Source organism: Pipistrellus kuhlii, unplaced genomic scaffold (assembly GCF_014108245.1).
Source record: "Pipistrellus kuhlii isolate mPipKuh1 unplaced genomic scaffold, mPipKuh1.p scaffold_m20_p_1, whole genome shotgun sequence".
Lineage (NCBI taxonomy): Eukaryota > Metazoa > Chordata > Mammalia > Chiroptera > Vespertilionidae > Pipistrellus > Pipistrellus kuhlii.
In genome coordinates, this window is record NW_023425404.1 from 163,736,186 (window position 1) to 164,889,618 (window position 1,153,433).

Sequence of the window (1,153,433 nt, forward strand, 5' to 3'; positions counted from 1 at the left end):
AACCATAAATCCTGGATGCAAATGGAAATGGCATCTAATTGAAGCTATTGGAAGCAAAAAAATCAAATAAGAACTTATCACATACTTTGTGTAGAAGATAGTGGTAAACAAGACAAAATCTCAAATTTAGTGATCTGGACTATTGAAAATCCACCAGAGGGAGTAATGCCTTTATCCCTGTTATTTATTTACTGACAACATATGTCATGATGACTTCATTTCTAAGCACTAAAGGTAGAACAGTGAGCTTGCATTTCAATAGGAAAGCTTAAAGAATCACATAATTTGAAGTCAGACAGGGCTTTATGATATAGACCTTCAACATATATCCAAACTTAAGCTAGTCCCAGAAATGGTAAAGTGAGCAATGACAGCAAAATTAGAGATAAAAATAATGAAACATAGCATATAATTTAAAATAATAGAATTTTATGTCATTATTAAAATACGTTTGTTCAGAAATGAGTTAGATGGAGTGACCCTACTTTTTAATCCATTCGCTAATAGTAATTAAAGAGTTTAAGGAGATTTCTTGGTCCTTTCTGTCCTCTAATATTCTGTGCGCTTTGCTTCTGCAGTTTTAACAGTCAGAAAAGGTGAAAAATAAAGTGAAAATGACAGTCATTGATTTTTAGTCAACAGATTCCAAGTTGACAAATTATTTCCAGACCAGGCTTCCAGTCATGTTGTAACTTTTTTTTTTTTTTTTTTTTTTTTTTTTTCTGGCTGAAGGTATTTTTAAAAGCACAATATCAGGCATCACTGTTTTATGTATGTATGCATGTCTGTATGTATGTGTGTATTTGCTTGTGAACATTTTTTAAATCAACCATATTGAGGTATTGAGGATGTAATTACAAACAGTGAGAAATCACCTATTTTAGGTGGACAGTTCTATGAGTTCTTGTATATATCAAGATATAGAGTGTGTCCATCACCTTAAAGTAATCCTTTCTTCCTCAGTATCTCCCTGGACTCCTAGTCATCTGTGTGGTGTGGTTTTTGTTTGTTTGTTTGTTTGTTTGTTTTTTTCATTAAAAAAGCTAACATTTGTATTTTAAGTTTCTAAATGGAATTTTCTTTGACTCTCCTTTTCTCTAACCTTCTCATAAAACCTTACAACAGCTTTCACAAGTTCAACTCATTTTGAATTTGACCAAACTTCATTATGTATAAATTTTTATATTCATATACATCAAGTATTACTGAGAATTTATTTTGTGTCAGGTTTATACTTAGTCCCAGTCTCAGAATATGGTGCTAAAACAATTAGACACATTCTTTGTCTTGATGTAGATTATAATCAAAGTTACATAAATTCACTCTGAATCCAATCTCTTTAAATCTACTGAATCTAATGCATCATGTACAATTTTAACACTTCAAAATGACAAGTGTTTGAGCTGTACAGAAACTCCAAGTATTTTACATTTGTACAATTAAACATATATGATCAGTAAGTACTTATATAAATCATAATTGTATATTAAATAAATATATCTTTCATATTTTATTGATTTCATTAAATATTTGAAAGATGTGAAAAATTATATAATTCATATACATACACAAGAGAACAATTTTGAAAACTAATCCTAGAATTTTTTTTTCATGAAAAATAATTAACAAAATTCAGTATATGGAAGCAAAAATGCTTCTACCAACATCCCTTGATGTTCTTCTTAGTATCTGCCAATGATTCCCAAGCTCTTCTGTATTTCTCATAATGTTCTGACATTTTAAAAAGACTTTTAAAGACTAAACTTTTTAATAAATGTCTTTCTTCTCTGAGGGAGAAAAAAAAAAGGGTAAAATCAATTCTACAACAAAATATAGACATGGCTCAAATGAATGTGTGTAAACCAGAGAGCAAAACAGGCACAGTCTGTATTACGTGTTACTCAATGAAATAGAAATGGATGATAAAGTGAATGAAAAAGTATACAAGCAAATATGGAATACAGCCAAAGAGCTGATAAATGGAAGGTTGTAATTAAGCAGGCACCTAGTGGTTTAGAGGAAATGAGACCGCTGCTGCTGTGTTTCTGCTGCCAGCACAGAGTGCATTTTAACTCAAAATAGTCAACAGCCTACCAAGAGGACTGTAATTATGTATTTTTAAATTTATTTCAAACGCTATGATTGCAGGCGAGATAGTCAACAAAAATTGAGAAAACTGCCTACTATCAATGGTAGTAAGTTTGATAAGAGTGTCTATGTGAAGAAGAGTTATTAAATTTTAAGTTAAAAAGATAGATTGTGTATTTGTTTTAATTCTAGTCATGTAGCATTCAGTCAAAGCCTCCCAGATAGGAATCAAAAGGTAAATATGTGAAGAATTTCATTGCCAGCATTCTGCACAAGAAACATCTGGCATCATAATCCTAAAATAACATAGAGAGAGAGCAAACGCCTTGAGATGAATATATGAATTCAAGGCATCTGAAGTGAGAGCATCTACATTTTGAAGTAACCCAGTTTCCCTAGAAACTTTTATTGAGACCAGCTTTCAGGGAAAATATAACCTCAAAGGAAGTTTCCAGAGAATGTTTCCATTATGTCCCCTTTCCCTTCATGCACTGTCCTTCTCGTATCAACCCTTCCACCAGCCAACACATCTAAACTCCTATTCAGTTATATACCTATTATGAGCTCTCTCAACTCTGGATGCCCATAATATTCCCCAAATTGGCTCCATTTTACTAGTCTTAATGCCAGAAACAAATCTGAAACTTAAATTCCAAAAGTTAAATAGTCTTTATGTGCTACCTATTCTAAAGAACATCTACTTACAGAAAGTAATATTAGAACTACAGATTGCATAGTAAAGGATGACTAAGGCAAAATATGGAGGGAACAATCTAGAAATTAATGCCTTCTTGCATAACTTATTATTTTTTCTTCCCCCAGATTATGTTATAGCTTTATCTGCTTCCTTTTCCTCTGCCTGTTCTAATACCAATTGCTGTGATTGGGAATTCTGACTCAAGACTCTTTAAAAATAGATAGAATAAGTCAGCCTATCACCACCAAATGGCCAAACATCTCTGTAGGTCATGAGTACCTACAGCTATTAGATTAAATGCTCATTTAGTTTTTAACAAAACCTTGCATAATGAAAAGTATCAAGAGGTTTGCAAATAAATATAGTTGAGATGTAATACTATTCAACATAAAGGAAAATCATTGAGAATCATCTCAGCTACTCTGAAGTGTTTAGATGTGTGATTATTTGGTTAAACCTAGAGGTAGTTGATTATGAACTAGTTGAATAACCATTGATAAAAATTAAAAACAAATACTTGCTTTAGAAAATGAAAGCACTTTTGTTATAATTCAATCAATCAAACTGTTACTGAACACTTAAAATTATAAAATTTTAGATTTAGAAGGTGTTTTGGGGATAATTTAACTAAATGCTTTCATTTAAAATATGAACTTGAGTCTTTGAGATATGAAGCAATTTGTATAGGGTAACAGAACAAGTCAAAAGCAGAAGACTATGTCTCCCAGTTTTCAAAACAGCATATTTCCTTGACAGCAATTAAAGTGAAAGGTTTTTACTCTTGTTCAACATAGCACTGAAAGTACTAGTCACAGCAATCAGACAAGAAGAAGTAATGGTATCCAAATTGGAAAGGAATTAATAGTCAGAAATTGGTGGCATTTTCCTAACTAATAATGAACTATCAGAAAGAGAAATAAAGAAAATAATCCCATTTAATAATACTATTGTACTACAACATACAAAAAGTAAGATTCCTAGACATTTAACAAGGAGGCAAAAGACCTGTACTTAGAAAATTATAAGATACTAAAGAAAGAAGTTGAGGAAAATATAAGTAAGTCAAATAACATACCGTGTTCATGAGTAGTAAAAATGAACAACATTAAAATGTCCATACTACCCAAAGTAATCAGCAGATTCAACACAATTTTTATTAAAATACCAATGACATTTCACAGATATACAACAAATATTTCAAAAATGTATATAGAACCAAAAAATACCCTGAATAGCCTCAGAAACCTTGAGAAAGAAAAACTAAGTTGGAAGGGTCACACTACCTAATATCAAACTATACTACATGGCCATAGTTTTCAAAACACTATATATTGGCAAAGAACAGGCTTGTAGATCAATAGAACAGAATAGAGAGCACAAAAATAAAGTCATGCCTTATGGTAAACAAATATTTGACAAATGAGGCAAGAACATAGGTATAGACAGTCTCTTCAATAAATCAAGCTGGGAAAATTAAACACATGCATGCAAAAGAATGAAATTGGACTACTTTATGACACAAAACACGAGGATAAACTCAAAGTAGATTAAAAACTTAAATAGAAGTCACTGAACCAATCCTAGAAGAAAACATAGGCAGTAGAATTTCAGACATTTCTTATAGCAATATTTTTGCATATATATATATATATATATATATATATATATATATGCAAATGATAATCAACACATGATAAGTGCTGGTGAGGATGTGGAGAAAAAGGAACTCTAGTACACTGCTGGTAGGAATGCAGACTGGTGCAGCCACTGTGGAAAACAATATGGAATTTCCTCAAAAAATTTGAAAATGAAACTGTCTTTTCACCCAGTGATCTCACTTCTGGAAATATATCCAAACACTAATTTTATTTTATTTTTTATTTTATTTTTTTTTAATTAATTTATTTATTTATTTTACATATTTTAATGATTTTTTTTGCCCCCCTCCCTCCCTCCCCCATATCCCCTCCCTCCCCATAGTTTTATGTCCATTGGTTGTACTTATATGCATGTATACAAGTCCTTCGGTTGATCTATTATCTCCCCCAGATCCTCCTCCCCTCCCCGCCCAAACACTAATTTTAAAGTGGGTTTATCCTCAGTGATAATTATCACTGAGGAGATATATATATATATATATATATATATATATATATATATATATATATATATAATTCTCACTTAGGATATTTTTTCCATTGATTTTTCCCCTTTATTGATTAAGGTATTACATATGTATCCTTATTGTCTCATTGCCCCTCCCCTCCCCACTTATGCCCTCACGCCCCTGGTATCTGTCCATTTGTTAGGCTTATATGCACACATACAAGTCCTTTGGTTGATCCCTTTGCCTCCACCCTCCCCTACCTTCTCTCTGAGGTTTGATGGTCTGATCAATGCTTCTCTGTCTCTGGATCTGTTTTTGATGGACCTGGAGAGCATTACACTAAGCCAGTGGTCAGCAAACTCATTAGTCAACAGACCCAAATATCAACAGTACAACGATTGAAATTTCTTTTGAGAGCCAAATTTTTTAAACTTAAACTTCTTCTAACACCACTTCTTCAAAATAGAGTCACCCAGGCCATGGTATTTTATGGAAGAGCCACACTCAAGGGGCCAAAGCCACATGTGGCTCGCGAGCCGCAGTTTGCCAACCACTGCACTAAGCGAAATGAGCCAGTCAGAGAAAGATAAATATCACATGATTTCACTCATTTGTGAAGTATAATGAACAATATAAACTGATGAAAAAAAACAGATCCATTGATTTTTAGGACAGTGCATAGGAAGGGAGGGGGAGAGACAGAGAAAGAGAGAAATCTTGATGTGAGAAAGACACATTGATAGGTTGCCTCCTCCACGTGCCCCAGGGGTAAAGAAATCCATCCTGTAACCTAAGTCCTTTGACCGGAATCGAACCTGGTACCCTTCAGTCTGCAGACTGATGCTCCAACCACTGAGCAAAACTGGCTAGAGCATCTCATGTCTCTTCTTTATGGGCACTAATCCCATTCATAAGAGCTCCACTGCTCTTTAGGTTTAAATTATATAGGGTTATATTAAAATGATTAAAATGTATATTTTGTACATTAATCTTATTTTACTAAAGAACATATTTTTGTAAGTTTAAGACATAATACCATATTTAATAAAATATAAGTTACCTCTAATTCTATTCTATGTTTCATGCAGAAAAAAAAAAATGTAACCAATTTTAATTAAGGAATGCCATTGATTGTAAGATGCCTTCAGGTTTCAGAGATGTTAAAAATGTGAAAAAGTTCATCTTAGCATCAATGAATTATTGTATTTCTTTTTATATTAGACATGAGAAATTGCTTTTACTCAGATAAATGAATACATGAAATATTAGGTCTTGGAGTCTACCATTTTTCTCTGTTATTTTCCAAGAACTGAATTCACTTTCCTTCAGAAATTCATACACTTGTACCAAAATTTATTGCAGACCTATTACTTCCAAAAGATTATTTTAACATGTCTGACCTTATCCTGCAAGCTTCCAACCTTCTTCTTGCTTAAAATGATATCTCAGGACCTGACTCTACCCACTCTAGGAGGTAGTAAAAAATGGAGCAGAGGCCAAGTAGCCTGCAATGTGTAAAATCAATCATATTCATTCTCTGATTTCTTAGGTGTGGAATCCTACCTCCTGGTGTATTTGCACTGGGTCTCTTCGAAGTCTAGAACTGAGGTATATGTCAGATCACTTCTACCTAATATGAGTTTTTGGTTCTGTCTCCCTTCCCCAACCTTATGTTAATGTAAAAAACCTACTCTATACTTGATCAAAGCGTTTGCTCCAATCCAGTGCTATCACTATGCTTCTGATTCATCTTTGCCAGAGGTATCAACAATGCCAACATTAACTGTAGGGCTGGCAAGATTTTCCATTTGAAACAAGGTTTTGGATATGATAGCATGTCCTACTCAGTTCCTCATAATATATATTTCATATTATTATCTCCATTGAAATAAATCAAAGGTCAAAAGTCAGTGTGCTGCCCTGACTGGGTGGCTCAGTTCGTTGGAACGTCATTCTGCACCAAAGGATTTCAGGTTTCAGGTTTGATTCCAGGTCAGGGTACACACCCAGGTTATACATTTGATCCCCATTTAGGAGAGCGCATAGGGAACAACCTACTAATCTCTTTCTCTCTTTTTCTCTTCCTCTCTCTCTAGGATGAATTTTAAAAATAAATAAAAAATCCAAAACCAGTTTGGCTCAGTGGTAGAGCGTCAGTCTGCCGACTGAAAGGTCCCAGGTTCGATTCCGGTCAGGGGCATGTACGTTGGTTGTGGGCACATTCCCGATAAGGGGTGTGCAAGAGGCAGCTGGTCGATGTTTCTCTCTCATCGACGTTTCTAGCTCTCTATCTCTCTCCCTTCCTCTCTGTAAAAAATTAATAAAATATATTTATAAATAAATAAATAAATAAATAAGAAGTCAACATGCCAAGAGAAACCTGAAGAAGACTAAAGATGTTAAAGGCCTCAGAGCACAAAGCCATACCAACATTAGGCTAGTGTCCAGAAGGAAACCACATGTGGGAATGACAGGAGTTAGGAGTTATTTGTGTTTTAATATCTTTGCTTTGCCAAATGCTTAGGAAAGTCATTTGACTGTTAATGTCTGTTCAACTCATCAGATGTGTAAATAAAAGAAAAAAATTATTTCAATCTTAAGTGTATCCTTGAACAAAGGAGAGTAATCAATTAGATAATTACCTTTCAATGTGGTTAAAACCTTAAATATTATACATGACTTGGGCACTAGTTTTTGGAATGAATACTTGAATAATGGATAAGAGATTGTGACATATCCAAGCAAAACTAAATCCCACAAGTGATAAGCAAATTCATAGACATAAAAAGCTTTTCAAAGTCTGAGCAATTAACCTGAACAATCAATTAGAGGAGAAAACCCACACTATCACATCCTATATAATAAAAGGCTACTATGCAAATTGACCAAATGGCAGAACAATGGGCCACTATGACACACACTGACCACCAGGGGGCAGATGCTCAATAAAGGAGCTGCCCCCTAGTGTTCAGTGTGCTCCCACATAGGGAGCACCACTCAGCCAGAAGCCAGGCTCACGGCTGGCAAGCCCAGCAGTGGGCCTAACTTGTTAGTCGGTCATTCCCCAAGGACTCCTGGGCTGCCAGAGGGATGTCTGACTTCCCAGCTTAGGCTTATCCCCCAGAGAATTGGGCCTAAGTCAGCAGTGGACATCTCCCAAAGGCTCCCAGACTGCAAGAAGGCACAGGCCAGGCTGAGGGATCCCCCACCCCCACCACGAGTGCACAAATTTCATGCACTGGGACTCTAGTTTATATAATAATGGAAATATACTAAGTATCTTAAAAGTTCAAATACACCAACACAAAAATTTTCTGTTAGATCACTGATTTACATTACTATGACTTCAGCTTTCATATGCATGCACATGCTTTACAATTTTCAAAATCACAATAGTACTTGTTAATTCTAAAAATACAGAGTGGGGCAAAGGTAGGTTAATAGTTGTGAGCATGTAAAAATTTTTTCTTGTATTATTAATTATTGTATTATTTTACATATGAAGAAATGTAAATCACCTTTTGCCAAACCCTGTTGTACACACATTTATGTGTGTAAAGCCTATGCTCATTATCCTCAGATTTTATATTTGCATTCATCTCCTTGCTAAAATTTATTTGTTACCCTCCTCCTCCCCAATCAATACTCACAGCACTTTGGCTGTCATTTGCAGACATACTCGTGCCCAGGACAGTGACAATTTTCAGCTGCTGGACGTTCATATTGCCAGCAGAGACCGAACGAGGAGACCCTGCCTTCTTGTTTCAGCTCTCAGCCTGTCAGTGAGTGCCTTTTTCACAGTTTACTTCACACCACGTTCTCTGCATTTTTGTACTTTTTGTTGGTGGTTTTGCTATTTAAAAAAAGTCCCCCACCCAGAGTGCCAAAATATTCCTAAAGGTGAGAAGGTTGTGATGTGCCTTACTGAGAACATACCTGTGTCAGACAACCTTCCTTCAGGCATGCCTTACTGTGCTGTGCTGTTGGCTGTGAGTTCAGAATTTATGAATAACAATCTACATTAAATAGGATTATTTTAAACAGAAATACAAGTAAAACCAGGTTTTACAGTGATCAGCTGATGAAAATGTGACCAGAGGCTCGCAGGAACGTAACCGTGTGTTTTTCCCTAGTACAAGGCTTAGTAGTTACTAATTCGGTGTTTAGGGAGACTTTAGAACACAACTACCAAGCATAACAACAATCCACTGTCTGTATATTCTAAAATGCCAGGTTTAGAGGACATCTGTTTTTATTTAGTTTCCCATTATCCAAAGTTTCTTTTTGCTTGGCAGAGGTATGCCCCCACTGTTTAGGGTCGGTTGGAGTGTAAATTGGCAAGCTGAAGGGAATCAGATCCTGGCTCTCCATGGCCTTGGCAGCAAGGGTATAGGCACCTGACTCTTTCATTGAGCTTTGGATGTGAGGACAAAAGCATGGTTTTTAATATCATCTCAGGGGGCAAGCTTCAGCAGCCCCAGTGTTTGGTCATGGAGACCAAACTTTGCAATGTGACCAGAACTGAGAATCCTGATGCTTCCTTGTTTCCAATAAATTTCTTTCCTGATAAGTTAGCCAGATCTTCTTTTTGCAACTTATAAACCAGAATCCAAGCTGATGTAACTAGTATATGCCAAGTGTTATGCCAATACTATCAAATTACAATAAAAATCCATATGAATGTAGGATTATTATAGAAAATGGAAAACTTGTAAAGTAAATATGTTTTACCCAAAGAGCTTATTGTCTTATGTCTACCTTTTATCTAGTATTTAATCAAAATTATAGTGGAGAAAACCAGAATTATTAAATGGCATTTTAGAAATGTTTTAAAAAAATAATAACTACTCAATAAAACTATAAAAAAAAAGATGTTAAAGGCTTAGAGTTACCTAAAATTAGGATCTAAATTTTAAATCATTTCACTAATAAATTGATCTTAATTTTCACTGCCTTGGAAAGATCTTTCAAAAATTTTTACCTCTCTATAATGTTCTGAACTTTAGGGTTTAGGGTTTACCATTTTATTTTTCAACTCCATCAAAATGTATAAAAAATATATCTAATTAGGAATAAAAAATTAATAAAGCCAGATTTTTTTACAGATATAAGTTTAAATTATTTGATATTTGTTAGCCACAGATAAGTCAGTATTTATAGTGTTATTCTCCTGATATAAGGCATTACGCCTTTCTTTGTACTTTCTTTATACAGTATGCCTGCAATGTAAAGTGTCTGAAGCCGCCAAAAATATGCAGACTTTAGTTAATTCTTCTCTTTTACAAACTACTCAGTCCCATGGTGCTTTGGGATTTGTTTTGTTTATTTCATTTCCACATTTCAGAAGTGTTGAATAATAAAACTGTTTTCACAGATGATATTACCCCAAAACTGTTTAGCTATACTTGCAATTCTTCTCACTTCTTAAAAATGACAGGCCCAGTCCCTCATGTTGAAGTGTTGAAGGCCCCAGGGGTAAGAAATAAGAGCTTTGCCGCTCCTAGATTAAGCCCATCTCTGGAAACAATAAGAAACACTCCTCACAGGTTGGAAATACAACTCTCAGGTCCTGGAAAGAACAGTCACCAACCCACCTGAGAAGCACGGGGGACACAGACCAAAAATCGCCTCTTGGGTGCTGAATGTCTCAGCAGTTTCTACACACGACATCCCTGGGTATTTGTAAACCCAGCAGCACACCAGGCCATTGCAGAGATATGCCAGCCTTCAAATCAAACCTGTTAAAGTTAAAACAGGAAATGTTCCTAGAAACACAGTGACCATCCAAATTGACCAAGCTCTGCTTCCGCCTATCTGCACTCTCCTGATCCTGTCATTTAGATCAATGGACCAAACACTGTGTCCTCACAATAATGCCACTAATGAGGTAAAGAAGGCATATTTATCACTATTTGGTGCTGGGGACCTGAGAAAAATCTTGTTCCAGATTGTACAAGAAAAGCAACAGAAAGTGCATTCTTTTGTCTTTGTTTTGTTTTGTTTGTTTGTTTGTTTGTTTTGTTTGTTTTTCAGGTTAATGCCACTTGTTCCCAATTCAAAGGATAAAATAATTGTGCTTTCCATAAGATTACAAAAGACCAAGGTAAGATTGACTATGAAGCCAATATACCTTCAACATCATGGCCCTCACTAGAGCACATTGCTTCCAAACACATCCCAGTGACTACGTGTCTATAATTTTGTACTTTACTTGGTAAAAAGGACTTCCAAAATATTACAAGCCACAAAATTTGTACCTACCACCCAGCTTCTGATGGACATGGAGGGAAACAAATATAAACAAACCTACATACCATTAATTAGTATTTGTGGAATAAATCAGCCCTCAAAATGTAAAGATACATATATATATATATATATATATAATCTTTACTTTTTTAATATAGAAGATAATATTCCTAGAGGGATAGTAAAAGAATGAAACCTACTATAATCATAACTAGAGGCCCCGATGCATGAAATTCGTGCAAGGGGCTCGGCCCTCTCAGCCCCAGCTTTGTCAGGAAGATCGTCCGAAAGGACGGAAGGACATCCGGAAGGTGGTTCTGCTGTCCAGTCTAACTAGCATATTATGCTTTTATTATTATAGATGAGAAACAAAGCTGTCGGTGTATATAACGTTCTCAACTCCTTTCAGGACTCTTTTCTCATTTTAACAGATTGGTTGTATTTGAGTAGAAAACAACATGCTTCAGATATATGGTAATAATACACTGAGTGGCCAGGCTATTCTGACCACCCTATCAGTACTTAGTTGGGCCTTCTTTTGCCTTCAATACTGCGGCGATTCTTCTTGGCATTGACTCCATGAGAGGTTGGATGGTGATGCGAGGAACCTGACACCATGCCTGATGACACTGTCCAGTTCTGTGAGATTTGATGGTTGTGGAACCAGCTGCCTGATGGCTCTTCTAACTTCTTTCCACAAATTCTCAATGGGATTGAGATCTGGTGATGGTGGGGGCCACCAAAGCAAGGTAAAGTCTCCCTCATGTTCTTAAAACCACTCCTGCACAGTACGAGCACTGTGACATGGCACGTTGTCTTATTGGAAGAAGCCATCTCCATTGGGATTCGACATCAACATGATAGGATGAACTTGATCAGCAATGATGCTTAGGTATGTTGTGCTATTCAGAGGTTGTTCCACATAAACTAAAGGACCCAAATCATGCCAGGAAAACATGCCCCAAACCATAACACTGCCTCCACCAGTTTGAAGGGTTGTACTCAGGCATGTGGGGTGCATGCTTTCATGCTTTTTCTGCGAAATTCTCACTCTGCCATCTGCATGATGCAACTGGAAACGTGATTCATCAGACCACATGACTTTTTCTAATGCTCGACTGTCCAATCCTTGTGTTCCTGTACGAATTGGAGATGTTTTATCTTGGTAACTGCAGACAGCAAAAGTGTTCGATCAGGCCTTTGGCTTCCATATCCTATATGATGCAGTGTATGGCTAATTTGCCTACAAACGTTAGGTGGTCATAATAATCTGGCCACTCAGTATACATAGGTTTTATAGTTGGATGAATTAGCCTTCAATAATAAATCTTTGCTATTAGCTCTTAAGACTTCAAACTGGCATTTCTTTATGTGATTGTGGTATTAGTTTTTGTTTATCTCTAAGACTGTCAAATAACTTCTAGGAATGCCTATATATTTGCCATTGTCCCTGCGAAGCACAGTAACCCAATTTATGGGGAATCTGTCATTTTGAGACAAAGTATTATGTGAAACTTGAATTCTCCTGCTCTGTCTGCAGTGACTTGACAACCTTTGATGTGCTCACCAATCCTCCCCTGACCAGCCCGTAATTTAAAAAGTGGTAACACAGACCAAGACAGAGCTTCAGTGATCAGCGTGCAGTTTGTTCACAGAGGATAAACTAAAATGAGTTTTAGAAAATGTGTTCATGGTTTTGTGTGAGTAAATTTAATCTCTTTTTCTCCACATTCTCCCAAACCCAAAATAAACAAGCAGCATTCAGCTTTGTTCTGGCACTTTTTCCAAATATTGTCTGTCCTCGCATCTGTTTTTCTTTCCGAATTCCACACTTGTTAAATAGAGTAGGGTTGCAATTGCAAAATGAAGAAAATCTAATTCTTGTTTTGTGTGAAGCCCTGGGCCAGATGAGTAAACATCCCATCCACACAGGGAATGAAATAAATGTCTTCAAAATGTGTGCATGATGGCGGCCCTTTCTATTCCATTGTATTTTATTGCTTTACCTATTGACTTCAGCATATTAATGCTCATGCATTTAATATCTTGCACAGATAAGAGCATTAGGCAGAAAGAATGAAATTAAAAGCTACTTTCACACAATAAAGTATAATAATGCCAGTCTCTCACTTTTTTCTGTCTCACCCTACTATTTCTTTCAAAAGCTGAGAAACTAGCAATAGAAAGAAAATGTTATTATTGGGAAACAGCACACAAATGGGGGCTGTTCTGTCTGTAAAGAATGTGAGACAGAAGCAAGAAGTAAGAAGTAAGTTTCCTATGAGTCCCCATAGATCAAAGTGATGAATGGAGTCCAAATACATTCCTTGTATAATATTACACTTTCTGGCCCCCAACTCAACCTTCCTTTGTCTATGAACAGACTGAATTTTTCTTGTTTATTATTCAAATTGTGAAAATAGTCTGAAATTAAAAAAGGAAAAAATTTGATTGCTCACTAAATATGTTTGCGACTATTTTATTTTTTTAATAAATAACTAGAAAACTGTATTTTAAATGACAACATTTGTATATCTGATCTCTTTGTCTCTGTCTCTTGCAATGTGTCTCTGTCTCTTTACTCTGCTTTCTGCAAAAACACTTAGAAATTTTTGTTTAAAAAACTGAATTTGCTCAAAGCAGCAAAAAAGATATTGGGAGAGACGGGCATATAAGATGTGTCATCTAAGCTATGAAACTTAATAAATAATATCAAAACTTAGTAGAGGGAAAGATTTGAGTCAGCTATCCTGGCAATTTACAGCACATTACCCACAATGCCCAGTACTTGGAATAGTATTTAAGAAGTCATCAGGGTTACACAGGAGAGAATAAAAAGAAAACCCTAACAAATAGCCAATCAAAGATTTTGAATGAAATCTGTGATAATCACCTATTAGGTTGTGCTGAGAAGGGTTTCTCCATGTTGTTTGTACACAAATGTTAAAAAAAGAACATGAAACAAAGGTAATTTTGCCAAACAATACAGGATTGCATTTTAGTGCAAAGGCAGGCCTCTGCAGGGCCATCAGACAGATTCCTGGAGTGGAATAATTAAGTTTGAGATTGCTGGAGGAGACGGCAATGGTATTTTAGTTGATAGCCTCAAAGCCAAGGGGAAGCATTAAAATGAAATAAGTGAAATTGTGCCAGTTCCTTGTAGGCCAAGTACCTGAGTGACGTCACTATCATCAAGGTAACATACTTAAATGATACCAGGCTCAATTTAATAATAGCAGAATCTCAGACAGCCTTTCTGCCATACAGAGTAAAACAATGCTCTATGGAAAAGGGACTTGACCAAAAAAACAAAAAACAAAACAAAACAAAACAAAAAACCTTTAAAGGAAAAACAATTAATCAAAGAATCATTTAGGAATTGAAAGAGCTTATAAATAGTAATGAGAAAGTCACTAGCATTTGATATTAAATCCCAGATAGGTGAATTCACTTAGATGGTAATTTCACAGTGTGACTTCCAGACAGTCTGTGCCTAAAAGTTTGTTTTCTCATCTCCAATAGGAGATGTGGGGAACATGGCAGCATGGACTCATGAGGTTTGACCCTGGATGACAAAGTCTCAGTAGGATAAGTGGATCCCAATTCTCCTAAAAATCATTAAGCTTCAAAACAAACTATGTTATAACCTGAAATAGTATGGCACACATATGAAGCATTAAGCATTCATGTTGTAATCCTTTTAATAGTGGAAATGATGGAAACTAAAATATTTTCATTGTAAGCTAAGTGCTACTAGACTCCATCATCTCATCAATGGCAAAGTCAGAAAAAAATAGTATATTGCATAAAAAATGAATCAGTTATCAATATGAGTACTAACTGCCTATATTCTACTTAAATAGCACATCCAGTATAATGAATAAGCAGGAAATGAGACATGAGTAAACCAATTTTTTTTCTCTCTTCTACCATCCCTTTAAGGTTTTCTCAATATAGAATATCTTCTTGCAGCCCTGGATGGAAATTCAATGAAATCCTGAAGCTTTTTTGCACATTTTTAGGGTTTAAAGCACAATATTACTTTAACTTGCAAGTACTATTTCAGTTCAGTAATTACGATATCCACTGTAAGAACCTCAAAACATTCCAATCTTAATGTAGCTTTAAACACCTTCCTCCCCCCAAATAACAGCTCAACGTGGTGGGTCAGGGTTGGTGCCTGGTGCTCCTGCTGTCTACTCCTGGCTCCTCTCTTCCTTGTCTTGTAAGTGGCTCTGTGGCTTCTAGCAGATTTATTTGACGGGATGGCTTTTGCTCTCTGGGCAAAGTAGATCCGTGAACCTGGGTGCCCTTGGTGTCCCTAGCCATTCATTAAAGCTGAATCTCATGATCTTTATTTTATGTGTTTGGGATGATTCCCTGCTCTTCCCCTTGTCTGAAATTCTCTTGTTCTGGGTTACTCTGTCCCTACTACTTGTGGGTTCTTATAACCTTCCTCTAATCCCTTCATCCCTTCTGCCCCCCTCCCTCACCAAAACAAAACAAAAAACAATCTGATAGCAAGGCCTACTTCTGGTTTACCAGAAACAATGAATGTCCCTTGCCTTGACAAGCCTGGAGAGAGTAGGTATCTCAATGCAATCACCAAAGCTGTCATTCAGGCCTTCTCTCTTTCTTTGGATTTCCTTAGAGCACATTCTTCAAATAAGAGTCTACAAATTCACCCTTTTCAAGCTTCGGATTGGAAAGCAACTTCCCTCCTAATGCCTCTCCTTCAAAAGAGATGGACTAGTTAACAAGATAACAGTTCTCTCCAAAGGGTGAGGTGAGGGGATATGTAATTATGTAGTGGATATTCATTATATTTTATCTGGGAAATGAAGAACATTACTTCTCTTTCCATTCATTTTCCTAACTAATAGAACTAGGTAAGTAATTAATGTTTTAGCTCTTTTTTTTTAAAATATATTTTATTGATTTTTTACAGAGAGGAAGAGAGAGGGATAGAGAGTTAGAATCATCGATCAGCTGCCTCCTGCACACCCCTTACTGGGGATGTGCCTGCAACCAACGTACATGCCCTTGATCGGAATCGAACTCGGGACCTTCCAGCCTGCAGGCCGACACTCTATTCACTGAGCCAAACCGGTTTTGGCTGTTTTAGCTCTTTTTAAAAAAGTACAATAATTATTTATTGAGTTATTTTATTTTATTTTTTTTAGAGAGAGAGAAGGGACAGAGAGAGAGATAGTGACCTGGTATCTCACTTATTTATGCTTTCACTGGTTGATTGCCCTGACCAGGATCAAACTCACAACCTTAGCATATTGGGACAATGCTCTAACACAGTGTTTCCCAACCTTCTCTCATGATGAGAATCACCTGGTGGAGTTGTTAAAACACAGATTCCTGAATCCCAACTAAGAAGTGTTAAACTAGAATTTTTGAGAACATATAGGTAAAATTGCATACCTAACTTAGTGCTCTGTATATAAAATCTGTCTTAGAGCACTAGTTAAGTATACAATTTTACCTATATGTTCCCAAAAATTCTAGTTTAGCACTTCTTAGTTGGGATTCAGGAATCTGTGTTTTAACAACTCCACCAGGTGATTCTCATCATGAGAGAAGGTTGGGAAACACTGCTCTAACAAACTGAGCTATCTCACTAACGTCAAAGAAATATCTTTACTAATTTATTTTCTAAAATCCTCTCATGAGACTATAATCCCCCTATATTCTCTAAGTGTATGAAAGTGTATGAAAGTGTTCAAGAAATAAAAAAGTAAGTTCTTAATATCTCTTTTAATATCTTCATGGGTAGATTTGTCTCACACTCATTTGGATATCTGATATCATCAAAGTAGAATCTAGGTTGACACTGAAGTGGGAAGAATGCAGTCCTACCACATACCCTGGAGTCTATAAATGTCACGTTATCTTTGACTAGAGATAAGCTTATTAAGCTTACTAAATGTGACCAGAGGTAAGCTTATTAAGCTTACTAAATCAAATCATTAGAATGCACAAATGACATGTATAACTGTCAGGAATGTCACTCAGATGGTGTCGAATGGCTTGGAAATGAAGTGGAACTAGTCTTTATTTGAGCAGAGCCTGTCAAAACCAATAGTGCTAGTGCATTTTTTAATAACCGAAGTAATGTATTGCCTCTATCAGTTAAAGGGCAGGATAATTCATTTATTCAGTGAAACATTTAAAATGGAGGGGAAATTAAGTATTCTCCTGTAGACTTATAGAGGCAGAAAACTGAGGTTTTAGAAAATCATAAGGTTGGGGGAGTCAAGATCATCAGATTTCAGAATCTGATAATACCTAATGGGACACACACACACACACACACTCAAAGTCACAAACACACATACATATACACACAGAGAGAGATGCTTAAAATATTGCATACAATTTCAGCCTTGAACTCTAGGTTAAGCACCCCTGCGGGACACAATAGTTATAGGCTTCTTCAAGCCAGGTTGCTACCTTGCGGAGCAATTTGTGTGTTATATAACACTGTGGTTAAATCATCTGCCAAGCCAATCTTTGTTAGTGGATCTCTTTAATAAAGTCCAAAATAGAAACATTTATGAATAGCAATATGAAGGTATTCCTCCTGGATTGTACTACTGCTCATACATAGTGTCAACCTGGGCTTTATTTCAATTTCCAAAGACATCATAAAACTTTATGAAGGAATCAAAAATAATATGAAAATGCAAAATCAGGAGAAAGAAGATAGAGGAATGCTAAACTGAAAAACAATGTTAACCAACTCAATAAATATAATTACATTTTAAAATGTCAAGTTTTAAAATAAAAAAATGTAAACTAACTGTTTCAATAATTACAGAATGGAGAAAAATCATAGGTATAAATCATATAATTCTACACTCTCTATTCCTCATAACATCTATATTATCTCTTGAATGTTTCAGGAATTTATCACCTATTTGCCAAATAAGAAAGCTGTTAGTTTAAATTTTTGGTAGAAATTGCTGTCTTTTTTTTTTTTATCATATCTCTTATTTTTTAGTTGTAATGAAAGGGACTTAAATAAATGAGCAAATAGAAAGATTCATTTATAGATAAAAGGAGAAAATAACTCAAAGAGGAAAGATCAGATAATTGGATTCTTGCAATTTTATGTCACCTATAATCTCTTTGGGAAAATTTTATGACAAGTGACACGTTATCTTACATAATGAGAATTTTCTGTATAATATATGCACACACATATATATGATATTTGACCTCCTTCTATGCAACATCCTTGAATATCTCATTAATATTTTCACCTTTTGCAGCAAGTGCTCACTAATTAGAATTTCAATTAGAAAGATAAAACTTTTGAAAGTAAATGATGTGTTCTCTTTATAATATTGGAAGTGTTTTGCTGCTTTACAATGAGTTTATTCAATTTATTAGTTCAAATTTTAAAATCTCCCTAGTATTGCCCTAGCTGGTGTTGCTCAGTGGTTAAAGTGCCAGCCCATATTCCTAAAGGTGGTTGATTCTGGATCAAGAGCACAAACTTAGGTTGCAGATTTAATCCCCACTCTGGTCAGGGTATGTGTGGGAGGCAACCAATCAATGTTTCTCTCTCACTTTGATGCCCTTTCCTCTCTCTCTCTCTCTCTCCCCTGCTCTCTCCCTCACTCACTCACTCTCTAAAAAGTCAATCAAAAAAATATCCTTGGATGAGGATTAACAATAAAATAAAATAGAATCTCTCAATCCCATAAACATTTTAATCATGACAAAAAATGATTTTGTGTATATCTCTATAAAAGGCTAATATGCTAAATGTCCCTCTGCCTGTCCAATCAGTTGCTATGACACACACTGACTACCAGGGGGCAGACACTCAATGCAGGAGCTGTCCAGCTGAGCTCACTCCACAGACAATGGGGAGGGGCCGAGGGAGGTTGGCTCCAGGGTGTGTCTGGCCCCGTCTTGCCCAGTCCTGCCCCACTGACCACCTTCTAATTAATTTTCTTTCAATGTGCATAGGTCACTAGTCTAAAAATAACCATAGACAATATTTAGTGAGTTATATTTCTCTCATATTAAATCTAGAATGGTTTGATGAACAGATGTTGAGTATATATATATATATATATATATATATATATATATATATCAATAATCTATATCAATCTACAGATTCAATTAGTTCAAATTTTAAAATTTGTTCATCAAACCATCAAATGAATGGGTTCTCTAGCAGTTGGTCTCAGGCTGAAGTTTTCACCATGTTACAAGTAAGACTAGATTATTTTAGGGCCTTAGTGACTCAGAAAAATATATAGTTTTTCTAGTCAAGATGGCAGAGTAGGTAAATGCTAATGCTTGCCTTCTCAAACAACCACATCAAAATTACAAGTACCTAACTGAACAGTCATCATGGAGAATCAGCTGAAGACTTGCTGGACAGAACTCCTATAACTAAGGATATAGAGAAGAAGCTAAAAAGAGGCTGGTAGGAAGGGTGGAAACATGGCGGGCCTCGTGCCCATAGTGCAGAGGTCCCTCCTGAGGAGTTAAGAGCCATACCAGTCTCCCCAGCCCAGGGAAGAAAAGTCCCCATAACTTCTGGCTGGAATTGCAGCTGAGTGAGACAGAGGTCACTTGGAGTCCTGGGCATTCCTCTTAAAGGGTTTATGCATGAATTTACTTGCTTAGGAACTCACTCAATGTGAGCTCCAGCTATGGAGCTGTACTCAAAAAGCACCAAGAATAAGCCCTAGCCATTTTAACTTAGTGGATAGAGCATAGGCATGCGAACTGAAGGGTCTAGAGTATGACTCCAATCGAGGGCACATGCCTGGGTTGTGGGCTCAATCCCCAGTAGGGGGCATGCAGGAGGCAAACCAATCAATGATTTTCTCTCATCTTTGATGTCTCTATCTCTCTTTCCCTCTCCCTTCTTCTTTGAAACCAATAAAACTATATTTAAAAAGCACAAAGGACATAAGCAGAAGAACTGAATTATCCAGCTTGAGAGCAAGGGCTGGAGGGGTAACTCTCTCCCAGAGATAAGTGCCGGCAGGCACCATTGTTCTTTTGTTCATCCCTTCCCCCACACAACCTATGGGCACAGGCAGGGCCCAAGTCTGAGTCTCCATAAACCTGCTAACACTATTCTTCATGCCCTGGTGATTCCCTGAGACCCTACTCCACCTTACAGGCCCACCCACGCTGCTTCCAATGGCTTTTCCACACAAATGGCCTGTCATGGGCTCAAGCTGCACATTTTTCTAAAATCTCTTAAAGGTTCACACACCCCAAACAAGCAGCGTTTGGACTCAGTGTGCCCCATACCACTCACATCCCAGCTTAGCCTCTCCCAGATGCCTTCACGTCTAGCACAGGTGGCAATCATTGGCAGATCACTTTGTAACTTCTACCACGTGGCGCTGAGCTGGGCACAGGCAACAGCTGACCTTAACATGCACCAGAGCACTCCCCAAGGGGCCCCAGAACCAACAAACCCCGTGGCCATCTTCAGACCACGATGGACTACCGCTCAACCACCACCACGAACCACACATCCAAAGGGCAGAGTCAGCAGGCACCAGAGCCCTGCTAAAAAGCAAATCCCACTCCAGGTAGTCAGCCCTGCATGGTAATCCTGGTCATTCCTCACAGCCTGTCAGCCTGAGGGTCAATCACTACTACTGACATCATAACGGCAATTAAAGTTCAACTACAACAGGAAGGCACACTTACCCCACACAAGGGACCCAACTCAGGTAACCAGGGAGACTGTCACTGGGCCCCACAGGACACCTACTACATAAGGCTACTTTGCCAAGACTGAGAGACATAGCAGATGTACTTAATAAATAGAAACAAAGATAGGGAGGCAGCACAAATGTAAGACAATGAAACATTTTCCAAATGAAAGAACGGGAAATTACTCTAGAAAAAGAACTAAACAAAGGGGAGACAAGCAATCTACCAGACGCAGAGTTCAAAACTCTGGTTAAAGTATGCACATTGAACTCAAGGGAAGAGTAGCTGAACTCAGTGGGAACTTTAACAAAGAGAAAGGAAACATAAAAATTGAGATAGAAAACTTAAAAAAAAAAAAAGAATACACTAACTAAAATGAATAATATAATAGAGAGAATTAAGAGTAGACAGACAAAGCAGAGGATTGAGTTAGCAGTTTGGAAAACAAGGCAGGGGAAAACACCTAATTAGAATAGCAAAATAAAAATAACAATTAAAAAACTGAGAATAGTTTAAGGAACCTTTGGAACATCAATCTACCAACATTTACATCATCATAGGGTAGAAGGAAAAAAGAGAGAGCAAGGAATTGAAAACCAATTTGAAGAGATAATAATGGAAAACTTTCCTAACCTAGTGAAGGAAATAAATATACAAATTCAGGAAACACATAGAGGCCCAAATAAGATGAATCCAAAGAGGCCCACATCAAGACATATCATTAAAATGGAAAATATTAGCCCTGGTTGGTTTAGCTTATGGATAGAGTATCTGCCTATGGACTGGTTCAATTCCCAGTCAGGGCACATGGAGTTGCAGGCTCCATCCCCAGTAAGGGGTGTGCATGAGGCAGCCGATCTGTGATTCTTTCTCATCATTGATGTTTCTCTCTCTCTTTCTCTCTCCCTTCCTCTCTGAAATAAATTTTAAAAAGTACCTTTTTAAAAAAAAAAAGGCAAATATTAAATACAAAGAGACAATCTTAGAAGCATTAAGAAAAAATTAGTTATGTGTCCACAACAGTTAAGGTTATACCTGTCTGCCTCTACAGTGTGGAGCAAGAGAGAAACGTACACTGGGATGTTTTTCTTGTAGAAATTGTAAGCTCTTGGAGTTCAGGGGAATAGAATGGAATTTCTGAATTATCTTGCCAGTGCACATATATGAAGACTGGACTCAAGGTAAGAGGATGACAGCAGCACAAATTTTTGGATTTACTGGTTGCTACAGGGGTTAAGAAGAAGAGGGAAAGTTGAACCTAAGTTTGACCTTCAATTTCAGGGAAATTACAGTGGGGATACTCCTTAAGAATCTTTTATGAGCTCACATATGCAATCCAATAGAATATTTGGATGTCCGCCACAAAGAAGCAACAAGGATAAATCTGTATTTTTTTAATAAGACTTCCATAACAAATTACTACAAACTAGCTGGACTCATGAACTGGACCCCACAGTTCACGAGTCCAGAAGTCCAAAGTCAAATTGGTTGAAGTGTGGATTCCTTCTCCAGGATCTGAGAGAGAATTTATTTCTACTTTCTGGTGGCTTCCAGAATTTTTTATTTTCCTTGACATGTAGATACAAAACTTCAATCTCTCTTCCCATCTTCACATGGCCTTTTTCTGTGTATGGCTCTGTGTTTTCTCCTTTTCTTTCTTTTTGTTTTAAATATATTTTTTTATTAATTTCAAAGATGAAAGAAGAGAAAGAGATAGAAACATCAATGATGAGAGAGAATCACTGAACAGCTCTCTTGCAAGCCCCACACTGGGGATCAAGCCCCCATGCCCTGACTGTGAATTGAATCATGACTTGGTTCAGAGATTGATACTCAACCACTGAGCCACACCAGTGGGCTACTTTCTTCCTTTTTTCAGGACAATTGTGATTGGATTGAGAGACTACTGTAAATTTATGATGATGTCATATTGTGATCCTTAAATTAACTACATCTTTAAAAATATTATTTCTAAATATAGTCATATTTGAGGGTATCAAGATCTTAGGAGTTAATATCTTTTGGGGACCACTATTCAACAACTGACATCTGTTCAGAGAAGCCCTAGCCAACAGGAGGGAAATTCATCACTTCCCACTTAAATAATGACTGTTTTTGTCCCTTAAGCCTTATCCCTAATTCCTGATAGAGAAAATTTTGGACCTGGAAGAGGTGGAGGATATTTCCCAGAACCAGACTATCCCAGTCAGTGCTCCCTTTAGGTCCTAGAGCCTGAATCTGGTCTGCTCTAAATAAAAGTGAAAAGATGAAATTTAAGTAGAATTTGAGGTTCAATTTTGAACTGGACTGGTTTTCATAAGTGAGCAAGACTGGGATGGATATATATATATATATATACACACACACACACACACACACACACACACACACACACACACACATTTTTTGTTGTTGTGAATCCTCGCCTGAGGATTTTTTTCCCCATTGACTTTAGACAGAGTGGAAGGGAGGGGGAGTGACAAAGAGAGTAACTTCCATGTGAGAGATACATCAATTGGTTGCCTCCTGCACACACCCTGATTGTGGCTGGGGATAGAGTCTCCAACCTAGGTACATGTCCTTGACAGGAATTGAACCCAATACCTTCAGTCCAAGGGCCTACGCTCTATCCACTGAACCAAACTAGCTAAGACTCTCTCAGATATTATTTAAAGAACTAGAAATGGAAATTTGTTACAGCATTGATTGGAGAAAAATAAAATTAGCTTTCTGTTTTTTAGGAAATTGAATTTAGAAAGCTCAACAAACTGGTTGCATAAACCTTGAACAGTTTAAATAAACATTTGATCTTTGGATAACACAGTTTTGAATTATGCATGTCCACTTATGTGCAGTGTATTTTTTCAATAAATACCTGTCATGTTTCGATTCATGGTTGGGAATCTGCAGATGTTGTTTTATAGAGGGAACTGAAGCATCTGTGGATTTTGGTATCTGCAGGAGTTCATGGAACCAATCCCACTCAGATCCCCAAAGACACATTTGGGAAGAGTCAAAAGTTATATGTAGGTTTTCGTTTGTACAGGGGCCAGCGTCCCTAATGCCTAGCATAGTTCAAGGGTCAGCTGTATATATATTTTTTTTTATTATTTTTTTTTAATGTTTGAAAAGAGTAGTCAAATTGGGGGTGGATGAGGCAGGGCACCAGTAATCAGACCCTATCTATGCATGAATCAAATCTCTTGCGCAGGACTGGAACTTGGCCTGATGTATTATCATCTCTTTCTTGAATGATTCATTTTAAAATTTGTCAATATGTCCTTTCTCCCGTGTCTATTGCTATGTTTTTCATGACTGTATAAATACATGGTATCTTAGAACAAGGATTGGTAGTAAGTTTAAGCTAACATTTGCATGTTATATTTTATGGCTAGAATTTGTAAAAAATGACTAGAAAAGTGATTAAAGACCACATGAAACATATCTCAAGATTGCAAAATATAACTTAAGCTCATCTTTGGTAAGTGAAAAAGGCTGAAATTAGTAATAATTTCATATTTTTTACTGGATAAAAGTCTCACATCATTTAATTGGAAAAAATCCATTGGAATCTAAATCAAATTAAATTAAACTCAATTACATTAAGTCTTAATCACTTATATATTACTGTGAGCAGTTTCAAGGAGTCAAAACATACAGATCCTGTCTTCGTAGAGATTCAAAGCTAATTGGAGAGATTAGATTTGGAAAAAAATAAAGAATTTAGAAACCAGTGTGGAATATTTTATAAAGGTAAATATAATATAGGACAAAAAGTAATATAGGATTTCAGATGAGAGAGGGTTAAAGAGGGTTATTCAGGAAGTCTTCTATGAAGAAGTGAGATTGAAGGATAGAAGATTATAGGGAGGCACTGCCAGGTGACAGAGTCACATCGGAAATGTAGATTAATTTCCCCAACTATCACATTAATCAACAATTCAGCCCAGTTGGTGTGGCTCAGTGATTGAGCATTGATCTATGCACCAGGAGGTCGTTGTTCAATTCCCAGTCAGGGCTCATGCCATGCCTGGGTTGTGTGCTCGATCTCCAGTGCTGGCCAAGCAGGAGGCAGCTGATCAATGGTTCTCTCTCATCATTGATGTTTCTCTCTCTCTCCCCCTCTCTCTTCCACTCTGGAATATATATATATATGTCAGTGAACTAATATATAAAAGTCAAATTTTTGAGTATCAATAAATTAATATATAAAAGTCAAATTTTCAATTGAGATATGTAAAAGACTTCAAATAATTCTATTATACTAATTACCCAGTGCACGAAATTTCTGCATGGACGGGTTCCCTCAGTCCAGCCTGCACCCTCTCCAATCGGGAACCCCTTGGGGATGTTCAACTGCTGGTTTAGGCCTGAACCCTCAAGGGTTGAGCCAAAACTGGCAGTCGGACATCCCTCTTGCAATCTTGGACCACTGGCTCCTAACTGCTCACCTGCCTGCCTTTCTCATCGCCCTTAACTGCCTCTGACTTGGCTCCCACCACCATGGCTTTGTCTGGAAGAAGGTCGGACATGCAGAAGATGGCTGGTCCACCTAGTCTAATTAGCACATTACCCTTTTATTAGTATAGGTAGATTATATAGGATAAGATTGCTTAACTGGGGGGAAAAGCCTTTTTCATCAGGAGAAGATGCTCCTAGTAGACAAAAAACTTAATCCCTATATCTGGACTGATAGCCAGCCATATGCACTATACTGCCAAATGTATCATTAAGAAATTTAACTGCTTTCTTATACATTACACCCTACAGCTGTTGCCCTTAAAACCCCTCCTCAGCCCCCACCTTAGGTCCTGCCTTCGCAGTTCACTCAGATTTGGTTCTGATTGGTCTGTTTCTATGCCAGTCAGTATCAAAAGCTCTGCCTCCTAGGCAGACATTGGCTCCTTGCAGTTCACTCAGATTTCGTTCTGATTGTCACTTTTTATGCCAGTCAGCATCTCTGGGCCTATCAACAGGCCTGATCAGAGAGGCTGGGCAGTTCAGCCCAGGCTGCTGGCAAGTGGGCTGAACTTGAGGCTGAGATCAGACCCTGCTTCTCTTTCTCTCTGGGGCTCACCAGCAGCTGTGGTAACTGCTGATCAGCCCCACTCTCTCTCTCCCCACCCACTGGAGCCTGCTGCATGCATAGCCTGGCATTGGGTCAAGCCTTAGGTCATTTTGGACATTACAGACCCTGGGTTTTTATATATTAGGATATATATTAATTTATTTTCTTATACTAAGAGTTTTTATGGAAATTTTTGCAAGTTTTTTTTTTTTTTAGATTTAAAAAAATTGATTTTTGAGAGAAAGAGGAAAAAAGAGGGAGAGATACAGGGAGAAATAACTATGTCAGAGCAGAACATTGATCAGCTACCTTCTGCATACCTCGTACTATAGATTGAACCCACAACCTGGGTCTGTGTATGGGATGACATCCAACCAACTGAGCCCCCTGGCCTGGGAGCAAATGTGGCAAGTTTTACATATATTCTTATTACCCATGTGATATTCATAACACTCCCAGTATTTATGGCTTTTCTCGCCTATCTATCTACCTATTAATCTCAGCAATTAATTTTCGTGTCACCTCCCGTGGCCTCTTTTGTCATTTGTGAGCTAATTAATACTTACAGGTTCATTATTATGAGCTTTAGAGAAAACTATGCCAAAAATACAACTGAAAACTATTTCTGGTTACGTGACTAAAAGTTCATGTTTATTTAACCAAATAATATTTTAAAAACTAGTATTGATAAATATTTACCAGGGGTAAACATTTTATGGAACCAAAAACTCATATGATTTGGGGGACTTTGTTTAAGAAAAAGACACTTAGATTTTTCAAAAAGCTAATTATAAACGTAAAATTGAGCAGCAAAAAGTACTTCCATTAGTTAACTGCCTGATACTTTTGTACACCTTTCTTGCATATTCTAAAAATTATATAAAATTAATGTAATTATGACTTAAATTTTTTTCTAGGTTATATTGACCTATATAGTTGTATAATTAAGTTATTCTTATATTGTTTGAATAACAGAATATGCCATCCCAAAATATGCCTCTTTAACATAAGCATTATTTTGAGCTGACTGCTTTGAGAAACAGCAGACACAGAAGCAGCTCAATAATAAGCAAGGAGAAGTTATTCTTTTGAAAGGGAAATTTACATTTATAAATGTAATCTTTATTTGTGAGAATGTCTCCAACTCCATGCCAGGAAGAGAAGGATGACTTTAAATCACAAGGAAATGTTATCAATAGAGAAGGCACTAACTAAAATCTGCATAACAAACCTTATCCTTGTTCACTGAGCTCTCCTGTTAAACCTCCCCATAACTGGCTTCCCTCCACACCACACTCCTAGGCCCCCAAATACACCTGTCTTTCTATTATCTTTAGCTGAAGGAAGTATTTAAGCCTGAGTTCAAAGCTGCCTCAGAAAGTTATTCCCTTTGTCCTGGGTATCTTCCATGTATGCATGAGGCATGCATGTTAATAACTATGTTTGTTTTCTCTTGTTAATCTGTTTTTTATTATAGGAGGTCTCAGCCAATAACTTAGGAGGATAGAAGAAAATTATTTTTCTTCCCCTACATCTCTATTCTTTATTTTTCTACAATAATATATACAAAAATATTATCAAAGGTCATGCTTACTAATCCTTATGCAACATCCCTCTCCTTCCATTCTTACTCCCCATGTTCTAATATTTAGGAAGGCATGGTAGTGGCTAAAGAGGATGAAGTAAGGAGGCATGCAGTTATGTCTTCATTCAGTGGTATCTTCACTCTTAAAATGAATGAATAAATTAATGAATGAATGAATTGTTACGTCCAGACTTTGTGATCCCCAAGGACCACCAGGGAGCCGAGTCCGATGCAATAAACAAAAGAGCCTTTTCCATGATAGCATGGGCTCTGTCCCACTCACACTGGCAGCATGGCAGAAGAGAGAGCGAATTCTGCCCAGCCCAGGGGTTTTACTCCAGTCGGTGGTGATGTCACTGCCTCGGCTAACCCTGATTGGTTGGGTGAGTTACAAAATGGAGGATAACTCCGCCTTGCCCCACAGTGGAGTCAGGAGCTCATCCTCGCCCTGCCCTGTCCTCTCAGAATGAATGAATAGAATGAATTCCATTTAATATTTAATGATGGTCAACATAGTTTAAGCACTTAGGCCGCATTCCCTCAGTGTCAAATTGTTCCTTTTTATTATTTCAGATTTTCCTTCTTAATCAAAATAGTCTGTTGCTGAAGAGTCTTAACTGGTTCTTATTATTGATTTGCAGCCCACTCTTTCACCTGGCACAGTGCCTAGAGCATAGCAGGTACTCAATGCTTTTTATACACTGCTTTTTCAGCTACCCCTTAAGAGCCCTTTAAAAGTGCAAAAATCATAGAAATCATATATTTTTGTGATCACTTCTTATTCTTACATCACTTTTACTGAACTCATAAATTTAATATTATTAAAGAGATGCAGTTGACAAAAATGACATCATATGTGGCTCCTCCAGCTATGGGCAGCCATGTATGATGCTCTTATGTGTGTTTCAGACACAGCAAGGCTGAAATATAGCACACAAAAATGGGTATCTGTAATTATCAGATATCTGGCAATGTGTTGCCACATTTGAGACCCATTCCATCAGCACATCACATAAATTGCCCATGTTCATTTATGTTTTGCATCCTCTCACATGTTTTGGTAGGGTAAGCATCCACAAAGCATTCCTTTATTTGGACTTTTCACTTTCTAGTTTAAAATTAAAACAATGGCCAAGACCAGTTCGGCTCAGTGGATAGAGCACCCGCCTGTGGACTAAAAGGTCCCAGGTTCGATTCCGGTCAAGGGCATGTACCTTGGTTGCTGGCACATCCCCAGTAGGAGGGTGTGCAAGAGGCAGCTGATCGATGATTCTCTCTCATCGATGTTTCTAACTCTCTATCCCTCTCTTCCTCTCTGTAAAAAATCAATAAAATATATTTTAAAAAATTAAAACAATGTAGAAGAGGCATAATAAAAAGAAAATTAAATAGGTAAACAGGGCATTCTCCGAGTTTGATTGTTTTTCCCTTCCGCAATGGCAAGAAGAGTTATAATCAATATGCATAAATACTGGACAAACGGAACTTGTCTAACCTGACTTGAATTTTAGTCAGCTTTAATGGGGACTCATGACAATGACACGGCTGCCTTATATATCATAGACTTAAAATATTGCCAACTGCACTTTTACTGAGTCTTTAAGTCATGTGTTGAGCCGATGAAGGTGAAGGATTCTATCAATTTTATTCTACTATTCCCTTGCCCTCTACATTGCACATCTTTGAATAGATTTTTCAAATAATTTTACTGAAATGAGGACTCTTAGAGTTCCCTCTGGCAGACCTATAAATCACACACTTTAATAGTGACTTCTATTTTCTGGGCTTTCTCTATTTTTCTATTAGTTTGCACATAAGATTTTGTTGTCTACCTCTCACTTCCATGAAATATAAAATTCTGTCCCTAAGCACCATGTTCTGATTTTCTTCTGGATCAGCTAGTTTAGCGCTTTACTTTTGTCATGAGAGTAACAATAATTTATCTTGTACTTCTATCCACTGCTGCTTCTGAACTTGCAAAATTTTCTCTTTCTCTTACAGACTGCATGCCTACAATACCAATGATAAAAAACAAAAACAAACAAAAACAAAAAAACCATTCTCTAAGCCTGCTAGCTAACAAAGCAATTGGTGGGCCAAATAATGCAACTTATGATAAATGGTCAGGTGCTTTAGAGTTTTTATCCATAAAAAACAAAAGACTCTTCAGATGATCTTGTAGAGACCTCAATACCAGCAAAGGAATAAATAAATTTAATTGCCAAAGTCCACACTTTGGGGAAAGTAGGGGCAGAGGAGACAGAACCATAGACATAACACTGCTTACTTCATGTAGTCATTAGATTAGTCTCATTCTGTAGTTACCCCCTCTCCTGTTTTCCATAATGAGTCTTCTGACATGTAGTGCATACCACTGGCAAAGGGAATCTGCAGGAGGCAGCAGAGGCAAAAGCAATCATCCTGAATGGTCCACAAATAAGATGAGTGTCTTATAAAAATAATCTAAGTTGGTGGCTGACGCATAGATTTCAGCCCAGAAATGTGCAGAGACCTATTGGCGTGATTTTTTTTTTTTTTTTAATAATGAGAAAGATGTTAAAAGCAAATTTGAGTCAATGCAGAGTAGAGGAAACACATTTTGAAGGATGATTTATTTGACTATTTAAATACATGATAAATTAGAAATCTGAAGGAGTATTATTTGGCAGGCTTTCTGGGAAAAGAAAAGAACTGAGTATTATAAAATAGAGACAAATTCTGTTCTAAAAATAGCAACTTTTAAATTCAAAACAATTATTTTTTAATTTAAAAATACAAGGATAAGATCAGATGGAAAGTTATAATATCTTAGTAAAACGTGTATTACTTTAAGAAGAGAATGTAGGCTCTTTTAAAAATATTTAGCAAAAAAAAAAAAAAAATTTACATTCAGATGGATTCAGAACAGCATCCTATTACCACCCTATTATTATAATATTTGAACCATCGTTTCATTATTAGAATTGTGTCCTGTGACTAAAGTACACATTTTTTAAAATTTTAATATGCAAAAAAATATATTTAAAAATACTTCATTCTTTACCATTCTTACTCTAACCACATTCCCTGTTAATCTAGAGGACTCGTGTGGTTACACTCTATGTCCCAATTTCAATCTTACTCGCAAAGGAAAGCCTTCTAATTCTGTCACCATTTAATGATAGACAGATAATCGTGTACTCATTTGACCTTTTCCATGGTTTCGTGTTTGATTGTCAGCCTATTCTTGTTCTCTTACAATAAAAGGTAGAATGGATTTAGCCAGTCAGAATTTAGCCATTCAGGATATTTAAGCAGCTAAAGCTTAACAGATCACTGCTGGCATGTAACATAGACATTAAAATTCTAATGACTCATTCCCCTGCCACAGATGAAAAAAATGAATGGAAATAGACATAACATGGCTTGTTCTTCTGAAACTAATTATAACAGGAATTGGAGATGGTAAAGACTTCATCCATTCATGTAAGTCAGGGTTTCTTTTAGTTTGTTTAGCCCTTGGGTTTTACCAAGTTTTAGGTTCTCTGAGCATTTGAATCAGGCTAGCTTAACGCTCAGTATTAAAATAGATATTCTTAAGATGAAAGAACAGAGTTATGAGAAAGAACGATAAAAGGGAGCTAATAGACAAAGGTATACTCTCCTAACTGAGAGGCATAATTTAAGAGAAAACTTGATTTTAAGAAGAAATCATGTTCTAAGAAAAAAGAATCATTTTGACTACAAATGTGTATCTATATGACATTTTCTTTAATGTTTTTTTTCTGTGTTAGCATAATATAATCCCAGATATAAACTATTTTTATCCTACACTATAGGAAATAAGTAAAAATATTCCAATAAACATATTTCTTGAATTTAGGGGATGTGCTTTGCAAGCTATAGTGATATCACAGTGACTAAATACAGCACATTTCCTGTCTTCTTGGAGCCTATAATCCTAATATAAAAAACCCAGGGACTATAACATCCAAAACAACCAAAGGCTCAACCGACTGGAAGTCAACTGACTGCTACCACTTTGGGCATCTGGACCCAGCACTGACTGCTGCAGATCAGGCCTGGAGAGAGACCTGGAAGAGAGAAGAAGGGTCTGATCCATATCCTCCATGACAGCTGTTGATCATGTTGTCTCTCTCTCCTGACCTGGCCAGCAGCCACACCTCTCTTTCTCCGGGCCTCCACTGGGGCTGCTGATTAGCCCCACCTCTTTGATCAGGCCCATTGATAAGCCCAGAGATGCTTACTGACATAGAAGCTGACCAATCAGAACCAAATCTGGATGGAGTGTGAGGAGCCAATAGCTGCCTAGAAGTCAGAGCTTCTGATACTGACTGGCATAGAAACTGACCAATCAGAACCAAATCTGGGTGAACTGCGAAGACAGACCCTAAGGTGAGGGCTGATGAGGGGTTTTAAGAGCAACAGTTGTTTGGTTTAATGTGTAAGAAAGTGTTTCAAATTTTTAATGACTGGTTTGGCAATATAGTGCATATGGCTGGCTATCAGTCCAGATATAGGGATTATGTGTTTTTGTTTGCCAAGAGCATCTCCTCTTGATGAAAAAGGCTCTCCCCTGCCATTTAAGCAATACTATCCTATGTAATCTATCTATACTAATAAAAGGATAATATGGTAATTAGATCCAGTCAACTAGCCATCTTCCAGACATCTGACTTCTTTCTGGACAAAGCCATGGTGGTGGGAGCCTTGGACACAGGTTCAGGGACATTGCTGCCTGCTGTTCTCCTGGTTGCAAGACTCATAGGGGTTCCCAGTGTTTTGTTGTGTTTTTGTTTGTTTTTTTAATATATATTTTACTGATTTTTACAGAGAGGAAGGGAGAGAAATAGAGAGATAGAACATCGATGAGAGAGAAACATTGATCAGCTGCCTCCTGCATGCCCCCTATTGGGGATCAAGCCCACAACCAAGGTACATGTCCTTGACCGGAATCAAATCTGGACCTCCTCTTTAGTCCCTGTCCAGCAGGAAGGCACATGGTGGTATATCTGTACAATGGAATACTATGCTGCTATAAAAAAGAAAGAACTTTTATCATTGGCAACAGCATGGATGGAACTGGAGAGCATTATGCTAAGTGAAATAAGCACTGGGCAGGAAATAAGCACCCTCTGCCCAGCAGGGCTTAGTTGGGGCCCTGAGGCTACACCCCCCCCACCCAACAGGGCTTGACAGGAGCCTTGAGGCTGAGCCCCCTGCCCGGCGCCAGGCTGAGGGACCTGAGGCTGTGCCCTTCCTCACCCCCGGTGGGTTTGATGGGGGTGGGACCAGCTGGGTCTGGATCTCTTATGATTTCAAGGTGCACATGGGTTGGCGGGGACTTGACTCTGGGTCCCATTGCCCCAGATTCTGACAGGAGGAAGAATTTAATATACATTTTACTAATTTTCTTTCATCTCTGACACTTCTATTACAGAGAAAGGGCAAATAGCAACATTAAAATATTTCCTCCAATAAATTCATTTTTAATGTGCTTTAATTTCGTGTTCCAGGCCACTAGTATAAAAAACAAAATGTACAATATTCCTATACTGGAGGCCTGGTACACAAAATTCATGCACAATGTGGGTTGTCCTTCAGCCCAGCCTGTACCCTCTCCAATCTGAGACCCCTCTCACAACCCAGGACTGCTGGCTCCCAGCTGCATGTCTAACTGTACTGCCTGATTGCCACATACCACTTCTGCCTGCCAGACTGACACCCCCTAACCACTTTCCTACCAGCCTGATCAATGTCTAACTCTATCATGCCAGCTCAATTGCCCCTAACTGCCCTCCCCTGCTGGACTGGTTCCCCCCCAACTTTCCTCCCCTGCAGGCCTGGTCGTCCCAACTCCCTCCCTTGCCAGCCTAATCACCCCTAACTGCCCTCCCCTCTAGGCCTGATTGCCCCCAACTGCCCTCCCCTGCCAGCCATCCTATGGTAGCTATCTTGTGTCCACATGGGGGCAGTCATCTTTGACCACATGGGGGTGGCCATCTTGTGTGTTGGAATGATGGTCAAGTTGCATATTTCCTCTTTATTATATAGGATACAATGGTATGATCAAGCCCCACGGAGACCAGCCAAGCCCCAGGTGACAAACAGATGCTAAAGAATAAATTAGTGTTATTTTAATTCTCTAAATTTTGTTGTGGTTTTTTACAGAGCATCATCACCATTTCTCAGAATCTTTAATACGCTGGGATTCTAAGGATCCTTTTTTTTTTGGAGGACTGCGTCTTTAAACCAGAATTTGGAAATGCCAGATTGGAATAAGGTCTATCAATCAGAAATAATATATTTTTCTTAAGTTTCTCTAAGTTCAATACACCTTAAGTTTTGTGGGCAGCAATGAGTTTAGTAATGTATGGCATATGTTGTAGAGCACATGTGTCAAACACAAGGCCCGCGGGCCAAATCCGTCCCGCCAGGCCTTGCAATGTGGCCCGCACCGCGCTGTCATCACTGCACTCCGCTGCGTTTCCATCACAATGACAGTTTATGACTGTTCAGTAAGCCATTCGGCCCGCGATTTAGGCTGGATTTTAGATTTTGGCCCCTTCTCTGATTGAGTTTGACACCCCTATTGTAGGGTGTTGAATGGGACATTTCCTATCAACTTAAAGTTCCTGGCTAAGTCTCCAAAGCTGCAGACATAATGTGATATTTCACCCCAGCATTCAAAGAAAGCTGCAAACACAGGAAGCAGAATTTACAGACATGATTAAAACGCTCCTTTAAACTATCAACTATCATTACCACTTTCAGTCTCCATTAAAAATGACTGGAAGACTCATTGAAAAAAATGCTTAAAGAAAATATGAGAGTAGAGAATGCTGTGTCCTCTCTCTTTCCTTGTTCTGTGTCTCCATCAAGTGAGGAGAGGTGCCCAAAAGAATCGTTAATAGAAATGAATTATCTATAAGGGGGAAGGCTAATATCTTTCTCACTATCTGGATCTTATGCTTGCTGAGCCGCAAATCTCCTAATGACATAGGACATGAGAGAATTCTTAGGAAAAACTGACACAAGTCCCCAGGATTTGGGGGATTTTGTGAAAAGAAAGACTGGTACACACTTCTTTCGGGAAAGTCAGCGAATAGGATGCCAGCCTTGGTAAGCTTGATGATGAAATGAAGGAAGAAAACAGCACAGGAAGCAGGCAGCCCTACAGCATTTTGAGGAACCAGGAAGCATGAGTTACCTTGGGCCATGAGGATGCCATCGTGGGTCAGCAAGCTTGATCTGCACTGTGGACAGGGGAACAAAATTAAGACAGGAGTGGAAAGAGATGGGTCAAAAAGCGTGACCTGTTATGGGTGATGTGACAGAATACACTGACAACCAGATTATAGCATCATCCAACCATTAAAGCATTTGCCCTAATTCTTTGTTACACTCAAAATTATATCTTAGAAATATAGCAAAAGGATTGAGAAAGAGCTGGAGGGAGTGGAGGTGGGGGGAGGGGGGAAGAATGGGAGGGGGGAAGGGGGCGCTAGTTCTCATCTCTATGGCAATTACCAGACCACAGATTTGATGTGAAGAGTAGAGGAAAAGCTTTAAAATTTATTTAAGATCAGACAGACTCTTTTATAGTTGACAGGAACTGCATGCAGCTAAGGATCTGCCAAAGATATTGTCATCAGGGAGAAAGGGGAGTCTATATCAGAAGACAACAAAGGGCAAAGAATAATGAATAAAGCTGTTCATTTAGTGCATTTCATTAAGTTAAACGCATTTAAAAAGGTAGCCATATGTATGTATGTATGTATGTATACATGTGTGTATGAATTAATATTACCTTTATGACAAAGAATTTGGCCTTTCCCCAAAAGAGATCTGGGGACCTTCAGCTTCTATACAATAATCTGTTTTGTTTAGGATGGGGGGCTGGTCACAATGAATCTCATTGTGGAGCTGACAATGTTAGAAAGACCAAGCCTGTGGATTGGAATAGGTGTGTGTGTTTTTTTGTCACATGTTATCAGTAGACCAGGTTTTATGTGTTAAATGTCTGTGTTCCCCCACAAAATACATTTGTTGAAGCCTTAACTCTTAATGTGATGGCATTTTGGAGATGAGGTTTTGGGGAGGTGATTTGGGTAATACCTGGTCTATGGTAGTTTGTCATGGCAGTCCAGGCAGAGAATACCCCAAATAGCTAACCTAACCTACGTGGGGATCCAGTCAGTGAAGCCTCAGTGAATGTGGACACTGCTAAGAGAGAATCCGATTGGGAGACAACAGAAGCTTCATGTGTGGGGCCCTCAAGGACTCCACACGGTGCACATCTTCCTTTGGCTAATTTTTGTCTGTATTCTTTCCCTACAATAATCTGCAATATGAATATGCAAGCTTTCAGTGAGTTCTATGAGCTTTTCTAGCATATTATTGAAGTTGAGGGTGGTTTGGATTACCCCCAGAAACTTTCAATTGATGTTTGTAGTCTTGGGCAGACTTAGCAGCCTGGGGGACGGTGTCCTCAAATCTCACGGTTTGGTTAACTCTGGTAGCACCTGAGAATTAATGTTTGTTAAGTCTCATTGAATTCATATAAATAAGTCATATTGCTCATACAATTTATCTAATTGTTTAACACATTAAAAGGCATATATTTATGGTTTGTAAAAGTAATACATACAGACCAAAACTTAAAAAAAAATAATGCATGTCATTTTAGAAAATTTTAGATTACAGAACAGAATATAATTAAGAAAATTAAAATCATCAGTAATCACATAACCCAGATATATTAACATGTTAGTGTATTAACATACATACTCTTGGTCACCTAAGATATTATTATTATCACACTGCTCAGCAGAACAGTTGCAACTACTTTCCAGGCACAACTACTTCTCCGACTCTAACAATATCATCATGTCCTAGTCTCTTTCTTTGCTTACTTGCTCTGCTCTTATTTCATCTCTAGATATTCTTTATTTTCCATACTGTGACAAGATGGCTGCAGTCACTCCAATTTCCATATTCTCAGGTTTAAGTTCAGTGGAAAAGCCCCCAGAAAGATCCTAAGAGCTGAATGGATCCTCTTAGGTCGTATGCCCAGCCTTGAACTACAGAATGTCTTGAGCCCAGATCACATGCTTCACTCTTAGGGTTTAGGGTGAGGTCCACAAATAAATGTCAAGGCCTGTTGTTATAGAAGAGGGGGAAATCACTGCTGGAGAATTCAAGCAAAAAAACAACAATGTCTATCAGAGTATAATTATAGACTATTGCTATTTCTCAGTGAGCTATTTTCAAACTTTGCCTTAGGATTTCTTTGTGTGTGTGTGTATGTGTGTGTGTTTCTATTTTTTAAGATTATAAACTATTTGCCATAATTCTTAATCATATAAATTATTTCATTTTCACATACATGCAATTTGACTAATTGTGTGTATATATATTTTCTAAGAGACATAAATGGCCATGTTTTGTGATTCCTTTTCATTGTTTTGTGCTTTTAAAAGTCCTCCCTGTAATGCAATAAAAGATTATTCATTGTTTCATGTATTGCTTATTGTGGGTTTGTTTTTTTTCGTTTTGATTTGCTTTGTAGTACTTGTGAATATAATTTCATGGTCCTCTGTATAGCATACAAAGAAAAACACATTGGCATGTAGAAAGAGTGCTTGATATCTTTCTGAAATTGACCTGCCTAGTTTTCTCTGTTTCAAAATGCAGACACCTGTGCAAAGTGTTTATATCCTTTAAGAAAAATTAAAAAATTCTGTCACACTCTAGAAACCCAAGAATTATACTCTTCCACATTATTTGATAGATTAGCAGTGGGCATACAGAGTTTACCAATTTCCATTGCAAGGGGATGAATTCCTAATGACTGTGTTGTGGTCATGTCTGATACAATTTGACAGTATAAGGTCATTCCTCAGAAGGGAGAGAAAATAATCCATTGGATAAAGATTTTCTCTCATCTCCTAGTTATGAAAGCTTTTAAACTGCATTTTTCTTATTTGGATTTACTCATAATTCAACACCTTACAATATTCTGGAATCACACCAGAAAACAACCGTGAAAAGAGTTGAAGAAAGAAGCAGAGTGGGAAAATGTTGCCTCATTGTCTCTAGCAAGACCATCACCTCTTAAATAGCAGAAGGAAACTGCCAGGACTCTCAGCTAAAAGATTCCAAGGGGCTTCACCGAAATGCCTTACTCTCCTAAAAAGCTAGACTTCATGACCAATTTTTAGCCATATATTTATTTTTCTTAATTTAAATAAGAAATTTAATTAAATAAGGCCTGTGAGAATCAGCACCATCTAATTCTATGGGAGGGTTTGAGAAAGAAATCTAATAAACTGTTAAATAATAATGATTTAATTAAAAGTGTAAATGTTCAACAAGGGCCTGATTGAAGAGCCATATCTGAGTACATAATAAACTTTAGTTTATAAACTTTTTCAATACAAGAATTAGGAGTCTTGTTAGAAAAACTGTAAATGGACCCTAAAGTTTGACAGTAAAAACTTAGAAACTATCAAGAACCTCTATGAGAGGCACCAGGAACTCCTCTCTTTCTCTGATTCACTCCAACATCCACATTCAATCATCACATACTATGGCATTTACCTCCTAAATAATTCTTAAACTTTACTCTTTCAAAATGGCCATTTTAGGATGAAGCCACCATCATGACTCAATTGTGTTTCTATAATAGGCTCCACACTGCCTCACTCAGTCCATCTCCAATCTTGCCATTTGCCCTTTACCATTGCAATATGTGTGGAAGGATAATTTTGCTAACCACCAATCTTAAAATAGCACTCTACATTAAGAGATGATCTTTACTCTTTATATAAAATCCAAACTTCTTTAATGACTCCCAAGGTTCTCAGGATCTGGCTGAGCTCTTTCCATTCTCCTGATTTCTCCAATGCTTCAGCCATTCATAAATTCACTCAGAACTTCACATATGCCATACTCTCTGATTTGCCAACTCTGTGCTATAGGCTCATCTTTCCTCTTTAAACACTGGACTCTCCCTGCAGCCACCAATCCGGTCCTCGCTTGCACTTCATTAATCTAAAGAGAACTGATACTTTAAAGTCACACCCTACAGAACATTTTCTCTAAGATCCCTCCTCGGAATCTCCAAATTGGGGATAGTTGCCTCTCCTATGTGTTCCCATCTATAGCATCTTTTTGGGTATATCCTACTGAATTATAATTACTTATTTTATTTTAATCTGTCACACTTAATTAAAAACTTTTCGGCCAGAGATTGTGGCTTTCATGTTCACCAACACAGGTCTGATGTATACTAGGTTTTTAATGATTACACATGTCCTGGCTCAACAGAGAACTTACCATGTGTTTGGCAAGTAGAAAGGTTTCATCTTAAACTTCTGTCAATGAGTCAGCCGATGGTAATGTCCTTTAATTTAGCCAAAGGAAATTAGCTTGAAGTGCCTTGTGAGGGAAGGTTATAAAAGACAGTTAGATGTCAGTTAATCAGAGTGTACAATATTAGGGTTTTTTTTAAAAAATAGACAACAAATTAAAAATAGATATTTGTGGGAGGATAAGGACTCAAAACTGGGATCAAATCATCAGAGTGATGGCAAGAGCAAAGAGTTGGCAGCTCATCTCTGGCTGAGGACTCATGGTGAGTGGAATGGACCCAGTTGCCAAGGACAGAGCTGATATGCACAGTGCCAACATGTCAATGACATAGGAAAATGCCAAGAGTGAAAATCAGGCAAGGGATGAAAGAAGATTTAAAACTGACATGGTATACAGAGGTGTCTTCTTAGGATCATGTGAGGAAAAGAAATTTGGGATGAACCTGGAATCCCAGGGATGCCACCAGGTGAGGCTCAGAGACACAGACCATTTCTGCCTTTGTTTGTCATCCACATGCTTTGAATAACATATCACACAATGGTAAAAGGGGAAAAGTGATATCTATGTGCATAACTGTAACTTGGCTATATTTCACATTAATATCACTGTTAGTGAGCATTTATTTGGAATCAGTCAAGATAAAAAGTACTTTGTATGCATTAAGTCACTTGCATTAGGCTGAATAATAGCTCCTCAATTTATCTATATTCTAATCTTCAGGACCTGTGACTATTTCCTAGCCTGGCAAAAAAAAAAAGGGGGGGGGGCAATATTTTAAATTCAATTCAATTAAGTATCTTGAGATGAAAGATGCAGGTGGACACTAGAAGCTGAGGTAAAACCAAAAAAACAACAACAACAAAAAAAAACCACAGCAAACAAACAAAACAAAAACACACGCTCAGAGCAGGTGATGCCAGGCCAGCCAAGGTGTGTGCCAGTGGACAGATGGAGGGGCGGCAATGGGGGAGGGGGAAGCAGCAATCAGTTGTGGTGGAGGGGCAATAGGAGGGGGGCAGCCACCATCCTCTCATTGACCTGCATAGGAAGGCCACGGGGAGCTGCCAGTCAGACATCCCCTGAGGGATCCTGGACTGCAAGAGGGCGCAGGTGGGGCTGAGGGAACCCTCCAAGTGCACACATTTTTGTGCACCAGGCCTCTAGTCCTATATAATAAAGATGTGATGTGCAAATGGTCATTACACTGTGAAGCGTAACTACCGACCCTGTTACAACCGGATCATGGATCAGCAGAAGGGTGTGGCAGCAAGCTACAAGCGGATGGTGCAGAGCTACAGGAGGGGGCAGGGCAGCAAGCTATGAGGGGCGGAAGGTCAGGGTGGCAGAGGGAACTACAGGAGGGCGTGGAAGTGGGTGGAGAGCTACTGGAGGGAGGCAGGGAGCTACTGGCAAGCTACTGGCACATGGATTTGTGCACAGGGCTACTAGTCCATAATAAGAGTGTAATATGCAAATCAACTGAACAAACAGCAAAACGACTGTCCGGATGAGCACATGATGTCACATACTAAGGCCAGGCCATCTGGTGACATTCATTTTTCTTGTACTTTAAGGGTAGTTTATTATAAGCAGCTCTTCCTTTTAAAAATGAAGTCACTAAAACACTAAGCCAACCCCAAAATAATACTTTGTTCTGGTTATTTATTTTAAATGGTTCCTTCTAATATGTTGTAATGTGATTGGTCAGGGTGCCCTGCCATGGCCCCATGATCACCCCACAGAGGGAGGCCCAGGCCACCAGCTGGTGGGGCAATCAATCCAGGGGGAATGGAGGTGGTGGCCATTGTGGGTAGAGTCAGGCCAAGGCAGGTGTGGGTAGGAAGGTGGGGCCAGCTGCCGGCAGCCAAGGGAAGCCTGGGTGCCAGCAGCCAGAGAGAAGCCCAGGTGCCGGTAGCCAGAAGGAAACCAGTGTCGGCAGCTAGGGGCCTACCCTTGCACCAATTTCGTGCATTGGGCCTCTAGTCCTCTATAATGAAACCGTCATATGCAAATCGACTAACAGAACAACCAGTGGCTATGACCCGCATTGACCACCAGGAGCAGTCACTCAGTGCGGGAGCTGCCCCTTTGTGGTCAGTGGACTCCCACAGGGGAGCACTGCTTAGCCAGAAGCCAGGCTCACAGCTGGTGAGCACTGTGGTAGGGGTGGGAGCCTCTCCCACCTCTGCTGCTGGTGGGTGGTGAGGAGGGAGGGGTCCCCGACTGTGAGAGGCCCAGACTGCAAGAGCAATGTCTGACTGCTGACTTCAGCTCAATCCCAGGGGTTTCTTTTTTCTCCCCCTCTCCCTTCCTCTCAAAATCAATAAAAATATCTTTTTTTTTTTTTTAAAGTTCTTAATCTTTTGTTTAAATTACAATATTGTTATCATTTTTCTTGTACTTTAAGGGTAGTTTATTATAAGCAGCTCTTCCTTTTAAAAATGAAGTCACTAAAACACTAAGCCAACCCCAAAATAATACTTTGTTCTGGTTATTTATTTTAAATGGTTCCTTCTAATATGTCTTTTACATTTCCTCATTAAAGCCTGGCAATTAAGAAAATAATAATAAACCTCTTTAGACATAAGTCGATAATTTTACTGGGAGATTAAATGTTGATCTTCCTTACTTTAAATGTGAATGAATATAAATATTTGTTATGCTATATCAATTATAATACATAGACTCTTTTTTAAAGAGAAAGGTATTCTTCTTAGAGTAAATTAAGTGTTTTGATTGGTGCAACAGATATTCAAAACTTGTTTGAAGATATTGTGCCTTTTAGTAGTAATTTAATGAATTCAAGTGCCAGCTAACTTCCTCAAAAATTTTGTCATTGATAGAATCTGGCTAACAACGAATGAAATGACAGGCGATTTTAATCCAAACATATGTTTCTAATAACACTATTGTGTATGCAGTGCTGTGTTTTCAATGAGATGAGGTATTCTGGTGACATCATCTTTAAATTCATTTTAGGTAAACCAGATGGTTGAATGTGTATGCAGTAAGAATACTGTTAAACTGTCCTAGAGAGAATAGTTTAATCATCTTCAAGAATGTCATTAATAGCCAGCATGTGTATTTTTTAATGGATATTTATATTGAAAAAACTGATGTCTCAAAATCTGTTTCAGATAATTCTCAATTAAACTAAATGATAGAAGTTGCAGTTAAAAATAAAAGTCTTGAAAACTATAATCTATACTAATAAAAGGGTAATATACTAATTAGACTGGACATCCTTCTGGATGTCCTTTCAGACAAAGTCACAGTGGCAGGAGCAAAGGCAGAGGAAGTTAGGGGTGACCAGGCTGGCAGGGGAGAGCAGTTAGGGGTGACCAAGTCAGCAGATAGAATGGTTAGGCGAGATCAGGCAGCCAAGCAGGTGAGTGGTTAGGAGCCAGCAGTCCCGGATTGCGAGCAGGATGTCGACTGCTGGTTTAGGCCCCATCACTAGGAGTCCCAGATTGAAGAGAGTTCAGGCCTGGCTGAGGGAACCCCCTCCCCCATGCACTAATTTCATGCACCAGGCCTCTAGTTAAGATATAAGATATTACATACAAGATAGTGATTTTGTTGGCATACTACAAAATCAATAGCATTAAAATTTGTTCCACCCTACAAATACTGTAAATAGTTATATTTATATGTCTAAAAAGAAAAAGAAGAGAAAGGCTAAAAAGGTTTATAGGTGAAACAAACAGAAAAAGAGAAAACAGGGGGAAAACAGAAAAGAAGAAGCAGAACTCCCGTAGTTTCTATGGTTAGCACTGTGGACTCTGAAAAATAAATCTTGTCTCAGGGGCTTTCTTATGCATTCTATATACACAGTGTCATGGAAAGACATTAGCTTCTTACAATGACATAATAAGTCTACTTGAGGTTGGAGATGGAGGGAATCAAAGTAAATTGAATTGATACAATAAAGAGGAAAAGTAAAAATAAATGCTAAATTTGACACTTGAGATTTTATCAATGCAATTGTATCATAACTAATGATTTGCTTTAGATCCTACCCAATGAGTTTCCTCCCACCCTGAAACTATTAAAACATTAGAAAGTTAAGCAGAAGAAAATATATGAATTCAGAGGAGGTTTAGAAAAGAAAGTGCATTCTTTAATTGTCGATGGTAAAAGGGAATTAACAGCATTTTAATTACACATTCAAAGTTAAAATAAGTTTGAATTCATAGTCCAAACCCTGGGCTCAATTTTACTTTTCAATTCCTAGTTAATTTCACATGGAATACAAAGTAATAATTAAAACATTTTAAGTGAACAATCTATCCTTAGACTCTGAAAACTATCCATAATGTTAGAATGCTATTATTTACCAGTGTATAGGATGTCTTTAATTCAATAGCAATACTAAAGTTTTGTGACATGTCACCTTGAGGGGGGAAAAAAATAGAATAAAGCTCAAATTATCCTCATCACTGAAGGAAGAATAACTTTCCTGACGATAACTCTGGAAGAAGGAACCGAACAGCATCAGGTTTTTGGCAACTTTTTGCTTCCATTTTGTCTGCACTGGAGGGAGGTATGTATTCCCGTTTATTTGTGTTCTCATTCATAGGGATGAGGAAAGAGATCTGGTCTGCCTACTCTGGGACTATGCAATCTACAATTGTTGGGGTGAGATAGTCTAATAGAGAGATGGATTATTTTTTTTAAGAGGAAAGGAGAGGGAGAGAGATATATAAACATCAATGGTGAAGAAAAGTCATTGATTGGCTGCCTCCTGCACACCCTACACTAGAGCTTGAACCTACAACCCAGGCATGAACTCCGGAGGTTGACCGTGACCTCCTGGTTCATAGGTCGATGCTCGACCACTAAGCCATGCTTTCTGGGCCAGAGATGGAGTATTAATATGCACATTTACCCGTATATCTGAATTCACCTTTCCCATTTAGTCATGAGATAAATGAATGTGACTTTTTGCTCTTTGTTTACCCTAAGTCTAACTCTCAGTTGCTTCCAAACTTGAGAAAGGACTAAAACTTAACAGAGACATTAAAGGATATTTGCAAAGTTGTTTAAAATGAATTTTTATGAAATCCAGGATTGCGTTTATGTTTATAGAAAGGCATAAATTAACCAAAATACTTCTAACCTGCAAGTTCTGACCTCTGAAATTACTTCATGGATTATCTGTGGCAAATGTAATATTGAATTAGGAAATCAGGAAGCTAAAGTCCTATTTATGGAAGGAAACTCTGCAAAAATATATATAAACATGATCCAACAATGTCTTCCATGTTGACTTTTCTCTGCTTACCTGTTTCTGATAGAGCATATATTCAATGGTATAAGATTACATGTAGTCAACCCAAACAAAGGATCAAATTGAAAACTACAAATGGAGTTTATAACCAAATATAAGCAACACATACTATTTTCAAGAAGGACTCCTAATAGCAATAACTATCTAACCCAAACTAGCCACAGAATGACCAAAAATAAAGCTTCACCCCACCCCTCTCCACCCCTCCCCACCCCCGCCCCAAGAGGTTAGATAGAATAAAACTGTTTCCAAAAGCAACATGGGAAAACTTGTTTCATGAACCTAATGAAATTAAGTAAGAATGAACATAAAATCAGGCAAATAATGAGAATAATAATTAATCCTTACTGATGCTAACTCTACAACAAGCCATTAATTTTCTCTTTAATACTCCCAGCCTTAAAAGAATTGTAATTATTGTTTCCACTTTTCAGACAGAGAACTGGGGCTTAGGAAGCTGATGTAAGTAGCTCAAGTAAATAAAAGTAGTAAGAGGTTGAACCTGAATTCAAATCAAAGTCAGTCCATCTCCATATCCCAAGCTCAGGTAAATATGTATACTACAAAGAAAAATAAAAGAAAAAAGAAAAAAAGAAAAAAAAGAAAACCTAGCTAAAAATAATGATATTTGTAAAAATCTAGTTATAGTAGATCACAATCTGAATACAACTAAATGTAAACCAGAAACATTTACGTAAATTATTTAGCAAAGTTTTTGGCATGTAATAAACATTAATAACAATTAACTAATAATATTTTATTCCATAAGATATACTTACATGAAAATTAAAGTATATGATACCTGAGAGTTGAGGATTCTTGTTATTGTAAACATCTTCATCAAGGTTATCTGGATTACTTATTTCCATCTGAATTGTCCAGTGAACTTTTTTTGTAATTACTATAATATGCCATAGCAGTAAAATTAGAAATATTACAAACACATTGTCAATGGATATATTATTCTATGTTTCATATGTAAAATTGGAACTATTGGCTCAATAATTAGGATCTGAACTTAAATTGTTTAATTTTTTGTTGTTGTTATTCATATGTGGGAATAAATTTACAGTGATCTATACACTTAAATTACATTCCATATATATGTTTATATATAATGAAACATCTGTCATATATAAGGCAGTTCATAGGGATTCTGCCAAGGGTTAACACAGGAAATTAAAGGATTGTATCTAGTTAGGAATAAAAAGTACCTTGAAATCAAACCTATATTTTATGCACCTGGTCCTGACTTTTTTTTTTTTAATTTTTTTAAATTGATTTTTTTAAAGAGAGCAAGGAAGAGGGATAGAGTTGGAAACATCGATGAGAAAGAAACATCAATCAACTGCCTCCTGCACACTCCCCACTGGGTATGTGCCCACAACCATGGCACATACCCTTGACAAGAATTGAACCCAGGACCCTCCAGTCCGCAGGCTGACGCCCTATCCACAGAGCCAAACTGGTCAGGGCTGGTCCTGACTTTTCGACAGACTGGAACCACGTTTTAATTTTTAGCGTGTACACACATCACCTAGGATCTTGTTGAATGTAAATATTCATTTTTAAGGGCTCTGGTGGGGCTGAGAGTCTAAATTTCTAACAAGCACCCTGATGGTACCAGTGATATTATCCCAATGACCAAACATTGAATGCCAAAGAGTTAGAGAATGCATCCTCCGAACACACACAAGAGACACTTACTAAATTGTCTTCCAGGATCTTTTTTTTCTGGAAACATTCCTCTCTCTCTTTCTCCCCATCAACAATGGCAGCCATCAAGCTCTCGCACTGGATCATCATTCACACCCTGCAGGTGAGGCTTATTAACTCAACCCATAAGTTCCTTCTCAACTGTTGAGAGCTGAGACCCAGAGAGAGTCATGTTAGCATTTCTCAATTACCTCATCACCTTATATTCCAGAGCAAGTGTTGGTGGTCTTTTTCTACCTAGAGGCAGGGGAGAAAAAACTATTCTGCAAATAAAGGAGAGGAATAAAACATCATATTCAGAGAGAACTAGACATGAGAGGCACCAAGGGAGTAGCTTAATGGATTTTTTTTTTTTTTTTTAGCATTTTCCCATTCAAATTCTATTCCCATGGCCCAGGTGTGTATTGCTGCTTTAATAAATTACCTTTTTGCTCAGATGGAGGGGGTTTCTATTTTGTACAAACTATAGAGTGCTAACTTTATACTTTAAAGTATAATGTACTTTATCTTTGTACATCTAAAAGCACATGAGTTTGGAAATCATAATCACAGCCTCATTTATGAGAAGTGCTAAAAATCTGTGCTAAGCAGCCACAAGTGTATGTATAATAATATATATCACACACATGAACATTATTCTAATGAAATTTTGCATCAAATATATTATTTCACTACATCTGTTACTTTAGAATTTGGTTCTAAATAAATAAAGATAGCTGTCATTAGACTTACAGATGTGCAATGATAGAAAATTCTATTAAGTAACATATGAGTGAATATTATATTTCCATAATATGAGCAAACTGCCTCTACAAAATTATTCATTTCCCTTTCAGCAACTCAGTAGTTAATTACAATGATGAAAAATCTTATATTAAAGACATATGTTCATTGCTAACAAAAGCACCAGAATGGCATTTTCCTTTAGATAAAGGTATTTTAAATTACTCTGATACTTACATTATTATGCACAGGATCTATTCATATTTAACTGCTTAAGGGTTTAGCCTGATGAAGCAAAATGTTTGCAAATAAGCAATGCCATAAAAACATTTCCTGATGTTGGGCTCTAGCCAAATAAACTTCCTGTGAACATTCAGCAATAAAATTCTACAACTGAGTAGAATCTAACCTTAAATCTTCAACTGAATCCACACATTTGTAGCAATCAGGTTATTTCATTAACACAGGTGTTATAAAGCCATCACAGAAACCAGGACCTGAAGAAAATATTAGGTTTCCTGCTCCTTAAGTATTTAGACTAACTTCAATGACAACTCAAAGTATGGTTGTTAATCCTAAACATAACAATAACACTGTTCTTATGCACTTAAGGAAAAAATAGAAATAAATGACTATTCCAAGAGGAAGGGAGACACAAATCCAGGCTTTGAAAGGGCCAATAGTTTATTTAAATTGGGTTCCTCTCTCTAAAAAAATAAAGAATAAAGAATTAGTTATAAATTTTAACATTTATTAGAATGAGAAAATAAATTATAATAAATTGAAAGTTTAAAAAAAAACACATAAACACCATAAACCAAAATAAGTAAACAAACAAAACTTTTTGAGACTTTCTTTTGGGCAAATCTCTATCACAGTATTTCCTAATTTTTTTGGCTGCATACTTTGTTATTGCTCTTCATACAATAACAATTTTTTGAAATTTTTTAGTAAATAGTATAGAAATACAATTTCTATTTTTAAAACATGACTGAAATTTTAACATTGTAAGTACAGACAGTTTCAGCTTTAGTCTTATTATTCTAATATGCAGATTTTAAAATTATTTTTATCTGCATTAGAAAAACCTCTTAGGACTGTTTCATGATGAGCTGTGAGATTTCTCGGCATTTAAAATATGATTGTACAAGAAAATAATATTTAAAAATTATGTACTCATTTACCAAATGATTGTTGATAGCCTTATTATGCGGTATATTTTATGATATCTTCATCAATGTTCACATTTTGGGTCATATTAGCAGAAAAATTTTTTTATCTGAGTTACTTCATCTGGGACTTAAAGGACAAGATGAATAAAATATACTAATATGTGCTCCCATATGTTGAGATGCAAAGAACATGAAACTGAACACACTGAAGTACTTATTTATATCATGTCTATAGGTTAGAAAACACAGGTAGTCTAACAGATTTTATAGTGTAAGATACTTAAAAAAAACTTGTATATTTATAATTATACATGTAAATTACTGAGTATCATGTGAATTACAAAGTAACATGTGAATTACTGATTCAGTAAATTATCTGACAGGAGAGAGCTTCTGTTTTTACTATACATCAAGAAGAACCAAATCCTCTGTAATTTATAATCTCTTTGATTGGAAGAATTTTCCCCAGATAAATTTCTGCGCTTAGTTCTCCTCAATTTCATACACACTTTTGGTGCCAGGTACTGAGCAACAACTTCATATGGCAGTTTAGACTCAGGGCCGGAAGTTCTGTGCCATGATGCCAGGTAAGTCCCCAGGGTCCCTGGAAGGCATTACTATCGGGTCTAGTAATAATTAATGTCGTTTTGAAACATTCGTTTAAAATCTTGCTTGGTGTTGACTTGTATTGACATAACCTTCAAACACGTGGTATCTACAGAACATGTGAAGTGCAATTAACAAGTTTTGCTTGAAAAAGTTTCTGTTTGGTTTGGTTTTTGTTGCAAAACTAGGGCTAAGAAGATGGCGGATGAAGAGCATATTCGGCACTGCATGCTTTATGAGTTCCAATTAGGAAGAAAAGCAAGTGAGGCTGCAAAAAACATCTGTAGTGCTCTTGGTCAAGATGCAGTTAGCGCCAGAAAATGCCAGCGTTGGTTTGAGAAATTTCGCAAGGGAAATTTTTCGTTAGATGACAAGAGTGGTCAAGGCCGTGTGTCCAATTTTGATCAAGAAGCTCTTCAAGCTCTTTTGGTGCAAAATCCTCAAATTACCCAACAAGAACTTGCGACAACTTTAAATTGTTCACAAAAAACAATTTCCAATCAATTGCGTGCACTTGGCAAAGTCCAAAAGTTTGGAAAATGGGTTCCTCATGAGTTGACCTACAACAACTGTAATCACAGAGTCACAATTTGCAGTTCGCTCCTATCTCGTCAAAACCGTTTGCCGTTTTTAGAGCAAATTGTTACTGGAGATGAAGAATGGGTGCTGTATGTTAATTTGAAAAGGCGGCCTCAATGGTTGGACAAAAATGAGGCTCCGCAGCCCACGCCAAAACCTGACTTGCATGCGAAAAAAGTGATGTTGTGTGTTTGGTGGAATTTTAAAGGAATTCTTCATTATGAACTTTTACCATCTAACCAAACCATTACAAGTGCAGTGTATAGTGCCCAATTGGAAAGGTTAGCCCAAGCTTTAAGAGAAAAAGAACCCGCGCTGATTAATTGGAAGGGCGTAATTCTTCACCACGATAACGCACGACCGCATACTGCAAGAATCACTGCTGAAAAACTACGCCAGTTGGAATGGGAAGTTCTCCCTCAACCTGCATATTCTCCTGATATTGCCCCTTCCGATTACCATTTGTTTCGTTCTTTGCAAAACTTTCTTCTTGGAAAAAAATTTAATAATGAAGAATGCCTCAAAAATGCATTGACTGAATTTTTTGCATCAAAATCACAAGAATTTTACAACAGAGGGATTAAAATGCTTCCTGAGCATTGGGCACAAGTAGTAGAAAACAACGGCAACTATATTGTTGATTAAATTTTGTTGTATTGTTTAAATAAATTCGATTTAAAAAAGTATTAGAAAACGACATTAATTATTACTAGACCTAATACATGGCAAACAAGAATTAAGTATCCGGAAAATGGAATCCATAAGTCACATTAGCATATCCTTCAACACCTAAAGTACTTATTGCATTAGCTGAGCCCCAAAATTCACTGCATTGCCATTCCCCAGAAGGGGATGTATGGCAAAGGAAAAGCTGAGGAGAAAAAGTAGCATCATAAACAATTACAGTTAAGATATCTTAGATTGCAAATTTAACCAAACACATGACCAGTGAATGCATCACTAGAGTTCTTCCAAGGGCCTTACTACTTATAAAATAAACATCTAGAATTGGAAAATAGAGAAGGTGAAAGTAAAACAATTCTTAAAAAGTTATAACCAGCCAAATTATTTATCAAACAAAGCTGACATAGTGGTATACATACTAGACAAATAGACTATAAATAAAAAAGTACAGGGAAAGGTAGTTATTCATGATAAAAGGTACAACTCCCCAGAAAGATATAAGCATTTTAATTGTAACAAATTTTTATATTCAGGTAATAAAAGCTTAAATTGTGATAGGAAAAAAAATAGACAAATTTCTGAGATACGATTCTCAGATAACATAAAAATAACATTTTATGGTTTTTAATGTTCATAGAACTGTGCAAACATAGCCACTATCGAATTTCAAAGTATTTTAAATGTGATTCCACTTAAATACCATTAAAAAATAGGCACAAAAAAAATTATGCTTTTTAGGGATGCACAAACAAGTGGAGAAGCTGTCAAGAAGAGACAAGAGTTGAAAGAAAGAGACAAAGCAACAAAGAACATAAAATAGGTATGTGAGTTACTGTCATGCTTCTAATTCTTGAGTATGGTTAAATGTGTACTTGCTTTATATTATTCCTTAACCCATATGTTTCAAGAATGCTTCTGGAACTGTGATATATTTTCAAATGTGTAAAAGTGATCATTTGTGGGATTGCACTGTCAGGAAAAGCCTCTTAAAAAAGGGGGGGGGGGGGAGATGTGCAATCACTGGTGGAATGAGTGAGGGAATAGCAGTGACATACAAACAACCGATTTTCACCAGGTACTCATTTAATGAAGTGACTTGAATGACTAATTAGAAAATGGACTGGTTCCAGCACCATGAAGTTCATTTGGTAGGTGAAGGAACCTGGGTATTATGTTTAACTGTTTAGTTTGTTAATTGCATGTGTTTCCCATCAAACATTACAAAGTTCTTCATCTTGCTACTCTTTGAATGCAAAAGTAATCCTTTATAACATATCTATGTTTGTCTCAGGTTTTATTCCTCCTCAGAGTATAAAAGTGGGTGACCTACCATGTTTCCCTGAAAATAAGGCATCCCCCGAAAATAAGGCCCCTCCTAGGCTAAACATGAGAGATTTGGTCCACTGATTCTGAAAGAAATGGAGTCACAAGAAATTCACCAGGAAATTCAGGAATCGGATTGTTATGATGATGTTCTAGAAGATGACGACGTGGTTGTCATTGAATAAATGAGTAAATTCTTGATACTGTAGGATTCACAGTTTGTCTGGTTTGTGTTGACAACTACCGTACTACCATACCGTATACAGGTAATAAATTTCCTTTATTTTCCTTAACAATAAATGTGTACCGTATTCTTCTTCATGGAAAAAATAAGACATCACCTGAAAATAAGACCTAGCGCATCTTTGGGAGCAAAAATTAATATAAGACACTGTCTTATTTTTGGGGAAACAGGGTAGTAGATGCTGGGTCTGTATTGGCATGAACACCACATTTGTAGAGACCTGTGTCCCATACGACTTTCTGTCATCTAGTCTCTTCTATCCATAGCCTGGCTAGATACACAGGTTCATCCAAAACAATTTCAAAATATTTTATTTTAATTAAGACTGGTCTCTTTAATGAAGAATGTGTCCTCTGCTCTAAAGTCACCTCCTGTCAAGAACTTTCCATTCAGCTCAGAAAAGGGATGTGTGACGTGTCTTCTTCCTAAAGGCAGTAATCATATACCCTGGCATGCGCACCACAAATTCAATTCTCTGAAAAGTAATGAAGTAGGAATGTCAGTGCAATTATCTGCAAACAGCTTCTGTCTGCTCAGGCTGTTTCACAGGTCAGGGTACTAACTGCTACGGGCTAATAAAATTTCTGTGCAGCAGTCGCATGATGTCTGTGCGGACCTTAACTCACAGCTGGCATTTTTTTCCAAACAGAACCCCTAAAGTTCTACCTCAAAGATGATTTGGGCCTGAAAATTACAGAAAATTGCAATATTCAGAGAGACTTAAAAAACATAACTTTGTTCACAATGCAGCGGTGGCAATCATGGAGTTGGAGATAGGCTATCGGGTTTTTACTAAATGTATGACCTGGAGCAACTTACTTAGATTCTCTGTGTCCTGGCTTCTGCAAATATAACAAGGGGAAAAGAGTATTAGATTGTGCCTGTAACCTATGCGAATACTAAATGAGATAAAACTTGTACAGTATTAAGTTCAGGACCGGTCATACAGTAAGTGTTTAATAAATGTAAGCTATAGTCAATAATAAAAAAAAATAAGAAAATATTGGCCGAATTTTATTTCATGCATATAGATGTGATTTTATTGATAAGTTATAACTATGTTTCTCTTCTTCTATAACTCTCTGTCATGCAACTAAGCCAAAGTGGCAGAATCAGTGCAGAGAGGAGAGTGGTAGGCAGATTACTAGGATGATCTCTAATTCCTCCTGCCTCCTGTAACTCATGTGCTCTTATGATCCCCCACTTGACTGCAAGGTGAACCTAGTGACCCATTCTAATGAATCAAATCCAGCAAAGGTGATGGAATGGAACTGCCATGACTAGATTAGAATCTGACCATTTGTTAACACTCCTTTCTCTTGTCTTCTTGCTTGCTTGTTTGCTCTGCTGAAGCAGGCTGGTGTGTTGTGAGGGGCACTATAGAGAAGTCTAAGAGGCAATGAATTGAGGGTGGCCTCTGAGGAGCAGAGGTTGGAAGACCAAGGACCTGAACCTGCCAACAACCTGGTGAGCAGGCTCGGAAGTAGATCCTTGCTCCATTGAACCTTACAAGGACCGTGGTCCTGGCTAACATCTTGATTGCAACTTGAAGCACAATACCCAGCCTAGCTTCAAGTGGATTCTCGCCTTACTGAAATTGTGAGATAATAAATAGTCTTGGCTTAAGCCACTGAGTTTCAGGGTAACATTTGATGCAGCTATAAATAACTATTATAAGGAGAAAGAATGTGAAACCTGAGACATGTTTTCTAATATATCAAGTAATCTTTAGAGAGGAATTAAGGAACATGAGTTAGAAGTCAGGACTTTTTTTTTTTTTAATAAAAACTCCTAATGCAACTGTTTTGTAGAAGATATATTATAATACTATTATTTACAAATATAAACATTGCTTCTATTTCTTTTTAACCTTTCATTTCCCATAAAATAGATGTAACTGAAAATTATTTTAGATATTGTCTCTGTGCCAAACTGACATATTTATTATATTAAAAATGACTACTTTTATGGATTTAAAAAACTTTATCAAGATTTATCTATGATTTTCTGGAGGGAAATTGGCAATAAAAAAGGATAACAATAGGATATTAAGCAATAAGCTTTTAAGTCAAGAAACAAAGTAATTTATATTTGTGGCTTTAGCAGTTAGCACAAAATCCGGCACACAGAACACACCGCAGATTTATTTTCCTGCTGAATAAAAACAATTGGATTTTTATGAAAGAAGAACTATGAAAATAGAGGAGACATTTTGAAGCTAAGCAGATTTTATTTCAAATGCTGCCTCTGCCCACCCCAACTATGTGACCTCAGGCACGCCACTTGTTTCCTAAGGAAGTCAAACTTATCGCTAAATTTCTGATAGAAAAAAAATTCATGTGTTGAGAGAAACATAGTTTTATAAATATTAAAACATATTTTAAAGATAGTCATTTAAAATAGATGTTGGTAAAAGTGTAAGCAGACAATGAATCAGAATTAAATGTCCATTAGTCAATCCAAGAGCATTTTTGTAATTTAAGAGTGATAAACATGGGATTTCAAAACATTGAAGAAAACAGAACTTTTGGGTAATAGAATGCTTAAATAACAAGTTAGTTATAAAACACAAAAGACATGGAATAATTATGAAACACGAATTGCTATATAAAATGTACTAAATAATCTAATTTGTTAATATTTTAAAATAATAAACAATACAAATAAGACCACCAATCTGTTTTAAATGTGTTCAAAGTATATAAAGTATTAATTCATAGGAAAACAAGTTAATATAATTGCCCCACACATCCATGATAAAAGCTTCCTTCTTAAGTTGTAACCACAAAAGACACTATAAAACAGTGATCTACAACTGTTCGCTTGTTTGATCACTAAAGGTGAAAAGTAATTATAACATCTAACATTAGCCTTCATGTAGGAAAACAAATGTCACAAACTCTATGTGACAGTACAACGAATAAGGTTTTCTTAAGGGAAATTTACCACTATCAAAATTAAAAATCCACACACTCACTCTGTTAAAAAATTCTGAAAAGATGGTTTCAGTGACATAATGTTGGGTCTTCCAAATTCCCATCATAACAACAGACTCCGAAACAAGGGTAGCAAAACCAGAGCATCACATCTAGCAACTACAATAAAAATGACAAAGAATCTCCATGCACTGCAAAATACAAGCAGATGGGGATAAACCACCAATAGCAATAAAACTGCTGTGCACAGCATCTACATTCAAGACCGCTAGTCAAACCTTCCATCTAGGACAAAGTCCCACAACAGGAAGGAATTGTTGGGAACAGAATCCCAGTTGAGTGGGACAGGGGCAAAAAGGCAAAGAAAAGAAAAGGTCCAAGTAAAACTAGAAGAGGGGAGTTCAGAAAGGATGAAATCTTAACAAAAAAGAGCCCTAGAACTATAAAGCTAGAAAAAATATTGTGACCCACCTCTCCCTCCTAAAAGTCCAGGAAAACAAATTTCACATAGAAATGGGCCACTGGAACTGCCTGGTTTGAAACCCAGACAGTTCTTGGAAGTAAAAACAGAATGTAGAACAAGAAACCTGTAGACATGAAAGGAGGCTTTTAGAAAAGGTGAAAATTATAACCTAAACATTTTAAATGGAGACATAAAAAATTGATAGAAATTATGAAAGAACAATATTGATCAGAATTTTAAAAGTTCAAATAAAGTGATTGAACTTAGAAAAGGATTAAAAAGAGAAATTCAGTAATGTAAAACAACTATAAAGAGTACCTGAGCTACTAAACAGATGATTTATTCAAAGCAATACAAAGAAAAAGTGAAAAATTTTAAATGGGAAGGAAGCAATAAGAAATTTTGATGGGAAGGACATAAAAATACATAAAAGTTTCAATATATTTATAATAGTAATCACCAAAGAAAAATAACAATAAAATGAAATAGAATTTTGAAGAAAAAATATCTCTGAATGTTAAGGTAAAAGACCCAGATACTCACGAGAAAAGAAAATCAGATTGTCATCAGATTTCCAAAGCAGTACTGTATGCCAAAAGAAAAAGGGGTAACATATTTACCATATGTTACACATTCAAGAAAGCAAATGTGAGTTAATAATTTCTTATACCCAAACTGTCTTTCAAGTATAAAAGGCACACAAACTTCTCTTGAACATCTGTGAACTCAGCATATACTGTTCCTGTGAATCCTTCTTGAAAATCCATTATAAAATAAGCTTCAGGTAATGGAAATGACTGGAAAGCCCAACCAGTGTGATTCAATGGTTGAGTGTCAATCTATGAACCAGGAAGACTTGGTTTGATTTCCTGTCAGCGCATGTGCTCAGGCGTCAGGCTCAATCCCCAGTAGGAGGCATGCAGGAGACAGCCTATCAATGATTCTCTCTCTCCTCTCCATTCTTCTCTCTGAAATCAATAAAAACATATTTTTAAAAAAAAGAAAATGACTGGAAATATACTGAGGTACATATTGATGTGATTATCAGTGTGATTATCATTGGCTACTAATACCACAAAATGAGAGACAGCTGGACATTATTTGCTTCCTAATGGAAGTAAACATCACCTATAAAGAAGTCTTGCCAAGCCACTGTAACAAGATCCAACTATTATTGCAGAGAAAATGCAAGAAATGGGATAACATGACAATAAACATCACAGTGATTCATCAAGCAAAATCCAAATTGTTCTAAATTTCACTGAGCAAACGACATATATATATATATATATATATATATACACACACAGTGGTGCCTCGCATAAAGAACGCCTCGCACAGCGAACGCTGCACACAACGAGCTTCATTTCATGATTCATACAACGAACTTCATTTCACACAACGAAGTCGCCCGAGCTTCCACGACCCCTTTGCCCGAGCTTCCACTACTGCTTCGCCCGAGCTTCCACGATCGCTGCCGATGTATTGCATCCTTCCGCGCAGGCACTGCAGGCAGTCGTCAGTCACTGCGCTTAACTTAAGCACGTATCGCGGCAATCGTTCTTCATTACGAATTAAATCACGCACATATCACGGCAGTCGTCCTTTTAAGTTAAACTCAATATTTTTTTTTATATCATGGCTTCTAAAAAAAGCAGGAAGGTGATTTCTGTTGAAATGAAACAGGAAATAATTAGGAGTGAATGTGGGGTAAAACTGTGACCTCGTCAAAGAGTTTGGCCTCAGCAAGACCACCATTTTCACCATTTTGACAAATAAGGATGCAATCAAATCAGCCAAAGTAGCCAAAGGAGTATCAAAACTATTTCATGAAAAACATAGGTCTTCAATCCACGAGGAAATGGAGAGGCTATTAGCGATTTGGATTAAGGACAGGCAGGTGAAAGGTGACATAACAACCCAAGATATTATCTGTCACAAAGCCAAGAGAATTTATGACGATCTAAAGAAAAACGTCCCTGGAAGTAGCAGCAATCAAGATAATGAAGAAGAATTCAAAGCCAGCAGGGGGTGGTTTTTTAGATTTAAGAAAAGGTGTGGAATCCACAGCGTTACTATGCATGGTGAGGCTGGCAGTGCTGACAAGAAAGAAGCAGAAAAGTTCTCTATTAACTTTCAAAAATGTATTAAGGATGAAGGATACTGCCCACAACAAGTGTTCAATGCCGATGAAACGGGTCTTTTCTGGAAAAGAATGCCGAGCAGAACCTTCATTACAAAAGAGGAGAAGAAATTGCCAGGACACAAAGCCATGAAGGACAGACTTACCCTTATGTTTTCGTCTAATGCCAGCGGAGACCTCAAGATCAAACCTCTATTGGTTTATCACTCTGAAAATCCAAGAATTTTCAGGAAAAATAACTTTATTAAGTCCAAACTGCCCGTTCATTGGAAGTCCAATCAAAAAGCCTGGGTGACCCAAGTTATCTTCAACGAATGGATTCTGGAAACCTTTGCTCCTGCCGTGAAGAAATTCTTGCTGGAAAAAGAACTGCCGCTCAAAGCCCTTCTGATACTTGACAATGCCCCTTCTCACCCAAAAGACCTAGAGGAAATATTGCAGGAAAATTATCCTTTTATCAAGGTGCAGTATTTGCCACCAAACACCACATCCATTCTTCAGCCAATGGATCAGCAAGTTATTGCGAACTTTAAAAAACTCTACACTAGAGCCCTCTTTAATAAGGTGTTTGAAGAATGCGAGTTTGGTGGAGACAATATGACTGTCCGAAAGTTTTGGAAGGAGAAATTTGATGTCCTTATGGCAATACGACTTATACAGAAGGCCTGGGAAGAAGTGTCACAAAGGACCCTCATTTCTGCTTGGAAGATGCTTGTGCCTTCGTGGACCCAGGAAGAAGCAGTAGTTGATGACACAGAAGTGGTGAAGGACATCATCACAGTGGCCCAAAGGTTGAAATTAGAGGTAGAGGAAGAGGATGTAGAGGAGCTTATTGAGGAACACGAAGAAGAGCTGACAACTGAAGAGCTCTAAGCACTTCTGGTCCAGCAACAGGACAATGCTCAAAGGGAAGCGTCATCTGATAACGAGGAGCAACAATCAAACAATCAACCAATCCCAACTGCTGACATCAAGAACATCCTGGTCAAATGGAAAGCAGTTCAGGAGTTTACCAATGCCCACTACCCGGATTCAGCTGAAGCAAACAGGATCAACGATCTTTACTCCGATACTCTTGTCCGTTATTTCCGGCAGATGTTGGAGAAAAGAGAAAAACAAACGACTTTGGACAGGTTTTTCATGAAACCATCGGCCAAAAAGCAGAAAATGGATGAAGATGTGCAAGATTCGGTAGACTCTACTTAGTCTGTCTTAAAATTAAAAAAATGTGTGTTTTTTTTAAAAAAATTATGTTTTTAGATGTATCTAAATAAAAATAATAACAAAAAATTTATCTTTTTTTATGTCATCTTAGCATATTTTATGCTACAGAACGAATTATTTTTTTTAACATGTATTGTTATGGGAAAACGCGTTTCACATAACAAACTTTTCGCATAACAAACTTGCTCCTGGAACAAATTAAGTTCGTTGTGTGAGGCACCACTGTATGTATGTATGTATATATATATATATATATATATATATATATATATATATATATATATGTGTGTGTGTGTGTGTGTGTGTGTGTGTGTGTGTATATATATATATATGAAAAAAAAGTAAGAAGAAAAAGACTTAAACAGACCTAATCAATCTTGATGTTTGAACTATATCTGCTTACTGATTCTAACTATAAAAGAACTGGCAATTGAAAATATGTACTCTGACCAGATATTTGAGGATTTTAAAAGAATTATTCTTTAATTTTAAGGTGTGCAAGTGCTTTCACAGTTATATTTAAGTCAGAACAGTAGATAAATCTTAGACATAAAAATATGTGTGGACAGCCAAAACCAGTTTGGCTCAGTGGTAGAGCGTCGGTCTGCGGACTGAAAGGTCCCAGGTTCAATTCCAGTCAAGGGCATGTACCTTGGTTGCGGGCACAACCCCGGTAAGGGGTGTGCAAGAGGCAGCTGGTCGGTGTTTCTCTCTCATCGACGTTTCTAGCTCTCTATCTCTCTCCCTTCCTCTCTGTAAAAAGTCAATAAAAATATATTTAAAAAGAAATATGTGTGGACAAAATGATGTGATTTATTTCACACAAAAAATGTAAATAAAAAGAATTTTCCTCAAAAGAAAATGGGTAGGAGATGGATGTGGATATAGAGGAGACAATTCTGGCCCATTGTTGCTAATGTTTGAAGGTAGGTGGGATTTTATATTTATCTGTCTATTTTAATATATATTTAAACCATTTCATAAGGAGTTAATATGCACACCCTTTGATTTGGCAATTATACTTCCAGGATTTTGTCTACAGATACACTTAAGTATAAAAGATTTATGTAAAATAGAGTTAACTTAAATTGGAAGTTGAATCTGTTTGAAAAACATACTGTTATAAAAATTATAGAAACATCTATGTTTTGCAGGAAACTGTCTGTGGACTATGGTACTTATAATGTAAAAAACTGGTTGTATAACCTAAAGTTATTTTTCATAAGTAACATATTAAATGTGTATATATAAAGATAAAATGTGTATATAAATGCATGTAAAAATAGATATATGTGTGTGTGAGAATATATATATACACAATCAGAAATATATATTGGCATACCCCAAGGAAGTGTTTAGAAGAATATGCACCACATTGATATCAGTGGCAAATTTCATAAAATGCTATTTAAAGTATTTTCATTATTGCTTATCCATTCATTTGCTCATTCATTCAAGAAATATTTATTTAGTACTTACTATATATGATGTATTATTCCAGGTACTATGAATAAATAACACAGGCATAAATCACTACCCTCGTGGATATATAACCAGGAGAAACATAATATGTCAGATAAATAAATAAAAATTATAGTACGTCATACAAAAAATTAAACAAAGAAAAAAGGAGGAGATTCCTGAATTTTTAGATAGGTTGGCCAACAGAAGTCTCACCAAGGAAGTGTGGGAAGCAACTGATCATTTCCTTGGGAAGAAACTCTGCTACAGAGGGCACAGCAATTGCTAAGTCCTCTAGCAGCAGCACTGTGGGAGCCCCCTTCCTGTCCTGCATGGTTCAGGGTTGGGGTTCTGAAGAAGGCCGCACACAGATGAAAGACTAGAAAAATATTAATTTGGTGATATTGGGGGGCCAGGTGGTAGTCCAACTCTAGTGGGAAAACTACTGTTAGGCTCTGGCCTTGCTATCTCTTTTATTAGGCTATGGGATTCACTGATAGCCTTTAGGCAGGTTTGGGATACACCTATAGCCCTTAGGCAGGTAATAGGCAGATTATCATATCAGTAAGGATTTAGTACATGATTATTTGATGGGGAAGTTGCGTCAGTTATCATTGTCTCAATTAGATAGGGAGTGGTTGGCTTTGACCTTTCAGAGCTTCAAGGTTGACCAGCCTTCTATATATCTTTCTATTAGTGAGACAATGATCAGTTTCCAGTACAGCACACCTTCTGTTTTTGAGGATTAGCAAGTACAGTGAGGCTCAGAGGAGAGAATGAAGGGAAGAGAGAAAGAAATGAGTTCAGAGGAAGTAGGGTGCCTGATCAAGTCTTAGTAAGGACTTATTTTTTTTACACTGAAGAGGCCATCAGATGTTTTCTGTTGTTTTTGCAATGCTAGCTTTGGGAATTGTTCTTATGTAGTTATTTTGTTGTGATTTATACATTGGGATTGTTTTTGTATGAAAATACTTATAAAAAAACATCTGCAGTTGACTTCATTTAATTTGGAAGTCTGACCATTTCCAGAAAAACACTAGCTTGGCTGCAATTGACAGACATCTGCTTAGAAGCTATCAAATCAAACCTTGAGTCATCTTTAAGTACATATGTGTTTATCTCTGTTAATCTTCATTTTTTTATTTCATGTAACCACTTGCCAAATCTAGTTTCTTCACTTTCCATTACATCTAATTATACTCTTCCTGCTTGCTCCTCTAACTTCCAAGTAATAGAGGTGCCTGTATGTGGGCAAAAGATGGAGAGTATAGATTCACATAGAAATGTCCATCTAAGTTGCATTTTATTACATAATTTTACCAATAAGATAATTACTTACTACAGTAATAAAAGAGAAATATGCAAATTGACCATCACTTTGCAACATCCACCAGCCAATCAGATGTGGGTATGCAAATTAACCCAACAAAGATGGAGGAGGCACCTCCCCCCAGCTGCTCTGGGCCTCTGGGCAACATGCATGCAGGTGTAGATTGGCCGGGAGTGGGGGGAGCTACAGAAGTAGCACTCTGGCTGGAGCCAAGACTGAAGGCTCTAGCCAGAGCAAAGGCCTGGGTCCTGAGTGCCAGAGGAAAACTGGTGCCAGCAGCCAGGGGAAGGAAGGCCTATTACATGAATCTTCGTTCAACAGGCCTCTAGTCATCTATAAGTGGTGTATAGCTGTAGTCAGTGTGTCATGTGTTACTCGAACTGAAGTCTTATAGCAAAATGACATGGCTTCGCCTCCTTCATAGAATCCCACAGCATTTGTCCAATAGCTGCCACTTTTTGGCCTTTGCTAAGCCTTATCTAGTGCTGCTTTCTCAATGAGTAGCTAAGTGTTGGTATAGACAGTTTCTGTGCTGCATGAGTCAAGAAAGAAAAGAAAGATTTGTGTTGCTATCAGGGTCTAATTGAAGCACACTTTACTATCTTTTGACTAAGTACTTCACTGCCATTTTCATAATGCTTACAACCTTGAGAGGAAGCTCTTCTGAAACTGCAGGCTAGTAATGAGGAGTCATGCAGCGTGGGGACTAAATGAGAGCTGATGTTTCCCCCACAATCATATGTACTCCATGAAGAGATTAGAATTTGTAAAAACGGGTCCTTGCTGCAGTTTAACGTTGAAATGTGAAGCCGTGTCACTTCTTTTTTTTTAATGGCATTATGATTGCCTCTTCCCACCTTGGTCAAAAAAATAAAACTTATAATTTTAATTGATACACTGCTCTATCAATTGGGAATTATGTCTAGCTGCCTGTGACGGAAACGTCTAAACAACTATGACTAAAACAAGACTGTAATTTAGTTTTGCTCAGGTAAACAAAGCCTGAATGTGGACAATTCCGAGTCATACAAAAGTTGCACAGTCAGCAGAAACCTCTGCTCCTTCTATCTCTTGGCTTGACTTTGCCATCTTTAACATATAGATTTCCTTTCAAGGTTGCCTGATGATCCAAGATGGATGTTGGAGTTCTCACCATCATAGTTATATTCCAACAAGAATAAAGAGGATGGGGAAGAAGGTAGAAGACACCGCCCTGCTGAGGCAGCTCCTTTTAAGAAAACTTCCCAGAGCCGAAACCGGATTGCTCAGTGGATAGAGCGTCGGCTTGCAAACTGAAGGGTCCCAGGTTGGATTCCGGTCAAGGGCATGTATAATACCTTGGCTGTGGGCACATCCCCAGTAGGGGGTGTGCAAAAGGCAGCTGATCGATGATTCTCTCTCATCGATGTTTCTAACTCTCTATCCTTCTCTCTTCCTCTCTGTAAAAAAATCAATAAAAAATATTAAAAAACAAAACAAAAAAAACTTCCCAGAAATGTTAGCAACTAGATTCATGTAAGGACTAAGTGATTCTCATGAATTGCATAAGACTATGTACTGTTCATATTACATTCCATCTGCTCTGTAGTTTGCTGAGTAGTGGAGGGGGTGTGCTTTGTAAATAACATTGGAATTGGCAGAATTGGAATGAAGATAAAACTTGGAACCAAGAGAGAGAAGATGGAGGTAGAAGGGCTATTGAAAATGTAAACCTTGGTTGTATATTTGTGGAGGCTTAGGCTTGTGAAGGTTAAATACCATCATTTTCCATTTGTTCTGCATTTTGATTCTGAAAAGAATGCTGGCTTTGCCCATTTCTTATAAAAAAAACAACAACAACAAAAAACAACAACAACTTGTAAATCTAATTGTCTAATGGGATCTATATGAAGTTAGCTATGTCTGTATGCCCTTCTCCCACAAAATACTGTATAACTGGTGTGCTTGTAGTAGTTAACCATCTTTGTAAGCTAATGCAATTGTGAGTCACCCATTTATATCTTAATTTTTAATCATGTCAGTTCTTGAATGGGTATCTCCTTAGCCTGCTGATTTCTTTTATCTTTCTAAAGAAAGTGAGTGGAAAAATTAATTTAGATGTTTGTTTGCAATAAAAAGAATTCATATATTAAAAAAAAAAGCTTCCCAGAAACAACATCATCAATGATTTCTACCTATAGCTCATTGATCACCTCTAGCTACAAGAAAGAATTAGTCATAAAGACTTTTAATCTCGGCAAATTGCAACCTTAATGCAATGTCAGGGTTTTATTAGTAATACTAAGCTTACTTATACCCATTTTATGTATGTCAGGCATATATGGGCACCACAAGTTCTAAGACAGTGATTTTCATAGATTAATTTGTTTTCATATGAGGTAGATACAATTTTTATTCATGTTTTGTAGATGAAGAAACTGAGGCACTGAGGGTTAAATAATTTACCTACAGTCCAGAATTAGGCAGGATTAGAAACTTGGATTTCTATTTCTGGAGTGTGTCTCCCTACCCACTAAACAGAGGTTGTCAACCTTTTCTTAAAAAAGGGCAGTTACTACCTATTTTAGACTTGCTAGACAAACATTCTCTGTACAACTACCCAACTCTATCCTTGTAACTCAGAAGCAGCCATAGGTGACACTAAATGTCTGGGCATGGCTGTGCTCGAATAATAGCTGCAGGCCATGTATTACTTATCCCCAGCAGATACGGATCCTGCCTGGAAGTGGGACAACAGTGGCTGGGCGGTTAACATGCACTTGTTTATTCACTGACAGCCAATCCTCTCCAACATCACACTTTTAAAATTGGGCATGGTTAAGATCCTGCTGATGGGAACTAGGCTTAGAAATCGAGGGATCATGGGCATGGTAATGAACTTCTAATATTCTTGCTAATTTGATTTCCTTCTTTTAAACCCCATCGTTTATTCTCTCAGATAGCAGTTTATGCTATATTCAAGGAGGCTCACCTTGAAGGTTATTATATCCTAGCTTCTACGAATCTTGCCGTTTATAGAAATGCATTTGAATTTGTTTAACCTCGTCTCCTGAATTAACTTGATACACAGAAAGCCCTCTGTCCCCTCCCCCATACACACAGTATCTCAAGGAACATAAGTTTGCCAGAATGGTTTGAGAAACACTGACAAGTCTCCAGGTAACCTGCTTATGTTTCAGTGCTGCGGGAATGTCACTATGCCAGGGATTATTTTGAAGCCTGCGCAACTTTTTCTAAACTTTTCAAACAAGAAGTGTAACATAAACATCAATTTACTGGGGAACCTCTATGCTTACTTTGAGATCAGATCTTCCTTTCTCTTTTTTTAATTTCATTTCTTTTGAGGAGCTACAAAGTGGAAAGTTATTAAAGGCTTTTCCTCCAGTCCTATGTGTCTCGGTTTTAAAACAGTCAACGTTCTCTGACCTCGCTTTTGGCAGAAAAAAATAACTTTGGCAGGATGTGTGGGGAGAAAAAAAAGACAAAAACGGTTACTTCTAAGCCACCCTCTACATTCTTCCATTTCCCTGTTATTTTCCTTCCCCAAGCCGGCTTAGTGTAGTTTGGGAATCAAGTTCGAGTCCTAAGTGGATCCCTATAAGGTTTATGACAAAGGCGATCAGTTAAGAGCGGTCTAATAAAATGCATGGCAGGTCGTCCATCTTCTTATTTAAAAAAACAAAACAAAACAAAAAAACACTTATCAAATCCCTAGGATGTGTAACACACTGTTCTGGGCGCAGTGTTCAGTGATTGTGAAAAATCTGGAAATAATTATCTGGCGAAGCTGTTTCTATCAGGCAGAAGTTAATGTATTTATTAGTCCACCAGCTGTAAGGGTGTACTGTACACTTAATATGTGGTAGTAAATAAATGTCTAATGGGATAATTAAATCTCAATGGGGACATAATTGCTGGATGGCATTCTAAAACTCTGGAGACATCAGAGCTCCCGCTCATTTCATCAAAAAGGTTTTACTATTTGCATAGGCAGCAGCTTGTATTTTCCCCGTGAAGGATGGGCTTTACAGTCCCTATTTTCTAGACTAGTCACATCAGGATTTATGTGGAGTACAATGTGCCTCGTTACAATAGTCTTGAGAGTTATAATCCTTTTAAGCACTCCCGCCTCTTAAAACCATTTTCAAACACTTTGGGCTGGCAGACTATATAAGTCCCAAGTGTAACTTAATCCTCAATATTCTGGTTTGTTCTTCAAGTTGTGATTCCTCAGAGAAAAGGGAAAGCACAGTGTATGTTGATTTTGTATGTTAGCATTTATGTGGGATGATGAAAAATGGTTGATCATTCTATCACCTTAAAAACGTTCAGGTTCTGAAACCATGTTTTAATTTGCTGCTTTAATACAAAGCCTTCCCATATTAACAAAGGAATTGGAATATTTTTTAAGGCACAAGTTCCACGTGCCTGAAATCTAGGTTTTGACATCTAGCAAACCTTCAATAAAGTATGATCATTCAATTAAAATTTGAACTTGGCAAAATTTAATCTTAGCTGTAGTTAAATCACAATTAGGCTTTAATTATCCTAATGAAAGATTTGTATCATTTCCTTATGATGGTCTCACCTGTCGCTTGTTTTAAATTAAATCTACTGGAAAGAATAAGTAATTTCTTCTGATGTATGTCCAAGTCTCTGCATCTCAGATTTGGAACACTCTAATCTACTTTTTTTTTTCTTTTTTTCTTTTTTAAACAAGAGCACTCAAATAATTTTTATTTTTGTCTGGCTTTTTAAATTTTATTTCTGGAAATGTTTCAAAATAAAAAATTAGTGGCACTTCTAGTTATTTTTTTTGTCTTGTTTTTTTTCCACAGAAATCTCAGTCATCACTTCCACATAGAATAAACCTGAAGATCCTAATAAATCTAACAAGACTTTACAAGCATAGGGATCATGGAGTAGAAGAGGCAGAAATGGAATTGTTTTTTGCTTCTACTATTCTTTTGGTAGAGTTGGAAATCATATGGTATCATTATGTGAAGGGCTGGACATTCTTCTGTATATTTATATTTATTTTTTATTTTTAATCCTCACCCAAAGAGAGACACATTGATTAGTTGTCCCACTCCCTCTACCAGGGTTGGGAAACTTGCAACTTAGGTACATGCCCTGGACCAGAATCAAATCTGGGAACCTGGGACCCTTTTGTCCACAGGCCAATACTCTAATCACTGGGCAAAACCCAACAGGCAAGGCTGGGTCTTTTTCTTGTCAAAGAATGTGGCAGAATAAAAGAATGTGGTAGGCCACCAGAGTATACTGCATAAAAATTCCTCCTCAAATCTTCAAGAACTTGGGGGGAAATGCTAGGGTTCATGTTTTGTTTTGTTGTTAGAATTGTATATATTTTGTTCACTCTTCCCCCCTCCCAATTATTATGTGCATCTGTAGGCATGTGCATGCATGGGCCTTTGTTGGAAGATAAGATGAGCCATCCATATTCAAATGAAATGCTTGAGTGCAATGGTATTCCTTGAGAAAAGTCCCCACAATCTTATCTGAAGACGTCTCTAACTGGTGTTTCTTTTGAAATGTTTACTTTTATGTAGATGTGTGCATTGTATTGGGGTGTGTCTGTTAGTTCAGAGCCTTCAGGATTGGTGAGAATAACAGCTTTTCTGGCTATCGCTTGCTAATCCTGGATTAAACCTAATAGCATTTTCATTTCTATCCTTTTTTTCAGAAAGAGTGTTCATCAAAACCAATTTAATTATCTTTCCAAGGACACCTACGTGTTTAGAAAAAAAGAAATGGCCTTTCTTTACTTGCAATTTTTAAAGTTACAGAGCAAAATTCAGGACCTTGGTAGGAGGGAAAAGCATGTACAACTAAACATTCAATTCTAAGTTTCCAATATTTACAAGGAAGGCTTAGTAAGGAGATGATAGAAAGTAATTGTAGCCCATGGAAATGAGCAGCTTTGTAATATAGATTGAATTGTGAGGTTAATACTTGGCTTTTGATTAGCATTACACTGGTGAGATAGAAATGGAACTGAGTTAAGGATAAACAAAAAGTGAAAGTCATTTGGATGTGAAGCCTGGTTTAGATATAAAGAGTGGGTTTTAAAAGGCTCAGGTTTCAGATAGAGGGAGCAAACTGACGTAAGAATTGTAAGAACTGATACTAACAAATGTGTGTCCATCCAGCCTTGCCCTCAAGCCAGTTTCTATTGAGATTTTGCTGCCCTCGTTGGAGATATGACAAGTACACTAAGGTGTGTCAATCCTGGAACTCAGTCCCCTTGGCAACACTGGTCTAGGGTAAGGAGAAGTGGGATCCTTTCTTATGATTTTTTTCTAACCAAAGAGCTCTTTCATATTTTCCTGGAGCTATTTGGTTGCAAGTTCAAAGCTGCTGCCAAACATGAATGTCTATAGAAAGCCTTTCCTATTGCAGGAACAGGGAAGAGTTCTTGAGCTGTTATGTGCCAGGCACTGTCCTAAACACTTTAGTAGCTCATGATTTTAACTCTGTTATCCCAATGACTCTCTTTGGCACATGTTATTATTATTCTCACGCAAAAGAAGAAACTGAGATACAGAAAGGAACTTGCTCAAAATCACAAGGATAGAAAATGGTGCGGGGTGGGGGTGGTTGGGGAGCATGCTTTTAACTCCCACAGCCTAGACTCACAGTCTGGCCACTTAGAGGACTGCCTTTCTGTAGAACAAAAACTCAGCTAGCACACAGGGAAAAAGAAATAAGTTACAGAGTTCTGGATAATGAACACTTTTCTGTGTTCATTGTCCAGATTCCCAGTGAGTCCTGGCCTCATCTTTGCCCTCCATGATTGAGTGGATAAATCTCATTAAAAGTATTGGATGTTTTTCATTTGTTTAGCTTGTTTGAGTTATGGTTCTGAGAGGGTTAACTTGAAATGCAGGCAGACAGAGCAGGGGTCCAGTGGGAAACAAACGCAGGTGAAACATAGGCGGGAGCAGACATGGCAGTGTGAGCCAGCCTAACCACAGGGCCCCCAAGCAGACATAAAATATTTTTGGACACAGAGCGGGAGGCATGGGAAACCAAGGGAGGGCCTGCAGCAGCAAGGTGTACGAACGCATAGAAAAGAGAGAAAGTCCAGGTTTGTTACTGGCCAGAACAATGAGGGAATCAATCAGGTGATGACATAGGTGGCATGGACCAGGCTTGTAGCAAATATATACCCCTGGACTACAAGGCTTAAAGGGGGGCATCTCATTATTGGGCCCCTCTCCCCACGAGGGGAATTTGAACATGCTGTAATAAATGTCCCACACTTTCACTTCAATTTTCTGGTTCACCAAGCTCTTTCTTCCACGTTGTGAGACACAACCCTGGGGGAAAATACCCTTGGCTCACAGTTCCAGTTATCAGTTCTACTATTTAAAACCTAGGGATCTTGAAAAATGCTCTAGTAAGAGTGGGGAAATTGGATCACACATGAGACAGACATACATATCTGACAGATATGTATATCAACAACAACATAATAAAAATGTGCTGATCAGGAAACACTGATCCAAGAATTAGCTTCGGCGAGAACGAGGTATGACATTGAACAAGCACTTGCCCTCTGTAGTCCTCAGTTTATTATCTGTGAAGTAAAGGGATTGGACTAAATTATTTCAAGGGTTGTTTGAGGTTTGTAATTCTGTGAATAGACACTGTGCAGAGAAAAACACAAACAGCTTCGTGGTGGAAAAGTCCAGAGATATGGATGAATATGACTTAGAAAAAAAATCTGGTTAAGCAGCAAAGCAAAGGTGGGCCTGCAAATATTAAGAGAAAGAAGGCAAACCAGGAAAAGGATTGTCTGGAGAGTGAGAACTTTGGGTGGTGAACACACAATACAATATACAGATGATGTATTATAGAATTGTACACATGAAACATATATAATTTCATTAACCAATGTTACCCCATTAAAATCAATTAAAAAAAGAAAAAGACTGGGAAGATCCTGCTGATATATGGAGCAAAGAAAGATCAAATAAAATATTACTGACCCTATGGCACACAGAAACAAAGAGGGGAAGTGTAAGGATAAGATTAAATGTTAGAGAAAGACTGAAAATGAAACTGATAGGAAGGAAAGATTTAAAACGTGAAAAGAGGTATCTTATTTCTATGAGATTGGAATGAGGTTAGCCTGGATTTGAGAGAGATTGGTCACGGATGTGGTTAGATGGAGGCGAACATTGGCTAGAGGAGAAGAAAGATTAAGTGTAACTCTGAAAAATAATAAGAATATTATTCATGCTTAGCCCAGTAGGTAATATACAGCAAGCATATATATGAAGTGGGATGAATGATATAAATAATTTTTCTATTCCCTTGGAAAATATTTTTTATCATGACATAAGTTGTTATCATAAAAAAAGTAAAGCTCTGGGTTCAGCTAAAATATGAGTGTCAGATATTAGCATTTACAATTTCTATAGCAGAGATGATACATACATTGCACAGGAGTTGATCATTTCCCATTGTGGACTCTTACCCTGACCACAGCAGACATAAATAATCCATCACGGAATTCATTCTTATTAATCTTGGGTGATGCCTACTGAAGACAGTGCTCCAAACAGACATTACCACTTTACTAGTTGTCACTAGAGTAAAAACAATTTGACATTCCATCACTCTATCCATGAAAATTATGGGTTAAGTAATTAGGTGATATAGATGTATTAATTCTATGTATTATAGCTGACCAATGAAAAAGACTAGTAGATGTGAGAATCCAAGAGAAGTGGTTTTTGTATCTAATGAATTGTTACTGGTTTCTCTCTACCCTTCCATGGGGTCCTCCATACCATTTCTGTTTAGAGCAACTTGTAAGAATCGTCATTAGGCATTTACTAAAACATAAAGAATATGAATTAGATGGCATACAAAGCTAACCTGGGAGTCATATTGAAGAAATTCCATTTATTGTTTATTATGTATTTTGAATAATAAAAAAAAAAGATTGTCCATCAATTTACAGCTTCATTCTATGGATTTACAGGCAATTCATTTTACAAAGCAGAATTTTGGATAGCTGTGTTACATACCAATTCGCTATATGGTCTAATATCAGTCAAATATCCAAGGAAACCTTGAAGAGATTTTTGTTCCATGCAAATAATTTCTGATATCTGTTTGTGAATTCTGCCTCATGTAAAATGAATCGCTAACTTCTTATTCCTATGATAATATTCATGGATCTTGAAAATGGTGATATAAACCCAGATGATTTGAACAAGATTTTTTTGTTCTATGAATTAAATAATGAAAACTACATTTAGGTGCTTAGCTAGACTCATAAGAGGATAAAAAATTTTCTGTATTGGGAATTCCTATATATATTTCATAACTTAAAAAAAGTTTTATAATATATTTAAATATTATTTAAATTATAATGGTTAAGAATATTTAAACATGATTAATGAAAATGTTTATCCAATATTTATTAAATACCTACCTCTGTGTTTCTCAGCCCAAATTGTGCATTAAAATTACCTGTGGCTTTTTAAAATTACTTATACGTGGGTGTCATTCCCTGAGATTCTATTTCAACTGGTATAAAGTGAGACATGGGCTATTTTTCTTTTTTTTATTGTTCTTGGAATTTTTTTGAATTTAGAACCAAAATGGTGACACATGCTGGGGAGCAAGATTTCAAATGCTCCAGAGAATAGTTTTGCAGCTTCTTTTATGCATTTGAAATTAAGTACAGAAGGTAAGAAAAACTACATGGAGTTGGGAGAAAACAAGGCAGATGATAGATTCCAGGTTAGTTAAGATTCTGTGCTTTCTTGAGGGTTGTTTTGCATATTGCAAAGGTGTGTTAACCTCCATACACAGAAACAGTGGCCAGGGCTGGCTTAAGGCAAAGAAAAGGCTTTTGCTAAAGAAATGATAAGCCTGGGTGTGACTACCCACTATGATCTGCACAGCTAGGAATTTATGATCAGATTACCCAGTGAGGTTACCTCTATACAACCCCTTTTGTACATCCACAGTTCTTTCTTTTGTTCATAAATCAACTCAAAGCAGGCAAGGAGGACCAATCATTTGGTCGGATAGTGTGGTCTCACAGTGCTGGTAGGCTCATTCCTAGGAAGTCTCAGTATCAATGTTACCTTTTTAACCATTGGGGATAGGGCAATACTCTAACCCTTAGATCTGAGTTAAGGCTGAATTTTTCAAAAAGGAAAGGTTTAAAAAAAAGGGGAAGTGGGGAGGATTGTTTGCCTGGGTGGCTAGTTGGTTGAGTGTCACCAGGAACACCGAAAGGTTGTGAGTTCAATTTAAATGAGGCGTGTGTCCCACTGACTGCAAGTTTGACATGCTTGCGATACACCAAAAGGTTATACATTCAATTCCTGGTCAAGGCATATACCTAGGTTGTGGGTTCAATCCCCAGACGGGGTATATATGGAAGTAGAGGGAACTGATCAATGTTTCTCTTGCATATAGATTTCTCTCTCTGTATTTCTCTCCCTTCTTGTCTCTCTAAAATCAATAAACAATATCCTTGGGTGAAGATTACAAGAAAAATAAATTAATAAGTAAATAAATAAATAAATAAATTAATTAATTAATAGAAGGGCCAGTAAATGCAAGGCAATTGGGTCTTAAGGCTTTCATTGTGAAAAAACACAAAACACTCTGGATCATTTCTATCCTTTGAATTACCACGATCTGAGTTTTGCCTTCTGTCTCATTTTTTCTGTATTTGGCATTTAGTATAACATTTACATAAACCACCGAAAAAGTACTAACAGTTATCTTCAGTAATCATACAGTTGGATTATATATTAAAAAAAACACACACCAAAGAACAGATATAATGATTATTATGACTAATATCATTAGCAGACAGGTAAAGGTAATCAAACAATCGGTTTCTGAGTTCAACATCGCTCTGTAGGTGTACAGGCCTTGAGGTGTCTTGGGATAGCTGTCTACCTCTGATGTCAGTGACTTCTCATCCTCAGTGAGTCTCTATGTCTATAGAAAAGGTGTCCACTTGATAAGGCCCTTTCTAATGCGGTTGCAAAGTGTCTTTTATTTTATGTAATTTCCAATAAATAAAATCTCCAGGTGACAGTCAGTGATCTTTAAGGTCTGTGTCTCCTGGGAGCTCACTGTAAAAGGAAGTAGTTACCAACTTGGCATTTTCCTGAAGTGACTAACAAACCAAGCTTGGCAATGTGTAAGGTGTTTTCTTTCAATCGAGTCAGCTCATAAATTCCTTCACTTAATTTCAGCTTAAATGTACTGTGATGCATAAAAACAAAAAACAAGAAAACAAACACAAAAAAACATAAAAAGATATGGGTTTTCAGGGAGCAAGTGGCCAACTTAGATTTCAGATAGACTGTTTTTTGTGGATTTTTAAATTTTTTTTCCTATACAATATACACTAGAAAGTTTCATCAGTTATTTTATAATGTTTCCCATTTAAAATCTTTTGAGGGTATTCCAGGGATACTTTAGAAAGGCCACAAAAATATTCCTACATATGAGATTTTACCCCTTAAGACCTCAATGTCTAATAAAAACTAAGAAGTCATCCATTAGCTTTTTGGCAGATATATGAAGAAATCCTATAACCTCTAGAAACATATAGACATCAAAGTCAATTATTAAGATGGGCTGATTTTTATAAAACCCAAGCAAAATAAAGGCAAGTCTGTTTCACTTAAACAAATAAACTTAAGCTAGCTCTTATTTACTGGAGATTAATCTTAGACGACATGAAATTGAAAAGTATTTGAATTAGTTACTCATGCCACTTTTTCATTGATTTTTTTTTTTTATAGAGAAAAGAAAGTAAAGAGAAAGATAGAGAGACACTGATTTGTTCCACTTATTTATGTATTCATTAGTTGCTTCTTGTATGGGTCCTGACCAGAGACGGAACCCACAACCCATCAGGGATATAACTATGTAAATGAAAATCACTCATTTTCCTACTTTGCCATATTGGGATGATCCTCTAACCAACTGAGCTTCCAGGCCAGGGCTACATTAGTTTCTATGTTTCTGAGGATTTAAAAATACTCTTCACAAGATATTGCCTTTAAATTAATTTTAACAATACCATCTGGAGGTAGAAAATTATCTCACACAACATACACATCTAGGATACCGTTGTAATTAACCCAACATAATAAAAATAAAGTAAAATAATGTTATGAATTCATTAACAGGAAAAAAAGCCAAGGGGAGGCCAGATAATCTAGGCATGCTAGCTGTACTACTTTGCCAGAAAGCTGTGGTTTTACCCTCACCAGGTCTGTCTCCCGCAGATCCTGGGGAAAGGGACTGGACAAGGAAAGAGCAGACTCAGGCCCGATGAGAAGTGACTGCCTGGGAGCAGGGCATGGGCCGCAATAGGCACAGCCATGGCAAGAGCAGGAAATGTGGGCTAGTTCCTGTACAAAGGGATTGCTCTCAGTTTTGGTCCTCTTGCTCCCTAGAAGTGTGCTCTTACTCTCTGCACTCACCCACACAGCCCCCAGCCCGGTGGACCCCGAAAACAACAATGGATCGAGGGACTAAAATTGCCTGATGCGGTGCCAGACTCAACTCCGCCATGGAATGCAAATTTTTGACACTGGCTTTCCTTTCAGTTTTGTTGAACTCCCAGCTATACCTTTTCCAGGACTGCTTTAAGGGAAATGGGACTTTGCAAACTGAGGGATGTAACTCTATGCAAATAAAAATCCCTCATTCTCCCACGTGTCTTAGAAAATTCTTTTCCTCAGGATTTAAACTTAAAGTTAGAACCTCACTCCCCCAGCAATGGAGAAATTTCACCTGTGCAGTGCTCTAATGACATATAAACATACACAGAGAGACACAAACAGAGAACAGTTGTGGCCAAGTTCTGTTTGGGAGGCATTTTACAATTTATATCTGTCCTTAACAAGTCAAGTTCCAAATGACCTTCCCAGTTTAAAATAAGGACAGCCATTTTTAACCCTCAATGAACTGGGTTAACACCTAACCAACATCAAAGGGCCAAGTAATTTTAGGAAACAGCTATGTCCATATACCTCTTGTAGTTTTTCAATGCATTTTCTGAAATCCTATGATAAAAATCTATTTTACTTTATTTACCCTGGCATTTCTCAAATATATTTAACTCAGAACCATTTCTTTCCCAACAAATGAGACCTGCTGTGTACAGATTACAAAATGTTGCATTTGAGCACTATGAGTATAGTTGGTAAAACTGTTGTGGAGGATAAATATTGAGAGATTGCATACAAAATGACTAAGAAACTTGCAGTTATTATACATGCTCTGATAATGAAATGGACCAGTCATACATAACAGAGTGTTACTTTAACTAGGACTTGATTTAGAGGTATACTATTATTCTCTAACCATTATGTTTTACAGGGGTGGGGTGGGGGGACTTGAATAGAAACAAGGAGATACATATACACAGAGTCTATACAGTACCAACCCAGAATCTGTTTAAGAACTTTCTGGATGAGAATTTCATGTATGTCAAATATAGTATATATCATGTACAAAACAGATATTTATATTTGAGAAACCTTATTCTTAGAAAAGTAATTTGTTCAAGCGCCCCTTTCTCTGTTTGTCAAATGCCTAGTAAATTAGACATTAAACTCTGAGCTCCTTAAAAGCACGCTCTATGACTGGATCTGAATTTAAATTTCTTCTGTAAAGTGAACATGAAAAAATCAATTTCACCATCTTATTGGGAAGGTTACATGAAGCCATGCAACATGCCAGACACATCCTAGCCAGGCTCTGCTGAGCCGTAAGACTTCAGAATACTGAGTATATAGCACCTACCTTGGTGATATACTGGTACTTACTGTGACCTTTATTGAAAAGAACGGCATTTCAGAGCAGGGAATCTCCGAACTCTCTTTTGGAACAGAGATTCATTGGTGGCAGACTTTTCTCCCCAGTTTGAGGTGAGGAGAAATAAGATTAGGTAGCAGATCTAAGGTTACATTTGATTATACCTCATCAGGGACAAACAGTACATTCTTAACTTACCGTATTTTTCGGACCATAAGACGCACTTTTTCCCCCCCAGAAGTGGGGGGAAAAAGTCCCTGCGTCTTATGGTCCAAATATAGCCTACACATATACTTAAAAAAAAAAGTTTTTTTACTTGCCCGGCTCTGTGTGGTCTCTGTGTGCTTGCCCGGCTCTAAAATGGTTCTAAATGCTGCTGTTTACTTTACAGGGTTGATTACATGTGTTTATGACTATGATGTTAGGTTTTAATGCACATAAAATATTTTAGGACACTATTTGTTTCAGAATCTTTTTTTCTTCATTTCCCTTCTCTAAAAACTGGTGCGTCTTATGGTCTGGAGCGTCTTATGGTCTGAAAAATACAGTAACTTCCTATCTCCCTGAAATAAACAATTAGCCTTTGAGATACTGTGGATCACAGTAGTTCCTAAAAACATAAAGGAAAAAAAAAGCCTCACATTTTATTTTCAATATGTGAAGAGAAGAATGGCAGGGCATGAAGAGGGAGGAAATATATTAGGAGTTCAAGTTTCAGTTAGCACCTGGAAGTTTGAAACACTGTCCCAAAAGCAAAATGTTGGTACTACCATATAATAACAGTGACTACATTATTTATTGTTTACTGACATTTTTTATTGAGTTTTTTAGCTCATGATTTTACATGTGATTGTACAGAGCATTTAAGGAAAAATAAATGGTTGGAAAGGTTGTACAAGGGGAAAAATCCAGTAGATTGAAATCTGTAGGTGTATAAGATTAATGCCATGTGTAAATAGATGAGAATGGTTAAAAGACCAAAGCCTGCGATAGAAATGTTCTTGTTCCTAAAAAGTGAATTTTCTTATCAAGGAGAAATAGCTTAATTAGTTGTTAGTTTAAAAATAAAGTACCATTAAAAAAAAGAAAAGATACATCTTGAACTAGATTTAATGCTTGGCGTGTGGGAAAACAGTATGAAAAACCTTTCCAAATTATCCTGCTTTCCAATGCATTCACAGAAGCCAAATGAAAGGAAATCAAGCTCTCTCTACAGTTGTCCTCGGTTTTATAGTTCATAGGCAAAGATCACTATTACATTATACAAAAAGGAGTTGTTTACAAATGAGCACTTTCTGATTGTCCAGAGCTGTTTCAAGACATGGCATCTTGTATTACTTAGGATGGTAAAGGAAATCTTTATTCTCAAATGAGGCATGAAAACCAACTTCAACTGTGTTTTCCTCATCTGTCTTAATTTATAATATCATTCAGAACATAAGCATTGTGGCACTTGAAATTCAAGGCATTAAAAATATGCTCTAGAGGCCTAGGCAGTGGTCAGCATGAGGACACTCTGTTCCCGTCTCTGTATTCCAAATCCCATCCCCAGCGCCCTCTACCTACTATTATAGAGTTGATGACATCCATGAATTTTGCCAAACATTTTTAGAGGTCAACCATACATTTTTTTTTTTTTTTTGAAGCCAGGGTCTTATCACCGGCTTTACCTTGAAAAGAGTCAGAGGAATTCTTAACTTTAAAAGCCACTTTAGGTATGAATTTTAAACATATTTCCTTGCAATTTCCTTGCAAAGGCAGTGTGAGATTCTGCCATCTTGTGCCTTTGAGACAACCTTAACATCTTTAAAAATGTAAATCCTCTGATACTGGGCTAACCGTAAATCTTTAACCTCTCCATTAGATGACAGAGTAAAACATTCTCATTTTAAAATGACTCATTCTGAATGAGTTTATCCAAAGTAGGTCCTCAGAAGTCGGCTTTCCTTTCCTCTTCATTCAGCCTCTTTCATTTAGCATTCTAGAGTGAAGATGCCCTGGGAATACTTTTAGACACGTTTGGATTATGGAGTACTCTGATAGCACATCGTGTGTACAACTGTCTGTAGAATCTTATAAAGTGACTACAATAATTGAGGAGAAAGAACTTGAGATTAATATTTTCAGCAGTGTAATTATCTGTTCAGCTTCAAAGTAATATTCTTATATCTAATGCATTTTCTGCTTTGTTGTGAATTATTTCCAACATGTGTACATAATTCCAAGTTAACATTAATTTAATGTTTACTAGAAAGATTCATGATAAAGCTCTAAAAAGTACAAAGCTACAACTGGCATTAACTGTGTTGGCGTACAATAGAGTAAGCAGGTAGAGGGTGAAAGTGAATTGAGGCAAAAATACTTATATTTAAGAAACATTGATAAAATATTCATGTTTCCTTCAGAGAGGGTGTAGCTAGACAAAAAAAATATCCAGAATGTTAAAAGTTTTTAGGGTTTCCTGTGGAATCAGCAAGATAAAATTACAATATGATAAACTTCAGTTTTATTTTTTCAAAACATCAATAGCATTTGATACAGTGTTTAAGATTTTTATCACTCTAAATTATTTCATTATTTTTTTTCCTGGAGATGTTTTATCTGGAACTCTATTAGGACCTGCTACCTCACCATAAATTTGCCAACCTGATTCTGCTCCCCTTATGTTTATATTGTGACTGAAAAGATTTGGTTATCACAATAGAGGCTTTTTCTCATATTGTCTTCTTTGACCTCACATATAAATCAAAGTTCTCCTTTCACATGACTTCTTAAAAATCGTAATTTGCATTTACCTTTGAAATACTCCAATGGGACACAAATTAAATGAGAAAAACTTGGGAAATATAATATTAACAGAGAGAAAGAAACATCAAAACATAGTTGCAATAAAGACACTTGAATAATAACTTATAGGTCTTGGATGTTAAAGTGCAGACTTTTAATTTTCTTTCAAAAAGAGGAAACAGCAATAACTTTATTTCAAATGACAATAAGCAAAACCATAAAAACTACTTACTTTATTGCAAAAATCATAGTTTGTGATATTGTAAATCAGCTATTTCCTCTGCAAGCTGTAAATCAAAGGAAGCAGAGTAGATAGGAATGTATACAGTTGAAAGTTAGAAAGTGATATCCCTTTTAAAGCAAAGAGGAAGTAATCAGATTAATTAGTAAATAGAAAAGATTCATTTTATGGCCTAAGCAGGAAATAAACAGTTACGAACACTTTATAATTTCTGCTAGTCTAAATAATAATTTAAATATTTAACAATATTTTTTCAGATGGTTTAAAAAGGACATAATTGCTGATTACAAAATTAAACTCAAAGTTGGGATCCATGAAATTTATTTTATGGGTGCAAAGGAGTTTCCCACTTAGAATTCATCTGCACAAAAATGCTTCCAGAAGCTATTTTGCAATGTTGCTTCTTCACTCTCATGCTCCCATGTTCCTAATTTATGGCTGTGTAGAAATCTAACTTATATGTAAAGTATTAGCAATGCATAGTAATGATTTATATAGTAAGTTATAGTTATAAATTACTAAACATGAACTAATTAAATCTTAATACCTTGGCACTACTACAATATTCTGGGAAGATCATACATGTTATTTTATCTCAAGTATTCTTGTTAGAGAAGAAAGTACATTCTTGCCAATATTTTCAGAGTTGCTCAAAATTAAATTAGGGTTTGAGTTCTTTTTCTCCCTCGCTAAATTTGAATTGACACGCATAGTAGGTCTGTAGTGTTTTGTTTTTGTTTTTTCCCCCTCAAACATCCTGACTTTGGTCCAGTACTGAGGGACAACTTCTAAAAACTAATTATTCTTTCACTAACAGGAGATGATTATTGATTAATTTGAAGTTGGTCTTTAGATACCCCAGACACCCCAGAAAATATTTTTTCCTCTCTCTTTTAGTCTCTGCAATAATAAGAAAGTCAGTCTTTAAAGTTTTTAATGCTATTTTTTAAAGTGAGGAAACTGGTCAGTGGATTCAAACATGTGTAGGGAAAAAGCCTAAATTATTGCCCCAAATCAAGTGTATGGGTCCTTTGTTAATATTACTAATTTACTCATATGCTTATCTCCATTATCATAAAAAGTCTCATCACACTGAATAAGTTAATATTAAAAAGTTAAAAACATTAAATCTTAAACATTTTCATCAATAGGTCAACATTTTTAGATTAATGAGAATTTAAAAAAATACAGATCATAAACTCATTTTAATTTAGAGTCATTGTGAATTTTTTTATAGGAAGTTAAGGGTATTTCTATTACCTGCATTTCAATAACCTCCTGGTTATTTTTACTTCAATATATATGTTCTCATGCCATTTCTGTTTTGTCATTATGATCATTTTAGCATAGCAATTTATTATTCAATCATCATGTTTTTAATTTTAATAAAGTGGAAACAAAGAGGGATGATAAAAAATTTAATTGGAATTTCAACTTACTTCTCCTTCACAAAATTTAGATTTCTCCATAAATATTATTAATTAGGAACATGAACTATGCAATATTCCCACAGTTTATGAATCAACTAATAAACATGCAGTCAGTTAATGCCCTGATAAATTATCATGTGAAATAGACCTTAGAGAGAAAAACAAATTTGAGTCTAAAACATTATTAGAACATTATTTCACTAGGAAATAATAATTGGTTTGTTTTTATTGGCATAACTTTTATAGCTATCAGATAATGTGTATATTCGTTTGATGCAATCTGCTTCTTAATGGAAAATCAGCTAAACACATAAAAATATGCAGATGTCATGAATGTTATAGGGTATTAAAAATATAGTCAACCAAAGGTGGTAAAAAAAAAAGGCATCTTTAAAAATTATTAAATTATCAATAGATATGAAAATGCACATAAAAAGATTCAAGTTCAGGAATGCAACTCTTGCTAGTGTAAAGAGGACTAAATGAATATGTTAGATATACACATATTTCTATCGAAATGGATACTGTTAACTCCTTTATCCACTTTGTTTTCATTATAGTCACATAAAACTTGGGGAAACAATCTCTTCCTGTGAAAATCTTCAGGATCTTAAGTCTTTTCTGGTTTACTCTAAAAGCCAGTTATGATGTATGAGACTTCAAAAATCTTACCCTTTCATCTTAGGAACTTGGTAGTGACTGACAGTACAGAATGGCCTTCTATTCCCGTTTATGTATTCAAGTGAGTTTCTTCAACTTGGTCTATGGAGAGCTGGGGGTGGGGTAGGGGTAGGGGTGCTACCTGCTTCAAGTTTCCATATAACGAAACACAAAAGATAACGGGCTGGGAGGTAGCAACATCAGTCAATCAGAATTGGCAGCATCAGCAAGCTGGATTTGAGGTAGTTTCCCCATTGAAACTAGTTTCTTAATGACAGAGTTGCTCTCGTATAGATTACTGTTGGGTTGGCAAACTAAGCATCAGCACCCATAACTTACAGACCACATTTGTGTTTCTGAAGTTATCTTAAACATGTCTAACAAAGGTTCTTTCATTACCAAATGTATTCTGTACACCAGACAGACCTACCACCTTTCAGGTGCTAATGTCGCCATAGTGTGGCAGGAGAAAACTTTATCATGTGACATAGACCCCAGAGAGAAAAACAACTTCAAGTCTAAAATGTTATTAAAGCATTATTTCACTAGGAAATAATAATTGGTAAAAGACAGAGTCAACCAAAGATGGTAAAAAAAAAAAAAAAAAAAAAAAGGCATCTTTTAAGTTCTGTTAAAGCTTGTGGTTAACTTCTGTTAAAGCTTGTGGTTCTCCTACAATTTAAGGAAAATGTGTACACTTAAAAAAAAATACTCATGGTAAGTGACTGAAAAGAAGGATGCTTAAGATATCTTGAGGTGATATAAGGTTAGGATGTACTCTGACTCGGCACAAAAGGTTTTCTTGTGTCATATATTTTAAAACTATAGATTACTGGCTATTCTCTACACGATTCCTTCCCATCTTCATTTAATAAATCAATATACAGGCCGTAGGTGTTTAGGTTTGGGGGAAATGAAAAGGAAAAAGAGATCACCAAGATATTACATACTGCAAGAGAAATAATTTGGCAAATTCATTCTAGCTTTGCCCTAGGTGAGGCTCCATGCTTGCCCACTTGGTACATGTTCTTCAGTAATTGGAGATCAAAATAGTTTATTTAGGAGGATGTTTTTACTTCCACTTTCTCCACATGTAAAACGAGAGAAAATTAGCCTTGAAATGTCTTATGCTACCATTACAAAATGGATGTTCTCTTTGCCGTTACTATGTTTTGCTGATTGAGTGGATTTACATTTCTAACATCAAAATTGAGTTTACAAGGAAGGAAATTATCTGATCCAATTCCGCTCCCCCCAATTTAATACTTAAATCTCTGATTGAATTGGCTTTTATAATAAGCTCAAGAGACTGCAGCTGCATTATAAATAAGCACACAATAACCTATATATTAACGTGCTCCAAAGTAAGTTATACATCTTATTTCGGCCAACATAAACATGCCCATCCCATTCTTCTGGTTCACTCTGCAAAAACTGTGTCATTCTGTGCTTAGGTTATTTTCATTCAGGCAGATTAATTTCTTTTGCATGGCTCAATTGGGCCAAAGGGGACTAGGAAAAGTTTGCATACTGAAAACAGAAGGAAAGAAAGCTGAGAAAAACAAAAAAGAATAATTAATCAATCATAGTACATACATCAATACAATATCTACTAAATCTCAATCAGTTGTTTATTGGTTGGCAAACAAGTTTCACTTTTACAACAAATATTAGTAATGAGGTCATCCAACTTTGAGACCATACAAAATGGATCGTAAATTCAAAAAGAAAATTATATGTGCTGCTAATTTACCTCTTGTATTCCTAGATTACTTAAAATCCTGTCAAATAAATAAATGTTCCTGTTAGCAAACAGAAGAGATTATTTTTTTCTTTAATCACTTCAAAATAACTTGACCTTTTGATTCTTACTACAAGGGAGTGGATTTCCTTTAAAAATCAGTAGTGCAGGTGCCCACATGGGGATCAGACTGAGCATTCAGCACTGCGATGGGACACCGTATTTTTTTTTGTTTTTTGTTTTCACATGCAGAAGCCCCACTAGTTCTATTGACATCTCTTGACTTCTAGAACCATAGCTACTGTCATGGTGATGAATCACTTGCCAAATATGCTTGCATTACAACAGATGTGCACCGTGAACATAAACGTTTGTCCTGCTCTAATTTGCAAAAATGCTCTTGGAAATATTCTGACTGGATAAAGATATATAGTGAGGAAGGAAGTCTAATTTTATTTATTTTATTTTTTTTGTAAAAAATAATTTGTTTGCATTACTAGAAAATGATTCTTATAAAGTGATAGTTTCATTTATTTATTTATTTATTATTTTATTTATTTATTTATTTATTTTTGCCAGGTGACATTTTAAACAAAATAGGCAAAAAAAAAAAAAAAAAAAAAAAAAAAAAAAAAAAAAAAAAAAAAAAAAAAAAAAAAAAAAAAAAAAAAAGGAAAGAAAAGAAGAAAAAAATGAAGGAAAGAAAACAAAAGCGAAAGAAAGGAAACTTTGCTCTCTTACTAGTAGACAAACTTGCAAGACCAGCACGAAAGAAAAAAGAAAATGTGTCTCTTTTTTTCTTTTTTTGCACTACATTAACAGGACTCAAATTCTGGAGGAACAGAAAGCAGACTATATGTGCAATGCTAGTATCTGTACATTACATAGAAATTGTTCCATTTTTTTTTCTGCCATTAGTTTTATCATCAGTTAATACAGCAAATCATAAAATATGCGTCTAGCATATAATTCTAGAAACTCCCCTCCGTTCCGTTATTAATCGTGTGGTCTGACTTTTGCATACCACAGCTGTCCCCGGCTGCGGTGGTGACCCCAGGCTGTGCGTGACTAAAAAAAAAACACACTAAGGTGATGATACAGTTTTTGCTTTGCTCGTATGTTTGTTTGTGCAGCACTCCACTCTAGATGCAGCATTGTTACTCATTTCAAACAACTCTTCTGGCCTTTTTTAAAAAACAAAAAAACAAAAAACAAAAACAGAACAACAACATCAGGTCCTTGTCATTCTAGTAACAGAGCATCAGAGATGTCAGAACACACACCACATGGTCAACAAGGCCACAGCGAGCGCCTTTGCTTCCTATCTCGTTCATTAACATAATGAAGTCTCCATCCCATCAGAGGGTGGGGGAGGGCCGGAGAGGAGAGGGCGCAGGGGGTTGGGGGGTTCAGCAGTTCCCTTTCTCCCCTGGGCGGACCTAAAAATCCTAGTTTAAAAAGAAAAAGAAAGAAAAAAAAAAAGAAAAGAAAATAGTCTGACAGGCAGTCTGCGGTTGTCATTCAGGAACAGCATCCAGACTGAGGAGTAGGCATCCTTCCCACTGCTTGGAGCAAAGTGGTCCCCCAGGCGGAGTGGTACCCAAGGCGGAGCGGTCCCCCAGGCGGAGTGGGCAGTTTGGGGGGGAGGGGACGTGGAGGGGCGCCCATCCATCATCCCCTATAGGCTCGTGACCAGGTGCGCGGGTCCCCTGGCGCTGCCGCCCTCCGGGGGGCTCCCGTCCTTGTTGGGGGGCACGATGAAGCCGTCGCTGCTGCCGCGCCCCAGCTGGTAGTAGGTGTGCAGCTGGTGCACGTGGCTGCGGGAGCCCAGGTTGGGCATGCTCTTGTAGTACACGTCGTCGGCGGCGGCGTCGCCCGCCCTGGGCGGCGGGGGTTCCGCCTGGGTGCCGGCGGGCACCCCGTCGGCGGCGGCGTTGGCGGCGGGCGCCCCGGCCAGCGCGGGCATGCTGGTGTAGCGGGCGTCCCGGGGCGGCGAGGGCAGCTCCTCCTCCGTGTGCTCGTTGGTGAGCAGCGGGAAGAAGCTCTCGCTGTGGTCCTGGGGGATGCGCCGGCGCGGGTAATGGTGCGGCTGCTGGACCTGGTGGTTCTCCGCCACCGAGTACATCCGAGGGGGCAGCAAGGGGGCGTCCGACTCCTCGTGGATGAGCTCCAGGCCCAGGCCGTCCTCGTGGCTGAAGGAGGCGGCGTCGTCCAGGACGATGGCATCCTCCTCGCCGCCCCCGCCGCCACCGCCGCCGCTGCCGCCGCCCAGGTTGTTCACCAGCTTGTTCATCAGGTTCCTGCTCTGCTCGCAGGAGGAGCGCTCGTGGTTGTTCAGGTAGGAAGGGATGTAGTTGGACGTGAGTTCCTTCAGGATCTTCTTCTCCAGGGCCGTGGTCTCGGTGTGGGTGTAGCCGCGGTCGAGGATCTGCACGCAGTTGCTCAGGTGGTACTCGCCGCCGGCGATGCTGTAGCTGTTGGCATGGTTACCATTCAGTGGTAGAGTATCCATGACACTTGTATCCCTGGCATTGTTCAGAAGCCCCTCTGAAAGACACGACAGGACACCGTGACATCGCCGCCCGATGGGCCAGGGGATGCACAACAGACACAAAAGTCAAAAGTCAAAAAAAAAAAAAAAAAAAAAAAGCATAGCACTGCGAAGTATGTATAAATTGCTAGCATTTTTTTTTAATTGGGTATAAAATGTTTGGAAGTAAAAAACAAAAACACTAATGTAATGTACACATCTATATATATACTTGGACAATTGATAGAAATCTTATAATTGGAAAAGAACTATTTAAAATAAATCTTAAAAAAAGAATCGATGGCCAAAACCGGTTTGGCTCAGTGGATAGAGCGTCAGCCTGCGGACTGAAGGGTTCGGGTTCAATTCCGGTCAAGGGCATGTACCTTGGTTGCAAGCATATCCCCAGTAGGGGTTATGCAGGAAGCAGCTGGTCGATGACTCTCTCTCATCGAAGTTTCTAACTCTCTATCCCTCTCTCTTCCTCTCTGTAAAAAATCAATAAAATATATATTTTTTAAAAAAAGCATCAATGAATTTGCAATTTACACACAAACATTGCCTAAATTAAATCTGAAGCCTATTTAATTACAATTTAGAGAAAGAAAAAAAAAACCCAAAACTTTGGTATAATGATTCATAGCTTTCAATTTATACACATCCAAGTCAATTCAGTAATTAGTTACCTTTACTTTTACATGTTGTCTTAACATTAGAATAGGTATAATAGTAACATAATTCCTGTGTGGTACTTTAAATATATTGGTCAAAGTAAATGAATCAAGTATTTTCTAATAATTTGATATGTAAGTCTGTAATATTAAAAGTAATCCCTATATCATGCAAAACCACAGAAGGATTATGTTAAATTTGTCAGAATGATGTAGTCATAAAATCATGTTTAGTCAAATGAGGGGCACATCAAAATAATTTGCACATAGGGACTTTCAAAAGAAAAATAAATTTGTCTTTACTTTCTACTTTTTTCCTGCTATAAGCACTTTGGTTGCTATTACATATTAACCCATTAGTAATTGTTTAGGGTCATTAAAATAATAATACAAAAGAATGTGATCTGGTTCCTAAAGACATAGTGTGAAAATGTGAAAATTAAAGTTTCTATTTCATAATGAGTGATTACTTTGTGTATATATTAAACTTTAGGGTTAAAAAGAGATTAATAAAACATTGTATTCTGGGGAGAAACAGCTATCGTGAAATAAATTTGACCACATGCTTATTCAAGGTTTTTGCATTCTCTTGAATGAACAGAAATCCAAGAATCTAGAATTCCATAAATCTCTTCAAATGCAACCACAAAAGAAAATCAAACACAAACATTCGACCAATAGCGGCAAATAAGAAAGAGTATTTCTTTATCAAACAATTAATTGAATAATTCATTAAACTTTTCAATGTACTGCTAACTTGTGAAAATATAGCATTCATTCTATATCTGTGATGCAATTGTTTATCAAAACTGAACTAGTTCACTGCTGGCTTAAATAAAGTGTCCCAAATTGGTCAATTTTTAGGTAGACTTCTGATGATACTCTGTATTCAAGTAACACAGTTTTCAAAAACAGCAGTGCATAAAATACATTAAAGAAGCACCCATCACAGACATAGGGTGAAGCGATTTATTTTCATGTTATAAGGTACCTTGTAGACAAATCCACAATGTTAAGGAAAAAAAGTAAATGCTTTTTAGAGGGCCATGTGTGATGGGTGACGGCTGCTGCAGAGGCTGCTATGGTAGGCTTGATGGTCATGGTTGCGTGACTGATGCATTGAAACAAGTTTATTATTTCTGTTGTCAATGCATTAGGTACGGGTTGAAAACAGCCATCATAAAATTAAAGTGGGCATGTTGCTTATAACATATATTTGTATGAGACATGAATTAGCAAAATCAAATGCTTAATTTAAAAACAATTTAACTCACACAAACATTACATGAGACTTAACAACTATGTTGATTATGCGACACAGTAAAAGAATCAGACAACAAAAGCGTCTAATCTCTATGAACATATATTTATATAAGTCAATTCATACGTTCTTTAAGTTTTTAAATTGTGAGATGAACTGTTTTTAATAACTACATCATCTATATGTGATGCAATAAAGTGAACTAAAAAAAATTACATTTGATATGCAATGTTTAGCTTTACTCCCATACTTGTCTCTCTGTAGGGCTCTAAACGACAGCATGAAGAAAAGGAAAGAAAAAACAACAAGTAAGCTTACAGCGACAGTAGGAGAAACATGAGTAAAAAGCAAATTGATGATATGCAGAAAAAAGAGTCAAAGGAAATAATTTTCACTGCCCCAAAATTCATGAGTCTGTGTTACGTGGTTTATCATAATTAAAAATACTGAAATGTTAGTCAGAAAATAAGAACCCCACCTTAACACATGCTAGTAAAATGAGTCTTTAATAAGCGTTTCTACAGTTTGTAAATTTCAAACAAATACACGTTTTTTCCCCCCCAAGTTAAGATTATCACACAAACCAAGGACAATAAGTATTTGAGGGCAAGCCATGAATATTTCCACAATTATATTTTAATATTATATATAGACATATATGTGTGTGTAGTTATGTATGTTAGAAAATGCCCACTTCTAAGAAATGTTAACTTTAAAAATTTTCAGCAAAATTATAAAATTTTTAGCTTATATACAGAGAGACTGTAGTTGAAGGTTTTCATAATTTTTTCCCGTACTTCTGTTTCCATGTACGAAGATTATCTTTCCCCTACTGTACCTATATAAATGATTCTTATCATTTGTGAATAACACTGATCAATACTGCCATTTCTGGAGCTCATGTTCAAAAGTTGTATAACTATGGAGAAAGAAAAAGGTTAAATCCAATCATTATTCTGTATCAAGAAAATGTGAGGGAGGGGGGAATACCACCATCAATATCATTTTCTTCTGGGTTATTGCACAATCACATGCAATCAAACATTTTTGAGCTGATCCATTAAAAACAATCCTAGTGAAATTATGTTTCTAAAAAACCCCATATTTTAATCAGGTCAAAAGAACTGCTCTTTGTGATTCTGTGTACAGGAAGGTTAAATCATCATCACACACACAAATACTGCGAATTCACTGAGCCACATCATTTTAAGAGATTCTGGCTTATTAGACTTTAACCACTGCTTTAGAAATAAGGTGTGCGCACTTCAAATGTTTATTTGGTTCTCAGCAAAAGACCAAAAAATTTTTCAAGATGCAGAGGAATTTCTTTTACATTTTCAAAATAGCTTTAGAGAGAGAACTGGAAACAGAAAGCCAAACCAGTGAAGCACAGGGGGAAATGCTTTGTAGGCTCATTACAGCTCCCTCCTTCAAGGACAGAATTTTAGAACTAGAAAGCACAAGTTCAGCCCCTGCTTTTCAGAGATGAGGAAACTGTGCCTTACCTAACTACCCTGCCCTGAGTGGCAGAACCCGGACCAGAAAGGAAATCTGGATTTGCTCTGGATACTGCCATCTCGTTCTCTTCACAGCTGCCTTGGGCTTTGACTATTTATTTATATATTTTACAATATGACCTTGTATTCTTACCAACTATGATGTATATAATGTATTCTTCGCTATATACCATCCTAAGGATGTAACTATCTTTAAAGTTTTAGAATTTGAATTCAGTTACTTTAAGATGTATATTATTTTATGAAATCATGACTTTCTCTCTAAATTATGTTTTGTTGACAGGTTTATATATAATGAAATTGGTCTTACGAAAATTTAATTGTCCACTATTGACAAAAAGATAATGGCCCAGAAATACTATGCATGGAGTTTTAAATATTTCCAAAGACATTCTAAATCCAATATAATAAAAAATATTATTCATCATTATTCCTAACAATAAGCGTCAGTACCACTATGAACACATCTTTACATATTTTAAATAAAGGCATTATAAACAAAAATGGGCACTTTAAATCTGAATGTTTTTTTGCTTGGATGGCATTGGTGCCGCTGCATCAGAGGGACCCAAAGAACAGAACTAAGTGGGCCTTCAACATAAACCACTCCCGTACATACTGAGCCACCTATATTTCATGTAAGATTTCACCTTGCCAGTAAGAATATAAGTGCGTTCATCTGAAAGCATAAGATTAGTAGCAAATGACAATTACCAAGATTTATTTTGGGTCAACTGTAAAAAGAATGATTTCAAGCACTACCATAGTCTATTAACCTCTTAAAAATATTTAAGCATCCAATAGCTGAACAGTTACACTTCTGACTCTGAAAAAACATGAATAAAATTATTGGTATCTTATGATTAAAGAAACTCAGTAGAATTAATTTAATTTACTGGCATAAACCACAAACCCATTCAGGAGAATCCTCTGTGTATTTATTGGTAATCTTAGTAGCAATATCCAGTAATAAATGCCACAGAAATAAACTTTCAATATATGTATTTATTTTAACTTTTGCATCATGGGGATTTCATTTTGATAGTGTTTACAGAAATGTTTCATCCTTAGAAAAATCTAATTTGGGAGAGTGATAAAAAGAAAATAAGGGAAGAAAGCAGATATTGAATCAGGAAAAACATAGAATAATTATTATATTTTTCATTATATAAGACATTAGAAACTATATCAGAATAATAAAAAATTTAAATAAATGCTACCTAAATTTGTTGCTAGTTTTAAAACAATTTCCAACAACTCTTTGTATGAATAATGTAGGATAGATTTAATTTGCAGATGTGCTGTAAATCTTCATTTAACATCACTTAAAACTTACTGTCAGCACACTTTAAAATCTTTATGATAAATTTATGGGGGGAGGAGAGGGGAGAGGAAGGGTGACCATGAAGAAGGACCTAGAAACTCTCTCACACTGATGGCGTTGAGTTTTTTTCCAGGGAAATAGAGGTCTAAAAGAAGACAGGTTTAGCTGCTTTCAAGTATTTAAAGGACTGCAACAGAGAGCAGAATGCTTTGCTCTTTGCTCTGGAGGGCAAATCTAAGCATCATGACCAGAGGCAAACTTCAGCTCAGTGGAAGGAAAAAAAATATATACAACAAATGGAGCAATGCAGCAGTTTAATGCAGTTAACTGCTGAACAACACTGATTTGAATTGTGTGGGTCCACATGTAAGTGAATTTAAAAAAAATAAATACTGTAAATATATTTTCTCATGATTTTTGTAATAACATTTTCTTTTCTCTAGCTTTATTGTGAGACTACAGTGTTTGATACAACATACACACTAGGAGTTAATGTCTTGTTTATGTCATTGCTGGCGCTTCTAGAATACAGGAGGCTATTAGCAGTTAAGTTTTGGGGGTGTCAAAAGTTATATGCAGGTTTTTGACTGCATAGGGGGTTGGGCGCTCCTAACTCCTCTTGTTCAAGAGTCACTGTATAGGAAATCCCGAGCTGGGAAAGGCCCTATTATAGAACACACTTTAGGAATGTCATAAGGAGGACCTAATGAACCTGTTCTTTCTCCTGATTCTAAAATGCTATGCTTCTTAAACGTATGGGACTTAAAAAGGCAATACAATGTATAGTTTGCTTAATTGTTTTATTCCACTGACAACCAGTTTGACTGTGTTCCTGAAGTCACTTCTGGCTTGCTGACTTTGGTATTTAGAAATAATTTAAAAGCATCTTTTTTATTTGGTAAGGCCACCTGGGAAGGTCAGATGGTTTTAGACACCGAATGATAAAACAAACCAAAACCTCCCACAAAGATTCTCACAAAGGATTAATATATATTTTATTCAAAATCACCTGGAAATGTTAAATACTCGTAATCTATCACATCTAACTTGAAGGAATCTTGGACATCTCTGTCTCATAGTGAGTTTTATTTCAAATATAATTATGAAATTAGATCTGACTAAGATTATAAAACTTTTATTTGGATGTTATTTTCTTGTGGTCTCTTTACATATGATATATTGACATTTTCAATGTCTTGACTTTAATATTATAAATTGTTTAAAGGACTTATGCTTTTTGTTTGATAAACAATTAATTTTAAAAAAATATTTTAAATTAATTTTTAGAGCGGGAGGAAAAAAAAGAGGAAGAGCAATAAGAATTAACACTGATTTTAGAGCAGTATGTCAATTGCTGCCTCCAGTCCTAGGAATCGAACCAGTAACCTTTCGTTGCACAGGATAATGCCCAACCAACTGAGCCATACTGGCCAGGGCACAATTAGATTTTATATCATTTAAAACCAGAGGACGTAGAAGAACCATATTCAGAAGGCTTGTTTTTAACAATAGAAAAAGGATTCGAGACCTTCATGAACCGGCTCATGTGGGCCATAGAAATCTGGAGAACCTGAACTACTACTGTTCAGTTCACCGTTCTTTCCTCCATGTTTAATGTAATTTTCCCTGGAGTCCACATGAATGCTTCCATCAGTACTGAAGCTGTGTGCCTAGCATGCGCTTCATGGTATAACAGAGTATGATTATTTATTTAATCTTATAACATTAAGACTAGTGGTTCAAGTGTCCCCTTAGCTTACTTACCTTAGGTAAATACCGCATTTCTCAAAATCAATCAACAACAAGAAAAGTACTGACAAGCCACAATACATTTTATGACATCACAAAGAAACCAACACATATTGATGAATCAAGCATTTGTTTACCAGAAGAAAGGAATTTGTTTCTTACTATGAAAAAAACCTAAGGAAAATGGAAAATAAAAGCACCAAGAGGGGTAGAAGGTGAAAGGAATCTGTGTGTCTGCTTCCAAAAGAAAGAAAAGGCAGGAGGAAGGAAAGAAAAAATAGAATGTGGCCATAAAAGCTACATAAAACGGGACTCTGACTTGAAAAAAAAAATTAAGATAAACTCCAGCACACCTTGTGCGTTGTACATGCTGACAGAAGGGTTGTTACAGACCGCCGGTTCCCCAAGCAATGTGTTATAGGGATTGTTAGTACCATGCGGACGAAGCAGAGCATTGCTTATAAGATGATTAGCCATGGCTCCTGGAGCAGCCCCATAGAAAGAGAAAAAAACAGGTCAATCAGGCAAATGTGTTTGAAAAAAAGAAAGGAAACATTTAGAATGACAACAGTTGATATAGTCCTGATTACAGGCAGGCAGCTAATTAGACTAAAAAAAAAAATATATGCCGCTAAAGCACACATTTCCAATAATGCACATACCCAGGTCAATGGGGAAGAAATAAAATGACTTACAAAGCTGATTAAGCCACATTTAGGGTGTTTTCTTTTCCAAAGAATAAGCGAGTATATATTCCCATGCTTGCTAAACGTAAAATAAAATAAAGCAAAATACAACCTTCCATACAAACAAAACATAAAATAAAGTTGGGGAAAAAAGTTAAAAACAAAGAAAAGCTTAAAATTAAACAAACATCCCCTCAGTCACAGAAATCACTGGGTTGTTTTCAATAAGAGTAAAATAAAAGAATAAAAGGCAACATTTAAAACACTCATTTGGAGAGCAGTTATAGACACAACAGAAGAATTTTACATTTTTCAAAATTTTAGGAAGAGCCATTATTTAAATTGAAATAAAATAATCACTCATATTAGTACACCATAGCATACTAATTAGGTGAACTGACAAATACGACAAAATGATAATATAGGTATTATTTTAAAATATTTAAAAATAATACATTTATTTTATCAAGTATAATTATATTTTCCATTTTCCAACTGGTTGTTTGGACTTTGGCAGAGCAAAGTAACAAAACTAGATTTTTTTCAACTCTTAGTTTCTAACATAATATCAGTATGAGTTGCAACCTCCCACCCTCCAAAGCCATTTAATAATAAAGCAAAAAATCAGAGGATCAGTTTTATTAAATATAATGAGGGCATGTATGGAAGTGATAGGCAGAATGTGTACTTATGAGAGATGATGAAGAAAGAAAACAATGACTGAGGAAAGGAAAACACAGTTGTATAGGAATAAATTCAACACACTAGTATATGCTAATTTAAATATACATATATATATATTAGGGAATGAAAATATACCGTAATCTATAGATGAGGAGAAAATATTTGCAAACAAACTTACAAATATTTACAATCCAACAAAGAGCTAGTATCTGGAATATAGAAAGAACTCTCAAAAGTCAACAATAAAAAATAAACCAGCCAATAACACATACACACACACACACACACACACACACACACACAACACTTCAATTAGAAATGGACCAAAAGGAAAAAGAGACATTTCTTTGAAGATGACAAAAGATGGCACACTTAAAATGAAACATTTAAAAAAAAAATGGTGACAATATCAAATGATGGCAATATTGATGAGAAATTGAATCGCTCATATTTTACTGGTGGGATTGTAGAACAGTATTGCTACTACTCTGGAAAATGGTTTGGCAGTTTCTTATAAAACTAAAACTAAAAATACAATTATCACACTATCTCCCTAGTTGTACCCTTGGACTTTTATCCCAGAGAAATGAAAATTGGTAGTTATACAAAAACCTGCATATGGATGTTCATGGCAGAATTATTTGTTATCGCCATAATGTGAAGCAGCCAAGATGTCCTTCAACTGGTGAATAGGTTAAACCTGTGGTCAGCAAACTGTGGCTCAAGAGCCATATGCGGCTCTTTGGCACCTTGAGTGTGGCTCTTCCACAAAATGCAATAGCCTGGGCGAGTCTATTTGAAAAACTGGCGTTAGAAGAAGTTTAAAAAAATTTGCTCTCAGAAGAAATTTCAATCGTTGTACTGTTGATATTTGGCTCTATTGATTAATGAGTTTGCCGACCACTGGGTTAAACAATCTGTGATGCATTCATACTATGGAACACTACTCAGCAATAAAAAGAAGAAATTATTAATATAATATTAAAGTGCATGAATCTGTAGGGAATTATACTGAGCAAAAAAAATAATACTAAAGGTTATATCCTGTATGATTCAATTATATCCAGACCATTCTTGAAATAACAAAATTATAAAATGAAGAACCGATTAGTGATTTGAAAGGGGTTAGAAATGGAAGGGGGTGGTCATTTAAGGGAACATGCGGCATCTTGTGGTAATCGAACTACTCTGGATCTTAATTGCAGTGGTGTATACAAAAACTTACTCTTGTGGTAGGATTGCATAGAACTAAACAAACACACAAATACAGTAAGAAATATTGAAATCTGAATTAGATGGGTAGATTGTATTGATGTTAATATCCTTGCTGTGATATTGTAACATTGTTTTTAGAAGATACTTATTGAGGGAAACCTAGTTAAAAGTTAACGATCTCTGGATTATTTCATATAACTGCAAGTGAATCCACAATAATCCTACATAATAAAAGCATAGTATGCAAATTGTCCCTTCGACCAGGAGGTCAGCCAGGAGTTCGATCAGGGGGCGGGGCCAGCCAAGGGAAGGAAGGGAGTACCCGGGCAGGAGCCAATAGCCAATCGGGACCCTATCAATGTACAATTTTGTGCACTGGATCTCTAGTGTCAATAAAAAGTAATTGATACTGAATTAATCAATAAAAATATTTAGTCATTGGTAAAAAAATGGTAAAAAAAAAATGGTAAAAAAAATGGTAAAAAAAAAAAAAAAAAAAAAAAAGAGAGAGAGAGAGAGAAGGGAAAATTTAGCCTGGGAGTTTTAACTTTTTTAAAATTATAGCTCTTTCCTGCACAGTAAATTCTTCCTCAAATAGCAAATATTTTAACCTCAAAATTGAATAGCGAACACCTTTTGATTTAAAGGACAATATAACTTATCAGATCTCTAGAGCTGGAAAGTTTCAATTCTTTCAGAAAACAAGCCATGTGTTTGCATCTTACACATCCTGCTGAGAATGAGCATAAAATTATCAATGAATTCTTCACTAAGTGCTTGATGACTATTTGCTGAAGTTGTACAACATGTATATGTAAATGTTTTCACTCAGATAATGTTTCAGACAGATAATCAATTTATATAATAGGTCTATCAGGATATTGCTTCCCATTAATAAATTAAATATATGAAAAATTAATAAGTAAAGCTTAAAAAGTGTTGGCTATAGTGCCTTTCGAATAAGAAATAGAATATTGTAAACCTTGAGCATGGATATTGTTGATGTTACACAAATTTCAGAATAATAGTTAGAGGTGGGATTTGGTCTACATAATACTACATTATATTTTTAAAAAACAAATTACATGTAAGTTATACCTGTTACTATATATTTATCACTCTAGCCTATTTTGGGAGTAAAAAGGAAAGTTATTCTAATATAAATAATTACTTTCTAAAATTACTCTAAATGAGCATTTAAATAGGAAATGAAAGATGTAAGCATTTTAATATATTGAACTAGAGTAAAAATCTAAAAAATATAAAATTGTTCATATTCTTTATTTTCTCTCTCAGATCAAATAAGTGGGTAAAATCTTTATGGCTGGAATTTATATCCACATAGATACACATTTCTTTCCATTACCACACATTATTTAGTTTGAACTAACTGGAAAACAAAGAGTAGGCTAAGAAAATTGCATGCTACTATTTCTCTTGCTTCCTACAGCTTATAAAATAAAATATTCATTTGTGACACACACACACACACACACACACACACACACTGAGTGGCCAGATTATTATGATCTCTGAATGCATAATAGTGTGTGTGTGTTTGTGTGTGTGTGTGTGTGTGTGTGTGTGTGTGTATGTGTGTATGAATTCGTGCATGGGTGGGTTCTGGACAGCCTGGCCAGGGGGAGGGGACATGGGCAGTTGGCTGGCCTGCCTGCTGGTCAAGGATAAAATGTGCATATTTAGCCTTTTATTATATAAGATATACACTGAGTGGCCAGATTATTATGCGTTCAGAGGTCACAATAATTTGGCCACTCTGTGTATATTTCTATATTGATGCAAAGGATCATGATCTGTGCATGTGTTCTCATTACAAGAAAATAAGTTTTGTAACTATGTATGACTCACTGGGGCGATCACTTTGAAAAATAAGCAAATATCGAATCATTATTTTGCATTCCTTAGACTAACATGTTATACGTCAATTATATCTAAATAAAAATTAAATAAAATGTAAAATACTTTAAAAATAATATAATCTGTGCTTTAGAATAAGGAAACCATTGAGTTTGGATGAATCAAGCATAAGCAATAAGTTGGTGACTCAATATATATTTTTTTATCATGCAGTTTATAAAAATCTAAGAATAAAGAACAAAATAAACTGTAATCATACCAAAATGAAGTTCCATAATAAAATTATAGTGAAGCTATCCAAATTTTTATAGATAATCCATCTGGTTATATCTTTCGTATCATAAAGGTATTTTTTATATTTTTCTAAATTAAAAAAAATCTGGATATACTTAGAAGTATTTTTATAAATAAAGACTGATTTTCTTCTCCAAATATTACTTAAAGATATTTTATTCAAGTGGTCTTCATATTTTGTAGTCTTGTAGGAAGATTGAGATTTTTATTTTATTTTATTTTATTTTATTTTATTTTATTTTATTTTATTCTTACCCAAGGTCATGTTTTTACTGGTTTTAGAGAGAAAGGGAGAGAGAAACATCAATGTAAGAAAGAAGCATCTATTGGTTGCCTCCCGTTTGCACTGCATCTGAGGACTGAACCCACAACCTGGGTATGTGCCGTGATCAAGAATCAAATCTACAGCCTATTTGTTTACCTGCAGTCGTTCTAAACAACTGAGCACCCAGCCAGGTCAAGGACTGAGTTTTTAAAGTTAAATTTATTTAGGATCAATTCCTGGTAAGGTGAAAAGACCAACAGCAACAGTGAAAATGCCATCAGTATACAACTGTGCTGTGACACAATGTTGGCGAAATAGAACAATATTCGGTCTCTCAGCTCCATGGCTGTGGTAAGGTGCTTCCCCAGACTGGGTGCCCAGAATCAGTTCCTTATCTACAGCCCTCAGGAGTGACATGCAGTCATAACTGGAGATCCGCCCGTGTTCTCTTCTATTCAAAACCACACAAAACCTTACCAAAACAATTTAAAACTTAAACATTTTCGTTTTTTATTGTTGCTAGTAAGGCCCCTTTTCTGACAGAAACAGCCGCATTCTTTCAGTTGCTTTTTTCTTTTCTTTTCTTTCTTTCTTTCTTTCTTTTCTTTTTTTTTTTTTACCATCACTCACTTTTATACTTCACCCATCATTTGAAACCAAAGCAAGTCATGTCACTGAAAGTAACTTTAGTCCTGAAAATGGAGAGTTATACTTTAAGTGAGGGCTCAGTCACAGGAACTCAAAAGGAGAATAGAAAGTGTGAGAATTCATGTTTCACAAGAAGTATAAATAGCTACCAACAACCTCTATGGGTTTGCTAAGGAGGGGTATGTTGGAGTAACCAACCAATTGTCCCTCACTTGATTCACAGGGTGAAAGAAGTCAATCCCTTTTCATGCTTTAAGGACTCTCAGGGTTCTCAGTGACCTAGAGTGGTCATTCTTTCTGTCCCCATCCAAAATATGTGCAATTTTCCTAGGAGCTATTACCACAGGGTCCCGGCACTCCCCACTCACACTTAGGCATGTCGAGGACACCTTGAAAGGTGGCACTCACGTGCTTAGTAAAACAAAACAAAACAAAACAAAACAAAACAAAACAGAAACAAAAACACATCTTGTTGGCAAACTTGCACAGAACCTGTCTCGCTCTGCCTTTCATGTGCAGTTCCTTCGGGCTTTTCTCTAGAGCTGTACTGCAGTTCGCTTGCCTGCTGAAGTCTATTGTGTTTGTTTCTTGGTTGTTTCCCCAGTTTTCTCAGGTTTCTTTGAATTCTGACTGCTGTTTTCCAAGGCTCTGTCCACGCTGTCCCTTTCTCTTCCCTCCAACTCACTTCTGACTTGTAAACTTCCCTTCTGATAGCTGTGAAACCGCTGAAGACTTCCAAGAAGATCAGCATTTACAGACTATCTGTCACTGTTTTTCAGTGGCAGAGTTAACTTGATTGGTTAGTCGATTTGAAGACTTAAGTAAGTTACTGCTGGGTGGGGAGGAAGGAAGTCACAGCCTTACTTATGGGAGAGGATGTTTATGTGCTGATTTCACTGGAATGTAAGCATTTTTTCATTGGTCAATTCCAAGTGTCCAGAATAGTCCCGAGAGCTTGATGAAAATTTGCTTAAATAAGGAAAACACTTATGTGAACTCTATGGCATGGAGGGAATCTAAAACTATAACAAAGTCATTTTATAAACTATATGTAGTTTTATGATTTGAATACTTTTTTTTAGCAGTGTCAATTATGCAATTCCTAATGTCATTTATTTCCTTCTAACATTATCCCAAGTACTATAATATTGAAACATTTAAAGCAGAAATATACACTCACACTAATTGTAGTTAATAAGTAGGGTGGGGAAAAGCCATGACTCAAAACATAAAGCTCAAATTGGGCAAAAAAAGCGGAAAGCCCACAGTGGCTATGTAAAAATAGTTGTTCCTTAATTACCTGACTCACTAAATCTACTCATACCTGCTTATTTGCTGTAAGAAACAAGGGTTAGTTCTTTAATAAAATTATGGAAAAGGAATTCACATTGAATTTCATTACACACGAATCACCAACAAAGCTGCCAACAGAAGGCCTACAACAAAATCTTTTATTTCTGATGCCAGTGTAATACAAAGGAAATGGGACTTTTATATTCCATATGAAAAACTTAGGACCGATTTTTCTGACAATTACTTGTCAGAAAAACTACTGAAAAAAGATTATGTGAAAAAAATCAAAGCCATTAAAAAATATATATGTTATTGATTTTTACAGAGAGAAAGGATGAAGAAACATGGGTCAGCTGCCTCCTGTATGTCCCCTATTGGGGATTGAGCCCACAACTAAGGTGCATGCTCTTTACCAGAATGGAACCCGAAACCCTCCTTCAGTCCATGGGCCGATGCTCTATTCACTGAGCCAAACAGGTTAGGGCCATTTTAAAATATATATATATTTTATTGATTTTTTACAGAGAGGAAGAGAGAGGGACAAAGAGTTAGAAACACTGATGAGAGAGAAAGAACAATCAGCTGCCTCCTGCACACCCCTCAATGGGGATGTGCCTGCAACCAAGGTAAATGCCCTTGACTGAAATAGAACCTGGGACCCTTCAGTCCGCAGGCCGAGGCTCTATCCACTGAGCCAAACCGGTTTTGGCAGGGCCATTTTTTTTTTTTTTAAATCCTTACCCCAGGATATGTTTATCTTTATTTATTTAGTTAGTTTAGTGGTCAGCAAACCGTGGCTTGCGAACCACATGTGGCTCTTTGGCCCCTTGAGTGTGGCTCTTCCACAAAATACCACAGCCTGGGCGAGTCTATTTTGAAGAAGTGGCATTAGAAGAAGTTTAAGTTTAAAAAATTTGGTTCTCAAAAGAAATTTCAATCGTCGTATTGTTGATATTTTTCTCTGTTGACTAATGAGTTTTCCCACCATTGAGTTAATTATGTAGAGATGAGAGACAGGTGAGAGAGAGAGAGAGAGAGAGAGAGAGAGAGAGAGAGAGAGAGATCCATCTGTTGCCTTCCATACACATTGGAATGGGGATGGAACCCGCAGCAACCTAGGTACATGCCCTGAAAGGGAAATGAACCCAAAAACCTCCTTTTGGTCTATAGGACAACACTTCAAACAACCCAACTGCCCGGCCATGAAAGTAGAACTGGTGTTTTGACATAGGAAGGCTCTGAATGACAGCACCATCTAGGAGGGTTCAAGGTGACCCATAGAAGGTAAAATTGAGGACTGATAAAAATATCTAAGGCAGATCACTGTACTTTGAAATGATGACACAAAGAACAGATCTGAAGAAAGATGACAGTTGGATCCCACCTGAACCTGTATTATATCAGTCAGAAACATAATTCCAGCAACATTTCTTCCTGACAGCAGGCTAACAAAGGTGTACTGAAAATCTCTTAAAATAACTTGAATTGTCATTGTGTTCTGCTCCTCACACTTCATTTAAAGAAAAAAACAAAACATTCTTATTTGATCATACTGAATGGGCCCAATTTTGTATTTTAATACTGCAGTGATCTAATGAACCAAATCAATACAGCCATTTTTTAGCAGTTACATATCAATATGCATACATCAGCGCTTCTGGAAGGCAGTCAGGCAAGTGCAGCTCTGGAGGTCAGTCAGGCAAGTGGAGGTAAATGTTTCTAAATATATAGAATGGTAAACGTTCTGTTTTTCCTCAATAAAATACTTTTAAATGGCCAATTATTTCTTCCTTAAGATACATTATCCTTCATTCCATTCCCTCTTGGTTCTCTCTCCCCTGATTTGAAGCTTTTCTTTCACGGAGTCATTTTCATTATATACATTGGCTGATTTACATAAATCACAGTTATAGATAAAGTGGAGTTACGATTAAATAATGCCTCTGCTCTTGTCTTCACACCTTAATTTTGGCCCATGGTGGAGACTTTATTTTGTGCAAGTAAGTACTTGTGGGGCAAACGTGGGTTTATAGTTGTGGGCACATGAGACACAGAGCTTATTCTTGTATTATTTATTTATTATATTATTTTTCATACAAACATTTTTTTTCCTATGTAACAAATAATCTATAGAAAGACAGTGCAAGCAATGATTAGTTGAATTGTAAAGGTCTTTTTATAAAACAGAGACAGCCATGTAAATCAAGACTGAGATGTTTATAATTATAAAACTAACAGAATCTTCATACTATACTTAAAAGTTAAATAAAGTGCCCTGCTGGCGAGTGTGACTGAGTGGTTGAGCATTGACCTATAAACCAGGAGGTAACGATTCAATTCCAGGTCAGGGCACTTGCCTGGGTTGCAGGCTGGATCCCCTGTGTGGGGTGTGCAGGAGGCAGTCCATTAGTGATTCTCTCTCATCATTAATGTTTCTCTCTCTCCCTCTCCTTTCCTCTCTGAAATCAATTAAAAAATATTTAAAAAAAAAGAAGTTAAAGTAACTTTAAAAACCAGAGAAACCATATTTTCTATTTTTTACTCTTTGTATTCAAACAATTAATTCAATTACAAAGTGTCAAGGAAGAAATATTTTCTTGAAAGCCAAGAACTCTTTCATCATTTTTTTCTGAAGCCATAAATTGAAGAGATGGCATCTTGATTTATCACACTGTGTACTTTCAATAACCAACAAGTTTGCTATTAAAATTTAATCAACCAGCCTATTAAATTTTTTTTTTCCAAATGATTCTGAAATACTTTAGCTTCTTTTAATAGTTAATTCATTCACTGGGAATCTATTAATATGGATTTCAATGACATGTTTTCTCCAGAGCACAGATTGGGTTATTGTTAGTTCAATAAAAAATGAAATATGCTGAATCCAGAGGCGCTGCCTCTATTTTAACATATAATTCAGAGCTTTAGAGTTGTGAACCCTAGAGATTATCTACTCTATTATCCTTTGTTTTGCACTAACGGTCTTTATACATGTCTTCTTGTCCAGACACATACATTTTTCTACAATAAATACTTAAAACTGAAATTACTGGGTCCTACGTTAACATATTTTCAAAATGCTACTAAATGTGTTTGTACCAATTCACACTTCCATGAACAGTATATATTTCTCAGGTTCTAGGAAGGACTTGATATTGTCTGACTGACATTTTTGCCAATTTGATGGTGTTATACATTGCATTACCCTGTTTACCAAAGAGATGAGATAATGTTTCACATGTTTATTGTCCATAAGGGTTTCCTATTCTGTGAATTGAGAGAGATAGAATCATCAATGATGGAAGAGAATCATTGATGGGCTTCCTCCTGCACACTCCCCATAGGGCTTGAGCCTGCAACCCATACATGTGCCCTTGATCAGAATCAAACTCGGGACCTTTTAGTCCACAGGCTGATGCTCAATACATTGAGCCAAACCAGCTAGGGCAATTTTTAGACATTTTTTATACAATGCAGGCACTAATATTTTGTTTATTATTCTGTGTTGTTTATACTTTCTCCCAATATTTCTTTGTCATAATACTGCCCATAAAGAATACTGAACCTAAAGATAACAGACCAAGTTTGTTTAACCACATGCAATACAGCAGTAAGTCACAATTATTTTTAGTAAGAATATAGTATATAGTATGTGTATGTGGTCAATCCCACAGCTGTATTCATTTGTAAGTCACATATTGCTTATGCATTTTTGATGAATAAAATAAAACTCAGGAAAAGAAAAGGATAATAACTATTTAACAATTTAAAACAATGTGAAGAAAATGTAACTCTTCATATAATTCTCTGCCCTAAATTTGCATATTGTCTTATACTGTGCCAGATATATGAGCTTACATGCAGAAGGTCTATCCTGGCTAAAACTTGAATTTTAAATTTGGGAAAAGTATGCCTGAGCAAAGTAGATATGAATTAAAACAAGATATCTATGAATAAAGATATTCTTGACAATCTTGTTCAGAGAAGACTTATATAATCATAATCAAATCTGTTCTACTTAGATGGAGGCTGTTTCAGGAAACTTACATTGTTTCTCTGTTTTTCTATATTGAGATTAACTATCTTCCTTCATTCCTCTCAAATCTTCCTTAATTTAGAAGTAGGGTTCTGAGGCTATAAATTACTTTCTATGAATGTGATGGGTAACTTTAAAGCACCCTCGCTCCTTATAATGATAAATTATGAAGGAGCCTATTATGAAAATTGTAGGAGAACCTCTCACATAAACATTTACAAATATCATGCAGTGTATAAAGGTGAGCTAAACAAAGTGCAAGCCTTTGCATACAATTCCAAAGGTACTGTTTTATTTGGATACTACATACTTATTGGTAATACAACTTATCTTTTTTCTAAATGCAGATACTTTCTATTGTGTTAAATGTAGATCCTCCTTTCACATTTCATCTTTTTATGTAATTGAATGAATTTCTATGCACTTTTAAAAATATCAGATATAAGTTAATATATTTCTTAGAAAAATAATTTGAAAAGCGATTGCTCTCTTAACTTTGGAAATTATATACCATTTATATCATATAACCTTTATGTTTATAATACAGTAGGAACATTTTTTTTCAGATGAGAGATACAGCAAGGTTTTGTTTGTTTTTAAATTTTGAATTTTAAGACATGTCTATTTTATTAGAACCAAATTAGCACATAAAAGTAATAAGTTTAATGTTTAACATTATCACTATCTCTTTGAAATCAGTTCAAATCAGCTACTTGTTCTAGGCATTGCTATGTTGTCCTGACAGAGAACACAGTTTCAGGGAATATACAGTTCATGAGTACAACGATCTGGGAAAAGCTGTATCTTTGGCTCTGTTGCTAAGTGACTATAGGCAGAGGTTATTTACCTGATTTATTAACAGACTCTCTTTCCTAATTAAAATGTTCATCCCTTTACTGAAATATAATAAATCAAGAATTAAGATAAAAAGATCCTACCAACACCTTGAGAGAATAATGATAAAATTCTTCTTGCAATCAAAGTCTTACAATTGAACAATAATATATAGTAATTCAGCACCTTCCACATAAAAGAGTTTTGTAAAAGTAGTATGTGTTGGTCAGTCTATCCCCATATATATGCATAGTACTTTATTTTATTTTTTAAATATATTTTTTATTGATTTCAGAGAGGAAGGGAGAGGGAGAAAAGAGAAACCAATGATGAAACTCACTGATCGGCTGCCTCTTGCCACCCCTTACTAGGGATAGAGCCAGCAACCCTGGCATGCCCTGATCCAGACTTGAACTGTGAACTGGTTTATAGGTTGATGCTCAACCATTGAGAAATACGTACCGGGCTATCCACAACATTTTAAAGCTCCCCCCTAAAACAAAATGATTATGATAAAACCACACTAAAGGACTGTACAAAAAAAAAAAGTAATGAAAGGAAAATAAGAAGATATGAATAATTGTGCTGCTAAAAGTAGCTTATATCCATGTGAAATGATAATCATTCTGAAATAATTCTTGGAAAATTTCTTTATTCTAACCTTTAGCAACCTCCATGAGAAACTGTTATCATAAGAAAAGAATAGCCCTAACCTGTTTGGCTCAGTGATAGAGCTTTAGCCTGAGGACTGAAAGGTCTCAGGTTCGATTCCGGTCAAGGGCATGCACCTTGGTTGCAGGCACATCTCCAGTGGGGAGGTATGTAGGAGGCAGCTGATTGATCCCTCTCTCTAAAAAATAAATTATATATATATATATATATATATATATATATATATATATATATTCTTTTAAAGAAAAGAGTAAATATTTTATTATAATGAGTAGGGCTTTGTGGTTAGAAAACCTTGCTTGGAATGTAGACTTTGCCCTTTCCTAGACATGTTATCTTGAACAAGTTACCAAAAACCTCCACTTCTTCCCAGATGGAAAGAAAATGGATAAGGAATGATGGACAGTGTGCAGTATATAAATGATAGCTGAATAGGCCAAAGAAAAAAATCCCACATTTACCGTGAACTATAAAAGGACATGTATCCTATTAGAGAAAATAATACTAGTAATTTCTGTAGATAAAGTTGGAATATTCACATTAAATTATAAAAATATATTTTTAAAAAATTATTATGCTTCATAACTTATATAAAACAAGTAATATTTCAAAATTAAGTAAAAACATCCCATAGCACTAAATTTAGAGGTTAGCAGGAGATCGATCATGTAGCTTGTTTGATGATGAAGAGGTAAGAGATAATTGCCAATTATATATATGGCAATAAGATAATAAACCCTAAAATGAGAAATCTATGCTACCTAAAGAACTGTCTTTGTGAAAGAGTCTATGAAGAAAATAATAATAATAATAATAATAATAATAATAATTTTGACTATTTTATAATTGGCTGTGAGAGGCTGGATAATTTGAAAAATTTGTATCAAAGAGAAAATTAAAAGCAAAGCACAAGAAGGACTCACTGGGCAAACATTTGGAAGTTTTTTTCTTTTTCAGTTCCTGCTAATAAATTATAGCAAGAACGTGTACCTCTGACTAGAAATCAATATTTTGTATATTTCATTTTTCAATAGAGAGTTCATTCTGAAAATTATTTCATCTCCTTGAGTTAGAAATCAGGATAGTTATAGCATTGCTTAATTGTCTTGTTGACACAGCATCTTACATAAGATCTGTACTTATTTTTCTTCTGTGCTATTAAACTGCTTTTTCCAACACAGATTTCCTTATTGTATATTTTCTGACTGTCTTTATTGATGACATGTACAAAGGAAAGACATTAACAGGGAGCATGGTTGCCTCATTTTGTAAATTAAGAAAATCAAGGTAAAAAAATACTAAAAATACTAAAAATCTCAAATAAAAAAACTTATATATGCCATAGGGTACTTACTATATTTGCATTCATCATCAAAATGCTTGCTCATAACAAAAATTTATTATATAGGCAAATCTGATATGTTAGCTATACAAAGTACTTTTAGGCACATCATTAATTGCTGTTAAAAATTTCACAAATAGGTGTTAGATTATATTAGGATCTAGTTAATATTTACAAACAAGAATTTTATAATCCTTCAAAAGAGCAAGGCTTTGGAGCAATATGGCATATATCATTCATATAAACCAAACTATATTTACTGACATTAATAAAGTACAGTGAATGAACATGAGTGTTTCACCCTAGTAGCTTTAGTTTACAGAAATCATTAATCATAGTGAAACACCACTTACACTTTTTATTTGTATTTTCTTAAAACCATAAAAACAAAATATGCTTAGTAGCTTGAATATTAATGAGGTGGCAGGTGATTTATTGTGGAGTTTATTCTGTCTCAGTGACCAACCTCCCGGGACAGACAATACAGCCTCTGAGAAGACATGCGTTTAAAACAGGAATGAGTCACAGTCCTGCTCTGCCACAGAAGTGGGCATTTACAGGGTGGTGTGAATTGACCTAGTGTTCTGGAGGGTAGGAGAGGGTTGGAAGGAAGAGAAGGCAGTGTTTGCTTATATCATTATCTAAGGTAGGGAGAAGAAATATTTTACCTTTATTTCCTAAATGCTAAAACATGGTTACAAATCAAAAGTGAAAAGTACAAATAAAGCATATGTAATTTGCATTTAATTTCTGATTTAGAAGAGAAATTCAGTTTTATTAACTTCTTTCTTTTTCTTGCATTTTTTTTTTTTAGCCTCAAGGGCAGCACATCTTAAGTAAATTATTATTTCTTTTAATTGGCATTCAGATAACATCATTCCTCCCACCTATTACTAGAAAATAAAAATAAAAAAAGAAAGGAAACCTTTGGGAGCAAATGATAAATTTTAACATCTGATTACTTGAGAGTACTGATAAGAACCAGCTTTTAGGTATAGAAACAGAAGTAAATTTCTGAATAAAAGAATAATAATGACAATAATACTTATGTTCTGGGCACTGTTGTAACCAAATAACATATATTAAGTAACTTAATAGTCTCAGGGTTCTTCTGAGGGGATATTATTTATATCCCTATTGTGTAGATATTGAGAAGTTAAGCAATTTACCAAAATCACTGGGCTCAAGCTCCATTCTCAAAACTATTGTACTGGTCCATTGCTGCAGTGAGTAAGGCAACAACTTACAAATGTCTGTTTGATGGCACCTTTCCCCTTTGCATTGATAATGTTTCTAACAAGTGAGGTCACCTTTGAGTAGGTAGTGTGCCACTGAGAGTGAAAATCTACCCTAACAATTTATGAAAAGATTGCCATAGGCCATCATAATTTTACTGATTACATAAGCTTACTGAGAGTGCATGTATGGGTGAGTATGACTTTGAACCTCTAGAGCAGCGGTTCTCAACCTTTCTAATGCCGCGACCCTTTAATACAGTTCCTCAGGTTGTGGTGACCCCAAACTGTAAAATTATTTTTGTTGCTACTTCATAGCTGTGATTTTGCTACTGTTATGAATCGTAATGTAAATATCTGTGCTTTCTGATGGTCTTAGGCTCTACAGCAGCGGTTCTCAACCTGTTGTGACACACAGGTTGAGAACCATGAGCAGGGTGGCCTAAGACCATCGGAAAGCACAGATATTTACATTACGATTCATAACAGTAGCAAAATTACAGTTATGAAGTAGCAACAAAAATAATTTTACGGTTGGGGGTCACCACAACATGAGGAACTGTATTAAAGAGTCGTGGATTAGAAAGGTTGAGAACCACTGCTCTAGAGGAAATGTATTGGCTTTAATAAGGAAGTGCTGCCCACCTACAGGTCCGTCTTCTGCCATATAATAAATTTGGCTTAAATAAATTCAGCACTAGTGGTCAGTTCGCCATGTATAAAAATCTAAATTGCATTGTGTGTGAAGTTGATGAGATGGAGGATGGGAGGTGGGGGAGGAGGGAATAAAAACTCATGATGCTAACCAAGCCACTGTTCTAAAAGAAGAAATGCCTTTTTGCTAAATCTGCCACTCAGAGGAGGCATATTTTTGTAACACATCAACAGCTGGGTTGGGGTGAGGGCACCTTTTTATAATTCACTCAACTAGAACATACTGATAAGTAGTTACCTAGCAAAACCTGATTTTAAACGGAAATTTCTGATGTTGATTCAACTAATTAAATAAAAAATGAGTGGTGCAATTATGTTATTCATGGTGAATACAGCCTACTAAAGTTTAATTCTACACATGCCTATAAAAAGAGGAGAAATAGTTAACAATTACAAGAAGTACCAGAGAACTTTCTCAGGAGATACTTCATTTGTGGGTCAAACTTACGTTTCAGGGGCAATGCTAATCTAAATTGTTCAAGATGAGATTTGGCCAGCAGACACTGAGGGTAGGGAATATAGGTATAAAAGATGACTCTACCTACAAATTGTTTCTATTACTAGCAGTCAGATGGAGCTATTAGAAATTTGGGTTAGGTTTCCAATAGACCTGACAGGAGCTTGGGGATTGAGGACTGACTTTAAGGTGCATTAAAATAATAAATATTTAAATGAACAAATGAGTAAACCCTACTGTGGGGTTTGTGAAAACCTGGTTTGGAACAGAGGTAACCTTACTTGAGACTCTGTAATATACCATCACTTTAGGGCTCTTGCAAAGCTCTTGCTACCTGTGTATACAGTGGCATGACTTCAAGAAGTTCTGGATTGGTGTGAGTGTATAGCATTATAGCAATCAAGTTGGCAGAGGGAAAAATATTTGAAAATGTATAGGGAACATTCGGAAAACACCTTCATATATATAGCTATTCTAAGGACAAATGTAATGGACAGTTTTAAAGAGACGAGGTGTCCAAGTAACAAAATTCCAAAGAGAATATATAAGAATGAGTACACAAATTAAAAATGATTAATAAATATTCCAAGGTTTCCTATGATTCCAAGGAGTAAAAGCCATATAGTAATCAAGTTTATCTCACTGGGAAATTTAAATAGCTAATCTGATATGTCAGATGTAACATGCTGGTTCAAGAATAGATTATTCAAAATGGTTTTAAAAAATAAAAACTTTTGAGAAGGGATTCTGCATGGCATGCTAAATACTTTACCCTTAATGGATCACAGAGGATAATGATAGTTTCTTATTTAGAAGAATAGATAAGCCATACATAATTTTAAAACAATTCTGCTTTTGATGAATTAGGCAGTGGTATGAATAGGAAAGAAAACCTCAGTAAAAATAGGATTAATTTTAGACAATGTTTTGTGGTTTTCAAGGGCCAGATCTAAGAGATTTAATCCATCTAACTTAGAAAGGGAAATTTAAAAATATTGCTAGTTATAAGAAACTAAGAATGAATGGGAAGTTAGAATATATGAAGATGTAAAGATGCAGGGCCTACTTTTTATAAAAAAAAAATAGAGAATGTTATCTGTTGAATAAACAGAGGTAAATAATTATGTTGCTGAGGTGACTGAAGTGTTTATCTGGAAAGTGAATCTTGGATGCCACCTACCTAAATATGATACACACGCCTGAATGCAGGGAAGATAGGACCCTGGGAAATAAGACAAGATTAAAGAAGGAGGTTAAAGACTATCTTCAGAGATATAATATGAAGAAATAAAATTTTAAAGTACTCCCCTCATCTAAGGTAAAAAATAATGAGAGGAGAATAAAACGAGGAGTTTCTGACTTGAGGGACTAGAAAATTAATATAGGAAATCAAGAGGATCACTGTGATGTCTACCACCATTAAAGTCACTGAGTGAAAGGAAGAATATATATCCTGAAGGAAAAGATCACTGCCTGCACACACTTCACATCATAAATTCAATGTCACTCTCTCCCAAACTCATCATTAAAGTAACGTATCGGCTGTCACAAGAAATGTTATACTTTCCTCAATAACTTTAAGAAATATCTTTTAAAACTAAATATTTTAAAAATAGATTTAAACAAGTGATCAGTCAATATAAAATATTATTTTCTTTAAATATATTTCAAATTGACCCAGTCATCTATATTTTATATATTCCAAGTTGGTGAAATTCTTGAGAAGGAACTAAAAATGGCACAGCAATATTATATAGGTAATGTGATTGGCCTTAAAAATCAAGGTCATAAAATATGCATTTAGAAAGTTTTTGCTAAAGTTACATACCTTACTATTTTTTATAAAAAGTTAGATCATGATTCTAGGCAAATTAGTTTTACATATTTTATCCATCTTCACAGCAGGCAAATAAATAGTGCATCATTAAAATCATATTATCTCATGTTTTATTTAAACAACAATTAGTCTATGGTTTCAGTAATCATTACATGTAAGATACTTCTAATAATAAATCTTATTAATAAGGATAGGTTTCTTTTTAGGAGCATACATATAAATTTTCTATACCTGGGATTATTTTAAAAATAATGAAAATCTTTCACTTTGGAAGCAAATTTGTTCCTAAACTTTGGAGGCATTTTAAAGTCATTTGTGTTCTGTAATTTGAAAACTTGTCAAAGTGTTTGAGTATCCATATCTAAATAAATTTTTACAAACTAACCATTAAAATTAAAAATTAAATGTTAGAAGAGAAGAATACTTGAATGATATTATGTAAATCAATATACTCCAACAAATAAAAGTACACTAACAAGAAGCAATTTGTTTTATTTTAATTTATTTTCTCCACATTCGAAGGTATATTTGTACTCCCTGTTGTTATTTAAGCAAAAGAAATGTAGAATACTTAATATCATCACTAGATGATAGGTACTGTATCACTGCCAAGTAACATATGAAAATCAGCTAAGTTTATATACAACATGGATCCCTGTATCAAATTCAACTTGGACACTATATATCCTAAATTCTTTTATATTAATAGGATGCAATTTACTTGAGAAAAAGTAATTTAAGAGCAGGAGAATCTGAATCTTTCTTAATCATAAGCCATAACTGTGTTAAATTATTTGTTTCTAAGTAGCATTTAATGTAGCAAAAAGTTGACAAGAACATGTTTAGACCAAATTAATAATCCTAGTTTGGTAAATAATAATAATAATAATAATAATAATAATGTTGATCATAAAAATAAGTTCTGGATATATGCATCAGAAATGTCTTTTTTAGGATGGAGACATTTTTGGAATAAACTCATACAATCACCACCTTCCCAGATAAAACTATATTGTATCCTAAATATTTTCTTGCACTGACTAGTGTATTCTAGCTCTCCACAAATAATGCACCTATGCATTTTTATTGTAGTCAATTTAATTCTAATCACAGCACACATGCACTATGACAAAGAAAGAGAATACAAAATAAATTAACAATAAACAAAATGGTGGATTAAGTGAAGTTCATTTAAACAAACCTAAAATACGACCTAGGAACATTGTTACTGAAGCACATGCATAAAATAATCATAACATTTAACATATGTACATATAAAGATCTTTAAATATCCAATATTATCTGAATAAGTTTTTTTTAGATATTAAGATTAGATGTGATTTTTTTCCCTCCAAATACACAAGTTGCCTTCAGTGTGTATTAGACAATATATTTTTACTTCCACAAAGACTATGATGCTTAGCAGACTATCTAGCCACATAATTGCTCATTTTCACTGCTTCCAACAAGGCCTGACAGCTCACCAGTTTATAGCAGTGGCAGAAAACTAGAAAAAGAACGTTCTTGTTTTCTAACTTCCTTTCAGAAAAAGATTTCCTGAAAATTCAGGATTGAAAAAAAAAAAAAAAAGCTTATGAATAATGGAACACTCTGCTACACTCAAGTGAGTTTTATATCTTTGCAAGATTCCTATCACATGAGAAAAAGTCCAGAAGTTACCAAAAAAAAAAAAGTAAGGCATTTAATAACTTCTTAAAAGTAATCACAACAGTAATAAATATGAAAAATCATTTCTAATTACCTCTGTTGAGTGACGCTGAACTGTTTATATCTCCAGTAATGAAGGAAGATTCTGACTGCTTTCGGACAGTGTCATTCCACATTCTACGAATTCGGCTCTTGATGGGGGGAAAGGAAAAGGAAATGAACTCGTGAATTCTCACACACACACAAAAAAAATGTTTTCTTCTTTCTTAATTATATGAGACCTTTGTTTCTGACATCTGGCAAATACATAACATCTACATGCTGGCAGTACAGTGGCATGAGAACATCAGAAAATAAGTCAATGATAATAATTTGTCTTTATTAAGTATAATTCTAAGTGTCTACACACAAAACAATTATAATTGTGAAAAGGAATAAATGTAACATACTATACCAATTTAAACATGCTGAAAATATATAGAAATGTTCTTGACACAGTTAGAATTTAATAATTTTAATTTCTAAGGCAAAACAAATCATTTTCATTGTAATTTTAATGGGAATGGGTTTTTAAAATTTCTATTACATTGTCAGTTTTATTAATAAAATGTTTAGTGCATGAATTAAAAATCTTGTAAGAAAGAGTTTGGTAAGAAAATAACATAGAATATTATTAAGATTCTACTGAACTTAATTAACATTTCCATTTATTTGTAAGAAGACCAATGTAATTTTAAAGGTTACACACTATCTTGATGTTTCTTTTCTAAGAAAGAGATAGGGTTAGTTGATTTACCCTTATTCAGTGCTTCACAGTAGGAAGTTTTATAGAGAACTGAAAATTCTTACATCAATATTTATATTCTGAAATGCAATATTCTAAGTGTTGGATAATTCAATAAAGCAATGTGTTATTTTTCCATTTTGGGGGGATTATTTTTGTGGTTTATTTTATTTTGTTATTTTATTGAGTTAGGGATCAAAAGAGTATTAACAATCTTGTGAGGAGAAAACAAAATCTTTCAGAAGCTTTTCCAGGGATGAAATAGTTATAAACACTATTTATTATACTGCCAGTAGTGAAACCAAGCTCACAAATGGGTTATGTTCCAAATATATTTTGCACTCCTTGAATAATGGGAGTACCTAATCTTAAAATTGGTTTTGTGAATCTTGGGACATGGTTAATCTTCGGCAGTATTATCTATAATGTTATATAGGTCAGCAAACCCGCACATACAAACGCATATACAGCAAAGCTAATTAAAAAAAAAAGCATAATAAGAAAACTGGTGCAGGATTTGAGACCCTGATAACCTGAGAATATTTTTTTATTGGAAAATATTTCAAGGCTTCAAATTCAAATGTTAGAAACAGCTGCTTCAAACTGAAATATGGAGAAGGAATATTGAGAACATTGGTTTAATTAATTAATTAATTAATTAGAATATTAAATACTCTCTACTATATGCCAAATACTAACCTAGGAAATATAAAGTGGAAAAGCAAATCCAAAATGTCTAATCATGTATCCACAAATCTCCAAAGAAGCATTAACTACTACAACTCAAAACTATAAACAACCCACATGACTATCAGTGATAGGATGAATGAATAAATTATAGAATGATACACAGCAATGAAATTAAAAAAAAAAAAAAAGGAACATAGCCTATTGCAACACTGTAGATATCTGATAAAAGAGATTCCAGCCAGGACCAGTTTGGCTCAATGGATACAGAGTTGGCTTGGGGACTGAAGGGCCCCGGGTTCGATTCCCGTCAAGGGCATGTAACTTGGTTTTGGGCATATCCCAGTAGGGGGTGTGCAAGAGGCAGCGGATCAATGACTCTCTCTCATTGATGTTTCGAGCTCTCTATCTCTCTCCCTTCTACTCTGTACAAAAATCAATAAAATATATATTTAAAAAATAAATAAAAGAGAGATTCATGTGAGTAAGTATCAAACATATGCAAAACAAAAGGTAATGTTAAATGTTCAGATAATTGTTATACTTGTAGATGAATGACTGAGAAGGGTTCAAAGGGTTTCTGAGGTACTTCCAATATGATATTATTTGACTGGGAAGGCATACTAAGTTTTTTTTTTTTTTTTTTTTTAGATTTTTGTGACTATCTGTTATACTCCTCAATGTAAAAAAAAAAAAAAAAAAAAAAAATAGAAAGTGCGCATAGTAAGGTATATGTCCTTTTCTCGAAATGCTGAGGATACTACCATTGAAGAAGTGACATCTTATCTGAGAGTTGATGAAATTGTGATTTGTTAGGTGACTCCTAAATGAGCCGCCCCCATTACCTCATCTTCTCTTAGTCTCTTCTACCTGGGCTAGCCACACCTATTCTTTAGAATCCCTTACCATGCCAAACAAACCTCTGCTTTAGGACTTGATAAATCTGTTTCTCCTGCCATATACAGGTATGGGGAGCTCCATCAGTATTAAGGGTTTTGCTCAAAAAATTTCCCCTTCAAGAGGAAGGGGGAAATCTGGCTGGAAGGCAGAGGTGGTTAGGGGAAATCAGGCAGGCAGGTAGGCAGGTGAGCAGTTAGCCAGTGGTCCCAGATTGTGACAGGGATGTCCGACTGCAGGTTTTGGCCTGATCCCAGGGATCTAGCTGAAACTGGCAGTCAAACATCCCCTGAGGAGGCCCGGATTGGATTGGGTACAGGCTGTGCTGAGGGGATTTCCCCTCCCACGCACGTATTTTGTACACCAGGCCTCTAGGGGCTGGTGCTGGAAACATCATTAGGTGTACCCCAACTCTTACGTGAGACTTCAGATTTCTAATCGGCAAGTTTCTAGTTCTAGACTAAGAAATCTCAGCCCACCTAGTTACAACATCTGGTCCTCTGATTTGCAACCTCAGTAAGGCATAGAAGTAATAAGACAAATCAAACTTAAATGACTAATAATTGTGCATTATATCTATATAATAAAAGTATAACTGACCGTTAAGGCAGAATGACCAGTTGCCATGATGTGCACCGAACACCAGGGGGGTCAGATGCTCAATGCAGGAGCTGCCCCCTGTGGTCAGTGCCCTCCCACACCGGGAATGCTGCTCCGCCAGAAGCCAGGTTCATGGCTGGAGAGCACAGCGGCTGTGACAGGAGCTTTCCAGCCTCCACTGCAGGTCGAAGGTAAAAAGCAAGGAGTCCTGGACTATGAGATGGTGGAGGGTGGGCTGAGGGAGCCCCAGTGTAAGAGTATTTCATGATCATAATTTGCAGTTAATTTAAATGATAATATATTCTCATAGATTAGAGAGTTATGTGTTTTAAATTTTTTAGTTTGAAATTTTAGATTGGTATTAGATGTGTGGTTTTATTTGTAAGTTAAAAGAGGATTTCTTTAGTTTGAGGATAGTACTTACGAGAAAAGTTCAAGTGCTAGCTAAGTGTGTACAACTGTACAGTGGATGTGTGTGAGAGGATCAGATACATTCAATTTGTAAATGATATTTAACAGTTACAAGGATAGCTCAGCCGCACAGCTCAGTGGTTGAGCATTAACCTATGAATCAGGAGGTTGAGGTTTGATTCTCAGTTAGAACAGATGCCCAAGTTGTGGGCTCATTCCCCAGTGTGGGGCGTGCAGGAGGCAGCTGATCAATGATTCTCTCTCATCATTGGTGTTCCTATCTCTCTCTCCTCTCCGTCTTTGAAATCAATAAAAAATATTTGTGTCAAATAAGGATACAAGGATATTTAATTTTCTAAATGTAATCATTAAATTGCTTAGGGAAATTTAATCTGCTAAATTTGTAAACCAATTAAATAATAATCAGAGAACAAATGAAGTGATCTTTCTGATGTTATGTAAAATTACCAAATTTACAAAAAAATAATTAGATTTATTGGTTGAGTTAAAGAAGTTAAGAAAATACTATTTTTTATCTGTGAATTTATTTAAATTCAAGTCTTCTTCAGAAAAATTTAATCAACAACACTGAAAACATGATTGTTCCCCCTCCCCCGAATAATGCAATCTTAAAAATATTAGCCTGCTAGTCTGAACTCAAACCCACACATGACCCACATAATGCCATGTCTTTATCTAAATAGCTCATTCTAGTCTCCTCAAGTTGCTGAAATTTTAGTGTTAGCCTAATAATCATTAAAGTGTTAGCCTAATTATTAGGCTAACACTGTGGCCTGGGACAAATGACTGACAGGTTACCTAAAAGTTGAGTTTCCCTGATTAGGGACAGAGCAGCTACTCTGTCTAGTGTTGGGCTCATGGCAGCAGCATTTAGACTAGTTTAAACAAGAAAGCTGTTATAGCATCCTTCCCTCCCCTGACAAGTTCTTCAAGTAATCGGCCAACAATATGTTATGAGTTATAACTGTTTTTACTAAGCATACCATTTAATAAGTAAATACTTTTAGTATGTGATAGAGGATTATTACCTTGGTTTAAAGAAGCAATTAACTCAAGAATCACATATGTAAAATATTAATTTTTTTTTAAATAATTTTGGTTGAAATGCCCAATTTCTTTCCCACCACTGGACTCAGTCCACTGAACCAATTTGAAATAATTGTTACACAAACTTAGACCCCCACATTTTTTTATTTTATTGCCATTTGGTTTCTTAAATTTTTGCTATAATCATGCCTGTGTGAGACACACTAAAAGTTGATGTGTTAAACGCTTGGGATAGAAAATAGAGCTGATCAAAAAAGGGCAACATTCCATAACAAAATATAGGTGAAAGGTATTTTGTTTTAATAAATATGGTTTACCTGCGAGCCTGTGGAGTAGCGTCCAGGAGTTCGAGAACCAGATGTTTTCCCTGAGCCAATGGAACTCTCTGTACTTTTGCCACTACAACAATGTGTTCGCAGGCATTTCCCGTACTCTTTTCGTACCTAGCCAATTAAAATGTGACTTCTGTTAGCAAGCCATTCATTTCAGCCAGGAACTATGGTATAAAATATATGAGTTTTATTTTTAGATAATATAGTCATTTCTTTGCCATACAGACACAAGGAAGTTTGTTCAGCATATTTTCAGAATATAAAATAATGGTATTCATACCATTTAACTTGATATTTTGTTTAGAGACTTTCAAAACACACATTTTCAATTACATCATAACAATATACCTCTTAGATCAAAGAACCAAAATGTAAGACTCCTCTAGATGCTCTTTTAGGCTTATAAATTTGATATGAAGTATCCTATTGGTGCAACTGGCTTTACCCAGAAGTCTAGCAAGGAATTTATACACAGAGAAATGGGGCTAAGAAAGGGAGGGGGAGAGTGAGAGAAAAAGAGCAGAGAGAGAAAATATTTAAAAACAGCAAAAAGTAATGCATTAGGCTTAAGCATTTTTTAATGTTTTTAAAATGATTTCAGAGAGAGGCAGATAGAAAGGTAGAAATATCAATGATGCAAGATAATCATTGGTTGGCTTCTTCCTCCACAATCCCTACTAGGGATCAAGCCTGAATGCCAGGCATGTGCCCAGACCGGGAATGGAACCCTCATGGGTCAACGTACAACAATTTAGCCCTACTGGCCTGGAAGCATTTCTTTTAAATGTACTATATTTCTTTGAAGTTTATTTCCCTTAAAAGAGATCAAATTCGCAACTTCAGAATAAAAGATTCAAAATATTTAAAATGTATATTATTAAAATAGTTCTATTCAGTAATCACAGAGAAATATGGTTGCTTTTCTTTATAGCACAGCTCATTAAATTCTTAATCCAGTTATAGTATAAAACACAGGAGAAAATATTTTAAGTAGTTTTATTTGAAAATAGTAAACTATTATATCAACTATTTAGGGGGAAACTTTTATCATGTTGAAATTTTTTTTTATTATTGTGTATTTAATCAAACATAACACAAAAATTAACAATAACTGCCCTAAAACATACCTCCACTACCAACAGAAAAAAACAATTCCAACCATGTATCCATTAACTAAAACACATTCTGGGGCATGCAATTGGTTGGTTATACATCCACAAATTTATACTCATTATGAAGTAACACGGTACATACATTACTCTTAGCTCTTTATATTATATACCAACTTCTCATAAATTCATCTTTCCACAACTTGTGACAATGTAATATCCCAATCTAATTTTATTTGAAAGTAATTACAAGTATATATTTTTGAAGAATGTTATTTATAATAAAAAAGAAAGTGAGTGATATATTAAAATTAGTAATCAAAACTAAAACTTTATACCTTAATATTCTGAAGTTTTATTCTAGCACAGATGTAGCAATTTAGGGAAAGAATGAACTCATATTCAGTTGAAGAACTTGCATGTATGGAATGACTATTTTGAAAAAGGAACAAGAATATGGAGTGCCTGCTGTCACCAGGCAGTGGACCAAGAAAGGCTTCTCAGAAAAGAGGACTTCTGAGGATAGGTTGGAATTATCAGTTTAGAAGATTGGGTATAAAGAAAGGATAGATAAAAGAGACAAAGGCATTCTAAGTGTTGAGGAGCATGTGAGCCAAACAGAGAGGCATGATATACTAATCTTTGAGGCCATTCTTTGATATAAAATGCCAAATTACATATTTTTAAGATACTGAATATTGTATTTATCTGTTTTTTAATCAATCTCTTCCATGCTAGATCCTATCTAATAAATGAATAATATGCAAATTGACCATCACTTAAACATAGAAGATGGCTGACCCATGTGGACACAAGATGGTCACCACAAGATGGCCAGCAGGGGAGGGCAGTTGGGAGGGACCAGACCTTCAAGGGAGGACAGGTGGGGGTGATCAAGCCTGCAGGGGAGGGCAGTTAGTGATGACAAGGATGGCAGAGAAGGGAAGTTGGGGGAGACCGGGCCTACAGGGAAGGGCAGTTGGGGGGGCTCAGGCCCGCAGGGGAGAGTAATGGGGGTGGCTAGGCCTGCAGGTGAGGGCAGTTATGGGGGACTAGGACTGCATGGGGGGCAATTTCGGGGGGACCAGGCCTGTAGGAGAGGGAGGTTTGGGCAGACCCAGGGTTATAAGGGATGGTTATTGGGTTGGGGGACTAGTCCAGCAGGGGAGAGCAGTAGGGGAAATGAGGCTGGCAGAGGAGCAGTTAGGCATTAGTCAGGCTGGCAGGAGAGTTCTTAGTGGGTGATCAGGCCGGCAGACAGACGCAGTTAGGGGCAGTCAGGAAGGCAGGCAGGTGAGCAGTTGGGAGCTATCAGTCCTGTATTTTTATAGGATTGGGCCTAAATGGGCAGTTGAACATCGCTCAAGGGGTCCCAGATTAAAGAGGGTGCAGGCTGGGCACATCCCCATGCACGAATTTTGTGCACTGGGCCTCTAGTTTATCAATAATAAGTAATACTTATTTTTATTCAATATTTACCAGAAAATTCACATTTTGTTTATTTTTTAAAGAAATAAGCTTTGCCCACATACATGTGTATCCTGGGTATGTGTGAGTTTTGGGGAGGGTGGAATAAAAAATCTTCTAATTTTTAATCACTAATTGACAGGAATTGTCCTTGGCCCCTTAAATAATGACTCTGGAAAATAATTATTACCTACATTCTATGGATAAGGACACTGAAAATGTTAAGTAATAAAAGTAAACTGAAAGACTAAAAAGGTTAATAAATGTGCCTTATGTGAAAAAAGTCAAATTTTCATGGGTGTTCTGTGATCAGAAAGTTCTAGGAGACCACATTTCTAACATTGATATGACCAAAGAAGGCTTTATATTATTAATATGATTATTTAAGTAATCTAATAGGGTTATTCCTTCTCTGTACCTGGAAAATTTAAGACAGCTATTTTAATTAGATTTGAGAGAGCTTAAAATAATCTATCAATTACAGTTTATTAATTTGTACTGAATTTATGAAGCATTTCCATGAACTTAAACTTTGATCATAACCTACATCTTACTGTTTCTTCCCTCTAATATACTCAATTCCTAATTTATCTTTTTAGAAGAGAAAGTATTTTTTTAATGAAGTGATTTAAATCTAAACAAATATTTTTGGAGTGAGGAGAAGAGAAGAGAGAAGAAAGAAAAATACTTTCTTATTACAAAGGCAGCAGTATTGTATAATGTAGGGGTGTCGAACTCAATCAGAGAAGGGGCCAAAATCTAAAATCCAGCCTAAATCGCGGGCCGAATGGTTTACTGAACAGTCATAAACTGTCATTGTGATGGAAACACAGCGGAGTGCAGTGATGACAGCGCGGTGCGGGCCACATTGCAAGGCCTGGCAGGACGGATTTGGCCCGCGGGCCTTGTGTTTGACACATGTGGTATAATGAATCATGGATTATTTACATTTTCCAACAAAGGTTAAATGTTCTGAACTGATTATATAGATAATCAGCATATCAAGATACCTAGTGATGCCAAGTCCTACATTTAGCTATATTACTCACTGGACCATATCCATTATATATTTTTCTTTGAATTACAATACAAGTTATTTGATTGTTAAATCATTTGCATATTCTAACCTATTATTTCACCAGATATTCCACCTTACCCCAATAAAATATATTATTCTTTTAATGCGGGGTTGTTTTAGAATAAGAAGATGGGAAAGAAAATATGCCTTACCAATGGAACATTTCTTTTATATACTAAGATCAGAAATAAAATAGTTCTGAAACTGAGATGTAACACACAATTTACTGCATAACAAAAGAAAAAGTGATAACTTTAATGTCATCAGTGGAAATACTAGTAACACAATTATGCAATCCACATTCAGAAAAAAATGACAACTCAGCATTTGATTTCTTGTTAATGAGTTGAACCCTATTAAAAATAGCTCAAAAATGAAATATTCCACATTTCTCTACTGAAAATGTATGAGCAACTACATTAGCAGGAACATATTTTTGAAATTCAAAAAAAGATGGCTTAAGAAAAATCTCCAAAAGGAATTATTATTTTTAAAATATCTTAACTAATCAAAGCCATCTATAAATTAAATGCAATCTCTTATCAAAATTCCAATGGTATTTTTCACAGAGATAGAAAAAACATCCTAAAATTTGTACAGATCCACAAAAGATCCTTAATAGCCAAAACAATTTTGAGAAAAAAACAAAGAAAGGGGCATCACACTTCCTGGTTTGAAACTAAATTATAAGTCTATATTAATAATACAGTATCATATTATCGTAAAAATAGACACAAAGACCAAAAGAATAGAAACCCCAGAAATAAAACCTTACATATATGGTCAACTAATAATTGCCAAGGAACCCAAGAATTCTCAATAGGAAAAGGACAATCTCTTCACTTAATGGTGTTGGGAAAACTGGAAACCACATACAGACAAATGAAATTGAATCCCTATCTTATACAACTATTGAATCCCTATCTTATACAACTCACCAAATTTAACTAAATGGATTAAAGACAAACATAGACTTGAAACCATAAAACTCAGAGAGAAAAAAAATACATGGGAAAAGCACCTGGGTATTGGTCTTAGTAAATATTTTATGGATAATATATCAAAAGCAAAAATTAATAAGTAGAACTACATTAAACTAAAATGCTTCTACACAGCAAAAGAAGCAATCAATAGCCCTGGGTGAGTAGCTGAGTTGGTTACAGCATTTATGGGTCAGATCTCTAATAAGGGCATACACAAGACTCAACCAATGAATGCATAAATAAATGGAAAAACAAGTTGATGTTTCTCTCTCTCTCTCTCTCTCTCTCTCTCTCTCTCTCTCTCTCTCTCTCTCTCTCTTATCAATAAATAAAAAAGAAGCAACCAGCACAATAAAATGGCAATTTACAGAATGAAAGAAAATGTTTTTGAATCATATATCTAATAATGGGTTAATATCCAAAGTATATAAAGAACTCAAACAAATCAATAGCAATTAAAAGATGGATGGATGTCATGGATAGTCAATGATCCTAAGAAGACATACAAATAGCCAGTATGAAAGATGCTCAACATCCCTAGTTATGGGAATGGAAATTAAAACCACAATGAGATATTACCTCACACTTGTTAGAATACTAATCATCTCGAAGATAAGGGATAAGTGTTGGTGAGGATATGGAAAAAAGGGAGCCTTTGTACACTATTGGTCTGAAAGTAAATTGGCACAGCCATGAAAAACAGTATGACAGTTTCTTATAAATTAAAAACAGAACTACCATACGACCTAGCAATCCTACTTCTGGGTATTTATCCAAAGGAAATGAAATCACAATCTTGAAGAGATATTCGCACCCCCCCTCCCCCACCCCATTCCCGTTTCCTGCAGCATTATTCACAACAGCCAAGGGAACATCCAAAGTGTCCATAAATGAATGCATGGATAATGCAATATGGTGCATACATACAATGGAACACTATTCAGCCATGAGAAAGAAGGAAATCCTGCCATTTGCAACAACACGGATAAACCCATAGCTAAGTGAACTAAGACAGAGATAAATACTGTATGATCTCAAATGTGGAATCTAAAAAAGACGACCTCATAGAAACATAGTCGAATGATGGTTGCTAGAGGTTTGGGGTTGAAGGCATGTGGAGATGTGGGTCAAGGGCTATAAGCTTCTAGCTAGAAGATGGATAAGTTTTGGGGATCTAATAGACAAGACGATGATAGTAACAATACTCCATGTATACTCGAGAGTTGCAAAGGGAGGAGATCTTAAATGTTCTCACCGCAAAAAAGAAATAGAAGTTATTTGAGGTGATGAAGGTAACACATTTCACAAGAAATATGTGTATCAGATGAACATACTGCAAACCTTAAATTTAAAGGATGTTACATCTCAATTAAAAAAAAAAAAAAAGAACCAAAGAAAAATCTCCTGAGACCACTTCTGTAACTTCAGAGAGAAGTCCCTGGTTGGGACTTTATGTTCTTTATGCTCTCTGATTTGGGCCATGTTCTTGATGCCAATAAAAATGCCAGAAAAATTTCAAAATTTCAAACACAGAATGGTTGACAGAACAATATGCTATTATATATTATTATAAAATTATAAATCATAAAATAATGTTTATATATAGGGATTTGACTATTTTGTTCATGAAGGGCCAAGCAATCAGTATTTTAAGCTTTGTAACCCAAGAGGCAAAACTAAGACTGTTGTCACATACTTATTTTAAATTTTAAATATAACCACTTAAAATGTAAAAGTCATTTTTTTGGTTGATGGGCTGTAAAATATTAAAGGCAGCTTAATAAATTTGGCTAAAGAGTTGTAGTTTGCTGAACTCTGTTCTAATGAATCATGAAATCGAGCTTGATATATTATTTTTGAAAATTTCAATGTTAAATAAGTTAAATATGTTAAACACTCTAGATTTAGATATAGATTGTAAGGTTTAATATCTCTACCTGGATATCAAACTCAATTTCTAGTTATATCAGTGATGTGTATTTGCAGACACCCTCCTCAAGTTTTACCTCCCATCAGTCTCTAAAATGAAAAATGTAAAGAGAAAGAGATTTTTGTTCTTTATTTCCAAATAAAAATTTTAGTTAATATCTCTTTCTTAGAAAAAAAATTCACATTTTGCCATTTCACTTTCAGGCCCACCTCTCAATATCTTGTAATTATTACCTCATGTTACACATAAGGAAAGTAGGGCATGAAAGGTTAATTACCTTGCCCAGAGTCACAGAAGCTTTAAAAGGAGTAACTAGGATTCAGACCCAGATAGTCTTAACTATGTGCTCAAAACTATGAATACTACTTTTTAAAGAAATCCTCAGCTGAAGAATTTTTTCCATTGGTTTTTAGACAGAGTAGAAGGAAGAGAGGAGGAGGCAGGAAGAAAAAGAGAAAGAGAGTGACATGGATGTGAGAGAAACATGTTGATTGGTTGCCTCCTTCAGGAGCCTGAACCAGGGTCAGGGATTGAACCTGCAACCCAGGTGCTTGACCTTGACTAGGAATTGAATCTATGACCCTTCAATGTGCAGGCCGATGCTCTATCCACTGATCAGGTCAAATATCATATTTTTAAGAGTTAAAGAGTATAAGATGAGATAATCAATATTGAGGTTTAAAAAATTTAACAAAAGTATTTTGTTGCTAAAATTAACTTTGGACATGAATATTTTAGGTCCTTGTAGATGTGAAAAAAAATCATGAAGTAGACTAGTATAAAATTAAATACTGCATCCTAATCATCTGACTCCTAGATTTTATAAAATGTTTTTAGAGAAAAGAAGTATAGAGACCATTGCTAAGTACTACATCATTCATTAAAAAAATATGACTATGCCCTAGCTAGATAGGCTCAGTGGGTAGAGCACTGGCCTGTGGACTGAAGGGTCCAGGATTTGAATCCAGACAAGGACACATGCCCAGGTTGTGGGCTCGATCCCCAGTAGGCGTGCAGGATGCAGCTGATCAATGATTCTCTTTCATCATTGATGTTTCTATCTCTTTCCCTCTCTCTCTCTGAAATAATAAAAAATGTATTTAAAATATATATAAATATTATTTTATCATGAAATGTTTATAAATTTATATTTTCTAGTGCATAAAAACTAGTTTTTAAAGAAACTAAAAATATATATATTTTCTATGCCATGCCATTTATATGTATACATATATACATAATGCGTGTATGTATACACATACCATACCTCCATAACATCTTAGAAAAGCTACTGCTTATTATACAAATTTCTAGTATTTGCCAATAAAAATATTAGTATTTATTTAACAAACAGAACTATAAGTTCCAGTCCACAAGAATAAAGTTTTGTGCAGTGTCCAAATCAAACTACATGTCTATTTTTTTTTCCGGTTAAACACATTTACCAAGTATTGTGCTTATATTTTGTCTTTACTATTTAAAAAAAAATTAAATCAATGAAGTAACATACTTGTTAGAGGAAAACATATCAAGAATGATTTTTGTTATGGTTGCTTTACTATCCTAAGATATAGGCCATTTATTCTTACATAGGGAATGCTAGCTTACCTTCTTTTGTAGAACACAATGGAAAATGAATATAAACATCCCTTGTAGAGAATTGAAAATAGTGAAGAGATATGCCATGATGACTGTGCTTTCGTTGATATACATGAGTCCAAAGGCCCAGGTCAATCCCAGCAGGCAGAGAAGAGCTATTGCACCTATGACCCATGACCTGTAGAGAAGAAAACATTAAGGGTGATCAAATAATTGGCTTTTAATGAGCCCAATCATGTCATGTCAAGAAAACTGACACTGAAAAAATGTTACAGAGAGTTTTATTGACAGAAAATGCAAGACAGGTGGTATAAGTACTTTTTTATAAGATTTTTATGGAGATACGATTTTTCAAGTTTGAGGGGTTAATACATGAAAATGTTATGAACACAGAAATTCATTTAAGCAAAAGCAGACTTGCACTATTAGATTTTTTCATGTATTTGCAGCACATAGGTAAATGACATGGAGATGTAATCATGAATGGCAAAGGAGAAAAAAAGCCTATAAAGCTATGATAGTCTCCACTGGTCTCATTGGTGTAATAACATCTGTTTGATTGGACTCTTTCCATTAGTGCTTCATCTGATACACGTTTACCCCATTTTTCCATATTTCCTCTTTTTCCATAAAGTTTTTAGTGTTTACTGATAAAAACAGAGCTATTATTAGAAGGAACCAGTATATGGAATACATGTATGAATTTTAAAAGTTCTATTAGCATGTATGTAGATATACAGTATATATATTTAATCTATATTCTACATTACATTGGACTAGATATCAGAAATCAGGCAATTGGCAGCTTTGTTGAACAGAAGCCCAAAGGCTCAGGCACCTTCATCTCTTTGAAGTGTCTGTGAACTCCAGGGAGAAAAATGAAGCTGAGAATGGGGATGGAGTGGTATGAACAAAGTAGTCCAGAATGAAAGGCAAATTCTCAGTCTCACTCCATTCCCCTTCTTTCCTTCAAGCTGCCATTCACAATAGTAATCAATGGGTAGCAAAAGTCCATGTATTTGTGCTTTTGTGTTATGTATTTACAGTCAGCATAGAGTGAGTACTTCCAATAGCTAGGAATCCAATAACTGAAAATGTAATCCTTCTCAACTCCTCTCTAAGAATATAGGAAAATAGGACCAACTTAGTCTATATCGCTGTACGCTCATGAACTAACCTTCTCTTCCCTTTCCCTTTAGTATACCTTCCTTCAATAGGGTACCCTAGTAGTTCTTTTCACCAGTCTGTTAACCTCCACTTACACTATGAAAAAACTATTTACTGGGATTAAAACTTTGCAAAATGAAGGGATAAAAAATCACATTTGTTTGCCACAAGCTTAAGTTTGGTCTAATGAACTTTTCAGAGAACTACATCTTAAGAAAGATATGGTCCCAAAGTAGTCAAATATGATTGAAGTCTTATTCAAATTAATCTCAAACATTTACCTTTTTTTTTTTTAACAACATGAGCCACTATATTTCAGATTTTAAGACCCACTACATTTAACATGTATTAATTAAAACATTTACATTATTTTTTTCATTAAAATATGCTTTATTATAAAATATGCCATGATGCCTTTATAATTAAGGAGCTATTTAGCATTAACATTCTTAAATAAAGGAAGCTTGCAATTGTATGTGGCATGCTTATATGGTTTAGAAAACATCTTAGCCATTTATATTTTAAACTACAATTTAGATCCAGATATGGGAACTTTCAAGGGAAACTCTCAGCTTCTTACAGACATTGGAAAAAGGAAAAATGGGATGAATTGCCATTAAATCAGGCAAAATGCTACTTAGATTTAGAAATAAAATGATAGGATAAAACACTCAAATCAGCTATTACCCACTAGAAAACACATTATGGGCCTTGATAATATAAAACTTGATAATATAAAACTGCAATGAGCCCAATTTCTAAAGAAAAAAAAATAAACAAGAGAATGAAGAAATAAGTGGAATGGCATTGGAGAAAATGAAAACAAAGGACTCTTCACCAGAAGAACAAACTGAAAGTCTGGAACAAGGTCACCAAGAGTTTGCCAGTCTTATGGCTAGTGTTGCAGGGCATGCAATTTTAAAAATGTTCAAGTGGAAAAAGCCCCACATATGAACATTTATGTTCACTTTTATTTGATTAGTACAGACTTATAGCTTTGCTTCAGAAATTTAAAAACTCCATTTATAAAAAAAAAAAATGAGCTCATGAATCAAGTGACATGGGTCAAACTGAAAGAGATAATATTGCAAATGTAAAATTTAATTTTTCAAGGAGGCATTGTTTCCCTTTTTGGACAGTTAAAATAGAAAGTCATTAATATCAATTGCAATTGGGTAGTTTTATACCCATAGATCATTTTAAAGATATATGACTAAATGACAAAGCAATTTTTAGATGAATGATATCCAACCAAACAACAGAAATGAGTACGAACCGTACAGAGGAGCACATCACAATGAAGGGAGAGCTAACAAGAGCCTGTGCCACACGAGTTACTATTACTGTGGCATGTGATTCACAGGATATCCAATTAAAAGAGGTGAAGCAGATTTTTTTTTGGCAGTACACCTGCAGCATATGAATTCTGCAAAGAAGCTGTATGCCTGAGTTTTTTTGTTTTTTTTTTATTTCCTGCACAGTTTGCTCTTCTGCCTCTCTGTGAATGACAGAAGCCCTAATGAATTTTCAGTACAGATCTGACAGCTGGTTCATGGGACCACACTGATAAATGGGATTTATCAGCCATTCAGGTCATTCTTACTTGATGAAGGGTCTGTTATCCTCATAGCTAAAGAATGCATAGACATAAAGACAAGAACACCAACATTAGCATTTTATGACAAAGAATTTCATATGAAAAATATCGTCCTGGTTCCCGAAGGCCTCTGTCCCCCACCTCCCTAAGAGGCATCATAACTTTCCCTTTAGATCCAAAAGGTAAATTCTAAAATGACCACGAGAACTTAAATAACAAGGAATAAAGTAAATTTTACAAAACTGTAATATCCCTTATGAGACTAAAAAAAAAAAAATTCCTTTTTTTTTTTTCCATCCTGTGCTTATATTACTTGTGACTTGACAGAGACATTTATTTCTTAGAGATCACATTTCTCTAGAGAATGAGAAATCTTATGAGCAATCTGAAAAAGGCTTGGGGGCATATTTAAAATGAGAGATTCCGTGTCACCTAAAGGTATCCTTATTCTGTAATATTGGTAGGTAAGATTACTTCATTATGGACAGTAGGCACCTACTAATAAGTAATTTACACTCGCAGATAACTGACCTGTGTTAAATCTGAACAGTAGAGCCCTTTGAAAATAATTGATCCTGACTGCTTTAGAATCCTTTCTGTTAGTTCACTAAGAAAAAAAATCTTGAATAATCTTGTGTGGTAATAGGAGCAAACAAACAGCACCTGTTCGTTATTATTTATATTTACTAATTTATTATCATTCTGTTAAATTAAGACCCCAGTGCTAGATTAGTAAAGGTAAGGAACATTGTGGATCATCTTTTTACAAACACAGATGCTGCTCAGTGCATTTCGAGAGAAAAGGAAGAAAAATTGTCTGCTCTTTTCTCATACCTCTTGCCAGAGGCTGTTTCCGATATTATGCATATACAAATAAGCTTTCAGACAGGCCTCAACTGTGATGCATTTTGAATAAAGAGGACTGCTGATGAAAACCTCCCTCTCCAGAAAAATAAAACAGGAAAGAATGGAGTGAGAGCTAGAGATTGGAAGCCATTTTGCTGGGATTTACACCACTTACTGGCTGTTTGATCTAGGCAACATTTCAACCAGTGGCTTTGTCAGTTTATGCATCTACAGAATGGTGATAATTATCAACTAACTTTCTTGTGATAATGAAAAGATATATTACACATAAAGTGCTAGAACAGTGCCTGGCACATTTGTGCTGTGTTCAGTAAATATTAGTGATTATGTTTTCAAAGCTACAGTCGCACTGAAAATATAGAATTTCTCTTCCTAAGAATAAAGCACCAAATAATAAATGTTGAGTATCTAAGTCCATTTGAGGACGTTTTAGTATTATTATGCAGTAAAAGAGATGTGGTGGAAATGAGTTTGTGGATGGCACAGGCAGTGACTGTGTAGTCTAATATGGCAAGTACTGGCCACATGGGTTTATTTAGAGTTAAATTCATTAAAATGAAATAAAGTGTAAGGTTTTGATCCTTAGTCACACTAGTCACATTACAATTATTCAAAAACTCCCATAGCTGCCATATTGTCCTCAGAAAGTTCTAATGGACAGTGCTGGACTAGGATATTAAACAAAAAAAAATTTAGGCAAGAAAGTGAAATTCTAAAAAATATTTAAATAATGCCATGAAGGTATAAAAGATAAAGAGAAAAGTGTTTCTAAGAATTGATCATATTGAACAGTTGTAAACTGTGCCTGTAGTAACACTGAAAAGTCATAGAAAATAACATGCTATTTATTCCATTACATGCATTCTCATCGCATCAGTATACCCCATCTGTGATGACAAGTTCATGAGTGGAATGGCTCTTTCTACATTAATTTGTATAGTACAATGTCAAGTAAAGAAATTTATAGAAGTTCGCATATAGGGATACATGCCAAAATGGCTTACAAATCTGCATTAAGCTATGTAAATGTTTCAAAAAATAGAATACAATACTTGCACAGTGAGGTGTTTTACCTTTCATGTAAAAATAAAAAGGAGATATCTGGGTGCAATTCAGCAATATTTGTTGGCGATAGTGGGGATCTTCCAGTTGCACCAGTCAATAAGAAATACTGTAAATCCACCTCCATCTACAGTTGGCTATAGCCTTGTGTATAAGTAGTGTCCATTGGGATGTGAAGAGACGTGAGCTGTGACATTTCTGGGTCATGCTAATTAAAGGACTGGAACTGGGCTTCCCTTGTCACTTTTCCCCTCCCCTTTTGCTAGAAGAAAGTGACAGTAGAGCCCGAGACCTATCAATTGAAACTGTTCATTGATGTGGAACCATGTTAGATTTAGACGACCTCCTTCTTAAGATTTATAAAATGAGGTATAGAGTATTTTTATAGTAGCTTTGCCTGTAATAATTAATAAGGCATTTAATTTTATATTTTAGCAATATAAAATCTCCGATATAAATATTCATGCTAATGGAAAAGAGTCATTCATTAATATTACTCCAGAGTGACATAAATAATATACAATGGTTCAAAATCTGGAGATCACAAAAGATTATCCATAATATGTCAGAGCCTTCCATCATTTTGTCAGATATTTTATTGGCTTAGAGAATCTACCTTTATAATATCTCTCCACCAAATCCAAATTAAATTGATTGCAATTTTGCCACCAGTTATGCTGGCAAAGCTATACACTCTTGATTCATTATTTTGATTCTAAAAGAGAAACATCTACCTATGAAACTAGTTTATCAAGCTAGTAATTTTCATTCTGATTTACCAATACAGGTTGATTGAAATAAAATCTCATTCCAGGATATATGACTAAATAACTTTTACTTCAACTTTTCAAAGATTTTATAAAAATATTGACACAAAGGCCTACGATGTTCTTAGCAGATGATAACAGGAACTTATATGTTATAAGTTATAATAGATCATTTGCTGAAAATAAGATAACCTGTATATAAAATTTTGAAGAAACAAATAAAACAGTGTTTTCTTTGGCAAATACATTTTTCTTCTGTGAAACATTTTGTTTTATTATTACTAACATTTAAAATTAATAACTTTATTTAAATGTTAATGTCACATAATTTCTTTAAAAGTGACCATTAGAATGGAAATTAAAAATTCTATGGGTCTCTGCATAGATAATAATAATTATACATATACTTATATGTTTTATAACAATTCAAAAGCACAAAAAGGGCTATTAACATCTACCCCACCAAAGAAGCATAGTTCAAAATACATCTTTAAGAGAATAGATTTCTTGACTAAAATATTAATTCATAAATTAATGCTATGATATAAAGACAAATAGTATAGCATATCAATATTGACAGTTGATAAAGGGACAAGATCAAGTTTGTTACACACTATAGTTTCTCTAACTTTGTTAAAATATTGTTTTTCTAAACTTAACATTTATTATAAAGGAGATACATTATTTTAAATGGTTAATTTTTTTTATTACATTTCCTTTCTATTATATCTAGATAGTATAGAAAAATGGATAAAAATAATAAGATGGTAAAAAAAAAAGTGAGATAGGCAAGGTTTGGTGTGAAGAAAGATGAGGTAATGAAAGTTAATTAATCCTCAAGACAAAAGATCTGGTCACTGAAGAGTCACAACAGGTGAAGGAAAATGGATGGCTTCTGGCTTCAGCGGATTTGCTGATCTCATCAACTTCAAGATTAATACATTCTGGGATCCTCTGAAATTTCTGGGGAATTAGCTGACTGGTTTGTTGAAGAGCAAGAAAGAGCTATCATGATATATATCAATTAGTAAACAAATATTTCCATGTTCCTATGCAGCTGAATTTACTTTTCCTGGTATAAAATGAATTATGTCAAAGAGATAAAGACAATTCCCTTGAATGTGGTATGGGTAAGAATGATAAAGGCCCATCATCAGATGAGTGGATTAAAAAACTGTGATACATCTACACAATGGAATACTATGCTGTGGTAAAAAAGAAGGAATTCTTACAATTTGCAATAGCATGGATAGACCTTGCTAGCATTAATGCTAAGTGAAATAAGCCAGTCAGAGATAGGCAAATATCACATGATCTCACTCATTTGTGGAATATAATGAACAACATAAACTGACAAACAAAAATAGATCCAGAGATTGAGAAGCATCGATCAGACTGCAGAGGGAAGGTAGGAGAGGGTAAGGGTAAGGAGGAAAGATCAACCAAAGGACTTGAATGCATGCATGTAAGTCTAACCAATGGATACAGACACCAGGAGGTGAGGGCATGTGTGGGAGGTGGTGGCGGTGGTGGGGTAATGGAGGGATAAGGACACATATGTAACACCTTAATCAATAAAGAAAAAAACAAGAATGATAAAGGTAATATGGGTGAGCTTCTCAAGATAAAATTACTCCTTATTCTTTAAAGAAGGAAAAAATGCAATAAATACTTCTGTATCTGTATGTTGAGGGGGCTTTTCCTATTGACCCTCAATCAAAAATGAGCCTCCAAACCTAAGGACTAAGAGGATCCAGTTAACCATATCCTAAAAGAAGTCAGAAGCAACTCAAGTTAATAGACTTCACTTAGAAGTGATCTCTGAGACCTTGCTTTACCATACCACCAGGGGTTTGGGAAAGTAAAGACAAGACCCATTAATATTGCAAAGGTCACAGAATATTTGAAACAGAGGAAAGAGGAAGGAAAGAAACACCTTACTTACACTAATCCTCCAGCCACAAATTTCAGCGGGCAATGGAGAAAGGCTGCTTTAATGGATGTTATTCAAGTCTCAAATTGGCCAGGCATTTACTAATCGGAATAGACTGGCAAAGTAGCAACAGCTAAGGTAGCATTAAGAAATTTGCTGCCCAGTGGTTAAGAGATATTTAAGATAGTACAGCTATAGGAGTAATGATCAAAGAAAAAAATCTAAAAATTGTATGTTTGCATCTCACTGTGAGGAAAATGTTCAATTAGCAACATGGTAGAAATCCTGACTGCTTTATATTTCTTTCAAATGTATTTTATATTATGGGGACTATACCACCCTAAAATTACATTATTATTTTCCACCTTCTCTCCTTCTTAACTACTATAAGAAGATTAAAAGAAAAAGTCATTTGGAATGTAATCAGCATTGCTGAGGAAAATGTGAATTATGTTTCACTAAAGTCATATGCTTAAATCACTAAATATTAAACATATTAAAAATTCTTAGAAAAATATGAAAGTTGTAACATGAATGTAAAAATTATAAACAACAGAGAAGATGATTACATTTCAATTCTGGGTTTTATTGATATTAAATATTACTACTAAAAGCTATATATTGCTACATTTTCTTCATATGAAATTTATTAAGAGAAAATGAAGCAAATAAATAAAAATGACAAAATATATTACAAACATTCTCATTCCAATGCTTCGATGTCCTGATAATAATATTGCAGATTTGAGAGCACACACCAATATTAAATTTTTAATCACAAATTTCACACTGCTGATGAACTGGATATCTGAAATTAGGTAGAATTAAATATAATAAATCAGAATAAATAAATATTAAATCAATGACTAATAAAACTTTAATTATATTATATCCACAACTCAATGTTATCTAAGTTTTTATGACTCAAAAAATATGGATAAAGAACTAATTTATATATAAAAAAGTATCAATTAAAAAATAAATGAGTTATATTGTACACAGACAGCTACAAACTTATTATAATTTAGTACCTCCATATATTATAAAATTAATTGGTAGCTTTCATAAAAATAAGATGTACAATTTTAGAATCTGATGATGCAAGCAAGTAATATTACTTTATGATTATTAATATTAATATCTGAAAAATAGTTTATCATAGTGACTACATTCATGGACTTCTGAATCAGCCTGTCTGAGCTTTAATGCCAGCTGAGCGTTTTACTAACTCAGCAACCTTGGGATAATATTTAACTGCTCAGAGCCTCAGATTCCTCCTTTGTGAAATGATGATGAATAGAGAACTTTCTTCATAGAGCTGTTGTGTATATTAAGTAAAAGGGCTTCCACCTTTATTAAACAAGCACAAAAATAAGCAAATACACACAAATTTAATATACACAAGTACTATAGAAATATTTACTATTACAATTAATGCTGTATATTGATCTTCTGACCTTAAAAAAGGACTAAAGGGAAAAATAGAAACGCTCTATGCCTAGGTTTCCCTTTAAGGGTTTTGGGAATTCATATACCAACCAGAAGTCCAAGGAGGAAAAGGGAGTCCCTGCCTCTTTCTCAAATGATCTTCAATAGTTACATTTAAAAAGCCTCAGATTATATAATGTTTCATTGTGAGGTTTCTTTAAGTGTAGTAAATGCTATGAATTTTTACATTCTCAATTGAAATGAGTTATACCCAGATTCCCAATGAACATTAAATTAGAAACCCAGATTTTTCTGGATTCCTAGTATAACACGAAAAACCTAAATTTAATTCATAAATACAATGTACCCTCAGTGTCAAAATGCCCATTAAGTTACTGCAATGTTTTTCTAAATGTAATCATTTGACCACAAAGTAAGGGGGGAAAGAAGGCATTAAATCATAGAGTAACAGTTCATTAAAATTCATTAAGAGATAAATGTTCTAAAATTGAACTTTATTAATATTTTTATGAGTTTTTGAACATTTTAAACCTTGAATAAAAATATGAAATAATTGGCAATATATCTATATAAAGAAAAAAGTTGTATTTCTTTTTAAAAATTTTTTTATCTTATGATCAAAGAAAACTCTGACTTTAATCAATTACATTTCAAAATCTATAAAATATTAGCAACATGTTGACATATTTTACTGATTAGTACTTATAATCAGAATCCTAATAATTCCTGGCTCACTATTATCTGGCCATTATTTTATAGACTTACATCAAGTCTCAGAATTCACTGACACTTTCTTTAGAACACATGACTACACAGCTGATAAAATGGGGTCACTGGAATGCAGAGAATTGATGTACTTTGACAAATATATTGCATTCTTTCATGATTTATTTTTTCAACTTAGAAGATGTACAAACTTTTACATTAAGAAAAATATGTCAGGAAGTTAATAACTTTTTATTTTTGCTGAATGTGCTTTGACAGGTTGAACTGCTGTTAAAATCTTTCTCATACCATATGGTATCATCACCTCTCGTTTCCACAACTTGTAGCAAAAACATTCATCATGCCCCATCTGTGAATAAACACCTTATTATAAACTACTTATAAGAATAACTAAAACATAAAAGAGCCTGACTGAGTATTTAAAACATGTCAGTACTTACTAAAGATTCCAATAAATGGAACCAAGGGATGTCCTGAAACACAATTGGAAGTAGACACATTTCATTTAATTTTTGGGAGAAAAAAACTCAACCTTCATAAGCCTTAATTTACTCACCTCCACTAGCATCTTTTTAGGGTTGAATGGAACAAAGAAAAGATTAATCTATAACCCTCAGATTATCATTGATTAGTAAGAGCTATTGAGGTGAACTCTGAATTTTTGGATTTATCATTCAGACGAACAGCGAAAGTCCACCGTAAAGAAGTCACCCTGCATAGATGGTGCACAAAAGCTAGTTCCTTGGACAATGATTAGGCCTCATTAATGACCCAAGATCTCTATTTCAAGTCTGCTTTTAATATAGAAGCTCAGTGAGATAGTGTTGTTCCTAATTAAATCTATTACTATAAATTTCAGTGTAATATCTTAAAACTATTTGCATGCTAAAAATTAAGAAATGTCAGAAAATTTAAGCAAAATAATAAGTAAATTAAGTTTTGTTGATATTTAAAAAGCTCTAGCCCTGGGCAGTATGTGAAATGGTTAAGTATCATCCATTGCACCAAAGGCATGTTCAATTCTTGGTCAATAGCATGTACCTGGGCTGGGATCTACTCCCCACCCAAGACAGGGAGTGTGTGGCAGGCAACCAGTCTGTGTGTCTCTCTCACATCATTGTTTCTCTCTCTCTCTCTCTCTCTCTCTCTCTCTCTCTCTCTCTCTCTCTCTCTCTTTCTCCTTTTCCTCCCTCTCTCCCTTCCACTCTCTCTGAAAAAGCAATGGAAAAAATATCCTCAGGTGAGGGCAAAAAAATAAAAAAAGCTCTAAATAGCAAAATAACAAATCTTAAATTAATCACATTTTTGGTCAAAGGGCAGCCTCAATAAAGTACTAAGAACCATCATCAATCAAAATATATATATTTCGATGAATAAAATTAAATTAGAAATCAATAATAAAATATTCATACATATCTATCTGCTACTACATCCTCCCAATCCCCAGCCTTAATACATTTACAATACGCTTTTTAATATTCAAGTAACAAACAAGTCTTTTCTTATATAGATTAGGACTAAAGAGTAAAGAAGAAAAACAAATTATCAGATTACCATATAAGTATAGTTGAAGAGAATAAAAATAAAATATAAGGATATTTTACTTAAGAACTTAATAAAAATCCTATATAAGCTGCTAAATATCATCATAAAATGGCACATAAACATCAGGATTAAAATTTATCCTATGGGGGGCAATTTTAAAATATGTACACAGATAATAATTTAATAAAAAAATACAAAAAGAAAAAAAAAGATTTATCCCATAATGATAAGAAATATATCAGAGGAACTTTAACAACTGATTCTGAAATTTAAGTGAAAAAAGAGTAAAAGTCTATGAGTATAATGCAATTTTGAAAGAGACACTCAAAATGGAAGGACTTATTCTGTCAGATATTAAACATATTCTGGTAATAATGTGATAATAGTAGAGGAATAAAGTCTATGTACATGGAACAGAAGAGAGTGTGCAGAAACAAATTCCATAGAGAATAGCATGACAGCAAAGTTCTGGAGAAAAAGGATATATTTTTTAGCAAATGATGTTGGAAATTTGTCTCATTATATAAAGAAAACAAAATATCTTCCAAAGAGGATTAAAGTTCTTAAAATGAATTTTAAAATTCTAAGACAAATAAAAGAAAGTAATAGAAATAAAATGAAATAAAGGGGAAAATATTTTTCCTCTTACTTTAAAAGGATTGTTAAAAGACCTCAAAAACATACCTAGAGGGAAATGTTGATAATTTAAATTCATAAATTTCCCTTTAACAAAGAAAAAAATAACAGAAATATAACACTCTGGGAGAAGATGTGTGCGATGACAAAAGCATTCAAATTATTTATCAGCAAGTAAAAGGGGGAAAAAAGTACAGGAAAGCTAACAGGGAAAAAAATGAACTCAAAAGGAGAAAATCTAGTAGAAACCAAAGGGCATAATAATTTTACTAGCAGAGCTCTTATGAGTATTAAGTGAGATGCTGCATATTTGCTGTTTCAATATATTGTATTATGACATATCTGGCAATTTTAGAAACTTTTCTACAGCTAATGGAACAAGATGTGATAACTTCAAAGAGGGCAGAAAAATCAGAGAACTGCATTGACAATGACTATGACAGAGAAATGTGCCATTTTTTAAACTCACATCTTGCTATATGTAATATATTAATATTCATTAATGTCAACTCTTGTGCTGATAAATTTTTACTTTTTATGCTCATGGCTTGTTTACTTAATCACATAATTAAGAAGTTTTAAATTATAACCTTAGAGTGTCAATCTAAGTTCCAAAATTGAGAGATTTGTGTTAACAAACTGAAGTGTCATTTAAAATCTCAACTTCCCACATGATTCTAGAATGTATACCAAAATAGCACATTTATAAATTATCAGGGTCTTTGATGACAGACCTTTTTAACAAATGCATAATTATATGTAATGGGAGAAAACAAACAATTGGTACTCAGCCAAGAGAAAATTAGATTAGGAAATTTTCAAGTCTGGATTGAGCAGCTCAAGACACCTTACTTTCCAGTATACTGTCTGCACTTTTTAATTACAAGTCCAATGATTTAATACATAGTCTTTTCGGTAAAGTAACTATGACTTACATGCTTTCACCAATTTTAATATGAAGTAAAGAAAATAATATTTTATAAGAAAGTAACACTTCTGCTAGAAAGCACTTCTAGAAAAAGGAGAATGAGAAGTTAGTCTGAAACATGTTACCTTTTTGTTGTTTTTACTTAAATTCGGTATTCCCTTGGAATTAGGGCATCCAGAGCAAGTTAAGTTTTTAGCACATTTGAGTAGCTTATGACCTTAATTTGCCAGTCAGGGATGATCTATTTATGACCTTTAATATTAGAGCTTGAGCTACAATATCTTACTATTTTTTTTTTTAATTTTGGGGGTTAATAAGTATGTATATAATGCAGAGTGTAAGTAGTGTTGTCACCCAACTAGGGGACCTGGGTAGGACATTATTGACCAAGATGGCAATTAACAGTGAGAAAATAGTAAGAAAATAATTGATTTTACAGGTTATTCCTTCCATTTAGTCTCACATTTCTTTGTACATCACTTAATCTCCCATCCAAGTACTAACCAGGCCAGATCCTGCTTAGCTTCCGAGATCAGGTGCGTTCAGGGTGGTATGGCCGTAGACTGTACATCTCTTAATCTAATGCAACTTTCCACCATATCCCTTCTTCCCTAAAAATTCCATCTTGTCCTCTGAACTCATTGTCCAATATCAACAAATTCCCCTACATCCTAAATTTCACCCATGACCGTTTTTGTCATCTTCAAGATCTAAAATAAAAATTTTCCCCGCTGACAGTGTTTTCCCTGAAGATTACACAAACTCTAGTATTAGTTCTGTCATAAACTTCAGGGAGTAGAAGTGCCACTACCAAGGCTCAATTTACCCTTTCTCAAGAGGCTGCGGGATGTACCCTGGCCAAAGAGGAAAGTATGAACATGAAGGGGTCGTGTATAGTGAAAAAACGGAGAGGCAGAAGAGCATTTACAGAAGGTCTAGATATGTTAGCAGATACCAAAAATAAGAAGGAATAAAAGGTGGCAGCAAATGCCTTGAGAGCAGGAACCTCAGAGGAGCTGGATAAAAATTGGCTTATGTATTGAATAAATGATTTGCCTGAAAATAATTCAAAAGTGATTCAAATTCCTTTATTTATATTTGGAATCTATAGTTCCAAATTACTCATTCCTTGTGTAATTATTCATGAGGGGGAACTACATTAAATTCAATGTTAAAGTGAATGAAATCATTTTAGGGTAATAATTGTTTTGCTGATAGTGTGTCAGATTTCATTTTACAAAATATAATTAAATGAGATTTATTAAATATATTTTTATACTTAAAAGCTTGAACTTTATTGAAATGCTTAAAATGTAAGGAAAATGAATAAATAGCAATTATTTTTTAAAATAAAATGATAATAGTGAGTTTTTAAAAATTTATCTCAAAATTATAACTATTATGGCTCCTCCATTAATTTTTAAAAATTATATAAATAAGCAATTCAAAACACCAAATTGAAGGATTTGTAGACAAATGAATTATAGTAATTAAATGCTCTAATTTTCGTCGTTATATAGCTATACCCATAGTAGCATATTCACAATAGAAAATCAGACTTGATTTTGTAACACTTTTTCAGTAGTTGGAAATATACGATAACTCTTTCAGAAAAACTATATCCTTAGATTTTTTATTCTAATATGTTTATGAACAGAATGTCTACCTAAACCATTAAAAAAACACACAAAAAAACCCTTACATTCATTATACCAATATCAAAAATTCAAAATTGCTATGGTATAATAAAATATAAATATTTAGTCTGTGTCCCAGTTTCCTGGCACTGGACTCCTAAAATGCCTGGAACTTTCTGAGTGATAACAGTCTTTTGTATGCTAATGAGCACATTGGTGTGCTCAGTGGTTGGGAGTCTACCTATGAACCAGAAGGTCATGGTTTGATTCCTAATCAGGGCATATGCCCAGGTTGCAAGCTTGATCCTCAGTAGAGGGCATGCAGGAGGCAACCAATGACTTTCTCAAGTCATTGATGTATCTTCCTCTTTCTCTCTCTCCCTTCCTCTCTGAAATCAATAAAAATATATTTTAAAAATAATAATGACCCCCTGTCCTGGTGCCTGCCAATGAATCAGTGGAGACCTAGGCCCTGAAAGGACACACCTGGAAACCTACTGAATATCCTACTGGGCTCTTCCCCTGGGACCTCCCTAAAATCTCCGCCCTTAAAACCCTTAGGATGGAGGGCCTAGGGTGTTCTCCCTCCCAGGAGCATGCCCTTACCTTTCCTTTCCCTCCCCCGTCCCTGCCCCAAGTACATCACCATTACCTTCCTCACTCCCAAGTTCTAAGGGCCCTTCCAATTCCTCTATAACTTGCTTCCTAAGCCCATTTATTCTAGGAATTGCTTTTTTTTCACCTATGATTTACCAAATAAATGTTCTCTTACAGTCTGGGTCTTGGCTCTGAGTTCTTTCCTAGCCATGATGATATAATTGGGTTCATCTTAACAGAATCATGCATTCTAGTGACTAGTGGGAGAAACAGTCTGGCTGAAAAATCACTGTCTCAATATTTTGCACCCACAGTATGGATCTGTATACTTTTACTATTAGTAATTTTTCAAGCATCTTACTCTGCTTTATGTTTTAAAAGAAAATATAATATATCACAGTGACAAATTAAAACAAAACACAACCACCCAGAATGTGCAAATGTGCCACTATAGAAAACTAGAGGCCCGATGCATGAATGTGCACGCGCCCACACGCGCGCGCGTGTGTGTGTGTGTGTGTGTGTGTGTGTGTGTCTGTGTGTGCGTGTAGGTCCCTCAGCTCGGCCTGTACCCTCTTGCAATCCAGGACCCCGGCTCTTAACCACCCACCAGCTTGCTCCTTACTGCGAGGCTTGTCGCTCCCGCCACCGCCTCTGTGCTCACCAGCCATGAGCCCGGCTTCTGGCTGAGTGGCACTCCTGACCATCAGGGGCAGCTCCTGCATTGAACGTCTGCCTCCTGGTGGTCAATGTACATCATAGCCACTGGTTGTTCTGTCATTTTGTCTTTTCACTATTTGGTAAATTTGCATATTAGTTTTTTTTTATTATTCTATCTAATAAAAGGGTAGTATGCAAATTAACCATCACTTTTCCACAAAGATCACAGCACCCTTAGCCACAAGATGGTGGTGCCCAGTCCTCTCAGCCCCGCCCTGATTCCTCCAGTCCCAGGTGGCTGGCCGCTGAGAGTGGGCAGCAAGAGCAGCCTGGCAGAATGTTTGCTTCGTTGTTGCGGCGACAAGACAAGCCTTCTGCGCCCAACAGCGAATGGGACTCTGGCCAGGCCAGGGTGCAGATGGGCCTCTGGGCCATGGAGAGCCTCTGGGCAGTGGGCACAGAGCAGCCAGGCCCCAAGAGAGCTACTGGTGCACAGATTTGTGCTCAGGGCTACTAGTACAGAATAATAAAGATATATAACAATAAATCAATGCTGAAAATAAAATATAAAAAAATACTAAACATAAAAATTATGAATAAAATAGAACAAATAAAATTTCTATACTGATGACTCCAAATTTAAACCTCCAGCTTTCACTATTTTAACTTCCTACTCAACATGTACAATGCAATGTTTAGTAAGTCTTTCAGAGCTATGTTGCATAAAAAAACCTCTTCTGATCAAACCCTAATGTGTATTTCCCTAAGGTTTGTCACAGATCAGTAATAACATCTCACTCTTCCAGTACTCCAAGCCCAAAATCTTGGAATTGCACTCCGCTTCTTTCTCTCATAGTCTATATAAAATAAATTAGCTAATTCTGTATGTTCTACTTTTAAAATATATGCAAAAATTTAGCACTTCTCACTTGTTAAATAATGAATAATCAAAGGATAAAAATAATATCAAAGCTTATTAATTAAAAATTAACCCCTAACTAATATAGCTCAGTGGATAGAATGTAGGCCTGCAGACTGAAGAGTCCTGGGTTCAGTTCTGGTCCAGGGCACATGCCAAGGTTGTGGGCTTGATCCCCAGTGGGGTTGTGCAGAAGGCAGACAAGCAATGATTCTTTCTTATCACTGATGTTTCTATTTCTCTCCCCCTTCCTCTCTGAAGTCAATAAAATATGTATTAAAAATTGAATAAAATGTGTAAATTATATGAAACAGAAATGTTATTTACTTAAAATTATCCTCATATGTCTTCCACTCATGAAAATTAGCCCATAACCATTTTGGGGGAGAAAACTAGAGTCTTACGAATAGTTGTTTAGGTTAATTCTTCTGTTATATGTACAATTACTTAAGAAATGTTAGTATCATAAAAAGTTCTGATTATCAAGCTTTCCCAAAGTCTGAATGTACATTTTCTGTAGGATATAAAGAAATCTAAGTCCCAACCATATACATAGAATGAAGGAGCTGCTGTGTTTTTGTTTTTTGTTTTTATTATGAAGAAAAATTATTTTCCCCTCAGGTATTGTTTTAGCCTTTCTCAATCTTAGACAAAAACTGATTCTCCTAAATCTGATATAAACCTAATTATGTTGTGGAAAAGTAAAACAATTATTTGATCTCAAGCAACAATGCACAGCAATTCCAGTGTGCTGTGACAGTCATCCTTCTAACTTGTTTTCTCCAATGTCAGCTCCCACTGTATGAAGTACATTGAATAAAGTGATATATAAAACACCTGGTTTCTAGAAAGGTTATATGAGGATTTGGATGCATTTTAAAGAAAAATTCTAAAAAAGAGAGATCAACCCTTTTATATTTCAGAAAACTTAGACCTACAAACTAAATAGCATGGTATAATGAGATTTGTAACAACACTTGCTAAATTCTCAGATTTGTGAATCAATAACTACAATTTATCTTCCAAAAGAAAATGGTTGTTAAATGCTGAAATTAAGTTAATCAGCAAAGGACTATTACCTAAAGATCTTAACTTGTTTGAAGAAAACCTAATGATCTCATAACAACACATAGAACTTCAAAAAGGGCTGTCTGGATTATATTACACTTCAAATACACCTGGATCATTTATGATAAAAGCAATGGCACATTTCCAGTGACATTTACCCACAGACCAAGAAAATGGAAGAAGACTAGAGAAAATGAGTTAACCGACAGATGAGATTCATTTTCCTTATTAAACACTAGAGGCCTGGTGCACAACATTCATGCACTTGGTGGGGAGGGGGTCTTTCAGCCCGGCCTGCGCCATTTCACAGCCAGGAGCCCTCAAGGGATGTCCTACTGTGGCTGAGACTCACTCTCCATGGCCGTCAGTCGGACATCCTTAGTGCTGCTGCAGAGACAGGCTGTTGTGCTTACCAGCCGTGAGCCCCTGTGGGGGCGTACTGACCACTAGGGGGCAGCTCCTGCAATGAGCATCTGCACCTCTGGTGATCAGTGCGCATCATAGTGACTGATCATTATCTGTCCTATATAATAAAACCCTAATATCCAAATCAATTGAACGGCAGAATGATCGGTCACTATGATACACACTGACACCACGGAGCAAACACTCAACTCAGGAGCTGCTCCCTGGTGGTCAGTGTGCTCCCACAGGGGGTGTACCGCTCAGCCACAAGCCCTAAGCTTGGGCAGTAAGGAGCAAGGGGTCCCAGACTATGAGAGCTCCGTACTTTGAGAGGGATGTCTGACTGCCAGCTTAGGCCCGTTCCTTAGAGGAGTAGGCCTAAGCTGGCAGGCGGACATCTCTGAGGTGTCCCAGACTGAGAGAAGGCACAAGCCGGGCTGATAGACCAACTCCCATAGTGCACAGGCCACCAGTATACAAAATAATTTGAAATCTGTGAAATTTTCATTTAAATTTAGAGTTTTGGCGATGAGAGGTAAACTATTATACAATCAACTGAATGGAAATGTAAGCTATATTTTTAAAACTCTGCATGGATTATACAGAGTATATTGAACTTCCTTTTAAAAATGCAAATTAATATTTCAAAATTTGATATCACTAGCTAATATTTTGAAAAAACAAACAAACAAGAAAGTACTAAAATATTTTTTGTCAAAATTAATCTAGAAAATTTTGAAGTGGGAAAATATTTTTATTAAATACAACTTAGAACTACATGTATTGTTCTCATAAAGATTCACACTCTTTATAGAATATTGCTCTGACTGGAGAATGAAGATGATACATTGTGAAAAGCAGGCTATATATTAAGATATTATAATAAGTACTTATATATGGTATATGATATATCGATATAATGTAAAGTAAACAGTTATAAGCATATTCATATAAAACTTGAAGCATTAAAATATTCTTGGGAGATTATTATTGCTTTCAAGATTATATCAATCTGCTTTTCTGCCTTCATATTTAAAACCCTATCACCCTTAACTTTGTAAGGGACTAACGTAATACTAGTCAAGCTGAATGTAATTATGACTTAACTATTTCTACCAATATTTAGCTTCCAGAGGAAAAGAGTAAGTTATTATAGACACTGGTAAGCAAAAACATTTTTTATTCATTCCTGAAGCCTTCTTAGAGATCTTTTCATCCTGTAGGTATCCAAGCTCATCGAGGATACTTTTTTTTTTCCTCTCTCTCCTTCATAACTACAGAACTTGCTATTTATTAACCAAGTGAGTATTTCACACTAGAGCCAATTTTTCATAATACCATAAATTTGGCTTAAAAAAAAAAAACAAGATTCATGTCATGCAAATTCTTAATGATGCCATATGGTAAGCAGAGCCAGGCAAATTTTAATGGGATTTTATAAGGAGTTGAGCAAATTTCATGATGCAAAGTACAAAGAGCAAAGGCAGCAAGCAATATATTTCCACACAGAGTGGTGAAAAATAATGAAAGCGTCCTGTATAGGCACTAAATTACATGCTGTATGCTTTACACAAATGATCATATTTAATTACTGCAAAGCTCTAATTAAGTACTGTAGATACAATTATTCCCAATTCAGGAGAGATACTGAGACTGTGAGCCATGGTGTATCTTGCAAGGTCACATAATCATTACAAAACTGAACAGAAATTTCAGTTCAAGTGTGTCTGACACTAAAGTTATGCCTCCTCTCTAATGTCTTCCTTTAGCAAATAAGAGCCCAGGGAAGAACAAAGGCAACTGAAAGGTGTTTCTTTCAATCATGTGACAATGTGTTTGCCACCCATCACTCAGGTAAAACCTAAGTTAGGAGGGGAGACCAGAAATCAAAGAAAAATGTGACCAGGCCCAAATCAGAAGTCTGCATACAGAAGCCAGTCCATGGGCAAAAGCAAAGGGAGAGGTTCAGAGGAGGCAAGTCTAATAGATTCCTTTTCCCTCCATTATAGGCACCAATTTCCTTTCTTAGCTCTAAAAACTTTTATTATTACATTTTATTCTTCAAAAACACTTGTGATATTATTAGATATATTTTCCAAGAGTAGCTGTAGTTGATAACTATAGAAATGTCAATTTTTATTTTGAAGGTAAATTTCAAGTGTGTCCTAAATGCTCCTCAAGAATTAAAATTTATATATCATAACACTTCAGTGATATTAACAGCTCCTTTTGATAACAAGTCAGTCATTGTTTTATTCATGTTTACATTTAGATTTTCAAAACTGAGTTAGATTTTTGCTATGATTACTCTAAGCTCCAATTTCAACTTGTCAGAAATTCAACCAAAATTCAAATGATTGGAATTACTCTATTCCTCCAAATAGAATTACCTAGTTTGATGAAAAAAAGAGACAAAGGACAAATAAACAAACATCAAGTAGAAATGTATTGTTTAATTTTACTTTTTTAGTGAAATTTGAAAATTGGCATACCTCCTTTCCCTTTAAATCATATTACATAATTCACTCTGTTTGTTTATGAATTTTTTCCAGAGTATAGTTTTAGTATAGCAATGAGCACGCCAAATAAATGTTCTATACTTAACATCAAAATGTGTTTATTATGACAGTGAAGTAAATTAGGAATTAAAATGTAATTAAATTAGTTCTTAAAATGATAATTAAATTAAGATAAATTGAAGTCAGCAAGGCCTAGTGTTTGGGAAGAGAATATTAGGAGATAAAATATCAGGGATAAAACCTGAAGCCAAAGAGAACACATCTACCCTGTTTCCCCCGAAATAAGACAGTGTCTTATATTAATTTTTTCTCCCAAAGTTGCGCTAGGTCTTATTTTCAGGGGATATCTTATCTTTCCCTGTGCTAGGTCTTATTTTCGGAGGATGTCTTATTTTCGGGGAAACACGGTAGAATGGCCAGAGGGGCACATGGCTTAAGAGACAGCTGGAGAAAGAAAGGGGCACCCAGACAGGGTACACTTAGTGGGTCACGGTAGAGGGTCTGGGCTTCCATGTAAGAGCAACAGGAAGCCATTGAAGAGTTTTACCCAAGAAAGTTGTATGGTCAGATCTAAACTTTTCAAGGAATCACTCTAGCTGATCAAGGCAGGGGCAAGAAACGATACGGGGAAAGAAGTTAGGAGACTAGAGCAGTGGCCCTGTAGAAGTTGATGGTGGCCTAAAAGGAAATGTTGGCAGTGAATTAGGTAAAGGAGAGATCTAGGTGTGAATTAACATTATAATAAAAGCAATAAAGAGTTGGTACATGAAGAAATTATTTTAGAAAGATAATAACTTTGACATGACCTAATAGGTATTCTTTTCTCTAAATAAACAAAACAAAATTATCTTATTAATCATTTAATAAAACTATAGAAACCAAAAGCAAGTAAACATTATTAACTTTTATGCTGTCACCCATGTACTAAAAAAATACTTTTCAGATGAATAATGTTTATTTATACCTTTAAAATAAATAGTCTCACATCCAACATACCATGTAAAAATATATATATAAATCCTTACTTAAAAAAAAAAAATCAATTTCCAGATTTTGTGTTTTGTTTAATGTTCAAAATCATTATTACTTTTCTTAAATTCTTCTTTCTTTTCCTTATCATCTATGCCATGCTGATTTCTTTATAAGAAATTATTAAATAGTTAATATATTTTAAATAAAAATGAAATGTCCTTTAGCTTCTGGAAAGTTCTAAGGAATATTTTCTTATTTTCTCTCTTCCATAGTCCCCTACATCCTGCAGAGGACCATCTTTCCTGCTTCATAGAGGAAAAGAGCCAGAAATCCCTCAATTTACTGCCCTTCTCTGGTCCAACCACAGGTCGACATCACACCTATTATTTATTCCATCCGGTCTCAGTGAAAAAGGGTTCCTTTTCCTGGATTTGGGTTACTCTGGAACCATGTTCTCATGAAATCTAGTGAAGTGGAACTGCTGGACCACTGCTCCAGTTCTTATTCCCTACAAATCCTCAAGTCACAACTCCAACAACACCCCCCTTCCTTACATTTCAGACCACTCAGTTCTTGGTGCTTTCCCACTAGCATATCCATGTTGATGCTCCTTCCATCTTAGCACTGCTGGACCGCTGCTCCAGTTCTTATTCTCTACAATTCAAACCACAACTCTAACACCCCACTCCCCTTCTTACATTTCAGACCGCTCAATTCTTGATTCTTTCCCATTAACATGTCCATGTTGATGTTTCTTCTATCTTAAAACCACATGCTATAGCCTTTCTAACAAACTCTCTTTGCTTTATTGATTTTTTAAAAGGCATCATCAAAGGCTGTTTATATTCCTCTGCTCATTTGATGTTTGGGTATGCTTCATTATAATGTCCGTTTTAAATAGGATGAGAAGGCTCAGTAAATAAACTTTTCAAAGGATGACACAGTTTGGATAGAATTCTAATCAAGGTGTTCTTATTTAAGCTTTTACTTAGGAATAAAAATCTTGATGCCAATAGTGCCATTAAGTGTAATTCTTCCTTTTACGTTTATTTTTCTAAACAGTAGTATCATAAAGATTTGATCCATTTTTTACCAAAAGGGATATGTGTGAATAATGAGAGTACAAACTTATCTTTAAAAAATATGTGGTTGTTCTAAGTACATGACCTTTTTCTGATTTTTAACCTGTTAAACACTATTACATAAATATTCATGTATTTTTTATGGTAATAGTTTAAAAATAATGAAAGATAAATAAAGTATTGCTAGTATATTGTTTTATACTATAGAATAACAGATATAAAGATGTTGTAATTTATACTAAGGTGAGTAAAAGGACAATATGATAAAGAAAACATATTTTATTTAATTTACCCAAATTCAATTTTATCAGTATTAAATAGTCCAAGGAATTAACATTACATTTTAGAAGAGTAGTCTAATTGTACATACATCAACAGCATAATGACTATTATCTCAACTAAGTAATCTTAAGACCTACAAAAGACTCTTGCTTGCAGTAGGTAATTCCTAGTTTGCTCCAGTATATTATGATTTTCTAATTATTTAGCTATCCTTTTCAACTAATTTAGCCAGATTATTGCTTCAACAAAAGTAACCATTTAATGTCAATACACCTTTGTCACTGAAGTCTTTAAAGTGTTCATTTATTCTATAAACATTCAGTGAGGATGTACTATGGGCAGGGAACTATGGTCAGGTGCTCAATGTAGGAAGATGGAAAATGGGTGACACAGTTGCTATTGGAGGCAGATCAAGGAGAATGTCCATAGCACATGACAATTACTAGTAACCTCAGGAAACTCCTGAAAGAATATTCATTTAAACATAAACATTTAACCAAGTGAACACATAGGCAAATTCTATACAAATGCAATTTAATACGTAATATCTCCTAATGGCTAACGTACATCTAACAGTCCTGTGTTTCTCAAATGTCATAGACTAAAGGAACAAGGTAATGTTTGGTTATACGAGGAACCATACTTCTTTTCAGAAAATATAAATTTGCTTCTTTACGTAAAGAAAGTGCTACTTGTGTAAAGTACTCTGAATATTTTCCTATCTCTGCAGGGCTAGGGTTTTCTGAACACTGACAAGTGGAATTTGGGTTAAGAGACAAACCTGGGCAGTTAAAAGATGACTGAGTGGCTGAACAGATAGTGAGAGACATCTGGAAGGGTTTACCTCCCAGGAGGCAGGTAACGACGTTAACATTTCAAAGGAGGGAGTGGGGGGCTGTTGAAGCCTGAAACCATGTATTTATATTCAAGGCTTTTACATTAGGGAGTTGAGGTTTCTCTCCCTCTCTCCAAGAAGAGGAGAGCAGCTGTATGGCAGCTCCTATAGAAATGCCCAGGGTGACAACCAGGGGCTCTTCCCCAGGGGGTCGGATCTCCCTTCTGGTGCTTGCAGAGCCCACCATCTGCCTCTCTTCACAGGGCTCTGAGGGGGACATGGAATGTTATGAAGTGATGTGCTTATTGCTCTAAGAAATAATAGACTGCCTGGTTCTAGAAACTTCATAGATGCTTTCAGAACAAAATAAATGAATGCATATGTTGAAATCTTACATTGTAAATCAGAGCTGGGGGGGGGGGGATGGTTTCTTTGAAGACAGAGCTTCATTATACTCATTTTCAGGCAGATCAAGTTACCTTAATAGTCAATAAATGATCTTATTCCACAAAAACAACACACTGATTTTTATCATTTTTTTTGTCATAGGATTTCAGGGCAATTAAAAGCAGGGAGACTTTAGTGTACCAACGTAAGGCGGCCTAAAGAAACAAAGAGAAAAATCACTTACTTGATATTATCAAGGCAGCCCGATTCAGGTTTCAGAATGGCAGTATGATGAAACATTTTATATAAAGCAATCCCAAGGAAGATTACATTAAGCTGGAATGTAAAAGGTACTGTTATGTAGCATAACTGGACTAGAAAAGAAGGGCGTCTATTCACAATAACAGATGAGTTGCTCTGGGAAATTAACTCTCACTCCACTCTTCAAGGAATTGGACCACAGATGATTGCCTAGTCTTTTAGGAAAGGCAAGAAGCCAGTTTGGGGACTGGAATGCCAAGGAGGTACAAAGCGCTGTTATGCCAAGTACAAGCAAATACTAAAATCGATCTATTTTTGAACCACCGAATAAAAAAAAATTAGAAAATTGTGGTGAAATTCTGATATTAAAACAAACTAGGCTTGCCCTGACCGGTTTGGCTCAGTGTATAGAGTGTTGGCCTGCAGACTGAAAGGTCCCAGGTTCGATTCCGGTCAAGGGCATGTACCTTGGTTGCGGGCACATCCCCAGTAGGGAGTGTGCAGGAGGCAGCTGATTGATGTTTCTCTCTCATCGATGTTCCTAACTCTCTGTCTCTCTCCCTTCCTCTCTGTATAAAATAAAATACATTTTTAAAAAAATCGAGGCTTAAGGTAGCGGGAACCTCCACTGAAGGTATTATATTACTGGAGACAGAGACAGCATATTATTTAAAAACAATACAAAACATTAAAGTTCAAATTCCATATAAAGTGCAAATTCCATATATCAGATATATGTAAACTGTGTAGAAAGCCACATGTCAAATTGCCCTTGATCACCTAATTTGTTTATATATTGGGTCGGCAACTAAGTAAGTGCGGGTTCCACACATATATGGCTTCAGTTGAATTTTTAGGTTTGCAGACGTAGTACAAATGTAAAACACATTTTGTTATTTGATAGTTGGCTATTCAGCTGTTAATCAGTAAAAAAAGTTTTTTGATCTGTTTTGTAGTTTTCGTTTGGCGTTCATTGAAAAATGGAAAATCAAAAGGAACATTTTCGTCATATTTTGCTTTTTTATTTCCGCAAAGGGAAAAACGCATCGCAAGCTCATAAAAAGTTATGTGCTGTTTATGGTGACGAAGCCTTAAAAGAACGGCAGTGTCAAAATTGGTTTGCCAAATTTCGTTCTGGTGATTTTTCACTCAAAGATGAAAAACGCTCTGGTCATCCAGTTGAAGTTGATGACGCCCTAATCAAAGCAATAATCAATTCGGACTGTCACAGTACAACACGTGAGATTGCAGAGAAGCTTCATGTATCACATACATGCATTGAAAATCACTTAAAACAACTTGGCTATGTTCAAAAACTCGATACATGGGTTCCTCACGAACTGAAAGAATCACAGTTAACGCAACGCATTAGCAGCTGCGATTTGCTAAAGAAACGTAATGAAAATGATCCATTTTTAAAACGACTGATAACTGGCGATGAAAAATGGGTTGTTTACAACAATATCAAGCGGAAAAGATCGTGGAGCAGGCCAGGTGAACCAACTCAAACAACATCAAAAGCTGATATTCATCAAAAGAAGGTTTTGTTATCAGTTTGGTGGGATTACAAAGGAATTGTCTACTTTGAACTCTTACCACCCAACCGAACGATCAATTCTGATGTCTACATTGAACAACTAACGAAATTAAACAATGCAGTTGAAGAAAAGCGGCCCGAATTGACAAATCGAAAAGGTGTTGTATTCCATCATGACAATGCAAGGCCACACACATCTTTGGTCACTCGGCAAAAATTAATGGAGCTTGGTTGGGATGTTTTGCCACATCCACCATATAGTCCTGACCTTGCACCATCTGATTACTTTTTGTTTCGATCTTTACAAAACTCCTTGAATGGTAAAAATTTCAATAATGATGATGATGTCAAATCGTACCTGATTCAGTTTTTTGCTAATAAAAACCAGAAGTTTTTTGAACGTGGGATTATGATGCTGCCTTAAAGATGGCAAAAGGTCATTGATCAAAATGGGCAATACATTACAGAATAAAGTTATTTAGTTCCATGAAAAAATTGTCTTTGATTTTCTTTTAAAAATCCGCAATTACTTAGCTGCCGACCCAATATTTCAAAACTTGGGATTGGTGGGAGTAGGAAAATCCAATTGTGAGCCCCAAGTCTAAATGATATGGGGTTATTATCCTTTATCAAATTCAAAAAGTCTGAAAAGTAAACGTTTAAAAAATTCATTGGGTAACAAAAAGCCTGGCCTGAACAGAACCCATTTGGAGGGAGAGCTTGATTTGAATGGATATAATATCTTCATGTCTTTATTCTATTTGATCTTAGTTTTCCTATAACTTTTTTTCTGCTGAATTATTGCTGTTTGGTTTCAGAGTCTTGCCTACTCCCTACTGTGAGTACTGGATGCTATGTTTGATTTGGGGCAACTGCTTATTTCTCACTAGGGATAATATATAATATGCAGTACAGATACCATATGACCTTGATAACATTTTTAAAAATTCTGAATTTCAAAATATACCTGGCTCAAAGGATTTCAGGAATTGAGTTGTAGACTGAGATTTTATTAAAAATCAAAAGGCTATTTTTTTCCCCAAAAAATGGACAGCAACTTTTTATTTCAAATTGTTAAGTTTGTAAATGATACTAACAATTAAATCTAACTGAGAATAAATAATTTCTATTTGAAATCAAGATAATACGCATCTAAATAAAAAAGAGAAGGCATGACTCTGGAATGCTTGCTTGAGGCATTTTTATATAAAATCCTTTTAAATTTTAAAGTTTTCAAGATTTATGTAAAAAAGAAAACTATAAGGAATAGTAAGGTATTTTGCCACTTTCTAATTTCTAGTTCCATTCATAATTCAAATTATCCAAATGGAAAAAAGAATGGAAGTGGTCAAACTTAAAAGTCATCACTATTCAAAATCTATAAACCCAAATGGATTATGTTAGATCAGGCTCCTCAGGAACCAAAGCAGCACATAAACTTGAAAATGCATGTTCTCTTCTCACAGTTGTTTTGATTAAGCATTTTACAAATATAAAAGTAGACTGTAATGAGTGTCTAATTGTTTGAGTTCATGGGGTCAAATCAGTACAGGTTTTCCCCAAAGTAATCTATGTAAATTAAAGATTGTAAGTATAGGGATAGTCAAAGTTTCATTTCTTGACCCGGAGACCACAGAGTTAATTAGGAGTTCTTACCATAATGATCAAGGTCGCTGGTCCTATAAAACTCCAAATGAAGTAGGTGTCAAGTCGGAGCCAACATCTGCAATGAAACACAAGGGAGAAAAGGCATTCAAGGACTGGGTATGGGACATACATCAAGAGTGAGCGAGTGACAGAGAAGAATGTGAGCTGCAAAGCATTCCACTGGGAGACAGGAAATATTACATTGCTTGTTCATTTAAATGCTGAATTACGTGCCCAATTTCTGACAGCGCTATTGAGGAGTCAGATAATTACCCCTGGAAGAAGCAGGGGAAAATGGCACTGGGCTTATTTGCTAAGGCCTTTTGTCTGTCATAGAAACCTGGGAGGGTGAGGGGGGGAAGAGAGAGAGAAAAAGAGAAAAAAAAAGAAAAAGAAAAGAGCCATACACACAGCCTTTAAATCGAGTCGCCTTAAGCTATCCTTTTCTCTTCAATTATGGTGCTATATAACCTGTCTATCAGCTGTCAGGCAAAGTGACATTTTCCTGTCAGGAAGATCTCGGGAAATTCTGTACAAAGAGGAAATAAAATTGGTATCGGAAGATTGAAGTTTAATTAGGTTGGGCAGCCAACCTTTGAGAGTTCTTGAGTCTTCAAAAGTGCATTGTTACTGCTAGTGCTTCTGGGGTTGCAAATGATCCTTAGCATCCCATGAAGTTGATTCATGACCCAAAAGTAAATTATTAATCACTTAATTTCAGCTACATTTAATACTCCCCCAATTCGTAAAGCCTCTGGGAAATTACATTTTCATTCTCCAGGATGACAGGAAGACAAAATGGAAGTGACTAGTTATGAGAAAGATTAATGTAAATTTTGAACAAATTACATTTGATGTTAAAAATCATATCTTGAATTATTTGCCATTTTCCCATATTTGAGCCATGCTTTAAAAATAAAATAGCTCCAGTTGAAACTATTAAAGAGTGATTTGCTAAATAGTCTAAAACTGCAAGTCCGAAATATGTAAATATAGTGTGGGTGTTGTTTTTTCTTCTTCAATAAAAGTGTTATTTAAATCTCAAAAATAATAAAATACTAAGAAAAGCTATGAAGAAAGGAATTTGTAAATGTCCATCAATAGAGAAATAGGTTAATAAAATGTTTTTCATTCATATGATGCAAAGTTACAAAACAGTTAAAAGAAAAGAAGTAACTCTTTATGTCAATAGGATAGGTCACAGTAAATTAATTAATATATAGGTCACTTAAATTAATATATATATATATATATATATATATATATATATATATATATATATATATATATCAATTTAAGTTCTTTATTGTTTAATGTATTACACAAGTCTCCTTTTTCCCCCCGAATTGACCTCTCTCCAGCTGTCCCCAACCCCCAGCATATGCCCTCACCCCCTCTCCCATCTGTGTCCATTGGTTATACATACAAGTCCTTAAATTTAAGTGAAAAAGTAACATGAATAATTTATGCCACATACCTTTGAAATGTATATATACATGCCTAAAGCAATACATTTTTGAAAGATTCATATATGTACATAATATTCTTCTAAATGAAGGGAAAATAAACAAATTCATTTAGTAGTTGCCTCTCACATGAGAGTAGAGAGGATTAGATATACTGTACTTGGATCAAAAGGACTTCAGCCATATGTTTTATTTTAATAATTCCTGAAAGCAATGTGGCAAAATTCTAATAGTTTTAACATTTGAGTGGTACAGACCCAGACAGTGTAGCTAAGTGGTTGAGTGTCAACCTAGGAACCAGGAGGTCACGGTTTGATTCCTGGTTTGATTCCTGGTCAGGGCATATGCCCAGGTTGCAGGCTCAATCCCCAGTGGGAGGTGTGCAGGAAGCACTGATCAATGATTCACTCTTATCATTGATGTTTCTCTCTCTCTCTCTCTCTCTCTCTCTCTCTCTCTCTCTCTCTCTCTCTCTCTCCTCTCTAAAATCAATAACAACATTTTGAATTTTTTTTCTGGACTTTTAAATTTATAAAAGATTTAAAGCTACTATTTTTAAGCAAAAAAACCCCCAAAACCCACATTCCCTGAAAAAAATCAACACAATTTCAAAACAATAAAATATAGCCACCTTCTATTAAGTTAAATATATGCAATGTAATTTGAATAGAAGTATCATATTTATACTCCAATAAGAAATTGACTACAAGTTCATGTTTTTACACAGACAGATAATTTCACTTTATTTAAAATAGCCATAATAATAATCCTATTTGAAAAAAATACTATTCAATATTAGGGAAACAATCATTACTTAAACTACCAGCCATTATTTTATTTGAGTAATTGGTCATCTTTTTTTGTGCCATTGTTCAAAAAATTGGGCTACAGAAAATAAGACTGTGGTGCTGCCAATAAGCAGACACAGACCAGAGAATGGAAGGTTGAAATATGAACACTCTTCATTTTGATAGAGGCTAGTTTGTTACCACTCTAATAGCAGTGTTTACAGTCGGGGTGGAGAAAGAGGAGGGGCAATATTTACGGGACCCTAAATTCTCAACGAATACCGTATTTCCCCTCAAGATAAGAACAATAGAGGACAAAGCATAAAGCATGGACATTTTCCCAGATTAGAAAACACACACATATACACACCAAGAATGTTGCCGAATGTACAACATGATACAATACTAATGTTACATTTAAGAATGAATGTCAATTGTACAGACCCTGTCTTTTGTAGCTCAAACACGTTTTTGATACCTAACCTGAGAACTAAAACACATTTTCAGCCAATTCTTTCAAAATGAAAATGTTTCAAGAACTTCTGAAAACGTTCTTCTGAAGTTTAGGATTTTCTTAGGAAAAAAAAAAAATTTACATTATTACAGAGTATCTTGGCCTAAGTAGGGAATTTCAAATTATAAATAATCTTACTAAATGTTTTGTTAAAATGAAATATTGTAAATTTTAATCAAATAATTAAATTTTATAATTATAATGCTTTACTTTAAGAAAAAAACCACTGTCTCAGCTTAGCAAATGCTTTATCTGGAAATTTATGTGCTTTGGCATAGTGGTCTCTAACTGTGGAAGTGACATCGCTTTAGAAGTTACTATTTTTATCTTTTAAGAATATTCTTCAGCATCTCTTTGCTACGATGATAGATTTAAATTCCGCTTGGAACTGAGCAGAGGAGGCGGCAATGTGGAACACTTCGAATGTGCTGAGTAAATGGTCTTTCCTGAGCAAGGCCTGGGCTTCCCTGTCTTCTGAAAGGCAGCGTGGCATGGATCCCTTCTCTAATTTGATTGCCATATGGCCACACCTGCTGTTGTTTTTGGCCACATGCTGGCTTTCTCAAAGCTTTCTGAATTTCCTCTCTTTCCTATTAACTACCTGTGTGATTCCCTGTACGAAGGAGGTGTATATTACCTGTATGTTATGCGACACAGAGGTGTATGTTACATGCCTGGGCACATATATCCCACTTCTTAGTATTCTATAAGCCCAGGGCATTAATGTCACTTGAACGCAATGCAAAACCACTGGTTAAGGCAAGATAAGGCCAGATTAGTAAAATGAATACTAGAGGAATTACTAATTGAACTAAGCTCAATAAAGACCAGCTTGCAAATAGCCAGCTAGACCTGCTGTTGAAGAATAGAATTTATCTGAAATGTGCCTTTATCCACAAAGCTGCATTTAATTTGTTAAATAATTAACTTTAACAGGCCATTCTTGTTTAATTTTTAAGATGTCTATTTCTTTTTTTAAAAAATTCAGTCATGTGTATAATCTATAATTTATGTTTATACAGTAGTACATGCCAATAGAGATGACATGAAGTTGAAATAGCATGCTTATTTGAAGCAATTGATAAAAGAAAAATTCTTGTGATACAGATATATTCCAGAATTCAAAGGAGCACTTGTCATATACATAAACCTTAAGTTTTTAAAAATGTGGTCTAATACAAAGATGTCATTAAAATTATTTTTGTAGCATTTTTCAAATTATGGAAGCAGCATATATTATTATATGTATAATGAATTCTTACTGCATTAACACAATTGTATTATTTTAGCACTCTAAAGAAATGGATAAATTGTTATTTTTTTTCAGAATTATTCTCCTTTCAAAATAAATAAACATCATTACAAATTAAATGGTAAAGATGTTGATATCTGGATTAATCTATAAAAATGTCAATTACTAATCCTGCAAATACCACCTTCATATTTACTCAAAGTGGAGAAAAATTAAACAATGAACCAAATTAATTTCTCAAAAAACAAACAAAAAGAAAGCCATATTCCTAAAGTTTATTCTCTTCTACTAGTTAACTACATCTCACCATTTTATTATCACAAGTCACTTATGATTTTGTGTTTAGAAAAATGGTTAGGTCAATTATCGCATGTACATATATATTAATGTCACCAAAACATATGTTTCACAATGCTTTCAGGTACTAGTAACCAAATGCAATTCCTTCTTCAAAGTTAGCTTGTTTAATGTGGTACCATTAAGATGCTTTGGGATATTTTATTTTCTTGCCTATTTAAAACACTGATCAAAGTAAACATTTGACTATGGCCAGTTTTCCTGATATAATGTAAATTAAGAATGGTATTTGATTCATCTTTGATAGGACCCTAAATCACAGACTACACTTTCCTTGTTGAGTATCAAATGTACCAAGTAAACAATTTTTGGTCAGTATTAGTGAATTTATAAGGCTTAATTATACTAGGTTGCTTATGAGATGTGTAAAGTACATTACCTTTTTGTCTATAGCAGATGCAGATCTCTATATTTGTCCTACATATATAAGGCAATATTTAGAGAGAAAAAGAGGGAGTCAAGCTAATTGGGGTCAGAAAGAAGGAAGAGTAAAAGTGACAGATACATACTTGAAGCAAAGTTATTTGAGTTCTAAGCTTATTGTACAATATAACTAAGAATTTGTTCTTTGTGTGTTTTGTTAATCCTCACCCGAGGATATTTTTCCATTGCTTTTTTTTAGGGAGAGTGGAAGAGAGAGGGAAAGACAGGGAGAAACATTGATATGAGAGAAACACATGGATTGGTTGCCTCCTGCATGAGTCTGGCCCTGGGAGAAGCCTGCAACCAAGGTATGTGCCCTTGAGCTGAATAGAATATGGGACCCTGTGGTCCATAAGCCAACGCTCTATCCACTGAACCAAACCGGGTAGGGCTGTTAAGCATTTTTGAGATGCCATTGTCTTCACAGCACACTCAGGCATCACCTTGAAATACTTTGAGAACAAGTGCATGAACTGGAGCAAAGGTTGCAGAGCAATGCAAGAACAGTGTGTGATCAGCAGTAGGTCAAGACCAGCATTTGTGGCCAAGCTACAGTTTTGGGTCTTAGAATTAAAAACTAGCTCCTATACATCAAATACAGATCATGCTATCTTCATGTTATTTAAAAAAAATGTTATTAAGAAAAAACAAAACCAAGCATTTCATTATTTCTTCAGCAAAATACATCCTACATTTTTATGGTGGACAACAAAGGTAAGAATAGGACTCTGTTATAATTAGTTAAAGGTAAACATTGGAATTCTGATAGTCCCATGTCACTTAATGTTCAACTTTATGGCCAATACCTAAATGTACTAGTAAATAACATGACAGAAGTCCTGATGTTCTCTGATACAGTTCTCATACGGGTAACTTCTTAATACAGAAAATTAGGCCTAAGCAACAATTTTTATATATGATGATATTTTAATGTCCATCCATAGGGTTCCTACCGTGTTTCCCCGAAAATAAGACATCCTCCGAAAATAAGACCTAGCGCATGGAAAGATAAGACATCCCCTGAAAATAAGACCTAGCGCAACTTTGGGAGAAAAAAATTAATATAAGACACTGTCTTATTTCCGGGGAAACAGGGTAGATGCCAAAATGATGCTACAATAAGACCTTAATTTCTACTACACATACACATAAAACATCTGTTGGCCTTTAATAAAACAACATATAAACATGCAGTTGCACTCCTCACATATATATGATTTTCTTGATATATGTCAGTAAAAAATACTTCTCTATTATCTGTACTATTTCCCACTGGCCAAACTAGAGTCAAAGATATCTGGTGATAATATATCAACAAGGTAGATGTTTCACATCCATGAAATGTTTTAAGTAAGAATATGTTACATCATATAATAATAATCTTAGAGAAATGTTCCAAATGAATATATACTTTTCTATGGGTGGGTTGCAGTGCTAAGAAATTGTGAAATGTATTAAATAAAGCTGCACATACGGCTTGCAGGTAAGTTCAATGTTCCTTGGCTAGGGATCTCTCTAGTATTTCTAAAAATCAATAACCACTTTTCTACCAAATGACTAAGCTACTTAGATAATGATAATAAAGAAATATTGAGAGCTACCTTTTTAAGAGCTGTTCTTAAGCTAGTGAGCTGGGGAGACAAATCTGACTTAACAGATGATTTATAATAATTTTCAGATCATAAAATTTGATTTCAATTATTTTTAAGAGCCCAGCTATGCTTTTAGTCTTCAAGGATGTTCTGATCCATTATAAGTGTTCATGACCTAATCGACATCTTTCAGAAACCCCTTCCCAATTTTTGAGCCCATATGTTAACTCTTTGGCTATTATCCGGGCTTTACTTCTTTTTAGTATGCCCCTCCATGGACCCCATGTCCAGTCCTTTTCCAATCTACCCATCACATTAATCAATGCTCTTTCAGTTACATATTTAGATTACAAAGTAAGTGCTATAAACTATAAATTTGATTTTCTTTCCTTTAAAGAAAAATTAGCTACTTCAACTGTTTGCATTTTGCATTGAGGTAATTAAATGAACTGATAGTGTTCAGGTCATAAAATCAAAGTATTTAGCACTGAATTTCCAAGCCTGTCCTGTTTGACTTATTGGAACATCAGTGCCAGTCTGTGTCTTCTCTCAGTATTACTTTAGGTGGAATCACTAAGTGACCATTCATAACGGTATAAGTGAAAGAAAGATACAGAAACCAATAAAACGTAATGCCAATTAATTATAGTGTGATTTAGATCTGTGGTCCACATTTTGGGATTTAAAAAAAGTGACTTTGTTAATATCTGATTATTGTGATTAGATGTTATTCTGATTAGATTCTCAATAATATCAGTACAGATAAAAATATTTCATTAATCAACAACAGAAAATAATAGTAAGAATCTCTTACAAGCAATGCAAACTATGCAACTTCTCAAAATCACATTATGTGTTCTTTGTATGTGAATACATGTTTTGTACATAATGATCAATTTAACAGCCCTAACATTTCAGAGTGAACCATATCCTAACCAATCTGCCAAATGGAATAAGATAGTTACCTCTGTCTGTATCAAAAAATATTTAACCTACAAAAATAATTTTATCTCCTACCATTGGTATGATTTTCTACTTTTTAGAAATGTAAGCTATTGTCATTATTACAGATTTCAGAGAAAAAAACCTCATTGTCAGTATAATAAAGTACAATTATGTACATTAAGAGGAGAAAACGGGGAGACATACCTATTATTTAGATTATTGTAATATATTGGATAGTTTTCTTCTCTATGCATTCTAAGCAGTTGAGACTAAGGAGTAAAATATTAATAATAACGAAATTCCAAAAATAAATGAAACAGACTTTCAAGGCATAAAAATAATTAACCTTAAGAAAAATGTACAGGAAATGACTGATAATATGTGTCTGAATTCTTGCTAATTCCAGCTTTTTTAAGACTGTGAAGTATACATATTTGTGATAAAAATTCTATGTGGCACATAGGAACATTGGCAAAAACAAACCCTGAGTCCTCGAGAGAGCAGAGTTACATAAAAAACAAAATCATGTGAAGATGAATAAGCAGGGCGTGAAAAATGCCAGTTGAAATGAATAGAAGCTGGAACAACAAGACATATTTAATAATAAAGAACAAGATGTATATGCAGACGGCCTTCAAGTTGTGTAAAAACTCCTTGCTTACATTTTTCTTTGGGAAGATTCTTCATTAAACTCTTGATGGAACATGATCCATTCATTTCTGTTACTCATGTAAATGAAAATGACTGAGTGATGTTTCTGTTTGCAATACCTGCTTCCTCAACGGGCAAAGCAGCAATGCCCAGACACTGGACTGCGTGAATTCCCACAGGGTAGAAGTTAAGCAGCTTCTTCCACGGATTCTAAAGGTGCTTCTGTGGACAGTTTATTTAAAAGGTGCAATGGAGACATTAAGTGTTCTGTAGCTGTGTATGATAGAATATGAATGCGATTTTCCCTACCCTTTTCTTTCCTCTACCCTCCTTTTTATCTTTATCTGTTTTGCTTTTCTTTGGGTTGGGAAAAAAATCATAATTACGAACCTGAACTATTAATGAAGCTTGTTTTAAATCAGTGCCTGGGAAATAAATTAGCCTCTATTCCCACACAGTCATAATGTCAGTAAATGAAGGCTTCCAGTTATGGTGCAGGAAATTAAAGCAATGATGGCCAAAGTTTTAACAAAGTCACAAGGGACCACACATTATTGATTCTAAGAAAAGGCAGATTCCTACTACCCAGAAAATGACATCTATCTTAAAATAAATGACTAAAACACAAAGTAAACAAGTTGAGTCAGTTCCCTAACAGGAAAATTTGAAAATATCCAAAGAGGAAAAAAAAAATCAACATAAAATATAAATAGGAGCAAATCAGTAACTACAAAAGAATGGCTTAAACACAATTTTGGAAGTAGTATAAGGTGACAAATAAGTATATCATTCAATTTAATACCTTAGAGAGGAAATTTGTTCATTAAAATGTAAAATTCTATGACCTAAAGGGATCTACTGCTAATGGGTTTCTTTTGGGAGTGATGGAAATATTCTAAAATTAGGTAGCAATGTTGAATGTACTAAATACAGTTGAATGTACTAAAAACAATTAAAGATTGAATTTTATAGTATGTAAATTATATCAACAAAGGTGATTTAAAAAAAAACACAACATTCTGTGATCTAAAGTTAGATTAAAAAAGAATTGCTGCCCTAGCAGGTTTGGCTCAGTGGATAGAGCCTGGGTCTGCAGACTGAAGCATTCGGGGTTTGATTCTGGTCAAGGGCATATGCCCAGGTTGCGGGCTCCATCCCAGTAGGAGGTGTGCAGGAGGCAGATGATTGATGATTCTCTCTCATCACCGATGTTTCTTTCTCTCTCTCCCTCTCCCTTCCTCTCTAAAATCAATAAAACTATGTATTAAAAGAATTGCTATTAGTTACATGTAGACAAATAGCTTTCTATAGGCTGTCAATGTACCCAAGAAGAAAATCCAACAGAAGTGAAATGGTCTTCTTTTAATGGTATTGTTGATATCTCTGCATCAACATATAGTCCATATGAACTACACTCCCAATAAGTCTGAAGTCCTCTTTTCATTGTTCCCGCCTTAAGAATCCTTTCTTCTGAGAAGCAACCTGCTTTATCACCAGCATATTCAGGCTGCTGATTGATGGTGAAAAGGCATGAAATTTAGCTTATTAACTTCTAGAAAAATTGATGTCATCTAACTTCACCCAGTCCTCCACTACTGCTTAAAAATCATTTCCCTAATGTCTAACTGGCTCCTTAACACATTTCTTATAGTGTTGATTTCAAAGCTTTCAAATCATCTTCCTGTCAACATGACCTCATCTGATCACTCATCAAAAATCAGCATTGATAAAAAGAAAAGTTCTTCCATTTCAAAACTGACCTTATAGGGTGGGGCAAACATAGGTTTACAATTGTTCACATGAAAAATAATACAATAATGAATAAATAATAATACAAGAATAAACTGTTTCACTGAATCACAACTGTAAACCTTCATTTGCCCCACCCCATGTGTGCCCTTTACTTCACATTCATCTCAAAAATAGTTCATTTTATCATTTCAAAACATCCTTGTTTAGTCGAGATAAACTTGACTTGTTTTGTCATACATTTGCTACTATCAAGCTCTATAATTATGGGCAAGGCAATTAACTTATCTGGTCCTTAGTTGTTTTCATCTGTAAAATTATTATCTTGGACTTGGAGAATAGAAAAGACACTTTCAGTAATAAATCAAGCTTTTCTTCATCTTATATCCAATCTGAGACCTTTCTACCACTCTAGAACCTTCCCTTTCACTCAGCCTGTGTGTGTGTGTGTGTGTGTGTGTGTGTTTGTGTGAGTGTGTGTGTATATATATATATATATATATATACACACACACAAATGAGACAGATGATATTTTGTCTAGGAATCTCCTCTTATAAGCATGATGCTGCTATTTCTTAATCAAACTTCTTCAGGGTACAGATAATACTATGAAGACTACTCTTTATTAGCTTATCTCTTTTCACACCTTCCAATTTGTTTTCTGCTTCTTGCATTTTATCAAAATAGTTGCTGCAAAGGTCAAGTGATTTTTCCTCACTGCTTATTCTATGTGAGCTATCTTTGACATAAAACACTATGGTTTTGAAACACCATCTTGAAACTTCTCATTTTCCCTGACCCCGATCTTGTACTTTTCTTTCTAAGGTTCTGGTCATCTGTTGTCTTTTCTTTTTTTTATGTTCAATTCTCAATCCTCAACACAGGACCTGAATGTGAGTATTCATCAGAGATCTATCTTGGTCACACTTCTAATTTTTTCCTGTTGAAACTTTCATTCATTCTGAGGATGCCAACTGTTGTATTGGTGTGGATTACAAAACTAGTTTTCACTGAGCACTGCATGTATCTCTCACCAATTTGAAGTTATACTGAATATGTAGACTCCCTATGCTCCCATAGTCTTTCTTTCTGTTAATGACATAATTGTCTCTCCCGTGACTAGAAATGATATGCCTGGAAGAAGAGAAGCATCAATATCAGGGCCGGCACTGCCCTTTGAAAAACACAGGTCATCAGAGCTAGTTCTTCATTTGACAAATGTCTCAATGCTCTAAAAAATATTAAAGCAATGCTCTTCTTATAATGACTCAAGGTTATGACTTACATTTGAAAAAGTTCTGCTGTTTGAAAACCACATCATACTGATCCTCAGGGCTATATTTTTCTTTTTTTACAAAAATTCAAACCATGAATTGAATGATCCCCATGTGCTTCTCCAGTTCCTTCATGTATTGTTGTGAGCTGATAAAAAGGCCTTAGCTTCCAAGAAAATTCTGTTACAGCAAATAGATTCACAAGGAAAGAAAAAGGAAAGAAAACAGCAACTCACACTTTGTCTGTGCCATAACTCCTGTAGTCCACGGCCGCGGACACGGCCACAATGAGCGCGGGCATGCCGTAGCCCACCAGGTAGAAGTACTTCCTGCGGGAGTGCTCGCTCTCGAACACCTCCACCAGCATGATGTAGAGCTGCACGCCCTCCAGGAACATCCAGGTGAAGGCGGCCAAGAAGAAGAAGTGTAAGAGGGCCGCAAACACTGCACAGGCAATCTAGGCAGAGGAACAGAATGAGTCAACTTACTGCTCAATGAAGTGCCAGCAACTGCCATAAAATTAAAATAAATATTTATCCATACTGCGGTGAAAAGAAAGGTCTGCAGAAGGATAAGCTGGGTGAGATTCTTAAAATTCCGATATTAAAACCTAATTAGATAGAACCTACCTTTAGCATTTTACTAATGGCTGGTGGATGACAGCTTAGCATTATAGTAAAGAAAGATTATAATATTTAGGGGAATGTTCTAAAGAGCCTACCGATAATTATTGCTGAGATTAGTCTAACGATTCAAAAATAAACCTCAGGTGTTTCTTCTCTTGGCCATAATTGTGTATGCACTAATGTATTAATTGTTAGAAAAATACTAAAAACAAGGATAATAAAGGTTCTTAACATTAAATAATAAAATTAATTGCAGCATTTTGTAATTGATTATTAATTCATTACTATTACTTCTAATTTATTTCTTCCCTGTCTTGTTTCAGAAAGAATCTATAGCAGCATTGGGAAATTCATGCTACACATGTATAAAATTAGATCAGGTTAAAATTTTCCACAAGTGCTTTTTCTCCCAGTTTTTTGTTATTGGTCAAAAAAGGCAGCCAATAGTTCAAAACTGTTTTCTTGGCATATTTTATTTTTATTTATTTTTAAAAATACATATTTACTTTAGCTGTTTTTAATCCTCATCCAAGGAAATGTTTACTGATTTTTTGAGAGAGGGAGAAACATTGATCTGTTGCCTCACATATGTGCTGTGACCAGGGATCGAACTGGCAACCTTGGTATGTGCCCCAATGGGAAATCAAGCTGCCACCTTTTAGTGTATGGGAGGAGGCTCTAAACAACTCTGCCACCCAACCAGGGCTCTTTGGCATATTATGTAAGGTACTACAAGTTTCAGCTGGCCATCTATTAATTTTCTTATGTGAGTTCTGAAAGTTTTAACTTGGAGGGTGTGTGTCTCCATTTCTTATAAAAGTCCTACTAGAAAGAGGCAACACATTTATAGAAATTATCAAAGTAGTATGGATTTAATGATGAGTACGGTCCTTGAGAATGAGACAAAGTGAGTCAATTTCTTTGCATTAGAGAGGTGACAGGGAGAGGGAGATGAGACAGTCAGATGTCAGAGGGCTACAGAGAAAGCAGAGCCTACCCACTGTGGGGGATGTAGAAGAGGGCAGCTGTCCGGCAATAAGCATACGGACAAGTGGAGCTGAGCTGGACCCTACTCAAGGTTTCATTTTAATCATTGTTATGTATCCTCTTTGTCAGAAATTAGTTTTGTTCAGTATGCAACATTGGGTGAAGTTTACCATATTTTATGTAACATCAGGAAACAAAAACAAGAATAAGGTTTCTAAATGAAAAGAAATAATGGTGTTTGAAGTGCATATTAAGAAGAAGTAAAATGATTTCTTTATGGAAAATAAAAGAGTTTTCCATTTCTTGCTTTTTAGAGTTAGAACTTCAACTATTAGTTTTTGTTAACAGGCTGCTTTACTTTTGGGGCGAAAGCAATGTGTAGTTTGATTGCTTATTCACATGTATGTGTTTATGGGAAAAGCTGTCACATTTGTATATGATAACCGATAAAAAGTATAATCAGCATAATTGTCCCCTTTACAGCCATTAATCATGAATGTGTAATCACAAATACAAGTCCAACTGCATTTTTATTGTAAAGTACTCCATACATTAAGTGAATGAATTATTGATTATGCTTATTCTGAGTTTTCTAAAAAATAGTTTTCTTTTCATTTGCAGTTTTAGTCATGAAAACAAACTTTTCTTATGTGCAAGGACCTCACAAAAAATTATAACTGGGCATGAAGTCCATTTCATATATTAGCTATTATCTGTTGTTCATATTTTCTTTTTGGTTTTACCAAGAACAATTGGCTAGTACAATTCCTTTTTCCCATCCTCCCTCCCTTCCTCACTAATTTTATGTCTTAATATCGTTAAATGTAGGTAGTAGTAAAGTAGGAAGTTGGCACTTAACGATGTGAACAGAACTTGAGCAAATAAAACTTGGAAAGAGTTAAATATTATAAAAATTACCTACAGTGTGAACTATTTTTCAAAACATGTCAATTAGAAAAACTCATTGAGGCACGTCATTTTTAATACAATGTCCATCGTTTTTAAATAAACTTCAAAAAATAATAATTTTTGTTAAAAATGATACCCCTCCATTGCCCAAAACATTTTATTTAACTTTCTTATTATTCAGCTTTGTAGTTTTTTTTTTAAAAAAAAGGGGGGGCAGAGCTATTAAAGATTCTTGAGAAAGGTAAGTTTATAAACAGAATTTCTGAAGAAATGTACTCTCATACATGCATAACATTCGCTGCTTCTTTATGACAACGGGGTATGAAAAGGGGAACACTGAATAAGATCTGACAGTATCAATCTGAGATAACTGGAAGGGGAGACATCCTTTACTCATGTCAATGGAAGCTGCTTACTGGTTGGTCAGTTCGGTTGATCCCAATCAGGAAGAGCAGCTCTGCTACAAAGAGGCTGATGCAGAGGTTCTTGTGGATGGTGTTACGGTCACTCTGGAGCCCGCGGAAAAAGCAAAATGTGAAGATGCAAATCAGGAGACAAACAAGGGACAGCAAAATTCCGACCCACGTGATCACATCCAGAAGGAGGTCATGGACTGCGTCACTGTGCTGGAAACACAACAGAAAAGCCGTTAAGTTGCATTTATGCATAACTGATTGTAAAGAGTTATAAGGGCCTGAGGTATAATTTTAATAATTCACTAAATATTCTCCACTTAGACAATGAATAAGACAATTGTTTGGGTTTTCTCATCCATAGGTAAAATATTTTATATTTTCTCTGAGGTCTACATCAGTTTGGTAGTCAAGGATGTCAATAATGTTTACCAAATACATTTTCAGAATATAAATACTAATTGAAACAAATAAACTTAAAGCTGGCCAAGGATTTTTTAAAAAAAGCTTTTTGTTTTTAACCCATATCACTTTTTGGGCTTATTTTTTGACAACTCCTACTATGGAAATATTTTACTTCAAATTAAGCTATACACTTAACACTGTGGTATCTCAACTGAAATGCTTTTTTAATCATTGGGGGATTTTTACTAAAAAAAAAAAAATATAGTTCCTCTGTCCTACCTTTGTCCTATAAATACTTGATCAGAGTTCCCAATGTTGAGTTTAAAAAAGTATGCCTTTTTATAATGATCCCCAGTTAATTCTGGTGAATGACCAACATATGTGTACCATTTATTTAGTGGAAGACCTAAAAGAATGAGGATATTCTGGGATTTAAATTCATATTGAATGGCTTAAGGAGAAAAGGAAGTTTGATCCTTGAAGGGTTTTGCATGAATAAAGACCGTTATACACAGATGGAATATAAGCATTCAGAATGACTATACCCGATAACAGCATAAGATAGATAGCAGTGCTAAGAAAAAAGTAAAGGCTCATGAAAACTTCTGTATGAAACTTCATTTTCTTTCTCTATTGAAATAGTCTATAAATTCCATACCTGTCATGTTCCTTGGTCTATCAACTACCTCATTTCTGTACTTGTTCTAAGGTTCAAACTCTATTTGTACTCTGTGGTAAGATTTCTACCCTATGGTAATTGGCCTCCACTAGAAACCACTTCTGTGAAGCTTTAGGATTTTAGTGGACCAACACCTCAGTGCGCCGAGATATTGGAGCATAGGTGAGACATGATCTATGATGGTCAATTCCTCTTTTCTTTTTAGGTTTCTTGAAAAGTCTTAAAAGACTTAACTTTCATCAGCAGGACAATGAATAAACAAATAATAGTTTATAGAATGATAGTCTAAAGAGTAGTAGGAAATCAATGTTCTGTATATATATATGGTCACACACATGTATACTGCTAAAAAATCTAATAATACATATTTTTAAATAAAAAATCATCTGTGCAGCATGATACTATATCTATGTAAACTATCAAAATTCATAATTGACATTCATTTTTATGGATATATGCCTCAATACTAAAAGAATAACATATGCATGGGGGATATTTTAGTAGAAAGCAAAAAAGACGTGTTTTTAATTGACACCTTTTTCAACTGTGTAATCATAAAAAGTAGATTTTTTAATTAGAATTGAAAATACTTCATTTTGTTGTCTTCCACAATGTCACTTTCCCCCCTAAATAAATATCCAGGTTTTTCATTTTTACTTGTTTTTATTCAAACTTCACACTTTTATGTTTTATACAAACTTCAAATAAGGTTATTCTGAATGTGAAAATTCTTTTTACAACCTAGGTACTATGCTGTAACCTGAATCATAGCACTTCTCATATTGCCAGATATGACTTCACAGTTGTTATTTGATAAAAAAAAAAAAAAAAAAAAAAAAAAAAAAAGAGAGAGAGAGAGAGAAAACTCTGCTAGAACACTGTCAATGAAACAGTTTTGAAATATTCCTGCATAACTCTAGATACATTTCTCAGAAGGAGCTCAAATCATGAAAGAAAACCACATGAAATTTTGCTTTAATGGCATTGTTCTCCAGGGGATGCCACTAAAGTAGTGTTGGGTCTCTGATAGCTTAAATTACTTTTACTGTTTGAGAGTGGAGCGTGGTCCATGCTACCTAGCTCCCTGAACAGAGGCCTATTTGCTCTCTACTTTGACTCAAAAGAAAGATGCTGTGACTGAGTATCAAGCACCAACCTTCAGCACAGCAGTCTTCCCTAATGGGGAAAATGGCAGGTATAATACATTCTCAAATGTATCCTAAAGACCAAAAATACTTAAAGGGGGGAGAAAAGAGAGAGAGGAAAAAAAAGGAACCAAAAACTCCTGCTTTTCTCTGAGTAACTGCATTATTAGAAATGTATTTACTTGACTCAGTGCCTTCATAGGTCCTTTAAAACCCCCATGAAATTATTAATAGAAGAATGCCAGATGCCAAAACATTGTACAAGAAGAGCGTAACCCTCGAAAACAAAACAGTCTAGTGATGAATTAAACTTTTAGATATGACTAGCTCAGAAAACATCACTACCAACACCTTGTGTATACTTTACTGGGATAGCAGCATTCTGAATGCAACCCACAGCTAGAATGTTATTAGTAACACAAAGGAACAGAACGATGGAGGTAAAATGCTGATAAGAGCTGTTAATATAGCCTTCTTTTTTAAAATATATTTTATTGATTTTTTTTAATTTTTATTTTTTACAGAGAGGAAGGGTGGGGATAGAGAGCTAGAAACATCGATGAGAGAGAAACATCAACCAGCTGCCTCCTGCACACCCCCCTGCCAGGGATGTGCCTGCAACCAATGTACATGCCCTTGACCGGAATCAAATCTGGGACCCTTCAGTCCGCAGACCGACACTCTATCCACTGAGCCAAACCGGTTTTGGCAATATAGCCTTCTTTATAATAAGCCTACTAGAACGTCCAGGGGTCCAAGCCATGAAAAGAAACATATCCCCTTCAAGAGGATGTCTAGTTGAATAAAACTCATGGGTATAGTTTTAACAATGTGACATGGATCAAGTACTGTTTTTCTATTTCCAAAGTTCCATGTTTATGAGTTCCACTATGCAACTCAATTCCCTATTACATGAACTGTATACCACTATGTGCCTTGAGATATTTTAATCTTATACCTTATTAATATACCTCACCACCCAGTGCTGGGCTTAACACATTAAAAAATGCTTTAAAATATTTGGGTTTGAATGATTATCATAATACCACTCAGACCAAGAGCTAAATCCTCTAGGTCAGTATAGCTTTAACATCCATTTAATCTCAAATGTTTAAAAAGGTATGAAAGATTCTATGTTCAAACTGAGCTCCTAATCTTACCCTGTTTCACCACTCTTCACTTTTCCAAATCTGCTCTTCCCTCTGTTTTCCCATTTCATCAAACAGCAACTTCATTCTTTACAGTGTTCCGGCCAAAAACTTAGGAGTTACATTGATTCCTCTCCTTCACACACTACGTTCAGTCCATCAAAAGATTTTGTAGGTCCTGCCTTCTGATTCTCACAGCTTCTCATCACCTCAACTGCACCAAATTAGGCTGAGCCACCAGCCACCAGATTTTTTTTTTTTTAATATCCTCTTAATTGATCTCCTTACTTTAACCTTCATATCGCCCCCCTCCCCCCCTTCCTTCTACATTCACCAGCATGGAGAGATTTTTTAAAATTATATATCAGATAATATGATTCATTACTGAAATCACCCAATGTCTCCATCCATCCATCCATCCATCCATCCATCTAAATAAAAATAAAACCCAAAATCTTTACAAAAGTCTGCAATATATTATGACATCTGTACTCCTGTGCCTACTTTCCCTTATTACCCTTTATTTGACTCATTCTACCCCAATTGGCCTACACTATTCTTTGAATATATCAAACACAGTCTAGCCACAGAGTCTTTTGCACTTGGTGTGCCCTGGGTCTAGAATGTTCTTCCAAAAGATATCTGCATGGTTGACTTGCTACCTTCCTCCAGTCCTTCATTCAAAGGTCACCTTCTCACAGAGGGTTTTCCTGATTCACTCTATCTGAAATTGCAAGCAACTGCTCCCCATTCTGATTCCCTCCATTAGTTTTCCTGAACTATTTTTTCTCCTTAGCACTTGCCCAAAGTATAAATGTATACTTATTAATATTTCTTGTTTATTGTTTGTGGCCTCTACTAGAAATATACTTCAAGAGAATAAGTTGTTTTATTGCCTGTGATTACCAATGCATCCCCAGCCCCTACCAAAAACTGTCTACTGAAAAAACGAGTATCTCTTTAACTATCCTTCTCTTCCATAATGGATTTAGGTTATACACTAAAAGTTGCATCATGCTGCCCAATGTAGAATTTTGGGGACATTTGGTTCTTCAAGCACTTGCTCTAAGAGCTTGAGTAAAAGTTAAAGAAAATTAGAGCTGAAGAATGAGAAGATTGTTACAATACTATCTTCATATATGTTGAAATGCCAAGGTATCAAACAATTATGGCAATAAAGGTAAAACTATTTATGGAAGCAAGAGGACTGCAGAGTAAGTCTTAGCATCTACAGACATGAATTTAATTTTGTCACTCCAAGTTTGCAATTGTTACCTTTAACAAACTGTTTATGGCTTTGACTATCAGAAGCCTCAAACACATGGAGATAAAATAACTGAGGCTTCATATTACTGTGACAAATATACCATTAAGAACATTTAATAAAAATAAGATCAAATTCATGGAATAGGAAAATGTATATTTTGCTTCATGATTTTCAAATAATGCAATGAGAGTTCACTAAGACTTTTTGTGGAAATCTAAATGTTTCTAACATTGTTGTCCAAAAATCAAGTCAGTAAACAATATGGAGAATGGTATTTGACCAAGTTTTCATTTTAATTGCATAAGTGTTTCCAAATGGGACAAAACTACATGCATTAATTTTGGATCCCTCTGGATGGTTTATTCTTTAAAAAAAAAAAATACTTTTAGAAAGTTGCACTTTCCAGACACTGCTAACACTATCACCCTATAATTATTAACTCTGGGCAAGTAATAATTAAGAAAATGTTTTACTTTCTGCATAATAATATATTACTTTAATGTTGAGTCAAATTTGTTAAAGCACAATAATATGAATTTTAATTTGCCTCTTAAACATCTTATTCTGAAATATTTGTACTATAAAATGAGTGTTTTTTTTTTCCTTTTTTGCAAACATAAACACTTGCTGTGCTACTATTGTATCAAATGAGTATTAAGTCATTGGTTTGATTTGTGAATTTCACTGAAGCCAGTAAGGTTAGGAAAGGCCTATTTTCTGAGAAATGTGACATGAACTCTGTGAAATAAGTTCCTAGCATTGCTCTGCATCTTGGGAACCATGTAATCAGACACAAAGGTCACCCTGCAAATGCTTGGAAAAATAAAGGGCTTAATGGTCAAAGGAAATTTGAATTTACTTGTCAGAACAGGATAAAGTCAAAGTTGAGTAACAGTAAGAAGAACAGTATGACTGCATTTCTTATAATTCTTATAGGAAATTAACCAAAAGAATTCAGCAACTATTTTCAAACTTGTGTCAAATTGGGGATGAGGGTGGGGAGCAATCTAAATATTTTCAGGCTTTAATTGCTAAGAGAGAAATACTGGCAAAGTAAGATCACATAAAAACATTCATATCCAGTTGTCCTCTGGATTTAATAAAAGGTATTCAGCAAATCTCTTTGATATCAGATGCATAGCATAGCATGCCCTAAATTATTGAGATTTTTCTTGCTTTGAATTTTTTAAAATTTATTTTTATTTTTGACACTATTACAGATGTCCCCCATTTCCCACCCTCTTTGCCTACTTCCTCCCAGCCCCCACCCATCTCCCCTGGCCTTCACCACACTGTGGTCTGTGACCATGGACTATGCATATATGCTCTTTGGCTAATCTCTTTTCCTTCTTTTATCCAGCCCCTCCCACCCCACTTCATTCTGATATCCCTCAGGCTGCTCCAGTGCTCCATGCCTACAATTCTGTTTTGTTCATCAGTTTATTTTTGGTTTGAATTTTAAAAAAATTAAACTCTCACCAGATTTAGTGAACCAGGTTGCAGTATCGATAATGAAGGAAACAGAAAAGGAAACAGTAGAAAATGTGGGAATTTACTATCTTACAACAGCTGAGAATTTAATGCAGATATAGGTGAGAGAAAAAGATAGATTAAAGTTGATAAAACAAAAAATGATCACTCAGAAATTTCTAAAGGAAATGTACTGATCAAGCAATAAAAAAGAAAAAGATTATAGGATTATCTTGAGTCTTACTACTGTGTTTCCCCGAAAATAAGACATCCCCTGAAAATAAGACCTAGCACAACTTTGGGAGAAAAAATTAATATAAGACACTGTCTTATTTTCAGGGAAACAAGGTATTCTGAGGTGAGGGCAAAAAATGAAGCTATGAAGATAGAAAATTCCATTTTTAGCATTTCTAAGGTGAATACAGTTTTGATGAGGATGATGGTTTTCCGAATGTCATACTCTATTAGGAGTGCTAATTTATTTTATTAGGGTACTCACTTAATCTTATTAAACACTATGATATGATACTATTATTATCTTTCATTTGCAGATGAAAAAAAACAGGAACACATAAAATAAATAATTTACCCAAGGTCACTCAACTAGTATGCAGCAGAGATAGACTTAGTGATAGGGTGACCGACTGACCAGGTTTGCTCAGAATGTCTCAGTTTTAGCAGTAGATTTTGCATCCCAGGAAAGCCCCTCTCCATGACATGAAAAAATCTCAGAAATCAGAAATGGGTTCAGAAGTTTAAAAGAAAAGTACAAATCCATATGACAGCCTGGAAAATAGAAACTGGAAGCAACACTATTGTTAGTGTCAAATAGATGTAGTATCAATTATCCACCTTCCCTAGAGATGGCTGCTGATTTCCCCCCAGGCTATTGATGTTGGCAATCATGGATCATTCTTATTGCACCACACAGTTGTGATCCTGAGTTCCTCTCTGATTTTGGATTAGCTGTTGGGTTTTGATCAAGACTGTATTGCTTTAATTTCTAACACTGTGATATTGTAATCATCTTTTCTAATAGCTTGATATAACTGAGAATGACGATAGTACAATAACATGATAATCCCGAAAAATAAAGTGGAAACATGTTTTATTTTAAAGATTTATGGAAGGACATATAAAACTAGGTTAGCGAGGTAGCCAAAACAGAGCATACTGCACAACATGCAGAAATGACCTTGGGACCCGGTATGACAGAGAAGGTTGTGTGATTGTGCACACAGAGGCCGAATCTCTCAAGTCTAGGATGAGACGGGCACTTTTTGTGAAATCAATTTTTGTTGTTGTTCTTTTATGTGTGTGTGTGTGTTTTTTTTTAATCTTCCCCCCAAAAGACACCAATGCTTAGTTGAAAGTAATGGTTGTCAGAAAACCTTGAGTAGACCACAAGAATAAACATGAACTATTGTCTTGCTCCTTTGATTTTTCTATGCATCTGAGTAAAGTTACTTTTTTTCTGACCCAGAGGATGTATCTAAAATGTCCTGTGGGTAAACAAAAGGGGAAATTTTGATAGCCAATATTTTGGCTCCTTATAATGTGACCTGAGTTCTGTCAGATCTTACAAAAGATCATGCTTTCTAAAGTATTTCAAGTGATATGTTGAATCATAGCAACAGAATAAAGTTTTCCCTAGCTCTTATGAACTTTAATGTGAAAAATGGAATTTCAAAGCAAAATGTTGTGAAGACCTTGGTAAGCTATAAAGTAGACTTTGCCCATCTACCTGCATATTCAACAGATAGTGCAAATGTAAATTTTGAAAAGTTCCATTCAGCCTATAAATCCCTTTACATAAGAAAATGAACAGTTCATACCCACTCTTTTAGACAAGGCTGCTAAAAACAGATGTGATTTGCCTACTTGTGATAATGAGGTTTAATAATGAAAATTTAGGGTTACTTTTCCATTTCTACTAAATGTGAAGGAGTATTTAATGGGTTTCCTAACTTTCTAGAAATGGAAGAATACTGAGACATGCGCCTCCAAGATTGCTATCATTGTCTAGCCATAGAAAATTGTTAAAATATTGGCCTTCTATAAAATCATAGTTTCAAAGTATGACGCAAGAAGAATTTCTTTCCCTAATCTTAAAATATATGACAGGTGAAAATGAAGAAACAGATGACAGTAGAATAAATTTATATGTTTTTTCTCCAAAACCATGTGATGAGCTCTGAATAGATTATAAGGAACCTGGAAAAAGGTGAACTGATTCTACTTGAGATGCATGAAGCTCCATGTCAGACAAAAACTCCTAAACAAAAGAGCATGACTTATTTTTGGGATTTAAGACTGTTTCTATAATGTAGCACCAGAAAAACAACAACAACAACACTAACAGTTAAGTTAAATCAAGTTAAATAGGACTTTCTCATTTCATTATTAAAACTGCAACTTATTGCCGAAACCGGTTTGGCTCAATGGATAGAGCGTCGGCTTGGGGACTGAAGGGTCCTGGGTTCGATTCCAGTCAAGGGCATGTATCTTGGTTGCGGGCATATCCCCAGTAGGGGGTGTGCAAGAGGCAGCTGATTGATGCCTCTCTCTAATCGATGTTTCTAACTCTCTATCTCTCTCCCTTCCTCTCTGTACAAAATCAATAAAATATATTTAAAAAAATAAAAAAATAAAAATAAAAAAATAAAAAATAAAAAAATAAAACTGCAACTTATTTGAAATTCAATATAGACTTCATAATGCAAAATTACCTCAGTGCTTTTATTACCATTATCCCTGACAGTATTTTGCCTTACGTTGACATCCAATATGCTTGGAAGTGTTTAAAATAATGAACATGGCCGGCACTGGTTTGGCTCAGTGGATAGAGCATCGGCCTGCGGACTGATAGGTCCCGGGTTCAATTCCTGTCAAGGGCATGTACCTTGGTTGCGGGCACATCCCCAATAGAGGGTGTGCAAGAGGCAGCTGGTCGATGATTCTCTCTCATCGATGTTTCTAACTCTCTATCCCTCTCTCTTCCTCTCTGTGAAAAATCAATAAAATTTATTTAAAAAAAATAAAATAAAATAATGAACATGTTGGATATTGACAGTCTATATGATGATTCACAAATGCAAAAGAACTGATTGACAAACAACTGGTTTACCAGAGCAAGCCCATAGACACAAAGTGGACGGCCATTTGTGGAGAGCTGGAAATTCATTCCTATAAGCCTGATTCTAGGAATTGTCACCGCTAAATAGTAATAATTACTTAATGCATATTAAATACACTTTTGATCTGGTAGTGCTATTTCCCAGTTGGCTCTCTGAAAAGCTGATCACCCTAACTGGAGGCCAAATACTCCATGCTGTAAACAACTTCACTAATGATGCAGGGGACCATAGATCCTCTTCTATTTTACTTGTTATGACCCAATTATACTAGGCTTCTTAGAATTGGACAGAGCTAGGTTTTCATGGGTAAAATGTTCTTCACTATCCTTTGAGTACAGAAATTAAATCCAGTGGTTTTACTAAAACATTTATTAGGGATCATTCAGCAAACTTGCTGATTCTCACACAAAATGGGTACTGTTTCCTAATACGAGTTTGGTAGGTTGATTTTAAGAATATTCATTTGATGCTTAATTTGTGACAGGTACTGAATAAAATATAATGTAGACATACACACACACGTACACAAGCATGTGACACACCCATCCCATTTTTACTCCATATTCCATTTTCCTCACTAAAGCCATTTCAGGCAAAAGGAAAAGGAAGTAGTTACTAAGTTTTCATTTTTCCATTATCCAGAGTGGGGATCTTCCAGATAAAAACCATGGGAACTATAATCTCACAGGCCTAAAAAAAATAGGTAGGAGCCAAGATTAAATTTTACAAAATTAACACCTTAAAATGCCCACAGTTCCATGAATTGGACTTTTAAATTACCAAATAACCAACCATAGAAGGTTTTTAAATAACAATGCTTACACTGTAAGACTACACAAGGAAATTGTCAGTCCCCTGAATTGTTTATAACAACATAGGAAAAGTGGTTTAGTTCAGCCATATTTTTGTAAAAATGCTTTAAAAATATTATTTATATAGGTTGACCCTATTGTCTGCTTAGAATGTTATATGAATAACTTTTGGGAAATCTAGCTAATCTCTCTAGAGTCCAATAGTTCTCCAATTTTATCACTTTATTTACTAGACACTATGGAATGAGACAGGAAAAAAACAAAAACAATCACTGAATACTATCAATGTTTAAAAATAAAAGGCAGCCGAAACTGGTTTGGCTCAATGGATAGAGCGTCGGCTTGGGGACTGAAAGGTCCCGGGTTTGATTCTGGTCAAGGACATGTACCCTGGTTGTGGGCATATCCCCGGTAGGGGGTGTGCAAGAGGCAGCTGATCAATGATTCTTTCTCATCAATGTTTCTAACTCTCTGTCCCTCTCTCTTCCTCTCTGTAAAAAATCAATAAAGTATATTTAAAATAAAAATAAAAGGCAAAATTCTGTGACCTGGAACAAATAGAGTTAGTAAACATGTCAACTTAGTAAGAGTTTAGTTCTTACTAAAAACAGTATTAGCATTTGAGGATATTTTTTAGAACATTAGGATAGGAAATGTTTTAATACTGGTTTCATTTGATTGATTGGTTGATTATATTTTCTTAAGCCTGGGTAAACTGAATGAGTAGAGCCATTATAATTAAAATAATAAAAAAAATATATATTTGTTAGTTAATGCTAAAAATCACCTCACTAATTAAGAAGCAACCCAAAAAATTAAAAAGATTACTTTATATTGACTAATGATTGTACTTAAAATCGAATTTAGTGGTTTTGACATTATGGGAATTCATAATATCTATGTAACCAACATTTTGAAGAGTTCTGGTTATATGTCGTTATGATAATATTTTGCTAAAAATCCATTATTTGACAATTTAATTGTAAGTAAAAAGTCTTGCTCTGAAAAGTAAGGCAAAATGCTAGCCTAAACTTCTCTTTCAGAAAAGTCTTACCTTGATAGAGGTTGATAAATGATTATTTATTAGTAAAAACTCAATTAAATATTTTGACCGTGACAGTTAACTTCTCTCCTCGATCCCTACTAGGATCAGGAGCTCAAAGGCCTAAAGGAAGCAAATATGTGAATTTAAAAAGTCACATTTTTTTAAAATAAGCGTATAATTCTTAATACAATTTTTTTTTTTTAAAGAGAGGAAGAGAGAGAGCCAGAAATATCGATGAGAGAGAAACATCAACCAGCTGCCTCTTGCACACCCCCTACTGGGGATGTGCCCGCAAACAATGTATTATACATGCCCTTGACCAGAATCGAACCTGGGACCTTTCAGACCACAGATTGACGCTCTATCCACTGAGCCAAACCAACTTCGGTTTAATATAACTTTGTTATTCAATTCCTAAAATAATCATGAGATAATGTTAGAAAATATTTAATAGTGTCATCTCAACAATTAATGGGAAGAGGAGTTCAGATAATTTACCTAAGGAAAAGAGGAATCCATCCTGATTCTCAATGTCCTGATTTGTTATTCTTATTCTGACTACCTACCATTCAGATTATAATCGGGGTAAATGAATCATGATGATGATATCTATTGTGATGTGAATTAAATGCAATAGTGTAAGTAGACATTAAAAAAATTATATTCAGCCCTGACCCTGTGGCTCGATAAGTTCTCCCTCACATCAATTTCTCTCTTTCTTTCTATTCTCTCTTTCTAAAATAAAAAAACATATCGACAGGTGAAGATTCAAAAAAAAAAAAATTCATTCCTATTATTACTGGAAGGGCCCTTCGGAGGGTTGAAGTCTTCACCTAATCTTCATTTTTTAGAATCTCCACAAACTGGATTACCTCTTTTTTTAAGTAAAATTTGCTGAAAAATATATGATAAAAGCATAAAAATCCAATCTTATTTCATGTACTTCAACCCTGTCACTCTCATTTGCTTAAAGCAGTTCTATCACTTCATCTGGGGAACCTTCCCTGACCCTCAAAGCTATTTCCCATGTATTCCCATCCTCTGCTATAATAAGACATTTCTCACAAGATACTGATTTTGCTAATTACTTATCTATATTACTAATTATATACTTGAGTTTTGCCTGTTACAAAATGGTACTCAACTACTAAGGAACAAATAAAGGATGGAGGATGAAGCATAGTACTTTTTTTTAATTGAGATTACTAAAACAAAGTTTGCAGATATGTTTCCACAAGTACTTCTTAAATATGAAAATGTCAGTGTTCCCATAGAATGTAAATTTAACCAAGTTATCAAACTTAGTAATTCCCATAAAGGACCTCCTGATGCCATGTAGACATATTTAACAATTTGCTGAACAACAGACAAACAAACCTATAGATGGTGCCCAATAATGGAAAGATACTTGTTTTTTTAAATCTTCACTCAAGCATATTTTTCCATTGACTTTTAGAGAGAGTGGAAGAAAGAAGGAAAGACAGAAATACTGATGTGAGAAAAACACATCCATGGTTGCCTCCTGCACACACCTTGACCAAGGCCCAGGCTGGGGAGGAGCCTGCAACCAAAGTACATGTCTTTGACTGGACTTGAACCTGGGACTGGGACCCTTTGGAAAGGTTTTTAAATATCATAAGTACTATTTCACTTTAGTATAAAATCACATTACCTAAGTATCTGTAATGATTATTTTTCTGTCTAAAAGAGAAGACAATTATATGTTTCCTTAGACAACAAAAGTAGAAAGAGTTAAGAAGTTATTAACTGAGTTGCCACCTTGGAGTAGAAGCATCCCTTTCCTTTTTTTTTTTTTTTTTTTTTTTTTTTTTTAATCTTCCTACATTGTTCTCGCTATAATATCTCTCTCAGTACCACATTGAAAAATCAGTCTAAACTATTTTCTGCCTTGATAAACTAGAAAGTCACTGAATTCCTGAGGCTAGGTTTGTGGGGTGTTGTAATATGAAATTTTATAAAGGATGGAAAGGGAAAGCGTCTTGCCCAAACCGGTTTGGCTCAGTGGATAGAGCGTCGGCCTGCGGACTGAAGGGTCCCAGGTTCGATTCCGGTCAGGGGCATGTACCTTGGTTGTGGGCACATCCCCAGTGGGGCTTGTGCTAGAGGGAGCTGATCGTTGATTCTCTCTCGTCGATGTTTTTAAGTCTCTATTCCTCTCTCTTCCTCTCTGTAAAAGTCAATAGAAAATATATTTAAAAAAAAAAAAGGAAAGCGTCTTTGAGAAAGTGATAATGGAGCAAAGACTTGAAGGAGACAAGAAAGTTGGCCCTGTGGCTCTTTGGCGGTAGGAGGAGGGAGACTTTCAGTTCTAACTACAACACCCTGATATGTTTATGGCAAGATGATGAGGTTGGTGTGGCTGAAGCCACGTGAGCAAAGAGAGGAATAGTAGGAAAGGAAATCAAGAGATGATAATGCAGCCGGGTTTGGGATTCTGCTCTTATTGAGGTTAAGAAGTCCTTCAGATTGAATCAAAGGTATGAACTACTTCGTTTGCATTTTAAAGGGTTATAAAATTGCTTTTGAGAATGAATCAGAGAAGTGACACAGTCTGACTCACATTTTAAGAGTATCCTTCTGGCCATTATGCTGAGAATAAACTTAAGGGAACAAGGAAGAAAAAAAGGATAACTAAGGGACTGAACTAAAAAATAGGGAAGTGATAGTGGCTGAAATCTAGGTGGTAGTGAAGAAAATACTGAGAACTTGTCAGACGCTGGATCTGGCAGGATTCACTCCTAGGACTGTGTGAGTATGAGTGGGAGAAAAAAATAGAATATTTGGTTTGGGGCCAATGCACCTGGAAGTACATCGCTAAGAAGGAAAGGAATCAGATGAGATAATCCCAAAAATGTAGTTCTAGAATTATGAAACTTACCAGAAGTCTGGGTGGACATAGCAAGTCAGCAATTGAATCTATGAATCTGGAGTTAAGAAGCGGAGGTAGAACTCTGGGAATCATGAGATGATGCTTAGAGCCATATGACTAAGCTACATCTAGAATTACACCTCAGACCAGAGCAACTAGGAGAGGTCATAGGGGTGAAAAGGAACAGAAAAGGAAGCTAAGAAAGATGTTACTAAAGAACATAAGAAACAAGAGAGAATGGTGTACCCAAGGCAAAGGGAAGAAAATGTGGCAAGAATGTGGTCAATGCAAATTGTCCTTAAGTTACCTCACTAAATGCATCCGACTCATCCTTTGGAGCAGCATACTTTTTTGAAGAGCTGTCTCTGAGCAGGCCTGCCTTAGATAGATGGTCCTCCTCTGTGTCCCCACATCACAACGTTGACCTCAATTATAATATTTATCACAGTTACAACTGCAGCTTCACTTCTCTGCATGAGTTCTTTAAGGGTGAGAAGCTTCCCTGTCATGTGGAATCTAGAAATATCTCTGGGAGACGGGAGGGGGAATTTGTGTGTATTAAAAACCTACTGTGTAGTAGGCAACTTGTCAATACCTTTACTCAGGTATTTAAAGGATGAAGAAAGTACTGAATGAACAATAGAGATCACACAGATGATAGATAAAGACAAATCAGGACACAGGCAGAGCCCCGGAGTGAAGACCCATGATTGGGGAACCGCAGTTTAATAACAATAACTATCAAGATTACTCAGCTAACTCTTCTCGCTCTTTTTCCAAGATTGTCAACCAAATTCTCCAATATGATTTTGTTTCTGTTACAGATCTACCTGCAGAATTAGATGGTGACCACTGCAAACATAAATAACTGTCCCATTTGGCTACTGTGCTTCTCACTCTGCATGAGTAACTGAGTGGTTTGGTTTGGACATTAGTGTAATGAAGGTTTGGTCAGATTGTAGCTTTTTGGACTTCTGTGTAAGATCTGCTTGCATTCTGCTTTTCAAACATCACAATGAAGTTGTGAAATCAAAATGGGACTGACTTAGAGTATGTGATACAAGAAATCCAGGACTTACATACTGTGTGACTGACTGTTAAAGGAAAATATTGATTTCCATTTATTATATCTCTTGTTGACACAATAATGGTCACAGTCGGGCTTCTTGTATAATAGATGATTGGGTAGATGTTGTCATGCTATGAACTGAGCAAAATGATATTTTGTTGTTATTTCAAATGTGATCCATATTTTTTTCTGAGTTTCAATTTATTCCCTAATCTGAGAAATAGAATCCCAGAGCCATACTAACACATTCCAAGTTTAAATCTAACATTTGGTAGTGCTGCCAAATTGCTAAGCTAGATCAATTTGTGATGCCCTGAGAAAATGTGCTTGCAGTCATTTAAAGACCAAAATCTGAACTGTGCTGACACAGCTAAGGCAATTTACTCTTAAGGTGTAACTGGGCTTGCATTTGGTCTCCCTCTGGGATACTTGTACCATCTTTAAATTCAACAGTGTCAAAGAAAATTTGGGATGAAACTATTCAGATCAATGACAACAGGTAGATAAACCTTTGCTACAGCTTTCCCTTTTCAAAATGTGCTAGACAGCCATGCTTCCTCTATATTTATTGACACCAGGGAGATGAGAAAAGAATTCACAAATATATAGTTTTTGTTAGCAACTCATCTATCAATCTCTATAACCACATTAATCAGCACTTTGTATTTTTATGTCCTATGTATACCTAAAATCTAAATCCTCTCCACACCTACCAGGACAGCCAGAGCTGTACTGGGAAAAGACCAGTGCAGCCAAGTTAGTGATCTTCCCAACTTTGGAAACTACAAAATCATATGGATGTTTCTTTCGGAGGGTGTCTTCTTGAATGGACAAAACCCTTCACATTGAGTTAGATCTGCTAAGATTTTTGCATTACTATGCATTGTGCATTGTCCTCAATGGCTGCTTTCCCAAGAGTCATTCTAAGAGAATTTAAACCCACACATAGCTCCTTAGTCTTCAACACACCAGATTCCAGTTCCCAATCTCACCACACTGGCTTTTGGTCCTGGGGTCCTATCTTGCCCTGTTTATGAGATCTGACATTTATTCATACAATATAAAAACAGGGAACACTAAAGAAAATTTTACAAGCAAACTTTGATTTTAGGAACTACATTGATGGTAAAAAAAAATAAAAAATAAAAAAAAATAATAAATAAAAAGTTATTCGAATTATCTGGGAGGATATGGGTTGAACACAAGAGAGTTTCTGAATATAATCACTATGGAAGTGGAAAAACTCTAAAGTGAGCAGTGAGACGTAGAGTTAAGACTTTTTACAGTTAGTGTCCTGATTGTAACCATTTTTATTGTATGGCATATCTCTTACCTTAACTTCCACATGTGCCATCAGAACTGCAAAGTTGGTGAGGTGGTTACAAGAGCATGTAGTATGTGTCTTATTTGTTGTCAGGAGACGGCAGCCTTGAGTTGACCAATAACCCGTCATTGTGCGCTTGGAATAGCTCCAAAATGAACAGTTGGGGTTGAAATTTTCCTCAGACTGCTACAGGGTAAAAATAAAATCAATAAAACCAATAACTACTTTATGCTCACATAAATTAGGTAGACATTCTCTTTATATCAACACAACTTCATATTCTGTTATAATTCTTGTGGAGAAGTCTTCCAGTGTTTCCCTATGAAGCGGAACTCGGCAATTCTAAGGACATTTGTTGTTATCTATCCCCCTGACTAGGGGTGAGTTTACTTTTCCAAAAATACATATTTAAGGAATACTAATAGCAGTATTTCAGAATAACATCAATTAATTTCAAAGTATAGTACTGAGTAAAAAAACAACAACAACAATAAACTGTTCAAATGAACTTGCAAAAGGCGGATGGTTTTTAGAAATCTTTGTTAAATTTACAATGCAATCTTAGTATAACAAAATTATATCTACACACAAAGATATAATTACTTATAGTAGCCTATGTGAAACCATGTCCAGTTTAACTGTATATATTGCTAGCTCTTTGTAATTATGGAGAAGCATTTATAAATAGATCTATGAATGTTTTATCATAAGCAATGAACATATTCAAGAAATAGTCTTTCTTATTTCAGAAAAAAATTACTACTATCATATAATAGACTTCAAACTGCTACATATAATAAAAATTTAAAAAATTAATACATTTTGTATTCTTTATTTGCTATAACTAATATAGATAATGTGGACAACTAAACCTAAGAAGCCATTTTCTTACCTTAATATGTTTAACAGTGAATACCACAGGATCAGCCAAATAAACCTTATTACTGAATTCTTTGTTTATTGCCGCTGTAATGACGGGTGAATTGACAATAACAGAATGATTGGTGGACATAGCTTCTGTTCCCAACTTCATGCTGGCATTCTCCGTGGACAAATAAGGACCCAAGTTGTTATATAAAACAAAGGCCACTCTGATCTCTCCTGAAATAAATGCAAATGTGAAGTATAAATTGGGGAGAAACTCTGATTACTTTCTATATGTTCTACTTACATTAGATAATTCTAATTAGATTGTAATCAAATCTGTATAATATATACTCACAACATCTTAAGAATACATTTTAGCCCTGACTGGTGTGGCTCAATGGATAGAGCGTTGGCCTGTGGACTGAAAGGTCCCAGGTTCGATTCCAGTGGAGGGCATATACCTTGGTTGTGGGCACACCCCCAGTGGGGGGTGTGCAGGATGCAGCTGGACCATGTTTCTCTCTCATTGATATTTCTAACTCTCTATCCCTCTCCCTTCCTCTCTGTAAAAAAGTCAATAAAATGTATTCTTTTTTTAAAGAATTCATTTTAACCAAAGTGCCAAGTCATTTATTGGGAAAGGAAAATAAAAAAGATGCTGAAAGAGTTGCATATAAGTGTTAAAAGAAATGAACCTCAATCCCTATCTCACTCCATACTCAAACATCAATCCAAGATGGATCACAGGCATAAACATAAAAAGTCGAACATGAAGCTTTCAGAACAAAATGTAGAATAGCTTTTTAGTCATGGGGAAGGCAAACATGACTTGATTAGGACCCCAAAAACACTAATCATAAAGAAAAAAATGATAAATTTATTTGTCAAAATTAAAATTTTATGTCTATCAAAATATAGCATTAAGAAAATGAATAGACAAGCCACAGAATAGAAAAAAAAATGTAAAACTCATGAATACATAAAGCATGCCTGCTAATCAACAGCAAAAGAATAAATGCCACACTAAAATGGCAAAACAGAAACAGAAATTTTAGAAAAAAATAATATATAATAGGCTACGAGACATGAAAAATCATCAAAATCATTATTAATGAGGGAAATAATTACACTCACATCGATATACCGTTTCATACCTACTAGTATCTCTAAAATGAAAAAGACTGTCCACACTAATGTGCATAAGGATGGGGAACAATTGGAATTCTTGTATGCTGTACACAGCTGGAAGAAGTATAAAGTCATTCAACTATTTAGAAAAATGTTTGGCAGTTTTTTTAATAAGTACATATCTACCCTTCCTAGATAAGCAAAACCATAAATTCTCAAAGCAAACATGCATAAGAATGTTGATAGCATCTTTATTCATAATAGCACCAAACTGGAAACAACTAACAACCTATCAAAAGGAGAATAAATTATAGTATATTAACATAATGGAATATACTATGCATCAATAAAGAACAAACCACCGACACATGGAGCATCATGATTGAATCCCAAAAATACTGAGTTAGAGAATACAGACAGGAAAGAGTCCACACTGTATGACTCGGTTATATAAAATCTCAGAACAGACAACACTTGTCTATACAAATAGTAATGAAAAGAAAATAGTTTCATCAGGTCAGGCAGGAGCTGAGCAGAACGGAAAGAGGCACCAGGGAATTTTCTGGGTAAGAGAAGAGATTTGTATGTTATATTTCACAGGCTAAGTACAACTGTCCAATTCATCTAGCTAAACACTTAAGGTTATATGAATTATGATATATGTAAATTATATCTCAATTGCAATAAAAATAAATACAAAGATTCAAACTTTTTATCTGTTTTAAAATTCAATCATGTTCTATTAAGGTCACTGTTTCCATACATTCTTCCACCTTATTTTTCCCCTATGATAATCTCTAATTTTTCCTATGGCAGTCCTCTATAAAAGTAACCATCTTTTAACTTCCCCTTCCCCCATATTTCCTTTCTTAAGGAAACAATAGACAGTCCAACAAGAGACAGGCATTGCCCTGACTAAAGTTATTAAGAAAAGGAAATATTGTAATTTATGACAACTTGACTGAATCTTGAGGGCATTATGCTAAGTGAAATAAGTCAAACAGAGAAGGAATACTGTATGACCTCACTTATATGCAAAATCTTAGGATAAAAACAACTCATAAAACTGAAGGGTGGTTCCCAGAGGTGGGTGGTGGGGAAGAGAATAGGAGGGTAGGTAAAGGCAAGCAAAAGGTACAGTATGGTGACTGTGGTTAATATTACTGTATTGCCTATTTTGGAAGTCGCTAAGAATGAATTTTAAAAGTTCTCAAGAAAAAAACAACACAAACCAAAGTGTAACTGTGTTGATAGATGTTAACAAGATTTATTTTACTGTTTGTTTTGCAATATATACAAATATCAAATCATTATGTTGTACACCTTAAACTAGTATAATGTTATATGTCAATTATATCTCAATAAAAATAAAGAATTAAACTACAGAGTGCACACTAAAAACAGGTGTGAAGTGGGGCACATGAGGCAGGAAGGAAGTAGACCAGGTAACATGTGATAGGGTTGGTTAAGTCATTTGATTTCATTCTAAATACAACTGGGAAGATTTATGTTTTGGGAAGAACCTCTGTCAACAGGAGTTATGTTTGGGAGTGAGAGTAAAAGAGGGAAACCAGTTAGGAAGCTAATTCAGGAATCTGATTTTGTTTTATATGAGATCTTATTGCTGCCTCAAATTTCACATTGTCAAATTAGCAACATAATAAAGATTTATAACTTCAGTCTTATAAGATTTCCAACACTTACAAAAATGTTTGTTTGGCTGACAACATATATAATTTTTTTTTACATTATTTAATAGGCTATTAAAAAACAAAACAAAAAACTATCCACCCTTCAATCTGAAACCTTAGCTTTGAATTAGCCACTATGACTTGAAGTTGTCTTACTATCAGTAACAGGTTAAAGGTTCTTAATTCCTTGGCCAAAATAAGTTTTTAAATTAATGTTAGGGAGGCTTAAGATATACTTTCTTTATGAGATAAGTTATTTAATTTTAATCAAATTAAAATCATTCAGTGAACTTATCCCAGTTCACTAAACTGATCTCTTTTACCAGTTCCATTCCCCAAAAGCACCTCCTCACAGGAAGTTTTTGTGAAAGAAAAACATAGACAGCCCCCCCCCCCCCAATAAGTGAATAAGAAAAATACAACCATATAATTTTAAAATTATAAGTAAAATTTTCCTTACAAGTTTTAGAAAGCCAGTCTGACAAGTCAATAACAGTTACTCCTTTCAAGAAAAAAAAAATTATCTGGACTTGTTGTTCATTAATTTCCCTCATATTCAACTTTCTAACATTTTATTGCTACTGAAAAATACCGTATTTTCCGGCGTATAAGACAACCCCCCTAATTTTACAGTTAAAACATTGGTTTAGGCCTATTTTCGCTGTATAAGACTACCCCCCACTTCCGAGGCAACACCGGTTCTTTTTTTAATAGACGGCCTCTCTAACTCTGGCCAATCCAAGCAGGCTTTTTATGCATACAAATTATACATGTTCTGTACCCGAAGCTACACTGTGTTCTAGTAAAAAGCCTGCTCAGATTGGCCAGAGTCAGAGAGGCGGTCTATTAAAAAAAGAATTGGTGTTGCCTCAGAAGTGGGGGGTAGTCTTATACAGCGAATATAGGCCTAAACCTATGTTTTAACTGTAAAATTAGGGGGTCATCTTATACGCCGGAAAATACGGTAACAAAACACTTTCCAAATCTGAGAATTTTATAGAACATATATGATTTCTCTATTGTTGGTGCAGGTGACAGAAAGAGGAGGAAGAGCAGGAGAATGAGTTCAGTGGATGAGAGGAGACAGATAGCAGATGAGTAGACAATCAGGTTTTGAACAGCATATTTAAAATTCCAAGCTGAGAAGCAATGCATTGTTAAGTTTAATTCTGTCAAGCTTAACAAATAGACTCTAACCTACCATTTCGTCCATTTTGTTTTAAAGTATTTGCAGAAAGCTGGATGGTGCTTCCATGACCCATGGATTCTGGAAATTTTAAGTCTTCCAAGTTTCCTTCTGTGCTCAGCCTTGCAACTTCCAACTCTGTCAATGGCAAAGAGATATCAGCGCTTACTGAGAAAGACTGCAAAGGTAATTTTCTAGGTCACTGAAAAAGTCCTGAAATCAAAATACTGGAATTAGTAATGTTCTATTTGTCATGCTTTACAGTAGTGGTTCAATCTTTTGTTTAAAAAATACGATTTTATAATCAAAGCAAATAATTAATATCAGGCAAATAAGAATCCAGTTGTATCAGTTATAAAGTAAAAAAGAATTAAAATTCCAGCTCAAATCCTTATACATGGTCATTGACTTAAAGTTTATTTTCAAAATATTATCTTTATTTTATGAATTAGATATAAATACCTTTAAAATCTGCACTATTATATCAATATCGATCTATATTTAAATCTAGTAAGTTTGAAACAGCTTTATCAATTTTTCTGAAATAAAACTGTCAGGTACATCCTTATACGCAATAAAAATAGATTTATACTCCTATGAGCCAATAACACAGTTATCAGAAATTGTTTTAACCCCTAACTTAATGATTTCTTTACAGTATGTAATTCAGAGACACTCCTATTGTGACTGAAGTAGCCCATAAGCCCTGTCTTAGGAAGATAAAAGTTTAAATGGTATGATACATGCATGTATGTACATATAAACACATATGCGATTAAAAACAAAAAACAATTAAATGAACCTCACTGTAAGGGATCCCAGGCTAATATACCCAATACCGGAATGTTCAAAGGAGGATCACATACATGATTATGAGGGCCCTTTATAAGCCAATGACAGGTGACATCCTTTTAACGACAGAACAAGAACAGAGTACTCTTCCTAATACCTAGGCCACCAGAGATACATTCTTTTCCCTCTTCTGCTGCCCACGGGTCTCTGGCCCTGCTGTCCAACAAAGGCCACTTACGGATATTGTCTGTGTTCTCCCGGACGATGTCAGTCTTCAAAAGGTTATCCGCCAGCACGAAAGCACTCTCCTCCACGGTGTCAAGCAACATGGTGGCTGCACGGAGCTGATCGCTCGTAGTCAGGTCCCTCCACGCATTCAAGGCTTGCGGCTGGAGGAGGTTGTTAACTGTCTCCACCATTGCCTACAGGAGGGCGAACACAGTGACAGAGGTCTCCGGTGAGCCCGGGGGCTGTCAGAGAGGCAGGCGTACATGTCGCCCGGCAAGCAAGGATCAGAGGGTGCACGAGTTCAGCCTTGTCCCAGCCTCCCCTGTGACATGCCGCAGCACAAGCCTTCATTATTTCCTTCTGTAAAACCCGAGCCGAGGCCTTGCGAGGCAAGGGAAAAACCAGCTATTGTTTGGAAAGGACGACAGGCACAGCCATGCTCGTTTCTTAGAATCGACATCAAGGCTTCAATAAGACTTGACATTATTTGGCTGGCGAACTGTTGGCAAGTGATTTAAACCAACACCTGTATCACATCACCCAGAGAAAATAATTTTTTTTCTCTCTCTATACATCACCATAAAACTAGATGCGGAACACAGTAGAAATCAAAAGGATGCCTATAGATAGGCCAGTAAAAGAATGTGCTGCCTACAGGTTGAGGCTTCCCTGAGCAAATCAATTTTTTTTTTCTTTCTTAGCCAGCTGGTAAAATGTCAGAATGGGGAAAATATCAAAGTCTACACACTCCCGGGGGCTTTGGCTGTGTTATGTGTGGAGAGAAACCTTCACACTGTTTACTGTCGGGCAGGGGAATCAACAGTGGGAACTTGCTACGTACGGCCCTCAGGTGTTTCTCCTTAAAAAAAGCAGCAGTAGGTACACTCACACATCGAGATAAAGCACCACATTTCCCATGGCTTTATCCGAAAAGAATCGCCTCTGTAGTTATAACTTGAATATTTCCTGTGGTTAGCTTTATGCTCTAGGTTACAAAGAAAAAAATAGTTCTCCCAGTCAGATCTTCTTGAGGTTTCATCCAAACACAGAGGATTGCAAAATAGAAAAATACAACATCTGAAGTTTGGAAGTGATCTCACCTTGAACCCTTTGATTATGAGATACCCATCTTATCCGAAAATAAAAGTTGAATAAACATCCAACACAAGCATTTTCTAGGCAGCACCCTGGAGCTTTAAAACAGGGCTCCCATTATTGACACGTTAGGAGAGGGGCCAGGAGGGATTGGAGACACAGACACGCCTGCACTGCAGTGTGTTCTGCTGGCTGGGTTTCCATAGTCAGCAAGTTACAACTGTTAAAAACTCAGCCTCATAATGAAACACCTTGGCTGCCAATTAACAACGGCTTCAAAAACTCATTTGCCTTTTGATAAAAGTTGCTTTTCTTGATATCCTTCCCAGCTATTCCAAGTTCTGGCCAAAAAATCTATTTCACTAGACTTTTATGTAATAGTTCGACTTGAGTACTGTGAATCATGTAAAAAAAAAAAAAATCTCTCATGAGTCTAAGGAAGGGGAATTTTCACCTAGTGTGCTTAGCTCTGTCATTTGTTCTGCGTTTAAAACACGGCCTGGAAGCCAGACAAAACCATCTCCGGATCACAACAAAACGACCTGCTTTTCAGGGAGTTCTCTGACACCTACGGGATATGCCGAAAGGTGGTGCCAGATAGAACAGGAACAAACCAAAAGAAGTTCAGTGCTTTCTAAAGCGACATAGAGAACTCCACTCTGTAGCGCAAGGAAGTATTCTCTCTGGGATGGGACGATCCTCTGAATTCATTAGAAATGCTCTGAAAACCCTACATGCAATGGGAATTATGCCTGTTCTTTCAGGAGCAGCCATTTTAACATTAGCCAACAATCTCTACATTGATTCATTTTAAGCTCGCCCCAGGGAATATTTCTCTGAATATAATCATATTTCTATTCTGGCCTTTATTACTTTTCATTTTTTAAGTTAAAAAATTAAGGAAAAAATAAGAAAAAGAAAAAAAACTCTGATGAACTCAGAGAATGCGAGAGCACAGCAACATATGTATTACTAGTCAATTTTTTATAATGTGTGTTTAAAGGCATGAACTAACCTGTTTTCTGCTAGTGATACCCCGCAAGTAAGTAAATCTTAATGATAACATTATAATTAGTACAATTTGTTTAAGCTTTCTAATGATTGCTATCATGTCCCAGTTACCAATTTAATGAAGGCCAATTAAATAGTCACAACTCATCCTATATAATAAAGAGGTAATATGCAAATTGACCCTCACATCCTCATACAAGATGGCTACCCCCATGTGGTCAAAGATAGCCACCACAAGATAGCCAGCAGGGGAGGGTAGTTGTGGGTGGTCAGGCCAGCAGGGGAAGGCAGTTAGGGGCAACCAGACCAACAGGGGAGGGCAGTTGAGGTCAACCAGGCCTGCATGGGAGGGCAGTTGAGAGTGACTGTGCCTGTAGGGGTGGGGAGTTGGGGGTGACCAGGTTGACAGGGAAGGACAGTTAGGGGTGACTTGGATGGCAGGGGAGCAGTTAGGCGTCAATCAGGCTGGCAGGCAGAAGCGGTTAGGGGTAATCAAGCAGGCAGGTGAGCAGTTGGGAGTCAACAGTTCCTGAGGGGTCCAGATTGGAGAGGGTGCAGGTTGGGCTGAGGGACACCTCCCTCAGTGCACAAATTTAGTGCACCTGGTCTCTAGTCAATGATAAAAGGATATCGATATTTTGTTTTCTTATACATTTATGGTATACATTTGCACATTCTTACGCACAAATGATGATCTCTGATCATAAAACATTTGTCAAACTAGTCATTTACATAGCTTTTATAAGATTAACACATCTCTTTAAAAACAGGTTAATTTTAATTTTATTTGGTTACGAAGAAATGAGTCTAACTATATGTAAAACCAAGTTGAATGGGAAATGTTCAAGAAATTTAAAGTGAGGTTCTAGGACATTATTTTAATGTTCAACAACTCTCACTGACTTCTCTTTGCTGCTATAAATATTTTCTGACCTAAAATTTACATTCTACACTTGGAAGAAAATAAGATTAATACAGAATTTATTTTTTTAAAAATGTGTATTCTCAATGTGTTGATCTGAGCGAAAAAAAAATCACCTAATGGTTTGGACACTTACAGACTGAAATAACTTAAAATTTTGAGAAGTAAATTTAATTAACAACATCCTTGCCAGAAACTAAACAATAACTCACTTTATTATCTCTTTAAATATTTTTTTTACTTATTGCTTTTAGAGTCAGGCAGAGGAAGGGAGAGAGAGAGAGAGAGAGAGAGAGAAAGCGAGAATGAGGAGAGCAAGAGAGAAAAACATCAATTTATTGCTCCACTTATTTATGCATTCATTGATGATTCTTGTATGTGCCCTTACGGGAATCAAACCCACAATCTTGACATACTAGGACGATGCTCTAACCAACTGAATTACTGGGCCAGGGCTCATTCTCTTTTAAAAATTACCAGGAACTAAGTAGGAAATGGATGCTGGGAATTTGCATTCTACTTCGGCCACCAAAGTTCAGTGTGCCTCCAGACAAATTTATGTTTTCTAACTAATCAATGAAGTGTCAGCTATATGAGAAAATTAGTTTGATTATGTTTTAATATGAGGCTAGATAGGGACATCCACTATTAGGTTATACTACTTTCATTATATAGTTTACTGACTAGACTCTGAGGTGACTTTTTACTGTTTCTAAAAATAAAATAAAAATTAGAAAGTGTGAAAAATCAGATTCAAACCAGAATCATGGACATACCATATCTTTCTGGACATATTTTTGCTTTATACAACATTTTTAGCCATCTTGTAATTATTCAGATCTTAAGCAAATAATTTGACTATCTTTATTCATATACTAGTAATTATATGTTTGTTAAATCATTATAAACCATATAATCACACTTTACATATTTCAAAAGGGGGATAATTTAGTTATTTGTTATAACTATTGTGAAAAATTTGGGGATAAAACTAGCTATCATCTTCCCCAAAACAACTTTTGTCATTATTCAAAGAGCATGTGCTTATGAAATAGGCTAGGACCATGGTCAGCAAACTGTGGCTTGCAAGCCACATGCGGCTCTTTGGTCCTTTGAGTGTGATTCTTCCACAAAATACCACAGCCTGGCGAGTCTATTTTGAAGAAGTGGCGTTAGAAGAAGTTTAAGCTTAAAAAAATTTGGCTCTCAAAAGAAATTTCAATCATACTGTGGATATTTGGTCAGTTGACTAATGAGTTTGCCAACTACGGGCTAGGAGGCTTTAGCAAAAATACAAACAAAGATCTATAGAGAGAAACATCAATGTCACTTCCTACTCAGGAGAGCAGTACATCTCAAAGGAGGCATGCAGGATCACCTGGGGAACTCACCTATTCCTTACCCTTAAAAACCAACAAACATAAGATCCAAATCAAATGAATACCTTGTGAAAAGATGAATAACTTTACCACTGTTGGATTTTTCTAAAGACAAGCTTTTTAATCATAAGCTCATCCAGTTTTACTCAAGTCACCAACTGCTCAATAAGGCCTTCCATTATCGGAATATCTAGGAAGAATCCCCTCACTATTAAACCTATTACCTTGTTTGTTTTCTCTGTACCATGTGTTATTACCTAAAGTACCATATATTTATTTATCCAAATGACTATTTTCGATCTGTCCTTCAAGAAAAGTCTGGCTTTTGACTAGACCATGATGTTCACAGGGAAGAGGTCTTGTTCATTTGTGTTTTCCCCGGGGAAATTTTAGTACCTAGAGATATTTTTGATATTCAATAAATACCCATTAAACAGATCACCTACATTTACTAATAAATCATTAATGACCTTATAAACAATAGGAAAATTAAAAACATCCTCTTCTAGTTCTAGAACTTTTTGCCAGGTTTCCTAAGAAGTCTTCTGAAAGAATAAAGAGCTTAGATACACCACCATGGTATGGGAAGATAGCAAGCTAAATGAGAGGGAATTAAGGAGACAACCAGAGCTCAAAGAGCAAAACAGAACCACACATTATTGTAGTTAATGTGAACCACTATGCATAACAATATATTCCGAAATGTTAAGGGTATCAAAGCTCACGTTAATATAATTCAATGAGGTTTTATTAAGTATGTAAAATATGCATACTATGCAAAGAACTAGGGAATTCACCCTTTGATGGAAAGAGATGGAAAACATACAGTGTACTCTCAATTTGCCTAAGGGCCAAAGGTCGGTGCAAAATAGAGCTATAAATTTACTGCAGATAGAACAAAAGAGAAATTCTTGCTGAAGAGGATCAAAAAAAGATCCCAGAGATGTTTGCTTTTGAGTAAGACTCTAAAAGATGAATAAATGAGCCTTGATTGTAATGAGGAAATTTGAGGCTAAAGGACATAATAAACAAGTTGATAATTAAAAAAAAAAAAAAAAAGATAGAACATGAATAGGGTTTGGATAAGGAGAGTGTATGGTTCACAGAAAGAGTCTGAATACGGTAGAAAAATGGTAGGTAGAAATCAGGTCTTTGAAGAACTTCAGCATGATAGAATTTGGGACTTTACCATAGAAAATGTGCTATCAATAAAAATTTTTACGCAAAGTCACTATATGGTCAGAGCTCTTTTAAAGCAACATTTCCTCTGAAAACATATCAAAGAATGACTGGAGAGCTGATTTATGAAGTTAAGAAAAATAATAAAATGGGAAATAAACTCTATATAAGTTCATTTTTTAACATTCTTATGTGTTAAAACAAAACAAAATTTTATAAATATGCAAAATATTATTAGGCAACCTATTAGAAAGTTAAAAAGAATAATTTCCTATGACTAAATTTAAATGAATACATTGCTGGCATTCTTTTGAACAATGCCTAGAAATTTTATTTTACTCTTTATTTCCACATGTTTTTTAATGTGTTCTCCAGAATGCAAGATTTCTTTAAAAATATATACTGAAATTATTTTGCTGAGCATTGCCTTTAGTTTTACTATATATTTTATATACAGTGCTATTAAATATTCTTCAGGATAAAATCCCAGCATGTGCAGAGAAAGAAAAATAAGTTTTCGGATGTTTTCTGCTCTCATCTTCTATTTTCTGACTATATTTATATATTTAGTTATAATTTGAAAAAATAAAACAAATTTTTTCTTTTATTCTTCACTTATTACTTCTTGATATGAAGTTTATCTGTTGAGGATAAAATATAATAAAGCACAAGTTTAAAATCACTACTGAATAGGCACAGTGTACTTATGTTTAGATATTGATTCCAATAAAAATTTTAAAGGTCAAGTGTTGGAAGAGTCTTTAAAACCGTTTTGAACTTGCAGGTATTTTTATTAGAAGTCAAGTTGAGTGATTGATATTTACACATCTGATCAATAAACTTAAGGTTCCTTTTATAATCATTGTCATTTAACATTATTAAGCATCTAAAAACTACTAACCTCTGAACTCCCTTTTATATTACCGTGAAGTATTGGCATTTTCAAGTCTTAATTAAAATTAGATTGTATAATGCAACTGACCTTAATATGATAAGAAGAACCGTGGAACAAAATAAAACTAAAATTTCATAGAAACAGTCTCTTCTAGAGACCTCTTGTTATTTAAAAATGTATTATTTTTAGCAAGCTGTAATTGACTTAGTTTATAAATCTCATGTATATTTAAATTGATTGAATGCTGCCAAATCTATCTATATATATAAAACCCTAATATGCAAATAGACTAAATGGTGGCACAATCAACTAAGCAAACAACTGGTCGCTATGATGTGTGTTGATCACCAGGGGGCATGCGTGGAACATGGCAGGGGTTAGCAGTAGGCGCCAGAGTGCACAACATGGTGGGCGTTGGCCACAGCAGAATGGTGGAGCAGGTGAGTGGGGGTGCCAGACCAAGGTGGGGCACAGGTTGCTGTTATGGAGCAAGCCTCTGGTGGTTACTGAAAATTCTTTGCTCCTGTGCACCACTCTCCTGCCTGGTGCTCACACCTGCTGCCAATGCCATTGCTTGCACCTGCTGCTGGTGCCCAGCGCCTGTCAAGATCACTCAGCACCCTCAGTGGGTGTGAGCAGCCACTGTCAGCCCAGATTGCCCCTGAAGGCTTCTCTACCTCCCTCTGCTCCTGAGGGGCAATTGGGGCAGCAGCCACCACCACTTGCACTTGCTGACTACGCTGGCCCTGCTGGCATCCCCTGTTGGCACTGGCCCCATTCGCTCTGCACTGTCAGTGGGTGCAAGTGGGGCTGGCACCATCAGCATGTAAGAGCAGCAACAGCAGGAGTGGGGCTGCCAGCAGCCAGGGAACCAGGGCCATAGTGGGAGGGGCTGGGCGGGGGTGCAGAGGATGGGCCAAGACCTGCCCCTATGCACACTGCAGCTTCTCGACCCACAGTTTCTTTCAAGGTGCACGAATTCACGCACTGTGCCTCTAGTAAATCTATGTTGTGTTACAGGAATTAAATGGAGCTATAAACTTGATTTAAAACTCTTGCTAACTCAACATTCATTCAACAAATATTAACAAAGTGTTTTCAATTGGAATGCTGAAAGAGAGACAGATACATCAATTCTCTCTTAAAATGATAACAATATAGAGAGGCCAGACAATTACACAACAAATAAAATACAGCATGACAGGCATTATAATAGTGGAAACACAGGGTTCAAGCTCTGTATTGGAAAGGCTCATGAAGTCCAAGTCCAAGTTTAAATTCCACATTAAGTAGACAAGCAAGGTGTAGATCATGTGCTTATAGGCCCCTCAGAGGAACTGAAAAAAATTCCTTGTGGAAGAGCAAAGAGTGCAAAGGGTTCAATGGCTAGATTAGTGAGTGAAAGCTAATTGTCAAAGAGGCTTTCAAGTCATGTTAAGGAAGACACTTGCAATTTTCTGAAAGGTAACAAGCCAGTAAAAAGTTAAAAGTAGGGAAGTGATAAGTTATAATGGTTAATATTTATTGAGTGTGTTGTTCCAGACTCTCATCTGAATGTTTTCTATGCATCAATTCCTTTAATTTTGACAATAACCTAATGAGGTAGATATGATTATTATCCTCATCTTGCAGTGAGAAAACTGAGACTCAGAGAAGTAATTTGCTAAAGGGTAATTAGCTAACATAAGGCAGAGCTAGGGTTCAAACGCATGCATTCTGGCTCTGCAGATGGAGAAATTTGATATCACAAAGATATTTAAAATGATTTGTTGATTAATTAAAGTCAGTAGGAGAGAGCAATAAAAAACTACGGTGCACAGAATTTGGAAACAGGCAATAAGGTGACAGTTAAAATGGGAATAAAGTTAGAGGAGCACAAATTTCCACTCATTAAAAGGTAGACAGTATAAATGCATGTGGGGGAAGAGGGTGCTGAACATGATGAATTCAGAGTGCCTATTTTGAATGCAAAGGACGTGAAGCGTGCCAATTACAAAGGTCTAGATAAGCCTTGTCTGGAGGAAAAACCTGTCCTCTTCCTTGTTATGTTCTGTGACTGGGCCTGAGAATTAAGCTGACATATGATACATTGACAGAAGAAAAGAACAAACATTTTATTTAATATTTTTTATGTGCACACAGGGACCTTCATAGGAAAAATGAAGACCTGAAGAATCAGTTTGGACTGAGAGCTTATACACTTTTCAAAACAAAGAATGACAAATTTGTGAAGTGGCAAGATAAATAAAAAAAGGTTTAAGCTTCTAGCAGCAGTAAATTGTGGGAAAGTGACTAGAAAATACATAGGGGAATCAAATGGAAGATAAGAGTTATTTTAGTAGTTTATTTTCAAAGATCCATTTTGGCATTGACTGCCTGTCTCTGGTGATAAGAAAGTTCTCTTGCTGGTACATGGGAAATTTTATGATCTGCTTTTAGACAGAAAGAGGGAGACTATCTACTGTTTCTCAGTGGACTCCATCTCAAAATAATTAATCTGCCAATGAAGCATATTTTGGGGTAATGTTCTTAACACCTTCTGCCTTCAGGTTACTCAAATATCTGACATTGAGATTTAGGCATTATAAATTTACGTAAGCTTATTAAAGCCATTGATATGCCTGTTGTTTCTCAGATAAATTGAGTACAGGGAGAAGAATTGATGGCCCAGAAATGTTAACAATAGGAGAGAAAATGCAGAGAGAATAGTTGACAACTGAGATGAGGAAAAACTAGCTAGTACAATGACTTAGTATTACAGAAGTCACAGGAAAAGGGCTTCCATCAGTTTCCAAATGAATTCAAGCATAAAAGATTCCAAAAGCCATTCTTCTTTAAATAATAAATAATAACACCAGATTTCTTTCTAGGTAATTGGTAAAATGATTGTAAAATAAAAAGAAAAAAAAACACAGAAAATCTGCTTTTGAAGGATAATCATTTTTGTGTTATACATCTTTACTTTGAAGTAGGACATTTTTTCATTTAATACTTTTTTTAGCATTTAATATGTGCTAACAATGTTTTAAACACTTGATATATAATTTAAACAAAGATGAGGAAAAATAAATCCTAAAACTGAACTTTCTGGCAAGGAAATTAAAAAATAGACAGATAGATGACAGATAGCTAGCTAGATGATAGATAAATAGGTAGATAGATAATAGATAGATAGATAGATAGATAGATGATAAATAGAGAGATGATAGAGAGATGACAGATAAAAGCTAAGTACCATGTAAAATAAAATTTACGAAGGCATGATAGAGAGATCTAGAGTCAGGGGTTGGGGAGAAGGTGGCCCATGATTTCATGTAAGATAATCCAGGTAGGCTTCAATGAAAAGACAACAATTCAGAAAACACAAAGTTGTTGAGGGAGTTAGCCATGCAGCTATGCGTAGCAGATATTCCAATCATATTGAACAACTGAATGAATGCTATCAAGTGAGCACATGCTTTGCATGCTCCAAATGCAAAGGAGGCCACTTTTGGATCAAACAAAAATAAACTAGGGTGGGGATGAACTACATTAACCGACTAGGTGCAGACTGCATGTATAACTACTTTGCGGGTGGAGATTAGAAATTCAGTTATAGCCATGGGATGTTTGTAGTGCCTATTAGACAATAAAATAAAGGTGTTAGGAAGTTAGCTTGAAAATTAATTTAGGAGTTCAGGAGAGTGGTCTGTTCTACATATAAAATGTTCTAGAGATAAAACCACAGGCAAACAGGTGGTTGTTAAACCAGTGATGTCACTGCACAAGGAGAAAACAAGAGTTGGTTCACTATGGAGCTAGAGGGCACACCAACCTTAAGGGTTTGAGAGAAGAGAAGGAACCAGCAGAGGAGGGTGGAAAAAAGCAACAAAATAGAAGGAAAGCCAAGAGAATGAGTTTTATCAAGGAAGAGGGGGTAAACAAGGTCAGATGCTTCTGACTGGTCAATAAAATGGCGTGACAAGGACTCCTGAGTTTAGCAGCATGATGTCATTAATGACCTCAACAACTGCAGTTGTAGTGAAGTGGTGGGGGCAAACTACTGACACTGATAAGATGAATTTAAGGGAAAGTGGGAGAGGGATTGGCAATAGTGAGTGTAGACGTGTTTTGAGGATTTCTCCTGCAATGGACATACCAGTAGGCAATGGGAATGCAAGCCTGGTAAATGGTAAATATTTAGAAGTCACTTTGTCTTGCTAAGTACAATGTAAAAGGTCTTAAGGAGAGAGAAATAAAAGTAGCACTGTTCCTTCCCAAGGAGCTCAGACATAGAAAAATGAAGAGATACGAAAAGCTTGATAAGTGCTATAATAAGAGGAAAACTGAGGGTGTTGTAAGTTCACAGAAGAGGGCATTTATCCAGATTAACTGGGACAAAGCGTGGTTCCTTAAGGTAACTGACATATAAAGTGGGTGATGGCAAATTAAGTCAAAATTACTGAGTTGAAAGGATTAGAAAGGAGAACAAATCTAGAAGTAATTTAAACAAAAGATAGCATGACCACAAAGGCAGAGAGACATGAACTGCCAGTACTTATGTGGTTTGGGAGGATAGAATCCAAGGATGTGGGAGGCAATGGTTAAGAGTGTGGGAAATCAACAAAAAAATCAACCTCTCAAACACTGTAGTCCAAAAAAGGAAATGTTTCCTTAAGGAAAAAAGAGAGTAATGGAGAGTCTTTGAGTGGGATTACATCATGATCAGATTTGCATTTTTAAAACATTATTCAGCAGTAGGGAGAATGGATTAACGGAAGAATTTCTAAATGTGTAAAGCAGTTGGTTAATGTTTTTTTGAGCATCACCTACGTAAAGGTGATAGCTGGAGCTGTAAAGAATGCATAGCAGAGGAAAACTAAGCTTGCAACCAAAATAATCTTGCAAAAATATGTCATTTCCCTGATTTAAGTTCTTTAATGGCATTCAGAATCTTGACTCCTTTCCATAGTTTTCCTATCCTTGTATCCTTCTTCAACCACTTGCTTTAGGACACCGCTTTCTTTCTATTTTCGGAACTCTCCAACCACTCCTCTTTAGCTGACCGCCTATGGTCTGGGTGACCTCTGACACTGGAATGCTTTTTCTGCAGGTAGGAACATGGCTGGTTCCATAATGCCCAGACTCAGCTTGGAACATCTTCCCTGATTAACACCATAAGTAATCAACTACCTAGTCGCTTAAACTCACAGGAGTCTACCTTCATTTCTGCCATTATTTTATTTTATTATTTTTGATTGATTCACTGTCTATTTTCAGTTAGTTGAACTAGGATGTGAATTCTGCAAGAGTAGAAATCCTTTCTGTCTTCATCTGAATTGCCGCACCTTGAACAGTGCATGAGGTTATGTCAGTGAATCAAAGAACATTTCTATGTTCTTCTCAAAGTAAAGAGGTTAATTTTTTTTTTTTTTAACGGAAAGCATGTTTTCCTGACATTAAAAAGGATAAGCTTGTAGGGAAGTTAGAAAAATTATCTCACTGAGAGGAGTCTAAGGAGACATGACAATTGAAATGTTATGTATGTGTATGCATGCAATGTAATGTGATATCCTGGGTAGGATCCTAAAACAGCAAAAGGACTTAGGTGAAAACTAAGGAAATCTGAATTAAACCATGCACTTTCAGCTAATAATATCAATACTGATTAATTGTAATAAATGCACACCATATCAATTATAATAAAATAAATTATAATAAATGTAAATACTAATGTAAGATATTAATAATTGAGGGAATTATATGTATAGAAGGGATATATGAGAATTTTCTCTACTTTCTAGTCAACTTTTCTATAAGTCTAAAACTATTCCGAAAAATAATTCTTTAGTAAAAAAATAAAATAAACAGTAAATGCTTATAAAGAGTTAAAAAAAAATACAGAAGTATATAAATTAAAACCTGAAAGTCAACTTATGGAACTCCTACCTCATCCAAAAAGAATTACTTCAACACTTTGTTGTATTTCCTCCAGGCTGTAAATGTTTACCCACAAACAAATGCCATCACTATAATCATGCTGTTCACTGTTGATTTTTGCTTGCTTGTTTGTTTTTACTTCATAATATATCACACCCATCTTTCTAGGTCAAAACAAGATCTACCTCATTCTCCCTGTGGCTCAAGAATATTCTATTATTTGGTGCAGCAGTTTATTCAACGGGTTTCCTACTGATGTTTTGTTGACAGAAACCATGATACAGTCCACCTTGTGATCAGCTCTACATGTTGGTTCTTTTCAGTAGTACAATGATACCTTATTTGCCACTAGCTAATCCCAAAGTTTTGTGTGTGTGTATGTGTGTGTGTTTGTGTGTGTGTGTTTCCCTAGGCAAGAAGAACAATACTACCTTGTGATTGTATGGGAAAATTTATAAAGAAACATTATAAAAACATGGAATTAATTAAAAATGTTTTCTCTGGTAGGATATTTAAGAGGCTGATGATGATTGCTTTGAGGGAGGAAGCTGAATGGCCGGGAGAGAGGAACCATGTAAAGTTGCACCATGGATCTCCAAGGGAACGCCACCCAGATGCAGCACAATGCCAGTGCCATGCCCCAGAGTCAGTGATGCAGTTTCCCTACTTTCTGGATTTAAACCATGTAAAAATGCTATCTGACAATAATTTGAAAGATATATTGTTGAATTCTTTAAACAAAATGATTGCCCTCAGACTATAACTAACTGAATAATTACAAACAACATATTAATCTGTAATATAGGGGTCAAATGGAAACCCTATGGCAAAAATCTATCTACAGTGCGTTAGTACCTCAAGCCTGAATGAAGATATCTGTCTATATCATTAAATAAGGAAAAAGTATTTCTGGTTGCATGTAAGAATGCTGGTTATCCAGTAACTCTCTTAACCTACACACAGAATCATGGGATGTTAAGCCCAGCTGCAAAGCTATCCCTATTAATGTAGGATATTAGCTGTGCAATATAATAGCCCATGGGATATGGTCAGAAGTAGTTGGGTAAGACTTCTAGAAAGGTCTAAAAGAGATGCCTCTTTTGGTTACTGTCTTTTTCCTTCTTCCTGTTCAGAGAGTAGCATGAAGTGATTATTCAAACCTAAATAGTTATCATGTCAGTAGCTATCTTCTCACTGAGAATAGAAGTCCATGTGCTAAACATAATAGAGCAGATAATCATATGAAACTTTTTTGTATGTGTTTCCATGCTAATCCTAACCTGTCATGTCTGCAATTATTTTCTTTCTTCCTTCCTTCCTTCCTTCCTTCCTTCCTTCCTTCCTTCCTTCCTTCCTTCCTTCCTTCCTTCCTTTCTTTCTTTCTTTCTTTCTTTCTTTCTTTCTTTCTTTCTTTCTTTCTTTCTTTCTTCCTTTTTAATACTAGAGGCTCAGTGCACAAAATTCATGCAGTGGGAATGGGGGGCGAGGGGATAGGGATCCCTCAGCCTGGCCTGCACCCTCTCGCAGTCTGGGGTCCTCGAAGGATGTCCAACTGATGGCTTAGGCCCACTCCTGCATTGAGCATCTACCCTCTGGTGGTCAGTGCATGTCATAGCCACTGGTCATTCCACCAATTGGTCCATTTGCATATTAGCCTTTTATTATATAGGATATTTTTATTTATTTCAGAGAGGAAGGGAGAGGGAGAGAGAGATAGAAATATCAACAATGAGAGAGCATCATTGGTTAGTGCCTCCTGCACGCCCCCCACTGGGGACTGAGCTCGCACAACCCAGGCATGTGCTCTTGACTGGAATCAAACCTGGGACCCTTCAGTCCACAGGCTGATGCTCTATCCACTGAGCCGAACCAGCTAGGGCTGAATTTCTTTTTCATGTGTGAGAATAAAGTGCTGGTTTGTTCAAGTTCCCACGGTTATGTTTGTTACTATTAGCTGTACAAAATTCATACATTTGATAAGGGAAAATAGCAAAATTATAACTCTGTTGGGAGTGGTACTAAAATATCATTTGTTGGGTTCCAAGCCATCAGGCAACTACTTTGCTGCAAATTACCCCTTAAAAATTCCATTTCTTTTCTGACCTTTATCAGAAAAGTTAATGATACTTCCAGAAAGCAGGATCTTAAATCTGTAATACAATTTTTAATGTCTTTTTTTTTTTCCTCCTGGTTAGCTATGTGCTCAAAAAGCTGTTAAAGTAATAGCAAAATAAATGGATGTATATTCTCTTGTTTGGATAGAAATAATATCTATTTACATTCTATGTATTTAAAACTTTTCTGAATGTAAACTCATGTTCAGAAAGTAAAAACTACTTGAATAGATTTTAAATAAACAATTTTACAATTATGTAATGATCCAGCCTTTGATCAGGAATTAATAAGCCAGAAGAGAATACCACCTGGTAAAAAGAAGTGAGAAAATACTTTCGTTTTAGATGAAAATGTTTTATTTAAAAACAGAAGGTGTTTTTTTTTTGTTTTTTTAAACTCCTCATTAAATTACTTTCTGAAGCTTTTGAAAACCGTGTATATACAAACAGAAGCCAGGATTTGTTTATAGGAAATGTGCAAAACAGAAGAGATAGTCATACGTGACTTTGTAAGACAGCCTTCTCTGCCTGGCCTGACAGGTTAACTACGGAAATTCTGAGAGATTCCCAGAATGATTTTCCTTGCATGTCAGAGCAGGATTTCATTACCAACATCTGTCACTGTCCTCTGGAGGTTTCTGAATCATTACGTTTATAAACTGACCTGTCCAAACTCTTAAACAATACCTGTGTAATTTACTCTGCTTGCAGTACATATGGTTTATAGACTTTTGAGTCAACGAATGCCTGATAATAGCATTTCATGACTCTAACACTTATAGAAGGGAATGATAACTTCTCGATCTAAAGGAAACTACTTTGGATTTGTAGACAGAAGTCACTTTCTTTGATCTCAGTGTCTTTTAGCAGTGGGTTCAGGGCTGAAGAAACATGCAGGGCGCAGATTTATATTTTCTCTCTTTCTGACACAAATCAAGTGCAGATTTATCAAGCTGTGAAATATATTAAGTTCACATGGTTTTAACAAAGGGTTACCAAACCTCCAGAACCTGCTGTGATCCAAACTACTTTCAGATGTCCTTTTAATTATATTAAATGAAAGTTTGGGTTGGCTTTGATGCTTATGGGCAAACATTAAAATCTCTTGAAAGAGCTGCTAAAAGCACTCCCTGTTGCTGTAGTTAATATACTACATTGTATGCATACTGCTAGCCAATTTATTCTAGCCACTTTAACAAGGACATCCAGCCTGACAGGCCACACAGAAGAGGACCACAAGTCAAGCAAAGCACAAATCATTAGACTACTTCGAAAGTTGTTTGACATGCACCACGGCGCTCTTTGTCACACAGCCAATTAAGTGACCAAACAAGGAACTCGAAAAATACTCATTAATTTCTTTGTAGCAGTATAAATAGAGGTTAGAATCCTTCTTGTCTTATACACCAAAGGCACATGAGTAAAACTGGCATAATTCAATTTGCACATTGTCAAAAGTGCAAGTAGTAACTTTGGTTCACAGTAAGTCTGGATTGAAGACCAAGAAAAGGGAAAGAAATAGGTAAAAAAATAAAATAAAATAAAATAAATAATATTTAGCTAGTACATATCATAATAGCTATCCAGGCCTTGGAATTTTTAAATTAATCAACAGTTGGCATGACTTATATCCTTGAAAAGCTGTATCAGCATTTCTGGGCAGATACAGCAGCACCTGCCATCATGTTCATTTCTGAGGACCTGACCTTGAGTAGATTCCTAGAAGCCACCTTGCCAGATCCTCCTCCTTCCATAAGGCTGCTCTTGGGTCTCTCTAGGTTTCTTCTCTTCTCCCTGACCTCTTAATGTGCCTCAATCCTAGATTCTTTCCTCTTCTCTCCCTACACTCACTCCCTTGATGAATTCATCTAGAACATTGGTTGTAAAGGCAACATAAGGTGCCAAAACCGGTTTGGCTCAGTGGATAGAGTGTCTGCCTGGAGACTGAAAGGTCCCAGGTTTGATTCTGGTCAAGGGCATGTACCTTGATTGCAGGCACATTCCCAGACAGCCGGTCAATGATTCTCTCTCATCGATGTTTCTAACTCTCTATCCCTCTCTCTTCCTCTCTGTAAAAAAAAAAAAAAAAAAAATCAATAAAATATATTCTTTAAAAAAGGCAACGTAAGGTGAAACAGTATGATTATTTCAAGCCTGACATTTCAGCTAAACTTCAAGCTTGCATATCTAACTGCATATTTAACATCTAGATTGCATGCATATCTAAGAGAAATCTCAAAAGTTAACATGCCCCAAATAAAATTATGTTTGTGCCCTGCCCAACAGATAACAAATTAGACCATCTCAATAAATGATGCTTCCTCCTTCAAGTTGTTCAGGCAAAACATTTTCTATCATTTTAAGTTCTCTCTGACACTTCACATATAATCCCTTAGTAAATCCTGTTAGTCCCATTAAAAACAAACAAACAAAAAACAAAACAAAACAACAACAAAAAGCCAGAATGTGAATAATTATCTCAGCATCCCACACTCATGTTCTACTCCAATTGGTCACCCTGTTTCAGCCCTTAATTTTCCTGCTATCATCTACTCTCCACTTTTTAAACTTATCAGGTCATGCTATCCCTCTGGTAAGAAACCTACAGTGGTTTACATTGTTTTTCTGAATAAAAACTGAAGTCCTTGCAATGGTCTACCAGACCGAGCCCTTGCTATCCCAGACTTACACCTTCTCCTTTACTCTGCACTGGTTGCACTGGCCTCATGGAATGCCACAGGCATAGTTCCACCGTAGAACCTGCACAGTTCACTCCTTCACCTCCTTTAGAGGTTTGCTCAGATATCACCTCAGTGATATAGTTCCTGCTTTTGTAGGAGAGAAGAATTTGCCACTCAAAATATATTTCTCTAACATAATTATTTTAAGCTGGTTATTTTTAAGAAATAGCAGACATAGGAGAAGCTCTGGAAACTGCGTAGAAGAGACATTTAGATTTATAAAGGAATTCTCTATTGTAAAGGTGTCTCCCTCTCTGTACCAGGAAGACAAGGATGACTCAACCTCTAGAAACTCTTAGCAATGAAGAAAGCAATTACTTAGATCTACAGTCAGGCGTCCTCAAACTTTTTAAAGTGGGGGCCAGATCACAGTCCCTCAGAGAGCTGGAGGGCTGGACTATATGAACTACTAATTCCTACTGTAACACCTCGGCTGTGCTCACTGCCCAAAAAACCTGGCGGGCCGGATCAGACTCCTCTGCAGGCCGCATGTGGCCCGAGGGCCGTAGTTTGAAGACGCCTATAGAAACCTTGTGCTTGTGCTTTTCTTGGTTACTCCCATGACTGACTCTCCTATTGCTTTTAGTGGAGAATGGTATCTAAGGTGATAGTTTCAGCCATTTATGGTGAGTTACTCATTTCTCCCATATATATATAGGATGGATATATGTTATGAAACTTTTGTTTTTCTACTGCTCATCTTTTTATATTGATTATTAGACCAGCAAAGAACCTGGAAGGATAGAGGGGGAAAAATCCCCCTCCCGACACTTTGTGTTTTCTCCTTAGCATTTACCGTCATGCCATATACCATATCTTTCTTATGCTTAGTGTGTTGTTTATATTCTGCCACTAAGAATTTTACCCCCGTAAAGAGAGGAGTGTCGCTTGTTATGTGCACTGTATTCCCAGTACCAATAAGGTTACTGGGCACAGGTGCTCACCTATTAAACCTTGAATATTTTTGTTGTTAACTAGTTTGTGATTATTTTCCCAGGTGAAGATAGAGGTTGTATTGGCCCTGCTGGTACCTAAGAGAAAGATTTCTAGTGTATCATTAAGGTAAACAAAAAAACCAATAAAAATAAAATGAGCAAATTATAGTTCCAAATTGAAAGTTAAAGAATACATAGGCCATCTTCCTTTGAAAAGTAAAAATGAAAGGAAGGAAACCAGGCACATGTGTGTGTGGACAAAGTGGAAGATGGGCACATTCTCAGTGAGTCAAGCTGACACAGGGAAACTGCCTGTCAGACAATCCTGGGACCATGGATTGGACGGAGTAGGCAGGGTCACTGCAAGACAGCAAGCATTTTGGAATATATAACCCTCTAAACCAGTGGTCGGCAAACTGCAGCTTGTGAGCTACATGCAGCTTTTTGGCCCCTTGAATGTGGCTCTTCCACAGAATACCATGGCCTGGATGAGTCTATTGTGAAGAAGTGGCATTAGAAGTTTAAGTGTAAAAACTTTGGCTCTCAAAAGAAATTTTAATTGTTGTACTGTTGATATTTGGTTCAGTTGACTAATGAGTTTGCTGACCACTGCTCTAAACAAAGGAATTCACTCTCTTGGCTTGTGGGGCTCTCTTATTCCTGCTTCCTTGCATTTGCCCTCATGTTCCCTCCACAGGGATGTGGTCCTACAGACCCTCCATGCAATGGACTGGTGCACTGCAGTGGGGAACACAAGCTCTGGTAAGCTAGCCTCATGCTGGATTGGGCCCGGCTCTAACATGAAGTGAAAACTCTGGACAGTGGCTCTGATTGCAGCTCTGCTACAGCTTTTCCTTGGGGGAATGAAGGGAAATGGGTCCATGGAAATGAAGGGGTTTTGGTTCCACAGAAGTAAAACTTTCTACAATACCTCATCCTCCCATGAAAGGTTCAAAAAATTCTTTCTCTTGGGATATTGCAAGAATCTTATTCCTACCTACCAGCAACCGGTGGGGACGAGGACCTCTCCCCACTGATGCCAGACCTAGCTAATGAATAAAACAGACACTGACCCTCTAAAAAACTGAAAACCAAATGGATTTAGATGGTCAAAATTAATCCTAGAAGAGTATTATTTGTACAGGTGGAAAGGTCATATTTTTAAGAATTTCCATGACTAAACAATGATATATTTTTAAATCTAATACATAAATTGCTTCAGGTGTGTTTCATATCTATTTTATAGAGAGCTCAGGATATACGCTGAACATAGAAACAATAGGGGACACAAATAAATCTTTAACATTCAAATAGACTAAAGTTTACAGTATTATTCACTCTATAATTCATAGAATAATGATCTACATTAAAACAAACAGAAGTAATGCTATGTATTAATGAGCACAGCATTTCTGCTTCACCAATATTCTGTGTGCATTTGGTGTTATCAAGATGTTTAGTCAATAGCTGAAACATTTACCCGTAGCCAGTCAATTATAACTCCAGGAAATCAGCCACTGAATAAACTGTGCTATTAATTTTCCATCAGAGATTTGTGTTTGAATGACCATGCATTTCATAGATTTAAATACTGAAAGGCTAATTATCTCCAAGGTCCCATTGAGGAGACGGCATAGATTGCAATAAAAGCCAATCCAAAAATTGCTCAAAATGATCTTCAGCTTTCAGTGCTGAAGAACACTTTCATTTCTCTGTTACACAGACTAAGAGGACAGCATTTATACACAGTGTATTAACCTCCCAAAGCAATTTTCTTTCCCAAAACCTTTAAAAAAATAAACCTTTAGCAGTTTCTTATACACAGACATTCACTATTTTATAAAATATAAAGTAAAAGCTTATCTTCCTAGCATTTGTTTGATACTCAGATTATTATTATTATTTTTCCTTTTAAATGTCTCTCTCACAAAACACCCCCATTGTGAATAAACTGATATGGTTTAGTTTCTAGACTGCCAACATAAGAACCAGCAACTTTGTATCTTGAGGCATCTCTCTTTATAAATGCAACTGGCCTTCCCCTCTAAAAATGCTATGATACAGCCTGGCTTTAATGGTTCAGTGGTTGAGCATCGATCTATGAGCCAGAAGGTCATGGTTTGATTCCTGGTCGTGGCACATGCCTGGATTTCAGGCTGGATCCCCACTAAAGGGTGGGCAGGAGACAGATGATCAGTGACTCTGTTTCATCATAGGTGTTTCTTTCCCTCTCTCTCTCTCTGTCTCTCTCTCCCTTCCTCTCTGAAATCAATAAAAAATATATTAAAAAATAAAAATACTCTGATACATACACATAAATAATAAAGTTTATAGGCACATAGTTTCATATATTTTCTTCCTTCCTGATGAAGGGGAACAGAATACACCACCCCAAGTTGTTCACACTGGCAAGTGGATTATTTTGAGCTCAGAGCAATCAAGACCTAGCACTCAGGAAAAATCTGACCTCTCCCTTAACTACCTAAGAGAATATAGATAAGAAGCCAGTAACAGGAAGAGAAATAACTCTTAACAGAAATAACTTTTTTAAAATCTGAAAGACTTGTCTACATGGCAGGGCAAACATCTGTTTACCAAACATCTGTGCTCCTTATTCTCCTGCAGATTCCACTGCTCCCCTTGGAAAAAGCCCCAGGGCCCATCTCTTCCCTCAGCCCAGGATGGCACATAAACCTCAATGCAGGGGCTGCCTTTTAGTCCATGTCTTCCTGGGGCTTCCAGGCACGCATGATTAACATTCTTTTTCTCCTGTTAGTCCATCTTGTGTCAATTTAATTATTAGCCCGGCCAAAGGACCTGGAAAGGAAGGAGGGAAATGTTTTTCTGCCCCTCCACTGCCTTCCTGACTTCTTTCCTTTCTTGTAAAAGGAACTATAAAGCTTGTTTCTGGGATTTTTTTTTTTTTCATACAGAACTCATAAATGTGTGAATGGATTTTACTTTTCTTAAAATAAACAACAACATGGTAAGTAATGAAAAATTATGTTTATTTTGGTATTAACATTGACAATGAGTGGGAAAGTAAAATAATGGCAGCATATGTGGAATATTCTACTACAGAAGCATGATATTCTAAGTATCCTGAACTATCCACTGCCTTACATGATTTTGATGGTCATTAATATATATATATATATATATATATATATATATATATATATATATATATGTCTTTATTGATTTCAAAGAGGAAGGAAGAGGGAGAGAGAGATAGAAACATCAATAACGAGAGAGCATCATTGAATGGCTGCCTCCTGCACGCTCCCTACTGGGGATGGAGCCTGCAACCCGGGCATGTGCCCTTGGCCGGAATGGAACTCAGGACCCTTCAGTCCGCAGGCTGACACTCTATCCACGGAGCCAAACCGGCTAGGGCTTGATGGTTATTTCTGAATGACTTGCTACTCAAATATTAGGTGGCCCATTCATGAAATGTTTTCATATACACCTCTCTGAAGAAATTAGAGTCCTATATGACACCCAACTCACCTTGTAGTGATGATCAACATTCTCACAACTTAAGTTGCACCTCCGTCTTTGTCTGTGTATCTCTTGTAAGAAGGAGCATTGGCGTGGCCACATCTTTTCATGTGACGTCTCTTTTCCCACCCTTGGTGCCCACCCTGAAATTCCTTTCATGCAGCAGTGTTTATTATAATTTTTTCTCTCAGATGCCCACACATGCTACCACCAACAGAGACAATTCAACAACTTAACACATGTATAAAAACGCGGAAAGTACCTGGACATAGGCTCTGCAAGAGCGCTCCCTTTTCTGAAGCTGAGTCCAATAAGACAGCAGATTAAACACAGAATAGAAAAAACAAGTTAGTGACAGAAGGAACAAGAAAAATAAAAGAACACATCTACACAAAACACCTTATTTTGTTGAGCACCACTTCCTAGAAGAGGAATGATAGCTAAGCAGCAGCAACATGTAAGCCATGGCTTGAAAAATAGTGGCCAACACCCTTTCAGAACAGCCCAAAGTGAGAACTGGATGGTGTAAAGCTGTTAATGATGGAAGGAAATCTTGGAATAAATTTAGTAGAAATTAGTAAAAATCAACATACTTCATTCATTGTGAATGGTTAACTTCACACCAGGTTAGTTACTAATTCATGGGCCACAAATAAAGACATGAGGTTAAGTGACAAAAATTTGGAACCCATTTTTCAAAGATAGGATGTTGTTGTTTGTGGTTTACAGACTATATAGCTGGTTAATGTGCAACCACCAACTTTGTGTTCAAACATACAAAAAAATTCTGTTTACCTGAAAAATAGAAATGCCCAATTATGACTATTTGATTCTAAGGGACATAAACCAAGAGGTAAGTAACTTCTGATTAAAAGAATATGAACACTATCCTGATTTATCACTTTTATTTCCTAAAGAGTTTCTTTGGACAGTTTTGACCAAGTAAAAATATATACATTTGGAATCTTGTGTGTGGGATAAGAAAAAGCCCTTGTTTGTTTACTTATTTGCATATACAAGGATGTTTTACTGACCAAAAGGTTAACAGAAAGTCATGTTCAGTCCCAAACATCCCTACCCCCCCCCACCCTCAAAAAAGAATAATTATTAAGCTTAGTTGACCTGTTTCAATAAATGACCCAACATTTTACAAATTAGATTGTGGTTTCCCTACTCTTTCCTTTTTTTTTTTTTTCCTTTCAGTAGCCTTGATTGTTGGTGGAGAAAATTACTCAGTTTTAAGAAGCAGTTACTGTGATGCCTTTTGTGTGGCGAACACTGAACTTTTTAATGCATGCATTCTTCATGAGCACAGAGCAGTTACTCCCCCAAAGAATTAAGTGAGGAATGAGTGCGAGCAAGGTAATTGCCAGTGCTGTCATTTGGATCATTGACTCGCATCTCAGCTTTGCAGGACTAGAAAAACCCTCCAGAATTTCAATGGTGGAGCACAATTAATTTGTAAAGGAGTTGGCTTTGCAAATATGATGGGTTATGACTGCCTCAGGGAACAGTGGGAGTCATAGGAAATGAAAATAAGACAGCAAGCATGTGAATAACCTTTGCCCTCCCATCTCCTTACCCCACCATGCAAATTAACATATGACAGACCACATTATATAAACAACTGGAAAGAGCCAAATGGGGGGGGGAAAGGAGCGCATTAAAAAGCTTCCCAGATGGAAATTTGCCCATTACGTCGTTATTGGATATTCAGAGGCGGCAAGCTGATTAGCTGTAGCCAGTTAGAAAATGACATTAATTGCCAGCTTTACCTGATACTGTCAGACAGCAGCACCATTTTTAAATAAAGATGCAAACTATCGCTATAACAAGTAATGTTATGGATATGTAACATTAATAGAAACTACCACTTGCTGTACATTATGGTAACAATAGCTGGCAGCGATATTCATTAATAGCATCCAGTCAGCCTGGGTAATAACACATTAAAATCACAGCATGCCCAGATCACACAGGCAACTGTGGAGCATATTCTACCAGGGGCTTGGTTTGATTTTATCATGGATTTAAGTGACAAAAATAATTCCTTTATGCTCAGCATGAAAAAAAAAAAGTCTGATAATAATTTGTGTCTAGAAGATACATCTGAGTATGTTTTCTGATGCTAAAATTGCATACAAGTCTTTAGGCTTTCTTATACCATACTGTCACTACTGTAAAATTTTCTTCCATCTTAATGGGTGAGACCCTTAGTTGAACAAGACACAAAGAAGAACTAAATCTGTTTATTTTAAAGACCATGCTGAGAAAGTTACCTTTCATTCTAAAGGAAAATGTTCATTTAGTGAATTCTATGAAGGACCCTGTCGGTGACAAATTCTTGCTTTTTAAGCAGTAAGATTATCATATAGGCGAGGCTTTAAAATTCATTTTCCGTATCTGATCTTCTCTACTACACAAATATTGTCCAGGAACACCAGTTATTTGACAGCAGCAATTCTAATAACTTTTATCACGAGGTTAATTCACCCTGTGATATTTTGTTACAGAAGTTATGTTCCTTGAAATTTGTAAAAATAGATTTTATATATTTATTTAAATAAAGTATTTAGCTTATACAACATATAGGTTATATACAATATACATATAAAATGTCTATATGTGTATGCAATGTACACATATATATTTATTTATATATAAAATATAGGTTTTCTGAAATTTAAAAAATGAATTCTTTTCATTATTTACAATTCAAGTTTGCTGAAATACAATAAACCTTTTTAGGATTTAAGGTAGTTATATGCCATTAAAATATCAAAAGAAAATAAAAGTGAAAACCTAGTTATCTGCCCCATGAGTTTTGAAATGTAATATTAATTTAATTAAATTATTTCATCTTTAAATATATATGTAATGAATTGCTAACATCCTTTCTCAGTGTCACTATTTTCTAAATATCTACTATTTGATTAGACATTTGTTTTATTGTTAATTATATTAATATAAAAATTTGAAAGGAAAAAGTAGAAACAAAATAAATTGCATTTATTGATTTTGTGTGTAGCACACAACACAGAGTAAACATTATAAAAAATATAACTGTAAGTTCAAAATCTATATGGAGAGGTTATTTATTTGGGGGGGGGGGAATTAAAAGCTAAACAGGGCCATAATTACAATGAAATAGTGAACTAGCAGTGCGCTTTAGGACGATCTGATTTTATCTGAAGGAGCAATGCACCAAGGAAGTTTCACTGCCTTTCCTGCAGCTTTACAGGCGGACATAGCTGAGGTCTTTACCTTGTTCAAGCTGCGGGCAGCACTGTCTTTCCCGCCTGGAGTCAAGTTCCGGAGCTGGACGTCCAGGAGGCCGACCAGCTGATCCATGGCACGGACGGAGTAGGTGATGTCGCCAGCATGCAGATGATTTCGTGTTTGTTCAGCCAGCTCTCTAGCAATGTTGGCAGCCGTCTCTCCGGACTTCAACTGCAATTTTGAAAGCAGAATAAGAAGGAAAACCATCTTAAATAAGCAATTTTATTGGTCTCTGTGGATAACTGTTTTGCATAGAAGTTATAATCATTGAGCCAAGAAACAGTTATTCAACTCCATCTTCATCTGAACCATTCCCGGAGTTTTTTCTGCTAATCCATTTCGTTTTTTCCCCTCCCTACAGTCCCTGACTTGAAATTCATGTCTTTATGAAGCTCCCACTGAGGAATCTTACTTCAAAACCGCGTTCTCACCTTAATTAGCCATTTGGGTGGCGAAGTCTATTTGCTGTATTATTTTTCTCTGTGAGCTTCTAAATTGGATGTTGATGAGTTTGCATTATGAATCCCCAACCATATTCTAAGTTCTCAGAGGTATGGACATTCTCCACTGTGCCTAATTTAGAGCTTGGCATACAATGAGTACGCACAGGCTGCTACACTGTGAACATTTTATTCTACATAAAATCTTTGCATTTCAAAGTGGTCTTCATCTTTCCTACTTAATAAGAAATTTCGCTCCCAATACACTAGGTAGCAAGTTATTGCTGTTTCTAGCATTTTCCTTTTCTGAAACTGTATGCTAACTTTTAAAGTCTATTCTACAAGAATGGATCAAATTGCCAAAAAGCCAAAGATAGTCAAAGAGATAAAGGCTAATCCCATAATCATGTGAACAAATCAGATGGCTCTAGGTAATTAGAAGGTAGAAATATCTTGCTCTATTATAACTTAAATATATTATCGTCAGTATTTTAAAAAAGTGTGTGTGTGTGTGTGTGTGTGTGTGTTTCTCCTTATTTAAAGTACAGTCCAATACAGAACTTAGGATCACAAATGGAAGGGTCCTCTCTTTTTTGGGCAGTCTCTCTAATAGATATTCAGAAACTTATAAAGAGCACAACTAAAACTCCTAGTTGTGCCCTGGCTGGTTGAAACATCTGAAAACCAGGCTGATTCCAGGTCAGGGCACATGCCCAGGGTGCGAGTTTGATCCCTGGAAAATGATCGATGTTTCTCTCTTTGTCTCTCCCTCTCCCTTCCTCTCTCTCTAAAAAGTTCAATAAAAACAACAGTCAACAAAATGGTTCCCAATAACATAAGGAGCTTACATACCAGGGAGGACAATGGCTGTTTATAATAAATTAACTGCAGAAGTAATTCACTTCCATCTGATGGAGTGGAATATGGAATCCTGGTTTAAGGGCATTTTAATCTGGTACATGACATTAGGGAGTGATTTAGGAAATGCTTCTCCAAGGAAGAATGTTTCACCTGGGGTGGAGGGGGAAAGAGAGACTGGGTTGAGATGAGGGTGGGACCTCCAGGCAGAGAGCGCAGCTTTTAGGAGGGAGTGGAGGCTCAGGGGAAGAAAGGACTGGCACAGGGGCACTGCAGTGGGTATAAGCGGCTGGGGAGCTGAGCCAATCATGAGGAGGATTCAGTGAACCGTGCTAAACATAAGGAAAGACCCTTAAGTGTCTACACAATGAAGGAGTGGCCTAATCAGATTTGTACTGAAACCAAACCCAGGAGTTAGAGTGCTCAGGGTGAAGGAAAGGAGGCCTGTGTGAGGCCAATGGGTAGCAGCTGTGGTGATGAGGGGAGCAGTGGAGATTTACAAATGCCTGGAGAGGCCTGCTGTGGGGGAGGAGGGGAAGGCACCAGAGCTATGCACAGGCTTCTCCTGTCCCTAACTCAATGGGGGTCCCTCACTAGATTCTCCCATCGCCTCTGTCACCTGGACATTCATGGCTCAGGTACAGGTTGCCTTCCCAGACCAGGCCTTCCCTGACCATATTCTTCCCACTGGCAGTCGGAAGCTATTCTACTGTCCTTCTGATATTCCTATTGCCTCTCTCACCACTGTTGTTATGGGCTACAATGACCTTATTTCCAGCTCAAAATGCACATGTATCTGTTAGAAATGCATATGCTTTTATTGATTTCAAGAGGAAGGAAGAGGGAGAGAGAAATATATATAAACATAAATGATGAAAGAATCATTGATGGGCTATGTGCCCAGGCATGTGCTCTGACAGGGATCAGAACAGTGATCGCCTGGCTCATAGGACAGTAATTCAACCCCTGAGCAACACCAGCAGGGCAGTACACATCTTTTTAATTTGCCTCACGTCTTCTATGCAAAGGGAGAGCTTGAAATAGTTATTCTACATATCCTAGCTTATAGACATTGTTAAAATGTCTAGCTCTAACATTTCTTTTAGTAAACTCTGCTAAAATTATTTCTCAGAAATAAGCACATGCACCCTGAGAAATGTTATGAGTTTTTGGAGGATTAGTAAACTAATGCTTATAGGTACTGAAATGGTGGGATTATAGCTAGGATTAAATTAGGTGAGGGGAAACCCTGCAGCTTTAGTTAAGTATAATAATTATAACAGAGATGGATAGTATTTACATTTCAAATATTTACTCAAGTGAAAACAATTTTCTTTTAAATAAGCTTGACACTTTATGAGATTTATTACATCAAACATTAATTGAGTGCCAAAACAATTTAGAAAAGCGTTACTCCTAGTGTTTAAGTGTATGGCTGCTATTTCATTATTTTGCTATAAATTTAAGTCAAGTAGGTATGTAAACAAATGCTTCTATCTTACAATTGAAAGAAGGTTAAATACATTTAAAGTCTTGAAAAGTCCACCAAGCTCTGATAAAATTAAGAAGCAATTTATTTTCCTTTTGTATTAGGTCTATGGAGTGAAAGGAATGGGGAAATTACAACCTAGGTCATAGGATTCTACCTAGTCTTCCAGGGCAAATAACAGGCTTACTTTACATTGTAAAACAGCGGCAGTATTTTTTAGATCTGCACACCCTTCTTATTTAAAATTACAGGAAAAACCCTATTGCTCCCAAAATCTGTCAGTAGCTTGTGTACAAACAAAAGAGATGCTTCAATTTGCTAGAAACTGAAAGACTATTTCCCAGTGCCAATTCAGGCATTTCTTTTCTGAATAATAGTTGGAAAAAGTGATGAAGTAGGAAGCATACCTCCTTTTACGTGAAAATATGAAAGCTATTCAAACCATAATCCCTTAGAATTTTACACTGAAAAGGACTGGAGAGATTATACAATGCAATAAACTCTTTAAAGGTATTCAAACCAGAAAATATAAACTCCTTTTTTGAAAATCCGAGTCTAAGCAAGAGATGTAGCTGAAGTCGGAGACTGTGATTTTGGTAAGCAGTCGTTAAGAACAGGGAGAAATAGGATATTTTGCCACATAGGTTTGAAAAGACAGAGCTCTGATTTAATTGGTTGGCTTTCAATAAAAATGGGAAAATATTTTTTAAAACATTAAAATGAAGATGTATCGCCGAAACTGGTTTGGCTCAGTGGTAGAGCTTCAGTCTGCGGTCTGAAAGGTCGTGGGTTCGATTCTGGTCAAGGGCATGTACATTGGTTGCGGGCATATCCCCAGTAGGGGGTGTGCAAGAGGCAGCTGGTCGATGTTTCTCTCTCATCGACATTTCTAGCTCTCTCTCTCCCTTCCTCCTCTCTGTAAAATATCAATAAAATATATTAAAAAAAATAAAATAAAATGAAGATGTATCTATCTATGTTTCCATACATCCATTTGTTTTTAACTGCCTTTCATCCTATCTATCCAACCATCCATGTATCTGGGGAGGCTGGGAAGGAGAATAAACAGGGAGAGTGAGGTCAGAGGTTTACTCCCCTACATCTCTTTTTGGAAAAGTGCTTGAGGCGAGGCTGTGTCTCTTGTCTATAGTCATCTTTCGCCTCAAGGACACCCTACTGCCATTTTTTAGTCATTCCTTGGACCCAGCAACCACAGGCCTGGGTTAGGAACAGCTCTACCCCTACTATTATTAGCTCTGGGCTCCCGATCAGTCTCCTGCAGTTCACCTTTGCGCTCCCAATATCACTGCAAACCCTCTTACATCTGCTCATTGTCTGGACTCTGGCCCTGAGGGAGGAAATGAGCAAAGATATGCATTTGGATGGAGATGCTTTGGAGAAAAGGGAGAGAAAATACAGATAAATAACTTCCGTGAACACTGCATACTCATTATTTATTGGAAGTTTCCAATGTTAATATCTGAAAGCGTTGGAGCTTTGTGGCAAAGAAACCTGTGCAAATACAATTTACAGTCGATGCGTAGCATAAACATTTGGAGGTGCGAGGGACACACCAGGCAGAAGAGAGACCAGGTCAGTGAGTATGTGATAGAGAGGCAATCGTAATTTATTCACGGTTGTGGTGGCTGAGCATGATGTCCGGGTAAAGGCGGAGCCGGCTAAAACACCAGCTAACGCAGACCTTGGGTGAGTTACATAAGCCGATTGGTTGTGCGCGAAAGCCTCCTGTTCTAATTTTGAAGATTTTATAAATTTATAATCAAGCTAAGGTAACATTATCCATTCCAATTGCCTGCATCCTATAATCCTAATAAATTTATAACCTCGCATAATGTTGGAGCTCCATAGGATTCAACAGACACGCTCTGGCAGAACAAAACATATTTGTTATAAAACAAAAGCACCCCGTCCATAAATCAAATGGGCAACAACAGCTGCCTGGCCTGTGCAAGGAATTATCTCTTTTGTCATAAGATTAGCAGGTCTGCGGAGGGAAGAAAAGAATTAAGCATCATTAAAGTCACCCAGTAATTTCTGCAATGAAATAGTCCAACCATATTCAGGAATTGTCTTGAAAACCACTCAGCTTTCTAGGTGAATTATTACCGAATTAATATTAACCCCTGGGCTAAGCATGCGGGGAGTATTTTTTAAAAGAAGCTAATGTGAAGAGATAGGCTACTGAACTCTTAATCTGATCACAGCGGCCAGAGCTATTCCCCCCGGGGTCTGAGCTCCACTGCCATAAAATCAAAGGACATAAAAATGGTGGCAGGAACAGTGCTGAAATTAGAGGAGCATCATTATGAATAGCAACAAGGATGGAGATGCATATGTAAGAGGGTAACTACAGTCAATGGGACCACTGTTCTTCCGCGATTTAGGGTAAATAGATAGTTATGGCTCATCTGCTAAATGATCTGCTGGGTAAGATATTTATGGATTATTATACAGTCTATTATTGAGGATCAGCCTAGTTAAAAACAAATAGAGGAAAGAGCAAATGGCACAGGCAGGCTTTTAGGAAGGCCATCATTTGTAATATTTCTCAGGGAAAAAAAATCTCAGAAATTCCTTAGCATAGCTAATGCGCCATGGAAGGTCTCTCCATGTTGGGAGTGCATAAATCCACACAAATTGCTGTAATAAGGATTCATCCCATAGTCCTTTTGGCATAAATGCACATCTGGTCTCTGTTTGTAATGAAATCAATGCAAAGCCCCACAGTGCATTAATAATAAAAATGTTCGACATATTGCAACCCAATAAGCTCTGCAAACTAGAGTCTGCAAAAGGCTGTCACGTGTGTGTACACTTTTAACACTGATAAATGATTAGGTTACAGAACATTTATCAAGCTGCTTAAGATTCCAAAGGTAGACTGTTTTTATTGTAATTTTTATTTCCACAGGAAAATCTCTGTGTTATGTATGTTATAAGCTTTTGCTTGCTTGATTTATAATATCTCTTGGACTTTTTTATCTGCAGTTCACAATACCTTAGAAATTGTATCCTATATAATAAAAGCCTAATATGCAAATCAACTGAACGGGGGAACTACTGGTCACTATGACCTCATTAACCACCACAGGGCAGTCCCTCAACACAGGAGCTGCCCCCTGGTGGTCAGTGCACTTCCACAGGAGGAGCGCTGCTCAGCCAGAAGCTGGGATCACAGCTGGGGAGCACAGTGGAGGAGGTGGGAGGTCTTTTACCTCCAAGGCAGCGCTAAGGAGCAGTGAGCAGATTGGCAGTAAGGAGTGAGGGGTCCGGAACTGCGAGAGGCAAAGGTTGGGTTGAGGGACCTCAAATTTTGTACACTGGGCCTCTAAGTTAATAATAAAATTATTAGCCGAAACCATTTGGCTCAGTGGATGGAGCATCGGCCTATGGACTGAAAGGTCCCAGGTTTGATTCTAGTCAGGGGCATGTACCTTAGTTGCGGGGGTGTGCAGGATGCAGCTGATTGATGTTTCTCTCTCATCGATGTTTCTAACTCTATCCCTCCCCCTTCCTCTCTGTAAAAATATCAATTAAATATATATTTAAAAAATAATAAAATTATTATTAGTAGTACTGCTTGGCTTAGAAGCAGATCTCAAAGTTACCCTTCAAGAACAAGAAAATTCCAGAATTACCGTATTTTTCGGACCATAAGACGCACCAGTTTTTAGAGAAGGGAAATGAAGAAAAAAAGATTCTAAAACAAATAGTGTCCTAAAATATTTTATGTGCATTAAAACCCAACATCACAGTCATAAACACATGTAATCAACCCTGTAAAGTAAACAGCAGCATTTAGAACCATTTCAGAGCCGGGCAAGCACACAGAGACCACACAGAGCCGGGCAAGTAGAAAAATCTTTTTTTTTAAAGTATATGTGTAGGCTATATTTGGACCATAAGACGCAGGGACTTTTTCCCCCCCACTTCTGGGGGAAAAAAAGTGCGTCTTATGGTCCGAAAAATACGGTAGTTCAGATGTTGACATTCAATCTTAAATTAAATAAAACTGAGAGACTCTTTCAACTTTTTTTTTTTTTTTTTTTTTTTTTTTTTTTTTTTTTGTAATCTTGCTCCTGTTTATAGCAGTGATGATCAACAACACAGGGTCCAGGTTTGGCAGACCTTCCTTGCAGGTCACATGATTTACCTTCTGTGTGATGTGGTTGATCCAAGGGGAAGAGCAGTTGCTAAGATCTGGCCCTTGGGGATCCCAGATTCCATCCGGAGCCAGGCATAGATACGTTGATACTCCTAAAATAATGAGAGAAATAGGTCTGTCTTAGAAATTCAAACCATTTTCCTACCAGGACTGTATATCCATGCTATGCTGTAATATAAGCAAAAGTAAAAATGAGATCATTACACTAAGATAATATCTATTATAACACTATGCCCAGTACCTGGCAAGTGACTGGTTAGGGAGAAATGTAATGCAACAAACAAAAAACATTCAATATTTTCAAAGCACTCGCTGGTAACTATGCCAGGTAGGGGAAATACTCCATGAATTAGATGGATATGGTACCTGTCTCCAGGGAGCCGACTGCTTGCTTTCCAGAGCTAATGGAACAACTGAATCTTACAGAAATCTGTTGGCCAGTTGGCAGGGTTGTTTTGTTTTGTTTTGTTTTTTTTAAAATAACGTGGGAAAGGGCATTCACCGAAAATGGAGGAAAAAATGCCGTGTTTATGTGGCTTCGAGTGTTTTGAACAGAGGCCTACAGGATAGGGGCATTGTCTAATGGCGTAGGAGAGGTAGGCAAAGCCAGCTCATCAACTCCCTTGTCTGTCTTGTGTGGGTGCTGGGAAAATCAATGAAGGTCATTAAGCAGATGAGAGAAATGAGCTGATTAAGGTTTTAGAACTGCCACTGTGGCAGCCTCACGGAGGATGAGTCTGAGGGAGCGACGTGGAGGTTGTGAGGGGGTTGCAATAATTCCAGTGGGAGACTGGGTAGGCCCCAACAGCAGCACAGGAGGAGGGTCAGAGGACAGGTAAAAAAAATAAAATGTAGGCACAGTCAGGTGGGAGAGCTGCAGAAGGCTTCCTTTAAATCTCTTTCCCAGTTTTCACAGAACAATGAGGACACAGTTCAGGTTTTCAAAGTGCTTTTAAATAAAGCATTTCACTAACTTTTACAACCAACGCCAGAAGTAGGGGTTTGTAATACTATCAGTGGGTCCTCAGAACTAATGGGACGGGGCTAGGAGAGTTTTCTGATTCCACTGCCACACAAGGCTTTAGAACTGAACATCACCCCGCTTCATAAAGGCACAAAAGTTCCATTTAATTTTATTTTTCCCATAAAGTGTTAAAAACTATTCAGAAGATAGATTTCTGGATAGTTTTTAAACACTTTATGGGAAAAATAAAATTAAATGGAACTCTTGTAAAAATCAAGATACCTCTGGCCTTCCAATTAGTTTATATACCATGGAACTTTTCTCAGAGAAACGTGATTCCTTAAAGTAATCAAATCAATAACACAAAATGCTACTATAGTGACATCTATTGTGTGTTTGCCTCATTTACACACCTTATGAATAATGCAAATTTTATTAATTGTATTAAGAAAAATTTCTTGAAGATCAATGTATGTAACAATAAGAAAATCAAGCCATTTCTGGTTTAAAAATTGTACGAATCATATGGTTACCTCTTGAGGATATTATGAATCTTATCAGTAAAAAAGGTGGAAAGAGCTGTGTAGTTCTTAATTGTCCCTTAGTGAAAATGCCAGATTGCTCTTGTTGAGCCTTTGACTATTAAAGGACAGCTACAACGATTGGTAAAAAAAATAGTCAGACTTCTCTTTTGTTAACATTTAGGTAGTTTCAATGACTGTCTTCTAACAGAGAAGTGCTCAGTCTCTCTTTCTGCAATGACCACTTAGGCTGGTGACAACAGTGAGCACGAGCCCCCTGCATTCCAGTGATTTCTCTCTGGGCCGCTGCATAGAAGAGCTGCTGTGGCCACGGCTGGTTAGCTCAGCTGGTTAGAGCACTGTTCTCATAGGCCAAGGTTGTGGGTTTGATTCCCTGGTCAGGGCACATACAAAAATCAACCAATGAATGCACAAAAAAGTGGAACAACAAATCTCCCTCTCTCATTGGTGGTGTCTCTCTCATTAAGGAAAACACACACACGCACACACACACACACACACACATGCACGCACGCACACATGCACACATAAGAACTTGCCTCTCTGGGGTAGCAGGGACATTCATGGCCTACATGTACTAAGTGTAACTCTATCCAGAAACAACTGCAGACTATGGATGAAAAGTACTGATCTCATCAAAGTCTCACCTGTTCCTTCTTCAGAATGCATTTTGAAACTCTGAAAATACACTTCATTAAGTTGTCATTTTGCTGAGTACCAAAAAGGAGAGGTAAAAAACAAAACAAAACAAAAAAACCCAAAAAAACAAAACGCTTAAAAGGCAAGCCAAAGTAGCCACACATCTTTAGCCCCGTTCCACAGGACAGACTTACCTATGGTTCCCGTGGGGCACGGCTGCTTTGCCGTCTGTCCTTGACGGGTCTTAAACCACGTGATCTCCCGGGCTTCCACAGCCTCACAGCTTTCCTCCTGAGCTGGGATCTGGGATGGCGCGGATGGCAGGTGCGTGGTGGTGTCATCAAGCACTTCCACAGCTGGCGACGGTGTGCTGGTACTCCGGTTCCTTCTCCCTGATACTGACGGGGTGGTACTCCTGGCGGCACTCAACGTCGTGGTGCGAAGGGTGGTACTGGTGGTGGTGCTTCCCATGCCAAAGGGTCCTGTGGTAGAAATTTCTGGAATAAAATTCAAAAGAAAATTCCTACATCGCTTGTTCATAGTAGGATCTCAAAACGTCCTTAGAATGTAGACACCATTCTTATTTGACAGTTCAGAGTCTTATGCCTGGGAGAGATAAGCCAATAGGAAGGGATCAGAGCGGGGCTTAAATACGAAGACAGCCATGTGACCAATGCCAAACATAGACCTGTTTATGGTTCTTCTCAACTCAAACCACAAAAAACAAATTGTAGCACAATTCAACTCTTCAGTAAGCTTCTTAATGCTTCCTGCCTTTTATACAATTAGAGGATTAAAACTTAAAAGTCCTTTCCTTAGAATTTTCAAACCTGCTATGGACAGGGAGAGAGCAGAAACAATCTTCACACGTTAAGTATAACCTGCATTGCTAAAGATGCAGCAGATAGGAGTAAGACAAAAAAAAGAAAAAAAAAAGAAAGAAAAAAAAAAGAAAAAAAGAAGTTAAAGTGCCCCTGAACTAAAAAGGAAAATGCAATTATAGTCTCCTTAACACAAATTAGAGTAGCTCTATGATCTACTCTGATGCACTTAAAAATGACCCATCCTTTCAGAACTTTCAAACTTGACATTTACTAATGTAAAGCCTAAGTAGTTTCCAATTAGTTGTGTCCATAAATTATTTTCTATGTAGATTTATTTAAAAAGCGGAAATGTGTATTTCAGATTTACATAAAAGTAAAGAGGTTTCTTGCCTTCCAGATGCACTGGGCCCACCAGAGGGAGCCACAGCTGTGGATCACTGAGCACTCCAAAAAGGATACTTAGGGCCAGTCACAAACAGCACCTGACATTGGCCTACACCAGAGACTCCCCATGTCCCCCCAAAAAAGCCTGGGAGTCCTTGCAGATCTTCCTAATACACAGAAACAAACCCAAACAGGCAGCCAAAAAGGGGAGACAAAAAACAAGTTCCAAATGAAATGACAAGAGGAATCTCCAGAAGAAGATAAATGAAACTGAGACAAGCAAATGATCAGATACAGAGTTCAGAGCAATGATTATAAGTATGAATGAGAAAAGATACAGAAAGTATGAAAAATGACTAGTTGGCAATGAAGAATGACATAGCAGAAACAAATAATAGATTGGAAGGAATAAACATCAGGTTAGAGGATGCTGAGGGTCAGATAAGCAAATTAGAAGACAGGGTCATAAAACTTCACTAAATCAGAAAACCAAAAAGATAACAAAAACAAACAAACAAACAAAACAGGACAGCTTAAGAGAGCTGTGGGACAACATAACAATAGCTACATAAAAGGTGGGCCAGAAGGTGAAAAAAGTGAGCAAGGAATAGAGAATCTGTGTAAAGAAACAGTGGCAGGAAACCTCCCTAATCTGGTGGTGGTGGTGGGGGGGGGGGGAGTCACATAATTTCAGGAGGCACAGAGAGTCCCAAGCAAGAAGAATACATATAGGCCAACACCCAGACACATAATAATTAAATCCCAAAAACTAAAGTCAAAGAGAGAATCTTAAAGGCAGCAAGAGAAAAGCAATTTGTTACCTACAAAGGAGCTCCCATAGATACCACAGAAACACAAAGAATTGTAAGGAAAATACTATGAACGAGTATTTGCCAACAAGTTGCACAAAGTGGACACAATGGTCAAATTCATAGAAAAATACATTCTTCCAAAACCAAATCAGGAAGAAGCAGAAAACCTGAATAGGTTGATAACTGCTGATACTGAAGCAATAATAAAACTACTCCTAGCAAACAAAAGCCCTGGTCCTGTTGGCTTCACAGTAGAGCTTTACAAAATATTCAAAGAACTAAGACCTATCCTTTTCAAACTATTCCAAGAAATCCAAGAGGAAGTAACACTTCTAAGCTACTTTTACCAGGGCAGCATTATCCCAATTCAAAAACAAATAAAATCACTGCAAAGCAAGGAAATTACAAGCCAATATCCATGATGAACATAGATACTAAAATCCTCAAATCCTCAACAAAATATTCGCAAATCTGAACCAGCAATATATCAAAAAGATTATACACCATGACCAAATGGGGCTTATCTCAGGAATGCAATGCTGGTACAATATTCACAAATCAATAAACATGATATGTCACATAAACAAACTGAAAGATAAAAATTACATGATCATATCAATAAACACAGAAAAAGCATTCAAAAAATCTAACAAGACATTTAAAAAAATATATATTTTATTGATTTTTCACAGAGAGGAATTGAAAGGGATAGAGAGTTAGAAACATCAATGAGAGAAATATCGACCGGAATCGAACCTGGGACCTTTCAGGCCGACGCTCTATCCACTGAGCCAAACCGGTTTTGGCTCAACAAGTCATTTTTATTAAAAACGTTCAACGGAGTGGGAATAGAAGGATCATATATCAATATAATAAAGGCCAAACCTACAGTCAACATCATACTCAATAAGCAAAAATTAAAAATGTTTTCCTAAGACCAGGGACAAGACAGGGGTTCTGCTTTCACCACACTTATTCAACACAGTACTGGACATCTTAGCCACAGCAATCAGAAAAGAAGAAGAAATAAAAGGCATCCAAGTTGGAAAGGAAGAAGAAAAACTATCATTATTCTCAGATGTCATGATATTGTACATAGAAAAACCTAAAGACTCCACCAAAAAACTACTAGATTCAATAAATGAATTTTGCAGTTTAGCAGGATAGAAAATTAACAACCAGAAATTAATGCCAATTTTATACACCAATAATGTACTCTTAGAAAGGGTAAATAAAAAAGCAACCTCATTTACCATTGCAACCAAAAAAAAAAAAATTAAAATGGTTAGGAATAAACTTAACCACGGAGGTAAAATGCCTATATTCTGAAAACTATAGGAGATAAAGAAGTGGAAGAATATAGCATGTTCATGGGTTGGTAGAATCAACATAATTAAAATAGTACCCAAAGCAATCTATAGATTCAATGCAATTCCTATTAAAATGCCAATGGTATATTTTACTAGTACAGATATAAAACAAATACTCTAAAAATTTATATGGAACTAAAAAAGACCTTGAATAGCTATAGCAATCCTGAGAAAGAAGAAAATTGGAGGGACCACATTACCAGTTATTAAATTATACTACATAGCCACTGTAATCAGAACAGCCCAGTACTGGCATAAGAACAGGCACATAGACCAATGGAACAGAACAGAGACCCCAGAAATCGACCCAAGGCATTACACTCAATTATTATTTGACAAGTGAGACAAGAGCATACAATGGAGTCAAGACAGTCTCTTCAATAAAGGTGTTGGGAAAATTGGACAGATACATGCAAAAAAAAAAAAAATGAAACTACACTATCAACTTACACCATACACAAGAATAAACTCAAAATGGACAAAAACTCAAATGTTAAGTCATGAAACCAAGAAATTCCTAGAAGAAATTATAGACAGCAAAATCTCAGACATCTTTCATAGCAATATGTTTGTGAATACCTCTCCTAAGGCAAGGGAAAACTAAGGGAAAAAGAAACAAATGAACTACATCAAAATAAAAAGCTTCTGCACAGCAAAGAAAACCCATCATCAACCTGAAAAGGGAGCCCAGTATATGGAAGATCATATTTGCCAATGATACATATAATAAAGGTTTTATACCCAAATTATCTAAGAACTCATACAGCTTAACAAAAGACAAACAATCCAATAAAAAATGGATAAAGGACCTAAATAGACACTTCTTCAAAGAGGACATACAAGAGGCTAAGATAATTATGAAAAAATGCTCAAAGTCACTAATCATCCAAGAGATACAAATCAAAACAACAAGGAGATACCACCTCACACTTGTCAGAATGGCTATCATCAACAAATAAACAAATGTCAAGCGCTGGCGAAGATGTGGAGAAAAGGGAACCCTTATGCACTGCTGGTGGAACGTAGGCTGGTGCAACCGCTGTGGAGAACAGTATGGAGTTTCCTCAAAGAGTAAAAATGGAACTCCCATTTGATCCAATGATCCCACTTTTATGAACATACTAGGAGCCCATTGCAGGAAGATTCCTGCCAGCGGCCACCACAGCCTCTCGAGCTGCCACCACCACAACCTCGCAAGCTGCCACCAGCTTGGCCCGCCCACCCACCACTGCTGCTACCATTGCTGCCATTGTGTCCTGCACACCACCCTGTCCAGCCAAGCTGCTGCCACTGCCACTCACTCTGTCCGCGCTTTCCCTCTGGCAACTACCTTGCTTTCCACTTTCCCTCCCTCTTCCTTCTAAGCTGTCTTCACTCCTCCCTCCCTCAGTATATGCAAATTAACCACCATCTTTGTTGGGTTAATTTGCATACTTGCTATGATTGGCTATGGGCATAGCTAAGGTATAGTCAATTAACATTTTTCTCTTTTATTAGTGTAGATTCTAAGAAACCCAAAACATCAATCAGAAAAAATGTATGCATCCTTATGTTTCATAGCAGCACAATTTACAATAGCTAAGATCTAGAAACAGCCTAAGTGCCCATCAGCTGTGGTACCTTTACACCATGGAATACTATGCAGCAGTAAAAAAGGAGGATTTCTTACCCTTTGAGACGGCAAGGATGGAGAGTATTAGGCTAAGCAAACTAAGCCAGTCAGAGAAGGAAAAGTATCACATGATATCACTTATATGTGGGATATAATGAACAAAATAAACTGGCAAACAAAACAGATCCAGAGACTTAGAAGCATGAAACAGACTGATGACTCTCAGAGGGAAGGGAGATAGGGGAGCAGGGGAGCCAGAAAGAGATTAACTGAAGAATTTCTATGTGTATATGCATAGTCCATGGACACAGACAATAGTGTGGTGAAGGCCTGGGGGTGGGGGAGGCAGAGTGAAGGGAGTCAGTGGGAAAGAAAATGGGGACTTATGTAATACTTTCAGCAATAAAAATAAATTTATAATAAAATAAAATTCAATTTTTCTCAGTTCATGACCCAAAATCTTTATTTATTTTTTTTTTTAAAGTGGTGGTTAGGTTTCTTGATCAGATATTACAGATTATTAAGCCAGTAGTGTATTCAAAGAAATGTCCTACGCATATTGTGGAAGTAATCATCATGGACAAGTCATCTTTCTGGGGAAATATAATCATATTTGTTGGGAAGCATGAGACTTGGTTAGAAAGTTTGTAAGGAGGACGTTCTGATAAGAGGGATGTGTGTGGAAGGCAGCCTGCCCTGTTTATTGGAATCCTGACTTTGGGGAGACTTGGGGAAGTGTCAACGGTGGTGCTCCGAATTATTCCTTGACCTTTCCAAACAAGTCTGCAGGTGCAGATCCCTGGGTGTTTACTGGAATCCTTATACTTGATCCCTGGATGCTCTTGCCTGGAGGACAATGTAAACACACGTGTCCTCTCAAGATTACTCACCCTACTGATTGTATCTAAAGATAAAAATTTCAATAAAAGCCTAATGAGGCAGGCAATTGAGGCTGTGCTGGTTGCTAGAGCCAGGAGCCTCTTAGCCCTCGCTTTCACAGTCAAACTGTGTCTGAATCATCTGTTCATCTGTCGTTCAGGGGCTGCTGGTCAGCCCCGGCACATATTCCCATCATAGGAAAGCAATGGTACACGTACACAGCCTGCATTTCTAACTGTAAGATTAGACATTACTACTCTTATCCTCACTTACTGGCTGTAAGTCTTTGAGACGTTAACTCCAGCCAGATTCAAAATAGCTCATGTTTAAGGAACAGAAAGAGTCCTGGGTGCTTGGTATCCACATCTGCTTTCTCTAACTCTGCTCTCCCAGAAGTGATGCCAAATCTATCACAGTGTATTGGGTGTATATAAAGCTTCCCAAAACAGTATGAAGATGGCATGGCTTCTCAGAATGTTAAGTCATTGAAACTGCAGTGTTTTCTTAAGTGATGCACTTGTTATTTGTCTTCATGCTAGTTCTGTTTCCTGCCCCTCTTCTCAGCTTACCTCCTCTTTATCTTGTGATTTCTCTATGTGAACAGTAGAGCTTTTATTAGTTCATACTAGAGGCCCGGTACATGAACTTCATGCACTGTGGGAATGGTCCCTCAGTCCAACCTGCCCCCTTTCACGGACTGGGAGCCCTCAGGGGATGTCCAACTGATGGCTTAGGCCCGCTCCCCCGAAGTTGCAGTCTTGCTTCCCTCTGCGGGAGGTGACTGAGCTGATCAGGGGAAGGCGCCAGCCCCATCACCCCGCTGCTGCTGCCCTGCCAGCCACCGAAGCTGCCAAGGTGTTTTCATCAACACAGACTCTAGTCTCTTCACCACGAAAAAAAACAACAACAACTTTCTTAAGGCATTTTCAAGATGTATCCTTCATAGGATATGACATTTCTTTCTTTTTTTTAACTTCATCTGAGGATATGTTTCCATTAACTTTTAGAGAGTTTGGAAGAGAGAGGGAGAGATAGAGAGAAACATCAATGTAAGAGGGACCAGGGAATGCCCCAACCCAGCAGCCCCACGTTCTATTCGCTGAGCTTCCGTCTATGGGCTGGGGTATGCTCTGAGTTGTGCCAGCTGCATGCCCTGGGCCTGGCAGGCCTGCGTTGTGTCCGCTGGGCTGGAGGCATGCCCCAAGCTGTACAGAGGTGGCTCAGAGCACATCCACAGCCCAGCAGCCCTTCCACCCTCTGTGGCCTGGACCCTATGGGTGCTGCCATCTTTGTCTTGGAGTGATGGTTAATTTACATATTACCCTTTTATTAGATAGGAAGTGCTTTATTCAAAGTTCACACATGAAAGCAGAGTATCTTTTTCCTCAAGTGTTATTGATTCTGCCTCACTCCTTTCTTCTTCTCTTTCCCCAGTCACAATTACCTGTTCAGCCCATCACTGTCAATGGACGAAAACAGCAGCTAACCTTTTCACTAATGACAGTAATTGCAGAGCAAAATGCCAATACTGGCAATTCAGTATCTATTTTTGCAAAATAAAAATTCAGGATCCCCAAAATAAAACGACTGGCATTAAACATTTAACACATCTCAAATATAAAATTTTGCAACATATTCTGAAATAAGTGTAACTGAGTTCTTAAAATGACGTACCGTTAAAATATGATCCTAACAGACAGTATGCCTATAAAAGTACTTAAATGTTTCTAAAAGAAAACATGAAATTAAGAAAATGTAATGACAACTTGAATACTGACCGACAACGGCTGCAGCATGGCATGGAGCTCCAGATGCTGGCCTGCTCCTGGAACCCCGAGGCACCTTTTCCAGGACTGGCCTCTCCCAATGAACTGCTCCTGCTAACCATTTTTGTCCACGCATCCCTTCTTTGGTTTTGTGAGACAACGAACTCGGACTCAAACACCACATTTTGGTTTCAAAAAACCATTCTCTGTCTTTTGCCAGAGGCACCTCACGAGGTATACACTGGACTATGTGACTCCCCATGTTAAAATCCTTCACTGGCTTCTGCCTGCCTTCCAAAAAAAAAAAAAAAAAAAAAAAAAAGGCGAGGCTCCATCCATTTCTTTGCTCCTAAAGCCCCTGGTGAGTGTCTCCAGCTCATCTATCATGCTTTTTCATCTTTTAACTCCACGCTTAGAAAGTACAAAATGGCCAGCTGTTTCCCAAAGGCACCCTGCTCTTTCTACCTCAGGGCCTTTGCACATGCTGCAGTGCTCCTGGGCACATTGCCACCTGGTTAACTCCGGGTTAGCCTTTTCAAATTTCCACCCAGGGGCCTTTTCACTCTTACCAAGGTGGGGTTCTAGTCACATGTATACTGCTCAAGATTATTTTCTATGAGCCTTGTATCTGATCAAGAATAAATACGCTCTTAGTCAAGATAAGCGAACATCAGGGATAGGTAAAGAAGGAAGGAAGGAGGGACGAGTTGTCCAATTTCACAAAAGAAAGGAAAGGATACATAGAGGGAAATGGCCAATGGGAGAGCAGAGCTAAGAATCCCTTCGGATGACAGGCTGCAGAGGTTGTTTTATAAATGCATTTACTCGACATTGAGAAAACCACCTGACAACTCAGTCAGAGACAAGCCGGGAGGACACTGGGCCCCCTCTTTCTCAGAATGACTCCATCTTAGCCAGACCTCATTTAAACGGACCGTACTCTTCTGAATCAATAATACCAACAAAAAAAGATTTTTGAAAAGTTCAATCTGAAATACATTGCAAGGACTTCATTTAACACAGACCCCCTCCTATTAAGGCTCAGCATACAACTCACTTCCTTGGCACGGTGCCACAGAGAGATGTCTACAAGCAGAGTCAGATCATTCTCTTTGAGTCGAAGCGGAATAAAAGTCAGATTTAAAAGTTGTCCCTGATCCTCATCTCTTCCCTTCCATTTACCACTGTGTAAGGCTCCCAGGGGCTCTGCTCAGTGCCAGTTTTTGGCAGAGTAAGTACGGGTGATATACAAGTTGTCACCGGTGCCCCAGAAAGAACTCGTCTTACTGCTAGGCGCTGTGAGAAAGATCTCGATTCGCTGAAGGGGCACAGCAAAAACACTTTGGCCGGGTTCCAGCCTGCATCCTACGCCAGGAGAGCCTGTCCTCTATTTCCAGGAAGGGAGAAGTAAAAATGACACTTTTTCTGTGACCCTGTTATGGAATTTTACCTGATGAGGTAGCGAGTAATGAAATTATATGGTATTGAGTTCCTCATGTGCTTGTGTATCAAATACAGTTTACTGTGTAAAAGACAGTTTTCTCTGTGAGAGACTGCTCACATAAAAAACCTTATCAAAGTGATGCAATTTCCCTCATCACTTTGTCATTGTGCTTTTACAGATGAGCACTTTTACAAAACTCACTAAACAAAACTTCAATTAACATTTCCCCCCTCCCCTCCATAATTAACCTGCTTGCAAATGAAAATTTTAATTATCCCGTTCCCTGAAATGTATAGCCCATGGCTTATTTCACTCTTTATTTTGATTTATTTTTAATTTTTTTTTCCTTCAGTCTGCCTTAAAAAGAACAGATACAATTTTCAATACTATTACAGGTTATAGTTTGTGGGATACACTAATGAAAAACAGTAAAATACTCAACATTTCTATAGTGCTTTGCATCTCGCAATGTCTCTCTTTTCCTTTATTATCTCACTAAAGGTCTGATGCATGAAATTTGTGCAAGAGTAGGCCTTCCTTCCCCCAGCTGTCGGCACTGGCTTCCCTCTGGCACCCGGGACCCGGGCTTCGTTCAGAAGGACAGAAGGATATCCAGAAAGAGGTCTGGCCTAATTAGCATATTATGCTTTTATTATTATAGATTGAATCTAAAAAAATATTCAGACTAAATGTAACTTTGAAGTCCTAATCTTATAAATGAGAAAACAGTCCAGCTAGTGTTGCTCAGTGGTTGAGCTATGACCCAAGTACCAAGAGGTAACTGGTTCAATTCCTGGGCAGGACTCATGCTAGGGATGTAGGCTCAATCCCCAGCAGGGGGCCTGCAGGAGGCCACTGATTGATGTTGATGTTCCACATAGATGTTTCTCTCCCCCTCCCCCCTTTAAATCAATAAAAACATATTTTAAAAAAATCATTGGTATTTGTCAGGGCTCTGCCCAGGCCTCCCTTAAAAAAAATATAAACAAATGAATGAACAAATGAATGAACAAACAAACAAAAAACACATGAGAAAACACAGTGTCCCATGCATCATAATCATACATGTAGTACATACACAGCGTTTCCAGATTCCATATTCGGTGTTTTTCACAATATGCCATCAAAAATTATATTCACGGGGGGTAAGAGGGGAGCAGGGGAGTGGCATTGGCCTAAGTGGGTGTGGTGGTGCCCTGGTCTTCGGCTTGCTTCCTCAGTTGGGAGCCGGAAGGCTGAGGCAATGTATCTGAGAACATGCTGCAGTGACCCTGCAGTTTCTCCAACAGTTTCATTTCTCGGCTTTATCTCATCTGGTTGGGGAGCTCCTTAAGGACAAGCCCGAGGCCACTGGACTAGACTCTAGTGAGTGTTGAAAGACCTAAAGGCCAGGTCTTCACTTATCACAGTGAGGAGATGGGAAGGTGAGGAGTGACTCAGGAGAGATTAAGTGATTTCCCTCAAGGTCACATAGCCACTGAGTGAGTACAGGGCATTATCATTTCAAAAAGGATTTGCCTACACCTTGGAATTTTAAACTGCAATTCCTGAAGGTTCCCTTAATCCCTTTTGAAATTTGGATCTACGGTTATGATGTCCTTGGATCCTTTGTTTCACTTTTGAACTCTTTGAAAACGGTACCAGAGGCTTCAATGGTGCATTGCAACCAGCTCCTAGGAGGGCCTCACAGCGCCTCCTGCCTAATTTAAAAAAAAAAGCTTTAAACTGGGATAGACAAAGCTGTTATTACAAAGTAAACTTGGTCACTTTATAGTTAAAGAAATGATACCACAACTTAGGGAAAAAAATGATATTCTGATTTCATGCATTCCATAAGTTTTCCATAATGCTTTAAAAAGATAGCAATTCTAATGAAGCATTACTATCCTTGAGCACAAATCGGATTTTTGGGGGGATGGACCTTGTTATGCATTTAATTATTTTCACCCAAAATGCCAATTTTGAGGTCCTGACACACATCTGACTGTATTTGGAGAAAGAAACCTTGAAGAGGTAATTAAGACTTCAAGGGAGGGGACCTAATACAATAGGACTTGTGTCCTTAGAAGAGGAAGAGTTATGAGGGGTCCACTAACACACAGTAATGGCCATGGGAGGACAGTGAGAAGGTGACTATGTGCAAGTCTTTGTCATTGGTGATATTCTGACCTCTTCCCATGAATAACGAATGTCCTTAATGGCATCTAGAATGGTGAATCATTTCCAAAAGTTTTCAATTTACTTTGCTCAGATATAGTAGAGGAATCACTATCTATGGCAGCTACATCTTACAAAAAATGTATTTATTAAATAATAAGACTTGAAAGGCAAAATTACCCCTTGATTCCTGAGCTTCGAAATGGATGTTGTGTTAGCAGGCATGAACACATTAATCTTGTACATCTCCCTCCATGCTCTTGAGTGCCCAAGTGCATTGTCAATGAGAAGGGGTATTTTTGAAAGGAATCTGTTTTCTGTGCAAAGGTCTCTACCATGGGTTTAAAATATTCAGTAAACCATGTTGTAAACAGACGTGCTGTCATGCAGGCTTTGTTGTTCCATTTATAGAGCACAGGCAGAGTAGATTTTGCATAATTTTTAAGGGCCCCCGTATTTTTAGAATGCTAAATTAGTTATTGGGTTCAACTTAAAGTCATCAACTGCTTTAGCACCTTACAAAAGAGTCAAGTCAGCCTGCCTTTTGAAGCTTTGAAGCCAGACATGGATTTCTCCTCTTTGGGTATGGAAGTCCTAGATGGCATTTTTGTCCAATGGGAAGCTGTCTCAACTACATTAAAAACCTGTTGTGTATGTAGCCACCTTCATGAGTTACTTTAACTAGATCTCCTGGATAACCTGCTGAAGCAGCTACATCAGGGCTCGCTGCTTCCCCTGGTACTTTTTATGTAATGAAGACAATTTCCTTCCTTAAACCTCATGAACCCACCTCTGCCAGCTTCAAACTTTCCTTCTGCAGCCTTTTCACCTCCAGCAGGCTTCAGAAAATTGAAGAGAGTCAGAGCCTTGCTTTGGAATTGGTTTTGGCTAAAGGAATGGTGTGGCTGGTTTGAGCTATACAAACAGCTGAAATTCTCTCCATATCAGCAATAAGGCTATTTCATTTTCTTATCAGCTGTTGCCTTCACTAGAATAGCATTTTGAATTTCTTTTCAAATCTTTTCCTTTGCATTCATAACTTGGCTAACTGGGACAAGAGGTCTAGTTTTTGGAATTTCAGTTTCTTTCTTTTTTTAATAAAATACTTTTATTGATTTTTAGAGAGGAAGGGAGAGGGAGAGATAGAAACATCAATGATGACAGAGAATCATTGATAGGCTGTGTCCTTCATGCCCACCACTGGGGATTGTATCCACAATCCAGGAATGTGCCCTTGACCAGAACTGAACCCAGCACACGTTAGTCCGCAGGCTGATGATCTATCCACTGAGCAAAACCAGCTAGGGTGGCATTTCAGTTTCTGACATGCCCTCTTCACTAAGCTTAATCATTTATAGCTTTTTATTTAAAGTGATACCTGTGACTCTTTCACTTGAACACTTCCAGGCCATTGTAGAGTTATTAAATGGCCTGATGTCAATATTGTTGTGTCTTGGGTAATAGGGAGGCCCAAAGAGAGGGAGAAAGACATGGAAATGACTGGTTGGTGAAACAGTGAGAACGCACACAGCATTTGTAGATTAAGTTTGCTGCCTTATATGTGTGAGGTTCCTGGTGCCGCAAGGCAATTACAATAGTGACATCAAAAATCAATGATCAATAGACTTGCTCAGAATAGGGTTGACAGAAACATTCAATTTACAAAAATTTGGTATCTGCATAACACAATAAAGGGAAGTGTAATAAAATGAGGTATGCCTATAGTAATATACATAATTATTTGAAAACAAAATGGCAGTATGAATTTAAAGTACTTGGCAAAGTGAATGACAGAGAATAACAGATCCATAAATATTGACTATAAATAATAATATTGCTACTTATTCCTTAATTCAACCAAGAATTACTGATTTCTTACTGATTACTAACTGCTATTGTAAATGGTGGGGATACAGAAATGAATTAAACGAAGGCAACAACAACAACCAATCCCTGTCCTCATAAAGCCTACAGTTTGGTAGGAGAGATGAACAATATATATGATGAAAAATTACAATAAGTATATTAGATTTTAAAAAGTGCTAAGGGTAAGAAGAGGGAAAAATAATGCAGGGAGAAGTAATAGGAAGTATTGACGCAGGGTAACTACAATGTTTATAGGGTGTCAGGCATGGTCTAGGTAACAAGGAAGACCTGCTGGAAGTGGTAAGTGAGAGATGCAAATAACTGGTGAGCTTTCCAGGCAAAGGGAACAGCATCTGCAAGCCTCAGATAGTGAAGTGCCTATGTGTGAGGGAAAAGCAGTATGAAATGAGGTCAGAGAGATGATGGAGCCAGCAGCACTTAGGGCTTTACAGGTAACGTTGAGAACTTTGCCATTTACTCTATCTGGAGTGGGAAATCACTGGAAAGTTCTGAGCCGAGGAGTGACATGATCTGACTTAGGTTTAATAGGTCACTTGGCTTATTATGTTTAAGAGGTACTGAATGGGAGGAAATAGGGAGAATAAACATCTACTTGGATGTAGAGCTAAGGTTGTAGTGGCTGTGATGATGGTGATAAGAATGTTAAGGGACACATCCTATATAAAAAGAGGTAACATGCAAATTGACCATCACTCCAACACACAAGATGGCCACCCACATGTGGTCAAAGATAGCCGCCCCCATGTGGACACAAGATGGTTGCCACAAAGTTGCCAGCAGGGGAGGGTAGTTGCGAGAAGCCAGGCCTGCAGAGAAGGGCAGTTAGGGGTGACCAGGCTGACAGGGAAGGCAGTTAGGGGCAACTGGACCAACAGGGGAGCCGTTAGGTGTCAATCAGACTGCCAGGTGAGTGGTTAGGGAGTTATCAGGCTGGCAGGCAGAAGTGGTTAGGGGAAATTAGGCAGGCAGGCAGGCAGGCAGGCAGGCAGGCAGGCAAGTGGTTGGGAGCCAGAAATCCTGGATTATGAGAGGGATGTTCAACTGCCTGTTTAGGCCCAGTAGGATCAGGCCTAAAAGGCAGTCAGACATCCCAAGAGGGGTCCCAGATTGGGGAGGGTGCAGGATGGACTGAGGGACACACCCTATCTGTGCATGAATTTCATGCACCGGGCCTCTAGCACGTATATAAAAGAGCATGGAGGTGATAAAAACAGAGTAAGTAAAAAATTGGAGACTCTAGTATATTAAATACTGGAGAGAGGAAAACATGGCTTTTAAATATGAATACGATGATCCTCATTGTCATATCCTAGGTGCTCAATAATTATTGGTTGAACTGATAATTTTCTTTTTGTTTTAATAAAAGAAGAGTTAGATCTTCTCATATAATTCTTCTTCAGCTCCCTCTCAATTATACTGTTATTTCTTTAAAATAGAAACAACTACATATATATGTTGCCTTCAAACAGGAAGTTTTATATTTTTTCTATGAGAATACTCCTGAGGATTCCTGAGTTATAACCAGCAAAGTTACTTTGGTGTTCTCATTACTGTAAATTTTCTATTAAGTGTTCGTTTATGGGAATATCAAGTAAACCTTGGTAGTGAAAAACCATATAAACGAAGTGGAAAATAAATTCAACTGAATTTGAGCTTACTGACTTCTTGACAACCAGTAAAACATTCAAGGTGAGTAAATAGTTGAATTGCTGTTAGGATTTAGAATAATTCCTTACTTCTAGCTTTGATATTGTAATTCATTCCCCTGGTTTTGACATTAATGTTACCTAGTTCCTGGAATTATTGCCTGATATTTGCAGTGACATATGTTTTATTATTAATTTGTGAAATGTAGTTTGCCTATGAAGATAAAATAATCCCCAAATACAGGGGTTATGCATGATTTGTTTATAAGTATGAAGTTACATTTTAAAAAAAACATCCTCTGTTTGGAAATGAAATACTTAAAGTGAACAGTAAAAAGGAGTTCATAATTTAAGCTCCTGTTTTTTGATGTCTGTTTTTAAGAATGTAATTTTAGTAACTTTGTTCCATGGCGGATGCTTAAAATACATATATTTGCCCATCCTTTTTACAAATGCATAGGTTTCTAAGAAACTGATCAAATAGAAGGCCCTATTTCAGGGTAGTTACTATTATTTGTTTTGTTGTTTATAGTTAGAGTCTAGGAAAAAAAGGAGGATATATATATATTTTTAAAAGTAACTCAAATAATTCTTAAAAACAACAACAACAACTCAAAGCACTGATTTTTCATCAAATAAACTGAAGAGTGACATGAGCAGGAGATCCCACTAGCTGCTAGGATGGGAATAGAAAGAAGGTGGCATAAAACATGGTCCCTCTCCTCAAAGAGCTTATAGGTGGGCAGGCTCATTTGATTACGGGTTGTAGAAAGCCAAAGCTTGGCTCTTCACTGTGCCCACCATCTAACACTAGTGAGACCATTAAACAATTCACTTTACCAGGTGATTTAATACCAAAGAAAAGAGCTGTGCCCTAGCCAGTTTGGCTCAGTGAATAAAGTGTCGGCTTGCAAACTGAAGGGTCTCAAGTTGGATCCTGGTCAAGGGCATATGCCAGGTTGCAGGATTGATTCCCAGTAGGGGTCATGCAGGAGGCAGATGGTCAATGATTCTTTCTCATCATTGATGTTTCTATCTCTCCCCTCCTCTCCCTTCCTCTCTGAAATCAATAAAAATATATATTTTTAAAAGGCTGCATAATTGGCTTATAAATGATTCTTAATTTCAAGTAAAAACCACAAAAATATTGTAATTCCATCAAGATCACTAATTTATTAGCATACAGATTATAAACTTGATAGATAAGTCATTCTGCAAAGAACACATTTATACTCTACAAAAACAGAAATGTGCAAATTTTTTCATCTTACAGCACACACAAACTAATTACAAAAATTCTGTGGCACAACAAAAATATATGTTTTTGCAGATCTGAAGAAAAATAGTTATAATTTTGATCTACATAAAAATCTTAACAATAGTAATTAACTACCCTTTTTACACCTAAGTAATTAAAAAAAAAAAATCAGGTGCCTATACTTGTATTCAAGGATTTCTGATACCAAGAGTTAGCCAATTAGACACTTGACATTTTATTGGTCAAGTTTATGCAACTTGACCAGTAAAATGCAACTCTATTATACAATTTACATATTTATGGTTCAAGACAGGGCGTTTAGACCATATGGCTATTACTGTGTCGGATATTTTCATTTTTTAATTTGACAACCTGAGGGAAAGGAGGTCAGTGCCCCTGACTAAGTAGTCAGGTATTGCATATTTTAAAAATTCTTGTGGCACACCAGTTAAAAATCACTGCTCCACAACTTTTCCTGACTACAGGAAAAAACTAAAATTCCAGTCGTTTTTTTATGCACTTATGCTACCTGACATATATTAAGCACTCAATAATGCATGATGGGTAAGAGACAAAATAAATACCTATGCTGTATTTTGATAAGTATTTTCAGGATAACTGTATACTACTGTATCTCAATCACATTGAAATTTTGATAAAGTTGGATTAAAGAATTTGATCACCCACTACAGATTAAGAATACTTAATATACTAGAGTATCAAATTTTTACTTATACAATATTAATAGCCATAATACTAATATCAGAAATCATAGCTCTCAAGAAACTTAAATATTTATGTAGATAGTACTTCTTCATAATTACTTTCACCTAAAATAAAGGAGAGGGTGTATGAATTATCTATGTTGACCTGAGGATTAAGTGGTTGAATGATTTACCAAGGTATTTTCTGTTTCAGATTCAGGAATAGAATTGATAACATTTATCTTTAAGCCAATGTTTGTCTCTAAACATTAGCCAAATGTTTTCAATTAATCCTCAAGTTGAGAATTTAGCAACATCTCCTCACTCACATATGCACCAAATAATTTATTTTCTTTTAACATTCATGCCAATCATGCCTACTTATCACCTTCCAAATTAATAGAGTAATAAAAACTGCCCCATTTTACTTTTTCCTTTTTTTTAAGGAATGGAGTTGCATATTCCATAAAGAATGAAAAATGAGTCTATGAATCCAATTGCTTCTGTGGGAAAAATCTGCTCACAGGATAATGATTTTCAGGTTTCTGTTAAAAAAATCCTACAAAACAAACGAACAACAACAAAAAAACACACAAAAAAACCCCAATGATAATTATAAATATGCATATCACACATATATTTCAAATAGCTAGGGAAACAAGTAATAAAATAGCTATTGATTATACTGGACTTTTCTACTCCAAAAGAACTTTGTTCATTTTCGAGATACCTGTGAAGAGACTTTGAAAGCTTTATAAAACTGCATCTACTGTATTGATGATAAAAAAGGCAGTGAAGTGTCCTAGAAAGAGCATCAACTTTAGGTTCAAATATTACTTAATTATCTACTAATCACAGTGTAGTTTTAGGCAAATTACTATTCTAGAAAGTAATATATATATTATATATATATGTGTGTGTGTGTGTGTGTGTGTGTGTGTGTGTGTGTATAATTATATATATATCCTTATCTTTAAAAATGTGGATATGTGGATGTCTATATTTACTTTGACAACACTGACATATAATAGATAATTAGTAATCACATTATTACAATCAAATGTAATTATCCCAAGTTTCCATCAACTCTGTTTCAGGACAGCTATAAGTAGGCAACTAACTTAGGGAGGTGAACTATTTACTGCACTTATATAATAAAAACGGAAGACAGCCAGCAAGAAATAAAAATAATAAAGTTTATCTTTATCTCAATCTCTGAGGGACAATTAAATACCCGATAATCTACCACCTGCTTTATCCAAACCATCTTTAGGAAGATATAGCAAACTGTTACTTGCACTTCAGTGGAAAGCAATTTTTAAGAAAAGAAAGAATAAGGTAAATAAAGAGAAAAGCATTGCTTCCAAATCACTGGCCTACTGTGTGGTATTTCAAAATTTGAGATAGGATTTGAAGGCATAGAGGATATAACAAGTCTGTTTCCAAAAATAATTCAGTACTTAGCTTCCTTTCTCCTGGCAACTGCTTTTATATCTTCCATTTCTATAGTTTCCTCCTTTCAATATTGTATATAAATAAAACCACAAGCATGAAACCTTTAGAGTTTGGCTTTTTTTCACTATTGCTCTTGAAGTACACCCGGATGGCTGCGGCTGCCAATAGTTAAGTCATCTCCCTGCACCATCCATGAATGGCTATAATCTGACTTTCACCTTGTACCTGGAGTGATCTTTGAAAAATGCAAATCTGATCTTGTGGCTCTTTAAAAGCTCCCAAGTGATCTTATTATAAATTTGAAATCCTTAAAGATGGCTTAAAAAGCCCTCTAATCCTCACCCTGCTACCTCTTAAGGCTCCACTTAAGCCTTGAGGCCTCTGCTCTCTCCCTTCTACCCAGTGTCTCAAAAAGGCCCTTTCTCATCTTCAGCGATGCAAACACTCTATTCTCAAATATTAACTACTTTTCCTTCCACATGTCACTCCCCTTTACATGGTTAAATCCCTAATCCTTTCAATATACGTGATTTATATTGATTGCAAAGAGACAGCGGGAAAGAAATAAAACTGTTATTCTGGAATACTCATATTTGCATAAAATGTGTATTATTTTAAGAGTGTAACTTAGAATAAAAATTCAAGATTTAATCATTCCTGGGAGTGATAATTTTTTACATCACTAGCTAGGCTAGGGGTCTCGAACTCAATCAGAGAAGGGGCCAAAATCTAAAATCCAGCCTAAATCGCGGGCCGAATGGTTTACTGAACAGTCATAAACTGTCATTGTGATGGAAACGCAGCGGAGTGCAGTGATGACAGCGCGGTGCGGGCCACATTGCAAGGCCTGGCGGGACGGATTTGGCCCGAGGGCCTTGTGTTTGACACATGTGAGCTAGGCAGAGGCATAGGAAGGGACATCTGCATATGAGTACCACCTCCCCCACTTTCTAGTGTGAAACTCTGGCAGATCTCTAAGCCTGGATGACTATTATTTCCTTATAAACAACTGGGTAAAGTAAATGTGTGAATAATAATGTAATATTGCACTTCAATACAGTTTCTGGCACATAATGGGCGCTTAATAAATACTGTGTACACTTGTGAGTATATAAGACACACAAATGGTGCAAACATATAAGAAAGTTCTTTGAAGGAAATAAAAAAATCCATTTGACTATATGATTTCCATGACCCTAAGAATTACACATAATAGAATTCTGAACTCTTCTCTGAAAGTTAGAAGTACACTTGTATCTACCCTAGTGCAATTTTATCAGTCATCATATGTGTTCAATATCACAGAATATGTCTTACAGTATATCTAATAGCTCAAATAGCATGTGAAAGAAACTAGTTATTTGTACATTTTAAAAGTAAACAAATGGATAGAAGATTCAATGTAATCATATAATTTTTGTTCATTAATATTTCTGCCTCCTTGCCTAACAATGAGTCTCTTTAATATTACAGCCTCACCACTGAAACTAATTCCCAACACTGTGTAGAAATTAATCTGGTTTGTATTAAAGGCAAAGGAAAGATCCAGCAAACACTCAAAGTAAAAGTAAACAGAGAAATTTTCCCAGCAAGGATTCAGTAAACACAATTTATTACAACAAGCTAAACTTAATTTATGGTAGAGATTCAATACTTATTCTTCTGTTATGTAACTTACATTACTTTCAGTTATTGTTATTCCACTTAACCTATTTGTAATGTATGTGTTAATGCAGAAGCACCTTTACCTATCCGTAGGAATAATGAAGAACCCAGGATGGCTTTTCTGCTCTCAAAATCCCCCTTCTCCAACCCACAAATGATGTGAAAATTCTTAATACAGAGCTAGAAAATGAAACAGCCAGAGGAGAAGGCAAACAGTGATAAAGTACAGCTCTACAGGAAGGGCACTTTGATGTTAATGTAAAATTCTACACAAATAGAAAGTATGTTGATAGTGATTATGTGACAGTCATCTGTAGCACCGCCCCCCTAGTTTCCTCAATGATAATAAGTATACCAGCAGGTTTTTAACATGTAGCCTAATACAGTTTAATAAATAGCAACACATTTTTAAAATGCAAAAGCAAATAGATAAGAACTGGCCTCTGGCGGACAGAGTTCTAAGCATCCTCCATGATTCCTACCTACGGGTATTCCCACTTGAAGTAACTCTTTATCCTTGAGTGTGGGTGAGATCTGTCCTTGCTTCCACCCTACAGAACATGGCAAAGGTGGTGGGATATATGTGACCATGTACACAACTGACATTACCTATAACTATTACCTATAATGCTTGTCTTATGAGGAGATGTTCCCTTCTGGCTTTGAAGAAGCAAGCTGCCATTTTGTGAGCTGGCTACAGAATTTGCCAGTGAGTATAAGGGGCTGGGGATAGTAGTCAACAAGAAATGGAGCCTCCTGTTTGACAGTCCACAAAGTCCTGAATGCTCCAAGGACCACAAGAGCTTAGAAACAGATTATTTCCCAGTTGAGCATTCAAATGTGAACCTATCACTCTATATATAGATTTACAGAGGATCCACCAAGGCTGGGCCTGGACTCCTGACCCAAATATCTGAGATGACAAATGTGTCACTAAGTTTGGGGTGCATTGTTATACATATACCAATAGATAACTCAAGCCTAACTCTTTTCCCCCTCCAGTTTGTGAATTAGAACATAGAATTCAGGATATAATTTATCTTCCTATCTTTTTATTTAGAAAATTAATTCCCAACCTTGGTACTATTGACATTTTAGGACACATAATTCTTTGTTGTGTGGGTGTGTGTAGCAGGGAGTTGTCTTGGGCGTTGTAGGATGTCTACCAATGTCTTTGTACTTTATACACTAGATGCCAGTGGTACTACTTCCAGTTTTGGCAAATACAAACACCTCTAGAAATTGCCCAATGCTATTTAGGGGCAAATCACCTGTTTGAGAATCAGATTTACAGGATTCTCTTTATTTACTCTGATATGCATTTGTTCATAACAGGGCTACTGCATGCTGTTAAAGGTTTTAGGATCTCTTAAATATATATTAGTCCAAACATAAATGGCTGGATGGTTGCTTTTCAATTTGTGAATGTCTCACAGCCTGTAAATAAAAGGAAACTGAATGGCTTTCGAAAAACTCAGATCATGCCTTTTCAGTTTTAATGATTCAAATACTTCTAAGATGTACTTATACAAATCACACATTAATATTTTAAAATTGGTTTTCTTTTGTTGTTTTACTTAAGGAGAACATGCATCCCAATTGTATGCTTGAATTGGGTCAAGGGTGGGGTGAGGGTAAGTTGGTAAGAGAAAGAGAAACTGTAGTGGCTTCATGCTTTCTGATTTCAGAGATTACACTGCATGGAATGAATGCTTCCAGCCTCTTGTTTACTACATTATATTTGCCTTCCAAAGATGTTCAAATGCCTCTAGTGTCCGGTTGCTTTCTGACTGAGAAAGCTGAGAATGAAACTTCTTGCTTCATTACCACTCCATTCAATGATCACAAATTTACAGCTTTCACATAAGCATACCACACAGATGTGTTCTCAAGTTAAACACTTAAGGAAGGAATCATGAAAAACAAACAAATCTGATCTTTGAAACTAGTTTGTATCTTCCCCTTCCCATTTGTTATATAGTTGGATTCACATCATTAACATGCAAATTATATTTCACTGAAGTGCATTTTAAACAAAGGACTGAAAGCAGGGCTTGTGGTTTCTATATGGACTGACACAAAGATTTTGCCTTAAGAATGTAAAAAGTCTGATGACTTTATATTTACACTAGAGGCATGGATTTGTGCACTGGTGGGGTATCTCGGCCTTACTTGCGGACATCCCTTGAGGGGTCACGATTGCAAGAGGACATAGACCAGGCCGAGGGACCCCACCAGTGCACAAATGGGCCAAGGAGGGACCCTGGGAGGGCTCCAGGGTGTGTCCGGTCCATCTTGCTCAGACTGTAAGAGGGTTATAGGGTGTATTCGGCCTGTCGGTTCACCCAGTCCCAATTGGCTGGACTTCAGCAGCAAGCTAACCTACCAGTTGGAGCATTTGCCCCTAGTGGTCATTGCACATCATAGCAACTAGTTGAATGGTAGAACAAACGGTTGGACACTTAGCATATTAGGCTTTTATTATATAGGATTTTTGGACTAAATAATAATTTTTAAACTGAACAAAGGAAATTAGTACTTTTCTTACCTTGCCCATGGACATTGCTTAAGTTACCCTGATTTTAGTGTGAAAATATTAATACTGCTGTAAACCAAGGAAAACTGAAAAACAAAAAGTACTGCTTTTTAAAATGTTTGTTTCTTTCTGAAGACAAAATGTTTTACCTTGCCAGAATTTCTACTCATTTTTAAAAAATAAGATAAACGCTGAGACTAGTAACTGACTTGAGATAAGATTACATAAAAATTTGATCGAAACGATGGGGAAAATATAAAGAAATAATAAACTAAGTAAACCATCTAATACATTATATATCCTTACATATACTAAATATCACCAATACCTCTAAGTATATGATAATATATATTAGTATGAAAAAGGATGGGAAAACTAAAAACAGTTTCAGAGAACCCATTCTAGGAAAGAAAGAGGGAGAGAGGTGGGGGAGAGAGAGAGAGAGAGAGAGAGAGAGAGAGAGAGAGAGAGAGAGAGAGAGAGAGAGAGAGAAAGAGAGAGAGAGAGAGAAAGAGAGAGAATATCCCCTGCCTTCAAGAAGGATACACAGTAACAATGATCATTACATAGCCCTGCTCACCTCACTTCTATGGTTCTCTCCTCCCTATAGAATATCCCATAAACTCCTTAGTGTGTCTACAACACATCCTTATAATGGGGTTCTCCTTTCCTCGATAGCCTTATTTATCATCACACCCATGAGCTACCCTCTGACCCAGTGCTTCAGTGTCTAAACACACCAGGTTGTTTGAGATCTGGTTGTGTCTATCAATTCTTTTATGTGACAGTACAGCATGACTCAGTACTTCGTTCTTTTGAACTACTAGACAATATCCTATTTATGAATGTACCACATTGTATTTATCTACTCATCTATTGAGGGGCATGTGGGTTGTATCTATTTTTTATCTGCTATGCACATTTGTGCACACTTTCCATGTGGACATATGCTTTAATTGTTCCTGGATATACTCCAGAAAGGGTAAGTTCTGGATTATATGGTAGCTCTTTGTTTAACCATGTGAGGGACTGTCAGACTGTTTTCCAAAGTGTTCACACTGTTCTGTCATCCCCCAGGGGCATAGGAGTTGTTTCCATTTCTCCATATCCTTAATAACACTTAGTTATCTGTCTCTTCTATTGTAGCCTGTCTAGTGGTTATGAAATGGTAGCTCATTGTAATTTTGATTTGCAAGTCCATGATGACTAATAATGTTGATGATCTTTGCATGTGCTATTGGATATTTTTATATCTCTCTCTCGGAGAAATATCTATTCAGATCCTTTGACCAATTGTTATTTGGGTTATTTGATTTTTTATTATATAGTTGTAAGAATTCTTTATATATTCTAAATATATGTCTCTTTTCAGATACTTGATTTGTAAATAATAATCTCTCCAATTCTGTGGTTATCTTTTCACTTTCTTGAAAGTGTGCTTTGAAATGGAATTGTTTTCTATTTTGATGAAGCCCAATACATTCGTGTTTTTTGTTTTCCTTTTGCTTGTGCTTTTGGTGTCATATTGAAGGAACTGATGCCTAATCCAGGACCATAAGATTTATTCCTGTGTTTTCTCCTAATAGTTTCACAGGTGTAGCTCTTATATTTAGGTTTCTGAGTTAATTTTGTATATGCTACCCTATGAGTCCAACTCCATTCTTTGGCATGAGTATATCCAAGCGTCCTAGCCACATTTGTGGAAAAGACTATTACTCTTTTCCCATTGCATTGCCTTGTCCTTAACTTTTCCTATGTGGTATACTGTTACTCATCAAAAGAAACACAGATTCTGCTCACTAAATTGATAATTATAGAACTGTGTTGTTTTAAATTTTAAATCACCACAATGAATATCCTAAGAACAGAAATTATGTTTTGTTTTTCTTTCATTTTTGAAATTCCCAAAGCCTGCTAAATAATAGGCACTCGGTAAATTAAAGAAGGACTTTTTAGATTGTTCTTGGATGACTGGCTGTACTCTGTTGACTAATAGTACGAATGGAAGGCATTTAGATTTGGGTTGCGAAGATACAAAGTGAGCTGGAGTGATACAATTCAGTATTTTGAATGCCTTGCTAAGGGCTTTAATTAACTACTAAATTAGTTAGAAATAAAAGCTTCTGTTGAGTTTTTTAAACAGATAATGAAATTCAGTTTTAGGAAAATTAATTTGGCTCCAGAATATAGAATGTAAGAGAAAAAGAAAGAAAAAAGAAGTAAAAAAAAAAAAAAAAGTTGGGAGGTTATTATAATAAACAGTAGGATTAAAAATATAATGGCACTGGTAAGGAAAAAGAAGCATGCATTTTAAAATACATTCTTATTTTTAGTTTCTTATCCAGACAGAGATATCAAACAGAGAACCAGAACTTCATTACTGAAGCTCAGAAAATGTCTGGGTTAGATATGTAGATCTGGCAATTATCTATTCAAATGTGCTAAGGTTAAATGGGGGCACAGATGAAGCTAGTTTGGAAAGAAGAAAGGGAAAAGAGATAAATAATCAGAACAGAAATTTAAGATTTCCTGAAACCCAGAGGGATGGAAAAATTTAGAAAAATGAGATAAGTTAGAGAATTTTGTTGAAAGACTTAATCACTAAGTTACTGTCATATTTCTAGGACATTTAAACATCAAAGACATATATATTTGCAAACAAAACAAAACAGACATCTATATATCCCTGGGAGCATATACAATACTTTCAATTCTTACTTTTGTTACTTGTGCAAATCTAAGTCACTAGCTAATCTGGATTTTCTATAACTACAACAAAAGCAGAATTTACAAAGTTTCCAGTAAACAGAAATATAGGCTATAAAATAAATAAAATCATACATAGGCTAAAGTCCTTTCTCTTTACATTTCCACTTAAGGAACCTATCATAAGAAAATTTTACAAAAGAAATAAACAAATGATGTATACTTGTGGTATATATTAAGGAGGAGATGTAAATAATAAAAATATGCACAGTTTGAGGGTGATTTAAGAGGCTTACAGATTGTTGTCACTGAAAGTGATAAGTATATGAACTACACAGATAGATATTTAAGAGTTTACATAAAATACTTTAAAAATTTAAAAAGTACAAGACTCAACACATGCCTAATTGCTATTGCCATGTAAAAATGGAATAACTGGTATAGAATGGGAATAGAGCATAAATACTAATGCATTCTGTAAGATCTAATTTTTGAGTATATTTATAGCTAAAACTTTATATAGTAATGTATCAAGAATAATATTACATTTGCCACACCAATACAGTAACTTCTTGATGTCATGTATATTATCACTAATTATCCTATATATTGAATCAGAAGACCCTTAAAAAATTAACCTTAATCTTACATATTACATTAACCTAAATAAAGAATACATTTATGGAAGACACTTAAGATGTAAAAGTCATTTCAAAAAGGTTCTCTGCTACATCCTTTAAAAAAAAATAAGTTCAATTATATTCCTTTTTTGGAATATGGTCCATATCCATACAAATATGCTGCCATTAAAACTACACAACAACACCATTTTAAGTGACGTTTTCCATTAAGAAGATATAAATTCACTTTTATCAAAAAGGCAAATATCCATTACTTCTTACAGGTACTTCAAATGCATTTGGTAAAACTCTAAGATTAGGTTTATTCAAAGGACTTAAAAAAACAACAATGAATAACAATGTTCGTCCTTACTGGAACAGCTTCAAATAGCAAACAAAACTCTTTGTTCACATTTTACCATAAACACTGGGCAAATCACCTAATTTAATGTGCTGCTTGAAAGATTCTGTGGCATTAATGCACTCATCAAGTTGCACTTTACAGCTCTTACTTTAAAGGACACACACTATCTGATCTTAGACTCCACTAGATCGTCCTAAAAATCAACTTCACTTCAATTTATTTGTTTGGTAATGTTTTGGGAAAATATACTTACTGTCCCATTTTGGAAGGGAAATTCTAGTAACTATCAAAAACAATCACCTAATTGTATTTCAGGGAATCAAAATAAGCTCTGTTTGACTCTGAGGGTGAATCTTCTCTACTTAATTGGGTGAACTTTGGTCCTACGTCATCTGCACCTAGTACCTCTGGGGCTCCTGCCTCTCTCTCTCTCTCTCACAATGGTCTCCCGCCTCAATAATTTTTAAGTTTATTTGACTAAATATTGGGTGCTGATGTGCTTATCTCAAAAAATCATTACATTTAGCTATATGTTTCTATTGGTTTAATATAACCAGTAATAATGCAAATATCCATCAGTGTATCTGTTAAAAGAGGATCTGAGCTGATATCATAATCCCCTTTCTGTTATTTTGAACCTAGGAAACAGAATTTGAAGGCCAAGTGCCCAAGAATGCTCCAGGTGGTAATCAAAAGAAGCTTGAGATAAAGCCAGTAACATCCTCCTAGAATCTGCACATAATCTCCACTGTAGGCACAGCTGATTCTCAGGGAGTACAGCTGAATGTCATGAGCTTCAAAGGAGCAGAGGACAGAAAAATAAATTGTAAAGAAGAAGAAGATGATGATGATGATGATGATGATGAAGAAGAAGAAGAAGAGAGGAGTTTATCTTTTGTCTTACTTAATTTTGTTATTCAATCAGCATGTGGAGGATTGATCAGGGTGACACCACCTTTAAGCTCTAAACATAATTACACCATCCATGAGAAAGAGAGGTGTTCTCAGGGGAAACAGGCAGTTTAGTCCATGCCAGGAAGTGAAAGGACTCTTCGGCCAAAAGACTGGCTGTACAGGGAGTTCCTTAATTATGAGGTTGCAGAAAGCACATTGGAAAGCTTGGAGGCATTGAAATAAGAGTGCTTTCCAGCCTCGCTGTTGACAGGCAGGAAGAGAATGAAATAGTCCTGGGCCAGTACCAATAGTATCTAAATTTCTCCTGACACAAAAAACCATATGCCGAGGACAGGCTGACCAGCTCCAGAGCAGATGCATGTGATGTCACTGAAGATGCAGTGGGGCCACAGAAGCTCCCCGCACTGGGACCAATGCTACCCCCACAAAGCACCGGCCTCAGTGGGAAGGGGAGATACCCCATCACCAAATCTTCTGCAGTTATTTGAAGGGCCACGGTATTGCTCTTCCCTCACTAAACTTAACGAGAAAGACTTCATGGGAGCTTAATATGTATTCCCGAGTCTGAGGACAGAGCAGAGACGGTAAGACCAAGGCATGTTAGAAATTAGCTCTAATTCTACTCTAAAGCTGAAAGCAAGGCTGCATGAGTTTCTCTGGGGCCAGTGGAGGGCCTGGTGAAGGTAAAAGGTAGTATCAACAGAAGATTTGTCCAATGGGATTCCCAGCGACAGAAGGAGAAATGTAAGTGGCCATCCAGCTGCAGGAACATGCATCATTCGTGTTCACATAAAAGCACAGTCGAACCTGGCTGATGAGGCTCAGCGGTTGAGTGGCAACATATAAACCAAGAAATCATGGTTCCATTCCCGGACTGGGCACATGCGTAGGTTGTGGGCTTGATCCCCAGTGGGGGGCGTGCAGGAGGCAGCCGATCAAGGATTCTCTCTCATCATTAATGTCTCTCTCTCTCTCTCTCTCTCTCTCTCTCTCTCTCTCTCTCTCTCTCTCTCTCTCTCTCTCTCTCTCTCTCTCTCTCTCCCTCCCTCCCTCCCTCCCTCCCTCCCTCCCTGTTTCTTCCTCTCTGAATATAATACTAACCTGTTTTTTTTAAAAAACACAAATATTCCTCAATGGGACCTTTCAGCTTTCAAAAATCTGCCCAACCTGGAGACATCTTTATGCTTCCTGAAAAGAAATGCTTTTTGTTTGCCATCACAACCTATCGCTTTCCTGTGTGCCTTACCTGTCCTCCTTCCTATCTTCCCACACTTAACCATTGGGGGGCCAAGGTGGGATAGCCCCAAGGGAGCAGAATATGGGGGAAACAGAGAGGAAGCCACTAAGCACCCACTTTGCATTGCAAGCTTCCCACCTTCTGTACTAAGAGAGGCAAAGTTTTGAAGAAATTTTATTCTAAGTAAATTCTGTTGCCATATGGAAATATGCATTGAATTTTAAATATGGAACTATTGTGGGACAACAGGAACTATATGAGCGAGAAGGCCTGTGGTATTATTAGAATAAAGTTTTTTCATGATTGGACTCTGAATCTTTATTTCACGTGCCGATTACAGTCTGGTTGGTTATATTGGTAGATTGAAATGCTGAACCACAGCCTAACCAGACACACATGATGTTTTAAAAATACTGTCTTGAGCACAGACCTAAGGCTTCAAGTTAGTGGAAGGAAAAAATCTAATAAATTTTTTGAAGCCATTGAGATCTGAGGTGTTGGATGTCTTTTGTTTGTTTGTTGTTTTATTTGTTCTAAGTAGGTTTGTTGGGAGGATGGGGTGGAAGCCTGGGTGGATAATTGCTAACTGCTATCATTTACATGAACCAAACACATTTTGGATACTGCTTTGGTCCAGCAAAAAGTGACTATCACCTGAATGGTTTATAATACTGATGATGTCTAAAAAATCAGGCCCAGAAACAACCGTTGCAAAAAGAAATGTTAGTATTAGTACACTGGTCAATATTCCTCCAAGTGAAATTACTTTTAAATAATGAAAATGTATTATTAAATTATTTATTTTCACTAGGAAAAAAAAAATTCCCCCATTTAAATATATAGTCTAGGAGTTCAGTGGATCTCAATGGCGGAAAATGTCCCCTAGGGAACAATTGGCAATATCTAGAGATATTTTTGGTTGTAACTACTTGGAAGGATGCTACTGGTATTCAGTAGATAGAGGCCAGGGAAACTAATCAACATCCCAAAATGCATCAGATAGCTCTACCAACAAAGAATTATCCTGTCCCAAATATCAAAATGCCAAATGGACACCTGCCCTAAATGTTGATATTGAGAAACCCTATAGTAGGCAAGGAGGCGAAGAAAAGGGCATACGCTTTCTAGAAATAATTTTTTGCTATCAAATACAGTGTGTGTGTGTGTGTGTGTGTATGTGTGTGTGTGTGTGTGTGAGAGAGAGAGAGAGAGAGAGAGAGAGAGAGAGAGAGAGAGAGGGATTTCAAGAACATCTGGCAATCTCCCTGTTAGATGAGGTGAGAAAATGTGAGAGATTCATAAATATATATATATATATATATATATGTATGTATGTATGTATGTGTGTGTGTGTGTATTTTTTTTCCTTTTTTTTTTTCTAGGACTAGTAAAAACTAATTTCCTTTTTGCTCTCTGGGTTGAATATTTGTTGTTTTTTGCTTCCTTCGATTTTTCTCCCTCTACTAGAAAAAGCATCTCAATTTTGCTTTGAGGAGCTAGCTATCCAGCCAACTCGCACACAATCTCGTGAAATGCCACTCAAGATGCCTTGCTCCTCCCTGGGCCAGAGGTGAGCCAGGCCAGCCAACCAGACTTTCTGGCAATCTGTACCTTGGGTGAAGTGATACCAGGACACCAGAGAGTTATAAGAGACCCTGAAGAAAATGATGCTTTCAATTGTTTGTTTGTTTCTTAGGTAGATTCAAGTTTCTCATCTAAAACATTCACTTTATTCTTATGGCCAACATTTTATTTCATAGTTTAGACTTAGTTTATAGCAACCTCACTCAGTGAGATCTAAGTAAAATACTTAGCATATTATTATACAAATACTCATACATAGATAATTGCTTCTGTAGTTTATCCTAAAAATCACTAAGCTCTGCATCATTAGATATTTGGGACATTCCGGCTCAAAGTAACAAGCTGGCTCAAAAACGTGACAGTGTATATCCCCCAAAGAAAACAACAACAAAATCCAATTAAATCAAACATTACAAACTATGCTTCTGATTATTACCTTTTATTCCAACAGCCTCACAATTTTACCAGTTTTTCCAACCTGTTCCTTTTATTTGTCTTCGGGGCACTATTCACAGAACACTCTAAGTTCAAATAAATGTATAATACATTTTTCTCTCAGTTCAACAGCAGATTCAAAAGAATCTTGCTTGGAAATTCCATTATTTGCTCCAGGTTCCGCTGGTGACCTTCGCTGTATTTGTTGCCTCTGTAGTATAAAGTTATTCTGACCACGAATAAAAGGGAATACTAGATCAAACATCTGACCTTCCGCAGCCGGCATTACTCTGGTTTCTGCATGTGTTTTAGGTAGTAAGTGACTGTCACAATAACATCTAAAAGCCTGGCTTCCTGGCGAGCTCAGTTTAACATAGCATCTGCTTCCCTGGGGCTTTGAAATGTTCCAATCCAAAGTCAGATAGGGAAGAACCAGGATTCCATGCTAGACATGCCGGTATTCACTGAGTCCCATGGAAGGCTTTTTGCATTGAGGAGAAAACTGGTTAATGTGCCTTCCTGTGCAGACTGGGAGCTTGGATTCAGCGGGAAAATTATTATTGGCTTTGAGAAGTTATCTTTATAGATCAGTTTTCAATATTTCCTGCCAACTTCCTAATACATGAGAGTTAACCCATGGCAATCATTTGGGAGCTAATTGATTTGAAAAGAAGATCTAGTGGATTACTACAAGTTTGTAAAACTAAGGACTTTAACTCAGGAACTGAATTTCCAAGGAAAAGCTACATAGATTCAGTTTGTTCCTATAACTGCTCAGTATACACCAGCTCTCACTTAAATATATTGAGACTATTTCCCTATTCCCAAGGTTTTGATGATAACCTAACTGCTGGCCATATAAAATATACTCTATAAAGGTTTGTCTATTTAAAACCACTTTCCGTTTGCTCCCTTGCAAGGCTCTGCAGAATAGTCAATGCTGACCAAACCGTCACATGGATGACTGCAGTCCAGCATTTCAATCCAAACACCTATTAGAACACAATTACAATATCCTTTAAAAATCACCCCGAAATCGATGTCTGCGGAGTGATGCTTATATGATTTCGACTGCTTCAGACTGTGCCCTCTTGCTGCAGAAAGGTTTTGTATCTTTTTTTTTTCTCTTCTTCCTCACCAATAATAACTTGCTTCCCTGCAGTTTCAAAATATCTAAACTCCTCCCACAGCTGGTTTGATATAATTATAAATAAAGTTTGAAAATAATGTCATGTGTACCTATGTGTGTGATGGCGTGTTTACTGCCATCCTGTTTCCCCGAAAATAAGACAGTGTCTTATATTAATTTTTGCTCCCAAAGATGCGCTAGGTCTTATTTTCAGGGTATGTCTTATTTTTCTTTCTTTCTTTTTCTTTTTTTATTATAGTTTTTTATTTTATTTTATTTTTTATTTTAAAAAAAATATATTTTATTGATTTTTTTTGCCCACCCCCTCCCTCCCATTCATACCGTCCCTCCCCAGAGTTTTATGTCCATTGGTTGTACTTATATGCATGTATACAAGTCCTTCGGTTGATCTATTATCTCCCCCAGATCTCCCTCCCTTCCCCACTGTAATTTGACAGTCTGCTTGTTGCTACTCTAGTTTCTCTTCAGATCGCATATGTCTTATTTTTCCATGAAGAAGAATACGGTACACATTTATTGTTAAGTGAAAATAAAGGACATTTATTACCTGTATACAGTACGGTAGTATGGTAGTTGTCAACACAAACCAGACAAACTGTGAATCCTACAGTATCAAGAATTTACTCATTTATTCAATGACAATCATGTCATCATCTTCTGGAACATCATCATAACAATCCAACTCCTAAATTTCCTGGTGAATTTCTTGTGACTCCATTTCTTTCAGAATCAGTGGACCAAATCTCTCATGTTTAGCCTATGGGGGCCTTATTTTCGGGGGGATGCCTTATATTTCACTCAGAAGGAAACCTGTAAGTAGGTCTTATTTTCAGAGGATGTCTTATTTTCGGGGAAACAAGGTACTAGCATAACAGCCCACTTTATCAGGCTCCTCTAAAGACGAGGGGGCAGGGATTCCTGAGAATGAATGCCATCCAGGCACTTGCTGCAGGAGAATGCTTCCTTGTCAATAATGCATGGGACTTTGTCCGTGGGTTCAGGGTATCATGCATATTACAAATGTCAGAGCCGAACGGGGTCATCCTGTTCATCTGGCTCACCTTGCCCTTCTCCGAGCGGAGCCGTGCAGCATCTGAGAGGCAAAGCTGGTCTGCAAATGCTTTTGCATCGAGGAGGAAACTGGTTAATGTGCCTTCTTGTGCCGACTGGGAGCTTGGATTCAGTCTCTGACATCCAAGCCCCGTCTTCCTTTGCCCATGCCTCTGTTCCCCCAATCTACTCACTCAGAATCATTCTGTGGACGGAACCAAGGAGGCTGGGTTTATTCTGATGTGCTATGGACTGGCATGCTTCCTTTCCCCAGAAAAGAAACCCTTTGGATGCTCTAGCACTTCCAGGATGAGAAGCACCTCCGAGGTGCAATGTGTCCTGCTGGGCCGTAGCAGTGTTTCTCAGACTTTAGCAAACATCAGAATCACCTGCAGAGCTGCTGAAACAGAGATTCTTGGGCCGCCTCCCAGCGATTCTGAACCAGCCAGTCTGGGATGGAGGCCATGCAATCGGAGTGCTGAGGAGCCCCTCGGGGAGACGACTGCTGCAGTGTAGGGACCACACTGTGAGCTGAGCTGCTGTGGAGTCCGAGGCCACTAGCATCTGCAGATACTCAGACCAGAGGTTTCTCTACAGGTAGTGTTCGCTGAGATGTATGCCCCTGAGGATGTGTGAGGGGACAATAGCAGGCTCTGTTTCACCCAGGCCCGGATTACTCTGTGCCCCATCACTGGCCAGGCTCCTCATCTCCTCACCCACATTGGATAATGTCAACAAACAACTCTAGGTAAAAGTGTGTCAGGCCAGCTGAGACATGCAAATGCTTGTGCTGTGGCTGATCTAGACTCTGGCATAGTTACAGCCCTGCCCCACCAATTTCCATCTTTGATGCAGACTGTATTTTTTTTTTTTTTTTAATGTTACGTCAACATAAAGAAAGTGATATGTGCCTGGCTGTGGTGGCTCAGTGGTTACACATCAATCTACAACCCAGAAGGTCACTGTCAAATTCCCAGTCAGGGCCCATGCCCAGGTTGTGGGCTCCATCCCCAGTAGGGGGTGTGCAGGAGGCAGCTGATCAATATTTCTCTCTCATCATTGATGTTGCTCTCCCCCTGCCTCTCTCTGAAATCAATAAAAATATATTTAGACAAAATAAGAATAAAAATTTATATAAAAAAACAACAACAATGTGTCCTGGTTTTCCTGGGGCACTCCTTGTTTTAAAACTAAAGGGCTATGTCATGGTAAGCCCCTAAGTCCTGGGGAAACCAAGAAGGCCGGCCACTCTTCCTTGTCATTTCTTCACCAAAAGGGAAAGTCTAATTCATCTCTCTGGACTCTTGGCTGTTCTCTGTGACCATCTTGTACCAACAGGATGTTCCCAGAGTGATGCTACACCATTTGCAGAACTAGGTCGTTAAGCTGTGTGGCTACTGCTTTCCCGCCACATGTGCTGTCCTAGGGACCTGGGGACTCTCAGAAAGCAGGTGCCACGCCCAGAGCAGGAGAAGCCACATGCAGATGTTGCGGTTGTCAGTTCCACGAACATTTAGGCTTCAAGTTATCAAATCCTAGCAGTTGACATGGAATGAAGCTTCCAGATGATTCCATTCAAAGTCATTCAAATCACCTCCAGTGTTCCAGTCTCCCCAGCAAGGGCCATGGACACGGTGAAGCAAAAATAAATGGATTCCACTAAGCCTTGGATGAATGGCTGACCCCAGAATTCATGAGCAGGATAAAATGACAGTTTATGTTACTAAATCTGGGGTGGTTTATTATGCACCAATAGGCAGTCATAACCCCGTCTGATGGGAAAGCTATCATCCGTGTTCAGGCTTAGACATGGCTCTGTGAAGATTGCTGCTCAAGCCTGCTGCTTCTCAGTTAAATTTAATCTTTCATCCCTTTGACTCTTTGATTTAATCCAACCCACTAATCTAATCTTTCAGAGATCCCTAGTCAGGGCACATACAAGCATCAACCAATGAATGAATAGATAAATCGAACAACAAACTGATGTTTTTCTCTATCTCAATAAATAAAAATTAAGGAAAACATTTTTTGACAACAAACCCTTATATGCACTAACTATTCATCAGGTATTACCTTAAATCAATAACTTATTGTATGTAATCTTCACAAAATTACATACCCTGTTTCCCCGAAAATAAGACAGTGTCTTATATTAATTTTTTCTCCCAAAGTTGCCCTAAGTCTTATTTTCAGGGGATGTCTTATCTTTTCACTCGCTAGGTCTTATTTTCGTAGGATGTCTTATTTTCAGGGAAACATGGTACTATTCCCATTTCACAAATGCCCAAGTTAATATGTTTATAAGCACCAGATTCTGCTTCAAACACATGCTGCATTCCAAATTCTCACTTTTTATAACCATGCTATATTCCTCTGCTCCCAAATTTCCCTGGTCCTCTCTGGTAATCTTGAAGCTGGTTTTCTTAATAAAAACTAGGCTTTAAGAAACAACTAATAAACAAAAACAAGAGGACATACCAGGTGTATTGGTTAATAATGCGGATATTTTTCAATAGATGGAATTACACTTATGTTGACATATATGCAATTTGATATGTATGCTATTTTACTGTATTGAATACAAGCTAACTAACTTCATATGTCAAATTTGCTGAAGATGTTCATCATCATAGATATTTTTATACTTAAAAATATCAAATTTCATGCCAGAAAAAAAAAGAGCATTTGTGGGAAGTTTTAATTCACTTCTTTATTTTGAAGAAAAGTGCTGCTGAAATTTATTGTATACTTTGGGAAGCTTATAGTGAACATGCTCCACCTCAAGATACTTGGGAACATTGTTTTAAATGCTTTAAAAGCGATGATTTTGATGTGAAAGACGAAGAACGTCCAGGTCAACTGAAAAAGTTTGAAGACCAACAATTACAAGTATTATTGTGTGAAAATGTGTGTCAAATGCAAAAACAACTTGCAGAAAGATTAAACATTGCGCAGCAAACAATTTCTGATCATTTGCAAGCAATGGGAAATATTTTAAAAGAAGGAAAATGGGTGCTATGTCAACTGAACGAAAGACAAATGGAAAACCGAAAAGTCATCAGTAAAATGTTGCTTCAATGGCAAGAAAAAAAATGTCTTTTTTTGCATCAAATTGTGACTGGCAATGAAAAGTGGATTTATTTTGAGAATTCCAAATGCACAAAATCATGGGTTGATCCAGGTCAACCATCAACATCGACTGCAAGGCCAAATGGCTTCAGAAAGAAGACAATGCTCTGTGTTTGGTGGGAACAGGAAGGTGTGGTGTATTATGAGCTTCTAAAATCAGGTGAAACCATTAATACTGATCGCTACCAACAACAAATAATCAATTTGAACCATGTTTTGATCATGAAATAAACAGAATGTTCCAGAAGATATGGCAAAGTAATTTTGCTTCATGATGATGCACCATCACACACTTCAAAACCAGTTAAAGTCATGTTAAAAGATCTCGCCTGGGAAATATTAACCCACCTGCTGTGTTCACCAGACCTTGCTCCTTCAGATTACCACTTGTTCCGAATCAATGGCACACACACTTTCTGAGCAGCACTTAAAAACATACAAAGAAGTGGAAAATTGGGCCTCTGAATGTTTTGCCTCAAAACAAGAAAAGTTCTATTGGGATGGTATCCACAAATTACCTGAAAGATGGGGGAAATGTGTAGCTAGTGATGGACATTACTATGAATAAAGCACTTTTGATGTTTCTCTTGAAATTATCATGTTTTCTTTGATTACAAAATCCTCATTATTAACCATTGCACCTAGTATCGTGCCTGTATACCTATCCTATTTCAAAATTGTGTCTCCTACACAAAGCAGCTCCTAATATCCCTGCTATCCCAGAAAACAGATTTCATTAGTTTATACATGGAAATAGTTGATAATTTGCCATAAAAGTGAGCAATTTAACACAGTAACATTTGGCAGCATTGCTTAGGGAAAAAAACAAAGACTTAAGGATCAGACCGAACATGGGTCTTATCCAGACTCTATTACTATCTATTGCTCAGTATGTTACTTTACACTTGCAGAGACTCAGTTTTCTAATTTTAATGGAAGGGTGGTGATGGAAATGATAGCAACAACAATGATCTCTTCACATTGGGATCATTATAGGAGCAAATAAAAAGTACCCACAAAAGTAGCTGCCACATGACCTGTACCCTCACGGCAGCTATTGCTAACCTGGAGAAGGTTGTGCTGGATTGGGCATTTCAGTGATGCCGGGTAAGTCCCTCAGGCGGATGGAGTGGGCGACAAGATTTGTATGATGTTGACATGAACCAAGGGGCCCAGGTATCGGCGTCAGCACGCTGTACCGATTGCCAGCATTGTAAAGGTTTGCTACTCCACCCAGATTCAGAGAGATACAAGGATGAGTTGGCAGCTGCTATTACTCTATCTCTGCTGGTGGGCAAATGGCTTCATTTTCCGACCAGCAGCACAAATAACCCCAGATTTCACTCCAGCTCCGAAAATATGAATTTGGACAATGCTAATGAATAAAAGAGCATGCATTTATCTCCATATAAAGAGAAAGACCAAAAAAAAAAAAGAGTAGAAAAGTGCACTGTCCTTCAGGCTGGCTGTCTTAAGCTGGATGCAGAAAAGGAACAAAACAATCCACATGAGCACATGAGCACACGCACTCACACGCACATACAAGCACCCGACTCTGGTTCCCAACTTGGTGCTGCATGTCAGAAAGCACGTGCGAGCTTTTACAAATTATAAGTGCCAGGCCACCCTGAATCAAACTCTCCACACATAATTCTGAAGTATACCCCGTGATTAGAAGCATTGTTCCAAAATAATGAACTTAGAGATGCATCTGTATTTCTATTTTTAAGGGATGGATAAGGATTTCTACCCTGAAAAAATCATCTATTAGATCTTAGTTTAGTGTTCCTTATCTAAGAGGATATTTCTCTAACTTACACAAGCATCAGAAAAAGATAACGTCATTATATTCCTTTCACATGGATCAGCCGGCACTAACATGCTTTCCTTAAAATTGGTTTCACTGATGATGTGCCTGACCCGGTGCAGTGGTTGCCTCCTTGGTGAGAATAATGCCCCTTTAATTCTACAAAGGCAGCACAGGTCATTAGCGTAGCTCCATTATCGCAGTGAGGTCCTAGTGTTTAATCAGAACTGAAGTATGAATACTGGTAACTTCCACTAGTGTTTTTAATGTTTTTGACATTTGAATTTCTGCTTCTTACAGAACTGTGTGAGGTTATTGTTATTTCTAGGTCATGCTTTCAACACCTTACAGACTGGAAAGAAGAAAGAAAGAAAAGGAAAAAAACGTTTTGAGGGGATGTGGAATGAGATTCACTAAAATCTACTTAATGGTTAGGGTCTTTATTAATAAACTAGAGGGCCAGTGCACAAAATTCATGCATGGGGGGGGGCCCTCAACACAGCCTGCCCCCTCTCACAGTCCAGGAGCCCTCAGAGGGTGTTCTCCTCTGAGGGAGCAACCGGGCTGAACAGGGGAAGGTGCTGCCCCATCACCCTGCTGCTGCTGCTGCTGCTGCCACTGCTGGCCGCCTCAGCTAAGGCCCTTGGCCCTCCCTTCTTAGCGCTGGCCCCGCCCTCTACCCTCTGTGGGTTGAGGCAGGGGGTGATCTGGGGCCAGGCCGGCTGGGGGAGGGGCTGGGAAAGGGACTAGGGAGGTTGAGGCACAGCAGATTGCACACATCCAGCCTCTTCAGAAGCCTGGTGCCTGGACAAGGCCCACGCTGCTGCCTCTGTGGCTGTCTCTGCAGAAAGGGCAGCATTGGGACTGGACCGCCGTGGCCTGTCCCATGTCACCTTTGTGTAAGGGGGTGTGGAGGGGCCTCAGCATTGGACCAGCGGCGCCTGACCAGCCTGTCCCCCTCATGTGAACGCTGGAACAGAGCCCACCCCTCCCTCCCACACAAGCCCAAGAACAGCCTGCTCCTCCCTCTAGTGTGAGCGGCTGACCCACCCAGCTGTCCTGCATAGTGCCAGCCCTAGGCCCTCGCAGCCACTGTGGCTTTGTCCGGATGGACATCTGGAAGACCTCTGCCCTAATTAGTATATTACTCTTTTGTTAGTATAGATTTTTTTAGCTCATCATTTTCAACATCAAAGAATTAGGAAAAACAAACAACATTCAATACCATTATAACTAGTGTAGGAAAAAATTAAATGTAGCCATTAATTTGCCATATTACCATTTTTAATATTTTCATTACTTGATCTGCAAATCATTTCAAAGCTCTAAGCATTTCATCCAGTTACCTTTCTGCTTATCTAAACAGGTAGGAAAAAAGCCCAAAAAACAAAAAACACAATAGAGCCCACAACTTTCAGTGTTAAACAGTCCAAAATAGAATATTTAAAACCTTTATTAATCACTCACCCCTTTCACATTTTCGAATGTCAGCTCTATTGCATTGAAAAGTACACAAAAGAATGAGCCAAGAGGTGCTAATAGCGTATTTCATATAATTTCACACATATATTTCATACAATTAATATGCAGTATGTACATAATAATCTGTACATACTGTATATTGTTCCCAAATCTCATTTACTGAATCCTATCTTGTAAATTCTGGCAGTTCCCTAACAATATCATAGCCAACTCTCTTTTTCATTAATCCATACGCATGATGGTACTTACAACAATCATTCTGATTTCTCTATAAATAATGATAACAAAAACATTCCTAGTTCTAAGCCCAACTTCTTTCTAGATCCAGGGTGAAAAATTAAAGATCTTGGGCCAAATGTGCCCTACAAAGTGGTTTTCTACAGTCCATTAGTGCATATATTTTTTCTAGTTTTTAATAGTTGGGGGAAAGGAAGAATACTTCATGATGTAAATAATATTAAATTCAAAATACAGTGTGCATGGAATGCAGCCACACTCACTCATTTATATACTGTCCATGGCTGCTTCACGTGATCTTCAAAGACTAAAATATTTACTATCTGGTCCCTTACAGTAAAAGTCTGCCAACTCCTGCTCTAGAACATTTCATACACTACCATTTGGGAATGTCACCTATGTATTCTATAGGTATCTCAAATGCAATATGCTAAAACTGATTTTTTTTTACCTTTCTTCACAAAACAACTTTCCATTTCAATAGTGGAAAGTCATTTGTGGCATCTTTTTCCATTTACCAATAATCAAGTTTCAAATGATCCTGACTCATCAATGTTTCTCATTTTTGTCTTTTTCTCTGTTACAAAGACTATTAAAACAGTTACTTAACACCCTTCTCAGTTGTCTTCCATCTTATGCTCCTCCAAAGCCTTCCTCAATTTACTGTCCTATCACACTTAAGAGCTCTTGTGACAGCACTTTTGGGTATATTATTTCATCACTGTGGATGGCATTAGCAGTGCTAGGGTGGTAGGAAGTTAAAATAGGAAGTCAAAATACACACCGAGACTTTCTGATTGGCAAGACAGCCTCATTGTCCTTGAGAAGAAGCAACTAGAAAGACTTGATCATCTTCTTTAAAACTCTAGGCAGGTTTATAAATACCCCCTACAACCTGGAGTATGCCTGACATTCAGGAATTTCTTTTATGGGACCGTTTCTATAATAGAATCTCTACACCCAGCATGACCAAGGAATTCTTAAACTTCCTCACTTGCCTGCATTTAACATACTGCTTCAGGCCTCTGACCATGCCTCTGGTTTCCCAGCTCTTCAGGTGTGGTGAAATATGTTGTAGCTCTGGAATCACCTGTTATACAATACAAAGCTTTTTCCAACTCTCCCCATTCTCTGCAATTGATGACTCCTTCTTCACTGCTCTCAATGGACCCAGACAAACAGTTCACTTAATTACTCTTATTGATTATATGCTCATTGTTCTTTACTAGACTGAAACCTGCTCAAAATTAGGAACTAAGTTTGTATCCCCAGAGTCTAGCATTTGGACATTCAATAAATGTTGACTAAAAAAACAAAACAAAACAAAACAAAAAACAAAACAAAACAAAAAACTAAAGGAATTACATCTATCACCTTTCAGTGACTATTAGGTTAGTATTTTCTTCATTGATAGCTCACAACACTCATAGAACTACTTTAAATGATTTAAAGTGGGTCATTAAAGTCCCAAGGTGGACCAGTTGTGCATTTTATTGGGAACAAGTTGCTGATCTCTAAAGGAACATAATTCAATCTCTCATTTTTCAACAGTCTTCCTCCTCAAAACTTAAAAGTGAAAAATAATCTTCATTGATATTCTCTATCAATCTCAATATTCTTTAACAATAGTCAATTCACTCACTAAATAATGTATTTTATATCAGAACCTTAGTTCTTGAAGAGCAAGCAAATACAAAGAAAGTACTTTTCAAAGTTAATGGTGGATTTGATTGGTTCTAGGAAATATTCTTCAAAACAAAACTTAGTCATTGAATCTTATAAGTGTGAAACTTTTGGTCTTGTCATTTTATTTTTCATTAAGTTTTTATGTTACAATAAAGTGGTTTCTAGCTTATTACATAAACATTGCAGAGATAACATTGCCACTCCCATATACCCTGCACTCAGGTTCCCATATTTGTAAAATCTTAAATCACTATGGTATACTTGTCAAAATTAATACACCAATATTAAGAACCTATTATTTTTATTTTTTTAAATATATTTTATTGATTTTTTTACAGAGATGAAGGAAGAGGGACACAGAGCTAGAAACATTGATGAGAGAGAATCATCGATCAGCTGCCTCCAGCACACTTTCCATTGGGGATGTGCCCAAAACTAAGGTACATGCCCTTGACCAGATTCCAACCTGGAATCTTTCAGTCCGCAGGCCGAAGTTCTATCCACTGAGCCAAACCGGTTTCAGCAAGAACCTATTATTAACTAAACTCCACAGTTTATTTGGATATCATTCGCTTTTCCCTTTGACTTTTCTTCTGTTCCAGGATGACATTACATTTAGTTGTCAGTCTTCCCTGGATTGTGACGCTTCCTTGCACATTCCTTATTTTTGAAGATCTTGACAATTTTGATGAATGCTGGTCAAATATTGTGTGGAATATTCCTCAGTGTGTGCTTGTCTCATGTTCATTTCTCATGGAGAGAATGGGAATGTGGTTGTTTGGAAGGATAAGCGCAGTGGTAAAGAGCCATTAAGATCATCTCATATCAATTGTATGTGCTGTTAAGATGTCTCATTGTTACATTATTTCATTAGTTGCACAAATTATTTTAGCTTTGGCCATGAGAGCTCTTTGGGGTTGGTTTCTCTGGTCTTCTTTGACATATCCTCATCATTTTATTTATTTCTATTTATTTATTTAGTACTAGAGGCCTGGTAACAAATTCATGCATGAGTGGGGTCCCCAGGCCTGGCCTGTGGGATCAGGTCGAAACTGGCTCTCCAACATCCCCTGAGGGGTCCCAGATTGTGAGAGTGCACAGGCAAGGCTGAGGGACTCCACTGGTGCACGACTGGGACCCAGGGAGAGACATGGGAGGTTGGCCAGCCTGAGAGGGACCAAGGTGTGTCCGGCCCATCTTGCTCAGTCCTGATCAGCCAGACCCCAGCAGCAAGCTAACCTACCGAGTTGAGTGACTGCCCCCTGGTAGTCAGAGCACATCACAGAAAGCAGTTGAACTGCCTTAGCATATCATTAGCATATTACACTTTGAGTGGTTGAATGGATGACTGAATAAACAGACACTTAGCACATTAGGCTTTTATTATATGGGATAATTTTATTGATTTCATGGAGAGGAAGGAGGAGGGAGAGAAAGATAGAAACACCAATGATGAGAGAGAATCATTGATAAGCTGCCTCCTGCATGCTCCCTACTGGAGATCAATCCCTCAGCATAGGCATTTGCCCTGATTGGGAATCAAAGCCTGACCTGGTCAATAACCCCTGAGAAACACTGGCCAGGCTCTATCATTTTATTTTTTTAAACATTTCCCGACTTTCTGGCCTTATAAGAGCATCCAGAATTATGTATATTTTCTGCCCCAACCCCAGAATCAGACACATCTCCAAGGAGCATGGTTCATTTTATTGGGGAATTGCATTACAAACCAGGACCCGAGTGCTGGATGGTTTTTAAAATTTTTATTTTAGCTTCGTATTTGTGCAAAAGGTATTGACCAGTCAACTTTCTGGATGAACTCCATTAAGATTCCATCACTCCTAATGAGTATGAATACCGGCATATTCACATACATATGTATTTCTGCCATTCCCAGATACTCTGAGGGCTTATAAGTATGCAAAGAGAGAAGATTTCTTAGGACATGAAATAAACCACATCTGCAAATGATAACTGTAATGTAAGAATATCCATTACTATCTAAAAGATAAATATGCTCTCAATGCCAAGTAATAGATCTTTTAAGTACGGGCTATAGAAAAGAGGCTGAAAAACACACACAAAACAATTGTGTCCAGGAACCATTAGAGCTCATACTTCCCATACCTGGCTCTCCCTTATTGAATCTCACAAACAAACCTGTCCCTTGGGACAGTGACTGAGGATCCTGGGAAGTATGAATAAATCTCAAATACTAGGAACTATATGTGAACATCAATTTAAGAAATGCAAATTGCGTAAAAAGAAACTGCATCAGCAGGTGGCTCTGACATTCGGTGAAGAGAAGACTTGAGACACCAGAACTTCTCCCTGGAAGAGATGTTCTCCTGGTGCTCGAGGAGAGAAAGCGATGTGATAATACTAGTTCCTGGACAGAAAGCACTTTTTAATTTCCCAAGGATTTTCATAGCCATTATGCTGTAACCAAAAGAAATTATATAGTAGAACACAAGAAAATTAGCCAACGATGGAACAGTAAACACGCTATGAACCCTTACTGATGGCTTGGATGAGAAAAATCTGGTAATAATATCCTACCCTCCTCAGAAATCAAACCGTGGTATAATGAAAAATACATTTGGTCTTTGTCTTAATTCCTGTGGTAGACTTCCCAAAACCCTTGGGTAGGGGTGTCTTTTGTTATTCATAACAAGTCTCTCTCTGCCACAGAGAAGTTTGCACTCAAGAGGTGACTCAGGGTGGGGCCCCTAGATGGAGTGATTTAAGAGAAAGATCAAAGGTATGGTTAGAGAGTGGGGCCTTTCCATGTCACCCTTCAACCTCCTGGGAGGGGAGTGGGTGATCGAGGATTAGGGTCTAAAATTTCTTTGGTTTTGAAAATCCTCATCCCAGGATATTTTTCCATTGCTTTGTAGAGAGAGTGGGAGGGAGGGGGGGGGGGGGGAGGGAGAGAGAGAGAGAGAGAGAGAGAGAGAGAGAGAGAGAGAGAGAGAGAGAGCGCGCGCATGCTATGTGAGCTGAGCACAATTCCCTGACCAGAGCCTAGGTTGGAGCCTCCAACAGAAGTATGTGCAGTCAAACCTGTGACTTTTCAGCCCATGGGCTGATGCTCTATCTACTGAGCCAAACCAGCTGGGGGTAAGCTATAAACTTTTAAACAAGGATATTCAGAGAGCTTCTGATACTGATGTGCTGGGAGAGGGGCACACCCAGCCAGAGAGCACTGCAAAGTTGTGCTGAACCACCCTCATTGCATATAATGAAATCACTTCCACATAACGGGTCCTGACTTGTACCCTTTATCAGAAAGCTGTGATGCAAAGCAGGGTACTTTCCTGAGCTCAGAGTCCTATACATTGTTCTACTAGTCACTGAACCTGAGGTGGGGGCAGGGAGTCAAGGAACCTCTTGAGTGTGTAGTCAGCTGGGCGGGACTGTGGCTGGCTGCCCGGGCACCTGTTGGCGTCTGGTGTGTAAGTGGGGACAAGCTTCTTGGACTGAACTTTTAATCCGTGTCTGCTCTTGTTCCAGGAGTTAGTGTTAGAATTGAATTGAATTACTGGGCATTTAATTGTCAGAAACACAAACGATATGGAAACAAACCTTTAATTGCAACTGAGAGCTTCTTCTTTCTTTAATAATAACATTAGGCATCAACAGCATTCGAAGCATGTTTTCAGTAAGAAAAGAAAGGAGCAAATAGAGAGAAACCCTAGGAATAGATTTTCACGGAAATTAAAACAAACAAACAAACAAACAAACAAACGAAAACACTGCTGTGGGGATACACATTGCTAGCTATAATACTTAGAGAGGAAATGGAGCTGCTATGATACTACCACATTCTGAACTCTAAATGGAATTTTAAAACATTGCATTACTTCAAAATTGTTAAAAACTCATGTGAAAGCACTTTTATAAGCATGAAAGCCTGTTACAAGTAATTAGGAAACTCAGGGCAAGACGGCCTAAAACAGTGGTTCCCACATGCCAGCCCAGGAACACATAACCATCCATCTCACTTTTTACCAGAACTCAAAGCAATACCTTTTATTCTGAGATTATGACCTTTATTTTCCTCTTCTACATTGGAGAAGGATCTGAAATAGGATTTCCTCTTATTAAATGAAGACAATAATAGTTTTGGTAAAGCAATATATACGTGTAATTAATATCGTTACAGTAGTATGAAAGAATTGTAAAACACTGTGCTTCTCATCTCTTATGTATGCGTATATGTATTTATCTGGTTAAGGTTGGCTATTACAAGAAGACCCCGAAGGGCATGCCATTGGGATTGTTAGGTAGTGTGGGTTAGCTGTGCCAAGGATAATAGATTATGTAACAAGGGTAGAACATGAAGCTAGATAAGAAACATCAGGCACTCTTTATCACTTGAAAGCAATGCAATTACCCCAGTTTTTGAAGTTAGTAATAGGTGAGTCTCCGTGAGGACTGCGGATGGCTGTGCTCATCTCAGAGTGAGAAGAAGCGGTAAGTGCCAGGATCCATCACGATTTCGACCAAAGAGTGCAGGAACCTAACAGAAAAGCTGTGGGGGTGATGGAGAGTATCTCGGTTTGATTTTTGCATTAATTGTCCTTCTAAAGAGAAAAACGAATTTATCCCTTAGTAGATGTTATAATGCAAAATGTGTATATTGGATCAATATGTTTTATTATTTTGTTTGCTTCCTCCACCTTGTGAAAAACCCTTGGTATCACAATTAATTGTTGAATAAATGTTATGAGTTTTATTTTGGGGCAAGAGATTTCCATAAATCCACCTATTAGTGTTAATTTTGGGCAAGTTACCACAATGTGTGGGTTTCGGCTACCTTGGTTGTAAAACAGGAAGAAATGGTGCCTGCTGCATGCCTGGGTTTTAAGAACATGAAAACAGTACTTGACAAAGTGCCCACAGTGCTGCCCAGCACCTGACATGTTTACTAAACAGCAGGAACGCAAACTGTCAATAGAAGTAACACTGGAATCAAGAACAGAGGGATAAAGGGGCCACAAGGATCAAACTTTCCTCTGTTTGCTTAACAGTGTAAAATCTGTTCTACTGCCATCAGTCTCAATCCTCAGAATCTCAGAGATGGGCCCAGGTAATTCTTGTGCATATGAAACTGTGAAGACCACCTGGTTTACCTTTATTCTATGCAGTTACATTTCTTTTAGGAATACAAATTGCTTAAGGAAGTCAGTGAATACTAGATGATTAAAATTTTGCCCTTAACAGTTCAGACTGTAGAATTGGTGCTAAATAATACTAGGAGAGGAGATCACGGAAGGAGAATCTGCTAATAGGGACACTCCTATAGCGTGCAAACCAAGTTCTCTTTCTTTTCTTTCTTTCTTTCTTTCTTCCTTCTTTCTTTTTCTTCTTCTTTCTTTTCTTTCTCTTTTATCTTTCTTTCTTTTCTCTTCTTTCTTTCTTTTTTTCTTTTTTTATTTTCTTTTTCTTTCTTTTCTTTCTTTCTTCTTTCTTTCTTTCTGTCCCCTAGTTCTTTTTTTTCTTTCTTTCTGCTTTCTTTCTTCTTTCGTTCTTTTCTTTCTTTCTTTCTTTTCTTCTCTTTTTTCTCTTCTTTTTTCTTTCTTTTTTTTCTTTTTTTTTGTTTTTTTTCTTCTTCTTTGTTCTTTTTTTTCTTTTTTCTTTCTTTTTCTTTTTGTTTTTCTTTCTTTCTTTTCTTTCTTTTTCTTTCTTTTTTCTTGTTCTTTTTTATCTTTCTTTCTTTCTCATTTCTTTCTTTCTTTCTTCTCTTTCTTTCTTTCTTTCTTTCTTTCTTTCTTTCCTTCCTTCCTTCCTTCCTTCCTTCCTTCCTTCCTTCCTTCCTTCCTTCCTTCCTTCCTTCCTTCCTTCCTTCCTTCCTTCCTTCTTTCTTTCGTCAGAAGATCATGATGTCAAAAGAAGGGAGTTAGATGTGTTTTTAAAAATTAAGAAGCTGAGTTCTAAATAGGATTCTTCTCTGAGCAAAACACTCTACCTGGTTACTTCACATATTTGGAGACTTGACTCATAAAGATTTTAGCATGTTTAATTTTATACATTCTAGTTGAATGCAACAAACAGACTAAATAAACTAACTATGGCATCCACACTCCAAACAGTTTTTTTTCATTAAACTATATAATGCATCAATGTAACATCAATGTTAGCTCAGTGGAGTTCAGAGAAACCAAGATAAACACAGTAATATGGCCACCCTCAACTTTGTTATTTTCCATCCCGGAGGCCTCCCAACATGTAAACGGTAACATCTAAATTTTAAATTGCTTTGGGACAAGTCAGACACTAACAATATATATTTTAGCTTTGACTCTCTCTTCCATAAACATATGCATAACGACATAATCAGTTCCGGGCAAACTAAAAGCTATGCCATTCTTTTTTTTCGACTTGCATGGCAAAACAAGTCTTTACTCTTATATGTTGACAATGTCTTTCCAGATTTAAAAAGTAAACCCATTGCATCCATTTTGCTATGCCAATAACACATAAACAGTTTCACATGTCATTGGAAAAGTTTATTCGTATATATATATATATATATATATATATATATATATATTCTTATATTTTTATAATAACTCAAAAAGAAAAAAAATTAATATTAATTTCTGGAAATACTAGTCTAGAGTAAAGTTTTTAAACAAAAATTTCTACCAAAGTTACTCTGTAGTTAACTGCCCTCTAAAAATGATACTCAAATGCATTGAATCAAGAACCTCAATGTTTCTTTTTTTAGTCCTCACTCGAGGGTATTTTTCCCATTAATTTCTAGAGAGAGTTAAAGGGAAGGAGGGAGAAAGAATAAGAGGGAAGGAGGAAGGGAGAGAGAGAGAGTACAAAACATCAACTTGAAGGAGACACATGGATTGATTGCCTTCTGCATGTGCCCTGGTGTCCTTGACAGGAATCAGACCTGAGATCCTTTGGTCTGCAGGCTGGTAGTCTAATCAGTGACCCACACAGGCCAGAGCAAGAACCTCCATTTTTTATTCACTTTGTAGATACTAATAAATACTCCTGAAATAATAAATATTCCTTTTTGAACTTTACATCTTTGCTTACTTAATTACTACTAAAGACTTTCACAATTTCTCTGCATAAATAGGATTTGTGGTTAAGTCACTATACTTAAAAAGAAACATTAAAAAAAAAACTTGGATAATAAAGTAATATATGTGATGAAAATAGTAGATAAGTAGATAAAATTCTATCCATTTTAGAAGAACAGATATAAAACATTACATTCAAATTTCTATCATTGAATGATTCATAACGTCATTTGGTTCACTTCTAAATTTACTTTTATTATCAGGAAATGTGCTGTATCTAAAGTGGTTTTTTCCTTTTTTTCTTTTGTTTGATAGGTGTTACTATCTAAATAGTATGTTGACAAAGTTTTAAGAATTTCCTTCTATATTTAAATCTCCACCAAAATGCAATCCTATATAACATGGAAGATACTTAATGCTGTAATATCAAAAAGCCATAGCATGTCCAAATAGAGTATCTATTTTAAGGAAAATGCTGCAAAGAAAATGCTATCTAGAGAGATCCCAGAGAACTAGTATATTTGTTTCCATTTCATCTGTCACCCGCAAAGTCTGAAATTCTGGCCTAAAAACAAAATTAGGCAAAGGGATCAAAAATGGATCAGTCCTATTCCCTTAGTCACTAAAGTTAACTTTACCATCTCACTGAGAATGGCAATAGACACTGAAAACAGAATTCATTTTACTCTCTAAATTTCACTGATGGTAGGTATTCAGTAAATTGGATAATAGCATTTAAAAGTAGTACAAAAAACTTGATTATTTAATTTTTCTAAGATTCAGTGTCTATACTTAAAAAAAAAAAATTGGCTTGGTTGCTCAGTTTATTGGGAGCATCATCCCATACACCAAAAGGCTGTGGGCTTGGTTTCTGTGTTGTGGACTCAATCTCTAGTTACAGTGTTTACATACAGGAAGCAATGGATCAATGTTTCTCTCACATTGATCTCTCTCTCTCTCTCTCTCTCTCTCTCTCTCTCTCTCTCTCTCTCTCTCTCTTTCTCTCTCTCTCTCCTCTCCCTTCCCCTTTCCTCTTTCTCTAAAAATCATTAAAAGCATGTCTTAAGGCAAGGATTAAAAAAACACATTGATGATGGTAACTCAAAACTGTTGTGAGGAAGAAAGGAGATAAGCATATTAGGGCTACAATGATCAAAATTTCCTCGATTGGCTTAACAGTGCAAATTTTGTTTTACCTCCAAAAGCATAAATAATCAGAATCTCAGTGATGGGCCCCAGGAAATGCAAACCAGGTAATTCTTATGCATATGAAAATGTGAAGACCACCAGGTCCTTAAATAGATACTGGTTTACTTTTACTCTATGTAACTGCCAGGAAAAGGACCCATCACGAGTTAGACCAAAGAGTGTGGGGACCTAACAGAGAACCTATGAAGGTGATGGAGGGTATCCTTGCATTAAAAATCAGTGGATGGCTCTAACTGGTTTGGCTCAGTGGCCTGTGGACTCAAGGGCATGTACCTTGGTTGCAGGCACATACCCAGTAGGGAGTGTGCAGGAGGCAGTTGATGGATGTTTCTCTCTCATCAATGTTTCTAACTCTCTATCTCTCTCCCTTCCTCTCTGTAAAAATCAATAAAATATGTATTTTTAAAAAAAAATCAGTGGTTGAAACTTATGTTCTATCCACTGATTTTTAATCTGATTTTTAATCTGCTAAGGTGCTTAGCAGAGTGCATGTAGCCTATGACAGGAGCTCAATAAACATTGAGAATGTGGACTGACCACCAGAATGTTCTGAGTTAAATAATTCCTCCAGGTATTGTTTTTGTAAAGAGCTAGAACAGAGGACACTATATATTTATTTGGAGTGAAGATGTCCACAAGAGGAGAAACGAGGAAAAGAAAATGATGTTGAAAACCTGCCTGAATATGCTAGACATTATCCCATATAATTCAACAGAATATTTTTCAAGTCAATCTGTTTTTCTGCAAAAGCATTCTGTTTACATGCAATGTGTTTATACCTAAAATACCCATGGCAATGTTTACTGAAATATGAAAATATTTTAAGCAGTCCTCAAATTAGGAACAAACTAAATGTGTTTGGCTATGTTGATTGCCTTTTCTTTTTGTTTGTAAGAACTGAAGTTGCAGCTGGCAGTTAGATATTAAATGAGTATAATATTTGTAAGAAAGAATTGGAAATTTAACCTAAAGACAATTAGAATCAGAGACAAGAAACAGCAGACACGGAACTGTTTGCAAAGCCCACATGTAAGTTCTGTATAAAATGGATAAAAAGACATACCCTCCCCGCAAAGTGATGCAGAGCATATTTCATGGTGTATCACAGGCAGAGTTAAGATAGGCCAGCCTGTGCCCAGAGAAAGAAGGGAGAATCCAAGTTTTGAACCACATTCCACAAAAACAATATAAAAGATTCCTATGTTCATAGAAAAGCAGAAAACAGTGCGGTCCATCCTAAAGATGAGAGAGTCAGCACTAAGTTGGGATGGGTAGTGAAGACAGCTCGTACATTTGGGAATGTGTGCCCTGGGGAAGCAAATGCTTCATTGGTAATGCAATGCTAAAAAAATAAAATCACTGGATCTAAAGTGAAATTTGAGCATCTCTATAAGCAGACTGGAACTTTTACAAATAATAGTAAGGGCCTTAAATAAAAGAAAACGACATTTCATAGTATGCTACTCTGATTAAAAAAAAAACACAACAACATTCACAAATAGAAAAGGATTGATAGAACTTAAAGCAGAGGAAAAAGAAACCATCTGACCAATTTAAAATAAATATTTCTTTACAATAGTAGCTAAGACATTTTCCTGGAAGAAAACTGATTATTCTTATCATATCTTCACTGTGTATCACTACAGCTGAACTTGCTAAATTGAAAGGCTTTCTATTTATGTGAGTTGATTCAGTGATTATGAACCATTTAGACAGCTTTGCATAGCATTTCTGTAAGTACTGCTATGGTCCAAGATTGAAGGAGCTGGAAGTTTCTTCACTGCTTTCCATCATGAACTAGCATGTCTCAGAAAATCATGTTTATTTTCATGTTGCTGTTACAAATCTATAATAATAAAAGCATAATATGCTAATTAGACTGGAAAGCTGAATAGTGAAACGACTGCCCAGACAACCTTCCGGATGACCATCGGGACCACACTATGACACCCACTAGTGCCAGGCCAGCCAAGGCAGGTGCGATGCAATTGGTTGAAGGCTTGGCCATCACCCCATGATCACAACTGTGGAGGGAGGCCCAGGCCACCGGCTGGTGGGCCGATCATTTGGGGGGCTCCATGATCAATCCAAAGAGGGAGGCCCAGGCCACTGACTGGTGGGCTGAGGGGGGTGGAGGTGGGGCTCCCTCTGCAAGGGAAACCCTGGTCCCAGGTGCCAGAGAGAAGCTGGTGCCTGCAGCTGGGGGAAGGAAGGCCTACTCTTGCACAAATTTCATGCACTGGACCTCTAGTTTGTATATAAAAGGATTTCTGAAACAGAGAGTAGTCAGATGATGCTAAGTTAAGCCATTTAGAACATTTGGTCATTCAATTAATTTCTTCTTGCATAACGGAATAATATTAAAATGATTAACCTACACGTAAGGACTACTATTCTCTTATTTCTCTCATTACTCAAAGCACATTATAATTTATTGGATAAAATTTAAGATACATGGAGTTATGTGTTGAAATGTGTCCTCTTCAAAGAGCTTGGGTGAAGTTCTAAGCCTGGTCTCTGTGAATGTGGCCTTCCTTGAGAATAGGATCCTTGCAGATCTAATCAAGATAACATGAGGTCATGCCTGAGTAGAGTGGACACTAAATCCAATATGACTGGCATCCAGCGACGGAAACACACAGAGGGCACAGCTAAGGGAAGGATGGGGCAAAGGTTGAAACTATGCAGCTTCAAGCCAAGGAGCTGCTGGTGCAACCAGAAGCCTGAAGAGGCAAGGACAGGTCTTCTCCAGGCTCTGGAGACACCACTGATCAGCTGACATCTTGGTTCTGGATGTTAGCCTCCAGAACTCTGCACAGAATAAATTTCTGTTGTTTGCAGCCATTAAAATATGTAGGGATTTGCTACAGAGGCCCTAGGAAACCAGAATACATGCTTTCAGAGTTAGAAGTAAGAGCTACAGTATCTCATTACTATAAGACTATGGTTATAAGACAACATTTTAGGTACGTGATTTAGAAACATTATGTCCTCTATCACTATTTAAATATTATCTTATTTTCATGTAGCATACATTCTCACTTGGGACTGTTTTTAAAGCAACAAAACTCTATGACAAAAATGTACTGATTCTTCACAGAAAAAAGGATATCTACTTTCCTCTCTCTCTCTCTCTCTCTCTCTCTCTCTCTCTCTCTCTCTTTCTCTCTCTCTCTCTCTCTCTCTCACACACACACACACACACACACACACACACACACACACACACACTCATTCTCCCTTTAATTTGGCAAACATTTTTTTTAATAGCTCTGCTGAGTTGGTGAGATGTTGGGAAAGCCTGCTCCCCTGTATACTGCTGCTTAGATTGTCACTGGTATAATATATCTGCAGGACAACTGTCCATGAACAGTTTAAAAGATGATGTTACCAGGGAGATGATGAGACTTCAGTTCGGTTCTTGTCTTCTTGAAGGAAAGATATGAATCAAGAGACAAAGTGTAGCAAAGTAAGAATGTATTGGCCGCAGCAAAAATATACGTAGGACAGTATATTTTTTGAGGCAAGAAATGGCATAGTGGAAATAACAAGAGAGTCTAGGCTGGCTGCTTTGGCTCACGGAGAATCAGAGAACAGGGGGCCTTGGAGACAGGTTCAGGGGGTTAGCCTGGGATGCACTGCTGCTGCCCATTGCTCTCCTGATTGTAAGTCTCCTGGGGTCCCTCAGAAGGAAGAAGAGGAAGGGAAGAGGTTGTGCATGCTCCCTTTGGGAAAAAGTATGCTCTGGGTTCTTCATCCTGTGTGAATGTATTTCTCTCTTGCAGGTGGAAATCTTAGGGGAAGTCTCAATAGAATAGTCACCAGCTTTTCATGTGTGCTCTTTAGGGTCCTGGTCTCCTCTGATTGGCTGGCGCTGGGGAAGGATTTGTTAATTAATTTGTTAATTAATGCAGAAGGCAGCCACAGCATCATTTATTTGGATTTGCTGCTTTTCTGGGCCCGGAGCCGAACTACAACTGAAGCCTAGATGGTATCTTTAAGGAGGAAGAGACCAGGAGGTTCTGAACTACATGACTATGATATGAAAAGTCAGGGGTCCAAACCACGTGTCCAGAAATATGCTAGGGGAGGACAAGCTACGCTGGGGTTGAGGTTCTTTGTTTTCCCAATTTTGCCCCTTGTAGGCATCTGGGGCTTTCTGCCCTATTGTCCTTGCTCTGTGCACGTCTACCTGACATTCTGTAACAATGTTAGAGCTTTTTGCTTACTCTTTAACTTAAGGAAGTCTTTTGTCTAGGAATTTCGTCTAAAGACACAATCATAAATATGCACAAAACTATAATTACCCAATTTGCAACAATACTCACTGCAGTGCTATTTGTAATATGAACTAATTGGAATTATCCTAAGTATCCCATAATGAGGTTGGTTTAATACTTTACCTTACGCCAATACAAATGAAATACTAATTATATTAATAATATTGTAGAAACATTAATAATATTGTAGAAAAATTTTTTATTGATGTGGGCAGTTTTTTCATGAACTATTTTACATAGCACGGCAGGGAGTGGTAATTGTTAATAAAAGAGAATAGAAAAAATAAAATCGGAGACTTTACCACCTTTCATGAGTCGTTTCTTCCTATTTCTCAATATAAAAGAGAGTCCAGAAAAGAATAGGTAAGGGGGCATTCAAAGGTATTTTATGCCTCACAGAAAATTGAAATGCAAAGAAATAAATTATCAAAACACACAATAGTAATAAGTTTATTGTACATACTAGATATGTATTTCAGAACTGTACTTATCCATATAAAATTTTTAAAATAAACATAACCACGCTCTGGCCAGTATGTCTCAGTTAGTTGGGCATCATTCCTTGTACCAAAAAGTTGCTGGTTCAATTATCAGTCAGGGCACATGCCCAGGTTGTGGGTTCGATCCCCAGAAGGGGCCATGCAGGAGGCAGCCTGATTGGCGTTCCCCTCACATTGATGTTTCTTTTTCTCTCTCTCTTTCTACCTTTCAAAAAGTAAATTAAAATATTTATTTTTTTATTAATAAATAAATGCAGTGCTATCTGTAATACAAACTAATTGGAATTCCAGAAGAGCTGCCCTGCTTTAAGAAAAAACCCATTCCTTCTTCTCCACCCTTTCTTGTTCCTTTTTCTTTCCTAATATTTAATGAGTAGCCACAACATGCCCTTTAGTCTAGACACACAGATACCCTGTGTATCTAGATACACAGTTCAGTTGTTTTGACTGACATGTAAAGGAAAACGACACAGGGTATGGTTAAGCGTGACAGTAATATAAACACATGCTGGCACAAGAGAATGAGGGAGTTGGTGAGAAAAGGGAGAGAACACAGTCCAAAAGCAGTGGATGTAGGTTGAGTCTGTTGGACTCATACAAACAAGAGATGAAGAGGATTTGCAAAAAAACAAGAACAGTTGGAATGCATATAAAGCCTTCATCAATGGCATAGTGTTCAAACTATGACACTGCATTTATTGCCATTACTTTCAGGCAGGCTTTTCCCAATTTGTAGAGGGGGGAACAGTAAATATAAAGACTTAAATAATTTTTTTTTCTGAAACCTAGCATGGAAGCAGGTATCTTCATCATGTTCTTTCTTTTAATACATAAGTGTCTACTTTGTGATCTAATATCATGGAGCATATAGCAACCAGCCAGTCAGAGGATAAAAATGGCAAGGAGAACGCCACCTGCACTCAAGAACAGTTCCTGGAAGTTGCACACACCCTCTCTCTTTATGTATTATTGGTTAAGACATACCTTAGCTGCAAGAGAAATATCTCTTTACTAGCGGCTCTGTGCATGACATTTGTGCACTGAGGGTGGGGGAATTGGGGGGGGGGGGCATCCCTCAGCCTGGCCTGCACCTTCTCACAGTCTGGAACCCCTTGAGGGATGTCCACCTAGGGGTTCTTAGAGCTACTGCAGAGGCAGGAGAGGCTCCTGCCACCATGAGCCCAGCTCCTGGTTGAGCGACACTCCCCCTGTGAGAGTGCACTGACCACCAGGGGGCAGATGGTCAATGCAGGAGCTGCCCCCTGGTGGTCAGTGCACATAATAGTGACTGGCCATTTCGCTGTTCGGTCTATTTGCATAGCAGGGTTTTATTATATAGGATTACCTGTGCCAAGAGTCCAGCTAAATACGAGGGCTCCATTCCTGCAGAAGAAAGGGCTAACAGATACTGTAACATCTGGTTGTCTTTGCTGTGTGGATTTGGCATAAGTATAAGTTTATATTTATAATTTAAGAAATGACATCAACTTGACCCACTTTCTAAGAGTCAAGGAAATTAAATAATTTTATAGCATGAAAAATACATCTGTCTCCATTTCTCTGTCTCTGTCACACCCTTCCCACCTGGGCTCACATTTTGAAATATTTAACTCCCTGGTGCTCTTGATTCCCTTTTCCATTTGAGTCACTCAATACTTGTAATAGATAAAGTAACGTAAGGATTCTGAGCTGCTGCTTTTCTTTTCTTACCTGTGTTTTCTCATAGCCTTCTACTGAAGGCAATTTGTAACAACCCTTCTAGAGCCAACGCTGAGACACCTGCTTCCAATCTCCAACGCACAAACTACATCCGCAGTGCAGGCTGTAGCATTCGTGACTAGAAGCCTCCATTTAGCTGGTCTTTTCAAGAAAATTATACTGAAGTCATCAGCTATTGAAAACAGGAGATGATACAGCTTCATGCAAAACACAAACTGCTTTCAAGTGGAGCTTATATAGACTCATCCTCTAGTTTAAAGATTAGGACACAGCTGATGGATTTCATTAATCTGGAATCAATACATTAATAACATTTTCATTTTCTGAGTGCTACAGTGAATTATTGCTTTAAAAAACAAACAAAAACCAACAGCCAAGAACACCTGAGAAAATGGTTTTTTGGCCAGATGCGCGTGCGCTCGCTCGCTCGCACGCTCGCGCTCTCTCTCTCTCTCTCTCTCTCTCTCTCTCTCTCTCTCTCTTTTTCTCCCAGGGGAAGATGACTCACAGCTCACAGTCTGCAGCTGTTTGTGTGCCTGCGTAACTAAATGCAAAAGAAAACCTAGCTCACTGGCCTTTTCATCCCGAGTTACCTAAATCTAAATTCTGAAATCGCCGAAGTAGCATGATGAAGATTTCATAGCCTTTAGAGATATCCTTTCAGTTGCTCCAAAAGCAAATATCTTAGATTGAAAATACATTAAATGAGAACAGAATATATAAACTTGATTATGCGCTTATCTATGTTTAAACAAACAAACAACAACAACAACAAAACAAAACAAAACAGGAAACCAGAAAGAGGGCAAAACAGAGGGTGTAAAAAATCTACATAGCACAAATCTGATTTTCTTAGTCATCTGCAAACATTTCCGTCATTCCCTCCTGTGAAAGATATTTTCACCTATATAATTTATTTTCACATTTCTCTCTAAGATAGTGCTTCTGGTATTAAAAGGTTTTAGACTGTGTGAAGTTTTATTCACTGGTGCCTTTTTAATGTCTCTGTATTATGAAATTCTGTCACACACAGACAAACAGATTTAAGTTAGACTTTGGGAGTGTGCCATTTCAGGAAAATTTCCCTTAGGAGTTTCAGCTAATTAAACAAATGATTGTAAAATACCCACAGTGTCAGCGTTGCTGGCTCTTACTACAGACGACTAAAGCCAAATTTTAGTCATCTATCTCCATGCATGCTGGCCTCTTCTCAGACCCTCTCCCTTCCCCACTACAAGAATGCTCTGTAATAACAATGTGTGCAAGGGTAAGAGTAAATTTAGATAGCAAGGAGCCCAAAACTTAAAAAAAAAAAATACCCAGGCACAAAAAATTATTTCACTATTCATATAGATATTCAGAAATGGAAATTACTTTTCCTCATAATAAATAATTTGTCACTCTGTCCAATTAAAAAATTCTATTCTGCAAATTTGAGATTATCTCATATCTTGTTCTTTGTTTTCTCAGAGAGAATTTGTCCTTCATGTGTGAAATATTATACAAAACAAACCTGTTATCCTCCTTTAACCTCTTTTTTACTCACCTTTCATTCCCCAAGTCTTATCAACCATGTAGGGTGGACATGAAATTTGGGGTCAATTACAATGAGTGGGTGGATGAAACACTATGCAGAATAGAAAACTGGAAAAGAACTTCCTTAAAAATACAGACTGTTGTGATTTGAACTTGAAAATCATCTGGGAATATTTGTAAGGCCTAAGGGTGTATATGGAAATTTAGGAAACGGAATAATTTATATGCAAATACATAAGTGAGTCCCCAGCTTGTTGGAAAGGTGGCATGGAGATCAACACTTTCAGCTGTGCCTGAGGATTATTATAATGTGAGCTTCCCAATGTTTATAGTGCGAACTAAGATTTTCACTGTTGTCATGGTGGTTTTTGTTTAGGCAAAATAAGAGTAAAAAAGGAAAGGGCCTCCCGTAGGAAGGCAAGAGCTGAAGAAAGAAGAGTGAGAGGAGGCAAGCCAATGGTTTGCCTCCTATGGGGGTGTGGGGAATGGGACTTTATAAACCTATTCAGTGTAAATGTTCAGTGTACACTGATAAAGTACACCTGGAGTTAAGTTATTCCACGCCCTTGAGATTAGAAGAAGTTCAGGGAGAAAATTTTTATTAGACTTTAAATAGAAAAGGAGAAGGGAGGAGAAAAGGAAGCAAGCCTAAAAGATAAAATTTGAAACAAAAACAAAACAATCTCCTCTCCTTTCACTGAAGAGGGAAACTTTCCTCTAAGAAGCATGTGTGGAAAGATCATCCACAATAAGCAGCAATCTTTTAACTCTTTCCTTCCAAATCCAGATGCAAACACATGAACATTGGTTGTTTCTAAAATTATCTGGCTCATTCTATTAAGGAAAAAAAAAATAAATCTCATTTTAAGAGGGAGCAACAGGAAAACCAACCAACTAAACAACCAACCAACCAAACAAGGAACATCTTTCTAATAATCCCTGAAAGTCCAAGGAACTAGTAAAATGAACTACTATAATGAAAAAGAGAAAAGCAAGGATAGAGAAGTTCAGTAGTGCCTGTCTAGTTAAAGACAGTACAGATGCTAGTGGATTCAGGAGAGTGAGCTCAGAGGTAGATTCACAAAAGACACTCAAAATGTGTTATTGCCATTGTAAATGGTTAGAGCTTCCCTTTTGTTATATGAAGATTCCTGCAGGCAGCTGCCACAGCCATGTGCTGCTGCCACCCTCCCCACCCGAGCTTTCCCTCTGGCAGCCGCCTTGCTTTCCCCTTTTCCTCCCTTTTCCTTCTTTGCTGTCTTCAATCTTCACTCCTCCCTCCTTCAGCATATGCAAATTAACCACCATCATTGTTGGGTTAATTTGCATACTCACTCTGACTGGCTGTGGGCGTAGCGAACGTACAGTCAATTAGCATTTTTCTCTTTTATTAGTGTAGATGTGATTTTATATAATTTAATGTGTATTTGTGAAAGTTAATAGACACAAACTTGTTAATGGTTAACTTCTTAAATAAGCATGGTAACATCATTCTATGCCATCACATGAAACCCTGTATTTGCCTTTTTATTTTCAGACTAATTTTTCACATGTCTTATCTCTAAAACCATAAAATTAAATAACAAGCAACCCACCAATTAAAAATAAGTAAAGGCCCCAGCCTGTGTCGCTCAGTGGATAGAGAGTCAACCTGAGGACTGAAGGGTCCCAGGTTCCATTCTGATCAAGGGAATGTAACTCTGTTGCAGGCTCCTCCCAGACAAGGGCTCTGGTCAGGGTGCATACAGGAGCCAACCAATCAAAGTGTTTCTCTCGCAGCAATATCTCTCCCCCTTTTCCACTCTCTCTAAAATCAATGGAAAAATATCCTGGGTGAGGATTAAAAAAAAAAAAAGAAGAAGTAAAGGAACTCACACATTATGACAATTCAGAAGAAAAATAATACCAGGTGAATTCATTATTTTCTTGTTAATTAATTCAAGAATCACAATATAACTAACTATAAACTATGTGTTTATATAAAAACAAGAATAACATGTTTAACAACACACATTTTAAAACTACTCCACAAAGTATGATAGTTTTAAACATTCTAACACATACCCTACCTACCAAATTTCTTAACAAAAAATCATTTTTCTAACACAACTCTTTATATCATTCTGCAGGTCACTTTTGTATTAGAATTACTAGCATTCAACTCAGATTTCTTAAAAGATCATTTTGGATCTGCTCTAGACACTAAGACACACTAATGAGAGTGAAGTTATATAATGAACCTTTTATTTTTCATCAAGTTAAATGAATCCTCTTATTTCCTGCACAATACAATATAACAGAGGGAAAAAAATTAATCAGCATCTTCAGATCTTTTCTTAAAGGATAAAAGACGGTCCTTTTTGTTTTAACTTTCAACTAGAGAAGTTAGTTCTCATGTGATAAAATTTCATTCCTTAGTACAAGAAAGTTGGTGATTCTTCAGTTTTTCTACTGCAAGATGTTGAACACATAGTTACATATTAGACATTCATGTCTACATTTAGCCAAAGTGAATGGGTTCAGAACAGGCTTCCCCCTAGTGCAAGTATGTCAAACTCATGGCCTGGGGGCTGCATGTGGCCCACAATGAATATTTTTGCAGCCCAGCCAATATAACAGTATGTAAGAAACTTTTTAATAAAAATTTTGTAACTTAAATTTTACAATATCCTTTATACATAATTATTACCGTATTTTTCGGACCATAAGACGCACCGGACCATAAGACGCACCAGTTTTTAGAGAAGGGAAATGAAGAAAAAAAGATTCTGAAACAAATAGTGTCCTAAAATATTTTATGTGCATTAAAACCCAACATCACAGTCATAAACACATGTAATCAACCCTGTAAAGTAAACAGCAGCATTTAGAACCATTTTAGAGCCAGGCAAGCACACAGAGACCACACAGAGCCGGGCAAGTAAAAAAACTTTTTTTTTAAAGTATATGTGTAGGCTATATTTGGACCATAAGACGCAGGGACTTTTCCCCCCCACTTCTGGGGGAGAAAAAGTGCGTCTTATGGTCCGAAAAATACGGTAATAACGAACTACGATGTTCACTAATGACTGGTTATTAGAATCCTGTTGCATTCATTTCCCTTACGCACCTTACATGCAGGGGCACCATTTCTCTCCACTAATACCGGCAGCGAATATTTTAGCAGCCGATTGACATGTTATTAGTCTTGGACTGACTTGTTTGGTGTGGGCAACAGGAAATATTTTGCCTTCAGGGAACAAGAAAAATAGGTTTATTTGCCTTATGCTTATTAATTTGTGCCGTTATTTAGTGTCTGGTAAGTTAATGTTCAAGAAAAAAATATTTAAATGTACTATTATTCCATGTTAACAATTACTCATTTATTTCAGCCCTTTGTATCATCATATCTCTATCAAAATAAACCACGTTTCTATGAAAATTTAGGCTTTTGTTTTTTTACAGCCCACATAAACTTAACCTTGTTTATTTGGCCCGTGTTAGCCTTTGAGCTTGACATGCTTGCCCTAGCTTTCCACTTTGGCATGTGGGTTATTTTTAGCTGAAGGCAATCAAGACCCTGTGGACACAGGAGAAATTTCCACCCCTCCCCTAACTCTCCAGAAGTCTCTAAATTGGAGCATTGCCCACAATAAGAGTTATTACTAGAAATAACCCCTTCTGACCTATCTATATGGCAGAGTAAACATCTAATTACTGAACATCTGCTCTTCTTATCAGCCTATAAATTACTCTCTTCCTCTGAAGCCTCAAGGCTCTCACCCATTCCTTGGCTCAGAATGGCATGTGTACCTCATTTTACCTTTCTATCTCTGAACATCTCCTACATTGAGAATCTTCCTCCCTGCTATGTGGGGTTCCAGTATGTATGTATGTAATAAAATTTGGTTATTTTCTCTTGTTGATATGTTTCATGTCAATTCAACTATTAAACCAGCTGAAAGAACCTTGAAAAATAGAAAGAAAAAAAAAAAAAAAAGCTTTCCTCCCCAGAAAATAACTCAATTGTAATGTGCATATAAAGTTCTCATTTACTTCATATAAATAAATTTGAAGTTTCAATAGCAGAATGACCTTGATTTTATCTACTTGATGATCTACATTAAATAGAATCCTAAATAAGACAAATGATTAACTACCATGAGAAAGTTTATAAAAATTTCCTGTTTATTTCTGTTTCCTTTTTCTAAAGCTAGATTCATACTGCTCCTGGTTAATGATTTTAAATCACTGTAAAAATAGCCTTAAAATATCTCTGCATATTTTCAGAAACTAAAACATGAGGTTTCTTGATTTTAAATTTGATATTTAGCTTTCTGTATTATGAGACGGTCAAAGTGGTTCATGAACATTTCTTCCTCTTTCCCCCAGTGATAGAATTTAGCAAGTGTGATTATTACTAAACTAGGGGCTCAGTGTACAAATTCACGCACCTTGAAAGGAACTGTGGACCTTGAGGCTGCAGTAGGCACAGGGGAGGATGGGGGTGTCTCAGCCCATCCTCCACATCCTTGCCCCACCCCTCCCACCTTGGCCCCAGGTCCTCTTCTGCTAGCAGTCCCACTCCCACTGCCATTGCTCCCATGTGCTGACAGCCCATTTCCACCAGCTGATGGTGCAAAGCGATAAGGCCAGCGGGGCTGGGGCCATTGGTGGGTTTGAGCAGTGGCTGCTGCCCCAATCACCCCTTAGGAGCAGGGGGAGGTGGAGAAGCCCTGAGGAGGGATAGTGGCTGGTGCTGGTAGCAGGTACAAGCATTTGGCAGGTCCATGGCACAGAGGAGCAAAGAATTCTCAGTAACCCCTGAAGGCTCATCCTGATGACAGCAACTGGCACCCTGCCTTGGTCTGGCACCCCCACTCATCTGCTCCACCATCCCACTGTGGCCAATGCCTGCTATGTTCCACAAACGCCCCCGGTGGTCAGTGCACATCATAGAGAAAGGTTGTTTGGTTGTTCTGCCATTCAGTCTATTTGCATATTAGGGTTTTATATATATAGTTATATGGATATATGGATATTATCACAATGTGGTTTACATTTAGCCACAGATTGGGGTCTGGGTAATGTGACGCCTAGTAATGGGAGTTTGATGAGAAACCAAAACAATCTGTCAATAATAAACAACACAGTTCTAAAGCTTACTGCTAACTGCATATAGGCAGCATGACAAATGAAATTCAATTAATTTCATTTAACTTTAAAATAATAATGCAATGCTTTCCCCCAAGCTTCACCTCTGGGAAACCAGGCTTATTTACTGATAACGATGTGTGATAATTGTCATTTTTTAAGTTGTTTTCTAATAGATACTAGTATTTCTCTATCGCTATCATATCATTTACTGACTAGAAAAACTGTGTACTGTTTATACTCTTTTGCAGAGTCCTAGCTCCACCACTTTCATCTTCTCTAAGCCTCAATTTCTTATATCTATAATATAATGAGGATAAAGACACCTACCTTCCTAGTTTTTCATAAGAATTAGAAATAACCTATATGAAGAACCAAATAGTGTATCAGGCTTAAAATTGCCATTCAGTCAGTGGTGACCTTTCTTGTTCTTATTTTATTTGCTAATAACATTCATAACCATGTGTCCTGAATCTTGGATTTCATTTTTTCTTCCATTATTCAATATTACAGCTACCCAGAAGCTGAGTAAAAGTCATATTTCAAATTACGTGTTTATAAAGGCAAAGATTTCACATGACAGAATAAGTGGAAATCACCTACCAATTCCTTCCCTAATCAAGAACATATTAAAAAGTTCAACAGACGTAAATTTGTTTCATGATAAATACAGTCATTTAAAAATGAAATGTTAATAAGTGCTATAATAAGCATTCATGAATAATATTGTTACTCAAAGGAAAATATTAGCATAAGGAAGACATTTGGGTCTTGATTTGAAATTATGGGTACTTCAAATTCACTTTGTTTTAGAAATGTACAAGGTCCTGAATATCCCACATTTAAATTTGATTGATAAAACGAACAAGGCACTATGAAGTTTCACATCAATCATTTAACACCATCTCCTCTAAAGCAAAAAAAGAACCCCAAAACTCCAGTGGGTTTTATAATGGAAACAATGCATTTCAATGGTTTTCAGGTGGCTTTTCTCCCAAGGCTTCAATTGTTTGCCTAACAAATGTGACTCAGCAGTATACACATTAATGAGTTCACCCAGTTTGATAGGACCTAGTCAAAGATCGTTTTTTCTTAGTTATCATAGACTTTTGGATCTTTAATATAATGAATGGTTTTCCTAGTTTAGAATATGAAGAGATTAAGTCCCTTAACTTATGTGAAACATACAAAAGGAATAAACTCAGTCGAAGTGTATATTCTGAAAAATGGATAGTTGTTCCCCAGCCCCATCCCATGGTTTTGCTTTCCATGGTTTCAGTTAACCTGTAGTCAACGACAAAGCCAAAATATTAAATGGAAAATTCCAGACATAAGCTACTCATAAGTTTTAAGTTGTGTACCATTCTGAAATTTTGTGCCACCCCACAAAGTCCCACCCAGGAAGTAAGTCACCCTTTTGTTCAGTGTATCCTTGAGGCATGTATCACCCACACATTAGTCACTTATAACCCTCTAGGTTATCCAATCAACTGTCCTAGTATCATGGTGCTGGTGCTCAAGTAACCCTTACTTAATAATGGCTCCAAAGCACAAGAGTAGTGGTAGATATGCCAAAGAGAAGCTATAAAGTGTTTCATTTAAGTGAAAAGGTGAAAGTTCTCAATAAGGAAATAAATACACCATTGATGCTGAACTCTATCATAAGAACAGATCTCCTATCTTGTGAAATTGCCTAATTTATAAATTAAACTTTATCATAGGTATGTATGCGTAAGAAAAACCATAGTACGTGCAGAATTCCCTGCTGCCTTGCAGGTCAGATGTCCACTGGGGGGAGGGGCTACTGTATGCTATTTTTCTTTAGATAAGATATTCTTCAATCAATTTCTGCAAACGAATCTAATTATTGTTCCCAAATTCCCAGCTGTTTAATGGATCTGACTTAATAATGATTCTAATGATACCCAAGAGGGAAAAGAATTTCTTATATTTTAAAATTACTCTATTTTTACTGAACTGAAAGCAATTTACATTTCGTTGCCCTATGGCTTAAAATACCATAGGTGCTATATCTCAAAATGTTCTATTAAATTTAACAAACATTTATTAAATGATTAGAGTTTGAAGTAAGATTTAAGTATAATTTAAATCACTGTAAAAACAGTCAAAATATCTCTGCATTTCTCAGAAACTAAAACATGAGGTTTCTTGATTTTAAATTTGATATTTAGCTTTTCATTGTAATAGCAGATACACTGAATAAATTATAATTAGACTATGGGCTTGCTCCATGTTGCTATCATAAAATTATAAATTACTGTTAAACTATTTTCTACCATGTGCTATTTCATTAATTTTTTCAAGATTTTTACTTTATTAACATGTTTACATTTCTTTTTAAACATTTAAAATATATTCTTGAACTTGCTTTGTTTCTTAGCAGGGGTTAAGCCCAACTCCAGTGTGTATAATAAATGCAACTACTTATTAATATGGTCTTTGAAGACCATAAATATAGCAGAAAACAAAAAGGCAAAGTGTTCACCTTTGCACGTGTTTAATGTAGCATGAACCAAGAGCCCTTGCAAGAATTACGTGAGTTATTTTGCATAAAAATTCAGTGTAGCCCAACTTTTTCCTACCACTTATACAACATGATATATGCTTTAGTCCTAATTCAGTCTTGGCATAACCAGCAAAAATAAAATGAATGTGAGGATAAGGATACAAATAAAACCATATTTCTTCTTTTTATTTTTCAGATGGTGATAGTCCTTAATTTTTATTTTGCCCATAAAAGCACTCAAGATCTTGCCAGTAGATCTTGATACCACAGAGAAATATGTGGCCCTACCTATACGTGATAGTAGGAAAGGTGAGAAAAACAATGACTCTGGCTTAGTCAAGCCATTATAAAACCAGATTTTCTAATAAGGTTCCAAATGAGCAAGCTAGATTTTCCAGATGGCAATCCAATGAAGACCTGAGAAAGACACACGTAAGACAATAGGGGAAGGAGAGTAAAGGACCGGAGGCCCCTGCCAAGTACCAGTCCAGTGGTTTAGAGCAGGCACTGCAGTCTAGTCAGCCAGCTCCTGCTTGCACTGGCTCAGGGCTCTCCTGCGTGAAGCTAACTCTGCAGGCATCGGGTCTGCTGCCAGCCTGCTGAGCCTTGCTGCCAGCTCCCCTCGGATTCTGGCTACACTTGCCTGGGGGTTCAGATCTGTAAAAGGCAGCAGTCTTGATCAGTTCACCAGGACGGACGCCTGCATCCCTACAACTTCTCAGCCTGAGTCCCTCTAAGCCACTTTGGCATGAGTTTTCACCTAATACACCTTCCTCTTATTGGGCTTCATCATCAAAAGATCCTCGTCTACAACTCCATTCACTCAAGCCAATGGATGTGTCTACTGATCCTTGGTATCTACAGAGACAAAAAATTAGAGGCAGCTCTGCCGGTGCAGATTACAAATGTATCCATGTAGCAAGGCTGCAATTTCATTCTTTCACAGAACTTTTTAGGTCTTTCAGATATTCGGAATAAAACTCTCTTGTTGTCCCCTTATTTCTCCTTTTTTTTTTTTTTTTTTTCTGACAATTTCCGGTAAGACATCCCTTCCAAAATGCAGGGCTTCTGAAAGTTTATAACTCCAATGAAGACGTGAATAATCTGTTGCCTTGTTTCCAGTGTTAGTGACATTGACACATACAACTGTCTTATCCATTTGCCAAAACCGGTTTGGCTCAGTAGATAGAGAGTCGGCCTGTGAACTGAAGGGTCTCGGGTTCGATTCCGGTCAAGGGCATGTACCTTGGTTGTGGGCACATTCCCAGTGGGTGGTGGTGGGGGGGGGTTTTCAAGAGGCAGCTGATCGATGTTTCTCTCTCATCAATGTTTCTAACTCTCTATCCCTCCCTCTTCCTCACTGTAAAAAAATCAATAAAAAATATATAAAAAACAAACAAACAAACAAAAACTAAAACTAGTGAAAGCCTGCCAGATTATAACATTATGATGCAGGCACAGCCTTCTTTTTGGCAACCTCAGCCTTTCAAATAGTAAGACAACCATAATATGGCATTGGTAACTAATGTAGATTAATTTTCATACCATCCAACTGTCTTATCCATTTGTTAACATTTTCCTGTTTGCAGCAATCAGTTCCTCCTCGCTCCCCACAACCCCGACCCCTCCATAATCTGGAAGGTCCAATAGTCTTATTGACTGCAAACTGACTGAGATTTCTTTTCCCAAAGAGCGTGTCTACCACCGCCCCCATCTGAGGGTCCTCATGAGACAGCAGCTGAGTCGTCTCTGAAAGGAACTTTTTCAGATAGTAATTTCCATCGGGAATCTTCACAATGACGGAAGCCTTCTCTGACGGTGACCTTGACAAAGGACACGGTAAAGTCCTGACTGTGTGTTCTTAAGCCTGAAGAAAAAGGCCTGAAGGTTCTGGAGATGCCGGCTGGGACCATTAATTCTGAAAGCACACAAAGCACGAATCCCCGGGCTCTTTTTTCTATGTCCCTCAGCTCCTCGGTCCCAAATCTCAGCTTCTTTTTCTTTTCACTGTCTCTCTTGTCCATTTCTTGTCATTGGGGCCACGATGGAATATATACTTGATTATAGTGTCCAGTGGGGAAGTTACTTTTTGTTGTGGCAAAAAAAAAAAATATCAGAGGAATTTTTTTCTTAAGTGTTGATGTGTACACGTCAGTCCTGTTAATGCTATGCACATGGTTGTGCAGCAGGTCGCTAGGGAATTTTGTTTTATTTCTCAAGAGCATGGAGCATTGTCACTTTACCAAAATCAAACTTATGTCCTAGAGTGAAGGGAACTGAAGAACTGCATTGTTATTTTAAACAGATATGTCCGTGAATAGATGGGATTTTATATCATATGTAACTCACACTTGCCCTCTTTTCAAATTTCATAACTATAAACAAAGCAACTTGTATTCTGAAATCCCAAAGGGGGATGGAGAGCAAGTCAATTCCGTGTGTTTACAAAAGGGGCCAGTATTAGGAGAAGGAAGTTTACAGTCAAAGTGGCATGAATGCACCATTCATTTGTGTGGCCACTAATTCCACAGGGCAACCGATTATAAATGAAGTGCCTGCCATTCAGTAATAGATGATGATTTCTGACATAATGCAGTTATAATGGACGGCGTTCACACACTGCATGACTATTAAGGGCCCATTTATTGTCCCCGCACCAGGTGCGACAGTGATAGGCCATACAAATCATCCGGAGGAAATGTCAAACTAGGCTCCTTTGCTGCTAAAGCACCACGTATGCTTATTCATATATAGCAGCTTGTCTTCGAACTGGCCCATCTGCTCACTGAAAACAAATCTTTTCCCTATAAATATTTTAAAGTTAAGAGCATGGCCGGTAGTGATAGTTTTAGAGTACTGGAAATGGAAAGGGAAGACAAAGGAAAAACAGCTGGCATCTACATGAAAATATTCCGCTCTTTCTTTTACCTTGGACATGTTTAACAGAGCGCGGGGCAGGAGGTAGCTCTCAATGTGGCATTAGCCTTAGATTAGCGCCGTAAGAGCAGAGGCCTTCGGAAAGGGTCCAGGCTCCAGCTGTTGCCGGTGCCAGGTGGAACATGGCAAATTGCACCGATGTTTTCCAAGCACACATTTCAATAAAGTGCAAAATGAAGTACTCCACTAAGCCGTTCTCCAGAGGAACAGGCCCTGTGCATTTAAACGCATCAGAAAGCATTTGAGCAGGGGAGATTTTTAGAAAGAAAAATGACACCACAGACTTTCTTGGAGGGGAGACTTAAACCTGAGCATTTGCTTCTGCAAAGCCATGTCCTATGTCAACATCACATTTTTATGTAACGGGGGCTAACAATAGGAACATAACTTAAATGCCTGCCTTTTTATTTTTTACTGTCAGAAACCAGAAACACAAGGCTAACACGCTTTCCAGCTGGCAATCCGGGCTTTATGTGCTTGCAGGGCAGCCAGGACGCTCTGTGTTCTGTCTTCAGGACCGGTTTTGTCTAACAAACAAGGATGCCCTGAGGTGCCCCTCTCGGATGCACACAGGTCTGCAGCGGAGAAGTACAACTGCTCAGCACAGGGAAGCCAAAGCAAGGCCCGGGCCATTTGGGAACCGGAGGTGGTTTTCACTCTGCGGGCGGGGCTTCATTTATTCATTCATTACTGCCTAAATAAAGCCTGGCAGGCATGACTTTTTTAGGTTCCAGAAAAGAACTTCATCAAACTCAGTGTCACATAAATCCACTCGTCGAACTTTTCTAAACAGATTACCTATTGAAATAACTAACCACCTGGTAACAAAAGGGCCGATCCGATGACCTGTAAAAGGCTATAGGTCTCAGGTACTGCTGACATTACATTTTGTATCAACTACAACCTGAAAGGAAGCTGTTTCCGGCCACATTTCAAGTTACACTATTTTCAAAGAATTAATAAGGTGTAACGTTTAGCTCGAATGTGGATGACTGTCATCTTCCAGAACAGTATCAATGTCTACCCAAACGATGCAAATTAGAAATCAAGGAATTGCCTTTTAACACCCTCTCCACATATCCCACCGGTCACCAAGACTTTTTCCGCTTTACCTGCAGTGCCTACCACACCAGATCCCCTTTAATTCCATTGCTACTCTCTTCTGGATTACATTCTCAAGAACCCTTTCTTGAAATAACCTACTAATTCCCAGCTCTCAATTCACCCTGAACATTGGAGTCATCCAACCATTTTTATGCAGGAGTTGTATGAATGCCTTCTGTGCTTGAAGATCTTCCAATATCTATCCTCATTTTAATGGGATCAGTATTCAGGGTGCCTAGCAGGAGAATTTGATCCTTCAGGACTCAGCGTGTGCAATCTTTCCTTGGGTTACCTGTGAGCAGTCCATGCTCTTCCTCCCTGCCAGACTGTAGCTCCAGGGCATTAAGTGGAATCCAGGCATCTGCTCCCTCAGGCCTGGCTTCCTAGGTGTTTAGCACTTCCTCCCACAGCAATCTTAATTCACCTGCTTCCAAATTCTTTTGCTACTTCTGGGTCAGAGACAGGCAATCACCTTACCAAGAAGCCAGTAAGGTGGGAAATGGCGGGGAAAGGAGGAACAGAGAATATGCAGAGAATTTAATTGGTAAGGGGGAAAGAATTCCCTCTTGCAAATGAAATTTTAAGGAAAGGCCACACCAATATGATGGGATTTACTTCTCCCTAAGCCATTCTCCACTCTCCCTGTAGCAACAGTCATCTTTTGAAAATTGGAATCAGATTATGAATTGCTCTGTGTAAAAACCCTTTAGGGATTCTCATAGCTCTTAAAACCCCAGCTGCTTTCATGGCCCACAGAGCTCACAAAGATTCTCTGCTTGACCAAACTTTGACTAGGTTCCTGAACCTTCTCCTGAGCCCATCTGTGCAGTTCCCCGCAAAATCCAGTTTTAGCAAGAATCCTGCTAAGGCCGTTTAACCAGAACTCCCACTCTGGGTACCCAAAAGCCCTAGCTACCTGGTCTGGTTCCTCATCCTCCACCCCTCCTGGCGGTATCTGATCACCCTGTCCTGTCTTCAGCTAGAAGCCTATGGAGTGGTTCCAGAATCCCCTTCACTCCTAATTTAGTAATTTTCTATCCAGGAACCCACACTGCCCCTGCCCCAACTCTGTTCCTTGGCTATAAATTCCCACTTATTTATGCTGTATTTGGAATCTATGGCATTTCAATACTATTGTCTCTTTGGGGGGGGGGGGGGGGGGATTGTTCTTAACACTTTGCTTGCTGTCCAGCTCTTTGTTTTGTTTTGTTTTTCTTTTTTCTTTTTCTAAATATATTTTATTGATTTTTTTACAGAGAGGAAGGGAGAGAGATTGAGAGCTAGAAACGTTGATGAGAGAGAAACACCAACCAGCTGCCTCTTGCACATCCCTCACCGGGGATGTGCCCGCAACCAACGTATATGCCCTTGACTGGAATTGAACCTGGGACCCTTCAGTCTGCAGACAGACGCTCTACCACTGAGCCAAACCAGTTTCGGCTGTTTTGTTTTGTTTTTCTTTGAAAAGGCCCTGCATAATCTGAGTCCTGTCTAAATACTACCGTGTTTCCCCAAAAATAAGACATCCTCCGAAAATAAGACCTAGCACATGGAAAAATAAGACATCCCCTGAAAATAAGACCTAGTGCATCTTTGGGAACAAAAATTAATATAAGACACTGTATTATTTTCGGGGAAATAGGGTATATCCCCAGAACCCATCCACTCCCACTGTGGTTCACAAATTATCATGCCCATTTGTTATTATGTTTTTTATTAAATCATAGTTTCTTTCCCCTGTTTAGAGTGCTGCTTCTTGACAGACTAGCAAACAGCACAATTCCATCAAGGACTGGCTCCTCAGAGGCCCTCCTTAGTGAACTGGCAAACCAGTACTTTTCTAGGTTAGGAACTCTAGTTATACTGTCCTTCAACTTAAGTCAAGGCCAACTTACTTTTATTCCTCTCAGTTCAGCTCAATATTTACCTCACTGGAGCAGTTTTCCTTGATTTTCCGCCTTTATATCTTTTTTATATCTTTAATCACAGCCTGTTCATGATCTTGTCTAATGCATAATTGATATACTGTTTACCTCCCCATGACAAGGTGAAGTCCATGAGGACTCAAATCTTTTCCCTCTTGTGCCTCACTACATTGTCAGTCCCCTATGGAGTGCCCGGCACATAATAGTAACTCACTATAGTAGAGACACATGAAAATTAATTTGACTTACATTTAAATATGTACATTCAGAAGGATTTTGGGGGAAGATTCCTCTTCCCATTTTACTCAGTGAGCTCATGGCTGGAGGAATAGGGATAATGCTCTCTCAGTTGTGTGTCTCCTTACACCACTCAGCACATAAGTATCTCCATATCCAAAAGAGAGTTGGGGTATTTTTGTGTTCACATTTTCTGATATTAAGGAATAACTCACTATTGGAGATACTATATTTTAAGGATAATTCAGAGGAGTTTTTTCAAGTTTTCCCCCCTTCATTTTTAATCCTCTCCCATTAACTTTGGAATCTAAATCATGTCTAAGATGCAGCTGCACAGAAAATCTTAGTTAAATATAAAAAGAAAGTAACTCTTTCAGGAGATCACAGAGAAAAGCTGATGTACATTTTTAATAATATATATATTTTTATTGATTTTAGAGAGAGAGGAAGGGAAAGGGGAGAAAGAGAGAAACATCAGTTGGCTGCCTCCTGTACACCCCCTCTTGAGGATCCGGCAGCAACAGCAACCCTGGCAAGTGCCCTGGAATCCTACAGGTGGCATCTTGGTTCCTGGGAGGACACTCAATCAACTGCTCCACACTGGCCAGGGCTGAGGTATAGTTATTGTTTGATACACGTTTGAGATTTTAAATATATAGAATAAGGTTATGTTTCATATGAAACAGTAACATAATTAAACCAACAGGATTTAAAGATTATAAGGCCATGGCAAACTCTCTTGAGGACTTATTTTCTTGATCTTACCATTTTTTTATGAGCTATATCCAGTTTTAGACTAGATTTATACAGTGTTGCTGCTAAGTTATATTAAATTCTATTTGCAGAGCATTCTATAGGGTCTGTAGTAATTTTACATATACTATTATATTTGATATTTGGTACATAAACAACACTGGGAAAGAGGTTGTTGCTGTGGCTATGGGTTTGTCAATGATCATATGGTTGGCAAATTGGGGTTATCACCAACAACATACATATTTGGAAAATATAACTTACAAAACCCTTATACTTACTCCTAAGAATATTAAAAAATAAAATGTACATTTTACCTTTAAGCTTATAATTTAACTTCCATAAAATTCAAACCAAATTCAGTGATTACCATATAATATTACAATAGTATGCTTGGTGCTAGAAATATTGTGATGAACAATAAGTCTGAATGAAAAAGTGATAGCATCCTTGGTAATACTTAATGAGATAATATGTATAAAATATTTTGTATCTATCAGATACAAGATACACACTTAATAAATGGGAGTGTTGTTTACAATTTACATTAATGAACTATATTTTTCTATCTAGTAGTTGTTGGCATTTACAAGTGTAGGAAAGGGGTATTTATTTAACATAATCAAAGCACCCTGTTATGTGTAACTTTCCTTTTTATTTCTTTGGGTTAAGAGTGGCTGAAGCTATGGAATTACATTCTAGTATATAATGTCTGCTAACCAGATACGTTATCAAAACACCACATGAATATGAAAGGCCTGGAAACTCCTCAATAAGAATGCCAGATGTCTAGTTCCTTTTTTTATTTTAATCAATTTCAAATGTTTTTACATCTTACTAGATAATTTTGTGTGTTAATGTCTCTAATTTGTGATGCTAAATCTTTGGCTTGAGCCTATTTTTAATATAGATGCATCAAGCAAAACCATCTGTTTATTTCAAACTTTAAAAAACATTTTCAGTGTGTAAGATTTGCTGAATGTAACACAATTTACACAGAAACTTCATGCCTAGCATGATTCTATTTCATTGATTATGTGCCAATGAAACCATGTTTATATTACTCAGGTTATTACAGGAAAAAAGAAAAAGAAAAAAAATGCAGTTTTTCAAATGTCCCCAAATATTTTAGATTTTTCTCTGACTATAAATTGCAACTATCAATAATTAGCAAATGCACACATTATAGTTAATATTAGACTTATGATTAAATATAAGACTGTACTTAAAAAATATTATACAAAATATACAAATTAAATACAATGCTGTATTCATCAGCTTTATTACTAGTGGTTTACCATATTGGAAGGTGAAGTATTATATATCTGGTTACTTTCAATTTTTTTTTTATGTAGCAGAACATAAAAATATCATCTTTAGTAATATAAGTGGAAATTGTTTTTAGAAGTTAATTTTCTGTTGCTAATTAACAATTTATCTAACTTGAATTGCTAGTGAGGTTGTAAAGAATTACTAGGTTGGGTTCTATAATTGACTGTAAGGTTATCACCAAATTGTATAAGAAAACAATGAAACAAGACAAAGCCAAAAATAAAATAGCAGTTACATCTGAAGGGCATTCTCCAACTTTTATATTCAATTGTCAAATAATATAAGCCTTTGTTTAGGATTGTGATTCAGTTTCCAGCACAAAATCTCACCCAAGTATCTTCATTGAGTGATCCTGACTGTAATATAGACACAGTTCTGGGGTTGAACTGTTTTCATGTGGGTAGATAGGAGGCAAAATAAAGGCTCGATGGGGGCAGAGGGGGGAACGATAGTTGGTGAGAAAACATGACCTTCAGAACTGCAACTCTTAATGCACCCTTCCAAGAACTCACTTGTGTGCTTATCACAAATCTGCTAGAAAAGTACCAAAGTAGTCTTTCACTTACAATTAAAATATATAAAATTGGGAAATACGTCTTCAAAGTGTATAGGAGTTATTTGCGTATGGAAATATGCAATCAATCTCATTACGTTAACTACAAAATTATAATGACTTTATTTTCATAATGAAAGCTTTAAAAATAATAGTGCTTCTAGATGAAGCTATTTTTCCAGATTAATGAGACGTATGGCAAGAAAAATCACTATAATGGTGAATGCTGATTCAGGATCTTACTTTTATGAAGTAGTTTATAGTGAGGGCTGTGACTATTTTTCTATTTATAGTGGCAGCTCTGGTTAATTACCTTGTAATGTATTGTGACATTAATGCACTAGTAAACTATCAGAATTTACACCTCTATTCAGTAATAGAATCTGTAAATTGAAGAATGCACATAAAGTCACCACAGGCATAAATTATGTGACCAAATGCCATGTATGGTCACATTGGACTTAAAGAATAGAACCTCTCAAATTTACTCAACACTAAGTGACACTGAATTTTGGCACTTCGAAATGCAGATCACAACTTTTTATTCAAGGCTATTTGGTAACTTACTTCTACATTTCCCACATGGTTAATAAAGGCATGCTGGCCACAATTTAAGATGCACGATACCAAAGAAAAAATACATTTGATAAACAAATGCATTAATTTGATAAGAGGCCCTCTTTCTGTTCCTATATTTATACTTAAATAACTATCTATATTTGTATCTTCATATATCTATATCTTTCTACCAGTAGATATAATATAGTTCATTTGTATAATTTGACTGCATATAAATATTAACATCAGTTTACAGTATAATTAAAAATAGTAAATAAAGGTGAGGAGTGATGGTTGAAAATTGAAAAGAAATATTTTATTGTTCCAAAGTAATGCTATAATGCCAACTCTATCCCATTTCCACAGTATTTTAGAAATAAAATATTAGGTTTAAGAAAAAAAACAAGCACATGAATGTCTGCAATGTTATTTTGGTGCTTTGTATAAGCCTCTTTATCTAATTAGGAATTTTTTTTTAAACTGTAGAACTATGGCACATGCAGAATATAGCTGCAATTGCATTAATCACCAACCAGTTTAGGAGGGTCTTTAGGTCAACATAAGTAGATAAATGATACGAGAACTGGAACTTATCAAGACAATCATTCTAAGGTCATGCAAGTCTGCCTTGGCTCCGAAGACCAATTTCTTCCATTTGCCACAGCAATGAACCCCGAAGTACATAGCAATAGCCACACTTTATCTAGGGCCTACCGGATACCAGACTTTATTCTGTATCACTCCTAATCTTCACAAAGATACTGTGAAGTTCTCATTTCTGATCTAGCTAGTAGTTGAAGAAACTAAAACAAGGAAGTTCTCGAACTCCGAAGTTTAAGTTTATTAGCTCTAAACCTTTTCATTTTACCAGCTAGTTTTTGTCTTATCTCCTTCTAAATTTATTTCACTCTTTATCTGCCCCAGAGTCCTCTTTTTATGTGTATTCGTGGTCCTTTGGATGGGATCTATTTCTGCTCCTTCACGCCTGGGGTCCGCTAACTTGCTTTGGCCAATGGGATGTAGCAAACATGACGCAGGCAGAGTCCTGAAAAACATCTGAACTCTGGGGCTTGTTTATATACGGCTGGAAATCCTATCACCATGGGAATGCACCTGTGCTAGGCTGCTGGGTAATGAGAGCCATATGGCCATCACCTCAAATGACATCAAGTTGACTACCACACATGTGAGCTCCCTCCCCCACAGAACCAACCATCTGCCAACTGCTAAGCATCCAAGTCAGCGCTCACGTGACTCAACAGCCTCTGAGAACTGCAACAAATGTTTCTTGTTTAAAGCCACTAACTTTTAGAGTGGATTACTGCATATCCTATGCGAGAGCTTACAGAGCTCTTCCCAAATCACACTGAGAGCATGTCTGAAAAAGTGAATTATATTGAGGTCACCAACTTGCATAAGTAGGTTTACATCTTTCAGAGCAACACCATTTTGCTAAGAATTAGCATATCTAAAAAACATCTCGCATCAATGTAAAATGCATCCATTCCTCATGGTGAGGGATTATGTCATACGCATCCAAGCTGTTAATCAACATAGAAACTTTAGAGGCATTTTTGTTCCTCCCCCTGTTCTGTTCAGCTAACTGACACGTCTCTTCAAAATATTTCTCAGGCCCAGCCACTGCCAATGACACATGGCCTAACTAATTCTCCAGTCATCTTTTACCGGTACTCCTCTGCCAATCTCTTCACCTACACTGAAGCCACAGGTATTTTTCTCATATCAAGAACCAATCATGGTACAATGTAGTGTCCCACTGATTAGGGAATAGTGATTTTTTAAAAATGAAAAGTATTCCATCAAAAGGACTTAAATACATGCATATCAGCAAAACCAGTAGACACAGACATTAGGGTGGTGGGGGCTTGCCCAGTGTGAGAATGACTGGGTAGAGGGGGGTCAATTGAGGAAAAAAGAGACATATGTAAAACTTTAGGCAATAAAGTAATAAATAAATAAATGAAAAAAAATATTCCACATTATTTTCCAGAATAAAATACCAACTCCTCTGCATGTGTGATACAGAGTCTTTCACGATCTGCCCTATTGCATCTTTCCACTCTCTTCCTCTCAAACCATTCCCATTTTACTGTTTGCCCAGCATCTTTCCTTAAAAATATCACTGCTCGGACATACCCATGTTTCCATTCAATCTGTTTCCCTCTTGGTAAGATTCCCCTATGGTCCCTATTCCATTTTCTGCTTGAACACCCAGGATGCATCCTTCAGCATCTAGGCTGTCGCTTTAAACTTCAGCCACTTATAAATTGTCCTGTGACTGCCCAGTGTGTGCCACGCACTGACCAGTGGCTGGAGGAGAACAGTAATTCTGACACTCTCTCCCCACAAGGATCTTACAGAAGAGGAAGGGAAACATGGGCACTGAAAACTAAAAGACAATGTCTTAGGTGTGAAAGGTGGAGGCAAGCTCAGAGAAGTGGAGTTGGGGGCTCTAGGGAGCACTTGGGGAACAGAGACATCCACTGAGCTCCTCCCTGGTGCAGAGCCCAGGGAAGCTTGCAGAGGAACTGAACAGAGAGAGGAGCCTTGAAACACTGGTAGAAACTTAGTGAATAGAAAAGATAAGAGACTCCTGACTGGAGAAATAGCATTAGAGAAAACATGCTCCTGAAAGTCAGACCTAAAGACTTTTATTATATCAAAAGTAATTAATACTTTTGAAGATATAAGAAAATGTACTGCAATACTTTGAACTGAAAAATTAACCTTAGGATACTTATAAAATGTTTGGAAATCAGTAACAAATATTTTTAAAAAGAGAAAACCACATTCTGTATTTGGACTATATAATTATAAATGTTATTTTAACTTTTGTATGACTAGTTTCTTTCAAAAATCTTTAAATAGGTGGTATCCATTTAAAGTACACATTTTTTAATTTATACATTACAAAATAAACTATTTATACTAAAATAACTTTTAAAAAGAATTATATAAAATATCAAATTGTAAAAAAATAAATATATCAATGACTTAGGTTAAGCCATTTTAATTTATTAAAAAAATAGGATAATAGAAGCAGAAAATTCCAATTAAAACAATAATGGTTAGCTGTTAATCTGTAAATCTAGGTTGGCTTTCAACTAGGCTTCCACTAGTTCAATCACTACACATCCCTATTTCTTATTTTGCTTTACAAACATTTATCAGAACTATATTTCACATGTTTAGGTAATAAATAAGACTTACTCATTCTGTCATCAAATTTCTTACATCATCTCCCCTTGAATTTTAAACAGATACTCCATTGTGAAATACATATTTACTATCACCTCTAACTTAGTTAATTGCCTTCATCAAAGAATAAATATAATCTCCTGTGAAATCTCAGAGGGAAGGTGAGGTATGGCCAATGAGTGGGAAGAGATCAACCAAAGAACTTTGTATGCATAACCGATGGACACAGACAATAGGATGGTGAAGGCCTGGGTGAGGGGTGCAAGCGGGTTAGAAGAAGTCAATGGGAGGAAAAGGGTAACACATGTAATATTTTCAACAATAAAAATTTAAAAATCATAAAAAAAAATAACACTTACCTCTAACAGGGGGTCTTTCTAACTCAGAGTCAAGGTGAATTGGTGGAGAGATGTAAGACACCTGGCCATGATGTGCTTGACCTGTGGATCCAAAAATAAATGTTAGAGAGACGTTGTAGTTATGTCTTGTTACTTTTCTGTTTTATGAGGTCACATTATCTCTCTCCATACTGAATTCATAGCCATTATAGAGTGTAGACAGATCTATCCAAACACAGAAACATTATGTGCCAAACAAAAATCAACTGATTAAAGCAGTCTTGCTTATACAATTCAGGTTTTTTGTTGTTGTTGCTGTTGATAATTTATAATTTTATTTGTGGAGTGACACTTAAAAATACAATTAAAATAATTTAAGAAAAAAAAAAACGAAATGGAAAAACTAAAAACAAAGACATACAAAATGCAAGACCTAATTTTTAATTGCTTGATTAAACAGACATTAAGAACTCTATCAACCTGTTGCAAATGCTTCTAAACATTCTCAATTTCTTCATTTACTCATTGCAGATCAGTAAGAAACAGAGTGCAGACTGGCATCAATGCAAATAATACTCTGAGTAGCACCTACTTAGATAACTTTACAACCCTGATTAATTTTTATTTTTATGATTTACTTACATTATTTAACAGAATACTACCCCACATACTTATTATTTTTGATGGAAAAAAAAACAATAAATAACCACAATATAAAAATCAGGTAGATTTTTATAAAGAATTCATTCTTTCTTCCTTACAAAGCATTTCGTTAGCTCACATACAGTATTTGCAACATACTTTCTGTCTTGTGGGTTAAAGTAATAAAGTTGATTTGAATGCTGAGATGATGCTTGAAAACACTGCTAGCTTAAAAACAAAAGAATTTTTAATGCTCAAAGCAGCTATAGTTTGTATAACTGATATGGCCTAGTAAGCAATTTGAATTTTAAGGCAGGAGAGCATAATCACAGAGTCAGTTCTACTTCTAAAGCTACTTCATAGAAAGGATTGGGTGGGAGAGGGGACCCACTGCATTCTTTCTACAGTGGGAATACGCAGTCCTATTTTACACATTTACTATAGCAATTTACAGGGTTGTTAATCTCTTCTCCTAAACAAGGGAAGTTAATGACACATAGACTATGATAACAGTTAGAGTAACCTTCCCGTTTCAAGTAATATTCGACTTGTAATAAACTCTGCTGATTCCTCTTATGAGGCACATTTCAAATAATTAATATGGCTCCCTGTTGATAGTAGCTGCTGTTGCTCCCAGCATTTTTCCAGCTAACGGCAGACACAGTGGAGCTGCTGTAATATACAGAGCCCCTCATAATTGTAAGTAAGAATATTGTGCATTCACTGACCATGTTTCAGTGGAACACTAAAGGCACTGTTAGGAAGGATATAAGACAGTGATTGTGCACTGTTAGCAGTCCACGTGTAATATAGCTTATTAAAAACTTCAGAGGACCTTAATTACAAAAGCATCTGATGTTTACCTATGCTGCATATTAAGCTGCAAAACATTTATTTTGTTTTTAAGTTCTTGAATCATTACAAGTGAATTGGTCTGAAACTTTGATCATGTAAATGAAAATAAGATTCTTTCACTTTGTATAGGTTCAACATAACCTCATCAGATAAAATAATACTGATTTCCTGTCTAATCCAGGAACATGGCTCTGACCACGAGTAATGTAACTGCCATGCATCATACATACATCATCTCCTTTTATAAGGATTTAAAGGTAGGCAATGAGTTGATATTCTTCTATATGAAAAACAAGTAGAGGAGATTAAGTATCTTGCTCAAGCACATGCAGGGAGCAAAGAGCAAGGCCAGTGGCATTTTGACTATTAATCTAAAGTGCTTTCATCTATATCATAATATTTTTCTCAGAGAACGTCTCACTATGCTAAACCTAGAAGAAATATGCATAGATTTTGGTCATTAAATTCTGACAAGTACAGCTTTTGAAACTGTTAGTCCTACATTCAGGTGAAGTAAAGAGTCCCTTTAAATGCCACATAAGTCTCTGGTCTTGGGATAAACATGTAACTTCAAAAGTGCTTGGCATGGATACTTATGAGATCACAGTGTGCATGTTCATGAAGGGAACAGAGACATCAAAAAGCAGTAGAACGGGATGGGGGTTATTGACAAACCAGGTCTTGAACTTCAACTGCCATAATTTTCATTCTCTCTCCAAGAAGAAATCCAGCAAACTGCAAGATTTGAGGTGTGGCAGGGAAAGCCACAGTGGTGGTGGGGAAGGGGAGGTGACAAACTGTGAGACTTAGAGGACAGTCAGAAATGCAGCACTGGATTTCAATATGGTGATTGAGATTTCTGACATTCAAAATAAAACCCCAAATTTATGGAGCTTGCTGAGTGAGTGCATTAATCAAAATCTTAAAAAAAAAAAAAAATCCATTTCACTCTTGAGTAGTGGTACTCCACATGAATCTCCAGGAAAACACAGAGAGAAGAAAACCTATTGTGATCTGTGGTTGGCTAGGGCTGTGATTCTCAGGGATAAGTGCTCTTCATCAAGGTGAGGGCAACAGAACATGGGGAACAGGCTGTGCATAAGCAGCCCCAGTGACTGAGAACTCCACCCTCATTCAGAATTACTGCAAAATAAAAGCAATAAACTAAACTCAAGTGAAAACAAAAAATAACTTCTGTAAACATTTCTTTTAGACTTTACGGTGAATAATATTCAACCAAAAAAATGCGATCAGTTCAAAAAGAGCTTAGAAAGGTAAAAAACAAAAACAACAAAAAACAAAAAACAAAAAAACAAAAAAAAAACATGGCAAACGCATATTGTTTTTAAAAATCTGACTAGAATTCTCTTATGGAACACACCCATTCTCTCATTCATCACATATTTCCCCGTGATCTACTGTCTTACAGCAGCTTTTTATATCCAAATATGTGAAATACTGGTTCTATCTTTGCCCTCATTTTTCCAAATTAAAAAGATATATTTTCTTATTTTTCCTCCTGAATCTTACTTCACTTTTCCCATTAATTTTAAGCAAAAATAATCATATTGACATCTTGATTAGACTAAAGTTATCTATACATTGATTATGAAAATAAACATTTAAAATATTTTGTCTTCATTTTTAAAATGGATCTGTATTTGTTTAAATTGCCTTTTTAATATATAGAAATTATTTTGCAAGTTTTCAATATTTGTTACAAGGATATTATTTCATGGTTTAAGTATTCTATTTTCCCAGTTTCAAACAAATTTTTAAAGATGCATTAATAATTTCCATTGAACTTTTTTGATGGTTATTGTGAGAATTGTTAATTATTAACTTTTAAAAAATATATTTTATTGATTTTTTACAGAGAGGAAGGGAGAGGGATAAAGAGTCTGAAACATCAATGAGAGAGAAACATCAATCAGCTGCCTCCTGAACACCCCCTACTAGGTACATGCCTTAGACCAGAATCAAACCTGGAACCATTCAGTCTGCAAGCTGATGCTCTATCAACTGAGCCAAAATGGTTAGGACTAGTTATTAACTTTTACCTTCCTAGCTTCTTAGAGCTAAATACATTGATAATAATATTTTAGTTATTTTTGGAGATGTCTTTTTCTCATATAAATATACTCCCAAGTTAAGATTCATCTATATACTACTTTTATATTTAATTATTTTGTGATGCATAATTTAAATTTTAAAGATTTATTTCATAGATGTAATTTAGGGGCCAGAGTTTCCTTGTCATTTTATGTTAAGTTCCTCCACAGTTCTATAAAATAATAAACAATGTTTAATGATAGATTCATAAAATAATTACAATGAAATAAAAGGGAGGAGAAAAGAAAATGTTCTCGGTTTATTGCTAAGGGGAACAGAAGAACATGTAATAGGGAAATGGTTGGGTAGCTTATGGATGAGTTTTTATTCAATTTTTAGTGTAAGTGATACATTTGCATATAGATGTCACATATCTACATTGATATGTAATTTTACATATCAAACAGTTTGCCCATTGCAAGTATACAATTCAATGGTTTTTAGTATATTTACAGATTTGTGCAACCACCGCCACAATCAATCTGAGACCACTTTCATCACCACACAAAGAACAAACAAATGAACAAAAAACCCCAAAGCCCATTAGCAGTCATTCACCACTTCCTCCCCAGTTCTAGGCAACCACTCATCTACTTTCCATCTCTATACAGATGCGTCTGTTCTGGACATTTCGTGTAAATGGAATTATACAAATGTAGTCCTTTGTGACCTGCTTCCTTCACTCAACATAATATTTCAGAGTTCATCCACAGACCAGTACTTCCTTCTCTTGTGGGGCCAAATGTTTGCTGTCAAACAATCACAAACACAGATTATCACATTTCATGTATCAGTTGATGGATATTTTGGATCATTCCCTTTTTTGACTCTTCTGAATAGTCAGATAGTCTAATAAGTCTCTGAACCTTTTTGTACAAGTTTTGTGTGGCTATATGTGTGCATTTTTATTGAATATATATACCCAGGAGTGAAACTGTTCATTATAGTAACTCTATGCATAAACATTTTTAAAAAGTATGTTTTTATTCATTTCAGAGAGGAAAGGAGAGCGAGAGATAGAAACATCAAAAGTCAGGTAAAATCACTGGTTGGCTGTTTGCCTCTGCATGCCCAGCGCAGGAGAGAGGCTGCAACTCAGGCTTGTGCCCTGACCGGGAATCGAACCATGACCTCCTGCTCCATAAGCCGATGCTCAACTACTGGGCCACTCTGGCCAGGTTTTATGTGAAAAATTTTAAGGAACTGTCAGTCTGATTTCCAAAGAAGCTATATCATTTTACTTTTCATTAGGAGTGAGTGAGAATTCCAATATCAAGAAGATGTTGTTTTTTAAAAGTTGTAGTGTAGTTAAGCCGGGGTTGGTTAGATTTTGACACAATTAATATTAAGACAATTGTTCAAACTGTGAAGGGAACAATCTCCCCAAATAACTATCTCTCCAAGAAAGGTAAAACAGAGGGTTTGAGTCAGAAGATGTATAGTTCATCCACACTGAGAGAGAAGAAAAATGAAATGATATAGCCCTCCCCAAAATATGGACAGCTCACATCCTGAAATGAAAATGCATGAACCATTCAGAGTCAGGTATGCAGGGATGTAGAAACTGTAAGGGTGCTAGTAATACAATCAGCACAATAACACAAACCCCAGGGCCATGATGGATTTTGGAAAAACCGTTATTTTCCTATCTTCAATCTCTTTTTCAACTTTCATTTAATTTCTCCTTCATTGAGGAACCATGTGCAATTTCTACTAAGATTCAAATACAGAAAACATTTGACCAGAACTAAGCATAAGAAAACACACACACACACACACACACACACACACACACACACGCACTTTTTTCTACTGTGAATAATTTACTTGAACACCAGAACCCAGAAATGCATTTTTTGAACCACAGCATTTGGAAGGAGAAAGACATTTGATAACTTAAAGTCCCAACCCCACATTTTAGAAAGAGGAAACCATCTTGAGAAATTGGTGACATTCAAAAGGCAAATCAGGTGGTGGTTGTCAACAGTGATGTCTGAGAACAGGAAGAGAGGGATGTCTTATAGTTGCTTGCAGAAAACTGCCCACAACCCTTATGCCTTTCATCTCTGGCACCTTCCTTAGTAAGCCATAGTTTTCAAGGTATGTGGGGCATGATCTTCCAGTTGTGCTGAGACAGACTTAGAGCTATTGCTTATGAAAATAAGTACTATCTTTTCCCCATTAGGCTTTGTCTACACACTAAAGGCAGGTTAGCATAACAGGTGGCATCATGTCCAGGGAATATAATTACTTGTGTTGGTATCTGGACTCCACCACCTTTTAGCCATAATGCCAGAAACGATCAAGGTGCTTAACTTCTATGTGCCTCAATTCCCTCTTTTGTATAATGAAGATTATAACACCATTGAACTCATAGAGATGTTTTGAAGACTACATGAATTTACACATACGTGATCATTCCAACAGCGCTTGGTACATAGTAAAGTACTTACTAGAATTTTTTAACATATATTTTATTTTATTTATTTAATTAATTTATTTATTTATTTTTACAGAGAGGAATGGAGAGGGAGAGGAATAGAGAGTTAGAAACATCAATGGGAGAGAAACATTGATTCAGCTGCCTCCTACACACTCCCAGTAGAGGGCCCTTGGGAATGCACATGGATGATCTTTAATTATCATCAGCTGAACTCAAGACTTAGGCAGAGCCATGCCCTGGGAATGTGTTTCCCCAAAACGTGGGAGACCCTAATCAGTACAGATTTCTTATCTTTATCCGTGTGCTTGGAATGAGGAACAAACAGGACCTGGATTTACCCAGGTCTTGATATGCTAAATCCCAGGAATGAGGGAATAAATGGGACCTGGGCACACCCAAAACTCCTTTGATTCTAAGCTTTTCAGGGAAACCTCCCTTTATTCTTTTAGAAATAAATAAATGCTCTGCATTGTCTGTGGTGGGGTGGAAAGTCTCTCCATCAGAGTGACAGCCCCCCACCTGGGTCCCAGCTTTTATCTATTTCTGTGTCTTTGTCTCCTTTTTTCTTTAATTTCTTAATCCCCAGCTCCTCCACTCAGGAACCTGTCATTTTCCTTGAGGGTTGAGGAAAACAGAGAAACAGCCCCCACAACTCCCTAGTGGGGATGTGCCTGCAACCAAGGTACAACGTGCCCTTGATGGGAATCGAATCGGGACCCTTCAGTCCATAGGTGACACTCTATCCACTGAAACAAACTGGTTAGGGCAGTACTTCGAATTTTTAACTATTATTGTTATTACTAATTCTTTTCATTCATTAATTCATTAATCAGTATTACTTGAGTGCCTCATACGTGAGAGATGCCTTTTTAGTTGGTTGGCATACATCTAAATGAATGATGATCTACATCCTTATGTAGGGGGAGGCAGGGAATAAGCAAGTCACTCAGTAATAATGTATGCACAGGATGCCAAGGGCAATGGAAACCAATTAGAACAGGCCAAAGGGGGTCTGGATTGGGAAGGGCATATTGCAATTTTAAACAGGGTGATCATAGCAACTGGAGAGTTCAAGAGAAGACAAGAGACAACATGTGACATTTCCTATGAATGAAAAGATAAAACTATACATAAGGGAATAAACCTAAATTTAATAACTAAGCGTAAAAGAAAAAAAAAAATTCTAGTATCAAATGCTTTTCCCTAACACAATTATTTCAAATTTTATACATATTCATAGGCATTCATGTGAGCAATAGATAAGATATAAATAAAATAGGAAGGTGTGTAATTGGGAAATTGAACACATTTTTTTATAAAGTAAAATCAAATTCCACTACTACAAAGTCCCCATGGGTTTCTCCAGTTACACCATTTTTCAACTCAAATTTTCCTCATTTTCTATGTAGTGTTGTAAACAAGTTTATATCCCTCCTGGCAGAATTCATGTCTTTGTTTTTTTTTTTGTTTGCAATAGAAAGTTACAGCTCCGCACTTCTCTGCCCTACCACAATCATAATTCCATGTAGAATGTGGGAACAAATACTAAACTACATTTAAGAATGGCATATGGAATTTTTCAAAGTTTTCCTAATACTCTTAGAGCAGCTAAGCCTTCTCAAAAAAATAAAAAATAAGAAAATAAAACCCCGCCACTGAGAAATTTCATTCCAGATGCAGGGTTAAGATTGCTGTGACTTGAGGTATACACCTTGATAGAGATGAAAGAGAAGAGCACAACAATAGCATCCCACTGAGGTAAGTGAGGGCAGCACCTGAGGAAGCTGAGGTCGAGGGGATGGCAATTGGTGGGCAGTCTGGTCTAAGAGTATGGCTAGCATGGGCAGGAGAAGGAACATTACAAGCAGATGCTAACAGATTAGATGAGTAACAGGAACAGGGTTCAGGGAACCACAGGTTGGATGTGAGAAAAATAAAAATAAAGATTTAAAAATTTCAAAAGAGTACAAAAAAATGGAAGAATAATAAATACATGTGAAGGGGAGCAGAATAAGCCACTTGAAAATATGCTATGTTGGCCTATTGCTAATTTTGAATGAGAGGTACTTGAGGAAAAGCAAGAGCTAGGAGGACCCTTTGACCTCCCTGTGACCCTCTGAAAGTGGGACATAAAACTCCCAGGTGAGAGGCACCATCCCTGGACCAGGACGGTAGAAGGCATCTTTATCAACAGGGATCAGGAATTCGGGGCCCAGAAAGCCAGATGAACAAATCTTGTCATTTCTTCACTAATTTACTTCCCAAGCCCGAACTCCTTTGTCTTGTCAGTTCCTCACAAATTCATGGTTTCTCTGTCTAATGGTATAAAAGCTTACATGTTCACTTCTTTTGAGTTTCACATTTGTATGCAGCTCCTGTACATTAGAAATCAAATTGGTTTTCTCCTGTTAATCTGCCGAATATCAGCTTAATTATTATTAGACCAGCCAAAGAACCTGGAAGGGGAGAAGGGACAGTTTTCCACCCCACACTGGGCTATCATCACCCTCATCAATGGCCAATTGAGGTAATCTGGTATAAACAATGTTATACTGCTTCACCTCCCTTCACCTCGCCTCCTTCCCCATGAGAATATGTGGAAGCAAATTCCAGACATCATGTCATTTCAAGTTTACGTTATTTAAGTATGTATCTATAAAATAAAATAGCTCCTTAAAAAAACACCAAAATACCATTTTGATGCTGAAAATTTAAGAAGAGTCTGAAAAATGAATTTAATGTAAAATTCAATAATGCAACTGTCAGGAAAAAAATCAACAAGAAATGAACCCTCTTTGCCTGTGAAATAATCATATTGGTCCTGGTGTTGAAATTTTGTTGGACTAAGGAATTCTTTATATTTATGGTGAGTTTCAGGTGCTCACAAATATGGAAGGAAATATATTTAATCAAACCATACAAATGCTTCTCTTTCTTTCACAAGCATGAAAAATAGACTTGGTGGTTGAATGACAAGCACTGAATTTTTGCAGAATTGCTTCAAAATTATTCCTTGAAGTTTCAAAAACCTATTGTAGCAAAAGCATAACAACAATAAACTGGAGGAAATATTAAAAAAAAAAAAAAATCAGAGCACTGATCTTCCCTAAATTTCTATTTCTTTTTTTATAACCCTTCAAAAATAAACAGGAACGAACACATTAGGAAACTGAAGATCGCATTAATAAAAGGTTATTTTCTAGTTGAATAATAGGAAATACCATCTGAGGTAATTATTGCTCTCCATTTAAAACATTAAGCAATGAAAGCTCCATAAGGATAAGTGTATTTTCAAGGTTACACAATAGGGTGTGTGGGAATTAAGTTTTAAGTCCAGATAAAATGTTCTCACTATATAGTTCACTGCCCCCACATCCTACAAATACATCCACGGGGGTGGGAAGAGAAGACAAATAGACTATAATTTCTGAAACTTAAGAAAATTTTAGTTCTCTATTTCCAGGCCACCTAAAATTACTAAGAGACTAAATCACAGAACAATCAGGGTTCTAAAATTACTTTTTTTAGACAATGTGTAAAATGTTACATTCCATAAGAGATTAAGTGTATAAGCCTTCTTCTGGCAGTTGGAAAAAAATAAGGTTTTCAAAAGGGTTCAGTAATACATATCTCCTAGAGTCATTTTGATTTCTGAAAGCTAGGAAGAATACCTTCGGAGTGAACTCCCTCACATACACTCACATCTTTCCTCTTGTTATAAACTTTCAAATATATGTTCCTTTTTAAGAGCAAAATAACATTCACCAAGATACTTGATTTTCTGGTTCACAAAATCAGGCTTAATATGTTTAAAAATGGTTGAAATCTTAAGTATGTTCTTTAACAAAAATGCAATAAATATGATATTAACTAAAATATCTAAAAATCCCCAAATATTTAGAAATGAATCCACTTGTAAATAACCCGTGGTCAAAAAAGAAATCACAAGGGAAACTAGAAAATATTTCAAATTGAAAGATAAAGAAAATGCATATCTAAGTGTGTAGGATACAGCTAAAACAGTGTAGAGTGAAATGTATCATTTAAATGCTTATAGAATAAAAAAGGGTTTAAATTAATTATCTAAATCTACACTTTAAAAAATTGGAGAGTGTGGCTCGGTGGTTGAGCATCAACCTATGCACTAGGAGGTTACAGTTCGATTCCCGGTCAAGCCACATGTCAGGGTTGCATGTGCAGGAGGCAGCTGATCAATGATTCTCTCTTATTGCTGTTTCCATGTTTACTATGTTAAGGTATCTCCATACTGTTTTCCACAGTGGCTGCACCAATCTGCATTCCCACCAAAAGGGCAGAAGGGTTCCATTTTCTCCGCATCCTCACCAACACTAACCAACAGACATCTTTCCTATTCTTTACCACCACGATAGGAAGCCCAAGTTTGGCATACCACAGAGTAAGAAGAAATCACTTTAATGTGGAGTCAGTTAATATTAAGGCCTATTTCACTGAGGGTGTGAGTATTCGGGGTTGGGAGCTGTGCAAAGCTAGATTAGAAATGTGAAAATGTGGGTAACAAAGGCAAACTTAATTAGCAGAACTATGATGTTAGTATGAACACAGGGGTTCAATAATTCCAGTTGGTCAATTACCACAGGAGAGTCCTAAACATCCTTTCTCTGCAAGAATAAGTCTGGGTTAGAAATAAAGGTTACCGGAACTGTTTTACTTAACAAGTTATGGTGGGTAGATTAATGATCCCCTAAAGATGCCCACCCCCTAGCCACCAGGTTCTGTGAATATGTCATCCCACTTGGCAGAAGGGGCTGTGCAGATGTGATCATAGTGAAGATGGGACATGATGCTATCTGATTGCTGGAGCTCTTAAAAGTCAAAAAGGCAAGCAGAAGAGTCCTTCAGACTGATGCAAGGGGAGAAAGGGAGATAAGCCACTACTGGCTTTGAAGATGGAGCAGGGGAAGAACCCAGGAATGGGACTAAGTCCAAAAGCTGCACATGACAAGGATCCTCCCCAGAGTGTTGAGGAAGGTCTGATTTTAGCCTGAGGAGACCCAAGTTTAAGTTCTGTTCTAGAGAAATGCAAAATAATAAATTTGCATTACATCTTGAAATATGTGGTAATTTGTTCCAGCAGGGATAGAAAACTAATACACATCTTAATAATTGGTATTCATTTTAATTCAAAAAAATCCTGTTCTTATTAACTGTACTAATTATCTGAAATGCGAATACATGTATATGATACATATTCAACTGGGGCAAAATTATAACATCTAACCAACCTGAAGACCTCCCAGGGGAAATCTCTCCAGTACCCGGCATATATCTTTCTAGAGCAGTGTTTCCCAAAGTGTGGTACACATACCCCCAGGAGTACGGGAAGAGTATGGTGGGGGTATGCATTGCACCAGAGTTTGGTGGGGATATGCACTGCACCTTGCTTAGCTGTGCCTAATTCTACGTTCTCATGAGTACGAGGGGTACTCAGCGTTACAAAAATTATAGATGGGGCACACATATGTCAAAGGCCTGGGAAACACTGTTCTAGAGGTATTCTTCACTCTTATAATTCTAATTCTAACTCACTCTCTCTCTCTTTCTCTCTCTCTCAATTATACATATATTTATTTGAGTTGTTGCCACATGTAAACATATGGATATTCGGCATTTTTTGGCATTTTTTCCAAGCCTGCTCTTAAAGGTAATTTAGAATTTCAACTATTTAATCATACCTTTCTAATATATTTAGATCCCCATACCACAATATTAAAAATGTATCACGTTCTAATAAAATGTCACCAATAGCACAAATAAGACATTATTTTAATCAGAAATAGAACATCATTTCACAGGCCATGTAATAATTTGATGATTACAACTAAATGATAAACATAAAATACAACTACATAGAGTGAGATAGTTAATTAGACAAAACAAAATATCAGGGATGGGATAGTTTCTTTAGAAATCATCTAGTTCAACTTCTATAATTTAGGACCTCTAGTTTTATAAATAATGTTCTTTCTCTTCTCTAACCTGCCTTTACTGAAATAGTAATCTGAATACTACATAGGAGAGTTTAGATATAAGACTCCATTAGGATTAGAAGCATAACGATGATACTTTCTATGTCTTCTCTGTCATTCTAGGACTCGTTAAGATTTCTTAGAGATCGTAAGAACTCAATGAATTTTTTATGAAAATTCATATTAATGGTATACAATAAATTAAGACAAAAGTTAAAAGTGATATACTTCAAATCATACACAAGGCAAATACTAAACTCTGGGAAAATTTCTTTCAAAAGTAGAAACAAATCTATAGTGCAACTAATTTTGTTTAATTGAGAAATGTTACAAATTCAATAACTATGTTAATTCTCAGCCTGTTCATTTCTAGCAGAAAACATTCATGGGGTTCTTGGTGACTCTATCAAATAAGATACTTACCAATTCCATCAAATATACTTTCACCAATTACATTTATGAAAACTCTTCAAAAGTACTTTAATCAATTTCATCCCCCCCAATAATGTAATTACTAAGTAGGTGATAATTACATCATGATAAACAGTGAAAAACTTGGATAAACTGCCACTATATTTGCATTATTTATCTGTATTTAAAGGAACTGAAAATACTTGATGCCATAAATGAAAAATTGAAATTATGTGTTTAGAAGAACAGTTTATGGTGCCTGTAAAGCGATATTAGAATTACTTCAAAGGAGAACTAGCAGGTGAAAATTTGCCTTGAACCACAGGGCAAGCAGCAAGAGGAAAAGAATAAAATCAGGGTATTCACAACAAAGAGGTTTGTTCCCTAGAGTTCAGAGCCAGGAAGCTGGCCTGCTGTGCTTATGTTTTTAAAGTTGGATTTCAAAGACGATGCTAGCATGCTAAGAAAACATGTTACATTTTCTTCTCTCTCCCGCTGATAGACCAGAACACATTCAGTAACACTAACTCAGAACGGGAACGGGGAAACATGTGAAAAGGCTCCTGAAATAGGTGGGTAGCACGAAAATGCTCACACTTCTCCCTGAGCCTCCACTCCCCAGGTAGGGTCCAGGACGTGGAAAGTAGTGGCCTGAACTTGACTGACAAAGCGCCATCAATGGAGCAGTGTGACAATACAGATGTCAAAGTCAAAGCGACCCACTGTGCTTTACTCTCAAAGGGTGCTCACCAGGCATTTTCCCTCTCAGCTCCTGCATCAGTAAATCTTAGAGAACCACAGTCAACTAAACGGACCTCAACTTACTTCAGAGAACAACACAAAAATGCAAATATATCCCTTGTAGGTGCAATGTGAAAATAAGTTGTTTTTGTTTTGTTTGTTTTTAATGTATACAATGATACTGGAGGCCCAGTGGACGAAATTCATGCACGGGTGGGGTCTCTTGGGGTGGCCTGCAGAGATGGGTCCCTAGCTCACATCCCCAGTCTTACAGCTCCAACCTCTCAGCTCCACAGCCCTGCAGCCCTGCCTGGCATCCCACCTTGGCCTGGCGCCACCTGCTGGCCCCATTCCCTGATGCTGCTGTTGGTCACCTTCTGAGGGGAGCCCAATTGGGGTGATCAGGGTCCCCACTTACACCTGCCTTAGCCTTGTGCCGCCCACTCAGCAGCCCTATTCCCCAGCTACCACCCGGGATCACCATCACCATCCAGCCATGATCCTGTTCTTGCCCGGGCCCATTGGGGTCCTCAGGGCCTCCATTGCCACCTGCTGCCAGCATTGTGTCACCACTACCTGCCATGCTATGCACTGGCCCCTGGGAGTCAGTGCATGTCATGGCAAGTGGCCCAACTCCCACCAGAGGGGGCAATTTGCATATTAGGCTTTTATTATATAGGATAGTCAGGCAAGATAAAGAGTCAAAGGAGGTTTTTATAAGTATATATACCGTATTTCTCGGACCATAAGATGCACGTTTTTTCCCCCAGAAGTGGAGGGGAAAAGTCCCTGCGTCTTATGGTCCAAATATAGCCTACACATATACTTTAAAAAAAAAAGTTTTTTTACTTGCCCGGCTCTGTGTGGTCTCTGTGTGCTTGCCCGCCTCTAAAATGGTTCTAAATGCTGCTGTTTACTTTACAGGGTTGATTACATGTGTTTATGACTGTGATGTTGGGTTTTAATGCACATAAAATATTTTAGGACACTATTTGTTTCAGAATCTTTTTTTCTTCATTTCCCTCCTCTAAAAACTGGTGCGTCTTATGGTCCGGAGCGTCTTATGGTCCGAAAAATACAGTACATATATGTTGTTTGTGAGAATAGATAATAGATGATAGATGGATAGAGAGAAAGAGAGAGAGATTTAAAATGTTTTTATTGGCTTACTTTTTTACAGAGAGAGGAAGGGACACACAGAGAAAGACAAAAATACCCATCAGCTTCTTCCTGCATGCCCCCACCAGGGGCCGAGCCCCCAACCTGGGCATGTGTCCTGACCTAGAATCGAACCAGCATGGAAGTATGCTCAACCGCTAAGCCACACTGGCCAGGCTTATCTGTGATATGAACAGTTATTTTTTAAGAAACGCAGGGAGACACTTATTTTCCCCACAATTAGGTCAGATGTCTCCTTCCTTTTCAGCAATCCCTGAGATCTGTGAGGGTCTCTCAAGAAGCCAGCCCAGCAGGAGCTGCCGCAGGTTCACTCAGGTCACAGAGATCAGCACATGGCCCAGCCCTGACAGGAGAAAAGCCCATGCCAGGGCACTGTGCGCCCAGGCTTCTGGGAGGAGAAGACAAATGACCCACGCACGATCAGAGCAGCCTGGCGCATGGAGAAGCGAAAGGATATGGATATTCGCCCAGATGATGACGGTGAATGTTATCACCCAATTCTTTTCAACAAACTGTAACAGGTATCGCTGTATTGAATGAAATTCCTTGTAGTGACGTTCCAACATCTCCCCTCTATGTGCTAAAAGGCTGTCAGCTGAAAAAACCTGAACTCTGTGCGCAAATTGTTCATTTTTGACAGACTTAGACAATTTCTATGTTTGCAGTCTTAATCAAAGGGATTTGAAAAAGTTAGAATTCAGCTTTACACTCAAAGAACAGGAAGCCCTATTAGCATAATTTGGAGGTAGTAGTTATCTATTAAGTGTAGTTATCTATAAAGAGTAAAAATTGTCACAGGAGTGAAAATATTGATAAAGTGATGCTATAGTGTTTGACTGATTTTAAGATACTATGTATTAGGTCCCAATAAAAACATATTTTTTAGAGTTTTGAAAAGTGATTTGCCAAGTTATTTGACAGCTTTATGTTTTCCTCTTTAAAAGACAGAAATATTATTTTCATATTTTTAAAAAAAGCCATCCTACTTAATTATGCAACTTAATGTCATTAAATCAAACTCTTAGATCCTATATCTAAATTTCTGTTAAAATTTTGCATTTTGCAGTCTTGTGGGGTTTTTTTTCCTTTTGATTTCAAGAAAATATCATCTAATAAAAGATATTTCAGCCTGTCTCAAGTGAGATTAAAGTATCATCACTCATAAAGAATTTTAAGACATATCTTAAAATAAACATAACTTTATACTTATAAAAAAAACACATTGGTGTAAATGTAGATGTTTTTGGTTTTGTAGAATAATATCTCTACTTTCTTTTTCAGCATCCCTGTTTCAGGATACATACAGCATTCAACATCCATCTTGCTCAGTTTAAATACATGGGGTAGGGCTGACCCTCTACAGTAGGAGTGTTGCACTCAATCAGAGAAGGGGCCAAAATCTAAAATCCAGCCTAAATCGCGGGCCGAATGGTTTACTGAACAGTCATAAACTGTCATTGTGATGGAAACGCAGCGGAGTGCAGTGATGACAGCACAGTGCGGGCCACATTGCAAGGCCTGGCGGGACGGATTTGGCCCGCGGGCCTTGTGTTTGACACATGTGCTCTACAGTATTCTCTAAAATCTGAGATGTGAGTTCATCCATATTTGCCCACTCAGAGTTTCTACTAAATATATCAGAAGACACAATCCAGTTTCTCCTCAGAACGTGATAGCACTAATAGGGAGAAGGGTCACTCCCCCCCCCCCCCCTTTTTTAAAAAAATATATTTTATTGATTTTTTACAGAGAGGAAGAGAGAAGGATAGAGAATTGGAAACATCGATGAGAGAGAATCATCGATCAGCTGCCTCTTGCACACCCTCTACTGGGGATGTGCCCGCAACCAAGGTACATGCCCTTGACTGGAATCGAACCTGGGACCTTTCAGTCCACAGTCCAACGCTCTATCCACTGAGCCAAACCGGTTTCGGCGGGTCACTCCTTTTATAATAATCTGGGCTCCATGAAAAAATATAGGCTCAACCATGCCAGTGCTCATCTGCTGTCATGTGGAAGAAGAGTATCTGAAAAAGGGGCTGGCCAGAAGAGAAAGGATTCAGGGACTAAGTGAGATAAGAGTCTTGATAACAGAATGGAAATACCAACTTTTCTTTTAAAAACATATATTTTTATTGAATTCAAAGAGGAAGGGAGAGGGAGAGAGAGAGGGAGGGGAAGAGACAGAGAGAAAGAGAAACATCACTGATCAGAGAGAATCATTGACCAGCTGCCTTTTGCATGCCCCCTATTGGGGATTGAGCCGGCAACCCAGGCATGTGCTCTTGGCTGGAATTGAACCTGGGACCCTTCAGTCCACAGGCTGGTGCTCTATCCACTGAGCAGAACAGGCCAGGGCCCAACTTCACTTTTAAAAATAAACATATTCTCAGGTAGACTATTGTGCAGAGGAGCATAAGGTCTTATCAACAGGTGCAAAACTCAGAAAGCAATGTCAAATACTAATGGGTTCAGTTATCTGCCACTGACCATCATATATATATATATATATATATATATATATATAATTTTTTCTGAGGCGACACTGTGCTAACTTCAAGGAAGATTTGAGGCTAATGGACCTTCTTAACTATTTCTTCAACCTGACCAAACTGCAGCATTAACTGTGTATGGCAGCAGACTTATCTACATAAACCAGGTACAAAGGGTGAGACCAGTACTAGAACTGGCAGAAGAAGTAAAGTTGGTCACAAAAGAAAAAAAAAAAGGGTTTGGCCGGTGTCAGTGGTTAAGCATCCACCCATGAACCTTGTAGTCTCCATTTAGATTTCAAGTCAGGGCACATGCTCAGGTTGTGGGTTTGATCCCCAGTAGAGGATATGTAGGAGGTAGCGAATCAATATTTCTATTTCTCTATTGTTTTCCCTTCCTCTCTCTCTAAAAATCAATAAAAATATAACTTAAAAAAGCAATTGGACTTATCTACTGTAAAGGAAAAATGAAAATCATTCCAGAATATTGCCGTAACTTTATCCTGATGATATTATACACATGGAGGATGATTTTCATGAAACCTTCCTTAGTATTGTGCTTGGTGGCCTACAAAGAGCTCTGATATTGAGAGGGCTCTACAGGAGGTAGGTTCAAACCTAGCTACTCATGATAACCCTTAACAAGAAATGGCATTATTAGAAAAGTCACCAAAAATGTCTGAACAAGTATCTCTGGTTATATTATAGGCTAATACTAGGAGAATGCCTTGATTTGGGCAGGTTAATTAAGTCAATGTGCAGGATTCCTAACTCCACCTTGAACCTGTACTACCATAAACCCAGTTCTGAGACAATTATTTTAAATATATGAATGGCCACATAGTGCCTCTTTCCAACCACAATTGTAGTTATCTATCTCAGTTCAGGTTGGAAAGCTGAAGGATAGTATCCTTATCTAAATGCCACTCTGCTTCTTATCAAGAACAGCCAAAAGATAGTGCAGACAAGAATGAATCCCCTAAAGCAGTGGTCAGCAAACTCATTAGCCAACAGAACCAAATATCAACAGTACACGATTGAAATGTCTTTTGAAAGCGAAAAATTTTAAACGTAATCTTCTTCTAACACCACTTCTTCAAAACAGACGGGCTCAGTACTTCGTGGAAGAGCCACACTCAATGGGCCAAAGAGCCGCATGTGGCTTGCGAGCCACCGTTTGCCGACCAAGGCCCTAAAGTAAACCCATCTAAATGATTAGCTAACAGGTTTTGCTAAGTTTTCTCAGTGTTCAAAATGTCACTTAGTATTTCAAAATAGAGGTCATTCTTGCTGAATCTTATGCTGATAACTCACATCCTGCTTTAACGGTACTCACTAGGGAAATCTTATACATGCATTCACATCCCTACATGCTTCTACCCATTTCTGTTTCACTTATTTGCTCACTGTTACAAGATGATGAAGGTTAGTCTCTGCTAGACCTTTTAGGGCTGAGTTGAGATAGGCCTCACTAAGTTTAATCAAACTTACATAATCCCAGAACATGGGCTTCAGTGGAGAGGCAATGCAGTGCTATGGGTGAGAACACTGGTTGTAGAGACACAAGGTCTGTGTGTACCAATTGGAGTCACTTCACTGTAGCCTATAATATGTCTATTTTCTTTCCCAGCATCCCTATTTCAAGATACATACTGCATTCAAATTCATCTTGCTCAGTTTAAATATTGGGGTAGGGCTGACTACAGTATTCTCTAAAATCTGAGATATGAGTTCATCCACATTTGCCCACTCAGAGGTTCTACTAAATATATCAGAAGACACAATCAGATTCCTCCTCAGAACGTGCTAGTGCTAGCAGGGAGAAGGGTCACTCCTTTTATGATAACCTGGGCTCCATGACAAAAGATAGGCTCGACCATGCCAGTGGTCACCTGCCTCCACATGGAAGAAGTCTATCTGAAAAGGGGCTGGTCAGAAGAGAAAGGGTTCAAGGACTAAGTGAGATATTTTTAAAAATATATATTTTTATTGATTTCAGAGAAGAAGGAAGAGGGAGAGAGAAAAATGATGAGAATACTTGACCAGCTGCCTCCGGCACGCCCCCTAATGGGGATCGAGCTTGCAACCCAGGCATATGCCCCCACCTCAAATTGAATGATAACCTTCTGGTTCATAGGAAGGGAAAAGGAGAGATAGAAACATCAATGATGAGAATCATTGATTAGCTGCCTCCTACTGGGAATCGAGCCCTCAACCAAGGCATGTGCCGTTGACCTGAATCGAACCAGGGGCCCTTTAGTCCACAAGCTGACACTCTATCCAATGAGCCAAATGGGTTAGGGCCCCACTAACTCTTAGTTTCTTCATTTGTGAAAAATACACATATTCATTTAAAATCATATACGTATACATGTAGCCAAGTGCCTGCCACATAATGAGCACCTTGATGCAGAACTACCGTCATCATCTTTGCATCATCTTTATCTCACACTGGTGTCATCTGACGCAAATGAGATACTGCTAGCACAGATCATCAAATCCCTCTGGCCATAAGGTATGCTAGCCTGGTGATTAGGAGATAGTGTTTACAGATGCTCATTGCAGCTGAGGATCAAAGCTTTGCCTTTAATGGGAACACTGGGCAAGTTGGGTGGCCTCCTGGAGGTCCCAATTCCCCATCTGTAGCACAGGGATAGTGACTGATAGTTCATAGAATGGGCATCAGCCACTGATGGCCTGCAGACCCCAGCTGCATCCTGCCCTGACTGTGTGTGGTGGCCTGTGATCTAAGAATTGTTACTCTATTATTAAAAGGTTAGAAGAAAAAAAAGGAGAAGCAGAAGGAGAAAAGGAGGAGGATAAGAAGCACCAGCACCAGCGGCCCCAGCAGCACCATATGTAGCTGGCAAAACCTAAAATATTTACTATCTGGTCCTTTACAGGAGAAGTTTGCTGATCCCTCTTATTGAAGTACTGTGAATATTACTGAGCCAATATTTGAAATATGCTAAGCAGAGGACTTGGCATAATTATAGTTATTATTCTTGCTACTAACCTTCTAAGGCTTCATCTAAATGTCACAGTAAAGGAAGCAGTAATTCTTCTTGTGCCAAATTTAACTGCTGATGTGGAAATATATGGTGTTCTAAACTCATTAGAAAGAACCTTCCAACAGGCTTCTACTTTTCCTGGTTAAAAAAATATGCTAAATAAGGCAGGGGTGAATGTATGATATTATCTTTGCCAGAAATTTTTTGGCAAAAAGAGTCTAGCTGCATTTATGGGGAATTAGTCCTATATAAAAGATCACCATTCAAGCACATATATTCACATGAATACACACACATCACACACACAGAAAATAGTGTGGGCACTGTTTTGTGTATACCTACTGTTTGCTCAATTTTATCATAAGGGACAGTCACATATTACAGGACTCAAAAAATAATAAATGCTTCTACTATGGTTTAGTATAATTTTAGCTCTCAGAGATGTTTGAACCTAGTCATTGTTGATTGTCTCTCTTGCTGTTTATTAGTAATCGGTACATACAACACAAGACAAGAGATGGGAGTTTGTTGCTTCAGAACATGCATACTCCTACTTCTGTCCATAAGGTACAAAGGTAAGAATGAAACAGTGTGTGAATAATAAAGAGTAAGATAGATTTTTCTAAGTATTGATTATTCACCTTAACCCTTCCAGTTGCCAAGTATAGTAGTAATAGGAGCCTATGCCTTCTAATATTAATAAATGGTTGTTCCGATGACTTTTCTAAAATTACAAACAAGTCCACAGAGGAGATATGAGAATAAAGTAGCTAACCAAAATAACAACACATTAATAATTTAACATTACTTGTGACATGAGAGGGAAAATTAATCCATTCATTAAAAAGTGAGAATACATCCTATATAATAAAAAGGTAATATGCAAATGGACCCTAAGAGTGGAACTACCAGTCGCTATGATGCACACTTACCACCAGGGGGCAGATGCTCAATACAGGAGCTGCCCCCTGGTGGTCAGTGTGCTTCCATAGGGGGAACTCCATTCAGCCAAAGTCTGGCTGATGGTTGCAAGCTCAGCAGCTACGGTGTGAGCCTCTCCTGCCTCCTCAGTAGCACTAAGGATGTCCGACTGGAGGGGGGCAGGCCTAACCTGGCAGGTGGACACCCCCTGAGGGTTTCTAGGATGCGAGAGGGCGCAGGGTGGGCTGAGGGACCTCTCCAAGTACATAAATTTTTGTGCACTGGGCCTCTAATATACATTATAATTAAATTTAAACTAAACAGGAATATGTATTTTGGGTTATTCCTTGTAGTTATATGAATATTTGGTTAAATATGTAGCCTTTTCTGTTATAATTTATCAGTTGGTTTGTATAAAATTAAACTGATATGAAATAATATAAAAATGACAATGATAATGTTAATATTTGTTGACTACATAGTTAAGTCTGAGCTAAATTCTTTTTTTGTCCTCACAACAAATCAGTGATTACTATTTAGCCAATGAGGAACCTAGCTCTCAGTTTAAATTATATTTTTCACCTCACATACTATGTCTCAAGTCTGTGGTAGTCTTTTCAGAGAAAATATGACCCCCTGCATTAATACTAAAGACTTTGATTTCCTTTCTTACCATAGGGAACTTAATTTCCATATTGGTTTAAAATTAAACAATTGATATTTGGAAACGTTGGTCATCATGTAACATAAAGTCTAAATATTCTTCTGAGACACCAGAGTTCTAACCAAAACCTTGATTTTCTTCTTATAAAGTTACCTGGCTTAACTGCTCAGTGAAGATAAAGCTATCAAAGAACTGAAAGAAGCAAGTGCTACTAAATTTCCTTTAAATTGTCAGGTAAAGAAGAAAAGGCAAAGGCTACTAAGAAATCTCTTTAATTCTTTGGAGAAGCAAAGAGGTGTTGTGTTTGTGAAGCAAAGGTAGAGCCACCTTGAGAGAAAGTGAAGGCTGTAAATGATGAGTTTTAAAAATTCTAAAGAAAAGGGGAAAACAATGCCATCACCAAATCATATTTTTCAATTACAAAACCCAAAATATAGAAAGGGTGCAAACTGCTTTTCTGCTTTTGAAATTGGTTTCTACTCTGTTTGAATGAGATTCATTAATGTTTAAACTATTCTAAAGAAAAATCCCGTTGTACCTGGTAAATAACTAGCAATATTGTGTAAAAAGTAACACTACAACAAATACCAAAAAAAAAAAAGAGAGGAATTTAGACTTAGCATGAAAAAATTGAGGTAAAAGAGAAATCAGTAAAGCTGCTTTCTTTTCAAAGGCATAATAAATTTAATCAATTATCATTAGACTAGACATCTCTTTTATTAATTCATCAACAAATATTTATTAACCCTGAATAATGTGTTAAGCCAGTGATTCTCTAGCCCCATTTCCCTCAGAATTACCTTCAAGGCATTTGCAAATATCTTAAGGGCACTAATTTCAGTTCCTATTCTGATCCCTTTGTTTTAAATTCAGACAGCAACATTTCCATTTCCAACAATTACTCCAGTAATGAAGCAGATACTGATGAGAGGAGGAAGTTCTCAGTAATGTTGGGGTGGAAAAACTGAGTTTCCCTATTAAAAATGTATGGTGAGAACTAAAAAATGATTACGGTGGCATAGAACCCTTCATAAGATTCTATTCTAATGGGAGAAAGAGGCATGCATCCGACTTATGAGTTTATAGTGTGTTTAGAATCATATCAAAGGTACAAAGCAACCAAAACAGGAAATAAGCATTTCCTTTGTTGTGTTTGTGTGGGGGTGGAGATAAAACCATCACAGGAGAGGGAAACTCCAGCTGGGTCTTAAGTAATGTGTCTATTTGGCCCTATTTTCAGACTTCCTGTTTGGTTAGCTCATCTATTCTCAAGTGTCTCAATCTGAAGGATAAACTACATCATCATCCAAATCTTTCCAGGTGCATTGGAGTTTGCCTCCTGGGTGAGGAGAGAGTGGGTGCTACTTTCATTTTCTTTCCATGAAAGAACACAGGAACCACACCAGTTCATTTTGTTGGAGTACAAACTGCAAGGAGTAAGAAGTGGAATACGACATAAGAAAGTAAGCAGGATACACCCTGGCTGGTGTGGCTCAGTTGGCTGGGCATCATCCTGGCACCAAAGAGCTGCCAGTTTGATTCCTGGTCAGGGCATATGCCAGGGTTGCAGGCTCCATCCTAGGCAAAGGACAGTAACTTGATGTTTTGCTCTCACATCCATGTTTCCCTCTTTCTCCCTCTCCCTTCCTCTCTCTCTCTCTCTCAAAAATAAATAAATAAATAAATAAATAAAAATCAATGAATATAATAGTAAGCAAGACCAGATTAGGGTCATATTTTCCAACATGGTTGCAGAAAAATTTGTTTAGGGAGTGAAATAAATTAAAAAAAAAAACACACACAAAAAAACCCGACCCTTTTGAAAAAGTACAAGTTCCTCTGTGTTTCTCTGAAATTGGCACGCTTCTCAGAAACAGTAGAAGTTCCATATACATCTGAAAATTACTCCTTTGAAATGGGTAGCTGACAAGCTGTAAGAGTGACTCTTTTTCTTTATGTATACATATGTTTAACTTGAATAGCTGAAAAGCATTCATTTGCAGATGGTAGTTGATAAGCTGAAAAGTGAGCACTTTCTTTATGGATGTATACATTATTTTCCAAATATGAATAATATATGTACTGTAGCCATAGCTAAATGGAGAGAACAAATGATTTCGTCAAGGTCACATATGAACTGAAAGGAATGAAACTAAAAAGAATTCTAATCAGCACTTGCTCTTCATCAACCTTGATGTGTTCCTTTTTAAGTCTAAGATAAGCTCAAAAGAGTTTTTTTTATTTCATTTTATTTTAGAAAATAGCTATTATTGTTTCTATAAGGCATTCAGAAAGATCCAATGAATAGCTCTTCGGTTTCTCCTCAGTGGCCTGACATAAAACTATTCATGTAAGATGCATTTATTGCATAGGGATTTTTTGAGCTGCTTAGGCATGAAAAGAGGTTGGGAGATAAGAAGTTATTCACGTGGAAGTAATTTTAATGGCAATAAGTGACTTTCACTAGAAAATTTGCACTTAAGATCTATGCTCAAATGGTCATTAGTTCACAAGCAAACATGACAGAAAACTGAAGGAGCCAGCGCCTACCGGTCTACCTCATTTACCTCTAGGATTTACAAATGAGCACGTGCCTCTTAGAGCGCAGAGCGCTGCTACCCTATTCTTTAAGTCAATCAATCACCCGGAGTACATCTGAGTTCCTCTTCACTAAGAATATCTCCACAGGCAAGCCAACAATCACTTTCCTTTCCTTTCCAGGATCTTCAATAACAGGAAGCCTTTATTTGTTTCAAATGGAAAGAAACAGACAACGAGGGATGAATCATGGAGGTTCAATTAGCATTATCTCAAATGGAATTCACGGGAAAACATCACACTCATTATTTAGGAAGAGACAGGTGCTCTCTTTACAGATTAATCGGTTTAAAAACCAACCAATTTGGTCTTTTTCAAAAGCCCTGCAAGCAGAAATGTCTTTCCTGTTTTGAATATATTAGTAAAGGAGACACAGAGCTATAAATGCCTACAGTGGAAAAAAAGTACTAAAGAAAGCATGCTGTAATACTTCATCCCCTTACACTTTAACTTGTAAAGATAAAATGACCCAGTGGCAAATGTTCAGGTCACTGTGACCTTTCCACCATCACTGGTAAATAAGTTTATAAGTAGATGAAATAGCTAAATGACATCCTGTGTATTCTCAACAAACCTAGGTCACATGTCTAAGACTATCGTAACTACGAAAATAAGTATGATTGACCTGATTCTTTGAAGGTAATATAATCGTATTAACTGTACTCTGTCTGCAAAATAGTTTATAGCATCATGGAGATGGTACCCAGCATCCTTCTTTTTTGTAAAATAGACTTGCCATGATTCAGTGTGCCAGTCGTTATATATTAAGGGTTTATTCTACCTTCTCTGGCTCTTTGGTATGTTTTAAATATTTTTTTTTTACTTAAGCTTAAATTAATAATTTTATTTTTAGATATTATAGGGTGGGGCAACAGATTTACAGTTGTATGTTAAAAATAATTTATTCTTCTTATTATTAATTAATGTATTATTTTCTATATGAACAAATACAAACCTAATTTTGTCCCATCTTGAAAATATATTCCTATTGATAGCATAAATTTTGGTGAAATTATTATTATTCATTATTTATGCTGAAGACTACATATTTAGGTCATATTTCTCATAATTTCCATAGCGTTCATCATAAAAACAATAGGGAGTTAAGAACATAAGACTACAGGATTTGATTTACTTTTTAAGTTTTGGAAATAGCCAGTAGCACTGTGAAGAACAGCCTGAGTGGGAATGCTGGAGTGTGCCGAGACAAGGCTGGGAGTTCAGTTAGTTCTTGCAAGAGAATAGGCACGTGCTTTTGGGAATCTGGTCCAAGAGTTTTCCTGCTTCCCAGACTCCAAATACTTAAAGGAAAAACTCACAAAGCAGTCATTCTCAACAGGTGAATTTCTGGAGGATGACAAGGTTTCAGATTATTGATGTGGATGTGTTCACGTGATTACAATACCATAATGCCACACCCCCACAAAACACACACACACACACACACACACACACACACACACACTCCAACCTATAATAATAAAAGTGTAATATGCAAATCGATCAAACAGCTGAACAGTGGGACCAACCATCCAGATGACCTCTGGATGACCTTCGGGATGAAGCCTGGGCTACGAGGGCCTACTCTTGCAGGAATTCCATGCATTGGGCCTCTAGCAGAGAATAAAAGGGGAACTGAACTGAACAAAGCAGCGAGGTGTAACAGGGAATTCCGGGATCTGTGATATAAAAAAATCTAATATGCCAGACATTTAAGAGAATGGATGCAAGTTGGGTGTTTTGGTGCGTCAACACTGTTTTAGCTTTTGTGTTTGCTTATTTTAAATAATATGACAAATTAATCTGGCGCTGCCCAAGTAATTTATGATTGCATACAGCCAACCTGCCATAAGAGCCATGTGATACTCCAAAATTTGAATTTAGAACTATAAATGTTTATAACAAATATATGTGTTAAATGATGGGCCCCTAATTTCCCATCATGTCACAGTATAAAAAGCTCATTTATTTTGAAACCAGGAATTTAATGTGTTCTTTTTTAAATTATTGATTTTAGAGAGACAGGAAGGGAGATGGAGAAATAGAAACACTGATGAGAAACATCAACGGGCTGCCTCTACGGGGGCAGCCCAGGGAGATGCCCTCACTAGACCTGGAACGGTGCCCTTTTTGGGCATGGGCCTACGCACAAACAACTGAGCCACACTGGTCAGACAAAACCAGAAATTTAAATTTTAATATGTAGGGCGAGCCAGAACTCACAAGCATAAGGATAATCTGGGTTGCCAAGGAAAAGTAAAAAGTTTAACTTAGCTTTGCTATAAAAAAAAAAAAATTATAGAAATGATCTTCTAAAATGATTAAAATGTGTCTTAAATATTTTAGTGCTTAAGCATTCCCATTTAGATGGAAAATTCAGTTATTCTGAATGACTCATTTTCTGAGGAAGTCAAATAGGAAAACTTCCATTCTATTTTTAGTAACAGTTGCTGAGAAAAGGGTATGGTTCATTTATGCACTTGCACTTTATGTTGTCTATGCCAGTTCTAATTATGCAACATGTTCTCAGTGTCTTTTGGAACCTTTAGAATTGGAGTTACATAATTTATGATCTAGTGTATAAACATACTTTGGCGAAAGTGAAAATAATTAAAAATTACTGTAATTGCACCTGACTGGTAATGAAAACATTTCATTCCTTAGGGAATTCTTTGAAAGCAGATTATCAGTCATTTTTATTATGAAGTACCAATTAAACATTTAAAGTTCAAACTTGTCAGTTAAAAGACAGCTTATTATACTATTACTTTGGCAATAATATCCCAAGCATAATTAGAAAATCTAAACAAACAGTAGTATTTTTTAACTTCTAAAGAAAAAAAAATAAGCCTTAAGATGAATAAGATTATCATATATAATATAATTTCCCATATACTTGATAATCCTTAGAAAAAGAGATTGTGGAATCAGATCTTCCTTTGGCAAGTCACAAAGCAATTACTTAGCACATCTGACAATAATTGGTCTGTTTTTAAGTGTGTCATTAAAACCCATATAGTATATTAAATCTCTCTGGGAGTTTCTCCTTTTGTGAGTAAAGACCAACGAATATCCACATTCCTTGGATCGTTCAGTTAAAACTGTTCCAAAAAACACACACAAATTCAAATAAACAAATATATATTTTGCATTTCAATAGTAAGTATAATCTAAAATTTAATGCATAATTATCTTAAAAACATTTTGCAAATACTTGAAAAATTAAAGTCTAAATAAGTAGCAAACTTTAATGCATGTGTTTATGTCATAAATGTACGAATTTCTAATATCATGGCTTCTATTAAAATTCATTAAAGCCATGGCCAGGTAGCTCAGTTAATTACAGCATCACCACCTATCTCCGGTGAGGACACATACAAGCATCAACCAAGGAATGCATAAATAAGTGGAACAACAAATTGATGTCTCTCTCTCTCTCTCTCTCTCTCTCTCTCTCTCTCTCTCTCTCTCTCTCTCTCTCACACACACACACACACACACACACACACACACACACAAATCAGTAAATACAAATATTAAAGTTTATTTGAATGTTTCCTATTCTCTAATTCAATTAAAAAGTGAGGAGCTGACTTCATTTAAAATCCCAGAATTTTACTAAATTTAAGTTTTAAAACATAGATTTGTATAGACATATAGGGTCGGCGAGGCATAGTTCGATATTTCACCTAAATAAGTAATACTTTGGAAAGCTGAGGTTGGTTTTTCTTAACCATAAACCCATCACGAGTCAATAGAAGGATGTGGATGCTTCAATGAGTAGTTTAAGCTTTGTAACTCCCAGTTTCTTTATCAGTAAAATGGGAAAAATAAAACGATCAAGTTCCCTGGAAAAGCTCAGTGAATTTTAGTGGTCATGTTGATGATAGTCCAATTGCTTCTTCACTGATCACATTATAACTTTACAGTGTACCTAGTGTTGAAAATGAAAGGAGACAAGAAGATAAGAAGTCTAAAAACCATGTCATAAAATATATGTGGTTGAAAACTAAGGATGCAAGACTATAGAAGACTGAAATGGGGAAATTATTAAATTTGTGATGGGCTATTATATTTCAAGGGAAGCTGATTTAATACGTCCTGCTAAAGAGAAGTGGAAAAAAATAACTGTGTAAAATGTACAGAGAAAAATATTTATTCACTCTAAGGAAGGACTTCTTACACTGGAACAATAGAATCAATTCTCAACAATACAATCCATTTTCCAAAAATGGAACCCATTTCATACAAAGCAGAAAGAGGGTAGCCTCCTGCACAAAAATTACAATGAGTATTTCTATATAATGACTAGAGCTAGAGAGAATAACATTTATCATTTTAACAACTATAATATTTGATAAGTCAGATAATTTTTATAATATTCTTATTTATAGAAACAGGTTCTGTCAAAATTGTGGCCAGATATAAAGTTATGTAGTATTCATTTTAGCTTTATTACTTTCGTCACTTTATTTTATCTTTATTTTGTGTGTGTGTGTGTGTGTGTGTGTGTGTGTGTGTGTGTTTAGTTTTTCTCAGTTTTAATTCATGTGCTGTTAATGTGTTTATGTACCAATGTAAGCCTTATTCCTTTTCTGGACTTTCTGGGAACTACTGTATATCTTGATTGTGGTGATTAATCTATGACTGTGTTTGTCAAAATTTATAGAAATCTACACTAAAATGGGTGAATTTTACTGCTTAAAATTTATACTTAGTTTTTAAAATAAAAAAAAAATCATGATAGGAGTAAGGGAAGATCTTAATTAAAAAACAAACAAACAAACAAATGAAATATGTCTTAAGGTGTTATGGCAAACTTTTAATTAATGGTAACCTGAAAGAAAAATAGAATTCTTTTGAATGAGTTTTGTTTTGTGTATTAAAATCCACTAGCATGGTTTTCTCCCTTTTCAGGTATAAACTAATACTGAAATCCCCTCAAACACTCTTTATTTTGTTACTCCATTATATTGTAAAGAATATACAATAAAATTTCAAAGAACACATTGCTAAATATGATTGGGAAAAATATTAACCCAAATTTACTATCATGGCTATGCTTTTTTTTTTTTTTACCTGTGACTTTTATATTTACTAAATGCTGGAATGATTGAAAAAATAATGTGAGCATGGTCAGATAGTTTTACTGGATTGTAGCATGTCTAAAATACCTGAATAGCATATGCAATTAGTGGAAAACAATAATTCATCATAGGTGACATTCAATTAAAGATAAATGACACCTTCCATTGTGATATTAATGAGTTATTCACAAATTTTGTCATTTACAGGATAAAACAGCAACCCCTTGTCTCTTCTCTTGCCTCTAACCACCTCCCAGGGCATACCTAGTACAGGAAATTTGAAATGTTAATACATTTATTTTAATTAATTTATTTCTGTGCCAGATTTCCCTCTATCTTTTGTATGCTGATAAATTCCATCAGTATTAGCACACCACTTTTTGTGAGTTTTCTTTTCACTTTTCAATACTGAAGAAACAAAACTTATCAGATTAAAACTTCACAAAGATCTATTTTTTGTTTTTGTTACTGTAAAGTGAGAATATTTAAATATTATATATTTGCTTTTATCAATAAATTAATAAGCTTTCCCTAAATGTATGGATTATTACAACTGTTATGATTACCTTGGGTAACACATTTGTTTTTTTCAAAAAGCTAAATGGCTCTTAAAGTCAAATCTAACTATGAACTGAGAAATGCTACAATAAATGTATAAAAGCATAATGAGCAAACATTAGAATATGTTTCAGACCAAAAACTATTTTAGGGCAAAAATTTCTATTTGTTCATAAGTTCATCTGTGGGAAAGAACTACAGTTTGTGAATTCAATTTTTATATTTCCCAATATCAAATCCTTTCTAGATAGATGATTTGTTTAAAAAAAAAAAACAACAAAATTTATGGGAAATGTAATACTTTGTTTGTCAAATATTTTACATCTCCTTTCTTTCTCATGGTCCCTCATGTCTTTAAAATTTGTGAGCATTATTTCAACATTTTATGAAAGTTTTCTCCATCCTTTCTCTATTTGGTTAATTCATTTAAAGTCTGTGTCCCCCACTGGATTGAATTTAATTTGGCAAGAGTTATATTTTATAGTAAGAGGCTCAGTGCAAGAAATTTGTGCATGAGGGGGTGGGGGGGCGGGGAGTGTCCCTCAGCCCAGCCTGCAACCTCTCCAATCCAATACCAGTCAAACATCCCTCTCGCAATCTGGGACTGCTGGCTCCTCACCTGACTGCTTGTCTGATGTCCCTAACTGCTCCCCACTGCTGGCCTGATCCTCCTAATTGTTCTCCCTTACCAGCCTGATCAACCCTACTCACCTCTGCTTCAGCCCCACCACTGTGGTTTTGTCCAGAAAGTCATCTGGAAGATGTCTGGCCTAATTAGCATATTACCCTTTTATATATAGATATGTTAAATCCACACACAGATCCCACCAAATAACCTCAGTCAAAACAAAATGTACGAACCAATGCATTAATGTTTAAACTGTACAAAGAATAAAATAACTATTTACCAAATGCTAAGTAATGACTGCTTACCAATCACAGCCCAAACCTTACACATTTTTATAAGTAGAAATTGACCTTTCTGGAAACAACAGCCAAAACAACATTGAGTAACTTTCTACAGGGTCTCCCCGCAAAAATGTACACACACTGTAACAGGTAACAGCTCAATTTTAAAATGAAAAGCATTTTAATAAACACTTCATTTATAATTACTCAAAGCATGTGTATACATTTTTTTGGGAAACTCTATATTAGCAAGAATGTAGGTATGTATCAGAGGAGACAAACTAACATTCTACAGATAAAGCTGTAAATGTTATTCAGCTAGTAATAAAACTTAGGCAGATAGCCTTCCAACTTATAAGGAAAAGAAAAAAAAAACAAAAAACCTTTGTTGTCCAATCACATAACCCTAGAGGGCTGGTGCACGAATTCATGCATGAGTGGGGCCTCTCGGCGTGGTTTGCAGGGATCAGGCCAAAGCCAGCACTCCGACACCACCTGCTGCTCCTGCCTGCCACTGCTGCGCATCCCAGCCCTGCTGCTCCTGCTGCGGGTTCCTGCCCAGTCACCTCCTATCAGAAGAGGCTCACACTGCCACAGCGGTGAGCCCTGCCTCTGGCTCCAGTCGGTCAGGTGAGAGGCGCTCCCACTGTGGGAGCACACTGACCACCAGGGGGCAGCTCCTGTGTTGAGTGTCTGCCTTCTGGTGGTCAGTGCACATCATAGCCACCAGTAGTTCAGTCGCTTAGGCTTTATATATATATATGAGTCCCAATGCATGCAATTCTTGCAAAGTAGGCCTTTGCAGCTGTAGCTGCCTTGGCCTACACAGCCCTGGCTTTGTCTTAAAGGTTGTCTGGATGGTCATTCCATTGTTCGACCGTTTGGTCAATTTGCATATTATGCTTTTATTATTATAGATTACCCACCTAGTATCACTGAGTCACAGTGTCAGGAGAGGTGCTAACACTCTTACTATTATGGGTTATTTTGGATGGCCACAAAATAGTGCCATGGAAATAACAATTTCCTTTTAAGAAAGTAATTTTTAAAAATACTATCCCAAAAGTTCCAACCTTCCCTTATATCCAAGGTTTTTCTCTGGAAACATTACACTAAATTAATGTTAGCAAAACCATTAAGAATAATCAAGCACTATGTGAACAATAAAGCAACGTCAATATAATCAGTTACTATAAGGAATCTCTGATAATGCTAGAAATAACACTGCCTTGATGAAATTTTATTTGTTTAAAGAAAAAGAGAGATGAAGAACATTACTTGAGTTTATTTAGATAATTTCTGGAACAGACTGACTTCTGGTTTCTACTACAAGTCAGCTATACTATTACTCTACAGGCAGTCAAGCCTTAATTAGACATGGATAGAGGTAGGTTCCAAACCATTAATTTGTTTTCATGTTAGGAGTTGATAATTCTGAAATATTTAGATTTTAATAACATTGCTACTGAGTTCATATGAAAGGTGTCAAGTCACTGAGTTCCTGATGCAAATCCTGCAAATTCTGCATTATTTTTGAAATCACCAAAATTAAGGAAGGAAAGCATTGCTGAAATAAAACTGACTGAATTAAATGGTTTAGAATTAGTCCCACTGGCATGGTCAGTGGTTGAGCATCTACCTAAGAACCAGGAAGTCATGGTTCAATTCCATCAGGGCATATGTCCAGGTTTTGGGCTGGATTCCCAGTATGGGGTGTACAGGAGGCAATCAATCAATAATTCTCTCTTATCATTGATGTTTCTGACTCTCTTTCCCTCTCCCTGCCTTGCTAAAATCAATAAAAACATATTTGAAAAAATGTTTAAATTTATATTTTATAAAAAAATATGATTTGTCTTCACTCTGAGTTTCCTAACCATCTGTTCATGCCCTCTGTAGGGAGCATGAAATATGAATAGTCATTCACAGATTATAAAGACACCACTCTTTTTTTCTTAAATTGACTTCAGAAAGGGAGAGGGAAAGAGAGAGAAAAATAAATGGTAAGAGAGAATCATTGATCAGCTGCCTCCTGCACAACCCACACTAGGGATCAAGCCCCTAATCTGGGCATGCGCCCTGACTGGGAATCAAAAGGAATCAAACTGTGACCTTCTGGTTCATAAGTCAGGTCAACCACTGAGCCATACTAGCCAAGCTGAAAACACCAATTGCTTTAGCTCCTAAACCCTCTTATTTATTTATCAATAACATCTCTATCTATCTATCTATCTATCTATCTATCTATCTATCTATCATTCACCTTCCTATCTAGTCACTCATGCACTTTTAGCACTTACATGTCACTTAATCATATTCCATTCATTGTTTTAATTCATCCTATCTAATAAAGAGGAAATATTCAAACTGACCATCACACTGTCACAATGATGGTGGTACCTATAGCCACAAGATGGCAGTGCCCAGTACCCTCAGTCCCACCAAAGGCCCCTAGTCCTTTCAGCCCCATTTGGAGTGGGGGGTTTGGCAGTTGCATGGATCTGGCTGCTCCTTGTGCCTGCCGCCAGAGTCCCATAGATCTTTCACCCCAACTGGGGAGGAGGTGGGGGGGGCAGCAGGTGCATGGAGCAGGCTGGACCTCCCCTCAGTCCCCCTACCACCCAAGGCCACCCAAGGCTCAGGTAACCAGGGTTGGGATGAGTGGTGCAATTGGTGTGCTCCTTCCAGGCCATCTGCTGTTTCACATACTACTACCTCCCTCGGGAATGTTGGACTGCTGGTTGCTGGTTTTGGCCTGATCCCCACAGGATCCAACATCCCCTGAGGGGTCCCGGATTGGGATAGAATTCAGGCTAGGCTGAGGTACCAGTTTACAAATATTAATCCACTTACTTTTCTTAACAAACCTGAGATGTAGGTACTATTATAATTCCTGTTTTACTGATGGAGGATAGTGACACAAAAAGAAGCCAAGTAATTTGCTCAAAGTCACAAAACTAGTAAGTGAAGGCGCCATTTTCAATGCAAATTATTTACATTTCACAGCCTTTAGCTAAATATCCCGATCCTTCAACCTTTCACCAAATGAATCATACATAGTTCCCTGAATATACAAACCAACCTAGGCATCCTTCACTGGACAAATTCTCCCATGTTCACATTGCTCAGAAAATCTGTTGCCAAGAAGTTCTGAACCAAATTCTTAGGAAATGGGTTGACCAAATGGAAAAGCATGGAATGTTCTCCTTTATTCAAGGAGCCTTATTCCTCCTCTTCCTTGTCACCAACATAGTTGAAGACTTCATTCATCTTTCCCATCCCATCCCACATCCCAAACTATTGATACAAAATTGAATCTGTGCCCCCTCCTCCCCTGCCCTGCCCCAATCCTGAAAGCATGTGAAGACAGGGACTGACTGTGTTTGGGTCATTGCCTCGTCAGTATATTTTGCACTGACGAAAAAGAATGTGTCAACTAATAGGTATGTGCTGGCTGAAAATGAACTACTGTCTAGCAATCTTCTCATTTTGATATTATATAACTAACAAACTTAAACAGAGGACTTGATATTCATCTGTATTAGATTTCATCTTTTCCATGTTAGATCATTGATATAGACTGCCCATAGCAATTTGATTCCTGGTTTTATCATCTGGTCTATTAGTAAATTCTTTCTCAGAAATCAGTCGTCCAGCAATGCAAATTGTCACATTTTCTATATTTTCATCAAAGTTGTTGATTAAAAATATTAACTAGGCCTAGTAGTGTTGCTCCATAGTTGAGCATGGACCTGGGAACCAGAAGGTCACAGTTAGATTCCAGGCCCGGATTGTGGGCTTGATCCCCAGGAGGGGGCATACAGGAAGCAGTTGATCATTTATGTTTCTGTCTCTCTCCCCCTCTTCTTCCCTCTCTGAAATCAATAAAAATATATTAAGTAGGAAAGGGCCAATGGCAAACTTGTTTCATGCCCAGAAAATCACCTTCTAAGCCAATTCTGATTAATCAAAGTATTGTTAATCTCACTGGGTAATTCAAGCCACTTATTAAAACATCACATTATATTGGGTCAACTCATATGAAGCATAATTTTATACAGCAAAACTGCCAAATACTGGACATTTTATATAATTTAACCTATTCTAATCCAATCTACATCACTTCATGTGTCCTATAAGAATTTGCAAAATGCCCTATTTAAATTGAAGAAAATCCATGTCAAGAATGACTTTTGCAAGATTTTATTTATATTTATTTATTTATTTATTTATTTATGTCTATCATTTATTTGGTAAATTTTATTTAAAAAAAAAAACTAAACAAATTGGTTACTTGGCATTGTGGTAGGCAGTTAGACAAACATGGGCAGAGAAAGGATGATGGGCCAGGTATAAAAGGTTATGAGGGTGGAAAGCTCTGGGCGCCTAGCAATGGGCAGAACTAGGAAAACAAGGACCTTGCCCCCATAGTGACCAGTGTTCCCCTAGCACAGTGATCATCGGCAAACTCGTTTGTCAACAGAGCCAAATACCAACAGTTCAATGATTGAAATTTCTTTTGAGAGCCGAAAATCAACTTCTGTACATGGTCCACGAAGTTTCAATCGCTCTGTATTTTCACGCTCACACATGATATTTTGTGGAAGAGCCACACTCAAAGGGCCAAAGAGCCACACGTGGCTCACGAGCCACAGTTTGCCGACCACTGCCCTAGCATATCGCTGGCCATGTGTTTTAAACCCCCTGACCTTTCATATCTTTGGTCATGCAGTTTGGACCCTCCCCTGACATGTTGCTAGTCATGTGTAGGCCCTCTTAGAGGAGGAACAAGGGGGCCAGAGAGTAGCCTCACAGATCCCCACACAAGCTCTTGGACAGCTGCTTCCTTAAGCATTAAGCCCTAGAAATAACAGCTAGGTCTCAGTGTGTTTCAGCTCCAGGTCCAGAAAAGCAGGGAAACCTCACTATGGAACTCATGGCTGTCATCAGCACCTGCTACACTGACTAATGACCTCCAGCCCCGGCAATGACCTGTCAGTGGAGACATTGACCCTGAAAGAATACACCTGGAAACTAATAAATATTCTATTGCGATCCTCCCCTGGGACCTCCCTTAAAATCCCCATGCTTTAGAGCCCTTAGGATGGGGACCCAACCAGATTGTCTCTATGGAGCACATCCCTGCCTTTCCTCACCCTTGTTATTTTCTTTCCCTCCCTCTTTCTCTGAGCCCTAAGGGCCCTTCTTTTGTCTCCGTAACTTGTTTTCTGAGCCAATTTCTTCTATGCATGACTCACTTCTTATACCTCTGTGACTTTCTAAATAAACCCTCTCTTACAGCTTGAGTTTGACTCTGAATTCTTTCTTAGCCAGAACTCAAGTACGGATGGAGGTTGCTGAACTGAGGTTTAACACCTGGTTCCCTATTACTGCCAAGAGTATAGCTTTATTCAAGTGTGTTGCCTCTCTAACTAAATTGTTAAGTTTATTACCTGCTAGAGGCCCAGTGTACAATATTCGTGAATTGGGGGAAGGGGATGGAGGGTCCCTCAGCCCTGCTTGTACCCTCTTGCAGTCTGGGATATCCCTTGAGCGGTCCTTAGTGCTATGGCAGAGGTGGGAGAGGCTCCCGTTACTGCAGCTGCACTCATCAGTTGTGAGCAGGGCTTCTGGCTGAGTGGCACTCCCTCTGTGAAGCGCACTGACCACCAGGGGGCAGCTCCTGCGTTAAGCACCTGCCCCCTGGTGGTCAGTGTGCTCATAGCAACTGGTCATTACACCATTTGGTCCATTTTTTTTTTTTTTTTTTTTTTTTTTTTTTTTTTATATTTTATTGATTTTGTACAGAGAGGAAGGGAGAGAGAGAGAGAGTTAGAAACATCGATGAGAGAGAGTCATCGATCAGCTGCCTCTTGCACATCCCCTACTGGGGATGTGCCCGCAACCAAGGTACATGCCCTTGACCGGAATCGAACCCGGGTCCCTTCAGTCCCCAAGCCGACGCTCTATCCATTGAGCCAAACCGGTGCCGGCCATTTGGTCCATTTTCATATTAGCCTTTTATTATATGGGATGGGACAAGGTCTTTATTTTATCTCCCATAACATTAGGTAAAGTATTTTGCACATGATAGACACTCACTAAATGTCAAATAAATAAAATAAAGTATTTTGAGTGTGGTCACAACTCATCCAACAAAGAATCTTTGTTGAGAGGCTTTATCTATGATTTTCTGGAACTATCTCTTTTCAAAATATCTCCTATAACTAATCTATCTTCTCTAGGCTTTAATAACTTTTGGCATTTCCCACTCAAATGAGATTCATATTTGACATTTATAAACAAGAAAAAATTCTCTTTTCCTCATTAAAAGTAACCTTTCGGGCCTATGGGAACTGAATATATACTGAATTGCCTAGTTGGCTTGGCCCAGTTAGGAAGACACTGCTGATGGCGTATGACAAAAGAATAAAGCAATATTGCCTGCCACAATCATAATGAAACCCCAAAATGAGTTATAATAGTATGCCCTTGGTTCCTAATTTTAAGAAATGTAAGTTTAACCTGTTTGACCCTCAGGCAAAATCGATGCCCTATTAAAATACTCTTGATGTTAGCGTTTTTGTATCATTGTATCAAATACTATATGACACTCTAACACATGGCCAACATTTTTTTTTAAAGCAAAACACAGAGTACTTAAGTGGGCTTATGAAACAGCAAAGTCACTTACAATTAGAGGAAAATATCAGCAGTGATTATGGGATTCTTTCCAATTATGGATTTCCTAGAGCTTGAATTAAGACTTCTTTGGCTCTAAAATGAAGCAGACTAACGCACTCAGACTATGTCTGTCAATATTTCTGGGTTGGAAAGCTCATGTAATTCCAGGATTCTTGGTAAGCTGTCTGACTCCTTTACTGGCAGTGTTCTTTTTCTATCAGAGTGGATTTATTATTAAAAGATGATTGCTTACATTTTATTAAAGTAATCTTCCATTTTCTACCCTTGCAGTAGTTTATGTTAGGAGAAAAACAAAATGAAACATGGAAATTACATAGACTGCTCTTGATATGTGAATGAGTATCTGTACCAATCTTTTAAAATAAAAAGTAAGAGGATTCTAATGTGAATTTTCTTATAATCTGACCATTTCCCCCATTTGTCTGAGGTATTTTATGTTTATCTGTAGCTAACTACAGTAATATTGCTAGCACTACCCATTAAATCCATCACTTGAAGTCTTGCTCAATATTCCTAATTTAATTCTTCATTACCATAAGCATGCTGCTAAGATACACATCTGTCATACATTTTTAAATGAAGAAACAAATAGTATAATACAAACAATGATACAGCTGCTCATTGTTTATATAGCTCAACAAATAATGGCCAAGTGCTACAGATTGAACAAGTGAATATTATTCCTTCTCATTAATTGAAAAAGAAAGAAATCTAGCATAAGCTGTACATGTCAAAATAATAGAGGACTCATGTATTTAGGATGCAGACAGCGTTGTATCTCTATCTATAATACCCATCAGTACTCTGCCAAATGATAACTATCTCCTGCTCATCCCTTCTCAAGCAGTATAATCATTCCACATTAATACAAAAAATGGCTTCTGAGCCCTATCTGGTTTGGCTCAGTGGATAGAGCATCAGCCTGAGGACTGGAGAGTCCCAGGTTTGATTCCAGTCAAGGGCACATTCTTAGGATTCAGGCTTGATCCCCAGTAGGGGGCATCCAGGAGGCAGCCAATCAATGATTCCTAATCATCATTAATGTTCCTATCTCTCTCTCCCTTCCTATATGAAATCAATAAAAATATACTTAAAATTAAAAAAAGTGGGTTCAAAATTTAAAAAATCAATCCCATCACCTATTCATTCTAATTCACTTTAGATCTTGAGTACAGAGATGGAAACAAAATTAAGAATTCAAGAAGTATTTGTTAATATACTAGATAATGTAAAATATTTAACCTTATATGTAAAATAATTTAGAAAATCTAAAAGGCCTCTCAATTATCTTATAGAAAATATACTTAGAGAATAAAATAGATAATGATTGTGGCTATTAGTGAAATAAGAAATGGATCAGTCTTTCAGATTTTTCTTTTCCTTATGGTTCAGAAATGCAAAAACCTCCAAACATCTTATTGCTTTGACTTTTTCATGTTAAATAGAAACAAGAGCAGAACTGCTTTACATCATAATTGCAATAGAGGACCATCTACTAGTAAATAAATAAATCAAATTTCATGTAACCTGAATGAATGCCTGTATTTTCATTTCTAAACTGGAGAAAGAGTGGGTATACAATTTTTAAATACTAAAGGAAATTGAACAAAAGCTCTTTGGGACAAAACTACTCATAACCTTTATCAAAGACACAGATATTTCTAGGGACAACTCTAATAACACATATTTAAAAAAAAAAAAAGTAAAGGGAAACTTGAACATAAAGTTTCTCATAAAAATGGTCATTTCATTAAGTGAGATAGCAGTTCCATGCGTAATTTTAATTTAAAATTTAAAAAGACAGACATTGTTGAGTCTTTTTAAAGCATACCATAATGTTTAACTTAACCAATTCATATTTGAAAACGTGCTTTTAAACGTTACACTGTCTTATTGGGTCAGAGCCACCAGATGTTTCTGTCTTAAGAGAGAAACATGAGAGCAGCAGGGGCTGAGCCCAATGAAGGCTACACATCAGCCTTGGTCAGGATGGGCACATTCTGTGCATTCACTCAGGTCTCAGCTGGCAGAGCGGAGTGCCATTCCGGCTGGCCTCGAATAACCAGAATAAATGAACACAGCAGAAAGAGCAACTGTGCCCAGACGGCAACCCAGTATTTCAAAAACAGTTCTGCATCTGCCCATGCTTAGGAAAGGCAGCGGGAATGGATGAAGGAATCACGAACGGGTTCTGGCCTATGTCTTAGGATACTTGGAAAATCATGAATAAATGAAAAATTCAGAATTCTACCTACACCTGCTGTTGGGTATCACACACACACACTTCCCTTCAATTAAAATATGGAAGGCAGAGGTGCTGTTCATTGTGAGGATGAGATTCTACTGGTTGCTGCATTCCTTTAGCTCTATCGACAGGTCCAATTTATCTTCTTGTCCGTTTTTCACCTTTTTGTTTTGTTTTGTTGCTGTTGTTTCCCAACACAAGAAGAGACCAGGAGCGGCTGCAAAGCCCTCCCTGCATGATTGCCTGGCCTCACTGCTTTGCTCACTTTGCTAATTTTTTCCAGCTATTCAAGGTGAAGATGAATGGCACCTTGCCTTGCCAGCACAAGCCTGAGAGGGGACATGTCCATCCCACATCAGACTGCTGTTTGCTTCTGTCAGCCACACAGGCAGTAATTCTGCGAGGACACAACACAGAGTCATTTAATAAAACAAAGTGATGCATTTCACTGCCAGAGCAGCCTGATCCCAGAGAGTGGCTAGTGAGTCTATAACACCTCGCAGGTTCTCAATGCATTATGACAATATCCATGCGAAGATATTAATCCTATTTAAACATGAAGGAATCTGGAGTTGTCATTATTTTCCAAACCCGGAATCACTTCTAGAACATACTATCCAGGGCCTCATTTCACATTCAGAGTCAGTATTTTAGGGTGGAGGAAGAGACAGAAAATCTGCATTGAACGGGCTCCCTGCGTGATTCATGCATCCTCTTTGCAGTAGTCATTAGATGGGGGATTGGGAAACGCTTAGTTAAAGGAAATCAACAAAACCAATCACAGAAATTTAAAACAGAAAAATCAGTTTAATCTGTTTATTACACTCTGTAGTGTAAACTAACCTCGTAGGAATTAGGAATCATGGCCTATACAGTAATTCTCAAATTTAACAGCTTCTTAAAAATAGATAACTGGGATTTATTCTGAGTTTCTGATTCAATCTGGATCAGACATGAGAATTCACATTCATAACAGGTGCCTGTTGGATAGCACTTTGAGATCCATTTTCCTATATAACGTAGGAGTCAGTTACCTATAATTTTTTGCACATACTTAACTTATTATTATACAATAATATAAAAAAGGGGCTTCTAATTCACCAAAGTATTTAAAGCCACTTATAACTAGAGCAACATTATTTGTCTCTGGAAATAATGACAAAAAATTGTGATAGAACATTCTAATTTTTTTCTATAAATGTTTTTCAATATCATTACACCATGAAAATGACCCTTCTCTCTCATCAAAAATACTCATTGGGTATCTCGTTTTAATGGCAAGTACTCAATGTTCAATAAACATACTGACCTACTCTTCCTAGAAAATATTAGCATGAACATAAAAAAGGCATAGTTGTATAAAAATAATATTGAAATTTCAAATTGGCAAATTTACCTATTTTACTAGCAAAGTCAAAGTCAAAAATTAAGTTTCATCTCTGATTAGAATGGTTGACTCTCCTTCTATTCAAATTCAATCTTGGTATATTGAAACATTTTTATGTTTCTCCCTTTTCAATTTTTCTCCTTACAAACAACTGGTGAAAATTGATGGTTTGAACAGTGAAAAGTGAAAATCGATAGAAAAAAAACATTAAACCAAATAATGTAATGGGACATTAGAACTATTTATTAAGTCTCAGATATGAGCCAACTCTGCTATTCTATATTCCCATATCAGAGTAGATTAGATCTTACATTACATACACACTGGAGGGATCTATAATTAAGGGGTAGAAGCAAAGTCTCTATGAATACTCAATACTTTTAAGAAGTACAAATGTTTCTTTCTCAACAAAGAAAACTACACTAGAAAGAGTGAGGCTCCTCTCTTCAATTTCAATATCTCAATAAGACTTTGGCACTTTCTTCTTTGTTTGTCCTAGTCACAAAGGTGTTCTAATTAGTTAGTTGGGTAACTAATTAGTTGAGTAATTCTCTTGAACACAATTAGAAGGCCTTTTTACATTCCAGCACAGAATTCTAAATAGATTAGTGGTACTCTTCTATTGATGAGGACTATTAGGTTAATTATCAGAACTTTGTTTTGCTGTTTCAAAGATTGCATATATTCATTATAGAAAATGTAATAAAACCCGAAAAACTCAAATTGGAACCATTCAGAAATTAACTACCATTGAAACTTTGGATCAAATGCTTTTTAAAAATGTGTTCTACATGTAATAAAAATAGGCCTATCCTACATAAGTCGTTTTTAAAAAGCATTTCATAGAAATTTTAAAACATAAACAAAAGTGGAGAAAAATGGATAATGATCTAAATTTTAAATCATTTAAACCTGCTTTTTAAAGAAAATCAACAATATATAAAGAACATTCACATATCATTAAATATTTTTATACTACATAACTGTTTTAGTTATACTGTTGAGACATTTTATAAGTGATCTAATAATTGTGTATGACTTTAATGGAAAGTAGAGATCAATATATTCAAGAAGAATATATGTAGTGTTTGGGGAGAGGGGAGTTCTCATAGCAAGGATTTATCAACACAGAATATCTATGGAACTCTCTTTGTTAATACACAGAAGTTACATCACAGTTTTATTTAATTTACATGCACCCAAATAGTCTGTTATGTAAGTAAAATACCATATAATTATATATTACAAAGGTACTTTTTACTATGTGTGATATACATCACACAATAATAAATAATACTACCTATGTACTCTACAGAAATACATTTTTAAAAAACTCACTATGTCTTATAAACTATTCCAAGAGTTTGAAACATAATTTTGATTGTTTAATTTTTATTTTAATACAAGACTTTAGACTTTAACTCCAACATACAATTCAACTCAACTAGATGATTTTTGACATTCCTATGTGAATTCTTTGCTGAAATTCAGTATTTTCTGACTCATCTATTCTGATTGGCTTATTTTTTGCAGTAGTAAATCAGAGAGCTAAAACGCCCACCATCATTTACATGTAAGTCTTCCTGTTCACTTGTTAGGGTTAAAATTTTAGCTTTTCCATGCTTGCACCCGTGTCATGGTATTTTAAATTCTTAGCTCTGGAATGTAATCAGCTAAATCATTAGTCTTGTTCATCTACTGAAGTGCTTTCCCATGTTCCTGAAAGCATCAAAATTACAGATACACTAAAAACTGTCATAGACTCTGGAGTGTATGATAAGTCAATATAGTCACACTCAAGGGAAAATCCTGTGAATATGATAAAAGAAATAATTTTTAAGCAATCACATCTTAAGAATCATTATGTATGCACAGCAGCTGAAACACATGGTAGTTACTATTATATGCCACAATCAATTAAAATTTCAGAGCAAAAATTTCCTTTTCTGACAAGAAAAAGCTTCTTGCATTGACAATTTCATGATTTCATAGAAAGAGTTAAAGGAGTTAAAGGTTGTTGGTGCTTTGGCAAGTTGTAATTTTGGCTTCTGTGAGTTACTAAAGCCAGCTTGAGGCCAAATGAGACTATACTATGTATATTACTAGAAAAAGAAAATTCCAGTGAAGATTTTTTCTTATTTATTTGAGAGATACCAATACTTGGTATATTTCTTTATATGGGATAATAACATATACTACTTCCCTCACACCTCCACACTGACCAAGATTTTAAAATCTCTGATGCCAGTACAGATAGTTGTTTGTTCATATCTTCTATTTTGGCTACGTATTGTCCACGAACTGTGCTCTGTCTTCCATCCCTACCACACCCTTCCCTTTCACACACGGAGGGGGAAGTTTGGTATACTCCACTTTTAGTTATTTTTATTTTTTTAAATATATGTTTATTTCAGAGAACAGAGGGAGAAGGAGAGGGAGACAGGAACATCAATGATGAGGGAGAATCATTGATTGGCAGTCTCCTGCACTGGGGATTGAGCTTCAACCCAGGCATGTGCCCCAACCGGGATCCTGGTTCACAGGTCTACGCTCCACCACTAAGCGACTCCTGCACAATTTTATTTGTTTGTTTGTTTATTTATTTATTTTTAAAATATCACCAGGGGAAGATTTTATTAAAAAAAAGTATATTTTATTGATTTTTTTACAGAGAGGAAGAGAGAAGGATAGAGAGAAACACCGATGAGAGAGAATCATTGATCAGCTGCCTCTTGCACACCCCCTACTAGGGATGTGCCTGGAACCAATGTACATGCCCTTGACTGAAATCGAACCTGGGGACCTTTCAGTCCACAGGCTGACGCTCTGTCAACTGAGCCAAACCGGTTTCAGCATCCTACACAATTTTAACCATTGCCGTAATGAGCACCCTTGTCCAAGTCTCTCTGAATGCAAATTTGATTGTTTCTCTAGGGCGGAAACACAGAAGTGGATAGGATAGCATATAGTGTAAGTTAATCACCTAGACATAGGTTGTACTAGATGATAGTCAAGTTGCTTTCCAAAGTGGTTATAACAATTTATATTCCAACCTGAAAGCTATAAGCATTCAATACATCACCCTTAATTTTACCTTTATCCACTTGAGATAATTAAATAAAATATTGGAATAACTTTTTAAGAATTTAAAATGCATGTTCTTTCATAAATTTCCCTTTGAAAAAAAGGAGACCTCTTTCACTTCTTATTCATTTACTTTAGGAAAAATATATTTGTTCCCCTTTTAGTCTTCTCTTCATTTACTTTCTTTTCTTTCTTCATTTTATTTTTTCAGCATTTTGCCAATCTTGCTCATAGAAAGGAATGATGAAAGTATTGCTAGCAATATATCCAAATTAAGAAAATAGAAATAACAGTTATCAATTATAATTCAGCCTGATAAAGAGCCAGCCTTTTAGACAAATCTCTAAAGTCTTTCATATTGCTCAGAATTTCTAAAAAAAATTCTGTCTTCCAATCCTCTAATAATTCAATCTGTTTTTTCAAACATTTTCATGAACACACACACACACACACACACACACACACACACAGACATGGACACTGTACCAAATCCATGCATCATTATATCACATTCTATTGTATGGCTGTGTAAGTTATAATTTTTCCATGGTAAATATAAAACACCGTATTTCTGCTTCATGATATATAGTCAAATAAACCTGGACTTCTTTGAAATCCACATCTACATTTATAAACTGGGTTTTTCTGGGCAGGCAACTTTAAATGTTTGAGTCTTCGCTTCTTCATCTGGATTTAACCTGGATAATCAGAAATCTCATTTTAGCCCCTTACAAGATGTTGCTAATAATGAGCAGCAGAACTATTCTAGTTCCACCTGCCTGCCCTCTGGTGGATGTGCTAATGAGCAATGACAGGGCTACAGGAAGAACAGCTGGTGTGAATGGGAAGCTTATTCACAGCAAGTCATCTTTTTTCTGATTGTGCCTTAATATGCAAAAAATAATTTTGGTTACTTTCCCAATAATTATACATTTATCAGGGACACGGCTCTGCAGGGAAAACATGAATATGTTAGTAACATTTGTGAACCTTTTTATCTCTTCCATTTTGCCTCGTTTATTAGGAAGGTCACCTAGATGTTAGATTGATGGATAACGCTGGGCTCAGCTATCAAAAGCCAGGTCCAGCTTTGCTTGTACATAAAAGGACTGTGATTTCAATATTCAGAGCCTGAGAGGCAGAAGGAGCCACTGTGGGAAGGCGTAACCTTCCATTATAGAGAAAAATGCAAGAAAGGTACAACACACATAAGAAAATGTAGCTGATGGTACCTGGCGATGGAATAGCTGTTGCAAAAATTTGCAAGTTTGGTTCTGCTCCCTGATAAAGCACCAGCAGCAATGCCCTTCAGGCAGCAGCTGTCACCATAGGCTATGAAGAAACTGGAATTGGAGGGGAAGAGAGAGTGCTCCTCTGCAGGCTAGGAAACAGCAGATGAATGAAAATACAGATCAGGATGAAACTAGCAACAAGTAGCTGCCTACTTCTTTTCTTTTTGTAAAGTTCACCCAGAGAGATGTAAATTAAACTTTGGAGACCATGAGGCACCTCAAGTGGAACTGGGAAGCAATCATAAAACCCAGAGGCTAAGGGCGAGTTTGATGTAAGACCCCGCTACATCCTGGCTCTATTTTGTGTCTAGGGCACCCCATATTCAACTAAACCGTTCAGGAAGCAAATTCAGATACTTATTAAACACGTGACAGTTTCAAAATGTCCAAGATTCTCTGCCTCGCACTCACATTACTCAGCTGTCAAAGTAAAGGGCTCAGATATATGATGTGAAAATTACATTTTAACGAGGTGTCATGTGTGTTTAAAGTTCTTATTCATCACCACATAGCCACAGCTTTTACTGGAGAGACAAATGCACTTAATTAGCATATTATAAGGACAGAAGGTTCACCTTATCTGCATTGCTAAACTGTTTTGTGTAGGCTTTTCATTGTTTTAGAGTCAACTATCTTCAGCACATACAAGAGTGGTTACAAATAATCTCTAAGGGCTTTCATGAAAAGTGGATCTCCTTTGGGAAGTAGAAGAACAACTTCCAGAGAGTAGCTACCTGTCTTTATCATTGGTTTGTTTGTCCTGATTGTTTGATATCTTTCACTAAATCTTGGCTAATAGATTTTTGGACTTCTTACAGTAAGACACTAATTTTAGGAAAGATTCGGTGATGGACTTCTTTGCCTATTGTTGTTATCAACTAGAGCCTACCCCAGCCCTCTCAAGTAGGAAACACTGGGAAACATCTGTATGTTTGACAGGGAAAGTGTAGATTGTTCCATGGAGAGTTTAGAAATAAACTGGAAAAGTCAAAGAAAATGCCTCAATTCTCACTCCTATCTGATAATGAACAATGATCTTGGCATAAGGTGCAATGGGAGCAAGAACTAAATAGTGAGTTGGTTAGTCATTACCAGCCACTGATAACAGCTGAAGGCAAGTTATGGAATTCCCTGATCCTCTCACACTGTAAAGATCAAAACAAGATACTGTTTTAGAGTCATGATGACAACATGAGTATTACTCAAATTACCTGTGAAATAGTCAAGCATTACTTGGTTTGTAATATATTTCTTACAAAAGAAGGCCAATTGAAGGCAATAATGAATATATAGTTTATATCATAGTTTATGTGATGGGGAAAAGTCTCATTTAAATGTACTTCCTTGTTGTTGTTGTTTTTTTTGTTTTACTTTGGAATAAAACACTAGATCTGATAGTGCTGGATTTGGAGCTCTGCTCAGAAAAAGTATAGGAAGCACCTTGGCGTTTGCTGCCTACTCAGGTGCTAATACAAGCATGTGTGATATAAGTGTCCGGAACTGAATCACCTGCTATGCACACAGGATGCTATTTCCAACAGAACACAAACTTCTACTCATTTCAGAATACAATACACTTTCCATTTTCTCCAAATTGAAGAAATTCTTGTAATTTGTCAACTGAAAAAATCTAAGACCACATTCTGCAATATAAAATTCATTGAATAGCTGCTCACCTTTCATATTGTAAGACTACTGACTTTAATGTCTTTTAATTACTTTTTGGGGAAAAAAAAGTATAGTAGGTTTTAATATATATTTCAGAGAGGAAGGAAGAGGGGGAGAGAGACAGAAACATCAATGATGAGAGAGAATCATTGATCTGTTGCCTCCAGCATGCACCCCACTGGGGATGGAGCCTACAACTCAGGCATGTGCCCTGACCAGGAATCAAACCATGACCTCCTGGTTCATAGGTTGGCACTCAACCACTGAGCCACACCAACCTAGAAGTACATTAGATTTGACTATGCTTTGGCACTTCTTATCACCGCTAAACTTTCTTCGGGTTATGAAGGCTCACTAAGTGAAAAAGGGGGGGGGAGGAAATGTGTGTGTGGTGGGGTGGGAGAAAAATGGGTGACTTTAATCATCTGGATTATATTTAATTTTGGGCAAAGAGTAAAGATTCATCTATTTTAATAAAACAAAATTTAGAACTAATATTCCCATCCCCATAATCTTCTGATTAAGAAGGATTTTAAACATATATACATTAATTCATTTATTTATTAATTAAAATAGTCAACAAATCCTGACACATCAGCTATTTATTAGGTACTCACTAAGGAATTATAAGTAATAAAACTAAAGCAATATCAATATGATTAGTTCAATATGAATCAAAGGCTTTTTATAAACTGAAAATTATTTGCACTTGTATATTCTTGAACGTGTGAGAACTAACTATATTATTAAAAACTGTTTCTGCAAAATCTGCAAATAGAAGCTATTTGAATAGCAATATCAAACAAGTTCTGATTCATTTCTCCACTAATTTTAAGCTGGAAAACTTAAAAAAAAAAGCTGGCAAGCATGCATTTAAAATAATGCAGAGTAAGTAAAGAAAGCATGATATTCTGAAAAAATGTTTTTAGAGAAAAGTGAGAACAAATTTCAGATTTTTTAAAACTTTGTCCAGAAGAGCAGGCCTATTAAAAAACTTTTCAGAAGAAACTCAATTATGTTCAACAATGAACATCTGAAACACAAGTTTAAAATCATCAAATTAAAATTAAATTCTTTATATAGCTATGTTGAAAATAACCATTTTCACAGATTTACCACTCTCCCGATGTTTTCCCTTGAAAAGAATACAAAAATATAAATGTCATGTAACTAAACCAACAAAACAAATGACAGGACAATGAGCACTTTGAGAATGGGTATTAGGAAAAATATAGAAGTGGAACTGAATCACTTCTGAAACTACTCTGTAGAATATTTCTGAGAAGCTAAGTACTTCTTTCTACTCGCTTAAAGTTAATAATTTTATAATTTAAAATTGACTCTTGTTATAAATATACATCTGATTTCATGGTTAAAGAGTAGATATGACATTTTAGAATGCTATGCCATAGAAATGATCTAATTGAGAAAACTACAAATTAGATTTGCATCTAGAATGTCCGGCCCATGGAGATACTGGGATCACTTCTGACCAATGAATGAAATTAGACACACAACATCAGTAAGCATACTTTCCCACCACTAATGCCACAGAAGGGAGCAGGAAATTAAAGTCGGGCTGCACTTTAATAGCTGGGAGATTTTTGAGTAAGTTGCATGAACCGTAGTACCTTAATCCCTTATTTAGAAAATATGGATGTCCTGGCCAGGTGGCTCAATTGGTTTGAGTGTTTTCCTGATACAACAAGGTTGCAAGTTCAATCCCTGATCATGGCACATACAAAAATCAATGAAAGAATACATAAATATATGGAACAAATCAATATTTATCTCTCTCTTCCTCTATTTCTAAAAATCAAACAGTAAAAATAAAATAAAATATGGATAATAATGGCTTTTGTTAGGTTGTGTTATTACATGCATCATCTCATTAAAATCTAATAATAATCTTCTGAACTAGGTATTGTTTTTTTTTTTCCACTTTAGAGCTGCGGAAACCAAGACTAAGAGGCTGAGCAACCAGCCCACAAAAACTAGAGGTAGAATTCAAACCCAAGTCTTCCAGACTCCCAGGCCATGTTCAGTACCTTCGTACGCTTCACCACAGGATTTTTATATATCCAGAGAAGGCTAAGATTTGCCTCTTAACCTCCAACATCTAAATCATTTAATGTACAGAATAGTTATATTCAGTAGAAGTAAAAAACAAATACTCAATTATAAAAACAAACAAACAAACAACTTCCAAAAAATGTAAATTTTCATTGATTAGAACTTACTTAAAACCAGCACAAAAACACTCAGCCTGCTTCTAACAGATGGCAGCAGCAAATACATTTTGGATCTACATTCTTAGAATTAGTCTTTATGACCTTAACATATTTATAGTAAGTTGGTTTTTACACAAGAAGATCCATAGTAAGAATTCACTAAAGGCAATTTCTTTGAAAAATGTCAATGTAATTTACCAAAGAAAAACATGCAGCTGAAATTATTTGTGTGAAAAAAGATTAACGTCATCTATTAATGCTAATTGAAATTCTCATATCCACACATCATGCATAGAACGTACTTCCCACATTTACTCTTTCCACCTCAAAACTGCAGGATAAGTTCACAGCAAAGTACTAGTTTTCTAAGTTGAGCATTTGTGCATGACAAATGATATTATCTTATGATTATATTTATAGATTTAATAAGAGTGAAAACTCAAGCTTTGCAAAGCAGAAGACTTAATTGTTGTTTAAAAAGTGTAAAAATCCTGGCTTAAGTTAGGAATTTGTTAGAAAGCTCAATGTTTTACATTTTAATAACATCCTTTTAACAAATATGAGCCTAGTACATGTGGGCAAGATGGTTTATATTTTAATTCCCAGATGTAAACAAATGAAGAAAATTAAACGAGTGGTGTAAGTTTCCTTATATCCACAATTACAGTGACTTGTTATGTAAAGGTTGTCTCAAAAAAATGTAAACACACACTGTGAATAATTATAAAGGCAGTTATTTAAATATATTTCATGTTCAAAATGGAGCTATCAGCTACATACATTTTTGGGGACACCCTGTATATGAATACATACACATACATTTATTCATATATGTTGGAATTTTTTTTTGGCTAGTCTCTAGGTACCCTTAAAGATAAATTATAAAAACTAAGTTAGGAATTTGGCTCAATCCATCCAACAAAAATCTTGGAATGTTAATTAATTTTAACCTCCATATTGTCCTAAATAAAAATAATTCATGTTCTTTCCAATAAATAAAACTTGAAATATGTTACTGCCCTTTATTCACTGACTAACCTAAAAATGATGACTTATTTCTTATTATTTCTCTGGAGGCAAGTAAAAATTATTTCCTCTTTCAATTAAAAGTAAAAAAAAAAAAAAATTGCCAAGAACTACTCATCGACAGTTTCCACTGTCAAAATATAAATTGTGGTTAAGAATATCACAGCCCTGAAAGAATTATCTTCCCCATAATTCTCCAGATTATTCTTCCTTAGGTTTTCAATGGAAAGGCACATTGGATTGGGAAACTTAACCTGTACAGAGGTGAGTCAGATACTGCAGTTGGGTTAGAAGATTTTTGAAGAATGACTAAGAAGAAGTTATTTATTTATTTATTTATTAAAAATATATTTTATTGATTTTTCTTACAGAGAGGAAGGGAGAGAGAGATAGAGAGCTAGAAATGTAGATGAGAGAGAAACATCGACCAGCTAGCTGCCTCTTGCACACCCCCTACCGGGGATGTGCCCACAACCAATATACATGCCCTTGACCGGAAATGAACCTGGGACCTTTCAGTCCACAGTCCGACGCTCTACTGCTGAGCCAAACCGGTTTTGGCGAGAAGTTATTTTTGTTGCTCTTGATTAGTTAGGCTTCTCCTTCCACAGAAAAACTAACTAACCAACCAACCAACCAAACAAACAAACAAAATAAACAGTTCAACATAATATCTGCATTTCTAGGCATGGAAAGAATTGCTATCACTCTTATCACTCTGATTGCAGCCTCTTAGCATTAGAGAAAATGCCACATAATTTGGCATTATACCTCAGTAAGAAGTGAAAAGCCATTCTTTCCTTTATTCATTCATCAAAGAATTATTGAATCTTTATTTGCATATGCCACCTATTACACTAGTGTCTGAGAAGGCAGAAATAATAGCCAACTTAAAATCTAATGAAAGGATGGGGGAGAAAAGGTTATTAGCCATATGGAACTTAGAATCTAGTTGTTTAAGAGATGTATAAAATGACTTAAGCTGGAAAGCAGAATAGTTTGGTAGTAAAAGAATGGTAAAAGCAATAGAGAAAATAAAAAAGTCAGTCTGATAAAAATATACAATAAACTTATTGAGAATAAACTAAATGATTTCAGTTAATTTCATTGTTAACATGTAAGCACTGAAATTAAAAAAAATACACTTTAAATTGCTATATTTCTATCAAATTCAGTTGCCTTTATCTTAGTTTTCCATTATGCTTTGCCATATGAAATAATATTATTGCTAGACTGAAATAATTCACCATATTTTCTGGCGTATAAGACTACTTTTGAAACAAAAAAAAAGTCAACGTTCGAAAAATGTCATTCATTAAAAATTTAATTAAACAAAGAACTGGTGTTGCCTCGGAAGTGGGGGTAGTCTTATACAGCGAATATAGGCCTAAACCTATGTTTTAACTGTAAAATTAGGGCTTTGTCTTATACGCCGGAAAATACGGTAGCTTTGAAATTGAGATAATTCTGCTCAGTTGAGTCAGTAAAATAAAAAGTAATTTATGAAAATTAAACAGTATGTCCTAGTGATTATAAAAAACAAATAAACAGGGAATTAAATTTTATCTCAAGTTTATTCATAGCTGTGTTTTGCATTTTTTAAATAAAATTAAGATATTTTTGTATTTATCAGTTATGAACATTTTTCTGTATGTATCAGTTATATAGACATATTTATAGTTAAATGACAATATTAGAAGTGGTCATATATGATGTTTTCTATGAGGTGAATATATTGGTGTAAGACTATGAAAAAATTCATACGAGCCAACCCTTAGATGTTTTCCAAGTAGAGAACACTACTGAAGGCAAGTCACAATGAATTAGATGGAATAGCATTCTATCTCAGTAGAGATTTTGCATACTACATTTCCTGAAGAATTAATTAGCTGATGGTCACCATGCCCTTCAAAAAAAGGCTAAGGACTGGAGATCAGCTGCACAGAGGAGAAAGAGTCAGGTTTTATAGCTGAACGTGGTTAATAGCAGCATTGTTTAGGTGAAAAGACAATGACCCAAAAAAAGACCAAAAAAAAGACCAGAAAAAAGACCAAAAAAGCAGTAGAACCAAATGCACAATAAACTTATTGAGAATCAACTGTAAACATTTTCCCTCTTGAGAACCATCAAAAGTCAAACTTACCCGATCTACTATCCAGAGGTCCGAAATCCAAAGAGTATTTCACCACGTGATAGTTATTCCATACATAAAGCAGGTTGTCCCTGGGGTTGTAATCCACAGCTGCTATGTACTGGTATGAGTTGGGAAAGGGCACATCCACCACACTATCCTTGCTTTGGTCCGTGTTGTAAATGTAGTCGATCTTATTCCCCGTGGCCTCATTGTCATCGTCCTCATACACAGATTTGACGACATACAGAATCCCACAAATCATAAATGCGTTGGAAGCTGACCTTTTGTCATATGCAGTGTCCCATGTCCCTTCGATCCGTAAGGTGTAAGGGTTCAGCTGACTAATGACAATTTTACCGTTATTCTGTTCTGTGGCATAGATGACCCACAGCCCATTCTCATCCACAGCCAGGTCTATGTCTGATTTCCCTCCCCACCGGTAAGGGGAGGTATCATGGTAGTTGGCATTCGCTATGATGGCCTCTCCACTCTTGATCCGAGTCCGCAAGTCAAACTTGACTATGTTCCGGGTGCGCTCTTTGTTGAAGAACAAAGCGCCATCGTACACTACAAACCCTGTGCCATCCACCCTGTGAGGGAGCTTGTAGGTTGTGGTTGGCCTTCCGGCAATGAAGTCATCCTTGGATGAGTACTCGGTCAGGGTGTCAGTCCTGTAAGGGGTCCAGGGCATGTAATAAATCTTGTCGGAAGCCTGGAGAGGGTCTTTGCACCATGCCCCAGACTGGTGGTCGGACTCAAACAAATGTTCACTCTGGTACACTCCCCTGAGCAGTCCAGGACAGAGAAAAACTGTTGGAAGGAAAAGAGTTAAAATAATAAATACATTAATGTTTATATTTTGCCATTCATTCTTATTTTCCACCAAGTGGAATGCGACTCTCACAAGAGATACCCACCACCACTTAGTTATTTTTTGCTGCATTCTTCTGAGAACACAATGTAGTCATACACATTAATTTTGACTTTCCCTGAAAATCGTTTCGATTTCGTTGGCTGAAAAAATTTGGCCTTCTATGAGTAGCTGTGCTTTCCTTTGGTTTCTACCTTTGTACACATGTATTACCATATTTTTGGTTATACATATGCAAATGAGCTATATGTCTATGTATACATATACAAATGAGCTGTATGACTGTGTATCCCATAGACATAACAAATGCAAATGTTAATACATGTTTTTGTGTACCTTATTTAAAATGTTCAAAACAGGTTGTTTTTTATATCAGCTATTCAATACTTGTCATTTATGACATCAGCTATTCAATATTTGTCATTAAGAAATATGTAGAAATCCAATAATAATTAAATGTAATAGCAAAGGGAAAGTAAAGCCCTGAAATACAGGCCACTGAATCTTCTAGGAAACAAAGCTCTGAAAGCTGCGACAGTGCACACAGAGCATGCAACCCACACGATTAAAGATGAGTGATGGATGAATACTGGAAGGGAAAGGAGAGAGGAAGAGAAAGAAAGGAAAGAAGCAATAAGGAAAGAAGAAAAGGTGACAGGTTACAGAGCAGAACCCAAGGTCTAGATTTTAATCAGTTAAAAATGTCCTGTTAAATACAGTAGTATTGGAACTTAAAAACATGTACCTTTTACTGTTACATGAGAAGAGCATTAAAATACTTGCTGTAATATTTTGCTGCTCATACTTCAGACTGAAAATGGGTAAGAGGCATCTGATTAAGTTGATTTTTAATATGATTCAGTAGCACATTGCATCAGTGGTGGTAAGAATGCTTGGCTGATTGATTTGTAACAAAGGGTCTATAGAGCAATGTTTCCCAAAGGGTGGTCCTCAAAGCACCTGTTTCCAGGAGCATAGCTAGATGTTACACAGAAAGAAAAAAGGGTCCTTAGTCACATATAAAACCATATCATGCTAGAAAGAGTTGTGGCAGAGATTCCAATAGCTTAGGCACATTAGTGAATCTCCAAAGCAGAAGTGGGAAGGTGAGCAAATTTTGCCAACTGGTTTGATCATGGAATCCTTTCTACAGAGCCTCTCTGTAGTGGAACATTCTTTCTACAGAACCTGCTATGGGAAACACTGCTGTAATATTTTTGCAAAGCAAGCACACTGAAGAATAATCATGCAGTCTACTGTTATGTTTCAAACTATTACACGTGTATTGTGTTGAGGAATTAGAAATTCACAAGGAACTTGGGTGTTTACCCAATTTTTCAATGATTAATGAAAAAAAGTATTATTTTCTTGATATTAGTAATTAGATGTTTAATAGTAACTATAAGCCTAGATCTACCAGAAGCAGCCTAAAGTGAATCTGAGCTAGGATTTGGAGGTTATTAAAAAGGAAAGTACATCATTAAAGTGGCCCAAGTTTTACTTTTGGAGAAATAAAAAATTGGGGGGAAAGCTATCAAACTCATCCATAACAAGGATAGAGGGCCAATTCAATTTATAAAACTGATGTTAGAAGAATTTCCCAGGATTCTAATATGATGAATATAATTATAAAGGATGGGTAGGCATTGTTGTAAAAATAACATATAAACTTTATATTAATTAATAATAAGCCCTTGGCTTAAAAAGTAATTTATTTTAAGATATTTCAATAAATCCATCTCCGTTTCCCCCCAATAGTTAAAATATAAACAGGGGGGAAAACAGCAAAGTTATGAAAAATTAGTATAGAAATAAAAACAAATCTAAAGCAATCACTATCCATCACCATCTACTGGATTTTTAACTATTCATTTAAAAATAAAGAGGAATAAAATACACAATTAAAATTTTTACACTATTAAACTGTCTTAGGAAACAAGAATCAAACCAGCACTGGTCAAGCCAACAGATTAAAGTGAAGTTGAGCAGCAGAAGTAGTAAATAAATTTTCATAAAATAGATAAGAATTCATAACAAAATTATGTTAATTAAATGTTAAACTGTTAAATAACTTAGCCTATAAATAATATATAATTTATGAAAGGTATTTAATTACCTTTTTGTTCCACTTCTATTGGAGAGAGAGAAGTAAAGAGAGAGAAAGAAGAAAAGAGAATAGATTAATGGTACGGTATTGGCCAAGCACTTTTTATTCACCGCTTCCAAAATGAAAGAATATAATTAATTTCACTCATACTTGCTTTATGGAACATTATACGGCTTATTTTTACAAACCCATTCCGCTAGCAAAATTATTCTTTTGAAATATAATCAAAATCATATTATCAACTTAAAGTTACAGAACAAACAGAAAAACTAAGAAAAAAGCTTATCAAGCTGAGACTGAATAAACATCCTTTTTAACTATAGGTGTAGGAAATACAACATTCACAGTAAGAACACCAAAATTTCCATTTGAAAGGCAGGTTGGTAAAATACACAGAAAACTTTCAAACTGTTTGTGTAGATTCATTTTTGAAATACTAAAGTTTATACCACTATTTACCATAATAGCCTTGTTTTTTATTCATCTCCAGAATGAATCTCTTCAGAAGAAAGGACTCCGTGACTCATTTCCTGAGGCTTAAGATTTTCCATAGCCTGTCAGTCTAATGAGAGATGCACCTCATGAGGCAACCCATTAACAGGGAATGCTCACATCCTGAAAAATTGATTTAGAATCCTTTTTGAAGATACTCTCTTCCTCCCACTCATTAATATTTTATATTATTGTGGAAAAATAATGCCTTTTGGGAAAAAATCTGTATTAGAAGGTTGATACAAATAATAAGTCACCTGGTCTGGCCTTTTCTGGAATTCTGAACTGAGTTTTCAGCAAGCTCTTGTGAGGATAAATTGATTCTCAAACATGCTATGGTTACATATCTCTCAAATTAGATTCTATTAGTACTTTGCAGGTATTAATCTATACAAGTCAGGAAAAATTCTGGGAAGCTATAACATGTTCATGAAGCACATCAAGTAGCGTCTTCATTATCCTATAAGTATGTGTCTCATCAGAAACAATTTGCCTAGATCACAACAAGAGAAAATGAGCCCAATGGAAAATAGAGGAAAAGAGCCAGGAAAGAATGGGTTCATCTCACAAATTTAAAAAACACTCCTTGCAAATGATGTAAATCAAAGATAATTTCAGAGAAAGGAATAAAATGGGATTTTATGCACAATAAATAAATTTAAAACTAGGAAAGTTTCAAAACAAGGGAGAAATATTGTTTTGGTAATTATATTTGGGTGAGATTTTTATGCTTTGACTTAGCTAAGCTCATGTCTTCAATTATTTTCAAAATTACACTTTACTTCTCTCCATTGATTTTTTGAAACTTTAATATAATTCATATATATATAAAATTATATTTAAGAAGTTACAAATGTGTTCATCTTTTTTTTTAGATTCCTGGTCTTACTAATATACAAATCTTATTTTAACAGTACTTCTAGGACTCATAAAAACTATTAAATTGCTATAATTTATCATCATCCTCAATTAATCTCTGCTGAGTAATTCCAATGTTCTTTGAGCTGTAACTGTAAAGCTTTACCTAAGAGATGCACTTCATGCTAAACCTCAGTGAAGGCTGACAACTAGGAGAAGTATAAGTAAGCACTTTAAGCAATTATTGAATCAACTCAAGGCCCAGTGCACAAATCCATGCACAGGGGGGGTCCAGCTGGCCTGGCACCAATCAGGGCAGATCAGGGCAGGGCCTGTTGTGAGGTGGCAGTGGGAGGTTGGCCAGATGCTCCACCCTGATTGGGCCCAATCAGCAATGGGACAGCTGGGGGGGAGGCACCGCCAGTAATTGGCCGTTGGGCCCCACCCCTGATTGGGGTGGGAGGGCCGATTGGGGGCAGGGCTGGCCATGGGTAGGGGCTGTGGACTGGTCAGCCCCCACCACTGAACAGAGTGCCACCACTGAACAGAGTGTGGGGGCCAATGAGGGGGCCAGTGGCCAGGGGAGGGGCTATGGGAGGTTGGCCAACCTGGGGCAAGAGGTTGCAGGCTGATCAGGGGAGAGGCCAGCTGAGGAGAAGGGCTGGAGAGGCCCATCAGGGGCAGGCATGCTGGTAGGAGGGTCCTCAGGAAGTCGGCAGGCCAGCCCCACCCTCTACCCCGATCCAGCTGGTTCACTGGCCATAGTGGGCATCATAGCGATTGGTCTTATGATTGTTATGGCATTCTGTTTGCTGGCTTTTTATATATCTGGATAGTCTCAAAAGTTTGGACTTGAGGCCCATTACAACAAGGTGGAGGCTGGGAGTGAAAAGTCATACCAATGTTGACATTTTCATAGTCTACCCTGGAAAGAAATTTCTAGAATTAATTTCATTCCTTGAATCAGCTCTAAATAGATATATTTTTGAGAATTATAAAGGAAGGTATTCTAAAATGTAAAATGTATACTCAACCACAACTTTAGTCTTATTTTACATAGAATTCTTAAGTGGTATTATAGTTAAGGGCGAATGTGCTAATTTCTTGGTGGTTAGTGAGGAAAATAAAATATGTGATAGAAGGTATTGGTAATGTTTTATATTCTTAAACACTGTTACACTTTAATGCACGAATGCACTGTTTGTCCCCACAAAGAACTTTCACCTATATTTTCTCAATTGTCATTAGGTAAAATGTTGCTTTTAATTATCTGGTCTAGTCTCATTGAAAAAATATTGTCATAAGTCTTAACTGGTTTGGCTCAGTGGATAGAGCATCGGTCTGTGGACTGAAGGGTCCCAGGTTCGATTTTGGCCAAGGGCATGTACCTTGGTTGTGGGCACATCCCCAATAGGGGAGTGTGCAGGAGGCAGCTGATAGATGTTTCTCTCTCATGGATGTTTTTAACTCTCTCTCTCCCTTCCTCCCTGAAAAAAAAAAAAATCAATGAAAAAATATATATTTTAAATTATCAGCATAAGTTGTAGCATAAGCAAAGCTCACTTCTGTTACTTGCTGGTTACTTAAAATTAAGATTTATTAGGCATTCTACTTTGGAGAAAATTATTATGGTCTTGCCTATGTCATGACTGGTTGTAGCTCATTTATCATTTATTTGCTATTTTCAAGACGGAAATAAAACAATCCCATAATTTAAGTTGAAACAAGGACACACAAATCATATTCCCATAATAAAAACTGGCAAGGCAAACATAATTTGTCATTGAGAAGCTTAGTAACATTTAGGATTAGCCAGTCATTTTTCCATAATCTAATTCAGATTCTAGAAGTTTCCCTCCTTTGAAATACACAAACAAATTGCATGAGTTTGAAAAACATGCTTATCCTTTACAACCTCACAGGGCCTGGCACATAGTAAGTTCTCAGTAAATAGCTGCTGAATTAATACATAATTCAAATAAAAATGATTACTTCTGTTTCTTGATATTTTAAGCATGTAGTAAAAGAGAAAAGTGGTAAAACAGAGTGTATTTACTATATCAAAACGTATGTGGAAAACATGAATCTGCATAATATGTTTAAATATTCCCATGGACAAGGAGGGAAGAAAACAATACAAGCAGTTTGTATCTACAACTCACAAGACATAAAAACTGGAAAGAATAAAAAGGAAATGAAGAAAAAAAAATGTATGGATGGTCTTGAGAGTTATTTTGACAATAAAAATTTGTTGCTACAAAGTAGCCAGTAATGATCTGAATATTTAGAGGAAAAATGCTCCCTTCTCTCCTCTCTCTAATAAGATCATAAATAAATGAACTGCACGATGACAACTGTGCCAGGCCTTCTTCAGGACCTGCTGTCATTTTGTCTCATCCAATATCCTGCATTCTGACATTATAGCTACCATTATTCATTTCCAAACATCTTTGCAACTAGTTTATCTTCTTTCCTCTCTTCACTTTTAATCCCCAAACTATTTTCATTGTCCACTAGGCTTCTGCAAATATATTCACATATTTTCTTAAAACGATTTCATTGTTGTCCTTTGTCAAACTTATCGTCATAAGCTATAGGTTTGGTTATGGTTATAGCAAATGACAATTTAAACTAAGGGCAATTTTACACTGCATAGAAGGAATGGGAAAAAAAAGATTGTTATAAACTCCTTTCATTTTCCAACAGTTCATAAAAGAGATATAATATATAGTCATGTCACTGTTTAGAAAATAAGATGTTATGAGTTCTATCCATATCTGCACCATATTTAATACTTGTGAATTGCATTATTTAAATTAAAAAGGTAAGGATTAGAGAGCATATGCATGCATTGTCAAGCCTTTTCAATCTGCACTGAGGATTAGAGACACATAAAATTGTGTGTGCAAAAAATTGTTAGTGCCATAACTAAGAAGTAGGAAATTGTATCTAATTCCAATGTAGCTTATTTTTTTTAAATGAAGTTATACAGCACATTTTCTAACTATAATTTAATGTTTAAAATGAGGAGAAACTTATAATCCAATGATACCTCTATATTTCTGAAATAAATAGCCACTTATAGGAAACATAAGATGGCTATAAGGTACTAAATAATTTATAAACATGTTTTTTTTCCCACTGAAATATAGCATATTTTAAACAGAATTATTTTATTGGCTACATTGGCTTAGGCTGTACTTTTGGGTACCATTATAACAGGTAGCTGGATAGCTGGGTAGCTAGAAAAATGGCAGAAACTCGAACTACCGTATTTTTCAGACCATAAGACGCACCGGACCATAAGACGCACCAGTTTTTAGAGAAGGGAAATGAAGAAAAAAAGATTCTGAAACAAATAGTGTCCTAAAATATTTTATGTGCATTAAAACCCAACATCACAGTCATAAACACATGTAATCAACCCTGTAAAGTAAACAGCAGCATTTAGAACCATTTTAGAGCTGGGCAAGCACACAGAGACCACACAGAGCCGGGCAAGTAAAAAAACATTTTTTTTTTTAAAGTATATGTGTAGGCTATATTTGGACCATAAGACGCAGGGACATTTCCCCCCCCCCCCCCCACTTCTGGGGGGAAAAAAGTGCGTCTTATGGTCCGAAAAATACGGTAATTAAGTAATAAAAAAAAAAAATCAGTCTTGGATGAAAATTTGATGATGGTGCATCATCCACAAACAAAAATGCTCAATGTCGCTAATCACCAGAGAGATGTAAATTAAAGGCACAATGAGATATCACCTCACACCTGACAGAATGGATACCATCAATAAACAGCAAGTGCTGGCGAGGATGTGGAAAAAAGGCAGTCCTCCTGTCCCCCCTGTTGGTGGTAAAACAGACTGGTGCAGCCTCTATGGAAAACAGTATAGAGTTTCCTAAAAAAAAAAATTAAAAACAGAACTACCATTCTGCAAGCCCACTTCTGGAAGTATGTCCTAAGAATACCAAAACATCATTTCAAAAGAATAGACGCAGAGCAGCGCTATTTACAATAGCCATGATCTAGAAACAGCCAAAGCGCCCACCAGCAGATGAGTGGACAACAAAGCTATGATAATTTACACAAGGGGAATACTATGCAGTTGTAAAAAAAAAAAAATAACAAAATCTTCCCTTTGCAACAGCTTGGGTGGACCTGGGGATTCTGTGCTGAGTGAAATAAGCCAGTCAGAGAAAGACAAATACCATATGATCTCATTTATATGTGGGATCTAGTGAACAAAATAAACTTATAAACAAAATAGAAAAAGCGGCATGGATGCATGGAACAGACAGACAACTGTCAGACGGAAGAAGGGAGCGAGCAAGGATCTGCATGGGAAAAGGTGAAGCGATTAGCCAAATAACATGTATGCATAATGCATAGACATGACAGTGTGGTGATGGCCAGAGGGAGGGTGGGGTTGGGCTGGGTAGAAGTGACAAATGGGGGTCGGGGTGCATGGGGAGATCTGGAGTAAGATCAACAATAAAAATAAAATTGGGAAAAAAGATGCATAGAATTGAAATTCAAATTAATGTTTGTTTTTATTTTTGTTTTGGTTTTTTTTGTTAATCCTCAGCTAAGGATATTTTTTCTGTTGTTTTTTTTTTTAGAGAGTGGAAGGCAGGAGTAGAGAACAAGAGACACATTAATTGGTTGCCTCCCATACACACCCTGAATGGGACCAGGCATGGAGCCTGCAGCTGAGGTATGTGCCCTTGACAAGAATTGAACCAAGGGCCTTTTGGTATGTGGTCCAACGTTCTAACTATTGAGTCAAACCAACTAGAGTTCAAATTCATGTTTTGTCAGTGCCCAGCATATAGAAATAGTTCAATTAATATTTTTATTCCGCCATGCAATGATGAATTGCACTGTGGTACTTCCAAAGAAAGGAACTGAATGTCATCCTTTTCAGTGTTATTAACTCTGAGATCAGTGATGCAATGCATCCCTCCACAGAAGATAAAATAATTGGGAACAAAAATGAGTTACTCATTTCTTTTCCAAGGAAACAGGATTTTCTTATCAACAGAAACAAACTTGTGCTGAAAAAACTGCATGTCTTATTAATTCTTATTGTTCTGAAACAGAGAAAAAAATTCCCTTATTCCATTTCACATCTGCCACAAAAAAAAGGCAGAAGCATTTCATTAAATAGAAATAAAAAAACATGGCGTTCATTAATTTTTTTTTGTATACTGCATATCAAAAACTCTGACAGACATCTGTCTCTTTCAGTAAATAAAGTACTAATCCTTTACTTAATGAAAGGCAGGTAATCGCTGCGGCTCAGCTTCTAAATTGTTTTCCAAATATTACCTATGCATCAGTGAATAAAAGTGCCACTCAAACACCTTGCATTATAATGGCTTTATATGTCTCCAAAATTAACAGCTCCTAATGAATTCCCACCTACAGTGTGTAGATTGAAAAAGTCAATAATTTATAAAATGCTTTCGCCAGACACATTCTAATTTAAATACTTAAATACAGTATCTATACATGCTGCAGAAACTGAGATTGCCTTTTATTTTGTATTCAAACTTTCCAAGCCATTGATGTATCTATAAAATCTTTCAAACTGTCCATTCAGCCCTTTAAAAGAAAATGGAGCTAATTAGAAGAGACTTTTTGAGAATCTATTGGTGACAGCTCCAGTAAAAATAATATTTTTCAAAGTTATTATTGGTAAGAGTTAAAGTCAAAATTTTATTTCCTTCAAGGATGTACCTTGTTATACTGGTTAGTTCCCACTAAGCAACAACCACAGGGCATTTAGAATTGCTAAACAAAACACAAAGAGATAGTCCCCTCAGAATGGCTTAAGACTACATCTGTATACTTACATATTAGATCTGAATACATTTGTTATGTGGAAGGCTCTCAGAGCTGAGAGCATAGAGACAAAAATAAATCATAGTACCTAACAGTTACTGAACACAAACTATGCGAATAGTCCATCTGTGGGTGCCTTTGTTTAATCCTCAAGGAAATAGTGTGGATTTGGTGGTTCTTGTATGAACATGAGGAATATGAATATGTTATAGAGGAAGAAACTGAGCTAGTGCCTTAGGGATGCCTATAGCTTAATAACTGAGACTTTTCAATATATTTATTTACCAATGATAAGCTATTTTTAAATGCTTTCAAAGGAACCTGTGTAAAGAGATTAACAGAAACAATAGAGAGACAGGGAATTGTTAAGAGAAGCTGAAGCTAGAATCACAGAACAGTTTGAATAAAACCAATCTTCTTGTGGAAATTGTCCAATCATTCCTGAGGAATATATATTACTTAACTGTTCTTACAACTATGCTTTATGCATCCAGCTCTGGATATGCAATAAAGTAGATATTCTCAATGAACCTAGATAAAATCCGAGATGTTTATTAAATACTTCATAATTGATAGATCCAGGGTTTGGGTGCTGAATACTTTTTGGGTGTCATTTAGTCTCACCTGATATTTTACAAATAGAAAAAATCAGCCAGGTTTAACATTAACCACAAGACACAACTTTTAACTCAATAAACAATTATTAAGTATATGCTTTTTTTTTATTCACTTAATTTTATGTATTCTGAGGATAGGAATGACTATCCTAATTTTACTGATAGGATAACTAGAAGCTGAAAGATTTCAAGTTCTTTTAATTCTGGCCAACATTCTGAGGAATGGGTTAGGAATCTGAAGTGCTACTATTGATACATTCTCTAGCAGTTTTTCAAATACCCCACCCATTTGGGGCTTGTAGATTCACACTTGCCAAAGAGCAGGATGTTCTATCTAATAAAAGAGTAATATGCAAATTGACTGCACTTCTGCAACACCCACAATCCATGCCCACCAGCCAATCAGGAGTGAGTATACAAATTAACCCAACCAAGATGGCTATGGCCACTGAGAGAGCAGGAGGCTTGAGTTTCCCTGGCTACAGAGGAAGCCAAGTATCCACAGCTCTGGCCTGCCTTGGCCTCCACTTAAGGCTACAAAGTTTCAATTATAGAAGATAAATAAATTCCAGATCCAGGGACTCCACTTGGGTTGTCTGGGGGGGTGGATGGCCTGCAAAGGACCACAGGCCCCTCATGCAGGCTGCCCCACGGCCCAAGGGAACCCCCACCCTGAACTGGGACACCCTTCAGGGCAAACCAGCCGGCTCCATCCATGCATCAGGCCTCTATCCTATCTAATCCTCCTATCTAATAGAAGAATATGTAAATTGACTGTCACTCCAACACACAATACAGCTACCCACATGTGGTCAAAGATGACTGACTCCATGTGGACACAAGATGGCCACCACAAGATGGCCAGCAGGGGAGGGCAGTTAGGGGTGACCAGTCTGGCAGAAGATGGAAGATGGAGGCAAATGGGCTGGCAGGCAAGCAGTTAGGCACCAATCAGGCTGGCAGTGGAGTGGTTAGGGGGTGATCAGGCTGGCAGGCAGAAGCGTTTAGGGGCAATCAGGAAGACAGGCAAGCAAGCAGTTGGGAGCCAGCAGACCTGGATTGTGAGAAGGCAGTTGGAAATCCCTCGAGGGGTCCCAGATTGGAGAGGGTACAGGCTGGGCTGAGGGACACCCCCCTCCTGGTGCACAATTTTCGTGCATGGGGCCTCTAGTAATTTGTATTTCATAGTAATCTGGTAAATGATAACAAGGTTACTGATATAAACACAATTTCCATGACTGTAAATAAAAACAAACAAAATTAATTTCATGCTGAAACCAGTTTGGCTCAGTGATAGAGTGTCGGTCTGTGGACTGAAAGGTCCCAGGTTCGATTCCGGTCAAGGGCATATACCTTGGTTGCGGGCACACCCCCGGTAGGGGGTGTGCAAGAGGCAGCTGGTTGATGTTTCTCTCTCATCGACATTTCCAGCTCTCTATTTCTCTCCCTTCCTCTCTGTAAAAAATCAATAAAATATATTTTAAAAAATTAATTTCATAATCTACTAGTAGAAAATACACACTGTAATCTCATGAGAAGTCAATTTAAGATCTTACTCCTTTAGTTTTTTTGGTCTTTGATAAAACTGAGATGCTAATACTAATTCTTCTGGATACATTCCAGATCTTCAGATTCATTATTATTACTTTCCAAAGGTATGTTTCTTACAATATCTTTGTAAATGTATTCCTTACTAATCCCATATGCTAATCATACATTCCACAAAAGTCCCTCTCTTTTATGGCATACTCTCCACAACTGTAGCTATCCCTCAACTCTTGCTGTCATGGTTGCCCCTGTTCAGAGCTGCTCAGGCCTCTTACTAGTATTTCCTGGTTAAGACAAACTCTGTCTTTCGATAATAAATTATTCTCTCCTGAACACTACTTCACTTACTAGCCATATTGAATAAGGAATTTCAACATAATTTAACGGGGAGTGTTCTAGTTCAGGGATCGGCAACATTTTTCTGAGAAGGGCTGGATTGGGAACAATTTAGTCTTCAGGAGCCACGTACAGGCTGTGAAGCACAATGGTGATTTCTTTTGCTTGTTTTTAAAGCTCTTAAAAATTTAAAAGGTAGCTCGTGAGCCAGTACAAAAACCAACCAGTGGCTGTTTATCCCATGGCCACAGTTTGCCAGTATCTACTTTTTTTTTTTTTTTTCCTCACACTTCCTCATTTACTATTCTCTAGGCACTTGGCATGTTTACCTTTTCTCTGTCCTTCTTCTGGAAGTACTTAGGGGTTCTGGAAGGCAGAGCACCTGTATCATTCACCCAGGCTTCCCCGGATTCTAATCTAATTCAATGTTTTATTGTAGTAACTGTCTCATTGTAAATGCTGACACTGACATGCTTTTAAAATCACAGACAAATGGCTCCCAATATGAACTTGGTTTGTTCAATGATGTGAACAAAGGAGGAGACAAATCTTACCAATGGCAAAGGATGGCTTTTACTTCTGCTAAGCAGGCACATAAAATCGCACTGAGGCACTACTTCTTATCTCTCTATGGAGACCATTATTTCTCTCACTACCTACTTATATATCTACCCTGCAAAATACTTATTCTACAATCAACTGCAAAGCCAGGTTTTGCACCCTCTGTGGCATTTCTCCTTATTGACATTGAAACAAGTTATTTTTGGTCCTGCTTATTTAGCATTTATACTAAGTCAGTCTATTTGCTGAATGCTTTACTCATATTATTTTATTTAATCCTCATAACAACCCTGTTGAGATTATTGTTGTCATTACACAGGTGAGGAGATTGACTACAGACGTCCTATAACTAGCAATCAGTAGAGCTGGTGTTTGAACTTCTGAGCCTACACTTTTAACCTCTGCCATGCTCTCTAGCAAACAAGAAAGTGGATGGTGACAAAAGTTATGAGAATAATATTAATGAGGTGCTTACAATTTAGAACGTTTCTCACCTGGGAAATGAAGTAAGACAACAGTTTGATGCCTTGCTTCAAATGTCAACTAATATGAAAAGCAGATCCAAATGTATGGTATTTGGAATGAAATCTTAAGTTGTAAATTTTGCCTGAACAGTGTGAAGGGAAGTTTTAGAGTTCTTAGATTTCCGAATGACATCTTAACTCACAAATCTCTTAACATCAATTCTCTTCTGACGTGCGTAGCATGAATTCTTCAGACCATTGTGAGGTAACAGGCTATACTGCACCTACCAATTTTAGAGAAGTGGGAGTTATGATGGAAAATTATAATTCCTTAGCAATAAAACTAGAAATCAAATGCTTATACCATGAAAGGAAGAACAGAATATAAAATTCTGATGCATGGCAGTACTATGAGAATGGGTTTTCCTTCTTTTTGAAGTTAGACATATTTTCTTCTACAACCATAAAGCGGATGTCTTAATATCATGTCTAAGTTAAGTTTAAGCATTTGGAGGAATCAGCAGTCTTTATGTATCTTCAGGTTAGGAGACCATACATTGTCTATTTGAATTTGGGGCCATTAAATTCTTGCAGAGTGTTTACTGTACCACACGTATTATTGCTCCTGTCACTGAACAGTGCCCTCTTTCTGCTTTATAGCTAATGTAGCATCTTTCCGTGGCATCAATAGATTAAAACATTTACTACCAGAGAAAGTATGTGCACACAGAACAAGATCATTTTGCGACAAGCTAACTCAATAAATCTGTCTAGTTCACTGATGCTCACTTTCATTTAAAATTGGTACATGTTTATCTTGCAAACTTCAAGAGGGCAGAGAGAGAGGTTATTTTTCAAGGCAGCAATGCTACGTCGTTTACCCTAGTCAATGGCAGTGTAATAGGACCAGATCTATACTTCTGAGATGTATGTGGATATATTTAGAAAAGGGTCAAAGAGGCATTGGTTAAGGCTTTAAAAGATTCTATCATTTCTTGAGCTACACACTTCACTATAGAAAAGAAATTTAGCTTCAGTTAATTATTTGGATTTTATGACGTTAATTTGATGCCTTTTTAAAATTTACCACTAGAAAAATAGGTCATTGGCAAACCTAGTTTATGTCCAGTTAGACAAATAAAAACAGAGGCAAACTTAGTCCAATTCATTATCCTTAAGCTGATAATTGAGAGATAAAGGAAATGTTTGAAAATAGTCAGCACTTCTTTCGACAGTATGGTAGAGAAAAAGAATTTTATACTCTGAAGACAGACAAACTCTTCCTTTTCCCAGTCCTTTGTGTCAAACAGGAAATGATTGTGGGTTAGACTTATATAATCAATGCCTAGAGCCATTCTGACCCATCGTCCAAGCATGTGATATTTAGAATAGATGCTCAAAGAAAATAGGACCAGCTCTCTCCCAGTCCATGTGACAGTCATTTTATCCTTGCTTATGGCATTACAATGGAAAAGACGTGTTGATGTTTAATAAACCAGATCAGGCCCACAGATATAAAATGCCCTACTGTATCTTTATGAACCTATCAGAAATACAACATATCTCTCAGTAGATATATGCCAGTTTTATTAGCACACATTTGATTTTACTTCTGAAAAGCTATGTATCTATGAATGCATTGCATTCATTTTAATATACTATTTTCTCACACATAAAATCCCCCTTTTGCGCGCACGTGCACACACACACACACACACACACACACACACACACACACACAAAGTTGGTAATAGGGACACTACCTAGCCATCTCTCCTGGAATGGAACATCCTGATTCTCCTATACCTGTGCCCGTGTGCTTACCACTTGTCATTCAATACCGCCTTTCAATCTCCAATACGTTTATCTAAGGATGGGTGAAATCCTGCTATTCCATGAAGTTTCCAACAACTTCCTGTGTGACCCACTGCTTTCCGGAAAGCCTGCTTTGGAGAGATAAGCCTTTGGAAGAAAGTTCTGCTGCAAATGGGAGATTGCCTTGGAAGATCCGGAGTAAGACATCACTCCAATTAGCATGTTAACAAGAAATTCAGTAATCAGTGCAATGCCAGAAAGGAACAGATTCTCTGTAATATCAGCCAACTGTTTCAAACATGGGAATCTCACTTCCCCAACAAGATTACAGCTGCTCTCCAAAAGAAGGTGGATAATATGTTAAATGTTAAAGGAGGTGGTTAGATGATTAACATTTTGTCAAACCAGATTTACAAAAGGTTATGTAATATTTTCACAACACTGATTATTTCTTAAAATGTATCTTTATTGTGGAATGTCCCTCTTTTCTCCCTCACTGAGGCCCTCCTCTCAATTCCTGCCCTCCTTAATTAAATCGTTTTTAAGTACTAATGTTTTCAGTGACTCAAGCATAATCCAAATGTTCCAATGAGCAGAGTTTCCTAATTTGGGATCTTCAGAAAACAGAGGTTGAGATAAGAATTTGAATGTGGGTAGTTTACTTGGGAGGTGATCCAGAGAAGCGTGAAGGAACAGGGAGAGGGGCACAGAAAGGAAGAATAACTGCCATCTATGTTATCATTGAAGTTGCCTGTTGGCAAGGAGGAATTCTGCCCAGACCTCTGAGAAATATAAATATAAAGCTGAGGGGAAGGTGCGAAAACCCTTCCTCCCTAGAGGTCAAGGCAATCATCACTAGCACAGGCTCCCCACCACACAAGCAGGTGGCTAGGAGCCAGCTAAGCAGGCTACTGGTCTTGGAAAAAGCTTAGGGCTAAACACTAAAAGACAAATAGAAGCAGTTTGAGGTGAAAAGCAGGTAAATGAGGGAGGCCTGACTGCCCAGGAAATAGTTTACTTTGGGCCTGGGTAAAATAAAGAGTTGAAGCTACTATATGTGTGCCAGAAGCATCTGCTAAGAGGGTGTGGGCGTGCATGTGTGTGTGTGTGTGTGTGTGTGTGTGTGTGTGTGTACATGTGGGTAGGTGTGTATGTACGTGTATGTAAACAAAACAGTAGTATCTGGATGTTAATCTTTTTCTGGTAAAACAGACTTTTATGTTTATTTAGTAGTCACTTCAGTTTGAGATGCTGTCAAATACATTGTTAATCTAAGTTTTTTACATGGCTGTTTTTTTCACTCTCTCCAATAATTATTTTTTATTACTGCAATATCATTACCTTATTTTTCTTACATCCTTTCCAGCTACATTGGAGACAGGAGTCTAGAGTTTAACACATGCACAGAACTTCTGCTAAAGACATAGAAAGGGGAAAACTAGAAATTGTTTTAGCTGACCTGTCTCTTCCTTCTCATGTCAAGAGGAAGATAAATCACTTACATCATGTACGGAGTCAAAGCAGCTAAAACACAGCTGAAGAGTCAAGCTTCATCAGAAGTAATAATTATTTCCTACTACTTTATTTTATGCTATAACAACAGCTATTAAATTTTAGCCTTATCTTTATAGCCCTTCCTATTTTGGTAAGAAAATACAATTAGATATCTATGTATAAGAAACTATTAAAATACTTTCTACATAAAAACCATGGCTTATTTTCTATGTTCTTATTTCTCGGTCTTTTAAATACTTCATTGAGTCCTAGCTGGTTTGATTCAGTGGATAAAGCCTTGGTCTGTGGACCAAAGGGTCCCGGGTTCAATTCTGGTCAAAGGCATGTATCTTGGTTGCAGGCTCATCATGCCAGTAGAAGCATAATTGGCTACAAAATATTTCCTCATTGAAGGAAATGAGCACTAACAACTGGTCTAATTAATATAAAACAACAGTATGTTTATTAATGTAAAAGTAGGCTTCATAATCAAGCCAGTGATATAATAATATATACTCATATTTACATACTTAAATATTGATGAAGTCTCATCATTACATGTATATGTAATTACTTTTTAATGAGCGGATTGACAGTAGCTGCAACATCAGTCCTCAACATTTTTTCACAAACCTGAGCATTGTGCAACTCAGATACATGCCCAGGTTTAAGAGGCAGATCATCTTGGAAGCATATAATAGTGATTTTTGTCCAAAAGGGCAATTTTAATTTTAAAATGACACAATTCAGTGCAGAAACACGGAACCTAGGTGCATGTGGAGAGAGCTACACAAGAGACAAAAGGAAACAAAACCACGGCAAAGAATCAGGCATCCCTGGTCTCCGTGAAGATGGCAGCCATCTCTTGCATTTAAATAGTAACAAGTATATTGGAAGAGTGAGAGCAGTTATGGAGTTTTTTAAATATCTGAATATGCCATCCTAAAATGTGGAGCCTTGGCATAATAAATATCTCCATCGAAAGGGCTGTGAGAAGCAACAAGTTCAGGAAGGACTCTCTGACCTCCCTCTGCTCCCCTAACACAGGTTGTAAGGCCCTCTTGTGAGAGGTGTCCTCTCTACACCCTGAAGAAAGGAGCATCCTTATCTTTAAAGTTGGAGGGATGTTGACAGGAATCTAAGAACAGACATAAGGCTTCCTCAATTTACTACACTTAATTCATACCCTCTGGTCCTAGCATGTGATCCTGCTCCATATCAAACCCAGAATGAAAACACTCAGGTATAACCAGTCCTTTCCATTTCCTCTCCCGTGTCACATAGAATTTAGGTTAAGTTTTCGCGATTTCCACTTTGCAATGTCTTCTGTCACTCCATTGGACAGGGCCTTCTACAGAACGCGGAAGGGTAGCAGGAAAAACATTTTTCCCCCTCTTCCATAACCATAATTAAAAACTTGTGGGAACTGGGATACAGAGTAGTGAATTAATGTTTAAATTCCATTTAATGAAGTGATTCTTTGTACTTGGCATTGTGTTTAGCACTTTAACTAAACTGATTTCTCTGTAGTTATTTTCATCTTGCAAATAAGGGTTCAGAGTCTCAGCAAAGCGACTGGTCTAAGGACACATAGATCTCAATTGACAACTTGGGATTTCAACCCAGATTTGTAGGATTCCAAATATGCTAAAAAAAAACGCTATACCGCTATTTGTGGATATAACAGAGTATAGAATGAAATGCAAATAATAATAATAATAATAATAATAATAATAATAATAATTTACTTTGCAATGATTCCTAAAAATCTCAAATGTGATTTTCGTTGATACTGTTGTCAGTAGTATTGTACTTATTGAAAGAGTGATGTCTATTAGTTCTGCAATTGTACTATTATATTATAGCAGAGTTCTAGAACATATGTTTCAAGGTAGCACTGCAAGGTTCAGAACATCCTCTGTTGCAGGATGGATCTCAATTTCAGTATTGGACAGATAGGACATAAAGAAACACCACTAAGCATTTCATATTCTTTACAAGGAGAAGTTAACATTGCAAACTAAATATCATCTATATAGAGTGCAATACAATGTATTCTCCTTCTAAAACTGTCATGGGAAATAATATTTGGTAACATTTTCTGTAAATGCTGACAGTAGTGCTACAATATGTTTTATGAGAAAAGCAACCTTTAATGTACAAAGATTCTGTATTCAAGAAATATCTAAAAAAATTCTGAATTTTCAACTTGCAAAATTTTCATTAAAAAAAAACATTTAAGACCTTAAGAGTTTAAACAACCAGTGACATAAACAATAGTACCTTTAGAAACATTAAGAATAATCAAAGTTTTCTTGCTAATGAGACAGAAAGAAAGAAAAAATAAAAAGCACCCAGCAACTGCAATTAAGGAAAGGAATTTGAAAGGTAAGATTTATGACTCTGATAGATTATTTTTCTTAGAATGAGACAATTTATTATGGCTCTAACTCCCTCTACATCCTAAATGACACTTATTGTTGGCACCGCGACCACATTCTCCCAGTGCCAGTGCAAATTCACATGATATTTTTCATGAATAAACATGAAAATGTCAGCAATGTTAAACAAAAGGGAGATGGCAATTTGGGAAATAAGCCAAAATAGCTCTATGCCAAGTGACCCACAAAACGTGAATTTCAGAAGAAAACATCTAAAATCTGGGTAAGTTCAGGCAGCAATATGAAGGAAATTTAGTTAAATTACACATTATAGCCACAAAAGAAGGGAAATGATCAAAAAGTGAGACAGGATGATCCCCAATGAGTGTGTAATGAGTTAATATAAGCAGGGACATGGTGAGTTAAGCCCTGGTCAATGCTTGCAATGGGGTCCGGTGAGGCCTGCCGCAGGTAAGCTAGCACATATGGGCCTGTCATCAGGGGGTCTCTGAGCAGTGGATGATCTTACATTCCACAGGGTACATGCTGGCATACATAGGGACAGAGATAAGTACATGAAACTCTGGGGTTTTTATTTCTTTTCCATCATTCTTCATTTGTTTTGTTTGTTTGTTTGTTTTTAAATCTCAGTACACTTACACATGCTGAAAAGTATTACTAAGATCTGATTAGACAACTAAAAATACTCACACATGCTTGAAAAGTTCAAACTAACCCAGCCTTCAGGAAATCAAGAGTAAGCAAAGATCTTTAAAATTAGTTGAATAGGTAATGATATTAAGACATTAAAGAGATATCAGCAAACCATTATTACTCTTTTAAAATCAAAACTCCCTCTTTCTTTGCAAGTATTCATACTCAAAAAGAGCATGTTTGATGGAAATGTTTACTTATGGGTAAGTGAAAAAAACTTGGATACATGTTTTAATCAATGTAAGAGTTGCTGTAATATCCAATAACAAAGCCTGGGCAAACTTGGCTTTCTTCAGCAATTATAATTTTTCATGTTCCGATTAAAATCCTTTAGCCTCTAAAAGTGTTGCCCCATGAAGCACTGATCATTGGATTTTGAAGATCGTTATACATTAGGTCTTCCTGAGAGCGTAGGCACTAACTACCCCAGAGAATGAGTATCCTGTTCACTTTTGAAGCCAGTGATTGTGAGCCCAGAATGACAACTAACCCTTCCTAGAGCATGGATACTATTCTTCATATTTCCTCCATTCTGGCCTCTCTACAAGCCTTTTTATGTAAAAAGGAAAATAGTTAAAATAAACATCAAAGCAAACAGCAGAGGCAATATATCACAGGGCAGCGTGATTTAGCCTGGTGGAGGAAGGGGAGGTAGTGGTGAGAGGGTTTGGTCTTTTTTTAGCGCCCATTTTCTCTGTCATCTGCCTCTCTGAGTCACTGCCCAGCAAGACCGTCCTAATTCACTCTCACTAACAATAGATATAACAGTTTGGATATCTATCTCTTTCATATATTGGTCCAATTTTCCTAAAACCATACTCTATTTTTCCGATACTGGGCATTTTAACTTTAGATTCAGAAAGTTATTTTCAGACGTTGGGTGGATAAATGGAACTCTCTATGTATGCATATTTTAACTGGATAGATGTCTCTCACAAGCTGTTTATGTAGAAATAATTACATACTAAGTTCCCAGCATAAACCTTTCAGTTCTCAAACTTAGTAACTGAAAGATGCTTTTGTATTTATTTAACAATTTCTAGTTCCAAAAGCATTTTCAAACTAAGGCTGTAAACAGATCATGTTTATTAGTCAAGACTAGATAATAAAACAATAACCACCAAGATTTGTTGAGCATTTACTCCATATAAGGTATATTCTCAGATTTAAAGGCATTTGACCCCCACAACAATTTTATAAGGTACATACTTGAGTGATTTCCATGTTACTGATGCAGAAACTGGGGGGCCAAGAACATAGAGAAAATTACTCATGAATGCAAAGCCTACTTCCAAAATAAAACAATAAAACACAAAGGAATGTTGTAAAGAAGGAAGAGGGCCTTTTGTAAAATGGGAGGAAATGCATGTTTAGAAAACATACTGGCAATTCTAAGTTAGGGCACCTGCAAGATTCTAGAATGAATGATGGGATGGCTCCTGAGTACTCCTACAAAATGAAAACGGAATCACTTATGAATTGTATCTAATTATTATCAATTTACTTACAGATGAAAAAATCAAGAAATGTAGGAATAAAGATTTTACTGGACTCCAAATGGGTTTGACAAAGTTTATGCTGATATATAAGTGGTCAGATTGTAGAATAAAAACTCAAAAACTGTACAAGCTGAGCACAACTATTAACTATACTCAAAGAAATCCCCAGGTAAGTTAAAGTTGGACAATGACTCCCAGTGGCTTTCACAAACCTTTGTCTTTATGAAAGGCATAAAACTAAAATCTACAATTCACACAGAGTCGGGGGCTCTAATAAAATGAAGTGTGCATGAATATCGAACAAAGGCTTTGACGGTCTGGCAGGAATAAAAGGCGGGAAGTAATAAAGCATAAATACAAATTCTAAAGTAAAGTTATACAATGACCTTGAAATGGCATTTTATTCACATACAAAAGTTGTAATGTTACTAGGATTATGTAAATTCACCTATATTGAATAAATTGACCACAATTCAAAGAGAACAAGCTGATAGTGCTGTACAAAGAGATAAAACAAACAGAGCCTTGGAAAAGAAAACTCAAGTACTGTTTCAGTTCTGAGCAGCATATTCTGAGTGCAACATCATGGACCAGCCCAAGGACTGAAACCAGACAGGAGTGGGTTTTAGAAACCATGAAAAACAACACACGGAAACTGGAGTCATTTCCAAGAAGAAAGGATTCAGGGCCTGGTGTTCCGATGTGCCCCTGGAGTGAGTTTGTGTTAAGCCCTGTACCCAACCTGGCTTTAGAGTAACTGCAACTCAAAACCACTGAAAGAGTGCTCTTACCCTCTTACTCTAACTCTATAAAATCATTATTTTCAGTCTGTTTCATAACCTTTTTTATTCCCCATCTCAATTTTTTATGCCCAGGTTTAAACTTTTATTTTATCTCCATATCATTCCCTTGAATCTTCCTCAGATCCTAGTAACTCCAGTGGCCCTCTTTCAGATTCTTCATCCTATTCTTAAGCATGCTTCTTTTGCTAAAAATACATTCAAATATCTACTTTTTAGGTTAAAAAAGTAAGAGATGATGCCTAAGCTACAATGACATTAATATCCTTCTTTGACTAATTTGAGAATGTATGTTGTGGTCCTAGAAGATGAGGGAAAGGCAGCAGTGACAGTCCATTTTTGTATGTCTTACAAACTTACTTGACAATAAATGGAATCTTTTCCCCCTACCCACCCGCATCAAATATACTGTGTGTCTGATGGTCCAGAAAACAGACTTTCGAAATGCTGGTCTACAAAATTCCAAAAGCCTGCTTCATTTTCTTTAAATGTTTTTTTTTTTTCCTCCATCCTAGTTTTTATGATATTTGATACTTTCCTAGATTTTGGATTAGCTACTTTCAACTTTGCCACACCATCTCTTTATAGATCTTCAGCCTGTTTTCCTTCCCCAACCCTCTATCTTAACTGCATTTTTTTTTTTTTTCTAAACAACCTGTTTGGTTATTTTCAGACTAGAGGCCAGGTGCATGAATTCATGCATGGGCGGGATCCCTAGGCCTGGCCGACAGTCACAGAGCGCGGACATGTCAGTCACAGAGAACTGACGCCTGACACCCACGGAACAATTCCCCGCCTCCTACCCTTTTCCTTCCCTCACTGCCATGCCCCCACAGCTGCAGGCAGGTGGCAGGTGGTCTGGGCCTGCTGGCCCGGGGTGGGGAGAGGGACCATGGTTGACCGGCCATAGGAGGTTAGCTGTGGGAGTGCACTGATCACCAGATGGCAGCCCTGCATTGAGAGTCTGCCCCATGGTGGGCAGTGTACATTACAGCAACTGGTCGGTCCTGGTTGTTCGGTTGTAAAGGTTGTACACACACACACACACACACACACATATTGACACCATTCTCAAAATTTTTTTAATTGTACCTCTATACAAACTTCTCAAATGTGTACCTCCTACCTCAGTGGCAGCATACCCTGTGGTATAATAACTCTGAAGATGATCAAACTTCAAGTTTCTATTTACTAACTATATGATGTTGGGGCTCTGTAGCATTTGCTCAACAAGTTTTGAGAATTAAATTAGGTTTTAGATAAAATGGTTCAAATACTCCATAGCATTCTTGCTGTCATCACTGTTGACCACTGCTTATTTCACCAGCATCTCAATATGTTTAAGACTTACTTTTAACACCACTTCACTGGACTTTATAAAACAGCATTTCTGGGTTTTTCTATTTTAAATAACACTTTCAGCACTTACACAATCACCATGGCTAAACCTCAATTACTGACATTTTCTTGTAGTTAAGTGTTTGTTTGTTCTGTAAAATTTTCTTCAACATCTGACTTCACTCTCATTTCTTCCCATCACCACAATCAGCAACTTAATTCAATTAGAATTGCCTGGCATCTAGACTGCAGGATTCATCTGCTAGTTCACTATTTTTTTACCCCCCCAGAACCTAAGGCATCTAAATGCACCAGCCATAGCATTCTCTAAAATTGTTCTGATAGTATCTTTAAACTGGCATTTAAGGAAGATCTGTTCTTTCTTCAGCCAAAATGTGCTGTTTTATTTTCTACTATTCTCTAATGTAAAATCTACTTAGGTTCTATAGTTGAATTAAAATTCTTTTATATTCCCATCTTGTAGTACTTATGGGACTATGCTTACTACTTCAGTTTCAATGTAATTATTTCTTCAAACAGACCAAGAACACTCTGAATACAGAAACTATGTCTTATATCTATATCCTTCTTAGCACTTTCCCTAATGTTTGTTAAATAAAAGACACAATACTGGTGAATTTATTTGTATACATTTTCATAGATTATTTCTTACTAGAGGTCCAGTGCATGAAATCCGTGCACGGGGATGGGGGGAGGGCCCTCAGCCAAGCCTGCACCCTCTCCAATATGGAACCCCTTGAGGGATGTCTGACTGTCCATTTAGGCCCAATCCTACTGGAATCCCTCTCACAATCCAGGACTGCTGGCTCCCAACTGCTCACTTGCCTGTCTTCCTGATTGACCCTAACCACTTCTCCCTGCCAGCCTGATCATCCCTAACGACTCCCTGACAGACTGATTGATGCCTAACTGCTCTCCTGCCAACCTGATTGCCCCTAACTGCCCTTCCCTGCAGGCCTGATCACCCCCAACTTCCCTCCTCTGCCAGCCTGGTCACCCCTATCTGTCCCCCCCACCCCTGTTGGCCTGATCACCCACAACTGCCCTCCCTTGCAGGCCTGGTCCCTCCCAACTGCCACCCCCTGCTGGCCATCTTGTGGCAGCCACCTTGTGTCCACATGGGGGCAGCCATTTTCAACCACATGGAGGCAGCCATCTTGTGTGTTGGAATGATCGTTAATTTGCATATTACTCTTTTATTAGATAGGATTAGCCTCTTTATATTTTGTCATTTTCTTGCCAAGTGATGGTTTCTTTTCAGAATTCCCATAATACCTTATCTTGCCCACATGAAGTATATATAATCTTATATATAACAGATCTGAACTTTCCTATCAGAGTATAACTTTGTGCAAGCATGATTTTTTTCACAATACTTTCAATTAAGCAATTTTTAAGTAGCTCTGACTGAATGAAATAGCATACTTTATTCTAAAATTCAACACAATCAACATTACTTATACCTATGTAACTGTATATTTTTGTATAAGTGATAGTTTTGTGTTTAGGAACCACTGAGCCTGTGAGTAAGAGATAAGAACAAAAACAACCAATATACAATGTTAGAAATAAAAATAATAGCATGTTTTCCATTTGCTCTCTTAAATCCCCCATTTCACATTCTACAAAGAGTAATTTAAAAACAAAAACAAATCCTGCATTAAGTCTTTCAACAAACTTCTTTCATCCCTTTGGAGTATATTTAGTATCCAGTTGATTCCTCTTCTTGATTTTCCCATCATTCTTTAAATGTGCATTACATCATACCAGAGTACCCTCTTAAAATCACTTTTGCAGAACTCAGCTTTTCTCTACAAAATCTTTTCATCTGTAAAACTGATGGAATCCTTCTCAGCTTGTGGCTATACCTCAAAGATGCTACAGCCATTAACAAGGTCATATTTGAAAGTGATCAAGACTTGGTTTGATAAAAGATGTTACCAAGCATAAAAGCACTATTACCATTTCTGATAGGATTACACTGTGAATGGGAAGTATAAATAGGAGTCCTGAGAGAAGTGCACTAATGGTTTACGTGAGAAGCTGAAGCATCAAGATAAACTAATTTAAGTCAAAGCTCCAGAGTTAAAAAAAAAAAAAATTAACTGGATTAAATACTGCTACCTATTGTGTAATAATGGTCTGCCATTTACATAAGATACAATTTAAAAGTGGATTTTCTGGAAGTCTATATGATTGGCAATTATCTCAGTTTATAAGCAAAGGCTGGAATCAAAGATTGTGATACCAGTGACTTACTGGAGCATTATACTAAAAAATGGTTCTCTGTATTACTTAATCACACATTTCTTAAGATAAACTCACATGCTACTAAAAAATCTGTAAATAATTCATTTAATGCATAATTGGCGGACTTTGAGAATGTCACAGAACTTAAATGACTGTCATAAAAACTTAAATGAGAATCTCACTAAACTCTTTTCCACTCTGTAAGGTCAGTAGCCAACTATTTTTTCACTTTAACCTCAGCTTTTCACCCAATGTCTGGCATATAGCACTGGAGATTCATAAAAATGTTTTAAATGAATCATAAATTTTATGAGCATTATTGCTGTATAACTTCATAGAGTCAAGCAAGTTTTGGTAATAATATCTTAAAGGAAAAGTCAGAAATCCAACAGAGAAAACTAAGATGAGCAACATTCTCTTCTATGGTTTCTAAATCCTAATCGTGGGAGGCTTCCTGAAAAGTACTCACTCACTCCAAACATTACTCCATGCCTGAGAAATAATGGTATAGATACAAATAATCTTCAATAGTCTAGTGATCTCTTGGGCTGTATGTGGTAGAAATATCTTTGTATTTCAGTGGTAAATAAAAGAGTAAAATACAAATTTTGGGGTGAGGTTTCATGCTAATAGCTTAGGATCTCTGAAGAAGAATTGGTGCAGAAGTTTTCTATCTATCTTGTGGGTTTCCAAAAGAGGTCACTGGTTGAAGTTCAAAAACACAGCAAAATCCCCTAAGCTTAACCAAAGATCGCTCCTGGAGAATTCAGAAGTGCACAGAAATTCAGTGTTTCTTGCAAAACCTCTACCACTTATACTTCTTTCATATATTGAGCTCTCTGATGTTTCATTTAATTTTCTAATGCTCCCATGTTTATTATCATACATAATATCATTTATGTTTGATTTAAATGTCATTGAGGTCTATTTTTTTAATCCACATCACCACCATAACTTGTACGTTAAAATCTTCATTTATATTCATTTTTTTAATATTTTTCTCTACTTCTATATACCACGTTACATGATATTTTTAATGTTACACATCTAGCATTCTAATAGTTGCGCATTAGTTTTATCTCACCTATTTGGTGATAAGCTTTTTAAAAATATTGAGATTATTTTTAAAAACTTATTTATTGTCTAAAAATTTTCATATGTCTCCTTTTCCCCCAACTGACTGCCGCCCACTAGTTATTCTCACCCTGGGCAAGCCCCCACCGACCCAGTGGCTGTGTCCATTGGTTATGCTAATATGCATGCAAACAAGTCCTTTGGTTTCTCTCTAACCCTCCCTCTCTTGCCATTTGTCTCTGGATCGATTCTTGTTCATCAAATTATGTTGATCATTATATCCCACATATGAGTGAGATTATGGAATATTTATCTTTCTCCAACTGGCTTATTTCACTTAGCATAATGCTCTCTAGTTCCATTCATGCTGTTGCAAATGGTAAAAGTTCTTTCTTTTTTTATATTGGCTCTGTATTTAGTCTTCAATTAATTACTTAATACTACTAAGTATCTACTAATATATATGTTAGACAATGTAACACGTAATTGGATATGCACAAATACAAGAAACCATTCCTGACCACTTAGAACCTGAGAAATATATATTATTGCTCATATGTAAGGCAATTCATGAATATGTGTTGAGTGTACATTTTTTTCTTGTTGTAGTTGGGATTTTAAGATATATCATCTGTTGCAATTATAATTGGAATATAAGCTAGTTGGAGTTCAAGTCTACTAAGTAATTAAATTACTAAAATATCACTCAAATCCATAATAACAGAGGTATAAAATAAGTAAAGTAAATAATTAAAATTATATTTAACCTACCACTTTTTTAAGGAAGGAAAATTAACTTGAAGATTAAGTATCACTTGCAAGTAACTGTCAACTTCTAGGAAGCTAAAACCCTATTGTAGAAAGCATCATACTTTCTGAAACAGAAAGTGATTTTGTGGATTGAAATCAGATATATATTCTGAAATGATAAATAATCAAGGAATTCTACCCTATCCATATATACAAAGAAATATGACTCAACCATAAAAAAGAAGGAAGTTTTGCCTTCTGCAACATGGATGGACCTAGAAGTATTGTGCTGAGAGATATAAGTCAGACAGAGAAAGACAAATGCCATATGATTTCACTTATATGCAGAATTTAAAAAATAAAAATAAACAAACAAGCAGAAAAGAAACAGACTAATAGAACCAGAGAGCATTTTGATAACTGCCAGATGGGAGGGGAGTTAGAGGGATGAGTAAAAAAGGAGAAGGGATTAAGAAGTGCAAATTAGTAGTTACAGAAGAGTCACAAGGACATAAAATACAGCATAGGGAACATAGTCAATAATCCTATTGTATAACAAGAGAAGAATATGCTAATTATCCATTATGCCCTGAGGGTTAATGACCTATAGCTTCAGGACTGGATCACAGATCTGCAGAAGGCTGGAGCATTGGAGAGCCACAGGAAGGGGCAGGGCAGCAAGCTATGGGGTTTTGGGGGCAGCTACAGGAGGGCCGGGCAGGGGGCAGGGAGTTATAGGAGGTCCGCAGCGACCTACTGGCACATGGATTCCTGCACAGGGATACTAGTATTGTAATAACTATGTATGGTATCAGATGGATAGTACTTTTACCAGGATAATAAGTTATATAGATGTCTCATCACTGGGTTGTACACCTGAAAGTAATATAATAATGTATGGCAACTGAATTGAAAAAAAATATATAAAACATTCTACCCTAAAAAGTTTTACCACCCAACACATATGTTTTTTTTTTAGAAGTTTCCTTTGTAATAGTATTTATCATAAACATAATCAATGCCTGTTTATATTTAATGACTTTTTGCTACACTAGAAAGAAAACATGGTAAAGGCAGAAAAATGAGATGATTATATAATGGGTGCCTGGATAACAAATACAATGTACAAGGAATTCATATTGTTTGAAGTCATAACCACCTGCTTGGGTCAGAAGTAATTTAAATAATTATATAAAGTATACATTTTTTTTTGCTCAATATTTGAAAAAGATTATTACAGATTATCACAAGCCAGTTAGAAAATAAATATCACACTTGAGACTTGCTGACATTATTCAATCTTTTAGCATCATGAGACTCTTAGAAATTATTAATCATCTCAACAAAAATCCTAGTGCTCTCCTATATAGTGCTCTGCAGTATATCTGTTTCATATTACTGTACATGTCTTTACCAAATTTCACAAGATGTTATTTAATATCAACCCGAAGAAAGCTGAGACTACCAGTCCTTCCTTGCCAAATATTGGAAAATCTAATTAAATAGACATTCGACTTCAAGACGGTAATGCTTAAAACTAAATAAACTTTATCCTTTTAACCTTATTGACTGACCAAAGTAACACAGAAACATCAATAACTCGTTCGCATTGAGAACTCATATTGGATGAACTTTGTCTGTGTCAGGGATATGATTACTAATGGAGGTGGTGGAGCCAGACTTAAAATCAAATTACTCTGATGTGACAGCTTAATCTCAGACTTACCATAATCATTATTTTACCACTTTAAAACTTCTTGGTGATTTAATAATACTGACTTTAAGGATCTAACATTATTAGTTTTAGAAGCCAGTTAGAATTCTAACATGTTATATCTTAGGTTTGCCTAAAACACACACAAAAAATTAGAATAAATCTTGGTTGGAGCTAAAGTCATTTACTTCCTCTGAAGCTTTAGAAAAGTGAACATGACAGTTTAAAGATTAGTCTGGTTGCCTTGGTCAGTGTTGCTTAGCCCTTAGAGAGCTGGCCCAAGCACTGAAGGGTTGCAGGTTTGATTCCTAGTCAAGGCATATACCTAGGTTTCAGGTTCTAATCCCTGGTGCTGGTCAGGGCATGTGTGGGAGGCAACTAATGGATTGGTTGATTTTCTCTCTCTCTTTCTCTATTCTCTCCCCTTCCACTCTCTAAAAAACAATGGAAAAAATGTCTTCAGGTGAGGAATAACAAAAATAAATACAAATATATGTTAATCTGGTTACTCAATGTAGAAAACTAAACAAACAGTGGACAATACTGAGTTAAAGCATGAAAACAGAATAACATAGAAGAAAAGAATACCTTTTCCGTTATTATTCCAATTATTGCTTTTATTTTCACAAAAGTGGAAATCATCAAGTCTTACAAAAACTAGAATGGAAAAATTAAACACAAAAAAACCTGTCCTTAACTTTAAGTACTCTTATTCATGGATTTTTGACATTTTCCCTTGAGTTCTAAATTACTTTCACTCAGAGAAGCATAATAAAAGATAAAGGTATACAATAGTTTGGGGATATGCAGGGATGTTAAGGATAAAAAAAAAAAATTGGAGCATGATAATTTTAAAGATAACAACTCTCATTTTTCCATGTTACTAGTCAAGAACATGATTAGTCAGAAACACACTGAAGCTACCCACTACATGTTTGTTGAAACATTGTGATCACTGAATTTTTCAAAATGTAAGTAATTGAACAGAATAAAATAATAATTGTAATATGAGATTCAGTTGGGAAGGGGTTCTTTAAAAATTTTCAAAAAAGTGTTTGACACTATCAATATAGATAGATAGATGATAGATGATAGATAGATGATAGATAGATAGATAGATAGATAGATAGAGCAAGCCAACAACTGAATGACTAATGGTTAATTAGAAGGCAAATAAAACTCAACCACCAGTACTGTGATTGTATATTTCTTTATAAGGGGTTTTAAAAAAAAAAAAAGAGGGGGGCACATGAAAGTGCAAGGAAGAGGGTAGGAAAGGATTGCTGAAATTAAATAAAAAGAAAACGGAGAGGTGCAAATAGAGAGATATAATGTACAAGATAACATTTTCATATAACACAGAGGGAGTGGTTAGTAAAGGCCAAGAGAGTAAGTGGTCACACCTACTGCAAAGGTTAAAGAATGAGTTCTGTGAAAATAACGTTTGACTCAACAGAAACTTTCAGATGATTTTTGACCAAAAAAAAATTATCAGCAAAGCAATGGAAGAAAAAGACAGATAGCAAGGAGGCAGCTACCACATGCTTAAAATATATAATTCAGATAAAAAGTAAAAACAAACGCCCAGGCTTGCTGACAATACATAAATGAATTCATAGGTATAACAGTCCCTTCTTTATTGCTTAGTTCAAAGTTACCTTGATTAAGTGAGCTGCACTACCTGTGACAGATATTATGATACTTCCAAGTTTAGTAAAAGAAAATTCTCCAAATCAAGTGACAGGACAGATATTAAAACTCATTCTTCAAATGTTGGAAAAGGCTAAAAACTGCCAGTGGTGTGGGTTGGACTCTGGTGAAGAATGAGAGGTCACGGGTTCAATCCCATTCAGCTTTTCTCTATGGCTTGAACCATTAACTCCCTCAGTGGACAGCTTCTCCTGTGTCAAGTGGCGAGTGCCTCGCTGCTGTTTGAAGTGATGAAGCAAATACTTCTTTGCAGATCAGCAGAGAGATAACCTTGCCCCAAAAGACTGAAACATCATTCACAGTATCACATACAAAGCAAAATAAAAAATTAATTGCCATTAGAAGGGGAATTACTTAATACACTATCCATGTTTACATCAACCCACAAGCTATTATAAAGCTCTTGAAAGCAATCTAAGTTATATTGGCTGACTTGTGTGAAATTCACAAGGTATTGTACAGTGAGAAAAGCAAGACATGTGTATAATGTGATCAATTCTGTTTTTGTAAACACACACACACACACACACACACACACACACACACACACCTATATTCATGTAAAGGTCTCCAAAGAACACCTGAATGTAGACAGAACGATGAAGATACATTAAATTGTGTGTGTGTGTGTGTGTGTGTGTGTGTGTGTGTGTGTAACTCCTACCCATGTAAATAATCACACTTGGTGTACATATGCATAAAAAAAATAGTCATTCCAAAGTTAGTTGAATTTATCTCTAGTGGTAACAAGTCAAATAAACTTTACCTTCACATTTTTACACAGTTTATAGTATTTTTTTTTCCTCTTCATTTATGTAACCATAAAGAACAAGGCATTTTACCATACAAGAATAAGGTAAGTGGCTTGGTTTTAATTTAATCCGTCAGTCTGAAATCAGCCATGGACTGTCCATGTTCTTCTAGAGGTTTATAAGAGCATTATGAGATCATGGACACTTGGTTAGCCAGGGGCGTATTTTCTCATTAAAAAACACATCTTTCATGTGTTCTGCACTGAATTGTACTTTTAAAAATACCTATTTTACTTAAAGACAGCCTGGCACAGGCTGAATAATGCCCTCCAGAGCATTCATGACCTAAGGTCCAGAACCTGTACATTTTTTTCCTTTCATGGCAAAAGGAACATTTACAGGTGTGATTAAATTAAGGATTTTGAGATGATCCTAAATCATCCAGATGGGCCCAATCTACTCCCAATGTTGTTATCAAAGAGAAGCAAGAGGGTCATTGTCAGGGAGGCAATGTGGGGACAGAAGCAGGGGTTAGAGGGAAGTGATTTGAAAATGGAGGAAGGGGCCACAAGACATAGAATGCAGATGGCTTTTGGAAGATGGAAAAGACAAGGACAAAGATTCTCCCATGAAGCATCCAAAAGGAAGGCACCCCCACAAACATCCTAATGTTAGACTTTGAACCTGTACACCTGTAGTACTGTAACCTTGTGTTGTGTTAAGGCATAGGGGCTTAATGACAAGGAACAACAGCCTGTAACTATTGGAACTGAGCTGCTGTGTTTGTGGCAGTTTAGAGTAACAGCAGAAGAAAACTAATGCAAAAGCTTCCTCATTAATAGCAACAAATCAGTAAAATGAGATTGAGTTCAGGGCAAGAGATACAGAATAAGTGATAGTGGTCACCCCACTCATCAACTGTAGTTTTTCTCCCTCCTTGTTCCAACACTAGGTTCCTAACAAGGATCCCTACCGCCTTTAAAAAAAAGATATCTATCTATCTATCTATCTATCTATCTATCTATCTATCTATCTATTTATAGATAGCTAGAGATAGGGATAGAGATAGAGATAGATATAGATATATAGATAGATATAGATATAGATATAGATATATAGATATAGATATAGATGATATAGATATAGATATAGATATATAGTGGATTTTGAAAGCGAGAGAAAAGGACAGGGGGAGGGAGACAGAGAGGGAGAGGAAGAGAAATTGATGTGAGAGCTAAACATCCATTGACTGCCTACTGCACGCCCCCTACTGGGGATTGAGTGTGGAACCTGAGCATGTGCCAGGACCTAGAATGGAACAGACAACTTTTTTGTGCACTGGATGACACCTACCCAACTGAGCCATACCCATCAGGGCCCATCCTTATCTCTTGATAAAAATTATTCTGAAGTCAAGCTAAATCTAGCACATACAACTTCACTCTATAGGTACCAGACTAGAGGGCAGTAAATATTTTACAAAAGATAGATGTCAGCCTTTCTCAGACAAGATGACATTTTTAACTGCTTTCTTTAGCAGAATGAAAAAAGTAAAATCACATGAATCAAAGGGACTTGTATTCCACTTCCCCTATCTCCCCTTCCCACGCATCTAACCAAGAGTGCAGACTTGGACAAGCTGAAGACTTAATTTATATTTTTTTACTTCCTTATTTTTCTGAGGGAACAAAATGGCATATACAAAATATTAAGCACAGCTTTAACACTCAGAACTTGTTCAGAGACTAGTATCTACTATTAGAAAAGAAGTTCCCAATTTTCTTTAGCAATTTCTCTTTCATTTTTGATTTTGAGAAAGAGGAAGAACGTCAAGTATTGGACTTATAGTCTATTTTTATTAAACACCCCAATATATTATTTCTCAATCAGCTATTTCCTGGGACATCAGCTTCTAAGTCACTCCAGTTTCCACTCCAATCAGAGAATGAGCTTCTAACTGTTTAATGATTAATTTCCCTCAAATCATTACCTGGCAACTATCACTAATATAAAATTAGATCTCAGTTTCTGTAAAAAGTCTATAATCTACCAAAAGAATACTGTTCAATGCCAGAATTTTAACTCTTAAAAACACATCCAGAATATATCAGGAGCTTAAATAAGGATTGTAAAATATTATGTATGACTTGGTTTTCAGAATTTTATGATTTAGCATTTTCAACAATAAGCTAAATAAATACTAATTACATGTAGAAAACATTTAAACAATAATAGTAAATTCTATTAAGCATTAATGTGAGCTAGAAACTATTTTAATTCTGTTGTGTATATTATTTAGTTGAATATGTAAAAACAGTTTGAAGTTAGTGCTAGCATTGAAGGGATAAACTAACATTTTTAAAATATTAGATTCATTTGGATTTTTCTAGAAAATAACATGGATCTTCATCGTATTGCCTATGAAGAAGGAAAAGAAGGTCCTGGCTTTATACTACTTAGGTAAAATAAAATGGCTGTTATAGGTTGGTTTTAGAACAAATGGTAACAGGATTTTTAAGGAACAGCTCCTACTGTGTTCAAGCTACTGCCTGAGAGTAAATAATATATTTCAATATCTTAGAAAATATCATTTGACACCTCTAAGAAGCAGCAGCAGATAAATTTTCATCAGGTAATATAAAATCATAAAATCTTGAATTTTGTATCAGAATCAGTGCTAATCACAAATGTAGGCAAATATTGAGAAATAGCAAGGATTGCCAAGTTCTAAAAACACAGCATAGCATCATGTTTCTTGCTTTACACTTATCACTCATTCTTAAGAAGAGTAACCCCTGCCATCTTTTGCAGAGCAGTCATTCATAATTTATGAGGCCTGAGCTGTATGTGAACCCTTTCTTTTCTTTTTGCTTTAAATTTCTGATTTTTTAAAAATTTCTTTATTGATTATGGTGTTTCATATGTGTCCTTATTCCCTCATTACTCCCCATACCTCCCCCTCATGCCTTCACCTCCCTGTTGTCTGTGTCCATTGGTTAGGCTTATATTCATGCATGTAAGTCCTTTGGTTGATCTCTCCCCTTTACCCCCACCCTCCCCTACCTTCCCTCTGAGGTTTAATGGTTTGATCGATTTGAACCCATTTATTATGACCATAGCAAATGCATGATATAGTAAAATGAGGAGTTCTTACAGCTTTGCCTCAATAAATATTTTTTTACTAGTTAGGCATTTTTTTAAAGTTAATCTTGATGAATCTGAATGAATAGTTCTCGGTGAGTAACCGAAAAGGATAAGATCAAAGCACTGTCATAAGAAACAAGCTTTGTTAGACTCTGACATACATAAGTAACTGGCTAAGAGTTATACACACAATCAATAAACAAGCATAATGAATCCAGGAAGGAGGATGGGGACAAAGTCTTCTTGGAAAAATTAATGTATTCTGTTTTCAACAAATGAGAATGCTATATTCCTTCTAAGCCTTCCCTGTTATCTTGGTAAACTTAACTTGGAAGAGTTCTCTAAGAGTAAGGGGAACAGGGGAGAGATCGAGTCTAGGAAAATCACAGTAAAGCAAATGTTATGTTCTGCTTTTTGGAGAGATTAAGTTTTCTTTCCATAATTCCACAAGTTGCTTGTTTTTTTGTTTGAGTTTTAACTGCAAACTGTTTTGGAACCTGAAAAATCAATGTTACTGAGTACTGTGCTTATTTCAAGCTGTTCCAAAAACTGAGATCAGAAAAACTCTGCCACAGAAATCTGAATGCATATATGAAGGCTTCCAAAAATAAATGGTTAGCATCTAAAGAGCATAAAAGCAAACTGCATATCCTATGTTCTCTAAAATGGTTTACTTACTGGTGCTTTTGAATTTAATTTATGAGAAATGGCCAGGAGGATTAAATCTAAACACATACACAAAAAGATGACTCTTTCAGAATATTGAGAAAGTTGTGGGTTTTTTGATATCTCAATATATATAATCATTAATTGCATTAATTATAGGATTGAAGGCAAACAAAGACCTCACACAAGCATCGTTTTGAATCCTGACTTTTTTTTTTCCTGTAAGAATTTTAATGAAAACAAAATGTTTGAATGCCAAATTTCAATTAAAGAGAATATATTATAATATTTTATATGTTTGAGAGTTAAGTCTTAATCATTAATCACTCTTTCTATCTCTAGACAGAAAAAAACAGCATTGAGATTCAAAGAAACAATGTAGCATGATGGAAAGACAACTCAACCAGCAATTAAGAATGAGTTTTAACTATATAATCATGGACTATTTCATTTATTCTAGGTCTCATGTTCTCTAACTATAAAATGTTTAAAAGATGGGTTTCAATTGCTTTATAATTAATTATACTGTGAGTGCCTAAAGATAGTTTATGAAGATTAATAGAGCAGGGGTCCAACTATTATTTGTTGACTAAAATAAATGACATGGCCAGGGTCTACCATTTGAGGATACATTTGAGGAGATTAACACCTCCTGATCTATTGCTGTTTATGGGGAGAAATGGGGCTTGAGGTAAATAAACTAATACTAAAAGATAATTCTAGAAGAAAGTAAAAGACAAAATGGCCAAACTCCATGGCAAGTTTGGGTGTGATTCATGCAATTATCAGTACCAGCAGGTCAGGTCCAAAGGGATTGCAGATGGGGAAGTGTAAGTGATCACAGAGCCTACAGAAACATAGTGAGATGAGTATGGACTTGGAAAATTGGATGTATGACTGAGCTTTAAAAAGACCAGCCCCTTAAGAGATATCAGATTTAAGCACTATTCTTCCTGGATTCTAAAGCGATGATAGCAACTTTTATGAATATATAATATTTTGGGCATACAGACAATGTTTAAATTAATACTAAGTAATCACTGATACATTTGTAAGAGCTATATGGATTATCTGGTAGGTAGATGACACTGTGAAGTAGGGAGAAACTATATGACATAGAGCGAAACTGATGGGAGAGAAAAGGGAGAAAAAAATACTGTTCCTCTTGTTAAAATTTTTCTAAAAAAAGAGAATTCAGGTAACTGGCACTCTTCTTATGGAAGGATTAATGCTTGAAGCTAAAACTTGGTATATTATATGGAGGCATGTAGAAGACTATGAAAAAAAAATTGGTTACTAGTAGTGAGGGATATAATCACAATCACCAAGCAATTTTGAGAAAATAAAATATATGTAATCTATATTTTTATCACAGATCTCCCTTTTGGAGTAATAAGGTGGTGTTTGTAGGAAAGAATTTCTTATATTTATAATTTTAGCAATGCATATATTACTTCTGGAGCAATTTAACTAAATTTCTTTTTTCTTTCCATCATTCAATAGATGCGTTTTAATGTTTTCTATATGTCAGAAACTGAAAAAGGTATTTCAGTATATTGGGAATCAGAATACATCTTGACATTTCTGTGATCTTTTAAAAATTAAACATATGGGTTCATTTCAGCACAATGAGTTTTAAAATATGTAATTACTTATTTATAGAATAGGGACCAAATTATACATACATTAAAAAATATACACTCTGTAGACTATTATTTGCAAAAATGTAGTTATTTATTATTAAATAGTTAAAATGTTTGTTTTAAATGCTAAAAGTGTAATGTATTTTTCTTATAGTTAAAAACTAAACTAAAATATTACATAATTATTTGTAAATATTAATTTTCTAATACTTATTTTACATGTCTTCAGATGGTTAATGTAATGTCTTTAGAAAGTCTTTAAGTGCTACAACATAATATTGGTTTAATCAAACACTCATTTCTAATATGCGCTCAAAATTGTATGCTTCCTCCCTCCATTTCAGCAGAAAATCCACCATGACAGAAGGTTATTAGAATAAGTAATATGTGCTTTGTATTTCTGAAAGGAAGAAACAAAGAACTGAAGAGAAAGACTAGATTGTGAGAAAAGACAAGCACTTTTTGAGTTTAATGTGCGTGAAATTGTATGCCTTGGAAGAAAGACAAATTGTCAGCAGGATACAAAGTGAAGATGCCTTGCTCAGAAATATCCTAAGTAGGTGGTTAGTTGTTCTATTATTTTCTCCCTAACACAATTCATCCCTGTAAACTGGCTAAATGAAGGAAGCTCTACTTGAAGATGCCATGATTTCAATCCCAAATCACCCCAGAAAGCATGGCGGGTGGGGTGAGAAGGAAGATAGAGCAAAAATGTGACATTGGTAAATGCTGAGGTTTAACCTCTGGAATATCTGGGTCATCTCCCAGGGAGAAAATACCGCTAAGGAGAAAAGTCAAACCTCAAAGAAAACGCAAAGGCTATAAAAGTCACACTGGAACTAAGGTGTGACAGGAACAGAGAAAAATATTGATTTGTCTGTCACAAATTTGGTCACAAACAGGGTATCTGTGAACACAAACAAGACAGTACAGACAAGAGGAAAAACTAAGGACAGAAGAGAATAACTACAGTGATGGCAAAAACTTGAGTACAAAACACTCCCAGCAGGTCGCCTCACAAAATTGTTTACCATCACTAATTTTTCTTAGCTTCTTTTCTATCAATATATTTTTTAAAAAGTCATACTGATAACTTAGTAAGTTATATGAAGTCAAATCACTAAGGTGTATACCTGGAACTAATATCATATTGTATTGTCAACTGTAATTGAAAAATAAAAAATGATTTCAATAAAAACAAAAGTCATTCCGTTTGTTTGATTCAGTCTTAGCTTCTAAAACTGCCATTGTTAAATTATGAACCTACTTACTGACAAAAATCTGTGCAAAAATTATTGCAGGCTTACCTTTAGCATTGTTAACTTTATTTTATTGGGTAATACAAAGAAGTTGTTGAATTTTTACCTCTTATATGCTTCCGTATCATTAATATTGATATGTTTCCCAACATATTTTAGTTTTTTCCCTGCATTTCTATATTTCAAAGTTTTATTTATTTTCCATGAAAAACTATTCCCTTAAAAATTAGTATTACCATGGAAATGCACACAAAGAGTATGTATAAAGGAAGAAAATATCAATATATTTCCACATTCCAATATTAAAAATATTCATAAATATTAAATATATCACTAAATACATGAAGTTTTGTCTACAATTCAAAATGAAACTTGGAATTAGTGAATTGTTTAAGAAATAGAACTTAACTTTATTTGTTTATTCAGTTGTTTAAATAGAATATGCTCAAATATTCATAAATCTTAAGACTGAAGTTTTTATTCTAATAATACAATAGGGATTTTAAAATATTTTTATTGGTTTTTAGAGAGAGGAAGGGGAAGACAGAGAGAGAAACATTGATATGAGAGTGAAACATCAATCAGCTACCTACTGCACGCCCTCTACAGGGTACTGAGCCTGAAATCTTGGCATATGCCCTGCGCGGGAATCAAACCAGCAATCTTTCAGTACACAGGACTATGTTCAACCAACTGAGGAACACTGGCAAAGGCTACACTAGGGGTATTTTAATAAATATATTAGGTACAGGATTTTTTCTTATGATTCAGGTAATTTAAACAACTTCTTAATTTGCTACTTTGGTAAAAGCCTTATTCTAAACAGTGGGTAGCATTTTCATGGCACAAACTAGTTTAAATCAGAAAGCTTCATTAGGTATTTGTATAAAATTGAAGTTTACAGTGATTCATCTGCTTTAAGACATACAAACCTCTTAAAAGTAAATAAAGTAAGAACTGGACCTGGGTCTTTAAATCATTTGCTTACACCATGCTCCATTATTTTACTGATGGAAATTATGAATTAAATATTGAATGAGATTTCATAATTCATGAAAATATAAAGAAAAAATCTATGAGGAGAACTACAGCTGGGTCCTTAAGAACAGTTATTAATGACAAGTCAAATTGTGGCTCTGCCATTTTCTAGCTATTCTATATTTTCCAAAATATAGCCACTTATCCAATGGAGCCTCAGTTTCCTCTCTGGTAAAATGGTGATATTCCTACCTAACACAGTGAGGTATTATGAGAATAAAATAAAATAATGTATGTAAACATTTAACCCATGTTGTAAATCACATGTAGTAAATTCAAATGGTAGCTATTATAAATAAGTGAATCAGTTCAGCACTGGAAAACCTATCTGTTTTATGCCAGAGGCAAGAAAAAGAGCATAGTGTTGATCAAAATCATAATTTACTACAGATCAGGTTTGGTCTATAAGGGGAGATCCAGAAAATTTTAATAGCTTACCTACACTAATGGACCTAGTCAATTTGTTCTGTAATAAGACCATATCCTAAACCTAGGCTTCCTAATTTCTGGTAATCTTTCTGCTAAATCAACCTACCTTTTAAATGAGTCCCTATAGTTTTTGGAATAGTTTATACTTTATTTTGGATAATTAATAAAAAAAAAAGTTAAATTTACTAAAGAAATTACCAATTATACTTTTCACTAAAACACATACAGAAGATAATTTAAATAAACACAATTATGCTCTACTATATAAGTTAAACTGGTGTATAAACTAACCAAGTGTTGCACCTAAGTTAAAAATGTTTACTTAATAAAAAAAAAATCAGATAAGTGTTTTAATATAATAGGAATACTCTTCTAAAACAATCAATAAATATTCAATCTTCCAGAAACCTACAAAAATAAAATATTCAGCTATCAAAGTGTCCATATCTGGTAGTTTATAAGAGCAAAAAGTGATCTGTGATAAATAGTAATTTTTTTATGCAAGTATGAGCAAGTTCTTAATTCTATAGAAATAACTTTAGTAGATGCTTTTTTCAGAATAAGCTTGGCAGAGGATTTTGGAGTAGTTATCTACAAAGAGATTCAGAAGAAACACAGATAATTGAAGAGACAGCTGTAAAATTCTTCAACTTCTAAAAATTACAAAAAAGATATATAATTTGACATTCCTACTTCAGCTTGATGCCATATATCATTGTAAGTTGCCAAAGACTGTCTTTTAAAAATGAGGTGCATCTATACCTTAGGTGTATGTTTTTATAAAATGCCTTTGACACAGCTCTTCTATGTTTTTCACAAAGACCACGTCCTGCAACCCAGATATAATCGCCACAGTTCTAAAACGGACTTCAAATATTATTTCTTTAAATGATTACTAATGAAGAACAAATGGTCATTATGAACCTCCTATTTCCATAGAAGGATCCCTGAGAACAATGTAGAAGCATAACCTCAACTGGGATTTCAATCAAACCCACATATTTATGCATTTTTATAACAAGAAAATTAGCTTTATAAAACGTCACTACACTTTCTCTAATCAAATGCAGTATAAATAAGCAAAAAATAAAACTTTCTCTTGATTGCTTTCATTATTATGTTAAAATTTCAGCCTATTTCTTGCTGGTGGAATTGCTCACTTACGGCTCATGAGCAATATGCTGCTTCTTAAATGAGCAGAAACGAGGCAGGCCTACAGCTATCTCTTGGCACAGGCATCTGGCTGATCCCCAGATAGTTGGCTTCTTCTTAGATGTCAAAGGAAGTTGAAACTTAGGTTTTGTTTATGATCTCAGGTGTTTTATACCTCTGGGATAAGCTGAATATCTAATAGGAGAATACAGGATTTCCAGAGAGAGGTTCACTAGTGAAGCTATGAATAATGAACTAGTAGCTCAAAATATGTTTATTTGAAATAGGGATAATTCCCTTGAGTAAAACAGTCAAAAAATGTATCATTTTCGACTGTTTGATTCTTCATTATTCTTGAAGAAAAAAAACAAGTTGGTATACACCATATCTGACATAAAGGTTGCAAAGACCTACATCGTGTGCCTATAAAAGACACATTCTGAAGAGTGCTTTAGTTCAAATAGTCCGAGTATTTTCTTTTTAGTATGCTCCCACTTGATAAATATATTTTTATTCTTGAAATACTGACAATATGGGAAGCTTAGCTATAATTGTTTCCATCAAATTCAAATTTATCAATTTCTATACCACTATATACATGATGATATTATTATTTATTTTCACTACCTTTTACTTGGACCTGAAGGAATACAGTAGTGGCATAACACTTTTCAACTTTCATCTAAATGTTTCATATTCTTACATTAAGAGTTTTAGAATAGATACCAATGTACAGAAGTGTATAGTCAAAATTAAAAGCTACAGGATCATGTAAGCAACATCTAATTCTTCCAATGGTGGAAAGGGGTTATGGTCCTAAAAAATTAAAATTACATATTTTCCACATAATTTATGTAATTGTTTTATTATGTTTTCATAAAGAATATTTTGTCAATGCATGCAAAACAAAACTTACTTTATTTTCTCTTTATAAAAAATGATAGGAATATACATACTGTAAGGGACACATTCATACTGCACTTCAAGGTACTTATAGGTTCCCGGACAGGGGTCTGGAAAAACGTCAGGACCTGCCACGACTGCACACTGGGTTCTGTTATTGCACCTGAAGTCAAAAGAAAAGAAGACATAAGTGCCTAGGCAAAGTTAAACCCTTATTAAAATCAATACTAATTTTATTTTTAATATATTTTATTGACTTTTTATGGAGAGGAAGGGAGAGAGATAGAGAGCCAGAAACATCGATGAGAGAGAAACATCGGCCAGCTGCCTCCTGCACACCCCCCACCGGGGATGTGCCGGCAACCAATGTACATGCCCCTGACCAGAATCGAACCAGGGACTTTTCAGTCCGCAGACCGACGCTCCACCACTGAGCCAAACCGGTTTCGGCAAAATCAATACTAATTTTAAATTGGTTCCTCTTACACATATTTAAATGAAGATTTTTATCAACTTAGGATTTTATAATAGATTTATTAAGGAAATTCTTTAAAACTAGAGATAAAATCAATTAGATCAGTTTTCTCATATTAACTCATTTAATATTTGCCTAAACACAGTATGAGTTAGAAGCTAAATACTACATGAACAAAATTCACTGGTCCATCGTATATCACCAATGTGAAGACAGATAATGATACTTATTTAGTAGGAAAGACACCCTCCCATTACAAAATCAAATTAAGAAAATATAACCACAGAGTTCTGTTAGCTGTAAAGTAAGTTTAACGATTATCATGACAATAATTTTAAAGGCAATGAAAATATGGTGTTGAAAAAGCTTTTGGCCAAATCTAAAAAAAGTACCAAGTTAATATTTAAATATATCTAAAACTTTTATTTATAAAAATGAATATAATAACTGGATAGGTAAATCCATTTTTAAGAATGAATATTCCACAACCTCTCCAACACTTGTTATTACTTGTATTGTGGATAAAAGTCATTCTAACAGGAGTGAGGTTGTATCTCTTTGTAGTTTTGATTTGCATTTCCCTAATAGCCAATGAAGTGGACAAAAGAAACCCTTATTCACACAGGTGAAAATTTAAACTGTTACAGCCACTATGGAAAACAGTATGGAGGTTCCTCAAAAAAATTAAGAATAAAGTCACCATATGACCCATAAACCCTTCTTCTGAAAAATGTGATGGCATTTATTTGGAAAGACACATGCACCCCTATATTCATTGCAGCATTATTTACAGTGGCTAAGAGGCCTAGAAACAACCAACATGCCCTTCAATAGATGATTGGCTAAAGAAGAGGTGGTACATATACTACACAGTGGGATACTACTCAGTCGTAGGAAGGATGAAACACTGCCACTTGCAACAGCATGGACGAACCTTGAGAATATCATGCTAACTGGAATAAGTCAGACAAAAAAATCAAGAACCATATTATTTTACTTGTATGTGGGAAATAAAACTGAAAGCAAGAAATTAAAAAAAGAAAAAAAAAAAAGATACAGACAACAGTATGTTGGTTACCAGAGGGAAGGGATAGGGAGGAAGAAAAAAGGATAAAGGCAGTTAAATATATGGAAAGAGACTTGACTTTGGGTATAAACACATAATGCAGTCTATAGATGATATATTATAGAGTCGAACACTTGAAACCTATATAATTTTACTAACTAACTAGAGGCCCAGTGCACAAAATTTGTGCACAAAGAAGGGGTATCCCTCAGCCCAGCCAGCACCCTCTCCAATCTGAGACCCCTCCAGGGATGTCCAAATGCCCATTTAGGCCCAATCCCATCCTAAATGGGCAGTCGGACTTCCCTCTCACAATCCAGGACTGCTGGCTCCCAACTGCTCGCCTGCCTGCCTTCCAGATTGCCCCTAACCACTTCTGCCTGCCAGCCTGATTACACCTTAACCACTCTGCTGCCAGCCTGAATGAAGCCTAACTGCTCCCCTGCCAGCTTGTTTGCCTCTAACTGCCTTACCTTGCAGGCCTGGTTACCCCTAACTGCCTTCCCTTGCAGGGTTGATTGCTCCCAACTGCTCTCCCTTGTTGGCCTGGTCCCTCCCAACTGCCCTCCCCTGCTTGCCTGATTGCCCACAACTCCCCTCCCTTGCAGCCCTGGTCCCTCCCTACTTCCCTTCCTTGGTGGCCATCTTGTAGTGGCCATGTTGTGTCCACATTGGGGCAGGATCTTTGGGGGCATCCATCTTGTGTGTTGGAGTGATGGTCAATCTGCATATTACTCTTTTATTAGATAGGATAGAGGCCTGGTGCACAAGTGGGGGCCAGCTGGTTTGCCCTGAAGGGTGTCCAGGATCAGGATATGTGTTCCCTTAAGGCGTGGGACTACCTGAGTGAGGGACCTACGGTGGTTTGCAGGCCAGCCACACCCCCTGGTGACTCAAGCAGAGGCCCTGTTATCTTGGATTTATTTATCTTCTATTACTGAAACTTTGTAGCCTTAAGCAGAGGCCAAGGCAATCCAGGGCAGGCAGAAAGCTTGGTTTTCTCCATTGCCAGGGAAACCCAAGCCTCCTGCTCCCTCTGTGGCAGCAGCCATCTCGGCTGGGTTAATTTCCTGATTGGCTGGTGGGTGTGGCTTGTAGAGGTAACAGATGTATGGTCAATTTGCATATTGCTCTTTTATTAGATAGGACTCATTGACAATCATGGTAATGATAAGATATAATAGTGCAATAAAACAAAGACGGTTTGTGTCTTTTTGTTAGCACAATTAGGTATATAAATTTACATTAGCACCTATCAAATGACATTTATATAAAAGCATGTGTAAAGAAAAAAAAAACAAAAAAGACATTTAATATCCCAAGTAATTCAAAGCATCTAGCACGATAAAGCAGTGTTTGAACCATATAAGAAAAAGTCATTATGATCTAACAAGAAAAAGTTTTAAAGATATCTAATGATGAAAAAAAAAAAAAAAAAAAAAAAAAGAAACCACCATCACAACACATTCATGTTTAAAATCTGAAAATGGTTTAAGGTAACTAGGTGTTTTTAATTCTCTGGAAGGCATGTAGCAATGAAAAGACACACATACATGTACGTGTGAATAACAATAGCATTTTGCTCCATGCCAATCAAAAGAACAATTCTCTTTTCCTCCTCAAGACAATATAGTACTTTTCTTATTTTACCTATTCTACTGCCCAGCACTTTGAAGCCTACTGCAATCGTTAGGGCTTAGAAGCCTGGGGAGAATAAGGCAACTATTGTATATCATGGTAGAACATGAATATTTTCTTCATAAAGAAATCTACATCCCAAATGGGAAGAAAACTAAGTGATTAAAAAAAAAGCACACACACACAACTAACATCACTAAAAAATATGAAAATATTCTCTCATTTTTATATCATAGCTACATACCTAGAAACATCGCCAGCCAATGTTCTTAGCATTAAGTGGCAATTTAAGAAGAGCAACAAAAATGATAAGAAGTCATATTTTTTTATCCTAAATCATAAAATAAATTATTGTAGGATCTTATATTGTGAACATGGATATAGTTCTATAATGCACAAGGTGATTATCTAGAATGACTTCAAGTCTCACATTTTCTATTGTCTTTTGTATGTCATTGCACAAATACAACCAAAGTGGTGAATAAGGTGGATTCTATTTAGAAACTAGGGTCTGTATTTGTTTTCTTTTTGCTTCTGAAACAAAATGCCACAAACTTTGTGACTTAAAACAATGCAGATATACTGTCTTATTGGTCTGGAAGCAGAACTCCAAAATTAATCTTATATCGCTAAGAGCAAGGTGTGGACAGGATTGGTTCCATATGGAGGATCTGGGGAGAATGACATTTCTTTGTTTAGTTCCAGCTTCTAGAGCAATGCCTCCTCATTCCTTGGCTTGTGGCCCCACATCACCTCACCTTGTCTAACCCTGATAGTGATGTGACATCCCTGCCTTTCTCCTCTAATCTTCTTATCTCTTGTCTGCCTCTTAAATGGACCCTCATGATTATATTGAAGGCCCACTTCCAAAGCAAGATAACCTTCCCATCTCCAGACCCTTAACTTGATCACATATGCGAAGTTCCTTTAGCTATATTCAGTAACATTCCCAGCTTATAGGAATTAGGGTGCTGATATTATTGGGCGGGGGCATTATTCCGTCTTCTACAAGTACTTGAGCAAAAATACATATTGAAAGTGTGTCTCCTGAATTGGTCATCTTGGAAAAGTCTTACAGAGTAAAATGCATGTCATTGCAGTGAAACATGGCTAAGGCGTTTAATGCCTTCATAACATACAGTTTTATTAAAAAGATGCAGAGACCACCGTTTACATATTTAACTTTTACAGTATATTACAAATAAATGTTTCAAATATTTTTTGGCTAAAAGGCATTATATATTTGTCTTATTTGATCACAATATAATGCTCAGTTCTATAGTTCTTAATTTACAATTTTATGAACTTAAGGGCTTATTCCTGGAATTTCTCAAATTTACTTGGTAATATTCTGAAAAATATAGATATATGTTTGAAAATGTGGTAATACTGCAAAGAAGTCCAATTTCCAAATATTGCACATAATCTCTGGGTAATATTTTATAAAACAAATTATCATAATCATCAGTCAACATACAAAGAATATTCATGAAGCTCGTTCCAAAAATAAAATGATTAGCTAAGGCAGACACATGAGTACTACTCAGAAGCAGGCATCCAAAATAAATGGAAATATGCTTTTAAAATTAACATGTTCATAAACATTGCTTGATAAAGCATTTCTATGTCAGTAATTTCTAAGCTGTATTCTTCTAGTTGTAGTTGCACGCCATAACAAAGGCTTTCTAGAATTAAGAAAAACCTTTCCTTTAAAGATAACTGGAATTGCAACTGCATTAGTTTATTACCACCTATTTGTGGCATTTCATAGCTAAACATTCTTTACCTGCATGTATGGTTAACCAAATAAATCAGATCTTGTATATCCATTATCTGAAAGTGTAGCAAACAGAGGTATTGCTTGTTTTCATCTAAGACTAAAAAGGAACAATGTTTTGTATGTATATATACTACATGTACATATTCTTCTTAAGTGAAGATAACATCCACTTCATTGAGAGTTAGCCAGGATATTAATATTTGGATCTATTTTCCAGGACTACTTGTTTATGTACTTAAACCAGAGATGGTCTTATACTTCCTGAGAATGCTGCAAGGGAGTCTCTCTTCTCTGAGCTACAAAAAAAAAAACAAAAAAAAAAAAGTCTCTCTTTTCTCTTATCTGTATGACAGCATGGAGAAGAAGGATGTCAAAATGAGTCATTTTGTGGGGTGTGTGTGTGTGTGTGTGTGTGTGTGTGTGTGTGTGTGTGTTTTGTCATATTAATATGTGCTATTTACAAATCAAGTTATTTATGTATGAGAAAAATAAAAAGAACCAGAATCAAACCATGAGAAAGAGAATTGGAAAGAAAAAGGAATTTTACTAATGTTGGCTACTGAAGTAAATTAAAATCAAAGTCCATAAAGGAAACAACATAGGAGATGGGGGAAAATGCCTCTAGCTTCCACATATTTGCTTTTAATAAAATTCTAAATGAAATCAAACTGATAAAGCTTTGTGTGTGCACGTACATGTGCCGGCATGCACACACAAGTATACACAGACTTTATATACACAGACTTCAAGAGCAGGAATACACAGCAAAAAGAAATAAATATTTGTGCCTAACTCTGTCCTTATACATAGATTTTGGAAGAAGCACATATTACATAAAAATAATTTCAGCTGTCTCCATGCTTTGTGAGTATGTGTAGCAGACAAGGTGCTCATAAGAAACTGAAAGAAAGCCCACAGGAGCCACTGCTGAGACCAACCACCCTCCCAGTCCCTCTCCTCTTAGATGCTTCTCTCACTTCTGACACCGGTGCTTCTGGGGCTGGCTCTGCTGAATTAAGTCCATTCATGACTTCAGACAGAGACTCATCTCAAGCATGCATCCTGTCTGCCTTGATTTATGGCATCACCAGAAAGCAATAAAAACAGGAGAAACTGCAAAGACTTCTATTTGTTTCAGAACGATTTGGCTGCCAAGAAACAGCAAATGCAATTAAAGTGGCTGAAAATAAGGGTTCTATTATCTCACAATTAAAATTTGGAAGACGGGTTGATTCACGTTGGTAAATCCAGTAATTAACGAGGTCATGGTGATGATTTTGAGTCTATGAAATTCTCCTGAACTCTGTCGCATGGTTCTAAGATGGCCACTGTATCTGCAGGTGTTACACAAAGAAGATAAAGTCCAGAAAATGTAAAGTCCCTATCTTGTGTCTGATTTTCAGAGTAGGGATATGCTACACATGAAACACTCAGCAGAAAGTAAGACACTTACATAGAATTGGCCAAAATGAGCCAGTGACTGTGCTCCTGCCTAAAGCAACCCACAAAGGGAATAACTTCCACTCAACTGGTTTCACCAGCGGAGGTTCAGCATCTCAGGACCAGAGAGGCACCCAGGCCCCTCTCAAGCACCTGAGTGAACAAATCAGGGTCTGCAATGAGGAGGGGGAAAGGGTGCAGCTATGGGGCGGGTCTATGGTAGGCAAACAACAATATTTGAGACCTACCACTCCCTCAAGTTTGTTTCTCTAGCTAAAAGCACCTCATATTTAATAATATATTGGAAAGTTTGTCTCATGCTTACAAAAAATTGACATATAAAGACGTCTTTTTTCAAATTTAAAATACAATTTTTTTCTTTGAAAGTTTATGGCATAAACATTTTAATGTATAGAATCTGGTTAAAGACATTAAAATGCATTCCTTCTATGAGATGCTAGACAACCATTAAAAGGATGGAGTAACTCTTTCTTTATCAACCTGGGGGGGGGGGGCTTCATATAAATTTAAAATAAAACATTAAAAATAGTTATTTGGCTATATGTATGCATGCATATAAGGAATAGCCATGAAAGATCTGTAGCAATAGCGATCATCAGTGAAATGTGAGGTAATTGTAACTTTCCAGTTCCTTAATACTTTTTCTCCCTTTTAAAACAAAGTGAATTATGTCATGATCTTTCCAAAGCACAATATAAAATTTAAATAGACGAGTATTATTTTCAGGACTATTAATTCATTTTCTCATAACCTTTTAACTTTTACATAGTAACATCTGTACAATGCAATTTTCATATAAATATTTTTTTCTGTAAATTTTCCCCAAAGATCACACTATATTTACTGCACATCTCTCTGCCTTACATTATTTCCAGTACTGTGTTGAGAGATACAGCCTCTTTCTAGAGATAATGCACAGGTTAACCTAGGAAGTCGGGCACAATGGGAACCTAGTTTGCCATATATCCATAAAGCTGGTCCATATAACTCACAACTGCTTAACTTCTATTTCAGTGGCAATGGGCATTAAGATGATGTGTTAGTTGAAGCATCTTAAAATGACTCTGATAACAACTTATGCCATCTTATAATGAGGATAGACATTGTATTTAGGAAGTGTTTCACTTTTATTCTTTCAAAGTTGTGGTCGTTATTCCCTATCTTACAGAAGAATATTGAAGTGGAACTATAATATTTAACCCAACAAAATGAATTATCTAGGACTTAATTTATGCATGATTGAGAAATCCACCTACAAGTTAAGAAAGAGAAAAGGGAACAAAAAATCTGGTATCACCTCCTGCTTTCTAAAAATACTAAGAAGCAATACTTATTTTATTGTTTGCCATTTTCAATGGCTGGCATTTGGTGTTCCTTCCTGCATTTAGGAAGGAAGGATGGGTGGATGGATGGATGGATAGACAGATAGGTAGTTTGATAGATAGTCAGGCAGATTAGATAAATAGGTATAGATATTTAATAAATATTCTATACAAATTAATGTTTAAGTGAAATAATTTTATTACTGAACACACATAATAGAAAATATCTTATTAATTTTCTTTATGATTATGAAGTCACACATATGAAACAATATAACATATATAGCAGAATGGTGCCAAACGTACCAGTTTAGAAAAATTTGTAATGACAAATGCAATTATTACTTCACCATATGTCTCAAACTTGAGAGATAATCAGTCAATCAATATCAATATTATTCAACAGTTATTATATAGTTCTTTTCTTTAAAATCTGTTTCCTTTAGAAAAGACAAAAATTTCATAAATAGTTCTGATAACAACAATAAAAGCAAATACCTACTATGTACCTACTATGACTAGACTCTTCACTATTCATATATAGTATTATAATACTTCATTAGGAGAATGGTCTGAAATAAGGCAATGGTTTCCAATCTTTACAACACTAGAATCTCCATTTTTAAAGATAAACTTAATTGTATTTCATATTAGTGGTAGTTTTTATTGGAAAATTATAGGATGAAAACTGATAATTTTACCCTTGTTATTTTAAGTGGATTTATGTTATATTATTCACAATGGATTTTACACATATTTGGAAAACATGCAAAATCTTCAGAGACATTTTTCAGGTTACTGACAATGCTTGAAATATGAAATAGTTAAAGATACTGAAGCAATCCACAGACAAGAGGTTAGAAGAGAGCTATAGAGATTTCTAGTATCAAACTGAGATGCCTGCTCTTTGAACCCATTAAATTGTGAGAAACAAGGTAAGACCTGTAACTTCTCAGGATCTCAATTTCTGATTATCTGTAATTATAATCTGTGATTATTTTGTGGGTTTAAAGCAATAACATATTAGTATAAGACAACACCACATATAAGTAGGAGGGTGTAAGTACTCAGTAAACATTGCCGCCACTGAATTATAAATGTCATAATTACTACTAAAAATAGTGTGAAATAAATTATTAAAAAGTTAAAAATAAAAAGTTTTCTTTAAAAAAACTCATCTTTTTAAAGTCTTTAATTTGGAATTCCAAATGAAGTAAAATAAGTTTATCCTGGCTGAGGCAGCTCAGTGGTTGAGTGTCAGACCGATGAATCAGGTGAGGGACTGATCCCTAGTAAGGGGCTGCAGGAGGCAGCCTATCAATAATTCTCTCTCATGATTAATGTTTCCATCTCTCTCTCCCTTTCCTTTCCTCTCTGAAATTACTAAAAACAAATAAAAATAAAATAAAATAAGCTTAAACAACCAAGTCAAACATTCTATCTCTAAACCACACTGTTCCACTTTTAATCAGGTTCAAGGTAGGAATGTAACTGAGCAGAAAGAAGCCTCTTAGCACTCTCCATCTCACTCTCTTCCTTTACAATGTGCTGCATCAACTACAATGATAAATAAATGGTGATCTTTATATCACTATGCTGTTTGATTTTATTCATGAACAGCTTAACTAACGCACTCTTGATCAACAGAGACAAACATAGAAAACCATTTCTTTGGGGAGAATTGTGCTCACCATGTCCATCTCCAAAAACAAATAATATTTATGTTTTTATAGAAAACCTCCTTGAAGACAGATAATGATTAAGAATCATCTATTGATCTTTTTGTAGCTAACAGAATGGAACTGATATGATTACAATAATAGAAATTAAGATTAAAATTATATGCATACCTTAAGCAAAAGATTCTGAATCAAAAAACTATTTTCAAAACTATGACTATGCAAGCCAATCATTTATGCTTCTAAGTTTACTCTTGTGTAAAACAACTATAACAGGCTTCACCGCCCTACATCAAAGGTAACCTAAAGTGGGGAACACTGAGGGAATCATACATATTTTATAATTATAAGGTTTAATAACTTCAGTAGAGGTATCATTGAAGCAATGTAAAGCCTCCAACATTTATTAAATATGCCATTACATCAAGGTGTTAAATTTTAGATATCAGCAACTATAGTATCATATTTGGCATTTGATGAGGTATTCAATAGTCATTCAACAAAGCTCCCTGAATCTCTCCTCCCTCCCTCCCAACATCCAATCAGCCCCATGACCTGTGTGCTCACTGCAACGCCCCCTCCATTTCCAGTTTTCCCAACCAACTTCATTTCTGTTGCTTTACTTCAGCTTCTCTCATAATCCTCACTTGATTTTCATGACCTTTCATTTCCTCCAGGGTAAAAGTTAAACATGACTTATCATGCTCTTCATAAGTAGCCTCTACTTCCTGATTAAATTAAGTCTCTGGTGGGTCTAGAATGGGAATAACAAAATATAAATATCCGAAAGTGGCTCTGTAAGCTGTAACTTCTTTCCCTTTTATTTTATAGACAAGCATGAAGAAATTAAGTGATTTCCCCAAGGTTGCACTAACAATGAGGACCCTGGGAAAAGAACTAAATTCTCACTGCTCCTGAGTAACGGTATTTCTTCCTCTGTTCTCTTTGTAGTAATTGAAAAATAAAAGTGACATTATTCAATATTATGGGACATTATTAATCCTTTGTAATCTTTTGTACCAAAAGACCTATTTTTTTAAAAAAAAAGAGTGAACAATGATTTGTTCATTTAATTGACATGTATTAAAAGTCTACCATATGCCCTGTGTTAAAAGCAAAGAGAAATTAGATAGATTAGAAAAGGCACATGTTCTAAAGAACTTGAAATCTATTGGAGAAGACAGACACATGAACAGATTATTAACATATAATGAATCAAGTGCAAATGATACATGTATGTATGCAGAAGTAATATGGAAGTACATGTGAGGGTCAATGTTATAAGCTGAATTGTGTCTCTCCAAAGATATGCCTAAGTGCTAAATGCAGTCCCTCAGAATGTGACCCTGTATGGAATTACACTTGCTGCAAACGTAATTAGATAAAATGAGATTAGACTGCAGTAAGGCCGGGGCCTTACTCAACAGGATGGGTTTCCTTATAAGAAGAGGGACATTTGAACACAGAGATACAACCAGAAGAACACCATATTCTGACAGAGGCGGAGATTAGAGTGATGTAGCTGCAAGCCAAAAAGGACCAAGGAGAGAGGGCCACCACAGGAGGCAGGAAGAGGCACTGAAGGATTCATTCAGTCTCAGAGGCTGCACATTCCTTCTGAGATCTTAGCATTTCCGGTTTCAAGACTTTGAAAGAATACATTTATTGTTCTAAACTACCTAGTGTGTGTAACTTTGTTAAGGTCGTCCTGGTAAACAAAACACAGGCACCTAGCCTGGACAAAATAGGGATGCCAGGACAGGCTTCCTGGACTAGGAGACACTGGGATTGAGTGTGAGAGATAGGTGAGTACTAGTCACCTTGGTGATATGAATGAGAAAATAGAATAAACATGTCAGTAAAAAAAGAAAAAAAATAGAGGAAGAGAATTACAACAGATCTAGAAACTACTGGGTGCTTTTGGGGTAGAAGCACACGCTAACAAGAGAGGAGGTAGGAAAAGAGAGGCTCTAACACGCAGATTTTGCATAGCCTGGTGATAAATGATCGTGGCTAACTAACACGTATTGATCGCATCCTCTGTGTCCCCACTGTGCAAAGTGCTTTATGTATATCATCTTGTCTAATCATCACAGTGACCCTAGTGGGGCTGTGTACATGTATAAGTGAGAAAACCAAGGCTTGGAGTAGTTATGTGATTTATGTAAAGGTTATCGCACTAGTTATTAAGTAAGTCTGGGCTTGATCAATCAGGCTAAGTGGAACCATGGAATGTGTTATAAGCAAGGAAGCAAAAAGCTCTCATTGCTGTTGATATAGGTGAATGTGTCATTTCTATAGAAAATAACTCTGTAGAGTGCAGGCCTCCAAACATAGGGATCTCATAGAAATAGAGAAAATGGGGGAGTAAATAAACATGTAAGATGATAAAATTGGCAGGTTCTTAATAATAAGTTGGAATGTCAGGAATTAAAAGAAAAGGAGACTCTAGTTTGAAAATTAGGTGGCTGGGGGTGCAATCCACAAAGACAGAGAATACAGGGGGTGCAGAAGTTACAGTGAACCTAATTGGGAAAAGGGCAAAGAAAGAACTGGTCGTGTGTCCATGTGCACACAGTAGGGGCTCTTAGTGGCTGCTGGTAATTGTGCAGCAGTCTTCAGCATGCACAGCTCCTCTGCTGCCCTGTGCTGCGCTGTGCTTTCTGGCGGCTTAGCAGCAGAAAGCAGAATTCTGGAAAACACAGTTCTGTGTTTTGCTCTCCAACGCTTATTGTTTTTATATTCAGGGTGTCTCAAAAAAATGTATACACACTTTAACATCTAATGGCTCAGTTATTGTTTCTTTCTTTTCAAATTTAACCCATTGGAATTAATCATTCAAAGTGTGTATATATTTTTGGGGGTAAACCCTGTATAGTCTGAAACATGTAGCCATTTCCTATGTAATACAGATTTATATAATCAGATTTTTGTTATTATTGTTTGTTTGTTTTTTCCAAAGAAAGAGACATTTTCACAGTTAGAAAAGTCAAATCACACAGAGGAGCAAGTAGAATGGGTTAGTCAATCAGTTAGCTACAGAATTAAAAAGATAACCAATTTCTGGGCTCTTACTGTTATATGGGAATTTTGCACCATATTTTAAAGATTTGAGTTTCCAGAGAGAAAAACACTTATGCAAATAAAACTGTCATATTTGAACTACCATCAGTTGGCAATCTATTTTCAAACATATGCCATTATTTACCAAAGGCGTATATCTATGTTTGAATGTGCTGAGATGATAGTCCCTAAAGGAGGGGACGAAGGTGGCTGTTTCCTTCCAGAGCATTCCCTGAGGTCTAATTATAGGGGGATAGTTGCATCAGCTTGAAGGAAAGCCGCTCTCATAGCTTTTCAGCTGGAAGCAAGTTACATCAAAATGATGGAAAGAAAAGCACAGTCCAGAATGGACAAGAGCAAATGGGTAAAGCACATATGCATTTCACTGGTTACCATATTTCAAGCATTTTAATGCATTTGATAAGTGAACACATTTTAGAAATAAAAAGTATCTTAACAGTAGACATTTGGCAAGTGAATACAAACTGAAGGATGTTTGCCACTTTTACAAGGGGCAAAGGATACTGAGAGACTGCTATGAATATAACACGCCTACTTAGAAAGGCAATGGGCAATTACAAAGAAGGGAAGTAGCAGGGGATAGAAATTTAAGTTTTTGCAATGGCTAGCTGAATCTCAAATGCTTAAACAGACATGAAGAAGTAGTTAACTAGCAAGCATGGTGGCATATGCTGAGTGAGAAAGTAGATAAAGCTAGGAGGTCCTTTGTTTCAGATCTCTAAATCTCACATGGGCTTTCTTTCCATTAGTGGAGACCCACACTAGGGCTGCAGCATACGACGACTACACCTCAACTTGACAAAATTTACAAATGGTGAGGCAAAAATAGAATTGTACACCTATATAATTTTTAATCAATGTAACATAATTAATTCAATATATATTTTATCCCAGCCAGCCTAGCTCAAGGATTGAGCATCAACCTGTGAACCTGGAAGTCAAGGTTTGATTCCCAACCAGGACACATGCCCAGGTTGCTGGCTAGGTCACCAGTAGGGAGAATGCAGGAGGCAGCCAATCATTGATGTTCCAATCTCTCCTCCTTTCCTCTCTGAAATCAATAAAAATATTTTTAAAATAAAAATACATATTTAGCCAAAACCGGTTTGGCTCAGTGGTAGAGTGTCGGTCTGCAGACTAAAAGGTCCCGGGTTCGATTCCGGTCAAGGGCATGTACATTGGTTGCGGGCACATCCCTGGTAGGGGGTGTGCAAGAGGCAACTGGTCGATGTTTCTTTCTCATTGACGTTTCTAGCTCTCTATCTCTCTCCCTTCCTCTCTGTAAAAAATCAATAAAATATATTTAAAAAAATACATATTTACCGTATTTTTCGGACCATAAGACGCACTTTTCCCCCCCCCCCAGAAGTGGGGGGGAAAGTCCCTGCGTCTTATGGTCCAAATATAGCCTACACATATACTTTAAAAAAAAAGTTTTTTTACTTGCCTGGCTCTGTGTGGTCTCTGTGTGCTTGCCCGGCTCTAAAATGGTTCTAAATGCTGCTGTTTACTTTACAGGGTTGATTACATGTGTTTATGACTGTGATGTTGGGTTTTAATGCCCATAAAATATTTTAGGACACTATTTGTTTCAGAATCTTTTTTTCTTCATTTCCCTTCTCTAAAAACTGGTGCGTCTTATGGTCCGGAGCGTCTTATGATCCGAAAAATATGGTAATCAATATTTATTGACTTACATTTTACCTAGGAACCAAATAATTCATTTATATAGTCATTCATAACATGTTTTTAAGTTTGGATTCCAAAATTAAGGAGTGTGAGTTCCAATACATATTTATCCAAAACTTCAAGGACTGCCTGAGTTCAGTGCATGCTGAAATGAAAAGTGCTTAACAGATATAATTTTTTTGCAAGTTTAAACCAATTTATGTATTGTCTTTATTGTAACTTTGCTGTGTTTTTATTTTCACTCAGCAATAGTCACTTGTAAATTTAATCTCATATTGAAAAAACTAATGAACCATGTTAAACTTTTTAAAAATAAATTTTAAAGTATAGTTCACACACTACATTATACTAGGTGCACAACCCCACAATTAAACATTTATATAGCTTACAAATTGATCACTGTGTTAAATCTGGTGTCCATCTGATATCATACATAGTTGTTATCATATTATTGACAATATTCCCTCTACTGTCAATAGTCATCCCAATGACTATTTTGTAACTAGCAATTTGTACTTCTTAGTCCCTTCATTTTCATTCATCCCTCAAGATTCCTGTCATTCAGAAACCAACAACAGGATCTCTATATCTGTGAGCCTTTTTCTGTTCTTCTTGTTTATTTTGTTTTTTAGGTTATACATATAAGTGAAATCCTATGGCATTTGTTGTTCATATTAATCCTTTAAAGACAACAAAAAGAGAACATTGAAGATCATTCCTAACTTTCAATCACTGTCTGTGGAATAATGAAAAGTATGCCTCCCCAAAACAATGAATGCCCCTTTGGCAATAAAGTGAACACTTAATGCTTTATTTTAACAATGGGGACACATTGCAGGAAGATTTGTGAAAGAATAGGCCTTCCTTCCCCTAGCTTCGCTCCTGGCCACCCGGGAGCCTGCAAGTCCCCGCTCCCAGAGGAGCAGCCAAGTCCTCTCTCCCTGCCTGAGCCCACTCCTGTAGCTCCTTCTGCCTCCCCCGCCTCAAAGCAGGCATCCTGCCCTGCCTGGCCGCTCCATGCCTATATATGTAAATTAACCTGCCATCTTTGTCAGTTTAATTTGCATACCAACTCCTGATTGGCTGGCTGTGGGCATAGCGGAGGTACTGTCAATTTACATGTTTGTCTATCATTAGGTAAGATAAAAAACAAACATTGATTAAGAAAATGCATCAAAAGCCAGTGGAGAAAACCAAGCAGATGAAACAAAGTAAATTGCCAATCTTGATTTCAACATTCACACACCAGCAGGTACGTTTCTTTTCTACCAGTGAGTAAAGTATATTTCAAATGTATCTAGAATCTCAGAAATCTAAAGAAAATGCATGTTTTAACTGAAAAATCTAAAGCTATAATGACATTATATTGTTTAAATTAAATTAAATTCTGCTATGTACTTAAGAGTTCCATAAGAAGAAAACTACAATAAAAGTTATTTAGGATCTTAACCCACACAGAGCTCTAATTTGCCATTTTATAACATAATATAGTGGCCAGTATATAGAAATCGCTGGTTATACATTTTCTGGATGAATCTGTCAACCCACAGAAAAATGAAGGCCCCAGTTGCCACTAACCATAATCTCAATTTTGGGGCAATTGTTGATACTAAAACAAATTTCAAATACAATTTTTTGCTTAGCAATAAAGTCAGATTCATTACAAAAAAATTTAATACCAGCGATATAAAAAACAAGAAGACTTGCTGGAAGTCTCAAATTTCTTAGAATAACTAATTACTGGGATCTAAATAATATGAGAAATCAAAATCATACCAAAAAGTTTTTTCCCATAGAATACTTTTGCAATGTATATTACCAAAGACAAAAGTTACATTCTTTTTTAGCTCCATAGATCTCCAAGATATCTTAATACAAAGAAATATTCCTGGAGGATATCCTAAGTACATGAAATTAATGCATATTTAAAAGTTTCTTTGGAATAACTTTTCAGGATAACTGAAGATACAATAGTTCACATCCATTTGCCCATCTAGCAAGTGATCAGTGACTAGTTCAGGGATAGGACTGCAATGCAAGTCAATAATATCCAAACTTGAAATTTTTGCTGGAAAGGAAAAAGATTGTTGGTAACCTAAAACTGAGAGTGAAAGGTCAAGCACTTAAGCTTTGTGCTGTGGGAGCACCATGCTAACTCCTTACAATGCGGCCCAGACCAAAGGACAAGGGATTTGGAGACAGATTTCTGATTGAGTCACCTGAATGCAGAGAGACCTAACATCAATGAAAGCTGTTTGGTTGTTTTGTTTTGTTTCAGTTAAAAGAGTCATTTATTTTTCTGTAGGTCGCATAAATTAAGTTTGAGCTCCTCGGCCATTGAGAGTCCTCAAAACATTTGTGTTTCCTTCAGGCCTGACTACATCAGGTCTTGAGTAAACAACTCATGTGCTGATTTATATTATTGATGATTCTATCCCTGCATTTCAAAAAATATTATTACTTTTATGTTATTAATACTTACTTTTTATACTTCTAGCAAATGCTTGGTAACTGATTAATATATTAATCATTCTATTTATAGGCAATATATGAAAAATCCTCTTACATAACAATGAGGGGGCTTATAATTATGACAGAAATATAAATATAATAGGGTCAGGGAAGCATAAAGGGAGACAATATGAGGAGACCTTATATATTCTGTATTCAAACATGTTTTCTAAAAAAATCATGTTAAAAATACCCCATAACATGGTCATGATGTATTTTTATATATGTATGTAGATGTGTGTGTATTTCTTTGCGAGGTCAGTATATGTTTTCTTAAAAAATCAGATAGTAAAGCACTAGCGGGTTTAGCTCAATGGATGGAGCATTGGCCTAGGGACTAAAGGGTCCTGGGTTCATTCCCTATCAAGGGGACTTACCTGGGTTGCAGGCCCTGGTAGGGATGCATGCAGGAAGCAGCCAATGGAGGTGTCTCTCTCACATGGATGTTTTTCTCTCTCTGTCTCTCCTCCTCCCCTCTTCTCAGGTGAGGATTAACAACAACAACAATAACAGCATAACAGATCAGACAGTAAACATTTTAGGTTTTGTGGGACTGATGCCTCCATTGTTGACAGAGGCCTGTGTTGATGACACCTATTCAACAGTGTCATTTTACCAAGAATGCCTCACAGACAATAAACAAGCAAAAAGTTGTGCTGAAACAGGTCTAATTTGGAATGAGGGCCATCGCTTCGCTTGCACTCCTCTGCTTTACTTAACTAATCCAAAGAACCATCTATTGTGATTGCAACAATAACAGCTATCTTTAATGTTCAAACTGGGTAAAAGCATAAGGTGGAAAATAATTATTAAAAGCCCATCAATTCCATCATTAAGTAATACAAAAAGTTTCCCTAATTTAATTATATAGCTTTACATCCATACATATGCTGATATTAAAAAAACAAACAAAAATAACTTTTCTATATTTTGTAATATTCTGATAAGGTTGTCAGTACTATGGGCCATCTCTTGCATGGTTGCCAAAACATAGAATATAAATTGTTCTCTTTTTATACATGTTTGAGTTCTATTAGAGGATATTAATTTTTTTTAAATATGCTTATGCAATCTTTGTCAGAAAAACTGGTTAAAAATAAATAATCCAATTGCCACTTCTTCTTTCAATTAATGAATATTTTAATTTTTTAAAACGTGTATTTTTAAAACATTAAAATTATCTTAAAAAGTAACAATAATTTATTTTAAATCACTACTCAATAAACATTGTAAATCCTACCTAAAAGAAATACTAGTCTGTCTATGAAGAGTTTCATTTCAAATCTCAAAGCATTACCAGGTGAAATGTATTTTCAAACTTACAACTGTAACTAGAAGTGGTGTCATATATCAATTAATAACACAGAAATGTTAGGTAATTTAGTGCTTTGTTTTGCTTTTTACTCACTTAAGAAATAGTAGTATGTATTTTTTGATATAATACATTTAGTGATACTTTATTTTTATTTTATTTTTTTTTAAATATATTTTATTGATTTTGTACGGAGAGGAAGGGAGAGAGATAGAGAGTTAGAAACATCGATGAGAGAGTCATCGGTCAGCTGCCTCTTGCACACCCCATACTGGGGATATGCCCGCAACCAAGGTACATACCCTTGACCGGAATCGAACCCGGGACCCCTCAGACCCCAAGCCGACGCTCTATCCACTGAGCCAAACCAGTCTCGGCCATTTAGTGATACTTTAAATGACATAATTACAATATATTGCACTTATAAATGCTATGTAATTATATATGGAGAGATATTTATTTTTATAATATATTTGGTTATAATTATGGAGATTTATGAAACTGTATAAATACAAAGGACTTACATTCATTGTGCATATTTACCAGTTTTCAACACCCTACTTGTGTTGTTTGGGGATTGCAAACTGATCCAAAAAAAGAAGTCATTTCTGCTTTCTAATGAATCACTAATTTGCTAAGATTTCTAACCTCTTTTGTATAAAAAAAAAAAGTGCCACCATAAGCTGAAACCTTTCCTTCCAATATTTTAAAACTATCAAATTAGTAGGAAAAAATAATCAATTTTATCCAAGAATCACAATGATTGAGGTTAATTATGTTATTTAAATGTATTTGTCCTTTCATTGATCACAGACTGTATTTTTCTATCACTACTTTTTTTTTTTTCTTAAACAGGCATTAAAAAAGATACTCAAGCTATAACTGTCTTAAAGTATTTATGATTCATTATACAAAATAAGCATGGATTTGCCAGCTCATTCACAATTCATATATAAATATAGGAATTTTCATAATTTTGTATTTTATTTTAATTATTTTATATACTATGCTTAAGGTGAAGAAGGATCTCCATCATGATCCTGTGGTCAAAAAGTCAAGTTATCTTCTTCAATTCATGATGACTCAAGTCGAATTATTAGCACTTACTTATGGGGGGGGAAATCTAAAGTAGCAATAAGAACAAAAATGTGAAAACATATTAAAAGAAAAAATATTTTTAAAACTTTTGGTAATGTATTTTTATTGATTTTAGAGAAAAAGAGAGAGGGAGCAAAAGATAGAAACATCACTGATGAGAGGGAATCATTGATCGGCTGCCTCCAGCATGCCCCCTATAGGAGATCAAGCCTGCAATCCGGGCATGTGCCCTTGTCCAGAATCAAACCTGGGACCCTTCAGTCTATATTATCCATTGAGCCAAACTGACTAGAGCAAGAAAAACATTTTTTAAAATTACAAAAACATGAAGGCTGATATTACCATAAAAGCCTATTTAAATAAACATTGTAGTAAAAAAATGTTATAATTGGAATTTACTATTTAAATTTTAGCAGTATGTCATTATAAAAAAATGTGCAATTGAAAATTATCAGCCAACATAAGGGTGCTAATAATATAACTGCATAATCAACCTCACAAAATCTTTGGAAGCCTAATAATATGCTTCCATTCAATACATTTTTTCTACTGTTACTGAGTATGTATTAATAGTAATTAAAATTTTCTTTTGAGAAAGAATCAATGTCCATTTTTATTATAATTTCTAACATATTTTATTAATTATCTTAATAAAGATCTATTGTACATCCTGACAACATAGAAGATTTAAGAAAACATTTATTGCTGTTCAAGACAAAAATTAAAAGTTTTTATTTCTCTTGGTAGATTTAGTTGCCGTAAATTGCTTCCCTACTTTCACATTGTTAGCTGTTTACAATATGTAGCACTGACCTGAGTATAACACCTTTCTAATCAGACAATAGGATGCAGCTCTCCGCAGTGGAGTCTACTGGTCCAGTAAATCTTTGTCACTTCTACTGGAATAAGGGCTCACCATAACAGAAAACAAAAGCAAAATAAAACAAAACAAAAAACTAAGATGTGGACTCAGATCCATAAAACACACACATATCAGCATCATGTAGAGGTGATAACAGACACAGGATCTGTACCTTGGTTGCTTGTTCTCTTCCTGAATTTGCTGCTGAAAGGTTGATGAATCTTGGGATTGATACAAAATTATCTTATGTATAAACAAGGGATTAAACTCTCTCTAAAACTCTCATCTTAAACAACAAAAACTGTAAAATAATAAGATAACCAATTTTTAAGGATTAACCCAGCAGAGCTTTTGTGCTTTTCTAATTGCTAAAATAAAGCATAGACCACTAAATAAAGAGATGTCCCAAAAGGCTAAACTTTTCTACAAAATACATAAACTATAAATCTAAGAAGAAAAAAAAGAAAGAAAGAAAGAAAAAGAAAAAAAGACCTCTAGAACAAAGACCAATATAAAAAGGCAAGACAAAGATCCACCTATAAGTTTACTGAATGCTGAGTGCAAGTAAAAGATAAACACCTTCTAGAATAAAGGGAGACCTAAAGCCTTAAAATTTTATTTGACAAATTTAGTTGTTGCTGCTATTAAGGATGAATTAATTACAGACCTACATTTTATTAGTAAAATATTGAATACTACAGGGATACATAGCTTGTTACATCATAAAAATTTATGAGCTTGTTTTTGAGGATTTTTATAAAAATTTATTCGAGCTAAACAGAGAATACACCTGGAAGCAAGATCTCAACTGACTGAGATAAATGCTCCTGAACTTGATCTTTTCATAAATAAATAAGTGATGGCAAATCCACTTATGCCTATTAGAAATAATGAAATAGCACTATATTTCTAGCATGCATTTCTAAAATGTATTTTAACTGCAAATATCTGGTTGCAGAGCAATATACATAGTAACATCTCATTTTCTTATATGTAGTAAATCCACGTAGCATTAAAATATTACTGTTAAAAGTGGTTACTTCCAAGGAGTCAGATTTGATGTTTGGGAACATTAAAATTAAGGAACTTAAAAGAGAGACAGTAGCCGAAACCAGTTTGGCTCTGTGGATAGAGCATCAGCCTAGGGACTGAATGGTCCCTGGTTCCATTCAGGTCAAGGGCATGTACCTTGGTTGCAGGCACATCCCCAGTAGGGGGCGTGTGAGAGGCAGCTGATCAATGATTCTCATCAATGTTTCTAACTCTATCTCCCTTCCAATCTGAAAAAAATCAACACACAGTATATATATATATATATATATATATATATATATATATATATATATATACAAGTATGCAATTATATATATATATAATTTTTTTTTTTAAAGAGATAGTATATAGAAGATTGGAAAGGAATAAATGTAGTCACAGGAAACTGTATCCTTATTGTGTCCCTAGCACTTTAGGTGAAAAACTATTAAAAAATCACCATCCATTAGACCTCAATTTCATCATCAATAAAAAAATAGCTAAATTACTAGAATAAATGATAAATAGTTGAAATGATATATATAAGGTGCTCAACAGTGTCATGCACGTAGTGGCTACTAATCGAATGCCAGTTTGCTCATTTTCCTCACTGCTTGTCATTAGTGAAAAGTAATGCTTCATATTCTATACTGCTTGTTCTCCTCTAATGAGAAAATAGAAAGATAACATTTTATACATTTGGCCTTACAGACTTGAAATAAGAATATTCAGCAGAGGAAAAGACTTTTTTTTAAAAAGGTAAACAACAACAAAACAAAACAGAAAAACAAATACCAATGACATCTGTGATGTACAAGAATGACAACTACCCAGACCAGTGTGGTTCAGCAGCTGAGGGTGGATATATGAACCAGGAGGTCACGGTTTGACTCCCAGGCACATGCTTGGGTTTCAGGCTCCATCTCCATTCGTGGGAATGCAGGAGGCAGCCCATCAGTGATCCTCTCTCATCGTTAATATTCCCCTCTCTCTCTCCCTCTCCTTTCTACTCTGAAGTAATTAAAAATATAATAAAAAAGAATGACAAAGAGACAAATACTTAATTTTATTAACTTAGTGACATAGAAAGGAATGTGTCTCATTTCAACATAGTTGCATGAAAAAATCACCCACTGAGGATTGTCTTCAACTGAAAAATACACGCAAATTTCATTCCTCAACTCTTAATAACTACTCAATAGAATATTAGGTTAAGTCTAAAATGTTTTAAAACTCCTGCCCTGCAAAAGACAATGTTAAAAAAAATAAAAAGACAGGTCAAACTGAAAGAAATTTTTGCAAAAGACACTTTTGATAAGAATTCTCCATAATATAAGTGGGGCATAAGTAAGTTTACAGTTGTTTGTATGAAAAATAATACAATAATATAATAATAATACAAGAATAAACTCAGTTTTTAGTATTCACAATTATAAACCCAATTTTGCCCTTCCCTATATACAAAGAACTCTTAAAACTAAACAATAAGGAAACAACAGGATTAAGAGATGAGCCACAGACCTTAACAGACATCTTACTGAAGAATATACACGATAGAAATGAGCATATGAAAAGATGCTCCACAGCATATATTATCAGTGAAATGTAAATTAACATAAAAAGATACAAGTATGCACTTATGTGAATGGCCAAAACCTGGACCACTGACAACATCACATGCTAACGATAGGGAGCAACAGGAACTCTTCATAGATTACTACTGAATGTGCAAAATGGTGCAGCCACATTGGAAAACAATTTGGTGCTTTCTTACAAACTAAACATAACCTTACCATAGAAACCAGCAGCTACACTCCTTTGTATTTTACCAAAGAGCTAAAGACTTATGTCCACATCAAAAGCTGCACAAAGATGCTTGTAGCAGCTTTATTCAGAATTAAGGACACTTAGAAGCAACCAAGATGGCCTTTAGTAAGTGAAGAGAAAAACTACTCACAAGACAGTGGAGTATTATTCGAAGAAAGAAAGTGAGTTATCGAGTTATTCCTAGAGAAAACTTGAATGGATATTACTAAGTGAAAGAAGAAAATCTGTACAGACCAAATGTTGCAGGATTCTAACTACATGCCATTTTGAAAAAGCTAAAACTATGGAGACAATAAAAAGGTCAGTGGCTGCTGAGGGGAAGAGGGTGAATAGGCTGAGCACAAAGGGGTTTTTGGGTATGAAAATGTTCTGTCTGATAAAAATTACATTTTTGTCCACACCAATATAATGTAAACACCAAAAGTGAAACCTAAAGCATACTATGGATCTTGGGTTTTATGATGTGTCAATTCAGGTCCCTAGGTAAAAAACGTAGCATCTGGGAAATTATGTTCATAATGGGAAAGGTTATATGGGTGGGGTATGGGTATAAAGGAAATCTTTGTACCCTGAATTTGATTGTAAACTTAAAATTGCCTTAAAAATCAAGTCTTAAAATTTTTTTATAAGACGCATCGATTAATCCAACACACTGAGTATCTACAAAACATTAAATGGAAACATATTTTCTTAAACTTGAGTTAATTCACAATAAATTAAATAAATGTGTTCTAGAAAAACAAAGCATTTTTGTTTAAAAGAATAAAAAAGAACCCATCCAAGTAGAACTCAAGAATGACAATGAGACCCATTAGCATAATTGTGTAAAAAATCATTTAAGATTTCCTTTCTTCTAAGTATCAACTGCTAGAAGTAGAAAAAGAAAAGAAAAAAAAAAACAGAAAGTGTTTCATGCAAATAAAAAAACAACAACAACAACCTACTGAGTGTCTAATATACCGTATTTTTCGGACCATAAGACGCACCAGTTTTTAGAGAAGGGAAATGAAGAAAAAAAGATTCTGAAACAAATAGTGTCCTAAAATATTTTATGTGCATTAAAACCCAACATCACAGTCATAAACACATGTAATCAACCCTGTAAAGTAAACAGCAGCATTTAGAACCATTTTAGAGCCGGGCAAGCACACAGAGACCATACAGAGCCAGGCAAGTAAAAAAACTTTTTTTTTAAAGTACAATATATGTGTAGGCTATATTTGGACCATAAGTCGCAGGAACTTTTCCCCGCCACTTCTGGGGGGGGGGGAAAGTGCGTCTTATGGTCCGAAAAATACGCTATGTCAAGGCCTGAGCCAGGAATCACTATTACTGACAGGTAAACTAATGAGAAGCAGCTTCCACGCTCTTAGAGATGTTACATGGAAAAGAGGTGTGAACAAATAAATCAAAAAGGATGATGGAGATGTATCACAATCATAAGGCCACATGGAGAATAGAGTGAACAAGGGTTTGGCCACAAAATCTCACAGCACTGGACTGTCTGCACTTAAAAGGTAACTATGTACATAGGAATCTTCCCTGGGGCACCATTCACCTTCTTCCTTTCAGCCCACAGAGGAGGACAAAGGTAGCTGCCAACAGATATTGTCAATGGCAGAGTGGTCTGTTATGTAAATTACTCCTGAAAGACAATTTCTATTAAAAACATGGGGTTTGTATTTAATTACTCTTGCTTTTTTTTTTACCATTCAACATCAAGACATGTTCAATTATTTCCTAATCTTCTGCTTGTTGAACAGCCTTAGTTGGTGGCAATAGCATGATTTAATCTGACTATTGGGTCTGAACTGCTCCTTGGATATGAGCTGTCAGCAGGAAAGTCAGAAGTAATTTATTCAGACAATTCCACTCTCCTTTAATGAGTGTATCATCAGCCTCTGTGAAATACAGATGGTCTCAATTGTTTTTCATGTAATGTGTAACATGAGGACTTAAGTAACAATCTAGATGGATACAAAAATATTCAGAAAGGTCGCAGTTAATTAGAACTTAATATAGACTATATGACTGAAGTTTAGAAATTATGGTGGTGAACACATCATTCTGAATGAGAAATATGTGGACATATTCTTTTAAATTTAACCCACTATTGAGACTAAAATTTAAAAACCATTTCTAATGAGATTTTATGACCTCTCAGCTACTTGACTTGCTTCAGTAGAGCCTTAAGCAAAATATAATATATTGTATTAATTGGGTAATATTTTCCCTAATGAGTCAGTCCTCTTTTGGATAATAAACCTACTTTCCAGAGATTTTAATTTATATTCACCCTTTCCTACCTTGAGTTGTAAATGTAACATTTGAAATGTCTTTTCTGAGATCTCACAAGGATGTAAGTTTGTACAACCAATTTCAGAACACAGCAGTAATGTTTCATCCTAATTTTTGGAGGAAGTTTTTCTAATTTCAAAAAATTGTGTATGATCATTTTATTAAGATATTAAATTATTCACATAAAACATTGGACATCATTCCAAAGTCTTATTTTCTTCTTAAGAAAGCTGGGGGGACCTAAAGCCTCACAGACTAAGCTCTTCTCACAATCATCACAAAACATCAATCAGCCTTGAGGAGGTCAGAGGAGGGGGAAGGCAGTGAAATGTGGTTGAAAAGAAAGGATTTGCAATGCAAGGATGCAAAGACACTTTCGGTTGGCATTCATCCACTTCTGAAACTATTGTATACACATAAAAATAGTCTCAACCTTGTCATGAATCTATTGGTCTGCTTCTAATAACCAGGTTTCATTCTGGGACATGAAATTCCAGTATGACTGGCTTAGGACATATGGTCAATTCAACAAGCCTTAAGTTACCTGATGCTCAAAGAGACCTACTTCACATAAGAGACCTAAGTAATGAGACACAAGAGCAGGTTAAGTGAGGAGGGTTGGCGAGAAACTTAATTTACATACTAGAGCTTTGTAGAATAAATTCCCTGAAGGGAGTCAAAGCCAAAATATTATCATTTAAGATTTGTCTTGGCCACTGATCACCTCGCTGATTCTGGGTAAATAAACACATGAGCAGAAGCAGCCCTCTATTAAGTAGGGATAACCACATTGAGCCTTTCCTGTTTAACTTAGAGTAATTTATAAGCCTGAATAAAACACTATGTATATAGAATACTGTGTAAACTGAAACTCTGGGAGTATAAACATTAATATTAAATATTTATAGTGGTAGTACTAGTAGATTAAAACATGGTGCACATTGGTCACTTTAGATAAACTCAATTAAAAAAAAAAGTTTGGATGCCACACCACTGTGAAGCATGGGATAGTCTCATTACTCTAGTTCCCCTGTAGGAATTCCTACTCAATCCCCACTTGGCTAGCACAAAAAACAGCTCATCTGATTTCTACTGCCAAGAAGTCTTACACTATATCCTTTCTGGTGTCTGGTTTCTTTTGGCAGGAGTTGTCCATTTTGTGGCATCTATCAGCAGTTTATGCTTTTTTATTGGTGAGTAACCTCATTGTAGGACTATACTGCAGTTGGCTGACCCATTCTCCTATGGATGAACATTTAGGCTATTTCCTGTATTTGGCTATTATCAGTAGAGCTTGTTTGAACATCCTTGTGTTAAGTATTTTTGTGGCAATGTGTTTTCATTTCTCATAGACAAATATTTAGGTGTAGAAGTATTGGTTCATAAAGTTGACGTATATTAATTTTTATGAGAATGACAGTTATCCAGCCTGACAATTTCTTCCATTCAATTGGAGCGTTTTGTACATTTATATTCAATGCAATTAGTTGCAAAGTTTGAATTTAATTCTACTATCCAGGAGTTTTAGATGTTTAATTTTGCTTCATCTGGTTAATATTCTGATTCTCTCTTCCTTCTTTCAGCCTTGTTTCAGATATGGGTTAATATAGTATTTTTACTATTCTATTTTTTCTCCTCTGCAGACTTTTTATCCCTGCCTGCTAGCACTACTGTCACAAAGCTCCACTAACTGGGAGGCTTAACAGCAGAAATGGTCTCACATTTCTAGGATACATTTGGTAAAATACCAAGGAGTGTTTTAGATTCTAGAAGTGGCAAGATCAAGCCATGGGTACTTTCTGACGGTTATAAAGGAGACCTGTTCAAAGCCTTTCCTCAAGCTTCTCGTGTTGTGCTGACAATCTTTACTGTCCCTTGGTTTGGTGAAGCATCGCCCTGATCTCTGCCTGCATCCTGACACAGCCTGTCTATGTCCAAGTTCCTCTTTTTCTAAAACCAGTCAAACTAGGTTAGGGGTCCAATCCACACCGGTATAACTTCATCTTAACTCATTACACCTGCAAAGATGCTTTTTCCAACATCACATTCTGAAGGTCAGAGGGTTAGGACTTAAACATAGGAATTTGGCTGAAGATGTATGTACAGGGCCCTCTGAGAATGCACATGGATGACCTTTAATTATCATCAGCTGAACTCAAGGCCTAGGCATAGCCACACCCTGGGAACATGTTTGTTTCCTCAAAATGTTGGAGACTGTTAACTGCTATCAGTACAGATTTCTTATCTTTATCCAAGTGCTTGGAATGAGGAACAAACAGGACCTTGACTTACTCAGATCTTGATATGCTAAATCCCAGGAATGAGGGAATGAATGGGACCTGGGCACACCCAAAACTCCTTTGATTCTAAACTTTTCAGGGAAACCTCCCTTTATTCTTTTGGAAATAAATAAATGCTCTATGTTGTCTGTGGTGGGTGTTGACTGTCTCTCTATCAAAGTGGCAGCCCCCTACCTGGATCCCAGCTTGAATCTATTTCTGCCTCTCAGTCTCTTTGTTTTTAATTTAATTTCTTAATCCCCAGCTCCTCCACTCAGAAACCTGTCATTTTCTGTGAGGGTCTCTGAAAACAGAGAAACAGCCCCCCTCATGAAGAAGACAGAATTCATGCATAAAAATGCCGCCCAGTGTTGACTTTAGTTAGTGCTCAAAACATTACTGCATGCATCTTTAACTTATGACAGTCTTCTTTCAAAAAATATTGTTACAGTGCATAAGAAAGATAAGAACAGTCATCACTCTCAGGTCCTATACTCTTATCATGTTTTACTTCTGTATATGCTTCAAATACACTACATTTCTATTATTTTCCTTAATCAGAAAAGTGTTATATATATATATATATATATATATATATATATATATATATATATATATACACACACACACACACATATTTATTGTATAGCGAACTACAGAGAAGAAATCAATGTGTAATTGACCAACTAGTGTATATAAGCAATGGCTAAGCCACCCTCTTCAGAAGAGCTTTGGATATGAATCTCCTACATCTTTTCTTGGTACAAATATATGTTACACTTTGCAAAAATCATGTCTGGTCCTTGAATAGAGCAACCCAAGTGGTGAACCCCTCGAGTTCAGTAACATTGGTGCTCATGAAGGGGCCCAGGGTTCAGGATTTCTCCCAGTTCTGACCTCAACCTTCAGTGAACCACTGCACCTCCTCCTGCTCCCCTTTCAGACTTCAATCAGCAGGGTCTCTGCACCTGTGTGTTAGGGGACTTCTCTCTCAAGTCTCTTCTCCCTCCTCAATGGAAACAGATGTGGATTTCCTCTGCAAAGAGTACTTGCAGGGCTTCTCCCAGTTCTCCCATCGCTCCTAAGGGTAAGCTCCCTCAGTCCTCCCCCAATCACACCCTCAACTCAGAGCTAAAGCACCTCAGATAAGGCTGGCAGGGGGAGGGGATGGATCTCTTCTATCCCTTATATTGTGACAAACTGGCCCTGCCATATGTTCAGAGTAAGGTACAAAATGTAAAGGCATTGCTCTTAATTCTCATTCTTTTATTTTTTTTTAATATATTTTATTTATTTATTTATTATTATTTTTAACAGAGAGAAAGAGAGAGAGACAGAGAGTTAGAAACATTGAAGAGAGAGAATCATCATCGATCAGCTGCCTCCTGCACACCCCCTACTGGATGTGCCTGCAACCAAGGTACATGCCCTTGACTGGAATCGAACCTGGGACCTTTCAGCCTACAGGCCAACGCTCTATCCACTGAGCCAAACCAGTTTTGGCTTAGTTCTCATTCTTTACACTGACTACAGTAGAACTAGTGTGCCTGCTCCTCTTGGATACACTTCCCAGTTCTCCGCCTCACCCTCTTCTTCCTCATAAGCTCTCAGTGAAAAAAGATGGGAACTAAGTATAGATTCTCCTTGTATCTAGGAAGCCTAAGAATTCTAAACACCTACACCAGCCCACATTCAGTATTTAAAATTTTTAAAGTTCAGCTGTTTTATTTTTACTGCATCTATAGTTAATTCCTCCTCCCACATTTCAAAAAATGAAAGCAGCTTTAGGTTCTGTATATCCTAGGAGAGGTGTGCCAAAGTTTGAATTTTAATGTATTCATTGCTTTGGGCCTAATCTTCGATGAGCTAAAATAACTGATTTTGTAGAGTACTCAGCTTGCTTTATTATTAGCCAGGGAGGACACCCTCTTGCAGAATTCTACATTCTAGATGGAAACAGCAGACCTATCACTTTTCTTTTTAATTGCACTTTCTCATTTTCCTGTTGGTTTATTTTTTTTAATCTTTTTATTTCCCTCTTTCCATCATGCCTGTGTGTTTTGATGTCCCAGTAGCCAAAATAGAGATTGAAGTTTCCATTTCATTATTTTTTCATAGCTAAAAATTATCAACTGTGTATTAAGTGGACAATGTATTAAGGGCATTATACATATCATTCATTAAAATTTCAGAACAACTCTAACAGAAAAATATTTTAATGGTGCCCCCTTTCCAGGTAAGAAAAATGGGTCTTAAGTAGCTTGGGCAAGGGCCAAGAACACGGAAGGGATAAATTTAAAACCAGGTCTTTTGACCATATAAGGACCTCTTGACTGGTATACTATTTTAACTTCCCAGTACACTAATAACACTAATACCTGTTTCTTTCCTGTGCATTAGAATATGTGTAGTCAGCCCTGGCCAGTGTGGCTCAGTTGTTGGGCATCAATTCATGAACTAGGAGGTCATAGTTTGTTTCCTGGTCAGGGCATGTGCTTGGGTTTGGGGCTTGATCCCCAGTAGGAAGCATGCAGATGGCAGCCAATGACTGATTCTGATCATTGATGTTTCTATCACTCTCTCCTTTTCTCTTCTCTATGAAATCAATAAAGACATATTTAAAAAAAATATGTGAAGTCATATGCTTACAGAGCACTGTAACTTAGAAGTGATTTGCAGTTAGCATTAATATTGGGATTCTGCCCATTTTACTTTTGCATTATGAAAAGGGACACTTTCAGAGGCGGGCACCTTTTTCTGCCAAGGGCCATTTGGATATTTATAACACCATTCACTTAATATAATTGACTTAATATAAATTTATGCTGCTATGAAAAAAGCTCCTAGATTTACTGAATTTTGAGTCCCATCTGCGGTGCCTCAGCATGGCCAGACCGAATGATTTTGTGGGCCCAAAAGTGGCCATGGGCATTTGTTCCCCACCCCTGCTTAGACAGAATAAACTTGGGACTGTACCTGAAATAACAGTAAGCCTAAGTATGATTGCCCTAACAATACCCTCATTTAAAAACCAAAATCACAACATGGGTCCATTTTTAGCAAGATATCACTTTAGGAATAAAGGAATAAGGAAAACTAACTAGCACTTGGGAATCCCAGCTCCAAAACTTACGATGTGTATGAGCACACAGTGTATTTGCCCCTCCAAAATGCAGTTCATCCTTTTGTTATATAGAACAGTATCTATAATCTCCATAGGGTTGATGTAAGGGACAAATAAGATAATACCTGTGAAGGTCCATACGGAAACCTGCAAATGACTTTCAAAATGTAAGATATGAACATTAATGTTATTACTGGGAAGCGCCAAACTTTAAAAGCTATCAAAGTTATATCCTTAAAAAAAACTAATGAGCCTATTAAACTGTCAATAGCATGGACTCATATTTAGTACATCAATAGCAACCACATGTGGGAGATCAACTAAGGTGAAACTCATTCTGGAAACCCAGGAAGGTCATTTGCCTCAGCCAATAATTACAGTGCATTGATAAGTTATGTTTGCACCTTTACGGAAGGCAATAAGAACTATGTGCAATTATCCTTAGCAAGAGAAATAAAATAAATACAAGAACAAAAAGTTGCTTGGGGGTAATGAGGCTCTGAGATGGGAGGCCATAATTGGCTTCCTGGGATAACACATCAAGGACCAGTATCTAGGTTAGACGAGGCCACTGGTTCATTTTTATCAAGGACTTAACCAGCATGACACGAGGCTGTACATCCAAAGGCTCCACGAAGACTTCCTAAGCTTCCAGGCAGGGGAAGAAAAAAATTAAAGTGAAAGAGCAACACAGAAGGCAGTGCTCTCATTGATTTTGCAACAATATATGCTTTGATGATGACTATTGCCTTCCTTTTATTAACTTAAAAGAACAAGCTAATACAGAGGGAGATTTAAATACTCAGTACCATGTCCTCATTCTTCATGTGACTTTCCCAATATATACATTCCATTTAATGTGGGGAAATGATTACAGCCTTAAAATTTTGAGACAACAAAAATGATGTAGCTGAGACTAGTTTGGCTCAGTGGATAGAGCGTCGGCCTTTGGACTGAAAGGTCCCAGGTTCGATTCCAGTCAAGAGCATGTACCTTGGTTGCCGGCACTACCCCAGTGGGGGGGTGTGCAAGAGGCAGCTGATCGATGTTTCTCATCAATATTTCTAACTCTCTATCCCTCTCTCTTCCTTTGTGAAAAATCAATAAACAATATATTTAAAAAATATAATGTATTTTTTTCTGGATAATAATTTAAAAATGGAAAATGTTTATTAGTTTCACCATTTAAAAAAATAATAATGCATATAGATATAGGAAATAAAAAAATGACAGAAGCAATGATCAAAATCTATAGTGTGAATTGTCCTATTAGCAATTAGTGAGTTCGTATATGTGCTATAAAAAACTGTCTAGATATATTGTCCCATAGTTCCATTATGGTCACCTCACTGATACAGCTCTATAAGTCATAGTTTTTAAGTAAAATGATACTCTTTTAAATTACTCCTTTTGAAATTAAGCTTTTTTTTTTGGTAACCAATATTACACTTTAGCAATTCATTTCTGATTTTAATTAAACTCATGTTCTCCTTCTTCCAGTAGTTATTCTAGTCAACATAAGTTATTAACCACTTTCTATATGCCAATTACATGATGCTATTTCATAATTTCAATTTCAGCAATGCATTGAGACTAAGAAAGACATTAAAGAGGATAAAGCAGTTTAGAATCCCTTCTAAATGTGTCCCTCCGCGATTCCCCAACACTGATTTATAGATTACCAGTCTCATGAGATGCTAACACACATTCCATGAAAACAGATTCATGGCCAAATGCTGTTTAAAGATACTGTCATAATCAACATTAAACGTGTTTCTTTGTAACTTCTCAAACCACAAATCCACACTGTAAGTCTCCCAGGGGTGATACAATATGCAGCTTTCCCAAATTTATTTGACCTTAGAAACATTTTTATTCTTTCTCCCTAGAACACTCATTAATATCTCACTATATAGGACTATTTCACAAAACCAAATTTAGAAAGTGCTGACCTAGGTGAAGTGTCAGGTTTAGGGAGAAGCCACCGATTGAAAATATTGAGAGATGCAAATTCATTAAGCATGGCAAAGAAAAAAAAAATGAGAAAAACCTCCAAGAGTGGTGGAAAAGAGTACAAAAGTACTACGTAGTCAAAGGTAATCGCTACATTTTTTTTAAGATTGGGATGTAGGAAAATTATGAAATTATCAACATAGCTTGCGTTACTGATAGGTATGCCTGTCATCCAATACCGTAAAATTTAATCATGCAACAAATATTGATTTAGCATTGAGAATTATTTAGGCTATGAAGGTGGCTAGTGAAGGGAAAACTAGTATCCCCGTTCAACCATTATAGCTTAATGATTGAACGACAATATGCTCTAAAATATCATGTAAGTAGACATCTTTCAGGATACCAGTCCACCTCTTCTTTGAGAACTATGATCTGCATGTCTACCCACAAAAATCACCATCATTCTATATGCACGGTGCACGCATTCATACATCTACTTCATGACCACAATTTACAACCTAGTACAGGCATTCCTTCTGGAGTGTTGAGCTAGCCAGCCTGGGCAGGTTTTTTAAACTGCAGATATGCAAACACAATTTCTCTGGGACTTTTTTGGCCATTTGCACATACTAGCTGTTCAGAATATTTAACACTGAGAAAAGTAGAGTGATAAAAAGAGAGGATTATAAAGTGATTAAGGGAAACAGGGTGTGAGAGGAAGGGAAAAACATGTAACTTCCAGGGATCCTGATTGCCATACTGTTCTTTATTCCAGGAAAATATGAAGTCAGTGGAAAATACAATGTTTGTTTGTCCTTAAATGAAAAGATCTTTCAATAAGCTATTATTCTTTTACTAAGATCCTATTACTTGCGGTAAAAAGACATGACTAATACAGAAGTGCCATACCTATTATTACATATATGCAGTTCTAATAGTGTCAATAGTAAATACATTACTTCACCTTTTAAGTAACATTATATTAGTTTGAAAGGTTAAAGTATGACAGAAATATTACATGCATATAAATACACTATAATAATTTAATGCCCAATGCAGTTCAGAAAACTGAGATAAAATACTATTTCAATCTCTATAGCATACTAAGAGCCATAGGAAGTATAAGTACCAATTTCACAGGAGTAATCTTTCACATTTAAAAAAGGTGGGTATGCAAAATACATAGATGAAGAGATCTGTCACTTTGCTCTCACTCTGGGGTGTTAAAATGGCAGCACTGGGAGGCATTTGCCCAAAGATTGGCATGAATTCTGTCAACGACTCAGCCTGGTAATTGATGGGAAATCCAGAATGTTTAGACAGAATTGATTAGAATCCGTCTCTACAGACTACCATTCCAACACATGGATACAATTAGGACACATGTTCAATGCAAATAACTCTGATCCTGGCAGCCTGCATTATGATTTTTGGATGAATCCAATTACTTAGACTTTTATCAAAATGGAGGATAAGCAATAATTGATGCCCTGAATAAAGATGAAAGATGAATGTTGTCCAACTACAAATACAAGTCCACTACGTAGTAAAGGGGGTTGAAATGACTAAAGTCTCTACATCGCCATGAAGAGGAACATGAGCTCCACTAATTTCTAACAGCATTCGCATCAATTGTGTATGAGTGTTACACGTAGTCCTTCTGGAAAATGAAAACGAATCTTTTCTATCTCCATAACAAGTTTAAGGCAAAGAGTTTTTTCTAAAGAGTCTCCATCTGTCTGTGGTAAGTTTCACTCATTCTCACCTTGCTAATCTGCAAATCACATCATTCTCACTGAAGTCACACTCGTCTTTTCAGCATCCATTTGTTAGTCAAGTAAGGTAGCAGGGTCTCACATTCCAGACTCAGCGGCCATCATGCAGGCAGGTTTGTATCTGCTTTGTGGGAACAGGTGCGTGTACACAGAAGTCCCGCTAACATGCCTTGGCAGCATTTATTCTTGGGGGTTTATACACAATCAAAAAGAGCAATGGCCAATTCTATTTTCTTTAATACCGAGATTCTCAAAGGGGACTGTCCCTAAGCCATATTTTGAAGTAGGAAGAACTGAGTTTTGACAAAGCAGTTCCCAACCTATTTATAGCTATCGCATTGAGAAGTGAACAGTATGATTTAAACATTTATCCTTCATTTATAATAAAGTTACCATCAGTGAGATGCATACTATTAAATGAAATTACTTAGTGGGTTCAGCCATGAGTAAAGCATATTATAAATACAATTCCTTAAGGGCACTTAAACTTTAAAACAAATACATTGTCCAAGAATTTAAAATATGCATTCACATAAAATCATTTTGAAATTATATGCTTATGTCCTGATCTGTGTGGTTCAACACGTCAAAGTACATAGGGGAGGCAGCTGATCTATGTTTCTCTTTTACATAAATGCTTTTCTCCCTCCCCCTCTATCTCTAAAAATCAATACAAATATATTTTAAATATATATTTATAGTTTCCACATAGCACTGATTGAAAATAATCCCTCCTTTTTATTATTATTATTATTATTATTATTATTATTATTATTTTTAGTTACCTTTCATTTTGCCCACTTTTGAAAGGTACAAAGAATGCTGACTGGGATGGCCTTTTTGAAAAAAATCAAGATATTGGTGAATAAGCATGGGTTTTATCAGGAAGGTTTGAATGGGATAGACTGAGTCAGGGGAAAACAACTTCGAACATTAATATGGAAAAAGAAATCATGTGACAAAGGCAAAATGGAAGAGCAAAATAAGGCCTTAAGAAGATCAGACCAGGGCATTTCCTCAAATTGCACAAATGATACCAGTGATTTTTAACCTATTTCATGACACCCATGAACTAATTACTAAAAGTTGGTAAACCAAAAATTTATTTTTGCCCACCTGACTAAAATAATAGGTAGGTATGTGTGTGTGTGTGTGTGTGTGTGTGTGTGTATATATATATATATATTTTTTTTTCTTTTTCTTTTTATCAATCTTTACTGTTCATATTATTACAAAGGTTCCTCATTTCTTCCCCCCTCCACCAGGTTCCCACCCCACCCTCCGCCTCCTTCCCATCCCCCCCATTGTCCTCATCCATAAGTGCACAGTTTATGTTTAGTCTCTTCCTCCCTCCCTTTCCTCGATAGTAAATCCCTTTTCAGATAGTAAATCAGTTACTTAGCATTTTCTCATATCAATAATACCTCCACATGCCCAATGATACACTTCACACAAAAGACATTTCCAAATAGGTCAACCAGCCTCATCCAGGCCCCACCCAAGGCACTCACAGATCAACACCCCAGCTCTATACTAACCCAACACATCCAGATCTAAGCCTACATCACTTGATTCAGCAGACCCTCAAGTTCCCGCAAAAGTTTCCAGCCATGTCTGAGAGGCAGCCTTGGGGGAGGGGCAGGCAAGGAGCTAGCTGTTCCGTGCCTGGCTGCTCCGGGCCTGGCCTCTGTTGCTCTGGTTCGTTCCACAACCAGTTGCTCCGGGTCTGGCCACTGCTGCTCCCGACCTCGTTGCTCTGGATTTGGCTGCTGCTGCTCTGGGCCCAGCCGCTCCGGGCCTGGCCGCTGCTGCTCTGGGCCTGGCCGCTCCCAGCCTGGCAGCCGCTGCTCTGGGCCTGGCCGCACCTGAACCGGCTGCTCTGGGCCCGGCTGCTCCGGGCCCGGCTGCTCCGAGCTTGGCCGCTCCCGGCCTGGAAGCTCCGGGCTTGGCTACTGCTGTTCTGGGCCTGGCTGCTCCCAACCCGGCTGCTCTGGGCCCGGCTTCTTTGGGCCCGGCCACTCCGGGTCTGGGTGTTCCTGGACGGGCCTCCCTGGGCTTGGCCGCCTCCACCTCAGGCCTGGCTGCCACTGCCCCAGGTCTGGCTGCTCCAGTGCTGGCTGTTGTTGCTCTGGTTCTGGCTGCTGCTGCTCTGGGGCCTGGCCGTTGCTGCTCCGGGCCCGGCTGCCACTGCCTTGTGCCTGGCCACTCTAGGCCTGGCCGTCGCTGTTCCAACATTGTCCTTTTTTATTTTATTTTTTTTTTAAATGCATTTATGTTGCAATGTTGTCTGGTGAGTTGAGTTCTGACTTAGTCTTTGATTTTTCAAGATCTTCTTTGTATTCTTTCTTAAGTAATTTTACTATCTTTTGCTCTCACTTCATTTCTTCACATTGAGAACTTCTTTGGTTTCTTCCTCCTTGTCCTGGAAGCTCAGCAGGTTGGCCTGTGGCACCCCTTTGTTCTCCGTGGGCTCCTGCGCTGCTTCAGCCTGTTGCCGGGGTCGGTGCCGCCCAGGAAGCAGCCCCCGGCTTAGGCTCCGTTGCCCGCAATCAGCGGTCGAAGGCTCAGGGGCACGCCCCCCTGGGGGCCCCATCGCCTGGCACCTTGCTGGTGCCCGGCTGGCCGGTGTCCGGCAGGGGCTCCTGCTCCTCGTCGCGTTCCTCCAGTCTGGAGCTTTTTTTCTCTTTCCTGCTAGGGGAGTCTAGGATCAGTCATCAGACTGTCCTCTGTGTGCAATGTGCGTAACTCCAGGGGCTCTGCTTTTCGCCGCTCCCCCAGGACTCCACCTCACAGCCCCGTCTCCCTCTGCTTGAGCCTGGGTCCCCAGGGATTGGCCTAGAACTGGAGTTCAGGGCAGTCAGGAGTGGGGCCCAGCACCGCCGGAGATTTTGTTTCTTCCCGCCAGGGCAATACAGCATCAGAGTCAACATTCTGTCCTCTGCACGAATTGTGCGCGTCTGTGTGCAGTGTGCGCGACTCTGGGGGCTCCGCTTTTCGCCACTCCCCTGGGATTCCGCCTCACAGCCCCTTCTCCACCTGCCTGAGCCTGGGTCCCCAGGGTCTGGCCTAGTACTGGGGTTCAGAGCAGTCGAAACTGGGGCCCAGCACGGCCGGAGCTCCTGTTTCCTTCACTCCAGGGCAATCCCGCATCAGAGTCAACATTCCTTCCCTTGTGAGCAATGGGGCTCGGCCGTTCGCTGCTCTCCCAGGACTCCACCTCACAGCCCCGTCTTCCTCTGCTTGAGCTTGGGTCCCCAGGGATTGGCCCAGAACTGGAGTTCAGGAGCGGTCGGGAGTGGGGCTCAGGACCGCCAGAGGTTTTGTTTCTTCCCGCTAGGGTAATCCAGCATTAGAGTCAACATTCAATCCTCTGCGCGCAATGTGCATGCAACTCAGGGGGCCCTGCTTTTCGCCACTCCCCTGGGATTCCGCCTCACAGCCCCGTCTCCCCCTGCAGGAGCCTGGGTCCCCAGGGTCTGGCCCATAACTGGGGCTCAGCGCTGCTGGTTCAGGGGTTCAGCCCAGGCTGGGGGTTTTACGTATTTCCTTCCTGCTAGGGAAAGCCAGGCAGGCCCCCAGCCCTCTCCTCCTCTCCGGCTGCATCCTCTCCGCGCGTGCGAGCGCGCATCATGTCTCAGTACCTTAGGCTTTTATTCAGCTCCTCTGATTTTCCTTATGGTTTTCTCTTTCCTTCTTGTTGTAGAATTTTCAGTCTGTCGATTACCTGTAGCTCTGGGCAATGTCCACTCTACATTTTAGTTGTATTCCATTGAAATTGTTGTGTGCTGCTGCAGTTAGGTGTCTACCCGAGCAGCCATCTTGGATCCTCAATAGGTATAATTTTTATTCATTCACCTCAGATGGCTATTGTGGTCAGCTGCTGTCATTTGTTTTTATTTGATAGTCTAAGGAAAAAGAAGTCAGTGCCCTTGACTAAATAGTAAGATATTAGACATTTAAAAAAGTATATATTTTATTGATTTTTTACAAAGTGGAAGGGAGAGAGATAGAGAGCTAGAAACGTCCATGAGAGAGAAACATCGACCAGCTGCCTCCTGTACATCCCCCATCGGGGATGTGCCCGCAACCAATGTACATGCCCCTGACCGGAATCGAACCTGGGACCTTTCAGTCCGCAGACCAACACTCTACCACTGAGCCAAACCGGTTTTGGCAGATATTGCACATTTAAAAATTCTGGTGGCACACCCATTGAAAATAACTGCTCTAACCCACAATGGGAAAGAGTAACACAGTACTTAATTAAAAATGCAGATCATCTAAAGATAGTTTTTAAAACCCTTACCTATTTAGTAGACTATTAACATGACTTTGATAATATACTAAACATTTTTTATCTTTTTTCATTATGTGAAGAAAAGTCTGGAGAATGAACAGCTAGTTTTCTCAATTTTTGCTTAATTCTTCCTGAGAATGGCCTGACCCCAGCTACTTTATGATATGAGAATTGAATGTCACAGAGAGAATTCTTGAAAAGGACTGTTTTGATTTCAATTGGAGCTCCTGAGTTTGAGTTATATGATTTTTTAGAAAACATTTAATAATTCTGTCTGGTCCAGTTTGTTAAAAGGAAGCAAAATGTTTTTATCCAAATGAAACACCAGAATGCCTGGCCCAGAACAAATATTTAATAAATGTTAAGCATTCTTCTTATTTTCCATCATCATCATTGTATTGTTATTAGTGTTATTTTCATTGTTATCTCCTGCCAAATATTTTTTAAGACTCCTAATGATCAGACTGAATTTGTGAAGTAAGGCTGACGTGAAATGGGAGGCAATGCTAAGATATGAGATCAATTAACACTCAATGAGAACATTCTTTTTCTTCAGAGAAGTACTTGTTTGGCAATATTTTAAAGAGATACAGTCCCCAAATTTTCTGTGTTTTGTACACTTGCCTCAAACTATTAACTCTCAGAAAATGTTGAAAGCAACACTGTTTTGATATAAATATCTCTACAGCAGCCACAGACATGAAGGCATCCTCTTGATGAATAATTACTGTGGTCTAATTATCTGACTAAAATTTTGCTCACAAGTACAAACACAGATGAAAATAGCCATTTCTTCCACCCTTACTTTTTCATTTGAATAAACTCTGCAGGTAAAAATTAAACAGTTTCCCCCATTTAAAGCAGTAAAGGAGAGGTACAACTTTTTTCCCCCCTTAAATTTCAAATTTCACAGCAAAAACATAAAACTACATCAAACACATACACACACACACACACTCTGAAACTGCCTTGTTATACTCAAATTAATTAGTTCTGCTGTCCTGGTGACAGCAATTAAAAGGAAAATTAGCTGTTTGGAAGTATTAACTAAGCACAACTGAGCAAAAGAAAAGTAATGTTGGTTTCCTGAGAAGAGTTAATATACAAAGATTTTTTATTATTATTAATGTTAAGAACAGAATTGAAGACACAAATTACCATTAGAAACTCAGGCTTTCACCCTGACTGGTTCGGCTCAATGGAGAGAGCATCGGTCTGTGGACTCAAGGGTCCCAGGTTTGATTCCAGTCAAGAGCATGTACCTTGATTGCTGGCACATCCTTAGTAGGGAGAGTACAGGAGGCAGCTGATCGATGTTTCTCATCTATGTTTCTAACTCTCCATCCCTCTCCCTTACTCTCTGTAAAAAATCAATTAAAAAATATAAAAGAAATTCAGGCTTTCCTATTTCAGGTTTTGATTAAAATTACTAGGTATACCAGTTAATAATGCAGATTTTTTTCAAAAGATGTAGTTATACATATGTTGATATATATGCTATTTAATATGTATGCTATTTTGTTGTATTGGCAGCGAGTTTCAAAACTTCATATGTAAATTTGTTGAAGATGTTAACATCATAGATATTTTTACACTAAAAATGTTGAATTTGTGCCAAAAGAAAAGAGCATTTGTGACAAGTTTTAACTCATTACTTTATTTTGAAGAAAAAGTTATGATATACTTTGGGAAGCTGATGGTGAACAAAATCCATCTCAAGATACTTGTGAATGCTGGTTTAAACACTTTAAAAGTGATGATTTCAATGTGAAAAACAAAGAACATCCAGGTGAACCGAAAAAGTTTAGAGACCAACAATTACAAACATTATTGGATGAAGAAGTGTGTCAAACTCAAAACCAAATTGAAGAAAGATTAAAGGTTGCTCAGCAAACAACTTTTGATCATTTACAAACAATGGGAAAGATTTTAAAGGAAGGAAAATGGGTGCAACATCAACTGAACAAAAGACAAATGGAAAACTGAAAAGCCATCAGTAAAATGTTGCTTTAAGGGGGGGGGGGGGGGGGGGGGGAAGCAGCCTTTTTTGCACCGAATTGTGACTGGCGATTAAAAGTGGATTTATTTTGAGAAGCCCAAACTCACAAAATCATGGGTTGATCCAGGTCAACCATCAACATCGACTGCAAGGACAAATGGCTTCAGAAAGAAGACAGTGCTCTGTGTTTGGTGGCATCAGGAAGGTGTGGTGTATTATGAGTTTCTAAAACCAGGTGAAACCATTAATTTTGATCGCTATCAACAACAAATACCGTATTTTCCAGCATATAAGACGACCCCCTAATTTTACAGTTAAAAGATAGGTTTAGGCCTATATTCACTGTATAAGACTACCCCCCACTTCAAAGAAAAGACTTACTTTGCTGTCAAGATCTGTAGATAATTTTTGGGCAATTTTGGTCTTTTGCCCCTGATTTTCGGTTGACTTTTTTTCATTTCAAAAGTCGTCTTATACACTGGAAAATTTGTACCATGTTTTGATCATGAAACCACCAGAATGTGCCAGAAGAGCTGGCCTGGGAAGTATTAGCCCACCTGCTGTGTTCATCAGACCTTGCTCCTTCAGATTACCACTTGTTCTAATCAATGGCACACACACTTTCTGAGCAGCACTTTAAAACATACTAAGTGGAAAATTGGGTCTCTGAATGGTTTGCTTCAAAACAAGAAAAGTTCTATTGGGACAGTATCCACAAATTACCTGAAAGAAGGGGGAAATTTGTAGCTAGCCATGGACATTACTTTGAATAAAGCACTTTTCATGTTTCTCTTGAAATTATCATGTTTTCTTTGATTACAAAATCTGCCATTATTAACTGGTATTCCTAGTATAAAGAGAGTCCTTGTCAACCTAGTAAGCTGTAGTCAATAGTTGAAGAACGATTGTTTAAAAGAAAAGAGAATCTTCCACCAATCAAGCTGTGAAAAACAAGCCTTCTTTCGCATCGTTGAGTTGCTTGAAATTCTCTGCATCTTTTAAGGACAGCAAAACTTAAATTTATTCCGCTTGTTTCCTGAAGAGAAAATCAATTTCTATTTTTTATGAAATTGTTTTGGCCACTAAACTATTCAGTAGCTTTCACTCTTAAAATAAAAACATGACCTTAATTATACTTTAAAATGTTAATTATATGATTTTTAGACATCTATTGTACTATGAATATTTTTATATTTTCAGTAAAACATTTCATTAAAAAAATAATTCTAATGATGTTTGAGTTTTCAACATATGCCCAAGTCACAGTTATTAGATATCTACTAATAATTCTGTTTAAATAATTTAAGTCCATGTTTTCTTTTCCTACTACTTATATTGTCAACTTTAAAAAATAAATATATTTGGACCATTTTCTCTCACTATTTCGTTTCCTCATAATTTTCAAGGTGATCTTTACTGTATTTCTAATGTCTCATTTGATTAAAGTGAACGGCCAGCATTATTGAAATGCATATTCCCAGATTCTGTGAGTTACAAATGTCTCCAACATTTCCTATATAACAAGTTTGTTCTTGGTATCAAGATGTTTCTAAAAGATTTTAAACATAACTCTACCTTGATTGCATTTAATTATGAGGGAACAAAAACAATTGGACTGATAAACTCTAATGTATGCCTTCAATTATGGAAACTTATGATGAGTTGATTAACACAAGTGCTGTGGTCAGCTTCAAAATTAGGTTTCTCTGTGTATAATAATTTATTATTTAGACTTGTAGGAATTTGTTCACTGGAATCACCCTCCACCCCCACCTCGAAACTTCCAATCCTTCAGCTTTCAGGGTGACACAAATTAGAGTTTCAGACCAAAGCTGAAGGCCAAACTAAGAGAATTCCTTGAGCGATGGTAACCTCCTTATGGCATCCACACTGAGCAGCAGCAACCCAGCCTCTCCCCTACTGATGTTGATATAGCAACAAGGAAGTGTACTGTGCCTTTTTTTTTTAATTCTAGGAAATATATTTTGTTTCTTATTGTCATAAAAACTGAAAAAAAAGAAAATTGGAAAAAAAAGAAAAAGAAAAACCTATGATAACATTTTTCAATAGAAGCCACATATTTACACAAACATACACAAAAACTAACTCAAGTGTATAAAAGTCTCTTTTTATTAACACTGTGATAGCCTTAGCTGAAGCCCTCATAATTTATTATCTCTACCACTTAAGTGTGTTCCTCTTAGTCAGGGTCCCATAAAAGAACCGGTCTCTAATGTCCAAAAAGCATTCACGGTATGTACAGAGTTAGCTTCTTACACATTTAGAATACTACTACCTATGAATCCTGGTTGGGACAACTGCTGAAATACTCATTCAATTTTCTATGGAATGCTAGCTGAATAAATTCAGACAAAGCACCAGATTCAAGAGTGTCCTATAAGATTGGGAGGTGGCAGGTGACAGATAAAGTCAATGGTTCCATGGACAACCATGTTTAGAAAATTCTACAAGACCTACCTCCATCTGAGAGATTCATATGGAAAAAAAAAGAAAAACTATGATAACAGTTTTCAATAGAAGCCACATATTTACACAAACATACACAAAAACTAACTCAAGTGTATAAAAGTCTCTTTTTATTAACACTGATAGCCTTAGCTGAATTTGCTAAGAAGTGCTGTAATAATAATTAAAATGCTAATAAGACAAATAATAAACCTCTTTAGCTTTATTTAACTTATTATCTCCTCAACATATCTGATCGTGCAATCCTTTTCCATACACACTCAGTGGACATCCCCTAAAACCAGTGTTCCACTGAACAAATTTGGACAACACTGAATATCTAAAGTATCAATGCCCTACCTTGTCACAATGTCTCCCTCCAATCTATTAGCCACATTCTGGCCATATGGAATAGTTTTTAAACACAAGCCTGTTCAATTTATATTTTCTTGCTTAAAATTCATTGGCAGCTTCCTATGAACCAGAGCAGTGGTCGGCATACTCATTTGTTAACAGAGCCAAATATCAACAGTACAACAATTAAAATTTCTTTGGAGAGCTGAAAACCGACTTCTGCGTGTGGGCCATGAAGTTTCAATAGCACTGTATGCGTGCGCCAGCACGTGGTATTTTGTGCAAGAGCCACACTCAAGGGGCCAAAAAGCAGCATGTAGCTCACGAGCCGCAGTTTGCCGACCACTGACCTAGAGCCTAAGATAAAAATGTATTCTCTAATCTGGTATTCAAAACCATAATTTGTCCCCTCTTTCATATACAAATTTTTTCTCACATTTTCGCTTTTTGTTTTTTTGTATAACCAACTGACAAAGACCATCATATTTCAAAATTCAACATAAATAGTACAACTTTCTCAAAGCTTTACCTTAAAATCACCCCTTCCCTCATTGTTCTCATAGAGCTTTTAGTACTTATAGTGAAGCACATACATTATTGAATAAATATTTTTAGTTACTCTCAGGTCTCTCAATACTGTAAATCCCATCAAGGCAGGTCATATACTCTATTAATCTTTTTATGCCTATAGTTTGGCACAATGTAAGGCACAAAGATAATTCAACAATTTTTATAAATGTATATAACATTCATAATTCAAGATAAAGATAGAATTCCTAAAATCTTTATCTATAGTCACACCTCAAATTAATATCAATTTTTCAAACTGTACTTATCATTCTCTTACAAATGAATAGCGTCCTTTTATTAGAAGAGATTATTAATAAAACTCTTTGTATATTCTGAGATTCCCTCTATAAATTTCCTTACTTTGGTCCCAATGAGAAAAGAGGACAGTACATTTCTTCTTAGTCCACATCTTCCTCACATTTTCATGTCTTTTTGGTTGTGGCACTGATTTAAACACTGTCATATCACCATGAGCTACAAAGACAAAGCTCCTACCCTGACATCCTACTTGAGTGAGACTAAGATAAATAAAAATTAAATACATTATAATGACTAATAGTCATATCTGAAAGAAAAAAAATAAGTCAGATGGAGAGAGAAGTGTGTCTGATGGACAAGGCAGGGCGGGTGGGGGTGACAGAGGTTAAGAAATAATTCTTTCACGACGTAGGTGTTAAGCAGAGACTAAACAAAGTACCAGGAGCAACATGTCTTTTCTTGGCACCATGCATTTTCTCTCTCTATTAGACTTAGACAAATTTACCTTGGTTCTCTAAGCAATAGGGTGATTACTGTGCTAAAGGGTGTTTTAAATCTAGTGTGGCTTGTTGAGACCACCAGAAACTCCCCTTTCTATTTAATCATTAGGATCCCAATTGATTACTTATATCCTGCAGGGAAAGTATTTACAGTAGATATGAATGGAACACAGAACAAGTAGCAGCCTTCAGCAGCAGCTGCCTTGTGGCAGACAAAGGCAGTTGCTGAATAAGATCAATCACTCTTAAAATGCCTGCTACAAAGTTTGGAAAGAGAGCCTTCTGAAGTTTGCCACTTGGGATAAACTCAATTCCTTTTTTTGAGATTATTCTCAATGGAAGCATGCATAATGCTATTAGCGAGCGCACTTTATTGAGTGGTATGCTGACAGCCTTTGAGACTTCCAGTGACAACATTCACTTCTGTGCTGGCTGGTGACTGGGATATTGCAAATGTAGTCAGTAGTCGTACCTTTTTACTCTGTAATATTTTCTTGAGCTCTAGATATTTTATTTCCTTTGTAAAAAACTATTTTTCCAACTTAGTTAAAAAGTAAACATGTGGGGAATGAATGCATTATCCATAAATTATTCTTGCCAAAACGTTTTGAACAAGTTTACACTGATAATTTTGATGCATCCCATTTAGGAATGTAGCACGTGCCTCTTTCTACGCAGTTGAAATCTTGCACTCAGTAGCATCAAGTTGCAGTGTTGCTATCACACCATTCATTTTTACCAACTTGCCTCTCAGGTTATGTTTCATTTAACAATGTACTAACATTATTACATTGGAATCTACTGCAACATGGAAGTAGGATCAACCCTGAACCAATTTTTTTAAACATCTAATTTTAAAAAGCAACTGTGAAATTTTTCAAAAGAACACAGTCTTATGGCTAGGCCATTTTTTTTTTGGTAGTAAATATTCAACAGAGAAAAAATAGAGAAGAGAAATAAAAAGTATGTTCTCATTTAAGTCCTCTTGAAAGTTTCCCTCTGCCAATATAAAGAACAATAACAAGAGAACAGATTCAGAACCATAAGCACCAGGCAGATGGAATTTGGTGAGTTGGGGGTACATGGCATGAGATGAGACTAGATGCACCTGGTAGTTCACATCACATTGAGTCTTGAAGGCCATGGTAAGCAGAAGATATAATTTCATTTTAAGAACTAACTATTCCTTTAAGGCTTCTGCTAAATTAATTCAGTCCTATGAGAATAGGGACTTTATCGCAATTGCATGTAGATCTCCTACATAGCTAGTTAGGATGATGAAAACAAAACAAGTAAATCCCTCTGTTGAAATTTAAAGAAGCTTTAGGACTTCTTCTCACCAAAGTAGGCAGCAGTGTCCAGTCATGCCCTGAGGGTTACAGCTACTAAAACCTAATGCGGAGCTGTCAAGCCTGTGCTCAAGTTGGCTAAAACACAATGGTGGGCACACCATTTCAGACATCGCAGGAACAGCCGTAAGCAAGTAAGCAGTGCTCAGACTAGTCATATCTATGGCCCTGTATTCTGCATCCTAGATTGCAAAAGCCTAAACCCATAATCTTTTTGTAGATAACAACATAATCCATTTTTCCAACAATAAAAAAAGCAACGAATAATTTTTGTATGTAAGGTGTTGTTGTTTTTTAAATACTTTTATTTTTTCTTACTTCTCTCTCAAGCTGTGTTACTGTATCTACCAATAGCAGAAACCATCCTCTACAAGTAGGGAATAGACCATTATCTAAAGGTGAACACTTTAAAAACTGGTTAAATATATCTTCATATTTTTTATCAATCCAACAAATTAGTATAAGTGCATATTTTCAGGACAAAAGACAGGAATACCCACCATTCCTTTCAAATCTAGCCTCCAGTGAGTCTTCCACTATAGTTTCTGGTTTTTAATGAGTCTTTTAGCAGACTATATCACCTGGAGACTTTTCAGAGGTGAAGGGAGCAGGCTTTCCAGCAGTAAATGCTTCATTTGATAAAATTCACAATATCCTCGTGGCTGAAAGATAGAATGATACCAAATCCTGCCAAGTATTGAGCTATATCTGCTTTCATTTCTAAAATACTCATTGTATGCTTAAGTTGGCCGCATTTCAATTGGACTAGAATAAAGGGACTCTTTCTTTCTTCATGTGCATTAGTGGGGACATTTTCCAATAGGAATGTTAAGCAAATGCTAGTCCATATTTTCAACTTGTAATCTCTTTAAGTGATCAAATTTCCATTTTGTGATGTATTAAGTAAATAGGAAATGGGCACATGGCTTACACTAAAACACCAGGGTGGATGAGTTATTGATCACTAAATTCCTTTCCATTACATTTATGCATAGATTTTTTTTAAAAAAATATATGATTAATATTCAATAAACTAATTCATGTATGTGTCATTAATTCAAAATGTTAAAAATATTTTCACTGAAGACATTTTTTCCCTCAGGGACCCAGCTCACCTCCCTGGCAGTACCTACCACACTGATGGCCTGTTAATAATAAGTATCTTTGAATGGCTTCTCATTACCAAATAAAATTTACAACGGTTCCTATCATGTACGCAGCCAGTTAGTCAACAAAAATCATGTTGTTTATTCCAGAATGTGGGAAGTAAACAACTATAGAAACAACAGACCAAAAGAAATCCTTTTTAGGCTATGTGATCAGTTCTTGCCAGCAGATCATGACTGGAAGCAAAGAATGATCATAACAGGTCTCTAGCAGCTGTTAGGGTCCTTCTGCATCTCCTTCATGACCCCTGTCTGTCCTGACATCTGGATACAGTGAACTCATGGGCCCTAGGGAAAATGAGAGTCACAAGTTGAAGTGATCCTATGTTTGTTTGTTTTTAATAACCAATATGAAAGAAAACTACCCCCTAAAGAAAACTACCTACTAATGCATCAACTCTGAAATCTTATACAGACAAGAGGTACACATCTCTCTGTGAAGCCACCCAAATGTTGGGCTATTCTTTCTTTCTTTCTTCTTCTTTTTTTTTTTTTAATATATTTTATTGATTTTTTACAGAGAGGAATGGAGAGAGATAGAGAGCTAGAAACGTCGATGAGAGAGAAACATGGACCAGCTGCCTCTTGCACACCCTCTACCAGGGATGTGCCCGCAACCAAGGTACATGCCCTTGACCAGAATAGAACAAGGACCTTTCAGTACGCAGACCTACACTCTACCACTGAGCCAAACTGGTTTCGGCTGGGCTTTTCTTATGAGAGAATCTAGCATCCCCTTTATTCAGAATATCCTGCACCTACAGGCATTGTAACATAAGGACTGAAGACAACTAAAAAGAAAGAAAGAAAGGAAAGAGAAAGGGAAAAAAAAAAAAAAAACAGGAATGAAGAAAGGGAAAGAGAGAAGAAGGGAGGAGGAAGGGAGGGAGGAAGGGAGGAAGAAGAATACTTACCCTGTAACTAAAAATATTAAAAGATTTTGATAGGTAAAATTTTGTCACTTTTTAGTCAAATTGCTCATGCTGATATGCAAACATCCTTCATTTCACTATCTCTTCAGTATTTATTTTTTGACCTCTAGGAAATAAATTTCTGATTTATAAGACTTTCTCTTTCAATGTGATAATGTAATGTTCTGTTTCCCACTGTTAAAACATTTTTTCTTTCCACTGAAAAGCAGATAACACGTTAATGAGTCTCTCAACAGACTACTAGTGCACCACACAGAGACTCTTCAAGGTGAAGCTGAAAATAAACTGAACATCTGAATGCTTACCTATATTCTTGCTAAAAATGAAGGAAAAACATCATATGCTCTAGCCACTTGACCATTGCACTATAATCTCTATGATATTCTTTCTAGATGATATCTCTTTAACAAATACATTCCTTTGATCTGTCAGATCATTTACACCACTGAAACATTAGATTGCATTTCCCAAAGATTGAAATAATGTTTTCCTCTTCACAACATCCTTTAAATATCAGCCCAGATATAAGAAGGTGACTTATTATGTCAAAATTTGAAATTATATGTCTTCTAAGATGCAGTTTGCTGACCTACCCCTGGGCAATTGCTGGTAATAGGACCCATTAGAGATGAAGAAATAATGCATTACTCACATATGCTTAAAATTTAAGAATGGATTTTAGGAACATGATACTCGTCTCAAAGAAAATAACTAGGTTAGAGAGACAATAAAACTATGTATTAAATTTTTGTATCATCGATTCCCTAGCCTGAAAAGTAAAATTGGGTTCATTTATAAGAGGCACATGTATTATTACTTTACTTATTTTAACATGAAATGCTCATAAAAATGTAATTAATTCTGGTAGCTAGCTTTCATCCACAAGCCCTGCTTAATCCAGGACACTCTTGATATGCTCTTTAGGATCTTGACATAATTCCTAACACCAACTATTTTCATTTTCAAAAGTGTCCTTGTTTAGACAAAAATATGTACCACCCAACATATGACATATCTTTGGTGCCTATTATACAGGAAGGGGAAAAATTATATTATTTTCCATATAAACAACTGTAAATATATATATATATATATATATATATATATATATATATGTATGTATGTATATCCAGCAACCTTAATGCCATAATGACTGGAAAGACTGGCTGTTATGAAGCCCACTGTGGTCAGCGAACCGGCCTAACTGGGAGTGTGGCTGGTCAGCCAACCCCCTGAAGCCCCTCCTCCCACCCAGCCCCACCACAGATTGTACCCCCACCCCAACTGGGGTAGTCCTAGCTGGCCAACAGCCTGCAGCCCCACCTCTGGCTGACCCCACCCCTGATGGTCTCTACCACCCTGATCAGATCAGCCCAAGGCCCCTCCAGCCAGCCAGCTCTGCCCCCAATCGCCCCCAGCTCCACACCAATCAGGGATGGGGATTGCCGGCTAATGGCCCTCAGCCCCTCCCTCCAGCCAGAATGGCCCTGATCAGGCCCTGATCAGGGTGGACCGGCTGACCAACCTCTCCTCCTGCCAACAGGTCCAGCCCCGATCCACCCTGATTAGGGCCAGGCCAGCTGGCCCCCACCTGTGCATGAATTCATGCACTGAGCCTCTAGTTACTAGTTTTATAATTATAGTAGTGGCCTGGTGCAGGAAATTTAATCACATTAAAAGTGGTTTAATTAGAGGAAATATTTTAATATTGCTATTTGTCCTTTCTCTATAATAGAATGGTAAGAGATGAAAGAAAATTAGTAAAATATATATGAAAATCTTCCTCCTGTCAGAATCTGGAGCACACCACAGGACCCAGAGTCAAGTCCCCACCCACTCACCTGCACCTCAAAATTGCAGAAAATCCAGACCTGGCCAGTCCCTGCCTCATTGGGCTAGATCCAGACCCAGCAGGTCCCACATTTGTCAAGCCTCACTGGGCGGGGGGCATGGCCTTAGGTCCCCCAGCCTAGGCCAGGGCAGGGGGTGTGCCTTGAGGTCCCCTATCAAGCCCTGCCAGGTGGGGGACATGCTTTGAAGTCCCCATCCAAGCCCCAATGGGTGGTGAGTGCATTCTCAGGTCCTCCAGCCCAGCTCTGGGATGGGAATGAAGCTTCAGGTGCTCTGTTAAGCCCCACCAGGAGGGAGGACACAGGCTCAGGTCCTTGCTGATTGCTCATTAAGGATCAGTAAGGGAAATCAGCCTCCGCTGTGGGTGCAGCTGTTTTGTGTTATAGAAACCCTGTCTCCACTGTGGGTGCAGCCATCTTGCATTACGGAAACCACTCCCTCTGCCTTGGGCGCCTCCATCTTTGTAGCAGATTGATGGTCAATTTGCATATTCCCTCTTTATTATATGACATTATTAAAGTTTTTAGAAGTGTCCATGGATAATGTATAAGCATGTTAATCGGTATATTGGAATTACCTACACATAGACCATTTTTAGAATTTAGATAAGCCGAGGGATCCTAATTCAGTATGTTTGTTATCACAGTGTTACACATTTGAAAATAACATGGGCGTGCCCAAGGGAAAGAAGGATTAGGTGAAGCTGGATTGTATAATCAGGATTGGAAACATAAATGCAGAAAAGGAAATTCAGGAAGGAGAATTCTGAGATACTAAATATAGAAAAACTGAAGTAAATAACATCAATTAAAATATGAAACAATTCTTTGAAAATAAATCCCAGATATTTGGGATGCTTTCATCTGTAACTTTAAAAATAATCCTGTTTACTTCTTTAATTTTCAGAGCCAGGATATTAAATATTAATATCCATGAAAATTAATCAGGCACATTCTTACTCATAAGTGACTTTATGAAACCTAATAAAGGTTTTAAAATACTCTTCAGAGTGCAGTCAAAAATAGTATATACAGCATATTATACCTAGCTTATTAATTATGTAGTTGTACATGTCAGCAAAGTTAGAATTTATTATTTCAGAAGGTAAGAAATAACACACAAGTGTAGGTTTCTCTGGGAATACTGATGAGTAAATTTTAATTAATCTCAACATTAAACAAATTGAAACTCATATATATTTTCCACATAAAATTGGCAAACAGACTAACCAATAATTGTTGGCAAATTTTTCTGCCTCATTCCTGCTTTGACTTCCTCTGTACAGTTAATAACTTCACAGTTGATAAGGCTTATCTACATCAACACAAACAAATAAGCATTAGCACACATTCTAACAGAATGCTAACTGTAAAAAACAAAGAGACAATTTTAGCACAACATACACACACATACACATACACATACCCACAGAGAACTATTAGTATTTTCCCCTAATCCTAAGCAACAAATTCCAAATAAGTTCGCAGTCAGTGAAATAATTTCCCACCCAAAAAATTTTATAAAATAAAACATTTTCCCATAAAATACATAACCCAACCCTATAAACAGAAAAAGACACACGTTTAAGGATAAAATTAATGGATGGAAATGTTACCTCATCCTCAATCTTATTATACCTAATGCACACTCGGTAAAAAAATGAAAAAACGGCAGCAAAACAGCCAGATATACAAAAGAATAGGTAAGTAACAAATCTGAGGTGTTTGGCAAAAAAATAACTAAGTTACATTTGAAAATTCACAAACAGCAATATTTATATATATATCAACAATGAAAATCAATGATAATGTGTCTTCTGTCTCGTTTGATTTAATTAGGCAACATCTCAAATTCCTAATAAGTGAAGGTATACCATTTCTAATGACATCATGTCTGAGGAAAACCAATTTCTAATAAGCCTATAATAATTTATTATTTTACTATGTGGCTCTGACAAAATTTAATTATAAAAACCTAATTATGTTTAATTATAAGAAACACAATTTCAGGATGTGTTACAAGGTACCCTGATAGGCTTTAACTTCTCCTTCTGAGATCACAACCCAAAAGGCCTTGGAATACAGTGAATGCTATGATTTTGAGAGTAAACTGAAACAACCATTGATATTGTCTATTTTGTGAAATTGAGATCGTTTATTCTAATTAAGGTCCCTGAATGATTATAATAATTTTTTAGCAAAAGAGGAGGTAGAGCCCCACTCATTGACTTGAAGTAATCATCATCCATGATAATTCATATTTGAATCCCTTGGGATTCTAGGTGATGTCAATAAAAGTTACCATGCTAAATAACTTCTTTAGGTATAATTTGTTTGACCCACACAGTATATTTCTCAAGTGATTCAAACCTAAGAAATTAGGAGATTTTCATAAAAACCAATTTTCTGACTTCTCTTTAATAATAAAAATGACCTAACTGAGAATGGCTAGCACTCCAATAGGGCAAATCCTCTAAATGGTAGAGGTACCTTTAGTTTAACTGAGTTCTATCTACCTATCGCCCTCAGGTTACCAGAGCTTATCTTTGTATCTCAATAAATGTATAAACAAGCAAACATCGATTGCATACATTTGCAAAACGCTATTTCCTTTTGCATTTCTACAATATGCCTGTTTTTAATAACTTTGCAAATTTTTCCTCCGTTATTTATAACACCGAGTGTACTTAGAAGTTTTCCTTTTGTGTGTGTATATATTGAGGTATTTTAAATCATCTACAGTGTTTCACCACAAGTTTATGGGAACCATGCTTATGCTATTAACTTGAGCAATGGAAGAATTAGTAGCATTGTTAGGAGGTTTGTGTCTGTCATGTTCAAGGACACCACGATGTCTGGATAAGAAGTGAAATTGGGAGTACAAAGAGACAAGATCAAACAGGCAAAGCTATGTGTGCTGATGTGGGAGGCTGGCTGCAGGGAGCAATGCAGGGAGATTGGTCCAGCTTTGTAGACCTAACAGATATCATTCCCTTATCACTAGGCTGTCCTTCCTGGGCAGTATCAGCATCTATTTTCCCAAGCCAGAAGCTTGGGATTTATGATTCCTGGCACAGTAGTACATGTGGAAGCATCTTTACAAGAGATTATCTCTATGTTTAATCTGAGGTCAGCTCATTCTATCAAGCCTGGACTTGCTCAGCATCAGCTTTCAATGCTCAATTCACATACATAAGCTTTTAAGAATGGTCTACTGGAATAGAGAAACCCTCGATATTGGTTGGATAATTGAAAAGTAAAACTTGCATGTTCTGCATCAAAGTAATTTTATTGCCATAACAAAACAAAGAGCCTTTAGCTTTTCTCATATATTTAGTTTAAACTCAAGAATCGTGAATCTTATACATCATTTAATCTTATCCCTAGCCTAAAAGAAGAATTACTTGCATTTCATCTTATATGTATACAACAAGAATGCTTGAAAGTGCATATCCTTGTATTTATTATGATTGACTCAAGTGGACTTGCCAGATGCTTCTAGGAAACAGCATCACATTAGCTATTAAAATTTGCTGCAGACACACATTTGCTATTGACATTTCTTATAAAACATCAAGCTCTCATAAAAATAACAATCCTTACTCAAAAAGTAAAAAAGATTATTTACTTTTTGAGGATGCAACTTCTGTGAAAACTACTTCCTTCTTTTCTGTGGAAGTGAAAGTCATCTTAGGATAACATTAAAAGTTGCAAAAATCAGAAACCTGACAAGCTGCAAAAACCAGAATAGTTAACTTTTGATTTCCATTTTAGTGTAAGGCAGTTTCTTCCTAAAATGAAAGTGTTCTCAATTTTTTTTTGCAGATTTAATAGACTTCATGTGTTTATAATATACTTTTTATTTATTATTTTTATTCATACTGAAGTGGAAAATAATTTTGAAGTGCTTGGTTACTGCTAAAAGTAATATATACATATATTTTTTCAGTTAAAATGAATCATTCCATTTACTATGCAATATCTAACAATGGTTCATTTAGTATATGTGTTAACAAACTAGAGATGTTGGGACTCTGTAAAAGCTGCAGCAATTACTTTTATAGTAGAACATATGGAATTGTTTTAATGAGTTTTAAAAGTGCAATTTCAACTAAAGGAAAGGAAAGAAAGGATCATTTGAGATTTTTAGATAGTTTTAAGCCTTTTTCCTGCTAACTCATGATACAAAATTTTAAACATTTAAAAAATCTCGGGATGGGATTGCAAGTTATTTCAGTCTAAGAACAAAATGTGATGCCAATTTCTCTTTTTGCCTTTTATGCACATTTTACTTGAGAGCAAACATACTGTTGATTAAGAAGTGTAAAGCTAATTTTAAAAGTCGGGGTTAGTAGGAAGCCTGGCCTATGCTCCCACATCCAGTCTCTTTCATTAGCCTGACCTTCAACAACTGGAGTGCAGGGCAGATGGAACATGAAGGAGGCACCGGGTCTCAGGTCTGTGGCAGCAGTACACACACAGGGCAGAGCATCAGCCCGGGGCCTCATGGTTAGTCTCCACAGAGCAGCAATGAAAAGAGGAAGAATTCACAAAGGCCAAAGCTATAAAGCTTGTAACAAAATTAAAATTTTGAATTCAGATTTAGTCACTACCAAATATCTCCTCTTTCATATAGGATCTCCCATCAGATCATGGGGCTACAAGACTGAAACAGAGAAACACACTGGGTTTTCTTTATTTCAAAATGGAAACACCAGGATGGGAGAACATTGGCCACCCACTGGTTATGTTTGTGTTTTGTGGAGGGAGGCGGTGCTGCGGGGACATGTGTGAGATTCCCAGATTCTTTATAATTGGATTTGTTATTTCTCGTAAAGGGCAAACCATTTTATGAATTCCACATAAAATACTGGATGGCCTTTGGAGTAGGGGATGGATAGTTTTGCTTATTTCCCCATCATCTATTTATCTTGTCTTCTGTTAAGAACACACAGATTTACCCTCGGTGAACATTCTTGCCTCATTTTAAAGTATGTGCTTTTCTTGGTACTGGGACCATTCTTAGTCATTGGTGACATTAAATGGAATGCCAGATGCCAGAGAAAAGGGGGAGCTAGTAAGATTAGTTTTCCAAAGGGCTATTGTTGTTCCTCGTTCAGTGTTTCTTTCCGGAAATATTCTGACTGTTAGGAGATGAGTGCTTTATTCTCAAATCTGTGGGTATCCGTAAGAGAGCCAACTTAAATGATTCTGGTTCTAGTCTCGTGAACGAGGGTCTCCACCAGCAAAGGGAAATCTGACCCCATGAGGCTTCCTGGTTTCTAAGCCACAAGGTGTCCATCTGTACTGGAAAATGCATAGCAATATTTATTTGAAGACTCCTGTGGTTCTCTAAACTCCTAGACTGGACTGTCCAAGAGGCATTTTCTTACAAGGGTACTTCTTACCATTTCACCAGCAGCAAATGTTGCATTCAAACTCTTCCCTTGGATTCTTCACAGTTTCTCTTCCAGAAGTGAGCCTGCTGGGCTTAAAAATGCAGCTGGCTCCCCGTGGTGCTGGTTGTTTCATTAAGAGGGAAATGTTGGAGTGATGATGACATTGCTTATACTCTCTCCTGGAATTCTCTCTGTTAATTACTAATGTAAACAGTGTGTGGGTAATTGTTTCTTATGTGATCTATCAAGATGGAGATTTAAAATAATGTCTGCTCTCACTGAACAGTTAGATATCTCAGTTGCTCTTGGGTCAACTGGCTTACAGACTTTCTCTCTCTCTCTCTCTCTCTCTCTCTCTCTCTCTCTCTCTCTCTCTCTCTCTCACACTCTCTCTCTCTCTCACACACACACACACACACACACACAGATTCCTTATCAGATTTTCAACTTAACTTGATTCAACTGATTATGCTTAATACCCAAGATTCATCTACTGTAACCAGGTTTGTTTTCACGGCAATAAATCTTCAGTTTTTGGTTTATGATTCTACTCTTTAAAAAAAATGTTTTCAATGATATTGGCAGAATTAAATGACACTTCGGTAACCGACTTCTCAAAAAAAAAAAAAAAATCTCTAAACCTTCCTCCTCTAAAAACCCACAACGAGTATATTATGAAAAACTTACTTTAAAAAAGGATGGAGCCTTGGAATATAAAGAAGTGAAATTCCCCAAATCAATACACAGCACCAGAAACAAAAATTACTTCCTGTTTTTAAAGGGAAACTGCATATAAGGATTTTCCCAGGACCCAAACTCTTATTCCAAAGTTCACAAAATAAAAAAATATAGAGGGGAAAAATGCTAAACTGAAAACATCTAAACATATTTCTTTAGAATATGAAGCTTATATTTGCTAAAGATATAATGGAAATTCTTTTTATGACAGGAATTCTTTAAACACTTCTCTTAATAGAAAAATAAACAAAATAAAAATCCAGAAACATGCCTCTTATGGGGAAAAATATAAGATGTATATTTCTCTAGTCATAATAACAATAACCACTTGAGCACTTGTGGTAACACTCCTGTGGAAAGCATTTTTCCATCCTCATCAGAGCCTTCCGAATTGCTCAGAGTGCCAATGTGTGTAGAGAACATGGCTTGCATTTTACACCAAAGTCTGCTGCAAAGATTTCAAAGCACATTCTCTGAACCTCCAAGATAAGGCATAAGTATTTGAAGAGTAGAGAGTGGTTTCTAAGCATTTTCCTAGAACTAATTCAATTTTGGAGCATCAATTTCAGACATCTTTATATAACTACTGACTATACAATTTTCAATGTGTTTCTTCTTATAATTAGGAACTTTTATTTCCCCAACATTTTGAACTAAGTTTCTAAAAATCTTACCAATAAAAGATATACTTTTCTCCCAATAACACATGGAATTATATTTTTTCCCCATTATATGCACTAATGTACAAAATTTTTAGGTTCATATTACGTACCTTAGCTGAGACACATTATTCTAGGTTTTTGCAGGTGGCTCATATCCCATTCCATTATCCATATGGGCTTATGCTGCTTTTCTTAATCAATGCTTTCCACTTCTATGACTATCAGCTAAGGATTACACTATACAAGATGTTTGCTGTTACAGTGGTAGTATTTTTTTAATGTTATAGCAGAAACCCGCTATTGGAGGAAATAACTGAATATAAAGTCATTTGAAGGACTTTGTTCTTTATTTAGAACCATACTTGGAAAGAAATTCAAAACTCTCTATCTCCTCAGGCAAGGATGATCTACTTGAATTCCTTGGAAATGTGAAAGGCCTTTTATCACAACAAATTTTACAGAGATTAATTTATGAAGAAGTATATTTTTGTGACCGTAATTTCTAAAATACCTATAGAGAAGTAACCTCCCTGTCTAGAAGGTTACAGTAAAATTGATCATGGGTATTTTTATACTATATTATAATGAAAAGACAAATATTTATGGTTTGGAGAGAAATAAAATGATAAAAATACTTATGTAAAATTAGAAATATGCAGGTATAATGTATACCAAAAATACATATATAACATGTAACAGAAACACGCGAGCACTGTAGCATGTAACCAGAGTTTGGTGGGCTTCAGGGGTACACTAGTAATTCTGAAACTAAAACAAAAACTACTATTACCACAAAACAAAAAAGTCAATGTTACTAAATCAGAAATGATAATCGATTTTCATCTTTAAAAAGATGTTCACATTGGTAGAAGTGAACTATCATAAATCTTTCACTTAAAGTTAATAAAACTGTATTTGATAAATAAATTTGAATATCCAGGAGTTCATTAGTTAAATGTAAAATACACAGTTGTTCAGATGATCAGTGGTGAAAGTTTGGAAACATAGTGACTGTAAGTAATTCAATGATAAGAATTTGAAGTGAAAAGTTTCTGTTCAGTTCAATTATCATCTACTCCCCTTCGAACCCATAATCATCTAGCTTCCTCTTTCTCTAACAAATATCTCTTCTCCTCGTCCTTATGTTACTTTTAATATCGTCGTCTTCTTATATTGAAATATTCCTGTGGAATTACATTGTCTTCCAAGTATTATTTCCTCAATACATTAACAAGTCCAAGAAATAGCTCCAAATGTTTATTTTTCATATGGTTGATAGCACTAATAGCTATGGATGCTAGCATTTTGGGGGGAAATCTCAAGTTTTCAAGCCAAAATACTCATACACATATATTCAAATCAGCCAATCCACATGTAAAAAAAGTTATGCTTTTATCACTTGGTAAAGCTGGTTACAAATAAATATGATTTACATATAGCCATGCTTAACGTGTGCTAAAGTCATTATCTAATTTTGCAGAAACTAGTGACAAGTAATGCATTTTTTTCATATTAGCAAGTATTAGAGTAATAGCTATTCCCTAAGAATTTGAGAAATAGCATTTATCTTAGAGTTAAACTATTCATATCAACACATCATAGTGAGATTCAAATGTATTACACAGAATGATTCATTAACTACACTTTATTTGGTAATATTAATAATGAAACAATGAATTAATTAAACTTGTGTCTAGTAGAGTATTGATGGCGGAAAATTTAGTGATTGTTTCCAGCATAATTGAATTCTTGCAGAAAACAAAAAGATAAAATCAGCATACAAACAAGTATGAGCTGATCTGTATAGTAAAACAAAGTTACTACAGAGAGAGTGGTACAAATAAAGATCCATTTCATTTTTATAACTTATGGTAAAAGCTTTGATTATGAAGCTTTATGCTGTCTTAATCTCATTACATAAAATAAAGTATGAATAATTTTAAAGCATTTGATTACTTAGATTCAAGCTTGATTAAGAAAGGCTGGCATGACACTTTTTTTTTTCATTTACAAGTATTTAAAAGTTATCTTTGATGTATTTGGTTTCTAACTCATGAGTCCTCTGTTCCCAAGTTTGCACATTGTGACATCAATTTTCTTTTATTTCCACATGCAAATTTCAACTCGTCCCCCATTATTCCTGGCGAAGCTCACCTTTACTGAAGTATTTGTATAGATAATTGTACCCCGTGAACTCCAAAATTCTAAAAAAAGAAAAAGAAAATCTAATTTCATAGATTTTTTTTTTTGTATCACAAAAAATTTTGTATTACAAATATTTTGAATGTTATGGTCAGAAAATGTATTCCAAGGCAGAAAATATATGTCAGATAATTTAATAAGCTTCATGCCATGTTCTCATAGCTGTATGTGAAAATGATAACCAACCACTAATACATATGTTTGAGGATGAACACACACAAACACACACACACACACACACACACACACACACACACACACACACATATATACATGTATATATTTTTTCAGTAATAGTGAGTAGTTCATACTTGTTTCCTAGGTCAGTCGCATTTATGAAAAACAATACACATTTTAAACACAGTTCACAAGGCCATGGATTGGAGTAGATATGATGGATTTTGGAGCTGGACTGTCTAGATTAAAATCTCAGCTTTGCAAATCACTGCGTTACTTAACCATTCTTTAGTTCCCCATTAGTGAAGTAAGGATGTCAGCAGTATATACTTCACAGGAGTTAAAGAAGAATTAGATGGATTAATTTAAGTAAAGTGCTTAGAACATTGTCTGCCTTATTGTTCTTGATAAATATTGCTAATATATGATTATAGCTGGAAATATTTAGCAATACAAATCAGCTCTATTCTACCAATGTTTGTTTTCCTAAGAATCATTATAGTATTCAAAACACTTTATAAACATAATTGATTCAAATTAAAAAAAGGGTTTAGTGGCTAAAGAGTTTCAAATTCACAATAATATTAAATTGTTTCTATAAAAAATTTCAATAATAAAATTTGTGTATAGCTGTAATTGAATATCGATAAAACCTGAGCCAAACCAATCCAAATTTGGCTGAGTGTTTGCATGAAAGAAAATGTTTCTTTTTGCCCCGTCATGATCATGATCAGAAGCAGTTTTTAAATATTCTTAAAACTTTTTAAATCATCTTGCTATACTAAACAGAAGCCCAAATCTCTCAAGTAAATCATACGTTGGGTAAAAATAATCAGCAAATATATTTCTAAGTGCTTTAATGATCTCATTGGCACTATGTAAGTAATAATAAAATATATTTTCTTAGTATTGTGGAGAGGATTAAATAACAGTGAAAGGTATATTCTTTATCAGAGCATATGTCAAATGAAAACATACAGCAGCCCAGCCAGTGTGGCTCAGTGGTTGAGCTTTGAGCTACGGAGCAGGAGGTCACAGCTAATCAAAATGAAGTGTTAACAAGTATTATAAACAATGACTATTAAATATGTTCCCTGTTCATTCAAGCACATTATATCCTCGATATTAAAACCCAAGCTAATGGAAAACTGCCTAAATAATCTGAAGGGAAGGGAAGGACAGTTTCCTGACAATGAAGTGGCTATGCTGATCAATCGGTAAGCTTGGTTTCATGACTCCATGAAATGTTCACAAACTGCACACACTCATGTAACCAGCCCCAGATCAAGGCACAAAACATCTGACAAATCCCTTCTTCCCCCACCCAGCCCTGGTTCTCCTCAATCCTCCAAGGAAAACCACCAGCTGACTTCTTCTTTTTAAAAAAAATATTTTATTGATTTTTTACAGAGAGGAAGGGAGAGGGATAGAGAGCTAGAAACATCCATGAGAGAGAAACATAGACCAGCTGCCTCCTGCATGCCCCCTACCGGGGATGTGCCCGCAAGGAATGTACATGACCTTGACCAGAACTGAACCTGGGACCTTCCAGTCTGCAGACCAACACTCTATCCACTGAGCCAAACTGGTTTCAGCACCACCTGACTTCTAATGTCACAGATTCAAACCCGAGTTTTTAATATTTGTATGTCAGGACATCTTCATGTCTGCCATCATCTAACAAATCAAATCTGGCAAACCCTGGGCATTTGTTCCCTCCAAGCAGCAGCCTGCAGAGGCAGGAAGCCCTGTCCCCCAGGGAGGGTGTGGCCTGGAGATGTAACAGAGACCACCTGCCTCCATGTCTTTTGTTACCTCCCTAGCCTGCTGGTCTAAGAGCTTGCAGCACTTTCTTTTTTCCATCTCCAGATGCCTGTTTCAGTGTGTCCTATCTTCCAAACCTCAAGCCATTTTGTACAAGGTGGTATTAGTAAATCAAAAAAGGAGAATACAAACAAACTAAATCCTTACTCTTGTTTAACCAGCATGTTGATTTAAAATGTGTGGATGTACTAGTATTTGAATCTTTCACTCCCTTTTCCCAATGTTCTAGTTAAAGTAAATAAAGACCTTTCTTGTACCCAAAATTATTCTAAGTGTTGAAAGAAGAAATGATAGAAAACAAAATCATAGACTGTACCTAGAGCTAGCAGGCATGTTTGTGCTATCATATCACAATTGAGTAATTTCCGGTAAATGCCTTAAACTTCATGCAACTCAAATGCCTCACCAGTAAAATGAAAAATGGAAGGTAATCAAAATACTTTGAGACCTACTCACCTAATAGTCCCAGATATATTTAAAATCATTGTAATGATAGAGAAATGGAGGCATTTATTCAGTCTGCTAAGCATTATAACTTATTCTCCTCCAGAGTCCAATGATATCCAACTAATCAGTGACATAATTTATGTTCATAATCTACTTAGTTCTTTTCCATTTGGATTTAAGCTATACTCAAGATAATTACCTCAACTATTTTCACCCAATCTCCTCTAATGTCCAGAAATTGCTTATCTTCCCTTTCTCAGTAATATCTTACAAATATTTTCCACAAGATGTCTAGTTTTACAGTCTGACCACAGAATATAAAATTACTGGATGTAAGGCAACAACCAGAGCAATCATTTGCTTTAAATAAAAATAAAAAAATAAAAGATCCTTATGTTTTATCAATCAAATGTGAATAAAAACACAAATTCCAGGTAAATCTATCAGACTAATTCTACTGATATTTAAATCACTTTTAGGTCTACTTTGCTTAGTTGGTTTGGCAATGCATTTAACAAATGGATAAGACTTACCACCAACACTGATAAATTAATAAGAATTCAGACGCTTTAAAGAATACCAGAAAAAAAGCTGCCCCAAACTTCTCAAGCTCAGTCTTTACAATATTGACTTTAAAAAATTAAAATAAATGATCCTTTAAAATTAAAAAAAAATTCCAGGATACATACTTATAAATTTAGTTCCTCCAACATTTTTGCATTTAGAATAATATTATGGCAGGGCTCCCCTGCCTCTACTACTATTAATCTATACAGAACATATTGAAAAATAAGCTCACATAAATTTGTTGTTTTAGTCATTTTTTATTTTAATTAGGTTTTTATAATTTTATGAAAGATTAATCACATGAATGTCTGAACAGAAAATGATACTAATTTTCAGATTTCAATGGTCTAATTCTCCATAGGCTCTGTATTAACAGAGAGTATTATACAACATACAGATAATCTACTCGTAAAAATAATTCACTCATAGAAAAAGACTAGATGAATTTAAGACAGATAGAATAATTATGCATGCAAAAAAAAAATAAGAACAGATTATAAATGACTAATTTTCAGCCAATAAGTAGAAATGGAAAAATAATTATACTTCTGAAAACATCTTGTCTCTTGACCTCTTTAAAATTAAGATTCTCTTGTCTTGGCTGGGCAACTCAGGTGGTTGGCACATCATCCATATACCAAAATGATGCGAGTTCAATTCCCAATCAAGGCAAAATATCTAGGTTGCAGGTTTGATCCCTCTAGGATACAACTGACAGATGTCACATTAATGATTTCTTTCTTTCTCTCTCTCACCTCTCCTCCTTACTCTCTCTCTCTCTCTCTCAAATCAATGAAAACATAGCCTCTGGAGATGATTTAAAAAAATTAAGATTCCCAAAAAATACCCATTTATGTGTGTTATATCTATTGATATTTACCGTATCAAAAATTAGAACTGAGAAAAAATTTAAGTACATTGTTACTACTGCCTTAATCCCTGCTAAAATGCCAGCATTTTTACCCACCATTGCTTTTATACCACCAATGCCTACAACTAACAATGAAAAAGGCAAAGAATAGGTCAGTGTAGTTATGAAAATAGTTTTGACCTTCTGCTATTCCCAGAGAGCGATTAGGGATTCCAAGTTTCCATGAACTAAGCTTCAACAATAGTGGCATCAACTTCCTATGGCCCATAAGAAACAGCCAACACAATGCCCCGTAGCATTCACCCAAAGCTATTTTGAAATATTTGAATCATTTACTCCATTTTTTTTAAATTTAGAATTACACACATGTAACAATTTCATTCAAAATTAAATTAGTAGCTAGGAGGTCTAGGAAGCATTTTAGCAGGATGTAGTAGAAATATATTCTCAGAGTTGCAAAGAGCCAAAATATTAGAAAAATAGAGAAAGAACTGCCTACCAGATAGGAACTCCCTGTTTTTCCACATTATATTCAGGCTTTGGGAATGAGAGTTATCTACCTTTCTTCATTTCTTACTCCCCCTCCCTTTTTAAATAAACATGCATCCAACAGTAATCTTAAGGCACTGAGATACAGACTATAGTTTCTATGCCTTTTTGTTCTTTCTACTACAAAGAATATGGAGTCAATGGAAAAGTTCATGATCCGAGGCGGGTTTTTTGATCTGTTATGATTCATAAGAGAAATAGTGTAATTCATAGTGTAATCTGTCAAAGGATACTCCCATTGAAAACCTCATGTATATACACAGTTTTTGCAAAACATTTACTCAGCTACATACATAAAAAATCACCACCCATATTTCTTCTTCTACTACTACTGAAAACTTCTTAACTTCACTAGGAATGAATCCAACAGAAACCAAGGTCTTTATAAACTGTAAAATCCCCTGCAGTGATACTGTATTACTGCAATATAGCTCTTTCAGAAATGTGAGAAACGATTCTCTCTCTCTTCTTTTTTGAATGTTCCTAATGTGTCTATGGCACGTGCAAATGTAGTATTGCTAAAAGAAGGTAAATGTAGTATTGCTAATTTTATACATTTAACATCTGTATTTGAAAAAAAATTTTAAAGATGGTATTTTTAAATGTCTAATTTTATGATTTTAGGTTCTAAGAGAATTTGAAATGCAGGCAACATACAGAGTGGGATAAGAGTAGGTTTACAGTGTGATCCTGCAAAAAAAAAAAAAGTTTATTCTTGTATTATTATTTGTTATTGTATCGCTTTCCATATGTACAAATATAAACCTGCTTTTGCCCCATCCTGTATTTACCATCATATATCCAGTATTAAATACTAATATTTTTTTGATATTATTCCTCTTGAAAAGTCCACTAAACTTAACTTCAAATACTCATTTTTTAGACTAATAAAATAAGGTGTTGAGGATAGACATATAGACAGAAGACAAAGTAATCATTGCATGGGGTGGGAAAGGAGATGGAGTTTAACAGTACATGCAGTAGTTACAGTGGTGACGGAAACAGTGTAAAACTGATTTATGATGATGACTGTAACATTTGGTAAATTTACTAAATTTATTATTATCCACTTGCAATGGGTGAATGATGTGGTATATAAAAGCGATTCAATGAAGTTATACAAAAAAGTGAATGCTTTGAATGAGAAATGCCTGAAATACAAAAGCAGATATTATTTGAATCCATTTATCTAAACTACAAAAGGGGCAAACTAATTTAGTGTTAAAAATCAGAATAGGAACCATTCTTGGGGAATACATCAGGGCACAAGGCCAGGCATCTTCATCTGGTTGTTAGTTGGCTGGTCTTGGTGAGAAGACATTGAGTTGTACATTTACATTATGCACAAATGCAAAATTTTCCTGAACTACATAAACATATTTGCATATGCATTTACAATGCCTTCTAAATCTGAAAGCTATATCCCATTCTATGTAAAGTTGTTATATAACATATTTAAAATATGAGTCATCAAAAGATGGCATAAGGATGGCATCATAGATGATATTCATACATTTCACATCTTTGTCCAATTTATGAGATGGAATTTAAAAAAGGGAATGATGGCATCAAGCTAGTTTATCATTGAATTAGTAAGGTTTCTTGGGGAGGATTTGGGGGTATAGATAAGGTGGGGGTTGGCCTGGAGCTGTGGCACATTTGGAAGACTCCTTAGAGAGATTATACGGATTAGGCGGAAACCAATAAGCTTGTGAAGCCATGATAGAAAAGGATAACTGAAGGGGCTATTTCCTTATATCCTAATTTTGGTGTTAATCCACTTATATCTCTACTATCACTGTGGTCTCTTCTGGTTCCACTAATGCTGTCATCCTTTAAGGACCAGCTTAACACTTTCTTTCCACAAACACCTTATCACCACAAATATCTAGCTGAAAGAATGTTCCTGCTTTTTATTTTTTTAACTCTTCAATAAATGTAAATGAGATAAAAATAAAATATGGAACAAGTGACAGAGTTGGTTTTTTATCAGCCAAAAAAAAAACCTATAGTTTTCAAGGCAGGAACCATGTCTGATTTAATTATTCAGAGAACTCTAGAGTAACTGTCATGGTGAACTGCATATCATGGACGTCCAATTGTGGTTGGTGTCAAAAATGGAACAATTTCCATTAATACCTGAGATAACATGAAACCTAAACCGAGTTGAAAATGCAAAATTTCTGCAGTTACCATTATCAACAGTCATTTTCAGATTTAGACTCTAAAGTTACATATACTATTTGTTAACATTTTGTGTGTTAACATAAAACAAAAATCAGTAAAGTTAAGAAAGCTTTTAAGCCCAGTCAGTGTTGCTTAGTCCTTGAGTGTCGCCCATGAAGCAAGAAGTTACCACATGGATTTCAAGTCAAGGCACATGCCCAGGTGGTTTGCTTGATCCCCAGTGGGGGTGTGCGAGAGGCAGATGATTGATGTTTCACTCTCATCACTGTTTCTAACTCTCTTTCCCCTGTCCCTTCCTTTCTCTCCAAAATCAATAAAAACATTTTAACTAACATGACAAAATTGGAGAGCATTTCTTTTCATTCATTTACACTTCAAAAGTTTGTTTTAGGTAAGATGAACAGAAAGTGTGGCCTCTAGAAGCCTACATTTTACTTTAGACAAGGCTGCCATCTGCAATGTGACAAAATAGATTTATAAATGTTTAAGTGTGATAAAGATGGGTGCACTGAGATCAAAGTTCTGTGAAGGATAAATAAATGTGTTCTGACCCCTTAACAAGTCTTCTAGTAGAATAATGGTGAAAAGGCACAGCACAGGAAATTTGTAGGAGGTGCGGACAGAACGGCAGGAGAACACACTTGGATTTGAGAACCGGAGGTGCATTCTGAAAGGCAGGGAGAAAACTGGCTTTTCTGGAGCAGATATCAGATTGTATTTTTCTACTGGGGAAGAATATGCAAGTAAATTGTCACATACTTTCCAATTCAAGTCCTCGATTTTTCACATTTACTCACATGTTCATATACAGTTGTATTTATGCATTTGTCCATGTGTATATAAACATCTGCATGGGGTAACAATGTTTCATGTCTGCCCTTGCATTCCACATCTGTCTAATTTATGAAGTTGAAAGGAGTTATGAAGCCATTTTAACAAGGTTATGCAAGGATACACAAATAATCTTTTCTTAATAATCCTCCTACCTAGAGACATACTTAGAAAATGTTTACATTCTGATTAAACTGCCCATATCATAATTAGTAATTAGCATTATTTAGCATTCTGCCATCAGCATGACTGTGAAACTTCATTATAAAGCAGCTTCAGTAGACATGGTGATTCTATCTCTTGGGAGCTTACAAGATGGAACCAGATTTTCTCTCTCCAAGAGTCAAAAGCATTGATTTTGGACAAGGGTAAGCATAGTATCAATATATTTAATTGTCCAAATACAAGTTTAGAACTTGCCTCCACAGAGAATTAACCACAGTTATTTTGGCCAAGTGACAATTCATACTTGAGAAATCACCAGGAGGGCTTCCACAAATGATTTACTGAAGGGGCTTAAAACAATTTTACTCTGCAGGTTTATCACTTTATAGATGCATCCCATCAAATTCAGTAATTCCTGAGGATTTTTGTGTGGTAATTATTAGGATTAAGGGCTTATTTGGGGAGCCATTGATAGTATCAATGAAAGGATTAAGCCAATTTCAATGAAAATCATATAGAGATCAAAGAGTTATGAAGTTAATGCTTCTGCTACATTTTGCATGAAAACCTAATCACAGAAAAGCACAATCTCCTCATGAACCCACATCCCAAATGGATTCTAAAATTTAGTAGTCTGACAGAACAATACAGTACCCGTTTCTTACTACCCATGGAAAACTGTTCCTGAAAGACCACAACACCATAACATCTGTACTCGATGAAATGACTAGACTTTTTTTAGGCATAACATTAGAGAATTTAACCATAGTTGGTATCTGTCAAATATATAACAAGAGAGAATGTATAACAAGAAGAACCAAATGCAACCAAACTAATATCAAATAGTATCCCCATTTTTAAAATCTTATTTTTTATAAACACTCACTACTATCTTTCAAGTATACCTCACATAATTTGATTATCAAAATTCTGGTATGTGATAATTCCTTTTATTAATTGATACATCAGAAATTTATAAATATAAGATATTGACTCTACTAGTTTATTAATAACATATAAACATATATAAATTTTTAAGTGTATCAAGAAGACAAAAGGTTAAATAAGATAGGCTTTCTTAAGCACAATAAAGCAACTCATGAAAAATCTTGTTTTTTGCTTTGATATTCCAATGTGGTTATTCGTAAATATGCCATGATTTTCCCCATATATTAAGAAATCATTAAGTTACAAAAGAAATGCCCAAAAAAGGAAATGATAATTAAAAAAACACAAATTCACTAAATAAAAATAACTGATTGATTATTTAGAAAGCACTTTGTGACCAAGTCCTCAAATAGCATGAAGGCTTATACTAAATGAATGGCTTCCTCTTTGATTTCTAAGAAATCACATTAATAGTAAACAAATATTTAAAATATACTTAATACTTAGCTCATTTATCAAGAAATTAATATAATTTAAGCCTTCTATAGTAAGGATCTCTATTGACCAATCCATTTCCAGTTGAAGATCATCTTTTCCTTATCCAGTGATGTTACATGGTACCTTCATTTATATTATCTTAATATGGTAACATTTTAGAAAGCTTAAATGTATTAAATGAATTAATTTCTGAATTTTTGGGTAACTGTAAAAAATAAATTTAGTTTCTCATCTAATGAACCAGTTCTAGAGAATGCACAGTAGACAATGAAACATAATGAATAACCTAAAATTTTTTAATAATTAACAAATGTGACTTGCAACCCTATTATTATTATTTCAGTGATATGGGGGATAGTTTGATATTGAAATAGTATCTCAAATTATCCTAAAATAACACAATAATTTTCTGTCCTTACTTGTGCTGAATATGTCACACAGGTGCATGTTAAGAGTTTGTATTAAACGCATAAAGAAAAGAATATTAGCAGTATCCTACCTTTGAGACATAATCTTATAGGCATCTGGCAGATAGCATCGTATATTCTCCATCTGAGCAGGGTCAGAGTCACAGATTTTGTCATCAGTCCTCCCGTAGTTGGCGCTCTCAATCATGATGACATCTGTTCCTGGGCAGCGGAGCTCTATGGGGTAGCTCTCACAGGACAGCTCTCTGCGGACCACAGCCATCGGGATTGGGGCTCGGCTGAAAGCTACGGGAAGGAGGAGAAAAAAGGTTAAGTGCTCTTCACCACATATGAGGGAAAAGTGTATGTGTTAGCTTTCCCGGTGTTTGGGGGGTAAACTAATATCAAGGAATGAAAGAGTTGCAATTCATAATTTTAATTTAAATAGAATATCTCCAACTTTAGTAACTTCACAGATATATTTTATTCTAACAATAGTATTGTTTTACTTAGGATCTTTTCAAAAATTTTTTATAAAACAGCACTCTGGATTTTCTAAAACTTTGGCTGGTACATGAAGTAAAGACTATATAGAAATACCCAATTTGGCCCTAGCTGGTTTGGCTCTGTGGATAGAGCATCAGCCTGTGGAATAAAGGGTCCCGGGTTTGGGCAGGAGGCGATAGATCAATGATTCTCTCTCATCATGGATGTTTCTATCTCTCTCTCTCTCTCTCTCTCTCTCTCTCTCCCTCTCCCTTCCTCTCTGAAATCAATAAAAATATATTAAAAAAATAAACAAGAAATTTGAATTTCTGAAAGTACAGAGGATTTAAAAGTTCTATTGAATGGAATAGCATAGGAATAATTACTACTCAGCTATCCTTTTGACTTATGGAACTTCAGCGCGAGAGTAACATTAATTATTCTTTTTGAGGATACACACACAGTGGTGGCCTTCAAGTGAAATTGTGCACAAGGACAATTTTGCTTAAAAAATGTTGCAAGTGCCTGAATAAATGAATTCATACCTATTTGTTATATATAACTTCTCTACATTTAATAAAATTATACTCTACACTGTATTCAATTACACTCATGAGGAATACAATTTCTAAACTTGTTTCAAATTTCACATATCACAATTATCCCCATATTTTTTCTAAATGTCAAAATTTCCAAACTTGCTGTTCAAAATGTTCTTAAGAATATTAATTATAATTTCAAGATAAAGAAGAACCCAGTAAAAACAATTATACAATTCAAAAGAAATAGAAAAGATATGCCAATTTATTGCATACTAATCACCTACAATATGGCTGTTGGGAACATGAACATTGTGTGCATTCTTGTTCCACATTGGGCATTATCTCAGGCCTAGGAACAGAATGGGGTTCCAAAATTGTCAGAAGGTTCTTTAGAGTCATCACATAAAATCAAGAAATTAATAAAAACTAATATGTGATGGCTTGTCAACTTGATGAGACTAAGAGTTATCCCATAGCTGGTAGTTTATTATTTCCAGCTATGTGTGTGGGGAAATCTCTGAAATGTTTAGCATTTGTTTTAGGTGACTAGTAAATTTGGGTGGGAATCATCCAAACTGTTCAGGGTCCAAATAGGACAAAAAAGTATAAATCTTCTCTCTGCTTCCTCTGGAATACCCATCTTCTCCTGCCTTCAGGCATTGGTCCTTCTGTTTCTTAGGCCTTTGACCTCAGACTGGGACTTAAACCATTGGCTCCCCTGGTTCTCAGTGGCTCAGTGGTTGAACATAGGTGCATGAACCAGAGGGTCAAGGTTCAATTCCTGGTCAAGGCACACTCCTGGTTGCAGGCTCAATCCCCAATTGGAGGGCAGGAGGCAGAAGATCAATGATTCTCTCTCTCATAATTGATGGTTTTTCCTTTCCCTTCCTCTCTCTGAAATCAATAAAAAAGATATATATTTTAAAAGAATATAGTATTATATAGTTGAAAGTAGCTAAGAGCAATCTTAAATGTTCTCAGCATACAAAAAAAAAAAAAAAAAAAAAAGACGAGAAATGATGAAGGCATTAACTAACCCTTCTGTGGTTATCATTTCACAATATGTGTTTCAAATCAACGTGATGTACACCTTACATGTATACAAAATAATTAAATCTCAATACCGCTGGAAAACATATATAAATATATTCAATAGAGAATCAAGAGTAGATTGGAGACAGAACTAAACAGTAGTCAGATTGAGAGAAACCTCAAAATCAAATTAAGAATATAGTCTCAATTATAAGGGAACGTGAAAGGTGACTCTGTAACCTATCATAATAAAATATTTATAACATTAATTTTTAAAAGCATTAGCCAGTAGATTGTTCAACCAGATGAGAGTGGAAGATAACAGAGTCTGGGAACTATTCAGGAAGAGATTGTGATAAGCTGTTTAGGGTGATATGACCATGATAATTGCTATCATTTATCAAGCGCTTGCCATAGTGCTGGTGCTTGAAAAGTATTATTTTGTTTCCAACTCTAACCAATAGCAGTTTGGCAGTATTTTCATCCCCATTTCAATATACCGGGAAGCTGCAGCATAGCCAAAAATGGTAGGAATGGGAGGCTTCAACAAAAAAGTCATACAGGTGAGAGATAAGAGGCAAAGATGCCCCCTGTGCACCACATAGATAAAACAAAGAAGGGGGCTAGAATCAGGAAATGCATGTGACATTATGAGAAAAATCACACTAAGTATCAATGATCTTAAAATTCAGTGAAATGCAGTCTAATTCCTGAATATGAAATGTTAATGGAAATATTCCACTTATTGTAACTGACAAAAGCTATTTTTAAAATATATATATTTTATTGATTTTCCAAAGAGAGGAAGGAAAAGGGATAGAGAGCTAGAAACATCAATGAGAGAGAAACATTGACCAGCTGCCTCATACACACCCCCTACCGGGGATGTGCCTGCAACCAATGTACATGCCCTTGATCGGAATCGAACCTGGGACTGGAACCAAATCGGTTTCAGCACAAAAGCTATTTTAATAGCACAAAACATAACATACTACTACTATTTTGAGAATTTTAAAGATACTTTTTAAACATTGATATTATACCAGAAAAACTGACATGAAGATTATCTTTGTGTAAAAATCTACTGCATGAAGATGGAAAATCATGGCATTAATTTTAAAATGTGGCATTGTCAAATTTAGTCATCTATTTTTTTTTCAGTATATAAATATATATTTTTCTTTATTGAAAATCAAATTTAAAATTTGTTCTTATTGTAAAACCAAGAAAATCAGTAGTCATGCAGATTTTAACAGAAGAAACATACAGGGAATTTAACGAAGGATAAAGATAAGTTTTGAATAAAAAAAACTATGATTATATTCTTTCCCTCCTCTCTCTCTCTCTCTCTCTCTCTCTCTCTCTCTCTCTCTCTCTCTCACACACACACACACACACACACACACACACACACACACAATTAATTGGAAAGAATAGAGTTTTCAGCAACCTATATATCTTGTTTTGCTTTATCCATAAGCAAAGTAAATGCTCAGACAATTCTTTTCTAATTCAGCAGCATACAGTTTCTATAGAAGAGACAAACCTTGTAAAAATAACCCCTTGGGTAACACCTTCAATATTGAAAAACATACACAACAGTGAATCCTTTGCCCACAAGCTTTAAAACAGCTTCATACAGCCAATGCGTGCTGACCTGTGTCTATATAATCCACCTGCGTTTGGAATGATAAGCCGAAGCCTAAGGAGGCTGACCAAGTCTGCATTTCCACATTGCTAGATTTTCTAACCCCAGTTTTCTCTGGCCTGTTTATAGCAGTCAGAAGTCAGCATTCATTAAACTAGAATGCATCTGTAAAAAATAAGGCTGTAAGTTGAATATGCTGCTTAAAAAGTAAAATGCTTAGTCTTCACTTTATTCCCAGTGAAAATATATCTTAGCAATAATTTCAAACAAATAAATTTTCATTAAGAAGTTGACTAGAATAATCCATAGGAACCAAAATATCTGACATATCTCATATCAATATCTGTACCTCTGTACCGATACAGTTCCTAGGGCAGTGGTTCTCAACCTTTCTAATGCCCTGACCCTTTAATATAGTTCCTCATGTTGTGGTGACCCCAACCATAAAATTATTTTTGTTGCTATTTCATAACTATAAATTTGCTACTGTTATGGATCGTAATGTAAATATCTGTGATTTCCGATGGCCTGGGCGAGTCTATTTTGAAGAAGTGGCGTTAGAAGAAGTTTAAGTTTAAAATATTTGCTCTCAAAAGAAATTTCAATTGTTGTATTGTTGATATTTGGCTCTCTTGACTAATGAGTTAGGCAATCACTGGGTTAGAGCATTGTCTCATGCAAGGGTTGTGGGTTTGATCCCAATAAGGGCACAGAATAGGATAAATTTTCTTGAGAAAGTAGCCATAAATAATGTATACTACTTTTAATAAGTAACATAGGGGAATCCTGTAATATTAATAATTAACAAAATACTACTGCATTTTAATATGAATTTGCCAATCAATTTATAAAGAGTTTGTATAAGTAAAAATATCTTGCAGATTTTAATAAGTCTCCAAATTACCATCTCAGGATTACAAAGTAAAATTAAAGTTGTTTTTAATGAAAGAATCCTTGTAATGCCTAGAAATTTGCTCAGCTCCAAGAAACAACCCCCTCATTAGAAATACTAAGTCCAAAATTATTTCCTAGTTGGATACTTCCTCCTGTCAACCATATTGAATTCATTGAATTGAGCTTTAACTAATATCCTGCTGCTCATCTAGTTTTATATTTATTCTCACTTGGATATTTGCTAGTATTTCCAAGGTCCTTGCTTTTATTTATTTATTTTTGAATCTTCTTAAATATGTTTTTATTAATTTTAGAGAGAGGGAGAGGAGGAGGGGGGGAAGGGGGGAGGGGGAGGGGGAGGGAGAGGGAGAGGGAGAGAAAGAGGGAGATAGAAACATCCATACTGACTGATCAGTTGCCTCCTGCCAGGGCTGGAGATTGCAGCTCAGGAATGTGCCCTGACCTGGATCAAATCTGCAACCTCTTGGTGCATGGGTTGATGTTCAACCACTGAAGAACACTAGCTGGGCACAAGATCCTTTGTTGCTTTATTTCCCTATTCTCCAAACAGGATTCTTCTCTTAATATTTGAGGAAGTTTTTTGTTTGCATGTTTGTTTTTTTGTAAAGATCTTTTTTACTTAAATTATAAAGTGAATTCAGAGGCATTTTGCCAACTTTATTTAAAAACTAAAAAATAACTTAATTCTTAAAGTACTAAAAATGATACATTAATAAATACTTCTGAATGATAATTATATACATATACTTCATGGCAATTATTCTCCCTATTTATACTTGCCTTTTCAACATATATAAGGTGTCACAAATCTCTCTCTCTCTCTCTCTCTCTCTCTCTCTCTCTCTCTCACACACACACACACACACACACACACACACACACACACACACACAGAGTTATTTTATAAAAATGTGAAACTTTAAGTTATTTTTCTAGGACTGCTGATGTTTTAGGTTTGATGAATCAATACACTTTCTTACAGATTGATGTAAAGTATGCTTTCAAGTTGACTGGTTATGAGTAAATGTCCAGTCAAAACACAGGTAAGCTGAATGACAGAGGCCACTTGGTTTGAGAGTGAAAGCCTTTCATTTTAACCAAACTGTAAAAAAAAATGTTCACATGTGGTTTTTAATGTTCTTTATTTTTTATACACTTATTTGGCCAACATTTAGTGTTGTTGTTTCTTCCCTTCACATATACTTTCAAAAAAGAGAGATAGATGGCTACTTTTAAAACTCAACTACCATTCTGTAATAAAATAAATAATATTTTCTTTTTCACAGTTCATATGATTGCTCCGATTATGTTTTGCATTTGCCCAAACCTATAAAAAAGAAAAGAATTTTGTAGGGAGATATTTGTTGAATATAAGAAGTATTTTCTAATTTTTTAGATATTTATTATTTTTAATTGAAAGACTTCTTTGTCTAAAATCTCTACAAAAAAGAGATTCTAGTTTATAGATTGATTAGAAAATATGAATCATTCTATTTCACAGAAACAACTTCATATTACAAGAACATCATAAATTTAGAAAAAAAGACTATTTTATCATGAATAGAAGGGATTTCATTCAGATGACTCATAAATCTTATTTCAGAAGTGGTCCAGGAATTTGGCACATAAAAATTTTTGAACTCTTGGCAAAATATGCTTGAGGATTCAAAGTTCCAAAAGCATTTCTTTATTTCTTTATTTGGGTGGTCTCAAAGATGAGATCGGATCATAGAATGGGTCTTAAAAATACATGGAACATTTACATCTGTAATAATTATAAATGCCTGCACTATTAATTTAACATGACATGAATTAATGCAGCAGTATTTATGGAACAAGTTTTGAAATAAGTAGATTTTTAATAATCACATGTTGTTGGTATACTATTTAATTTATTATATGTTGAAATACCACATTTCAAGGTTTAAATTTTCTAAGGATTCAGAAAAGTATTTTTCATCATACGTATTAAAAATAGGATTACCTGTAGTCTCTTAGATATTTCATTATGCCTCATACATTGCTCTTATAATATACATTCACTTAAAACACTTTCTTTTCTCACATTACAACATCCAACTAAATGAAGATTTGCTAAGTCTAAGAACAGACTAAGCTATAAATTGGTTCACAGGACAATATAAAAGACCACAAAAAGCTGAATGAATTGTGGTTTTCACTGAAACAGGAATAACTGCAGAGATAGGATTTACTAAGAGTTAAGGTTTCTTTTGCACTTACGGTTCCCTGGTAAGTTTCTGTAGAGAAACCGTCAGCCCAGTGGAATGATATTTACACTTTTAAAAAAAAGTGATAAATTATATGATTATAGTGTTTAGTATAGGTTGTAGCATTATCATGATGCTAAATCTATTAAAGCAAGTTTTGCCAAGCAAATTGATTTAAAACAAGCCAAAATAAATTTTTATAAAAACTTTCAAAAAATACTCAAATAGTTGTTTGGGGAAAATCACCTTATGTGAACCTCTTATTATTTATAAGTTGATACAATTTATTTACATATCTACTCAACCATTCATTCAACAAATAGCTGCTGAGTTTTGTTATATGCCAAGGAATAAGCTTTATCCTCTGGGAGATGAACATGAAAGTACTGAATATAAATATTATGGTTCCTTTCCAAAAGCCATTTATTCATGAGAAACTTTCTCAAATCTTTGAAGTTTTATTCTTTAAAAAAAAATGTTTTTTATTGATTTCAGAGAAAGGGAAAGGGAGAAAGAGAGACAGAAACATCAATGATGAGAATTATTGATCGGCTGCCTCCTGCATTCCCCCTGTTAGGGATCAAGCCTGCATCCAGGGCATGTGCCCTGATCTGGAATCAAAGCATTACCTCTTGTTTCATGGGTCAATGCTCAACCACTTAGCAACATAGGCTGAGCTTAATCTTTATTAAATGAGGATAATTTGAATCTCCTTCAGGGAAAACAAATCACTCATTAAGTATATAATATGTGTCAATCAAAGTTATATATCTTGTCTGTTTTGATACTATAAGGGTTGTAAGTGAACATAATAAATATATACAACATAATTCCTAATAGAAGAAATTACACAAATACAGGTATAAAGAGCCATTGGGGGGGAGGGGGAATAAAAATACATAAGATTTAAATAAAATTATTATCTATCCCCATGCTGCCCCAAACCTCCATATTTTTCTGATCTAAGCCCTTGATTCATCTTGCTGTTGGCAAATGTACCATCTTATGTTTGTAGTCTCTTCTTCAATAAAAATATCACTTAGATTTTATACTTCATTAGATCCTATCTTGTGTCCTTTCCTATCTTCACTGCTTAAAAATGTTTTTTGGGAGTTGTTATTGTTAATCCTCAAGCAAGAGTATTTTTTATATTGCCATTCTAGAGAGAATGGAAAGGATGAGGAGAGAGAAAAAACATTGATGTGAGAGAGACACATTGATTGGTTGACTCCCAATGTGCCTAGACCAGGGCTGGGAATCAAGCTTGCAACCAAGGTACATGCCTTTGACTTTAATAGAAACCAAGACCCTTTAGACTATACTCTAACCAATGAGCAAAACTGGCCACGGATAAAGATGTCTTTTGAGATAACCTTTCAAGACAACTTTGATCAAATGCCTCTCATAATCCTCTGCGATAGCACTTTAGTCCCAGTCATTTCCATGCTCACCCATTTTTCCATTTGGTTTCAATAAACAGAGGTAAAAAAACAAAACAAAATAAACACACAAAACACACAGTATAAAACACACACACACACACACACACACACACACACACACACACATATACAGAGCGGGCCAGCATGGCTTTGCAGTTGAGCATTGATCTCTAAACCAGGAGATCACAGGAGTCAAGGCACATGCCCAGGTTGTGGGTTTGATCCCCAGTGTGGGTCGTGCACGAGGTTGCAAACCAATAATTCTCTAACAACATTGATGTTTCCTTCTCCCTTCCTCTTTGAAATCAATAAAATTACATTTAAAAAAAAGAACTAACAAACATGTATTTAGTCAGAAAATGACAGAGTCTAGTTTTGTAATAGCTGGTAGTGCAAGATAAGAGACAATATGTCACCAGTGAATGAATTTTATATATATATATATATATATATATATATATATATATATATATATATATATTTATATATTTATATTTATATATTTATATTTATATTTATATTTATATTTATATTTATATATAATATATATATTTATATATGTGTGTGTGTGTGTGTGTGTGTGTGTGTATGTGTTAGATTATGTTAAAGAGAGCACTGAGTTTGGTTTTTGCTTCAACAAATACTTATCAAGTTCCTACACATAATAGTACTCAAAAGAACTAGAACATAGCAGTAAACTAACAGAAAAAGAAAATCTACCTTCATGAAGCTTAATTCCTGATTGAGGAGATACATAAAATGAACCATAAATTCATGGTGTATCCATTAGTGTTAAGTGTTACAGTGGAAAATATAATAGACTATAATGTAAGTTCTTAACATTATTTTTTTTTATTGTAGTGCATGAGCTTGACATATTAAAATTTGAATGCCAAGGCATTCATTTCAAGACATCATCTATATAAATAAAAGCTTAGGCAACCATTACAACCAGATGACTGGCCCATAACTATGACATGCAATGACCACTTGTGGGGGTGGAGGCGGACACTCAATGAAGGAGCTGCCCCCGGTGGTCAATGCGCTTCCACATCCAACCTCCTGTGGTCCCTTCCCCTGGCTGTCTAGTCCCAATCTCCTACCCAAGAAGGTCCATCTTTCAAAAAGCACAGGATAACCTATATAACTCACTGCTTGAGTGACCCTGCTTCTCCTTTCCTAAGCCCTAATTCCAACTCTTCTGCTTTAAACCCTATCTACCAAAAGTAAAATAATGCAAATTGACCGTAACTCTGCAACAAAGATGTTGGCGCTCACAGCCAATAAGGAGGAAATATGCAATTGACACAACAAGGTGAGAGGTGGAAGGCAGCTCGGAGATGGAGCAAAGGAGGTGCCAGCAGACAGGGAAAGGAAAGCCTATACTTGCCCAAATTTTCATGCATTGGGCCCCTAGTTAGCTTATAAAGGATGAATTCAAGAAACCCTAGACATCAACCTCTGCCTAGTAAGAGCAGATTTCTACTCTGTACTACTTCTCTCTCTCCACCCTCAACCTCCTTGTTTGGCTCACGGCTGTGCTGTGTACTCTCCAGGACCTGTGAATAAAAAATATTTTTCCTCATCATTTCCTGACAGCTGCTGCTGAAGTGTGTCCTGAGATAATAAAAGAACAACATTCCACTACAAGTAATGCAAGCTCAGGTGAGTGCCTCAGTTGTTCCTGGCTGAGAGTACTACTCCCAGAGGCAAGGGTCCAGGAACACAGACTACAAGGGATAAGGAGGTGTTTCAGATATGAGGCATCCATATCTTTAAGTGGAATCTTGATTTGGTTATAACTGCACATTAGGAAGAATAATTGGCTTGAGATGAACAAAATGGATTTGAGAGGATTTAGGGGTGAAATGGTAGAAAGAATAACAAATTATCAAAGGTGATTGTTTTAATTACCCTTATAAGAGGAAATGGCAACGTGAGTAAAGATTCTAGAGTATGCAGCTCTAAGAGACTTGTGGAAATCAGTCCAAATTTTGTTAGTTCTCAGGATGTGGGAGGAAGGGATAGGATATACCAAAGTTCCTAGAGATGTCTGTACTAGCAACAGAAGAAAAAAGGAATGTCAGGGTTATTCAAGTTCGTGGGGAAGGAGAAAAAAATAAGTGCACTTATAGTCTTTACATATAAAAAGACTCAATAAAGGTTCAGCCCTTAAATCTCAAGCACATTTATAAATCAGTCTTGAAAGTATAGAGATTCTTTGTTACAGAATTCTGACTTCATCACTTCTACGTGTGTATAACTACAGTATACACACATCTCTATTCCTCAAAGGAATTAATCTATAAATGTAAGCAATCATTTCATAACGTTTTTCTTTTACTGTTTCCATTTATGAAAGACTGGTTCTATAGCATAGTGGGAAAGGAAGAAACACCTGAATTTTGTTCACTAATGATAAAGAATAAATTTAATTACAAATGACTAGCATGACTTGAAGAAAAAAAATAACAAAAGAAAATAGGTTGAAGGATAGTATGGTGAATAGATTTTAGAAATTATTATCACTAATTATTTTCGTTTATTTGCTTGTTTGAGTATGACTTATGGAGAAGCCTTAAAAATCTTTGTAGCTAATTTACTGGTGGGTATTGCAAAAAGATTAAAAATGAAAGGAGATAAGATTTGGAAAAAGAAGAAATATTTCAGATGAAGAGAGATAATACAGTAATAATATAATTGGATTTATTAAAGGATAAATGAAAATTGAATGAGAAAAATATAAAGTACCCTAATAAGTGAAAACACATACACACACACACACACACACACACACACACACACACAGAATAATTAGACTTAATCTACTTTTGGCTCCAACAAGTATAGTATACAGAAGACATTAATATATTCGGTGAAGCTCCAAATTGCTAAGAAATACCAATATAGCTAGAGTAGATATTGGGAAGAATCTTGTCCTCAAACTTTAATATATTTTTTCATCTTAATGACTAGTCACTTACTCCAATACTAGTACAAATTAATCTATGACTTCTGACGACTGAAGATACTCTGACTATTTTTCCCACTCGTGTGTATTTACTTAAATACTTTGCTTGTTTTATCTAAAGTCATTTGGAGGTGATGAAGATCAGTGAAGGTTATCTAAAGGCCCCTTCACCATCCCTTGGCACTGACCTTGCTTGAACTGATTTAAAAAATCAGTGCTCTAGTTGAACTTGCATTTTGATATTTATTTTACAACTGAACCTGCTGTATGGCTTTGACACATTATTTAACTTCTCTGAGACCTAGTTCCCTCAACAGGAAAATTACAAAGCTGATTAACTTAAAGGTCATTTAAAATTAAGTTAAGCTGATTAACTTAAAGGTCATTTAAAATTGTGAAAATTTGACCCTGGCTAGGTAACTCAGTTTGTCAGAGCATCATCCAGTATATCAAAAGGTTGCCAGTTTGATTCCTGGTCAAACTTGTGCAGGAAGCAACCAATTGGTGTTTCTTTCTCTCTCTCTCAAAAAAGCAATGAAGCCTGTTGTGGTTCAGTGGTTGAGCAATGACCTAGGAACCAGGAGGTCACAGTTTAATTCCAGGGCAGTGCACAACCCCAGGTTGTGGGCTTGATCCCCAGTGTGGGTCATGCAGGAGGCAGCTGATCAATGATTCTCTCTCATCACTGATGTTTCTACTCTCTCCCCCTCTCCTATGAAATAAATTAAAAATATATTTTTTGGGGGGAGGAGGGAGAAAATCAATGAAAACACATTCATGGGTGAGGATAAAAAACAATAATAAAATTTGTTGAATTTTTATTTTATAAGTTTTGAGTTCTGGCCCTAGTTTTACTAATTGCATAGTATTTGGCAAGTCCCTTCTATGCTTCAGGAATCTATTTCCTTATCACAAAAAATGGAAAGCGAAGGAAATGATTAATAATGTTCTTCAAGCTTAGAGACCAAGTTGAATGGGTGATTAATGACACAGTATGGGAAATTTCATGTTACATAAGTTAAGCTGTTATAATTTTTTGTTGAGCAAATAGATCAGCCTTGGAAGGAAGGAAGGAAGGAAGGAAGGAAGGAAGGAAGGAAGGAAGGAAGGAAGGAAGGAAACTTTTTAAAAAAGTAATAACAAAGAGAAAATAAATTGGCATAAATATATTGCTAATGATACTAGAAACAGTATATATTTTATATTCATTTATTACAAGTATTTTTTCAGTAAGCCAAACTTCCTTACATAAACTTTCAAAATTATAAATTATGTTTAACTCAATTTTATTTATGAATCATACATGTTTCAGCTCCACCAGACACATTAAAAAGTATTGAGTCTATGCCAAAACATATTTTGTTAATCTCCTCTAATATACAACAGATACCAAGAGAAAGGGTTTATATTTTAAAAAGTAACTTCAAATAGCAGGTACAGCCCTGCTAGTGGAAATCCAACTTTTCCTTCCTATTATTTGTTGAATTGTGTCCACTGCCAAAATTTCTATGTTAAAGTCCTAACCTCAGTACTTCAGAATGTGACCTTATTTGGAGATGGAATCTTTAGAAAGATAATTGACTTAAAATGAGGTTATTAGGATAGGGACTAATCCAATATGACTGGTGTCCCTTTAAAAGGGAATTTGGACATAGAGACACACATAGAGGGAAGATTACATTAAGGGATGCAGGGAGAAGACAAATATCTATAAACCAAGGAGAGAGGGGGGCCTGGAACACACCCTTTCCTCACAATACTTATGAGGAATGTAACCTATGGGTCCTTTGATCTTGGACCCATGGCCTCCAGAACTGTGAGACAATAAACTTCTGTGGTTTAAACTCCTGAGAATGTAGTACTTTGGTACTGAAGCCCTAGCAAACTATTAAACTTCCTATTTTGGGCCAAATCCTCTCTCCTCCCTTTCCTAGAGTCAACATTTCATGCTTTTCTCAGCAAATCCATAAACTGGAAATCATAAATGCCAAGAAAGCAGTTTAAAAATCCATACAAAATCAAGCCAAAAGGGGGAAAATGACTATTTTTCAGTAACACAATAGATATAAATAGATCCCTAAGTCTAAGTAAACAGAAGGGACCACAGGAACAAACTGATATATCTGAGTTCCATTGGTTTAGCCTTCTATTTAAGTTTGAATGTATTGTCGGATGGACAAGATTTATTATCCTATATCATCATGAAAAGTGTTACAATAATATGTGATTAAATTTAAGTTTATATAAAACACTAATAGAGCCATCTTATGAGAAATAAATTTGGATGATAGAAAGACTGAGATTTTTAAAATTAGGAGAAGTGATATGACAGGTAAGAAAAACATATGGGAATATAAATACTATGTGTGCACATGTGGATATGTGTGTGTGTGTGTGTGTGTGTGTGTGTGTGTGTGTGTATTGTGCAATGGGATCCTTCATCTAAAATTAATTTCTAAAGTCAAATTCACTACGAATAAAAAATATCAATTCTTATTTATATAGATGTTTATGAGATTTATAGACTAATTTCTGAATTTCTATGCAATGGAAATGGAAGAACTGTGTGTTTCAAAATGGATAGAAACATGTGCAGAGCACTTTTGGTTTCTCTGTAAGGATTTGACCAATAGCATAAGGCTATGGAATTTCAGGTATTCTAAAATTCATCTTAAAGTAGGTCAAATATTCTGAAGAGACTTTCGTTATTCCTTCTTTCCTAAATCCCCTGAATCATCTGTGTTTTTATTTTATTTTTTTAAAGCAATAAATTACTTATTTTTCTCCCTGGAGAAGAAAATATATGTCAGGAAACCTTCTAATGCAATGCATCTAGAGTTATATGAGATCATAAATAATATATGGGTCTTATCATCTTCCAAAACATGCACTGCTTTCTCAACATATTTCTAAAACCAAAGGACAGGGAATAAAGTACATGTTCATTAAGAATTATTTTAAAATAACATTGCTAGCCTGACTGGTGTGGCTCAGTGGTTGAGCACTGACCTAAGAACCAAGAGGTCAAGGTCGATTCCCAGTCAGAGTACATGCCTGGGTAATGGAAGACAAGCAGAATCATTGTCTCTTTTATCTACTACCAAATAAGGTATTCAACATGGAGCAATGCATCTAAGTCCTGAATGGCAAAAATAATTATACCTGTGTGGCAAAAAGAAAAGTAAATAGCCGAAACCAGTTTGGCTCAGGCCAAACCGGTTTGGCTCAGTGAATAGAGCGCTGGTCTGCAGACCGAAAGGTCCCAGGTTCGATTACAGTCAAGGGCATGTACGTTGGTTGCGGGCACATCCCCAGTAGGGGGTGTGCAAGAGGCAGCTGGTCGATGTTTCTCTTTCATCGACATTTCTAACTCTCTATCTCTCTCCCTTCCACTCTGTAAAAAAATCAATAAAATATATTTAAAAAAAAAGAAAAGTAAATAGAAGAGCTTGCAGTATAAATACTTATCAATATTATTAATAAAGAGCACTTATATTCCTTAAGTAGTTTGAGAGAAAATGAAAAGACACCATGTTTACTTATTTCTCCACAAATATACCTTTTTCAAGTTGTTTTCAACCAAATCTACCATGATATTTCATCTGAAAAAAATTTCTACAACCTTAAATAAAGCAGAGAATCTTAATTTTAGTGATAATGATAACAAACATATAACTGGAGCATAGGCTTATCTCTTTCCCACTGTCTGCTACAAAAAGCCTGCAGCAGCGTGGGAGGCCATATGGAATGAGCCAGACGGAGACAAAAGAGTTCTTTAGGTTGCTATAAAGGATTATATTACCCTCTATTTTTAAAAAGTATTATAACATTTTTAGAAAAATTCAATAGAGTTTGGAATATTGGGCACATTGGGAGGGAAACGTTTTCTCCATCCTACACACTGAGTGACCTCCAAAGGCAGGGATCCACCACAGCTACTTTAGGTCCTCAATCTATCCCAACATTTCCCAAAGACAATTTAAGGACATCATTACTTCACTCTTAGAAATTTAGATCCTCCTAGTCACGTCAAGTTCAAATATCATCAGATAATCAGTTTTTCCAATTGCTCTTTTGAAATGTAGGGAAAGCATATTTTATTCCAAGTTATAGATGAATACATAAAATACACCTTATTTAACCATTATAGTCAACATGTATTATCTCATAAAACCAATGATTATTACATATTAAAATCTAGTTATGAGAGCATTAAAACAACAAAATGCATTCAACAATTCTCCCTGGTTTGTATTTCTATTTTGCTTTGAAGCAAATGATCCGTAACAGTACGTTAAATGCCATAATAGGACTGGGTAGCATAGGCAAGAGAACAAAGAAGGCAGGGCCTTGAAGCTGAGTCTTCAAAGATAACTACGAGTTTGTCAAGTGAATCAGAAATGGTTAAGTAGCAAAGAGAAAGAAGAGAATACCACATGGCGGGAATAGGCATGAATGAATGTGGCCTGTTGAGGGAGCACCAAGCACCACCTTCTACACCTTCAGATCTGGTTCTGTTCTATACAACATACACAACATGGGACTATAAAAACATGATTATGACCATGCACAAATACCATATCATTTCTCTTTAAATCAATAACTTACACACACTAACATGGGCACAAGCAAATAGGGAAGAAACACACAAATATTTTACTCATGCTTTTCTTGTTTCCTTCATTTTGTAGTCACACGTTCAGCCCCTTATAGTACTGCCAGAAAAAAAGTAACACATAACAAATATGTCCACACACTAAGTACAAAATATTACAAAGCGTGAACATTTGTGCTGGAAAACCCTACTGCCAATGTCTCAGACGCACTGACTATTAGTGTACAAGCAAGAGCCAAATTCAGACTAATCATACTAAACGCTGTATTGGGTCCAACTAAAGCTTTTATTTTAAAACTTTTTTTAAAAAAAATTTCCAATTTTTAATTAACTATCCAGGCAGGCAAAAACAAAAGCAACTTATACCGGTAAAGAGAGGGCAGTGACAGGAAATGTCCAAGTTGCCACACAAAAATTAAAGGGAACTGTAAAACAGTCCAAAACCTGTGATTTGTTTGTCCATAGGTTATTTTATTTATTATTAAGAAAAATAGCAGGGAAGAGCCTACGTCACAGAGAGTGAGGGCGAGGATGATGATGATGATGAAGAAGCCGCCTTTGCAGAGAGCATCATCGTGATGATACTGCTCAAGAGCAGCACTTAGTGTGTTACAAAACCTTGTCTCATCTGTATCTCACACACGGAAAATGTGATGATGATGATGATGATGATGATGAAAATACATAAATATGGCTGAGCATTTATTCTACACTAATTACTTGTGCTATGCACCATTCTTACATAATCCTCAATACAATTGCTATTTGCACATTATCCACTGTTTTTAAACACGTATGATAACCCAAGGGGTATTGTCATCTGGATTTACCAAAGGAAATAGAAGACTCTGAAAATTCAATTAATGAGCTCACAACTGTATTCTGAAGTTTTCAAAGAGATTTGGATATGTCAAGGTGACCTTTATAGCCTAGAAATTGATACCTACTGCTGCCAGAAGCTTAATAGGATTCCTCTTTAAAATAAAACAGTCCCATCATAGCAATCTTCCGATTTAAAAAAAACAAACAGCTGAGTAATAAAGATTATGTTTAAAGGCAGTGAACATATCTAGGTAGATAGATATGTAGACAGGTAGATATCTAGAAAGAGGATGAGAGATCTATCTTGTCTCTGGTACTGGTAAAAGGCAGTGGAATCAAAAGGAATAGTATGGATTAGAGGCTTACCAAAAGGCTAAATATCATTTTCTAAGTGCTATCTTTCTTAATCAGCAGCTAAAATTGGCATCTAAGGCAGACTGGAAAAGTCCACGATGAAAGAAGCCAGGAACAGATAAGAAAAATGATTTAACTATACTATAATGCTATTAAATCTTCCATTCAACTAGATTATAGTTAGATTTTTACAGTCAGAAAGTTCAGAATACTTGAATGGGAAATAATATAATATCAATAACCTCATATTCTGAACTAACACAACAGGGGCACTGAAATGCAAGATATATATTCTGACATTTCAAAATCTTGGGACACTTTTTAAATCAAACAAGTCATTATATCAAGTTCTGCATATGGTTTTAAGGTAAAGACCCCTATTATGCCAGCTATTTTGTACATATTCTTATTCATGCAACATATTATTCCCTTCTCATGAAAAATTGCTGGAGTCAATCAGTTCTTTAATATTCCTGATAACACACACACACATTCACACACACATATGCATGTTGAAAATATGATCAATGATTTATGGCGAAATTGCCAAAGTATATACTTCATACTAAAGAAACCACACCCTGTGACTCAGTGAGAGATTCCAAGGGTTAGTTTTTGAATGTTCCTATTAATTGCAACTCTAGGGACCTAAAGCAAGTTAGCAGTGCAGAGTAAATGGCAGGCAGGCAGCCTGCGAGATAATTTACACTAATAATGACATTAATGCCACTGTAAGGCAGCTCCACACATTGAAACTGGCAATGTCCTCACTAAGATGCCAGTTCAATAGAGGGTGCACATTGATAGCAAATGGGTTATTGAAGTTCACTGCTTTACCTTTTACTCAAATCACACAGTGAGTCTGCAGACTCCAACTATTTCTGGTGCCTAACTTCTGTTAATCAATAGTGTATTTGTAATGCAAATGCCTGTACCATGCATCCATTAAGGATCCATAATGGAATTTGTTATAGATTAAATTTGTGTATGAGTGGTCCTGCTATGAAAAATGAGGTATTCTAGTGTGTGTCTAAGAAAATAAATTATGAGAGCCAATTTGAAATCATTAAGACAAAGATGCTTTAATTTAGAATATATTCACTTTTGGATTATGTCTGAATACATATAAAATACTTTTATATGACTTTTATCTGAAAGGATCTGAATTTAGGCACTGACTTCTCTCTATTTCACTCTTAATTACCAGTGTTAAAACTATTTGCTTTATCCTTCCATAGATTAGAAATTAGAATGCAAATGATAAGCTTTCTATTGAATCCTGCCCTCAGAAATGCTTAATCATCAAAAAAACAAAAAAAACACAAAACACCAGTATTAGACTGAGTCTTTTAAATATCCTATTTAATAACAAGGAAATATGCAAATTGACCATCATGCTATCACAAAGATGGTGGTGCCCAGTCACTTCAGCCCAGCTGGAGTCCCCCAATTCTTTGACCCCATTCCCAGGGGAGAGGGGGTAGCAGGCACACGATACAGCCAGACCCACCATCAGCCCCCCATCCATTCAGGGCCAGCCTGAGGCACAAGCAAGCCTCGGATTGTGGTTGCCCAGCCACCCAGGGCCACATGAGGCTAGGTAACAAGGGCCAGTTGAGGCTTGCGCTGCCGGCAGTGGCTGCAGAAGAGGTGTGATGGGGGCACTGCCTTCCCCTGATCACTGGGTCACCTCCCACCCCTGAGGGCTCCCAAACTGTGAGAGGGGGCAGGCTGGGCTGCATGAACCCTCCCATCCAAGTGCATGAATTTTCATACACCGGGCCTCTAGTGAGTTAATATCTATATAGTCACCTGCCTCCTTATGAAAGGGATATGTTCTGAAAAATGCCCCCTGAGGCAACTTCCTCATTTTGAAAACATCATAGAGTAGTCTTATACAAACCTAGACAGTATAACCGACTGCCCACCTATACTCATTTGTTCTGCAAGAGAAGAAAAATTATTTCTCTCTATGCTAATGGGTTCTCCACTGAGATATCCCTGTAATAAAAGATAGATTAACAGCAGATAAAACACACAAAGGCTTATAACATGGCGACCTTCTGTAGATGTGGAGGAAACCCAGAAAAACTGAAGCCATCATCTTAAATACTATCTTCAACCAAAAACAAAAGATGTTTGGGAGTGTGTTTTGTGTGTGTGTGTGTGTGTGTGTGTGTATGTGTGTGTGCGCACACAGAATCATTTAGTTATGGGAGGTTACCAGGAAAAGCAGAGAAAAAAATAATAAGGTTGCCGGAACCGGTTTGGCTCAATGGATAGAGTGTCGGCTTGGGGACTGAAGGGTCCCAGGTTCAATTCCGGTCAAGGGCATGTACCTTGGTTGCGGCATATCCCCAGTAAGGGGTGTGCAAGAGGCAGCTGCTCGATGACTCTCTCTCTCATGGATGTTTCTAACTCTCTATCTCTCTCCCTTCCTCTCTGTATAAAATCAATAAAATATATATTTTTAAAAAAAGAATAATAAGGTTGCTATGCAGATGTAAGTTATTGTCTTCTGCAGGGATAAGATTTTCTAGGCAAGGCATCACCCCACTCCTAGGGCACAGCTGGGAGAGAACCTACAAATGGAGATTTCCCTTACAAATGTAAATGTCTTTTACAAAGGGATAATGTTTACTTGGTTTTCAGAGCTTCTCCCCTGTATGCAGTTTCTTCAAACTAACCAGCCTAAAACTATCCTTATGCCAAAGAGACATATTTTGGAGTGAAAAATTCTGTTCCCTACAGCTTCTAGCCGTAAATCAGCATGGCATGTTATTGAGGAGAAAAAAGAGGCTATGGACAAGTTCAGCGACCGATAGTAACCTCACATGCTACTCTGATCATAAATTCCTAACCGGGGAGATCATGGGAAGTAGTCATGCCTCAAGCCTATAAAAAGTTTCCCATTGCCTGAAGCAGGCTCTGTCCATTGATTACTCTTGTGCATCTAGGTTAACATACCTTAGAAATGTCAGAAGCAATACTCTTTTCAGACCCCTGGGAGGTATAACCACCCACAAGGGGACATATAATCTTGATAACTATACTTTAATCCAATCACAGAGATTTCACCACTTTACCTTCTCCCATCTTCATGTAATCTCCCTAATACCTGCCCAGCCTATTTCCAAATATATAAAAAGAAATGCTACAACTCTCCACTTCTGAACCATCTGAGATCTTGCTTCCTGGCATGTCCTCAGTGTTGTTTAAGTAAACGCTTATAAAAAATTCTCAACAGGTTTGTATGTTCTAAAATTAATTTTACCAAATTCTGTAGTCAATTGTATTACAACGTCATGTATTTTTGAAAGGCATTGTGCTACGCCACATGTGTCAAACACAAGGCCCGCGGGCCAAATCTGTCCCGCCAGGCCTTGCAATGTGGCCCGCACCGCGCTGTCATCACTGCACTCCGCTGCGTTTCCATCACAATGACAGTTTATGACTGTTCAGTAAACCATTCGGCCCGCGATTTAGGCTGGATTTTAGATTTTGGCCCCTTCTCTGATTGAGTTCGACACCCCTATGCTACGCAATCAATAGGCAATAGGAATTTTTTATCTTCATCATAATCTATGGGACCACTGTCATACATAGTTCATCTTTGAATGAAACACTGTTATGCAATGCATAGTTGTACTTATAAAAAATTAACATAAAATTGAATATCTTAGGCTTTTCTTTAAAAAAAAAATAAATGCAGACCTAGCAACACTGAGGCTCATGTGGCCACACTGTAACAACTAGAGCTGAGCAATGGCTGCCATGGAAAATGGGCACCCTCACTCACTTTGCTGCAGCCTCCATCACTCCCTGGAATCCTCATCACTCAGCACCTTCTTGCCTTTTATCATCTGAACATCCAGGTGTGTTCACCATGTTTTCCTCTTTCACATCATCTACTGATGAAACCAAAGGCCTTCATAATTTTGTGACTAGAAATCATTTATTTCCCTTCCTCTCCTTCTACACACATCGCAGACCTAGTCTTTCCCCCTGGACAATCAGCAACCCTCCAGGAAACAGTGGACGATAGGCTGGTCCTGACTGAAGATCACAAGGTTGAGTCCCTGGCTTACTAAAGATAACATCTTGATCTAAGTTATGTTTTAGCACCTGAGCCCTAAGGTGAACTGACCCCCTGGCTACTTTCCCATGAAACCAGAGAAAGGGACACTGGAGTTGACCTCGGAGCTGTCCTCCAGATCCGAAGAAATAAAATACAACCCCTACTTCACCTATGACAAATTACCTCCTAACATGACCCCCAACACCTACCCCATGTTGTCCTGTGATTTTGCCCTATGTAATCTATAATCTACAAGCCATTGGGGAGGTAAAAGCTCAGGGAAAAAGCTTATGTTGCTTCTGGAGGAAACAGGTCCTTCAGTGGTGTTGCAGGAAAATAATGTCAGGGACACTAACTTAAGAGGAGTTTTAAGTGATAGTGGCAAAACTTATTAGAACAATGTCAGTACACTCTCAGAGAAGCAGAGAGCGGCGGGGTATAGGGCAGTGGCTGCATCACCTCAGGAAAGGAAGTTACAGAGGCAAAAGGCTAGATCTCTGCCACTGCTCGCTGCTCCCCTGGTTGCAAGCCTCATGGGGACACTTAAGAGTTTAGAAGAACATGAAAGGCAAAAAGGATGTGCTCCAGGGAAGAAAGGGCATGGACATGAACCAAGGAGTGCACACACTGGCCCTGGGTTCTTTGTCTGGCTTCCATATATTTCCTTGGGTTCAGGAAGGAGAAGGCTTTCTTTTACACAATCCAATCTCTTTCCTGGCTTTTCCTGGGCTTGTACATGTGCCCTCCCCCTGGACAATCTCTTTCCCCCCAAATTTTCCCAGACTAGTTCCCTTCCCCTTTGATAGTGGCTGTCTTAGCACCTACTGTAAATGCCTCATTTGGCTTCTACTATGCATGCACTTAGTAAAAGGAATCCCCTCTCATCATTTTCTTCCTCCCTCCCTTGATCCAGGAACAATGCAGGTCAAGCCCCCAGGGTGGCTGTAAGGCTCTCTCCCTGCCTAGTGAACTGGACAGAACATTTTTGCTCCATTTGGCGGAACAATGCCAGTTATTTCCCAGAGGTGACTGTCCATTTGGTCTCTCCTCTTTGGTTAATATCTAACTAAATGCCTACTCTAACCATGTGTTCTCCAAATCGGCCGGTCATGTAATAAACTCATATCTTTCTCCACTGCAAACTCCAGCTCCTGCTTTTCTTTTCGCTGATGCATGTACTCAGATGAACTCCAACACTGAGGTTCAGGAACACTGGCCCTACAGGCACAGAAAAATCTTTCCTTTCAAAACAAGGAAGACCTTTCCCAACTACAGTCTATTCACTCTGCATCAGGCAGGATGAATCTTGGAAACACAAAAGACAAATCACATCACTGCTCTGCTCAAATCTCTCATTTTTCTCTTATCCAGAGTCCTTAATCTGCCCAAACTAATCCCCATAACACTTAACTCCAGCTTCCATAACTCCCCCATTCCCTAATCACACACCCCCTTGATAATTCTGCTTCAGTTATAGCAATTGCCTTGCTGTTCGTCAAATACACCCCTGTATTACCTTTTATTATTTGTTCTTTCTCCTTAGAATGCTTTTTCCAAAATATGTCAGTGATCAGAAATCACCATTTCACTGAGATTTTTATATTCTTTATATTTCAACATTCTCATCTACCAGCAACCCCCCTCCCCATTTCCTGACTTATAATTACCATAGCACTGTTGAATATATGACATGCCGTAGTTTTAAACTATGTATTCATTCTTTTTCCTCTATCTGCTAGCCCTAAACTTCCTTCCCAGGAGAGCAGAATATTTTCTGATGTTCATTTCTGTCCTGTTGCTGCATTCTCAGCAGCTGGAACAGCTTACAGAGCACAGTGGTACTCAATATTTACTGAAAAGAAATATAGAATGTTTGTAGCAATGGCTTTATTTTTCTTTACATTTACTAAGAGAGATTTCTGATAACTTAGGTGGTAAAAAAAAATTGGGAGAAAATTATTTTAATGGATATTGAATGATAATTTAAAGCAACTGAGGGGGATCAGAATATTCCAGACCAAAATATAACACCTTGCCATAAGGATAATTTTAAGCTAATGGCAATTAAGCAATAGCAAGCTCAGAAGGAGCTCTCTGCCTTACCTCTCTTTGTAAACAAACACAGGATACAGATTTTCCCATTGTAAAAGTAATTTTACACCTGTAAATGTGTCCTCCTCAACTTTTCCAGAAATTACAGAACTTCCCCGGAAGCAACTGTTATCACCTAAAGGAGTCTTGTTAGCAGGCATTTCCTACTCATCTTCCCTCAGTTACACCAACCAAAGCCCAAGCACCTTTGACCTTTATCTAGTCTGTTCTCCACATTTTTTCACATTGGTATATAAGTTTCCAGGTCTAACTCCTTTGTAGGAGTTACCCCCCCCCCTTTTTTTTAGTTTGTATTAATTTTAGAGAGAAGAAGGGAGAGGGAGAGAGAGATAAAAACATCAATGATGAGAGAGAGAAAATCACTGATCTGTTGCCTTTTGCACACACCCTACTGGGAATTAAGGCCAATACCTGGGCATGTGTTACTCAGTAGTTGTTTTTTAAAACACTTAAATTACAAATCAATTTTCTTCTTTATTCATTTCTTTGTCTTTCTCCCCTTTTTTGTTCTGTCTCTCACCCCCCCTCTCCTTCCTTCAGATTATCTGTGGATAAAAAAGTGGGGTGAGATTTTATGGAAAGAAACCTCTTTCTCCCTCCTCCTTTCAGGTTCCCCGTGGATAAAAGTGGAGGAGGGAATCCATGGAAAGTAACCTCACAAGATGATGTTCATAGACTCCTAACTGGGCAGGTCGTAGTGGGTAGTCATGCCTCAGGCATATGACTTCTTTAGTGAAATATTTTAAGCCATCCTTGTGTATTATTCATGTGCATCTAGGATAAAACACCTTTGAAATACGATAATCCCCCTTGAAGTGAGTATTAACCCACAGGAAGCACAATCATCTTGTTTACTGTGCTGTAATCCAATCCCCACCTTGGGTTCCCCAACCTTCCAATCTTCCTTAAGTCCCCTCCTTAATTTCAAAAACATAAAAGAAACTGCAAAACTGTTAGTAACAGGAGCATTTGAGATCTTGTTCCCTAGTATATGCCATCAGTTTGGCTAAAATAAACTCATAAAAATCTCTATAGATTTAGATGTTTCTTCTCTCTCTCTCTCTCTCTCTCTCTCTCTCTCTCTCTCTCTCTCTCTGTCCGTCTCTCTCTCTTTCTCTATCACACACACACACACACATACACACACACACACACACACACACTCAGACATACACAAAGGAACACAGATGTTGATTATAAAATAGGTGACAGAAAATATAAATATGGCTGAAACTAGTTTGGCTCAGTGGATAGAGAGCTGGCCTGCTGACTGAGGAATCTCAGGTTCGATTCCGGTCAAGGGTATGTACCTTGGTTGCGGGCACATCCCCAGTAGGGGATGTGCAGGAGGCAGCAGGTAGATGTTTATCTCCCATCAATGTTTCTAGCTCTCTATCCCTCTCTCTTTCTCTCTGTAAAAAAATCAATAATATATATATGTTCATATATATATATATATATATATATATATATATATATTCATATGTATGTGTGTGTATATATATATTCATATGTATGTGTGTGTATATATATATTCTTATGTATGTGTGTGTGTGTGTGTGTATATATATATATATATATATATATATATATATATATATGAATGGGAGGATGAAGCACTTAAAATTAGGAGAAAACAGTAAATAAAATCAAACATTTCAAATATAAAAAATAGTCCATTACTAATCTACATTAATTGAAGAGTAAGATGCAAATTGACTATACCTTCACATCACCCACTAGCCAATCAGGAGTATGCAAATTAGCCCAACAAAGATGGTGGGTTAATTTGCATACACAGGCACAAAGTGGCCAGTGGTGGGGCACTTGCATTGTTGCCATGGCAATGATGCAGGTGTTCAGCATTGCCCCAGCCACTTCAGGCAGGATGGGAAGGCAGAAAGATGGCTCTAAGCCAGAGCAAAGGGGCTGAAGGCAGCCAGGGGAAGGAGGGCCCATTCTTGCATGAATCTTGGTGCATCGAGCCTCTAGTCTACTATAAAAGTTTGTAGTTAATAATGATGTTTTAGTAATAAACCTCATTATTAATAACAGGAAAGGAGCACAGGAAAGGCCAAATAGCACTGGTATGCCATTGGTGCAGCTTTGCCAGGAAACTGCAATTTAACACTCCCCAGGCTGTTCCCCAAGGATCCTGGGGGAAGGGACTGGACAAGGGGAGAAAAATGCCTAGGAAAGTCTGGGTGAAATAGGGCAGGGATATACCTTCAGTCACATCTTAGAACAGGTCATTGGCCAGAGTAGGTGTGACCACTATAAGTGGGGAAGATCTGAGATATTTATTAATCCTCAGCTGAGGATATTTTTCTATTGCTTTTCAGCAAGAGAGTAAGAGGGAGGGAGGGAAGAAGGTAAAAAGGGAGGGAGGGAAGGAGGAAAGCAGAGAGAGGGGGTGAGAGAGAGAAGGAGAGAAATATCAATGTGAAAGAGACACACTGAGAATTGCCTTCTGCATGCTCCCCAACCAGGGCCAGGGAGTGAACCTGCAACCATTTAGTTAGCAGTCCAATGCCCTAAGCACTTAGCACACTGACCAGGGCTGATTTGAGATATTTAATCCCCTAAGATAGTGGTCGGCAAACTGAGGCTTGTGAGCCACATGCACTCTTTGGCCCCTTGAGTGTGGCTCTTCCACAAAATACCACGTGCGGGCATGCTAGTACAGTGCAATTGAAACTTGCTGCCCATGCACTGAAGTCAGTTTTCGGCTATCAAAAGAAATATCAATCATTGTACTGTTGATATTTGGCTCTGTTGACTAGTGAGTTTGCCGACCACTGCCCTAAACAAAGGAATTAATTATCTTATCTCTTGGGGTGTTGCACTTGATTTCTGGCCTACAGGGCTCTCCTCCTGCTCTCAGTTTCCTGCATTCTCCCACATGACCATAATCAAGTCTACCACTCACAATGGATTAAGGGATTACAACTAGCCTAATGCTAAACTAGACCTAACTCCACCATGGAAAGGAAACTGTGGACACTGAGTTTGCTTTTAGCTCTACTGAATCACCAGCTACACATCTCCCAGGACTAGAATAAGGGAAATGGAACTTTAGAAGCCCAAATATGTAATTCCACATAAATAAAGCTTTCCACCACATCGCATCCTCCTGTGGGGGCCTCTGGAAATGCTTATTTCAGTGGAATTCAAAGAACCCCACTCCGACCAGCAACAGAGAAAGACCGTCCATACTTTCCTCATAGAACAATATGACTTTGAGGTTATTATTTTGTAATATATATATTTTTTATTTCAGAGAGGAAAGGAGAAGAGAGAAAGAGAAACAGCAATGAAAAAGAATCATTGATTGGTGGCTCCCTGCACATCCTACACTGGGGATCGAGCTTGTAATCTGGATACATGTCCTGATCAAGAATGGAACTTAACCGGTACCTCCTGATTCATAAGTTGACACTCAACCACTGAGCTATGCTGGATGACAAGGTATTCTTTTAAAAAATATATATTTTAACCGAAACCAGTTTGGCTCAATGGATAGAGCGTCGGCTTGGGGACGGAAAGGTCCCGGGTTCGATTCCGATCAAGGGCATGTACGTTGGTTGCAGGCACATCCCCGGTAGGCGGTGTGCAGGAGGCAGCTGATCGATGACTCTCTCTCATCGATGTTTCTAACTCTCTCTCATCGATGTTTCTAACTCTCTATCTCTCTCCCTCTCTGTACAAAATCAATAAAATATATTAAAAAAATATATATCTATATATATTTTATTGATTTTTCACAGAGAGGAAGGGAGAGGGATAGAGAGCTAGAAACATCGATGAGAGAGAATCATCGATCAGCTGTCTCCTGCACACCCCCTACCGGGGATGTGCCCGCAACCAAGGTACATGCCTTTGACCGGAATCGAACCTGGGACTTTTCAGTCCATAGACTGACGCTCTATCCACTGAGCCGAACTGGTTTCAGCGACAAGGTATTCTTATTAAAGATCTATCATTTCAAACTGGGGAAGGTTAAATGCATTTCTTAAAAATCTTATGAATTAATGAGAAATATAATGCATTTCTAAAAAAAAGACTGACAACAGGAGAAGTAATTGTGTCTTCCTTTTAAGAGCCTTCACTCAAAATACTTTTTCTTAGTACTTTAAATTGATTTTAGAGAGAGTGAAAGGGAGAGGGATAGAGAAATAAAAACATTGATGAGAATAAAACATCTAATGCCTGCCTCCTGCATGCCCTCCTATTGGGGATCTTGCCCACAACCCAGGCATGTGTCCTGACCAGGAATCAAACCAGTGACCTTTTGGTTCATGGGTGAATGCTCAACCATTGGCCAGGCACCCAAACTTTTTTTCTTGGTCCTCTAGTATGTAGAGAGGCATTGAGGATGTACTAATTTAAAGAAAATTCTATTAAACACTGATAAGTATATTCTGATTCCTTCACCTCAAATACTTATTTGCATAAACTAATTCAAAAATGGGCTGTTAATTCAACATTGAGTTTGAGAATCTGAAAACCTAAAGATGTCAGTTAGAGGAGGTCATTGAGAAGTTTAAAAAATGTCCAAGTCTAGAAAACATCCTGTTTCCTAGTCACTGATTAACCAAATATTTCCCTTGAGCAAGCTGTTTAGAACAACAGGATAAGTACGCACTTAAAAGAAAAATGCCTAGTGACTTAGAATGACTGTGATTTCCTTTTATGTCTACACTTTCCTTTTGCATCTTAATAACTAAATAATCATTCATTTTATCATGTTATGAGGTCAGCCAATAATCAGTTAAGTTCATATGAGAGGAAAAAGTTAAATAATGGTTCAAAATGACCTACCCCACAAGTTATGTAATCAATTGGAAAGTCTGAATCTACTTAATGCTCAATCATTTAAACTGTTTAGCTTTCTTTATTTAGCGTTCTGGGAAATACTGTCTGCTTGTGGGAGCGTAATTAATAGTTGTACTATTTTATCTAGTTAAAAAAGAATAAGAAAAATCCTCTCCCTTTCTCCTCTGCTAAAAATCTATTTTTCTATTTTGTTTTTGAATCTTACTTACACATATTTTCATAGTTACTCCTGATCTTAGTTACATGTTTTACATATAGAGATGTTTACATTCATAACACTGGAATTTCAAACTAAAGGAGAGTAGAAATAGAGAAAGAGCAGTCATTACATCTTTGTCATAGCCCATTTATATAAGATTTGATAAACAGAAATCTGACCTGAAAACTTTAATTTAAGCATATAAATCCTAGTATAGTTTTGGCCTTCATATAACAAAGGCTTGTGATATAAGTAATTCCATAGATTGAAAAATAAAAAATGTATAGCTCAGTTTAGTAGTACTGATACTGTTGTTATTTAACCCAATTATTAAATAAGGGGAAAGAAGTGAAAGGAAGGCCAAACAGAATAGGCGATGCTTTCACATTGATGTTTCTCTCTGTCTCTTCTCCTCCCTTTCATTCCCTCTAAAAAAATCAATGGAAAATTTTCAAATAAGGATTAACAAACAAACTAACAAACAAAAACCAAAAACAAAAAAACTTGTGTCAATCACAGTCAACCCATGAACCAAGGGATCACTAATTTGATTCTCTGTCAGGGCACATGCCCAGGTTGTAGCTTGATTCCCAGTAGGGGGCATGCAGGAGGCAGTGGATCAATGAATTTCTCTTTCATTGATGATCCCACTCCCTTCCTCTCTCTAAAAAATAAATTAAAAAAAACAAACAATGAAAAATTTAAAAACAAACCAAAAATCTTACAAGTGTCTAGTCACATATACACACACAAGCAGACAGTGGAGAAAGAAAAGGTCCAGTCACTAGCTTAACTTATAAGTAGTGAGATATTTAGGAATTACCTAGATTTATAGTGCCATTATTAACAAAGTAACCACTTAGTTGGCCAGCTCCTGAGAGTAATGATCCATAAATTAATAAATATATTATGGCTTTAAAACTATGCCGTAGCCATCCTCTCAAATAAATTTGGCTCGCAAGCAAGAATATTTCTGGAATCTTATTTATATTCCTTCCCTTGTTATCTCTTGTCTTCCACCAATACCGCTGATTCACCACTCACCACAGCAAAATATATAAACAACCTCGTCTGTTGGTCCATAAAATGATTCAACAAAGATTATAGAACATTGAAGTAATCTGTACTCCCATATTTTATTGTCATATCCAATTAAAACATGGACACATGCATGCATGCATATCTGAATTACTATATGAGTAAGCCTCTTTCTGAGAAAATACACCAATTCTAAATTCTCTTTTCTAAGAGAAGTGAGCTTTTTTAAATGCCTTGTGAACACTGTCATTTTTAACAATATTGTCTTTTTTAGCACCTTCCAGTGTCTTCTCATTCTAGAAGCCATGAGAGAAAAAAGCAACAATCTACTTCCATGAATCAGCTTATCTTCTCAACCTCAACTCAATCTCAACTGAATCCCAAAGTAAAACTATTCTCATCAAAAACTATTTCTGCAAGATGAAGATACTGTATAAATTTTAAAAAATAATATAATAAAGTAAAAATATTTGATGAAATTAAAGCCCAGAATCAGTCCCTAATGCAATAAATTTACTCCATAACGAATATACTAGATAGTTCCTACATATCAAGACACAGTGAACTTTCACCTGATCTTATTTCAAGACACTTCTGTACGTTGAAAAAGGTAGGTAATTATACATCTTCCCGATGCATTGTGATATGTGCTCAATGAATAATATTCTCAAGTAGATATTAATTTTGACATATGATGTTGCCATATTTGAGAGATTTTCAGATAATTTTAAAATCAATTTTAATATTTAAATGTACAACTTATATGACAGAAAAGGTAGAAAGTCAAAAATTTGTTTTTAAGAACTTACTGCAATGGATAAATTTATATAACCATATTACAGTTTTATGTTTGCTTTTTAAGAAAAACCATCCTTGCTAATTAATCAAAAAAGTCTCTATTTTCTTTGTGAAATTATGTAGCTACATTTTATATTTAACTTTTTATACATATGGAATGTTCCTATAATGTGTTTGCTGTTGGTGAAGACTCAACAACAGACACATTTTTTTTTTATATTTTTCTCCAACATCACGCATTAAACAACTTGTCATTCCTCCATTGACCTTGATGTCATGTTTGTTGTCTATTAAGTCAATAATATATTTCTTTTTTTTGTTAAATATATTTTATTGATTTTGTACAGAGAGGAAGGGAGAGAGATAGAGAGTTAGAAACATCGATGAGAGAGTCATCGATCAGCTGCCTCTTGCACACCCCCTACTGGGGATATGCCCGCAACCAAGGTACATGCCCTTGACCGGAATCGAACCTGGGACCTTTCAGTCCCTAAGTCGACGCTCTATCCATTGAGCCAAACCAGTTTCGGCAATAATATATTTCTTGAAGAAACAATTTTATCACTTTTTTAGGTAGTCACATTATTTAGTAATTATGAGATTCGTGATATAACTAGTTTTAATTATGTTACTTAATTTAGTTAAAAATACTTCTTAATGCTGAATAAATGCGATATATTGTTCAAGGCCCAATAATTAAACCAGAAACATAGAATCCCAAGTCTTGTGCTATTTTATATTTTACAGGGATGAATCATGAAAAATAATATCTAACCTTTGGCATAGAATAAAATAGGACTCTGTGAAAAGAGTTCAGTTTGGCTCAGTGGATAGAGTGTCAACCTGCAGACTGAAGGGTCCCAGGTCCAATTCTGGTCAAGGACACAGGCCTGGATTGTGGGCTTGATCCCAGTAGGAGTTATGCAGGAGATAGTCAATCAGAGATTCTCTCTCATCATTAATGTTTCTATCTCGCTCTCCTCCCTTCCTTTCTGAAATCAATTTTATATATATATATATATATATATATATTTAGAGAGTGACTAGTTTATTTTTTGTCAGAGAAGGTCTCTATGAAGGTGACTATTAAGCCAAGGATTCCAAAAGAACTACCCATTCAAAAAAGAAATGAGAGAAAGAACAGTGCAAGGCAGTGAGCATAACTAATGCAAGACCCTAAAGTGAGAAGGTTAAAAACAGAAGGAAAACAAGTATGCTAGATCTTAATGGATGAGTGGGAAGTGGATTGATGAGCAGTGGTGTTCTGAAAAACGTTTAATGATGTTTCTAGAAAGACACATGTATGTATATAGAAAAATACATTAACATTATTACACACTTTTCTGATATAAAATATGTTTAGCATTTCATTTGCAAATAATAGTAAAAAAGACAATAACCTATGGCAGTGGTTAGGAAACTCATTAGTCAACAGAGCCAAATATCAACAGTACAACAAATGAAATTATTTTTGAGAGCCAAATATTTTAAACTTAAACTATATAGGTTGGTACATTGTTATTAACTTAATCAGGGTACTCCTAAGCTAGCCTTTGCTAAAAACTCAAGGGCCCAAAGAGCTGCATGTGGCTCGTGAGCTGTAGTTTGCCGACCACTGACCTAAGGCATAAACTTTGTATGACCAATTACTCTCACAGAATGTTGTTACTGACATTTGCTGAACTGTTGTATCTGTAGACAAACTATGGTTAAAACTGATGGGTAAATATAGTTACAGAGTAAATGTTGATTGATTTCTGTTTGCTTTAATGAATAAGATTAAAGTGAAACAACAAAGACATATGTTGAAATTTTACTCATTTATCAGTGATGTAGCTTTGCTATATTGCACAATAGTTTCCAAATACTGAAATATGCACTCAACTTTGTGTTTTTAACAATGTAACAGTTAGATACACACAACACACTGTTAAGTTTACTTTGCATTAATAAAAATTTCTCCAGCACTCTCTTATTTATAAACAATCAACTAAACACTAAGTAAACAATGATTTGTGTTGTTTGCCAACTTCTATGGTGTAAATACTACCTTCAGGGTTAATTTCAACCTGTCAACATGACTTCACTGTACATGAAGTGGAAAGGGATGTGCAAAAAGTAAAACATTATGTGGTACTAGGGGCCCAGTGCACAAATTTCTGCACTTTGAAAGGAACTGTGGGCCCAAAGGTGTGGTGGGCACAGGGGTGGGTCTCAGTCCATCTTTGTGCTCCTGCAAAGCTGACTCCAGCACACTGGCTCAACACACACACACACACACACACACACACACACACACACACACACACAGTGATATAAATAAGGCAGCGGATGTAGCTGGCAATGGCTTTGTAAACCAATTCAGGAGTTTTTATTTAGTTAAAGGAATAGAAAAAATCCATTGGAGGGCTGAAATCAGAAGGAAGATATGACTCAATTTGTATTTAAATTGTTCCCTCTCAGTACTCTGGAGAATTGACCTGAGAAAGTAAGAACAGATGCAGGGACACCAGGTAGAAACTACTGTGAAAGTCCAGATGAAACACAATGAGGGCTTAGGAAAGAATGTACTTGCTGTAAAGATATTTAGGAGGTAGAGACAAGACCTATTGATGAACAGAGCGCAAAGGCACACCTATCTTTTATATTCTCTCATAGGTCATAAGTACGTTTCTTGAAAGCTCAATAACCAATGATCATTGCAGGGAGGGGCATAAGAACTGCATGTGCTATGTAGAGCAAGGGAAGCAAGTCTTAGAACTAGCTAGAGGGGTGGGAGTCAGGAGTGGAATACAAAGACTGGATGAAAAATTCGTAGACAATGCAGCAGCAATTAAGAGGAAAGATGGCTGCTTCTGTCTTAAGCACTGTCTTTCAAATTACCTAAGTCAATATCTAAGAATATGCTCTCCTCTCTGCTTAGAAAAGCCTAGATCTGCCTAGAAATCCTGGAGTAGAAAAGTTAGACATGGATGGGAGACACTGCCCAACACTGACTACCTAAGGAGTTTATGTCAGTTCTACCTTTGGGTGGATCCTAAGCTGAACCCATCTTCCTATCTTTTCATACCAAGTAGAACATCCCTACCTTCAGACTTGTTAGTGTTTTCCTTACAAGAAGGGTGACTCATGTAGCCACCACGTTTCAGGATCACATGGAAAAGTACTGGGGATAGCTCAATTTATAACTTTTAACGAGGATGTGTAAGATGCATGTTTCCATTTACACTTCTGTTCTAGACCCCATAAACATGAAGAGCAATGTGGGAGAGAGACGGAAAGGAAAACTTAAAATCCAAGACAATTTCTAAAATTTTCAATGGATATTAGTATGGTTTCCTTGATCAGTTTCACATAAATCAATCTAAATCTAAAATAAATTTCCAGTCAAAATTCAACCATATGTTTTGATAGAAATTTGACAATCTGGTTTAAATTTTTTAAATAAAACTAATTTTGAAAAAAGAGTAAAAACACAAACTTGTTCCTATAGGTATTAAGCAATATTGCAAATTCACTCTGGCATACTGGATTAGATATAGGCTAATGAACCAGTGAAACAGAATAAAGAAGCTATGTTTGTCATAGAGATGTTAACCTCACAAGCCACTAGCTAGAGCTTGCACTAGGTGATTATCATGCGCATTTTAAATGACTCAAAACAACTAAAAATGTTGTTTTTCTAACTCATGCTATATAAAAATTTCAAGTTAATCTACTTGCATTTGACTTGTAGTTCTAAATGCAAAAGGTAAAATATTAATGACTTGGTGAAGAATGGTTTCTAACACATCTGCAAGTCATAAAACAAAAGGAAGGAAGTGGAATATTCTTCCTCAATGAAAGATCTCTGCCCAAAGTTTTCTAGAGCGTAACAGACAGGAAGAGATATTTCCACAATTGTAGATGGCAAATGATTAATACAAAGAGTTCTTACAACCTAGCAGGGGAAAAACAACCTAAGAGAAAAATAGATAGAGAGTCCATTTGCAGAAGCTATCCAAAAAGCTAATTAGTATTGAAGGAGGGAGTTTAAGCTCACTGGTAGTCAGAGAAATGCTCATTAAAACAATGAGATACCAGTTAGTATCTCTCAGGCAGACAAAATCAGAAAGCTGGCTTTTACCATCTGGCTTTGGGGAAGCTAAGAATAAAAGGAAGCTCTCCTCACCTGTTTCTTCAAGTGAAAACTGTTGCAGCCATTTTGAAAAGCAATTTGTCAATGTTTAGTGAAGTTACCTATGCGTGCCATCTGCTCCAAAATATATTCCCAAGGAAAGTCTCAAACGGATCCACAAAGAGGCGTCTTGGACAATGTCTGGCACATTGTTTTCGATCATAAAGAATCTGAATGCTATGGATGGTTTGGCTCGGTAATTAGAGGCTCGGCTTGAGGACAGACAGATCTCATGTTTGATTCCCTGTGAAGGACATGTACTCGGTTGCAAGTTTGATTCCTGGTCCCAGTTGGGGTGATGCAGGAGGCTCTCTCTCTCTCATCTCCCTATGGAAAAAATACCCTAGGATGTGGATTTAAAATAAAGAATCTGAAGCATCCTCAGTATCCATCTCTGGATAAATGAGGAATGAAACATACATGGGATGGACTAAGATGAGCAGACAGAGTCACTGGAATACTAGAATGGTAAAATGCAATATATGCATATAATGAAATACAATGAAGCTATGAATTACTCAAATAATAGAATATGATGTTTAGTGCTGCTTAACACATTTCTAAAAAAAAATAAAAATGTGTTTTTAGTAGTTCTCCTGCTTGTGGGAACATTAGAGCCTATAAAAACCTAGATGTATACTGCATGTACCTAGTACCCACCTAGGCTAAACGGTGTAACACCATGCTATGTGTGGTCCATCACTGACAGAAATGCCATCATGAAGCATGTTACCATAGTCAGCATCACATGACTGAGCAAACATTATCATGATATGAGTAGAGCTCACTAACAGCACTAAGTAAAAAATCAATAAACAGAGAAGATGAATAACACAATACAACCTATGCATTTAGGTTGTATTGTGTTATTCTACTTTTTAACGATACAGTTTTTTTTAAAGTAAACTTTGAAATTATGACGGAAATAATATGCCTTGGATACATTAGCATGTGGAAGGAGTATGAGAAAGGAGGATATTAGTTTTCTAACACTGCAGTAACAAATTATCAGAAAGTAAGCTTTTGAAGAAGATAAATATTACCTTAAAGCTCTGTAGCTCAAAATGAAGGTGTCAGTAGGACTGTGGTTCTTTTTAGAGACTCTGTATTAGAATTCCAGCCTCCAGAGGCCCTGTTCCTTCATTTTGAAAGGCAGCAAATGTTGCATCTCTTTGTGCTTTTCTTCCATCTCCCTGTGACTATCCCTTTTATCCCCCACTTTCCACTTTTAAGGCTCCTTAGGATTACCTTGGGCCCACCTGGCAAGGTCCTTAACTTAATTGCCACTGCAAAGTGCCCTTTGGCATCTAAAGTAACATATTCACAGGTTCCGAGGATTAGAATACGGACATCATTGGGGGGAAAGGGCATTATTCTGCTTACCACAGAGAAAAATAAAAAGATTGAACAAACTGGGAAGAGTGATAACATGAAAAATGAAGTAAACTGTTATGTGTGTCTGAGGCCCTAAAATAGAAGAAACAGGAAAAAGCAGGGGTATGGGATCGGGGTGTATACTGAGAAGTCCATTCAGATAATGATAGAAGAAACAAACACTAGATTTGGCAAAATGGAAATATTCGGACAAGTTAATAAAAGCAGTCTTAGTGTAGTTGTAGCAGAGTGCAGGATTAAAGTTGATTGAAGAGAGAATGTGAGGTGAGGAAACTGTAAGAAAGCATAATGGCACTTCTATGATAGAAATTTGTATTATGCAAAAATATCTAAATATAGGAACAATGAAATGCCACAAAATAAAGAGCACATAAAGTAAATTACTCTAGAGGAAATCATACTGTAACTCTTGTAAAACACTTTTTTATTGTGATGTATTAACAATAAAGAAATTGTAAAACCTGACTGGCAATGGAACTGAGCTCCATACGTGCAGTCAGCACATTGACTACGGTGAAGTTATTTGAATCTTCTGGGCGAGTTCCCTCGTTAGTAAATAATTAGATGGTAGATGTGATCTCCAAGGTTCCTTCTAGCTTAAACATTTCATGAGAATATCCAGATTCCAAGCACGTTCTTAATTTCATAGAGTTACCTTTATTTACTCTATATAATTCACTTAAAATTCTATATAATTCACTTAAATAAAAAAATTATGAGAAGAAAGCAAACTATCTTGGACTACTTCTGGTCGTTAGTGTTTTGTATAATTTGGATGAATTTGCCACAACTTCACAGCACAATCTCACCAATAGACCAAAGACACGAACAGACTAAAACAATCCCAAGTGGTTTCAGAAACTCAACCAGCTCAGCTACTGAAATACTGCTGTACATATGTCTAAGGTTCAATACATCCATTTGCCTGGTTGGTTAGCTTTCTCTACAGATTGTTTAAAAGGAAGGCCAAGCTTACAGGCTCAAGGGAACTTGGGTCACCACCTACTGCGGGTCCTTGGGCAGAGAGCTCCCTCTGGAAATGCTCAGAGGGACTGCTCCCCAGGTAGGCTGCTGAACAGAGCTCACACTCCTTCCAGCTCCCTTGCGAGCAGTCTTCTCTCCATTGGCAGCTTCCTGTCAAGATGACTTTGGAGTTTAGCTATGAGATGGGAACAAATGAACCTTACTGAAGATTATGAGTCCTTCCTTCCCAATCCTTTCTTTTTTTATTTCCTTAGACCCATCAGCCCTGAAGGACAAGAAACACAGCCATGGGCATGAGATGAGAAGGACCCTTACAGTGTGTGGCTGAAAGAGTAAACCACGTGTGACCCACCCAGCTGTCGGGGAAAAAACTAAAAACTCTGCCAGAAAAATAGCATCTGCTCTGCCCCTGTCCTCACTGACAGCCAGCTGTTTCCAGTTATTCTCACCTGCTGGCCAGGTGCTCTCAGGATGAACTCTCACCGGGGGTGAAGCAAATAAAGAGCGCCCCAATGAGCAGACAAGCTGCTGCAGTGCTTTTCTCCTGGCTGCTGGGGCCATGAACTCCTGCTGCCCATCTTGCCCCGGTCCTTTTATTTCCTGGGACTCTCGGGGCTGCTGGCAGCTTCTGTGAACTTTGGAGCTGCCTCTTCTCTCACTCTGCCGGTGATAACCATGTCCTCCTGGGTTCTGCTTACCAGGCCTCTGGGTCATTACCTCCCCATCCAGTCCAGCTGATCCTAATTATGAAGGGAATAAACGTGTGTGTGGCTATGTTGTTTTCCTTTTTGAGAAGATGTCTTATAACAGTGGTGTACAAAATGCGGCTCTCGAGCGCCCCATGAGTGTGCCTCTTCCACAAAATACCATGTGCCCTAATTAAGTTCATAACAATGTACCTACCTATATAGTTTAAGTTTAAAAAATGTGGCTCTCAAAAGAAATTTCAATCATTGTACTGTTGATATTTGGCTCTGCTGACTAATGAGTTTGCCTACAACTGCCTTATACCAAAAGTAACCTTTGATAAGAGTCTAGTAATCAAAATCTAATGTAACCTTTGATAAAATGCTGTATAGTTCACCTTCTTCTCTATACCCAAGGATGCCCCTTTCTGTCACTAATCATTTGTAGATATCAGTGACAGACTTCCAATATGCATAGAACAAATCTTTTTTTTTAATATCCTTTAAAATATTAACCTAGGCATTAAATTCATGTTTATCTTTAATGAATTCAATGGTACAACTGTGCTGTTTGCTCAAATCTCTTCCCTCAAGGTTTTGCATTATTTCATCCAGTTTTAGGAATACGTTTAATAATTCTAAAGTCTAACCTATATGGGAATCTGAGAGGCCTTGAGGGAAGTCCATTGTATTTCACTCAGTGTGACTGTTTTAAAATACGGCGTTGGTGGTAATGACTTCAGATTTTGCAGCAGCTTGCCTGGGTTCAAATCCTAATTTCACGACGACTTTGGACAAGTCCTTTAGCTTTGTTGCGCCTCGTGTTCCTCTGGGAACAATAATGCTGCCAACCCCATAAGTCAGTTATGTGGATGAGATAAGTGAATATATATAAAGGGCTTTAAAAAGTGTACCTGGTACATAGTACATTTTAAGTTAGTAAGCTATTGCTATTGCTGTAGTTGTTGTTCATCTGTAACTACATTTTGCTAAAAGTATCAATAATGGTTTCAATTCAACATTATGAAATAATTATTTTAAGAGAACCTTACTGGATATTTGAATACAAAGCCATACTGTAGAAACCTTACTCTTAGAAAATTCATGAACAGGGGCATAAATAACACACACACAAAATAGATAAGCTAACAAGTGATATAAGAAATGGCAAACAGATCACAGTGTTGGTAGAGAAGCTAAGGTCACGGAGGCCAGTAAAATGGCTCTAGTGAGGAGAGTTAAAATGAACGTGACAGGGAAATATAAATGCAACAATAGAGTAAAAGAAATAATCACAATTCCAAGAATTGTAGTTTCCCAAGAATCTGACATGTCATCCAACTCTACCCTCATCCCATCGTTTTCACAAACAGAACTCAGAAGCACACAGGGCAGAGGTCCTGTCCTGGATCACGTGGCTGGGAAGGAAATGAGTCAGAAGTAGATGCCAGAACGCCTTGTCCTATACCCAGAGGTTCCATTCACCAGATCAGGATGACTTCACATGCTTGAAATCTTAGGTTGAGACTGCCAAGACTGCATGTTGAAAGCTTCATCATATAAGCATGGCACTGACAAGACTTCCCAAAGACAACAAGATTTAATTCCAAGACCTAATTGGCCATAAAAGCCCTTATCGATAACACATTCTATCAACCTCCTTGTCAATGTGCTCATTTTTTGTTTTATGACACATAGCTTTTTCCTAATTAAGCCTCCTTTCAGAATACAGAGATGAGGGACTACACCTCGAGAAAACAGATCCATTTTTTTCTGAAAGCCCCATGCTCTTAAGGAACTGAGGCAAAGAAGCTGAACATAATCCAGTCTTCCTTCTCCAGCTGAGCTTTCATTTCATACTTCACTACAGCTGCTCTAATCCCCACTTTCTCCTTGGGCTGCAGTGTATGCCAAACACACAGCATGCTGAAAATCCCTGCTGATCCGCTGAGATGCTACACAGTGCATGACAGAGTTTGGCAAGCATGTGTACTAAGAGCATTTTTCTGAAACATCTAAATAAAATCGAGCCTGTGTTACCATCAGTTTACCTCTGTTGTTGAGGCCACTACATCTTCCTGCTTCTCCCAGGAGTGCCCCTTTATTGAACAGGCATCACATCCTAACTGGGATCTGACCAAACAGTTGGATTTATAATGAGACATTAAACATGCACTGATTCCTTACACACAGGCACATGTGCACGCAAACAGCATCCTGCAGAAAGGAGACTTTCACATGAGGGCTTGACGAGCCATTTCTCATGCTGACCCGGGGTCAATGATGTCAGAGGAACTACTTCTGAAAAGAGCTCAGAGTGGGAGTGAACAGTCAGGCACAACAATAACGAGGAGCTCTTGAAGGTCACAGCTGCTGAGCAGCTAATTGTGACTTGAAAAGCCGAGTCCCAAGTTATTAACGATCCTGTCTGATAAACTTTTTTTCTCACTCCAAGTCATGCAAGCTTTCATTCTAACTTCAGAGATACCAAGAGCTGCTCTGGCCATAAACCCAAGACTTTTCCTGTCTGGATGCAGCCAAGCATGTCTGACGGCCTCCCTTCTCCACACACTCAACGCACACTGCTGACCTTCACATAAATCAAGTACACCTTCTACCTCCGAGATCTCCCCTCAGGGAAAAGATCATCAACTCCACCAAATACTTTGTTTTCGCTTGTTAACTATAAAACAGACGGGAAGAAATGAAATCAGTAATATACTCAGGGAGTCAAATGATCCTTTCCTTACTTCACATGCATGTGGAAGAAGACATATCACCTTCATTTAAAACACAGGCACTAAATTACATACTTTAAAGTTAAGTTATGGAAGGTGACAGTAATACTTCCACAGTATAACAAAAATATACAGGAGCATAGGAAGGGCAGTCTGTTTTGCTAAAAAATAAAGGGCAAAATTGTGCAGACATAAAGAAATATTAGGCGTACTATTAGAAAAGTAGAGAGTGCATCACACGTGGGAATTTTACTCCAACAAGCATCCCAAACGATGATTTAAAACAGGGTGCTCTCCTCTGGGCTTCATTTTATATTTTATCCATTGATTTATAAATTTCCTCCCAAGTAGGAGTGAAATCTTCAGATTTCTTTTATCTAAACAGAGCCATTTATTTGCACACAGTGGGATCATAATAAAAGTCTGCTGAATGAAGGAAATGAAATGCTTTAATTAGGATGTCTTTCCAAGGGGAGGGCTGTTCACTGCTCTCACCACTGCAAGCCACCCAGGCTCTTCACTGAACCCCTGAGGCTGCCACAGAATGATGCAAACACTCACCCTCTCCTGTCCTCCCCCCTCCACATCCCCAAGCGCATTAGAGAGCAGCTTCCAAAAGGCTGAGAAGCAAACAAGTTAATGGCTGCTGTGAATGCAGTGCAAATTAGACCAGGAGAAAACCTGTCTCCTGCAGGGTAGAGGTGAGAGCAAAGCATATGCTCATTTTAGAGATTCAGGCCTGTGAAAGAACATGTGTGCAAACATGCACACTTGCCCTAGCCATGTTTGCTCAGTGGTTAGAGCAACAGCCTGCAGACTGAAGGGTCTCAGGCTGGATTCCCAGGGAAGGGCACATACCTCTGTTGCAGGCTCAATGCCTAACCCTCACTGTGGTGCCAGCAGGAGACAAACAATCAATGAGTCTCTTTCACATCAATGTTTCTCTATGTCTCCCCTTCCCTTCTATCTCTTAAAAAAAAAAAAATCAATAGAAAAAATATCCTCAGTTGAGGATAAACAAACAACAACAACAAAACCATCAACAAAAATAAGCACATTCATTTTATTTTATTTCCTTAATAGTCTCATCATGATATGCCTTATAAGCATGGCAATACTAGTCAGCTACTTCCTGCTTTCATAGATGGTAGTCTACAGATCATGAATACTTTGCTGTTTGCATTATAATGAACATACAATTAAAGAAATATTTATTGAGTAAGTACCATGAGCCATAATGTTAAGAATTTTGGCAAATACAGTTCCTTTTCTCAAGAATTTTATAACCAAGTAAGGCAGAAAAGACACATCTATACATAACTATAAAACGGAAGTGTGATAAGTTCCCTAATACATTTAAGCCCCACGTGTTGCCATGTATACTTATAACAATTCCTAGAAACTGCCAATAATACACAGATCAATGCAATTTCATGGCTCATCTCTTCGTAAACTTATAAAAATGAGGACATTTCCATGAAGCCAACTTATTTAATCCCCTATCAAATCTCTTGATATAGTTTTTAAATTATTGTGGTACCAAACAAGCTGGCATTGCCATCCACCTCACTCAAACACCCCCCCCCCCCCGGTAGTACTGGATCATCTAGACAGGGTGCAGGGAGACCTGAATAGTGAATAAATGTATTATCCCCATCCCTTTTAAACTGGATCACACCATAAGTGCCAAATTCCAAAAGACAAAATCTGTCTTCCCACAGTCTGTTCACCAAACTCAGCATCCAGCCATGGAATTTTCTAACCATAAAACACACACACACACACACACACACACACACACACACACATACACACACACACACACACGCTCTGAAATAAGCAAAGTTGCTCTAAAAACAATTCAGACACCCATATATTCTGGGAGATTTTGTTGTTGTTGAGGGGGAGCACACCCAGTTACTCTATTGTAAAAGTTTTAGTGATCAATCTTGAAAGATCCAAGGAATAACTGACGAGCAAAATAGAAACGCTATCTAGATTTCCTTCCCTTCCCTCCACATCCACATTAACCCTTCTAGAACAACTCACACACTGGTGCACTTTTTGCTTTATAGATGATAACCAAATCTGTAGCTAGAGATCTGATTTGCTTTAATTCCCATTTTTCTCAAAATCCCTACAGAACTGGCTCAGGAACACCTGGGAATATATCATCACCTCCTCAGAAACCAGTATCCCTTGCCAACTATTTAATTCAATGTTACAGATAAGGAATAGATGCATAGGCTGAACATTCAGCTGTAAAATATTTTTTAAAACCACCTGCAATGATTTCAAAGCCTTTTATTTTTAATATACTCCATTTAAAAAGAAATTAATAAAAGTGCTCTTAGTTTTTCAACTTTAAAGTCGACAGTCACCATGTCTCAGATATGTCGCCCCAAGTATAAATTAAAACTGTAATCTCACACATTTCAAAGCAGTTAATGCATACATTTATATTCAACTTCTATTTAGATCTATTTCTAATGGGAAAATGCACTTGTCTTCAGGGTAGTAATCATGTGAATAGACTCAAGAAAAGTACAAAAAGCTTTAAATATTTCTCATAAATGTCAAAGAATCTAAGATTTGGCAAGGGCTTTCCAAATAACAGCCAATCCACTCATGTTGTAGATGGGATATTATATAATTTACCTCAATTTACATAGTTCTACAAGTAGCAGATGGTGGATTAATGTTAAGGTGGCTATATACATTATCAACCAAATCAGGACACCTTTGAGAATGAAAGAGAATACTCTTAGGGATGACTGCAGGACAACAGGTGTACACCAGGTCTCTCTGGGGAAACCAGGACATATGGTTAGCCTAACGATAACACATGCAATGCGCATTTGCTGTTTTAACTGGGAATCTTCAATCTGCTACAGAGACAAGAAACAAATAGGGTAGATAAACTCTGGGTGTTCAATACACATAATGTGTTGGCAAGTAACCCAGGAGTCATAGGCAGAATTCATAAGATGTATTAAGAATAGAGTGTAAGTTAGTAACCCACAGACATATGATAGAAATAATGGAATGTAGATCTGTTGAATGTCAATAACAAAAATGGAACAAATTAGAATGTTATTTAGAAATGGATATAATGACCATAAACCTTAAATATTCATAAAGCTCCTAGATTGACAGCTATTCATCCCTATGTCTGCCTCCTTTAGTGAAATCCATTATGACTCCTTTCTGACCCTATATGTCCGCTGCTTAAGAAACACAGACAGAAGCTGCCCTAATTCAACCTCCAGGGATCAAGGAAGGTTTCCTAGAGGAAGTAACAACAGAGAATATAGAAAGGGGAAAAACAGAACAGAAAAACAAAAAACCAACTCATAACATTTATTGCCATCTGCATGCTACAATATTTTCTAGTTAACTAATGTGGATTAACTCATTTAAGACAACCCTGTGAGTTATTATTGCTATCAGTCCAATTTGAAAAATAAGAGATCATGTTCATGGATTGGTAAAATCAACATCACTAAAATGTCCACACTACCCAAAGCAATCTACAGATTCAATGCAGCCCCCATTAAAATACCAATGGCAAAGCTCTAACTGGTTTGGCTCAGTGATAGAGTGAGCATTGGCCTGTGGACTAAAGGGTCATAGGTTCAATTCCGATCAAGGGCATGCACTTTGGTTTCAGGAATATCCCCCCCGGGGGGGGGGGGGCGCAGGGGGCAGGAGGCAGCTGACCAATGTTACTCTCTCACCGATGTTTGTAAATCTCTATCCCTCTCCCTTCCTCTCTGTAAAAAAAAAAAAAAAAAAAAATCTATAAAATGTATAAAAAAATACCAATGACATAATTCAAAGATCTAGAACAAACTCTCCAAAAATTTATCTGGAATAAAAAAGAAAAGAACCCAAAGAGCCACAGCAATCCTGAGAAAGAAAAAGTAGGAGGGATCACAAAACCAGATATCAAGCTAAATTACCAAGCCACAGTACTCAAAACTTCCTGGTACTGACACAAGAACAGACATATATTATAGACAAATGAAACAGAACAGAGAAACTAGAGATATCTCCAAGGCATTATGCTCAATTAATATTTGACACAGGAGGCAAGAGCATACAATGGAGTCAAGACAGTGTTTTTAATAAATGGTGCTGGGAAAATTGGTCAGATACATGCAAAAAAATGAAACTAGACCTCCAACTTACACCATACACAGAAACAAACTCAAAATGAATAAAGGACTTTAAACGTAAGACGGGAAACCATAAAAATTCTTACAAGACTCCATAGGCAGCAAAATAGCTGACATATGTCGTAGCAATATCTTTACCAACACAGCCCCTAAGGCAATTGAGACTAAGGAGAAAATAACCAAATGGGACTACATCAAAATATTGGGTCGGCAACTAAGTAATTGCGGGTTTCACACACATATGGCTTCAGTTGAATTTTTAGGTTTGCAGACGTAGTACAAATGTAAAACACATTTTGTTATTTGATAGTTGGCTATTCAGCTGTTAATCAGTAAAAAAAGGTTTTTGATCTGTTTTGTAGTTTTCGTTTGGCTTTCATTGAAAAATGGAAAATCAAAAGGAACATTTTCGTCATATTTTGCTTTTTTATTTCCGCAAAGGGAAAAACGCATCGCAAGCTCATAAAAAGTTATGTGCTGTTTATGGTGACGAAGCCTTAAAAGAACAGCAGTGTCAAAATTGGTTTGCCAAATTTCGTTCTGGTGATTTTTCACTCAAAGATGAAAAACGCTCTGGTCGTCCAGTTGAAGTTGATGACGCCCTAATCAAAGCAATAATCAATTCGGACTGTCACAGTACAACACGTGAGATTGCAGAGAAGCTTCATGTATCACATACATGCATTGAAAATCACTTAAAACAACTTGGCTATGTTCAAAAACTCGATACATGGGTTCCTCACGAACTGAAAGAATCACAGTTAACGCAACGCATTAGCAGCTGCGATTTGCTAAAGAAACGTAATGAAAATGATCCATTTTTAAAACGACTGATAACTGGCGATGAAAAATGGGTTGTTTACAACAATATCAAGCGGAAAAGATCGTGGAGCAGGCCAGGTGAACCAACTCAAACAACATCAAAAGCTGATATTCATCAAAAGAAGGTTTTGTTATCAGTTTGGTGGGATTACAAAGGAATTGTCTACTTTGAACTCTTACCACCCAACCGAACGATCAATTCTGATGTCTACATTGAACAACTAACGAAATTAAACAATGCAGTTGAAGAAAAGCGGCCCGAATTGACAAATCGAAAAGGTGTTGTATTCCATCATGACAATGCAAGGCCACACACATCTTTGGTCACTCGGCAAAAATTAATGGAGCTTGGTTGGGATGTTTTGCCACATCCACCATATAGTCCTGACCTTGCACCATCTGATTACTTTTTGTTTTGATCTTTACAAAACTCCTTGAATGGTAAAAATTTCAATAATGATGATGATGTCAAATCGTACCTGATTCAGTTTTTTGCTAATAAAAACCAGAAGTTTTTTGAACGTGGGATTATGATGCTGCCTGAAAGATGGCAAAAGGTCATTGATCAAAATGGGCAATACATTACAGAATAAAGTTATTTAGTTCCATGAAAAAATTGTCTTTGATTTTTTTAAAATCCGCAATTACTTAGTTTCCGACCCAATAAAAAGCTTCTGTATAACAAAAGAAACGACAGCCCACTGCATAGAGAACATATTTGTCAGTAATATTTGAGATAAGGGTTTAATCTCCAATATTTACAGAGAATTCATACAACTTAACAAAAGAAATATAAATGATCCAATAAAAATATGGGCAAAAGATCTAAATAGACACTTTTAAAAAGAGGGCAAACAGAAGGCCAAGAGACATATGAAAACATGCTCAACTTCACTAATCATCTGAGAAATGCAAATCAAAACAACAATGAGATACCATCTCACACCTGTCAGAATGGCTATTATCAACAAATCAACAAATGTCAAGTGCTGGCCAGGATGTGGAGAAAAGGGAACCCCCTCACACTGAAGGTGGGAATGCAACTGGTGCAGCCACTGTGGAGAACAGTATGTAGTTTCCTCAAAAAGTTAAAAATGAAGCTCCCAGTGATCCCATTTCTAGGAATATATCCCAAGAAACTAGAAACACCAATCAGAAAGGATATATGTATCCTTATGTTCATAGCAGCACAATTTGCAATAGCTAAGACTTGAAACAGCCTAAATGCCCATCAGCAGATGAGTGGATTAAAAAACTGTGGTACATCTACACAATGGAATATTATGCTGCTATAAAAAAGAAGGAGCCTTTACCATTTGCATAAAATTTTACCATTTGCAATAGCATGAATGGAACTGGAGAGAGAGCATTATACTAAGGGAAATAAGCCATTGGAGAAAGATAAATATCATATGATCCTACTCATATGTGGGATATAATGATCAGCATAATTTGAACAACAAGAATAGATTCAGAGACAAATGGTGGGGTGAGGGAGGGGGGATAGAAGTGGGGAGAGAGCAACCAAAGGACTTATATGCATGCATATTAGCATAACCAATGGACACAGACATTGGGGCAATGGGGGCTTGCCTGGGGTGTGAATGGCTGGCGGGGGGTCAATTGGGGAAAAGGAAACATAAGTAAAACTTTAGATAATTAAAAAATGGAAGAAAAAAATAAAAAAAATAAGAGAAGGGAGGCATGGAAGGGTCACACAACTAGCAAGTGGAAAGTCAGGACAGAAAGCCAGACTTTGGCCCAATAAACCATCCTCTTAATTACCAAACTATGCTGTCTTACATACCCCAGGTGCCAAGAACTAAAATATGACTGGGAGTTGGAAAGGCAAAAAAGGTGAGAAGTTCATGGTAATGAGAACCAAACTAAGACAACTGCCACAGTTTAACAGAGCAGGCATGGGTGCCAGAAATTTAAGATATGAAACTGCCCAATGTGGCAGGGCCAGAAAGTGAGACTACCGAACCTTTTACCAAAACACACTTGCACATGGCCCACTAATTCAAAGTCTGCATCACAATCTTATAAGAAAACATAAATAAATAACCATTATGTAACAGTAACAACCAAAACCAAAAAGCAAGCCTTGAAATATTCAATTAATAAGTTTTCTTTTAATTGACAGCAACATCCTATACAAATTGCACATTCTCTGAACTACAACACAAAACAGATAAAAATTTTAAGAATTTACATCTAAAATAATGTTCTTATCTACTTATCTGCTGATGGGCATGTACGGGAGATTGTTTCCAAACCCTAGCTATTGTAAATTGTGCTGCTATGAACATAGAGGTGCAGATGTCCTTTCTGAAGGGTGTTTCTGCTTTCTTTGGATATATTCCTAGAAGTGGGATTACTGGGTCAAATGGGAGCCCCATTTTTAATTTTTTGAGGAAACTCCCTACTGTTTTCCACCAGTCTGCATTCGCATTTGTCCTTTGTTGATGATAGCCATTCTGACAGATATGAAATGGTACCTCATTGTTGTTTTGATTTGCATTTCTCAGATGATTAGTGAAGTTGAGCATGTTTTCATATGTCTATTGGCCTTCTGTATTTCCACTTTCAAAAAGTGTCTATTTAGGTCCTTTGCCCGTTTTTTCATTGGATTGTTTACCTTCCTTTTGTTAAGTGGTATTAGTTCCCTATAAGTTTTGGAGATTAAACCCCTATTGGATATAACATTGGCAAATATGTTCCCATGCTGTGGGCTCTCTTATTGTTTAGTTGATGGTTTTCTTTTTCTGCATAGAAGCTTTTTTATGTAGTTCCATTTGTTTATTTTCTCCCTAGTTTCCATTGTTCTATAGGGGTGTCGAACTCAATCAGAGAAGGGGCCAAAATCTAAAATCCAGCCTAAATCGCGGGCCGAATGGTTTACTGAACAGTCATAAACTGTCACTGTGATGGAAACGCAGCGGAGTGCAGTGATGACAGTGCAGTGCGGGCCACATTGCAAGGCCTGGCGGGACGGATTTGGCCCGCGGGCCTTGTGTTTGACACATGTGTTCTAGGAGGTGCATCTGTAAAAATATTGCTATGACACATGTCTGATATTTTGCTGCCTATGGATTCTTCTAAGATACCGTGTTTCCCCAAAAATAAGACATCCTCTGAAAATAAGACCTAGCGCAACTTTGGGAGAAAAAATTAATATAAGACACTGTCTTATTTTCAGGGAAACAGGGTACGTATGGTTTCCCTTCCTACCTTTAAGTCCTTTATCCATTTTGAGTTTATTTTTGTATATGGTGCAAGTTGGTGCTCTAATCTAACCCCAGAGGGAAGGCAGGGGAGGGAGGGAGGGTAAGAGATCAACTAAAGGACTTGTAAGCATGTAAATAAGCATAACCCATGGACAAAGACACTAGGGGGTGAGAGCATGTGGTGAGGGGTGGGAAAGGCCAGGGAGAGGTCAATGGGGGGCGGGGGAGAGGAGACAAGACATATGTAATAGTTTAAACAATAACAAATTCAAATAACAAAAATAGAGTAGAGTTCGATTCATGGGTTACCACTAACCATTTCTACTATTTAAATCTAACACATATAATTATATGTACATCTATGGGTATGCACCGTGCATGTGTAGGTCAACTAAAAATGAGGTGAATGCAAAACCAGATCTCAGACATACAGCTCTTTAACAATACATGGGATCATAGATGTTTATTTTAAGATAGTAAACATATTTCTATAATAGGAACAATAAAATATTTTTTATTTTATTAGGTAAGGAATAAGCCAACAAAACATATCTTCATACGCCATTAAAATAATATCTTACAATTATAAATAATCACATTTTTCTACTGCTATAAATAATCATATTTTTTAATATAGGTGAAACCAAATTTATAAATATTAGATGAACAAAGGGTACAATTTCCCTTTCAGAAGTGAAACTGTGGAAATAAATTACTTTTTGAAGACAGTTTCTAATAAAAATAAGAGTTGAATTTTTTTTTAATCCCTAAGATTTTTAGAGAATAAAAGTTTTAATGGTTTTCTTTTTAACAAAGTACAATAATTAAGGTAGATAAAATTATTTTGTGGCTAAGAAAATGTGTTGCATGTAATGTTAATTTACTTTTTCATATTTTAAGGTGAGCTTGAGAAACATATCATTAATAACAAATATTTTCCCAGAGCATAATACTTTTTAAAAGTATATTTTTATTGATTCAGAGAGGAAGGGAAAGGGAGAAATAAAAAGATCAATGATAATAATCATTGATCTGCTGGCGTCTGCTATACCCCACACTGGAAATCGAGCCTGCAACCTGGTTATATGGCCTGACAAGGAATCAAACCATGACCTCCGGATTCCTAGGTCAACACTCAACCATTGAGCCATTCTGGCCAGGTCAAAGTATAATTCTTATATCTTAAAATAATTTAGGTATTTAAATAAGTATTCACTTTTTTTGCTATAGTCTATATAAAGACATTTAGAGCCATCCACTTAAAGCTTATTACAACATATAACATTTAGTTTAATTGTTAATTCCCAAGTCTGATAAAAATAAAAATAAAAATTCCAGTGTTTTGACCAGCTGATGTGGCTCAATGGTTGAGCACTGACCTATGAACCAGGAGATCATGGTTCAATTCATAGTCAAGGCACATGAGCAGGTTATGGGCTCGATCCCCAGTGTGGAGCTTGCAGAAGAGAAACAATCAATGATTCTCTCTCATCATTGATATTTCTATCTGTCTTTCCCTTTACCTTCCTCTGAAATTAATAAAAACTATCCCAGTATTTTCCTATTAATCTCAAAAAGTATGACAACGTTACAGAAATGAACATTTTAAAATGTTATTATGTGCTTTTAATGAGTGCTCACACTAGCACTACTGTAGCGTGATGACTTACAATTAACCAGTGATCAAAAAAGAAACAGGCAATAAAAATTTAAAAAGTAAAAGAAATTCACTTAAATTTAATCATATTTTCTCAATGCAATCATATATGCTCATAAACCTAATCCTCTATTTTTTGCTCTACTTAAATATAAAGCATTTGAGAAAAAATGTTTCACTAATTTATCATTAAGACTAAAACACACTTTCATTTTCTCATTTTTCTATCATCTTATTATATATGGATAAATTTTCTGTGTATTAGCATTAGAAAAAAGCTGCTAGAAGGGCAATGCATAAGAAAAGTTTGGGATATCCTTTCAATTTAGCAATTGTACCAAACTATGATTTGATCGCCTTCAGAAGTTTTGCCTTCTCTAAATGTAAGTGTATCCCCAGGGAATCTCCTTGCCCAGCCTCTTCTCTGCTTTAGCGATCTCATACATGCCACTGGTTTTAACTATCACCGTAATGCTGAAAATTCCTAACTTCTATTCTAGCAATTAATTTTCTCTTAATATTTAGATTCAGATGTTAGAGTTTGCTTCACATTTATACCACTAATTCAATATTTCCTGGACCAAACTCACCATTTTCCCCATTAAAAACCAAAGCTTCCTGCTGAATTCTAATCCTGTCCATGGTACCACCCAGTCACCTAGGCATCTTTGATTCTTCACTCACTCTCACCTCTTGCATCCAATTAGTAGCTGGGCATTGCAAGTCTCATATCTGTACATTTCTCATATCACCCCTCTTCTTTCCATCCCTATTGCTATCTCCCAGGTTCAGGCACTCATTACCTTCTGCCCAACAGTAAGAATCTGACTGATCTCTCCACTTTGAAGTCCCTCTGTTCCCTAACATTTCCCTTAAAACCCTTACAGGTTCTAAACTGTAACTCTGATCTGGAGCTTCTAAAGAATCTCAACCACAGAGAAAATTATGTACAAAGTCTCACCCTGACATTTAAGACTCCCTACAAAATACTTACAACCTTTCTTTCAAATTTTCTGACTCACCACTTCTTTCCTCCTGTTCTTACTGTTGGCTACACTAAACTATTCTTTGTCTGATGAAAATGTCTTAATTTTCTCCAGCTATAATGTTGTTCACACATAATTAAATTAGGGAGCATTGCATCCTCTTTCCTCCAGCACCTCCCAGCTATGCTTGCAAATGATCCTAGAAATTTTTTTTCAAGAGTGAGCTAAGGTATCACATTATCCTCCCCTCTTCCCTATTCCCATCCCACACCAAGAACTCCTTTCTTCCTTTTTTAAAGCACTACAGCAACTGCATGACACCACGGTTCACCAAATCAGAGTCAAGTTAAGACTGGTTTGGCTATTCTCTCTGTCCCCAGCAGTAGGCTATAATTCCTGGAGGAAAGGCAGCCTTATAAAGCATTCTGTGTATATTAAAGATACAACAAAAATGTGAATTGAGTTTTTTCTTTCCTAAACATTTATACTAAATGTTCACTTACCTAAGCTATGAACCCATGAATATGCTGAAGCTATAAAGCTAGGATTTTAGAACATTTTTTGTTTCTTCCCCAAACTAATCAGAAATATTAATGAGTAAATAAATTCACTGGAAAATTTTTATGGATTGTCCACTATATATCTCTGGTAGATTATTATACAACAGAAAGCCAAAAAAAAAACTGTGCAAATGGTTGTAGGTAATACTTACCATGCCTTAAGAGCTAAATGCATAATTTTATTTAATACTAGTGGCGCAGTGCACGAAATTCATGCTCCGGAGGGGGAGGAGAGGTTCCCTCAGCCCAGTCTGCACCCTTTCCAAACAGGGACTCCTTGGAGGATGTCAAACCACCAATTTAGGCCTGATCCCTAAGCAATCAAGCCTAAACTGGTGGTCAGATATCCCTCTCACAACCTGGAACTGCTGGCTCCTAACTGCTCACCTGCCTGCCTGCCTTATCGCACCTAACTGCCCTCCCTTACTAGCCTGATCTTACCCCAACTGCCATCCCCTTCCAGCCTGACCACCTTTAACAGCCTCTGCCTTGGCCCCCACCACCATGGCTTTGTCCATTAGGAAGTCAGACTTCCAGAAGATGACTGGTTGACCCGGTCTAATTAGCATATTCCCCTTTTAGTAATATAGATTATATAGGATGGATGGCTTAAATGGCAAAGGAGCCTTTTTCAGCAGGAGGAAATGCTCTTGGCAGACAAAAATACATAATCCCTATATCTAGACTGATAGCCAGCCATATGCATGATACTGACAAACAGGTCATTAAAAAACTGAACCACTTTCTTAAACCTTACACCAAACAGCTGTTCCCTTAAAAACTTCTCCTCAGCCCCCACTGTAGGTTCTGCATTCCTAGTTCACCAATATTAGGTTCTCATTGATCAGTTTATATGCCAGTCAGCATCAAAAGCTCTGCCTCCTAGGCAGCCACTGGCTCCTAGAACTTCAGCCAGATTTGGTTCTGATTGGTCAATTTCTACTCACTCAGTGTCTCCGGGCCTATCAACAGGCCTGATCAGAGAGCAGGGGCTCATCAGTAGTCCCCTGGGAGGCCCAACAGAAAGAGAAGCAAGGCTGCTGGCCAGGCCCCAAGAGAAAGAGAGAGGCAAAGGCTGATCAACAGCTGCCATGAAGGCTACAGATCAGACCTTGCTTCTGTCTCTAGGTCTCTCTTAGGGCCTGATTCACAGTGCTAGCAGTTGTGGGCAGCCAATTCTTGGTCACCATGGCAACCCAGCACTGACTTCCAGTTGGTCCAGCCTTCGGTAGTTTTTGGATGTTACAGACCCTGGGTTTTTATATATTAGGATATTTATATGTGATAATAATCGCAATATATGTACTTCTATTGCACCACTATACAAATGAGATAGGAAATGTATTTAAAATGTCCTTGGTCTTGGTTAAAACAGTTAATGTATGGTAAAGCTGTGAATGAACTCAAACCCCTCTGACCTCAGTGTTCATATAGTAACTGCAATTCCATACTACTCTCTATGTAGCAGTAAAAGCAAAATGGTAAAGAATTAAAGATATATGTAAAAACAAACAAAAAAATTGCTTCTTAAATAATAATTGGGGAAAAACACTATCAATTTAACTAACTATACACTGAGTGGCCACATTATTATGATCTCTGAACGCATAATAACCTGGCCACTCAGTGTATATCTTCCTATAAAATAAAAGGCTAATATGCAAATTGTCCCCTCGACCAGGAGTTCTGCCAGCAGGCAGGCCGGCCAACTGCCCATGTCCTGTCCCCCTGCCCAGGCTGGCCGGACCCCACCCATGCACAAATTCATGCATTGGGCCTCTAATATATATTATATATTGCATGGCCAGATTATTATGCATTCAGAGATCATAATAATCTGGCCACACAGTGTACGTACACAAGAAAGATAGAGTGTCTGACAAAATTTCTGTACTGTATGTGTACCTATATGAATAATGCAAAATCCCAAAACACAAATAGAAGCCTATCTATGAAAACATGATGTTCTATACACAACTATTCTGCCCTCCCTCCCCCCGCCCCCATCATCTTAATTTGGGGTTAAGGCTTCTATAAATAAAATGGAGTTTCCTCTCAGTACTAGATAAACTTCAGATCTCTTTTACTACCACACATCTTTTCATTTGAAGGGAAAAAGAAGAAAGGAAAGAAACTTTCTAATAATTACCTAACTTATTCTGAAAAGTATCTGTCACTAGGAGTGTAAAATTTGCTCCTTTGGATCATATATACAATTATCAGCATGTGGCAGATATTAATGAAACAACCTACAATACACTCCTAATTAAATCCAGGAAATGAAATGGGTTTTTTTGTTTTGTTTTGTTTTGTTTTTTGGATTAAATGTCAAAGTTTAGCATTTATTTTCCATTATTCATATCCTTTGTGAAAAGAAAAATGTAACGATGAGAAATATAATTTCCATAAGTATTTTGAAAAGCTATTTCATACTTCTCAGATGGAAAGGGAAAATAAATTGTAATTTATGCCAATAAAAATAAAAGGCTTTATCACATTTTCCGTTAAATACTTGAAGGCCAAACTCACTAACACATTATTTTCAATTGGATACATCATTCTGGTATTGATTACTTTTAGCAAAGAAACAAGACCCTAAAGAAATGCTTTTAAATCATGTTTAGGGCAGCAATGCTTTTTTTTTTTTTAATTATTATTATTTTAACCTCAATACTTTACTTCCCTAGCTACCTATTGGCCTTCTTCTCACATGAAAATATAAGGACCTATGTTACATGACAATTTTAAGAATGATATACAACTAATGCATTTTGCATATCAATTATACCTGACCTTTTGTCTGAACTGGCAAATCTCTGAAAGATACAAATAATATTATATTGTCATATAAACCAAAAAGCTAACAAGGGGTTTGAAGGCCACATTATATTATTCTCTTGCAGTAATAATTATATATATATAAAAAAAAGCTGAGCTTGTAAAACGGAAGGTTTTCATTTCAATTGCTGTAGCAACATTAATCTCTGACCTTCTGTTACAAGTTCTTTCATCTCCTTACCTCCCCAGGAATTCCTAGACTTCACCTACACACTTCAGACTGTGATATAATAACAAAATCAGAACCAGCTTTTCCAGACAATTTGGGAGTAAGAGGAGTAAGAACATGAGAACATGCCAGAAATTCAACTCATCAAAGTCAATGTAAATAGCACTAAAAACATATTCAGAGTAACAAGTCTCAAACTTTCTAATAATCATGTTGTATCCAATAAAATTATGAAAGCCAGAGGAAGTAAAGATAAATTGTTCACCTCATGCACACACACGTTTCAGACCACTCTAATTCAGAGTCAGAGGGAGATTAAAAACCGTTCTGTTAGGAATAGGCCTAGGGATGGGTGAAAGTGGAAGAAAATCAATCTAACTTAACCTATACCAAATCTTTAGCTGAGCTGAAGGGGACCCAGGTGGTATACGACATCCCACCCAGCAAAGATAATGCCATTTGCCAATGATCTAGATTTAGGGGGCCATGGCTTGTCTAGTGAATTAACAGAACTTCCTCGGGGCTGAAGGGTAAAACATGTACAGGATGTGATTTGAAGTAAGAGAAAAATGTATTGCCTACTAATTGTATTTACTTTAAGTATATGTGCGGCCTACAGGCCTCAAAGCATCCTGCATTTCTCCCTGTTCTTCACTTATTCCAGAGTCCAAAATTATCTAATCACATTGGTGAGTTCATAGAATAAAAAAATAAAATAAAATAACTGGCTCCATTCCCAAACCATTGTGTTACCAGCAATCCCACAAATGAGCTTTGTCACCCCTTCCCTGCTTCTAACAGTTTACTGTAACACCTTCATGTGAACAATTAGGTGAGCTCTGCAACTGTGGTCTTGGAGCTACAACTTTAAAAGTGCCTCTTTTTGGGGTGCAGCTTTCATTTCCCAGGCTCTTAACCAATGAGAACATTACCATTTCCTTAAGACAGAGCATTGCTTTACAATGTCTTCAAGGGATATTGCTATTTTAATAATTAGTTTTAATTAGGCAAGAGTCATATAAGTTAAGATTCATTTTGGGGGGCACTCTCAAAAGACACATGAAGACTATTTTTTATATTATTTTATTAAACTATATGCTATGTGATGTTAATGAGTGCAAATATGAGCAGATTACTCTCCAGCTGCCTTCCAGATTTTGACATGGAACATTCTAATAAGAACTAAATGAATATCAAATATATCTAGGCCAGCATATTGACTGACTTTAACTTTATTCAATTTATCTCCTTGCTAAATGTGTATATTGCAAATGCACACACTATATAGTAAGAATCTTTGCAGCTGTTTCATGGGACACAGGAAAGCACTACAGCCCTGCTAGGTATTGCTGTGAATTAGAAAGAAGGATTGAATGAAAAATTCTTGCAGATGCTCTATCGTTGCAAAATAGCTTATCACACCTAAGCCAAAATAAAATGGGTAACAAAGAATAGCAATAATTTTTTTTTTCCCTCTTAGATGAGAATAATTCTTTTAATTATCTTTTCTTCAGATATGTATATTGTACTTAAATTACACATTCTTAAATTTGGTGCCAGAAAGCTGAGCTTCCTTCTGTTCAAAGGAATATGTTGAAGAACTCATTTGGAAATTTTTCTATAACAGCACCATCATTCCTTAGCTAATTTTCTGTCTTCTTTTATCTTCCTTAGCTGAGTAATTGGTAATCTCTCAAGCCAGAAACCTGGTTGAACTCTTTGGATTTTTCCTATACATTATTTACACATCCAGTGAATCTGAAATTCTTGACATTTGATCCTCATTAGCACTAATGTCACTCACTATTTGATTCAGGACCACCATCATTTTTTAAATCTAAAGCAACAAAATAACTTCCCCATCTGCAGTCTTTAAGCCTGAAATGCAGGCAGTGGTTCACTTCCTCTAAAATTTACTTACTCCCTTGCTGCCATCACAAAAATTCTAAACTCAAGATGTTATATCATGCCATGCTGATCAAGGGCTTGATTACTCCCCAGATCATTCTGGGCTAATGTCTTCATCCTTTGGACTTCTATGCTCCAATCATACTGAACTAGGTGTTTCTGCTACCATTTCCTCTGTCTATAATCTAATCTAATAAAGAGGAAATATACTAATTTACTGCCACACGCTCATAAGATGGAGGTGCCCCGCCCTATCCAGCCTCAGTCCCCCAGTATCCTCAGCCCCACCTCATACAGCCAGAGTCCCCCAGTTCCCTCAGTCCCACAGGGGAAGGCAGTTGAGGACAATCATGCCCGCAGGTGAGTGTTTAGGAGGCTATCAGGCAAGCAGGCAGATGAGTAGTTAGAAGCCAGCAGCCCCAGACTGTGAGAGGGATGCCTTCTGCCAGTGATCAGGCCTAAACCAGCAGTAGGACATCCTCCCAGGGGTAGCAGATTGGAGAGGGTATAGGCTAGGCTGAGGGACACCCCCACCCATGCACAAATTTCATGCACCAGGCCTCTAGTAATAGTATGTTTCTTCTACCTGTGTATTTGGCTAATTACTACTTGTCTATCAGGCCACAGCTTAGATAACCCTTTACATTTAGGAGCACTTTCTCTGACCCGCTGAGACTGGTACATACGCCCTCCATAGTACCCTATACTTACCTTTGAAATAGGTGTTCCTGTCATTGCTTCTTTGCCACACAAACACTGCTGTGTGGGGGAAGGTCATGAAGTGGCCAGTGACGTGAATCATTAGGTCAGGGATACTGGCCTCACCCAAGGGGAATTAAATTCCTATCTTGGAAATTTAAAATAAAGGGTAAGAAGACAGTGCCAGTTGGTGGTTGGCACTAAGAGGAGTGTGTACAATTTGGTGTGAAGGTCACAATGTTAAGGAGCAAAGAAAGCTGATGGAAAGTTAGAGAACCAAAGAAGAATTAGGCCCATTTGGAAGGTGCAAGATATTTCCCTGATGTTATTTACTGATATCAAAGATCCAGTCTTAAGAGTCTAGATTCCCATAAGAAATACTATGTATTCTGAAAACAAAGTTCTTACATTTACCACTCCCCCCTCCAACACACACACACACACACACACACACACACACACACACACACTTCTATTAATTACTTTTAAAATCAAGCCTCTTGCCTCTTTGGGTATAGGAGAGGTATCCTTTAGCAAGCATTTGCCACATTGTACTCTTTTCTTGTTTCCCAATACCTTCTGAGAGATCAAAATTGTGAATTTTCCATCTTTGTTTTCCTGGTATGTAGTGTAGTACCCAGCATATATTTGCACTCAACCCATTATTAAAATAATAATAATAATAATAATAATAATAATAATAATAAATGATGGCAAAAATCAAATGGAGTGTCTTCCTTGCTCATAATTATAAAACCATACCCATCTACAAAAACCCCAACGTGGGGGAAAATTGATTATAGAGTTTTATTTGCTTCCCTATAGACTGACAGAATATAGGAGGCTCTTGGAAAAGTATTTTGGCTCCTGCAAAAGGCAGAGTCTTAGGACTTGTCAGGATTGAAATGCTTTAGCTGCATTCTGAGAAAACATTTGCACGGACCCTGCACACCACGCATGTCAAACTCGTGGCCCAAGGGCCACATGTGGCCCACAATGAATATTTTTGTGCCCAGCCAATACAGTGTAACAGTATGTAAGAAATGTTTTAATAAAAATTTCACAACTTAATTTTTACAATATCCTGTTATAAGTAATTATTAATAACGAGCTACAATGTTCGCTAATGACTGATTACTATAATCGTGTTGCATTCATTTGCCTTATTCGCCTTACACACCGGGGCACCATTTCTCTCAGCTAATCCTAGCAGCAAATATTTTTAGCAGCCGATTGCTGTCATTAGTCTTGCACTGTCTTGTTTGGTGTGTGCAACAGGAAATATTTCGCTTTCAGAAAATGAGAAAAAATAGGTTCCTTTGTGTTATGCTTATTAATTTGTGCAGTTACTCAGTGTCTGGTAAGTTAATATTCAAGAAAAATATTATTTTTTATTAAAATGTTCTATTATTGTATGTTAACGATGACTCATTTATTTCAGCCCTTTGTATTCAGCATGTCTCTATCGAAATAAACCTAATTAAAGGTTTTGTTTTTTTGCAGCCCACATAAACTTAAACCTTGTAAATTTGGCCCGTGTTAGCCTTTGAGTTTGACATGCTTGCTGCACACTACATGTGCCTAGCAGGAGGGTTATTTGTAGATCATCTCTAATGAACTTTTTATGCAACTTATGAAAATCACAATTAAAGCACAGAAAGTGCTGATAAAAAACACATTAACATTCCTTTAGCTTCAAGGAAAAGTCTTGATATCTAGTCATTAACTGGGCATTCTGCCCTCAGACTTCCTTCTGCTTTAATATGCTAAAGAGAAACACATCTTCTGTGAACAATGCTTTTCTAAAATTCCTTATGCTTTGCTGCTCTGCTGTGAAGTCCTAATTCCTCTGAATCTAAACACTCATTAACTCCCAAGAACTATTCGCTATTTGGAGTCAAATGAATGAAAAGGGTGAAAAAAGAGTAAAGTTTAATTTTCAAACCAATAAAAGGGTCTTTATGTGTGTTTTTTCTTAAGATCTTAAGGGTGTTTTAGTTGGATTTATTTGCTTGTTTGGCTATCTGTAGAACAAACAGGGGCTAAAGATTTTTAAAGTAAAATCAATTTCATTTTTCAATCAGATTCTATTCATCTTTGTCTTTATTACTTAGGTTTATTCATGAGTTTTCTGTAACTTTAAGTATCTTGTTTTTATAACAGATTTGTTTTTGTTTTGAGAAAGGTGTGGAGAGATGGAGCTCACTGAGATTTTCTTGTTTGCATTCTTCCCTGTCTTTTTTAAATTTGAAGAACTGAAGGTAATATGGTATATTTTATTTTAATTTCACTTGTAATACCTATCCAAATGGTCTAGCTCTATGTATTATAGTTACCATCATAAATAGCTATTTTATTAATATTAATAATAGAAAAAATATGCCCTAACTGGTTTGGCTCAGTGGATAAATCTTCAGCCTGCGGACTCAAGGGTTCCAGGTTCCATTCTTGCTCAGGGCATATACCTTGGTTGAAGGCACATACCCAGTGGGGGGTGTGCAGGAGGCAACTGATCAATGTTTCTCTCTCATCGATGTTTCTGACTCTCTCTTCCTCTCCCTTCCTCTCTGTAAAAAAAAAAAATCAATAAAATAGATATCGATATATATTTTTTAATATATCTATTTTATTGATTTTTATACAGAGAGGAAGGGAGAGAGATAGCTAGAAACATCAATGAGAGAGAAACATTGCCTCCTGCACACCCGCTACCAGGGATGTGCCCACAACCAACATACATACCCCTGACCAGAATCGAACCCGGGACCTTTCAGTCCGCAGACCTATGCTCCACCACTGAGCCAATAAAATATATATATTTTTTTAAATAAAGAAAAAAATAAAAGGGAAGGCCAGACATATAAGCATGGACATCTGGGAAGCTTCACTAGGAAGCTGCATCTTTACCCTCCAGTATAAAGGAGCCACCAGTCCATTCCCTGCAGATACTGGGAAAGGGATCAAGCAAAGGGGTGAATAGGCACATGTACAGTGAAGTGGGGGTGACACGGGGAAAACACTGGCCTGTTAGTCTGGCCTGTGGAGCCATGGATTGCCTAGAGGGGTTGAGCCACTGCAAGGATGTGAAATCCTGAAGGATTCATTTGTTAAGCTCCTAATTAAAATTCCCCTTAAAAGAAAATGTCCCTCCCTTGTTCCTCTTGTTTCTGTTGCATTGCACCTGCTTCCTTGCACTTGCTTATTCAGGGACCTGCGCTAGCCTGCCATGTGGCCCTGGAAGCCGCATGACCATGACTTCACATTCCATGGACTGGAGCTTGGAGCACAAGCTAAGCTAGCCAGATACTAGACTAGACTGTGCTTTAATATAGAGAGAAGGCTCTGGGCAATGGCTTTAATCCCAGCTCTGCAGAAACCAATGGGACGCTTTCCATGGTGAGATGGAGAAAGAGGGAACCTTGGAAGGGAACCCCCTTAATTTCACATCATCAATAAAGCTTTTCACGACACCTGATCCTCCTTTGGGGCCCAGAAATTCTTGTTTCCATGGCACCCCAATATGCCTATTTTCAGCAGCAACAGGTGGGGACATGGAAGGCACCCCACAGATAACAGGATCTTCTGTATTAGGAAAGATTATGCCCCTGAAACATTTGTTTGTTCTTCCTTGTTCTTTCTATGGAGCAATCACAGATGACCTTCAGTTGCTCTGTGTCTCATTGATAAAATTAGTTTTGCAGAAAAGCAACTTCCCTAAAGTAAGGTCTCATCATAACAGATTAACAATTCTTTTGGCTCCTTTTAAATCACATTTTCCTCAGTATCCATTTATGAGATCATATGAAGGCTGCCTTGGACCATCCTTTCCATTTCTATCCAAAACAGGATATAACTTTTCTATTTTCAAACTGATATAAAAACACAATTCATAACCCATTACTACACTGCAACCTCCCACATACATGGCAAAAAAGTAAAACCTCATAACATAGAAAAATCTCATTAAGCTTTAAAAGTTGGGGAATGTTTTAAATTCAGTCAACTCTTTACTAAAAGCTCTATAAGGGAAAACTATTCTAAATTTTTTCATAAGATAGAATCCCCAGTAGGTAGGGTTGTGTGTGAGCATGTGCACACGCATGTGTGTTTGTAATTATGTTCATTGCTGATTTAAATATTCATATCATCTACTCAAAAAATTAAACTTCATTTCTGGATTTCCATTTCATTAGTATGAGAAATTATGAGAATGTATTTGCATTGAAGTAAATTATTAATATTAATTTTATATTATTTTATAGTATAAATCAGAAGTCAAAATCATGATGAAAACTTTGGAATATAATAGCACCCAATTTCTGCAAAACAGAACGCAAAAATAAAAAAATAAATAAAAAGTTCTTAAAGCATGCTTACTATGCATTTTCCTTGAATTTTCAGAACATGCTGGAGTCAATTCTACATGCTTCTGTGGAAGTTTATTTCCTCCCCCACCTCTGCCCCTGCCCCAGTCATCACCACCGAGGAAGAAATGCTAAACTGAACAGAAAGGTTCTTGGGCATCAACTGGATGATGTGACTGAGAGTGGACAGTCACTGCGAGTGCCATGGTTCCCATACACTCACTCCTTCTGTGTGGCTGCAGGAACTGAGGAGTGAGGTTTCACTCTCACAGGTCTGTTGAATCTCAAATGGATTCATGATGCACCTCTCTTATTCCCTGAACTGAAATAAAGTATTCCAACTTGTTTTATCAGAGAATTCTCTAATGGGGTTTAGAAGCTCAACTAGTTTAGAGGTATTTCATGTTCCTTTGCCAATATTTTGTATACTGCCTTATAGAAATTAGAGTAAGTGACTGTGTTTTGGAACAAGACTTGATATTATGGTTCAACAAGCCAAGTGATTCCTATTATTTTTCATGTTGTGGAACATAAAGAAAATTATAAGCATTTATAATACTTAATAAGTTTATGATTATGTGTTTGCAAAACAAAGTTTATTTTTGTTATTATTTATTATTATTTCCCATATGAACAACTGTAAACAACTTTTGCCCACCATATATTTATATAGTAGTGTATTATATTCCCTAGAGGAATTTAGAGGAAAAGAGTACCTATGTGGAATTTAATGAGAAAAAAGAAAAGTTACATTGCCTTAAAATATATAAAGATAAAATAAAAGTATTGGGAAAAAGTAGTAGTGAATTTTGTGCAACTATCATGTAATGTTCTCCACTGGAAATCCATGGGCTATATGGCTCCCATTCCACTTATCAGCTGCAGAGACATTATAAACAAAGGAATTTCCCACACTTTCATAAGAAAATCAGCTTGTTCCTGTAACCATCAGTTTTCTATCTCATTTTATGCTTTAAAAATGTCTATACACAATTTCTACCAAGATGTTTTCATCATAATTTCAAAACTTTGGTAGTTTCCATTGATGAGGATTAAAAAAATAAAAAAAAATGACTGGATGTGTTAAAACTTGTATTTTATAACCACTCAGATTCTGCAAGAGTTGAAATTCTCACTCAAAGTAATTTTAAATTTCCTGTGTTAACACAAAGGCAGTTCAAAATGTAAGGTCAACATGTTAAAATAATAATGGTGCTCTAATGTAGAATAAGCATGCATTGTTAAACAGCTGGCTAAGGCACAACCAAGTGCAATTATCAGCCACAGATATATGAAAAGGCACCTTTAAACCTGCCCGGGGCTGAGCTTCCAGGAGCCCCTGCCCAGTCCCCCTCCCCCGCAGCCCCCTTCCCCACCTCCCACCGCTGGCCGCACCTTGGGCTGGGATCTGAGCTCCTTGGGCACCTGGACCACGAACTCCTCTGGCAGCTCCCCGGGGCCCTGGTCCGCGATGGGCTGTGGCGCGTTCCGCCGTTGGCTGCTGGAGGAGATGTCTGGGTGGGAGCGCGCCTCCTGGGTTGCGCTCAGCATGTCGCAGTGGAGCAGCCAGGGCTGGATGTCTCTCAATGTGCTTGCCACCTGCGGGCACCATCAGACTCCACTCAGCTCAGTACTGCCTCAGAGGAGCCCGCTAAAGGCTATTCCCAAGGCTGCTGTCAGCTGCAGGCCACAGGCCCCATCCACTAGCCACCCCAGGCCCCATTAGGACAACCCTGACCTGAGGAGATCATATTCCCCAACCTCTAGGGTGAGGATGACTATGTAGGGCTGTCCGAGTTAAACACTGCCTTACTAAGCCAAACACCTCACCCTATCCCCAATGAGGTTTACAAAATTAGACAAGATTATTGAAAACTGAGAGAGCTACCTGAAAAAAAAAATGTAAATGTTGTCTATATTTTTATAGACTCACATCATTCTGATGCCAATTATGGGCATTAATATCTATATAAGTGTAAAAAAAATTGGTTTACTGTACTACATAGTTTCACACAAAAAAAGCTTCTTAGGGTAACAAATGAAAAAAGTTTCAGAGGTGGTTTTTTATTAGTTTGGTTTTGTTTATTGTATTGTTATACTTACATGGATTGTTTTATATTTATTTATGTTTCAGGTCATTTAACATTTTTTTGAAAGATACTGTTTTAAGATCTGTGATGGACATTAAGGTGAAAAGGATATACACATATTTTTTTGCCATTTACATACACAGTGATTTTACTGACAAATGTACATATTAAATCAATGAGTAAATAAGAAGGACCAAGACAATAATGAAAAAAATAAAATTTCACACATATGATTTTTTTTAATAATTCACAAAACAGTCATACGTCATATGCTATGAAAAACAGCTAATTCAGTACAGGATTTTTTTTTCTGGTGAATTGGTACATAAAATACACATTTCTCTACACTAATTGCAACTAGTGTAATAAATAGGAATGATAAAAATGTTCCTGCCAAAATAAGAAAAAGTCTTTATAAGAATTTTGCTTTACAAAACTATTTTTAACATACTAGAGTATGCATATTTAAAACACATGAAAAATGCTACATGACTATCATTGAATAGTCAGGATAGAAACTAAGAAATTCAATAATGCAAGAAAAGTTTATAATCTTTCTAACACTGGAAGTCTGCACAGTGAGGATGTAATTTATTGATATATAAAATATTTGCAAGTTAAGAATGAAAACACATTTTCTTTCAAATCACAAGAAATATTACAATCCTATTGAAAACAACAAAAAATAAAGAAATCTGTCAAACAATCCATTGATAATGAAAAAGTTTAGATTGCAACTACAAAAACATCATGTTTACTTAAGCTCATTACAAAAGATAGTCTAGATGCTATTTTGATAGTTTGTGTGAATGAAAGGAAATGTCAAAGAAGGAAACAAGTTTCAAGGCCAAAAAAAAGTTGTGAAAATCAAAATCTCTAAGTAAGTGCCTCCTTTAATGTTTAAACCAAGTGCTATCACTTCTGATATTTAACTTACGAAATATCCTTCTCCTCATAGCCCCAAATGACACTGTGACCAATTTCTCATTATTTTTTATACAGATACATATTCGCAAGTTTTCCCTAACATCTTTATAACTACTGTACGAAAGAAATTTAGCAAAATATTAGAATGCTTTATTAGCCTACAAGCTTCAGATATTACGAAGTTGGAAGATTTCACCCACAGCCAAGTTGACAAATAAGGACATGTGGAGTGTAGAAGCATTGTGTTCCATTCATTAATTCAACAAATATTTACGCAGTTCCCATGATGTGCCAGCTTTTTTTCTGGGTACTGAAGATTTTGATAAACAAAACAGACAATGTATGTACATCAATGAATCATCCATTCTTTTGTGAGAGAAATTATACAATTGGATAAATAATTTTTAAAGGAGACATCTTTAACACATTCAACAATAAAGATACATTCTAAAAAAATAATTTTTAAAAAATACCATATAGAGAGGAGCAATTTACAGGAAGTTGAAATAGGATAACATGTAAGAATAGGGGTAAGGGTGAGAGATCAACCAAAGGACTTCTATGCAGGCATATAAGCCTAAGCAATGGACACAGACACCAGGAGGGTGAGGTCCTGAGTAAGGGTGAGGGGTAGGGGCAATGGGGGGATAAGGACACGTATTAAATAAATAAATAAATAAATAAAAAGACGGTAAAAGAAAAAGCTACTCTGTTTAAGTGTTTATGGGAGATTTGTCTACGGGAGTAAAATTTAAACTGAGATCTCAAGTTGCTAGCAGTCAGCAGCAATAATAAAGAGCACTCCAGGCTGCTGCAAAGCACTCAGGTTGGAGCCACCTTGGTGGGTTGAAGAAATGACATAATACAAATATCAGAAGACCTCACTTATATGTGGAATCTAATGAACACAATGAAATCGTCCAAACAAAATGAGAAGCATGAAGTCATGGAACAGACTGGGGTTGGGGGTTCAAGAAGAGATAAACCAAAGAACTTATATGCATAGATCATGGGCACAGGCAAGAGGGTAGTGAAGACCTGGTAGAGTGGGTAGAGGTTGGGAGGAGGGGGTAAAAGAGGGCAAAATGGGATATATCTGTAATAATTATTATAATTATTACAGATATATCCCATTTCATATATATATATATATATATATATATATATATATATATATATGAAATAGTACAATGGCCAATGAAGCTGTTAAGCTGTTACATGTAGTGGACTGGGAGAAGAATGGTAAGATTGTAAGACTTAAAATCAGAGAGTTTAGCAATAAGTAGATCATAGATTTTGTAAAAAAAAAAAAGGGGGGGGGCACAAATAGTTTAGTTTTGGGGCAATCAAGCACCTGTTTGGAATTCTAATTAAAGCTCCTGGGAAGGAAGAATAGGGTACAATATGCTGGGGGGGAGGGGGGAGAAAGGGAATAGTGATCTCTACTGAATTAGAGATACATTATTTCAAGAAATTTCTAGAGTCCACAGAAAATGATGACACATTTAAAATGCATCTAGAGTAGAATTACCTGAAAAATATAATAGTGTCTGTATTTAATAAAATGATCTTAAGTTAAAGAAGAAATAAGAACATGCTCAAACTAGAACAAGAGAGCAAGGTCTACAGAATTAGAAACAGTAAGTATGGATCAAAGAATAAAATTATTTTATTTTAGTAAGTAAGTTTGAGGAATTCAAAAATATCAGGAAGTGAAGTAGAATTTGAGTCCTGTGTTAAAGGAAATTAGACTCTGATGTGTTCTATGAAGCTGGAATATACGGTGTCTGTAGACTTCTTTAAATTAAACATCTCTATGAAAGAAATCTAGAGTACCTGTCAGTAAGAGCAAATATGGAAGTTGTTACACTGTCCATATGGAAAAGGGCTATTAGAACAGAGCCAAAATCTTAACTTTTGGCATAAACAAAATATTGTATCTATTAGACTTACGGTACTGTAAAACATTGGAGAAAATATTTGAGTTATAAATATAAATCTAATTTTTCTTCCTTAAGCTATTATAAAAATATGTCTTCAAGATAAACAGACTTTTGAGACTGGTATTCCATTAGGACTATGGAATCTTAAGTCTGGAAGGAATCATTCAACTAACATGCTTACATAATAATCCTCAGATCATCCCTGCTAAAAATATCTGAAATTTCCCAGGAAAAGTCCGTGATCACTCTGTCCTGGAAACACCCAAATCCATTTGAGGCAGCAAGTTCCTCATGTCAAGAAAAGTGATATCTACACCCTGGCATTCTCCACTCACTTATCTATATGCTACCCAAATGGTATGCAAAACAGATCCAGCTACTCCTAGACAGCACTTGTCTTCAGATATCTGAAGCTAGCCTTCACATAAAAAATGCCCCATTTTTTATCTAGATGCATAAGGAAAAATGTTCCTTTTAAATTAAAAAATACCTCAGAATGTTATAGCATTAACTATAATTTCAAGGCATCCTCCCCCCTAATACTACTCTTCTACCTCCATTGGAGACCACAATTTCAAACTCTGCCATGTGTAATTCTAAAGTATCCCAAGTATTTGGTGCTGGGACAGAAAGTAATGATAAGGACAACACATCTTTTTCTTCTTTCTAACCTTCTCTAAAGAGAGGGGGGAAAACTTCATTCTTATCTCCTATAAGAACTGTAACACTAACAACAAATTTTCCAAAAACAATAAACTATCCCATTTACAATAGCATAAAGACAATGAAATAGGAATAAATTAAAAGAGGATCAAGATGCCTATTCTAAAAAATACAAGACACTGATAAGAGAAACTGAGGTAGATACAAGCACATTTGTGTTCATAGATTGGAAGATTTTATATTGTTAAAATAACCAAGAGCTATCTATAGATTCAATGCAAAAGATTCCAAGGGTGTTTTTTATAGAAATAGAAAATAAAATATTCCTAAATTTTTTTTATTCATTGAAAAATTAAAGAAATACTGAGAAAGAACAAAGCAGGAGGAAATACATTTTTTGATTTCAGCTATACAAGAAAGCTATAGTCCTCAAAATAGTATGGTTTTGGAGGGAAAAAAATCCTGACAAATAAACCAATGAAACAGAATCAAGAGCCAGATACATATGCTCAATTAATAATTAACAAGTCAGCTAGTAATACTAAATAGAGAAAAAACAGTCTAATAAATCATGCTGATATAATTGGATATTCACATCTAAAAGAATGAAAGTTACACCACATCTTACACCAATCACAAAATTTAATTCGAAATATCTAAAGACTTAAATGTAAGACCTAAATCCAAAAAACTCGTAGAACAAAAAATGGGAATAAAACACAAAATCAACAATAAACAACTGGAACTATGTCAAACAAAAAAGCTTCTGCAGAGCATAAGAGATTATGGAAAAAGTGAAAAGACATCCTATAGAATGGGAACAAATATTTCCAAACAATATATCTGATAAGGGATTAGTTCCAGAGTATCAAAGAAATCATGGATTCAATAGCAGAAAACAAAGACACAAGCAAACAAAAATCTACGATGGGAAATTGTCTCCTGCTTGTAACAATGGCTATCATAAAAAGACAAGAGAACAAATGCTAGTGTAGATGTGAGGAAAAGGGAATCCTTGTACACTGCTGATGAGAATGCAAACTAGTGTAGCCAGCCACTGTGGAAACCAGTATGGATGATTCTCAAAAAATTAAAAAAGAACTATCATATATCTAGCAATTCCCCTTCTGGAAATCTATCCAAAGGGAAAAAAAGGAAACCACTATCTGTACCCCATGTTCATAGCAGCATTGTTCACAACTAGAGGCCCAGTGAACCTCAGCCTCGTCTGGCCAGGGCCTCTCTCCCTTCCTCCAGCCAGCCCTGCTCCCTGGTCAAACTCCCTGTTCAGGGGACAATTTGCATACTATGCTTTTCTTATATAGGATAGCCAAGATGAATAAAACATAAGTATCAATCATTGGATAAACTGATAAAGAAGTTGTGAGATATAATACACACACACACACACACACACACACACACAATATTGTCCAATCATTAAAAAATGAGGAAGCCTTACTATTTGCACTAACATGGATTGAACTTGAAGGCACCATGCTAAGTGAATAAAATCAAGTCGGACTGATAAAAAAAATACTGTGTGACTCACCTACCTGTGGAAACCAAACAAAACACCACATAGATAAGAGAGCACACTTGTGATTACCAAAGGTTGGAAGAGGAGGAATTGAAGAAAGGCAATAAAAAATAAAAACATCCAATTATCAGATAAATGACTACCAGGGAGTAATGTATAGCATGGTGAATCCTGGTAACACTGCTGTATGATGTACAGGAAATTTGTTTAAAGAAGAAAAAAAAATCCTAAAATTCTCATCACAAAGAAAAAGGTGTTTTTTTCTACTTTCTTTTCATTTTATTGTATCTGTATGAGAAAATGAATATTAGCTGAGCCTAATGTGGTAATCATTTCATAACCTATGTAAATCAAACTATCATACTGCATGCCTTAAACAAATGCAATGATATGTCAATTATTTCTCAACAAAACTATTAAAAATGCATATCTAATTAAGACTTCATATTAATTTTTTTTAAGGATTCACTATTTTTTTTAAAAATAGAATGGTGTCATAGCCAGTTCAGATCAATGATTAGAGCATGAGTCTCAGACCTGGTTAGATTATGGCCAAAGGGCACATACCTCAACGGGATTAACTTTGGAGGCAACCAATTGATGTGTCTCTCTCACACTAATGTTACTCTCTCTCTTCCCATCCCTTCCATTCTGTCTAAAATCGATGGGAAAATTATCTTTGGGTACAATTTAACAAAAAAATGTGAATTGCTTTAATCATATAATATTTGATGTTCATTATAAGTAATATGAGTTATTGTCATAATCAAACTGTCTACATAATTACTTCAGAGAGTTTTACTATTTAAACACTTAGATTCTGCTTTACTCAGTGGCAAGTATGGAATTAATATTTCATAACCTGCTGAAATGATCAAAATATTTCCATGTTTATGTATAGTCTCCAACATCAAAGAGCATCATTGAATCAAAGTTCCTGAATAAGTTAGGGCAAATATGAGGCAGGAAGAAAGGAAAACTAAAAAGCATGTAAAAGGCAAACTACCATATTTCTGATGGTAGTTCCAGAGTTTCCATCTTATCTGTGGAACTAATAATTAAAATAAGTAAAAAAAAAAAAAAAAAAAAAAAAAAAATCAGATTCCAATATATATATGTGTATGTATGTATATATATATATATATATATATATATACACACATACACCTTCAGAGTTCAATATTTACTTATATATATTAAGTTTAAAATAGTAAGTGAGCATTGTTTCTAACCAATTTCAACCATTTCTATATTATTGTTCCTTCAATGAGGCACTACGTAATTCAGTCAACTATTTAGTTTCTTCCTCCAAACATATATTGATGATGACATTGAGCTTGGAATCTAGGCTAAACAATGCTCTGCATTACTAAGATATTTCTAAAGTGAGAGAAATGGTAAAAACAAAATACCAACTGAGTTAATTTATCAGTTACAAATGATATCACTTTTATATATTAATATTTCTCACAAGTGTATTTTAGGGTAATATTTTACCATATCTTGTGGAGTTATTTTGTTGTTGTTTTGTTAATTGTCACTATAGGACATGCTTCCATTGAATTTCAGAGAGAGTGGAAGGGAGGGGGAGAGATAGAGAGAAAAACATGAATTCGAGAGAAACATCCATTGGTCGAGACCCTTCAGTCCACAGGCTGACATTTCAGGAGTCAAAGCAGCTATGGCTCTTATATAGTTTAAAATGTACTAAAATTACAACTATGATTTTAACTTACACATTCAATTTTACTTTTGATTATTACCTTGTTAGACACAATATCTATCCTCCTATAAATACTTGGGTAATCCTTTGCTCAAATTATCCTTTTTTTTTAATTTCTTTATTGATTATGGTGTTACATATTTGTCCTTATGAACCGTTTTTTCTACTGCTCAGGCTTTCTGTAATTTTCCCAAGGTATTCACTATTTACTAATATATATATATATATATTTTCATCTCCAAACTTCATACTATTTCCCTTCATTTTAGTACTGCAGTCCAAAATTCTAAATTTACATATAAAGTAAAATTTAAATCTCCTAATAATTTAAAATCTTATTTTTTATACTTCTTAAGGTTAAGCAAACAAAAAACTTCTTTCTTTCTAAAGTAAAATTTTATAAATTTTGCTTGATTATTTTATTTTGTAATATTCTAGCTAAGTCCTACACATTGTTTTGGTTGGTTTATTTCTAATTTAAATCATAGGTCCACAAAATAAGGCAAACTCTCAGTAGGTTATCAAAATATCTTTTAAAAAAAGTTTTCACAAGATGGTAAGGAGATTCTGAGTTTTTTACTAACAACTATTTTAAATGTCATTGCATCATTAGATTGATGGGATGGCTCTGAGTCTATTTTTCTTCCTAAAATTATAGGTACAGGGACTACTATATATGGCTCATTGGATTATTACATGTATTCACTGAGTTCTTGTGTACAAAAGTGTTCAGCTAAGAGCAGAGTGCTAGTAAATTTAGAAATTATATTGAAACAACAAATGCTGATTAAAAAATGGCTGATTGATAGGAAGTGTCTAATTTAATTTCTGTGCTACCATATATGCATGGGGGGGGGGTATGAGGAAAGGAATGGTGAGGGGGGAGAGAGAGAGAGAGAAAAAGAGAGAATTATTTTACAATTTTATTATAAGAAAATGTACTTTTTTCAACTGAGCTTTCTTATGCATATCTGTATTCATACTTTTCCACCAGCACTTTCATTTTGGCCATATAAAAAGATTATATCTTACTGACTTTTCCCTAAGGCATAACTGCATATATATATATATATATATATATATATATATATATATATAGATTGATTTTTAGAGAGACAAGGGAGAGGGATAGTGAGAGAGAAACATCAATGAGAAAGAAACATCATGGATTGGCTGCCTCCTACATGCCACTTACTGGGGACTGAACCCATAACCCAATTCATTGAACTGATAATGGAACAGGTCATGTTTAGGTTCCTGAGTTGACACTCAACCACTGAGCAACACAGGCTGGATTGCATAATTCCTTTATAGGCTGGGTAGTAATCACTAACAAAAGTCATAAAAAGTTCCAACTTAAGTGCATGATCAAGGATGCCACCAAGCAGAGATTACAACATGAAAGTTCTAACACGAAAAATTTGTTTCAATTCTGGCCCTTATAAGAAAGTGGCTCAGTAGTGATTAATTGTCCACCTGTGTATGATGAAGCAACTTTTATACTATTCCTATGAAAGTATTATATTATTCAATTTAACTCAATAGACTCATTCACTAGACTTGTTTTATAAAGTGTTGGTATACCCTATGTGGATTATAAATTCTCCCTTCAAAGAGGCCTCACTCTTCTTCTATACATCATAACTTTTTATAGTGAAATAAAACATATTTTGGTTCAACTTTCGGTCATCAGAAGACTGAACAATCAAGTAATAAAAGTTGTATAAGATATTCTGAGAATAGCGAAGATTCCAACACATGGTTATGGTTAAAGTTAAAGGGAACATTAATTCCTAGTGTTAAAAGAAACAACATTGAAATATTACTTTTAAATGTTCTTTGTGTACAAATCTTCTTTGTCCCAAAAACAGAGGGAAAAACGGTGGCTTACTTGTTTTAACAATTGCCTAGATTGTAATATTGTGATATAAATATCTCAAACATTTGTTAAAATGAGTAACAGAGAATAAAGTTTCTGTTATGTGATATAAATTTATAAAATTATAATCAGCTTCTCATAAACATTATTTTCATTCAAATCACACAAATGCGTATTACATAACTTACTAATCAAAGAGCGACAACTAATAGTTTTTCTTTTCTAACTAAAAATGCCTCCCAATATGTAAATATATTCCAAATAGATTTAAATTCATGGTAACAAAAATAAAATTCTGAAATTTATTATTTGGAGAATACTGACTTTATTTCTTTTCATCTACTCCCTTGTTTAAGAATATAAATTCTTAATGATAAGGAATGTTGTGCTTTCAGAATGTTGCAAAGTAAACTATTTCGTTAAAAATCTTTATAACCGCCAAAACCGGTTTGGCTCAGTGGTAGAGCTTCGGTCTGCGGACTGAAAGATCCCAAGTTCGATTCCGGTCAAGGGCATGTACCTTGGTTGCGGGCATATCCCCGGTAGGGGGTGTACAAGAGGCAGCTGGTTGATGACTCTCTCTCATTGATGTTTCTAGCTCTCTATCTCTCTCCCTTCCTCTCTGTACAAAATCAATAAAATATATTTAAAAAAAAAATCTTTATAATGATCATAAGGGGAAAATTCCCTTATTCCCACTGCCAATTATACTTGATGTGTGCAAAAGAAAAAAAAAAAAATTAGGAAGGGAGGGAGGGAGGGAAGGAGAAAAGGAGGGAGGGAGGAAAACATTGAGAAAAAATATACATTTTGACAAAGATCTGTCTTGTTAGTGAGTTCCTTTTCCCTATCCTAAGATAATCATAACTGGCATCTCTGAAGAAAGTTGAGAAAACTAAAAACTTATATATATATTTTGTAGTAGAGATTTTCAACCCATCCATTCCCTGTTCAACACACACACAAGTGAAAGCCATATGCTGGTTAATAAAGAAGCAGATTTGTTACCGAGCTCACATGTCAAAATGATTACTTATGTTGTTGATACACACACAGAGTATGATTATTATTGGACACCTACTTTTAAAAATAGGCATAAAGGATTTTTATGTGTGTGCAGAGGTGGGGCATCAGTACCGCCTCTTAAAGACAGCCTGCAACCTGTAAAATATCTGGATTATCATAGCAATTCCAACTGTCCTGAGCTGTTGTGACTAATCAAAAAGGCTCCCTTTTAAGCAAATGTGTAGTGTTCCCTGGAGGGATAGCATCATGCCAGCCTGTTGCTTTGAATTTTATGTATTATCTGTCTTCATTATTAAATCATGTGCCCATACGGTTTACATGGTTTCACAACTTCACTATCAAAAGGGAAAAACAAACAAAGGATCATTGCTCAGTGGTCACCACCACTGTTGATACGTAACCAGAGCTACAGAAAAGAATAGTCCTGATCTCATTCAGGTAGTGTGGAGAATTACGACTTTTATGGTAACTAACTGCTCAGAGAGAAGCAGTAATGCACGAAAGCTGACTGTTCATTCTTTTTATAAATACAGATGGTTATTTTTTATTTACATGATCTAATCATATCTGAATCTTTTCTCCCATGCCATTTATTATTCTCTAATACAACAATAAAACTAATCTGTATTAAAGTCATCTGAGTCCAACAAAAAATGAATCGTATGATGCTCTTTTGATTTTGGATAATACTTTATCTTTTCATTTTATCAAAACAATGATTTCTCCAATTTTGCAAAATGTATTTCCCATCGAACTTCACGCTAAACTAATAATACCAAAGTGAGGGATACGTTTCACTAACTAGTGAAGTTCTTCAAACCTAGGGTGCATAGTGAAGCCAGAAGTTGTATTGGGCTTATAGGCTAATTAAAAGCAACAGGCTTGCACTCTGAATAGCTTTTCCACACTCTTTTAACATTTTTTTTTTTAATGCTGATCTAAGCTTAAGATCTTCATTGGTAACTCATTAAAGACTTAGTTACAGTCCAGTGGGTGAGTCCGGAATATAATGATGGAATGTTTTTACAATGTATAGGCTCATAATTAGAGAAACTGTCACAATTGGGGATTAAGGATATACAATGCAGTCTTTGAAAAACTCTATGGAGAGTAAGTGACCCCAAGATGGTGTTATATTTTAAATTTTGCTTACTACCTAAGTCATTTGGGTAGTTGGTTTTTGTGTGTTTGTTTTTAGTTCTAATTCCAAAAGGTATGTTTTATGACTACATTCTCCAAGGATTATGTGTGAACCTTTCTGTCAGGGTCTTTCTACACATTATTTTACTTAATCCTTATACTATAATAAAGTAGGCCTAATTACCCCTTAATAATGAAGGAAACTGTGAAACTGGTTAAGGTCATGTATCTTGAAAGCAATAGAACTGGAATTAAACTCAAAAGCTTGAAATCTTTCTTTCATTCATCAGGACCATGCAAATTAGGATACTAAACATTTTAGATTAGACAATGTTGTAAACTTCAGGGCTTTATGTAAATATTAATTTCTATATATACTAACATTCTCCTCCATTTCCAGTTTCTTAAAACTGCAGAAACTATTCAGTATCAACGTTTGTAACTTACTACTTTTATTGAAGCTTTCTGTTAAACTTTCCCCCCAAAATGGTAATATTTTAAATACAACTATGTGCTTGAAATAGTGCAATTTTGCTAGGATTCTTACCATATATAATCTCCTGTTTTCTTTGGATTATCATCTTTGTTTGTAGATGCAATGTGAATGGTCAGTAATATACAGTAGGTAGGTTTGATAAAGAGACAAGGAAATAAATAACTTTCTGATACAGAATAAAAGGCATCCAATGGTTTGCTGAACATATTAGAGAAACAGTCTATGGAAATAAAATTAAAGACTCAATATTTATAATGTAGCTAGAGAGTTGGTGCATAAAATTCTTACACTGGGGGGGGGGGGGGGGGGCGTGTCCCTCAGCCCGACCTGCACCCTCTTGCAGTCCAAGAGGCCTCGGTCCCTAGTTCAGTTGGACATCCTTGGCACTGCTGTGAAGGTGAGAGAGGCTCCAACCAGCATCACTGTGCTTGCCAGCCATGAGCCCAGCTTCTGGCAGAGCAGTGCTCCCCCTGTGGGAGTGCACTGACCACCATAGGGCAGCTCCTGCATTGAGCATCTGACCCTGGTGGTCAGAATGCATCACAGCAAGCAGTCATTATGCTGTTCAGTCAAATTGCATATTAGCCTTTTATTATATAGGACTAGAGGCACAGTACAAGAAATTCGTGCACAGGGGTGGGGGGTGTCCCTCAGCCCAACCTGCACCCTCTTCAATCTGGGACCCCTTAAGGCAGGCGTCTTCAAACTACGGCCCGTGGGCCACAAGCAGCCCGCAGAGGAGTCTGATCCGGCCCGCCAGGTTTTTTGGGCAGTGAGCGCAGCCGAGGTGTTACAGTAGGAATTAGTAGTTCATATAGTCCGGCCCTCCAGCTCTCTGAGGGACCGTGATCTGGCCCCCACTTTAAAAAGTTTGAGGACCCCTGCCTTAAGGGAATGTTTGATTGCCTGTAGAGGCCCAATCCTACTTGGTTCAGACCTAAAGGAGCAGTCAGACATCCCTCCCACAATCCAGGACTGCTGGCTCCCAAATGTTTGCCTGCATGCCTTCCTGATTGCCCCTAACTGCTTCCACCTGCAAGCCTCATTACCCAATAACCACTCCCCTGATAGCCTGATAAATGCCTAACTGCTCCTCTGCCAGCCTGATTGCCCCTAAATACCCTCCCTGCCAACCTGGTCACCCCTAACTGCCCTCCCCTGCAGGCCTGGTCTTCTCCAACTGCTCTCCCCTGTAGGCCTGGGTACCCCCCAAACTGCCCTTCCCTGCAGGACTGGTTGCCCCCAACTTCCCTCCCCTGCAGGCCTGGTCACCCCTAATTGTCCTCCCCTGTAGGCCTGGTCACCCCTAATTGTCCTCCCCTGCAGGCCTGATCACCCCTAATTGTCCTCCCCTGAAGGCTTGATAGCCCCCAACTGCCCTCCCTTGCAGGCCTGGTCCCTCCCAACTGCCCTCCCCTGCTGGCCATCTTTTAGTGGCTATCTTGTGTCCACATGGGCACAATCATCTTTGATCACATGTAGGCAGGCAGCCAACTTGTGTGTTGGAGTGATGGTCAATTTGCATATTATTCTATTGTTAGATAGGATAGAGAACTGGTACATGGATGGAAGCCAACTGGCTTTGTCCTGAAGGATGTCCTGGATCAGGGTGGGGGTTCCTTAGGGCATAAGGCGGCCTAGGTGAGGTGCCTGTGGTGGTTTACTGGCCAGCCCCCTTTCACCCCTTCCCCCCACCTTGGTGACCCAAGCAAGGCCCTGATATCTGGGACTTATTTATCTTCTATAATTGAAACTTTGTTGCCTTGAGCAGAGCAAAGCCTCCTGCTAATTCTGTGGCCACTCATTTTTGTTGGGATTTATTTATTTTCTATAATTGAAATTTGTAGCCTTGAGCAGAGACCAAGGCAGGCCAGGGAAGGCGGAAAGATTGGCTGCCTCCTTCACTGGGGGCAACTCAAACCTCCTGCTCTCGCCAGCTCTATGGCTGCGGCCATTTTTGTTGGGATTTATTTATTTTCTATAATTGAAACTTTGTAATCTTGAGTGGAGGCAAAGGCAGGCCAAGGCAGATGGAAAGTTTGGCTTCTTCCATTGCCAGGGAAACAGAAGCTTCCTGCCCTCTCCATGATTGCAGCCAACTTGGTTGGGTTAATTTGCCATACTCTCTCCTGATTGGTTGGTGGGCGTGGCTGGTAGGCATGACTGGTGAGTGTAGCGGAGTGGTGGTTAATTTGCATATTACTCTTTTATTAGATAGGATTTCAGCAAAGATGTAAATATGAGGACTTCCAAAATCTGGAATAATAAGAATTTAAATAAGAACAAAAATATAATTATTTTTGGCCACCATAACTAAAGCTTAATGTCCTTTATCATTTTCTTAGGAAGGAATAATTGTAAGCTACTAGAAGAACCCAGTGAATGTCACTGCTATACAGTTCATATATGAATGAAGTTTCCATCATTGCCACTTACAAGATTTTATCATTTTCATAAAAAAATGAAGTAATGAATTACTTTATGAACCTCAAATATAAGTACAAGAGAAGGTTGAGTGAAGCTAGAAAAATAGCATATGATTTCAAAATGAATGTAAAATAGGTAAGATTTAAATGGACAAATCCAGGCAAAAAGCCTCTCTTAGAATATGTGGTCTAAAGAATTACATCAACTCCTGACCAATGTGGCTCAGTTGGATGGGCATAATTCGGTGCACCAAAGGTTGTCTGTTCACTTCTGGTCAAGGCACATGCCTGGGTTTTGGGTTCCATCCCAATTAGAGCCACATTCACTCTTTCCCTCTCCCTTCCTCTCCCTCTCAAAATAAATATAAAATATTTTTTTTAATATATTTTATTGATTTTGTTCAGAGAGGAAGGGAGAGAGATAGAGAGTTAGAAACATTGATGAGAGAGAGTCATCGATCAGCTGTCTCTTGCACACCCCCTACAGGGGATATGCCCGCAACCAAGGTACATGCCCTTGACCGGAATCGAACCCAGGACACCCTTCAGTACCCAAGCCGACGCTCTATCCATTGAGCCAAACCAGTCTCGGCATAAATATAAAATCTTAAAAAATAAAGAACTTTTACATGTAAAGGTATTATAACAATAATATCTTCTAGTCTTTTCTAAAAAGAACATGTAGAACTCAACAATAAAAAATTAAAAATCTGGAAATTATTGAGTATTATTTCTCTAAATAAGATATACATACAAATGACCAATGAGCACAGGAAAGGAAGCTCAACATCATTACGTATTAGAGAAATGCAAATCAAAACTATGAAATACTATTTCATCTAGACTAGGAGGGTTAAAACAAAAAAGGCAGTAAGTGTGGGTGAGGATGTGAAAAAATAAGAACCCTCTTATTGTTGAGACTGCATTACTCTATAACTACTCTGGAAAACAGTTTTGCAGTTCCTCAACTTGCTAAACACAGGGTTATCATGTGATTGAGCAATTCCACTCCTAGGTGTGGAAAAGTAAAAATATGTTCACATAAAGCTTATAAATTAGTTTTTATAATAGCATTATGCAGAATAAAGTTTTAATAATTCATATTTCCATAAACTAATAAATATAATGTGGCATATTCATACAACAGAATATTATTTGGCAATAAAAAAGAATTTGTTGATATATGATATGCATAAATTCTTAAATTATATTAAGTGAAAGAAGCAAGTCACACAAAAATAAGAAAAAATATGATTCTATTTAGGAAAAATGTTCAGAATAGGCAAACTCAAAGAGATATAAAGTAGATTAGTGGTTGCCAGGTATGGGGCTAAGGGGTACTGGGAATGAATAAAAATGGATATGAGGTTTCCTTTGGAGAATTAATGTTTTAAAATTTATTGTGGTGATGATTGTATAGCTGCTCATACACTGAAATCCACTGAACTCTACATTTTAAAATGGTTAGTTTTGTGGTGTTTTTAAAAATATATTTTTATTTATTTCAGAGAGGAAGGGAGAGGGAGAAGGACATAGAAACAACAATGATGAGAAAATCATTGATTGACTTCCTCCTGCATGCCCTCTACTGGGGACTGAGCCCATAACCCAGACATGTGCCCTCACTAGGAATCAACTGTGACCTCTTGGTTTATAGGTTGATGCTCAACCATTGAAACACACTGGTCATGAAATGGTATATTAAATATATCCCAATAAAGCTGTAAAAATTCCATTTATTCATTAAAGTCTTAGTGTATTAGATCCCTTTTTGTAAACCTACATGGTGTGTTAAATATCTTTTCCCTTTATCACAAGAGGACTACACTTTTCAGACTCCTTTATAGGTGTGACTATGAGGCTTAATGTTTTGTGTGTTTTTTAATGAAAATGAAAACAGAAGAAATGTACACTCCTTCCAGGAATATCCATAAAAACTTTCCAAAAGAATTTCCACAGTGCTATTCCAGTCCACAGGAATGGCAATGGCCTCAGAATGACTTTAGAAGCCTGATGACATTAGCCTATGTCTCTGAGTAACTATGATAGCAACAGAATTAACATCCACCCCTGACACACATGCTGACCAGAAACCTTTCTTGGAAGGTTTGGTGAACAGGTTAATATTCTCTGGCGGCCATTATTAATTATGGAATTTACTGTGACTATAGCCTAGCTTATCCTAATACAATGTCCAAAAATGGAGATTAATGTAGGTTACTCAAAGTAGTGTGGGTATGTGTCTCATAACATATATTTTGAAACACACACATAATCAATTTGATCCTAAGTTATCTATTTCCTATTCTAGACACTTGAATTTCATAGAAGTAATTCCTAACACACTGTAACATAAATAAATAAACTACAGTGCTATTTAAGATATCTCATTTCTATAATTGATCATTTTGCTTTAGTTTAAGATTTTCTTTAATTATTGTATTTTACAAGATGTATTTTATGATCAATTGGGTAAGTGCCTTCCTATTATTAATTTCATTTCTACTAGCTTTTTTTCTTGTTTAATATTCAATATATATTTTAGAATATTTGTGTTAAATTTCTACCTAGAAAAGTTCATACTGGTACTATGAATGTATTTGAGTAAAAATCTAAAGAAATTAATTTGGAGATATGTGTCAATTTTGCTGTCTTCAGTCTTTTCATTTAGGAACCTAGTTTATTGCATATTTTCTTTGATAACCCCAGTAAATTTCAGCATTTTCTTCTCATACACCCCATATATTTCTTGATATTTCTTTCTAAGTCACACATTTCAGTACTGTTTTAAATCAAATCAACAGTGAAATGCATGTTACTAAGTTACAAACAGCTGAACTCAAATTGATCTCAATTCTGAGAAAGATTTATTTCCTGATTATATCATTATACTGCTTAAAATAATCATTATCTTATATTTGAATATCTATTTTTCAATATTTTGTTTAGTTGTTTATTATAGTAACTCAAACTTGCAACTTATAAAAAAAGATTCTAGTAATAACAACCATGATGGTATAGACTATTTATGAGTATTCATTTAACTTGTTAATTAATGTAAGAAGAAATAATTCTTTTACTTTCCACTTCTCAAGATATTTCCTTCCAGAGGTATAGTGATATTGTCAAATGTATATGCAAGCATGTTCCTTTAAAATGCTATTTGTAATGGTAATATATCAATGACCTTCAATGTTGAGTCATTATCATATGGTTAGATAAACAAGGGTTCCTTCATATGAAACAATATTATATACTTTTTTTTTAATTTGATGAGAGCATAAAAACATCTACATTTTGAGGTTAAGTCAAGTGAAAGGTAAATTTTACTTCTTACATTATTCCAATTTAAAAAATATATATGTGCATACATAACATGACAGTAGAGAAATCTAACAAACATTAATATTAAGTATATCACGGGGTCATAGGATTAATACATTTTTGCTTTCTAATTTAAATTTCTATGAGGAGACTTACTGTGACAATAAAGTAGATAACCCTGATAATGACAAAGAAATATATGAGACTATGTTCTTGTACCTTACCAGTAAGCTACAACCTTGACTTCAGAGCATTCAAGTCACCACAAACCATAATATGTGTAGATGAAATAAATATAGAAAGTTAATCAAATGCCACTGTGAAAGCCTATTTTTGTACAAAAACACGTATCTATGACTTTTGTACGTACAACCAGCATATTTCTCTTGCAAAACCTTAACTAACATAGCTTATTTAATCAATCTTTCCTATAAGATATTTTTCTCAAAGAAAGACAATTTTCTATATATTTAAAGAAACTCTGCTTTGATGGCAATATAGGGGAAATAAAAATTCAAATCAGATAAAAATGTCTTATTAACAAAATGTAAAGACAAGATTATTTATAATTTATAGAAAGATAAACCCTCATTCTTTCAATATTAATACAAGAGAAAAAAATACTTTCTGAAGTTATTTTCCCCCCAATGCATATGTTGTCCTTGACTTCACCAAACCAATATATCAATTAAAAAGTAGAGAATGAGTAAATTATGTTTTTCAACAGAACTTGCCAAATTTTTTAAAAGCTCATAACATAATGCATAGTCTCTATTTACATGATAAATCAATGAGACTCTTTCTTATTGTATTTCAGTTTTTTAACTGGTCATTAAGGAGTAATTTCCCAATCAGAATGGAGGAAATAAATGCATGAAAAAGTGTAACATGGCTACCTATGTGAAATTATAAATGTAAGAGCAGTCTTACACTGAAAATGAGAGTGAAAATCAATATAAAAAAGAGGAAAACATAAATATTTATATATTATATACCTAAGGATTTTTAAATTAATTCAATCTCAACTATACAACTACCCTTTGCCGCCACAGTCCATCCCATGTCCAAGAAATTAAAAAAAAAAAAAAAAAAACTAACATAGGAACCTAACCCACTCCCCGCCAAATATGCACAATATATAAAATCTGAAGATAAAAAAAAAAAAAGTATTTCTCTCTCAAGGTATACACAAGTCACTTATGAGTATCACTGAAATAAAATTCACATGTAACTTGTTTTGCAAATGTGAAAAAAAAAATGAAGAGTCTTTTTTAAATTGCTAACTGCATGCTGAGTGTGTAAGAAAGGTTTCTAAACCTATTCTTACAAAGGAAAGCTACCAGCCATGCATATTTGTACTTAATCTTATAATATCAGAGACTGCATAGTTAATTTACAACATATATATTTTGAAATTCAATACCACGTGGCCATGGAAGATGGTATTGGGTGTGTTGATAGAAACCTCATATATCATGACCTCAAAGGTTTTGCTGTTTAACATAACTGACCATAAAAATAGTGATGTTACTGAAAATATTACAAATTCCCTAGGCTGGAAAGCGTTATAAACATATCAAGGATCACTAATTTCTAAATATAAGAAAGTTAAGCACAGCTTAGAAGTCAACCTGACTTTTTGCACTTATAAAACATAACTTCATAATAAGAATTATATGGTGAGATATTATGTAGTAAAATATAATTATATTCTTTCTCAAGCTTCACATGTGATTAGAAGTTAAAATATATCTGGGCATTATTTTAAATTACTGACCCATTAAATAGTATTATAACTGTTAAAATAGATTAATTATAAAGTGCATATACATAAAAATGTATAGTATTAAATATATATGCATCTATTGGTTCTTTTGTTCCAACTAAAAACTTTTTATTGTAATTAACTTCCTTGAATATAATAAAAAGTGGGATACCCTGCAAAATCTCTCTCTCTCTCTCTCTCTATATATATATATATATATATATCAACATTATATATATATATATCAACATTATATATATATATAATGTTGATATGCAAAGTGTCCTCTTGGGAGTTCAACCAGGGGACCGGGAGTTAGATCACTTGCTATGATGTGTGCTGACCACCAGTGGGTGGCACAGAATATGGCAAGTGACAAGCAGTGGTGGTGGAGCACTGAGGAAGTGAGGGAAAGAGGTGGTAGGGAGGCAGGTAACCTGATCAGCCCTGATCAGCAGCCAGGTCTAGGAAACCTAACTGTGCAATAATTGGTGCACAGGGCCTCTAGTGAATATATTACCACATAAAACTTTCGCAACTAAAAAATAGGACTATAGGAAAAAAGTAAGCATATGTTGCTTATAGAAAAAAATACTAAAGCCCTATATTCTATACTAGGGGTGTCGAACTCAATCAGAGAAGGGGCCAAAATCTAAAATCAAGCCTAAATCGCGGGCCGAATGGTTTACTGAACAGTCATAAACTGTCATTGTGATGGAAACGCAGCGGAGTGCAGTGATGACAGCGCGGTGCGGGCCACATTGCAAGGCCTGGCGGGACGGATTTGGCACGCGGGCCTTGTGTTTGACACATGTGTTCTATACAAATGTACCATATTGTTTCCCATTACCCAGGGTACTCAAACAATCCTATATGCTATCTTTTCAATAAAGACATTATCTATAAGTACAGTTAAATTAAGATTATATATATATATATATATATATATATATATATATATATTTTTTTTTTTTTTTTTTTTTTTTACCAAAATCACCTTCTCAACTCCCAACCCATGTGGCTTGGGTAGTCACACCCTGACCAGATCTCCTAGCCCAGGTCCCACACTGAACCTTGGCACTACCCTTTCTGCCAGTCAGCATGAGCCCTGATACCCATGTTTATCACTGGATATTGTTCTCCAATCTCACTATTTCCCTTGTTTCCAACCACATGAATAGAACAAAAAACACTTTAACTTCATGTAACCCTACATTAGTTAACATCAAAGAACTGGCCATCTGCTTTCCCTGCTTCTCTTGATTTCTGCCAGGTCTCATTGCATAATAGATAAGGGTTGTATGGCAGCACAGGAAGGGCATACGGTCATGGAAAATGGAAATACAGAGGCACATAAAGACATAGAATATGGACAGATAAACAAAGAGCCGTGGACATTTCCTAATTTCAAAGAATTGTGTGTGTATATATACATGTGGATATACTGATGGATTTTGTTTTTCTGTATAAAATATTGGCATGACTTTCTAGGATGATGGGCAGGTCATTCAACTAATGTAAACATTATTCAGAATTAATTACTTAGCTTGGTTTCTAATTTTATCCATATAAAGATTGTGCAAAAATGCATCATATACTACCATTTATATTTCACTACCACTGACTATTATATACTACAATAGAATCGCTGACAATTATGTATTATAATTACATTTTTATATACTGACATTACATACTAAGCTTTAATATATATCAGTTTAATATTAATTATGTTCAGAGAGTAGTATTAAGAAATTTCTGGCAAAACCTGAATACTGAGGTTTAAGCAGAAGATTTCTTTCTATCCTCAAGGCAAGAATAAGGATAATTATGCATTTTTCCTTATCAAACCTTCAGAGGTTTCCATCTATTTCAAGCTAATTTTAGAGTAGAAAAACCAAATATAAGAAAAATTTACCAAATACCCATGCTATGTTAGAAGCTATACATAGTTTATTATTCTATCCATTCTTAAAATGACTCTGCATGGAATAAGTGTCTATTCTTTTGGATGAAAAGTAGACTTACACATTTTTTTAAGTTTCTGTAAGCTCCTTGAGGGAAGTATTAAGAATATTTTTTGCTCACTGCCATATTTTTAGCAATTAGTACAGCTTTAAAACTCAACGTAGGATTGCTAACTAGTTTATCAAGTAATAGAGTTACAGAGCTAATAGATGGGAGAGCCAGAATATTATCTCAGGTTTGTCAGATTTCCAACTTCAGTCTGTCTGTGTCCAGACCTTAATGGAGGCAGGTTACATGCATTCTGCCTCATCTCTCCCAATGACCGGGAGAGGTGAGATGGGATCCTTTATTGGGAAGAATGACCTTGCTAGAAATTGATCATCTTACTGGCAGTAAGACAAGAGCTCATGAAACCAGGTCCCCTCTGAGTCTCATAATAGCTTGGGTAACATTAGTCAAGTTCCTTTACCACTCAATATTCAATGTTTGTACCATAAATACTTAATGATAAAGATTATAGTAAATATTGTTAAACCCACAAGAATATTGTGGTTAATTGTACCGATATATCCAAATTGTATAGCTATAAAATCCATAATGATCATTATTATTTGCTAAAGAGAAAAAGAATAGAGACTCAGATCATACCCAGAAAAGTAAATTCTCCGTGTACATGAAGGCAAATGAAGCTGGGCCTCACAACTGTAGGTGAGGAGGTGTTGTCAGGGGATGTTTGAGGCGGGGAGGTTCTTCTAGAATTGTGACATCCATTTTAAGCCACTCCTCTATGGTTTTGAGTCAAGTGCTATTTCTTTAAGCCGGGATTAGTAGAGGCTTTAAAAACGCCTCCTGAGTGACCTCAGCACAGGTGAAGGGCTACCACATCCCTCTCTTTATGAGTGAGCTGGTTCTACCCAGATGCTCATGTGAGGCCCTGGGTTCACAAGTCAGAACTGGAACCACAACGGAGGCGCCTCCTGTAGAAGGTACACAACACTGACTTGAATTTTCTCTGGTGCAAGTTTTAGAACACCTAACCATGGCAATAAGAATAAAGTGTATAATTTGAAATCTTCCATGTTGTTTAGGTTTATATGATTTAAAAATATATATATATAATAGAAAGTATAATAGTTCATGTAAAATGGAAAGGATTGCTTAACTTTTTAGCCTAAAATATTTGATATACCAGGTCAATTTTTAATGTGCCCAACTAGGGGTGTTAAGATATTTCTCAGAGTTACCTAGAGATTGTGTGTGTGTGTGTGTGTGTGTGTGTGTGTGTGTGTGTTCAGTACAGGTCCCAATCCAAGAACCAAGATCTACACATAGCTCAGCCTCGTTTGGGACCCAGTGATATACATAGGTGTCTATTTGTGGAGAACAGAAACGTCAATAAAAACAGTCTTTCATACAATGTCTACTTCTGCTATTTTTAATCTACCTGCTCAAACGAGTGTAATTTTAGACTGACTTTTAAAAAATAAATAAACTTGTGTGTATGTGTGTGTGTGTGTGTGTGTGTGTGTGTGTGTATTTCCTCTGAACATCAACAACAAATTGAATAGATCTCATGTTAAAATAATTTCTCAGCTCATTCCTGGTTTTTACAATTTACTAGAACCAAAACTGAAGAGACAGATAGTGTATGAAAGCAGTGAACATGTTCAACCATTTAATATTCATCACGCACTATGCTAGATTCACATATGCTACTTATTTAATCCTCAAAAGAACTATCTGAGTGAGGCATTTTTATAACATAAAATCCCTAACTAGAATCATCTTGAGATATATAATGAGAAAAGCATTTGTTTAAAGTGACAATTATTTGTCCCATATGACAAATGCCACATGTGCCCAAGATTGTGAATGTTTAAGTACTGCACCAATATATGAATTAAAGAAATACTACTTCAAAATTTTTGACAAAATTTATTTATATTATGTATGGTTATATAATTTTACTTTCTTTTTATTAAAAGAGCACTACCTTATATTATAGGTATTGGTTACATATAATTGTTAAATCAGGGGAACTTTGGAGGAAACTTTTATCCTTTCTTAAAATGACAGCAGAATGCAATTCCATTTGAAACTTAGGACATGAGCCAAATGTGGAACTTCATCATTCATGAACTACAGCTGATTTCATAATCAATTAAAAACTAAAAGTGAGTGAAAGAGGCTGAAAATTCATTTCAGCTGCTTGATAGATTATAATATGCTGAGAACTCCTAAGCACTGGCGAATATAACTGTGTCCCCTTTTCTTTGCTATAATTGCCATTAACATATGAAATAGTGTCTGCACTACACCATTTTTATCTTAGTGCAAAAGGAAGGGTAATTAGTAGGAAACTTTAAATTGTGAGAAAGGAACATACATATAGACTTTAACTTGACAGGGCTTGTTGAGATTCAGTGAACATTATATACTAAGTTGTACAGAAACTGTCTTGCTTACCTATGGAATATTTATATGTTTTATAAAATGCCCAAAGGTATGTAATTATTTACATATTTCTGTTATCAATACAAAGATGTTTAAATGAACAAGTGTATTATTTTTATGAGTATATTAGCACGTTTCTGTAAAATTACTCTTCTGCATATGTTCACATTATTTTAATGTTGTTTTCCCACCCTATTTTGCATTGAAAGTTATATGACAAAAACAATTTTCCTTTAATGAAAAGTTTAGTTTTTTTTGTTCTGTGTACTAAAAATTAAGCAGAGTAGTAAACACTAACAAACAAATGATTACTTAGTTTGAGAAATCAGATTTTGGGGGGTGTTTTCTTTCAAATGCAAATACTATATTAAAAATTATTTTGATTATAAAAATATGTAAACCAAAAAATTCGCAATAAGTGATGTAGTTAATGAGTCAGCTAATTCTCCCTGGGTGTGGTAAAAATAAAGACTAAACCATGCAAAGCTGTTTTTTAAGCATATATACATTCTAAAAAGTACCTTAAGAAATAAAATTCTAACTCATATTTATTGCAGCTTAAGTCACAATTGTGACCTTTTACTCTTCTATTAATATATGTAGGCAAAAGCTGCTAAATCTTAGAGCAAAGATGTAAAGGAAAGAAACTAGTATGAATAACTGAGGCAACATTAAGAATCACACAAAGAAACTAATTAAAGTGCTTACCATGGGCTATGGGTGCTAAGAGCATCGTGAAGAGCAGTAGCTGTGATGGCCACATGGTTGTGAAGTCAGGCATGAGTGCCTCAAAAGTGAGTGTTTCCCACGAGAGTCACAATGAGTGTTTCTGGTTCCTCTTCCGTATTCCAAGACCGATGATTAAAAAAAAAAGAAAAAGTAAAAACCCAAAAAGAAATAGTCCTCAAAACAGAAACACCAATATCCCAAATTCGAATCCTGCAAACAAGAAAAAAAAAATGTTATCAAATATAGGTTTTCTTAACTCTTTAAAAGTTTATTCCCTGACTAAAATATCTCTTATACCTCCTAATTTCATTTTAATGAGTACAGGATCCATATATAAAAATGAGTAACCTAAAGGAAAATGTTTATGCATGTATTATCAGTATTTAATCTCTACACCTCAAAGGAACTGAAATGAATAATGCAGTATTACTGGAAAAATAATATAAATATAGTATGTTATTTTTATAATAATTAACTAAATTTGGCACTTACTATGCATGAAATATTTTCCAGAAATACAATTTTTATTAACTTTACTATAAAAATTTATTATCATTGCTGTGAGATTGAAATAAAAAGTTAAGTGTATAAGTTTTACTTTCATTTTAGTCCCTAATATTCATTTAGAAATCATTCTACATGTTACCTACATTGTTATCCTAAGCATATTTGTAAGTAAACCTGTGAAGATCATAGATTTTTATAAATTAATTATGCTCAAAGATAATTAATTCTTTCAACAGAGTTTTATAAAGTACCCACTAAACTACAAAGCACTGGACTAGGAAAACATAATACAATACTGAATAAAACATGCTATTTATTTTCTAGGATCTTACTGCTTAAGATGAATAATCTTGCTTAAAAGAGTTAAATACATTTATGGCAGACATTTAAAAAGTCATGTTAGTGAATCAAACTGATATAGCTGCTTCAGCTTATGTATGCACAGATTATCTTATAGAGCAAAAATATGAAGGGAACATGACCCACATTTTGATGATTCTGTCTTTCATGCACCTTTAAAATTGATCAATGTCCAAAATTTACAGGGAACTCATACAACTTAACAAAAGGAAGATAAAGGATAAAATAAAAAATGGGAAAAGGACCTAAATAGACACTTGTCGAAAGAGGATATAGAGAAGGCTGAGAGACATATGAAAACATGCTCTAAGTCACAATGAGTTACCATCTCACACGTGTCAGAATGGCTATCATCAACAAATCAACAATTGACAAGTGCTGGTGAGGATGTGGAGAAGAAACCCTGGTGCACTGCTAGTGGGAATGCAGACTGGTGCAGCCACTGTGAAAAACAGTATGGAGTTTCCTTAAGAAGTTAAAAATGGAACTCCCGTTTTACCCAGTGATCCCACTTCGAGGAATATATCCCTAGAAATCAGAAACACCAATCAGAAAGGATATATGCTCCCCTATATTCATAGCAGCACAATTTAACACAGCTAGGATTTGAAAATAGCCTAAGTGCCTATCGGAAGATGAGTAGATTAGAAAACTGTGGAATACTATGCTGCTGTAAAAAAGAAGGAACTCTTTATCATTTGCAACAGCATGGGTGGATCTGGAGAGCATTATGCTAAGAGAAATATGCCAGTAGACAAAGATAAATATCATAGGATCTCACTCAAATATGGAATATAATGAACAACATAATCTGATGAACAAAAATAGATCCAGAGATAAGGTAACACTGAGTAGACTGTCCAACCTCAGAGAGAAGGCAGGGGAGGAGGATGTAGAGAAAACCAAAGGACTTGTTTGCATGCATATTAGCATAACCAAGGGACACAGACACGGGGTTGATGGGGGCGTCTCCTGGGGGATGGGAATCACGGGGGGGGGGGGGGGGGGGGAGTTGTCAATCAGAGAAAAAGGAAACATGTAATACTTTAAACAATAAAAAAAAATGATGAATTAATAAAAGCTTCATCTCTCTCTTTCTCTCTCTCTCTCTCTCTCTCTCTCACTGTATTCTGATGATTAATATATATGTAATATAATTTCATATTTGAGTATGTATTTTTTTTCTGGGAATGAGCATTCAAAATAGCAATAGCTTACTGAAGATTGTATTATAATCCTCATTTTACCAAAATAAATTCCAAAATAGTCTGAAGTATTTGCCTTGGTTATAAGTCAAAATAACATGGATTTATCTGAATTTTGGGCACTATTACTTATAGCATGATAAAGATAACCTTGGGCTAGTCATTTAAGCTCTCGAGGCCTTGGATTCCTATCAGTTAGTAGGAGAAAGAGTCAATTCTTCACAATTATGGTTATAAGAACATTAAATGAACTATAACTTGTATCTTTTAATTATCTGAAATGCATTAAAATATATATTGTCCAGAAGAGTGTCTGGCATGTAATAAGAGCTTTATGTCTTTCACTAGAAGCCTGTTGCATGAAGATTCCTGCTAGAAAGGGCTTTCCTTTCCCTGGCTGCCAGCACCGCCTTTCCACTCAGGCCCTGGAACCTCCTCTTTTATCTCTGGCCCCACCTTCCCACACAGCTCAGAAGCCCTGAGAGACTGGAGGTGGGGTAGAATGCCTGTGTCCTGCCCCCTTCACTTGGCACCTGTGTATGCACATTAACCACCATCTTCGTTTGATTAATTTGCATATCACTCCTGATTGGCCGATGGTGTAGCAGAGGTAAGGTCAATTTATATGTTTGTCTATTATTAGGTAAGATTAGTTTCACGTTTATCCTTTTACCGTGGCTGTGTAAGAAGCAAGATTATTTAGCTATTAATATTTCCTGAGTCACTAGTGTATAGATGGATGCCAAGAATACTACATTTGGACACAACGCATACAAATTTTATGCTTAATCTCACATAGACTATAAAACAAAATGAAGCTTATAATAGACAATCTCATAGTATTTTCCTCTTACAAATAGGAAAAGCACTGACAGGGGGAAATGTGGTTCAGATAAAACAGAAACCATGGAAAGGAATCATGAGCAACATTTTCATTTCATTTTTATTTATTCATACTTTGAGTTCCAAAAAACATTCAAAACTTGTCATAAGTGTATAATTCTTTTCTAAAATGAATTTTAAAAGAAATTGCTAATTTATTTTGTTCAAAATCATTTTTTTAAATATTTTTTATTGATTTCAGAGAGGAAGGGAGAGGGGAGAAAGAGATAGAAACATCAATGATGAGAGAGAATAACTGATTGGCTGCCTACTGGGGATAGAGCCAACAGCCTGAGCATTTATCCAAGAACCTTTCATTTCTCAAGCCCGTGCTCTATTCATTGAGACAAACAAGTTAGGGCTCAAAATCAATTTTTGAAAAGAGTCCAGAGGCATGGATGCATGTAAAAAATTAATAGACATGAGGCAGGGGTGTGGAAGAGGGAGCAGGGAAAGATTAGGAGGAACAGGGAGAGATTAGCCAAAGAACATATATGCATAGCCCATAGACACAGATAATAGTGTGGTGAAGGCCTGGTTTAGGGCAGGGGCTGGGTGGAAGGGGTGAAAAGTGGGGGACATGGGGACATGTGTAATAATGTCAACAAATTAAATAAATAAATAAAATGAAAATGAAATTATATTAATGAATATGCATGAGATAATTAATGGATATCTTAAAAAGAATACATAAGTTGATTGACAGATCAACAAGCAAACAATACACTATATACTCAACATTCAGTTATTGTTGCTACTTTTCCTATGGCCACTGGGTTTATGATTGTCAAAAATTGATATCAGTGAATGTGTGTAACCACATAGACCCATACAAAAAACCATATATAAATAAGAGGAATACATATAGAATAATTTAGCTACAAGAAAAAATATACATGGTTAGCTATTCACGTAAATTATTTATCTATTATTTCAAAAATATATATTTAATTTCTTCAAAATGCAAATAAAGTAGAAAACGTTTTCTCACAACTCATACTATAGTATAAAACACAGGAAATGAAGTTACATAAAGAGGAGAAAAATTAACATTTCTTTAGTCACATGAAGAATAAAATAATTAATATTTCTTTAGCTTTTTATGCCAACCAATGTTCTAGAAATTAAATAATTTTCTGATTTAATTCTCCATAGAAATTAAACCTGCTACCTTTCAACTAACTGAGCATCATCCCATAGAAATGGGCTCCATAGAAATCTTTAAAGCAGATAATACTCCAATACTTACTGAGGAAGAAAATCAGACTTGTTACTCAGTAAGAATTTCAAACCAAGTATCTGAATTCAACATCAGTGCTCTTTCCTCTCTATAATAGAAATAAACAAGAAACTGTATCACAGTAATAGGTTTATTAATTGTACAAAAGAAGGAGACAATGTGGCAAGTTTCCGAGGTAGACTTAGGCCTTGCTTAAATAGGTTACTTGATTCTGAAAAGTGGAGAACCTTGACCAGTCCAAGAGTAGAGGAGACAGAGACAGAGAGAGGGAGAGAGGGAGGGAGGGAGGGAGGAGGGAGGGAGGGAGGGAGGGAGGGAGGAGAGAGAGAGAGAGAGAGAGAGAGAGAGAGAGAGAGAGAGAGAGAAAAGACAGGTTTAAAAAATCTAATTACACATTATACCCTTTGGAGGTTTAGGGAAAATTATTTCCATAGTAAAATATGATTATTGCTACTGTGAAGTCTGGCTTTAGTGAAAACCGAAATAGAATATTTTATAAGCTACTATATATTTTAATATTGATAAAGCCATGGGAAACAGTTATTTTATGAAAAGAATAAAAATTATAGGTCTATTATCTATAATAATGGTTATTTTAGGATATTGCAGCAGGGCATAAAGGCACTTCTACTATGATATTTTACATTTGATTTAGGCATAGGGATTTGTTTTCATGATTACTGTGTAAACAGAGGTGGGGAAAGGAGTTTAGAGGAGCAGAAGCTATTATTTGAGAAGGGTGACACATTTTCACCTCCTACCTATATACCTCTCAGGCACCACCACAAAATAATGTGCTGATCTGGGTGTATGTATAATGAAATCCCATCAATTCAACTATAGGAATTTTAATAGATCAATGAAAAGACAAGACTGCCCATAATCTACAGAAAGATTCCCCCCTGAATACTAACATCAAAAACAAAATAAGAAAATTTTCTGGAATGATTTTGTCCCCAATTTATGTGTTGTCATTTACTTTATCAAACTAATCAGTATTCATGCAAAAGGGATTTTCATTCAACTCACTTCTAAAATATAGCTCTTCAAAAACACAAAGAGAAAAACCACCAAGAAAAGGCATTAGAGACTCATTTTGTTACAACTGACAAGATAATTACTTGTTAGGGGCAGAACTGGAATAAGGGGGACCAGCTATAGTCATAAGAAATAATAATCATGCTCTGTGAGATATTAATCATGCTCTGCTAACCACGGCTGTTACGCTCTCGTTAGAGAAAGCACATTCTAACCTGGCTGGAGTTGTATGCTTTGGGATATGGGAGCTAACATCAGAATGCAGTCCATTCTCCTGTCCCAAGACCTGTCTGCCCATCATCATGGAAAGATGAACAAACTCGTTGCTAAAACATTGTTTCCAGAGGCAGCGGCCCTTTGGGACCCCAGCCCACATTGCCTGTAATCTGTAACCTTTATAGCTTGCCTACTTCTCCAGGCCTGTAATTCCTACTATTCCATGTAATCTTTTTCCTTCCCACCTCCTAGGCAGCTGGCTTGGGGGAGGAGCAAGAGCAGATTTCATGCATGACCTGCTGCCCTCCCCTACTGACGGCATGATTGGAATAAACACTCATAGATGATTCAACTCTGTCTCTGTTTAATTTGCTCAAGTAGTGATAGGGAGCCCAGACCCATTGGTTGTCCAGTTTCATAGTCATAAAAAAAGACTTACTAAAGAGAGAAAGCATTTAACAAGTCAATTTCAAAAAAAAAAAAAGAAGAAGAAGAATTTCCACCTCCAAGAAATATGTGTTGGCCTTCTCTCTGTCCAAAGCTCTGTGCTAACTCTATGGGACAAAATGGGGAGTGTGGGGCTATGATTCTAAAATGTGTTCACCGTTTTAAAGCAGCTCTCAGTGAAATATGAAAGCAAAAGGTATATTTACCAATAAATTACACTGCTGTGCAAAATGTGCTGTGTGTTATGCTGACGTGTTTTAGAAACACAAAGTAAAAAAAATGGTCAGAGTTTCTTTTGTGCAAAACAGCAAGGGATTTTAAATCAGGCTGACCCGTGGTGCCGAGTAGGCATACCTCTCTAAATCTCAGTTTCTTTAACAATAAGGCAGAAAACAATATGCAGCTTGTAGGCTGATTTTGAGGATTAGCGATAACATACTTTATTGCCTGGTGTAGAGATTGTCACATGAATGCACATGTCTGTCTTTCACCATCTTTGTTTCCATTATTGATTCAAAATGTGGGATAGACTTGAGGTCCCACTCACCCCCTCACTTACTTGGGAACTAAAACGGGTGACTAGATATGTACACTCTCCCTGAGAATTCTCTAGATGAAAAATTCATATTAAATGTGAGGTTTCTGAAACGGTTTTTAGTATGACCCTTTTGTTTAAAAGATACTTCGTTACTTATGCTAATAATTTCCATTAAAAAACAGGTTAATGTTTTTAAAAATTATTCTCAAAAGATGACATTTCTACATCTTATCAAAAGTCATCACAATATGTCAATTGGTTTTAGCTGTTATCCTGAGCAAAGCTTAGAAAGATAAGATTTGTAGTATAGTCCTTGATTAGGACCTTGGAGTTTATATCCTCAAACCAAACTACCTAACTTCACTATTCTTCACAAATATTCAAAATTAAAAAGTAAGGTTAATTAAGCTATCCTGTTTTACGTCATTTATATTTAAGATAATTATGAAGCTGTTCGATGAGTCAAATTCACTAATTAATTTTTCCCAAAAAACAAACAATAAACAAACAAGAAACACATTAAAGACTTACATTAGAAGTGGTTATAAATATTACACAATATATCATCTGTATTCTACCAGTGATTTTTGTGTATCTTGAAATTAGAACAATTTTAAATTGCATTCATTAACAAAGCAAGTATTTATCACAATCATTCCCATACATTAGCTTTTTAGTGATATAAAATTGACAGATAGTAACTCATGAAGTTGCAAATAGATTTATGTAGATATTACATTTATCATTCATCACTACCTTAACAAGTAAAGCAAATATCTGTTATCATGACAGAGAATCTAGTAATTATGATTTATGTGAACACAGCTCACTACATTTATAAATAAGACCCATCCAGAGTAACCAAAAAGAGCCAAGTGCTTCTGACAAATATTTAATAACAATGGAAATATATTTTAAGTATAGTAATTAGGCATGGATGTTTAAATCAGGGGATTTTAATGTCCATTATTCAAATTGAAGATTGCTATATTTCCATGATTTACATGTGCACAGTAATAAGCACTTGTACTGCAATGCTTCATTGTCTAGGCGCTGGGAAATGAAGGACATATTTTGTCACAAAAATGTCTTTCCAAAGCAGTTCTATATGGATTACTCCTTCTGATCTTGTGGGAGATCTATAATATATTATCTCTTAGGGAAAAATGAGAAAAATTAGATAACTATAATACAACTTTCTCCCATCCCCATGCTATAATATTTCAAAATATTTGGTGTGATGATCACCAGGTAGAGAAAAACAAAATGCGCTTTAAACAAGTTTAGATGGAGTAAAACATATAATTTTTTAAAAATGTTAGCTATAATTGACAATGTCTGAAACCCAGAAAAGTACCTTTGCTTTAAGGTTTTCTTATTGTTTTCTAAAATAATTTGAATTAATCATTTAATTAATAATTTGAATTGAGGACACTTGAGTACACTATGGAAGTATACTATGAAATTAAAAGTATACTATTATTTTGGGTCCTACTACTGATCATGCCATTTAAAAAATAAACACATTTTTCTTAACATTTTGACTCTAAAAAATAAAGCTTATTATTTAAGTAAGCTTATTAAAGTTTCTTAGTACGATAACATTCAAGTCCTTTCCTTTCAATATTTATGGATTTAAAGTAAATTATATTACCTATTGAGTCTACTAGCAGTGAGTAGGTAAATATTTTAGCAATGAATCCTTTTTTTAAATAGAGGAAGATACCTTTAAAGATTCACTATAGAGGATAAATTCTCAATCATCGTGTTTAATATTTTCAAGAAATGCTAAATTCAAAACCCACATGTGTTTCTGTGGTACAGTGTCCCAAGAGATCATTATCTAATACACACAATGTAAACTGGTCTTAGATGGTATCTGAGATTCTTATGGCATAATGGAATAGAAGGAAATGGAAGAGGAGAAAAGATAATATAGGAAATACAAATAATAAAAATCCAAATAGGATAAAGAGTAGAGTTTAAAGAAATAGATTAAATGACACAACTTGGAAGATCTGGAAAACCTTCAAAGAAAGAATTATTGATAATTGTGACAGAATTTGAAGAATGAACATGATTTTGCTAATCTGTACTTGAAGGAGGAAAATTGTGGGTTAAGGATTTTTATTAAGAAAGATGAAGAACTGATAAAAAGCAGGCCCTATTACAGAAATGGAATAGGCTTGTCAGGTCTACTGAGTAAGAAACAGCAAATGATCCATTGGGGCTGAATAAAAAGGATTTTGAAGGCTATATACAAAGAAATCTGAATTCAAGTAGATTAGTTTCAAACCTTGCAATTTGAAACATTTAAATAATATTTTATAATATTTAAAGGCAAAAATCAATACAAGTAATGTCTTTTAAGATTTAGGATACATATTTATAGTGAGTATATTCCAAAGATTTTTATAACCATTTAAATTTCTCTAAATACTTGAACATTTTTTTCTTAATTTAATTTGTGTAAATTATCTTTGGCTTGAAATAAGAGCCTGGGTTAATAGAGGAATTATATTAAATAGAGGTATTAAATAAACCATTTAATTAATAAACTAAGGATATTTAGCTAGTACCTAATGTGATACCACACAAACACAAAAATAAAATAATAACAATAATGCAGGCTTTGTATTTTCATAATATGATAATTTTGTCAGGGTTCCAAACTTGTATAACACTGTTTAACAGCTATTATGCTATTTGAGATAAAATATTGATTCCAGAGAATTATTAACACTTATAGATACAATGGTATTGTTATCCATTTGGCAGTGTGTTACTAACAAATTACAGACTATAATTGGACTACTTATCTGTACAGATATATATTTTATAATATATTCAAGTCAAATACAATCTGGAAGATATTTCATATATACTAAGTATGCATTTGCCCTGTCCTAGAACTGGATGTGGCCATGTTTTTTAAAGTCCTTTATTACTTCACAGATTTTTAAAAATTATAAACTTTTGCCATTAAGTATTAAACATCAGATAAGTCACATCTATCATATGAATAAAAGGCATGACATAAACTTCTGAGTGAAAAAGATGTTTAATTTCTCTCTATTCAAGCTTTATTCCTTATATTTATTCCTTATAAATATATTATATAAATATATAATAATTATATATTAATATTTTATATGTAATATATTAAACATTATAATATATTACATATAAAGCAAACTTAGGCATTAATAAGTGAGAAAAACCCTTGTTCTCACTTAACGAAGGGTGATTTTTTAAAAATATGTTTTTATTGGTTTTGAGAGAGAGAGAAAGGGAGAGGGATAAAAAGACAGAAACATCACTGAGAGAGGAACATCATTGATTGGCTGCTTTCCCCCATCCCACTCTGGGGATCAAACCTGCAACCCAGGTATAGGCCTGGCTCAGGAATCAAACCAGTGACCTCTTGGTTCCTGGGTCAACACTCAACCACATGGGCTGGGCTAATGAAGGCTTTTATATTCAACAGTAGAGTTATAAATAGTGCATGCATTACATTTGTTAGTGAATGGGACAGAAGGACCTTTGAGAAGCATTTGTGAGCAGCTAAGTGAAAAACGGGAGAGAATCAGAAGGTACATCATAAACACCATGCTTTTAGAGGATTAAACTGTGGTCTACAGGAGAAAATGGAGAGGAAAGAAAAACACCTTAAGCTGATGGTGTTAGTAACAGTTTTTGCCAGAGTTCACAGTCACCTATATGTTCAAATGCTGACTTAAAATATAAATTATTTGAAGAAAGCCAATACAATAATTTTTCAAGTTGTACAAATATAAGTTATAGGTTTTGTTGAGGTGGAAGGGATATCAGGACAAAAGAAAATAGATGGAAAAAACAGAGGATGGGTACAAAAGATACAGGAAATTTTTAAATCAAATTGGACCTAGGCAGAGTAGTTCAGGAAGAAAACTATGTATACTAGAACTTTCACTCAAGCTACGTTTTTCCTTCACTCTTTCCCTACTATCTCCTCCAAAACTCTCTGAGAGATGAGAGCAATAACCTACCTGCATCCAATTAATTATCTTAAAGTATTACTCTAAGAAACCCTAACAAACAATATTTCTTATTGCTAAATAAAACACATATTCCCTTATAGTTTAAACATAATTTGATGCTACATTAAAAAAACAAGTAATCTAGGAAGGTAATTTTAATTTAAAAAATTATTTAGAGTAAAAGTCTCATCTCATTGTCTTTCTAATAAGTATCTATTAATGTTTAGGAACAAATTTGGATTTAATGAACATTGATACTTTTGGCTTTAGGGCATCATATCATTTAATCATAAAATAGATTGGTGTTTCACACAGGATCATTTTCTTATGATGAAGTGTCCTTGAGTTAACCTCTTTCAAGAGATCCCACAAAGCATTGGTTGGAGTTTGTTTTCCATGGGTTTTGAATAAGGTAATATTTGCTGCCATCGACATTTTCAATATGAAATAAAACCTCTAAGTTTGAAGTTAAGCTAAGTTTAAATAATTACAATAATGCAACTAGTGTGAAAAACAATGCGACTGCTTAAAATGAGATAATTAAAACAAAAATATGGACCTCATGCACTGTATATGATGTGTAAAATAGATGTGATCCCTTACTTTGATCTTCAAAAATAAAAATACCCATAAAATGTCAACTTGTATCATCATCATTAGCTGTGATAATTAAGTCTGAATGCACAAAGGTATTATATAAACCTATATTAAAAATTAACAATTACTTTACAATATGTAATTTCTGACAATAATTAAGGACTGATTTCTATGTTCTTAGGGAAGTAGAAATTAGTAAGAGTAAGCTACAGTTAAGAAATTTTGAATATAACAAATTTCTACTGCAAAGTAAATAATTCCATTTATAAGAGGAATATATTAATTTATTCAAAATCTACTGAGCACTAGGCACATAATAGTCCTCCTTATAACAATAGTTAGCTTTTACTATATTAGGCAGTGTTATAAGAAGTTCTCACATATTAACTCACTAAATTGATTCTATATATAAACATTATTGCTAAATATATAACAACTCTAAATAAGGGGGCTATCATCACTTATAACTGACAAATAAAGAAACTGAGCGACCAAGAGGTTTAAAAAGCTTAGTGAGATCACATAGCTACATATAAAGGAGCCCAGATCTGCACCTGAACACTGTAGAGCCCTGGTTTGGGCTTTCATTGATTTGATTGTACTGCTTCTCATCACTTCTATTCCACAGCACACACACATTCAAACGTGTGTCCTCCCAGAATTCATGTTGAATATTAATCCTCAATGTGATGGTATTTGCAGGAGATGCCTGTGGGATATGATTAGATTATGAGAACTGAGCCCTCATGAATGGGATTAGTAGCCTTTAAAAAAATAAGAGAGGGGAGAGAAGGAGAGAGGAAAAAGGGAGAGAGGGAGAGAGGGAGAGAGGCCCCTCAAAGAGCTTTCTAGCCCCTTCCCACATGTGAGGATAAATCTAGAAGACTTTTGTCTGCAACCCAAAAAGTGGGCTCTCACCAGAACCCGGCCACACTGGCAATCAGATCTTGGACTTTCAGTCCCCAGAACTGTGAGAATTATTCTGTTGTTGATTAGACACCCAGAGTATGGTACTTTTGAAACAGTCTCTGCATGAGGACCAGACTGTATGTAAATGTAAGGAGCTTTTAGGTAGGTATGAATAGTAGGTTAAATGGGGATGAAGATCTAGGGTAGAGTATACTCTAAAATATTCAAACAAACTTCAGATTGAGAGGATCATGCCATAATGAGCAGGTCTTTATTATCTTCCTTCCCTTCTCATTAATTCCTACCTAGCATCAGATATGTGTTTTGAACATCCAGATGTATCCCATAACCATTTTATTTATGCCTGTTTTGGCTAAGTGAGGGGCAAGAGCAGAAACTTCATTCGAATAGTTACCAGGACTGATGAACTCAGATGCTCTTCAGAATCAAGAAAGTGCTTCTTAAATTACATAAGAAGTTGGAAACAACTAAGAAATAAAAATAAAAATAAAAATACCTCACAAATGAAATTTTATAAAAGACTTCAAAATATACCTAATTCCAATCAGTGTGACTAATTTTGTTACAAAAAAAGTTTTTCTTCCAAAAAGTAATTAAGCTTATTTTGAATGTCATTAGGAAGAAGCAAATATATCTTTGAAGTAGAATTATTATTGACTTTAACTTCAAGAATCAAACTGACAAATGATCAAACTAGCCTCAAATCTTTCATTAATACTTGTTTGATTTTTTTATTACCTCCAGATGTTTTGTGATTGGGATAGGCTAATACTGTCTATTTATTTTTTCTGTTTAACATTTTTATAACTGAAATTATCTTAAAACTTCATGATTGACAACCATGACAACATGTTTTAACTACTATAAGTTTGTGTTATAGTGAAGTTCCAGGGTTTGATTTAAAACCAACATAATCATATATTCTCCTGTAAAATTCCACAATGTATAATTATCATTCCAAATAGCACTACAGTTGAGATTGGGGAAAAAGATATTTCCATAGCTGGGACAATAAACCTCAAATGTTAAATTAGATAACCAGAATATTATCAAGCAACAATATGGTTTTAGGACACTGAACTCAGAATTACCTCATTTCTTCACCTGATTCTTCTGAAAACAATGACCAATACTAAATAACTAACTTTAAAGCCTAGAACGGAGAAACTATCAGAATTGAGGTAATAATGTCAAACTCATTCCATTTCAATTGGTTTGGGCAGATAAGGAGAAAACACTCATCTACTTATATCTTCTTTGAAGACTTTCCAAATCACAAGGAATGCAGGGAAAGCTGAATCTCATTAGGAGCTAGATCACTATCCCAGGGTTTCAGGATTGTTGGTTATCAAGACTGGTCAGTCCTATTCATCTCTTTCATATAAACATTTTGATTTTAAACCCCAGATATTCACATTTCTTAACAATGCCAATAGATTTCTTTTTCAAACACAGTTTAAATATTAATAAGAGATTATTAAAAATATGGAAATTTAAAAAAATGTATAGCAAAGTCTAAAAATAACTCTTTTAGAATCTCCTTATATATAGATAAAAAGGATATCTATATATTTTTAAATATTTTTGTTCTTCATATTATAATAGAAATGCATTGTCTTTTGTGATAAAAGTATTGCAATACAGCTTTGCTGTGCTTCATTCCTTTCTGTTGGTATATCAGTAGCAACCACGCAGGAAAGAAAACACACATGTTTTGAAATTATCTCATCTCAGTAGGGTGCACCTGCATAGGTCTCAAATTAAACATCTTCCTTAATGGCCCGTTATGGAGTATCAGTGCCTAAAACACCCAAAGGGAGTCAGAGACTATTACTGCCAAGGGAGAGTTTCTAAGATTGTAGCATATGATGCAATATTTCTGCTGTAACTTTAGCATGACTTGGAGTTCATTGAAACACATATATATTGTTTTACAATCAATAGCTACAAGAATAAGGTTTAGAATAACCTCAACAACAAATTAAAAATATCAGTCAATCAATACATTTTTATACTAATGCTGGGAAAATGAACATTTATAGGTTGCTATGAAATTATGAAATTAGTCATTTTGCAAAAATTAACTTTAAAGAAAGCTACATAGAACCCAAAGTATATTCTTCACATATAATAAAAACATAAAGTCAATTTAATCTTTAGAATAAAGTGCATATAATTTTTTAAAATAATCATCGCCATTACCGCTGTTTTCTCAGGGTTTTTTAATTGGTGCTAACACACTGAAAACATTCTCATTTTACATGCATTACTTGAATTTGCTATCTCTATATATAAAAGCCTAAGGAACCATTCGACTGGTAGCTCTGACGCTCACTGACAACCATGAAGCAGATGCTCAACACACAGGCATGGAAACATGAAACAAACTGATGAATCTCAGAAGGAAGAGGGTAGGTCGGAGGGTGGGAAGAGATTAACCAAAGATCTTATATGCATACTAGAGGCCTGGTGCATGGACTCATGCACTGGGGGGGAGGGGGTGTCCCTTGGTCTGGCCTGAGGGGAATGGGCCGAAACTGGCCGTCCAACATCCCCCAAGGGATCCCAGATTGTGAGAGGGTTCAGGTCAGGCCGAGGAACCCCACAGGTGCACAAATCTGTATACCAGGCCTCTAGTGTTTCACAATAATATAAAATAAGTACAAGATGGAGCTATTGGCCATCTTGCAGATTAAAGAACCTAATTTTCCATAAAAAATATCTCCTTGACTTCTAGGGTTTTAACAGATAAGCAAAATGGCAAAAAAAAAAAAAAGTAAAGGAAATTAGCAAGAAAATATCCTTTTCTGTCATTCACCATGTTTTTGTTAGTCCTAGCAAAGTGCTAATTAAGTCTGAGGATAAATAAGCAAAAGGCTGTGATGGAAGAAAACATTTAAAAGAAAGAAAATAAGTAAATAAGAGAGCGAGAAAAGAAAGACAGGAGGAGGAGGGAAGGAGGGAAAGAGAGAGGGGAGAAAAGGAAATTTCCAAGTAGAAATATTTTTAATGGAAAAGGAACCACTTTGGTTTGGCTAATGTATTTAATTGCAAAATAATAAAGAATGTATTCAGAGAATAAATATATAAGCCAAGTCCTATTTAGACTCCCATAACTAAATAATTCTATAACAGAACATGCAATAGTTACTAATTAATATACTAATTTATTCAATCATAAATTTAATATTTTTATAACCACATGACAGCATATAAATGTTTATTATAAAATTCATTTGTATTTTTGTACAATAAATATTGCAATTCTTTTTATTTTTTATTTTAGTACCCTTGTACAGAGAATATCTAAGAATACAGAAATCAAAGCAATCATTTAGTCAAGTGATTTTTCTGTGTACCTTCTGTATATTTGGTATATTTTATAATGGTAAAAATATATCCAGCAATTATTACTTAAAAAGATACACTGAAAAACTCCTAAAAACATCCATACAAATAAGTCTATATAATTTTTTGCTTTATTTTCTGAGGTAAACAGGTAATTAACTTGATCAAATATACTAATCAAGACAAATGGAAAAAAAGAAAAAGAAGTTCTGGGTAAATGGGAAGAATAATACTTGAAAAAAAAATAGTCTCATTGAAAATGAACATGCATAAAGAGCTACCCACAGAAAATAAGACCACACACCTCACCCACCTTACACTGCATTCTCTGGGTATCCAGTCTTTTACAAAACCAGAAACTTCAATGAAATCATCTCATGGATTTGAGCAAGATAGTATTCTATAGGGTAACTTTTTTTTTTAATTTCCCATTAGGTTATATAATTATCTCCAAGTTATATTTAAATGAATTTAGGCCAAACAGCAACCCTTCTACATAGAGATCACAAAACTGAAATGTATAAGGAAAGAAAACTTAAAAAAGAGAATTGTAAAAATAGCTGTCTAAAGTACTCATGACAAAGACTATTTAAGATAAATGCCTGTAAGACACCTTTTAATAAAATTCTATTTTTTTTTATAATCAAGAAACTGAATATTGCTTAATTGCTCCTATTTCTTTAAAGACACCACTGTTTTAATCCCCACAAAAAGGTTCCCCTACCTTTGGTAAAAATACCTTTGAGCCATGTAGTTTAAAAATTACATAGATGTTTCAGTACATAAAGATGTTTCAATTCTTTCTCAGCAGAATGGTAATTCACAGGGACAATTCAGGAGCACACCGGTTCTAGAGTAACCAAAATTCCCTATCTGTACAAAAAGATATAGTTTGTAATCGTTTACCACTTAGCTATAGTTAGAAGTAAAGTAAGGAAACACAGGCCAACTGTAATGGAAAATCCATCAGAAAACCCAAGCTAGCAGATTATTACACTTATGCTATCAAGATATTATTTAAGTAGCACTTTATTTACATTTTCTCATAATTTATTTCACAGTGATGGCACAAAAACAGCAAAAGTAGACAATTCTCACTATGAAAAATGTAAAAACATCTTTAGTTATTTTTATTATTTAATACCTGTATACGTATCAATTTTTGGAGAATTGAGAAATTTCATGAGTTAATGATTGAAAACTTTCTTCTACCTGTTTTAGAATCAACACTTATCTATCGATATGTTTTCTGATTTTGCTTTACTGGCAACTGTGGAATTACTGAATAAGATATAACTTAAATAAACCTAAAGATTATTTCCTCCTTGCATTTTAGAAACTGGTTTGTTTTTAAATGGTTTTAAAATATAAGGTATTCCCAAAATTTCTCAACACAATTACATTAGAAAGAAAATATAGTCTTGCTTTTATAAAGATTTATTATACCAATGAATTGTTTTTAATGTTATGCATGAAATGACACAATTTAAACACAAAGTTTATATCCTTTTATTTTGTATTTTCTAAAAATGTTAAAGGAAAAATATTTACTTTTCTTTGTGAAAATAAGATTAGTCAACTAAAATAGTGGCCTTTTGATAATGATTCCTTCTTTCTTATTCCTGTACAATGTGACTTATTTTTTTTTTTTTACCTTTAATGAAAAGATATATTCTAATACGCAGTTTAAAATAAAACACAGGGCCCAAACAGCATGGCTCAGTGGTTGAGTGTCAACTAAGAACAGGAGGTAATATTCAAGGTCATGGTACATGCCCAGGTTGCAGGATCAATCCCCTGTGTGTACCTTGCAGGAAGCAGCTGATCAATGATTCCATCTCATCACTGTTGTTTCTATCTCTTTCTCCCTCTCCCTTCCTCTCTGAAATCAATAAAAATATGTTTTAAAATAATAAAATAAAACACAGGCAAACATCTTATCTCAAACTTCTGCATGGTCTGGATAAAGGACCTTGTCTATACTAATAAAAGGGTAATATACTAATTAGACCAGGAGACTGAACATCTTCCTACTGTCCGACTTCTTCCAGATAAAGCCACTGCCCAGGTAGAGGCAGTTAGGAGTGATCAGGCTATCAGAGGCCGGCAAGAGAAGGCAGTTGGGGACCATGAGGCTGGCAAGGGAGGGCAGTTGGAGCCATCAGGCTGTCTGGGAAGAGGTTAGGCTGCAATTAAGCTGATAGGCAGGCAAGTGATTAGGAGCCAGCAGTCATGGATTGCAAGAGGGATGTCTGACTACCAGTATAGGCCCCATCCCATAAACCTGCAGTCAGACATCCCCCAAAGGATCCCAGATTGGAGCAGTTGCAGACCAGGCTGAGTGACCCACCTCCATACATGAATTTTGTGCACTGGGCCTCTAGTTTAATATATAAATCCTAAACATTCCTAATTTAAAGGTCCTCATGAATTGTTTTTAATGTTTTTTCAAAGTTTGTCATCAGTGTTTTTTATCCTAACACAGAGCATCAATTTTACCCACAGGAAGGATAGGCACATTTGCGGTGGATCTTATTGGTCTTTTAAAACTAAATAATTTGAAGGTTCATCTTCCTCTAGCTCCCTGATTACTCCTGAGGAGGCTAAAAAAACCCAAGGCCTAGATAATAGCATCATTAATCAGCACACGCTATTTACAGAGCATGATATTACTTTTCTTTCAATTCTTTGCCTTTTCTCGTTATTTTTTTATATGCTCATTTTACAAATAAAGTTTTGCAATTACTAGGTCATTTTGGATGGAATAAAAAACCTTGAAATCCTTTAATTTGATTAATTCCCAAATCTGAGCTTATTATAACATATTAATTAGCTCATTAACAATTATATAATTTGACTCTTGTTGTCTGAAATGACTGTTCATTACCACAGCCAATATATTATTAGAATGTACATTATATAAATTATATAATTTAATATATATATAAAATGCCAAATTAATTATGATACATGGTTCATCATGTAAGTCAGTATTTTTCTTTTTCTTTTTTTAATATATTTTATTGATTTTTTTTACAGCGAGGAAGGGAGAGGAAGGGAAAGAGATAGAGAGCTAGAAACGTTGATGAGAGAGAAACATCGACCAGCTGCCTCTTGCACACCCCCTACCGGGGATGTGCCCACAACCAATGTACATGCCCTTGCCCGGAATCGAACCTGGGACCTTTCAGTCCGCAAACCAATGCTCTACCACTGAGCCAAACCGGCTTCAACAAAGTCAGTATTTTTCATAGTAATTCACTGTGACTTAAATTTAAGAATTCTGTACACATTAAGGCCTAGGGGGAAAAAAAAAGTCCAAAGTTAGTAAAAGTAAGAAAAACAAGAAGGGTCAAAGCAAATGAAATAGAGACTGAAAAGACAACAGAAAAGATCACAAATTTTCAAAAATTATATAAACACTATATGGCCATATTACCTTAGACATATATTTTTCTAGAGAATATACACTATATTTTTACTCATCATATTTCCTTAATTACCTTAATCAAGTCTTATGCACCATGGCTTAATAGTAAGCTCAATAAATAGTTTCTGATATATATTTTTCTCCGCTTCTCATATTAACGTATGATAATACATATTTTTAGAAAGGTTCCGAAAGAACAGCTCCTGTTGAGAATCACTCCAATCAGTCACCAAGGAGGGTGATACTCTATATTATACAATGTTATAGACTTGAGTAATGCCATATGGTCAAATGGCATTTTCAGCAAAAAACACCAGTTAGGTAGGTAGGTAGGTAGGTATGTAGGTAATACAACCAAATACTTTTAGTTTCTGCCCAATCACCGTGTGTTCTACATATGTAAAGTTTATGTATGTTTAAATATCTTCTCATAGGTTTTTTGTTTTTGTTTTTGTTTTTTGTTTTTACTTTGTAAATATCCTAGCAAGTGTTGTTGATTTACTAGTATATTCAGGGAGTATTACTTAGTACTGTCAATTTTCTCCTAATATAAAGCAACATTTAGATCTCTTTGTGAGACTGGTTCAAAATAAAAGAAAGGTTGGAGTCAAGATGTTAAAGAGGCATCTCCTTGACAATTTTGTCTAGAGTTTATCTGCTAATAATATATTTTTAAAAGGAAGAGAAAAAGGGAAAACTTTTTTTTTAGTTCAGTGGTTCAGTTCAGCTATCAATTCAGCTTAAGTATATATTCGGACTTCTCCAAGTCAAACCACAAAAATATGTTGATTATTTTCCTAGATGACTTATGCTATAGATAGAAAAGCTTTTTTATAGAATAACTATCTTTTTCTTCACCTTGAAAACATATTACCTAAAATAAAATTAGTTCATTTTTATTTTACTCGAACATAAATAAAACAAGTACACACAAATGTACATATGCAATTTTTAGATAGAAGGAAGTGTATATTGCAAATCAATAGTTAAGAACAAATTTTCTGAATATTGCCAGTAAGTGTCAAACTGTGAAACATGTTCATTATCCAGATCCAAGGAACAGATATAATAATAATCCTCTTTTTCTCTAATAGAAAGACTCAAATAGCCCCATGCTGGATTCTCCAAAGTTTTTAAGAGATCCAGATAGGAAAACATATAGGAGAGGCCAAAAAGAAATGCAATTGGCAATCTGGAGAACAGCAGTGTTCGCAGTGATTTAAACAGTTAATGTAATGGAAAAGTTTCTTTGAATTCTAAGAAGCATTAAAAATACATTTCAGACATCATTAAACCAAAATCATCCATTAGCGACTCTCAGACATGACCCCATTATTTTCTTCTTCTTTTTTTTTCTTTCTTTTCCTTTCTCTTTCACTTTGATGACTCAATGTATAAGCCAAGAAAGCAAAGGTTCACTAACATTATTATTAGGATCACACCAATATCAATGCATATACTTTTATACAAATACATTTCTCAATATGAGTTTGTGTATCTTAAAATGAAACATTGGACAAAATAACCTGGAAAAATGTAGATTAATCATTCTAGCATAGAGCTCTTCCCAGATAGCCATAAAAAATTATCTTGACATAGATCAACACTTTATTGGCTTTGGGAGATTTTGTTCCAAATGAAGTGATTATTATTTTATGCTCTATTCTTCAAGCAAATTTATATGAAAATAAAAATGAAACATGTGGCTCTTAAAGACATTTTATGGAAAAATTATCTGCAATGGTTTAATGTCTATAATAATAAAAGCGTAGTATGCTAGTTATACCAGAGAGCCAAACGACCTTCCAGACATCATTCCGGACATCCTTCTGGATGAAGCCTCAGAGGCAGGGGCTGAGGCAGAGGCGGTTGGGGCAATCAGGCAGGCAGGCAGAGTGGTTAGGGGTGATCAGGCAAGCAGGAGAATGGTTAGGGGTGATTAGTTAGGCAAGCCATTAAGAGCCAGCATTCCTGGACTGCAAGAGGGTGAATGGGGGCCTCTAGAATATAAAGTACAAAGTCCATATTTGGCATATCAGAACTCACTTTAAAATATATGTTTCTATTGATTTCAGAGATAAAGGATGAGGGATAGAGACACATCAATGATGAGATAGAATCATTGATCAGCTGCCTCATGCACACTCCCTACTAATGGGGATAGATCCTGCAACCTGGGCATGTGTCTGGAATCGAACTATGACCTCCTGGTTTGTGGGTTGATGATCAATCACTGAGCAAATACCAGCTATGCCTAAGGAAAATTCTTAAAATCGTATACTCCATTTTTTTAAGAGAAATGTAATGTATCAAATGCTATTAATTTTTCCACAAATTCTCTAGCACAATATATTTTGAGCCAAAATAATTAAACTTGCACACCCCTACTGGGGATGTGCCTGCAACCAGGGTACATGCCCTTAATCAGAATTGAACTTGGAACCTTTCAGTCTGCAGGCCGACACTATTCACTGAGCCAAACCAGTTTGGGCACTCTTTTACTTTTTTTTAAACCAAGAATGTTTGTCCAGAGAATTTACTGATTCAAAGAACATCAATACCATATAAAAATAGTATTTTTTATTTAACTCATTTCAATAAAATATCACTTTTTTTAAAGAAGTAATACAGAAATGACCACCATACCAAATTTTACCTATTGCAAGATGGAGATTCTGGCCATGAATATTCTAATAGAATAATGTAGAATCTCATTAATTTCTCTGGTGCAGTTGACTCTAAAAATTTATGTCACTTATATCTAAGCCCAAACTGTAGCTGAAATTAATTTACAAGTACTGAACCTCAAAATTGTTGAAAAGCTGTTAAATGCAGATTTGTAAAATATATATGTACATATCAGACATATTTCTGCAAAATGATTTTTAGACCACAAAGAATAAGATCTGGCACAGTATATTTTTTATTTACTTCTCTATATTTCTTCAGTGTTTTCAAATGAACTGAGCTCAAGTCCTTTATTCAATAAGTAAATAAAGTAGGAAGTAGGAGGTAGAAAGAAAAATCCTAATGATAATTAACCTTAAAAACTATTGCCAAAACCAGTTTGGCTCAGTGAATAGAGCGTGGGTCTGCGGACTGAAAGGTCCCAGGTTTGATTCCGGTCAAGGGCATGTACACTGGTTGCGGGCACATCCCCGGCAGGGGGTGTGCAGGATGCAGCTGGTCGATGTTCCTCTCTCATTGATGTTTCTAGCTCTCTATCCCTCTTCCTTCCTCTCTGTGGAAAATCAATAAAATATATTTTTAAAAAATTAAAAAAAAATTATTGATACCTGCCCAGGACAGGGGGCTCAATTGGTTGGAGTGTTGTGGCATGCAACAATAGGGTGCAATTCAATTCCTGTTCAAGGCACTGGGTTGTGGTATTGATCCCTACTCCTGGCCCATATGGGAAGGAGCCCATTAATGTTTCTTTTTTTAAAAAAACATCTATTTTTTTCTTTCTCTCCCCCTACCATTTCCCTAAAATCAATGAAAAAAAATATCCTCGATTAAGGATTTTAAAAATTTTGATATGCAAGAATATTTCTTGAATAACTTATTTTGGTAAAAAAAAAAAAAAAAAAAAGTAGAATGAATATTTAATTTAGAAAGGAATTCGCCATAAGATACTGCGTAGCCAGATTATTATGTTCTCTGAATGCATAACAATCTGACCACTCAGAGTGTGTGTGTGTGTGTGTGTGTGTGTGTGTGTGTGTGTGTGTGTGTGTGGCGCGCGCGCGCGTTAGAGGCCTGGTACATGGGCTCATGCATGGGTGGGGTCTGGCCAGGGGGAGGGAACATGCCTGCTGGTTGAACTCCTGGTCGAGGGGACAATTTGGATTTTAGGAGGATATACATTAAGTGGCCAGATTATTATGCGTTCAGAGATCATAATAATCTGGCCACTCAGTGTAGAATAGCATAGCTATAGTACAACAGAAAATTTTACTTATAAATACAATGATAAATATGAGGAGTCTTATGACCCAAACTGAGCACTGCCCACAGAAGTGTTCCAGGGCCTGAAAAACTGCAAAGCTGCCCATCTACTAAAACTTTTTGAAAAGTCACTTTATCTTTTAAGAGTGAAGTATAAATTCTTAAATGCTGTGTAGTAACATCATGAACTTTTTAAAATTGAAGGCTGTCATTTTTTCATCAGTGCGTATCTACAAATTTGCTTCACGACTAAGCTAATGTATTAATATATAGATTTTAGCATAAATGCACATAGCATATAATAGAAGTTTCATTTATTCCTGATTTAATATTCCCGAATTGAAGTTTTAATCCTTGAAATATTATCAAGGCTCCTGAAGAATCTCTATAGTCATAGCAGTCAACATGATATCTTGGCAGGTATTTTAACAAAACAAAGAAAATGTGAGGTGTATTTTATGAATATAAATCAAGACTTATACTTGGTAGTCATTTGCATCACGGTTTGAAAAAAAATCTGAGTAGCTTTGCTAACATTTCCAACATCCACCTTTAAAATATGCCTTTATAGAAAATGTCTTGCCATTACCATGAACTGTGTCTTATGTACTTCAAGAAAGATGCAGTACCATGGGGACTAAGTGAGAATGACAGAAAAGAAACTATAAATCTTTGTCACTTTCAGAAAAGAGCTCTGAATCCTCCTAGAATTAAGTATTTTCTTTCTTTCTTGGCTGAAGTTGCATAGAAATTTTGTTAATGGTATCCCAGTTTATTTCATCTGTTCAGGTTCTATTAAATATGCTTGAGATTTTGTGATTCTAACAAATACCGTTATTTTTTTTAAATTATTGATTGATTGAGAGAGAGAGAGAGAGAGAGAGAGAGAGAGAGAGAGAGAGAAAGGGAAGCATTGATACAAGAGCAAAACATCAGTCGCTGCCTCCTGCAAGTGTCCTGTGGGAGATGAAGCCTGCACCCCAGGCATGTGCCCTGGCCAGGAATTGAACCAGGAACCTTCAGGTGCATGGGGCAGTTAACTGAGTCACTCCGGCCAGAGCCAAATATCATGTTGTTTTGCATGGAGACTTAAGGGATCCTATTACATAATAAATCCTGCGATGACACAACAATGATAAAGAAGGTTTAAAAAATGTTTAGGAACTTGTGAAAACTCTGTTCAGAATATTTCATTAGAGTGCAGTCGGAAGATCTTTATTTCACATTTCCTTCCACATTCTAAAGCAGTTTGTTAGACGGGTCTAAAATAGTTTGATTGGTGCTCGCTTTGGCAGCACATATACTAAAATAGTTTGATTGTTACAGAGTGCACACAGATTTTTGGGTGAGAGATTAATCACTTTAAATTAAAAATGTAATGTCATGTGATGGACAACAATGACTTAGTGAGAGTTGGACAGTAACTTATATTAGTTTAACCAGCAACAAAATCTTGGGGGGGAGAGGGGAATAATCTGGAGAAGATACACTGTATTTGGATACATAGGTATAACAAAATAGCACTCAAGTGAACTCTACATACGCTCTAGATAGGAAAGAGCTGGTAATTCCTACTGCTGAAGATATGAGCTATGTAAGTTTTTTACTGTTAATAAAATATATCAAGGTGCTGAAGTTAACATATTCATTCCTGTTTAGATTTCAAGTATTATAAAAGAAACAGGAGGACATTTCTCACTTTTGGTGTATTTTGCTAATGAATGTGTTCTCGCTGATCCTTCATGTTAAACAAATAAATATTTTAACTTGTACTCCCTAAAAAAAAACCCACATAATAACACTTTAGGGCAATAATAATACTACTTTAGTTTTATAAGTTTATCAGCTAATATTGTACAAAGACCTGTATCAACAAATAAAATAAATAAAGAGACATAATCTCAGTGTCCTAAAAGAGCTACCGTATTTTCCGGCGTATAAGACGACCCCCTAATTTTTACAGTTAAAACATAGGTGTGGGCCTATATTCGCTGTATAAGACTACCCCCCACTTCCGAGGCAACACCAGTTCTTTTTTTTAATAGACCGCCTCTCTGACTCTGGCCAATCCAAGCAGGCTTTTTATGCATGCAAATGATACATGTTCTGTACCCGAAGCTACACTGTGTTCTAGTAAGAAGCCTGCTAGGGCGGTGGTATAGTGACATCCTAGATTTCCAAGTGAGGTGCTTTCTATCCGTCCTCTTTTCTCTGTACCCTCTGCTGAGACCTGAATTCAGACCACTGAAAAAGCCCGGTTGACTTTTTTTCTTTTCAAACGTTGTCTTACACGCCAGAAAATGCGGTATTCATCATGACACTTCCTCACATCGTAGATGACTCCGCTGTCAGAGCTTCATGGGGTAGAACAGACCCTCCCATGGAAAAGACGCACTGTCACTGCCATTTCTCACTGTCACTTACGAAAGGTGGCAGGGTCTGCTTTACATTCCTTTTCCTTTTCCTGTTTAGAAGATATTCACGTAAGACACTCGCACCTACATGCCATGGCTACATCTGAATGTTTCAGATGGACTTTACAAATTGTCTGAAATTCTTATTGTATACCAAAACTTACCCTTGTAAAATGTTCAGTCTGCCTGCTGTGTTGTGAAAACAATCATGTATAGGCTCCCTAATCACCTGCATTTCTAATCCACTTGTTAATCTCTTCCCATCTCAGAGGAATCCTCACTTCTAGAATATTCATGGATTTTTCCCCCTGCAAAGGTTTTCCTGACAATCCGCGCAATGCCTCTTCACAATTCTATGAAGCAGACTTTATTACTGCTCTAATTTGTTCACACGTGTATGTCTTCCCCTGCACAAGAAGACCAAAAAGGGCAAGATCCTGTTTTATTCATTTTTATGTTGCCATCAACTAGCAAAGGTTGGACTCTAAGAAGGTCATTAAATGTCCGCTTCACTAAGTTATAATAAAACAAGCCAATGATTATGACTCTGCATAACAGAGAAATTAGAGTTGGTTAGGTCAGAGAGAAAAAGCCTAAAAATATTTTCTCCTAAATAAAACCATGTATTAAATTCTTAGCATTTCCTAATGCCCTGTTACAAACACTATATATATATATATATATATATATATATATATATATATATATATATATATATATATTGCATTTGTCTTTGTTTTATTATTATTATTATTATTACCATTTATTTCTGTACAATCTGGAATAATACCCATTTTGCGTGTGGAAAAGCTGAGACACAATAACTTTAAAAATCTTGTTCAAATATATTTCACTAAATGAGTAAGTGCTGAAGCCAGTGCTGAATCTAGGCAGTACCAATCTCCAGGCTCCCTAAACGTATATCTGCCTCCAAATATCAGAGAAGGAAAAGCTGTTTCCATTCATTTACCAGACTCTTGCCCTATGTTTGCTTTGCTCCAGGCTCTGTAAAAAGTAACCAGAATGCGAAGAGAATAAGACTGAGGTTTTATTTTATCCCTGCTCTATTTCTCAGAAATACATTTTATTTTATCCCATGCTTTACACACACACACACACACACGCACACGCACACACACACACAGTCAAGCACATACAAATAGGTGACTTTTTCCTTTTTTCATCAAATATTCACCTTAACAACCAAGAAATCCTGGCTCTAATACTTCACAGCCACTTCAATCTCTAATTATTTCCAGTGCAGAGTCTGTCTCTTTCACACTGAAAATGATCTCAAAAATTCCCTAATGGCCTATAATTGTCAAGTCCAATGGCCTCGCCATAATTCTCTATGTAAATTTATTTGTAGCACTGCTGACCCTGATACCCATTCAAATCCTTGGCTTCTAAACTTTAATCAGATACAAAGGATAAAAGGAAATAACCCCAAATAAAGAAACGTTAGGTATAATTGAAACCAACACTTCACTTTGTAAAGGGAAAACATATTTTTGCACTGTCATTCACGAAAGGTGGTAGGGTCTTCTTTGCATTCTTTTCCTTTTCCTATTTAGAAGATATTCATGTAAGACACTTGCACCTACATGCCAAAACTACAGCTGAATATTTCATCTGAATGTATGTACCTACAGAAGGTACATTCTGTCCAGGGCATATATTGAAGTAGACACAGAGCCATGGTTAATACTGAGGAATATCTCTCCAAAGTTTATCAACACTTTTGTCAATATAGTTATCTCTACTTGTACCAAATCTGTATCCTGGGCTTTAATATCTGCAGGTAGCCACACTCCTGTGTAGTCTATTCCCCTTGAGTGTAGATGGGACTTATTACTCACTTATAACAAGGAGAATATGGTAGAAGTGACGGAAAGTCATATTTGAGATTAGTAGATAATAAAAATACGGTGGCTTCGTCCTCAGCACTCTCCGTTTTGTCTGACACCTGGAGGGAGCCAGCTGCCCTGTCCTGAGGCAGTCCAGGGGACAGGCCCAAGGAATCAGAAGTGGATTGAGCCTTCAGAGAGATTGCAGCTCTCGCCAACAAGCTTGAGTACAACCTCGTAAGAGACACCGAGCCAGATGCACTTGCTTAAGTAGCACTTCAGGTTCATTACCCACAATCATTATGAGATAACCCCAGTTTTCAGATGCTGGTTGTGAAGTAATTTTTCTCACGCAGCAATGGTAACTAATATAATCTTATTGAAAAAAAGTACTGCAATAGTTCAAGTATCTCTCCACCTGAAACCATTTTGCATGTCCTACTCTTTCATCTTTCCAACACCATCACAGGCACCATGATTTTTCTATTAATCAATGTCCCATTAAATATAACAGCAGACGAATGATAAGTTACAAATATTCACATGAGCACTCAAAGCCACAGACATCTACTGTGTGCTAACTGGTTTACTGTTTCTCAAAGATACCTAGTAGTTTCCATCTACTATTTATGATCATGACATGAGAGAACTTAGAATTATTATTATAAGATTGTTCAGAAATAGAAAACAAATGTATTTTCAATAATATATATATATTGAACAACACAAACTGATGAACAAAAACAGACCCAGAGAAAGAGAAGCAGGAATCAGCCTCTCATTCCAAAAAGCAACCTCAGTAGGGGAGGGTGGGGGTAAGGGGAAGAGATCAACCAAAGGACTTGCGTGCATGCATATGGGCCTAGCCAGTGGCCACGGACAATAGGGGCATGGGGCATATGTAGGGAGGGGTTTGGGATGGGAATTGGGGGATGAGGACAATTATGTGATACTATAATCAATAAAAAAAAATAAAAATAAAAATAATAATATATATTTATTGTTATTAGAGAAAGAGTGGAAAGGAAGGAGGGAGGGCGAGAGAAAGAAATAAAAAACACTGATGTGAGAGACACACGCATCAATTACATCAATTGGTTGCCTCCTGCACATGGCCCAATCTGAACTGTCAATCAGATAAGAGCTGCCATGTTTCAACCCTGGCCAGGTGGTTCAGTTGATTCCAAAAAACAAAAGTTTGCAGGTTCCGTTCCCAGTCAGGTCACATACCTAGATTGTGGGTGTAATCCCAGTAGGGGTAGGTATGGGAGGCAACAGATTGATGTTTCTTTCTTCCCTTCTTTCTTCCCTTCTCTTTCTTTCCTTCCTTCCTCTCTCTCTCTCTCTCTCTCTCTCTCTCTCTCTCTCTCTCTCTCTCTCTCTCTCTCTCCTCTCTCCTCTCTCCTCTCTCCTCTCTCCTCTCTCCTCTCTCTTCTCTCTCTTTCTCTCTCTCTCTCTCCCTCCCTCCCTCCCTCCCTCTCTCCTTCCCTCTCTCCCTCTTCTGCTTCTCTCTAAAAACAATTAAAAAATTAAGATGAGGATTAAAAAAAACTGCCCTGTTTTATTGGTCCTAATATTAGTTAGTTATTACTTAAGTGTTTAAAACAGTGCTCTCTAAACTCAGGTATGTCTATCCTGAGAATACAGGAAGATCCTCTAAAAGGATAATAATGGCAACAGTAAAAACGAAATATAATTTAAAAACAATAGAAATAAAAAATAAAATGTAAGGGATTCCAGACAATTTTCTTATATAATCAACTTCCAGATCCTAAAATTGAATGATTGTTTTTTTAAATTGAATCTGCCTGGTAAGGTATTTGGGATCAAGATTTTTCTCCCCAGCCCCTTTAAAAATCAGTTTGTCTGATTAAATAAAAAAAGGTTTTCCTTTCAGTTTTCTATTACTAGCATGTACTGTCTTAAAGTGTGGAAAATAAACAAAGTGATTAAAAACAAAAAGTTGAGTTTAAATTAGCTTTACCTATTCAGTGTGAATTATCAATAATGAAGTAAATAAAGCATCCAGCTTTTAGAAAGCATAGCATTTGAATTACATTATTGTTCTTTAAAAACACAAACAAAACAGAATGAAATTATTTCTTATTTGGGTATAAACTTTGATTAAAAAAAATATTGTCTTCTTTTTCTTTCTAGTCATACACAGTTAGGGGCCTTGAAGTTATATTTGACTTCTCGAATAAATCATCTGCACTGATACCTTCAATGAGTCCCCATATTATATTTTCTCTTGTATTTTGTGCAATATTCTCATGCAAACTACAAATGGCTTTGGAAATGGATAACATTTGGAACACAGAAGACTCACATGGCCAAATGTACTTATTTCTTTTTCTCTATGAATCACCATCAAAAGAGTGAATAAGAATGTTATGAGATAAACATTGCTAGGATGATTTAAAAAAACACACACACATTTTAATATAAAATAAAATTTGAAATATCCAAGAGCATGGGCCTGGGGTGGGGAAGTGGGGGGACAGGGGCGGTCTGGAAGGGGTCCATGGGGGGGAAAAGGGGACATATGTAACACTTTCAACAATAAGGATGTATTTTTAAAAGATTTTAAAAAAAGAGCATAGGCTTGAAATGAAGACAAACGTGAATCATGCGCGCGCGCTGACCAATGCTTCTGAAGACTAATCCATGGCTCTGAGAGTTTATAAAAGAGGTCTTCACTTAGTCAGGAAGCATTCCCTGTACTGAATACCTACTATGTGCTCAGTTGTGCTCAAAACACTGGGAGAAGTTTAATTTATTTAAACCTTACAATAATTTTTTAAGTTACCCACTATTATAATAATCTCTTTTTCCAGATTCCGGAACTGAGACAAAAAACAAATAAGTTCCCAATAAGACATCACTGTTCACAAGATCACACAGTGAGGCTGGAGGAGATAAAAGATTCACAACGGACAGGTTGTGAATTCAGAGTCAGAATTCAAAGACAAGGCGGAGCTGCCCGAAGATCTGAGCGCTGAGCAGGAGTCAGTCAGTGTCACAGTAGCTGGACCTTCCATTCCGAACAGAAAAAATCCCAACGCCCCGATGCTCCCTGGAGGAAAGTCAGCATTGTATGGCCAAGCCCGGCCAAGCAGAGTGTACAGGGTAGAACTCTGAGTCTGCCTCAAGGGACACGAAGTAGGAAGAGTTTAATTAAAAGTTTTCTACCATTTGCAACACCATGGATGGAGCCAGAAAGCATTATGCTAAGAGAAATAAGCCTGTCAGAGGAAGATAAATATCACATGATCTCACTCATTTATGGAATATAATGAACAACATAAACTGATGAACAGAAACAGATCCAGAGACAGAGAAGCATCCAATCAGACCATCAAACTTCAAAGGGAAGGTACGGGAGAGAGATCAACCAAGGGACTTCATATGCATGGATATAAGCCTAACTAAAGGAGACAGACACCAGGGGGTTGAGGGCATAAGTGGGGGGTGGGGAGGGCAATGGGGGGATAAGGACACATATGTAATACCTTAATCAATAAAAAAAGTATATACTTTAGTAAACTGGTTTACTTTCATCCATCATTTTCCCTATTACTTGAGAAATGAGGAGCCCCTGTCAGCACAAATAGTTGTGTTAATAGTTAGTAACTGAAGTAGAGAAATTAGGTACCCTTTTTCAGCAGTGTAGATGCTGCTAAAAAAAAAACAAAAAACAAAAAACTTTCACTCTCTTTATGCCACACACTTATGGAGCCTTTATTATTAAGTTCATTAAACGAGAAACAAAGTGTCCTGCGATAGAGGACTGGATAAAGAAGATGTAGCACATATATTCAATAGCCCAAAAAAAACCCAAAATACTGGGAGGATCCAAGATGGCTGCTCGGGTAGACACCTAACCGCAGCAGCACACAACAATTTCAATGGAATACAACTAAAATGTAGAGTGGACATTGCCCAGAGCTACAGGTAGTCGACTGACTGAAAACTCTACAATAGGAAGAAGGGAGAAAACCAGAAGGAAAATCAGAGGAGCTGAAAAAAAGCCTAAGGTACGGAGACATGCTGCGCGCCCGCATGCATGCGTGCACGGAGAGGTCGCAGCCAGAGAGGAGGAGAGGGCTGGGTGCTGCCTGGAGTTCCCTTGCTGGAAGGAAATAGAACCCCAGCCTGGGCTGAACCCCGGAACCGGCAGCACTGAGACCCAGTTATGGGCCAGACCCTGGGGACCCAGGCTCCGGCAGGGGAAGACGGGGCTGTGAGGCGGAATCCCAAGCGAGCAGCGAAAAGCAGGGCCCCTGTAGTCGCGCGTACATTGCGCACAGAGGATTGAATATTGACTCTGATGCTGAATTACCCTAGCTGGAAGAAACAAAGCCTCCGATGGCGCTGAGCCTCAGTCCGACTGCCCAGAACTCCAGGTCTGGGTCAGTCCCTGGGGACCCAAGCTCAAGCAGAGGAAGACAGGGCTGTGAGGTGGAGTCCTGGGGGAGCTGCGAAAAGCGGAGCCCCCGGAGTCATGCACATTGCGCGCAGAGGACAGTCTGTTGACTCTGATCCTGGACTCCCCTAGTGGAAGAGAGAAAGAAAGCTCCAGACTGGAGGAACGCGACAAGGAGCAGGAGCCCCTGCCAGACACCAGCCAGCCGGGCACCAGCCAGCCGGGCGCCGGCAGGGAGCCGGGCAACAGGGCCCCGAGGGGGGTGGTGCCCCTGAGCCTTCGACCACTGAGCACGGGCAACGGAGCCAAGGACTGGGGCTGCTTCCTGGGCGGCGCCGACCCCGGCAATAGGCTGAAGCAGCACAGGAGCCCGCGGAGAAAAAAGATGTGCCACAGGCCAACCTGCTGAGCTCCCAGGACAAGGAGGAAGAAACCAAAGAAGTGCTCAATGTGAAGAAATCAAGTGAGAGCAAAAGAGAGTAAAATTACTTAAGAAAGAATACAAAGATCTTGAAAAATCAAAGATTAAGTCAGAACTCAACTCACCAGCCAACACTGAAACATAAATGCGTTTTTTTAAAAAAAAGAAAAAAAAAGAAAAAGGGACAGAATGTTCGAACAGTGGCGACCAGGCCTAGAGTGGCCAGGCACAAGGCAGTGGCAGCCGGGCCCGGAGCAGCAGCGGCCAGAAACAGAGCATCAACGGCCAGCACTGGAGCAGCCAGACCTGGGGCAGTGGCAGCCAGGCCTGAGGCGGAGGCGGCCAAGACCAGGGTGGCCAGTCCAGGAATACCCAGACCCGGAGTGGCCAGGCCCGGAGAAGCCGGGCCCAGAGCAGCCGGGCCCAGAACAGCAGTAGCCAAGCCCGGAGCATCCAGGCCGGGAGCGGCCAGGCTCGGAGCGGCCGGGCCCGGAGCAGCTGGGCCCAGAGCAGCCGGGTTGGGTGCGGCCAGGCCTGGAGCAGCAGCTGCCAGGCTGGGAGCGGCCAGGCCCGGAGCAGCCGGGTCTGGTGCGGCTAGGCCCGGAGCAGCGGCTGCCAGGCTGGATGCGGCCAGGCCCGGAGCTGGGTCTGGTGCGGCCAGGCCCAGAGCAGCAGCTGCCAGGCTGGAAGGGGCCAGGCCCGGAGCAGCAGCTGCCAGGCTGGGAGCGGCCAGGCCCGGAGCAGCAGCTGCCAGGCCGGGAGCGGCCAGGCCCAGAGAAGCGGCTGCCAGGCTGGGAGCGGCCAGGCCCAGAGCAGCCGGGCCTGGAGCATCCGGGACCAGAGCAGCCGGGTCGGGTGCGGCCAGGCCCGGAGCAGCAGCTGCCAGGCTGGGAGCGGCCAGGCCCGGAGCAGCCGGGTCTTGTGTGGCCAGGCCCGAAGCAGCGGCTGCCAGGCTGGGAGCGGCCAGGCCCGGACCAGCCGGGTCTGGTGCGGCCACGCCAGGAACAGCAGCTGCCAGGCTGGGAGCGGCCAGGCCCGGAGCAGCCGGGTCTGGTACGACCAGGCCCGGAGCAGCAGCAGCCAAATCCAGAGCAACTAGGTCGGGAGCGGCAGTGGCCAGACCCGGAGCAGCTGGTTGTGGAACAAACCAGAGCAACAGAGGCCAGGCCCGGAGCAGCCAGGCCCAGAACAGCTCGCTCATCGCCTGCCCCTGCCCCACGGCTGCCTCTCAGACATGGCTGGAAACTTTTGTGGGAACTTGAGGGTCTGCTGAATCAAGTGATGAAGGCTTAGATCTGGATCTGTTGAGTTAGTATAGCGCTGGGGTGTTGATCTGTGAGTGCCTTGGGTGGGGCCTGGATGAGGCTGGTTGACCTATTTGAAAATGTTTTTTGTGTGAAGTGTATCATTGGGCATGTGGAGGTATTATTGATATGAGAAAATGCTAAGTAACAGATTTACTATCTGAAAAGGGATTTACTATCGGGGAAAGGGAGGGAGGAAGAGACTGAACATAAACAGTGCACCTATGGATGAGGACAATGGGGGATGGGGAGGGGGCCGAGGGTGGGGTGGGAACCTAGTGGAGGGGGGAAGAAATGAGGAACCTTTGTAATAATATGAACAATTAAGATTGATTTAAAAAAAAAGACAAAATATTGATATTTGCAACAACATGGATGGACCCTGAGAATGTTATGCTATGGGACCTAAGTCAGGCAGGCAGAAAAAGCTAGGAACCATCTAGTTCACTCATATGTAGAATATAAAACTGAAACTCTTGGGCCCAAATAGTAGTGTGCTGGTTGCCAGAGGGAAGGGGCTAGGGAGGGTGGAGTGATAAAGAAAGCCCAATATATAATGACAGAAGATGATTTGACGTTGAGCGGTGGGCACATGGTGCAATATACAGATCTTATAGAAATGTACAGTGAAAACCTATATGACCCTATTAACCAATGCCCACCCTATAAATTTCATTTTGAAAAAGAAACAATGGAACAATGGCTTCTCATGCCAGTCAATAATTACCCTAGTCCTGTCTCCAGGATGTATGGCAAGAATCTCCTTTCTCATGCAGATTCACAAGACACTATTATTTTGCCAAAGGGAAATACTTTTTTAACTCATTTGAGGTTAAGGTTTTGATACAGTGAAATCTTAGCTAAACTCTAATCATGCTGTACACTACGGAATATTTAGGACATTCTATTAAAAAAAAAAAAAAACACCTTAAAGTAAGACGGTCCTCTTCAGGGTGACTCATTAAGACTCACCAAAGCCACAAAGTAAGGAAAACAAGTGCTGGAGCCCAGGTATCTGGTTTGTATATGGCGGGCAGTAAAACACAGACATGGCTTCACAAAAAGTTACCCAATTATTGCTAAAGAGGTGGTGGCAGCCCTATGGGTAAGGGTGTGAGTGAAGGGACGGAAGAAAGTCTGCCCGTGGTAATCGTTTTTCAACAATGGGGTTTTTACGTTGTTTAATTCCCTTTTATGTTTAATTCCTTTGCAACACCTGTTACAAAATATGCTGCAATGATTTAGAGTGCTGTTAGCCTAACGTGATTTTTATAACTGTAAAGACTACAGAGAAAAGCCTGTTAGAGCCTGGCTATTTATTGCTTCCCGAGCATAAAAGTAAGAGAAAGCAGTATGTGTATGAATGTATCAGAACGTAAGCTCATACATGTTAAACGATTCAATCCTAAATTATTGCACATTGTACAGAGCATGGAACTGTTATATATGGAATTTTACAATGAATTATTTTGTGAGGATGACAACAGATTTTTTAAAAGGCAAATAATTTGATATAATTAGGACTTTTGCACCAATACTCAATGACGCTCCTCAGACCATAAATAAATTCTCATTAAAATCTGGAAATATTTTGAAGCTCGTGCAGAATTATAACGAACCTGCCAAAATATTTAAAAGAAAAAATATCAATGTTAATGAAAATATTATTAATGAGGAGGAAAATCGATGTGATTATCATTCAATTAGTTTGCCAAGAAATAAACTAATTTCTACTGAATCCCCTAAACCAATTTGCTCTACTAAGGAATTACTTAGAAATGTTTCCATCACATCTTTTATTTAACAGAAACATCAAAACATGGGTGGTTACCATTCTTTAGCAACAGGGGTTTATGCTTCTCTCTTTTGTTTGTGTAAATACTACAAAAATAGAAAATCAAATATTTCAGAAATAAGTCTATCCAAATAACACTTTGGCAAGTTCTAAGATCTCTAGTAAAGTGCAATTTACTCATTCCACATCGTACTATCAAGCCTTTTTAAGATAGTCAAAAGAATTATAGGCCAAGTTTTCCCTAACATTTAATACTACAGAAAGTTGGAAAATAAAGTCAATAGCCTCAGCAATATTACTGTAGCTCTTACTATTGGCAATCAGTCTCGCAAAGACAACATAATATTTAAATAACTGGAGAATATTTTTCATACTCTAAAACATTCCTCATAGTCATAATTTTTATATAACTGAGTACATGGCACCTTGAAATAGAGATATTAAATGGATATTGATTTTAGATATTCCTCCAAATTTAAAAGGGGGAATATCTAGATCTTTAATTAGATTTACAAATGAGCTAATGCTATTAAAGTTTTTAAAGTATGTTACTAGGTCCCTAAACTTTAAGTAATCTCAGTTCCCTGAGAAGGTCTTCCCCATCATCCCTAACCCAAAACTCTTTGATAAGAATTGCAGGACATTTCTGCTTTACATATAATAACCAATTTCCATATAAAATAGAAATAAATAAAGCCATACTTCTGGAAATCTGAGAGAAAGTTAGTTTTTAAAATGTAGTTTATATTTTTAAATAGGAGACTGACCCACTCATCTAAATGTTCATTATAATCCTCCCGCAACTTGAGTATACTCAGAGTACATATATTTGAGTTAACAAGAGCATGCAGAATTAGAATCTTAAATTTTAAGGAATGTTTGTACTGCCTATTGTATTACTATAAAAATTGCACAGTTCATTCTATCAAAGATGTCAGGTTGTCCTTTTAGTTTGTACATGATATTTAGGAAGTCTATTGAAGTGATTATTAGTTGTTAGAGTTTAGAGGACAAAATGGCATCCATTGTGTATGCTTTGCATATTAACCCATGAAATTTTATAATGCTTTGTTTCGATAGCTCTATCTTCCTCCTTCGAAAGAGGCATTCTGACCAGCCACATTGTTCCAGTTTCAAATATGAGCATTTGTGTCACGCAAGATTGCTGAATAATGCTAGGCTAATCACCTCTTCTCTGAAGGCCTGTGTTCTTCCAAAGGACCCTTTCAATATGTTACCTAAGGGAGCATCATGCACTTGCCTTAACTAGGGTCTACCCCAGCCTGTCTTTGACAGAGGCTAAAGGTGTGACAAAACACATTTAAGTGACAAGAAGATAATTTTTTGCAACGATTACAATTTTCCTCCATGGTGTATGTATCAATTCAGTGATTAACACACAGAGATAAACAGACAGACATGCAGCCATAATCCTAGAGAAGATAATATATGTGGGTATTGATATATGTTTTCAATGTTTCAAAAATCAAAATTGAGAGATAGGTAGAATAAGACTTAGTCAGATATTTTAGTGAAAAAGGAAAGTGGAAGGAAAATAAGATCTTCAAAACTTACAGGCAAAATAATGAGAAGTCAAATAATTAGGAGATGATTTAGCTATATTCACAAAAACTGTGACAGGAAACTAGAGATCACCTATGCCAAAGTGTTTCATATTTAAATAAGAAAGCCCTTCATTGGTAAAAACATGTTCTCCAAGGTCATCTACCTCCATCATCATTTATATCACATCTATATGTGTCCACAATGCAATGAAAATTCTCATTGATGTATTTCTTCAGTCATTCAAAAGTCTATATTAAATGCAAAACACATTAACAAGATATTTGGAGTACATGGGTATTTTTTAAATATATGAATAAGCAGTGTAAACCAAAGGTAAATTTAAGAAATTACATTTAAAAACAAAAATTATGAAAATCCATTTGACAGAGAAAGTGAACCTCATTTAGAATATCCTAGCAAACAACTTTGCATATTTATATTCCCAGGACAAGTACTAATTACCCCTATTTAAGCTTCATCCTCATAGTACAAGTCTTTGCACCCCTTATACTAAAATGGGAAACTTAAAAATGAATGATAAGACTTATTTTCAAAACATCAGGTTGTGCCCTAACTGATTTGGCTCAATGGGATAGAGCATTGGCCTGCAGACTGAAGGGTCCCAGGTTTGATTCTGGCCAAGGGCACATGCCTGGGTTGTGGGCTAGATCCCCTGGAGGGAGAGTGCAGGAGGCAGCCAATCAATGATTCTCTCTTATGATTGATGTTTCTATCTCCTTCTCCTCTCCCTTCCTCTCTGAAATCAATAAAGAAATATATTTTTTTCAAAAAAATTATTTGATTGTTGCAAATAAATTAATGTGTAGGCAAAACTATTTGAGCATAATGCAATTTTTGCATTTGCTTAGGTGAGATTTTGCAGTCAAGAAACACAAAGATATGGTTCTGCAAACCCATGCAAAACTAACAGGTGGCCTGATTTTGCAAATAAAACTTCATTGCGAGATAGCCATACCCATTTTTTTTTTTAATTGGACTGTCTATGACTGCTTTCATGCTTCCAAAGGTAGAGTTGAGCAATCGTAACAGACCATCTCTGGGCCTTTGGAAACCTAAGCTACACTCAACTAAACCAAGCTGCAGAGTATTATACAAAATGCACAAACACACACTCAAATGTCTATCAGTGACTTCAGTTACTGTATGTATTATGAATCATCTCCATTTAAATCTGGTTTGGAATCTTTACATCCAATATCAGATAACCCTTAAACCCAAGACTTTTCCACAAAACCCCCAAGTCCCTGGTCAGCAAATTGAGGCTTGCAACCCACATGTGGCTCTTTGGCCACTGGAGTGTAGCTCTTCCACAAAATACAGCAGCTTGGACAAGTCTATTTTGAAGAAGTGGTGTCAGAAGAAGTTTTAAGTTTAAAAAATTTGGCTCTCAAAAGAAATATCAATCCTTGTACTGTTGACTAAACTTTGGCTCTGTTGACTAATGAGTTTGCCAACCACTGCCCTAAGCTGATAACCACTTCCACAATTGATGTCTTTTCCAGATAAAGCACCATATTTACTGTACCTTTTGTGCATACGCACGTGCAAGTGTGTGCACACGCACACGCACACACACACACACACACACACACACACATTAATGTCACTGAAAAAATTTTTGAGTGCCCCAAAAATAGGATAACTAAAGTAAAAAATGTAGGATGGTAAGTGATATTTAAAATTCAGATGAACAGTCCGAAACCAGTTTAGCTCAGTGGATAGAGCAACCGCCTGCGGGCTGAAAGGTCCCAGGTTCGATTCTGGTCAATGGCATGTACCTTAGTTGCGGGCACATCCCACGTAGGGGGTGTGCAAGAGGCAGCTGATTGGTGTTTCTCTCTCATCGATGTTTCTAACTTTCTATCCCTCTCTCATCCTCTCTGTAAAAAAATCAATAAAATATATTTTAAAAATAAATAAATAAATAAAATTCAGATGAACAGCATATACATTTTTAGTAAAAGTATGTCCTGAATATTTCAGGTCATTCATTATACCCACTCTCCTGACCTCCCTTTTAATCATACCTACGAAAAGGAAAATTAAGAGGGACTATGTCGCCAAAACCGGTTTGGCTCAGTGGATGATAGGGTGTCAGCCTGCAAACTGAAAGGTCCCAGGTTCGATTCCAGTCAAGGGCATGTACATTGGTTGCGGGCACATCCCAGATAGGGAGTTTGCAAGAGGCAGCAGGTCGATGTTTCTCTCTCATAGATGTTTTTGGCTCTCTATCCCTATCCCTTCCTCTCTGTAAAAAAAAAATCAATAAATTTTTTTTTAAATAATTTTTAAAAAGAGAGGGATTATGTCTGCTCTTTTATGTCATTTCATTTCTACATTCACTTTACTTTTAACCAAATTCACCTTTGGAAGAATGTTAGCTCTGTAACTGAGGCTTCTATTTTTCTACCAAAAAGCAAAGATTTGAGCAGTGGCCTACAACAGCTCTGAATAGGCCCAATGTGACTAATCTTTAATCTCTTTGGTGAAGGGATAGTGTTATTTAGCTCTGGCCCTCTACCCTTTGCCAACAAGCAGGTACTATACAGCCATTATAGTCACAAAACAATGGCTATTTATCTTGGGTAACCCTGCAACACCTGGCTTGGCCAACTGGCTCAATATACTCAGCCAAGTCTAAAACAGAACTCTCGGCATTCTTTCTACCTTTTCTCTTTGTATTTCTCTGCAACACTCAGTTCTATTGCTTCCTTCTGTAAAGTGACATTTAAGGAATAGTTTGTCAACGGACAGTAACATTATCAAGTCATCATATCCTTTGCTAATTATATTTTGGTTCACGGAAAGTTTTTTCTCTAACTTAGTGAAAGGGAGCAAACCAAGGCCAAAGTTCCCAGGCTCCTGTACTGAGGAGCTATTGTTTCCACTTTAATATTTCCTTTTCCCTTCCGAGGTCACTTTTTCTCAAACTCCTACTCCTTCGTATCTGCCTTATTTAGGAAACAGTGTGATTAAACTCCTTTACCGAAAGCATCCAGTTCTGGAGGGTTCAAGTTGGTTACCCTTCCTAGGAACATCTGCATTTTCATAAAAGTGGAGAATTGATCTGATTGGAGATTTCACTCATCAGCAAATTAGGAGATTAGCAGATCCACAGGGGCTTTCTGGCACTCTTGAGATGATACACAGAAAACAATTCATTATACTTTTAAGTTCAAGTCCAAACTGGAAACACTTGATGAAATCATGTTTCCTGCTGAGATAACCAGGGCTATTAAAATGAAAGCTCAAAAATAAATTTTATTAACAAGATGCTATCTAACTGCATATATAAGTATTATATGTCACATAGTCAATAATTCTTAGGCATTTATGAAATATTTGTTTGATGTTTTAATAATTTTATATTTTAATTAGAAAAAGGGAGTCTCTCTGAGCAGAATAATAACTAAATATAAAGGATGAACTTGTGAGCTGAGTAAATACCAGCTAAGAGGCAGGGAACTGAAACTGCTATATCTTGAGGTAAATCATTGCTCCGGCTTGGGCCTTTTTGTTACATTATAGTGTTTATCCAGATCCATTCAATATGCTGGCTACTAAAATCTTTAATTGCTTTCCTGTAGGAATTGTTAGAATAAAATGGTATATAATATTAAATTGCAGGAATTTATTGATTTCTATTACTATTATTTTCCCAAAGTCATTTCTTAGAAAAATGAAACGATTGAGTTACTAATGATGTTCCTTAAGTGCCTAAAATTTTAGTGTCAATGAATGAGACTGTACTTAAAATTTAAGATTAAATTTGTGTCCTTAACATTTAATGTGACAATTTATAAAGGTAATTCATACACAATAGAACATGAGCTAAATAAGATAAACTAAGATTCACTTTCATGATATAAATTCACCGATTTAATTTAGTAAATGCACATTTATTAAAACCTATTATGAGGCACTGTATCTTATTTTCCTCCACCGTATTTTTCAATAACTAACATATTATTTTATTTCCAAACATTGATTACTACTGTCCCACCAATTAGAATATACATTCTACCAAAGCACAGAAAAGTATCTAAACAGATATCATTAAACATTTGTTAACTAAATAATAATTGAATAGAAAAGTAGTTTATTTTTTTAATATATTTTATTGATTTTTTTACAGAGAGAAAGAGAGAGGGATAGAGAGTTAGAAACATCGATGAGAGAGAATCATCATCATCGATCAGCTGCCTCTTGCACACCCCCTACTGGGGATATGCCCTCAACCAAGGCACATGCCCTTGACCGGAATCAAACCTGGGACATTTCAGTCTGCAGGCAGACGCTCTATCCACTGAGCCAAACCGGTTTCGGCTAGAAAAGTAGATTAAAAGGCAATGTCTATACAGAAATATTTTCTTCTTTTGGAAGCACATTTAGAAAACATGAATACAGATTTTTTGTTGTTGTTTCCCTTTATACTTAATAGAACATAACGGAAAGGATGAACTCTTAAAATCTTGGTGTTGTGTTTAATAGTCAACAGAACTCTTAAAAAAAAAATTACCATCAGTTGTCAAAACCATTCACATATTTTTAAACAAATACCTTGTTGATGATATTTAAATGCATTAATTCCTTTAAAAAATAAACCGATAAAACTGATAAAGAAAAGTAAAATATAATTGAAATTCTGATGCCCTAGTATTATGCAATAACTTTACAATTTTACTATTTCAGAGTAAATATATAGAGATAATAGGGTTTAAGAAAGGAAATGCATGCTTCAAATTTTAAAATACATTTCCTACATAAACTAAAATTACTTTTAGTGGAGGTGGGTATAGGGGAGATAAATGGTGATGGAAGGAGATTGACTGAGGGTGGTTAACACAGGATACACAGATGATATATTGTATAATTGCGTTCCTGAAACCTGTATAATTTTGTTAGCCAGTGTCACTCCAATAAATTCAATAAAAAAGGAAAAAGTAAATAAAACAAAATTAATGTTAGTAATATTAGGTAATCTAAAAAAAATGTGTTGAATAATTTTATAAGGTAAATTCAGTTTCTTGATAAGAAAGCATTTTATATGCCATATTTTTCGGACCATAAGACGCACGGGACCATAAGATGCACCAGTTTTTAGAGAAGGGAAATTAAGAAAAAAAGATTCTGAAACAAATAGTGTCCTAAAATATTTTATGTGAATTAAAACCCAACATCACAGTCATAAACACATGTAATCAACCCTGTAAACAGCAGCATTTAGAACCATTATTAACAAATACAGTCAGCAAAAGACAAAATGTACTGTAAAACACAATAACGAGAGACTTCAGTAATACTAGACGTGGCATTCTTCCGGGCACGAAGTACGGGCCAGCAAGGGGTACAGGCGATGATTACGGTTTGGATTACGCAGTTACTGTACACAGCACCTGGGCTGACATGGAGATATGGCTGCAGCGAGGGCATGGAGGCTGACTACCATACATGGGAACTCCTCTACCCCTCGGGGTTCACAGAGCTGGGCAGACACTCTGGGCACGGAGGAATGGACAGTGGCTGCAGCAAGCACACAGAGCCGGGCAAGCACACAGAGCTGGGCAAGCACACAGAGCCGGGCAAGCACACAGAGCCGGGCAAGTAAAAAAACTTTTTTTTTAAAGTATATGTGTAGGCTATATTTGGACCATAAGACGCAGGGACTTTTTCCCCCCACTTCTGGGGGGAAAAAGTGCGTCTTATGGTCCGAAAAATACGGTAAATATAATTTAAAAGTTAAAATAAATTGGTATCTAAGACTAAATTTCAGGAATTTATCAACTCCTATTCCTATTAGTTTTCAAATTAATTTCTTCTAAGACAAGTTACTATTTGAAAGCTAACAAGAATATTTTAGATTGCACTTATATCTTAAAAAGATTTACAAAGCTAGGAGGTGATATTTCTGGTCTTATAACTATTCATCCTTTTGATATACCAATTCCTAATAAATATTTTATTTACTTTATTAATCTTGAATATCAAAGTAATTCATTTAGGTCAAAGTATGAATATAACAAAAATTGAATAATTATAGGTAAACTCATGATATTTAACAATTGTTTCATCATATTGTTAGTAATTAAACAATAATATTTATTTATATTTATGGAGATATCCATTTACTTTATTTTTACTTCCAAAGGTAGAAATAAAAATCAATTAGCAGTAGTCCAAAATCATAGTAGAAAGTATCCCATCCTAACATATAAAAACCCAGGGACCATAACATCCAAAACAACTGAAGACTCAACCAACCAGAAGTCAGTGCTGGGTTGCTGTGGTGACCCAGCACTGACTGCCACAGCTGTAGGAATCCAGACCCAGCACTGACTTCCAAAGGGGCTGTGGGTCAGGCCAAAAGAGAGGCCCAAAGACAGAAGCTGAGTCTGATCCCTAGCCTCTGTGGCAGCTGTTGATCAGCACTTGCCTCTGTCTTGCACTTCAGGCCTGGGCAGCAGCTGCATCTCTTTCTTTCGGCCTCCACTGGGGCTGCTGATCAATGCCACCTCTCTGATCAATCCCATTGATAGGCCTGGATACACTGACTGGCATAGAAACCAATCAATAAGAACAAATCTGGGTGAAGCACAAGGAGCCAATGGCTGCGTAGGAGGTGGAGCTTTTGACACTGACTGGCATAGAAACCAACCAATCAGAACCAAATCTGGGTGAACTGTGAGGAGCCAATGGTTGCTTAGGAGGTGGAGCTTTTGACATTGACTGACATAGAAACTGACCATTCAGAACCAAATCTAGGTGAACTGCTAAGGCAGAACCTAATGTAGGGGCTGAGGAGGGGTTTTCAGGGCAACAGCTATTTGCTGTACAATGTAAGAAAGCAGTTCAATTTTTTAATGACTGGTTTGGCAGCATAGTGTATATGGCTGGCTATCAGTCCAGATATAAGGATTATGTATTTTTGTCTGCCAAGAGCATCTCCTCCTGATGAAAAATTCCCCGCCCCCATTTAAGCAATTCCTATCCTAAGAAAAGGGCAATATGCTAATTAGACCGGGTCATCCAACCATCTTCCAAATGTTCAACTTCCTTCTGGACAAAGCCATGGTGGTGGGGGCCAAGGCAGAGGCTGATAGGGGGATAAGGCCAGCAAGGCAGGGAATTTGGGGGCTAGATCAGGCCACAGGAGAGGGTAGTTAAGTGCCATGAGACTGGCAGAGAAGGGCAGTTGGGGGCCATGAGGCAGGCAGGGGAGGGCAGTTAGAGGTGATCAGGCAGGCAGAAGTAGTTGGGGGCAAGAACAGGTGACAGGAGGGGGCAGAAAGGGGCAATCAGGCAGGGTGGCAGAGGCAGTTAGGAGTGATCAGGCAGGCAGCCAGATGGGGTTAGAGGTGATGAGGCAGGAAGGCAGATAAGCAGTTAGGAGCAAGCAGTCTCAGATTGCTAGAGGCATGTGCAACCACTGGTTTAGGCTCGATCCCACGGGGCCTAAACTAGCAGACAGACATCCTCCAAAGGGTCCCCAATTGGAGTGGGTGCAGGCTGAGCTAAGAGAACCCCCCTCGCTCCGTGACTGAATTTTGTGCACCAGGCCACTAGTCTATAATGACAAAAAGAATGAACTCTGATGCAATCTATTTTTTGACAGTTACTATCTACCAACATGTTAACTTACTAAGAAAGCATCTTGAGAAATCTGTGGCAAAAAAAAGCATTTCATGGTATTTGAAGAACTCCAAAAAGACTGAAATTTGAAATTTAATTATTTACAAGAGGACTTTAAAAACAATGGTGTTTTGTGTGTGTGTGTGTGGGGGGGGGGGGGTTGTTGTTGTTGTTGTTGTTGTTTTGTGGGGTTTTTTTTTTCATTTCTTTTTGGATATTAGGAAACCCAGGCCAAAAATCTGCATATATATATTTGATTCCATACAGAAACTGAAGGCCTTTAGGAATAACTAAGAAACTGCAACCTTATCAAATCTCATTCTATATAATAAAAGGCTATTATGGAAATAGACCAAACGATGGAACAACCAGTCACTATGATGCACATTGTCCACCAGGGGGAAGATGCTCAACGTAGGACATGCTCCCTGGTGGTCAGTGAACTCCCTCTGGGGGAGCACCTCTCAGACAGCTGGTGAGTGCAGCAGTGGTGGCTGGAGCCTCTCCTGCCTTCATGGCAGCATGAAGGATGTCAGTCGGACATCCCCAAGAGCTCCAAGTCTGGGAGTAGGTGCAGGCAACGATGAGGGACTCCACCCCCCCACCCTGAGTGCACAAAGTTGTGCACTGAGCCTCTAGTCATTTTAAAAAGTCAGTAAAATAAGAAATGTTAAATGACTTTCCTAAAATTCACACATAAAGTAGCAGACCTTAACAGGGAACACATGAATCTTAATTGCCAGTTCAGGTCTCATTCTATAATAATGTACTGAATCTGATATGTCATAAAGACAAGAAACAAGTCAGAAGGGATTAAAAATGTAAATCAAAGCCCTATTAATTGGATTGAATTCCCATTATTCAACATCATGCAATTTGCATTATAACAGAGGTTTTCAAACTAAGCTACTATAGAACAAGACTGTTACATGATTTAAACTCAGAATTCTGCTATCAGAACAATATTCACAAAAAAGAATGAGCTAATGAATAGAATTTTTTAATTTTAAATTTGTCTCAAATATTTTCTTAATGTATGAAATGGTGATTTAATTAAAAACATATATTTTACTACTTTATGTTTAATCATCAATTACCCATAAGCTCCAAATTAAGAACCATGTCTACAAGGAGCCAGACTTAAATATTTGAGAATGACTACAAATACTTTTATAAAATAGCTTTTTAAACTACTAAATATTCCTACTTAATATTTAGAAAAATAATTACTAAATTGGATAATTATATATTTTCCTATTGTGCTTTAATGAAGGGAGACTGTTAAAAAAAAGAAAATGAAAACATACCAGCCTGTGTGGCTCAATGGCTGAGCACCCACCCATGAACCAAGAGGTAACCTGATGGATTCCAGACCAGGGCACATGCCCCAGGTTTCAGGCTTGATCCCCAGTAGGGGCTATGCAGGAGGCAGTCAATGGTTGTTATTCTCTTATACATATTATATATATGTGTGTGTGTGTGTGTGTGTGAGTGTATATATATATATATATATATATATATATATATACACATACGTATATATATTTTTTTCCAATGAAAACAGCCATTGAATAGCATTCTAAAAAATATTTAAGGGCAAAGTGAATACCATAGGATATATAAATTTAAGTAAAAGATAAAAAATGTTCATGTTTTCTGGCCCATAAAAACTATATTGAAAAAAAAAAATTATAGTACATATTTTTTCAAAAGACTAAAAAATAAGTCAAAATTAAAAAAGATATCCTAATTATAGTACATATTTTTAAAAGACTAAAAATATATATAAAAATAAATGACATTCGTTGGTAGACAACTATCAAAATTATATTTAGGAGATAAATATATTTTTATTGATTTCAGCAGTGAGAGGGAGAGAGAAACATCAATGATGAGAGTATTGTTGATCAGCCTCTTCCTGAACATCCCACACTGGGGATTGAGTCCGAAACTCAGTCATGTGCCCTGACGGGGATTTGAACCATGACCTGCAGGTTCATAGGTTGATGCTCAACCAATGAGCCATGTGGGATGGGCCTTCTGACAATGTCTTATGAATATGTTGAGACCCACTTCAATGCACTTCATTTTCAAACTGTTAATAACTTCTGAACCCAACAGAAGTATCTCTAGTTTTATCTGAACCACTTATCATTTTGTTTGTTCTTACTGGTTTCCACAACGCTAGGTACTGTGCTTTACTATAAATTCATTTTGCCTAATTAACACAGGCAGTAGAGATGGCATGAAGGCTGGTGAAATAACTAAGTCATGGGGCATCTTTATCATTTGTTTTATTTTATTTATTTTTTAATCCTCACCTGAGGATGTGATTTTTCATTGATTCTAGACAGAGAGGAAAAGGGGGAAAGGGAGAGAAGGAGTAAAGGCGGGAGAAAAGGAGGGAGGAAGGGAGAGGAGAACTTTGATGTGAGAGAGAAGCATCAAGACCCAGGGTGAAACTGGAAACTTGGGTATTTGGGTATGTACCCTGACTAGAAATTAAACCCCCTATAGCTGGGTGCATGGGATGACACTAACCATTGAGCAACACCAGCCAGGGCTAGCATTTGTTTTATAATTTTTCATTTAGATATCTGGTTTGTTTTATTATTAAGTATATGTAGAACTAATAAACTCTTATTACCTATGTGAATATTGTTTTTCTTTTGTTGAACAAACCACTAAACATACTGATTAAAAGTGCTTTATGTCTCATTCTGAAATAATAAGTCTATTCAATTTCAAATATTTTGGTGTAAAATAATACACTTCTCTAAGTAAATAAGTCTATTATGTGGAAATATGTTTTTCTTAATTCAAAATCAAGAAAATACCGTAATAAAACTGAGTGAAACGGCTTGATGGAGTCAAATAGAATGGAATGGGATGGAATATAGCAGGGTAGGCTGGCATAGCATAGAATAGAAGTAGAATTGAATAGAGTAGAATAGCATTGTTCAATAGTTGTAGACTATTAATATACTAATGCTATTTGTTACATAGACATGAGTAAGAGAAGGGTTATAGTTGTGATTACATAAAACAGAGTTAATAAAGGCATAGAAATAATCATAACTTGCATGTCTTTTTCCATACGAACTATAAATGTACCCTTGCCCAGCCCTGTACACAATTATCTATTTCCCCCAATCAAATATATACTCCAAAAGATTGTTTCATTCCTAACTACGGCCTGAGGGCTTAGCACATAGCTGATGCTCAGTAAATTTGTTGAATACATAAATATTTAGAATACTGTGGTCTTAGAAATAAGTCTTAAGATACAGATAATCTCCTACCAAATTTGTACTTTTTCTAGTTACTACCACTCTCATCTATAACACTTGTCATAAGAGTACATCTTCAGCTTTAAAAATATTCCAAAGTTATGATTAATTCTCCTTTTTCACTTTTAATCATACTGCTTTGATGCTTTTCCCACTATGCTGTCCACTCCTCCAGTCTTCATTTGATCTTCTTTTTGCTTCAAGAGTCATCATTAGTTAGAAAGTAATCTCTTTGAAGTGTTTCAAATCTAAAGAAATTTTTCTCTCCTCACCACCACCTTTGGAGTAGTTACTTTTAGATACACAAAAGGAGAAATAACTACAAACTTTATTCAAGATTTGAAAGTGTTTTTTAAGAGTTATTTTTCTTTAAATAACAGGTAAAATGTATTAAGAGTCACATAATAAAATTTCTTTAATATATAATACCATTTTGCCTGAATGAGGATTTTTAACAGGAAAGGAATTCATGTTGCCTAGTCAAATGACCTCTACACAAAAGAAATTTCAATGATCGATAGTTTTTCCACTTTCAGATTAAGAGGGGGAAAAATATTCCATTCTGACCCATCATACACTTTGTATGAGTGTCTAGTTTGTGACTTTAAAAGTATTTATATTCGACTCTACCTACGGGGAAAAAAAAAAAGATTAAAGAGTATATATTCAAAAAGCCCAGTTGTTGAGCCAAATTCCTTCTGACTATATGCAAAATAAGCTAGTCTAAATCTCAGAAGCAGCTTACTGTTCTAATAAGTGATTTATTCATATAACTATCAAGGTTTATAAATCAAGCTCTTCACACTCCAGTACACTATAATAATACATCATACTTTTCACACACACACACACACACACACACACACACACACACACAAAAGAACACATACTATTTGCATTTAGTCTCATTGTTTTGTTATAAAAATAAATCTTATCTTTATTTTGTAGTAAATTTTAAATGCAAAATATTTGCATCTTTTTAAAAGATATCTGAAAAGTATCCATAAAAAATGCAGAAATAAAAAACTCAAGCACTTTTTAAAAAGCACTTACTTTTCCTAAGTACATTAATTATTTTTTTAAAATATTTTTATGGATTTCAGAGAGGGAGAGGGAAAGAGAGAGAAAGAGACAGAGAGAGAGACATCAATGAAGAGAGAGATTCATTGATCAGCTGCTTCCTGCAAGACCCCCACTGGGGATTGAGCCCGCAAACCAGGCATGTGCCCTGACAGGGAATTGGGCCTTGACCTCCAGGTTCATATGTCGATAACCACTGAACCACACTGGCTGGGCCCTCAGTATGTATGTATTTATTTATTTATTTATTTATTTATTTATTTATTTTCCTTCTCCCTCTCTCAGGGAAACCTGAATTCAGAGAGTAGAAGTACAAATTCTCTTAACTTCTTTTCCAAGGCCACTAAGTTAAGGTTCACCTTAGTCATGGGAGTTGCTTAATTAAAACATCAGACTATTCGGAGGGGCAGAAAGACCAACTCAAGGATAGGCAACTATGAGAGCTGAAACCTTGTTTTCTGCCAGGCACTGCGATGCACACTTTATGTATGTTACATCACTTAATACTCACACTCACCTTACACAGTAAGAACTCTTAGTATCCCTAACCTGAATGTAAGTAAGCTGAGGAACAGGGAATATATTGACATGGCCATGGCCAATCAGCAAGTAAATGTCAATGTCACCATTGGAAACCTGAGTGTTCCATATATACATTCCTTTTACCACTACATGTTACTTCCCTCTTATAAGTTTTTCTTACAAATTATATATTAGTGTAAACTCATATTGTCCTGCATATTCAGCTCCCTTTCAAGAATAGCTTGTATTTTAATATCTCTCCACAGAAAACTGAAATTTGACATTGTTCTGTCTAGACATGAGCTTTCAGGTCTTTTCACGACCAAGTGCTTCTTCCCAGAAAAATGCAGCAATATTGGATTTTTCGTACCACAAGCCTCAAAAAATTTTAAGGTCTACGCATCAGATGCTATTCTAAAATGATCAATAAGTTGCAAGAGGAAAGCTATTACTATCTTTAAAAGCAATTTTAAATCCTAAAAGAAATTATTCAATCAAGCCTTTATTAATGTCAAATCACATAATTGTTCATTAAAGTATTCTATTAAAAATGTGAGCATTAATAACTTCGTATTCCAAATCAAAATATTAACTAACCTGGCTGGTATAGCTTAGTGGCTAAGCACCAACCTATGAACCAGGAGGTCACGATTCAATTCCCAGTCAGGGCACATGCCAGGTTTCTAGACTTGATCCCAAGTGGGGAGCATGCATGAAGCAGCTGACCAATGATTCTCTCTCTCATTGGTGGTGTTTCTATCATTCTTTCCCTCTCGCTCCTTCTCCAAAACCAAATCAAAATAAATTTTTAAAAAACTATTTAAATAAAAATATTAGCTATCATGATTATACACACATGCACATATATATATATATATATATATATATATATATATATATATATACACACACACACATGTATATGTATAAGAATAATTGGCAATTCAGATAAAATATAGTAAAAATGTGTTGCTTTGTTTTTAGGTGAGCCTGTGGAAAACAGAAAGATATTATGAAGTTACGAGAGTAACTTCATGCAGGAGTAGGGTCCCTAGGCCTAGACTGCAATGAGGCCCATCTTCTGCCTGCTGGCGAGTCCCTGGTCCCGCCCCGCCACCCTCAACAGCCAGCCAGTTCCACTCATTGGCCTTCGTCCTGCCCTGCCAACTTCGCCAACCAGTAGGTTCACCTTGCTGGCCCCCAGTCCTGCCCCACTGCCACCACCAGCCAGCCGGTTCCCCTTCACCCCCCACCTCATAGAGACTGGTTGAGCAGTAGTTCCAGTTGTTAAGCTTATGGTCTCTGGTCTTTTATTAAATAGGACTACCAGCCATAAACCCACAGCACTAGCTAAGGGGCTGCCATTCACAATTGGAATTGGGTGTGCATGTGGGCTTGAGTGGAATAAAACCACCTGCTAGTATATCTCATCCTCAAAACAGGTCAGTGTATTTATGTGTTAGATTTTCAATTTTATAATACATGTCATGTGTATTTTCTATTTTTTATAAAACAGATTTCAGAGAAAGAAACCTCTGTCTTTATCGAGCCTTAAACTCAAAAACATACTAAGAGAAGGGAAAATAAACAATGATAATATTCCAATCATAAGCTTTTTCCTTATGTCTACCAAGAGTTCTGCCTTCAAGGAGGGGAACAAAGGAAAGAAGGGTGAAAAATAAAATTTTATGAATAGAACTCTAGCATTTATATAAATTCACGGTACAGTATATATGTGATACATATTATAAGTTGTAAACAGAATAATGAAATGTGTTAGAATAGTTTTTTTTTTTTTAAATTGAAAGATGAGTGTAAGGTCAAGCAATAGTCTTTAATAAAAGTATATCTATGAAATAATTATAATTGCTATTGAATAACACTTAGATACAACATACCTGTGATAGAGAATTCAATTATATTATCTAATGTTATAGTCTCCTGTACATTACTAGATAATTATCAGACCCAAATATTCAGGGCTGCTGCTAGACAATAGGATAACTTTATGCAAATTCATGTGAAAAAAATCCCCCCTTTGTGCTAACACAGAGCACACACCACAGCGCATGCCTTGAGAAGTTATAGCAGAGTCTGGGTTTCAGCCTTATTTGCCTCCTTGTTTTGTAGAGTAAGCAAACTTTACATCTATACATTTCAATCCTGTGAATGCTACAAAGCAATGCATATGAAAAAGTTGCCCAAAGATATCATACAATTAAATATTTGCTTTATAGGCTTAGAAATTATACAGCTATGAGCAAAATCAAATAGAACAGCAGCACAGAGAAAGAGAGAAAAGCTCAAAGAGAAAATTATTCTGTAGAAATTTTGTTTTAAAATTTTTTTAAATATATTTTATTGAATTTTTACAGAAAGGAAGAGAGAGGGATAGAAAACTAGAAACATCGATGAGAGAGAAACATCGATCAGCTGCCTCTTGCACACCCCTCACCCTCACCTGAGATGTGCCAGCAACCAAGGTACATGCCCCTGACCGGAATCGAACCTGGGACCTTTCAGTCCGCAGACCGACGCTCTATCCACTGAGCCAAACAGGCTTCAGCTCTGTAGAAACTTTTTAAATCCCTTCTTTTTGTTTCATTTTAGGGAAAATAGAGGCAACTTATCATTCCATACTCCATTATTCTTAGTAAACTATGCACTCTACAGAGTATTATTACTGGTGGTCAAAGACTAGGAAATAGTATATTATTTTCCCTTCATGGACATTTTTACCTGGTCTGATACATTCAACAGAGTCTTTTCAAATTCTAAAAATGATTTATCAAGGTTTCTTACTATATAAATATTGACCAAGAAGGCTAAGAATCTAGTTCTAATTACACACACACACACACACACACACACACACTAAGTGCACACTTCAATTTAAGTGATTTGTTAACTCATAAACCCCCAAATACCCTTAGCAGTCTGCAAATTAGATGTAGTGCCAACTTAAGCTTCCCTACACACAACACTACCATTTTTGCCCTGTAAGGCTGCTAATGATTTACACATAAATCAAATTTCACCTTAATTAGTTGAAGTCCACAGGACATAAGGTACAACACTTATCAAATGCTGAAAATGCTGAGACATGTCCTAAGCACTTCATATACACATTTTGTCATTTAAACCTCACAAGCATGTCTGACATAAGCACTTCCATTATTTTCAAACAGAAGCATAGAGAAGCAAAGTAACTTGCCCCAAAGTTCCCCATATTCGAATGGACTGTATTCAAGTTAATACAGACTCATTCTTAACTGTTCTTAGAATTATTTCCCCAAGCCTTTTATCTCAGATTATTGTCCTATTTCCACTTACCTTGCTTAGTTATTTTTTAGCTTTGTAACAGCAAACATATTTTTTGTTCTGGCTTACGCTTACAAGAAATTAAATAAATACACGCCTGGCTATTCATGGCTGTGCAGGAATCAGGGGGAGATTTTATCAGCACACCATTAGTGATTTCAACCAATACGTATTACTGCTCCGTGGATGCCATTGAGCAAAATTCTGTGCATTTAACAAAAACAACATTGCCCTTGCCATGATATAAATCTTCTCTCGTGTTCAGTATGCTCATCTGTATTTTCTCCAACTACCAAAGGCAGGACTAGCAGAAGTTATCTTTTCCTACAGGTGGAGCTGCCAGTATCGAGTCTGTATTAAAGGACTAGGTTTCCTTCCAAGATCCAGAACACAAAACATTAAAGGAAATCTTACATAAAAATATCAAGTTTTAATCATTTGTCAGTTGTCAAACCTATCGCACAGATTCAAGAAACCTAATCCAAAATGCCTGTTCCAAGAATCCAGGGATTACTGAGGAAAAGGAAATTATGAAACCTGGTTTATGATAAGCTTATAACCATGGCACAGCCTAAGGCAACAAAGGTCATGCTGGGTTGACTGAAAGCCAATCATAAAAAATATAAAAACCCAGGGTGACTGAATTGAGAAACAGTGACCCAAAGGGATGTTTGTAATAAGTAGTAAATAATATACAGAATGCAAAAAAAAAAAAAAAAAAAAAAAAAAAAAAAAAAAAAAAAACCCACATCCATTGCCAAGATAATATTCCTGGAATTTATAGGAAGATTAGGAAACCAGGAAACATCAGGGGATCCAGTCTTGCACAAACTAGAGTAAGGAAATGGAGAACTAATTCCTTTAGGACCCATTCCTTTATATGAGCAAATGCTATCTGACGCTTTGTTATTTGGAATAGAGATATGCTCAGAAGTAAGGGTTACACAGTTACTGTGATTGGTGACTCTTGGCAGCTGCCCAAGCAAACTTGGACCACCCACCTTGTATTATAATCCAATTCTTACTTTTCTGTTGTAAGGCGAGGGGGGGGGGGATTAAATGGGGAAAAGTTCAAATACGAACATTTTTTGAACACCTACCAAGTACAATGCTGATTTCTGTATATCCGTTAATATATAGCAGGCCCACCTCTCTATACCCCCAGGGTGATATACTGGACTTGGAGCTCCACATTCATAAACTGTGAAAGCGTTTCTCTAGAGAGGATGAACCCACGTATTTTTACACAATTAAAACAACTTAGCATCAGCGAGACCTCTAAGCAGGATCCTGGTATGTCAGCTTCAGTTTTGATGTTGTAGAAAGTGTGCTGTGATAGTTAGGGGGAATTTCCTCTCTCTCTTACAAATCCATCTCTTCACCACATAGTAAATCCTTCTTAAAACAGAAGACATTGCACAATATGACAGTAACTTATTAGCATCAACAGATAAGAAGGAAGTGATTCATCAGATAAACTGGCCTAGAACCAACAATAAATATATTTGACAGAGGAAAAAAAGTGGGAAAAGCTAAAAGTAGATCAGATATATATGAAATGAGAATGAGGTGGATTGTACATTTCTGCTACTGATCATACACACTCTAGAGCTACACAAATTTAGTTACCTTTTAACATATAAGATACAGAGGGAGAGGGGAAAAGGAGGAGAGAGGTAGAGGAAGAGTGGAAGAGAGGGAAAAGTGAGAAAGGAGAGGAAGAGAACACATATATACTTGGTTTAAAGACATTTATGGAAAATCAATCTGACCTAGTTGGGGGGATAAAAGAAAGACTCAAGGAAATAATGCAGAAGTGAGATCCAGAAGATCTATAATGAAGTAGTGAGGATGAGTTGTAGACAAATATGTATTTATAGTACTTACTACAATGGGAATTGTCTCCTAACATAATACGTTCATTATTACATTATTAGTACTCACTGATCTCAAGCTATGGAAATGATCCCTAAAATTATACTCTTAGTATCCACTGATTGCTAATTCAACACTTTCTCTCTCAAGGTCTATGACACCCTCCCCCACACTTTACTACATATTTTTATCCTATATACTGGAACCAAATTAGTGAAAATATTAAATAGTGAATAATATTTCTTATACTTCCTTTTCATTTCTTATTATGTAATTTATCTAACTCCATGAATTATCTCAGTTTTTTGTTCATAAAAAAATGTTACATTGACTTTTATCACCAATCTCAGCTTCATATAGCAGAAAACTGATGGGCTTTCTTTTTATCAGATAGGCCTATGACTAAATCCTGGCTCCATTTCTAACTTCACAATTCTTTGCAGATCTATCATCCTCCTCAGAACCTCAGTTTTCTCATGTGAAAATGAAGATAAGAAAGCCAACATCCTGTGACTTCTCTTAGAACTATACAATATAATGTATGTGGAATGTCTGGAGCAATATTTGAAATATTGTAGGGATACAGTAAGTAGTCAAATTAACAATTCTCTACTTCTGTAGACTTTTCCTGTCTAAGCATTCTTTTTTTTAATTAAATATATTTCATTGATTTTCTAAAAAGAAGAAGGGAGAGGAATAGAGAGCCACAAACATAGATGAGAAAGAAACATCAATCAGCTGCCTCCTGCACACCCCCTACTGGGGATGTGCCAGCCACCAAGGTACATGCCCTCGACCAGAATCAAACCTGGGACCCTTCAGTCAGCAGGCCAACACTCTATCCACCTAGCCTAACCGGCCAGGGCTATCTAAGCATTCTTAATGAATGACATTAACTATAGATAGATTTTTAGCATTAAATTGAAATAGTGCTTTCGATGACAAAAACACCTTATAGCAATAAACAGTCCCACCAACACTTCACTCCAACAAAAAACAAACCCAGAGACAGAAATTAAATTGAGTGAGTGAGGGTGTATAAGAGGATTTGGGTGAAAACAGATAATTGAAAAAAGAAAAAAGTAGATAAGAAAACACCTGACTTGAACACAAAGTGGTTTAAGTCCTTCAAAAGTTGTCAGCTTTGAGAATGTACTAAGAAAGGTAGGCCAAGGTCTACTCCTGAAAAAGAAAAGCCTAATTCAATAACAAAAAGCAGGTTGATACAAAGTGAACTCAAGTCAGAAGCTGAGTCCAGATATCAAGACAAAAGCCATTCATCAAATGTGGTGAAGGCTGGGTGGGGTGGCCCATAGTCAACCCAAGAGTCTGAAAAGGAGATCAAGGCAAAGGATGCAAGAATTGACAAGCTGGGAAAACAGCACCAAAGGCCTATGACCACAACCAAAACAGACAACGTTCTAATATTCCTAAAAGCTGCATATCTACAGGAATTAATCACATTATAGCCAACAAATGCACCAAGTGAGGAAAAATGCAAATATATCTTCAAAAAAATGGAATGGCATTACATCCCTGAAACTGATCACATTAAATGCATAAAAATGACTTGATAATGTGAACAAAGAGTGCTGTTTTGTATTCCAGCAAATACAATCCTTTTGCCTATGTTACAAAATATAAATTCTAGTTACTGTTCTTCATTTAATATCATACTCTGATTTAGGCATCAGGGTCAAATATATCTGCAATGTGCTTAAAAGAACACCCATTGAAAATGAAACCATTTAAATTGAAATTCATTAACTAATGAGTTTTTCATATAAATCTCACATAATTTATGGTGGCATTTGTCCCTATACCTACCACACTTTCATTGAATTATAAGGAAAGGTTTTGATATTTGAATTTAGTTCTGGTTTATATTCATCCTGTTTTTTTCTTTGAAAAACTTATATGGGATTTTTCAATTAGGAATAGAACAAAGATGTGTTAGGAATGTGTATCCTGCTCCTAAAGTAAAATCAAAACAAAACAAAAATATGATCTTGTGAAGTGTACATATAACATATCATAAGTAATACCTTCAAATTTAAAATATATATATATATATATATATATATATATATATATATGAAAAACTGAGTGGTTTCCTTAGATAAGATAACTACACTGAATGGCCAGGTTATTATGATCTCTGAATGCATAATAATCTGGCCACTCAGTGTATATCCTATATAATAAAAGGCTAATTTGAAAATTGTCCCCTTAACCAGGAGTTCAACCAGCAGACAGGCCAGCCAACTACCCATGTCCCCTCTCCCTGGCCAGGCTGGCCAGACCCCACCCATGCACAAATTCTTGCACCGGGCCTCTAATATTATGTGTTCAGAGATCATAATAATCTCGCCACTCAGTGTATAAAAATAGATAATTAATATTTTTGTTAATGACAAAATGACAGGGCTCCAATTGCTTGGGGGGGGGGGGTAATTACAACTGTTAAGATTAAATAACAAATACTGAAATATTCTTTAGCATTAGTGTAAGTCCTCACTTAACATTTAAAAGTAAAGAGCATTTGTAAAGAACATAGCTGTGCATGTTGCAATGAAATTTGGAAGATTACTTCAGTTGCTGGTAAACAGACTGTATTGCATAAAACAAAGACTAAATGGCCTTTAGTTGAGAAAACTATATGAGTTCACTGATATAAAACTGCCTAAATTTGGACATGGGTCAGAAAGAGTGCACTAAATTTAGAACAAAATGGTTTTGTATCTGGATTTTATTACTTCTGTTTAAAATGTTATACAGTCTATATTATGTTTCCAAGTTACATTATATTAAACATAATTTAGGTCAAAAATGGATTCAAATTGAAAAATTCCCCTCAGCAGTGAGTGCCTTGAGCAATAATGTTTTATATTTCCTCTCTTTCTGGCAACAACAACAACAAAAACCTTGGGATGGAGAATTATAAAAAGAAATACATGGAACTGGAGAGCATTATGCTAAGGGAAATAAGCCAGTCAATGAAAGGAAACTACCACATGATCTCACTCATTTATGGATAGTAAAGACCATTATCCACTGACGAGTAGCCTTGCGCACAAATCTGTGTGCTAGTAGCTCACCAATAGCTCACTTCAGTCCTCCAGTAGCTCTCCACTTACTACCTAGCCCTCCTGTAGCTCCACACTCCCCCCCATAGTTTGCTGCCCCACCTCCTGAGATCTGTGATCCAGTTGTTATGCAGTCAGTCATTACACTTCACAGCTTAATGACCATTTGCATATTACATCTTTATTATAGAGGATGAGCAAAAATAGACAGAGGCAGAGAAGCACCAAACAGACTGTCAAACTACAGCAGGAAGGCTGGGGAGAATTGCATGGGGGAGGGGTAAGAGATCAACCAAAGGACTTGTATGCATGTATAACAGGATAACCAATGGATGCAAGACACTGGGGAGAGATGGCCTGAGGGCTTGTGCTGGGGATAGGGGAGGCTGGGGGAAGGTCAATGGGGGGGAAAAAGGAGACATATGTACTTCTATTTATAATACTTTAAACCAGGGGTCCTCAAACTTTTTAAAGTGGGGGCCAGATCACGGTCCCTCAGAGAGCTGGAGGGCCGGACTATATGAACTACTAATTCCTACTGTAACACCTCGGCTGCGCTCACTGCCCAAAAAACCTGGTGGGCCGGATCAGACTCCTCTGCGGGCCGCATGTGGCCCGAGGGCCGTAGTTTGAAGACGCCTGCTTAAACAATGAAATAAAATTTTTAAAAAAGAAATATATAGCCAGTTTGGTTTTTATTTTTAAAGTACAAACTGTTAAAATGCATAATCATGTTTTGACTTCAAGGAACCTAGATATCAGCCTAACTATTTAATAAGCTTGTGACAAATTCATCATGCTTGCTCCCTCTTCCAAACTCTCTGCTTTCTGTTTCAAATTGGCAGCATAGTCAGCCTCCTGATATTCCAGATGGTCATCAAAGTCACCCCCTAAATCCACACTCAGTCAAATATTATTTTTGTTTACTAATCACTCCGCCCTCCTTCCATTCTTATTCCTTATCACAGTCCAAGCACAATATTTTCTCCTAGATTACTGGAATGGTACCTATTATAAATAACCCCCTTCCCAGTTATTCTTCCCCTTCAATGTAGCATTCACAGTGATATCAGTAATTATCTAGTGTAAATTCTAAGGGCTCTTTAACCACTTCCAACCTAGTTTTTAGGTTATTCTCTTGTGATTTTTCTCCCATATATCTGATACTCTAACCCCATGGTCGACAAAATGTGGCTTGCGAGCCACATGTGGCTCTTTGGCCCCTTGAGTGTGGCTCTTCCACAAAATACCATGGCCTGGGAAAGTCTATTTTGAAGAAGTGGCGTTAGAAAAAGTATAAGTTTAAAAATTTGGCTCTCGAAAGAAATTTAAATTGCTGTACTGTTGATATTTGGCTCTGTTGACTAATGAGTTTGCCCACCACTGCTCTCACCTCATCAGTTCCCCTCACTCTTCCCCTAGCACAATACAGTTAATCATTCCTCCAAAAACTGTTTAAAACTCTCCCCTTTGCTTATAACTTCTTTGACACATTCAGATGTATGCTTCAAGGCTCAACTTGGTTATAAATCTGCTCTGTGAAATAACCAGCTTTCCCATCTATTTCCCTAATACTTTAATTGATGTTTGATTTTAAGCATAGACAGAGGGTCTTATTTATCTCCCAGGAACTCATTAAAATGTACACACTAAGTGCTCTAAATATTTTTTTAAACTCAAATTAATTGAATCAATATGTTTTACTGACTTAGTAATACTGTATAAGGAATAAAATAAATAAAATACTTTTAGTTTTAATGAAGAAAGCTATTTGTTCCCTGGAATTCAAATTATTGCTTTAGTTGAAACTATCCTATCTAATAAAGAGAAGCATGCAAATTGACCTAACCTCAGCAACACCCACAAGCCACACCCATTAGCCAATCAGGAGTGAGTATGCAAATTAACCCAACAAATATGGTAGTGGCCACAGAGCTGGAGCAAGCAGTAGGTTTGGGTTGCCCCTGGCAATAGAGGAAGACAAGTTTCCTTTTCACCCTAGCCAGCCCTGGCCTCTGCTCAAGGCTACAAAGTTTCAATTATACAAGATAAATAAATCCCAACAAAAATGGTGGCAGTCAAGGAGTTGGAGAGAGCAGGAGGTTTGGGTTGCTCCTGGCAATGGAGGAAGCCAAGCTTCTCAACCACCTTGGCTTGCCCTGGCCTTTGCTTAAGGCTACAAAGTTTCAATTATAGAAGATAAATATTTTCCAGATACCAGGGCCTCCACTTGAGTTGCTGGGGGGCATAGCCAGCCTGCAACCCACCACAGGCCCATTGCTCAGGCCGTCCCATGCCCCAAAGGAACCCCCACCCTGATCTGGGACACCCTTCAGGGCAAATCAGCCAGCCCCCACCCCTGTACCAGGCCTCTATCCTATCTAATAAAAGAGTAATATGCAGATTGACCATCACTCCAATACAAGATGGCTGCCCCATGTGGTTAAAGATGGCTGCCCCCATCCACAAGATGGCCAGCAGGGGAGGGCAATTGGGGGCAATCAACCTTGCAAGAGAGAGCAGTTGGGGGCTATCAAGCCTGCAGGGGAGGACAGTTGGGGGGAGGGGCAGGCCTGCAGGGGAGGACGGTTTGGGGCATTCAGCATGGCAGGGGAATGGTTAGGGGGTGACCAAGCTGGCAGGCAGAAGCAGCTAGAGAAAATCAGGAAGGCAGGCAAGCGAGCAGTTGGGAGCCAGCAGTTCTGGATTGTGGGGGGGATATCGGACTGCCCATTAAGCCTGATCCCTTGAGGGGTCCCAGATTGGAGACGGTGCTGGCTGGGCTTAGGGATACACATCCCTGTGCATGAATTTCATGCACTGGGCCTCTAGTTAATAATAATTTTCACTTGGTAGCATAAAAATCTTTTCAATTTTAAAACAAGGATATTATAGACATCACCTTGAACTATATACTATGAATTCAAATAAGTGTTTCTAAAAAGGAAGCATATTAAGCTAATGAAGTTGTAATCAAAATAATACCAAAATCAATATGATTCAAGCAAAAACTGTACTTCAAGTAAATGGATAACTACTATGTTATCTATATCTTAATAGCCAAGCTTAGAATTTGAATCAGGTTTGTTAAATTTATTGAATATCTAAAATAAAAACAAGAGAGGCCACATTAGGCATGGTCCATCCAGTCAAGAAAAAGATTCCTTACTTCCATTGGGAAAAGTAATGTAAACAGAATGAAGGGAGGATATATTTCAGGAAGACAGTTAATAATAGTGTAGAGAAAACAGAATATACAAGGGAGATGAAAGAGTCATGAACTAGAGCTTAGACACCTTAATAAATAATTAAAAAAAAAAGTTACTTAACCTGATTAAAGTTTATAATTTGTGGAGATTTCCAGATGTAAGCAATATTTGTTGGCATGCAACTATAAAAAAAAAGAAAAAAAGTGAATACCAAGAAGGCAATAATATGTATAATATGTATGCAATAAAGACTGTTAGAGTCTGAAGAGAATCTAAATAATAATTTCAGAAATATTATGCAGCAGTAAAATGTAGGAGTAATTTGTAAGGCTATTTGCAGAATATTTTGAATAGCAATGATATGTATTAGAATTTTATGCATTTGTGGTATACTGTAGATACAGAACAATGAAGGAAATTAGGAAATGAGTTAAAAAACAACATTTGTGTCTCCCATTTGTAGATAGCAATTGAAAAAGAGAACAGAAATAAAGAAAATTATGTGAGTCTGAATACTTAAAAGGATAATGAAAATATTAACCAAGAAAGATGTAGGGTAAATACTGGCAGGAAGACAGTTCTATTTCTAGAATATTTCAGGCAGAGGCATTAAGCAGACATTTGTGGATACAGACTGAAAGTTGGAAGATATAGAGATATGGGATTGTAAGTACCAGTTTAAGAATTAGCTACAAAGAGATGAAAATGGATGCAAGTAGATGTATCAGTTTGACAAGAAATATAAAGTGTAAAAAGCAGGAAAAAAATAGCTTTAGGTAGTCATTCTATAGGCTCTCAGACTTTAATTCAAACATTCATTTTACTATTTATCAGTTATATAATATTGGACAAATAATTTAACAACTGTCTTGAAATGCTCTGGGATAAAATAAAATAGTGTTTAAATTAAATAGCACATGAGTTGTTACACATTAGGACCTCAATAATAGAACCGCAATGTTGTTATTGTTGCTGTTCTTGTCATCACCATTGTCATCACCATCACCTCAACTACTATTAATTAGGAAGAGAAAAAAGAAGAGCAAGGAATGATGCGAATCAGGATAACATAGCATAATACAAATCATGATAGGAGAAATGAGTAGAACATCCTGTGTTAAAGATAACATATTGTGATACATTATATATATTTCAATCTTAAAACTTTTCAAATAGTAACTACATTTTCTACCATCTGCAGATGTTATACTCATAAAATCACGCTCATTACGCTCTCTTAAGAAAAGCCACTCACAAACTGTAAGGCATCTACTGGCATGGCTGGTAAATCTGAAAAGTCCTTTGAGGCAACAGATGGTGCTTTATAAATAGTCTCTGAATCACCTGTTATATGGCTTGAGCAGCCCAATTACTAAGTCTTTTAAAACTTATCAGTTTCCAAGTGAATTGTGAAAAAATAAATCTAAATGCAAGAACCATAAACCTATAGGAAAAGAAATACTGTGTAGGACAGATACATCATTGGTGGCTATAGATAAAACTGCAATAATTTCATTGCATTTCATGTATGTATGCATACTGAACCTATATATGTGTATATTCAAGTATGTGTACATGTGTGTAAGAGGTAATAAAATAAAAAGAGGTGAGTGTATGAGTAAAAAAGAAAAAGTAGAATTTTCTGAAATGTATACTTATAAGGGTCATATACAAAATAAAAGCATAGTATGCCAATTGTCCTCTCAACCTGGAGTTCTTTTCTCCCAGCTGGCAACTGCTGACCAGGACCTCCCTCCCTTCCCCTGGCCAGTGGCAGGAGGCCAGGGAAAGGGAGGGAGGCCCTGGTCAGCAGTTGCCAACTGGGGGAAAAGAGAGAGTACCCAGGCAGCCGCTGCCAGCCACTAGGGACACTACCAGTGCACGAGTTTTGTGCACTGGGCCGCTAGTCTTAAGATAAATAAGAAAGCTGTTTAGATAAAAAATAAAAAATAAAAACCAGCAAATATGCAATTTCTATCTATTTCCTTAGTAAGAAAAATGTCACCTATGATTTATACAGGGGTCACTCTCAAATAGTACTTGAGACCAGATCTTGACAGAAGTGTAAGCTAAGAATAAGTTGTTCTTATCAAATACTGTCTTTCAGCTTCCTAAAGTCTATTTTACTCTTCCATTAATTTCTAAGTATAGCCACCTCAGAGTTAATGCATCACAGATAAATTTGTAGAGAAGGTTCCCTACCAGATGCAGGCCAAATCAGGAAGTTTTCATTGAACACTCTACTACAACAAAACAATGCTTTCAAAAGTATCTTGATTTTGCTATCTATAAGCATAAAAGGCTAATATACTAATTGTCCAACTGTCCGAACCAGTCTCTATGATGTTCACTGACCACCAGGGGGCAGATGCTCAACGCAGGAGCTGCCAGCTGCAGTGGATTGGCAGTGGCAGTTCACCGGTGACATACCCCAAAACCAGAGAGGAGGGAGCCCGGTTCCTCGAGGAGCTGCATGATTACATCTTCGGCCATGGGTTATGTTGTTACCGGGGCACTGTTGGCCCAGAATCTAGTGTATTGCGCATTTGTGTTTGTGTACCACACCCTGTATGACAGCAACTTTGCCGAGTGCCCTCTCACACTCCAGAACCCTTTGGGGATGCTGGAGAGAGAGTTTAGGCCTGATCCTCACAGGCCAGGCCGAGGGACCCCACCTACAGGAAGAACCCTTCTTACTCCACAGACGATGGGGAGGAACTGTGGGAGGTTGGCTCCACAGTGTTTCTGGCCCATCTAGCTCAGGCCACCTTCTAATTGATTTCCTTTCCATGTGCATGAATCTGTGCATCAGTCATTAGTTTAGTATAATTTATGTAGCTCAATGTATTTCTCCTGGGTTCCTCTTTCCTTCCATTTATTATCAAGTGAATGAGAGAAACATACCTGTTGGCACTGTATTAGGATATTAACATTACATGTTGTTGCTTAATTGGCTACTTAACACAGCTATTATTTATCAAGTTTCAGATATTATAGCTGATGCTGGGACATAGTAGTGAAGACAAACAAGTTACCTATAGAGCCCAGTCAATACAACAAATAGACAAAAGCACAACATAAGTAAAAAAGTTTCTTTCTGATAAAACTTAGTACTCTGAAAGAAATGAAATAGGTAATTGCAAAAGTGATAGAGTGATTCAAATCCCTATGGACAGTTTTATATTTTTGTATGGATTTTGCATGCAAATTCCTAAAAAGGGTATTAAAATTTTCATACCTTATTTCCACTGGGTCATAATCATATTCATCAAATCACTGAGAGCACATTTGCCTTATCACTCCACCAAAAGGTGCTTACAGAAAGAATATTAATTTAAAAATGTTGGTTATAAAGACTAAAGGGTCCTGGGTTCGATGCTGGTCAAGGGCACATGCCCAGGTTGCAGGCTTGATCCCCAGTAAGGGGCATGCAGGAGGCAGCCGATCAATGATTCTCTCTCATCTTTGATGTTTCTCTCTCTCTCCCCCTCTCCCTTCATCTCTGAAATCAATAAAAACATATTTAAAAAAAGAAAAAAAAGAAAAGTCATTTGAATTTACCTGAAACAATATCAGAGTCAATCAGTACAAGATTAGCTGGCACTTTTTCTATCAAGGCATCATGTATCAGGAGTTGCAGAAGGAACTCCTCCAGGAAGCCTCAATCAATCTATTCATCCCACAAATACCTATGGGAGCCAGATACTGGACTAATCACTTGAAAGATGACAAGAACCAAAACATACCTAATCCCAGCCATTAAGAAGCTTACATTCTAGTGAAGACTGAATCAGAAAACTAAGTAGATGATATTTAGAAAAACGAAAACAAAAAGGGATTCACCTGAGACATATTTTGGAGAGTCGGATTAGTAAGACCCGATGAAGGAACAGCTACTAAATGAGCAAGACTGAGCTTTCAAGAATGAATCAGTAGTTTGGGGCATGATAGAAGTCATACATGTTGATATGGTGAACAGTGGCGTTTTGTTTTGTCTTGTTTTGTTTTTGCTAAATTCTTTTGAAAATGTTAACTTTGAGAAACCTCTGGATACATCCAAATTAATACGTCAAGCTGAAATGTAAGTCTGGAACTAAAAAAACAAACAAAACAAAAAACAAAGCCCATAGAGATCTAAATTTGAGTTAGTGACATAAGAGTCAGTATTTACAGAACAGAAATATAAGAGGTCAGGTAGGACAGAAAAGCAAAGCACTGAGCTCAGCAAACAGGTAAAGGAGGAAAATCAAATTACATTGCCTACAACTAAATAGGAAACACACGAGAGGAGACTTGGTTCATCACATTAAAACATAAAAAGGGTTTCAGGAAAGTGAGTCATTAAATGCTTTGAATACTACTGAGACTTACATAAAATAAGGTTAGAAATTATTCTAACAATCTAGTGACAATCTATTGTGGGTCATTCAAATGGAAAACATACATAAGCTGTGATATATATTTTTTAATTTATCTTTATTGATTTCAGACAGGAAGGGAGAGGGAGAGGAAGAAAGACACAAACATCAATGACGAGAGAGAATCGCTGATTGGCTGCCCCCTGCACACCCCCCTACTGAGGATGGAGCCCACAATCTGGGCATAGGCCCTCGGCCTGAATCGAACCCAGGACTCTTCAGTCCGTAGTCTGATGCTCCATCCACTGAGCCAAACTGGCCAGGGCTGCGATCTTTATATATTATATAATGAACCCAGAACATGCTACAAATATTAATATGAAATACTGAAAATACCAGTTTTAAGTAATGCTTATTTAAAAGTATAGGGGTCACTGGAACACAGAAAAAAATAATCATTTAATTTCTCTATTTAAGCCTTTTGCTCTAGTACTGCCACTCCTAAATGTTAAAATAGCTCTTATATGGCTATTAGTATTGTAGACCCAGCTCCTGAGCTTTAGGAAATTAATAACTTAATTTCCAAATGAAATATCAGAAATACAGAAAACAACACACATACCGTATTTTTCGGACCATAAGACGCTCCAGACCATAAGACGCACCAGTTTTTAGAGAAGGGAAATGAAGAAAAAAAGATTCTGAAACAAATAGTGTCCTAAAATATTTTATGTGCATTAAAACCCAACATCACAGTCATAAACACATGTAATCAACCCTGTAAAGTAAACAGCAGCATTTAGAACCATTTTAGAGCCGGGCAAGCACACAGAGACCACACAGAGCCGGGCAAGTAAAAAAACTTTTTTTTTAAAGTATATGTGTAGGCTATATTTGGACCATAAGACACAGGGACTTTTCCCCCCCACTTCTGGGGGGGAAAAAGTGCGTCTTATGGTCCGAAAAATACGGTAAGTAAGAAAAGTATTCTAACTAATGAGACACTTGCAATACAAAAGATTAGGAGAAAATCCAATGTACTTGTTACTTATCATACTCACTTGTCTTTTAAAGTTAAAGCCTGCCTTATATTATAATCATATTACAGGATGAGTAATTTATAGATATGAAATTGGAAAATGGATGAGCATGGAATAAATATGCCATGGCAGAACAGTCATAACTAGGTTAACATGATAAAATAACTTGATTTAACGAGTCAGCTTTTTTTTTTAATCTTTGTAATTAATATAAACAAAAATTTAGGACATTCACAGAATCATAAAAGTGGCAAGACAATTTCAATTATATCTTGAAATAAGCCAGTATCAAGAATTTGGTCTTACACAAATCCTTCAGGGAAAAGCTCGACTGGTTGGTCAAACAAAGCCGACAATTCCACAAAAGGCGAAAGGAAAGCCAAGTAGGTCCAGTTTGCTATTATTAATGATTTTTAAAACTAGCAAATATTTAACTTTGTGTTAGAATCCTTCTGAACTCAACATATATTGACATAATTGCCGTAAAAAAACTATGAAGTAACGACTGGAATTCTCATTTTATTTATGAAGAAACTACAGCAAGGATAAATTCATTAACTTATCCATGGTTATTTATGTGGGAATAATTATCGTTATTATGATAAATTATTAAAAGCTTAAGTTATTTTACAAGTTTTGAGTTATAAGATTTGATCACACAAGTATATTATAAGCTATTATTAACACGAATAGCATGACTTCAAATTCCTTCCTATATGATCGAGATTTGATACTGACCTGCCTTTTCAAATGTTCTTGCTTTCTATCATAACCATGACTGATATGGTGATTTTATTATACAAGAGAAACTGGTTCCACTCCAACTAATTTTGTTGATATTTGCTTTGCTCTCTGTGCAACACTAAATACTTTAGAATAGGTTAGGGTTAATGTCAGTGAAATTTGTTAGAGGTGACAGCAAACAGGTCGTTACCTGAGAGTGAGCACTCTTACAAAACACAGTTGTCCTCTATCTCAGTAGGCCATCTTCTATTGAGTGTTAGGCCTCTGAAGAGGCAATTTCCCCTGAAAAAAAGGGGCGCCCACTATCCAATGAGAGAAGCCAAATGGGGCAGCCAGTGCGGTGGGGGTGGGCAGGGGGGCAGCTGCTGCTGCCAGATGGCCCTCACATCTATTGGTCTTGTTGTACAGAGGGACTGTTTAAAGAACCTTTAAGATCTTATTTCATGGTCTGTGCAATTCACCTCAGAGTCCTCACAAAGACAGATTGTTTTAATTAAAATAACAGAAACTATACAGAGACTTCACCCTCAATCCACCTCTTGTCTTCAGTTGCAAGTGATGATAATAATTATTACAATGAAAAGTCATTTATTTATATAATTAAGAGAGTGCTAGTTTATCGTACGCTGGCTGTGGCTCAAGCTTTTGGGGAAAGGCCAAGACTTATGGAAGGAGAAGATATTAGAATAGATATATTGGAAATCAATGACTATTTGAATATCAGTCACTAACTATGAAAGCACTATTTAAGAATCATTACTCTTTTAATAACCACCATGAGGCTTTCCTGAGCTTGAGGTTTTAATGTCACTAAACTTATGCTACTTTTAATATCAAAATACTTTGGTGGAATACATTCTGATGTTAACATAGCAAATATGTTGGTTCACACACATGAAAAAAATTTCATTCTACATAGTCAGTTGTATTTTAAATTTATTAAAACCATATTTATCTACATAAGGGGCATTGAATAGGACCTTTATTAAGAACTAACAAAGAATAAAATTAGGTACTTACTTTTTTCTGTTTTATTGACTGTGGTTTTTATGTACAAGCAATGTTAACCTGTACATTGCAGTAAGAATGAAATATATGGGCTAAGTGAAGAATGAAAATATGAATAAATTTTCATTTGAATTCAATATTATAAATGCAAGTTGCATGTACATAGTCCTATTCCCCTACAGAGGTTGTACTACTCTAAATTGAAATGTCACTGATATACTTTTGCAAATCAGAAGTGCAAGTTCATGTATATTTTATCCTCCATACCAATCCTTTTAGGACATAATTAAATGCAAACAAACAGAAAAGAACTAACTCAAATCAATGTGTCCTTCTGAATGGCATACCCTTCATACCTGCAAAGCCATCTCACCAGCCAGACTATTATACTCATGCTCATAAATTTGACAAGGTTGGTTGATTTCCTGCCAATCCCATTTACATTTAGAAATACGTAGCCATATAACTTATTTTTCTATTAATTTATAAAGTGCTTCAGTTATGATGAAAGGCAAAATTACCTGTTTGTTTCCAAAGCACAGGTTCATATTTTGATTATCTTTTTACCTCACTGTTGATGTGGAGCTTTTGAATATAAGCTGGAATATAAGACAGATGCTGTTGTTTTAAAAGACAAAGTATAACAGTTAGGATACTCCAAAGCTGTCAATGGGATCATCCTTTATTAGAGTCACTTAAGCTAACATATAGATAAAATGATTGATGACTTCAGCTCTACAAGCCATTATTTTTAATTAAAAACTATCCCACAATTACCTATTTTATTGTGATATTTGCGTGGTAAATAAATTCAAGCAATCAGTAAAACACTTACTAAGGGAATGAAATTACTTCATTTCCAAGTGTATCTTTCTAATTAAAATGACTATTTCCCATTCATATTTCCGAGCTGTAATTTATAATAGTTTGAGAGTCTCTGACTATCCAATACTTGGGCAAGCTAATGCCCTAATTTCTTAAATCACACTGCCTGCAAAACAGAAACTTTTAAAAACCATTTATTGGCTTTTCAAAAATGTGTGCATGAGAATTTATAGAGCTACCTCACATATTCAAAAACAAAATAAATAGTAGATAAAACTCCATAATCATTTTCCCCAACTCTAAACAACAGCAGTGAGGGTAAAAATCCATTTCAATTAAATATATTGTAAAATTATCATGTGCAGTACCTGGAAATATACTGAAAAAAAATATGATACATATGAAGAGTATGGTCCAAAGTGTCCTCTCTCTAACTACTAATGAATACTTGATTCTTCTTCACCTTTAAGTTTCCAGCTTGCTTTTACCCATGATTTCTTTTCGAGAGAGATAACATGGTGCTGTAGAAATAACTTGAAGATCGTCTTTATATATAGATAGGAGGATTTACTTTGCCATTACTAGAAGAACTCATTAGGGCAACACCATTTCCTTTGGTTAAGTCTCAGTTTAAAATTGTCAAGCCTCAATTATCTTTATTTCCTAAGCTTTCAAGTCAACTTTTGGCCAGGATGTCACATAACCTGCCTCTTAGCATCTAAATATAATCTGTAGTTTCACACAGCACAGTCTTTTCAGACTTAACTTTTGTGCCTCAAATTAATTTTCCTCAAAATACTCTTCAATAGTATCCCCTGTGACCTTCTCCTCCCCTTCTGAGTATCCTCCTAAATATCTAATTAATATTGACCCTTCTCAGCTTCCATAATTCATCATCCTCCTCTACTTCTTTAAATAGAGTTGTTTATCAAAGTCCCATTTTAGAAAAACGTTCATACTCTGCAATTCTTCTTTGGCTTATGGCTACTGTGCACACCGCATGCCCAACTCTTATCTCACTGGCCCTGCTTCCAAAACAATGCATTTCCAACTGTATAATCATCAACAAACACAATCAAATTTCAGCTGGTTTTATAAATCTGAAGCATCCCACAATCATGACTGCTCTGCAAGCAATACCAGCTGTTAAATTCCCTGTGATTTCAATATAATAAAACATCACCAGCCTTCTAGTCAGCCACATTACAAATCCTGCTAATATAATGTAGGAGACCTCCCTCTTCCAAATTCTACTAATCACATTCCCATCTAAGCATGTGAATTCCTTTAAACCCACTCCAAATACCTCATAAAACCATCCCCTTCCTCCTATTTCTAGCATTCCACAAGCTAGGGTTCTTGTGAACTCTTGGTTGGTCCTCCAAGTTGATCTTCCATGCTCCTGCCAAAGAGGCCATTTGAAATCCTCTATCCCTATGTTTTCATCAAGACTCAGGCGACTTTGTGTTGCAGTAGTGTAAGTCCAAACTCTCTACAGTGAGATCCCATAACTCCTGAAATTCCACCTGAATAGATCTTTCAGTTCATCTCCTGCTAATCATCTCCATATTGGACTCACATCCTCTGGAATATCAGAAAAGTATAAGGCCTCTTACTTTGTTTATGCTGGTCCCTGAGTCCTGCTCTTACTTATTCCTTCTATAACAGCATCTTAATAATTCTATATCCGCTTCTTTACTAAAATGATCAAGTTGCTTTTCTAGTTGCTTTACTGCTGTGGCTGTCAATACACTTCAAGATACCTCTCCTTAGAATCCTCAACTCCTGCCGTACAGAGATTCTATATAAGCTTGGTAAGTAAAATTATTAAATTTGGGGAGTAATCAAGAGGTGCTCAACTCAGAAAAACTATATAGTTTTACCACAAAACTCTGTCTAGTTATCTGTCTATTTTAAATAGTTTTAGCCAGGCCTCCCCCCACTAAATTTGAGATCAAAACTCATAAAATACAGTTCCATTATAAACATTGTGAATTGTATGTAGCTATAAACATGGGAGATACTTATCTCAGTATCAAGTTATATCTTTTCTTATTGAAAACAGATAGAATAATAATCCCATATCCTATCTGTGGAGAATACATAAGTTCCAAAACCCCAGATGGTGCTGATAATTCCAAACCCAATACATACTATGATTTTTTTTATCCTTAATCAATTTCTTCTGCTCTACTAGAAATGTGGCAGCAGTTTCTTCAGTGGTGGGTACAGCTTCCAGTATTCTTTATAAACCTACTAGAAGCCCAGTGCACAAATTTGTACATGGGTGGAGTCCCTCGGCCTGGCCAGCGATTGGGGCCAATCAGGGCCATCTCATCCAGTCCCAATCAGAGCCTAGGGCCAATCAGAGGAACTGCGGGAGGTTGGCCAATGGCCAATCGGGTCCAGCCAAGGAGGAGGTTGGCCAGCTGTGCGATGTTGACTGTAGGAGTGCACTGACCACAGGGGTAGGTGTGGGGGAGGGGAGCCCCAGGACATTGGCTGGCTGTGGGAGTGCACTGACCACCAGGGGGAAGCTACTGCACTGAGCATCTGCCCCCTAGTGATCAGTGTGCATCATAGTGACCTGTTGTAATGGTCGCTTAGGCTTTTATATACACTAGAGGCCTGGTGCATGAAATTTGTGCACAGGGGGAGGGTGTCCCTTGCCCAGCCTGCAACCTCTCCAATCTGGGACCCCAGCATCGAGCCTAAACAGGCAGTCGGACATCCCTCTCACAATTCAGGACTGTTGGCTCCCAACTTCTCACCTGCCTGCCTTCCTGATTGCCACTACCCACATCCGCCTGCCAGCCTGATCACTCCCTAGCCACTCCTCTGTCAGCCTGATTGATGTCTAACTGCTCCCCTGCCAGCCTGTTTACCCCCAACTTCCCTCCTCTGCCACCCTGGTCACCCCTAACTGCCCTCCTCTGCAGGCTTGATTGACCCCAACTGCCCTCCCTTGCAGGCTTGGTCCCTCCCAGCTGTCCTCCCCTGCTGGACATCTTGCGGTGGCCATCTTATGTCCACATGGAGACAGGATCTTTGACCACATGGGGGCAGCCATCTTGGGTATTGGAGTGATGGTCAATCTGCATATTACTCTTTCAATTGACAGGATAGAGGCCTGGTGCATGGGTGGGGGCCAGCTGGTGTGCCCTTAAGGGTGTGGGCATGGGCGGCCTGGGGGAGGGGCCTGTGGTGGTTTGCAGGCTGGCCATGCCTTTCCCCCACCCCCCGGCCACCCAAGTGGTGGCCCTGGTATCTGGGGTTTATTTATCTTCTACAATTAAAACTTTGTAGCCTGGAGAGGAGCCAAGCCTTCTGCTTGTTCTGTTGGGATTTATTTATCTTCTAAATTGAAACTTTGTAGCTTTAAGCTGAAGCCTAGGACAGCCAGGGTTTGAAGAAAGCTTAGCTTCCTCCATAGCCTGGGGAACACAAGCCTCCCTCCTGCTCTCTTCGTGGCCACAGCCATTTCAGATGGGTTAATTTGCATACTCTATCCTGATTGGCTGATGAGCATGGCTTGTGGGTATAATGAAGTGATGGTTAATTTGCATATTATTATTTTATTAGGTAGGAAGGAAGGATAGATTAAGAACACACCACGCAATTTGAAATCACAACCCTCGAGACGTTAATCCAGCCCTGCCTCGCACTCTGGCCCCTGAAGCAGACACAGCTGCTGCTGACCAGGCCCTCCCCCAGTGCAGACGCACAGAGGCCCCTGCCATCCTGCCCTCGATGCTGCACACACAACCTCCTCCTGTCCATTCTACCCATTACAGCGTCACAGTGAATGACCATATTTCTCTATTTTATATATTGAGAGATATTTTATATATAGATAGATCTCTGAATCAGTGTAACCATCCCCTTCTTCAGCAAATGGCTTGGTGTCACCAGTTTCAGAGGGTCTGTTGCTGAAGTCTCTGTAAGCTCACAGCTTTCTGATGCAGTACATTACCATCAATAGGAACACATTTTCTGTTCATGCCTTCTAGCCACACTGTAATGCCTTTTCCATTTTAACTAAAAGCTCCTCACACACTGTTGCCTTAAATTTTGCAGTTGAGATGTGATAGGAAAACCAGAAAAAAGAAAAAAAGTTTTTTTTTTCTTCCTTCAGAATTTTATGAATAGAAGCTGAGCTACCTCAGCATGCTACACTTTTTCCTTATTAAGTCAGGTGTTGTCACCTTTTTAGTTAAATAAAGCACTTTACAGCTTCTATCTGGAATACTTGGATTGTGGGCATCACTACTTTTATGCTTTGGGGACTTTCTCAAGTAAAATCAGGATGAGTTGAACAGTACTGAGACACTGGCTACTAAGTGACTAAGGCTCAGGAGGGTGCATAGTGTGGAAACTCTGGACAAAGGGTAAATGTGTATTCTCAGATAGTTACTCAGAACAACATGTAACTTTACCATTGTGAACTGTTTATTTCTGGAATTTTCCATTTAATATTTTCAGACAGCAGCTGACCATGAGTAACAGAAACCTCAGGAAGCAAAACCAGCAATAAGGGTGGGCTACTGTACTTACATCAGATTGGGTTATTTGATAGGATAGATGACAAGAATTCTATATAAATTAAGTTTAATTTTCAAAATTAATATGTTTGTAAATTAAATTTAATCACACTAGGATCATGATGTAATTTTCCCTACTTGTATTTAGCATCACAGTATGTAGAAATATTTTGCATGATTTCTATGTATAAAAATGTAAGAAAAGTAAGCAGGTCAAATGAATAAGGAACTAGAGCAATAATAAGTAGTACTTTCTAAAAATGCCATAGAGACATAAATTATTCTTGTTACTGGTACTATTATTAGATCGCTAGTGCTTTTCACATGGCTCTCTTCATCTTCAGAGCAACTGTGTGAATTTGTTAGTAATCTGCCATTTCCTTGTGTTATAGAGAACTGATAACAGACAAATATCTTGCCAAAGGTTATGCAATTCTTTAGAGACAGTGCTAAAACTTGACTATAGGTCCTTCCATATAGTATTTCAAAATAACTGGAGTAGAATTTCTCATCTGGTGAGCAAATTTCTTCTTTGAGATGGGTGATAACACAAGAAAGATTTAGAATTAGAAGTTGGGCATCACTACTCTTATGCTTTGGGTAATTCATCTCACCAAATAAGTGGCTTTTTCAACCCTAAAATTCTCAATGCTTTAGTTTCTTCATCTGTAAAAATGACACTGTGAACTAATCACTAAACTTTTATCAAGTGCAAATATGTTTTTATCATTCCAGGATTTATCATGATAAAAATGTGTAAAGGACCACAAACAAAACCAAAGTATTTTAAAATTGCTTATTAGGAAATCCAATCCATATTCACACAGTAATACTCCCTAATGTAAATGATAATCATGGAAGAAAAAATGAAGAGACTAGAAAAGAATAACTTTAAATTTTTAATTACTTAAAAATTAAAGGAATAACTTAAAACTTTTGATTACTCCCAATCAGATCTTAGATTGTTAAAAATTACTTAAAATATCTAATATATTTTACTTCTCTTACATCAAAATAAATAGTGATAATGCTACTTGTATATATCATACATGGATTATATCCACATTCTTAACGTAATAATGTCACCTAAGCTAAGAATTTTGAGAACAATAAAGCCATAAAAACCATAGAACCACACTCTAAATCAAGTAAGCTATTGAAATATATGACAGATTATTTCTATTTATCATCTATAAAATGTAAATAATATCTCAATTAAATTAATACTTTTTTCTATATATTATAAAGCTTTTAAAATTTACTTGGTGATATCTGTATATTCAATTGTGTATCTCTTCTTAAACTCTCCTCATAAAAGCATGAATATGCAACACAGTTAATACAACTACGTACTGAACCATAATACTTCCATTAACACCCATTAATGTGAAGGAATAGAACATTTGACTTTGAAATGAACAAAACAAATATTGGGCCCTTTTGAGAATTCTCTAATCAAATTGTCTGTTTTAATTCAAAGCATTCTTTTATTTTGTAAAATTTATCAATCTGTTTCATTTTATCACTGAATACAGCACTTAGACCTCCACCCCACCAACAGTATTAAAAGGAAAACTACGGTACCACAAGCACACAAAGGATCAGACAATTCTCCAGAGACACAAGTAGTAATAACCCAGATCCCCAAACGACGTCTTATCTAAATTTGCTGCCATTTTGAAGACAAAAGGAGGTCAGATGTTCAGAGATTGAAATATGCTCAATTGTGAAATATCAGCAAACTAACATGGCAGAGACAACTAGGGGATTACTCAATATCCATTTCCTATTCTTTTTTCTCTTGGCAAAAGCCCTGTGCTTGCCTTAAAAAGAAATTGCACTTCCACTCTTGCAGATATGGGGGAATATGTGGGGCCTTTCTGGGAGTGAAATATTAGAAAAAGCTGCTGAGTGCAACATCTAGGAAATGTTCAGAATGAATGGCAATCTTAAATAAAATGTGCTTTTTCTTTCTTGTTCTTCTCCTTTTCCAGCCAGAGCATGGTGACTGACACCCCAGTGGCCATTTGCAAACATGAAAATGAAGGTCACACATGAGGACAACAGAAAAGGTAGAGAAATATTAAAACCATACCAGCTTCCATCCAGTCTCTAGATGATTCATGTTAGGAAAAAATATATATCTTCAAATTTTTGGACTAAATTGAACTGATAACTAATACACTTGACTAAAATTTGTTTCTCATTAAAAAAAAAATTCAACAACTGTTTATTAAAAGCCTTCACTGCTCTACCACTAATCGATCTGAATGCTTTGGACTTACTACTTTAGCTGTCAAAGGTTTCCCGCCCAAACTCTCTACCTCACACATGTTGCTAAGTCGTAATCCTCATTCATGGAGTAGATACAACTTAAGCACAGAATCCATCATATTTACATACACCTGCTCTTTAAAAAGAAAGGAATTTTAAAAAATCTGTCAATTTACATAACATTATAAGTTTCTTTTATACACTTTCTCAACAATAACCTTATATAAAACAATCACACCACACTCGGGGATTGTTTTTATTTTCTAAACCAGTGAGTGCTTTACAGACAATCTGTAATGAAGAATTATTTTTAAATACAATGATATAGGCCACTTTTTTTTTTATTAAATATACCTCTTTCAACAAAACAAGAACACAGCTTGCATTTCAATGTTGCAACAAATATCAAATTGCAATAAAAGTTTACAAAAAAAGTGAACTCCCCTTATCCTTGCCTTTTGAACACTGAAAACAATATAGATAGGGTGTATGTAAAATAATGAAAAAGCAATACTGACTATATCAACATAACATAAAGAAGATTTCAGAGCAACAAAAATTATCATAGGCAGAAAGGGACACTATATAATAATAATAAAAAAAGAGCCAATCAACAAGATACATTAATACTTTTATGTGTCTATACCAAACAGCAAACTTCAAAGTATGTGAAAATCTGGCAGAACTAAAAAGAGATATTGAAAAATCCACAATTACAGTTGAAAACTGCAAAATGCCATTCTCAATAATCGATAAAATAATAATGCAAAAAAGTAAGCAAGGACATAGAAAATCTCAATTAAGAGGTTCTAAATGACATTGTAACCTACTCAACACAAAACAGCAGAATACATATTCTTGCTAAAGATCCACAGAACACACACAATGATAGACTATGTCTTGGAATATATAATAAACATTAACAATTGAAAGCATGCAAAATGTGTTCTCTGATGAAATGAAATCAATAAAAGAAAGATAACAGGAAAATCTTTGAACACTTGCAAGCTAAACAATACTCATATAAATAATAAAAAAGGCAAAAAAAGAAGATTCAAGATAAAAATATAACATTAAAATTTGGAGGATACAGATACAGCAGTACTGAGAGGAAAATGAGAGTAATAAATGCATATTTTTAGGAACAAATGGCACAAAGATAATCTAAGCTACCACCTCAGAAACCTAGAAAAACATTATCAAAATAAATTTGAAACAAGTACAAGGAAGACATAATGTAGATAAGTGCATAAATCAATGATATAAAAAAAAATTCAGTGAAACAAAAACCTGTTGTTTGATATGATCATTACAATCAACAAACCTTAACACACTGAACAAAAAATGACACAAATCACCATTATTAATAATGAAACAACACATATCAATCACTGAAGACCCTATATACATAAATAGGACAAAAGATAACACAAACAAATATAAAGACATAAAGTTGACAACTTAGATGAAGTAGACAGATCCCTTAAAAAAGAAAAATTAAGACAAATATTCCAATATAAATTAACTTAAATAACTCCTTAACTAATAAATAATTTTAATTTATAAGTTAAAAGCTCCCAGAAAATGAATTTCCAGGCCTAGATAGTTTCATTTGAGAATTCTACCAATAGTTAATGAATTAACAATTCTACACAATTTCTTCAATGGAATAGGAGAGGGAATACTTCTTAATTCCTTTTATAAGGCTAACATTACCTTGATAAGAAAACCATCTACAGTTGAATGCCACTCATAAACTCACACACACACACACACACACACACACACACACACACACACACACAGATAACAAAATATTAGCAATTAGAATTCACATATGTATATGCTATAGGCCATAACAAAGAAGAGCTTATTCCAATGAGGGTACAAATAGAATTATCACTTCAATAGCTGAATTTTTTTAAAGTATTTTTTTTGATATTTGGTAAAAATATCCAAATGTGTCGTATTTTTCCTGAAATCCAGAAAGTAAAATATAAGTAGTCCTTACAGCACAACTAAGCTTAAAATGTGCTTGAAATTTTTGACAGATCATGAATGTGGAAAAAACATTTAATAATACAAGAAAGAGAATTGATAACATTTCCAGCAAAAGATAAAGACAGAAAGACTTATTAGCCAAAATTTTATGCAAAAGTAGAAACATATCATTAATAAATCAAACACAGAAGTCAAGTAGTATTCTTAAGTATTCACAAAGGTCATATCCCATTTGGAATAGCCAGTTATTCATATAAGAGGCAAATAAAAATTTGGCAAGCTCTTTAAGAAAGAATCCTGCTTATTCTGTATTTACCTAGGCTCTACAGAGGAAGGTGGGCTGGCAAATTACCATTCCTGATATCACGGGCCTCCTGAAACGATTTACTGAGAAGACAGTGGTATTCCTGTCCAAAACTTTATAATCATGAGAAACCATTAGAAAAATTCAAATCAAGAGGCATTCTATAAAATAACTGTCCTATGTTATTTTTAAGTGTCACTGTCATGAGACACAACAGACTGAGAGACAGTTGTAAAGAAATAAACTAAAGGTGCATAATTAATGCGCGATTAGAGATTTCCTTTTGATATAATGGTTAATTTGGGGACAGTTGACACCTGAATTAAGATTATAAACAGGGCTGGCTTCATAGCCTTGCAACCTGTGCAGTCATGTGAGGCCCACACTCAAAAGGACCAAAACTTTGATTTAAATGTCCTTCAGTAATCATCTTGAATCATTAATAACTTTATCTCTGCATTTGTCTTGTGAGTTCTTATGGGATGAGAAAGCATGTGGAGCCCCTGTGCTAAAAAAAAAAAAAAAAAAGGAAAAAAAAAAGAAAAAAGTTGTCTTTTTTTGGCAAATGTTGTAACAGGTAAAATTTAAATATTTTGGGGAATGTGATTAAAAGATACACAGAATTCTTAATTCTTGCACTATGTCAAATAAAAAGGAAAAAATCATATCTAACTCACCTCTGAATATTATTCATTTTATAACCCAAGTTTGTAGAGTTGCAAATATAAATTTATTTAAAAATGTCTAACACCACCAATTCTTTTAAAGTAGTAACTGAAAACAACATACATTTGCCAAAATGCTGATTTAAACTGTTTTTGGTTTTGTTCTGCTTTTCATGAAAGATATTAAACATACATGCACACGCAAAACATAGATTCCTTATTATAAAAAACTAGTATGTCAGTCCTCAAAGACAAAATGAAACTCTACTATGCCAACCCTATCCTAAACTTCCCATTCTAGGATCCCTTAATTAAGCTCCAAACTAGATTTTAATTCTACAAAAAATTGAATTCAAAAAGTACATTTAAATTCTAAAGATAACACCTCCTTATAAAGCCAATCAGTGTCAATATTTACATTTTAATAAAAATCAACCAAAAATGCAATCATTATTTTGTTGTTGTTGCTGTTAATCCTCACTGAGGATATTGTTTCCATTGATTTTTAGAGAGGGTAGAATGGAATGGAGGGAGGAAAGGAGGGGTAGGAGGGAGAAAGAGAGAGAGAGAGAGAGAGAGAGAGAACATGGATGTGAGAGAGACAAGACTCATTGGTTCCCTCCAGAAAGCACCCAGACCAGGGCTAAGATCAAACCTGCAACCAAACCTGATGTATGTGCTTTTGACTTGGAATCCAACCTGCAACCTACCACTTAATTTAGATTTGAACCTCAATCTAAAACCATTCATGTTAGTTTTGAGAATTTTAAAATGTATCATTACTGACTTTATAGAAATACATTAAATAGTCTCAGTTAAAAATCAATTTCCAACTTAAATACTAGTAAGTAAGGGACATTTTCATTAGGTTTAAGACTTGAAAACTAGGTTACTATCCAAAGTCAGTCCGCCATATCAGAAAGAGCTGGAAAATAGTTGTGGGGCTTCCGGTAACTTATCATCATAAGCAAGGAAAGATCAAATGAATCAATCTATATAGTCTGCAACAAGGCAGTTTCAACAAACAGTAGAGGGAGGAGAGTGGACAGCAGCTAATACCTCCACGGGCTACAAATACCCAGGTGCAGGGTCAGTAGATTAAAATAGCACTCTCTTTGGCCAACTGGGGCCTAGCAAGAGTAGTGTGGGCCAAGCTAATAAGTCTGGCACATTTGGAATTCATTGGAGGCAAACAGAAGGGGAAACTTCCAGAAAAAGAAAGCATACAGCAGTATACAACGGTTATTTAACTCAATCTTTAAAATACCCTTGCTGGGATGTTTAATTTTGTGACACTTCTCTGAGATCCAGCAATCCATCTTATAAATAGTATCGGAACCCTTCATTTTAACATATTTTCTCTTATTTTCTTGTACTACCTTCCTTTCAAAAAAAAAAAAATGTAATGGAGACTCACCTTCCTTCACAATTAAGTGGTTATTTTCCCACATGCATTTCTCATAAATATAGTATTCAACGTGTTTGTTACAAAAAACTAATTTATAATCTTGAGTATATGACTTACAGAAGAATCCCTTCATTTACTTATGTAGTCACTCTTTTTCTAGTGAATTCACCCTTTCAATTATAGGATATACAAATTTATAGTTGGGAATTCAAGTGAAAATCCAAAATAAATTTTATAGCCTTAAATACAGGCACTTGTGAAATTAATGGTAAATATAAACTAATCCAATCTTCTTCATCTCTTGGGATTGAAATCTCTGTTGCCTTTTTCCAACCCTTAAGATGTTCTATAGCAATAACAGAGAAGCTGTTGCTATAGAGTTCTCTTCGGAAGGTAAAAGGAGAGGCAATGTAAATTTAAAATTCATTTACACAGCTGTGGTTTTATATTGTTTCTTGTGGGCCACTATGAGACACCATCAAGATGTAAACTGAGACTGTAAGACTCTCAAACCTTGAAGTTTGAAGGCTTTGCAGAACAGAAAGTAAGGAAATTAAAGGATTACCTGATATATATTGTATTGTACTTTCAGATTTTGTCAAAATATTAAAGGTCTGAGACTATTCTCTCACTGTAGATTGGAGCCAAAAAGCAAATTAATATGTAAAAAAAAATTAATGGAATATCCACTTCTGCAATATCAAAGAAAGATCTTTTTCAAATGTATTTTTCTAATATCATTTTTAATACAGATTTTTCATGTGGTTCTAATCTTCACTTCCTGTTGAAAAAAAAGCCTCAAATTATTTTTATTAATTCTGAAAAAAACTACAGTAATTATATGGTTTCATTGAATCAAATTTAGACATTGAGTATAAATTTTACCACTGAAACCAAAGACTAGAAACCCTGCCAAATTACTTAAACAATTACTTGCCCAACTTAGAATGCCATAAGAATTTAATTAATCCAAACAAATCAGATTAAAGTAATCATATCCGTAATATTCAATTTAGTTGTTTTTAACCTTAGTTGTAATATAAAACCGTGGGCTCTATTTTCTGACAGCTGATACCACTGAATGAATTGTGGCATACAGCATACTGTTATTAGTGAAGGAAATACCAATGACATCATTTAGTCATTCTAGGAGATAAACTTACCCATTCAAAAACAATAATGACAGTATTTTATATTTTTACTGACCTGAAATGTCAAATAAGTTGTACAGAACATTTATTTCTAAAAATACATTATTGTTAAAATATTTGAACTTCCCATGGCTATCCCAATATGTATAATGTTTAAAAAATTTGATAATTCCTATGACTTACAAGCTGTATTATCTATCCTGATTGTTTTCATAAATAAGAACAGAAAAATATGCAAATTTAAATTTAAAGTTTAACCTGGAAATGACATAATATTCCATAATTTTATATGAAAGTACACTATCTGACAACACAGATACATTCAAAATATTTTTAATAATACTTTACTAATTTCAGAGATGAAGGGAGAGACATATAAATAGAGAGAGAAATATCAATGATGAAAAAGAATCATTGATCAGCTGCCTCGTGCACACCCACTACTAGGGGTTGACCCCACAATATGGGCATGTGCCCTGACTGGGAATCAAACTGTGACCTTCTGGTTCATGGGTCTATGCTCAACCACTGAGCCACACCAGCCGGGCTATTCAAAATAATATTACACACAGTAAAATAAAATCTGTATGTTCTTCAGAGAAAGAAATTTTAATAAAATGTGTTATCTATCGTCCTTAATTCCATATGTATGTGTGTGTGTGTACATGTGTGCATATACTAGTATATAAATATATATGTAATGCAGTCCCTATAGGAATTAGGCCATTTCACCTGCCAAATTTAGCCACTCAGGTTATTTTTATACTCAGGGTAAAAATATGCTAGAAACTATAGCAATGTAGATGGAGTGTGTGTTACTTAGCATTTTGGTCTCAACTTGAATTCAAAACTTAGCTTTACCATGTGTTAGCTGTGTGACCATTCAGAGTATATTTTCCTCAGTTTCCTCATCTCTACAACAAACAACAAGTACAATGTTCTCATAGAGGGGATGTGAACGTTAACAAGGAAATATATATATGCAAATGCAGGTGTCTAGGGCCTTCTCAATAAATGTTAACTATTTTCATTATGAATGATTTTGTCATTTCAGTAAATTAATATATAAACAGACTAAGGTTTGTTTATTCATAGTAATATATTTTACTTCTTTTCAAATACACTTGCTGAACAAAATAAAATATAATGTAATCCCAAGTCATATCTGGCAAAGTGTATCTGTGGTAGGCTTAGCATTATAGTAACCACCGGATGTTGAATTACACAGATCAAAATGCATTTTTTCTGCTGTGGCAGACCACTCCGCTGTGTAAGGTTAATTATTTATAAAGCGTAGCATTTGGCAAAGTGAAAAAGATATTTTGATATAAAACAAAGAAGGCCTTCAACATAAGAATTTGGCAAAGTTAGGGTCAAAATCTATGATCCAAATTCGCACCCCTAAACTTAAAAGATAGACACCTCCATCTCATAGTCAGCACCAAAATGTACCCATAATTTTACATTTTATCTTTTTTTACTTCGGGGTTACAGGAGATTTGAATCAGCTACAATAAATGGTACGAACCAGAATGCAGTTTGGAATTCCAGTCAGCTTAATGGACAGTTCTCATGCCATGGGATGTGTCAGTCAGTCTTATGTCAAGGTTTTATTTTCATCATAAATCTCAAATTAAAGAATCCCTTTGGATATTATTACAAATATGTATCTAGACTAGGTAGATCATAACCAATATAATTAAGATTCAGTACCAGAAGTTCACAAATAGTACCTATTACAGAACTGTGCCCTCTACATACAGTATTAAGGTACATCAGTAGTTACTATAATACCAATTAAAATTAAGGCTGAGTTGCTGACACATAAAAAATTGTCGAAGCATACAAACATTTTTGTTTCCTTTCCTGAAGGAATCCTTTATGCACTGTAAAATGGTAATTGTTTTTTAATTTGTCAATATTTTGTATTCTCCGTAATGTACTAGTAGCAATGGTTCCAAAGACTCTTGACATCTATATTCCCTCCTCCGTGAAGTCCATTTCCTTGCAAAGATGTAAGTAGCTGCTATGAAGGCTTTCCAAGATCAAGTCTGGGAAAGGGTTTAACATATAACTTCTGGTCAAGTGGAGTACATTATAAGCATACTCATCACATCTTTGCTTACATCTCAGTTATATATATATATATATATCCTAATCCTAAGTCATATCTGGCAAAGTGCATTTGTGGTAGGTTTAGCATTATAATAACCACCGAATATTGAATTATACAGATCAAAATGCATAATCACGTGCTATTAGTCTCATTAATATTATAAATATTTTGAGATTTCAGTTTGCAATTTCTGGAAACTTGACATTTACAAGCGTTCTAAAAAGACAAAAGCTTGTTATGTCTGGCATTAATTATGATTCTGGTATTTTTTTCACTTGATTATTGAAAACATAGATTTTCCCTTTTGACTGATATTACCAGACTTTTTTTTACAAAGGATAAAAGTTTCAATTTAGACTAAACTCTTTATATGCAGTATCAAGATTTTTATTTTTCATTCAGGATGGTAATTAAAAAAAAATGATGGAATGAAAGAATGTCTCTACTTCTTAGAAGTAATACCCAGTTGAATAATCTTCAATATTAATAAATACTAACGCAAGGATAAAGAAATGTCAAATGATGTGATTCTAAACATGTTTCAGGTAAGTTGTTTCAAATTCAAATGGTAATTTTTATAGACCATGGATTTAATTCTGGTATGTTGAGCAGACTAATACATAAGGTAACTAAAAAGACATGTTGAATGATTGATTTAATAAGTGAATGAATAAAACATGATGGGGGAAAAAAAAATCTTTTCCCCTAAATTCATTTTTCATGAGAAATTGTATTTAATGATTGTTCTTGGCATCTGCCAATTTCTACTCACTGTGAAGTGAAGAAAGTGATATCACTACTTATAGGGAAGGGGCCTGATATATCCAGCTAGTTTATTTTCCCTCTCCCAGCTTCAGGCAGCCAGGCACATGCAGGAAACAGATTCCGGTGTATTATTCCATCTACACAATTTACAGTGCCATCGCCCTACATGGAGAGGCCCATGGATCCCTCTGAGCTTGAAGCTGTTTATTTCTGGGATGAGTATTAGGCAGCCAGTTGCAACCATATGTGTGCTGCATTTTCCAAACCCTTTATTAACATTTTTATTTGCATCTACCCAAGTTCTTGTTAGCTGTCACTTTGGTTAAAGCTCACATGTGGAAAAAGCATGCTACTGATTGGCCCTATCAATCCATGTAGATAATATTGCCATAGTTTCAAAACAGAATGGATCATCAAGTATTCAAATTACCAATGGAAATTGTGTTGAATTTATAAAAACAGATGTGAACAGAAAAGTACCTAATCCATGTTATACCATCTGAATATATGTTACATGTTTTGAACTATCCCATGAGAATTTTCAGTCTAATTAGCATTTTCTATATTTAGAGATGAAATTGTAAAACATTATGTGTCCTTCTTTTTACTTGTTTTCAGAAAAAGTGAGAAGGTATAACTCAAGTGAGTACAAAGCTAGCACAACTGAGCCCACAATAGATCCTCAATAAATAACATTATACTATTGTATATGAAAGTTTCTTACCTGAACAGGCCTTCTTGTTCTAAATGATAAACAAGATTTCCCCATCATCTTGTATCATACACATATTTATCTGTATGATACACATTTGCTTTTCATTATGCTGTATACTAAATATCGATATTATATTTATATGAATAATATGAAAGGTATATAACATAAGGCTTAATATTTATTATTCCTATTCTTGACTAAAATGTATTCTTGAAAAATAAATCTTGTACAAATACATTTATTTTACCTTTAGTAACTAGTGTCTCCAACTGCTTTTTACTGTACCAATATTTTTATAGATCTGATTATCTACATGCCCTACATTAGTTAATTTCATTTCTTGCTTGGAATTCTTTTCGTGTTGGTGTTAAAAATTAAGTTGATAAAAATGGAACCTTTAATAGCTTTCTTAACCCAATTATTCAAACTGAAAGCTTATATGCAAAAAACCAGTAGTATAATTATTCTATCCAAACATTTAAACAACAAAATCATTAAAAAAAAAAAAGACAAAAAGAAAGAAAGAATAGAAAGTCCTTTCACGTGAATTGTTTTAAGTTCCCTAAAGTCAAATTCAGTAGATAGCTCAAAAATGAAAACAATAAATTTTTTTAATGTAAAAGGTGCTATAGAGTAATCATTTAAAACCTTATGAAAACACAGTGCCCACATGAGAATTACAACAGACCTTTCAGTGTACTGCACAAACACGTGACATATTATTAAGCAAATATAATTAAGGACAAGGGAGCTGGACTTTTTTTTTTTTTTTTTTTTTTTTTTTTTTTTTTGTAACTTTAGCTGCACATATGGAGCATTTTGTTTCACTTCTGGTTTACTTTCTTTTAATCAAAGACCCCCACTGTAATGCCTTCACACAGGGCTCAGTGTTGTGGACGCCATGGAAACCATAATTCTGAATGTCCTAACTTGTGTGATTAAAATTTAACACAAAGTAACATTGATAGTCTCCCTCATTTCCACTACCACCAATATCCAATTCTAATTAGCAGCACAATAGCGGGTTTGGAAGGAAGAAAGAGCTCTGACTACTGTAACCTCACATTGCCAGTTATTCACAGGGAATCTCATGGACAATATATATAGTGATGGTTGTCTTTTACAAATAGCCGGATTCAAACAGAGGGATTATTTCTAGTCGACTTTCCAGTCTCCTCTAGAAAATAAAGTCTGTTGTTTTTGTTCTTTTTACATATTATAGATCATTATATTTTTTTTGCCTGTTCGACTGGAGCAAAAACTTTTATAATAGACTAATATACAAGGGAAATAAATGAAACTATATGATATTTTTGTTTCTCAAATCCACTTGTATTAAGTATTTTCATTTCTATTCTTGTCACACTTCTCTCTTCAACATGGAATTACCTGTTCTAGATGCATCATTAATATATAGTGTATGCAAAACCTTTGTACTTAACCGAGGTTTCAAAATTCAACTGGATCTTTTTTCTTTTCTTCCTTTTTTTTTTTTTTTTTAAATGAACATCCTAATAGGAGCTGATAAGCTCTCAGTACTCCATTAAAGAAATATATATGTTCTCTTGCTGCTTATTTTGAGTTGCAGAAAATTATATAATCTCGGGAGGCACACTTATGCTGGTAATGGGCCTTGCTACTCATTGTCTCTACCTATAAATAAGTCAAATTTATTGCATTAGTCACAACAACATTTTAACTTTGGAAATTATACTCTGTCATTTTGATTGAGCTTCTCGTCTATCTTATCATATATAAGAGCAAATATGAATGACATTCCTCCCCACTCCTAAAATCTCAAAGGAAATTAAGTTTATAGAGCAAGAAGGAATATTTTAATGTTAAACACTGAGAACCAGGAAGACACCTTTGTCATTAAGTCCAATGCTCTCAAATTTTAGGGGAGAAGCGAGGCCCACAGAAGTTCAATGATACCTTGAATAGGTCAAGAATTACCAAAACCAGTACTAGTAGTTTTAAGTATTCATTTAGAATTTTTATTCATTCACTACAGAAGAGACACATTTCTTTATTATTAGTTCATCTCGTTTTCTACTTTTATTTACCAAACTAAACACCTTACAGTATTTGTAAAATGGACCTTTAAAATTAATGGGATATGAAATAGGGATAACTAATAATATATATAATTTATTTTTAAAATTTGAGTTCATACTGAGTACAATCTGCTTTTAAGATTAGATCTTTAGCCATAAAACACACTTTCAAATCATTTATAAAATACTCTGAAGTACCCTTTACTAATTAATATTAATTCCTACTGTGAATAACATAAATATCATCTCTAGAGTGCCACACAGTTCATTTAATGTTACTTATCTATTAGTAAAGATTTGACTATTAAATGAAGCAATTTTACTTCAAATACTATTTTGAATTTGAATAAATAATAAGTAATGTCTGACTCTATGAACACTTTCTATTTCTGTATATGTTTTCTTTACAAGCGAAGGATTGTCTTGTTCTATAAAATACTCCACTCAGGAATTTTGTTTGTAATTAGAATGTGTGTACAAATTCAAGTAACCCTGATACAAGTTATTCTTCCTTTACAGTATGAAAGAATAAAGGACTGGTGCGGGGGAGGGTGTGTGTGTGTGGAGGGAACCAGAGGCTGGGAAGACACGTGTGGAAGGAGAAAATGCACATGTAAAAGAGAAGAAGAAAGAAAAGAGAAAAGGGGATTCTTTTATTTACATGTGTCCTACAGCTGACTCAGTTTTAAAATAAATATAAGACTTTGAAAGATCCTTTAACCATGTTAGATCATATTTCAGAAGTATAACAATGAAATCAAAATGTAAAACAAAACAAGAAAAGATGGTGCTGTGTATCAGAGGCTCCATAAATACAGTTAGTGGATAAAAGCCAGGAAAGGCATAGAAGAAATTATTTTACAAAGTAATAATGAATCAGATAAAGGTTGACAGAACTATCATAAATTAATCTTGCTAATCAAGAACCGAGGCTGGATGAAGACATTAAATATGAAATTATTTTGCCATGTTTTCAGCGTTAATAGATAAGGAAAAAGGATAGCTTATTTCAGTGAAAAAGAAAACATCCTTCAAGTGGGACTGTCCTGCCATTTACTGTTAATACATTTACACTGGCTAATAATCCTCACTCCATGATAGCTAAGAAGGGCTCACTTAAAATGGATATTTTCAATCAATCAATATCCAAAATTCAATTGTTCCTTCATTTAAATTCTTGGGTGTATCAAAAAGGACACGGACAAATTTTTTAGGATTAAAGTTTTAATGAAACATTGTTCTATGATCTTTTTCCTCAAGGCAAAATAAAATATATGAAAGCTAAATCACTTTATTATTTCATCACTCAGAGGTTAGCCTGCTGGGTGTAATAAAAATATTTCTAAAGTAACATGAAGAATGGATCCCTTCAGATATTTCAATAGAACATCTATTTACAAAATCCAGATTTACATACCAGTTCAATCTTCAGGGTATTATTGCTCTCCACTGCCCAATTTACAACTCACCCATTCTATTTCTAGAACTATACACTCAACCCATTTTTGGAGTAAAATACAGAGGAGTAAAATATTTAATTTAAACTTTAAAATGTCTTATTTGGAAAAAAAAAAGTATTCTTAATGATAAGAGATTCAACATACCCTCAGGAGCCTGAAAAGATCTATTACAGTTCTCAATCCTCCCCCACCCCAAGAGATTAACAAGTCCTGTGTTTTTCACATTTTCCCGAGATAGGTACTCATATGCAGCACTTGGAAAATACAAGGAACAAAACAGAACTAGTCTGAGCCAGCCAGCATCTTAGAAAGACTGGTGTTCCAGCTCTATTACAAGAGAGGTGAGGAAATAGCACAGCTAACTAAAAAGTGAGAAGTAGACAGATGCTAGGGAATTCACAGTCCTCTGGAGGCTTATGAAAATATTCTATCAAATCTCCAAAAATGATGTGTTTTCACGTTTCCATATAGCCACATTTGCCCCATTTCCCTTTTGGATAGCTTTTCAAACATTTGTTTTTAATGCTAACCAGACCAGGGAATGGAGTCTCTCCTCAGTCATCTGTCCTATTCCTTAATTATTTTCATAAAATTATTTGAAATTCAGAAAATTTTGAGAGAATAGCAGCAAGACAAAATTGCTACAGAAAAAAAAAACCTGTATTAATATGCAAGTAAGAAAAAATTTTGTTGTTTAAAAGTCCTACCTGTAATTCTTGCTGAATGATGATATGACTTGGTATTTTGTATAAAAGTGAACTGATAAAAATTACAGTATTAGTGTAACAGATTATAGTTTTAGATACATTTATTATGTTGAAAACAAATAATTAAATGAAAAACTTTATTCTACTACATCAAAGTTCCATTCCTCTCAGTGGTGAAAGTAACAATCTTTCCTTTACTAGATTAATGAGTTATCAAATAACTAGTGGCCCGGTGCACAAAATGTGTGCACATTAAAAGGGAATTAATTAGAGAAAGTATTTGAATATTGCTATTTGCCCTTTCTCTATAATAGAAGTATTAGAGATTAAAGAAAATTATTAATATGCATATGAAAATCTCCCTCCTGTCAGTGTCTGGGGTGCACTGCAGGACCTAGAGTCAAGTCCCCACCCACCACATGCAGGCGCTTCAAAAATGCAGAAAACCCAGACCCAGCCGGCCCCACACCCATTGGGTGAAACCCAGACCATCCCCGTCAAGCCCCTCTGGGCCTGGGGGCGCAACCTCAGGTACTCAGCCCAGCTGTGGGGTAGGAGCACAACCTGAGGTCCCCAGTCAAGCCCTGCCAGGTGGAGGGACAGCCTGAGGTCCCTCGCCCCGGCCAAGCTCCATGCAGCCTCAGGTCCCTGCTGTTCATTCATGATGTTACAGCATCCGGGGTAATTTGCATATTCCTCTACTATTAGTATAGATGACATGAAAATATGTACAACAGACATTCAGTGATGTGAATTTGAATATTACAAGTATCAAAAGGCTAATATGAATGTATGACATGAGTGTAACTTATGAACTAAAATATTAGCTATCAATAGAAAACAAATAGATGTGCAGTAAATTTTTAGTAACTGTCTTATATATCCACATAACAATAATAAATATGCTTTCTCCATAATGAGTTAAACTTGGATGTGGCAGAAAAGGCAGTGACTGGTGTGTTGGTTAGTCTTCATTTTTACCTATCCTGTCTAATATGCTGTCAGAACAAAGGCCTTTCAAATGATAAAATACTTTTTAAAAAAATCAATTCAAATGAGTCAAGTTGGCAAAATTTGCAAATGTAAGTCAAAATAAAAGTCTCTCCTTCCAATGTAATTTGATATATCTTTATCAAAGGTTAACAATACCCAACTTTGGTTGGTCAAGAGCATTATAAAAGATAAAAATAAGTTCTCACCTTAAGTTAAAAATTTATTATCTTTAATGGCAGAAATGAACAAGCATTATAATTGAGTTTGCATTCCATATTTTATTTTAATTTTTTTATTTATTGAGTTGAGAGAGAAAGACATCAATTTGTTGTTCTATTTATTTATACATTTATTGGTTAATTTTTGTGTGTGCCCTGACCAGGGATCCAGCCCAGTGTATTGGGTAGACATTCTAAATCACTGAACTATCTGGCCAGAGCCTGTGTTCTAGTTTTCAAACATTAATACATATAGAATAAAGGATAAATGTCATGATTTTAATTACAACTTTATTAACAGTTCCCTTTCCGCTATAGCTAAAGCTAAAATATTTTTTGTCATTGGATATCAAGTATACACCGGAACTGTGAAGAGCATGTGGGTGAAAGGCACACTGTAGGTAGCACTTCACAAATAAATCCTTCCATTCTTTAGCTAAAAATAGGCTATAGTAAATGCACTTTTAAAATGATCTCTCTCAAGTCAGATGTGGTCTTCAGTTTATGGGGAATACAGTTTGGTGGAGACCATTAGCTCATTATTCCTCATTTGCCTCTTAATGTAAGCACAACGTGCTCTCTCAGAAGATGGGATAAGAAAACAACCTATAAGTGTCACTCTTTCAAAACTAACAGTTGAGCTATTTCCCTCCATATCAATGTTTTAAAAATCGTTTTGCACTCTAACCAGTTTGGTTCAGTGGATAGAGCATCGGCCTGTGGACTTAAGGGTTCCAGGTTCAATTCCGGTCAAGAGCATGTATCTTGGTTGCAGGCACATCCCTAGTAGGGAATGTGTAGGAGGCAGTTGATGATGTTACAGCATCTGGGGTAATTTGCATATTCCTCTGCTATTAGTATAGATGACATGAAAATATGTACAATAGACATTCAGTGATGTGAATTTGAATATTACAAGTATCAATGTTTCTCTCTCGGTGATGTTTCTAACTCTATATCACTCTCATTCCTCTTTGTAAAAAAAAATCAATAAAATATATTTTTAAACATTGTTTTATATTAAACATATTGTTGGCATTCCACTGTAGTCCATGCCAGTTAAAACCTTTCCAGCTACCTTGTAATTTTTTTTCTTTTATTTTTTTATTTTTAATTGATTTCAGAGAGGAAGGGAGATAAATACAGAGAGAAATATCAATAATGAAAGAGAATCACTGTCTGCCTCCTGCACACCAGGGGACATTGAGCCTGCAACCCGGGCATGTACCCTTGGCTGAAATCGAACCTGGGATCCTTGAGTCTGCACCCTGATGCTCTATCCACTGAGCCAAACTGGTAAGTGCTGATTTTCTTATTGCTTTCAACTGGCTATTTATTAAAAGAAAACTTTGTTTTGATATTTTGCTGGATGGATATATTGTAATAACATATAGTAACCTACTTATTTTTATTATATTTATTCTATAGGATTAACCTAATAATATGCTTCAACTTCAGGGAGAAAATATACCGGTTGCGATAAAATGCACCTGAAATAGCACAGTAGAGTAAAGCTAAGTTATTAGAAATGATCTATACAGCTGTTTGCCCAGGGATAACTTTTCAGAAGCTCTATATATAGCTCAGATTTTTAATACACTTCCACCTCTCTTTTTCTATTAGCAAAACTTTCCAAAGGTGGCATCAGAGGGAATTATTGCTAAAATGTTTACTGGTAAAGGTGTAATGATCAGAAACGTTAACTTTCTTTTGTTATTTGTATATGCTGATAATAAACATTGAACTTTCAACTACTTATCACTAGATTATCCATAAACTGACAGTCCATAAATATTGCTAATCCAGTATATTTAATCAGGGATGAAATTAAATTGAAATGAAAAATATATATATTAAAAATTTCACTTGTAAAATAATTAATTACAAAAAGGATTTCTTTACTCATGGCTGAGAACAATAAAATACAATATAACAAAAAGTGTTTGTCTACAAAATTCAATTTCTTCATTGAAATTTATAATGGAGAGATTACATGATTACATGCATTACAACCAAGTTTTACAAAAATCTAGCCATTCACAATTTTTGGCAACAAAACCAGCAAACAATTACTTGCTTCCATTACACTTGTAAGAGGCAATTTGAGAAGATACTCCCCAGGAATTGAATTTTGTGGATAAACATTTTAGTTAATTGCATTATTGTTCTCAGAACATTGAAGGCAGCACTAAACCAAACCAAGAAATCCAATTTCTTTATTTCTTTTTTCTTCTCAAGCAATTAAATTCTCTTTCACTAACACATTTTGGACCCAAGGAAAAATGCATATATCAAGTATTAGATGGATTGGAAAGATATAAAAGAAACTATTATTTAAGTATAACATTTATAATGTTTTAAAGAAGAAAAATGTAGTCCTCCTAGGACAAATAATTTCTAAAAGTATATATTTCAAAGATTTATGTTAAAGTGTACTGCTGAGAGCACTGGTGTTTTGAAATATTCAGACTACTGTAGCTATTCGTTCTAGCCCTCTAGTCATATTTTTTTTTTAACGGACAGTCTTATCCACCTTTAATGCAATGCATTTCTCTTATATCTAAGAGGTGTTGCTCTTTAGAATAACAGTATCACATTAATATCTGTATAATTATAATATGTAATCATGTAAAAAGGGTCTATTAACGTGTCCTCAGATTTCTTCTTAAGTATCTTTACCTGATACTCTATAACTCAGGAAAAAATGTATTCCCCACAACAGGTCATTCATTATTCTCTCTTCTCTAGTAAAATCATTCTCCTCTGCTACCACTTCTGCAAAACTTTCCCCAGGTCTTTTATTCTGAATTAATTACTCGCTTTTTCTCATGCTTCTAATATGGTTCTCAACATGCTAGTATTACAGTAGAACTAATTATATATGTTGTTTTACTCCCCACTAGTCCTGACCTTCTCCAGATCAGAATCGCATAATCACTACTCCAGAACTTAGCAGAGGTCTTATGCACACTACACACTAATATAAGATGTTTTAGATAAATAAATGTTTACATAAATTACAATTGTGTTGTAATCATCATCCTCGTCAAGATTTATGATGACATTCCTCAGTCTTTGAAATATGTTAACTTAATGAAGTAGTAGTTATTCTGCATTAAGCAAACATAACCAAAGGTGATGTTTTTAATCGGTTTCCTATTCCTGTGAGTATATAAGCTTAAAACTGTTTAGAAAAATGGATATTTACTCTGAAAAAAAGTGTAGAGTTTAGTATCACACCTGTTTCATAATTAATGAGGGACATTAATTTGAAACATTTTTTGACATTGAAAACTCTGAAAATTTTTTTCAATATAATCCTATAATACTAACTTATGGGGATATAAGTTTACATTTGCCCCAGTATGTAATTCAAATAAAACAACATCCAAAAATTTTTTAATTATTAAACTTTTGAAAAACAGTTAGGGAAATCAATGGTTCTAATACCTTCAAGCTTTCTGGGAATACTTAGTGGATTTTTTTCCAAGCACAAAAACTAATTTTCAAAATCATATATATTTTTTAGGTTTCTCAAAATATATTGTATATATCCTTGTTTCCTAACATGTTATATTAAACACACACACTAACTTTTTCTTCTGAATGACCCAAGATCATCAAAGAATTGCAGCATCCTATTTTTTTTTTAAGAGCAAAAATGTCCTTTATGGATAATCTATTGCTGTTCTCCCTAATTGGACAAATGAGAATTCTATAATCCAGAGAGATTACATTATGTGCCCTGGGTCTCTCAGCAAGTTAATGGCAAGACCAGGTCTAGAGTGAAGGAAATTTGACCCAGCATTCTTCCTAATAAAAAATAGATTAGCACGATATATATAGCTTAGAGCCTCTTAGATACCTAAGGAAACTTTGCTCTAATATAGGATAGATCCAGCCTGCTATATTTACTAAATTTTTCTAACTTTTAATGCTTATTTGTTCCCTATCTTTAATATACTATATTAAGTCCATATTAGTTTTAACTATTTCTTTTTTTTTTCCCTAATAATTCGGTAAACTTAATCTGCTGGGTGTTAGAGGGTAGGTGACCACATCTGTTAGAACACATTGTAAAATATATTCTCCATGAGGGTCTTTTCTATGTAAAAAGCAAATGAGCTTTAGATAGAATAAAAAGATCTAAAATACATCTGGAGCAGAACAGTTAAGCTGTATTTTCTGTGGTTAGTTGTTTTGCGATCATTCACTAAAGAAATTAAGATACACTCCTAAAAAATGTGACTATCAAGAAAGGAAAACTAATAAAAGCTTCTTTTTGCACTTAGATGATGTAATTTTTCCTAACCAATAAAATCAGTTCTTTCCATAGTCAAGCTAGTATTTTAAAAAATCACTGTTTTACTCAGCACTTGAAGTTTAAAATGTGTGCACAACTTCAATTTATATAATAACAGTGGCACCAAAATTGGAAATAAAATATAAGAAGGGAAAAAATGTGATAAGAGAAATAAATAAAAAATAATTTAAAAAATAAATATATGCATATATCATATGACCTAATCCACCTCTTGGATATTTATCTTAAGAGACAAGCATATGAATGTATATAAGAACTTTTTTATCACCAAAAAATTAGGAACAACACAAATGTTCTTCAACAGGTAGATAAATAAAAGAATTGTGCATCCACAAGATGGAATATTGCCCGGCAAAAAGAATAAATAGATTACTTAAATACTGCAAAACAAGGATGAATCTCAAAGGTATTATGATGAGTGAAAGAAGCCAGTCTCAAAAAACTACCTACTATGTGATTCATTTATAGGACATTCTGAAAAAGATAAAAATATAGGAATGAAGACAGACACGTGGTTACTAGGGGTTCGGGACAGAGGCAAGGAATAGCTACAATGGAGCAGCATGAGGGAATTTTTAGGTGATCAAAATTCTGTGTACCTTACTCAGGAGCAAACACAATTCTATCAAATCTTACATCTCAGAACTATACATAGAAAACTAAACAAACACAAGCACAGATAGACAGCCAGGCAGATAAACAGATATACAGACATAATCACAGTTACATGGGTATATAATTATGTTAAAATTGCTCATATACAATGGGTAATTTTAAAGGACCATACTCACTAAAAAAATTTAAATGTGGACACTCAATTTAAAAAATCATGAACAAATCCCTGTCCTATAGAAATTTTTGTGAATAATAGACTCTTTAATTTCTCGCTGTGGCACCAAGTCCCCAATCTATAAATATTTACAGCATGGAGCAGCTCTCATTCTATTGGATATAGCATCCCTGATTCAGGAGAATATGAACAGCCTTTTCAGAACCATAATAAAATGTCCCCAATGCCAGGGATTACAGGCAACAGAGGACAGTTTAAGATAAAGGAGATCTGGTTAAGTAGAAGGATGAGGACACAAGCTTCTGTCGGGGCCACTGCTGGTTCAGGGTTTATCCATAAAAATCAGAAAGGATGGAATGTGAACATTGTGATTATCTTAGAGGTTATACTTCCTATACGCCTCCCTATTCAGCCCTGTTCTGAATGAAATATGAATGTTTCAAGTTGAGGTTGATGGCTGAGGTAAGTGATAAGGAGCATGCTACCATACAAAGAAACTGAAATTTGTAATTAATATACAAAGAAAAAGGTATTTTTAAATTGAAAGTGATTTTTTATGCCTTAATTTTAATAAGATGTCTCCTAAATTACAAGCTTTTATCAGACATTTAAAATATAACATTTACAAGTGATTAAACGAAGAAGATGGGGATACAGATGAAGTGGCAGCTTCTGAAAGTGAATCCTGATTTTTTTTTTACATGTGTATCAAAAGCTTTAAAATAATCGCACTGCAATAAGCAGCTATTCCAGGAAATAATCACTCATGTACCAAAAGATATATGTGAATATATGCCTTCCTCAGTAACATTTATGATCAGTAAAATGTAGCATGATGCTAGCAAAAAGGTAGTACTTGGCCGTATTATAAAGCAATAAATATGTTTATGTATTTATTTACAAGGTAACTTAGAATTCACACCAAACTGTTAATCAAGGTTTTCTCTGGGGAATGAGATAATGGATAGCATTAATATTCTCTCTTTGTAACATTTTCTAAATTTACCAAAATGAGTATACACGAATTTTATAATATAACGTTAAATATTTATGGTTAAATGGTTAGATTATAAAATTTAGTCATTATAAAACATAAACATTTTTTTTTTTACCAGAAACCTTTAGTGAGAAAAAACAATATGCACCAAAATTATTAATATAAGGATATTCAGTAACTGGTTATACTTCTTTAACTGTTGGGAAATAACTAGAAATGGGTTTTATTTTTGTATTCCTATGGTTTCGCATGTGCTCCATTTGCCGTTCACTGCTCCATAGTCAATCCCATGGTGTGAGCAGTGGCTGACGTTTGCTCTGCTCAGCTGACTGGCAGCTATCATTCCAATGCCAGGCTTATCTTTATGCAAATTTCCCAAAAGGTCACCATTTATGCGTGTAAATTCTGAAGGGCACTAACTCTACAGCTGACAGATTCTGACAGCCACTATATCTCCAAGAATGGAATAAGCAGGGATAACTGTCTGAATAATTAATGTGCTTTTACTCTGCCCATGGCCAGCTTTTACATTCTGCACTTCTGACTGGATTTTTTTTTTTTAGATTAATTAGAAAATGCGCTTTCATAGCAAACCAAAGCTTTCCTTTTGAATTCAGTATACAATGAGTAAAAAAAAAATGTGAGATACCTTCAGTTTAAAGTTTTATATCTGTAGAGAGCACTCAAACCTAAATATAAAAATTAACATCTCACTCTGGATATTATTTCTGTAAAAAACAAGCATTATTATTTCCGTATAAACTTATTTTGTAAAAACACACAACCTGCAAGTCAGTAAAGGATGCCACCCACAACCAGGGTGCCAGTTTCAAACCTTAGACTCATTCCACTGAGATGTCAACTTTCTCTATTGAAAAGCCATCATTCACTAAGACTTCTTAATTTGACCTCTGAAGAGCCTCAAATGTGTTAATACTTCTCAATCCCCAATGTTTCTGCCTTAAATCCAATCTTCATTATACCTTACCTGAATTATTGTAAATATTCCCAGATAATCCTCCTGCTTTTAGCCACATAGTCACCCACATGCCTCCAGAGTTAATATCCAAAACCATGAACAAAGGCCATATATATATATATATATATATATATATATATATATATATATATATATAAAACAGGAAAAATATTTAGAATATATGGATATATTAATTGACTAATAGGACGAGATAAACAACACATATGTAATGTAGTAATAAATATGTGGTCTGGAGAGGAAAGCAGGGGAAGAGGACAGCGGGTGTCCCCAGGCAGTTTTGATTTTTAAATAGGATGTCCAGGGAAGGCTGCCATGAAAAGAGAGAATTCGAAGCCTAGGGAATAAGTCATGGAAGTAACTAGGGAAAATGTAACTGGCATGGGGAACAATGGGCTGAGGTACAGTGGCTTTGTGTATTCAGCCAACTGCAATGCAAACAGGGCAGCTGGACAGGAGGTTGAAGACAGAACATGTCTCTGAGTGAGGTACAATAAAGACAGTGAAGCAACAACAACCAAAAGGCTGTAATAATTCTCCAGGTGAGAAGGGATTGTAATGACCAAGGAGGTGATCAGTAGTCAGAGAGAAAGTACAGACATATGTGGAATATGCGCAAAAGAAAATCCAATGATGAGTCTAAGGACTTATGCCTAAGGATTTGGATGAATAAGCCATTAACCAAAACCTTTTTTTGTGTGTGTGTGTGTCTGAATAGACTTTATAAATCTGAAAACTAGTTTGACACTGTGGTTAAATACATTCCAAAGCGTCATTTACTGCGGTTAATATTTCTCCAGTACATCTTTCCTTTGACTAGTCTATTTAAAATTGATAATAATTCCATTAATGCACTTATCAAAACACATGCAACATCAGTACACTAAAATGCTCTTAAAAATAAACAATGCCATCAAAATCCAATGAGATTCTACTTGACATCTATTTGGATGGCTATAATCCAAATGATAGACTGTAATAACTTTTGGCAAGGATATGGCGAAATTGGAACGCTCACATATTTCTGTTGGAAATGAATATTGGTGCAGCCACTTTGTAAAATAGTCTTGACATTCCTCAAAAGGTAAAATATAATTACCATGTCACCCAACAATTTTACCCTTAGGTATAGATCTAAAAGAAATGAACACATATAACTATACAAAAACTTGTGAACAAATACTTAAAGCAGCAACATTACCAAAAGCCAAAATGTGTAAAAAAAAAAAAAAAAAAAAAAAAAAAAAAAAGGCCATCAACTAATAAGTGGATAAAAATGTGATATATACATATCCTCTAATGGAATGTTATTCAGACATAAAAAGAAATTAAGTACTAATTCATACAACAAGGATGAACCCTAAAAACATTATGTTCAGTGAAAGAACCATACAAAGGGGTACGTATTGTATAATTCTATTTATGCAGTAAACCCACAGAGGCAGAAAGTATATTAGTTTGCCAGAGTAGGGCATGGTGAGGGAAGTAATTTTTCATGAGTACAAGGTTTATTTTAGGAATGAAAGAAATGGTTTGGATTAGACAGAAATGGTTTGGATTTGGTAATATTCATACAATATTGTGAATATATTAATACAAAAACCCATGGAATTATATACATTAAAAAGGTGAATAATTCAGTTATAAAACAAGTAAGTAAATCATTCAACACTAAAAATTTCTATGATTCCTACAGAAACTTCATATTTAGGGAGCTATAACAGTCATTATAGTAAATATTATAATCTTAATTCTTTTTTTTATTTTCCTCCAGGAGAGGTTCTAAAATGTTCTACTCAAAACTCTATGGGTACCATTAAGTTAATAATCCATTCTAGGGATTAGGATGGAAAACTAAGCTTTATTAATCAGGAAGGCAGGCAGGTGAGACACTGGGAGCCAGCAGGATTGGGCCTAAAAGGGCAGTCGGATATCCCTTGAGGGATTCCTGATTGGAGAGGGTGCAGGCTGGGCTGAGGGACACACATCCCCTGTGCACAAATTTTGTGCACTGGGCCTCTAGTCCTATATAATAAGGAGCTAATGTGCTAATTGGAACAAACAGGTGAACAACCTTCCAGACCACCTTCCAGATGAAGCCTTGGCTCTGAGAGACTGCTGGGGGCTGCAAGAGCCAGCCAGAGCTGTGAGGGCCAAGTCCCTTGTATGAATTTCGTGCATCAGGCCTCTAGTTTAAAATAACTTACATTGTAGACACTACAAAATCACTCTCCAGAAATTAATTTCAGAAATTAATTTCAGTAACCTCAAACAGACAGAAAATTTCAACCTCACTGTTGAATGATTATTATAAAGGCCTACTTTATCGGCAAATTGAGGAGACAGAGGTAAGCTATGTGGACAGGGACAGGGATGGGGGAGGGATGGAAAATAAAACTAGGTGGAGTTTCTAAGGCATCCCAACTGGGCAGGGAGGGCTAGAGGCATGAACTTGAAAATGTATGTATATTGGTAAGACAGGCAGATGAAGATGACCAATCACAAAGCAGTACAGTGTAGAAACTAATCCCAAGTATGTTGCCAGGGAAAAATTCTTTGAAAATACCAATCAGGAGCTAGCAAGGCTGTTTCCACTCCCTAAATTAAATGGTTCGTATTTCCTCTTGCCTTCTCTCTTGCCCCCAGCATGTAATGGTTCATTCCTGTGGCAAAGAGCACGTCCCCTGCACCACGTGGCTTATGGCCATGTGGGCCTCCACACATGGGGTAACAGACTGTAATTAGCTTGGATGCTGAACAGCTCCCGACTGTAACATGGAAAGGAGGCTCCAGCCACTGTCCTGCTCCTGGAGCCACAATGCACCTCTCCCAGGACCTGCTTCTCCCAATAAACTCTGGTTCTATTAATCGTTTTTGTCCACAACTTCATTCATGACAAGAACCAGGCTCAAAACACCCACAAGTTTTTATTTCAAAATGATTTTCTAAAGAACATGTATATACGTATGCCGGCCTAAGGTTATGTTCTTCAAAATCTTTTATATCGAACTCTATAAATATATTTGGGATAAATAAAAAACATTACTTTTGAAAATAATTTACTTGCTAATATTCAATTTCCTAATATTCAAATTTATTATCATGGCTATGTAATGGAGAACAACTGGATAAATTAAACAAAAATAATTTTTATTGTATTGAAATGCATGCAGCAATTAAAAACAAAATCCTGAATAGTTATTAGAGATTTAAGGTAATATAACTATTTGCCTTTCCAAAGAGGTAGAGAGCCAATATTATTTTTTCTTTTTTTATTGATTAATGTATTACATAGGTGTCCTTATTTTTAGTAGCTCATTTATATTTAATATAGCTGAAATATAACTCCTTACCACAGCAAATACTTTGAACTGTATTATTTACATATCTGTCCACAAGGAATATCAATTCATTTTCCAAAACATGTAAAATTTAACTCTAGTAACTCATTATATAATATAAATTTTCAATATGTCACTCATAAAAGAATATACTAACTTGAATATAAACATGTTAAGTATACTTGTAAGTTACTAACAAATGGATTGGCAACAATAATCTACTAATTACCTTAATGTGATTTTCAGTTGTTAAACATCCATGTTCTTTTCCTCCAATTTAGTGAACATTTGAATACTTCTGTAAAAACAGACAAAAAATAGATTAAATTAATGATGAAAAAATACTTATTTTATGGCTATACTTATAGTATTATTTGAGTAGGTTTTATATTTCCATTGTTTGCCAGTGTCGTTTTCCCCCATAATGTTCAAGGTATAGCAGAAAAACCATGGTGTAAAAACAAAATTCAATTTACATATGACATTTCCTCTATGATCTACTTCACTACAATGTTCACTCAGAAAAGGTAATGAATTTGGTACATCAAAAATTTAAATATTCTCCTAATTTAAAAAACACATTATTTTTTCAAACATATTCTGAGATTTCCAATAAATATCCTTTTATCTTGCAACAGGCTCTTCAAGCTAAGACCCTAGAATGTATCTAATTATTTTTACCTTAGAGAGAACTGCTGTGGACAACAAACAAACAAAGGAAAACCCACACATCAAAAAAAGCACAAAACACAAAACATGCAACTCCATAGTACATTTTGCTATCTAACCATATACTAGGTATATACACCAACATACACACATACATCTATTCTCTATGTAATAATGTGTACATACACTGAGGCTGTAATTATAATAATGTAAACAAATTCAGATTTTAATCAGATGAGAAAGAAATAAGTAAAAAATGTAAGTTTACTTAAATGGTAGATTGACAAGAGGTACTGTCTTCATTTTCTTTAGATTTCCACAATGTTCTTATATTTCTTTTTTTATTGTTTTCTTACTGAACTAATAATCAACACATCAGACATTTCACACAAAAAAAAGCATGATATCATTCAGAGTGTTTCTTTGGAATTTCAATGTTTTCTAATGGTTCTATCAACCAGTCTTCAATTTTTAAACTTTCTGGTGATACAAGTGCTTCCTACATGGATCAGGTGCATTAGTTAATTATGGTACTTAGTATTTATGCTATTAGGAGTATTATGCTATTAGCAGGAAGTTAATTAACTATATACATGCCAAATAATAACATTTCAATATCTATGGATAAGGAATTAGATATTGTCAGGTATTTTACTAGCATAAAATAAAAATTAAGTTTTTTTGCAAGATCTCTATTGATTACAATTGCACACACACAAATAGAGGAACATATTCACTAAATGTATTATATTTTGTTTGAGGGTTTGAAAATATGAAAGCAATGGAACTCACTAAATTTTTTCTAGTTAATATCTACCCATATGTGGCCAATTTGTGATATGTATATATATATATATATATATATATATATATATATATATATATATATATTCTTTACATCAAAAGCAATCTAAGTCCATATTTAAAGACAGGCTTGCTACTAAACAGGCAATTGAAAGCAATTCTTTAGTCAACTTCTTGTATTTCCCTGCACAACCATTCTTTCAACGAACAGATCATATTCAATAAATACTGGCTGTTTAACTAAGGTAGTTTTCTCTGTTTTTTTTTTAAGACCACGCATATCTCTTCATAACTGATAATCATGGGTAATGACAATGCAAACCCTCCTACAGATATCCTCACCCTTTATATCTTTTTACTTCCTTTTAGGAAACACATTCTGAAATCCAAACATTAGTATTTACAGAGTTTTTCGTGTATCACCAGACCTACCACAGACAGAACTAATCAGATCTTCCCTGACATTCATGCTGAACCCTCTACCGTAACATGAGTTGTTTGAGAACAGGAAGTATGACTACTTTTTCATTCTAAACTACCACTCCTTACAGAACTGAGAACTAAGTGAAATAAGCCAGTCAAAGACAAAGACAAGTATCACATAATCTCAGTTATATACATAGAATCTAATGAGCAAATAAAGCAATTATCAAAATAGATCCAGAGACACAGAAGCATGGACCAGACTGTCGAATCTCAGAGGAAAGGCAGGAGTGAGGTGGGTGGTTGGAAAGATCAACAGAAGAACTTGTATGCATAGCTCATGGACACAGAAAAGTGTGGTGAAGGCCTAGGGGGAGGAGGATATGGGAGGGATGGAAGGAGCCAATGGGTTATGGGGAATTAAAGAGGACATCTGTAATACTTTCAACAATAAAGATAAATATTTTTTAAAAGGGCCTTAAAGTGCTGTGTAAACAAAACATTTGCATTTTTTTGGTTAAAAATATTATTAAAAACGTCTATATTGGCCTCCCATAAATTGAAATCAAAAACAAAAATGCCCATTACATGTGCCTTTGAATTTGTAATTATCTTTATAGGACATTTTGCTTTCCTTTTAGAATAGAAAAACAGAGCATCTTCAATTTACAGTTTGACTAGTCAACATCTAAGTGATTCACTCTCTGAACTGCATCCACTTAAGGCACTTAAGAGTTAGCAGACAGCTTAAAGGGAAAAAAACAAGTTCACCCAGGATCCCTTAGCTTCCTAAGAGCTAGAGGCCAAGTCTGAGTTAAAACATAAACATGGGAAAGGAAAAAGGCAGAAGACAAATAGTAAGAGAAATAGAAAACTTAACAGTCAGAAGAAGGTATTATATCCATGATACTGTCTATCAATATGAACTAATAAAAAAATGTCTAATTAATAAAACTGGCATAAAAGGGATTGTAGAAAGGAACTGCTGTTATTATTTTTTGAGCAAAGGGGTCAAAAAGTGCTGACAAGGGATATAAAAATTTGGTGTGTTTCTGATAAGAGTCAATCCATACAAATATATTTTCATTACTGTACAAATGACATAAAAAAGTAATTCCCTAGCAATTAGTGTTGTGGTTCACTCTAGGTCTTTTGAATTACATGAAATACTTTGGTTATGAGTACTAGCCTGTTTTGATAAAAAAAAAAAATTAAACTTAAATTGACCCAAGCTTTAGATAAAACCTTAAAAGCAAACACATCAAAAATGGAAAATAAAATAAGATTTGATTCACTGATTAAAATGTAAACACCAGTAAAAATAAATGTTCAAGGTAAGTTTTCTAATACTAAGATAGCAAATTTACAAAGTAGAGCAACTTCATTCATTATTCATTCATTCCTTCATTCACCCATCCATCAAAGATGTGCTGATTGCCCAGGCACAGTTCTAGGTGCCGTGGATCCAGCAGTGAAACAGACAGACAAAAGTAACACTCCAAGCGTTTATACTTTCTTTCTAGATAGGGTGTAAGGGCAAAATATGGGAGAAAGAGAAAGACGGAGAGTTTCAGAAATAGAGACACATTTTTCATTGAAAAATGTTTCTAATTTTAAACACTTTACTTTTGAACACTTTATATCCTCAGTTAACCATAAAAATTTTGTATTTTGTTTTAAGGATTGAAACACTCTTCTTATGTCCTCACTTAACCTTTACCAAAAAAAAAAATGAGGTTGATATGAAGATTATCTTTATTTTACAAATAAATACTCTGAGACGCTGAGGGTAAAGCCAGAGTTTGAACACAAGTGACCCGAAATCGGTCTATACTCTCAGCTTCTAAAAGAGCACCATACTGATTACGGCTGTCTGTGTTCGAAAAGAGAATATTTATAAGCAAAGCAAAAAATAAATTTCCTGATTGTTTTTTCAAGAAGTAACCATCAAAATTTCATAACACTTAATACTGTTAAAATGCACTTTCCTAGTCTGGTATATAAATGAGACTGCAAAAAATCCAGTTAAAAATTAGTCTGGAATTGAGACAAAATATATATATTGCTGTCTTTGTATGACATTAATTACAAAATTAGGTGACTTATTCCACTGAACTACCAAATAAAGGTTCATAAGAAATTAGAAAGTGACATGTACAAATATATTTTTAAGAGATTATTCTTATATCAATTAAATAGTTTTTAGTGTAAAATTATAGTGACATTTTTTAAAACATCTGTAAAGACTGAGATTTTCTTTTTAAATAAAATAAACGTTTTTACTGATTCCATTCAAATTATTTTTTCAAATTTTTTCTTAGTCTATCTACTTAGTCTATGGGTTATCTTCAAATATCTACTTTCATTCCTTATTGATAATCACCATCATGCACTACCATATTATCTCTATGGAGTGTTTTATTTTTCATTACGTTTTCAATACCATAAGCTTTATAGCCATGTGACAAAGGCAGAGAAGAAATACTTTGTTTTACAGAGTACAAAGCGGAATTTATAAAGATTACCGTGATTAACAACTGAATAGTGCAAGATGAGATTCCAAGGTATTTTCCTCTTTATTTGGTCTCTCTCCTGCCACTACATGTTTTCACTATAGGCCCTATACTTGGCATATTGCAAAGATTTTCTTATTGCATCATTCTGTCCCCCCTCAAATCTATGCTGGTAAATGTACAGGGTAATCTGAAACCATGTTTTCCTCATGTAGGCCTTCTGCTCAGCAATCCACAAAAGCACCCTATGGTTATCCAGAGCCTTGTTTTCAAGACCCTCTATAGGAAGAATGTTCTGTTCAAATGTAAACATTTTTTGGATACAACTGCACCAGAATGAATTTCTACGTCAGCCAGCTTCTGGCGCTGACAGTCCCCGCAAACGGATTACAGTGGACACAGAGGCTGGTTAATGCAATGACTGTACTAAAAATGCTAAATTCATTTGTCTTTACTTACACATTGAATACTATCATAATACAACACTACAGTCTCATTCTCCCAGGAAATTTGCCTCAACACAATCACATCTAAACTCCTGTTGCATTTTAAATCGGGAGTGCAACCTTCAGTGCTAACTGTACCACATTTTCCTTGTGTGATGTTTTATGGGCCCCCAAAAGTAAGCCATTGTAAAAAGGAGAGTGTCTAGGGGCAAAACTTTTAAATCAATAACAAAGCTGGATAAAATTTCCAAAACCAACAGTTTCAGTACTATGGAAAATGACCATCACAAAAGAGATTAACAAGAGTTTATTCCAGAAAAAAATACTCTGCTTCCAGTTATAACAGTAGAGAATCTGTGGAATTCCATCCTGGAAATTATTTTAGGTCAGACAACAAATCATTTTTTATGAAGACATAATAACAAATCTTGATAAATTTAAAATAACTTAAATTATACAAAGTGAGTTGTCTAAACAAAAAGCATTACATTCATTTTTAAATTGATTTTAGAGAGAGATGAAGGGAGAGAGAGGGGAACATGAATGATGAGAGAAAATCATCAACCCACAGCCTCCCGCACACATCAAGCCCTAACTAGGAATCAAACCAACACTTCCTGGTCCACGGGTTGACACTCAACCACTGAGCAACACCAGCCAGGCAATAGTTTATTATTAGGGGGAAGGAACTGCAGATAATAACCCTCAAACCTTAATCAATGTATTACCTAACTTTTTACTTACAAAAGGCTGAACTCTTTACATTTGGTATAAATTAACATTAAAATTTTATAATTAAGAGAGGAAATCTATTTCGCTGACAATTAGTTTGTTGTCCAACATAGAGAGGATGGGATAGGATGGGACGGGATGGGACAGGACGGGACAGGAGGGGACAGGACGAGGAAGGTGAAGGGAAGAGCCCTTAATTAATGTCCACTATATACCCAGCCATTGTGTAATATTAAGGATTGGAGCAGTATATATAAAGTTCTGCCCTTGTAGAGAAAAGCATCTATTTATTAAAATTATAACCAAGGACAAAGCCTTTTACTTATTTCCTTTCCTTTGCAATTCAATTACGCAGAGATGTTTTTGCATTGCCCACAGAGAAGGAGTAATGCCGGGATTAATCAGAAGCCAGTAGCATATATCACACCAGAACTCTCATCACAGCAGAGACATTGTTCGGCTGAGACATGGTACCGGAGTGGTTAATTTCTCCAGGGGTCTGCTTCTGCTATACTCTTCCATCTTAACAAAGATAATAAAGTGCAAGGCCATATCTTCCAAGTATCCAAAACCACCTAAACCTCTCATACTCACAGCACTTATTTCTTTGAGCCTGGGCTAGGACTGAACCCCAGATGCAGGAGCTTGTTCCCATGTAAAGACCTAGACAGTTATGGCCCCATGACAGAATAAGGGAGAAAATGGGACCTGCTGTGAACCATGTGCCATCAGCAGGAGTTCTAGCATTCTGCCATACACAGGAAAGTGAGATGCTACCTTTGATGGGAGAAAAGGTGGTAAAATGTACAACAGATGTGACTACTGAAGGCTAGAACCAACACCTAGAAAAGGACTCGCAGTGTAGAGGAGATTATGTGTAGGCAAGATGGATCAGTGGCTGGGGCCGGAGGATTTAAACAGCTGATGCTCTACCTCTAAGAGACTCGCTGACTCAGCCATCTATAGGGTGGTACAAAAGGAGGTTTATGGTTGTTTGGGTGAAAAATAATATAATAATTAATACATAATAATACAAGTATCAACTCTGTGTTTCACATACTTACAACTGTAAACCTACTTTTGGTGGAAGTCATGTTTGCCTCTGCTTAAGAAATAGCTTTCAAGTTGTCAATGTAAAAAGCAATCATTCAATTTAATATTTTCCCTCCTCACAAATGGCTGTCATCACTATAATTATACATAACGTATTTGCTTCCTACCCATGGTTTCCAAATATAATAATAGAAAATATTGACTTTCTTTCATTTATAGTAAAATATACTTACTCTCTATACTTTTAAATAAGCATGTTCTAGTAGGGTACACCAAAATCTACCCTATTTCTTATATCATGAAATAACAACTGTTTAAAAAGTACATTCATATGTCCTATGACAGAACAGTAGAAAATAATTCGAACAGTTGCTGTAAAAGTAATTAAAGAATAATATCTTAGTATCTTCATATTTCATATGTTAAATTAAGAAGAGGATTATATAGATCAATGTCCATATGTTTCAATTTCAATAGCAACATAGTGAGATTTTAATAAATATTTTTCAAAATTGCTGTTAAAATAAAGAACTACAATTCACGAATTACAAAGAATTTTCAAATGTGAAACTGGTTTTATTGCCTCTTTGAATATGCATGGTAAAGCACATACATGTTTTTATTTTTTTTTAAGGTGGAGAAACAAAAAGAAAAAATATACCTTCCTTGTTGTTCTTTATTATATATTTTTGAAAGGTTGTATAACAACAAATTCACAGAATGCACTGGAGATATTTGCTATTTAAATTATTTCTAAGTAATTTTTAAATACAATGCATAATAACCACCATTCATTGCATATTTTCATGTTTGTCTTTATTTTTTATAATGGTTATATTTTATTTTATTTATATTTTATTTAATTGTTTAAAGTATTACAAATAGTATATATGTCTCCTTTTCCCCCATTGGCCTTCCCCTGGGCTCCCCTATTCCCCAGCATATGCCCTTACCTCTCCCACCCCCGTTTCTTGGGCCATTGGTTATGTTTAATGCATGCAAATCCTTCAGTTGATCTCTTACCCACCCCCAACCCTGCCCTGCCTTCCTGCTGTAGTCTGACACTGTTTATTATTAAACACTGCTCCATATCTCCTTCCCTTTGACTCCAGAGCATTATGTGGACTCCGGGAGCCAAGACGGCATCAACCAGAATGACTTAGATAGTACACTTTCTGTTTCATATGATAATTATCTGAGAAGTATAAATGCAGGAAATCTTGTCATGTTTTATTTAATGTTAAAATTTAAACAAGAAACTTTAAAAATGCATTGAAGCAGAAATGTCAAAGTATGAAAAGGTCTTTTCCTTTAAACATTACCCTATCCTTAATTAGCAGGGTTTTCGAGTCACAAAAATGTATTTTCCAGTCATGGCTGATTTAGACAAATAAAACAATGTAAACTCAAAGTATCTTATATAATAAGAGAGGAATATGCTAATTATCCATTAGGCCTTGAGGTATAACAACCTACCACATAAGGACTGGATTATGGATCAACAGGAGAGTGGGGCAGAGAACTATAAGCAGGGGGCAGAGAGCTATTGGAAGGGGCAGGGCAGTATGCTGGGGGGGGGGGGGGGTAGGACAGCAGGAGGAGAGCTATAGAAGGATGGGCCAGCAGGCAAAGAGCTCCAGGAAGGCAGGGCAGTGAGCTACTACTGGCAGCAGAGAGTTACCAGCAGCAGTGGGTGGGAGGCCAGCTGAGGCAAGTGGCAGCAAGCTACTCGCGCACCCATGCACAGGGCTACTAGTAAAATATAAAGAAAATAGCCTAAAATTAAGTATTGTGCCAACACATACTACCAAATATTTTCTACAGACCCAGGATTGAATTTATTAAAAAGGAGTTACTGGATTTTTATATAGTTAGGTGGTTTCTGACTTTCTGTCTAGAAGAACGATCTTTATCTTCTATGTCTAAGAGATCAAATTGTCAATCCTAAGGAAAATCCAATATGCCAAAATCCTGAGTTTTACTGATGAGGAGAACTGTGTATCTAATGAAGCGTTCTCAAAGGTAAAAAGAGTTCAGATTGTCAAGGCAGACACTGGCTCTCAGATGAGCTTGATCCCAAAATCCTCATTCCTTTGGTCATTAAAGGAAAATCAATAAATGTATTCTAACTAAAATTTAAAAAGCTTCTGAGAAGTGACCTCTGCCAAAGTCTTTTGGGGATGTTCCAATTGTGCAGGGGGCAGTGGGATCAAAAGGCAGAAAGAAGAAAATAAATGCATCTGCACAGTGAAAAAGAAATCTGGCTTACAACTAAAAGCGATTAGTTTACGTATCAAATATCAGATGACCACGACACTTTAAGCCTGCTTTCTCCTCTTTTTCCTGTTCCATTCTGACATCGCCTATAGTTGATTGCATGAAGCTTTATTTCTCGTTTTGTATAAGGATTTAAGCAGGAAATCTTCAGTACCAAGATCTTTAGAATGGTGTGCTTTATACTCCACAGTAGCAAGTCCTTGATCTGAGATTCCAACTTCTGGAAGTCAAATCAATCTAACATAGTCATAAATCGGGAAATATGTTTGTTTTTTAAATCAGCCTTTCCTAAAACCCAATGAACTTGACTCAGGGAGAAGCCTTCAAACAAGACCTGGTTTCCTATCGAGTTTGAACCCTGAGAGTTCAGAAGCAGAGAAAGCAAACTGGCATAACAATCACCCAAATACCCACAGCTCTGCGGAAAACTGAGCCTACCTGGACAGAACTCTGGGAACAGTTTAATCAACTGCCAAACACCTGCAATGTGGCCACTTTAACTATCTGGATGTTTGCCTCAAGTTTCTAGAAAAGTTTATCTTCCCTAGGAAACCCCCACCCAAATAAGATTCCTTATAACTGAAGTTTTGAACAGCTATAATTCCAACTAATTATAAACCAATAAGCTCAAATTATACTGGTATTTACAATTAAAAATTAACACCCTTGATGAAGTTAAGAGAATATGTATATGTGTGTGTAAGTTGCCATCCTTTTTGTGGACATTATTCTTAGTCCATCTATTTTATTTCTATATTATCATATATATGTCATTTTAAGTTATTTTCATAACACATAACCATGAGGGGGGGAAGGCTTATCACTCCTTTGAAACAACGTCCTGTAGAAATTACTTTTAGTCAGTTACTTTAATTAATTACTTACCTATATTAAAATATGGATTTTTTAAAATTTACTTGGTATGGAATTAATTCACATTGCCATCTATATATATATATAAAAGCCAAGAGACCAGAACGATAGAATGACCAGAATGAACAGTCGCTATGTGCCCTGCAGTGGTCAGCCAGCCCTATCAGGTCAAGGATTGGCCCCTTCCCACCTCCCACTGCCCCTCCCCTCACCCGGGCCGGCCCCCAATCAGCCCCCCATGTCAATTGGGGGTGTGGCCAGACAGCCAAGTCCTGCATCTCTTCCCCCTTCTGGCCCAGCCCCAATAGGCCCCCATCAGGGTAGACAGTTGGACCCCACCCATGCACGAATTCATACACCAGGCCTCTAACCAATTTATTTTACAGTATGCATTCAGGACCTATAAAGGAGATACCTATAGTTAAAATACGAAAATACTGCTTCTATTGGTTTTCTATGTTTCCATTAATAATGAAGTTAAATTTTGAAATTCATAGGGATAAAATATGTAAATATAACTTTACCTAGAACTATAACTGGTAATAAAGTTTAACTGTCCTTATTCTTTTGAGACAGTATTTAAAACCAAGAGGCCATGTTTTTAGAAATCATAGCCATAAACTTACTTTTTCTTAACTGATAAATATGTACCTTATAACTATAAGAATAGTGTGCTATGTTATTATAGTAAAAAAATGAAGATCAAAAAGAAATGAAGTATTTCTAGGTGAGCAGCAGAGCAGAAGTTTGAACATCTTGGCTGAAATCATTTTTTTAACCCCCCCTCAAGAAAAAGAAAAATTTTTTCTTACTACTAATAGGCTAAAGCTTTTTAATTCTATATTTTAACTTGTGACTTTAACCTTCATTCCATTAGAGTGAATGAAATTATAAAATACAATTTCAAAGCATTTTTTATATTTCAAATAAGAACCTCAATAATTAATCCAATTAAAAAAAAAACATAGTAAAACTGAGGTGGGCTAGCTAAAGGAGCTACAAAATTTAATTAAACATTACCCCTGCTCCCAGGAAACTCAGACAATTGGGAAAATTCCAGACAATGTGCAACACTCTTGGTTTGAAACTAATTAACAGCATTAGGAATAATAATAACAATAGTAACAATAACTAAACTACAGCAATAATAGCTTCCAAGGTCAGCTAACTTAATCAAAGCACAATTTAGACTATCCTCTGGAAAAACTGTGTTAATAGCACAATGGAGTGCAAAGGTAAATACACTAAAACATGACCTAAATATTGAATAGCAAATAAAAATAAAATCAGAATCTACTCTACGGCAGTCCAAGTCGAATGCAACTTGATCAAATTAAGCCAATTGAGGATATACAACTACTTAAAAGCCTGAGCTATACCAAGTGATGAAGGCTAAATGGATTCAGTCCAAATCTCTTTTATGTGCTTAGATGCTATTTATTAAGGCTATATTTTATTATATTATACAGTAGTAAAAATTGCAAGGCGACATCCTGTTATTTTCCACTGGGAAAAATGATACAGATGCACTAAGAGAACTCAGCATATACATCGGCATGCTGGCTGCATTCCACTTGTGCATGTATAATGTATCAATAGACACTGATGTTTCTGGGGCTGATTGTACAGCCAGCCAAACTATTGCCTGTGATGCGTCCCATAAAATCGTGGCTTCACAGAAATCTAGAACCTTTTCAGCATCTTTCAAGACATATTGGGAAAAGAGTTGCTTTAAAATAAAGCAACTAAGCACCATTTCTTTAAAAAAATAAAATAAAATAGAATGTCTTTCTTTTCCCCCCTTAAAACTGCTGCCCTATTTTCAGGAAAAGTAGCTTGTGTACCATCAAACTGCAAATCGTAAGCCTGAATTCAAATCAGTTATCTAATAAGTCATCTCATTTGGGGAGAAAGTGAATGAGCTTCACAACAGAATTAAAATAATAGCTTTTCTAAGCCCTATAAATATCATCTTTCATCCTTTCATCATTATTCTCATTAATCTGCATTCATAGTATGTTGAAAATGGTGCAGGCATTACACAGAATTCCAACTACACAAAATAGAACTACTCATTATTTTATTCTGCTATTTGAGAGAAAGAAAGAGAGAGGAGATAAGGAAAATTGGTTTTTTGATTAATATTTGCAGCTTCTAAGGACAGTGACTGGAGTTCTGCAAGATCCGTACACTTCAGGCAGGAAAACCTGCTGCTGTAGAGCTGGAGGAGTTCCACGAATTGGTTTTGGTTTTAAAGTGGAAGCAACTTCAAATTTGCAGCCATGACACATATCAAAATTTCTGCTGATCCTAAAGCTCAGGATTCCTGACATGTGACAAGGCCGCTGCAAACTCCACCTGGGCCCTGACAGGGCCAGCAGGGAGATATACTCCCCCTGCTTCCAGCTTACGGACAATGTCATTCTTGTTGAGATCCTTTAGCTCTACTGATCATAAATATCAAGCAGTCTGTGTCTTCATGCCTTTTCCATTTCCCAGAAATGTTAATCCCCTCAGAAGTCTAAGTGGAGCTAAAAAAAAAAAAATCATATTTTTACATTTTTGAGAAATCTGTTCAACTTCTGAATGGTAGATTAGATTATATTAAGCCCTAGAACTATCTCTAGCACATAGACACTGAATTGTTTTAGCTAGTAAAGCTATGAATGGCCCTGGCTGGTGCTCAATGGTTAGAGCATCAGCCTGCAGATGCAAAGTAAACAAAGAGCAAATTTTTTTCAAATGTGAAAAAATTCCCATGTAGCTCAACATAACTAGCTTTATACAACCAATTTTTTAAAATCGGGACCTTGCTCTCAGGACTTCTAACAAAATGAAGCATAGATATCCTTATATTCTTTATAAATAAACAAAAAAGAACATTGCATAATCACTTCTGAAGAGAATTTTTTATTAAGCCCATCATATAATACTTACTGAAATTTACAACTTTCAGTCTTTTGGATTAAGATTATAATCATATAAAATTTAGAGGAATGCATGGTCACTAGATGAAATTATGTACTTGTTTTTGTTTCTTACCCAGTTCATATTAATCATTTAATTATTTAATTTCAATAGCTCATTAGTTAAATTTATGCTGATAACCTTCTATAGCCTTAGAAAAAATAATTACAAGATTTTTCAACAATTCAATGTTCCTATTCTCTTTCTACCAATTCATATGGTTTATTGCTTCTAGAATATCCTAAAATACAGGTAAATTCATGATAAAAATAGCTAACATCACCATGTGCTAAGCCTTGTACTAAGTCCTTTTGCATACAGTGACTCATCCACTGTTCACAACATTGCTGTCCTGATTTTAAGACGTACCGATAGAGACCTAGAAATTTATTAGTAATTGGCAGGACCTGGACAAGAAATCAAGCCCATTTAACCTCATAGCCCATGTTCTTAGCCACTTCATTTTGCTCTCTACTTTCTACTTCTGGTTTAATGCTATTGGTACGTCAGAGCGAAAATCAAAGGCAGATATTTCAATAAAGCTTTTGGCAATCATGCAACCAGTCAAAACGGAGCTCTCCTCTCCCTCCTCGTAACACGTAGCTATTCTTCTCCGATGCTTACTGAATACCCCCTAGATGCTAGCCACTGTTTCCGTATGTGAGTCACGTCATATATGATACAACTATTAGAATGGCCCCACTTTATCAATATACAAAATGAAGGCCAGAGACATTTTTAAAAGCCTTAGGAAGTCACAGGGTGATAAAGAACTCTAGCCAGCAGCTGTGCTCCCATATCATCCTTGTCACATAGCATTCTTACCTCCCTCTCCCTCCCCCCCCCGCCCTCCCCAGGACAGGTTTGGGAGCCCTGGGCTCCTACCTGGGTTTCCTACTTATTAGATTCACAGACTCTGGGGAGTTGCAGCACCTCCACAGCCCAGAGCGGACACAGGCAGGGGGCCTGAGGACACTGCTAGTTAGGCACAGGTCCCTGCCATGGCCCGGGTGCCTCCTCTTGCAATGGGCCCCTAGCTTGTAATAACGGGCTATAAAATAAATGCCACTTTAATTGACTAACTCAATCCTGCTTGCACAAATAATCTGACCAACACTTTAATAAAAAACACACTCGCAAAGTACCATATTTTGTCAGTGAATTGTATTAGCAAATGGTCAAATGCCAATGATTAAGATGAAATACAAGCCGAAACCCGTTTGCTCAATAGACAGAGCATCGGCCTGCAGAATGCATGTACCGTGGTTGCGGGCACATCCCCAGTAGGGGGTGTGCAAGAGGCAGCTGGTCAATGATTCTCTCTCATCAATGTTTCTAGCTCTCTATCCCTCTTCCTTCCTCTCTGTAAAAAATCAATAAAATATGTTTTTAAAAAAAATGAAATACAACCTGAAAGTGTTCGGGTAAAGTGCCCGATGTGTCAAACAGAAAAAGAAGAAAAAAGAAAAAAAAAAAACACACACACACACACACACACACACACACACAACCAATTCAGGGCAGAGCTTTGCAGTAATGGTATTTTAATTGGTTATTTTTTTATGTGTATCTTTTTCTGCCTATTGATAAATGGTAAGCTGTATTTGTAAGCTATGGCTTTATGAAGAGAAACTGCAAGGAAAATATTAATGTTTGTTTTTTAATTTAAAATGAGACCAAGCAAAGAAAATTAAGCAAAAACTGAAGAAGCTATTTAATGCAATGACCTTGTCAAATATTCCATGGAATGAATTGTGTTTGCTTCACTGGAGTATTACAAATGCTTACAAAAATGAAATAAAAACTGTGATTAGCTTTATGGAAATGAACAAAAGCTATTGTATATGGTCATTAGTTACATAACGAAGTTTTTTCTCTTTAAGAAAAAATAATATTGAATTCTTAGTCTTAATATGTGGAATCATTTCTACCACATTAAGAGAAACAATGTTCCATTTCACTAATGAAGTAACAAAAACAGTGCATTTGATACAGCCCTAAGCATTCTGCAGAACTTCACCCTTTTTCCCCCCTTTGGGCTTAAATGCATTCTTTTCTAACATCATTGTTTGGAATGCAGAAAAATCATAACCTTACCTAGACACCAGTGAGAACACTGACAGGTTAGTGATCTGTGTAAGTAATGGCAAAACCTTTTATGTTCTTCTTGAGTCAGGGGAAGGACTTTATCACAGATTTAAAAAAAAAAAAAAAGTAGGTAAATCTGAATAATCCCTTCTATTCATTCTACAAATAAGAATCTAATGTCAAAGTTTTCATATGGAAATAGAATCCACATATATATTTGTGTGGGTCAAATTATAAATTATTAGATTGTTATAACTATTACTAAATTTTAACAAGAGGCACCAGGTTAATATCACATTAACTAATATATTCAAGGATTAAACTTCAAAACTTGACAATTATGATGAACATTATCTCTGAAGCCAAAACACTATTCTTGAAACATAAATTTAGCCTTCATTCATTTAACCAACATTTAATGAAATCTGCCATTTCTTTCTTTGCTGGTAGATATATAACTGCTCCCCTAGGAATGCTAGCATGGCTGTGCTGAGAGGTGAAATGGTCAGCAACTAAATACTACATTTAAGCATACATATTTTAAGAGAGAGCAGGTCAATATCCTCTATGACTGCCAATGCATATTTGTCTAAATAGACATGAGACAAAGTAACATTTCCTCCACAAATTAAAATTACCCAATTTAATTTTCAAATTGCCAATTGTAGAAAGATACCTAAAATGGAGGTTTCATATTTTGATTTATATACCTTCACCAGAGAATGAAAAAAAAAAAAAATGTTTCTAAACCAAGTTCAATAGCTGTGCTTATACATAACTAGAGGCTGGGTGCATGAAATTTGTGCACTGGGAGGTATTCCCCCAGCCCAGCCCCCTCTCACAGTCCTGAAGCTCACAGTCTGGCCTCCCTCTACAGCAGTGTTTCCCAAACTTCTCTCATGATGTGAATCACCTGGTGGAGTTGTTAAACTACAGATTCCTGAATCCCAACTAAGAAGTGCTAAACTAGAATTTTTGGGAACATATAGGTAAAATTGTATACTTAACTATTGCTCTAAGACAGTAATAGCAACCCACAGGTTGAGAACCACTGCTGTAGAGCCATTGGAAAACACAGATATTTACATTTTGATTCATAACAGTAGCAAAATTACAGTTATGAAGTAGCAATGAAAATAATTTTATGGTTGGGGGTCACCACAACATGAGAAACTGTATTAAAGAGTCGAAGCATTAGAAAAGGTTGAGCACCACTGCTCTACAGGCTGATCAGGAGAAGGTGCCACCTCCATCACCCCCCTGCTGCTGCCACTGCCAGCACTGCAACTGCCAAGGTGTTTTCATCAACACTGAATCCAGTCCCTTCACCACGAAAAAATGACAACTTTCTTTAGGCATTTTCAAGATGTCTCTTTCATAGGATATGACATTTCTTTCTTCATCCTTCCCTCCTTCCCTCCCTCCTTCCCTCCCTCCTTCCCTCCCTTCCTTCTTCCCTCCCTCCCTTCCTTCCTTCCTTCCTTTCTCCTCAGCTGAGGATATTTCCATTGATTTTTAGAGAACATGGAAGAGAAAGGGAAAGACAGAGAGAAACATCAGTGTGAGATGGACACGTCGACTGGTTGCCTCCTGCATGAGCCCTGACCTGGGCCTCAGCCAGAGAGAAGCCTGAAACCTAGGTGCATGCCCTTGATCAGAATCGAACCTGGACCTTGCAGTCTACAGGCCAAGGCTCTATCCACTGAGCCAGGATATGAAATTTCTTAGCCCCTCCAGCAGCGGACCTTCATTTTTTCCATCAAAAGTGTGGATCATCTTCTTGGATTCTTATTACCCAAGTTAGCAAGAACACTGCAGGTGGCATACAGGGAGTTTAGCCAATGAGCTATAAGAAAAGGTGTTTCCTCTACAGCTCACATGTAGTGGCAGGCCTGCTGGGGTGCTGAATCCCAGTGGAGGTGGCCTGGGCATGCCCCCCTGCCTCTCAGCTCCCTCTCCTGGGCCTCCTGGGATGCTGTCTCCTGGCAGCAATGGCTTGGGCATGTCCCTGCCCTCCACTCCTGGGCCTGCTGGGATGCTGTCCCCTGGCAGCGGCAGCAGCTTGGGCACACACCCTGCCTCTCTGCTCCGGGGCTGCTCCATTCATGACTTGCCTCAGAGCACAGCAGTCCCCTTCCACCCATCTGCACATGCAACCTCCCCCTGAGCCAGTCGTGACTGCTACAGCATCCCGGCTAATTTGCATATTACATCTTTATATATACAGATAAGAGCCAACTCAATTTTTTTGGAGTGAATAATACATCATTATTATTATTATTATTTAAGGGTTGAGAAATTATTAAAAGACATGGGTTATGGATTAAAATACACCTGAGAGTAAATTACATTTTCTGAGAGGAAGCCTTTTTTAGAAGAGTTAATGCAAGAATATTAACAAAAATCAATTATAATAATACAATGCACACAGACACAGGGCATATATAACTGATGAATATATGTATCCTACTTGACCCTGACTACATTTCTGAACAGTAAACAGATTAGATTTCATTTTACCGAATTTTAAGATGAGAACAATACACCTTAATTTTGTCTCATTAAATATTACCCATCAGTGCAGTTAAAGCATTCATATTAGAAAAGGTCTTTAGACTCCTATTTTCAGAAAATGAATCCAGTCTTTACATTTTGACTTTTACGGACCTCAATAATGGGCCAAGGACAAATTATGCTGGTCCATTGATCTTAAATATTCTGATCAATTCAGATGGGGTCTGTAGCAAAAGTTGAAACCAGAGACAGACCCGCTCCAGCAAATACAAGCTCAGAAGAGAAAAGAGGCCATAAAACTATAGCACTGTTCACACCAAGGCAGACCAGAAACTCAAGGTGAATACCAGAGGCTTTTTAAAGAGCCTTAGCAAGGTCGTGCTGACAAATTGAAATGAATACGACTTGGAACTCCTAATAAATCATGCTAATTTCTTCAGAACCCACTGTCCTGGCCTCTCTGAACCCAGAGGTAATAGTCAGACCGTTCCCATTCCCGATTAATAATTTTGAAAATCTTATATATCTTACAATAGCTCATTGAGTTAGCGTTCAAAGTCTCTATTCTATTTAGGTTACTACAGTACCCCCCCAAAAAATCATCCTCTTAGGTAATAGAGGACTTCACATGAGGTATCTATAATAATAAAAGGGTAATATGCTAATTAGACTGGACCTCTTCCAGATGTCATTCCAGAAGTACTTCCTGACCAAGCCGGAGCGAGAGGGAAGCCGGCCCAGGTCCTGGGTGCCTGCCAGTGGCCAGAGGAGGGAAGTCCAAGTCCCGGGTGCTGAAGTGAAGCCACAGTGCCAGGGGAAGGAAGGCCTACACTTACACAAATTTTCGTGCACCAGGCCTCTAATGTAATATAAGCCTGCATGTTCATTTGCCACATAAACAACACAATATTAAAATTTCTTCTCAAAAGTTTACCCTTCGTTCATTCTTATAATTATTTGTATTGCTCCTAACATAAAGTTTTCTCAAAGATTTTTGTTTTTGAAAGTACATTTTATATGTCATGTAGTTAACTGAGAACTTCCAGTTATTAGGAACAAACTATTTCACAGAAGAAGCACAGGTTAGTAAGTAAAGGATGAGCAACAGAGCTAGACTGTCTGGGATCGCATTCCTGACTCTCCCATATGTTGACAATTTGTCTTTACCTCAGTTTGTTCCCCTATAAAAAAATAATATATCATTACCTATATCATAGGGTTGTTGTGAGGATTAAGAGTTAACATTTAGACCACACATAGCTCATAATAAACAATAACGATTTGACATTTTAGTTATTATTTATATACTACAAGTTTTGGAAGAAAACAAAAGAGAGAGATAAATACAAAGCATGGCTGAGTATAAGTTCTACCTAAAGAAAAGAAAGAAAGAAAAAAAGAAAGAAAAGAAAGAAAATGAAATGATGAAATCCATTTGTGGTTTTATAAAGACAGGTAGAAAACCATACAGGTAAACTTTATTACTGAAAATGCACTTAATACACCTAACTTACCAAACATTATAGCTTAGCATAGCCTTACGGAAAATGCTCTGAGCATTAGTCTGGTAAGGCAAAATCATCTCGCTGTCCCTCCACAAGATCACAAGAGAGTATCAACCTGCATATTGCTAGCCCAGAGAAAGACCAAATTCAAGTTATGGTTTCTACTGAATGTTTATTGCTTTTATATCATTGTAAAGACGAAAAAATCATAAGTCAAACCATTGTACATCAGGGACCTTCTTTGTTTTTAATTTTTTTTTTTTTTTTTTTTGAGGAACAGCTATACTGTTTTCCATACTGGCTGCACTATTTACAGTCCCACCAACACTGCACAATGGCTTCTTTCACTCCACATCCTCACCAACACTTGTTACTTTTGTCTCTTGTATAACAGCCATCCCAACAGGTGAGGTACTATCTTATTGTGGTTTTGTTTGCATTTCCAGAAATGGATTCTTCGGTGTAAAGTGAACAAAAGATGAAAAAGATATTGCTTTCTCCAAGGTCAGGTGACATATCGATTGCTTTTATATGATAGAACCATAAGTCTCAGGCAAGCTAGCCACTCCACCAAGTGTTTATTAAGCACAAACAGCAGGCTAGTCTGAAGACATCTGCCCTTCCCTTCTCACTACAAAATTTTTAAACACCATTGACCAGTTAATTAGTCTTTCACTCTAGCTTATTTTAATATTCTTAATTTTCAATGGAATTATATTGGGAAGTATGACAGGAAGAAGACATGAGTAAGGAGAGGAGCCTTGTGTAACCTACTTTCTCTCTAATCAAGATTTTACCTTATCCTACCTTTCACCCTTTTCACTTGCTATGCTTCAACTAGTTTATTAATATACCACAGCCACCAATTACAAGTTTTCAAGCATTCAGTATTTTGTTCAAGCCTCTTTGTTGATCTAATCATAGCTTACTTTCATTTGTTTTAAAGTTTCATACTTTCTTCAATACACATACCAGAAAAACCACAACTTCTCAAATCAGTATCACAACACAAAGTTTGGCAGATCTACATAAATTTTGCAACTCTAATTATTAATATATGCAGTAATGTCACATACTAAATTCCTTCTCTTCCTACTATCCTTTAACAAATATAATATCAAAACCTAAATATAAACATTAATATGTTATGTGGAACACAAAATTAGTTGTCTTGCTTTGGTCCTCCAAGTTAAAAGTGTGTATCTTAGAAAAATATATATAATAGCTTAGAAAGTGCATAGGCAAATAAAAGACATTTACATATCTTTTAAATATTTTTAAAAGATAAAGCAACCTACTAAGACACCTCCTTGGAATGAAAGTTAGCATTAATAATGGTCATTTTACATGATACTTTTATCCATGTACACAAATGTCTAACTCAATGGGATTTTTACTGTGATTTCCATAGAAACACATATTACAAATTAAAATTCATTAAAAATAGTAACTGTGTACACTTTCATGGTATAATATATTTATAGATATATGTGTATGTTTATAGAGCCATACGTGCACCATATATATATATACACACACATATATGTATATACATGTAAATATATATGTTGAACAAAGGTTTGAACTACATGTGTCCATGTTATAAGTAGATTTTGTTCAATAAATAAAGTTGGCTCTTCCTATATGAAATTTTCACATTCACAGATTCAATTAAACCATGGATGGAAACAGTATTTTCAAAATTCCAGCCATGGAATCTCAATCATATATCAATAATACTCTTTTTAACCCATGGTTGTTGAATCCTCCTATGTGAAGGGCCTGCTGTAGTTAATATTTCAAGGAGTCATGCCTGGCGAGTATGGCTTAGTGGTTGAGCATGGACAATTCCTGATCAGGGCACAGGCCCAGGGTTGCAGGCTTGATCCCCTGTAAGGAGTATGCAGGAGGCAGCCAATCAATGTTTCTATGTCACTCCCTTTCCCTTTCTCTCTGAAATCAATACAAGTATATATTTTTAAAAACATTTCAAAGAGTCAAACGTTATTCGCAGATATTTAACTGTGCAAGGGCTGACTTTCCTAATCCTCCCGTTGTTCAAAGGTCAACTGATACATACACAGGGTGGGTCAAAGGTAAGTTTACTATTGCTTCTATGTAAATTCATACAAAGTTAATAAAGAATAACAGATGAATAAACTGTGTTTTGCATACTCAGAACTGTAAATCTACTTTTGCCCTTTCCTGTATATAAATATAGACTTATTTATTTACTTATTCAAAACAGTACACAAATAAATGACTACTTAGACCAGTGGTCGGCAAACCAAAGCTCGCAAGCCTCATGTGGCTCTTTGGCCCCTTGAGTGTTCTAATGCCACTTCTTCAAAATAGACTCGCCAGGGCCGAAAACCGACTTTTGTGCATGGACCACAAAGTTTCAATCACACTGTACTTGCATGCCCACACGTGGTAATTTGTGGAAAAGCCACACTCAAGGGGCCAAAGAGCCTCATATGGCTCACGAGCTGCAGTTTGCCAACCACTGACTTAGACCAACTGGACCTGTGTCTGCAAACTCCTCTGTCTGGGAAGTGCAAGTGCCCATCTCCCTAAGCAAAAGTAAGTCTTCTCCTCTTGGTATTTTTTAACCAGTGTCAGATAGATGGGACAGACTCGGTTTATTTCTAGTCATATTAAGCACTGAGCACTAATGGGCATTAAATGTTTTAATTCAGAAGTTATTTATGTCACTGGGTGCCTGAAAGTTCTAAAGTAGTAATTAGGAAGAACAGAAAGAGTACCGCATCACTTCTCTTAATTTTGTACTTCTGACGAAGATCTGGATTTACCTAAGCAAAATGAATACCGGATCAGAATATTTTGGAAAAGGCATACTTTTTCATAAAAATGATATTCTCTACTTGATATTTACTCTTGGTTTCAAAATTAAAAATCCATAAAGGACCAGGATGAGCTGTATTAATGTAACTGAGAATATTTCACATATGGGCCGTGCTCCACAGATGTCAGAACTCAAAATTATTTTCTCTAATGGATATCAGCATTGTGTTTGAACTTTTTCCCCTTCTTCCAATCTGATTCCCTTATGAAACAATAGAGGCCTGGTGCATGTATTCATGCACCGTGGGGTCCCTCGACCAAAACTGGCTCTCCAACATCCACTTAGGGGTCCCAGATTGCAAAAGGGTCGTTCTAGGGTGACGCACCCCAGAATCGAGCTCCCTCCTCTCTGATTCTGGGTGTGTCACCCAAGAACTGCAGCTGCCAAGTCACCACAGCTAAGCAGCCCCTGCATTAAGTGTCTGCCCCCTGGTGGACAGTGCACATCATAGCTACCAGTCAGATGGTCAAACAACTGGACAGTCACTTAGGCTTTAATATATATATATATATATATATTGGTAGATTTTCTACAACAGCTGGCCCATACATATTAAGTATTCAATATATGTATATCTGTGAAAATAATAAACTTTAGAAATATATTCTAACCTACTGATGACATCAATGCGTGTCTTGGTTTCTTAGTGATTACGCAATGTAGAATAAATATAAGAAGTAATGAATGTCTATGTTTTAAATGACAAATTCAAAAATGAATAGGAGCAAGGTTTAGTGTGAAAATTCCACCCAAGATATTATAGTCATTCATTCATTTACTGATTCACTTAACAAATATTAACTATGGGCAAGGCATATTTTTAAGAGCCCTGGATAAACATCACTGAGAACAAAGCCCTATTGACCCCACAGTTTAATGGAAAATAATGACTAACATTTTTCCCAGGGATTTCTTTATAAAGATACTGGTATTCGTTTAATTTTTATTTCATTTCAACATATATGTTGTAGTGAGGATTAAATAAAATGAGTTAGCAGTTATCACCGTGTGTACAATGAAGTTAGGGGTTTGGAATAGATCAAAGTTTATAAAAGGACACTGTGTTAAAAGTATGGTAAGTCTTATATAGCAAAGCTATAGAAAATTCTGGTACAACATTTATGAAGCAGAAAATTATGGTTAAAATAACCATGGGCTATCATTGCTGTTATATTTTCAATAACCGCTTACAGAGAAACAATAACCAAATAGTTAAATACTTTTCAAATAAAAACATACAAATGGTTCTCAGTGGTATGAAATTTTTTAAATTGATCTTATGTTCTGCTATTCAAAGAACACTTTTTAAATGTTAAAAAATATGGAGGAAAGAAATCCACTCATTGATGGAACATTATCTCTAAGTAGCAAAATAAAAGCTTGTTAATTATAGAGTTTCACTATTTCATAAGATAGAAAATGTTTTGTGATTTCATAAGATAGAAAATGTTTTGTGTTGCCATTTTATAGATGGCAACTAGTAACAGCATTAAAAACTTCAATTCTCACTCAACCATAAACAGTTCTTATGGAAATAAGATAATTATTGTATTTTAAGGCAATTAACTTAAATGGATATAACTTAAATAACTAACCCTCAATGCCTTCACCTTCATTTCAATTATTTCTTCTGAAATCACACCTAAAATTTGGCTAACATGATAAGTTATGTTACGTCCAGCATTTTTATGTCCAGAATTTTTTTTACTTATATTTGAATTATTAATTTGCCGAAACTGAAGATTTCCACATTCCTTAAGACAGATTTAGCTAACTATTGCAGTAGAAGACAAAGGGATAATTTATTTGAAAAATTAAACACTGAATATTTAAAGGCAGATTTATCAGTTTGCCAGATCTTCCAGTTTATGAAACAAATGTCTAATAAAATGGCACAGTCATTTTTACATCTAACATATTTTACACCATTGACGAGTCCTCTTCTCACATTTAAGCTTTCTGTATTATTGAAATTTATTTTCTCCCATTAAATAACCTTAATTCTGTCTTGTAGAAGTTTAATTTGAGAAATACACTTCCACACATTCCAATGAATATAAGCTTTGTTACTGTATTTTAAGAACATACATTTATTCTGGCAATACTACTAGGATATCATTTGAACATGCCATAGTTCTTTCCTCAAAACTCTGCTCTGTAATAATAAAGATGATTTATGTATTACATGATCTCACTGAAGTATCCAGGGAAGAATAATTCCAGAAAGTTAAAAAAGCAAGATGTGACAATTTTAAACAAAAAAGAAAAAAGATTAACAAATGTATTAATATACATTTTAAAATTACCCTCCTAGCAAGTTCAAATGATGATATGAGTATATTTAAAATAAGAATCACTTACAAGGAGAATAATCATAATATGATCATTCTGATTAAAAACATTCATTTGTGCATATGGAAGTAAAAAGGGTCTCTGGTTTGAGGGTTTCCTTTGATTTAGTTTATTCTTGTTGGTAATCCATGTTTTCTATATTTTCAATAATATTTGCTTTTATTACAAGTTTAAAAAAGTAACAAAATCATCTAAGAGTGCTCTCATGCAGCTTTAGATAATGAGGAAACATTAACCAATCAACTTGTCTGCTTTTAATGAATAGTAGATAAGGAATTATTCATTAGGGGGTAGAATAATTCACTAACCAAGTCTTTTAAGAAATGAGAAAAAAGATCCGAATATAGCCTGTTAGAAAGATACAGAAAGAATAAAGATATAATAATTTTAGTAACATTTTAATGAGTATATGGAGCTGATGTTTTCCATAAAATAAATGCAAATTATCCATGTATAAGATGTACAAAATATAGATGAATGCAAAGGATACAATGGGTCATACTGGTAAATCCTCTTTTGATTCTCTTTTTGGACTCAGAACAAAACTTCAACATTTCTCCTCACAGAATATGCAAGATTTTCTAACACCTAACTTAACAAAAAGCAAACGGACATGGTAAGTCCTTTCATTTGAATCAAGTTATTACTCTCCCTGTATATCGGGGGGTTTAACATAGGCAGACATGGCATCAGCTTTCTTCATTTTGTTGAATTTACACATCATTCTGTAGTTCAAAGCACCATTTTAAGTAACCGTGAGTCACATACTGAAAACCAGAATGGTATGTCAATAACACAATGTGCTCTATTATTTCAATAAAGCAATAAAAGATACTTGCTGGCCTTGAGCTAATGAACCTCCCTATAGCAGTAGAAAGTGACTTGGTCACCAGGAAGAATCACATTGAACATACTTCCTACTTGTGGCAAAAAGAATAAATGAATAAAAACTGTATCTCTTCCCCTAAACCCTTCCTGATGCTGGAAATTTTCATTTGGTTCAATGCAAAGCACACAGAGAGTTTAAAACAATTCTCTACAAGTATAGGAAGTTTACATTCCAATGGCGATGCTTAAGGCCCCGAATAGGCTCACTGCATGTAACTTCGGATGTTCTGAAAATCACATTAACTCTCACCTCTAGAAATGTACAGGCATGCATGGAATGGTACGAGCAGATATGATGGCCTCTGTAAACATCTATCCAGAGCTGCCATACCCCCAAGTATTCTTCCTTAGGTTCAACAGTCTTTCAGTATTTCTTTATATAATCGGATCTAGAATTTCTTCACTATAATCGTTTTTCATAATCAGCCTATTTGTATGTTTCTTTCGGTTTGCTATAAATATACCCGCCTACTTCCAGAGAGTATTCATGTCATTAATGACACCACCACAATGTAAATTTGTGTTCCAAACTGATGCCTACAGTTAAAATGACTAATTTTGTTCCTATAAAAACAGCCTCTTTCTGACAGAGCATCTATGATATTGAACTTCAGTAATGTGTGTATATCTTTGCTGTTATTCTGATTTCCTTGCGGGTATGGGAACAGCAAAGCCTAACGTGTTAGGAAGCCCTTCATCAGATTTGACAAATAAATAAAACCCCCTCATTCTTACTCACATTGAGGAGCTCTCCTCACCTACTTCATCCCAACACAGTAATTCCTCAGATGGTTTCTCAAATGAAAGTAAGAAACCATGCATATTCTATAACCTTCATAGATGAGTTCTGAAATTTAATATTTTCTACCAAATAAGTGTACTCGGTAAATATGGAGAAATCTGTTTTGAGTCATTTATGGAATACTGAACATTTTATAAGAGGACAAAACAGACAGAAAAGTGTAGGATTCCACATAAAACTTATTTTCAGAAAGTATCAATAATGACTATTCTCTAGAGAAAGTTCTTGAATCAGTAACTGGCTTTGCAGTTGGATAACAAATTTTATTCTTGTCTGGACAATAAACACAGAGGTTTTCCATGGATTTTTGGGCTGACTTAGAAAATGGTTCCTATAAAACAAAAGTCAATAAATTAAGTGAGTGAGAACTCAATCAACATCACAGCCAATAAAGTGACTAATTTTTGGAAATAACAAAATATGTAATTATTTAATCATAACAGTTATCAAAATTAAACATAATTTAATTGCTTATTCAGAGTCATTAATTATGTAGAGTTGAAAAATTACACTATTGAAGCAATCATTTAATCATTAAAGCTGGAAAAAATGTCTAAGTACTAATTCATTATTTCTGCTATGCTCTTGGGAAATTATATCCCATATTTATAATAAAACCAACATAATTATTTTAAAATGCATAACTAATGACACTGGCATGAATCTTTAATATGCTACTTAATGTATAAACTAACTTCAAATTTAGAAATACTTTATCAAAAAATAAATTTAAATCAATGAAACAAAGAAAGTAAATGGGGGATGTACACAATTTATAGAGCTCCAATCCACATGCAGTACACTTAATTAACTTAATTAAAAGCTAAATATCTTAATTGCTGGACCAGAAAAGGTTCAACTGTTATTCTCACAGTTCTCTTGGTGCTTTAACTTGTGAAAGAAAAGAAAAAAAAAAAAGCCTTATATCTCTCTTGACTTCTATAGTGCCAGAAAATGCCTAAATTTGAAAATTCTCTTTAAGGGAACAGTAGACAGAAGCAGGACTTTGGCTGACCTTTTAGGGGACATTATTCAAGGATTCATATGGTGCAGAATTACAATGAGTCTCTGACAGTGACTTTTGTTAATCAAGTTTGCTTTTCCTTTGAACTCTACAGTCCTGTACTTGCATGTGTCTGTTTAACGTGTACATACTCAAGCAACCTATCAGAATCACTAAATTATGCAAAGCCAGTATCTAGCAATTCTTATATATACACATTTCCCACGCCCTTACAAAAAAAGTATCACTTTTTCATTTAAGTGACTTTGAAGTAAGGTCTTAAAAAAACCTTCATTTTCACTGAGTGATGACTGTGGAATAAGAGATTACTTGCCACGCTGTAGTTAATAAATCATACAAATAGTTTCTCTCTCTCTCTGTAGAGCACATAAAATACTGCTGATCTCAAAAGAATGCTTCTTGAAGAAGGACAACCGTCAACGCACTATTTTATTTCTGGGTGATATGTAGCATAAATCTGCCTCACTGAATTATGAAGATCCTAAAGTATATCTAGTCTGGATATCCTTAGTGGCTGAACAAGCACATAGTGTGAATTATAGAATCATGAAATTAAAGATAAAAAATAAACAATGCAAGGACAATCCGGCCCAATGTGTGTTCGATAGAACCCAAGTTCTGAACATATGAATTAAGTGTGGGACACTCCCTACCCAAATAGGTTGAGAAATGGTAGGTTTAATAATGTTAAACTGTGTGGAGGATTTTTCCTCCCCATAAGGATTCTTAGAGCCTTTAATTTGTTATTATGACTGTGAATTTCTAAGAAGGAATAATATACTGTGCTGGCCAAACTCATTTGACTGTGAAACTCTTTTTCTTTTTTATTGTGTAATATCTGGGTCTGGGATCTATTATATTTTAGGAAACAGTGATATAGTCCAAACACTACAGTTTATATAGCCTAAATTAGGAAAGTAACTTGCCAAGGTCACATTGCTAGCCAGAGTGAGAGCAAGGACCACACTCGTATCTGGACAGGGTCCTTCCAACATATCACTTTCGACACAGGCGAGGCATCTTTTCCAGGCTGGTGTGATGGGCTGGGGAGAAGGAGCAAGGTTTGTGCGTGTGTTTTCAAGGCTTTGTGAAAAATGATGACCCACGCGTAAATCCATGCACAGTGGCATGGATGCCATGAAGCTCTCTGCAAAACTAAGCTGGAACAACAGCAGACTACATACAGTCAGAGAGGCAGGTCTGGTTTTTGTGGTTTTGAAAACTGAAATACCTGGTGATCACAACATTTAGGATGATTATGACAGACGGGTAAAGTAATGAAGTGGTTAGACCTTAACACTGAGATGTGTTGAAACCATGGCTATTGGAAGTGACTGGGAGATAAGGGTTTGGTGAGTGGAAAGCTATGAGACTAACCCTCGAATGTTCCCTGAACAAGAATGACAAGATCATGCATGTCAGCAATAAGAAGGTAGTAATGACCAGTGGCAAATGTCTCAAAAGACTATAGCCTGTCATACACACACACAAAAAGGGTAAGTATGAAAGAGGAAATGCCAACCTAAGGAGACAGTGACCTCCTTTCCCATCAGACCTACATGGAGTGTGTGAGGAATTGATTCAGATGACATGGTCTCCTCAGGAAACACTGAGAAATATACGGTACTTATTAGAAATTGTACGTATATGGCATTTTTTCATTATCACGATTAATTATGTAATTCAGTAGTTTATCATCGGTTTCCCCCACAATGAATGTAAAACTACACAATAGGTAAACAGACATTAGTTGCCTAATAATTTTTGCCAGTTAGCAGGCTCCGGAGATATAACCCAACGTGTAACTTTAGGCCAAAACTATAAAGAAGTGCCTGTAGCAAATAAGAAATAATGCCCTGGGACTCACAGAGGTGAAATGAATGTAGCCCTTCAGGCATCACAAAAACCCTTCAGCAGCAGCATGGGAATGCTGAAATAGGAATTCTCTGATCCTACAGGACGAACCGTAACTGGTACCATCTTTGTGGGAAATAATTTCATAAAGAGCATCAAAATCCACAATGATGTAAGTACTATTTAACCTCACATTCTGTAACTTTTAATAGGCCCTAAGAGATAATACATAATATAGAGAAAGCTTTACACAAAAGATATTTCATACCTTATTGTTCATGATTACCAAAAAATGAAGACATTAAATATCAAAACAAAATATAGACATATATTTATATATTTAAAGCATCATGCTATTGTTATAAAACAATATATTAGGTAATCAGAACATTCGTACTTCAATGTCTCTAATGATACCTACGTGAGAGATGGCATATACCTATTGTACATAAAAATGGCATATACCTACACAAATGTCTACATCATAATGCCAAATAAGAAAATCAGAAAATAAAATTGTGAGATATCAATATAGCAAAAATAAAACACAGGAAAATGTGGCCTGGGAGGAAATATACCAAAATACCAATGTGCTTGCTTCTAGATAGTAGGATTGTAACTTTTTCTAAAAAAAAGAAGAAAAAAAAAGTCTTTAGCACTTCTATATTTCCAAATATCTATAATAAATATACATTATTTTTAAAAAAAGGACCTGTCCAGAAATATTAATTACCTGGTTTTAAAATAAACCACTCTTTACAGAGTTTTACTTATTATATACTAGAGGCCAAAAGCACAAAATTTATAGAAGGGGCTCAGCCCTGGCTCCTTGCTGCCCCGCCCACTGGTCATTCAGGAAGGCCGTGCTGGAAGGTTGTTCCACTGTCCAGTCTTATTAGCATACTGGAGGCCCAGTGCATGAAACTGATGCAGGGAGTGAAGGGTCCCTCAGCCCTACCTGCACCCTCTCACAATCTGGGGAACCCCTCAGGGGATGCCTGACTGCTGGTTTAGGCCAACCCCAAAAGCATCCCTCTTGCAATCCTGGACCACTGGCTGCTAATTGCTCACCTGCCTGCCTGCCTGATCACCCCTAACCACTCTGCCTGCCTGACTGCCTAGTTGCCCCTAACCACTTTGGGTGCCCACCTGATTGCCCCTAACTGCTCACATGCCTGTCTGATCACCCCAAACAACCTCTGCCTCAGCCTCCTCCACCACCACAGCTTCATCTGGAAGGATGTCCAGAATGATGTACAGAAGGTCATTTGGCTTTCTGGTCTAATTAGCATATTATGCTTTTATTATTATAGATTAGCTCGTTATTACATAGGATTTCATAATTCCCCCTGTAATTCCTATTTTACAAATACAGTCTTCCAAAATATGTGCACCAATAAGTATGCCCATGATTTATACTGCAGGTGCATATCAAATAGGAAAAAAATGAAAACAATGCAAAAGTCCATGTATAAGTGATTGAATAAGTAAATTATGGATTTTATATACAAAGAACTATAGAATTGATTTTAAAAAAGAAATCTATACATACTAACAGAAAATTTTATGTTTTGAAGTCACAAAACATCTATAAAAACATTCTATACAACTACTATATTTTCTTTTTAAATGAATTAAAATAAATATATACCATAGATATGCATATACAAATCTTACACATATAAAAACGCTATCCTACATATGACTCACTGTATACAGAGAAAAGTCTAGAAAAAATCATAGAAAGCCGAAACCGATTTGGCTCAGTGGTTAAGTGTCGGTCTGCGGACTGAAGGGTCCCAGGTTTGATTCCGGTCAAGGGCATGTACCTTGGTTGTGGGAACATCCCAGTAGGGAGTGTGCAAGAGGCAGCTGATCAATGATTCTCTCTCATCGATGTTTCTAACTCTCTATCCCTCTCTCTTCCTCTCAATAAAATAAATTTTATTTTATTGTCAATAAAATATGTCAATATTAGTTTATTAGTCAATATGTTTATTAGTCAATAAAATATATTTTTTAAATCATATTAAATCATTTACTATTTACTTATTGGCAGTGGGAGGTATTGGAGGTTTATACTTTTAACTTGATATGCCTCTGTACTCATTAATTATTCCCTAAGTATTCATAAATTATTTTTGTAATAATATATTAAAATTTACCCAAAGAAAAATAGAAACTATTATTTCCATGTTAACAAATAGCTCCATATATTAATAGCTTTGAAAATATGAAATAGTTATTTCTCAAAACTATATTTATTTCAATGGATTATAGTTTCAACATAATAGTTTTGTAATAAAAAATAAGTAAGAAAACCCACACACAACTCATTAAATTGAACATAAGACATAACACATATATTTAAAACCTCAATGTTACTTTGCATCTAAGAGAGTGCACATAAAGTCAACTATTTTAAAAAACTATTATTAAATCCATCTTTCACTTCAAAGTTACTATGGTATCTCAAATTAATATAACTTCCACCAATGCAAAGGCAACCCACACCTCCATGTACATAGACATAATTCAAAAGGGAGAAAAAATTTATATAAAAACTAACAAACAAACCTAAAGATTTTTAGTTCTGGCCAATTGTTATTTATTACTACTTTTGTTGCTATGGAAAAAAAAAAACACTTTATAAAAGGGTTTTTAAAGGAGAAAATTGAACAGAAGAGTAGCACTATTTCAGAGCAAGAAAAAAAAAACTGAAGAGAGAGTCTAATGTAAATTAGACTTAATATAGCAAATGCAGACAACAGCAGCACTGTTCACGCAAAGCCAGTGATGCCATATTAAAGTCTGCCTTACAAAGTGGGATACAAATGATTCATTCATTCCACTTTTACTAAGCACTTAATATGTGCCATTGACATGATATGAAGGATTTGAAAACATAATTTTAAAAAAGCCATACAGAAAGAGCCAATCCTCACCCTCCTTGCCCTCCAAAATGTGAGACAAAAAATTAGAAATCACTAATCTATAATAATGAAAGCATAATATGCTCATCAGACCAGATGCCCTTCACGACAACCTTCTGGACGAAGCTGGTGCCGGCAGCCGGAGGAAGGAAAGCCTACGTACTCTTGCACAAGTTTTGTGTGTCAGGCCTCCAGTTGCTATAATAAAGGGAAGTATGGAAGATATGGTGGGAGAGAAAACGGTGAGAAAGGATTTGCTGAGAAGGGGGTATTTTGGACTAGACTTTAAAACGAAGATTAATAGGGCTAATCAGGCCACCTGCTAGTAAACAGCAAGCAGTCGGTTGTGAGTAGAAGAGAATTCTTCCCTAGAGCAGAATGTCCAATTAAGTTTGAATCTGAGGGATGATGGCTCGAATGCATGTTCTATCTAAAATACAAGCCAATCACAGCTGCCCAAGTAAAGCACTGTGTCCTCAGAGGGAGGGCTTTAGGGAAAGCAGACAAGCACAGCTAGAGACCCTCCCCACCTGGGCCAGCTGAAGAGGAGCCATCATGAACAGGATTTCCAAAAATGTTGCTTTTCAGTTATTTTGACCAAACTGACTCCTTCTATCTGCCTGAAGAGTTACTGCCAGAGGACCTCCTCTGAGAATGAGCCAGCTGGCAGCAGATGATCTTAAAAACACCCAAGCTTCCCACACCCAAGCACCAGGAGATCTAAGATTGTCCCTCGGGCTCCCTCATCATGCAGAACCACTGCCAAACCATAGAACCTTCTTTGCCAATTTACATTAATATACAAAGGGCAAGACAGCTTTAGTAACAAGGCTGTTCAAATGTCTGTGTGGCTAAATGTTATTAGAACAAGTTCAAGCCATATTTTGAAAATTGCAAAAAAGGAAATTTCGTATTCCTCCCATTATTTAAAATACACACAAAGTCTCTTGCATGGTGCAAATTATTAGCAAATGGGTGTGATTTGATGACAATGACCTCAACCTCCCCGTGTTAAGGCATCATAATTTAGCATTCAAATTTATAGTGAGGCTTGAAGATGTGTACTCCATATCTAGATCAAATAAACCAAATCCAACAGCAACTCCTTCATGATTCTGCACACGTTTTCCCTGGTGTCCGAAATGAAAGATGGTGGCATGGATGTTTACCTATGTATCTCTTAGATCTCTTTCAGTACAAAATAAACTAAATTTAACTACACTGTTGAGGTTAACAAACATCTAAATAAAACAAAACTGTGCTGGTACCCACAATCAACACATCTGTAGATTTATGTGTTTCCTGACCACCTAATGAATCATGTATGAAGCAGAATACATGTGAAGCACTGTGCTAAAGGATTGTTCATATGATGTTTACATCAAGCCTCAAAATAGAGACCTACGACTTAGGGATATTCTTATAGTGGTTCAACAGTAAGTACTGAGAAGTTAATATCCGGAGCAAGAGTGAGCTTGGACCACTCAGTGCTTAGAGTCAGTCTGCCTGGACACCACTTCACTACCATCCTGGTGAGCCTAGGAGGAAAATTCTGAAGTCTTCCCAACACCACCCTTAGTACTAATTAATGAGAGTAGGGGCACAGGTTAGGAATCACTGCACATGTGTGAAATGGAATGATTCTGAAACAAGCTTGTTGACACCCAGAAATGGTGTTCATCTGATAAGCTCTACCTAATGTAAAATACATTTCCGTAAAACTGTTACATTCCATTTTGGGACATTTATTGTTTTTAATTTAATTTTTCAATTGTAGTTTACATTCAACATTAGTTTGTATTGGTTTCAGGTGAGCAGCATGGTGGTTAGACAATCATGACTTTACATAGCGTTCCCCTGATATTTCTAGTACCCACCTGGCACCCTACATAGTTTCGGCAATTATCACTCACTGTATCCCCTATGCTGTACTTTATATCCCTCTGACTATTTGGCAACTACCAAACTGTTACTGTTATTGTCTTTTAGATTACCTGAAATTTGTTAGAAGACTACAGTAATGTTCCTTCATCTAAAATGTTCACTGTGACTTACACACTGACTTTTATTTGGTCATTCAATAGTTTTTTATTAAGAATGGAAACCAATATATGATGTTATCTAGAATATTTAAATATATAGATACAAAAATAAGAACATATACAGATTAAAGTGATCACCTTTAGAATGTATAATGAAATCAGCACAGTTGAGGAATGCAGCCTCAATGCAGAATGATACACTTACAAGGTTAGATGTCACACATGGTCACTTTTTTCAGAGACCCTCACACTATGGTTTCTGAGTAGCTTCCTGCATGTAAATCAAAATGTTTACTTAACATGCAACTCTGTGTCACAATACCTGCTAAGTTAGCATTGAGCTGCATAAATTTTTATTCTCTCTCTCTCTCTCTCTCTCTCTCTCTCTCTCTCTCTCACACACACACACACACACACACACACACACACACACACAGAGAGATACATAGATTACATGAATGAAATGAAACATAGTAACACTAAATTCTGAGCACCACCTGCAAACAAACAAACAAAAACAGAGAGAAGTATTCTTCCATTCTATATTGTCATGAAAATCCTTAGATTAGAGTAATACTCTAAAGACATATTAAAGTTCAATGTTAAAAAGAACTGACATAACAGAATTTTGTTTTCTTTTAGTTATCTAAAGACCTAGGAACTGTCTTGTATACATCTGCACTTAATAAAATATTAGCAGACATTGCTATCAAGAGAGAGAGAGAGAGAGAGAGAGAGAGAGAGAGAGAGAGAGAAGGAGAAAATAAAAATTTATGCAGCTCAATGCTATGCCCAAACAACCAAGGTTCAATAATATAAATAGAAGTATGTATCTTAAAAACCAAAGAATCTCCAAAGGAAACACCAACTTTCATGGTCACATATATAAGTTCAGTTAAAAGGGAAAACAATCTGTGTAGCAGACAAGTTCACAAATGTTTAATCTATAATCTAATATCGGTTTACACTAATTTCACACACACACACACACACACACACACACACACACACACAAAGGTAAACATATCATTTCCCTCTAGGTCAAATATTCCACCAAAAATAAAAGAAAAAGGGGAAGAATCCCTATACCTTCCTCACAAAGTCTCCGCAAGTTCCCCGGGAGGGCCGGGAAGGACAAAGAGCAGAGGCATGGCCTTGCCCTTGGTTGGCTCTCGGGTTCCAATGGTGTTGCTCTTCTTCATAACTCAGGGCTTCAATTCTGTCTCTAGCATAACGGGTGGGTGTGTGGAGGGAAGGAAAGCAAACCTTCTCTGTTGAGTTTGCAATGGTCACTTGTTGGCTGATTGGTTATTCTGACATTTTTAATCTCAAAACCACCTCACACATCGACAGAAGAGAGAATAAACAAAAAGAGCCTAATGGGCACCAACCATAGACAGGTCAGAAGCCATCTCTCTCTGAGAAGAGGGTTCAGGGTTAAGACTCCTACAGCAGCGCTGTGAACAAAGCAGGAGCTTAGGATGATCAGAGAGGCACTTGGGAAGCACATGCCAAGAATAATCAGTGTGGCCACCTGCCAGGCAAGGTAACTGCGGGCAAACAAAGGCCATTCCCCCACACCTCCACAGGTAGAACATTATCCTCTCTGTAGCAGGCTTTAGCCTAAGAACCAATCAGGTGGTAGAATTAGAGACATCCCCCCCTTCTCCATCATGGCAATATGAAAGTGCAACTGCACAGAGGGACTGCATGCATTTTCCTTCCTATTTGCAGAGAATCCCCTCTTCAAAGCTAGTTTCTTTAGGTTGTTTTTTCCAAGGGGGATTATAGGAAGACTAAGAAATACAAAGGAGGCCTCTGTGGCTCGGCACACTGTTTATACCCAGATATCATGAAGCTTTGGATTCAAACCCCAGTTGTAATAGAGTTCCACAGTAGAATGGGTACAGTGAATGCAGCCACCATGAATGTTGGCAGATTATTATACAAAGAGCAGTTATCCCACCGAGAGGGCTGGCAGGTTGACAGGGGACCAACAAATGAATAGACTGAAAGGCATAATGAGCCCGATTTCCACCCTCACACCTCCCCACACACTTACACCCCGAGGAAAACAAGACACTGAAATAACCTGCTGCCCCAAGCTCTTTGCTTGGCTTTTAGACTAGAATGGGGAGCTCTGAACAGATAGGTCTTCTCGGACAGAACAGCACGACCAGAGAATGGAACTCAAAGAAAGGAGCAGAGGCCCAGCTACACCTAACGTACAGGTCAGCACAGACTCCTCAGAGTCCCACAGCATGGCACATGGGAAGGTATTTCCAATCCATATGCAGTGTGACTACAACCCAATCATTCCTCAGGTGCAATTGGTTTGTGAAATGGGGAGGGGAGAGGTACCCCAATTCATTCTCTTACAAGAGGAAAAATTTCCAAGAGATTTGACATAAAGCTTTGGCTTTGACTGCTAACTTGAGAACTCTGCAGCTTGTGTAGTCTTTCACTGATCTGAGTAACATGCATAGTATATTTTTTTAATTTAAAGGTGTACAATGTGATGGCTTAATATGTACACAAGATGAAATGATTACAATTTCGTTAACACATTCACATCTACAGCATTTTAAAGCCATTTCAGTGGTGTGGCTGTAGTATACATTTTATATATTACTTAGAGAATATATATCTGTATTATTAAGATATGTAATATTTGTTCTCTAGCCAACATCTCTTCCACATATAAATGGCATCCTTGTTTCCCTCATTGTTAATATGCTTAAATAAATAAAATTCTAATTATCAATGAAAAGCATTTAATCACAGTTTAAAATATTCAGATGTAAATCATACATCTAAAAACTTCCATGCAATCACAATTATACACTGGGATGCAGTATTTAAGAGTTTAATATAAACAGTTAACTGGAATGAGGAAGTATTTCTCAAACTGAAATTTAGGAATCAGATGCAGCTTTTTCTCACACACACACACACACACACACACACACACACTTGCAATCATTCTGATCTGTGCTTCCATTTGATCACAACTGTTGTCATAAAAACATAAATTGTGGGTGCCCTGATACATATTTGAACATTTACTGCTATTTCCTCCAATCACCAGGCAGTCTCTGCTCTGATGGAGGCAACTGGCAAACCTCCTGCTTCTTTGCTGGGTAAATTGCTCTAAGAAAAAAAAAAAAGAAAGAAAGAAAGAAAAGAAAAGAAATGGCATTCTATTCTTAAAAAATGAAACTTTTGACATTTTGGGGTGTTAATAGACGGATAAACTGTCTTAGTGGAACATCAGTGCCGAAAGAGAATCTGACCTGAATAGCCATACACTGCACTCATGCGTGTATAATTACACTGGGAGATGAAGGAGAAAGGATGAAGTGGAACCATTCTTCAAGATGCATGCTGTGATTTCCCATTAGCGATAATCTTAAACTGTAATGATATTTCTTTAAAAGCTGAATAATTTAAAGAGTAAAACAGATGAAAAGGAATCTATGCGTTCGGTGCTGCTTTTCTAGGTCGCCCTCGTTTAGGAGGGACAAGCCTATCCGCATAACCCAACACACATTCTCCAGGAGGACATGTTTCATTGACGTGTCTTTTCCCCAAACAAAAAAACAAATAACTGTAAATGAACTCAACATTTCATTAGTTTTTAATAGACTATGTTATTATTCTAAGCAAACCCTTCCAAGAAAAGCAGAAATCACTAACCTTTTTCATAAAAAGAGTTTATTAATGTGTTTCAAAAGAAAAGTTATTAATTCAAGTCAAATAAATTAAAATAGTCATTCTTTTGTGTTTAATGAGGAAGCAAATACTGTATCAACTATACATATTTGGAAAATTTTAATGATACAGTAGATTACAATTTAAGACTAGATATTTTCCCCGTAACTATTAGAATGATAGCTCTCTTTCTAAATACAATTTGTTGGATAAAAAAATCCTACCAAAGTTGCCTCACAAAACCTAACACAAATGACATTTTGTATCTTGTATAGGAGTGTGTGTGTGTGTGTGTGTGTGTGTGTGTGTGTGTATATATAATAATATATATATTATTCATGTTTGTTGTTTCTAACAAAAAACTGAGACTAATAAAGTAAAATCCAATTGGGCAATGCAGAAGACTTCCCAGGTCCTAAATACTGCTGGAGAAACCTGCTTCTAAGGCACACGCCTAGGCCTGTGGAAATGGATCAGTCTGCATGAGGAAAGAAAGGCTGCCCCAGACATTTCATGATAGCACTCTTGACAGTGACCTTTTTCTCTGAAAGCGTTAGGTATCTAATCTAAATGTGAAAATGCTTCCTTTTAATTTTATCTCAGGCCAAATATATCATTTTAAACTTCCATACAAATAACGTCTCTCCACCACACAGTATTAGCTCCAGAGTTCCCTTCCTCATTACCAGAAAGAAGACAACAATTTGCAAAAAGTTCCAAGTGTAGAACTACTTCTCTCCCTCCTTCCCAATGTTCTAAAAAATCTATTCTAATCCTGGAATAAATAAATATATTTCAATTATCTGTAAACTAAATATTTTTGAAGTATTTTTGCAAATGAAATTTTATAATCAAAGAGGTTTGGGTAATACAAAGATAAGGAAGTGCAATAAAATTGAGAGTTGAAATGAGAATTTAACATATCCACAATAGAGAAACAACATATAAGTAACACTCTCAAATAAAATTAAGGCAGTTTCTAATTTAGTACATTCCCAGGTACATGCACTAGGCCCCTAGTGTGTGTGTGTGTGTGTGTGTGTGTGTGTGTGTATACACATTATTTTATCTGTACCCATAACAACAGATCACTAAATAAAGTAGAATCCCATTAATTCATAATTATAATTCAAAAGCTAGAGTTCAAATTATATCCCCTGAGTTCTATGTAGTTAATTTATCTTAAAGACCTTAGTTCTGTCAGCTATATTAGTATTGTCTAATATAGTTAGCAATATTCTTTTTCATTTAATTTACACAAAGGTCCAAAGACAAGAAAGTTTTAATAAATATTGTCATGTGCTTAGGACTTGGACTAAAACATTTTTATATATAAAGAGAAAGCTTATTAAGTCAAAATACCCATATGTAACTTTCTTCATTTCCCTGCAGCAGAGGAAATAAATTTCATTATTTCACTCCTTTGTACAGTATACTATTTATCACTCACTAATGGATTACAGATTCTTTCACCATGCCAGCACCACAACTGTCAGTCTTCAAAGACAATAAATTATTTAACCTTTATTTAACATATTATATTGAGTGTTTCCTCAAGACAAAATCCAAAATTTCAGGTGACAGCTTTATTTTCATTGAAGTTTAGTGTATGCATTTTTTTTTCAATTAAAATCAATTATATAAAAGTAGGACATAATAGCATGAATTTTTTAGTATAATTATACAATAGTTTGATTTTCCTCACATATATATAAGTAAAAGCAGAGTTCAGATATATATCATAACTAGTGGCCCGCTGCACAAAATTCATACCCGGGGAGAGGGGGGTGTCCCTCAGCCTGCCCAGCACCCTTTCCAATATGGGACCTCTCGAAGGATGTCCTACTGCCACACATGATCAGCAGGCAACGTGTCCTGGCCATTGTGCCTCAGTTGGTTGGAGTCCATTCTGTGCACCAGGAGGTTGCCAGTTCAATTCAGTCAGAGCACACACCCAGGCCACACTTTCAATCACCAGAGGGAGTGCATGAAGGAGGCAACCAAATTAATGTTTCTCTTTTATATGGATGTTTCTCTCTCTTTCCAATCGTCCTCTCTCTAAAAAATTTTAAGTGACACCAATTTATTTCTTTATTCCAAGTGCTCAAAAAGGCCTTACTCTACTGAACATCCTTAAGTTGCCAGAGAGGGGTTTGTCCTCTGCTAACGCATGTCAATGTGCTAAGACAACATGAACAACTCTCTTGACACTAAAAAATGAGTGAGACAACGCTATTCCTCTGACTGGTTCATGACATTAAAAAACTGGAAACATCCCCAAATGACCACCATTAGAAGATCAGTTAAATAACTGAATCCTCTGAAGTGATAAAAATGAGAGCACAGACCTATAATTACCGTCTTAGAAAGTGGTTATAAAATACTAGTGACCAAAGAAAAGCAGCTTCCAGAACACCATCAATTCAATATATAATCAAAGAAATATCTAAAATGTTAGTGACCTAAATTTAACATAAATATATTTTTAGAGTTATCAGGTGATTTTATTCTCCTTATAATTTTCTGTATTGCAAGATTTGCATTGGGCATCTATATATATCAGAAGAAAACCCAATTTCTAACTTAAAAACACTATGACACACAAACAAAGAAAAGAGCAAATGGAAGAAAATCCTCAGTGAAACATCAAAGAACTGACTTTTCATTCCAAACAAGAGATGGTTTTGACGCCCTAGGATGCTAGTTATTATAAATAGGAAGAGAGCAAGGGAGGTCAGACCTTGTGGAGCATGGTCAGCTGGGGACACTGAGCCGGTTTGCTTCACCAGGAAGCTAAGGTTTCACACTCCACCCAGGGAACCACAGGTCCACCCCCAGCAGATCACTGGGGGAAGAGACAGAACAAAGAGGGAGGTAAGCACACGCACAATAAAGTACAATGGTGCACAATGAGGTGTTTACCATGAAGGCCTGTCAGTCTAACCTGGGGAAAACATCAGTGGCTAGTGGGTGAACCCTATCAGAAGCCCCAAAAGCTTGGGAAGTTAATTATGTTAAAAAAAACAAAAAACAAAAAACAAAAAAAAACTCCTGGTTAAAACCCCAGGCAAACAAAAGTTCTCTCTCTCTTTCTCTCTCTCTCTCTCTGTCTCTCTCTCTGTCTCTCTCTGTCTCTCTCTCTCTCTCCCCTCCTCTCCCTCTCCCTCTCCCTCTCCCTCTCCCTCTCTCCCTCTCCTCCCCCCTCTCTTTTCCCCTATACTTACCCATGCACTCACCTGTTCTCTCTCTTTTCTCTCTATTGCCACCTGGCCCTACAGCTGCATGGCCCCTGGCCCTGGGAACTCCAAATGCAGGCTTTGGCAGACCCGGACATTGCAGCACAGCAATGTTTTAAAGCTGAGACCAGCACTTAGCTACCTGGATGGGAACTGAGACCACTTAGCAGCCGCTTGGGGCTAAGTTTAATATGGCAGAGTGTCTGGACTTTGACTCTATTTCTGGCCCCAACTTTCCATAACTGAACAGACAGAAATGGGACACCAGAGGGGCATTCTTTTGCTTTTTGCATCACAAATAACTATTACCACCCAACCTCATGCTCCACTGTGGATCCCAAAAAATGCTTTTTCTCATCACACCACAAGACCCTGCATCAGCCAGCAACAGAAAATGGCACCCAAAGGGCTCAGTGTCCCCAGCTGACCATGCAAAACAATGTCTAATCCCTGTTGTTCTCTTCCTATCCCATATAATAAAAGACTAATAGTATGTCCAAATTGTCCCCTCAACTGGGAGTTCAACTGCTCACTATGACATGTGATGACCACCAGGGGGCGGAGTGGAACATGGAGGTGTAGTGAACAGGGTGCTGGCCTTGAGCATCAGATGGGCCCCTACAAAAGCGGGACTGAGGAGAGATGGTGGAGCAGGTGAGTGGGCAGCACCAGGTCAAGGCATGATTGTCCAGCAGATGGCGACCAGAGACAGCAGCAGGGGAAGGGGGCGCTGCCCAAACACTGAGGGAGTTGGGCAGGGGGCCCGATGACTCAAGTAGAGAGGGGCATGCAAGGGTCCGGCGGTTCAGGAGCTGCCCAGGGCTCAGAGCTTAGCTAGGATCTACCCTTCCACACCAGACGCTTGTGCTTCAATCGCCTGCCAGGCCTAAGTACCTCTAGTTTACCAATAACTAGCACCTATGGTATCCATCTGATTCCTATAAGAAGGAAACCCTGGCATTACTATCAGCTTTCAAGAGCATGTACAAATAATGACAAATACAATAGAAAATTTCTTTGGGTTTCTATTAGCTAGGTAAATATGTCTTTTTCTATTATAAAACTTGATTTGTTAGAGAGAAAAAAAGTGATATGAAATCAAATTGGAAACACTTGTAAGAGTAGAGGAGTATGTTACTGAAATACTAAGGGGAAACCTTTCAAATTTGTATCCCATCCTCTGGCTGTTCAGAAGCAAGGGGGAAAAAGAAATCAATAAACACCAGTCCTTCATCTCCGCTCAATTTAGCTCTTTTGGTGAGCAAAGAATTCCTTATGGCAAACGTCCAAAGCATCCAAATTTCAGGCAGCTTGACAGCCCTTTCAACCAGGTCAGTGGCAACAGAGATAGTAATCAACTCTCCCACAGTGAATTTCATTCACAGAACAGGCCTGATTACGGAGCAGGTCGAATAACTGCACACTATTGACTGGAGATCAATTTTCAGGGGCTACGGAGAACAGTACACAATAAGGCAGGAGGAGGACTGGGTGAATTCAATAGTGTAACAAACTGAGCCAAATGAGACCCTCTTGGTATAAAGAAAGACCAATCATATAACCTAACAGTCTGACCATATTTACCAGAGAAATATTCTACTTTAGAAAAAAAGGTGACTTCAAACACACAAAAGAGGTTGGATGGCCAAATTATATCTTTAAAAAATTAGCTATAAATAAAAAAATAAAAAAATAAAAAACAACAACAAAAACTACCTTTAATCCTGGCTATTTTTGCTTCTTTTTGTCATATACCTTCATAAACTAAGAATACTTGCCTATGTACTAGTAAATGTTGTTTACAATGTTATATATTCTGTGTTTGTCTTTCCCTCATTGAAAGGAAAATACTCTTTAATATTTAATAAAACAATTGGCATAGGCCTTAAAGTTTTGCCTCCACATTATTACTAAGCATTGAGAAATTGTCACTGGTTCCAGTTACTTCAGGAATAAATGTCAAAATATTTTGATTCTCTAAATCATCCAGAATCCTAAAAGCTTCACATGATAGCCTAGCCTAGCCTAGCCACCCAACACATCACAATTAAAAATCACTAGCTTAATTCCCTCTACCTATAAATCAGGTATCTATTATATCTTAGTATGCTGGGCACGTTTCCAGCGTATGCCCATTATTCTGGACTAAATACTAATAGCCCTTTTCACTGTCAGAGGTGAACCAGTTTGCAGTATAAATTAATACATTTTTCTATTTAAAAAATGTATGCAAACCTTGCCCATACCAAGAAAAGTCAACAAAAAATATTTCTCCCTTAATTTCTGATATAAATCATAGTACCAATGTACTTGATTCTTATTTTCATGGCCAATTTGCTTGACATAATTTCTGAGTTTTAATGACAACTTCCATTTCTTTACTTTTCCATTTACGCCTCAAAATTTTAGAGTTAAGTTCTATCTCTTTCAAACTACTGAACATATTCCTGAATTAATAAATTAAATTGACTTTTTCCCAGCTGATTTGTCAATAGCACTCAAACACTAGGTATTTGATCACTTCATTAATCTTAAAATTGTTTCTTCCATATATATCATTTTCTCAATTTCTTTCTAAATCTTCAGATTCTCTTTGTGTTCTTTCTCTTATTTGTATTATTTCTCCAGACTTTTCACCTCTTATTCCACTTGCTATTCTTGTGATCTACTCCAATCTAAGTTTCAACTACCACTTCTATGCTTGTGACTCCAAAATCTATCCCTTGAACTGACTTCTCCAGAAACAACAGACTTCCAATTGTGTATGAATAGAGGATACTTCTTTATAACATACTAGAGCCCCGATACATGAAGATTCGTGAAGAATGGGTCTTCCTTCCCCTGGCTGCCGCCAACACTGCCCTCATTCTGGCAAGCGGTGCCTTTCCTTTCTGCCTTCCCATGCTGCCCAGAGTCCCAGAGCAGCTGGGGCGGTGCAGAACAGCTGTGCCCTGCCCCACCACCAGCCGTTTGGTGCCTGTGTATGCAAATTAACCTGTCATCTTTGTTGGGTTAATTTGCATGCTCACTCCTGATTGGCTGGTGGGTGTCATGAAGGTACAGTCGATTTGCATATTACTTTTTTATTAGTGTAGATTAGGGGTGTCGAACTCAATCAGAGAAGGGGCCAAAATCTAAAATCCAGCCTAAATCGCTGGCCGAATGGTTTACTGAACAGTCATAAACTGTCATTGTGATGGAAACGCAGCGGAGTGCAGTGATGACAGCGTGGTGCGGGCCACATTGCAAGGCCTGGCGGGACGGATTTGGCCTGCGGGCCTTGTGTTTGACACATGTGGTGTAGATAGAGGCATTTGGAACTCAAGAAATTCAAACTAGTTTATATCAATCTTGAATGTATAATCTTGCTTTAATACTAAGTACTTTACTAATCCTTCTAAAAAAGTATCTAATGGTAAGTTAGCCCTAAATAGGAACATTCAATAACATCATTTGTGAATGAAAGTGTTCTTGACATGGGGAAAGCTAATTTTATAAAATAAAACTATTGTGGAATAATTTTATAATTCTTCTACCAAAGTCAATATAATAGATTCAAAACCATCAATTTCCTTTTTCTTATTTTAAAAATGCTATACCATTAAGTTATTAACATTTAATATATTTTCAGGTTACATTTCCTTTTTGTATTTCTTCTGAAACTTTCTATGTCAAAGTTTTTTCAAACATACAAAACATTAACAATCAAAGCAAATCTTAGAATATTCTTTCTTGATCCCTGTTAACTGTAAAGTACTAAATAAGAAATGATCTATCATTGATCCATCAATTATCAATATACTATTTTTGTTGACTATAAAGACACAATATTCCATAACTAAATAATACCATACAAAAACAACATGATATGTAAAAACTATAAATTAAGTTTACAATAGGTTTAACTTTCTCTAAATCAAATGTTTAAAAAAGAAGCAATGGCAAAGCATTGTAATGATAAAACATCTACTTAATTTAAAAGAAAAAGAAAAAAAAAATAGCCAGGTGAACCCTTCACATGATATATTTATAAGAACTGTGCCTCAACTAGCCAACTCAAGGGAAAAATAAAGAGTGAAATTCAGTGTCTAGCTTTCATTAGACAGAATATTTTTGAAGCCTTAGATGTACATAGATTAAAATAAGGATAATAGGGGGAAAGAGGGAAGCTCTAAGAATACTCCCAACATATGGCATTACACTAACAAACCCATTGGGTGCTTTTACTTTGTACAGTAGTAGTAGCTTCTTTTCAGAATCATAGCAAGCAGTAAAATGAAATCAAAATGAAGCATAGCATCTCTGTCTTATTTAAAGTAAAATGTATAGTTTAATTCAATAAACACCACTATTTTCAATATTAAGAGGTAGTGTATTAGACTGAGCTCTATGTAACAATTCATGTAATCCTATCAAATAAATATTTTAAAACTATCTAAATATACATTTATACTGTGGACCATAATAACTCTACTTTAGCATCCATGATAGCTGAAAAACTACTCAAGCATTAGGGGGTACATTTTCAGCACAGCATGTGCGGATTTAGCCCAGAAATTCCCATTAACTTCGATGAGAGTTTCATGGCTCGATCTTACCACACACTGCGCTGAAAGTTTACCCCAAAGCAGACCAGGGAAGGCTCCCCAAAAGGAAGGAAATTTTAAATTTGGCAACACAAATCCTTGCCCTTTTGGTATAATTACCATTCACCATTCTTTAGAAGATAAAATGGTATTCTTCCCTAACCTAACACTAGTTGTTTTCTCTTCAAAGTAAAACCAAAATAGTTTAGTGTTAATTTTCAATTATGATGGCTCTGTTGACCACATAGTGAAAATCTTCCAAATATTGTAGAGATTTCACTGAAAATACAATAATGTGCTGTGAGATGGCTTAATAGTCTTGTGCTTACCACAGTATGCTTCAACTATGTGGCTCTCTGTTGACTGTTGATAACCTTCAGGACAAAAAGAGTACTAAACATGTTTTTATCTTCATATCTGTCATATATATTTTCCAAAGTTTTAGGTCATGTAAATATAAATTCATATTTGAAGTTAGAGCGTATTGTATAAAATATGAAAATAGGTTAGCAAAAAAATCCCATTCTCAAATGCCAGTTCTTAGACTATTCTTGGCTAGATATAGTCTAATATAAACCTCTGAATTCATTTGAAAACTGGATAACTAGTTAGCTGCCTATCAGTACTGATACCACTGTAATTAGGTAGTTGCAGATAATAGGAACGAAACCAAGGAGAAGCGAGACATTATGAGCATGTCATTTGGGCAGCTTCGCCAGGAAGCTGCAACTCTGCACTCCCCAGGGGTCTGCCAGCTTATTCCCTGCAAAATGCCTGGGGAAGGGATCCAACAAAGTGAAGAAAAATGCATGCTCTCAGGAAAGATGGGGTAACATAGGGAAGGTTTTTTTTACCAGTCACTCCGGGAACAGATCATTGTCCAGAATGGTTGTGGCCATAGCAAGCACTTGAAAATTTGGGAACACATAAACTCCTAAACAAAGGAGTCCTCTCTCTTGGTTCTTGGTTCCTCTAGGCTTGTGAGGCTCTCTTGATACTACTATGTTCACTGTATGGCCAATGGCCAAACGGACTGCAGCTCGCCTGATGCTGTATTGCACTGTGCAGACATGGAATGGGAACACGGGCTGTGATTTTAGCTCTACTGAAGCCCCAGCTACACTTCTATGGAGAAACACAGGGAAATGGACTTGGGAAACTCAGGGATTTGGTTCTCAGAAATGAAGCTCTCTACAATATCACATCCTCCCATACAAGTCTCAGAAAATGCCTTTTCTTGGGACATGGCAAGAAATCCACCCCCACTAGCAACAGGTATGGACAAGGACCTCACTCTACGAGTAACATAAACACACAAGAAATGCTGACGGTAAAATTTTGTTTAATATATAACATTTTTTAGATTAACATAATATTTTTTTTTTTTACATTGACAAAATTATCCCATGTATGTGGAAATTAAGGATAAAAAGTTAGGAGTAAAGTTGAACTGCAGAAAAATTATTTCATGCTTACCCAAGATTCAAAATTAAATTTCTCAATTAAAAACAAGTACTAAGTAAGTTTTCCTGCGAGAGCAGCTACAGTGTTTGGACAGGTTCAAGCCTCAGACCAATGAGAGGGCACAGTCCTCTCATTGCCACGTGCAAGTCCCAGCTTGGAGGGCAGAGCCCTCCCAGCACAATTATAGCCAAGAGCTATAGCTGTTAGCTTGAACCTATGGTCCATACACCTGGTGCCACATTGCTGAGTGATGTGGGCTTGATAGAGCTCATGTGCATGTAACTGAGTAGGATTGAACCCACGAAAATGTTGTAAACATACTGACCACGCCCTTATTTTGCCTCGTGGAATCTGGCTATAAAATAAAGACATGGCTTTGTCTGCGGTGCTGTCTCTAGCTCTCTATCAGAGAGGCTCTCCAGCAGAGAGGGCAGCATCCCACCCAGACCCAGCTTTCTTCTCTTGTCTTTTCTCCATCCTTCACCGCCTCCTCTCAGGGTCACCGAACCTGGCTGAGCTGGCGCTGCACATAGGGCATCCAATGTGGAGCTGAGTATGCCATGGCCGTGCCGGCTGGCCATATTTTCCTATGCTAGTCTCAGATATTTTTAAGCGCATAGTTCCTAGAATTCCTATTGAGACACACACAATGAATCTGATTTCTCACCTGCATGTGGATTCCAATAGATTTATAATGGTTCTGAGGTCAAAGGACTCCTTCTCTGTGTTAATACAAACAAACAGTGTGGCCAAGGAGACTTCCGATGCCTCAGAGCACAGCACATACAGCAGCATGCAAACACTAAAAGCATCTCACTCCAGAGAACAAGTAGCTTACAAAACCAATCTGTCAGGTTTCATTTGGGGTAAGAGTTCTTACTGATGATGGAAGGAGCACCAGGTTGTGAGCCTCAGTGAGGGGCCCTTTCTCCTCACCTGTATAAACACAGGCAAACAATTGACCTCTCTAGGTCCACGTTTCCTTCCAGCCCTCTTTCATCATTCCCTACACAGAAGCTATATTCTCCATGTAATAGGTCCTCATATTCCTAAAGGGACATAATGCTCTGCAATAAAAAAAGGTATCAATAACATTTAATCCACTCAATGAGACCCTTTCTCTTCCTATTTCATAGTAAGCTACTTAATCCTATTAGCTTAAAATTTAGGGGTTATTTTTTTCTACATAATAATGTGTTATATTAAACATAATTTTACTCCTCTGATTTATTTCATACATCCAGTAATACACAAATACTACCTTAAAATTGCCAGGAAAGAGAAAGAAAAAAAAAAAAAAAAACGGGCCAGAGTATAAGATGCATTAGGCAGAACCTTTTCTATTTCGTTAACCTGTTCTCAGCACTCAGGATCAGTACTGAAATCCGCTCAAAAATTAATTGTTAAATGAAAAAAAAAAAAGCCTGTTAAATGAGAATTCACATGCAGCTTTCAAAATACCAGTTTTCTATTAAGTTACTGAAAAAATTCTTTCTACCCATATTTTAGTAGTACTTCTGCCCAAGTATGAGCATTATCCAAATATTACATTACAGCATAAATAAAAACAGAAAATACATTACAAAGTTTGTATATGTGACTTAAAAGCAATGCATTCAGTAAACTGATCTATAAAGTCAGAATTCCACACAGTAAGAACTTAATTAACACTATGGTAATAAGGTTATTAACTGAGGCATTTAGAATTGAGCATTATATTTCATGTATGACTTAATAGATTATATTACCCATGTGCTTGGTAAAAATTTAGCTTCCCCCTACTTACACCCATGTAAAATTATATTCACAATATTTTTTATAAACAGTAATTGTTAAGAGCCAGGACATAAAATGCAAAAAAACAAAAAAACAAAAAAAACAAAAACAAAACAAAAAACAAACAAACAAAAAAATATATATATATATATTTTATATATTTTTTTTTTAATGTGTGGTCATTGCTCTCAAAAATCTTAAAATTAAAGTGCATACCTAATGTACTATAAATATTCTGGCATTCAATATAAAAAGATTTATAACCTCCACTGCTTCCATATCTTCCTATTAAGCTTAATAAATATAAATATAATGACTTAATAAATAAAATATTTGGCAGATTACTTCTCATTTCCAACAATAAAATTACAAACTCAAATCTATTACTGAAGTTAATGTTATATTGTAATCTGACTTTGCTTTTGATTTTTATGAGACTTAATATTTATTGATAGTGCTATATAATCCAAATAATAATCCATCCTGGATCTGTTTTTGTTCATCAGTTTATGTTGTTTATCATATTCCACAAATGAGTGAGATCATGTGATATTTATCTTTCTCTCTTTAAATCAAGAAAAAGTCAAGACACAATCACGTTAACATGCTCTTTAACCCTCTGTTTCCATTTCCAAATATGAAGTATCCTTTATTTAATAGCTACATACTAAATATAGATAGAAAATGTAACTATGTCTCTAGATTTCAAAATAACTTCAAACTGAAAAAATGAGGTATCCTAGATTGTGCAAAATCTAAAGAAAAGATATGGAGGGAACTGATTATTATAATACTAGAGGCCCGGTGCACAAAATTTGAGCATGGGGATTTGGGGGAGAGGGGCTGTCCCTCAGCCCAGCCTGCACCCTCTCCAATCTGGGATCCCTCAAGGGTCTGACTGCCCATTTAGGCTGGAACCAGGATCTGGCCTAAATGGGAAGTTGGACATCCCTCTCACAATCCAGGACTTCTGGCTCCCAACTGTTCACCTGCCTGATTGTCCCTAACTGCTTCTGCCTGCCAACCTGATCACCCCTAACTACTCCCCTGCCAGCCTGATCAACACCTTACTGCTACCCTGCTGGTCCAATTGACTCTAACTGCCCTCCACTGCCAGCCTGGTTGCCCCTAACTTCCCTCCCTTTCCAGGCTGGTTGCCCCCAACTGCCCTCCCCTGAAGTCCTGGTCCCTCCCAACTGCCCTCCCCTGCAGTCCTGGTCACCCCTAGGTGCCCTCCTCTGCAGGCCTGGTCCCCCCCAACTTCCCTCCCCTGCAGGTTTGTCCCCCCTGTCCCCAATTCCCTGCCCTGTAGGCCTGGTCGCCCCCAACTGCCCTCCTCTGCTGGCCCGGTCACCCCCAACTGCCCTCCCCTGCAAGCCTGGTTACCCCAACTGCCCTCCCTTGCAGGCCTGGTCCCTCCCAACTGGACTCCCCTGCTAGCCATCTTGTGGTGTCCATCTTTTGTCCACATGGGGGCAGCCATCTTATGTGTTGGGGTGATGGTCAATTTGCATATTAACTCTTTATTAGATAGGATTGATCTCCTTCCCCTAAATATCGATAATTGTATTACATTTAATTCTTTAAAACAATCACAATTGAAATCTGTGATAATATCAGAAAAGTAGTCAATTTCTTAAACTAAAATGGACATAAAAATGCAAGACTTTGCCGGGACCGGTTTGGCTTGGTGGATAGAGCGTGGGCCTGCGGATTGAAGGGTCCCGGGTTCAATTCCCGTCAAGGGCATATACCTTGGTTGCGGGCACATCCCCAGTAGGGGGTGTGCAGAGGGCAGCTGATTGATGATTTTCTCTCATCAATGTTTCTAACTCTCTATCCCTTTCTCTTCCTCTCTGTGAAAAATCAATAAAATATAAAAATAAAAAAATGCAAGACTTTTATAAGGGCGGAATTAGATGATTAATTTATAGAACTTGCCAAATATCTGACAACTAATAATTGTTAAATATTACATATAATTAGTAATGTAACTATCCACATAATTCTACTTATGATATTTTAAATCCTCTGAATTATTAAATTTTCCCCAACAATGCTCAGAAAAAATTTAACTACTGGAGTTTTTATATTTCCAAAATCCTACAGAGTTTGTAACTGGGCAAAATTGTGAAGCATGCTGCACTTGTAGTTGTAGTGTGTTGACTGATATGGGACCCCAATGATGCTTATCTAAAGACGGTATTCATAGAGCCGTTGCCATTTTGTGGACTGGCATGGGCTAACTCCATAAAACAGAGTGAGAAGATGATTTCAGCAGACATTGTATGTAGTTAATTCCTCTGAAAAGGAGTGATGCCTGGATCATGAGAACTATTTTGCGTTGCACTCCTTCACAATGCGTACACTTTTCCAAGCATTAACTAATTTGACCCTCAAATTGGTATAAAGGCAAAAGCAAATATGAGGGCATCTTTTGCTGCTGGGGGAGCTGGAGTTCAAAAGGTAAAATGTGGGCCTATTAGCAAAACCAGATTTAAAATCCCTTTCTTCAGACTCCTTGCTCAGCGCTACCTTCAATAATCTCCTTCCCAGGTTAAGTCATTCATATTTGGAAAAAAAAATCATGTATGTACAATAATATCCTATTCATTTTCTTTTACAATGCACAGAAATAATAGCTCTCTCCTTGAGTTTTTACATCAGGATGGAGAAGATTAAAATGATTTTAAGACACAATATTATTCTATTAAAACTTGCATGCAGCTGATTGGAAGGCTAATATAGTCCCCTGCTACTCCATAAAGATAGAAGCTACAGTCTTCACTTCTGCTTTTCCTCCCCCTATCACAAAATATGATTGGGAAACAAGCTACTTCACTCTCCACTGATCTGCATTCACATTTCACAATGTATCCTTACTGTGCCCTTCAAAAAGCACCAAACCCAACACATAAAGAAAAGCCTGTGAATACAAGAAGGAGAAGGAAAAAAAAAAAAAAAAAAAAACCCACACAAGTTAATAGCTTTTGATGTAGGGAGATCCATTTCCAGCCTTTCTGTAAACCCCTGAAGGACCCTGCCAGCATGTAATGAATGTACTCTAACCACTCCTTGAATTATGAGATGGTGCAGAGCCGTTGTAAGGATTCTATTAATCCCTGGGTCAAAAGTGCCTTATAATATACTAAGGCACTTGCATATGATTTCACTAAAAATATGCTTTATGTTTGAAAAAGTTAAAATAATTGCAGATACTAGAGCAAAGACCAGTAGCTAGGACAGCAGTCAGCCAGATCCTCTCCCAGACTTAGCTCTGACAAACAGACTAATATGCTAGAACTGCATGTAATTCCGCCATGTGTTTTATGACAAAACAATCACACAATCAGAAGTAGTGACCAAAGTTTTCAGACCTGTAAGAGAATTTAGAAATCAATAGTGCTGTCATTTATAAGTTTTAGGGTTTACTTCACTCTTATACCTTTCTAGATAATTTATACACACACACACACACACAGTTAAATCCTGGGTGTAAGCTTAAAAGTTTCAAAGCCTAAAGAAGAAACTTCAAAAGAAATCAGTTTATACTGTTCAATTTCTGTATCATCCGAAATTTTACTACTATCTTTTTTTTTTTTTAATTCATCTTGTCAAAGAGACATTAGGAAAGTGGCTTAAAATCCTCTATTTTCCTTTACATAGTTCCCAGAAATATGAAGAAATAAAGAGAGTGAGAAAGAGAGGAGAGTTCACATTATTTATCAGACACCTCATATGTTGGCAAAATTTTTACTCAAATATTAAAACGAGCCCAAGGTAAACAATCCTAAAAACATGAAAATGACACAGAACTGAATGGACCAATACCAAACCACCTCCTTAATCACACTAGCTCTTTTCACAGTTCAAGTCTAGCAACTTATCATTATCTCTCACCCAGAAAACAGATCCTCTGCCCTCTACTCTTACTCCAACTCACCCCAGTTCATTATCCATCCAGTAACCAGAATGACTTTTTATATTGTAAATCAGATGTCACTCTTCTTTTATATAACTCACCAAAATGGTTTGTAAGAGTGTAGAAGACAATTCAAATTTTTTACTGTGGCATATTGGGCCTTTCCCTAATTTAGACCCTGCCTGTCTTCCTAGCATTTTATTTTTCCTCACTTGGTCTACCACACTAAATGCCAACTATCCTGGTTTTGTTTGGCCCCGAAGTGTTTGTGTTTCTGGGCTCCTGCATTTGCTATTCCTCAGATCCTCAAGAGGCTTCCTCTTTCTTATCATTTGGGTCTTATCCCAAACCTTACTCCTTAATGGAGCTTTGGTGAGCCTCATTCCCTTATTACTACATATACATGTGCCTTGCACTATTTTCATTAGATTTAACACAATCTAGAATTATTTTATTCAGTAAGTTACTTATAAAGTTTTCATAGTCTGTGTCCCCCCAAGAAGAATTATGTTTCGTGAAAGCAGTCATAAACTTTCTTTTCACTGTGATGGCCCTGTGTCTCAAACACATTTGGCACATTAGATGCTCAATGAATATCTATGCATGGAAGGTTAAATTATGATCCTTTGGAACTGTGTTTATACCTGATACATATATGGAGAATGAGACAAAGTTGTCCTGTAAATTTCCTAGACATTTAACTTGCTACTAAGGAGTACTGTCATCTTGAGGACTCTTGACTAACACTGAGATAGAAAATGGCTTTATGGCTGTTTAGGAAACAGAAGGCAAAGCCCCACAAACCTCAACCAAGTCTGGCTCGTGTTACATCTCTAGGACCATTCCAACCTCCTTTCATGGTTCCCAGCAGATCCTGGTAAGAGGAAGATCCCTGTTGAATCTGTATATCCAAGACCTAAAATCAAGCCCAACCTGGTTCCTTGTCTCTGCAGTCCCTCCTTTAAGATCACTTGAACTACATACACTTTTTAACGCTGTCCTTGGAGGCTGAGTTCCTGGCCTCAGATAGAGGCCTTGCCTACCATCCTGAGGCTTACCGCCAGAGTTAAGTTTCTGTGGCTGATGAAAGTTGGATGTCAGAACGTCCTCTCAACTCCTTAGAGTAGTTTAGGGGAACTAATGAAGCACAGTCCTTAATTGTGTCATAGAACTGGTCAGAGAATCAAACACTTACTGCCCATGGCCAATTTTGGGACTAGATCTCAGATCAGAAAGGATAGGATTCAGGAACAAGAGCCTCTCTGAGTTAAGGTTTTGGTCAAGAATGAGCAGATTCTCTTCCTGAGAAGTCAGACCTGATTCTCTTCAGCCTCAGGGAGTGTTAGCTCTGCTCTGAACACTGTTCCCTCTCCAGACCCTTCCCAAGCCACTCCTACAACTTCAACTCTCTCGTATCCTTCAAAACTCAGCTTAAATATTCCTTCCTTAGGTAGACTTCTGTGATATCCTGTTTTATCAAGTCCCCATATGTGTATTCCTGGTTAAAAACATTAATTACAATTTTTATAACAGTAGTTATCCAATGATTATCCAATGTCTGAATTAATGACGAGGTAGATAATTCGATAATAGATTCCATTCACTTTTTTTTCTTTAAGTATGTGTGTGGGGAGTGTTTCTTTTATAAATTTCAGAAAGAAGGAGACAGAAACATCAATGATGAGGGAGAGTCATGGGTGGAGCTGCCTCCTGCATGCCCCATCCAGGGATCAAGCCCACAACCCATGCATGAGCTTGACCATGAACTCCTGACTCATGGGTCAGTATGCCACTACTGGGCCACACTGGCCAGGCTAATTAGATTCCATTTCCAACAAAGCATGAAATACCATAGGCTAAGAAGGATTTCTTAACCATAGCACTACTGGCATTTGGAAGTGAGCACCTCTTTGTTTTAGGAATCTGTCCTGCACATAAAATGTTTAGCAGCATTTATGACCTTCATTCCTACTCCCCCACCTCAATTTCAATCACAAAAATATGTTTCCAAACATTGCCAAATATTTCTTGAAGAGAAAAACTGCCCCCCAGGTGGGAACCTCTACGCTTGGGTAAACTACTACTAGTAGAGCAACCATATGCTCTTCTAACAACAATTCAGAAGCAACCTACACATTATGACTTAGAGGAGTGCCCAAGAAAATCACCCGATATGCACTGTATACCATCAAGAGGCCAATATTTAATGTTAAAACCTTTTATTTGTCATGGCCTATACTATCCTGAATAATAAGGTACAATTAATAGGGTGGGGCTTGTTTGGTTTTTGTCAGCATCATCCGGCAGTCAAGATGAGATGCTCAGAAAACAGACTTATTTACCTAACGTTGAAATTTGGCACAAAGTAGAATGTCCTTGCCTAGGATCTAGATATCCTTTTTTAGTCCTTTCATATATATATATATATATAAAATCAAGATGCCAAAGGTATTAACTAATTCATCCACAATCACAACCTACACTAAGCACACCCATCCCACTTTTTCTGACTACTGTACAACATGCATAATTTAGTTAGAGACATTAAATTTGTAGGGTCCACAAGCACTCAGCCTGAGATGATTCAATTCTCTTCCCCTGAAGTGGGGCAAGTAGAAAGCAGCAGATGAAAGAAATGGGAACAAAGGGATTCTAAAAAAAAGAGCTGATCTTAGAGGGCATGGAAAAGGCTTTCTTAGAAAGCAGTAATTGTAATAAGGATGCTCAGCATTTTCATACGCTATCTTTATTCCCAAAAAGCTCAAAGGATTTTGGATTTAATCTTGCAATTTCAATACACGTGTGAATGCTTGAGAAAACAAATTATTCTTGCAAAATATTCTCTTTGAAGGCACCAAAGAGCAAGATATAATTGTGTGTCCCTATAGACAGATCACTTGACTACGTCCTGGAATAACCCATGCCCTTGGCAAAGAATGAAAAATCAGTGGTGTTCCTTGCATGAAAAAGAGAAAAAAATAGGCTCTGCACTTAAGCAGTTATTGTATAAAGTCAAGGAAGAGAGCAAGACTGTGTGCGCGCGCGCGCGCGCGTGTGTGTGTGTGTGTGTGTGTGTGTGTGTGTGTATATATATATATATATATATATATATATATATATATATAAAATAAGCCAGAGCAGGGAGTGTACTTCATTCAAGAGTGTACCCACTTTATTCCTCTACAACATTGGTCACTTAATAAATAAATAATCAGTGAATGGGTAATCAGAATAAGAGTCAGCCAATTCCATATATTTTTTATTTATGAGGTTTTAGCCAAGGAAAAGAAAATCTCTACTTTCCTAAGAGCTCTTCCATTCTGCATACAATCTTAGACACTGGGCAGATACTCCCTGGAATAGATTCCAGACTTTAACTGTCCCGTTACTTTTTGCAATTCAGCAAGCAGCATACCCTTTAACAGATACTGCATTTATATCTAATGTTTAAAGATTAAGCAGTGCACATACACTCAGCATACAATTTGTGCTATGCACCAAGTGCCAAAAAAATAACAACTTAGGTCCCAAAATGAGTGAGTTCTTTACATGTAAAACTGCTTAGAAAAGAAGAAAAACAGATAAATTTGCATAATTCCTTCTTTCCTCAATATCCTTGGCAGCATAGAACCAAACCCCCCACTGGTTAAAAAGCTGCTCCATCTGCCATCCTGTTGCTACAACAGCTCTCTTTCTTGGAAAGATGATTTATGGGACTACCAAGTCCTACTTTGCATTGTATTTGGGTGGAATATTGTAGACAATGTCCATCTATGGTAGGTCCACTGGTGAAAACAACTAAAAAACAATACTCTGGATCAATGAATTATTAGGAATCTACTGTACCTTCTTTTTCCTTCTAGCCTCTTTAAACCATGAGTTGTTATTTTTATCTGAAGATATCACATGCTATACATGATTTATGAGGAGAGCTGTGTACATTAGGATGAGCTTTTTTTTTAAGTAGATAAATGATCACTTCTACATAGCAATATGGAAGTACTGTGGCAGTAGCATTGTCTTGCTAATTTTTCCACATAGATAACGAGTAGTGCAGGTACAAGTAAAAAACCCCAGTGGTTACTCACCTCTATTTTAATTTCTGGCGGGGGGGAGGGGGGGGGAAGAGGGGAAGGAGAGAGAGAGGGAGGGGAAGAAGTAGGAGGAGGAGGAAAAGAAAAATTTTCAAACAATTTGACCCAAACCCCCATATCCCAATGTATAAATGTGGAAGAGCCAAAAATAAAGGGTAACAAATGTCTCAAATGTCTTGACTTCAGATATTAACACATTAGCAGCAGACTCAAGTGAACAAACAAGGATAGTCAAGCCATAATAGACCACATAGTAGACCAAACCATCTCTTAATTTACTGAATTCAAATAGATTTACAGGAAAATAACTGACAGATATGATTTCCTTTCTTTCTTCACATTTCTCTCTGGAGAAATGAGGAGCATTTAAAGCTATACATTTTCATGACTTAAAATAAATTTTGATCTCTTGAAATTTACTCCAAAGCCACCCATTTTGAAGAGATAATCTTGTCTTCAGGGGCAGCAAAAATAAATACATTTTCCTTTATTATAAAGAAAAGAAAAATAAAATGGAAAAATACTCTTATTTTTTCCATTGTATTATCTTTTTAAATAAGGTGGTACGCTCTAATATCCTTTCATCTACCTGGTAATGTTGATTGTGCAACTGCAGCCTTCATTGGTCTCATGACCTTCAGAATGCACTCTATCCTTGCAAGTTTAAGAGACCCTTTAAAGGCAAGGTAAATCATCAGAACTACTATTCCATTCAGTTTCACATATGGATTTTTTTTTTTTACCTTTATGACTCCATTAATCTTTCATTTTCAATAGCCCCCAATTTTTAATTAAAATATAAGATTTGCAGAGCTTATTTGTATTAAGGACTGATGCTTTCACTAATGTTTTTTCTATTTTATTTTATTGGGAATTTCAAATGCAGTTAAGGTACCCAGATGAATTAACACATTAGCAGCAGACTCAAGTGAATGAACAAGGATGGTTAAGTGTCCCCTAAGGAAGTCTAGAGGACTTAAAATAAAGGTCTGGAAAAACGGTTACACAAGTTTGAAGATGGAGAACTGATTGGGAAGAGTCAGTGGGGAATGTTTAAGGGTGATGAGAATGTTCCAAATCTTGTTTTAGGTGGTGGTGACACAGTTGTATATGAGAGTCAAAAATCCTGGACATTTAGGAGGTGTGCATATTACTTTATATTAATTATGTCTCTTTCAAAACCTAGACTGGTCTGAAAGAAAACCAAAAGGCTTTAGGGAATGATATGGTATATCATTTATGTCTATGAACCATTTATTATTAAATTATTATTAAATAAATGTAGAAAAATTTCACTTAGTGGGAAAGTTCCCATGGAAATCTAGATTCCCTACAATTTTTTAAAAATCAGAACATCTTGGAAGAGGGTACCCCTGACCCTCAAGGAAGAAATCACTAAAGCTTCCAGAGTTTGCCCAGACATTACCAACTCTGGTGTTTCCTACACCAACCACACACACTTACGCAAACAGAAGCCCCTATAATACTACAATCCATTCTACAGCACCATAAATAGTAGTGTTTGTGATACTTTTTAACCTTGAACTCTCCTCAGAAGAGGAGCACGATATGATGCACGTTTTGTAACAATATAATATAAAACAAAGACATTCTAACACATGAATCCTACTACTGCAAGCCCAAATGTGGACTAAAATTCATTTTTCCAAGGAAAATATTCACAGTTTAAGTGTTGTGTATCTAGTTGATTGTCGACTTAAAGTAAAATCATGCGAGGCACAAGGTGTATGACTGCTGGTAAACACTAGTTGTTTAGTTCTGACTAATACAACCTTGTCTTCATAATCTATTCAATCTTGTCTCACAATTTAATGAGCTATCCTATACCCCAGAACTCTGCTTTCTTTGCCTACAATGTGAAAAGTGGCATCTGTTATGCCCAGACTTCGTGATCCCCAAGGACCACCAGGGAGCCGAGTCCGATGCAATAAGCAAAAGAGCCTGTTCCATGCTAGCATGGGCTCCTCCCACCCACGCCGGCAGCATGGCGGAACAGAGAGCGAATTTCTCCCAGTCCAGGGGTTTTACTCTGGTCGGTGGTGATGTCACTGCCTCGGCTAACCCTGATTGGTTGGGTGAGGGCTAGGGATAACTCCGCCCTGCAGGGCGGAGTTGGGAGCTCATCCTCGCCCCGCCTTGCCCTCTCAGCATCCAAGGCACCAGGTTCACATACAGAACCATCGTTCCACTGTCTACACTCACATCATGGTGCTCCTTATCTGAAGATGAAAAAACCTTCCTATCAAAGGCCTATAATGTGCTAGGACTGTGGTCGGCAAACTGCAGCTCTTTGGCCCCTTGAGTGTGGCTCTTCCACAAAATACCACGGCCTGGCCGAGTCTATTTTGAAGAAGTGGTGTTAGAAGAAGTTTAAGTTTAAAAAATTTGGCTCTCAAAAAAAATTTCAATCCTTGTACTGTTGATATTTGGCTCTGTTGACTAATGAGTTTGCTGATCACTGCAGGATTTCAGTAAACACTCATTATATTAGTGATACTCATTTATGCAGTTTTAAGTCAAAGAAAGGATACCCAAGAGAAGTTACTCCAAGGCCTTTGGAGCTTGTTAAGAGGGACATAATCAGAGGCAAGGAAACATGTTATTATAAACACACACACACACACACACACTCATCACTTCTAAAATTAAAAAAAAAATCTTAAAATCTTAACAACCAACACAATAATAGAAAAGAAATAAAAAGTATTCAAAACCCCAAAAAATATTCATACAGTATTAAGTGTGAGAATTTACCAACTAAAAATCTTTAAGTATAAAGCTTTTAAAAAAATTTTTTTTAAATGCCCCTTCAGTGCCTGTTGCCATTCAGCAGTTTATTTTTTGGAAACCAAACTCTCAGTGGAGTGGGGTATGTGTTCACTTTATCCAATATCATAAACAAACAGGCTGAGAGAATTCCATCTACTACCGTACAGTGGGCATTCCCTTGAGAGTTGGACAACTATTGGATGAAAATCAAATGCATTTCACAAAAAAAAAACAAAAAAAAACAAAAAAAAAAACAGGAACAAGATCCGAATCAATTACCTGAAGGCAAAACCAATTACACAATGAGATCTTCGCCATTGTGAAGGCAGCAGAAGAGCAAGGTAGGAGGGCGACTACACAAATATTCCAGTTAGCAGCAGAGGCTACACAAACAACGCGGCAGCTCTCAGTTACCTGGAGCCGGTCACATCTGTGCACAGCAGCCACAGCTGCTACCCAAGGCAGAGAACGACGTGCGCACACCCTTGAAAAAACAAGCCATCCGTTATCATCCGCTAATACCGAACACGGCTCCCAGTGAATGGAGCGGAGATTCTGTGTTCAGTTAATACGTGACTTAAATGGTGGGTTTTCCCGAGGTTTAACATATCCTTCTTTTTCTGTCAATCCGTGCTTCTTGTGACCATGCAAACTGGTGTGCAATCATTAGTAAGTATTAAATGAGAGAATCACACTATATTTAACACTTATTTTTGAGAACATAAAATTCAGTGTACAGATGGTGTGTTACGGAATTGTGCGCCTGAAGCCTATTTAATAGTGTTAACCAGAGTGACCCCAATAAATTAAAAAAAAAAGAAAATTAATCCACAAAATTAACTTTAATACCCTAAGAAAGAACACTGCAACCTTAAAAATTCCACATTTCAGATAATTCACACTGCCACCTGATAAAGGTGTAAATATCTGATTAGTGTTTATTATAAACCTGTAAGACTCCAAACAATAAATCAAAGAAAATGAGAAGGAAAAAAAAAAAAATACTTAACAGTACTTTTCCAGAAAAGTTTCTATTACAACTACTTTCAGGTGAAAATCACAAATAGGACCATTTAATATTTAAAAAAGAAGGAAAAAAAAAAAAAAGACTGGCAACTCCTTAATAACTGTCAACATGTAGATAACATCTCCTGTGTGCAAAGCCCCACTTGAAGCACTTCACCCGCACTAATTTATTAATCTTTGAAACAACCTACAAGGGAGACACCATTAATATTCCTAACTTACAGGCGAGGAAACAGAGGCACAGAAAGATGAACTGATTTTCCCACTAAGGCCAGGCAGCTATTAAAGGCTGAAGCTGGGACTTCAAAACGGGCGTTTTGTCTCAAGGGACCGCACAATTGGTGTCTAAGCTATTCTCCCAAGAATCAAATGCTTGCTGTGTTAACTCCATAAGGAAATGATATGTATGTTCTGGTTTCTCTTCAGAGTCTATAAATCTTTTGCCTTTTACTAAAGACTTCCATGAAAAGGAAAAAATAATAAGAATAATGTATGTTAGCGCTTTTTTTAAAAAAAAAATACTGGAACTTTCTTATCCATTACTAGTTATAAAGACAATTCCAATGAGAAGTTTTAAATATGATCCAGCAATATCTCATCCTCATCACTAGTATAAGTGTGACATAGTTTAAAAGAGTACCTAACTTGCATTAATCCCACTAATTCTAGATATTTTTAAAAATCACATTGCCTTGTAGTTACTACATCTCATAATCTAACATGAATAATGAATAGGATTTTATTTTGTGAATATAATTTAAACACTATTAATATGCATAAGGAAATGTTAGCCGCTTTCTAATCTGAATAGTAAAAGTTCACAAAACTTTAAAAGTGATCTCAAATGTAAAAAAAAAAAAAAAAAAAAAACAAAACAACCTTACATGACTAAAGGAATTTTCTTCAGTGCTACAAAAATAAATAAATAGATAAATTGTTCAAGTAAATAATGCAGAGTCCCATAAATTGTTCAATTTTTAATAAAAATTTCCTAAATACCCATTTTTTAAGTAAAAATATAGAAGGACTGGATGGATTTTCAACCGTTGGCTTCAGTGTCCAAGAGTAGCCTTTATTTAGCTCAGGGCAAAACTCATTCTCCAAGCAACCAATGGACCATGTACTTATCTTATACATCCCTCATATTCCTGTTCCTTCATTTCATCCTCTCATCATCCTCACCCTATTACCCCTCATCACAGCTGCAGTAAAATCTTCCTAGTTTAGAAAACAATGTTACACCCAATCTCATCTCAAGCACAATCATGTGCCAATTTTTCCCTCTCAATTTATATGTGATAATACCATGCACTTTTCATTCTTTTTTTTTTAAATATATTTTATTGATTTTTTACAGAGAGGACAGGAGAGGGATAGAAAGTTAGAAACATCGATAAGAGCGAAACATCGACCAGCTGCCTCCTGCACACCCCCCACCAGGGATGTGCCCACAACCAAGGTACATGCCCTTGACCGGAATCGAACCCGGGACCTTTCAGTCTGCAGACCGAGGCTCTATCCATTGGGCCAAACTGGTTTCGGCACATTTTTCATTCTTATCTGCCTTAAAGAAAACTCCTTCAGACCACAGATTTTGATATAATCTATAGACTGTAACCTAAGAGTCAAGCAGGTAATTATTCTCCAGTTTAAATGTAATAGATACCTTCAAACTAATTTCTAGGTATGTATTGTTTGCCCTTACCAATCTTGATTTGCAAGTTTTTGAAGGTCAAAATCTGGACTTTCCTTCTTTAAAAAAGAAAGAAAAGAAAAAAGAAAAGAAAAGAAAAGAAAAGAAAAGAAAAGAAAAGAAAAGAAAAGAAAAGAAAAGAAAAGAAAAGAAAAGAAAAGAAAAGAAAAGAAAAGAAAAGAAAAGAAAAGAAAAGAAAAGAAAAGAAAAGAAGAAAGAAAGAAGAAGAAAGAAAGAAAGAAAGAAAGAAAGAAAGAAAAGAAGAAAGAAAGAAAGAAGGAGGGAGGGAGGGAGGGAGGGGAGGGAGGGAGGGAGGGAAGAAAAGCTCTAGCAACAATCCCTACATGAGTAAATTCATTACACACATATTTGCTAAAATATTGATCAGTTACATATTATTTTACATTTTTCTTATGGCCATCAATGTTTCTGCTATTTCAAATTTGTCCTTATCAACAGATTGAGATTTGTCCTTATTTCTAATATTCAAGAAAGCTCTTTCTCTTCTCAAAGGGCTTGAGAGGCGATTTCACCACTAGGGGAGTAAAAGGGAGGCACAGCTTCAAAAAGAGTGGCTGGTTGGCCTTTTGGGGGAAAAAGAACATTTTCACCAGTTGAGATGGTTGCAAGTGGATTTAAAATATTGACACAAGATTGGCAGCTGCTCACATTCTGCCTGAAAGGTTCAGTCCTGGCAGGAACTCCCAGCAGCTGCTTGTTTGAAACGTGAGAAAACATTTGGACAGTTAGGAGAGCCCGATTTCCCCCTGAAAATCTGCTTGGCAAAACTTCCTGGCATTTAATATGATCTTGAGAAAAAGCTTCTTCTTCTTCTTTTTTTTTTTTTTAAGTGTTCACATTTCTTCAGAAAATTTGTTTTTCCGGAATAAACCATATTTTTAAAAACCTCACCATCTTTTTGTTGCTGGCTAATATTTTTCTTCATTTAGCCAAATATAAGTGTAAAGTGGATGGCAAGGGACATTTTTGTAAAATAAAATGAGTACGTGGTCCATAGTAAAATATATTTCAGAGATTACCAGCAACCTTCGTAAAAGTTGATTTTCTTACCCCTATTGGAGATTAGAACAGAGATGATGGTCTGCGGCTCTATCAATGAGTTCAAAATCTTTACTAGAAATGGATTTAACATTGTGATTTAGAGAACTTCACCAAGGGGTATTTTCCCATTGATTTTTGGAGAGAATGTAAGGAAGAGGGAGAGACAGAGACAAACATTGATGTGAGAGAGCCACAAGTATTGGTTGCTGCCTGCATGCACCCAGACCAGGGCCAGGGAACCTGCAAACAAGGTATGTGGCCTTGACAGGAATCGAACCTGGGACCTTTTAGTCTGCTTGATCCACTGAGCCAAATGGGCTAGGCCAGGAAACTTTTTGTTAAGCATTTGGGCAAATTTGAAGGAACAAGTCCAATATCTTAACTCAATTCTGTAACAGTCACAATTGTGAAAACCAGAGTGAGCCATTTCATTCATACATGGGCTCTGCAGCCAATGGCCCCAGCCCAGGAGTGTGCAATCTGTGTACTCAACTTTTATAATGATTTTCTGAGCATTTCCTTTCCTTAATGGGAATTCCTCCCTCGCTTTAACTGCTTTCCTCTAATTTACTTTCAAATATGTCGTGGCCTCTGCAGGGCTACCCATCATCCAAAGGCAGAGCAACCTAAAGGATACTGATTTATGAGGGCTTTGTAATTTACATACTCTGCAATTTTCTTGCATGATTTATTCAAAAAGTAGATTGTACAGTAAGCTTGGTATCCATTAGAGTGGCCGGTTTCATATTAATCCCATATCAGATTTCTTTGGAAGATTTATGCATTTAGAGCATGTGTAGTTGCTTGGCAGATTTTAAAGTATTTGCAAAGATGTAGTAATCCTTTAGAAATATTTGCATTGAAACAATAAATGAAAACCAGGATACCAATAAACCAGGATTACATGGAAATGAAATCTTGGCATTATACCTGAGAATGAGGTACTTAGTGAACATGACTTCTAAAAAGTTGTTAATGTTCAATTAATTAATTATTTCATTAAAATAAGAGACTTGTAAGAATTACCCATTATTAAGAAGTGAAAGAAATATATTCTTGCCTGGCAGGCCTGGCCCAGTGGTTGAGCAACAACCTATGAACCAGGAGGTCAGAGTTCGATTTCTAGTCAGGGCACATGCCTGGGTTGTGGGCTCAATTCCCAATGTGGGGTATGCAGGAGGCAGCCAGTCAATGATTCTCTTTCATCACTGATGTTTCTATCTCTGCCTCCCTGTCCTCTCATCTCTGAAATAAATAAAACTATATTTTAAATATATATATATAACTTAAACCTAAAATAAATCTTCAGCATGCTGCTACTCTTGTCTACAAATAGGAAACCAGATCCCTCCCAATATTTGATGATAAGTAAGACATTGGTGAAAACTTGAAAGGAAGAAATAATAATAATTGATGCCATATGCATTTTTTTACTATAAACAACAAAAATTTGGGGTAACCTTTTACTAATTAGTAATAGAGATAATTTCTAATTACTAATTAGTAATTTGCTAATTAGTTAAATGCTAATTATTAAGCTCATGCCAGTAACTGAGAAAATATACAACATAAATGCTTAAAGGAAGTTATCCAGATTCTTACCAATAGCCCTCACGCACATCACAGAAAAATAAAACAAATCTTTGGGTCTCATGACATATACAGCATTTTTTTGGTCATATAACCCAAACTGCATTTGAATTCATATACAGCTCCTCATTTGTTCAAGCTCACACTGACTCTGAAAGTAATTCACATCTTTTCTAAGATATAAAGTGTTCAGCAGAAGGTGGCAATATTGTGCATAGACTGACGCCTCTAATTCCTTATGTGACTTTATAGCACAATGCCAGCAAACTGATCATCTGAGTCGGCATTTACATCTCATTTCCTTTATCTTTAGAATAAGAAGGAAATTAAGCGAGAATGCTGACAGAAATGTGGGCTTACATTTTAGACACCTGGTAGACAATGACATGGCCAAGGATGTTTTAAGATAATAAGAACCTGACAGGACACAACTGAGTTTTATGAAAGGGTCCCTGATGTAGCCTCACAATGATGTTGTATAAATTAATGTTCATATTTTATTATAGTATCTGAAATGTGAATTCAATGTTCTGAACATGGCCATGGAATGACGGGACTGACATATCACAGAAAAGAGGGAAGAGAGATGGGGAGGGTGGATGGGGCAGGGGAAGGACAGAGGGGAACTGACACTGAACCTGTATTTTAAATTCTTTTCCAATTTCATCACACATGTATTATATCACAAATTCAAAAGCAAGATAAAGAGTCAGCCTCTATTATGCTTACTCCCTCTAATGTAAGAAAGTGGACCTGGGATATTCGTGAGCATTGAAGTTATTTCAAAATTTGTAATTATCCAAATGGTTAGACATTTTTGATTGCTCAGTCACTGAACTGCAAACACAAAAGCCAACACTTGATTAAGTTATGATAGCCTGTAATAAATCATTTAAAGTCATTTATTTGGAAATGAAACCCTTTGTAACCTTTCCTATTTATTAAAACCTATCAATCTAATCAATTCAATTTTCAACACAGATATTGCTTTTCCCTGTCAAAATGTACAATGGGATTTCTACTGAATGGAAGTAATTAATGTTTAACCACGGAAATAAAGGATGCTGTTATTTAAGGATTTCATTTTATTATTATTTTTAATGTAGCGATGGTTGTCCTGATGGTTATTATTAGGCTGAGTGAATTGAAGTGAGGCTCCCTGGGCAGCTGCTGACATAATGACTGATTGTGTGTGGAGCAGAAAATGTGAATGATAAATTTTGAAAGGCTCTGGAATTCGTGAATAACAAAAGTAGCTACACTTCCTAAAATCGAACCATTTGTTCTAAGCAACAAAAGAAGAGGCAAAGGCGCCTGTTTGATGAAATTATTCTAACACAGGGAACAGAGGAATTAACAGTTAACTCCACCAGCACCAGCCAGCCAGCAGCCTGTGTGCCCATGATGATGAATCACAAATGTGTGCCGTGTAACATGGTATAAAATGGAACTTGATAATATCCCCCTTCATGTCATTATGATATTCTCATGACAACCTCCTTCATGTACTCATGCTTTTTGAACTAAAAAAGGAGAACACATAGAGATGGAGGCCATTAAAATGTATTTTGCATGGACAGGTTAATAATTAATTCAAGAATACTCAATATACTCAGCTTGTAATAAAAGTGGCATCGATCATTAAAAATATTTAAAAACTAGCTAGAACCCTTGGCTAATATATACAATACCTAGGTATATTTGAGGACCTGGTTCTTTATAACTCAGTTTCCATATATATATATATATATATAAAATGTCTGCTTAGCAGATTATATAAGATTCTGCAAGTAAAGCACATCATAGAAAAGTTGGCAAATGGTAAGTGTTCTGATATTGGATAGTGGAGGTAGTGGCTGTGGTAATAGTGGTGACCAGTGCTAAGTACAATTTCAGAGTATATCTTATTTAATCCTGACAAGAATGTTCTAAACTATTATACTTTAAACACACCAGCCAAGGATAGATGACTATGCCACTCCAAAACATGACTGCAGAACATTCCACCTCGAAATATGCTGCTTTGGAATACTGATTATTTTGAGCTGCAAGCACAGAAAGAAAAAAAAAGAAGAAGAAGAAAACAGCAAATACGGGGAGAGGCTTTCTCTGAATGCCCTAACTCTACCTGAAGACAGAGCTTCCATAGGGAACCCAAGTGTCCTAAATCCCTCCTTGGAAGATGCATCAACCAGGGAAGATTGACACTTATCAGGAGAGGAGACTACAGTTGACACCACACCCACACACACTATCACAAACTATCACACCTCTCATCAGTTCTTCCGGAGGCCTGCTCATCTTTCCTAAAATTCATTCACTCTCCCCTAAGAGGCCTACATCCTCTTCCTCTTTCACTGTAAACATGGCACCTAAAACTAAATTCTTAGCCACCTTGAGGAGTTACTTTTTCCCTGGGTATCTCCCATGTGTACACTACATGTACATCTTAAACTTCTGTTTGGTTTTCTCTTGTTAATCTTTTATTACTGGGGTCTCAGCTAAGAACTCAGAAAGGTAGGAGAAAATTTATTTTCCATCCTCACACTCCATGTCAACAACATAAGAGGGTAATCTGACTAAGGTAAAAATTTAGTGACTTCTCTCAAAAGACCTCTTTTCCCCAAGGATAACCTATTTCAATTAAAGGGATATAACTTGACTGAAAACAGAAGCAGGTGGGGGAAAGCAACTTTTCTTAGGAATAAGAACTATACCCTAAAGCTTTGCCAAAGCTCAAGGTAGAAACTAAAAATACGGCAATATTTTATCAACAATATTAATAAGTTAGAAATTACCTTTCAGTTTGTTTGTTTTTTCCAGTTTTTCAAAAATAGATATAACACTCACATTCCACTGACAGAAGCCTGTCCAAAAAAATGTAGTTTCTATAAGGCAGAGGGTCAAAATCATACACTGACTGAGTGGCAGTCTATTTAACATAACTGAAGGAACACCCCCCAAAAAAAGGACTCCCTTTTCCAAAACTATCTATAGGATCTCCTCAGTAATGGTTTTCAGTGTTGCCACTTAAGAGATCAGAATCTTCCATCTTATCCAGAAAATAAAAGAGAACAGTTTTAAACTAGGCCGTTACCATTACGGTCAAAAAGTTCTACAGACAGCATCAGCTTTAAAAACAGGCTCATTGATTTGACTTAATAAGTCAAAGAGACATATAAATTATATCGTTGAGCACTGCTACTTTCACAAAGTAGTATTTTATAAACATAATTCAACAAGATTTGCTTTGTGAAAAAGTAAGCTACTTACTTTCAAAAACAAAGGTACACAAGATCATATCTCATAATGATAATATATTTTGGAAATATGAGAGTCTTCATTTCCAAATGAAGTTTCAAGTAAAGCCTTTGTTATTTACAGTTTCTCAAGATACTGTTTTGACACGAAGTAATCTTAGTTTTCTGGGAAAAGAAGACCAAATAAATCCCTTAATTCTAATTCAGTATATATCATCCTTACTGCAGATGGATTTTAAATCCTTAAGCAATTTATCTATCAAAATATAAAGCAAGAAACTGACTCCCAACTGCTGATTTTGATTTCATAGATCCACTGAATTTGCAAATCTGCTGAAAGGCACACTAGGGCATCAAAAGCTCCCTCATAACTAGGTTTGCAGACATTTACCAGAAAAGGGTTATGAGTTTGTCTTTGTTCCCAGCCCCAGACTTTCAGTTAACCAGAGAGATTGTTCTGTGTAAAGAGTCACTTTACCTTGTGTTTCATTTCCTGTGACTTTCAACATGTCATGTGCTGGTTTTGATTTCCATAGCTGCACTCCCACACTGGTCTCCCTCATCACATAATTTGCGGAAGCAACAGTAAAAAAAAACATTGCTATTAAGCTATTTTTGTTTTGGTGTCTTCACATAAAAATTAAATAGCCCCTATTTCACAACATTCTTTAGGTACCACATTATGTAAATTATACACATCCATACTATTCAAGCCACAAAAACTGGTTTACCTTAGATGACAAACTATATGATCCCTTTAAAAACACATAAGATATACTATCAATATCATACTGGAGTCTTATCTTTTTAAACCTATATGTATTATAACAAGATCAACTATTTTATAGAAAACTTGGTGAGGTGAGAAAATAGATTTAGCAAAATCACAGCAATTATGAATGTGATATTCAGTTACAGGAATTTCAGTACTTTTATTATTTGTTTTATATTTGTGAGGTCTCTATTTTATTTCTCAAAAATAATTTATAAATATGAGCCTTGACTGATACTTAGATAGCCATTAGCATTAAACAATGGCTGACACACTGAATAATAGCTCCACAGAAAAGGAAAGGGAACCAATAGGGAGCAACTATTCCCATACTCATATGATATTGAAACATCTCTCATTAAAAGGCAGAATATCATTTTATGTGGCATCTCATTAATCATATTTCAACAAATATAAGATGCCTCTTATTATAAGATAGAACATAATTTTATGCACCATTGACGAAAAAAAGTATGTTGTCATTTAAATTGATAGACTATTTATTATTATGATTCATCCAATTTCAGATATGTTAAGATATGTTTATAATGTAGAACTTGGAAAGGATAATTATAGTATGTTCCAGACACTGAGAAACTTTTAAGTTCATTAACCTATTTCATCCTTAAAAACCACAAAAGAGCGTTTCATATCTATGAAGCGGAGAAACTAGTGGAAATAGATTTAGTTATTTGCACTAATAACACATCTAGGAAGACCAAAGCTAGGGTTTAAAAGTAATCCTACATTGGTAGACCCCTCCTCAATGTTTAGTGCTTACTATATCTGAATTCTTCTTAACACACTTGACATTAGAAAAAGTGAGTAAACAAGCATTTGTAAACAATTAAAAAGTGAGTAAACAAACATTTGGAACCAATAGAATATGCTTCACTATTTGGTCACTGTCTTCTAGGTGTTATCAACCAATAAAACATTAATCAGAACACTCTTACCTGAGTCTATTAATTTCTGATTAATGGATGAGGTTGTGAGATGGAACACATAGGAAGGCATTTGTTCAGATTATATTCAGCACAAATGTGTATATCATAACAAGAAAAATAAGTCATAGGTCTAAATTCTGAGTACCTCAGCTATTTATATACTTTCATTTACAGGAAAAATAGACTTTTAATATCACTGTGAGGAAATGAAAATAAATCCATTTAGGAATGTCTGAGCAACTGCTTTAAATCATATGGTTTTCAGGTAAAATCAAGAAGACTTTATTCAATAGAAACACAGCAGAAACTGTGTCTTATGCCAATCTCTTTCAAAATGCTCCAGGTATCCGCACTCTTTCTTCTGATGAGTCAGATCAGTGGCTCTTTCCCCCTCAACACATCCAACACTTGAACTTGACTTCTGTGTCTTCAACTTCACACAACCTCCAGCTGCTGCACAATTTGTCTCAGCAACTAGACAACTGTTGGCACCTCATTCATGCTCTTCCCGGGCAAGCGTCCTGTGTCTAACAACTAGATGAAGACAGGACTGAACAGAGGAGGCGAAGAAGAGGGTTCATCTGAGTTGTCTGTGAAATCCCTCCTTATTGTTCTTTGGGGCCTCAAACTGAACAGGTGATCTTAGTAAATTACAGGTAAGAGATGGAGTCAAGCCACTCAGGCACACATTTTGTTCAAATGATTCTAAGTTTGTTGGGCAAGGAAAGTCTATTTGCCTTTCCAGTGGAATAACTTGAAGAAAGGAGAACATTTTGAGACAGGCTTTTCTATGCACAGAAAAGCACCTAAAACTTTCCAACTAGATAGGGTATTTCTCGCCTTGATGCTGGCTACTTCCCAGCTATCAGGATTTTCTCTATTTGACTCAGGTCTCTGACTTTGGTATAAACAAGGCATACCTTCTGCCATTTGGTATGAACAAGGCATACCTTCTGCCATTAGTCATGAATGGACTATCATAGGCAATTTTAAAAACCCATAGTTTTTATTAAAAAAATGTTCAAGCTATGCATACATAGTTTTACATAAACACACACATTTCTATACAGACAAAAGATAATTACAAATATGTACAAGCTCACTATTTAGAAGTTAAGCAATACTCTCATTTCCATATCACTATAAGGGCCTTCCAGTTAAGCTGTAGTAAATGTTACTGTTCTTATAACTATAGCCAAGAAACTTCCCATGATTGTTTTGTTGTTATATTACTTTTTGTCATCAAATTTAGAAGAATTTATCATTGAAATAAACAAACCAGGATAAATCTACTTTCTTTCCTATTATAAAATGTTATACTTCAGCCATTTAGAAGAATGCATCATTTGAAATAAACAAACCAGGTTAACTTTACTTTCTTTCCTATTATAAAATGTTATACTTCAGCCATAATGAAAAATGTGTATATGTCAAAATATAAATATTTTAATTATAAAGTAACTAGAGGCCTGATGCATGAAATTCTGCAAGGGTCTTGGCCCCAGCCCCCACCCGCTGCCATGGTCCCTGCCTGTTGCAGCTTTGTCCAGAAGGAAGGACATCCGGAAGGACGTCTGGTCTAATTAGCATATTACACTTTTATTATTATAGCTTTGGCCTCTCTCTAAGTTGTACCTGTTTACTTGCTGAGGTTCATGCTGACTTCAGTATTAATTGTGGCTTTATATTCCTAATTACAAATTCTATACAGGTCAACTGACACTGAAGACAAAAACATTTCCGTCATATTTTCTCCAATGGGAGCAATATTTGCTCCTCCCTTTATTAGCTGCGTGATTTAAAAATTAATGATGATTAAAACTGCCATTTTTTTTACATCAGAGCTTAACATTGATGCTTCCCACAAAGAAAAGCAGTATATTGTCAACTAGCAAAAATTAAATGACAAACTCTAACAGTTACTAAACACTTACCATATTTTAAACATTATGCTAATTAGTTATATAGATAATTTTATTTAATCTTCATAACAGTCATTTTTCAGGAAAGACCAAGGAACAAAGAACTCAACTAAGTGACCCCAGGTCACAAAGCTCCTTAAGTGGTGAGCTGTGTTAAAAGCCTAGACATTCTGTCTTTAGTCTCCTATTACTATCTCCTTACATTATATTGGAGTCACTACATTTGCCTTTATTCCTTTTTAAAAATGTATCCAATCTGGCCCTGGCTGGGTAGCTCAATTGGTTGGAGCATCATCCTGATATGCCAAGGTTGTGGGATTCGATTCCCAGGCCAGGAAACACATACAAGAATCAGCCAATGATATAAGTAAGTGGAACAATCAATTGATGTGGGGTTTTGTTTTTTCTTTCTCTCCCTCCTCTCTCTCAAACCAATAAAAAAATATATTTAACTATACAACCTGAACAAAGAAAGCAATCATGAGAGAATATTTGGTATATCAGTATTCAAATATTTTCCCAGTTCAAACATTTGAAAAACATGATTTAAAAGTTCTAGTTATCATGACATGAGAGAAAAAAAAACTATTAAGTTAGAACTTATAAATGGGTGTCTTAATATAATACAAATTATGACCATGCCATAAAGATAATTATTGCTATAATATATATCCCTATAATTTACTATGCAGCATGCTAATAGTCTTCTAATGTTGGAAATGACCAATGAAACAAATTATTTATGTCATCATTATTTAATTCTGGTACAATGATAAGTATCTCATTAGTCAGAGATAAAGTATGAAAAGGAGAAAGATAGTATGAAATATAATAAGCAAACGTTTCTCTGAGAGGAGGCTAATATTTTCTATGGAGGGAAATACTTTATAGCATTCCTTGCTAATAGCTTATACTGTTCGATTTGAACTTCTGAAAGAAGAAAAGCTTGGAAATCAGAAAATAAAAATATAGCCGAAACCGGTTTAGCTCAATGGATAGAGCATCGGCTTGGGGTCTGAAGGGTCCCGGGTTCAATTCCGGTCAAGGGCATGTACCTTGGTTGCGGGCATATCCCCAGTAGGGGGTGTGCAAGAGGCAGCTGATCGATGACTCTTTCTCATCGATGTTTCTAACTCTCTATCTCTCTCCCTTCCTCTCTGTACAAAATCAATAAAATATATTTTTTTAAAGAAAAATATAATGAGGCTATTTTAAGTTATCAGAATTCCCTTAGTTGTGCTACATCATGAAAAAGTATACCTCCAGATGGCATGATAGCATGTACATCTATATCTAAATGTGTACACTAGTGTGTATATATGTACATATATATATACATATATATATGTGTGTATACATATATATGTGTGTGTATGTATGTATAATTTTAAATTTTGCACTATTTATTTATTTTGACCTATCCTGTGTTTAGGACTATTGCCCCTGGTTGAAAAGGCATGTGAGGATAACAACTTTAGCATAACTAGCTACTGTTATATGAAATGTTATATTAAAATGACACTACCCTAAACATTAAAAATCATTGAAAAAAGTACAAAAACTAAAACAGAGAAAGTGAATCTCAGTACAAAGTGTTCAGCATGGGACCGGCCTGCTCCTCCTTCAATGCCTCTACACAAAACAGAGGGAACCGTCTCTGATTCACTTTCAGTTGTGAAGACACTAGCCATAAATCCCTAGTAGAGAGAACCTCATGTTTGTTGGTGATGTTGAATCACTCAACATGAATTAGTGAAAGTAAAGCTGGACATTGCTTTTCTTCTAACAAACTGAGAGAGGCCTTTGATTTTATAATTACTAAAAATATAGACATCCTGTTTACCAAAACTTCAAAAAGGAAATGTACAGAAAACTAGTGACCTCTATTTAAAAAGAAAAATGATGGATTTTATAATTTTTAAAGGAATATTTTTCTGATATATCTTCTCAGGGAAGGAAAACAAAAGAAAAAATAAACAGATGAGACTACACCAAACTAAAAAGTGTTGCACAGAAAAATAAATTAAAAATAAAACAAACAAAAAGACAACCTAGTAATTGGAGAACATATGCCACATCCAATAAAGGATGAATACTCAAAATTTAAGAAATGCCAATTCAAACCACAATGAGGTATCATTTCACACCTGTCAAAATGACTGCCATCAATAAATCCACAAACGACAAGTGTTGGAGAGGATGTGGAGAAAAAGGAACCCTAGTGCACTGTTGGTGAGAATGAAGATTGGTGCAGCCACAGTGGAAAACAGAATGGAGGGTCCTCAAAAATTTGAAAATAGAGCCTGGCTGGTGTGGCTCAGTGGCTGAGCGTGGACCTGTCAACCAGGAGTTCATGGTTCCATTTTCGGTCTGGATTGTGACTCGATCCCCAGTGGGGAGGGGGAGGAGGGAGGGAGGGAGCATGCAGGAGGCAGGGGATCTATTATTCTCTCTCATCACTGATGTTTCTATCTCTCTCTCTTCCTTACTCTGAAGTTAATAAAAAAAAATTTAAAAATTCAAGAAATATAATTAATTTACAATCATCTACTATGTAATATTTTCCTATACATATATAAAAAAGGGGAAAAATTCACGTCAGACAATTATTATATTTAACTACTTGCATAGTTTCCTAATTCACTGGATAATTATGTATAATCCACCAATATGCTTAAGTTACATAAATACTGTGCCATCTTAGAGTGTTACACTGACTTTATATTTTCTTATTTAATACCTTCAGTTGTATATCTTAAATGTTCTAAAATATTCTAAAAAAATAATTAATTTTACTTCCAAAAACAAAGTGACTGTCAAAAATCAAAGTCTTTTAAAATTTCATGTCAATGCCAGCTAGCTTTCATAACTAAGTGCAATTCTTAATTGTTGGAAAAATACTAAACAAGTGACTCCATACTCTAATAAAAAATGAACTTTATTGTTTTTTGAGAATGACATGAATTTGGCATTGGAATCCATATGAGGTATTCTATGGGCTCAAATATTTGAGCCAAAAAATAAATCAAATTTCAAATAAGTATATTTTAAAAAATACATTATATATATCCCTATGCCAAGGTATTGTGAAATAGTTGACCACAAAGAGGATTAATTTTACAGAAGAATAAATCAAAGTATTTTAATATATTTAAGATCTAGTTTCATTCTTTTAAAGGATTCTGGGAGAATTAAACACTCTTCTGTAGATCTCATATAAGTGACTTGGAGAGAAAAGAAAAAGGAAAAGAAACAGAAAAGGTAAAAAAAGAAGCCTAAGTCAAAGTTATCAAGTAAAAGCAACTGATTTTTTTTTTTTTAATTTCCTAATAGGAACTAGTCTCTCTATGCTTTTTTGGTAATGTTTTATGAGTTCCAGTTCACTTGAATGTAAGGAAAATACCAAAAAAAGCATTTCACAAAATCTATAACACTTTCTAGTATAGTATCAGGCTCAAAAGTTGGTTCTTTTAAACTCCCAAGTAAAGCAAGAATCGATTAAAAGTAAGGTTAGAAAACACAGTTTTTCTTTGCTTATGTTTACAGGGGTGGGGGATGACCAGCGCATGGGCTGTATTAGGCTCACTAAATCATTTAGTCTGGATCTGCCAAGGCATTAGGGGTGAGTTAATTAAATGTTGACCAAACATTAGCAGGCTAAATTTTAACTTGATAATTTTGTATGACCCAGGAATGATATAAATATCCAAATGGCCCTTGGCAAAAAAAAAAAAGTTTCCCTACCTCTGGTACAACAATGAATGACTATCCTTCTTTACCATCCCTGGAACACATTGTACCAAGCACTGAGGAAAATACTCACATTGGATTTGCAAAGTATGACTGTGGGACAATGTTGCTCAGTGAAAACTTAAATACATTAAAGGGTCCAATCAATGGGCTCGTTGGCAACCTAGGTGCATGCAAAGTCATGGAAAGTTAAAGGAAGTACTGATAAAACATTTGATACTTTAGAAAATATACTTAAGCTTACGATCAATAACATTACTAACCTACTTCTAACCACCATCAAATTATAGGCTATACACACATCTATCCCTCACAGGTCTCTCTCTTTCTTATAAACAAATGACTTGAAATTCAGCAGCTTCCCAGAAGTAAAGCCCTATGTGTCTGCTCTCCCATTTGTTGATAAAGTTGCAGTGCCAGCATGGCCAGGTTCAGTGAGCCTGAGGAGGGGAGGTGAAGGATTAAAGAAGACAGTCAAGAGAATACAGCTGGGGCTAGGTGGGATCACTGTGCCTGGATGAGGAAACAGTGATCCAGCCTGCAAGTCGAAGCTTTATTTTATAGGCAGAGCACACAAAGCAAAACAAGGGAGTGATCAACATGGTTACAATGTTCTTGAGTTTCACCTTGTTTTGGCAGCACTTGCTGCACCTCCCACAGCCCATTGGCTACCTAGAACTAGGGAGGATTACAGGTTCAACTTAATTATGATAAGAGGGCTCTGACCTCCAAGCTGGGACTTGTTTGTGGTCCTGCCACAGGTCAGTCTGAGTCTTGACCCTACAGCCAGTCCCTACAGATAAAAATTCTGTATTTTTTACTTAAGATAAATTTCTAACTTATTTTTGAAGGTTGGTTTAATTGGTGCAGATGGTAAACCTTTTGTTGTAATTAACCACTTGAGTTATGTGTGTGTCTTTTTACATGTGGTTAAAGCATTATACTAAATAAAGCATGGGTCACATTGCTTTCTTTCTCCATAGATTAAGTAGGTTCTTTTTCATTGCCAGAAACCAAATACAACTACTTGAACTTGTGAAAATAGCCATTAAACACAATCTTTAAAATTATCAGACTTACCTATTTTAATCCTCTTTAACTAAAAACTCTATTATCAGCTGTCAGTATTTCAGAAAAAGAATGAAGGCATATGAATGGCATTCTTTACAGACTACTTATGAAGCCTTCTACTTAGCATGTCAAGATATGCAAATTATTCCCAAACCTCATCTCAATGAATGATTACAGGAGACTGAAAGTTACCACTTTTTTTTTTTTTTTTTTTTTTTTTAACGTTCCATCTTAGGAAGGCAGCAAAAACAGCAACCACCCTATTTAGAATCTAGATATAAAAAATGAAAAATAGGCTGGATAAAGTTCTCAGAGTTAGAAGACCTGCCAACTATGAGCAAAGCACAGAGAAACAAAATGGGTAGTTTCAGTGGTATACTCTTATCACTGTCGAAAAGTGACAGTGACAGTAATAAACTGAAAAGATTTTCTAACTTTGAAAAACACCTACTTTCCTAATCGAATATTTCCTATTAAAACCTTTTTGTCACAAATCAATATAAAAAATGAAATTCTGTACAAGACTATAATATGACAAACTGAAGCTCAGTCAAGGTCAGCCAACATCTCCTGGTCTGAAAGTGAAATTCTATACAAGTAATTTCCCCCATTCTCTCCTACCCTACCTTCCTTGGCCTTCAGGCATTTAGAAGTAATCAAAGGGAAGGGGTACTTCAATTTGAATCTTGCTTCTGTTCCACACCTGTTCATAACTTAATGCTTCATCCAGGAATCACATCCACATAGTTAATTCTTAATGATTAACAACTTTTACTGAAAAACCTATGAGTATATGAATTCTCTTAAGATGTTTAGTTCCTCATTAGAATACCACTTGATGTGCAAGAAATTTTACTCTCCAGGTGCCAAATAAGTCAGAAGAAATAAAACCAGATTCATATCAAATGGAAGCTTATAGGTTAAAAAAAAAAAAGCAAAAATGCTTGTAATTAAAATCTAGTTTTCAATATCAAGATCTTACTGGTCTTCAGACTATCACCTTATTTAGACTATGTAGTTTGAATAATCCTATCTTTAAAAAAAGGCTGAAAATAGCTTCTTTGCTTTGTCTGACAATAAATAGTATTTGTTAACTTTCAAGAGTCTAGACATATCTAAAAGCATATATAAAAAATATAATTTCTGATATTTTTAACTAAAAGTAGCATCTTGATGTATAGTGTCCCAAAACTTTATATAATCGTATCTATCAATATGTTTTACTAGAAAGCAGGTCATATTATGTGACCCATTTTTCCTATTCAGTAAAATATTACAGCTATTTTCCAGGTCAATATGTGTCAATTTTAGGAATTCTTACCATTCGCAACAGCATGGATGGAACTGGAGAGCATTATATTAAGCGAAATAAATGTCAAAGATAAAATATCACATTATCTCATTCATTTATGGAATATAATGAACAACATGAACTGAGGAACAAAAACAGATCCAGAGACATTTAAGTATCCATCAGACCTTCAAACCTCAGGAGGAAGGTAGAGGAGGGTGGGGGTAAGTGAGAGAGATCAACCAAAGGACTTGTATGCATGCATATAAGCCTAACCAATGGTGAGGGCATGAGTGGGGGGGAGGGCAATAGGGGGATAAGGACACTATGTAATACTGTATGTAATCAATAAAGAAAAAAAACATTTAAATGTGTCAATTTTGCAACAACACTTTCAATTGTTCCAAAGCGTTTCACTTGGTGGAATTCTCATAATATATTTAATTAATCTCTTTTTGTTAGCTACATAAATTGATTCTGAAACCTTACTATTAAATGACACATTGAATTTACATGGTTACTTGTCTATTTCCTTTGTAAAAGGTATAGAATACCTTTTAATCATTAAACAATAAAAAACACTTTGTAATTTAGAAAGCCAACTACACTGAAATAATTTTCTCAGGAAAAATAGTCTCAGATAAAAAGCTATAATTTGGCAGGGGAATTTACTAACCAATATTTAATCCTTATTACTGTGTCCCAAAGTGACATCATGTATTTAAGAGCAACACAGTATATTAGATGTATAATATCATGGATGGAAAATAACACCTTATACAGAAAACTCTTTTACTTCCCTTAAATTATCCTTTTGCTTTAAAAAAAAAAGTAAACTAATTATAAAGAGCGATAAATCGATTGGGTTCTGGAATTATATATCCTCTAATAGTGTCAACCTCTTCTAGGTTAAACATATCCCAACACATTATATTCTCAACATCATTTCTACTTCTCAGAGTCCCTTCCTATGTATTGGTACATTTAAAACGGAAATGGTATTTGCTTTCTAGTACCCATGAAGTGGTTACAGCACATAAGCACTTCATGGGTACTAGAAAGCATTTCCTCATTTTACAGATGAGGAAACTTTGGCCCAAAGAGGTTAAGTGACTTGGCCATAATCACACATTCATTAATAGAACCAACATAAGAACAACACATTGATATCCCAGATCCAAGTGTTTTTGTCATGAGGCAAAAATGGAGGTGCTGGGGGAAGAAAATGAAATAAATAACAGATGGACTAGGAAAGAGAAAAACAGCAGCAGAAACCTGGAAAGCCCTCAAACTAGAAGAGAAAGCCGTGAACAAACATGGGAAAGCCAGGGACGGGAGATCCTCATAGCACTCACACACATGCTGTCATAGATGTGACCTCAGAGATCCTAAAGTCCGTCCTTACACAGACGAAAAGACTAGCTGTAATGTGTTAGGTGCCAGCCTAACTGTCATCTATTGAAAGATGCTTCCCTCCATCACACTCTCTACAGTCTCCTGTTAGGTCCTGTACAAGGTGCTCAGTGAACGGGCTGAGTGGACGAATGGGAAGACAGTCCTCCGGCTGAAAGGAGAAAATGAACCTCGTTCAGGGAAACAAACATTTTAATCTAATAATCACAAAAGGAAACACCGCTGGAAAATCTTAATGAATACCCCTTTTCTGACAGAGCAGTCCTGCTGCATGCCAGAAGACTATGTTTCAGAAGTGATACCTTTTGGCTTCAAGATCCAGGACAAATAGATCTATATTTTTAAAAGAAGCTGCCTCTAAGCTGAAATATTACAACTTCCATTATCAAATAATGCAATATCCTTTTTAGACCAGTCTAGACAGACACAATCTGCTGGAGTCTGACAGTATTTTTCTTTTATGATCATGAACAGACATGGAGCAACAACGTTTAAGGCACTAAATTGTAGCCACATAAGGACTTTATTATTAAAGTTTGGTTCAATGTGAACTACAGTTGGCTTGTCTCTATGCAAAACATACAAAACCCGTGGCCTGAACTAGTGGTTGATATTGTACTGTGATCATATATGCTCCTTTCCATGTATGTGCTCAAAACAGTCTACAGTGTTTCTTGTCCCTTTGAAACATCACTGTCATGTTTCATAAACGATGTTGCAAGTGGATGTCATGATTCTGATTTTCAACCCAAAGACTACCAGAGATGTCATAAGAAATATTTTAATAGTCTTAGAAAAGCTAAAATTAAACTTGTTACTTGCTCATTAATATGTTTCCTCGGGACTCCAGAGTTTTGATCTGAGGAGAAAATACCTTTGAGAGAAGAAAAAAAAAAATACTTTCAGATCTTAGCTGCATGTTGGAAGGCAAGAGAAAGGGCAGATGAAAGAGACCATCTTTTCAGAATATAAACATGATTCATACCATAACTACAGGCAGCCAAACTCAGCTGCAATAGTTTTTTTTTTTTTTTAAATGAAAGGATCAGCTGTGTCTCAGTGGAAAAACCTCAAGTATAAAGATCTAGGGGAAACATTACTCAATTTTACTTTAATCTGTTCTCTTAATTTCCTGACCAGCCCTTTGGAAATTGTTGACTGCTCACAGTCACAAAGCCTTACAAGTGAGAATTTACCCAGCAGGTATAAATTCTTGGCTGTCTTCCCTCTGGGGATTAGGCCTTTACTGCTTCTTCTACAGTTTGAAGCTCTATCTATCTCCTCCCTTAGGGTTCTCTCCTAATATTTACAGTGCCTGGCCTAGCATGAACAATAGCATTGTTTATTTTTATAGTGCAATCACACTTATGATAGATTTTGACATGTATTAATTTATTTGATCCTCACAACCCTCTTTGCTGGCACATAGGCTACCTGACATTATCCCATTTTTATGAGAGAGGTGGATTTCAGGAAGGTTAAATAAATTGTTCTGAACCACACAGCTGGCAGATGTGGCTCTAGGACTGGAATTAAGTTTTTTTGTTTGTTTGTTTTGGGGCTTTGGTTTCTGTTTTGTTTTGTTTTTTTGTTTAATCTTCACCTGGGGATATTTTTTCCATTGATTTTTTCAGAGAGAGTGCAAGAGGAAGGGAGAGAGTCATGGAGGGAAACACCAATGGGGATGGAGCCTCCAACCAAGGCATGTACTCTTGACTGGAATTGAACCTACCACCCTTCAGTCAGAGGGCCGACACTAACCATTGAGCAAACCAGCTTGGGCTGGAATTTTTTACTCTTTTTTAAACATTCTTTCTACTATATGCCTGTGATTTTAGATTTGGGCTTCTTGGCAGTTCTAGGTATTTAAAGTAAATATATATACTATAAGTTAATGAGAATGTGAAATAGAACATTGATATATGTCTACATGGACCATACCCTATGCTGGGCCCTTGAAACGGTATCTCATTCATCAAGACAAAAGCAATAGCAACCATGTATTACAATCATTACATATATGAACCCAGGAAGTTGTAAAGATCAAAACACATAACTGGCTATACATATGGATGACATGGCTTTGGTGGAGTTAGCCAGGAAGGCTCTGGACTTACAATGAGGAAAGAGGCCTCTTTGTTGTGGAAAGCAACATTTTGAAGATGCCAAGAAATATATAGTCTTTTCTGCCTAGCAGCATGACCTTTATTTAAATGCACTGGTTTGCTGAATAGGAAAATCAACTTCTTTTGACAAACAGTCTTTGCACTCATGCACCTACACCTCATTTGGCCAGAATAAATCTCCGTCTTTCTGCTTTTGGCCCCCGGTCTTATATCATGAGCTCCAATACCAGCTTATTGTGTTTTCTCTAACACCTGTCTTTGACCTGTGGTACAGCCTCAGATCTAATGGCCTAAAAGAAAAATGTAGACTTCCAAATGCCTGAGTCTTGCACTTTCATTTTCTACTTCTGTTTTTTAAGAAAATAAGTAGGTTCAACAGAGTCTCCCCGGAGGCCGGCACACATCACTTTAGTTTAGATATGTAAGCAGCCAAATGCACAGTCTGATCTGCCTAGATGCGGTTCACACTCAAGGGCCTGCAGCAGCAAGGCAGGTTATGCAGATGAGTGGAGAGGCTGGGAGGAGCAGTGGTGAGTGCCATGGCGCATTAGGACTCACATGCTCCTCTCTCGTGATCCAATTCAAATCTATAGAAAACCCTGGCAGAGGAGCTTTGCAGGCCAGAGAGATCATGCAGGACATGCTGAGATGCCTGGAGATACAGAAGAACCAAAGGTCCAGTGCTTCCCTTGGGATCACCGTGTCAACCCCTAGTCAACATGAACCCTGGCATGCACATCCTATCAGAATAGAAGCAAGTATCCTTCAGCTGACATGGTTGTCAGGTGTCTTTGGAAAATTAGTTATTAATAAAATCTACCTTTTTGCTGTTTACTAAAAAGGAAGTGCTTCCTGGGGTTTAGAAAGCACTGTGGCAGATGCCATTCCAAGCTGATAAGGAAAGATCCTACCTTCAGAAAAACTTACAATCTTCTGAGGGTAGTTACCTGATAGTTATCTGATCATACAAGGAAGTGAAGGGCAGGGTAAATACTGCAGCAGACTGTGCTGACCACAGAGGAATCCCTTCATCCCAGCTCTCTTGACAATACGTACCACCTGGGAACAGTATGGCAGGTTGCTTCTATTCTCTGTATAAAGTTTAAGGCTAAAAGTGCACCCTCAGTTGCAACTCAAGACCACTGATTTCCAAAAAGGAGAATGAAGCCCAAAAAAACAACATGATGTGCCCAAGGCCACAAAACCGGCTACTAGAAAAGCCAAGAGCAGGTTTCTACATGCCCAGTTCCTGACGAGCACCCTCCCCTGCACAGCCAAAGAACCCAACAGAAAAGATAGAAAAGATATAGCAGGAACCCTACCCACATCACCTGTTAACCCACCATTCCATTCTGGTAAATACGGTCTTCATTTGAGACATTTACTGAGGAGTTCTAAATATCAGGGTTTCAGTTGCTAAATAAAGCACCAATAGTTATGCTCTCCTGGAAATTCAGTGTCATGGGGAATTAGGTATTTGCAATGCTAGGCCCACTTAGCTTAAAGCTCATAACATGCTCTTCTCGTCTTCCACTAATGGGAAACAATTTGGAGCTCCTCAATTTCATATGGGAGACGGCAGTCACTCTCATGGCTTCTATGATAATGTTAACATTTATCATTTTTATATCCGTTACTTGAACTCTTAGGGATTCTTCATGTTGAACGGTAGGAAAAAAACTGCATATGCCAGGACCCTGTCATCAACTATTTGTCAGACTTCCACACGTTAGCTAACTTCTTCTTGCCAAAGCTATTCAAATTGCAGCAGCTTCTTCCCCCAATACAGCCACAAGTGCACTTTAAGGCTTCTTAATTCTCTGCTCATTCATTGTGTTGCAGCCAGACTCACCTTTTAATAAAAAAAAGGTCATTTTAACATCCTTTATGATAAAAAAAAAAAAGATGGCTGAACACAATAGATGTTCCCATTATTCTGAAAACAAGTCAGAATTTTCACAACATTTCAAATGATTAATATTTATTACGTCAATTTCTCCTAAAATGGCATTCTTTAGGCTTGAGGACAGATATAACCGTGGGAAGAAATATTTTTAAACCACTTGTTAAAATATAGATTAGGTAAATATCAAAGTGCCATTAAGACTTGTACCACGAATTCCCTTTTGGGGGACAGACATTAGTGAACAGGCAGAGTATTCATTAAAACCTCTGAATGTTTTTATAATAGGCAGCTGGGAATTGGTAAATCTGAAGTAGTGAGTGCGAAGCCATTCCCCTCTCAGAGGCCACATGTCGGAAGGTGGGGGTGGAGGTTATAAACAAGCCTTTTATCACAGCGTTTATAAAACGAGGCTTCCATTTTCCAATGCCATTCTTTTTTTTCTTTTTTTTCTTCTTTTTTTTTCTTTCTTTGTCTTTTAACATCTGCTAAGAAACAGATGGCAGCAATTCAATGCCACAACCCGTGCCACAGGCCTTTCCACAGGAGCCTATTTTTCCTTGACAGAACACCTCTGCACGACTCTGCAGAAACGGCTGGGTGGACGGGCACATGTGGGCAACGGGCGGCGACTGCCACTCACAGGGAGTCGAGGGCTCGCCCCACACCCAGGAGAGGACAACAACCCATCTCTGCCAACTGCAGGGGGCAATACACTGCCCAGCCTCCTTCAAATGTCCTATTTAGGAAAAGAGAGCTTCAGACTAGCAACAGTGGTCCTATTTGAATATTTACCTTCTTTTCCACATCAAATAAATCCAACCCGGTAAACTCAAACATGGTCCTGAGTGAGTGAGCCAACACGTGTCCCTTCTCTCTGTTGTTTATAAAACAACAGCAGCATCAGAAATAAGTGAGGACCTATTTTGTCCAGCAGTTTATTTTGCTCATTGGATTCCATGTGTAAGTGAGATCATGTGACACTTGTCTTTCTCTGACTGGCTTATCTCACTTAGCATAATGTTCTCCATGCTGTCTCAAAGAGTAAGAGATCCTTCTAATTTATTGCTGCCTAGTATTCTATGGTGTAAATGAACCACCATTTTGGTTTTTTTATCCGCTCATCTGCTGATGGACACTTGGACTGTTTCCAGATCTTGGCTGTGGTAAATTGCATTGCTATGGACACAGGGCTGCATACATTCTTTCTGATTGGTGTTTTGGGATTCTTAGGATGTTATATTCCTAGAAGTGGGGTCACTGGGTCCCACAGTGGCTGCCACAGTCTACATTCCAACCAGCAGGGTACCAGGTTTCCCATAGGCATGGAAGCATGGAACAGACTGATGAATCTCAGAGGGTAAGGGAGTGGGGGGAGGTGGAAAGAGATTAACCAGAGAACGTGTATATCTATGTGCATAACCCATGGATACAGACAATAGTGCAGTAGGCAGGGTGGGAGGGGAGTGAGGTAGAGGGGATCAATGGAGACTAGGATGACATCTGTAATACTTTCAACAATAAAGATAATTTAAGTGAGAAAATGCTTATGCCAGAAATTGTATTAAGCATTTACATGCACTTTCTCATTCCATACCCAATACAAACAAATGAACAGAAAACAAAAATAAGTAGGTTCTATCATTATCCCGTTTACTGGTGAGGATATGGAGACTTAGAGAGTACAACTAACTTAGTCTAATCCAGCGTTTTTCAACCGCTATTCCGCGGCACATGTTGCCTGGTGTGCCGTAGGTGCAGACAAGACAAGAATTTTATAATTTTTCACTATTTTGTTTACTTAATATTTCATAATAAAGTAATTATAAAATACTTTCTTTGTGTTTATTTGATTCCTATTCAAGAGAATTACTTTATATATAGTCAATATAGGCACAGAGTTAAATTTTTTAACATTTTCTAATGGTGGTGTGCCTCGTGATTTTTTTCATGAAACAAGTGTGCCTTTGCCCAAAAAAGGTTGAAAAACACTGGTCTAATCGTACAGCTCCAAGCAGAAAAAGGAAGCAAATCCCAGCCAACTGACATTAGAATCCACCGTATGATAAACTGCACAACTCCAGAATACCACAGAAGAGCTTAACACAACTTCATTTATCTTTGATTGCTACTACATGAAATATACAGTCCTTTTACTGCAATCTGAATGCTCTTCAATGGGCATTTGATTATATAGAATCTACTACAATTTTACATTCAATGAAGATTCTCTCCTCACAAATTATCAAAATCAATTAAATATTGTTGACAATTACAGTCTTTCAAAACTTACTTTTCATCCTAAATATCACACATGCCGCTCAAACAGCAGAAATCTGTGTTGGCTTTAATGAGTGATGCCACGGTGTCTCTGCAACAGCCACAGCAGTGTCCTCACCAGCAATCTCTCCCAGGCTGTCTGAGGAGGTGTGAACCCGGGGCAATGCCACCTAATACAAATCAGGACTGCATTTTTCCCATTTAAGAGGATACTCAAAAAGTAAAATCTGCCCTATGGCCCTCATCATGTATAATTCAGGGTTTACACAGATACTTGATTTAAGTAAGCGAATGTAACATTATTCTTACCAATAAATTAATTTTCATTTCATTTGAAAAACTTAAAAGATAGTATCCTATTCTTGAGATTCGTTTGCGGGTTTTTTGTGTGTGGGTGGGTTTTTTGTTTTGTTTTGTTTTTGCTTATTTTTTTCTGAACAAACTATATTCAAAAGATATTTTTTTCATTAATATTTTAAATGTCACTCCAATACCAAAAAAAAATAGACATACAAAACTTAGAAACTCAGTATCATAGATCATATCTTTTCTTAAAAATAATGTGTAGCTCCGCTTCAGCATAATGACTTATTTATATGCAAAAGTATATTCTTAGTGTTCCATAAGAATCATTACTTAAAGAAATCAGATGTTCTAAATAATTCTCAAATATCCAAATTATATGGCGTTGACTATGAATTCATTCCCTTTTCTAAAGAACTCATATAGATCAAGTATTTAACAGACAATGTATTTCCACCACTAGTGGTAAATTTAACATACACTAACGAGCTCCTTGTTAGATGGACACATCCTTTTCTTTCCTCTGACTTTGTATTAATAAGCATTACACAAATGAACAGCAAGAATCTAGAATGAGGTGGAACTATGAGAATTCCTCTAATGAGAATAAATCTCTGTGGGAAGAAAGCTGTGCTACCATTTGACTCAGAAGAAAGAGACATTGGTGACATCTAAAAACCTACCTCTTCCAATGATAAGTGACGTTATCCTCTGCCAGTTCTGAGAAAGGCCACTTACACGTTACTGCTGGCCAGGAATGCTGTTTCTGAATAATCTCAAGCTCCAAAGAGTGAAAACTGTTCCGCAGATCAGTGAGCTCTGGGGCAGGGTGGGCTGCCTTCGGAAAGAGGCCAGGAGAGGAGTGGGCTTCTCTAGTTTCCTTACCCATTGCTGCCTTCCGTCCTGTATTTCTTTTCCTTAAATGCCACACAATTCAATCTTATAAAACACCAACTCCACAGGGATGTGTACATAAAAGTATTATGCACATAAGACAGATTTTGTTTAGTAAGTTTTTCCCATTTATTAAGATCTGAAATACTAAAATCTTGAGCAATATTATTACTTGGAGCCACCAAAAAAAGCTCCAGGGTAATTGTACAGGGTGGGGCGAAAGTAGGTTGACAGTCTGTCATTTGGGAAATACAATAATTATTAAATAATCACACAAGAACAAGCTGTTTTGCGTAATCACAACTGTAAACCCACTTTTGCCCACTTTCTGTATTTCTTAATGCCACAGGGTAACCTCATGTGAGACATGTCTGGAAAATTGGGCGATATCTGATGCTGTCAAATACTGAAGAGCACGGACTTAGATATTCAATGCAATAATATTGATACAACAGTCAAGAGCAAATATTTACAACCCACTGCAATTTCACAATTTTACTGTATGTTTTTGTTGCCTAAAGATATGAGTTTACAGTTATGACTTGGATCCTAAGACCCTAGATTTGAATTCTAGTTCTGCCACTTCTTAGCTGCATTCCCTGAGTGTTAACTTTATAGAAAAGGGACACTAATAGATATCTTCAGCAGTTTCTTAGAAAAAGAATATTCCTCTCATATAAGAGGTACTCTAATGTTCCTTACAGAGTATTCTCTAATATTCCGCACATATAAGAAACACTCAATTACTGTCATGGCTTTTCTGCTGTTTCCTATACCAGTTTTCTAGAAAGAAATGTACCAAAGAAATATTGCCATTTCCTACATGCATGATAGAAAAAGAATTTAGAAGCCACCAACATCAGATTTTCCAAATTAAGTGTTGACCAAACTATGGTCAGTGAAGGAACTGATTAGAAAAAGTCATAAAAATAAAATCAGGCATTTCTGACATAGCAAGCACCAGACTCCATATGTAAGGAAATGCTGTGTTTTCTTACTGTAGGTATTAGCTATTATAAATAGCAGGTATTTTGGACATGCTGCATGTCTTGGCCATTCTTACATTTCATCTGTCAACTTGAAGGAACAGTAAAAATATGCTTTTTATAACATTAATTTCCTGACAACCACTCCAAGTGCCTTTGCATTGAATCTTCTTTCCTCTGATCCAGTGTAACCAGGTCTAAGCTACTCTCCTAAGATGCTCAGGACCATGATTGGCAGACAGACGCTGCCCAAAATGTCTACTCTCAAGTAAATATATTTTTTTTTTCTCATTAGCAATACTACCTAAAAAGTCATCCTACATAATAAAGCCCTAATATGTAAATCAACCGAACGGTGGAATGACCAGTTGCTAAGACATGCACTGACCACCATGGTGGGGCAAACGCTCAACACAGGAGTTAAGCATCTGCCCCTGAGAGGAAGGCGACCAGCAGTAGCAATCAGGGGGCAGGGACAGCTGGCGGGCAGCACCAGGCCACCAACCAAGGCAGGTGCCAGTGGGGGCCCCTCAATCACCTCGCCCACCAGTTGCCCCACAGACCGGCCCTGATCACCAGTCAGGCCTAGGGACCCTACACTATATATTGGGAACAGTATCTTAGCTTTAAAAACTAAAACCTGGTAAGGCTAATCTAACACTGAAAGAACAGGTTGATGTAGTGATGACATGCATGGACTCTGGCTTGCACATTTTGTGGTCAGCCCTGATTCTGACACTTATAACTGTGTGACAAAGCCAATTACTTAACTTCTCTCTGCTTCAGGTTTTCCACCCATAAGATATTGGAAATGGTACTTCTGCCTTAGAAGTACATAATATTATGTACTAGTTTTTGTAATCAGGGCAAAAAGAAAAAAATGTAGCTGCCCATACAACAGCAAGATGGCTTTCACCTGCGTGAAAAGTGTGGTCACTGGTGCATGCAGCATCCCAGATTGCAAGAGGGATGTCCAACTGCTGGGGATCTGGCCTAAACCAGCAGTCAGGCATACTCTGAGGGCACAAGCCGGGCTCAAGGGACACTCCCCCCCAATGCAAAAATTTCATGCATCAGGCCTCTAGTATTAACAATATAATTTCAGTATGAAAATATTGGTACTAGTCACATGTAAAATGCTCTCAAAGTTCCACCCCCCCCTGTGGAATTTAATCAGTCATGCAGCAACATTCTGTAAGTACTTTAATTTTTGAGGCTTTGTTTTAAAAAACTGCATAAGTAAACCGTTTCCGTGCAATCAGAAGCCTATAGTTTTACACGCAGGCTTAGAGGCTATAACTACTACTTCTGGGCTCCTAATATTTAACCTTTATATATTCTGACCTTTAAATATGATTGTTCTTACAAGCCCCACAGGTTTAGATTATTTGTACTGTGATAATTCTAAGTAAATTTTGGTCTGAAAACAAACTGGTTTACAGAGTTGTAAACACTTACTGTTTCTTCTAAACAGTCACAAATCACTTTGACATGATATTTTAAAAAAGAAAACTGCAAGTTAGGGGAACTAAATTTTCTGGCAACATTTTGATTTTTATAAATTTATGCTTGCCACTTAATTTCTCTTTGTCTCAGTTTCTCCATCTGTAAAACATGGGAACAGAACTAAATGGTTTGTAAAGGTTCCTGCCAGCTCTCAAATGAATGATCTCACTTAAATCTTTTACTCAGATGAATTAAATGGCAAGTTAATAAATCATCTATTACATTAAATGTGATGGTCTGGGTAAGTTTTTGCTGGGGAATGACAAGAACTTGCTTGCATTGTTGGTTTAATTTTTTAAATAATGGTTTGAGCCAAATTTAGAGCTAGTCAAATCTGACAGCTTATTCTGCAAATGACATTATTACTTGAATCCAGCATTAGGCCAGATTTGGAAAGTGCTTGAAGCAGAAAAGCAAAATAGATTTTTATGATGGCTTTATTTAATGCCATGTTTCAGAAAAATCACAGATCAGTTTCATTACATTTAAACACAAGATACATTTAAAATTCGCAGATTTGACTGTGATAAGGAAGAAAGATTATTTCTCTACCTATTTGGTACAACCAGTCTGTACACCGCCACGGTAAGATTTAATCTATTAAAATTGGAAACAAACAGGCTCTGTACAGAGTTCAAGTTCATGATATTCAAATTTCTCAAAATCAGACCTATAGTTCTCAAATTTCTCTTTCTGGAAGGAGCACACACGAGAGAAGAGGGAGGAAAATGTGAAATGCACTAACAGAGCATATGTGCTATTAAAAAGGAAGAAAAATGTCTGAACTCTCCTTCCCCATTGATGTTATAATTAAAATTAGTCATACAGCAGACTCTGCACCTGCCAGCCAGAAGTTTATAATGAGCAGGGAGACTTACTACAGTCTCTTACCAGTGTGGCTCCCTCGGGGACAAAAATATTGATCCCTTTCATTGAATAAATACTAAAGTAACAACAAGAATCAATTATGTCTGACCTAACAAGAATTTTTAATTGAACAAGTTACTATCTGAATGCCTAAGAAACAGTGGATATACTATCACTTACCATTCACTTCCTAAAGTTCTAAGTAGAAAGGGCATGTAAAGAATAAGTTGAAAGTATTCATTTTCCCAAGATTGCTCTCCAAATAAATGTCCTTCGTTTTAAAGAATTAATATAGTTTTGCCATGTGAAAAAACTTGATCATATATTTACTATAGCACAGTATCAGTATTTCTCAAGAAATTATATTCCCCAATTAATAAAAGATATATTAAGGATTAACATTTAATTTTATAAAATTTCTCTTTCCAAATGCATGTCATATTTTAATATGTCACACACACAACTAGAATAAAATGAAAAGGAAGGAAATTTCTTTCTCTTTAGATGAGGTTATTAGCACTAAAAAGGCATGCAAGAAACTTGATGTTAAATATTTCATAAAACATTTCCACAGGAAATTAAGATAGGTAAGTACCTTCCTTACACTATGGAATTTAGCTTTAAAAAAAGGCTGAGTCCAATAATGACATATACATTTTATTAGATCCTTGGCTAAAACACAACTGATAGTAAGATGATGCAGACTTGGTCAGATTAATCAGCAAGTAAAAAGGAAAATTATTCTTGAGATGAAGTTTATACTCGTATTCTACATGTACATTGAGGGGGAAATAAATTCAGTAGAGAAAAATGCCAATTGTTTCAAGTTGGAATATTAAGCCTGTGACTTTCACACTAAGAACTTGACTTTGCCCAGTCCAAGTACAAATAACCTGCAAAAGAACTGAAGCGATATTAACTTCGTGAGACACAATTTATTTCCCTTAACTACCTCTCTCTGATCAGTTAATAAATTGAACTCATAAGAAAAGCAAAACACATCTTAGGGATTCTCTAAAAAGTGAATCCATATGTTTTTGAAAATCAATCATACATTTACACGAGATCATAAAAAACTGCATGAAAGCTTAACTCATAACTATATACATTCATAAATTTGAAGGTCAGTAATCAATTTTCCTCACCAAGTTATTGGACTAAAAGCATGTTCACGTTCTTCCACAAAGTTCACCGGATTAGGATTCTGTGCTTTTAAAAACATTTCAATACCTCCTTATAGATACATTAGTACTACTCACTGTGTAATTACAAAACTTTAATCAAAATATTGACATAAAAAGACAGCTAAAACGCTCCATACCCTATTCCAATTTGAGACAGATATTGCTTTCTCTGAAACAGAGATTCAGACTGCATTTTAACTGAGTGGCATAAAGGTTTTATGAGCCAGTACCTGAGAGAGAGGGAAGGAGAAAAGAAGGCACCTCTGTTTTAATTCTGATTGAACCATGACATTAGAAGTGGAATAGCATCTTTATTGACCAAACTTATCAACTCACACCAAGTGTTCTTTCAAGTCTGTGCTGGAACATTGAAGGTAGCTTTTTATTTCATTTTATCTTCATTTTTAAATATATTTTTATTGAGGGAGAGATAGAAACATAAATGATGAGAATCATTGATCGGCTGCCTCCTGCATGTCCCCTACTGGGGATAGAGCTGCAACCTGGGCATATGCCGTTGACTGGAATCGAACCAGGGACCCTCCAGACCACAATCTCACTATCCACTAAGCCAAACCGGCTAGGGCTGAAGGTAGCTTTGTAGGTAAGCTAAAATCAAAACAAGGATGAGAAAACTGACACCAGGTACAAATGAATCAAAGCTGGGCCTTCTCCAGTCTCCAGGGCTGGTGCAGCAGGAAGAAGTAGGAAGGTATCTGCAGGTTGGTCAGTCTCTGAGATCAGCGATGGCACACTGGTGTCATAAGTACTCTCTGTGTGTGACTCTTACTTAAAGCATATTACCCTTGGTGGGGGTTGGGGGAGAACCTAAGGGGGCAAACTTTTCCTCAGGCTAAGTTGCAGCTGCGTGAATAACTTACATCGCAAATATTTTTAAAATTCTAATTGATGCCTCTTAAATATCACATGCCAGTCATTTCTTAGATGATATATTTATTTCATCTTAAGAAAAAGTTATAAATATATTCCAAAACTTATAAATATATACCAGAGTTAAAGGAGTCATCTTCCAACTATAAATTTAACTGCATTCATGTTATACAACTTGTTGGAGTTTGCTTAAATCTCTTAAATATATTTTTTAAGATGGCATAAAATACATCAAAATTATTATTAGGCTCAGTATTATCCTATATAATAAAGAGGTAATATGCAAATTGAACCTCACGCTGTAATGCTGTCACAAGATGGTGGCACATACAGCAGGAACAGAGCAGCGGGGGCAGGGCCTGGCGGCCACTCTGCAAGGCCCGGAGGCAGGGCATTGGGGCAGAACTCCAGAACTCAGGGCCATCCTGCAGCCTTGGGGGGGGGGGGGGGGGGGGGGGGGGTGAGTCCGAGGGTCCCAAGCAATTTCACACGATGTGTCGCCAATAATACTTATACAATACAATACAGCAAAATTACAAATATTTGTAAAAATATTATTCAGAACTAAATTAAAATTCATTAGCAATAGTCCAGCACATTTTCCTTACTGAAAATATAATTGTGAACACTAACTCCACTATCTTACTTCAGTAATGTTCCTGTGAACTTATTTTTAAAGAACCTTAGTCCATGGCTTACTTTAATTACTGGACTACTCTAATTTTGACCAAAATGATTTTTGAGTCAGGTATAAAAATTTTTTTTGGAATGATGGGATTTTCTTACATATAAAACCATTTTCATTCTTAAAGATAAGCCTTGAATCCTAAATGACTATTCATAAAAATTACTTCCTCAAAATTCTTATTTCTATTTTTAATAATAATCTATAGTCATGTATGTACCACAAATCTCAATATGGGAGACACTTCAGAAAATCTCCTGTTCACAAATTGCCCAAAAAATATCCAGTAAATTTTAGAGAATCAAAATAACATTTGACAAATGTCTTTTGCCAATTTGAAATAACGTTAAAATTCAATGGCATGTTAAGAGTCTAGAATCCCTATTCTTAAAAAAGCATTCCCCCAATAAAAGAATCAGCCTTATGAAGAGTATGAGCACAATTTACTCTTTCTGAAGTATAACTAAATGCATTCAAAACGTAACATAGTAGTGAAGTACAGAAAAAGCCTAGAAAACAAAGCTCTGTCTAAAGTAGTCCCAAGCATAAAAGCCCATATAATGAAGAACCAAGTCCAGGGACAGATATAGTTGTGCAATGTCTGCTGAAAGAGGAAGCTCTGGGAAGCTCTCTGAAAATGGAATCATTTTAGACTCACTAAAAAAAATAGGCAGCTAGCCTGGAATGGTACAAATTACCAGTGAGTTTGTTATCAAATTGTAACTGCCTTCGTAAAATTCTGGAATTAAAGCAAAACTAAAAAGATGTGAATTTCAGCTCTACCTGCATGGCTCAGTGATTGAGCTTCAACCTATGAACCAGGAGTTCATGGTTCAATTCCTAGTCTGGGCACATGTACAGGTTGTGGGCTCAATCCCCAATGTGGGGCGTGAAAGGAAGCAACAGATCAATGATTCTCATCATTGGTGTTTCTCCCTCTCCCTCTCTCTCTCCCTCTTCTCCTTTCTCTCTCTCTCCCTCTCTCTTCCTCTCTCTGAAATCCATAAAAATATATTTTTTAAAGATATAAATTTCAAAAGTTAAATAGGTCAGAATTCCTTATTAAGTTGTCCCTACTGTGGATAATTTTACCAAAATATGTGTGCATGGATATATATGTTTTTGAAGGGACTTGAAAAAAGATAAATTTCAAAATGTGTATTTTGAAGATCCATTTTTTTTAGGTAAATCTTTCTTAACTTCAAATGAAATTGCATTGAAGGTAAAAATCTTAGCTTGAAGTTAATTTTTCCTATTTTCCTACTATGTGTGCCAGGACCTTTCACTCACTGGGCTGACCTCCACAGTATGTTATATTGCTTTGATTCAAAAGCTAGTTTGATTCAGCACTTTTCATCATTGTTCAAGGCTAGTACATTTCAAGACTTTTCCTTTTTAGCCAATTATCTCACTTTTCTTTCCTAACAAAACCCTGATATTACACTTTTTCATCTTACATTAGTTAGAGCTTTTGCCCTCAGAACTGGGGTTATTTACAACAGGAGGTATGCCTGTTACCTTCTTCTGCCACTGTTCAAAGCCACCTTTTATTAACTACTCTCCTTGCGTTTAGCCCAGGGAGATAAGGAGTGGCTGCTGCTATCATGGAGTAAACATAAAACCAGAAGGCACAGCCTAGAATCTTCAGGTATATGCCAACTCTGCCACTGAGCTGGGGAAAAGTCAGCCCCTCAAAACCACTTTGAAAAAAAGTATTTGAATTATGAACATGGTGATCTAAGGTAATCAGCAGATAATGAAGCTTCAAGTATTAAAACCCAGCCGAATGTGCTGAGTGATGGGACTGGCTAGGGAGAGGTCAATGGGGGTGGGGGGTGGGAAGAGCAGGGAAGGAGACACATGTAATAATTTAATCAATAAAGAATAATAAAATTCTATTAAAAAAAAAAAAAAAAAAAAAAAAACAGCCGAAACCAGTTTGGCTCAGTGGATAAAGTGTCGGCCTTCCGACTGAAGGGTCCCAGGTTCGATTCCAGTCAACGGCATATACCTTGGTTGCAGACACATCCCCAGTAGGGGGTGTGCAAGAGGCAGCTGATCAATGATTCTCTCTCATCGATGATCGATGTTTCTAACTCTCTATCCCTCTCTCTTCCTCTCTGTAAAAAATTAAATAAATAAATAAATAAATAAATAAATAAATAAATAAAACCCAGTTATCTGTAGCCATGTCACACCGATGGTTTTCAGCAAGTTTTTCTTATGATAGATTTTAACTTCCCAGAAATATACAAAGTATTAATCAAGTCGATGCAATTAATAAAATTAGCTCAAATATTCTGTATATTAAGATAATAACTACTACTACGCCTTAAATGAGCATGTTTTAAAGAGTAGTATATCATTTCCCAGGTAGAGAAGGATGGTTATGAAAGTCCACCAATGCTTTCTTGCCTCTTACTAACATGATCAAAGAAACAACTTTGCAGATGACTGGATGCAGCCAGGAAGGACACATAGGTGCCTTTTACCGACACACATGGTTAGCGAGACCTGTGACGTTGGCCTTCTTAGCTTGTATTGGTTACTTGCTCAGAGACTTTTATTTATTGATGGAAACACACACACACCACACATCCCTGACATAAAGTATAATCTGTTTATACTTTAAACAGATTGTGTTTTATCTTTGTTGAATACACACAATAGTAATTTTACGAAGAGGGTGAGAGGATCTGAATTTTAATGTGATTTAGAAAGACAACATCCTTCATACTCTTACTATAGGTCTCAAACATATTTTATAATGTCTTCCCAACTTTATAATTTTTCGGAGCAAACTCTGAATCCAGATAGCATGGTCTTTTGCTGTGTTTGCCCATTTGGAGTTCTGTGCAGAGAAGGTAGTTTAAGGAAAAGGTTAATTAACACAGCTGTGGCCTACATGGAGCATTTTCTAGGCTAAGACAAATTCAATTCGGTTCCCCTAGAAATCGGTTGACTGGAATTCTTGGCTTTCTCCCAGGCAGTTTCTTAAAAAGGTTACCAGCTTAATTGAATGAAATCAGTGTCTGCAACCATCAACAATTATCTACAGAGCAATACTTGTTATTGGATTGAATAAAATCAAAGTTAGAAACCAACTGCAATTATTTATGGAGCAGTAATTCACAATATTGGACAGCCTGTGTCTGCAACTATTATGGAAACTTCCCGAAATCTACTTGTTTCTTCTATTACGCAGACACCACATAGATAAGCAAGGATACCAACAAGTCTATCTCAAAATGATTTCCATTTATTTCAAAGGAAGTTATATAAAATTGATCTGCAACAGATTTTAACAAATCTGTCCTAAATGTATAAACCAACATCATTTATTTTACCCACAACCATGAAGCTCTCTACATTCGCATTACATTTGCTATTGGCCTATTACTTCTACTTAAGTACTTAAGTCTTGCTGGACCTGGAAACTTTTTAAAATTATTTGAGAAACAAGTGCTCACAATTTTGACAGATAGAACTTAAAATGTCACAATCACAGTCATAATCACGTCGCCCTGAATGCCTCATTAGATGACTGGTACATCACATATCTCTTAAGTCTTTTTCTAGCACCTCACCTTAGACAGACATTCCATCCAAATGGGAAATGTTTAGAAGAATTTATTCTTCCTACAAAATTAAGGGCTAAAATTAGACATAAAAATTTATACACATTTCCTTTTTTAATGTACTATATATAAAAAGCTGCTTAATCATTATTATTCAACTACAGCTAATATTAAAAATACTAAATGCCAGCCAAAACCAGTTTGGCTCAGTGGATAGAGCATCGGTCTGAAGACTGAAAGGTCCCAGGTTCAATTCCGGTCAAGGGCATGTACATTGGTTGCGGGCACATCCCCAGTGGGTGTTGTGCAGGAGGCAGCTGGTCAATGTTTCTCTCATCATCAATGTTTCTAGCTCTTTGTCCCTCTCCCATTCTCGCTGTAAAAAACCAATAACATATTTTTTTTTAAATACTCAACCCCAATCATCATTAGGAATAGCCCATTTTTAAAAATGCCAGTGAATTAACACCTTATTTATTTTAGATGCCTTCTTTCTGGGAGCATCAAGGCTATATTTACTACAAGCCTCAATTCCTATTAAATAATATTTTACATATTTGTGAATCTCACCCTTTGTTTTAATAATGTTAATGAAATGGTATACACTGCATTTAGAAACTAATATATCATAGAGCAAATTAATGAGTAAATGTTTCTGCAACGATTATACATGTATTTACCTTATCGATGTAGCTATTACACTCCTAATGACTGAATCCATCTAGCCTGCATTCCACAGTTTTCAGAAATATCAAATGTGAGACGTTTTACATTTTCATTGGAGTCTAAACTCCTCTATAAATACATATATGCATGCCTGTGCACTATTTATAAGTCTTCCCTCTCACTACATGAAGATTGAGGTGCTGTTAGTTTTTCTGAAATAACCTTTTGTGGTTGAGTTATAGAAGGTAAGAGTCTATGGTTCTTGGTAAGGAGATGACATTGCATAAATTAGGACAAAATTAGAGAGAGGAGACAGAAGTCCTCAACTCCCATTTTCTGTCTGGTTTCTCGATCAAGGCAAACATTCTTACTATTGACTATGATATTACAACCATGGTAGAAACCTGGGGTCCAAAATAAAGATGATGGAAAGAAGCCAAGGAAGGTATGCTCAACAAGTTCAGGATGTTGGCTCCAACAAAGCAGCAGCCCAGGTTAGTCAGAGATCTGACAGTGGTGATTACTAAGGTACTGTTCAGAGAATGTGAAAACATACATTGCAAACATTTTTTCAAGGGAGTTGAATCTAGAAATAATTGTGAGATTAATGTTTCTTCCTGGTAAAACTGAAATAGCTATAAAACAGAATTAGCCATTACAGAAGAAAAAAAGTAATTCCTAGGACAGTCATGCCAAACTAACTTCCTTTTCTAATTTTAAAAAGAGTTATTATTATTAGACAGAATTCAGATACTCAGCATACTGAATTTCACAAAGGACTTTATTTTAAAATAATAAACAATGCATTAAAAAAGTATTATCATTACATAGTTATAGAGAGCAGAATGAGCACACCACATAAACATATGAATGACCCAAGATTTCCCAGAATCTATGACACTGCTAAAATATAAAAATGATTTATGACCGTGGCATATTAAAATGATTCTCATAGATAAGTCTTGCTTCCTTCAATGTGGATTGTTGGAAGTCAAACCTTCTAACCACCACTTGCAAAGCCCTCCCCTGATCTCTGTTTTACATTTTCAACTTCGTCTTCCCCTCGCATCTCGACCTACCACTGAAGTCTAAGATCTAGCCCCAATGAACTAATGTGGTTATTTGAAAGAGCAATTCCCTACACGTGCTTCTTTCTGCCACAAATACTTTTGGTCCTCTCACTTCGCTCATTAAATCCTAGTCTTTCAGAACTCAATTAATATATTACTTCTTTTCAAAGGAGATGTTCTCCTTGACCTCCCTGGCTGGTCCCAACATCCTTGTAAATACTACATTGAAACACTGTATTATGCTTTGTATCACACTTTACTGATATTCTTTGTTATTTATTCTGTTATTTATCACTAAGATTAACAAAAAAAATAGCTCTTGAAAGAATAAAGATCCCTGATTTGTAATGTTTGCCATTTTTTGTTGTTGTTAATCCTCACCTGCAGATATTTTTTTTCTTTGATTTTTAGAGAGAGTGGAAGGAAAGAGAAGAGACAGAGAGAGAAAACATCAATGTGAGAGACATCGTTTGGTTAACTCCCACATGGGCCTTGCCTGGGGCTGGGGATCAAGCCTGCAACTAAGGTGCATGCCCTTGGCTGGATAGAACCCTTGACCATTCAGTTGACTTTGGCCAATGCTCTAACCACTGAGCAAACCTGGCTAGGAGACATTTGTCCATTTTTATGGCAGATTTTTCCCATCACTGCCTCATACACACCATGGCCAATTTCAAAATACCAATCATTTAAATCTTCAAAACAATCTTGGTAAATTGCTATTTCTCTCTTAGTACCGAAGAAGAAACTAGATTCAGTTGCATAGGAATACAAAGGACCTAAACAAGTGTTTTAATTCAAGTCATAGTTCAATATTTATGTCCTGAGGTGAATCCTATGCCAGACACCCTGCTAAGTGCTTTTTCCATATCTATTTCTCACCACCACTCTGAAATAGATATTTGTGGATGCAAAAAAAAAAAAAAAAAAAAAAATGAGACTCGGTGACATTACTTTTCCAAAACCTAATAGTAGATATTAAAAATAAATTCAAAACCACATTGTTTATACCCAAGCATTTGTTCTTTATTTGTACCTTTACACTGTCTCTGACCTAAACTATATTACTATACTGTCTTTAGTAATTTCATTGCTCATAAGTAAATCAAGCAATGCCCAAGGAAAAGAATAACAGAAATGATTCTTATGAAGAGCTGTTGAATAAATGCTTTGATAGGAGATATTGAAATTTATAAAGTTCATTTGCATCTTTATTATATCCCTCAACCACACAGTATTAAACAACCAAACCATTACTAGGTATCTAATAGCCTCCAAATGTTTCTCGTCTTTATAGATTAATACTCAATGAAGCCAGCTTCAAACATCTGAATCATTCCGATCCCACCCGACTCCAACTTCGTATGGTATTAATATCTCATATGTTTGTCATATATTTTGACATTTAATCATACACGTCTCATAAACACCAATAAAACCTGAAGTTCCTTGATTGTAAGAAACCGTTTTATACTTCTCCAAGAATCCCTGAAGCCTCTGGCACAGTGTTAGATACCAAGAACTTATTCAAAGTTTTCCAAATCGAATCATAAAATAATGATTTTTTAAAATTGTAGGAAAAAAAAAGGAAATTTAATATGTCACTGGCATATATCTTGGTAACCTATTTGAGTCTGCATTGATTTACATCACTTCAAAATAGAATCTCATAGATTTACAATGAAAGTATTTTAGAACGTAAACATAGTCGAAGAAAAAAGACAAGAGAAAGATCAGAAGAGGACTAGGGTTTTCCTCCATTCTCTCACCATGGCAATGAGATTTTGAGCAACACAAACACCGTGAGGTACCGTGTTTCCCCAAAAATAAGACATCCTCCGAAAATGAGACCTACTTACAGGTTTCCTTCTGAGTGAAATATAAGGCATCTCCCAAAAATAAGGCCCCCCTAGGCTAAACATGAGAGATTTGGTCCACTGATTCTGAAAGAAATGGAGTCACAAGAAATTCACCAGGAAATTCAGGAATTGGATTGTTATGATGATGTTCCAGAAGATGATGACATGATTGTCATTGAATAAATTAGTAAATTCTTGGTACTGTAGGATTCACAGTTTGTCTGGTTTGTGTTGACAACTACCGTACTACCGTACCATATACAGGTAATAAATTTCCTTTATTTTCATTTAACAATAAATGTGTACCGTATTCTTCTTCATGGAAAAATAAGGCATCCCCTGAAAATAAGACCTAGCGCATCTTTGGGAGCAAAAATTAATATAAGACACTGTCTTATTTTCAGGGAAACAGGGTAGAACTGCAAAAAATCTAAGCTGTAGGAAAAGTGCTTTGCTTGGTTCCTAGATTTAGGAAGAGGCCTGACCATGTCTGAGTACAAGATGGTCTCCTATTAAATTATTATGCCATTTGCCTTGATTTAAAAAAAAAAATTAAATATGATGACAATAAAAAGATGCTGATGAAAGATTTTATTGGAATACAGCATCAATTAGTTTTGACATAAGATCAGCTGATGGAGAAGCATTCACAAAGTGATATTAAGGGCTAATGAGGCATATATGGGAATACTTTAAAATCATGGAGAGAGAGGAAAGGCCAAATCAGCATCTTCCTATCTTACATACAGGATTTAAGAAAGTAAAGTTGAGGAAGAACATTTATATTGCACTTTCAATTTTCAATATTATCTAATTATACTTCCAAAACTGAGTTACTTTATGTTGATGATATATTGCTGAGGTAATTAAAGTTACAATAAAACTTTAATGTTATCGCCCTAACCGGTGTGGCTCAATGGATAGAGCATCGGCCTGCGGACTGAAGGGTCCCAGGTTCGATTCTAGTCATGAGCATGTACCTTGGCTGCGGGCACATTCCCAGTAGGAGGTGTGCAGGAGGCAGCTGATCAATGTTTCTCTCTCATCGATGTTTCTAACTCTCTATCCCTCTCTCTTCCTCTCTGTAAAAAAATAAATAAAAACATATTTTTTAAAAACTTTAATGTTATTAGAAGCTACAAGGGATGAGTATGAACAGTACCCTCTGTTTATTGGTTCACTAGTTTAGACAACATCTCAGCAGTGTTGATGACAATTGATTTCAGTAACACTGATTGGGCACTTACAGAACTAAGCACTTTGTGTGCATTGTGTTATTGAACAGAACAACAGAACAGAACAATCAGGAGGCAGGTATTATTTGTATGGCCCTTCAACAAGGAAGGAAAAAGATCAGGGAAGTAAAGTAGCATCACATATCCCAGAAGAGTCTATCAAAATCTTTGCCTTCCAGCACCTTAAGACTATGTAACACTAGAGGCCCAGTGCAGATTCGTGCACCAGTGCAGTCCCTTGGCCTGGCCTGTGGGGATCAGCACACTGACAGTCCTACACCCCCTAAGGGATGTAGTAGTGCCCACAGTTGCAGTCAGCCAGGGAGGAGCCCGAGCCTGGACTGGGTGCCGCCAATCCCTCTCCTCCCAGTCCCCCTGCACCTGCTTCAGCCACTACTTGATAGGCTTGCTGTCGCTCCACTGCGGTCTTCATGTGTCCATCCACAGGGGGCGACACTGGTGCACCCATGACCAAGAAGCAGCCATGGATTCATGCCCAGTCAATCCCCATCCCGGTCCCAGTCCAGATGGAGGAGGCGCACGCAGAGGGAATGTCCAAGAGGCTCATGCAGCAACAGCTACCCTCGCCAGCCATGAGCCTGGTGTCTGGTGCCTGTTGGTCAGCTGAGCGGCACTCCCACTGTGGGAGTGCACTGATCACCAGGGAGCAGCTCCTGCTTTGAGCGCCTGCCCCCTGGTGATCAGTGTGCATCATAGCTACCAGTCAACCAGTTGAGCGGTCGAACAGTTGACCCGTCACTTGAGCTTTTATATACATGGGTATGCCACATGCTTACAGAGCAGAGGGTCTCAGTGGGTCCTAAATATTTCAAGAGCAGTATGTAGAGAGGAGTCTAGTAAAGTATTATATGTCCTTATTTGGGGATTACCTGCTATTGGAAGAAGAAGAAGGCCTTTTTCAATGGACCATTTATCAAGTCTGGTCTGTGTGTTCATTCAATGCTAACGAGTAAGATCCCTTTGGATTTCCAGTATTTAGTCTTAGTGGGATCGAAATGCTAAACACCTAAGGTATCTATAATAATAAGCAGGTAATGTGCTAATTAGACGCCCTTCTGACATCATTAGACGTCATTCCAGATGCCCTTCCTGACGAAGACGGGACTGGAGGGAAGCCAGCCCAGGTCCCGGGTGCCTGTGTGGGGCTGGAGGGAAGCCAGCCAGGGTCCCGTGTGCCTGCAGACAGCCCAAAGAAGCCAGCCCAAGTCCCAGGTGCCAGTGCGGGGCTGAAGGGAAGCCAGCTGGGGTCCCAGGTGTTTGTGGGTGACCATAGAAGGAAAGCAGCCCAGGTCTCCGGTGCCTGAGGGCCAGAGGAGGGAAGCAGCCCAGGTCCTAGATGCCAGCTGGCAGCGGAGGAGAAAAGCCCAGGTCCTGGGTGCAGGAGGGAAGCCAGTTCCAGCAGCCTGAGTGCTAGCAGCCGGGAGGAGGAAGGCCAACTCTTGAGTGAATTTTCATGTATCAGGCCTCTAGTTTGAAAAATATTACTCCGGGGAAAGCAGGCTGGTAGTAGCTAAAATGAAGACCTTGGGAAACCCTAACTTGTACATTCTCACCTCTCCTTACTCTCAGAGTATTAATTTCGAGTGTTGCTGAGCTATGCTTGTTAGTATGTATAATACCAAGTTCAAAAAATACGGATCTTTTTAAATACACATATGGTCTATGAAGTTAAAGAAAATGGTTCCCTCGCCTACAAAATATAAACATACCACCAAAGGAATAAGGAATAAGGTATCCCCCAAAAATGTATACACACTTTAAGGCTGACAGCTTATTTGATGTTTCTTCCTTTTCAGATTTAACTCATTGGAGTTAATAATTATTCAAAGTGTGCATATATTTTTGGGACACTCTGTATAATGATTTTAAAAATAACAATAACAAATAGCACTAATTAGAAAGCATGAAAAATTATTTAAGCTTTTGTTTTAAATAACTGCCTTTATTCTTCACTCCAAAATGTGGAAGCAAATGAAATTTTTATTTCATCCAACAGAGTAAAAAATTGGACCAACATCAGTTTCTTGACATTGTGATCTATCAGACTATAATGATATTATTCACAGGAGGGCAAATGTGTCAAGGATAGACTTGGGAATACAGATCTAAGAGAAATACCTCATTTTGATCCTAAAGAATTCAAGGTATTAGAAGCTGAGGTAAAAGTATGGAATACGTTTTACAATGAAACTGATTCTAAGAACTATGGCCAGGATCTGTCATCAGCTTTGTGTAACGTATATTAAAACTTTCTCCATATGCTTTTGTGTTCAGTTGGGAAATGCTGCTTTAAAATTTTCATGCTTGCTAAAATTTAATTTTGTGTATATCTGTGTGTGTGTGTGTGTGTGTGTGTGTGTGTGTGTATAAAAGCCTCAAACATAAAAAATAAATAAATAAATAAAGGGAATCAAAAATGTTAGAATTTTCAACAAGATAACCATTAAAGTCAGCTTTTCCAAAAGTACAAATTACAGAATATAAGACTACAGATGCACTACAAATTTAACTGGGTTTGAACGTTAACCATTTGATTCTATCCTGACTGTTCTCAGTCATCCTTAGACTTAGAAACTCAGTTTATTCCTAGATTATACTGGATGGAAGGTAAAAATTAACACCAGTGAATCGTTGACAAAGCTAAATGCGCTTCCTGTATTTAATTTGGTGTTCATTAACTCATAATACCTCTCAAAACAAAGAAATAAACAAAGGAAGCCAAATCTCTGGAGATTTATCCAGAGATAAATCTTTGGAGATTTATGTTGAAAGATAATAATGATGTTTCTGAAAATGTCAAGTCCTTTTACTGGCTCATGTTGAGAAAAAAAAAATGTTGGTAATTATTGGTATCAGCTCTTGCAATTTTTGTAAAATCTACTCAGATTTGCAGAAAAGAATACTTGTAATTTACTTTTAAGTTCTTTACCAGCTTCATACAAAAATAAAATACAATTTTGCAATAATTTAAAATAATACACAAATATCCACAAACAAGTAATGAAATAAGACATATATTTCAAGAGTAGTAATATAAAAGGTAAATGATAATTAATATGTAGCCGAATAACTGATGTTCATTTGGACTCAGAATTCTCTGTCCAAAAAAAATGACCACGTGGCTGACCAGAGAAATTCGAATCTGGTCAGAAGGAAAGTGAAGCTCCAGATAAGAAAATGTGTTTTGATAAATCCCTCAGTTGCCTGAAAAATATTCCATCTCCTGGACCCTGGACCATTTGATGAAGGACCTGATTTTTTTGAGAGGACTTGCTAAATAGATCCAACAACTGCAGTAATCTCTGAAGGAACTTAAAACTGGAAATGGGCCAGAATACTGCAGGCAGACAGACAAGTGCATTTTCAGTTTAGAAAGGAGAGCAGTAAATTTTTCAAAATATCGACAGAAGAGTTCTACATTCTTCTTTAAAAACCTTCCATAGCAACTTATTAGGAATTGATTTGTATGGTGCTACAAAGGGATTTACTGTTGAACAGGGGGTACGCGGGCTACGCTAAACATGCATTATCTGAATTGAAGAAATGAGACGCACAGTACAGTGGAATGGTTCGCAGGGAGAGCTCTGTGTTCAGCCTCCAATTCTAGTTTACCACCTGTGTAACATGAGCAAGTTATTTGCACTCCTTATATCTTGGTTCCCTTTTGTAAAAAAAGGAATCTTAGCACCTCTTCATAACATTCTTATAAAAAAATACATACATTTCACAGGTCCTTGGGAAACATAAGTACAAGTCTCTCTTAGATAAAATGATCCAAAATGGCATCTCTAACTATAATATCATCCTTTCAGATCATACGGGACATAGACAGTAGGGAGATGCAGAAGGTAGTATTTAACTGGTTTCAACAAGGCAATTGGCAAGCTCACGCATGTCCATACAATGGCAAATACAGAAATAAAATCTCATTGATGTTTTCGGAAGAGAAGCCATTTCACACAAGGACTAGATGAGTCTTGCAGAGCCCCAGTGCACAGTCTGTGTACACTGGAACTTCTATGCCAGGAGAGCTATTTTAGAACAGGAGCTCCAATCTTGAGAACTTTCCACTCTTTTGGTTTTTCTTTAATACTCATTGAGGGCATGGTTTTCATTGATTTTAGAGGAAAAGGAGAGAAAGCGAGAGGGAGAGAGAGAGAAAGTGAGAGGAAGAGAGAGAGAGAGAGGGAGATGGACAGGGAAATGGACAGGGACAGGGACAGGGAGAGAGAAACATTGATGAGAGAGAGAAACATGACTAGGCTGCCTCCCTTACACGCCCCGACTGGGAATCAAACCTGTGACCCTTTGGTGCATGGGACGACACTCCAACCAACTGAGCCGGCTGGACCAAGGCAAACGAAAGCTTCCACTTCAAAATTTCGCAGAAATGAGCAAGTCTGTGTTTATGAACAACAGATATCAAAACAAATGGACTGAGCAGTCAGGTAGCGTCATTCTGATCACAGTCTATGGCAATGTCCCTTAATCTTATGCATGGTCACTATATCTATGCTATGGGTTTGAGTACTTTGGTGGCATTATAAACCCTTTTCTTTCCATTAATGTAAAAAGAAATGGGCAAGAGTGTCAAAAGCAAAGAAAGAGCATCTTATGACAGAAATGTGGGGACAATGAGAACGAAGGAAATCACTGGTGCTGAGATGTGCACTGAGCGCAGAATAAACCAGAGAGCATGTGAAAAGTTCTGGGCAGACCCACAAGCTAGAAAAGTGACTGGCAGCAAGAAGAGCTTTGAGTGTGGGGATAACCAAAGGATCATCAGCATGAACCCGGGGTGCCTGGTAACCTGATGTTCAAGAGGTAGAAATCTGTCCAGGACCTTAATCAGCATGGTAACCACTACTGTGGACTTCTGTAAAAACCCAGGGGTGATTGTAGTTTCCAGGCAAGTTCCCACTTGTTCAACAGAGCAGTGAGGAGTGCAGATCCCCCAGGGAAGGATCTATTTGAGGGAATGACTCACAATAGATTATCAACAAGAAACGGAAGAGCATGGCTGTAAAGTAGAGGTGAAAGAACAAGCAGACCTGGTCTAGGGGAGCCATATCGCTTTTATTCCCCCCCTTTTTTTTCTTTTTAATTCAGGGTTGTACTATAGCTTCAAACGGCACTAAGCAGGTGGAAAATTTAACAATAAAAATCTGGGTTTCTGGTTTCTTGAAAAATAGTCTGAGGACTTGGCAACACATGCACACTATAATAATGTGTGTGTCTGTGCCTAATACATTACTGATACCCACATGATCCTCCCTGCAAGCTTCTGAGGTTAGGATCCCAGTTTTCAGTGGGAGGACTGAACCTCACTTCAGCATGATGGGCGTGAACAGGGAATGAACAGGGAACGTTTCTGATGCAATTTGACCAAACTCAAAGCTTCTGCATGTAAATGGGCCCTTGTAACCAGAAAGGAAAATGCACCGTAAGGTGGAGAAGTGGTTAGAGTAGAAAAGCCTTCAGGAAGAAAGCTTTCCTTTTCTCAACCGTTGATATTTGTGATACTACTTGATCGTGCAGCACTTTGATCAGGATAATATTTAGAATTAAGCAAAGGTAACACAATGAGAGGTTGAATTTTGGAAAAAGAGTTAGGATCACAGACTCATCGGGATTTAGAGCTGCAAAAGCCTTCGGAGATCATCGGGCTCCATCCTGCCGGCATTAAGACGTGAATGACTCTCACGCAAAATGTCAAAGCATTTGCAGATTTGATTATGAAGTCCCTAATAATTCTAGAAGCAAACTTATCATTTATAAATTTATCAAAAGGCTGACTATATGCTAGATCGCAAACATGGGTGAAACTGAATGTAAAGCAAAGCAGTATACATGTCTCAAAGCAGGCTCCTCCCAGCTCCAGGCTCTCACCCCGTGACCCAGTTGGGAAGTTTTAATGAATACCCATGGGACCCAGCAGCACACTGTATTCCCCAGCCTGTTTGGAAATCGGGCAACAGTCCTTCTTGGAGTTAAACCTTTGGCTCAAAGATGTCCCCTGTTTTTCCCCAGCAAATGAGAATCCATTCACCCCTAGAGTAAGAAGGGGTGGCTACCTGCTTCCAATAAACACTACACCCACTCAACACCCTAGGTTGGAATCAGTCAAGGAGACTGATAATGAATGCCCTATTCATGGTGTAAATACAAAAGTAAATGATCAAATAATAAATGCTGGATCCTTGGAATTTGGAATAGCCAGCTTTAAAAAAAAAAAAGAAAAAAGAAAAGAAAAGAAAAGAAAAGAAAAGAAAAGAAAAGAAAAGAAAAGAAAAGAAAAAATAAAAAGCATTGTGCGTGAGTCGGAATCATTAACGTAACATTGCTGTGTCTGCACATTTCTGGCAGGTTAATTTTTGATAGCTGGGGAAGAGCAAACCTTCCAACCAATTTTCTAAATCATCTCTAGGCAAACATCCAGGGGCAATCACCTGTAGAGTCCTGCCTAAAGGCCCAGGTATGTTTTGAGAAAGCAGTCAGACTCCTAAATGTTTTACAAGGTTAACTGTCAGAGCTGCTCACATAACTGGCTGGGGCTGAGAATGAGTAACTAGAAGAGAAGCCTGACACGCTTTAACCTCTGTGTCCTCACCTCACTCAGAGAGGAAGAGCCTCAGGAATAGGCATAGGTGCCCTGGCTAGGCAAATCACTTTTAGACTTCCTTATGCAAGGGGTGCCTAGATTGAGGTCACTATAAATAAAAAGAGAATAGCAGGCTGGATGGTGAGCAGAAGAGAATATGGTGCAAATATACTTCCTTTTTGCTTTTAATGAGTTTAGAATAAGATCATTACCCACTGGGTCCTATAATCTCAGGTTTTGAAACAAGTTATCGGGACCCTTCATAAAACTGTTCATTTAATTTTAGACAAGTGAAACATGAATGAGAAATGATCCAAAATACAACAATCCGAACCATCAAGCTGTTAACTACATCTGATGATAAGCTCTTGCTTCCAAGTAAATAACAGAGATCAACTGGGAAATTAATGAGACACAAACACCCAGAATACTCACAGCCCTTAGGAAGGAATATCCATTCACTGTCATTAAATAAAAAAAGGAATCGCTAATTAGTTGACAATGAATTTTGACCTTTAAAAGTATTTTTCAAAGTCACTTTTGTTTTTCAAACCTTTGGGCAAACTATTTTAGTGATAATCTTAATGGTACAATATTGACAAATATTGTATTAATTTAAGAATAATTTACTTCCTATTATTCCTTATGCTACATTAAAAGTGAGAACACACACACACACACACACACACACACACCCTTACACTGAATTTATGCTAAACCTGGTACTGCTGTTCTAAGCATTTTAAAAACAGGCAACTTCATCTTCAAAACCACCTTGGGAAGAAAAAATTTTATATATGAGAAAAAGAAAGTATGTCTGCCTGAGAACCACAATTGCTTTTAAATGTTTTTTAAAGAAAGATTTATCCTGGAGTTAAGAGTACTAGTGTAAGTGTCCTGGATTAGCAAGATTAAATCCCAGGATTACATTTACAGAGATTTTAGACCTTTCATGAAAACCTTTAACTGCTTGCCCATATTAGATGATTACAGGTTAGAATTAATATAACATTTTTTTGAGAATAGTTAACTGAAAAACTATTCCCAAACCAAATTATGTTTATAGTTTGTCACCTTTCATCTTTCTAGAGAGAGCAGTAGGGCGCCATAGATGGCTCCAAGTTCTTTGACATTCCTTCCAATGACATACAAGGTCTTTCCCTGGAATCTGGGAAGGCTTATAAATGCTTCCACTAATAGAATGCAACAGCAGTGAAGCCATGTGCCTTCTCAAGTGAGGTCATGAAATGCCATATAGTAGCAACCAAGGGGAATCTCTGAATGGCTCCCCTCCAAACACAGCTGTTATGCTAGGAGAAGTCCAAGCCACATGGAGACGCCATGTGATGTTCTCTAGTCAACAAACCAACAGGACACAGCCTTCATGTCACCGCAGCCTAAAAACCAGACAGATGAGTGACAGAGCCTCCTGATGATGTAAGCTTCGGGCTTGAGGCACCCCCATCTTCTGAATCTCCCCCACTGAGGCCTTAGAAACCCCTGAAGTGGAGTTAAACTGTCACCTCTGAGTACTGTTTGGAATTCTGTCCACATAATCTGTTACCAGAATAAAACGGTTGCTGTTTTTATGCCATAGGATTTGGGACAGTTTGTATATCCTGATAGATAAATGGACCATCACCCTAGTTAAATTAGCTAATTATCGAAGTCTATTTCCATAATAGGAGTACCTGTAATAAACTAATAATTGCCATACCTCCTTGGTTCAGATATATTGTTAATGCTTCATATTCATGATTTTATTTAACTCTCTCTCTCTCATAGACCTATAAAATAAGTACAATAAACATTCCTGTTTTTTCAGCAGAGGGAATTTGTCTTTGAGAGTATAAGCACTCTCCCAAAGACAGAGAACTCAGAGATGACAGAACTAGTATTAACCTGGAGTTACTAGAGAACTCCAGAATAAACTATAATGCACTACTCATTTGGGAAGAAAAATAGCCTAGTTCCTTTCACAAAAGTGCATGTTGAAATTTTGAATGTAAAGAAAAATCATGCATAATCCTATAGCCAGTTTACAAAAAAAAAGGTATTAATGTGTCACTAAACTATTTCATTTTCAGAAATACTTAAGAGTAGTTCAAATCTGAATAAGGTGCAATTTTTAGATCTCAAGAGAGGGGAAAAAAAGTTTCTATCAGGCAGTAAAATTCAGATGTGTAAGATTGTAAGGACTCCTTAAAGTAGGGGTGTCGAACTCAATCAGAGAAGGGGCCAAAATCTAAAATCCAGCCTAAATTGCGGGCCGAATGGTTTACTGAACAGTCATAAACTGTCATTGTGATGGAAATGCAGCGGAGTGCAGTGATGACAGCGCGGTGCGGGCCACATTGCAAGGCCTGGCGGGACGGATTTGGCCAGCGGGCCTTGTGTTTGACACATGTGCCTTAAAGCCCATGTCCATCTTCAGATAAGTGGTAGCAAACACAGCAAGAACTTACATGTACCTGAAGAGAATGGGATTCCTACAAATACATCCTTTAATAGGTCAGAAGGAACTCCGAGATCAGCCAGTCCTATCCCTCCCTTGGCAAGGAGAACGGCCCTGTCATTTGCCCAAAGCAGCCCTCCTTTTCTGACTCCCACTCTACCCTTTACTAAAGACAGGCTGCTGCTTTGGGTAGTCAGTCTGTTTCAGTGAACTCTGCAGTCCCCCCAATTTCGGAATAGATTAATTGCTGCTGTGGCTAATCTTTTTCCACATCAAAGAGTGACTAATCCCCAGCTCTCAGCAATACAGAGGGCACGGAGATGGAACGCACCCATGCCGTGTAAGGCATCACAGAAGGGAGACCGCAGAAGGAGACACCAATTGCTAACAAAGCCATGTATCAGCCCCAAAAGTGAAATAATTTACAAGTTAACATGGGTCATCATATCGTAAGACCCCATAAAGCTGAGTCTTCCTGCTGCTCTAATGTTACAATAATTACAAGGGAAGTTGAAATTAGCCAAGTAACCACAGTCATGTTCACTGTGTTCCAGGATTACGTGTCATTAATGATCCTCTTTGGCCCATTTGACAGATAAACTGAAAATTGGAGAAGTAACCATTGGCACATATCATGATAGTAACTATTAGTTGCACATAAAAATCTTTGTCCTTTTGTTTGTTTGTTTGTTTGTTTGTTTGTTTGTTTATTTAAGGGGACAATGCACTCAGTTAAAGACTAGGTTTCCCAACCACCCTAGGTGTGGCCATGTTACCAGGTTCACTCTAATGACATATTAAAGTGTCAAGTGGGATTTCTTGGATGGCTTTTTTACTCAGCTGAAAATAAGAATGCATTGCTTTTGTGGCTCTTGCTTTGCTTCATTCCTTTCTGCCATATGGAATGCAGATGAGATAGCGACAGCTCCAGAAGCAGTCCTGTCACCTGAGGTGACCCTGAGAAGGAAAGCCAGGAGTTAAATACTGAATGGAGGAGGCAGCAGGAGCCTTGGCCTCTGATCCTGGAGACCACCTGGAGGCATGGGCCGCCTACTGATAAACTTCTTTTCCAAGAGTGAGAAATTTCTATACTGTCTAAGCCCCCTAACATGTTGGATTTCCGGATAAATGCTGGTAGACATAGTTAATCCTTCCTAATGTATTGCCTTTACAGAAAAAAAATAAAATGTTGCCAAACAAAATGCTGAAAGTGCCTCAAAAAAAATCAATTTATACCTAATAGTCTACTTTGCTGTAATTTCTATTTCATCCTGCAAAGGACCTATACGTCATTTCAAGACTGAGTGTACACATTTCAAGATAGACCCTGAAGATTATAATTGCCGAAATGGCATAATTCTGTTTGGATCATATTGCAGGCAGGAAGGTTAGATGGGGAAGGGAACTTGGCAAGAAAAAGACAGCTTGAGAAAGAATCAGAAATGCTACAGTTAGCTGACTCTAAGCTGCATGCAGTGCACGTAGGACACAGCCAACCAAGAAATTCTACCTATTATTTACACGGTGACAGATAAAGGAAAATGAGGTGTAGCTCGATAAACAAACTCTCTCCTAAAGCAGATTTAGACACCTATTCATCCCTTCTTTTCAGCCTAGAAGCCTGCTTAGCTGGAACTGCAAAATAAATTCCAGCGCTCAGATCATTTGAAGGAGGAATAATTTTCAAAACTGGCTCAGGCTTTATTTTTCTTCACTTTGAAATTGATTAGATGTGCTATTAAAAGAAAAATTGGTTAGTGTCTCAAAGAAGACTATTTTAGACAAATATAAGATAGATCATTTTAGATGCTTTAGCATTAATCATTTCTGCCCACGTGTCACCAACCCACAAACAAATCATGTCAGACTGGGTTTTATTGCAGATCACATTGTTTACCAAAAGGTAAAACAATCAATTTTTTTTATATTAACTCAGTGTTTACCATTGAGCCAAGTGATTATAAAATAGCACTGAAAAATCTGAAGTACTTTAAACAAACAATAAATGGACTGAGGCAGTTGAAGTAAAATCACTGATGAGTTGCTTGGTAAATAATGGAAATCAAACTCAATACTTGGAAAGAAATGTTACATAAGTAGTAATTTCATTTAACTTTTCAATTTAGAGCATGCCTAGTCATATGTCACCTTCTGAAATGAAGCATTTCAACAACTCACCATGGGTCTGCTTTAGAAGATAATGTGAAAATCTATAAGAATGACAAAAAAATTTTTACAGCAGCACTTGATCTAACTGCTCAAGAAGCAAAGGCAAGTAAATGAGAATGCTTCAATCCAGTGAGCCCACACCGTGTTTCACACATACAGCAGTTTGCCCCTCAAACTTGTAAATGGTGCTCAAACTGAGTTACTATTATTGTACATCTCCTTATAGGGGGAGCCTAGAGCAGTGGTTGGCAAACCACGACTCGGAAGCCACATGCAGCTCTTTGGCCCCTTGAGTGTTCTAACACTACTTCTTTAAAATAGACTCGCCCAGGCCGAAAACCAACTTCTGCGCATGGGCCACGGAGTTTCAATCGCACTGTACCTGCGCGCCCACATGTGGTATTTTGTGGAAGAGCCACACTCAAGGGGCCAAAGAGCCGCATGTGGGTCTGGAGCGGCGGTTTGCTGTCCATTGGCCTAGAGTAAATAGAATAAGTCTATAACATAAAGCAAACTAATTTGTTTTAATGGTTTTATGTTTTTAAAGCATTACTAATAAACTAGAAATTCAAATTGGCTTCCTTGCTATTAACTCTATCAGCAAGGGAACAATCATGGGGATAGAGCCATCATTCACTACTATATAATTTTAAAATGAACCGTGAGTCAGGGGCTCAGTCAGCATGGCTCAGTGGTTGAGCGTCCACCTGTGAACCAGGAAGTCACAGTTCCATTCTTGGTAAGGGCACATTCTCTTGGGGCATCAATTGTAGGCTAGACCCCCAGTGGGGCACATGCAAGAGGCAACCAATCAATGATATATCTCTCTCTCTCCCTCTCCCTTCCTCTCTGAAATCAATAAAAATGCATTTTTTAAAGATCAGAATTATTTTTTTTTTAAATAGTGAGTCAGGGAATGATGTACTAGATTGTGTTCCACAAGATCTGTACATTCCAGCTCTGATAATAACTGGCTAAATGATTTTGGTTAATTCACACAAAAGGGACATAATAGTATATATGGTAGAAAGTATTATTCCAAGGAAGTATTAGCAGCAGATCTGGGTTCAAATCTAACATAGCCAAGCAAGAGGGAAGATATTTATCATGCCAGAACTTTAATGTTCTCAACTGTAAAAAGAAGTCAATAAGTTATTCCATGGCTACTATAATGTATAGTTCCTGACAAATGTTAGTTCCTGATCTATAAATGACAGCTATTGTGTTATTATCATTATTATTACTGGCATCTTCGGGCAAAATTTTATTATCTAAGAAAGAGGAATAATAATTTTGATATACAGGGTACTTAAGTTACAGGAAAGTTGGGATTTTTTAAATATGCTAATACATTTAAAATCTAAAACTCTAGAGAATATAAGTGGTAGAAAAAATATTCTTATGTTATTCAACTGGAAACCCCTGCAATTGACTGAAATATGACAGAAAAGAGTCAGTGCTTAAACATCATTCTGGGACAAGGAAACAATTGTGAATTATATTAATTAGAAAGTATGGTGAAAATAAATCCTTTGATATGTTATCACTCACATCACAAAATTTAGAAACTTACCTAAGTTTTATGATTTGTATTATCTAAAAGTGAATGTCCCATAAACTCTTAGAAAAGAGCTAAACATTTTATAGAATTCAGGAAACACAAATTTCCATATACAGTTTAGTCTGCCTATAGGAGAAATACTTCTATTAATTCACACAAGATTTCTATTTATAAAACACCCTTGAACTGCAATAGAATATAAAGAATGCTTTTTTTGTGCTGTACTGAACTCTCTATTCCAGGATATAAAGCTCAGTGTCTGGAACATTATAGAAACTCAATAAGTATATGTTAAATTAATGGCTAAAAGAATACAGCTAGAACTAAAAGTGATTGCTTTTCATCATGTTTTGAAAGCCAATATGTTCATGACCATAAGTATTTCCTTTTCTTTAAAAAACATTTCAATCTCACATTGCCATATTATTACATACAGCGTTTGCTTAAAAGATAATCTATTAGAAGTAGCATTCAATCTGGAGTCTTACATATTGCAAATTGAGTATCTTTCCTGGGATCACATGATAAAATGTGATGCCACACAATGGGTAAAAATCCTAATAAAACGCATTCATCCCAATTCTGATCTATTACAAAAAGAAAGAAAGAAAGAAAGAAAGAAAGAAAGAAAGAAAGAAAGAAAGAAAGAAAGAAAGAAAGAAAGAAAGAAAGAAAGAAAAACTTCATTTTGGTTTCATAAATCTATTATTTAGGGCATAGAAAATCCTCATTTGTTCTGTACAAAACAAAATTCAAATAAGTAACATGCCAAAGACAAATACAAATAAAAACAAGTAAAATTTGCATCCAACTGGGACATCTTCAAAGACAGTATTCCTAAGTTCCAACCTAAATTACATACTTATGTTTATGGAGAAACTCAACAACTTCCGGCACATGCAAAAAAAAAATTAGGTCTTAAAGATTTGTGAACTTTTTCATAAAATCATACTCTTCAAGAGTCCCAAACTGCAGCATAGACTGTTGTAACTCAGCTTATTCCTTTTTACTGATGCTTGATACAAGTTCTGCTGGATACCACCTAGCTTCCCCAGAAGTCCCAGCAGTAACCATGCTAAGATAACTCTTCTCTGGTCACCTGTTACAAGGCAGACAGCAGCTGGGCGTTTTTATGCAATAAGGAACTTGGGTTTTCAAGGTGGTAAGGGAAAAGAGCCAGAAGCTTGGCAGCTGTGAATCAATGGACCCACCCTTTCACTAGATAACAAAAATCAGCTGTTCCCTCAACAGCTGGCAGGTGGCTGATGAAAATGAGATCTGAAAATAGCTGTAGATTTTATGCAGAAGAGTGTTATACTTAGATGGCAACAGAGAATGGGGACGGGGGGGGGAGGGGGGGGGTGCGGAGAAGAAGAAGAGGTATTGTAGCCAGGCCAGTGTGGCTCAGTTGTTGAGTGTCAACCCATGAACCAAGAGGTTGCTGGTTGGATTCCTGGTCAGGGCACAGGCCAGAGTTGCAGGGGGTGTGCAAAAGGCAGCTGATCAATGCTTCTCTCTCATCAATGTTTCTTTCTCTCTATCCCTCTCCCTAAAAATCAATAAAAACATATTTAAAAAAAAAAAAAGAAGAAGAGGTGTCAGGGTAAAAAAGAAACATTGAGAAAGCTAATATGTGATAGCACATGGATATTAAGAAAGTTAGCAGGAACTACTCAAAGAAGTTAAGAGAACCTGCAACCTGGAAAACTTTGTTTAAAAAAAAAAAAGAGGAAGAAGAAGAGGAGGAAAGAATAGAAAGAGAAAGGTATCTCCTTGAAGGTATGCTATTGCCCTACCCGAAATTAGAAAAACTGGATTATATTTTAAACAGTTTCCTGATTCGTTTATCACTTCATGGTACTACTATGTAGTGACGTTCAAAATAAAGTATTATCATTATAAACAGGAAGGTGTTTGTGACGAATTTGGTGATGACGACTATGATTCTGATTTCTCCAATAGGCTGCATTTTGAGACTGACAGCAGCATATCATAGGCACTGACTTCACTTAGTAGATCTATACAGATGTCAATCATGTGCCATGCACTGGGCTAGACAAAAATTAATGAGGCATAGACACGGCCTCCAGTGATTACATGTGGGATGGAAAGGCATGCACACTGCTGACAATGCTCCTTGTGACATGCTAAAAGCACTCAAAAGAAAGGTAGTAATTCTGCTGAGGACCAGACCTGGAGAAAATGGGACAGGAGGGAAGGGCAGACTGAAAGCTTCCTAAAGGAACGTCACATTCCAGCTGGTCTTGAAGGATGGTTTATCTGAAGAGGAGGATCTTTTTAAAAAGGTATTTCTGGAAAAGAATAGGACATGCAAATATAAAGACCATGACAGATGGGAAGGGGGGGCTGCCTGGGAGCCAGCGAAAGGGATGTGCTGAGCAGTACTCAAGGTTTGGCGGGAGCTAAAAACCTCACCTGTGTAATAACGCTGATCCACAAGTCTATTTGCGTTTTCTTCAGCTGTCCTTGACAGTCTGCCACAGAAAGCAGAAGTTAAGACAGCAAAATTGAATGTGCTTCAGAGAGACAAGGGCAAGAAGGAAAGAGAAAAAATGTCCAGGGTGCTGTTTCTCCATTCCCCACTGCCTAACCCACTCTCCTGACTACCGCCAGTCCTTGCAGCAGCAAGGAGAGGCCTGTGTGGACAGGGCCCGCTTTTAGTAAACATGTCACGTCTCTAAACATTTTTTTATTGTTTTAAAAAGTGTACAGCACGATAAGCAAAGATGATTGGGAAAATGAGAGCAGAAAAGCAGACAGATGGAACAGATCTTCCAGCGAAGCCATGTTACCATGTTAAGTGCAAATACTGGTATTTAGGTGAAGATTGTCCGGCTGCCTCATTCTCCAGCCACTGTAAAACATCTCTAATACCCTCCTATCTCTGAGAGTCCATAACTTTGAGCCTGGCTTTTATGGGGCTGATTCCATCTGTGTGTTCACAATTACTGACTCAGGGTACATCTGCTCCATAGCAAGAAATCCAAGAATGGGTTTTATTTGGCTATATTTTATGAGTTTATTTTGTTAGTGCACAAAAGATTAAATGCTAGGCTTAGCTTCTCAGCAGTATGGATGGAAACTCAGATAACAGAACTTACTGTTGTTATATATTTAACACATGCATGCTTCTGAGAGAAAGAGAAACATCAGCTTTATGTTTATTACTTGAGTAGTTTTTAGGCCTCACAAAGAAAAGAAAGAAAAAAAAAACAAGTTCAGCAACTCTTCTAGAATACCACAGCAGTGACTTTTATTTCTATTTTATCATATGGGCATTTACAGCATTAAGACATTTTTATAAGGAGAATATTCCCCAGAAAGGAAATGACCTGAAATTCAAGTTTATTTCCCAATCTGTTTTCTGATAAGTAAAACACAATCATTCCCTCCCCTTTCATCATATTTACTACTGCATAAATCATTGTAACTGGAGTCAGCTAATAAACTTTCATAGCCAAAGGTCTTACACTGAAATCCACAACCCACAAATATTTGCTCTATAAAATATGACATGTTGGGAAAGTTAGGTAGATCTCAGATAGCAGCAAATGTTCCTAATCTAATCATTCTATTGATGACTTGTATTGCAAACGTCCAAAACAAACACCTTCACTATAGAAAAAAAAAAAATCCCTAAGTCCAAGTATAGTAATTAAAATATTTTAGTAAAGTAAAATTGAATTTAAATCAATATTAACAGTGTGGTTAGCTTTATAAGATTACATTGTGAAATAATGTCCTTTAATTTATTTTATGCTGACAATATTAAAATCAACCTTGGGCTTCATTCACAAATCAGGTATTTGCCAAAGATTTTTACTAATACAAATCTGACTTACATTTAAAGGAAGAGGATCCAGAATGGATATTAAATAGTTTTCCTTCAAAACAAAATAATAGAGCTTTAAAGAAAATCCAGTATTAGAACTTTAAAAAGCCTTATTTAAATATTACAAGTACATATCATTTCAAACTTGAGCCAATCTTTTTTTTTTCCTCTACATTTCTTTTTCTTCTTTTAATATATTTTATTGATTTTTTACAGAGAGGAAGAGAGAGGGATAGAGAGAAACATTGATGAGAGAGAATCATTGATCAGCTGCCTCCTGCACACCCCCTACTGGGGATGTACCCACAACCAAGGTACATGCCCTTGACCGGAATTGAACCTGGGACCTTTCAATCTGCAGGCCGATGCTCTATGAGCCAAACCAGTTTTGGCTTGAGCCAGTCTTTATTAAATATATACTGTGAGGGGGAACCCTAATCCCCTTTCTCATGTGAAAGCTGTGCTCCCAAAAGAAAAACGTATTTCAGCATCTCTTCATTCCTTAAGTCACTGCTGGCCACAGAAGAACCAGATCACATGGTGGGTAAGACCTTGAGAGTCTGGCATAGGTATCTACATTCAATTCAGCAAGAGAAAAGAGTGAAACGCCACGGTTTGCCCATGAATTGGTCTCTTTTCTCTCTTGGTCTAGGTTAAGTTTAACTCCCGGGGAAAAGGACTTAGAAAGCCATGTGGCTGCAGGTCTAGGCAGTGGTTTCTCATTGAGATCTACCAACAGGAAAAAGGAGACAGTTTGACATCTACCTGATGCCTGTGTGTAATTCCCATTCAGCTTGAAATTCAACTCCCTACAACAAACACACAATGGGGTTAAGGTGTTCTTACCAATCCACCTCCTGAAATTCTACTCATGCTTAAATATTCATGCCAAATATTACCTATTTCAAGGAATACTCAAGCAACTGTTGAAACTGTCTCTCCTCAATGTTCCCAAGGCATTTCCTAGTTTGCTTACAGCACTTTACCCAGTTCTTTACTAGCTCACAAATAAACTCCTTAAAGCCAGAGGCAAGAAGTGATTTGTATGCCCTTTAAACAGGGTTTTGCACAGGAGTGTTCAGTTATCATTTGTTAGACTCTAAAATTCATATATTCCTTAATGTCAAAAAATATTAAAGAACATGTTTACCAAGTACGGAGAGAATGACACTGTGCAAAAAAAATAAAATCATCACATAAGTTCTATTTACCCAACAAAGAAGAGCACATTTCTAAACAGTTTTGGGGAAACTGTTAGCCAACCGCCTTCAGGCAATGATAACTTGTACACTGGGAGTTTCTATGTATTTGCTGCTCTGCTAGTTCTAATGTTCATGAAAAATGCAAGCAATGCTTCACTGGGAAGATCTTCACTGATAAACTGAGGTCCTAGATTTTCTTGGGATTTCAGACACTAATCCTATTTTTAAGCTTTCATATAGATGAGACTTAATGTTTAAAATAACACAAATGCCCCTGATTCAAATAGAAGACAAATTATGAAATAATCAAAGAAAGAAAGGAAAATTGCATAAGCACTCTAATAGCAATTCACAGGCTTCCTTGTGGCAATTAACAATCCTGTGTGTTTAAAAAACACTGAAGTGCCTGGCCGGTGTGGCTCATTGATAGAGCATTGACCTATGAGCCAGGAGGTCATGCTTCGATTCCCAGTCAGGACAGGGCATTTGCTGGGGTTGCTGGCCTGATCACCAGTAGGGGGAGTGCAGGAGGCAACTGACCAATGATTCTCTATCATCATTGATGTTTCTACCCTGTTTCCCCGAAAATAAGACAGTGTCTTATATTAATTTTTGCTCCCAAAGATGCGCTAGGTCTTATTTTCAGGGGATGTCTTATTTTTCCATGAAGAAGAATACGGTACACATTTACTGCTACATGAAAATAAAGGAAATGTATTACCTGTATACAGTATGGTGGTACGGTAGTACGGTAGTTGTCAACACAAACCAGACAAACTGAATCCTACAGTATCAACAATTTACTCATTTATTAATGACAATCATGTCATCATCTTTTGGAACATCATCATAACAATCCAATTCCTAAATTTCCTGGTGAATTTCTTGTGACTCCATTTCTTTCAGAATCAGTGGACCAAATCTCTCATGTTTAGCCTGGGGGGGGGGCTAATTTTCGGGGGATGCCTTATATTTCACTCAGAAGAAAACCTGTAAGTAGATCTTATTTTCGGAAGATGTCTTATTTTCTGGGAAACATGGTATCTCTCCCTCTCCCTTCCTCTCTGAAATCAATAAAAAATATATATTATTTAAAAAATAGCAAACACTGAAGTACAACTTCATGGGTCTGGAAGACATTCATTCACCTCATTTAACAAATATTTACTGAACACCAACCACACTCCCGGTCCAGTGCAAGAACTGGACTTACAGCTGTGCAACACACTAGACACCATCCCCATCCTCAGTGAGGCTACAACTGCTGCAAAGAGTTCGCTATTACACAGATAATCAAGCAAATAAAATCATAACTGTCACCGAGGAAAAGGGAGGTTAAGTAAGAGAGGTAAGCAAGGCATTACATCATCAACTACATTCTGAAAATTCAAATATGCTACATATACTAGAAAATTTAATAATTTTTAATATTTATATGTCATGAAATATAGACTATATTTTACTAAAATCTCAGAAAGGTTCAAGTTGAAGAAAGGTCACTCCCAATTCAATCTACAGATACTATTTGCAAACAACTTCTAAATTTTCTAAAAAATCAAATACACAAAGTACATTTTTAAAAATGTTTGTAATAATATCCACCCAAAAAATAAGGAAGGTAATCTCCTTCAAAAGTATTTCCAAGCCACTTATAGGTTAATTTTGCTAAAATGGGTAGTATTGATGAAAGTAGTTTCAATATATTGATGCCTAATTCAATAATCTACATGGCATCCAATTTCCTGATAAAATAAAAATCCTATACTGTCATTTCAAGATCTTCTGAACTCTATCTTGACCTACAGAATCTCTTACAAACTTTTATAATAAACATTGATAAAAGCTACCATAAATGTCATAAATAATCTTATCTCATTTTGCATTTCATCTCTTAATTATTTCTAACCTTTAAGACCCACTACGAATTATATGTGCTCAATTAGGTGACTTGAGTTACTCCTAGAAATTATCGAATATTTATATGCACTATAAATCTGACCACACATATGTTTTTTATGGGTATGTATAAAGACACAGTTCTTACCTAAAAATAAGAATTATAGAACATAATTAGTGTGATATAAAATAAATAACAGGTAATAGTAAATGCTCAATAAGTATTATTGAATGCATAAATGTAATATTCGGAAATCATAACTATCATATGTTTCAAGAATCCTTTCATTAATTAGTAAAAGAAAAATTTATCAAGCATATACTATATATAGCATTGTAATGAACAAGATAAATTAATCTCTTAAAACTTACATTAAACAATAAAGTCATGAACAAAAATTACTTGTTTTGGTAAATATTAAGAAATGAGCATCTATGAAAAAACTCCTGGTAGCTAGCTCATTAAAATCATATAAAAATATATTGTGCATAGTTCTATATATTCACTAACTTCCCTAAAATTTGCTAATAAATTATGAACTTAGAAAACAGAAAAACTGTCACCTAGTCAACTAAATTTTATTGCAGCACTAATAGAGCAAGAAAAATATTACAGAAAAAGACCTTTACATGTTTTATATATGGTTAATCAAGCTCTACTTATTTTAAAGAAAATTGGACTTTTCTCTATAATGAACTTATGAAACAGGAGGTCCTGTTTAGAGATGGAAAGATAAGGAAATCTTATGTTAAATGAGTTTAGTTATTCTACAGATATTTTTAAAATTTCCCTGCTAGTAAACTTAACTAAGCTAAAATAAACCATTTCATTGTATTTTAAAAAGTGTAGGTCATATGGATATTAATATACTTAGCAGGTTTTTAAAAACAGTAATAGTCACTAGTTATTTAATATACTCTATGTGCTTTATATAAAATACCAGTTTCAATCTTAACAATAATTCTATTACAACTTTACTATTACAGAGAAGGACACTGGGAACTGAAATGGCATAATAAGGATCTGAATTTAAGTTTCCTGAACCCAAATGCCAATTCTTAAACCCTTCACTCTACTGTCTCTAGTTGGAGCTCATAGATTTTAAGCTGATTCTCATAATAGCTTTGGAAAGAGCATTAGTGCTACTGAAATAAGTGCTATATGGAAACCAAAACTTTGCTTTTTTTTCAGATAATTACACACACATGTATATAAATACACATGTGAATAAGAAATTACTCTTTCACAAAAGTGCTTAAATTCCATGATGAAATAGTAAGCTTTGAAAACAGAATCCTACACACACAGAGATAATATAAAGGGATTGAAAATATTTTTTGATTATGTGAATCCTCTATTTGTGGAAATGCTTTTAGTGCCACAGGGATGGAGTATATTAATAATTTTTAACCACTCTTATAAAGAAGCTTAAAGAGTAACATAAAGAAGACACTGTAGCTCTATTTGGCTGCAGCACTTAGTTTGTGCTCTTGTACCATAAGAACAAATGCTAATTACTGTTCAGCTCTAATGCTAATCTCAGCATCTGCTAATTAAAAGATCACATCTTCTGCAAAGTCAGCATTACCATTCAAATGAAAACATTAATCAGTTTGAAAAATTCAAAATCAATCGGCTGAAAGGAGAAAGTTGTTGGCCTTCAGAGCAAGCTTAGAGGAGTGCAAGAGAGCTAGTCAACAAGCACGCCTCAGCAAAAGGCTTACATGGTTACATGTTGCTCCCAAACTGTATCCCCTATTTCAACTTAACTACTCACACACTACATCATGTTTTTAGATGCAATACCACATCATCTGGCTTTTAAAGAGATCAAGTTTTACATTCAATGCACTACAGATGTGATTACTGACCAGAAATAGATGTTGCAGAATTTTCAAAGAGTGAATACAACTTAGTGAGATATCTCCAGAATAGCAATATTTGCTGAAAAGCTCAGCTGCATGTAAATTATTTCACACCTGTTTGTTTTTGCTTTTTTAAATATAACAGGTCTTTTTTATGATCTTTATCAATATGCAGAACACCTAAAATGCAGACTGGTGTCATAATTCAGGTAAAAGAAAAACAACAACAACATAGTATGTTTCTCAGTGTTACTCATGAAGCTGTCAGACAAAAGACTTGGGTTTTATTAGTTAGCAGTGACCTCTTCCATCTCATTTGTTACAACTCCCTGGGGAAGGACACACAGCTACCCTAGCTCTGTTAGCTAAAAGGATATTTACATGGCCAATAGAAAAGTCACCCTGCAAAATTAAAAATTGTGACATGTATAGATAAGAGATGGCAAGATACAGGAAACACTTTATGGAATGCTTTCAATTTCTTAAATTTGAAAATTTATACATATATGTAAGATTTCTGGCAACCCAGATGAATATACACACTTGGAAAATGTAAGATAACTTTTCAGAATCTTATTGTTCAGGAATGCAGGCTTAGAGAGATTTACAGTAATGATTTCATTGGGCAGACAAAGAGTTTCGATATATACCACACTGAGGAAATTTAGCTCTAGTTCACTTTACTGAGTTATGAAATAAATATTACTTTTTCCAAAACAACCTCATGTGACAATTTCAAGTCAAAGGAATTAATACTAGCACTTACCATGTTTTTCTTGAACTTATGACAGACAACATGAACCTATATATCCTTCACTAATCTCAGTTATAAAGTCTAAAAACAGGTTGCTATTAAATAGCATGTAGATGCATGTTCGTAAAATTTATTTCATATATAACCCCTAAAAAGCTTTATTAGAATACCATTCATATGTACAAACATTTTTTTCCAAAATACCGAAGAATAAACAAGAGCTTTGAATGGTATAAGTTCTCACCTCCATGATGCATAGAATAGAAAAATGGTTGATGTGTTCACCAAAGAAGAAACTGTAAGTTGTCTCCTCATTGACCACATCTCCCAGAGACGAATTTTCACATGCTTAATACATTGATGAAAACTACATACACAGAAAATCAATGATCTCTCAAAAGCAGACTCACTATTTTAAAGTCCACAGAGATAGAAACACATAAACAGAATGCCACCTTATCAATGTACAAGGAGAGACAACCTTCACAGTGAAGACAATACCAGAGATGTCATCCATCAGTCTATTCTCTCCCCAAAGACAGAATTCAGGGGAAGTCAAATAAACAAGGAATCAGAACAAGGGCAATCAATGGCCTTTAATGGTTATTTAAAGTATTTGATAGTCAAGATTTAATAGTCAGATGATCTATCTCACAAAAGTGATGGTCTTAGCAATGAGAGCTGAATTGATTTTCTATATGTCTCCGGTCCACCAGATCCTCTGGAGTGACATATTATTTCATCCAATCTAGTATTAATTCAACCCAGTCCTAAAAACCTTCACACCAGGGAGCAGTTCAGTCACTTTGAGGTGGCTTTATACACCTATGTTTCTTTCACTCTCTGCCCATCTCACTGTTGGAAGAATTTTAATTCCCCTTCGGTGACTTCTCTAAGCACAAGTGCTAACACATGATGCATTCTGAACCATAAGCATTATATTAGTAAAGCTTTATACAATCAGTGACCTAGGCAGGAAATATGTGGTTTAAGAAAATCAGCCTAATCAAATGTTTGGACACAACCAGCATGGCTCAGTGGTTAAGCATCAACCTATGAACTAAAAGGTCACACACAGTTCAATTCCCAGTCAGAGCACATGCCTCGATCCCCAGTGTGGGACTTGAAGGAGCAGCCAATCAAGGATTTTCTCTCATCACTGATGTTTCTATCTCTTTCTCCCTTCCTCTGTAAAATCAATAAAAATATGTTTGTTTGTTTGTTTGTTTTGTGTGTTTTGGGGGGTTTTTTTTATAAAAGGTTTGGGCTGCAAATTAAAAATTACATCGTTCACCCCTTTTAAACCTATCATAAATGCAGGTGAATGCTTTCAATACTAAGTGCAAATTAGAGATCAGCAAGGCTCATTTTATGGAGTGAGAATGTGGAGGCTGAATGAACCTGTTACTGACTGCCTGCAACTACTACTAAGGATTTCACTAGATACAGGAGAACGTATTTACTTTCTAATTCCTTACAGCCATAGAGAGCTACTGACATCTCTGCATGCAGAAGAACAAGTGAAGGCTCCTTTCATCTCTTCTGGGAACTTAACTCTGTTGGGAGTCCTTCTTCGGCTTCTATTTTCACTTCTGACTTCAACTGAATCATGTCCCAGCCTCTCACATCCTGAAAGCACAAGTGAGCAAGGCAATAAACATAAAAACCCACCCTCACAGGGGTCTATAATTCTCCTCTGAACAGAGCCAAATTTTCACTTTTCCTTCCCAACAAATGGAGAAATAATTTATACTTGCTGTCTGTTCTTCCCCCTCATTCAATCACCAAACCACTGCAGCCATCTTCCGGGCAGCACCACTTTTCACTAAAACTGCTCTGGAAAAGGTCACTGCATTTCAAGAACTTCTGAAACTCTCTCTTCGCTGCCATTTTAAGCTGAAATATTTCTCTTCCAAACTCTTTGACCATTTCTTTGTGTTTCCCTTTGATATTTTCTATACAGCAGTGTGAGAATTCCCCACGAATTTACCCTTGGCCATATTCTATGCAAACACTTCATGCCCTCTCCTAGCCATTTAACCCATCATCATGGCCTCAACCTCCACTCAAAGATGCCAAAATCTATTTCTCCAGCACAAATCCCCCCACTAGCTCCAGAGCACTGTATCCAGCCATACCCTCATGTAAAGGGAAGGAAGTCCTTTACTGATGCTGTATCTTTCCCACCAATTTTTTCATGGTTTTGTAGGGCCATGAAATGACATCACCATATTCTCTATCCCCCAATTAAGCAATATGCAAACTAACCTTAACTTCTCCCTTACTATCCACCTGTAATTTAATCAACTCTTGGATATGTTAGTTCCTTAGAATCTTATACATCAGTGCCCTTTTCACCATCCCCATGGATACTGCCTGACTCAGTCCTTACCATCTTTCAAAGAATTATCTATCCAGCCTTCCTCTGGGGCAAAAACTCTCCATCCTACACCTGCCAACTGCAAGAAGTGTAAATGCATTTTCAGAGTGCCAAGGCCTATGCTCAGGAGCATGCTCAGACCTACCCCTCTAGCTATAATACTCAGAATTCCTCCTCAGTCCTCCTAAAAACCACCCCAATACACACACACACACACACACACACACACACACACACACACCCATATTTATTCACAAGTTCATACTCTCTCTGCCACACCACATAGGGCAATATTCAGATCAGTGTCACATTGAGAAACCTAAGTTCAACTTCCTTGTTGACTGTCATGACCCACAATGTGTTTTAAAACGACAGTATAATTATTAAAATTGCCAGGTTCTCTTTCCAGTTAAGTGTCAACAGATAATTCTCACTTTGCCAGTTCAAGATGGGCCTTTACAACTCCCAAACCACAACACCCACCATCATAACAAGAATCTTGAACAAACTGTAGTATGGCAATATTCTTCTCTGTCACAATATTAAGATCTTTTCTATCAACATCTACCACTATTAACAAATACCAAATACTCATTCTTAACCATACCAGGACTTCTGAATTACTGAGCAGTTTTAGTTCACCATAATAACACACGCCTACTCTTACAACATGGTGGCATTACTTAAGTTGGAAATTCAGAATATCTGACTATCATTCAGAGGTATCAGCAAACAGTTCTGATATCTTATAGTTTCCAATGTTAAAAAATAATTTGCATGTGCTGCTGAACCCTTGCATTCACTCAGATAACACTTTTGTATAAAACTGGATACCAAAATTGATGCAAATATAATTAAAAATATATTCAGTAACTATTATACCAATCACATTTACAATATAAACTTATTATAAAACTAATGGAAATTTAATTTTTCAAAATGAATTTTTCCCCCAAAGGAACTGTTCTCATTGTGTAACTAAAGATGATGCTAAAATTCTTAACCTAAGCAGGTCACTCACATCTATCATCCTCATTCTGTCAGTAAAAGTTACCTTGCTCCTTATTAGCCAGCCAATTAAAGTTTTCCCTGAAATTCTACTAGTTACCTACAAGGCAGGTTCATATCTAACTATGGATCATATGTCACAATGCTCAAAAGGCAGAGACAATGAGTAATAAATTTTCATTTCTTTATTAATTTTCTAATTTCTATCCAATTGAAAGCTGTACAGAAAGTTGAATTAAGTTTCCTTCAAGTCTTTGTTCCAATGTGACCTTCTCAATGAAACCTACTCCAACCTCTTATTAAATATGACAATCTGCCTTCCATTCCCCTAACCTAGCACTCCAATTCCCTATCCTGCTCTACTTTTTCTATAATAAAAGCTTAATATGCAAATCGACCAAGCAGCAGAATGACCTGTGGAACGACAGCACACTGACCACCAGCGGGCAGATGCTCAATGCAGGAGTTGCCCCCAGCTCGCAGTCCCCAGGCCAGCCAAGGCGGGTATCAGTGCAGACCTCCAATCCCCCACCAGTCACCCCATAGAGGATGGTGACCAGAAACAACAGCAGTGGGTGTGGCTGGCGAGCAGGCAGCACCAAACCAGCCAAAGTGGGTGTCAGTGTGGCCCCCAATCGCCCTGTCAGTCAACCCACAGATCATTCCTGATTGCCGGCCAGGCCTAGAGACCCTATCTGTACATAAATTTAATGCACCAGGTCATATATATATATATATATATATATACATATATATATATATATACACACACACACACACACACACACACAGTATGTGTATATATATATATATATATATATATATATATATATATATATAAATTTGCCTTGTAGAAAAACATTCCAAATGGACAACACCTTTGTCTGTTATCCATTTACCAGAGGTCCGATGCATGAAATTTGTGCACTTGGGGGGTCGCTCCCTCTCGCAATCTGGGAGACCTTGGGAGATGTCCTGTGGGGAGCAGGCCTGACCCAGCAGTCGGACATCTTTACCGCTGCTACAGAGGCAAAGAGAGACACCTCCCACCACCGCTGCACTTGCCAGCCATGAGCCCAGCTTCTGGCTGAGAGGAGCTCCCCCTGTGGGAGCACACTGACCACCAGGGGGCAGCTCTGGCAATGAGTGTCTGCCCCCTGGTGGTCCTTGCTCATCATAGCGACCAGTGGTTCCACCCTTAGGTCTATTTACATATTAGCCTTGTATTATGTAGGATGATCTCATGTAACCAAACCAATTTGTTTCTTATGTGCTGGTTAATAAGCATTATAGGAATCTATGACAAATGTGATACTTGTATAGCACTGGGACATCCACATGGATAGCACCATGGCAACTAACCTTAATATATCTTGTCATATACTGTCTGGACCCCTCACCCTCCAGAACTCTCCTCAATCTATTTCTCTAGGGTCCATGAGCTCCAACCTAAAAAGCCTTCTGCCTGCCACACGGGCTACTCAGCTGAGCCAGGAGACACAGAGCTTTTCATGTTCACTTTGTTATTGCTATTTGTTCCTCTGTGAATATTCTGAGAAGTTATTTTAACCATTCAACAACTTCAACTTCTTAATCTGTTTGAAGGATTTGATTGGTAAATGCAATATTTTGTCCAGTTTAAGATTGCAGCAATATAAGCCTGGGAAAAACAGCTAACACATCTTGCAATTAAAGGGATGAAGAAAAATATATATGTAAAGATGGCATATGGTACAAAGAGTGATGGAGAAGAATGGCCTTTAAAGAGGGAAGTGTGTTGCTCAGAAACTAACATAAAGAAAAAAAGAGATTATTTGAAAAAGAACTGTTAAGAATTTAACCCACTTTACTTCAATCATTCACAATTGCCTAAATAGTTGGCACAGTTCCAAGTAAAAGTATGTTTGAAAGCACTTAAGTAAAATCTAAGTTTAGTTCATTGATCTTTTATGTTAAATACTAGAGGCCCGGTGCATGAAATTTGTGCATGAGGAGGAGTGTGTCCCTCAGCACAAACTGCACCCTCTCCAATCTGGAACCCCTCGGGGGATGTCCGACTGCAGCTTTAGGCCTGATCACACAGGGATTAGGCCTAAACCTGCAGTCGGACATCCCTCTCTCAATCTAGTACTGCTGGATTCTAACCACTCGCCTGCCTGCCTGTCTGATTGCCCCTAACCGCTTCTGTATGCCAGCCTGATTACTCTCTAACCACTCCCCTGCTGGTGTGGTCATCTCCAACTGCCCTCCCCTGAGGCCTTGTCACGCACAAGTACCCTCTCCTGCTGTCTGGTTGCCCCTAACTGCCCTCCTCTGCAGGCCTGTTCCCCTCCAACCATCCCCCCTCTCCTCCCCCCACCCCCCTGGAGGCCTGGTTGCTCACAACTACCCTCCTCTGATGACCATCTTGTGGCAGTCATCTTGTGATGACAAGGGGACAGGCATCATGTGATGATATGAGGGTGTGAGGATCACCTAGGCTTTTATTAGTATAGATAAGATTTTATAAGTAGTGTTAGGGATATTTACATTGTCATTAATGTATTCAAATAAACTATAAAATAGCTTTTTCATGATGAACTTTCGTACTAATTATAAAATAAATTTTAAAGAAATGCTTTAATTAAATAGTTTAAAATAAATCCGTTTATAATACTCAAGCACAAAGGCACTGACACTATCACATTCAAGCTGGCCTGGGGGAAACAAAGTCATCCTGATTTATTACAACTCCAAATAAGCCGTGGTGCCTGAGACAGCTCCACAGTGCAGTCTGGCCTCTTTGGCCGTATTCTGGTGAGTGCCCCGATGAAGGCTGAGGTCCTGTCTCTAACATAATATTTTGATTATTTACCTAGAATGGTAACTAAGTGTCTTGTAGCACATTTTCTAAGAGCCAAGCACCGTACTGCACTTTACATGTATTAAGCAGTTTGATATTTACCATACTGTGTGAGGCAGGTACTGTCATTAGCCCAAATTTAAATAACCTTTGCTAGTAACTGGTAGAACTGGAATTCAAACCTAACAGGCTCCAGAATCAACAGTCTCTCTGTAAAGTCAGATAAGAATAAGTGATATAATATGTATAAAAAACACTTGATCACCTACTCTGTAACAAACATAATCCTGGATGCTTCCTATACATCACCACATTTAACCTTGACACCAATCCCAGGGAGAAGACACTACGATTCTCTCCACTCTTTTTAGATTAGGAAACTGGGGCTCTGGGAGGTTAAATACCTGCACAAAGTCATAGCTCCACAATTTTCCTCATCTATCTGTCTAGCAATGCTTCCCTCAAACGCTGTTCCTTTCATCTCTCTCTGCCCCCCTTCCCCCAGTTTCCACTCTAAAAATCAATGGAAAAAATGTCCTCGGGTGAGGATTACAAAAAAAAAAAAAAAGAATGCCTGGAATATGAAGAGTGAAAGTGAAGAATCCATATTTTAACCAGAAGACATATTTTAGAAGAATGACATGATAAGGCTAATGGTCCAGAAGCCCATAAAGCCACCCATCTTAGTATCATCATGAACCTATGATTATCATCATGAACATATGATAACCTATGAGTATCTCAGCGAGTTTGAGATATTCACCTCTGAGTTTATTCCTGCATGAACAAAATTAAAATTTATTAGGCATATTTGCATACATTATTTACTTTGTTGGATTTAACCATATCCCTATTCTATAAGATCCATTTAAAATAAAAATGCCCCTATGGTAGCATTTTTACTACTATGATAGTAAGGGGAAATTTTATTAAAGTCACCCTTATTGCATCACTTTGTCTTTTCTTATTGTCATATCACTCCTAATTTATTCCCATCAATCTACTTCTCCTATTACACCAATGGTATGACTGTCTGATTATCTACCATTCCTTTTTTTTTTTTTTTTCATTTCTAAAAATTATTTATTTTCTGGTTGGCAAGATTACAGTTATCTGTATTTTCTCCCCCTTTGCCCCCTTCTACCCAGCCCCTCATGGTTATAAACACTTAAAGATCAGACACTGAAATAGGTTTTTAAAAGCATATTCTAGAATTTTATGCATAAAGTCATTTGATGTTAACCTGGCTTTATTTCACACATTTACAAAATTAAAATTATCCCATATATGGTTGAAAGAAGAAATGTAAGTGAAAAAAAATCAAGTGTTAACCTCAAGGTCAAGAAGTATTTTATATAAAATCCAAATCTATAAAATCCTTGCTAAGAAAAAATTCAAAATTTCTCCAGATATTACAAAGCTAATGACTAGATAGGGCTACCAGGGTAATTCTTTCCATTGTCTTATTAATAAGTATTTGAAAGATTGACAACAAAAAATTTACTATCTATATAACTCACTGAGGATAGGCATTTTATAATTGCTCATTATTTATTCATTAACAGATAAACTAGGTTTTGCTGAGCACGTAAGGAAAGACACAAGCACATGAAAGGCTTAGCATACTGGGCAAGCAGCTGGTAGGATAATATCATTGGGTAGAAGTGAGGAATGTACTAGAAATCACCTTAAAAAAAATGGTCAGGATCTGGGTCTACAGGCAAGAAGATAACAGAGCAGGCCTCTCCATCACCATCTCCCTCAAGTAAACAGACATTCATTGTGTCTGTCCTGTGCCAGATACTACGCTCAGCTACAGCACATAAAGATAAATAGCAAAGGAGCCTTCCCTCAATGAACGGACAATCTATTAACTGCTGTTGAGAAAATAAGAGGGATTTAATTTATACTGCAGCATACATTTAGGCACAGAGACAAATTTCTCACAAAATAGGTTGCTAACCATGTTAAGGCCTAAGGAAGGCCTTTTAGAAATAATCCAAATTTTCATCAATCAGGGTTTACGATGCAGAAAGTTACTTTTTCAGTCCTGTTTATGTCTGGAAAACTTACATTTTTTCCACTTACTGTCTCCTACTGTAAGAATAATGGAATAATGGTTATTATAATTGATAAAATTAATGAAGTATGTAACTTTTATAGACTTACAGATCTAAATGACAAACTAGAATACTTAACTTGACGCTATATTCACTGCCACTTGGAAATATCACACTATGTAACTAGTAAAATCGTTTCATGAGATTATAAGTAAAATGTTAATATCAGCAATATTTAAACATTTCCTAAAATAGTAATGATATTCTTTTTCTCATAGACTAGCATACAAATGTGTACTTCAGAATAAGCAAAAAGGAATGCCATTCTCATAGTGTCATGCATTAAAAGAAGCCTGGTGAAGTTAGGTCATGACTATTCTAACAATGCGAATAATGCCCCAAAATTATCAATTTCACATAGCTCCAAACAGGGATTGTAAATTCCTCTACATGTAATAATATCCCTAGTACATCAACTGGGGGGGGGGGGGGGGGGGGCAAATTTTGAACACAATTTGCAACTCAGAATTAAGTTAATGGTGTTGCATCAGTTAATTTTCAAGATTTTTATCCCTGTAATACTAGTACAGTTATTACTAGTCTGTTCAGGCTGCAGTAACAAAATACTACCGAAATGGTAGCTTACCAGTATAAACAACAGAAACACCTTGCCCACAGTTGGGAAAGGCTATAAGTCCAAGATCATCATGACACAGAACCAGTGGTTGACAGGGCTTCCTGGTTCATGGACTGCCCATCTTTCCAGTGTCCTTGCCAGGCAAGGGCAAGCAAGACCAAGGATCCCACTCATGAGAACTCTACCCTCAAGATCTAAACAGCCCAAAGCACCCACCTCCTAATACCATCGCATAGGGCCTTAGGAGTTTAGCATATTATTTTGGGGAGACACATCCAGGGGTCCTCAAACTTTTTAAAGTGGGGGCCAGATCACGGTCCCTCAGAGAGCTGGAGGGCCGGACTATATGAACTACTAATTCCTACTGTAACACCTCGGCTGCGCTACTGTAACTAAAAAACCTGGCGGGCCAGATCAGACTCCTCTGAGGGCCCCATGTGGCCCGCGGGCCATAGTTTGAAGACGCCTGCCAAAGCTGAGGAAGGGATTTGTTTACTATTTTTACTTTTTTTCTAAGTTGAAAATTTGATTTGAAATACATGTGTGTGCTTTTCTTTTGTAAAATCTCAGATCTTTTAACATAAAATTAGAGAGTGCTGAGCAGTCCAGATGTCACGGAACATCAAATGATGACCATTTCAAATATTCAAAGCTTTAGAACATCAGCATATCACAGCTTCGACTCACTGTGTTTAACAATTGGGGCTTATTAACCTGTGAGTTTTGACAAAAGAGTAGTTTTACAAAGATAGATCCATGAATAAAAAATTAAAATCTACATTTGAACTTGAAAAGAGAAACATTGTATTTCATTAGTAGTTATAAAATTCCAAAGCACAGCTCAGTCAAGGGAAGAATTAAAAATGGATCATTCTTTTCCATTATGACTGTAATATAATTCAGAGAGATAAGAAACACTTTATGGGGAAATGTGTTGCCAGAAGAAAAAGCAAAAATTCCCCAAGTCATCTTAGGCAAAATGTCTTTGTGAAGGCAAAACTTTGTTCATGCTACATGCATTTGTGAAGCACATACTATGTGCTTGCTAGGCCTTGAAATTAATGTTAAGCTCCAGAAAAAAAATATAGAAACATTTTATGATCATAAAGATATAAAACTTATTCATAAAACATATCAGTAAAATAGTTCTAAATATCTAAAAGAAATCAAATATGATTTCTCAGTAGGATATCTTTTCCAATTCTTCATTGAGAGTTTATATAATTCAATTTATGATGAGAATAAAATTTCATATACTATTATTTACTCTGGGAATAGTAGGGAAGTGTTGGATTTTATAGTTTTGGGGTTTGTTTTTTTTCTTTTCCCATTAGGTTTTTCTTTTTTTTCTTTTTAATCTCCAACGAACACCTAACTATCTCCAGAGTGGGGTGAAATTACAACTTCATGACACAGTCCTACCTAAATTGTTCCTCAAGCAAGTCTCTTAAGTAATGTGAAATAGAAGTAGAAAACCTCTCAGGATTTTCACTTCCTCCATCTTCCCATAAAGTATGGCCAATAAACAAAGGTCAAACATACTCTGTTTTATAGTTAAGAGATTATTCACCTCAAAAGTGCTACATGTATTTCATCTAAGGCCAAGAATCTGAAAAGAGTCTCATAAAATGAATGTTCTGCTATCCACTCATCAAATCGCAATGCTGCTATTAATGGCCCTAAAGTGGAAGTAATCACACTGCACAGAGAAAAGGAGATTTCTCACATTGTGGGAAGCAACGTAACAGCTAGAAAAAATATATATATTATTCAAAATGGAATTATTTCCTCTTACAAATTTGAAAGATTATCTATAGTTAATGCTAAAATAAACAGGTCTTTTCTTGTAAAGCAGTCATCAATCTCAGCCATGTGGGTAACTACAGATTCTGAGACAGTCCTCACCAAGATAGGAGGAATGGCTATGCTAATGTCTGATGGCAAGCCTGATAATTGTAATTGGGTTTAGAAATGTTAATGTTTATGCTAATTTTTAAACTGAAAAGAACAATATAAAATGAAATCTAATCTTGGCAAAGGTGACACACCCCTTACCCAAGAAGAGTCTTCATAAATTCTAGATGGTAATTCTTGGAAAGACAAGGAGTGTGTGTGTGTGTGTGTGTGTGTGTGTGTGTGTGTGTGTGTAGGGGGAGGGGGAGGCTGTTACAGCAAAATGAGAACCTGAGAGCTTTAGGGGGAAAAATTCAGAAAATAAGAATTTTTAAAAGTGGTGATGGAAAAGATATTAAGGGAGACTAGGGAACTAGTCACTGGATTCTCACTCTGACCCTGAGCCAGGAAAGAAAAGAGAACCAAATCCAAAGAATGTGGTGCGCTAGGGTAATTTGTCACTGAAAGGACAATTTTGACTGGTGACCTGGCCTCTCCAGCAATGAAGTATGCTTAGCTCTGGAATTAAACTGCATATCACTAAAAGAGCAGAAGGAAGTGAGAATAGAGAAGCTTATTAAACAAATGCCTGTTAAAATATAGTAATCTATATTTTGCTAATTGTAATAATAATGTGGACTTTGTATTACCTGGACAGATAAATTCTGAGTATGGATTTTAGGCTGGTTTTCACACATCTTGCAAAATGAATCAAAAGTTGATAGTTACATAATATTGTGTTTATGCCTCTAAGATCAGCAAAGAGGATAAAGAAGAAGGTAGGAAAAACAATGTCTTCATCAGTATAAAGGAGAGAAATGGCAAGGCCACACATTGGCCCCCTAACTATCGCATTCTCCAGGAAAGTATGCTTGGTAGAAAACTAAGGAGCCCACAGTACCATTCAGAGAAGGTCTGATTACAATCTGATATCCAAAGACAGTGGCAGTTCCCACTCCCAGGGGTCATTGGGTTGAACTTCCACTCAACTAGAATGGAAGTGTCAGAACAAACGGCTAAATTCCAGGGATGAGTTATAACCTGGGGATGAAATGATAAACCTGATATTGTTTTTTCCTTCCGTTTGCTGAGGTAAAAAATACAAAGCAGATTCAGGGCTAGAAGTGAAAGGTCTGGAGAAGAGATTGAAATTGGCATTTAAGACAGGCACTTTGCCTTCCTCCAGTCTCCTCAGTGTCTGGGAGTTCCTACAGAAAGGGGTATCTGATTACATTTACCAACAAAGGTGGAATCTGTTTATTTGTTTGCTTGTTTATTATAGAGATAAGGAGGGGGAGGGCGAGGGGGAGGGGGAGGGAGAGGGAGAGGGGGAGAGGAAGAGGGGAAGTGGGAGAGGGAGAGGGGGAGGGGGAGGAGGAGGGGAAGGGGGAGGGAGAGACATTGATGTGTGAGAAAAACTTTGATGGAAGCCTCCTTCATGCTCCTGGATGGGGGATTGACCTGCAATGTAGGTATGTGCCCTGACCTATGGTGTATGGGATGACACTCTAACCAACTGAGCCACAGCTGCCCTGGCTGGAAGGTTGAGTTTAATGAGTAGGAGGGCCATTCCCTTTTGGTATACAGACTATTTCGAACTCCACTGCCTTACAGAAGGCATCAAAAAGGTTAAGTGTCACTACCTGGTCAGAGTGCTTGCAGACTCCTGGAGTGCACCCTTCCCCTCTCAAGTGCCCTGACAAGGTTCCTAAATGACTAAGAGCCCAGGGTGGCACAGAAGTTAGCCAGGCCACTGATCACAGACCAGGTCTGCAGAGGTCAAGTAGATGGCCTCATGTGAGCAGTTGTGTGTTTCATTTTTGCATCTCAAAGTGACTACTGTGAATGTTTAACCTCTTCTCATGCATTTTAAACACAACCATTCCCTAGGCATACACTTCTTTCTGGCTGTAAAAAACGAAAGGTTTATAACACAACTTTTCTTTGTGTCCTCCAGAGAGACTCTGAAAGACTCAGTCCATTCTTTCCTCCTCCGTACAAGATGCTTTTGTAAGAAGCAATAAATGTGTAATTCGGAAACTTTTAGTCTATGGACCAAAATAAACTCACACATTGAAAGTTGCTGGTCACGACCATATCAATACTGCAATAAGTTTTAAACGAACAAAAGAGTGGTTCCCAAATTTCTGTGGCATACATCTTAATGTCAATAAAGACCCAAATAAAGGCTTATAAATACAGTTTAGATATTTATGCCTAACCAAAAAAAAAAAAAAAAAAAATTACAGCTATTGAAAATAAGTACATTTAAAGTTTTCTGAAAGCTAGAAAAATAATAATGAAGATAGTTTATTAGATATAAAAAGTTCATTTAATCTGAATTTGAGACCTACTCAAGTATACACAAACATTAACTTCAGGGAAATAAAAAATTAAAGTATAATTTTAAAAATAAGTTCTCACTTACCAAAATAGAGATTTTCATGAGTAGAAAAGTATTGACCAAGTAAGCAATACATCAGGAAATCAAAATACAAAAGTTAACAAATTAAAAGACACTTACCTATTACTTTATGAACTCACATTTCTGAATGTAATATTTGGCCATGACCACAAATCACTCATCTCAAGTCTGGTATCTGTTAGCATTTTGGAAGCTGACAGCTTTCTCCCTAAATTGTCATTTCTCCGCAAGGCATAGGGAGGCAGACAGAAACTAAACAAGGTCAGAATAACAGGGCAACTCAAAACAACCTACCACTTCTGCACAGATAATCACTAAGTCACGAATACTGAGACACACACCTTCAACACTAAGAAAAATAAATAAAACTCAAATACATGTGTTACCCCATAGTGTGTGGGCAAAACACCCACGATGCTGACATATAAATCTTAAAAACAAGTGTGCATTTGAGTGACATCACTGCTCACCAGTCTGGTTTCACACCTACATTGAAAAACCGCTGTGCTCCAGAAGAACCTAAGAGTATTGTTTTATTTTTAATTCATTGAGTCACTGAAGCAAGAAGGCCAATGAGGAATCAATCCATAAAAGGACAATTTTGCATCACTCTTTTCTCATTGCTCACATTGTAGGTAGTATCCATCTGTACCAGTGCAGAGAGCCAATCCATGTGTTCTATTCTTTCCTCAAAATCCCACGTTAAAAGCAAGAGGAACTAAAACTATATCTATGATTTTCCCCCTTCTCCTTATCAGTCTAATATCTTTCCAAAAAGAATTTTGTGAAATGCTCCCAACCAATGTTCTATCCACCAATTAAAACCTTTTTCAAAACTTGCTTTCTAAAGAGGACATGAAACAAACCTTGAGATGACAGAGAGAATCTGACTTAAAAAAAAAAAAAAAAAAAAAAAAAATCTGAGACTCATTCTTAGGATTTATTCTCAAAGGTGGAAATAAAATTTCAAGTTCGATCTTTACTTCTTATATTACCTCGGTAAATAGCCTAGATAAACATCCACATAAACTGGAACAATCAATTAGCTCTGGTAATTATCACAGCTCATTGTGGTTTGCTGCTATGCTAACCATTTTCCCTACTAGCTTTCCATACACTGGACAAAAAACCAAACTTACACCCATAATATTGAACACCTTATAACACCTCTTGTACATAACAATACTGGAGGCCCCTAAGACTATTTAAATTCAAAACTCTTATTACTATAAAAAAGTGCGGTTGTTGATACTATATTAAAGGAAATACTCACTTTATGTTGTGTGTTTTCCTTTCCACCTTTTTTGACTGCACAATAAGAAGACTAGAATATGCAAACTCATTCCTTACCAACTTAGTCCCTGTACCTATCATGATTTCCTGCCATTCTTCTCACTGGAATTTCTAATGGAGCTTGAAATTAACATTATTCTGGCCTTATACCTTATTTTACGTTGTTTGTCTACTATGGGTTTTGTTTTCCTTTAGTGTTTTATGTTATGCACAATTTTCTGACCAGTAAGCACAGCTCTGAAAAACAGTTTGTCTTAGCTGATGCTATAGGACAAAACAGGGGGATGCATAAAATATTAATATTTAAATTTCCCCCATGAATGACAACAGATTTAAAAGAAAGATAAAGACAGGTTTCAGGTTTGGGAGGAAAAAGAATCTTGACTATGCACAGTGTTATATTTGGAGAGTAAACTACACAATAGTGTCTCACCAAGTAGCTTCAAGATACTTTAAGATTAGCACAAACCTACATGGGCCTATAATCTAAATGAAAAGTAGAATCTAATTCAATGCCTCCAGAAGGATAAAATCAAGTAAAATTCATAAAAATAAAAAATCTAAAAGGCTTCTCTGCAATCCTCGTTATGATAGAATTGGCGCAGCATGATTTTAACCACATAGAAGATGAATAGTTATTTTCAACAAATGTAGCTAGAAAAAAATGTTATTCTATCTTCCCTTTTTTTCACTTGGAACATGCTGATTGAAATGGATTCATTTGTCTAATCTGACAGCTAGACAAAACTATATTGAGAATATGTTTTATCTCTAATTAAATAAGAATTTAGCAACATCTGGTTTGCTACAATTACCCAAAATCATTCAAAATAAGTTTTTTTAAAAATATGTTTAACTATATCATGCTGTGTTTAACAATAATTTTTAAACCAACATTCAGGGGGGGGGAAAATAAGACTAATTATGGCAGTGTTAATTCCAATAAAAGGCTCAAAACTATGGAAAAATTACTAACTCGCTGTTAGAGAAGTTAGGATTATAAGTAAAGTTTGGTTAGCCAGAACAATAACTTAAGGGTGTTTATGTTCTTTCAAAAAGCCCTTTCAGCTGTCAAGAGAGGTTTAAAATTGTATCTCTTCTTCATACTATAATTAGAGAACAGAGACTATCTTATACTGCAGTAGCAGTTCTTCAAGAGGATACAAATATTGACATCATATTACATGAGTATATCTGTACGTATGAAGAGCAAGTTCACACAGGCCAAGCACAAAGGGCACCAAGTCCTAGTTCACACACATCTGAAACTGCTTTCAGAACACCTGGCTTCCAAATCGTTAGCAAAACTATGCCATGTTTATTATGCATGTAAATGGTATTTTTTTTCTAAAATTGCCAATAAATTTGCTAAATATTACCTAATTAATATTGCTCCTTGTGTCACATATGTTTGTAAAACTGAACTCCATTCAACATGAGAGAAATTTATTCAAGATAAAGGACTCTGAGCTCATACTCTATCCTCTGAAACATACTTTTTGTGTTTTTCTTCAATTGTCTTTTTTCAAATAAGCAATTTTCTTCAAATCCTAAATATAGTTGATTAAGGGGTAATGCACATTAGGTAAAGAGAAGACTATGTCTGAGGTGAAATACTAAGTACACAAATTATACTTCATTATCCTATCTAATAAAGAGGGAATATACTAATTGACCCTCACACCATCGCAAAGATGGTGGCGCCCACAGCCAATAAGGAGGGAATATGCTAATTGACTGACCAGCCCTCAAAGATGGCAGCACCCAAAGCCACAAAATGGCAGTGCCCAGTCCCATCAGCCCCACTGGGGCAGCAGGTGTATGGCGTGGTCCAGTCCCCTCAGCCCCCAACTGCCCAGGGTTGGCCGAAGGTGCAGGCAAGTCTCAGATGGTGGCTGCCCAGCCGCCCAGGGCCACCCAATGCTCAGGTAACCAGGGTTGGCCCAGGCTTGGGCTGCCAGAAGTGACAGCAGCAGTGGTGTGATGGGCATCATCTTCCCCTGATCACCAGGTCACCTTCTGCCCTTAAGGGCTCCCAAACTGTGAGAGGGGGCAGGCTGGGCTGAGGGATACCCCCTCCAGTGCATGAATTTTCATGCACCGGGCCTCTAGTGTGTGTGTTTGTGTGTGTGTGTGTGTGTGTGTGTGTGTGTGCTGGTTTACAAATTATTGAGTAGCCTTGGGTGGCTGGGCAGCCACCAATTACCATACAAACACACACACACACACACACACACACACACACCTAGTGGCCAGATTATTATGACTACCTGACGTTTGTACACAAATTAGCCATACACTGCATCATATGGGATATGGAAGTCGAAAGTCTGTTCAAACACCTTTGCTGTCTACAGTTACTAAGATAAAATGTCTCCAATTCATACAGGAACAAAAGGATTGGACAGTTGAGCATTGGGAAAAAGTCTTGTGGTCCAATGAATCACGTTTCCAGTTGCATTATGCAGATAGCAGAGAATTTCACAGAAACAGCATGAAAACATGCACCCCACATACTTGAGTACAACCTTTCAAGCGAATGGGAGCAGTGTTATGGTTTGGGGGCATGTTTTCCTGGCACGATTTGGGCCTTTTAATTCATGTGGAACAATGTCTGAACAGCACAACATACCTAAGCATATTGCTGATCAAGTTCATCCTATCATGTTGATGGCGTATCCCAATGGAGATGGCTCCTTCCAACAAGACAATGCGCCATGCCACGGTGCTTGTATTGTGCAGGAGTGGTTTCAAGAACATGAGGGAGACTTTACCTTGCTTAGGTGGCCCCCACAATCCCCACATCTCAATCCAATTGAGCATTTGTGGGATGAAGTTTAAAGAGCCATCAGGCAGCTGGTTCCACAACCATCAAATCTCACAAAACTGGACAGTGCTATTCATCAGGCATGGTGTCAGATTCCTCGCATCACCTTTCAACATCTCATGGAGTCAATGCCAAGAAGAATCACCACAGTATTAAAGGCAAAAGGTGGCCCAACAAAAGTACTGATGGGGTGGTCATAATAATCTGGAAACTCAGTGTGTGTGTGTGTGTATTGAATGTATGTATGAGGAATCTACATATATAAAAGTCCAGCAACCAGAATGGTGGAACAAACAGAATGACCGGAACAACAGGTGGCCCCTCCCCCCCCACCAGCCTGGCCCCAATCAGGGCTGACCTGCCAGACCCCACTCATGCACAAATTCATGCACAAGGCCTCTAGTAAGTAATAAAGGCATTTCTGCATCCTTATTTGACAGTGCCTGTAAGTGTTCAGGCTTCCATTTGTATCTCATAAATTGTTAGATAATCATTCCTTTCAGAATATGTCAGAGGTAGAAAAGATAGCGTGGTTTACGTGAAGTAACATAACAAAATGATTCCAAATGGAAGACCATGAAGACTGAAGGCAACAGATATAAAATGTGGTTTCAATCTCACAAAAAGTTGGGGAGCAAAGGAAAAAAGGAAATGGCTTGATTCATTGTTTTCCTCTCTTAGTTTTTCTCATCTCATTAATAAAAAACAAAACTATGGCAGTGCATTGTATTACAGGAAATAGTTTAATTCTCACAACCCCATTATGAAGTAGGTATCATCAGCCCACAGATACAGAGAATAAACTGAGACTCTGAAAATTACCAAAAGTCACACTTGTGTTACATAATAATTCCAAGATTTGGGCTCCAGTTCATTTGACTCTAAAGCTCATGTCCTAAATTACCATCTCTTGAACACAGCCAAGTTATTAGTAACTGTGTTATTAATTTTTTTAATCATACAAGATGTGTCCTAGCCGGTTTGGCTCAGCAGATAGTCAGCTGGCAGATTGAAGGGTCCCAGGTTCGATTCTGGCCAAGGGCACATGGCTGGGTTGTGGGCTCAAACCCCAGTAGGGGCCATGCTAGAGGCAGCCAATCAATGATTCTCTCTCATCATTGATGTTTCTCCTCTCTCTCTCTCTCTCTCTCTCTCTCTCTCTCTCTCTCTCTCTCTCTCTCTCCCTTCCTCTCTTAAATCAATAAAGAAATATATTAAATAAATGGTACAAAATGCATTTCACGTACAATGCTTTATCTAACATATTATACACGCCATCTTAAAAAAAAAACCTATCAACATAAAACACAAACCTCATTTACATAACTTGGTACTCTAGGTTATGAAAAGAGTAAAAGCAGCATCAGCCTTCAATAAATTTACATTTCCATACAGGTATAAAACAAGAGAAATAATCAAGAGCCATGGCAGGCTGTCATAATTCCATAAAAGACATATACAGTAACAAAGGGCTACGAGGAATTAGAGGACAGAACACAAAGGGAAGATAAAATATTTAAATTACTAATGACAGATACAAAAGTAAAATGTCTTAGAATTTCTTAAATAATATATAATCAACGTTTTTGCACCTGGCACTCAGATAATAAGAGCACTGTAGTCTTTTAAGATGTGTGTTATTCTCTTTTCATATATTGTGAAAATAGAAATTGCTTTAAATGACTTCAATGAGAATTTATAAGTAAGTCACTTTGGCCAAAAGGAAAGAACTATAGTTTGAATCCTCTTAACCAAATTAATTGTAGTTCCAACATCTGACTGTTGGATTTGTATGGGGCATTTAAAATACAAATATTCGCTATCAATGTTTCTCTCTCACATTAATGTTTCTCCTTCTCTCTCCCTCTCCCTTTCTCTCTCTCTAAAATCATAATAATATATCCTCAGGTGAGACTTACAAAAATAAAAAATAAAGTGAAATACAAATGTATAATAAACTCTAATTACATATATTATAGGTCTCCAAAGAATGAATTTTAACTTTCAGATAAAAAATAAAATAAACCTGATTATACAATTGGATACAGCATTACAACTGTATATCAATAGGAAGATCAGTAAAAACAACAAGTTCAGATAAGGTCATTTGAACAATGATCACTATCATTTAGCTCCTCCATGTCTTTCTAATGAAATTAGAGCATAGTATATCAGAGTCAAAAAGGATATTATTGAATGCAAACCTCTTTATACATGAATCCACCCAAGGCAGAAAGAGGCTGGCTCTATCCTACACTTTGCAGCTGAGAAGAGGCATGGCAGAATCTTGGGCACTCATCTAACTGGTCTCTCCTCATCCCCAATCGATGCCTCCTCCAATTACATCTACACAGAACAGCTACCAAAATCTTTGTAAAATGAAAATCTGATCTTATTATTGCCCTGCTTAAAACCTTTAATGACTTCCCATTGCTCCTAAGATAAAGTCCAAAATAATTTACGAAATAAAGCACTACAAATCCTGGACTCCCATTGACTTTCCCAGTCAAATTTCATGCCACTGCCTCCTTCGATCCTTTCATTCTAACTATTAGGACCTTCTCTGAGTTTCTCACATGAGCCAACCTCATTCTTACTCGAGGCCTTGGCTAATTCCTACATATCCTCTGGGGCTTAGCAGGATGAGAAAACCTCTCATCTGGAAGGTCTGAGATCTCTGAGTCAAATGTTCTCATAAAACTCAGTATTTCCCTTTTCTAATATCTATCACACTTATTTTAATAGTTTTAGCATAGGAAGCATGAAAAAATATTTGTTGATAAATTGATTAAAAAAAAAAGATTGATTTCAAATGTACTATCTTCTCACTATAGTATTTTTCCTATATTAGTAAAAATGTTATTCCAGTAAGACAATGTTCTTAAACCACACTTACTCATCCTTTTCCTCAAACTTAAACATCATCCCTTTTCTAGACCATAATCTACCATTATTTTATTAATATTAAATGATTTCTTCTACATAACAATGGAATCAGCAGTTTATGACATGCTGTGGAAAGCCTTCTAAATTTTAAATAATAAGCTTAATACTAGCAGTGGAAAGATGACAAAGTCTAATATCTCTACCAGGTGGAAATACCACATTTATCTTAACCAAAGAAAAAGAGAGAGAAACACTGATTTGTTGTTCCACTTATTTATGCATTCAGTGGTGAATTCTTGTAGATGCCCTGATCTGCGATCAAACCTGCAAGCTTGGCATGTCGGGACGACGCTCTAACCAAATGAGCGACTGTGCCAGGGCCCAGACTGACATTTTACTACTGTCCTTTGACAAGTAGAAAGCCACAACGATAGCACTGCCAAACTTCAGAAACAGTATTCCTAAAAGAGCTTCTCCATTTCTACAGAGTTCCTAGGACTGAAGACACAGTGTGCATAAAAAGTTAATGAGGATGGGGAGAAGTCAGAATAAGAATGAATAGAAACCAATCTTCTAATCTAGAGCAAAACTCCCTCCTCGTCACAAACAAAGATACATATCTCCAAGACTAAGTCTTGGTTTCTTTATTGAGAGTGTCCCCAAAAAATGTATACACAACTGAGCTGCTGATAACTCACTTAATTTTCACCCCTTTTCAGGCTTAACTGATGTGAAATCATAGGTGAAGCTTTGAACAAAGAAAATTTACCATAAAGTGTCACTACACTTCTTTTTATGGTGTTACATAAAAGATAAAGTTTATGGTACAACACCAGCAACTGTCGATGAGTTGAAGTATTCACACAAATACTGAGTGAAATGATTCCCGATGTTTGCGATTCCACTGCTTCCCGTTATCAGCCTTGCCTGGATCAGAACAGCCACCAGTTTGAAAAGAGGCATTGGGGGGAGGGAGGAAATCATTTCTGTAGATTCTTTTACATTTTGAAAATGAACTGTGTTAATAAACACTGACTTTATAATCATTCAAAGTGCGTATACATTTTGAGGGAGCACTCTTTATAGATATTAAGGATTTTCTCATCTTAGATGTACAGTGTCTGATCATTCTTTATGGTCAGCTAATAGTTTATCTATCTGTATAGCAGAGGAATATGAAAATTACCTGGGACGCCGTAATGTCTTGACGGAACAGCAGGGACCTGAGGCTGCATGGCACCTGGCCAGGCAAGGGACCTCAGTCCATGACCCCTGTCCCGCGGAGCTGGGCAGGAGACCTTAGGCTGTGCTCCCCACCCCTGACACCAGGCCTGGAGACCTCTTGTCGCACCCCCTAACCCAGTGCCGGCTTCAGGCCACACCCCCCTTCCACCCTAGTGTTGGGCCAGGAGATCGGAGGCTGGGCACCCCCACTGGGCACCAGAATGGTATACCTAAGGCTGCCCCCTGCCCAGAAGGGCTTGACAGGGGTGAGGCCAGCTAGGTCTGGGTCTCACCCAATAGGGGTGGGGCCAGTCGGGTCTGGTTCTCCTTTGTTTTTAAAGTGTGGGCAGGGACTTGACTCTAGGTCCTGCAGTACACCCCAGACTCTGAAAGGAGGAAGATTTTCATATACATTTTACTAATTTTCTTTCATTTCTGACAATTCTATTATAGAGAAAGGGCAACTAGCAATATTAACATATTTCCTCTAATTCCCTTTTAATGTGCACGAATTTAGTGCACTTGGCCACTAGTTTTATGGTAATTCTGAAATTTAATATTGCAAACAGGAAACTGATATTAAAACATATTGATACTTACTTTCTCTGTAAAATGACAACTGAAGATGCGTTGTCTTGATTGACAAATCAAGGCAACTATGCTCAAGTTTCTTCCCTATACTCAGCTCTATTAACCCAGACTAGAATGTGCTTGCAACTGGGATCAGCTCTTCCAATGACAGAATTTGAAGGGAGCAGTGACCCAGCACATTCTCGAGGGCTGCCTATTCAACCTTCTCATCTCAGTTCAAATGTTATTTGATCTGGGATGAATTTCCAAATCCCTCTCACCCCCAGCTCAGACAAGGTCTGATCCTGCTGCTATAACTCTCATAGCATCCTGGATTTGACCTTTTTAGCACTTGCCACAAATTTAACTAAATAATTAATGATACACTGCTTGATATCTCTTTATTTCCATGATTTTGCAATTCCTATAAAATCAGAGGCTCTTTCTGCCATGCTATGCTCCATATCCCCAGCATCCTGCAGGCATTTGATGCTAACAAGTACATAGTGAATGAAAAATAAAAAATACACTATGATCAAATGAAGCTGATCTTTAGTGAACTGCAGAGGAAAAAGCAAAATAATTAGAGGCCCATTTGGGAGAAGATAACTATTTCAGCAACAGATTAAAAAATTAACACAAACAAAAGCTATCAGTGTGCTAGATGATTTATGTACATTATCTCAGATCATCCTCACGTGACTCTGAAAGGTAAGTGTTATTTGTATTCCCAGTTTACACACGAGGAAACTGAGGCATGCAGAGGCTGAGTCCCTTTTCCAGGGTCATACTGAGAGGGAGCTTAGGCTCCCTTCTACTTTACTCTTTGCTTCTCAATAACATAGATTTTATTTTATATGTTATATTTCTCTGCATTGTTCTTACTACTTTCAGTAAAAACCATCTAAAGTAGAATTATTAGGTAAATGCAAGTTAGTCCTTAAACCTAAAAACAATTTGTAATAATTTTATGTACGTAAATTCAACCGTGGGGGGAACAAAACTGAATATTCAATACTCAATGTACACACTTCTGCTTTATAAATGAAGAGACACTGTAATTGTTTGTTCTAAGATAACAGTACCCTGGACCAAAAACTCAGGACATAGAATTACTGTATCTGTAAACATAAGGAAAAGAAAGATGTTATAAGAAAAATACATAAAATCAAATAATCATTCACTGTGAAAGAAAGAGGAAGGGAGGGAGGGAGAGACCCTGTCTGGATGGCTGTTAATTGCAGCATCATCTCTTACACAAAAGTCTGCGGGCTCAATTCCTGGTCAGGGCATTATACCAGGGTAAGATCCTTGTTCAGGAAGAATAAGGAGGAAACCAATAGATGTTCCTATCTCACATCAATATTGCTCGCTCTCTCTCTCTCTCTTTCTCTCTCTCCCGCCCCCCCTTCTCTCTCTCATCAACAAAAACATATCCTCAGGTGAAGATTTTTTTAAAGTGTAATAGTAGACAACTATAATGTAAAGAAATGTGAGAAAACTATTAGAATATCAATGTTTTTTTAATGTATTTTTATTTATTTCAGAAAGGAAGGGAGAGGGAGAGAGAGAGAAAAAAACAAGAATCAGATGAGGGACAATCATTGATCGGCTGCCTCCTGCATGCTCCCCACTGGGGATCAAGCCTGCAATCCAGGCATATGCCCTGACCAGGAATGGAACCATGACCTCCTGGTTCATAGGTCAATGCTCAACCACTGAACCATGCTGGCCAGGCTAGAATATTAATGTTTTTTTTAAAGAATGTAAAATAACTTAGTGTCAATTTATTTTTAAACTTCCACCAAAAGAAATGTCTAACCTATTTTATTTTGTTAAAATATGCTATTACCACAGGCAGTACTGTGTATTAGCTCTTTTTCAAGGATGTAATATGAATATTTGTTATAAAATCCACTGCCCAATAAGATTTTTGATAAAGTAAACTTTCAAGCAGAGGTATTCTACTATAATGAGCTTTATCATTTTACTAGAGGCCTGATGAGTGAAATTCTTGCACTTGGGTGGGGGAGGTGGTCTCTTTCGCAGAGTGGGAGCCCTCAGGGGATGTGCTTAGCTCAGACTTGAGCTCAGCTCCTCCTGTGGGAGCACACTGACCACCAGGGGGCCATGCCTGCTTTGAGAGTCTGCCCCTGGTGGTCAGTGTGCCTCATAGTGACCAATAGTTCCACTGTTGGGTCTTATCCTTTTATTATATTGAGTTTTATCTCATGGCTGTTTTAGAGAGAAATAGCCCCAAGGCCTATGCCCTAGTTACAAAATAAACTGAAGAAGTCATATGATCAATGTGATGTAGCTATTTAGTGACAATGCCATGCCTGAAATCAGAAATGGGAACCCTCAAGGGCAAGACAGGAATTCCTTTCAAGAAGGCAGCAAAAGCTATAAACCAACCATGTCCTTTTGGGCAAGTTACCACAGTTCTTGAAACATTAATTTTTATGGTGGTAAGAACATTTAACATGAGATCTACCCTTTTAACAGATTTATGATTATATAATGCAATACTGTTAACTACAGCAACAGAATTATACAGCAGATTTCTAGAAATTACTCATCTTGCATAAATGAAATTTTATTTCTCTTGATTAGCAAATAGGGACCTTTTTAAATTGTAAAAAAATATTTTTTAAATGTTTAAGAAATGAGTGTGCAAGTATGTGCCTTTCAAGATGCCTTCCATACCTTTATTATTTCACAAGCAGGTCCAGAGCAATTTTCAATGACACTTGAATTTATCTTGCAATAGTAACTTCAAAAACTGTTTTCACATTCAGTTGTTTCTTCTAGGTCCATAAAGCACATCCATCCAGTTATACACCCATTTCTCAATCAAGCATTAAACTATCCTATAAATATGTTCTGATGCAGATTTAAAGAAAATATAGAAAGAAAAGAATAGATTTCCAATCTGAATCCTGGAAATATACCTTAAATACATGTCTTTATAATTGAAAGCAGAAGTCATAAAGATGCTGTTTAAAATATAACTGTTAGTCTCTTTGGCCAAAGAATGAACTAATAAAATCAAATACAGTTGGTACTTCATTATTGTAGAAATGATAAAAAAAAAAGTCACATTATACACCTACTGTTTTTCTTTCCCATTTGACTTATGAGTAACTAAACACCTCATATTTTGTACCTTACTCATATTCCTCTGGGTAGATCTCTAACTAAACTTACACTCAGCAAAAGTTGAGTCATATTTACTAATTATAAGCCATAATGTTCTGTTTAGATCATTTTCTTTATGACCTCTCACTCTATAGACAACCTTCAATTATTATGTGTTTACTGACAATGTATGCCTACTTTTGTACTTAAATTTTAGGATTGCCCAAACAAAGCCCACCAATTTCCTTGTTCCATAAGAGCTTCGGTTAAGAACTTTAAGTTCATGTTTTAGATGAACTTAAGAGATAAGATGTCCATTCCAGAGCAGAGGACTTAATTTTGAAAGTATATGAGGACATAAAGTGGATGGTGGATTTCTTAATTCTTCATAAATCAGATTCATTGTATAGTTTTGTTTTAATATTACATTAAATTCAAAGACATTAGACACCATCTTATTTAAATGTTAACAGCTAGCAAATTTCATTTTACTACTATTTTACTGATCTCAGCTTTTATATATTGATATATATATATGAGTAAGTAATTCTTCAGAACTGCCACTCCATTATTAAGTTACTAATCTTTACTACCTATACATAACAGAGAGTTAGCATTCTTTAAAATTTCCAAAAAGTTAGGAGGACCAGATATACACAGAGGACAATGATGCATGGGAATCACTGTACCCAAGTAGTTAAAGTCAAACTAATTATTTACTCTCTGTCCCAGTAATTGTACTTCAAGGAATCTGTGCTACAGAAATCCCCAGAGAATAGGCCAAGCTTGTCCTTGCAAAATATACAACAGTTCGCATGAATAAAGAAAGCTTAAATAAATCACAGTATATCCACATGATGAAATATTTTACAATATTAAAAAAGGATGCTTTCAAAAATAATGGCATAGGGAAATAAAAGAGAATTATAAGAACTGGGTATATACCTCTACCTTAATTCCACTAAGACAAACTCACATAAAATACAGATATTTCAGACTAAAATACATGGATAATCAAGTTAAAAATATGTGTGAAATAACTTCTGTGAACAATGCAAGGTACCACTGTATTATAATATACTAGAGGCCCAGTGCATGAATTCGTGCACCAATGGGGTCCATCAGTGTGGCCTGTGGGTATCAGGCCAAAACCTGCAGTCCATCACCGCCTGCTGCTCTAGCCTGCTGCTCCCACTCATCCAGGCCCCACTGGGCCTGCCAAGGGCTTGCACTTAGTCAGTTCTGCTCTGGAGAGGCTCATGCCACTACAGTGGTGCTCACCAGCCATGAGTACTGCCTCTGGCAACCTTCACTCACCTAAGCAGCACTCCCACTGTGGGAGCACACTGACCACCAGGGGGCAGCTCTTGCATGGAGCACCTGCCTCCTGGTGGTCAGTCCACATCATAGCAATCAGTCAGCTGGTCATTCAGTCTCTTAGGCTTTTATACGTATATAGATTGGATGATTTCTGTTTTGCTTTAGTATCTCTATTTCACAATTATTGAACATGAGCACTACTACAATCAGAAATAAAAGATACTGATTTATGATCATTCAACTAGAATAAGTTGCATGGAGAAGAATGAATGGGAATCTAATCTATTAGTAGCACCCAAGTGGAATCAAGAGCTGCGTAAACGATATACACTGGGATAGCAGCAAGAACTCCAGAGTAATATCTACCAAGCTAAGGGAGGGTAGCAGGATAGGAAATAACACAGAAAGATTATTGACACAAAACAGATGGACTAGCATACCATCCTCTGACATTGATACTATGAGTCCCTCTTACGGATTGATCATTCATTTGTAATAAAATAGGCTAAGTTCTCATTTATGAACCCAATGTTTTCTTTGATATCCCATTACATTTTGTTGTTGCTGCTCTATCTCAACACCCCTATATTCAAAGAATAAAACACACACACATAGCATTGCAATCTCACTGTCATCCATTATTCAAGAAAGGTCTCCTTGAATAAATGTCTGCTCAGAGGCTCTCAGCAAATTTCATTTCTGAACACTACTGTCGGTGGACCAGCAGGCTATTTCACCAAGATAAGATCACACATTTAATCAAATGCACCTAAAAAAGGAAATACTCACAACGTTTGCTTAATAATGCCAAATCATGAAAGTACAATGTTGACAGCCTTCTAATTTTTAGTGCTCCTTCTTTTTCAAGGATTTGCAAGGGAGATACATGGGAGTTCTAACCTTTGAAAATTCACCAAATTATATCATATGTTACTTTTTATATTGGGTTGGCACTCACAAATAAAAACAAAAAGTCAACACAATTTTTTGAGTAATAAAAAATAAATTCTGGAGATTTCCCAACTTATACAAATAACATCTCTAAAACACCATTTCACTTCAACTAGTCAAGTGTCAGCATGAAACACTACCCAGACTCTAGATTTTGTAATAATGGATCCATATTAGAAGTCTGCCATTTGATCAACACTATTACTAGATAGATGGAAGTATGTTTTCATTGGATTCTTTAGATAACTAATAAAATTATCCAAACTCAATTATTTAAAATACCCTACTTGTTGTATTTTTGAATATTTTGTCTCTAAACATAGATTAATTTGAACAAATACATAAGCCCATCAGTAGCATGATATAACAAGCACACTAGCAGGAATAAAAGATATCTCAGATAGGTAGATTCATACCAACAAATCTATTTTTTTTTTCCTGCATTTACTTCTATCCGCATTTATTTTATGCTGCATTTATTTTTATTCAATAAGTTTCTGTTTCTTTAGTTTCATCTGGGATAGCTTTTTCTTTTGTGCAACCTCCACTTCTGGTTGCTCCTTTCCATCAAGCATCATCATAAATTGGCCAGTGGAACTCACACACGATTTAATTAAAACATGAGCTCTACAGCCAACGGCATATCTCAGGGGCTTTATTCACCTGGAAGTACTCAATGCCTAAATAATCCACATTTAAACCTGTCAGACTAGCATTACTCCCTGCCTTTTTTGGCAAGAGTAGCAAAAATGCAGCACTCTGTGCACCACCAACCCGGTGTCCAGTGTCCATTGTACAATGGAAACCCCAACATTGTGTGATGGAATGATATATGTTGTTATATAATGACATCTTCCAAATATTTCTTGGCTTTTCAGATATGCACTGCCTCCTTGATAACATGGGCAGTTCCTTAGGTGTTTTTGAACCTAAAGATTTGAATCCCTTGTTTTGCATGTTTTTGTTGGATTTTTTGGGTCAACTGAGTAAGAAAACATTTTCAAAAATCACAGGATCTTGACTGCTTACAAGAAAAGAGTAAACCCATTTGTAATGGTTTTCCTACCTAACCAATTCTCCAACGCCTCATCTGTCTCAGTTAACAAAGGATTATTGTAGTGGACATTGAAGTTTTACCAACCCCTCTGCCTTTTTCTGTGTACGAGATCCCTCTATTAACTGAACCTTTCCTTCTTCAAGCTGTTTGTCCATGCAAAGAGGAATTGCAATATCTTCACCCACTCCAATAAGCTGGTGATAATAGATGGATCTAAAACTGGGTACCTAATTCAGACAATGATGAAAGGGAAAGAATCTAGTAGGCAGAGGGAAGGAAAAGTGGGTTGGAACATGCAACTGGAGCAGAATCCTAGTGGTAGTCGATATTTTTATTTTTGATGCCTAGAGAAACCTCTATCATTCACCAAGCTTCTTTAGGTAAGAAAAATAATAACCTCCCAATAAATTGATCACTTGGCCTAAAGATAGTTGTGATTGTCTTTGCAAGTAAAAGAGGAACAGTGAATTACCCCCAATCTACCAAATCTTATAAATTGAAATCCATATAACTAAAATATTGCAGCATTTTGGAGTGACAGTAAAATAATATTTAACTGTCATGCATGAAAAATATTTAAAATTGAAGTAAAATTAACTATTGAAAGTGCCTAAAATTTTTTTAAATTATTGTGTATTATTTTAAAAGAAAACAATTGCCTTATGCCTTCTTCTAGAGTCAACTTCAGTTAATAATATGATTAAAACTTGACAGATTCAACAGTTAAAGTCAATATAAAAAAAAGAAAGTCTAGATATACACATGCCTCATGTTAACACAAAACTACTTCTCAATGGATTCTTTGTCCTCCTCCTGAAGTCACGATCAGTATTCTGAGTCAAGATTCAGCCATCCACCATCCGCCATTGACAAATCAAACACACTAAAAAATTGAAAAAACAAAAAGATATCAATGTAAACCAGTTGAGCCCTTTCATTCAAGCTGGACACAAAATCTCATACAAAAGATGCCCATCAGGACCAATTCCTCTTACCCAACAGAATTTGGAAGAGTTCTGAGGAAAGGAAAAGAGGAAAGAAACCAAACCAAAACAAAACTGGAGACTGTTGAAAACTTCTTCCAGGGTCAGCTATCAATGGAATGCATTTTAGTATTCAGGTTACCCACCCATGCAGAACATCAAAAACTGGGCTTGAGTCTCTCCCCTATTCTCACAGGCTCAGGCTACTGTGGAGCTGCTAGGGCTGTACTGAATAGTAACACACTCTGCCTCTGTGGGACGTATAAACACCAACACAAACTGATCAAACAGAAGGGGGTATCCTTTCTACTTGACTTTCATTTTCTTGGATTATACTTTAAAACACTTAAGTCTGGTACAACTTAGCAAGTCAGCTGTCCAATGTGCAGCTTATGTTTTCATTCATTTTTACCACCTACCATGTTGTACACTTTCCATTTTAACAGAAACGCTGGGTAATAATAGGTAAAAGTCACACATTTCAGGAACGTCTCAATTGGCAATTGTCACTGAAATACAGAAGTGAATTCTGAAATACATATGTATTTATCACCATGTCCCTACCTGTATGCTTTTAAAGCAACTCTGGGGCCTGAATTTTAAGGGTTCATCTGCATTTATAACATTCTGATGAAGATATGAATTTGGAATATCCTTAAGTCTTAAAAGTTTATGATGACTTGATTTAGTGATGATATTGTATAAAATTCTGATGCAGTTCAAACTTAAAGAGCTACTGATGCCATGAGAAAAGATGATCAGGAGTTTAGTTTAAAATGTCTAAAGTTAAATTGCTACTTTCATTTTATATGTGACTTAAGTCAATCTTCAGGCATGATACTTGGTGGCTGTCAAAAATATTTTTCTGTCAGGATTATGATTTTTGGTGGGGAATAAGTAGCAGAGCATAACGTTTTTAAGATTAATAGCTCAGACATAGGTACTTAAGATTTAAAAAAAGGAAATTGGAAAAGACAAAAAGACATAAAACCTTTCGCAGCTGTTTAAGAAAATGCTATTAATTTTCTTGGCTCATCAAGAACTCTTCAATTAAAATAATATTTGACTTAGCTATTTTTTAAATAATGACAGTTTAGGACATTTCTAATAATACTGTGATTATTAATAACAGGTTCCATTCATTAAATGCTCAATCTATCAGGTACATTTCTATTTATTTCCTATTCCTCACCCCAAACAAGCAAAGAAGATGCCATTATCTTTATTTATGGACAAAAACAAAAGAATTAGAGAGTTATGGAATTAGGATTGTTTCTCATTCCAAAGGCCATTTCTGAAAAGTTCATAACTAGAGACAACACCCAGCAATGCCCATCTAAAGAGTATAATTTTATTTTTACAACTGTCAATCAGAATTAACCAAAGAGCTGGAAAAGACAAGTGCTGGGGTACTTAATTGTGGCAGGGATATGGGAAATATCTAGTCGTGAATATACTCAAATATATAATTTATAAATATATATATAGAAATTTTCAAATAGATGTCAAAGTCCCATTCAGAAGTATTACAGTTCCCTTTTAACATTAAGATTCTAGTAAAACTAATCTCTGTGTGGAGATTCTGTTATTCTGTTATTCATTATTACCCCTCACAAATAAACTGGGCCACAGTATATAATTACCCCATGGGGCCTTCTCCCTGAAAATGGCCTGTTGTGATGCATCGATAGTGATTAGCAGACTAAGAGTATAGTGGGTTGTCTTGATATCATTTTAGAAAAGTGATTTCCTCCCTAATAATTCCCATGATACATAAATATTCAATTAGAGTCTTTGAAATCTAGTTTTAATTGGGCATTCATACTCTACCGAACTTCAAACTTGGCCCAAGTTATGGAAGGTATTTTATTAATTCATAGTATTAAAAAAAAAAAAATCCCACCAACTCCTTATTTTTAAAGTGGGAAGGTAAAAATAAAGCCAAGAATATATTTTATTGGAAATTTTTAAATGTAATAATGTTTTAAATGATGCTCCAAAGCAATGAGGCAAAACATAACCACGTTATCTGAGTCCCAGGAGGAGTTGATTAATGCTTCTTGGAGCTCTCATGAGACCTAGTAAATAATAATGATAATAATAAAACTAATGACAGCAGCAGATAGGGGCCTATGTATTATGTGCCCAGAACCCTTTGGGGCACTTTGCATATATCTTCCCATTAAATCTTCACAACAACCTATGAATTAGGCACAACTTTTATACCCATGAAAGCATATCAGGAAATTGAGGCATAGAGAGATCTGGTATATTGCACAAAGTCAAATAACTTATCAAACATAAGCAAACACACCCCAGAGAACCTTCTCTTCACCACCACACCATTCTGCCTTTCCAGATATCAGGATTTCAAGATCTGGGGCCTAAATTTGAAATTTTCCCAGTAGCTGCTTTGCTACTGTCAGGATATCAGGCTGGAGATGTGGCAGCTTTAAAGCTTGGGTTTCACCCACTGGGGATCAAAACAGTTCAAGACAAGCTTTCTACGATGGGAAGAAAATAATGAAAATGTCAGGCAACTAATGAAACCTCCAACCTATTTGTATCTTTTTAAAACTGAACCATCCACTTGTTTTCTCATTCCAGATGGCTTCTTATACAGTTACACGGGGTGAGACTTGTGAGTACAAGGAGGCAGATCTTAGAACGCTCCTCAGACTCCCTGGTCCCAAGACCTATTATATGTTTAAAAACTAATGACCTAAAACAACTTTGGATTATGTTGGTTTTAACTATCAATACTTATGCATTCATAGTTAAAGTGGGGGAACTTTTAAATACATGTCATATGGCATCAGAGCAATGATATCGTAACATTATCTGGATTTTTCTCTGCACTGATGAACAACTCTCTAACCACACACACACACACACACACACACACACACACACACCCCTTCTGGAAACCCCACCCCCAGCCCTCCAGTCCCCCACCCCATACACTTGTCTTATTCAAGTATGAGAGTGAAAGGCCAATCACATCTTAGCATTATTATGACAATGTTTTCTCCTGACAGGCCTGAAAGCATCTTAGGGACCCACAGGTTTCCCCAGAACACAAACTGAGAAGAGGAGGAATCTGCTCTACAAAATAATTGCCATAAAAGTTTACCAGAAATATTCAGTTCGGTGATTTATTTTTCCATCGCAGAAATAATTTTCATAATAAATAAGATTACCACCAACAACAGCCTATTTAAATTCTTGAATAATATGGACCAAATATTAACTCCTTCTAATATGTGTAGTCATTCTTACGCAGAAATTTAACATTAAATTCTTATTTTCAGTGTCAACAAGACATAAGTTATTAAGATCAATAGAATCTGTCATGATCAAATATAGGAAGAACTCTCTTCTTTCACCCACTCCCTAAAACGGTGGAGAAGTTCATTAATTCAGAGTAGGGCAGCCAGTTTTTAAATATATTTTGTATTTGTGAATACATAAACACACATCACAGTTCTGGGAGGGGGGAGTACACCTGCTACCTATTCAGTAGTAGAGTTCATTTAATCCACATTGACACTCAGATCAGGGTAATACTGTATCATCAAATGGTTGGGGAAAATATACACATCTTAGAACTTATAATTGATATGAAGAGACATACTTACCTATTTTCTCAAACTGATGAATAAACAACAATTATTAAAATCACAATGAGGGGGAAAATCTGGATTTTTCTCCCCACTGATGAAGGACTCCCTAACAAGACACACACACACACACACATACACACACACACACACACACACTACAAAGGGGAAATAAATGTCAGAAGGACCTTACTCAGATTTGAATGTTTTACATTTTATTATAAAATTGGATATTCCATAAAGAAATGCATTTGCATAAAACAAAAAGACAAAGATGCAATAGTAATCAAAGCGTAAATATGTCCTTGAAGGCAAACAAATGCTAAATTACAATACAGCTTCTGTCAATGTGAGCAAATGCATATTTTGAATGTAATGCAAATCTAAGAAATCAAAGGGAAAATAGCCATTTGCAAAATTGGAGGAAAGAGCATCTTCCTTTAAGTCTGACTGCTCTAGCCATTCATACCATGCTAAATTAAGGCTGCATAGCATTTCTCAAAATCACTCTTTGTTCTTAAATACAAAAATCACAACCAGTTTTCCTGAATTCTGGGCAACAATGCCCCACTTCTAATAGTAACTGTCACTCCTACTTGGCAGTCCTTTTCAAAGACAGTTTAAAAGAGTGGTTAAAGTGCTCCAAATGAGACCAGAAAACCAATTCAGTCTAGCATTGTGTATATTATTTGACTAACTTCAATCCTTTTGACCTTATAAGCTTTCTATTTTCTAGTTAGGATTTCCTTTGCTATAGTGAACCAAGGAATCAAAGATAAATCAGATTCATCCAAATGTTGCCTCATTACCAGAAACAATGGCAGACACAGTAGCTGGAGCCAGTAAATCTCACACTGTTGTTCCCAGGGAAAAGGAATATTTAAATCTCCAAAATGTAAGGAGATCATTATAAAGACAACCATTTCTAAAACATCTTCCCCTCCTATTTTGAGGAGAGAGCTCTCCACCTGAAGGATAATCAGATCAAGAAACTTAAAATGAGACGTCAAAAAGCATTTACCCATCATGCAAATCCCATGTTGGCTTATCGCTCCTCAGGCCAGGGATGCCCTATGCAAGCTAACATGTCTATCTGAAAGATTTAGAGAGTTCACATAAACCTTTATACAAATCACTTCTTGTACCCCAAGTGCATAGAAATAGCCCAGTTACCCATGTACACCGACAGAGCAGGCTATTGGGTATTTAGTGATCAAGAAGTGCTGTGGAATGGCATCCCAGCACTGACATGTTCACCTCCAGCTAAAGACAGCACAATACATGGACAAGCACAGTCCTCATGACATCAGGACCTGTGGAATGTATGACTGCCAGGGAACATGCTGCTAGGAAACAAAGAGCAGACCTGACCAAATCTTCCAATGTATGGACTTGGAATCGTGGCAATTAGGTCTCCTAAAAGGAGAGGACAAGAATCCCTTCATCTTCAGAAATGTTTGCAAGTTTCAAGACTTTAACACCCACCCTCCAGAAATGAATCAAATATGAAAACGCTGGATTCTCATGAATTGAATCACAATTCTCTAAGTTTTTTTTTTTTTTAAGGTGACCACTGGTAAGGATAACACATAAAAATATAACCATCAAAACCAGGGATTCTGTATTCTTTTCTGTTTATGTTTTGTTTTTTTGCAATCTAAGCTTTTCAAGAAGTCAGGATCTTAAAAAGAAAGAAATGCAGACATTATAGTACTTTGAAACAAAGTACCCTTTTACATTCGCAGTGCTACATTTTTAGAACAAAATAAGAACGTAGCCATTTGCAACAGACATCGGAGCAGCCAGAGCTAATCTACAACTAAGGCATTTAATCTTTTAATTATTGAAACTAAAAGGCAGTATAAAAAAAAAACAAAAAAAAAACCCTGATGATCTTTGTATATTGTTAACCCTTGCTTTGGCCAAAAAAAAAAAAGATAGAGATAGTGTGAAACAAAGCTGAGAGATATTTCCATGAAAATACCCTTTTAACTCCCACACAAATTATCTGAAAACCTCTTTGGGTTATACCATAAAAGAACTGGCAAGTCTTATCTGGAATCGGCGTACAAACTGGGTGCTAAGAACTCCAGGTAATTTAGTATCATGACAGATGGAAAAAATGTACCAGGGAGAACTGGCTCCATTCTGCTTCATCTCACAGGGAAATAAAGAACATTCTCCAAGTGAAAAATGACTAAAGAAGCGTGTCTTTGCAGATTCTAAAATGGCATTCTTTAGCTAGTTCTGCTAGCCCAGTATGACACTAAATTAGCAGACCGCCTAGTTACTTCACAGCAAAACACAGAAGGCAGTTTTTTGTGTTTTTTTTTTCTTCCTGCCCGAGTCTATGCGTCTCCTCATTTCCCCAGCAGCCGGCAGGCAGGAAGGATGTAAAATCAGAGGTGCAAGAAGACTTAGACTTCCTAATGAGTAATCCACCCAGGAAAGTAAACACAACTCACACCACTGGGTTTGCTGGAAAGGAGACTGTTGCACCCTTGTTTACCATGGGCTCTGAGGACTGCAGGCAGCATCACAGGCGGGCACAGGGAGGAGACACCCGGGGGTGGCTCACCCGCTGGAGTTCGCCCAATAATTGCTAGGATATCTCTGGCCATAAATAAAGCAGCACATGTTTCCATCGGAGTGAGGAAAGTGGCCAGAGAATTCCAGGGGCCCCGGGGGTTGTGCCAGCTTCGCTCCGTAACTCGAGTCTGCCAGAGAGATGGCCACACGGTCCCCCGTCCTCCCTCATCAGGACCGGTCTGGGGTGCGATACGCGCTGCACCAGGGACTCTCCCTCCCGCGCCGCACGCCTCCCGCCTCCCGCCTCCCGCGGAGGGGCTCCTCGCCGGCGGAAAAGAGGGGGCAGGGGGACACCGAGAGGCTTCCCCGCACACCCCACCGACCCCCGAGGCCTCCTCCTCAAACCAGATTTTCCAGTTAAGCGGATCCCAGGAGATTCTGATAAGCAAGCTCAGCTGAAGTAGCATCCAGCTCTGTGCCATCCCCGCAAAAACCTCCGGGCCATCCATCCCCAGAGCGCACGAAAACGCACGCACACCCGCCGCGCCGCCGCCAGCTCACCCTTGCAGGGAGGTCGCCCCCAGAAACACACACACACGCCCGCCCACCTATCCTGCTGAGCGGTTGGGGGGGGATGCTGGCACGCTTAGCCCCAGACTCCAGCGGCGGGGCGCAGTGGCACCCTCGCTGTGAGGCAGGCTGGAGCCTCCCCTTCTCCCGAGAGAAGCTCCGTGGCGCCCGCCGTCCTACCTGTAACCCAGCAATACCCTCCCCACCCCGCCCCGGAGCCCCCACCACCCGGATTCCTTCAATACCCCCCTCACACACCCGTGCCAACTCCCAACACCCGAGAAAGTGGCATCTTTCCTTTCTCCAACCGAACCGCCTCACAAAGCCTGGACAGACGAGCACGTCTACACCAAACTGCCTGCCGTGAAGCGGAGGGGAGGGGCGGGGTGCGGGGAGACGGCTAAAGCCCCACGACTCAGGGGTGCGACTCGGGAGCCTGCTGCCCAGCCAGGGATGCTGCTCCGAGGCAGGTGCCCAGGGAGGACCGCGGTCCCCGCCGCCCCGGAGCCCCGCTCCTCACCGGGCGTCTGGCTGTCAGTCCTCCCGCCGGCTCCGGGCCGGCGGGGAGAAGGCGCCCGCCCCCCTGGTCAGCGTTCAGCCCCCTCCGGAGGATGACACCCACCGGGGTGAGAGAGGAGGGGACATTCCCCCCGGGGTGGACATCGGTCCTATTCCCCCGCGTTTGGGACTGCGAAGGCGCCGGGTCTGCTCTCTACCCTTCATCCCGCTTGGCCGCCAAGAGCTGGGAGAGCCTCAACCCGGTGCCAAACCCCAGCTCCCACCAACCAGCCAAGAGACTCCCTTCCCGCCCCGCATCGCAATCCGATGAGAGTGTGTGTGCAAGTGTATGTGTGTGTGTGTGTGCAAATGCAAGTGTGTGAATGGGAAAATGAGGGTGCGTGCACCCCCCACGACCCCCCCCCCCCATCCCAACCCCAGGCAGCCCGCCCCGCGGACGCTGGCCACCACCGTTAGGAAGTAAAGAAGAATAAATTACCTTCCGGAACCGCAGGTCCCCGCGATCGTCCGTCCCATCCGCTGCTCAACAACCTGCAGCCGGGCGCCGCGGCCACCATCCGGCCCTGGAGCCCGGCCGCCCGGCCCGGCGAGGACGCTGCCCCGCCGCGCTCCGCACAGGGGCTGCTGACCCGGCGCGGGGAAGGCGGCAGCGGGAGGGTGGCCACCCCAGTCCAGGAAACAACAACAACAAAAGTCTCTCCTTACCCCCCTTCTTCGGCTTACACAGCCATGGAAAACGGAGACGGGGCGGCGGCGGGCGAGGGGAGAAGAGGCACCAAACGCTAGTCTTTCCTGGACGCGTCCCGGCTCCGCACGCGCCCGGGAGCCAACACGCCGGGTCCGGGGAGACGGGGGTGCGGGTGCCCCCCGCGGTCCACAGTTGCACAACTTCGGAGTCAAGGAGCTCCGTCTCCCGCTGCAGCCGGGGGAGCCGGGCGGCAGCGATTCATTCACTCACAGGCGGCAGCCACCGCCGCCGGGGCCGCTGCTCCACCCGCCGGGGCCGCTTCTCCGCCCGCCGGAGCTGCTCCTCCACCTCCCGCCGCCGCCGCCGCCGCTTCGGAAAAGACGCTGCCGAAGAGACCAAAAATCTTCCACCATCCCCCGCGCCCGGCCGATCTTTACATCCCGTTCTCCCACCCCACCCCCTTCTCTTTCTTCTTCTTCTTCTTCCTCCTCCTCCTCGTCCTCCCCCTCCGGTCTGGGAGCGGGCGCGATGGGGTGGGTAGGCAGTGGGCGCCGAGAGGGCCGAGGGTGGCTTCTCCGGCTCACCGTCCTCCTCCTCCTCCTCTTCTTCTTCCTCCTCCGCGCGAGGCTCTCTCCCCGCCGAGGGTCTCCCTTCGCTCCCGCAACCTGCGTCAGGCGCCGGGGCGAGCGCCGCGCAAACTCCTTCCCGGGGGCGCGGCGGGGGCGCGCGGGCGGCGCGGGCGCCTGGCCTCCGAGGGCTGCGTCCCGGGGGCAGCGGAGCCCCGAGCCCGGGGAGGCGGGGGGGTTGGCGGCCGATTAGCTCGCCGCCGGGCGGGCCGGACAGCTGCGGGCATGTGGGCGCTCCATGGCGCGGTCCCGGGCTCCGCGCCGCCGCCGCCTCTCCGCTCTTTCTATCCTCGGACTCCGCGGGGAGGACGAGCCGGGCTCCGGCGCTCCGGACACGCACACGCACCCGCACACACGCGCGCGGGGGCTCCTGCCCGAGCCCCCCGGGCACCCCGTGCGCGCGCGCCGCCGGAGCGAGGACGGCGGCGAGAGAAGAAAGGAAGGGGAGGGGGCGGTCACAGGCGGCGGCGGCGGCGGCCGCTGCGGGAGCCGAGGCAGCGAGCGGTCCGGGGAGAGCCGGCGGCGGCGGCGGCGGCGGTGGCGGTGGTGTCCACCCGGGCCAGCGGCAGCATCTGCATCCCCGCTCCGGGGACCGGGGGCGAACGGTGCCGAGCGGGCGGGCGGGCTACGCTCCGAAAGCCGGCCGGGGCGCGGACTCGCCGGGACGGTGCAGCCAGCGCGCGGCGGTGCAGCCGGGGCCGGAGCCGAGGCCGGAATGAGCCGCGGGCGGGCGGGCGGGCGGGCGGGCGAGCGCGGAGAGCGCCCGGAGCCGGGGAGGGGGCTCGCGCTGGGGGAACGGGGGTGGGTGGCAGGCAAAACCCGGAGCTGGAGTGGGCTGGAGCTCTGCCGCCGCGCGGGCTCCACCTAGCAGCTCGGCGAACGCTAGGAAGTGGGAGCGGGAGGGCTGCTGCTGCTGCTGCTGGAGGCTTCCCTTTCAGGGTTTGTCAGACAAAGGGTACCTCTCCTGGCGGTGTGGAGGCATCTCTCTTATCTCTCCCCCACCTCCCTGGGGCCCTCTCCTCCCCCTCTCCCTCTCCATCACCATTTCCCTCTCTTCTCCTCCGCCTCTGCTCCACCCCAGGTGAGGAAAGGACATCGGATTGGAAAGACTGCCCCGGTGGTGTCTCTTTTTTCCTGGTGCAGGTTATTCCATATTTTTTCATTAGGCAAGTGCCTAGTCCCCAAGCGTTTTTCTGCCTTTGGTCCATTTTTACGTTCCTTCAAACTTATCCCAACGTGCAAGTTCCTGGCAGAGTGTAAAGTGTCCTTCTCTGATAATCCAGTGTAGGGATTTCATGATTTTCTTTGACAGTATCACCAAAAATTATCATAATGGACCTTGAAAGGTGCCAACTCCAAAGTAATGCCTTCCGATGGAAGAAGTCTGCCGAAAGTCAGTGACTAAACGTCTTTGTGTCCCTTCTTTGGAAATGAAAGGTAATTTCTAGGGCTTTTCCTGACCTAAAATGTTATGGTTTGAAATGGCTAAGGTATTACTTTCTATCGCAGTAAATTCTAGTTCATGGTGTGATTATGGAGAGAAACTAAGATTTAGTATGTGCATACAACAAGCACATATCCAAGTTGTATTGGAATTTATATATATATCAATATATATATATATATATCAATATATATATATATAGATAGATAGATAGATAGATAGATATAGATATATATATTGAATGATCTAATACCCTTCCAGAGCTTTTAGGGAGGTAACTGCAGCATATCTGAAGAACCTAAAACTTCATTGGAATTCACAGACCATACATAATGCAAGTGACTATCAAAATCCCATTCACTCTTCAGGACTCAATCCCAGTGCCAAGCGCTCCCAAAAGCCTTTCTCATCCGCCCCAATTAAAATCATCACCTCTCCCATAGCACTCTGGTGGTATCTCTACAATAACCACCTATTTCATTCTACCTTTTTCTTGAAATAGTTGCATGCCTCCTCAGATTACAGAATCATCTCTATAACATCATATTACTCTGTATCCACAGTATTTTGCACATTGTCATTCCTTTTTTAAAACTATGGGAGGGGGGTTTATAATATTGTTGAATTCTAACCAACTAGATTTTCACAGGCTCAAGTTAGCCTACTTGAATTTGCCTAATATAGGGCATCCATAAACCCTCCTGAGTACTTAAAGAAAATGTAAGCTGACAGCTGGAGTCACTTGATACTTAAATAATTTTGGAAAGAGGAGACTCTAGCCAATTGTGACAAGAAGCTGTTATTTGTAAAGAAAGCAACATGGAAACGACTCAATTCATTTCCCAAATGGATATGTGTAGAAAAGTATAAAATAATAGAATGTAGAATGAAAGGTGCTATGTAGATATTAAATGTTATTACAGGTAGCAGCTGGAATATAAACAATATCTATAGGCCAATTTTTAAAATCAGCCTTATCACAACTTTACAGGTATGGAAGGATATGGAAGAGGAATGAAAGTTCAAAATGGAATTAATGTTTATCAAAATATGTAACATATGAACTGAAAACTAATCATATTAAGTTAAACAAATATGAAATGTTAACTGAAAAGTAAGCATGTAAGTTAAATAGGTAATTAAAGGTATTCACCAAAAAGGAAATAACCACAAATAAGCAATTTTAAAAAAAGAAGATCAGAATAAGAAGGTAAAATCACCAAAAATGAAAAAAAAAAAAAAACAGGAAAAGAAAGAAAATAAGTTAATTGTTTATATGATTTAATCAAATGTTGAGATAGCAATTTTTATTGTAGCTATCTGTATGTTTGGCTCAAACATCATACTTTTTCAAATCATTTTTAATCTAATGAGCATAGTCTTTAGTAGTTAATATATAAAATATCTCACTTTATTGTTAGTAAATCCTTTACTCTTGTCAATATTTTTTAAGTCAAAACTTCCACAAAAATAAAGTGAAGTAAATCCTATGCCTTCTTAGCTATACAATTATATTTAACACCTTCTCAGGGACAAGATAGCATCACAGATGTTTTAGTAAAGATGCTGTTATACATGGTGGCTTTGTATGCTAGAATGATTTTTGAAGAGGATGGCACTGTTGATTTTAACTACATTAAAATTGAGGGGGGGAGGGGAGTAATACCTACCAAATGGAAAAGAACTTACCAAAATTTTTAAAAAGTTATTCTAATCAAATAGGATTATCAAAATTAAAATATTTAATAGCTATCAAAATTTCCTAACCAAATATTTTTTCCTATTAAAAGAAATACACTAAGTTTCCCAACAGTATGAAAGTTAGAAAAAGAACATGGATATCTGTTTACAAAATAAATTAAAATGGCCAATAAAACAAGGAAATATGTTCTGCCTATACAAGTCCAATACATAAAAAGATATACAATCACCAGATTCATCATGTTTCATGTTTCACCTGTTGGAGAAGAATGAAGAAACCCAAGCGATGCTTTAAGAAATGGAGTTACACAGCTTTATTATGCCGGTGGTCTCAGAGGAATTGTCTCCAGAGTCTGAGCAAACCAGTATGGTGGAAGCTCTTCTTTTATCCCCTTCTGGTTTTCTTGTCTCCCAAATATGGATGGGGACTTCCAGACCTTTCGTGTGCATTGCAAAAAAACCCCCATGGGTTGGGATGGGGATCTTGAGGTCATATCTAATGGCCTGGCCTGGCACCAGTGCTGATAAAGCTGTCCGGGGGTTGTGTATTGTTGATGGTTTATGGCCTCTGTAAAATGTGAGCATTAAGGTAACATGTCTTGCAAGGCCAGATTGTGGAGGAAGGGGCAGTGGCTTAATTATAGGTTATCAAGAATGTACATTAGGTTACTGCACAGATTCAGATTGCTAGCCCCCCAGACATCAGGGTTACATTGGAATTAGCCTTTTAGCCCTTTCACACCCATTAAGTTAGCTGAAAAGTAACAGTGTGCCCTAGTACTAGACCAGCGGTAAGCAAACTCATTAGTCAACAAAGCCAAATATCAACAGTACAACGACTGAAATTTCTTTTGAGAGCCAAATTTTTTAAAACTTCTTCTAATGCCACTTCTTCAAAATAGACTTCCCCCAGGCCATGGTATTTTGTGGAAGAGGCACACTCAAGGGACCAAAGAGCCACATGTGTATTGTTGACCACAGTACTAGACTAACAAAAGTTTTTTGAGACAGGTATACCACCTGCTCATCAACATGCTGTTGATATATACTGACCCATTTTTTTCTGGAAAGAAAGTTGACAATATGTACCAACTGCTTTATAGAATATATGCCATTAACCCAGTATTTCTCTTTACAGATATCACTTACACAGGGGAAAAAACAACAATAAGAAACAAACAAACAAAAACCCAGAGGCACAAATTATTTTGCATAGTGATATGCATCTTATCATAACTGTTATATAAGTGAAGTGAATATATAAGGTATATAGATATTCCCAGTGATCTTGTTTTTTCCTACTCATTAAAAGCCTTCTTATCTGATTGGAATTGGTAGTTATTCAGTTAATGAGAAAAACAGTTGGTTAAGGCAAAAAATATTTTTTAATGTTTCATACCATTCAGTATTAATTAGGACTTATTTTGGCTGCAAACATCAGAAACACAAAATAACAACAAGCTAAACAAGGTAGAAGTATGTTTCTTTTCTCAAGTGGAAGTCTAGCAGTTGGTGATCCAGAGGTGTTATGGCCCTCCAAAGCATCACAAAGTGAACCAGGGGCCTCCTTTATCTTCTTGCTCAGCCACCTATGGCCTCTATTCCAACTCCAGTGCTAGCAGTCAGGTCTACCTGGCAGGAGCAAAGAAGCAACAGAGGAAGAGAAAGTCACACTCACATCCAAGGACATTTTTCTAAAGTTGTACATCCCACTTCCCTTTTCATCTCATCCTCAGAAGTGGTGAGGGGGTAACACTTAGCTACAAGGTTAATGGCAACGATTCCAAGAAGTCGTGTGTTCAAAAGAAAATTAGGACTTTTTTCATGATTTAGCCCTTCTTCAGCCTATGACTTAACATCATGTTCCACCCGTTCCACCCTGGGCTGAGCTTGCATACATTAGCTTTTCAGAAACCAAATGAAGGGCTAAATGCAGACACAGACAATGCCATCTTCTCACAAAATCACCTTCAACCAGATGTAAATGTTCACAAGACTTGTAATTACTGAGCTTTTTCCATCAAGAAAAATACTCCCTAATACCTGATCAAGTATCAGCAGACATCTGTTATTTTAAACATTACTGCACCTAGCTACACTGACAAACCAAGGTAATAAGGGTTAAATGACATCTGCAAAGCATAGCACTCAGATTCGTGGCATAATTAGAATTATAAAGGGTCTTTGGATCACTAGAATAACTCAAATATAGATTAAATAGACTAGAAATAATGACTCAAATATAGATTATACGGACTATCAGAACACATTTGACTCCCTATGGAATAGTTTACATCCAAGAATTACCCAGATATGCCCTCTGTTCTGCAGAATATACATCAAAGAACCATTTATAAAGATTGTAAAGTCTTATCTAGATATTGCTCTTGCTAATTTGGTATCACCCATTGTCTCCTTGCTTCAGGCAATTTACTTTTATTCTTTTTCAATCCAAAAGAGGATCTGTATATTCTATATTCTTTAAAAAAATAAATAAAAATAAATAAATAATAATTTAAAAAAAAAAAAAAAACATATATATATATATATATATATATATATATATATATATATTTGTTTTTATTGATTTCAAAGAGAGGAAGGGAGAGGAAGAGAGAGATAAAAACATTCATAATGAGAATAAAATCATTGGTGTGCTTCCTCCTTCAAGCCCCATTCCGGGAATTGAGACTGCAACCTGGGCATGTGCTCGGACCAGGAATTGAACCCTGACCTCCTGGTTCATGGGTTGAAGCTCAAACACTGAGTAACTCCTATTGGGCTGTATTCTATATTCTTAAATGCTTGGAAGCTTACCTATAGACCTAGATAAGCTGAATCTAGAACTAGATACTTTTTTTAAACAGCTTCTCCTAAGTAAATGGTTAACTTCTTTCACATCCTGACATTTTTTTCTTCCCAATGGAAGCATCTCCATTAAACACTTTATCCTAATTTCTCTAATGTTTGCACACATGCATGCCAGTTCTAGATGACTATGAAAGGAACGAGATTCATCTTCTTTTATTTTTTTTCTCTGCAACTTTTCCAACTTTGTCTAAGATCTACAATTAAATTACCTTTTATAACTCCAAGTTATTGACAGTTTCAACACCGAAGGCTTTAAGCCACTTACTATAAATGTCAGTGATAGAACACTGGCTTTTGCAGAAGTAGCACTCACACAAACATAGTGGACTTAACAGCATCACATCACAGTGTCTAGATTCTAGTCTTTAGAAATATGAAAATATTTTAAAACCCAACACTTTATAAAAGCCAATGTGCTTGTATTTTTACAAATGAAATGTCATGAGCAATCAGAGATGGTCAATAATGGCTGTCATGGCTTAGAAAGGAAAGAAATATTTGTTCCCCTGTAAATTATTGTCATTTTGCTGGGGTCTGCCCCTCAGCCCTGCTCTTTTAAGACTATACCAGATACCAGTAGTAGATAGATACCTGACTCATAATTTATTTCCCTTCTCTGAGAGTGGTCCCTACACGTACATGTCTGAGATGACTCTGTTCGTATTCTTTTGCCTTGCCTTTGGCCATGGTTGATCGGTCCAGGCAAGGGCAGCTGGCCCGAGCTTGGCTAATCAGAATCTCTCCCCAGGATTTTCCAGGCTACACTTTGCAAAGGGTCTCCATGCATCCCTGGTGGTAGAAGAGGCACAGTAGCTATTCATGGCCACATTTTCTGCTATAAGCAGTTATCTAAACCTGACTTGGTAAAATATTTTCCTGAAAAACTCAATCAGATTTTAATAACCCTCGTAGCCTTAATCAGAAAATTCTCTTCTTTTGTATCCATATCTGAGTTCCAACATAAGCTATAGTATGGCCTTCTTTTCCCTGCTATATTAATTCAACAATCAGAGGTATTTCACTCTCCGTGGGGGACAAGGACTATTCTATCATCAGTAGAACTTGCTTTTAGATATCCAGTGAAAGTGAACAGAATGCTAATCTGAAGAAAGAAGCATAAAACACATGCACTGGCAAGAGCCTAGATGAACTGCAGACTGAGATTTTGGCTGGATTTCTGGACCCTACTTCTATTTCCTTCCTGAGATCCAACCACATTTCTGTACTTTTTTTCTGAAAAAACAGCCCTTGTGCAACAGGACACTCCTTTCTGAGGAAGCCAGCACAACTTTGGAATAGTTATCAGTGGGGTTCGTGTGGTCATTTCTCTCTTCCCACTTCCGAAAAAGGCATGCCTCTTCATTGGGTGATCTTTCTCTCTCCACTTTATGTATTGGTGATGATCTATCCATTGTAATATCCAACCTACATAGGGAAGGGGAATGATGAGGCCAAATTAAATATAGTAATCAGTGTTATTGGTGCCAGATAACTTCTGCCAGGCTGCCCATGCACTTAAAAAAAAAAAAAAATCAACATTGGAATATAGATATTTTCCCTCTTTTTCTAGTGTGTTTCCAAGTGGGAATGGTGTATTAGTAAATCTGAAGTATGTATGTATTTGTATGTGTGTATATATACATATATATATATATATATATATATATATATATATATATATGTTTATTTCCAAACTCTCAGGAATTTAACAAGTAGAAACAAAGAATAAAAATTTTCTCCCACTTCATCTCACAAAATGGTGAAAAGATTAAACATATATGTGCCAACAGCTTGGTATATTTTTATCTTAAGTTATTTGACTTTAGATTTAAATAAAATATATTAGCTATACATATCATGAAATAAAATTCTAACTTAATACTGCACATCTTACACTCAGGCATTTATACTGCGTTCCTGATTCTCTCATGCTTAAGATAATCTGGGATCAGGACTTTAAACCGGAATTAGTAAGGCTAATAAAGATTCCTCTGTCTTTATATAACACATGGCTTTTGAGGTTGTACTGGGCAGATCATGGGGAACAGGGATGATTTCTTAGCATTTTATTTTGGCGCCCGCATGAGTCTTCTCACTTCGACTCAGATTCCATTCAAAATAACCTACTCATGTGGCCACACCAAACTGTAAAAGAGGCCAGTAAATAGAGTTATAGCTTTAGAACCAGGAAGAAATTGATGGGTTTGATAAACAACTCCTATGTACAGTTCTTGCCACATGCTTTCCTGGTGGTTTGGAAATAATGAATTATAAAAGAATATGCAGAATTGTGTAGACCAATAGCTGCTATATAATTGAAATAATGTTTAGACTCCATGACATGGTACAAAGAGCTCAGGACATGGGTTCAGAAGACTGTTTTTCAAACACAAATATCATTGTGTTTGAGGCAAGCCACTTGATATTTTCAGTCTTTATTTCCCCCAACGGTAAATTGGAATGTTAAAATATTTGTCCTATCTTTGTGACAAGTTTATTGTGGTCACCAAATTATATTATAAATTTAGAGTGTTATTCAAATAAAAATCCTTATTAGGGTGCACACAGACACACACAGCTACACCATATACATACACAGAATTCCATGTGCTCTCCCTTAATACCCAAATTTTCCCACACTATTGCCTATAAGTGAAATATCTATAAATGCAATATCTTCTTTCAGAGATGCTACAAAGCATCATGCATATTCCTTCTCCCCAGGCCCAAAGTATTCATTTCCACCACCTGAGGAATGTAAGATGCTCACAGGTGAGTTTCTCAAGAACTTCCCTCCCTCTGGTGAAGGGAGATGACATTCCCAGATTATGTTCCTGCTCCTGGGAGTCAGGCCACATTGGATGCCTGTCCTCCTCAGGTTACTTACAGTCCTAGGTCCATTTCCTGCTTCTAGATGACTCTGAAGGCCTTCCCAGCTCAGTGAGCCCCCACTGGATTGCCTGAGGGCTCTTCTTCAGTTTCACTTTCCCATCTGCCCAAGACGAGTCCCTCATTTCCTCACCTCCCCTTGCCCACACATGTTCCTGAGAGCACTCTGTGATAAACCTGTTTGCAATTCTCTGTCTTAGAATCTGCTTCCCAGGATGCTTGACCCAAAGTGGACTCCTATGTCCTACCCATACCTTTGCTATAGTTCAGGGGTAGGGAATGCCCAGCCCATGGGCTGTTTAAGGCCCGAGAAATCATTTGGTCTGGCCCTGCCAAGGCAACTGCCAGTGGGACCAATAATTTAATAAATCCAGGAGATTTTTTTCATAGCAACATAAATTTATATTAAATGAATTATATTAAGCAAATCCTATCTAATAAAAGGGTAATATGCAAATTAACCATCACTCCATCACAAAGATGGTGGTGCCCATAGCCACAAGATGGCACTGCCTTGCAAGAGTCCCCCAATCCTGGGGGGGGGGGGGGAATAAGTCCCCTCAGCCTTGCAAGAGTCCCCCAATCCTGGGGGTGGGGGGGTAAGAGCGGGCAGCATGAGTGGCCTGGTGGAATGCTTGCTTTGTGGCCATGGTGTTCTTCCCTGGCCCCACGAGGGCCTCTGGGCAGCAGGCACAGAGCGGCTGGGGCCTCTGGGGGACAGGGAGACAGCTCACAGCCTCTGCGATTGAGTGCAGGCCAGGAGAGGAGATGGTGTGCCCACCTCCCACGGAAGCAGCATGGCTCCCTCCGGTGGAATTGGTGCAGATCCTCCCCAGCTTCCACGGGAGCCACACAGCTCCCATGGAAGCAGTGTGGCTCCTGGCAGCACACCGCAGTTCCCACAGGCTCCCGTGGAAGCAGCCGGAGGCCTACCACGTGTGAGATGGCACGATGGGCTACTAGTGATGTTAAAAATATCCAAGTGGCCCTTGGCAGAAAAAGGGTTCCCCACCCCTGCCGGAATGCATTCTCAGTCCGAAAGATGTTAGAACAGAGTGGCTGTATTCCTTTTCTAGAGCTACTGTAACACAGCACCACAAACTGGGTTGCTTAAAACAACAGAGATATATGTTCTCACAGTTCTGCTAGAAGTTGGACACCAGGATATCAGCAGAGTCATGCCACCTCTGAGAATGAATAAAATCCTTCCTTGCCACTTCCTCGGTTCTGGTGGTGGCTGTCAGTCCTCAGTTTGCAACTCCATCACCCCAAACACAGCCTTTGTCATCGGGTGGCATTCTCCCTATGTGTCTCTGTCTTCACATAGTGTTTGCTTCTTCTTATCAGGACCCTAGCCCTACTGGATTAGGGCCCTATCTTGATTAGATTTACAAAGACCCTATTTAGAAATAAGGTCATAATTATAGATACCCGGGGTTAGGACAGCAACATAACTTTTGGAGTACATCATTCAACGTATAACAGTGAGCCCTGCCCCAATCCTCTACACGCTGCTATGTCACTCAGAGTCAACCAAAAGTGGCTGCAAAGCACCCTACAGTCTGAGCTTGGCACCTCCATGCCCCAAGCTTCAGCTCTGCTCCCCCAGATCACTGTCCCTCCTTCCACATGCCAGGTTCGCCCCAATCCCAGGGCTTTTCATCTGCTTATCTTTGCTCCTAGAATGCTCTTTGCCTAGAGACCTGCACACAGCTCTGTGCCTAACCTTCGTCCATTTTGTGCTCAAATTTTGCTTCTCAGTGATGCCATCTGTAACACTGCTTAAAATTACAGTCAACCTTATCCCACACTCTAGCAATTTCCTTTTTATTTTTCCTCCACAGAACTTCTCACCTTCTAATATACCACATAATTCCCGTATTCATTGTGTTTATACACATCTACAATATGACTTTTGTTGGTCTCAGTGCCTTAATGGGCCTCTTCCTCCATTAAAAAAAAATTAAAATGATATTTTATGGCTGCATTGAGATAAAGAAAAATATCCTGGATGGATTCATTATTAAAATAATCATTTATTTTTTGCTTTGGTTTTAAAAAACTTAAAATTAAAACATTTTTGTGGGCCCTGAGAAGTATCACGAGTGTTAGGCTCTGTGTATAATGGGTAAGTTGGCCCTGGTTCATAACTGACTCCCTGTCTGAATGGAGGCTCCTAGAGGATGAAACCTTTGTCCTTTTTGCTCATTGGTATTTCTCCAGCAAGTAAGCAGGTCCCGGTATATCATAATGCTCAGTAAACATTCCCTGAACATCTGGATGGATAAAAATCATCGTGATTTTCCATTAGAATCCATTTTTCATCTCTTAGTAAAACAGGTTTGTGTGGCCTAATCTAGAATGCTCTATTTCCACTTCAACAATGAAAACTTCAAGAGTAATTTTGTAGTAGGTTAACCAACATGTGAGCTAACCACAGGCCTCTCGCCAAACACAACTCTTGGGAACCATGGCTCCCAAGCTTATAATAAGCTTGTGGTAAGTGAGCTGCAGAAATTACTTCTCTGAAACCCATTTTGGTGCATTGAAGAGTTCTATGATCTGGCAGGAAGTTATTACAAATATTATGAGAAAATTTGTTTTATAGTTGAAAAGAATTTCCTTAAACAATTATAAGAAAAAAAATTTGCTGGTACTTTGAGATCAACCATAATATAGAAATATATTCTACGTAAGAAAATACATTAGAGAAAAAAATAATTTTATGGGACTAAAATGTGGCAGTTGCCACATTACAGAGGTTTATTTTAATGGGAAAAAAATGTTAAACTCTATGAAAGCTGGTGGGTCTCAGGTGGGAGAGTGAGGATCAGAGAATGACTGAATTTGATTTGTATTTATGAGGAAAGGAAAGATCATACCTTCTATTTGATTTGGGAAAACAGAAATGAAATTTGCAGGGGTATAAATATTACTTATTTTGTATTAAAGAATCATGGTACTCAGGTATTTGTTCAGATAAAATGTGACCATTGAAGCCCTTTGGAGAGGAAATATAATTTTATGGGAGGCAAAACATCATTACAATGCTGCATACATTTAATAATATGCAGACTATTTAAATGTACAGCTACTCAGGTAACATCATGGTTATTTTCTGACTCTTTCTGGAAATGCTGTGAAATTTGCCATTTGTTCTACCTTCAACAGTATCATGTTTTCCTCTGAACTTGACCAACACTCAATATTTTCTTACATATGCCTGTCCTTCATTAGACCATTGGGGAAGCATGAACAATTTATTTTAGTACATATATTAACCAGCATGATGTTTTCATATTTAGTAGATATTCAATGAATAAACTGTCGAATGTGAAACAATTTAAAAACTATAGACATAGGTTATTTTTTTGTTGTTGTTTTTTTCATTGTATAAATATCTAGGAAATGTTTTGTATATCTCTTTTTTTACTACTGACATGTGCATATGTCCTTTACTTATTTAAGATATGGAACCCTAACCCCACAGAGCAGAGGATAGACCCATAATTTACTACTTGCCTAAAAATTTGATTAGGACATTAAATAGATTATCTCATTTATTAATAATTCAGAGATATGAGTTATTTATTCCAAATTATAAGTAAAACACCAACAACAGGGCTAACTCACTCAAAGTCAAACAGCCAATAAGCTGAAGAGCTAAATTTGTTCCTAGATCTAATTTCAAAACTTACCTTCTTTCTCTTACCTCTTCACATGGGCACAAGATCAACTCTGCAAAGTAATGTGACATTTAGGAATGAAGCAAGACATTGAAAGATAACATAATGAATTTTTATAAAATAGCTTAAATTTTTAATTCAGTAGCCACTACATTAAAACAAGAATTCTGAACCATAATGATACCTGCCAGAGAGACCTATATGAAATGATGAATACATTTTTACAGAAAATATAGGCATGAACAGTGACAGATAGGGTTCCATGGGATTTTACATCATTTTTACACCTGTATTTGGTCATGTCTAGGTCGACTGTGAAAGTAATTCTACCACTTTTACCCTCTCTGTGTTTCTTTACCTTTTGTGATTATTTTCACCTGTCTCCTTTAGTGTTATACGTCTCATCTTCACTTGCATTGATGATTTTTTTTTCTATCTTATTTCTTTGAATTCTTTATTTCTCCCAAGTTTCTTTATATCTTTTTTTTTTTTTTTTTTTTTTTTTTTGGTTCTCCTAAAAGACCTTCTCACAATATTATCCGTGTGAGTCAAAACCTTCTATTGTAGACCTACTGATTCTTCTCAGACTTCAGAGCTAGGGAAATACCTCTTTCCTGATAACTTGGTTTTCTACCTTATTAGCTATTGAGATCAACGTGTCCTATTATGGCCCCCTTTTACTTTGAAAGCCTGAAAGATGAGCATTTGGTTTTGTGCGCAGTAGAAATAGTTTTTCTAGACTCCACTGTCTGGGTGATTATTGTGCTCATCATTACTTGTCTGTTGTCATTGTTTAAGTGATGTCACAGTTTTGTCATGTGTGACCTTAATTTATGAGTTGCCTCCCTTTCTTATTGAAGGTAAGAGTGAAAAAAGAAAGAGGCTGAAAGAGAAAGAAGTGAGGACATTAAACATTTCATCCGTTTTGCTTCAAGCCTGGCTCTGCCCTGTTTACTTCAGTTTACCTTAATGATTTCTGTCTTGATTCATTGAACAAGTTCTTGCTTTGTATCCAACTTGGAGAAGCTGGGACAGCTGCGGGCCTCTATAACTCATTTCCTCCGGGATGGAGTATTTCGTTATTTTGACAAAGTTTTAAAAGATTTATATTTATTGAGGCAACACAGAATAACAAAATTATATATATTTCTGTTGTATAACTAGATATCTGTATAAATATTATGAGAAGCATTATTTTAATTAAAAAACTTCTTTAAACAATTATAAGGAAAAAATTTGCTGGTAATTTAAGGTAAACCATAAAATTGAAATTTCATCAGGATTTTACTGGGTCGCTACTGAGTAGAAGGCACTTATATGAATTCTACAAGGTCTATTCTTTATGGGGTCACATATATGATAGAGACAAAAATATCTACAATATGAGCAGATAAAGATATGGATCTCCACAGGATTAAAATTCTGTGACTAGAAATGTTTTCTAGGGGCACATTCCTTGGTCACACCTAGGGATTTGTGTGCATTCCAGAATGCTAGCTATCTCTGTGACTTTTTCCTTTCTACTTAGTAATGGTGGTGGATTGTTTTAGGAAAGATCTTGAATTCAAACCAATGTATGCTAGGTATGTGAACCTGAATAAGCCTCTCTATAACTTATTTCCTTGTGTGCAATCACATGTATTTATTAAATAAATGAATACATATAATGTATGCATCTGTTACAAAGTTATTCTAGGGGACACAAAGGTATACAAGACAGAGAAGTTTCTGTTTCATGAAGATTAAATTTGAAAGGATCACCATACTGGTCAAACTATAATATCATATAGTTACATATGCAATATAGAGTGTATTATAGTAATATTTTATGTAATTACCAGGGCCCCAATGCACATATTCATACACCTTGAAAGGAACTGTGGGTCATGAGGCTGCAGTGGGCACAGAGGTGAGTCTCAGCCCATCTGCCTCACCGCCACCTGGCTCCTCCCACAGTGGCCCCCAGTCCCTTGTCTGCTGGCGGCCCCACTCTCTCATTGCCACTGATCCCATGTACTGACAGCGCAGAGTGATTGGGGCTGGTGTCAGGTGCCAGCAGCGGGTACAAGCGGGTTATAGCAACTGGTTGCTCAGTTGTTCATTTGTTCCACTGTTTGGTCTATTTGCATATTAGGGTTTTATATATATATATATATATATATAATAGCATATTTGAGTGGTTATTTAGTTCAGTATATTCAATTATGTTTATAGGTAATAAAGAGTACCCACTTTCTTGCATCATCCAGAAACCAAGGTGGCAAAGATATTATATGTATTCAATGTTTCATATGGAAGTACAGAATAGAAAATATTAAGTGTGTTTGGCAATTTCACTCAACATAGATGTGTCCCAGTTTTTGTTCGATGCTGCTTAATTTTGGCATTCTACTGATTCTTCAGTCTGGCAGTTAAAACAAGTACCAGAGTCCCTCATATGCTGTGTCCTAGGTTTCAAATCACGTTCTGCTCCTCTGCTATTCTCTGAACTTAATAAGGACATTCTGACTGCGTATTTTCCAGATCTCATAAAGCATAGAGAAATGAAACCTAAGATGCTGGAGGAAGGAGTCAGTAAGTTGCCTCACAATGGCCCCTTTTATCTGATCACACCGAGTGGGATGTTAACATACGTCTATGCCAGCGATTGGCAAACTTGTTAGTCAATAGAACCAAATGTCAACAGTAAAATGATTGAAATTTCTTTTGAGAGTCAAATTTTTTAAACTTAAACTTCTTCTAATACCACTTCTACAAAATGGACTAACCCGGGCTGTGGTATTTTGTGGAAAATCCACACTCAAAGGGCCAAAGAGACGCGTGTGGCTCGCGAGCCACAATTTGCCGACCACGGATCTATGCTCTTCTCCAGCAGCTAACCAACCAGGGTAAATTTGGAGAAATGCTGACCTCTGGACTGGCTTTATGCAGAGATGAAAGAAATGTGTGTGTGTGTGTGTGTGTGTGTGTGTGTGTGTGTGTGTGTTTTAAAAGCAATAATTACGGATTTGTCAGGCTTTCTACTATTCTTTTATTATTTACCCAAACCTTTGAGTGTGACATAATGTGTCACCAGAAGGCTTTTGTTAAAATGTAAACAAGTGAGATATGCTTAATGATGTGTTAAGGAGTTTCAAACTAGCAACTTTTAAATCGGTTTGCTCAGTGAGAAAAACAATGTTTGTGAAGGTACTTATATTAAGACTCTGTTTACTTATCTGTAACACAGGGACAATAAGAGAGGGCCTTTATGGTGATTAAATTAGCTAATACATGTAAGGTATTTAGGTAAATACTTGGCACTACTTTATTTCTAAATTGTTGAAAACTGGAATAATAAAATAAGTAATTATAAAATAGCTGCTTGAAAGATATACATCAAAATGTTAATGATAGATCTCTGGATTATGTCATCACATGTGGCTTTTATTTTCCTTTCTTACCTACCTGCATTTTCTAAATTAACTATGATCAATAGGAATTTTACTTATATGATAACAATATTATTGAGAATACTTTTAAACATTCATGGTAAAGATAATCTATTAAGAAATGTTAAATATATCATCATGGAGGGACAGTTGGGCACAATTTCGATAGTGTAAGAAGTTAAAGAGGCAAGATAAGAGACAGGAGAATTCCCGAGTTAGCAGCCCCATGCTTTTTGAAGGGCATGAAGTGAGCTTAGCCAAAGGGAAAATACAAGAAGAAATCCAAGTAAACCTTTTTCGCTGCTTCTTTATCTAGAAGGGAGTTATTTTCCATCAGAATATCAGTTTTGGGGGAAAAAATTTTTTTGTTTGCCAATCAGATATTTTATTATTTATGTACTAGAGGCCCGGGTGCACAGATTTGTGCACAGGTGGGGTTCCTCAGTCTGGGGTGCGAGGATTAGGCTGAAACTGGCTCTCCAACATCCCTCTAGGAGTCCCATATTGTGAAAGGTTGCAGGCAAGGCCAAGGATCTCACCGGTGCACAAATTTGTGCACCAGGCCTCTAGTATGTGTGAGAGATCTTTGGTAAATCTTTTCCTACCCTCTCCCTTCCTCCATTCCCTCAGAGATTCATCAGTCTGTTCCATGTTTCCATGCCTGTGGTTTCTGCTCCCACATTGAGCATCTACCCCCTGTTGATCAGTGCACATCATAGCTGCCAGTTGGACGGTAGAATGGTCAGCTGGCTGGCCAATCACTTAGGCTTTATATACACAGATTGCTGCATAACAAGTTACTCAAAACTATAGACTCTTAAAAAAGCACATATTTATTATCTTCAAGTTCCTATGAATCAGGAATATGAGCTGTTAACCCAGGTCCTCTGACTCAGGCTATGTCATATGGGTGCAATAACATTATTAACTGATGCTGAAGTCATCTTGAGGCTTTAGTGCACATGTGTCAAACACAAGGCCCGCGGGCCAAATCCATCCCGCCAGGCCTTGCAATGTGGCCCACACCGCGCTGTCATCACTGCACTCCGCTGCGTTTCCATCACAATGACAGTTTATGACTGTTCAATAAACCATTCGGCCCGCGATTTAGGCTGGATTTTAGATTTTGGCCCCTTCTCTGATTGAGTTCAACACCCCTACTTTAGTGGAATAGGACCTACCTCCAACTCATGGTTGTTGGAAAAACTCAGGTCCTTGCTGACTGTTGAGTAGAGGTATCAGTTTCTTCCCATTTGTGTGTCTACATGTGGCTTTTATAGCATGGTACCTTGCTTCCCCCAAAGAGAGAGAGAAAAGGAGAGAGAGAGAGAGAGAGAGAGAGAGAGAGAGAGAGAGAGAGAGAGAGAGAGAGAGAATATCAGAAATTTAGAATTTAGAATCCAGGGTTTCAGAAAGGTAGAAGGAAAAACAGAACAGTATGTTTTTGTGAACCAAGAAAAGAGAATGTTTCAAAGGGAAAGTAATCAAGAGTGTTAAATATTGCAGAGAGGGCAAATTAAATAGGAAAAAAAGACTAATTTCTATTATTGTAGAATTATCAGTAAAAACATGACTTTCTCTGGAGTCATGGAGGTGGGGGTGGGTCATTCTTATAGTGCAATGAGCTGTAACTTGAGGTGAGACAATGAGGACAGTGAGAAGAGACAACATTTTGAAGTAATTTGACTGTGAGGGGTGGGGGGAGCAAAGGCAGTAGTTGGAGTGGACTGTAGTGCTACGTATTTTTATTTGGGAGAACATATTGTGAATAAATCAGTAGAGAAGCAGTGTCTCATAATGCAGAATAGAAACCAGATTAATGAGTGAACATGAAGGACTCCTGAGAAGCCCAAAAGAATAAAATTAACTATGTAGGACAAAGATTTACATTTTAATCTGAGGAAAAGTGAAAAAGATTGATGCTTATACAAATACGATGTAGAATTATTTTAGGTAAGCAAGTGAAAATAATATTTTTCTCCAAAGAAGAATGTAGAGTCAGCTGACTGAGATGAAATAGAATTGAAGATTTAAATAGAGTGGTCATGATTTAATCATCTTAAAACACAGGAAAGGGAGCTCATAGTAAAATACAAACATAATGCAGGTATGTAGCTTGGAGAACACAAGTTAAGTTGGAAGTCAAACACTAACAGCGATCAAAAGCACCACAATTTTGCTTACTTTTTGATCTACTCTGTTTGGAGTAGAAATTTATCCTAAAGAAGTAATTATAGATGTACCCAGATAAAGCCATAGTATTGAATATATCCATGGCAGAATTTATGGTAGTGAAAAACTGAAACCAACTTAAATGCCCATTAATAATATTAGCCTAAAAATTATGGTACATTCATAAATAGAATATCATGAAGCCATTAAAATTGTAGAATATTTAACAGCCTAGAAATATGCTTGCACTGTGTGTGATAAAAAATAGAGGTTATAGAAAGGAACATGCAATGTGATTCTTCTTTTATAAAGATGAAAGTAATATGTACAAACATGACACAGTGTTAAAAATGGGATTACCTCTGATTTAAATTTCTATTTGTTCTTGCTTATATTTATACTTTTTAAATAAACGTTTATAATTTTCTTCTTTAAAAACAACTTATTTTTTTGAGGATTTATTGAGAGTTTACTGACAGTCTAAACTATGATTCATGACAGAGTATTTGCATATCCTAAACCATTGTTTCGAGAATTATTATTTCATACTGTTAATAGGTATCTGTGGAGGAAAATGCTCACAAAGGTTTGAAAACCTTGTCTTAAAATTTCACAGGTATGATTTTCTAATGGTAGGAATACACAGAACTTCTAATATTCTGATTTTCATTGAGAATATTTTTTCCCAATTTTAATTGATGCAGAATTCTTTTTGCACGAAATAGTTATCAACATTCTTTAAACTGAGTGCTTCTTATCATACTTTGATAAGATGGTGTCTTTGCATGAGTTTCCTTAAAACCATAGGCAGTCTCTACACTGGGCGCTTTTTGCCATGGTACTGATAAGCAAGAGTAGGGATATGAAATTTCATGGTCTGAAAAAAAAAAAAAGGTCGCTTTCTTAGAAATCTATTCAAGAATGCACTACCCAATATATGGAGTTTTCTTTTTCTCATTTCAGAGATATCGTTTTTTTAGGTGACAGAACTTTTGCACTGCTTCAGAAATGCCACCCCTGTGCCTTTACCCAATTTAAATCAATAAAGCTACATGACTGAACTGGGCGCATAAAAGTAGTTTCTGAAAGATACGCTAACCAATTTATAGAAAACAAAAATATAAAAAATGTGCTGGCATAAAAGTTTAAAATCTGAGCTCTTTTTTTTTTTTTTTTTTTAATGGCTTCTCTCTTCATAGCATCTGCGGGATCAAAATGAAGACTTAATTATACATTTTATCTTGAAATATTTTTAAGATGCTTTATGTTGAAACTGTGGCAGTATATTCACTCTCTTCCTGCTTATTGAAGCATATTTATCCTTCAAGTATTGTACTTTTCACAACCTCCTTATATTTTAAAGGAACACATTTTAAAAATGCTATGTAAATTATTGAGTAATAAGTGATCCAATAGGATTTTATAACCAGTTTGCAGGGGAACCCGAAGAGCAACACATAATGAATGTTCAAATAAATTTGCTAATTAGATGTAAAATTGGTCACTATCCACAGAGCAATAATTGCTTACATTCCATTAAACTTAATTAATTTGCACTTCCATGGTCAAGAATTGTTAAGGTCACTGAAGGAGGAATTTACCTAGCACAAGGACTTTCAAGATGAGAGGAATTTGGAGAAGTCAGTGAGAGTGAGTGGGCAGAAGACTAGAGACTAGGGAAATTATGGAACATCACTCACATAGACAAGATTGGCCAGTGTGGAATGGAGAGTCAGCAATAGAGAAGGAGAGGTTCCCCATCCAGCGTCCTCCTTGGCTGACTGGGGAAGGGGGATTCTTAAGGGAGGGAGGCCTAATTGAGGCCTGAGATCATGTCATAGAGAAGGATTCAGAGGTAAGCCCAGGGCAAGCTGCTGCTGCCTGCTGCTCGCCGAGTAGCAAACTCAGGGTGACCAAAACCTGGGTAATAGCTCCTCTTCCTCATGGAACCCTCCCAGGTTTCAGCACCAAAATGTTAGGGTCACCGAAGGAAGAATGCATGAGGCCAAAAGTGGAAGGGGTTATAAATTTATTAGGTCATCTGGATACCAGATGGGCTAAGCCCAAAAATAGTTCCAGCACCCAGGAACTGGGAGTCAGAGATTTTAAGGGACTCCAGGCGGGATTTTTGTCTGGGCGGCAACTTCTCTGGGCAGGTCCAGAATCTGGGAATGTTCCAAGGAGAATGATGATGGTTTTTAGCCAGTGGAATGCGATCTAAGCAAAAAAGAATGCTCCTGGTGAAGTGGTCTAAAGATCAGTTTCCAGGGAAGGGGGTATCGACTCATTTTTTTTTTTTTTTTAAATCAGACCTAACTAAAATCATCCTCATTATTTTGATTTCTACAATTTACAAAACTATAAAGTATAGTTATCCTTCCTTAGCCACAGTTTCACTTTCCTCAGTTTGTTACCCGTGGTCAACCACAGTCCAAAAGGATTAAGTGGACAATTTCAGAGTAAACATTTAGTAAGTTTTAAATTGTGAGCCATTCTAAGTAGTGTGATGCAGTCCCAGGCTGTCTTGTCTGGCCAGCTACATGACTCCTCCCTTTGTCCAACATGTCCACCCAGTACAAGCTTCTGGCCCCTTAAGTAGCAGAGAGTTTTCAGATCTGCTGTCTGGGCATCACAGTGTTAAGATTCAAGTAAATCATTGTTATACTTAAGAATGGCCTCAAGAATAGTGATGGTCACAATTCAGGTATGGCAAAGAGATGGAAAGTGCTTCTTTTCGGTGAAGAGGTGAGGACAATACCAATAGGGCATTTTGAGGGAGAAAGACTATGTTCACATAAATTTTATCATAGTGCATTGTTATAATTGTCCTAGTTTATTACTAGTTCTTATTGTGAACCCCTTACTGTGCCTGATTTTTAAATTAAACTTTGTCATAGATATGTGTGTATATTCAGAAAAAAAAAACATAGGTATGTGTGTATATAGAAAAAACAGATTAGGTATAGGGTTTGATGCTGCCCGAGGTTTCAAGCAGCCACTGGGGGTCTTGGAGTAAGGGAGCAATACTGCAGATCAAAGACTATAAAAAGTGTAAAACACATAGAATCGATACCCAGAAGGCTGTGCTATAGACAACAGATAGGTTTTCATGGAATATACTTACTAATTTTTGTGGTACCTTTTATTTTTCTTTTAAGTATATTTTTATTGATTTCAGAGAGAAAGGGGGAGGAGAGAGATTTAGAAACATCAGTGATGACAGAGAATCATTGATTTGCTGCCTCCTGCACACCCCATAATGGGAATTGAGCCCACAACCCAGGCATGGGCCCTTGGGAATGGAACCATGACCTCCTGATTCATAAGTCAATGCTCAACCACTAAGCCATGCTGGTTGGGCACTGTGGTACCTTTTAAATTCTTTCACAAGTCTCCCCTTACCAAGAAAATCAAGATTTTCTTGATTTCAAAATAAAACTGGTCTCACTAGATTTGTTCAGATTATTTACATAGGTGCTGTAAGAGTATTAATTTACCACACAGGCCTTCTTAAACTTTTTGCTAATCATTATCCATATAGTATTTAACAATTACAAGCACCCAAGATTAACTTTGTCTGGAAATTTTCATCAGTAATCGAGGATTTGACTCTGATACAAGCCCAAGATATTCTCTCTACTGTATTTCACCTGTAGTAGGTCTAACTTTGCTTGATTTTTTTTCTCTAATAGTGCTCCAAATATTCGAAGATTCTTGACTTAGCAGGAAGGTATCAGGCCTTTGTTTCTCAAAAGCAGCTTGTCATCTCTGATTAAATGAACATTACTCTTTCCATAAAGCCTTTGTTTCATAATCACTTTATTCTATTATATTCTAGTAAGAAGTAAGCTTTTTCTGATCAAACATGTACAAATAAATATTGCCATAAAAACTGAGAAGTAGGATGAGTTTCTGAATTGGGTGATCAATGAGAATAAGTATGATTTAAAATACTTTACTTCAATTTACAAAAGCAGAGTTTACTCAGTTGTTCTGGTTTCAGATAGCTTAACAAAGAGAAAAGACTTTCTTACATATTTAGGGAAAATAACATTAAAGTAATAGTAATAATATTTATTCCCCCCCAAATAAAGAGAACTACATAAAATTTCCCTCATCAGTTCAATTAGTCCTCTGTAATTAATTCTTATTCTTTTGAATGTTGCATCAACATTTCCATGAAGCTATTTGTTTCTTAACTAAAAACAGTTCTGGGACTCTGAGAAGTTCACTGGTAAAGTCTAAAAGTGATCTGAATAATGTCAGGTCAGAAGTGTTCCCAACATTCTGCTCTTTTACGTAACGATAGCTTGAAGTACCCAGTACAGTCCTTTTCAAGAGCATTTGAGACTATTCTTTGTTGAAGGAGACTGATTTTTTTGTTTGCTTGTTTGTTTTTAAAGAAGTGAGTGACTTTTGATTTTTTTTTAAATGGATGGATTTTTTATAGAAGAAAGTAATCTTGAGATGTATCATCTAATAACCTTCAAACACAGCATATATATCAAGAGTTTACAAAAAATATCAAGTAAACTGTGGAGTAGGGTCTACACGTCGGTATTTTTATAAAACATAGATTCATCTGATGTGTTTCACTCTTAAGAACCACTGGCTAAAAAGATGCTTAGGTTCAAATTAAGGAAGTATGATGACAGCCTATGGACCTTTTAAGTAATAAGTAAAACTATGAATGCTAACATCATATTGTTGTTGACTAATATATATATATATATATATATATATATATATATATATATATATATATATATATTAGCTTAAGTGACCTTTACAATGGGTCGACTGGTCACTATAATGATAACTGACCACTAGGGGCAGACACTTAGTGCAGGAGCTGATCACCGGCCAGGCCAAGGGTCCCCACCCATGCACAAATTCGTACAATGGGCCTCTAGTATTTAGATAAAGCACTATCTCTGACAAATATAGGAAAACTTATAAAAGCTGTTTCTTAAAAGTTTTGATCACTGTTTTCCCTGAAGTTAAAACATTATTGAAAACAAGGCACTAACAAATACCCAAACACTTTCCATAAGGCATAATATTCCTAAAGTATTTACATTGATAACATTTTCCAATATCAGTTTAAATTTAAGAAGACACAGTGTAAAAAAACCCAAAACTTTATCAGTAAGCATATGTATACATTAAAAAGAAGAAGAAGACCTAGTGTAGTGTCTGTTATTATTTGGCAATAGTTCCCATACAAGTCATCAAATAAACCTAATTAGATACTTCTATTTTTAAGAGATGAGAGAACAAATCTTTATAATTTCTAAGGGAACCTCTGATTAAAGCTTGTTATGGTAGTTTTAAGTGTAAAAGGATCCAGAAATTTTTATCTTATATTTTTATATGTAGAATTGGATTTTCAAAGGTAAAAGAAAAAAAAAATTAGAGGAGATTTGGATATGTGATTGAGTTAGGATCATGGATACTGAGAAATTATTATCCATTTAGTTAAAATGACAATAATCCACTAAAGATCTTAGATGATAGTTTTGTAAACAAAATTAATTTTTGATAAGTGAAACTTTAGTTTTCTTCTCCCCCAATTAAATAATTAAGGATATAATAAAGTTAATATAAAGCACAGGAAAGTGTTTTGGTGAAATGTAGAATATTACAATGTAGGTAGATTACACAGAAGGTAAAGAATTATCTTTTATATTGAGGTGAAGGTATTTATCACTAAACTAAGTAAGCAAGCCAGTCAGGGTTGAAAATAAAAGTGTTAAATTTTAATATATTTTATAGTTTATTTTCAGATCTAGGTATTATAATTCAAGACAAATAAAATGTGCTTTCCAAGTTTTATTCTTTAATATGCTTTTCATATTCTAGAACTGACACATTACCTTAGGATAGTCCTTGCCCTGACCGGGTTGGCTCACTGGATAGAGCATAGGCCTGCAGATTGAAGGGTCCCAGGTTCAATTCCGGTCAAGGACATGTACCTTAGTTGTGGGCACATCCCCAGTAGGGGGTGTGCAGGAGGCAGCTGGTCGATGTTTCTCTCTCACTGATGTTTCTAGCTCTCTATCCCTTTCCCTTTTTCTCTGTAAAAAAGCAATAAAATATATATATATGTATATATATATATATATATATATATATATATATATATATATTTAAAAGATAGTCCTTAGGGAATCAGTTAAAATTAAATTTCATAACTATATTAATATTTTATTTTTGTCAAGATGCAGTATATTCATCATTGCTATCTTCAATTGAGTAACAAATAAATATTTTAAATACAATCAGTTTTAATTTCTAATTTGGAAATATTGGTAACCATAACTCACATAATTACAAGTTCTTGTGGAGTCCTTAATGATACTTAAGAATGTATAGGCATCTGAAGACCAAAAAAATTGAGAAACTCTTGCTTTAGGACAAATTACTCTTTCTTTAAAAAAAAAAAAAGTCGAATGTTTAGTTTCAATTCTAGTGTTGTCTTAACTACTCATATTTATTATAACTTTTAACAGAAGAAACTAATTACTATTTCACAGAAAGAACTGGGTGAATCGAAGAGATGGTAATAGAGAACTGTCTCTTTTGCAAAATCATCTTGACAGATTAGCAAAGTTTATTAATGTAAATACATAATGATGATTTTGATATTTACACATCTCTTTTACACTTTCTTAAAGTAGCAAAAATGAACATTTGTTAACATCACCCAAGACATAGCCTCTATAAAGTATAGGAAAAAAAAGTAAAACATAAAAACTTTAAATTATGGCCAAAACTGGTTTGGCTCAATGGATAGAGTGTTGGCCTGTGGACTGAAAGGTCCCAGGTTCAATTCCCCTCAAGGGCATGTACCTTGGTTGCAGGCACATCCCCAGTAGTGGGTGTGCAAGAGGCAGCTGATTGATGATTCTCTCTCATAGATGTTTCTAACTCTCTATCCCTCTCTCCTCCTCTCTGTAAAAAATCAATAATATATATATATATTTAAAAAAAAAACTTTAAATTATGAGTATGAATCAATGTATTCTATTTTATAATTTAATTAGGTATTCAATATATATTCACCATTAACTGAATTTAATATCAATCTAAGGTTTTAAGTTACCTTAAACAATTTTGGAAACTACCTTTAAATTAACATACTATAAAATATAACTACTGTTGAAAAGTGTCAAAATAACAATTCATTTTAGTTTAAAACATATTTACATTTTAATAATCTTAAACATTTTGTAAGAGTAAAGTTAGTTTTTTTGACCAGGTTTTAAAAAGTAAAATGTGATTAGGAAAAGCAAGCCCAAGTAGAATAAAATGTATTTTTACATTATACTTAAAACAGAGAATACTTGAAAACTGTGTCAGAGAAAAGAGATAGTTGTTTTTATTAAATCAAAATTATTAAACTAGTCTTGTTTGCCAGAGACTTACCTTAAGTTTACCAAATTCATATACTCAAAGTTAAAATTTACTTTAAGTATATGAACTTGGATTTTTAAAATATTACCAGTTAGTTTCTATAAGAAGACCTTAAAGTCTAACACATTTAAGATAATGAAGTTAAATTTTCTTATTCTTTTAGAAATTTTAGTAATATTTAACTTGTATGTTCAACTTTTCTATCTCTATAAACCAATCAGAGCAGAGCTCCGTTAAATAATTTATAATCTAATTATTTATACTCTCTGGAAATAGAAAAATATTTCACACAAGAAAGTAAGTTCTTTCTGAATTGCAGACACATAAACAGGCAGAGACATTTTATAGCACAAAACTTACAGTTTTAACTTCACGTAAAAATTCACAAGAAACACAAAATACAACTCAGGTGTTGTCATCCCTTCTGATGGACCTGAAATACTTATTTGAACTCAGGATAAACAAACAAATAAGGGAAGACATATGAACCCAATTCTCTGTCAACTCTCACCCAAAAGAAAATAAATCTCTATAATCTATTAGTCCACTTTTAGAAATGATCAAACCATAAAACAAATTCTCAATCATTGCTCCCTCAATGGGTAATAATTTATTCTCTGTGAGCAAACTGAAAACTAAATAAAACACAAAATTTAGCAGAGAAGAAGAGCTGGAGAACATAAAAATTATACTTATGCTTGTTATTTACATCTGGGGTTTAAGAAAAGTTATGCCTGGGTTAAAGCTATGCATTCGATGTGCAATTGTTTAGCAGCACTTTTTTGCCTGTCTCTTTTACTTGAAACCATTGGGCATGTTGGTGGAGCATTTTTAAGAGTATAAATTTAAGACTGTCATGAAACTATAAAATGAATCTGTGCCAAATATTTTATTTAACTCATTGACTGATGAAAGACCCAGTAAAATGTTAAAATTGACTCATACACTATTCTTTTTTACTTCTTCATGCTAATTTGCCATACTTTTCTACTGATCTATATAAATTACTACTTTTACTTCCATGTCTTCAGTCTGATTTCCTACTTTTGTCACTTGACTATTTTTAAAAAATATATATTTTATTGATTTTTCACAGAAAAGAAGAGAAAGGGATAGAAAGTTAGAAACATCGATGAGATAGAAACATCGACCAACTGCCTTTTGCACACCCCCACTGGGGATGTGCCCACAACCAATGTACATGCCCCTGACCAGAATCAAACTCAGGACCCCTCAGTCTGCAGGCTGAAGCTCTATCCACTGAGCCAAACTGGTTTTGGCCAGTTGACTATTTTTTAGCTTACTTCAACAACAATTAAAATGAATATTTTTAACAGGGATTTTATATATTACATTGAGGAATAGCTCACAGTTATATTATAAAAATGGGATTTTTAATTTCCAAGATGACATCAGTTACATAAAAGAGAAAATAACTTTGTCCATTTTTGTCATTTCACTGTTTTCTTCTGAGTCATTATTTTCCTTGTCACACATCATTGCTAAAACATTGTTTTGACTTAATAATATCTGGAGATATTTTGCTTTGTAAGTAAGTGGTACTATATAATGCCTTTTGCTACTATTCTCAATGAATTTCTACTGATTATGACTAGCATTCACAAAATAAAAGAGAGGTATTGTAAAATCCAAATTTCAAGTGAGGTAAAAATTTGCTTCCCTTCCCTTCATTTCCCTTCCCTTTTATCCTCTTTCCTTTCTTTCTGTGGGGAGTGGGCCTAAGCTGGTAGTCGGACATCCCCCGAGGGCTCTTGGAATAGGAAAGCCTCTGAGTGCATGGATTTCATGCACCAGGCCTCTAATTTACAAATAAGGTCAAATTGACATGTATTAGGAGTTAAGACTTGAACATATCTTCTGGAGGAGCATAATTCAGTGCACTAAAACTATCTTCACTCTGGAAGTTTAATGATACCTTTCTCTTCATCTCAACTTAGCAAAACATTTATACTTGCTTTAAGACTTTGCTCAGGTACCACGCTGTTTTAATCTTTTCTCATCTTTCAGCGAGAGATACTCTTATTTTCAGAACTCATGGAGTACTTTGTTCTCTGTCTACCTTATAAATCAACAGCTCCTTCATATAATATTCATTCAATCTCATGTTAAGTATTTCACTTAAAATACAACTGTTACCTATTAAATATATAAAATAATTATTTTTTTTCAAAAAATGTGTTTATTCTAAAATTACTTTTGACATACACTATTATATTAGTTTCAGATGTATAATATAGTGATTTTACATTTATATAACTTACAAAGTGAATATGATCATTTCTTATATGTATTTGTGGCCTATAATGTCTAGCACCTAAGTAAATATAATACAAATTCAAGAACATTTGGTTGAATGGATTAAAATTTCTTTCACTATTTGATAGTGAAACTTTTAATTTTTCCTTTAGGTATTTCTGGGTTTCATTGTATAATACATAACATAAATTTCTGGGTTTCATTGTATAATACATAACATAAATTTCATTTAAATTCTCTTTTTTATAAAAAAAATATTTTTTATTGATTTCAGAGAGGGAGGGAAAAAATATAAACATCAATGATGAGTGAGAATCATTGACTGGCTGTCTCCTGCATGCACCCCACTGAGGACTGATCCTGCAACCCAGGCATGTGCCCTTGACCAGAATCAAGCCTGGCACCCTTCACTCTATCCACTGAGCCAAACAAGCTAGGGTTAATTAAAAAAAAAAAAAAATTCAATAGGTTATCTATTGAAATTTAAGATTAAAATCAATTTCTATAAATGGAGAAAGAGGGAAAATTTTTCAAATTAATGTGGATAGTGAATATTAGGACTTTTTGTCATGATCTTTAAATTCTCAATATCTGAAAAGGTAAATCACTGAAGATTGCTGTGAAAAACCAACTTCGCCAACAATTTATTTATTTATTTATTTATTTTTTGTGGTAGAATGCTATTCAATTCAATTCAATTTGATTGATTTACTTTTTAAAAAAGTTTTATTGTTGAAAGTATTACGTATGTCCCATTATTTCCCCATTGACCCCTCCTAGCCTACTCTCACCCCTACCCCAGGCCTTCACCACACTATTGCTTATGGCACGTATATGCACACAAGTTCTTTGATCTCTTTCCACCCACTCATTCACCCCTGCCTTGACTTTACATGATTAAACAAACATTCATTGAAATACCATTATGAAAAAAAGAATAAAGATATAATTAAAATTTGGCACATAGAGGAAAAAAGACATAATATTATGTACAAGAAGCCTGGGAATTTGGGAAATAAGTAGGTCTGAAGAAAACTAGATTTTAATTAGGGTTTGGGACAGAAGATAGACCAGTATTTACATCATGCACATTAAGTTTCAGAAATTAGTGTATATATTCTTTTTATAAAATATCACACTTAACTCCTACAATAAACCTAAAGAGAAGTGCCATCATGCATATTATAAGAGTTAAAATTTAAGTAGCATAATGATACTTTTTACATATATAAAAGCCCAAATGACTGGCCGACCAGCCAACCAGCTGACTGACTGGTAGCTGTGACATGCACTGACCACTGGGGGGCAGACTCTCAATGCAGGAGTTGCCAAGCTGCAGTGACTTGGCAACTGCAGTTATTGGGTGACACACCTGGAACCAGAAAGGAGGGAGCCAGATTTTGGAGTGCAACTACCCTCTCACAATCCGGGACCCTTCAGGGGATGTCAGAGGGCTGGTTTTGGCCTGATCCCTGCAGGCAAGGCTGAGGGAACCCACTGGTGCATGAATCAGTGCACTGGGCCTCTAGTCCTATTAATAAAAGCCTATATAGTTATCATGCCCTCACACCGTATGCCCTCATGCTGCAATAAGTGATCACCAGAAGGCTGCATGCACAGTGGGTGCAGGTGGGTGGGTGGGGCTGCATGCATGCACAGGTGGGCAGGGGCTTGACACTGCATGCATGGTGTGGAGGTGGGTCCCACGGCTCTGCATGGCTAGGCTTGGGGGTCCTGCGACTCTGCGTGAAGAGGTGGGGGAACCCGCAGCTCCGAGTGGCACTGAGGTGGGACCTTGGCTTCAGCCTACTTCTTTGGGGAAATCTATCGAGGAGCCCCGGATAGGTGGTCAGGGCCTACCTCTTTGGGGCAATCAATCGTGGGGCTCCATTGCACTTTGAGAGGGCACAGGCCAGACGGGGGGACAACCCTCCCCCACCCCAAGTGTACAACTTTTGTGCACCAGACCTCTAGTTATAATATAATATTGTCATTATTACTATAAAAGCTAATATTTTATGCACTTATCATGTATGAGTAATTGTTCTAAACACAATAGAAAATATCTGATGTATTCATCCTAACACTTGTATAGTAAAAAGAAAACTATTGTTATCTCCATTTTACAGATGAGGAGACCAGGAAACAGAGAGGTTAGCTGTCATATATAAGTGAGCAATTGAGCCAAGATTAACATTAAGGTAATTATTTTAAGGCCATATAGTGACTGTGAAGCTGAAATCTAACATGAGTTTGTGTGACATCCAAAGTCCATTGTCTTTCTTCTCCCTCATTCTATTCCCAGGTACTTGAAATAGCAATAAAAACAACAAACCTGAAGCTATGCATTTAAAAAACTACATATGTGGCCCAAGTATGTTGTGAACTGAAAATACTATAAATTGCTATCAGAGTTCAGAGGAGGGCTGGACTGATTAAGGAAACATATGTTTGAGTTGACCTTTTCACTGAACTCAGTGAGTCTGATTCAGCAATTACACATATTTTACATAATTTCATAAGTTTATTCATGATGGTCCCTAGAAATTTTGAACTTCTTTTGTATGGATCCTCAATCTGGAAAAATGAACTCCAAATCAGAGATAAAAACCATGACATAAATAAAGTAACATACACTTCAAAGTATGCCAAAAAAGAAAAAGGTGTTGAGGAAAAACGATTCTCCTTGAAAGAAGGGAAAAACTGGTGTTTGTGATGGAAGAGGCTGGAAAAAAGAAATACACTTAGACAGGCTTGCCATTTTCTAATTTTTATGAGCAAGGAGGATAAAACAAAGGTATCCAGTAATGCTATGAGACAAAAGAAAGGCTTCCCTCATCGAAGGCTGAGATGTGCATCAGGTAAAAGTGTCTTGAGTTGCCTAAAAGCATGAGTCGTTTATAGGATAAGACCTGGTAGGGCTCACAATGAAAGTCATTGTGGGAAAATTCATAAGTAAGATGAGAGATGTTCATTGTGGGACAGGTCCTAGGAGGCAGAGCATACCACAAATTTTAGGTTTAGACATCCTACACATACCTCAGATTACCATTGGTTAATGTTTTTGGCTAATTAACTCTTTTAAACCACTGACTAGAATACTTGCCAGTGGAAGGTCATGGTACCCAGGAATATCTACCACCTATTAAATGCCTATTAAGGGCCAATAGCTTTAAACATATTATATCTATTTCTATACTAGAGGCCCGGTGCACAAAATTCCTGCACAGGGGGTGGGGTGGGGGTGTCCTTCATCCTTGCCTGTGTCCTCTTGCATTCCAGGAGCCCTTGAACATCCTTAGTGCTGCTGCAGAGGTGAGAGAGATTCATGCACTGCCACTGTGCTCACCAGCCATGAACCTGGCTTCTGGCTGAGCAGAGCTCCTCCATCTCCACTCCCTCCTCTTCATTCCCCCCTTAGGAGTGCACTGACCACCACTGGGCAGCTCCTGCATTAAGTGTCTGCACCCTGGTGGTCAGTGCACATCATAGCAACCAGTCATTCTGCTGTTTGCATATTAGCCTTCTATTATATAGAATAGGTAGAAATACATACATGTATATCATTTTACCGATAAAGAAACTCAGGTTAAAACAAATTAACTTGTTTAGTTTCCAGAGATAACAAGGGGCAAGAGGAGGAGTGGAACAAAGATCTGTCTCTTCCACAGCTCATTCTCTTTCATCTGTATTAAGCTGAATCCAAGGAAGTACTTTTCCCCTAAGCTTTGAAAGAGGTTCAGGCTAACCAAAACGTCATTATTTTTCTTCTCCTTGCCTACTGTAAAATAGAGGGCAAGCCCCAGGCATCTCAGACATGAAAGTTACATAAACCATACACCATATTTAATCATGATAAATATGGGTAATATGTTTCCTGGATATTCTCTCATTTATTTAGTGTTTATTAGTCATTCTTCAACCTGGTAATTAGGATCCGGGAAGCTGAAGACCTCGGTGTTATTTGTCTTGCCAAGTCATTTTTAGCATACTCCTGTGGAACAGAGTTTAAGATCTAGTTCAGAAATGAAAACCGTTCACATACCAATGTGAAATTTTATACTGGCCAAGCTTGAAATAAATACAAAGTGTTGAATTATAGAAAGGGTCCAAAATTCAGAAAAGGTAATTCATAGTGATGTCCATAGCTTGAATCTTAAATGTTTCACAGGTTTCTTTTATTTTAATGACTGCTACTGAAAAAGGAAGCAGCGGCAGAAAGAGTTCATTTTACCTCATTTCAGAGACTTATCTGTATATTCAATAGTAGCTTTAAAGAGAAAATATTGGCTTGTTTTAAGGATAAAGACTTATAATTCATATATATAAACACACCTGTCATCTAATTATTTCATAACAATTTAATATAAACCTACATTTGTTATGATTTCTAAAATTATTTTGTTTTATTTCAACTTAATTATTGTGATATATTTTACAATTTTATTTTATATAAAATATGTTAAAACCATGTAGGGTAAAGTTGACTAAAAGCATGCAAATATTTGATTGGTTAATTGATTGATTGATTACTAAATGTCAATAAATTGCTGCCCAGATTTATTTTTATTTGGGTATTAATGCTGTCTAATCTGTAATAATAATAGTAGTTAATATCCATTATTAGCACACTGTCTCAAGAATCCTGCAACATGTAGTTTTTTACTCATAAAAACCAACCCTTCAAAAGGAAGTTGAAATCATTTGGCTATATAAAAATGTCTGAATTAGAAACAAAAGAAAAAGTTAACAAAACAAAAAAATAGTTCTGTCATTTTGATGTATGTACATGTGTGCTTTATAGTTTTTTAAAATTTATTTACCACAAGTAAAGGTCAGAAATTGTTGTCTTTTATTGATTTATTTATTTATTTACTGTCTCACTTCGTTACTGCTGTGCATGTGCTCCATGTGACATAGGTGCTCATGTAGGTGGTTTCTGACTTAAGGTAAAAATCGTGTTACATTGCACTGTAGGAACGGATCTCTGACATAACCCAAGGACCTACTGTATTTGGATATTTTTAACCATTTAAAGAGCTCTGACATGAATTTTCTCATAGACAATAGTAGACCATCTATAATGCTTTATTTTGGTTAGTGTAAGTTCAAAACTTCTACATGATTGTGTTTTTTCATCTTTCAATTCTCTGGTGAAATTTTTCACTTTATCTTTTTCATTAATTTTCTAGAACATATTAATAATGGTTACTTTAAATATTTTTGTTAACTAACCAACATCTGTATCACTATTGAATCTTTTTTAATTGTCTATTGTTCTTCTGTTGTCTTTTTTAACCAAGTAATTCTGACTTTTGGGGGTGACTAGTTATGTTTTTTGGATTGCTGGATATTGTGCAGATTCCCAGTGATATTATCTTTTTCTGAAAAAGGGCTCACTCTTCCCATTAGTTGAAGAAAGTGATCCTTTAATTCATCAGAGGTTTAACTGAGTAGGGGCGGGTTGTTACCCTGATAAGGCTCCGTCTGCCTCTGGTTCACTGCTAAGGCTTACCACGTGATTTTTAGTTACCCTGTCCCACGCAGGAACTAGCCACACCTTTAAAGATCTAGAAAGTCCCCACCGCAAGCTTTCTTTGGTTTCTCTGTGCAATGGCCCTTCATCAGTATAAATCACAAGACGCTCAGACCTCTCTCATTGCTTAAAATTTCTGCAAAACAAATGACCACAAATTTAGCAGCTTAATACAGCACCCCCTTAATGAGGTTATGTTTCTGTAGTCAGGTGTGTGGACAAAGCATGACAGTGCTCTGCTGTTTCCCCAGGCTGACACCAAGGAGTCCACTGGCTGTGTGCTCCTCTGGAGGGCTGAATAAAGAAGGATTAGCTTTCTTGCTCATTCAGGCTGTTAGAAGAATCTAGTTGCTTGCAGTTGCAGGTCAGACGTCTCTAACATTTTTGCCCCAGGTATGTTGCTCAGGGGTTACTTGTAGTTCTTTGAGACTGCCTGCTGGCCCCTCCATTTTTAAATACAGCAAAGAAACCTGGCCAGTGTGGCTCAGTGGTTGAGCATTGACCCATGAGCCAGGAGGTCACAGTTCGATTCCCAGTCAAGTCACATGCCTGGGTTGTAGGCTGGATCCTTAGTAGGGGGTGTGCAGGAGGCAGCCAATTGATGATTTCCTCTCATCACTGATGTTTCTATCTCCCTCTCCCTCTCACTTCCTCTCTGAAATAAATAAAAATATATTTAAAAATAATAAAGATAAAAAATAAAAAGGATGAGCTGTTCCTGGTTAGAGAATCCAGATGTGAGAGGTAATGAGGAAGATTCTCCTGTGTGTGTGTGTGTGTGTGTGTGTGTGTGTGTGTGTGTGTGTGTGTGTGTGTTTTAATGTTTTTATTGATTTCAGAGAGAGGAAGGGAGAAGGAGAGGGAAAGAGAAACATTGCTGATAAGAGAAAATTACTGATTGGCTGCTTCCTGCACTTCCCCAGCTGGGGATTGAGACCTGAACCCTGCATGTGCCCTTGATCAAAACTGAACCCAGGACCTTTCAGTCCACAGACCTACACTCTATCCACTGAGCCAAACCAGCCAAGGCAGCTCATCCTTTTCAAGGTTCACAAGGTTAGATGGTGTCCCTCAAGAATACCCTCCTCTTCTTAAAGGTGGCTGTGCCAGATAAATAACCTGATCACAGGAAGGATACCTGTCATGTTCAAGGTCCTTCCCACATTCAGGATGGGCAAGTGCTCTGGCGTGAAATGGCTATTGAAGTGAACTTACATGTTCCAGCTTCTCCCTCTGGAGTTTTAGCCACTCTGGCTCTCATGGCCTAAACGAGCTGAGTTTTCCACGTTGTCCAGGTTTTTTGATTGTTCTACAGAGAGCACTGATCTGTGGCAAGCTGCTCTAATCCACTTCAAAGCACACAGTCCTATCAATTTTTTAAAAAATCCTTGAGCTATAAATTTCTAATTATATTGATATTAGAGACCAGTGATTTGATTCTATATGTACATGACCTCACACAGTTCACTAAACATAAACTGATTTTGCAAACACATCTCATGATTACTTGGCTTGGTAATTGGCTCTGTATAACTCATTATATTAGAATGCTGGTTTTGTCAGATATGATTGTGTTGGGCTTTAGTGCATTTATATTTGTATAGTTGTATAATGTTTTAAAAATGAATGTTTATCATCACAAATACATATGTATAAAATGATGTTGGGAGTTTGAGACTTTGGGATTTAAAATAAATTTCAGTTTCAACAAATGAACTTGAAGCCTCAATTAACAATAAAAATACCTCTAATTGTATTTAGAAAGCAGACAAATATTTAAAAAAAGACGAGTACACACTGGGATAAATGAATTCTCTCAACAAACTCAGTCAGTAGGATAATTAATATACTTTTAGGAAATGGGCAAAATCCTATAATTATAATACAGCAAGAAAATATAAATTTTTCTTGCATTTCCTCTGGTTGTGTGGGTGGAAGCTTCTATACCTCTACTGCGGCCTTTAACATTTATTAGCCAGAATTTTAGGATTCTTTGGCCTTATTTTAAAGTTCTAAAGTAGTTAGTTCTAAGCAAGTTGCCACCATATTTTATCCCATATACATATAATTAATTTGATAGAGAATTGAAACAAAAGAATAATTAAATTAAAATTTCTTTTCTAGCTATGTATGTCCTTATAGCTCAGTTGAATTCAGTGCATTGTATATGAGCATCTGACTTTTGTACTGTGTTTAACTATTCATAGGAATACATGCCAAATACCTTATGTGCACGTATGCAATTAAAAAAAATATATATATCATTCAATCCTATTTTACTGGAGCACACTATAGAAACAATACTTAAGCAGAATAAAAAAATATGAAGATGTTTTATAAATCTTGAAGTGAGGCATTTAATGCTATAAGCAGATATAAAATTTCCCATTATTTAGAGCAAGCCTCATTTAAATTCATTGCAAATCATGGCATTAAAATAGTATTTATTAAGTGCTACCTGCATATACTAGTCTAGTAAGTATTTTAGACATTGTATTCTTAAGACCAATGACATCTTCTTAGCTTCAGATCCCAAGAAAGGTTTCATTTTGAATTTCCTTTTACAGAGGTTCTTGATCTTAGCTCTGGGGATAACCATTGCAATGTTAAAATCTTCAATTTATCCCATCTCTTCCCTTCCTGCCATTTACAAAATCTTTGCAGAAATAAGGAGAGGTTTCGCTTTTAGTAAGACTGCAATAATAACTGCAATAATAATAACTGCTCATATGTACAGATTTTTAAACTTATTTGAGAAGAAAGTATAGATATTGTATTTTTTTAATGTGTTTTGAAAGAATGGGCAGAAGGAGAAATCTTAGCTTTTATTTGCCTAATATCTATCTATATCTATATCTATATCTATATCTATATCTATATCTATATCTATATCTATATCTATATCTATATCTATATCTATATCTATATCTATATCTATCTATATATCTATATCATCTATATATCTATATCTATATCTATATCTATATCTATATCTATATCTATATCTAATCTATATCTATATCTGCACAATGCCAAAGGTAAGGAATATATTGATGAGCAATACCAATGCATCATAGTCACAATAATATGTAATAATAACACAAATATTTCATATAGTCACACTAATATTTGCACTGCAATAATTATCTTCAGCTTATCCTTTGTGTTATTCTTAACTTCAGGAGAATAGTCATTATTAAAAAGATCAGAGAGGTAAACAGTTTCTTATATTTGCTGTCTTTGGAGCAGTGTAGTATTACAGTGAACTGAGAGCCGGAGCTGCAGACTATGGAATCTCTTTTTTCATCTGTGTTCCTTCATAAAAATAGGAAAGTAAGACCCACTTTAAGGGCTGTGAACATCCTATCTAATAAAGAAAAGGTGGGCAGTTAGGAGTGACTGGGCCAGCAGGGGAGGTCAGTTAGGGGCAACTAGGCTGGGAGGAGAGCAGTTAGGCACCCATCAGGCTGACAAGGGAGTGATCAGGCTGGCCTCCAGGCTGGCAAGAAGTTGGGAGCCAGCAGTCCTGGATTATGAGAGGGATGTCTGACTGCCCATTTAGACCTGATCCCTTGAGGGGTCCCAGATTGGAGAGGATTCAGGCTGGGTCTCTAGTTCAAATGTATTTAAGTAAAGCTATACACATGCATTCTCAAAAGACAATCCAAACCAATTATTACTTAACTAGAGGAATGGTGCATGAAATTCATGCACTGAGGTTTGGGGGGGCAGGTGTCCCCTAAGCCCAGCCTGTGCCCTCTCACAGTCTGGGACCCCTGGCTCCTTACTGTCCACCTGCTTGCTGCTCCATACCACTCAGTTAGCTGCTCCTTAGTGCTGCCACGGATGTTCAGGGAGCCCAGCTTCTGGCTGAGCAGCAATCCCCCTGTGGGAGTGCACTAACCATCAGTGGGCAGCTCCTATGTTGAGCATCTGCCCCCTGGTGGTAAGTTCATAGTGACCAGTCATTCCACCATTCAGTTGATTTGCAAATAGGATTTTATTATATAGGATAAGATATTTAATGTGAACTGTAAATGAAAAATAAAATTTAAAGAAGAACCAAATTAAATTTTAGATCTGATAAATTTTAAATATATATATATGTGTGTATATATATATATATATATATATATATATATATATATATATATATATATACACACACACACACACACACACACACACACAGACACACACTAGTGGCCCAGTATATACTAGTGGCCCAGTGCATGAAATTCATGCACATTAAAAGGAAATTAATTAGAGGAAATATTTCAATATTGCTATTTGTCCTTTCTCTATAATAGAAGTGTCAGAGATGAAAGGAAATTAGTAAAATGTATATGAAAATCTTCCTCCTGACAGTCTGGGCATGCCAAGGGAACCAGAGTCAAGTCCCCACCTACCCAGGTGAGCCTTGAAATTGCGTGAGACCCAGACCTAAGTCGGCCCCACTCCATTGGGTAAGATCTAGACTTGGCTGGCCCCACCCCACTGGGCTAGATCCAGACCCAGCCCGCCCCACTCCTGTCAAGCCCTGCCAGGTGGGGGTCGCAGCCTGAGGGCCCCCATCAAGTCCTGCCAGGTGGGGGTCGCAGGACTTATGTCCCCCAGCCCTGGCTGGGGTGCATGGCCTGAGGAATCCCAGCCAGGGCCAGGGCAGTGGGCATGTCTTGGGGCCCCTGTCAAGCCCTGCATGGAGGGGGTGTGGCCTCAGATCCTCTGGCCCAGTGCCGGGGGAGGGGGCACGGCTTGAGGTCCTCTGTCAAGCCCCTTCAGGTCCTCCACCCAGGCCCAGCGCCATGCAGCCTCAGGTCCCTGCTGATTGCTCATTAAGGCTCATTGCAGGAACTCACTCTCTGCTGTTGGCACAGCCATCCTGTGTTATGGGTGATGATCAATTTGCATATTCCCTTTTTATTAGATAAGATATATTTTAATTCTCACCTGAGGATGTTGTTGAAATTAATTTTTAGAGAGAAAAACATCCACATGACAGAGAAATACCAGTAGGCTGCACCTGTACCTGCTGACCCTGCAGGATCTAACCTAAACTTAAGTATGTGCCCTAACCTAGAATCCAACAGGAAATCCTTTGGTATACAGGTTGAGACTCCAACCAATTGAGCCATTTGGCCAGGGAAGATCTGAAAAAATTTTTTATGTACCTCCAAGCCCAGGTCGGTATGGATCAGTAGTTAGAGTGTCCTCCCACACACTAAAGGGTCATGGGTCCGATTCCAGGTGATTTGCATATTAGGGTTGTAGGTTCCATCCCTGTCAGATTGCTTGGGCAACTGATAGATGATTCTCTTTCTATTGGCCTCTCCCTTCCTCTCTCTCTCTCTCATCAATGAAGAAAACATATCCTTAGAGAGGACTTAAAAGGAAAAAAAATGCTGGTTTGGCTCAGTGGATAGTGTTTCCACAGGCAGACTGAAGGGTACCAAGTTGGATTCTGAACAAGGACACATACCTGGGTTGCAGGCTTAATCCAGGGCTCTAGTCCGGGATTCAGCAAGAGGCAAAACCAATTGATGTTTCTCACATTAGTTTCTGTCTTTCTCCCTCCCTTCCACTCTCTGTAAACAAACAAACAAACAAACAAACAAACAAATAAAATCAATGCAAAAATGTCCTCAGATGAGGACTAGCCAAAACAAGCAAGCAAGCAAACACCCATTCCCAGTGTGATTAATGAAGGAGCATATGACTTATTTGTTCAATGAATGGGAAGGGACGGGGCTTTGCTTTCTAACTGTTTTAGCAACTCTGTAAGCCAGAGGGTTTGTTTTAATTTTAATTTTATTTTTAAGTATATTTTATTGATTTTTTTTTTACAGAACAGAAGGGAGAGGGATAGAGAATTAGAAACATTGATGAGAAAAACGTTGATCAGCTGCCTTCTGCACATCCCTCAATGGGGATGTGCCCATAAACAAGGTACATACTCTTGACTGGAATAGAACCTGGGACCCCTCAGTCCACAAGCTGACACTCTATCTACTGAGCCAAACTGGTTAGGGCCAGAGGGTTTTTTTTAAAAATTTTTATTGATTGATTATTTTAGAGAGAGGAAGGGAGCAAGAGAAACATTAGTGTGTTGTTCCCACTTATTATGGTCTCTTTGGCGCTTTTTTCCTGGGCCCTAACCAGGGATCCAACCTGAAACCTTGCTGTTTCAGGAGGAGGTTCTAACCCACTGCGCTGTGGGCTGCCTGTGAGAGCCCCTCAACAAAACCCTCAACAAAACCCTCTGGGTGCCCTGGCCCCTGCTGTGGGCCCGAGCTCCTTTCCACAGCAAAGGTTTGGGTTCCATTTTGTCAAGGCACCTACTTAGGTTTCGGGTTTGATCCCAGCCTTAGCATATCATTAGCATATTGCATATTATGCTTTGATTGGTTAAATGGATAACTGGACATTTAGCATATTAGACTTTTATTATATAGGATTGTGTCACCCACTTAGAAGGATATAACCAGGTCCATAAAGAGGATAGCTGACAAAAAGAATGAGATGTCAGGGTCATCTTTTTAAAGAGTTAGCCATGCTTCATCCTGAAATCAGCCTCTCTTCTCTGGTGGAATTACCCGTTTCCTTCACATTGCCTTTTGTACTTTATTTATTTATTTATTTATTTATTTATTTATTTATTAGGAGACAGATTTCACATTGATTTGTAGTTGTGTGTTTGCAGCTCTAACTCTACCATTACCTTGAAAGCTTCCAAAGAGTGGGGTCAGGTTGATTAATTTTTATACTTTCTGTTTCCACTATAGTCCCTGATATGTGATAGGTACTCAATACCTATTCAGGAATGAATAATTAAGCGAAATATTTCAGAGACGAGGATTTTTAAACTGCTTGCTATCTATTTCTAGTTATTGGTACTAGTCACCCCAAATGTAATATGTTCAAAACAAAATTGATTTCCTTATCCTGAAAACTTGCCTTTTATTCTGAATTTTCAGTATCACTAAATGACATTACTTTGCAGAAAGCTGTCGTGGCTCTTTTACCCAAATCTTATGCCACTATGTCGCATGCTCTATTAATTCAATCTCTGAAGTGTTTGAAATTAGTTCCTTTAGTCCGTTCACACCTATACTCCCTACTCTTATCCTGTGAACTTTTCTTCTTATGCTTCATTTTTTCTACTTACCCTCCATGTCATAATTAGTTACCACTCTTAAAAGTCCTGGCTAGCCGAAACCGGTTTGGCTCAATGGATAGAGCGTCGGCTTGGGGACTGAAAGGTCCTGGGTTCGATTCTGGTCAAGGGCATGTACCTTGGTTGCGGGCATATCCCCAGTAGGGGGTGTGCAAGAGGCAGCTGATCGATGACTCTCTCTCTCATCGATATTTCTAACTCTCTATCTCTCTCCCTTCCTCTCTGTACAAAATCAATAAAATATATTAAAAAAAAAAAAAAAAGTCCCGGCTAAAACACACCTGTGGCATGAAGTTGTCCTCAATTCCAGTCAGCATACATGTTCTCCCTCTTCAGTAGCACACTGTGGCACATTTGTTATTAACATGGAGAAACTGACATGTTAATTTCACATTAAATTGTGGTTTTCTCATCTTTGCACCACAATACCTAGTACATTGCCTTTCATAAAGAAGACACTCAATAAATGATTGTTGAATTGAATGTGGGTATGTGGATCCCGGGTTGCAGATTCCTTGATATAATAGTTTTCTTCAGTGAAAGTGTAATTGCTAGTCATCAAAAGTTATTCCATTTTACTATATGTTTGCTCTTCACTTACATTAACCCTCTCTTTTGAGTAGCAGGATACTTTGGAAAGACAATTATAAAAACAATATTTTGTTAGGGTGGAGAAAAAAATGTTTATTTTTGGGAGTAAATTATCTTCTCAATTGTGGGAGGTCTATCAGGAGGTGATATGTCTGCCTGCAACACCAGCATCTGAAAATGCTACCCCAAACAGGCTTGTCCTTGGCATTTTAAAGATTTTGTGACATATTCTTTGTCTGATTAGGGAAACACAATGTTCTAAACTTTTATTTAAGTGGGGCTCACAGATATTTTGATAATGCTTTAGGAATGCAATTGCACGCATAAATATTTCACTGTGTATTGATTAGATTTGCCGTCCCTCTGGAGCCTAAGAGGCAAATATGCTGTCAAGATATGGTCCAGAATAGAGAAAATTAACTCTACTGTCTTTCCAGAGAAGTGAATAGTCATTGTGTCTCCTGAAAAATGAGGATTTATTGCTACATGTCTACACATTAGAGGGAAAGTTATAGAGAAATAGTTCGATTTATCAACACTAATATAGAAAGCAATGGAATGCTCCAGAAGGCATGCTAAATCAGATCAACTGCAAATATTTAGAGTGCAGTAAAATCCTATGAACAGTCACGTAGGCTGTGAATCAGACCACTCGTGTGAATGAAGTGCTACCCCAAGTAAAGCATCAACTTTTTGATCCTAGAACTTCAGATCTCTTCTTATTCCTGGTCATATTCAAATAGGTATCCGGGTTCCTAAGTGGAATGATTATTTCTGGTTTTTAAGTTCTGGAACTCTTCTCATCTTCTCTTCTTTCCAATTCTTTTGAACTTTACATGGCTCAGAAGTCTATCTTCTGCTCAAATTAGTGCCTCAAAATATATCTGAGTGTAAATAAATGATAACAAACCCTTTTTTTCTTTTCAGTTCTCTTGCACTCTATATTGCTTAGAAGTCTGTCTTCCTCTCAAATTAATGCTTCACAATATATCTGATTGTAAATAAACAATAAACCCTTTTTATCAGTATCTCTCAATTAATGCAGCTTTTTTCTTTATTTTCCAATATCTAATTACTTTTGTAGGTAATTAGTGTATCATAAAAAATTTCCCCTACGTTATCTGCTTCTTTCTTCTTCTTTTGCCTATTATGTGATTCTGCATCATGATGTTCTGACAAAGACATACTTTGTAAAAGAGTAAATGGCAGGGAGAAAACTAAACAGGGAAAGAGAAAATTCTCTTTACTTAATGAGGTTAAGAAGACTGGGAAATGAATGAGTTAAAATTTTCATCCTTTTGACCCTGGTCAGTCTTCCAGGCAAATCCAATATTTAAATGGGACTTTCAGATGGTTCTTTTATTGACAAACCATCACACCCTGACTAGCCTTCTTTTCATGCTTTTACTGGGGCCTGGAGAGGAGGAGGGTTTGGCCAGGGCTGTGTGATTCATCTGGAAAATCTCCAGAAACACTGTCAAGCAGAACCTTATTGGGTTCCCCACAGTCCCACTCGTCTAACTTTAGGCTGGGAAGGGGGACTAACCATTAATTTTCCTCATTTCCAGGTGTCACCAAATATTATAGTAATTTGACAAAGACATTTTACTTAGTCTTTAATGATATTAATAGTTATTTACCACTGAAAGATGCTTGTCTTTGCCAAAGGAAAAGAGAATATGTAGCTAACTCTGCCCTCGCTACGTTCTGAATGGATAGCAAAGCGAGTCTTGGATTCTTTTTAAGTCTAATCCTGTAACTAACTGGTGGGGTCCACTGATGAAGGCTGAAGAACCTGTTGGTTTCAGCCCTCTGGATTACTTCACCCTTTAAAGCGAAAGACAAACTTATACCTCTCTTGGTTTATCAAACTTATCCCTGTATTCAGTTTGAATTTCTTTAGCTGATTCACTTTCCTGATAGCTTTGAATTTGTTCCCATGATCCTCTTCTGCTCTGCCTTTACCGCCAATGAGAATCTGGGAGATTTTGAAGGAGTCATGAATTCCAGTTGAATTTACAAATTCCTTAGTCCGAATCACTTCCATTTTAACTTAACTCTGCGCTTCCATGCCGTGCCCTGCTGTCCCTTGTGGAACTGCCCCCAAGAATTTTACAGCCTGTCCACGAGACTGAACACATTTCCCCTGTGGTTTTTATTTTTATTTTTAATATTTTATTGATTTTTTAGAGAGAAGAAGAGAGAGAGATAGAGAGTTAGAAACATCGATGAGAGAGAATTATCGATCAGCTGCCTCTTGCACAACCCCTATTGGGGATGTGCCCGCAACCAAATACATGCCTTTGACCGGAATCGAACCCGGGATCTTTCAGTCCGCAGGCTGACGCTCTATCCACTGAGCCAAACCGGTTTCAGCTCCCCTGGTTTTAATGTGCATCAATGGAACTGACGGAGGCGAAGAGGTCTTCTGTTCTGTTATGTTTTTGCTCTAGTGCTGTGGTTGGAAAACTTTTCCTGTAAAGGGCTAGAGAGTAAAAATGGTAGGCCTTACAGGCCATATATAGTCTCTGTTCCATCTTCTCAACTCTGGCCTGTAGTGTGAGAGGAGCCATAGACAATCATAAGTGAATGAGTGTGATGTCACAACTAAAGTTTACTACAGACACTGGAATTTGAATTTGGCATAATTTTCACATGTCACGAAATGTAATTCCTTTTTCTGGTATTTTTTCCAACTACTGAAACAAATGAGAACCATTCTATGAGTGGTAAGAGAATATGCAGGAGGCAGATTTGGCTCCTAGGCCATAGTCTGCCTACTCCTGTTCTACTGTAGTGAGTTAATGCTTTTATAGAAACACTAGAGGCCAGATGCACAAAAATTCATGCAAGGGTAGGCCTTCCTTCGCCTGGCTGCTGGCACTGGCTTTCCTCTGGCGCCCAGGACCTAGGCTTCTCTCTGGCCCTGGCTTCATCAGAACGGATGTCAGAATTACTTCCAGAAGATGTCCAGCCTAATTAGCATTTTGCCCTTTTATTATTATTATAATTGATTCTTTGCAGATTTGAGTCCTAATGCAAAGCTTGGAAACTAATTAAAAACCATGGCTTTTCTCTATTTGCAATTTTATACATTTCTATTCCATGTCTGTGATATATTCCAGTTATGGCTTAGAATCTTATTCACTTTGGAAAATACTATTTCTTGTTTATTTTCCAAGTTCTTTTGGCAAATACCTTGCACAGAAAAACTAAAAATGTATTTTAATTCTAAGTCTCCTGTTAGCAACAATACCTCTCCCCCGCTCAAAGGTTTGGTCTGAACCTCAGAGGGATGGGAAGAAGCCAGTCATTTATCCACGAAGGATATCCATCCATTTATCCCTCTAAACTGATCTTTTTTGACTCCTGGACCCATGTATCCAGAGAATTCTGCGGTTGGGTGGATAAAGATTTCTGTAACATTCAGTCTATACCTATCATCCATTTTCACTCTGAGTTTCAGTTACCTTCACCACCAAACATTAAAAAATATTCCTCTGTCTTCATGCTGCTCTAGCCCAGGTGACCTTTTCCCTCCTCTCTCTCTCTCTCTCTCTCTCTCTCTCTCTCTCTCTCTCTCTCAGGTTCATTATGCAAGGTTGGGTGTGGAAAATAATACAATAATTAGTAGACAATAATACAAAAATAAACTCTGTGTTCCATGTACTCACTGTTGTAAACCTACTTTTGCCACATCCTTTATGCATCGACTTGATCTTTTGTGGCAAGTTTTTCTTCTCCCACGGGCACAGCCTGTGATCCTCAAAAGCGGTGGGTTATGCAACATTATTTGTGGGGGATGGGACTTGATGTGTGCAAGATGCCAGACCATTTGTATATTATTTATTTTGGAATTTATTACAAAATCAAGATTTACATAAAGAGAAAACTAACAGTTTCTCTTAATAATACTATCAGATTATAAATATCTGTTTCTGTACTTCAATTATATTTTTTTTCTAGAAGACTATCTTTGATTTTAGGGAACATTTTGGGAAACTACCTCTAACTTTTCAGTTCATAGATAGCTACTCATGTTTAGGTAAATAGTTTGTTTACTTGCTATCAAAAATATAAACATTAGGTTGATGTTTTATTTACTACATTATTTTTTTTCTAGTTACAGCAAGATCATGTGAATAAACTCTGAGAAACAATTAAAAAGCCTGTATTTTCATTCTAAAATGGAAGAACTGTCAATTCATGAAAGCTAAGATGAATCTAAAGTTAATATTCATTGGATATTAAATGAAATGGATAGTTGTAATGCTTATAATCTTGGAGGACTCTGAAAAATTGTCCAAATTGCAAACCCAGATCTTAAGATGCTTAGTTTACACTTTCTCCTCACACCTCATACAAGTGTCTAGAGTGACTTTTTGGTTTCCAATGTTAAAGGTCTGTGAATATCAAGCAACTTGAATGTTAAAAGCGCATCAATATTTCCAGAATTTTATTCTGTAGAATCTGTGCTTTAATGTTCTAGTCCTTAAAATGAGCATTTGAATATAGAAAAATTTTGTGAGGCTGCAAAAGTTTCCTTGCATTGGCCAGCATGGGCTCTAGCTACTTTCTCAATCATCCTCTTTGCAAGTGTCTGAGGGGAAATGACATGAACTTTTCCTAAATGTCTTAACTTTCTAATTTTCTAGTTTCTGATTTCTTAAGTTAACACTATATTTTCTTCTTGTTTCATATTGAATCAAATTGACTACAAAATGATATGTAAACATTCATTAAATGTAAAATATCTCAGCCTCATTTTCTACTCTTCTCTATACCAACAGAATATACTAGTCCCTTTTATGTCTTAGCGAAAAAGAAAGAGAAAATGTTTTTTACCCATGTCAATAAAAGAGAAGTTTTACTATTCTGAGTTTGAAATCATAGCAAACAATGTCTAGGGCTCTTAAAAATACCAATAATAATAATAATAATAATAATAATAATAATAATAATGATGATGTAAGTCATGACTTGCTTAAAGTAACATGACAAAAAAAAAAGGCTGAATGAGTTAGTGATTGAATGTTCTGTGCTGATTAAATTAAATGGTAAGGGATTTTATTGTGGAAAGTCTTTTGTGATTGAGATTTTAAGTCATTAAAAAGTGCTACATTTTAAAGAATCCAGGATGAGTCAGATAATAGCTGTTTTGGTCTTTTAAGGGATATTTGAAGAAAGACTTCAAAGTTCATGTACTTGAGAACTTTGCTGTTGAGTTCAAACCTGGCCACTTCCTTAGGCTCAAGCTACCTCTATTGGCTTTTCTGAGTCTGTCCCAGGGTGTGGATACAGGACTGGATATAGGACTTCAACCCCAGTGGGTCGCACCTCTTTTAAGAATTTGCAAATGGTCAGTTCAACCTTGAAGTTCTTGAATGTAGGAATTACCCTTGACAGAGAAGAAAAGTCATGCTTAGTCACTCACTCAATCATTCATCCACTTATTTATTATTCTTTCATCTGAACTGCAGCAAGCCCTGTTAGAGGGGAGCAACAAAGCTCACATTTCAGTTATCTTTCATGTCAGTACACAACTTCATCATGGTGGGGATTTTCACATTAGAAACAAGCAGCTTTTATAGTCTGTAGAAGACATTGGTAGGCACAACATCCTTTATTTCCCTTCTCCTGTTGTTTATGTCTTTTTAACAGGATCCACTATTATTTGAGCATTATATGTGATGTTATTTCAAATACCACAGGGAAGAACATGTGATCCAGCCCTTGCCAATCATAATGTGTCATTTTCCATTAACACATTGATTGGGTCTGGAGAAGATAAATATGTCTTTTGGTTGGAACAAAGTCCTTCTGGGACATATTTTCTTTTTTTTCTTTCTTTTAAAAAAATATATTTTATTGATTTTTTTACAGAGAGGAAGGGAGAGGGATAGGGAGCTAGAAACATCAGTGAGAGAGAAACATCCATCAGCTGCCTCCTGCACACACACCCTCCCTCCCCCCTACTGGGGATGTGTCCACAACTAAGGAAGATGCCCTTGACCGGAATTGAACCGGGAACTCTTCAGTCCGCAGGCCGGTGCTCTATCCAAGAAGCCACACTGGTTTCCGCTGGCACACATTTTCTTGAGCTATTGGTTTAGAGCACATGTGTCAAACACAAGGCCCGCGGGCCAAATCCGTCCCGCCAGGCCTTGCGATGTGGCCCGCACCGTGCTGTCATCACTGCACTCTGCTGCGTTTCCATCACAATGACAGTTTATGACTGTTCAATAAACCATTCGGCCCGCAATTTAGGCTGGATTTTAGATTTTGGCCCCTTCTCTGATTGAGTTCGACACCCCTAGTTTAGAGGCTATTTTGCTCTTTGGTGCCTAACAGATAAAATGTAAGCTTAAAGCAGATATAGGCTATCATTTTTGTTTCACGTAGAAAATCTGCCTGAGACTAAAGCCAACAGAGGAAGAAACAGAGATAAGAAATAAAGATGGAGACAGAGATAAAAATAGAGACAGAGAGATAGAAAGAGAGAGAAACTCCTAGATCTAGGTAAATATATTCAGATTTCACGGCTGGACCTATTTTCCTTTTTTTTTTTTTTTTTCTTCTTCTTAGTTTAAGCTCTATTTTATTTATTGCAAGATTATTGATAACTTCAATACCTAAAATCTGCTTTGGTGATGAAAACAGAACTAACCCACCTCTCTTTCTTTTCATAGTAATTGTAAGGAAGAGGCACTCTTCTGTTTAGAACCTTAGTGGGCTTGGGGGGGTGAGGGGGCTCAAGGGTATTTTTAATGTATCTTTTTTTAGTTTTGGTTTCTAGGGCTGCATTATGGATCAACGTAATTTCTCAATATATTTGAAAAACTAAAAATAGATTTTAATCACAGCATGAGTTACATTGGCATCTAATTCTTTAAGGGTTTTCCCATGTTTTTGAATTTTATTAAATTCCGACCAGCTGTTATGATTAGTACTGAGATTGGCAGTAAAGAGGTGAAATAGTTAAATATGGAAAAGAATGGTGATACTTTAATAATAAATATAGGTATGCAAGTATGGAAGTAAATGCCATTTCAAAAAAAAAAAAATTCTTGAGCATTAAGAAATGTAGAAAAAGCCTAAGAATACAAAGAAAGCTTCCTATGTTGCTGAGGTCTGGGTGAGCTATGCCTATTTTATTTAAATGGTGGAATAATGGACATAAGACACAGGAGAAGTGAAACTGAGTTCAACAAAGACTTAGAAAAAAGTAAAGGAGCAGAGGCTTAAGATCACTGGTCTGAAGATCAAAGTTTCCCCCTGGCTCTCTGGGATCAGAGACATACTGGAGGCAATGGATGGAGTAGTGGGGACCTTGGATCTGTAAAACTGAAGGCTAAGATGAAGACATAGCTTAAGTTAGCAGCTACACAAAAAAGAAATATATACAGTGCTGGGAGGGAGGCAGGGGGAAGGGACAAAATCCACAGAACGGAGAATTGTGTTACACTGTTTTTCTTTTTTCTAGGTCATTATACCAGGGTCTGTGAGCTTACTATCTGCTACTAATTAAAAGATTTCCATAACTGCCAGATAAATTTAGGAAACCAAGAAAAGGGGAGCTAAGCACACAGATTGGGATAAATGTACAAGATCCTTATTCAGGAAGGAGTAAGGGTAGCTTTTCTTATCATAAAGATAAACGAAGCAAAGATGTAAATGAAGTCGGTAGACTTTTGTATTATGAAGGCAGAAAATTCACTTTGCTTAATTTAATGCTGGGATTGACAAATTTGTTCTGTAAAAAGTCATAGTGTAAATATTTTAAGGTTTGTAGGTCATAAAATTTGTGTCCCAACTTCTCGAATCTAACCTGACTTTGTGGTGTGAAAGCAGTAACCAGGTAATGCATAACTGAATGGGTGTGGCTGAGTTCCAATGAAACATTTATCTTTTATATATTTTTCTTCATTTAATGGCTTATTTACTTATATTAATGAGTAATAGGTTTTAAGCGAGCACACGTATTATAAATTGTAAATGGGTTATCTAAGAAAAGAAGAGATCTCTAGGTAGAGACAAGTTGATGAATTTATAGTCAGAGTGGCAACAGAAATTACTACATCTAATGAGAAGCTCACAATCAAAGAAAACGGTCCACAAGAGAGCATGTTTAGAAGGAGACCACAGAATAGGCTGAAAGAGAACATAATTATAAAACAAAGAGATGATGAGAAACAAGGTTGGGCTCATTTAGGGGTGGATAAAATCTGAGGTCCAGCTACGTGTTATTAGACTATCCTCATAATGAGCCTGTTCCAAAACAGTCTAAGTGAATATGCACTTGGTGCTAAATGAGTTCAGAAATAAAACAACGATGCGAAAGCCTTTTATCCTCCGTCAAATTAGAAAACCAAGTAGGTCTTTGTTCTTGCAATAGTCTATTTGCTTAAATACATAGATAAGTGGCAGGGGAATCATTTAAATGTTTGCAGGCAGTCAACTGCATTAAATAATCACAAGAAAACAGGCTGAACTCTGCAGTCAAACCACCAACTTTATTCTAATTAATAACCCTAAATTATGTAGCTGTTCATGGATTGCTTCCATTTGGGAGATGTGAATGTTGATGTTAGAGGCTGAAATAAGTAGTCTGATAAAACAAAACCATCACCATATGTGAAGTTTTTGGTAGTCCGTATAGAGGTAAAAGAGATTGAACATCTTTTGAGGTTTAAAAGAGGTTATGAAATGAATAGTATATGATAAGCAAAAATGCTCTTATTCACAGTTCTCTCACAGTCCTATCTTCATGTTGACTTATCCCTCACTAATCTGTCATGGATTCACACTGTTATCCAGTTAGCAGAAATTTCCCTCCTTACGTTGCTTATAAAGGCAAGGTATAAGAATGGGATACGCATTCTATAAAATATTTAGACATTTTGCAAACTGTGGAATTCCGAGTATTTAAGGTAGCAAGATTCAATCCCTACACTCTAGAAACTTCCAGTTTCAATCCCCACTTCCTTTGTTTCACTTTAATGGGCAGGCCTTGCTGCAAATTTTACTGGAGTAAATAAGGGTTATCATAAAGCAGATTGGAATTTTAAATTGCAAATAATAATTATTCCTGACTTAGTCAATTCAAGCTGATGTAATGAAAATACCACAATAGGAAGGCTTATAAACAACATTTATTTCTGGCAGTTCTGGAGTCTGGGTGTCCAAGATCAGGGTGCTCAGGTTCCTGGCAGATTCATCGTCTGATGAGGGCCTGCTTTCTGAATCACAGCCCTCTTCTCCCTGTAAGCTCACATGATGGAAGCGGGTGAACATTCTTGGTCTCTTTTACAAAGTTGCATTTTACAAGTCCATTTCTGAGGGCTCTTCCCTCAAGACCTAATCACCTTTCAAAGGCCCCATCTACTACCCTGTTTCCCAGAAAATAAGACAGTGTCTTATATTAATTTTTTCTCCCAAAGTTGCACTAGGTCTTATTTTCAGGGGATGTCTTATCTTTCCATGCGCTAGGTCTTATTTTGGAGGATGTCTTATTTTTGGGGAAACACGGTAGTACTATTACTTGGGGGTTATGAATTTTGGGGTCAGGGGCACAAACATTCAACCTATTGCAATTCCCAAGGGCTGATAATGTGTCAGGTCCTTCTCCCCATCTTTGGATACTCTGTCTTACCAGAACGTCTGGCCCACGGTGAGAAATTACCAAATTGTTTTTATTGTTATTTATAAATTATATATATATATATTTTATATATAATAAACATATTATTTTTAAAAAGTTAATATGTTTTAATTAATTTTGAATAAGTAGTTGGAGGTTCAAATAAACAAGCAATTATACTACAATGAGATAAAAGATATGCCTTTTCCAGATAAGGTTTAAAATAGCATGTTCAAGGTCATAAGGCTATGTAATATGACATTTAGGATTTTCCCTAGTTTTATGACTCCTTTTTTGTGTGCTTTCTACCTTTCTGCACCAAAGAAGAACTTCTGAGAGTAACTTGACAGAGAATTGATAAATTTTGATGAAAGAAGTGTGAGAGTGGTAAAAGGAAAAAGGATCGAAACAATGAATTTTCTAAAAATCTCCATATCTATTGATATATATATTTGTGTGGGGGGGAGGGACCAAGCCAGCAGAGGGATTAGTGAGTGCTGACCAAATGCCTGAGCAGAGGGCTGCATGGGTGACCAGGCTGTGAGAGGAAGCAGTTGAGGGGAGACTAGGCTGGCAGGGAGGGCAATGAGGGACAACGAGGCTGGCAGGGGGGAAGTGAGGGGTGACCAGACTGGTGGGGGGGGGGGCAGTTGGGGGTGACCAGGCTAGCAGGAGGGGCAGTTAGGGGTGATTAAGCAGGTAGGCAGGTGAACAGTTAGGAGCCAGTGGTCCCAGATTAGAGAGAGTGCAGGGCTGAGCCCCCCCCCTCCCCCAATCTTCAGCATGAATTTCATGCACCAGTCTTCTAGTATAATAATAATGTGCCATCTAACAAAGAAACCTTTACTGTCTGTTATGGAATATGTTGGAAGCATTTACTTAGCTCGCAAGTCATACCCTCATCTTTTTTCCACAGAGAAGGGTTCCACAGCTATCTTTGTTCTGCATGATCCTCGGTCTTTGTCCACAGTCAGCTGGGCCAATGGGACTCCCTCTCCTGGGAACTGGGAGTTAACATTCAGGAATAGCTAGTAAATCTCTGCAAACAGCTGAAAATAGGATTTGTATTATGGTGAACCTTGGGGAGCCTTTGTCAACTATGTGGAGAGAAGTTTGCAGGAAGAAATAAAGCAGAGGAGCAAAGGGAAGCAGAGGGAAAGGATGGATAGACCTATTCTTGGCAGCTTTCTGGGTTGATCCTTTAGCCTTCCTGAAGCTGAGTTAAGGCCCTTTTCTGGTTTTTCTGAGATTCCACTTAGTTCTCACTTTACTTAGTTAATTATAATTGGTTCTCATTAATTTCAAGATTGTTTTTTATTACAAAAATGCAGCTTAGGTTGTTTGTTTTGTAAATGATCTCCTTCATCCCTTCACCCAAATATTACCTTTTCATTGAACCCTAACTTGATTATTCAATTTCAAATTCCAATATCACTTTATGGGCTGAATTTGAGCCCATCAAAACTTAAATGTTGAAGTTCGGAACCCTAGCATCTCAGAATGTGACTGTATTTGGAGATAGGATCCTCCAGGTGTTACTTAATTTAAAATGGGTTCATTAGGGTGAGACATAATCCAGAATGACTGGTATCCTTGAAAGAAGAGGATATTTCGACAAAAATAAATGCACAGGGGGAAATGATGGAAAGACCCAAAGAGTAAATGGTCATTTATAGGCCAAGGAGAGAGGCCTAGAACAGATTCTTGCCTCATGGCCCTCAGGAGAAACCAACCCTGCCAACACTTTCATCTTGGACTTTCAGCCTGCAGAATTGTAAGAAATAATTTGTTTTGTTTTGTTATTTAAGCATCATAGTTTGTGGCATTTTTGATGGCAACCCTAGAAAACTAATACACTCCCCTGAAAACTGATTTCCCTGACCTTGTATTATTGAGTTATTAAATATATATTTTTAATTTATTTTCTTTGTCCCATCACTATTATGAGGGCAAGGAGTTTTGCCTATTTTGTTTATTAATGTTTTTTTTTTCTCAGTTCTTTGAACAATGTTAAACACATACACACATGTATATATAAATAAGAATTTTTATTCATGCATAATCTTTTAGGGTAGATACTAAGTACCATATAAAGAGTGGAAATCAATGTGTATCACTGGGTAAATCAATTCAATTTATAAGAATCTTAATTATCCTATATGTAAAAATAAAATCAGTTGACTCTGGGAAAATATAGAAAATCCCATCACTCTGTGAAGGGGCAAATATTCAGGTTTTACCTGTTTACTACTGGAGGAACCGTTAGCTTTTCTATTGTGAAGCCCTTAGATAAACTTCTATGGATCCAGGCATTTAGTTTCTCCTATTTGTCTATAAGGGAACGTAGGGCGTATTTGTGTATTTCCTAGTTTTTAGAAATCTGGCAGGGAGTCTACTACATATGGTGACTTTAAAAATGAAACAAAATTGCTTGTATTTAAGTTCTTAACTTTACTTGCAAAATTAATAGTAAGTAGAATATTCTTGTTAGATTGGGTAGAACTTCAAATATTTTTCATATACATTTTTAAGTTAAAGATTTTAAAAAATTCTCTAATTTTTTTTCAATTACAGTTTACATTCAGCATTATTTTTATATTAGTTTCAGGTGTATAGTGGTTAGACAATCATACTTCACAAGTATTCCTCCTGATATTTCCAGCACCCAAACAGAACTGCAAGTTTTTGAAGGAAATTTTTAAAGGCTATTTGTAAAAATAAGTGATTATTATAGAAAATTCCTTTTCATAAGTCTATCATATAACTTCCTAGTCAGATTAATTGGAGTCCTTGTCTTCTTTTTATTCTGCAAATTAACTAGTTAGCAGATATTCCTTTAATCTTATCTAACAATATGTTGGAAGGAGTTATAACTTGCATTGCAAGGTTAGTTCAAATTTCATTATTCATTTTATCCTTGACCTCAGTGGTTAAAACTATTAACTAAAGTAATGCTAATTGTGGTGGTGTTTTTTTGATTTAGACACTTGTCCACTAGGAATTGGACTGAGACCAATTCATTTCATCCTGGCTGCGGAAAAGACATCAAGCTGTAATGATTTTTGGTCACTGTTCAAGAGTTTACATTAATATAAAGGGCACATAGGGTAAAGCACAATCATAAATACTACCCTAATATTTATGTGGACATTTATGTACTAAGCTGTGTGAAGTAATAAGGAGAATTATAAATGTATCTTAATATTTTACAATTTAATATGAAGCATTATTATATATTTCTGATGTATTATCTTTTCATCACATAAAAATGACAGTGCATGTAAATTTTTATTTAAAAAAAACAAAATATATTTTCTAACATCAATGAATAGTTTATTGCCTAATATTTCTAAGGTATAATAGGAATAATAATTAAAAACATAAAGTGAGTAAGGCATTATAATGGTCCTCAGGAGGTTTATAGTTTAGTAAAAGTAATGAGATAAATAAATGGATAATAAACCACTGACTTCAGATAATTGATAACATTTATTGAATACTCACCACTTGCCAGGCATTCGCATATCTGTGTATCTCGCCAACTGAATCTTTTGTCCAATCTTTGACTTGAATATGTATTTTTTTTTTTTTTTTTTTTTTATGGGTAAGGAAACTAAGTCACCGAGAGTTAAAGTGAAATTCCAAGGTCATGAAGTTTCTAAGTAAACCTGTTGGAGTTTGAAATTGTGATGTTGGTTCCTGAATCACATCTTTAACCTCTCTATTTTGCCTTTAGGGTAAATTCCTTAAGAGCAATGTAAAAACAAAATAAAACCCCAGAGATTTGTTTAATGGTTCACATATGGCAGAAACAACATCTGTGTTGGGGAAGCCCAGAAAACTTCTCGGGAAGTTTACATCTGGAGTGGTCCTCAAAACACGGATATGTGGAACTCTAGAATGAGATATTAACTTCAGGTGGAGAGTCTATATCTCAGGCTGGAGAGTTTGTTCACACATTCTCTTGTGCTCTGAGTTAGATTGCTTTTCTCATCTTCTCTTGTCTATAGGTGTAAACATTAGCTGCTTTCTAGCTAAAGGGACGTATATTGCATATACATTGTATACAATGTAGAATGTATATGTAGTAGAAATGCTTCCAGGTCAGGTGTATAAAGCCTCCCATTTTATATAGATATATATTTTCCATGCTGTTCACCTTGTTGCAGATGGTCCATAGATCACAGAAGCCAAGTGAAGAAGGTGAAAGAGCCCATTCACAATAAGGAAGAGGCCTAAGGTCCCTGGATCTCAGCTTGAAGGAGAACCACCCACTAATGAGGAAAACCTATTTGAGGCATTTTGAAGGAGAAATAAATGTTCACTGTGGTAAGCTGCTGAAATTTTGACATTTGTGGACTATGCAATTAGCCTATTTTCACAAGAATCCTATATAATAAAAGCCTAATATGCAAATCCACTGAACTGCAGAAGGACTTCATAGTCAGATTAAGTGGAATGACTGGTTGCTATGACACACACTGAACACAGGGGGCAGACGCTCAACACAGGAGCTTCCCCCAGCTTGCAGGCCCCAGGAGAGCCAAGGCCCGTGCCAGTGGGGCCCCTGATTACCCCACCAGTTGCCCCATAGATCAGCCCTGATTGCCAGCCAGGCCTAAGGACCCTACCCATGCACGAAATTTGTGCAACAGGCCTCCAGTGGGAAATATAAGAAGCAGAGTGTCACAGGGAGAACAGATTAAATGTGCTTCTCACTAGTGGACAGGAAGTGTAATGTTAGATTTTAAAGCCAATATGAGAGGTTAAAATTGTGCCTGCCAAAACTACTCTTAAATTGCTTACACAATTTGATATATACAATACAATATAAAATATAGTATACACAGTTGACCTTATACAAACCTATACAAGATTATGTCAGTTCTCCTCACTTCTGCATTGTTAATGTTTTTGTAGTGGGAATTTATTATTCAGCTTCTTCCTTTAGGATCCCGATGACACTGTTACCACTTACATTTGTCTGGCTCCCTGAACCATATGTTCCACTTGTGCTTAATGGAAAAGAAACATAGTCTTTCTGAAGTGTTTGGCTAGCTCAGTCTAGGTTACTACCATTATCTCAGACAGACTTTCATGATGTGATTTAATGCAACTGATGTAACCGATTTTGTCTGGCTGCCTGACTCAAGGAAAGCCAAACTCGTGCTTGCAGGTGCTTGTACAAAAGGAAAGAGATTTTATTCAAGAGCCACAAGACCTGGGAGAATGGTAGACTCCAGCCTCAAAGACCAATTCTCTCTTCCTGCTCAAGCCCATCCCTTCTTATAGGGTTAAGGAGCAGAGGGCTTTGTTTCTGTCCAATTCTCTTGCTAACTTTTGGGTGCCCAGTCCCCTATCCATTCATCTTCCCAGCTTTCTGCTGCTCTGATCCCGTCCTTTCACATAGATAGCGTTTGGCACACTCAGGCCCTATCCATTCAAATTATAGCTTTTGGTGGGCTCAGCGTAAGAACCTCCCCCTGCCGCTATCTTGGCCAATGGGGAGGAGATGCCCCAGCACTCCGACTGCCTTTAGTGACAACTGAGAGGCAGTTTATTAGTATCTTAGGGAAAAACACAAATTTATGGGCAGAGAACTTGAGTTTGAAGCCCAACCCAACATTATTGTGGTTCTGCTGTGAAACTTGGGTAATTTACTTAAATTCTCTGAACTTCTGTTTTCCAATTAGTGAACTGGAGATAAAAAACAAACACATTGTATGATCTGAAGATACACATTCATTGGTTTCACACATTGGTTTCAGTGTTTATAGAATTCCAGTTTCAGGAATAGACAATGTTTTTGTTTATTCTCTCTCACTCTTATTTTCTTCTCATATTTTCCATCTACCACTATACCTACTTTTAACACCTTTAAAAAAAAAAAATCCTCACCGGAGGATATTTTCCCATTGAGTTTTAGAGAGTGGAAGGAAGGGAAGAGGGGGGGAGAGAAATATTGATGTGCCTTTCATTGATCGGTTGCTTCCCACACAGACCATCTATGCCCCTGAACAAGGAATCCAACCCATGATCCTCTGGTCCAAGGGCTCTAACCACTGGGAAAAACAAGCTCGGGCCTTTTAACACATTTTAAACTCTATTTACTTCATTTTCTCTAAGTCTGATCACTTATATTTAAAAGATACTTTTAATTTAATATGTAAATTACTGAAATTTTTAAACTTTGCCCTGAGGGTATAACTGAAGCCAAGTTTCTGCTGCCTGATGCTTCCAAAGCCAAACCTGTGTGACAGATGCTGGTGAACAAGGGAAGAGGCTCATGGACATGTCAGCCACCTGAAAAGATGGGAGACTCTTGTCCAAAGCCCATCTCAAATCTCCGCACAGGCAGAGCTTTTCATCAGGAGGGAGAGGGAAAGCGGAACAAAGAGATCAAGGGGAGGGATGTAAAAAGCTCTCTAGTGCAAGCCAGCACAGTCCACTCTGATAAGGATCTTCAACTGGTCAAGGGGCAGTCTGGCGTGCGTCATCCTGGTTTTCACAATCCTGGTTTTATGGGTGATGTTCAGCAATTCTCCTAAAATGGAGATGATTGAAGATCAGAGTCTGTACCTTCTGAACCTAGTTCCTTGGATTCTTATACACACATGCTGTTTATCTACAAGATACACATTAGTCAGTGTCTGCATTTACAGAAACCATGGCAGAAGAGTGGTGGGGTGGGTGGATTATAATTCCCCACTGGCAACAAAAGGGAGTCAATGACTGGCCTGATGACCCACATTATCTAGTGACAAAGCTGGACAAAAACACCAAGTGACAGTTACTGAGCATTTGCAAGTTGTCTGGCACTGTTCATAACTAACTCATTTCATGTTCATAAAAACTGTGTGAGTTAAGTACTATTATTATCACCAAATCATACAGGAGGAAAAGTAGACACAAGGAGGTTTGAGTAGATTGCCATGGTTACATAACTGCTAAGCAATTGGTCGGGTATTTGAACTCAGATATTTGCATGTCTGAACCATTCTGGTATCTGATTTTCATTAGAGTACATACAAAAGACATTGTCATTGGACTATTCAGTAATCGGAGGTCAATGCAATTGAATCATCCCGTTATTGTACAACAGTAAAGAAAAGTTTAGGTAGGAAGATTTAGTAGGCATGCTCATTGAAGACCAAAAATGGTATTTTTTGCATCTATCGATACATGCTCAAAAATTAAACAATATTATTGTTTAATTTTCTAAAACCAGCATTTATAAGAGATAAACAAATTTATAAGCCAACAAAGGTCTTCAAATCTAGGACTGAACCTAAAAATAAAAGTAAGATATCCATCATATACTTATTAAAAATGTTTTTTTTCTATGTAATAGAATATATTTCAGCTTTTTTGGGGGATAACATGAAAATAAAGGCAAAAATAAGTGATTTAAATAATTAAATTAAAAATGTTGATGTGCTAATTTTCTCCTGTATACTGAATATTTATTTTATGAGAATCTGTGACTGCATGCTATGTACCAGTTTAGTGAGATTCTTTTAGAAAGCTATATGCATGTTGGTAGGTGGGGAAAAAATTTCTGTTACATTGCAGGTTTCCTTTCTAGCTTTGGCTGAAATCTGAAATGTATCAGAAAATACAGTTTTATATTTATGTTTATAAAGTGGTTTATATAGAAGGAACTCATTTAAAGGTTAAACATTATCATTTCCAACTGACACTGTGTTCTCAATTGATGGCTTAGAAGTGAGGCTCTGCTCCTTTCCCTCTCATATAGTTATGAGAAACATGAATTCTGTAGCTGGAATTCAGCTGGCAAGTTTGGTTGTAGATCCAATCATCAGTTCTGTGAAAAGACAGCAATAAGTATGGTCACAGAATTAACTATGCTGGTTAAATGAATATGCTGTCTTCAAAAAAGTGACCTTTGTCATAGCTTTGTCTATAATATAGGCAGAATGGCCAGATTATTATGATCTATGAACGCATAATAATCTGGCCACTAAGTATATATATTAGAGGCCTGGTGCATAAATTCATGAATGGGTGGGGTCCAGCCAGCCTGGCCAGGGGGAGGGAACATGGGCGGTTGGCTGGAATGCCTACTGGTTGAACTCCTGGTCAAGGGGACAATTTGTATATTAGCTTTTTATTAATAGGATATATACACTGAGTGGCCAGATTATTATGTGTTCAGAGATCATAATAATCTGGCCAGTTGGTATATAATGCATTTATTCATGACAAATGATGAATTGTTTCTGCTCTGTAGGCCTGCATATAAAGTAATTCTGTATTTTATATAAAGCATCTGAATTAAATCTACCTCTCTGCTTACGTATACTCTCATCCTACAATCTTGAATAAACACCTCTTACATAAACCCTAATTTTCAACAACTTGTCATCTGACTAGTAGGATGTTCAGTTGTGGGTCAATGAGAATATTTTAAGGTAGCTTTTTGCTTCAATCAAATTTAATTGGAATATTTACTGTTTATTAGGATAAAAACACTATAATTCGAAGTGATTCCAAAATATCCACATGGGTTGTGCTTGCTGGTTGAAGTCAGGTGGGAAGGTGAGGCCAGAAGCCTTGTCTTGATACTATTTTTACATAAAAATTTTACTTTCTTTTTAGATTTATAAATTGAGATGGTACAAATGGGAAGCAGTGAAAAAAAAAATCATAGAGGGCTGCAATTCTAGCTACTCATGGGTTCTGCCACAATTAGTAAATAGAAAAATAAATAAAATACTCCCCCCCCCCTCATTCTTTTTATTGTTGTTAATCCTCATCCAAAATATTTTTTCATTGATTTTTGTTGTTGTTGAGATTATGGAAGGGGTGGGGAGAAAGAGAGAGAGAGAAGCATCAATGTGCTCCCACTGGGGCCAAGAATGGAACCTGCAACCCATCCTTGATAGGAAATCAAATCAGCGCACGGGCGGAGGCTCTATCCATGGAGCCATGATGGCCAGAACTTTTCCTGATCTTTAAACTGCTGATGGACAGCAGCTACACACAACTAACTCTAAGATGGTGAGTTCATAATTAAAATGTAAACAAATTTCCTTGAAATAAGCACAAAGTAAAGAGGTAATTTTAACTGGTGCCTTATGAGGAGTGCCATCAAAAACGTTATATTGAACTGAGTTTTGAAGGTTAAATAAAATTTCAAAAGATAAAGAAGAGGAGGAAGGATTTTCCAAACACAGGCAATAGCATGATCAGAGACAGAGAGGCATGGCAGCATATGTTTGTGCACAGTAGACTTTTATTACTAAAGAAAGATACAAAGTTGAGGTGGTAGCAAAATCCTGTGAGAAACAACCAAAAACAGTGCCTAGATTAGACTATAAAGCTTTAAATGCCACTTTACTATGGATATTTATTTTCATTCTGCCCATCTAAACTCCACTTAACAAAAGCACCTCTTTTTTTTGTGGAGTGGGGTGGGGTTCAGAGATTATTTTACAGGAGCCAGTAGAGGGTCTGTCCTGAAGACATGACTTTCATTGGATGTCCAAGGTTTCCATAATGTAGGCCTGCTGAGTTAACCCTTTTCTGCCCACAGGTAACTCCAACAACAGTAGAGAATCACTAGGGTTCAAAATGCTAGAGTTTACCAGCCAACCAGAACAAGAGGGGTGAAGTTTGGAGGCATGTATTCAAGTGACCATTAGGAATCAAGAATTTGGAACCAGGAGCCTATTGTGAGAGGAAGCAGGCGAGAAACTGCACGTGGAGAGAGCTGCAGGGCTGGCGTCATTGCCTGGTGGTCATCTGTGATTCGTGTTTATGAGCTTGTAGTGACTTGATGCAAAATTAGCTGCATAGGACCAAGAGCCAAAATTAAGTCAGGGATAAAATTGAAATCACTAGAGAAGAATAATTAAAAGTCTAATATTTTGCTCTCTCCTATTTTTTCTCTTGGCTCTTCTTTATTTCCTCTTCCCAGGATTCCAGATTCCCCAACAGAAAACAAGATGCTCTGAGTTGGGTTATAAACTTTTTCTCTTTAAAAACTTTGTTTAAAGTATATTTTTATTGATTTCAGAGAGGGAGGGAAAGGAAGAGAGAAATAGAAACATCAATGATGAGAGAGAATCATTGATCGGCTACCTGAAGCACGCCCCATCCTGGGAATTGAGCCCGCAACCTGGGCATTTGCGCTGACTGGGAACCAAACTGTGAACTCCTGGTTCATATAGCTCCTGAGCCACACCGGCTGGGCTAAACTTTTTATATTGAAGGCAAAGGCAGTCAGACCTGGATCAGAGGGCTCTTTACACTATACACTGATTCATCTCCAGCATTTGCTTGACAGATGGGGTAGAATGTGAAGCGTTTTATATTTTACACCTTAGAGTGAAGGAAGTTATATTCTTTTCGAGAACAAGTTCTCTTAGTGGGTGGATAGAGAAATGCTAGTTACTGGTATGTGAAGTGAGCCAAAGGGAGCCAAAGGGAATGCAGGAGTGGCAGACACTAAAAACATGCACCGCTTCATGCTTTTGCATGGGGTGGATTATTCTCTTCTCCTCACCAGATCAAACCCAGTCCTCCTTTGTCATAGTCCCATTCCACTCCAGTGTTACTTTCTGACTTGTAAGCGCCTACTCCTGTAAGCACGTTCTCCTGACCTTTTTTCATTGCCCTCCCAGTTTACTAAACATGGATAGCTCTGCAGATGCAATGCTGATAGCTTATTTACAAGGAGCACAGAATTCATCAACTGAGCAGGTACACGTTCTGTTTCATGTGAATGAATGTTCCAAGTGGTTGGACAGATACAATCCTTAGAGGGACTGGAAGTAGGGGATCTAACTGGGTATGTTTGCTTTGGACTCTCTTCTTTTAAAAGTGTTATTAATAAAGCACCTGACACATAGCGGAGGCTCAGTAAATGTTTATTGTTCTTAATCAAGGCCAATGACTTTCTCAAGTAGTTTGCGGAATAAAAGACCCAGCAGAGGAAAATATGCGAATTGTCTAATTGTCCTTCGTGGAGAAATGGACCAGCTGTAGCAGGAGTATGTAGCACACAAGAACAAAATAAAAAATATTATTTTGAGATTTATTTGGGAAATAGCTATTTTCCAAGGCCTTGTAGATTGTGGGCCAGATTTTAGCCTTTGAAATTCTGTGTGACAGCTCTCTACGCTGCAAGGATCAAAACATAATGTTTCAGGACACAGCTTTGCTGTTATATATGAGAGCAACTTTCATTGTTAATACTTTACAACCTTCCAGGGTGGTGGAGTGGATGTGAATCAGTATAGTCTCACCAGTGTGTAAATACTAGGATGACTAACTGATAGATTTTTAAAGTCTTATATTAGGAAAGAGACCCTGACAGAAATTAAGATGCATAAATTGAATTTTGATTCCTTTCTCTAATCACTGATCTTTTAAACATACTAGTACATTTATAATTGATAAGAATGTTTATCTCCATCAAACATTTTGGAGGTTTTCTCACTAATTTCCCTTAAGATTAGAGATTCAAAGTGTTTGTTCAAACCATCCAACCAATAAAACACATAAATTAAAATAAGAGTGTGAACACTTCCCTTTTTTTAATTTAAATTCTTTACTGTTTAAAGTATTACGTATGTCTCCTTTTCCTCCCATTGATCTCGTCCTAGCCATTCCCACCCCCCAGCACATGCCCTCACCCTACTACTGTCTGTGTTTCCATGGATTATGCTTATATGCATGTATACAAGTCCTTTGGTTGATTTCTTTCTTTTTAAAAAAATATATTCTATTGATTTTTTTTCAGAGAGGAAGGGAGAGGGATAGAGAGCTAGAAGCATCGATGAGAGAGATTCATTGACCAGCTGCCTCCTGCACACCCCCACCAGGGATGTGCCCACAACCAATGTACATGCCCTTGACCGGAATCGAACCTGGGACCCTTGAGTCCGCAGACAGACGCTCTATCCACTGAGCCAAACAGGTTTCGGTCCTTTGATTGATTTCTTAACCCTCCACTCCCAAACACCTTCACTGTAAGGTTAGAAGGTCTGTTAGATACTTCTATCAATATGTCTCTGAGTCAGTTTAAGCTGCTCATTATATTCCACAAATGAGTGAGATCATGTGATATTTATCTTTCTCCGACTGTCTTATTTCTCTTAACATAATGCGTTCCAGATCCATTCATTGCAAATGGTAGAAATCCTTTTTTTTTTTTTTTTTTTTTTTTTTTACAGCAGTGTAGTATTTCATTGTGTAGATATACCACAGTTTTCTAATCTGCTCATTTGCTGATAGGTACTTAGGCTGTTTCCAAATCTTAGCTATTATAAATTGTGCTGCTATGGACATAGGAGTGCATAATATATCCTTTCTGATTGATGTTTCTGATTTCTTGGGATATATTGGGATATATTCCTAGAAGTGGGATTACTGAGTCAAATGGGGGAATTTTCTGCATTGAGCATCTTTCCCCTGGTGGTCAGAGGGCATCATAGCGACTGGTAGTTGATTTAGCATTAGTTAATAGTGCCATTCGGATGATTTGCATATTAGCCTTTTATTATATAGTGTGTATATATATATATATATATATATATATATATATAAATATAATTTATTTTCTCCTTTTAAAAACTGGGTTAGAGAAAACAAGTTCACAAATAAGGGATAAATTCTTAGGGGAAAGCTTATCCTTCCTGTTGTAGAACTATTCACTTATATTGAAAAAGAACAATAATTTAATAAGCTATGTAAATTATGCCTTTTTGTTGTCTCACTATTCTAAGTGAGGAATGGATTAGCAATTAACATATGGCAGCTCTCTGATGCCTAGATAAATGGAAAGGAGCTTTGGTCAAAGCTGTTGAAGCTCTTTCACAAATTAATTGACCCTAACATGTGGATGTAGCGTAGCCCCATCTGCCAAAGGGGGAAGTGGGTACAGCCAGTTCAAAATAAATTCTGAAGTTGGAAGACATATCCAAAAGATAAATACTACTGAGAGGTGAATTGGGGGACAGCTTTACATTTTCCTGCCTTAGCCTGGTGACAGATGCCCCCCTCTATCCTTTCATTCTGCCCTCCTGTATTACAGAACTAGTTTGTATCTTCAACTCCACACCTGCAGGCAGACATTTAAGCTATATTTCCACAAAGTTTCATTAATGAATTCTACATGATTATAGTAATGTGTTTTGTTGTGTGTGTTTTTGTGTGTGTGTGTGTGTGTGTTTACTCTTGTTTGTACTAATATACAATATTTCATGTGTAAAGGTTACATACTGCATATTTTATTTGTATGAAATTCTGATATTAAGACAAAGCTGTAGTGAGGACAAGTCAGTGTTTGCGTGGGTTGGGGCATGCTATGACTACAGAGAATAGCTCAAAGGAGTTTTTCAAGGGGTGATGGAACTATTCTGAACCCTGATTGGTGTGGTGTTTACCAGAATCTGTATGTGTTACAATGCCTTGAAATAAACACCAAAAATTTCCTGAAGTAGATTTGCAAAGTAAAAAAGAAAAAAAAAAAGGTTAAAAATATGATTTGATTTTTAACTCCATGTCTTAATTTTTGTCCTTATTTTAAGTGGTAAAATAATGTTTAAATGATTTGTAGAAAGAGTTGATAAAATATTCTTAGAAGTATGAGTAAATTCAGGAATTTTTAAATATCTGTTCATTCTATTGATGACTGAAAGGATACTGTGAAATCTTCCTATAACATAGGCCTCGGGGGATCAGAGCAAAAGATAACTTTAGGTTTCAGATTCTTTTTCTGTCTTTACCTTCCAAACATCTCTGGTAAAATGCAGGATGATTTTTTTTCTGAGTTTTCAGGATTAAAGCATTATAGTGAGATCTCAGTGTATTTTGCTATCCATTTTTCATATTTCTGCCACTGTACAGGGTAGCATATTTGATATTTTAAAGTTATGTTTTGATTAATTTTTTCTATTCTTGTATATACAGGTTCATCTTATTCAGCTTTGTAAAACTATAGTTTATAACTCAGCTCTCCCTTCTTTAAAATCCAATTCATATATTTCATGTAAGGGTAAATTATATAAAAGTGAAGGAAGCTTATAAACACTAAAAAGTATCACAGAAAACTAAGGAAATGTCAATCTGCTCACCTGGGCAGTGACTCTCAATGTGCAGCTTTCAAGTTCTAATCGAATTGGGTAATTCAGCATTTCCTTATGCCTGCCTGCAGAATGCACCTAAAAGCACATCTCTCCCTTGAATAGTTTTGATAAACAATAAAATATTTATACTGTAATTTATACCATGCTGAAATTAGATGATTGTTTCATCAAAAATGGCAACTCTGTGTCTAAAGATTTATATTTTTATTAGTTTTAGAAACTTTTTACTTATATTCAAAAGTAATGATTTCCTTCATCACTTAACATTGATCAATGTTCACCTATTTCTACTCCTAATGAAGAAAAAAATTGGTTCAGCTATCTACATATTTTTCAATATTAAAGGTTATCCTAAGAATTTAAAACAAAAGAAAATAAATATAGCTTTGGAATTTGCTGAGCATTTGGATGAAAACACAAATGTCAGGATTTTACATTGGTTGAAATATGATTATGTTTGCCAACTCATATCCTCTATCTCTTTTATTGATTTGTTTGCTTGCTTGCTTATTGAAAATCTACAGCCCTAATGGGTTTGGCTCAGTGGGTAGAGTTTCGGCCTGCAGACTGAAGGGTCCCAGGTTCGATTCTGGTCAAGGGCATGTTACCTTGGTATTGGGAACAACCCCAGTAAGGAGTTTGCAGGAAGCAGTTGATCAATGTTTCTCTCTCATTGATGTTTCTAACTCTATTCCTCTCCCTTCCTCTCTGTGAAAAAGCAATAAAATCTATATATTAAAAAAATGTTTAAAAAAGAAGAAGAAAATCTACAGTATCCTGAGATGATGCTTTTTACTAACTTCCATGTCTTCAGAGGTTGCTAGTGTAGATGCGTCTTGTTGGTGTTCCTGCAGGATCATTTCTAGAAGAAAGGTCCTAAGTGAAAGGACAGGACTGAATTGCAGGAATTCACGGGAGTGTAATGATTAAAGAACCAATATTAGTTCCCTTTTGGACCTCTTTATTTCACTCACTGTTTATAGTAAAAATTCTTTAAATATAGGTTTATATGAAATGAGATTTTCATTGTATTATAGATGGTTTCTCAATATGGTATATATTGTGATTTTTTGCCCTAAAATATCTCCCAGGCATATCATTTGTCAAATTGAACTTATAATTAGTTGTGTTGAGTTTGATTTGTATTTTTATGCTTTTAGAACGTTAAGTGAATCAGCAGGGCCAGTTATTAAAAAAAAAAGAAGTTAAAAAATTGTAATCATTTGAGGTCAGATGCGGTCTAAGATGGTCCTGAAGAATCATCGCCTCCCCTTGCATGTGGGAAGGACCTGTGAATGTGATGGGCTATTGTTGTTCTGATTATGTGACCTTATATGGCAAAAGAGATTCTGCAGATATAAATACCTTTTCTAATCAGTTGACTTTGAACTAATCAAAGAGATTTTTCTGAGTGAGCCTGATACAATCAGTTGAGCTCTTAACAGAAGTCAGAGTCAAACAGTAGATTATCCTGCTGCCCTTGAAGAAGCAAACTAGGCTGTTGTGAACTGCTTAAGAGATGGGGCATGTGGCAAAGTCCCGAGGGTGGCCTCTGGGAGTTCTGACCTACAGTTTGCAAGAAAATGTCCCTACAGCCTCAAAGCACCGAATTCTGCCAATAACATTTGGAATGACCTTATGCCTAAAATGAGATTGCAGTCCTGGCTGCCACCTGAAGTTTGGCTTAGTGAGACTCTGAGCATACATGCCAGCTAACCTGTACATAGCTTTCTGACCCAAGGAAAATGCGAGACAATAAATACATATGGCTGCAAATAGCTAAATTTGTAGTAATATGGTATATAGCAAAAGAAAGCAATTACAGTACAGATGGGTTATCTTTAATAGGGCATACTTAATGAAAACAAACTTTCATGGGATAAAACTTACAAAAAATAGAATTTATTTGTATGGTTAAGGTATTTTTTTTTTTAGAAAGATTAAAATTCCTGTCCTTGGGACACTTTGATCAAAGAGGAGGTGTTCAAATTTCTAGACAGACTGGTAAAATTCTCAGAAGGACAGATCACTAGGTACGTTTTCCAATGGCAAGAAATAATTGTACATGAGTTTAGAAACTCCCTCATCATTAAAAAGTACACAGTATGGCCAAAACCGGTTTGGTCAGTGGATAGAGCATCGGTCTACAGACTGAAAGGTCCCAGGTTCAATTCTGGTCAAGGGCAAGTACCTTGGTTGCGGGCACATCCCTGGTGGGGATGTGCAAGAGGCAGCTGATCGATGATTCTCTCTCATCGATGTTTCTAACTCTCTATCCCTCTCTCTTCCTCTCTGTAAAAATTCAATAAAAAAATAAAAAAGTACACAGTATGAAGAAATTATTTACTTTTGTCAGAACACATATTTTTATTATCTATCTCTGATGAAGTTAAAGTATAAATTTTCAAATAAAATATGATTCATATTTTAAGTACCAAATGATTACACTCACTTTGCTCATGAATCAACTACATTTATTTTATTAGAAGTGGTTGGCTAAATTTTAATGCTTATTTACATGAGATAGTGCTGTATGGGACAAAATAATTAGAGGTAAGCTCTAATATTCTGGTCATGAAATATTTAAAACTAAATTGTTTGATGTAGATGAAATAAAATTATAAATACATATGGTCACAAATGCAGGCTTTGAAATCTGATTGCTGAGATTTAAAAAAAATTGTTTTCTTTTTTATTAGAGAATGCATGCTTTGTAAAATTGTCATATGCCTTCAAATTATTGCTTGAATACCTCTTCTATTGTAAATGCTTAATTCATGATGAATCTACCACCTGTATCTTTATAATTAAGTAACAAGCAAGGTGATTTGAAGAATGATATAATCTTGCTACATAATCTTGTTTTTATTTATTAGTATAGCGAAAGTGTATTTAAACACAGGTACATCATAAAGTCCTCTGTGCAGATCGTTTAATTGTTCCTAACTAGTCTCTTCCTTCTTTAGTGAAGGATTATATATCGCCCCTCCTATCCCCATGCCATACCTGTCATCTGGTTAGGTACATACACTTTCTGAAACTTGACCCCTCTTTGCTGTGAGAATGGTGGAAGCCAATGAAATTGGAGCGGAAAAGATCTGGTTTCACTTTCTCCAGATGCTGTAGAACACTCTGGAGAGCTGGGAGCTATGTTTGATGTGCCACAAGAAAAGCATGTCCCAAATAGGAGTTGCTCCTCCAGCTTGATCTAAAAATGAAAAACTCCTGGAAAGCAGCCTGTAGCCTGACAGCCAGAGCTGAGCTGCCAGTGACCAGAGCCATTCACATACAAACACTTTGCTGTTTTATAAGCTTTTAATGTTTGTTTTCACAACAAAACTGAGCAACGTATTCTGAAATTTAATTTTCTCTGAGATGAAAATTGAAGCACTTAATTTCTCTAATTAGCTCTTCAATAGTGTCTATTGCCTTCTAAAGCCTAAGCCTTTACTTGTTTACAAGATCCTGTATGTTTGGGTCCCTGTTGGTTTTTTTTTTTTTTTTTTTTTTTTTTTTTTAACAGTTTCTAAAATTTACCATGCATTCTCCCTATGTCAGGAATTTTTTTTTCTATCCTTCTTTGCATCAGTTGGAACAACATACATATATATTGTATGGTAATGTATAATTATATATATGATTAAATGCTCAGTGTCTTTTTTTTTTAACTTCGTTTTTCTTTCTAAGATAATAGGGATTGTGTGTTGTTCACCTTTTATTCACAGTACCAGTCATAGTGCTGAAACAGAAGGCTAATAAATATATATTAAATGAGGCAAAAACTGAAAAAAAAATTGATGTACTATTCTTATCCCAAGAAATATCAATTTTGTCTTCAGTTTTAGAGCTATGATTTCTTTATAAAAATAATTTCAAAGACTCAGAATGTAATGTTTCTATAAGAAATGTGCTTTTAAATATTACTAGAATACTTATGAAGTCAAAGTACAACTACTATGCTGCATATCCCTCTTTAATATTATTTCTCAAAGAGCAAGGATCCATTTTCACTTTTCATAGCCTAAGACTATTTAAGACTAGTTAAATGGTTTTCTGTTGCCATAGGAACACTAGTGTTTTTACAGTGGTTTTCCCCATATTTTAAACATTATATTATTTCATTACCGAAACTTAAGAATTTTGAGGCAAATAATATTGTCTGTTCTTGATGGCTAAAATACACATAATTTCAATATGCTTTCTGCATATATTTAAATTTGACTTTTAAATTATACTCATTTTAATGTAACTTCATTCTCTTTTGTGTTATGAGCTTTATGGGTTCAATTTTTAGAGCAAGTTTTATTCTTCCTTAAGTTTATCTTTCTCAGTATGTGTTTTTAATAATAATAAAAAAAGCATTGCTTTAATCCATCAACCTCAATGTTTAGCTATTAAGATCTGAAAGGAAACATGGCTTAGTACAAGGTGGGCTCAGAATAGACCAGGAGGCAATTCTGTCAGGCTTACTCAGAATTCCATTACACTAATCAAAATGGGGGGACATCTGGCTAAGGCAATGATTTTCAACCTATTTCATCTCATAGCACACCAACTAATTACTAAGATTCTGCAGCACACCAAAAAATGTTATATAAAAAGAATCACAATTTTTATTGGTTTACAAAAAAATAATAATAGTAATAATTGCCTACTCTTTTTGCTCCTAAGTGGCTTTAGAAAAAAATATGCCTGTACTTGTATATAAAGATTTCTGCCACCAAGAGTTGCAACATGTGAGTCTTCAGGGAAATTTGTGAATCAGTGTCTTTGGATATTATTAAGTGTATGGCAGTAATACTTAATAGTTCAAGTGTTATGCATAGAAGACATTTTCAATCATGCTAGCTCTCTTCTTGCCAGCTCCTTCACTACTTGTTTGATCTCTGCTGTTTTAGACTTCGTGTCAGAATCTCTATTTTTTTCCTTTTTTCTCAAAAAACAAAAACAAAAAAAAAACCCCAACTTTTTTTTAATCTCAAAAGGCATGGCTTCATTCTTTCTCAAAACATTTCAATGGTATATTTCTATTCATGTAAAACATGAAGATGTTTATGCCTGCATTAAGCCAGTTTGGTTTCTATCTTATACACTATTCTTGAAAACTTCAATAGAATTAACTAGTTCCACCGTGTTAGGTGGGAGAATGGGAGGAGAAATGCTTACCCCATATGTAGAGTTGACAGGGAGGAAAGCAAAAGGCAAAAGTGAAATAGAGATGGAGATGATGGAGAGAGACACAGAGGGGGGAGGTGAGAAGGGAGGGGAGAGAGAGAGAGAGAGAGAGAGAGAGAGAGAGAGAGAGAGAGAATAGAAATCTACATGTTGACCAGGAGCAGCTACCATTTATTGAAAAAGATGCAAGAAATGTGAGTGGGAAGCTTCTGGGACTTAATTTCAGTAGGAATAACAATACATAAAATGGATAAAAACTCATTAAGATAAATTGAGTAATTAATTATTTAAACAAAAGCAAGGTTCATTTCAAAAACAATTAGTTACTTTCTGTCATATGGTTGGACATAAACCACCTATATAGCAAGACTGTTTGGTGTGTTTCTGAACATAAGGACTGATGTTTAACTCTGACATTACATCCGGGACAGAAATCATGGAAGATACTTAGGTGAAGGGGTAACAAAACTGCCCTGATTTTTAACTTATATTTTGTTCATTGGAAATTTATGTTAATATGTTACTTGACTATTTTCAATAAATTAGATAAATTATATTTCTAATTTTCTAATTAATTTTTTTTTCATTTGTGTGAATGTTTGACTATCAACTTTTAAGAATTCTGCAGTAAAAAAGCTTCAGGCAGCTAACTTAAGCTACTAAAACACCAATGGTAATCTATAACCAAGAACCTTTGTATTCAGAGAAAAAAGATTTCTAGATTGTTGGTAGCTAATATCATAACAATTTTCTTTAAAGAAGCCGAAACCGGTTTGGCTCAGTAGATAGAATACCGGCTTGCGGACTGAAAGGTCCCAGGTTAGATTCCGGTCAAGGGCACGTACCTTGGTTGCGGACACATCCCCAGTAAGGGGAGTGCAAGAGGCAGCTGATCAATGATTCTCTCCCATTGATGTTTCTAACTTTCTATCCCTCTCTCTTCCTCTCTGTAAAAAAAAAAAAAATCAACCATATATATATACACACACACACACACACACACACACACACACACACATATATATATATATGGTTGATTTTATATATATATGAGAATATCCAACTTTCTGTCAGGCAGTGGGATAACAGGTTATCTTATTTAATTGCTTTGAGAGCAGTCTCTTAAAAATCCATGCAAAGGCAGGAGAGAGGTAATCAAAGTGATTGGCAGGAGTATTTTAAGAGGGAAGAAAAAAATGCAATGATACTGCTGTGTTCTCAGAGTTTCTTAGTACTTTAAAATACATTGCTTAAATGCTTACCTCTATCCCCAAATTTCAGGAGTACCTTTGTTTGGCTGTATAAAGACATAACTATGCCAAGAACAGATGAGAAGCTATTACCAATTTTGAAAATCGTTATACCAGGTATATTTTCTTGATGCTTATGCGTAAGTTCCATTAGTGTTAATGAGAGTTGCATTCATGCATGGAGTAGAGAATAGATCCATTATCTCTAAAGGGCAGTTTCCTTTTTAATACATTACTCAAGTTTTATTACATGTTTCCCTTTTGTTTGTGTTACGGAGATTGGCTATTCCATTTGTAGCAAGGGACATACAGCTGTAGGGGTGGGGAGAGGGTTCTTCAAGACAGTTTTAGACCAAGAGTGCCTGGAAGTGTCATCTTTTAAAGTCACTATTTACATAAACTGTTACTACCCTGGATTCATGTAGAACCAATTAAAAAATTTAGATTTAAGCCCAGCCTGTGTGGCTCAGTGGTTGAGTATCAACCCACGAACTGCAAGGTCATGGTGCCATTCCCTGTCGGGGCACATGCCCAGGTTGAGGGGTTGATTCCCAGTAGGGGGCATGCAGATGGCAGCTGATCAAAGATTCTCTCTCTCATCATTGATGTTTCTGTCTCTCTCCCTCTCCCTTCCTCTCTAAAATCAATTTAAAAAATATATTTTAAAAAGGTTAGATTTCCATTTTTAAAAAGATTCCAGTAATTACTGAGACAAACATTGACACTTGCAATTATTTTTGAACCTACAAGAAGTAATTTCCCCCAGCAACTTAAATTGAATAGAAGGGAAAGCAAGCTATTATCGATAGTAAAAACTTAGGTGTTTCTATAGTATTGGGTCAAATTATACAGTCCCAAGTAAAATGTTTGGGGTTTTTAAATGTAAGCTAATAGGCTTTTTTAAAAAAAGTAATGGGGATATTTTTTGACAATTGTTATAGGAGTAGACTTAAATAATGTTAGAAATTAATCATAAAGAAGGTTGTCCAGATACCTCCTATATTCTTCTATTTTCATATGGATTTTGTCTTAAACAGTTCCTCATCATTGATATGGATAATAAAATGAATGAGTCTTGAATGGAATAATTCTTTATTGATGCAAACATTAAAATATTAATCTTTTTCTCTCCCACGTAGAAGCACCTTATTTCACAGCTGATGAACAAGAAAGATCTTTCAGCATAGATGGTGATAGCAAGGGCACGGTGATGCCTGAAACTGAGAGGGATGGGACATTTTCTCTTTGATCAAAGGAATTGTGCTCTCAAGAGAGAGGGGTTATCTTGTTGCTTTGGGTATCTCTCCATCCTACACTGACCCTCCTCCATTCATAGGAAGTGTGTGGCAGAGTGAGGTAAATATAACCCAGCTTTCTGGATGGAGAACTGAAAGGGGGAGCTTGAAGGAGCTGGCAAGTACCAGGGAAATCATGAAGAGGAAGGAACTTGGAAAACCAATCCACATAAATGTGTTATGAACCTTTAGAATCACTCCTGAGGTGTGTATGCATGGGTCTGATCTTAAATAGCATAGCAATGACTTTGAAAACTGAACTAAGAGACTCCCGCACAAGTCCCAGGCTGACCAACAAGTGGTACACACATAAGGCCGATCCAAATAGCATTGTAAAGGCTTTCCAAATGGAAGCAATCATGCTACCATAACCCATGGAATGTTGGTCAGTGCTTGTTCTGGATAATAAACCATTGTCATATACATAATTTTCTAAATTCTCCTCCCCCATTCTATGTGTTGTCTTGATGTATCCTTTGAAGCATGAAAATTTTGACGAAATCCAGTTTATTTTTTTCCTTTAGTTTGGGTGTCATACCTAAGAATGTTATTATCTCACCCAAGGTCATAAAGAGTTATACTTACATTTTCTTCTAAGAAATTTCTAGTTTTATCTCTTACTTTTAGGTCTTTGGTCTTTGCTCCATTTTGAGTTAATTTTTGCATATAATGTGAGATATGTGTTCAAAAAAATTTGTTTTGAATGTGGCTATACAGTTGTTCCAGTATAATTTATTGAAAAAATACCTATTCTTCTCATTGAATTGCCTTATAGAAATCAATTAACCATAAATGTATGAGTTTATTTATTGACTGTCATTTTTGTTTCATTAATCTATATGTATAATACTCATGTTAGTAGCACACAGTGTTATTTACTATAACTTTGCAGTAAACTTTTAAATTGAGAAGTAGAAAATTTCCAACTTTGCTCTTTCAAAAGATATTTTTGTTTTGTTTTGTTATTATGGGTTTCTTGCATTTCCTTTTGGATTTTAGGATCAGCTTGCCAATTTCTACAAAAAAAAAAAGCCAATGGAGTTTTGATAGAAGTTGTATTGCTTCTATAGGTAAAATTTTGAATCTATTTCTTTTAAAATGAAATTTTCTAACCTAGTCTATCTCATGGACTGATATGCTTTTTAAAAGAATATATTTTATTGATTTTTTACAGGGAAGAAGGGAGAGGGATAGAGTTAGAAACATCGATGAGAGAGAAACATCGATCAGCTACCTCCTGCATACTCCCTGTTGGGTTTGTGCCTGCAACCAAGGTACATGTCCTTAATCAGAATTGAACTTGGGACCCTTGAGTCCGAAGGCTGATGCTCTACACTAAGTTAAACCAGCGAGCATCTGATATGCTTTTTAAGTGTATTACAATTTCATTACATAGGAATGAAAGGAGACAAGTTGTGGGGGGATAATATAAAATAAATGGTAACTTACAAGTGGCATCTGAGGGGTAATTTGGAATCTACGCTTGGCGGAATGTTCTAGAGTAGTTTTGCCCCAAATACTTGTGGAGCATGATTTTCACTATAAAAATTGTTATATTTGCCATGAAGGTAAATTTCATAAATGTAAAGATATTTCTAATTCAGAATTTTGTTTCTTACTTTTTTTAGTATTATATCGTATAAATTAATATTACATTGAAATGTCTTATTCAAATATCATGATGTGTTTGCCAGATCCACATTGATTGTATGCAATTTTATTTTCTCCTTTTTTAAAATATATTTTATTGATTTTTTTTACAGAGAGGAAGGGAGAGAGATAGAGAGCTAGAAACGTCGATGAAAGAGAAATGTCGACCAGCTGCCTCTTGCGCACACCCCACGGGGGATGTGCCGGCAACCAATGTACATACCCTTGACTGGAATCGAACCTGGGACCTTTCAGTCTGCAAACCGACGCTCTACCACTGAGCCAAACAGTCTTTGGCTTTATTTTTTCCTTTTCAGTGGCTTGAAAGGTTAAAACTCTGGAATGTATTTTTATAAGGACCTCTGTATTAGTCAAAGTTCTCACTGCTAAGAAACAGCAATCGCTCTGGATAATTGAAAAGAAGAATGGGCTTATTTAAAGGATTCCGGATAGTTCATTCTAGGAGGACTAACACACCGTGGCGGGAAGCTTTCATTGTTATCACACCGGTCACAGATACTAATTATAGCCTACACCACCGGAACTTTCCAGAAAGACCCGGTAATCACATTCTGAGGATGGATCACCATCTGCCACCTTATTTTAGTGTTAAAAGCTGGTGTTGATAATGGAAACTTTTTTTTTTTTTTTTAAAGCTCCAATTGCGTTTAAAACTCTGTGATCCTTCAGTTAAATCAGACAAATGTGCCTTGACCACCCACTATGAGCCCCTGGAGAGGCTCCCATCATGAGCGCCGCTGTGTTTGGCTTGGCCTGCAAACAGCTTAGCCAGGTTCAGTGTGTTTCTTGCCTACCCGTGCACGAGGGAGGGGAATTCTCCACCTCTGTTGGGTCTTGATACAGCACAACACATCCCCGAGCGCCCCGCCGTACCTGATGCCTCCACAGAGAGCAGGAGCGAGAATCATCACAATCAGACTTCCACCGGCTGTGCTTATGCTCAAGTCAGCAGAGCGCTAATCACTGCATTTCTGCACAAGCTCGGGATGGGAGCTTCTCTTCATGCACGGCAAGGTGGGCAGTTTGTGGGAAACAAACAACCCTGGCATGCTTTTCCAATCGGTCGTGCCCCCACTTCAAGAAAAAAATTATGACAAATTGGAGGTGCCAAAGTGGTTTCATGTGGTGTTAAATATAAGGAGCGTCTTCAAGATGCTGCACTTTGGAGTTCTTTGCGGCAAGCAGGCAAGCCAGCCGAAGCAGGAAAAGCAGCCCGCTTTTATACATTTGTTGATGCACTTTTCTATGGGAGAGGCCTTTGCCAAGAAGCGTCATGTGTTGGCGTCAAACGTACCTACATGGTTAGTGTCAGGTGCAAAGTGCTGTGTGGGTCCTAGACTACCTTTATGTGCGTCAAAATAAGAAAGCCTCTGTTGGGAGCATAAACTGTCTGAGTCATGGGAACACCTAATGTCTGAGAGAGTGAAAACGGTTTTTTTTTTTTTTATTGATACATTTATGCAATAGAGTTCAGGCTTATTATTCTTGGTAGGTAGTTGCCAACTATTAGATTAAATTCAGTTTTGTGTAATATACAAATATTTAACGGCAGAATAAACTCCTGTCTTTAAAACGAGATGGTTTTAAGATATCTTAGCAATGTTTAATATGTACTGAGAATAATTAAGAGAGCATTATTTAGAGAAGGTGAATATTTTCCTGAGTGCATTTGGAGTAGAAAAATATATTTTTTTCAAATATGCTTTCCATTTGTATGTGTGCAAGTGTGCGTGCATGTGTGTATGTGTGTTTGTGTGTGTGTGTGGTGAGGTAGAAGTGACAAGATGTTTTTTATAACTAAAAGGTCAAAGGTTATTAATATTGCTGCCTGAATTTTAAATGTCTTAAACACTAATTTAGGAAACCTGGACGTTTTAAAATACTTATAACTAAAAAGAGGACCTATCGTTAAGGGAAACTTCATGAAGTAATTTATTACCCATTGCTGACTAAAAAATTGCCCCTTAAATTAGCTAATGAAAACTATCCAGCTGAAACTGGTTTGGCTCAGTGGATAGAGTAGGGGTGTCGAACTCAATCAGAGAAGGGGCCAAAATCTAAAATCCAGCCTAAATCGCGGGCCGAATGGTTTACTGAACAGTCATAAACGGTCATTGTGATGGAAACGCAGTGAAGTACAGTGATGACAGCTCGGTGCGGGCCACATTGCAAGGCCTGGCGGGACGGATTTGGCCCGCGGGCCTTGTGTTTGACACATGTGGGATAGAGCATCTGCCTGCGGACTGAAAGGTCCCAGGTTTGATTCCGGTCAAGGACATGTACCTTGGTGGCAGGCACATTCCCCGTATGGGGTGTGCAGGGGGCAGCTGACTGATGTTTCTCTCTCATTGATGTTTTTAGCTCTCTATCCCTCTCTCTTCCTCTCTGTAAAAAGTAAAAAATATATATATATTAAAAAAAAAAAAAGAAGGGAAAAAAAACCTATCCACATTTGTGACCTCACAGAGTCCCGAGGTTCAGGAATCTGGGGGAGTTTAGTTGGGTGGCTCTGGCGGGGTCTCCCAGGAGGTTTCAGTCAGGATGTCAGCTGGGGTTGTGGTCAGCTGAAGGCCAGATTATCCCCCTCCAAGGTGGTTCATCCAGTGCAAGTGTTGTCTGGGAATCTTAGCTCCTTACCGGCCATTGCCAGGTTGTTTCCCCTTTTCCAGCTTAGATCCTTTCGTAGGCTGCATGTGTATCTTCACAAGGTGGCAACTCACCAGGTAAGCAGTCTGAGAGAGTGAAGACAGGAGCCACTATGCCTGTTATCAGCCACTCTTGACATTCACACTGTCCTATTCTTAATACCCATTGCACACATGTATCAGCTCCATCAGGGTGGCAGGAGCTAGACAAGGCCATGGACACCAGAATGTGGGAATCCTTCAGGGTCATCTTCAAGGCTGACTGTCACCCATAGGTATAAAGGTTTTGCCAGGGTCTTGAGAGCCTTTCACATCTGTGGGTTAGCCATTTTGGCTAGACTTTTTTATTTTTTATTTTTTTTTAACAGAGAGGAAGAGAGAGGGACAGAGAGTCAGAAACATTGATGAGAGAAAAACATCCAAGAGCTGCCTCCTGCACACCTCCCACTGGGGATGTGCCCACAACCAAGGTACATGCCCTTGACCAGAATCGAACCTGGGACTTTCAGTCCACAGGCAGATGCTCTGAGCCAAACCGGTTTCAGCCATTTTGGCTAGTCTTAAGATGCTTTTTGCTGGACTAGTGAACTAAATTGTTTTGCTGAAAAAAATAAATAAATAAAAGGAATAATCAATCTTAAACCAGTCTATGTTGCACAAAGAATTGATTGTGCTGCACTGTCTAAATGAATGAAAGATAGCTCTGATATCCTCACATTGTAAAACAACTATTTATCTCTCCTTGGAAAACACATAATATTGCCAAACATTCATTTGATTGAGAAATATCTTATATAAAATTTCTGGAAATACAGGACATAGTGTTTGCTGTTTGGTATATCTTTATTATTTTTAAGGGGGAAAAACTCACATTACTGTCTGATTTATATGTATTAATAAGAAAGAAAATTTAAGCAACAAGAATAACTGTGTGGAAGGGGCTACAACGCAATGCTTTTACTGGTGAAGTTTGTAATAGAAAGATGTAACTAGTGAGTACATTGTGACAATAGCTGAATAAGTTTATAGTAAAATAAAAACAAGCACAAACAAAGCAAGTAAAACTATGTGTTGTGCTTAAATCTTTATTATCTTAAAGAGGGCAGTTTTCCCCCTTCAAATACATGTTTTATTCCAAATGGGTCAAAAACACAACTACAAACATTACTTTATGACATTTTCCCATATAATTGGTCCTCTTTTTAGTTATAAACATTTTAAAATTTCCCAGGTTTCCTAAATTAGTTTTTAAGACATTTAAAGCCCTTGCCACATATAAAAATGGTCTTATCAAAATATTATATTATTATATTATCATATAATTTTCATCAGAGTCCATCATTTTGGAATTAGATATCTGAGATTCAGGGTGTAAGGGTTTTAAACAGTGGGCAGTTGATCCAGAACTAGCACAAAAGTGGTTTCTGACTGAATTGAGTTTTTACTCCTCCTTTAGGAATATTTTTCCTTCATTCCTATCGTACAAACAATGTTTAGGCTAAGCAAGCCTGAAAATGTTGTGCCATGATTTATTAGCACATTAATTATTCAACTTACATTATTCACATCCTATTTCCTAACATGTTGTACTTTATTTCATGTATCTAATCTATCATTAACATAGAGTAAGGTGTGGTCTTCTTATTTACATTGAACAAAAAAAAATGCCCCAAACGTTGATATATATATATATATATATATATATATATATATATATATAGTTTTAAGTTTTGTAAGTACACTGATAATTCATTCCCCCAAATAATGCAGTTTTATTGTAAGGACCCACCACGCAGGATGCCTTAGATTTAAGAAGAATAGCAACTTGCCTGCTAGACTTTTCTTTTATAAAAAGAAGCTAGAAGATAGGTATAATGGGGAAAAAACTGCAGGACAATCTTACTTTTCTTCCATTCCTGTTCTCCTATTAGAGAAAGAATAAATTTGGAATAAAATATCTGTATTTCTTTGGGAAAGCATCTGACAATATAACAACTCTTTAGAGAGGACACAAAAATCATCTAACTAACCTTGAATGTGTTATTTTAAAGTCAGTTAGATTATTTTCAAATGGAAAGCTTTTTTTATTTTTTTTATTTTTTTTATTTTTTTTTTTTTTTTTGCTTGATAGCTTTGATTTTCTAATATTGTATATGATTGCTAGCCTTACTGTGCAAATTCAAATTTCAAAAGGCATTTTATTTTTCTCCAAGAACATTCAGGTTGTGTTTTAATCTTGGTTTCATTTGTATTCAGAGTATTAGTATTTTTAAAACATGAGTTTACCATGTTTAGACTTTTCAAGTTTTTATTCACCTTAATATAATTTTATTGATAATAATATTTCTTTTTCATCGAAGAAGATGGAAGTTTAGAGTGGTATCAAATGTACTGTAAATTACTCAATTTTATGATTTCTTGCTATTGCTTATCACCTTAAAATTAGTTATATGTTTAAGTTTATTTATTACAGATACAAAACATTTATCAACAAAAAGGAATGAATTCTAAGATATTGTGATTTTGAGTACTACTTAAGCTTCTTTATCCTTAGATAAAAGTAGAAGAGTTCTAATGTGTTAGGTAAATCTTTCCTGAACCTAATTAATTCTAAAAGAATTATTGAATATGGAATTACTAACAGCTGAGGATTTTCTGCACTCTGAGATATCACAATTAAGATGGGAATTAAAAGGATATCCTTTAGAATAAGCAGTGTCAGAGTCTGGTTGGGGTTTGTATGGCATAGTCTTCTAAATGAAAGTTACCTCCAGTGCAGCTGCAAATTGTGAGCAAAAGAGAATGTGATTGCCGATATGGCTATCTGGTCAGAGTTGGGTAATATATCTCACAGTCTTACAGGCTCTGCTGAGAGATTTTTTTTTTAAATACATATTTTATTAATTTTTTACAGAGAGGAAAAGAGAGGGATAGAGAGCTAGAAACTTCGATGAGAGAGAAACATCAATCAGCTGCTTCTTGCACACTCCCTACTGGGGATGTGCCCGCAACCAAGGTACATGCCCTTGACTGGAATCGAACTCGGGACCTTTCAGTCCGCAGGCTGACTCTCTAACTACTGAGCAAAACCGGTTTCAGCTCTGCTGAGAGATTTTGTCTTTAACACGATAGCCTTGCAAAGCCATGGAGTATTCTTAATTCAGGATAAAATGACCAGATTGATCTTTTAAAAGTTGCTCTGGAGTTGCAGAGAGGTCCAATTAATGGGTGGGAGTGTAGCTGAGGAAATTAGAAGTTAGAAACCTATTGCACTACTTCAGGCAGGCGATGACAACGATTTGGGCATCCGTGGTGTCTGTGGATATGGAGCGAAGTGAATAGATTCCCCAGGAAATAAACTGACGGGATATGGAGGTGGGTTTGGTAAGGGAAGAAAGAGATACTCACGATTGCTTCCACAAAAGCTCAAGCTTTTGTCTCATGTAGCTGGTTTGCTGGTCATATTAGTCACTGAGGTGTGGCTTCTGGAACGGACTGGGCTTGTTTACTTGAATAGAAACATGTCTGGGAGGCTCTACATTAAAAAGGTAAACTGGTGACTTAACATCATTTTGTTTTGACAAATGTTCAAAATGTGCCCATATTATTAGCACAACATATGAGAAATTCATAGTTTGGCTATACTTGGGGAGTTTCCAAGTTTACCTTTAAAACTGAATTAAGTAGTTTAGTTCAGGCACACAATGACTTGTTCTTTGTTTTTCTGTGTCTTTCCACCCCCCCCCCCCCTCCCCCAGTAACTGCTATTTGTTGGATCTGAGGCTAGTAATCTTTCTAGAAGTGGCAAGCAAATCTTATCCATTATTTTTTATTGTGTTTTTAATGTACATAATGAAATTCAGGAGGTTGCTAGATATAATTATTGCTTGTTAAATAGTCATTAAAAGTGTTTGCAGAGCAAGTAAACTGCATTTTATTTTATTTATTATTATTCTTTAATTTCTTATTGCTGAAAGTGTCACATATACTTCATTTTCCCCCACTGAAAACTGTATTTTAGATATACTCCTTTTAATCGTCTTGACATCTGGGGTCATGTCCTGTCTTTAAAAGTAGCTTCCTTTTCTTTGCTCAATATATGCCACATCCACTCCTCCCCAATAGAAACAAGCTGCATCCCAGTGCTCAGGAAAACATGTCTTCGCCATACCTTTTTTGAAAACTTTTGTTCTCAAAGTTTTCAAACAAGGGATGGGAGTGGGGGCAGGTAAAGTAAGTGGGGTTATAGGAGAAATCAACTCCCCCCCCCTTTTTTTTAAATTTACCACAGGAATATCTTTCCTCTCAGTGACATATGCCATAGAAAATGAACAAACTATTATTTTTACCTCAACATGAGGAATCTTGAGTTCCACTCACAATTGCTGAAGAGAGAGAATTGGTAAGTTAGGACCATATCATCTAACTTTATTCAGTGAGCTCAGTATAATATTTTTCAGGTTCTTCTTAATTTTTCTCCTCAGAAAGGCTAGTTTGTCCTATAATTTTAAGCAGGAGGAAATTATTTGCCTATGCTTCATTTCTATCCAGTGAAAGGCTGAAATAAGTTATTTTTCTACTTTATGGTCAGTGTGCAAGTAGGTACTTTTCTAATTTGAATTCTACTTCTACCACTCATTTTCATTTAGAAACTATTTGAATAAAAAACGTCTTTGAAATTTGACTTGGTGGCCTTCCCCAGCATCATACAGAAGGTTTTCTAGTTCAAAGTCTATCTTTTCTGAATTTCACGACTTTAATGCCAGCTTCAAGCTGTGTGTATTTTTTGTTTTGTTTGCTTCTATATTTATACAATTACTATTTGTGATAAAATGGGGAAAGTAATTAACAGTTGGCATCTAAACCTCTCTTAGAAAATAATCTATATTTATTTGGGAAAAACCAGGTAAATATTTACAAGCAGAACAGGAGACTGAAAAAATGAAGGAAATGAGGGGGACTAGTCTGCAAATCAGAGGTTTAAGGATTTGTTTGTTGCCCCAGAGAAGGCAGGGAGAGCAAAAGAAGAAAAGAGGAATCAGTGAGCTGCTGCAAAGTCATGGTCATGAGACCTCTACTCATGACGTGTAGCCTCAGTACCCTGCACCCCAACAACAACGAGAGAGAGAGAGAGAGAGAGAGAGAGAGAGAGAGAGAGAGAGAGAGAGAGAGAGAGAGGGGAAGCAAACACAAGAACCTGAGGTACAACCTTGGGTGTGAGTAGTTATTGGGAAGTGATTCTAGCTGTCCAATGTGAAGAATCGGGGTGACGAGGTAAGGAGTGTTAAAGCAATGGAAGTCACAACACGAAGTCTGTTAATTGCCATGGAGTCCACCCAAATGGGTCCTCTTTGAAACTCTGTGAGGGTGATGGGGAGGCTGAGGTTTCCACTGAAGTTCTGGGAAGCAGGGCAAGGGCCTTAATTCCAGGGGCTACAGATCCCCTCTAATGCCGGCCCTCTCCTCCAAATCCTGAATGAAGCCTGCTGAAGTCATGATATGTTAACATGAAGGGATATTATGTGGAAATTGGTTAAGAGATTGAATTGGGTCCAGGGTGTCTCAAGGCAAGTGTGATGTGGCCTGATGGAGAAGAGAAAACCATGGATAAATAAGTTTCAGCCACTAGCAGAAATTGCTGGGAAGGTTTTAAACTGCGACAGGCTCAAAGATTAAGGTTCAGACCCAAATTTGGCTAGGTCTCTAAGGGGTAAGAGGCAGGAGCTCTTGAACCAGTGAATCCTACAATTCCCAAAGCTAGGAGTCCCATGAACCAGACAAGAACTATAAATAATTGAAAAGATTTTAAAAGGGGGGTTATCAGTATTTCATTTTATTTTATATAAAAGGGCATAGGTTATTTATTTATTTTTAAAATTTATTTTTCTACATAATCTCTGTCTCTCCATTTCCAATTTGAAGCCATGGGAGTCGCAGGGCCCTGGAGGCAGCTGCTGCTTAGCTCAAGAAGATAGAGTCTACTGAAATAGTCTCTGTGACATTATGGAATCTTTTCTTTACTTTTCTTTCTTCCCTTGTATCCCTGTTGTCTCTGATATATTTCCAGAAACTAGAGCAGGGCCTGGCTCATCGTCAGAGCTCTGTGAGTATTTGATAAATGAAAGGATGAGTTGGTTACATGTGGGAATGCAGATACAGTGTTTTCAGATTTTCAAAAAATATGCAAGTTGGGAAAATGAATTTTTAGCTAATCCATTCTGATTTTTAGACGTTGGAAGCCAGTTAAAAATGTTAAGATTTTATTGGTCCCATCTTGGCAGACAGTTGAAATATAAATTTTATTTTCTAAAAGCGTGTGTATGTGTGTTTTTAGCAGCAAATTTGGCACCCAGTGTAACCATCCTCAAACTTCTCATAATTGTTTGCCACTTGAGACTGTCTATTGGAATCTCCAGTCACTTATCCCTACTTCTTGGATATACTTTTATGATTGACAATGATTTTAAGGAGTTTCTATACATAAGTAAAAGGATATATACAGGGTGGGGCAAACATAAGTTTACAGTTGTTCATATGAAAAATAATATAATAATTAATAAATAATACAAGAATATTACAAATGTAAACCTGTTTTTACTCTACCCTGTATATTATTATATTATAATAAATACTAGGGGCCAAGTTCACTAACTCATGCACCTCGAAAGGAACTGTGGGCTGAGAGGCTATGGTGGGCACAGGGACGATACAGGCCTCAGCCTATCCTCAGCACCTTTGCCTGGCCCCTCTCACCGTGGTCCCTGGTCTCCTCTTTGCTGGCAGCCCTGCTCCCGCTGATACCACTCCCACACACTGACTTTGCAGAGCAATTGGGGCTGGTGCCAGCAGCTGGTGCAAGTGGGGCTGGCACTGTCAGTGGGTGCGAGTGGTGGCTGCTATCCTGATTGTCCCTCAGGAACAGGGGCAGGTGGAGAAGCCCTGAGGGGAGATTAGGGCAGGCAGCTGCCGCTTGCAATCACTGATGGTGCCAAACAATCGGGGCTGGTGCTGGGCAACAGCAGTGGGTGTGAGCAGGGCTAGCACTAGCAACAGGTGTGAGCACCTGGCAGGACCACGGCATGCATGAGCAAAGAATTTTCAGTAACCACCAGAGGCTTGCCCAATGAGACTTGTCATTGGTCTGGCACCCCTACTCACCTGCTCTACCACCCCACCATGGTTGATGCCTGCCATATTCCACACTCTTCTGCCTGCTGCTGATGCCTGCTATCTTCTGCGTGCACCCCCTGGTAGTCAGTACACATCATAGTGGCTGGTTGTTCTGTTGTTCCACCATTTGGTCTATTTGCATATTAGGATTATATATATATATATATATATATATATATATATATATATATATATATATCTTTTCTATAAAATCCTATATGATAAAAGCCCAGCGACCAGACAACAGAATGACCAGAACGACCCGTCGACCAGTCACTATGATGTGCACTGACCACTAGGGAGCAGACGCTCATTATAGGAGATGCCTTCTGGTGGTCAGTGTGCTCCCACAGTGGGAACGCCACTTAGCTGACCAGGATGAGCAGAGTGCTCTCACAGCTGGCTGATCCCCACAGACCAAGCTCCCCACCAGTGCATGAATCCTGTGCACCAGGCCTCTAGATATATATAAAAAATATTGGGGTAGAAGGGCAGGTGGTATCTCCTGAAGCTGCTACAAGATTAGGCTTTGTTGTCTTGTGATACTGATGCCTAAAAGCTTTCTTGAAGTCCTTATATTTGAATATCTAATGAGCTTGTGATCTTTTTTTTTTTTTTAAATTAAAAAAATTGTATTTACTTAGAAGCATTCAGGATGTCAACAAAACAGCTACAAAGTTTTTGTTTGATTGTTTGCAATTACAGTGTGGTATTCAATCAATAGAACAACAATTATTTTGTATAAGCTGCATCAGACACAATTGAAGATTAAAAAAAACCTGCCATCCCCAAATATACCTAATCTGTGCTGTGCACCAACAAAAACCTGCTTTAAGTTTTCAAGCCAAATTCAAGCCAAAATGTAGCAGGCAAAGTTAGTGACTATGGAAAATACTACCAGGACAGGGCTATCAAAAGACACATTTGGTAGTGTGTTATCCATATAAGAAAAGACACTGTGCAGTTTAAAAACAAATCTTCCACAGCCTTACAGTTCAATATTTTTCTTTAAATGGAGAGAGTTATGTATAGCGGGGTTAAATACTTTATACATAAGAAAAAAAAACTGCTCTAGAATCATCATCATCCATCATCATCATCATCATCTTCTTCTTCTTCCTTATCCTCATCCTTCTCTTCAACTTCCCAGTCTTCCTCCTCCTCCTTCTTTTTCTTGCTTTTATCAGCTTTGCTGACGCTTCCCCCCCCCCCCCCCATATCAAGCTCTCCTTTAACTCAATACCCAATAACCTCCTTTCTGTATTTCTCCTTCAGCTCAGCCTTCTTTCCATTCGGCACCTTGTCACCTGCAGCTGTGTGACTCCACATCTCCCCCAGCTTCTTTGCACCATCACCAGCGGGCAGGAAGTGATGCTCTCCTTTGACTTTGGAGCGATACTCAGAACAAGAGAAAGGCCAAGGAAGGCTGATTGGGTGCTTTGGGACCCTTACATGTCTTTTTTGTTTCCCCTTTAGGAGGGACACAGGTTTTCATTTCTCTTTCAAGCGGGCCTTGTCCACCTTTGCCATGTCTTCACCTCTTCTTTTCTTTTTTTAAAGATATAATTTATTTATTTTTTTACAGAGAGGAAGGAAAGGGATAGAGACATCGATCAGCTGCTTCCTTCACACCCCCACTGGAGATGTGTTCACAAACAAGGTACATGCCCTTGACCGGAATTGAACCTGGGACCTTCCCGTCTCCAGGCTGACGCTCTATCCACTGAGCCAAACCGGTCATGGCCTCCTCCTTTCTCTTTAGCAGGGAGGTCTTCCACCTCGCTGAGCACTGCACTTCTTAGCAAATCCTGGGAAGGTGCCTGAAGCATCTTGGAGCTTTTTCTTGTGCTCCTCCCTGCAAGTTTGCACAGAAAGCGTATGGTGACAGTTTGCCACTGGGCTTCTTAGGAACACCTTTACCTGCATCTCCTTACTTTCCTCAGTGACCACAGAGTTGCCCAGGGCCCATCTGACTTGTACTTGCCTTGGAGCTGTCTCTATGGAGCTCTGTGTACCACAGTGGCCATGAGAATGTGGGTTGGAACTCAGCTGGGATTCCAGTCTTTACCACATATTTATTCATCTTGTTGAGAAACTACTGATGTATTTATTCAGTAATATTTAAAGTATCCTATAGATAGGAACCATTTACATGTTTCTCTCATATTTTATCCAGCACCTAGTACAGCACCAGACTTAGATGGGTGTTCACCAGGCGTCTGCCAGAATCAGTTCTAGCCATATCTGAACAGAGGGAGCCCCGTTTTGCAGAAAACAAAAACGTATGTCCTTTCACTTGACTTTTTCAACCCTGTCAGAAGCATACCCATTTCCCATAGCTTTCACACATGGACTCTCATATTAGCCTTTGATTCTTGAGTTTTTACCTTTGCATTGATTTCAGTCAAATTCAATTTCTTCATTCTTCTCAGAGCCCGCGTCTGAATAACACCATGCAGGAAATGTCAAATTAATGTGTTGTGGATGATCTTCTAAATTTTTTCTCTTTTGTGGTGTAAAATTATAAAATTATAGATAAAAAATATTATATATATATATATATATATATATATATATATATATATATATATATATATATATTTTTTGTATTGGCCAAGTCCCCATATCCCTTAATATCCTATAGTTCCTACTAATCAACATCTGAATGAAACCTGAATTTTGCACAATTTAATTTCTAGACTTCTCATTGCTTTCCTTTTCCTGTTTTTTTTTTTTCCTTCATATTTTATACTTAGCCTTGTATCTTTGAACCAAATAATATGACCAGTGAGGGCTTCTGGTTCTTGTGTTCAATACTCTTTCCTAGATCCAAGAATATCAAGTTATTAATTTTCAATGATAACTTTAATTATTCCTTGGCGAGAGCACGTGAGTTTGCATGATCATAGCAGTTTGTCTCTTAGCAATGGGCATGAGAACTCACTCTATAATTTAAGCCACTTACTAATTTTGCCATAAGGAATTACCGCAACCATAAATACTCTAAATCCTTTAGAGCACCACATTTTCCCCTGCTGTAGAATAACATGCTAAGCCAATTCAAATTCAGAAAGTTGCCTGATAAGTGTGGAATTAGAACAAGCCACTTTTTAAAAAAATATATTTTATTGATTTTTTACAGAGTGAAAGGAGAAGGATAGACAGCTAGAAACATCAACGAGAGAGAAACATCCACCTGCTGCCTCCTGCACACCCCCTATTGGGGATGTGCCGGCAACCAATGTACATGCCCTTGACCGGAATCGAACCTGGGACCTTTCAGTTTGCAGACCGATGCTCTATCCACAGAGCCAAACTGGTTTCGGCAAGCAAGTCACTTTAGATGACTCAAATATTAAGTAGGGTGAGGTTCAGATTGCTTCTGAACAACGCTTAACGCTTTACCCTTGCAAGGTTTCTGGACAGTGTGTTCTGCAGTCTGGGTAGGTAGGAATATAAAAACTGCCATGTAGAGGCTACAGGCACCTCCTGTAATGGGTAAAGACATCAATACTGCTTCGAAGCTGACTGTTCAGTCTGGGTAAACCTCAATGGGTCTTTCGTTGCACAAAAGTAAAGCAAGAACCACTTACGAGTTATACATTGGCCTTAGAGAAAAAATGTGATGTCATTGTTCATCCAAATAAAAACATTTTGGACTGTGCACTCTTCGTCAATGTATGATTTTGTCTCAGCTTCTGCTTAGTGATCTTCTCTCAGCCTCAGTTTCCACTTCAGTAGAATGGGGACAATACTATCTGGGAAGATGGAAGTAATACAGTGCAAGGAAACCTCTTTGACCTGTGCCTCACACCTCAAAGTGACTTAATATTAGTGATTATGATGTACTGAAATCTCATGGTTTTTAAAAATAAATATTTTTATTTATTTTTCTGGATGGAGATGACACTGTGCCAGTAAAAGGATTTTTGTTTTCCCCAGAGAGGTGGGTACTTGAGAAAGAAGATGGCAAAATGAAACCCAAGTCCCATCCTTGCTGCTTGTAGGAGGACCAGGTATAAAGTACAGGGCTGCACCAAAACCGGTTTGGCTCAGTGGATAGAGTGTCAGCCTGCAGACTGAAGGTCCCAGGTTTGATTCCAGTCAAGGGCATGTACCTTGATTGTGGGCACATCCCCAGTAGGTGCTGTGCAAGAGGCAGCTGATCGATGATTCTCTCTCATCGATGTTTCTAACTCTCTATCCTTCTCTCTTCCTCTCTATAAAAAATCAATAAAATATATTTAAAAAATAATAAAGTACAGGGCTGCAAGTGCAACATGGAGTTGGCTGTTGATTCTCCACATGATTATTCTCCACATGATGGACATAGTGATTTGCACTACTCTGATCTGATGGGTTTGCCTGTTCTTGAACCTTCCCACCTACAACTATCATCAGAAGCAAAGGCTAATAGAAGCATTCATGTTTGAAATGATGGGAAATGGATATGCTTCACTTTAGGTGAAGTGGAAGGGGTATTGCTTTTTCTTGCCCTGACAGGAGAACTGTGGGTGCCTAGAGGTGAAAGCGGATTGGCCCCCTCTTGTGTGGTGATGGGGTACAAGTCAGTCACTATCACATGCAAGTAGGCTGGAGTGGAGCTGAGGCTTATTAGGATTAGGGTAATTTTGTTGCCTGTTAAAATGCATTCTCCCCTCTGGCATTGGAATTGAAGTGTTGGGCAAATGGGTGGTCAGCTACACTACTTTCCCCAGCGTTTCTGCAGTTAGACATTGAATGAGGTATGTGAGTAGAAGTGCTGTGACCCACTCCCAGGCCTGGCCTTTAACCCCCCTGATCATTTGCCATGCTCTGTTCTCCTTTTACCTAACGGGCATGATGATAACCGGAGAGATCTTGGGACTTGCATGTGATTCAAGGGGCAGGATCAGCATCAGACTAATGCCCAAATGGCTGCACTGAGAAAAGCCAGAGTTGGCCTGCAACCCCTTTTCTGTGAGAAAGACATATTTTTTAAGCTGAATTCTTGGTGTTTGTTTCAACCAATTTGCCACTGTAACCAATCCAGAAAGTAATGTTTGGGCAGTAGTGTCGCAGGCTGAACAGTTGGAGAAATTCATGATATCATGACAAAACACTGACATTTATTAAAACTATCTCCAACTAAGACTTGGAATGCGGACTGCATGCTCATATAGTTTTAGGTGTAGTGGTTGGAAAAGAGCTGGAATGTTTATACGTTTTGGCTGCTATTCATTGCTCCAAGTAAGGCACTGTATTGCAAGAATTGGCTTGCTTGTGCAGAGATGGAAGGGGAGGGAGAGAATTCACAGGCTTCCCGGGGTTGGAAAACCAACTGCTTCTGAAACCCAAACAGGAAATGAGACTTAAAAAGGCTTCAAATGCAAAGGCTCAAAAAGATGTCTAAGTTCAAGTAAGGTACTTACCCTTCCAGCAAAAATCTGATCTCTTCCCACCCAACTCAAGGTAGCTGCTGTCCGTTATATTTATACACAGGTATGTGTGTGTGTGTGTGTGTGCTTATGCATGTACACACACACACACACACACACCCACTCTCCTCAGGGTAGTTAAAAAAAGAGCAGACTAAAAATTATGTCTAAGAAATTACTTTGAATATAGCCACTGGTATTTGGAAGGGACAGGAAATAAATTGTCCCAAAACTTACTTAGTTTTTAAAAAAAATTTTTTTTATTGATTTCAGAGAGGAAGGGAAAGGGAGAGAGAGACAAAAAGACTAACGATGAGAGAGAATCATCGATTACCTGCCTCTGCATGCCTCCTATTGGGTATCAAGCCCACACCCCGGACACGTGCCCCTGACTAGAATTGAACCCAGGGCCCCCCAGTCCACAGGCTGATGCTCTAACCACTGAGGTAAACAATCAAGGGCAAACACGTAGTTTTTTGAGGGAACTGTACTGTCAAAACAACTGTAATCCTCTCCTGTGAAAGCTTTTGACTCCTTGACCTGTAGGAGGGGCATACACTCAGTGTTCATGGCAGCTGTGCCATGGCGGATGGCAGCGAAGGAGAAACCTCTTAGAATGCAAACCCAGGGGCCCTGAGCATGTTGGATACTGAAGCCTCACCCAGAAATGAGAATCAGCCTGTCTGGGATGCCCTCCAATACCAGGGCAGGGTCTTACAAAGGACCCACCCAGCAGGAATATATCATTTCAAATATTACCGTTGCTGTATTTTTGCTGGTCTTCTCTTAAAAAAAAAAAATTATTTTCTTTCTTTTTTTTTTTTCATCAATTTGAGGTTTACAGAAAAATAGAGTGGAAAATGTAGATAGTTCCCATATTCCCCCTCACTTCAATTCCCAAACCCACAGTTTCCCCTATTATTAATATCTTCCATTAGCGTAGTACAATTTTTTACAATTGATGAGCCAAGATAGATACATTATTAACTAGATTCAATACTTTACCTTAGGGCTTGCTCTTTGTGTTATATATTCTATGGGTTTTGACAAATCTGTAATGACATATATCCATCATTATGATATAATACGGAATAGTTTCACTGCAATAAGAATTCCCTGTACTCCACTTATTCATCTCTCCCTTCTGCCTCAGGCCACCCCCTCAACCTCCTGCCCTGCCCCAGCCCCTAGTAACCACTAATTTTCTTATAAGTTTGCCTTTCCCAGAATGTCATATAGTTGTAGTGAGTCTTACAGAGTGTAGCATTTTCAGATTGGCTTCTTTCACTTAGCAATCTGCATTTGAGGGCTCTTCATGTCTTTTCATGGCTGTATAGTTTCTTTTTTCAAAATCATTGGATAATGTTCCAGTTGTATAGATGAGTGGCAGCTTGCTATCCGTTCACCTTTTGAAGGACATCTCATCCGCTTTCAGGTTTAGGCAAGTATGAATTATTCATGTGCAGGTTTTAATGTAGACATAAGCTTTCAACTCATTTGCTAGATCATATGGTAAGAAGATATTTACTTTTGAGGGGAAAAAAATAACACTGCCAAACTGTCTTCAAAAATGGCCTTCCTACTAGTAAAGAAAGAGTGTTTCTGTTTCTCTATACATTCTTCTCCTTTTGAAGAGGAGTTTTTATTATGATTATCTGGCTCCATCAACCTGTAATGACTGGGACTCAAGCAGCACACCTTCATTTCGGTTTCTGTGTTATGGGGGGAAAATGTAGCCCTGGCAGAGAAAGTTCACATTCCAGAGATATGGGACTTTGAACTGGATGCAGCAACTGGTAAGACTTTGAATTGTCTCCTTGAGAAAGGAGTCTACTGAATCTAGATACAGATGTTTGATTGTCAGAGAGGTGGGCTGTGTGAAGATGGCTTTCTGTCTGTCCCTGAGAATCTGCTCCTTTGCTCTTTCCTTTTAATTGAAGGTCTGGGATGTGGCCAGCCAGCTACTCAGTGTTTCCTAACTTCCCTTATGTTTAGGTTTGGTCAGGAGACTGTGCTCTTGCAATGCTCCCACTGTTCTGTCCAAGTAGGAGTAAAGGCAGCCATTTCCGAGGTTGGCTATAAAAACTTCCAGACGTGCCCCTCATGTCCTTGCTCATTTAAAAAAAAAAATATATTTTATTGATTTTTCACAGAGAGGAAGGGAAAGGGATAGATAGCCAGAAACATTAATGAGAGAGAATCATCGACCAGCTGCCTCCTGCACACCCCCCACCGGGGATGTGCCCACAACCAATGTACTTGCCCTTGACCGGAATCGAACCTGGGACCTTTCAGTCCGCAGACCGACGCTCTATCCACTGAGCCAAACCAGTTTCGGCTGTCCTTTCTCATTTTTGTTGTTGTTATGGAATGTTGATATTCAAAGGTGACTAGAGGTACATTGAAACGCTGTTGTGATAAATAAATAAGCCCTACTAGTTTGGGTCCCTGAGTAACAGACCAAGGAGATCTACCCAGCTGACCGAAACTCTTCCCTCTGGACTGTTAAGTAAGTGAGTAATGATCTTATCCTATATTTGAACTAAGCTTCGTTCTATTTGTAACAATAACTTGGCCTTAGTTTTATCTATTTTAATTAATGCATATGCATAATATGAAATAAATTATTTAATCTTGCCCTGGGCACTCATAATGTTGCCTGTTTGTTTGTTGTTTGTTTTTAATAATAATGCTGCTGGACAAGGAGGTCATGATCTCATCCTAAACTGATTATTTCCTCATGTCATGGATGATCTGAGAGGCAATGTAAGATAGAATTAAAGAAATTGGCATCTTGTAGCTTCTTCACTACCTATACCTACCTATATTTAAAGCCAGATTTTGTTAACTTGGTAAAATTCACTTAGCTTTTAAAAATTTCATTTTACTTACTAAATAAGGAGGATTATAGCACGTATTTCAAAGGTTCATAGTGGAAATTAATTGAAAGAAATCATGTGAATCATTAGCATATTATTTGGCACTTAGGTGCTCAGGCAACATTAGCTATTAGCTAGCTCTAAACTCCATGAAGTTGGATTTTATACTCACATTTAGTGGAAAGACTGGAGCTTAAATAAAATAAACAAACAAATGTCCCTGCTATGCTCATAGCCCCTGGGTGAAATACCTTTTGACTCTAGTCAGAGTGAGAAAATGAGGAAGTATAAAAGACAAGGGTTTTGTTTGATTTCCTGGGGGAATAGCCAATTTCTCCAAATAAAGTAAAATAATAGCACCTCCCACTGGGCAGAGAGTTTGTAAAGAGAATTGCTGAACCTCTCCATACAGGAAAATCCAGCAGTTAGGGCAAATGCCAAAAACAGCAAGAAGGGGGGAACACAATGAATTGCGAATGTGTACAAAGAATTCAGCAACTGGCAACAGGAGTGAAAGCTGCAGCGAGCATGTGTTGCATGGAAGTTATTGGCAGATAATGTTCAGAAATCCAGCAGCAGCTGAATCAGGGCAGACAATAAATAGTTTAAATTGGCAACCAACACTTTTACCTAATACATACACGTAATGAGAATAGTACAAGAGAGAGTGCGAAGGAGAGGGAGAATGGGGGTGATGGGGTGACTGGGGTGACTGGGATTCTCAGGGAGACCACAGAGCCCAAATGTCAGGATTGACTAGACTATGCATCACTGTCAAGGGTCTCTGCAAAACTCCACCATGGTACCAAGACAGGAAATAGAACAGAGAAACTAAGAACAATAAACAAAAACGTACTTTCAAAAAAGAGGACAGTGAAAAAAGAATTGGCAGGAAGAGATTTTCCCAACTTCCTAAGGAAGGAGAAGTTGATGGTCATCTCCCAAATTTTAAAATATTATTCTTTTTGCATTGTGAATTCATTGTCAGTATGCTTGAGATATTCTTAATTAATTTCCTCTTTGCTAGAAACCTCAGTTTATAATTCTCACAGGGAGTTATTCTGTATTCAAAACAATGCAGAATTTGGAGCATAACAAATGTCTGGCTATTATAATGCCCAGTCAGTGACTGATTATATTGAGCCGAATCCATCACTTCCTACCCTAAAAAGAAAAAGGGAAAAAAAGCTTAAACAAAATTGAATTTAAATTCTTCTCTGGTACTTTGCCAATCAAGTGATGGAGGGAAATGAATCAAATTTAAGTGCAGAAAAAAAAAAAAATCTGTAGGCAAATAATTTGGAGAAGCAAGGATGGAATATTCTTCTTAAAATATTATCTTTCTCTAAGGAATGTACCCTTTTAGAGATTAGAGATATTCTTTCTTCTTCTGTTTGTTTTACAGCAGGACAGTCTAATGAATGCTATTTCAGTTTGAGCCAGTCTATATTTCCTACTGTTTCTGACATAAAACTTCTAGTCTGGGCTGGCTGGCCTATCACATTGACCACACTTGTTGCTTCTGAGCCCATCTTCTGCACTCATTCCATTTTCAGTCTTTTTAAAAAATTATTATTTATATATTTTATTGATTTTTTACAGAGAGGAAGGGAGAGGGATAGAGAGTTAGAATCATCCATGAGAGAGAAACATCAATCAGTTGCCTCCTACTGGGGATGTGTCCACAACCAAGGTACATGCTCTTGACCAGAATCGAACTTAGGACCTTTCAGTCCATAGGCTGTTGCTCTATCCACTGGCCCAAACTGGTTAGGGCCATTTTCAGTCTTTTTGTAATGGTTTCCATTTTTCTCTTCTTCCTCCAAAACCTTGCTTCTTTTTTAGAGCCCAGTTTAAATTCTCTGATCTTCTTGTGTAGCATATAATTCTTCAAATCACACAATTTAACACATTATTTTATGGCTCTCTAATCATTGCATATATGTAAGTCATATTTTGCCAATAAGATGACCAATTCTTTGAGTGAAGGGCACAAGTCTTCTTCAGGAACATGGTAGATATCCAACAAATATTTATTGATTGATTGCTTAGTATGTTTCCTAATGCACATATGTTTCTCTTCAGAAGTATTCATGCAGTGGAAGACTCTTACTAAAAAATAAATAATGCAAAAGGAAGTTGAGCAGAGAACTGGATAAAAACAAAGCTTATATTAATGGTATCAAATGACATGATTAACACCTTTTCTAGCAGCCTTGCAGCTTGAATTTGATAAAGGAAAGTAATTTCTCTAAAGAATCAAAAGCTAAATTGAATGATTGAATTTAACTCCTTAGTGTAAAGCCATGTTAGTAGATTTTTAAAGAAATGGCATTTGAGTGTAATTTAAGTGCAATACATCAGTCTGCCATTGAGCTAATAAACTTCAAGTAAAAAAAAATCACTGAAGAATTTGGTACAGATGACTCTTTCAAGTATCCTTGGGGAGGTAAGATACATAGATAATTGAATGAAAATCTATCTTGACTGACCCCAATGACAAAATGTTCAACTCACATTACAAATCACCTTTAGTTGTTAATATACTATTTTTAAATTGCTTTAAAGGTATCAATGGTACTACAAGGGAGCAGAGTGCTTCCTATTTATCTATTCCTCCCTAATAAAATGAATTTCTAGTGCATTTTTTCTTTAACACTGGCAGTTTACAATAAACTTCAGTTGCTCTAGTTTAAATTTCACCAGAGAGGGGAGAAACACATTTGGTTGTCTTTTATTTGCCTAATCTCTCTGTCTTTATGAATGCCTTGAGATTATGGGATCAAATTAGTTCAACTATAAAATGTGGGAATAAATAGGTAATTGGTGACTGTAAACTAATAAAAAGGAAAATAAAACAGAGAAACACCTTTTCCTATGAGTTCTAGTAGGCTTGCATCCAAGTTCGTAGCTCAATTAGAATATGATTTTCTGTTTTTCTGAAGGGAATCATAAATGTTTAGCGATTGTTACACAAATAATATATTATGAAACTCATAAAATGAGTACATTTTTTAAGGCAGGGTGAAAATTTAGTAACTGAACAATATTAAAACAGGTAGTAATGTTAATAAAACTTTAGAACACATAGCTAGGATATTTCAACTAGTGTTTGACCAAATGTGGTATTGGAACTGATCATCAGAATTAATGTACTTGAAATACAGATTTTTATATCACACCCCAGATCTACTGAATTAGAATTTCTAGAGATGAATCATAACAATCTATATTGTAAGATAGAATTTCTGATAACTCCTAGAAATGTACAAATAAGAAAACTACTAAAATTCACTTGATTTCTTATTTCTTGACTTTCAAAAATAAGTCTAGAAAGATAAAAGTCACACTACTGATAGTGTTAACTCCTGATTGCAATGCTGAAGGAGGAGGGCAAACTTTCACTTTTTAATTAGAGATCGTTGCATTGCTTTCTCCCAAAGATCTGGTAACAAAGAAAATACATACACCATAATAAATAAATATCTAAACTTTTTTTAAAAAAGAAAATACATGTAATATGATGTTTTCTGATATTATGAGTTGTGTTTTGTCTGTGTGCTCCCTCCCCTTTTCCATATTTTACTTAAGAGAACCATATTGGGAAAATTGTGGGGTGGTAGTGGGAAGTCTAGGTGTGGTGTTTCAAATCCAGGACTGCCTTAGTTGGTCCAGGCTGCCATAACACAATACCACAGACTGAGTGAAATAAATACCAGGAATTTGTTTTCTCATGATTTTCTAGGATAGACGTCCTGGATCAAGTTCTGGCAGGGTCAGTTTCTGGTGAGAACTCTTTCTGGCTTGAAGACAACCCCTTTGTCCTCAAATGTCCTTTCTTCTGTGTGTGTATGCAGAGAGAGAGAAGAGAAGAGAAGAGAAGAGGGGAGAGAGAGAGAGAGAGAGAGAGAGAGAGAGAGAGAGAGAGAGAGAGAGAGAGAGAGCGCTCCTGTCTTTTTTTTTTTAAAGGATACTGATCCTGTTGGATCAGGCCTCCATCCTGATGGTCTCATTTCACCTCAAATACATGCCATTCTTCTTGGATACAAACATAGCAACTGCATTCCTACTTTATGTCTACCTACTTTTTGACTGATAATCTCATGTTTTTCCTAAATGATTCCAAATAAGCTACATAGTTTTACATATTCACACTGAAATAATGCCACTGGTAGCATCTCTTATTTGTGAGACCAATTATATTGTTATGTGCATGCAGCTTCCTGTTGCAATGTAAGAATTAGTATGAACTCCATTCCTCTTTTTCCTTCCATTTTAAAAAGCTTTCCTATTTATTGATCTTGGGTACCTTGAGCTACTGTGTGAACTATGTTCTCCTGGCCTGTCTCACAAGGAATCATTTTTAAGTGAACTTCTCTAAACATTATCTTCTTTTCCTTACCTTCTTTCTTATAACTGATGGCTCACTTGCTGGTCTGTCTCCTTTTCCTTAGGCTTGTTTTATAGAGCATTTCAGCAGAAAACATTGAGAAATATTGTTATTTACATGCTTTTTATGTCAGTGCTTTTTAGATTGTAAAATAAATTAATTTTTTAAAGAATGAAAAAAAAGGGAGCTTCAGAGAGATTTAAGTGACTTCCTTAAGGACAAATCACTAACAAAAGATGAACTCAGATTAACACACACACACCCTAACTCTCTGATTTGAAGTCCACTTCTCTTTTAACCATGTTGTACATTAATAGATGGGTATCTTTCACTCTTTTATTGGTGGGAAAGTGGAAACATGAATTTATAAGCACTCATTGACTTTTTAGGTAGTCATTTTATGTAGCTGCTGGACTCATTGAAGAATGGCAACAAAACCTCAAACTGTAATCCATAACCGTCTTTAATTCCATCATGATTTTTCTTTGCTGAGGTCTTGATTTAATCAAATTGTCATCACCCTGTTAAAGTGTTGTTCGAGGGCATTTTATGAAGTTTAGTTGAAGAGGAGGAGAAAAGTAGGAATTAATTATCTGACATAACAGCAACACAGATTTTTTTTTTGTTGACACATAATTTGGAAGTTAAACAATTTCTAGAAAAGAGCAAGAGACATTTTAGTGTGATTTAAAGGGGATTGCGTTGGGGGGAAAAATCTTTACACCTAAGTGTAGAGTTTAAAAATCCAAGTAAAGTGTAGAGGATCCAAGATGGCTGCACAGGTAAACACCTAACCGCAGCTGCACACAACAATTTCAATAAAATACAACTAAAATATAAAATGGACATTGCCAGAGCTACAGGAAGTCGACTAACTGGAAATTCTACAACGAGAAGGAAAGAGAAAACCAGAAGGAAAGTCAGAGGAGCTGTAAAAGCCTAAGGTACAGAGACACACTGCACGCACGGAGAGAATGGAGCCAGAGAGGAGAGGGAGGCTGAGTGCCTGGCTGGCGTTCCCTAGTGGGAAGGAGATAAAAGCTCCAGACTGTGTTGAACCCCAGTTCTGGGCGAGACCCTGGGAACCCAGGCTCAAACAGAGGGAGCCTGGGTGGTGAGGCGGAATCCCAGGGGAGCGGCGAAAGGCAGAGCCCCCAGAGTCGCACACATTGCGCACAGAGGACGGACTGTTGATGCTGATGCTAGATTACCCTAGCGGGAAGGACACAAAAGCTCCAGATTGTGCTGAGCCCCAGTTCCAAATGCTCTGAACCCCAGTTCTCGGCCAGACCCTGGGGACCCAGGCTCAGACAGAGGGAAACTGAGCAGTAAGGTGGAAATCCAGGGGAGCAGCGAAAGGCAGAGCCCCCGGAGGTGCGCACATTGCGTGCAGAGAAGGGACGGTTGGCTGTGCCGCAGGATTGCCCTGGCAGGAAGGAGACAAAAGCTCCAGACTGGGAAGAGCACGATGAGGAGCAGGAGCCATTGCTGGGCGCCGGGCAAGGAGCTGGGCGACAGGGCCCCCAGCGGGGAGGTGCCGCTGGGCCCTTGACCGCTTATCACGGCCCACAAAGCCGAGGCCGGGGGCTGCTTCCTGGGCGGCACAGACCACGGCAACAGGCTGAAGCCAGCAGGAGGCCCCGGAGAACAAAGGGGGCCTCGGGCCAGCCTGCTGAGCTTGCAGGACTAGGAGGAAGAAACCGAAGAAGTTTTCAATGTGAAGAAGTCAAGTTATAGCAAAAGATAGTAAAATTACTTAAGAAAGAATACAAAGAAGATCTTGAAAAATTGAAGATTAAGACAGAAATCAAGTCATCAGCCAACATTGCAACATAAATAAGTTAAAAAAAAAAAAAAAAAGACAGAATGTTGGAGCAGCAGTGGCCAGGCCCAGAGTGGCCAGGCCCAGGGCAGTGGCAGCTAGGCCCCAGAGCAGCAGCAGCCAGAACCAGAGCAGCAGCAGCCAGAACCAGAGCAGCAGCAGCTAGGCCCAGAGCGGCCAGGCCAAGAGCAGCCAGACCCGGAGTATCCAGGCCCGGAGCAGCCGGGCCGGGAGCGGCCAGGTCAGGAGCAGCCAGGCCTGGAGCAGCCGGGCCTGGAGCAGCCAGGCCCAGAGCAGCCAGGCCAGGAGCAGCCAGGCCCAGAGCAGCTGGGCCCGAAGCAGCAGCGGTTAGGCCTGGAGCAGCTGGGCATGGAGCAGCAAGGTTGGGAGCAGCTTGCTCCTGGCCTGCCTATGCCCCAGGGCTGCTTCTCAGACATGGCTGGAAACTTTTGGGGGAACTTGAGGGTCTGCTGAATCAAGTGATGAAGACTTAGATCTGGATGTGTTGAGTTGATGTAGTGCTGGGGTGTTGATCTGTAAGTGCCTTATGTGGGGTCTGGATGAGGTTGGTTGATCTATTTAGATGTGTCTTTTTTTTTTTTAAGTGTATCCTTGGGAATGCGGAGGCATTATTGAATTGAGAAAATGCGAAGTAATTGATTTGCTACCTGAAAAATCTAAAGTTCTGAAAGTTTAAAGCCTCTTGCCAAAAAGAGGTTTTAAAGTTAACACCTTAATTTTAATGGAGAAAGGGGAGGACATGCCCTTCCCACCCAGAACAGGTAATCCAATTCCAGCCAGCAGCTATCTTTAAACAATGTGTTCATTTACATTTGAATGGCTATGCCTTTTGATAGCCTAAGGGCAAGTTTACATGTAAACAAGTTTGCTTCTCAATTCCCAGGGCAGAAAAAACAAGGTTTAAAATTATTAGATTTTAAATTTTATTCTTAAAAATATAAAAGTTTATTAATTAAAAAAAAAACCAAGGAAATTAAAAAACCTGATGAACAATATCAACTGTTGAATATAATAGAATCAGAGATATGGGAGGGTAGTGGACTGACAATTCTAGGGGAAAAGGGAAGTGGGGGGGATGCAGGAAGAGACTGAACATAAACTGTGCACCCATGGATGAGGACAATGGGGGGTGGAGAAAGGGCAGAGGGTGGGGTGGGAACCTGGTGGAGGGGGGAAAAAATGAAGAACTTTTGTAATAATATGAACAATAAAGATTGATTTAAAAAAATAAAATAAAAATCCAAGTAAAATTTAAAATTTTCCATTTTTATTCTCAAATTTTTATAAAGTGAAGAACTATGGGAAAAATGTAAAACTTATGACCTATTTACATATTTGATTATGACTCAAATACAGATATGACTCATATACAGATATATAAATTCAGCTAGCACTAGAATTTCAGAGGAGTTAGTTTTGCTGAATATGTATTTATTTATTTTTATTAACTACTAGAGTCCTGATGCACAAAATTTATGTAAGAGTAGGCCTTCCTTCCCCCAGCTGCTGGTACCAGCTTCCTTCTGGCACCTGGAACCCGGGCTTCCCTCACAGCCCCAGCTTGATGTCCAGTCTAGTTAGCATATTACACTTTCATTATTATAGATATGCTAAGTTAAATCTAACTAGAGATATATAGTACTTATTAAACTAAAATTTCTATGGAACTAAATTATGGGTTGGACTTAGTTCTGGGTAGATTTTAGCCTTTTAACTGCTTAGATGTGGTATCCTACATAAGTGGCATATATAACCACTGGTGATTATTATTATTGAAATTGCTTTCATTTCAGATTTCAAACTTTGAAAAATAATCTAATCTTCCTATTCTTTAGACTTGGTATCTACCGAAGTTGTCTTTAGATTATTCCCTAATCACATTAACCTGGAGCATAGCAATAACTTCCCAACTACTTCCCATCCCACTTCTTCAAAACTATCTTTCACCCTGCTGTCAGATTCAGCATGCTAGCATATCACTTTCTTCATGTCACTCAATTAAAGTGATCAATAATATATAATGAGTTTAGGTATCTATAAAAAACCAGGTGGCAGTATTGAAAAGTTGGTTGTGAAGTTCAGGAGAGAGAGCTGCCAAAGAGATAATTAGGGTGTATAGATAGTTAGCAGAGAAGAAGAAAATCAATATTAAAGAGGAGGGTGGAAGAATAGAAACTAGCAAATTAAACTGAGGGGGAAAATATCCCTACAACCATGGATTGCCGAATTTTCAACATGACTTGAATGAGAAATATATGTTATAGTTTGGTCAGGAATATATACTACATAAACGCACAGTAACCCATCTATACAAATATATATGCACATACTCCTCCCTAACACACCTGAAATAAATGTCACCAAACAATTCTTATTATAATTAGTGTGATGCATCTGATTTCAAGCCAATTCTATTTTATTTTATTTAAAAAATAAATTTGTGTTGATCTACTAATTGAGTTCACTAGTGAGTCTTGACCTGTATTTTGAGAAATGCTTCTACAAAGGAAAATAGCTGCAAGTGTAGTGTTATTAAGACCTGGGATGAATGACATTCAATGAGTGATTAAGGGAGTCAAAGAAGTGGCAGAGTCAAGGGGCAGGGAAGGGGGAACCTATGTTATACTTTCAACAATAATTATTTAATTACCCCCTCCACCCCCGGAAATCAACAACAAAGAATCAGAGAGATAAAGATAATGGTTAAAAGACCTCAGATTCATTTAGTCATAAAGTGGTAATTAAGGGGTGCCTATTGCAGTGCTGATTCCAGTGATCAAAAGTGGGATGAAACCAGACCTGGTGGGTGTGGCTTGGTTTGTTGGAGCATCCTTCCCTGCACCAGAAAGTGGTGAGTTCAATTACTGGTCAGGGCACCTGCCTGGGTTGCAGGTTTGATCCCCAGTTGGAACACATGCAGGAAGCAACTGATCCATGTATCTCTCTCACATAGATGTTTCTCTCTCTTTCTTTCTCTAAAATAATTTTTTTTTTAAGTGGAATGAAACCAGACTGATTAGAACTAGGAAATGATCAAGAGAAGGTTGTATCCCTACAAGAAACTTTAAAAAGGCATGTGAATGTTGTTTAACTATACAAATAAGGAAGTGAGTTCATAGAGAATAAGAAAGTTACCCACTTGCACAACTAGTAACAGAACCAGCATTCAGACCAAGCCAGGTCATACTCTGAAATCCAAGATTTTCCATCGTCTCATAAGAGGGGATGCTGATGAAGCCCATGGCAGGAGGATACTTTTCCTCCTACCTTGTTCTCCATTACTAGCTATATCCTACTCTTGAGCATCTATTGGAGACTATTTGTTGTAGTCATAAGATAGTTTTTAAATACTGCCTTTTATTATAATTATTTTACTTCTCTTATCTGCCCTACTAGGATTTAAGTTGCATTTCAGCAGAAATAATGTCCTATTCTTCTGATTTTGTTGGTAATTGTGATCAGGGACTAGATGTGGTGTGTTATTCTATCACTCAAAGCACTTATCCTAGTACTACAGACTTAGAAAATATTCAATAAGCATTTGTTGAATAAGCAAAAACACTAGATGCTACCTAGTCTTGGAAAGGACTTTCATTTTAGGAATCAACATGGATTGGCTATTTTGTAATTAGGGAGATTGGCCACATGCCATATGACTACTAAATTATATGAAACTCTTCATTGTTCTTTCTATTTTTTCAAGGACTTTATGCACATTTAGTCTCTTGGGAATTGTTTTTCAAAGAAGCATATTTTATCTTTTCTGTTTTCTTTCTGAAAGTATCTCTAACTCAACTTTAAGTAGAGCAGTGACTTTACTTTTTAATGAGCTAAATAATACCTTTTTGCTCTGGTTTTCTACCTTCACCATTCTTTTCTACCCAATTGGAGAAAATCTGTTCTAAGAACTAAGCAACTCAGCACATGTCTCATAAATAACCTGAACATAAAAGCATTTTTTCATTCTGTGTGTATGGGAAATCTAGTGATAATTGGATATAGTAAACCTGCATATTTTTATTTCTTTCTTGTTTTTTTTTTTTTTTTTTTTTTTTTTGTGTGTGTGTGTGTGTGTGTGTGTGTGTGTGTGTGTGTGTATGTGTTAGTTTAGTGTGGCTTCTTAAATAAAGCTCAGTTCATCTTTTACATTCAGACCTCTATTCCTAAGAAATTGTCTTTTTAAAAAAATATATTTTATTGACATTTTACAGAAAGGAATTGAGAGAGATAGTTAGAAACATCAATCAGCTGCCTCCTGCACATCTCCTGCTGGGGATGTGCCCTCAATCAAGGTACATGCCCTTGACTGGAATAAAATCTGGGACTTTTCAGTCCACAGGCTGACACTCTATTCACTGAGCCAAACCGGTTTCTGCAGAAATTGCCTCTTTTTAAAAGTATGGAACCAAAGAGCCAACCTTTATTGAGTAGCCGCATCTGTGGAGTGAAAGCATGATTTGGCCCTAAAACAATTCTTTCTTGGAATTCTGTATCCTGTTGATGATATCGCCCATCTCTGAGTGAAAAGAGGAGCTTTCTGTGATAACCAGAGGGGCGTAACACTGTCCTGGGTTCCCCTTGGCACTTAAAGGGAAACTTTCACCATGTCCAGAGATCTTGCTGTTCTGCAAAGGAAGGAGGAGGATCCTGGAATTCCTTGCAGCAGACACCCATTTAGGTGGCACCGACCTTGACACCCACATGGGACACCTGCAAAAGGATCAGTGGTGGCCTCTGCATCGTAAATCTGAAGAGAAGCTGGGCGAAGCCGCTGCTGGCAGCTCGTGCCATGCTGCCGTTGAAAACCCCTGGTGTCAGGAGTGGCATATTGGCCAGCAACACCGAGGAGCTGTGCAGAAGCCTGCTGCTGCCCCCGGGGCCACCCCGACTGCTGCCAGCCTCACTCCTGGAACTGCCACTCACCAGAGCCAGGCAGCCTTCCGGAGCCCAGACTCCTGGTGGTTACAGATCCCCGCCGGGCACCAGCCTCTCACGCAGGCGGCTGATGCTGACCTGTCTGCCATGGCTGTGTGTGACACCCTCTCCTCCGGCCTAGGGGGAGCTTGCCTTCACCTTCAACTGCAAGGGAGCTCATTCAGGGGCTCTGCTGTGGCCGGGAAGTTCTGAGCATGTGAGGCCCCATCTCCTGTGAGCACCCTGGAGAGGTCGCACCTGATCTGGATTTCTGCAGAGATCCCCGAAGAGATTGGAAACACAGGGAAGGCCATTGAGAAGGCTGTGATAGCTCCAGTCCCCGAATGCACCGCTGCTGGGCCTGCAAATGGAGGAGGAGGTCCTGGAATACCTTGCAGCAGACACCCATTTAGGTGGCACCGACCTTGACACCCACAGGTACCCCGGTGCCTGCCCAGCGATTCCCACCCGGAGGCTGGCGCTCCGCCTGCTCCGGCACCGGCTCCGCAGCCCCACTGCTCAACCCACCGAACAGGTAGGAGCGACCACGGAGTGCCCAGACGCTGTTCTTCCACAAATTCTTAAGCAAAAAAAAAAATTAAACAGGTTAATAAAAATCAACAGTTTCAAAACAAAACAACAACACACAAGCAAACAGAAAAGGGAAAGGCCGCCCTAGCTGGTTTTGCTCAGTGGTTAGAGCTCTGGCCTGCAGACTGAAGGGTCTTGGTTTTGATTCCGGTCAAGGGGCAGGTACCTGGTTTGCAGGCTCCATCCCTGGCCCCATGTTGGGACTGGTGTGGGAGGCAATCAGCCGATGTGTCTCTCTTTGCCTCTCGTCCTCCCTTACACTGTCTTAAAAAAATCCATGGGGGAAAAATCGTATTCTGGGGTGAGGATTAACAAACACAAAATTTAAAAAAGACAGAGAAAAGGGAAAGGCCATTTATTAATAAGTGCTTACTTTGTGCCATTTACAATGCTAGATATTTCACATTAAATATATCTTTTAAAAGGAATGATTTTAGTAGCTAATATATTGGTCTACTATAGGAAATTCTAAAACTATAAACTGCTGTAGTGAAATGTCATTTTATATCCTAATCTCCCAGACACATTTTTGTTTTCTTAGACTCAAAACTTGTTTGTGTTCTTGTGGACCTTCCAGAAATACTTTGTCTAAGTGCTAAATATGACACTGGGTCTTTTTTCACTGCCACGTTTTTACTGTCTCTATAAAACGATGCCTCTCCGACATATTATTTTACATGTCATGTTTGTTTTAGATATTGTAGCATCAAAAACTGAGGAGGAAAAATCTGATTATCTTTCAGTCAAAATTTTGTCTGCTTGGGGTTGCAAGTACTTAACCTGTGCAAATGAAAGAAGCGGCAAGTAGTGCATGGAGTGTGGAATGCTGCCTGGATTGAGTCTGGAAAACTAGTCCTTGGCCCATTGGTTGTGGGTCTCTAGGAAACTTGTTTGAACTCTTGAAATTTCAGTTTGCTTTTCTGTAACTCTATTGTACAATCTTATAACCTACAGGATAGAAGGATTATTTCTCGGTCAAGCATCCCAGGACATGAATCTTGGCTTCATCACTTTTTGCCACTGGGAAAAAGATGTAAACTTCTATGCCTTACATTCTTTATTTATATTATGAGGATGTTAGTATTGACCTTATGAATTTATTAATAAAAAGAAAATACGGTGCTGCCTTGTGGTATCAAACACTGTTTGATCATTTTTATTTATTGTGTTGGTTACATGAGATGATTCCTGAAAAGTACTTGGTACATAGTTGATAATAAAATTGGCTCTTTTTCCTACAAATCAGTAATGAGTTGCTTTATAGCTCAAGTGGGGCATAATTTAATATTGGGGATTAATATAGATAACATTTTTTGCATGTGAAGTTAAAACAACAGAAAATCAATGTAATAAGAAGCTTAGAGTTAAACTTTTTAAAAATTTTCCTTCATTGTTTCACAAGAAAGGTGATCATGATATCATTAGAATGTAATGGTTCCCTAGTTTAAGCTATGGCCATAACATATTTGTCTTATTTTATATAGGTGGGGAAAAGTAGGAAGGGAGAAGGTTTCCTTAGGTAGATTATGGAAGATGATGTATTAAATAGTCAAAGTTTATGTATCGATAGAAGGGTATCAAATAATTCTCTTCGTTGCAGTTCTTAGGGGAAGAAATATTTTGTTAGAGAAAACTCTTATTTTTTATTTTCTTCTATTGCATAACCTTTTTAAAATAATTATTTTTCTTGAAAAATGTTTTTCCAATTATAATTTATGTTCAATATTTTGTGTTAGTTTCAGGTGTACAACATAGTAGACAACCATATATTTTACAAAGTGTTTCCCCTGATATTTCCAATACCCAATTGTACCATACATTGTTATTACAGTATTATTGACTATATTCCCTATATTGTACTTTACACCTCTGTGATAATTTTGCAACTACCAAATTTGTACTTCTTTATTCCTCTACCTCTTTCACTCAATTCCTCAACCTTCCTTCCCTCTGCCTATCATAATCTGTTCTCTATATCTGTGAGTCTGTTTTAGTTTTATTTGTTCATGTATTCTCTTATTTAGATTCTACATATAAATGAAATCATGTGGTATTTGTCTTTCTCTGACTGAGTTATTGCATTTAGCATTATATGCTCTAAGTCCATCCATACTGTTGCAAATGCTAAGATTTTTTTTTTTTCTGGCCAAATAATATTCCATTGTATATATGCGCCACAGCTTTTTAATTTACTCATCTATTGATAGGCACTTGGGTTGCTTCCATAGCTTGGCTATTGTAAATAATGCTGAAAAAAACATAGCTGTACATATATCCTTTGAATTCGTGCTTTGGGTTTCTTTGGATATATACCCAGCATTGGAATTGCTGGGTCATAAAGTAGTTCCATTTTTATTTATTTTTTTTTAGAAACCTCCATACTCATTTCCACAGTGGCTGCACCAATCTGCATTCCCACCAACAGTGTATCAGAGTTCCCTTTTCTCCATATCCTCACGAACACTTGTTTGCTGATTGACTGATAGCTATCCTGACAGGTATGAAGTGATGTCTTATTGTGGTTTTAATTTGCATTTCGCTGACGATTGGTGATGTTGAACAGCTTTTCATAAGTCTATTGCCACTTGTATGTCCTCTGGAGAAGTGTCTATTCAGGTCCTCTGTTCATTTTTTAATTGGATTGCTTGGTGTTTTGGTGTTGAGTTGTATTAGTTCTTTATAAATTTTGCATTTTAATTCCTTTCAGATGAATCATTAGCAAATATGTTCTCTCAACAGTGGGTTGTTTTTTTCATTTTGTTGATGGTTTCTTTTGCTGTGCAGAAACTTTTTTAGCGAAAGCTCTTGATAAGCTACTGGTTGGAGAAAAGAGCGCCCAGACTTGAGACTTGTAAGGTTCAGTAGGCTAAAGGGTCACAAACTACTCTAGAACAGGATTTGATAGAAGAGAAAGACGACTAGATTCTGAAATTTCTATTGAAGAAAACATAAAGGAATGTTTTTGAAAAAAAAACCATTTGATTTCATTTGGTTTGTGTTTCTGTAGCAAAAGTACAATTTTATACAAAATATTTAAGTGGAAATATAGAACAGCAAATAAATGCCACTTAGGTCTGTGATGTATAAAATGGGAACAGATGAGCGGAATGATGAAATGGTTCCCATGCTAAATTGTATTAATAGGCACAGATGGAGATGGCCATGAGAAGCCCCTTAGAAAAGACTGGCTCCTCCAGCTGGTGGACTGGGGATCTGCACTTACAGTCTTGATTTTAAGAGACAGGGAGGTCCCACGTGATAGCTGGTGTAAGTTAGTGAGAAAAATGAATTCTAAATGAATACTGTATTTGCTTCCTATTGTTACAGAAAACCGGAGAATAACCAAGCAATACTTAGAGAGGTGGAGTTACATTTATTACACGCCAGTCCAGAGGAAAATGTCTCTCAAATTATGGGCCCTAACATGGAGGAATTTTCCCTATTTTTATGTTTTTACCTTACTTGTCTCCCAAATATGCGGTGTTTCTGGCCCTCTTTGCAAGTTCTTTTAAAAAAATATATATTTTATTGATTTTTTTACAGAGAGGAAGAGAGAGGGATAGAGAGTTAGAAACATCAATGATGAAAGAGAATCATTGATCAGCTGCCTCTTGCACACCCACTACTGGGGATGTGCCCACAACCAAGGTACATGCCCTTGACTGGAATCGAAACCGGGACCTTTCAGTCCACAGGCTGACGCTCTATCCACTGAGCTAAACCGGTTTTGGCTCTTTGCAAGTTCTCAAAGAGCCCCTATGTGCTGGGGCCTTGAGACCTCAACCAAAGGATTGGTCTGGTGCCAGCTCTGATAACTTCATCTGGGGAAGGTTTAATGGCCTCTCTCAACTGGGAGTAGTCTTATTTTCCTTATTACTTAAGCAAGCAAGCATTTACAGAAGCCAAATAGCAGGGTTAAAATTTCAAACAGCAGTTTTTGTATAGGATGGATGCTTCTCTATCACAAATTACCACATATTTAGTGGCCTAAAAGCAATACAGATCTATTGCTCTGTAGGTAGATCAGAAGTCTGACATGGGTCTCCTTGGGCTAAAACAAAGGGGTCAGCAGGCTGGGTTCCTTTCTGAGGTTCTAAGGAACAGTTTGTTTCCTTGCCCTTTCCAGCATCTATAGGACAACTATTGTACATGCTTTGGCTGGTGGTCTCTTCCAACATTTAAAAAACCAGCATTAATGGATAGAGTCCCTTTTCTGTCTCACTGTTCTGACCCTATTTCCATAGCAGCTGGTGATTGAGAAAATGAAAGAAAAAGACAGACACAGAGATAAAAGGAAAAAGCTGGGGCTGGGTGGGATGTTACCTGAAAGGGCAGGGCGAGGTGAGGATGAGCTCCCAACTCCGCCCCATAGGGCGGAGTTATCCCTAGCCCTCAAAACCCCTGGACTGGGAGAAATTCGCTCTCTTCCGCCATGCTGCAGGCATGAGTGGGAGGAGCCCATTGCTAGCATGGTACAGGCTCTTTTGTTTATTGCATCGGACTCCGCTCCCTGGTGGTCCTTGGGGATCACGAAGTCTGGGCATAACACTACCCTCTTCTGATGGAGAGACAGTGACCCAGAGCAGATACAGCGTGTTTATTTTAAACCCCAAATACTAGGAGGAAGTTTTTGACTAAAAAAAGTCAAGACAAAGGAGATTATTTGCATTCTTGGGTGGGCCTAGTGTTTGACTGGATTTACATGATAAAACTCACTCCCAGGCACCTGGGCAGAGATGAAGGTCAAGCTGACAACCCTTCTGCCTTTTTTTTTTTTTTTTTTTTTTTTGCAGAATGTGTTTCCAGGGCATGGCTTTGCTGCTGCCACTGGATTCAGCTGACAGTAATTAAAGAAATGCCCCTGTGCCTTCCCAGGTGCTCTCTACAAGCCACCTCTGAAAAGTCTCTTTTCCCATGTTGTTACAGAAGAACAAAGAAAACTAAGGACGCTTCAAAGAATAGGAGGGACACTGTTTAATAAGCCAGCCGACTCAGGGAACAACCTTTCAAATCTGAGTGAAGGAACATGCATGGGGCTTTCCTTTATATTTCCCTCCATGTGATCTTTGTCCCACAAGCATGGATTATGCTCCCAGTCCTTTTGCGGGCCTCGCAAGAGAGCCCCCAGGTGTTGGAGGTGTCCAGGCAATATCTGATGAAAAACCTGCCCTCCAGGGCAGTGCACTGTCCACAGCCCCATGGCCTCTGTAACCAGTTCTGCAAGACCAGTTGGAAGGAGGTAGGGACTTAATTTTAGGTTATCAGGAATGTACACTGAGCTTGCTGGCTTGGATTCAGATCACTAGCCCCAAATATCAGGGTTACATTGAAATTAGCCCTTTTTTAGCCTTCTCAATGTAAGGCAACATATTCACAGTTTTTGCAATTAAGACTGGGACATGTGGGGGTTAGGGACAAAGTTCTGCCTACCACATATGCAAAAGCTGAAATAGTAGAGAATGAGCGCATTATGTGCTCAATATTACTAATTAAGGAGAACCTTGAAATTTATTTTAAAAATATTTTAAAACCTCAAAGTCTGAACATAATGAACTATTATTGTGTCAGTGACAATGCCTTGTCAGCAAACCTGTTAGAGAATAGTTTCCCAGCTCTCAGGAAATGCTGCGCTTTCCACTCCGGGGGCTATGCTGCATGTGATGTGCCTTCCCTGAGTGGAAACAGCAGAAAAGTTTTGGTTTTTGTTTGTTTGTGTGCAGAGCTGGTGCTGCAGGGTCTTCAGTTCCATGAGTTAAAATCTGATGAACTGTTTCACACAGGGGTACTTTTATGAATGGTGAATAAGTGCTGGAATACTATTGATGTTGCACTTCAACTAAGTTCTAGGTAAAATGCACTTACGTTGGATTACTTGTCTAGAGGCAATATGTTATTTTCCCAAGGAGAAAAATTCAACATTTCTTCACGCCTGCATTGCACACAAACACGAGCTTTTCGTCAGTTAACTACATCCCGCATTCATAATCCCTGTTTGTACATGCCAAGGTGGACGTGCATCTAGGAAGAGGCATAAGGGGATACTGGGACTGGTGCCTGAGTTCAAGCTCCACTCCTGCATAGCTGTGGAGGATATTTAACCAGATGATGTCCCGGCTCTTCAGCTGGAGCATTCTACTCTTGTTTTACTTATTTAGTAGCAGAAAGCAAGGGCAGCTTTTAACTCTATTTATAGTGAGAGCCCTAGGCAAACTCATTAGTCAACAGAGCCAAATATCAACAGTACAAAGATTGAAATTTCTTTTGAGAGCCAAATTTTTAAACTCCTTCTAATGCCGCTTCTTCAAAATAGACTTGCCCAGGCCGTGGTATTTTGTGGAAGGGCCATACTCAAGAGGCCAAAGAGCAGCATGTGGCTCTGGAGCCACAGTTTGCTGACTATGGCCTTAGGCTTCATGAAGAGCAGCTGTTGCAAATTGGTCACCTTTCAGAGTAATTGTTAGGTTTAGCACCTCAATAGATCACCTATCTTTTATCTTCCTAGACTTAAAAAAACACTACCATCTTTAGACCACGTGCTGTTGGCACTGTGACTTTCAAACATATCTAAGGGTAAGTAGGATAAATCTGAAATATATATATATATATTTTTTTTTTCTTAAACTGGAACTTCAGCCCTTGATTGTGTTGGGAAGGATAGCTATTAAGACTTGAATCAAGTGTTGAACAACATGAAGCTCTTTTTATTCTACCAGTGCGGGACATGGGCAATAACCAAGTGAATAATAAATGATAATTTTAGATGGTGGTAAGTTTCCTTTAGATGATTACAGTATTGGGAATGGAATGGAGGCTATACCAGAGTGGTCAGGAAGGACTTTTTTTTAGGAAGTTAATTTGAACTTCACCCTGAATCATGTTAAGGAAGATCTAGGGAACAATATTCTTTTTAAAAATATATATATTTTATTGATTTTTTACAGAGAGGAAGGGAGAGAGATAGAGAGCTAGAAACATCAATGAGAGAGAAACGTCAACCAGCTGCCTCTTGCACACCTCCCACCTGGGATGTGCCCGCACCAATGTATATGCCCTTGGCCGGAATCGAACTCGGGACCTTTCAGTCCGCAGACCGATGCTCTACTGCTGAGCCAAACTGGTTTCAGCGGGAAGAATATTCTTAACACACTAAATGCAAAGGCCCTGAAACAGAGAAATCTTAGATGTCCTGGTGAGAAAGAAATAAGAAAAGTGTGGCTCCATGGTACCAGGTTAGGAGAAGTACTGTACAAGATAAGATTGAAAAGGCAAGCTGGCTTGTGAAGATCTTTTTTGTTTGCTTATTTTATTTATTTAGTTTTTTAATATGAAACTTGTTCTAAAATAAAATTTTATCACAGAAGTAATATGATTTTTATTTTCTTTTTAGAAAGATTACTCTGGTAGTTGTAGGTAGGACGGACCAAACAAGGCAAAAGTAGAAGCAAAAAGACCAGAGAAAGAGGCGTATCCTATATAATAAAAGCCTAATATGCTAAGTGTCTAATTGTTCAACCATTTGACCAGTTGCTATGATGCACACTGACTACCAGGGGCAGATGTTCTGACTGGCAGGTTAGCTTGCTGCTGGGGTCCAGCCAATCAGGACTGGGCGAGATGGGCCAGACACACCCTGGAGCCCTCCTGTGGTCCCTTCCCTGTCCCTATCATGCACCAGTGAGGTGCCCTCTTGCAATCCAGGATCCCTGGGGTATGTAGGATAGCTGATTTCTACCTGATCTCCACAGGCCAGGCCAAGGGACCCCGCTGGTACATGAATCTGTGCACCGGGCCTCTGGTTACAGAATAAGAGTGGCAATGCTGAGAGTGTCGGCAGCTGAGACATTGTTAGTGTGAAATATATAATTTTAATACATTTGATAGGATTTTCTGTGTTTGCTTCCTTATCTTCTGCTCTCTGCCTTCTTGCTTCCTTCCACAAGCACTGAATAGGAGGGCACTGGTACTGGGGATCCTAAGATAATTCCAATACATTTCCTGACCTTAGCACAGTGGTGGGAAGGGGGTTAGAGTGGAGAGAGAGTGTAAGAGCAGACTTGTGAGGATGTACTCCAGGTGCTAAATGTGCCATGATGATATGTACACCATAGATGGGAGAGTCCACCAGGGTAGACAATCAGGAGGGTGGGGTCTGGAAACTCTTCATAGGAAAGATAATGTATGAGCTGAGTTTTGAAAGATGAGTAGGTGTTTGTTTGCCTGGCAAAGGCAGCAGTGGCAAGGCAGCTGAAATATCCTGGCATTTTTTTTTAAATTTTTTTTGAGGAACTGCAAGTTCTGCAGTTTTATAGGGTCTGAGATTGAGAAGTGTAGGTGGGTGAGGGGGTGGAAGGAAATGAGAAGCTAGATGAGAAATGTAGCTGAAAAGGCAGGCTGGCACTTGGACACTGAATATCTTGTCTGCTCTGGTAAGGTGTTTAGGCTTTGTCCCTTAGGCAAGAGAGAATCGTTAATGGGTTATATACTATACTAATAACAAGGAGGCTCTTGACCAGGTTTTTTTTTTTTTTTAGAAATGTCATAGTGTTAGCAGCATAGAGAATGGATTAGGAAAAAAAATAAGAGATATGTAGATTTTTAAAAATTAGTAATTTAGTAACTTGATTTATTTCAAAAGCAATTATTAAGCTAGTTAATAGTTGATCACAAATCACACAAGAATCATTTTTTTAAACTTTCTTTTTCACATATTTGTGTAATTCAAATTCAAACAGAAGTAACATTTTTGTGTCCATGTGTAGTATTAATTCATGGGGAAAATGTAGTTTCAACATTTTTAGAACATTTGTGTGCCTATGCAAGTCCCATGTTGGAACCTGCCAGCTAGGTGGTTTCTCAAGTCCCTTCAGCACTCTGTGAGCTTGTGACTGAAATCAGCATATAGCTCTTTCTCCCTTCGCTGATGTTAGAGGGAGGAGGCCCAATTAAGCATCTATGCTGCTATGATCAACTACCACCTTGATCAATTAGACCTCAGTGAGTCAAATGTGCTTTGAAGTGGCAACAGCCAAACTCTACCCAAGGCCTGCAGGGTTTAGCTATAACATGAACATCATGTGGAGGTCCATGTCTTGTCTAATGATGCTATGTTATCAATGAAACTTAGAGAGACTCAGAGTAGGTTTGTCCTTTGGAAGTTCAGCAGCCTAATGATGTTAACTGCACCCACTCCTTTACATTCATATTACACTTTTTTAGTTTTCAAGTTACTTTAAATAAATCCCATGTTAAGGAAAACATCTATAAAATAGTCATTTTTGCTCACCATCTACGTTTCCATGACACCAGATTATTTACACTTTGGCGAACTCCAAGTGATAAGACAAGATCAATGCAAACAACAACTTGGTCCTAGAACAACCTGATTTGTGATCACTGAAATCTCCATGTTTATATATAATTCTCACATGCTGGGTGAGGCACATATGGAAAGCGAAACACAGCAGACTATCTGAGCCCCTGCTTTGTTCCAAGTTCAATTTGGACAATTTCAGAATGGGCAGGAAAGAATATTAACGGAAATTTGATTTACACAATCCTAAGCCATAAGGCATAGTGCTAGGTAACTCAAAACCAAGTGCTGCTGGAAAATCAGCCAAGGTAAGTCAGAACCAGCTCTATTGGGAGAAAGGACTGAGGATGACTGAGCTTCCCCAGGTATGATTGAGGCGGTCACCAAAATATGATCAATTTTTACTTGCCCACGGGATGGAAAGGGCTCTTGGTTTTTTCCTACACCTGTGGTCAGCAAACCGCGGCTCTTGAGCCACACACGGCTCTTTGGCCCCTTGGGTGTGGCTCTTCCACAAAATACCACGGCCTGAGCGAGTCTATTTTGAAGAAGTAGTGCTAGAAAAAGTTTAATTTAAAAAAATTTGGCTCTCAAAAGAAATTTCAATAATTTTACTGCTGATATTTGGCTCTGTTGACTAATGAGTTTGCCGACCACTGACACAAATGTGTATGTTCTTCTTGAAAGACCCAGGGCAAATGTCATTATATCCACATTCCAATCTAACAACAAGAAACAAATTGTTTTGTCACGACAGGCAGGCACTCTCTAAATGTTAAATGAATAAATTAATGTCATCTTGAAAAAGATAAACAGACATATCTTCTCAGATATCTTTAACTTCACTTTTATTCACATCTAGGACATTTAAATCTGAATACAGACTTACCAATTTGTGCTGTGTTAAACTTTATCTTTTTCTGATTCCATTTCAGTTCGCTTTCTTCTTTTAAATGTTTCCCTTTTTCTTAAACGCTGTTGCCAGACAGTTATCATATTCAGATGCGTAACTGGAGATTTTTATTTCCATTTGCATTCTCTGGTCAATCTTGAGATGCATGTCTGCTTTGCTGTGATTAGTATGGAGAAGAAGCAGCTGTGAACAGGGAAGTGCTGGCAATGAGAATTTTGCTTTTTTTTTTTTTTTGCTGTTGGTAGAAATTGTCTAAATAACAGGTGTCTATCATTCTAAGTGTGTGAGCATGTTATTTTTATCACTATGAGGGCCAGATCCAGCCTCTTGATACTCATCTTAACTCAGAAAAGTCAGCTGTACGCAGAACCTCTGAAAGTAGATTTGTCCTATACAATTCTGTTCTGACCTTCAATTGCTTCCGTATGCAAGAATTACCCTCCTTAAGCACTTCTGCCAACCTTTGCCACAAATCTCATGAATATAGACATGCTTTTGGCTTTGACGTGATACAAAACTTCCCTTCAAAATGAAAACAGACTATTGGCATTTAACTCCTACCACTGTAAGTAGCAGATGAGGCCATTTCAGTCGTGGAAAGCCCAAACCCTCTGTCCCTATTCTCCTGCCCAGACCCCAAAAAGCTGCATGCTAAGTCGAGACACTTTCGCATTCCAGAGATGCATTTGAAGCATTGTTGTGCTAGTGGCAACACACCATTAGCAACATGCGAGCTACTAAAATCCTTATTAATTATTTTAATATAAAGTGACTAATTATGTGGAATCGGAGATCCTGGCGCATGAATGCAGAAAAGCAGAGCGGCGCTCCACGCATGACTCCGCTCTGCACACTCAGAGTTCAGGTGGCGTAGCAAATGACTCTCTCTCCGATCATTTAGGTCATCAGAATCCACTCGCTGCGAGTGCATAGCCTTTTAATTTAGCAGTGCAGCTTCCCTACCTAAAACAGCGTGAAGCGAGCGAGCTATGACTATAAAGAAAACAATGTGCTGATTGCCGGAGTGCCTTCGGTGTGTTTTGCTGAGCCATCACGTGAAAGTGGGAAGGACTATGGCTACTAGGTGTCATTGGGCAAGCGGAGAGATGGGTTTGGAAAGCGATGTAATGATAATTCCCAGTTTATTAAAGAGAGAATGGATAGATTGTAGACTTTACGATCTCTGGTAGCTAATTCCAGGGGAAATTGTGTTTTTCATTTAGGTTTTCAATTACTTGCCACCAGTGGCACATGTTGTTCACTTGTGTGTAACCACCTTTTATTCTTAGTGCTATACTAATGGTAGGCATTCAATAAATGTTTTCCTTGATTTGAAAGCATTATCTAAAAAATAGTTCTCTAGTTAATTTTACATCTCCTATTTTCAGTGGTTACTGAGAGCACCAATGACATCTTTTGTGTCATCTGTAAGAATTATCGAAGTGCTTTGCTCATAGTAGACTCATAACATATATTTTTGGATTGAATTTTATTGTATTAAAATAAAAAGAGTTTTTGTTTCCAATAGGTTTAGTTAAATAAGTGACTTTAATATGATCTAGTTTTAAATTTTTTTAAAAAATTTTTTGACAGATATATACATTCCATTACTTGACTGGGATTTAGAGTTATACTTGATTTTTTGCCCTCCTCCATATAATACAAAACCAGTCCTGTTTGCTCTACCACCAAATGTAGAGTGATTTTCTTCCCCATTTTTCTCTATCCCAATTCAGTTCCTACTTCCCTCGTCTGAGCCGTCTTGACACTCTTCCTGAGAATGACAACAGCCTTCTCACTGGTCCCTCTTACCACTCCTGACCTCCTGCAGTCTATGCCTTACTCAGAAGGTAGAATAACCTTAAAAGAAAAAAGGGAATTTCACTCTTCGTCTTAACATTCTCCACTAGCTTCTGCTGTCGCTCAGAATCATATCTGAGTTCTTGAGCAAGACCTAAAAGCCCTACATCACTTGGCACAGTCTTGTTCCTCCTTGGTCACCTTTTTGCTCACCTCCTTGGTCCCTACACCATGGCACAATAGCCTTCATTTAACTCTTCAACTCTTCTAAGCTTGTCTTACTGGAAGGACTTGGAATTTGCTCCTCCTTGAGCCTGGAATGCTACTCCTTCAGATCCTTGCATGGCTAGATCCTTGGTGGGATTCAGATGTCCTCTGTAAAGTGGCCCTGCTGCTCTCCGATCTGGGCCATCCCATCATCCACTCACTGTCCTGTCGCTGTGTTTCACTTTCTTCAGAGCACTCACCCTCATATGATACTTATTATTGATGTACTAATTTTCTTTCCTCTTCAACTTGAATTTAAATTTTGTGAAAGGGGAGACTTTGTTCATCTTGTTTATACTGGCATATAGAAACATTAAACAAAAATTTGGCTAATAAATAAATAAATCTGGATATTTAGAGAACAGGTTTGACTAACTAGTAAGAAAATCTAATAAAAGCACACTGTTTTTGGTGGTCACCTTTAAATGGAACCTGCTGTAATGATCATGGACTTAGAAGGAATTCTCAGTTGCTTTCCTTAGATGTGATGGGAATCTCCCCATTGATTAAAAGTTCCAGCCCTAGTCAGTTTGGCTCAACGAATAGAGAGCTGGTCTGTCATACCCACATACCCAGGTTGCGGGCTTGATACCCAGTAGGGGGTGTGCAGGGAGGCAGCCAATCAATGATTCTCTCCCATCATTGGTGTTTCTCTCTTTCTCTTCCTATTTCTCTCCAAAATTAAAAAAAAAAGTGAGTATATTTCTGAAGACTTTTATGTATTCTGAGATATATAGAAAAGTTTTGAGAGTTTTGGCTTTGAGTTTCCATGTATACTGGTACAGTCCTATTTTGCAGTCTAGAAAAAAAGGAACAAGACCAACTGCTATCCGATTAGTTTGTTTTAAAATATATTAGTGAATGACCCAGATTTAAAACTGAAAAGTATATTAATTACTGTGTATATTAATATATTTACATACTTGAATTATATATATTTACTATCAAATACAAGGTAAGGCAAAAGTAAGTTTACAGTTGTTTGTATGAAAATTAACAGAGTAGTCAATAAATAATAACATAAAAATGAACTCTGTGTTTTGTAGACTGACAACTGCAAACCTTCTTTTACCCCAACCTGTATATATTTTGCTTATTATCTTGAAGAACTGTTCATAAACAGATTAAAATTCAGCAAGAAAAGGTATAAAGCTGTATGTTTTAGTAATAAATGAATTGTGTTATCTTTTTACCCATTTAGTAGCCGAAAGCATTCTAAAATGTTATATATCAGATTTATGTATTATGGTAGATAGTTCCATGCATAATGTAGTCTGGGTTTAAATATGTTTTATAGAATAAGACAATATAAAGCCTTCTTTACTACATCTCCCCAGTCCACCATATCTCCGCGCTGGGTACTACCCTGTCTGGAATTGCACCATTGCAGTGTTATTGTCTTGGGCTTGTTTTATTATTTTAAGCTCTCCATGGAAAACACAACTTCTTTCTCTTCTGAAGTAGTTTTTTGAGTTCTGGGATCCCAACCTCAAATTCTGAGGAAAGTGAACAGAGAGCCAGAGAGCCGAATGGTGCTTACTGCAGTGTGGGAGGGCGCCAGGCAGAGGGCCACAGGTGGCAGTACTGAGTGCTCACTACCTTCAGGGGATAGGCTGGGTGTGGAAAAGTTTGGTCAGCAGCTGCTGAGGCCAAGTTCACTACCTTGCAATTGTGCTTTAGGCAGGCCCTGTCATCACACTTCTTTTGATGCTAAGCCCAGATCTGATTAATGCTGGGTACCTTATGGTTCTTACATTTTATGATCCTACTCATGTATCCCACTATCATCTTCCCTTTCTCAGCTACAGTCCCACACTGCTGACCCATTGTCATCTTATCTACTATGATTCCTAATCCCTTTTCTCTACAGTCATACATCTGGTCCTATCTCACCTTATAATTGGGGAACTCTTTTATCTGAGGCACCAGAGTATTTTTCTTTTATGTGTTTTTTAAAATGAAAAGGCAGACATATATGAGTCTGTCAGTATAATTCCTGCTTATTATAAATGGAACTGCCAACCACAAGGAAACCCCCATATAAGAACTTAAAGATCAGAGTTTGAAAGTGGGCAGTAATATATTCAACCAGTTTTTGAATGCTGGGGACTGGCATCAGGGACAAAGCAGATGACAGTAGAAACAATGGTGCAGGAATGAACAGTGAGAAGCAGCAGACAGCTCATGTAAGGTATCTGATAAGAGAAACCCAAGCAGGTGGCAAGTGAAGAAAAAGCAGAAGACTGTATTCACTTTCATTCATCTCCCATTAAAAATCAAAAACTAAAAACCAAACAAATAAAAAAAAAGATTAAAGAGAAGAGAGCTAACACCTTACTTAAAAAAAACAATGAACTTGAGATGCAAAAGTAAACTCCTTCCTGGCCTCATTAATTTCATTCTACCACCATCACAATATTTATTTCTACCAAATTAATCCTTCTAATTCATAACTGTGAATATGTCTCTTGCTTGCTTAAAATGTTCCTGTGTACATATGTGCAAGTGCTTATTCTTACACACCACACACACACACACACACACACACATGCACACACTATCATTTGTCTGAATAATTTCCTTCCCATGAGGTGTTACTGTTCTTGTTGGCAAAACTTCTCTACTTGTTCTTCTCAGGTTGTTATCAGACTGTGAACTTTATAAGGTAGAAATGCCTCAATATTCTTCTTTTTATTGCCAGTGCAAAGTCAAGAGTCTGGCCCACAGTAGAATAAGAGTCTTAACTCTTTACTGCTTCTAAGCTTTGGCTCATTCTGTCCTCTGTATATAATACTCTCTATCATTTATCTGTAGATAGCATAATTATATCAATATTTCCAGACCATTTCAGTTAGCTTTTTTGTTATTCTACCCAAATGAATATATTTTGGGTAAGTCATGAGAAATGATTAGTCTTCTCTAATCATTTCTCTATCACTTAAAACATGTTTTAGTGTTTGCATCTGCATTCTATCTTATGTTATAGTTATTCCTATGTTATTGTCTTTCTGCCTAGGGGACTAAGTCTCTGAAAGCTAACGTCTGTTTCTTACTTTTGACATCTATATAGTTCTTTGTACAAATGTGCTAAATATTTTTCATAATGAACCAATACATTTACCAATACAGAAATAGGGAGAAGAAGCTCTCAATTTAAATAAATGATTGTGGCCCTGGCTGGTGTTTCTCAGTGGTTAAAGCACCAGCCTCTGTGCCAAAGAGTCGTGGGTTGGATTCCTGGTAACGGGCATGTACTGTAACTGGGTTAGAGGTTCCACCCCCACCCCCAAACCCCACCCTTCCTTTGGAGTACATACAGGAAGCAAATAATCAATGTGTCTCTCTCACATAGATAGTTCTCTCTCCCTCTCTCCTCTCTCTTCCCTTCCACCCTCTCTAAAAATCAATGGAAAAAATATCCTCACTCTTCAGGTCAGGACTGAAAAAAGAAACTAAACTAAAATAAATAAATTATTGTGTTCTGAAACCACCCTGAATTTTAAAAAAAAAAAAGGATTTGCTTATCTATCACTTAGTAATTAAGGTTTCTAAAGAAATAAATATGTTTGAGAACTCTACTACTTATTTATACATAATTAGTTATTTAAGATGATTTTTATATCTTCCAAAATAGAAGACTGTGATTCATTTCTTAGTTGTCTTCCTAGGATAAAATATTGTTCCTGTTAAAGATAAAACAATAGAAAATGATCACTCTTGAATTAAGACAAAAAGTTAACTAAAACAAGACACTGGAGAGATGCTACTCAGCTTAATACATATGGAAATATATTTCACAGTGTTTTGTAAGTTTTTGGAATACTGTTTAATTTGTTAAGTTGATATAGACTTTCTAATTTAAAACAAAACAAAAGCAACAAATCTGTACTTTCAAACATTAACTTCTAAGGTCTTCAGGTAGTGGACTCAGTAACAGTATGAGAAGACCAACGTGGACATTGTCAGAAAATATTATGCTAATGCCATGTGGAGACCATTCGGGAACACTGATAGAACTGTTGTTCTCTAAGATCCACAGAACCAATCTTGTCACCATCTTGTCAAGACAAGACAGGAGTCCTCCTCCTCAGGGTGTGTTTTTGTTTTTCTGTACACCAGTGTTTCTCTGTACTGCTGTTTCCCAGTGTTTCTCAGCCTGTGAAACATCTGTGACCCTGCCAGAACTGGCAGGGAGATGGCATTTGGATAAGGAAAACTGGGAAAGGAGATGACAACCAGCAGGTACAAAGGCCTGTGAGAATATACATGTACATTCAGACACCGCTGGGGTCCTCCTCACTCCATGCTGATTATCAGCATTTCCATTGTCTACATTGTACTCTCCACCTTTCTGGTAAAAAACAAAACAAAACAAACAACCCCACCCCCCTCCAAAAGTATGAGGGAATCCATAATGTCAATAAAACAAACAGTCTTAATATACTTCTTAGTGAGAAAAGAGTCCCATGAGTAATAAAAAACAACAACAAAAAATCTAAACAAATCTTCCAATTTAAAACAAAACAAAAATAGGGTGGAAAAAGATCAGACAAAAGATTTGTATGCATATATGCATAACCCATGGATATAGACAATAGTGTGGTGAAGACCTGGGGCAGGGGAGCAGGGGTAGGGTCAATAGGGGGAAAAAAGGAGACATATATAATACTTTCAATAATAAGTATTTTTTAAAAATTAAAACAAAAATTACTTAGTACTTGCTATTTTAATTAAGAAATATAAAAATCATTAACTTCTAAGGATTCCAAATAATGGATTTGGAAAACATAAAATGGAAATGCTGATTTCAGGTAGTACTTACTACTATCTTTTCTGAAGATAGCTATTTTATATTTAGGTATATTTCTTCCTTTTTGGAAAATAAAAGCTTTGAAATGAATGACTGTGATCTTACGAAGTATTTTTGAGTCCTTTAGAAAAACAAAATGGCACATGAACTTAAAGAGTAACTACATTTTGAGTGGACACATTAAAAAAAAAAAATATATATATATATATATATATATATATTATTGATTTTTTACAGAGAGGAAGGGAGAGGGATAGAGAGTTAGAAACATCGATGAGAGAGATACATCGATCAGCTGCCTCCGGCACACCTCCTACTGGGGGATGTGCTCACAACCAAGGTACATGCCCTTGACCAGAATCAAACCTGGGACCCTTCAGTCCACAGGCCGACACTCTATCCACTGAGCCGAACCAGTCAGGACATGAGTGGACACATTATAGAAGTTCTTTGCATCTAAATATTTTCTCAAAGTATGTCAGGTGATAATTGAAGAGGCAGTGCCTATTTGTTGTGATTATCTTTATCTTTTAAATACGTACTAACTTTATTAATCCCAAGGTAATTTTGTTGTATTAAGTTTCAGGATTTACTCTATATGTCAGGGGAAAGGTTTAACAGAGTCCTTATCTGCTTTCTCATCCAGCACTAGATATATAGATATTAAACTAGCGATGATAAAATAAATGTTTTCATTATATTTATTAATTGGTGAGCCTTTCAAAATATAAATATCTGGGTGCCTCTCTTTGACCACAGAGAACTGTTTAATATACACTCTCTGCTGGCTCACAGTTTTAAGCCATTGAATGTAGATGTCTGGATATTACACATTTGCCATGCCAATTCTTGCTCTTTCTTTTACAAAGTTTCTTTTCAACAGTTTTAGAAAGATTAAGTGACTTGCTCCAGGTAATATAGGTGATTCGTTTTCAGAGCTGGTCTGCAATCTCTGTCTGCTGACTTTTAATCCAAGGCTTTTTAGACTACATCCTTTTGCCTCCTACTTTGTAAAAGAGAATAGATACCATTTTCTGGTGAAAGACCCAAAATATTAAATATTTCTCCAGAGAAATGCCAGGTTCTTAAAATTAAACTTTGCCAGTAAAATCTGAAGCTCTTTCTTTTTTGTTGCCAATATTTATTTTGTTGGCAAGAGCTGTGTTTTCATCCAAAATGTCTGGAAATTTCATTCATTTTGAACTACGTACAATAGTATATAAATTGTGTGCTTTCAGCTTGCAAGAAACCAAAACAGGCTTAGCATACTTCAGATGTTGGGCGAGTCTGGTAAACAAGGTGAGTGGTGAGATAGCATTCAGAGAACAGACCCTTTGAAACTTTTTCGTGAGGAAACTCAGAGACCAGAGCCACTGTTGTCTACTTTTGACAATCACCTTCAAGGACAGCTAACCAGACCTGTCATTGCTGGAGGTCTGAAGTGGGCTTGATTCTGTTAAATGTCCTGATTAGGAGAGATCATCAGTCCCTTCCATTGCTCGCACAATCAGGAGCTGGGATGCAACCTCAACAAATAGCAAACCCTGATCTTCAGCATCACTGCAGTGGGGGAGCACCAGACCCTCTCTTGCTGTTCTCAGGGAGGCTGTGTTCCAATATTCCTGACACAGCTTTTCTGGGCTAGTGAGTGGACTAAGTTCTTGGTAGGCCACATCCACTTTCTACCAGGATTAATTGGTTTTAAGCACTCAGCTGGAGCTAGAGTCCCTGAGGTCTGGGAGCCTTGACTGAAGCTGAACAGGCAGTTTAATCTTGACCCCTCCTGCAAGTAAGAAAAACAGGAAATACTGTTTGAGATTACTAAACTAAGTCTCATCAGTGAAGCCTTGTTTAGTAGAGCAGAAAGTTTGGAGATGAAAGGGCAAGTCCAATAGCCATCCTCAACTTGAGTGTTCGTAATGACTCAGGCAAATATGTAATTCAGATTGTGTGTTTTTTTTTTTGTTTTTTTTTTTTTTTTTAAAGTCATCCTGATAACCTTTAGATATCCTTAAATTATCTTTATCAAGATTGTACAAAACAAGGACTAAAGGTAATTCTTAGACTGATAATTCTCTTATCTATAAAAAAGATTTTCCCCCCCATGTGAGTTAATTACAATCTCTCAGAGAATATGTTTTGAGGTGTTTAACATAACTGTTCCTTCCAAGTAGTCCAAATCTACTCCTAGGCACAATTTAATTAATTTCGGTTTATACACGGCTGAGGGTGAAATTACTTAGATCACGCAAGACTCCACAGTCAGCCACGTCTTTCAGCAGCTTCTGATCAGGACACCAGGTCCTGGTAAAACTATCCATTTTAGCCATTGTCATGATTGATGCAGGTTACATCAGCCTAATAGTGGTTGATATTAGCTGTTATCCTGACTGAAATAATGGGTTGATTGCCATAATTTTTATATTTCATATGTAAAGATAGGGCTTTAAGTCAGTGGTCGGCAAACTCATTAGTCAACAGAGCCAACTATTACAATACAACAATTGAAATTTCTTTTGAGAGCCAAACTTTTTTAACTTAAACTTCTTCTAACACCACTTCTTCAAAATAGACTTGACCAGGCTGTGGTGTTTTGTGGAAGAGCCACACTCAAGGGGCCAAAGAGCCGCATGTGGCTCATGTGCCGCAGTTTGCCAACCACAGCTTTAAGTGATGTGAACAGAAGAGGGGCTAACATTCCAGGCTAAGGTAAAATTGAAGCAATCATGATAAAAACTTTCAATGTAGAAGTGAGTACTTTTTCTGTTCTATTGTCACATTTCTGTTGGAATATAATATAATGTATTACCTATCCATCTCTCTATAATGTCTTAATTTGAAATTCTCTTTTGGTACCTTTTTGCTTGTTTTCTGGTACTATTTTTAATGCTATTATTGTAGCATTAAATGTGGAATTCTGGGATATGGAAATAATGACTTCAATACAATTTCAATATTTAATAACATTTACATTTATAATATATTTATCTAAGTGAACTTTTGAGAGAGGGCCTGGTGCTCCCCCACTTCAGCCAATAAATGTTTTTGTTATGGAATCTAGAATTGTAAAATGAATCCAGTGGCAGAAAGAAATTGTAGTTGAAAGTTTTGTCTTTCAATTATATTAATCTCATGTAGAAGAAGGCAAGGCTACTGTAAAACACATCATGAAATAGATGTTCATTTTTATGATTTCCAGTTCAATGCATTGGATTTCAAGTTATTTTATAAATTAAAATTAGCATTTACTAGTCTAATGAAAAGACCATATATTGGTGTATTATTTTATTTAGTTCAATTTAAAGTCCACTTGTTGAATGAATGAGTAAAAACAAACTAAAGTTTTCATTGTAAAGGATATCTTATATTTTGAATCTATATCATTTAACTTTCCTTTCCTAATGGAAATTGTCATGTGTGTTGGAAGAGACAAAAATAGGAAAATATTTTCTATTGCTTTTGGTTCAGTATTATTACATTTTGAGATGTTATAAAATTCTCAACCTTTAGAATTAGACATGTTAGTGTCAAAATATTATCATGAGATCTAGACATGGATTTTTATGTGTTTAACTTCTTGGTATTATAATAATATTTCTGTACATATATCAAGAAACAGAAAATTGTTACCAAGGAAAGGTCAAAGATAAATGGTTTTGTGATTTGATATTCTTGAAAGAACAAATGGACATGCCATGTTATAGTCTGCTCTTTTAGCACATTATCCTTTGGCATTATTACTAACCATATGGCCTTTATAATTGCTAAGTATGTTGATCATTTTATGATTCCTTCTACTACGAAAGTTTATTGATTCTCCTATAGCATGAAAAAAAGAGACTCAAGCTAGACAAATGATAGTGTTTTGCTTAAGATGACAATACTTTATATTATTCCAGAGCCTATTAAAGACACACACACACACACACACACACACACACACACACACACACTTTTCATGGGGAAAAAAGAAGCTTCTGAGCACAAATAATTTTGAGAACGATGAAATCAAATAGTGTTTATAAAGTTTATTTTTGCAGGATGTCGTTGAGTTTTTACTATGCTCATGCAAACTGTAAATCATCAATGGGGATTTTCTCTCTTTCAATTTGTTTTATAATCCTGCCCATCACCATAAAATCTTTGTTGATACTGGTGTTCTAAACAACATCACTTTAGGAAATATTTGTTAAGTTTAAGAAATAAAGGGACTTGAGTGGATGTTCTTATATTTTTAAGGAATGACTCATTTAATTAAAGTTTGCTTTGTATGCTTCTCATATGCCAGACAAAATGTTAAATGCTGGTACATTAGTTTTCTATTGCTGTCATATCAAATGACAACAAACTTAGAGGTTTAAAACTTAGAGGTTTAAAGCCATACAAATTTGTTATCATACAGTTCTGTAGTCCAGAACCTGACATGGGTCTCACTACACTAAAATCAAGGTGTTGGCAGTATTGCCTTACTTGCTAGTAGCTCTTGGGGAAAATGTTCCCATATTTATTTCAGTTGCAGGAAGAATTCAGTCCTTGTGGTTGTAGACTGAGATTGCCATTTTCTTGCTGGCTATCAGTTGAGGGTTGTTATCAGCTTCTGGAGTCTTCCTATACTCCTTAGCTGCCTTTTGTGTTGGAATATCTCTTTCACAACTTTCTGTATCAGGAAAGGTTCTCCACCTTTAAGGACTCATGTAATTAAATGGGACTCACCTACCTAACCCACAATAATCACATCTGTACACTCCCTTTTGCTATATAAAATAACATACTCATAGAGTCCAGCTATTCTGCATACCACAGCTGGAAACAATATTGAATGGGACTCAGATCCTGCCCTCCAGTGACTTCCAGTGAGTGGAGTCCCATGCTACTGAATCTCATAAAGCAAACATTAATCAATCAATATTATATTTAAGAAATTTATTGTAAGATCCAAATAACACAATACTCACAAAATTCCTCACTATCAGAATACTTGAGAAACTGATTAAATTTTCTCTCTTTCCCTCCTTCCCTCCCTCCCCTCTCTCTACCCTTTGCCCTCCCCCCTTCTCTCTCTCATTTTGATAGTCTAATACAGTAAACCCTCAATATTGCAGACCTCAATTTAATAGACTCAGGTTTAATGGACAAAATTTCATCTATATGCCATATATTAAAATGAACACCTTGTTAATTTTAAAATGCTTTTAACCAAGATTTGTTTGTAATTAAATTAACAGGTTGATTTTTGTTATTAATTCACTGTTTTAAAATTTTAGCAAATAGACCATATGTTCAGAAAAAAACACCACTGTAATAATTTTGCTGACAAATAAATGTTACATATCTACTCTTACAGTATACATTTTTAAATCCAAGAGTCACCATTAATAAATAATGTTTGGGCAATGATTAGCACGTGATCACACTGCATCTCTAGGTAATTGGTCTATTGTCACGTGGCATGATTTTCTGCAGCAGTGTTTATTTGTTTTTTTAATTCTCACAGGATGATATTTTTTCCATTAATTTTAATAAAGAGGGAAAGACAGAGAGAAATATCAATGTGAAAGAAACACAGTGATTATCTCCTTCACAAGCCCCGACTGGGCCAGGGGGAAACCTGCAACCAAGTTACCGTATTTTCCGGCGTATAAGACGACCCCCTAATTTTACAGTTAAAACATAGGTTTAGGCCTATATTCGCTGTATAAGACTAACCCCCACTTCCGAGGCAACACCAATTCTTTTTTTAATAGACCACCTCTCTGACTCTGGCCAATCCAAGCAGGCTTTTTATGCATGCAAATTATACATGTTCTGTACCCGTAGCTACACTGTGTTCTAGTAAAAAGCCTGCTAGGGCGGTGGTATAGTGCCATCCTAGATTTCCAAGTGAGGTGCTTTCTATCTGTCTTCTTCTCTGTTCCCTCTGCTGAGACCTGAATTCAGACCACTGAAAAAGCCTGGTTGACTTTTTTTCTTTTCAAAAGTCGTCTTATACGCCGGAAAATACAATATATGCCTTTAACCACACTCGAACCCAGGACCCTTCAGTCCGCAGGCTAACTCTCTATCCACTGAGCCAAACTGGCTAGGGCACTGCAGCAGCTTGAATGTGTGCCAGCCGATGTTTCCATGTGCACCAAGCCACACCCCAGCTGTGTGCATTTCTTTAGTCATGGTGACTGGTGAATGCACCCATTTACTAAACCTATTCAGTACATATTAAGTAATGCATATAGAAAACTTTTCTGTGAAATTAAACTTTTCATACTTACTTCATTTAATTACCCAAAATGTGTCTACATAAATAAACTCACTAATTTGTTAATTATTTTAACATATGCATTTGGAAAACCTACTTTATTTTATAATGGATTTTCAGATTTAACAGACACATCCTATCCCAAATTAGTCCATTATATTTAAGTTTCACAGTACATAGGTTTGGACCCAGTATGTTTGAGGGTGAGGGGATGTCCTTATATATATATACCTACAATACTCTACTCATAACCCTTTGAATTACATCTCTCTTCTTTGTCCAAGAAATAGAAATAAGATGTAAAGACGGGTGCTGATACAATTGTACTGAAAATATACTACTTTCTACCTCAGTTCCTGCTTTCTTTTGCAGTTAGACACTTCTCACTCTCCTGCTGCCAAATGCACTTTTGGTTTCTAGTCGTTTATTTGCTCTTAGTTTCTTTTAATATGATGACTCTCAGCTCAAAGCAGTGGCATGGCCTTTGGATAAAATGAAAGACTGCATTCCTCTCACCCTCCTCTTTATTTTAGTAATATTAACTTGCTAACTCTTTGAGTACTGAGGTTTAAATGAAATAGGGTGCAATGTTTTTTGTGTTTTTTTGAACATGTGTTTTATTGACTACAATGAATTCTTTCTCTAGTCAGATCTAGTTTCCACTTTCCCTGGGAAGCACTGCATAAATACGCCAACTTTCCTTTCTTCGGGTTGGCCTTTCTAAACTATGCAGGCCATCTCCCTGGGGTTGGCACATTCTTCTCTCGGCTTTAGACATGGAAATTAGTTTAGGTGTCCTCCCTTGAGAATATCTCCTGGTCACTTTCATTAGAATTTGAGTTTCCCCTAGTGTGTGACCCACCGTTTTATAGATTATTTCTCAGGATGGTTTACTTCTACATACCATTAAGCCCCGTGGGTACCCCTATAACCAACTGAATTATGATCATGGAGTGATTAATTCAGTCTCATTCTGTTTATGAATATAGCAGTCTCGATTAGGCAGGACCTTTTTCTTGTCTTTCAAATAATATGATCTCTCCAGCTCCCACCACTTTTGTTCTCTAGGGGGAAAACAGTCTTCTCTGTGACAGAAGATCCATACATTGATGAATTTTTCTGAACCCCACTAGGTTAGTTATTGCTAATTAAAATGATAAGAAATATTATTTCTGATAAGGGATAGAACAACTGTACTACAAATAAGTCCTCAATATTGGCAGTATTTAAAATGAACATTTTTAGAGAATAGGCAAGCTATATCTATTCCAGATATTTCCACCTAATACCATTATTCATTTTGATTAGAACTATAAATTCCCATGCAAGTTTTGGAAAGTATTTATCTGGAACACATAACCAAAGTGAATCTTGTTCAGTGGAGAAAATCAGCAAAGTTATGGTTATTTAAGGAACAATTACTTGTTATAATTACTGGCTCTTTGACATCTATCTGTTTGGTGGTAAATCATTATCCTTTATAATTAAAGGCAAATCGACCGAACAAAGGAACAACCGGTCACTATGACACACACTAACCACCAGGAGGCAGACCCTCAATGCAGGAGCTGCCCCCTGGTGGTCAGTGTGCTCCTACAGAAGGAGTGCTGCTCAGCTTAGAAGCAAACAGAGCACCTAGTTACCTCAATACAAAGAGGTATTCTCCAAGGCACTTGGTATTAAATCTGTCAAATATTAATGACAAAAAAATTTTTCTCAAAGCAGCCAGGGAAAAGAAGGAAGTGACCTACAAAGGAAAGCCCATCAGAATATCATCTGACTTCTCAACAGAAACTCTACAAGCCAGAGATAGTGGAATCAAATATTCAAACATGTGAAACAAAAGGGGAAGAGACATTTATTCCTTGCAGCCAAAGATTGTGATAAAGCTTTGGCTTCTCAAGGACTCTCATGAAACTATAGTATTGGGAAGGGGGACATCAATTAATTCCAGAAGAATCAATTTTTCCTTAAAAATTGATGGTACATAAGGAAGAGGCAGCAGTATTTGGGTGAGGTGATTATATAGGATCCAGAAGAAGAGGTGGAGGTGGTCTCAGATGGGGTAGTGGCCTATGGAAGTGATATATCAGAGGCAGGAGCATTGCCTAGAAGAGGCGTGGAGGTAAGTATTCACTCAAAGTGGTCACAGTGCCTAGTGGAAGGCTGTGTATCAGGCAGAAATGGATGATCAGGTGGAAGGCAGCTTTTCTCTAACTCTGGGAAGCAGTGGTAGTAGTTGCTGCTGGCACCTTTCTCCCTTCTGTTTACTGGTTAGCACACACATCTCCCACTTACTAAGTATTATCTGATTTCAACTCACAGATGCTCCCTTACTTGCAGAATTGCCCTCAGCCAAACATATCCCTCATTATTCCTAATATGCAGGTGCAGATGAGCGGTGCTCATAATCACAGCCAATTATTGCCCATATGGTAACTCCTTCCTTTTGCTTTAGCAAATCTAGAAGCAAATTCCTCATTCGGGTCACTACAACTTCTACCCCTTGGTTCACAGACCCATGTATTCTAATTACTAGGGACACACCACCACATAACTGGCATTGGTTGAAAGTATACACTAGATTCTGAAGAGTAGCACCCCATCCACTCTGTGCGAAGAGTGACATGTTCTGAGGCAAATGTATATATAGTTGCCTGAGCAGCCTCAAATTGCTTAGCTTGTGATCAGTGGCTTAGAAGACAAAGATTGGAAGATGAGATACAAAAGGATCTGGGGAGGAGGCATGTGGATGGAAATTATATGAGTTGGCATAAAGGGTAGCATCTTTGTAGCCCATGCTAATGCCCACCAAAAAGGATCCACTGCAGAGGAAGCATTTAAGAGCCAAGTGGACAAAATGTCTCAGCTAGTACCATGTTTCCCCAAAAATAAGACATCCTCCAAAAATAAGTCCTAGCGCATGGAAAGATAAGACATCCCCTGAAAATAAGACCTAGTGCAACTTTGGGAGAAAAAATTAATATAGGACACTGTCTTATTTTGGGGGAAACAGGGTAGATGTTCTTGGCCAGGCTGATGCTTGTACACTATGGTGGCAGTGAAGTGAAGGGACTATGCATGGGCCTAACAGCATAGGCTCCCTCTCATGAAGGCTGAATATTCAGCCTGCCCACAAAAACGGATAACACTGAGCCCCATTATGGCATCATTGCTTTATTTAAAATATATTTGTATTGATTTCAGAAAGGAAGGGAGAGGGAAAGAGAGACAGAACCATTGATGTGAGAGAATCATTGATTGGCTGTTTTCTGCAGGACCCTCTCTGAGAATCGAGTCTGCAACCCAGGCATGTGCCTAATCGGGAATCAAACTATGACCTCCCAGTTCATAGGTTAATGCCTAACCACTGAGCCACACAGGCTAGACTGGTACCATTCCTTGAGGAGACCAACTAGTGAATTGGTGTCAAGTGGTTTATAACAGACCTTCCACACTATGGAAATGTTTCTGACTAGGATTTACATGATCCAGATATAGATTTGCTTTTCTTTCCTTTGTCCACAATACTATTTAAGGACTTATGGTGTCTGATCTAACAATGTGGGATTTTGTAGAACACTGTCTTGGACCAAGGGACTTGTGTTAGATAAATAAGTTGTAGCAAAGGCATCCTGGCCATGGCATCCACAGAGCACCCCCCACCCCAAAAGGTGCTGGCCTGACAGAATCAGTTTGGAGATGAGTTCTTGAGATGATACCTTTAGATTAAGGTATAATCTAAAGACTGATATGTGGACTGTGTATCCAATAGTTAAAACACATGGTTACAGGAACCAAGAATGCCTACCTTTTTTACTGGTGACTTATTTAGGGATTTGAGATTTTTCTCCCTGCAGCTGTAGACTCCATAGATCTTGAGATTCTGGTTCTTCTACTAGAGGATACAGTAAGATTCCCACCAAACTTAACCCTAGAAATACTACTAGGTCTCTTTTCACACCTCAAGACAGTAAATAAATAAACAAATAAAGAAAGTAACCTACTTGCAGGGATCATTGATCCTGATCACCAGGAGGCCTCGTTGCTACTAAACACTGGGCACCTCTATAGCTGTAACTGAAAATGGGCAAGTAAAGGAACCATGGACTGACAAAGGCGTAATAACCAAGGGTCTCAAAGCCTTCAGGTATGGTAGTCAGGGTCATCATAAGGCTAAGCAGAGATGCTGGCAAGCAAGAGGACTTAGAAATGGTGTTTGATGTAACTTTCTAGCTTCAGTTATGATTCCATTTAGGGGTTCAGGATCAGCTGCAGCAGCAGGAGAGGCAGTTCATTCCACTAACCCTTCTTTTATAAGTTTTCTCAGAAAATTAGACTAACCAGAATCCTAGAGAAGCTATGACCACATGGAATATATTTAATGTGACTAACAAGTGGATCTGAGTCATGAAAGGGATGGGTGTTGCTGGTGCCTCACCCGGTTCCCTTTGCTATCACATCCACCCATCTCCCTGCTGCTCTGCATGTTGGCTAAGAACAACCCACAGCCCTCCCTTTCTCCCAGGAATCATTATTGTCTAAACAGAAACCACCTCCCCCAACCTCTTGCAAATAGACCTTGGCCAATGGGTGTTCAAAGGGCAGCTTCTTGGGACACGGGTGTTCAAAGGGCAGCTTCTTGCCCTACAGTCGGGCTACCTCAGTAGTACAATTCAAACTTTAGAACTGCACTGAAGAAAGCTAGTCTCCAGCTGAGACACTTCCTTGCTTAGTTTTTTCTCATGCTCTGTCCTGTGTTTCTTATCCCAGGTCTCATAAAAGCACTCTCCCAAAACACCACTAAAAATAATCTTTAACGTGGTTTTTGCTTCTTTGGAGCCCATCCTATGAGAGTGGTAAAGGGAAAGAGGTGTTAACCCTAGTCGTGATTGGAGGCAAACCAAAACAAACAACATACACATGGTGTTGTCACATGGTTCCTGAGGAAAATTGTGTGTGAGCACATGAAGACAGCTGGAGCGTTCCCAATATAACTAGGAAAGATTCTGTCAAGAATGAGAGAAACTGAAGGTGAGAACAAGAATTAATAAAATGTACTGTTAAGATGTCCCCATTTTATATCCAGGACTTGAGGGCCTGGGAAATGTAATATGTTACCATATAAAACAGGCCATTTCCTGACACTGGATTGTTTTTTCATCTTCTATTCAGATTACAGCACCTCTTGTTATATGTGGGAAGTCACTGTGGTAATACAAACATGACTTATTATGCATAGATTCAACTAACAGAGTAAATGATTTGAAAGAGATTTCTTCTGGGCCATAGATAACTCTGATGAGTGATATCTACTCAATTTTGGGATTTACCTGCATAATAACTTTTTTACACACTGCAAACTGGAGTCTTGTTTTGGAATAATTTTCCTATATTCTGCTATTATATTTCTCTCCATCAAATCTTTTTCTAACTATTTTATTTGATTCCCACTTTTTAAACTTGAAAATTACAACTCAAATTCTCTGAAATATCACTTAGGTCAACTTAGTTTTGTGTGTGTTTTTTCCTTTTATCATTTACATATACACACATATGCACAGATACAGACAGACAAATTCTGAGTTTATTTCCTCCAAAACTACTGACATTTATTTTGTATGGATTTTATTGTTGGGATCTTAGAGAAAATTTAATACCTTCAAGCACAAGTTTCAAATGTACAGCTCATTTTTCCCCCTTCTCAAATGCCATCTACCCCTTTAAAAAAAAAAAAAAAAAAAAACCCGGGCAGAGCTTAAACAAATGACCTAAATATCAATCAAAAGCAAAATACCAGTGCATTTCATCTTAGAAAACTGATCACAGGGATTTTTAAGGCTCTTAGTCTATCTTCATGCTTTCAGGCCTGTACTAAACCTAATGGTTGAGAGCCTACGATTTAATCTCTTTTTAGTTTATTTTTAAACTAAAAATGATTACTTTATATTTTAGGATTAGTCTAGAAGCTAAAGATACCACAATTCTCCCCAAATCGCTATCATCTCATAACTATATAGCAATCAGGAGATCCTTAACACCTAAAACAGCTTGAATATATTTCTATTTATCAGAGCATTGATGTTTATCAGTGAGGGCCCATAGACTGCTGAATCCAGGTCTATCCGTCATTTTGAGAATTAGGAAATTTCTTTTATTGTAAATACTTCCAGATTTGCCTCTCAAAGTCACTATGGCTCCATCACTAGAGATTTGTTTATTTGGCTTAGGGCTTTGCTTCTCTGTGATTCATTTTAACAACCTGGGAGTTGGGCTTGGAGGCTGAATTTGCTTGCATCCTTATCTGGGAGTATTTTGCACTGGGGGAAAATGGCATTTTCCTACTGGCTCCATTCTTCTTTCTTTATAAGACTTTAAATCAGAACAAATACAATAAGAATAAGATTCCTAAGGGCATTTTTCCCTCCCTATGACATAAGACTGGTCCAGTATTTCCCAAATTGTGTTCTGTGGGGATGTTAATAAACAATATGGTTTTCTTTGAATAGATGGTACTGTGGTTATTCTGTACCACAGCGAAGAATTATAGTGCAATTAGAAGCTTTAGAAAAAAAAGTTACAGGAAAAAAAAATGTTTCTTTGTTCAAATTTTAATTTTGTTTCTCAGATTTAAATAACCAATAAATAATTTTTGGAAGCACATCATATAATCTCATAAAAGCCAGTGATATTGGAGCTACTAGTTGGGAAACACTAGTTTAGTATAAAATCAGAGTATTTACATGCCAAATCAAGGTCACATTCTATCTCTGTAACATATTTAACCTTTCTAGTCCTCATATAAGGACTTGCAAAGTGAATGTGAATATGACCATTGCAGCTGGCTATACTAATTTTAAAATAAATATATACATATATACATATACAGTATGTTTAGCACTAGAAATATAGAATTAAGGACAGTTGTATAGATTGATGTATAGAATTAAGAATAACTAACCTGTTAGTTAAAATTCTTAATTATAAGTTCCAGGAAAGCAGCTCAAATTTGCTTATACAAGGCTACTTATCAGCTGATGAAATCTGGGCATGTCAGACCCCAGAATGAGAGGCCTGACACTGTCAGTGCTCTGTCCAGCTTCCCCTCATCAGGGATTACCTCTGCTTTGCTTCATTTTCCCTTCTTTCAGACAGCTTTATCTTATATGGAATGAAAGTCAGTAAATGTTAGTAGCCCCCAATTCACATTCTTCAAACTCTATGACCTCAAGAGGAAGGACCCTTTCCTCTTGTGAAACTAACTAACTAACTAACAAAACCCCAGGAAAGAAATCTGTTTGGACTGTATGTATATAATAAGCCTGGATCAACCACCCTTGACAGAGGAATTGGCAAAATTAGTCTAGACCAGGATCATATGCCCACCTTTTATTTATTTTTTTAAATACATTTTTAAAATTTCTTTATTGATTTCAGAGAGAAAGGGAGAGGGAGAAAAAGATAGAAACATCACTGATGAGAACCATCAGTCAGCTGCCTCTTGCATGCCCCCTACTCGGGATCGAGCCCAGAACCCTGGCACGTGCTCTGACTGGGAATCAAACCGTGATCTCCTGGTTCATAGATCAACGCTCAATCATTGATCAATGCCAGCTGAGCATAGGCCCACCTTTTAAATCTGGAAGGTGGGTTATCAAATTCCTTTGAGTTGTAGGAGTAGTTCCTACATGAGACAGAAAGGGAAGGGAAGAAGATTCTAAACTGGTAAAAATAAAAGTAGACATATTTACACCTTTTCATCAATACATACCGGTAAACTTGCAACAATGCCCATAGCTAAGATAAGAAAATTTATTCAGGTGGAACTGAAAACACATTTACTCTCTTCCATGGAACACCACGTAGAATCTTGTTCAGTCACTGAATTTAGAATCTCTGGATAATGTTAAGTTTCCTTAATCAGTGCTGAATGGGCCACTTTGTGATCTGGCCACTTCTGGGAAAAATGATAACTAAAACCGCCTATACATACCCATTTCAAAATAAAAGCAAAGGACAAACATAATTAGACCTTCATTTTAGAAAGAAAAAAATGGAAAGCAATATGTGATGACAGGAACGTCAGAATACAGATTTCATTGTAGCAGATAATGGTGGCTAAATTATCTTTCCCCTAGCTGAAGAGTGAGCTGTACAAGAAAGCAGCCACAGTTATTTTCTAAAAGTGGAAAGGGTCAGAGCCTGCTCCCCCAAAGTCCTCCATGAGGACCACTCAAAGGGAAATTGGGACAATTCCCAACTGTGCACTTTGCCACTTTGGGAGTCCTTTTCTTAGGTATGAATTTGGGAAATGTTGGAATTGCTTTTGGGGATTAAATTGTCAGAGGCTCTTGACAGGCTTGGGGGCAAATACTTCACTAAGATAACTGATTGGTTGCTAATCCATTGGATCTTCTCCCTCCATCTACACTTACTTGCTAGTTGATATCATGTATTTTCATGAACTTAAATACAGTTGCGAAGCCTGATTAATGTCTTTAGCACACATGTTTCCTCTGGGCAACAGACTTGCATTTGAAACTCCTTAGAACCTCCACATGGGAAGTATAAATTTAATGAGGCCAAAACGGTGGGTCTTTACATATCTTAGTATCTGGCTCTGTGATTGAGGCTAAATACTCACATAAGTCATATCCACAAATCCAACTTTGTTTCTGGAGCTGGCTACTTAGAACCACTTTACACTGCCATCATCCTGGTCCCAGGATAGGTTCTTGCCTGGACTCAAAGGTTCCTATGCAAAAGTTTCATACTAGCCTCCCACCTTTGCTCCTGACCGGGCACTGTGATTTCACTCCCTAGCAGCTAACACAGATTTTGTTTAAAATCTGCTATCAGCCGGGACCGGTTTGGCTCAATGGATAGAGTGGGGACTGAAGGGCCCCGCGTTAGATTCCAGTCAAGGGCATGTACCTTGATTGAGGGCAAATCCCTAGTAGGGGGTGTGCAAGAGGCAGCTGATCGATGATTCTCTTTCATTGATGTTTCTAACTCTTATCTCTCTCCCTTCTTCTCTGTACAAAAAATCAATAAAATATATTTAAAAAAATAAAATAAAATCTGCTATCAGATAAAGGAAATTTCCCTGTTCTCACAAGCCTGTTTTCCAATTATTTTAAAGCAAAATCAGAAATCCTGGCCATATCTTGTTGGGTTTTCTATATCTGAGCCAAGACCTTCTCTGAAACTTCATTCTCTCTAGTGGGCTTCCTCTTGCTCTGTCCATCCCATCCACACTGGTTTTCTTGCTGCTCATCAGACAGCACTTCAAGGTCATGGTGCCGCAGGGCTCCTTGCTGCTGTTTCCTCGGTTCTGTCTGTTTCAAGCTGTGAACATGACTCTCCTTATGTCTTTCTAGTTGCAAATGCCACCCCCTATTTCTTACATCGTGTGTGTGTGTGTGTGTGTGTGTGTGTGTATGTTTCATAGTGCTTATATCTACCTGATATTATGCATTATTTGTTTACTTATTTTCTGTAACCCCACTAATGCTACATTGTAATCTCTTTCACAAGAAGGCTTTCTCTCTTTTGTGTGTTGTTTTCTAGAGAGGTGTCTAAAATATTTTATCTATCATAACACATATAATTATAACACATACTGTAATGCATGCAATTATACACTTCATACAATGCATGTATAATATAATTATTTGAATAGCTAGCAACCAATGCTTAACTCATGATCATTTAATGTTGTCCTACCTTTTTGGTTTTCTGGCAACAAGCTATCATAGGCTCTATTTTTTTTAATGTTATTTATAATTAAAATAGGGGTCAAGTACTGTTTTAAGTGTCTTACATTCATTCATTCTTCCTCCTCAGCATCCCTACGAGGTGGGTAAATTAGTATTATATTATCCTCATTTTAGAAGAGAAGAGTGAGGCATACAAGAATTCACTTACTTTCCCAAGTTCTAAGGCCAATAAGAGGCAGAGGCATTGTGGCTCCTGAGACTGGGCACATGACGCTCTCCCGACACTCTGCCCTGGCTTCTTCCTCAGAGCAGAGAGCAGTGAGCCATGTGGAACAATATCCCCGGGTGAATCTCAGGGAGGCTGTTTCCGGAGCCTCGCGCTGTGGTCTGGGCCAGGAACTTCAGCCATCTTCACGTTCTTGACACCATCAAGGATCCAGTTCTCACTTCTGATTGCATTCCTTCTTCCTTGTTCCTGTGCGCCTGGAGTTTGAGACGATACAGGGAATCGAACTACTATCATCGTCCAAAGTCATGACTGACCTTCAGCAATTTGGGTTGTGGACAACAGACAGAAAGAAAAAACTCCTTTGTAGTGAATTTCCATTCTGTTTCCATTTCTGCTTTCAGTTTTGATTACCTCAGTTTTGGTTCTCAATTCTGTTTGTGCATTTGATTCACCTGGGGAGCTTTTAAAAATACTTGCCCCTACCACATAACAATTAACTAAAAATCTCTGAGGAGGAAGCCATGGCAACCCTCCTTTTTATGGTTCCCTGGGTGATTCTAATGAGCAGCCAGGGTTGAGAACCAGTGCCTTAGACCAGTGGTTCTCATCCTTGAGCATGTGTCGCGATCGCCAGGAGGGCTTGTTAAACACCCACTGCTTGGCCGCACCCCCAGGATTTCTGACTCAGTAGCTCTGGGTGGGGCTGGAGAATTTCCTTTCCCAGCACGTTTCCAGGTGATGCTGATATTATTGGATCCAGATCACACTTGGGGAACCCCTGCCTTCGAACAAAGCATGTTGCTTTTGCAGCACCTTATGGGGGATTTAGAAGCGCCAACCTGCTCTGATGCTTTGATATTTCCTACCAAGTTTCTGAAATTTCTGGCCTCCATAGACACAGAACCTAAGCACCAATATTCCACAGATGATGTTTTAACCATTTGTTCCAATTTTGCTTAAATTACAAAATAAGCATTTCAGTTGGGAAAAGCTAGATGATGCTGTGATAACACACAATGAAACTCTTAATGGCCCAGAACAGCCAAGGTTTATTTCTTGCTTATGATTCCTGTCTCTTTATGGACAGTTAGGAACTACTACCCATGTCTTCCTATCTCCAAGCCAGGGTGTCTCAGCAGTCACACTATTGATATTTGGGCTGGGTAAGTTTTTGTTGTCCAGAGTGGGAGGAGTCAGGGTTGTTCTCTGCATTGTATAATATTTAGGGCAGACCTGGCTTCTACTCACTAGATACAGGTAACAACCCCCGCCCCCTGAGTCATGCTGACCAAATAGTGTCTTCAGGCATTGCCAATGACCCCTGAGGTGGCCCAGGCAGATTTGAGAACCACTGCTCTCCAAATGCAGCTGGTGTTGGGACAGAGGGAAAACTGCATGTTGTCCTTCAAACTCTACCTGGAAGTGATTCTTACCACCTCTGCTTACATTTGTTTGGCCCAAGCATAGCCACATTTAACTTCCAGGAGGCAGGGAAGTATAATTCTACCTTGTTCTCTAGAGAAGAATAAGAAATATTAGAGTCCACACTAGTAAATACTAAAATTATATTGTACATTTTGATGAGGAAATAAGTATTTATTTTTCTTAAAAATATTATATTTTTTACAACGGATCACTGACTTTAATCATTAATAGTTTCAGAAAGACACATTAAATATAGCAACTATTTGAAGATCTTTGAAAAAAAATTTAGAAAATAATTACTAAAGAACTAGTGATGATACATCTGTGAGATAAAAATTTATTCATCTCCTAGGGCAAGGGAAACTAAGCAGAAAATATACAAATGGGACTACATCGAAGTAAAAGGCTCCTACATAGCAAAAGAAACCATCAACAAAATGAAAAGGGAGCTCACTGCATTGGAGGACACATTTGCCAAAGATATATCTGATAAATATATATTAAAAAAAACTCACACAACTTAACAAAAGGAAGACAAACAACCCAATTAAACAATGGGCAGATGACTTAAATAGACACTTCTCTGAACTGGACATACAGATGGCCAAGAAACATATGAGAAAATGCTGAAAGTCACTGATCATCAGAGATATGCAAACAAAAATGACAATGAGGTATCACCTCACATCTGTTAGAATGGCTATCATCAACAAATGACAAGTGCTGGTGAGGATGTGGAGAAAAAGGAACCCTTGTGCACTGCTGGTGGAAATGCAGATTGGTGCAGCCATTGTGGAAAAAAATTAAAAGTGAAACTGCCATTTGACCCATTGATCCCACTTCTAGGAATATATCCTAAGAAACCTGAAGCACCAATCAGAAAGAATGTATGCACCCCTATGTGCATAGCAGCACAATTTACAATAGCTAAGATCTGGAAGCAGCCCAAGTGCCTAGCGGTGGATGAGTGGATAAAAAGGCTGTGGTACATTTACACCATGGGATTCCATGCCGCTGTAAAAAAGAAGGCTCTCTAACCCTTTGAGACAGCATGGAGGGACCTGGAGAGTATTATGCTAAGGAAATTTAAGCCTGTCTGAGAAAGATAAGTATCACATGATATCATTCATATGTGTAATGTAATGAATAAAATAAACTGATGAATAAAACAGATTCAGAGACATAGGAGCATGGAACAGACTAACAAATCTCAGAGGAAAAATTAGGATAGGGTTGTAGGGAGAGATTAACTGGAAACTTATATGCATACTAGAGGTGTGGTGCACAAAATCTGTGCACTGGGGGGGAGGTCCCCCAGCTTGGCCTGTGCCCTCTCACAGTGCAGGAGCCCTGAGATCAATCACCCCAAAGAGGTAGGCCCCTCCTACCCATCTGGGGCTCCTCGATGGATTGCTGCAAAGTGGTCTGCTGGAGCCATGGAACCTGCCTCTGCATCATGCAGAGCCATGGGACCCCTGTTGTGGAGCTGTGGGACCCGCCTCCCTGCCATGTACACAGCATCAAGCCCCCAACCACCCACGTGCACATGCAGCCCTGCCCACCTGTACGTGCCTGCTGTGCATGCAGCCTCCTGGTGATTGCTCGTTATGGTGTGAAGGTGTCACAGCATGAGGGCGTCACAACCACATATGTATAGCCCAATGACACATACATTAGCATAGTGAAGGCCTGGGAAGGGTAGGTGTGGGTGGAGGGGGTCAATGGGTAAAAGAGGGGGACATCTGTAATACTTTAAACAATAAAGATAAATTTAAAAAAAATTACAAAGAAATACTATATCATTCTGCATACAGTGCTTGTCGTGCAAGGAACTGCCCTAAGACCTTAGGTTTGATCCTTTGAGGAAGGTATCATTGCATACCTTGCATCCTTGAGCAATTTGAGGATCAGAGAGTTTGAGTGCATGACCACATTTATTGAGGTGGCAAGAAACAGACTCTGGATTCAGATTCTGAACTATCTACCCAGGTCTGTGCTTCTGTGCTCCCTTTATTGTATTAAATCTTACCTTTGCATCCTCCACAACCAAGGAGTTTAGAGTTTATTTAGATATGACTAATATGTAAAATAATTAGCAACAAAATGTTTGGAAGAGTTCCCTTCCTGTACTTGAAGATATACTAGAAGTTGGAAAACTTTGTTGTCTCTTTAAGTCAGAGAGAATATTAAATGTCATTCTGTAAAATTGTCCATCTTAAAAATGTAGATGGACTAAATAATTATAACTTATAATATAAATTTCTGCTTACTAAAAAAAATGTATAATGTTAAAACATAAAAATATCACAAGGTATAATTATACTACCAGATTTTTTTTTTATAGCTAAATAAATTTTAACTTTATTTGTGCATGGAGGGGGGGGGGGCATCTCTCAGCCTGGCCTGCACTCTCTCCAAGCTGGGATCCCTCTTGCAATCCAAGACCGCTGACTCCTAACTGCACTCCTGCCTGCCTCCCTGATGGCACCTGACCATTTCTGCCTGGCTGCCTGATCACCAGTAACCACCTCTAGCCTGCCTGCCTGATCTCCCCTAACCACCTCTGCCTTGGCCGCCACACCTGGAATCCAGGCTCCCCTCCTCTGGCTGGCCACATGTGCCTAGGACCTGGGCTTCCCTCCCTCTAGCCAGCCACAGGCACTCAGAACTCGGGCTTCACTCTCTCTAGCTGGCCACAGGCACCTGGGATGCAGGCTTCCCTCCCTCTAACCATCTGCAGGCACCCGGGACCCCCGGCGACTTTGCCTAGACCTCAGCTTTGTCAGGAAGGACATCCGAAAGGATGTCCAGTAGGACTAATTAGCATATTACCCTTTTATTAGTATAGTTAGCAAAATTACAAGAATAACACAGAAGGCAGACATTAAAAATATCTACTACATGGAGAACAACTCAGTTAAAAAATGTACAGTGAAGGGATGAAATCTACTATATGATAAAAATGTGATAAACACCATTTGATTACCACCAATAGGAAATTTGCTTTATTTATTTATTTATTTATTAAATTATCCAAATGCTGGAATTGTCCAGAAAATTAACAGGTTTATTTATAATTATCATAAAGTTGAACTGCTGAATCTTTTTCACAGAAATATTTTGACTTGCATCAATGCCTATGTCTATACATTGATATTAACAATCTACAAACAAATGAAAATTGATAAACTGCCAATGCCTGATTCCTGTCTCCTACTTTGTTCACTTGCAATCATAAATACATAGGTACTTTTTTATTACATGGGGGGAAAAATGCTATCTAAGATTCAGAACTGCCCATAACAGGAAGAAGAGAAAATTGTTTTTGAGAACTTGATCAATCACAGAGATTAGAGTCTTTCATTTGTAAGGTCTCTCCTGACAGGTGCAGAAAAAAAAAGAACCAAGCTACTCTAGCAACACTACAGCTGTCATCTGGGAACCCTTTAGGGTCAGATGGATCAGAGAGAGATGACATGCTAGCATTTGCAAACATCATTTCAGAGACCGATTTGTCCATTCTAATTTAACACGAGAGTCATGTTGGAAGACAGTTTGGTTGCTCCTCAAAATAATTACACATAGAGTTACCATCTGACACATCCATTTCACTCCTAGATATGTGTTAAAGAGCATAGAAAATAGCTCCACCCAAAAACTTGAATATAAGTATTTATAGTAGCATTATGCATAACACTTAAAAAGTAGGAAACAACCAAAACTGGTTTGGCTCAGTGGATAGAGCATCAGTCTGCAGACTGAAGGGTCCTGGGTTCGATTCCGGCCAAGGGCATGTACATTGGTTGCAGGCACACCCCTAGTGGGAGGTGTGTAAGAGGCAGCTTATCGATGTTTCTTTCTTATTGATGTTTCTGGCTTTCTATCCCTATCCCTTCCTCTGTATGAAACACCAATAAAATATATATTTTTTAAAAAGTAGGAAACAAATCAAATGTTTATCAATTAATTTATAAACAACATTTGGTGTATCTATACAATGAAATATTATATGTTAGCCATGAATAGGGATTTATTTTGTTTATTTGTCCAAGGTTTGCATTTTATTGGACATTATTTATAAGAAGATCTGACTGCTTTCTTTCAATTGAGAGCTTAGGCCTCTTATGCAGAATAGGCCTAAGTGGCAGTCTGGCCTCCCCCTGCAGGAAGTGACCAGACCCATCAGGGGAAGGTGCCACAACATCACCCTGCTGCTTCTGCCACTGCCAGCCACTGCGGCCACCTGTCCTCAGCCCTCGTAGCCACCGCTGCTTTGTCTGGAAGGACGTCTAGAAGATGTCTGGTCTATCTGGTCTAATTAGCATATTACCCTTTTATTAGTATAGATTTCCTATAAAAGCAAATTATTTTTCAACCTCTTGTCTTGTTGTTGTATGCAATTTCATTACTGGTTTTTATCTGAATTCATTGGGGAATAGGATGATTCTGCTTTTATTTGTTGTCCAGCAATCTCTAGTTTCTGAAAGTCTCATGAGAAGACATGGTGAAGAATGGAATCAACTGCACAAACCTCAGTGGCAGAAAAAAGTGATAACTTCAACTATGTTTTTAACTCATATCATTATGCTCAAGGCACAAACACCCAGAGAATATGATGATTGGCTTGGTATAGGCTTGGTATAGATGCCAGGGCTTGTCCAACAACTGTCCCACTTAAATTGCATGAAAGAAGTGGTCAGTTTCAGAAAAAATGAAGCTATACCCCAGGAAGGCATCAGGTGACAGAGCTGCTTCTGAATGGACATCATTCCATATATATGTTATGTTGTTTTCAAGGTCACCTAACACCAGCAGCAACCACTAAGTCAACAGGAGAGGGACAATTTCACTAATGGGAAAAATGAATCATATCTTCTTCTAATTTCACTTTGGTTTATTAATTGTCCACAATTAGAAAGGGTACTTTCTATTCTCAAAAATTAGGGATGTGTAGAACAGAGTTTTAGTATAATCGGGTCAGAGTGAAGAATGTGATATGGTTCATAAAAATAAAACAAAATGGAGCAAAACACATTGTCTAGAGCACCAGAGAATAAATAATAACTCTTTGTGCTAAAACAATGCATTTTGCAAGCACTTAGCTCATATATAATTTGGTATATTTTCACCTTTACTCATATACACAGGGGGTTTTGTTCTGCTATCAGGTAGTGACACCACTTCACTAAAGAAGCAGGAAACAGATTTACTTTGTCACTTCCTTCTTTACATATATATATATATATATATATATATATTTAAAATATATTTTATTTATTTTTTTACAGAGAGTAAGGGAGAGGGTAGAAAGTTAGAAATATTGATGAGAGAGAAACATCAATCAGCTGCCTCCTGCATACCTCCTACTGGGGATGTGCCTGCCCTTGACCAGAATTAAACCTGGGACCTTTCAGTCTGCAGGCTGACGCTCTATCTACTGAGCCAAATCGGTTAGCACTTCACTTATATTTTTAAAAAATGATGATATTTAAAGCTCATGAATTCATAGATGATAAGCTATTTATTTTTTAAAATTCATACATCTTCTTATGGAAACCTGGAATTTTTTGGATATAAAAATATTCAAATATTTTAATTCTTCTTATATATCCTGCCTTTATTTATGTACTTTGTACTTAATTTGTGCATATCCATGTTTTTATTATACATATATATTTTTTAAAATATACATTTTATTGATTTTTTACAGGGAGGAGGGAGAGACATAGAGAGCCAGAAACATTGATGAGAGAACATGAGAGAGCATCCCCCATTGGGGACTTGCCTGCAACCAAGGTACATGCCCTTGATTGGAATCGAACCCAGGACCCTTCAGTCAGCAGGCCGACGCTCTATCCACTGAGCCAAACCAGCCTCAGCTATACCTACATTCTTTTTTTTTTTTTTTTTAATAAATCTTTATTGTTCAGATTATTACAAATGTGATCCTCTTCCCCCCGTCAATTGCTCCCCTCCACCAGGTTCCCCATCCCCCATTGTCCTCATCCCTATCCCCCATTGTCCTCATCCACAGGTGCACAGTTTTTGTTCAGTCTCTTCCTGCACCCTCACTCCCCTTTTCCCCGAGAATCGTCAGTCCACTCCCCTTCCATACCTCTGATTCTATTATATTCACCAGTTAATATTGTTCGTCAGATTTTTTTAATTCCCTGGGTTTTTAGATTCACTTGTTGATAGTTACGTATTTGTTGATCATAATTTTTATCTTTATCTTCTTCCTCTTCCTAAATAACCTCCTTCAGCAATTCATATAATTCTGGTTCGGCAGTGATGAACTCCTTTAGCTTTTTTTTATTTGTGAAGCTCTTTAACTGTCCCTTGACTCTGAGTGATAGCTTTGCTGGGTAGATTATTTTTGGCTGTAGGTTCTTGCTATTCATCACCTTGAATATTTCTTGCCATTCCCATCTGGCCTGCATGGTTTCTGCTGAGAAATCAGCTGACAATCGTATGGGTGTTCCTTTATAGGTAACTACCTGCTCTTCTCTTGCTGCTTTTAATATTCTCTCTTTGTCTTTTGCTCTTGGAATTTTAATTATGATGTGTCTTGGTGTGGTCCTCCTTGGATTCCTTTTGTTTGGGGTTCTGTGGGCTTCCTGGACTATTTCTTTCAGTATTCTTTCTGTATCTTGCTCTCTCTCTTCTTCTGGAATCCCCATAATTCTGATGTTGTTTCGCTTGAAATTGTCCCAGAGGTTTCTTACACTATCTTCAACTTTCTGGATTCTCTTATCTTCTCCCTTCTGCAGAGGAGTGTCCTCTGGCTCTTCGTGTTCTAAATCTTTGTCTTGATTCTTGTGATCTTCCAGTTTGTTTTTAGGACTTTGTATAATATTTTTTATTTCAGACAATGTTTTCTTCATTTCTTGTTGATCCCTTATTATTTCTAGTTGCTCCCTTTTCATATCCTCATAGGTCTCATTTATTTTATCAGCCTTTTTTAGGATATTGTTGAATAACCTTATAACTGTAGTTTTGAACTCAATGTCCAATCTTTTCTTTTCCTCCATCTCCTTCCTTTGTCTCCTTCCTCTTGTCTGCATTTTAGTTGTTTCCCTGATTTGATGGAATAGCTTTGTGTGCTAGGTGTTCTGGTAGAGCCCAGTAGCACAGCCTTCCCAGTTACCTGCGGTGGACAGTCTTGGTGTAGCCCTTTGTGGGCTGTGTGTGCAGTCTTGTTGTTAAGCCTTGCTTATTGTTGGTATCACTGGGAAGCTTTGATCTCCAAGCCAACTGGCTGTGAGGATCAGCAGAGTCTCAGCTAGGAGGGCTTCTGTACTCTGCTTGGATAGGGCGGGGTCTCAGGGTGGCACAGACAATCTTTGGTTCCCTGTCAGTCTCGCCTTAGAAAAGACCTGTTCTCGGAGAGTTTCGGAAGATTGGTTGCAGGCGCGCGCACCTCTTTGGTAAAGGCACAGACAAGCTTTGGATTCCTGCTAGTCTCTTCTTAGAGAAAGCCAGCCTCTGGGAGAGCTTCTGTGCTCAGCCAGAGATTGGGCGGAGTCTCAGGTTGGTGCAGACAAACTGTTTTCCCTTGGGCTCCTCCCCAAGTCCCGCAGTAATGTCCTCTGGCTTCACACACCTCTGAGAGATCTCTGCCCACTGCCTGACAGTCTGGCCTCTCCCTGTCTGGGGCCGTCTATCAAAGCAATAGGCTGATTCTGTTTTCCTCTTGAACAAGAAAGCCAGTTGCGCGTTAGCTGTCCGCCCTCTCCGTGCACCTGGAGTAAGTCAGCCGCAATCTCGCAATCTCGGTCCGGCCCTTCCTCTCCCCACGCCGGGAGTAAGCCAGCGCCTTTTCGCACACACAGTTCTCCGTACCTTCACAGTTCCTGAGGTTCAGCGTGCCTTCTCTCGCCTTCCCAGATGGCAGAGCCTCCTCTCAGCTAGCCGTCCGGCACTTCAGGGCAATGCTTCCCCTGTTTTTCAGTTCTAACTTCAAATTTGTTATGGTAGGCTGCATTCGGGTGTCTACCCTATGCCGCCATCTTGGTGTCTCTCTATTACACATATTAATAGTTCTATATTTACAAGATTTATTTTATGGGGTCTGGCAATTTTAATAAATATATAAAATATATTTTTATTGTAATTTCTTGCTTCATTCAAGCTACTTGAAGGCAAAAAGTTTTCATACAATTCTCTAACATTAAAAAAACATTTTAAGTGATAATAATTATAAAACTCTATATAAAATATATATTACTCCCATGAATTAGGTAACATCATAATTTCTATTTACAGATTATTTAATTTGGGGCTTAGAAAGCTGCCTATTTACACAGATATTAAAGAGAAGTGTTAAATTTCAAATATAGGAAGTTTGGCTCCAGGGCCTTAACAGTTTTAAAATTATGACTACTTCTGCCTCCTAACACAATTTTAAAGATGTACCAGATATTTCAAAAATACCAGTTGAATTAAATAGAATGACTGTATGCTCATCAATCAGAACATTTTTTAACTGGACAATTTCCATCACTCCGAATAAAGAAAAGTTTGCAAGCCCTATGGGGTCCTTTTATAAGAAACCAGTTTATTTATCTGTATCCTATTAAAAGGAAAGCTCCATTTCCTGAGAAGAGCACTGGCCGGTAGTAATCATCTCTGAAAGCGTTTTGGAGGGAACCACGCCATCATTAAGAAAAGGAGCACTTTCCCAGTAGGACCTGCACCATCCCCTCCATGCAGCAGGGAGTTCCCAGAGACACTGCCAGTCAGTAGCTTCCAGATGTTCAAACAGCAGTAGGTCTCCCACCTTACAGACTCCCAGCAGCAGAAAAGAAATCAGTTGCCTCGAATACCTAGGGGGTAAAACAAAATCCAGTACTTATCAGTTTCCCAGGCCTCCAGTCTCCACCTGTGGCAATGAGAAACAAATACCGCTACAGGCAAGACCAAGCAAAAAGCAGGAGTGACACGAAGAGGGGAGGAAAAGTGAATTGTTTTGTGAAAGGGAACGTGAGGTAAACACAGATTTGTGTAGTAATGGGCTTTGAAGAAAATATCTGAACCCATATTTATAGGTTAAAAAGGCATCAGTAATTGAGTAGGAGGTCCACTTATCATAAGGTACAAGTTGAAAGTATTATGTCTTATTAAATGATCTCATATTATTTTCAATTATATTTATAGAGGAAACTTCTCTGCAACAAAAAGAATCAGTAAACTTGAACACTGGCTAATGCAATGATATTGTAGTGTATTATTCACTTTTTATATGTTATATATAAATTATATATACACGTATATATTAAAATATATAAATAAATATATACATTAGTTGTATTAAGTTTTATAAATTCAAAGGACAGGACCACACATGTATAGTTAAGTGTTTTTTATAAATGTGCAAATTCAACTTGATAAGGCAGTATTCTCTCAAAAGCATTATTATTTTTTAAAATATATTTGTGTTGATTTCAGAGAGGAAAGAAGAGGGAGAGAAAGAGAAACATCAATAAAAAGAGAAAATCATCCTTCAGTAACTGAGGTTGGAACCTGCAATCCAGGCATGTGCCCTGACCAGGAATTGAACCATGACCTCCTGGTTCATAGGTTGACACTCAACTACAGACGCTCTTATTATTTTAATAGGAGACTATAAACATACAAAATTCTAAACCGTGTGATTTCATTTATAAAATTCTAAACCAATCAGTGATTAACAGAGCCTGAAGTGAGGGTGGAGTTTGATGATAGGAGGGGAGGAAGTGCAAAATAACTTTTGGGATCATGGGAATGTCCTATGTCTCAGAGTTTTTTCACATAATGTAATTCACCACATTTACAGAATAAAGAAGAAAAATCATATAGACATTGTAATAGATGCAAAAACACCGCAGAAAACCACCAAACTCCCCCTCTCCCCTCCCAATCCAAAACAAAAAACTAAACTACACCAGAAAACACTGAGATTTGGTAAAATTCACTATATTTTAATTGTAAAAACTCTTAGCAATTTAAGAATAGAATGAAATGTCCTCAATATGATAAAACTCATCTATAACACTTCACAATTAGCATAATTCTTAATGGAGTTTTGAACTCATTTCCCTAAGATCAGAAAAAAGGGCAAGAATATCTGCTTTTATTATTATATTTAACATTATTCTGAAAGTTCTACTAGTCCAATAATTCAAAAAGAAAAATGAAGAACATAAAGATTAGATGCAGCATCTTTCCATGATATAAAATCAATTTATAAAAAATAATTGCATTTCTATATACCAGCTACAGTACATTGCTGCATTCTCTAGAACTGAATAGTATATTACTGAGAAAAATTAAATAATAACTGAATAAATAAAGAAATATACTATGTTTGCTTTATGAAGACTAAATATATACATATTTATCTCACATTTAGCTATAGTTTCAAGGAAAACCCTACAATCTCCTAGTAAATGATTTTTCTTTATAGAAGAATAAGCCAATACTATTCTGTATAGGAGACTGCAAAAGCCCCAGGTTAAACAATAAAATCTAAGAAAGGACTTATATTACCTAATTTTTATTTTTACTTTAAAATTGCAATAATTAGGACAGTGTAATAGGTGATACTGGCATTAGTACAGACAAATAAATCAATAGCATATAGGAGAAGTACAGAAATAGATCCACTATATAGGATCAAATTATTTTAAACAAATGTACCTATATAATCCAAAGGGGAAAGGGAAGCTTTTAAAACAAATGTTTCCAAAGCAACTGGGTAACTATGGAAAAAAAAAGAAAGAAAGGAAAGAAAAGAAAAGAAAACAAAAGAGTGTTGACTCTTGAATACCAGTTTTAATATTTAACTAAAGACAGATTATATGTCTAACCATTTTAACCTAAAAAAAAAAAAACAACCTTTTAGGCCTTAGATTAAACAAATACTTCTTAGGAAAATTAGATAAAAATATATTAATTAACCTTAAAAACTTCATAATCAAAAGACACCTTTACAAAAACAAACAAAAAACCCCAAACACCCAACAAACAAAAATAAATAAAAACCCAAATACAACCTATATATCTGACAATGAACTTTTATAAGCATTTATAAAAAAAACTTCTACAAGTCATTAATAAAGAGAAAGCCACATCAATAAAAGAATGGGAAATGGCTTGAGCAGATCATTACAAAAGAAAGTATAAAAAATGGCCAATAAGCCATGAAAGATGCTCAATAGACCCACAGAAAATAACACTTTATATTTTTCTAGATTGTTAAAATTAAAGACAGACAAAAACAAATGTTTGCTCATATATTTCTGGGGCCTATTGGACAACTGCTTTAGAAAAGTGGGTGGTCATTTCTTATGAAATCAAACACCTCCTACCCTTTTGACTCAACAATTTCATTGGTGGTTATTTATCTACGAGAATGATAGCATATGTCTTCAAAATGTGTAGACAAGATGTTTATGACAACTTTATTCATGACAGCCCCTTAGATGTGAAATAACCCAAATGTCCTTCAACAAAGGAATGAGCAATTTCAATGTCATACAAAGGAATACTTCTCTCAGTAAAGAAATTTCCTTCTAGATTAGACCCTGTATAGGAGAGAAAGATAGTGGAGAGTACATAATGGAGTCTATTAAAAAATCAGAATATGGTATACTTCATCAAAGAGCCTTTTTGCAGAGTGGTTGAGCATTGACCTATGAACTATAATAGGAGGTCATGATTTGATTTTCTGTCCGGGCACATGCCTGGTTATAGGATCAATCCCCAGTAAAGGTTGTGCAAGAGGCAGCAGATCAATGATTCTCTCTCAACATTGATGTTTCTCTCTCTGTATCCCTCTCCCTTCCTCTCTGAAATTAATTAAAAAAAAATAAAAAAAACCCTTATTGATGTTAAATTTATTAAGTATCTATAATAATAAAAGTGTAATATGCTAATTAGACCAGACAGTCGAATGACTTTCCCGACGAAGCCAAGGCTGAGAGGACTAAGTCCTGGCACAAATTTCCTGCACTAGGCCTCTAGTAATAAGAGACTATCTCTTTTAGGTAGGTTATTGAGTGTACACTGGTAAAGAACCATGATGGGTGCAACTTCTCAAATGTTTGGGAAATATATATGAAATGTATAGACAGTGTTTCTATACATGCATGCGTATGTGTTTATATGTATGTGTGTGTTTATATAAAATAAGAGAGAGAGCCCACACAAATAAATAAATGCCATCCACAAATGAGGTATACAGGTTTTTGTGTTCTTACAATAATTCTTGTAAACTTTCTATAAATTTGAAATTATTTCCAAATAAAGTTGTTTTTTTTTTTTTAAAATAACAGCTATAATACACAAGGATAAATCTAAAATACTATCTTGAGGGAGAGAAGTCAAGCACAAAAATGTGCTTATGGTATGATTCCATTTAGATGATGTTCTTCAGTAGAAAAGACAATCTATGATGTTAGAAATCAGAACTATGGTTGCTTGGGCAGTGTGTGCAGGGGAGGTGAAGGGAATGTTAATTTTGTTGTTAGTTGCATAGGTTATACACCTGTTAAATCTCATGAACTGTATTAGGACCTGTGCATTTTACTATATGCAAAAGATATCTCAATAAAATAAGATTAGCATAAAAATAGCATTTATAAACTATCCTAGCAAACAATGTAGATGAGCAAAAGTCAAGTGCCTTTTTGCTCACATTGATGGTTTGTATTAAAGGTTTGCTTTCTGGGCCTAATATTTTTAAAATATATTTTATTGATTTTTTACAGAGAGGAAGAGAGAGGGATAGAGAGCTAGAAACATCAATGTGAGAGAAACATCAACCAGCTGCCTCTTGCACACTCCCTACTGGGGATGTGCCCACAACCAAGGTACATGCCCTTGACCGGAATTGAACCCCGGGACCTTTCAGTCCGTAGGCTGAAGCTCTGTCCACTGAGCCAAACTGGTTTTGGCATCTGGGCCTAATATTAACATCATTAACTAGCATAGCCTGCCACAAATTATTGTTCTATACTTGATTTTATTCATCAGAAGAGTCTGTATATCTAAATATATAGTTGACAAATATATAATTATTTTTTAAGGGCTGTACTGATAACTTAAATACTCTTGCCATGGACAAGTTCTAGCTGCCAACATGATGTTGCTAAAGAGGCAGAGCTAGGAAGAGATAGTCAATATCAATTGACATGCTGACTTCTGCACTTGACTATGTTTGATGATTATATATAATGTATATATACATGTGTTATATATATACACCTATGTATGTGAAGAATGCTTTTCATAATGTATAACAAGATCCGAAATGGTAAATTCAAGATCACCAACCACTGCCTGCTATTTGACAGTTTGGAACCATTAATTATTGGTGATCATATATCCTATTTTGATGCTTTTCTTTTTTAGCTGAATTTCAGCTTCTTGATCTCTGTAAATCTTGCAGCAGAAATCTGAGTAAGGGTCGTTTAGGTCCCTGCCTAGCTGAATAAGCATTGGATACTGCTGATGGTGATTATTTTTTACCTGGTGGCATTAGGAGATGTTTGCAGACACTGACATTGTCAGAATACTTACCCTTTGCTGCAGGTATTGCCCTGAAAAGTCTTGATTTTGTGTCATCTCTGATTAAGGAGAGCCTATTCTCTCCTCAGACTGCAGTTCTTCATCCAGTGGATTTCAAACCTAGAGCTTCTTTGAAAAATGTATGGAAAAGACAGCTTTTTTCTCCATCTATTTTCTTTTTTCTTTCCTTTGGTTTGTCTTACTTAAAGAATCATAGACAGTGATCTTAGGCCAGTGGGAAGGTTCAGCATTTTATTTTGTTTGTTTGTTTTGTTTTTTAACTTTTGGTAAAATATTTTGATGAACAAACCCTAAATGTATATATGATTGTAAAAAAAAATTTTGTGATATGTTATAGATTGGCAACCTAACTTGATATTTCTTTCTTTACTATTTTTTTTCTTTTTTTTTTTTAAACCAAGTAATTTAAAATTGCTTATGTAGGTCTTGCTAATATCTCCTGTGGGCATATTTTGGCACGGTATCTTTTCCCAAACTATCTAACCTGCACTATATTGAAAAAAAAAAAAAAGCCAGCTATTTTATGATGTATACAAATATACCCTCTCCCTTAAATTTTTTAAATAATAAGTAATTCATTTTCATTTGATTGTTGAATTTTTATATTTTATACTTATTTGATGATTGTGACTCAAGATAAAATAACACATAACAAAAAGTAAATCTTTGAATTTATCCTAAGGAAAAATCATGAATACATATAAAAACTTAATTTTATGAAAGTTCATCTTAGCATTATTTATATTTGTGAAAATTATAACTAATTTAAATTTAAAATAATGGTAACTATAAAATAATTCATTTTGTGGGAAATATAGTAAACTGTAGACATGAAAAAGAGGGTATAGAAGAATATTTAAAGACATAGAATATTGTAAATATCTTAATAGGTTACAAATAATTCTGGCTAGTATGATTTTATTTTTATTTAAAATGCATGCCAAAACATTACCAGTTTTTACTTGGTGGTAAGATTAGGGTAGGTTTTAACTTTTTCTTTATGCTTTTTTATATTTTCTAAAAATGTCATCATAAACATATTTTTATATTAAGAAAGAACTTAACTAGATGAAATAATTTGTTTGACAGGATATTAGAAGTTAAAAACATATATAATTATTGAATTTTTTGTTCTTGTTAATTAGTGAAGAAATAACTAGAACCATTTGATCCCCCAAAGTGATCAGTTTTTCTCTGTCATTACTGCTATGCTTTATAAGGGTTTTTTCTTTCATTAAGAAGAAACTGAAACTTATATAAGATAATCCATATACCTGTTTATTATAAAGCTTTATGCTAATCAGATAACCAGGAAAATATGACCAGGTCCCAGACAAGGCAGGAATTGTGGAACTACAGAAAACTCCAAGGACTCTTGAGTCTAAAATAAAAGAGGCTTCCTTTAAAATAAAAGCAGCACTGGAGATTTCTTCAAGAGGAACTTCTTTCCTTCTTTCTCATACTCACCTTCCCTCACTTTCTCCCTTCCTCCCTTCTTTTCTCCCCTCACTCATTTCGTTTTTAAAAAAATTATATTTCTTAAATATTTTATTGAGTTCTTATCATGTTCTAAGCACTGGGGATACAGGCAAGGTTTCTGCCTACATCTTGTGGAGGGGAACGGCAGTAGACCTTAACCAGCACACAATTAAGAGAACTGCAGCTGGGGACACGTGCTCAAAAGAAAATAAAACCAGGTGATATGTGAATGACTATGAAAGGAGTTGAGGAGCATGGAGGGTACCTTGAAGTAGGTCATCTGGGAAATCCTCTCAGGAGAGCTGACATTTTATTAGATCTCTAAATGAAGAAAAGACCTGGACATACAACATTTCAGGCACAATTTCTACGCAAGCAAGGGGGAAGTGTGGTGTCAGATGGGTTGAAGGGTAGCTCATGTGGGACCTTAGGTTTTATTCTTGATTTACTGGGAAGTTCTTGGAGGATTTCTAGCAAGGGTATCAAGTGGTAGGATGTGGGACTTAAAAGACTACGCTGACTGTTGTGTGGAGAATGGGCGGATCCTAGAGGGCAATCATAACAACAGGGCTGCAGTAAGGATGCTATTGCAGTGACCCCAATAGGAAAGGGCAGGCATCTTCTACCTAGTTATTCACTAGCTGGCTTCTAGCTTCTATCTAGTTATTAACTCATTTATCCTTCTTATTTCTGTTCTGTTTTTATTTTTATCTTTTGCTTTGACTCAGTTTTCATTTCTGTTCCTCCACTCCTTTTTTGGTACCCCATAGCTTGTGTTCTCATTAATTTGGCTCTCTGTGATGCTCATTTCCAGATTCAACTTCTCTTCTCTAAGCCCTGATCATAAATTCTTGTTCAGCCATGGGCAATTGTTCAGCATTAGTCAATTCATCTATTGTTTAGTTCTCTCAAAGCTGACATGCCAGAGAAAAACAGATTAATTGACCTTACCTTGAATAGCAGCAACCTCATGGGTTACTAAGAGCTTATTGATTATTGCTGTACTTGAATTAAGTATCTGTTCCTGGTTTGGCCAAGAAGGAGCTAAGGCAAATTGTATAATTTAAGGCCAGCTAGGGCCACCCCTTCATCCGGAGCTGTGAGGAGAAGGGTTTTATGTAAGTGGAGCCTCGGGAGTATTGGTCATCAGAACTGGCATGCTGGCACAGCTCTGGGGCATTCTTCCTTTGGTTGATTAGTACATATTTCTCCTAAGAAATTTAAAAAATCATAATAATTGAGAGTAAAAGAGACATCCTTTCAGGGAAAAAGAGGAAATGGGTGTGTGTGTGTGTGTGTGTGTGTGTGTGTGTGTGTGTGTGTTTCTCCTTATTAAGCTGTACTATTGGAGAAAAGCATGTATTGTTTCAGAAATCTGAAATTCTATACATAGGATAGAAAATAGCTTTCGGTTTAGAAAAGTCTAAATTTCTCCTCATTTTGTTAAAGGACAAACTATTGAATAGCTGAATTGATTAAAGGTATGATCATGATAACTGAGGAGTAATTAGTAAATTTTCAATTTCAACCAAAACTAGTGTTAAAAATGCTTAGAAACGCCAAAGGTCTTGAAAATATTTTTGAAACTTGCATTAAACCTAGTAGTGATTTTTAACCAGATTAGCCAGTGTGGGGATAATGTGAAGTACTAGCATACACTTTACATAGCTCAACTCTGTGAAATGTGATTAATGATTCTAGTCAGTTATGTTTTTCCATATTATTGGGATTTCTATTTTAAAGACTATATCTCTAATACAGGTAATAATAATTAAACAGTTTCTGATAAATACATAATCTATGAAAATGAAAGAAGCCAAATGATAGATTTTTTCCTTACATTTAAAAATTTTTAATACTCAAATTTTTTTATTTAATCAAAAGCATATAATTTATATGTTTTATATTACTTTTTATTAGTTTTAGGTGTACAGCATAGTGATTAGGCAATCACTATTTTCAATGACTATTTTGAGAAAGATTGTTTTTAAAAGTACTGGTAATTTGCTTAATGTGGTATTTGGTAACAAATGTTGCAACTCATTTTTAAAGGCAATTTGGTTAAGAAGATGGTATCTTATCTTGAACCCAAAACACAATTGAAGAATTCCACACAAATGGAAGAAAGTATAAGTCTAACTCACTTATTATTTTCTGTTTCTTAGCCAAGATCTGGACTCTGCAATGTGTTCTTTCAACAACCAGCATTTTTGCCTAAGAGGAAAAGCATTGTGTCATCCATTTTAATTACACATCTTGTGTCTGGCAGTAATGCTACTGTTGGTACTGCCAAAACTGTGAGTCTCTTTATAAGGATATTCCTAGGGATTATATTCAGTGTTATGCATGATTGGATCAGAATTGGGACACAGTGAATTTTTGGCAACATTTGAAAAGTTCATACAGATAAAAGGAAAAAGAATTAAGTTATAAGTGTTTGCCTACTTTGCTCTGTGGAACTGATGGAAATAATGGGTAAAAAGAATTAATTGAAATCCAAAAAGGCTAAACTGATCTACAGAACATAGAGCTAAGTCTGGAGGGGTGCAGAGAGAGTGTATAACAATAAAAGCCAATGCTGATGCACCAAAGGGAGTTTTGGAAGGAAAGATTTTGGGAAATCAATTAAGATCAAAAAAGAGATTTGAGATTTTCTTAGTGAGCCATTGTGGATATTTGGGAACAAAAAGTAGCAAAGAGAAACTTTAGAGCATATTGCTCTGTGTCCCGCAATGTATTGTTTCATCTATTTTAAGAGGCTTGAATAAAAACACATTTCAGTGTATTTGTAATGTGGGCTTTGTATCAGTTGAATGGGATGTTGTAGGGAAAAATGCCATAAGGCAGAAGCAAGAAGGCCCGGTTGTATTCAGGTTACTTAGGAAAAAACACTAGCCCTGGAAGGCACCTCAGTTTTTCATCCTAATCCTCTTAATAGGAGAAGTATTTGGTTAAATATTTTGCCCAAGGTCACACAGCTAAGAGAGAAAATCCAAACTAGAATCCAAATGTTCTTGATCATGTTTTAGTAGCTATGTATAATCTCAGTTAATATTACACAGTTGCATGGTATTAATATAGTCAGTTTACTATTTGTGTCATTAAGAAAATTAATATTAGGTATGAAAAACAGTTTTAATTGAATGTTAGTGTATGAAGAAATAATAAATAATACCAATAGATCTTTTGCCAGGTGCTTTCAGAGAAGATTAACAATGACAAAAGATTAGTAGGTTACCAAGATACCATTGTGCAACTTTCAAAATACTACCCCACTGGGGAGTGTTACTGTTGGCTTAATTAAAAGAAACAATCAGTTGCCTGATTTACTAACATCTTTGACACTTGATAATTGTCAATCAATTATCAATATTTATTAAGCATTGATAGTATAATTATTTACATGACATTCTCATTTTGCTTGATTCAAATTCTAAACTCATTGGATAGCAACTCACTATTTCCACTCCTCTAAACCCCAGCCCTGGAAAGCACCATCCTGCATTCTGTTTCCAGGCGTGTGGGGGCCGGAGATCGGAGCAGCTCTCGCCATGGAGAGCTTGTGCCCAGGTCCCTTCTTAGTGCGGGAATGCCCCCACCTGAAGCTGAAGAAGCCGCCCTGGGTGCACATGCCCTCGGCCATGATGGTGTACGCTCTTGGTGGTGGTGTCTTACTTCCTCATCATCCGAGGAATAATTTATGATATTATTGTTGAACCTCCGAGTGTTGGCTCTATGGCTGATGAACATGGGCATCAAAGACCAGTAGCTTTCTTGGCATACAGAGGAAATGAACAATATATTATGGAAGGACTCACATCCATTTCCTGTTTACAATGGGAGGTTTAGGTTCCATAATCCTAGACCGATCCAATGCTCCAAACATTCCCAAACTCAATAGATTTCTTCTTCTATTCATTGGATTCGTCTGTGTCCTATTGAGTTTTTTCATGGCTAGAGTATTCACGAGAATGAAACTGCCGGGCTCTCTGAAGGGTTAGTGTGCCTTTTGAGAAGAAATCTGTGGATACTAGATTTGTTCCTGATAATGACGTTCTAAAGGTGGTACCAAAACTCTGCTATGAAATATGGAAAAGAATAAAAAGCAGCAGAAAAGAAGCATCTAGTAGGAAACATGGAAACATATGAAAGCTCAGACTAGAATATCTTCTTGGTATCAAAGAGACAAGCTTCTACAGGGTTTTTTCCTGCTGACCTACACTGACATGCCAAGGTTAAGTGGCATTTTCTTCTCAGCTTTTAATTTAAAGAAAATGTACTCCATTTCTACACCTATAATATTGAATATAGTAATTATTTTTTACAACCATCTTGACATTATTTTGGAGATGACATTTCTGACTCTTAGAAATGAATGTATATTCAGGAAGCGAGAGCCCATAAGCTGGGAACTGTGGACCGCTGACCAGTCTTACCTGTGGTGCTTTGCCTTTAAACAGAGTGTGTGATAGCGGCACATTATTTCATTCTGTTTCCATGAGTTTGAGTACTATAGAGACTTTATATAAGTGGAATTGTGCATTATTTGTCTATTTGTGACTGGCTTATTTTGTTCATCCATGTTGTAGCATATGACAGAATTTCCTCCTTAAATTTTTTTTTTTAATTTATAGATTTTGAAGAGAGAGGGAGAAACATTAATTTGTTGTTCTACTCACTTATGTATTCATTGGTTGCTTCTTGTATGTGTCTTGACCAGGGATGGAACTTGCAACCTCAGTGTATCAGAAGGATACTCTAATCAACTGAGCTACCTGGCCAGGGGAAGGATTTCCTCCTTTTTTTTTTTTTTTTTTTTTTAAAAAGGCTGAATAATAAATATCTATGATACATGTATACCACATTTTCTTTATCCAATAATCTATTGATAGACATTTAGGTATTTTCTACCTTTTGGCTGTGGTATTGTGAGTAATGCTGCAATGAAAAATGAATGCAAATATCTCATGGAGAATCTATTTTTAATTATTTTGAGTAAATACTCAGAAGTGAAATTGTTGGATCTTATGGCAGTCTGTTTTTAATTTTTTGAGGAACCTCAATATAGTTTTTCATAACAGCTGTACCATTTTATATTCTCACAAACTGTGCACAAATATTCTAATTTATCTACATCTCCACCAACACTTGCTATTGCTATTTTTCTCTCTCTCTCACTCCCTCCCTCCCTTTCTCCCTCCCTCCCTCCCTCCCTCCCTCCCTCCCTCCCTCCCTTCCTCCCTCCCTCCCTTCCTCCCTCCCTCCCTCTCTCCTTTTCTCCCTCTTTTTTCCCTTCTTTCCTTCCTTTCTTGATAGCCATCCTAACAAGAGTGAGGTGAAACCTGACTGTAGTTTTGATTTACATTTTCTTGATGATTACTGATGTAGAGCATCTTTTCATATACCTGTTAACCATTTGTATGTCTTTTTTGGAGAAATGTGTATTCTATTCCTTTGCCAAGTTTTAAATAAAAGTATTTGTTTTTTTGGTAATTGAGTTGTAGGAGTTCCTTATACATTTTGAATATAACTATCAGCTATAAGTTTTGCAAATATATATATTTTTTCTATTCTGTTGGTTGTCTTTCATTTGTTGCTGTTTCTTTGGCTGTACAGAAGCTTTTTATTTTTTTGTATTAGCTGTATTCTTGGTGTTACATCTAAAAAATCATTGTTAAAACCAATGTTGTGAATCTTTTCCTCTGCTTTCTTTTAGAATTTCGTAGTTCCAGGTCTTACATTTAATTTTTAATCAACTTGAATTGATTTTTGTATGTGAAATGAATTGTGTCTATTTTTTTTCTTGTAAGTATTCAGTTTTCTCAACATCATTTGTTACAGAGACTAGCATTTCCCCATCATGTTGCCTTTGTCACTACTGTCTAAGATTATTTGATCATATGTGAGTGTGTTGCCGAGCTCTCTGTTCTGTTCCATTGGTCTATATGTATGCATTTATTCCAGGATCACAATGTTTTAATTACAGTAGCTTTGTGATATGTTTTGAAATCAGGAAGTGTGATGACTTCAGATTTGTTCTTCTTTCTCAAGATTGCTTTGACTATTTAGATCCTTTGTGATTACCTATTAATTCAGGACTTTTTCTCTATTTTTTTGAAAATTGCCTTTGGGATAATGACATAGATGCCATTGAACTTATAGATCATTTTAGATAGTATGAACATTTTAACAATATTAAATCTTTTGGTTCAAAGACACAGATGTATACATTTTTTGGTATTTTCTTTAATTTCTTTCAGCAATGTTTTATAGATTTTAGTGTATACATTTTTTGTCTTTTTGTTTAAGTTTATACATAGGTATTATTTTCTTAATTTCCTTTCTTGATGGTTAGTTGTTAGTATACAGCCATGCAACTAACTTTTGTTTTGTTTTGAATCTTTATTATTGAAAGTATTCCATATGTGCTCCTTTCCCACCTATTTGGTAGAAATCTTCAGTGAAACAATTAGGTCCTGAGCTTTTCTTTGTCAGCAGTTTTTGGTTAGTTTCAAATCTGTTATTCCTCTTCAGATTTTCTGTTTCTTTATGATTCAGTCTTGGTAGGCGGTTGTTCCTAAAAATTTTTTCATTTCTTCTAGTTTAGTCAACCTTTTGACATGTAATTGCCAAAGTAGTCTCAAAATTCTTTTCATTTCTGTAATATCAGTGGTAATTTTTCTTCTTTTATTTATAATTTCATTTATTTTAGGGGTGTCGAACTCAATCAGAGAAGGGGCCAAAATCTAAAATCCAGCCTAAATCGCGGGCCGAATGGTTTACTGAACAGTCATAAACTGTCATTGTGATGGAAACGCAGCGGAGTGCAGTGATGACAGCGCGGTGTAGGCCACATTGCAAGGCCTGGTGGGAAGGATTTGGCCCGCGGGCCTTGTGTTTGACACATGTGATTTATTTGAATCATGTATTTTAGTCTAGCTAAGGGTTTTTTGAATTTTGTTGATTCAAATCTGTTTTATTGATTTTCTAATGTTTTTCTTTGTTTATTTTTACTCTTTACTATTTACTACTTCTGATTAATTTGGGCTTATTTTGTTGAGCTATAATATAAATATAATATAAGTATTTGTTTATAAATATTTTTATTATAATATTTAATACTAGAGGCCCAGTGCACAAAATTTGTGCGTAGGTAGAGTCCCTAGGCCTGACCAGAGATCACGACTGATCTATGGGATGACTGATGGGATGATCAGGGGGCCTTCACTGGCTCCAACTTGGCTGGCCTGGGGCCTGCAGGCTGTGGGAAGCTCCTGCATTGAGCGTCTGCCCCCTGGTGCTCAGTGTGCATCATAGTGACCGGTCATTCTACTGGTCTTTCTGTCATTTGGTCAATTTGCATATTAGACTTATATTATATAGAGTGTAATGTAAACAATATGATTCACCAATTAATTTATTTACCAATTAATATAATTACTATAATATATTTTATTTATATGTAATTACACATTAGAGAAAGAGCTTTCATCTTTTCACTATTGTGTATGATATTAGTTGAGGCTTGTCAGATAGCAACTGTATTATGTTGAAATGGTTTCCTATTCCTAGTTTGCTAAGATTTTTTATCAATAAAGGGTTTAAATTTTCTCAAATATTTTTTCTGCAACTATTGAGACTATCATATAGTTTTTATCCTTCATTATATATAATTACACATTACATATAAGTAAATATCAATAGTAAAATAGTATTAATATATAGTTTTATATTATAAGTCTGTTATGAATTTATGATACCATTAGTTGTATATTTCCTCATCTTATAATACAAAGAAAGAAAATAAAAGCAGTTTCAATTAATATAACACAATACTTTCTTATTGCAAAGAAGTGTTACATTATATTTAATGAAAAAGCTGTTTTAGTTTAAATTTTGACAGATTTTTTCATATTTCACTTTTATGTTTATATTAAAGCAAACATTTAAGTTACCTTATTTCTTTAGTTATTTCTAAAATGTCTTCACATTATGACTTCAGAACCAGAGTTAGCCCAGAAAGTGGGGTCTAAGTTTTCCACACGATATTGTCCTCTGTGGCATCAAAAGATTTGGTGATGCAATAATTATCAAATAGCCCTTCACTGTTGTCTCCAGAACTTTCTACCAAACAGCTGCTGCCCATTCTGAAGCTTTCCATGCTGCTCATTTTGATATTGGTACAAGAGTTGGCAATGAAACTACACCATTGATTGTTGCCTCGCCAACAATAATTACGAGCCACTATTCTGATTTTGGATATGTTAAGATGTGAAAAATATAGTTCTCAGAATTATTGAAATATAGTAGTTGAAATGCTTTCCCTAAAGGATCTGATTAATATATGAAAGAATTGTTAATATATTTAACATTATGCCACACAACTGTGCCCTCAGCCCTGTCCTGTTCAAAATAATCATTAATATCCTGTATTATGTGAATATCAAAATTACACCCTATATAATAAAAGCCTAATAGGTAAATTGTCCCCTCGGGCAGTCTTTTGACTGGGAGTTGAACCAGGAGACCTGGAGTATAACTGCTGGCTATGAAGTGCGCTGACCAGCCGGGGGCAGTGTGGAACATGGTGGGCGTCAGTGATGCTGTGCTGGCAGTGGGAGGCATTGGAGGCACTGTGGGCCCCGATAGGCCCGAACAAGAGCAGGACCACAGCTTGATGGTGGAGCAGGTGAGCCGGTGACCCCAGGCCAAAGCAGGTGTGAACAGGGGCCCAGATGCTGCCCAGGGTCCAGAGGTCAGCTGGGACCTGCCCTTCCATGCCAGATGCTCACACTTCAATCGCAGGCCAGGCATTGGGACCATACCCTTGCATGAATTTCATACACTGGGCCTCCAGTATTATATGAAGCTGGAGAGAATAGTCTTTATTATCTAATAACACAATCAAGCAGCAAGAACTTAATAGGGGTCTACTTTGGAATTGTGTGCAATGCTGTCTTTGCTCGGAGGGATAATTAATTCAATTTGGTTTACCTTGGTGAGGGCTAAGATCCTTCCTTTAGAACCTCAAACAACATGCAGCATCCAAGTTGAAAGTTTTCTTTGGGTTCTCATGGCAGATTGTCCATCACACTCGATTAGCAGGTTGTAAACATACAATGAGTTTTGAGACAAAAACCTGTGCTAAAGGACAACTTCTGGGACTTTTTGTTTCCTCTCACAGTATGCCAAAAGTTCTTTGGAAAAACAAAAACAAAACAAAAAACGCTCTGTTTAATAAAATCCTTTTCCTTTGCATATTACTCTTGAGGACCTTTTATATTTTCAGTGTAAGTGAATCATCCAACTGGTTCTTCACCAAGTACTTTGAGATTTGAATATAGATTGACATCTTACTTTGATATTTGACACTTCTTAGAGTCTTAGCAAAAGCTTCAATTTTAGCATTCTATTACAGAGATACACTTAAGGTGCTGCACTGAAATATATAGACTATTACTTATTTAGAGTAGAAAAATGACTGATTAGACATCCAGAAACTTCTGTTCTGAACTTAAACAAATTTTTTGTATTTGAGGTTCTCAACATTTTTGGCTGTTATGTCAAAATGTACACAGTAAATAAAAATTACATTCTCACAATTTTTAGCATCCTGGTCATAAAAGTTAATATTTTGTACCTACTCAAAATACAATGTTGACTATCAGGTGAAAGAGAAATGTATGTGTAGATATAAGCTTACGAATTCTTTGCTCTACACATCTGAAACTCATTGATACATTTTAATTTTTTCCTATTATTAATGACACGTTTATTGCATTATGGTTCAAAACTAATGACAACAATATATTGAGACTCCTTGTTGAGAACTCCTCTTGAAAGGAGTTTTTTTTTTTTAATATATTTTATTGATTTTGTACAGAGAGGAGGGGAGAGAGATAGAGAGTTAGAAACATCAATGAGAGAGAGTCATCGATCAGCTGCCTCTTGCACACCCCCTACTAGGGATGTGCCCGCAACCAAGGTACATGCCCTTGACTGGAATCGAACCCGGAACCCCTCAGTCCCCAAGCCAACGCTCTATCCACTGAGCCAAACCGGTTTGGGCGAAAGGAGTTTTTGAAAACATTATTTTGATCCTTAACTTTTCCCTTAACTAAAAATAAGGAGTGAACCTGAAATTCCCTTTAGTCCTAAGATCTCATATATATATATATATATATAAAATGAGTTATAGTTAATTGAAAAACATGTAAAAGGCATGCATTTTAGTTGAGTTTATGGATACACAATAAAAACATTGTAAAAATAAAAAGAGATTATATAGCTTTCAGCTTTTGAAACAATATAAATACTGATTTTGAAAGAAGAAAAGACATGCTGTGTATATATATATATATATATATATACACAGCATGTCTTTTCTTCTTTCAAAATCAGATTTCTCATTTTAAGGTTGTTTAAGTAAAACTTTGAATATTCTTAAAACAAGGGGAGAGGAAAAAGTATGTGGTGATTGAATTTACTTATTACTTCTGAAAACTGCTCATTAAGAACTATTACCTCATATTGTTTGATGGTGCAGTTTCTCATATCTATTGAGAGCCCTCTAGGTAAGTTAGTTATTTATAATTCAATCTAGCTGATAATAGATAACAAAAGGAAAATAATAAAAATTTGAAGACTTACTTCTTAAGAAACTATTATTAGACTATTTCATTCCATGTTTTACCTTTTTGTATGATACTTTGCATTCTATGTTTTCATGTTTAATATTCTTTTGTGTCATAGAGTAGCATCCTTGTAACTTTATAATATAATTGTAATGGAATATGATGTTACTTTAATAATATGTTATTTTTTTTGTAGTTTATAGGTCTTAACGTTTCCTGCAACATTGGAATAGCCTAGGAAGTCTGACAGAAAAAAATATGTCCCCATCTCAGAGATTCTAATTCTTTTGGTTGAAGATGGGGACCAGACATTAAGGCGCTTTTAAAAAGTTCTTTAGGTGATTCCATTATAGAGTGTGGCTGCGACCCACTTCTATAAATATTATAGACTAGAGGCCTGATGCATGAATTATACACTAGTGGGGGTCCCTAGTCCTGGCCCGCAGGATAAGGCTGAAACCAGATCTCCAACATCCCCTGAGGGGTCCTGGATTGTAAGAGGGTGCAGGCCAAGTGGAGGAACAAGCAGTGCTAGAGATGGACATGGGAGGTTGGTCAGCCGGGAGGGACCACAGTAGGGCTCCAGGGCATGTCCGGCCCATCTTGCTCAGTCCTGATTGGCTGGACCTCAGCAGCAAGCTAACCTACTGGTCAGCGCATCTACCCCCTGGTGGTTAGTACATGTCATAGTGAGTGGTTGAGCAGCCTTAGCATATCATTAGCATACTATTGTAGATGCCTGGTGCACGAAATTCATACATAGGGGGGGGGGTGTCCCTCAGCCCAGCCTGTACCCTCTCCAATCTGGGACCCCTTGAGGGATGTCCGACTGCCTATCTAACAGGCAGTTGGACATCCTTCTCAAAATTCAGGACTGCTGACTCCCAACTGCTCGCTTGCCTGACTGATTGCCCCTAAGTGCTTCTGTCTGCCTGATCATCCCTAACCACTCCCCTGCCAGCCTGATTGACACCTAACTGCTCCCCTGCTGTCCCAATTGTCCCTAACTGCCCTCCTCTGCCAGCCTGATAGCCCACAATTGCCCTCCCCTGCATGTGTGGTTCCCCCCTAACTGCCCTCCTCTGATGGCCTGGCTATTCCTAACTGCCCTCCTCTGCCAAACCAACCACCTTTCACTGCCCTCTCCTGCTGGCCTCATCACCTCTAACTTCTCTCCCCTGCCAGCCTAGTTGCCCCTAACTGCTCTCCCCTGCAGGCCTGGTTCCCACCAACTGCCCTCCCCTATAGGCCTGGTACCCCCAAACTGTCCTCCCCTGCAGTCATGATCCCCCCCACAACTGCCCTCCCCTGCTGGCTTGAGCACCCACAACTGCCCTCCCCTGCTGACCATCTTGTGGTGGCCATCTTGTGTCCACATAGGGGCAACCATCTTTGACCATATCGGGGCAGCCATCTTGTGTGTTGGAGTGATGGTCAATTTGCATATTACTCTTTTATTAGATAGAATTACACTTTAAATGGTTGAACAGACAACCAGATGACAGGACATTTAGCATATTAGGCTTTTATTATATAGGATTCTATAATCTGTCATCATTATTTGCCTAGTTAACATGAGACCTGTCTATATATTTCACTACCTATTAGCCCAGAGTTGGATTGTAAATAAAGTATGGAACATTTCTTAATCAGATGTGAATTTAATTGAAAACATATAGTGTTAGAAAGTCAATTTAAAAAGAAAAAAAGAAAAAAAATGATAGTTATTGGTGCTATAGTTTGCAGTACTAATGGTACTGTTCCAGATCCATGATATCCCTGTATTTCCATGACTAAAAGATCATTTTGCAATTTTATCAATAGCTAATAAGATTTGAATAGAACTTAAGATGGATCTACCTGTGATTGAATTCTTCATGTAAAATATTTTTTGGGTTATTCTGATATTATTATACTAGAGGCACTATGCACGAAATTCATGCAAGGGGCTCGGGCAGCCTTCACAGCCCTGACTTTGTCTGGAAGGTCACCTGGAAGGATGTCCCAAAGGCCGTTCGGATGTCCAAGCTAATTATCATTTTATGTTTTTATTATTATAGATTCTGTAGAGGAAATGTAAATTTCTCTCACAGCTAAATTATTCCAAGCTAAATACTAGTCCATTTATTTGGTCTTTGCATAATAATAATGACTTGCAGAGGTGACCAGTAATATCATGTCCATTAAGGACCTAATTTTAGGGCAGGATCTGAATGATAAAACTCAGCAGGAGATGCTTTCTTTTAAAATAATCTCCTCTATGCTTGTATTATGAGTTTAAGTAATAGTATTTTTATCATTATATTATTGTTACTTTATTATTCACTCTCAGAGATTTCTATTTGCAGAGGTAGGATTTATGATTTTATTCATTATTCATTGTGAGTGAAGTTTAAAATGGGAAATCATTTTCAGTTTTGCAAGCCTTAATTGAATACTCTTGAATACTCATTGAGAACAATGGGTAGATTTTTCTCCATGAGTATTAGAAAGGTTATACATTAACTATCTTGTCCTCAAATGTTTTATAATAATAGGAGGATATTTATATTATAAATGTTTTATAATAATATTATAATATAATAATACATCACAGTATTAATATGTACAGATCAGAATGCTGGGGAAACTTTAATAAAGGTATGGTAGTTAATATTAATTCCGAAACCATACTTGTCATATTTTCAAAAGTATTAGAATATGCAATTTCTGCTCTTAAAAAGTGACTGCCTGATAAAATTGGTTTTGACTAAGCAGAATATATTCAAGCCAATCATACAAATATCTCCTAAATGTTAAAATATTTTGATGGTTTTTGACATTTGTTTTTAAACACGAACACATACGAAATGCATATTTTTCAGGAGACATTCTTTTGATATTGTAGTTTTAGGCTAGTTATTAACAAGAGACAAACTTTTCTAAGTTAAAAAATGTCATACTAATAAAACCCAAAGAATGCTCATTTTTGCCTGTTGTAAATATTGTAGGAGTCCCATATCAGTGATTCACCCGAGATTACCAGCAAAAGCAGTAAAGTTTCCAGTGTGCTGTTGGCTTCCTACCTCAGTTGGATGTGATTCTTTTTCTCTTTTCTGTGGCACGGTGCAAGCTTGTTCCATGCCACATGAGCACATGAGAACGTGAATATCCTTACAGGCAGCACTCATCCAATGGGGATGGGTGTTGGAAATAAATGCCTCAGCCTCTTATTCTCAGATGGGATGACTCTGGGGTATGCTTCATACTGATTCTCTGAGAGTACCCAGAGGACTAGAACCCCATGGTCCAAAGAAGTGAACTGCTTACTGATGCTTTATTATTTTGAGGTTTTCTCCCTACTTTTACCCATGTCCTTATTTTTGCTTCCTGAGATCACCATCTAAAATTCCCTTCTGTATCAGCATTTATTTGGGGGGAAACCAAAACAAAAAAAAAACAATATCTATTACTATCTACTCTCTCATTGGATAGAAACTGTGGTTTGGCTGGGCCAAGGCTTTTCACAATAACCACTAGATTTCTCTGCCCTCTTTGCAGCCATACATGATCATGCAACCAATCTTAGCTAAATAGAGTATGAGTAGAAATTGTGATTGCACCTTCCTGGCTGTGCTTTAAATGGTAGGGACATCCTGTCATTTCCCCCCCTCCCCCCATTTTTTCACTTCCCTTGAGTATACAGAAGGAATCTTATCACCTCTTCATATTTGGGAATCAGAAGCGTGGATTCCAGACATGGCAGAGCCTCTGTACCAGAGTACAAGCTTGTATTTCTTGCTATTACTTAAAAGAGAAGCAAGCTTCTAGCTCATTTTGGTATATCTGTGTTACAGCATCCTAAATTATATTGTGGTTATTATATTGTCTACAGTAATGAAATACGGGGACTTGTGTGCAGTGCTGTGCATAGCACCAGAAGTGACTTAGTTTGCAAGTTCCCTTGGTCTCTTCAGGGGAAATTGAGGCCGGCTCGTTCAAAAGAGACAAAGGGAGCTATCAATCATGTAGGCCAGCCTGGGTCCCTGGGCACAGAACTTGGCTGAGAAGAGCTTTTGCGTCTGGAAACAACCTGGTTGATGAAGGGGGGCGGGGGGCGAGCACGGGGGGCAATGTGGCCCCCATGACTTGCTGGGCTTGCAGCTCTTTCTCTCCCTTCAGAACCTTACCTTGGCTTTGGATTTCAGAAGACAACCACACCAGAGACCAGACTCAGTGAGAGAGTATGTGTTTTGGGCCATGGCCTGGTGGAGCCTGTCCCTATTACAAACATGTCTCAGAGCAGCCGGGAGCTGGTGTTGGCCTTGCTCTTTCCCAGGAAGGATGCTGCTGGAGTCAGTGTAGTGATGTGGAAAAGAACAGAACTGAGGCCACAGGAGGGACTGAATCAGAGATGGAGACCCCAGGGCCTTCGATGGCAACCCATCCTGACACCTGGCAGACAGCCCGTGGGGGAAGGAGCCACTGGCCACAGCAGGAGCTTGGACTAAGCAGAATATATTCAAGCCAATCATACAAATATCTCCTAAATGTTAAAATATTTTGATGGTTTTTTGACATTTGTTTTTAAACATGAACACATAAGAATTGCATATTTTGCAGGAGACACTCTTTTGATATTGTAATTTTAGGCTAGTTATTAACAAGAGACACACTTTTCTAAAATGTTGAAAAATGTCATACTAATGAAACCCAAAAAATGTTTCTCATGGCAGTGGTGATGCCAGCCCTGAGCGGGGCAGGCGTTGTATTTGAACTGATGTACCAGCAGGCATTCGGTGACCTGACATCCCAGCTCCCCATCACCCCAGGGACAGCATAACAGAGCTTTGAGCAAATAGTGAGTGGACCCTCCCTGGATGGGGTGGCCTGGGGTCATATGGTGGCCTTTTTCTCCCTGGGTGGGGCACGGTGGGTGAGCGCACAGACAAGGACATGCAGGTATTGCTGAGTTGGATGCAACTTGAATGACCACCTAGAGCCTTGGATCAGGAGAATAGCGCTGGGACACTTGTGGAATCTACAGAAGAGTTCAGTGGCCAAGAGCCTGAAGGGCTAGGAGTGCTTCATCGCTGGTTTCTGACGGGCATGTCTGTGGCTGGCATGATTCTGCTGGGCATACTCTTCAGTTAGAAATGACCAGGTCCCGACCACCCACTCACTCTCCCATACCCGTCCTTCCCCCCCCCCCCCCCCATGTCCCTCCTTTCAGCCACCATTGCCACCAGGAGAACCACTACATACGGCCCATGAGCACCCTACATATCACAGGGTTGGACCTAGACCTGGGCCCCCACAATTAGTTTTCTAGAATCTCCTATACTTCTGTAAGAGTCAGCTTCACCCACACCTTAGTTCTCCTGGCCCTAAACCCCAATTTCCCCAAATCTGTTCCATAGAAGCTGGCATGTGTGGGAGTTTGAGGCTGGGGTAGGAACGACCCTGCCTGTTGGTAGAACCCCCTTACTCCTTGGCCTCTCGAGAATACTTTCCTGCCAGGAAGCCAGACAGTGTTCCAACCCTTTCCCCCAGAGAGACTAGGTTGCCTTTGTTTTCATGTTTACATGTTTTCATGATCGGAATTGATCATTTTTTTCTTTTTCTTTTTTTTGGGGGGTGTGGGGGGGAGAGGCTGCAGGGGTGGTCACAGAAACTTTGTTGCAACTGAGAAACCAGACTGCAGTAAGTCTGCATGATTAGAGTAGATGGTGGTTATCTTTCTAAAGGGTGAATGAAGCCGGAGCCCAGCTGGAAAGGTTAAAACCAAAACCTGAATATCCTCTTGCCTGGTTCAGCCCCGCATCACCCGACTTGGGATGGGAGAGGAGTGGCTGCACAACAACACTGCACTAAGGTACGAGGTCCAACTGGGCAGAGGCAACATCCCAGCGGGAGAAAGCCATCACTGAAGAGGATGCTGCAGTAACCTGCTAACCATTCTCTGCCATTCTTTGTTGAGAAAGGTGAGGGTGTGGGGTGAGCAGTAAATTATGCACTTCATTCTTCAAATGAGTAAATGCTACAGGGTGGGGATGATGGTCATTCAAGGAGTAGAAGAGGGTGAAAACTAGGCTGGTTATAGATCTTTGTGCCTGTGGAAAAGAACAGAGCTGATAGAAGAGAAGGGAACATTGAAATGCCCACAAGTCAGTACAAGAGGGAGAGCCTCCTTTCTTTTTTTCTTAAGACTGGAAACAGCATCTTTTCATGTTCCTTGTTGCAGTGGCAGCCAACGCGCTGGCTTTCACGAAGCATGATTTCTGTAGTGTGGTCTGTTGGTTAGGCTGCTCAATCTGGGAGCACAAATGTGAGGCTGAGCATTATTGCTGGAACCAGGTCTTCTCACAGAGGATTGGATACATGGCATTGACACCATCAGGTGCTTAGGTTAAAGCTTCTGGAATATTGCAATGGTGTGATTGACAGGTTTTTGCCTATCAAGATCTTGTACATGTAAACTCTTTTGGAAAAGCTGGAGATACACAGATGAGGAAGATTTTGGTTTAGAGCCACAAAGTTCCACGCACCAGCCACAGATAGATGCCTCTGCCTCGTTGCCTACACATCCTTTGCCGAGAAACCATTCCAATGCTGAGTTTTAAGTACTGTGGTTGAAAGAAAGGATCTGCCCACCACCATCCATCCTCCCTCTTCCTCTGTGTGCATCTCAGCAGCAGAAGTTCGCAGGGAGGTAGTCTTTGTTTCCTCTCATCAGGAAAATCACTCTGACCTGATAGCCCATGTTGCTGGAGGTAACCCCTGCCATGGAGATGCAGCCGTCCTTTGTCATGTAGACGGAGAATTTCTTGGTCAGCCACACCACCTGCTCTGGATTCAGTCCTGTGAAACAAAACATGCCAATCTGGTTGGTGATGTGCTGCCAGTTGTGGGAGAGCCCTCCTGCTTGAGGTTGGAGACCAGCTGGGTCTGCATACTAATGATGTGGTGGGCCATGCCTTCAATTCCTGCAACCATTGCTTTCGCAGATCAGGGCTGTTCAGGATGGTGGAGGCAATCCGGGCCCCATTGACAGGAGGGTTGGAATACATGGGCCCTAATCAAGATCTTCAACTGTGGCTCCACCTTTTTGGCCTCATCGGCATCTTTGCAGACCACAGTGAAGGCTCTCACACGCTCGCCATATAAGCCCCTGTTCTTGGCATGGGACTGGCCAAGGCAAACATTAATGCCCTGTTCAATGAAGTGGCACACAGCCCAGGCATCCTTGCGTGGGATTCCTTCAGGTCGGTTTGGGCAGAAAGACATCTCAGCTGAACTTGAAAAATCTTTGCAGAAAACTGGCTCCGATCCTTAAGGCCCTGGTTCCAGAAATGGTCTGTATGGCTGCTTTTCAGGTCTCCACTGTTCTCACCCAGGACCAGCTCTGCAGACACCTTACAAAACTCTGCCAGTCCCCAATGGGTAGGTATTCCTTTTCCAGGTTTTTTGCAGCAATCTGGGCCTCCGCCTTCCCAATACTAGAGAGAACGTAAGGCTTTTCATTATCATCCGGTAGGCACCAACTCCCAGATTCATCTTTTTGTTGTTGGTGTCTCTTTTAAAGGCTTCTGTGACTCCCAGGATGGGATCTTGTAATGTCAATGGGGTATTAAAATCCCCTGTTATGATCATATTGCTGTCAATCTCCCCCTTGATATCATCCAGATGTTTGTCTTTTTTGTTTTATTTTATTTTATTTTTATTTTATATTTTATTTTGTATTTGGGTACTCCTGCATTGGGTGCATATATGTTTACCAGAGTTATATCTTCTTATTGTATCATTTTAGTATTATGAAGGGTCCTTCCTTGTTCCTTGTTGTGGCCTTCACTTAGAGGTCTATTTTGTCATATATATCAGTAAGTATTCCTACCCCAGCTCTTTTTTCATTTAAATTTTTTTCTGAAAAATATATTTACATCCTTCACTTTCAGTCTGTGTGAGTCCTTTGTCTGAGGTGGGTATCTTGTAGAGAACATATATATGGGTCATGTTTTCTTAACCATTCAGCCACACTCTGTCTTTTGATTGGAAAATTAAGTTTAAAATTGATATGTACTTGTTTGTAGCCATTTTTATTCTTTATGCCTATGTTCCTTCTTCCCTTCCCATTTATTTTTATTTTATTATTATTTTTTTTTACAACAATCCCTTTAGCATCTCTTGCATTGCTAGCTTGGTAGTGATAGCTTCCCTTAGTCTTTTATTCTTTTGTCTGTGAAGCTCCTGACTTCACCTTCAATTTTGGAATGATCACCTAGCTGTATAGAGTATTCTTGGACTCTGTCCCTTGCTTTGCATCATTCCGTATATTTCATTCCATTCCCTTTTGGCCTGATGTGTTTCTGTTGAGAAATCATTTGATAATTTAATGAGAGATCCTTTATAGGTAAATCTCTGTTTTTCTCTTGCAGCCTTTCTCTCTCTCTCTCTCTCTCTCTCTCTCTCTCTCTCTCTCTAACTCTCTTTTTTCTTTTTGTTAATGTTTGCCATTGTAAGTACAATCTATCTTGGTATGGATATTTTGGGGTACATATTGTTTGAGACTCTCTGTGCTTGTATGACTTTTTTCTTCCCCATGTTAGGAAAGTTTTCTGTCATTATTTCTTTAAATAGTTTTTCTAATCCTTGCTCCTCTTCTTGTCCTTATGGAACTCCTATTATACATATGTTACTTTGTTTCATGTTGTCCTAAAGCTCCCTTAGGTTCTCCTCCTGCTTTCTATTTTTTATTTTTAATAGTTGTTCAGATTGGGTGTGTTTGACTGCCCTATCTTCTAACTTACTAATTCAGTTCTCTGCTTCTTCTAGTCTACTGTTGAAACCTTTTATTGTTTTTTTAATTATTATAGCTATATCATTTTTATTTCCTCATGATTCTTACATAAAATTGTTGCTTTTCTCATCCATCCAGCTTAATCTGAATTGTTTTTCTGACATATTACATGCCTCTACTTCATTTAGTTCCTTTTCTAGCAATTCCACCTTTTCTTTCCTTGGGGGGTTGTTTCTTTTTATCTCCATTTTTTGCTTTCTCTTTCTGGCCCTGGGTACCCTGAGTGGGTTTTGAGAGTTTGAAGAACTAATCATGTCAATGGTCTGGAAATTGTTAGCCCAGAAGCCAGGTCTGCCTTGAGTCTCACACCTTTATTGTCTCTGCTCTGAGTTGTATCCCTGTCTCTCCATAGAATTGATCCCTCAGTTGTCTGCTTCAGGTGCTCAGGGTGGTGGGAGTGTGTGCATAGTTCCTCTGGTATGCAACTCCTTAGGAAGACCCAGTGCCCTCTGGCATGCAATTCTCTGTGTGTCCCTAGAACCTGTGTCAGGTTTATACCTTAGGTTCTTCTGGCAGCACATTTGTAGCACCTGGCTAGGCACACTGGCTTGCTCTGGGTTGCTTGGGCAGTGCTCCCCTGTAGTCTGAGTGGGGCGCATGCTGGGTTACTCTAGGTTGCCCCCGGCAGCAAGGCCCTGAGCTCAGGTGGAGTGGGCACAGGTTGCTCAGTCCTTACTCTTTGTCACCTGGAGAGGCATGTTCGATTGTTCCAGTTTGCCCCTCCCTAGTGTGAGCAGGAGCAGGTTGCCCTGGGTCACTGAGTTCGCACTCTCCTATCACCCAGAGTGAAGTGCACTATGGGTTGCTCAGGATAGCCCTATCAGGACTATCCTGGGGACTGGGGTGGAGTGGGTACAGTCAGAGCTCCCCTGTAGCCCTGGATGTGGCCTGCACTGTGTGGCTGTGGGTCACTCCTCCTGGGTCACACCAGCAGGGCTGTTCAGGGGGCCTTGGTGGAGCATTCACAGATTGATCTGGGTCACACAGGTTGCTCTAGGTCACACAATCCATGCTCTTTTGTGGTCCGGAGTAAGGCAAGCTCTGCATTGCTCTGGGTTTGGGGGAGGAGCAGGCGTTGGGGGGCTCCTAGTCAGGCTAGGAGAACAGTTCTGGGTTCTGGGGCAGGGGTGGAACACACTCACTGCAGGGTCTTGGAGCCAGCTCCCAGTGGGCTGGTGAGGAGGCCTGGTGCGGTAGCTCACTCTGACATCACACGCTCCTGCAGACATCTGGAAGCCTGCTGGGAGGTACTGCACCACTCACTGCCAGGGCACAGTGGTGGTTCCATGTGGGTTATGGCTGGCAAGCGGCATTCTCTAGTTGTCCTCTGCCCCTCCTTATTGAAAATTGTCTCCCCAGCTGTGTCTAATTTGTTAATTCAGGGTGGATGTTCTCTGACTTAGTTGCTTTTCTGGCCTGGCCCTAGGAGGAAGTGCACAACACTATTGCCTATTCAGCTGTTATTTTCTATTCCAAAATATTAATAAATCTATATAAAAAGATCATCTCCAAGCATTTGATGAACACTGGAGGATGAGAATCAGGGCATTAATCAGCCATTCTGAGAGTCCTTTATGAATTGTCCATGCTATTATGTTAACATTCTTATTTTCAGTTTTTTAGCATATATTTTTTTTTTTTTTGTCTCTGATAATATTTCATTTCAGGCACTGAGTTTTTATCACAAGTTTTCCATGGATATTTATTCCCTAAGGTATTTCCTGCAAAGTGCCTATGAATATTTAACTTGAGGATGGCTGCTTTTTGATGGGAGTGTGCTATTCAGTATTTGTGTTGGTTGCTTTTTTCTGTATCAGTGTGCTCTTGGACTATTTCATTCATTGATTAATCTATCCATCCACTTACTTATTCATCCATCCATTCATTACTATTTCAGGCACTGTAGTAAGCAATGTCACTTTCCATTTGGAGATAGAACTAAAGAGAGTTGCCCTCATTGGAAGCATCATGACAGTGCATTGATTAATCTCCCAAGCTCCCACCTTGTGGCACTAGTTATGGTAGTATTATCCATAGCCATCAAATGGTCATGAAATGAACTTCATTTTTTCATATATCCCTGCCTTTGGTGATTATATTTCCATTATATCATATAATGACAGTGTTATTCTATAAAAACATTAGGTTTTATTTTGTAATAAGTTAAAGCTAAACTTTTTTATTTGCCCTGGATACATTCTCCAGTTTGTTTGTAATGACTCATTTCACCTTGACATATTAGAGCTTTCTAGTATACCTGGCTTTGCTTTTAAATAAAAAGGTGATTGTTTTGATCCTTCTAAACAAGTCGAAGAAGGAAAATGTAGCGTTTTTGTTGCTAGAGCAAGGCTTTGGAGAACATAGAGACATAAATACTGAGAAATTTTATGTTCTGAAAAGGTTGTTGACTTATATTCGCTGATATTATTTTGAGCCCTGGTTTTCTTTATCATTAAGATCTCCTGAATACATTATTGTTAATTCTCTTTGTTAATCTAATGAATTATTCTATATATAATATTTATGTTTAAGTAGTGTCATAGGGGTAAAAGAAAAAAAAAAGCATTTTGTTAACAGAAATGTGCAGACTAAAATACAAAAAAAAAAAATTATTCTGTTTCCTTTTGGCTTCTTCATTGATTTCAGTAAAAAGACATAAAAAATTTAGTGCTATCTCAGTCTGTCTTTTATAAAAACAACTCTGTGTCTCCTATTTGAATTTAATGTAGAATTGACATCCTGAGTGCAGCCTAGAGAACTTTCGGATTATGAGCACTTTAGTTTTTAAAGTCATATCTTAAACTATAAATAGAAAGGTAATTGACTTAAGTGATTTATTTATCATTTCCTCATTATAATCTTCTTCAGTATGATACAAGGAAGTGGGTGTCCATTAAGTAATGTAGGAATGAAGAGTGTGATAAACATTAGCATTCTGTTCTTTATGCTAGCTGCAATACTATTCAGTGAGGAAACTCTGAAGTAGATGTGGTAAAAGAAACACGTCTTCTATCTAATACACTTAAATCACTTTTCAAACAGCCGGAAATGGTATGCATCTCTTCTCCAGAGCCTGGCAAATTAGGCTATTTTAATGTGATAAAATATAGTCTCGATGAAAAGTTTTATTTTTAGTTTGGTATCTTTTAAAGGATGCTTTGAAAATCACTGTTTCTGAATATGTGTCTGTCTACCCCCCAGTATGCTGTCATAGACAGTTGGCATCCCCTTGGCAACTTTGCAGGATCAAATTCCTGCATTCAGTATTCAGTGCAAGGAACACCAGCACTGCCTCTTCTTCCCATCTGCAAATGGGAGAGAATCAATCTCTGTACATGCGAGTCTTTCATTGTAGTCATATAGTTATAAAACTTATAATAAGCACCTTTGGGGCAGAGAAATGTTTATTCGATTTTGTGTCAGCAGATCCTTGCCCGTACCTGACTCATAGAGAAGGTACTCAAGAAATCTTTCTTATTAATCAGGGGGATTTTTTTAAAAGAAGATTTATAGCATTGTTTTTGAGTTGGTTCGGAAGTTTTAAAATGTGCAGTAAACTACTTGGTGATGATCACAGCCAGAAGTGAGAAGGATGATTCGAGGGAAACTTCTGCAAAGTCTATTCTGTTTTCCTGTTTCCTTCAGAATCTCCCAGGAATGCCTGTCGCTTGTGGGAAATAATCCAGGGATTCTGGGAAATGTAGTCCTCAGGCTTTCAAACTCTGTGGCACTGGGATGAGTATAAAAGTGGGAGACTTTCCAAACTGCCAAAAGGTAATCCAGCAGAAAGTTCTAGGTACAACTTTTAAAAGTTTACTTGGAAATGTCTGTATGAGTGTCAACCGTGTGGTAGAATTTAGTATGATGGGTCTACACCTTAGACTTACACAAGGATTGATTGCATGCAAGTTTCAATATGATCTAATTTGCATGTTTCACTATACAATTTGAGATGATGCTAGTACATACAGGCAATTCTGATGGTTGTCATTTCAGGATTTTTCTTATTGGTATGCTCATTGAATCATCACTTTGAGGAGTCCTTGAAATAAGGGCTAACTATGGGGAGACCTTGGGAGACATTCCTGGTGGGTAGTAAGATTTTCTGTCACTCAGTTACAATGTTACACAGCAGAGTGGACTAACTATAGATCTTAATAGGTTAAACAGGATCTGAAGATGTCCTCCCCACCCCCAAGTTTGGTTAGATAACTGCAAAGAGGGCAAATCATTTGTAACATCTATTCATTTTCGCTTATAAATTTGTCTTTGTTGTGAAATTACTTTTGTTAATTTTTAGAAGGCTCCTACCAAAAACTGTGAGAAATGTGTCCTCTTTGATGTCTTGAATGAGGTGTTGCTGCTCTCAGGCCCACAGTGTGCCCTCAGAGAGTAATAAAAGGAGTTTGAAAAGATTTGTCTCCCCATTCTTTAATTTTGAATAGTGCTTGGTACATATATGCCTACCATGGCATAATATATTTTGTCAAATGAATGAATAGCTAAAATAAGACATTATTATTTAGTGTGTCAATGTTTAGGATGTTCTTACTTTATTTTATTTTGAGACACTTTTTTTTTTTTTTTTTTTAATGTGGCTGAAGGCTAAAAAGTGAGTTTGGCTTTTTTTCCATGTTATTCTTCAATATTGACTCATTGCCACACAGTCCAGAAAACTGTCTCCAAGGGGGAGCCAGTAAGGTCTATTACCAAATACCTTCTTTCTATAGATAGGAGCATCGTGTTTGGGACATTGGTATAGGAATTAATATAATAGTGCATCAGGAAGACTAATGAGTTGAAAGATTTGTACTACAAACTTTTATTCACCCATCAGGACTTAGGTTTCTATGGTTTAAATAAACAATTTCTTGTCTACCTATTCCATTTTTTTTACATTCATGATATTTTATAGTTCCTATCTTAATTATTACATATTCATTTAATTATTCATATTCATTCATTCATTCACTCAATTTACCAATGTTTATTGAGTGTTATACCAACAAAACTATATCATCCATCCTCTCAAAAATTTGCAACTTAGTTGTTGAAAGAGATGGCAAACTAAAATTTTAATATTTTAGGTGAAATATTTGCATAGTGATGATCACTGGCTGCAGTAAAAAATATAAATTAAAAATGTATTTTATTTATGGGACTTGAAGAAAATGTTATTCAATTTATATACCTGATAGGGGCCCAGTGCATGAATTCATGCACCTTGAAAGGAACTGTAGGCCTCGAGGAGGCTGCGGTGGGCACAGGAGTGGGTCTCAGCCAATCCTTTTAACCCCCACTCAGCCCCTCTCACTAGCAGCCCCTCTCTACTGGCAGCCCCACCCCCGCTGTTACCACTGCTGATGGCATGGAACAATTGGGGCTGGTGCCAGCAGCAGGTGTAAGCAGGGTCAGCACTGTCAGTGGGTGCAAGTGGTGGTAGCTGCCCTGATTGCCCCTCAGGAGCAGGGGGAGGTGGAGAAGCCCTCAGGGGCCATCAAGATTGGTGCCAGATGTTGGCAGTGGGTCCAGGTGTGAGGGGAGTTGGCCCTGGCAGTGGGTGTGAGTGCTGGCTGGAACCTCAGCACATGGGGTGAAGAATTTTCAGTAACCACCAGAGGCTTGCCCCGATGATAGCAACCAGTGCCCCTCCTTGGTCTAGCACCCCTGCTCACCTGCTCTACCATCTCGCTGCAGCCAACACTTACCATGTTCTATGCTTTACCACCCACTGCTGTTACCCGCCATGTTCTGTGCTCACCCTCTGGTGGCCAGCACACATCATAACCACTGGTTCTTCTGACATTCAGTCTATTTGCATATTAGGGTTTTATGAATATAGATACCTAGTAATAATGAAAAGGCTCTCAATTAATGTGTAATATATTGACGAATAAGTTCTGAGCAATATTATTAGTAGTAATAAACAATTAAAAGTATATTTTCTATTGATTTGTCATGTGAAATAATTGTAAGAGCCAATTTTAAATGTTTAAGATGGACACAATTCTATACTAAATTCTTCTGAGTTTATCTTGTATACTCTCTTTATATATATGTTTCAGGTATACAACATTATAATTTGATGTTTGTATATATATTCTATTTTTTTTTAACTGAGGCTCTTTTGTGGCAAGCATGTTAAAACATAGCACTGCTTCTAAATTAGAGATAAATTAGGAAGTTTGCTTTCATTCTGTAGTAGTGATGTGTCAGAGCCAGCAACAAGAGCACCACACAGCTCTGCTGGTCTGACTGACTCTGAGTGGCAGTGAGTCCATGTATTCTTCTAAATTCTCTTATCCAACGATGCCAGGGCTGGTTATTCTCAAACCCTGCCTGCTATACAAACTGTTGAGATCTTAGTCCAAGTTCTTCCTTTACCCTCTGTTCACTAGTAACAGGTGTTAGATCTGAGCCCCTCTGCTTGGGGCTGGACATCCTAGGATACCAGGTATTAGATGGAGAAGCCATGAGAGGTTTAGGGTGTACAAGAAGAGTCTTTATTGCAGAAGCCAGTGGCTAAATAGCCATCAGACATGAACAGTCCTCAGCCAAGTCTATGCAGGCAGGCAGCCAGACACGGGCTGGTGAACATATATCTTTCCCATAAACAGCACAGTCTCTGTACCCACAGGTATTATCTGAGCAGCTGCATGCTGCCTCCTAGACTCACCGCATCACATTGTAGTGGTACCTGAGCTCTCTGGCTCAGCAACTTCACCTGCCTCTCCTGCCCTCTGCTCTCTCCAGCAGACTTCTCACTCCATCTTCAGCTGACTCCAGCTGACTCCAGCCAACTAGCTGGTCAGTAACTTACTTTTATACCATTTAGACAAAGAAGGCTTCATGCCGATAGTTACATCAATTATATTGGCTACTGAAGGGCAGAGTATACCATGTGTCCTTTTCCTGCTCATGGTATGTTGGCCTGATTAGGATTCCCAGGCTCAGAGTCCTGGAACATTCTGTTTAGGCACATGCTCAGAGCGGCCCTAAGTCCTTCTGGTGCACGGATAATAAGGCCTTTGTGCTCCCACCGACCTTGACTCTCCGGGGACCTGGCATGGCTCCCACATGATGGAAGTGCAGAGTTTCCATGTCTTTGAAAATTAGTTCCTCCTGTGCTACTACGGCTACCTCTACTTTATGTTTCACTCTGAAGATACTATTGGAAGCATTTCTGGGGATTTGTTCAATGGATGGGCTCAAATCTAATTCAAGGTATACCCAGAATAAAATTTACCCCGCTTGACTAAAAGATCTTACTGACTGTTAGGTACTCTCTTGACTCATCCTTAACTCATAACCGATTCATGTTCCCGGCATATCACACCGGCCGCCTACAGCTTTCCTTCCCACGGCACACTACTAACTCCACATGGCACTCCACCACCGCTCCTCAGGCCCACAGGATCACTGGGATACATTTTTACAAAGATATGCAAGAAAGAACACACATGGCTCTCCCACACATCTCAAAACAACCATACCGATCATGCAGAAGGAAGTACAATTTATTTTAGTTTCATATCCCTGTTTTTAAAACATAAGTAGGCAGATACAAAGATGCTGCTGCTGTGATAATCTTTATGGTCAAAAAAGATCCTTTAAAATGTTCAGCAAATACATCCCAAGGGTTATCCAGCTTCTAAAATTAACTTAGTTTTGTTGATAGGGATCACCCACTGTTTTTAAAATAAATTTTAGGTCCTTTTTTTTTTTTTTTTTTTTTTTTTTTTTTTTGCATACATTCTCCATTACTATTATTCTCCTCCTTATAAAGGAACCTAATCTAGATGGTCAAGAAAAGTCTACTCTTGCATTTCAAATATCAGAGAGCTTTCTTATTGCCAGCATTAGAATCCTTGTTAAAAAATAAAACAGAACCAAGACAATAAATTGGGGCACATCCAAGTCAGGGTGCATCATAGATACCAGGAACAAGAAGGTAATTGTTACAACGTGGGAGGATATCCTTTGGGCATTCAGGTTCTTACAAGCTACCTCAGTTTCAGCATTGATATTTTATAGGTGCTCTGTAGCAATCAACTGTCATCCAGGATCCCTGGATCTGCATCTCAGATCTGCTGTTTTGTGTTTGTGTGACAATAAACAAATCATGATTTTTCTTGGTCTCAACTGTCTCCTAAGTAAAATTGGGTGTCTACATTTATATTATGCTTTGTAAATGTAATACAACTCTACTGGAAAACACACACACATACATACATACAACTCTAGAGAAAACCTCAGGAGAAGTGTGTGAGGAGTATAGAGAATGTCTATTATAGCCATTTTATATAATCTTCAAAACTACTAGAGTGTTAAGCTCTCCCCTCCACCCCATTACTTACTGGAAAATAGAACCTAGAAAGCAGAAACACTATGTATAATGTCCCCAAACTAGTAAATGGTGTAGCTAAAAGTTTAATCTCTTCTAATAAACTATCCAAAATTACCATTCTCTAAAAAGGTGGTATTTTAGTTGTGTGTGACTTAAATATATCAAATTGTAGGAGGTACTTAAGTATTCAAATAAATCAGTTATTTTAATAACTTTTGTTCTAATGAAAGTATTATATTCTTTTTGTAAGATTAATTTTTTATATTTGGATGTGTAGACTTAAAAAGTCTATATTAAATTATAGAGCATTAGACATTTTTGCATGTGCATATTTGTACATATTTCTGTTTTTTTCTAAGGCAAATTTCTGCATAAAAAGATATAAACTTTTTTGAACTTCTTTAGCTAAATTCTAAAAAATCATTTTCTGGAAAAAAATTGTCTGTAATTATTTACATTTTCCCTATATCATTGGAGAATATATTATAATGAGCATATCATTGTGTTTGTTTCCATAATATTCCAGCAATGAAGAGTATAATTTGTAGAAAGATTTACTAAGAAAATACATTTTTATTTCAATGTACATGTATTTAACTATGTTGAAGGTAAACATTTGATTTTATATGATTTTTTAAATTTACCAACTTTATCTAGGATTTATTTTGTTGTAAGAGGTGAGGTGAAGATCTGTTTGGGAATTTTTCCTACTTGCTAGCTAATTTACCCAATATTTTTTGTTTCTCAGCATGATTTTTAATAACTCACTTATAATATGTTGTTTATTTTACTTATTAATAATAGACTATCTGAGTCTAGAGGTATGGTTACTCTGAGAAAAATCAGAATTCTTTCACCTGCAGCTCGAGGGCCTTTTCCCTTGCCAGATCACTCTGTTGAGTATGACTCATGGGTTCTGGGAGCACAAACAGAGACTTAAAAGAAGATTCTATCCAAAGTTTCAGAGGGGAAGATTGAGGTGCATGCTAGCAGAGCAAGTTTTTCTACATCTCGATACTAGATAAGATTTGAATTGAGAGTGGAGGGAGAAGCCATGACAATGGAAAATGAAAGAATGTCATATAATTCTGGAAGGGGGCCAGCATGGGGCAGGATCCATTAGTAGAGAATTTTTCCTTTAGAGAGGAGCCTCTTAAACTTTAATGTATATATACATATCACATGATATACTGTTAAAACACATATATTAATTGAGTAGGCTTAGGATGAAGCCTGAGAATATGCATTTCTTCCAAGATACCAGGAGATGAAATTGCTAGCAGTCTATGGACCCCACTTTGAGTTAGCAAAGAGTATAAAATACTAGGAAGCTACTTGGAAGTGGACCCAGTGACCGACAATTCTTGTACCTGTCCAGGGAGAATTAAATAGCAGTCACCCTACTGGCCAACAATTCAAAGTGACATTTGCCTCACAGCGTTTGCTTCTCCTCAGTTCCATCATACTATTACTTGTAAAGAACACAAAAGCAGATTGGCTGGCAATTTTAATTGTGCCCTCTATTAGAACAGAAATTGGAGAGTTGGGCAATTTGGTGGAAGTGGCAAAATGAAAGGTAAGACTTGCTTAATGTCCAGTATAGGACTAGATATGGTCAGTTTGAAATTTCCCTCTGTACTGGGTTAACTGTTAGAAATAAGGCGAGCCCCCCAAGTCAGGGGTTCTGATAGAAAACAGAACACTTGGGAGCCAGGCGGCAAGGCAAACATATTCCTTCCTTCCTTCCTTCCTTCCTTCCTTCCTTCCTTCCTTCCTTCCTTCCTTCCTTCCTTCCTTCCTTCCTTCCTTTCTCTCTCTCTCTCTCTCTCTCTCTCTCTCTCTCTCTCTCTCTCTCTTTCTTTCTTTCTTTCCTTCTTTTTTTAATATATTTTATTGATTTTGCACAGAGAGGAATTGAGAGGGACAGAGAGTTAGAAAAATCGATGAGAGAGAAACATCGACCAGCTGCCTCCTGCACACCCCCCACTGGCGATATGCCCGCAACCAAGGTACATGCCCTTGACCGGAATCGAACCCGGGACCTTTCAGTCCGCAGGCCGACGCTCTATCCACTGAGCCAAACTGGTCCCGGCAAACATATTTATTTCTATGTAGAAGGGTACACACACATGGAATTGCGTGCACAGGAGCAGACTGTCTGCTTGGCTTTATAATCGCTGAAGCACATGACCTGCCCTTTGCTCTTGATTGGAGCTCAGACACACTATCTTTCACAATTGGCTAATTCAAAGGGCGGCCCCCAGGGGAGCTGCAAGTCATGTGGCCAACATGGTGGCTGCCAAGTCATGTGGTCCAAAATGGTGGGTGTCTAAACTTCTTTGGCAGAAAAGATGACTTGTTTATTCTTGAAAGATGAAATAGAGTGGGGGTCAGAGACTGGGCTTAATTGAAAGAGAGTACCACTTCCAGAGGGGAAAGAGCAAGAGGGTGGGGGTGCAGGCACCTTTTAAGGGGAGAAAAGAGAAGGGATGGGGCTTAGGGCACTCAGCACACACTGATTGGTGGTTTCTTGTAAGGCACATGATTAGGGACCTAGGGACTTAGGGTATTTGATAGGTGCTGATTGGTGGTTCAGTGCTCAGGAATGTCAGGGCTGCAGGTGGAGATTATGTCATTCTCCATCTATCAGTTGGAGGAAGGGAGGGTCTATCAATTCTCACACAGGAATCATACAATCCCTTTAACACTCTACTTTAGTATGGATGATGGATTGAAACAGCAGGTTAAGACAGGAATAAAGACACAGGAGCTGTAATAGTCTGGAGGAGAAATGATAGCGTTCTAAATTGAGATTGAGATAGGCAATTGAGATAGGAAAAGAGAGACTATATGGAGAGATGTTGTCAGTAGAATTGATGGAATTTAAACCTTGATTTCATGAGTGGCATAGAGGAGAGGAAGAAATCTTGAATAATATCGAGTCTTAGAATTTGGGAAACTGGATCTTAATGTTGCTTATTGAGCTAGAAAACATTTACAAAGGCACAGGAGGTGCTGTTTGCTATTTATTATTCAAGAAATATGATAAGTGAATTTGGGTGGAGATTTGAAGAAAGGGTGAAAATTAGAGAAGCAGATTGGTGATGATATTTTCAGCAGAATGAATGGCAAATGCAAAGGTGCAGGGATATGAAATGCCATGAGTAGCTCACTATATAACTGGTGATGGAGTGTATGGGGCAGGGAACAGAGAATGAAGTGAGCCTTGAAAAGTAGGAATAGGTGAAAATCTCAGAAATTTCTGAATGCTAAACAAAAACTTTCAAATTGTTTGAAAAATTAAGGCAAGCCATCCAGGAATTTAAGCATAGGAATAACATAATCTAATACAGAATTTAGGAAGAGAGAAAGAAAACCATCACTTCACCAATGCATTTTATGTAACAGGCTTTTATTAATTGTCTTATTATACCATGGTGGATAAATGGCATTGGGCTTCTTAAAATCTGATGATGAATTACTGTAACACCATTATTAGGACACAGGGAAACTTTCCTTTAAGTGCACCCTGTATTCATTTTTAAGCTGAGCTAGTTAGCTATGATTATATTAATTTTTATATATTTATTTATTTTTTAAGAAAATAATTTTATTTAAACAAAGGGAAATAAAATAGAGTTGATGGTTATAGTCAAGTCATAAGTGATAATATAACTTCATATGTTTTCAATTTTTGTATTGTTGAGATTTTGAACTCCAACTTCTCTTCCATTTTCTTCACCAATAAAAAGAGATATATAATGTATGTTCAGTGTTCCCACAGTGCTAAACTTTGAAATGTTATGAAAAATTTGCAATTTCTATAGGGGTTTTGATTTTTTACTGAAAATATTCTCTATTGTAAATCAAGATAATATTTTTATTTATTTTGTTGATATCAGCTTTGCATACTTCAGATAGTGATTGTGGCTGCCCAGCACTGCTGGTGGCAAATTCTAGCAGGTCATAATTATGCAAGAAGTTCATCAGAAGGCTGATGGATCTTGGGGCTTCAGCAGGGCTGAAAATATGCATGTTATTACCTGCTGCTGAACAGCTGTAGGCATTTCCTCTAACCTGATAATCTTTTCCTGTTTACCTGCTGCTGGCAGAATAGCTGAAGGAATTTCCCCTACCCTGATAATATTCTCCTGTTTATCAAACTTTACCTGTTTGCATTCCTTAAGGGGCAATGTTTTTTTTTTTTTTTCCAGCAAATAAAAATATGTGGGTCTGGAGATTCAGGGAACCCACTGCACTATAAAGTGGAGCCTACCATGACTCCCACATGCCTCACAAATTTATATTTCATGTCTAGTGTATGCATTTATGCACAGCCTCTTCTCCAGATTCCAGAACCCTTGCAGTGCACATAAAGCCCAGACCAAGCTTTGGAATTCAAGATCCAGAGTGGGAAGGGATGTCTTTTGATTCAAGCCAGACCATAATGGGGAAGAATTTGATCAAAAGGCAAAATTATAAAGAAATGAAAATGTCAAAAGGTACTTTTTAAAATCAAGCTCAATGAAAAAGAGTGCCATTGTCATCTTTAACTATGGGGGGTCTTGTTCTGCTTCTAGTGTGGAAAAACTTGGCAGCTAGAGAGGGCAGAGCTGTTAATCCTCTCTCTAGGGAACTCTCTGATGCTTTGTTTAAAAATTACCATTGGATGCCTTGGGACAGGCAGATTTTAGCTAAAATAGCTTTAAAGGGTGGCCAATGCTATAGAGAAGTTTCCAGGAAAAAAGCTGTGATTTGTTGGGTTTTATCTATATGGTTTTTTTTATTGTGATTTAAAAAAAATATATTTTATTGATTTTGTACAGAGAGGAAGGGAGAGAGATAGAGAGCTAGAAACATCGATGAGAGAGAGTCATCGATCAGGTGCCTCTTGCACACCCCCTAATGGGGATATGCCCGCAACCAAGGTACATGCCCTTGACCGGAATCGAACCCGGGTCCCTTTAGTCCCCAAGCCGACGCTCTATACATTGAGCCAAACAGGTTTCGGCTTTTTATTGTGATTTTTATCTGTCATTCTTATTTGGTCTGATGTATTTATTGTTAGTTTATTAAGCATGCCATTAGTTTAATTGGGAAAGGAAACCACCTTGGTAGCCAGACCATGTACTGAAGTTCACCAGAGAAAACAGGATGTAGGGATGTGGAGACACCTGGTGATCCTATAAAATGGATGCCGGCTCCCAAGAGTGCTAAGAAAAGTCTCATCTTCACTGTTTGGTCCTGATCCATCATTTAAAAATTCAACTAATTTAGGAATGCATCTGGGATTACTGTACTCCTAAAGAGAGAAAGCTAGTTTAAAACAAAAGAGCACTCCATCCAATTTTGGACAGGTTTTAGGCTAAACTCAATCTCTTTACACATGTTATAGAATAAACCCCAGGACTGTTTTTCTAAAAAAAAAAAAAAAAAAAAAAAAAAGTTTGGGCAATAAGATGGGTATTTCTATAATACAGGGTAGTTTTTGAATAATAATGAACCACATTCCAAAGTTAACATTAAGGCCACCATAAAGTCAGTAAATTATCTGTTACAGAATTTGCCACCAGTACACCTCCACTGAATTAATTTTTTTTGGGTGGCAAGTCTTTTATGTACCTGTCACTAATATATTCCAGCATTTCTGGAAAATCTACAATGCTCCTATCAATACATTTATTCACATTAGATATTCCAATTTTCCTTGGAGACATCTATCTTGAAAGCCTTTACCTATAAAATACAGATTTATCTTTAAGCTGGAATACTACAGGAGCTGTTCTGAGACTTCCCTCTGCCTTAATTTTGAAAAATCCCTTTTCTCCAGTATTGAATTTCCTTTATTCCTAGATACTACTACTCCCTCTTTTGGTTCACTCCCACATTTTAGTGAAGTACACAATAAGTTCTTGATAAGTGGAAAATGAGAATTACAACTCTTATATAGGGTGTCTCATAAAATGTATACACACTTTAACAGTTGGTAGCTCAATTTTGAAAATAAAATTTATTTCAATAAACACTGCCTTTATAATTATTCAAAGTATATGTATACATTTTTAGGGCACCCTATATACTGGATGTCTAAACTTTTTTTTTTTATTATTATATTCTCTCATGACTAATATTTCAGGTGAATATAGGATTTTATATATTGCAAGTATATTTTTCTCAAGAAGGTTGGAGATATTGGTCAATGAACTGATCAATCTTCTAAGTTGTTGATATGTTCTATGCCATTATGATACCAGTTATTTCATGTGATATTATTATATTTATTTGAATATTCTATGTAATCCCAGAATTTATATAGTGATATAATATGTTGAGAATATAGTTTCAGTTATTTAACTGGAGTTCAGATGGAACTCTTTAATCTGGAAATATTTCCTTAATTCTAGGAAATGTTCTCAAACTATTTTTTTTCTAAATTTCTTTCCTTATTTATTTTATTTTATTTTCTTCATAGCAATTGTAATATGTAGTTGTTGGAGCTTCTGGGTTGTACCTTTCATTTTGATTATTTATTATTTATTTATTTATTTTTCCCTTTTCTCATTTTTCTCTGTTAGATTTCTTTGGCTATACTTTTCAAACTTTCTATTAACTAAAAAAATTCTTCAATTATAATTTTAATTTTTAAGATATCCTTAATATTGTATTTATTATTTATTAACTAGAGGCCCGGTGCATGAATTTGTACACGGATGGGGTCCCTCAGCCTGGCCAGCAATCAGGCTGATCAGGCCATCTTGCCCAGTCCCTATTGATGCCAATGGGGGCTGGCTGGCCAGGGAAGGAACTGTGGGAGGGCCCCAGAGAATGTCCAGCCCAGCCCATCTTGCCCAGTCCTGATCAGCCGGACCCCAGCAGCAAGCTAACCTACTGGTCGGAGCGTCTGCTTCCTGGTGGACAGTGCTATCATCACGAGTGGTGAAGCAATCAACCAAATGGCTGACTGATCGATCAGACACTTAGCATATTACCCTTTTATTATATAGGATTACCTATTCTTATTCCTTGAGGTTAAGGCTTTCTGTTATCACTCTTAGGATAATTAACCATAGTTATTTCTTTTGAAGCTTTTTTTTTTTTCTTGATACCTGTTTTGAAAGTATTTTTTTTTATTTAAAAATTTTTCTTAGTAATTGTTATTTTCTCTAAATTTAATATAAGGTGTTTTGTTTGTTTGTTTTTGTTTTTTTTATTTTATTTTATTTTTTTTTTGTTTCAAATACCTGGGAATATTTGGTGTTGTAGGCAGAATTTTAAGATGGCCCCCAAATTTTTGCCCCTAGTGTATATGCTTTGTATAATCTCCCTCAGTTGTATTCAAACCTGTCAATGTCATTTTGAATCTATAGTAATAAAAGAGTAATATGCTAATTAGACCAGAGGTCCTTCTGGATGAAGTCAGGGGTGTGAGGGAAACCCAGGTCCCAGATGTCAGAGGGAAGCTGGTGGCAGCAGCTGGAGGAAGGAAGGCCTACTCTTGCATGGATTTTGTGCATTGAGCCTCCTAGTAGAATAATAATATGCCAAAGGTGGTAGGACAGTCAATTATGAAATTAACTTATATTACAAAAGACTCCATCTTGGCAGAATTGAGAGTCTTATGTTGGCCCTGAAGAGGCAAACTTCCCTGTATGGAAAGGACCACAGGCTAGAATCAGAGGCTAGTCCACATAGCTGAGATTTTCTTTTTCCCCATTGTATTTTTATTGACTTCAGAGAGGAAGGGGGAGAGGTTGAGAGATAGAAACATCAATGATGAGAGAGAACCATTGATTGGTTGCCTCCTACATGTCCCCCTCCTGGTTTATAGGTCAATACTCAACCACTGAGTAACACTGTCTAGGTGCTGAGACAAACTTTAAACCAAAAGTCAGTTCTACAAACATAAGAAAGAGAATCTGACCACCTTCTTAATGATCTCAGGAATGAATGTACTTCCTTAGTCAAGCTATAGATGAAGACGCAGCCTGGCTGACATTTGGATCTCTGTCTTTTGAGACACTGAGTAGGGAACCCAGTTGAGCCATTTCTAGCCTTCTGACCTAGAGAATTCAGAAATAATAAATGGATGTTGTTTTAAGCTGCTAAATTTGTGATAATATTTAACACAATAATAGAACACTAATATGTCTGGTGTCCATGTTTTGTCTTTTTCTATTTAAATAAGAAAAATCACAAAGCAGATTAGAAGTTCTGAGTCATGAGCAGGCTATCATTACTGTCACTTAATTCATGTCTCTGGTCAAACTTTACATCCTTTAACAATGGCGCCCCTAATACTATCTATCTCCTTACATTTCATACATTTGCTGAAAGCAATAATCAACTCATCCAAGAAGCTTAATTAACTCCAAGTAAGATAAATACGAAGATAATCAACCCATATTCATCAAAGTCAAAATATTGAGAACCAGAGAACCTGAAAATTGGAAAGAGAAAAATGACTCATTACATACAAGTTAACCCCAATAAAATGAATCGCTAACTTCTTTTCTTAAAAAACTGATGTCAGAGGCAGTGGCACAGCACATTCAATATATTCAAAGTGATGAAGTAAAAAAACAACAACAAAATAAATCAAAGCTGTCATCCAAGAATTTTATATGTAGCAAAACTATCTTTCAAAAATTCAAGTGAAATAAAAACATTCTCAAGTAGGCAAACACAGAGAATTTCTTGTTAGCAATTCTACTTAAAAAAAAAAATCAGTATGTCAGGCTGAAAGCAAGTGACATTCAGACAATAATTCAAGTCTACACACACTTATAAAATGTGTTAGTAAAGGCAGCTATATAGATAATTATACATGACAGTGTAATGCATGTTATCTCTCCTTCTTTAAAACTCATTTTGAAAACATTGCATAAAACAATATGTATACTGGAATGATGATATTGTTGAGGATATAACATATAGAAATATAATGTATTTAACAAAAACAGAACAAAAGTGGTGGCTGTGAATACAGTATTATTTGAGTATGGAAATGGCACCAAATGTTAGCTTGAATTCACAGAGAAAAAATGAAGAGAATAATAAATGATAAATAAGAATATTAATATAACAAACTATATAAATATATATTTGCTCTCTTCTCTTTAAAATAAATAATATTATAAAATGTAATGATTATACCAATGTATCATAGGGTTTGTTATATATATATATATATATATATATATATATATATATATATATATATCATATAAATACAGTAAAATAATGGGGGACAATGCAGCTATATAATAGTAAAGAGTTTATATTTTACAAGAATCAAGGTAATATAAACCTGAAGTTGATTTTGGAGATTAAGATTATCCATATATTCTTAGCACAGTTACTAAGAAAATAAATGTAAAATATAATTGAAATTATTAAAGGAATTAAAATTTTACTAGAAAAAATCCATTTAATTCAAAGAGGACAGTAAAGGAGGAACAGAATGACATAAAGCACATAGAAATAAAGTAAAATGGCAAGCATAACTCTAACTATAGTAACAAAAAATTAAATAGGAATGAGTTAAATAATCAAATCAAAAGTTAGATATTATCAGATTAAATGAAAAAAGACAAACTATATGCTGTCTACACACTTTATTTTTTATTATTTTTAAAAATATATTTTATTGATTTTTTACAGAGAGGAAGGGAGAGGGATAGAGAACTAGAAACATCTATGAGAGGGAAATATGGACCAGCTGCCTCTTGCACACCTGCTACCGGGGATGTGCCCGCAACCAACATACATGCCCTTGACCGGAATCGAACCTGGGATCCTTCAGTCCACAGACTGACCCTCTACCACTGAGCCAAACCTGTTTAGGCTATCTACAAATTTTATTTTCATCCTATTTGTATCATTAAATCTAAAGTAAAGATACAAATAGGATGAAAATAAATTATGGAAATAATGTATCATGCAAATAGCAACCGTAAGAGAGACAAACTTAATATTCTATAATCAGAGAAAAAGCCTTGAAACAAATACATTGATAGATGAAAAGCCACATAACTACTGTTTTCCTGAAGAAACGAACTGTAGTAACCGAAGGGCTTTTTTCTGGTGCTGGTAAGTTATCCTAAAGAGGAATACTCCAGTTCCTGCCTGGGCCAGGGTGGGTGTAGGTTTGGTGATACTGGTGTGGTCTAAGTTCCCTGGGTAACATTCTGAGAGCTTGCTGGCAGGTGCATCAGGGAGGAACTTCATCATTTCTGAAGTGAATTCTCTGTCTCCCCTTTTGTAAGGATTGCATCTTTCTTCCACCCAGCCTAAATTGTGCTAACGTTCTCAAGACAAGGTTTCCTTCAGGTTTAATTTCTCTAAAACTAGAGCCTTCTGCTAGGCTGAGACTGAATAATTTCCTAAATGGGAAATGTAGGTAAAGGGATTTGGAAGGTGAGGATTTAAAAGTTTTCAACCTTTTAAGGAATTTAATCAATTATCGTTTTAAAAACCTTGGCCCATACTTCAGCTTTAATATTTTCTGGCCTTTCTAAGAGGAATTTGCTTTTGCCTAGCTGCCATATCAGTTCCCTTCCATCTGCTTTTCATTTCCCAGATATTTACTTCTCATTATCTCCCCCCTCTTTCCTCTTTATCTTCATGAGTTTATGCTTTTTTTTTTCTTTATTGTAATTTTAGTGGGGTTTTGGAGGGAGCAAAGATAAATGTCATTAATTAATCTACCATGTTTGATCTTATACTATAGCCCCTTAAAAACAGGTCATCAAAATAAAAAGAAACTAAAGCAGTATGTTCAGTTAAACAGATCTTGGTTCGAATATTGAATCAATTTCACACTGATAGTGTTGTAATAAACCAGAGCCCCGGTGCATGAAATTTGTGCCTGGGGTTGGAGGTCACCTCAGCCCAGCCTGCACCCTCTCCAATCCAGGACACCTCTGGGGATGTCTGACTTAAATTGGCAGTAGAAAATCCCTCTCACAATCTGGGACCACTGGCTCCTAACTGCTCACCTGCTTGCCTCCTGATCATCCTTAACTGCCCACCCTGCTAGCCTGGTCACCCCTAATTACCCTCCCTGCCATCCTGGTCACCCCCAACTGCCCCCTACTGGCCTGATCATCCCCCTCCCCTGCCGGCCTGGTCACCCCTCACTGCCCACTCCTTGCCAGCCTGGTCACCCCAACTGCCACCCCTGCCATCCTGGTCACCCCATGCAGCCTGCTGTTTGGTGTTTGGTCATCTCTCACTAACCCCCTTGCTGGCCTCGTCACACCACAAAGCTCTCTGTTCAGTTGTTTGGTCATCCCTCACTAACCCTTCTGCTGGCCTGGTTACCCCATGCAGCATGTTTGGACATCCGTCCAGTTGTTTTGGTTTCAATGTTTGCTTAGGCTTTTATAAATATAGATAGCTTACATATTTTATTTGAACTATTATTTTTCTCACAGGGAAAACATACATAATATTTAACTCATAGGTCTTACATGACAAAAGATATATACAGAGTTTTCATGGCTTTAACCATCACCACCATCACCCTCATCACCACCACCACCATCATCATCATTGTATCCTACAAATAAAAACAGTATGGCCTAAAGTGTCTTTGATTAGTTTTAAAATTCTTTAGCTACTTAAAATTTTAACATTGTTATTCAATTTTAATAACAGTATTCAGATAACCAGGTATCAAGGCTATTGTTCTGCCTTCTTGGTTATAAAGAGTTTGCTCTGGAGAGTACATGGGTCACAATTCTATTACATCCAAACTAGACATGAGAAGTTAAATTTAGTTTTGAATGTTGGGGTGGGCTGAGGTGATTGTTAATACAATGGCCACATAGTTTTGATGGTATAAGATAATTTAAATCCTTAAAAAATATGAAGTTTGTGAGATGTCATGACTTATACGTGATTGTTAAGGAAGAATTCAAGATACGTAGGGTTTTGCCCGTTTTTCAGCAACATGAATTTAAAAGTTTTGCATTTTCTTCCTTTATGCCTTTTTATTTTTATGAGAGCTTTATGACCCTAATTATTTCTTGATTAACACTACTTGCTTATTTATGGGTGTATTGTCTTTAGTAATGAATAATTTATTTATAAAATAACAAGCATGCTCTCATCATTCCAAATTAGCCTCATGAGCATTAAATGGAGAGTTAAATCGCTCCTTGACATTCTGTGAACCAGTAACACTAGAATAGAACCTGATTGGCAGAAATTGTAAGAACTAAGAATAGTAAAACAATGTACTTACATTTTTAGGAATCAGAAGAAATAAATGCAGCTGGCTGTCATATATAATAAAAACTTATTCCTCAATATTTAATGTGTATGTCAATGTATTCTAAAATGTGAGTAGCATCAAAAGCAAAACACTTTTTATTTGAATAACATTCTTTTCTGAACAAGAGCCTTCCAATCTCCATGTGCCTCATAAATGTTGTTTCTCTGTGAAGAGAATTTTATTCCAAGAAAATAATTTTTAATAGAACTTTATCCCATTCATTAAATACTTTTCAGACTGGCTGCTTTGCACACATTTCATGCTGTAAGATTTCAGATTATGTTTTAATATCGATGAATAAGTTGTCCATGTACTCTGTAAATACCTATTCTCAAGGATTCTAGCTTATAAAATAGTAAGCTTGTTGAAGCACAGATATTTATCACTGATCCAATAAGATTTTATGTACCCTGTAAATGTGATATGATATATTTTATGCTTTCTCAGTCTTTGGTGCAATAGACATTCAGTTTTCCCCCCCATGAAGCTAATTTTACAATCAGTAGCTGTCTCTGAACAATATTTTGTTACAACTTCATGGGTCCTGAATGCTCACAGGGAGCCATTATTTCCCCAGATATGATGAGGAGCCAGACAACCTGAACCCACATTGTTTATATTTTAAAATGATACTTAATGTCTAAGCTTAAATTATCTTGTATTTCCTTATATATATCATATTTACATACTTCTCCCCTCCACTCACAATGAAGTAAGAATACCACTAGCTCTTCTGACAGCTTATATAGCTTCATGGGCAGCAAAGTCAAGATCAGAATAGGGTGCATTAAGTTAAGTAACAAAATCAAGGACAGCCTGTTTCAGTTCTTGGTTTTTGTAAGGTTAGGAGGGAAAGAATTTTTGATCCTCCCAAATTGCTTGAAAATCTAATATTACATAATTCAAGTATACACAATCAAATATTTGATAAATGTACCAATGCACATAATAATTTACATATCCATTGTAAGGTAATAAACCTGTTATGATAAATAGAATTAGTTTTATGAAGGACAGGGTTGTTCAGTAAGAGCAGCAGATAAGAAATTAATATTTTAAAATTCTAATGCCAGTTTTGCCGCTGACCTGTTTTGTGATCCTATACAAATAACTCATTCTGTTTATTTCTGCTCTAAAATAGTACTTGCAATATCAACTCAAGTAACGGTTTTGTGAGAGAGAATAATTAAAAAAATAAGAAGCAAGTGGCCAGTGATTGCTTTGAAATATCGAAAGGGTATCTATCTTTTTGCATATATACATATCTGAGTTAACCAGGTATTTTTAAGTCAAGTCTTGGTTATAAACTTTGATGGCGTCTGTTCCTGAATGCTGTTGGTTTTACTAGAAAGATCACTAGTTCTAGAATTCAGTGCACTGAGTTCTAGCCCACGCAATGCCACCAATTCTGCCAGGTCAAATAAAACTTTTCAGGAAACATATTTCCTCATTGGAAAAGATGGGACAGTTTTCCTCCTTACATATATGGCTATTGTGAGCATCACAGTACTTTGAAAGCTAGAAAAGTTATGTTGGAAATATGAAGTGTTATATAAATATAAGATTATATTTCTAAAGGTAATACTTTTTAAAAGTATTTCAGAATCAGATATATCATGGGGGAGATATTTGGAAATGGCAATGACTTCCACCTCAAGAATGTTTACACTTAAAAGTTTTTGAGTTAAAATCATTTTCCTTCTGCTAGGAGTTCTAACAATGATGATTAATGCTCAGAACATGACTTTGCATACTTCTAGGTTGACCACTCAATCACCATCTTTCTTTAAAAAGCAATCTGTACATATATATTTTTCTTTCTCAGTACTCATACAATACTCATTCTTTACCAGACCTAATATAGCTTCCCAAATTCAAATAAAGCCATTCTACGGTCTTTAAAAATGTTTATTTACTAAAACTGAACACTTGTATTCACTTTCATTTATTCTGTCTATAGTACTTGAAACTTATTTTTCTTGTAACCTATTTCCTAAAAATCATATTAACTTTAACTTGCTTTTAAAAAAAAGACCCAAGCTAGTATGCCAATGAGTTCTTTTTCCATTTCTTCCTTTTCTTTGCATATATATCCCCTCACCCTTGAAGCATAATTAATACTCAAAGTTTGTCTTTATATTAAAAAGGATTAAATGCCAGTTCTATCTCTATCTCTAATCTCTACCACTTCATTATTACTTCCTACTATTTTCTTGCATACCATCCAAATGATGAATTTACTACCATATTATTAACATGATTTCCTGATGTTTCTAGCTTCTATTATCTATCTGGGTCAGCCTTTGGCCTTAGCCATTTCCCTATCATTGCATGCCAAAATACTGAAAATGCAAATGTTGCCAAAATTCTATGATTTCTAAAACCTTTTTTACCAGTTAAATTAAGAAAACTGGAAGTTAGTGGCTAAATGATAGTGTACTAAATTTTAAACATAGTAGGTTTTGAATTTTTTAAATTACAAAAAATTAAAAACAGGAGCACTCTGGGTTAAAAGTTTATATTAATTAAGTGTTGCTCAGTTTTCATGAAGTGCCTTCAGTCTTGGTGGGAGAGTTGATATTTATTTCTTTTTTTGGGGGGCGGGGGGAGCTGAGGGAGGAGGAGAGTCAAAATTCAATCCAGACCTGTAGCACATTATGTTAACTATTTTTCTCTTCTGTTTTTTAATGGAGGCATATTTGTGTTTTATCATTTAAAATGCTATACAAAGGCGTCACAAATATATAAGAATTTACTAGGGCTTTTGGAGGATATAAAAAGTTAGGCTCAGTTTTTATGTCAAAGAGCTTATGGTCTTGATGTAAACTTATGAGAGAGGAGATATGTAAAATGTATTTATAGTACTAGATAGAGTAAAACAAATGCCTTAAGAGAGGGAGAGATAAAGTGCTCTGTGGGTTTTATGATGTACAATAAAATATATGCGGCTTGATGTTTATACTCAAATGCAAACTGCAGTTTTCATTTTTCTTAGATATCTGTGCTTTTTCATAACAAGAAACAGAGCCCTGTAGTGACCAGGCTCATGACCTCCAGGGCCAGACTGCCTAGGTCAGTCCTATCAGTGACTCACTAGTTGTGTACTACAGGCCAGCTTAATCTCTCTGTACCAAATCCTCATCTATAAACTGGGGACAGTAAAATTAGTACAAGCTTCACATGATTATGATAAGATTTAAGTTAGAATTATACACTTGAAACTGTATGATTTTTATTAACAAATGACACCCCAATAAATTCAATGAAAAAATGAAATAAAATAAAGTAGATCTATTTATAAAATACTCTGAACAATGTTATGTGGTGGGAAGTACATGGAAGTTTAATTTCTTGATTATATTACTTCTGTTTTTTCTTGGCTTGGATTAAAAATCAAATTTGAGACTCATTTTTCTTCTAAAACTTTATAGTGCTCCATACGTGTCTAGTAATAGACAATGCCCCCCCAAAAAATTATCATAAAATCAGTCAGATATTAGGCAGATTTCACCTAAAATATGGATGAAGAACACCCTATCCATATAAAAGTATATGTTCAATATGACATAATTTTTTTGGTTTTTGAAAGGTGTAATTCAAACAAAAGGATTTTAATGTTAGAAAGCATATTGAAGATAATTTATCACCCCCCTTCAGTTTCTTTTCATAAAGTCTGTTGTATGGCTTTCATAAAAGTATCCAGGAATAGGTTAAGATTTCTGTCAATATGCCTGTATGCTCATTCTTGCTCTAGGCTCTTTCAAAATGTGTGATTATAATTTCCCACCTCTTCTTTGACTTTTTTTTTGTAAATTTGGAATCCATGTATTTATCCATATGTAACAATAATTTCTATTTAATATTGTTTCAAATGCATTAGGTATTTGCTTTTAGTAGACTTGTAAGCACCTAGTTGAAATGTGCAAGTCTTGATTCCATATAGTTACATTTAAAAGCATACTTTCATTTTGCTGTTTTAATAAATAATTCTTCACTTCATATAATAAGATATGACAGTTTTCATCATTCTCTATTTCTATAGTTTGAGATTAATGTTATAACATTCTTTATACTAAGATGTTAACATAAAGGAGGAAGATTTTGGTAGCAAAGTATATGTAGTTCATTTTTCAGTTATTAAACATTTGTATTTGAGAATTTGCTATTGCATCTGACACTGTTTTCATTATTAGCACTTTAAAATTTAAAAGGATTTGAGATTAAAAGCTTCAGCCACAAAGTTTAACTCCATAGTTTGTTAAAAAAAATTATGAGCATCCATAAAGGAAAATAGTGTGCAAATGGAGATATGATAAATGTGTGCAAATGGAGATATGATAAATTTAACAGCATCCCTCTAATCATGTGGAGAAATATTTGTCAAATCATTTATCTTAGAGCAATGTTTTTATAATTTTATAATAAAATGTCTATTTTCAAAATAAATTACATATTTATAAATATTTAATTTTATGCTATGAAAACATAACAAATTACCATCATATAGTATTAAGGTATAATACTATAATCCTAGACATAGGATTTATATGAGTAGTTATTTTTGGTGTTTTAAAAGAAACTTCCTCTGAAATAATTGAGAACTAGAATTAAAGAACCTATTGAAAAGCTGGGTGCCTGAATCCTATGATTGTGAAACTATAGACCCTTAAAATCATGTAGGTGAAGGTGAAGATGATCCCAGCTAGGGACAGAGTTAACTTAAAGTTGTCTCAGTGGCAGGAAGAAGTGGGTGCAAAGGAAAGTAACCTTGAAAGAAAAAGTAATAAAGCAAATAATTTAACACTTAATTGATGAAAGCACCAGAGCGGTGCTACTAATGATGCTGTAACTATGAAATGGATAAATTTGAAGAGTTCAAACATTTCTTTGTGATCCATACTGATAAGTATGCAGGAAATAATTACAAGAGTATTAGAGATAATCATCTATCTAATAATAGAGGAATATACAAATTACCCCAGATGTTGTAACTTACTACGGAACAACAGGGTCTTGAGGCTGCATGGCGCCTGGCCAGGGCGAGGGGCTTCAGGCCGTGCCCCCCACCCCGTGGGACTTGATGGGGACCTCAGGCAGTGCCCCTTGCCCAGTGATGCTTGATGAGGGACCTCAGCCCACAGCCCCCGTCCAGCAGGCTTGACAGGGGACTTCAGGCCATGCCCTTCCACCTGGCGCTGGGCCGGGGACCTAAGGTTACACACACACCCCCCCTCCCCCGCTCTCGCCGTCCCCAACCCCGCCCCCCCACTGTTATCACTGATAAGGTTTAAACTCCAACATTTATAGGAAACTCATACAACTTAACAAAAGGAAGATAAACAACCCAATAAAAAAAAAAATGAACCTAAATAGATACTTTTTGAAAGAGGACATATAGAAGGCCAAAAACATGCTCTTTGCTACTTTTCACTGTCACTGATTTTCATTTGAAGTTGAAACAGGAGGATTATAGAATGCCTTTTAAAAATCCATGTTTAATTGTCTAATATTGACTGTCTTTCCTAGAATTTAAATCCTTTATCATTTGGTAAGCATTTCATAGATTTGCCACTTTTTAAAGATCAATCACATTGCTTTTTAAAACATCTTTATAAAAGTCTCTTAAACACTTTTCTCAGATGGATGTTCAAATATATTTAAAGTTACATATCAAATGACACTGGGTGTTTTGCTAGAAGGAAGTAGCAGAAAAAGATTGTGTGCTTTATCCTTAGTTATAAACCTGAAATAATTTGAAAAATTTAGAAGTGCCCATCAGCAGATGAGTGGATTAAAAAACTGTGGTACATCTACACAATGGAATACTATGCTGTTGTAAAAAGGAAGTCCTACCATTTGCAACAGCATGGATGGAACTGGAGATCATTATGCTAAGTGAAATAAGTCAGTTGGAGAAAGATAAATATCACATGATCTCACTCATTTGTGGAATATAATGAACAACATAAACTGATAAAAACAGAGACAGAGAAGCATTGATCAGATCTTCAAACCTCAGAGGGAAGGCTTGGGAGTGTGGGAGGAAGGAAGAGAGATCAACCGAAGGACATGTATGCATGCATGTAAGCATAACCAATTGACACAGACACTAGGGAGGTGAGGACATGAGAGGAGGTGTTGGTGGAGGGGCAATGGGGGAATAAGAACACATATGTAATAACCTTGATCAATCGATAAAATAAAATAAAATAAAATAGCAGAGAAATTATGGTTTTTATTTATTGATGTCATTAGCATATCTCCACCAATTTTTCAAAACAAACTTTGTGTTACCCGTCAGGTAAAACATATTTAAATGATTATTCATTTATAACCAATCCATGACTTCTTGTAGGATAATTACAGAGGACATATATGTAACATATACAAAAAATGTATATGTTATCATTGATAAGTTAATTCAATAAAATAAAATTTTCAAACCAAATACTGATTATTTAATAAACAAAATAATCATTACTGTTTACTTTGCCTTTGTTGTATATTAATAGGATGGACTCCATGTTTTGAAATGAAAGTACACTGAAGATAGTTAGCTACAATTATAGAAGGAAAAAAAAAAAAGTGTTTTTCTTCAATTTACCAGAGATTGAAAAAACTTATTTTCAAAGGGGGACAGGTTTATATTTGTAAAGTATTGGATGTGAAACATCACAAAATATGCTCATTGTTTCATGTGGGTGTTCTTATTAATGCTTTAAGATTTGTGAAAACTGTTCAGGCAAAGCCACATAATATTGCCAAAAATAGGGGGAAATGCTGCTAACTAGAAATTCTGTATCGTATCAGCTCAGCCTAATCTATATAATAAAGAGCTAGGGTGGTAAAGAGCATTATGACCAAAGGCTTGACCAGACCGGAAGTCAGTACTGGGTCACCAGCAACCCAGCACTGACTGGGGCCACTGCTGGCACCCTTACCCAGCACTGACTGCCTCGGGGGCTGCAGGTCAGGCCCAGAAAGAGGCCTGCAGAGAGAGGGGCAGGATATAATCTGTAACCTCTGTGATCAGATTGGAAGGGGAGGGAAGTTAGGGGCAATCAGGCTGGCATGGGAGGGCAGTTGGGGGCAACCAAGCTGGCAGGGGAGGGCAGTTGGGGGTGAGACCAGGATGGCAGGGAAGGGATTTGGGGGTGAGATCAGGCCAGCAAGGGAAGGCAGTGAGGGGTGATCAGGCAGGCAGAGGCAGTTGGGGGTGAGATCAGGCTGGCAGGGGAAGGCAGTTAGGGGAGGTCAGTCAGGCAGAGGCAGTTAGGAGCAATCAGGCAGGCAGGCAGAGAGGTTAGGGGTGATTGGGCAGGCAGAGGGGTGCGGCAATCAGGAAGGCAGGCATGTGAGTGGGTGGGAGCCAGCAGTACCAGATTGTGAGAGGAGTGTCAGACAGCCTGTATAGTCCCGATGCCATCTATAGGGATCCCACCAGAGGTCAGACATCCTCTGAGGAGTTCCTGATTGTAGTGATTGCAGGCTGAGCTGAGGGAACCCCCACCTTCTGTGCACAAATTTTGTGCACTGGCCTCTAGTTAATTTATAATGAAATAATAAGATCTCAGCAAAGTTCTGCTGTCTTTTTAATTTTTTTAATCCTCACCCAAGGAAATTTTTCCATTGATTTCTAAAGAAAGTAGAAGGGAGGAAGAAGGAGAAAGAGAGAGAGAGAGAGAGAGAGAGAGAGAGAGAGAGAGAGAGAGAGAGAGAGAGAGAGAGAGAGAGAGAGAGAGAGAGATGGGAGACACATGGATTGGTTGCCTCCCACTCATGCCCTTACCTGGGCTAGGGAACCTGCAACTGGGAATTGTACCCACAATATTTTTCTCTGAGGGCCCATGTTTTTACCACTAAGAAAATTGGTGAGGGTAGTTCTGGTGTCTTTTTATTATTTATTTATTTATTTATTTATTTATTTATTTATTTATTTTTTACCACAGATGGTATGATTGCAATTTACTTATTTCCATGGAATTAGAGCAGTATAGCTATACACAGCAGTTATATCACAGGTATTAATGGAAGTTAACACTGCCTTAGAGCTAATGAGTTAGTATTGATACTTTGAAATGGATAGATCCATAGGGGCAAATATCAGATATTGGTTTACTAGATTTTTTTAATGTCTTTATTCAATGAATATTTTGAACATTTGTACAATTCCTGTTTTAAAAACTTGAACAACACAAGCCCCTAGATTTAAGGAGGTGGGAGTCTATGGGGAGTGTGGTCTCTAACTAAGAATTACCTTCGGAGTGGGCACAAGAGTGGGAGAAATACATCGCATAGGAAGTGGTCAGGGAGGGATGTGAAAACATTTGTGCTAAACGTTAATGATTAAGATTATGAGAAGATAGCTGGCATTTTGGGTATGCAAGCTATGTGCAAAGGCATAGAGATGAAAGGTGTCTTTTGGTGGGAAACTGTGAAGTAACTGAAAGAAGCTAGTCTTTGGTACATTGTAAGGAGTGAGCATATTGTAAGTGGAGTTTGTAAATGAGGGTGGCAGTGAAGGAATAGATGAGTCTGAAAAGATAGTTAAAGAGCTTGCGAAAACATATTCGAATGGTGAGTTATTTTGACTTTACTTAGTATGAAACAAAAATCCATAAGGGATTCGATAGAGAAATGACACCACAACCACATTTTAGAAAGCTGCATGATGTCAGCGTGGAGGTGTGGGAAATGAGGAGAGGACAGGGAGAGGAAGAAGTTAGTTTCATTAGTGGGCTATTGAAATAATGTGAGAGATTACACAGCTTTCCGTCGAGCATGCTATAAAAAGAACAAGAGAAATGAGCACGTGGAAGTGACACATAACAGAAAAAGGTTTTTAATATTCCAATTTGTTGGATAAATATCCTACTTAGAATTTGCTAATCAACTACATCTGTCTCGCATGTATACATTTACCTAAAAATGATTTGTTCTTCTCTTTTTAGAGTGACTAAACTTCTGTAATAAAATAGCTTCTCTCTAAATGGGCTCAGATAAAGTAGACTTATAATAACTAGATTGGATGACATAAGAATATGGTCCCTTGGATTCTGCCTTAAGGTAGCTATTAAGCTGCTCAAGTTTTCTAGAGAGTTCTCTAGAGCTGAGATTACCTGGAACATTATTCCAAAGTCTAGTTACACATTCTTGCAGCTGGATGTTATTTCACAAGTATTGAAATTAAAAAAAATATATATATATTATTGACAAAATATTTGTAGGTGAATATTTTGTCCTGCTGTAATTCATCTGGCAAATATTAGAAATACCTTCTGAAAGAATGACTGTGCCTCTCACAATAAGAAATTATAGGTGAAAATTATGGATTCTCTTTGGACTCTGTGTTGACATCAGAGTGACCTTCGGTTCACCTTGCACAGAAGCTTCCAGGCACATTGAGAATGGATTATAGCACACTGAGCTTCCTCTCACTCTGTTGTTACAATCAGCAGATCTCAGGAGGGATTCCCTGCGGAGGATGTTGTAATCTCTCACTGGATGCTTTTTTCCCTTCTTCTTTCTTCTTTTATTTGCTTTGAAGAGCTGGACAAGAAAGGTATCTAGGCTGAAAGCTGGGGTAAACCTGGAAGGCAAGTGCTGACATCCATGAGATCAGAGTCACTCTTGCAAGAGCTAACCAGCAGGGTAAACAGTTTGCTACAGCTTTAATAAATGAGACTGATAGAAATGGTATCAGATCAGTTCATCTAAACACTTTTCATTTTCATACACAGCTAGTAGTCACTGATCTCTCTTTATCACACAATTAATTCTTTCCAATTCCCTTTGCTCTTTCTCTCACTTAACTCCTCAGTCTGTTTAAACCAAAGGTAGCATTCTAAAATGTGATGTGATTATAAACATTTTGTTGATGAAAGATATTCACACACAACAGGAAGAAATTAAGTTGTTACTGACATTTCTCCATAGAAAGTGGAATTATCTGCAGCCAAATGGGATTTTTCATTTAGCAAACTCTGTAAGACTGTGAGAACTTCCTGGCAGTATCAGATACTGCAACTTCAGAATTATAGAATTACATGAGTAAATGGCAGGGTTGAATCTGCTGTGGTGCAGAATTCTAGCTCTCTAGGGTGTGTCCAGTGTCCTACAAAAAAAATTACAGGAGTGGATTAAAAATAAATTAGGGAAATGCATTATTTCATTGTATTTTTACACTAGGAGCCTTGCAATGTAAAGAAACGGTTGTTTCTTAATATTATAGTTTCTATTTAAAAAACTGGATGAACACTACCTATATGAGAAACAACTGTAAAAGCAACATGTTTAGTTTATAAGCATTTAAATTTCACACAAAGCCAGGGTTTAGTTACAATCCAAGATTGTATCAGCTGGGAACTGCCCCACATTATGCTGTTATCTGTCTACAATGGTGGTCTTGGATGTTTTAAAGGCTCCCGGGTATGTGGAAATATTACCATTGCTTTAAATTAGAGGAGCCTTTTCCAAGGTGGCCATTTATATGTTATCCTATATAATAAAAGTACAACATGCAAATTAACCATCACTCCACTACACCCACCAGCCACACCCACCAGCCAATCAGAGCAAGTATGTAAATTAATCCCAGCCAAGATGGCTGCAGCCACAGAGAACAGTGGAGAGAGGCTTGGGTTTCCCTGTCAACAGAAGCCAAGCTTCCCACACACCCTGGCCAGCCCAGGTCTCCACTGAAGGCTACAAAGTTTCAATTGTAGAAGGTAAATAAATTCCAGATACCAGAGCCTCCGCTTGGGTCACCAGGGGGTGTGGCTGGCCTGCAAACTACCACAGGCCCCTTGCTCAGGCCACCCCACGCCCCAAAGGAACCCCCACCTGATCCAGGACACCCTTCAGGGCAAACTAGCTGGCCCCCACCCATGCACCAGGCCTCTATCCTATCTAATAAAAGTAATATGCAGACCATCACTCCAACACACAACATGGCTGCCACCATGTGGTCAAAAATCTTTCCCCCATGTGGACACAAGATGACCACCAAAAGATGGCCAGCAGGGGAGGGCAGTTGGGAGGGACCAGGTCTGCAGGGGAGGGCAGTTGGAGGCCATCAACCCTACAGGGTAAGGCAGCTAGGGGTGGCCAGACTGGCAGAGGAGGGAAGCTGGGGTCAAACAGGTTGACAGGGGAGCAGTTAGACATCAATCAGGCTGGCATGGGAGTGGTTATGGGGTGATCAGGCTGGCTGGCAGAAGTGGTTAGGGGTAATCAGGAAGGCAGGCAGGCTAGTAGTTAGGAGCCAGCAGTCCTGGATTGTGTGAGGGATGTCAGACTGCCCGTTTAGGCCCAATCCAGATTGGAGAGTGCAGGCTGGGCTGAGGGATACTTCTGCCCTCCCCCCCACCCCCATGCATGAATTTCATGCATTGGGCCTCTAGTGGTGATATAATGTGAATCAATTATAAATCATCCTATGGAAAATTTCTTTAAATGCTACTATAGATGAAGTCTTTAATGCCATGGGACAACTAGATTTATATTTCATTACAATATTTAGTATAGATATTAAGTGAAATAACATTTATTTTCCTCTGGTGACACAGTAAGATTCAAGTAAAATTTATTTTTACAAATTTGTAAACTGGTTCATGTCTATCAAATATGAGAAAATTTTTTAAAAATCATTTATGTTCTCAACTTTGGTGTTCTACGTATCTGGGTGACATTTTGATTTTATTATTATGATATAGTCTTTTGGCTTCTGTTTATAAGAATGTCTGTCTAGCTAAAATGAACCTTTTTTTGGTTTCAGAGGATGGGTAAGTGGGATTAGGAATTTTATAGCAGGTGTGCAAAGATTAAGATAGAATTAATGTTTAATTTCAGAAAATCATAAAAGAATTTTCCAGAAAAAATATGGGTTTGAAAGAAGACCTTGGAGTAAGTATGTTGTACATTTTCTTAACGTACTGATAATGCTCAAACATCAAGGGCACAGACTCTTAAAAATTTTCTCTAAATATAGAGAGTGCATGACTTCTACCTTCATGGATCTTCATCATAACTTCATACCCCTGGTAAGAAGATATGATGTAATATCAGTCGATAAATAGCCCAGAGCCTACCCTTTTGATTCCCAAGGAATTTTGAGAAATAAAGAGAGAGAGAAAGGCAAATAAGTAAATGAATGAAGGACCTGGTCCCCAATCTCCATTTTCAGACTTTGTCTTGGACATAAAGACACCTTGTTATATAAGTTGAAACAATTGCCAAGACCAGGAGAACTTGCCTAAACTCATTTCTGAAACTCTGAAAGGAGATAGCTGCTCAGATGGCCATTAAAAACTAACCTTTGGAACTCAGCATGGTTAGGCTGAAGGAGAGAGATGGCTTAGCTTTCCTGAGTTGCTTGTATTATCTATGAATGTTAGTAGAATGCAATATTCTTGCATGACCCTGTTCCTTGTGGGGAGTTTTGAGGTGATATGACCTCACTGCAGAAGATAGAGGTTAGAAATGGGTGGCCTAATTAAGACTCAGGAAGGCAGATGTAGAAGAGATTCAAAGAGATTCCCAGAACTAGCCTGGGCTGAGGTGAGATGTTAGGAGTCAGACCTTGCCACTAGGTCTTGGAAGCCTTGTGGAGCCCGGGCTATGTATGAATTACAGCAGGGGACTCCTGCAGCCAGACACATAAGAAACCTCCTTAGAGCCCAGAGGAGCCAAGGACCCAGAGCATTCCAGCACTCCCTCACACTGTTGTCCTAAAAGCAACGAGAGCATCCTAATATACTCATATCCCACTTAGAGGAAGGAAAGAGTAAAGGGGCAGAATGTAAAATGGAATATAGCCCTGACCAATTTGTCTCAGTGGATAGAGTGTTGGCCTGCAGACTGAAAGGTCCCAGGTTCAATTCTAGTCAAGGGCATAAACCTTGGTTGTGGGCTTCATCCCCAGTAGGGGGTATGCAGGAGGCAGCTGATAGATGTTTCTCTCTCATGGATGTTTCTAACTCTCTACCCCTCTTCCTTCCTCTCTGTATAATCAATAAGAATATATTTTTTAAAAAGATGGAATATGGACCTAGAAATTCTTAGTAGTAAAAAAACAAAACTCTTTAAAACAGTTCTCTGAGGGATCTGGACTTTAAAGTATACAACCAGGAATATAGGAAACTGACATACTATTATTTGGCAGGAGTAAGTTTTCTTCTATGTGGGATGCATTTTAGTAGAAGATTAGACCAGGTTTAGAGAATACAGGAGCTAACTTTTCCTATGTACCTCTAGGCACAATGTGAGAAATTTCACATTTATGTGATATTCTATACTCATTTGGGTATATCACCACAGCAAAAATATAACTCATAGGTTAAAACATTCTCATAATTGGAAATCTCTGCATTAAAATAAGAATAGTTTATTTGTTTATTAGAGTTCAATTGCTTTAGAACAAATCATCACAAGTTTAGCAGCTTAAAACAATCTAAATTTATTACTGTAGGTCAGAAGCCTGGGCAAGCTCAACTGGGTTCTTTGCTTCATCTCCCAAGGATGAAATTAAATCATCAGCTAGCCTGGGCTCTTATCTAGATGGTATAGGGGAAAATGCACCCCAAGCTCATTCAGAATGAGGGCAGAATCCAGTTCCTTGTGGATGGTAGTTCTGAAGTACCAGTTTTCTCACTGGCTGTCATCCGAAGACTACTCCTTCATCTTCACTGCAGCAAGGGCAAACCATGTCTTTCCCATCCTTTGAATCTCTTTGATTTCTTCTTCTGCTACCAGTTAAAGGAAACTCTCTGCTTTTAAAGGATTCATGTGATTCGATTTGGTCCCTTTGAATTAACTAAAAGTCAATTGATTAGTAACCTTAATTAAATCTGCAAAATCGCTTTTGTCATGTAACCAAACATAATCACAGGCATTATATCTCATCAAGTTCCCATTCCCACGCCTGGCAATTAGAGTGGGAAATCTTGGGTATATGGGGTGGGGAGAGGAGGATCATTTAAGTATTACTTCAACCACTATCAGTTTTCTTGTGTACTTTTTCATAAAACAACAGGCTGTAATAAAAAAGGTACTATTGGCTAATAAAATAGATAATACTGTTGATGATAGCCATGACTCAATTACTAATTTTTAATAGTTGGAAGTATTAAAAATTTGTGGGCATTATGTATTATCTATCATGAAAGCATTATGAACTCTGCTATGTGCTGAGGGCATACACAGGCAAAACTCACAGACTCTAATAGAAGACAGATGTGTAGATAGATGATTACAGTACACTTGATAAAGATTACCATAGATAGGCATATGACAAATACTATGGAAAGACAGTGTCATCTGAAGTCTTTGGAGAATGTGTTAAGAAAATCGTCTGGAAAATATAAAAGGGAATAGAAGAATAATCACATATAATAGCATGAGTTATCTAAATATAACCTTTAATTAAATTTTGACATGCTCTTCTTTATGTCTAATTTCATATATATATATATACATATCTCCTATATATTTTACAGAGTTAAGGTTGTACTTTACATTCACATTAGAATGCCTCTTTTGTATGTAATACATTAACATTTTTTGCTAAATATTACTTTTAATTTTTTAGTAATGTTGTATTATATGGAAGGTCTAACTTTTAATTAACCATTCCATTTATTGTTGGAAATTTTAATCATTTCTGATATTTTATAATTATAAAAAGTTTTAAGTCTACTGTTTTTCCACAACATGGTCATATGGTGAAAGGAAAATCCAACTTTGCTAAAATATGTTTAAAATAATTACAAATAATTGTAGACTAATGGTAAAAGATCAGTACATTTTTATATAATTTAATATTCAATTTAATATAATCAAATAACTGTTTTAAACAACTTTATTTGAGGAAAGTAAAATAACTTTCTTCTAAATTGTTTGTTTCTCCCACCTTTATAGATTGTACTAGTCAGGATTCTCCAGAAAAACAGAAGCAATAGGATGTGTACACAATCATCATATATATATTTGTATGTATGTGTATGTGTGCGAGAGAGAGAGAGAGAGATAGAGAGAGAGAGAGAGAGAGAGAGAGAGAGAGAGAGAGAGACTGAGTTTTTGAATTGGTTCAAGTGGTTGTGGTGGAAGCCAACTAGTTCCAACTCTGCAGGGTAAGTCTGCAGGCTGGAAACCCAGGGATGAGTTGAGTTCAAGTCTGAAGGTGTTCTGTTGGCCGAATTATTTCCTCTTTTGGATGGGGGGCGAGGTAGGGGGAAGGTCAGTCTTTTTTTCATATGATTAGATGAGACCCCATATTATGGAAGGAAGTCTAACTCCAGGCCACTGATTTAAATGTTAATTCTAACCAAAAAACATCTTCACAGAAACATTAGAATGAAAAATGTGGATACTGTGGCCTCGCCAAGTTGACACATGAAACTAGTCATCACAAGGACTGAGCGGAGCCACTGGCAATGAATTTGGCTGTTTGAGGTTTGCATGTGGGTTTTCTGTGTTCCAGAATTAAATAGACTTTAGACTTGCTTTCTAAGAGACATAATAAGATGAGATGAGAAAAAGTTCAAAAATGCCCAGCTGTCAAGGTTCAGTGGTTGACCTATGAACCAGGAGGTCAAGGTTTGATTCCCTGTCAGGGCTCATGCCCAGGTTGTGGGCTCCATCCCCAATGTGGGGCATGCAGGGGGCAGCTGATCAATGATCTCTCATCATTGATGTTTCTATCTCTTTCTCACTTTCCCTTCCTCTCTAAAATAAATAATAAATGTTTTTTTTAAAAAAAGAAAGAAAAGAAAAATTCCAAGAATTAGAAGGCATTAGTTATTATAGTACTGATCTAATAATAAATAATAAATAGGACCCTCAAGTGTCCTTAATGGCCCAAAACATTTTCTACTCTTAACTGTTCTAGTAAGAAGATTAAGTGTTACTTAGTGCTTTGATAAAAATTCTCTTCAGTGAGGATGATTTGTAGTAAAGGTCATTTTAATAAATTAAAAATTAAATTAGGCAAAAATGAAAAGGAACACAGTATTTTAATTTTAGAACCATGCAATTACCCAGAGGAATAACTGGAAAAAAAATTGACTAGCCTAAAATACTTTTCTCAGTAAAACCACTGGAGAACTATTTTAATAGATAACTAGAAAAATATTTTAATTAACATATTTCTATATGTAAATTGTTAAAAAAAACTCTTGAAAATAAGGACTTTGATTTGCTTTAAAAAAAATCCCTAGTTATTTTGTCTATGTCATACATTTATAGAATCTGAATGGGATTGGATAGATAAACTAAGATAAACTTCATTTTAAATTCTTTCTAAATTATTGAAAATTCAAAGGGATTATAGAGTTAATAAAATGTATCATGCTTACATTAATCTTTGGGATGTATCATTTTCCCCATAGTAGAATTCTGTGGCTTGTTTTTCATCGAATAATTTTGTATTAGATATAGTAGAAAAATATTATTTGTACTCAAAAGAAAGATTAAGAATAAATAAGAAAAAAGCAGCATCTGATGTGATTTTTGGAAATTTGTTTAGAATTTTATCCTTATGTACAGAAATATATTATAACTTGGGAATGAAAGTGCTTGCTATGAACAAGCCATTTTAAATTGTCCTCATTTACTATCTAGCAGTATTAATTGAAATAGGTCTGTGATAAATTTCTCCCAAGTGAAATGAATTGCTTCTGAGGGATAGTAAACCCATGGAGAAATAAATTTCAGGAAATAAACTTCAAAATCAGTAATGAAATTATTGGTTTCCTGACTTAACCAAGAACTTCCACTTTGCCTGAAGCTTTTTAGTTCTTTATCCTCGACTGCATGGCCTTTATCTGAATAAGGCAATAAAAGGTTAACATATTAAACGTAAATCCTAGCAGCCATGTAAAAACGTGCATACCTCAAATCTAAATAACACTAAAGGGAAGATGTTTGATTATTTAAGAATAAGGGTTAAAATCTACCATTCTCTTAATTTAGCATCATGATTGCCCTGGTCTGAAATTTTGAAAATTGCTAATGAATGATACATCATACATCAATCCTAAAGATTATTACTTGACTTTAATTGCTTTTGTGTTTACATTTCAGAACAATGCTAATATTTTTCCAAGTGGAACCAAGAGGAAATTAGCATTTATGTTGTATTCTTTTTTCCCCAAATTGTAAATGTTTTTCTGACCTTTAAATACTAATGAAGGCAAATAAAAATGAGCATAAAATATTGGCATTGGTTTGTGTTTTGTTGCTTCATCATGAATCTTCTTAACAATGTAATTATTCCCAGTGTTATTGTAGGAGAGAAAATATCAAGTGGGCCGCTGAGAGGACTGGGGGTTCAGAGCAAATTCTGAAAGCCAGAGGCAGCGCCATTTAGTAACATAGATAACGTGACTGCATTACTCATGATGCAGCAGAGTTACTGTTTTTATATCGGCCTTGGGGAAAGAGGGTCCTGTTTTTCAAACCATTCTTATAATGGAGAAGAGTTACTCTGTCTGAGGCTGGTGGTTTCTCTCAAGAAATTGTGCTTTTTTAAAACACACTCTTTAAGATTATTTTATTGTAAATGGTCAACCTCCTTTTTAAGGGATAGGGAGATCACATGAGTTCTTGAGCTGCAAAGTTTTATATAAATGCATATTTGCAACTAAAATGGTAAATATCTAACTCTACCTAGTAAATCCCAGAATGTAAATAACTCAGAGATATTTACTTAGATTATTTTGCTAGGACTTTAAAAAGTACTTCTCCTTTACAAAGTCTGGAACTACATCACCTATTTTAAGAAGAGTATTTTACATATGTAATATGTATCTGATAGAGTATGGAATGATAGAAAGGGACCATCCACACACCAGCTATAACTTCTTTTTTATCCCCAATATATTTTTATTGATTTCAGAGAGGAAGGGAGAGGAGAGAAACATCAATGATGAAAGAGAATAATTGATCAGCTGGCTCCTGTATGCCCCCCACAGGGGATCAGACCTGCAACCCAGGATGTACCCTGACTAGGAATCTAACCATGACCTCCTGGTCCTTAGGTCAACACTCAATCACTGAGCCACTCCGGCTGGGCCCAGATATCACTTCTTAATTTATTTAGCCAAAAATATAGAATGAACAGAAGTGAGATGACTACACACAGCAGACAAGGATGAGACATGTTGGCCTGGCTTTCCCCTTGACCTGCTGAGCACATATAGATGCTTCCTGTGTGAAAGTGGTTCTACCAGATTGAGAAGGAAGTAAAAAATAGCTTTGTCTCCTCCCTTTTATTTTCAGAGAGGCCTGGTGCATGAAATTCTTGCACGGGGTGAGGGGGTGGAATTCCTCAGCCAGGCCTACACCTCTCTCAGTCCAGGACCACTAGCTCCTAACCACTCACCTTCCAGCCTGTTGATTGCCCCTAACCCCTCTGCCTGCCTGCATGATTGTCTCTAACTGCCCTCCCCTGCTGGCCTGATTGCCCCTAACCACCTTTGTCTCAGTCCCCACCACCGTGGCTTTGTCTGGAATGAGGACCAGACTACCCGAAGATGGTCAACCAGTCTAATTAGCATATTACCCTTTTATTAGTATAGATTGAAACTAGCATTTATGAGGAAAGTATGCCATTGTTTACCCCTATTTAATAATAACAGCAGCAACAAAAACAACAATAGTCAAGGTTGAATGAATATGGGTACAAATACAAATACTTACCTTACCCGTGATAACATCTGCTATATTCCAGGCACTGTTCTTTGGGCTCTACATATATTATCTTATTTAATTATGAAAACAGTTTTGGTAGATAAATACAGTCTCATTTTATGCCTGGGATAAGAAGACACTGAGAGCTTAAATAAGTTGTGCACTGTAATTCAGTTAAAGGGGCTGGTTGGAAATACTGTACTTTTAAAATTTGTGAGTTAAACACTATATTCCTGAATAGCAACATAGATTTCGTAGCCAAGAGAAAGATGTCTCATTATTGATTCTCCTTCCAGGGGCAGAATTCTTTGCATCCCTTCCCAGTTTCTTTTCTACCAGAACCCATTCTCTCTTCTTAATCCCCTTCTTATGTTTTTCCTAAGTATGTGCTTTTTTTTTTCTTCATATAATATGTGGTATGTAGAAAACTTGCTAAAACTTATTTTTAAACCCCAAATATATCCCATATATTTTTATTGATATCAGAGAGGAGAGAGAGGAGAGAAACATTAATGATGAAAAAGAAAAATTGATCAGCTGGCTCCTGTATCCTCCCCACGCGGAGGATGCAGATGGCCCCCGGCGAGGGCGGCGGCGTCTAGCGGCCCCAGGCCCAGGCGCGATGGGGTGCACGGGCCAAACGGGACAGCTTTAATTGTTCATCTATGCTATTGCATGTGACTGCAGTATGATTATTTTCACTGTTCTCTAATATGCCATATGTGAATATACTGTAATTTTTAATTTATTCTCTTGTTTACGGACATTTACTTTGCACGCATATTTTATACATTTTTTGTAATCCATATTGTACATGAGATTCTTAGAATGTGTCTTGAAATCAAATTGCTGGGTAGTATTAGGGTATGTGAATGCTCAATTTTTCCAGAAAATGCCACATTGCATTTCATGAGTAATGTTTAAATCTTTCCATTGATCCACAACCTTTCCAAATATAGACTAATAAAATTTTGCCAAGCAAGTAGATTCACAATGGAATCTATTTGTCTTGTTCTTATGATATGTAAGCATTCTTCATTCTGGACACTTAAATCTTTGTCAGTTATGTATTGCACAAGTATCTTCTTCCACTTTATAGCTTATTTTTTCATTCTTTGGTGTCTTTTTTACAAACTGAGTTTCATATACTTAGTCAAGTTTATAGCTTTTTTTGAGGGTGGGTAGTCATATTTTAAAAATGATTCCCTCATCCCAATCAGAAAGATACTATTCTTGGTCTTGGGTTTCTTTTATTAGATATATTTAATTTATTTTCTATCTTTGCCTTTTAGAATATAACCAGGTAAGGCTGTTCATTGGTACTGACTTTACCGCATCCCATAAGTCTGCCCCTCCCCCAATTCTCCCAAGAGGACTGAATACTGTTTTACAATTTTAAAATAGTTATGACCAATTAAGTGAGTTAACTTTAGTTTCAGCTATGTGTTAGGTGCTGTGATAAAGAAGTTGAATAATTCATAATCTTAACTCCAAGTTCGTCAAGCTTATATTCTTAGTAAGAAATATATAAAGCAGACAGCTTAAAATCTGGGAACATGGAATAAAATGTAGCATGGGAGCACATGTCCTTTCTAAAGCAAACAATGAAAATTAGAAAAAAAAAATTCAATTATTGAGGAGATATTTTGAAGTGCTACATATATGGTCAGTAAAATAAAAAAAAACAAAATTGGCGCTTTTTGTACTTTGGTGAATTTTGATGCCCAAAGGAAGTAGAGAATTTTTCACAATTATTTCCTAAGTTTTGGTGTATGATATCATCTACATAATTAATTCTAAGTATTTTAATTTCCACTATGATTTCTTCTTTGACTCAAGAATTTTTTGTCATGTATTTCTTATTTCGTAAGTGCACAAGGATTTTTAAAAAGTATAGTTTAGCCGAAACCGGTTTGGCTCAGTGGATAGAGCGTTGGTCTGGGGACTGAAAGGTCTCAGGTACGATTCCAGTCAAGGGCATGTACATTGGTTGCGGGCACATCCCCAGTGGGGGGTGTGCAGGAGGCAGCTGATTGATGTTTCTCTCTCATTGATGTTTCTAGCTTTCTATACTTCTCCCTTCCTCTCTGTAAAAAAATCAATAAAATATATTTTAAAATAAAAAATAAAAAAATAAAAAGTATAGTTTATTGTTATTAATGTCTAATTATATTAGGGTTCTCCACATAAAAGCAACAACAACAAAAAAGATTAAGTACAGCTCACGTGACTTTGGAGGCTGACAAGTTTCAAGGTCTGCAGGGTGAGTGAGCAAGCAGGGGACTCAGGAGAGCCCGTGCTTCAGTGGAGTTGGAAGGCTGGAAAAGTCACATCCCAGCTTGGAGCAGTCAGGAAGGAAGATCCTCCTTTACTAAGGGAGGAGCAGCCCTTTTGTCCTATTTGATGAATCCCACCCACCTTAAGGATGGCAATCTGTTTTAGTGTTAATCTTTTTCAGAATAATCTTCCAGACACACCTAGAATAACGTTTGACCAAAAGTCTGGGTACCTATGGCCCAATCAAATGGACACCTAAAATGAGTCATCACACCAACCTTGTTTATATGGTTATAAAATGTGATCTTTCTGACAAGTCTTTGAAATTTGTTGAGAATATATTTATGGCCAATTTATGGTTATATTTCACTTGGACTTGAAAATAATATGTGTTCTCTAACTGTTGGCAACAAAGTTTAAATGTGCATGTGTTTATGCCTGTGTGTGCTTGTTTGTATATGTATATAAACATGAGCTTAAAACAGGGTAGTCATTTTAGCAAATAAACATTTGAGTCATTTATATCTAAAATTCATTATGGTTAGGAACTTCAGAATTCAAACCAACAAAAATGATATGGCCAGAGGCAGAGGAAGGAGGATGGGGGCCATCTGTAATAGTGTCAACAGTAAAAAAAAAAAATATTAGATTTCTGGATTTTTTAATTATGTATTGTACTTTTAAAAATGTTTTTTTTTTATTTATTTCAGCAAGGAAGGTAAAGGGAGAGACAGAAACATCAATGATGAGAATCATTGATCTCCTACCTTCTACACCCACTACTGTGCATTGAGCCTGCAAGCTGGGCATGTGCCCTGACTGGACATAGAACCATGACTTCCTGGTTCATAACTCGACCCTTTATCCACTGAGCCACACTGGCCAGGCTGTACTATACTTTTATTAATTAAATTTTACATTTAAAAGAATTCAAATATCTATCCTCTATTCATTCAACATTTTATATATGCTGTCATCTGCATGATCATTTTTCTTTTTCTCAGTCAAGTGCTTTTCCTGGTTTCTTAAATTATACACTTTGGAAACATAAAAGAGACATACTTATTCTCTGCTACCTGCAATTATAGCTATTCTCTGAGGCAAAGAATAGAGAATGGCCAGGGTGACAGAATGGAGAGTTGGAGTAATCAAAGAGAAAGAGGAAAGAAAGGAGAAAAATAAATTCTAAAATAATTTTTAAAAATTACTTAATTAGAAAAAAACTTTTCAGGCAACTGAAGTAAATTACCCATTCCTATGCTCAGTATATTCCTTCTGATTGCAAATATGCCTTCACAAACTTACATCCTTTTCATATTTGCTCTGGAAGTCAAAATGAGCCAGACCAATCTATGTTTCTTTTGGTTCATTTAGGGCTGAGAGTGAAACATAAATTACTGGAAGGTGCCTGTGAGCAGCCTGATATAAAGACCCTGTTGTTACCAATAACATGAATCACACTAATTTTAAAGCTGAAACATAAGCAAGCAAGTCAAGCTCATGATGCTCTGGCCAACACTGAGACAAATGCTTTTGCTGTTGTCTTGCTATGCCTCACTTGGCACCTTCAGTTTCAAAATGAAAATTATTGTTGAAATGTTTTAAAGCTAGACCACAGTGAACAATTCCATGATTTAATAGTGTTTATTTTTTTTCATGAGAGCATTACTGATTTGTGTTTCACAGACAGCTTAATTACATCTGATCATATCTTTCCTTTTGGAGTCTTTGGTAGATTTACAAGCTTTGTTACTTGTTAAAAAAAGGAAAGAGAGAGAGAGAGAGAGAGAGAGAGAGAGAGAGAGAGAGAGAGAGAGAGAGAGAGAGAGAGAGAGAGAGAGAGAGAAGAGAGAGAGAGGAGAGAACAAAACTCTATATCCATATATATTTCAAATAGCCACTGGGAAATTATTTGGTTTTCAGCAATATTTTGCACATTCTATCTGCCTAATTTTAGTCATATAAAATGTTGTAATTGGCCTAATTTACATCTCAGAATACAAATAAGGATAATTTTGCATGCTTCACTCATATCTCTTCAAATTCCCTTTTCTCATGTTTGTGTGTATGGAAAGTACTCTTTTGTTTGCTTTTGCCTTCAATAGCTTGAGATATTGAAGGAGGACGGCCTTTGCATGTTGAGGCCTCCTTGCTTTTCTGAATGATGCTCCGTAACTAATGACTGATGGGGGCTGGAGTAGCCACCCCTAAACCCCTTGTCCTGGCTCAGGACAACTCTAAAGTAGAGCTTATATGACTGGATATCTCTGTGGGGGCAGGTAGAAGCTTCCAATCTGGGACATGGGCTCAAATAGCCTGCCTCCTCTTTCTCCCCCTGCTTCTCCTACCGCCTTAATGGTTTCCCCAAGAGAACTTACAAAGCACTCGCACATAGATTCTCAAGTCAAAGTCTTGTTTCTGGGTACTTGGCATAAAGACAGTTAACCTTAAAATCACAAGTAAACTATGTCTCTTGCCTCATCTTTAATTTGATGGAAAATATACCTGAGTTTTCACTTTAAACTCTGTACTAATCGGTTTTGAGGTTTCGTATTTGCCATGCAAGTAGTAGCACAATTTCGTGTTTTGTGTTTCATTCATAATTTATTAAGTAATATTCCTAATATGCAGATGATTCAAAAGACATAGCGTTTTAAAGTCCCATTTCATCTATAGAATAATAATACACAGGACCTGAGTACAAAACATTACCAAGGATGTACGAGTATTTCCGCAGAGTGTGAAGTGGCTTGTTCTCACTGAATTCTATGTAAGAATGTGAAATTCTTTCAGACAGCTTTGTCATTTTCAAGATTCTTGGATTGTTGAAATACAATGATAGTCCGACTAGCATTAATATAGATAGACGGGTCTCTGAGAAAAGCTACAAAAATAAATATTGTTTTTTCCTTTAGAGAGTTTTTTACACAGTATTTGGCTAGGGAGATGGTTCTTTAGAAAATAAGCAAGCAGTTAGTCATTTGATATTAACTAATCTCAAATATTTGTAGCCAAGTCAGACTTTGTGGTGGTTTTCTAGGAGGACCGCATACGGCTAGGAGAAACCAAACAAGAGAAAGAGGTGTTTTGCTTTTTAACTGATGATCAAATGCTAAAAAGATGAAATGGAGATTATACACCTAAAAATCATCCCCCATGCTATCACGGAGGACAGGGGACTGAGCAGGATAGACAGTGGGAGGCAAAGAACAAGGCAAGTAAATGAAAAGGAGGGTGTTGAAAGTGCTTGGCCAGATAGGAGATTTATTGATTTTAACCTATGTCTGTGGTCATAATACTGCAGTATGTATAACAAACTTGTTATGTAATTGGAAAGCACTTCTTTATAGGTTAACTCAATTTTTATTGTAAAACCTAAATTCCATTTCACTTCCAAACATCTGCACAAAATTTATGAAGTTTTTTTTTTCTACTGAGGCCACAAAGAAACTCTCAATAAATTATAAAAATTCAAGATTGTATAATTCATGCTTTGTATCATACAGTTACATTATGAGTTAATTTTGAAATAAAGACAAAAAATCTGTTGGTTTAAAAAGGAATTACAAATTATAATTTTAATGGCAAGGTAAGCTTTTCTTCATTTTAAAGCATTCAGAATTCGATATGTGCATAATTTATTTAAAAAAATGATGTGTGCCCTAGCTGGCTTGGCTTGGTGGATAGTGTCCAACTGCAGACTGAAGGGTCCCTCTAACAGTCCAGGAGCTTTTGGGGGATGCCCAACTGATGGCTTAGGCCCACTCCCTGCTGGAAGAGGCTCTTGCTACCGCCGCTATGCTTGCCAATCATAAGCCCGGTTTCTGGCTGAGTGGCGCTCCCCGTGTGGGAATGCAGTGACACTAAGGGGCAGCTCCTGTGTTGAGTGTTTGCCTCCTGGTGGTCAGTGCATGTCATAGTGACTGGTCATTCTGCCTTTGGTCTGAAACTGACTCTTCAACATCCTTTGAGTGGTCCAGATTGCAAGAGGGCACAGGCCAGGCCGAAAGACCCCACTGGTCATGATCAGGGCCAGGGCAGGACACAGGAGGTTGGCCAGCTGAGGAGGGATTCCGGGAGGGTTCCAGGTTATGTCCAGCCATCTTGCTCAGTCCTGATCAGCAGACCCCAGCAGCAAGCTAACCTACCTTTTGGAGCATCTGCCCCCTGGTGGTCAGTGAACGTCATAGTGAGCAGTTAAGTGATCTTAGCATATCGTTAGGATATTATGCTTTGATTGGTTGAATGGCCAACCAGATGACCAGACACTTAGCATGTTAGGCTTTTATTATATAGAATATGATCTTATTTGTAAGTTGAGCAAATACTTTATTAGACAGAATTCTAAGATTATTCCCAGTAACCATCATTCTTATATAATGTCTTCCTCATGAATGTGTGTGAAACCTGCAAATACAATGAGATAGCACTTTCATGATTATGTCATTTGTACAGCTAACATTAGATTATCTAGATTAGGCCTTATCTAACCAAGTAATTTTATTTATTATTTTATTATTATTATTATTTTTTAGCAGAGAGTTTTCTTTGACATTTGGCAGACAAGGAAGTCAGAGAGATAAATTCCTCCTGGCCTTGAAAACACAAACCACCAGATTTCCAACTGCATAAGAGGGCCATGTGTCAAGGAGCAATATGGCCTCAGAGCAACCCACAGAATAGCCAACAAGAAACGAGGGTTTCAGTTCCTTAGGTGTCAGCAGGTGGATTCTGCCTAAAGCCTAATGAGCTTGGAAGCAGGTTCTTTCTGAGTCTAGCTTCCAGATGAGAATGCAGCTTGGCTGACAATTTGATTTCAGCTTTTGAGAGCCTGTGTAAAGGACCCTACTAATTCACAGTCCTGGCTCATCAAAACCAAGAAATAGAAAGTTGGTGTTGTTTGAAGTTATCACGCATATAGTAATTTATTACATAGAGATAGAAAACCAATACAATTGCAAAAATTGTATCTTCTTTACATTTTTTTTTTGCTAAGTCATTAACAAAGTCTACTTTTTGCTTCTTTTGAATCCATCACATAACATGGTAAACCTTAAGGCAGGACAAAAAGGAATCTTGTTGGGGATACACACAAAATGTAATATAGATTATTCATCAAAATTATATTTTAGAAGTATATTTCTTAACTTAAAAATATGTTCCAATATATTGTTCATTATTTTTTTATAAAAAAGGTTCTAACCTGGCCAGTGTGGCTCATGGTTGAGGGTCAACCCATGAACCACAATGTTCCTGCTTTCATTCCCAGTTGGGGTACATGCCTGGGGATGTGGCTCAATCCCCAATAGGGGGTTACGGGAGACAGCTGACCAATTATATTTCTCTCTATCCCACTCCACTTATCTCTTTCTAAAAATTAATAAAAAACACATATTTTTAAAAAAAAAAAGGATTCTAAGTATATTTAATAGTTGATTTATAATTTTTTTCAGTGTAAAATTTTTATATTTATCATTTTCCAGTTTAAAGGATCCCAATTTTGTTGGCAACATCCAAAGCATCATAGTCAGGAGCCAGTCGAACATATGGCTTCTTCTCTCCACCAGGTCAGATCAGGGTTTTGACCTTGGTCACATCAATGTCACAGAGCTTCTTCACAGCCAGTTTGATCCGGTGCTTTTTGGCTTTCCCATCCACAATAAACACAAGTGTGTTGTCTCCCATCTTCTTCATGGCAGACTCAGTGGTCAAGGGAACTTGATGATGGCTTAGTGGCCAAGCTTGTTTCTCCTGGGGCACCCTTCTGAGGATATTCAGCCTGCCTTCAGAGCCTCAGTGTCTTCCACCATGAGAAGGGGATTGACATGCGGATCTTCTCATTTGTGTGGCTGCGGGTCTTTTCAGCACTGCTTTCTTTGCTTTCAAAACTTTTGCTTTGGCTTCAGTTTTGGGCGGGGCAGGGGCTTCCTTCTTTGCTTCTGAAGCCATCTTCATAAAAATCTGATTTATTATTGCTTTTAAAAATTTTTTAAATAAAAAGATTTTTATTGATTTCAGAGAGGAAGGGAGAGGGAGAGAGAGATAAAATACCAATGATGAGAGAGAATGATTGGTTGGCTGCTTCCTGTAATCCCCACAGTGGGGATCTAGCCTGCAATCCCGGCATGTGCCCTGACTGAGAATCTAACCATGACATCCTGGTTGAGTTCTACAAGCAACCACTGAGCCATGTTGGCTGGGCAAAGCTGATTTATTTTTATTCTACATATGTGTTTACATTATTGTGGGCAGATATGCATACACACACTGTATACATGTATGAGGCTTTGACACTTTGCAAGGTAAATACCAAAATGTTAGTAACAATTACACAACGACCATTTCCTGTAAGAAATTTAAAAATATAAATCAGCCGGGACTGGTTTGGCTCAATGGATAGAGCGTCGGCTTGGGGACTGAAGGGTCCCGGGTTCGATTCCAGTCAAGGGCATGTACCTTGGTTGCAGGCATATCCCCAGTGGGGGATGTGCAAGAGGCAGCTGATCGATGACTCTCCCTCATCGATGTTTCTAGCTCTCTATCTCTCTCCCTTCCTCTCTGTACAAAATCAATAAAATATATTAAAAAAAAATATATATATATATAAATCACCTCCATTTCATTCATCATAAAAAAATACCAACTATTTTCCCAGAATTTTATGAAATTCAATGAGAGGTCCTGGACCTTTACTATTCTTTCCCTTTCCAAAATGTTTCACTGTTACTATTTTTAATGAACCACTAAACGTTTGTAATATTTGTGGATAAGTCAGAGTTCTCCAGAGAAACAGAACCCAGAGAATGTGTAGATATATATATATATATATATATATATATATATATATATATGTGTGTGTGTGTGTGTGTGTGTGTATGTGTATATATATATATATATATATATATATATGTGTGTGTGTGTGTGTGTGTGTGTGTGTATGTGTGTGTATGTATGTGTGTGTGTGTGTGTATATATATATATATATTGTGTGTGTATATATATATATATGATGAGCTTGATTATAGGAATCATAGCACACAGTTGAGGAGGCCAGGACTCCTACATTCTGCCCTCTGAAAGCTGAAGAACCAGAAAAGCTAGTGGTGTAATTTTGTCCAACTCTAAGGTCCAAGGAGAACCAGGGGCAGCTGCTGTAGGCTCCATATCCAAGAGCCCCCATTCTAGGGCAGATATGGGCTTCCCAGCTCAATAACTCAGAAAGAAAATGAAATGTGCTCTTTCTTTGTCTTTTAGTTGTATTTGGTCCTCAACAGATTGGATGATGTCCACCCATGTTTGTGAGTGCCCATTCCTTCCTTCAGTCTATTAGAATCAGATGTTAACCTCTTCCTGAAATACCCTTACAGACTCACCCAGAAATAATTTTTTGCCAGCTATCTGGACATCCCTGAGCCCAGTTACATTGACACATAAAATAAACCATCACAATCTGTCCTAATATATCAGGATAATATAAGCAGGGGTCACCCTTGAACCACATATTGAGCAGGAAAGACAAAACATGAGTCCCCTAGTAGATCTGTCATATACAAATCAATGGCAAAAAATGTATTAATGCCTCTATAGTGCCCTTATAAGTACTGAGAACCAGAGTGAGGCCATGTGTCCTTGTCTAGTTGACATTAGAATTCTGTTTATGCACAGTGCACATTTCTTTGTACTGTATTTACATAGCTTAATGGGGTTTTGAAAGGTCAGAGTCAGAGCTGTAGACATTTGGAACTGTGAATTACATACAGAGGCGTTGTGGAATTCTTAATTATATTATTAAAGGGTTTACACAAGGTTAGTTTCTACCAAAAAAATAGATTGCTCTTGGTATAGATTAATTTAAAACTTGGATTGTCACTTATTTTTTAGGCCTCTAACTATATCCAATGAGGAATTGCTATGTGCCAGGTTCACATCAAATAAAAATCTGGTCCTCCTGCATCATCCGGTATTTTCTGATAGTGCATTTGACATCTTTCTTTCTCTAATTGATGAATGCCAAGAATTAGCGTTGGAACAAGATGAATATGTTTTTTGAAAGTATTATGGAAAGAATTTGGAAATGGAATATTAACTGATCTAGATACTGATTAATTTGTTTTGTTTTGTGACTTTTTTTGTTTCTCATACCAGCATATATTTTAAAATAATCTCAGAAAGGGGCCACAGAAGTAATCAGAGTTTCAAGTGATTTAAAGGAAAATGACTATGCTAATGGGAGTTCTTTGGAGAGTTTGTAACAACAAAGCCAGAAATATTTCTATAGTCACAGTGACTATTCTTAATGTTGGTTTCTATAAGAGCACATGTGAGAATAGGGTTTCCTACTTTTATAGATGAAACCACTTTTATTCCCTGCTAGGAGCAGTTTGTTCTTCATCTAGAAATCTAATGAATTGGAAGAGAATAGGTAAATAAGTCAGAAAATGAGTCCTGACCAAGTAAGCTATTCCTTTGCAGCTTTAATGGAAAGTGAATGTTTGAGAGGCAAATTAGTGCTCAAAACTGTTTTAAGCCTTAACAAGTTTTGCCTGACCGCTTTTGTGAGAATAAAACATAAGATATGTGGGCAACCTTAGGCTGACCATTAGACTGAAAATATTGTTTTAGTTCAAGAATGAAATATTTATGAGCAGAAATTGTTAGATGATAATGATAATAAGGTAAACCATACAGTGCTAAAAAAAATATAGCTGATGTTGAAGGATGAAAGAACCAAGTTCAAAGGCGTTGACAGGTTAAACTGAATGAGATAAAAATTACCACATCTACTATATATATAATAGCATTGTTTATAGATCCAATAATATATCTATAAAGTAAAGATATAGTGATCTGGGCACAAGTTTGTATGAGTCTTGATGTTTTCCATTGTTCTTGGACCCTGTTATTAGCAACAATGCTCCTGAAATTGGCTCAAAGCATCCTAAACTATATTAGTACAAGTGTAAGTCCTTACATTAAATGGGAAAATCAGTTCTCAAGGATCTGCACCACAGAGACACAGCATCTGACCTTTTGTTTGTAATTCTGAAAAACTGCAGTTTATTTAGGAAAATACAAAGTGTTAGTGAAGTGTACAACATAATGATTCCATATTTGTATTTATTGTGAAGTGAATACCACAGTAAGTCTAGTTAGCTGTAAATATTTCCCTCTTTTCCATGTCAGCACAGCTAGAGAGCAGTCTGGTTCCTGAGTAGGGCTGCTGGGGATTGAGAAATGAAAGAAAGAGACAAGACACAGAGTTGGAAGAAGAAAGCTGGGGCCAGGTGGGACCACTGACCTCTGATAGAGAGACTGGGACACAGAGCCAATACAGCATGTTTATTTCATACAGCCAAAACTAGGAAATTTTTTCTAAAAGTCAAGACAAGGAGATTATGTGCATTCTTGGGTGGGCCGGAGTCATATTCATTCCTGGGTTTCCTACTTGGCTGGATTTAAATAACAAAGCCCACCCCCTGGCACCTGGGCTGAAGGTCCAGCTGACAACACTCCTGCCTCTGGTAAAGATGTTTCCGGACATGGCTCTGCCAATGCCACTGGATTCAGCTAACAATAATTAAAGAAATGCTCATGTGCCTTCCCAGATGCTCTCTATAGTTAACATCTCTGACCATGCATAGTTACAACTTTTTTCCTTGTGATAAACTCTAATTCTTGATATATGAAAAGAGGTTGAATAAAATACGCTTGGTTGAGAAGGAAAGAACTCTATGAATCAAAAACTCTAGTTTCAGAAGCAGAACAATCAATGGTACATTTGGCTTTAAAGTGATTAAGATTATTAGCTAAACATCAGACCTTAATAGCAAATTATCAGGGCTTTACTCCGGAAACAATGGACTTCTGTTCCCAGATGATTTTTAAGAGCAGAAATTAGGGATTATGTATAAGGGAATCCTAGAGTTAATGGGAGATTCAAGCAGATAATATATATAGCTAGTTTCAATATTAAAGATTTCATGTTTCCCAATGTTTAAAAAAAAATATTTTCTGCTTGGGAAAATTAATATTTATAATATAGGTTATATTTTATTTATCAGTTATAAATCAATAAATCAGGGAAACAAATACAATAAAATATATATTTTAATAATTTATATAAACTAATACATACTGTGTCTAAAATATATCCTTCTTTGTTGTTAAAAGCTATTAAGTTGATATTTTATGTTAAGTAATATTTCTGTGAAGTAATTCGGATCTTAGGCTAAAAGCAAAGCATAGATAACATTGATAACACAATGTTTCTGATTGCTGCAGTGAGGCTGAATGGAAAGTTTAGTTGGCAAAGAGAGGAAATTCTGATTACTTATTCTTGGGTGGTTTGAGAAATCACTTATCAGAGAACCATCATATGTAAAGCTAATAAATGTCTACTTTTCCAAGTTCTTTGAAAAAATAACAATTATATATTCATTTATTTCTTCCAGGTTGACATTCCTGTGTGGCTACCATCAGAGAATTCCATTTAATAGTAAAACCATTTTTTCTTCGCTTATTTAAAATTATTAATTTCCCAGTGGGGTTATTAAGTAGAAATATATTCATTTGCATACACATTGGAAATGAAATATATTATAGCTCTAATTAGAGTGAAGAATTCCATTTTTAATAATGAGGTCATAGGTCTGTAACCACAGTAAAGGAATAAAACAATGAGCATTTGCTGTGTATAAACACCAATTTGCATATATAGGTAATGCTACCTGCACACACACACACACACACACACACACATACACACACACATAAAGAACTTCTGAATGATATTAATATCCTGCATATATATAGTTTATAAGATTTCTGTAAAAAGTTTGTTACTCTTAGTAAGTTTTAATTCAAATGGGTTCATTGATAGTTTTAAGATTCTTTCTAATCTCAAATTTTGTTTACCTACCGTCTCTAGGGCATAGGAGGCAGCCATGAAGTACCATTACAGCAAAATAAAAACAAATAGAAGATTATTATACCACAAAACTAAATGTTTTCATAGATGAAAAGCAGAAAAAAATAGTAGGTAAAGTTGTTGCATTTTTAATTTATCTGTCAACTTAGATGAGCTTTTTTTTTTCTTTTTTTTCTTCCTTTTTTTTAAGCAATTAAGATGAAACTAGTGGCTTGGCACCACACACATTACATCCAAAAGAAAATTAGCTAACTCCCTCAAAAGGGCATTACCTATTGTCTGATTGAGCTCTGTATAATGCTGTGCTTTGTGGAAATTTTAATAGCATCACACAGTGCAGCAAACTAAGGGATTGAACCGTAACCTAGCATTGATCTTTTGTGCTGCTATGCTAACTGCAGGTGCCATTATGAGATTGAACCTAATTTAACATGTGGACCTACCAAAGTAGAAGCCAGCCAAAATCAAGTTCACAGTCTTCATGTATTCTAAACTAATACATTTCACATTTGGATTTGAACAAGTATCTATCACCACACTTCTGAGGTCTACATTGTCTTATGTAGCAAAATTTCAGGAGCTAATATGAGAATTACTGACATATTGAATTATATTTGCATTCTTATGCCCATACAGATTTAAGCTTTTCCTTTGAGATGTGTTACATGTGGCAGATGTTTAATTTGGGATGATTTCCAGTTGTTTTTTTTTTTTTTAATACTCTTATTTTGTAAAAAGCTATACCAATAGAAATGAAGATATGGTTTGGATTAAAAAGTCCTATTCAAATAATTCTTATTTTGTGGTAGAAGAAGGAGTAGATATTGAAAAGATAGGGAAAACTTGCCTGAAAGTAAGTTTTTATAATGGAAGACTTTTTATATTTTATAGCAGTTAGTCTTGTTTAAAACATATTTAATAGTTCTATTTTCCTTATAAGTTTGTAGTTTAAAAAATATTTAAAGACTAGGATTAAGTTAGTGAGGTCAGTTACTATAAAACAAAAGTTTGAAAATTTTATTCAGAAAGGAGTTTGAACAATAATATTCCCTGGTAATAATTGAATTACCAGTATCAAAAATGAAAACTCAAAAAAATGGCATGTAAATAAAATAGAAAAAACAAATAATTACTCAATTTAGTCAATACAGTCTGTTCATATAAAGAGTGACTACAAAATATTATACACAACTTTGGCATCTATAAGATTCCCAGTGAATTACTGAGAATTGTATTACTTCTCTTCACCATTGAACATTCATTCATTTAGTCAACAAGTCTTTAAAAAAAAAAAAAAATTATTGATTGATTTCAGAGAGAAAGAGAGAGGGAGAGAGAGATAAGAAAACATTAATGATGAGAATCATTGATCAGTTGCCTCCAGCATGTCCCCTATTGGGGATTGAGCCTGTAACCCAGGCATGTGCCCTTGGACAGAATTGAACCTGTGACCCTTCAGTCAGCAGGCCAATGTTTTATCCACTGAGCCAAACCAGCTAGGCCTCAACAAGTCTTTATGTGATAGTTAAAATATGTACTCTAACATAGTAGTTTGCAAAAGAATTGGCCAGAAATTTTTCTGTAATTGTATCAGACCTATTATAATATGACTTTGTTGCTCTTCCTATCATGTGTTGCAGTCTCCATTCTCAGTTCCTGGAATCTGACTTGGCATTGTAACTTGCCTTGAATAAGAGAATGTGACATAAACAATATTGTGCCAGTTCTCAGCATAGGATTTGGAAGGCCTTACACACAAAAAGTCTCCCTGGGAAACCTGTCCAGTTACCACAGGGACAAGGCTGATCAAAATCCTGCTGGATAATTAGGATAAAATGGGCCAGTATACCCTTTCCAACCTCCCACCCGCATCAGGTACACACAGCATTCAACCTTCCTGAGCATAGCTGCCTCGTTGCCTGCAGACATGTAAATGAGACCAACTGCAATCTAAACAACTGTCTAGCTGTGTTCAGCCCTAGCTGACCCACAGACATGGAAACTATGGATTGTCCTTTTAAGCCGCCAAATTCCTAGAAGATTTATTTTGAACCAAAAGCTAACTGATAGTTAAATCTACCCAAGGAGCAGATGATATAAAAATAAATCATTAGATAATTTTACTTTTGTAGCTGGGTTTTACACATCTACTTTATTGACATGTTTTTTACTGTATGCAGCTAGGATTATAATTTTAAAATTATAATCAGATATTTGAACTCTTCCCTCCACTCCCCCCACTTTGGATTAAGTTTAATATAGACAAAGCATTGCTTCCTTCCAGAATTTGTCACTATTTTCTCACCTCAGAAAGGAGTTTTCCTTATATAACAGGGACAAAACACACTATTTAAAAATGTAACTGAGAGCCCAGCATATGATAGTCAACAATTCTGGGATAAACTTAGCTATTGGTTTATATTTCTAGTTTATGAGATCAGGGAATATTTATCTGTTTATATAACCTTCTACTTGTATTCATTAATTAAAATGTAGAATTAAAAATTTCTATGGCAAACCTCAATCCAAGATGGTGGCCAACAGGATGGCAGGCTGCAAGATAGTGTGTGAGTGAAAGAAGAGTGCATGGATGTTCGGGGAGTGTCTGTAATTGTGAGCGAGGGACAGCTATATTTCACAGGATTGTTGGGGATTGGTGAGCAAGGCTGCACTGGCCAGGCAGCCTCTACTACTTCTGAAAACTCTCCCAGAGCAGCTCGATCAGCCAGAGACCACGCCATCTTGAAGGGGAAAGTGGCTTTGATTAGAAGTCTAGCCTTACCTTCAACCTGGAGACTTCGGAAACCTCCTGGGACCCTAAAACCACATCACTCAGGGACCAGCTGCCTCAGCTGTGAACCCACAAACACCGAGACTCCAGCCTCCCAGCTGTGGGAACCTAAAATATTTGTCCATGGTGAGACAAAGTGGCACTGAATATGTGGATGGGACATGTGCCTTTTCACAGAGCAGATAAAAGGAACAGCTGAATCGAATAACATTCACTTAGAGTTGGTGAACTAAACACAGCTGGTGAGGCAATCCATGGATGGAAAGGTCAGAGATCGCCTAGAGAGAGTCAATATAGGGGAGACAGAGCTACATAACTAGACACCCTGACAGGAGAGAATGTGGGGAGACAAGAAACAGCCCCAATATGGAAGAAAAGGAGGAATCACTAGAAAAGGAAGTAAATGAAATGGAGGCAAGCAATATGTCAGAGAAAGAATTCAAAGCAATGGTCATAAAGACATTGAAAAGGTTGGAGGACAAATTTAACAATATGTCTAAGAACCAAGAGGAAATGAAGAAGAACTAAGAAGAAAAGAAAATGGCATTGCTGCAATAAAGAACACAATAGAAAATAGCAACAGTAGATCAGAAGAAGCACAGGACAGCATCAGTGAACAATAAGACAAGGTAGGAAAAAAGTCCCAAGCAGAGCAGCAAATTAAAAAAAAAAAAAAAAAGTAAAAAAAAGAAGAGCCTAAGAGAACTTTGGGCAATACAGAACAAAACAAGAAAACATCCACATAATAGGGGTCCCAGAAGGAGAGAAAACTTAGCAAAGAATAGAAAACTTGTTTGAAGAAATAATGACAGAATACTTCCCTGATATAAGGAAGAAGAAAAAACTCACACAAGTCCAAAAAGCTCGCAGAGTCCCGAACAAGATGAACCCAAAAAGACCAACACCAAAACACATTATAGTTAAATTGGCAAACATCAAAGACAAAGTAAGAATCCTAAAGGTCACCAGAAAGAGACAGAAAGTTACATACAAGGGATCTCCTATCAAATCACTGACTGATTTCTCAACAGAAACACATTAGGCCAGAAGGGAATGAAATGATATATACAAAGTCATGTAAAGTAAGGGTCTAAATCCAAGAATACTATACCCAGCAAGGCTATTAATCAAAATTGAGGGTGAAATCAGGAGCTTCACAGACAAAAAAGAAATAAGGGAGTTTATTACCACCAAACCAGCAATGCAAGGAATGCTAAAGGGACTGCTGTAAAAAGTAGAAATAGGAAGAGAAGAAAGAACACATGCATAAATAATAAAAATAGAGACAAAGAACTACCTTTAATAATAACTTTAAATGTAAATGGATTAAATGCCCTAATCAAAAGACATAGGGTAGCTGAGTGGATAAGAAAACATGACCCATATATCTACTGTCTACAGGAGACTCATCTCAGAACAAAGGACTCACAGAGAATGATGGTGAAGGGATGTAAAAAATGTTTTTCAGGCAAATGGAAATGGAAAAAAAAAAAAAAAAAAAAGCTTGGGTAGCAAGACTTACATCTGACAAATTAGATATCAAAGTGAAAGCCATAATAAGAAAAAAGAAGGGCTATTTCATGATATTTAAGGGAGCAATTCAACAAGAAGATATAACTCTGGTAAACATATATGAACTCAATACAGGAGCACCCAAAGACATAAAACAAACAAACAAACAACAAACAAACAAAAAAAACCAAAAAAACTTCTGGAGGATATCAAGGGAGAAATTGACAAAAATACAGTTATAGTTATAGTAGGGGACTTTAATACCCCACTAACACCATTGGATAAATCCTCTAAACAAAACATCAGCAAAGAAACATTAATCCTAAATGATGCACTAGATCAGATGGAATTAATTGACATATTCAGTACATTTCATCCCAAAGCCATAGAATGTATGTTCTTCTCAAGTGCAAATGAGACATTTTCAAAGATAGATGACATATTGGGACATAGGCAAAGTCTCTTCAAATTCAAAAAGATAGAAATCATATCAAGCATTTTCTCAGATCACAATGGCATAAAATTAGAAATCAACTACAATAAAACAATGAAAAAAAATCAAACACCTGGAGGCTAAATAGCATGCTATTAAACAATGGTTGCGTTATCAAAGAGATCAAAGAAGAAATAAAAATCATCATGGCAACAAACAGAGAGAGAAACATTGTGTTTAATTAATATTTGACAAAGGAGGAAACATTATACAATGGAGTCCAGACTGTCTCTTCAATAAATGGTGCTGGAAAATTTGATCAGATACATGCAAAAAAATGAAACTAGATCACCAACTTAAGCCATACACAAAATCAAACTCAAAATGGCTAAAGGACTTAAATTTAAGATGAGAAACCATAAAAATTCTACAAGACTCCACAGGCAGCAAAATAAAAAGCTTCTGCACAGCAAAAGAAAGCATCAACAAAACAACAGGAAAGCCCCCTGCATGGGAGAATATATTTGCCAATGTTATCTCCCATAAGGGTTTAATCTCCAAAATTTACAGAGAACTCATTCAACTTAACAAAAGGTAGATAAATTATACTAATAAAAAAATGGACAAAGGACCTAACTAGGCACTTTTTGAAAGAGTACATACAGAAAGCCGAGAGACATAAGAAAACATGCTCAAAATCATTAATCATCTGAGAGATGCAAATCAAAACAACAATGAGATACCATCTCACACCTGTCAGAATGACTATCATCCAACAAAGGACAAGTGCTGGCCAGGATGAGGAGAAAAGGAACTTTGTACACTGCTGATGGGAATGCAGACTGGTGCAGCCACTGTGGAGAATAGTATGGAGTTTCCTCAAACAGTTAAAAATGGAACTCCCATTTGACCCAGTGATCCCACTTCTAGGACTATATTCCAAGAAATTAGAAACACCAATTAGAAAGGATATATGCACCCCTATGTTCATAGAAGCACAATTTACAATAGCTAAGATTTGGAAACAGCCTAAGTGCCCATCAGGAGATGAGTGGATCAAAAAACTGGTGCATCTACACAATGGAATACTATGTCGCTATAAAAAAGAAGGAACTTTTACCATTTACAGCAGCATGGATGGAACTGGAGAACATTATGCTAACTGAAATAAGCCAGTCAGAGAAAGATAAATATCACATAATCTGACTCATATGTAGGATATAATGATTAACATAAAGTAATTTGATGAACAAGAATAGATCCAGAGACAAATGGCAGAGCAGGGGGCGATTAGAGAGCAACCAAAGGACTAGTATGCATGCATATTAGGATAATCAATGGACACAGACACTGGGGCTTTTCCATGATGGGAATGGCTATGGGGGGTGTCAAGTAGAGAAAAAGGAGACATATGTAAACCTTTAGACAATAAAAAATTTCTATTCCAACTTTTTTTTTTAACAATACAAATATTTTTTCAAGTTATTACTGTGTCTTATTTTTATTTTATTCAATGACAAAATGAAAATTATCTACTGTTGTTCTTTTACAATCTATTTAACTCCATTTCCAAATAGTGAAAGGTGAATTGAAATATGTTAAGTAATTTCATATAAATTCTTATAATCAGCTAGTAATTTTAATGGAAACTTTTAAATTCATCAATATTTTTATGATAGTGGTGTACAGCAGAAGATATAAAATTTGAAGCTGAGAAAAATTTGAACTTCATAAATATTTAAGGATAAGTTTTAAAAAACAACAACTTATTGTAGCCCAACAGTGTGGCTCAGTTGATGAGCATCATCCCATGCACCAAGAGTTTGTTGGTTCGATTCCTGGTTCCAGGTAGGGGCAGATACCCAGGTTACTGGCTCAATCCTCAGTTGGGGGCATGAAGGAGGGAGCCAATCAATGATTCTCTTTCATCCATATTTCTATCTCTCTCTTCCTCTCTCAATAAAATCAATAAAAACATAAAATATTTTAAAAAATATTTAGAAAATCTTGTAGACAATCAAATTATAAGGGAATAGTTCATTTTATTTTATTCTAACTGGTATTTCTCATAATTTATGTATTTATACATTGGTCTTTATATTATTGTTATAACTATTCAGTTAGTTATGTTAATGTCCTTTTGAGATGTGCTGTGGTTAACATAATTAGTATTTTTTATTAAAGTATAGTTGGCAAACAATATTATATTAGTTTCAGGTGTACAACACAGTGTTACACCTTATGATGTGATCACACCATAAGTCTAGTAAACACTTGTTACCATACAAAGTAATTATGATATTGTTAATATTCCCTGTGCTGTACTTTACATCCCAGAAGCTTATTTATTGTATGACTGAAAGTTTGAACCTTATTCCGCTTCACTTTTTTCACTTACCTTTCCCACCTTCTAGCAGCCATCAGTTTTTTTGTTGTTTTTTAATCCAAAGATATGTTTATTGATTTGAGAGACAGAGAGAGAGAAAGAGAAATACAAATCAATTGATTAATTGCCTCCTGTGTACACCCCAAAGGGGACAGAACTCACAACCCTAGGCATATTCCCTGACTAGGAATCCAACCCCAAAGTTTTAGGTATACAAGATGATGCTCCTACCAACAGAGCTACACTGTTTGGCAACCATCTGTTTGGTTTTTGTGTTTATGAGATTGTTTCAGTTTATTTTGTTTGTTTGTTTTTTAGATTCCACACTATATTTTATCATTTTCTGCCTCACTTATATCACTTAGCATAATATCCTCTAAGTCTGTTCATGTTGTAACAAATGACAAAATGTCATTCTTTTTATTGTAGAGTAATTTTCATTGTGGGTGAGTGTCTCTCTGTGTGTATCCATCTCATCTTCTTTATTCATTCATCTATTGATGGATACATAGGTTGCTTCCATATCTTGGCTATTATAAATAATGCTGCAGTGATCATAGGGGTCTTTATATGTTTTCCAGTTAGTGTTTTTGTTTTCATTAGATAAGCACTTAGGAATGGAATTGCTGGGTTGTATACTGTCTTGGTTGTTGTTGCTATTGTTAATGTAAATATACTATTGGCCTTTGATTGTGTTATCCTTGAATAATATGGATATTTTTAACTAATGGTATTTTCTGTTAAAATGTTATAAAATTATACCCTCTTAAAATGTTTTTAAAATGCTCATGGTGGAAAGTAATTGGTGCTATCCTATATAACAAAAGTCTAATATGCTAAGTGTTCAGTTGGCCATTCAACCAATCAAAATGTAATATGCTAATGATATGCTAAGGCTACTCAACTGCATGCTATAATATGATGTGCACTGACCATCAGGGGTAGACAATTAATCAGTCAACCAGTTGCTATGACATGCACTGACCATCAGGGGGCAGATGCTCTGACCAAAAAGTTAGTTGCTGCTGGGGCCCAGCCGATAAGAACTGAATGAGATGGGCTGGACATGCTCTTCCATAATCTCTCCCCAGCTGGCCAACCTCCCACATCCCTCCCGGGCCCTAATTGTGCACAGGTGAGGTCCCTCAGCCTGTCCTGTTCCCTCTTGAAATCTGGAACCCCTCAGGGGATTTGGAGAGCTGGTTCTGACCCTATTCCACAGACCAGGTCCACTGGTGCATGGATTCAGTTCTGTTTATAAATGTGGAGATTCATACGCATTTATGTAATGAAGAAAGAGAACAAATCTAAGTGGAAGGCATGATCTTTCTCCTTATAGAAATACAGATAAGATTTATTTCATTTGTTGATAGATAAACTAATATGATAATTTGATACAAAATACCTGAAATAGTCTCTGAGTTTAGCTTTTTATGCAATGTCTTTTGTTATCAGACTCAGTTGGGATGATGTATAAGGTAACACATGTCCCTAAATAAAAGTTGCATCATAAAAAAAAGAGAGAGAGAAAGAGAGAGAGAGATATATTTTTCTAATTAGCTGAGTTTACTTAGACTCCTTACCTTTTGATTTGGGTTCAGTTTTAATTTATGTTGTGAATCATATATTTATATTTTAAAATTATAAGAAAGATAATATGAACACATTATAATTTTAAGCTTTTAATCAGAATTCAAAAATTTGTAGTGCCTTTGAATTTTAAAAAATTTCTTTTCATACCATTTAGAGAAATATTAAGTATCCAAAAGATATTTGTCATAAAAAAGTAGAAACTAGAAATTGTGAGAAAGTGAATAGCCCTTTCTAGCAATTTTAATGATAATGTCGATCTTTTTTAAAAAACATTTATTTTGGAGGTCAACTGCAGACAAAGTCTTTATTTAATATAACAGTATTTAGAAATTTATGTTTTATGAGTCTTGCTATAAGTTTCTAAGCATTATTCTTTTTTTAATGTTAAATATACAGTATACACACACACACACACAGATATGTAAACATTTATATTGATATAAACAATATATTGATTTATATTATGTAAACATTTATATAGATAGGAGAGGGAAAAAAAGAGAGAGAAACATCAATGATGAAAGAGAATCATTGATCAGCTGTCTCCTGATCACGACTGGGAATTGAGCCCACAACCTAGCCCCCACATATATACCCTGACTGGCAAGTGAAATATTACCTCTTGGTTCATAGATCAATGCTCAACCATTGACCCATGCCAGCTGTGAAGCACTACTCTTATTTAAGATTTTATAATACAGAGTTTTGACTTGTCAATATTTTTATGTTTGAAAAAAACATAATTTTTCAAAAAGTTACCCAAATGCAACTTTTTTTTTTCTCTTGGAATAATGTGTATCTTAGCCAGACATTAAACATAATTTAAAACAAAATTTATAAGTCTGGGACTAATTTACACTGTCATTTATTTTATAGTTTTATAAACTATTAGATATGAATATTCTCAGTAGTGTGATATGTTGATTTAGATTCTCAAGAAAATTTGTAGATCAAAGTTGGACAATATACCTTCAATTCTAGATAATCTTAGTCAATTTTCTAAAACACAAAGATATTCTTAGTCTCTTATATATATATATATATATATACACATATACATATATATATGTGTATATATATATATATATATATATATATATATATATATATGGAGAGAGAGAGAGAGAGAGAGAGAGAGAGAGAGAGAGAGAGAGAGAGAGAGGAGAGTTTTTACAGAGAGGAATAGAGAGGGATAAAGAGTTAGAAACATAGACCAGCTGCCTCTTACACATCTCCCACTGGGGATGTGCCTGCAACCAAGGCACATGCCCTTGACCAGAATCAAACCTGGGACTCTTCAGTTCGCAGGCCAAAGCTCTATCCACTGAGCCAAACCGGTTTTGGCTCTTTGTCTCTTTTTTGTCAGTTACCTTTTCTAAATTTTAAAAAAATATATATTTCATTGATTTTTTACAGAGAGGAAGGGAGAGGGATAGAGAGTTAGAAACATCGATGAGATAGAAACACTGTTCAGCTGCCTCCTGCACACCCCCTACTGGGGATGTGCCAGCAACCAAGGTACATGCCATTGATGGAATAGAACCTGGGACCCTTCAGTCTGTAGGCCGATACACTATCCACTGAGCCAAACTGGTTAGGGCCCTTTCCTAAAATTTTAAAAGAACATTTTATTAGATTTTTTTGATAAATTAAAGTTGGATATATGTGAGTAATACCCTTTCGGAGCAAAAGAACTAATAATATCTGTAGTGCAACAACTATTTGCCAGGGACAGTGATAGGCAGTTTTTTATATGAGACATTTATGATGTGGTTCAATGGATGAAGAATAAGAGGTAAAAAACAATATACAGAGATTGGGGTCAATGATTGATCTCCATTTTAAAATCATTTTTCTGATATTCATTTCCTCTATTTTTGTCTTGATATTTTCAAATCATTTATGTTAAAACAAAGCTCTATGCATGATTAATAACTTTGAAAAACGGCTAGTCATTCAAACCGGCCTAAATTTCTGATTTTATTACATTGCAACTTTTTCCTGATCTGTATAAACAGAATGAAAACAACTGATGATGGCTTTGGTGTACATTTTTGTAATGATGAGATAAATAATTATATGTAATAATAATGTTGTCAATAATGATAATGGTTTTAGGCAGAAAGTTTGGTCTTTGAATAACAAAAGATTATTGTAATTGTAAGTAAAACAATGGAAGTGAATCTCTTTGACAGACTGCTGTTTTCCTGCTTCCTAATATCTATTCCAAAGCCTATTTTGTAATGCCACCTGTACTCGTTTGTAAATATTCAGGCTAAAATCACATTCTGTTGTCAAAAACAGGGTAATGGCTTGCACCTGGACTAAAATAAAAATTCACTAAAACCTTGTTGGGAGGAATTCAGCCTATGAGAGGCAGGCTTGTTTATTATCTCCTCGTCAGGCCTGTGGTTACTATGCTGCTTTGGATGAGGAGAAATTCCCCTTCATGATAATCCACCCAACACTTAAATCGTAAAAAAAAGTTTCCTTTTTTCCTGTTAGTCTACCTACTGGAATTTATCAGATTCAATGCCTTGGCAACACCAGCATCACGCCCCCCCTCTCCCCCCCAGACTCCAACAATAAAGGAAAAACATGCTTCAATGCAGTTTAACTCAAGACCCAAGGTCTTTCTAAGTATGATGGTAAATATGAAACTGAACATCAGAAATGTTTCTTTCAATGACTGAATTACTGTGTGTTACTTTTTGTTTTTTTTTCCTTCGGCATGCTTCAGAGTGGAAATGCAATTATCCAGGTGATTGTTCTGTGGGAGGACTGTTTTAGCTAGGAATGGGTGTTTGACCAAAATTTCCCGAGGGACTCAGACGCAGAGGGAGCAAACCAATCTCCATGATATTTTCACTCTCCAAGCTGTTGGGGAATGTTCTTTTATTGCTGCAACTTGTGGAGTCCAATAAGCTGACTAATAATTGCAGTCATCTCCGAATGGCTCAAGTGGGAGCAGTTGTTTTTCAAGATTCCCAAGTAAAATTCTGTAGTTATGAGCTGTTCCGTTCTGGGTGTGCATGAGGAGTCACAGGTACTGGGTTTTAGCAGAGAATTGATTATTCTTATAGGAAACAAGGAAAGTATAGATGAGAGCTTTCGCAAAGGGGGTTAAAAACCAAACTTCCCAGTCAGTCACCCTTTTCTCTTTTCCTTTGTTATAAAGCTGATTTTGATACCAGCAATGAGAACAAAAGGCATAAAACGAACCAACTTGATTGCATTGACCGACATCTAAGCTGGGGGAAACACAGGAGGAATGGAGGATGCTACTTTATGAAAACACAAAATCAACATATCAGAAAAAATATTCCAAGAATTGAGAGATTAGATGTGCTGGGAGAAATTGCAGGCATGCTTTGAAAGTACTGCTCTTTATAATGTTGGCTTTGTGTTTTATTTGAAAAAGAAATTTTAATACCAGTTTTCCGCCATAACATTTGTGCCTGCAGTAAATTATGACAAATCATGGAGGAGCATTGATTAACCCATGCTTAAGGGTCCAATTCTGCTTTCTATGTTCTAGGACCACATGGAGCCTGCAGATGGTACGGAATGAAGCAGGCTTCAATTACTGGTGAGAGCTATCAACAGGGTGATTATGGTCTTCTAACCTTATATTGCCTATTCTAAACTGAATTATTTACAAGTTATGATGCTTAATAAAATAGCACCTACTGGGATGAGACCAGTTTATCATATTCTCTTCTTCCTTAGCATTCAGAATTTTTTTTATTCAGTATTTTCCAATATATTCTGGTGAATGCCATAACCAAATTATTGACATTGAAATATTTGAACAGATTATATTTTAGAGGATATATGGCACTGGCATATCACCTTTTTGTTTGTAAATCATAACTTGATATTAATCCTCAACATTGCACCATAGTAGATGAACAATTAAATATTTAAATAAGTTATTTGACAGATTGAGAACTTATGATGTTCAAGGCATTATACCAAATATGGGAATACAGTGAAAATATAGTATTGATATTATAAACTTCAAATGATAATCAAATGAAGTTTTCATAAAATATCCAGATCCTTAAATTATTTGTGGTGTCTTCATTTAAGGCATAATTATTATCTTTCTGGATTGGCTTTCAGGACCAATGGTATTCAGAATGTAAATATTAATTTTTTTTAATGAATACATGGATTAATTTATGGCCAAGTTATTAACTAACATATTTATAAAATGAGATTAATACCTATGAGTTATGTAATATGTGTAACATATAAATATGTTATATTATTTGTGCATTATTAGTTAAGAATAATGATAAAAATACCTTGAGTAGTATTATTTAGGCTTAACACATATATTCATCACTTCTTATAATAAGATATCAGGTCATTTACATATTAATATTTCCTGCATGTAAATATAAGGCACTTTAATTTGCAAAGCTACTTAAGATGTTAAAATATGAAATAAGCAATGACATTTATAGAGCAAAATATTACCACATAAAATTCCTCATAAGCTATTTGTGTACACAGACAGTGTTCCTGTAGTCTGTCATTTCTGGGGCATCAGTATTAGTTTATTTTGCCCAAGAGATACTTTTGATAATAAGAATATGGGTTGTTAGAAATTCAGTCCATTTGAATCAACCATCTGGCCTATTTAAGTCTTCAAGGAAAAAACTCAATTTCCAAACCATATATATACTAACAGATCATTAATATTGATACCTGGTAAAATATTTGGGGAGAATTTTAATGATCCCCACTGGATTTCCTACCGATTTTTAACAATATGCTACCACAGATAATATAAGCACAACAGGTCTCAGTCATTATTTCAGAGTTGGGTACATAGAAGGTTCCTGAGTTTTCCTTAGATTAATAAGATAGATAGTTACTTTTAGATATCTTGCATGTGATTTATTGGTTATCTTGCTGTGGTCATTTTATATAATCTTAATAAGGATCAGTTTCCTCTTCTAGGAAGAAAGAGTTATGAGCATAAAGATGGTGTCTATGGCACTTAGGAAGCATTTTTCTGTACTGTGTCTGCTATTATTACACATTAATTAGGAAACACACTGGAAAACAATGGCTCATAATCAAAGTAACAGACAAATCAAAAGGCTGTGCTCTTTTGTTTTGGTATGCATTATGTGTTTGTCTAGCTATTATTTATAATAAAAGCATAATATGCTAATTAGACTGGACGACCTTCCAGACAAAGCCAGGGCTGCAGCCACGAGATCCAGGCAGCCACCTTGGCTGTGAGGAAGGGATCAAGGCAGTCGCTGCAGCTGTGAAGGCCTACTCTTGCACAAATTTCGTCCTCTAGTATATTTATATTTGTCTATTGATATTTTGCTTTCAGAAATATCACCCTTGCTTTCCTTTCTCTGAATAGATACCAACAGATGAGAGAAGGTAGTACCCTGTGTGCCAAAGTAGTAGTGGGCATTATTAAATAATTCCAAGGACACATCATATCCGGGTCATTAAGAATAAATTGTATATTCCTGTCAATCCATATTACCAAATGACACAAAGATGGTGTGAAACTGTCCCTCTGTAGTCTTGCACCATCTGCGCCTGTGGTATGGCTTTGCCCACCTGCAGAACAATAAAAAACAGCACAGAAACTTTGGTACTCAGATCTGCATACCATGGTGCTAACTACATTATAAAAATTATGAAGTAAAGAAGTAAAACTTTGGATCAAAAATTCCATCTGTCCAATGGCCAGCGTAAACTCCATACACTTTGCCTCTCATTGTGTTACTTGTTCCATTTAAGAGATGGTTTTCTGAGCAGCATCAAACGCTTTACATATATGCCTTGATTGTAGGCAAAGAAATGTGACCTCAATGTATATAAATCTGCTTAATTAAAATGTATGATTGGTTTAAAATGAAGATTTACTTCTCAAGTATTTTACTCTGTTTTGAAAAGGACTGCAGAGTATTCTAGGTTTGACACTACAATATATTCTCTCCCCACAAATGGGAATGTTTATTGACTCCTTTTTTTTCTTTCTCCATCCTTGGCACAAGGGGTAAAAAATAATTGTTTCTACATTCTATTGCCATCTGTTGTGTGGCATTAAGATCAACTGCCCTTTTTTTCCGTTCATGGTGCTTTTTAAGGTTTTTCGTTGGCACTCAGGTCATACCATCTGATTTTGCGGCTCTGTGCCCGTGGGTGGACATCTGGAATAGTTGGCTTACATAAGTTGGTGTTTGTTGCTAGTTCTGGTAGGGACATTTTTATCAATGATTGTTTCTGTAGATTATCTATTGGAGTGAATTGGTTTTATTCCAGTGGAATATCTTCTACTGCACTTGCTTTTAAAGCCATCCAGTCTCTTGTGTAAGATTTTGGTTTCTTTCCAGTTCTTGCAGCTGTAGGTTAGTAACATGATTACATTTGAGCTGGATATCTTTGGTTTTATATCCATGATTTTGGGGGTGTTTTTGTAAATCATTATAAATCATTAAGGAAATAGTTTCTCCTTTAGGCTGAACAGTATGTATGCTATGGTTCTATAATGTAAAGTGATTTAAGTTCCAGATTGGTGTTAATTTTGAGTCTCAAGAGAGGTTTGTTATAATCAAGAGATTTAGTAAGGTAGATGGATTTTGTGACTCTTTTGCTAAATTTAGCATTGTTGGATTTTCTCTGTAAGTTGCTTCAAGTGCAGTATTTGATTATACATGGCTTATCTGTATTTCTGTGAATGCTCTCGTCATTCATGTCAATATAAAACAAGAATATCCTCCATTTGAATATTTGAAAATAAGTGAACTTAGAGATTCCTTGTAGAAACACAACAGCATGAGAACAGGCCTTTGCTATCATAGATTCAATAGAAGGGAAGTGTAGTTTCAAAAAAGCCCAGGAAAAGGAAGGCTTTTAAAGAAAAAAAAAAGAGAAAATTAATTTTTTATTCATTAACCATGTTTATTTTGTGTTTCAAAAGAGTAATGTCATTCTAGAATATTCTAAATAATCAGAAAACTATTATTCCCTCAGTATCCATAAGTGAGATTTTTTTCTTTTAAAATATATTAGCTATTATACATTGGACCACATCTGAAATAAAAGTATAACTATTTGGCTCAGGGCAGTGCCTGAATACAGGCTGATTTATCAATTTCTCTGCTGTGAATTTCCCAAAACGAATTGATCCCACATAAAAAGAACAAATGTTCTTCTATTGACATGGTATCTTAATATTCTTGCTCAGCTATCATGATTTTCACCCATTATCTTATATGGAGCTCACATTGTGCTGAATTCTTGAATGTGACTGGTAGTATCCCATTCATTCTGGGTCAGTTTACTCTTAATAGGTAAAGCTCAGTATTTTGTTTTCTGCGTATGTTATTCTTCTCCTGAAAATTAAATAAATGATTTCTATTGCTTAAAAACCATTTTTTACCCGTTCTGTATATACTTTAGAATATCAGCAATTCAACCCTACAAATACCATGAGGAAATTCCAGAAAGAAATAAAAAACCGATTTTATCATTTTAAAGAAATTGTATTAGATAGCTATAAATCAGCATTCTTATAATGATTTCAAGTCTTTTTAGTGTTTTTATTTACCCAAAATAAGAATTCAACATTTAAGTTTCTCATTGCTATTGTTTCAGGCTTCAGTAGAGGAATAATATATAAAAGCCTTCTTTTCATTTTATTTCACTTCTAATTTATAAGCTAAACTTACGAAATGAATGAATCTTTCTAGCGTTCATCATTAAAAGTAAACAATTTACAGATGTAGAATTCTTCAAGAATAAAGTATGTATGTTTTGCCTAATCAGAACACTGCTTTATCCCAGATACTTCTTAAAGATATGAGTAAATAAAAATCTTAGAATCTATAGGTTATTGTGATCATCACACTAGCAACCACTGATGATAGAAAGAGACAAAAACTAATTAAAATTTTATCACAGTAGTAATTTCAGAAATGGTAAATTGATTGCTATTGCGGATAGGTCCTTCCTCCCCCCAACTGGTGGGCGGAGTTATGACATTACTGGCTTCTGCTGCGGAGACATTGAGCTACCAATCAGCACTGCAGAGTGACCTGGGGCCCACCACTTCCTGTTCCTTCCCTTAAAAGGAGTCCCCACCCATGCATATGTTACTGTCTCTACCAGTCTGGAGGCAGTGCATTGGGTCCCTCCTTCTTCTCCTCCCCCTCCTGTAATCCTGGTTTCTCTACTTTCTCCGTGATGAGTCTCACTTTGCTCATTACTGTGGAATAAGCCTCCCCTTTAATATGTCTTGGTCTCTGGCTCTTGTTTCCTGCGCCTGGAACCTTACAATTGCCACACTAGAGAAGATGTTTATTTCAAGAGCTGAAATAAAATTCCCACAAGTTTTTCAGGAAAAGTTAACTTAAATCCAATTAAAATATAACAGCATCAAATGACTACTTTTGAAATCAGACGTCTGTAAATCTCAAAACTTTCAATAGATAAATGTGAATTCACAATTAAAATACAACCAACTATGATAATCTGTATAATCCTAGGTACCAAATTATAAGGAAAAATATTGTTTACATGATTACTGTCACATATTGAATAAATGAATGGAAGGCATTTGAGGTGAAACTTTAATTACCAGGAAGGTTCTGTTATGTGGAATCACATTTTTGGACAAAGTTGGATAATAAGCATTTGTGAATCCAGAGGGATGATGAAAAAAATGAAGCACAAAAATAAATTGCTAGTTAAGAGGATTAAGTGAAAAAATACAGGGTGTCCCAGAAACATGTGTATACACTTTAACAGCTGATAGCCCAATTGATGTTTCTTCTTTTCAGCCAGACTAAGCTTTGATGAAAGGAAATTCATTCTAAAATGCTACTGGACATGGAAATACAAACACTGCCTTTATAATTATTCAATGGTCCCTCAAAATATATACACTCTTTGTATAGACACTTTATTAGCTGATAACTCACCTAATTTTCACTTCTTTTCAGGTTTAACTGATTTGAAATAATGGGTGAAGTCAGACTAAGTTTTGAACACAGACAATTTATCTACTAGACTTGTATATGGTGATACATTAAAGATAAAGTTTATGGTACAAAACTGGCAGCAGTTGACAAATTGAGGGCACACAAATACTGAACAAAATGATTATTTTATTTTATTTTTAAAATTTATTTTATTTCAGAGAGGAAAGGAGAGGAAAAGACAGAAACATCAATAATGAGAGAGAATCATCAATCGGCTGCCTCCTGCACTTCCCCCACTGAGAATCCTGTAGACAACCTGGGCATATGCCCTAACTGGAACCATACCATGACCTCCTGGTTCATGGTCAAAGCTCATTCTTTTTTTTTTTTTAATATTTTATTGAGTTTTTACAGAGAGGAAGGGAGAGGGATAGAGAGCTAGAAACATTGATCAGAGAGAAACATCGACCAGCTGCCCCCTGCACACCTCCTACCAATGTACGTGCCCTTGACTGGAATCAAACCTGGGACCTTTCAGTCCTCAGACCGATGCTCTATCCATTGAGCCAAACTGGTTTCGGCTCAAAGCTCATTCTTAATGTTTGCAGTACTATTGCTTCAAACTGGTCATGCAGTTCTATTGCTTCAAACAGGTCTTGACAAAAAATTATTCATTTCTGTAGATTCTTTTAAATGTTGGAAATGAACTGTATGTTAATAAACACTGACTTTATTATTACTAAAAAAAGTGTGTATACATTGTTTGGGGACGCCTATATATAAAGTTATTTCTGTTGTGGGGTCAAACCCTGGGTACAAAATAAGACCACCAGAGGCTGCTAATTGATTTAAAAAAAGCAGGCAAGGATTTATTGAACTGGCCAGGACGGCCTTGAGAGCACCACATGCAGGTGGAGTCCACACAACCAGACCGTTCCAGGTTTAGGTAGTCCTTTTAAAGGTCTAAAACACATGTGTCAAACACAAGGCCCTCGGGCCAAATCCGTCCTGCCAGGCCTTGCAATGTGGCCCGCACCGCGCTGTCATCACTGCACTCCGCTGCGTTTCCATCACAATGACAGTTTATGACTGTTCAGTAAATCATTCGGCCCGCAATTTAGGCTGGATTTTAGATTTTGGCCCCTTCTCTGATTGAGTTCGACACCCCTAGTCTAAAACATAAGAATTTTTCTTTGTTCTAAATTCTAAATTCTAAGTGAATTTAGAACAACTAGCAGGGTGGTTCCCAGCCACATCCTGCTGGACATTGGAATGTGGTCCTATCTTGCGATAGCCGATAATACAGAAACAGAGCTGAGTGGTTAATCTCTAAAGATTATCTACAGTTTCTACTCCTGAAGCTACTGAGTCAATGGGAATCAGTCTCCTGTGGTCCTGGTCCACAGGCACAGGGAAATTGCCTTAGCCTCCTGGTCTCAATCTGGAAGCTGAGGCAACTATTCTATTGTTTAAGCAAGTAAGTGAGTGCCAAAGCCAGAATAGCAGGGTTAAAATTCAAACAGCAGTTTTTACCTTAATATGGTTGCTACCATACTTCAATTTTTAGCTCTTAATATGGATATAGGTAACAAGGGACATTTTTCTCAGTGTATACAAATGGTCGAATATATTAGTACAGGGGGAAAGTGGTGGATTAAAACACCCAGAATTGAAACATTAAGTAGATGCGGCAGTTGCAAGGAGGGCGTAGTGTCTCATGAACCGTAATAATTTGCTCTAACTCAAAATTTAACGATATTCTAGATATCAGAAGTCTAAGAATGTTATTATTTTGATGAATAATATCAAGTATTTACTTGACTTATTTTGTAAGATACCAGGAGAGGGAGATTGATATAGCTTATCTTTTAGGCTAGCTTTTTCATCAAACTGTGACCCACGTTGGTGATTTTATTTCTCAGAAATTCCTCCCTCCCTCTTTTGGGACTATAGACTCTTCCAGACTGTGGTGCTTCTAGTAATTTATAAGCTAAATTAATGGGCCCTACCAACTACCAAGCCGATTTGTGTGTGGTTTTAAACTACCACCCTGGTATGGTTGGTTAAGGTACTTCTAAAATATAGGTTTTATTGCTGTTTGATATGGCAAGGCTGAAAAGTCAAGAGAGGATTGCCACTGAAAAGACAATTACACACACAGTTCCCAAGAGTGGGGCAGTCCATGCCATGGAGAGCCACCCAGTGAAGCACCAGGGTCTGCAGGAGGTGGAAAGAACAGAGAAAAGTTTGGGCAAAAGACTTGATTGTGGCTCCTCAGGAAGCAGTGGGCAGGGTAGGCAGGTTTAAGATGGGCTAATGTGAACATTTCCTTGGGTTCTGCAGCAGGGAGGTCATCCTTAGTTGTCTGTTACCTGACCCTAGGGTGATTATATAAGAGGAATGGTGGCTCTGTTTGGGAGCATAGGTTTTGGTTTGCATAATTTGCATTTGAAAAGCACAGTCAAGGGTGAGTTATTTAATATCCCTAGGAACTAGCTAGCAACAAGACAGTAGGACCCAGATGGCAGAGCATAAAAATGCAGAAAAATAATTACTTATGATCAGTAGAGGACCCAAGAGCTAACCAGAAATAAATATATATTATAATTATAAAAATTACATGTAATATATGTAATTTATAACTTAGAAGTTATAATTTATAAGTAATTAATAATTATGTTGTGACTTATCTATGTATACTTTATTTTTCCTCCCTCAGAAGTATTGATGTAATGAAACCTTACACTTAGTCATGTAGATTTAGGGTTGTGGGGACAGGCAAAAACTGGTAGAACAAAGGCAGAAAGCCTAATGGCATTGGAGTTGGCTGTTGATAGCTTAAAGGAAAGTAAGTTCAGGTGTTATTGGAAGCTGGCAGCTGAGGTAAACTTGTGTAGTGGTAGAAAGTTTCACAACAGTGGCTTGCAGTGATGTGGAAACAGAAATATAACTAATGAACTGGTGACCTCACTAAGGAAATTTCTGGCAGAGTGACTAAGGTTCTTGGCTCCTCCTCCTCTTTTCTTTCCTTACTGCCTATTGTAAAATTCAGGAGGGAAAATATGAGCTAAGAAAAAGCAACTAGTAAATACAAATGAACAAGTATTTGGTGGTTTAAAAATAAATGTGTTCCTTTTTCCCAGCCTCTCCAGATGGGAACAATAGTAAGTTTAAGAAATTTAAGAAAGAATGTGTCAATAGATTGTCATAAAAGCATGATCTATAGGTTAAGGCAAGAATATAACTAAATAACCCTTTGTTAAGAGTTCAGAAGTATTTAAAGTAGTACTTATCAGACAAAAACCCTTTTTAGTATCTCAGAGATTCTCTGTTGAAAGATAATGCTTCTAAAACTCTAAGGACATTGCCCTAAAATACCCTTATTGAAAAATCACAATACAGAAAGTATTATTTCAAGGAGATCAATGAGTATAGTTTTATCTAATGGAGTAAACTACAATAAGATTTATAAGAAACTCATAGACTCATTAAGAGAATAATATTGGTGGAAACACTGCCAGTTTAGACTAAAAGACATAGGTAGTGTCCAATGAAAAAGAAGCCTTTGGCTTTTCAAACTTCTGCGGTAGGAAATAAGCTAAAATAAACCAACCAAGCAAACAAACAAACAAAAAATTCATCTGTAAACACAAACAATTTTTCTTTTTATGGCAAATGGAAAATAACTTAGAGGATGATACCAAAACCACAGACAACAAAGCCACATCTGTGCAGAATCAAATATGGTAATGTGCACCTCGCTGGAATTTAACATTTCTTCGGACCTGTGATTCCTTTGTTTTTTAAGATTTTCTTCCCTTTTTAACAGAAAAATCTTCAGCATGCCTAATCATGGTGTGTTGGCGTTGGAGGAGGGGCGGGCAGATAACTTGTCTGTTTAGCTAATAGCTCTTCATATCAATAGGAATTATTATCTAGAAGTTATACTATACAAATGCACTTGAGGTGCTTCACCTATATCCGATTTAGATGATGAGATCCTAAACCTCCATCTTAAAACTAATGCCATCATGGGATAAGACTTTGGGAAACCCTTGGGAAAGAGTGATTGTATTTTGCAGATGAGAGGGATATGAATTGTTATGAGCAGATTATAATGCGGTAGATTATAGTGTCCAGAAAATGGTCTCAGCAACATTTCCAATCCTACATGGTCTTCCAGAAACTTGTCTATTATTGTTTAAGCTACTAAATATGGAATAATTTTTGTAGTTTAATGAACTGGAGCTGAATGATTCTTTCAACATAAATTAAATAAAAATTCTCCACTCTACCCTTAAAATAACCTTTGTAATGTGTAGGTTTAAAAAATATTTTGGTTGTTAGTTATAGAGTTTTAAGTAATATTTGTGAACTTTTCATATTATGCAATTGCTGGATCCAATCTTTTTTTCAGAAGATAAGCTCTTAGTAACTAAGCTATGCTGTCTGTCATTTATTGAATACCTCTTTTATATCTGGCACTCTACCATTCTGCAAACAAAGAAAAAGAACCTTATTATCAGTATCAACGTCTTTAACAATTGGGTAAACAACTACACAGAAGAGTAAATTAATTGGCTCAATGCCACACAGCTTGTGAGTGGAAAAACTAGGTCTTGAACCCAGAGTTAAGCTTTAGAACCACAGGTTTTAAATAAATGTATATACAGCCACTAATCACTTAGCTTTCTTGTCTTTCCCCCCGCCCCCAGCAGATTTCAAATTCATTATTCTCTCTTCAGAAAACAAAATAAATAGAAAAATACAACTATAAGAGTACAACTTGGTGTCACCATATTATTTTCCCTCATCATCGATCTTGCCCTCATGTTCAGAGATAGTTTACAAAAATGGCCTTTTTACAGGAGGCCAATTTTTTTTTTAAACATTTCTGCATTGTTTAATAACCACTTAGACTGTGATAAATATAGATAGGCAGATGTTCTGGCAATTGTGTGAAAATAGAAAGGTCATGAATTATATATAACATTTAATACATTTTTTTTCTGAATTGCTGTTCAGACTACCTCTTTTTCTGTGCTTCTTTCTCGTGTTCTTCATAAAATTAGTTTGTTGTTTGTTGTTTAAACACATGTCTTAACTGATCTGTAAGATCCTTTCATTAACTGTGGTATTCAGAATGTAAAGTTTCAATATAGATTTGATAAAGGACTGGATTAACTCACCATCAAGTTATCAATTACTATATCTATAAAATGGGGTTAAAATCTCTAGAAATTAATAAATACTTTTATCCAGGCATGTTTTAATTGCTTTATAAGTTTTAACACATTTAACATAGAAAATAATCCTACAAAGTAAGAAATATTATTATTTTCATTTTAAAATTGAAGAAACATAAAACATGTGTTAGTAATATGCTGAAATTCTCACTAGATAACTAGAAGACAATATTTAAACCTAGGCAGTCTAATTTCAGATTCAAATCTCTTATCGTAATTATTGCTATATGATACATATAAAATGACTCAGTATTAAATCAGCAGGCATTGGGTAAATATATTAGATTGAATTATATTTTTGACCCTTAAAAACACCAACTTCTATTTTAATCAATAATAGTTAAAGGTATAATTTGACCAAAAAATAAAAATAAAAAAAGTGAATGTTATTTTCTCTAAATGAGAAGTCACAATGAAAATGAAGAGAAAGTAAACACGTTTTAAGTTTGTATATTCTCTAATGTCCTGGTGACACTAGTGTCTTCAAAGTGATGGAAAGAGCAATTCTTTAGTGTCTCAACTTTCTAATCAATTTAACAATCCCAGAATGGGCAATTAGAGGAGGCAGCACAGACCGTAATGTAAATACAGCCTCAGCGATTTAGCCTACTGGAGAGTTAGACTGCTGAGATGCTTTACAATTAAAGACAGATCCCTGGTCAACCAACCTGGGGGTGGATCGATCGGCTGGAAATAAATCCCCAAACCATAGTTGTGTTCTTGGTAAGGTACCTTAATTCACCAGGAGACAACACAGCTGTTAAAAATAATTCTACTTTAGATTTTGTAGGTGGACAACACAGTTCTTGTTTTGCTTAGATTTTGACATGAGAAATACTTTTTTTCTTCTTTTTTTTTCAGATGTTAAGCACCCTCCTCAATCCCAAACCACAGATAAATAATTTATCTTGGAAATATATTCTAGTGGAGAGAAAAGTTGGTTGTCTGCACTTCCGTAATCAACTTTTGGCTTTCTCATTTTTTAGTAGTGTGATTTTGAACAAAGCTCCTGTTTTTCTGTGTTGGTATCCTCAATTAAGTTAATTTGCTTGATTTAAAAAAAATATGTTTTATTGAGTTTTTACAGAGACAAAGAGATATAGAAAGCTAGAAACATCAATCAGCTGCCTCTTGCACACCCCCTACTGGGAGATGAGTCCACAACCAAAGTACATGCCCTTGACCAGAATTGAACCTCAGCGGATGCTCTATCCACTGAGCCAAACCGGTTTTGGCTAATTTGCTTGATTTTTCAATTACCTTGTAACTGATCATGTATTTAGGTGATAGAGATATGTCCTTGCCTGTAATATTGACCCTCAAGGAGAATTAATGGGGGGCAGGGAATCTAGACAGAATATATAGTTCTCTGTGTTTCAGAAATTTTTCAAAAAAACATATGGAATAACAAGGATTTTTTTTTGGGGGGAAAGGTAGATTATAAATGTTACAGTATTATAAAACATAAAAGGTGGTGTCATAACAAATAATAGCAATGTATTATTGAGCATCCACTCTGGGTAATTCTCCAGGTCTCATTGTGGAAGTGACATTCGCCATACACCTCTCTCATATTGCAGCATTCAGCATTTCCCTATGAACACAACACTATTAGCCAAAGTTCTCAGGGGTAATACTGCTATGGAACGGCATAAATAAGATTTAGAATTACTAATGTAGCATAAATAATTAATGCTTAGTTTGATGAGAGTAAAGTGAGAAAATAGATTTTGCATAAGAGATTAAAAGTAAACATTGTCAATGAGTGTGATGAGAAAGATGAATTCGGCAAAATGTGTAGAAGTATGTCCTTTTATACTACATAGAATACATGCCTAACTATGTACCATATTGATGTGTTTATAGAGTAAATGTATTCTATATTACTTTAGGTATCTATTTATAACCAAGATATTAAAATATTTCATTATATAAGCTCAAATACACCCTGATTCAACATTTTTTTCTTAATAAAAAAAGACTGACAGGAACAACAAAGATATAACAAAACCACTAAGAATCTCAAAGACAAGGGAATTTAGTAATTCACCTTGTAAGGAGCATGAAGAAAAAAATATCTGCCAAAGGCATATAAAGGAATAAAGAACATTGACTCAGAAAATGAGCCCAGTGTTTAAGAAGTATAAAACAAACAAACAATATACAGTATGCTGTTATAATGTTTTAAAGCATTATGGATTTTATATTGGTGCTCATGGCAACATCTAATTTGCCATAGAAACTTATTTTGATATTGTTTTGTATTAGGATGTATGTCAAAGTAACTTTATACCTCAAGTTTATCAGAATCAGGATCAAGAATAGATGTTATGTCTGGCTGGCCTGGCTCAGTGATTGAACTTGGATCTATGAACAAGGAGATCACAGTTTGATTTTTGGTCTGGGCACATGCCTTGGTTGCAGGCTTGATCCCTGATGGGGCTATGTGGGAGGCAGCTGATCAATGATTCTCTCTCATCATTGATATTTTTATCTCTCCCTCTCCCTTTCTCTCTGAAATCAATAAAAAATATTAAAAAAATGAATAGATGTTATATCTTAGTGTCCTCAGTTGTCATGTTTTACTCAGATCTAAACTATAATGATGTTTTTAGATGATGTGTAATAGGAATTAAGCAATTATAAATTTTACTCATAAAAAAGCAAGACATAGACATGTTGGTGTAAAATAGTCATTGCCAGAGTCTTGATTGGAATATCTCGGTTGACTTTCTGAGACTAGACTACAATCAAAGTAAATTAGTGCTGACATCCAATACTTTCCTAAGTGAATCATAGCTCTCTATTAGTCTTTTTATAAGAGTAAAATTTATTTATTCATCAATTTTTGAGGGGTATACTTACTAGCCAGCACTACCTACTATTTGGTAGTTTCATTTTTAGTGGAAAAGGATAATTTAAAAAAATATTTTGCTGAATATCTTTTGTTGCACTTTTCAAAATGGGAACTATCTTATTATAAAGACTTATCCAACATCATATGAACCTAAAACTTCCTTTGAATTCTCTGAAAACATAATTTAATTCAGCTTCATATTTATAGATTTATCAATAATGAGAATCAACAAATTAATATAATATGTGTGATCCAATTTAAAAGTTACTATCAAGTTTTTATAGCATAATTCTACAAATTAGAGTGTTTAGCCCACATTAATATTTATTTGTTTACACTAAAGATGTTTTGGTAATGGCTTTCTAAATATAGAAATATCACCAAAACCGGTTTGACTCAGTGGTAGAGTGTCAGTCTGCGGACTAAAAGGTCCCAGGTTCGATTCCGGTCAAGGGCATGTACATTGGTTGCGGGCACATCCCCGGTGGGGGATGTGCAAGAGGCAGCTGGTCAATGTTTCTCTCTCATTGACGTTTCTAGCTCTCTATCTCTCTCCCTTCCTCTCTGTAAAAAATCAATAAAATATATTTAAAAAAAATAAAGTGTGTGTCAATACTGTCAATACATATATTTGGTGATTTAGTAATAATGCATATTTAAAAATATACCCTAATTATTACTATATATTCAGAAACCAATCCATTGACATGCCAATTTATAAATATAGAAATCAGAATCCTATATAAAAAAAAGCTAATATGCAAATAAACTGAACAGTGGAACAACCAAACAACCGAACGTTGCTATGTTGTGTGCTGATCATCAGGGGGCATGCATGGAACTTGGTGGCCACTGGCCATGGTGGGATAGTGGGTCAAGTAAGCAAGGACACCAGACCAAGGGGGACACTGATTGCTGTCATTGGGACGAGCCTCTGGTGGTTACAGAAAATTCTTTGCTCCCGCATGCCACAGTTGCACCCAGCGCTCATGCCTGCTGCTCGTGTTGACCCCGCTTGCATACACTGCTGGTGCCAGCCCTGCTCACACCCGCAGCTGGCACTGGAGCTGCTGTACACACCTGCTGCCGGCTCCTTGTGCTGGTCCAGATCACTCGGTGCTGTCCGGAGGTGTGAGTGGTGGCTGCCTGCCCTGATCGCCCCTGAGGGCTTCTCCACCTCCTCCTGCTCCTGAGGGGTGATTGGGGCAGCAACTACCGCTCATACCCACTGGTGGCACTGGCCCCACTCAGACCCTCTACTAGCACTGGCCCCAATCACTCCATGTCATCAATGGGTGTGAACAGGGCTGGTACTGTCAGAGTGTGGGAGCAGCAGCAGTAAGAGTGGGGCTGCCGCTAGACAGGGGACTGGGATCTGCATCAGGAGGGGCTGGGTGGGGGCACAGAGGATGGGCTGAGACCTGCCCCTGTACCCACCTCAGCTTTTCAGCCCACAGTTCCTTTCAAGATGCACGAATTCATGCACTGAGCCCTAGTAATTTATAAGTAAACTTGAGGCCTGGTGCATGAAATTCATGCATGGGTAGGGTCCCTAGGCCTGGCAGGCCTCCCTTTCCTTCTCCTCCCCTCGCTCCCTCAGCAACCCACTACTGCCTCTGGTTGCCCCCCATGTTCTGTGCTGCCCCTGGTGGTCAGTGCATGTCATAGCAAGTGATCGAGCTCCCAAGGAGATAATTTGCATATTAGCATTTTATTACCCTGTTTCCCTGAAAATAAGACAGTGTCTTATATTAATTTTTGCTCCCAAAGATGCGCTAGGTCTTATTTTCAAGGGATGTCTTATTTTTCCATGAAGAAGAATACGGTACACATTTATTGTTAAATGAAAATAAAGGAAATTTATTACCTGTATACAGTATGGTAGTACGGTAGTTGTCAACACAAACCAGACAAACTGTGAATCCTACAGTATCAAGAATTTACTCATTTATTCAATGACAATCATGTCATCATCTTCTGGAACATCATCATAACAACCCAATTCCTGAATTTCCTGGTGAATTTCTTGTGACTCCATTTCTTTCAGAATCAGTGGACCAAATCTCTCATGTTTAGCAATAGCACTGTCTTTAAATGAGTACTTCTTGTCAAGGTAGCTTGCCCACAGTGCATTTGCAATGCAACTGTCAGTGATTTTCTCCCATGAATTCTTCACCCAAGTCACAACTTCTTGCAGTTTAGATTTCACAAAGTTTCCACGCTGATTTTTCTCCATTCTATTTTCAGTGTAGTCATTAATTTCCATGAGCAAATTGTCTTTGAATGGCTTGTTTATTGCAATATCAAGAGTCTGGAGATAGGCAGTCATTCCTGCAGGAATCATTATCTGATCAGTCGGGGTGGCCCTAGCGACCAGTTTATGGTAAATTAATTTTCATTCTGAGACAGAGCCTAGTGGGGGCCTTATTTTTGGGGGGATGCCTTATATTTCACTCAGAAGGAAACCTGTAAGTAGGCCTGATTTTTTAAGGATGTTTTATTTTTTGGGGAAACAAGGTATATAGGATATACAAAATAACCAATTGCATCTCATAGAGAGCTTAGTCAGTGGTTCTCAACCTTTCTAATGTCGTGACCCTTTAATACAGTTTCTCATGTTGTGGTGACCCCCAACCATAAAAGTATTTTTGTTGCTACTTCATAACTATAATTTTGATACTATTATGAATCATAATGTTAGTATCTGTGTTTTCCGGGGGTCTTAGGCCCTATAGCACCGGTTCTCAATTTGTGGGTTCTGACCCACAGGTTGAGAACGGCTAGCAGGGTTGCCTAAGACCATCGGAAAACACAGATATTTACATTACTGTAAATAAGGGTTGCAGCGTTAGAAAGGTTGAGAACCACTGAGCTTAGTGAACCTTCATTCTGCTCATTAGATTCTATTATCTGGTTCTCTTTAATGGAAGCAAGACAAGGTGCTCAAAAGCAGATAGACTCTAGGCCAGTGGTCAGCAAACTGTGGCTTGTGAGCCACATACTGCTCTTTGGCCCCTTGAGTGTGGCTCTTCCACAAAATGCCATGGCCTGGGTGAGTCTATTTTGAAGAAGTGGCATTTATAAGAAGTTTAAGTTTAAAAAATTTGGCTCTCAAAAGAAATTTCAATCATTGTACTGTTGATATTTGGCTCTATTGACTAATGATTTTGCTAACCACTGATCTAGGCAATGAATAAGTTCTTTTTTGGACCATGATACCTCACACCTGGACTAGGAACTCTTAGTTCTGATTCCTTTCTGACTCATATGCACCTGACATGTCAAATGCACAAATAATAATATACTTAAAGTATCTTTTAATTGGGCAAAGATTAAAGATTATCTATAAAAATGTTATGGAATAAGACTAAGTTTCTATCAAAAGAATTCACTGTTTGATGTTTCTAGAATTATCAAAACAGAAATATAGGCAGGAAAAGTACTTGATTGCATAGACTTAGTGTGTGTGTGTGTGTGTGTGTGGGGGGGGGGGGGTGATATGCCAGTTTTCCCATCAGTATCTCTCTATTTCATTCTATGCTTGTTTTTTGCTCCATGTTCACATTCTTCCAATGTGATCCCATCCAGTGCCACAAATTCAAATATAATCTTGATAATCTTGGTGCTGAATATGCTCAGATTTATAGCTTCAGGCCAAATCTCTTAAACTGACCCTCAACTTTATATCTTCAGGTGATATCTATTTCCCAACTTCATACATTTTTATTTTCTTCATATAATGTATAAAATTCAGTTAATTTTTTGTATATTTGTTTTTGTTTTCTTCACTGTAATATAAGCATATTATGTGGTTCATAGTAAGCAATTCATAATTATAGACATTCACAAGTTAACATTTCTCTTATACACATCCCCTGTCTCCCAAATCTTTTGCTCACTGAATATTCTCTGTTTGAGTACCTGAAACCCCAAAATTATATGAATTAGAAGCTTAGGTCCTTATTGTTCCCTCTCTTCAAATATCACTGTCCATTAACAAGTCCCATTAATTTCATCTTCAATATATTTCCTGCAGAGATTTGCTATTTCCTTACTTTAGAAAATTACCATCCCCCCATTATGTAACACTTTTCTGACTTGCTTCATTTATCTTTACATTTACTAAAAATCATCTGCACAAATATCAAGAGTGATTTTATTCAGCATAAATGTAATCGTGTTTTCCATGCTTAAAATTCTTGAATAGTTTTGTACTATACTAAGAATAAGTTATTCCTAAATAAGAATGATGGATGCTCTACAAAATCCTGCTTGATTTGTGAACTTTTGTTCTCTTTCCAAACATCATCCCTTGCTATTATTCACTCTCTTGCTGATCATGTCCAATCATGCCAGACTTCTCTCTATACCTGCATGAGCTACCCTTGATTTTGCCTTTGTTTATTGGCATACATTGTTCTGTCTTCTTCCAATATTCTTTCTCCTCTCTCTTCAAGTGGTGACTTCTGTTTCATTTTTAGGGCCCCACTTGAATGTTAATACATCAGAGAGATCTTTCTTTAATGATCTTCCTTTTGTTAAGCACACAAACACACACCCTGCTTGTTTACCTCAAACTTACAAAATTAACTTTTTTTTGCTTACTTTTAAAAAAATGTTATTTGGTCTATCTTCTTTTCTGTAATGTAAACTCTTTGAGACCAGTAATTATGTTGATGGAGTTCCCTTGGCTCATAGAAATCAATAACTATTATGGAAAGAGTACATTCCTGAATTCCTTCTGTTTTGTGAAATATGCTATCCCAAAACACAAAAAGAAGCTCTCAATAGATTGACCAAAGAGCAGAGCCATAAGAACAAAGGAATTTTGGATTGTTCACTTAAACATCTATCTATCTATCTATCTATCTATCTATCTATCTATCTATCTATCTATCATCTATATATCTGCCTAAGTGACCATTGAATCAGAAACAACTGAATGAATGACTGAACAGGCTGCTTAGGGCAACCAGGCTGGCAGGAGTGTTAGTGAGGGATGACCAAATGACTGAACAGCAGGCTGTGTGGGGTGACCAGGTCGAATGAATGACTGAACAGGCTGCTTGGGGCAACCAGGCTGGCAGGAGTGTTAGTGAGGGATCACCAAATGACTGAAGAGCAGGCTGTGTGGGGTGACCAGGTCGTCAGTGGGGGCAATGAGGGATGACCAAACTGGCAGAGGGAGACAGTGAGGGGCAACCAGTCTGGTGGGGGGGCAGTTAGGGATGACCAGGCTGGTGGGGGGGAACTTAGGGGTGACCAGGTGAGCAGGGAGGGCAGTTAGGGTGACCAGGCCAGCAGTGGAGAGCTAGTTAGGGGTCATTAGGCAGGCAGGTGAGCAGTTAGGAGCCAGTGTTCCTGATTGTTAGAGGGAAGCTGACTGCCAATTTAGGCCCAATCCTGAGGGGTCCCAGGGTCCTGGAGTGGAGAGGGTACAGGCTGGACTGAGGGGACCCCCCTACACCCAAATTTCATACACTGGGCTTTTAGTATATATATATATATATATATATCTAGCAATTGGAATGGTGAAATGACCAAATTGTTATGCTATTTATGTATTTAATATATACTTTTGAAGTGCCTAGGTGTGTCTTTATCTTATCCTTATCTATTTATCTAACCATGGTTTCCCACATAATTGCTCCTCTGGTATTAGAGAGCTAATCTGGTCTTTTCTACTCATCAATTTTATATGTTGAACATTGTATGCAAAATGTGGAACTCAGCATTTGAAATGTCAAAGGCAATGATGTGCATTGTGGTAGCCAAGCAGCCTGATCTGGGCCTTGATCATCACCCCATGCCCCCAACCTCAGCCTCATCCCCAACAACCTGATTGGGGGTGGGGCAGGCTGGCCAACCACTTGTGGTTGTGTCCATCCCCCCAGCCCTGCCTGATGGGTACCCCCATTGGGATTGGCTGGCTAGACCCCACCTGTGCATGAATTTGTGCACCATGCTCTAGTATTCTAATAATAGCATAAGTCAAAATTCTTTCAGTTATAAGAAGAATCAAACAAAAACTACTGAGTAAAAAAAGTTGAAATTTATTGTTTACTATAATATAATGAGATAAGCTAGGGATTTGGGTATGCCTGGATCCAGGGCTCAAACAAATTGTAAAGATTTCCTTTTTCTTTATACTTGTTAGGCATGCTTGGATTTCCATAATGGGACAGAAATTCTCTGATTTCCCTAGATTTATATAAATAGCAATGATACATTGAATAGATAAACTGGATTTCCCAGAAGCTCATAGATACTAATATTTAATTTAAAAAATCATAGGAATGATTAAGAGCATAATGAAGTAGAAGAAAAATATATTTCTGATGATTTTTTTCTATTGTGGTCAGTTGTGTTTTAAAGACATATTTCTTGTGATCACTTTTAATTGCAGGTTGTTCTCATTTTAAGATGAGACATTAAAGTTATAAAGAATAGAAAAATCTATTTTCATCATTTTGGTCCTCCCAGTGAAAATGTGTTAAACCAGATCTTGCCTGACTTTTACATCTCCCCCTTCCCCCAACAAAGAAATACATTTGGAAACTTCTGTATGTTTTGTTTTAATATTTAAAATAAACTTTAAAAAATATATTTGTTTCTAAGTAGATATTATTTACAGTGTGTGGAACACAATGGATTCAATTTCTAAAGCAACCTCCACGCACACAGATCTTGTTAGCTGCCATGTTTGTAAATCAACTCACCTAAATAATCCGGAGACTCTGACAATGATGTAGTCTCTGGGCTAGGAAATTTAGCCATTGCCTCACTGTGAACTTAATCTCCTGACATTTTAATTGATTGAGGTCCTATTTCTGATGGTTCAGTTTATACATGGGCATAAACTATTTTGAGCGCATCAGAGCTGAGAGCTAAGAGCTAATGTTCACATTTGGAGTCAAACTGTCTGTCCTTTGGACCAAGCAGGGCAGAGTAAAGTGGACTTCTGAAGAGCTTTCATTATATGTGCAATTACGACACTAAATAATATTGTTTATACATGTACAACCAAACAAAACCAAGTATCACTAAAACAGTGGATACCGGGGGGGGGGGGGGGTTATATTTCCATGAACTCCCCCTATCTTTTCAAGTCAACTAACTTTATTATTTATTTATGGTATACATGTGTGTGTGTGTGTGTCAGTGTATTAAAATAAACTGAATGTTGTTACTTCAAGGCATACAAGCAGCTTCCAAGAACATGGGTCTGATGTTTGAAGTACTTTAATTCTACTTTCCTCCTAGTGTCTGGAATTATTTGGCCATAAATTGTATTCTGTGCTGCTTCAATTACTGGTCTTTTCAGATCTGACTGTGCTTAATTACTCAGGACATGATGTACTAAAACTACATCTGGAAACAATGTCACTCTCCATGTTTGCATTTGGAAGTTAGACTTATGTTAAATGAGTACTTTTAACCACAAATCTCTGGGAAGAAAAAAAATAGCATCACCAGGCACTTTCTATGGATTTAGCTTAAAAGAAATTGTGTGTGCTATTTATGTATTCAGCATGTACTTTTTGAACTGACTAGATGTGTCTCTAGCTTTGTCTTATCCTATCTACTTATCTAACTATGGTTTCCCACATAACTGTTCCTCTGGTATTAAAGAGCTAATCTGGTCTTTTCTACTCATTGATTTTATATGCTGAGCATAGTATGCAAAATGTGGAACTCAGCATTTGAAATGTCAAAGGCAATACAAGGTGTTCCTATTCAACAATACTTTTAATTTTTGAAATTGCACAGAAATGTTTCTTAAAATTTATCTGATGAATTAAAATATATGCTTCTGTTTGACCCATGATTATTTGGCCGTTTTATAGAATGTTTGGAAACATTTCTCATACCACAAGGAGCTCATCAGTTGGAGAGATTCTGCAATATTTTGGACCCTAGGTTTGTTTCATACTGTAAAGAAGCTTGGGGCTTTAAAAGGTTTCTGGGATAAACACTTTTGTTTTGCTTACTTATGGGTACATCCGTCCAAAGATAGCAGTGATATAAAATTAGTAGGGTATTCTAGATACTAGTGAAAGAGGATAAAATTTGATGCAAAATAAGATAATATCTATTGTCTCCCCTACAGCTAATTGCATTATTTCTGATTTTTCTGATGTGCTTAATTTTCAATGACATTGTAAAAGACATGATTATATATTGTACATTACCATATTAAACACTAGTGGCCCAGTGTATAGGTTCCTGCACATTGGAAGAAATTAATTAGAAGAAATATTTTAATATTGCCATTCACCCTTTCTGTATAACAGAAGTGTCAGAAATGAAAGAAAATTGGTAAAATGTATATGGAAATAATATGTAAATTGATTAATAAATAAGCAATAACAACATGATATAACAATAAAAACATGATATTAAAACAGCGAAAACATGATGTAAAAACAACATTCATAAAAATAATGACTGATTAATTGATTAAACTTATTCTAATATCTCCTGTATACCACATTAAGAGCAAAAACACTTTCAGAGTGCTTGACTAATTTCCCTTGTGATGAAGTATTTACATCTTTAACTTTAATGACACTCTCTTTGAACTCAAGAGAAAGCAACATATAACTGACCATGTCCGAAAATGGGTATAGGTAGGAATATGTCTAGATTGGCACCAGTGAAATCTTTATATGCATTGTACATGCACGAGTCAACATTTATTTTCTTTAAAATTGCCAGTGCATCATAGGTACCAGATGGATGAACAGACGATGGTCATGTAGTACATATATATATATATATATATCACAAAATTCGTGCATGGGGAGCGGGAGGTATTCTTCAGCCCAGCCTGCACCCTTTCCAGTAGGACATCCCTCTCACAATCCAGGACTGCTGGCTCCCAATGCTTGCCTGCCTGCCTTCCTGATTGCTCCTAACTGCTTCTCCCTGCCAGCCTAATCACCCCCTAACCACTCCCTTGCCAGCCTGTTTGTCTCTAACTGCCCTCTCCTGCAGGCATGGTCCCCCCAAACTGCTCTCCCCTGGAGGCCTGGGTCTCCCCTAACTGCCCTTCCCTACAGGCCTGGTCACCCCCAAATTCCCTTCTCTGCCAGCCTGGTCACCCCTAACTGCCCTCCCTTGCAGGTTTGATCACCCCCAATTGCCCTCTCCTGCTGGCCTAATTGCACACAACTGCCCTCCCTTGCAGACCTGGTCCCTCCTAACAGCCCTCTCCTGCTAGTCATCTTGTGGTGGCCATCTTGTGTCCACATGGTGGCAATCATCTTTGACCACCTGGGGGCAGCCATTGTGTTTGTTGGAGTGACAGTCAATTTGCATATTACTCTTTTATTATAATAGATAGGATAGAGGCCTGGTGCATGGGTGGGGGCCAGCTGCTTTGCCCTGAAGGGTGTCCCGGATCAGGGTGGGGGTTCTCTTGGGGTAAGGGGTGACCTGGGTGAAGGGCCTGTGTGGTTTGCAGGCTCCCCATGCTCTCCAGAGACCTAAGCAGGGGCCCTGGTATCTGGGATTAATCTTTTATAATTGAAACTTTGTAGCCTTGAGTGGAACCAAGCCTCCTGCTTACTCCATGGCCACAGCCATTTTTGTTGGGATTTATTTATCTTCTATAATTGTAACTTTGTAGCCTAGAGTGGAGGCCTGGGCCTGTAAAGGCAGGTGGAAAGCTTGGATTCCTCCATTGCTGGGGAAACCCAAGCCTCCCTCCTGGACTCTGTGGCTGTAGCCATCTTGGTTTGGGCTTATTGCATATTCACTTCTGATTGGCTGGTGGGCATGGCTGGTGGGCCTGGCCAGTAGGTGTGGCTGGTGGGTGTATAGTCAATTTGCATATCAGTTTTTTATTAGATAGAATATATATATATTTAACAAAAAATATCTACTTTTTCCCCCAGAAACCACTGTGTTGTTTTTTTTTTGTCCTAAGTATTGAGTAATTTTTTTTTTAAAAAAATTGATTATTACACATTTATTGAAATGTGATGCCTCAAATCTTATAAGAACTACTGCAAAGCTTAGGATTCAGCAGGTACAATGTGATGATGAAGATTTTTTTATGCTTATATTCTGCCTACTTCTAGAATTATTAAAACAACAATAATCACTTGGTTTCTGTGGGTCAGTCATGATGTTTTATCATTTCTGTGGGTCGTTATTAGGCAGTGGCTTGGCTCCATGGTTCCGATCCAGTGTCTTTCATGAGAGATAGGCTAATATCGGCTGAGGCTGTGTCCTCTGAAGACCTAAGGGGGAGTTGGAGACTTTCAAAGCGGCTCACTCATGGCCAGCAAGTCTGCATTGGCTGGGGTGAGAGGCTCAGTTCCTCTCCACTGTGGCCTCTGCACAGGGCTCTCTGAGTGTCCTTACAGCCAGGTGCCTGGATTCCTCAGAGAGGGAGTGGGCAACTTTTCTCATAAACTATAAGATATTCTGCTCCTAATTGCTTGGTATTCTTCTAAATGTCTCCTCTTGTGTAATTTGCCAAGGCCAGCCTTACATCACATCTTATTAAACTGATAGAGGCTAGAAATAGGTGATTTATAAGCTCAAGTGAAACTTGTTGATTAAAAAGAAAAGTAAAATCAGAAATCTGAACACCACCATCCACTGCAAGAAAGACAACTTTCTCAACAATTTCTATTCCAGAGAGTAAGCTCATTGATAAACAAAGATGACTAAAAAATCCGCACTATGTGTCATATGTGCACAGTTACTGATGTTATATCTGGCAGAAATCAGATGCTTATTGTTCATTACAGAAGATGATCAGTTTATACCTTCAGAATCTACCAGCTGCATGGCAAGGCATGGCAGGGTAAATTGTTTATATTGTTAATTATATCAACAGAGTATTGCATTATATCAGTCTATCCATTTGGGGATATTTACTTTGATGGTAATGTATGCATTATACACTTGAATCAATTTAGAATCAACACTGTGCTGCAGTGTAGATTGTATAAATTGTATTACCTTAATAGAGCACTTACTGATGGGAAATAATTTAAGATTGAATGGTCAACAGAGGTCTTCTCTTTGAGTGTGACACTTCCAAGCGTTACTGAGATTATTCATGGCTGAGAGATGAAAGGACTGATGTCCTGATATCTGTGATTCTATTGCAATTATTTTGCAATCAAAAGCATTTTCTGTATTGCATGTAAAATTTATCACTTAAAAAAGAGCCCATCCTTTAGATAATGGTTTACAGATACTTGAAAGTGACTCTCTAGGTTAGAGTTATTTTTCCCGTTTTCAGCTAACTTGGTATATGTCTGCAGTATTCTCATGCTGTCATGAAGAGAATGCTATGGATGTTTCCCATTTGAAGTATCAGAATGCAATGTAATACATTCTTCTTGGAATTATAGGACCTGACAATGAGGTAATAAATTATTTTTAATATGAAAATGTGGTGAGGATTTGAAAACTTCTAACCTCTTATTTCTTTCTTGCTTCTGCTGAAAAAGAGTGATGGAGACAACCTTACATGTCTGGGTTCAATGGCATGGATCAAATAAGGCTTGTACATAGCACTGGATTCAATGTAGACAATTAATTCCTCTAAAACAAAGAGGAAAATGTGATGTTATCAGATACAGAAAATTATGAGGAGTGAAGATGTGGACTAGAGAGCATGCATATAAAGAACATATCCTGACTTTTAACTGGCAATTTAGCTTTAACTGCATAATTGCTTTCTGGTCCTCTGCTTGGATTTGATTGAAGTGAAGCACAGTAAATAAAAGCAACTATATTTTTATATAGTTCAGCATACTGACATACAATATTTTTATTTGTAATGAATTTTTATTTGTAATGAATTTAAAGTGGAACATTAAGGAATGAAGAGAATGCAGGTATTTCATAGAGATTTTTTTCTATACAATAAAGTGATAGAAATAAGATTTAGCAAGCAGTTAACAAAGATATTTGCTATGCATGTCTGCATGACATCTCTGCAAGGTTTATATTGATAATTTTTTTCCAGATTGTTAAAATTAGAGCACACTAAGTAGGAAGTCAAACGATATCATGAGGAAACTTCAAAAAATAATGTATGTATAACATGTTTCATCAATCTTTTCTTCATTTCCATTTCTTTCAAATAGAAGGAAACTTGATTTTCTTTGACTAACAAACCATCTCATATTGTACCTAAATACATTACTATGTTTCATGGCAAGAAAAAAAATGTTAGCCCATATAAAAATATACTTTAAGTGCATATTTTTTCTTTTTCCTCTTCTAACCGGTGCATGCAAATATTTATTCTCTCACTAGTATTCCTTTCAGATTTCTAGTTTTAGGTGGCTTGTGACTTTTTTAAACATTTTTTTTTAGCTACTCTCAATTTTCATTATTTTTTTTTCTCAGTGTCTCATTTCCTCTGGAAGAAATGAGTCCGCTTTCAACATGATTTCTGATGGAGCAAAGGGGGTTAACACATCCCATCCCCTCTCCCTTTTCCATTACCCAGATCCCTTTTGGTTTCTCAAGAGACAACAGTGGCTCTCATAAGTTTATTGTCACTTTATTTATCTGAAAAACCTTTTATCCTCTATCTCATTGCCCTTTGTATTCCCCATTTCATTTTCTGCCTTTACTTATTGGATCGCTTTCGTGTGTTCTTTAAATCAAACAGGCTGTTTCTGCAAGGTTAATATCCTATGTACCATTTTTTTTTTCTTCTTGGTCTTTGATCATTTTCTCCATTTCCCTGGTCTTTCATATGGCTCATTTACAACTTCACATAAAAGTTTATTTCTTTGAATTCCCTGAAATCAACCCATGAATATTTTATGTTTGCTCCTCGGCTCTATTCCACTTACAACTCTGTTTTTCAACGTGTTTCCTTTAGCAGAGCACATATTTATCCCACTGTGCCTTTCTCCTCCTGGAGTTTGGTTACTCTTGAAGGACCCTGTGTGGAATTTTTGTTTGGGACCAACAGATTCAGATTCCATTCAGAATGAAAGCTCTTCAGCTGTTTTTATTTTATCTCAGACTTATTTCTTCTGTGGCAGCAGCAAACATTTCAAAATGACTTTTACCTCTTCCTTTGTACAGAGTAAACAGATATCAGGCAGGGATGAGATCTCATTTTATCTGCTCTCTCCTGCTTCCTGCCATGTCAGGGACACTAGAGTAGGGCTTCAAACTGTGTTTTCGCCCAGGGGCATACAGCACATGCAAGTCATGCTGGTGCTTTCGTATAAAGCTATTGCTAAAACTGTAAGCTGCATTATGGTAAAGTGGGAAAAATATTTCTCCAGGGACTGTTGCAAACTGACACATGCAAATAATCTTCTTAGGCTAAATGAACTGCGAGGTTGTGTTCGGTTCTCTTTCATTAACAACAGAGGAGGAATCGACTGAATTATGGCTGCAATAATTTGCAATTAGACTTCCAGAAAGCCATCTGATTCTTAGCATAAGGGCGTGAGGTTATGGACTGCACCATCACGCAAAGATATTGGAGAATTAGCAACACTGGTGATTTTGGAATGCAGAGAAGGCACATGCCTTTGGAAGTTATGGAATGTCTCCATTTCTTTGGGGGAATTTTATTGTCCCTTCCAGCACTATAAATTTTTTTTTATTTATTTGGATAAAAGTTTTCTTGATGGTGAGCCAGAAATCCTGTGTGTAAATTTTGCTCCGGGGACTGTATCCCAGCTGCAGGATGCTGAGTTTATGCTTCTGTCAAATCACTTCAGTTTCTGGAGAGTAACTTATGGACTTAGCGGATCTAACCAGCAGAGTCATTAGCTTTTCCTTACTTCATTTAGCTAACATTTCTAGTTAACTGTTTTTCAACCCCAGTAAAAATAGTATTTAAAAAAAAATTCCATATTGATACTTATCTTCACATTTGCCATATGGTGGGCAAGGGGTTAGTTTTATATTTTCTTCTTTGGTATTTTCTGGGCCTGAAAGTTCAAATCTCTTTTCTTGTCCCTCCAGCTGATTTACTAACTTAAAAAAAATCATAGACAATCTAAAATATTGAAAAGATCTTTATTTCAGTTACATTTGTGAATTTCTAACATGGCTTTCTGGAAGAGACACAAATAAATGTAGCTTTTGATTTGGCTGTTTCATTTAAGAGAAACATAGGAGCATTTATGTTTCTAAGCGTTATTGATGAAAAAAAAAAGCAAGTTTAAAGTATTGTTTTTAATTTAATTATTCCCAGAAAAAAAAGAATAATTCTAAAACGTCAAACATGCATAGTGAATTTCTGGAAGGACACACTAGGAAGTGCTGCTAATGGCTACCATTAGGCATGTGAGTAGAGGCCATGTGAAGGAAGAAGGGAAGGAAGAAAATGTTTACTTCAAGTTGTATACACCTTTGTATCCTATCTCACCATGAGTGAGCATTGGTTTTATAATTTTATGGACTTATTTTTTATTATTATAAACCAGGATTGACTTTAGTCACCACTGTTTCAGCAACTAATTTGCAGTAGGAGCTTATAAGTCTCCTTTCCCACCAACATCAATTAGAGAAAAAGAAAAAAAAAAGTAGTTGAAGCATTTGTTTCTCTTACCCTTATCTCAAGAATGAGTTAAAAACAGAATCAAGTCACCAACCTAGTCCTTCATTCCTTCTAAACAAAGCGCATTCATGAAACTAACCTGTTCCTGTAAGTTGTCTTTCTTCTTATTGGTTTTCTTTCAAAAGAGTTAACATAAAATACCAAACATGGGTGAATGAACAAACCCCTTCGTTGTGTTCTAATATTAAAATTCAAGGCTGACAGCTCGTAACTTGAGGTGTTTGCCTCATTGGAAAGCAGTTCTGTGCAGCTTCCTCCCAATCTGCATGAAACCGTTGAACTTAAGAATGGGGAATGTCTCCCCTCCTCATCTGTCAACGCTCTAGGTGGGCTGGATGGAAGAATTTGGGTTCCACGCATCTGTCAGGTAAAAGAGAGTGATGATGGGTCTCAGAAGAGGCCAAGTCACTTCAATCTTGTTTGAATTTTAGCAGCAGCGAATTCTTTATTACAGCAGCACAGAGAAGGCAATGGCAATGTAGTGATATAACTTATTGCTGCTCCTCAGAACGGACCTCCACCTGGGCTCCTGGCCCTCATTAGAGCTTTGTCACTAAATCCAGGTGCATGTTCCTCCACTACAAAGCCCCTTCCTCTCCGCCTGGCCCTCGTTCCCAAATATACCACTCTGCTCAGTCCCATTCTCCTAGCAGGGATGTGGAACTGATTCTGCTTTAGTCATCACTGTAAATGTCAGGGAGGGTCTTGGCGTTATGCCTTATACAGAGCTTGCCTCATTTCCCCATCGTGTCAGATGAAACTGGAAGAGTTGAACAAAAGTTGGAAACTTCACATCAGTTTCAAGGTCTAATCCTTGATTAATCAAACTGCCTTAAGAAAATAAAAGAAAATAAACTAACCTTAGAAGAAAGTTAAATTGTTGAGGGAAAAAAATTCAGTTTTATAAGTGGCATTTATACTTGAACAATCACGTTCTTTTCCCTCAAAATCTTAAGTGAATAATCTTGAGTTTCGAAGGCATAATGATGTCATTATATTAAACCAATATGATTATCTTCAGCTTGAGTTCTAGATTTAATACCAAACAAAACCAATTTTCCCCTGTCTTGCTTTTGCAGATCTATTTCTTTCCAAGAACACAAATTTATAAGAAAATATTTTCTGTATAAAAAAAAATCATTTAATTATAACTACACATGAGGCCCAGTTCATGAAATTCATACCCTTGGAGAGATCCCTCAGCCCAGCCTGTGCCCTCTCGCAGTCCGGGAGCCCTCAGGGGGTGTCTAACTGCTGTGAAGGCAGGTGAGGCTCCCAATACTGCCTCTGCGCTTACCAGCTGTGAGCCCGGCTCAGGGCTTCAGGCTGAGGGGCGCTCCCCCCTGTAGGAGTGCACTGACCACCAGGGGGCACCTCCTGTGTTGAGTGCCTGCCCCCTGGTGGGCAGTGCACGTCATAGCGACCAGTCGTTCTGCCATTTGGCCAATTTGCATATTAGCCTTTTATTATATAGGATTAGTTTAACAGAAAGAATCAGGATTCTGATAGTTTATCTATAAAATGTAAATGTTTACATAAAAATAGACAAAATTGGATCTTGAACATGACTCTAAAATGTGAATAACTGGTAGACATTTCTGACATGAAGGCTCAGTCTGAGTAGGATGTTATCTTTTCAGTCATAATTTGCCCATGATTTGCTTTCATTAACTGATTCCATATAGCTGCAGAAAGAAAAAATACCGGCATCAGAGGAAACTAGGAGATTGGAGTTTTAAAATACAATCAATATGACATGCATATTCTACTATTTGATTAACTAAACAACATTAACAACAATAGCCAAAACAGCAATGACAAAAACAACAGTGATAAATATATAAACCAAGGGAAAGGATTTCATTTGTGATTTGGAAGATTTAGCAGTAGGTTAATCAATGAAACTATTCCAAGTTAGAGAGTAATTTGGTCCAGTGCTAAGGATTTAAAGACTTTGGAAAACAGTTAACAGTGAAATATATTTTACATTCTCCCACTCTTTTTCAATCCTTACTATAACTGAAATTTTTGGTTGTTATAATCACCTCCTCACTGTCCTTCTTGTTTCAATCTTGCCAGCACATCTTTCATTCTCCAAAGGAACTTTTTAAAAAAGTCAATCAAATCATTTCACCTCACTTTATTAAGGGTGTCTTATAACATTTAGACTAGACTAATACTTTTACTATGGGCTGTACCTATTTACCCCTCCAATCTTAATGTTGTATTTCTCTTCCCTTGCCTCAGACACTGCAGACGATTGATTGTGATATTAATTGACATAAAGCACTATATTAGTTTCAGGTATACTACATAATGACTAGATATTTGTATTTATTATAAAACTAAAGACCCAGTGCATGGATTTGTGCACTGGTCAGGGGCGTGGCTTGTGGGGATCAGTCTGCTGTGGGCATGCTGCTCATCTTAGTCAACCGAACAACTGTGGACCAGCCCTCTGAGTGGCTGATCCCACTGGGAGCACCACTCATTCTTGTCAGCCAAGCAGCACTCCCACTGTGGGAGTGCACTGACCATTAGGGGGCAGCTCCTGCATTGAGCATCTGCCCCTGGTGGTTAGTGCACATCATAGCAACTGGTTGACTGGTCGTTCTGGTTATTCTGCCATTTAGCAGCTGGGCTTTTATATATAGAGAGGATCTCCACAATAAGTCCATATAACATCCCTCAGTGTACATAGTTACATTTTTTTTCCTTGTGATGAGAATTTTTAGATCTATTTTCTTAGCACCTTTCAAATATGCAATTATTAATTACAGTCATGCTTGCCAAAACCGGTTTGGCTAAGTGGAGAGAGCGTTGGCCTGTGGACTGAAAGGTCCCGGGTTAGATTCCATCAAGGGCATGTACCTTGGTTGCGGGCACATCACCAGTAGGAGGTGTGCAGGAAACAGCTGATCGATGATTCTCTCTCATTGATGTTTCTAACTCTATCCCTCTCTTTTCCTCTCTGTAAAAAAATCAATAAGATGTATTTTAAAAAATTATAGTCATGCTGTAGAATACATCACTATTTATCTTATAACTAGAAGTTTGTATCCTTTGATACCTTTTGGTTATTTCTTCCCCATCCTGGCAATTATCAATCTGGTTTGTTGTCTGTATTTATGAGTCCATAAGCTAGTTGTTTGTTTGTTTTCATATAAGTGAGATTGTATGATATTTGTGCTTCTCTCTCTGCTGACTTATTTCACTTAGCATAATCCTTTAAAGTATTCTTCCTGTTGTTGCAAATGACAAGATTTTCTTCTTTTTTTATGGATGAATAATATTCTCATATTATATATATTATAGTCTGCTATATAATACATCACTATTTAGCTTATAACCATAAGTTTGTATCCTTTGACACCTTATACATAAAACTAGAGGCCCGTGTATGAATTTGTGCACCAGTGGGGTCCTTTGGCCTGGCCTGCAGCATTGAGCTGAAACCAGCTTTCCAACATCCCCCAGGGGGTCCTAGACTGTGAGAGAATGCAGGCTAGGCAGAGGGACCCCACTGGTGCACAATTGGGGCCAGGGAGAGACATGTGGGAGATGGACCAGGTGGGAAGGGGTTGTGGGAAGGCTCCAGGGCATTTAAGCCCATCTCGATCAGTCCAGATCAGCTGTACCCCAACAGCAAGCTAACCTACAGGTTGGAGCATCTTCCCCTTGGTGGTCAGTGCACATCATAGCGAAAGGTTGAGCAGTCTTAGCATATCATTAGCATATTATGCTTTGCTTGATTGAATGGACAAATGGGAAACTGGACCATTAGCACATTAGGCTTTTATTATATAGGAGGATTTTTATTTATTCATTCACCGATGATGGATATTGCATATATCTTCTCAAATGAATGTTTTCATCTTCTTTGGATTTAATACTCAGAAGTGGAATTTCTAGAACATATGATAGTCTTATTTTTAATTTTTTGAGGATCTTTATGTTGTCTGTTGTAGTGGCTGCACCATTTCCATTACCACCAAGAGTGCACAAGGGTTTCCTTTTCTTCATATCCTTGCCACTAATTTCTTATCCTTTTTATAATAGCTATTCTAATAGGAGTGAGTTTGATTTGCATTCTTCTGATGATTGGTGATGTTGAGCATCTTTTCATGTACCTGTCATCCATCTGAATATATTCAGAGCCTCTGCCCATATTTTAACCATATTTTAATTGGACATTTTTATTTGCTACTGAGTTAAGTGGGTTCTCTCTATATATTGGGTATTGACCCCTTATCTAATATACAACATGTAAATATTTCTCCCATTCGGGAGGCTACATTTTCATTTTGCTGATGGTTTTCTTTCCTATGCAGAAGTTTTTTTTAAATTTATTTTTAAAAATTTATTTTTATTGACTTCTTTACAGAGAGAAAGGGAGAGAGATAGAGAGAAACATCAAAGAGGGAGAAACATTGATTAACTGCCTCCTGCATGCCCTCTACTGGGGATCAAGCATGCAACCAAGATACATGCCCTCAACCAGAATTGAACCGGGACCTTTTAGTCCACAGCCCAATGCTCTATCCACTGATTCAAACCCGTCAGGGCTCCTGTGCAAAAGTTTTTAGTTTGATGTAGTCCCATTTGTTGATTTTTACTTTTGTTGCATTTGCTTTGGTTTTAAATCCAAAAAAATAATCACCAAGGGGAATATAAAGGAGCTTACTGCCTATGTTTTCTTCCAGAGTTCTATCATTTTAGTTTTAGATCCATTTTATATTAATTTTGTGTACGGTATAAGGTAGTGGTCCACTTTTATTCTTTTGCAAGTGACTGTCCAATTTTCCCAGTAACACTAATAAAACAAACTGTCTTTTCCCTACTGTATATTCTTGGCTTCTTTGTCATAAATTATTTGACTATATCTGTGTGGGTTTATTTCTGGGCTCTCTATTCTATTGATATATGTGTCTGTACTTTTGTAATACAGTTTAAAATCAGAGAGCATAATGCCTCCCATTTGTTTTTCTCAAGATTTCTTTGTTTATTTGGAGTCTTTTGTGGTTCATGCAAATTTTAGGATTTTTTTTTTCTATTTCTCTGAAAGATATCATTGAAATTTTGATATTTGCATTGAATTTATAAATTGCTTTTGGTAATATGGACATTTTAGTAATTTTAATTCTTTCAGTCCATTAGATATTTTCACTTATTTGTGTCTTCTTTAATATTTTTATTAATGTCTTACAGTTTTTAATATACAGATCTTTTACCTTCTTTGTTAAATTCTTCCCTAGCCGAGACAGGTTTGGCTCAATGGATAGAGCGTCGGCTTGGGGACTGAAGGGTCCCGGGTTCCATTCCAGTCAAGGGCATGTACCTTGGTTGCGGGCATATCCCCGGTAGGGGGTGTGCAAGAGGCAGCTGATCAATGACTCTCTCTCATCGATGTTTCTAACTCTCTATCTCTCTCCCTTCCTCTCTGTACAAAATCAATAAAATATATTTTAAAAAATTAAATTCTTTCCTAGGCATTTTATTGTATTTACTTATTTTTTTTTATAATCCTCATCTGAGGATATTTTTCTATTGATTTTTACAAAGAGTGAGATTGAGGAAGGAAAAGATGGTGGAGAGATAGAGATGAGAGAGAGAGATGTGAGAAAAACATATTGATTGGTTGCCTCCCCAAACACTCTGACCAGATCAAACCTGCAATTCAGGTACGTGCTCTTGACCATGAATTGAACTAGTGACCCTTTGGTGTGTGGGCTGATGCTCTAGCCACTGGGTGACACTGGCCAGAGCAGCAGTTTATTCTTTTTTGTTGTCATTGTTAATCCTCATCTGAGGATATTTTCCATGGAATTTTTAGAGAGAGTGAAAGGGAGGAGGAGAGACACACAGAGAGAAACTTCAATGTGAGAGATACATATCAATTTGTTGCCTTGTGCCCCTGCCCCAATGGAGGTAAGGGATGGAGCATGCAACCAATATACATGCCCTGGACTGGAATAGAACCCACAACCCTTCAGTCACTGGGACCATGCTCTTCCCACTGAGCAAAACCAGCCAGGGCAGGATTTTATTATTTTAATGCAATTGCAAATGGAATTGTTTTCTAATTGTTATTAGGTATAAAAACACAACAGATTTTTATATATTGATTTTGTATTCAGTTGCTGTTTTAAAAAGTACTACTACTTCTTCCTTAGGTTCTTTCCTGATATCTGGATGTTCATTTGCAAGATCTTTGTGCAGCTGGTATCTTCTTATAATTCAGGTTTCAGATTAGATATCATCTTCTCAAAGATGCCTACTTCCATCCCCAGATCAGTGTAGTCTCCCACCCCCATTCACTGTCTATCGCAACGTCTTGTTTTCTATTTTTCAAAGATATATTACTATCTGAACTGTGTGTGTGTGTGTGTGTGTGTGTGTGTGTGTGTGTGACAGTTCTATGTGAGTCACTATTCATTGTCAGTCATCTACAACTAGAATGTAAAAATGCAAATTCTGTGAGGGCAGGGCATCTTCTCTGCCATGTGTGCCATGCTTCGAACAGTACCTAACACACAACAGATGCTCAGTAGTTGTTGAAGAAATGAAACTTTATGATGACTCAGTATTCTTTCCAAAGGCTGCTTTTTACCATAATCATGCTCAATTTACTAAGTATCTGCTAAAAGGTGGACTCTGAGGGGAAAATTGATATATGGTTGTGCTCTTCAGCTGTTTGTGATTTTTAAAAGAATAAAACAAATACTGACAAATACAAATACCTTATTTAAGAAAAGGGAATATAGTATATACATATCAAAACATCAAGTTGTACAATTTAGATATATAATTTTTGTCAAGTAAGTACCTGTATAAAGATGGGGATGTGAAATAAATACAGGGGTATAGTGAAATTTATATTAGGATAAGGGTATAGTAAAAAAAAATCAACAAAAATTCCCAGAGTAATTTACAGCACTATAAAAGCAAAATGTGCAGCAGAATGAAAGAAAGTGTTGAGGTAGAATAGAAATATAAGTAAATTCAGTAAAATTTACATCTGCAGACTTATTCACTCTGCTGCACATTTTGAGATCAAGAAATTGCCTGAGATCAAGAAATCCTTAAGTGCAAGTCTGCTTAAAAATGAATAATTAGGGAGACCTAGAATGTAAGCTAAAGGGTTAGGCCCATTTGAATTAAAAATTCATTCCAGCATTTAGAATGGAAAGACAGGATGCTCTCATGAATTAATATGTAAATGCAAATTATGGCATCAAAACAACTATATATTTTGAAATTTCATTATCAGTGTGAAATGTTCTATATGAAAATGATCACTAATTGTGATTTTGAACATCTGTTTAAGTTTATACCTAATATTAGCTTGTGCACTAAGTCTCGTATGATTAGTTGAAGTGATGAATATTTTTCTGTGGCATGCTATAATAATAAATGATGCTTTATTCTTGAATGAGTAATTAATTATTATTGCATAAATAAGTAATGAGTAGGAGAGTGTTTTGAGACAACACTGGTAGAAGATAAGGCTGAGGGTAAGTTGGAATTCATAGGGTCGGACAGAAGCCATGTGTGAATGTAACAGTAGGCTCTTCTTGAATTATGCTCATTGAGAAAACGGGGGACTCCTATATCATTCACATTGTCTGCACACAGTGTTAGAACAAAGTGGGATAAAGTTAATGTCTTCAAGGGAGAGAAATCTATCATTTTCCCAACTGCAGAACTGCACCCATAACTCTAACGGGACATCTTACAACTGGAAACATATGGCCAACAAGTGATGGCATATTGCTGAAAGTAATCTGACTGAGCAGGCAACTTTCACCTTTCTGCTGAAAGTAACCATAACTCCAGGAGTTGATGTAATTTTGTGATTTAGGGACCAATCTCAATCATACTTGGACATCCTACTGCTTTTTCTAAAGCACTGTGTTAATGGCATAATACTTTTTGTTCAGCTTATTTTATTTTTCCATATTGGACTCCGATTGAATATAGCTTAATGATACTTTTTTATGTTCTGCAATTAACATAGTCATTTAGATTTATGAAAGAAAAATAATTTTTGAGATTTTATTACTGTGAAATTTCAGATCACTTTGAAAAGAAGAGGAAGGTTGTTGATGATGCATTTAGTCTATAATACATTCTTCCACCAGCTGATGTGGTTAAGTGTGACCATTGACTTATGAACCAGGAGGTCATGGTTTGATTACTGGTCAGGGTACTTGCTGGGATTGAGGGCTTGATCCCCAATGGGGGTGTGCATGAGGCAAACAATTATGATTCTCTCTCATCATTGATGCTTCTATCTCTTCCTTTCCTTTCCTCTAATAAATCAATAAAAATATATATTTAAAAAATATATAGATATCACACAAGGAGTTTTTCCCATTTATTTTTAGAGTGGAAGGGATGATGACGGGGGGGGGAGAGAGATAGAGAGAGAGAGATAGATAGATAGATAGATAGAGAGAGAGAGAGAGAGAGAGAGAGAGACATTGATATGAGAGAGACACAATTGTTGCCTTCCACATGTGCCCCATTCAGGGCCTCATGGATGGAACCTGCAACCCAGATATGTGCCCTTGACATAGAATTGAACCCGTGATCCTATGGTGAGCAGAGCCACTCTTTAACCACTGAGAGACACTGGCCAGGGCAAAAGATATAGAATTTTAATTTATAATGGGAAGGCTAATAGTCATTTATGAGTAGAAAAATAAAATAACTATTTTTTAAAAATACATTCTTCCCTATAGTAGAAAAATCTGGTAGAAGAAGTTTTATTTAAATTATTGAAAAAATATTTCATTTCTAAAGAGTTCTGTAAAATTTACTCAAAATTATTGATACCTTTAAGATTTTTTAAAAGTTATTTTAAAGAAATCAGGCAAGTAAGCTGCCCAAAATGTAGGACCTGGACAACTCATTGACATCTACAGACTTACTGCCTTTTATTTTTGTTCTTATTTTTTACTAAAATGTCTGTAGAGATACCTATTTAATAGCTATCTGTGAAAATATCAAGAAATACTTAAGGGTACATTTTCATCACTTTATCATAATTTTATGAGATCAGTGGGTGTTTTGCTCTAGACTTTCATTACCAGCTTGCACAATATGAAAACTATCTTTATATCTTTTTTTTTTAAATTTCATGAGTTATAGCTTTTAAGGCCAAGTGCCTAGATGGAGCATCCAAGATGAAAGGTGGAGATAATATTCAGTGGACTGGGAGCCTGAAAGTGTTGCCAAGTCAAATTCAAGTTGGACATCAGACCGTTAAAAGGTGGCATTAAAGAGGAAAAGATGTAGGATGTGCTGGATTATGAAAGCTCGGATCCAACGAGGAAAGACAGTTGTTGGAAATTTCAAACTAAAATAAGCTGAACAATAGTAACAAGTTCTAAAAAAAATCCAACATTAAGTAGCACAAGAATCTGAATTTGGAATAAAGAAAGATCTGGTGCAGTAGCAGATTGCAGAAGCCTGGAATACATTTGCGGGAACATTTTGAACAAAGTCACCAAGCATGCAGGTTTTAACAACTTGCTTTGGTTTCAATATACACTTGGTAGCCGGTAAACCAGTATTTAAAAAATGTCTAGCTCTGGCTGGGTGGCTCAGTAGATTGGAGCAGAGGTCCCATACACCAAAAGGTTCTGGTTTGGGTACATCTCTAGGTTGCAGTTTTGGCCCCCGCATTCAGGGCCCCTAGAAGTGGCAACCAATCGATTTTTCTCTCTCATATCAATGTTTCTCTCCCTCTCCCTCTCCTCTCTAAAAATCAATAAAACATACCCTCTGTGAAGATTTTTTAAAAAAATGTGTAAAAGTCTTAAAGTATCTGCTGTCAAAGTATTAATATTTCTGGAATATGTGAATAATCAAGACTAGTTTGAAGTAGACAGGAAAGAATACCCAGCAGGAGCTGGCACCATAGAGGAACCCAGCTCAGAAGGAGCTCTCCTGAGTCAGACAGGGCGGTTCTTGGGATCCTCCCTTCCTCCACCCTCCAGCTATACACCCTCCCCTGAGTTGGTTACATTTCCCTAGAACTGGGGGGAAATGAGCTGGACACAGAGTAAGGCCCAAGATAGCTCTCAGAGCAAGGAAGCACACCAGTGACAGGTGTTGTTACTCCTTGTATTGGTTTCTTACTGCTGCTCTACCAAATTATCATAAACTTAGTGGCTTAAAATCACATATGTTTATTATCTTACAGTTCTGGCTGTCAGAGTCAGAAACGGGTCTTACGGAGCTAAAATGAAAGTGACGGCAGAGCTGAGTTTTCCTGGAGGCTTTAGAGGGGAATCTGTTCCTTGCCTTTCACTTTGCTCCTAGGAGTCATCTACATTTCCCTGACTGCTGGCTGCATCACTCTGACCTCTGATTTCATCCTCAGGTGTCTTTTTTTTTTATAACTGACTGCTTTGACTCCCTCTTATAAGGACTCCTGTGATTACACTGGGCCCACGTGGACAATCCAGGATATTCTCCCCTTTTCAAGATCCCAAACTTCATCACGTCTGTCACATGTAAGGTAATAGATTCACAGGTTCAAGAAATTAGAACTTTGTTATACTTTGAGGCAGGGGTGTTGGAGGGGTAATGGTGCATATTCTGCCTACCATATCCCTTTTCCTAAGTTTATAAATTTTCTTGTATTTGCCTATTATTGAGTAATGTCATGTAATAAGAAAATGAGATATGAATAGATTGTTTTTTTCTGATTTCTTGGTATTTGGAAATTTTTGATTTCCAAATATAGGCCACTATTATTATTATTATTTTTTTAGCATATTTTAAATGCAGGAACCAAAGGATATCTAAGCCATCGATATTTATTGATTGAACTCTCTCACATCAACCTGTGACAAATTTTAAGTAGAGGATATATACAAAGACTTATGTCATAATAATATGTCCATAGTGACTAAGACATTACTATTAATATATAACATACTAATTATTTAAAACAAGTACAGAATACCTTAATAGATTAATTTACATGGGAATCATTAACAGCAGAACTAAAAATTGTCTATTGACTCTCATCTACTGTAGAACTTGGCTTATGCTAAAATCTATTATCATTTCATATGTATTTATTAAGTGACAAATAAATATTATCATCAGGCCAATTTCTCTAGAGGGTTATAAGCCCCAAACTCCTTTGATTTAAAACCTATATGAGAGGCTTGACATTTATGCTACTTCTTTTTTACTTCCTTTTCTATATATTGTATATATATTTTTGTCTAAACTACAGTCTTGTTTTAAGTTATCCAAGGTTAAGACTTATTTTTATGCTTCCAGTGAACATAGATGAATGCATTTAAATTCAGAAAGTCAAAGGTAACATTAGGAGTTCTCATACTTCTTTCCATGAATATTTTAAGAGCAGGTTTACCCCATTCTCAAGCACAAATTGAACAGTGTGAGGAGGCAGGGAAGGGGTCTGTGGAGCAGGCAAAGATCCAAGTGCATCCAGCAGAGGTCTTTTTACTCAGGAGGTACCAGAAAGCAGGAAGGATCAGGAAAACACGGTCAATGTTGTACATGAGAAACTAAAGCTACCTCACCCATAACTCAATTTTCCAACAAAAGAGAAGAAGAAGAGGAATGCAGCCCTCAAGTCACCCACTTGAAACAGCAGTTAAGCTAAAAAGGACTGGCAGAAAGGTAATTTTACTTAAAAGTGCATTTATCTGTAAACAGCCATGATGTCCTTCTAAAGCTGAAGGGATAAACAAACAGTGGGACAGACACATAATAGGATATTATTCAGTGATAAAAATAACTGAATTGACAAAACTGGTTTGGCTTAGTGGATAGAGCGTTGGTCTGCGGACTGAAGGGTCCCAGGTTCAATTCCAGTCAGGGCATGCACATTGGTTGCAGGCACATCCCCGGTAGGGGGTATGCAGGAGGCAGCTGGTCAATGTTTCTCTCTCATTGGTGTTTCTAGCTCTCTATCCTTTTCCTTTCCTCTCTGTAAAATATCAGTAAAATATATTAAAAAAATAACTGAATTATCAAGTTGTGCAAAGACACAGACACTCAAATGCATATGAGCATAGGAAAAGAAGCCAACCTGAAAAGATTATATGCTATATGATCCAGCTAGCTGACATTCTGAAAAAGGCAAAGCTACAGGGGCAGTTCAAAGATGAGTAATTGCCAGAGGTTTGGAAAAGAGAGAAAGAGGGGGATGGGTAGACTTTTAGGGCAGTGAAACTTTCTGTCTGATACTACAATGGTGGATAAACAACATCATGCATTTGTCATAACCCATGGAGGTACAACACAGTGAATCCTAATATAAACTGTGGACTTAGCGAATAATAACAATGGATCAATGCTGGTTCATCAATGGTAACGAAAGTTCAATACTAATGCACATTAATAGTAGGGGAAACTTTGAGGGGGGAGAGACAAGGGTTATAAGGGAATCTTCTGGAAAAGAAAAAGTGCATTGATCTAGCTTCTTGTTAGTTGGAAATAATGCTGTAATCACAGAGTTAACCACTGGACGGACACAGAGATTCTGGACTCTGACAAAGGATTAGTCTCTGGACTGAGTGTCAGGGGATTATAATCTTGCTGCAAAGAATCATAATAGAGCCTGATTTCCTGTCTTTATGGAATATTACTCTTCTTCAGTATTTTGTGACTGTACTTTGGGTTCTCTCTTCACAGATTATCTGAAGGGAAATCATTTTAATGTCCTGCAATGATCTCTTAAAGCACAGAGCATATTCCATGAAATTGAGTGACTCTGTACACTCTACCCTGGAGGCTATTTTATTAAAATATTTGAAAGACCTTGAGTTTGCTGCTGTAGCCCAACTCTGACCATATTTACCCTCTTTTTGCGCCACTTTCTTATGGTAACTATCCTCAGATCATTAAAATAGTTTTATCTTGAGAACACTGCTGGTTTTCATTAATTAATTTGTGAGTCTTCTGCAAGGAGATGAAATTTTTATGGTTGACCAAGAGTATCTGCTCCACTGTTGCATAATATTGCTAAATGAGCTGAGAGCAGGAGAAGATTGTCATAAATATGACAAAATATTTATTTGTGTGAATCTGTGCCACCAGGTTAATATCCTATTAAAAGTTTAAAGTTTTAGCCCTGACCAGTGTGGCTCACTGGTTAGTGTCAGTCCACCCACCACATGGTTCAATTCCAGATCAAGGGCATCTACCTGTGTTGCAGGTTCAATCCCCAGCCATTCTGGGTGTGTGTGGGAGGCAATCAATTAATATGTCTCTCTTCATTTGATCTCTCTCTCTCTCTCTTGCACTATCTCTATCTCCCTTTTTCTTTCTCTTTCCTTCTATCCCACCTTCTTCCTTTCCACTTTTTAAGAATCAATGGAAAAAATATCCTTAGGTGAAAATTGAGGATTAACAATAACAACAAAAAAGTTAAAAGTTTTATATAAAAGTTAAATTTTTACTGAGGGAATGTGTACAACATAATAAAAGCAGATCCTGAATTTTTTGTTCAGTGGATTTAGATTTGTAAATATAACAGAAATTTTCTTAGGTATTTTTTTTGTTGAGTTATATTTATAAAAATCAATTGCATATTTATACAGGGTGGAGCTAATATAGGTTTACAGTTGTTCATATGGAAAATAATATAATAATTAATAAATAATAATATAGAAATAAACTGTGTTGCTCATACTCATACCTGTACATCTACTTTTTCTCTCCATCTGTATGAAATATTCATAACATATTTTCTTTAATCTATATATAAGTATTTATGACTAGCTTTTAAAATTATGAAATTATAAATACTACTCAAAATTAAAAGTACAGAGAAGCATATGGTAAAAATAAATATATCTCTCATAAATACCCTATTGCCTAGTCTTATTTCCTAGAGTATTTTCTATGTAATGACTTCTAGTTTGTCTTTTCAAAATTACCTATGCATATACAGGCATAATGTATATGAGCATGTAATGTATATTTTAAAACATATGATGAATCACACACACACTGTATAAATATATTTTGACATCATCCCATGTAATGCTCCATCAATCATGTGCATATGGGTATCAATGTATGATGCGTGTGTGTGTCTAATGAGTGTGGTTTTGTGATTCAGGAATATGCATCTGAGAGAAAAATTCATACTTTTCTTTAATTATTGAAATGCACCTCTAATGACAATCACCTGATATTGCACACAGCTTTGTCTAGAGTCCTGTAGCTCCTATCTTGAGGATAGAGTATAAGTTACAGCAGATCATTAAGGTTCAACAATGGATTTCCTGAACCCATGTTACTCTTGCAAACTTGGCTTCATAAATTTACTGCAGTCTTGGAGTGCTCTGACACGACACTTCCAATACTTCAAAAGTTTACATCTGGCTGTTGGCCAAATAATACAATCTTGGTTTGACTGTCAGTGGAAAATATTCAATTAGACGAATGCACAGTGGAATGAGCTCTTCCTACAGGATTTTAACTCAACAAAATATTGCCATGTAACTTCAGGAGGACTGAACTTCTCATAAAGCAATGCCACTCTGAATGTTAAGTGAAATTAAATATTCTTTATTTTCTGGCAATAGCCTCATGGATAGATTATAAACCTCCCCCATTCCAGAGATGTCTTATTTTATGCCAGAAATCCAGAATTAGAAGGCAGCAAATTGTGGTCTTTAAAATCCTCTGGAGAGGTCTCAGTAAGTGGAACTATTTGTATTTTTTGGCTACATCATAGGCAGCTCAATATTGCCCGGTAATGCACTCCCTTTTTGCAAATACAAAACCGTTTGCATATCTGTATGGTTTGCAATAAGAAAGCAGATTTAAGGACTAGTTCATGCTTAGATCTTGAAAAGATCAATTAATGCTAATCAAAGTTTATTTGCCATACAGGCAAATTTATTAACCCTTTACTCTAAAGCCAGAGGCTTTTAATGACTAACAGGACAATTTTTTTTTTTAATGCTTGGTGTTACTCTATGCAATAAATTGAGTGCACGCGCGCGCGCGCGCGTGCACACACACACACACACACACACACACACACACACTAATGAGAACTCAATTTTTCTTGTACAAATAAAAGCCATTTGTTAAAAAGGAAAATTCCTAAACTGTGGAAGTCATGGCAAATTAAGGGCATGCATTTAGTGGCCTGTGTATAGTTTAAGGTTGACTTTCAGACATAGAACTTCAGATGGTAGGATCACAACAGGGAAGGGGCACATAAGTGAACTGTGAGAATCTGGTTGTTGGATGGGAGAGTATTTTTCTCTCCATGGTTCGCTTTTTCACATGTGTGATTCTTTTCTTAATTATATCTTTTCGCTTTTCCAAGCCGCAATTACCTTGCTTGATGTTATTTTACTGTTGAAACTGCCTGTAGAAATGCTATGTGCTAATTCTGGATATCAGGGGGAAAAAATGCAAGGAATTGGATTCTTATTCTATTGATATTCACTGCTATTCCAACATGTCTTATGTAAAATTAACTGGTCAAAATTTAAAGCAATTTCATAATCTCAGAAAGGTGGAGGAATGTATGTGGAACAAGTCAATGTGCAAAAGTTCAGGAAAACTGAATATTGGCTAGTCCTTGGTGAAGAAGAAAGGAGAGACGTGTGGTGGTAAGAGAAGCTTTGAGAGTAATGTGTTGACATCTAATTGTTTACTGGTAGCTAAGCTTATTACTTAAATGTCGGGGTGTCTTACAATATGTAAAGTAACCTCTGCAAGCCAGAATTAAGAGGATGGGCTCTTCACATCAAAAGTATAAGCTGATGTACCTCTCACCTATTTATCTCACACTAGTTTAAAATCATATAAATTAATATCTTGTTTTTGTGCCTATTAGTAGAATAAAAATTCTATTAGTAAAATAAAAAAAATAATTAAAATATTAATTAAATAAAATTAATTTAGAGAAATTAATAAAACATCTGTAATTTGAATTACGGAGTCAAGGAAATACATAATGCTAATTTTGTTACTTTTGAAAGATTTTCCCTCCAGAAAGCATGTCCTTGTTTTCACTTCTATGTGCAAAATATTTCTCAGTGGTCTTTTGGAAGAAGACCTTTTGAGAACTGTTGGATATTTGAGACCAATTAGTAAAAGCAGTTTACACAAAAGATTGTGCCCTTTCAACCTCTTGCGTCTAGGTGGTACACATGGAGGGAGGTTTAACATGAAAGCAGTGTCCTTCAGACAGGAAACTTCAAGGGAGCAGCACTCAGAGAGGTGAACTGACCTTTGGTTTTCTACGTTGCTAAGTACTCGGAAGTCCACGGGGTTTGTTAGTATGGAAGGTGTTTACTATGTTCTTGGACTATTGCATGGATTTTACTGATTCAAGTATAAAATATGTGCAGAGAAGTATAGCATCATTTGGGGGAATTTTTTCCCAGAGCATATTATGTTTACACACAAGATGTGTTTAATATGACATGAGAAAATAATTTTAATGGTATTTAAAATTATTTGAGACCTTATCACACACTCAGTACCTTCCTTTAATTCTCATAATAATTATTTGTGGCAGACACTTACTGATCCTGCTTTGAAGATAAAAAAATCTAAGCAGAGGGAGATTAAAGTAACCTGTTTAAGGCTGAAAAGTTGGTAAGTTGTAAAACTTGGAATCATAACTATTTTTCAATTTACCATGCCAGGCTTTTCTGCTAGGCTATGAGAGGATAAAAGTATTATTCCTCACTATTCCCTGACATTTTGTACTTGCTTAGCTCATTAGGATTACTCAAAAAGTTTATACAGAATTTGGTACTTTTTTTTTATGATGGAGTGTGGAGAGCAGCTACAGTGTTTGGACAGGTTCAAGCCTCAGACTAATGAGAGGGCACAGTCCTCTCATTGCCCCATGCAAGTCCCAGCTTGGAGGGCAAAGCCCTCCAAGAATAATAACAGACAGAGGCTATAGTTGTAAGCTTGAACCTATTGTCTGAACATGTGGCCCCGCTTGTCTGAGTGCTGTGAGCTTGATAGAGTTCAGGTGCATGTAAATTGAGTAGATTTGAAACTCATGAGAACTTTGTAACCACGCCCTTACTTTGCCTTGTGGAGTCTGGCTATAAAAGAGACAGCTAGGCAGTGGTCCGCAAACTCATTAGTCAACAGAGCCAAATATCAAAATTCCAAGATTGAAATTTCTTTTGAGAGCCAAATATTTTAAACTTAAACTTCTTCTGATGCCACTTCTTCAAAATAGACTCCTTCAGGCTGGGGTATTTTGTGGAAGAACCACACTCAAGGGCCCAAAGGGCAGCATGTGACTCGCGAGCCATAGTTTGCCGACCATCGGCTTAGAGGCTGTGGCACTGTCTCTCTCCATCAGAGAGGGCAGGGTCCCACCCAGACCCAGCTTTCTTCTCTTGTCTGTCTTTTCTAAATCCTTCACTACTCCCACTCATGTTCACCCTTGGCACAGTGGAGAAAAGCCAATAGTTATCTATGTCCATCTGTCTATCTACCTATTTATTTATATTTGAGCCTGATAGTCTGTAAAGGGAGTCCTGGTTCCACCTGAGGCTTCTGATTAATAAAAGTGCACACACACACACACACACACACACACACACAGACAAACACACTTGGGGATACTAAAATGAGTATTTCCATTGTTCTCAGGTGTCTTTGAAATATATCTTAATATGATATTAATTAAAATAAATTCAAAGACAGAGTGTAGATTAGGCAAAAATTTTAATTCTTGTTTGATTAAATATTTAAACTTTTTGAAAAAAAGCAAGAGCTTGCTGGCCATCTTGCTCCACCAGATTTGGGAGCCCAGAAATGAATCCAATTATGACATGTAAAAGGAGGCCATTAACAACATGAATCACACCTCATTATTACATTTCCAGAGAGAAATTATAACACAAAATGAAATTTCCTTCCAGATTGGAGAAATGTAATTTCAAAGATGTTAAACCCTGAATTTATCTATATTGATAACCCCCTTTGGCAATAGAGAAGTCTTAATTATATGCTAACATTAGTAACTTAATGAAAGAAAGGGAGCTTTCTTTCTATCCTAAGGGGAAATATTCTAATTCCAAACTTTTCCTGTTTTTCACTGTTTCCAAATCCCCCTGGGTAAACAAGAAATCAAACAGTTCTGCAACTGCTTCACACTCCAGCACTGGATTTATTGTGAGATCTGATATCAGAGCTTTTATCTTCACTTCTGAGTAGTGTATTTCACCTTTGTAGCATTCAATGCCTTGAGTGACATTAATTGCCCAGATTCCACACATGATTTGCTCTTGCCTACTTTCTGCTACCTTCTAAGAAGGTTGTTTTTTTCTGGTATCCTCACTGAGTTAACTAGAGGGACAATCTCAACAGATTAAGGGGCTGCTATTGACATTTCTAAATTTACAATATGTTCAGCAACTCAAAGGATGAAAAAAAAATTAGACTGACTATTGCTCCTCCACATTCTCTTCAGAATTTTAATTTTCCAAGTCATAATATATATTATTAGTTATTTTTGTGGTATTAAAAACAACAACAATAATGACACTTTCTACTTCCTTTACTTCTAAAACAAAACTTCTATTTCTCGAAGCTTCCATTTTTTTAAAAAAATTATTTACCCTAATTCTCCCAGAAGTTTAAGTTTAAAAATTATCCAATCTACTTTTGAATTGCAAATATTTCTTTTCTGTCTTTGACAAGAAAAATACCATATTGCTGGTAGATTTTAATTTTCCCCCCTTTTCTTTGTTTTGGGTTTAAATAGTTATTCCCTGTGCTCACGCTTCTATATTCTGCTTTGTCCATTTCTTCAAGAGCCAAGGAGTGGTAAGTGGCTCCAAAGCATCTGTTGTGTTTAACAAACAAAACATCTGCCCATTATCCTCTTCTTGATTTTGGCATATTACGGGAAATAGACTTCTATACTAGGCTTTGACAAATTGCTTCATCTGGTTTCTTTTTTAGTGAATTTGGTCTTTCCTATATCATTTTCCCACCTTCCCTTAACCTTCACACAGGACACAACTGTTTCTCTATGTACAATCACTTAATCCTTTTGAAACTGTGAAGTAAGTGATTTCAGTAGAATTCTTCCCTGATCTTCCTAGCTTTTGTTTATCAAATATGTTATCATCTAACTAAGTTGACTCATTATGAAAAATAAGTTCCCCAATTGCTCCAACCATTAATGGTTTCCTATGCTTTCAGAGAGAGCCTCGAGTATTTCTTCATCTTATTTCCCTCTTGGGAAGTCAATTCAGCCTACTTTATGAAATGGTTTCCCTGTTCTATGCCAGACCAACTGCTATCTAAGTTGCTTATCTAAAACTGGATTGACCTAAATGGTGTACTTAATTAAAACTATTTAGATTGTATTTAGGAGTGCCTATTTGGAGTCTTAATGTCCACTGTCTTATGTCTTGACCTAAGATGCTAGGAGGGTTTGATCTTCTTTGATTGCTTTCTTCCTCAGAATCTAAATCAATTTAGCCATATTACCCTCTATATCAGTGGTTCTCTACCTTTTTTTGGCCATGACCTGTCTAAACATCTCTAAAATCCTGATTCTCCCCCCTCCCAACCCCCTGCCCATGACATATAATTCTTATTATTCAAAAACTAAACTCCTATTCATATGGAGGAAGCCTAAAAGGCCATTTTTAAAGAACAAGTCATCTTTGAAAGAGAAAAATAAAGGAAAGAAAGGGCAGTTGGAGTGCTGAGGAAGAAATCACTAAGAAATTGTTTAAAAATAATAATATAAAGTGATATAAAAATAGCAAATACAGTTTCAAAATAGAATAGAGAACTTAATGCATAAATATGTTATAATATATACTGAGTGGCCAGATTATTATGATCTCTGAATGCATAGTAATCTGGCCACTCAGTGTATATTTATTTATATTAGAGGCCCGGTGCATGAATTCATGCATGGGTGGGGTCTGGCCAGCCTGGCCCAGGGAAAGGGACATGGGCGGTTGGCAGGCCTGCCTGCTGGTCGAACTCCTGGTCGAGGGGACAATTTGCATATTAGCATTTTATTATATAGGATATACACTGAGTGGCCAGATTATTATGCATCCTGAGATCATAATAATCTGGCCATTCAGTGTATATTTATAAACTGAGGCATGTATTATAGAACCATAAGAAATGCAAAAGTACTATCATAATAATCTGGCCATTCAGTGTATATTTATAAACTGAGGCATGTATTATAGAACCATAAGAAATGCAAAAGTACTGAGTACTATTCTGCCTCCTTTATTTAGCAAAAAAGTAAGTACCTTTTAACAATCTTGCCCTCCAATACACTGTTAATTACTCATTCTCAAATTGTCCCCTTAAAAATCAAATTGCCCCCTTGTGGGAACCACTGCTCTATATCCTCAAACATTTTACTGAGTACTATTCTGCCTCCTTAACATAATTGAAACCCTGAGGACTAATTTTCCCTATAGTATGTTTAAATGGATATCGTTGTTTTTTGCCATATTTCATGAACCTCAGGGTCGAGAAGAGAGGTTGGTAATTCTCTATTGCTGCTTCAGGCCACAGTCTTCCTCTAATTCTCTAGTATTAGTTTGTTGTCATAACAAAGTACCACATCTGGGTGAATTAAACAGAACTGTATCTCCTCATAATTCTGGAGGCTAGAAGTTCCAGATCAGGGTGTTGACAGAGTTGTTTCTTCTGAGGCCTCTATTCTTCATGTATAGATGGCTGTCTTCACATCATCTTCCCTCTGTGGGGGGTCTGTGACCTAGTAGCTTTTTCTCATAGGGGCTTCAATCAACTAGATTAGGCCCAACCTAATGACCTATTTTAACTTTATTCTCCAAAGACAGCCATATTCTGAAATACCAAGGGTTGGAATTTTTACATATAAATTTTGGCATGGGGGCAATTCAGCCCACACCACCTTCCCACCCATTCTCACACTTTTGAAAATTAAGGTTTTGCCAACATGTTTCTCTCTTAGTTCTTGATATCTGATTTGATTATTCTCCTTTATTTAGCAAAAAAGTAAGTACCTTTTAACAATCTTGCCCTCATTTGGAATAATTTCAGAGTCATATCAATGTCTCGCCTTCCAATACTCTGTTTTATACAGTTTCTTAAAATCCTTTAGCTCCTTTCTTCCAGTCACTCATAACTGTTCTATCCAAAATCTCTAAATCAAATCTCAGTCTTCTCTCTACCACTTTGCTTATTCTACAATTCCCATTTTAATGCTTCCTCAGTATCATTAGAAGACACTTATAATTTTATTTTCACCAATATTGTAGGTTTCTTTCTCCTTTATTTTTCCCTTTATCAAAATTAAATTCCATGCATAATAATTTCAGTTGTACTTTTACAAATATATTAAATTCTCTCTCTCTGTTACTATAGAAGTTTAGCAATTCCTTAACCATAGATGAACCCAGTTATATCTTGCCTGTATCCCAGCACTGAAAGAGCAAATCCAGTGAGTACAGGTTTTACTATAAATGCATGACACTTATCTCTGAATTGCTTGTCAGCCTTACTATATTTCTCTGGCCAATTCATTCATTCATGCAACTATATAAAACTTTAAAAAATTCTTCACGGACTTCAACTCTCTTTATTTCCTGCTCCGTCTTTGACCTTATCTTCCACTTCACTGAGAAAATAGAAGCACTCATCTCTTTCAGGTCAAACATACCAATCTGTTTGGAACACACTGTATCCAACTGTCTATGAGATCTTTCTTCTTTTAGATTTCACTGGAATCTCAAAATTATGCTCTTTCCCCATCTTTCTCCAAATATAACTCCCTCCTTCCAATGTTACCTATTTCAGTGAATGGCAGTTCTATCCATATACTATTATAAGCCAGAAATATTGATATTCCCCTTCTCCTCTCCTCTTTTTTATTTTACTCATAAGCTTTATTGCTTTTATCTTCTAAATATCTTTACTGATTTCACTCCATATTCTTCACTTCACTATCCTGTTGCTAATTACCAATAAATATGTCTTCTATAAGCACTCCCCTATTAATCTCCTTAACAACTTCCATTTCTTCACAATGTAATCAGAATAACCTTTAGAAAACACAAATATATTAATGTTAGTAATTTTCCTCCTCTGTTTAAAATTCTTTGAAGTTGCCAGTTCTTCTTGGGTTAATGGTGATAAATATCTCTCTATATAAAAACCTAATATGCAAATTGTACCCCCAGGAATTCAGCTGGGGGAGTGATCACTCAATATGATGTGCACTGACCACTGGGGAGAGGCACAGAACAAAGGAAGGCCCCAGCCAACAGCCAGCTGCCAGAGAAAGGAGACCCTGATACTTGGTCAGGCCTAGGGAACATACCCATTCACGAATTCACGCACTAGGCCTCTAGTAGTTAATATAAGACTCAGCATGACCTCTCCAGCAACTCTTTCTTGCATCATATATCCTTTGCATTTCAGTTCTAATTTTTTACCTTCCTTTAGTTCATTGTACATGCTTGGATCTCTCTTCCCACATTTAAATTCAACTTCTCTTCTATTCACCTGTCTGTTTCTACTGGTTATGTCTTAGGTATCCAATAAGTGTGAAACACTAAGGTTATTGTTAATAAATACTTGAAAATTGATAACTAAATAAATGCGTAAATGAAGAATTGAATTTTGGAAGTGGAAATATATATATATATATATATATACACATTATATATATATATATACTATATATATATATATATATATATATATATATATATGGATAATTTCAGACATATAAATAATGAGTTCATGTTAATGAATGAATCTTACAATAGTGAATTTGAATTGCCATGCAGATTTTTCAGTGTCAACTTTAATATTCTCTACAGCAACCTCAACATCAAGTCAATCAATATATCATCTCTTTTCTACCTCTTTTGATTTAATTTGCATCAATTTACTCTTCTCTATCTTTAGAATAATGGTTTTTATTCAATACACTATTCTTTTCCATCTTATTTCCTGAAAGAATTCTTCTCTTGTCTTCCTGTTTCCAGTCTTATTTTTCTAGTGTATTTTTCCTTCTCCCCCCCTTCCCCAATTTTCAGTAATCTTATTAAAATACAAAACATATCAAAAAAGGCTTTTGTTGTGAGTGGCACATGTAGGGCAGCTTGATTGCTCTGAACCAACATCAAGAGATTTCAAAAGCCTAATTTTTTAGTATCTGGATGGCTGGTAATCATTGGTCCTGGTGCCCAAAAACAACAACAACAACAAAAATATCAAGTTATTTCACAGCTTATGTACCCTCAGTGTCTTCCTATTGTTTTCAGGATAAAATCTTAAACCCCTAAGGATGGCCCCTCCTCTTGATCTTCCCTTGGATCTCTTCCTTAATTAATGATCTTTTATTGAAACTAGAAGCCTAGTGCACAAAATTTATGCATGGGCATGGAGGGTCCCCTAAGCCCAGGCTGCACCCTCTCTAATCCAGGACATCCCTCTCACCATCCTGTACCACTGGCTCCTAACTGCTCATCTGCCTGCGTGCCTGATTGCCCCTAACTGCCTCTGCCTGCTGGCCTGATCAACCCCAACTGCCTCCCCCGGCCGGCCTGGTTGTCCCCCCTTGTCAGCCTGGTTGCCCATGCAGCCTGCTGTTCAGTTGTTTGGTAGCCCCTCACTGGTCTCCCTGGCAGCCTGGTCACCCCATGCAGCCTGCTGCTCAGTCATTTGGTTGTCCCTCACTAACCCCCCTGCCAGCCTGGTCACCCGATGCAGCCTGTTCAGTCATTCATTAGATTGTGATGGTCGTTTAGGCTATTATATGGATAAATTGCCTGTTTTCTAGTCTGTCTTCCTCTCTGGTTTGTTGGCTCTTTATGCTTATTCACCACAACCAGCACAGAAGCATGATGTATCATAGATGCTCCATAAACCTTTAAAAAATAAAATGATCATGAATTAATAAATTTAAGATGTTTCAAGGTAGTAAAAGGCATTATTATGGAACATTGAGGTTATCATTTTTTTCTTCAACATTGTGATAAATGGTCCTTTGATCATTGATAGCCTTTATTGGTGGCATGGCCAGGACCAGTGAATTAACATTGATCTTAAATTTATGTTATTGGTTGCCCCAAACCTACTCTTAGTCAAATGACAAGCAATAAGGCATATTCCCCATGCCCTTAAATCAAGCTAAAGTTGATTTACTTGAGTCTAAAAGCCTGATGTTCTAATAACATGTATTTACATGTTAGTTGGAATGCCTTACGAGTTACTTAGTAATTGTGTATTGAATAAAATTTAAAAATGAATAAATGAACTAAATGGGCTCTTAGATTTATATATTAGTTATCAGATGATTAATTTTAAAATGTGAATAGATAAGTCAAATTTAGAAGATTTTGCTTATTTTAGATGTTTATATAATTCTTTTTATCTCCTATGTTTATCATTTGCTATCCACAAGGTAGAATATGCCATCAACATTTTCTAATTCACAATTTCCTTTATCTTCTTGGAGATATTTGAACTTGAAGAAGAGATGGTTTTTAGTTGTTAAATCACTTAAAAGTATTGACAAGAATTGTATAATTTTGTTTATGAATGAAAATAGAATTAGTAGTCTCATCTGTGAGGAAGGGGCTGCTAGATTAGAAAAATAACCCTTCTTTTCTGCTTAATAATGTGATGGCATTGTTGTTGTTTTTTCCCTTGGAAAAAAGCATAATCATATATAAATTAAAGTCAATGTCCTGCTAGCAGTTCCAACTCAAAATAAAATATAAAGAAATTTATATCCCAGAATCTATACTGAGAAATTATTTCAGAAAACAAAAATTTGAAGTATATGATTACTTTTCCTTCTCTGACATAAAGCTTACCTTTGTCTTCACAAGTCTGCTGCAGTGACCAGACTTCCCTTTCAAAATCTAGTGTTGGGAGTTCAAATCCTAATCTCCAACTTTCTATTTTGGATTGCCATTACCATTTTATTTGAAATCTTGACATTTTGATATTTGTTATACAGATGTCCAATACTTTAAAGTTATCTTTTATGCAGTTAAATATTATTATGGTATAAATCTACCAAGAAATTTCAAAATCAATACAACTTTAAGAAAGCTAAATTTATATTTATGGGTGAATTAAAAATTAATCATATGATGGAGTATGCAAATAAAATATATTACTTTGCACTTCGAAGTATCACAATGTAAAAGGACAATTCCCAAGAAGAAAACAACCACTTACTATCCATTTATTTAAATTTTTCATTAAAATGTTGTAAGAGAAAATAGCAATAATTTATTATTTTTATAGATAAAGATATTAAAACTATAGAAATATGCTCAGGCTAAGTCTAGTTAACATGGCTAATAGGCGCTATGAGAGTAATGCGTGGATGGCAATGTGAAAAGATTACCAATAGACTGAACCACCAAAAAGCTGCTAAGCAGATAACAATCGATGAAAAGGATAATGTTCAACAATAAAAAATAGCAAATGAGAGACACTTATTACAATCAAATATCACTTGACAAAAATACAAAATCACTAATGGAATCTGAAACAGTAAAATTACTGCTTTATTTTCAGCTACATAATTATTTTTTGGTACAGACAGCAAAAACGACTTATTCAGTAGTTCTTGAATAAGGAAATACAGATTTCTCAAACCAGAATGATGAGGGATGAGGGGGTGAGGGAAGGAATGCTGGAGGATATAAGAGGGGGATTTGCACCATATGCTCTAACTTGGATTTGGACAGCTTTTTGGATGTCTTTGGTAATAAACAGGATTTCTGCTTTTTGTCTTCATGATGTGAGGTTTACATTTTTTTTTCCCTCGTGGGACTCGACTAGTTTAAGGAAACAAATGAAAGACCTTCTAGTTTGAATATTTATTTTAATGAGAAGAAACCCCGTTTGGATGAGAAAGGTGAAGAAAAAGCAAGTTTACGTTTCCCTGATGTGCTCTATGATCACGTCTGTCTTATCCCAGCTCTAATTTTCTTTGATTTTAACTCATCTGTATGACCAGACATCTGTGAGTATTTATGCCTTTTTTGGTTATGTGCTGTCCCATTCTGGCTATCCATCAAATCCAGAACAGACTTCCCAGCAATGTTTTGTACAAAATGTAGAGTAGAATGATAACTGATTAGCATTACGTGATAAATGGACATTCTTCAGCTGAAACTATAAAGTGCAAAACAGCTGAGACAACATATGAGCAGGAAATATAGTGCACAGTCTGTCTCTTGGTTCCTGTTCGCACAGCTAATTTTTTACTGCTACAATTCAAAACTATATACAGCTCAGCCACTGTATATTCTATCCAACAAATTTAAAAAATGGGATAATGTCCTTTTGTCTGCACATATTTGGGAGAAGAAATGTTGATGACATATTACTAGCACGATGTTTCTTGTTGACAAATAGAAAAAGGTAAGAGTCAAGGTTCTGATTTCAAATCTTCTGCTAGAATTACTGAAGGATATACTGTAGCTCCCCTTAAATAAATGCTCTAGGACCAAGTCTTATGGCATTTTATTCTCTCAACTCTGATTAATGTCTTGTTGAGTCACTGAAATAGAAAGGTAAGATTTACAGATGAAAAGCCTACAGAGTAAAGGAGAAAGTGAGACTGGGTGGGCGCTGTGGTGTGAACTCCTGCTGTATTTAATGGCCTCAGCTATTCACCACCACATAATTGTTTCTCTGTATGAGTGGACTAGTGTTTCCAAATCTTCCATTTCTCCCCCACCCCCAAGAAGTTACAAATTCACATTTTTGAAATTCTGTTTCCTGTTTGAAAGTGTATATATTTTTTCTTTTAAACACAGTGGGCACTAAATGTCAACTGTTGAAGAGCTTTAACTTATAGGCTGCTGATTTTTAACCTTTATCTTAAATATTTTAAAGAATCTCACAGTTATATAGTGCTAACAAGATCTGACAATTTAATATGTAGTTAAACATATACTAGTACCAAGGAACTATCAATGTTCAAGCATAAGTTTTTCATTACATTGTATTTATTACCACCTGTCTTGGTTGATTTATTAAGTCATCTGAGTATAATAAACTATTAAATCAAATAGTAAACTATTACAATACTTTTTCATCAATTAGTTCTTTATCAATTTAGCTGGAAGAATCCCAGCAAATTTTCTTATCTGATTCACTTACTGCATATATGAAAACAATTCGAGACAAATATTAAGTGATGAGACCAAAGTATTACAGCAAACTACAATAAGAATGCCTGGGCCTGATTGCTTCTCCCTCATTTTCTCTCAGTGACCTTTTTTTTTTTTTTTTTTTTTTTTATGACATCTGGTTTCTTAATTGCAGTAATGGGAACAAGGGCTATATCATGACTGACTTAGCACCAATTGTTCCATTAAGTTTTTCTGTTTGTAATAATAAAACAAGGATTAAATTAAATCCTGTGAAGAGGTGTTTTCTTTTTTAAATACAAACAAAAGTTTATTTACGAAGTAACAGAGGTAGAAGAAGGGAAAGGCACAGACATGTCCAAGAGAGAAAGAGAGAACGAAGTCTTTCATCTTAAGAGCTTTCATCTCCTTTCCAAAGGCAGGGATTTTGGGGGAGGTTTCTGGGAGGATCTCAATAGAATATTCATCAGCTTTCAGGGTGTGTGTCTTTCAGCTTCGTGGTCTCTACCTGTAGGCGAGTAGCAGTGTGTGGGGTCATTAGTTATTATAGCAGGTCCTGATGTCAGCCATGGCATCCCCCTTCTGGTTTTGCTGCTTTTATGAACCTGGAGCTCAAACACAACTGAGGCCTAGATGTTCTCTCTAGGGCTTATTGCTTAAGAAAGTGGTCATGCAAGGGCCCATATAGAAGTCCTATAAAGCTATTCTCTGGCCTCCCACTCCCTCTTCCTTTCCTCCCTCCCCACCCCCTCATGACTGGCAATATGCCAGGGAAGGAAAGGTCAGGGGAGTGTCAGAAACTCAGAGCTGCCATATGAAAGGTCCGGGGGTCTAAACCCCATGGCCAGCAACATGCTAGGGGAGGAAAGCTCCCCCAGGGGACCAGGTTCCACCCTACAATACTTGTGTTTAGTTTGCCTGTTGCTAGGCACCCAGGCTTTCTGCCCTTGTGACCTTCTGTACCTGGCCTACCCTTAAGCTAGTAGCCTAAGGCAGTGTCAGGGAGCATATTGATACCCTTACTAAAAAACTCACCATTAAAAAAAAAAGAAAGAAATTAAAAACAAACAAAGAAAAACACCCCCCCCCCCCACCACCACCACTACTTTTAAGAACTTTAGGTAATTTCATTATAATCAGACCCTAAGAGTAAAAGGATCATTTCTTTGGTATGATAAATATATATTTTTAAGAAATGTAAAAACTGCAATTCTTGTTAACTTAAAGTTATTTTTTATTAAAAGTTATACAAGTGAATATTTTTCAATAATTTTTTTTAATCCATTGATTTGAGAGAGAGAAAGAAACATCAACTTGCTATTCCACACATTTATTCTAACCTTTTTAGTTCATCAAAACTGGAAATACTTCAGGTTAAAAAATTGCTCTGTATAATTAGTATTTATTTTGCTTAAGAGCTTAAACAAGTCGTATTTTTTTTAATCATAGTGATCCATTCATTAGTGTCTAAAATCTAATAACTATATCAAAGCTTAAACATTTCTAATTATTATAATTCTTCATTGGCCTCTGGGTGTTCATTTACCTCCCATGGATAAGAGTAAATTAAAATTTAGATAATTACATCTATTTCATCAGGAAATAAAAGATTTTAAAAAATTCTTTCCAGTTAAAGTATATACTTCCTTAAGTCATAACTTCCCTAATTTCAGTTAGAATTATACTAGATATTGTGTATATTTCTGGCTTGTTTTGTTTGAAGAATGATTTGTAATTAAAATCTTTGCAATATTTTCTATTGAAATTTTGAGGATATCTGTAATTCTGAAATTTGATCTTTTAAAAACTTGTATTTAAAAATTTGTCAATGTTCTTTTAAAATACTATTTTCCCAGTTCTTTCTTTTTGTGATCTAATCATATTTTTGTTATGCCTATTTTCAGTTCTAAAAATATTCAGGAAAGTTTATTATTATGAACACGTTGAGTGAAATCTAATATTTTGTGCAGGAAAAGATGATGGTAATCGTGCTGACATTTCATCCTTTGAGATGGATCCCAATTGCCTCATGCTGCCCAGGACTTCCTAGGCACCACATTGTAGATGTCTCACTTTAAGTCTGATTTATATTCTGGCCCTAACCTCTACCTCTACCACATATTTTGTGCCCCATTTTCAAAGCTTACATAATAAATCAGTTTTTAATATGCTAATGACTATAACTTATTAGGTCACTTAACCTTAATAGTGGGCATTCACAAATAGTGCCCTAATTTAAAAAAGAAATCCAGTTTTATAGCTATGCTAACCTTGAAGGTCCCCCAGGGCTGTTTGCTGCCAGACACTAAAATCCATCCTCTGCTTCTTTTATAATAAACCCGGCCACCAATATCAACTATTGCTTTATTCTGCCTTATGCTCTGTATCCCAACCTGTTTCCAAAACCTTTGGCTGCTAATATCTTGAACACTGTTAGTGTCATGGATCTTATTTCATCCCTTACACCTGGGTTTTAGTCTATAATATTTTTTCGTCTACATCCTTGGCTTTCTTCTTGGACTCTGATTTTGACTAGTTTACTTGAACCAAAGCAAGTTTGTATTAAGCAAGGAAGATGAGAAAAAATACATGCAAGGTTACAATAACCAGCAACATTTTTAGAGGCAAAATACAGATAATTCAATCAGTCTTCCATGTTGTGTGGTACTTAGAATGTAAACGTATATGAGCATATTTAACTCAGCTCCCTATAATATTAAATATTTGTATTGATTTTATAGTGGTACAATAAATTAGTTGATTGTTTCATGAAATGGTTTCAGTGCCTTCCCTAGAGAAATGTTAAGTAAAAACATTCCTAGAGGAATGTATGAAATGTTATTAGTCGTCATTTCTTTTCTAACATTATCCTTCTTGTTTGGCTTTAAACAATAACATTGTGTGAGATTTCACCCCAGTATTCAAATTGTCTACAGTACTATATCCAGAACCACAGTATTTTGGAATTTTGGTTTTATTACAAAGAAAACTGTTAATGCTTTGTATATAGTGTTGTGAGGGTTTATTTTTTTCTCTAATCCCAAGTAATTGATTCACCTAAGCTGTATAGCACAGTGTTTAATTGTATAATAAGCAGGAGTGAACATTGAAAATGCAGATAAAGCAAAGCTTAGATACCCCCTGCATTCCTTCCTCCCACATATTACCTGGGGCAGGTGAGGTGAGAGGAGTTGCCTAAACATTGCTGTTGTGTTACTTCATTTTTCCTCATTATTTTCTATTATTTCATAATGATCTTTATTGTTTAATACATTACATGTTATTTCCACTTGGTTTGTCCTCATATTAAAAGTCAGGGAATAGACAACAAAGACACTTTTCATTGATGAACATGTATAGCTCTTCAATAACATGCAGGCACTAGTGTATTCTATTGTATAAATGGAGAAAAGAGCAACTGCTACATATTTATGTATATGTGTGAGTGTGAGGTTATGCCAAAGGTTTCTTTCATTGAACTGAAACCTTCCAGGTCACTCACACTTAATGAACAAGAATTGCTCAAAGACTGCCTTCTATGTAAGACAAAATAAGAAGTCAAATATATTTTTGCAGTTCTGGAAGGCCAAATGCTGCTCCTTCCCTGACTCCAACTATCCACAATTCTTTTTTTTTACCCACTGATCAATGCTTGCATTTCTGCTGTTAGAATTTAATTTCTAATTTACAGCTTTTTGGCCTATTAACAATTCATTATTATTGGAAGATTAATGCCTTAAGTGGTTAGTCATTCATGTAAATGAAAAAAAAGAAGGACTTTATAAAGTAGGGAATTTATGTAATAATTATGGAAGTCTTAGTGATGCTAAATATTTCTGTATATGTTTGTATGAACGTCAAGGAAAAAATTAAAGTTACACACGAGGCTATTAACAATGGTCACCATAGAGTTGGGATTAGACTGGCATGGTGGTGGAGAGGGAGAGAAATGTGTTTCTTAAAATTTATAAAATGAATATATATTTTTGCATTGTTTTACTTGTTGTAATAAAAATGTATGGGTTTGTAATGAAATGTAATAAATAAAGAAAATGAAAAATAGAGTGTGAGAAAAGAGGGCCACTAAATGGGAAAGATTCTTTATGGGGGGAAGTCAATTCTTATAGTTTTCATAATTTTACTCACAGCTACTCTGTGAATGCCACAGGGTGACTGTCAGATAAATTTACCATGGCTCATTACTGAAGGTTTAGTGAGCATAGTGTGTAGTTTGGAAGGGTTGGCTGCGATGATTCTCAAAACAGATGGAATTAAAAATTATTCTGAAATACTGCTAGTTTAATTAACCCACGATTATGGTTGTATATTATCATTTGGAACTAGGTGAGCAACCCTGTAGGAGGGCCTAGCGTCATTCATGAATAAACAACAACAAAACAAATAAGAGAGCTTTGACCTGTAAACACTGTTACCATTCAACTACAAAAATTTTGTCATGATAATATAATATACTTGTGAAGGGTAGCAACATTTGTACATAAAACCAATGACATATATGTTAGTACCACTCTTTCTAGAAAAGAAAGTCCTGTGCCATACAAACAGTGAAGCACTTGGCTCAAAAGGCTCCCTTCTAGAAGATGATTTTAAGGAAAATTATTTATTTATTTATTTATTTATTTTTAAATATATATTTTATTGATTTTTCAAAGAGAGGAAGAGAGGGATAGAGAGCTAGAAACATTGATGAGAGAAAATTATCGATCAGCTGCCTCTTGCACACCCCCTACTGGGGATGTGCCCACAACCAAGTTACATGCCATTGACCGGAATAGAACCCGGGACCTTTCAGACCTCAGGCCAGTGCTCTATCCACTGAGCCAAACCGGTTTCGGCTTAAGGAAAAATTTTAGAACTGAAGCAAAATTAGGGTGTATTGACATTCTGAGTTTAGAATTAGCTTAATATGGAAATATTAACTTGATTCATAGTAGCAATTTATTTGTTAATTTCAGCACACTATAATTGTATGGAAATACACACACACACACACACACACACACACTAGAGGCCTGATGCATGAAGATTCGTACAAGAATGGGCCTTCCTTCCCCTGACTGCCAGCGCTGCCTACACTCAGGCCTGATCTGCCTTTCTGCCTTCCCACACTGCCCTGAGGCCCACAGCAGAGCAGCTGGGGCATTGTGGAATGCCTGCATTGTTGCCATGGCAACGACACAAGCATTCTTCCCTGCCCCTTGGCCACTTGAGCCTACATATGCAAATTAACCCATCATCTTTGTTGAGTTAATTCGAATACCCACTCCTGATTGGCTGGTGGGCATTCCAAAGGTACAGTCAATTTGCATCTTACTCTTATTAATGTAGATACCATAATTACACATATATGGAAAAAGATAAGGATTGAAGTTGATGTTAAATAAAATTAATTGGGTTGTGATAGTGGGATGATGAGCAAACAAATATTTTGAGCATTTATAATTATTTTCCCTTAAGATAAAAATAACTTTGATTTAAGAAGGAGATACCTCAAAATAATTATGTAGTAAGACATTCTATACATTTGAATATGAGGAAATGAGCTACTGTACTTTAAAAAAATTATTTATGAGCTGCCAAAAAGTTAACAATTGGCATACTTTTTGAAATTCTCATTACATGGGTTTGAGGTAGTGCTCGATGTGGTATTAATTTTTTAATTGTTATTTTTTCTTATTTATTAACTAGAAAATTTGTGCATGGGTGGGATGGGATCCACTCAACCCAGACTGCACCCTCTCCAATCCTGGACCCCTCGGGAATGTCTGGGCCTAAACCAATAGTCTGACATCCCTCTCACAGTCTTAGATTGCTGGCTCCTAACTGCTCACTGGCCTGCCTGCCTGATCACCCTTATCTGCCCCCGCTATCATCCTGGTTGCTCCTAACTGTCCTCCCCCACTGGCCTGGTCACTTCCAACTGCCCCCCCCTCCTGGCCTGGTCACCCCCTACTACCCCTTATGCTGGCCTGGTTGCCACCAACTGCCCCCTACTGTTGGCTTGGTTGCCCCCAACTGCCCCTCTCACTGCCCTGCTTGTCCCTCATGCCCCCTCACCCCTTGCCGGCATGGTTGCCCCTCACTGTCCTCCTCTGCCAGCCTGGTCACCCCATGCAGCCTTCTGTTTGGTCTTTGGTGGCTCCTCACTGCCCCACAGACAGGCTGGTTGCCCCATGCAGCCTGCTGTTCAGTCATTTGGTCATCCTTCACTAACCACCCCTGCAGAGCTTATCGCCCTGTGCAGTCAGCTGATTGATCATTACTATGAAGGCATCCTGACCAATTTGCATATTACCCTTTTATTAGTATAGATTTAAAGTGTACAATTCATTTGCATAATTTAAGTATACAAATGTAGAATATTGACAAAATTATACAACCATTATCATTTAATTCTATAATAGAATGTTTTTATCACCCTGAAAAAAAGCCACCCTTATATATTAGCAGTCATTCTCCATTCACACCTCTCTCTTCCTGCTCCTGACAACTGCAAATCTACATTTCTGTCTTTATGGATTTCCTATTCTAGACATTTCATATCAATGAGGTTCCTTGTAGATGACATTCTCCCTGTGTCTTCAGGATGTCTTTCTCTATGTGCATCTCTTTCTCTTTATAGCTTTTTAAAAATATAAGGACACCACATTTATTGAATTAGGACTCCATCCTATTCCAATATAACCTCATCTTAATTTAACTGATTATATCTGCAACATCCCCATTTTCAAATAGTGTCATATTCTGAGGTGCTGGGGGTCAGAACTTAAACATAGAAATTTTAGGAAGACACAATTCAAGCCATAACACTAACTTAACAATATTTGATCTTCTGATCTACTGATCGGCTGATACCTATGATGCACACTGGCAATTTAAAAATAAACATTGACTTGCGCATGCATGATACATATAAAGTTCTTGGAATGGATATTACTGAAATCCCCTGTGAAATGATTTATAATGGATCTATTATTGAAGCTATCTTTCGAAATAATATATCTATAGATAATATTAAAAATATATCTAAGCATATGATTGTTTGCCCTAAAAATGAGCACGTACATAAATTAAATGAAGAAATTTTGCATATACTCTGGAGATTTTCACACCTATTGAATGGAGTGATGATTCCATCGATTCAATGAATGATGCCGAAAAGGAAAACTTTCCCATCAAATTTCTTAATAGTATTATTGATTTGGGAATGTCGTGTCATAAATTAAAATTGAAAGTAGGTGAAATCATCATGCTACTGAGAAATCTTAATACTAAATGGGGTCTTTGTAATGGTACTAAATTTATTATCAAAAGATTGCGACCTAACATAATTGAAGCTGAAGTATTCACAGGATCTGCGGAAGGAGAGGTTGTTCTGATTCCAAGAATTGATTTGTCCTCATCTGACACTGGCCTCCCATTTATGTTAATTTGAAGACAGTTTCCCATGATGCCGCAGTTGTCATGACTATTAATAAATCACTAGGACAAACTCTAGACAGAATAGGAATATTCCTACCTGAACCCATTTTCAGACATGGTCAGTTTGAAGAGTATGTGATGTTAAAGTTAAAATTGCAAATACTTCATCACAGGGAAATTAGTCAAGCACTCAGAAAGTATTTTTACTCTTAATGTTGTATACAGGGAGATATTAGAATAGTAATATTGAATCAGTCATTATTTTTATCAATGTTTTTATATCATGTTTTTGTTGTATTTATATATCATATGGTTATTGTTTATTTATTGATGAATTTATATATTTTCATATACATTTTACTAATTTTATTTAATCTCTGACACTTCTATTATGGAGGAAGGGCAAATAACAATATTAAAGTATTTTTTCTAATTAGTTTCCTTTCAATGTGCATGAATCTGTGCACATAGCCACTGGTGTTTAATAAAAATTATGAGAACAGAAACCCTTCTCTTTCCTGATTGTAGTTAGAAAATTTGCAGTATGAACTATGATGCTAGCTGTGAGTTTTTCCTAGCTGTGTTTTTCCTTATTACTCTTTTATCAATCAATCTTAGTTGGTTCAGTGTTTTTATTGGGAAAGAATGTTGGATTTTTTTCAAGTGATTTTTTTTTCCTGTATCCATTGATATATATTGGTTTAGTCAAATAGTGTTTTATAATGATTCGTTTTGTATGTTTATTTTTTTAAATATATTTTATTGATTTTTCTTACAGAGAGGAAGGGAGAGAGATAGAGAGCTAGAAACATTGATGAGAGAGAAACATTGACCAGCTGCCTCTTACACACTCCTTACCGGGGATGTGCCCACAACCAATGTAGGTGCCCTTGACCGGAATCAAACCTGGGACCTTTCAGTCCGCAGACTGACGCTCTACTGCTGAGCCAAACCGGTTTCGGCTCGTTTTGTATGTTTAGCAAACCTTGCATTCCTGGAATAAATCCTACTTGGTTATGATGAATAATCTTTTTTTTTATGTTACTGAAATAAGATTTCCTAGTAGTTTTTATAATATTTTGCAGCCATATTCACAAGGCATATTTAAGGAGACCCTTAATTAACCCTTCCAGAAGTAATTCCTTAACACTGGCATTTTTTAAAGAATGCTTCAATTATTTTTTTTAGTCTTAGTTTAAGGAGCAAAGCTGACAATATATCTATCTCTATCTACCTGTTTCCCCGAAAATAAGACAGTGCCTTATATTATTTTTTTCTCCCAAAGTTGCGCTAGGTCTTATTTTCAGGGAAACACAGTATCATCTCTATCTCTATTTCTGTCTTCATGTGTTATCTCTTTCTCTATATCTATATATAGATATACTAGTATATCTTTCACAAATTTGAACTATGTTTTTTTGTTTTTGTTTTTGTTTTTGTTTTTGTTTTTTTTTTTTTTTAGCAAGATATACATTTCTTATTGAACCAGGCAGACTTCTAGTGTTTAGTATGATTTAGAACTATGGGGACTTAGTTTTCTTTTTCATTCCTGAGCAGGTCAAATATGTGTATTGTGCTTCTCTGATCTCTCTCTCCTGTTACTTTGTGTTTACTTTGGGTTTTCTTTCTCATTTTTGCCAGAGGCTCAGAACATGTTTGAATATATTTTTACAGATCAGGGCCATCTTATTTTATTTTTTCTGGAATAAGCTAACACTATTATTTTGCTCATTACAAATTACTACACTTGATACTGCATGCCCTATCCATAGTTTGTAAGATATTGATATGTTCAGGTTTGCTTTTCCTGGGAAAAGAAACTTTATATAAATTCTTTAATGTTCTGCATTATTTATACTACTCTCAGTAATGTTCCAAATCGATCCAATGTGTTCACTGACAGACTAATTGTACTTTAACAATAACTTTGGGATCATAAAAATAATTTCCTTTATGAAATTCACTTTCCATAAAGATACTTTTTTAATTGTTTTGAATCACGTTAAAATAGTAGAAATCCCTTTGCTTCAATAAGAAATGTTGTCCTTGCCTGTAAAGATGTTAATTTATATTTCTTTTTATTTTATACTCTAATTACTTGATTAGATTCTAGCCTCCCCCCCCCCCCCTCAAATGGGACAGGATGGTTTGAATAAGAACCACAAAAGCAGAAGATGTCCTGAAGAAGAAAAAAAGATGAAGATAAATATGCTGGGGTTTTTTTAGAGGTGTAAGAAGTGAAAGGGGAAGTAGGGAGGTGGTGGCTGAGATTTCTTTGCTCTGAGTGTCATGCATACCCTGAATATATATATCCCAGTATAGTTGTGGGAAATGGCTCTGCCTGTCTTAATATGGCTCTACTCTGGGGCTAAAAGTCTCCCAGTGTTCTGTATAAACATTCCCCATGGATAAATAGATAAATACCATAGACTAATATCTCAGTGAAAATATGGTATATACCTTTAAAGTGAGACAATAGGTAAGTCTTCCTGATTTTACCAGTTCCATTAAGGAATTAAAACAAGAAATCTTGTCTATGGGAAATAGAAGGTAAAAACAAAACAAAACAAAAAAAAAAAAAAAACAAAAACAAAAAGCCAATAATAGCAGATAGCAGTAATGAATCTCTAGAAAAATAAGAGTTTATTTTTTTAATTATCATTTTTTAAAATTAGGGGTTTTCCAGCTTGACTGTTCTCTTCTTTTAAAGTGTCTTCAATTTCCTGGTGGAGGAAGTCCTGATGGAACAAGAAACAAGAGGGAGAAGGATTGAGAAATGCCTGTTCCATAATATTTGCCTACGTGTTACTTCAGTTTTTTTGGCTCATTTCATTTTTCCAGTTATTATTTTTATTTTATGGACTTCCCTTCCAACCATATTCTACTTTTCAAAAGTTCTTGTTAAGTCAACAATGACATTATTGTTCAGTCTAGTTCACGCTTTCCAGTCTATTTTAATCTCTTTGCCATATTTAACATAGTTTATTCCTCTCTTCTTGAAATCACTTCCTTCCTTGTTTCCGAGCCTATATTATTTCTTATTCTCTTTATTCCTCATTTTGCAACTGTTTGTAAGCCTCTTTCTGACTTTTCCTTGTTCTACTTTCCTTAGTAATAGAGTACTGAAGAGTTTCATCGTCCACCCTTTTCTCCGCCGAGTTCACCTGGCTGTGTAAAGCTGATTACCTTAGTGCTACTGCAGAGGCAGGAAAGGCTCCAGCCAACCTCTGTGCTCGCCAGCTGTAAGCCCAGCTTCACGCTGAGAGGCTCTCCCCCTGTGAAGTGCACTGACCATCAGGGGGCAGCTCCTGCATTGAGCGTCTGTCCCCTAATGGGTCAGTGCGCATCATAGCGACCAACAGGTTGTTCTTATCATTCCACCATAATGGTTACTTAGCTTATATTATATAGACAGTATCTGCACATACATGAAAGGTAATCTCCCAATAATTTTGAAATAATGAAGACACTGTCACATACACTCAATGAATCATTTTACAGACTTTTCATTCCTTTTGCTTCAATATATAGAAGAATATAAAAACGTGTCTCTAGGAAAACTTATATATCTGATGTGTGATAGAGAGGCAGGGCTAATTTAAGGAATTAAATAGTTCTGTTTGCAAAGCAAGGCCTCTTTGAAGTTTTTGTGAAATCCCCAGAAGTAAAAACCATACTGTAAGGGGCTGGGGAATGGAGTTACCAAGGAGTGGGAGCCAGGCCACCCATGGGGAAGGGAAGGAGTGAGAGTCTAGACCCAGGCTGAGCTGGCTCCAGGGGCCCAGCTTCAGAGGCCATGACCAGGGCCACTGCGCTGCTCCTGGGCACCGAGGCCAGCACTGGGCAGGCTCATGCCGGGCTCCACAAGCACAGCGGGGGACTTGGTGTAGCAAAGGCTTCATTCAGGTGAGTCTCCAGCCATTGCTGCAGGTCCATGATAGATTGCGTGACCATGCGTCCTTCTTTATTCATCAAGATCGTTTGCAAGCTAGAGGAAATATACCTAGAGTAAAGTTCATGAGCCCTTAGATTAATTAATAAAGTTATTGTTGTATTTTTGAAATTATGTGTTAGAAAAAGAATAAAATATAAAGAAGATAGTTTTTCATGTTTCTTTACTATCTCAAAATATATCAAACAAATAAGAAACTTTCTCTCTTCTTTGTTGTCCCCTTGTCTTCTCTTAGGATAAGATTGATTTAGGCAGGTTGGCAAGAAGGGGGAATGAAAGGCTATCAGAAAAAGAAATCATCTTTTAAATCCTGCATTTATTTCAATGTGCCATGTATAACTTATTTCTATACTTATTATTTTTATTACTAGCTTGTTATTAATTCATTATTATTTTTTGATAGCTACTTATATGCAGGAGCTTTTTATTTATTTTAAGAAATTTTACAGCTTAGAATTACAGCCACAAGAATGTTTAAGACATACAATCCCTGACTAAATATTAATAGTCACTGACCTCTTTTGCCTTAGATTATCAAATTTAAAATTGCAATGGCCAACACTACAACAGCCGTCTGATGTGGATGAATCAAAATTATACCTATTTTTTTTTGTCAGATTGGCAAACAATATATATTTTTTTTGTGCTGTAGAATTGTAGTAACTAGCTTATGTGTATTATTTTCAAAGGTTTACATTACAAAAAAAGAAATGTTACAGTGAATGTCTTTGTAAAGACATTTTTAGAATCTTTGATTATCCTTCTTTTCTAAGGACTCCAAAGTAATGCTTTTACCTCTGCTCTCCTGACTGCCAGACTATTTTATTGGTGATCCTATTGGGGTTTGCTCCATAATGTAAATTCTGCAATACAATTTCTTAATTTTCCTTCTAAAGCTTTTTTCTTCTTCTCACTTTAGTATTGCGTCACATAAACAGCAACACCATCTAATTATTTAAACCATAATTGGTAACTATAACTATATTTTACTTATTCATTATCTAATCCATTAGCTCAAACATAAGTCCTATATGTCCGCTTTTTCCACTTTTGCAACAACTACTTTAGTTTGAACTACTCTCATTTCTCATTTGGATAGTTCTGAATTGTTCTTGCTAGTTCCCCTATTTTGACACTTGCCACTCCCTTATTCCCCATCACAGCATTCAGAGTGACATTTTAAAACTAAAATTAGATTATGCCACTTTCCTCCTAAACTCGTCAAATTATTTCTCATTGGATTCAGAATAAAGTTCAAACTCCTTTGCTGGCCTTTGGAGCTCTACTTGAGCTAGTTCCTAAATCACTCTTTCTTTCCTACTTCTTTTCTGTTGAATTTGGCCACATTAAACTTCTTCCTGTTCTTCAACTGTAACAAATTTGCTTGGATTGACTTTACAAATATCAGCTCCTCAGAGACCATCCCTGACTATCCCATCTAATGTTCTGAACCCATTGAAATGGTTTTCATTAAAGTGCTATATTATCTGAACAGTACTGCATTTTTCTACCTTTGCCCTCTAGAATACAAACTCTATATTGCTAGTGACATTATCTTTGTTTTTCCTGCTATATTCCCAGTTCTTTTAACTCCATCAAGCACATGGTCGTCTTTCACTAACATTTGGTAAATAAACAATGAACATTCTTAGAATGAAACCCCAAGAGTAAAATCTCTGGTTCAAGTAGTATAATAGTTAAGTATTTTTGTTTTGTTTTGCTTTTGTAAAATAACAGATACATTTCTTTCATAAGTATTGTCTTAACTTTTAGTTCAATAAATGAAAGCATATATATTTTAAATGCTTATCAAATAAAAGAGATTGCATTAAAAATAAACACTGTCAACTTGTTGAGTAAAAAAAAATATCTTTCACATTTTGAATTCTTTATAGTTGAGGTTGAATTATGCATTATTTATTTTTGAGGTTGCATTACTGTTGACAATTTATATTCCTTCATTTGATCTAGTTTTAGCAATGATTCTTAACTTTGGTTGAACATGAAAATTACTTAGTAAGTTAAAAAAAACAACAACAACACAATAATACCTAGGTCACACTTTTATTTGTCGAGAGTGGGACCTCACACTTAAAAAAAAAAGTACTTCAGGGGTTAATAATCTTTAACTAGGGTTGAAAACCACAAAATTCATAAGTAAGAATTTTGTGCCCTTAGATATGCAGCTGCAGAATTAAGCCTCCCTCTGGGAAATTGGGAGAATAAATACTGGTGAAATAGCCTAGCACGGTGGTCGGCAAACTCATTAGTCAACAGAGCCAAATATCAACAGTACAACGATTGAAATTTCTTTTGAGAGCAAAATTTTTAAACGTAAATTTCTTCTAACACCACTTCTTCAAAATAGACTCACCTAGGCTGTGGTATTTTGTGGAAAAGCCACACTCAAGGGGCTAAAGAGCCGAATTTGGCTCGAGAGCCGCAGTTTGCTTACCACAAGCCTAGCAGAATATCTTCACAATTTCTTTGCATTCTCTTAATGTGTGACAGTCAATAAGCTCTGGTCCCTCTGTTTCAAACCCACCATTTCACACTCAGTGATGCTGGGACTGACATACCACAAAACACGTTTTCTCTTTGGGGCTGGGTCCTTCCAGGTTCTTCCAGTGGGGGCGGGGGTGCCACAGGGAGTCTAGAGGGTTGGAGGCAGAAGACATTTTCTATTTATGTTAGCATCTCTGTGCAGCTTCCTCACTAATGCAGCAGTTTGCAATCAGAGAACCAGCTTCACTAGCAACATCTCTCCCAATTCTGAACCCCATCTCCTTAGGGACCTTCCCCTGAGGTCCTGAAGCTCCAGTAATATCCAAACAGTGCCCCATTCTCAGAGTCCCAGTGCCACGGGGCCCCTTCTCTAAGATTCTACTTCCATTATTTCATCCTTGCCCTTAACTTCTCCTACTGCTGGAGTAGCATCTGCTTCTGCAGTTGCTAGTTCATGGTACTTCAGTGTCTGTTTTTTTTTTTTTTTCTTCCAGTTCTTTAATACCTGCATAACGATTATTCATATCAGATGTTATAACTTGTGTGGTCTCTATCTAACTGGATTCTAACAAAGTAGGACCGGGTCATTGACACTGGCCAGTTAAAATGTCTAAGGCACCGACATGGCTATATCTTAGTTGCTAATGGAGCCTTTAAAACTATGAGAGGAAAAAGTTAAGTGGCCTTCTAATGTTGATCCCAAAGGCACACATTTCAACTTTTTAGTAAAAACAAACCAACCAACAAACAAACCAACAACCTCTTTCTTTATAGCGATTTCATTCTAGCCACACATTCATAGGATCTGGAATTGGTTAGTGAGGTTCTTTATTGCAGACCAGATAGAGTAATGAGTGGCATATGATATAGTAAGACTGCAGTGCAGAGGAAAACATGATGAAGAGATTACAGCATTTAAAAAGGAATCGGTTGTATAGGCTATTCCCAAACTCATACAAGTATATTTGATTTCTATTTGACTGTTTCTTCTTCTCTTTAAATAATAAAATAGTAATTTTTGCCCTACTTATATGATGTGGTTTTTTTTGACAGAAATAGGAAACCATTTAATTAAACATATTTTGAGAAATAGAAATTGCTGCATTTATAGAAGGTATTTAGGTGTATGTGAGTTTTTTAAAGAATTAAAATTGTACAATATATAAGAAGAGGTGTAAGCACAGTATTAACCTACTGTTGACTGTGTTCATCTCTTCTCCCCTCAAATACAAGAACTACAAATGTATTTCTCCCAATTGGAGGCAGAAAACACTCTATATTCCTGTTAGCATCTCTATGCAGTGAAGCACCCTAACACACACACACACACACACACACACACACACACACACACACACATATATATATATATATATATATATATATATATATATATATACCCAGCGATTGGAATGGCAGAATGACTAGAATGACTGGTGGCTATGATATGCACTGCAGAAGCTAACCAATCTGATCTGGGCCCTGATCACTCCCCCCCCCCCCCCCCCCCCCCCGCCCTCCCCTCCCCAGCCAGCCAGCCTGGCCCGATGGATCCCCATCAGAGCAGGCTGACTGGACCCCACCTGTGCACAAATTTGTGCACTGGACCTCTAGTGTATATAAAAAAGGCTAATATGCTAAGTGTCCGACCATCCAACTGTCCTACCAGTCACTATGATGTGCATTGACCACCAGGAGGCAGACGCTCGACACAGGGGCTGCGATGATGTAACCTGGCCATTTACAGAGAAATGGCACTGTGGACCTGAAGATCACAAAGTGACACTCAGTTTCCCCAAGTGGGACAGAGGCCCCACCACCATCCCAGAGCGACAGTCCACCAAAATGCAGCCTACACTGCCAAGACCCAATGGTGCAAAATGCAGCCAACAGACAAGCCTGGTCCAGAAATGGTGGCTGTAGGTGCCAGGTAATGATGTCATGTAGCAACGCCCAGTTTCCTCTCCTTAGCAACAGGCCATTTAACAATAAGTTTACCGTGGACCTGGCACCCACAAAGCAACACTTAGCTTCTCCCACGTGGAACACATAGCAACACGGGTTTCCTCTCCCTAGCAACTAGCCTTCTTAGAGTTTCTTCAGCCCAGCAACATGACTTGCTTTATAGCCAGGTGGAAACATTTTAACACTTTAACCAAAAGTCTGTGAAGTATTTTCCCATGCCTCATCTCATTTGATCCTCACAGAAGTCCTGGAGTAGGTAGATAGAAGACTCAGTGAAATCCTATTTTCTGTTCATTAGCTGGAAAATGGAGATTTAGAAAGCTTAGAAACTTGACCTGACTGAAAATAAGTAAGAAATGGTGAACCTTGAAAATGACTTCAGGTTTTCTCACTATGCAGAATATAGTCAAACACTGCTATACTTAAATATTTTACCCTTTGTTCTCCCTGCATGATTTACAATAATAATCTGCTTCATGTTAATATTTACTGCTGTGTTGCTGACAATTACCTGAAAGAGAAGTTGGGGTGCTTCACTGGGATGGAAAAAGTTTAGCTACATCAGCAAGCAGATCTAATTAAGCAAGTAAATTCTCTATCTATAAAAGGCTAAGTTGACTCGTGCATGAGCAATACATATAAAGCTCTCTCTGGTGCCAATTGCATGTATGTGTTTTGATCTGTCATTGTTGATTGTGAATTTGGTTGACACTTCTATTATAGAGAAAGGGCGAATAGTGATATTAAAACATTTCTTCTAATTAATTACCTTTCAATGTGCATGGATATGTGTAATAATAAATTTCTATATGATGTGGTTGTCTCATTAAAATTTTTTGAATAACACACTGTATATTAGAAGGAAAAAGTTTTTTGTTTTTTTTTGTCATGGTCATGATTACTGATTCCAAAAGTTGAGTAGGGGCTCAGAAATTTCCAGTAAAAAACTGAAATGATATATAAATATTTACATAAAAAATAATGACATTTATATACTTCTTAAAATAATTAGTATATAATAGACATTTTAAAAACATTAAAATGTTACTTTTTAATACTATTAACATTTTGTTCTTGCCGAGATTGGTTTGGCTCAATGGATAGAGCATTGGCTTGGGGACTGAAGGGTCCCGGGTTTGATTCTGGTCAAGGGCATGTACCTTGGTTGCGGGCATATCCCCAGTAGGGGGTGTGCAAGAGGCAGCTGATCGATGACTCTCTCTCATCGATGTTTCTAACTCTATATCTCTCTCTCTTCCTCTCTGTACAAAATCAATAAAATATATTTTTAAAAAAAGATTTTGTTCTTATTTGAAGAAATACTAATATGACAGTGTGGCAGTTTTAATTATTTTATCAAGACTGGGTAGGTGGGACATGTGAGGACTTGAACCTAAAGTGCCAATTATCCAATCAAGACACTAGCATTTTGGTTTTCTGACTTTGAGACAAACCACTTTTTTTTTTCTCTCTTAGAAAATAAATCAAAGAGTATGGGCTGTCAAATAGTTCTGTTACATTCTGAGAGTTTGGGAGACTAACTATTTAGAAACTGCCTTTGTACACTATTGTACTTCCTTCTTGTTTCTGAGAATTGGCCCTTGGTATCTGTAGTGGGTACCAGCTCTGGCTGCAGAAATAGAACCAAAGGAGGCTCATGGGGAAGCATACAAAGTCTTTTCATTTGGGGCACAAATTCTGTATTTTTGCTAGATTTTGTGCCAGGAAAAAACAAAACAAAACAATCAAACCTCAATACAATTTTATCTGTAGCACACCAAATACAGGGAAAAGTCTCCATGAGCTTAGCAGACATATTTATTAAACATGTGATAATCCCGGGCTTTCCCTTAAGTCAACCTTTATAGCTTGAGGGGTATATTTGGGTGAGAATTAACCTTTCCCAAAACAAGAGGCATTTACCATAGAACAAGACACAGGACATTCTCTGCTCATTGGCACCAGGTGTATCTGAAAACCCTGCTGCTGCCATTCTCTTGTTCGAGTCACCTTCTGCCTCCATTCTGAGGAGGCACTGATAGCAGCAAGCCTCAGTTATTGCAGTTGTCTTGGCAGGAACACTCAGATATTCTGTTCTCTGGCTGCTCACTCTGACTATTGGCAGACAGAGGATGAACAGGCTGCAGAATCAACCCCATTAGTGTCAACCTAATCCCCTGTAATGGGATCCACACTGGCCAAGATCAGGCACCATTACCCATCCCCACCCTTGTGTAATATGTCTTAGCCTAGCACAATACTGAGCAGTTAACAGGAGGGATGATGGCATTGCCTTTACCGCCCCCTTTTAAGGAAAACCAGAACAATGCCATTGGGAGTTGGATGTTGCACATGCAAAGACTGGGGAAAATCTGTATTTTTTGCAGTAAAAAGAGAATATTCAGATATGTTTGTGTGTGTGTGTGTGTGTATACACAATATATAGATATCATAATTTAATATATAATATATATGTATTCCCTGATGTACTTCATAAAGAACAATGTTGTTGAGGCTACTACTATTCTACTACCAATATTCAAGAGAAAATATTACAAGATTTTTGAGCAGAATTGTGTGAGGGTGTATGTTAGATGGTGAAAGAGGCAGTGATAGAGAGAAAGAATGGAGATGATGAACAGTTCTATCACACTTTTATCAGGGGAGGGACAGGCAGGAGGAGAGAGAGAGGAAGAAATTTAATTTTTGCCAGGGATGGAGGCTTTGAGACTAAGAGATTATACATAGCCTTTCTGGTCTTAAAAAGGCCATAGAATTTTTTATTATGAGAGAAATAAAGTTTTTAGATTAAGTTGTGTTTCAAGAAAAGAGGATGATCTTGATGAACTTTTGCAGACCCTTACCATGGAGTTAAAATGGCCACTTTCCCCTGCCTTTCTGGTTCAGATCATTTTGAGCATCAGAATACACCAGGACGTATAGAAATCTGTGCTTTTGACAACAAAACACAGCAGCCAAAGTCTAAATATCAGCAGCAAAACAATAAATCATCTTGAATGTTGTTCACCAATGACAATGGCCTTGCATTTCCAAACTATAAGGAACCTAGGACAACTGAAAGAGAAGCATCAGAAGATGAACAGCTTGCCTCTGAAAGCTCCAGCAATGACAGTCATAAACCCTTGGAAATTCTGTATCCTCCTCATGGAGCTCTGATCCTTACTGATAAACTCCAGTGAGCCTGAACCCCTTCTGGTTCATTTGCTCCTGGATGCAACACCTGTGTAAGTATCCATGGGGCTAAAAATAGCAAGAGCTGAAACTACATGGAAATCAAAAGCACATCCTGTTGTGTGCACAGTTTGTGTTTCTATCTAACTTCTTGTTAGGACACCCACTTAACATACTTTCCCAGGTTTTATAGGCAGCTGCAGCATTGCATTCTGATTTCTTCCCATGTGAGTTTTCTTTTTTTTCCTTTAAGAATTTACAATTTGGAGAGCCAACTCCTAGTTGCCTACATTTTTAGGATTCTGTGCTCTTCCTCTGGAGGCTCACCATAATAAAGGTTTTTAATTGGGAGATAATGGGAATGGTGGACAGACCAAGCTCTCTGTAATTAAAAGTAATTGCAATCTTGCTATACTGGTGTGGAGGTCATGGTTTTATTCCCAGTCAGGGCACGTGCCCAGGTTATGAGCTTAATCCCTAGTAGGGGGCATGCAGGAGGCAGCTGATTAAAGATTCTTTTTCATCATGATGTTTCTATCGCTTCCTCTCTGAAATATATATATCAATATATATATTATTAGAGGCCCAGTACATGAAATCTGGGCACAGGGCAGGTGTGTGTGTGTGGGGAGAGACCCTCAGCCCAGCCTGCACCCTCTCCAATCTGGGACCCCTCAGGGGATGTCTGACTGCCAGTTTAGGCCCGAACCTGGGGATTGGGCCTAAACTGACAGTCGGACATCCTTCTACAATCCGGGGCTGCTGGCTCCTAACTGCTCACCTGCCTGCCTGCTTGATCACTCCTAACTGACCCCCTGTCAGCTTGGTTACTCCCAACTGCCCCCCCCTGCTGGACTGGGTGCCCTGACTCCCCCCTAGCATGGTTGCCCCTTACTGCCTCCCCCTGCTGGCCTGGTCACCCCTAACTTATTCCCCATGCTGGCCTGGTCACCCCTTATTGCCCCCTCCTTCCCGCACCCCCACTCCCCTCCGCCAGCCTGGTCATCCCCAACTGCTTCCCCTACTGGCCTGGTCATCCCTCACTAACTCCCCTGCCAGCCTGGTTGCCCCACAGAGCCTGTTGTTCAGTCATCTATCGGGTCTAGTAATAATTAATGTCGTTTTTAAACATTCGTTTAAAATCTTGCTTGGCGTTGACTTGTATTGACATAACCTTCAAACACGTGGTTTCTACAGAACGTGTGAAGTGCAATTAACAAGCTTTGCTTGAAAAAGTTTGTGTTTGGTTTGGTTTTTGTTGCAAACTAGGGCTAAGAAGATGGCGGATGAAGAGCATATTCGGCACTGCATGCTTTACGAGTTCCAATTAGGAAGAAAAGCAAGTGAGGCTGCAAAAAACATCTGTAGTGCTCTTGGTCAAGATGCAGTTAGCGCCAGAAAATGCCAGTGTTGGTTTGAGAAATTTTGCGAGGGAAATTTTTTGTTAGATGACAAGAGTGGTTGAGGCCGTGTGTCCAATTTTGAGCAAGAAGCTCTCAAGCTCTTGTGGTGCAAAATCCTCAAATTACCCAACAAGAGCTTGCGACAACTTTAAATTGTTCACAAAAAACAATTTCCAATCAATTGTGTGCACTTGGCAAAGTCCAAAAGTTTGGAAAATGGGTTCCTCATGAGTTGACCGACAACAACCATAATCAAAGAGTCACAATTTGCAGTTCGCTCCTCTCTCGTCAAAACCGTTTGCCGTTTTTAGAGCAAATTGTTACCAGAGATGAAGAATGGGTGCTGTATGTTAATTTGAAAAGGCGGCCTCAATGGTTGGACAAAAATGAGGCTCCGCAGCCCACGCCAAAACCTGACTTGCATGCGAAAAAAGTGATGTTGTGTGTTTGGTGGAATTTTAAAGGAATTCTTCATTATGAACTTTTACCATCTAACCAAACCATTACAAGTGCAGTGTATAGTGCCCAATTGGAAAGGTTAGCCCAAGCTTTAAGAGAAAAAGAACCCGCCCTGATTAATCGGAAGGGCGTAATTCTTCACCACAATAACGCACGACCACATACTGCAAGAATCACTGCTGAAAAACTGCGCCAGTTGGAATGGGAAGTTCTCCCTCAACCTGCATATTCTCCTGATATTGCCCCTTCCGATTACCATGTGTTTCGTTCTTTGCAAAACTTTCTTCTTGGAAAAAAATTTAATAATGAAGAATGCCTCAAAAATGCATTGACAGAATTTTTTGCATCAAAATCACAAGAATTTTACAACAGAGGGATTAAAATGCTTCCTGAGCGTTGGGCACAAGTAGTAGAAAACAACAGCAACTATATTGTTGATTAAATTTTGTTGTATTGTTTAAATAAATTCGACTTAAAAAAGTATTAGAAAACGACATTAATTATTACTAGACCTAATATTTGGTTATTTTGGTCATTACGGCTCCTGGCTTTTTATATGTTAGTATAAATAACTGAGGTCCTCAGTGAAGGCTTTTTACCAGAAGGCGGAGCCACAGAATGTAACGGTATCCATTTACCTTCCAATCCCTGCTTATAGTTAGTTATACTGGGAAGAACAGAAGGAGAATTCCTGATTCTAGAGAAGAATATATTCAGGACCAGGAGGGTCCAAAGATCGCTTTTATCAGCATTTGTCCCAGGAGTTTAGGATCATTTATATCAGCTATGGCTATTCCTGATTCAAGTCTTTGGGTCAAGTGGCAGGCAGTGGCTGCAAAGGAAGTTCTAATTTGTAACACATTTGCCCATTTTGGTAGGAATATATGAATATCAAAGATCTGATAAATATGGCTTTACTAGGGACTTTTGTTTACAACTTCAACAGCCATTTCTTTTTATAAAATGCCACATTGTTCATCTGGAATTCAATTTTGTGATAGAACTTTGAAAGAATCACAGGCCCATGAGCAGATATTTTCCTTTACATTCAATAACACACACACACACACACACACACACACACACGCGCATATGCAGCCACACTCCCAAACAAACAAAACAAGAAAACACCAACCCAAACATGAAATGTGGTAAGATGAGTTAATGGGAGCATATACATCTCAACAAGGAAATGCCAAAGTTCCAAACTCAACACTTAGTCCTGATTCTTCTCAGGATTCCTCATCTTGCCCCTTCCTACTTTTTTCTCTGCTCCCCTCCTTGTGTGCATCAGGAACTGCTCCCCTCCATGTGTGAATCAGGAACTGCAGATCAACAAAGATGCCCCTTGGGTCATCTCCTAAGTGATATTCAGAAGACAGAGTTGGTTTTAGACACAGAAGAAGCCCCAAAATATTGTCATACTTAGAGAAAAGCAACTAAACTACATACAACCCTATGTTTCTCATAGGCATCTCAGTACTTTCTATGGTATTATAAATGCAGAATGAGAAACATTGTAATATGAATAATCTGATCTAAAAGGACATTATAAAGTACTCCAGAGCCATCTTCTGCCTTTCTTATGTAGATTTGCAATAAAAGGAAATTTGGGCCGAAACCGGTTTGGCTTAATGGATAGAGCATCGGCTTCGGAACTGAAGGGACCCGGGTTCCCTTCCGGTCAAGGGCATGTACCTTGGTTGCGGGCATATCCCCAGTAGGGGGTGTGCAAGAGGCAGCTGATCGATGACTCTCTCTCATCGATGTTTCTAACTCTCTATCTCTCTCCCTTCCTCTCTCTACAAAATCAATAATAAAATATATTTAAAAAGAAAAAGAAAAAAAGGAAATTTGGGCCACAGACATTTCTTCTTATTTTAGATGTTATTCAAATATAATGATATTATAGTTTATTCCTCTTGTCACATTTATTGTTCAATCACAATATAGTTCATTTTTTTTTGTGTTTAAAGTAACATTTTAGAGATTGTCCCATGTTGTTGATTAAATTAGATGTTAATTTGTAAACTGCTCAGTAGTATTATAATGTATACATGTACCATCTATATTGTCCATTTACTTGTTGGGCATTTCTGTAGTTTCTAGTTTGTGACTACTATATGGATCAAGCAGCTACATACATTCTTGTATAACATTTTTATGTACAGTTGTCTTCATTTATCTTGAGTTAGTGAATACTTAAAAGTGAAATTATTAGGACATAGGATAGGTGATTAGTTTTCCAACGTAGTGATACTTCATCTTTAAACAGAAATCTTGAGTATTTGCTTTTGATGAAACCAAAGTTATATTTTTTTAAATGGTCATAGCTTTAAATAGCCTCTCAAGGAAATTTTTTTCTACTCCAATGTAATAAATATATTCTTATAGATTCCACCAAAAGTTTATATTTTTAGGTTTTATGGGTCAGTCTGTTATATATTTCAAATTAACTTTTGTATATTGTGTGAGGTGTCTTTTTTTTTTTAATCTTATTTTGTATGTTTATCCTGTAGTTCCAGTATCATCTGTTGAATTCTCTTTCACCACTGATTTGTGTTGCATCATTGATGGAAATCAAGTTTCTGGAGATTCTATTTCTGAACTATTTGGGTTTTATTTTTTTCCTCTCCTTACACCAATACTTCTCTGTGTGATTGTAATACCATTTTGAAAATTCTTAAAATCAGGGAGTGAAAGCTCTCTATATATTAGAAGCCTGATGCATGGAATTCGTGAAAGGGGCGTGGCCCTTGCAGCTTCAGCTTTGTCCTAAAGGCCTTCCAGAAAGATGTCTGGTCTAATTAGCATATTATGCTTTTATTATTATAGATGTATAAAAATTTTCCATTTACAACATGAATAAGTTCTAGGAATATAATATACAGTATAATGATTATAGTTAGCATTACTGTGTTGTATATTTAAAGGTCACTAAAAGTATATCTTAAAAGTTCTCAGCACACACAAATTGTAAGCATGTTGGATGTGTTAACTAATGTTATTCTGATCATTTTTACAATATATAGATCGATCAAATCACTATGCTATATACCTTAAACTTACCCAATGTTATATGTCAATTATATCTCAATAAAGTTGGAAACAAACAATTTTAAAGTCTTTTTGTTTATGCTATAGCTTTGCATTTATATATAAACTTTAAATTTGCTTCTGGGTTGCTACCAACATTTTTATCAGGCTTCTGATTAGGACTATATTGAATTGGAAAGATTAATTTGAGAAAAGTGACACTTCAACAATATTGAGCTTGACAATCCATGAGCATGGTATATATTTTCCCTTGTTTAAGTCTTCTTTCATTCCTCTTAACAGTGCTTTGTAGTTTTTAGTGTAGAGGTTGTGCTTGACATTCATTAAATTTATTCCTAAGTGTTTTTATGTGCGCTTATAAATTTCCTTTTTTCAATGTTTATGGTCTTGTGCTGCCTGTTCTTTAATGTATGAAAACAGTTACCTCATCTATTTGGTCTAGTTTTTTATTTGTTTATTCCAGGAGGGGTAAGTCTGACACTAGTTACTTTCTTATGATCAGAGAGGAAAGTTCTGAGCAATCATTTTGTTAGAGAAAACATTTTATGTCTCCCTCTATTCAAAACCCTGCTGTGGATCCCCATTTTCATGACACTAAACAACCTTACCAGTCCTCTGAGGTCCTACACACTCTCCTTCCCTAGCCAACTCATTACCTATCCTCCCCTCTGTTGCCAATATTGCAATTACATTAGCCTCATTGTTGTCCCTCAAACTTCCCAGGCAAAATCCAGTGGTTCCTTGATTAAACATCCTTTCTGCCTATAACAATTCCACAAAGATATCTATTTGGTTTATTTCTCTTCAAGTCTTGTCCCATCCTTCCAATGGGACCTACCCTGTTCAATCCATTTAATAATGGAAATAGGCTTTCCCTCTGCCTGGATATACCAATTCTTCTTATCTTACTCTACTTCTTTTCTTTATACCAACAGCATTTACTGTTATCTGTCACTTATTTTTATATAATGATATACAATTCTTTTTCTTTTTTTTTAAATATATTTTATTGATTTTGTACAGAGAGGAAGGGAGAGAGATAGAGAGTTAGAAACATCAATGAGAGAGAGTCATTGATCAGCTGCCTCTTGCACACCCCCTACCGGGGATATGCCCGCAACCAAGGTACATGCCCTTGACCGGAATAGAACCCGGGGCCTTTCAGTCCCCAAGCCGACGCTCTATCCATTGAGCCAAACCAGTTTCGGCGATATACAATTCTTTTTTATTATTTAAAAATATCTTTATTGATTTCAGAGAGGAGGGAAGGGAGAGAGAGACAGAAACCTCAAAGATGAAATCATTGATCAGCTGTCTCCTGCATGCCCCACACTGGGGATTGGGGTCAAGCCTGCAACCTGGGCATGTACCCTGACTAAGAATAGAACCGTGACCTCCTGGTTCATAGGTTAATGCTCAACCATTGAGCCATACCAGCTGAGCTAATGCTTATTCTTTATTGTCTTTTTTAATACAGTATATCTCTCAATATCCTAGTTACACTCAGTAGACCCTTTATCCAAGTGCCAATGTCTGCATCTCTGGGCTCTGTGTCTTTCCTTTGGATATATAGAAGGCTGTTCTACATGTGGCAGACTGAATGTACAAAAAAATTAACATTTTCAAAGCAGCTCTCAACCAACTTATGTTAGTCTTAAAAATATGGCAGCTCTCTCAGTCTTCTTGTGGATAATTCTCAAGGTTGTCTTTTGTATTCTCTCCCAGAATTTCTGTACAAAACTAAATGAGAGTTACCCGTCATGATAATTGACATAACAATTCATCTTTGATTGGCAGCCTTCTTATCTCTAATTTAATTGCCTACTATCATACCTTCCATCTACTTCTAAATAAATCATCTACTTCTAAATAAATTATTTTCACTCAAGTACTTTACTCAGGATCTGCTACTGAGGGAACCCAAACTGAGACATCAACTAGAGTGTAGTTTCATAAATGCAACTTTTTTCTTTATTATTATTTTATTTGATGTATGTACACAGTGTTATATGCAGAGTAGGTATGCAAATATTTGTGAAATGAAATAATGAATTTAATAAATATATTTCAAAAATATTCTCTAGAATTCTGAGTACCAATTTTAGAGGTATAAAAATAAACTTCATTGCCATGTGCATTTTTAAACTTCTTTAATAGTAAGCTTTTTTATATTTTTAAAGATTTTTTGTGGTTATATTTAGTTAATGAGTTGGCTTGTAATTTTTATTTTAGAGTTATTAAATACTTTTAATATTTACTTTTTCTGAAGTGTTTTTCCTATTCATAATTATCTTTTAATATATTTTTATCTGGAAATAAATGTAGTTAGATCAATTGATCTTTTTTGTGTTTTTCTCCTATACCTGTACTCAAAATATTAACTTGTTTTCTTTTAGTGTTTCATAGCTTTTGAATTGATACTTACTGTTATTTTTACCAACAATACATTTTTATTGAGATGAGTGTTTTCTCTATGATATAGATAACCAATTACCATAGGACTGTTTTTAATATATTGAATTATATTTTTAAGAATGAGTAGGAATTAACTATAGAGACAAAGATGAGAAGAAATTTTCAGCAAATGGTGAAATATAGAGTTCAATGAAGAAAATGGTGATATTTGAGACCTATAAATAAGTTAGCATAGTTGGAAAAATTAGTTTCGACCCCATACTTCATTCTGGACCCCATTTTTATTACCCTACCATGTCTTTTAAAGGAACAGATGGTGTCTGTGGCTCACCAAGTAGTGAATTTGATGCTGACCAAATAGTACACATGTTCCCCTACATATCCTAACTCCCCTTGCAATTATGTTAAAACCATGTGGTTAGTTCTGTTCAGAGAACTGTGAGTGGAAATGATGTCAGTTCTGTCTGGGCTGAAGCAGTAAAATGTAGGTGCCTACTCCTTTCCTATTTTTTGCTTCTGTGGAAACTTAAGAGGCTCTGGGTTTCACATACTAGCCAAGAGGGCAGAGCCTTCATCAGCCTGGAATTATATAGGCAGAGTCCCCAGACATCTGTGTGGGACATTTAATTCACATGAAAAAGTAAACCTCAATTGTGTTTGATTTCTAAGATATGATGGACAACTTGCTGCAGCAAAGCTTACCCTATTTTGAGTAAAACTATATCTAAAACCACAAAATTAAAACAGAGCTCCTTATACTTCACTCCAAATCTATTCCCCCATCACATTTTTTAATTTCTATTAATGGCACATTAGTTTCTTAGATGCATAGGAATGGTTTTTAGAATTAAATAAATCAATATATTTGGGGCACTTAAATTTTAGCAACTTGTTTGTAAATGTTTGATGTTTTTGTTTTTATTGTTAGTTTTTTGGTTGTAGAATCTTGGATTTGCTTTGGCTTATGCCTTATTCTTGTTTAATTAGTTACCAATATTTTTATTCTATCTCCTAAATTTAGCATTAAATCAAGCTTCTTTCCATTTCCCCTCCTAGTACCTCAGCTCCTGCTTAGTTTAGTCTATTATAATAGTCTTCAACTGGTGTTTTTCCTATAAGATTAGTTTTCTTATTATACATGCAATCATATTCCTCTCAATGTCAAATATTTCAAATATTATTAAATGTCCAACTCAAGTGTCTCCTCTTCTCCAAAGTCTTCCATGATTTTCTAGTTTGAAGAAATTTTGCTGACTTCTTAAGGCATATTGAATATTCCAGTATAATTCTATGTGTCTTATTATATCTATATGATGGCATATATTTTATCTAGAAACTCATCTCTGGTTTTTCTCACCACTTAAAATAACATCTTAAATATTGTTAGTGACAATGATATGTTTCTGGAATATATTGATAGATATGGGTAAAAGTCAAGAAAGATAAATTAGAAACATTGCATGCTGAGTTCTGTAAGATAAATGTTTCTTTCATAGAACTTAGTTGTTATTTACTTATTTATTTGGGGCCTGTTTTTAATGTAACTCATTGAATTGAGTCCAGTGCATTTTATTAGTTACTAAATGAACATTTAAGTTATCTGCTTTAACTTTCCTACAAGGTGACATTCATGCCATTACTGTCTTAACAGAAAATCAATCACAGACTTAAATTTCTTTTGTAGAAAGGCCTAGATTAAGGAAATACACTTACAAAGGCAACAGAGAATAGCATAAATTAGTAAAAATGATTAAGGACATTAAAGATAAATACTGCTAAGCTTGGAGAAGAAGAGGGAAGCATGAAAGTTCTTCTAAAGCAGATGCAATTAAAAATGCTAATAAGAACCCATGAAAGAACAAGAACTGCAAATGAGTCTTTTAAGAGGTAGAGAAATATGATAAATTGTGGTACTCAGGATAATCACAATTAGCAAAGTGGAGAATAATTAAAGAAACCAAATGAGATCACATGTACTGATAAATGAGGGTAGACTTGTTAAAGAACTGTGTCATTAGCAGGTTCATTTTACTGGGGAGGAAAAGAATAAGGAGAGGAAGAGAATTTCTCAGTGAAAACAAAGATGGATGTCTATGCCCTGTTACCCTTAATCTGTTAACCGAGGAGTTCTCTTGTTAATTATGCAACATACAACGGGCGCATACTCTTTCACTAGGATGTGTCAGTACGTCACACCCAGTGGACGTAATTTTATATTATTATTTTTTTATTTATACTTAATTAAAATAAATGAAATATATATTTTTTCGTATATTTATATATAAAGCACAAAGTAAAATACAAAATTACAAACAAATAGAAAAGAATACCAACAAAAAAACAAAAACATCGAATTAAAAAAGTTATAAATTTTACAAACAATTATAAAGATTACAGCCGAAGCCGGTTTGGCTCAGCGGTAGAGCATTGGTCTGCAGACTGAAAGGTCCCAGGTTCGATTCCGGTCAAGGGCATGTACATTGGTTGCGGGCACATCCCTGGTGGGGGGTGTGCAGGAGGCAGCTGGTCGATGTTTCTCTCTCATCAATGTTTCTATCTCTCTATCTCTTTCCCTTCCTCTCTGTAAGAAAATCAATAAAATATATTAATATATATATACATACATATATTGTGCCTCTCAGGGCGCAACATATATTTCAAGGACATATTCATATGTCCTACCCGTTCCCAATAGTGTTTATGTTTGACGTATTTATAGGTCCTGCTCGGTTAACAGGTTAAGGAAATGGTGGTCTAACGGTGAGCCATCCACAGGGTTGAGAATGCCAGTAGGCAAATGTCCCAGAACCCTTGGGGATGCAGCTTCTGTCTGATGATTATTCAAGCAAGTACCTGGAAGATGCAGGCCTCTAAAGACTAGCCTTTCTCTGCCAGTGTTTTCCTTTGCAAAGTGTGGCCAGGCATTACACATCAGGGAAGGGGTTTGGCTGGGCTTATTGACACTGGGAGTTCATCACATAGGGTCTCTAACATCTAAGACTAACCCTGGTAACTTTTCAACATTTTCCTATGGAAATAGTGTCCTAGAATACTAATAATCTTTAAGTATATGCCTGCCATAAATGATTAGCGTCAATTCTAGATATTTCAAAAATAGAAGAACTCACTAGGCCTAGGAAATATAGCCTGAGTGCAAATCCCAGGATTTGTGCTGTATCCACATAAATGACCTCTGAAATAACGGAACTGTCAGGCATGTGCCTGAAGCTCTCCAAAACTGAGCTTAGAGCAATCTGTGTAGAAATGCGAGGACCGGCTTGTCTTATTCAGTTCTTCCTGTTCAAATTAACTCAGAGCCACAGACTCACCTGGCTAAGAAGTCACAGTATGTGCCTGCTTTAACAGGCCAGCAGTTTATTGACTTCCAGACTGCTTTTCCCTCATGCCCGTTGTTTCTAGTGGCTGCTTCCGTGTTAGAGATGCTTTGGTGTCGGGGAGACGACACAGACTTCATAAGTCCAAAGATGTCCATAGGCACTAAAAATTATTAAGTTCTGTTAATTATCAAATTACATATATCTCCTCTTAGCCTAAGCCAAGCTGTCACTTCATTAATTTCCTGAAAAGAGTATCTAAACTCAGCTCAACTATCTGATGCTGGTTCATGCCTATTGGGAATGGCCAGATCTATAGATATTTGCACTTCCTTCCTTCCACATGTGTGAAAAGTTTATGAGGGAAACACTGTTTTAAGCATTAGGAGTAAAATATGGAGGAGGATAGATAAGGTTCTACCTAAATTTTATATTTAGTGGGGTAGGCAGACAGTAAGCAAATAGATAATTACAAAATAATGAATATGATGTGTTGAGTATAAAACAGGAGGATGTGCTAAAATAAATGGACAGATAAAGCCTCCTGGAGGAGATAATATTTAAACTGATTACATAATTCTGAGGAGTCAGTCATTTAAATATCCCAGGGTAAGGTCCTAAGATTTGAATGGCGTTGATATAGTTGAAGAGCAGAAAGAATGTCAATAAGTTAGTGCACTGAACATAGAGCAATATTAGATGTGGGCAGAAATTGGCAGAGGTTAGATACTGTGGTCTACTGTATGTTCATGCACTCTATTCTAAGTGTAAAGGAAAGGTTTTGTTTGGTTTTAATCAAAGGAATAATATAATCTACTCTATATTTTGAAAAAGTCCTTTTGGTTGCTCCTTTAAGAATGGATTAGAGGGGGAAAGAGTGGAAGCCTAGAGATTACAAGGTTCTTGCAATTATCTAGATCAGTGGTCAGCAAACTCATTAGTCAACAGAGCCAAATATCTACAGTACAACGATTGAAAATTCTTTTAAGAGCCGAAAACTGACTTCTAGGCATGGGCCACAAAGTTTCAATTGCACTGAACATGTACGCCTGCACGTGGTATTTTGAGGAAGAGCCACACTCAAGGGGCCAAAGAGCCACATGTGGCTCGTGAGCCGCAGTTTGCCAACCACTGATCTAGATGAGAGATGATGGTTTGGTGAGAAGTGCAAAGACGATGAGGGGTTAAGTCCATCAGTGGGGCTGGAGTAGGGTAAAGATAGTTCTATTAGAAACCCAGACAGATATATCAAGTAGACAGGCAGGTATAGAAGAATTTAGTATCACGTGAAAGACCTTAAGCCTGAATGTATTTGCTTGGAGGTAAAAAAAAAAAAAAAATGTACCACTGTACTTAAAACCATGGGGTAAATGATATTGTCAACAAAGATATGGAGAAAAGGATGGGTTCTGGGTGATATCCAGGAACAGGATGAGGTCTTGGAGTGAAGCCAGCACAGCAGACTGAGGAGGAGTAGGCAGTGAAAGAAGAGGGCTAGGTATAAGGCATCCTGGACTTTTGGAAGAAAAATAAATTATAGCAGAGAAAGGATAGCCAAATACTGCTGAGTGGCCACATAATGTAAACACAGAGGAGTGATACTAGGAGGGAAATGAGGTAGTGATTATAGGAGAGGGTTTATTTTATTCAAGGTTGTTTGTATGCCTCCAGCACTGCTGTCATAAGAGAATTTGTTGCTGCAGAAAAGAGAGAATCATTACAGAGTTTAAATTTTATAGAGTTCATCTAATCCCAGGGATTTGTTTTCTTTTGGCTGAATTGATAATTTTGAGCCTGTGCACTGAAAATAAAGAACAAAACTCAAAATTGCCCAGCCCAGTATTAATCCTATAACAACTAACCTGAAAAAGCCAACTCACTACGTCTCTACAATAGTAGGCACTGTGAATGTGGTTGGCATAGACTAATTTATCATCTTACAGACTGCTAATTTTGTGGGATAAAATTAATTATCAAAGTTGTGCTAATTTTATATTATTTAAATAGGAAAAGTAATATAGTCAGGAGAGAATGTTTAAGTTTTAATATAACTTAGAGAACATCTAGTTCTTGTCTCAGATTTTAATGGGTGGAAACTTGGCTGCGAATTGCCCAAAGCCACACAGCAGCTATAGCTGGTAGGGAGGTTCTGGAAACGTGATCATATAGCTGATCCTTTTTTTACCTCTTACCTAACATATGAGTGAAATAAATGGAGTATGGCGATTCACATCTGTGAGTCTTCTAAATCTCCAAGTATTTGTTTTCAATATTTTGAAACAAACATGCTTTTGATTTGCTGTAAAGAATAAGAATATATATATATATATATATATATATATATATATATATATATATATGTTGCCATACATAGAGGTTAGTATTTCATCCTCTTCAAGTGTTTTTGTAATGTATTTTCAGAAATGTGTCATCAAAAATGCAAATGATTGTAACAAAGTAGTAGTCTTACCAGAGAATCAAATTTCCCCATCGCTCCTGAGAGTGAGGTTCATGGGGTACTACTGAATAAAAATTTTGAGCAGCCCCCACAGGAGAATGAGATATAGGAAAAGGCTTCATTTGCATGGAGTTACATTCCTCATGTTGTAAGTTTCCAAGCCCCTGAAACCAGTCATGAAGGAGGGGAAGCTGGGGTTCCAGCAGAGCCAAAAGCAAGGCCAATGTTTAGAACTTCCCTTCTGTGTTGCAGCTGGGTATGGTTCAGCATCCAGGCTAATTAATGTCATTACTCCATTCCTATAATTTAACATGAATGGAATTATAAAGATGATTTTTAAAAAAGCATATCATTATTTTGAGATTATCTATGTTGCATGCATACCTATGTTTATTAATTTCTTTGCAGTGGACTAATAATTCCATTTTACAGATTTACCACTGTGTTTCTATGTATCTGCCTGTTGACTTTTTTTTTTTTTTAATATATTTTATTGATTTTGTACAGAGAAGAAGGGAGAGAGATAGAGAGCTAGAAACATCGATGAGAGAGAGTCATCGATCAGCTGCCTCCTGCACACCCCCCACCGGGGATATGCCCGCAACCAAGGTACATGCCCTTGACCGGAATCGAACCCGGGACCCTTCAGTCCCCAAGCCGACGCTCTATCCATTGAGCCAAACCGGTCTCGGCTTGACTGACTTTTATGTTATTTCCTGTGTTGGGCTATTACAAATAAAACTTTCTGAATGTTTATGTACAAGTCTTTACATACTCACACACTTCTCCTTTTTCCCCTTTTCTTTAAATACCTAAAACTGAAAACACTGAGTTAAAAGGTAGGTATATATAATGCTTTAACATACTTCCAATGTGTTTTCCAGAACTAGTAACATTTGACATTCTCAGCAATGTAAGAGTGTTCTAGTTGTCCACATCCTAACATTAGCAGATTCAATATTTTTAATTTTATATTTCTATAGATGTGTTGTGTGGCATCTCATGGTTTTAATTTGTGTTTTCCTAATGTGCAATGGTGTTGGGCATCATGAGCTTATTTGTCATCCCTGTCATCTTTGTTGAACAATTTGCCCATTTTTAAGTTGTTTTGTCTATAATCTTATTATTATTCAGTTTTGAGGATTATTTGTGCATTCTGGATAAACCTCTTATATTAAATACATGGTTAACAAATAAATCCTCCTAGTGATATCTTGTCTTTTTATTCTCTTAACAAAATCTATCAAAGAACAGAAGTTTTTAATTTTATAAAGTCTAATCTATCATTTTTAATGAATTGTGCTCCTGAGGCTGTATAGAGCTCAGATAAGTGCCTAACACAGTTTGCAAAGACTACTATGTTTTTTCGAAGTATTTAATTTCTAGGTATTCATTAAAAATTATAAACACTAAATCATACAAAAGAAGGGTACATGGTGTGATGAACTGTCATGTTTGCATCACTCCCATCAATAATTATCAACTCATGGTCGATTTTGTTTTATCTGTTTTCCTTCCTACATCCACATACTCCCAAAGTTATTAACATTTGTTAAAGCAGTTTATTGATGTATACAAATCATGAATATGAAGCTCAGTAAATTTTCAACAAGTTAAAACATTTCACTGTATGTTTCACAATATATATGTATATTCAGAATCTCAATCAAGAAGTTAAATATTATCAGCAACCCAGAAGCCCCCTCATGTTCTCAAAGGAATCTGCACCCTTACTCTTAATACCATGTGTGAATTTTGCCTTTAGTTAAACTTGCATAATGGAATCATACAAAATGTCCTTCCTTATGTCTCAGTTTCTTGCTCACCATATGTTCATGTATTTATTCATGGTGTTTTATATAGTAACTTGTTTGCTCATATGATTTCTGTTTTGTTTAATATTCTATTGTATGAATATACTGCAATTTGTCAGTTCTGGTGTTGATGGGAATTTGGATTGCTTTCAGTTTTTGACTCTTACATATAGTGCTGCTATGAGCATTTTTGACATTTTGTTGATCATATCCATACATTATTGTTGGCTAAATAGCTGAAGGTGGACTTGCTGGCTGGTTGAGTCTATTATAATCAATTTTCGTATACAGTGACAGTTTTAATAAGTAGTTGTACCAATAATATATGAATAATAATAATATATATACTTCCCATATGATATTCTGGAAAATATTTTTAATCCCTTTAATTGCTTTGTACTCATGCACCTGTAACTATTGAAAAAAAATAGTTTGATTCTATTATTCACTTACCATTTGTGCCTTGTTTTCAAGAGTAAATTCTGTGAACTTGCTCAGTTCTTTGGTCCAAAATTTCTGGAACTGCAAAACTGAAGACTTGATCTTTAAATGAGGAAACTAAAGTCCTTCTACATCCTCAAGGTTCAAAAGAGTGTTATTTAGTCTCCCTAGATATTATTTCTGGATCATTTCACCATAACTGCAACTGTTTAAAAAAAAACAATAACAAAACAAACACTGTTCTAAAGCCTGATACGTAGATGTACTATAAATGTGATTCTCTTCTATTACAGTAATCTTATTTACAATTTCCTTTAGCCTTTTCATTATTGCTAACCCCTAGCCTTTTACAAAAAGTGTCTCTATAATCACAGTTTTAGTATCATCTAGACTAAAAAGTAGAAATCCATTGCCATGTAAGTCTTAAAACTTCAATGACAAATCAATATCACATCTCTATGAAACAAGTATATCTTACCAGTGTTTTCACAAAGGACCTGACCTATCCCATCTGTGTGTAAGTTTGGGACTAATCCAAACAGCAGTATAGATCTGAGTAAAATGTTCCCATGTCAAGAAATGCTATTGAGCTCTAGCCAGTTTGGCTCAGTGGATAGAGTGTCAGCCTGCAGACTGAAGGGTCCCTGATTCATTTCCAGTCAAGGACACATGCCCGAGCTATAGCTCATTCCCCAGTGGGGGCTGTGCAGGAGGCAGCCGATCAATGATTCTCTCTCATCATTGATGTTTCTCTCTCTCTCTGTCTCCCTCTCCCTTCCTCTCTGAAATCAATAAAAAAAATATATTTTTTTAAAAAAGAGATGCTGTAGAAGTCTCTGACATAGCTCATAACAAAAATAAAATAATCATTTTGCAAATTTGAATACCTCATTTTTGCTATTGCAAATAAACCTGTTACTGATTCATAGTTTTCAGTATAGTAACCAATATTATTTGGATGGTACATAACAACTTATCTTATGCTTAATTAGTTATTTTAAAAATTGCATTTTTGTGTGCAAATTTGAAATGTATTCCTGGTAACTGACCGAAGGCCAGACAACTTAGCAAACAGAGAATAGGCAAGTGGAGCATTCTGGATGACTTCGCTAATCATTACCACTTGTGAATAAATATTTTCACATTGGGTAATGAAAGGCTAAAATGATTACAGGTTATAAACTAATTAGGTGGCCCTTATGTGATTGAGGAACACAGATTAAAGCTGAAACAAATATGAAGGCTTATTTGCATATGGATAATATAACCAAAGGGGCTATTATTACCAGTTAAGTAAAGCCTCTTATCCTTTTTCTCAAGCCATTCACTAATTTATGTGTAATCAAACCTAGTGCAAAGCAAAAGGAAAATGATAGAAGCTGATCCTTTGATAGTTATTGACCCCCAAAGTATTAATTATTGTTGGAGGTGCTGTTGGAGAAAATAAAAAAGTCCTCTTTGAGAGTCTGCACTCAGCTCGTTATGTATAGCATGTGTTTGTTACAAGATGACATTTAAGAAAATAAACAAAACAATGAAGTGTTGAATCTAACATTTATTTTACTGAGTTTTTAATGACATCGATCAACTAATGTGTTCTATTTAGAAATTAATCTATTTTTTTTGAACCTTCTGATTTAGTCTGTGCTATAATAACTACTTCCATTTCTGTATGTTCTAATGGCTATTCGGTAAACTAGTTAATACCTGTACAATGATTACCCTGTCTGTACAGCAAAATCAACTGTGTAACTAGAAAGAATTACAGCTTAACAATAACCCACAACCTTTGGACCAACTTAGAAAGAATTACAAAATGCAGATTTCTTAACTCTGTAGTTGGATATTTAGGTGTAGAAGATTTCAGAAGTGGCTTAGGCATGTGTATTCTAAGAAAAGTTCCATGGAGATTATGATTTGAAGCACTAGTTTGCCATTCAAGTAATTCTCTTTATGTGTGTGCTTATGTCTACCATGTCTCTGTGGCAATAAATTCTAGCACCTACACACCAGAATTATTGTCCTCAACAGAAAATTGTGCTTCTTAGCCTCCTTTGCATTGGGTGTAGTCATGTGGCTAAATTCTAGCTAATATGGTATGAGCATAAGTGATTTGTAATTAAAAAAAAAAAAAAAAGGTTTTTCACGTTCTTCCCTTTTTGTCAGTTGGGTGCTTTTTCCATGACCAGTTTTATAGCTAAATCAATGCATGGAGCAGAGCCTGACTAGTGGCATGAAAAATTTTTTTGAGAAAGCAATAAACTTATATTGTGTTTGAGCTCTTGTTTAAATTTGGGACTATTTGTTTTGACTAATCCAGATTATCAACTAATTACAGATGTAATAATAAAATGCCAAATGACCTACTAGTTACTAAATTATACTGAAGTCATTCTTTATGTCTTTTCAGAAGACCAAAGTCTTAGAGCAAAATAAGTAGAAAAATAAATAATGATGCTATAATATGAAAATCATTTTAATTGGGTGAAAAATACAGGTAAGCAAGTAACTTTTCTGAGTGAGAGTGGGTGGGTGGTCCAGAGAGTCAGGGAGCTATATAAAAAAAAAAACAACTATTTTTGGAATTGGGCCTACAGAATAAATTTGACTTTGTGAGGCAGGCAAGGCTCTTTATACAGTGATGAGGCATGGAGGGCTTACAAAGTCATGGTTCAAGTGAAAAGGACTGATAGCAACAGGGGCTAATGGGTAGGAAAAGATCAGATTATGACCTATAAACCATGTTATGAAGTTTGGAATTTGTTTTATAGTAATCAGTAAAACTAGTTTTGAAAAGTAACATAATTAGCTTGTATTTGAGAAATAGCACAGTCATGGAAGAAGAAAGACTGGATATAGAGGACATGATTATGGATATAGAGGACAGAGTTTAAAAAAAATGTGTTAGAAGTAAGTGATGGAATTATGGCATTAACAATAGGATGGAGAAAAGACATCGACAAGACATGTTTGGAAGTGGAAGAGGAAGTATTTAATAAGCAACTGGATATCTGGACAGTGAGGACTTTGGTAGAATTAGTTCAAGGTCTCATCTTGGGCATATGGGCAGATATTGATGGTCTTCACTGAAAAAGGGAAATTTACAATATAAACAATAAAAATGGCTCTTTTTTATGAGTTGTTTAACATGTGCTGTTCTAATCAATTTATTATATCGATTAAGCTATTGAAACATCATGCTGACTTTATGAAGTTAGTACTATTCTTTCTGCACTTTGCAGCTATGGTAACTGAGACATAGCAAGTTTAAAAATTTCTCCAGGTGATAAACTAGTGCTGGGAGGGCAGCATGGGTGGGGAGTTGCTCCAGAACCAAGTTTTTAATCAATCACCACACTCTAATGCCTCCCCAAAGAAAAACGGAAAACTAATTTTGGGGTATGTTGAATTGGCGATGTCTGTGAGTCATTCAGCAGAGAATTTATAGATAGTTTAAATATAGCAAAATATAATATGTGTTTTGTGAAAGAGCCTCAAGCATATCTGTGGTAGTTGAATATGCAAAAGTAGATGAGATTTCAGAGCGATAAAATTTATAATGAAGAATGAAGAGCGGTGGAGGAGGATGCATTAGTGAATACAAATATTTATGGATACGGCAACAAAAAGAAAGCAGTTTAAGTGATAAGTATGTGCATACCAGGAATCATGCAATTAAAAAAGAGAATCAGAAAGGGCAGAATTTGATGTCATGGACGACTTAGACAGGAGAGTTCCTAAAGGAATGTAGCAGAGACTTCATGTTACATGAGAGTGGGAAGAAATCATGGTGGTGACCAGGCCAGATTAACTTCTGTAATAATAAAGGTGTAATATGCTAATTAGACCAGATGTCCTTCCAGAGTCCTTAGGGATGATGCCGCAGTGGGTGGGGGGCGGAGGCAGAGGCAGCTGCCACCACTGTGGGGCCCAAGCCCCTTGCATGAATATCATGCATCAGATCTCCAGCATTTAAATGGAGAGAGTTTAACATTCTTTTGGGGAGAGATGAGAAAATGGAAGTAATAGAAATCTTCTAAGACCTTAAGGAGATTGAAGTTTCCAGGGAATTAATTCTCAAGATGAATACTCAATCTCCCAATGCCCTAAATATCCCCAGAATTTGGCTCCAGGCTATAGCATTAATTGCTTGTAAAATATATTTATCATGTAATATGTTTTAGTAATACTTCTTCTTGTTTTTTACATAAGTTTCTCCCTCCACAGTTTTGCTTGTATTATTTTATGTTACATGAGAGAACAACTATTGATAACTATTGTCCCTAATCATTTATCTTGTTTGGAAGCATTGCTGATTTCTACCAATTTAAATCAACTTCCAGAGCTAAGAAAATGCTAACTGGAAAGAGTTTAAACCTAGTGGTCCATTATAGAGTTTTAATTTAAAAACAGACACTAAGAGATTGAAACAACTTGGAACAATGGAAAAGCAGGTAAATAGAAATTTAGGCTTAATGGATTAAAACAAATTTCTAAAAGAAAAAAGGTTTATTCCTTTGTCTAAAGTGTTTCGGAAATACATAGTACAAAAGACTTCTCTCCCTAAAACTGTTAAGTTTTACCTCTCTGGTTTAAAATGTAATTAGACTGGGCAAGTACAATTATATGAACATGAAAATTCTAGAGTCTTGTACAAAGGAAAATCAATGTAAAAAATGCCCTTGGAAGTTGGCCTTTGCTTTGGTTTATATTTTGGTGTATGGGAATAATTAAGACAAAAAATGGTACCCACAAAATTGGAAATTTTCTTCATTGACAATTTATTATTTTATATACTTATTGATGATAATCAATTAAGCCACATAAAAAAATTGGAAAGCCTTTTTGCCTTTAAGAAAATCATACAGTAATGATAAAGACAAACAGATTGTGGGTTGTTATTTTTAAAGGATTTAACATACTCTATGACACATGCTATAATGTAAAAAAGGTTAGTGGAAAACTAGCCCTGGAATAAAAAGTCAGCTCCCAGTATATTCTCTTGTATTCTCAAAGGAAAAATTTAAAAGTAAAAAAATAACTTCCATAGTTTAATTATATTAGAATCTAAGAAAATGTGGGGGGATATTTGGGGGTGACATTGAGACAGACACACAAGAGAGATGCTAGTGAATTTTGTTTTCAAGAAAGAGAGTCTAGGGGTCTTAAATATGACTGTGTGCTTCCACTAACTCTTAAGCTATCTGAACATCTTAACTTTCAGGAACAGTAAGAAGAAAACAAATAGCAATTCCTGGGAAACGAGGAAGCAATTAAGAGACTTTGGCATGAATTTAGGTAAGAAATGATGGAAACTGAGCTAGTAGTGAAAGTTTAGATGAAGAAAAGGAAGACTAGAAAAAGAAAACCCACATATATCAATAGAATTAGGTTACAGATAAAATTAACTTGTTTAGGAAAAGGGAGAGATCAAGAAACTCCCAAATTACTATCTTGGGTAATAAGATTGCATGCAAAGGGAGACATGAGTTTGGAGGTGATACTTTGAGTTGGAGGTACCTGTGGGAAACCTGAATGCTAACTGTCTTTGTTTTTTGGGCTGCTATAACAAAAATACCAAGGGATGGGTAGATTAAACAACAATTTATTTCCACAATTCTGCAAACAGTTGTCCTTAGTTGCTTTTTGGTTTTAGCTCTCATAATGTAAAAAGCTGTTCTTTACATGGTCTTTGAGTGCCACGTTTTGCATATTTTTGTGTCTTTTGTTGCTGATTTCATTGTTTGAAGTAATTCCTAGGTGTAGTGTTGAAATGCTGCCTATTATTTCTAAGTGGAATAAAGCTATTGCATGTCTTAAGAGAAAATACATGTGTTGGATATGTATTCATTCAGGTATGAGTTATAATGCTGCTGCTAAGGTTAGTATTAATAAGTAAAAATATATATATTAAATAAGGTGTCTTTAAACTGAAATACAAATAAGACAAGGTTAAGTATTGATTGAGTAATAATAATAATGTGATATGAAGCTTATAGGAATCTAACTGAATTTCTCTTAGAGGTAAATGATTCAGTACTCATGGTTTCTGTTTTTCCTGCAAATTTGTAAAACAAAAATAGTGCAAACAATAAGAATTGTTTGTATTTGTGGACAAAAAGGATTATGCATTTCTGAAATGATATCCAGAGAGTGAAACAATGCTGATTAATTTTCCAAACATAATGTTAGACAAAAGAATTCAGGCACAAACAAATGTATACAGTATGAATCAATTTACATAATGTTCAACACCAAGTAAAGCTATACTGTAGTGGTAGAAGTCAAGATAGTAGTTGCCATTGTAGGGGATATGTGACCAGAGAAGGCACAAGAAGAGCTTCTGAAATGTGGTAATGTTTTGATATGAAAATGTTTGTTCCATAGATGTGTTCTGCTTCTGAAAATTCATTGGGATGTGTGGGTAAGTTTGATTCTAGCAATATGACTCAAGAGATCATCCTCATAGCAACAACACAGCATTTTGGAATGGCATAATTTAGAAAAAATGTCTAAGCATGTCTTTTGCTCTTCTAAGTGTAAAAATTGTTATCATTATCACTTTCTACTTGCTTTATAAATATATAAGCTTGACCCAGTATTAACCTCTTCTACAAGTATACGTGTATTTTTATAGCTTATATTTAAAACCAAAATAATTTTTATAGTGGAAGTGTATAACTACATGAGAATGACAGAGTAAACTAACACAGTCTTGGTCAAAGTAGGACAGATGGTTGTCATACGCAAAATATTGTGAATTTGTCATCAGCGGTCACCTTTAATGGGTATAGTAGAAATACTACTGCTTGTTGAATTTCTTAAGCTGAAAATAAATTCAAAGGCTTTCAATTCATTGTTTTATAAATAATTTCTTTTTAAGTCTCAGAGACATAAAGTTACTTGCTCCAGAAAAGAACTGGTTAGTATCTGTGCTAGACTAGACTCAGTGATTTTTCCAAAGCTGATTTAAGGCAAATATGTATTTCTTTAGCTGAAACTAAATGGAATGGGTATAACCATACTTATCCCATCATGCACTGGCAAGGTTTATTTTTTATTTTATTTTATTTTTTAAACAGGTGATGTATGTTATAGAACTGACCCTGACTCACAGCTGGTCCATGGGCAGTTTTATGGGCTGTGAAACAGCATATTTTAGATATAGATTGTTAGCTTTGACTTTGTCATTAATACGATGACCTTTGGTTAGTCATTTACTCTTTATAACCTTTTATTTCCTCACATTGATAGAGAGGATGTGAAAACAACAACTCTGAAGTCATTTTTTGGTTTAAATTTAATGAGAACACAGTCTGAGTTTGGAAAAGATAGTTGGTAAACAGAGAAGATACCAGAGACTGATTTCAATTTGCCAAAGGCTAGGCTTGAGTCTGTTGCATGTAAATCACATAGTTCTTGAACTGGATTAGTGAGTAGGTAGATAGAGATATTGATTAGGACACTAGTGATTTTCCAGTAAATTATGCATGACCAAATTTAAGTAGACCAACAGAATACTTTTGGACTGTTTCCCACAAGACAAACTAACATTGACGGCTAATTTTCTACAATCATGTGGGACTACTTAGGGCATTACAAATGGGCATAATGGAGATTTTATACTTTAGTTTCTGAAATTAAGGGCAGCTAGGAGACTAGAAAATGAGTTCTAATATTATGAAAAATTTTTAAGGTTATTAAGGTCCTGAGATATCCATTTACCTCTCCACATTATACACAGGGGTGAAAAAAGTATCTTTATAGTTGTTCATATGTAAAAACATATAATATAAGAATAAACTTGTGTACTCACAACTGTAAATGTACTTTTGCCAACCCTGTGGTAATATGAAAGTAGTTGCTAAATGTTTCTGCTGTTTAATATTTGGCAATAATAGTAAAAGAAATACAGGTGAATTTTGGGGTATTCAGTTTTATAGTCAAATAGATGGGTTCAAATAGTTGATTACCTGATGTAGATAATTGTGGTAAGAATCTTGTGAGAAGATGTGTATAGAGAGCATATTCTCTAGTGTGTCAGCTGCACAGACTTTCTTTCCATTCTTTGATTGCATTATGCTCTCTTCAGTCACAGAATCTGGAAAGTATTGTAAATTATTTCATTCAATCCCAGTTATCTTGATGGTAGCATATACCTTCCTTTAGAACAGTGGCTAAAAAGCCAAAGACTGCATTTCTTAGATTTCAGTGCATCAGGATTCCCAATGAGATATTTTTCCAATAAATGGACACACATAAATAAAAATAGGAAGGCAAAAAATCAACACTGGGAACAAAGACTAGTTGTTCCCTTTCATGAACATAGTCTGTGAGGTTTATTCCTACAACATCTGATATATGAATGTCTGAATCTTTGCTTTTCATAATTGTCAAAGAGCAGTGCTGTTTCTGGTGATAGCATTGGGAATATATTATGGCTGGGTCATTTTGGTTGTTGTTAATCAAGTTTAGTTTCCTGGACATAAATTACTAATCCTAAATAATAAAGAAGTAATATGCAAATTGACCATCACTCCAACACACAAGATGGCTACCCCCATGAGGTCAAAGATGGCTGTCTCCATGTGGAAACAAGATGGCTGCCACAAGATGGCAGGGGAGGGCAGTTGTAGGTGATCAGGTCATTAGGGGAGGACAGTTGGGAAGGACCAGGCCTGCAAGGGAAGGCAATTGGGGGCATACAGGCATGCAGGGGTGGGCAGTTAGGGGGGGACTGGGTTGCAGAAAAGGTCAGTGGGGGGGAACCAGGCCTGTAGGGAGAACAGTTGGGGGCAAGTAGGCCTGCAGGGGAGAATAATTGGGGGGACACAGGCCTGCAGGGGAGGACCAGGCCTGCAGATGAGGGCAGTTAGGGGTGACCAGGCTGGCAGGGGAGGGCAGTTAGGGGCAATTGGGCAGGCACGGGAACAGTTAGGTGTTGATTAGGCTGGTAGGGGAATGGTTGGAAGGTGATCAGGTTAGCAGGCAGGTGAGCAGTTGGGAGCCAGCAGTCCTGGATTGTGAGAGGGATACCTGACTGCTTAAATGAGCAATCGGACATCCCTTAAGAGGGCCCAGATTGGAGAGGGTGCAGGTTGGGCTGAGGGACAGCCCCTCCCTCCTGTGCACAAATTTCATGCACCAAGCCTCTAGTAAGCTTTAATAAGAGCTCTTCTGGTTAAACCAACTAGAATGGACTCTATTATCTATAATAGAGTTTATCTGGTTAAACCAATTAGAATGGACTCTATTATCTATAATCATGACGTAGCAATTTTAAACATTGAAAGAAAAGAGACTCATTATACTTTCTTAATATAAGATCTTTAATTTATATATATATCCATTCAAAATATTGAGCATAAGACATTGGGTTAGATGCTGCACATAAACTAGTGTATCAAAACAGACTTTAACCCTAGATATGGAAGTTAAAATATGTTGAAGGAGATATAATTAACAAGTTAGTAAACAAATAGTTGTTCACATAATTAGCTATGAAGAAATTCAGTGAGATGAAATGACAATAAAAGAAGATTATTTAGATCCGAAATAGTTCTCTAAAGGATGAAAAGAAGCTAGTTAGTAAGAGTATGGGAAGTTCCTATAGGTCTGAAAATGAAAAATGTGTTTGGTGCACTAAGAAATTTAGGTGAATTTTATAATCATATGTAAAATAACAGAAATTTAAATAAAAGCAGTTAAATACGTAAAACTTATAGTTTGGCAGAAATTCATGGCTATTCAGTCAATAAAATGTAATTCCGATGACTTAGCAAAACCAACAATAATGACTTATTTCTGATAACTGGCTATCTATGTAATTATTCTATTCAAATATAAAGAACATCATTTTTTTTTTTTTTTTTAAGAAAGGGGAATGGGTCATCTCTCAGACAACTGGAATCTCCAGTAAAACATTACTCAAGTGAAGATTATATTTTCATTAGAATTTATGTAACATCTCTATAGTGTGGAATTCCTATGTTCTCATATGATAGAAAAACAAGGTGAAGAAATAATATGATTCTAAAGAGCAATATGAACAAGCTGAAGAATGCAGAATGGCCAAGTGTTTGAACACTATAATTTAGTCACTGTCAAAATGACTGTAAGGCAGGGGAGGATGGGTAGGTGGAAAGTGATCAACCAAAGAATTTGTATGCATGTATGCATAATCCATGGATATAGACAATAGAGTGGTAAAGGCCTAGTGTGAGTTAGTGGGGGGGGGGGAGATAGGGGACATATTTAATAATTTTAGCAATAAATATTTAATTTTTAAAAAGACTAATTTTGAGTTTTCTGGGGTTTTTTTTTGGCACTACTACTTTTACAGATTAACTTTTATTATGAAAAATTTCCTTTTACAAGGACTTACTGCTCTTAAACTTACTGCTCTAAAGTGATGTGCTAAAGAGTCATCAGTTAATTGTTTTGCAGTTTTAATGAAAGAGACTTGTGATTAATACATTGGAGAACAAACTGGATCTTTAAGCTTTTTTGATGGCTATTGTTTGTACCGATTAAATGGTGTGAAATGTTTTCAGTGTTCACAGTTCAGATGTGGTGTCTGCAAGGATTGGGCGCATTTTCTTATCTTAGCATGCCCATTTGCATTTTAACAAACTGCCTTTCTAACCTTTCTATGTACCTTTGTCCAGCTATGTCTTGTGAATGGGCACACTGCCATCATGACAGATGGACCTGGGCAAGCAAGATCAAGAGCCAGAATGTATGTCGTGTTTGACTAAGAAGGGCACATTGATATCAGTGTGTGGAAATAGCATTTGTTGTACCATCTTGCTACCTATGGCTGAGGGGATATGACCTAACACTCTACCTGAGCAATGAGTTAGCTTTATACATATAAAACATTTAAGTCTAATCACTAAAGAGTTGTTTTACCAGAAAATTAAGGCTAGAATTCAGGGCTTGTTGGAGGAGACAAAAATGTAAATCTTTATTCCTAGGGTGTTTTTAGAAGAAAATATTGGATATAGATACTACAATTTCCCCCCAAATAATATTGATATCAACCACAAATATCATATAGATCATTTACTCTATTCATGCTACTTGTCAGGTAGTACATCTTATAAACTATCTTTCAGTGAAAGGATTTATGGTTTTTCTCTTCACACAGGCACAAGTACATTATCTGAGCAATTTTATATTTTATATCTCTTTCATCTTTATATAACCTATTAATGTGTCCCGAGCTATTCTCTCCTATTTCTTCAATTTTGCCTTTTCTCTCCAACTGCTGTAATGTAATTTACACTTCACTTCATCAGAAATGAATGTTTTGAGAAACATATTTTAAATCATTGTCCACTTCACCTCCATCATCTTAATCATTATTCTCTTGTAATCTCTGCCAATGATATTATAATTATTCTGGTTAAAAACAAGGTCATCTTTGACATTAATGTATCTTATTCTCATATCTAATTATTCTTCAAAATTTGCCAGTGATAGCACAAATTTACCATTTAATCTAATCAATCCTCTCCTTTCCATACAGATATCTGTTACCTTAATCCTTAGGCTCATCATCTCATCGTACCAGAAAATCACTCTCAAGTAGTTAGCAAAAGGGCTTCAAAGTCAGACACATCAGGTCATAAATCCTGGCACAGCCATTTAACATCTGTTGGATCCTGAAGAATTTACTAAGTAACACTTATCTCTAAGGAATGTGAGAAGGAATAAAATGGCATTACATCATATATATATATATATATATATATATATATATATATATATATATATATATATATTAACAGGGAATGTGCTAATTAGTTGGGAGTCACGACCACTCAGTAACCACTCAGTAGGAGGCTGCGTCACAACCACCACTCATGAGGAGCTGGGCATACAGATGGGTAGGAGGGGACTGAGAGAGAGAGAGAGAGAGAGAGAGAGAGAGAGAGAGAGAGAGAGAGAGATTAAAATGAAAGAGAAACATCAATCTGTAGCCTGCGTATGTGCTCCTTGAAGTCATTCGGAGAGCCAGGCTAATGGGGGCTCTATTATATACAAAGTGTTGTTGCCAATGTTACCTTGAGCATGACAGGAGATTTTATGGAGTAGGCATAGAGATGGCGAACCTCACTTTACCCTTTCCCTCATTCCATTGAGTACTATGTAATCACAGACATTCCTTTAGATGCCAGGGCACTTGGGAAATGCAGTCCATGTCTGGGCTGCCTCTTGCCAAGCAACAACTACACTACAGAATAGAAAAAATATTTTTGTAGAGTTCTAGCTCTCTCTGCTACATTGGAGCAAGTTTATTTTGGGCAGAGAGGTCACATTTGAGGAAAGACTTGAAGGAAATGATAGAGTAAACCATGTAGCTCTCTAAAATAAGAAACCTTATATAGAGCGAATAGCAAAGAAAAAACAACACAGAGGGAAGTGAGGTGTTCTTTTGAAGGAATAGCAGGAAGGTCAGTGCAGTGGGCATGCAGTGGCCAAAGGAAGAGCTGGAGGAGCAACAGTCAGAGGTGACCTGGGCGACCCTTTTGAGCTAAGGTCAGAATCTTAATTTTTAGTTTGAATGAGATAAGATTTGAATGAGGAAGATTTTTAAGCATAAAAGCAAAGTAATATAGTTCTAAAGGTAATTAATCTGGCTACAACTAATTTATTATAGACTACCTAGAGGCTCATGAGCAGAAGCAGAGAGAAGGGTTATAAGGTTGTTTCAGTAGCCCAGGAAGAAGGAAACAGTTATTAAGAACAACAAGTAGTCTTGTTGGAAGTGGTGAGAAATAGTTAGATTCTAGAAAATATTGTATATTTTTATATAATATTTCCCTTATATTTTATATTCTAATATTTTAAACCTATAGAATATTGAAATTATGGTAAAATAAACAACCATGTACCTTTCACCTAAATTTACCAATTGTTATTGTTTTGCTATACTTGCTTTATGTCCCTGTAACTATTTAGAATATGTGTAAATATGTATGTATGCATAGACACACATTCAGATTTTTCCCCCAATTCATAGAAAAATGTTGACATATTATTCCTAAATACTTCAGTATATAGCTCCTAAGAATAGCTTGCATAAAAATAATATGGAAATATTTTTAAAGTATAACTGAAAGGATTTCCTGATGGATTGCTTGTGGGATGTGAGAGGAAGAGTCAAAGGTGTTACCAAATGTTTTGGCAGGAGCAAGTGGAAGTATGGAGGTACCATTTACATAGATGAGGAAAACTTCAAGACAACCCGGTTTTGGAGTCACAGAGGTTAAATTTCCTGCCGTTCTTGTCTAGTTATTGGTTGGGGTAGGATGTAATATAAAAGTTTTGGGCATAAAAAGTTTTTTGAAGTCAAGGAAATATTATATAGGGCAGGATAAAATAGCAAAACCTGTATGTATTCCATCATCTTTTTAGTGAAATAACTTTACAGGAATCTCAATGGAGAATGGATTCCTTTTGTTGAGTATCCTTTGGCTGCCAAAAGCAGTATAATCTTGGAAGGAAGTGTCTACATTTCCATGTGAAGTACAATAGTACAGCGTAGGGCAGTCTCCAGAGTTGGTTGAGTTAATAGTTAAGACTGTGTCTAACCACCAAAGCTTTTTCTAGTTTTCTGTTCTATCATCCTAATTGCAGATTTCACATTGATGCTGGTTCCCATCCTATTCTTTAAAATGGTTGCTAGAAATATTGAAAGTAATGATTATTTGTTTATGTCGAATGGAAGAATAGGAGAGAAGGCTATACCTCAAATACAGATCATAAATCCCTCTTTTAAGCATGCTTGTTCCAGTTGAGTTGTCATTTTAATAATTACAGGCACCAGGATCCATACAGTTTGTAATCATTTAGATATAGCTTCTTTAGTTATGCATAATTGTCTGTGAGATTTATTTATGTTGTTGTTTTATGTATTAAACCTTTTTATTGTTGAGCAATACTCTGTTGTATGATTGTACCACATGGACATTGGATTGTGTATATTGGTTCAAAAATTTGATACATCTATTATAGTCATTTAAAAATATTTGGGCATATTGTGTATCCATTTCTTTTGGGAAAGTCCCTAACAATAGAATTGATGTGTCATAGGGAAAGTGTATGTTTGACTTTATAAAAAAACACATAAATCTTTCTTCAAAGTGCTTGTACATAAACAGTCCTAAACATAATAGAGGCAGAAATACAGTCTGTAGCTTTAACATATGTGGTTTTAATTTGTAAAATAAGATTTAAATTATCATGAACAAATTTTTTAAATTACCATGTGTAGAGAGGTGCTCAACATAGACTTTATATACTGAGAAGATATACTAATTCCTTCCAGGGTTGATGAATACAAAAC

General features: G+C 36.7%; 1 protein-coding gene, 1 long non-coding RNA gene, 1 other non-coding gene and 5 pseudogenes across 19 annotated transcripts; 5 read left to right on the forward strand and 3 right to left on the reverse strand.

Annotated features, from left to right (window-relative positions):
* Window positions 1-47,511: 47,511 nt before the first annotated feature.
* On the reverse strand, window positions 47,512-810,464 carry ADGRL3 (adhesion G protein-coupled receptor L3). Of its 17 annotated transcripts, XM_036415171.2 has the most exons (28): window positions 810,348-810,463; window positions 649,955-650,023; window positions 549,395-549,625; window positions 524,718-524,921; window positions 461,908-462,121; window positions 393,448-393,557; window positions 354,138-354,152; window positions 351,160-351,960; window positions 298,769-298,849; window positions 221,235-221,537; window positions 218,884-218,987; window positions 211,908-212,093; window positions 208,906-208,944; window positions 186,963-187,146; window positions 185,948-186,070; window positions 181,953-182,161; window positions 181,070-181,246; window positions 164,673-164,882; window positions 161,971-162,191; window positions 150,732-150,798; window positions 147,522-147,613; window positions 126,008-126,034; window positions 123,247-123,415; window positions 115,057-115,182; window positions 110,387-110,483; window positions 90,888-91,016; window positions 86,195-86,212; window positions 81,352-84,029 (listed from the first exon to the last, which is right to left on the reverse strand). In XM_036415171.2, the coding sequence occupies exons 3-28, from the start codon at window positions 549,465-549,467 to the stop codon at window positions 83,161-83,163; spliced, it is 4,848 nt and encodes a 1,615-aa protein (XP_036271064.1). In that variant the 5' UTR covers window positions 549,468-549,625; window positions 649,955-650,023; window positions 810,348-810,463; the 3' UTR covers window positions 81,352-83,160. The 17 variants fall into 17 exon arrangements, with proteins under 17 accessions (XP_045428093.1, XP_036271064.1, XP_045428031.1 ...); XM_045572075.1 differs by lacking the exon at window positions 90,888-91,016 and having other exon boundaries at window positions 810,348-810,462; XM_045572117.1 differs by lacking the exon at window positions 90,888-91,016 and having other exon boundaries at window positions 83,600-84,029; window positions 86,161-86,212; window positions 810,348-810,464.
* Window positions 710,362-710,474, forward strand: LOC118709761. The gene has a single exon (XR_004985124.1). It is a non-coding gene; the product is annotated as a U5 spliceosomal RNA (small nuclear RNA).
* An 85,950-nt stretch (window positions 810,465-896,414) lies between the features above and the next one.
* LOC118723836 lies at window positions 896,415-913,069 on the reverse strand (annotated as a pseudogene).
* A 55,621-nt stretch (window positions 913,070-968,690) lies between these two features.
* LOC118706064 lies at window positions 968,691-969,559 on the forward strand (annotated as a pseudogene).
* A 10,357-nt stretch (window positions 969,560-979,916) lies between these two features.
* LOC118710553 lies at window positions 979,917-981,138 on the forward strand (annotated as a pseudogene).
* Window positions 981,139-981,415: 277 nt separating this feature from the next.
* On the reverse strand, window positions 981,416-991,954 carry LOC118706068 (annotated as a pseudogene).
* Window positions 991,955-1,100,582: 108,628 nt separating this feature from the next.
* Window positions 1,100,583-1,100,709, forward strand: LOC118710671 (annotated as a pseudogene).
* A 7,112-nt stretch (window positions 1,100,710-1,107,821) lies between these two features.
* LOC118710634 lies at window positions 1,107,822-1,115,936 on the forward strand. Its single transcript, XR_004985477.1, has 3 exons — window positions 1,107,822-1,107,831; window positions 1,111,721-1,111,723; window positions 1,115,840-1,115,936. It is a non-coding gene; the product is annotated as an uncharacterized LOC118710634 (long non-coding RNA).
* Window positions 1,115,937-1,153,433: the final 37,497 nt, after the last annotated feature.

Excerpts from the sequence above, each read along its gene's own strand:
- ADGRL3 (XM_036415171.2), bottom strand. The coding sequence starts at position 549,467 with ATGCCTGACTTCACAACCATGTGGCCATCACAGCTACTGCTCTTCACG. Across the intron at positions 221,538-298,768 it reads AGAAAGACCCCCTGTTAGAG|AAATTTCTACCACAGGACCC; the intron begins GTAAGTGTTATT and ends ATTTTATTCCAG. Across the intron at positions 150,799-161,970 it reads AGTTATGGCACAGACAAAGT|ATGTTGGCTCCGACTTGACA; the intron begins GTGAGTTGCTGT and ends GTTTCATTGCAG.